This window comes from Schistocerca americana, chromosome 4 (assembly GCF_021461395.2).
Source record: "Schistocerca americana isolate TAMUIC-IGC-003095 chromosome 4, iqSchAmer2.1, whole genome shotgun sequence".
NCBI classification, from domain to species: Eukaryota; Metazoa; Arthropoda; class Insecta; order Orthoptera; family Acrididae; genus Schistocerca; species Schistocerca americana.
Genome location: NC_060122.1, coordinates 841,323,013 through 842,476,445, shown reverse-complemented (window position 1 = coordinate 842,476,445; position 1,153,433 = coordinate 841,323,013). Strand labels below are relative to the sequence as shown.

Here is a 1,153,433-nt window from a genome sequence, read left to right as displayed (position 1 = left end):
GAGCGGTCGTAACTACGGCTGTGTCAAAAGGGAGCGGCAAGGTTCTCTGCCCGAAACGTCATACAGTCAAAACTTGTTTCTTTCTGCCTCTGAATAAATTGCAAGTTTGATATTTAGAGGGTGCTTTCTGATTATAATTTTAAATCTGTTTCTTTTTTAAAGAAAAGCATTTAGACGTTAAAAGGAATTTGGTTATGATTTCATCAGTTACTCCCTGGCAACTACTTCCATGCTTACATAGTGTGATTAAATGTGTTAATGTTCTTGATGAATCGCTAGTAAATAAAATAAATTCTTAGGAATATTCTTTGAAAATAAATCACGGTTCATTACTATGTCACATACTTTACCTTAGTTTCAAAACAGTACAAAGTTAAGACACGTGTCTGGCATTACATGCTGTTCATTTACGATATGTTTAAAGATTTTAATGCGCCAGAAGCTCTGCAGTTGACTGACTAATCATACGAACTGCATGCACGACAACAACAACAACAGATGAAGAAATAAGGACAAGCACAAGCAAGGGAAGGAACACCATAAAATCAAAAACCGTAACTAAGATGTAAAATTATATGTGGCGTTCAAATTTGGATGTGAAAGACAAAGATGTAATTATCAAACGTTTTGATGCCTGCAGGATACAAGCTGCAGAATGTATAGTAGACTTAAAGCTATCAGCATACACAACTAATAGAATCGTTGAAGTGTGTAAACAAATGCATCTATCTATATTATTTCCAAATTCAGTATAAAACTAAAATATTCAGACATATTGTAAACGAACAACGTAATGCCTCAACACACTGACATATGCCTTAACTTTGTACTGTGACCAAACTAATGCGAAATATTTGACACTCAACAATCACTTCTTTAACAATGCAAATACACACTAATAGGAAGGAAACGTCGCTATACGAATTAATTATGCGAATGGGACGAATATCGGTAGGTGTGATGTACACGTACAGATAAACAAATGATTCCGTTTTCAGAAAAATTGGATGATTCATTCAAGAGAAAAATTTCACAAACTGAGCCTGTCAGTAACACGTTGGTCCACCCCTGGCTCTTATGCAAGCTGTTATTTGGCTTGACATTGAATGATAGAGTTGTTGGATGTCGACCTAAGGGATATCGTGCCAACTTCTGTCCAATTGGCGCGTTTGATCATCAGAATCCCAAAGTGGTTTGAGGGCCCTGTCCATAATGCTCCATACATTACCAATTTGGGAGAGATCTAGCGACTGGCCAAGCTAGGATATGCCAAACACGCGAAGACCGGCAATAGAAACTCTCACCGTATGCTGAAATGTAAGCCCAGTACGTTGCCATGAAGGGCAACAAAACTGGACGTAGAATATCACTGTAAGACCACTGTGCTGCAAGAGTGCCACAGATGAGTGCCACAGATGATATGAAAGGAAATGGCACCCATTACTCCTAGTTGTCGGGCCTTATGATGGGCCACAATCAGTCTGGTGTTCCACCGCCGTCGAAGGCTGCTCCAGACACATAGAAGACGAAATCTCATTAACCGTAGTAGAATAGCGTTCTGTGACGAGTGTCGTTCCGAGCTGAGCCCCGATGAACAGCGAAGGCGTGTCCAGAGACGTCCTTGAGAGCGGCCGGATACCAACCTGACTGTCGTTCCCTTCCAGGCCGAAAACCAGCAGTGGTACTCTACGGTTGTATTTTATTTCAAAGCAGGACACCTTTGGTTGTCGGTTTCGTGTTGCTACAGGAGTTTCAGTGTTGTGTCTGATACAATCTGTGAGTGGTGACAAGACCTACTGATGGATATCCACTGCAGGAAAATCTTATTTTCGGTTGATAGGCCTGACTTCCCACTCACACGTCTGATAATGGAACAGAATGGCTCGAAATCGACAGTGTGAAAAACAAAAAACAAAAAAATCAATACAAGCCAGTCTGCCCATTCAAAATAGTTGCAGAGTATTTCTTTATCTAATTTGCTCGTTGTTGACATCATGTTGTTGAGAAATAAAGCAACTGGTCACTTTTTATGAATTTTTATTTACGCCAATACGCTTTTCGCACTTTCAGCCATCTTCACTTCGTCTAATACAAGTTTAAATCTTTATTTAAATATGTACTACGCCAACAGAAGATGGTTAGGATTACGAACGCATCGGCATAAATAAAAATATATAAAAGAATTATTGGTTGCTATATTGCTTTAAATAAATGCAGAACAATTTTAAAGGAGAATTCCTGCGCGTTCAGAAAACTCACTGTCATAAACTGTTTCGTGTCACGCTAACAACATCCTCGCAGCTCCATTCCCGGCGGTCTTTCACTTCCTTCCCAACGCTGCTGCACCTGCTGCCGTCGCCACATCGCCCACGATGTGAAAACTCTTCCTCCATCGCTTTCCTTTACACCTACGCATCTATGACTGATTTTGTAAGTCCCTCAACTTATTTGAGTATATATCATATGCAATTGTTTTAACTTTTTATGCATTAATTACCTCTGCTGTTCCATTCTCAGTATAGTTTTCACTTTATTCTACTAGTCTCCTTCCCATCTTCGACCTCGTTCACACCTACAAGACTACCAGCCTTGCAATACCTTTCTTCCTCATTGCCTGCATTTTAACATCATCCAGGAGAACACTCCAAATAATAGACGTCCATATTCTTACCCCAAAATATTTGTCCAGATTGCTGCCGAAAACACCATTTTTCTTACAAAATGTCTCTTTTACCGTTGCTATCTTAGTACTGACTTTTGGCTGCGTTTGCCTCTAGTTTCTCTTTTGATTTCTAGATATTTAAAGCTTTGCCTACGTTGTAATGTTTCTAAATTCGGTATTATCTTTAGCCCTTCATTTTCTCAGTGTCCCACTGCTTTTCTTCGTATTAATTTCCATTCTCTTAGTGTTTCCTCTAGGTTTAGTGACATTCATTATCGCCTGCAACTCCTTTTTACTCGTTGCTAGAAGAACCATATCGTCAACAAATTGGAGACACCAGATTCTTCAGTCGTCAGTGCTGAATTATATTCTCTAAACACAGACCGAAAAGGATATGGGACAGACAGCAGCCGCGTCTTACGACAATTTCCTAACACAGCCCGATTGGTACTTTTTCCTCTCGCTCTGAATGAAGCCTTTTGATTTCAATCCAGTAAGGTTGCTGAGCTGTTTCAGTGCTCCCTCTTTTCTATTATGAAAGTTCTAAGCTTATCCCAATGTTTTTCCTGGTCTATTAAATGTACACTCTCTTCCATAATTCGTGAGAGCCTCGTTGGGTCTTTTGTGACAGAGTTCGTTCCAAACTGGTCCTCGGGCAAACATTCTTCCATTATGTTTTCCAGCCTATTATTCATGAGTCTTCACATTCCATATGTTCCATGTGAAATGACGGTAATTGCCCAAATCTCACTGCATTGCATAGTTCCCCCGACTTCTTTTGTTATTCGATTCATTACTGTTGTCAAAAACCTCTATCCATTCAAAAATGTCGTTTTCAGTGTATTGCTTCAAGATTTCTGTTACTCCTTCTTGGTTCAAACACTAACGTATTATTTCAGGAACTGCTCTCCCAGTTTTCATTGCATCTATTGCACTCTTTTCTTCTTCCATTGCGGTTCTTGGTCATTTGTCACTATCTGCATCTACACTCCGCAAACCACCACACGGTGCCTTATAGAGGATACTTCCGTTACAGCTATCTTTTGAGACGCCTCCTGTTCCACTCAGCAAAGGCGCGTAGGAAGAATAATTGTTGGTAAATCTCCGCATGAGTACCTTAACTGTAGCTTTCGTGTTATAACAATTTTGCTGGACATATGGGGCAGTACGTGACATTTTATCCTTAGTCTTCTTGTACAATACGCTCTAGCAATTTCGACAGTAAGCATTACACAAAATTCCTCTCTTTTAGCTTCCGCCATTGGAATTTGTTGAGAATTGCCATAACACTCTCGCAACGAATAAGCGTTCCCCTGAATAATTGCCCCGCTTTTCTTTCTTCCATCTTTACGTTCCTCGCAAAAGGCTTCTAAACGAATTGCGTGCCTATAGAGTGCCATTTCGTTTGTGCGACTGGTTCCGTAATTCTCTCTCAGAAACGTCATAGTAAGTAGCAATTGATGGAAAATCATCGAGTAGGACAAATATTATATCCAGCAGTCCCCAAGGAAGTGTTACAGGCTCTCTGCTGTTCTTGATCTACATAAACAAGAAGGGAGACAATCTGAGCAGCTCTTTTAGATGACACAGTCACTTACCGTCAAGTAGTCATCAGAAGATCAAACCCAATTAAAAAATGACTTAGACACAATATCTGATTGGTGAAAAAAGTTGCAATTGTCTCTCAGTAAGAAAAAGTGTTAGGTCATGCGCATGAGTACAAAAATAAATCCGTTAAATTTCGATTACACTATAAACAACACAAATTTAAAGGCTGTCAATTGGACTAAACACCTAGTTATTAGAAGTATGAACAAGTTAATTCGGAACGATCACTTAGATAATATTTTGGGGAAGGCAAATGAACAATTACGTTATGTTGGCAGGACACTCAGAAGATGCAACATGTCTTCTAAAGAGACTACCTACACTACGCCTGTTTGTTCTCTGCTAGAGCATTACTGAGCTGTATGCGATCTGTACCAGATAAGATTGGTGGAGCACAGCGAAAAAGTTAGAAGAAGGCAGCTCGTTTTATATTCTCTCTCTTTATATTCTCTTGAATTCTGTTAGTGTCACGGACATGATCAGCATGTTGAAACGGCAGTCATTAAAACAACGGCGTTTCTCATCGTCGCGAGATCTTTTCACCTTCTCCTCTGAATGTGAAAATATTTCGTTGTTTCCAGCCTGCATTGCGAGAAATAATTAACAAAGTAAAATGAGAAAAGTGAGCGCTCATACAGAAAGATTTAAGTGCTCATTATTTCCACGCACTGTTAGAGAGTGGAACTGAAGAGAAATATTCTGAAGCTGGTTCGAAGAACCATCAGCGAAGCACTTACGTATGATTTGCAAAAAATTGCTCTGAGCACTATGGGACTTAACATCTGAGGTCATTAGTCCCCTAGAACTCAGAAATACTTAAACCTAACTAACCTAAATACATGACACACATTCATGCCCGACGCAGGATTCGAACCTGCGACCGTAGCATTCGCGCGGTTCCGGATGAAGCTCCTAGAACCGCTCGGCCACCGAGGCCGGCATATGATTTGCAGAGTACTCATGCAGATGTAGCTGCAGAAACAGGCAACGGTCATCTAATAATACAACTTGGTAAGAGACCCAGACCGAGGAACAATACTAAACAATCGGCCGATATAGCTTCTTCTAAGCCACTTCTTACGCGGATCAATTGCATTTCCTTCAGATTCTTCTAATTCAACTCAGCCTGCCATTGCTGGTCCTACCACTTGTTTTATGTGGTCATTCCTGTTTGGGCCACTCCATGATATGTTACAGTATTTACTGTTTCCAGTGGTTTGTCGTCTACAGCGTAATCGAACAGCAGTCCCCCCCTTCACCTACATCCACATCATGCAGTAATTAGTGTTCGAGAGTTGCACATTTGGGGTTGGTGTCATCTACATCTACATGATTACTCTGCAATTCACATTTAAGTGCTTGGCAGAGGGTTCATTGAACCACAATCATACTATCTCCCTACCATTCGACTCCCGAACAGCGCGCGGGGAAAACGAGCACCTACACCTTGCCGTATCAAGCGATTTGAGTTGCTTCGCAACCCCTAAGGTATCTACTTCTAAGAAACTCATGCTAGCAGCTGTTCGTGTTTCAAATTCTGGAATATTCCATTCGTCTTCCCTGGCGAAGGAATTTCGGAAAACTGAGTTCAATAACTCCGCTTTAGCGGCACAGTCGTCGGTAACAGTACCATCGGCACTGCGCAGCGAAGGTATTGACAGCGTTTTGCCGCTTGTGTACTTTACATACGACCAGAATTTCTTCGGATTTTCTACCAAATTTCGAGACAATGTTTCGTTGTGTAACCTATTAAAGGTATCTCGCATTGAAGTCCGTGCCAAATTTCGCGCGTCTGTAAATTTTAGCCAATCTTCGGGATTTCGCATTCTTCTGAACTTCGCATGCTTTTTCCGTTGCCTCTGCAACAGCGTTCGGACCTGTTTTGTGTACCATGTAGTTCTTTTAGACAGTCTTCCCATCTCTGTTGGACTTCCCCGCCATCTTTGTACGCTACAGTTTTGTCTTTACTGAGAATATGCGTAGTAGCAGTCGTTATTCCGTTTTGATCCCACTGCCTCCTCACTCTTCTACAGGAAATCGCGTCTTTTGTACCTCTCCATTCCTTCAATTGCTTCACAGTTCTCCCTTGGCCGTTCCCTGATTACTGTTCGCGACTTTGGGGGAGAGGCGAATAGTGCGCACGCAGGCAGCTGGAACAGCAGAGGTATTAAAACGTAACTGGCCGCCGGCCGGCCTGCGGAAACATGTGTGGCCGCTGGGCGTGGGCCAGCGCGGCTCCCCGTGGTGGGGGCGGCCGTTCCGTGGGTTAATTTCCGGCCCCCCTACCAGCTCGTTATGGACTGCGGACCGGCCGTTCATGAGCGGAAACCCCCGGGCGATAGTCGTTCGGGTACAGGTCGGAGCATGCTTTACGGGGGCCTCTCACCGAGTTAGTCGCAACCTTAGCCATAGCGTCTGAACTAGAGTCTTCCCTCTGTGCTCTCTCGCTGAATTTCAGGAGCGCTTAGTACACTATCTCCCCATTTGTTTCTGCCTGCGTTGCTACTGAAAAGCATATATGACCTAAGAAACACAGTAAGATGAAACAAAAAGCACCCACTCAACAAGAAAAAGAGATTCACAAATTGAGCAGTTAATAACCCGGTGGTCCAACTCTGGCCCTTACGGAAGCAGTTGTTCGGCTTGTCATTGATTGACAGACCTGTTGTATCTCCTTCTGAGGGATATCGTGCCAAACTCTGTCCAAATGCCACGTTAGATCGTCAAAAATCCGAACTTGTTCGAGCGCCCTGTACATAATGCTCCAAACGTTCTCAATTGGGGAGAGATCCGGCAACCCCGCTGGCTAAAGTACGGTTTGCCAAGCACGTAGACGAGTTGTAGGAATGCTAGCCGTGTGTGCGTGGGCATTTTGTTGCTGAAGTGTAAGCCTGGATGACTTGCCATGAAGCACAACGAACCGGGGAGTAGAATATCTTCGACGTACTGTTATGCTGTATGGGTACAGCAGATGACAACCAAAGGGGTCCTGCTATGAAAATTGAAATTGCACCCTAAGCCATCACTCCTGGTTGTCTGGCCGTATGGCGAGCCACAGTCAGATTGGTTCCCCACCGCCGTCCGCCGGGTCTCCACACACTTCACCACTTGTCAGCGAAGCTCAGTTCTACGCGGTACTCGCCACTGACGATTCCACTCCAGTCAATGAAATTGCAGGCTTGTTGGTGTACAGATACAAAGGGTAGTCTGTGGAAAGGGCGAGTCACCTATTAATGGTCCTCGTAGTCACTGATACACCAGTTGCATGTAGGATTGACGATGATGAGTCCGAGGCTCTGGACTGCTTATCTGACATTTCCTCGGCTCTCTCATTCCGTCGTCTCTCTAGGCCGACCACTTCCATCCTGATGCTGTGTTTGGCCGTGGTTCACCCATTACTGCCAACATCGTCGAACAATGGCACCGCTTTTATTCAAATGTCGAGCGATTCGCCGATTACACCAACCATCTCCTTTGAGTCCGACTCCATGTCCTCTCTCAAACGCTGACACCTGCGTATATTGTTCACGCGCATGTAGGCGAGTCATAGCTATTGTCCATCTGTGTACGCGGAATTAAATTCGCAAAGACTCTACGCTCTTCTGTCGACATGTGCCTTGCTTACTGTCCTTGTCAGCTGAGTGGTGAAATTGCTCTGGGGCGTCACACATTCATCCAGCGGCCGCCAAAGTTTACAGTTTTGCATTTTCCGTTTATACCTGCCTTCGAATGTTCAAACTCTTTACATATGGTGCTGCCACACTTATTTATTTATGTCGTCCCAGGGCAAATTATATGCGAGGAAATGTTTTCATTTTTAACAACATTACGATGTCTTCGACATTGTGGCAGTTTTGTGTGAACTTATGATGGATCTCGTAACTTCATTTTAATGAAAACACACGAAGATGTAACGTTACTGAAGTTTCGTATTTCATACACACCGAAATAAATTGAAGAAACTGTAATGACAGGGTCTCCAACAAATGGCTCTGTCATACTGAAATTACACAGGGTGGTCCATTGTTCGTGACTGGGCCAAATATCTCACGAAATAAGCGTCAAACGAAAAAACTACAAAGAACGAAACTTGTCTAGCTTGAAGGGGCAAACCAGATGGCGCTATGTTTGGCCCGCTAGATGGCGCTACCACAGGTCAAACGGATATCAACTGCGTTTTTTTTTTAAATAGGAACCCCCATTTTTATTACATATTCCTGTAGTACGTAAAGAAATATGAATTTTTTAGTTGGACCACTTTTTACACTTTGTCATAGATGGTGGTGTAATAGTCGCAAACATTTGGCTCGCAATTTTAGACGAACAGTTGGTAATAGGTAGGCTTTTTAAATTAAAATACAGAACGTAGGTACGTTTGAACATTTTATTTCGGTTGTTTCAATGTGATACATGTACCTTTGTGAACTTATCATTTCTGAGAACGCGTGCTGTTACAGCGTGATTACCTGTAAATACGACATTGATGCAATAAATGCTCAAAATTATGTCCCTCAACCTGAATGTATTTGGCAATATGTATAACGACATTCCTCTCAACAACGAGTAATTTACCTTCCGTAAGGTTCGCACATGCATTGGCAATGCGCTGACGCATGTTGTCAGGCGTTGTCGGTGGATCACGATAGTAAATATCCTTCAACTTTCCCCACAGAAAGTGCTTCTACGACCAATCCACCTGTCATGAAATATGCTATTCAATACCGCTTCAACCGCACGCGAGCTATGTGCCGGATATCCATCATGTTGGAAGTACATCGCCATTCTGTAATGCAGTGAAACATCTTGTTGTATCGTCGATAGAACATTACGTACGAAATCAGCATACATTGTACCATATGGATTGCCATCGATAAAATGGGGGCCAATTATCCTTCCTCCCACAATGCCGCACCATACGTTAACCCGCCAAGGTCGTTGATGTTCCACTTGTCGCAGCCATCGTGGATTTTCCGTTGTCCAATAGTGCATATTATGCCGGTTTACGTTACCGCTGTTGGTGAATGAAGATTCGTCGTTAAATAGAACGCGTGCAAAAAATCTGTTATCGTCTCGTAATTTCTCATATGCCCAGTGGCAGAACTGTACACGATGTTCAAAGTCGTCGCCATGCAATTCCTGGTGCATAGAAATATGGTACGGGTGCAATCGATGTTGATGTAGCATTCTCAACACCGACGTTTTTGTGATGCCCGATTCTCGCGCAGTTTGTATGCTATTGATGTGCGGATTAGCCGCGACAGCAGCTAAAACACCTGCTTGGGCATCATCATTTGTTACAGGTCATGGTTGACGTTTCACATGTGGCTGAACGCTTCCTGTTTCCTTAAATAACGAAACTATCCGGCGAACGGTCCGGACACTTGGATGATGTCGTCCAGGATACCGAGCAGCATACATAGCACACGCCCGTTGGGCATTTTGATCACAATAGCCATACATCAACACAATATCTACCTTTCCGCAATTGGCAAACGGTCCATTTTAACATGGGTAATGTATCACGAAGCAAATACCGTCCGCACTGGTGGAATGTTACGTGATCTGCGTACCTACATGTTTGTGACTATTACAGCGCTATCTATCACAAAGCGGAAAAAGTGGTCCAACTAAAACATTCATATTTCTGTATCTACTACACGAATATGTAATAAAAATGTGGGTTCCTATTTTAAGAAAAAACGCAGTTGATATCCGTTTGACCTATGGCAGCGCCATCCAGCGGGCCAACCATAGCGCCATCTGGATTCCCCCTTCAAGCTATACGAGTTTCGTTCTTTGTAGTTTTTTCGTTTGATGCTTATTTCGTGGGATATTTGGCCCGGTCACTATCAATGGACCACCCCGTATGACATAAAAACAAAGAACGACAGGAAATTGCAATAAACGGCACGTTTACTATCGAAGCTGTAAGAATTTTCTACGGAAGTACCGAAGCAGTAGTTACGAAAACTGCTAACAGATGACGCCATTCAGAGATATAGAAAGGATACCAAACTAGATGTTCCAAATCGTCAGAGCGTTAATGCTATTTCTCCAGTACCGGATATACATTTCACAACGCAAAGAAGATTGTTTACTTTCAGAAATTAATGGCTTTGTAGTTGTTATTCTTCATGGTTTGTTCATGTTAATGTTTCAGACGAAATTATACAGGGTGATTCAAGAAGATATACAAATATTTTAAAATGTTAGTCTACAGTAAAACTAAAGAAATAAGTCGATGCAAACATAGGTCCGCAAACGTTTAGTTGCGGCTAATAAAAGATTTTGCGTGAAATTTAGCAACTTGCTAATATGAATCCATCGTAAAACCGTACGAGCTTAACGTAAAGCACGATTTCTCATTTTTTTGTTATCATTGATCTGGTGAATCTAATAAAACATTTTCCAGATGTGTATCTGCAGTAGATTTCCAGAACATCCTTAAAATGTTAAAATAACTGATATTACTATTACTTTACACTTAAAAACTTGAGTCCTGGATTTTATGCAGAAGTGATTTCTTTAATTCTTATCCGAAGAGTCATTTCATGCGATTATAACTTTGGTTTTGCTAAGCTTTCACTTTCATATATGACAGATATTGCAAGTCAATGTGTATAGTAAACTACCACTAGCTTACGTTACGAAATACAAACCTCCAGTTTACACTGATAATTCACATAGGTTAATTCACTCTTAGATTCACATCCTTCCAGATACGAGAATTGGAACTTTAATAGTGGCAACTATTTATTTACAGCTCGTACAAAGTAGATACGTGTTTCAAAGTTATACTGACCTTCAAAGTAGTCACCAGCATTGTGTATAGTCCGTTGCCAGCGATGTGGAAATCGTAGGATACTCTTAACAGTGCAAGTTGTGTTGACAGTTTGAGAGGCGCGGTCTATTGCCCGACTAATCTGTAACAGTTCTTAAGCGAAAGCCGTGAAGTTCTTCCTTCAGTTTAGAAATCAAGTTGAACTTACGAGGGATGAAGTCAGGGGAGTGCAGTAGGTGGTATAGCACTTAGCAACCCCATAGGTCAGACAAATCAGTAACAGCTTGCAATGTACGTGCTTGAGCATTGTCCTGTAAAATGATGGTCTGGTCCTGCAGAAATTGTCATCACTTCTGTCTCTGTCCTGTTCATTTTTGGAATACGACCTACGACCAGCGTAGAGACAGAAGTGAAGACACTTTCTGCACGACCTGACCATCATTTGCAATACAGATGATCGTTCTTTTAACGTCAAAGTGTACGACATTGCATCTGAACCTCAACTGATGAAGGAATGTATAAAGCTCCTCCTTATATAAGGAGCATGCTACTTCTTCTTTGTAAACGTCAAGAGAAACATGATGCATAGATGTCCACAGAGGTATGTATTAAAGTCCTGATAGCGCCGATAATTGTAGAACACAACATGTCTTCTGTGAGTGAATTATCGCTGTAATTCTTCTGGCGGTTGCAGGTCACCGGATGAGTCGCAATAGTAGACGGTATACGCATTTTTCATAACAAATGATACATACCCAGTGGGTGCCGAGGCCTCCAGTTTTCCACATAATCTTCGGTAATGTATCTCGAATAAACACACCTCGGAATCTTGGAATATTGAATTTCTTTCTAACAAACTTAAGAAGATCAGTATTTGTGAGTGGTAGATCTGGTAGGACCGCTATTTGGCTTTTTTTACTTATTAATAGACCAAGCCCTTTCCTGTACGGTTTCAAGCATAGTCCTTATCCGATGGCTGCGGCTTCCACCATGCGGTTATGTCCTCTTGCCTCTTCTAACTGCGCTTGGGAGTTTTGCGCGTTCTTGACTGTTCGAGCAATAAATAGCTGCGGCACCACCAGTGAGGGAACCTACCGCCGAGAGTGCAGAGAGATCCGGGATGAGAAATGGAAGCAATCCGCCAGATGTCTTGGGTATTGGTAGAACTCGAGGTGCTTTAACCGATCCTCTTCTTCTTATTCCCGCACTTTCCTTCTTCAGTGCGTTTCTAGCTACATTCATCGCTGTCAGGATACAGTTCTTCAAACAGATCTGCTCCCTGTCCTTGTCCTTCTACTTGTTTAGGGCACAATGCGCAGCATTCATAACTCTCTTGAAATGCATCTGTCCTAAACCCAACTTAATTTTTCCTTACATGGTTTTATCAACTGCAAATGCTGCAATGCGTTGACCTATAACAATATCCTTTCTTTCCTTTCTTCTCCGTATCGCCTTAGCCTTGTTAGCTAAAATCCTTTATGCAATGTGACCACTTGATAGATATTTATTTGCAGCGTATGCAATGTCTTGTTCCGCACACGCTTCGTCGAGCAGATTAATCCACTTTGCCACCTCGTGCCATGCGTTTCTGAAGCTTTGCCCCAGGTCCACAGTAGTGATGTGTAATTCCAGTGGCAGTTTGTCTATAACACGACCACCTCCTCTAATGCATCTCCTACCACGCATGTTACGCTACTGCGGTGATTGTTGACTGTGGGTCCCCGTTATATAGCAAATCGTTAGCATCAATCCAACTGTTTTGTGCAGCAGGAAAACCAAGCCATTTGGCTAGTTCTTTATTTCCCCGACGTCTTATGACTCTTTTAACGAGAAACACATCCGGTTCTGAGCTTTTCTGCAACTCCTCGGTGTAGAAGCAGCCTGCAATTGCTTCACCTTAACTATCCTTCAATACATACGGTTCAGGATTCGTTCTTTGCACCTTTGTAAATATCTCTGTTGACCAGATCGGTAGGTATGATTTCTCAAATGCCGTCTTGTGTTTTGAGATACGTACCAAATCACCTGCATTAAATTTCTGTCTGCATGGATCCAGCATTTTAATGCGATAGTACACCGTATCCGTGTTTCCATTATCACGAACGTCGATTGGTCTCATTTTTATTGTGGTATGTTTGGTTCGATTATACTGAGCAATTATTTCTGGGAGGATATCTGTCCATTTATATGAGCCACGAAGGTTAAAACGCATCCACATTCGACCTTTTATTGTTCTGTTTACACGGTCCACGATACTTGCCTTCAGGTGAGTGAATGTTGAGTAGTGATGTATTCCGTACCGCTGCATCACGGTCTTGAAATAGCTATTGCAAAACTCCCCGCCGCGATCGGTCTGGAGGTTATTTGGGCGTCGGTTCGTCCCTGTCAGTAGCAAACGCTCAAAAACATCCGCGATATTTCTACCCGTTCTGTTTTAACAGGTAATGCCCAGGCAGATTTGAAGTATGTATCAATAACCATTAAAGTGCATTTGAATCCATTATTCTCATGTGAATATTCCTTCATATCTACAAAGTCATATTGCCATAGGTCATCCAAATCTTTAATCATAACATGCCTACGATGGTATTTTTTGCGTGATGGTTTGTGCAGTTCTCTAACTACTGTCTCCACACTTATTCGATGATACCTCTCACTCAAAAACTCCGAGATTATTGAAACAACCTCATTCGAATGAGCTGTATTACCTGCAGCAGCTGATACCATAAGCAGCCGTAGTCGATCTATTAGATGATTATGGTCGTCATAATATATTTTCTGCGGGATTCGATTGTTCACATCTTTACGCGCAATGTCAATACCATCACCGCTGCTGCTGGTACTGCTGCTGTTGTTGTTGTTGTTGTTGTCTTCGCCATCAAGTATTGGTTTTATAATGGTTTTATATTTCTTATTGCTTAGGTTTTTCGCGATCTTAGGTACATCAGTCATGTGCAGTATTTCACGGTACGTTTCCCTATCATTAACTGAATAATTTATAGGTTTCTTGGTAGGTCTTAGGAAAATAAGAGTCATTAAGCCAGGTGTTCTCTCAAACCGCCTATCACCAATCTGTATTGTATCATCAGTTACAGTTATAGGGTGTGTGCCCAACATATACGGTCTTCCCCAGTTAACGCCGAATGTTCTATCTCTCACACCAAGAGCATGACGGATAATGAATTCGTCAATGGCAACACCATCATTGTCGCGTGTTTTTGTTTTTGCTGAGAGCTGTCTGAGAGATTCAGTAACCGGCTTAAAGGTCTCTCTTAGTGTTTGTTGTCGATCCATATGCCCCAACCTCAGCAACCGTAATTTCTCATGAACTGCTTCCCGTGGTTGAATCACTTTCTGCTTCGTTGACGTCTCGGTGTATACTAATCAGACATCTCCGCAGCGTGAGGCTTTATACATTCGCTCTTTTTCTTCCTCTTATTATGCGCGTGCTCCCCATTCTCAACAACAAGGAACCCTACATCTATTTTCCCCTCAATAGCCTCGACCTTTTCGGTTAATTCGGTTACTTTCTTACCGACTTCAATAACTAAATCATTTAACGCATTCATCATTCTCAGAAGAGTCTGGTAATACGTCTCTAGTTCCCTGTGCATACCTCCAATGTTATGCACAAAGACTTAATTTTCGCATCCATGTACAGGCGACTATTCTGTCTGTGTATACCCATCCTCTCGGTTTGAGAGCTAGACATACGTGCGAATTTGTCCATGATGCAGCGTATACTGATGTACTAATCTCTCTTGCCGTGCTATATATGCAGAAACTCTTGAAAGTTTCACCCTTACCTACCATCACAAAGTTTTCTTGTTTTATCAAATGGTTCATGTGGCTCTGAGCACTATGGGACTTAACTTCTAAGGTCATCAGTCCCCTAGAACTCAGAACTACTTAAACCTAACTAACCTAAGGACATCACACACATCCAAGGCCGAGGCAGGATTCGAACCTGCGACCGTAGCGGTCACGCAGTTCCAGACTGTAGCGCCTAGAACCACTCGGCCATCTTGTTTTATCAATAATGAGAAACCCATTCAGTGAATGATTCCAGCAATCAGCACATATATTTACAAAATCATTAAATGTCATGTCAGTTCGTACATGAGCCTGGTAAATGTGTTTTTAATTCAGATGTTTGAAGGCTATAATGAGGTTTGCATTATCCCTAACAAACTGTTTCGGGATTCTGGAATATGTTTGGCTTAGATAAAATACATCAGCGCTCATATGACAACCGAAACAGAAACGTTTTCGGATTTGGTCTTGGTTTTCCACAGCAACATCGTCAAATATGAAGACAGTGTTTGGCCATGCTTTTTCAGGTGCAGGGATATCACCGCTTGCACTGAACGTGGTGTATGTAACACCATCCACACCGCGCAATATCTCCTGTAATAGCTGATATGTGCGCTGAAACAATGCTTTTGAGAATACACAAACGTGTTCAAATCGGACTCCATCTACGTGTGTTAGCAGCGTCAAGAGGACATTAGTCTTGCCAGAATTGGATGAACCTACAGTAATTGCATCTTCACAGGACCAGTCACCGACAACAAAGTCCTTGTTATGAGGATGTTTCACCCACCTTGCCATGATACTAACTACGCCACGTACTGACAAGTACTTCACATATATAGAAAGATACACTTGAAGGGTCGGTTATAGTATGTGTAGCCACTATAGCTCCATCACTTTACCGTCTGAACTACATCGGCTACACACCGAAATCAGCTATATACATTTTTTACTCATGAAGAGTAACTTGATCATTCGTTATATCAATAACTGGTGAGGCGATGCTTGGGGTAATTGTCTGCTTTTGCTTCATTATAGTTGTAGCACTGAAAAAATAATGATGTTAAGAAGCCTAATACTTTGTCTATAATGAGAGAAGTATGTAAGAAAACACAAACACAATGTAAGATTACATATACAAACATTATTTATTTATTTAAATATCATACATAGGATGCAGTATTTCAAGAAAATCATCAGGTTCTTTTTTATCTTCTTCTTCGCACGTGTAAAGTATTTCCCAAACAAAGCTTTTTGACATGCAATAAGCTCCGCGCCTATCTCCCTCAAGCCAATGGATGCCTCACAGTACTCAGGTTTTTCACACTCACATTTAATCTGTTTCTGTTTCGGTTCAGCGTTCACGACCAAACAAAGGTACTGCTTCAAATCATCAACATGTACACTACGCACACGTAGGGAGTTTACAACACCATTGCATGCAGAGTCTATGCTCGGCAAGCAGCGGTTCAATCTCTCCAATGCGGGACGTAGCACAGTATCCAGATCGTATAACTTCATAACTGAGGCACGCCTTAGATAAACACAGTTGTCACCAGATTTCACGCATAGTGCACTATCTTCATACACTGTTATAATAGAAAGTGTCACACCAGTAAGGCAAATTCCTGGGGGAGGACGAGTTGTATAATACTCTGTAGTAATCTGCTGATTGATGTAGCGCTCTGCGCGACATATTTCATCGATTCAAACTCGGAAATTGGCACATTAACACCCTTCGATGCATTTTTAATTTCTATTAGAGTTACACTGTATGTGGAACTGAAAAACATGGGTAAACTCGATGCCTTCTCATCCACAGCATCTGCACTCAGTGCCTGCACTAGCACAGGGATGTTCTGCTGGGATGGGTCGTGTGTTGGTGACCAGTACCGTCCTCCATCTTGCTGTTGTTTAGGAAAACCAGCAGTGTTCGATGTGTTGGGAGCAGATCGCCTGTCCTCGTCGCACAAATCGATGAGAGGGACAGACAACAACAGCTCCTTGTCCAGCTCCAGAAAGTGGCTATGTCCACTACAGCATCCCACGTGGTCGCTACAGGTAGAGAGGTCAGTGCAGGTCTCGACATTATGGCACCCGAGGTTGCTACAGGTCCAGAGGCAGCAGAGATAGGCATGTTGGCGCTCGACCCTGCGATCTTGGATGCATCGAGGGTTAATGCTGAACAGAGACAAGGAAGCACTATATATGGACAGATACATGAAAACAAGCGATCATAACAATAATAATAATGCTAACCACAGATAAAGATGTGATATGGGATACTTACTTTTCCGTTTCTTCCTGTTCTGCAGGGCTGTATTGGATTGTGACTGCTATTGACACTTCATGGTTCTTCTTCTTCTGCAGCTGCTGCCGGCTGACTGAGCAAGACAGGTCCCAGAGCTGTTGAGTCTGCCCTCTATGCCCTCCAATGACTTTACCAGATACCGCCATCCTACTGGTTGAAGCCTAAGACGTGACTGGATTAAGGGTTCCTATTGGTTCCCGCCATTACCCCCCCCCCCCCTCAAAGATTGCCATCTCCGATTGCGTCATGGGAGGGATGACAGCGCCCTCTGGTGACAGTACTGTGTACTAGTTCCTTGGACTCCAGACCTCATGGTGAACACACAGGATGGAGCTACTGCCTCAGGTAGTCCAAGTGACCTATTTCCTGCCATTTTCTTAGGTTAGTGGAGGTAGCCACAGTGTATTGCATTGTCCTGCTGGAATTTGAACTTCCCATCCATTTTCTGGGAGTGGGGAGGGGAGGGGGTTAGATTAGTGGAGGTAGCCAAATTGAACTATCTTCCCTCCAAAATTTGAACTTCCCCCCATGACGTCATTGCGACGTTGTCATATCTGTCTCCACTGTCTTGGATCCGCCATCTTGAATAAATTTGGCAATAGTGGAGAGTGGGATGACGTCTGTGTTGCTCCACTACTATCTTAGAGTTCTGCCACTTCAGATCTTTGTGCCAAATCACTTCATAAGACACGTAATTCTTTAATCAAAATGTAGACCTAACTGTGTAGAAAAACTGTTTCAGTTCTTGAGTTGAGTATTTTTTATCTCTTTTTGCATGCTAATTGTGGAGACATCTCCATATCTAAGTGACTCAGTGCTCTTCACTGCGCCTATTATCCAGTTTCCCATTTCGTAAAGCTGGATTATGATAGTTTATGTGCCTTCAAATGTTTTAACGATTTCTATTACCCAAGTGCCTATTCAGGGACTATTTACGGAAAGATTGAGTCCAGATGTCGAACGATGTATCTCTTGATTCTATAAATGCATGAACATGACTCGTAGGAAGGTGGTTCCTAGGATTGTCCTAATGTCGTTAGTAGTACTCTAAAACTTTGTCTCCGACGGACACAATCCCCATCACACTGGAAGATATTTTACTTGATACACGTGAACCTATGTGATTCCAGCATAATGGAGACACATATCGCGTTCCGCATCTTACTGGCGGACGTTTTCGTCAGATATGCTGTGAAAATTGGACAGGAAGAGGACGTTCTGTTTCGGAGTCAGCTAGTTAATATCGTCTGACGCCACGTACTTATCATGTGGAAATTCTTGACTGCTCGGCTGTTGTCAAGTATAAAGAGGATCTCCCAGAATGAATCCTCACATTATTCACTTTCGCTGTTTTTGTTGTAAAGACAGCAGCGATGTTGAAGGATGTATGAAAGAATTTTGTGCAACAGTGTCATAACTGCATAGAAGCTGGAGAAAACATTTTGAACAGCTGTTAACAATCTGTAAAAATTCGCGCAATATCCTCAGAGAAAATCTCCAATCACTGGGAGTAAAACAGACTTCTTACTGTCCGTTCCGATTGCTTTCATTTTTTAATTTCCAGTTTAATTACAATATGAACCACCCTCAGATATAATTGTACCGGTTTGAAGGATAACCCGTCGAGCTTACTAGACGATAGCTTGAACGGATTATTCTTGTATTCAGTAGAATACGATCTGATGACGTCATTTTAAGAAAGTTAAAGCATTCAAGACTGATAATAAAAAAATTTTGTTGTGAAGTTAACTTCATGTGCAAATTGGATAAAAATATTCAGTTGTTAGAAAAATATGTTTTTCTTCGGTTTCTAGTGACGTAGGGCAACCAACGGTAATTTTTTCATGTAGTATGGTTCCCATCTAATTCTGGTACATATCTCCTTCTCTAGCGTCCCTGAAAGTTCCTTGTCATCGGCACAGAAACGCCCTGCGTACGCGTGTCGCGTATCTACATAATCATCTATCAATTTAGGACAGACATTCTCCTTATTTTTCGTTATTTAATGGACTAGAATCTTCTAAGCAGCTCTTATTCCTAAAGCTGTACACATCCAATTCCGAGAAGAGTAACTTTAAGGAAATACATCTACCAAGTGTCCTCGAACTGTTATCCAGCACGGATTCCAAAGTGTTTGAAGCAATATAAGCGGGCGAGCTGTATCTCCACCGGCGAGTCTACTCCGCCTCAAGTAGGGCTGCCATTCCGCCTTTACTGCAGACACGTACAGAGGCAGGTAATCACGGGATGGCACGCTCTAAAGCGCGCTTCGCGTGTTCCGAGCCGTGTCGTTAACGCGAGCCGCAAACAAGGACTGCCGTAGGACGAAGGGCCTGGCCGCCGACAGCTCCCCGCTAGACTAACGGCCCTCTCCCACACAAGCAACAGGGCCCGTCTACTGCTTCATCTTAATGCTCTCCGCGCTTCTCTTCATAGCTTCATGGGTGTACTTGACTATCTGCAGAAATCATGTAACACCCCTCACGTGAGATCAGCTAAAACTGTTCACCTGTGGGTAGTGTCTGGCAGTGTTTGCAAGCTGGAAGGTTTTTGTTTTGTAGCGAGTTCCTTTCGCACATCGCGCTCTGCTGAAGACACTCGTTGATTCACAGACAGTCCATTGCTAGTCATTCCTGTCCTCGGGAACGGTTCGTCTGTGCCATGATAGGGAGGCTAAAGTTTTGACCGGAGACAGCGAATCACAGCGCTATCCGCAAATCGTTCGGTTGGTTTCCTCAGGCGGTTTGAAACACAAAGGCAGTCTCGTCTTTCAAGATGGTCACTTCGCAGTAGACGTATTCGCACATCAAGCAACGTGCACTCGAATTGCATTCTAGCGAATGGAAACCTTGATAACCCAGTGAAGTTAGCTAAAATCGCGTCCTCTTCGCGTAATATTTTGCACGTACACTTGCCGTGCGTAACGCTGGGTCTCTGTTTTTTTGACATATGGTCAGCACGGATTCAAAAAATATCGTTCTTATGAAACACTCTTTATACTCATGAAGTAATAAGTGCTAACGACAGGGGATGTCAAATTGATTCCATATTTTTAGATTTCCAGAAGGCTTTCGACACCGTTCCTCACAAGCGCCTTCTAATCGAACTGCTTGCCTACGGAGTATCGCCTCAGTTGTGCGACTGGATTCGTGATTTCCTGTCAGAAAGTTCACAGTTCCTATTAATAGACGGAGAGTCATCGAGTAAAACAGAAGTAATATCGGGCGTTCCCCGAGGAAGGGTTATAGGCCCTCTATTGTTCCTGATCTATATTAGCGACATAAGAGACAATGTGAGTAGCCGTCTTAGATTGTTTGCAGATGATGCTGTCATTTACCGTCTTGTAAAGTCATCAGATTATCAAAACGACTTGCAAAATTATTTAGTTAAGATATGGTGGGAAAAGTGGCAATTGAACCTGAATAAAGAAAAGTGCGAAGTCATTCACATGAGTACGAAAAGAAATCGGCTAAATTTCGATTACGCGATAAGTCACACGAATCTGAGGGCTGTAAATTCAATTAAATACTTAAGGATTACAATTACAAATAACCTAAATTGGAACGATCACATAGATAATATTGTGGGTAGAGCAAACCAAAGACTGCGATTCATTGGCAGAACACTTAGAAGGCGCAACAGATCTACCAAAGAGACTGCTTCCACTACGCTTGTCCGCCCTATTCTGGAGTACTGCTGTGCTTTGTCGGATCCGCATCAGGTGGACTGATGGATGACATCGCAAAAGTACAAAGAAGGGCAGCTCGTTTTGTGTTATCGCGAAATAGGCGAGATAGGGCCACAGACATGATACGTGAATTGGAGTGGCAATCATTAAAACAAAGGCGTTTTTCGTTGCGACGGGATCTTCTCATGAAATTTCAATCACCAGTTTTCTCCTCCGATTGCGAAAACATTCTGTTGGCACCCACCTACATAGGGAGAAATGATCATCACGATAAAATAAGCGAAATCAGGGCTCGCACGGAAAAATGTAAGTGATCGTTTTTCCCGTTTTTTCTAGTTTTAATATAAATTTTCGTTTTGCTTAGTTACAAACCCACATAACGCGACGCTGATACAGTGTTTCAAGTTGTACAAATACGGAGACGGCGTCATCTTAAATTATGTTTTTCGCCACACAAGTCCTCTGTTTCCAGCTCATTATGTGGTGTAGGCACAAACAACAAAAACATTTATCACGGAAAAATCGCGAAACAGCTGATGTTATTTTATTTAGACGACCAGTTTCTGCACCTCATTAATGCCACCCTCAGGTCCCTATGCACTCCCTGCAGAGACAATCAGGTATATCGATACATGCATAAATAGAGGCATAAGTATCTGGATTCAGTGATTTAGTTTTCGGAGTGTTTACTTTGAAGACTCGACAACAAGTCACCTTAAAGCACACCTTCGAGGACATCACTTTGATTGTGATGAAGCGGTGCAACCAGAGGTAAAGTTGCGGCTTCGTCAACACTTCCAGACATTCTCCAGTGACTGGTCTCTGGTTGGGAGAAATACTCGTGCGTCGGCAGGGTGACTATGTTGAGAAATAAATATACAGACATAAAGAATAACGATGTATACTCTTAATAACGTTAATTTTAATGAAGAAAGCTTTAAAAGTTTTTACAAAAAATGTCGGAAGCGTTACTTTTCAGCATGCGTATTATACACTCCACAACGACGTTATGCAAATTGGTCACAAGATGATATTTATACAGGTATCGACGGTAAACCCAAAATTGTAAACTTGGCGGGTGACGTATGGATGTGTGGTGCTGCAGCGCCGCTTCACCGCGTAGCCGAGCGGTATTAGCCGAGCGGTCTAGGGCGCTGCAGTCTTGGATTGTGCGGCTGGTCCCGGCGGAGGTTCGAGTCCCCCCTCAGGCATGGGTGTGTGTGTTTGTCCTTAGGATCATTTAGGTTAAGAAGTGTGTAAGCCTGGGCAGTGACGACCTTAGCAGTTAAGTCCCATTAGATTTCAGACACATTTGAACATTTTTTTCACCCTGTACCTGGCAAGGATAGTAGATAGATGACATACCCCACAGGAAGGTGTGTGATAATGTGCGCAGATGTCAGCATTTGAGAGAGGACTTGTAGCTGGGCTCAGAGGAGTCGGTTGGAGTATCGGTGAATTGGTCGACAACTGAATAGTAGCGATGCCACTATTCAACGATGTTGGCAGGACTGAGTGAACGACGGCCGAGCACAGCGTCGAGAAGAAAGCAATCGACCTAGAGAGACGGTACAACGAGAGGCCCCATCAGTCGTCACAGAGGCACTCAGAGTCCAAGATTCATCATTATCATCCACTGGACGAGCAGCTGGTGCCCCAGTTACTACAAGGACCGTCACTGACTGGCGGCTCACAGACAGGGACCTGAGGCCACGGCGCCCCTTGCGCCGACTGACGTTGACTTCTGTACAGCTACAAGCCCGTTTGCAGTGGTGTAGGGCACATTCGATCTGGAACCTTACTGAATACAGTGGAACTGTCTGACGAATACCGCTGCGAAATGAGCCTTCATGAGTACCAAGGACATGTCCGGAGAGGCCCCGGACAGCGATGGAATACCAACCTATTGCCAGCCACACGGTTGCCCCACAGCCAGGAGTGATGGTCAGGAGTTCCATTTCATTTCATTGTGGGACCCCTTTCGTTGGCAAGCAAGGTCGTCCAAAAATTGCTCTGAGCACTATGGGAACTCATCTGAGGTCACCAGTCACCTAGAACTTAGAACTATTTAAACCTAACTAACCTAAGGACATCACACACATCCATGCCCGAGGCAGGATTCGAACCTGCGACCGTAGCAGCTGCGCGGTTCCGGACTGAAGCGCCTAGAACCACTCGGCCACCACGGCCGGCAAACAAGGTCGTCACCAGATCTCTCCCCAACTGAGAACGATTGCAGAAACGTGTGCAGGGCCCTCGAAGCGTCAACAGATTGTGATAATCTAAGACGCCAGTTGACCTGAATTTGGCACGGTATCCCTCAGGAGGGCTGCCAACAACTCTATCAATCAATGACAAACCGAATAACGTCTTGCATAAGCGCCGGAGGTGAACCAACGTGTTGTTGAGGTGATCAATTTTTAAAGTTGTTTATCTTGAGTATCATTAAGTTTAATCAATCGAATAATTCGTTTTCTGTACATGTACATCTACCGATATCCTTCCTATTCGGGTAATTTCTTCGTGATGCTGCTTCTTTTTGTCTTAGAGGGTATGTTTATATTTATGATGTGTTCTTAGCAGTATATGTTTATAGCAGATGTGCAAAGAGTTGTGTTTCCTTTGTTGCATGGACGTCGGAGAGACTGGGTGAGTGCGACGGCGGTTTTTCGTGCACTACGGGACTGTCACGTAGCTGGATTCAGGTTTCACCTGGTCGACGGCTGTTCACTGCAAAGTGACTATTGAAAAACGTATTGAAAATCGAAAACCTTGTAACCAGTTCTCGTTCTGGTAATGTTCAAGTTGATTTGTATGATACAGTCTTTAATACGTTGTATTTGACTGTTTTCCTTGAGGTTTAAAAACTCAAGTTGAAGTGATTCTGGAATTAAACAGCATTATGAAAGAATAAAGTCTTGGTTGTAAAACTGGATATTTTTTTTTATTTTATTTATCATCCAATGACGCGTTTCGCCTTACACAAAGCATCTTCATATTGGCTGGCAAAACATGGTGCTGTGTACACGGAATGCTGCCCACACACATGTCCCAGCAGGTACCCGCCGTGGTCACAATTTGTGAAAATATTGTGCCGTATATTTAACATCTGTCTCAGACGCCACACAATGTTTTTTTTTTTCTTTCAGATTGTCACCAAGGCGGTTTCGTGCTGGGACATTTGTATGCACAACATCCCATATGCTCAACATCATAATTTTCCAGTCTATCTGAAGATGCCTTCAGGTGAAAAGAGTCATTGGAGGATAAATATCCGGTTTTGCAACCAAGACTGTTGGTTCTTTTATTTTGTTACCACTGGTTTCTGGATCACACTGCCCTGGACTGGAAAATTAAATAATATTAATTGTGGTGTCAGCGCCAGACACCACGCTTGCTAGGTGGTAACCTTTAAATCGGCCGCGGTCCGTTAGTATACGTCGGACCCGCGTGTCGCCACTATCAGTGATTGCAGACTGAGCGCCGCCACACGGCAGGTCTAGTCTAGAGAGACTCCCTAGCACTCGCCCCAGTTGTACAGCCGACTTTGCCCGCGATGGTTCACTGACTACATACGCTCTCATTTGCAGAGACGACAGTTTAGCATAGCCTTCAGCTACGTCATTTGCTACGACCTAGCAAGGCGCCGTATTCAGTTACAATGAATGTATTCTGAACAGATAATATTGTGAATCATGTACTGTCAAGAGCGACGTTCACCATTAATGGATTAAAGTTAAGTATGAAACTAATTATGTCCGTTTTCTGAATTCTAATTCCTTGTCATGTTCCAGATCTCACGTCAGTATAGATCCCTCCTCACGCCAGCCTGCGTGAGCTAAAACGAGTGCATTTCGGCCTCCTCTAGTAACACGGTGTTGGCTCTTCAGCCAACGCAACATTAACTGAATTACTCAAGTGCATATGAAGAAATTTATTTTAAAATGTGTCTTTAAGAATGTTCATCGACAGGGTACGTGCAACGAAACAAGTATTTAAAATGAAAGAATTGAAAAACGTAAGACGAGGAGGGATCTTCAATTTGAAATATACCTCCGAGATATATTTCTATAAAAAGTAACGTTAAAAAACGGCAGAGTAGTCAAGTAACTGAATGTGAACTAAACTTTTTTTTCCGAAAGCGATAGAAAATAACCACAAAGTACATTAAGGCAGAAAATATTTGATTTGATATTTCAGTGATGAGGCACGAAACCAGAGACTAAGCGAATTTAGCGGAGCGACATAGTACGTGGTGTCGTTGATTGTGTAAGCAACACAGAGAGGCAACAACTATATTACGACGACGATACGGTATTGCAGTTCATGCATGTCCGAAGGAACAACTGCATCATACTTCTTACGAATACAGGCACTGCAATAACGCATTTATCCGCGGCTTGCAACTAAATGTCTCCCCCATACGGAAATTACAGAATGTGTACACGTGCAGGTTAATGACGCACGGACGACGACATATGGAAGGTTGGGCCTGGCCGTGAAGCGAGTACGGATAGCCGAAACTGTCATGGCGACCTCTTACGACAAGCGACAAATTCGGGTGCTATTCCCGGTCCGGCACAAATTCTTACTGTCATTGTTCCATCGTACAGTTGGAAGCTGCTCGTATTGTCAACTCCTAATACATTTTCTGTACATATTATGAAGTCTTTTGATAGCAATTTTAACAGCAGGTATTTACCAGTTTCCTTAATGAGGAACTTCTGTCTCAACACTCTTTTGACCACAGTTCCATACCCTCTCTGCAGTCGTGAAAGGTACGATGCGCTTCATGTATATGCTTAAACACAGCCGGTCTTGGTAGCCGAGCGGTTCTAGGCGCTTCAGTATGGAACAGCGCGACCGCTACGGTCGCAGGTTCGAATCCTGCCTCGGGCATGGATGTGTGTGATGTCTATAGGTTAGTTAGGTTTAAGTAGTTCTAAGTTCTAGGGGACTGATGATCTCAGATGTTAAGTCCCATAGTGCTCAGAGCCATTTGAACCATTTGAATCTTCAACACAGGACACATGGTCACTTCACTGCACGAATGCTGTCAGCGTAGGGAGTATCCAGCTGAACTGCCACTTACTCCAGCGACATCATAGAAGCACTGAACCTCTAAATTCAGAAAAGGGGTGGGGGGGGGGAGGGGAGGGAGGGTTTCTTGGTTGGTCTGTGGGGCGCTCAACGTCATGCAGGCAGGTTTTCTCTTCTGTGGCCTCTTGTGTCGCGAGGCAGAGCATTTCATTAACAGGTAAGGTTCAAGACTATTTTTTTTGTCGATTTGCACTGCGAGTTCAATTTTTCATCGGCCACCTCTGCTGTTTATTTTTATTCAATATATTCGCTAATTAATTTTTGTTTAATATTTAATCTTCGTTCGAAATATTTTCTTTTAATATATGCGAAAACAAATAAAGCGGTTAAAAGTGCAAACATTTTTTCGCGGAATATGAAAACAGGTGCGCGGTGAAAATATTTATCGGTTTAGCTGGAATATTTTAGGGGCGTTCCCAGGCGGCTGCTGAGACCGGCCCACGTGTGGCAGGCAGTCGGCCGGCCAGCCGGCCATCGAGCGCAGCGGGTGCGCGGCCCGGCCGCCAGAGCGCAGCAGGCGCGCTGGGCGCCGCGGCCGAGGGACCGGCAACCCAGTGCTGCGTGAGGCGCCGCGCCTGACGGACCGCTTCCCGCGCCGCGACAGCAGGCGCAGCGCGCAGCGCGCAGCGCACAGTGCCCGAACCACTTGTTGTGCTCGCGCCCGCCCGCCTACGCTGCTCTGCGGCTCGCCCGCCGGATACCGCTCGCAGGCAGAACGTAAATATACCCTCTCTCTGAAAACACTGCCTCAACCACGACCATACATATTTTCCTCTTTTAATTCACTTACTATGTTCTCATTTTCCTTGTTAGCGTCAAGTATTTAGTTATTCATTCAGTTTATGGAAAAGTAGCTTTATTTCTACACAGACAATCCTTTTTTATATGTGTCATAATATTTGGACAAATATTTTACCCTTCCTAATTTTGTTTTTAATCTTCTGATACAGATAATAGAATTTGAAGCAAACTGTGTAGTTTTCTACTATATTTCTAAACTTCTGCATTCTATTCTTCAGGTGTGTGAAATGCAGATCTCTTGTATTAGCTTTTTGTACTTCATCTCAAACTGAGAGTCTACACATCAAATTTCCGATGATAGCCTGAAAGCGCTCTTTCAGCCATGGAACGTAACGTTTCCTAATTTGCATTGACGTCTCGTTTGAAGGGGCAGAATAGAGACGAATGTATTAAAGTATTTCTAAGTTTACAGTATGCATCTTCGCTAAACAAGGCTAGAATTAAGCTACATAAGCAGTCTACCTAAATCGGTTCAGAGTAATATCTGCATCATTATCCGATGTTTACGTGGTAAACCACATTAAGTGGCATGGAGTTTCTAATCTCATCGCTAAAAAGTTAACAATGTTCCTTCTACATCAATCTGTTTCTTTTACTGCACGCAAGGTTTTCAGTGCCACGGTAGATAAAACTGCTATGTGCATCATGCACGCAAAAAAGAAATCATCTGTTATCCATTTATCAGATCCATCGATTCGATACCTTAAACCATTTGTGAAGTATCCCAGATTTCCAACTCCCGCTATATATCTCGTTTAAAAATAAACGAAAATTTCTTTACCTTTAGAGTTATTTATATTTAATGCGAGCGTTTGCACCTAAATAAATTGTTTTATTCAAAGTTTCGTTTCCCTTGTCTTCTTTATATCTATCTTTTATTAATGTATACTAACTAAAGAATTCCGTTGTTACCAATTTCATTTTCGTTGTACTGGTTAAACTGTATGTACAGAGCGGTCTTTCGTAGCACAGATACTGAAAATGTGCGATAAGCGATGCAAAAAATCGATTTTCGGTATGCAGTATTACTTAAATATCCTGAGCTGATATGCTGAAGAATCTTTCTTTCCAACGTACTTTTTAATGACAATCAGTAGAGTTCCGTAATTGTAAAAGGATTTATTGGTTGTGAATTTCCTGTAGACTTTTTTTAATAAGTCAGCATTACCTGCAAATAGTGAGATCGCAGCCTGCCAACGGAATGCATTTTTATCTCCTGTATACCTGTCTGCTTGGAAAGGGAGGAAACCCGACCATGATGACAATCTTGGCCTTTATTTTGAACTACTCGGCATATTAATATTGCGACATACGTCATTCGGAGAAATGAATTTTTTTCCATCGTTTTACTTCTCCTCTGAATGTGTCTTATTTACTGCTAATAAATGAGACTCAGCTTTACTTGAGGAACAATGGTTACTAGGAAAGCTCACGGCAGATATTCGGCTCAAGATATTCAATATACAGCTGATTTGCTTGTTATCTTTTAGCAAGTGCATTTCTTTTGTATGTTATACCGTCAGATAGTCGTATTATCGTTGCGTGGGATAAAACTGATGAGATTTAACTCGAAAGCTGCTGTGATGTGTCCATTGGTAATTAATGTGTGTATTCAAAACCTATAATAAAATGGTGAAACATAATGTTGGTACTTAGTCGTCATCCTAAGATTTACAGTGACAACTACAGCTTCCAAACAAAACAACGAAATTGTGTCCACAATCTATTGCTTTCTGAGACTATTTTTAATATTTTACGGACTAGTTTAGAGAATATAAATTCTCAACACCGAGGAAAGTGAACGGAACAAAATGAGGGTCATTGTATTCACAGTTACAATAACGCTGGTGTTGTAGGCAGTCGAGACTTTCAAATAACTGTGATTAAATTGCGTCAGTAGTGACCTACAAGTTGTTTTAATCACATTCCAACACCGCTCAGCCACCTCTTTTGTGATTGTGCAGCTGATGAGTATTCCACAAAATGTAATTTCTCTTCGGAACGTTTTCTCGTAGATTTAGCGTACATCAGGACCGTCACGCTACGAACATCACTAGCAGAGATGACGCCTGCTTGGAGCACAGGTTGAAGTACTTTACAGCTCTGACAGTTCTGAAAACGTTATGTAAAGAATACTGCTAGTGGCTGGTCTTATCACGATGCAAATTTTACTCACGTTTCTTTCAGAACTCAATAAAAATTATTGCGCGAAAGGCCGCTTATCCGGGAAGTAATTTCTATTTCTATGATAAGCATGAAGATTATTTCTCCACTATTCTGTTTCTGTTCATTTTGTAGCGAATTTTGACTTTAGAAACCTCATTGTAATAACTTGCTAAACGTATAGTTTACACACAAAAAATGTGAAAGAGTACAGTGGTATGTTGACTGTTGAAGTGGTATTTACGTGTTTCACAATTTTTATATTTCATTGCATCATTCGTTTTCAGTGATACAGCACTGTCCTCGTGCCAATATAGTTCAACAGTTTTATAGAAATTGGCAAGAAAATGAAATTTTTTTTTTTTAAAAAAAAGGACTTTTATCCACAGTGGATGCTGTTAAACTCCGTGACTTCCATTATAGCATGTAGAAAAATTCCACTACCAGTCACAATAAAAGATTATTTATTCGTCATATATGCAGCTGCCGGCCGGTGTGGCTGAGCAGTTCTAGGCTCTTCAGTCTGTAACTGCGCGACCGCTACGGTCGCAGGTTCGAATCCTGCCTCGGGCATGGATGTGTGTGATGTCCTTAGGTTAGTTAGGTTTAAGTAGTTCTAAGTTCTAGGGGACTGATGACCTCAGATGTTAAGTCCCATAGTGCTCAGAGCCATTTGAACCATTTATATGCAGCTAAATTTTAAAACACTGAAACATGGGCATGAAAATGGTAACAGATGTGCAACTGAGTGGAAAAATTGTCACCACGGCGTAATTACAAAAAGGATGCTTCATTTTTATGTAAGCACATATATATTTTCGACAAATGCTGCCTTGCCACTTAAAATTGTTCCATTGTATCTGTTTAATGACCAGAAAATAATTTTCCTTGTATTTAAACAGTGATCTCCAGCAATATAAACATGTACATTAATGTACAAACACCTGAGGATGTTCACAAGCCCGAAACAGGTCGTGTGACGAATAAATAATCTTTTATTGTGAATGCTAGCAGATTTCTTTTTACACCCTAAAAAATTAATGGTTTACTAAGTATGTGTAGAAAGCCTGAACGCAGATAAGCTGCCACACAGTTACTGACAGGTCTTGTTTAGAGAAAACGGTGGTTGTATAATTAGTTCAGCACTCGTTTATCTCCCACAGTCGTGTAGGTCGCTTGTGGAGAGAGAGAAAGAGGCACACCTGCTAACGACCAGCTGGGCCCTTCAGTCTGTCTCCCTCCCCGCTGCTTTACACAAGTGTCTCGATTAAGATTTCCGTCGTCAGTTTCAGCGTTTAGTTTTAATGGGACCCCCACGAAGCCGCTATACGACTGTTCCGGAGTTCCGAGGCCTTATGAAAGATATCCGGCTTCAAGAATGAGCGGGCGAGCTGCCTCCCACAGCGTATACGCCTTGATTTGCAGCTTCATACCTTATTGCGTAGGTCTAAAGGCACAAATGAATGTAATACTGAGAACTTCCTCCCTATAGCCAAGCAACTGTTGTTCATGTTATCATCGAAATAAGCTATCAATGTGTCTGAGAAACACTGAATTCTCGTTGATGATATATTAGTTTGGAACGTTAACCCCCACACAATTTTTGCGATTTGAACAGATTTGAAAGTGTTAAAGCAGAACACTTCTATAACTAAGATATAACAATGCCCTAAAAATCATACGTGCTCTCTCTCTCTCTCTCTCTCTCTCTCTCTCTCTCTCTCTCTCACACACACACACACACACACACACACACACACACACAACACATGGAGGAAGTAAGAGAAGTACACTAAAATCACATTTTCAGTGGAACACTCTAAAACAGTGTGGCTGACTGAATAAGGGCTTCACTGACAGAGGATATGAAACGCATTAAAACCTCCTCTTCTCATAACACTAAATTTTAAAAACATTTACCATTCTATTTTCACCGTTAGCTAAAATAGAGGACGTATCCCAGCTTTAATTCACTTAAATTAAACTCAGTTAATATGTAGCGTACAGTTTTTCGGGCGCCACAGGCATCACAGGCAGAAATGATCATCACGATAAAATAAGGAAAATCAGGGCTAGCACAGAAAAATCTATGTGCTCGTTTTTCCCGCGTGCCATTCGAGAGTGAAACGGTAGAGAGACAGCTTGAATGTGGTTCATTGAACCCTATGCCATGCACTTCATTGTGAATAGCAGAGTAATCACGCAGATGTAGATGTAGGGTCTCCTCTAGGGGAAGTCTGAAGCTGTGTGTTAGTGGATGAAGCAGATCAGTACTCACTTTACATGCTCAGAACACCACGTAACGACACCTTAATGAAAACATCTGAAAAATGAATTATATCATTTTTCCGTTTTTTTCTAGTCAGCAGCTGTGTGTTTTGAGATCTAATAGTAGCCAGTTATCATCGCAGAAATTTCGGTTTTTGAATACGACTGACATGTCGTCTTTATAGAAACGTCCGCTCCGATAGCTGAGTGGTCAGTGTGACATATTGCCGTTCTACGGGCCCTGGTTCGATTCCCGGCTGGGTCGGAGATTTTCTCCGCTCAGGGACTGGGTGTCGTGTTGTCTTCATCATCATTTCATCCCCTTCCGGCGCGCAGGTCGCCCAATGTGGCGTCGAATGTAATAAGACCTGCGATATGGCGGCCGGACCTGCCTCGCAAGGGGCTTCGCGGCCAATGATGCCAAACGCTCATTTCCATTTTATAGAAACAAGTTACACCTCAGAGAAGGCGTTAAACAAGCAGCGATGTCGCAGCATACCATGGTACGTTTAAGCTGAAGCCTGGCCACACCGAGTGACGTTACGGCACACCGTTATTGTATGCCTGTCACCTCAACTCAAATATGGATCTGCAGGAGCATGCGCTCTCGTTTGCGCTTCCGTGAGTGAGTAGTACGAAACACTAATCCTGCGTCAGACGCACGGCATGATACAAGCAGAGGAGTGCAATCAGCAGAGTCGGCTGGTGCCGTAGTTGAGACACATACGGCTGCTCGCCGACTGCGTAGCCTCATCTTCTACGACGACTTTCGTGTCTGCAACCATCGTGTATGGTCGCTTTGTGTGGTGGGCAGGCTGACATACCATGCTGGTGTTGTGGAAAGAATTGCCAGCGGTGACACCGACGTCTTAGAGTGAGGAAGCGATGTTAGCGCTCCGGTATATGCGCAGAACCGTTCACACTTCAGGACTGTGCCACGTACACGCCGTGTGACTATTACACTACTGGCCATTATATTTGCTACACCACGAAGATGACGCGGTACAGACGCGAAATTAAACCAACAGGGAGAAGATACTGTGATATCCAAATGATTAGCTTTTCAGAGCATCCACACAAGGTTGGCGCCGGTGGCGACACCTACAACGTGCTGACATGAGGAAAGTTTCCAACCGATTTCTCATACACAAACAGCAGTTGACTGGCGTTGCCTGGTGAAACGTTGTTGTGATGCCTCCTGTAAGGAGGAGAAACGCGTACCATCACGTTTCCGACTTTGATAAACGTCGGATTATAGCCTATCGCGATTGCTGTTTATCGTATCGCGACATTGCTGCTCGCGTTGGTCGAGATCCAACGACTGTTAGCAGAATATGGAATCTCTTGGTTCAGGAGGGTAATATGGAACGCCGTGTCGGATCCCAACGTCCTCGTATCACTAGCAGTCGAGATGACAGGCATCTTATCCGCATGGCTGTAACCGATCGCGCAGCCACGTCTCGATCCCTGAGTCAACAGATAAGGACGTTTGCAAGACGACAAAACTCTGCACGAATAGTTCGACGACGTTTGCAGCAGCATGGACTATGAGCTCGGAGACCATGGCTGCGGTTACCCTTGACGCTGCATCACAGACAGGAGCGTCTGCGATGGTGTACTCAACGACGAACCTGGGTGCACGAATGGCAAAACGTCATTTTTTCGGATGAATCCAGGTTCTGTTTACAGCATCATGATGGTCGGATCCGTGTTTGGCGACATCACAGTAAACGCACATTGGAAGCGTGTATTCGTCATCGCCATACTGGCGTATCACACAGCGTGATGGTACGGGGAGTCATTGGTTACACGTCTCGGTCACCTCTTGTTCGCATTGACGGCCTTTGAACAGTGGACGTTACATTTCTGATGTGATAGGACCCGTGGCTCTACCCTCCATTCGATCCCTGCGGAACCCTACATTTCAGCAGGATAATGCACGACCGCTTGTTGCAGGTCCTGTACGGGCCTTTCTGGATACAGAAAATGTTCGACTGCTGCCCTGGCCAGCACATTCTCCAGATCTCTCACCAACTGAAAACATCTGGTCAATGGTGGCCGAGCAGCTGGGTCGTCACAATACTCCAGTCACTGCTCTTGATGAACTGTGGTATGGTGTTGAAGCTGCATGGGCAGCTGTACCTGCACACGCCATCCAAGCTCTGTTTGACCCAATGCCCAGGCGTATCATGGCCGTTATCATTGCCAAAGGTGGTTGTTCTGGTACTGATTTCTCAGGATCTATGCACCCAAATTGCGTGAAAATGTAACCATATGTCAGTTCTAGTATAATATATTTGTCCAATGAATACCCGTTTATCATCTGCATTTCTTCTTGGTGTAGCAGTTTTAATGGCCAGTAGTGTGTTAAACGGCAGTTACTCCCTGGGCCGTAATTATGGTATGGCAGCGAAACTTGATAGATATTCTACTGCGTTCATACAGAACCGATTTTCACGGCAAAAAAAATTATTTCCACCATGTTCAGATGTGGCGCTGTACAGCATCTTTACGGCATCTCCGTTGCGCTCATATTGAACAAACTGGGTAAGCGGTAGTTAATAACAAAATCAATATGATGCCTCTCTCGCTTGTTTGGTACCTCCTGCGCAGGCCCCACTCCTAATCCATTACATATGGGAACGTATCTATATGTTTTTGTTGCATTCACAGTGTCAGATTTCCACTTGGTGGCGCAAATTGGAACTAAGATTCGCTACAGTAAAGTAAATCCAGCCCGCACTTGACCTCTGTGAGTAGCCGCACTTTAGTTATAACCACCCGGTACTTACTTACTACGATTAATGGAGCTGCATCTTGCCAAAGTCTCTCAATATGACATTGTTCATCCACATACCTGGCGCTCGCTTACGCTCATCTCATTGAAACAGCCAGCACGATCCAAAAATCGACGAACACCCAAAGCAGATCCAACAGCCCACGCTGTTGAAAACTCATATATGCTCACATGTTGACCCAGTGACATCGTCAAATACGACTGTACTGGGTACCGGATGATCCGGAATGGACTTCACCTGAATAGAAACGTGCCTGGTCGGAATGATCACGTTACTTTGTTATACCAGGTCTCCTTTGTGTCCAGATACACCGTCATCCAATCAAACAGCGGCTCGGAACATGGACAACGCCGCACAGGAAGAATTTGGAAATTTGTGATAAGGACTATGGGACCAAACTGCTGAGGTCATCGGTCCCTAGGCTTACACGCTACTTAATCTAACGTAACCTGACTTACACTGAGGACAACACACACACAGATACCCATGCCCGAGGGAGAACTCGAACCTCCGACGGGGCAAGCCGCGCGAACCGTGGCAAGGCGTTTGAGACCGCGCCGCTACTCGGGGCGGATCAGGAAATTGGGTAAGATGTGTATACAACTGTAGAACGACCATGAAACGTACCAGGAGTCGTGGAATCCATGCCGAGCAGAATCTTTCCTCTTCTGGGTTCGAAAGGTAGCCCAATGCGCTGTTGTGCAGATGATCTGAATGTTTTGGTTTATGAATTCAAACCGGATGAAAGACACTGCTCTGCAAAACTGAAACCCTAGCAAGATAAAGTAACATAACATATTTACTCAATGGAAATGAACGAAAGTGCGGAAACATGTATGCTGAGGTCCTGAAGTCGCGCACAGAAAGTTGCACGTCGCATGGCGTGAGATCACCGTGACTATAGCGCCAAATAGAGCTGACACCGCAACGCGAGGCAGTTGAATGAACGGGAGAAGATTGTGTTTGTGTTTGTGTGTGTGTGTGTGTGTGTGTGTGTGTGTGTGTGTGTGTGTGTAAGAATGAGTGAGTGGTGCTGTGTGGTGGTATTCATGATCACAGAATGACCCGCAGACAATATTTTGATCGCTTGACACGGGGAAGAATCATTGGAAACCTGGAAAAAGAACGAAATATGGCGAGTGTATCCTTGAAATTGGGTACTGCTCACACTAATTTTTCACGCGCTTCGGAAGAATTCAGCACCATAGGCACTGCTGCCCAAAAGATAGGAGATGGTCGGCGACGGCCAACAACAACAGCAGATGAGCGCAACACTGTGCAACAGGCAAGGTGAGAGGACGCGTGTCAAATAAAGGGTGCAACCACATTTAACAGAACTGGAAGGCATGCAATCTGACTCTACACAGAGGCACTGGGGGAGGTCTGTTTGCCAGAGGACCAGTACGTTGTGTTACGTTGACACCCACACATCGGCGGCAACGTTTGCGGTACTGCCAAGGGTATACGGACTTCATTTTAGTTCATTGTAGTTCATTTTCTGTCGTTTAGAAATGACCTGCCACCTAGTTACAACGACTGTTACCTAGACTATGTTGCACATCCAAACGTAGCACATCGCTTCCCACTACATATTGCGACTTATTTGAGTCATACTTATTACACTATACTTTCTCAGTTCCATTACATAAGTTATATCCTCCTTACTTATATCCTCCTTACTTATATCCTCCTTACTTATATCCTCCTTACTTATATCCTCCTTACTTATATCCTCCTTACTTACATCCTCCTTACTTACATCCTCCATACTTATATCCTCCTTACTTATATCCTCCTTACTTATATCCTCCTTACTTATATCCTCCTTACTTATATCCTCCTTACTTACATCCTCCTTACTTACATCCTCCTTACTTACATCCTCCTTACTTACATCCTCCTTACTTACATCCTCCTTACTTACATCCTCCTTACTTACATCCTCCTTACTTACATCCTCCTTACTTATATCCTCCTTACTTATATCCTCCTTACTTATATCCTCCTTACTTATATCCTCCTTACTTATATCCTCCTTACTTATATCCTCCTTACTTATATCCTCCTTACTTACATCCACCTTACTTACATCCTCAAATACGCTGAAAAAAAAAATAAAACCACGTCTACAATTGTAAAGCGTTATATTCTCTGTAACCTTGGAGGAATTTTTTATATGTTATGTTCTTTACATTATTTAAAATAGACTTAACAACTACATAGCAATAAGAATGTAACAATAAGAAGTCTTTGCTGTTACGTTTAGGACATTCCGACCCACCTTATATTTCAAGGCGATGGGTCACTCTGTACTGTTACTGAAATAAATAAATAAATAGAAATATACGACTGGTCGTGCTTTCATAATATTAAATTGTATACACACAGGATATGAAGCGTATTTGATTTTTTCTTATTTTGTTAATTTAACGTTCGTGCAGCTCTAAATACTTGTAAAAACCAACAAGTAAGCCGAACTATTTAAATTTAACAATGTACGTGGAGTGTGGTCGCAAGTTCTTCCTGGACGAGAGCAGATCCAGTCTGAGTAAAGATTCTGGACGCACTTTCATACAGCGATAGGTGGGAACACGTAAAGCACCCAGGAACATTGTCGAACATAATCGATTTTTCCGGTCCAAGTGTTGCGGTGTGGGGAGAGACAATAATACACGGACGTACTGATGCCCAGACCTTTCAGCATGGTACCCTAGCCAGTCAACGTTATGGTGACACTGTACTTCACCACCATGCGCGTGTTTTCCTGGGTGCATTTGTCCCTGACATCATTTCTGCGGATGACAATGCGCGGCCGCATTGAACAGCACAGGTAGAGTAACTCTAGGAACGAGAGGACGATGGAGCAGTTGTCAACGCATTTGTGAAGGAATGGAACGTCCCACCAGAAGACTTCGTTGCCAACCTCGTGGCCGGCAAGGGAGCACGTTGCAGAGTAACAACTGCGGACAGTGTAACTGTTGTCTGTTGATAAAAGCATTTGTCTCATTCCACATTTCTTTCACTTCTGTATTATAAAGAAGCATTTCTCTCTGCGTATGGCCAAAGTTTCATCGACCTATGTTAGTTACTTGGCAGTGTCCCATAATACTAAAGTTATTCAGCGCAGGGTACGGTGGCGCATGCGCAGTGACCAGTGGGCGAGTTCATTTGTTTGTTCCGGAAGGGAAGGCCAACTAGCGTTTGCCCTCTATCGGCTGGTCGGCGATGAGAGCATGGAGGCATAGTCGCTGCAGTCTTTCATAAACGATTTTACAGAAACTATTCGGTAAAAAAATTATTTTTGCTTTACTTGCCGCTTTATATGTCAGGTTCATTGTGACTGCGCATCATTTCGGTAATGGTCATAGTTTTTGTGATATTTAAGTAGAGGAAAAATACTGCGCGAAATTCGAAAAAGTTTGCAGTGAAAAATAGGGGGCGCTATTTTGCGTTTGGTGCATATTGCATAAAATGTTGCAGCGAATGAAATTTAGCTGACATATACTATTATTTTTAGGCTTGCGTGCAGCGCTGTCACCAATCTCGAGAAAACTGGTCTGACGCATATGGCGTCGCATATGGCGTCGCGCCAGGACAGAGATACAGCCAGAGTGTTAGATTTACAAAAGTCCTCATATTTCATGAATGGTTTCAGATATCGAAACGAGATTCCGGCGAATGACAGCACGTAAAGAGGAAAGCTGCTGTATGGTTACTATGCAAAATTTCATTATCTACAGTTTCATTCCATTAACTACAAACTTTTTCGATGAAACAATGAAATTTCTAACGGTCATCAATAGCTGGTGAGACGAGAAATGCTGTGACTCTAGAACAATGTAACTGAAGACATGGCTAGTTTATTTTGTCCTTTTTCATAAGCTACTGACTTTACTTTTCCTCAGTTCCTTACTTAATGAACTTCATAAACCACTGTTTCAGAATTCTCCGCATCACAAGTTAGTGAAATGGAACTCCGCTCTGCTCTGGAAAAAGAAGCAAATTTTAACATGACAGCATGGGAAACATGTAGGTTTTACTCAAAATTCGCCCCTCATGACACTCCTCTTGAAAGTTACAAATGGTTAACAAGCCAGGCGAAAACAGATCGCTGAATTTTCTGCGGAATTCTTTTAGATAGTGACCAAAGCAGAGGTGAGAGAACTTTCAGAATGCTCACAATGCAAGTGTGAGCGTGGAGTAGTCCCGCTTAATGTTTAAATGTGTGTGAAATCTTTTGGGACTTAACTGCTAAGGTCAACAGTCCCTAAGCTTACACAATACTTAACCTAAATTATCCTAAGGACAAACACATACACACACACACACACACACACACACACACACACACACACACACACATGCCCAAGGGAGGACTCGAACCTCCGCCGGGACCAGTCCCGCTTAATATATATATATATATATATATATATATATATATATATATATATATATATATATATATAAAGTGAGAGTAGGGTTCAGTTTAGAACGCCGCTTCCCCTCCAACGTTCCGCATTTCCCCCATAACGTCTGCCCTCAACCCCCACCACTACTGCTCTCCCACACGTGCCCTGCCGTCTGGGCATCTGTCGGCCACGGTATTATGCGCGGACGCTACTTCAGATTTTACATTTTGCACACCATTGTACTGCACAGATTATAACAAAAGCGGCGGCGAGGAAAAACTGAGTATAGCCACCAATGTCCGACAACGTCATACAACAGCGCTACAGAACGTCGATATTAGCGTTTCGTTACACTCATTAATATGATACCATCGCACTAGGTAAGAAATACATTAGGGCGTTACTCTAATTATAGCCCATTCTTGATGTGTCAGTTCATACATAAACAAATAGTGTTATTAGCAGTCACTGTTTCAGCTGTTTTGAATCGACATATAAACTAGAATTCTTTTCCACCAACATCATTATATCGCTTTGGGATTTTTTTAAACCTGTTAATCAATATTGTTTCGACCACAGGGACCTTCCAGACTTCACAGTATTCTCCTGCACGGCAAATCGATAATCAGTTTCAGTAATGTGGACTGGTCTGCATCGTCTGCTGACAAGAACCCTATTGCAAAGACTGGGGACCACCTGAAGCATGCGGTGCATCGTCGCAGAAATTCTCCCAGCACACCTGACGTCCTCATAAGGCCGTCTGCCAGTAGGGAAGACCGAAAGCGATGTAACTAGTTCAAAACTGTGTGTCGGACCGGCAACAGAATCTAGACCTTTCCCTTTCGCGAGCAAGTGCTATACCGCCTGAGCAATCCAAGCATGATTCATGAACCGTGCTAACAGCTTGTCTTCTGTCACCTCCTCATCTCCTACCTTCCAGACCTCACAGAAGTTCTCTTGCACACGTTGCGGGATTAGCAATACTGAAACGAATAATACTGCGAAGGAATGGCTTAGGCACAATGTGAGCGAATCGCGATTCTTATCTGGATAGCTCAGTCAGTAGACCACTTGTCAGTGAAAGAACAGCCCCGGCCCGGCAGACGCTTTCAATCTGTCAGGAGGTTTGAGACCAGCGCCCACTCTGCTGCAGAGTGAAAATTGTGGTAGTTCAATGTGTATAGTGGTGTAGCTGATTTCTTAGTGTTTAAGGAAACACAGTGTGACAGTCCGAATAGTGTACGTATAAACTGCCATATCGGGACTTGGATCTTCTTCTTCTCCTCCTCCTCCTCCTCCTCCTTCTTCTTCTTCTTATTATTCTTCTTCTTTGTTGCCTTTTGTCTATGGAGCCTGATTTATTATAAGTGTCGTGGCAATTTAAATTGGATCTCCTCCTCCTCCTCCTCCTCCTCCTCCTCCTCCTTCTTCTTCTTCTTCTTATTATTCTTCTTCTTTGTTGCCTTTTGTCTATGGATTCTGATTTATTATAAGTGTCGTGGCAATTTAATTGATAATAGGTAGATGGGTGCCCTTCCTGACGGCTCACATCAGAAGATGTATATAAGTAACTAGAATCAGTACCGTGTTTCATATCTGTGGCGACAGCAACAAGGAGAGAAAAATTATATTTTAATATTCTGTGGAAGTTATCAAGAGAGAGAGTGCCATCTCCAACTGCAAAGTGATTGGCCGAAAACGGACCGCAACGCTTTCATAGTCCCCAGGTCAGTGGTCTGTAGTAAAACCATTACACCACCGCGATGGAAGAGAAAATCGGTAACATTTGTTCGATGTAACCTGTACAGTGGCTTCGTAAATGCATGTGTAGACACAGAAGTGATGTAGCGAAACCAACGAAAATTTAAATCTGGATCAATCAACAGAAGTCTGAACTCTCAAATACGTGTAGGCAGCGTGTTAATTCTTGTGCAGCGTAATAATGTTGCTTCGATGGACAAAATATTGAAAGAAAGTAGTGTGAATGAAGGCAGTCCCGTTACAGAGGGCAAATCTACCAAAAAGCAGCAAACGGGGTCGCCAAGATTAAAGCCCTCAACCGAGTGACGTGTCGCGAAAAATGTCACGTACCCTCATTTATTAGCAATGAACATTTCTTCCAAAAACACAATTCGAGTCATGCAGCATCTGGAAAGCTACAGCTATCGAGCTGTGTCCTCCATAGCGTATTCACGAGGGGAGGTGGATGGGCTTTATGAGGTGGCATAAAATTTTAATTTTTTATAGCTACTTCTAAAGAAAAATTACAAAGGAATACTTTTTAAACTAAACCAAATCGACCAAAACTATAATTTCAAAATAACTATACAAAAGTAATGGCATTCCGAGGAAAAACACGTGCGATCAAAAATAGTGATAGACACCAAAATCGTCTAGAAAGTAGGTCATTTAAACTACATGGGCTGCGACGTTTGTCTTATATAAGAGAAATACGTGAACAATAAAACAGTAAAATTCCGTGGTGTCTATGAAACAATAAAAAGCACATCAAACGGAAAGACAACTGAAGAAACGCAACTGAAATTCTGCAAAACACTAGTTGCTACAGCGCTACTTTGTGGATCTGACAGGGCAGAGACAAATCGAATAGTGACGTCAGAAAGGAAATTCCTCAGATGAATTAAAGGACGTAAACTAGAAGGAAGAATAAAAATCGAAGTACTGGAAATTAGCTTATAATATTTTGCAGTATCAGAAAAAATCGACATCAATAAGCAGAAATGGAAGGAACGCATAGGCTGATATCTAAAAAAGTTTTGCAGATACGAGTATACCTTTTTTTTTCAGGTTGAAATTTTAAAGCAACAGTCCCTCATCATCTGCAAAAGGTGCGAAAACAAAGTGGGACATTGATAAAGTACCGAGGGATTATCCTTTTTTGCTGCAATTGAAGGAGAACAACGCCGCAACAATCCACCTCTGAGGTGCTGGAAATCATGGCACATACTAATTAGGTGGGGCAGACGCTTCCCGCTTGAGTGAAAAGTCTGAATGACGAAGAGCGAAGTGGTAGGCCGCCTCTCCGTCAAGAACCAGGACTCCCAAGAGAAATGGACGCCATCATACTTGAAGACAGTCCTATCATTATCAAGGAAATACTATTAAAAAGTAAGAATCGTGCGTTGACCAGATTTTTAATATCTTACACGAAATTTTATATCTGACAGAGATCGCCGACCTGTGAGTTCCACGACTGTTCGCACTCATTTATAAGTCACGCCGAACCGAGGCAGCGGCGTTGATGCAGGAGCTGCGTCAGGCCTGTCTAGATGACCTTCACAGCAGGCAGCTCGCCACGTACGAGCGCTGGGTGTGTCACTGTGATCTCGAGACGGAGGAGTAACGCAAGCAATGTAAACAGGTGGATACACCAGCGCCGAAAAAGGCTAACAATCAACCGTCTTCGAGTAAGGTGTTGCTTGGATGTCTTTTGGGACTGCCCTGGTACGGTGCTAGTAGATTCAGCTCTGAAGGGGCAACCCGTGACCGGAGCATACTACAGAATTTCCTAAGGACGTCACGCCAGGCTGTCAGCTTGAAGCTTCGTGAGAAGCTGTCCGATTAGGGGTTGGAACATACACTGTATTCGAACATTATGAAGTACCTCGAAGAAAATGATTTACTGACACATAGTCAGCAAGGATTCAGAAAATACCGTTCTTGCGGAACACAACTCCCTCTTTATACTCATGAAGTAATGACTACTATCCGCAGGGGATGTCACACTGACTCTTTTTTTTCAGATTTTCAGAAGGCTTTCGACACCTTTCCTCACAAGCGTCTTCTAACCAAACTGTGTGCCTATGGAATATCCTCTCTGTTGTGCGACTGGATTCGTGATATCCTGTTAGAAAGGCGACAGTTCGTAGTATCAGACGGAAAGTCATCGAGTAAAACAAAAGTAAAATCCGGCGTTCCCCAAGGAAGTGTTATAGGACCTCTATTGTTCCTGATCTATATTACAATCTGAGTAGCCCTCCTAGATTATTTGCAGATGATGCTGTCATTTACCGTCTTGTAAAGTTATCAGATAACCAAAATGAATTACAAAATGATTTAGATAAGATATCTGTGTGGTGCGAAGAGTGGCAATTGACCCTGAATAAAGAAAAGAGTGAAGTTATTCACATGAGTACCAAAAGAAAACCACAACATTTCGATTGCGCGATAAGTCATACAAACGTGAATGCTGTAAATTCAACTAAATATTTGCAGATTACAATTACAAATAACTTACACCACCCTTGTCCGCCCTATTATGGAGTATTGCTGTGTGGTGTGAGATCCGTATCAGGTGGGACTGACGGATGATACTGAAAAAATACAAAGAAGGGCTGCTCGTTTAGTATTATAGCGAAATAGGGGAGATAGTGCCACAGACATGGTACGTGAATTGGAGTGGCAATCATTAAAACAAAGGCGTTTTTCGTTGCGACAGGATCTTCTCATGAAATTCCGCTCATCAGTTTCTGTTGGCACCGAGCTACAGAGGGAGAAATGACCATCACGATAAAATAAGGAAAATCAGGACTCGCACAGAAAAATTTAAGTGCTAGTTTTTCCCGTGCCCCGTTCGAGAGTGGAACGGTAGAGAGAGAGCTTGAAGGTGGTTCATTGAACCCTCTGCCAGGAACTTTATTGTGAGTAGCAGAGTAATTATGTAGATGTTGGTGCAGGGAGTGTCAATTGACGTTCAACATCAACATATATATGGGCTGTTCGGAAAGTAAGGAACTATAGGTACCGAAACTGAAACCACAGTGAAAATCAAAATTGTTTTATTTGCAACGGTTAGCTAACCTTCGAGCTACTTTTCTACACAGTTGCCACCCAGACTTAGACATCTGCCGTAGCGTTGTACCTCGTTACAGAAGACAGCTGCTAGTGCTTTTAGACTCTTTTCTATTCTGGACTGCAGCTAGTTATCTGTGTCAAAATATTATCTTCATAGCCAGCGGTTCATTTGAGCAGAGATGAACCTCGGGGGTAGCCAATTACGGGCTGTATTGTGGGTGATCAAACACTTCCCGTCGAAAACGCTACAGGAGCATCTTCATTGCCCCTGCAGAGAGCGACCGAGAATTGTCGTGTACAACGAATTGCATGACAGCTATGTTACGTGGATTGCATAGCTTCAGGCGAAATCCTACGCCAGGCCCTCTTACCTGGCGCCATCTTTACGTTCTCACTGTGAGCTCAGAACTGAAAAGAGCGACATGATACGATCGACGGGTGTACTAGACACAGTGCCCAACGCATCTGTGCAAAGCTTCGCCAGATTTTATATGAAAGTAGTATCTGTTCCCGAAAGGACAGATACCATTGATGACCGTGCAGCTTCTCTAGAATGAAATGATACTTAAATCGACACCCTAGCTGCAAACAGGCGTTGATATACATCATTGCGAACATGTTGAAAATGTGTGCCCCGACTGGGACTCGAACCCGGGATCTCCTGCTAACGTAGCTGACGCCCTATCCATCTGTGCCACGAGGGAGATGTAAGGAGGAGATCCTGGGTTCGAGTCCCGGTCGCGGCACACATTTTAAACATGTCCCCAATGATGTATATCAACGCCTGTGTGCTGCTAGGGTGTCGATTAATTATCATTTCATCAGATTTTCACCGTATTTTCCATTTCGCGACCTACCGTTCCTTACTTTCCGAATAACCCTCGTACGACAAGACCGTTTATTGTATGATCATACGATTGCAGAACAATCACTGGAAGCAGTTACTTCCACAAAATATCTAAGCATGAAACTCCCTCCAGTCCATTAGGCCACCTCGTACAGCAATAGTATGTAGGGGTTGGGTTGGTTGGGGGAGTAGACCAGACAGCGAGGTCACCAGTCTCATCGAATTAGGGAAGGATGGGGTGGATGTCGCCCGTGCCCTTTCAAAGGAACCATCCCGGCATTTGCCTGGAGCGATGTAGGGAAATCACGGAAAACCTAAATCAGGATGGCCGGACGCGGGATTGAACCGTCGTCCTCCCGAATGAGAGTCCAGTGTGTTAACCACTGCGCCACCTCGCTCGGTTAATAGTATGTGTAATACTTGAATTAAAGATAGTCTTGGTTGCAACTTGTTCTTTTATTAGCAACGCGTTTTGATTTCGTGGTGCATCTTCATATTACCTTAAAATTTTCCTTTTACAACATATACTGAAGGACGCATCCAATCAGATGGACTCGTCGAGACCTTTCCCGTGTACAACATTTTAAAAACTGTAAAACTAGCACAAAGGCGTTTTTTCTGAGCATGGTACTCCGCATCATAAACTGTATTGGAGAAAGCAAGGTAGCGGCCTTCTGGGTATTCTGGTATGTTTTAGCTGCACATGTCGCTTATATTTTGAGCATGACGTTATGTTACAGTTTTAAAAATGTCGTTGTTATGATTTGTCTCTTAAGGCAGAAGAAATAGGAACTTCATAGTAATATGTCGCTACGGTAGACGGAGTGGGTTCTGCTGCTGTCTATCGCTTCTTGCATTGTCTGCCATGACTGATGGTCATCGGCGCGTGAGATATGGGCTCCCGCTTTCCTCCCGCTGGAAACAAGATCCGTGGCGGCAGTCAGCTCGCCGGCACTGCCTGCATCACGTGCTGCTGGTGCGGCCTGGTGGACTCAAGAGAGCTGGCAAGCAGGATAGGGCAAGCCTGACAACATCCTCTCTGTTCATGTTGGGGTGTTTTAATATTTCGATGGCTTCTCTCTTACCTTGCATTTTAGAAAACCCGGCTGATCGGTAAGTATGCTTGTTTCGTAAAATTTTATTCAGATTCCGCATTCTTGCTTGCGTTTGGCCACTACTCTTTGCTGTGTTGCCCTAGATGAATGTAGCACTCGTGTAGCCGTATTATATCAAGCTTAGATTATCATATCTAGGTTAGATTGCATCTAACGTAGGGGGGAACTTCAATGCAGAAAAAACCTGGACTGGTGCATAATTCTTTCTGTAAGTTTAATAAACGCAAGAGATATACATAAAAGACACTTTAGTCTCCAATAATATGTTCTCCTTTACTATTTACAACAGTCTGGGATAACTTCCCGATTCCACGACTGTGGAGATCATATGGTTTCGAACCGAAGTACTCGTCTAGCCATGTTCGGCGCGCGTCTTCATCGGGGAAGTAAGTTATTATTTCGGTAGAGAACGGAAAAGGTGAAAATCTGAGAGCGTAAGATCAGGTGAATAGGGTGGGTCCGGAATGACTTCCCAACCCAACTCCTGTATAGCGTTTTGTTAGTCTAGACGAATGCGGGCGGGCGTAATCGTGGAATACCGTCACTTCTAGCAGACTTCCAGGTTGTTCATGGATCGCGTCTACAAGACGTCTCAGTTGTTGACAGTGAATGTCAGTAGTGATGTCTAAACTTCAGAAAGCAATTCGTAGTACACCACACCGTCGGTGTTCCACCAGATGAACACCATTATCTTCTGTGGATGTGCGCACGTCTTCTAAGGGAACTCTTTTTTTTTTTGGGCTCAATCATGCGTTTCTTTTCCTTATGTGAGCAAAAAAATGGTTCAAATGGCTCTGAGCACTATGGGACTCAAGATCTGAGGTCATCAGTCCCCTAGAATTTAGAACTACTTAAACCTAACCAACCTAACCGGAATATCACACACATCCATGCCCGAGGCAGGATTCGAACCTGCGACCGTAGCAGTCACGCGGATCAGGACTGAAGTGCCCAGAACCGCACGGCCACCGCGGCCGGCTTATGTGAGCATAAAGATACAATTTCTCGTCACCAGTAACGATACAAGTATTACTCACGAGCCAGTTAATGACGAGCCATTGAGATCTGAGATTTTAACTTAGAGCATGCGGTACCTGTACCTACAATTTTGGACCTCCCTCATTGCATGCAAATATATCACGGTGGTGGAATAATCACAGTTCATAAGAATTGCCACTTCTCGAGTTCACTGTCGTCGATGGTTGTGGGTTAATGCCTTTAAACGATGATAATCAAACCCCGGACGTCCGCCTGTACGTGGAGTGTCACTAATATCCAAACAATTCTCTGTAAGGGGTGGTAAGACGGCAAACGAGCCGACTTGGAGCAGGAGAGGCACCACAGAAACATTTTAATTTTCACTGTCTATAGCTTTATAAATAAAATCATAAAACTTTGTCAGCATGACCACGAAGGATTCAGGATTCAGACTCACAGCAGTGGAAGCTCAAAAACAAAGCAAAATAAACTTTTTACGTGTGAAATTTCTTCATTTTTTCACTTACTGTTGGCTGCATTTGTTGCTATGGGTACACTTTTCTTCTTAAGTAAGAGAAATTCACCTACGAATTTTGCAGAGCATCGTATTTAGAGGTGTATGAAAGTCTAGAATATTCCAGATCTTCTAAAAACTGTGTTAAAAATTGAGATAATTAACTAAAAAATTTGAGTTTTTTCATAAATTAAATAAATTCTACAGTTTAATTCACGTGAAAGTATGTTTGCATGCTGTGCAAAATTCATCGAAGAATCTCTCTTACTTATAGCAACAAATGCAGCGAATAGTAAGTCAAAAATGATGAAATTTCACATGAAAAAAATATTATTTTGCTATCCCTTTCAACTTCCACTGCTATGAGTGTGAATCCTAAATCCTTTCTCATCATGCTTACAAACTTTTTATGAATTTATTTGTAAAAGTATACACAGTGGAAATTAAAATGTCCCGTGGTGCCTCTCCTGATCAGAGTCGGCCCCTTTGACGTCCTGCCCACTTACAAACATAAAACCAGTTTTTGGCTGTGCTGTGTGCAGTGTCATTGTCCTGACACACGGCACAAATGTTACATCTCTGCCGGCCGGTGTGGATCGAGCGGTTCTAGGCGCTACAGTCTGGAACCGCGCGACCGCTACGGTCGCAGGTTCGAATCTTGCCACGGGCATGGATGTGTGTGATGTCCTTAGGTTAGTTAGGTTTAAGTAGTTCTCAGTTCTAGGGGACTGATGACCTCAGATGTTAAGTCCCATAGTGCTGAGCCATTTTTGTTACACCTCTATTGGACGCAGACAGAAGAATACTTACTGCATTATGTTTTCTCCACAGCTCCAGTGAGTATCCCCAAATGAGAAAATGATAATGTGTGAAGTCAAATAGCAGCAGGGAACTTAAAATGAAAATCGATAAATAAACCCATAGCAACTGTAATACCAACAACCCGCCAGGGTAGCCGAGAGCGCTAACGCGCTGCTTCCTGGACTCGGGTAGGCGTACTGGCCATGGATCAAATCCGCCCGGCGGATAACCGACGAGGGCCGGTATACCGACCAGCGTGGATGTGGTTTTTAGGCGGTTTTCCACATCCCGCTAGATGAATACTGGGCTGGTCCCTACGTACCACCTCAGTTACACGACTCGGAGACATTTAAACATATTCGCACTATTCAAATAACTTACGGGTTTGCTGCCGGGTGACGTCGTCGAACACCGGCGATATTTCGACAGGAGCACACCCTGCCATTCTCAAGGCAGAAATGCAAGGAAGAAGGAATGTGCAAGCAAATTTAATACCTCGGTTCACAGAGGAGAAACAAGGAAGACACCACACAGGTGTGTGCCTTGAGAATGGCAGGGTGTGGTCCTGTCGAAATATCGCCGGTGATCGACGACGTCATCCGGCAGCAAACCCGTAAGTTATTTTAACAGTCAATTCGCCGGGAAAAGTTAAGGTCTCACTTATTCGCACTATTCCATGGCTTACACTAGACGCAGACAGCTGTGGTACACTACTTACACCCCAGGGGGGCTCGGGGTGTCGGCAGGAAGGGCATCGAGCCACCCTCAGCAACTAACACTGCCAACTCCCTATTAAGAAGACCGACATCAATTTGACGTGGGATGAGGCCCAAAATAAGAAAAAAAGATAAACAGCCGTAATACCAACATACAAAACATAAACGCTACGAACCGTAATTTCCAACCTAGTAATAGCGACCAAGCTACTGAGTGTAGCTGTGGAAGGCACAGAAGGGTCTATCCGCTGGGAGGCGAGTGTGCTGGAACACAGCGCCAGGAGAGATAGGGAGAGAGGAAGCTCCAGCAGAGCCCGCCGACTGTGGATTCCAGGACTGGAGGGAGCTGGAGGGCCGGCGGCGGGTTCAGCCAGCGCCGGCCCGCGGCTGAGGGTCTGCAGAGAGTCGAGAGCGACCGCCCAGTGTCTGCGGTGCCGCGTAGAGAGCGGAGCAGGGCATGGCGCGGCGTGGCGGGGCAGAGCAGAGCAGAGCGAGGTATTGATTGCGAGTGGCCGGCGGGGGCCGGCAGCCTCACCTGGCGGGCGGACCGCCGCCGCCGCCGCCACTTGCCGCGGCCTCCGCCAACCACCCACCCACCCACACACTCCCGGAGAGCACCGGCAGCCACGGCATTCCACCGTGCGGCCCGCCGCGTGCGCCGCTTTTGTCACCGGACACTCACTCCCTGACAGCACTCGCGTCTGCCGAGTTCACCAGACGTTCTATGTCGGAGAAGAGGGTTATTCACCTGCACCTGCTTTGTCCACTTCCTCTCTGTCACATTCACATAAGGACGTGCGCCGCTATTGCAAGTCGAGAACAGGCGGAACTTTGATAACATGACGTACTTGAGCTAAAATCTAATTCCGTCTACTCTTCATTTAATAGCATCTTTACTGAGCCAGTGTAATTTCGCAACTCGTACTTAATCGTCAGGATTTGATTGGTACTACTGTGTATCGACCTTCATTCCTATGTCAAAAAGCAAGAAACGCGTCTTTCTCTGGGTTAAAACGTGCTTTATCGTCTAATCTGCTGCATATGACACAGTGAATCATCGTATATTGTTATGTAAACTACATGGCAGACCATTATGAAATGACTCAAGGTGTCGGCAATCATCTTTAAACTCGGAGATTCTTTGTCGAATTACCAGGTCAGAGTAGTCAATAGAGGGAGAAAAAGAACGGCTTACCCCAGTATTCTAGAATATTTATACCACCGGCTTCCCCTTGCGAGATGGTACCAGAAGTTTCAAAATGGTTCAAATGGCTCTGAGCACTATGGGACTTGACATGTGAGGTCATCAGTCCCCTAGAACTTAGAACTACTTAAACCTAACAAACACATCCATGCCCGAGGCGGGATTCGAACCTGGCACCGTAGCGTTCACGCAGTTCCGAACTGAAGCGCCTAGAACCGCACGGCCACTCCGGTCGCCTCGAGAAGTTTCATATATGCGAATGATCCAGCTATCACCACCTGTGCAACCAACTTTGAACTCTAGAAAAAAATTTACTTAAACCCTGTCACACCTAACTGATTGCTACAGAGAAATCCAACTCAAGCCTTCATTCTAAGAAACATACAACGTTCAAGGGAACTGCAAGTAGCTTGGGAGGACGTTTGCTTAGACCACTGTCCAATACCTAAGTACTTACCAATAACAATGGGTCAGACTGTGAAACGTAAACCTTCGCTACGGAAGTGTCACAATTAATAAAATATTCCACGCTATTATGCCGTAGTCGAATGGATTTCACCTTAAAACCCAACGATTCGTCCCCATCTGCGGAGGACATTTTCAAGGGGGATCGTACTACTCTGAATGCCAGCTTCACGTGAATGAGACGTTCGAAGTAGCTACCATCCCGCACATAGGGACGAAACGTTGGGTTTTAAGGTGATATCCATTCGACCACGGCACAATAGCCCGGAACATAATATGAATGGGCGGATTGTCACTTCCGTGAAACACATCAAACAGAAAGGGTGAGATAGAGATAACATCCTTTGGAAACTCACTGGAAGCAAATGGAGTACACAACCAGAGACGCTGAGAGCTGCTGCCCTGGCTCTGAGGTACTCTGCCGCAGAGCACGTTTGCCCCGTTCGGTACTGATACAGTCGTGTTACAGAATTCGGCACTCCTCTGAATGAAACACGTTGACTCATCGCTGGATGCTTGACGCAAACACCACGTGATAAAGTTTAATGTCAGGTGGTAATTGCTGCATCGTGTGTTACAAAACAATTTAGGTACATGAGCTAGAGATCAAAAACACTTGCCGCACAGGCGCACCCACTCTATGGATATCAATCTGTCCAACGTCTGAGGTTTAGGAAAATTTGAACGGACCTCCCCAGTGTATAAGATTACCGTTATGAAAACCGGGAAACAATCCCCTTGCTAGCTGGGTACTACCAATCGACTATCTCCCCTTCCCGCCTCCCGCCTCCCCCCTCCCCCTTTCCCTTTCCCGCTCCCCCGCCATCCCCAGAACTTGAACACTGATATACCTGGAAATGGTTAAAAAGGCTCTGCATTCGTGTTGGCGTAATCAGAATGAATACGTTAAATTGGGGCTTACCAAGCCATTCTAGCCTCCGCGAATGTGAAGAAGATCAAACCCCACAGCGTATTTCAGCATGTGTCTTTTGAGATTCACTATGGAGGACTTGATACAAATAACCACTGATTCCCGTGATCTGGCAAAATTCTGAACGGAAACCATCTGATATGTTTTGTCTTTAAGTATCATTATATAATGCAGTTTCTGGTTTTATTATTTTTTGTTTCTGATAGGAATAAATGAATACGTGGCAGTATGGGAAATTCTGGTGCAATATATGTAAATTTGCAGAAGAATATGTTTATTTCAGTCAAAAGTTATACATATTTAGAGGTCGTTCCGTAAAAGCTGAAGCCATGAAGCCAAATGTACACTGGACGAGGGAAAATGCTACTGAACTGACGATCAGTACATTTGATTCATTTATTTCACCTCTTCAATTTTGCCAAGAGTAGCCACCGTGGCTGTAATGATACTTCCGAGATTTCTTCCTGTATTTATTATTGGTTGAAAGGCACTAGAATCGTTGTAGAATCTTCTTAAGAATAACTTTACCAGACAAATTGTTGGCCATCCCACTAAAAGTGTACGCTGGTCGCTTTGGGGCGCTGTGGACCACGTGGTCCACCGACAACACAAGGCACAGCAGTGAAGCGGAGGGTAATGCGTCATTCGATTGTATGGAATCACCACAGCAAGATGGATCGACCTGGAGGCATGGCAGAAACGAGCCATGGGGTTTCTGTGTCCATGACCATACCGTGAACCAATTCTTCCTGTTTCTTTGTGAATCGATGTGCACTGTAGATCTTTTCTACAAGGAATGGCGTTCCACTCGCAGTCACGTAACGTGCGTTAAGAAGAGCGGCCGTAGGGCCGCGCGGTCTGGGGCGCTGCAGTCATGGACTGTGCGGCTGGTCCCGGCGGAGGTTCGAGTCCTCTTTCGGGCATGGGTGTGTGTGTTTGTCCTTAGGATGATTTAGGTTAAGTAGTGTGTAAGCTTAGGGACTGATGACCTTAGCAGTTAAGTCCCATAAGATTTCACACGCATTTGAACATTTTTGAGAGCGGGCGTAGGAAGGCTCTCGCCGACATGGAGTGGAGACGTGTGTCATACATTGTCAGCGTAGATCGGATCCGTACCGGACTGGACTTCCTGATGACAGTGAATGCAGGTCCATCTCAATCAATTCCCGAGCGAACTTTTCGACGTGAGCTGCAAACTGTGAGCACCTGGGGGTCGGGTACCTCGTAAAAGGCTCAGCTGCACCTGTAGCTGCACGTCTCCAGTGGGCCAAACAGCACAGGAATTGGGCAGTATCTGGCTGCAGGCGTCCGTCGAGCAGACTTACCAACTGACGGACTACTTTAACAGTCCTTGTGCGTTGGTGGAATATCTTGTATATTTTTTAAGGTTAATGAAATTTTAAAAATAAGAAAAAAATTTTTTTGTTAAGTTATTTCTTCAGTTCTCATTATTAATACAGAAATCGTAAAAGATTAATAACATAATTAGTATAGTCGAAATGGCAAATAATAAAACACCATGTTACTGTTCTGAGAAATGCAGTTGAATTAAAAGCCTTTGATGACAACCTAGATGTTTCCGTATTTAATTTTTGGAATTTCACACATTAAATCCAACTTTTACCAGCGGGAATACTACTAACCCACGTTTCAGCGTCGTAGGAGGCAAACGACCATGTTGAAATGAGCAGTAGTACTACAAGAGTGCTGGATTGGTCACTAATCAGAAAGTCATGCTTCAAGAATAGAATGGCTTTATTGCTCGTAATATGCCGCCTTTTGGACTTCATCGTCAAATATTTGTTAAAAAATAATAAAGATACGTGGAAATTACAAAATTACGAAACATAATCAGAATAGTGAAATATAAGAGCATCTTTCAGTCGACGACATAAGGTGCTTCAGGTAAAAACATACCTAGGGGTTTCATGCTGCACGTAGATACTAAGGTTACAAGATGTGTACTTAACAGTCATAAACAAACTACTGAAGAAATGTTGACGTAAAACTTGTGTGAACATTCACACCAAATCGCAGTGTAGTAGTGTTGGTGGCGCCATATTTCCTCATAATTGACAACATAGTCCAAAAGATGTAAATAATAAAAATACAACATCAAATACATGTGGTAAATCACAACAGTAAAAAGAGCTGCCATTTTTTTTACCTTAAACCGAACACAGCAGAGAGCGAAGGCGCATGGTTGCCGTTATGTGGCAGAACAGTAGCACGTGTGGCGCTTTACAACGTCAAGATCGAAAGTGAATTTTATTTCTGGAGAATAATAGATCTGAGTACACAATAATTACAAATTTTAGAATGTAAAGTAATAACGGATAAAGGAATCCGTATTAGCTGTCATCGGGTGGTAGAACAGTAGCAACATTGCGATGGTCCATCATCGAGGTTGGCAATAGATGTAATAAAAGCTAAACAACAAAAAGATATTAAAAACATAAATGAATTAACAGAGCCGTATTACTTGACATCAGCTGGAATAAAAATTAAGAGGTGAAAGGAACACAAGAGTTACGGTGAATCTCTTTACAGAAATTGTAAACACGAAAAGTAGAATCAACAAAATAAATGTACAATGACAAAAAACCCAAACCATTCCAAGAAAAATGAAGGTGTGATTTGTTACTGTTAGTAGAAAGTGATAATACATACATATACCATGTCAATGCAAAATAGATTTTGTGTTTAGATTCAAACTATTCACAGAACACAAACAACGGTGCTCAAAATCTTCATAGCAGGAATGGGTGGGGGTAGTGGGGGGAGGAGAATTGGAATGTAATGGACCAAGGAGGCTTCAAAATACACGGAGGTGACAAGTCGCGGGACGCCTCCTAATACCGTGTCGGACCTCCTCCTGCCCGACGCAGTGCAGCAGCTCGACGTGGCAAGGACTCGACAAGTCGTTGGAATCTCCTACATACATACTGAACCAAGTTGCCTCTATAGCCGTTCATAATTGCGGAAGTGTTGCAGGATTTTGTGGACGAACTGATCTCTTTATTATGTCTAATAACCGTTCAATGGGACAAATATCGACCTGGGGCGGCCAAATCATTCACTCAGTGTTCACAATATTCTTCAAACCAATCGCACCACTTGTGGCTCTGTGACATCGTGCGTTGTAAACCACAATAATTCCATCGTTGTTCGGGAACATGAAGTCTGTGAATGAATCCAAATGGTCGCAAAGTAGCCGAACACCACCGGAGCACCTAGTACATTCCACTTAAACAAAGTCCACCCCATTATGGAGCCACCAGCAGCATACACACCGCCTTGTCGAAAACATGGGTCTCCTACCCTGCACGTTTTGGGGTTAGAATAGGCCCGAGGTACCCCCGCCTGTGCTAAGAGGCCACTAAAAGGAGTCTCTCACTTTTTGTCCCTCTACGTTCAGGTCACATTTTATGGTTTGACCTGCTACTTTCCTAATTCTACAAAAGTGCAGGCCATATGGGGTAGAACGCCTTACGTGGTGCATGAGTTATACATAGTGCCCTTAGATTGGTTCTCCTGAACCTCTTGTCATGGCTTTGCATTTCCACCTGCAATTCAACTACTTGGGCGAAGACATTTTCTGAGGTATGTCATCTTCTTCCGTTGTCTCCTGTCTTCTTTCGCCCCCATGACAATATAGGATTTCTCTGTGCCCAATATCCAGCACGGTAGCCAGTCCATTGTGGTGGGTCTGTCATGTACCCATTTGGTGGTAGCCCCCTGACAACACAGCGATCACACTGCTGATGCCTGAGCTGTAAACTCCCCACATATGCCCTTGTAGATGCCTGTCTACCTGGGGCATCAGGACTCCCGGCATCAGCCATCATGACAGGTGGATTATGCTGAGGCTGGGTGTCGCCCATAGGGAGAGCCGCTGATTGGAGTGGGTGGCATCAGGGTGGATGACCCGCAGTGAAGCGGACTAAGTCATCTCTTGTTGGTGACCGTACGTCGCCAGCAGCCTCTAAGAAGGGCAAGATCGAGGACAATGCTGAATGGTATGACCCTAAATCATTTCCCTCCCTCGCTACACCATGGGAGGAACGTAGGGCTACAGAAAGAAGAGAGCCATATTCGCCTCGGTATTTAGTCTGTAACAGAATGGACAAGGACTCCTTTCTACCTACGAAGCCTCAATTTCTTGACAAACTGCCTATTGGCTTCTGTCTTGGGTTCTTCGGCCGACGTTGATCTAACGATTTTACCGACGTTTCGCCAGGACGAGTGGCTGGCATTGTCAAAGCTTCACCCTCCATTGTTGGTGGTGAACTGGAGCCCAGGTCGCGGCCGCAGACTATATATACCTGGCGCGACAACGTCCGAGGGCTTCTCCTCGGTCATTTCCGGTGTGGTTCTCCTCTTGATACCTGCGATGTTCGTTCGCTGCAGTACAGGAAGCCAGGATTCGTTTACCTTCTTTCCTCTCCTTAAGGTAAACGGATCCTGGCTTCCCCTACTGCAGCAAACGACCGTCGCAGGTAGCAAGAGGAGAACCACACTGGAAATGACCACGGGGAAGCCAGGTACATGTACTCTGCGGCCGCGAGCTCGGCTCCAGTTGACCACTGGCAATAGAGGGTGAAGCTTTGACAATGCCAGCCACTTGTCCTGGCGAAACGTCAATAAAATCATTAGATGAACGTCGGCCGAAGAACCCGAGACAGAATCCAATAGGAAGTTTGTCAACAAGTGGCCACGAAAGCCTTAACAATTTTGCCTCAATTTTTGGTTGAACATCTTGAGGATAAGTTTGGGGAAGTGATAGCACTGTCCAAGATGAGAAGCAGTGCAGTCTTGATTCAGACAGCATCCCCAGCCCAATCCTGGCGTTACTCGCTTGTGACTGGCTGGGTGATATTTCTGTTTCTGTCACTCCTCATAAAAGCCTCAACATAGTCCAGGGAGTTAATTTCCATTGCGACCTCCCCTTGCAGTTTGACAACGAGCTCCGCGCGAATCTAGAATGGCGGGGTATTCATTTCATCTGGCACATATGCAGGGTACCCAAAGACAACAGGATTGCTACTGGTGCCTTCATCTTGGCCTTTGAGGGTGATTCATTGCCTGAAAAGGTCAAGGTGATGGTTTACCGCTGTGACGTTAAACCATGCGTCCCTCCCCTCTGCGGTACTTTAAATGCTGGAAATTTGGGCACATGTCTTCCCACTGCTCTTCCAGCTCCACATGTCGAGACTGCAGACGCCCACTGCATCCAGATACTCCGTGTGCGCCTCCTCCCGCTTGTATCAACTGCAGAGAGCAGCACTGCTCCCACTCGCCAGACTGTACAGTACTCCGAAAGGAGCGGAAAATCATGGAGTACAAGACCCTGGACCAGCTGATTTACCAAGAGGCTCAACATAAATTTGAACGATTACAGCCCGTTCAGTTGACACCCGCGTATGCTGCAATTACATTACCACCACCATCACAAGTGCCAGTCATACCACACTCTGTCCCATGAACAGGAAATCTCTGATGTCATTAAAGAATGTCGCCGAGCTCTACAGATACATAAGCAGCACCCTTCCCTAGACCACCTAATAGATTTTAAACGGCTCGGTGCCTGCATTCGCCAACTTATAAAAAGACGGAAACTGGAATGTTGGGAGAGGTATGTCTCGACCATTGGGTGCCATACGTCAGCTTCCCAAGAATCAGATGTGTTTGTGGGTACCAGACCCCGACAGGTGTCAGTGACATTAACATCAATGGTGTGTTATCTACCGACGCAAACGTAATTGCAGAGCACTTTGCTGAGCACTATGCTCGAGCCTCCGCCTCGGAGAATTATCCTCCCCAAACGGCAGATGGAAAGGAAAGCCCTCTCGTTCACTGAACATCATAGTGAACCCTATAATGCTCCATTTACAGAGTGGGAGCTCCTCAGCGTCCTTGCACATGGCCCCAACACATCTCCTGGGCCCGATCGGATCCACAGTCAGACGATCAAACGTCTCTCGTCCGACAACAAGCGACTTCTCCTCGTCATCTTCAACTGAAACTGGTGCAATGGCGTCATTCCATCGCAATGGGGAGAGAGCACCATCTTTCCAGTGCTCAAACTTGGCAAGTACCCGCTTGATGTGGATAGCTATCGGCCCATCAGACTCATCAACGTTCTTTGTAATCTGTTAGAATGTATGGTAAGTCAGCAGTTGTGTTGGGTCCTGGAGTCACGTGGCCTACTGGCTCCATGCCAGGGCGGATTCCGCCAGGGTCGCTCTATCACTTATAATCTAGTTTCTCTCGAGTGTTCCATCTGAGCAGCCTTTTCCAGACTCATACACCTGCTTGATTTCTTTTTTGATTTACAAAAAGCTTATGACACAACCTGGCTCCTTCACATCCTTGCCACATTATGAGTGGGGTCTCCAGGGCCCAATCCAGATTTTTATCCAAAATTGCCTGTCGCTCCATACTTTCGGTTTCCAAGTTCGTGCCTCCTATAGTCCCCCCCCCTACCCCCCCCCCCACCCCCATATCCAGGACAAAGGGAGTGCCACAGGGCTTTTTATTGAGTTTATCTATTTCTAATGGCCATTAACGGTGTAGCGGCAGTTGTTGGGCCGTCTGTTTAACCTTCTCTGCATGCACACAATTTCTGCATTTCGTAGTGCTCCTCCATTACTGGTGTTGCTGAGTGGCGCCTACAGGGAGCCATCCACAAGGCGCAGTCTTGGGATCTAGCCAACGGCTTCTAGTTTTCAGCTGCGAAGTCGTGTGTCATGCAGTTCCGTCGGCGTCGTACCGTTCATCTGGAACCAGAACTTTACCTTAATGACAATCCACTCACTGTAGTGGAGACATATGGATTCTTAGGACTCGTATTTGAAGCCGATTGACGTGGCTTCCTCATCTTCATCAGACGTTACTTTAAATCCGTCTTGATTGCAAATTTTTTTATTATTCATATGACCGGTTTCGGTTCATTCAGAACCATCTTCAGATCTGATATTTAAGTTACAGGAGTAACATGTGACGTAGCATGTGAAAGTTGCTGAATTGGACGGGTTACTCCTGTAACTTAAATATCAGATCTGAAGATGGTTCTGAATGAACCGAAACCGGTCATATGAATAATAAAAAAATTTGCAATCAAGACGGATTTAAAGTAACATTATAAAATCACTGATTGCTGTTATCCCATAAGACATTATGTCTGTTTTTGCAAAATTCATCAGATGTAGCCGAAGTGCTGGCAGCACCTCAATGCCGTCTGCTGCCTGAGCAACACAAAGTGGGGTGCAGATCGCTCTACGCTGTTGCAGCTCTATGGAGCTCTTGTTCAATACCTCCTTGACTATGAGGGTCTGGTTTATGGTTCGTCAGCGCCCTCAGCATTGCGTTTACTCGATCCAGTGCACCACTGTGGCCTTAGACCGGCAGTGGGAGCTTTTAGGATGAGTCCATTGATCAGCGTCCTGGAGTCCATCCATTGAAGGTTAGCCGTGCACAACTGCTCGCCAGTTACGTTGCACACATTCATAGTTCTCCTGAGTATCCAAATTACAGTCTCCTTTTTCCACCCATAACGGTTCATCTCCCACATCAGAGGCCCAGGTCTCAGCTTACGATTGTGGTTCGTGACCGATCTCTTCTGTCTGAAGTGGAGTCCTTGCCTTTACCACCTATACTCAAGCTCTATTCAAGTACATCTCCAGTGTGTATACCTAGGCTGAAGCTTCGCCTGGACCTTACACTTTGTCCTAAGGACTCAGTTGACCCCGCAGCTCTCTGCCGTCACTTGTCACTTCATCTCGATTTGAGACATGTACTGGGACCGTGAAGTGGTTTACACGAACGGCTCAATATCTGATGGTCACGTTGGCTTCGCGTATTTTCGTGGAGGACATATTGAACAGCACTCCCTGCCAGATGGTTGGAGTGTTTTCACTGCACAGCTGGCGGCCATTTCTCGTGCTCTTGAGCTCAGCTGTTCATGCCCTGCCACGTCGTTTCTTATCTGAACTGACTTCTTGAGCAGCCTACAAGCTCTCAACCAGTGCTACCCCTGCCATACTTTGGTAGCGACCATCCAGGAGTCCATCTATGCCCTGGAACGGTCCAGTCGTTCTGTGGTGTTTGTGTGGACCCAGGCCACGTCACAATCACAGGAAATGAACTTGCCGACAGGCTGGCCAAACAGGCTAAACGGAAACCGCTTCTGGTAATCGGCATCCCCATAACTGACCTGCGATCATTACTAGGCCGCAGGGTTTCTCAGCTTTGGCACATGGAATAATCTCAGTACGCATAACAAACTGCATGCCATTAAGGAGACTACAAATGTGTGGAAGATCTCCACGTGGCCCTCTCAAATGGACTCTGTGGTTCTCTGCCAGCTCCGCATTGGCCATACGTGGCTCACACATGGCTACCTCCTCTGTGACGAGGACCCATGTGGTGTTCAGCGACAATGCCTCAACAACAGATTTAGTTTTACGTTTCATTCGTGAGGTTTTTTTTACCATACCATATAAGGGTGGGCATTTAGCCTTCTCTCCGAGACCGCCACCCTCCCGCCATTTTAACTCTGCCGCTCTTTCTTTGCATTTATTTGTCTTGATGCTCGTCTTTTCCCTAGATGTGTTCAACTAGCCCTGTCTTTTTGGGGTGGACATTTTAATGCGTTGCAGAGTGGCCTCCTCACTTTTATTATTGTGGTCAGCCAGCCCAGACCATCTGGTCTATGGCTTTTGTACATTCATCAGGCCAAGCGACACGATTCCATTGATGCATGGTCCAAATTCCATGACTCCGTATTTGGGTCAACATGGCAATACGTAAGGCTTCTACACTGGAGAACCCCAAGTTCAACAATATCCGCTGAACAGTGTGCTACGAAACACTTATGCATCTGTGATGAGGGGTAGACAGACAACCCTTGGTGCTTGCTGGTTGCTTCACCGTCTTTCAACAACTTTCCGCAGGTGCTGACGACAGTAATACAGCTGATGAGCTACTGCCTTTCCGATACGTTCGTCCCCAGGTGCCGGCAAAAGAATCTACTCTTTCCCAAAGTGTATTTAATTTAGGGCCCGTTTAAGGGCTATAATGATACTCCATTGTCTCTGCCCTACTTTCCTTCTCGTGCCACATGCCCGCATCTCCACCAAGCGCCATTCACTCCCGTTGTCACCGTTATGTTTTTGCTCATTACTGTTTGTGTTCTTCAGAACTTGAGCACATCAAGCAAATTATCGCGACTGGTAAATCGTTGGGACCGGAGGGCGTTGATTAGAAAGACGTGTATCCTGCGCAGGATTAGCACTTTCTTTCTTTCGTTTAAACGGAGTCCGCAGGATGTTTACGGGGGAGTTGCAGGTGTTTTTCGACAGGAAGGAGCGGTCTTTTGTTTGTGGCAGCCAGCAGCCGCCTCTTCAGCCGTAATAAAGGGCTGCGCGCCTCCCCCCGTGTTGCAGCGGCTTGTTAGCAGGCAGCGGGCGTGGCCCGGCTGCGTGACCCCGCGACCTACTGCGCTCCACCCCCACCCCACCCCACCCCACTGCCTGCTGCCGCTACCTCTGCCACTCTGCTGCGCTGGACTCACCCGGGACACCCCTATGCATAGACCTGCCCGCCTCACACGGTCTCCACAAGCTGCCTTGACACGGTCTCCATACAGCCCACATCAGAGCAACTATAGGGGCGAAATGTACCTCAGTACTTACCACAGTGAATCGTATTGCACCTCACAACCAACTCTTATTCCCCGTAACACAGTAAGCTTTGTGGGCGACAGCTTACGTGAACTAATGCCACTACGCCTGATACGAAAGAGGTTCACATCTTAGCTACTACACTTTTTAGGAAAGCGTTTTATTCAGTTGAAGTATTTCATCTAAGCACGATGTCTAGATTTCGATAACTAGTTTTACTTAAAAGACGATGTTTTATAAGGGACAGCCGCGCGGTCTAGGGCGCCTTGTCACGGTCAGCCCGGCTCCAGCCGTCGGAGGGTCGAGTCCACCCTCGCACATGGGTGTGTGCATTGTCCTTAGCGTACGGTACTTTAAGTTAGATTAAGTAGTGCGTAAGCTTAAGGACTGATGATCTCAGAAGTTTGGTCCAAAAAGACCTTACTACAAATTTCCAGTTTCCAATTATAAGAGACAGTCAAATGAAAACTGAAATCGGCCCAACGGGACCATGGAATGGTACCATCCAAAAGTAATCACCAAAAACATTACGACATTTATCCCACTGGGAGATGAGACGAACAATTTCTGATTCGTAGAACTCGGTTGCCCGTCGACGGACCCGGCAATGCCACATCCTTGAACTTCCTGTTTCTACTGAAACCGACGTCGACGCATGCCTTTTTTCATGTCGCCAAAGATGTGTAAATCACACGGTGAAAGATCCGGGCTGTACACAGGCTGTTGTAGTGTTTCCCAGCCAAATCGCTGAAGCCTAGCCTTCGTCTGATTGGCATTTGTGGAGCCAGGCGTTATCGTGCAACAGGACGATTCCGTCCGACAGCCAGAGGGTAAACGGAAGAGTCAGAAGTAGAAACATCCCAGATCTCCCCTGCCAAAGAAATCCAAAACTGTTCACACAAGTTCTGGTAAGGTCATGATGACTTCTTTGAATCCACGGGCCCTTTGCTCGCAGAGTTCCCCGAGGGTGGAACTACAATCAATGTGCAGCACTATGAACACACTTTGCAGAAACTGCGACGTATCATAAATACAAAACACCCAGGCATGATTTTCTTTTCCATTCTTCTGTATATTATTATTGTCAGCAACTTGGATACCTGAGCTGTTAAGCTGATTGTGCGACAATTCTCGCACTTGTCAGCTCTTGAGGTCTTGGGAAATATGTGGATGATTTTCCGAAATTCAGATGGTATGTCGCCAAACTCATACGTTCTACACACCAACGTCAATGGTCGTTTCGTTGCCACTTCTCCCAATAATTTTAGAAATTCTGATGGAATGTTATCTATCCCTTCAGCCTTATTTGATCTCAAGTCCTCGAAAGCTCTTTTAAATTCTAATACTACTCCTCTCTCTTCTAAATCGACTCCTGTTTGCTCCTTTTTCACATCAGACAAATCTTCCCCCTCATAGAGGCCTTCAGTGTACTCTTTCGATTTATATGCTCTCTCCTCTGCATTTAACAGTGGAATTCCCTTTGCACTCTTAATATTACCACCTCTGCATTTTATGTCACCGGTTGTTTTGACTTTCCTGTACGCTGTGTCGGTCCTTCCGACAGTCATTTCTTTTTCGATTCTTTCACATTTTTCATGCAGCCATTTCGTCTTAGCTTCCCTGCACTTCCTATTTATTTCATTCTTTAGCGACATGTATTTCTGTATTCCCGGACTTCCCTGAACATTTTTGTGCGTCTTTCTTTCATTGATCAAATGAACTATTTCTTCTGTTACCCTTGGTTTCTTCGCAGTTATCTCCTTTGTACCCATTTTTTTCTTTGCAACTCCTGTGATCGTCCTTTTTAGAGATGTCCACTGCTCTTCAACTGTACTGCCTACTGAGCTATTCCTTATTGCTGCATCTGTAGCGTCCGCCGCTCGTGGTCGTGCGGTAGCGTTCTCGCTTCCCACGCCCGGGTTCCCGGCTTCGATTCCCAGCGGGGTCAGGGATTTTCTCTGCCTCGTGATGACTGGGTGTTGTGTGATGTCCTTAGGTTAGTTAGGTTTAAGTAGTTCTAAGTTCTAGGGGACTGATGACCATAGATGTTAAGTCCCATAGTGCTCAGAGCCATTTTTTTGCATCCGTAGCCTTAGCGAACTTTAAGCGTACTTCGTCATTCCGTACTACTTCTTATCCCACTTCTTTGCGTATTTATTCTTTTTTACTAGTCTCTTAAACTTCAGTCTAACCTTCATCACTACTACAAAGTGATCAGAGTCTATATCTGCTCCTGGGTACGCCTTACAATGCGGTATTTGATTTCGGAATCTTTGTCTGACCATGAAGTAATCTAACTGAAATCTTCCCGAATCACGAGATCTTTTCCAAGTATACCTCCGCCTCTTGTGATTCTTGAATAGAGTATTCGCTATTACTGTCTGAAATTTATTACAGAGCTCGTGTTTCTGTTCTCATTCCTTGACCCCCTCCCATTTTCTTCGACTTCTTTCCTTACAACTGCAATCCAGTCCTCATGACTACTAGATTTTTATCTCCCTTTATGTACTGTATTACCCTCACAATTAATAAAAGACTCTGGGCTATTACGCCGTGGTCTAAAGGATTCCACTTCAAAACCCGACGTTTCGTCCGCATCTGCGGCGGTCATTTTCAAGGAGTACCGTAGCTTTTTTGAACGTCCATTCACACCCCGGCTCGCTACTGGCTACAGCGAAATTCCGCGCAGAGTTGTGACGTCACATGTTTTGAAGACGCGTGCTCAGCTGGTCGTTGTCGACTGCCGTCGTCCGCTGTTACTACCATACCATGGTGGAAGACTGGTACACATCTTCTTCAATACCACATCCCAATTTTAATTCAATTACACACCCTCCTCCTTCCTATTAAAATTCTTGTGCTATTTCACATGGCCTCCCTGTATAGCCTTCGTAGTATCCGTTTGTGGCTGGCAGTACTTGACTCCGGTCAAAATGAATGTGATGGTCTCCTGGCTTTAAAGCATGTTCCGCAACAGCTGATCTGTCAATCTTCCATCATCTGCAATTGCCCTTGTGCTCTTCGAGTCATTTTTTGATGACAGTTCACTGTGCTACCCTCTCAAAATTCTTATATAGTTTCTTCAACTTGCGATGTCGGCATGTATACCTGAACTATCATTGTCGATGTTGGATTGCTGTCGATTCTTACAAGAACAACCCTATCACTGGCAGTTCGCTGTAACACACTCTTTGACCTACCTTTCTATTCATAACGAATCGCCACGCGGGGTAGCCACGCAGTCTGGGACATCTTGTCACGGTCCGCGTGGCTCCCCCCGTCGGAGGTTCGAGTCCTCCCTCGGGCATGCGTGTGTGTGTGTTGTCCATAGCGTAAGTTAAAATTAGATCAAGTAGTGTGAAAGCTTAGGGGTGGCGACGTAAGCAGTTTGGTCCCATAAGATCTTACCATAAATTTACTAATTTTTTCATAACAAATCCTACTACCGTTATACTATTTTCTGTTGCTGTTAATATTATCTATGCTCATCTGACCAGAAATCCTTGTCTTCATTCCATTTCACTCCACTGACCCATACTATATATAGATTGAGCCTTTGCATTTCCCTTTTCAGATTTTCTAACTTTCCTATCACATTCAAGCTTCTGACATTCCAAGCCCCGACTTCTTTCGTTGATTACTTCATGTCTTTCTCTTGGTCACCTCCCCCTTGACAGTCCCCTCGCGGAGATCCGTATGGGGGACTATTCCGGAATTTTTTGCCAATTGGACAGATCATCATGAAACTTGTCCTGTATCTTTAACGCAGTACTTTCCATTGCCTTCTGCGTCTTCGTGCCGTTGATAATTACTTAATCTTCCACTTTAAGTGGCAGTTTCCCACCCCCAAAGACAAGAGTGCTCTGGACGTCTGTCCATTCCTCCGGCCTCTCTGACAAGGCCGTTGGCAGAATGAGAGTGACTTCTTATGACGGAAGTGGAAAATTTTAGTGGTGGCGATTTTCTAACCTGGGGCCGAGGACGTTTTGATTACCAATCAAAGACTCTACCCATAGACCACGGCGTTGTACATAGACTTCAAAATGGCTTGTGTAACCTAGTTGCGTTCCAAGCAGAGGGCTGTCATTAAATTTCCTTTGGTAGAAAAGCTGACCGTCACAGATATTCATAGACGCTTGCAGAATGCCTACGGAGACCTGGCAGTGAACAAAAGCACGGTAACCGTGATAGCGTTACGGAGATGTTTAATAAACTCAAGTGGCAGACTCTGCAAGAGAGGCGCTCTGCATCGCGGTGTAGCTTGCTCGCCAGGTTTCGAGAGGGTGCGTTTCTGGATGAGGTATCGAATATATTGCTTCCCCCTACTTATACTTCCCGAGGAGATCACGAATGTAAAATTAGAGAGATTAGAGCGCGCACGGAGGCTTTCAGACAGTCGTTCTTCCCGCGAACCATACGCGACTGGAACAGGAAAGGGAGGTAATGACAGTGGCACGTAAAGTGCCCTCCGCCACACACCGTTGGGTGGCTTGCGGAGTATCAATGTAGATGTAGATGTAGATGAAGTCAGAAAACTTGACTGGACTCTTCTTCCTCATACGCGCTTCAGTCCAGATCTCGCACCTTCCGACTTCCAGCTGTTTGGCTCAAAGGAGGATGCACTCTTCTGGAAGCAGTACGTGGATGATTGGGAGGTTATTGATGAAGCGAAACACTGGCACCGACGTCGACCATTAGAGTGCTAACATAGAGGCATACAGGCCTCCCAGTGAAGTGGCGGAAAGCCGTCACATTGAAAGGAGTTTATTTTTGAAAATAAGGTTGTGTAGCCAGAAGAGTAGGGAATAATATGGTGCATTGGAATCCTCCATAAAATCAACGTGCTTCCAGAAAAAACAATATGTTGCCGTACTCACCCCTGGTATTGTCAAGATACCGCTGTACTGCTTTTGCGTAGTGTGATGGTTGCAACACAAACTGTGAGACATTTCAGTGCTTCTCACTTGTGTTGTGTATGCATAGAAGCCAAACAAACAAACAAACAAACTGGAGAGTTTTTGTTTGTTACAAACCCCCGCAATTGTCATTTTAAACGTAAAATGAAGCAGCTTGGCCATGCAACCCTGGAAGAAAATTCACCCAGACAATGTACATTCATCTACAGATGTAGTCGATCTGGGAATCTACATTATGAATGGGGCTCATGTCAGTGCCATTGCAAATAAACACAGGTTGATGTCACCGTCGTCATAAACCTAGTGACTACTTCGCAGAACGCGTGATTATTTCGAAAGTCTCTTGCTACATCACCTATGTCTGGAGATTCATACAGGATTTAACCTGGGCTGTTGATGAGAAAATAAAGGTTGGTTGTTCTAATGATTCAGATTTTGTACCGTACTGAAGGGATTGGGGTGTGCATCAGTCACATAAGACAACTTCTCGTTTGGATATAGTGTCGAATTTATTCGCTCATGCTGAGAGTTGTACGATGCCTGGAGGTTTATACATGACCAGATCATGGGACATGCGTACGGATTTGTTTCGTATAGTTATTCCTTCAAATTTGGCACAGTCCTCCTAGAGCGTCAGAAGTACGTGCAGGGAATCGAGGAACCAAGTAGTCTGTGGTACAGGCAAGCAGATTTTGGAGTATCCTTTCCAAGTCAAATGTGGTAACGAGAAGTAGCGAAATGAGAGCAGCGCCACGCCCGGGTTCCCGGGTTCGATTCCCGGCGGGGTCAGGGATTTTCTCTGCCTCGTGATGACTGGGTGTTGTGTGATGTCCTTAGGTTAGTTAGGTTTAAGTAGTTCTAAGTTCTAGGGGACTGATGACCATAGCTGTTAAGTCCCATAGTGCTCAGAGCCAATTTTTTTTTTTTTTTTTTTTTTGAGAACAGCGAGAAACTTGACATTAGGGATGGGCATCACGAAGTAGGCGAAGTAAAGGAATTCTGCTTCCTGGGCAGTAAGGTCGGAACAAGGACATCAAAAGCAACCTAGCACTGGCAGAAGGGTAGAAGCATTTGAGATTTGGTGCAACAGAAGAATGTTGAACATTAGGTGGACTGATAATGAGGAGGTTCACGGCAGAACAGGCGAGCAAAGGAATATATCGGAACCACTAAGAAGAAGAAGGAGGAGGACAGGATGATAGGACATCTATTAAGACATCAGGGAATAACTTCAATGGTGCTAGAGGGAGCTGAAGAGAGCGGAAACGGTGAAGAAAGAGAGAGTTGATTGATACCTCATGTAGCAGCGGACAGATTAGAAAAAGTCCAACTTTTCAATCCTGGTATACCCAGTCCAACTAATGTATGATCTCAGAAGGAAGAGTGCTGCTGACCAATGCAGTACCAATCTGAACCTTGACGCAGCACTAATTTCTGGCTATATGGGCGATGTAATTGAAAAATTTTTTTAGGATAAGGCATCTGACTTTAATTAAGAAGAAGAATTCCAGAGTTCCTACGACAACCAACAACTATGACACTAGTTTGGCAGGCATTAAATAAATACAATAACGTTGAAACATGAGTATGCTCTCTTCAATAGCATGCAGCTTTTCGTATTCCAAAAAATAACAACTCAAAACACGTAGACACCTCGTATTAAAGTCGCTCTCCGAGAATTATGATGGACCACACGCTAATATCGATCGACTAATATGAACTTAACCAACAGCTCTATCCACTGTAAAAAAAAAAAAAAAAAAAAAAAAATAAAAAAAAAAAAATAAAATAAAAAAATCTATCATTGCTTAGCTTTAGTATGCACTACTACCATCAACAAACTTTTACTACTGATGATAAAAAAAACTTTCACTGTGGCTGATTTCACCAGCATTCTGTCGTCTGCTTAAACTTACGTTTAGGATACGCACTCGCACAAATAAAGCGTCGACGTCCTTCAAGTATGAAACCAAATTGACAAAAACCAATAGAGTACAATTCCAGTTCTGTGTGAATATACACAATTTACACTTTCACGAAATGTTTTGTATTTGTATGCGTTCAATATCTGATGAAGCAACGATATTACTATTGCGTCTTATTTACATTCCACTCTAATGTTCCAACTCTATTGCGAACTTATTCTTTCGTTATGTTGCTTCTCTTTAACTATTTGTACTATCTTTTGGTTTCCAAAAATTTCTTCTTTTGCCCAACTCCGATTCAATACAGTTATTATTATATATTTCTCAAATGACGTGTAGCCAAATCTTTGGTTTTCTTCGTTTACGTAATATTATATTCTTGGCTTTTGCCAAGACCAGTAAATGGGATTGACTTTATTTTAATTAACTTCCACTAAAGCAACTCTGAAAAAATGACTTTTTCTCTGTGTCTCTTTATGTCGTTCTGTCTCGTTATTAAAAAATGAAAACTTTCCTTAGTATTTTCCCTGTGCTACAAAGAAAGTATACAGAATACAATTTTAAACTTTCACATAGTCAAACAATTTTATTTTTATCTTGAAAATCTCACTGATCACAATTTATAGTGGTTGGTTCAAGTGCTGTTTGTAAGCATTCCCCTTCTAATGAGAAAGCAAACCCAAAGAAACACAAACGAGAGACCCAAGCGTCACCGTCACTTTGGAATCTACTTTAAGATTTTAGCAAAATTCAGACCTCTTCAGGCGTTGAAATTCCCGTAACCACCACACTGAAAGTTACTAAATCAATTGCCGGCCGGAGTGGCCGAGCGATTCTAGGCGCTACAGCCTAGAACCGCGCGACCGCTATGGTCGCAGGTTCGAATCCTGCCTCGGGAATGGATGTCCTCAGGTTAGTTAGGTTTAAGTAGTTCTAAGTTCTAGGGGACTGATGACTACAGCAGTTAAGTCCCATAGTGCTCAGAGCCATTTCAACCATTTTGAACTACATCAATTACAGCACTTGGATCGTAAAAAATAATCACCGTCTCTCCTTTAAATGGTTCATGATTGGATCGTTTTCTGCCTTGACTCTCTCAAAATGTAGGAAGATAGTCTATTTCCAATGACAATTGCGATATATGGAACAGTATATTAACGTACAATGACGTAAACTTGCGCCGTCCGAACCTGAAAACTACATCTCACCTCAGTGAATCGTGGGGTTCTCAAGCGTTGTTCAAATGCCTTAGAACACACGAAAATAATAACTCTAATTGGCCGATACTCACTCCGTATTCCCTTACACCCACTATTACACCGCCTGTCACCTCCTATGGCGCACGCGATCAGTAACCCAAACCACCCAAAATATTGGATAGTTAGCGGATGAGTTCTCAAACATTCACATAAATCCCTAACCAAAGAAACAAAACCTTCAGAACATCTAATACCCAGTACCACCAACTAGTCTTCAAAATCCATCAACAGATCTACCATATAATAGCGTACGGTATTTCCGTACTCATTGCCCCCAGTGCGTAGCGTTACACGGACGCCATTCTCCCCAATCTAATTTGTCATGCGCTTATATAGCAATCACTTTAAGCTGCCACCCAGACACCAACACTTCTCAGTACTAATCCAGTCGATTAAACTCCCGATCTCAAGACTGGCTGCCGGATCTTTAACAAATTAATTTCAATTAACTTGCCGGAGTACATAATTACTGATGACGAACGAGAATTCAGAACCAAAGTATGAGACGTCAGTGTCCTGTTATACACCACTACGACCGAGCGTTACCCGTCTGCGTCGTAACAGCGACTACTCACACTTTCTTCCTCGAGGATCGACCCAAGAACCATTCATCGAAGAATCTTAGAACAGTGATTATCCCTTGTACGTGTTCAGTTCATTCTTAGTGGCCTTCGGTAAAGTTTCTGGTGGCCAGCTGCAGTAGTTGTAGCGTCGCTGACTCGCGCTGTTACGCACTCGCTCTGGCGATGGAATATCTCCGACTGCGACCTGGTTTTCGTCAGCTTTTTCTCTCGGTCTTTAGATACTACAACATGTCAAAGGAGTACACATTAAAACATAGCATTTACGAAGTTAAAACATTCATTTTCTTGTCGAGACTGAGTCGAGTCGGCTTTATTACGTAATGCGAAAAGAAAAATCGTAACAAAAATTTTTGGCGCCTTACAAGAGACTGGATTACATCCAGCAAATAATTGAGAACGTAGGTTGCAAGTGGTACTCTGTGATGAAAAGGTTGGTACAGGAGAAGAATTCGTGGCGGGCTGCATTAAACGAGCGATGTGTTGAGTTCTATCCGCAAGGAAGTCTTGAATCGAGTCTCAAATCTGGTCCGACGCTCGGTAACCTGGTATTTTTTCCACTAAACGACAGTGCGTGACGATGTCAAATGTTATCCTGAAGTCAAAGAAACACGTCATCAACGTTAGAGTCGTTGTCTAGGTTGCTATGGATCTCATGGAGGAACAGAGCGAGTTGAATTTCGCAAAGATCTCTGTTTACGGAATCTATGTTGATTTTTGTAGAGGAGACTTATGCTCTCCCGAAACATCATAATTCTTGAGCATAAACAGTTTCCATTATTTTGCAACAGACTGACGTCAATGATACAAGCCTGTAACCATGTGCATCTAGGACCCCTCTTGTAAACGGGAGTCGGCCGGTGTGGCCGAGCGGTTCTAGGCGCTTCAGTCTGGAGCCGCATGACTGCTACGGTCGCAGGTTCGAGTTCTGCCTCGGGCATGGATGTGTGTGATGTCCTTAGGTTAGTTAGGTTTAAATAGTTCTAAGTTCTATGGGACTGATGACCTCAGATGTTAAGTCCCATAATGCTCAGAATCATTCGAACCATTTTGTAAACGGGAATGGCCGGCTGTGTTTGCAGTTGTAGGTTTCCCTTCGTTTTATGTCTGATAGTAGCTATAATTCAGAATAGCCGTAATCAATCAACATACGCATTCAGTACACCGACAATCACATGATCCTATGATGTCGGGTAACAGAATAGGTAAAATGGGAAAGAAGATATTACAAATTAAGAATAAAAGAGAGTTTCTGCCGTATTAAAACTGTGCACCGGAACGGAACTCTGTAGCTGGAGTTCGGTGCTAGTGCTGTTACGGACCGAGCTATCCAAGTACGACTCACGCCTCGCCCCTACAGATTTGCTTCGGAGAGGCCCTCTTCTACTACCTTCGTAACTTAACACGAGTTGTTCTGGATACCTCGCGGCAACAGAATTCCAGAAAGGATGGATATTGCAGACACTTGGCTTAGCTACAACTTAAGACATTGTTCCCAGTACGGATATTTCGCTCTGCAGTGTAGGAAGTCCTGTTCTGGTACAAACTGCTTCCCGGACCGCAACTCGAACTCTAACAAGAAACCCTGCCTGGAAGTTTCAAAACAGCTCACCCTAAGCTGCAGAGTGAAAGATTCATTTCGGATAAAGGCTGTCGACCAGTCAACGACTAGGGCACTTTTTTGTCTTTCCTTTTACAAATAAAAAAACACTCCAGGATTTATTTGTGATTTATGGAAACCGACTTGCCGCACGCGGATCTGAGCCACGATCTTCCAGTGTGAGTCCAGTTGCTATTGAGCCAACTGTCTCGATATCAGCCATTCCCGCATTGGACTTGTCCTCTGGGAAGATGTGTTGTCATGGTGGCAAATTGCATCTTATTTACAGTGAAGCTTGACAGATGGAGCGGAATGGTATTTGATTTCCTTCCCATTCCTGAGTAACGTAATGAAAGTCTTTACGATTATCACTATAGTCGACATAATAGTCTAGAAAGAATTCAGCAGCTGTGTGTGAGTAGATAATTAAGATAATTCTCATTTATTGTTCCTTCTCAGCTGAGCACTTTCTTCATGATATTACAAGTTTCGATTACTCTGGATCATCTTCAGATCTAAAACAAAGTGAAACTAAGTATACACCATCTATATTTATAATATCAGAAAGGAACTGTCCACAAACGTAGATCTTACCTCAGTAATTGCATCAGCAACCCGTCTTGTCTATTCAGAACAACATATCAGAATACTGCATTTTGCAACTGCTGTCAGTCTTCGAAATGGGTAGATGGCTCAAATGGCTCTGGGCAGTATGGGACTTAACTTCTAAGGTCATCAGTCCCCTAGAAGTTAGAACTACTTAAACCTAACTAACCTAAGGACATCACACACATCCATGCCCGAGGCAGGATTCGAACCTGCGACCGTAGCGGTCGCGCAGTTACAGACTGTAGCGCCTAGAACCGCTCGGCCACCCCGGCCGGCGAGATGGGTAGATTTTGGGGGGGTATGGGGAGGAGGGGAAACGGAAATAGAGAGAAGCTGATTGGGGGAGGGGAAAGGAAACATGGAAGGAGCGGTGGGGATGGCGTGAGCTTAACAAGACAAGTCGTGATAAAATTAAAGAATGTTTAATTGTGTAAAAATTATCGTTGAACATTAATAGTGCAGAACAATACGTATGTAAAATGTAAACGATGTAAAATAGGAAATTATAATATGGAGCGCGGCGGGGGGGGGGGGGGGGGGGGGAGGGACTGACCACGGGAAAAGAAGGAAAGGTGAGGGGGCGAGAGGGAGGCGGAGGGAGGGTTCGACAAGAGAGGATATTATACGAAAACTGCAAAAAACCAGTAATATAAAAAACTTACTGTTAAGACACCAGAATCGACCTGTAAGAAGAGGGATAGAATAGTAAATGTATATCCAGTTTTTTAATCTGTACCTACCGTAAGGACTCAGCAACGGTAAATTCGTAAAATTCCTGAGGAGTGAGTGACTGCAAGTGTAGTGTGAGTGCGCTCAGGACAAGTAGGGAGGTTATACTTGAAACTGAAGTGAAATAAATTGAGTCTGTCGCACAGAAGTATTCACACATTTTAACCTTTTCATTATTGTTAGAATATTTTGAAATGGGTCTGAGTTATGGTACAGAGTGTGTGAAAAGGTAAGCCACGCATCGTTTCCACAAGACCGGAACTTCAGTTGTTGGTGCACGCACCGTGGTAGTAAGTTCGCCCTCCATAAATTGCTATTTTTTACGTCCGTCGCTTTGTTTTCCAACCAGACTGACTATACCAAGTAAAAGTCAAGTGTAGATCACTAAGTAATACCGAGTGGCGCGTTACATGTTTCGTGGTTTGTAACGATACTAAATACTACTTTGTAGTGAAGTGATATTACGCATCATATAAATAGTGACTACAGGCGACGTATGCTTTCGGAATGTTCGCCGAGTGCTCTCCAGGAGTCAGACTCAGTAGTGAGATACGTTTCAGCAGACGGGCATTCGTCACCTGTTGGCAGAGGGCAGCAGGCCTATTGGCGCCTTCCGCCCGCCCCCGCTCGGCGAGCAGGCGGCTGAATGCGTGGATCACGAGGAGCCGTAAGCACTCCGCCCGACTCGCCGCTATCGGAAGGCGGCGTGTGCGCGGCGGCGAGCTCTGAAAGGCGGGCCGAGAGAGCGTTAGCGCTCCGCAGATGTGCGGCGCCGTAATAAATGGGCGGCGCCGGCGGCGGGGGCGGCGGGGGCGGCGGGGGCAGGGGTGGGGGCGGCGGCGGCGTCACTCAGGTGACAAAAGAGCAGCGCCTGAATGGCGCCGCCCTGGGCACTGCGAGGCGCGGCGGCCGCTTAGTCGCCACGCTGCACGGGCGAGCGCGGGCAGCCAGCGTACTGGAGGGCTCTACTAGCACAGCCCGCTCCGTACCGGCTACCTCGCTTAGTACCGGCACACAGGTCCCACCACTATTTTTGTGTGCTCCACTTTTCCAGATCGACCTCTCCGGCGTTCAATTGTATTTACCGGCAATGTACGATTGGAGCATTATACTTAGCTGTATTTATTTATTGACTACCTGAGTACCCGGTGTTGCATTGGAATTCATTTCTTTGAATTTTCTCTTATTCCATCTTCTCCTTTTCGTATCTCACCCCATTTCCTACATCCCCTCTCTCTCTGTCCACCTCATTCACACTCACTCTCTGCCCATCTCTTCCTTCCCTCTCTCCATCCCCTATCCCCCTCTCTGTCCATCTCTCCCTACTACTCTCTCCGTCCTTCTCCGCCTCCCCAACCGAGCGAGGTGGCGGAGTGGTTAGCACACTGGACTCGCATTCGGGAGGACGACAGTTCAATCCCGTCTCCGGCCATCCTGATTTAGGTTTTCCGTGATTTCCCTAAATCGCTTCAGGCAAATGCCAGAATGGTTCCTTTGAAAGGGCACGGCCGATTTCCTTCCCCATCCTTCCCTCACCCGAGCTTGTGCTCCGTCTCTAATGACCTCGTTGTCGACGGGACGTTAAACACTAATCACCACCACCACATCTGCCTCCCCAATTCACTTCTTCTTCCTCACACTCACTGTCCATGTCTTCTCCTCTCTGTGTCCACCTCTCCTATTTCTTGTTCCTCTCCCCTCTCTCTGTCAATCCTCTCCTTTTCCCTTTCTTTGCACATTTCCTCTTCCCCCCCCCCCCCCCCCCCCCCGTCTCTCTCTCTCTCTCTCTCCCTCTCTCTCTCTCTCTCTCTCTCTCTCTCTCTCTCTCTTCCTCTTCTACCCTCCCCCTCTCTCTATTCATCTCCTCTTCCTCCATCTTCCTCCACCTTATCACCCCCACCCCAGCAGCAGGCTGGAGGTTCTTTCCCAAATATTATTTCTTACCAGACGGTAACTAATAGAGATATAAGCTATAAGGAGAGACGGTTAACACACAATATGGACAAGAACGAAGACGGGAAAAATAAGAGTGGAAAACTAAGAACGAAGTGATGGGATTAAAAAACCCATAAGACAGAAACGTAGTCTTTCGTTGCAACTGTTCAATGTATAGGTCGAAGAAACAATGAGGGATTGAAATTCAGGGTGATAAGATATTACGGATAAGACATGCTGATGACATTGCTATTCTCAGTGAAAGTGAAGAACCATCACAGGATCTGTTGAGTGGAATGGACAGTCTAATGTGTACAGAACATGAGTTGAGTGTAAATCGAATGAAGACGAAAGTAATGAGAAGTAGCAAAAATGAGAACAGCGAGAAGCTTATCAGATTTTGGGATAACGAAGTTAAGCAATTCTGCTACCCGGGCAGCAAAGTACCCGGTGACGGTCGGAGCAAGCAGGACATCGAAAGCGGATTAGAACTGGGAAAACGGGTGTTCCTGGCCAAGAGAAGTCCACCGGTATGAAACATAGGCTTTAGTTTGAGGAAGAAATTTCTAAGAACGTACGTTTGCAGCACAGCATTGTCTGGCACTGAGACATGGACTGCGGGAAATCCGGAACAAAGGAGAATCGAAGCGTTTGAGATGTGATGCTACAGAAGGGTGTCGTAAATTAGGTGGACTGATCAGGTAGGGAATCAGTAGGTTCTCGAGAGAATCGCCGGAGTAAGGAGTATATGTGAAACATTGACAGGAAGGCACAGGATGATAGGACATCTGCTAAGACGACAGGGAATAACTTCCGTGGTAGCAGAGGGAGCTGTAGAAGGTGAAAACTGCAGAAGAAGACAGACATTCGAATACATACAGCAAATAATTGAGGACGTACCTTGGAACTGCTACTCTGAGACGAACAGATTAGCACAGGAGAGGAATTCGTAGTGGGCCGCATCATCAGTCAACAGACTGATGACTCAAAAATACTGAGTGTGCCCACTTTGGTTGAAACCGTTGCAAGGGATTAGGACAAGCGTTTTATCCGTGGTTTTGCCCGTGTATGAAAATGTCAAACATATTTGACATATATGTAACATATTTCGCACATATTTGTACACATACGTGGTCTGTCCCCTTAGGCGAAATTCGCCCTGCAGTTTCATTTCCACGCAGCACAATGTTTACAACTTCGAATCTGATGAACTATGCGTCGTACAGTGATACAATTTTGCGTCTGTGTTCAGTGGTATATGTGAATACTGTCTGTAAAATGTGTAGCGAAAGCTGTTGGTAGTAAATAAATCAGAAGTCATTCGGCCGTTTTACTACATGAGCAGCAAAAACTGTAGTAGGCGATAAACTTATTTCCTTACACCATTTTGTGGTGGTTGTCTGCGAGAAAAAAAATTCGTAAAGGCTTGAAATTATTTCTAAAGTCACCAAGCGCGCTCAGTCTAAAATACTGGATGAATAAACTTTGATTATTCGCGCGTCGTGGACTACACTGCATTTCACCCCTACCCCCACCTTTGATAGGTAGGTGGTTCTTACGCCGGTAGACATTCTTTCCAGACATTAAGGGATACGTGGCAGTCCAGTGGTTTACGAGGAGATGTGGAATATACATACATAAGTACTGAATATATGTACATCGATTTTTAACATACACTGTGATCAAAATTATTCGGACACCTGGTTGAAAATGACTTAAAAGTTCATGGTACCCTACATCGGTAATGCTGGAATTCAATATGTTGGTCTACTCTTAGCCTTCGTAATAGCTTCCACTCTCGCAGGGATACGTTCAATCAGGTGCTGGAACGTTTCTTGAGGAATGACAGCCCATTCTTTACGGAGTACTGCACTGATGAGAGGTATCGATGTCGGACGATGAGGCCTGGCAGGACGTTGGCGTTCCAAAACGTCCAAACGGTGTTCTATAGGATTCAGGTTAGGTCTCTGTGCAGACCAGTCCATTACAGGGATGTTATTGTGGTGTAACCACTACGCCACAACCCGCGCATTATGAACAGGTGTTCGATCGTGTTGAAAGATGTAATCGCTATCCCCGAATTGCTTTTCAACAGTGGGAAGCAAAAAGGTGCTAAAAACATCAATGTAGTCTTTTGCTGCGATAGTTCCACGCAAAACAAGAAAGGGTGCAAGCCCCCTCCATGAAAAATACGACCACACCATAACACCACCGCCTCCGAATTTTACTGTTAGCACCACACAGGGTGGCAGATGATGATCACCAGGCATTCGCCATACCCACACCCTGCCATCGGATAGCCACAATGTGTACCGTGCTTCGTCACTCCACATAACGTTTTTCCACTGTTCAATCGCCCAATGTTTACGTTCCTTACACCAAGCGAGGCGTCGTTTGGCATTTACTGGAGTGATGTGTGGCTTATGAGCAGCCTCTCGGCCATGAAATCCAAGTTTTCTCAGCTCCCGCCTAACTGTCCTAGAACTTGCAGTGGATCATGATGCAGTTTGGAATTCCTGTGTGATGGTTCGGATAGATGTCTGCCTATTACACATTGCGACCCTCTTTAACTGTCGGTGGTCTGTCAGTTAACAGATGAGGTCGGCCTGTACGCTTTTGTACTGTACGTGTACTTTCACGTTTGCACTTCGCTATCACACCGGAAACAGTGGACCTAGGGATGTTTAGGAATGTTAAAATATCGGCTACAGACATTTGACAGAAGTGACACCCAATCACCTGGCCACATTCGAAGTCCTTGACTTCCGCGGAGCGCCTGATTCTGCCCTCTCACGATGTCTAATGACTACTGAGGTCGCTGATACGGAGTACCTGGCAGTAGGTGGCAGCACAATGCACCTAATATGAAAAACGTATGTTTTTGGGGGTGTCCGGATACTTTTGATCAGATAGGGTATGTATGGATATGGGGTGAACCACGGGATATAGTACATTTCTACTCAGCTGTATAGACTTATCACAACGTCCCAATACCCCTATCACGTGTCTGCATATTCATAGATGATCGCACTGTACTAATGGAATGAGTGGTGGAGCTCATGGGTAAGACAGCTTTGAGGTAGTGTAACTATCCTTAACTGTTCATTCCAGAGTGTCTTTGTGTACACAGTCGCTTTCATAAGAGTATGATTCTCCTCCACGTACGATGTGAAATTCCTTCCAACATTGCTGCCGTGATGGCATACATGCACGTTGAAAAGCGTCGAAAACAGCCTCGTAACGTGTGGCAGCAACCTTCTGTTTAATAAACACCTATAATGCGTTCTCACAGGATGGCAGACGAGGCCTTCGGAGTGCAGGCAGATGGACAGAATAACATCCAATACTGACTGTAGTCGGTTCGGATTAATAAACGTATATTAGCTCCAGGCCTCACCATCCCGTGTTTTAAGGGTGAAATATGAGATACTTTGCCATAATCGAAGCGTTTTAAACGGAGACACGAAATCACGCTCTCTTTTCAAAATAGGTTTCCAAGGATGAGCCACCTTTCATCGAGACGTCAGGAGAAACTTTGATATCATACGTCTTCAAGCAATCCGCGCAGTCACCACATGGGGTACAGAGCACTTGTCACCAAGTTACTCTCGGGATCATCTCAATTACAACGCTGTTGTAATTCGTTAGATGATTTATTTCTCGGTGAAGTTACCTTGTGTTGATTAGTTGCGCTTCACACAAAACTGCAACTCACATCTGCCAACTGTTACGGACGATATATCACGAGAAATACTTTTTCAGAGGTAGTTTACCTTAGACGAGACACTGACCCGAATATTTCAACTTCGATATACTGACTACCATCTGGTGCATTTCTGTGTAGAAAAGGCCTTTCAATATTGTATGATCAGCACTGGAACACAGCTACTTCGGTGTAAACTTTAAACGAAAAATTTTGTTGGTGCAGGAATGCACCACACTCTCAAATATTTCAAAACTCATGCACTGATCTACTTCGTACACTGGTATCGCTACATGGTTTCGCATTCTACCCAAGGTAGCGGGGTGGAGCCTCTCACAAACGAGTCACATACAGCGCGGTCATGCGACCACAGCGGTGAATGATGCAATACAAGAATGGTATGTCCTTATGGCCGATCCAGGTCGTTCTTGAGAAATCCTCTTACATGAAAGCCGCGCGTCAGATCTTTTCAAAAATGATGATTTCGGCATGTTGTCGCCCTTGTGGGAAAAGCTGTAACGGACTAGTGAGTGAGCAACTGACACTGACAAAAACACCAATCTTAAACTTACTGCTACTGGTGCCGAGGTAAGGTTCTACATTCCATCAGTAACACCAGCACCCATGATTCCTTAAGCAATCCAATTCCTGTATATAAAATAGTTTCGGACGACTAATCAGTTTTGAAATTATTTAATGTGTAAAACAATTGGCTTTAAGCATGTAAAAGAAGAACGCTCACGGTGTGGCAAACTTCACGCGTGCCCGACGTGTGGACCGCGTGCGGACCAAAGCTCGCACTGTCTCGGGTTTCCTCGGTTCTTCTCGGAAGTATTCGGTGCAACGCGAGATTTCATTTAGCAGTGCAGTGCGGCAATTTCCGGCCGGTACAACTTTCTTCAGTTACTCAGAATTGTGGTGTCGAAGCTGTTTACCATTCGCTATTTGTTCGCAGTACGAACGATATTCGCAGGTATACCGGCTATTTCCACAAAAAGAGGTAATCCAGAGCTCTACCGCAACAATCGTTTAGAAACGAATACGATTGACAGAAGAGAGGGACGAGAATTGTTAACATCTATTATGCAGTTGCACAATCGAGGAGAACTGCAAGATTGCTATGAAACGACGTTACAACACGAAGCAGAAAGAATTTAAACGGTTATTTGGTACTGACAGAGGAAAAAACCGACAGCTGGGATACATTGTGCTAAATTTGCAGGCAACTTCACAGTCAGTTGCGTTAGTTTCCGACGGAAATGAACGAAGAGTATGGAGGCTTTCTGTATTACTGCAAAGTACATTTGTTAAGTCAATGGGCGTGCCTGGAACTATTGTTGAATTTTTGCAGAAAGAAGAAGTGTAGGGACAAAAAGTAGAATATCCGGTACAGACCGCAGACCTTGCGTTTTAAGTGGACTTAACTACACACTGCCGGCTGGAGTGGCCGTGCAGTTCTAGGCGCTACAGTCTGGAACCGAGCGACCACCACGGTCCCAGGTTCGAATCCCGCCTCGGGCATGGATGTGTGTAATGTCCTTAGGTTAGTTAGGTTTAATTAGTTCTAAGTTCTAGGCGACTGATGACCTTAGAAGTTAAGTCACATAGTGCTCAGAGCCATTTGAACCATCTTTGCCAACTACACACTGCCCACAGTAATTCACTGAAATATGAGAAACAACTCATTTCTGATTTGGTGGGAATGTATTTAAAAATAAAATTGTATCTGACAAAGTCCAGTTCCCAATGTTCACTGAGGTTAAAGAAAACGTGAGGCTAGAAACTTCATTGTGGCTTCTAAAGAGTTACAAGGATTGTTTTCTAGACGTTTTGAGGACATATGCTTTCGAGCTGTTTTCGAGACAGTTTGCCGTTTAAGTTGAAAGCGCACGTGCCGATCTGACTAATCTGCAACGCAATTCTCCTTTTAAACACAAACCTTTTAAAACTGTGAAGAATATCTATATTGTTTTCATCAGGAGGATTTTCCACGTGTCCTTAATTAGGTTGCAAAAGTGCTACAGTATTCCTATCAACCTTAGTGTATGTAAAAGACATTTTTTCGATTATGAAAATAAGTAAGTCACGATTAAGTGGAAACCTGCATGCGAAAGTTTGTGAAATTTTCTACATCTGTCGTATGCGACCAGTTTGAAAACGCTCTGCATCCTAAGAGGCCTCGGAATGCCCTACGGTACCGACCGACAGCCGTGTCAGCCTCAGATTTTAGGCGTCACTGGATGCAGATATGGAGGGGCAAGTGGTCAATACGTCGCTCTTCTGGTCATTGACAGCTTTCGTGACCCGAGCCGCTACTTCTCAGTCAAGTAGCATCTCAGTTGACGTCACAGGGGTTGAGTTAAGTGCACACTGGTTGCCAACAGCACTCGGCAGACCCTGACGGTACCCGTCCAAGTGCAGGCCAAGCCAGAAACGCTTAACATCGGTGATCTGGCGGGAACCTGTGTTCCCGCTGTGATGAGGCCGCTGTCCGCCAGTTTGAACTAAGTAAAAATTATTTCTTCAGCATGACAGGAATAGTTAATAATATTCGAATCTGGTTTGTTTATGATTTATGTTGTTCAGAAGTGTAAAACATCAAAGCAAGTCGTATACACTGCAACTGTGTTGCCATTTAAATTCGGTGCTTTCTCGGTTTCCGCCACTCCTCCCTCCATACAGAGAGGTGTGGTGGAGGAGGATACGTGCAGACAGACTGACCGCCATGGTACTCGCGCCACGGCACCTGTACGGTGAAAGACACAAAACCTTTACTATGTTGGTTGATTAGTTTCAGATTTTTCTGCCGCAGAAAATAATTTGTAAATGTAAATGTCAGGCCTGATGTAGAAACTTTACTGCACGAACAGCGAAAATGTTGTAAGTGATAGACTTTTTCCTATCTACATCCACATGGTTAGTCTGCAATTCAGACTTAAGTGCCTGGTTGAGGGTTCATCTAACTACTTCTCTACCATTCCACTCTCTAATGGCGCGTGCGAAAAAGGAACATCTAAACCTTTCCGTTTGAGCTCTGATTTCTCTTATTTTATTATGATGATCATTTCTCCTTACGTAGGTGGGTGTCAACAAAATATTTCAGTATTTGAGAGGAGAAAGGTTGGTTCACCGAGAAAAGGCTTCAAAACGGTTTTGAAACCATGTGTCGTGCTTCTTGGAAGTAGCTAAGAGTTCTGCTTCTAAAATACACTCTGGCTGACTTGTGCATCGTGAGTTATGCTGTGTCGCGGTATCTACCAAGTTTCTAACCTTAATAATTGACTTATTGTATTAAATCTTACACTTCGTAACGAATAGGTTATGACAGCATTTTAGAAGTTTTAAATTCCATCAACAGTTATGAGAAATATGGAAATATTTTTTTTTTAACCGTAGAAGGCTTTAGATACGCAGTTATCAACCATGGCTGGTTGATAACTTTACGATTTTAGTAACGTAACAAAAGGAATCAAAAACTTCTGGTTTTCATCTTTATTCGTGTAAAAGATGTAGAGTGTAGGACAGGGATGTAATCTTCCATTGTTCAATCTATACATCGACGAAGCAATGACGGAAGTAAAAGGAAGTCAAAGAGTGTTATTAAAATTCAGTGTAAAAGGATATGAGTCATAAGATTCGCTGATGGCATTGCTGTCCTTGGTGACTGTGAAGAATTATAGGATATCTTGAATGGAATGAACAGTTCAGCGATTGCAGATTGGGGATGGAGAGTAAATCGAAGAAAGACGAAGGTAAGGAGAAATAGCTGATAGGAGAACAGCAAAAAACTTAAAACTAGAGTTTATTACAAAGTAGTCAAAGTTAATAAATTCTGCTCCCTAGGCAGCAAAATAACAGGAGCGAGGAGGCCGTAAAAAGCAGACTAGCAGTGGCGAAAAAGGCATTCCTGGCAAATACAAGTCTGCTAGTATCAAACATAGGTCTTAACTTGAAAAAGAAATTTCTGAGAACGTACGTTTGGAACACAGCACTGTCTGGTAGCCGACACGGACTGTGGGAAAAGCAGAAGATAATCGAAATATTTGAGATGAGGTGCTACAGAACAATGCTGAAAATTGGGTGGACTGATAAGGTAAGAAATGAGGTTCTTCGCAGAATCAGCGAGGAAATGAATATTTGAAAAACACTAACAAGAAGAAGGGCCAGTGGATATCTGTTATGGCACCATGGTACTAGAGGGAGCTGTAGAGGGTAAAACATGTAGAGGAAGACAGAGATCGGAATACGGTCAGCAAATAATTGAGGACGTAGGGTGTAATTGCTACTGTGAGATGATGAAGCAAGCACAAGAGAGGAATTCGTGACAGGCCACATCAATAATGACGACTCAAAAAATGATGTAGGCTTGTCGAATTGGATTAACCTTCTTAAACATTTTTCCTTGTTGAGTAATTGATAGTTGGGTCCCAATAACCATTCGCGAAACACACTCAGACAAGAAAAAAGCGATGCAACACAAAGGAATCATGCAAGCTGATCATAGATGTTCTCACAGGTGTAAACGGGAAATGCAAAATCGTAAGCTTTGGAGGCCGATGAATGTGATGCTGCAATGCAGTTTCACCGCGTAGTTGTCGAGGGTGGTAAACAGGGGACATCTCGATACCAGGACCTAGTCTTTGCGTATTTCATTCCGCGTACTCAACTGGACAGTAACTATGCCTCGCAGACTTGTGAAAAAAACACGATGTGAGCACTTGAGTGTGGACGTATAGTTGTGCGCCAAGACTCCGGGTGGAGTAATCGCGAATCATCAGAGATCTGGATAGGAGCTATGGGTGAACCACGGTGGAACACACCGTCGCGAATGGAAGCGCGCCGATTTAGAGAGACGACAGAACGAGAGGACAGCAAACGCGAGAGGGGCTCTCGGAGCCCCGGATTGATGGTTATCATCGATACGACTTACAACTGGTGCTTCAGTGACCACAAGGACTGTTACCAGGCAGCTCACAAAAAAGGAGGTTTGACTCTGGGTGCCCCTCTCACCCATTATCATTGATCTCTGTACACTGACAAGCAGATTTGCCGTAACGTCGGGGACATCCGGAATGGAATCTTACTGACTTGAGTAGAGTTGTCTTAAGTCTCGCTTCGAACTAAGCTCCGATGACCAGGTAAGATGTGTCTGGAGACGCACCAGGCAGCAGCAGTACGTCGACAATGCTCCACGCCCCGTTTTGTTGCCCCTCAAGGCAATTGATCCCGAGCTTACATTTCAGCAAGATAATGCCTGCCCGCACACGGCGGGAGTTCCTATTGCTTGTCTTCGTGCTTGCCAAACACAGCCTTGACCAGAAAGATCACTGTATCTCTCCGCAATTGAGAATGTTTGGACCATTATGGCACAACCCGTGAACCAGCTCGCGAATTTGACGACCTGATGAGTAAAGTAGGACAGTGTCTGGCACACTATCCCTCGGAAGGATACCCAACAACCCTATCAGCGCCAAGCCGAACAACTGCTTGCATAACTGCCACGGTGGAATAACGCGTTTTTACTTGATCAGTTCGTGTCTTGAACAGGTTATCCACTTTTTCTGAAATTGTAAACATTTGTCTGTCCGTCTGTTTGTACATCACATTTATCAATTTTCGTCCCATTCGGATGACTCCATCGTGGTGCATCATTTTTTTTTTTTTTTTTTTTTTTTGTCTTGGAGTGTATATTACTTGCTAATTTCGGTTTCTAGCACCGTTTATTCGTGACTCACATATTAAATATTTCAGTGTGTTCCCGCTTTCTTACTACGAATTACAAACTGTTACAGTTATGTTGACATGTTCCACTACTGACGTCAACAATTTCTTTTTTTACATATTTCCGCTTTTCGGTACAGATACTCCACTGTTGCTATGCTTTTCTGTTACATCCTATTAAGTGAAGACATAATAAATTCAATATTTCATGTTAGAGCAATAGAGAAAGGCAAAATAAAGTTACACTCACAGGAAGTGAAGTTATTGGAAGTCTAGTAGAACAGTGGCGATTTATTTAGGTGAAGATAACGTTTAGATTGATGTTCTTTCTAGTTCATCTGGCCTTCTTCTACATGTAAACTAATAATAAGTCTTTCAATGGAACATACATATCTGTTAGAAGTAATGTCACGGATAATGAAATAAGATCGGACCTTACTGTACTGCTCACCAAATAATTTTTATTTTCTTCAATTTTAATTCAAAGTTTTGCGTAAGTAACATTCACATCTTGCTATGCCAATACCTAAAAGTCAAATAAAATTTATTTCATCTTTTTGTACCACGTCACGATCAGCGAGTAAAAATGTGACAGATATTTAAATTGAATACGCTCAGTCTCTGATGTAGCAGATACACACTGGTAGACCATAGCAGTAATTTATTTGTGCCGTACATCATCATATCATCAAATATTTTCGATTAAGAAGCTGCAATATCAACAGAAAATTATATTTCGTAGCTTTTCTCAACTTTTTGTTTATATTTTTAAGATGGTAGAGTACTATGATTAAAAATGACATTTACGGAAAAAAATAAAAAGTATTTGAACGGTTTATTTTTTTCTGACATTAGTAACTAAGTTCCGGATAATTTCCACGTATATATGAGCCATGACTAAAAGAAGGGATATGTTGCTAAGACAGGTTCTGAGGCATCAAGAGATGACCGGAATGAGATTTTCACTCTGCAGCGGAGTGTGCGCTGACATCAAACTTCCTGGCAGATTAAAACTGTGTGCCGGACCGAGACTCGAACTCGGGACCTTTGCTCTACCAACTCATCTGCCAAAGCACGACTCACGCCCCGTCCTCACAGCTTTACTTCTGCCAGTATCTCGTCTCCTACCTTCCAGGTAGGAAGGTAGGAGACGAGACACTGGCAGAAGTAAAGCTGTGTGGACGGGGCGTGAGTCGTGCTTGGGTAGCTCAGTTGGTAGAGCACTTGCGCGCGAAAGGCAAAGGTCCCGAATTCGAGTCTCGGTCTGGCACACAGTTTTAATCTGCCAGGAAGTTTCAAGGGATGACCAATTCAGTATCGGAGGGCAGCGTGGAGGGTAAAAATTGTAGAGGGAGACCAAGAGACGAATACAGTAAGCAGATAGAGAAGGATGTAGGTTGCAGTAGTCACTCGGAGTTGAAGAGGCTTGCACAGGGTAGAGTAGCATGGAGAGCTGCATCGAACCAGTCTCTGGACTGAAGACCACAACAACATATCAACCATTGAATGAGAACTTAGCTGATGGTTCTCCTTGCCTAAAATAAGAAAAGCTTAGACCTGTAAAATGGAACAGTATAGTTAAGACAGAGTCTGAGTATGCAATTTTAAACCGTGTATAAATGTGAAAAACAGTATTAGATACTAGGAAAACGACTGATCTTTTGTCGTTTATGTGTCGAGCAGTAACTAACGTACGTCACAGTGCAAAGGAGGATATACGCAGTCGATTCTGAAACGTCATATAGGACATAAAAAGACCTCGGAATTTATGAGAAGTAGTGCATTGATGCCCTTTAAGTAAATATTATTCAGTACAACACTCGTAATGCATGCGTCATCGCAACATTGTTCCCATCGCGAGGTACATATTGCCGCGGACTGCACGACGCGTGTGTTGAACCGTGGGCTAAGCTACTGTCTGCACTGCAGCAAACACGGAGGGCCCATCTGGTGGCGGTATGGCGAACCAGGGCCGGGGGCGGGGCTCATTTGCATGGAATTGCGCAGCAGATGAGTGTTTGCACGCACGGCGCGGACATGCCCACTGTGTACAAGATGAGGCTTGAAGGAGGGACAGCGGACCGCTATTACCGGCCACCAGGCGCTCCTAGAGCGGCGAGCAGCCGTGGCTGGCAGTGCGTTCGTACGTGCGGCCACAGGGCGCACGCACTGCGTGTCTGGTCAATTAGTGACAACTAAGGACAATAACATGACACCTCTCATTCAGTGTGTCGTCAGAAGTGTCTGCGCAGATCACATTTCGCCACATTTTGTGTAAGTGCATGTGAGGTGAAGTAGTGATCGGAAATTTGCGATAAACTGAGTGAAAGCAATGTACTGAACAGCAGCTAATTGAGACACCAACCAGGGACACGAAGCAAGATGGAAAATTTTGCAGATGACATATATAAATGAAATAAAGTCCCATGGGCCGGCCGAAGTGGCCGTGCGGTTAAAGGCGCTGTAGTCTGGAACCGCAAGACCGCTACGGTCGCAGGTTCGAATCCTGCCTCGGGCATGGCTGTTTGTGATGTCCTTAGGTTAGTTAGGTTTAACTAGTTCTAAGTTCTAGGGGACTAATGACCTCAGCGGTTGAGTCCCATAGTGCTCAGAGCCATTTGAACCATTTAAAGTCCCATGCTTCTTTACAGAGCGTAGGGGAACGATGCGGGAGACCCACACCGCCTTACTAGGCAAGGTCCTAATGGAGGTGGTTTGCCGTTGCCTTCCTCCGACCGTAATGGGGATGAATGATGATGATGAAGACGACACAACAACACCCAGTCAAAAAAAATCGATGTATAATAATACCATTCAGTTAACTATGTAATTTTAAGTAATGGAATTTGAACCACAGGAGATGACACATTGGTGTCGAAACAAGTCTGGGTAAATATAAAAAATAAACTAATTGTGTCTGCATGAGGCTGATTTCCAAAACCACCCAACTACAGGCCATCCACTCCGTGCTTAATCAACGAGACACCTAAGTAGAAAAAAAAGTCACAAGCTTCTGGTTAAAAGTGATATGTGACCCAAAAGCAATACCACCTGCCTCGATGATCACCACAAGAAGCAATAACTCGTTCTAATCTAGAATGTGCTCCACCACAAGTAGCTGTTTCTGTCATACAGAGAGACAGGCTGTAGTCATTACGTTTAAGCTCCCCATTTTCTTTCATTCTATCAAGAATGTTAATCACGTTATCCACTAAGAATGTTTACACCACCATTACGTCATCACAGCCGGCCTGTGTGGCCGAGCGGTTCTAGAGGCTTCAGTCTGGAACCATGCGACCGCTACGGTCGCAGGTTCGAATCCTGCCTCGGGCATGGATGTGTGTGATGTCCTTAGGTTAGTTAGGTTTAAGTAGTTCTTAGTTCTAGGGGACTGATGACCTCAGTAGTTAAGTCCCATAGTGCTCAGAGCCATTTGATACGTCATTACATATCTAGCACAGGTCGTCTGCGGAATGCAATATTTTGTATGACGGTAAACAGAAACGCACTACATCTCACGTGCGATAGTACAAAACTGCCACAGTAGTTGTCTTTCCTTAACATGGCGACCCAGGGTGGTGGGGGTGGTGGATGTTGTTGTTGTTACCCCAGTGCGAAGATTGGTTTGATGAAAATCTCTACGATAAACTGTCCTGTGCTATCAGCATCTACAAATACCGACTACAGCCCACGACGACGTGCTGAAAACCAATGCCTTCAAATTTTTTATGGGAAAACTATTACGTTTTATAAGTAAAACAAACTTTATTAACGTTCTACATCTTCAATTTTTGAGCAAATTTCTTCTAAAAAAACAGCGATCTGGTAATAATACTTCTAAACTGGATTAAAAACGATCTTGACCGCAGTAAAATATTTATTTGCAGCCTTTCCCGATTTCGGTCAGAATATGACAATGATAGTAGGCGGTGGCGGTGGACGGAGCAGGTGACATGACGTTGATGGAGTCCCAACACCCGTTTTAAACAATTTTTGAAGCATTCTACGTCTTTATTCTTTATGTGTACGTATTTATTTCCCAGCATAGTCACTCTGACGACGAAGAAATTTGCACCAACGACGGTGTATGATACCGCCACAACAGAATGTTTGAATATGTTGTCGGAATCACGACCTCAACTCTCCTTGCCTTGCTTCATCAAGGTTAAAGCGTCGAAGTTGTTCTTTAAGTTGAGGAAACAGTTGAAAATCGGATGGGGCCAAGTCGGTACTGCACGGAGTCTGTCGGATCGAAGGCTGACGTCGCAGCGCTCGTGTTTAGTCTGGCATCGTAATGCTGCAGTAGAGGGTGTTGCATTCGAGGGCAGAGTTACATTACGCACCGCCGCATTGCACGCTAGAATTCGGAGCCCTCTAGGGGCAAACGGTTGCAGCGAATCAGGAAAGTTGACCGAGTAATATGCATGACATGTAATATCTCAACTGATGCTGAGAACAGAATAAAAAGTTCGGGGGCTGTACTTTTCAGCAAGTCCCTCGTACATACATTTCCACTTGGTTACTGTACTCTAGTAGTGAAATCCCTCTACAAGTTTTAATCCCCAAGCTTTCCTCCATTAATTTCGTTTCTCCCCATCTTAGTTCAGGAGATCCTAGTTATCCAACCTACCCATCCAATTTGTCATTTTCTTGCAGAAGGGCTCCGATTCTCTATCATCTTCGTTTCACTTCATGCAAGGCAACACTTTAGGAAAGACTTTCTAACACGAAAATTCATATTCGATGTTAACAAATTTCTGTTGAATTATTGAAAGCTGGAGGACTCCATTTGAAGAAATAATAATGCACCTTGGGAACAATTGTTGCAACGGATTGAAATTCCATCAGAATAAACAACGTCGTATATGGTTTCCATTTTCAAGAATGGGAATAGAAGACAAACTGACTGCTACACAGGTATTACTGTGAACTGCACGACGAGCTCCTTCTCTGGCAAAACCATGTGTGGGAAAATTAGGCCAAACGGTGCTTCTACCGTGTTGGCGAAGACCAGCGTGGGCTTAGAGAGAACAGATCTTGTACGAATTACGTCTTTATTTTACAACGGCTAATGGATAAATTTATAGCAGTCGAAAAGCAGTTATACACACACATCTTACGGGAATTGAGCCAGGTAATATTTACAGCGACCGCCGATATTTGGGGAGCAGAAACTTGAAAATGGTGGGTTGTACTCCCGCCGAAATATCGGCGGTCGATGTAAGTATTACCTGGCTGAATTACCGTAAGTTGTTTGAAAATTGTATACTCCAAGAGAAAATCAGGTCTCAAATTGCCTTTGTAGATTCAGCAAAAGCTAATGACACGGCTCCTAAAGCAAATCTGGAGGAAGGTATAAAAATATAAAAATGGAAGACCATATTTCACATGTTATTACTAAAATGTACAGAGTTAGCAATGGACAGATTAAAAGACGGTCAAAATTATCAGAACGGATTAATAACACAAAGGGCTGAAACAAGTTTGTTGTATGTCACCTATCTTGTTCAGTTTTTACGTAAAAGTGGCTGTCCGTAGATGGAAGAACATCTGTAGAAGAAATGACGATGGCCGTAGTAGAAAGGAGATAAACGTAAGGGGTTATTAACTCCTTTTTCCTGAGTTGATCCTCTGTCTCAACCTGTCATCTCGCTGAGAGAGCGAAGTAACAGTTCTGCAGAAACATGCAAATAATTACATCTGTGATGAATGCTAATGCGTTTACCTGATATGGTGCCCTTAAATTTAGTTCTAGTTTTCTTTTATTGCATCCTGCAGCAAAACTATCTACTCGGGTGCCACGGACATTCCGCCCTAAGTGAACTGAATGGTGCAACTTTATCCCGGCAGCAGCAGGAGCAACCCTGATTTTATACTCCACATGACGCACAGAAGTCACCACATAATACAGTAATTACTACAGCACTAGACGCAACATTGTTAGATGGCAGGGACTCACAAGGTCTAGTGGCCGAAAGTCTTCCGATGGTTCTCGTTTCAGAATTGCAGGCGCCCGGCTTTCTAAGCAAATTTGCCCAAACGTTTCACGTTGCCAATTGAAACAGTGGTCTATTACACTTCAAACATTCTGCGATCTTTCTCGTGTAAAGTCTTTGAGAACTGTAATGTATTTAGATTACCATTTTGAATGGAATTACCTTATGTCAACAGACAATGACTTCCATGGCCAGCTTTTCTGTTACATATATCATCTATCTCCAAAGCCATCGACAACTTATTGTACATATTATTTTCACTAAAACGTTCTTTATCTTGGACACATGACAGCCTCAGAATTATTAACAAAGTGATTAAGTAACGGCACCAGCTGCAAGATATATATTGTTTGCCACGATCAATCTCGGAAGCAATTGTCAAGTGATCATGAATTATATAAGGTCGAATCTTTTCGCAATGGGAGAGCATTTTCCTAAAATACATCCATGTTACTGTCCAAGTCATGTTGCTAAATGATTACCGACGATTGGGACACTATTACGATTTGCATTCACCATGGTGTGTAATACAGTGTGTCCAAAGCGTTGGAATATCGCTGTACAGAATTTATGGGTCTGCAACGTAGAAATATTTTGTTAGCAATTATTCAGCACAAGAGCCATCGTTCTGCGAAACTATGATTCCTCGGGGCCGCTGGAAGTGTGTGGAGCTGTTGCATAAACAAATTTCGTAGGTGTTCTGATATTCGTCTGCTCCAACACACTTCTGCTCGTCGATGTTACAATAAATGTATTTGTGTTTATCTAGTCTTTTGAAATAATTCTGGATGGAATTTAAACTCCCAACAGCATTAATTAACTCAGATTTCTTTAATTTACTGTATCCTGTAATACCAAAATTTTTAGCTCTAGCTTTGAGTTCCTTTACTTCCAGGTTATCGATAATCCTTGTAGGTGAAGGTAAATTATTAGAAATGATTAAATCATCTTTTCTAAATCTGCTATGTACTCATAAATTATTCCTCCTGCAATAATCACGAAGTTCAGAGCCTGTAAACTCTCTCAAAACCTCACTCATTTATAAGAATAAAAAAATATTAGGCTTTCCATAAAATGAGATTAACTTTCATCTTTCTGCTGGGTACCAGGGCACATGGGTATTGCGGGGAACGAAAGGGCGGATCTAGCAACAAAGGGAGCTTTTCGTAATCCTCAGTTCTTTGAGTGTGCCATGCTGTATCCTCGCTGTTGAGGTGCATAGTCATGGTTCTGTGGGAAGAGAAGTGGATGGAAGTGACCGACAATAAGCTCAGTGTAGTAACTCCCATAACTCGGCCGTGGAGTACCTCCTTCGAGCCACGCTGATGGGACGAGGTCCTCCTCACTCGTCTTCGTATCGGCTGCAGCCCTGTGACGCAAGGTGTCTTTGCTCCGGCGGGAGGGCCTTCCAATGTGTGGTGCTTGTGCCGTACAGATCACTGTGCGCCATATTTTATTGGACTGTGTTTTATTTTCCAACCAGCGGGCCGCCGCGGATTTGCCGCCGGACCATTTCTCTGTTTTAAGTAACGTGCAAAGGAGTGCGGTTCGAATTCCAAAGTTTTGTGAATAGTCCAATATTTTTCTCAAGATTGTGGGGGAATGATTGTAATGTGCTCTCCGGGTGACTGGGCCAACCAAATTTTTTTGAGTGGTCAGCAACTCACATTTTCCCTGTGCTTTTCTGTTATCTTCTCTGTCGCTTTATGTTTTAAACTCCTGTGTAGATCACTTTAGTATTTCTTCGTTGCCTTAGGGCATATGTTAACATTTTCGCTGTTTTATCTACATTCGTTTCTTTTTATATGTGAAAGGGCGCTGATAACCCTGCCCTTGACCAGCCATAAGCTCCACACACACACACACACACACACACACACACACACACACACACACACACACAGAGGGAGAAAGAGAGAGAGAGAGAGAGAGAGAACCGAAATCTCCCTACTGGGTTACAGGAGGCTTCTCAGGATAAGGAGCGGTGGGAAGCTGTTATCCCTCCCTCCACGATAACGCCCCAGATCACAGTGCACAGGACACAGTAGGCGGCTGCTTCTCCGCGCTGTCAGATTTTAGCTCACCGCCGTCTTCTGCTGACACGATTCTTACTGACTACTGCCTCTTTCCTCAGATGACGAAACCATTTCCAGCACAACGACGAAGCGATTTTTCAGTTGGGACGTTTCCTGAATCGCCAAAATGAACAATGTTACAGCATAGGTCTCCGCAGAGCCGTTCACCTTCGGAGAAATGTGTCGCAGTGAACGCTGAATATTTAGAGAGAAAGAAAGAGCATAAGTATGTTTAATGGTCGTGGCTTCACTAGCACCCGTCCACTGCAGAGGGCAGTTGCCAATGTCGCTTCTTTGGCGTTTTTAGCCTTCCCTACCTCAACCGCTACAAACGGAACCCTTACACTTTCTAGAACGTCAGTCTACCTGTCTGCCTGTCCGACTGTTAGAAACCTTTTCTCTCAGGGACCGGTAGACATATCGAGTTCAATTTTATGTCACGTACAAGGGTCCACGGTCCCTTGGCAGTGATCAACTCGAAGCTTTTAAGTCAGTGCAGTCAAAACATACGGCCATTTATGCCACATATGTTGCTACTCGGAAACTGACTCATTGAAACATATAAGGCTCTTCCCGTCAACCTGAAATCATGAATTTTGACAAGAAGCTAGGTTTCAGAGTACAAGTGAAGGAAAATTGTTAAATTGTAACTGTATCACATAAAAATATCTTTTTACCATTAGAACTTACACTGCATTCATCATTCGTCAAAAGCATAATCGAAAAATATCACTGCAGAAAAACACAAAATGTTGCAGCATGTTTCAGTAAGTAAATAGAAAATGTGTTGTAAATTCGTTAGTCTCTGTGTATATAAAGTGAAGTGCCTACTCCTTCGTTTTTGTATGTCCCGTCTAATCTCTGGAACTACTGTACAGGCTTTGATACGTTCTTGGAATTCCTGAGACCGATATCCGGCCAGTACCGACATCAATAGCACACAAAAAGCGTCGAGGTTCTCGATTCTCGGAATGAAAGAACTGTCTCCATACATAAATTTGTACGGAACAATCAGTGCGAGATTCCTGCTGCTCGCACTTGGCCAGTTTTCAATCAGTCCTAAGACTGCAAATGCACGCAGGGCACAGGCAGAGTCAGTAGGTAGCATTCACTGGAGGAGACTGCGCGCACTTGCAGCCTTAGGACTGATTGAAAACGGCAAAGAAGCGACATTAACAGCTGTCCTATGCAGGGGCGAACTGCGCCACAGCATTTATCTATGTCTAACCCACTACAGTGCCATGCAAGACATTCTGAATGAAAAACATCTCTCTCAACTAAATATCTCTGGTCACTGTGTTGGTAGAGTTGATTACCGGACAAAAGATACAGCCTGCGTTAAAGACATTCTGGTGCCTAACTTTGTGCCATTTTTTAATGTAATTTCTTACGTGAAATTCTTGGCATTCTTCCACTGCCTGTTCCTCTGTATTCACGTTTATTGAGTCTCCTGCTGAACAATGCACCGCCTCGTCGAGAGGGCTCTGCTGACCACACGAGGCGCGCGGCCTCCGCTCAGAGAATGTAATCCGGCGGCAGGCGGCCGCGAAACAGAAGACGGTGCACCACCTGCCGTTTGCCCGTCCTGCACTGTGCGCGCCGCCGCGCGACAACAGCCTGCCATCCTCCTCCCTGTCCTCTGTGTCCTGTCGTGTCCTCGCCTGCCCTGCCCTTCTAGGGATGTCTGTGTTATCGACTCGGCCGGCAGCTGCAATATGAGTCCAGAATACCCGGCCGGCCGGCCAGCCAGCGCTCCGCATTTTACAGCAGGCAGGCCCAGGCTGCCCACCCTCCCACGCAGTCGATCCGACACACACACACACACACACACACACACACACACACACACACACACGACGGAGTGGCTCACTGCGTTTCCCTCTAACCAACAGCCGGCAGCAGCTGCGACAGGGCTCAAACAACTACAAGATAGCATAATCCTTCAATACCACACGAGTGCAGAGACTCGTCGAATCCTCTTCTTAATCTGTTTAGGACTCTTCGTTTTCCATGCATCTTGTTATTTTGAATATCGACCTCATGTAATATCTGTCCAAGGGAAAACAGGTACATAAATAACGATTTCATCAAACAAACACGCGGGTAGTCACGTAATACCGGGTGATCAAAAGGTGAGTATAAATTTGAAAACTTAATTATTCACGGAATAATGTAGATAGAGAGGTAAAAATTTACACACACGCTTGGAATGACATGGGGTTTTATCAGAACCAAAAAAACACCCCATATTGCTAGACGCGTGAAAGATCTCTCGTGCGCGTCGTTTGGTGATGATCGTGTGCTCAGACGCCACTTTCGTCATGCTTGGCCTCCCAGGTCCCCAGACCTCAGTCCGTGCGATTATCAGCTTTGGGGTTACCTGAAGTCGCAAGTGCATCGTGATCGACCAACATCTCTAGGGATGCTGAAAGACAACATCCGACGCCAATGCCTCACCATAGCCCCGGACGTGCTTTACAGTGCTGTTCACAACATTATTCCTCGACTACAGCTATTGTTGAGGAATGATGGTGGACATACTGAGCATTTCCTGTAAGGAACATCATCTTTGCTTTGCCTTACTTTGTTATGCTAATTATTGCTATTCTGATCAGATGAAGAGCCATCTGTCGGACATTTTTTTAACGTTTGTATTTTTTTGGTTCTAATAAAACCCCATGTCATTCCAAGCGTGTGTGTCAATTTGTACCTCTCTATCTACATTATTTATTCAGTTTTCAAATTTATACTGAATTTTTGATTACTCGGTATGTCACTATCTGACTGATTTCTGTACACTCTTTTTTGCCGATGTTGGTAACCTCTTTCCGCTCTCTCGCATACCTACTTCTAGTTAGATACTCCCTTTTCTTTCTCAATCTCATTTCCTTCTGCTCCTCCTCCTCCTTTTTCCTCCTTTTCCAGATCATCTGATTTGAATTTTTTAACACTTAATGGTGCTATGTCTCGGGAATGTGCGGGTAACTGTTCACAAAGAAAGGAAATCATTTACTTAACGCAGTGTGAAGCTTGATAGCAATAATAAGTGTAAAACACAACCTGTAATAGCTTCCATGTTGCACGTAATACATAAAAGCAGCAGCTAACAAGTAAATCAGTAATTGTCTCATTAATGTTCCTGCAATAGGTAAAACGGGTTTTGGACTCTTGAGTTATACACTGAAGAGCTAAAGAAACCGGTACACCTGCCTAATATCGTGCAGGGCCCCGAGAGTACTCAGAGGTGCCGCAACCACGACATGGCGTGGACTCGCCTAATATCTGAAGTAGTGCTGGAGGAAACCGACACCAGGAATTCTGTAGGGCTGTCCATATCCGTGAGAGTATGAAGAAGTGGAGATCTCTTCTGAACAGCACGTTGCACGGCATCGCGAGTATGATCAATAATGTTCTATTCTGGGCTGTTTTGGTGGCCGGCGGAAGTGTTTAATCTCAGAAGAGTGTTCCTGGAGCCACTCTGTAGCAATTTTGAACTTGTGGCGTGACACATTGTCCTACTCGAATTGCCCAAGTCCACAATGGACATGAATGGACATGTGATCAGACAAGATGCCTACGTACGTGTCACCTGTCAGAGTCGTATCTAGATGTATCAGGGGTCCTATATCACTAAAACTGCACACGCCCGACACCATTAGAGAGCCTCCAGCAGCTTGAACAGTCCCCTGCTGACATGGAGGGTCCATGGATTCATGAGGTTGTCTCCACACCTGTACACATCCATCCGCTCAATGCGATTTGAAACGAGACTCGTCCGACGAGACAACGTGTTTCCAATTATCAACAGTCCAATGCTGGTGCTGGGCGGCCCAGACGAGGCGTAAAGCTCTGTGTCATGCAGTCGTCAAGGGTATACGGGTGTGCCTTCGGCTCCGAAAGCTTATATGGATGGTGTTTCGTTGAATGGTTCCCAAGGTGACTCTTTTTGATGGCCAGTATTCAAATCTGCAGCAGTTTGCGGAAGGTTTGCACTTCTGTCACGTTGAACGATTCTCTTCAGTCGTCGTTGGTCCCGTTCTTGCAGGATCTTTTTCCGGCGGCAGCGATGTCGGAGATTTTATGTTTTTTTTCGGAATTCCTGATATTCACTGCACACCCGTGAAACGTTCGTAAGGGAAAATCTCCTCTTCATCGCTACCTTGGTGATGTTGTGTCCCATTGCTCGTGCGCCGACAATAGCACCACGTTGAAACTCACTTACATCTTGATAACCTGCTATTGTAGCAGAAGTAAACGATTTAAGAACTGCGCCAGACATTTATCGTCTTGTATAGGTGCTACCAACTGCAGCGCCCTATTCTGCCTGTTTACATACCTCTGTATTTAAATACCGATGCCTACACCGGTTTCTTTGGCGCTTCAGTGTATAACGTACACAAGTGAACTAAAGTTTTGCATCACGCCTTAATTCATGAAACAGAAAACAAAAAATGGCTCTGAAGCATCCGTATACATTAATTTGCAAAGTGTCCAGGTCACAAGTCAAAAAAACAGTCATTTCTGTAACGACCGAACGTTTTTTAGCCGGCCGGTGTGGCCGTGCGGTTCTAGGCGCTTCAGTCTGGAACCACGTGACCGCTACGGTCGCAGGTTCGAATCCTGCCTCGGGCATGGATGTGTGTGATGTCCTTAGGTTAGTTAGGATTAATTAGTTCTAAGTTCTAGGCCACTGATGACCCCAGAAGTTGTCGCATAGTGCTCAGAGCCATTTTTTCTGGGTTCTAAGTCATGCCGGTATCTCAGGGAGTGAACTGGCTGACCGTTTGGCTAGAGAAGCTGATACTTACCTCCCCTCCCCTATTTGCTTTCATGATTCCAGCTGCGGATATGCGGATCTACGACAAATCTCTCTTTGCCCAAAAGTGAGATGCCATCTGGAGCGCTACTGCTCCTAGTATTAAAATCCGCACAGTCAAGGAGTCTACTGCGGTTTGGCGCTCTTCCTTCCGCTCCTCTCGGATAGAGTGCACTCTTCCATGCCGTTTACGTCATACCCAAATCACCCATTGTTTCCTCCTATGTAACGACCCACCCCCACCATGTGGTTGTGAAGCCTGACTGAGGATATCTCACATATTGGTGGAATGTCCCCTTCTTTCGACCCTTCGTGTTAAAATAGTCTTCCAGATTTCTTAAATTTAATAATAGCGGACGGTCCACGGATGGTTGAACTGGTCTTCAGTTTCCTCCATGAAAGTGATTTTTATTTCCAGATATAAGGTTCTACTTTAGTCTTGGAGCAGGGGCAGGTTGGTTGTGAATGAGACTTCTTTTACAGTGTTCTCGGTCTGTGACCCCGTGACCACCGCCCCCCACCCCCCTCCTCTTTCCAGTTTTTAGATTTGGTATTAGGTCTCACCTATTATGCCTTTACTGTGTGTGTTTAATGATTATAATTTTATAATTTGACTCCCCTGACTTTCAGCAGACCTTCTTTCTTCTGCGACCCACCTTTGGAATCGCGGGACTAGTGATTTCGCCATTTGGTCCTATAGCCCCCTCTCAATCAATCAATCGTTCTCAACGTCTAAAAACACTCATTTCAATCGATCCCACACATGAAACTTCGAGGCAGATGAAAGCTGAGTGCTGGATCGAGATCCGGAAGTCGGATGTTTGCCTTTCTCCTGCGCGCGATCAACCATCTGAGCAACCCAATCACGACTCACGACCTGTCCTCGCTTCTTTACTTTCGCCAGTATGTCACCTCGTACCTTCCTGTGAAACAGGACATGCTTGGGTAGCTCAGTCGGTACAGAAACTGCCGGCGAAAGGCAAAGGTTCAGAGTTCAATTCTCGGTCCGTCAAACATTTTTAATCTGCCAGGAAGTTCCCTATCAGCGCACGCTCCGCTGAAGAGTGAAAAATACATTACTGATCCCACACATGTCCGATTGGGTTCATGTCTGGGCAACAGGTAGGGCACACCATTCTGGTGATGCTAGCAGGGTGGAGGGACGTGTTCACGAGAACAGCAAGATAATCATGCGAGTTAAAATCCGTCAAGTGGAAACTCTCAACAAAATATTGGCGATAAGGTCCCATTATTGGTTGCAGAGTCTCGTGTTTGAGCTGTAGAGCAATGACATCGTCCTCAATAATCAAGAGAGATTCATGGTGGCCCATTGCAATGCCACACGCGAAATCCACTCCGCCGCCAGCTTCTTCAACGTTTAGCACACGCGGACGCCAGCGTGTCGACGCGTATGTATCAGGGCATGCTGAAAACTAACGCCTCCGAATCTTTAATATGAAAACACTTAGAGATATTTTAATAAAACAAACTTAATTAAAGTTCTGATTCACTATTCTTCGTGTCAACATAGTTATTTCGACCAAGTCGAGAAGTTCGGGACTTAAATATCACCGAATTTTCGTTCTCACCTTTAATTTCTGGCTCGTTCACTGGGACGGTTAAATGCAGGAGAATGATAAAAACCCATCAATGTCGTGACATTCGTTCCGGCAATAATTACTTGCATTACTGAGTGTGAGAAAAATATACTTTAGTGGTCGTTTCAACGGGAGATATGGTGAATTGTCATTTCCAGAGATGAGACAAGGTATCAGTGAAATGAGTTACTTCTCAAACGTTTTTGCAGGGTTTCTTAGACGGAGGACACATGACGCCGTTTGCTGTCGTCGGGCCAGATGGTCCATTAAGTCCGGTGACCACCTTGTAGAAATGTAGGTATTTGAGAGTAACAGGTTTTGGTATCGGGAACTGGTTGTAATATCTCACTTCATGTTATTTCCGCTACAGTCCGTAACAGGACAAACCTTTGAACAAACGCTCGTGGTATTCATCTTCACTGTACACGTTACGAGAGCAAAACTCTAGGCATTTCCATAGATGTTACCCTCAAAATCAAATAATAGCACGTAGGCCCACAATCTTTTACCACTCTCACGTTCAATTTTTAGTTAAGGTTCCCGTCAAAGTATTGACATACTGGGTGTAGAAATGGTTCCTCTTCTCCTTGAAGCAAGTGAATTCTTGGGTGAACTGATGACACACACAAAAAAATGAGCTATCTGATCCTAATGACATTCAGATCGGGGCTTTGAGCAGGTTGAAACACATGATTTGCTTCGAATTGCTATACTGTGGACCTCGTTTTATATAGACAGGATTTACCATGCTATTGTAGTAAATATATGATTTATAACTGTTTAAATGGTTCCGAAAATTCCTGCCTTTCTTACTCTCAATCATAGCTAAACATTAAAAGCCAAACAACGAAAAATAGTCTCAGACTACCTCATCAACTCCACTTAATCTCTCTGTTGTCGCGGTACAAGTAATGTACCTATTCTTCCCGCCACGTATTCTTTCTCGAATAAAATTTCCACTCGAAAACAATCACAGTCCTCACAAAACATGCAAACTGCCTTACTTCTGTCCCGTTCTCTTTATACGTCATCATTTATACCTTACAATAGCGCCGCCAGGCTCTGCTTCCGTAATCCCGTGAGACAAGGGCTATCAACACGCACCACTACTTGCACGCACTTAGTATTTCATTCTCAAAGATTTTCTATTCGGCAACTGGATTGGTGTAATGCTGTGATATTATCGACTGAACGTGCTCCGATGCGACAGACACAAAAAATCACAATAAAGTAACTAAACTATCGATTAACTGCTGGGATGGAAACACGCGAACGGAAACACAACCACAAAGTACCAGTTATTTGCTTTAAAATGACCCAATTCCTTTAGCAAAAGATAATAAAGATTTTTTCCACAGTTATGAGCGCTAACTCATCATTGGAAACGTATTTAAATGGTGGTGCTTCCCCTCGAGTCCGTTATGGTAAATTCTGCTGTTTGGTTCTTTGTTAGTATCCATCCCTACGCAAGAATGCCTCAACATTTGAACAACAAATCACACTCGCCTAATCCCAATTAAATCGTTCAGTGTCGGCTGCATGGAAGTTGTCCCTCGTACTATCCGTATTCTCGCCACCACCGAACACACTCGCCGTCTGCCAGATTCACTCTCTCATACAAGTTCGTCGTCTCTAGAACTTGTTCCAGCTCATTGGAAACCCGAAGCTGCACATTGCATATTGTAAAACCACTGATTTCACTTAATCAGTCTTAGTAATAAGAATGTTCTGACGACCATATTGTTCTTCGCATAAGAACTTTCAAAACACCATCTTTTACCCACGCGTTTAGGTCCTTCCGAATTAACGGTTTGCAAATAATCGGGGAAATACACATGCTATGTTAAGTACCTGATATCGCATAATAGCTCCGAGCACCTGCTAAGCCGCTTCCCCGAAATGTTGCCCGTTTATGAAATCACTGTCACAGCAGAAGACGATACGTCAACAATACGTCTTGTGTTAGCACACAGACTTGACAGCTTTGTTCCGCTACTATATGCGATTTCAAGGAGTTTTGTTACAACCACAATTTTTATAAAAAAGAGGAATATCATGGAAACAAAGTCTCTGCATCAACCGTTCCCTCATTGATCTGAGTATCGGAGTCAAAGTGGAGGTCCTTTGCAACAGCTGACAGGGGTGTCACAGTTGATGGGTGGAAATTTGTCTTTGGTTTACTTTAGTGCTTGGTCACTGTACAGACTGATAAAAAACGTGAGGAATGGGCAACAACCCTGTCTCACGCACTTCTCGAGTGATGATGCCCTTCAGCTCTTCCTGCAAAAGTAGTAGAATACCTTCGACTCTATGAATTTCCTCTCTGCTAACTTCAGAATTTCAGCGTGCATTCGATTCAACATCGTTAAAACATTTCTGTAAATCTGCAAATGCTATAAACATAGGTTCCTCATTTTTCGGTCTATCTTCTTGGGTAAGTTGTAAAGTAAGTATTGCCTCCCATGTTCCTTCATTTGCTGAGAACCTGAGAAAATTCTGGTTCTACATAAAATCACTAAGCGTGTCCCAGGCCACTATCCAGTCACTCGCTGACCAGCCTGGTGTGACTGTAGAAGATAACAAAAGAAAAGCTACCTTATTCATTTAGGTGTTTAAGAAACCATTCACAACCCGTCGTTCAACCAGTGCATAGACTCCCATATGGAGGACATACTGTAGTAACAGGCATCCCCAGCGAAGAGAAACAACTGAAAGAGTTGAAAACAAATAAATCACAAGGTCCAGATAGAATCACAGTTCAGTTTTACAGAGAGTATGCTTCGGCATTGGCCCATTCCTTAGCTTTCATTTATCACAAATCTCTCTCTCTGTGCCAAGTCACAAGCGAGTGGAAAAAAGTGCAGGTGATTCCTGTGTGTAAGAAGCGTAAAATAGTGGACCCAGAAAACTATAGGCTCACCTCCTTAACAACGGTTTGCAGCGGAATTCTTGTATTCCCAATTCGAATATAATAAAGTTGTGCAGCGGGAAAAGGTAGAAGGCACCATATTAAAACTCGGCCGAGCTTTCCAAGTGATTTATTGTTTCCAACTACAGTGCGGCGTTCCTCTTGGTATGCATCACTAGGTCCCACAATGCTGAGGACACCACCTTGGCGATGCGCCAAGTGCTCTGCTAATGTGTTGGCCTTGTACAGCCATGTTGATATGACGATGACAGGGCTGCGCCGGCAGCACACTCAGCAGCCTTTGTCCTGTGCTGCCTCAGCTCCGCCAGCTGACAACTGCAAGGTGGCCTGCACCGTGCATCCTCGCCAGCATGGCTTGGATCGTGGCGACAACAAGAGCCCATGATCCGGCAGCTGAATCTGCGGCCCTTGCCCTCTGGCTGCCTACGGACCCCGCGCTGGCCTCAGAGGCTGGAATGCTGGTGCCCCATCTGCTGCTGTGTGTAGCCAGAGGTGTGACATGCCCCGCTGTCCAAGAGAGCTGCCACACTTCAATGCTTTGTTAGTGAGCCGGCACCTAAGTATATGTGGCTGTGCGCCTCTGTTTCGCTAAACCTGCCGCTCCATGCCACATACTCATAACACTTAGGTTGGCCAGTGTGCTCCTTCTGCCTGTGACTTGCGCCATGCAAACTGCCGCATCTACTTTTTCGGGCTGTTCTATGCCCCTGTGTCCTCTATTTTACTTCGCAACTGCTGGTGAGCGTAGCTCACTGTAAACAGGCCCGCGCCTGGCTGTAGTTTGTGTGCTCAGAAATATTGCACTAAAACTGACTTTTCCTATCCCAAACGGTAGTGCCGCTCGAGCTGCTTGATATGGAGGAGATTCTATCTACGAATCAGCAAGTTTTAGAAAGCATTATTCGTACAAAATTCAGCTCATCCTTTCCATATATCATGTCCTGCGAACTATGGGTGAAAGTCAACAGGCAGATTCCACATTCCTAGATTTTCAGAAAGCATTTGACACGTTGCCCCAATGCAGAATATTATGATGACACACGACTCAGACAAAGATTCACTTGGCTTTTGTTTACTGCCAGATTTCTGGAGACATTCTGCTAGCGCCTATTAAGATTTTCAATGTTCTCCTTTTCCATTAAAAGAAATTCAATGACAGTTCTCTGTTTGGAATGCATGTCCCTCACAGGCGCCATTTTGAAGCCTGTGTATAGTGCCGCCACCTATAGGTACTGAAGCGGGAGTATGCCATGATGTCCCACAATAAATTGGGATTTTTTTCAACCGAAATTGGTTGAGAAAAGTGTTGAATTACTACTATTTGTCAAGCTGTCGAAGCTGCAATGAAATATGCCCTTTATTAGAGGTGACTTGTTCCTGAAGCAACGTCCATTACGAAACCTTTGTGTATAAACGAATTACAATTGTGATCACAAACTTTGATTTAAAATATACTTTCACATAAACATAGTTCTTGCTGTCATGAACACACAGCCATACACTTCCACCAGAAGTATTGAAATACAATACATCCAGCTCATTTGTATCTACCCATCACCGGCAATCATACGTAACAGGTACAGAACATCTACAGCCTATGATCAATGTTTCTTGCGGCCTCTGGCGAGTTTATCTATGAGCTGCTGCTGTTTCACGCATCAGTCCTCCTGGTGCTGTTGATCTGTATATGTTACTTATGATTGCCGATTACAGCTAATTACAAATGTACTGGGTAATTGCATTTCAATACTTACGACGAAGGTATGTGACTGCTTGTTCATAAATGCAAGAACTGTGCTCTCTGTCTATATAAATGTGCATTTCAAATGAAAGTTTGTAACAACTATTGTAGTTTGATTATAGGCGACAGTTTGATGATGAACATTACCTCCGAATCTTATCTCCCAATCGAATCACCACTAACAAAGGATATTTCTCATTACAGGTTCACAGACAGTAGTTTTATAGTGACAATATTTGTGCCTAGTCTTGCTCCTTTATCTCTTGCTGTCGCAGACGCTACATAAAATGTGCGACACAGGCTGCAGTAGCTGTGTAGAGCGAACAACGAATACTCCTACTTCCGTAAATTGATCGTATTAGGATTCATATGAACGACGCTGCCTTCTTCCAAGAATTTTCTGTAATATTTCCGTACAGGCTGCACCGAAGTGTTACAGTTCCCTTGCAGGATAATAGTACCACGAATGTACGGTCCGTAATTGTGAAAACAAAATGCTATAGGTGTACGTGAAACAGTAAACAAATAAAGTGAAGGCAGAATGAAAACCGCTGGCTTTGGCTGCCGGTGCCCCGCAGCTGTAGACGTCATAACATGGAAATCACTTCCTTCCCGGAACAGGGGGAGAGCCAGCGGCACCCCCGCAGTGGCTGTTCTTGGCCGGAAAGGCGGCGCACCTGTGTGTCACGACCGCTGCCGCTGCCGACGCCGCAGCAGCTGCCGACTCGGCTGTTTGTATGCATGGCTGCTGGTAGCACTCCGCGGTGTGGGCGCCTGTGCGCCCGCAACCCGCAGCGCTGCGGTGTGAAGTTGGTCGACGCTTCTCAGGCGCAATTGTAACTGACAACCTGCAGTTCCAAGCTATGTTCAGAATAATAAGTCGTTATAAAAAAAAATGCTATGGTACACACGACATTTAGTATTAAAAAAATCAGTCGTTAAACACCTAGAACTTACCATCGAACCTAAAATTTAGCTATTTCCTTTTACCAGTAGCATGCTGTTAAACTGAACCATATTAATCTCCAAATGCAAATGCATAACAGTTCCACGTACCTCTTTATGAAGTCCACGATTATTAATTTGTGATGTTCAATTACATTATAATCGATCCACATTAATTTGAGTGAAGCTATTCTGGTACAATGTTACTTATGCTACTTACATACCTTTCTACAATGAAACTTTAACTTTTCGGAAACTGTTGCTCCTAAAAGAAAAATCATTAGCGAACGAAATTTTAGACATTTCGGTGCTCTTTTGGGAAATGTAGATGTCAATTAATTGTGGTGGTTTTCTCCATTGTTGTTGTTGTTGTTGTTGTCTTCAGTCCTGAGATTGGTTTGATGCAGCTCTCCATGCTACTCCATCGGTTTTCTCCACATTACAATGTATTTTATACTATTTTAGTGAACTCTTCTCACAGTGCCGGAAATTTTACAAAGAACAATTCTGCGCTACTTGAAATTATCTTTATTATTTTGTCGTTTCCTTCCCGATGTATTACTACGATGAATGTTTGTCAACAGTTCATTCGTATGACATGTGCACGTTGGTGCATAGCGGAAATGGATACGCACACTGAAAGCAGAGAGAAAGAATGTAAATGTCGTGTGACTAGTGCCTCCCGTCGGTTAGACCGTTCGCCAGGTGCAAATCTTTCGATTTGACGCCACTTCGGCGACTTGCGCGTCTATGGGGATGAAATGATGATTATAAGGACAACACAACACCCAGTCCCCGAGCGAAGAAAATCTCCGAGCCAGCCGGGAATGGAACCCGGGACCTTATGATTGACACATTCTGTCGCGCTGACCACTTAGCCACCGGGTGCGGACAGCAGAGATACGTACGTATGTTCTCAGTGGAGCTCGACAGCAGGAATATTTGTAAAAGTGTACGCTGTTAATGAGACCGTGAGGGTATAATTATGCTTTTGCGATTTTTGTGCGGAACCGGTTTCATATCACGGAATACCGAAACGCGCGTGGCCTTGTTGCACTCACACGCTGATACCATTGTACTGTAACGCGTAAGTGGGTGTGTTGTTGATGGCGATCTTCCCATCAGTTGTCGAATTTGTAGCAAGGCAGCATTGCGTCATGAGAGGGAACACTGACCTTTAATTACAACTTTATAAACAAATCTACATCAGTCTAGATCACATATTGGATTGAAAGGACATATTTTATGACGTAATTATATGGCTACCTTCTGTATTTTACATTACTTTACGTCCTGTCTTACACTGTGTAATTTTATAGTAGTTTTGTTAAAAGATAGTTAAGATTGTTTACAGTCCTTTTAAACGGTTGTACACGTCGTACTTAACACCGACAACCTACCTACCAAACTGTAACACATTGATACATATTTTCGTTTTCTGATAGACGCACAGACGAGTGAATATATATTTTTAACGCTAATAATTTACACTGCTATGGTAGCGCCACCTCTCTGCTGCCCATTCACATTCATACACGGGATGAGCTCCAGCTCCATCAACACATCAACAAAATTTAGGACCCGAAGGAGGATTTCTCTCTGAGCGGAGTGTGCGCTGATATGAAACTGCCTGGCAGATTGAAACTGTGTGCCGGACCGAGACTCGAACTCAGGACTTTTGCTTTTCGCAAGCAAGTGCTCTAACAACTGAGCTTCCAAATCACCTCACGACAGATCGTGAGTCGTGCTTGGGTAGCTCAGTTGGTACAGCACTTGCCCGCAGAAGGCAAAGGCCCTGAGTTCGAGACTCGGTCTGGCACACAGTTTTAATCTTCCAGGATGTTTCAAAATTTAGAACGTTGTTCGGTGAATTTTCTGAGTGCTTTTCTACGTCGGAATCCAAAAGACTCCAGTGACTGGTTACGAAATAACTGTGTTTCGTGTGACTGCATATTCTCATGTGTATTTGTATTGCACTGAAAGCTCACTGCTTGACAAAATACTGAAGCACGCGAAAGGGGAGGAGAAAAGAAAATGAAACTTCACGTTTCGAGAGGGCACGTGATGTTATTTCAGTGGCTACAAAATTAAAAATAATGTACAAGGAAGTTGACAATATGAGCCCACTTACCTGTGTGACAGTGTTTCCCATCACACGCATGCACTGGCTCGGTTGGGGAAGATGTCGCAAAGCGGTTGTATCCTGCTCTTAAGTAAGCGGGCCCACAGTTGTTCTAACTGGTCCCTGTCTTCCTGCATACTGGCACTGTAACAGTGATGACATTGGAGCTGGTTCAACCCTTTTGCCAGTGGGGACAGATCTGCGTGTCTTGGTGGACACGGTAGTTGCTCAACATCATGCAGACAGTCCAGAGAGACAGGTGTCATTTGTTGGAGAGCGTTGTCGTGTTGAAAAATGGCACCACCATCGTGTCGTAACACATGAGGACGTAGGTGGTCAGTGGTGTGCCGGAGGGCCACCAGAGGTCCCTCACTGTGAGCCGTGATCTGAAGTCATATAGTGAAGCTCCTCACACCATGACACTAGGAGTAACACTGCTGTCTCTCCCTAAAATATGGGAATAATGGGACTCATCCTACCTGGACGACGATTCGGGATTCCTCGCTGAACACAATGAGCTGGCAGGCTTCCCCATCACAGCATCATTATAGACGCAGCCGTTCTGGTGTGGTGTCAAAGGCAGTGTGCGCTGTGGACGGCAATTCCGTCGCCTGCCTGCCACTAATCTCCAGCAAATGGTGCAGTGTGGTACAGAATATTAGCGTTATTCCTTTATTTGTTCTCATAAGGCAGGCGCAGAACTAAAGAGTTACGATTGGCTTGGCGCACTAAGTGACGAGGCTTCCTCGTGGTGGGCAAAAGTGCGCGACCAGCAACTGGACTACGAGAATGCGTGCCCTCACGTCCTCACACAGTCCCTCATCTGGCCACTGTCGCTTCCAATGTCCCACAGACCTGGATATGGCACGATTCTACGAGCCAGTCCAGAGTGGACCCATACCGAGTTGTCTCACGAGTTCTGTCAGATCCTGATACCACGCTAGTATGCGTCATCTCTATCACTTTCACATTGACCACCAACGTCCGACGGAGTTCACTTTCCTTATACGAGGTGCATTCAAGTTCTAAGGCCTCCGATTTTTTTTCTCCGGACTGGTAAGAGATAGAAACATACGCATCGTTTTAAAATGAGGCCGCGTTCATTGTCAATACGTCCCAGAGATGGCAGCACCGTACGGCAGATGGAATTTTACCGCCAGCGGCGAGAATGAGAACTGTTTTAAATACTTAAAATGGCGACGTTTTCCTTACTTGAACAGCGTGCAATCATTCGTTTTCCGGATTTTCCGTGGTGTGAAACCAATTGAAATTCATCGACAGTTGAAGGAGACACAGGCTTTCGCAGAGATGCAAACCGTATTTCGCTCCAACATACCATTGGCGCGAAATTACGAATGTTCCAGAGTTTTTTTTTGAACAGATCTCGTAATGGAATTCAAGAGCGACACAATGCGTTATGTTGTGCTGTCCCTGTAGCGATAGCAAACACGTCGCCATGTATATGTTCTGTCTGAGGGGTTTCTCAATGAAACTTCCAGGCAGATTAAAACTGTGTGCCGCACCGAAAATCGAACTCGGGACCTTTGTCTTTCGCGAGCAAGAACACTTGCCCGCGGAAGGCAAAGGTGCCGGAGTCTCGGTCCGGCACACAGTTTTAATCTGCCAGGAAGTTTCATATCAGCGCACACTCCGCTGTGGATTGGGAATCTCATTTTGGTTTTCTCATTACTTCGCGCCATGTGCTGTGCGGTTTGGTGATTGTATATTAAAGCATTCTTCACCGCTGAGAAGATATTTTCCCCGAGACGAACGTTATTTCTGTAATAAAGCGAATGAATGACAATTTATGGAACTGCATCATGACCCTGTAACGATCCGGCAGAAAATATTTCGTAACAGCGTACAATGTTGTTCAGTAGAATTTGACTGATGATAGCACAGTTTAGAAGACATGCACCAAGTGGTGACAAGCCTATCACTATGCGTATCTCACGTAAAATGGTACATGTACTTGCAGATCCTCTCTTGCGTTACTTTCAAATGACTTGCATGATACACTGCGTTTTGTTTGGATGGCGTTCGTTAAGGTTTTCGTGTGTGTTTATATTACGTCAGGAACGACTGTTACTGGAAGGATCGAAAGCCTCGTTTGCTTCCAGAAGAAAGTGAAAGTAGGACGCAGTGGACCTTCCCGTACTCCTCGTCAGAGGCTTGACGACGACATAAGGAGTTTGGTCGTCGCGAACGGGAGCAGGTGCTCATGAAATATCCACGGCTGACGGATGGCGGCGGCCGGGCAAACACGTTACAACATGCATGGGGCCTCCCCCTCCCCCCTCCCCACTCCGTCTCTCTCTCTCTCTCTCCCAGAGGGCCCAGCCTACGTCCGACCAGGCCAGCGACCCGGCAGCAGGCAAGAGCAGGTGTGCGAAAGCGGGCCGCGCCCAACCCAGGCCACGCCCACTTCTGCTGCTGCCGCCCGTACCAGCCCGGCCGCAGTCGCATCCTCTGTGACCATTTGTGACGCTGCCGATGCAGGTCACGTGTATCGCGTTCCTCAGTTTTGCACGTTTCTGTTCGACTGCGCAGTGTGCGGTACTTTCACCCGACGCGTATAACGCCTGTCATTGAAAGTCTAGCTTGGCCTTAGTGTCCTGTGCGTGCGGCAGCAAATCCGTAATTAATCACGGACTAGCGTCCCCAGCTGACTGCATATTCATAAGCAGCGCTAATTCCGCCAAAGCCGCCATTACGATGATTAATCACGTGTCTGCACATGACGAGGGCCGCTCAAGTCGCTGTATTAGTTCACACGGTGGCAAAAAAAGGTTACGCGCTTCACGATTCGACTGCTGCAGCTCTCGAGTGTGTTCGATGTGCGCTTCCTTGGAATCTGCTTTTGAAATGTACCGATCCCTTGTCTTTTTGTAACATAGTCCCTCTTGAAATCTATCAATGAGTCTTTCATATTTAAGCGGCTTTCCTTACGATGACAGGATGAACTATGTTTGCTACAGACCTGTCTTGTTACGTAACCTGAATTTCAAAAATATTTCGTGTGATTTTCGTGTACTTCAACGTCATTACTCGTTCTCTAATTACTTGTTTCGATCAGTGACGCAACTGTATCTAAATTTGATTTTAAAGTAAAGTGAGTGAAAGGTCGAAAACGGATTGTGTATTGACAAACGTCTCCTCCCGATGGCAGACTCCTACTCCTTCACTGAAATAATTCTTGCTTCGTTAAAAATTGGTCTCACCTGTCGTCACTAAGAGAAGAACGTTGATTCCTGTCTCACTGTTATTGATCAAGTTGCGAATAAGCACCAGTGTCTACTGAAAGCAACTTTTTGTCTAGGTGCAAGATTATGAAACCAGGGTGGGGCAAATAAAATTGACCCGGAGAACAAAGTTCCAGGGTGCAAAGAAATACGAGGTGCATTCAAGTTCTAAGGCCTCCGATTTTTTTTCTCCGGACTGGAAAGAGATAGAAACATGCGCATTGTTTTAAAATGAGGCCGCGTTCATTGTCAATACGTACCAGAGATGGCAGCACCATACAGCAGATGGAATTTCACCGCCAGCGGCGAGAATGAGAACTGTTTTAAATACTTCAAATGGCGACGTTTTCCTTACTTGAACAGCGTGCAATCATTCGTTTTCTGAATTTGCGTGGTGTGAAACCAATTGAAATTCATCGACAGTTGAAGGAGACATGTGGTGATGGAGTTATGGATGTGTCGAAAGTGCGTTCATGGGTGCAACAGTTTAATGAAGGCAGAACATCGTGTGACAACAAACCGAAACAACCTCGGGCTCGCACAAGCCGGTCTGACGACATGATCGAGAAGGTGGAGAGAATTGTTTTGGCGGATCGCCGAATAACTGTTGAACAGATCGCATCCAGAGTTGGCATTTCTGTGGGTTCTGTGCACACAATCCTGCATGACGACCTGAAAATGCGAAAAGTGTCATCCAGTTGGGTGCCACGAATGCTGACGGACGACCACATGGCTGCCCGTGTGGCATGTTGCCAAGCAATGTTGACGCGCAATGACAGCATGAATGTGACTTTCTTTTCGTCTGTTGTGACAATGGATGAGACGTGGTTGCCATTTTTCAGTCCAGAAACAAAGCGCCAATCAGCTCAATGGAAGCACACAGATTCACTGCCACCAAAAAAATTTCGGGTAACCACCAGTGCTGAAAAAATGATGGTGTCCATGTTGTGGGACAGCGAGGGCGTAATCCTTCCCCATTGCGTTCCAAAGGGCACTATGGTATCAGGTGCATCCTACGAAAATGTTTTGAAGAACAAATTCCTTCCCGCACTGCAACAAAAACGTCCGGGAAGGGCTACGTGTGTGCTGTTTCACCAAGACAACGCACCCGCACATCGAGCTAACGTTACGCAACATTTTCTTCGTGATAACAACTTTGAAATGATTCCTCATGCTCCCTACTCACCTGACCTGGCTCCTAGTGACTTTTTTGTTTTTCCAACAATGAAAGACACTCTCTGTGGCCGCACATTCACCAGCCGTGCTGCTATTGCCTGAGCGATTTTCCAGTTGTCAAAACAGACTCCTAAAGAAGCCTTCGCCGCTGCCATGGAATCATGGCGTCAGCGTTGTGAAAAATGTGTACGTCTGCAGGGCGATTACGTCGAGAAGTAACGCCAGTTTCATCGATTTCAGGTGAGTAGTTAATTAGAAAAAAAATTCGGAGGCGTTAGAACTTGAATGCACCTCGTACAGCTGGGGAAAGGAAATACAGTACTGATCTGATTATAGCAGATGTTGAAAGTGACCACCATTCATCTCTTGGCAGTTTTGGCCCCTGGTCAGCAAGTTGCTGATGGCGTATCGAAGGTGGACTGTTGGAATTGCTGCTGCCCCATCCGAAAATTTCTGCTGCACATCTAAAGGGTTACGAGAGCCATAGCAGTGCACCTTACACTTGAGGGCTCCTCACACAGTGTGTTGGCGCACTGACGCATCAGATGACCAGGGTGACCAGCTATGACTGCAGCCAGACTGGCCTCTCCTAAAAGCTCTGTCAGGTGTAACAGGCGTGAAGACGGTGTAAATGTCCTCCAAGATTCGGCCTGCTGTATGGCCAGTTGCTCCAACCTGTTGGAAGTACCTTTAGGTCTTTCCCTCCTCCATTAATGTTGCCACAAATGGTTTCCAAATGTTTACTCAAGATTCACAAGAGTGGTTTTCCTCTGCGCTCTATTGTCAGCAACTATAATTTGGCCAAATATTTAGCTTCAGTCCTCAGGCCATATGTGGGAAAATGTGAACATCACATATCAAATTCAAAAATGGTTCTGAGAGCTATGGGACTTAACATCTGAGGTCATCAGTCCCCTAGAACTTAGAACTACTTAAACCTAACTAACCTAAGGACATCACACACATCCATGCCAGAGGCAGGATTCGAACCTGCGACCGTAGCGGTCGCGCGGTTCCAGACTGTAGCGCCTAGAACCGCTCGGCCACCACGGCCTGCATATCAAATTCGTCCGGCTTTATTCGACGATTAGAATCCTTGTACTGTGGTCCTTCTGACTTGCTTGTCAGTTTTGATGTTATTTCTCTTTTTACTCAGGTTCCTCTTGAAGAGACCCTGTTACTTATCGATGAGAAATTAGATGAAGAAACTACCAAGTTATGTCGTGAGGTGTTGACTTCAACGTATTTTCTTTTTAATGTATATTTTGAGCAAACTGGCGGAGTGGCTATGGGGACTCCACTCTCCCCATAGTCGCCAACTTTTTTATGGAAGACTTTGAGGATATGGCACTCAAAACTTCGTTTCTGAAACCAAAGTGTTTTTTGAGATACGTTGATGACATTTTTATGGTTTGGCCACATGGAATTTATGCTTTGAATCGCTTTCTACATCGTTTTAACTGTCTAAATCCGAGTATTCAACTTCATATGGAAATTGAAAGTGATGGTAAACTTCCATTTCTTGATGTTTTAGTTCAAAGAAAGGAAGATGGGACTTTTGGACATAGTGTGTATCGGAAACCTACTTATACTGACCGCTATCTTCACCCGACCAGCTGTCCTCCACCACACCAACGTAGTGGAGTTTTGCAGACTCTGGTGAAAAGAGTTTATTGCCATTTCTGACGAGGAACATTTGAAAGAAGAACTTCATCATTCGAAGATTGTTGTTCCGTAACTCCATTCTGATTAAAACAAATATGGCGTGCTTTTCAGTTTGGTCCGTCACGCGAACCAATAGAGGATACTTTTGAAGCTGTTGCTTATTATCACGGTATAAGTGTATATTTTTATTTTTATAATTATATATTTTATGATTTTGTTTGGGGTGGCTTTAAATATTGTGGGCTAGCATGAGACTTTTAATTAACTTATACTGCGATAACACTCGTACAGACATCGGCTGCCCGGAAATTCGTACGATATAATAATATTTTTTAAACACGGCGCTCGACTCACCGCCTTCTAATAAATAGTTCGCGTCAGGGCTGCTATTTAGAAAAGAAAATATGCGTATTCTTACGCAAACTGTAATTATTAATATGGGTCTCAGGGGCTACTGGTTATTTATGTACCAAATTACACAAAGATGAACTGAGATATTGCGAAATGTAATATTTTCAATATATCTTGCTCACGATTTGCAAGGCAAAACTGGAGAGAATCTCGTCTGCCGTTAGGCGGCCAAAATGAAACATACTGAACTCATTCAGTGCTGTGAATTTTGGTAACTGAAATTAATTTTAACTTAGAAATTAATGAAAGATCAAAACTGAGAAGTCTCTCGCATTTACATTTAATATTATGACTTGAAATTTTAATTATATAGTACAGTCAGCGTAATGGCCGACTGAATCTTGCCATGGGAGATGAGCTCCCTGCATTACGAAGTCCTGTAAAAAAACTTTGTTAATTATTATTAATGGTTGCGATCATGAGAGGTGACAACTAAGTCAGTTATACACACTTTCTAATAACAATTTCTATGATATTTTTCAAAATACAGATAAAACTTACGTTAATTATCAGACAGCACTACAATGTCGGCCTACCGCTAGACGAAACAAAACAGGAGAGATTGTTCAATCAAAGCATTGTCTCTGATCTTCATGGCCTATGTTACACAGAGATTATACCAAAAAACTGTGTTTTGTTAATTACATCGATATTTGTGTTTTGATAATAATAACTTACGTTCTTTACTGTTTGTTATACATCGTGCACACGTACACAGTCTTGAAATAATTTATAATTCACACGTCACAAAACAAAAACTTCCTTTCCCTTTCTCCAAATGTCCATTTATTGACGTACCGTCACATTATTTACCCTTTGCGGGAAGTATATCATCCAAAATTTCAAGAATTTTAGGAAAAAATGATATTACAAGATTTTTTACGCCGGTGGCCAAGACTAGAGCACTTCTTGGCTCAGTCAAAGATAATTTGGGTTTGAGGAAGCCCGGGGTTTATAAAATTCCGGGTCACTGTGGAAAGAAGTATATTGGTCAAACTATTTGAACTATTCAGGACTGGTGTGTGGATCATCATCGGCACACTTGGTTGTTCCAGCCTGAGAATTCGGCAGTTGCGGAACACTGCCTTAACGAAGGACACAGGATGATGTATGACAAGACACAATTGATCTCTTCTGCTCCTCGCTATTGGCAATGTGTTCTTAAAGAGTCCGTTGAAATTAGATTATCAAGTAATATTATTAACAGGGATTAAGCTTTTCCTCTAAGTAAGATACGGAATCCGATTTTGTCCGACACTAAACAACAACGGTCTTCTTTTCGACCACTTGATTCTTCCAGCTAGTGGTGTTGCGATTTATCGTTTCTGCCGTCTTCTCCCATCTGCGCAGTGCGTGTCTACTTGCCGCCAGGAGGCGCTGACCATCTTCTCGCGCACGCGCGGTGCTCTGTCCGTGGTGCACAAAGGTTTCGGTCGTTGTGGCTGGAATTCGGTTCCGGCGAGGCAGTGGACTAGCATTAACTCACCTGAAGATGGCGGCCAGCTGGTCCACCAAAATATTGTGTCTGGACGACGGCATGATCCGGCTGCAAACGCGTGAAGAATATCAGCTGTTGGCAATCTAATTCGCCGAAGTCAGCGTCAGATGAAAGAAGATGGGACCAACAATGCGGTTTGTAGACGTTGCACCCAAGACCTTCTGACGATTGTGTTTCGTGGAAGTTACTCGGATTCTCCGCTGCTCAGAACCGGTGATTCTGTGAGCTGACGTAACCATTCAGGTGAAACCAGGCTTCATCAGTCATAAAGAAAGTCCAAGTCATTCATCGTAATCTCAGTGAACAGCCACTCAAAAAACTAGAAGCGCTGAGGAGCACCTGCTGATTTTTAATGCAGGAACAATAGACACTCGGCAGGAATGCATGTGCAGCTGCAGCTGCAGGTGGAGTATTCGGCCGCACGATCGACGTGACACGTCGGTCTCTTGCGACGGGGGTCCGGTTGATTTGGCAGGACTCTAGAGCATTTTCTGGTGAACTGCAGCCACATTTCTGGTGTGCGGACACGTTTCGGAATGCTTTTTGAGTTGTTCAAAACAAGATCCTGTGTGATGCCATTTTTGGACTACGCCTTCCATGGCACTCTTTGCTGAAATTTTGCCACACACACAGTCACGGACAGTAAGCAGTAGTTACAGTATCCCCAGTAAGTTAGTTACACTTCCCACAGATAATTAATATGAATGATCCTTTTATTGAAATATTGTGGAACGAGTCAGTTTACAGGAAATTTATACCCATACGGTGGTACAGTTAAATGTTCTGAAACGTTTGAGGATGTAACAGCCGGTTAATTTTTTTTTAATCCTACACGTTTCAATGTCTTCGACGCAATATTTATTACTGTATCTTGAGATTCTGATCGGTATCTTTAAATTAGAGGATCATCGCTGTCCCGTCAGTTCATGCGAATGCAGTGTCAGGTACCATAGATAAACGCCGGGGAACACTTCCATGATTTGAAACCACTGTGTCCCTTGGTACGAATATACTGCGACAACAAGCGTAGAACTGCAGTGGACAAGTTGGGTATAAACTTGGGGGTTAGAGACATTGTTCCTCGGAGCACCATGAGGAAACCGTTGTCTGACGGGACTAATTAAAACTCATTTGTTATAATTAGACCGTAAATATTAAGCAGTGGCTGCGGGAACCGAAGTAGTTGGGTGCCAGGGGACGGGGGAAGCGACCGAGCGCGGCCGCCGAACTTGCCCGAGCGCCGCCGCTGGCTAATTCACGCGACAAGTTGCGAGGGCCCGCCAAGGGGGCCGGCTGCTGTTCGCTGTGGGACGATCCTGAAGGTGATTTACATGCTACTGTATGAAACGCCGCATCGGTCTAGAGGTGATCAATCGACATGATGTGAAGTGATGTGATGATAAACATTTTCCGATTGTAAATATCTTCGTGTCGTAGTTCCTGCCACATCCTATTTTCAACTTTCAGTTTTCTTTCTGCAGCCTCTGTTGTCAAAGGAACAGCGCACAATCCAATGTCCTGTCTTTGCAGAGGTAATACCTCCGCATTCTTATGACGCCGTGTTGTAGAGTTTTATTTTATTTGGTAATTTTCGATATTTCCTTTTTACAAAGACTTCAACCTTAGAAAATCTCATTCGTCTTTTCAACATTTTCTTCCATCATTCTAATTGTTAGCAAGTTTGATTAACCCTTAATCTGTCCACATCAATTAAAATATATCTCTTGCTTTCAGCCTAAGGACACGACAGTCGAATTGTGTGCACTAGACAGCTTTCCGTTTTATGTAATCTTTCTATCCGCTGAATCCATGCCTCATCAAACAGCTGCTCTTGAGCATAAACTTTGAAATCTCTAACGAACGAAGAAGGGAGGAGGGTTAGATCTTATCATTCTGCTGGCCGCCAACTCATTTCATACAGAGTTATCTTTCTTATCGAATCTTCCTGATCGATGTGTTTAAAGAGCGCTGATTACACTGTCCTGACGATCAAGTGAAACAATTCTGGGAAATCTAAATCATTATAGGAGGATACACCTTAATAAATTTACGTTCACAACATTTCTATTCCTCTAAAAAGTTTAAGATATTTACCTTTATTTCTATATTGGCCGCAATTGCCTGCTACATTTGCTATAAAACTCCTACTGTCTATTATTGCGTTTCGATCGTCCTCAGAATCATGAGTTGTTGCTTCATTTTATATCTGTAAAAATGTTATTTACAGACCGAAACTCAGTAGAAAGCTTCATATTTTGCTACATTTTTTTCCGCTGTTGTTAAGGGAAGCAAAAAATAAAGTTTGTGTGTTACTTTCCGACAACACTCAAAAATGAGAAAGCAATATGTGATGCTGATAACCGTAATACGCGTAATTACGCATGTTGATAGAATTTTCTGGATTCTGGAGCCACACCTTGTGGTTAAATGACCATGAGATTCTTGGCCGAGTTCTCTTGGACCATTGTCAAATGCTCATCACTTGACAACGAACGAGGTGCACTCAGCCGAAAGCTCGTTGCATTTAACCACTTGATTTGGCTGGAATCACAGGATCTGCTGAATGGTATAAACAGTCTGATGAGTACAGAATATGGATTGAGAGTAAATCGAAGAAAGAAGTAATGAGAAGTAGCAGAAATGAGAACATCTAAAAACTTATCAGAACCGATAGCCACGAAGCAGATTAAGGAATTCTGCTACGTAGGCAGCAAAACAACACACGACAGATGCAGCAAGGAGGACATAAACAGCAGACTAGCACTGGCGAAAAAGGGAATATCTGGCCAAGAGAAGTGTAGTAGTATAAAATATAGGCCTTAATTTGAGGAAGAAATTTCTGAGAATGTACGTTTGGAGATCTGCATTGTATGGTAGTGGAACATGGACCGAGGGCAAACCAGAACAAAAGACAATAGAAACATTTGAGATGAGGTGCTACAAACGAATATTGAAAATTAGGTGGACTGAAAATGTAATGAATGAGGTGGTTCTGCGTAGAAACGGCGAGGAAAGGAATGTATGGAAAACATTGACATGAAGAAAGCACAGGATGGTAGGATATCTGTTAAGACATCACGGAATAACTTCCATGGCACTACAGGGAGCTGTGGAGAGTAAAAACTGCGGTAACTGAGGACGTAGGTTGCAAGTGCTGCTCTGAGATGAAGAGGTTGCCACAGGAGAGGAATTCGTAGCGGGCCGCAGCAAAACCAGTCACAAGAAGGGTGTAAGAAGAGAAAGCGCTAAACTGTTGCAGTCATAATAGTAGCGAAAGAACTAACGGACTATAGGCACTTACAGAGATTACGCAGCAAGGAAGACTATACAAGGTTCCCGTACGGAAACTACTGAGAAGAAAGCAACGGTCGAGTTTTATGGGAATCTATAGAATACGGTGTCAAGAAACGGAGTGGATGTGAACTGCGTGTGACATCACGATGGAGCTGCTGATGTACATCTCTCGAAAACCATGTGACAAGGAATTTTAATTCATGAATAAAAACTTGTCGGTATTCCAGCTGTATTAAAATCATAAGGTTCACGTAGATTCTTGTACGGTAGGAAGCAAGGAAGAGGATGTTCTTATGGGTGGCCGGCATCCTCTTTCTACAACACAAATGCATACGTGTATTAATATGGCTCTTTATTTACAAGAACTGACACATTCACTTATCTTGAATAGAGTCCGTGTGTTGTGGTGCAAGCTCATCGGCTATAGTCCTCTCGCAGACAGTATCGGTATTCTGGCTATTAAAAACTTTTCTGGACGCTATGTACTGGCGTAGCCTGTGCTGAAGTACGCCACTCCATGAATGAATGATAGACGCCAAATTGGAGTAGTGAGTCGAGTCAGCGATCGAGTTAGTGAGTTAATCCGGCCCTCTGGTTAGCGGCGGCGGCCTAAATACTTGCTGTCGAGAGGGCGTTGGTGGCATGTTGCTTGCGAGTCTGTCTCTGGCCTCTGTCCTGATAGGCGTTATGGTTCAGTTTGTCTACTGTTTATGTTGTTCTCTTCAGTAGGACGTTTATTTATGGAAAACATCAGACGACACACACAAAAAAAAAACAAGCTGTCTGTTCCAATCAGAAAAGGAAGAGAGCTGTCAATGTCTATGGCAGTGGTGGCCAACCATTCTGAGATAATTATTCCTGAACGGGAGCTTATACCATGTTTTTACCTCGAATAAAGTTGGACACTTAAGTGAGGTATAGATTGAAAAAGAAATTGGCTGGGCATATTATAAGCGAGATGGAACAGTTCAAGTTCCTAGGCGTTCGGCAGATAGTAAGCTGTTGTGGAAAGCCCATGTTCAGGATCTTGTTCAGAAACTAAATGCTGCTTTATTTACCATTAGAACAGTATCGGAAATAAGTGGCAGTTCAACACGAAAAGTAGTCTACTTGGCATATTTTCATACGCTTATGTCGTATGGTATTATTTTTTTGAGGTAATTCTTCTGATTCAAAAAGGGTATTTTTGGCTCAAAAACGGGCTGTTCGAGCAATATGTGGTGTAAGTTCGAGAACCTCTTGTCGACCCCTATTCAATAGTCTGGGAACTCTGACAATGCCGTCACAGTATAATTATATTTTCTTTAATTTCGTTTGTTGTTAGCGATATTAGCTTATTCCCAAGAGTTAGCAGCTTTTAATCAGTTAATAGTAGGCAGAAATCAAATCTGCATGTGGAATGCACTTCCTTGACTCTTGTGCAGAAAGGAGTGCACCATTCTTCTGCATCCATTTTCAGTAAGCTACCACAAGAACTCAAAAATCTTAGCAGTAGCGCAAACGCTTTTAAGTCTAAACTGAAGAGTTTCCTCATGGCTCACTACTTCTATTCTGTCGAGGAGCTCCTGGAAGAGCTGAAAAATTAAGCAAATTCCAGTGTTACATTGTTGATTTTCTTTATTTAAACTTACGACTTGTCGCCTGAATATGTTTCTTATATTTCATTTTATCTGTTTCTACTATCGTGCTATAATTTCATGTATTGACTCGTTCCATGACCATGGAGACTTCTCCTTAATTTGGTGCCACGGAACAATAAATAAATAAATAAATAAATAAATAATGACAAAAGATAGATAATTACTTACTTAGCAAATGAAACTCACGTATTTTTGTGGTTTTTATTAAAACAAGAAACAATGAATCAATGAGACAGTTGGTACAGCTTATTTCTAAGAATTCTTTTTATTTTGGGCTAGGTGTCCAACAATGCAAATAGAAGGTGATGTTGATATTTCGTAAGGTACCTCTTTTTTTTCCATTGCTACAATAGCAGATTTTCTACGTTGTCATCTGTAGATAGTGGTAAATTAAAGTGGTACTCATAAGGCATTTTCCGGTAGTAGTGGATACTAGCCGCCTACATTCGCCGAAATTATGATAGCTCCGCTATATCAAAATCTTTTTAGGGTGTTGACTTCATGGAGTCTGAGACATTCCATTTTGGTTGGAATTTCGCATTTCGAAATGTTCGTTCCTTCATTCAAAATAGTCTTCGACCCCAAATATTAATCTGTCGATTCATAAAAATATCAGGAAAATAGTTGCTAACACAAGTAATTACGATGACAAGTGACCGAAAGTAAGATTATATTTACAGAAAAATGAACAGAAATAAGCATAAAGCTTCCCTGCAGTGCTTTTAGTAAACTGGAATGGTATTCACAATGAAGTTTCCAATGTGCCTGAAGCTGAATATTTACAGTCGACAAGTATTACCAGTATTTGCTACACTGCCCAGACACATTGTTACCACCTGTCAAAAGTCTGAATAACCAACTTTTGCAGCACTAGGGTCAATGAGGTTCTGGAAGTTACCAACAGCAATGTGGAGCTATGCCGACTCCGCAGCCATGACGAGCTGCGCCAGGTTTCTCAACTGAGGATACACGGCGCGAACATTCCTATCAGGGTGGTGTCACAGATTCTAGAGTGGGCTTAAATCCAATGAGTGCGATGCCCCGGGGAGTATGGTGAACTCTTCCTGGTGCTCTTTGAATCATGCACGTTCGACACGTTGCATTGTCCTCCTAATAGGTGGTATTGTGCTGAGCAGAAACAAACTGCATGTAGGGGTGGGCATCGATCCCAAGGATAGCCTGAGGCTGGGCATAGCTTAGCTAACATTAAATACACTGGGGCTCGTGGTGGCATTCCCTCCCTCCCTCCCTATCTCTGTATCTAACACACACTAAATATCAGGAATCCGATATAATCTGTATTTAAAAAAATATCGTTATCAGCCCCGAAATATCGAAAGAAATTATCGATGTATGGATGTAAGAAATATCGACGTACTCGTCAGAAAAAATATCAGCTGCACGTTGTAAGTATACTGCCAGTTTTACAGCTGTGTATTTAAGTATTTATTTATTATTAGATATTCTGGTGAGCAACAAACTAGCAGGTTGCTTATCCCCCTTAGAGCAAGAATTGAAAGGAAAATGATGTACGTTCACGTTTCGCGGTAACCACTTTCCAAACAGTGGTAACTGCACTTAAGTGGCACAATAAAAGTTGTCCGATGGGTCCGTCTTGCAGTTTCGTCACGTATCAGATTCGTGTGGAACGCTTCATGTTGACTTCGCTGTTTTTTCATCTCTGCAAACGCCAGTGACTTAGCAGATGTAGCGTCAAAATTGCGTGGCGAAGTTAGATGTTGCAGTTTCCGTGCATTTTCAACTTCTCTCGACATAATGAATGGTCCACTAAATTTTGGGCATACGGGCACGCAAAATAAATTTCTTTCACTGATATTTCGCCCGCGTATGGTCCAGCCATCCTTAGAGTGAGTCGCAAGACAAGGTGCCAAGTGCGGCCTTATATGCTCCACCGCGGCGGTAATGCGTTAGCGGGTCAGAGACTCTGGTCGGGGCGCCACTTGTGGCGAAGGCGTACAGACAAGGATGGTTTTCTTTGAGTTGAGATCTATTTACGAAATTTCAAACGCCAATTTTCTCTTCCTAATGCGAAAATAGTTTGTTGACACCCACCTACGTAGGGAGAAATGAACATCATAATAAAAAAAGGGAAATCAGAGCTCGAACGGAAAGATTTAGGTGTTCTTTTTTCCCCACGCTCCATTCTAGAGTGGAATGGTAGTGTAGTAGTATGAAAATGGTCCGATGAACCCTCTGCCAGGCACTTAAGTGTGAGTTACAGAGTAACCATGCAGATGTAGAGAATGTAGAAATTGGGGGAGGGAGGATCACAAAGTCAATCTCTCAGGCTTCACCTTTGGGTCCTTATATATATAACGACCTTCCACTCAATATTCAGTAACTATAATTGGCACTTTCTGCAGAGGATACTATTACTATAATAAATCCCATGAGAGAGAAAGCAATAGATTCGTAATGATCTTTTTAAAGGAATTATTAAGCGGTTCTATGGAAATGCACTCTACCCTAACTTACGATTACCTAGGATGGAACGCAGTGTCAAAACTTATTTACTGGAAGCCACAAGTTCGGGAACACACATTTATGTGACGCTGAAATAAATTCTTTTCTCGGTCGCCTCAGTTGCGCTCTCGACAGTGTATAACTATTTACATATGAGTGCAAATTTAGAAACACAAATTCAGACGGAAAACCGCAATGGTTAACAAGCTAACCTCGCACTTGCTTTATCAACACGTCATACGGTTCTCTAATTCTGTTTTCCCAATACTGATAACTGAACGCCTCTCTCTCTCTATCTCTCTCTCTCTCTCTCTCTCTCTTTCTCTCTCTCACTAGTGAAGCTTAATTAAACGATAACAAGATGAGAATCAGTGTGCTCAGAGAATAAAATTGTATATTTATTGAAACTAGTGAACATTACTGCCGGCCGGAGTGGGCGAGCGGTTCTAGGCGCTTCAGTCTGGAACCGCGCGCCCGCTACGGCCGCAGGTTTGAATCCTGCCTCGGGTATGGATGTGTGTGATGTCCTTAGGTTAGTTAGGTTTAAGTGGTTCTAAGTTCTAGGGGACTGATGACCTCAGATGTTAAGTCCCATAGTGCTCAGAGCCATTTTAACCATTTTTTTGAACATTACTGTAGTCAGTGAATACTTCGCACATATTATCAGCTACCATGACTTTTGGAAATCATAATGATTAAGCTGAATCCCAAAAAACGAAAGATGACTGTGGATAAAATATATTGTTAAACTGAAAAACAAAAAAGGCCCCTAAGAGAGAAAACACACTTCAACAAAATACAGTCCTCGTAAAGCAAGAGGTACTGGTTTAAAAGTAAATAAACATACAATAATTACAGGCTATAAATCATACGAATTCGCAGACTTCTGTTTTAATGTAATTGGTGTTAAATGTAATACCTTTGTCTAAAAGCAACGACAAAGAAAGCTAAAAATAATGTGTCGATACAGACAAAAATTATAACTTTTTTCCAGTTTTAGGGTGTGAAATTTCTGATTTAAACAATATGTCCCGATTGAGGCGGACGCCATTATCGGCTACTATAAAGCCTAGGGGTATTTTTTTTTTGTTTCTACTTGAAGAGAAGAAATTAATCTGTGAAACAAGTAACATTGATAATTTCAGAAGAAAATAACACTACTTTGGTGTCAGTATCTTTGTGTGCATTGCCACCAAAATAATTATGTTCGACTGTGTTCCTGAGTGCATTATGTCTTCCCACCTCTCGCCGTTCAAAATGGCTCTGAGCACTGTGGGACTTAAGGGGGGGTAGGACGTCAAACGGGCCGACTTCGAGAAGGAGAGGCACCACAGAACATTTTAATTTGCACTGTCTATACTTTTACAAATAAATTCATAAAGCTTTGTCAGCATGACCAGGAAGGATTCATGATTCACACTTACAGCAGTGGAACTGCAAAAACACGAAAAAATAATAATTTTTAAATGTGAAATTTCACTTACTATTGGCTGCATATGTTGCTATAGGTACACTTTTCTTCATAAGTAAGAGGGATTCCTCGATGAATTTTGCACAGCTTACAATCCATACTTACAGGTGCATGAAACTCTAGAATTTATTTAATCCATGGAAAAAGAATGGGCTGTTACGTTTCAAACTTCCTGTTTAGAGAAAACTCAAATTTTATAGTTAATTATCCCAATTTTTACCACAGTTTTTAACAGATTTGGGCAATTCTAGAGTTTCATACACCTGTAAGTATGGTTTGTATGCTGTGAAAAATTCATCGAAGAATCTCTCTTACTTATGAAGAAAAGTGTACCTACATCAACAAATGCAGCCAATACCAAGTGAAAAAATAATCGAATTTCACATGTAACGAAAATTTGTTTTGTTATGTTTTTGAACTTCCTCTGCTACGAGTGTGAATCCTGAATCCTTCCTGGTCACGCTAACAAATTTTTATGAATTTACTTGTAAAAGTACAGACAGTGTAAATTAAAATGTCCTGTGGTACCTCCCCTGCTCCAAGTCGGCCCGTTTCACGTCCTAGCCCCTTTAACATCTGAGGTCATCAGTCCCCTAGAACACAGAACTACTTAAACCTAACTAAGCTAAGGACATCACACACATCTATGCCCGAGGCAGGATTCTAACCTGAGACCGTAGCGGTCGCGGGGTTCCAGACTGAAGTGCCTAGAACCGCTCGGCCACAGTGACCGGCATATCTCTCGCGGTATGAGCATATATTCACCAAGGCGACACTTTTTTCCCTGCACGGAGTGGCTCGGCGGGGACCTTGGTTGTATCGCAGCGTAACCATTCTGGTAATGCCAGCCACACAATAGTTTCTCGATGCGACGTAAGAAGAAGACATCACTGGATGCCACGTCAGCAGAGCGACACCGGAGAGCCCGACCACGTGTGACTGAGCCCTGTGTGGGATGACCTCGAGTGTTGTGGTGAGGCAAAAATGCCCCACGCTGCTTTGTCTTAACAACTTCTACCCCATAAACTCGTCAGAGATTTCAGCAGTGTACCTTCGCGACGGTTTTCCTCTCATGAGCGTAATCTGCTTGCACCACACCGTGGCAGTACGATAAACACACAGCACAATGTTGCCCGATGATGGTTAGCTATTAGCCTCTTTCGGTCGCAGTGAATCCACCTGCTAACTCTGCTGCTGTCTCTTGGTCATACTGCTACACCCACCAGTAGTCCGACGCAGTTAGCTTGCGAAACAATTTGTCTGGATTGGCGCTCTTAGTGGAACGGGTGGTAGCATTCTAGCATCCCAGTGGGCGGTGACATTTGTCAAGTTCAGAAGGCGATAGATGTTGAAAACTGATCCATTACTCATTTTCACGATTTCCACCATCGACTCCGTTGTGCTGCGCCAGTTTTCGAGCACCATGGGTTTCCCTTCTCTTGCGACTCCCTTTTCTTCACAGAGACACGTTCGTTCTTAATCATTCAGATTTGTTTGGCCACACTGGAAGCGCCTGCGCAACGCGACCAGTGTTTTATGTAAAGATGCATTGTTACACTTCCACCAACTCAGTGTGGAGCTTTTCTACCTTGTGCCCTCCAAATGCAGAAAACAAATTACATCAGACTCCACACTGTTTATGCGCTGAGCCATTTTGTTTGCTATTCGCTAAAGCTCAGCGGCCCGTGAATTTCAATGAGTACTATCATTGCAGATATATATCTTTAAACAACATAAAAAAGTAACTATGTAACTTTAATTCTGAGATGAGTAAGGATTTATTACTATCCTGCTATGACGTCATCGAACATATATTTTTTCCCTTTTTATTTGTCTTCAGTGCAGGTGGAAGAACTGGAGAAAAATTTTTCTGATATGAACACTATGTATGTTTATTGTATCAAGTCCCTTGACGTGTTCCTGTAATTTTCCCTAATCTCGGCTTTCTATATATCCAGAAAGGTTTTCTAAGCGTAGGGAAGGGTAGGTCAGATGCCACAACAGCAAGTTGCTGCACAGTGATTTTATATTATGGCTGCTAGGAACAACACTGGCTGGACAAGACAGAATCTCGAGACTTTCATTGTCTCCAACGTTCCCAATATCGCTACAATGCACAGGTCTGTGGCATTTTCATATGGAAAAGTTCTAATAGCGCTTTCGGAGCAAGACAGTATGTAACTCCATGACAGTTAGACGGTAGCAGTGTATTTTTAAACCGTGTTCTAAGCGATATATTAGAAATTTCTCGGTGCTAACGACAATACTGCAGTTTGGCGCCTTGAGTTCCAGTTTCCCTTTTTCCATCATGACGCACACACAGTTGGCTTTCTACGTATAGCAGTGCAAGGTCATCTTCATATGCTACAAGATATTTACCCAAGCCTAATGGAGAAAGACGTGTGAAAAGCAACCAGCCGAGGAAAAGACTGCGTTTTTTTACTGAATGCAACGTTAGGGGAATAACAGCCATGAATTGAAGCTTAAGAACAAATTTGTGAAACAAAAGCACGTAAGCCGAAGAAATAGGCCAGTGACAAAGGCTCGGTGTAGCTGTGGTGGCTCTCTCTATGAAGGTTGCTACGTTGAAACGAACGCGAACCCTAAATCAGCAAAATTAAGGAAATGCAGCAACAGCCACATTTGTTGTTACCTGTGTGGTGGACGGTACGTCAGATAACACCCTCCCCACCTATAGTGTAGCATTTGCGAACGATTTGGGTCAAGAACCAGTGTCAGTAAGACAGTGTAAAAGTACAGATGTCTCTGATCCATTGTCAGCGTGATCTCGTAAGATTTGTATTCGATTGATTAATGGATTGCTTGCTCTTTCTCGAGACAAATGGTCTCAGAATTTTTCAGTGAGCGCACACATAATGCACAGTGCCTCTCTTGTAGTTTCCAGCACTAGAAATGAACAAGAGGCTGGGTCGGTCTCTCCAACTTGTGATGAAATACACAATTGCGATATCCTATCTGGTAAAGGTTCCAGATTGACAAGCGTTATTCAAAAATAAGTTGAAGAACACACACTAAAAAAGTTTTGCATCACCTCAGTTCCGAGAGTTCCGGAATCTGTACAGAAAACTGGAATAGAGGTGGACGTAAACATCCTTTCCGCCCTTTTTATTTCTCATGAAAACCACACATTGCATGTTCTACCACCATACAGCGAGATCTTCAGAGGTGGCGGTCCAGACTGCTGTACACACCGGTACCTCTAATACACAGTAGCACGTCCTCTTGCATTGATGCATGCCTGTATTCGTCGTGGCATAGTATCCACAAGTTGATCAAGGCACTGTCGGTCCAGATTTTCGCGCTCCTTAACGGCGATTCGGCGTAGATCCCTCAGAGTCGTTGGTGGCTCACGTCGTCCATAAATAGCCCTTTTCAATCTATCCCTGGCATGTTCAATAGGGTTCATGTCTGGAGAACATGCTGGCCACTCTAGTCGAACGCTGTCGTTATCCTAAGGACGTCATTCACAAGATGTGCACGACGGGGGCACGAATCGTCGTCCACGAAGACGAATGCCTCGCCAATATGCTGCCGAATTGGTTGCGCTATCGGTCGGAGGACGGCATTCACGTACAGCCGTTACGGCGCCTTCCATGACCACCAGCGACGTACGTCGCCCCACGTAATGCCACCCCAAAACAGCAGGGAATCTCCACTTGCTGCACTCGCTGGACAGTGTGTCTAAGGCGTTCAGCCTGACCAGGTCACCTCCAAACATGTCTCCGACGAATGTCTGGTTGAAGCCATACGCGACACTCATCGGTAAAGAGAACGTGATGCCAATCCTGACCGGTCCATTAGATATATTGTTGGGCCCATCTGTACCGCGCTACATGGTGTCCTGGTTTCAAACATGGACCTCGCCATGGACGTCGGGAGTGCGCCTATTGCGCACAGTTTCAGTCGTAACACGACGACGTGTGGCTGCACGAAATCATTATTCAACATGGTGGCTTTGCTGTCAGGGTTCCTCCGAGCCATAATCCGTAGTCAGCGGTCACCCACTGCAGTAGTAGCCCTCGGGCGGCCTGAGCGAGGCATGACATCGACAGTTCCTGTCTCTCTGTATCTCCCCCATGTCAGAACAACATCGCGTTGGTTCACTCCGAGACGCCTGGACACTTCTCTTGTTGCTAGCCCTTCCTGTTACAAAGTGACAATACGGACAAGATCGAACCGCGGTATTGACCGTCTAGGCATGGTTGAACTACAGACAACACGAGCCGTGTACCTCTTTCCTGGTGGAATGACTGGAACTGATCGGCTGTCGGACCCCCTCCGTCTAATAGGCGCTGCTCATGCATGGTTGTTTACGTCTTTGGGCGGGTTTAGTAACGTCTCTCGTCAAAGAGACTGTGTCTGTGATACAATGTACATAGTCAATGTCCATCTTAGAGTTCTGGGAAAGGAGGTGATGCAAAACTTATTGTGATGTGTGTATTTTCTTCAAATAAATTACATTTTAAACTTGTCTGGACTCTACCTTCCCTAGAAACAGTTTCATCGTTGATGGAACACCTTTAAATAAAAGTGGATGGTGCTCCCATCTGTTCTACGGTTGTGAAAGCACCCAGTGCATGATTTCCAGAGCTATACTCCAACAGTAATGGCTCCCTGTGCCTGTTATGAGTAAATCTTTTGTTATCGGCGACTGGCAGCTTCCAGTTTCTGCAGCGAGCTTCGATCTGCCTCACGTCTTCCTGCGTTCAACTGCAGTTGTACAGCGTTAGGAATTCCTTCTACAAAACAAAATCGTCCTTTGTCACACCGAGTTCCCTAAGTTCACCCCAGGTAATAATGTAATCAGTAACAGCCGTGTAACCATCCTTCATTATATACATACAACATAAGCTTTTTTCACATCCGACGTTTTCTGCTCGTTGACAACAACCTAACGTTCTTTAATAGTATATTTAGAATCACGTTCTTCCCAGATACGCTTTGTGCCCTTCAGAGTACTCAGTGAAGTCTGTTACAAAGTCACGGTAGAAAGCATTCCAGTCACTCTGTAGTGGTGCGCAAAACTGTCACTTGTAAACAAAACGTACTACCATCCTCTTGCTGGTCTCTGTACAGAAAACAGTGTATGGGAGTGCGAAGGCAAGATGCAATGAGGATACAAGAAGGGCACTTACTCGCGAAAGGCAAAGATGCCGAGTTCGAATCTCATCCGGCACACAGTTTTAATCTGCCGAGAAGTTTCATACAAGAAGATAGTTGGGTATGCCGTGAAAGTGTGGGGTGGTATCCGGGGAGGTATTCGTATGACTCTACGCATTCTTCATGATACGAGAAAAGGCAGAGAGGAACGTGGAAAGAGATAAGCAATCATTCGGACTAATATGGGACGATAAGCGTGTAATATCTCACACAAAAGACAGTGTTCCATTTCCCATTTGTCACTCACGCACGCGCGTGAGCCGATAATGCTGTAGCCAGTACAGTTATGAGGCATTGCTCACCTCACTGTAGGTGTTAGACACACTGTCGCGTTGTCGCCAGCAGAACGAAATGCGATTTTACGGCATGTTGCACTAGCCAGAATGGGTTGATGAAAATTAGGGCAAACGTCATCTGTTTTACCATCAACCGGTTTTTGTGAAATAAGGTAATGTGACATGAGACATATAAACACAGTTTTACACGCAGATGGTACATGAAAAGAAGCGGTCATAAGAAGGGTAAGAACGAGGAACTGCGATTTGACACTTGGCCGCCTTGGTCGACAGGGAGCAGCACTTACGAATTGTTGCGATCTTTTGGTACCAGCTACAGTGCAACTCACCTTACTGATTACGTTCTATAAGCAGAGAAAAGAGCATAATTATAGGACATAGGTTCCGCCTTTTAGCAAACATACTGATCTTTATTTTTACCCAAAAATGTTTCGGCACTCATGTGCCATCACCAGTAGGCTTCGTTTATTGAAAAAATTCTGCGTATATATTTGTTATGAGTAATAACGTAAGCAAAACATTTTGATACGCCAAAATCATGTTTATTAAAAATCAAGGGGCATGCTAAATCGCCGATGAGATTCACATTTACCTCGTTTGGTTTGCAGATGACAAGCTGTCAGTGCATGACGCCATACACTTGGACCTGCAAGACCATATAACGTAAAATCACGATAAGAAGCAAAACAAAAACTTCCTTTAAGCCTCACTTTGTTGGAGCAGTTATAACCTAAAACATGTTCACCTTTTACAGTTTTCATTAAACAAAACCCACTGATGATGACACAGAGGTGCTGAAACATGTTTGGGGAAAAACATTGCGTTTGCAAAAAGTCGGAACGTATATCCTATAATTTAATCTGCAAACACAGAAAGAAAGACAAGAGCTACAGATCCGAAAGATGAAAAGGGCAGAAATTAGTCTGACATAGCATTTGGTTTAGGAAACGAGGAATTGACATTGCAATTAGTTTCAAAGTTTTGGGTATAATCTGCTCTCGTACACAAACTATTAACTGTAACTATGGTCGTTTATGTGTTCCAGAGTAGTTGGATAGTGCTTAAAGAATAAGCTACCACTTTTGTTAGAAATTTCTTTTCGACTCTAAGAGATCAAGATATAGTCCTAAGAAATGTTTCGGCACCAGCATTTGAAACTGTACTTACGTTTCGCATATTATCTTTTTTGGCAATACTCACTCACTTGATAGAAGAATAGTATGGGTGCTATTGACATAGATGTCATTGCCCCCAGGCTCAACTCAAATATGTCGATCTACAGCACGGAGTTGTCAAATTCCTTTAGACAAGCAACGCCTGGCAACTATTTTGGCTGCACCATTATCGAGACACGTGCGTGACTGCGAAATTGGAAATGGGGCAATGGCCAATTGTGTGAGATGTGACATGTTCATCGTCTCATATTGGAATACTAGTCCGAATGATCGCTTCTGTGCTTCCACGTTCCTCTCAGCGTTCTCTTGTATTACAAATAATGCTGGAAGCCTTACGAATTTGTCCCCGAATACCACCCCACACTCTGATGCCATCCCCAGCTATCTTCTTCCACAGTCGTGGCAGCAACTGCCTGTATCATAGAGAGTTAGCTGTCCACAGACCACACAAGCAAGTGGCATTGTTTTTGGTTTATAAGTAACGGTTAAGCTTTTGACAATGTTAACTGGAATACTCTCTTTCAAATTCTGAAGGTGGCAGGGGTAAAATACAGGGAGCGAAAGGCTATTTACAATTTGTACAGGAACCAGATAGCAGTTATAAGAGTCGAGGGACATGAAAGGGAAGCAGTGGTTGGGAAAGGAGTGAGACAGGGTTGTAGCCTCTCCCCGATGTTATTCAATCTGTATATTGAGCAAGCAGTAAAGGAAACAAAAGAAAAATTCGGAGTAGGTATTAAAATCCACGGAGAAGAAGTAAAAACTTTGAGGTTCGCCGATGACATTGTAATTCTGTCAGAGACAGCAAAGGGCTTGGAAGAGCAGTTGAACGGAATGGACAGTGTCTTGAAAGGAGGATATAAGATGAACATCAACAAAAGCAAAACGAGGATAATGGAATGTAGTCAAATTAAATCGGGTGATGCTGAGGGAATTAGATTAGGAAATGAGACACTTAAAGTAGTAAAGGAGTTTTGCTATTTAGGGAGTAAAATAACTGATGATGGTCGAAGTAGAGAGGATATAAAATGTAGACTGGCAATGGCAAGGAAATCGTTTCTGAAGAAGAAAAATTTGTTAACATCGAGTATAGATTTAAGTGTCAGGAAGTCGTTTCTGAAATTATTTGTATGGAGTCTAGCCATGTATGGAAGTGAAACATGGACGATAAATAGTTTGGACAAGAAGAGAATAGAAGCTTTCGAAATGTGGTGCTACAGAAGAATGCTGAAGATTAGATGGGTAGATCACATAACTAATGAGGAGGTATTGAATAGAATTGGGGAGAAGAGGAGTTTGTGGCACAACTTGACTAGAAGAAGGGATCGGTTGGTAGAACATGTTTTGAGGCATCAAGGGATCACAAATTTAGCATTGGAGGGCAGCGTGGAGGGTAAAAACCATAGAGGGAGACCAAGGGATGAATACACTAAGCAGATTCAGAAGGATGTAGGTTGCAGTAGGTACTGGGAGATGAAGAAGCTTGCACAGGATAGAGTAGAATGGAGAGCTACATCAAACCAGTCTCAGGACTGAAGACCACAACAACAACAAGTAACGGTTTCGTGAAATACTATTGTGTTAAGTTTCACTTCAATGGTTTTATGCTTTACAAAGTTATTTTTCATTTATTTATTTCTCATCATATTTTGACGTCTAGCTGCCATGACAAATTGTGATAACTTCTGCAAAAGAAAGAACGGCATGCTATAATGTAATAACGTAGTCTCTGTTCCTAATGACACCTCTTACATGTAATGAGTCCTCGTATCAGCAGAGTCATTTGCGTAAATCCAGGGAAGACACAGCTGATTTTCTGCAGTGAACTGCACACATTCATAAAATAATTATATAACAACATTTAATAATCATCTAAAAATGTCTCATAATCTGAAATTTACACTGAAAAGGCAAAACATTATGACCTCACCGGCCCCAGCGGATCCATGGGTTAGAATAGGCCCGAGGTATTCCTGCCTGTCGTAAGAGGCAACTAAAAGCAGTCTCACACGTTTTGGCCTATATGTGATGATCCTCTGTAGGGTTTGACCTCAAGTTTCCAAAAATTTCCTGAAGAGCGAGCCAATTGGGGAAGGGCGCCTTACGTGGTGCATCATGTCCATCATGCGCTGATACCTATTACATCCTTCGTCGACGTGGATCTGCACTTCCGCTCATTCTCCAACTGTTTGGCGAGATCACCCTCCTGGATCCGTATTTTTCCGTCAGCTGTGCAGTATCGTTTTCTACGCTGACGATGATAGTGGACTTGTTTGCTTGGTTGCGTAAGATAAGCAGCGGAGTAACCAATCCAGTGGGCTGGTTGTAGCCTGCTGATGCCTGCGTCGATAACTCCCCAGCATGCCGATAAGTAGGTGCTCGTCACCTCTGGCGCATTGGGACTGCCAGCAATGGCCATTCTGCCAGGTGGCCTTAGCTGCGGCTGGTTGGCGCCAGTGGGGGGGGGGGGGGGGGGGGAGGCTGGTCAGATTGGGTGGCATCACGGTGGATTACACGTGGTGAAGCATAGCACATCATCTCTTGCTGGTAGTCAAACACCAGCAGTCTCTAAGAGTTCAATGCACAGAAGCACAAACCCAAATCGTTCCCCTTCCTGACCACACCATGGGAGGAACTTCAGGCTAAGAATGACAGCAGCTCTTATTCGCTCCAGTACCTTGCATATTCGAGAGCTGACGGGGAATCATTCATGATGATGGAGCCTCAGTTTTTTGTTGAGCATTTAGAGGACACGTTTGGGGATGTGGAGGGCATATCCAAAATTAGATCTGGGTCAGTCTTGATCGAAGCAGCATCCTCTGCCCAGTCATGGACGTTACTCCCTTGTGACAAGCTGGGGATGTTATTGTAACCATCATGTTCCATAAGACCTTAAATATGGTCCAGGGTATCATATTTCATAGGGATCTTGCAGTATGACGATGAGTTGCGGACCAATTTAGAGTGACGAGGTGTACATTTCGTTTGGCGTGTCCACCAGGGTCCAATGGATAACCAGGTTGCCACCGGTGCCTTCGTCTTGGCCTTCGAGGGGCGATACATTACTCGAAAATGTCAACGTGATGGACTACCGCTGTGGTATAAAGCCCTATATGCCTCCCCCAATGCGGAGCTTTAAATGCTGGAAGTTTGGCCATATGTCTTCCTGCTGTGCTTCCAGCGTCACACGTCGAGATTGTGGCCGCCCGTCATATCCAAATACTCCATGTGTCTCGCCTCTCGTCTGTGTCTACTGCAGAGACCACAATTCGCCTTTCTCAATTGACTGTAGGATTCTCCAGAAAGAAAGAAAGATCATGGAGTACAAGAGCCTGGACCGACTGATCTACACTGGGGGTAAGAGGAAATTTGAGCGCCTACATCCCTTACATATGACATCGACTTAATGCCGCCGCTACAATAGTTGTAGCCCCATCAGCTCTGCCAACCCCAGTCACCTCTCTGAGCCGGAAGACTACACCTGCCCCCTTGATGCGCCGGCCGCGGTGGCCGTGCGGTTCTAGGTGCTTCAGTCCGGAACCGCGTGACTGCTACAGTCGCAGGTTCGAATCCTGCCTCGGGCATGGATGTGTGTGATGTGCTTAGGTTAGTTAGGTTTAAGTAGTTCTAAGTTCTAGGGGGCTGATGACCTCAGATGTTAAGTCCCATAGTGCTCAGAGCCATTTGAACCATTTGAACCCCTTGATGCTGAGCGGCACTTCTGTTGCTCCTGCACCACCTACTTCAGGAGCAAACGAGCTATGGAAACCCAAGGAGCAGCGAGAGAAATCACAACAGAAGATCCCCAATACCAAGGGAATTGCGGTGGCATCCACACCACCGTTACCTACAAGCTCTGCGTCTGCGGTTGAGGTGGAGATTCTGGCGTCTTCTAAGGGCCTAGATCTCGCTGGAACCTCAGACACAATGGATATAGACTGGTCAGGCAATAGGTCGGTGGCAGCAGGTGAGTCTGAGGCGTATACTGCCTCACTGAATGTTTCATGCCTTCCCAATCTCACGATGACGTCAAACTGCAGTGGAATTGCGGCGCTTTTTTCCACCGCCTGACTGAGCTACGGCAACTGTAAGCTTTACACCTGCTTTCTGCATTGCCCTCCAGGAAACCTGATTCTCGGCAATGCGGACACCTGCCCTCCCTCCGTGGCTATGGGGGATATTACAGGAACCGTAGCGACTATAATCGAGTACCATATGTCCTAAATGGCTCCGTGCCTGCGTTCGCCAGCTTGCTAACTAACGGAATCAGGTGTGTTGGGAGAGATATGTCTCGACCATGGGATGCCATACGTCATCTTCCAAAGTCTGGGCAAGGATCAAACGTGTTTTCGGGTACCAGACCCCAACAGTTGTTACCGATATTAAATGGAGTGTTGTCTACCAACGCAATCCCGATTGCCGGGCACTTAGCTGAGCACTGTGCTCGAGCCTCTGCATCGGAGAATTACCCCCCAGCCTTTTGCACTGTCAAATGGCGGCTGGGACAGTCCTCTAGTTCACAACACAACACAGTGAATTCTACAACGCCACATTTACAGAGTGGGAGCTCCTCAGTGCCCTTGCACATTGCCCCGACATGGCTCCTGGGCCAGATCGGATCCACAGTCAGATGATTAAACATCTCTCATCTGACTACAAGCGATATATCCTCGTCTTCTTCAACCTGATCTGGTGCGATGGCGTCTTTCAGTCGCAACGGAGGGAGAGCACCATCATTCTGGTGCTCAGACCCAGTAAAAACCCGCTTGATGTGGATAGCTATCGGCCCATCAGCCTGACCAACGTTCTTTGTAAGCTGCTGGAATGTATGGTTTGTCGGCTATTGGGTTGGGTCCTGGAGTCATGTGACCTACTGGCTTCATGTATGGGCAGCTTCCGCCAGGGTCGCTCTACCACTGATAATCTTGTGTCCCTCGAGTCTGCCATCCAAACAGCTTTTTCCAGACGCCACATCAATACAGGAGATGAACCGCCGTGGGTGAGAAAAGGAGACGGTAATTTGGATGCGCATGAGAACTACGAACGTGTACAACATAACTGGCCAGCAATTTGGCGTGCATAACCTGCAACGGAGGAACTCCAGTCTCCACCAGGACGATGGTCAGCAGACTCGTCCTAAAAGCTCCTGTCGCTAGACTAACGCCACAGTGGTGCACTGGGCCGAGTATACGCAATGCTGAGGGAGCCGCCGAACCATAAACCAGTATCCCATAGTGAAGGCGGGATTGAACAAGGGCTCTGTAGAGCTGCAGCGGCGTAGAGCGATCTGCACCCCAGTTGGTGTTGCTCAGGGAGCGGAGGCATGAGGTGCTATCAGCACTTCTGCTTAAGCTGACAAAGGTGAGGTAGCCAAGTCAATTGGTCGTCAACACCAGTCCTAAGAATCGATACGTCTCCATTATAGTGAGTGGATCATCATTATGGTTGAGTTCTGGTTCCAGGTGAACGGTACGATGCCGAAAGAAGTGCATAACACACGACTTTGAAGCCGAAAACTGGAAACAGTGAGCTAGAGTCCATGACTGCACCTTGTGGATGGCTCCCTGTAGGCGCTGCTCATTAGCAACAGTACTGGTGGAGCAGTACGAAATGCAGAAGTCGTCTGCCTACAGAGGGGGGAGACGGATGGTCCTACAGCTGCTGTTAAACCATTAATGGCCAATAAAAACGGAGATAAACTCAATACAGTACCCTGCGGTATCCCATTCTCCTGGGTATGGGGGGAATTATGGGAGGCACCAACATGGACACGGAAAGTGCGAAAATATAGGAAATTTTGGATAAATATCGGGAGTGGGACTCGGAGACCCCACTCGTAAAATGTGGCAGGATGGCTGAAGAAAATGGCTTTACATGTGAAATGTTTTTACGGCACTCCCATCAGTGTGCTGAGTGTCAACTTGATTTACGCGGACAGTAGCCTAAAGCAGCCCTGCATCGGCACTCCCATCTTCATATCACCTACGCGTTGCTTTCTAGATGAGATTCTACCTCTCATTATCATCCGTGTGGCTCTAATGATTTTGGGAACCTCACGTAATTGCATCAATTTGTTTCTGGGTCAAACTTGTGCTGAGAGACAAGCGAAACTGTCTGTGTTTATTCACATCGGTGATAGGCCTCAGTGCATTTCTATTAACCCTGAAAATTATGTTCTAAATTAACATACTTGTAATTTTTTATTGCGTTCAATTTACTTATCAATAACTTCTTTTACTGCTCAGCAGCAGAGTCATTCCCGTTTCATGTTGATGTGGCGTGCAGTATAGACTCACTACGACGGATATTACTGTTCCTGTTTTGTCGTCTTGAGTGATCCCTCCTCGTTTCTGTAATCTTGTCGATTACCGATTCTTGTCGATCCTTATCTCTCGCCACTCTTCCTGTCAAGTCCTCTGGGTCCCTCCACTTAAAATTTCCCTGTTCCCCTTACACATATAACTGTAGCTCATACCATCACACTTCACGATTTATCTTGTTCAACACGTCAAAGAACATTCTATCTCTGTCATGCGTGCTCTTTTCTTCGACTAACACCTTCCTTGCATTGTTATGTGTGTGTGCATCACAGACGCCATGATGATATCCTTATGTGGTCCACGTTTTCCGCAGTTACATGTACGTCTATTTCATTTTCTCATCTTCTTAAGCATGATGTGTAAAGTCAGTGGTCGGGTATAGAATCGATTAGCCCATTGTCCAGAAAGTAAGTTCCGATCGGTCTGAAAATGGACACCACAGTGAAAGCCCGATGAGGCTTTGGACAAATGTGTTGGGTAGTGTCTCTAGTATGACCGTCGATCGCATCAAGACGCTCTTTTCAGTTATGAGCGCACTGTGACCGAGTAAAGGTGTCTGGAACAACGACGTCTCCCGCCAAGTAGGAGGGCCCACTGAGAGGCTTCGCCTTGATGAACGCAGCCCACCTAACACAACTGCCACGCACTTCCTCCTTCATGGCAATTCTCAGCCGCACTCTGCAGGGGCAGTGAAGACGCTCCTGCAGTCTTTTCGATATGAAATGTTCGATCACCCACAACACAGCCCTAACTGGCTCATCCTGAGTATCATCTCTGTTCACATGAAACGCTGGATACGAAGACAACACTTGGGCGCAGGCTACGTGCTATAGACCAGCGTAGAGAATTATCGGAAAGCACAGTGTAATGGTACTTGAATTACGCAACCATTGCAGCACCTCACCTGAACCTCTTGATACCAGCAATATTCTACTGTGTTTCTGTAAAGTAGTTTACATATTTCTGAGACAACATTCAGATTTGATTTCATTAATGTAGAGGTACTTTGATACATCGATGTGTTTATATTGCAATAATATTATTCGTATGTGTATTCTTTCTTTTGTCACTATGATCTTTGATGTACTTGTAACTCTGATTTTTTGGGCGCGCAAGCAGTTAGTTAGTCGGACCTTGAGAAAGTCAAGTTTTGGACGTCATGTTGGAAAGACGCATAATGTAGTCAGCTTATAAAATGTGAACTTTAACAATGAGGAAGATGTTTTTTGTATTGTGAAGTGATGTTTTGTGTGTTACGTGCTACTGCAGCAAAAGTAATAAAAAAGAAGTGTAACTTAAATTCGGAGTGCTGATTATTTTTTTACATCCCCATTGTGCTAACTTTCAAAGGTTTAATCTTAAAGAATGGTTTGTGAAACACATCTATAAAATTTTTGAATATAGCAGAATAAAACTTAGGCCTCTTTGCATCCGAGTTTGGAATCATCACCACCATGATTTTACAACGAGACCAGCGTGGGAAACACGAAAAGATGAGTGCCTAGTTTATTCATTATTACATGAAATGACTTTATTAACTATGCTCTAATGACACCTGCCACATAATAACTTTGTTGTTGCCCGAAATTGCAGTATTTAGCAGCGTGAGCAACACCACAATCATTATTAAATTTTGATCTTTGTTGTGGTAGGGCTGTTAGAACAGGCAGCTGCCTTCTGTGACGGTGCTGTTGGAAATTTGGTATAACGCTCCAACAAATGTCAAAGTCGGAGAGGCGACTATGTAGAGATGTATCTGGTGAGTGTAGCTAACTCTTGGAAATAAAATGTTCCTTATTTTCACTGTGGTTTCCATTTAGCGACCGATCGGAACTTTCGTTCTGAACAACCCTCGTATTTTCTCGGTGTTCGCAAATATTCCGCAAACACGTGTTCCAGTAAAGCCGGTATCCCACGCTGTCAGAGTTATTGCTGTTTTTCCTTCCTAAAACCTGGGAAACAAGTGAGAGCAAACATTATCGTGTGCAATTGCTTGCAGTTAGATTTTTTTTGGGACGCACCAAAGAGTAGTAGCTGTGGCAGTACCACTGACGGTCCTGAAGGCTGCTGGGTGGGACAGGAGAGCGCAGCGGCGAGAGCTGGCTGGTGCCTGTGCAGGCAGGCTTCAGGCGCTGCTACAGCCGACCGTGCCGTGCCGCGGCTCGGCTGCATCGGCTGCCGATCTCATTCCTGCGGTGTTTGCGCTGTCCGCTGCAGGCGAGGCCCGGGACGCCGAAAGAGAATTGCGATTGGATGGAGCGGCCCGGGGTGTGGGTAATGGCCGCTGCAGATGGCAAAACGCTGTTCGCGGTCGCCACGGCCGGCGCCGGCGCTGCCCGAGCCGCTGGCGCGCGAAGCGCGCAAGCGCACCAGCCGCGCTGCCACCTGCTCAAGGGGGGCGGGGGGGTGTATCGGTGGCGGCGTTCTTCTGCTCTTCGGCTTTATTCTTTCCCAGGTGAAAAAATTATTGGCTCTCATATACACTGAAGCAAACGATTTTGTGACATTTAAGAGTTCCTAACCAGGAGCGAATTGTATGATTTCATCTGTCTGCTTTGACAGTTTATTTTCTTCGGTTTCTTCGTGATAATTTAGTATCTAATAGACATAGTCCTCGCGTTTTCGCTTGCGTCGGAAAATAAGCCGATTTTGTGATATATTACTCGTTCCAAATCAGTGGCAAATTGTTTAGCCTCACCCAACTGCTTCGGTATTTCGTTTTTGTCTGCGTATTGTTCTATTTTATTACACACAATTCTTGCCTTTGTGTCAGGATGTACAGTAGAGTATGGCAGCACTTGTCAGTACTCAGTTTGTATCAGTAGTGTAGTTTTCTGCAGTTTTTAGTGTGGATAGGGACTGTGACTGATGTGTGCAGATGCCAGCCGAGTTGGTGACACTCAGCTTTCAGCTCCAGGCTGTGATGGCTTCAGTTACACAGCTTGAAGCTGCAGTGGATCGGCACCACTCTTGCGGGCCAGCTGTGGGGAACAAACGAACATCCACAGCGTCCTCCGATCGGTTCTCATCGGTGGCCAGCCCAGTTACTGCTCGCACTGAGGTTGACCCCTCACCCATGTTCTAGTGGGAGGTCAGCTCGGTGCGTGGCAGGGGTGAAAGACTTCCCACCGGGCCGCACATAAATCCTCCCTGGTTCCTCTGACAAACTAGTTCCAGGTGCAGTCTGTGGCTGTCGCCCAGCCAGATGCTGTCGCCTGTCCCGTTTCAGAGGAAACCTCTCAGCCTGCAAGATCTGGGCAATCACAGAGGGTCGGATTATCGTTAGTTGGGAGCTCCAATGTTAGGCCCCTACTGTACGTAGTATTCGATGGAAAGTTGTCAAGTAAAAAGAAGTCATTTCTGCCATTCCCCAAGGTAGTGTTACAGGCCCTTTGCTGTTCCTTATCTATATAAACGATTTGGGGGACAATCTGAGCAGCTGTCTTGTTTCCAGATGACGTTGTCGTTTATCGTCTAAGTAAAGCCACCAGAAGAGCAAAACAAATTGCAAAACGATTTAGAAAAGATATCTCCATGGCGCAAAAATGGGCAATTGAGCCAAAATAACGAAAAGTGTGAGGTAATCCACATGAGTGCTAAAAGGAATCCGTTAAACTTAGGTTACACGATAAATCAGCCAAACGTAAAGGCTGTAAATTCATCTAAATACCTGGAGATTACAATTATGAACAACTAAAATTGGAAGCATCTCATGAAGAATGTTTTGGGGAAGGCTAACCGAAGTTTCCGTTTTATTGGCAGGACGCTTAGAAAATGTAACAGATCAACTAAAGAGACTGTCTATCCTCGTTTAGAATACTGCTGTGCGGTGTGGCACCGTTACCAGATAGGACTGACGGAGTACATGGAGAAAGTTCAAAGAAGGGCAGCACATTTTGAATTGTCGCAAAATAGGAAAGAGAGTGTCACTGAAATGATACAGGATTTGAAGTGGACGTCATTAAAACAGACGTTTATCATTGCAGAGTTCAAAGAAGGGCAGCACATTTTGAATTGTCGCAAAATAGGAAAGACAGTGTCACTGAAATGATACAGGATTTGGAGTGGACGTCATTAAAACAGACGTTTATCATTGCAGAGAAATCTACTCACTAAATTCCAATCACCAGCTTTCTCCTCCGAATGCGAAAATATTTTGTTGACACCGATCTACATACGGAGAAACAATCATCGTACAATAACGGAAGAGTTCTCAAGGGAAGATATAGGTGTCCATTTTTTCATCGCGTTGTTAGAGAGTGGAATAATAGAGACGTATTGTGAAGGTGGTTCGATGAACCCTATGCCGGTCACCTAAAGACTGATTTGTAGAGTATCCATGTAGACGTAGACGTAGAGTACAGATCTGTAAATGACTTGCAACTTTGAGAATAGATCAAGCGGGCTGCTCAGCCGCAGCGTCGCTCGGCCAGAGCCTCGACAACCAAGAGGGGTGGCGCAGTCGTTAAGACGCTGGAATCGTACTCGATAGGAAGGCGGCCATCGAGATAACATTTTCCACGATTCCCCCAAATCGCTTAAGGCAAACACTGGGACGGTTCCTTTGAAAGAGCACGGTTGATTTCCTTCTCTTCGTCGTTAGCGGGACGTTAAACCACAGTTTTCCATTTTTTCGGTATGCACACATCGTGGTTTCAGAAGCAGGAGCATAATTAACGTTTCACGTCCTTATATTAAAGAAGAAAATGGCGATTTTATTTCTATACCATTTATAGGTAATGTCTTACAGGATTACTCGCCTTCTGATATAAAAAATATGCCTGTAACCTTACATTTCTACCAACAACAGTTGGCAGAAAAGCTGAGTACACATGCCGAAAACTGAAGAAGATCCTTCTGCAAACTACGGTATCTATAAAATGTTGTGTAATAGTTGTCGTACTTATCATACTGTACAGGACAGATTGGAAGGGCTGTTAAACTCAGGTACAGGGGAAATCTGCTGGGAAAGAATGGGGGCAATGTGCATAATTCATAATTTGCAAAGCGTTTGCTTATTTCTGATCGTTTTCAGGGGAAACTGGAAGACATAGTAACGTTATGTAAAGACGTGAAAGGCTGAAAACAAGATTTGTTATGAGAACTTGAAATATTCAAACATTTAGCTAAGAGAGGTGGTAGCGTCTTGAATAATCGTCTGCAGCTGGCAAGTAAGGAGTCTTTCTCACCGATTTAAGGCGCTACTCACAGCCTCGTAGCGTGTGTTTACTGTCTCCGTTAGCTTCGGCGTGCAGGTTATTTTCCTCATTCCTTTCTTGTTACATTGATTCAGTTCCGTTTTTCATTTGCATGCCAATTTGTACATTTACGTACTGTTACCCTCGGCTTTTCGACACATTCTTGAGCCTAATCTGAATTTGGACCTCGTTGGCTGTTCTAATGTTCTCCAATGATATGCGGAAGTTTGTCCATTTTACCAATAAGCTTACAACAAATTTCAGTTCGCGGTCGCCAGTCCAACAGAATTTATTATTTTAATAGTACGAAGTGCTACGTGCTCGGCAAAATATCGAAAGTCTTGGAACAGGAAGTACCTGTACTACTGCAGGATGTTTCCCTGGACGTTCCTCAACGTATGTGGTTTCACCATGACTTTGTTACGAGAGCTTTTTCATATTGCATTTTTACACGCACTTTCATGCGTACTTAATTGCATATCGTTTTCGATTAACAGTGGATTCACATAAGCCACGATCTTAATTTTCTATTTTAATTTTCATAAGCTACCCAGTGCAGTCCAGGCACTTCCTTTACTTCCACATACTCAGCGCTCTCTGCATGTAGCTTTCCTTAGCGCTAGAGGCTGTACATTTGTTTAGTTGCCTTTTGCTAATTGTCATACGCACAGTGTTATAATCCAGATGCCGCCACTGCTTTTTTTAAAGTCGTATTGACAAACTAGGGTCACGTTGAGAACTTCATTTCCTCTTCTTCCTTTGTTGCCGTTTCCCATTTTTCCAGTATTCCCTCTCTTCCCCCATGAAGTCTCTTCCCTTCTGTCCATGCTGTTTCCGATTTTTTATTTCTTCTGCTCTGAAAGCATTCCAAATTTTTCTTTTGCTATTTCTGATTCTTTGATATTGTTTCTCTCGAGATCTTTCCTTACTGCTGTAATCCTTGCTATTGTCGATTTCTTCTCCCAGAACTATAGAAATATTTGAAACTTCCTGGCGGATTAAAACACTGTGCCGGGCTGAGACTCGAACTCGGGACCTTTGCCTTTCGCGGGCAAGTGCTCTACCTTTCTTTCACGAATTATATTTTCTAATTTTGAGTTAACACCAAGTTCGCTAATGACCTTATTCGTTGCTTCTCTGTCTGTACAATCAAATGCTTTCTTGAAATCAAGAAATGACACTATTATCGGTTTGCTGGTTAACATTCTATGACGAATTATTGACTTTAAGTTAAAAACTTGTTCTGCACAATATCTTGCCTATCGAAAACCATCCCGATATTCTCCCAGTTGTTGGTCTCTTCAGGAGAATTTTTGATAGTATTTTGCATGCCACTGGCAGACGTGACACCCCTCTTTAATTAATGACGTTTTGTTTTTTTCCTTTTATGTAGCGGGTGGATTAATGCTGTTTCCCATTCAACTGGAATCTTTTCAGTTTTCCTAATGTCCTCAAAAAGCAGCTGTAGATCCTTTATGATTTTGGTTCTGACCAGTTCAATAATTCTCCTATAATGGAGTCTTCACCACTTGCTTTATTGTTTTTGAGTGTTTTGATGGCTTCATGAATTACTAGCTCTGTAGGTGGGAAATCTGTGTTTTGTTTTATATGTCAACTTTTACGCCGCCTAAAGCCTTTTGTTAATGGGCCTCTGCACTTTGCATTTAGTCTTCTCACCAGAATTATATGTTGCTGCAGTTTTATCAGCTTATGATGTAACAAGTGAGTATGCTCACCATAAAAATTTTGTCTATAGTTGTTACTTTTTTGTTTTGTTTAAAAAATTTTTGTAATCACTGATGTATTTTTTAGAATCTAATACACTTTCTGAAGAGCACTATTTTAAAACTGTCTAAATGTAGCACAAGGGTTCCAATTAACCTTTATTGGCCACTGGATGGTTGATTGTTTCAAACTGTCCAAGTTCACTGTCGTACGGTAGCTGAATTTACGGTCATGTTTAAGATTTTGCACCGTTGTGCCTTAAATTCTCGATATTTCCTGTATACTCTCCATCAACGTAGTTCACAAAAGATTAAAAAAAATGGCTCTGAGCACTATGGGACTCAACTTCTGAGGTCATTAGTCCCGTAGAACTTAGGACTAGTTAAACCTAACTAACCTAAGGACATCACACACATCCATGCCCGAGGCAGGATTCGAACCTGCGACCGTTCCAGACTGCAGCGCCTAGAACAGCACGGCCACTTCGGCCGGCACAAAAGATTAGCTGTGGTTGCTGGGGAAGAGTAGCAAACAAAATTTCGATTAACTGCATCCCAGATATTTTCGATGAGGCCCGTGTTAGGAGAACGTGTAGGCTATGGTAAAAGTTGCACGCATCGTTTTTAGGATATGGTTTTGTAATTCCACTCTCACTTGCGGCAGCATTATCCTGCTACCGTGCAGGGTGTTCATTTTAAACGAAGACATTGAAGTATCTCGAAAACTACTCATCAGATAAAAAAAGGTTAATGTTCCAATTTGTCTTGGAGGTGGACATCCAATTACACCACAGTTAACCGCCCCACCACGTGCGTGGGTGGCGGTGCGAAACTTTGAAATCTTCAATTTAAACCCTAGTTTTTTATTGCAGATTACGATTCTACGGCAAAATCTACATCAGTTTTGTCTGGAGCATTTTCTTCTTTTTGCCACAGATGACGCTGTCATCGTAGGAATAGAAATAGGTACACAATCGTAATTTACGACATGCTATTCAAATGTCCTCTTATATCCAATGGCAAGTGGGACCCCATCTCCATGCTCCGAGGGTAGAAAAGCCAATATTGGAAACCCCATCCACAACGTTGTATTCCTGCAAGGTATGGACCAGGAAAGTGTTCGAGGGGTCACTGTGACCGTGGCTCGAGGCCAAAGCTGCTCTACTTTTCCAATTACAGTAAGTGTTCAAAAGCAGTACCGCCAACTTCAATACACTTAGGAATCCGCTTTTCAAATGCCAGAAGCATATCTCCGGGAATGTCAGCACTGGCGTTCCTGACGCGGTCGGCCATGCCTTCAAGGCCTGTTGGCACTTGCTAGTACACCTTACCTTTTAAATATCCCCGCAGAAAGAATTCGGGCGACGTCAAATCCGGCGACCTAGTAGGCCAGTTAATAGCGCCACCTCTGCCGATCCATCGACCAGTGTAAACAAGGTCTGATACTTCCCGTGCTTCAGTTGGCTTCAGCTGGGCTACCCTCATGGTGAAACCACATATGTTGTCGAACGTCCAGGGCAACATCCTGCAATAGTACCGGTAGTTCCTGTTACAAAAAATTTCGATATTTGCGTCCATCCATCGTTCCGTCGATAAAATACGGACCAAGAACCTAGGACATCAAAGAATTGCCGGTTTAGTACTAAAGGAAAGCGTGGAGGGGTAAAAACTGGAAAGGGAGAACAAGAGAGAAATACAGTAAGTAAGTGCTAATGGATGTAAGGTACAGAAGTTATTCGAAATTGAAAAGGCTTTCCCAGGATAGAGTAGCGTGGAGAGATGCTTCAAACTAGCCTTCAGACCGAAGACAACAACAAGAACAACAACGACAACATATCATTCATGAAGGCCGAAAATCTCCTCATTAGAAATCAACTTGAATGCCGCTAACTACGATCCTGTGAAACCCAGTTCCCTCTGTTCGTTCCCGAGACCCAGAGAGCAGTAGATACCGGTGCCCAGGTAGATATCTGGTCCCTTGACTTCCGGAAGGCCCTTACATTCAATTGCAGACTGCCCTCTAATCAAAGAAATAGGAGCGTATATAGTATGAGATCAATTGATGATTGGACTGAAGATTTCCTGGCAAACAGAGCACAGCAACGGAGAGAAAGCTTGTAACCTCCCCCTCACTTATCGACCTTAATGACAGTGAAAATATTAAACCGCGTGTACCTAATGGAAATTTGCGAAAAGCAATCGTCACCGAAGTTAATCTGTCGGTAAAGAGGGAGGAAAGGGTTACATCTAAATGAAAGGAAAAATGCAAATGAAACTGGTGGAAATTAATTTTGGAAAGGGGTAAAGTTAATAAAGAAAGTAAATGTGCGGCCGTTACGTTAACAATTAACTAGCGGTAATTAGATGTTTGAGATTTGGGGAAAATTACGGTCGCCAGTCCTATGGACAATTACTATAATAACTGAAAAAGAACGGTTATTACACATATAATTAGCACTAGACGCGTGGCAACTGAAGGTTGACACGTGTAGTGTGAAAACTGAAAGTTTGTCAGAAGTAATAAATTTCGCTACACTCTGACTTAATTTAGCAAAAGAATTAATAAAACCGGAAAATCGAAAGTTAATTTAGTGACTGAAGTTAATAGTGAGCTTTCTTTCTGAAGCACTACGAAATTCAGTAAAATACGGTTAGTCTTGGACTACCTCAACAATCATTTCAAAAGCAACTTGACTCTACGCAATTTAGAAATAAGAGATTTAACCTTGAACTTGAATTAAATTATTCTGAACAATTAACAATAGTAAAATTTAGTACCTACCAAGCTGAGCTGCAGTCACAGGTAAGCTAAAATATACTAACAAAACTCGCACTCTTAATTTGTGCTTGTGTAATCTAAATATTGTAGCCAGCTATGAATACTTTAACTGAACTTTGAAATTAAAGCAGTGAAATTGAATGATGCTGCTTTAATGCTGGCGTTTGAATTTCAACGACACTCGGGTTCATTTCGGAAAAGGAAGGGACCCTGCTTGGCAATGCAATTGGGACAATGAGCAACAAAGGTTCATGCTAAGTAGCTGTAATTTTACGATTTGGACAGTTTGAAAAGCTGAGGTCTGCCATACAGTTCTGAAACTTTACGTGCTTTTAGTCTTCCTTGTTGGTTGATTGAAGGTTTGAAGTCGTCGATCGAGGAGGTGGCGACAGTCACTCATTGTCGGCTGTCGCTGTTGCAGAAGCTGGATGCTGGCGCTCCTTCTTCTCGACACGGTCACCAGGCGAAACGGGCTCTTGATGTCCGCCAGCTAATGCTTTCCGTCCGCGACACCGTGTCAGAAACTATCATAGCGAGTCGAGCGCAATTACATGCTGCTGAAACCGGAAAGCGCGGCAACTCGCGGGAGCGTCACACAACACCTCCTCCAGTCGCTACTCCAGCCAGACTCCTACTGCTCTGCCCGCGCTCCACGCGGCCGAGTTCACACTACCAAAGATCCTACACACTTTCGTTGTTCACACGACCTATCGATGTATTCGTTCGATACCATAGTTTTCCCTAGGCCAGACCCAGCGTATAAATACAAATAATATTCACAAAATAAACCAATTATAAATCGACATAAATGCATATATATATATACAAATAGTAAAACAATTACAATATATAAAGACACAGAAATGTCATATCTTGAGGTAACGAAACAAGGAAAAAAAATTATAGTACAATAGATGGAAATGCGAGGATATGCATTTCCGGCGTTACAAGCTTTAGAAATAAAAGTAACTTCAGGCGTACACGAAGCGAGTTCTGTAGCACCGCTACTGCATAACTGTACATCACTTGTATATACAGATGACGTAGTGGATAATGGTCGTAAAGCCATGAGGCTGTTTCTAGACAATGCTGTTGTATACAGAGAAGCAGTGACATCGGAAAATCATTACTAAAAACAGAAAACCTGCAGAGGATCAACGCTTGGTGCGGTTATTGGCAGTTGACGCTCAAAGTAAATAAGTGCCACACATAAATAGGCAGAGAAACACACAATTGTATGACTGCAGAGCAATCGGTGGAAGCAGAATCATACGCATGGGGTGGTTTAAAGTACAACGACCGCATAAAACTAATCACGTATAAGGCAGATGCCGGACTGAGATTCACTGAAAGTACTGTCAGGAAGTGCAGTCCATCCACAAAGGAAAAAGCTTACAACACCCCCCCCCCCCCCCCCCCCATTGGCCAATTCTTGAATATTGCTCGTCAGTCTGCGATCAGTATCAGATAGGACTGATAGAGGAGGAGGAGATGATCCAAAGAGCAGCATGTTTTGTCACAGACTCGCTTAATAAGCGCAAAAGTGTCACTGAGGCTCTCAGTCAACTCGCCTCACAAGCTGCAAGGCTTGAGATCTGCGTCAAAGTGTGCTTTATTGTCAAAATTCAGGGCACTTAAGTTCCTTGAGCGTCAACCAGTTCATTGCTTCCTCCTATGTATATCTCACGAAAAGTCCATCAACGTTGCGGCGCACACGGAGGCTTACCAACAATAATTTTCCACAGAACCATTCGCGACAGGAACAGGAGAAGTGAGAAGTGAGAGTGGTGAACGAAGCACCCTACGCCACACATCGAAAAGTGGCTTGCGGAGTATAGATGTAGGTGGAAATGCAGAGGGTGTAGGCGCCTGTTAGCGGTCTTCGATATAGTGTCTGGTAGAGCTTATACGAGCACTTCACATCATAGCTACCTTAGGAAGAAGAAAATAAAATATGATAAATTACGAAAAACTGTAATAGGTTGTTGGCCGAAAATCAGAGAAAAGCAAGGCAGTTTGATCTACGTGGTACATATTAGAACCTTCTAACAAGCTTTTGGGACAACATAAAAAGTATAACATCAGAGAGGACGAGATGAAATGGCGGAAATTTAGATAAAGAACTAAGTCTGAACTAATTTTCAGATGACTGACAAACGAAGGCAGAAAAACAGCAAAATCATAAACTAGACACAGGGACTGAGGGCAGCAAAACAGACTTTGAAAAAGAAAATAAACTCTTCATTGCTGTTTTGATGACAATAATGAACAGTGTTATAACAAAATTAAAGTTGTTCCATAACTTGCTGCATGTGACTCGCCGACGAATGCAAACATAACAAGTAGTTTCGTTGTAGCGTTGCAACACAGCACAAGCTAAATAAAACGACTGAACAGTACCAGCGGGCATGGAAAATTATGCCTGACTGTGTGTGCTGAATATCGCAGAACATATAGAGCCCATGTACTTGTAACATCAAATATTTACCTCCGACGCAGTTGGTATTTCTGTGCGAGCAGAAAGAGCGCCATGTTGGCTGAAGTGCTCGTGGAAAATTGGAAATCGAATACGCAGCGCCAGTGGGTTAATATAACATTTGGAGGCAGAATCCATAGAAATGTTTGATAAATATTCTTAATTAAATACACAAGCTCCGTAAACTGTGGCTTAGTCCTGACGTATTGCAAATCAAACACGAAGATACGCTAAAGCTGTCCGGTGAAACTGTGTTCGTTGCGAGCTATCTATGCACGTAGAATTCAAAGTGCAGTGTACGGCACAGTCTTTCGAACAGAGGGCAGCTATACTGCGCGAAAGAGTTGAAGAGTCACTTTTTCCAAAGCCATTTTCTTCCATTGCGATGCAGAAGTTTGGAATGCCACTCGGAGGTGTCTACGACCTTCCTCTGTAATGGGAAATAAGCTTGGCACCATATGACGTCACCCTCGGGATCGTCACATGTGAAGAAATGCCAGCACTCAGAAGTTCATGTGAGGTGTAAAGGTGTAAACTGGGTTAATGATGTCAGATTGGAACGAAATGTCACTACTATTCTGCCCATCGCCGCTGTGGACATCTCTCACGATGGGAAGGTCGTCACAACCCACATCTCACCTCTTGTCTGCAATGAGGGTTAGAACCGCAACACACAGGGATCATATCACACGATTTTCTTTTGAAAGACAGAGGAAAACATTTCAGACAACCCACCGCTGAGAATCGACGAGAAAATGCATTAAAAGGTAACATAAATGCGACAATGAAACCACCCTTTCCCTTTGGAAGTTTATTTACACACATTTCGCGATCACAGACGACACTTTGCAGTGAAATGTGCAACACAACGACATTCTCGACAATCTTTGAAACTGCCGACATCCCCTCCCCCTCCCCAGGAACGATTCAAACTTCCTGTAATCGACTTCATGGGGCTGCAACAGCACTGAATGTGACCTGACCACTTCGGAGTGTAAAACCAAACCAAACTCCAACCGTATGGGCCTCGGAAGTCCCTACGGTACCGACTGAACACCGTCTCAGCCTTACCCAATAGGTGTCACTGGATGTAGATATGAGCAGGGGGGGGGGGGCACGTGGTCATCATACCATTGTAAGTTTCCATGACCAGAGCACTACTTCTCAATTAATTAGCTCCTCAATTTGCCTTACAAGGGCTCAGTGCACCCCACTTACCAACAGTACTCAGCAGACTCAGTCACCCATCCAAGTGCTTGCCAAGCTCATCAGCACTTTACATCGATGATCCGACAAGAACCAGTATTACCAATGTGGCAAGGCCCTTTGGAGTATAGCATAGCACAGCCACAGTTTTCGCTCTGGTATACGGGGTGTAGCCGCTAGGGACCTTTAAAAACCATTCAACGAAGTTTGAAAGTGAACTGGAGTAACAAAAGTTGTTTGTGTTTCTTCATTCCTCTTGTTTCCCACTCTACTGCCGCATGGTCGCAGAAGGGCGTGTCATTGATGCATAAGTGAATAAAATGGCAAAGTATCTGTCTAAGAACCCACAGTTCAGCAACATCCTGCTGTCACCGCCACACCATTGTTGAGAACTTCAAAAATGTACCAATACAGAGAACCTATGACACATTCCGGGGCGCCTGCTGGCACGCAAACCTTCAACACCCCTCAGACTCTGCAGGCTGTAGATTGTCACTAGGGGTAGTTTTGCTGAAAAGTAAACAGCAATATTTTTTTCTGTGGGTATGAGTGAGATCAGCACGGTACGAGAAGTGCGACGCGTATCTGGAGCTATGTTTCCTCGGGGGTGCAGATTTGTGACGGACGGTAGAGATAAGAAAGCAAAGAGGAAAAGTGGGGGAGCGAAAGAGAAGAATACGAGAAGAAGAACAGGTAGTTGGAGAAATCGGTAAGAAGAAGAAGAAGAAGAAGAAGGAGGAGGAGGAGGAGGAGGAGGCAGTAAAAGAGGAAGTCGAGATGAATTAAAGCATATAATGAGGTTCAGATTTGGCTATTTTGTGGAACAATCTAGTAGGACGCTGAACGGATAGATAAAGAAAGTGATTGTTATGAGATGCTGCCCAGTAGGTAAGCAACCCCCCCCCCCCCCCACGCACAGCTGACGCGGGTACGACCTTACCTGACAGAACCTACCAGGTAACCTGCAGGATCATACGGTAGTTCTACAACTCTAACCATTAGAACTGCTCAAACAACCTTCGCAGAGCTGTATATACAATAAACAACACCGTAAATGGTATGTGTTAGGCGTTATCAATTTACGTAGTGTTACTGTTTATGTCATTTGTGATCACTATTCTCATCCTTTCTTTACCAGAATGGAGTAGGAAATATTATATGAAACCAGTCGATCAATTAGTTGACAAACTCTAATCAACTGACTTATTTTACCTTCCATCAATAGATTCATGGCAATGACTTTTAAATGGATTACAAGTCTCTGAGTAGTGTGAACAAAAACCGCGAAGGTTTTGTCCACGGAGGAAGCTTTGTTTACAAACTATGGGCAAATCAATATTTGGAATACACACTAGAGGTTGCTTCAAAATCACGCTGGCGAAGAGATTTGGATGAACAATTTGGATGGATAGCAAGCTTACAACATGACTTACTACACCGGTTTATTGGAAATGCTACATTCTTCTTGAAGTCAAAATTTTTCTCTCGTCTCGTACATGACACGCACCATGCAAAATATTTTTGTTCTGACCGCCTCTCTCCATGATACTGGTGCGGGTTTTTCAAGAATCACGTCGCTGGTTGCTAATCCTTAGAGGGGGCTTTAAATAGCCACAAGATTTAAGATTCCTAATCCACCCGCGGTCTGAAGGTAGCGTCTTTTTATTAATAATCAAATTTTGATTGATAATCATCGTTGGCGGCCGAAGACTTCCGGTATAAGAAGTCATCCTCATTCCGCCAACGGCCTTGTCAAGAGGGCGGAGGAGCGGATAGAGGTTCAGGGCACTCTCTTGTCCGAGGGGTGAGAAACTACCCCTGAAGGCGGAAGAATCAGCAATGATCAGTGGCATGTGGATGCAGAAGGCAATGGAAACCACGGCATAAAAGACACGTAACGTGTATCCACTGGACATGTGGCCTTTAATTGAAGAACTGTCATGATGATTTTTCCATTGGCAAAAAATTCCGCAATAGTCCCCCATTCGGATCTTCGGGAGGGACTGCCAATGGGGGAGGCTACCATGAGAAAAAGATTGAGTAATCAACGAATGGATAACGTTCTACGAGTCGGGGCGTGGAATGTCAGAAGCTTAAAGTGGTAGGGAAAGGAGGAAACCTGAAAAGGGAAATGCAAAGGCTCAATCTAGATATAGTAGGGGTCAGTGAAGTGGAAACAATACAAGGATTTCTGGTCAGATGAGTATCGGGTAATATCAACAGCAGCAGAAAATGTAAAACAGGAGTAGGATTCGTTATGAATAGGAAGGTAGGGCAGAGATCTTTTTTTTCTGCGGACACTTCAGTGACAGGGTCGTTCTTATCAGAATTGACAGCAGACCAACACCGACAACGATAGTTCAGGTATACATGCAGACGTCGCAAGCTGTAGATGAAGAGATAGAGAAAGTGTATGAGGATATTAAAATGGCAGTACAGTATGTAAAGGAGCATGAAAATCTAATAGTCATGGGGGACTGGAATGTAGTTGTAGGGAAAGGAGTAGAAGAAAAGCTTACTGGAGAATGGACTTGGGACAAGGAATGAGAGAGAAGAAATACTATCTGAGTCCTGTAACAAGTTTCAGCTCGTAATAGCGAATACCCTGTTGAAGAATAACAAGAGGAGGAGGTATACTTGGAAAAGGCCAGGTGATACGGGAAGATTTCAGTTAGATTACATCATGGTCAGACAGAGATTCCGAAATCAGATACTGGATTCTAAGGTGTACCCACTGGGAATATATAGAATATGATCACAGTATAATAGTGATGAAGAGTAGGCTGAAATTTAAGACATTAGTCAGGAAGAATCAAATCGCAAAGAAGTGCGATACGGAAGCACTAAGGAATGACGAAATAAGCTTGATGTTCTCTAATGCTATAGATTCAGCAATAAGGAATAGCTCAGTAGGCAGTACAGTTGAAGAGCAATGGACATTTCTCAAAAGGGCCATCACAGAAGTTGGGAAGGAATGTATAAATGCGAAGAAGACAACTGTGGAGAAACCATGGGTAACAGAAGAAACACTTCAGTTGATTGATGAAAAGAGGAAGTACAAAAATGTTCGGTGAAACTCAGTATTTATTTCATTCCTAAACGACCTGTATTTCTGTATTCCTAAGTGCAGGGAAGCTAAGACTAAATGGCTGCAGGAAAAAATGTGAAGACATCGAAAAAGAAATGATTGTCGGAAGGACAGACTCAGCATACAGGAAAGTCAAAACACCTTCGGTGACGTTAAAAGCAAGAGTGGTAACATTAAGATTGCAACGGGGATTCCACTATTAAATGCAGAGGAGATAGTGGATAGGTAGAAAGAATTCATTCAAACCATCTATGGGGGGGGGGGGGGGGGGGGGGAAATTTGTCTGATGCTATAGATAAGGAAACAGGAGTCAATTTAGAAGAGATAGGGGATCCAGTGTTAGAATCAGAATTTAAAGAGCTTTGGAGGATTTAAGGTGAAATAAGGCAAAAGGAATAGATAACATTTCATCAGAATTTCTAAAATCATTGGGGAAAGTGGCAACAAAACGACTATTCACGTTGGTGTGTAGAATGTATGAGTCTGGCGGCATACCATCTGACTTTCGGAAAAGCATCATCCACACAATTCCGAAGACGGCAAGAGCTGACAAGTGCGAAAATTATCGCACAATCAGCTTAACACCTCATGTATCCAAGTTGCTTACAAGAATAATATACAGAAGAATGGGAAAGAAAATTGAGGATGTGCTAGATGACGATCAGTTTGGCTTTAGAATAGGTAAAGGCCCGAGAGTGGCGATTCTGATGTTACGGCTAATAATGGAATCAAGGCTAAAGAAAAATCAAGACACTTTCATAGGATTTGTCGACCTGGAAAAAGCGTTTGTCTATGTAAAATGGTGCAAGATGTTCGAAATTCCGAAAAATTAGGCGTAAGCTATAGAGAGAGACGTGTCATATACATTATGCAAAACAGCCAAGATGGAATAATAAGAGTCGAAGACCAAGAACGAAGTGCTCGTACTAAAAAAAGATGTTAGATAAGGATGTAGCCTTTCGCTCCCGACTTTTCAGTCTGTACATCGAGGAACCAATGACGCAAATAACAGAAAGGTTCAGGAGTGGAATTAAAATACAAGGTGAAAAGATATCAATAATACGATTCGCTGTTGACATTGCTATCCTGAGTGAAAGTGAAGAAGAATTAAATGATCTGCTGAACGGAATGAACAGTCTAATGAGTACAAAGTATGAGTTGAGAGTAAATCAAAGAAAGAGGAAGATAATGAGAAGAAGTAGAAATGAGAACAGCGAGAAACTTAAATCAGGACTGATGGTCACAAAGTAGATGAAGTTAAGGAATTCAGCTACCTAGGCAGTAAAATAACTAGTGACGGATGGAGCAAGGAGGACATCAAAAGCAGACTAGCAGTGGCAAAAAGGGCATTCCTGGCCAAGAGAAATCTACTAATATCAATCATCGGCCTTAATTTGAGGAAGAAATTTCTGAGAATGTATGTCTGCAGTACAGCATTATATGGTAGTGAAACATGGACTGTGGGAAAACCGGAACAGAAGAGAATCGAAGCATTTGAGATGTAGTGCCACAGACGAATGTTGAAAATTATGTGGACTGATAAGGTCGGAATGATGAGGGTCTACGCAGAATCGGAGAGGAAAAGAATATGTGGAAAACACTGATAAGGAGAAGGGAAAGAATGATAGGACATGATTGAATGACTTCCATGGTACTATAGGGAGCTGTAGAGGGCAAAAACTGTAGAGGTAGTCAGAGATTGGAATACATCCAGCAGATAATTGAGGACATATGTTTCAGATGAAGAGATGAAGAGGGTAGCACAGGAGAGGAATTCGTGGCGGGCCTCACCGAACCAGTCAGAAGATAGATGAAAAAGAGGAGGAGGAGGACATTAGTGTTTAACGTCCCGTCGACAACGAGGTCATTAGAGACGGAGCGCAAGCTCGGATTAGGGAAGGATGTGGAAGGAAATCGGCCGTGCCCTTTCAAAGGAACCATCCCGGCATGTGCCTGAAGCGATTTAGGGAAATCACGGAAAACCTACATCAGGATGGCCGGAGATGAAAAAGAAATCCACATGATGCTGCAGATATTAAGACATCTCACTGGAGGTAAGGCAGTCCATGAAATGCCAACATGACGGACGCCCCGAATATTCTGCAGGGATAAGTACACACTGTCTTAACAGGACATTTAGAGGTAGTTGGGAAAAGTCCTTCTGGAAACACAAAATGGCTTGTGTACTTGAAAACCTCTCGAGTTTTATCTTTTGGAAAAACTGAAGCGAGAGGTGCGAAAGATAACTACGACGACTTCCAAACACATGAAATTCCGTATAACACTGTATGTTACTATGAGTCCAGACGGAAGTCAAAGTTCATTATGATCTGCCCGTAAGTTCTTTATTGCATATATCACTGCTCAGGGCAAAGGCTTTGAGCACATGATATAACAGTCTAAATAATAGTGAAACGAGTGTCACTTAAATTACGTGTTCGGTTACATTTGTTCAGCGAGTTAGATGTCTGTGCGACTCCTATTCCTCCCCCTCTCCCCCCCCCTCCTCCTCCTCCTCCTCCTCCTCATGTCGCAACAGTGGTTCGCGGAGATGACATCTTGTTGTTACTGTTTGAGCAAGTTCCTCACACCTTGTGTCGTTAAAGTCTTTTTTGAAGTAAGTTTCCAACGCTACATAATAAATTATATAATTCTATTTTTAAGAAATGGCACTGTCATGATTAGGCGACTATAAAGCTACAAGCTTCCTTGCTTATGTCTCAACATTCTCCACATTTTCCGCTATAACTTACCGGGAACCACTCAGCGATATATTCACTCCTTTGAACACAGGGTATCAATACTAAAGGATATGGCGTGAACAATCATTTGAAGCAAATATTTCATATGGATACATGCCTTATTCACACATTTAATGCAGACATTTACTTGCTGTATTATTCGACATCTTGTCCACTGCATACATGTAAAATGAACAACAGCTAGTAAACATTACAACATGCAGTCAGTTCGTAGGGCCTGCCGTTGTGGCATAGCGGCTCTAGGCGCTTCAGTCTGGAACCGCACGACCGATGCGGTCGCAGGTTCGAATCCTGCCTCAGGCATGGATGTGTGTGATGTCCTTAGGTTATTTAGGTCTAAGTAGTTCGAAGTTCTAGGGGACTGTTGATCTTAGAAGTTAAGTCCAATAGTGCTCAGTGCCATTTTTTTTTTTCCGAAAGCTGAGTTTCGCATGAGCGATGCTTTCTAAAACCATGATGATTCGTGGACATAACCATTTGAGTTCGTAGGATTTCCCGGCGTAATAACGCTTGACACGCTCCTCGAATTTGCTGCTGGGCCCTCTCTACCGTAAACGGCGCATGCGCCGCCTACAACAGTTGCTGTCCTAAAAGACTCGGCATGTGGCGCCGCCCTTAGTAGAACACCGATGCCAACGATGTATCGCACTCAAAGACTATTTCCAAATTCTCGAACTGGCTGCTTCTTAGAACGTTGTGCTTTGAATTGGGACAGATGGATCGCCGAAGTAGAGGATCATGGAGATTTTAGGATCCGGCAATAAATGACAGGAGACTGTCAAGCATTACAACCTCACCTCGCATATTACAAAGTGTCATCACCAAAATACGTAATTTTACCACCCTCACCTCTAAGCATTACTGTATACTCCACATTATAGCTATTGTATGGTTCATAATAAAGGTTCGAACACCCCACCGTCAACTTCAGTGCCTTTGTGCATTCTTGACAGAACAATTATGTTCTGTCTCTGAGTGGTTCTGCAAGTTTCCTAACGAGAGCATCACCAACATGCTGTGACAAAGCAGTTCATCCCGCGTGTTCGCTTTCGTTTGTACGTCTGGCTGACTTCACTCAACCACATAAAGAAAACTCTAATGGCGTAAAGTCTAACATCTTGGTGACCAATTAATTGTACTACCAAACTGATAACAGCGATTAGATAAGTACAGCTGAGATGTTTCCTAACACGGCTGATACAACGTGTGGGGCTCTGTCGTGCTGGATGTGGATTGCCGTCTGCGTTGCAAAAGGAACGTCCTCTGGGTGTCCAACAAACGTATTTAAAAACCGTCATTCGCTCTTCTAGAACGATTGGACCGATCAACGTGTTGCCAATCACGCCGCACTAAACATTGTCCGAAAACGAACTTAGAAACCCGTTTCCACTGTGGAATGTAGAATTTCCTGTGACCACCAATGATTATTATGTGTGTTTTTCATTCCCTTCCCTGTAAATTTAGGTTCATCAGTGAATAGTATTACTGGATGGAAACGACGATTGTCATTTAACGACTGCAAAATGCATATCTTGTGGCATTGTTGCCAATATGAAGAGTGAGGACACGCTGTATGTGTAATGGGTAAAAGTATTCCGTATGTATTCAGGTGTTGGCGGGACACCGATACGTGCGGAAAGTCGCCGCGTGCTGATAGTAGGATCTGGCTGCGCCATTTCAACCATTTACTGCTGATCCTGCACACGTTCAGAAGGAAAATGGGAACTTGGGAGAATTCCTGTTTTACGCAATGTGCTGAAAGTTTCCCAGCTGTGATGAACACTGTACGATCAGGATCAGAACGGTCGGAAAATCGTCGACGGTATTCTTCGAAAGGAGCAGGAGCACTAGCACTACCATCGCCGAAGCTGAAACATACATCACATGCGCACATTCTTCATCAGTATGCATGTGCGGCATTTAGTCAGCGCGTGAATTAAAATAGTTAACAGGTTGGTTCAAATGGTTCAAATGGCTCTGAGCACTATGGGACTCAACTGCTGAGGTCATTAGTCCCCTAGAACTTAGAACTAGTTAAACCTAACTAATCTAAGGACATCACAAACATCCATGCCCGAGGCAGGATTCGAACCTGCGACCGTAGCGGTCTTGCGGTTCCAGACTGCAGCGCCTTTAACCGCACGGCCACTTCGGCCGGCTTGGAGTTCGTTGTCAGCTGTTGGGATATTCCCGCCAGCAACAACGTGGTTTTCAAGTTGGAAAATTCTAGCCTCCCTCCGGTGGAGTTTCAGTGCATTTGGTTATTGTAATTGAAGTGCACCAGGAGAATCTTATACCTCGTGGCCGTTAAAGTTCCGGTTACCTGCCCTGGCCGTTGACGTAAATTTCAGGTAGTGTAGTTTCCTCATCGTGTCGGACCTGTCAAAGTACACACCGTGTTGGATAGCAACATGTATGATTGGTTTTGGGCGCCAATATCTTCTATGTTGTTCCGTTGAACTCCCTGTTGTGCCCTGGTTGGGTGAAGTGGAAGTTACCTTGTCGGTGCGTCCGTTGACTGTCGGGCGGTTGGGTTCTCGTCGGATCGTCAATGGTTCGCCCGACTACCTGTCTCACCAAAGCGAGCATTAGCCTTTGAATTCCAGCCGACCAACGAACATCTGAGCGCCATTGGGTGTACTGCCCCTTTTCTTTAATTTGTTCTTGTTATTTGTACTTGTATGGCTTCTAGCCGATTTTTTTAATTAGCGTTATTTTGCTCTTAGGGCCTTCAGCATAGTTTAAAGAACTGTTTCACGTAAGACCTTGGCTTTTTAAAGGTTTTAATGTTATTGAATTTGGAGTCTTGGGCCTTCAGCCGGTTATGAGTTTGAGTTGTTTGCTCTTAAGGTCTTCAGCCTAAATTAAAGAACTGTTTCACGTAAGGCGTTTGGTATTAAAAAAAATTAATGTTATGGAGTTTTAGGTGTTAGACCTTCAGCCAATATGAATTTAACTGGTTAGTTCAGCCTAACTAAAGAACTGTTTTAAGGTAAAGTTGCCTTTTAAATTTCTGACTATGCTTGTATTTTGAGTTATTGGCCTTCACCCATTTTTAAATTAAAATTGCTTTCAGCCGGTAATTAAGTCCCAAAGATTAAAGCTGCGATTTCTTTTTACAAAAATGTTGTGTTCTTGTAATGTTTGATCAAATAATGAAGTTATATGTTCGAGTGTAACTGACAGCTTCTTATTTTGGCCTGTTTCCACAACTTATACTATCTGTCCTGAGCTACGGGGTTAGTAGGGCGCCTCACAACTGAATGTTGTTTCCCAAGTTCTAAGATTATTGACGAGTGTATTTTTAAAAATATTTTTTAACATTTTTAACTTCCGAATTTTTCATTCTTTGCAGCTTGGCGTTGTACAACAAAGTCCATCGCTGTGTGTGTTCCTGCAATCGCAACTGCGGGTATCTTATATGGCAGCAATCGATGCGGCGAAATAAGTAAAGAAATTTTGATAAGCAATCTAGATGTTTTATTCATGAAATATTCATAATGATCACTGAGTCTTACAGAAAATTCATTTTCTTCATCAATAACACGTCGGAAACGCCTCTCATCGAATTACAAGCGCCGATGCCCTGCAGAATTGTTCAAATATAGCGTAAGGTGCGATTTGACGGTACGGTCGCTCAGAAAATACAATAGGATCTTCCTCCGAGGAATTATGGTGGTAAAAGGAATTTACACTACTAGCCATTAAAATTGTTACACCACGAAGATGACGTGTTACAGACGCGAAATTTAACCGACAGGAAGAAGACGCTGTGATATGCAAATGATTAGCTTTTCAGAGCATTCACACACAAGGTTCAAATGGCTCTAAGCACTATGGGACTTAACATCTGAGGTCATCAGTCCTATAGGCAGAACTACTTAAACCTAACTAACCTAAGGACATCACACACATCCATGCCCGAGGCAGGATTCGAACTTGTGACCGTAGAACCACTCGGCCACTCCGGCCGGCCCACACACAGCGTACTGACATGAGAAAAGTTTCCAACAGATTTCTCATACACAAACAGCAGCTGACCGGCGTTGCCTGGTGAAACGTTGTTGTGATGCCTCGTGTAAGGAGGAGAAATGCGTACCATGACGTTTCCGACTTTGATAAAGGTCGGATTGTAGCCTATCGTGATTGCGGTTTATCGTATCGCAGCATTGCTGCTCGCGTTGGTCGAGTCCCAAGTACTGTTAGCAGAATATGGAATCGGTGGGTTCAGGAGGGTAATACGGAACGCCGTGCTGGATCCCAACGGCCTCGTATCACTAGCAGTCGAGATGACAGGCATCTTATCCGCATGGCTGTAACGGATCGTGCAGCCACGTCTGGATCCCTGAGTCAAGAGATGGGGACGTTTGCGAGACAACAACCATCTGCACGAACAGTTCGACGACGCTTGCAGCAGCACGGACTATCAGCTCGGAGACCATGGCTGCGGTTACCCTTGACGCTGCATCACAGACAGGAGCGTCTGCGATGACGTACTTAACGACGAACTTGGGCGCACGAACGGCAAAACGTGATTTTTTCGGATGAATCCTGATTCTGTTTACAGCATCATGATGGTCGCATCCGTGTTTGGCGACATTGCGGTGAAATTCACATAGGAAGCGTATATTCGTCATCGCCGTACTGGCGTATCACCCGGCGTGATGGTACGGGGTGCCATTGGTTACACGTCTCGGTCACTTCTTGTTCGGATTGACGGCACATTGAACAGTGGACGTTACATTTAAGATGTGTTACGACCCGTGGCTCTACCCTTTATTCGATCCCTGCGAAACCCTACATTTCAGCAGGATAATGCACGACCGCATGTTGCAGGTCCTGTACGGGCCTTTCTGGATACAGAAAATGTTCGACTGCTGTCCTGGTCAGCACATTCTCCAGATCTCTCACCAATTGAAAATGTCTCGTCAATGGTGGCCGAGCAATTGGCTCGTCACAATACGCCAGTCACTACTCTTCATTAACTGTGGTATCGTGTTGAAGCTGCGTGGGCAGCTGTACCTGTACACGCCATCCAAGCTCTGGTTGACTCAATGCCCAGGCGTATCAAGGCCGTTATTACGGCGAGATGTGGTTGTTCTGGGTACTGATTTCTCAGGATCTATGCACTCAAACTGCGTGAAAATGTATTCACATGTCAGTTCTAGTATAATATATTTGTCCAATGAATACCCGTTTATCATCTGCATTTCTTCTTTGTGCACGAATTTTAATGGCAAGTAGTGTATAATGTCAGCCTTCTCTCTGTTATCCTCAGTTTCTAAGCCATTTAAATCATTATTGTCGAAAAAATAGTGTCGAATAGAAACGATACTCCAGGTATCTGGGCGCGCACCGAGTGGCGGAGAATACCATTGCCTAAGAATGGAAGCAGCTCGTACTGATAGGAGTTAGCTTTGACCGTGGAATGTGCGACAGGTGGTCCGTGCAGGACTGTGTCTGGCGCGTTACTCCTGCCGCACCGATCCGACACTTGTCCACGCTGAAGTGCTCTGAGCAGCGGCGGTGTACGGCGGTAGCGACACGCGAATAAAGTGGCCAAGCACTTGGGAGGCCGCCAGAGGTAGGCGGGCGGTGCGCGGCGGAGGGTGCCTGCGGCCGCGGCAGAACCTGTTGCCGCTGCTGCCACTCCGGCGTGCCCTCTCAGTTAATGCCAGCAGAGGAGAGAGCTGGGCCGGCCGCGCGCGGTCCCGGCTATTGATCGGGCCGCGCCGAGTTATACCTGCCCGCGCTTTGCTCGGCCCCGCCGTGCTCCTGCTAGCGCCGGCACGCGCCTACCTGTCCGGCGATTCCTCCACTGGCCGCTCGCCACCAAAGCCTCTGCCTGCCTGCCACACCGGCAGCCGGTCTTCCCGGCCTTTTCCTCCACACGGAACCGGCAGCGGCTCGCTGCAGAGCGCTGAAAAGCAGCCGGCGGGCGTTCCCCTGCCGCGCCGAGCGGCTTTGATATTCTGAAAGACGAGTATCTCGCCTTTTCACGAGAGCACCGCGAACCGAGATTTATCCCGATGAAAGAGATGTGACTGTAGCAGGAGCACCGACTCATTTCACACGGGACCTTCAGTAGTAATTCAAATTATTCTCCATTTATTTTGCTGCTGTTTATCTTTGGCGACGGTGAATGGCCGAAATAAAGTCTCTGACTAGCTGTAGAGGTGGTTAGCGTGTCTTTTGCGCCTTTGGGGAGACGGGCTGCCATATTCGTCGTATCGTGCGGCCTCCTTCAGTCCAATGAATGGTTTGGCACAGCTCTCCGCACTGTTACATACCGTCCGAGTCTAAGTTAGAGTTCTTGTTGTTCTTGTGGTCTTCAGTCCTGAGACTGGTATGATGCATTTCTCCATGCTACTCTATCCTGTGCAAGCTTCTTCATCTCCCAGTACCTACTGCACCCTACATCCTTCTAAATCTGCTTAGAGTATTCATCTCTTGGTCTCCCTCTACGATTTTTACCCTCAACGCTGCCCTCCAATACTAAATTGGTGATTCCTCGATGTCTCACAACATGTCCTACCAACCGATCCCTTCTTCTAGCCAAGTTGTGCCAGAAACTCCTCTTGTCCCCAATTCTATTCAATACCTCCTCATTAGTTATGTGATCTACGCATCTAATCTTCAGCATTCTTATGTAGCACCACATTTCGAAAGCTTCTATTCTCTTCTTGTCTAAACTATTTATCGTCCACGTTTCACTACCATACATGGCTACACTCCATACAAATACTTTCAGAAACGACTTCCTGACATTTAAATTTATACTCGATGTTAACAAATTTTTCTTCTTCAGAAACGCTTTCCTTGCCATTGCCAGTCTACATTTTACATCCTCTCTACTTCGACCATCATCAGTTATTATGCTCCCCAAATAGCAAAACTCTTTTACTACTTTAAGTGTCTCATTTCCTAATCTAATTCCCTCAGCATCACCCTACTTAATTCGATTACATTCCATTATCCTCGTTTTGCTTTTGTTGATGTTCATCTTATACCCTCCTTTCAAGACACTATCCATTCCTTTCAGCTGTTCTTCCAAGTCTTTTGCTGTCTCTGACGGAATTACAATGTCATCGGCAAACCTCAAAGTTTTTATTTCTTCTGAATGAATTTCAATACCTACTCCGAATTTTTCTTTTCTTTCCTTCACTGCTTCCGCAACCTACAGATTGAATAACATCGGGGATAGGCTACAACCCTGTCTCACTCCCTTCCCGAAACCGGTCGTGTTTCATCTAAAACGAACGTTACAACTGAAGTGATATTTCCAACCTCTGCTATAATACTCAGTTACGGATGCTTCTCTGACACGGTTCTTTGTGTGTATTAATAATAAAACTGTAAAACTAGCATGTCTGTGCACTGAAACTATTTGCCAAGAACTGATTCCGGGTGATGTAGGGAGAGTAAAAGAATACAGTGAGACTAATTTTAAAATCTTTGTTTGTCTGTCTCTGTTTTAACACGCAAATCTCTAAAAGTATTCGAAGAATGATCATGGAGTTTCCACAGGCAACTTGAGCATAGCTTGGGGCAATGTACAGTGTTTATTTTCTTCAAAATCGGATCATGAGAGAAAAAGATGTCTTAAAGTTTCAAAGGTCTACTCAGCTTAGTAGTTCGGAGGTTCACCTCGGTGAAAGAAGCATCACAGCGTAGCACACCAAAGAACCAACAGGTGGCGCTGTTAGGTTCGTAGTACACCAAAGAGCTGGAAGTGGTGCTGTTACTCTTTATACCCCAATGACAGTAGTACTTTTGGAATTTTATGTCAGTGACGGAATTGAAGGCTGCCGTATTAACTTTACTTCTTTACTAATAAAAACTAACATTGAATATCGAATCTGCTTGGCTAGGATAGCCTTTTTTTTTTTTTTTTTTTTTGCTAACAATAACGGATTTACTAAGTTTGCTTTGTGATTTAGGAGCCTAATTATTACGTTTTGAGATCTTTTTTCTACAAATAAAAATGCCTAGAAAACTGTCCAGTCTTCCTCAATACACTAGAATGCCTAGCAGCCTAACAACTATGCGATCTCAAGTATAGACTGAAGATCGTCAGCCGAGACTTGATGTGGCTCAAGAACATCAGGCTGTAACTGGCTCTTTGGAAACTTCTTCCGAAAGCAAGGTGCGGCAAAACTCTAATCAAAAGTGTCACAATTTATCTCGCTCCTTGCTACATACAGGGTGTAACGGCTGTAAGTACAGAAATTTGTATTCGTGACTGAGGACGGTGTACCGAACAACACTAGTTCAGTATTTGTCATTTTCAGATTAGTAGTTACATCTATTAGATCGGTAAGTACCTTCAAGTACATGTGGCAAAGACAAGGCGTTAGTACTTATTTTCCTCTGAGCAGCAGTTCAGGGTCGAAGAGCGGACTTGGGGAAGCGAAACAGTCTGTAACAGGCCCGGAAATTGAGTCGATATACAGTACTAATGATAGCTAGCTTTTAGCACTCGAGACTGTACAACACTCCCTAGACACAGGAAGGTGTTGGATATTTAACGACCGTGTGCCTAAACCCACGTACCTGGTCCTTCCCGCGGCGGTTGATCTGCTGCTCTCTGCACTGCCTGCTACGATGTGTCCTGTAACAGCTATTGTCTAGCAGGGATAGTAGCCACTCACACCAATAATACCAAGTTGATCTGGTAGAATTCACTGTATTCTGCTGAACACTCGCACAGGGTGGGGCTGCACTGTTCACAATTAACATTATTCCACAATGGACGCGATCATTATTTGTACTCCAAGTACGTGTGTCCGTTGTGACGTGTAAGGTTGCTGTGTAAATGATGGCGTCCAGTGCAAAAACACGGTGCATAGGACACAAAATAATCACTGTTCAACGGACGTTTTATCAGTCGACGATTGGAACAGTTCTTCCAACAGCACTAAACAGTTCTGTAGCTCATAACACGAGCGTGCGCATGACCGAATCGTGTCCTTAAAATATCGCGTACGATTTACGAACGAGAAAGTGCCTGCGCTCGTGATATTCAGTCAGCCAAAACGATATGTGTTTCTTTCACTTAGATCTTGCAATTTGGATCATACCAGTCCACATTGTTTTTCCGTAACCGTCGCGACGCGGTTGATTGTTGTTCTCCAGACAAGACACACGAAACCGAGAAACAACACCTTTTGGATAAACATTGAAACCGCGTCGTGAACACTGAAATTAGACGCAAAACTTGGGTGGCAAACATTTTCAGTTACTTCACCATAACTCGTAAGATACGTACTGTAGCGGAACCGTCTACACAGCACTCCGCCCACGCTATACGAAAGCTACGTTACGTCTCGCCACTGTTGCTCTGCGCTAGTCAACGATACAGTTCTATGCTGACAAGTCTATACTGAAAGGCATAGACCACTTAGTGGTGTAGTAACGACCATGCAGAAAACGCTAGGTTCTAACATTAGCGACAGTGACGTGTTCGTGAGAAGAGTGTTCAGCGCAGAGGAAAAAAAAAAATAACCAACACATTGATGTGTATACGAAGTAAGGTACCACGTATACAAAATTTCCCCACTTATAAACGTTACACCCCGTGTTATTAACAAGTCGTACTTAGTGCTACCTGTGCGTAGCTGGGGTGGATCGTTTGGTTACATTCTAAGTCGCGAGCACCAGTTGCAGCTCTGAGGTATAGTCCATTTCTAACTCCGCGAGAGATGTTATAAGTCCCTAGAACTGCAATAAATGCTGTAAGTCCGTAGAAGTGTCGCACGAAAATTATTAGCGCAATTTTAGAACCTTAATTATTTTTCCGGGATCTTGGATATGATGGTTGAGGGTTCGCAGCTCTAATAATTATTAGTAAATCAAAAACAGCGCAACTTGTCTTGAAATTTGGTGGAAAAGCCGAAGAAATTCTGGTCGTATGTAAAGTACACAAGCGGCAAGACGCAGTCAATACCTTCGCTGCGCAGTGCCGATGTTACCGACGACTGTGCCGCTAAAGCGGAGTTATTGAACGCAGTTTTCCGAAATTCCTTCACCAGGGAAGACGAATGGAATATTCCAGAATTTGAAACACGAATAGCTCCTAGCATGAGTTTCTTAGAAGTAGATACCTTAGGGGTTGCGAAGCAACTCAAATCGCTTGATACGGGCAAGTCTTCAGGTCCAGATTGTATACCGGTTAGGTTCCTTTCAGATTACCCTGATACAACAACTCCCTACTTATCAATCATATACAACCGCTCGCTCACCGATAGACCTGTACCTGCAGATTGGAAAATTGCGCAGGTCGCACCAGTGATTAAGAAGGGTAGTAGGAGTAATCCATCGAACTACAGACCTATATCATTGACGTCGGTTTGCAGTAGGGTTCTGGAGCATATACTGTATTCAAACATTATGAATCACGTCGAAGGGAACGATCTATTGAGACGTAATCAGCATGGTTTCAGAAAACATCGTTCTTGTGCAACGCAGCTAGCTCTTTATTCGCACGAGGTAACGGCCGCTATCGACAGGGGATCTCAAGTTGATTCCGTATTTCTAGATTTCCGGAAAGCATTTGACACCGTTCCTCACAAGCGACTTCTAATCAAGCTGCGGGCCTACGGGGTATCGTCTCAGTTGTGCGACTGGATTCGTGATTTCCTGTCAGGAAGGTCGCAGTTCGTAGTAATAGACGGCAAATCATCGAGTAAAACTGAAGTGATATCAGGTTTTCCCCAGGGAAGCGTCCTGGGACCTCTGCTGTTCCTGATCTATATAAATGACCTGGGTGACAATCTGAGCAGTTCTCTTTTCGCAGATGATGTTGTAATTTACCGTCTAGTAAGGTCATCCGAAGACCAGTATCAGTTGCAAAGCGATTTGGAAAAGATTGCTGTATGGTGTGGCAGGTGGCAGTTGACGCTAAATAACGAAAAGTGTGAGGTGATCCACATGAGTTCCAAAGGAAATCCGTTGGAATTCGATTACTCGATAAATAGTAAAATTCTCAAGGCTGTCAATTCAACTAAGTACCTGGGTGTTAAAATTACGAACAACTTCAGTTGGAAAGACCACATAGATAATATTGTGGGGAAGGCGAGCCAAAGGTTGCGTTTCATTGGCAGGACACTTAGAAGATGCGACAAGTCCACTGAAGAGACAGCTTACACTACACTCGTTCGTCCTCTGTTAGAATATTTCTGCGCGGTGTGGGATCCTTACCAGGTGGGATTGACGGAGGACATCGAAAGGGTGCAAAAAAGGGCAGCTCGTTTTGTATTATCACGTAATAGGGGAGAGAGTGTAGCAGATATGATACGCGAGTTGGGATGGAAGTCATTAAAGCAGAGACGTTTTTCGTAGCGGCGAGATCTATTTACGAAATTTCGGTCACCAACTTTCTGTTCTGAATGCGAAAATATTTTGTTGAGCCCAACCTACATAGGTAGGAATGATCATGAAAATAAATTAAGAGAAATCACAGCTCGAACAGAAAGGTTTAGATGTTCGTTTTTCCCGCGCGCTGTTCGGGAGTGGAGTGGTAGGGAGATAGTATGATTGTGGTTCGATGAACCCTCTGCCAAAAACTTAAATGTGAATTGCAGAGTAATCATGTAGATGTAGATGATGTTTCATTTAGTCTTTCTGTATGCCTTCACGATATTATGCTTACAACCACTTGAACATCACGTTGTTAGCTGTACCTGGTCATGTTATTTAAGAATAGAACTGCATCTGGTGCTCTCACTGGTTTTCAGACTCCAGAAGCGGCTGATACGCCGCTCGTCCCCCTATCACAGGTACTGCCTAACCCGCCCAAATCGGACTTCCGCGCTGATTTCTCCGAACTTTTACATTCCCCAGTATCTCTGAGATTGCGTGGTTAATTTTGAATACAATCTGTCGCGAGTCCCGCATGAACTTTACACTGAATAAAAACTTTATTAAAACGTACTGTGTTATATTTAAGTTTGAGTGAGTGGTTCACCAGATTTTGCTTGGCATCGGTGAGTTTCTGCTAGGGTACTTAGTCTCTGATTTATTTGCGTACTCTAATGATTAACGAGTAACAAATTAGCATTAGTCTTAATTAACGGTTTAAATCGTCCACATACTATGTATTTACTAATTAATATACTGATTAATTACCACTTACCGCCGTTAAATTTATTCTTGTTCCTGTAACTGGTGTATACATAAATTAGTTTTTAATCATTCTAATCACCTCATTATTCAAGTCTTTCGATAGCGCTGTTTGAGAAATGTCAATGAGCTGACGGCAGGTGGGAGTTTTAATTTTTGATCAACAAAGGTAGGTCGGCATATTCCATAGTAATTCCACTTACAGAGAGGGACTTTCAAGGTGCTTCGGTGATTTTTGCCTTTCCGATGACCCTTAAGCTTCCTAATCGCCATTTCAGCCCTCATGCTATGCGCTGCTTTCGCAAACCCTTTCGCCAGCGAAATTCCCTATGCTGAAATCCTACAGTTTACCTGCCTCCCTCCCGACGGTCACCCTTAACTCGTGAGTGGTAAATTCCTCTAACAGCAGTATTACAATTTTCCTAGCATGTTGATCCTAGTATAACGTGGGGTAACTGGGATTTAGCTGCGAACGCTCCAGCAGCTAATGACTAAATTGGTTGATCGGACACACGGCTACTTACATAGTTCACGACCAACCGTCCTCAACAACTATTTCTCATATACGGGGTGAGTCAGCTACGCTACCGCTGGATATATTTCGTAAACCACATCAAATACTGACGAACCGATTCCACAGACCTAACGTGAGGAGAGGGGCTAGTGTAATTGTTTAATACAAACCATACAAAAATGCACGGAAGTATGTTTTTTAACACAAACCTACGTTTTTTAAATGGAACCACGTTAGTTTTGGTAGCACTTCTGAACATATAAACAAATACGTAATCAGTGCCGTTTGTTGCATTGTAAAATGTTAATTACATCCGGAGATATTGTAACCTAAAGTTGACGCTTGAAACCTCCGACGTTCAGTTGCGTGTTGTAACAAACACGGGCCACGGTCGGCAAGCAACATCTGCTGGGACATGTTTACGATGACGACCGTGTTTACGAGTGTGGCTGTAGTGCACTGTTGTGGTTTGGTCTAGCTGTCTTAGTGTCCGCATGTAGCGCTTGCTGATATTGTTATTCTGCATTCGTCTCCGCACGCAGACCAACTGTAGTACACCGTGTTACCAGACGTCTGTGATAGTGTAGTGTTGTAGGAACTGTGACCATGGTGTATTCAAATGGTTCAAATGGCTCCGAGCACTATGGGACTCAACATCTTAGGTCATAAGTCCCCTAGAACGTAGAACTACTTAAACCTAACTAACCTAAGGACATCACACACACACCCATGCCCGAGGCAGGATTCGAACCTGCGACCGTAGCAGTCCCGCGGTTCCGGACTGCAGCGCCAGAACCGCACGGCCACTGCAGCCGGCCATGATGTATTCGAACTCTGAAAAGGCGGAGATGACACTCATCTATGGCGAGTGTCGACGAAATGCAGCTGAAGCCTGCAGGGTGTATGCAGAACGGTACCCGGACAGAGAGCATCCAACGTGCCGCACATTGCAAAACATCTACCGCCAACTGTATGCAGCAGGTATGGTCGTAGCACGCAAACAGGTCCGTAGCAGGCCTGTCACAGGAGAAGCGACTGCAGTTGGTGTGTTAGCTGCTGTTGCCATGAACCCACACATGAGTACACGGGACATTGCGAGAGCCGGTGGACTGAGTCAAAGTAGTGTCATGCGCATACTGCATCGTCACCGCTTTCACCCGTTTCATGTGTCGCTACATCAGCAATTACATGGTGATGACTTTAATCATCGAGTGCAATTCTGTCAATGGGCATTAACAGAAGCGGGTTTCACAAACCACGGGGCAGTGAATCTACGGAACATGCATTACTGGTCCGTGCACAATCGTCGCTAGCTCAGACAGGTAGAGCGACAGCGACCGTGGACTGTAAATGTATGGTGCGGAATCATTTGGGACCACCTCATTGGTCCTCACTTCATTGCAGGGACCCAAACAGCTGCAACATACATCGCGTTTGCTCGAAAATGTCCCACTGGAAACGCGTCGACGTATGTGGTATCAGCATGATGGTGCACCTGCACATTACGCAATTAACACTAGGCTGACCCTTGACAGGATGTTCGACGGGCGTTTCATAGGACGTGGAGGACGCATAAATTGGCCATCCCGTTCTCCTGATCTTAAGCCTCTGGACTTCTTTCTGTGGGATACGTTAAAGGAGAATGTGTACCGTAATGTGCCTACAACCCCAGAAGATATGAAACAACGCATTGTGGCAGCCGGCGGCGACATTACACCAGATGTACTGCGGCGTGTACGACATTCATTACGCCAGAGATTGCAATTGTGTGCAGCAAATTATGGCCACCACATTGAACATCTATTGGCCTGACACGTCGGGACACACTCTATTCCACTCCGTAATTGAAAACGGAAACCACGTGTGTACGTGTACCTCACCCCTCATGGTAATGTACATGTGCGTCAGTGAAAAAGACCAATAAAAAGGTGTTAGCATGTGGACGTAATGTGCTGTTGCAGTCTCTTCTGTACCTAAGGTCCATCATCGTTCCCTTTGGATCCCTACGTAATTCGGTGCTCTCCGATACACACGATCTAACAGCGGAGGAGTGGTACTCAAGCGTCAACTTTAGGTTACAATATCTCCGGATGTAATTAACATTTTACAATGCAACAAACGGCACTGATTACGTATTTGTTTATATGTTCAGATGTGCTAACAAAACTAACGGGGTTCCATTTAAAAAAACGTAAGTTTGTGTTAAAAAACATACTTCCGTGGATTTTTCTATGGTTTGTATTAACCAATTACACCAGCCCCTCTCCTCACGTTAGGTTTGTGGAATCGATTCGTCAGTTTTTGATGTGGTTATGAAATATATCCAGCGGTAATGTTAGGTGACTCACTCTGTATACGATTAGAACATTAAGTGAAGTACGTGCTGTCAATTAGTCCCATCTGCGGTTAGCACCAGTCCAGCGTCTGGCTCTGGTGGACGCGCTGTGGCACGGTGGCCGGGAGGCCCTTAGTTCGAGCCTCGGCCTGTCAACGTTTTGCCTGGACCCCCAGGCCTCCAGGATGACGGTTGGATGGGGTGGCTTCACAATGGAAGGCCACATTACAGTGGACGCCGAACCGATGACTGGCCGGTTCGATGCCCGGCGTGCCCATATACCCAGTAATTATACGAACCGAAGTGATTCTGTCGTGCGGTGAACGTCGCAAATTTCCCTGGTTACCGTAATTCGTTTAGTCACTGACCAGGCAGCCACTCTATTCCTAGTTTGACCCGGGGTGACTATATCTGACAGTTAGCTCCGAACGCCTCGAGCAGTTAACGAATAATGTTTTAAAATTTATCCCCCGTGCCTACATTTGCTATTAGTGTTCCGTAGTAATAACTCTCTATCTCATTCTGATTCTTCTAGCTGGGTCTCGGAGTTTCGCCTAACCTAAAAACCTGCATGTGCATTCCACATTTACTCTGTCACCTGAATGGTTGTTTCTGGTGTAAGGCGAACTCCGGACATATCTAGGACAACTTTTCAGGTCTCTACCGTGTATTGTAGATCGAGAAATCTACAGTCCGTCTCGCTGTACAACCGACAAAGCTACTGGTTTAGACCCTCCGCCCACCTTCCTGAAAGAGAGCTGTGGCCTGCTATCTCCACCCTCCTTCCTAATTCCATCTACTGTCCACATTAGTCTTTAAGAAGATATGAGAGAAGCGAAGATTAGAATAAACTTTCTAGTTTACTTAGCTTGTCATGTAGAGTTGGCTGCAGTTCTTCTTTTCTAGGAGGTCTGATTCTAGAAGCAGATAATTTCACGTTGTAGGTCCTAACGCTTGGATTGATCTAAATGAATTTGAAGTTTGTTATTGCACAATTTTTTGTTTTTACGTTAATACATGTTCTCACATTTTAGTATATCATACAGTCTTATGATTTTTCACATTAACAAAGCCAAAATTACATTATTCGCAAGAAACACAAATATAAGTCCGATGACATCAGACGCATGCTTACCATTCTCACCCTCTGTGGAGTAAGCGGTATTCCAAAGGGTTTAAAATTTTTCTTAACAATTGAATTTCTACTACTTTGTCACATTACTACTTTCGATTATTATTTCATAAATGGATCCATAAATAACCATAGTAACCAGTACAGTATCATGTAATTAATGACAGAAATTTTTAAGTGTGCCAGTATTTCGTAATTTCAAAAGTTTCTAAAAAATAATTTTAACTGCACATTCATAACTAGTACTTATCGATTAGAACATCGAGACTAAAACATTTTATAAAGCAATTCATTTTCATAAATATTAGCTTGGAATGTAACATACCATATATAAAATTATATGAAAGTTTTCAGAAAAGAAGCCGAGATGATATTGACCTGTCCAAAAGTCGGAAAATAATACTGGTATCGACAACTACTGTTGATGAAAAGTAACGCTAGTGGAGGATGTCCCGTTACAGACTCCTCGGAATAATGCTTCAAACTGACTGCTGTCTTGTTGTCTGCACCTCTAGCGCCAGTCTCTGAAAAGAGCTGAATTTTCTCGGACCCAGGCTACATTCTTCGTCATTGTCTACATAAGTGAAGAACAGCAGTATCGGTCCAGATTGCGCTACGATTTCCTGATTTACTACCCCACAACTACATGTTTACAAGCTGCCACCCTTTCATATCCACAGTAGTTTGGTTAGAAGCCGCCTAGATTTAAGTTTAAGTTTCAATGTCACCTATTTCCATCCCCAACCCGACCCCTACCCATAGTCGTACTACACATATATCACAAATATAGTAATTTTTAATTATATATGAACTCTTAAGTGTTCTAAAAATGCGTGGAGTTTCACCAGGAATCCCAGATTTTCCTGCTGCACAAACAGCCCTATTCCGTAGGGTTCCTAGATGTATTTTAACGCCATAAAATTTCATTCCCTATAGTGATTCATATCTGCACCGAGTCTGACTTCAGTTGTTTAGCTTCAGTGACAACTTCATCGATCGTAAGTTGTCCATATTCAGAACACATGAAACATTATTGAAATAAATTAAAATAAACTGTGTAGCTATCAGAACTGGAAGGCTTGTATGTTTCAGTCGCCAGAGTTGGCTGCTCTGAGAATCTAATAAACTTTTGCATACTCGTGGTCGGAATTGTTTATGGCGGTGGGTGAGATTGCAGCAGTGTTCTGTGCAGCCGCTAACCGCATGCACAACTCCAGCTATTTTCCACCGCATAGTTTTGTCCATTAACATTTCGTTGATAATGTATACACTGTGACGATGTGTCACATATCTATTTTGTAATGTCTAGTCTTCACAATAGAAAAATGTATTAGTACCTCATGCAAGCAAGTGTCGCTCTTCGGTACCTTAACTGTGCCAGCTAAAATACCAGTTTAATCTGTGTAACCTAAGTGCTCTTGATGGCCTTGATTCAAATAACGTTCCAATGGTAAGCACAGTCCAGAAACCAGAGTATAAGCCCTAAACGGAATAATAGAAAGGTTGCGAGGAAACGTGTGTGTGAATAACAAGTAACTCGCATGGAACACTGGCAAATACATTCCAAAAGGCCAGTTCTAAAGCAGAAAATACATTTTTAAAGGATTGGAATTAACCGACATATCTCTGTTCTCGAGCTCCAGTAGCAGACACAGTTCACGCACCGCTGCCGCTTGTACTTTTCGGTGAACTATCATTCCCTCTAATGGAATTAGACTACGTCTCTGTACGAATGCTGGCAAGAGTCCGCGGTGACGAGTAGCGAGTTGTATTCCATTTGCGCAGTGACTTACAGAGGTGGATAGTATGTTTCATTTTCTGTTTCTGGTATATTTTATTCAGCTTCCAATTTCTCTTCCAACAAGTTGTTGCAACATGTTGAAGGTCTCAATCTACTTTTTCTATCGACTCATTTATCTGTTTTGTTCATCTTCACTTATTAGGACATCTTCACAGGTTAATTTTTAATATTGCTTGCATATAACTCCAGCACTCGACTTTTTTATCTTCGTAGACTTCAGATGAAGATTTTCGTGAAGTACTTCTTTCTCTTCATTGACTTTGTCTCACCCGTGATGCTTTGACATATGCTGTTTTCCTTTTTTTTTCGGGTCGTCAGTCTTCTGATCGATGCGGTCCACCAAGAATTCGTCTCCTGTGCCAATCTCTTCACCTCAGAATAGAACTTCCAACCTACGTCCTCAATTATTTGTTGGGTGCATTACAATCTCTGTCTTCCTGTACAGTTCTTGCCCTCTACAGATGCATCTAGTAAGATGGAGGTCATTCCTTCATGTCTTAACAGATGTCCTATCGTCCTGTCCCTTCTCCTAACTAGTGTTTTCCACATGTTCCTGTTCTCTCCGATTCTGCACAGAACCTCCTGATTTCTTATCTTATCAATCCACCTAATTTTCCACAGTCGTCTGTAGCACCACATCTCAAATGCTTCCATTCTCTTCTGTTCCGGTTTTCCCACAGTCCATGTTTCACTACCATACAATGCTGTTCTCCAGACGTACATTCTCGGAAATCTCTTCCTCAAATTAAGGCATTTGTTTGATACTAGTAGACTTCTCTTGGCCAGGAAAGCCCTTTTTGCCAGTGCTAGTCTGATTTTGATGTCCTCCTTGTTCTGTCCACCATTGGTTATTTTACTGCCTAGGTAGCAGAATTCCTTAACTTCATCTACTTCGTGACCATCAATCCTGATGTTAAGTTCCTCGTTGTTCTCATTTCTGCTACTTCTAATGACTTTCGTCTTTCTTCTATTAACTCTCAATAAATATTCTGTATTCATTAGATTGTTCATTCCATGCAGCAGACCATGTAATTCATCTTCAATTTCACTCAGGAAAGCAAAGTCATTAACGAATCGTATCACTGATATCCTTTCACCTTGAATTTTAATTCCACTCCTAATGCTTTCTTTTATTTCCATCATTGCTTCTTCGATGTACGGATAGAACAGTGGGGGGGAAAGACTACATCTCCATCATACACCCTTTTTAATCCGAGCACTTCATTCCTAGTCGTCCCCTCATATTATTCCTTCTTGGCTCTTGTTCGCACTGCGTATTACCCGTCTCTCACTATAGCTTACCCGTATTTTTTCTCAGAATTTCGAACATCTTGCACAGTTTTACATTGTCGAAGGCTTTTTCCAGGACGACAAGTCCTATGAAAGTGTCGATTCCTCTTTTGCCTTGCTTCCATTAGCAACCGCAGCGTCAGAATTGCCTCTCTCGTGCCTTTTCTCTTTCTAAAGACAAACTGATCGTCAACTAGCGCATCCTCAATTTTCTTCTCCATTCTTCTGTATATTATTGGATTCATGAGCTGTTAAGCTCATTGTGCAATAATTCTCTCACTTTTCAGCTCTCGCTGTCTTCGGAATTGTGTGGATGAAATTTTTCCGAAACTCATATGGTATGACGCCTGACTCATACATTCTACACACCAACGTGAATAGGCGTTCTGTTGCCACTTCCCCCAATGATTTCAGAAATTCTGATGGAATGTTATCTATCCCTTCGCGCTTATTTGATCTTAAGTCCTCCAAGGCTGTTTTAAATTCTGATTCTAATACTGGATCCACTATATCTTCGAAATCGACACCTGTTTCTTCTTCTATCACATCAGACAAATCTTCTCCCTCGTAGAGGCTTTCACTGTATTCTTTCCACCTATCCGCTCTCTCCTCTGCATTTAACAGTGGAATTCCCGTTGCACTCTTTAATGTTACCACCGTTGCTTATAATGCCACCGAAGGTTGTTTTGACTTTCCTGTAAGCTGAGTCTGTCCTTCGGACAATCTTTCCTTTCTCGATTTCTTCACATTCTTCATGCAGCCATTTCGTCTTAGCTTGTCTACACTTCCTATTAATTTCATTCCTCAGTGACTTGTATTTCTGAATTCCTGAGTTTCCCAGAACTTTTTTGTACTTCCTCTTTTCATCGATCAACAGAAGTATTTCTTCTGTTAACCACAGTTTCTTCGCAGTTACCTTCTTTGTACATATGTCTTTCTTTCCAACTTCCGCGATGGTCCATTTTAGAGATGTGCATTCCTCTTCAACTGTACTGCATACTGAGCTACTCCTTATTGATGTATCTATAGCTTTAGAGAACTTGAAGCGTATCTCGTCATTCCTTAATACCTCCTTATCCCCCTTCTTTGTGTATTGATTCTTCCTGACTAATGTCTTAAACTTCAGCCTACTCTTCATCACTACTGTATTGTGATCTGAGTCTATATCTGCGCCTGGGTATGCCTTACGATCCAGTATCCGATTTCGGAATCTCTGCCTGACCATGATGTAATCTAACTGAAATCTTCCCGTACCACCCGGCCTTTTCCAAGTATACCTCCTCCTCTTGTGACACTGGAACAGAGAATTCGCTACTACTACGTGAAATTTATTACAGAACTCAGTTTCTCCTCGCTCATTCCTTCTACCAAGCCCATATTCTCCTGTAAATCTTTCTTCTACTCCTTCCCCTACAACTGCATTCCAGTCCCCCACAACTATTATATTTTCATCTCCCTTTTCATATTGTATTACCCTTTCACTATCCTCATACAGTTTCTCTATCTCTTCAGCCTGCGACGTCGGCATGTATACCTGAACTATCGTTGTCGGCGATGGTTTGCTGTCGAGTCTGATAAGAACAACACTGTCGTTGAACTGGTCACAGAAACACATTCTCTACCGTACCTTCCTGTTCATACTGAATCCTCCCGTTATACCACTTTCTGCTGCTCTTGATATTACCCTACACTCATCTGACCAGAAATCCTCGTCTTCTTTCTACTTCACTTCACTTCACTTCACTGACCCTTACTACATCTAGATTGAACCTTTGCATTTCCCTTTTCTAATTTTCTGGTTTCCCTACCACGTTCAAACTTATGACTCGTAGAACGTTATCCTTCCGTTGATTATTCAATATTTTTCCCATGGTAACCTCTCCCTTGGCAGTCCCCTCCTGGAGATCCGAATGGGGGACTATTGTCAATGGAGAGCTTATGACACTTTTTTAATTACAGACCACATGTCCTGTGAATACACGTTACGTGTTTTTAATGCCGTGGTTTCCATTGCCTTCTGCATCCTTATGCCGTTGATCATTGCTGATTTTTCTGCCTTTAGGGGAAGTGTAGCACCCCCTAGGACAAGAGAGTGCCCTGAACCTGTTTCCGCGCATCCGACCTTTTGACAAGTCAGTTAGCAGAATGAAGAATGTCGAATGTCTTCGGTGCCAACGCTGATTATTAACCAAAATTTATCATTGGCGGGAGCTGAAACCTAGATCGATTACAATTTTGATTGATAATCAAAGACGCTGCTTTTCTTTTTTGTTCGTCATTGTACGGTGTATTTAATCGTAGCGGACGTCACATGACATCCGTTGAAGCTCTAGACCACGGGTGTACTTGCTTTAACACCTTTCTCTTTACATCTGGCGTGTATGAAATTTATCCACACTTCGTACTCATCGCCTATGTGGAAAGTCGAACATTTTGTCACAGCGCCGTATCTATGTAGCCCTTGGAATTAGCACCATTCGAAAAAGTAAAGCTTCGTACTACGTCCTTCCAACAATGTGGCACGTCCCATGAGACACGGTGAAGGATTACTTAGATAGCACAGAGTAGGGATTCCTTAAGGATTCAACACACATAAATAAAAATAAAGTCTCTGGCATTTCAAACAACTCTTTCGTACTATAAAGTTCTTTTCTTCCCTATTCCTTTATTTTCTTCTTCTTCTTCTTCTTTGTCTGTCCCCTTCTTTTCTTTTCCTTGTTGTGTAATAGTAATACCTTATCCACTTTCTGGGCTCAGCATCTCACTAATTATTAAGAGATGCTGGCCAAATCATTCAGACAAGAAAATGGGGAATTACTAGTTAGTGTGTCTACATGGTCCATTGTGTGTGAAATAACTGGTAGTGAGAAGTGAATGGACGCAGTAGCATTAGTTATTTACATTTTTTTTCCGTTCCCCGCATTTAACGCCTGTAGACATTTTAGTGTGGGGAAAGTTGAAACACGCCGTCTACAAGGACACACCAACTACTCCCGATGATATGCGACGACATATTACTGCAGCCTGTCGGACATCTCCGCTGAAAGAATAGCGTGTGTGCAGCAGCAGTCGTTCCATACTAAGCTGTAAGCGTGTACTGCCGCTGCCGGTGGTCAGTTTCAACACAACCTATGATGGTCAGTTGCCTCGTTACTGGTCAGAATCCACACAACTACAGGGTATGGTAGATAAGTAATGAGACTGGCCGCCGCGCGGCGCCCCAGTCGCTCGCAGGGCGCGCGTATTACGTTGTTTGTGTGCCCGTGACACTTGTGAAAACGCTGAAGATGGATCGCTCGATAGAACAGCGGTATGCAATCAAATTTTGCTTTCGCTTGGGCAAAACTGCTTCGGAAACTTTTGCTATGATTACGGAGGCCTACAAAGAAGACTCCCTATCAAGAGCTCAAGTGTTCCGGTGGTTTAATGAATTTAAAAACGGGAGGGAATCCGTTGAAGACATGGAACGATCTGAACGCCCTTCAACGAGTCGTGTGGATGAAACGATGGCCAAAGTGAAAGAACTCCTGGACTCCGACCGTCGTTTAAGTCTCAAAATGATCGCCGATGAGGTCTCCGTGAATAAATTTACGGTTCACCAAATTGTTACGCAAGATTTGATGATGAGGAAAGTTTGCGCAAAATTGGTTCCCCGAGTGCTCACCGCCGAACAAAACCAACAATGAGTGGGCGTTTGCCGTGAGATGTTGAATGATTTGGAAAATAATCCACACTTTTTAGACAACGTAGTAACAGGCGACGAATCGTGGACATTCCAGTACGACCCGGAGACGAAAGCCCAGAGCTCGGAGTGGCACACACCGGCATCCCCGCGGCCGAAGAAAGCAAGAATGTCAAAGTCCCGCATCAAGACAATGCTGATTGTGTTTTTCGACAAGCGGGGGTTAATTCACAAAGAGTTTGTCCCTCAGGGGAAGACTGTCAATACCGAATTCTACAAAGAAGTCCTTCAGCGATTGCACAGAGCCGTCAAACGGAAGCGACAGGACCTTACTCAACGCTGGCGCCTCCACCACGACAACGCCCCGGCGCACACAGCGTTCCTCGTGACCTCCTACTTGACCTGAATTGGAGTTGAAGTTTTGCCACAGCCACCATACAGCCCCGACTTGAGTCCTCCTGATTTCTTCCTATTTCCGAAGGTCAAAAGATGCCTGAAGGGTTCGACGATATTCCGAACATCCAACGTGCTGTCACGAAGGCACTAACTGGGATAACTGAAACGGACTACAGTGGGGCCTATGAAGCTTGGAAAACGCGCTGGCAACGTTGTGTCGACGCCCAAGGCGAGTACTTTGAAGAATATTGACGTTTTGTACAAATTGGATCAATAAATTTGTTTTTCTAGACTGAGTCTCATTACTTACCTACGACACCCTGTAGCTTCTCCATTTACGTTGTTCATTAGTGGGTGCTACCAGAGGTACTGTATAAGCCTCGGTGTGGAGACTTTCAAATACGATCTCTCGTAAACGACTCGCACTAGAATCCTGTAACAAACACCATTGGCATTTTGATTTATCCTGCTTTCAGTTCCTAATGTCAATAGGCGTTGTTGCATTTAAAAAAGTGTGTGTTTGCACAAAACTACATATTACAAGTACTATCACAAATAAGTTATTTAAATTCAGACATTTACTTCAACCTTCGTTAACAGTACACTGAGCAAACAGGGTGGAAATTTCAAAAGTGATGTGGGATCAAAATTATAGATATTTAGCAATACACATTTCTTCTTCGTTGTTTCCCGTGGTTCACGTCCTGGGATATTCTTTCTCTCTTTCCAGTAGAGTATTCACAAAATATTTGGATTTGCAGGGGTTCGCGGGTTTTACCTCGTTGTATCAGTTCTAATCAAAACAGTCAACACGTTTCAGTTTTCACTTTGTTGATATATTCTTGAAATAATTTCACAGATTTTAAATAACTATTTTTCTATGTTAGTTCACAGTTACATAAAAATACTTTTCGGCATCTTTATTTTGGCATAATGGGCAACACTCGGCCAGCCTCGACCACATGAGGTCATACACCCCTTCCCTCGGCAAACTACTTCACAACGACTAACTCACTTTACCCACTGATAGTCCATAGAGTGTTAAATACGAAGACCACAACACATTTCACTTCTAAACCAAGTGTTCAAGAAATTGTCCAGAATGTTCTGAAAACTAGAATAGAGTGTACCAAGCTTGTCCCACACACCTTGCCTCCCGAACAGAAATGACTCGTGGTCGGCCGGCGGGACTTGATTGAAACACCAACTACAGGCAATTCTTTTCTGGAAAAAGTCATCATGGGCGGCGAAACTTTGTTCCGTCAATACGAAACAACCACAAAACTATTAGCCAGCCGTTCTGGCTGAGCGGTTCCAGGCGCTTCAGTCCGGAACCGCGCTGCTGTTACGGTCGCAGGTTCGAATGCTGCCTCGGGCATGAATCTGTGTAATGTCCTTAGGTTAGTTAGATTCAATTAGTTCTAAGTCTAGGGCAATGATGACCTCCGCCTCGGGCATGAATCTGTGTAATGTCCTTAGGTTAGTTAGATTTAAGTAGTTCTAAGTCTAGGGCACTGATGATCTCAGATGTTAAGTCCCATAGTGCTCAGAGCCGTTTGAACCATTTGAACAAAACTATTAGCCGGCCGGAGTGGCCGAGCGGTTCTGGGCGCTTCAGTCTGGAACCGCGCGACCGCTACGGTCGCAGGTTCGAATCCTGACTCGGCCATGGATGTGTGTGACGTCCTTAGGTTAGTTAGGTTTAAGTAGTTCTAAGTTCTAGGGGACTGATGACCTCAGCTGTTAAGTGCCATAGTTCTCAGAGCCATTGGAACCATTGGAACAAAACTATTAAGTGCAGAAATAACAGACGTTCAAGGCAGTGCGACGTGCAAGTTGAACAACATTACAAAGACATATCTTTCTGAAAGTTTCACCGAGCGAGGTGGCGCAGTGGTTAGCACACTGGACTCGCATTCGGGAGGACGACGGTTCAATCCCGTCTCCGGCCATCCTGATTTAGGTTTTCCGTGATTTCCCTAAATCGCTTCAGGCACATGCCGGGATGGTTCCTTTGAAAGGGCACGGCCGATTTCCTTCCCTTTCCTTTCCTAACCCGAGCTTGCGCTCCGTCTCTAATGACCTCGTTGTCGACGGGACGTTAAACACTAACATCCTCCTCCTCCTCCTCTGAAAGTTTCACATGGCTGCAGGAACGTTCTGAGGTTTGTGCTCATGTGAGGGAAAACTGTGTAGAACACCTGAAGCGTTAAAACCACCATTTCAACTTTCGTCAATTTTTTTGTTAATGGAGGCTATAAACTTTTTGGACCGACAATATACGAAGGTTGCCCGGAAAGTAATACACCGCATTTTTTGTTCAACAATTCTGTATTCAAAATAATGAAAACTGCACACACGGATGAATGGAGAATGGTGTTTTATCTACACACCCTATTTTACCGCGTAATCTCGATCATCTTGTAACGCCTTCCTCCAGCGCGAAACAAGGGCGTGTAAGCCTTGTCGGTACGTACCCTTGTTCAGGTGGTGGAGCCACACTTCCTTTGCTGATTGACAGATGCAGCCCCAGTTGCCGACTCGTAATGCGTCTGTTCACGCGAATGACGTCAACAGCTCGCTGCAACACGTCAGGTGTGACAGCCATCGATGGTCTCCCCAACCGGTGCAAATCGTGGAGCTCCGCCAAACCGCCTTCTGATGACCTCGTCCTCCGTGGTCAGCTACTGACTATACTTCTGTCGACAGCAGATGCTCCATAGACTTTGCACAAGCGTTTGTGAATATTCCCCACAGTTTCGTTCTCTGCAAAATTCAATGACGGCGCATTTCTTATAATGTACATCACCTACAGACGCCATTGTGAAACTGTCCTGTCGGAAGTGACGGAAACTTGGCGCAATCACTCAAATGATCAATACATAACGTTTCGCGTTAGTAACATTGTCTTCGGCCGAGAAAAAAACATACCATGCATTATTTTCTGGGCAATCTCGTATATGAATTGTATTTTTTCTTTGTTTGTTCTTAAACCGTATTAGCAACACCACCAACCCACTCGTATGTTGAGCATTCTGGCCTGCAAAACAATGATGAAATGGGATCTGACAGCTTTGGTTCAAAACTTTTACAAGGGACAGCTCTGCGTCATCAGTGGAAGTGATATGCTGTTGGTCTTACGCTATGCTGTTTATGCTACACCTTGTCTTTCAATCAAGCGCTTAATACAGGCAGAGCGCTAGTTATTTCCTATACTGACAGCCGAGTTCCATGTAGACGGGAAATCATGAAGAAAATTTACAAACGTTGCTGACTTTCCTTATTTGTGTTCCTGTCTGTTAATAATTATGCAACTGTTAAACACCAGTACAGCAGGAGTGGCAGTCTTTTCTTGTGGAATGGTGAGTATAGCGGATAACAGAAGAACAATCGCAGCACTTGATATCAGCGTCTTCAAAACTTTATTATCTACAGTCGAAGTTGTGACACTCACAGACTATCTTCCAATGAGATGTTCTGTCCGACAGAAGTCGTCTAAATGTTTGGTTAATTACCAGTACATCTCAAAAAATAAATCATCGTTAATTGAAATTAATGACTACTTTAACATTGCAGAAATTTAGTAGGAAAAATTACTTTGGCTATCTAAGCGCTTTGGCAGCGACCAGAATAATAATGAATATCCCGTGGAATTGAAATTACAACTCATGAAACATGTAATTCTGTGTTGAGTGCTTCAAGAAGTAATACGATTAACCCCCTCTTTCCTTTAGGCATTCGTGAAGAGCTTTTTTAATCTCCCTGTCGCAGTATCATCAACTAAGTATTCCTTACCGCCGTTCCAAGCGATCCCTCATTCGTCCCCTACACAGCAAGTGAACACCGTTACATAACGCAGAACAAAGTCGATAATTGCATAACAAGTTGCCTCGGTCTCCCTCCGCTGCCCCCTCCCCGCCCCCTGCCGGACTGGTGTGTTTACCGAGCAATTGTTTTACAGCTACATATCTGTTACACACGCGGCACCTAAAATTAATGTTAATAAACTAATAAATATCTAAACACTGTTCCTGAAATCACTATGACCTCTGTCGGGCAGCTGAGTAGGGTGTGCCTCAGAAGGTACTTCACAACTTCAAGACATCGCAGCATCGTACCTAAAAGGGGCGGTCGAACAGTTGCCGTTTGAAGGCGTTACGTATATGCAGCACAGCGCGACACTGTTGCGGGTATATAAGCACCGGCATGTAGGCCAGGGGTTAGTGTGCCCTTAGGACAGAAACTTTCTGGTCGTCTCTTATAAATAATTGAATGGTGTGCAAAACGTAAGGATGAAAGAAACTCTGTCATAACGTCTCACTGCAAAATAACGTAGCCCTATGAAACTTGGACCGTACATAGAAGGAAATGCTATATTATAGTACAGAAGATACGCGAAAGAAATATTCAATGAAACGAACAGAAAAAAACAATTTTTTTTAATTATTACAATTGTTACAGCGTAGTCATCGCAATTCATGGTCTCTTCGATATTACAAGCGGCGGGACACCTATTACGTGACCACACACTATGGACAGCAATGGATGCCCTACAAAATGCTCCCACACCTGACCGCAAAGTCGGTACGGAGTTCTTGTGGCAGGGTGTTGCATTCCTCCGTCAGGGCTGTTGATTAAGCTTATGGATTGTGGTTGGTGTATGTGGACAGCGTGCAATACGCCCCCCCCCCCCTGAGTCCAACACTTGCTCGCTGGGACTTAAGTCGGGGGAACAGGCACTCCAGTCCACTCACCGAATATCCTCTGGTTCAAAGAGCTTCAAATGGTTCAAATGACTCTGAGCACTATGGGACTCAACTGCTGTTGTCATCAGTCCCCTAGAGCTTAGAACTGCTTAAACCTAACTAACCTAAGGACATCACACACATCCATGCCCGAGGCAGGATTCGAACCTGCGACCGTAGCAGTCGCACGGTTCCGGACTGCGCGCCTAGAACCGCGAGACCACCGAGGCCGGCGGTTCAAAGAGCTGCTCTGTCTGCAACGTTCGGTGCGGGTCACGCATTGTCATCCATAAAAATGAAGTCAGAGTGAAATTCACCCCTGGAAAGACGCACATTGGGGAAGAACACAGTACCACACTCATTTTGACTGGTGAGTGCACAGTGTTTAAAGATTTTGAGGGTAGGATGCCGGTGCAGCATCATGCGTGCTGTGATCTATCCCCTCCTTCCGACTTCCATCTACAGTCGACATTACACAGTCTTTTATAAAGATTTGAGAGGAGCAATGATTACAATAAACTTTCTGGTTTACTTAGCTTGTCATGTTGAGTTCGCTCCAGTTCTTCTTGTCTAGGGGTCTGATTCTTGAAGCTGAAAAATGTCAACCTCACGGTTGGGTTGAGCTAAATAAATCTGAAGATCGTTGTTACAGCATTTTTCTTACGTAAATATATTTTCTGACATTTTACTATATCATACAGTACTTTGATTTTTCACATTAACAAAGCCGAACTTACATTGTTCTCACAAAATACAAAAATACGTCCGATCACATCAGAGGCATGCTTAAGACTCTCACACTCTGCGGAAATAACCATATTCCAAAGGGTTTTTCTTAAGAAATGAATTTCTACTAGTTTCTGTTACGTTAATAATTTCGATTATTGTTTCATAAATAAATCCAGAAATAACATACTAAACATTACATGATTGCGTAATTAATAACAGAAATTTTGAGTGTGCCAATAATTTGAAATTTCGAATGTTTCTAAAAAAAATAAAATTAGGATTTGGGGCAGTGAAAATACACACCAAACATTTCAGAATGTTCGTTATAGTCCTAAACGGAACGTGTTTTGTGCGTTGAGCAAGAACAAAGTGTACGGTCACCTTTTTTCTCCATGAGAGAACCGTTGACGGGATAGTGTACTTGGATATGCTACGACAATTTTTGATACGCCAGATCGATAAGGATGACCAAGAACGAAATGTTTACTTCGTGCAAGATGGTGCACCATTGCACTACCTGGCTGACGTACGGTATTTTCTCTGAGACTGCTTTACGGGTCAATGGATTGGCCGTGACGCGCCAATTGCATGGCCTCCACTTCCCCGAGACCTGACACCACTTGATTTTTCTTTGTGGGGATTCATCAATGACATCGTGTTTGTACCTCCTGCGCAGGCTTCTCTTCCTGAACTTAGAGCAAGAATTTACGCCGCCACTCGGCAAGTTACACGTGCCATGCTACACCGAGTTAGGGAAGAAATCGACTTCCGATGGGATGTGTGCAAGATAACCAACGGAAGCCACATACAATATCTTCAGTTTAAGGCACTAAATAATACTAAACTCAGCTCTATATCTTTTTTCAATAAATTTATAGCAGCTTTTAAAGTTGTAAAGTTCTTTTTGGGACACCCTGTTTCCCCTATGTTACTCATAGTTGCTAGCCGGATGTCCTTCCTGATGACAACATAACCAGATGTACTATTCAGCTTAAAAGCAACTTTACAAAAGTGTGAAGTGATTCGAACAGACAATGGAGATCAAGAGAGGGCAGACTAACATGACCTGTCCATTCATAGCCGGCTAGTGTGGCCGAGCGTTTCTAGGCGCTTCAGTGTGGAACCGCGCGACTGCTACGGTCGCAGGTTCGAATCCTGCTTCGGGCATGGATGTGTGTGATGTCCTTAGGTTAGTTAGGTTTAAGTAGTTCTAAGTTCTAGGGGACTGATGACCTCAGATGTCCGATAGTGCTCAGAGACATTTATCCATTCTTAGAGCTGGCTTCACACAGCGGAACCCATAACACTTACCATACAGTGAAGGCTTTCACGACCGGACAGTACTGTTGTTGATAATTCTTCTGCCGACTCGGCAGGACTCAGCAGGACCAGCCACACCGCTGAGGATGTCCAACGTAATATTGGACGGAACGTTATGAATAGAAGAATTCCATGGACCACGGCCATATAACCCGGAAGAATCATCAACAACCATAACACTTACTCCTTACGATCTTGAACAACACGGGGAACGTATTCACAGCAAAAACAGTGCACGCCGTACCGCCTTACAGTGTTGTTTCGAAGCAGCCGTTTCGGTTTCCCCGCTGCTCGCCTGCGCATGTTGACGCGTGATCTCGGACACGTATCTGGCCGGCTCGGTGGTACGGCAGATCATTACCACTGGCCCTCGAGAGCGCAGACAGCGGTAATTGCATCCGGCGCCAGCTGCGGCAGTCATGGGTGGAGGGTGCGGCGCGTGGCGGAGGGTGGGTGTGGTGTGGGAACAGGCCGCAGTCGTGAAGAGTGGCGTTGGCGTCCACTCTGCGTCAAGAGGGGGCGGTGAGGGCGGCAGCGGGGGCGGTGGGGGCGGCGACACGCGAGACGCCGCCAGAGCGGGCGCTGCAGCCGCCAGTGGCTCGGCCGACCGGACGTCCTCAGAAGCGCCGCGGGCCGCTGCCCGGCATCCGATGTCTGCAGCCGTACACGCGTCTGAGGTCAGGAGCCGTGACGTCGACGCGACAGCTCTGTCTGCGGCCAGCCGCCGCACCGCTACTCTGGCAGAGGCGATGGAAAATCACTTTGAAGTCTCTGTTAGAAACGTCACGTCACTTTAAAAATCTGAAAATCACGTGTGCCATTGATCCACAGTGTTGCTGATCATGACAGAAATCTATTTCTAATTTTTATTGGGCCGAACTTATGTATTCCTTTTTATACTAAAAAGTCTGTTATTTTTCTCGTTATGGAAAGAGTTTCAAAGCTTACTTGAAAGCAGCTGAAATCTCCGAAACAGTCTTTTATTCGCTATTACGAGCGTTTAAATGCGAAAATTTTAGGTTAAGCTTTACCGTGACTGTTATTGACATTAAATGAAACATGTTCGCTGTTACCAGTCACCGCAACAGTGACTGTTACGGTGTGTTACGACATCGAAAGGAACCTGTGACCACTGGAGACGGTGCCACAAGTTCCTCCAAAAAATCGTAACACAACACACACACACAAATGTCATACTAGCTAAAGTAAACCCACCCGGTGATGGAGGTTTAAACCTTTGAAACGCGTTGTGGAAATAAATGAAACGGTGACTGGTAACAGTAAACTTGTTGTTTCATTTAATTACGAGCGTATTCGTGACCACATAATTCAGCAACATTGTTGATGTTTTAGAAAGCTTACCGCCGCTTGCAGTGGCCACTAGGCTCGAGGCGCCATGTCACGGATTGCGCGGCCCCTCCCGCCGGAGGTTCGAGTCCTTCCTTGGGCATGGGTGTGTGTGTGGGAGGGGGGGGGTGTTCTACGCAGAAGTTAGTTTAAGCATTGTGTAAGTCTAGCGACTGATGACCTCAGTAGTTTGGTCCGTTAGGAATTCACACACATTTGAACGTTTTTAAAAAGCTTACGTCTATTTCTGCCATCTCAATTGCACCTGTATTTTGCGATATGAATATTTTAGATCAAAGTTGATCATCTGCAGATCTATGAAGTTGCGTAATCAATCCATCGTATTCATACGGGAACTGCATATGAAGAGTTGAACCTCAAACGTACTAATAATCATTTTTTCACAAAACACATTTCCAGCGCTATTGTGTTTTCGGTTCTTTCCTGAATTTTTTTCAACTGCCACATGACACTGAAAAAGTTCCAAAACGTTCGCTACCAGGTGGTGCATGGCCTTTGCGTTAGGCAGTCCTTCCTTCAGGAGTTCCAACAGCAATGGATCAGAGCCTTTGTTCGGGAAAATTCTCACATGGTTGTTCAACCTGCTAAGGCTGTCAATACATTCCATATCAATCCGATACATAAAACTGATTTCTACAACTTTTTAAGATACTGCTGAATCATTACAGGAATGTGAGATTTTCGAACGCGGTACTGTCAGTTTCATATTCCTCTCAAGAATCTATTAAACATCCTTACACTAAAAGAGTGTATTTTGTTAAACTATCGTACTGTGTTATTTGTTAGTCATTTAAAACCACGTGTGTACCAACACATCTTACAAGGCGACGCCACGACGTTGGCATCGCGCATTTACTTCAGACTTTGTACACCTTCAGTAGGCCATCAAAACAAAATAATGTGCAATTAGTAAGGTGCACTACTGTGGCAGCTCCGAGAAAAACGCAACAGAAGTTTTACGCGTCCGTTATATAACTGATGTATTTATGGGAAGTAGATGGCCGTAAGAAGACACTGTGGTCTAGTGGTTAGAGTTCGCGCTGTATGAGAGGGTCGTGGACAAGGCGATGACTTGAAGCCTTTTAACACATTTTTTAATCTATATCTTTACGTCACTGGTCACATTATGTAATTTATGCGACATTTGAGAGATAATACGACGGCTATTCGGAAAGTAAGTAACTATAGGTGGCGAAATGGAAACCACAGTGAAAATCAAAACTGTTTTATTTACAGCAGTTAGCTACACCTTCCAGCTACTTCTGTACACAGTCGCCGTTCAGACTTAGACATCTGTCGTTGCGTCGTACCAACTTTTCAGGTCCCTCGTTATAGAAGACAGCCGTCAGCGCTTTTCGACAATTTTCTACTTTGGGCTGCAGCTCGTTGTGTGTATCAAAATATTGTCTTCATAGTCAGCAGTTCGTCTGAGCAGAGATGAACCTCAGGAGTAGCCAATTACGGGCTGTATCGTGGCTGATCAAACACTTCCCATCGAAAACGCTGCAGGAGAATCTTCATTGCCCCTGCAAAGTGCGGCCGAGAATTGTCGTGTAGAACGAACTGCATGACAGTTATGCTATGTGGAATGCATAGATTCAGGCGAAATCTTTCGCCGGGCTCTCATACTTGGCGGGAGACGCTAATTTCTAGCCATCTTTACGTTCTCACTGTGAGCTCAGAACTGAAAATAGCCACGTGATACGATCGATGGGCGTACTAGACACAGTGCCCAACCCATCTGTGCAAAGCTTCGCCAGATTTTCTCTGTATTTTCCATTTCGCGACCGATCGTTCCTTACTTTCCGAATAACCCTGGTACAGTGATAAAAATACCACTTGCATTTTCATGAAGTTGTTGTGGATTTCACGTGTTATTTGACTATCTACTATTTTTAATTAAATTTTGAAGGACGAGGGACAGGCTTCGAAAGCCCAAATCAAACATCGATAAATAATTATATGAATTACGTTATTAAGTAATGTAGTAAGTCACAGTGTGCCAGACCGCAAGAGTAACGTGCAGTAACTCGTCGGATGTGATCTCGACATTACACGTCGCAGGATGGTATTTGTCTTGCATACATGGGAAACATAAATTGAAACAGCATCTACTTCATCGAACGAACGCAACTTTCCCGCAATTTTCAGAGTTTCTAAGGGAAAACACACCCTGTCAAGATTTTGAAAAGTTTTTCTCTCTTCCGACGGTACAGGTTAAAAATTAAGTTGCAGGAACCGAGCCGTCGCCTCATTGAAGTTCGTCTTACGAAGCACGAAAGCTAACCATTTAACCACCAAGAACTCTATCGTCCAACAACTATTCACAGATGCATAAGCCACATAACAGACGCGTAAAACTTCTCCTACGATTTTGTCGGAATTGCCAGAACAGTGCACCTTACTACCTCCACATTGTAATGTTTTAATGGCCTGCTAGAGGTGTACAAATTGTGAAGTAAATCTGCGATCCCAACGCCGTAGACTCCCCTTGCTAGAATGGAAGCGCGCGGATGTTGTAGGAAACAAATCAGTAGAAGTTACAGCAAATAGCGATGCGAGATGGGTGCGCTTACGGATATAAAACCATGACGTCATTATGTATCCTTTTAATATGTGCTGTGTCACTTTCTTATTATCTACAACAACGGAAGGTGCCCACACCATGGTGTGCTTACAGACTCAGTCTTGAGTCTGACATTATGCATTCTGCATTAGGCCTTAGCGTTAGCCATTAGGGGTTAAAGGTCATCGTCCGGCGTTAGCCCTTACGTGCAGTGTGCTTAGTGCAAGCGCTGAGGGCTGTCTAGGGGCACGTTGTCGGTGGCGGCGCGAGTGTGTAGACTAGGCTAGTTGCTTCCACAAAATACCATCATGTAGGCCGCCAGTAAATAAATTGTCTTTTAAATAAAGCTTTTTATTTATTTATGCAAAGAATAGAAGACTTATTCAATGCAAATTTTGTTCAATGGAGAACAGTCACTTCACAACGTTGTTTGAAGTGCTTCGAAAAGATCCTCAAGATCAGTTAATTGGTTACCTGTGGTTGAAGTCCGTCGAAATATACAGACTACGCTGGTCAAGTTGCAAATCAGACCAAATGCAAAAATACCACATAACGTGTTTCAAATATGGTACTAACAAAATATTTGGTGATCACCAAGATTTTGATTTATCAGTCTGGACACGCTATGACTGGTTCATGTGTATGTGATACGATGTGAAATTAGAAGACATTCCGAGGTTCTACGTTAACAAGCGACGCAATGCCAAACAAGCAATTACATTACTGTATTCTTCTGACGAATTGATGGCCAAATATACGACTAATTATGTATGAATGTAATTACACACACCAAAAACAATTTTGCATCAGCTCGGTTCCGACATTTCCGAAACCTGTACAGATAATTGGAATAGAGGTCAACCTTAACATCTTTTCCCTCCTTTTTATTGCTCACGAAAACCACACATTGCATGTTGTACCACCATACAGCGAGACCTTCAGAGGTGGTGGTCCAGATTGCTGTACACACCGGTACCTCTAGTACCCAGTAGCACGTCCTCTTGCATTGATGCACGCCTGTATTCGTCGTGGCATACCATCCACAAGTTCATCAAGGCACTGTTAGTCCAAATTTTCCCACTCCTCAAAGGTGATTCGGCAGAGTGGTTGATGGGTGACGTCGTCCATAAACAGCCCTTTTCATTCTGTCCCAGGCATGTTCGATAGGGATCATGTCTGGGCAACATGCTGGCCGCTCTAGCCGAGCGATGTCGTTATCGTAGCAGATGCTGCCGATATGGTTCCACTATCTGTACGTTGGCCCCGCATAATATCACCACAGAACAGCAGGGAACCTCCTTTTGCTGCACTCGCTGGACAGTGTGTCAAGCTTTCAGCCTGACCGGGTTATCTTCAAACACGTCTCCGATGATTGTCTGGTTCAAGGCATATGCGACACTCATCGGTGAAGAAAACGTGATGCCAGTCCTGAGCTGTCCATTCGGCTTGTTGCTGGGCGCATCTGTACCGCGCTGCATGGTGTCCTGGTTTCAAACATGGACCTCGCCATGGACGTCGGGAGTGAAGTTGCACATCATGCAGCCTATTGCGCACAATTTGAGTCGTAACACGTCGTCATGTGGCTGCACGAAAAGCATTATTCAACATGGTGGCGTTGCTGTCAGGGTTCCTCCGAGCCATTATCCGTAGGTAGCAGTCATGCACTGCAGTAGTAACCCTTGGGCGACCTGAGCGAGGCATGTCATCGACAGTTCCTGTCTCTCTGTATCTTCTCCATGTCCGAACAACATCGCTTCGGTTCACTCCGAGATTCCTGGATACTTCCCTTGTTGAGAGCCCTTCCTGGCACAAAGTAACGATACAGACGCGATCGAACCGCGGTATTCACCGTCTAGGCAAGGTTGTACTATAGACAATACGATGCGTGTGCCTCCTTACTGGTGGAATGACCGGAACTGATCGGCCGTCGGACCCCCTCCGTCTAATAGGCGCTGCTGATTTGTTGTTTACATCTTTGAGCGTGTTTAGTGACATCTCTGAACAGTCAAAGGTACTGTGTCTGTTGTACATATCCACAGTCAACGTCTATCTTCAGGAGTTCAGGGAGAAGGGGTGAAGAAAAACTTTTTTTGTGTGTGTATTGCGTATGTAATTGTTGGAGATGTCACATTAGCGAAGTTTATAATACAGATGTCATTTAGAAAATATGTGGCGATTCCTACTTAAATTATTTATATTCGATTAGCTATGTGTGGTTACTCTCATTCCCCAAATGTGGAACATGATGAAGATGTATTAGAGGCACCAGAGGAAGAGAAATTTGAAAAACAGCATGGTGAACTTAAATGTCATAACAGGAAAGACGTCTTTCATACACTTCACCAAATGCAGCGGATGTTATCGTGTGACAGATGTCTAAAACCATGTATTGAATTTCGACTGACTTATTATTTCACGGTCGATACAATTACAGAAAATACCACTATTAGAGGTAATCCATCTGTAACAAGATGTAGACTAGTTTGCCATTTTTAAGAGCACTGCAGATTAATGCAAGAAACTATCTATTCCATTAGATAATATTCGTCAAACTGAAAATTGGTTAGTGATACTTCACTAGCCCAATAATCTAATCAAATATTTAAAAAATACTCAAACATACTGCATTTGCAGTGCACACATTAATAAAACACGGTAAACCATTAATAGTGTAACTTGATGCTAGCGATTGTGACGTCCTTGAGATATGTGTGTGTGTGTGTGTGTGTGTGTGTGTGTGTGTGTGTGTGTGTGTGTGTTTACATATTGTAATATTCTCAACTACTTTGTATAATACTATGAACAAATATAGTGGTAAAAATTTGCATCTCACTAACTAGTCAACCACACTCATTGAAAAGTACCTTGCACGAATGTGTTGTTTCGGCACGATTAATTACAGTACTTACAAAAAATAAAATCAATACTTTTGGACTACAAGAATGTGTGGATACAAGAACAATTATAATGGATCATGCAACTTTTTCGATGGAGGCTCACATGAAGAAGCCGCATTACGTGCTGCTATGTTCAGAAGTGGTGTACGATATGTGTATACTTCAAAAATGTTTGGGCAAGGTATGAAAAAATGTATGTAATAGAACTAAATCCTATGACACTGCATAAATTCTTTTACTGATTGCAATTTCTCTTGCAATGAATGATCAGTAAACATATTTACTAAGAAATGTATTCTTGTGTTATTTCACCAGTCATATCCACATCAACATCACATTTTTCGCTTACCGCAAGCTTGAACCTACGTCCTATTTGACTTCACATCTGTGAGGGTGAATAGATGTGATAGTGTGTTTGTTGCATTGTGGTTATCAGCTTAAATTGTGCTCCATTGCCGTAGTAGGTATGATGCCCTGCATATTCCTAAATTGTAGAGCGAAATTAATTTGTTGTACCAAATACCTGAACACTGAGGTAGAATAGAGGATATGTTGCCCGAAGGCAGTTCGAAACAAACGGCGAGCCGTTATTATTCGAGGTATTTACATGACGACATGTTCAGTAACTCTGTTACGGAATATACGAGTAATTACGCAACTTCGAGAATTGTTAGTAACTCCCCGCCGCTCATGCAGTTGCAATCGCATTATCGCGTCCCTGTTTTCTGTGTATTACGACGTCGAAATCATCGTCTCTGCACACCGGCAACGTTATGCCGTCACACTGCGATGTTGAGGTACCATAACTCGTAATATTCACAGCCATTTCGATTAATATTTGCTTAATGGAGGTCCGAACATAGACGATGTGATTGTGGACTTGATATTAAGTGTATACTTCAGCTATATCAGCATCAAGGATTGGTAGAATCTCTGAGGTCATTTCCAGTTGTGACCCCTAAATTTTAGAATGCAACTATTCCTAATCTGCGTGTACATATCTGTACGCTATAGAGAATAACATGATTTTAATTCGTATTGCAGCATTCATTTTCACTAATAGCAATTGGGGGGGGGGATCCACATAATGGTGTACATACAGAGAATATCTTGCATTAGCCGTATTTGATGTCTCATTGCGCTTGCTATGCGAAATCGAATTTTCGCAGAGGTCTTGCATATTGCTATAAACACGTATTTTAATGAGTCATACAGTACTGATGCGGCAGGATCTAATTCAAAGCTTCATTGTGCTTGCAGTGGGTGAGACGGCTCACAATAAAAGGTAAGCTATATTACCGAGATATCGACTACGAGATTTTCTTTGAAAACGTCACATCTCCCACTGTTACCATCTTTGGCTGGCTCTCTCGTGAATGTAAACGTTACATTTTCTGACGCATCTTAAAGTATTGTGACATCACAGATATGGTAAATTTATTGATTTGCGCCTCACAGCCTTTTCTTTTGCACTTAATCTCAACTAGGTCCCAGAAAATGTATTTAAACATACCGCCTTTCGCGTTGTCGATGTATTTTTCGTACACGTTTTTAGAATATCGTTACAACACCGATGTGGAAAATTATATAGAAAATACACCACGTAAAGCTGTCAGAGAGTCTGACTGCAATCTGCTGCTGCTGTACATAGCCCCCAGTAGGCCTGTGTCATTTTTAATATTGCCAATAATTGTCAGTCAGTATCATCAGTTATATTTTTTGTAGTGTATAACATGATACATTATCTTTCCCCTTCTAAAATGGTGCTTGAGAACAATTTATATCCAGAAATATTTACTTTGAAGGTGTGTTGTGACTTACGTCAAGAGCAGGTCTAATTAGTTGCATTCAGACTCTCAATTTGCTTACGTGCTTGCCTGCTTAGCGTAGTATTTTAGCTACAAATTTTTCTGACGTTATGAGCCTGATCAGTTTCCAAGCTGTATAGGATAATTGCTGTCTTTGGCAACTGTGATTCAAGTCTTATTAAGGACGCCTGCGTTTCGCTTTATTTTAAAGGATCTTCAGTGGTCATTGTAACAATATGGCAATTTTCTCTTACAATTTCGTTTGTTATGATCATTAACAGTTCGTATACTTTAATTATTATGGTAAACTATTTTTATTCTCTTAGTTACTCACAGTTTTTGTTTTTTGTACATTCTTCTTCATTTTGCACTTGTAAGTCTTGAGTTTTCACACACAGCACTTTCACTGCAGAGAGAGAGAGAGAGAGAGAGAGAGAGAGAGAGAGAGAGAGAGAGAGAGCGAGCGCACTCACACACACACACACACACATATATGTTCGCTTCTCTCTCTCTCTCTCTCTCTCTCTCTCTGTCTCTCTGTCTCTCTCTACTCGGAAAATACAAACACTCACCGGGCGATAGCAGGTGCTTCCACCGCTATCGAAACAAACAAACGACGAACGCATCACTCCAATAGCAAAACAAAACATTCAGAATGGCGATAAGACAGTGACACCTTGCAACAAAGAAGTGTGAATGTATTAAGTGAAGTGAAAGTTCAGTGTGTAAAATCTCAACACATACTCCTAGAAAACGAAGAAGAATACAATAAAAGACAAAAAACGTAACTAAAAGAATAACAAAGATTGATAGCAATAAGTAAAGTATACGAGCTGTTAATGATCATAACAAACGAAATGTCCGTCCCGGTAGCTGAGTGCTCAGCGCAACAGGATGTCAATCCTAAGGGCTCGGGTTCGATTCCCGGCTGAGTCGGAGATTTTCTCCGCTCAGGGACTGGGTGTTGTGTTGCCCTAATCATCATCATTTCATCCCCATCGACGCGCAAGTCGTCGAAATGGCGTCAAATCGAAAAACTTGCACCCGACGAAGGGTCTACGGGACGGGAGGCCCTAGTCGCACGACATTTGCATTTACAAACTAAATTGTAAGAGAAAAAACCACACAGTTACAGGGATCACTGAAGATGGTTTAAAATGCAGCGAAACGCGCCTGTTCTTAATAAGACTTTTATTACAGTCGCTAAAGGCGGACGTTAATCTATACAGCTTGTTTATGTGCAACTGCAGAAAAAAGGCCTAAAAACAAAGAAGACAACATATATACTGGTCATATTAGTTTTACGAAGTCGATTCCTTATACTTGCCTTCTAAAATGTCAACTGTTATTAGCCATTAGAAACTAACGATGGATTACATACTTCAGAATTTTGGTCATTAACTTGGAGATTATGTGTATACGTAGAAATAAACTCGCATTTTATTTAACATTGCAACAGTATTTTTGCAGACGTTTTAGAATATTGATACCGTAGACGAGATACAGTAATATAATTGTTGTTTTCGTGTGTCTGGACTGCGCATACATGTTCTATGTGCGTGTATGTTTTAATGTCTCATTCCCTTTTTCGCATAAGAGCCTGCAGATGATGCTAATCAAACGTCGAAACGGGTTGCTTAAATAGTAAAATATGTAGGAAGAATTGAGGCTGTTGGTATCCTTTTACTACGGGTGTGTTACTTCAGGTCAGCGATATTTACTGTTAAATCTCGTTTAGCGAGATGACAGAGTTCACAAAAAAAAAAAAAAAAAAAGAACGCGGGCAGTACCACAACGCATGGTAACCGTGAACAAACACCGGATGTCAGCCGGTAAGCAGAATCCACAAGCGCAGTGAGAGCCGAACACGCAACAGGACTGTGCGACAGCGCGAAATATTCACACACAAAAGCAAGAACGCGTGTACCGAAGTAAACAAGAATAGCGGCTACAGTGGACTCGCTTCGGAATCCGGGAGGTGGCACGATGAAAACTAAGGCTCGAAAGGCGCTGCCCAAGGGACTCTCACCGCACACGGTGGAGTCACGCAACACTCCGGTTCTCGACCGCGAACAACTCCTCGTCAGTCTTATCAGAGTCTGATGAGGATACGAAAATTACACAAAATCTAATACGCCACGTATAATGATGCAGATTATATTTCAATTGCACCACTTTGTTAGAGATATTCTATGTTTAAGCGTCCGGAGTCTCGAAGTTAACTATACCTATAACTAATTTTCCTGTGTTTTAGGTCGACATGTATATTTCAGTATATACAGTAGCCAACGCTGGAAAATATTATCAAGCTACAGTAACCCTTACCACGTTACTGCCGTTGACATTGGCAGTCACGTTTTGCTGGTGTAAACTTAGCTCCAGTTGGCTTTCGTTTCGTTTGTGTGTTGTACAAAATAGACAACTTGTGTGGAGAATGAAGTATAATTTACTTCCTTTTTGCTGGGTAAAGCAAAGCCCAAAACAAAACGATACCGTCCTCTAAGAACTATGTCTGCAGGAATCTATAAGTGAAATTCAACCTCATCCAAGCCTACTGACACAACGATGTCGCGATAACGTCTCCGCAGTAACAGCGATAAGTTTCTGCTGTGAGCATCCCACTTCCGCCAGAGTAAACTATCGTTCGTCACAAAGTGTTGAGGGTCACTCAGGCCCAACACGGAATAAAGCACCTGGTAGACGTGTCAAAATGTAGCACCTAACTAGCCAATTAAGTCCAGGACAACAATAACCAATAACACGACGTACCGCTCACTGGTAACTGTTCGCTATAGGACACAGAAGCTAGTTTCTGAAATCTATAGCTCTGCTCGATGAATGTAACGCGGCACTGCAGAACAGCAGGTGTGGATAAACACCAACACACGAATACAGAAAAGGGTCAGCTTGATCGATGAGTCGTATCATTCGTTGATATACAACAATGACAGATTACAAGAAGTCGCACTGGGCAATGCATATACTCGTCAATTAGGAAGATAAGAGGTTAGTCACGGTGTGAGGAAATTCTCCTAATGAAGGAATTGAGCCTATGAGACGTTTGTCGACATCTCTCACACCTGAATTGCTATGTAACTTACCGTCCGATCACTTTCATGCTGACATACTGTCAGCATGAAAGACATACTGTCGAGTGCATGCAGAATAAAGCAGCCAGTAGACGCGTAATCATAGGGCACACGTGGGGGGAAAGGTATGGGTGGGGATTTTGGGGCGGCGCTGTAGGGGAAATGCCGAACCGTGGAGAGAAAGTGGCGTTCTAAACTCAAGTCTATGCTTGTATTTTTTGTAGGTATTGAGTGGAGCCCCTCCATGCCCATACTTGCATGCTGACCATTCAAAAAGATCTACTGTCGCCTCTGCTTTGATTAGTATGTAGAAAATGCAACAAAACCAGTGATTTATTTTCACCTGGCTTGTTAACCATTTACAAATTTCAAAGAAGCGCCACGAGTGGCGAATTTTGATTAAAACTACAGTTCTATTATTTCCATGTTAAAATTTGCTACTTTTGCCTAAACATAGTGGAGTTTACCAAATGTCACTCCATAAAATGTTGTGTGTTACGACTGCTACAGAATTCTGAAACAGTGTTTCATTAAGTGAGGAACTGAGGGAAAGTAATAGCTTATGAAAAAGCGCATCCTTCACACAAAAGTATACATGTAATGTCTTCACTTTTGTTGTATAAAAATCCACAGCATTTCTCATTTCACGAGCTATCGACAGCCATTAAAATTACATTCCTTCATCAAAAAAGCCGCTAGTTAGTGGAATAACATGTTATCTATTGAAGTTTTACATAATAACCATATGACAAAATAATCTCCTCTTTGTGCGTTGCCGGCCGCGGTAACCGAACGGTTCTAGGCGCTTCAGTCTGGAACCGCGCTGCAGGTTCGGATCCTGCCTCGGGCATGGACGTGTGTGATGTCCTTAGGTTAGTTAGGTTTAAGCAGTACTAAGTTCTAAGAGGCTGATGACCTCAGATGTTAAGTCTCATAGCGCTCAGAGCCATTTGAACTATTTGAACCATCTTTGTGTGTTATCATTTACCAAAATCTCGTTTCGATATCTCAGACCGCCTATGAAATATTAGGAATGCTGTGAATACTTCGTTCTGATTTTATCGCTGGCGCATGCCTTTGCAAATGAGTATGCAACAGCAGATCAGTTTTCTCGAGATTGGTGACGGATAGAGACCTCCACCCAAGTCTACAGAAAACCTCAATATGTCAGCTAAGATTCATGCACAACAGCATATTGTGTAACATGTACCAATCTCAAAACCATAGTGATCCCTATTTTTAACTATAAACTTTTCAAATTTCTAACGATGTCTTACTTAAATGCAAATATCGCAATATCTATGACCATTAACGAAATGATGGGCATGTCATCATGAAGCTGACATATAAAGCTATAAGTAACGCAAAAATGATATTTTCTTTACCGAATGCATTCTTTAAGTTCGTTTCAGAAAGACTGCAGGGCGTGAACCTCGATTCTGTAATCGCAACGTTACGCTGGCCCACCGAAAGCGGGCGAACAATGCTGGCCTCCCTTTCCGCACAAACGAGTGAACTCGCCCTTAGGACTAAACCTGGTCACTGCACATCGCCCAGCGTATACTACGTGGACTATACCCACAAGGCAACCTGTAACTTTAGCAAGTGGGTGCTCCACATCTTAACTCGTGAAATGTGCCGAAATTGCTTAATATTCGACAGACATGGGATTGCTTATGCAACGCCGAATCGGTGGACCACAATCGTATTTAAAACGTGTTCCCAATGGTGCAAGAAGAATTTGGGCAATGGATCCTCTGGCGTCCTGATCTCTTCACCACTGGGAGCATATCTGTCTAACGTCTGATGCTTATAGAAGACTGTAGGTTATGCTGTATCAACGCACATGGAGTCAGTTTAGAGTCGGTACTAAGCATAGATGTCCAACTCCTCTCTCCACTGCCAAGACTAGTTTGAGGGAGATACAGCTTGGGGACAGGATTAGCCGAAGTATCTGCCAGCCCCACAGTCAACAAATCGCCGGTGGGTTGGTCTTTTAAGACGACAATGAAAGAGCACGGTGCCCCTAGCCCCTTAAACATCTTCCTTCATGAGACAGGAATTAAGGAAACGGAATGACCTGTGTTGTGGACTCAGGGAAGCCACGTGAGCATGCTAGGGATAATCTGAAACTTACAGTTGCTATCACGGGCACCCTCTTCTCTCACCGGATGCCCTCAAGATGGTTCAAATGGCTCTGAGCACTATGGGACTTAACATCTATGGTCATCAGTCCCCTACAACTTAGAACTACTTAAACCTAAGTAACCTAAGGACATCACACAACACCCAGTCATCACGTGCCCTCAAGAGAGAACAGAGAGAGCGAGATAGACTTGCATAGCACCTCGTCGACCACTTGTCTTATAAAGAGTATACAACAGTGTCTAAATGTACAGGATGAAGAAACACAGTTTTGAATATTGCAAAGCAGCAAATTTAGATTTTATATATACAAACTTTCAGACTGCCTATATTTTGGTGCAGTGCATAGAAAGTTAATTTGTGGTTTCAAAAATTTTATTCTCCTCTCTGCTTGCTTTTCATGAATCTTAGCCGAGATTGACTTTCGATGTAAAATTTTTTAGGCCATGTTTCATTCCGAAACGAATCTGTAGCTCTCACTAAATTGTGGTGGCGAGGGATCAATCGTTGAATACTTAAATATGGATTTGAGTTCCGGTTATACAATATTTCACGCACATTTAAAGGCTGTCATTTCAACTAAACACCTAAAGTCTACAAGTCCGGACAACCTGAATTGGAACCATCACTTATAAAATGTTGCGAGCGAAGGCGAACTAAAGATGCGTTTTATTGGCGGAACACACTTAAGACGTAAGAAATCCACTGAAGAGACCACCTATATTAGGCTTCTGCATCCTATTCTGGAGTACTACTGCGTTTTATGCGATCCTTACAAGACTGGATTGACGGAGGACACTGAGTAAGTTCAAAGACAGAGAGCTCCTTTTGTTTCAAGCATGAAATAGTGGAATGAGTGTCACGGATATGATAGGTGAGTTGGGGTAGCAATCATTAAAACGAAGAGTTTATCGTTGTAGCTGATATCTTTTCACGAAATTTCGATGTCCAACTTTCTTCTCCGAATGCAAAATTCTTTTGTTGACGCCCATCTATGGAGAAATCTAAGTGTTCATTTTTCCCATGTGCTATTCGAGAGAGGAACAGTAGAGAAATAGTGTGAAAGTGGGTCGATGAACACTTTGCTAGGCACTTAAATGTGAATTGCAGAATAGTCCTGTAGATATGGAGGTAGATGCCAAAGCCAATTTACTATCTGAACTACTGAATCAGTTCACAGAGACACGGGGGAGGTCGCTAGAAACGAGAGAATTAGGAATGAATAAGCGATTTCACGAGGGATGGTACAAAGTTTCGATGATTACCTCGAAAAAGAAAAAGGTCTGCCACCCTGAAAATTGGTGTTAGTCCTTCTCTCCTTGTTCTCCATTTAATATAATACATTTTTCCCAATCACTGTTGACACGGCTGAGTCTTTGTTTCTAGAAGTTCTCCAGTGAATGCCACGTCTTCATTCTGGAATTTCTTGCAGCTCCATGGTTTCTTCATGCGAGGGAAGAGAGGAAAGTCATAAGGTGTCACGTGATCGTAATAAGGGGGCGAGGCAAAATGTGATAGCCCAAAGATGCAGCACATGAATGAGTCCGGTGCAGAAAAGCTGTGTTGGTACCTCGTCTTACTCTTGAAATGTCTCCCACACTTTATGCTGACAGCCTCATGTAATCTCGCTGGGAGACTCCTTCAGTATGCCCTGATGAAGTTCCGCCATGAGCCGCCATATCGTGTTAGCATCTCGCTATGGCAGTCCGAACAAACGGCATCGCTATGCGTCTTCGACCATTTCGGCGGTGGTGAATGCAGTTGTTTCCACTGCTTGCTTTTGCTCCTTTGTCTCAGGGTCAGGCTGCCACAGCTGCGACATTCCCGCTACCATCGCAGACGGGCGAGCTTTTGAATGGATGTGTCAGGTCATGGACCCAGAAGGTGGCGACCTATGTCGTACATTGTGATGGATACTGGTTGACGACTCATTCTCACTTTTCCCCTTATGGTCTCGAATGTGATACCCTGGTCTTCGAGCACCAGAGCTTCCCTTCTCTTGCGACTCCCAGTTCTTGACAGAGGGACGGTCGTAAACTTCGTTCTTCATAATTCTGATTGACTGATCACAGGGGAAGTGTCACTGGACCCTAACCTCTGTGTCTTTTGATGGTGCTCTGTAGCCATACACTGTCACCTCACGGCACGGGGTATTGCAGGGCTGTTCCCCTCCTGGATAGAGCAGATAAACTGTTATTAAGATCTCACTTAAACAGTTAACTGGCATCACTTAGTTTCAGTAAGATGGACGTAGAGGAATATGGCCAAAGTTTAAACAGATTGTAGTCTGAAGAGTTATGTGCCTAGTAAGTGGACAAAGGATGGAAAAGGCACACCATGGTTTAGTTACGGAATCAACATCTAAATCTACATTCATACTCCGCAAGTCACCTGATGGTGTGTGGCGGAGGGTACCTTGAGTACCTCTATCGGTTCTCCCTTCTATTCCAGTCTCGTATTGTTCGTGGTATGAAGGATTGACGGTATGCCTCTGTGTGGGCTCTAATCTCTCTGATTTTATCCTCATGGTCTCTTCGCGAGATATTCGTAGGAGGGAGCAATATACTACTTGACTCCTCGGTGAAGGTATGTTCTCGAGACTTCAACAAAAGCTCGTACCGAGCTGCTGAACGTCTCTCCTGCAGAGTCTTCCACTGGAGTTTATCTATCATCTCCGTAACGCTATCGCGATTACTAAATGATCCTGTAACGAAGCGCGGTGCTCTCCGTCGGATCTTCTCTGTCTCTTCTTCAACCCTATCTGGTACGGATTCCACACTGGTGAGCAGTATTCAAGCAGTGGGTGAAAAAGTGTACTGTAACCTACTTCCTTTGTTTTCGTATTGCATTACCTTAGGATTCTTCCAATGAATCCCAGTCTGGCACCTGCTTTACCGACGATCAACGTTATATGATCATTCCGTTTTAAATCGCTCCTATTGCCTACTCCCAGATAATTTATGGAATTAACCTATTCCAGTTGCTGACCTGTTACATTGTAGTTAAATGATAAAGGATCTTTCTTTCTATGCATTCGCAACACTTTACACTTGTCTACATTGAGATTCAATTGCTATTCCGTGCACCATGGGTCAACTCGTTGCAGATCCTCCTGCATTTCAGTACAATTTTCCATTGTTACAACCTCTCGATTTACCACAGCATCTTCCGCAAAAAGCCACAGTGAACTTCCGATGTCATCCACAAGGTCATTTACATATATTGTGAATAGCAACGGTCTTACGACACTCCCCTGCGGCACACCTGAAATCACTCTTACTTCGGAAGATTTCTCTCCATTGAGAATGACATGCTGCACTCTGTTATCTAGGAACTCTTCAATCCAATCACACAACTGGTCTGATAGTCCATATGCTCTTCCTTTGTTCATTAAACGACTGTGGGGAACTGTATCGAACGCCTTGCGGAAGTCAAGAAACACGGCATCTACCTGGGAAGTCGTGTCTATGGCCCTCTGAGTCTCGTGGACGAACAGCGCAACGTGGGTCTCGCACGATCGTCTTTTTCGAAACCCATGCTGATTCCTACAGAGTAGGTTTCTAGTCTCCAGAAAAGTCATTATACTCGAACATAATACGTGTTCCAAAATTCTACAACTGATCGACGTTAGAGATATACACTCCTGGAAATTGAAATAAGAACACCGTGAATTCATTGTCCCAGGAAGGGGAAACTTTATTGACACATTCCTGGGGTCAGATACATCACGTGATCACACTGACAGAACCACAGGCACGTAGACACAGGCAACAGAGCATGCACAATGTCGGCACTAGTACAGTGCATATCCACCTTTCGCAGCAATGCAGGCTGCTGTTCTCCCATGGAGACGATCGTAGAGATGCTGGATGTAGTCCTGTGGAACGGCTTGCCATGCCATTTCCACCTGGCGCCTCAGTTGGACCAGCGTTCGTGCTGCACGTGCAGACCGCGTGAGACGACGCTTGATCCAGTCCCAAACATGCTCAATGGGGGACAGATCCGGAGATCTTGCTGGCCAGGGTAGTTGACTTACACCTTCTAGAGCACGTTGGGTGGCACGGGATACATGCGGACGTGCATTGTCCTGTTGGAACAGCAAGTTCCATTGCCGGTCTAGGAATGGTAGAACGATGGGTTCGATGACGGTTTGGATGTACCGTGCACTATTCAGTGTCCCCTCGACGATCACCAGTGGTGCACGGCCAGTGTAGGAGATCGCTCCCCACACCATGATGCCGGGTGTTGGCCCTGTGTGCCTCGGTCGTATGCAGTCCTGATTGTTGCGCTCACCTGCACGGCGCCAAACACGCATACGACCATCATTGGCACCAAGGCAGAAGCGACTCTCATCGCTGAAGACGACACGTCTCCATTCGTCCCTCCATTCACGCCTGTCGCGACACCACTGGAGGCGGGCTGCACGATGTTGGGGCGTGAGCGGAAGACGGCCTAACGGTGTGCGGGACCGTAGCCCAGCTTCATGGAGACGGTTGCGAATGGTCCTCGCCGATACCCCAGGAGCAACAGTGTCCCTAATTTGCTGGGAAGTGGCGGTGCGGTCCCCTACGGCACTGCGTAGGATCCTACGGTCTTGGCGTGCATCCGTGCGTCGCTGTGGTCCGGTCCCAGGTCGACGGGCACGTGCACCTTCCGCCGACCACTGGCGACAACATCGATGTACTGTGGAGACCTCACGCCCCACGTGTTGAGCAATTCGGCGGTACGTCCACCCGGCCTCCCGCATGCCCACTATACGCCCTCGCTCAAAGTCCGTCAACTGCACATACGGTTCACGTCCACGCTGTCGCGGCATGCTACCAGTGTTAAAGACTGCGATGGAGCTCCGTATGCCACGGCAAACTGGCTGACACTGACGGCGGCGGTGCACAATTGCTGCGCAGCTAGCGCCATTCGACGGCCAACACCGCGGTTCCTGGTGTGTCCGCTGTGCCGTGCGTGTGATCATTGCTTGTACAGCCCTCTCGCAGTGTCCGGAGCAAGTATGGTGGGTCTGACACACCGGTGTCAATGTGTTCCTTTTTCCATTTCCAGGAGTGTAGTTGTGCACATCTGCTCGACGTCCCTTCTTGAAAACGGGGATGACCTGTGCCCTTTTCCAATCCTTTGGAACGCTACGCTCTTCTAGAGACCTACGGTACACCGCCGTAAGAAGGGGGGCAAGTTCCTTCGCGCACTCTTTGTAAATTCGAACTGGTATCCCATCAGATCCAGCGGCCTTTCCTCTTTTGAGCGGTTTTAATTGTTTCTCTATCCCTCTGTCGTCTATTTCGATGTCTACCATTCTGTCATCTGTGCGACAATCTAGAGAAGAAACTACAGTGCAGTCTTCCTCTGTGAAACAGCTTTGGAAAAAGACATTTAGTATTTCGGCCTTTAGTCTTTCATCCTCTGTTTTGGTCACAGAGAGTCTGGACATTTTGTTTTGATCCACCTGCCGCTTTGACATAAGACCAAAATTTTTTTAGGATTTTCTGTCAAGTCAGTACATAGAACTTTAGTTTCGAATCCATTGAATGCCTCCCGCATGGCCCTCTTCACACTACATTTCGCTCCGCGTTATTTTTGTTTGTCTGCAAAGCTTTGGCTATGTTTATGTTTGCTGTGAAGTTCCCTTTGCTTCGGCAGCAGTTTTCGAACTCGGTAGTTGTACCACGGTGGCTCTTTTCCATCTCTTACGATGTTGCTTGGCACATACTCATCTAACGCATATTGTACGATGGTTTTGAACTTTGTCCACCGATCCTCAACACTATCTGTACTTATAACAAAACTTTTGTGTTGAGCCGTTAGGTACTCTGAAATCTGCTTTTTGTCACTTTTGCTAAACAGAAAAATCTTCCTAGCTTTTTTTAATATTTCTATTCACGCCTGAAATCATCGATGCAGTAACCGCTTTATGATCGCTGATTCCCAGTTCTGCGTTAACTGTTTCAAATAGTTCGGGTCTGTTTGTCACCAGAAGGTCTAATATGTTATAGCCACGAGTCGGTTCTCTGCTTAACTGCTCAAGGTAGTTTTCAGATAAAGCATTTAAAAAAATTTCTCTCGATACTTTGTCCCTGCCACCCGTTATGAACGTTTGAGTCTCCCAGTCTACATCCGGCAAATTGAAATCTCCACCCAGAACTATAACATGGTGGGGAAATCCACTCGAAATATTTTCCAAATTATCCTTCAGGTGCTCAGCCACAACAGCTGCTGAGCGAGAGGGCCTACTGAGACCATGTCTGAGTCTGCTTTAACCGTGACCTTCACCCAAATTATTTCACATTTCGGATCTCCGTCAATTTCCTTCGATATTATTGCACTTCTTATCGCTATAAACACGCCTCCCCCTTCACTGTCCAGCCTGTCTTGCGGTATACATTCCAATCTGAGTTTAGAATTTCATTACTGTTTACATCTGGTTTCAGCCAACTTTCTGTCCCTAGTACTATGTGGGCATTGTGACCGTTTATTCATGAGAGCAGTTCTGGACCTTTCTATAGACGCTGCTGCAGTTTACTATTAGCACATTAATATTGTTATTCCCTGTTGCATTTTGCCTACTCCTACCTTGCCGCGTCTCAGGAGGCGTCTTGTCGGGCCTAGGGAGGGAATTCTCTAACATAAAAAACCCACATGTGTACTCCACACGTACTCCCTTGTAGCCGCTTCCTGCGTGTAGTGCACGCCTGACCTATTCAGGGGGAACCTATATTTCTCCACCCGATAGCGGAGGTCGAGAAATTTGCACACCAGATCCCCGCAGAATCGTTGGAGCCTCTGTTTTCAGCCTTCCCCTCGGCTCCAAACCAGAGGACCGCGACCGGTTCTGGGAACGATGGATGCTGATGAAGCAGAGGCTGTTGCACTTTCGGCTCAAAAAGGAACGCATAAATGACGACAAGCGAGGGTTAGCAGAGATTCGTGCGTCTGTGAAAATATCGATGCGTGAAGCATACCTCAACTACCACTGTCACACCTTAGCAAAAGATCTGCCAGAGAAACCGAGAAAATTCTGGTAGCATGCAAAATCACTAAGTGGTTCTAAGGCTTCCATTCAGTCCCTTATTGACCAGTCTAATGTGGCTGTTGAAACGAAAGCTAAAGTTTTAAATTTCACCTTCACTAAATCGTTCACACAGGAGATTCGTACAAACATACCTGCATTTTACCATCAGACTGACTCCCATGTTGTCGACACAGTAATAATTATCCCTGGCGTTGAGAAACAGTTGAAAGATTTGAAAGCAAATAAACCATCAGGTCCGGATGGAACCCCAGTTCCATTTTACAAAGAGTATTCTACGTCATTGGCTCCTTACCTAGCTTTCATTTATCGTGAGTCTCTCGACCACCCCAAAGTTCCAAGCGACTGGAAAAAAGCGCACGTTACTCAATTATATAAGAAGGGTAAAATAACGGACACGCAAAATAACAGACCATCATGCCTAACTTCTATTTGCTGCAGAGTCATTGAACGTATTCTCAGTTCGAATATAATAAACTCTCTTGAGACTGACAAGCTTAGGTCCACGATTCAGCATAGTCTTAGAAAGCATCACTCTTGCGAAATTCTGTTTGCCCTTCTCGCACATGATATACAAGGAACTATGGATGAAAGGCAACAGGCAGATTCCATATTTCCAGATTTCTGGAAAGCATTTGACACGGTGCACCATTGCAGGATGCTAACTAAGGTACGAGGACATGGAATAAGTTCACAGATACGCGAGTGGCTCGAAGACTTCTTAAATAATCGCGACCCAGTACGCTGTCCTCCACTGCGAGCGTTCATCAGAGACAAGGGTATCGTCAGAAGTGTGATAGGACCGCTGTTATTTTCTATATACATAAATGACTTGTCGGACAGCGTGGGTAACAATCTGCAGTTGTTTGCTGGTGATGCTGCGATGCACGGAAAGGTGTCGAAATTGACTGACTGTAGGAAGATACAAAACGACTTAGGAAAAATTTTTAAGTTGGAAATGTGTAAAAATGTAAGATAATGCGAATGAGTAGGAAGATCAAAACTGTAATGTTGGGATACAGTATTACTAGTGTCCTGCTTGACACAGGCAAGTCTTTTAAATATCTGGGCATAACGTTGCAAAAGCATACGGGGTGGAACGAGCATATGATAACTATGAAAGGAAAGGGGAATGGTCGATTCGGTTTATTGGGAGAGTTTTAGGAAAAAGTGGTTCACGTGCAAAGGAAACCGCACATAGGACGCTGGTGCGACCTAGTGTTGAATATTGCTCTAGTATCAGGTCGGATTAAAGGAAGACGTCGAAACAAGTCAGAGGTGGACTGCTAGATTTGTTATCGGTAGGTTCGAACAACATGTAAGTGTTACGGAGATGCTTCGGGAACGCCGGCCGTGGTGGCCGAGCGGTTCAAGGCGCTACAGTCTGGAACCGCGTGACATCTACGGTCCCAGGTTCGAATCCTGCCTCGGGCATGGATGTGTGTGATGTCATTAGGTTAGTTAGGTTTAAGTAGTTGTAAGTTCTAGGGGACTGATGACCTCAGAAGTTAAGTTCCATAGTGCTCAGAGCCATTTGAACCATTTTTTTGCTTCGGGAACTCAAATGGGTATCCCTGGAGGGAAGGCGACGTTATTTTCGAGAAAATTTAGAGAACCGGCATTTGAAGCTGACTGCCGAACGAGTTTACTGTCGTCAACGTACACTGCGCGTAAGGACCGCGAAGATAAGATACTAAAATTAGGGTTCATAGAGAGGGATAAATACAGTCGTCATTCCCTCGCTGTATTTGCGAGTGGAACAGGAAAGGAAATGACAAATAGTATTGCAAGATACCCTCCGCCACACACCGTACGGTGGCTTTCGGAGTATCAGTGTAGATGTAGATATGGCAAGAGACGAGTTACTGCACTACTCTGCTCTGTGTGAGTGGATTCCGCCACACTGTTTTGACACTTTTGGCGGAGTGCTGCGAAAATGAGGCACGGGGAATTAACTGTGTATGAGCGTCGCATATTGCAGTAAACGAAAACAAATAATTATTAGATAACTTCATTTTCTCAAGGTCATTATTAAAATCTATTGGCTATACCTCGTGCAGCTACCTTAAGGTCTGAAAGGGATTCTGATTCCACGTTCAGTCCGAGTATCGGTATGGAGGAAGGGTCAGGGACACTTGGCTTGATAAGATGGCCGGAGCTTCCTTCTGCACAGGACGCCGCCGTTGTCTATGCGGCCACGTCCTCTGACGCGACACGGTCCTTAAGTACTGCGGCCCCGCGCTTCTCTAGCAGTTCTCGCTATGCTCTCAAGCCTTCGGTATGCGTTGTTGGTAGCACAGAATAGAGCTTTCCAAGTATTTGCGTTCTACGATTGGGATCTGTCGCTGAACTGTTTCCACCCGCCTACGACATTTGCTATGCTCTGCTTCAAGTTATTGAGCCATACAGTTCATTAACATTGTCGTCGACCACAGGAAAGTACCTGTTTGTTCCTGCTACGTCGCTACGAGTGCGAGGGATCACAAACTGCAGTCTAACTACGTGGGGTAGGACAGAAAAGGTACGCTGTTTCACTTCCTAATCCATTCACGTTTCCTGCCAATACAGGATGACGTACGACAAAAGTAAGCTTTTAGACTGGCTGGTCCATCGCTGTCAGTCATGGGACAGAGAAGACGCTTAAGTCATCCACTTTGACACTGCCATTTCAGTAGCAATTGAAGAGATTACGATACCTATGTTCCAAATCCTGAGTCAATCGCTTCAGCACAGCTGATACTCCGTCACCATTCTAATCACAAAGCTTCACGTCGCAGTGCAAGATTACGACGGATGACACCATTCAGAACAGCAACAGACATTGATAAAAGAAGCTAGTTGGTCTCGAAAAAAAAATAGAGGGCATCTGAAAATTTGTCCATTCTGAGAGAAGTAATCAGCAGGAGTTTGAGAGGATCTGCACCCTAGCATGTATACTCTCTACAGATAAGCCGAAGTTTTGTGTCGTTGTCGTCTTCGTTCTCGTGGTCTCCAGTCTGAAGACTGATTTGATGCAGCCTTCCATGCTACTCTATCGTGTGCAAGGCCCTTCATCTCCGAATAATTACTCCAACTTACATCCTTCTGAATCTGCTTACCTTATTCATCTCTTGGACTTCCTCTCTTATCTTCACTCCCAACATTTGCCTCCAGTACAAAGCTCGTGATCCCTTGATGATGTCTCAGAATGTGTCAAATCAGCCGACCCCTTCTTCTAGTCAGTTTGTGCCACAAATTTCTTCTCTCCCCGATTCTGTTCAGTACCTCCTCATTAGTTACGTGATCGAGCCATCTAATCGTCTACATTATTCTGTAGCACCACATTTCGAAAGCTTATATTCTCTTATTGTCTAAACTGTTTGTCGTCCATGTTTCACTTCCGTTCATGGCTACACTCCAGACAAATAAGTTCAGAAAAGACTTCCTGAGACTTAAATCTCCGCTTGATTCAAATAAAGTTCTCTTATTCAGAAACTCTTTTCTTCCCATTGCCAGTCTACATTTTATATCCTCTCTACTTCAGCCACCATCCGTTATTTTAATACCCGAATACCAAACTTCATCTACTAGTTTCAGTGTCGCGTTTCTTAATCTATTTCCATCAGCTTCACCTGACTTAATTCCACTGAATTCCATTACCCTTGTTTTACTTTTGTTGATTTTCATCGCATATCCACCATTCAGGTCACTAGACATTCCGTTCAACAGCTCTCCCAATTCCTTTGCTGTCTCTGACAGAACTATGTCATCGGAAAACCTTAAAGCTTTTATTTATTCTCCCTGAACTTTAATTCCTTCTGCAAATTTTTCTTAGGTTTCCTTTACTGCTTGTTCAATGTACAGGCTGAATAACATCGGGTACAGACTACAACAGTGTCTGTTGTTTCTGTACAAGTTGTAAATAATCTTCCGACCCGTGTATTTTACCCTTGCCACGCGGCCCGTAAGTGTGTGAGACAAATTTTGTCGTCTGATTCAAAATTCCAGCCGGGCGTTGTGGCCGAGCGGTTCTAGGCGCTTCAGTCTGAAACCGCGTGACCACTAATGTCGCAGGTTCGAATTCTCCCTCGGGCACGGACAGTGTGATGTCCTTAGGTTAGTTAGGATTAAGTAGTTCTAAGTTCTAGGGGACTGACGACCTCAGGTATGTCCCACAGTGCTCAGAGACATTCAAAATTCCATGCTAGTGATCGGCAGATTAAAGATAAAGGACTTACCCAGAACCGTGACTCACATTTTTTCCAGCAGTCATCTTACTAGTTTCATGTAGAGCACCACAGTTTTGTCTCTTGCACCAACCTCTTCATCTCAGAGTAGCACATGTCCTCTTTTCGTTGTATGCATTCCAGACTCGGTTTTTCTTAACAGTTTCTGCCCTCTGTAACTCCATCTAGTATCATGGACGTTATCGCCTGGTATCTTAAGACCAGTTTATGCTGTGCACTCTTGTCGGCGTTCTCATATGTCCTTTCTTTGCCGCTCCTGTGGAGAATCACCTCATGGCTTATCTTTGTCAGTCGACCTAATTTTCAAAAGCCTTACGTAGCACACACATCTAAAATAATCTGATTCTCTTCACTTTCGGTTGTCCCACTGGCCATAATTCCCTGCTATACAATTTTGGGCTCCAAACGTATATTCTCAGAAATTTCTTCCTCAAATTAAGGCAAATGCTTGACACCAGTAGATTTCTCTTGGCCAGGAACGTCCTCTTTGCCTGTGGTAGTCGGCTTATTACAGCTTGACTTTATTTTGTCTGTGACATGTTTTGCATCCAAGGCAATAGAAATCCTTGACTCCGTTTACACAGTGGTCCCCAGTCTTGATGTGAAGTTTATCGCTTATATCATTTCTGATAGTATCAGTTCACAGGGTGTGCTTACTGTAATTCTTCGTCGCCTTCATTGAGCATTGTATTGTATGTTAACCGGGGACCTAGAAACGACGGAGAGGCTCCTTCCCCGCCGCAGCCGCAGTGGTCCACAACCCCACGACGACTACTGCAGTCCACTTCACCCCTCCACCGCCCCACATCGAACCCAGGGTTGTTGTGCGGTTCGGCCCCCAGTGGACCCCCCAGGGAACGTCTCACACCAGACGACTGTAACCCCTATGTTTGCGTGGTAGAGCAATGGTGGTGTACCCGTATGTGGAGAACTTGTTTGCGCAGCAATCGCCGACATAGTGTAACTTAGGCGGAATAAGGGGAACCAGCCCGCATTCGCCGAGGCAGATGGAAAACCGCCTAAAAACCATCCACAGACTGGCCGGTTCACCGGACCTCGACACAAATCAGCGAGGCGGATTCGTGCCGGGGACCAGGCGCTCCTTCCCGCGGGCTCACTGAGCATAGTAATGTCACCATCAAATCCTTCGGCCGTGAATTTTAATCCCATTCTTGATTCTATGATTTATTTCTGCATTGCCTCTTCGATGTATGTAGACTGCACAGTTGGGGTGAAAGACTTATCCTCGTTTTTTGTAAACCTTCGTCGCCAGTTATGCAAAGGCTTCGTCGCTAATGCTGTAGAGGCCTGTAGAGGCCGAATGGCCGCTGTTGTTCGGTAGGCTGAGTTTGTTGGTTCGTGAAACAGCTTCTGGTGCTAAAATAATTTGCCCCCAAGGTCAGGTAACAGGATAAGAGAACGAAGCTTCTGCAACACTCCAACAAACTAGTAACAAAGTTACACAAATGAGTTAAAAGGTTTACTTATCTTTGTAAATTGTTGAATAATTAAATTTGCAACGCTGCATGTAATGAAACACAAATAGAAGGCCCTCGATGACTAAGTGCGGAGGGTACCTTGAGTACCTCTATCGGTTCTCATTTCTATTCCAGTCTCGTATTGTTCGTGGAAAGAAGTATTGTCGGTATGGCTCTGTGTGGGCTCTAATCTCTTTGATTTTATCCTCATGGTCTCTTCGCGAGATATACGTAGGAGGGAGCAATATACTGCTTGACTCCTCGGTGAAGGTATGTTCTCGAAACTTCAACAAAATGGCTCTGAGCACTATGCGACTTAACTTCTTTGGTCATCAGTCGCCTAGAACTTAGAACTAATTAAACCTAACTAACCTAAGGACATCACACACATCCATGGCCGAGGCAGAATTCGAACCTGCGACCGTAGCGGTCGCTCGGTTCCAGACTGCAGCGCCTAGAACAGCACGGCCACTTTGGCCGGCGGCTAAGTGCAGATAATAGCTCAGTACATAGCAGATCCAATTACAACAAGTGTCTGTTCACTTCTAAGAGCTCACCAAGCGACTTCCCCTGTCTACGTCAGCCCTGGACGACGATCTATAACCAAGTGGACGAGAGCTGCTCTTCTGTCTTCCGAGTAGGCTTCGGTCCGCTGTGGTCTGGTCATTGGCGAATTGTACTCGGCCGGTAATTGGCCGAGGCGGCGTCGATATCTTCGTCCTCAGCTGCGCTCGTGGCTCTGGTGGAACTCGCGCAAAGTGGCGAGTCTCTACGGCAGTGGCACCAGCTCACATCTCTGCGCCACTGCTTCCTTTCCCCTGGTTGTGTCTCGTTCGGACGACACAGCACTTGTCTTACACCCTTTTGGTCCTCCATTCTTAGTCTTCCGTCTTGGTTCTTGTACATATTGTATATTAGTGATATTTCCCCATTACTCACCTTTTCTCAGAATATTGAAGGTTTTTCACCATTTCACATTGACAAACGCTTTCTCCCCCCCCCCCCCCCACCCCCCACCCCCCTCCCAAGGTCAGCAAAGCCTACACACGGATCTCAATTTTTGTTAAGCCTTCCCACCATTATCGAACGCTACGTTACCTGTCATAAATCCGAACGGATCGTCATCTAACAGGTCCTCAGTTTCCTCTTCCGCCCTCCTATGTGTTATTATAGTCAGCAAGTTGAATGCACGAGTTCTTGGGGGGGGGGGGGGGGGTGTTAGGACGTCAAACGGACCAGGCTGAAGCAGGAGAGGCAACACAGGAACATTTTAATTTCCACTTTTTACAAATAAATCCATAACACTTTGTCAGCATGACCAGGAAGGATTCAGGATTAACACTTATAGCAGTGGAAGTTCGAAAACACAACAAAATAATTTTTTTTTACATGTGAAATTTCATCATTTTTTCTCTTACTATTGGCTGCATCTGTTGCTATAGGTACACTTTTCTTCATAAGTATGAGAGACTCTTCGATGAATATCGCACAGCGTGCAAAGCATACTTGTAGGTGTATGAGGCTCTAGAATTTATTTATTTCGTGAAAAAATGAATGAGCTGTTACATTTTAAACTTCATGTTTAGAAAAAACTCAAATTTTATAGTTAATCATCTCTATTTTTACCACAGTATAAATAGATTGGGAAAATTCTAGAGTTTCATACACCTGTAAGTACGGTTTGTGTGCTGTGCAAAATTCATCGAAGAATATCTGTTACTTATGAAGAAAAGTGTACCTATAGCAACAGTTGCAGCCAATAGTAAGTGAAAAAAATGCTGAAATTCCTCATGTTAATATAATTTATTTTGTTATGTTTTTGAACTTCCACTGCTATAAGTGTTAATCCTGAATCATTCCTGGTCATGCTGACAAAGTAAAAGTATAGACAGTGGAAATTAAAATGTCCTATGCCGCCTCTCGTGCTCCAAGTCGGCCCATATTTCCCACCCCCCTTAAGCTGATTGTGAGATATTTCAAGCACTGAACCACCTTTTCCATCTACCGGGATATTATGAGGGTGATATTTTTCCGAAAGTCCGAAGGTATCCTCGCGCAGATCCATGTATTCAACACACCGATTTGAATAGTCACTTGGATGTCACTTCGCCCTTTGATTTCCGAAGGGATTTTGTCGATCCTTTACCACTGTAAGGATTCAACTTTTATCCTCGCGGCCTGTGAGCGTAGTCCGGACGCGGAGGAACGCCTTCAGGAAGGTGTGTGGGACCCTCTGGCAGCGGGCAGCAGGCAGCAGGCCCCGTCCCTCAAAAGCGTCAGATTATCTGCCGTGGAGACGCGGCCGCGGGAAGTGCCCCTAATCAGATTATGCATTATGGCGGCGCTTTCCGCGCTCTTCTGGCGACGGCGCAGGCCGGCCGGCCGCTGAATGCAATCTGGCCGCTCGAGTGAGGCCCGGTGCGGCGCGGCGCGCGCGAAGTTTCCGGCAGCCGGCTCGATATATCTCCTTTGTGGGCCTCCGGCGCCATTGTCGGGCGGGCCCGCGTCGGCCGGGCGTCGGCCATTCTTCAGCGGCCAATATCGCCGACGCCCCGCCCGTATATCTCGCGAGGAGCCTTTGTGCGCCGCGACGTCTTAAAAAATTCCGCTTGTTACGGGAGAGCACCTAAACACACCTCGAGCGCGCACCTCTGCCGGGCCGGATTGTTCGCAAAGTGCAGGAAACTGTGACTTCAGGGGTCTCGCTGCGCGTAGGCACTTAGGCGAAACCGCAGCTATCCCACTGCTATCGGTAAAGTATACCTCAAGGGGCTCCGGAACGCCCTATACTTGAAATGTTAAAATAACGCTTATAAATTACATCTTTCCTCACAAAGTATTTGAGGTAGGAAGTTGAACTTTTTACGGATTATTTATTGGAATATGGGCTACAACTTAACACAGGGATTTTACAAAATTTTAGTTCAGTTATTAAAGATGATTTTTTTCATTTGTAATGAAAATTCACAACATTTTTTTGCAATTTTTTATTTATATATTCAAAAATATACAGTTTTTTGGAAAAAGGCTGTGTTAAATTATGCAGAAGGTACTGTATAACATTTACTGAAAGTTTGAAACAAATATGTTTGGAAGATCCTTAGAAGACATGTAATTAGTATGAGAAAATAAAAGTTTTGGGAATCGAGCGACAAAGATTGGATTAACTTTTTAGTGCATTCCAGGTCCATAGGATGGATTATCTTCGTCCTCTGCAAATTCCTCCTCCAGCTTCCTCTTGTTCCTCCTCCTGTTTACTCTTGCTTGTATTTCTAGACTCTTTACAGCCCTGTCTGCAGCCCGAAGGCGTTCCTTGTCTAAAGCAAGCATCGCTCGTTGTTGTGTTCGTAGATTTTGCTACCATTTTCTTCAGTTGCAGTTACTGCAACACTGTTCCAAAAGGTGGTCATGTATGAACACTTATCACATTTCAGTTGTATTTCACTAGCAAGTCCTACGTGCTTTATTATGGAGAGTTCCAGACCAACTTCACTACAATGAATACATCTTACACAGTTTGAAAAAATTCCTTTGAGAAGTGACATATCAAATTTTTCATTCACATCCGATTCGCCCATAAAACATTCATCGTTTTCACTCATTGAACCAAGCTTCTTCTGTGAAGTATTTTCTTTCTCACTTTGACTGCTATGGGCAGGTGTACTTGAGAGGTTAGGTTCACTCACTTGGTTATCGTCTTTATTGTTTACAGTAATAACACATACCTTTGGCTTTCCAACATTTCTCCTTTTCTTAAAAGCCTTCAGACGATTTCTAATAACTTTACTTTTACTCATTATTATACTTCAACAAAACAGAGACTCAAGAAACAGAATTAATTACGAATATTTTCGAGATAACGACAGAGTAAATAAACATGAAACAATCGACAATCACACCAGCGATATATATTGAACCATCACAGGTTAGCCACAACACATACTTTATCTCACATCACTAAAATGTACCTGATGAACACGGACGTTAATAATAACACCATTTGACAGCAGTTTAACAGCGCCACAGTGGGTCACGCCCATGTAGAACACATTTCAAAAAAAAAATTTAAAAATAATTGTAGTCTTTGGAATTGAATAAATTATATATCTATTAAAAGGTAATAGTCTGCAGATTCATAAAACGCAAAAAAGTAAAAATTGAACTTTTCATGATTTTGAGCCTTTCCGGAGCCCCTTAACCTTACGCCCAGTCTGACCAGCCTCAGTGAATCAGCAATGTGAGCCGTACACCCCATACAAAACAGGTGCTCTGGATGTGCTTTCTCACACCCACTGGCGAAAACATCGAGCTGGTTTCCCCATACACCATTGTCCGGGATTTGTCGGCTGTATGTTTTGCCTCCAGACTTTATTCCGTCTCCTACGTTGCTCACTGACATTGGATTATTTTGTTGTTGTGACTACACCTGGAGGGCGCTCAATATCGCGGTCACTGGTACTCGTACGCTGCCTGTTCAAAATGTTCAAATGTGTGTGAAATCTTATGGGACGTAACTGCTAAGGTCATCAGTCCCAAAGCTTACACACTACTTAACCTAAATTATCCTAAGGACAAACACACACACACCCATGCCCGAGGGGGGACTCGAACATCCGCCGGGACCTACCGCACAGTCCAGGACTGTAGCGCCTTGGACTGCTCGGCTAACCCCGCGCGGCTACGCTGCCTGTGTGAGGCGGATGGCCCTATAGCACACAAAATGAGGATAACCTGTGATTTACCCCCTCCTTCCTACTTCCATCTATTGTCCACAATAAGCAAAATCTTTTATGAAGATTTGAGAGGAGAGAAGATTACAACAAACTTCCTAGTTTACTTAGCTTGCCATGCTGAGTTGGCTACAGTTCTTCCTGTCTCGGGGTTTGATTCTTGAAAATTTTAATTTCAAATCACGTACTCACGGTTCGTTTGAACTAAGTAAATCTGAAGAATGTTGTTGAAGCATTTTTTTTTTAAACTAAATACGTTTTCTCACAATTCAGTATATCATAGAGTATTTTGATTTTTTTTACATGAACAAAGCCGAAATTACATTCTTCGCACAAAATAAAAAATACGTGCGATCATATCAGAGGCAAGCTTACGACCACCACACTCTCCGGAAATAACCATATTCTAAAGGTTTTACAGCTTTTCTTAACAAATGAATTCCTACCAATTTCTGTGAAATTATTAATTTCGATTATTATTTCATAAATGAATCCAGAAATAAACATAGTAAACAGTACAGGATTGCGTAATTAATGACAGAAATTTTAAGTGTGCCAATAATTCATAATTTCTTACAATTTCTTGTAAACTTAACTGTACATTCAGAACTATCACTTATCGATTATAACATCGAAACTAAAATATTTTATAAAATAATTCCTTTTCATAAATTTTAGCTTGTAACATAGGATACTGGGTATAAAATGATACGAAAGTTTTCAGAAAAACAACTCTAAAAACAATACTGGTATCGACAACTACCATTGAGGAAAGGTAATGCTACGGGGAAATTTCCATTTACAAGCAGAAAATAGAACATCAGACTACATACGCTCCCTTGTACTCTCTCTTACATGAACACACACGACTCCTCTGAACTGTACAATCTACCAAGCGAGTCAAGGCAGACCGTTATGAACGACATTTCATGAGGAGAACCACAATGAGGGAAGTCGAGAAAAGAAGATCGGCGGATCATAAGAATAGTAACTGGATGAGCCAGTCGTTCTCTAACATACTAAAAGCTTCGACCTAAGAGCTTAGGTAGAAGGGAAGACAAAACACAAAACAGTAGAACACTTGCCACATTCAACTCATGATCACCTAAAATTGAGGGCAGGTCTATCCGTAAACCAGCTTGAACCCTCTTGTTATTATGTAAAATACAGTCGGTTAAAATGTGGCGAACAATAGTCAGCACACCACAGTCATCCATAATGGGTACTATTCGTTACTTAATAAGCACCCTGTCGCTACACATTTGCTTCCAGTAGTTTTGCTGATGAGTCTTTCGGATCGTATGGCCATGATCCAAGAAACTTAACGGTTCCTGCTGTTTCGTCAAGAGCTGCGCTGGACATCTTCGGAGACGCTTCTGGCGGCACTGAGTCTTTCCGATTGACAAGTCGAAAAGCGCAGAGCGACATAAACACTGTGTAAAATAGGTTTGACTGAGTTTACGCGTGATCAGCAGATATGATACTTGTTACTTGCCAGGGATGTAACTTATCTAGCGATTCTGCAGAGCTACTCTGCACATATCACTATGCCATCTCCTTTTCTGTTGAAAGTATCTTCATGCTTATACTTTAGATGGCTTCTCAATATAACTGAGGATAATTCACTGAAGAGCCAAAGAAACTGGTGCCCCTGCCTAATATCATGCAGGGCCCCCGTGACAACGCAGAAGTGCCGCAACACGACGTGGCAGGAACTCGACTAATGTCTGAAGTAGTACTGGAAGAAACAGATACCATAAATCCTGCATGGCTGTCCATAACTCCGTAAGAGCAGGAGGGGGTGGAGATCCCTTCTGAACAGCACGTTGTGAGGCATCCAAGATATGCTCAATAATGTTAATGAGTGGGGAATTTGGTGGTCAGCGAAAGTGTTTAAACTTAGAAGAGTGTTCCTGGAGCCACTCTGTAGCTATTATGAACGTGTAGGGTGTCGCATTGTCCTGCTGGAATTGCCCAAGTCCGTCGGAAAGCACAATCGACATGAATGGACGCAGGTGATTAGACAGGATGCTTACGTACATGTCACCTGTCGCATTCGTATCTAGACGTATCAGGGTCCCCATATCACTCCAACTGCACACGCCCCACACCATTACAGAGCTTCCACCAACTTGAACAGTGCCCTCCAGACATGGATTCATGTGGTTGTCTCCATACCCGTACACATTCATCCACTCGATACAATTTGCAACGAGACTAGTCCGACCAGGCAACATGTTTCCAATCGACAACGACCCACTCTCGGTGTCAACGAGCCAAAGCGAGGTGTAAAGCTTTGTTCAGCGCAGTCGGCGAGGGCACGCGAGTGGATCTTCGGCTCCGAAAGCGCACATCGATGACGTTTCGTTGAATGGTTCGCAAGTTGACACTTGTTGATAGCCCAACATTGAAATCTGCAGCAGTTCGCGGAAGGGTTGCGCTTCTGTCACGTTGAACGATTCTCTTCAGTCGTCGTTGGTTCCCTTCTTGCACGATCCTTTTCCGGGCGCAGCGACGTCGGAGATTTTATATTTTACCGGATTCCTATTATTCACGATACACTCGTGAAATGGTTGTAAGGGGAACTCCCCATTTCATCGCTACATGGGAAATGCTGTTCTCATCGCTCATGCGCCGTCTATAACACCAGGTTCAGACTCATTAAAATCTTGATAACCTGGCGTTGTAGCAACAGTAACCGATATGACAACTGCGCCAGACACTTGTTGTCTTATAAAGGTGTTGCCGACATCACCACTGTATTCTGACTATTTGCACACCTCTGTATTTGAATACGCATGACTATACCAGTTTCTTTTGCCCTTAAGTGTAGTTTGTCACTGTAGATAACGTTTTGGTTTCAGAAAACACTTTGAACCGTGGTAAAATTTGTTGTTTTGAAGAGGGCGACGCAGCGCGTAGTGTAAAGCAGTCGCCTTCCGTTTCTGGCGGTGGCGCCGCTGTGGCAATCGCAGCTTTGGTGTCTCCCTGTGGTGTTGCTTGTTCACTAGCATTTACGGGGCGCTGTGAGCTCTGAGTCTGGGTCAGTCAGTCGGAGGCAGTTGGTCCGCCAGGGCAGTGTGTCAGTCTGGGCGAGTCTGGTCAGTTGGTCAGCCAAGTCAGTCTGGGCCTGTCTCTCGTACGCATTGGAGAGGCGGTTAGTGTCTGTCAGTAATCCGCAGTTCTAGTATGTGTTAGGCCGCCAGTCGGCTCGAGTTGGCTCAGGCAGTGGGCATTGGCAGTTGGATCGATCGGTTGGTCGGTCGCGCACTGACAAGGGGAGGCCGCCAATTGTGAAATTCAGATTCGATTCATACTGTGCATAATAAAAGCTCATGGCCAGAGGTGTAATGTGGCAAAGCACCAAGATGCACTTCTCAGCCGTTGTCGAGAAAATCGACAGTTAAAAGAAACCGTTGCCGTGAAATTCTCTCTACGATTAATAATTTCATACAGCGTCGTGGCGCAGCGGTAAGCGCACGGGTCCGTAATCCGAAGGTCGACGGATCGAATCTCGCGCCGTGCAACATTTTTTTTATTATTAGTTTTTTGTAATTCAAATATATATATATATTTTGTAATTCAAACATATATATATATATATATATATATATATATATATATATTTGAATTACAAAAAACTAATAATATATATATATATATATATATATATATATATATATATATATATAAACTATTAATTAATCGCTTATGCATGTTGGTGAAGGCGGATCGCTCTCCAATTGTACCGCCTCCATTTCTCCGTTTGTTTAACATGGTGTACCTAAGCTCTCACGTCCGCACTGGTTTTCGACGATGTTGGGTTAGGGACCGCATTTACCTTCTTTCGAAGTTGGCAGGCAACTACACTGTTATGCGGCGGCTCGTTTCGGCCCATTCAACATCTGTCCTTCAAGTGTAACGAGCGAGTAACGGAGTTTATATTTCATACCTGCCACAGCAAATTTTTGTTCGTGGGGTTTCTGTTCTAATTCGAACGTTTGACTTACGCTATACTTATTCATTTCAGAATATCGTTTCTACGTCTTCCGTTAACTGCACGTGGTTAACATTATGAAGACAATTAATAACATTTGTGAAATACAACTTTGTTTGCGGAAAATATAATGATGTTCGAAGTCGCCAGTTTTTCCACGACAAACGACTTTCAACAACTTACTATATGCATAATTGTTGCAACTGATTGCCGGGAATTATGTATATATATATGTTTGTGTGTGTGTGTGTGTGTGTGTGTGTGTGTGTGTGTGTGTGTGTGTGTGTGTGTGTATACACACATTTGAATTACAAAAAACAAATACTAAAAAAAAAAAGTTGCATGGCGCGAGATTCGATCCAGCGACCTTCGGATTACGAACCCGGGCGCTTACCGCTGCGCCACGACGCTGTATGAAATTATTAATCGTTGAGAGTATTTCACCGCAACGGTTTATTTTAACTGTCGGTTTTCTCGACAACGGCTGAGAAGTGCATCTTGGTGCTTTGCCACATTACACCTCTGGCCATGAGCTTTTATTATGCGCATTATGAATTAAATCTGAATTGCACAATTGGCGGCCTCCCCTTGTGAGACACAAGAAGACTTGTCCGCCTGGAGCGTCGGCGCATGTGAGGTCGCCACGTGAGTCCAGTGGGCCGCGCCGTGTAGCGAGGGGTAGTGGCTTCGCGGCCGACACGAGAGCAACAGGAGTCAACCCACGACATCGGGCTGGCCGGGGCGAGCTGCGACGCCGTGAGACGGGAGATCGGCGCGCCTTGCTGCGTCCGTTGAAACGGCTGGCAGCGGACTGTTCGGGAGAGCGATTTGGGGGTGCTGCGCCAGGTCTTCGCAAGAAATCGCAGCTTATTAGAAGTAATTGGAGATATGTTGTGTCGTTTACTTGTTAAATTCTACTTCTTTTCTTGGTCAGTCTCTCGTCCCCAGCTTACTCGTCTGTCTCTCGTCCGCATTTGTTAGGCAGTTAGTGTCTGTCTGTCTGTCGGTCTGCCGTACGTTAATAGCTGCCTCTATCATGTTTGTCGGATTCGGTGTTAACGAATTTGTAGAATTAAGGTAAAGGCCAAATTCCCGATACATGTTTTTATCTTGCCTATCATCTTGCGAGGCGGTATATGTGTAGTGTACAGCATGTTGTACACTATATGTAAGTCTTAATTTAAAAAAATTGTTATTCTGCCTCTGAATAATTGTAACTTGATATGTAGAGGGTGCTTTCGGATTGTAATTTTAAATCTGTTTTTGAAAAGGCTTTTAGGAATAAAATTCAAATTTGTTGTAGTTGTTGTTGTTGTTGTGGTCTTCAGTCCTGAGACTGGTTTGATGCAGCTCTCCATGCTACTCTATCCTGTGCAAGCTTCTTCATCTCCCAGTACCTACTGCAACCTTCATCCATCTGAATCTGCTTAGTGTATTCATCTCTTGGTCTCCCTCTACGATTTTTACCCTCCAAACTGCCCTCCAATACTAAACTGGTGATCCCTTGATTCCTCAGAACATTTCCTGTCAACCGATCCCTTCTTCTAATCAAGTTGTGCTACAAACTTATCTTCTCCCTAATCCTATTCAATACCTCCTCATTAGTCACGTGATCTACCCATCTAATCTTAAGCATTCTTCTGTAGCACCACATTTCGAAAGCTTCTATTCTCTTCTTGTCCAAACTATTTATCGTCCATGTTTCACTTCCATACATGGCTACACTCCATACGAATACTTTCAGAAACGCCTTCCCTACACTTAAACCTATACTCGATGTTAACAAATTTCTCTTCTTCAGAAATGCTTTCCTTCCCATTGCCAGTCTACATTTTATATCCTCTCTACTTCGACCATCATCAGTTATTTTGCTCCCCAAATAGCAGAACTCCTTTCCTACTTTAAGTGTCTCATTTCCCAATCTAATTCCCTCAGCATCATCCGACTTAATTGTACTACATTTCATTATGGTGGTTTTGCCTTTGTTGATGTTCATCCTATATCCTCCTTTCAAGACACTGTCCATTCCGTTCAACTGCTTTTCCAAGTCCTTTGCTGTCTCTGACAGAATTACAATGTCATCGGCGAACCTCAACGTTTTTATTTCTTCTCCATGGATTTTAATACCTTCTCCGAATTTTTCTTTTGTTTCCTTTACTGCTTGCTCAATATACAAATTGAACAACATCGTGGATAGGCTACAACCCTGTCTCACTCCCTTCCCAACCACTGCTTCCTCGACTCTTATAACTGCCATCTGATTTCTGTACGAATTGTAAACAGATTTTCGCTCCCTGTATTCTACCCCTGCCACCTTCAGAATTTGAAAGAGAGTATTCCAGTCAACATTGTCAAATGATTTCTCTAAGTCTACAAATGCTAGGAACATAGGTTTGCCTTTCCTTAATCTAGCTTCTAAGATAAGTCGTAGAGTCAGTATTGCCTCACGTGTTCCAATATTTCTACGGAATCCAAACTGACCTTCCCCGAGGTCGGCTTATACTAGTTTTTCCATTCGTCTGTAAAGAATTCGTGTTAGTATTTTGCAGCTGTGACTTATTAAACTGATAGTTTGGTAATTTTCACATCTGTTAAAGGTAATTTTATTTTCCTTCAGTTACTTCCTGGCAACTATTTCCATGCTCACCTAGTGTGATTAAATGTATTAATGTTCTTGGTGAATCACTAGTAAATAAAGTAAATTCCTTAAGAAAAGGTTTTGAAAGTAAAATTACGTTTCGCACTTCATAATTTCCTCACTGAAGAGGACGCCCTGCTACAGCTGCTTTTTCTGTTTTCCCTAGTCGGCAAAGACTTTTATGGTCTTTCAGTCTTGTATTCACGCTTTCCTTGGTGCTAACAGTGTGCAGCTTTCCTAAAGTACTTGGAATTTTAGATACCCCAGATGCCTACTGGCGAGTTCACTTTTATTCTTTCTAGATCGAAGGGCTTGTCATATTTTCTTAGTTGGTCTAAAATTTTATCTATAACAAAAATGTATTAATCACAGCTATATGATAAGCCACCGAAATATATAAGCACGGGGAAATTTTAACAGAAAAGAATCGATGAAACTCCTGAAATATAGATAGTGGGTCTGCAGAATCGATAGATAAGGTTTAATGCTTGGCAGACGTCAATCGTACTTATATTTTTCTCTGGCAAGGGTTGTCTCTGCTGACCACGTGTAAACTCGACCACGCCCATTTTAGACAGCATCTATTTCGCTCTTAGACGTCCAGCTCATCAGTTGGCGAGACTCGGCTTCGCCAGGAGCATCTCCGAAGATGTCCAGCAGAGCTCTGACCGAAACGTTTCTTGGGTCGCGGTTATACAACTCAAAAGGCTCACCAGCAACGTCTTGTTTGCCATCTCTGCCTGTTGTTGAAACTTCCCAATAAGCCGTGAATATTATGCTCTTTTATTCCATTTCATTCATTTTGTCTCTCCGGTAGGGCGTTACGTTTCGCTTTTGTCAGGAACTTCATTTCAGCTGTCCGTGTTAGCCCCATTATACGTTACAAATACCAACCCGAAACCCACCGACAAATTTTCAGAGGTTGTTCACAAATATTTTCTGAGTATTTTCTCGATACAAGGAATCTTTGGTCTCTGAGACCAGTTACAGAGTAGTGAAATAATTAAGATTTTTGTCTGTTACCCCCGGTTTTCTTTCTTTCTGTGAAACTACCTTTTAAAAAGCTTGTAAAGTACAACTCAGTGATGCAACAAGCTACAGACGAGACACGCAGGTCTACTCTTTTACCACATTGTGTTCATTATGTTCTGTCAATATACAATGCAGTACGCAATAAACGCAGTAATGCCCCTTTCAAGGATTTTTGAAAATGTCGACCACCATGGTCGCGACATAGTGCACAGTTACGCACCATCGACTTACAAGTATTAGTGGAGCTGTGGGGCTTACTACCGCGGCTGCAATGATCTTAGCAATCGGAGCTCCCTGAGTAGATACTGGACTCGCACAGATTCGGATATTTCCACGCCAGCAGAGGAACCAGTCAACTGCTGTCATGTCTCATGACCGAACTGGTAACCGAACGAGACCAAAGAGACGAATCCATTGATGTCCCAACTGTTAAAGCACCAAACAGAATAACGACTGGAAGAAATCTTTTTTTCCGAACAATATACGCGCACATACACGCAATATTTTTCCTGTTGTGAGAGCCGGCCTTGGTGGCCGAGCGGTTCTAGGCGCTTGAGTCCGGAACCGCGCGACTGCTACGGTCGCAGATTCGAATCATACCTCGGGCATGGATGTGTGTGATATCCTTAGGTTAGTTAGGTTTAAGTAGTTTTAAGTTCTAGGGGACTGATGACCTCAGATGTTAAGTCCCATAGTGCTCAGAGCCATTTGAACGTGTTATGAGAGGTATTTTCACTGCAGTACATGTACGAAGACAAAATAGCGGCGAGAAACCAAAATAAATGGTAAAGTAATGAGCCACCAAAATAGAAAATTGCGTACGGTCTGAGAAATTTTGTCATTGGAGTTCTGGTTCAACCTGTACACACTGAAATCTATGAGTATTTATTTTATTTGTACATCATACATTCCATCATAGTTTCGGTTTCATTGTAAGTAGTTGGAGAGGAAAACACGTGTTGAAACTTGCTGGCAGACTACAACTGTGTGTCGGGCCGACAATCGAATTCGGGAGCTTTGCCTTTTGCGGGCAAGTGCTCTACTGACAGAGATAATACCCCAGCACGACTCACTACCCGTACTCACATCTTCACCTCTGTCAGTGCCTCATCTTTTACCTTCGTGTCAGACCGCATTGCAAAGTGAAAATTTCATTATGGAAGACATGTGTTGTAAGCTGTTTTTTTATTCATTTCCGGAATTTCACTTATAGGAATTTTCAAGTGATTTTGGTAGTTCTTTTTTTAACAGTCACAATTATATAACACCATGATGATGAAGGTTTAGATAAAAATTTCGTTCGTCATAAAGTAAACTCTTTTTTTTCTAATTGTAAGAATTCCATTGAAGGGTGACTCTGGTCCTAAATTTATAAATATTCGTGTCGTAGCTGTAAATTCAGTTACTGAACTGTAATGTTAATTTTCGTCAATGGCAATAAAACCAACAGTGAAAAACCTAGTCTAAGGGAAGACATGTTGAAAAACACATTGAAAGGTACAATGTGAGTCCTATTATTGTTCTTATACTTCCGATCTAAAAAACTACGATCGCCAGACCACAAAACATCATCCCAAATAAATTTACACTTCCTGAAGAAAAAGTAAAGCATCCAGTAGAGAAGGACGAAACGAAGCGTAACGTCACTGGTTGAGAGGGTAAGTGATAATATTTTTTAAAAGTACGCACCGCCATTCGACTGTTTTATTGTTTGTTTAAGAACAACTCACGTTTCAGCCTTTTATACCATTTTCAAGCATTTGCTAAGAGCAAAACTGCATACAATAAGGTCACGTAAAATTTCAAAAGATATAAAATGTCTTAAACAATTAATTTATACTGGCGTCTAATTACAAAATATGCGCTTACATTTTAACTCTTTAACATGCAGACCACATAATTTGTGCCGGCTGCTGTGGCCGAGCGGTTCTAGGCGCTTCGCAGGTTCGAATCCTGCCTCGGGCATGGATGTGTGTGATGTCCTTAGGTTAGTTAGGTTTAACTAGTTCTAAGTTCTAGGGGACTGATGACCTCAGATGTTAAGTCCCATAGTGCTTAGAGCCATTTTAACCATTTTTGTACTTAATATGTTGTCAAGCTCAAAGTTGGCCACAATTTAAGAAAAAAGTTAGCTCCCCAGAAAATACCAGATGTTAAATCACCATCTTGTAACAGATCAGTAAATAATCGAGGGAGGTTGTCATATTTAGTAAAACAGGCTTACGCTGATAAATAAAAGATGAGCACATGTCCTCAAAACGTAATGATATTGAAATCAAAGACTATGAGTAACAGAACAGCTGAATAGATGAATATTAAAATGACAAAGTGTCGTAGATATATGACTCAATGTTTAATATCTTTAGATTATATATAATTATTTTTGGTTTGGCACTATGCACCATCATCTTTGCAGTATACATGTATCAGATCGTCAACAACTGTAAGTGAACCTACATTAAGTTGGATGAGGAGTAAAGTCTAAAAGGAACAAAAGGAAATGAGATTCTTGGCAACATGAGCCCACTTACCAGTATGACGTCGCACTCCGTCTGGCCTGGATGCGTCCACTGATCCTCATGGAAAGGGCGTTGAAGGCCGTAGTACCCACTCCTGAGGCAAACTCGCCCACAGCTGTTGTAACTGGTCCTTAACCTCCTGTTCCAGGCACTGGGACAGAGTTAACTGCCGAGCTGTTCTCACACACGTTCTGTCACGGACAGATCTGGTTATCTTGCCGGCCACTCGAGTAATTCAACATCACGGAGACAATTCATGGAGACGCGTGCCATGTTTGGTACGAGCGAGCGTTGACCTGTTGAAAAATGGCGCCACGATGCTGCTCCAAGCACTAGCCTGGCTGCTGATAGTCTCCGACCAATGGCGCGGGATGAGACACAATGTTACAGGCAGTCCATAACTTGTTCTCGGATGGCAGACACAGATGTGGAATTTGTACGACGTGCTTGGAGTACAATACGTCGATCGTCTATTGTGGTGGTCAGACGTGATCGCCCAGAACACTGACGTCGGGTATTCCCGCTCAGAGTTTCCATGCAGTCGAAAATCGGGTCTCTCTCTCTCATATCCTGATGCCCCAAAAATCTAGATGTTGCGTGACTCTAGCAGCGGGTCAAATGGGGACCACAATGAGGCCTTTACATACACAGTCAAGTGCTGATAAGGCTGCCTGACACGAGTACGCAGCATCTTCGTCTCTTCGGCAGTGATCGCCCACCAGCTGACACCGTTCAGGCCGCTTTCTCTACTGTGCCAGGCCTGCCAACAACCCTGGACCCTAGCAGTACTACTGCACTCGAGTGTTCGGTCTATCTGTGACAGAGAAGTATGACTGTAATCATTTTCTCACTCGCAAGTAGTGTGTAGATGTACAAAGCTGCACTGATATCAGGCCATGTCTGCTGAATGCTTAAAGTTTTTCGTTAGGAAGGCATAATCTGTCACGATTTCAAAGATGATCATTCTGGGAACTGACGTCAAATCTGCCTCTAAATTTCTGCGTATTAAACATCAAATATGAATAAAAATATGCATTGAACTTTTGTGACTGAAGTGACTAAACTACTTAATTTGATAAGACAGTAGTTGTAAAAACACCTCTGACGTCATCAAACGCCAGAAAATTCCGAAGAGCAAGACGTACATTTGTGACGTTATCTGAAATGTCTGACTTTCAGAATACAAACAAACGAGACAGTAAGCAAAACAGTTACAAGACACATTGCTTTTACTTCCCGTCGACCAAGAGCCCGCTTGAGACTGCTAAAAATTGTGTTCGTATTAAGCGTCGCCATTTTACTCACTCAAACTCTCCACTTGTCTGGTTTCACCTAAGTGCCAAAAATCATCCGCCATTTTCAGCCTCAACTTGAATCAAATAGCACAGGGTATCTCTCATAACATGTTACATTTTATTTCGCGAGCGTTTACAGAAATCGACACGAGGTTTTCGGCAAATGATAGTTCACAGAGGCGCGTTTAATGTTGTCATAAGGGTAACATCCCTAATTGTATCAACAGACGTATTGACGCAAGTGTGTGTGTGATTTTGTGTGTGTGTGTGTGTGTGTGTGTGTGTGTGTGAGAGAGAGAGAGAGAGAGAGAGAGAGGGAGGGGGAGAGAGAGAGAGAGAGAGAGAGAGAGAGAGAGAGAGAGAGAGAGAGATTGCGTTTCTGTGTCAAAATGTATGTATATATGTAAATGTATGTATATGCATGCATGTCTGTATGTATTATATATCGTATGTACGTATCTATGTAGATAAGCATAAAACTGTTTTAGAGACTGCTGAAAATGTATTTCAATCCAGATCCGAGAGTAATTATGTTATTATGTTGATATACACACTTTTACCACAGGTTAACAGGTCCGTGGCGACAATACAAGAAAACAGGACACGAGGACGAAGTGTATTCCAGAAGTGGAAATTAACTGTTAAATTCAACTTACAGGAGTCTTCAAAAAGGTTACAGAAATAAATGAAACTACAACTTTCGCTATTATCGTATAAAGAGAAGTTTCTTTGACCAAAAAAGTATAGATAAAGCGCGGTTTATGGACGTAGGAACGTAAGTGACGTTCGTCAGTGTCCTGTTTTCATTTGATGAATCACACATACGAGGGATATTCGGAAAGTAAGTTCCGATCTGTTGCGAAATGGAAACCACAGTGAAAGTGAGATGACGCTTTGCACAGATGTGTTGCGCAGTGTCTCTAGTACGCCAGTCGATCACGTACGTCGCTGTTTTCAGTTCTGAGCGCACAGTGACCACCTAAAGATGCCTAGAACGATAGTGTCTCCCGCCAAGTACGTGGTCCTGGTGAGAAATTTCGCCTGAAGCTAAGCATCCCGCATAACGTAATTGTGATGCTGTTCGTTTTTCAAGAAATTCTCAGCCGAATTCTGCAGGGGCAGTGAGGATGTTCCTGCTCCGCTTCTGATGGTAAATGTTTGATCGGCTACAATACGACCCGTAAATGGCTCCCTCTCAGTTTCATCTCTGCTCACATAAACCGCTGGGTATGAAGAGAGCTAGTGTACAGAATTCGGGGAAAGCACAGGCGGCTGCCTTGTCTGGCGAGAGTATTGGGAAGTGGGTACAACATTGGGACAAATGTCTACGCCAGAGAGGCGGCTATGTAGATAAGTAGCCGAAAGTTGCAGCTAATTTTCGCAAATAAAACATTTTTTATTTTCACAGTGGTTTCCATTTCGCGACCGATCGGAACTTACATTCCGAATATCTTTTGTATGTTCTCATGGTGGAGGTGCAATAAACAGGAATTTAACTTCTTGTGCTGGCCGAAGTTTGTACGTTTTTCATCTTAAGTGTGGATCACAGTATAGAGGTTTTCCCAGGCATCACTCTTCCTCTTAGGGAGCACAGTGCGTAACTTACTTTTCTTACACTGTCACAAAACATCGCGTCGTTACAGGCCCGAGAGTCGCTCAGTTCCGCCCAGTCAGTGCTCCTTTACCACAGCAACATCGTGAAGTCAACTTCCGTGCTAAGTAACGACTAGAATTACGCCCTTGCACGCTTCAGTAACGGGGAGCCAGTCGACGAATATGAAGGAACCGCAGCGCACTTCATACGCACAGAACTAGAGGGAGAAAAGATGCCAGTATAGCCCTGACGTAAAAGCGGCGCTTTGACGCCTGATGTATGCAAGCCTCAACACTGGACTCATAGACGTTCCGTTTCTTATACCCAACGTTCTCGTGCTTAATATAAGCTGAATATAAAGATATAGCCCAGTATGAGAACCCCTCGCAGATTAACAAAATTTTTCAGGCACTTTCGCGAAAAGTGTCAATTCCAACATTAACAAGCGTTATGTCACTCTAATTGTCCTGTCAAGAATCTTAAAATGTCCATAAAAACGTTTCCGTTTTAACTGTGGTACTGGTTTCGACATCTTGAGACTTAATAACAGTAACAGTGTGACACAAACACGCACCTCTCTGGGTACTTGTGAGAAACTCAACCACTCACACCCCAGAAATATTAAGGCTCAAAGCGCTGGTACATGTGGTAATCTCTATTAATCTCTGCCGATTATTTTCTTTACTCTAAATAGTGTCGTTGTTGCCGTATCTCAGAAGATAAAATAGTGGCCCGTATTGAGATTCAAACCCGGATTTATGCGTCTCAGGGCCACTTTACAAATAAATATTCCGGACGTGTCTCATGGGCGGTTTCAAAGCTCTAATTCAGCGCACGGTCCACTGGCTTCCCTTTAAACTAAAATAAAGGAATTAAACCTTGGAAAAAAATTGTGGCGTTTTAGGAGAATTAAAATATCCTCTATAAAAGTCAACAAGTAAAAGATATTGCGACATTCAGCTTTTTTCGCCTATGAGACCCATAGATCCTGAGACAATAGCTCTTAGGGTCTTGCCATGTTCCTTGACTTCTGGAAGGCATTCGACACTTGTTCTACTAACGTCGCTGTTGAAAATCGTATTCGGTAGCTTGAGCTGTACAATGCCATCAGGAAAATGGGGGTGGTTCAGATATGCCCTACTAACAAGCATTCTTTCTTCTCTGTATGTGGATCGTTGTAATGGATGGTTACCAGGACTTCAGCTGTTCAATACGAAATGAAAATTAACTGTCACTTTAATCTAAATTTTAACCTCCGTTGGTGTCCAAAATTAAAAGCAATAAACTGCTATTTTTTCGTCTTGTATCTAACTCACGATATAATCCTACAAATTGTCAACAGATGTCGTTACGATCGTATTGTGCACGAAAGACAACGTTCCGATCAACGGAGAACTAAGCCAAACATGGCGTCAGGGCGCCTACCAAGAGGCTAGCATTTTCAGGATAGTCCCACATCCACAACTGTTGTGTACACAGCCACAGACGGTGCAGTATGGCACAGAGAAGACGCCTACAGACTCTCTGCTGTGGAGGTCCATAGGAAGAATGGAAACAGGAGAGTCGCAAACTGATGTGCCTCGATGGCTTACGTGAATCTTGTTGTCATTTTTCGGATATCGCGACACTTCACAGAGACCGAAACTGTATCCCGGAGATCACGACAGGCGCAGGCGCGGCTACGTGTGACAACAGAAAGAGTGCACCGTTTTTTGGCTGTGCTGTAAGGGCACGGCGGTTCCGCCTTAGCATTGCACTGCAACTGGCATCTTACTTCTCAGCATTCCCTGAACGTGTTTTGTGGATGCAAACGGTGTACAGAAGTGCAGAGTTGCCTTTATTGTTGAAGACCTGCTGTTTGTTTCCCTATGGCGTGTCTTCACAGAAGAGAACGTCTGGAGTGGAGCCGCCACCGTGCCGTCTGGACGGCGGAACAGTGGGCCAATGTTCTTTCCACAGACGAGCCCCGACTGGAGCTGGAGAGTGATTTTTGACGGATTATCATTTGGAGGGAACGAACAAGATTTCGGGGCCCAAACGTTGTGTAAGGAGACTGATGTCGAGGAGGATCCCTAATGGGGTGAACGGGGATTATATTGACCACTCGAACACCTCGAGGGAATCGGCATGTTTTAACTGCTGTCAGGTACCCTGAGTGGATCTTGGGATTCATGCGAGATCGCTGCGGGTACTATGGGCCCAGACTTCGCACTGATGGAAGATAATGCTCGGCCTCATAGAGCGCGAGTGCTAGATTTTTTATTGGAAATGGAAGATACTGCACGCATGGAGTTGCCTGCTCGCTCTCTCTGTTTGAATGCCATAGAGCATGTCTGCGATGCACTAGGAAGACGGGCTGCATCTCGTCAGAATCCACCAACCACTCTTCAAGACTTGTGAGCAGCTCGCAGGAAGAAGGGCGATATTGCCTCGACATGAGACCGATGGCGTCAGTCACAGCATGTCTCATCGTTGTCAGGCCTGTATTGGTGCCAGACGTGGTCATACCTGTACTGAGCACAGTAACCAGTTGTCAGTATGTGTGTGCTAATCGGTTAAGTTGAAAAGACGAAGAACATTTTTGTCTACCGTTATGCGCGTTGCAGTTGATTACGTACTGTATTCTTTGCGTTGTTTCTGCATTACTATCATCTGTTTTGTGGCATTGTTTGTTCTTTGCATTGTTTCTACTTTACTATCATCTGTTTTGTGGCAAAATAAACGCAACCTTGCAAAATTTGCGGTTGTTGCTTTAATTTTGGTCACCAGCGTATTTATGCAATCAGTTCTGGTGTTGCGTTACACAACCTTCAAGCCCCTTCACCGCAGTAAGCTCGGGGTAATCCAAATCCAGTCTCGTGTGCAGTCATAACGGGAGCCAATATTATGACTGCACACGAAATTGGATTCCTCCAGGTTTACGTTGGTCAAGAGGCCTTATGATGATATAATGGATCACCGAAAATGGTTGCGTAAAGTGGCGACTGCAGGTGATTCAATTTTCATTTCATTTTTTCGGTTTTTTCATGAACTATCATGTTTAAAAAGCAGGACAGAACTGTTGAAATTGTGATTTTGGGATCTCTGCGCTCACTAATTTTTCGTTGATAAAATACTGCGAGCCAGGGGAATGGAGAACAGAATCACACTTTGCTTTTGAAAGCAGGAAGCTCGTCATAAATGCACGTCTAGCAGAAAGATGCGCCAGTCTGGGGGAGCGCGGAGGCGGCCTAATGCAGCGGAATTGCTGCCTCGCGGACCCTTATTCCTGCCGCACAGATTGCGAAACACTCGCCCAGGTATTACCATTAACTTCGTTAAGAATCCTTTTACGGTCCGGGGTAGCGGGAGGAGAGGGCGTTAAGAGCCGGCGCGGCGAGGCACGGCACCGCCTCCCGGGGGCTGCGTCATTAAAAGTCAATTTGATTGCCGCCAGCCAGGCCGGGGGCTGGCGAGTACACCGGCTGGGGGCGGAGATCCGAAACAGAGCACTGCAGCCAGCCAGCCAGGCGGGCGGGCGGGGTGGCGGGGGCGTATCGCTGCTGCAGTCACTCTGCACCTGTCTCTCCAGGATAAAAGGCCGACGCACGCTGTTTAGTGCTCGGTGTAAGCATGGCAGTTCCTTAAGCTGGAAGAAGCAGCGATAAGATACAGGAATCGGAAAGACGTAGGCATCTGTGACAGGACCAGGACTGCAGTTGCAAGCGCCGCAGAACGTGATCGTTGAGGAGGGTGTGTAAAACGGCTGTACATTGAGCAAGAATTAAACCAAACGATGGAGAAAATCGGAAAAGGAGTGGAAGTTCAAGAAAGAGGACTAAAATCTTTTACCTTCGCCGATAACATTATAATTCTGTTAGAGATTGACAGGATTTGCACAACCATCTGAACGGAATCAGCACTATCTAGAAAGAGGATATAAGACTTGACAGAAAATCCTAGGAAGTCCTGGTCTTACGTTAAATCAGTAAGTGGCTCCAAACAGCATATCCAGACACTCCGGGATGATGATGGCATTGAAACAAAGGATGACACGCGTAAAGCTGAAATACTAAACACCTTTATCCATAGCTGTTTCACTGTGGAAGACCGCACTGCAGTTCCTTCTCTAAATCCTAGCACAAACGAAAAAATGGCTGACATCGGAATAAGTGTCCAAGGAATAGAAAAGCAACTGAAATCACTCAACAGAGGAAAGTCCACTGGACCTGACCGGATACCAATGCGATTCTACACAGAGTACGCGAAAGAACTTGCCCCCCTTCAAACAGCCGTGTACCGCAAGTCTCTAGAGGAACGGAAGGTTCCAGATGGTTGGAAAAGAGCACAGGTAGTCCCAGTCTTCAAGAAGGGTCGTCGAGCAGATGCGCAAAACTATAGATCTATATCTCTGACGTCGATCTGTTGCAGAATTTTAGAACATGTTTTTTGCTCGCGTATCATGTCGTTTCTTGAAACCCAGAATCTACTCTGTAGGAATCAACATGGATTCCGGAAACAGCGATCGTGTGGGACCCAACTCGCTTTATTTATTAATGAGACCCAGAAAATATTAGATACAGGCTCCCAGGTAGATGCCATTTTCCTTGACTTCCGGAAGGCGTTCGATACAGTTCCGCACTGTCGCATGATAACCAAAGTAAGAGCCTACGGAATATCAGACCAGCTGTGTGGCTGGATTGAAGGCTTTTTAACAAACAGAACACAGCATGTTGTTATCAATGGGGAGACGTCTACAGACGTTAAAGTAACCTCTGGCGTGCCACAGGGGAGTGTTATGGGACCATTTCTTTTCACAATATATATAAATGACCTAGTAGATAGTGTCGGAAGTTCCATACGGCTTTTCGCGGATGGTGCTGTAGTATACAGAGAAGTTGCAGCATTATAAAATTGCAGCGAAATGCACGAAGATCTGCAGCGGATAGGCACTTGGTGCAGGGAGTGGCAACTCACCCTTAACATAGACATATGTAATGTATTGCGAATACATAGAAAGAAGGATCCTTTATCGTATGATTATATGATAGCACTGGAAGCAGTTACTTCTGTGAAATATCTGGGAGTATGCGTGTGGAACGATTTGAAGTGGAATGATCATATAAAATTAATTGTTGGTAAGGCGGGTACCAGATTGAGATTCATTGGGAGAGTCCATAGAGAATGTAGTCCATCAACAAAGGAGGTGGCTTACAAAACGCTCGTTCTACCTATACTCGAGTATTGCTCATCAGTGTGGAATCCGTACCAGGTCGGGTTGACGGAGTAGATAGAGAAGATCCAAAGAAGAGCGGCGCGTTTCGTCACAGGGTTATTTGGTAAGCGTAATAGCGTTACGGAGATGTTTAGCAAACTCAAGTGGCAGACTCTGAAAGAGAGGCTCTCTGCATCGCGGTGTAGCTTGCTGTCCAGATTTCGAGAGGGTGCGTTTCTGGATGAGGTATCGAATATATTGCTTCCCCCTACTTATACCTCCCGAGGAGATCACGAGCGTAAAATTAGAGGGATTCGAGCGCGCACGGAGGCTTTCCGGCAGTCGTTCTTCCCGCGAACCATACGCACACCGTTGGGTGGGTTGCGTAGTATAAATGTAGATGTAGATTAATATCAACGGAAGCAATACAAGGGTAAGGGAATGTAGTCGCATTAAATCATGTGAAATGAAGTCAGATTAGAAATGAGATGCAAAATGTCCTATAGCACATGGATTTTTTTGTTTTGGCAGTGGAATAAGTGAAAATGGTATAAAAGGCAGACTGGCTATATAAAGAAAATCATTTCTAAAAAGAGAAGTACGTTACTATTTGTATTTATGTCCGCCTGCTTAGTTGAGTGGTTTCGTGCTTGCCTACCATGCGGCGGGCTTGAGTTCGATTCTCGGCCGTGTTGAAGATTTTCTCCCCTCGTGGACTGTGTTTTGTGTTGTCCTCGTCATCATTTCATCCAGAATAGCGGCACGAGAGTCGCGCAGTGTGGCGCCGACTGAAATAAGACTCTCACTCGGCGGCCGAACTTTGCGGAAGGGGCCTCCCGGCCAGCAATGCCGTAAGGTTATTTCATTTGTTAAATACCTTCAACATTTCGCGGCCCTGTCGGCAACTGTGTAAATATTAATTTTAATTTTAATAATTAACAGCATCAGTTTCACCGGTTACCTAGAATTTACCTAGGTTTCAGTCGGGATAACTCAACCTTCTTCAGAATAATAGTAACTACCGTTTGTCACACTCTGAAGAAGGTTGGGTTATCCCGACTGAAACCTAGGTAAATTCTAGGTAAACGGTGCAACTGATTCTGTTAATTATTAAAATTAAAATTATCATTTTATTTGTATTCATGTCTTTCTGTGTGTCCAGCTTCTCTTCCTTAGCCGTTGGATCGATTTCAGTGAAATACTGCTTGCTGTCTGGCGAACAACATGGTGGGGTTTAGAACCTCCTAGTTCCCATAGGAGTGAAGATACAGCCTCAAAAATGAGTTTCTACCTCTTACATCTAGGCTTTGTTGGTAACAGGCTTGTTGTATGGGAAATATCAGCTTGTATTTCAGGTGTTACATGTGCAGATAGGCACAGTTGAGCAGAGATATTAGAAGGAGGAGATACATAGTGAGAGAGGGGGGTGATAAAGTGGATATAGATAGTGAGAACGAGAAGACAGAGGGAAGGATGAGGTATACTGACAGAGAGAGGAGGAACGTCTGGCTGGACAGAAGGAGGGGAAATAGCCGATATTATAGATAGGGGCAAGAGGGCAAGACAGACTGAGAGGAGCGGATGTAGGAGGCAGGTGGAAGATGTAGCGGAATAGTGGGAAGGTGGAAAAGGAAGAGGGAGAGGAAGAGGTGAACAGACATGGCGAGCAGAATGTGGTCAGAGGGGTTGGGGAGGAAGACACGAGGGACGTGAGGGAGCAGAGGAGATGGACAAGGAGAGGGGGAGGTGGAATAAGAGAAACAAAGAAAGTAGAGAGGAGGAGATAGAAAGCCAGAAGAGTTAGAATGAGTTCGGCAGAGAGATGAGGGTGGGGATAGGAGGAATAGGTAGGCACAGAGTGTGGGGTGAGTAGGAGACGGACGCAATACATTTGTCGAACGCATAGATTAGTGAAGCCCCAGAGAGAAGGTTAATATATTATGAATTATAATCCCCCCGCCACTTTCCTCAATCTGTATGTAAAGGAACTGCTGTAAAAATTTTGGTACAGTTTTGCAGAATACGAGGAGACATCAGAGAGTATATTACACATCTTCCACCTGCCTCCTACATCCGCTCCTCTCAGTTTGTCTTGCCCTCTTGCCCCTATCTATAACGTCTTTTATTGAATGCTGCAATCCACTTCAAACTGACATAGATACATGACACTATTTCTCAATGTAGTCTCGTAGTCCCTCTATTCAACTATCGGAACGTTCTATCAATCATTCAGGTCCTCGTCGATAGCAATTTGCTGCTTCATCAAGGAGCCAGTGGAGAAAGGCTGCCTGAACGTCCGCATCGTTTGGAAATCTTTCCCCTGCGGCCGCTGCGAATTAGGTTCCCGATTGTCTGGACATTATAGTCTGTGGTAGATGTCTGTGGCCTTCCTTCCCCATCTGTATCACGCACGCCTGTGGGGTCACGATGGTCAAATAGTGGGCACAGTTTCACTACAGCTGAGCACGACATTACACTGGTCCACATGCTGCCAGACTATCACGGTGGCTCTGAGTGCAGTCTAGACGTTTCGCCCACGAAAATCGTACTGCTTCAGCTTTTAAGTATGTTTACGTTTTCCGCACCATTTCAGTCGCACCGTGACGCGCCTGTTTTCCGTACCGCAACAGAACTGTCTGCGGGAAATCTGGACCATACACCCCCTTCTGATAATGCGACACTCTCTTTGCGCGAATAGCGCGGGCGATACGTGGAACTCACTTTTTAAAGTCCCTACGTAGATAAACAGATTCGCGAGGGATGGTTGGTTGTGTACTTAAGCTACAAAACTTTCGTGCAATCTGGCTGAATTGCGATGAATTAAACTACATCACTCCGTTTTTCTGTCTGTATATCAAGGATAATCTCAAGAGCAACTATAGGGATTTCGCAACGGTTCTCAGTAACAGATACAATGGATCACTTGGAGTTTGTGTATACAAGTCACTACCACTACACTAGACAAGTTATCTGGCCATGGCAGGCGAAGCCGAGGCGGGTCGCTAGTCTAATAACACAAATGTGTGAGGAAGTCTCTATTGAATTCGCACATGTTAACTTGAGGGTGCTTCGTAAGTGATAAATCTTACGATATCAGTCGTCAGTTGAGAACCATGTGTTGGCAACTAACTGCCGGAACGTGAGTACAAGATTTTAAATTTGAAAATGGCTCGTCTGCAAATTTGGGATTCGGCCGTGTATTGTTGCGGTAAACGCTTATGGAAGCATCGACTATTCGTATCTTATGAAAACGTAATTAATTTGATGGTTAACAACTAAAGGAGATAACAAAGGGATGATCCCTGAGGTTAAAGTTTGCTAGCAATTTATTTACGTCAAACACAATCAGTAATTGCCCAGCATATGCTAGAAACCAAACATGTCATCAATAAAATGCAAAACAATTTGGTAATATTACACAATAAAGCTAATGGTAAGATCCTAAATCTGGTACAACAATTGGAAACATACCTCCCCAGAATCAAAAAGCCTGAATCTACGTTAAATGAACACACAGATTTCGCTAGACATAGTTATTTTAATAATATTGAAGACTTATTTTAAATTTATTCCTTGCATTTATCAACCTCTTAAAACTCAGATCCCTGGCACTATGTGATAAACTTCATCTTCGATGAAATCACGTTAAACTACATCTGAAAGTGTTTTTAAGCTGTTGTAAACATCCTCGAGCTTTAGTGACGTCATTGCGACGACAGTATGAAAAAACCAAAAAATCCAACGTATGATGGCCTCTAGAAATTAAAAGTGCTCGTCCTTATCTGCTCGGCAAGTTTACTCTGTATTTTTTACTCTCTGTTTCTCAGATATTTCCACACTCACTTCACAAAATATGAATCCTAATATCTAACTTTCTCATAACAGGAAAATTCATTTCACCTCATTGAAGAATAAATGTAAATTATGTATTAGACGATTTACGCCTGAAGGAGGACCCACAGCGTCCTAAATGAATTGCGTAATTTAATAAAAGACAAATGAATTGTGACCGAAGGTGTTTTTAATCAAATTTCCTCTGTATTGGATACAGTCACCTTCACAGCTGCAAAACATAACTAATTTTAAAAGAAGAGTTTCTTGTCTCAGGCTAATATTTAAACACAGTAAACAATAAGAGACCAATTAAATGATATAGTAGAGCATGCAGAGCTTTCGCAGACAATGACGAATGTAATTCAAAGGGAATGTCCAGTGCATCCTAATCACTCAAACCAAATAATATTCCTAAAGTTATGTAACTTCCCTCAAGATTACATATAATATCCAATTCACCACGACAAAATTCAGTCGCCACGCAGGGTAGCCCTTATCACGGTTCGCGCTCCCCCCCCCCCCCCCCCCCCAATTGAAGTCATCCCTCGGACATGGGTGTGTGTGATGCCATTGGCGTAAATTAGTTTAAGTTAGATTAAGCCGTGTGTAAGCTTAGGGACCGATGACCTCAACAGTTTGGTCCCACGAGACCTTACCACAAATTAAAAAGAAAATCAGTCACTGATGGCTACACTGCCACTCACCGTCCAATAATTTTTAAAGTTCTAAACTGTCACATTAAAAAATTCTGTCTCAAATAGCAACACATCAAATAGGAGCACGTCTCCAAATTATGATTAAAACGCATGCCGTTCACTGGCCGCGCAAAGACCGAAAGAACAGATAAAATCTTCATATAGAGAAGGCTTACTGGCCACTGATCTTCTTCAGTGCGGATGCACTGACATTGCTCAAATTGTTACGGGAATCGTTAGATTGTCTCCCGCGATTACTGAGTATAGTCTGTAAGGGCACTACTGATGTAGCGTGTGGACAGTAAATTGGAAATGTGGGTCTCACGGGTAGCGTGACAGAGATAAGTTCCTGCAGTCGTACTATACTCTGTGTCCTCGATGGCCAGTCGGATAGAGTGTCTGCCATGTAACCAGTAGATCCTCGGTTCGAGTCCCGGTCGGAGCACACATTTTCAACTGTCCCCGTCGATATTTATCAACGCCTGTAAGCAGCTAATGGTCTGGATTTCATTGTAATTTCATCATGGAACTAGGTCACCGTTCTAGTGACTACGTATGCTGCAACATCTGCATAATTCAAATATATGTAGAATACGTATTTAGACAATTTGCAGAGAGATATTACTTTATGATACGTTAAAACCCACAGAACAATCTAATTTTATTTATATTTTATAGATCTTCAAACGGAACGACAAGCGTTAGTGAAAGTCATGTCTTCATTCAGCCAGTCGTATTTATTAACGTTTATTGTATGAAAATTTCAACAATTTTATTGAATTCATCTCTTTACTACAATGCATTATGAGACTTTCTGTGAGTGTCCGGAAGTGGTTTTGTGTTTTTAGGGAATATTCGGATCTTTTAGTCTTAGCACAGTCAGACAGCGGCCATATTGCTTGGTGCTCACAAGCACGCAGCGGTATAATTCACCTAAACGTGACCTGGAATTCCTGGCCAACGGCCGGCTAGGTAGCGACCCCCACCCCATCTGAAGCTGCAGCGACTCTTAGCACTTTGCAGTGCTCGCTTACCTTCCTGAGGCATCCACTTCACGGCACCTTGCCAGTTACATCATGTTCAACCAAACCTGCTGTTACGGAACACGAGGAACGGCGGATATACCGCTCGTACGATTAGACCCTTGTAGAAAAGTGAAACACCAGCGGTAAACAAGAAAGACAGGAAGATAACACAATTTGGAAAATTACGTGGTACAGGAAAAGGTGAGCTGGGAAAATCTGGAGAATAAAGAAGAGATACTGAACTGAACTGGGTAGAAAAGAAATTTAGGGCAAAACTTGACTTAAGAAAGGAATTAGCAGATACAAAACGTCCTGAGACAACGAATAATCGTCAACTTGGCAAGCGAGGGAGTATGCTGCGTAATAATTGTAGACGGAGACCGAGGCTTCACTACAGTATGTAGGCACAAACTGATACATGTCTACAACATGCGAATATGAAGAGGCAGGCGCGATATAAACTGCATCAAACAACAAAAATCTATGTTACGCAAGTCCAGTTTAGTGACGGAAAAGACAAATAATAAATACATTGCTCATGTGTATGCACAGAAACACGTTACATTGCACTCAGCGTCAGAAAGAACAACTCAAACTACACCGACCGTATTGATACCAAAGACAATTGCATTCGTATCAAGTATTCGTCATCAGCGAACTTGAAATGAGCTGTCGTACATTCATGCATTACTTCGTGGGTTCATGAGACACTTAGAACGAACCATACCAAGGATGAATTTTCGCTCTGCATCAGAGCGCGCGCTGATGTGAAACTCACTGGCAGATCGCGACCGTATGCCAATGCCTTTCGCGGATTAAGTGCGCTCTTACCAGAGTTATCCAGGGGTGTGGGGTAGGTTTCGATTCGTGTCTGGATAGCTGAGCATTTGGCCACTAAAGTTCCCGTGTTCGAGATCGAGTCTCGGTCCAACATACATTTTTAATCTGTCTGCAAGTTCATCTCACCGGCTTTTAACACTTCTTGTTGGGTACATGTTTACAGTCGGTCACTTTGGATGTGGCTCTGTGCACTGCTTGAGCCCTACCGATGACCGCTTTTCGCACCCGAGGTTCTTGTTTGCTGTTTTCTGGTCGGTCTATGCATATTCAAATAAATCTATGTTGCTCCATTTGCTGAACCTGTCTTCCGTTGCTCCAGTTGTCTCAGTGTTGTACTTGAAATTTTTTTCGGATTGATTAGTTAATTTACGAACTTTATAATCATGGTCTCATAGTTATCGTTTGCTCATTTCACTGTATCAGTAGGCCAACAATAACATGTCGTTTTCCTGCCTTTATTCCACCAAGACTAATTCTTTGTTCAGTCGGAGTGCGAATCGACAAGTCGCCCACCCTCTCGATGACACATACACGGAACCTGCATGGATTAAAGTAAACTGCAGTATCTGCGGTAGCAGAGACAAAACGCGAACGATATTCCTCAATTGTTTTTGTTTGGAAAAAAAACAAGAAACAAGGACATTGCTAATGTCTGCAAAGCAGTCTAAACAAGTGAGTTTAAACAACAAACGAAGTATGGATCTCACTTCGGATCTTAGAAGAATATGAAAAAAAAATGTTTTTCTCACACAAAAAAAATGGCTCTGAGCGCTATGGGACTTAACAGCTGTGGTCATCAGTCCCCTAGAACTTAGAACTACTTAAACCTAACTAACCTAAGGACATCACATACATCCATGCCCGAGGCAGGATTCGAACCTGCTACCGTAGCAGTCGCGCGGTTCCGGACTGCGCGCCTAGAACCGCGAGACCACTGCGGCCGGCTTTTCCTCACACGTATTTCGCTCAAGAAAGGTCATCAAAGAAAAGACGGAAACAGAATTACTAGACAGTGGTCGGCACAAGCTGTCAAGGGAGGCCAGATGACTGTCAATGGACACTATTGAGTCACAGTTCGGGGCTACCAGCAGACGAGGTTCGTGGATGTCGCAGCCGGGACGGAAGATCCCCACAAGTCCAGGCGGCGTGTCGAACTGCCTTCTGGCCGGCGCTGTGCCGCCTTATAAGGCCGGTTGACGGTTGGATCTTCTGGGACTGTTTACGATCTCGTGAGTGGAGCAGGAAAATAATCCGTTTGTTGATAGCGACCTCTTCCGCTGCTGTCGATGCGCGGATTGCGGACCCTGGCGGGCGTTGGCTGAAACCCGAGGTGGCTGTGTTTTCGTCGCCGGCAGCGGCCGCGGTCGTACTGTACACACCTGCTCTGGTTTCACTCGCTGTGATGGAGGCATCCCGCATCTCCGTTCTGTCATGCGGGATGCCGGTGTCGCAGGCGGACAGGACGGACGCTGCATAACCTACAGTGTACCTACAGCAATCGGCCACTAGCGTTGATTACTTGAATTATGACAACATAAATTAATAAAATACATATTAGTACACCATCATTTTAGCAGTTGAGGGTATATACCAACGTGTCCTTCGTAAACGTATTACATCATTGGAGCACCACCTTGCAAAAATATTTTTTAACGACGATATAGTTCTGTCACATCTTCTAACTTTGTCAAAATATGTAACGGAATACTTTGAAAGTGTTTTTCATGTCACGAAATACGAAAGAATCGCTACAAATATAAATCAGTCTGGAGGTATGCTGCTAGTAATGAGACACACTATGTCCTCGTTTTCATTTATTCATCGTAAATATCGTGGACGCGGGTGAATGGAGATCCTGTATTTCTTCGTATTGGCTGTTGACAATCAGTCATGTGGTGCCCTAGCACGCATGACTTGTGGTCGTACGGATACAATGTCGTGGCGACTTGTGTACGCAGGAATTTTAACTTTTACTTTTGACGTGCCAACACATCATTCACGTCATATGTTGGGTATGTGGAGATTTAATGGAAAGATTTTCTGTGCACCTGGCTCAATATTTTTATACTAACCTGTCAAAATTTTGATGATGGTAACATAGTTTACCGAAAGCAGTTATCCGCAATACAGTGTTTTATTGCGATGTTGGATAAGAAGTTTCTCTTCTCCTAAGAAAGAAAATAATAGTGTACAGATGTAGAACTAGCTGTGTGGTTGGACTGAAGAGTTTGTGGCAAACAGAACAAAGCGTATCATTCTCAAAGGAGAAAAATCTTTAGAAGTTAAGGTAACTTGAAGCATAATACACTGAAGCGCCAAAGAAACTGGTATAGGCATGCGTATTGAAATACAGAGATATGAAAACAGACGGAATACGGTGCGGTGGTCGGCAACAAGTGTCTGGCGCAGTTGTTGGATCGGTTATCAAGATCTGAGTGAGTTTGAACGTGGTGTTATAGCCGGCCCACGAGCGATGGGACAGAGCATCTCTCAGATAGCGATGAAGTGGAGGTTTTCTCGTACGGCCATTTCACGAGCGTACTGTGAATATTAAGAATCCGGTAAAACATCAAATCTCCGTCACCGCTGCAACTGGAAAAAGATCCTGCAAAAACGGGACCAACGACGACTGAAAAGAATTGTTCAACGTGACAGAAGTGCAACCCTTCCACAAATTGATGCTGATTTCAATGCTGCGCCGTCAACAAGTGTCAGCGGGCGAACCATTCAACGAAATATCATCGATATTGGCTTTTGGAGCCGAGGGCCCACTCGTGTACCCTTGATGAGTGCACGATACAAAGCTTTACTCCTTGCCTGGACCGTCAATACCTACATTGGACTGTTGATGAATAGAAACATGTTGCCTGGTCGGACGAGTCTCGTTTCAAGTTGTATCAAGCGAATGGACGTGTACGGGTATGGAGACCACCTCATGAATCCATGGACCCTCCATGTCAGCAGGGGACTGTTCAAGGTCGTGGACTACCTGTAATGGTGTGGGACGTGTGCAATTGGAGCGCTATGGGACCCCTGATACGTCTAGATACGACTCTGACAGGTGACATGTACGTAGCATCCTATCTGATTACTTGCATCAATACGGGTCCATTGTGCATTCCCAAGGACTTGGGCAATTTCAGGAGGATTATGCGACACCCCACACGTCCAGAATTGCTACACAGTGGCTACAGGAACGCACTTCCGCTGGCCACCAAACTCCCCAGACATGAACATTATTGAGCGTATCTATGATGCCTTGCAACGTGCTGTTCAGAAATCTCCACTTCTTCATACTCTTACGGATTTATGGACAGCCCTGCAGGATTCAAGATGTCAGTTCCCTCCATCACTACTTCAGTCATTAGTCGTGTCCTTGCTATGTCGTGTTGTGGGACTTCTGCGTGCTCTCGTAGGCCCTACAACGTTATTAGGCAAGTGTACCAGTTTCTCTGGGTGTTCAGTGTGTATAAATTAATTACTGGATGACGTTGAGAATTACATGAACCTTTTCGCAGATGATTCTGTTACGTCACAGATGTTTCTAAGCTAAAAGATTGTATCGAAATGACAGCGTACCTAAGACGATGTGACACTACAGGGCATAAGTTCATTTTTAGTCTCCTTTGGTCTTTGGGCTTTCTTTGTTCCGTTGCTTACAACCTCCTCCTTACATGTTCTGACATTTTAAGGAAATTATTCCTGATTAGCAACAAATACTCCAAATAACCGAACCGTGGCTTTGACTCTCTTTAAAAGGTTTACGGCTCTTCAGTGGATGGTTGAGTTAGGCATAACACAAAAGACGTGTGGTGGCTGGGGAGGGGGAGGGGGGGGGGTGAAGAAAGTAGAGGAGAGCACTGTTGTACGACGGCTCTCTGTTACTGAATAATTCAGGTCATTCTTTACTGTCAAAATGCTCGGCAAAGTTAGTAAATCATCATTTATAGTTCATGTTACTCTATTTTGTAGACAAAGATCATAAAGTGATAGGGATCATCAAAATGTCTGAGCAATAAACAGTTCGAAAAATTCTCTGCTGCCCTTCCAGGTACACCATTCGATTGTTTCAGCCAGATTTACATCGATAGCATTTTGCTTTGTTTGGTATATGATCCGTCTGCCTATTGAATAGATTACACAGTTTATTTTATTTATTTTATTCTTTTTCTGGAAGAAATTACAGATTTGAAACCTAAATGGAGCACTTTTCTACATCTGTACGTAGAGTCTGGTGGACTACTGGGAAAGGGTGTATCGGGAAACAGAGAGGTGTTGGGATCGAAATCCAGTCGGATCATGAAAATTCCAATCTGCCCTTAATCTAGCGCCCACCTCTCAACGATGTGGGGACTCAATAGTAACGGCACGTGGTTCGGGTTCCACGTTAAACTCCAGATCCCACTGCCTCGGTTGTTAGATAATTAGGGTAGGAAAGGGACACACAGGCAGCCGGAGTGGCGTCCAACAAAAAGACTTGCACAAGGCCGCTGAGCCACACGATTTTGTTATTATTATTATCATCATTATTATTGTTATAATTAGTATTACGTCTTCAGCTTTGCTACCGCCGTTTTCCAATAGACAGCAGTAGGAGCAGGTTGAGTTAAGTCTCATGCAATGAGACAATACTTAGACATGTGTAAAAATAACGTCGTCAAAGTATTAGTTTATTTGTGATTGCATCATAAAGTTATTCTCGACTGGATATGCCAGCTTAAGAGCCCAATTCTCGTCATTTCCGGAGGGTATTAATTGTTTGCTTTAACACGAAGATATCGGCGCCTGAGGCTAGGAAGATGTTGAGAAAGACCTGTGGTGAGGCACCTACTAGTGAAATAACGAGCATAGAATTGTTCCAGCGCTTCAAGAACGGTGATTTCGACGTCGAAGACTGGCATGGCGGAGAAAGAGAGAAGGTTTCCAAAGCCACTGAAACCACCCTGCTAAACCCGCAGGACAGGACAGGTGGTTTAAGTTGTGGAAAGCGCTGTCAGTTACACTCAAACATACAACCTTTTATTTGATCAAAGATTACAAGATCGAAGAACAATTAAAAAAAAACAGCTTTAGTTTTGTAACTTGATTAGCGGCTTATTGCGCCGTACATTGTCATGCTTTAAAGGCAAGACCACTTTAATTTCAAAACGACTGGAAGCCAGTAACTTAAAGCTCAACCAAAATCAGAAATTTAAGAGGCAAAGCCTTATCTTAAAACAGTTCCTTAATTAGGCTGAAGGCCCAAAGAATCTGACACTTTAAGAGCAAACAATTCAAAATCGGCTGAAAGCCCAACACTTAAGACTCAATAACATTAATTTTAAAAATGCCAAAGGCTTTGCGTGAAATATTTCTTAAATTAGGCCGAAGGCCCAAACCGTCTGATACCTTAAGGGCAAAACAACCCTAATCTAAGAATCGGCTACAGGCCACACAACAATAAGAACAAACAAGAAAATGCAGTACACCCAAGGGCACTCAGAAGTTTCCGTGGGTCGGCCTGGTATCAAACACTGACGCTCGCTAAGGTGAGACAGGCAATCGCCTCAACCATTGTCGATGTTAGGACAACCCAACCGACAGACAGTCGACGGACCCACCGACAGGATAACCTCCGCTTCACCCTACCAGCACACACAGGGAGTTCAATGGAACAACATAGAAGGTATTGGCGTCCACAACGAATTATACATTGAGCTGTCAAACTACACACCGTGCTGGACAGCGACAACACGATGAGGAAAATACACTGCCCTAATTTACGTCAATGGCCAGGGCAGGTATCCGGGACGTTAACGGCCACAAGGCAGAAGATTCCGCTGGTGCACTTCGATTCAAATAAGCAAGTACAGTTGAACTCCACTGGAGGATGGCTAAAATTTGCCTACTTGAAAACACATGTTGCTCGTGGGAATATCACAACAGCCGACAACGAATTCCAAACGACACAGTGTGAACAGTCGTGACTTGCTGGTAGATTGAGTCAAAACTCAACTTTGATGTCCAGGATCGGTGATCCATGAACCTCGTTGCATTCCGACACCGCATAGAGGCTGCTAGCGGGCCCAGCCAAACTACGCTCCGCAGAGATTTCCTCGCTGCCGCATGCCAACTGACCAACTTCCCAGGCCCGGAAATGGTGATAGGACCAAATATACATTGGCCAATGAGACGACCAACCGAACGACCAACCAATGGGCGTCCCACTCCAATCTCCCTCTGTTGGACAGTTCATGTGGGTCGCCATTGGTTGGCGAGCACTGGCTGTCGGCACCTCACCGGCGCTCCATCCCCGACTCCACTGCTGCTGCGTCCGGACTGCACTGCTGGTCTATCCCGAACTGACTGGCACACACACGACGACCCGGGAATAGTAACGGTCGCTCCGTAGATCGTACGACAGTGCACTTATCGATACGTGCTGCTGCTGCCGCTCAAGGGAATGTAAGGCAGGAAGTTAGGGACGCCAGTAAATGGAATAACAAAACGAGGCGACAGTACCGTAATTGAAGATAACAAACAATAAATGGCCTGAACTCGAGTCGTGCACCGCTCAAATCATTTCATGGAAACCCGTCGAAACATACTTAGAGATTAACTTTTTATACCTGGGATCCACAGTCATGTAGAACTTTATAAAAGACATCATGTTTACGCCAGTGACTGTAACACTTTCTCTATTTCATGATTGCAATTTCGGCCTTAAGCCATTACCAAGTGAACATGTTGACATGGCCTAATAGCCATAACATCTTTACTTGGTAATGGCCTAAGGCCGAAATTGCAATCGTGAAATAAAGTTTACAGTCACTGGTGTAAATATGATGTATTTTATAAAATACTTGTTAAAATGGGAGGTCCTAGCCCACCTGCCACATTCTCTAGACATTTCTCCCTCTAACTACGACCTTATCCGATTAATGACGTATAGCCTGGCTGACAAGCACTTCTGGCCATATGAACAAGTGCAAAATTGAATCGATTCGTGGATTTTCTCAAAAGAAATCCAGTGCTGCTGCTGCGGGATTCGTATGCTGTCCGAAAGATGCCAGCGATGGCACTAATTTCTACCACCTTTCGGACAGCAGTACTTTCAATCGTAAATTTTGCGCAAGTTTTTCACAATCAAGCCTCGATCGTCGAACAGTAACGGCGGAATTAAAGCTGTGGAGCTAATGTAAGGGGCGATCAATAAGTTTCCATTTGAAGGCAGTACAGTTCAAGATCGCTGTGAGCATTGTGGCAATCATTCCCCCCCCCCCCCCCCCCACACACACACACCAGGTTACAGATACCCGTTCAGTAAAACAAAGTGTCACGCTGCATGAACAAGTCCGTAACTGCCTGCTGCACATTCTCGTCTGCCAGGGATCTTCGACCCTTCAAAACCTTTTATGACGTACTGGTAGCATGGAAATCACATGGGGAGAGATCGGGTGTATAGGGCGGGTTCTCGAGTGCCTCCCACTTGAATGGACAGAGTCTCTGCATGACGACATTTGTCATATGGGGATGTGCGGTATCATGAACTTCTCGCACCATTCCAAAATGGTGATTTGCGCCAGACATGTTTCCTTGTACACATTCTTCATTCTCCAATGAACATCTACCGGTGTTTGTCCTCGGCCATCAAGAAAGGAATAACAGCCCGTTATTTACAATCCACATGGTTTGTAGGAGCGGAGCCTGCGTCTTTAAGCGTGCCAGGGTTTAGATCAGGCTTGGATCCATCAACATGAATGCACTCTCATGCTCCCAAAACCGCTATAGAACTACTGGAGCATTGGGATGCGGGCAATTTTGCAGCTGAAAGGTACCATTGCCGTCGAGAAAGACATCAATAACGAAGGTATGCAGTTGGTTTGCTATAATGTTCATAAAATTCACAGCTGTTGTGGTGCCTTCAATTACTTCCACGAGTCCCATGAAATTCCAGGTTAATGTCCACCAAGCATAGTAGTGCCTCCACTGGTCTGTGGCCGTGTGCAAATCGTGTCATCTGAAACACTGTAGTGTGTCGTCAGGTAGATCTCCACCTATTCTTTTTACAGAGCTACCAAGCCTCCAGCTTTCACGACTCTAATAAGGCGTGAGCGTCCAATACGCTATCGCCTACTTCTGGTTTCGGAATCCTTCAACTATTTCCATACATATTCACGATACATGGAGGTATGTTCCATCTGTGCAACAAAACGAAAGGAAGTCTGTTTTGCCATACGCTTTCCGCTTCTTTCCTTGTTAGTCAAACACTAGAAGTCGCCATCGAAGATGCTTCATAAATAAAAGAAGCGGAAAGCGTACGCTAAAACAGACTGCCTTTCCTTTTTGTTCCAAAGACGGAATGTACCTCACCTTCTGAAGCAACTAAGGAACGACAGAAAATGGAAAAAACGACAATATTCACAACAGCTGCACGCCAAGAGGCGACCAACTTCGCTCTTTCAGAGTTGCTCAATCCCTGAAGCCGAGGCATAAGAATCTACACTTCAAGTCATGTCCCCATCTGCTTTCTACATCGTCGCCAGAATGATTCCTCATTCATCTGAGCTGCATCTATTTACCTTCCTTAATGCAGCGTGTTCCCCAACACCACCATCTCATGGAGGTACATAGTTTACTCAGTCATGGGTTATGTGGGGACTTAGAAGATAAGTTTTTGATGTATAACCCATCAAGAAATGAAATTTTTAGTGTAAAATAAGTATGAATTTGGGTCACTTTCAAATCTCCCCCTTCATAGTATGCACACAGTGGAGACATTCAGCTCTGACCTGTGTGCTGTATGGGATCTGCTCCATGTGGAGACACTGCTGTTCGCTGCAAGCTGTGTCTGCAACACATTTATTCATACATGTGATCCACAATTCCTAATGCGCATCATTGGAGCACCATCGTCAACCCTCCTTGTTTAGTATGTACTCATTTCTCGCAGCCGTTGCTCAAATTAGGCGAAAGTGGTGGAAGACAGACTGAGGTTATCTGCAAAACATTCTTGATACAGGCCGGCCGGAGTGGCTGAGTGGTCCTAGGCGCTATAGTCTGGAACGGCGCGACCGCTACGGTCGCAGGTTCGAATCCTGCCTCGGGCTTGGACTGTTAAGTCCCATAGTGCTCAGAGCCAATTGAACCATTCTCGATACATATGTTGTACAGTTCTACCATTACTTACTGTACCATGAAATTGAATATTTATTAGTGATCCTTTCATCAACTTAATTTATATACAAATTGTACGTTTGTGGGTGTGGGTTTCCTGTCAAAACTTTTTTTCTACAAGCCATAGAAAGCCATAGAAAACAGTAATAGGAATTGTTGGAACACCCTGTACACTTTGCGTTTCCTTGCAGCAGGTAGCCCACAGCTTTGCCACGTGTGACGTGTGTCTCTTCTGCCAGCAGATGGCGGCACCAGGAGGGTGGGGCGGCTGCGCTCAGCGGCGACGCTGCTGCTGCTGCTGCTGCTGCTTCTGAAGGCTCGCAGGATGGCCGCCCTTGTGACGTCACTGCTGTCGGCGCTGCTGCTCGCCCACCTGCCCGCGCCCGCAGGTGAGTCCAGGTCACTGGTTGGCCAACAACTTGAGATTAAAGTAAAATGTCGCTGAGTTGTACCTTTTAAGCAAGTCTGGGCCTCCACATTGGCTTCTGTTTTACTGCAATTCACTTGTTATTCCTGTTGAAGTTTCAGTGACTTTAAACAAATCAGTGCCAGTCGCTTTTCGCCCACCAGGTTAGCCGAGAGCGCTAATGCGCTGCTTCCTGGACTTGGGTAGGCGCGCCAGCACAAGATCGAATCCGCCCGGCGGATTACCGACGTCGGCTGGTGTGTTGGTCAGCCTGGATGTGGTTTTTAGGCGGTTTTCCACATCCTGTTAGGTGCATACTGGGCTGGTCCCCACGTTCCGCCTCAGTTACACGAGTCGCAGACATCTGAACACGTTCGCACTATGCCATGGATTACACTAGACACAGACAGCTCGGGTACACTAATTCCACCCTGGGGGGTACGGGGTGGTGGCAGGAAGGGCATCCCGCAACCCCTTATAACTAATCTTGAGAAATCCGTTCCTAACCGTGCCGACCCTCGAAATTGAGGGACAAGGCACCAGCAAAAGAAAGAAGGAAGTGCCAGTCACTTTTCGTCACTGTAATACGCAAGCTCAGACTGCGTTCACGAAACCATTTACTCGCAGATAGCCCTGTGTCCTCATAGTGCTACTCGCATACCTGGAACACAGTGGCGGCTCAAAGTTAAAATCAGCGAAGATGCTGCCCAGAAAATTTTTAGTCTTTGTTTTAAAATGATGTAAAAGGAAGCAAAAATGTATAAACGAAAATCCTACCACAATAAAGCTAGATATCCCTGATGATCCGACATGGATATGGGACAGCGGCCTGTCAAATATTTACACAAATAAAAATCTCCAAACTGCAGTATATTTTCACAACTTATTTTACTTAGACGACAAGTTCTGCCATCTCATTAATGCCTTCTTCTGGCCCCTATGCATTCTATGTATAGACAGTAAGATATGTATCGATACATTCATAGCTCGAGCCATCAAGTCTTCGAAGTAAAGATTCCAAAACCGAATTCACGAAATTCAGATACTGATGGATCCAGTATACCTGATTGTCGATGCATGAAATCCATAGGCCTGAAGATGGCATCAATGAGATGCCGAAACTGGTCGTATAGACAAAATAACTTCTGAAAACGTATGGCTTTTGGCGATTTTTCTTTGGCAAAAGTCAAATATGTTTTACTTACTTTAACCTAAATTATTACGATTAAAGCTTGATCTATTCATTTAAAAAGGAAATCCATTCTTATTTTTTGTGCGAGAAGAACTTTAATTTTCTTCTTCGTCTCTGGATGCCACCTGATGAAACACTTCTCGGTTGAAAGCACTCCAAGGGCATTTAGTTTTTCCGAATTCATAGTGTTTTTCAGAAGGGTTTTATTATTTTCGGCATGGAAAAGGAGTGTTCTGCCTCTGATGTAGTTATGGGTACAGTGAAGGGGATTTATATCAGTTTCGTAACTTGACTAAGACATTTTTTCCAAGAAAGTTTCATCTAGTCGGTTAATTTTGCATAGTTAATGAATATCAGACCTACAATATGCATTTAGTTCAGTTTCAAGGTTTTCAGTGGCCAATAGTATCTGCTGTGTAGGATGTTCATCCTTAAACCTAGCAAAGCATTTCTTGTAGAACAATATAGTAGCTACTAAGTGTTTAGTAGAAAAATATCTCTCCATTGTATGCGCAATCACAAACTCCCTTAGCTTCTATGAAAAGAGGGTCTGAACGATACTCACAGTACTTCGCTTTTCTTAATTCTAAAATAGCAGTTTGTTACGAGTTAATTAGCCTTAAACACACTAATTTCTCAAGACTGTACTTGGTTGTACTTGTAAGTTCTTTCAGAATGAGGTATAATCTTATGAAAAAGGTCCAACCACACTTTGACGCTCTTATCACTCGGGTATTTTAAAATTTTTGTTGCTTCTGTGGTGGACTGACCTTCAGTCGATTTTCAGTAAATTTGAGAATGGTTGTTTCTTAAAGGTTACAAATTCTTACAGTTCTGTTTCTGATCCGTACCTTAGAAACTGGACGTCGTAGAAGATGAAGTGGAATGCTTACGTCCCTATGCTTCTTGAGAATGGATACAGGTTGCCACGATTTTGAGAAGAATATTGGAATAAGCAGAATGCTAGAGAAAAATATTCTTGGGTTCAAATGGTTCAAAAGGCTCTGAGCACTATGTGACTTAACTTCTGAGGTCATCAGCCGCCTAGAACATAGAACTAATTAAACCTAACTAACCTAAGGACATCACACACATCCATGCCCGAGGCAGGATTCGAACCTGCGACCGTAGCGGTCGCTCGACTCCAGACTGTAGCGCCTAGAACCGCACGGCCACTCCGGCCGGCTATTCTTGGGTTTCGTGAAATACTTGCTGCGTTTCTTTTTACTGATTTAAGCTGATGTGCATAACAGTAGATGATATGTGCATTAGTATAAACAGCTATGATTTTTGCTTCAACTGCTGCTGTTTTACCTTTCATGACATTTGGACCATGCAGTGTCTGGGCTATAAATTTTTGTCCATTTCCTCGAAGGATTATGTCCTATTACGCTAAAACGCGTTTTAACATGCCGCTTGCTGTTCCATCTTCTGGAATAAATAATCCCAAAAACACTGAAATATTTCTTCATTCAATACGTACCGTAGAACAAGAACCATTTAAGTGACTTCCAAAATATCTGTTGGGGCATCAGCCATGATATTTACAAAGGAAACACTTCCAATTTCCGTCCTTACCTCTTTCGTGGCAACTACCTGAATCGTCTTAGAAACATCTTTAACGTCTGCACTGGTTTCTGAGTGCTTCTTTAAACCTGAATCCAATATAGACACAAAAATTAGTAATTCTCTAAAGGCCGCTGATTTACTGAATCGTCTTTTTCACCATGTACAAGTAAGGTAGTTTCAGAATTTCTACAAAGGAAAATGCCCTCTACAATTTTGGACAAAATTTCGCAATTCTTCTTAACCTTCATGTTATTCTCATTGTTTGAAAGTCTGTATGCCTCGCTAAGTTTCTCCTTAACACTAACGGTTCCTAAAAGTGGTGGTGAAACGGCATTATGAAGGTGCTGCGTTGACCCCTCACGCTCTTCAGTTTTTTCTTTCTGTTCTTTATATTACTAGAACCATCATTTGTCCATGCTCGAGACACAACGAAACAGCAAACGGAAAGCAAAACAATACATGTTTTCTTCAGTCAAAAACTCAACTTTTTCTTTGAAACCAGCCAGATTAAAGCTATGAAGATAGTTTTTGTTGTTGCCTATAACTACCTGAGATATTAGACTTTCTAGTGTTAAGCGACCTCTTCTCGTAACTTTTTATTATAGATAGACAACTCTGAAAACTGGAGCTATCGAAGTTCGTGTACAGTCATATGGCTTACGCTACTGGCCATTAAAATTGCTACACCAAGAAGGAATGCAGATGATATACGGGTATTCATTGGACAAATATATTATACTAGAACTGACATGTGATTACATTTTCACGCAATTTGGGTGCATAGATCCTGAGAAATTAGTACCCTGAACAACCACCTCCGGCCGTAATAACGGCCTTGATACGCTTGAGCATTGAGTCAGAGCTTGGATGGCGTGTAAAGGTACAGCTGCCCATGCAGCTTCAACACGATACCGCATTTCATCAAGTGTAGTGACTGGCGTATTGTGACGAGTCAGTTGCTCGGTCACAATTGACCAGACGTTTTGAATTGGTGAGAGATCTGGAGAATGTGCTGGCCAGGGCAGCAGTCGAACATTTTCTGTATCCAGAATGGCCCGTACAGGACCTGCAACATGCGGTCGTGCATTATCCTGCTGAAATGTAGGGTTTCACAGGGATCGAATGAAGAGTAGAGCCACGGGTCGCAACACATCTGAAATGTAACGTCCACTGTTCAAAGTGCCGTCAATGCGAACAGGAGGTGACCGAGACGTGTAACCAATGGCACCCCATACCATCACTCCGGGTGATACGCCAGTATGGCAATGACGAATACACGCTTCTAATGTAAGTTCATCTTACAAGTCAAGGGGCATTTGAATAATTTCGTGCTCGATTTGCAAGATTGTCCAAGTTAAGTTTAATAAGTACATGTTAAGCATTCGTGTTAAAGTTGAGGCTGTGTGTCAACTGTTATTTTACATGTAATGTTAAAGTTTGCAATTGAAAAGGGTCTTAAATAATGTGTCTTAACTACAGTTGCTTGTTAAAGTTAATAAATAACTTGATATGATTTCTGTAAAGAATGTCTCTTAAATAACCTTGGTTCAGTGGCGCCTGTCAATTTCTATTTGACATTGTTTTGGGTAGTTAATAAAACCATTGGAATTGAAATGTTCACTTTACTGGGTCAGCCCTTCCACCCAAAAAAAAAAATGGTTCAAATGGCTCTGAGCACTATGGGACTCAACTGCTGAGGTCATTAGTCCCCTAGAACTGAGAACTAGTTAAACCTAACTAACCTAAGGACATCACAAACATCCATGCCCGAGGTAGGATTCGAACCTGCGACCGTAGCGGTCTTGCGATTCCAGACTGCAGCGCCTTTAACCGCACGGCCACTTTGGCCTGCCCTCCCACCCCCTTTACATTTAAAGGTTTAACAAAACAGCTGTTAAGTAAAACCGTTCCGTTGACTACTGATGTTAAGCTTAAGGATTATATGTTGTAAAACATGAAGAAAGAATGAAAGTAAAATGGATTCATTATTAAATGTTATCTGTAACATAAAGTGGAAGTAGAGGATACTGCACTTCCACAGTACCTGTACGCGGCCCCCACTTCTGCGGCAGACCTGACTTATACCTCCACCTGGGCAGAAAGTAGTTCAGACGTCGCAGGGCTCCCGCCACTGATCACTTGCGCCACCGTGGGAAAATGGCGTGGCCGTGTACAGTCCGCTGATGCCTGCCTCCCGCCGCCTTTGTGGTGTCGCTGCCACTCCGCGATCAGTTCTGAAGCTCAAAGCTCCAGGATGACAAACACCAGCAGAGCACGGCTGAAAAGAGTGGCCGTAACACATGAGGCCCTGAGAGCGGTGACCTACTACCCAACAATCAAACGTTGCAGATTCCGCCCAGACCGCTTCCACGTGGCGACTTGAAGAGACTACCGCTTATAATTACAGCTGCCAACGCCAAGAGGATCCCGCAGTCCGACCATGTTCCAGCCTTCTAAAGGGCATTCCTCCACCGAAATGTGGCCTAGTGCTAGCTGGGAGTATTACAGGACGTAGTTATGCCACGTTCTCTACACACCACACCTGCGCTGAAGTCAGCAGCCGCAGACAAGACACATACCCACATACGGGACAGGGACGCTGCGATTTTCTGAGCATCTCGATCACACGACTACCTTAAAAACAGGACTTTACACACGATGCATATAATGTCAGACCCAGCCACCGAGCGCTGGTTAACCTTTCTTTTTTTTTGGGGGGGGGGGGGGGGATGTGGTCATCAATCTTGATTTGGTGCGATCCCCCACGAATTCCTCTCCTATGCCAACCTTTCCACCTCAAACTACGTTTTCAATTATTTGCTAGATGTATTTCAATCTCTGTCTTCCTCTACAACCTCTGCAGCTCCCTGTAGAACCATGGAAGTTATTCTTGATGTCTTAGCAGTTGTCCTTTCAGCCTGTCCCTTCTTCTCAGTGTTTCCCATATGTCATTCTCTTCGTCGATTCTGCTGGGAACCTCGTTATTCCTTACCTTCTCAGTCCATCTAATTTTCAACATTTCACTCTAGCACCACATCTCAAATGCTTCGATGCTCTTCTATTCTGGTCTTCCCACTGTCCGACAACCATACAATGTTCTGCTCACGACGTACACTATCTGAAATTTCTTCTGCAAATTAAGGCTTTCGTCTGATAGTAGGGGACTTCCCTTGGCCAGGAATGCCCTTTTTGGCAGTGCTTGCTTTTTTATGTCCTCCTTGCGCCGATCGACATGGGTTATCTTGCTGCCTTGTAAGCAGAATTCCTTAACTTCATCGTCTTCGTGATCACCAGTTCTGATATTTCCTCGGTGTTCTCTTGTACTACATCTCATTACTTTGGTCTTTCTTCGAAGCACTGTCCATCCAGTACTCATTAGATGTTCACTGCGTTCTACAGATCCTGTAATTCTTCTTCACTTTCACTCAGAATAGCAATGTCATCAACGAGTCGTGTCATTGATTTCCTTTCACCTTGAATTTTAATCCGTCTCCCGAGCCATTCTTTCGTTTCGATCATTGTTTTTCCGATGTACAGATTGAACAGTCGCGGCGAAATTCTAAATCCGTGTCTTACACCCTTTCTGATCTGAGCACTTGGTTCTTGGTCGTCCGCTCTTGTACATACTGTATATTACCCGTCTTTCCCTATAGCTTACCCCCTTTTTCCTCAGAATTTTGAACACCTTGCATCACTTTACGTTGTGTAATGCTTTCTCCAAGTCGACAGATCCTGTAAGCGGATCTTCATTTTTCTACTTTCTTGCTTCCATTATAGACCACAACGTCAGAACTGCCTCTCTTTCCTATAGCCGAGCTGATCGTCGTCTAAAAGACCCTTAGTCTTTTTTACAAAAAATGGGTCAAATGGCTCTGAGCACTACGGGACTTCTGATGTCATCAGTCCCCTAGAACTTAGAACTACTTAAACCTAACTAACCTAAGGACATCACACACATCCATGCCAGAGGCAGGATTCGAACCTGCGACCGTACCAGTCGCGCGGTTCCAGACTGAAGCGCCCAGAACCGTTCGGCCACTCCAGCCGGCAGTTTTCTTTCTTTATTTATTTTTTTTTACATTCTTCTGTACAATATCCTCGTATAAACTGAGTTGAGAGGCAAATAAAATCAGCGGATGACGGGCACTGCGACGGATGTGAGCGAACCAGGTGTTGGCGCTTATTGTAAATAAGAGAGCGGCGTGGAAAACGTCGAAAAATGTTTTCTGACAACACCAAATCGTTACAAATGAGAGACTTAGTCACCTGTGAGGCGAAAACCAATGTGAACTCCCTGACCGACGTCTTTTTAGTAAAGTCCACGCCGATCTTCGATCCATCGAACACTTTTAAAACCCAGCTGATGGTGAATGGTCTGTGATGGTGGCGTAAGTGGATGGCTGCCGACGGGGGGTGGAGGGGTGCTCGTAGCAGCGGTGGCTGAATTCCAAAAAAATGAGAAATCAGCCAGTCGAGCAGCAACAGCTCAGCTGATCCACGCTTTCAGTGCCATCTTCACCTCACCAGGCATGACCCATCGGAGTGACAGCAAGTGGGGGTCGTCATCGCCCCAGAAACTGGGAATGAAGCCCGAACCCTTTCGGGCTACCCGCCTCATCAAAGGGTTCTGAACAGCCTGTACCTGAAACACCGCATGCGACATGTGGATGATGAGAGGCTCTTCCCAGGGTAACGGTCTTCAAAGAAAAGCCACTACGGCAGCAGCTACGAACTGTGGACGCCACGGAGCGAATAGAACTTGGGCTCTATACTGCTGAATGTCTCCGGCACCTCCGAATCCGCGTGGCACGACTTCCTCCAGCGTACGTCAGTTTTACAGTGTGTCCCTTTGTGTAACGTGAGTGTTTTGCATTCGTACCTCGGCGGGCACAGGTCTAACGTGAGTACTCAGGACGGCGATCCGCGTGACGTCATGTCCTAGCAGGCGTCCTCCGACCTCCGCCGTACAATCTGAGGCAGATAGAGCGGCTGCAGTTAGTGCTCCACCCACGCACGTGCTATAGCAGAAGTGTGAACGCTGTGCATCTGCTAAGGACTCTTCACACGGCGTTCGACAAGGTGACACATTGGAAGACGAAAGCAGTGCCTGTCCTTTGAGGCTGAAAAAGCACAGGCTGTCGCCATGGGCAGACGGTCGCCACCCGCCTGTAGCTTGGAGCAGCAGGGAGCAGCTGGACAGCACAGGGGTCGTTCCCTCCGTGACACTGCTTCGCCGAGCAGCAGTGAAGCGTAGTTCCAGATACCTTGGATCAGAAGTAAACTGCAAGAACAAACGCAGTGCGTCAACAAGTACTAGCATGGCATCAGAAAACATCTAAAATTTAAGCTACTATTCAGGAGAACTAAAGTTATGTGTAAAAGGCTGTAATGAAGCCGATATTAACATACGGTCCTGGAAGCTGGACACTAACGAAATGCGATGAACAGCAACTAGGCATACTTGAGATAATAGGCTTGAGACCTTTCACCAAGTGGAAGAAAATAGTGTTTCGTGGAATAACTTCAACTATTAATTGTATCCACCTATATTTATATATATATATATATATATATATATATATATATATATATATATATATATATATATAATGTGTGTGTGTGTGTGTGTGTTGTTGTGGTCTTCAGTCCTGAGACTGGTTTGATGCAGCTCTCCATGCTACTCTATCCTGTGCAAGCTTCTTCATCTCCCAGTACCTACTGCAACCTACATCCTTCTGAATCTGTTTAGTGTATTCATCTCTCGGTCTCCCTCTACGATTTTTACCCTCCACGCTGCCCTCCAATACTAAATTGGTGATCCCTTGATGCCTCAGAACATGTCCTACCAACCGATTCCTTCTTCTAGTCAAGTTGTGCCACAAACTTCTCTTCTCCCCAATCCTATTCAATACCTCCTCATTAGTTACGTGATCTACCCACCTTATCTTCAGCATTCTTCTGTAGCACCACATTTCGAAAGCTTCTATTCTCTTCTTGTCCAAACTAGTTATCGTCCATGTTTCACTTCCATACATGGCTACACTCCACACAAATACTTTCAGAAACGACTTCCTGACACTTAAATCTATACTCGATGTTAACAAATTTCTCTTCTTCAGAAACGATTTCCTTCCCATTGCCAGTCTACATTTTATATCCTCTCTACTTCGACCATCATCAGTTATTTTACTCCCTAAATAGCAAAACTCCTTCACTACTTTAAGTGTCTCATTTCCTAATCTAATTCCCTCAGCATCACCCGATTTAATTCGACTACATTCCATTATCCTCGTTTTGCTTTTGTTGATGTTCATCTTATATCCTCCTTTCAAGACACTGTCCATTCCGTTCAACTGCTCTTCCAAGTCCTTTGCTGTCTCTGACAGAATTACAATGTCATCGGCGAACCTCAAAGTTTTTACTTCTTCTCCATGAATTTTAATACCTACTCCGAAATTTTCTTTTGTTTCCTTTACTGCTTGCTCAGTATACAGATTGAATAACATCGGGGAGAGGCTACAACCCTGTCTCACTCCTTTCCCAACCACTGCTTCCCTTTCATGCCCCTCGACTCTTATAACTGCCATCTGATTTCTGTACAAATTCTAAATAGCCTTTCGCTCCCTGTATTTTATACCTGCCACCTTCAGAATTTGAAAGAGAGTATTCCAGTTAACATTGTCAAAAGCTTTCTCTAAGTCTACAAATGCTAGAAACGTAGGTTTGCCTTTTCTTAATCTTTCTTCTAAGATAAGTCGTAAGGTTAGTATTGCCTCACGAGTTCCAACATTTCTACGGAATCCAAACTGATCTTCCCCGAGGTCCGCTTCTACCAGTTATATATATATATATATATATATATATATATATATATATATATATATATATATATATATATATGCCGCCACCTGTCCTATTTCAGAGGAAGCCTCTCAACCTACAAGATCCAGTTAGTCGCAGAGGGTGCGATTATTGATAGTTGGGGCCCCTTACGGACATGGCTGCCAAGAAGGCCAAGAAAGCCGATGTGCATTCCGTGTGCATACCAGGTGGAGTCATTCAAGTCGCGGAACGTGTCCTTCCGGATGCCATGATGATTACAAAGCGCAGCCAGCTGCTGGTGGTGGCTCAGTAGGTAGCAATGGTGTGCATCACTTTGTATCAGAAGAGATTCTCTCTGGTTTAGAGCGACTAACAGAAGTGGTAAAGGCTGTCAGTCTTGCTTTCGAGATGAAAGCAGAGCTGACCATTTCCAGCATAGTCGACAGGACCGATTGCGGACCTCTGGAGGGTCTGAGTCAGAGGTTCAGACGGTTCTGCAACTGTGTAGGCTGCAGATTTCTCGACTTGCCCCATGGGGTGGTTGGGTTTCCGGTTCCGCTAAACAGGTCAGAAGTCTACTATACGCAGGAGGTGGTCACACGGGTAACAGTAGCTGTGTGGCGTGGACTGGGCGGTTTCTTAGATTAGAAGGTCTCGGGAAAACACGAAAAGGGCTTCAGTGACAAAGGCGCAGGCCGAAAACAGGAAGAACGTACATACAGGAACCATCGATAAAACATTTGTAAATTGTCGTAGCTGTGTTGGGAAAGTACCAGAGCTCCAAGCGCTAATAGGAGGCACTGATGCTCAAATCGTTATAGGCACTGAAAGCTGGCTGAAATCGGAGATAAGCTCAGCCGGAATTTCTGCGAAGAACCTAACGGTGGTCCGAAAGGATAGGCTAAACATGGTTAGCGGTGGCATGTGTGTTGATATCAGAAGTAGTTTAACTTGTCGCGAAATTGAAGTAGATAGTTCCTGTAAGTTAGTATGGGCAGAGGTCATTGTTGGCAACCGGAATAAAATAATAATTGGATTCTTTTACTGACCGGCCAATTCAGACGATACAGTTGCTGAAAGGTTCAAAGAAAACTTGAGCTTGATTTCAAACACGTACCCGACTCATACGATAGTAATTGGTGGTGACTTTAATTTACCCTCGATATGCTGGCGAAAATACATGTTTAGTTCCGGAGGTACGCATAAAATATCATCGGAAATTGTGCTAAACGCACACTAAGAAAATTATTTCGAGCAGTTAGTATATGAGCCCACGCAAATAGTACACGGTTGTGTAAACACACTTGACCTCTTAGCAACAAATAATCCTGAGTTAATAACGAGCGTCGAAACGGATACAGACATTAGTGAATACAAGGTTGTCGTAGCAAGACTAAATATTGTAACCCTCAAATCCTTCAAAAATAAACGAAGAATATACCTATTCAATAAAACAGTTAAAAATTCACTTGACGCCTTCCTGAGAGAAAAATTCCACTCCTTCCAAATTAACAATATAAGTGTAGGCCAGATGTATGTTGTATTCAAAGAAGTATTATCGGCAGCAATTGAGAGATTTATACAAAATAAATTAACAAACGACAGAGCTGATCCTCCTTGGTACACAAAACGGGAAAGAACACAGTTAGAAAAAACGGAAAAACATGCCAAACTTAAACAGACGCAAAATCTCCAAGATTTGATCTTTTACAGAAGCTCGAAATTCAGAGCAGACTTCAATGTGAGATGCTTATAATTGTTTCCAGAACGAAACTTTGTCTCGAAACCTGGCAGAAAATCCAAAGAGATTCTGGTCGTATGTAAAGTATGCTAGCGCCAAGACAATCAACGCCTTCTCTCCACGGTAGCAATGGGGATACTCTCGAAGACAGTGCTGCCAAGAGCAGAGTTACCAAAGACAGCCTCCCAAAATGCCTTCACGAAAGAAGACGAGGTAAATATTCCAGAATTCGAGTCAAGAACAGTTGCCAACATAAGTAACGTAGAAGTAGATATCCAAGGATCAGTGAAGCAACTCAAATCACTTACTAAAAGCAAGTCTTCTGGTCCCGACTGTATGCCAAATACGTTCCTTTCAGAGTATGTTGAAGCAATAGCTCCATGCTTAACAATCATTTACAAGCGTTCGCTCGACGAAATATCCGTACCGAAGGACTGGAAAGCTGCACAGGTCACACCAGTATTCGAGAAAGGTAGTAGGAGTAATCCACTAAATTACAGGCCCATATCATTAACGTCGATATGCAGCAAGATTTTGGGACATATATTGTTTTCGAACGCTATGAATTACCTCGGAGAAAACGGTCTATTGACACATAGTCAACACGGATTTAGAAAACATTGCTCTTGTGAAACACAACTAGCTCTTTATTCACATGAAGTGTTGAATGCTATCGACAAGGGATTTCAGTTCGATTCCGTATTTCTGAATTTCCAGAAGGCTTTTGACAGTGTACCACACAACCGACTTGCATTGAAATTGCGTGTCAATGGAACATCGTCTCAGTTATGTGACTGGATTCGTGATTTCAAGTCGAAGAGGTCACAGTTCGTATTAATTGACGGAAAGTTATCGAGTAAAGCAGAAGTGATTTTTGGCGTTCCCCAAGGTAGTGTTACAGGCAATTTGCTGTTCCTTATCTACATAAACGATTTTGGAAACAATCTGAGCAGCCGTCTTAGGTTGTTTGCAAATAACGCTGTCTTTTATCGACTAGAAAGTCATCAGAAGATCAAAACAAATTGCCTAACGCTTTAGAAAAGATATCTGTATGGTGCGAAAATTGGCAACTGACACTAAATAACGAAAAGTGTGAGGTCTTCCACATGAGTGCTAAAAGGAATCCGTTAAACTTCGGTTACACGATAAATCAGTCAAATCTAAAAGCAGTAAATTCAAATAACTACCTAGGAATTACAATTACGAACAACTTAAACAGGAAGGAACACATTGAAAATGTTGTGGCGAAGGCTAACCAAAGATTGCGTTTTATTGGCAGGAGACTTAGGAAATACAGGGTGAAAAATATTTAAACCGACAAACTCTGGGAGGTTGTAGGGTACATGAAAACAAATATTTTTCCCTAATGTCATTTTTTCCTATGAGGATTATTTAAGCCAGTGGAGGCCGTATTACGCTCTTCAGTTTTAGGCAACTGCTGTCCACCAGTACATTGTCTCTGTTTCCTAATGGAGCGATACACCTGGAGTGAGTACACTGATATGGTTGGTGAGTACTACGTAGCGCACCACAACGGACGAGCTGCACAGCGGGTTTATCAACAACAATATCCTAATCGCCGTATCCCGCATCATACGGCCTTTGCTGCTGTGTACCAACGTCTGCGTGAGACCGGGTCATTTATCAGATTACCTGGACAGGGACGCCATCGCACGATAAGAACGCTGCAATTTGAAGAAGCTGCCTTGCAGCATGTGGAGCGGGAGCCTTCAATCAACATTCGTAAAATTGCATGTAACATGGGGATGAATCAGACGAATGTAAGAACAGACCTTCGAGAGCAGTTGTTACGTCCATTTCACTTACAGCGTGACCACAACCTGCAACCAGTTGATTGTCCACCCCGAGCACAGTTTTCGCAGTGGTACCTGGAACAATGTGAAATCGATCCTACATTTCCATCCTCTGAGTTGTTTACCAATGAAGCAACATTTGGGCGTGATGGAGTCTTCAACATTCACAATTCGCATGTTTGGAGTGGGTATAACCCACATGCCACAGTTACTAGCGCTCATCAAGTGCTGTTCTTCGTTAATGTGTGGGTCGGTGTTGTTGGGGACTGTTTAATTGGGCCGTATCTGCTACCTAGACCATTAAATGGCAGGCACTATTACAATTTTCTCGCCAGAGCATTGCCAGAATTTCTGGAAGACGTCCCGCTCCCTACAAGACAACGCATGTGGTTCCAACATGATGGGGCGGCGGCACATTTCAGTCGTCGTGTGCGTCGATTCCTGGACCGACGGTTTCCAGAAACGTGGATTGGCAGAAGTGGTCCTGTACCATGGCCTGCTCGATCCCCAGATATGTCCCCTCTAGACTTTGGGGGGAGACGCGTAACCTTGTTTCTGCAACTCTTGTTGCATCAGAAGAGTATCTGGTTGCCCGGATAGTAGCAGCAGCAGCAGGAACAATTCAGGATACTCCTGGGGTTTTTGCCCGTGTCAAACAGAACATGATCCGACGGTGTAGGCTTTGTTTGCGTGTCAGTGGAGGTATTTTTGAAAATCTACTGTAATTGAAACTGGGTTGGGTTAATCTGTTGTCTCTCGGTCATAAAAAAATGGAAATGTGTTTGTTGGTTTAATTGATTTGCCGCCAGCGAAATCTTCCTCTACTGGTTTAAATACTCCTCATAGGAAAAAACGACATTAGGGAAAAATATCTGTTTTGATGTCCCCTACAACCTCCCAGAGTTTGTCGGTTTAAATACTTTTCACCCTGTATAACAGATGTACTAAGGACACAGCCTACACTACGCTTGTCCGTCCTCTTTTAGAAGAGTGCTGCGCCGAGCGGGATCCTTACGAGATAGGATTGACGGAGTACAAGAAAAAGTTGAAAGAAGGGCCGCACGTTTTGTATTATCGCGTAATAGGGAAGGGAGCGCCACTTAAACGATACGGGATTTGAGATGGACATCATTAAGACAAAGGCGTTTTTCATTTCGGAGAAATGTTCTCACGGAATTCCAATCACCAACTTTCTCCTGAAAATGCGAAAATATTTTGATGACACCGACCCACATAGGGAGAAACGATCACCATGATAAAATAAGGGATATCAGAGATCGTACGGAAAGATATACAGAGACGGACAAAAGTATTCAGACACAGGTCAGTTGCGTATCTCACGGTCAGTTGTAATTGATGTGTCTGCGTTTGTGCCATAATGCAGGGAATATTTCGAAAGACGTCGACTATGCGAATGTCACCGTACCATCTACCTGGAACGATTAGTTCTGTGTTACCATCACAGGAGTGCGTTTCACGCAGGATAAAAATATCAGACACCGCCCTGCTTGACAACGTAACGGCAGTCTGAAGGCACAACTCGGCGGCAGCAAGCAGTCAGTGTAGGCAAGGCAGCTGTCTCGTACTACAGGAAAGCTCAGGTCTCGTCAAAAAATGACCAACGTAGCGCCGTGCCCCGTAAAGGTGGGGAAACGACAGTGGAAGTGCGAAGGCTTATTGTGGGGATGCATAGTGAGGGGAAAATCATATGCAGAAATAGGCAATGTCGTCAACTGAAGCCGAAAATATTTAGTATCTTCCACAAATAGAAAGAAGAGAAAACTGTCGTCAATCGTCCACGACAGGGGCGTCCTCAGAAACTCACGAACAGATATAAGAGGAAGACAGTTCGAATGGCGAAAAAACTATCCGCCGAAAGCGGCCCCTTGTATAGCGGCAGACTGGCAGAAGGCTTTGGTACCGAAATTAGGGTCAGAACATTGCGCAGATGCCTCAGCAGTGCTGGGTACAGTGCCAGAGTGTCAAGGTGCAAACCGTTCGCAAGTAAGTGTAACGTAAAAAAGGGGATGGTTTTTGCCGAAGAATTTGTCGGAAAGGATGTGACATTTTTGGACAAGATTCTGTGGAGTGATGAATGCAAATTTACTTTGAGCCACGTGGATGGCCGCAGTTTAGTGTAGCGTGAAGCAAACACAGGGTGGGAGCCCAGAAACATGCAAACAACCATCGAACATGCAGGCAGTAGTGTGACGGTGTGGGGATGGATGTCTTCCCGAGGTGCTGACGAGCTTGTCTTTATTGAAGGCACCATGGACAAATTCGTCTATCTCGATATACTCAAACAAAATCTGATGAAAAGTGCTGCGAAGTTGGATGTTGGAGGTGCCTTTTATTTCCAACAAGAGAATGATCCTAAGCATACGGCGGGAACAGTCCAACTGAGAATCCTATACAACATGGCTCATCACCTCATCACACCACCGCAGTCTCCGGACCTCAATCCCATCGAAAGCCTCTGGAATGAACTGAAAACGAGACTGTACAAACGACATGCGAGCAGTTTCATACATTTGCGTGTATTGATAGAAGAAGAATGGCTGAATATCGGCTCGGATGAAACGGAAAAGGTTGTTTACTCCATGCCAGAAAGATTGAGGGCTGTAAAACAGAAAAAGGAACGCATAACCAAATACTGACCGCTGCGTGTCTGAATACTTTTGTCCATTGTGTGTTTCAATTTCTTTTACATGATGTGTGTTTTGTTACTTGTTGTTCTGCATATGTTCGGTCTGACATATGTATTACACATTTGTAAAGAATAAAATATATATTTTCAGTTAAAAACAGATTTACTGTTTACTTCTCCGATTACTTCCAATGCCCGAATTGAATACTTTTGTCCTCCTCCGCAGATGTTCGTTCTTTCTGCACGCTATACGAGATTGGAATAATAGAGAATTGTGAAGGTGTTTCGAGGAGGCTCTGCTAGGCACTTAAATGTGATTTGCAGAGTACCGATGTAGATGTAAGTGCAGATTCATTTATTACGCTTCAAATATTTCTTATATGATAGGTTTGTTTACAAATAACTCGTCTGCTACCACTCACGATTTTCTTTATTTAATTTTTCGCACGACGCGATTCGGGAAATCATTCCCATTTTGAAGTGCGTTTTTTGTGTTTGCTGTGTCATTCCTATGTGATATTGTCGATGTGTGAGATTCTACTTCATTTTGTTGACTTTACGTTTCCTTATGGCCCATTTGTACAGAGGTACACACACACACACACACAACGTGTTGTACACTTTTAAACATCGAAAACATATTTCATAACATTTTTGAAAACATTTTTGGTTTATGAAAAATGTTTTGGATGTTTAAAAGTGTACAACATGTTGTGTGTGATGTTTAGTGTGTGTGAGACTCTGCACAAATGGACCATAAAGAAACTTAAAGTCAACAAAATGAAGCAGAATCTCACACATTGACAACATCACATAGGAATGACACAACAAACACAAAAAACGCACTTGAAAGTGGGAATCACTTCCCGAAACGCGTCGTGCGAAAAATAAAATAAAGAAAATCGTGACTGGTAGCAGACGAGTTATTTGTAAACAAACCTATTGTTTTCACAGTCGCAGGCTTTCAGAACCATTTATAGTTGATCAAATCAGATTTCTTATATGAACTCCGCTCTTCCCGCAGATGTGACTTGAAACACTCACACACACACACACACACACACACACACACACACAGAGAGAGAGAGAGAGAGAGAGAGAGAGAGAGAGAGAGACGGGGGGGGGGGGGGGCAGTGAGTCCTTCAACTCACGGCGCTACACACGGTGGCCTCATCGTGGGCAAACCGCGTGACGGCAGCTGCAGAGCTGGGAGCTAATGTTATGCTTAAACCGAAAGCTCCGTTGTCAGCGACGACAGCAGAAGTGAGAACTACTCGGTTCGCGCGTCCGTAAATCGGAAGGCGCCGCGGCACAAAAGCGGCGCCGGGCCGCCAAACTCAGCCCCCAAGTTGCTGAGGCGCGAGCCGGCAGCCAGCACCTGGCCGCGCCGCGCCGCGCCGCGCCGCATAAATTCCCGCCGGAAGTTGGGACGCGGCTCCGGCTGACGTCACGCCGCCCGCCAGTTTGTCAACAACAGAGGTGCGCGCGGCGGAGTGGCTCAATAGCGCGCCCAGGCAGCAGCGCGGCGCAGCGCGGGTAATCCGCGACAACCAGCGGCCACTCGCACTGTCTGCCGGTTGCCCATACATTACACAACTGTCCATCAGACCGATCCGCTTTAATCACTTCCTGTAATCATCACACTCCTGTCTCATGTTCTGAGCCGTGTTGGGCTCATGTTACGCGTCGGTTTAAACCTTGGTTCCTATTCTGTGTTCGGTTTCCCGCTGTTACTGCGATTATGCTGTTGTTCCCTCTGTCCGTGAGAGGCAGCAGCGGTGTGTGTCGATCATGGAGGTAAGAATAGAGGGAGACGCCATGACGTCACAGCTGTGAAGCTATGTGAAGCCGAGGATAGCCATCTCAATCCGACCAAAACATTGCTGCTGTAAGCTTGTGTGCATAGGCTTGTCGCTCGCTTTTGGAATGATTTTTCGCTATTATGGTGACTTGTGCGGTGTTCGGATGTACGAATCGTTCTGATTGTGATGCGAAATCGAAGGGAATAACATTTCATGTGTAAGTTGTCTCGTTAAGTGTGATTTTACAACTTCATTGTGAATGAACGTGTGCTACATCGGTACTTGTACTATAGCGTGTTTTTCTCCTGCATGATTTTAGATTTCCTAAAAATGAAAGTCGGAAAACTCTGTGGGAAAATGCCGTGAGGAGGAACAATTGGCGTGCGTCTAAATGGAGCACTATATGTTCTCAGCATTTCCGAGAAGAGGACATAGACCGAACTTCCCCTTCAACAGTAAGGCTCCGAGAAAATGCTGTACCATCAGTTTTCCCTACACACCCAAAACATTTGCAAAAGGTATGTTAATTCAAAGAATTAAATTCTTAGTTTTCAAGTTCACGTTTCAGTTAAATACGTACGTATCGTCGATAATCGAAGTGTTGAGTAACTCATTTTGTCTTCATCGTGTATCAAATTAAAAGCTAACACTACATTAACTGGCGTAAAGTATAGGCCTAAACAGGACACTGTGTAGATTTGCCATTCTATGTACCGTATTTCAGTAAATATTGGTGGTAATGAACAGTGTTTCCCAGTAGTGTAACGTAACTGAAATGTCCCAGTACGTATTACAAACAAGATGTATTTATGGGGCTTTGGAGGGAGGCTATAGCGAACTTAGTTTTCAGTTTCTATTATTTAGTTTGTGATACACGTTTATTACTGAATTAACAAAATTGTATCGTTTACTTTGAAGGCTAGCTATTCGTAATATTACATTAAAAACTATTTTTAATCAGAAGAAACGCGGAATTTCGCCTTTACTAGATTTTATTTTAAACAAAAACTTTGAAACAACCAATCTGATGACGTTACATGCGTATATGGTGCAATTAGCGACTGTAATACACGCAATGTTTTGGTCAGAGTGTCATGGCAGCGAGCCACGCCCCCATGGCTTCAAAACGTAGTACGGCTGGGATACGTAGCGCCATCTCCCCTTATTCTTACTTCCATGGTGTCGATATTCGCACCTTGTACTATCTTTGCTCTGGTGTTTATAGTTTCCGGCTGTGCTGTGCGAACAGTCGATCGGTCGGCGTGGAGCAGCGAGGTAATCTCTGCGGGGCGTAGTTTGGCCGGGCGCGCTGGCGGCCTCTATGCACTGTCAGAGTGTGTGGGGCTGTTCCCATCGCTACAAGTTCCGTGGCTCACCGACCCTGGACACGAAAGTTTGGATTTAATTTACCAGCAGGTTTGGTTCTCGTTGCTGGCTGTTGAGACATTCCCGGGAGCAATATAATGTGTGTTCGAGTTGGCGAAGGTTTAGCCACCGTCCGGTGGAGTCTAACTGTATTTGGTTATTTGCAATTGAAGTGCACCAGCGGAATTTTCTGCCATGTGGCCGTTAAAGTTCCGGTTACCTGCCCTGGCCGTTGACGTAAATTTAGGCAGTGTCCTTTCCCCACCGTGTTGTCGCTGTCCAGTATGGTGTGTGCTTCGACAGCTTAATGTATGCTTGGTTGAGGGCGTCCATGCCTTTTACGTTTGCATTGAACTCCCAGTTGTGTGCTGGTGGAGTGGAGCGGAAGTTACCTTGTCGGTGGGTCCGTTAACTGCCTGTTGGTTGGGTTGTCGTTGGATCGAGAATGGTTGGGCCAACTGCCTGTCTCACCTAAGTGATCGTTAGTATTTCAAGTGCTGGACGACCCCCGAAACTCTTGAGCGCCGTTAGCTGCACTGCCTTTACTTATTTTCTGTTGTGTGTATTTGTATGGCTCATAGCCGATGTTTTTTAATTAAAGTTGAAGTGTTTTTAGTGGTGTTTTAAGTCATGGACCTTTAGCCACTTTAAAATTAAAATTCCTTGCTTGTCAAGTGTTAGACTGTTTGAGGCCTTCAGCCTGATTCAAGATATGGCTTTGTTGTTTAAATTCATTGTACCTCGAGGTTTAAATCATGGGGCATTCAGCCGCTTTTTAACTAAGGATCTTTACCTTTCGAGCATCAGACCTTTTGGAGCCTTCAGCCTAATTGAAGATAAGGCCTTCTGCCTTGTGTTTTTTTGTTTAATTTTACCTTGAGTCTTTAATTATCGGCCTTCAGCCGTATTTAAATTAAGGTTGTTGCTTTTCAAGTGTTAGATTTTTGGCCCTTCAGCCAAATTATAGAACTTACTTAACGTGAGACCTTCTGTCTTCTAAATATTCTTTTTGGGGTCTGAATTTTGAGTTAATGGCTTTTAGCCGTTTTTCTTTTTTTACGAGGGCAGTTCAATAAGTAATGCAACACATTTTTTTTCTGAAACAGGGGTTGTTTTATTCAGCATTGAAATACACCAGGTTATTCCCCAATCTCTTAGCTACACAACACTATTTTTCAACGTAATCTCCATTCAATGCTACGGCCTTACGCCACCTTGAAATGAGGGCCTGTATGCCTGCACGGTACCATTCCACTGGTCGATGTCGGAGCCAACGTCGTACTGCATCAATAACTTCATCATCCGCGTAGTGCCTCCCACGGATTGCGTCCTTCATTGGGCCAAACATATCGAAATCCGACGGTGCGAGATCGGGGCTGTAGGGTGCATGAGGAAGAACAGTCCACTGAAGTTTTGTGAGCTCCTCTCGGGTGCGAAGACTTGTGTGAGGTCTTGCGTTGTCATGAAGAAGGAGTTCGTTCAGATTTTGTGTGCCTACGAACACGCTGAAGTCGTTTCTTCAATTTATGAAGAGTAGCACAATACACTTCAGAGTTGATCGTTTGACCATGGGGAAGGGCATCGAACAGAATAACCCCCTCAGCGTCCCAGAAGACTGTAACCATGACTTTACCGGCTGACGGTATGGCTTTAAACTTTTTCTTGGTAGGGGAGTGGGTGTGGCGCCACTCCGTTGATTGCCGTTTTGTTTCAGGTTCGAAGTGATGAACCCATGTTTCATCGCCTGTAACAATCTTTGACAAGAAATTGTCACCCTCAGCCACATGACGAGCAAGCAATTCCGCACAGATGGTTCTCCTTTGCTCTTTATGGTGTTCGGTTAGACAACGAGGGACCCAGCGGGAACTAACCTTTGAATATCCCAACTGGTGAACAATTGTGACAGCACTACCAACAGAGATGTCAAGTTGAGCACTGACTTGTTTGATGGTGATCCGTCGATCATCTCGAACGAGTGTGTTCGCACGCTCCGCCATTGCAGGAGTCACAGCTGTGCACGGCCGGCCCGCACGCGGGAGATCAGACAGTCTTGCTTGACCTTGCTGCGATGATGACACACGCTTTGCCCAACGATTCACCATGCTTTTGTCCACTGCCAGATTACCGTAGACATTCTGCAAGCGCCTATGAATTTCTGAGATGCCCTAGTTTTCCGCCAAAAGAAACTCGATCACTGCCCGTTGTTTGCAACGCACATCCGTTACAGACGCCATTTTAACAGCTCCGTACAGCGCTGCCACCGGTCGGAAGTCAATGAAACTATACGAGACGAAGCGGGAATGTTTGAAAATATTCCACAAGAAATTTCCGGTTTTTTCAACCAAAATTGGCCGAGAAAAAAATGTGTTGCATTACTTATTGAACTGCCCTCGTAATTAAAGTGGTTGTGCCCTTAAGCCATAAGATAGTGTGGCGTATTCAGCCGATAACTAAGTTCAAGGATTTGGACTGTGGTCAAATAAATAAAGTTATGTGTTCGAGTGTAACTGACAGCCTCTCATTTTGGCCCCTTTCGACAATTTCAACTACCTGTCCTGTCCTGCCGGTTTAGCAGGGCGTTTCAGGTTTTTGTACAAGATCATAGCGTTTTGTTTTACATGTTGGCACTCCGGCTGCTACGGGTATACTTGGTGGGTCTAAAAAGTTTGGTGACTGCTATCAGACAGCAAATAAAACAAAAGATACAATTAAACGTTCTTTATTGCCCTTGAAAATAGTCGCTACCCGCTACAGCACACTTTTGACAACGTTCGTACAGCTTCCGAAAACTGTCAGTAAACCCCTCCTGTGGAATCGATGGCAGAACGGTTGTCACACGATCTTTGATGGCATTCACGTGCGCACAACGCTCATCGTCCATGGCCGCCTTCGAGCGGTGAAACAGGATGAAGTCCCCAGGAGGCAGATCAGGGTAACTGGCGCACACGGATCGCGCAGTGTGCCGGGGCATGTCTTGGAGCAGCATCCATTTTCTAGTCCTGTGCAACTCTGGCCGAAACCGCCGGACACGCTGGAGCAATCGCTTCAAAATGGAATGGTAAAATGTAGCATTAATGGTTCGACCTGCGGGAACAAATCCCTTGTGGACGACGCCGTCGTTGTCGAAGAAGGCGATCAACAGTGTTTCCACCTCGGATTTTTGCAGACGGTTCTTTTCTTGGCCGTGGGAAAGATGGTGAACACAATGATATCAATTGCCGGTTTGATTCCCGACCGAACTGATTCTACCAGGTCTCATTTCCTGTGACGATGGTGTTCAGAATCAATGGATCCTGGTCACACATGGAAATGAAATCACCAGCATTTTCCATCCGTTGTGCTTTCTGCTCATCTGTGAGCTTGTGCGGCACAAATCGGGAGCAGATCTTCCTGGGGTTCTGCTTTTCGACGGCAGACCTGAATGTGGCTCATCCTCAGTTGTTTCCTTCCCTTCACGGAAGCGTTTAAACCATTTGTAAACACATTTTCCGCTCACTGCTTCCCTCCCGTACACCTACATCAACATTCCTTGTGTCTCCGTTGCAGTCTTCCACAATTTGTAGCAGAACTTGATGTTCACACCTTGCTCCATTGCGCTGTGGCACTTCCTCTCACACCGGCTACGTTCAACTGGTCGCAGTCTGTTTACACATCCAGTAACATGCAGTCCGTGCCATGTATCGATTCTCCTCAAGTCTCTGAAGACCCATGCACATGCACGCACACAATTTCTATTTCAGATATGATACCACTCAAATGGTTGAAATGGCTCTGAGCACTATGGAACTTCTAAGGTCATCAGTCCCCTAGAACTTAGAACTACTTAAACCTAACTAACCTAAGGACATCACACACATCCATGCCCGAGGCAGGATTCGAACCTGCGACCGTAGCGGTCAGGCGGTTCCAGACTGCAGCGCCTAGAAAACCGCTCGGCCACTTCGGCCGGCTGATGCCATTCACCTAGCTTTTTAGACACACCTAGCTTTTTAGACACACCTAGCTTTTTAGATACACCACGTATTTATCGACTGTCATTTTTTATTTGCAGTTCACTGTTGCTACTCGAGGCCACATGTTGTAATTTTGTCATTTGGAGATACTGAGTCGACCTGTGGACGCTAGAAAATGGTGTGAAAAGTGGAGAAATCGGAACGTTTCAGTGCAATACAGGGTTGACAGTAGCGGAGACAACCAGAAACATCTGCGCCATGTGTGGGGAGAATGCCTTTGGACGGAGAACGCAAAAAAATTGTGTTGACGTTAGTGACCGTCCATGTTTAGGAAGACCTTCGGGCTTTGATGAAGATAGTTTAAGCGCATTAATCCACAATGATTAATGTCATTGTACCAGATAACTGGCAAATGTGACGAACTATGGTCATTCCACCATCGCGCTGGTTAGCCCATTGGACTCGTATTCTGGAGGACGACGGTTCGAACCAACGTCCGGCCATCCTGATTTAAGCCGGCCGGTGTGGCCGTGCAGTTCTAGGCGCTTCAGTCTGCAACCGTGTGACCGCTACGGTCGCAGGTTCGAATCCTGCCTCGGGCATGGATGTGTGTGATGTCCTCAGGTTAGTTAGGATTAATTAGTTCTAAGTTCTAGACCACTGATGACCTCAGAAGTTAAGTCCCATAGTGCTCGGAGCCATTTGAACCAACCATCCTGATTTAGGCTTTCCGTGATTTCCCTAAATCCCTTCAGGCAAATGCCGGGATGATTCCTTTGAAAGCGGACAGCCGACTTCTTTCCCCACTCTTCCCTAATCCTACATGATCGATGATCTCGCTGTTTGGTTTCCTCCCTCAAATCAATCAACCCACCTACCATCGTGGGATATTTGCATGCAGTGCGAAAGGTTCAAAAATCGGGTGTGTGGGTACCACACGCTCTACGCCAAAATCACAAATTTCAGTGGGTGTCCATGTGTGCATCTCCGATTGCTCGTCATTAACTGCCTTTTCAACAGCACTGGTGACGATAAATGGTTATTTTTATGCTAACGTATGGAAAAGAAAGAAATGGTTGTGCCCAGACAAAGTAACCAGTCCCCTCACTGAGACCTCCGCATATCCAAAGCAGATGATGGTATGAGTCTGGTGGAACAGAGACGATGCGCTGTACTACCAACTGCTTCCCCAGGCTGTGACCATTACTGCTGAGATTTATTGTCAACAACTGCGACGTCTTGTAGTCCAAGAACAACAACCAGGAAGACTGCGTGAAGCGATGCTACTCCACTGTATCCCCCCCGCTCGTATTCTACTAAACTGACAAAAAACATTATACAGGGTGTTACAAAAAAGTACGGCCAAACTTTCAGAAAACATTCCTCACACACAAATGAAGAAAAGATGTTATGTGGACATGTGTCCGGAAACGCCTAATTTCCATGTTAGACCTCATTTTAGTTTCGTCAGTATGTACTGTTCTTCCTCGATTCACCGCCAGATGGCCCAATTGAAGGAAGGTAATGTTAACTTCGGTGCTTGTGTTGACATGCGACTCATTGCTCTACAGTACTAGCATCAAGCACATCAGTACGTAGCATCAACAGGTTAGTGTTCATCACGAACGTGGTTTTGCAGTCAGTGCAATGTTCACAAATGCGGAGTTGGCAGATGTCCATTTGATGTATCGATTAGCACGGGGCAATAGCCGTGGCGCGGTACTTTTGTATCGAGACAGATTTCCAGGATCCCGGCAGGAAGACGTTCGAAGCAATTGATCGCCGTCTGAGGGAGCACGGAACATTCCAGCCTATGACTCACGAATGGGGAAGACCTAGAACGACGAGAACACCTGCAATGGACGAGGAAATTCTTCGTGCAGTTGACGATAACCCTAATGTCAGCTTCAGAGAAATTGCTGCTGTACAAGGTAACGTTGACCACGTTACTGTATGGAGAGTACTACGGGAGAACCAGTTGTTTCCGTACTATGTGCAGCGTGTGCAGGCACTATCAGCAGCTGATTGGCCTCCACGGGTACACTTCTGCGAATGGCTCATCCAACAATGTGTCAATCCTCATTTCAGTACAAATGTTCTCTTTACGGATGAGGCTTCATTCCAACGTGATCAAATTGTAAATTTTCACAATCAACATGTGTGGGCTGACGAGAATCCGCACGCAATTGTGCAATCACGTCATCAACACAGATTTTCTGTGAATGTTTGGGCAGGCATTGTTGGTGATGTCTTGATTGGGCCCCATGTTCTTCCACCTACGCTCAATGGAGCACGTTATCATGATTTCATACGGGATACTATACCTGTGCTGCTAGAACATGTGCCTTTACAAGTACGACACAACATGTGGTTCATGCACGATGGAGCTCCTGCACATTTCAGTTGAAGTGTTCGTACGCTTCTCAACAACAGATTCGGTGACCGATGGATTGGTAGAGGCGGACCAATTCCATGGCCTCCACGCTCTCCTGACCTCAACGCTCTTGACTTTCATTTATGGAGGCATATGAAAACACTTGTCTACGCAACGCCGGTACTAAATGTAGAGACTCATCGTGCTCGTATTGTGGACGGCTGTGATACAATACGCCATTCTCCAGGGCTGCATCAGCGCATCAGGGATTCCATGCGACGGAGGGTGGATGCATGTATCCTCGCTAACGGAGGACATTTTGAACATTTCCCGTAACAAAGTGTTTGAAGTCACTCTCGTACGTTCTGTTGCTGTGTGTTTCCATTCCATGATTAATGTGGTTTGAAGAGAAGTAATAAAATGAGCTCTAACATGGAAAGTAACCGTTTCCGGACACGTGTCCACATAACATATTTTCTTTCTTTGTGTGTGAGGAATGTTTCCTGAAAGTTTGGCCGTACCTTTTTGTAACACCCTGTATAGGAGCTGGGTTGAAAAGTCATTCCCCACCTGGTCTTGCGCCGTCAGATTTTCACCTTTCAGGCTCTCCATCGAACAACTTTCAAGGAACTTCCTTTCCGGATGAAAATATGCACCGAACATGGTTCGACGAGTTCTTCGCCACAAAATCACGTGATTCGAAAAGTAGCGGAATCTAAAAGTTGCCCCAGCGTCGGCAGACTGTTGTTCATAGTGAAGGAAAATATACTATTGACGACTAAAGTCTTTGATATACTATTGACGACTAAAGTCTTTGTTATACGTATCTGTTGTGTTAACTTATGGAAAAACGCTACGAACTTATGCGACAACCTAATACATACGTTATGGGACTTTCAAGATGTGAAAAAAAGGATGATTGTGTTTCTTGTGTCATCGCAAGTTTGCACGGAATGAACTGGAAGTGTGAATGAAAAAAAAGGCTATTGCAATTCACTTACTTTGAAGAAACTTCGCTTATATGTTTTTCTTTGTTTATTGCAAATAACACAAATAGGATACATGAAAGTATCGTTTTACTGCATGTTAGAATGTTGTTGTGGTTTTCAGCACAAACACTGCTTCGATGCAGGTCTCCATGCTGTTCGATGCTATGGAAGCCTTGCCTAACAACTACTGCAGCCGCCAACCGTTTGAACCAGTCTGCTTTACTCGTCGCTCGGTGACCCTCTGCAGTGTCTAACACACTCACTTCCCTCCAGCGCTAAACTCACCGTCCCCAGAGTGTGCCCTGTCAACTGATCCCTCCTTTCAGTCAAGTTCTGCCACAACTATCTTTTTTTCTACATCCGATTCACCACCTCTTTATTAGTTAGTCGGTCAGCCCATCTAACTTCAGCATTTTTGTGTAGCAACACGTTTCAAAAGTTCCTTTTCACATCACTGAGCAGCTTATCGTCCGTGCTTCACTTGCGTGAAAGCCTACATTAGATACAAATACCTTCAGAAATGCCTTCCTAACACTTAAATTCATCAGGTTACCTTCCATTCAGAAGGCTGTTCCACTCAGCGACTGTTATATTGACTTCTAAATAATAGATTTCAGCTATCCGTCGTCCTTTTTAAATGTTATTGGCAGATCTACATTTCAGCTAGAAAGCAGCCATTCTCAATGCACTATCATTTTTGATCAATGCATGTAATGCATTTATAGCTGTGTGCGAGACTTCACACATGGAGAATTTATTTTTCGTTTATAAAGTTTCCTTCTACACAACGTTGGAAGTAGTGTGACTGGGGAAATGAGCGAAGAGCTTGTGTGTTCTGTTAACAATGGAGACACACACAGAGATGGTCATGTGAAAAGGAACTGACTATAAGGTCCACTCCTGCAACACGCACCGTCTGGCCTTGTGATTTGTTTGCGGTAAAGGCATAAGTTCGCCAGGAACTGTAAACGTTTCAAGCGAAATGGTAAACTGTTAGGGACAATCGGGGTTTGGGGTATACCAGGTGTTAAAGTATGAAACAGGAATTTCATTGCGATAATCACACGTCTGTTGTTTGAAACTGATTAACAATATTTTATTAAAAATAATCTCCATTGCGACGAGGGTAATCCCAAAAGTAAGGTCTCCTATTTTTTTGTAAGTACAGAACTCTGTTTGTGTGGCAGTTGGTCACACTGTTATGAAGAGTGCTTCACGCGCTGTGTGTAAACATGCGCACGCCGCGCTGAGGCGCTCAGTCTTGGCTTGGCAGCCGTTGAGAACGAAGCTCCCGTTGGATGTTACCGCCAAGTGCGAATGGCGCGCAGTTATTCGGTTTTTGAACGCAAAGGGCACTGCGTCGATTGAAATCCATCGCCAATTGACGGAAGTGTATGGTGAGTCGTGCAAGAATGTCAAAAATGTTCGTAAGTGGTGTAGAGAGTTTACAGCTGGTCGGACCGAAATTCACGACGAACAAAGGAGCGGGAGACAGTGTTGAAGGTTGAGCAAAGCATGCGTAAAGATCGGCGGATCACCTTGGATGATCTCTGCACGTTGGTTCCCGAGGTTTCCCGAAGCACCGCTCACAGAATTTTAACGGAAACATTGAACTACCGGGCGTGTGCGCGAGATGCGTGCCACGCATGCTGACCGAGGACCACACGCGTCAACGAGTTGATGCTTCCCGCGCATTTCTTCGCCGCCTTGCAGCCGAACAGTACAACTCTCTGGATTCATTTGTCACGGGTGACGAAACCTGGGCATACCACTTTACACCTGAGACCAAGCAACAGTTACTGCAGTGGCGACATACTTCTTCGCCAAACCCGCGGAAATTCAACCAAACACAGTCTGCCGGTAAAGTCATGACAACCGTTTTCTGGGATCGGAAAGGGGTATTATTGATCGACTTTATGCCCACTGTGACCACAATTAACGCTGACAGGTACTGTGAGACAAACGGGCAATTCAGAACCGGAGAAGAGGAATGTTGAGCAAGATCGTACACATTCTCCATGACAACGCTCGCCCACACATCGCTCGGCAAACCGTTGCTCTCCTGCAACAGTTTCAGTGGAACAAAATCACCCACCCATCCTATAGTCCTGACTTGGCGCCCAGTGATTGTTCCCTAGGTTAAAAGAACATTTGGGCGGAAAGCAATTGAGCTCTGACGACGAGGTGAAAGAAGAGGTTCATAACTTTCTGAATAACATGGCGGCAGGGGCATACAAAAACTGCCACAGCGTATACAAAACTGCATAAACAAAAATGGTGATTATGTCGAAAAGCTGTAAATTCATGTAAACCATTGTAGAAATAAACAGGTCTATGTACTTGTAGTCTTCAATCTCTTGGCCACTTTCATGTATTCTGAAAGACTCGACCGTTTGCTAGGCATTTTATTCGTAAAAAATGAAATTAAAATGTAATGAACAGGCACCCAAATCACAAACCAAACTTAATAAATTCGTTTGACCTAGCAAACAATATAAATAAAAGCTATCGAAAGAAGCAGTGCAAGGTCGTTAAGTTTTTAATACACGATGCGAAATCAATAAATCCGTACATTTCAATCAAGTAAACACATATATGTTCCTATACGTAAAGATAGGACTGTGGCGCTTAATTCTGTCACTGACGTAATCTTCGCAAAATAAATATAGCACTGAGTTAAGGAAAGTAATAGTGGAATGAACTGTCCTTTAGGGTACTTCGTCGTGGTGATAAAACATACGAGCTGGTCAGCTGAGCAGACCATATTAGATAAAACTTTCAATCACGGTATCTTTTCTCTCGTAGTCCGATTTTAATGAAATAAAGCATATCGTTGCCTCAAGCTATGCTCAACTCACATGTGATAACCATATGAAAATTCGCCTAGTGGTCCTGTAGTGTGATCAAACAGACAAACATACAGTTTTACCGTGTTATTATTAGTGTAGAGACAGATATACATTAACAAATTCCTCTTCTGCAGAAACGGTGTCCCTGCTATAGCCAGTGTGCGTTTTACATGCTGTCTGCTTTGACCTTCATTAATTTACTTTACGACCCAAATAGCATAACTCATCTACTACTTCCAGCGCTTTATTTCCTAATCTAATTCCCACACCATCATCTGATTTAATTCTACTACATTCCAGCACCTTTGTTTGGTTTATATTGATAATAATTTTACAATCTCTTTTCGAGACACCATCCACTCCATTCAACGGCTCTTCCTAGTGCTTTGCCCTCACGAAAGGGCAACATCTTCAACAAACAGCGAAGTTTTTATTTCAATTCCACTCCTTCTCAACCACTTAAATGTTCATATTTCACAGAAGTCGCGTAACTTACTTAAAGCCCATAAGAAAGAATTAAACCTAATCGGAATAAATTTATCCCCACCAAATAGTTAAATTTGCATCTGTACCAGTGACTGCCAGTACTTTACTACTTTCATTACAGTTTCCTATATTACACTGCACGTACAGGTAAATGACGAGCCACTATGGAATGAAGTTGGACTCACGGAGAATGAGGGAAATACAATTAAGCAGGTAGTCAGTGCCCCATTCGCATTCGCAAAATAACCGCTTATCACTTTGCAGAGGGACTCGCCAAGCAATTATATGAAGATGGTATCTGTTCTTGCGGATTCGGACAGATACCATTTTCATATAGTTCAGGCTAATCGGCCATTGACCTCCTCCTCCTGTGCTGGATGCATACGCATTGCCCGAACTCTTACGGGACTCGGTAAGATTGTGTGACTGTAATGGGCAGGGTCACTACGAATGTAGTTGGGAATGTGGGTCCCTCGGTGCGCGTGCAAGGCATAAATCCCTGCAGTCACACTATCCTCTGTGCCCTCGGTGACTCGGATAGAGCGTCTGCCATGTAAGCAGGAGATCCCGGGTTCGAGTCCCGGTCGGGGCACACATTTTCAAGTGTCCCCGTTGATGTATATCAACGCCTGTCGACAGCTTAGGGTCTTGATTTGATTATCAGTTACAGAGGTGGGCCGGGTTGTGGTTTGAAAAGAGAATCTCCAAGCGCCGACCGTTCAAAGTCATATAATGCAGATTACGTTTCCAGGATGTGCAGGGACAGCGGAGACTGTTTTTAGCGAGGTGTGTGGTCATGAGATATGGTCAGACTCCCGGGAGAAATACTGTTGTGAAGAGAATCAGAGGGCAGTCAAAATTCGCTGAAAAACACGGGCTGTTGAGATAACATCCCACAAAATAGAATGGCAACAGAAAGATTAGGGCCCATTTGAACACCAAGGTGCCGCAAAACCAAATAGCTGATCGAGTGTAAAAACAGCTACTATTGGTTCATGTAAAAAAATTAGAAGTAGGAGTAAGGAGTGCTACTGCGCTTATAGCGATCCTCCCAGACTGGTTAGCACACGAAAATAGGGAAAGAGAGAGAGAAAGTAGTTCGGAGACATTTTGTAGTGGACTAACAATGCTATTTTGTCGAAAACTAACTTTCGGAGCCTGTGGCTGTGTACAAAATATAGGTTCAAATGGCTCTGAGAACTATGCGACTTAACTTCTGAGGTCATCAGTCGCCTAGAACTTAGAACTAATTAAACCTAACTAACCTAAGGACAACACACACATCCATGCCCGAGGCAGGATTCGAACCTGCGACCGGAGCGGTCACGCGGTTCCAGACTAAAGGGCCTTTAACCGCACGGCCACACCGGCCGGCAAAATATAGGTTGACTCTTACAGACAAGGTAACAGCAGACAGCTACTTTTTTTATAATGCTATTTAATTCTTTAAACAAATAAATAGCATTATAAAAAGTGGCTAGTCACTTTTGTCTTCTCTGCAAGAGTCAACCTATATCAAAGACTAACAAATTTTTTAACTGGCCAACCACCTGAAACGCAAGTAAGGTAGGCATACCAGCGTCATATAAGACAACACCTTACTCGTCGGCACTCTCAGGATTTTTTACTCAACCAGTCACAACTGACGTGGCACCAAAAAACACTGAGCACACAGTTTTACTTGTCAGAAGTACTCTACAGCAACTTAAAGTTCCTTGACTGTCCGCTTCTCTATGTGCAGAAGATCGCCCCTTCTCCTTACGAGGCTGGCGGCTTCACGGGCAGACTTCACTTCCAGATGACTTCTCCACTCTCGTCTATTGCGAGAGGCTCTCGTGTGGCTGAGTTGAGTTAAGACGCAGACAGAGAGGAGTTGTTAGTTCAGAGCTACTGACTGACTTTGAAGCCACTCCAATTACCACTTGCAGATTATAAGTAAGGTGAAATCCAGTCGTAACAGCGAACCGAATTGCAAGGAAAGATGAATTATTTGTAACAGGATTCCGCAATATCAGTCTACTTTCTAAAGACTTGTTTGCAGTTAGAGTTCTACACGCCTTCATCTCCAGCAATAGCTACACAAGAGACGACAAGAACTTAACGAGGTGGTTCGAAATGCATATATTGTCTGAAATAGTGGGGCATGGGAGATGAGTGTGTGAAACTTCGAGTAGACTGGCAAGACTTCTTCCAGGGGACCAGTGACAGATGACAAGCGGTTTGTGCGAAATGGCCGATTACGTTGCTTCTCCAGCAGGTGGGCGTGACTGCTGTTCTGGGTCTGGCTGGCAGTGTTGTCTCGGCACTTCTGTACTTCCAGCACTTCTGTACTTCCAGCACTGTTTTGACAATGAACGGTACCGCTAGACTCACTTAAGCCGCTTCGCGATTCAAAGATAAATGTTGGAAAGAGTTTCTGATCCCTTCCATCAACTTTTGGCACCAGAGAGGACGGTCATTTGGTGTATGTTGAAGGGGAACGGAGCATTAGAGCAGTAAGTCTCCGCTTGTGGTGCAGTTGGCCCCTACTCGCGGTCAGTATAGCTGTGGGATACAGCACCATAGACTACGATATATTGGAGAACTGTGTCAACAGTCATCTGCAACACGTGTAGATGTTGAACTCATCATATGAGCTAAGGAAAGCAGGTCACTGAAATATAGACTCGTCGCCACCAATCCAGCTAAGGTCAGGTCAGCATTAGCTGTCTCATTTTACGAGCGTTGCCCGGAAAGTAATGCACCGCATTTTTTTTTTCTCAGACAAAAAGAATGCTACGAATGCGAAACGTACGTATGTGTTATTTGAAGTCTCCCCGAGTTTCCATCACTTCCGACAGATAGCGTAGCTGCAAGACAGTTTCAAAATAGCGTCTATAGATGATTTATGTTACAAGCAACATGCTGTCAATGATTCTCTCACTACATAGAAAGAAGTTGTGGGAATTATTCACAAACGCTTATGAAAAGCCTTTGGAGCAGCTGCTGTCGACAGGTGTGCAGTTAGTCGCTGGGCGCGAAAGGTGAGGTCATCAGAAGGCGGTTCGGTGGAGCTCCACGATTTGCAGCGGTCAGGGAGACCATCCACGGTTGTAACACCTGACACGTTGCGGCGAGCTGATGTTGTCATTCGCGAGGACAGAGGCATTACGACTGGGCAGTTGGCGCTGAATCTGTCAATCAGCACTGGCTCCACCACCAGGACAAGGATTGGTACCGACACGGCATAAACGGGATGGAGATTACGTGGAAAAATAGGTTGTGTAGATAAAACACCATTCTTTTCTGTGTGTAATTCCCATTATTGTTGAAGAAAATTCTTGAAGAAAAAAAATGCGGTGCATTACTTTCTGGGCAACCCTCGTATATTCCTCAGCACCTTCAAAAATGTTCCCAAAAATTTTAGCATACGAAAATATTCGCGCTTTTTTATACTAAGAGAGGAGACAGTGGCAGTGGGACAGAGACGGAAAAGAAATAAATACTGGAAGGTAGCAGACAGCGGTTGTAGTATAGAAAGAGCGAAGGATAGAACGGCGGCATGAGAGAAAGAGTGGGACATAGCGGCGGTGGAATATAGTTGACACTGACAGAACAGTGCCAAGAAAAGAGTGAAGAAGACTGCTAGTAGGAGAGGCAGAAACAGAAGGAAAAAGTGGAAGGGATGGGAGAGGCAGTGATAATGGGAGGCAGAGTCTATGATCACGATAACGAGGAAGACAGAGATGATGATAGTGAGAAGAGAAAGCAGCAATGAGGAGGAATGAGTGAGATAATAACAGGAGCAGAGAGCAAGAGGGAGACAGTGAGACGAGACTGTAGTAGCAGGACGGAACGAAGAGGACTGTGGCTGGAAAATAGGAGACAGTGACAGTGAGACAAAGAGATAATGACAATGAGTTGGGCTGAATGAGTGAGAGAGAGTGGGCAAGTGGCTGGGTATGAGCGATAGACTGGTGGGTGTGAGGGAGTTACAGTTAGGAGAGCTTGTGCGAGTGAGAGGTGAGTTGCATGTTAAGAAGAATGCGAATATGATGTATGCCACAATTTTGAGAAAAATTTTGAATAGTTTTGAGGAAGGTAGAATGAAGCAGCTATTAACCTAGTATTCAATCAGTCTTCTAATAAACAGAAACATATTGGTCTTTTTTGTGCTCTGACAGGAGCATTTTTCTGCCGAAACCGCAGTCGCATAAAGGAATCGGCATAATTTCCCCTGAACATCGAGAACTAAGAAAATCCAATATATACAAGATGTTTCACAATTCATGTTACTTGATCGATCTTTACATAGGAACCCATGTTCAGAGACCTCATCCACCGACGCTACAGCGCGTCAAAGTTACAGGCGCCGACTCCTGTGGATTTACGTACATCCAGCGTGACATCGCGATGATGTTACAAACTTCAAGAATCATAACGGAGGATAAACGTATCAGTTTGAGGTAAGGGTCTCTGTACCGGAAAGCAACGAGTCGAAATTTATAAGTGAAGCGGAATACATGTATCGGTGCTGTCGTTGCTAGGATTGTAGGCTACGCAACTTTCAGAGGTGGTAACATGGACGAAAACTAGGAAAAATATCCAGTAAACATGAGCTCTATAATGCATACTTTACGAGCTGTGAGCGCTTGTTCAATAGATGAGACGTGTTTCACAGTACGAGAGATGAACAAATGCCCATATTTTCTCAGATTTGGGTTTTAGAGTTCTTGTTTGCTGGACATTATTTCCTTGTTGCAATCCATCCCACCACCTCCGAAAGTTGCCTACCCTACAGTCTTAGCAAGAACAGTACCGATACATGTATTCCGCTGTCAGAGGTATCACAACTGTTCCGCATATAACTTTCAACTCGGTCGTTTCCGGTACAGTCATCCTTACCGTAAACTGATGTATTTATCCTTGTCCACCACACTAAAAAGCTTGTAATATCATCGGGGAATCAATCTGTATATACGAGGTCTGTTGAAAAAATATCGGAACATTCGTAATTTCGTGGGAAATGGTGTACTGGAGCGAAATGCGTTTGGAATCCCTGCACACGCCTGTATTTAATGTACAACTGCCGGAAGTTTCGTTGTTGTACTTTTTTAGTTATTGTTCAGTGCTGTATTGAGCAGAACGTTGTGCCGTACAGTTTGCGAATTTCGAGATGGCAAAGTTAGAGAAGCAAGGAGCCTGCACTAAATTTTGCGTGAAACTCAAGGAAGCCATTACAGACACACAAAAAATTATGGAGGAAGCCTACGGTGCTGAGTGCTCAAGCCATGGTAGGTGTTACGAAGGGTTCACACGATTTAGAAATGACCGGACGCCCTTCGACGTCTGCCGGCGACGCCCAAGTCAGGAACGTCAATGAAACTATGCGTGTCAATCGAAGACTGACCGTCGGAGAGAGTACAGACGAGTGTAATATTTCAGTTGGTTCGTGTCATGAAATCCTGACACAGCATCTTGGAACACATTCTGTTGCCACCAAGTTCGTCCCGCCGCTCATGAGTCAAGGCCTGATCGCATCTTGAAGAGCTTTTGGATCGCGTAAAGGAGAACGAGATGTTCCGACGTGGGTCTAAGGTTATTACGTTTAGTCCAACATTCAGTCTTCACAGTGGATCAGGAAAGTGTCCCCAAGACCAAAAATAGCTCCGCAGGTCACGTCAAATAACAAAGCCATGCTGACAGTCTTATTAGACTTTGAAGGACAAGTTCATTACCAATTCGTGTCACAGGGACAAACTGTTAGTGATGATACTATCAGGACGTGTTGCGTTGCCTGCGAGAAAATGTGAGAAGGGAACGGTCTGAAATGTGGCGAGACGATTGATGACTCTTGCATCAAAATAACGCACAACAAGTGAAACCACTGTGCTGCCTCATCTTCGTCCTCGGTTCTCTCCAGACCTGGCCCCTGCCATCTTCTTTTATTTCCAAAGATGAAACCCCGTTGAAAGACAAATATTTACAACGATAGACGAAACCCATGTCTGTACACGTCATCCAAAGATGCGACAGAGCGTCAAAGTTATAGGCGACTGTAAAAGAAAATTCGCAGACGGTGCTTCGCGCGATCTGGCAGGACATGCACCAAGAGTGCTTCCGAAGTGGAAACGGCGTTCGGAACGGTGTATCAGTTGTGAAGGAGAGTATTTCGGAGGAGGCCATGCGCTGTAAGTAACAGGTAAGCGTAGAAAAATGTTGTGCACAATGTTTCGGAACTGTTTGAACAGATCCATTACGTACATTACAGACGCCTATACCTTTGACGTTCTGTGGCATCGTTGGATGACGTTGCCAGACATGGATTTCTATGTAAAACTAGATCTACTAAGTCGCCTCTAAAACCTCTAGAAGTGTGTAGCAAGAATTGTGAAACACATTGTACAATGACAGCTAAATCTGCAATACTTCTCATCGTGGTCGATAACGCTAAACGCGCTTTTTACAGGAACTACAGACAATGATTGCTATACATACGAGAGAATTCTGTAATGAGTAAAAAGGCTGCATCCTGATTTCAGAGCGGGGTAAATGCCCCCCCTCCCCCTCCCCCAATTGCCGACTTCTATGACTGCATATACGAGGTGCGACAATAAAGTAATGAGACTGATGTGAAAAAAAAAATGTTGCTCACCCTTTAAGGCAAGTCCAGTGTTGTCTCCTTCAAAGTAGTTCCCTTCTGATTGCACACACTTTTTCCAGCGCTTCCGCCATTGATGTTAACATTTCTGGAACTCATATTCCATAATATCCTCCAAGACCCTCGTCATAGCTTTTTGGACATCTTGTGTTGTTTGAAAATGGTGTCACTTGATTGCCGTTTTGACTCTTGGAAATAGAAAAAGTCGCACGGAGCGATATCTGGTGAATAAGGAGGCTGTGGTAGTACTGAAATTTGAGGTTAAAAATTGCTGTACCGGCAGAGCAGTATGGGATGACGCATTATCGTGATGCAGAACCCAATTATCAGCAACGTTGGCACGGACACGAAGAACTCTTTTCGAAGTTTATCTTAAATTTCTTTTTTGGTAATATTGGTTAACTGTTTGTCGAGGAGCCACCCACTCTTTATGAACAATTCCCTTGGAATCAAAGAAGCACACAAACATGCATTTCACTTTTGACTTTGACATGCTTTTTTTTTTTTGGTCTGGGTGATCCGTTTGAGCACCATTGCGAACTTTGGCGCTTTGTCTCTATATTACACTGAAAAAACAACTTTCATCATCAGTGATAACACGGCTCAACAATTCTGGATTGATTTCCGTTTGGTTTAATCGATTGGCTGCCACATTTTTCCGTGTTTCTCGCTGTTGTGGTGTGCGATTTTTGGGGACGATTTTTGCACAAATCTTTCTAATGCCAAGCTCTTTAGTTATTATTAGACGAACCGTTTCTCGATTGATGTTCAGTTCAAAATGGTTCAAATGGCTCTGAGCACTATGGGACTTAACTTCTGAGGTCATCAGTCCCCAGAACTTACAACTACTTAAACCTAACCTAAGGACATCACACACATCCATGCCCGAGGCCGGATTCGAACCTGCGACTGTAGCGGTCGCGCGGTTCCCGACTGTAGCGCCTAGAACCGCTCGGCCACCCCTGCCGGCGATGTTCAGGTCTTCTGCAATCATTTTCACCGATAATCTTCGATCAGACCGTACGAGTTCACGCACCCTGGCCAAGTTGACATCCTTCTGTGAGGTTGATGTTCGTCCACTGCGGTTTTCATCTTCAACTTTCGTTCTGCCTTCACTAAACATTTTATGCCAACGAAAAACCTTGAGGACATTACCTCCTCTCCGAAATCCTCCTGAAGCTTACCGTAAACTGTCATCGCGTTTTCACCCACTTTAAAAAAAATAAATGGCATACCGTTGCGGTTTCATTTCCGTGGCGAGAGACACAAACACGTGCTAACTTATTACAGCACAACTCACAACTGAGCAGTTGCATCGATATGCAGCTTGGACTAGATGCAGCTTATAGACCGATGTCAAAGATATTGTGCCCACGAAAGCCTGCAGGATTGCCACACCTTGCAAAGAAAATCAGTCTCATTATTGTCGCAGCGCGCGGGCTAGCAGCTGAAACGCGCGCCTGCGCTGTATACTGCCCGCTGCGCGCGGTCCCAGGTATTGCCATCTTTGGCTCGCAGCAGCCGCGCCGGGCCGGGCCGAGCCGTTTCCCTGTCCCCGGGCTCTTGAACACGTCACGCGCATGCCGGTCCTTTGCCGGGAGCCGGAATTAACTTGTCACTCTGCCGGACACTCAAAGAGTGCGCCCCTCTGCGCCACGAGGGTGCGCTGATTGATTTGTCACAAACAAGCGGCGTCTGCTCCACTAAGAATTCACTAACGACCTGTGCAAACCTGCGCCAGCGCTCGCCGCAGACGTTAACGTACCTGCCACGCTTCTGTTCATACATTTGCATTTGATACCGCAACGTTAGTTACAGTCCTGAATCGCAACGCGAGCATAATACGTATTTGCTGCACCCACCAGATCAACTCCTGGTTGTGTTAATAAGTAATTAACATCAAACTGCTGCTTTAGTTCTCTTGTTTGGACACAGAAAATTTGGGACTAGATTTCTGAGGGTGTTTTCGTTCCAACTACAAAAAAAATGCCTGTTTGTCTCACCAGATGCGTTTCGCTTTATTGAGGTAAAGCATCATCAGTTGTTTGTAGTTAAAGGTATTTCGAATGTGATTTTTTTAAGATTGAAAAAAGGTCAGGAATTGTAAGGCAACTACGGTAAATATGACCGCACCAATGAATGAAACTAGATGAAATGATGCTGTGGTGGTGTTCAGTCCACAGACTGGTTTGATGCAGGTCTCCATGCTACTTATCCTGTGCAAGCCCCTTCTTCTCCGAGTAACTACTGCAACCTACCCCCTTCTGAAACCGCTTACTGTATTCATCTCTTGGTCCCCCTCTACGATTTTTACACCCCCTCCCCTCCCCCCCATCGACGCTTTCCTCCAGTACTAAATTAGTGATCCCTAGATGCCCCAGAATGTGTCCTACCAACCGATCCCTTCTTTTAGTCAGGTTGTACCACAAATGTCTCTTCTCCCCAAATCAGATGATATACCGAGACAGACTGTTGGCATGTAATATAAAACAATAGCCTGTTTAGGGAACTCTTTAGAATAAGTGTTGATTAGAAAATTCTGTTCTGGAAAACAAGTTTTCTAATGTACTTTCCTGTAAACTGCTGGCTTTCTGCACACTTCCACGTATTTCAGATTCCTTACTGTACGTATCTGCTAGATTTTTCCAAATCGATTGTGGTAGAAGACGACATGATTCGAAGCAAACTGACACATTTTCCTCCAGTCTCAACTTGATTTCAATCTACATGGTCATGTCACTTTAATGTGACCACCGCCTATGTTCGACGACAACGTGCAATAAATACTCACACTCGACAGCAGGCAGCACTAGCAGTGGAGGATATAAAAACGTTCAGGGGGATGCGGATAAAAGTACAGCGGTAATACGGAAAGGAAGCGATTTATTCGAAGCGCAAAGGGCATGATCATTGGCTTTCTAGCAGAGAGAGAGAGAGAGAGAGAGAGAGAGAGAGAGGAACATTTCCATGGCGCGTACTTCAAGTATACATTGCTTGGGAAAATGGCGCTATCCAATCCCGACACTATTGGTCAAAGATGACAGTGGTCAACGACGGCTTCAGAGGTGCGTACTGGCGAAGACGTGCAGCTGTTGATCTACTGACAGCCCAGATAAAGCAAGAGGGCTCTAACAATGTTTCCTCAACGAACATTCGGAGAATATTATTGTGTACTGGCCTGTGCAGCAGGCGCCCACTTCATGCACCCATGTGACTGCTGTTCATCTGCGACTAAGCCTGTATTTGAGTGACAGTACCGCAGATGGATGACTGAGTGGCGACAGGTGACCTTTCCAGATGAATCACGTTCCATGCTCCAGCGACTGAAACGCCTCAAAGGGAACACCCTGCAACAATCGTCCAAAGGAGCCAGGCGGGAGCAATATGGTGTGGGCAATGTTTTTGTGGCGATACCTGGGTGATCTCGTCATTCTGGAAGGCACAGAGGATCAACGCGTGTGTGCTTCTGTCCTCAGGGATCACGTCCACCCCCACACGCAGTTTGCTTTTCCTCGGCACGATGGTATCTACCAGAAGGTCGATGCAACGTGTCACACAACTCCCAGTGTACGTACGTGGTTCCACGACGACCAGGGTCAGTTCATCGTAGTACCCCAGGCATCAAGCTGCCCCGGTTTAAACTCAATGGAGAGTCCGTGATACCACCTCGATCGGGATGTTTACGCCACGAATCCTCAGTCTAGAAACCTAGCGCGTATGACCACGTCCCTGGAGTTGGCATAGCTCCACATCCGTCTCTGTACCTTCCAGAACCCCACTGACCCCCTTCCTGCACGTCTCGCACCAGTGTGCACTACTAAAGGTGATTCTTCAGGCTATTGAGAGATGGTCTCAGTAACGTGACCGGCCAGTGCATCGTGTCGTCCCCTTCGACAGGGAGTTAAACTTTTAAACTTCTTACCTTCCAGTGCAGGGGTTCCACCTCATTCTGCCAACGGCAGTGGTAAAATCGATTAGCGGTTTATAACACTTTCTCTTGTGTTAGGAAACCATCGCAACTGGAATGCAACACTAATGCTACAGCATCCCAATTCTAGCCGGAGGAGACAGACATGCAAAATGATCCCTGTGAATTCATCCGCTCTGGTGTCTGAAGGCTCTCCGCTCTGGTCTGTGAAGGCTCGCCAGGAAATGAGGAACTCGAAATGCGAGCAGTTTTAATGTTGCGTTGGAACAGCAACAATGCACAGAGGGGCGTTTAGCTAGATGTTAGCCTTAAAACTGATTAGTAAATGAAAATGATTTTGCGTAGAAGGAAACATTAGAGACGTGCAAAGAATTTCTACAACCCGGAAAGTATATGGGGTGTAACTGGTATAAGTGCAGATACTTTATATGTTATTTCTTAATATGTACACACATCAGCATGTTTTTTCTCTTCGACGGAACAATCTTCCCACAAACACGTCACAAACTTTGTGACGTGATGTTGCTTCAATGTCGTAACTGCACTACTAAGGGGACTATGCCTGTCACTACCCATTATGGGACTATGGGTCCACACATCAGCATCTGACCTGCTATCCGATGGAAAATAAACATTAGTGACTTGCTCTTGCCACACACAATGGAAGGTACTAAGCAATCTAAAACCATGCAACTTGTAATAGATACAAGTATTAATCTACAAATTACATAAATTATGTAACTTCGCTCAGTACTCCGTCACCAATAGATACAAAGTGTGGAATCACTGAACTATATGAAAAAAAATCACAAAGAAAGCAGGTGTTGACAGATGTGAAAATCACCGAACTATCAGTTTAATAAGTCACAGCTGCAAAATACTAACGCGAATTCTTTACAGGCGAATGGAAAAACTGGTAGAAGCCGACCTCGGCAAAGATCAGTTTGGATTCCGCAGAAATGTTGGAACACGTGAGGCAATAGTGACCCTACGACTTATCTTAGAAAATAGTTTAAGGAAAGGTAAACCTACATTTCTAGCATTTATAGACTACAGGGTTGTAGCGTGTCCCCGATGTTATTCAATCTGTATATTGAGCAAGCAGTAAAGGAAACAAAAGAAAAATTCGGAGTAGGTATTAAAGTCCAAGGAGAAGAAATAAAAACGTTGAGATTCGCCGATGACATTGTAATTCTGTCAGAGACAGCAAAGAACTTGGAAGAGCAGTTGAACGGAATGGACAGCGTCTCGAAAGGAGGATATAAGATGAACATCAACAAAAGCAAAACGAGGATAATGGAATGTAGTCGAATTAAGTCGGGTGATGCTGAGGGAATTAGGTTAGGAAATGAGGCACTTAAGGTGGTGAAGGAGTTTAACTATTTGGGGAGCAAAATAACTGATGATGGTCGAAGTAGAGAGGATTTAAAATGTAGACTGGCAATGGTAAGGAAAACGTTTCTGAAGAAGAGAAATTTGTTAACATCGAGTATAGATTTAAGTGTCAGGAAGTCGTTTCTGAAAGTATTTGTGTGGAGTGTAGCCATGTATGGAAGTGAAACATGGACGATAAATAGTTTGGACAAGAAGAGAATAGAAGCTTTCGAAATTTGGTGCTACCGAAGAACGCTGAAGGTTAGATGGGTACATCACATTACTAATGAGGAGGTGTTGAATAGAATTGGGGAGGAGTTTGTGGCACAACTTCACAAGAAGAAGGGACCGGTTGGTAGGGCATATTCTGAGGCATCAAGGGATCACCAATTTAGTATTGGAGGGCAGCGTCGAGGGTAAAAATCGTAGAGGGAGACCAAGAGATGAATACACTAAGCAGATTCAGAAGGATGTAGGTTGCAGTAAGTACTGGGAGATGAAGAAGCTTGCACAGGAAAGAGTATCATGGAGAGCTGCATCAACCCAGTCTGAGGACTGAAGACCACAACAACAACAACAACAACAACAACAACATGGAAAAAAGGTAAATTAGTTACAAACTACGGCGTGTACATACTTTATTCAAAATTTAAACATCACTTCAGATTTTCGAATTAGGCTATGACGTGTTCTATACGCCTGCCATCGTTGCCGATGACGTGGTGCAGACGACCAGCGAAATTCAGTGTGACCCGCTGAAGTGTCGGAACATCGATGCAGTCGATGACATCCTGAATGGCTGTTTTCAGCTCAGCAATGGTATTCGGGTTATAGCTGTAGACCTGGTCTTAATTATAGCACCACAAAAAGGAGTCGCAAGTGTTCAGATCCGGAGAATATGTCGGCCAATGGAGGCCCATGCCAGTGGCCTCTGCGTACCCCAGAGCCAGAATGCTGTGCCCAGAGTGCTCCTTCAGGACATCAGATACTCTCCTGATTCGAGGGGGTCGAGTTACGTCTTGCAGGAATCACATCTTGTCGAAATCAGGGTCAATTTGGATAATGGGGATGAAATCATCTTCCAAAACATTCACGTACAGTTCGGTAGTCAACGAGGCGTTAGGGAATATCGCACCGATTATTACGTGACTGGACACTGCACCCAAGACAGTCACCTGTTGAGGGTGAAGAGACTTCTCGACCGCGAAACTCAGCTTCTCAGTCCCCCAAAAGCGCCACTTTTGCCTATTGGCGAACCAGTACAAATGAATGTGGTCGCTAAAACAAACCATACTAATTCCCCGCGGCCAACCGTTTGTACGTCCTAACACAAACCGCTCAGAAGTTACGATGATCTTACTTTATACAGTTCAATAATGTATATGCCCTCTTACCTGTTAGACACTGTATATCGAAAGGCTCTGTTAGTATCAGCCGTGGGGTTTACAACGGAAATTAATAACAACAGACAAAAGAATATTTATCTGCAAAAGGCGTCGCTCTAGTACCATATAACGCCGTGTGCAACCTTTCTGACGGCCCGAATTCGGTGAGAAAGACAGTGCATGAGGTTTTTCAGGAGTGTCACAAGCAGCTAAACCCATTAACCTATTGTTAGATCTCCTTGACGTGCCGCACTGTAGGGATAATTTATTGCTCCGTTTCACCCATTCTTTGCTAATAGCCCCACAAATTTTAAGTGGCTTTAACATAGTGTGATTTAGTGTGCCGGTAGACGGCGATAGGCTCCCAAAATATTCCTGAAACCAGGAACGTGAGCGTGCAGTTCTATGAAGCAGCTGTTGCCACCTTGAGTCCACAGCATAGTCACCACCTAGATGTGAAAGCCTGCCGGTATTCGGGCAAAACCGGACACTGCAGGCTAAACTGCATCCAGGGCTATCGGCGTACCCAGCGAGGCAAAGCCGCGTCTCATGAGACCGCAAGTGCAGGCTTATTATTGCTGTGACCGATGGTCTTCTGCGAGATACATAGTTCCAGAAACTGAGGGGGACCGACATTCGCTCACAGGAGCGAACATCCTGTTGTCATCTAAAAGGGTGTGGCACTCGTTCTAGGTTACTGTTGGTAAGGATATTCTTCACGACCAGTGTTCTTTCGGCAGGCTACGTGGCTGTGAGCAGGGCAGTATTCGTTGCGGGCATGTTGGACCGTCTGCGTCAAAACACCAACTAATCGGCCAACTTCATCAGTGCTCAGAGCATGTCCCAACACGGTACCTCTTTTCTGGCGTTCTATCAGATCTCCATGTCGAATCATCTTTACTGCAGCTGTTACCATACACCTGTCTGGCATTCACTCACCACTTTGAAAGATGTTTGATAATGATGTGGAGAACAGTCATACAATACATAAGATAACCACTCCGTCTACAGGCCACAAGTGGCCCACCGGGACCATCCGACCGCCGTGTCATCCTCAGAGGAGGATGCGGAGAGGAGGGGCGTGGGGTCAGCACACCGCTCTCCCGGTCGTTATGATGGTATTCTTGATCGTAGCCGCTACTATTCTGTCGAGTAGCACCTCAGTTGGCACCACGAGGCTGAGTGCACCCCGAAAAATGGCAACAGCGCATGGCGGTCTGGATGGTCACCCATCCAAGCGCCGACCACGCCCGACAGCGCTTATCTTCGGTAACCGGTGTAGCCACTGCTGCAAGGCCGTTGCCTAGTCACACAATACAAACTTTCATAAATTCACCGCAGCAGGAAAAATTGAGATCTTGCGTATCTTAATGCTGCACGTAGTGTATGAACAGATTACTTCGTATGTGGTGCTGAATATTTAGAACATACGTTAGCCTTTCGCTTGTAGCGCCCAGCAGTGCAGTGGGGCAGCTCTGTGGACATCACTACGAAATGAAGAGAACTCGAGAGTCGGCAGAAGAAAGTGCAAATCCACGACAGCACATTCTGAGATGTTGAATGTTACAACTTTTTTCAGTAACTTCAAAAACAAGACCACAGATACAATGAGTAAAACTGTTTTCATAGTAGACAGTCCATTCAAGCACTACATATGAACTAAACGTTACGATATTGTGGTAAATTCGAAAATACAAAAATTACGTGAACTGTCTAATATTCATAAATTGTGGTTAGCACTGACAAAACCAAGACTTCCTTTCGTACGTGTTATTGCAGCAGTTCAGTGAGACAACGCAACCGCAAGTCTCATAAAAGCACGTAACCATCAGAGTGACCATGACTTAAGCAGTTACTTCATGTAATACAAAAAAAAGATGGCTCCCAGCTGCCACACAATACTCAAATGGGCTGGTTACAGAGAATGATAGGTTTCTCGGTAAAATAAAGCCGTGAAACTTAGTTTAATGAACACTACATTGTCAAAAGCTTACAAAAACGAACATCCAGTCCTACATCGATACTGTAATCTATGATTCGAGCTATTTCGCTGACAAGCTGACGTACCATTGAAACTTCCTAACATATTAAACCTGTGTGCCGGACCGAGACTCGAACACGTGGTCTTTGCCTTTCCAAACGAGGTACTGGCAGAAATATGGCTCTGAGAACTAGTTACGAGTCGTGTTTCGGTAGCTCAGTTGGTAGAAGACTGGGTAACGAAAGGCAAAAGTTCCTAGTTCGAGTCTCGGCCCGGCTCACAGTTTTAGTCTGACGGAATGTTTCCTATTCTCGCACACTCCGCTCCAAGGTGAAACTTCCATTCTTGAGACATAACATTATTCATAAAATACGTGAAACTTCCTGGCAGATTAAAACTGTGTGCCGGACCGAGACTCTAACTCGGGACCTTTGCCTTTCGCGGGCAAGTGCTCTACCAACTGAGCTACCCAAATACGACTCACGCCCCGTCCTCACAGCTTTGCTTCTGCCAGTACCTCGCCTCCTACCTTCCAAACTTTACAGAAGCTCTCCTGCGAACCTTGCAGAACTAGCACTCCTGAAAGAAAGGATATTGCGGAGACATGGCTTACCCACAGTCTGGGGGATGTTTCCAGAATGAGATTTTCACTCTGCAGCGGAGTGTGCGCTGATATGAAACTTCCTGGCAGATTAAAACTGCCAGGAAGTTTCATATAAGCGCACTCTCCGCTGCAGAGTGAAAATCTCATTCTGCATAAAATACGTAATTACAAATCAATGAGAAAACTGGTATTTACGCTTCAGCATAGACATCAGCTTTAATTTAACATAGCAAGAATTGAATAAAGCACATGTGATGCTATAACCGGCTTCTAAGCAACTCTGAATTTGTAACCCATCTGCACGTATTGCACTGCCCGGAGACACGTGACCGGATACCTACGCACGGAATGACGTCAATATGCAGTGCAACCTGAACTGACACGCACAGATAAACTTAGTCACTGAATATCAGCTGGGCTGATCTTACCGGATTTCTTGTTCATCATGGCGTCTGCTCAAGAGCGTAGATCTCCAGCGGGCAAAAGCAAAATTCCTTCTCAGCACCGTGTAACCTAGAATGTAGCTTTCTAACTCAGAACACAGACTAGACTGCAACAGACTAGAACTAGTAACAGTAATGCCGAACTCTCTTCGACCAAAGAAGCCACTGGGCTTTCAGCCCGTGAGTGATTGCTACTGGACGAACAGGAAACGACTCACCAGACATTTCATGCTGACAAGGTGATTAAGTAAAGAGGTTTCGAGATAGATAGTCGACGGCGAACCTTCTTAAAGCGAGATAATAGTAAAATAAGTATCACGATTCACAAAAGGTAAAATATACTGTGAGGTAACCAAAGTGCTGACACCGCCCTCAGGTTTAGTGGTAAGGTGGTTCATTGGAAAGCTCGTCAAAAAATAAACACAGATCAAGCATGAAAAGAGGAAGAAGGTGTACTGAACTGTGAAAAAAGAAGCAATATAGAATCAGGGAACATTCCAAGAACAAGAAGTGCAATAAAGAGCAACCTGAAACATTAACGGCGTCGTGGGCAAGCGGTCATCGTGTTGGCCTGCGGAGAGGGTGAGTCGTATTCAAAACACCCTGGTGCAACTTACTTATTTTTATTTTCGCAACATTACGAACTGTCCGTCCGGTCAATAAAATGTTTTTTTTCTCTTTCTGTAATCTTGGTAGTTGTCATACTATACAGGGTGTTACAAAAAGGTACGGCCAAACTTTCAGGAAACATTCCTCACACACAAATAAAGAAAAGATGTTATGTGGACATGTGTCCGGAAACGCTTAATTTCCATGTTAGAGCTCATTTTAGTTTCGTCAGTATGTACTGTAATTCCTCGATTCCCCGCCAGTTGGCCCAATTGAAGGAAGGTAATGTTGACACGCAATTGTACAATCACGTCATCAACACAGATTTTCTGTGAACGTTTGGGCAGGCATTGTTGGTGGTGTCTTGATTGGGTCCCATGTTCTTCCACCTACGCTCAATGGAGCACGTTATCATGATTTCATTCTGGATACTCTACCTGTGCTGCTAGAACATGTGCCTTTACAAGTACGACACAACATGTGGTTCATGCACGATGGAGCTCCTGCACATTTCAGTCGAAGTGGTCGTACGCTTCTCAACAACAGATTCGGTGACCGATGGATTGGTAGAGGCGGACCAATTCCATGGCCTCCACGCTCTCCTGACCTCAACCCTCTTGACTTTCATTTATGGGGGCATTTGAAAGCTCTTATCTACGCAACCCCGGTGCCAAATGTAGAGACTCTTCGTGCTCGTATTGTGGACGGCTGTGATACAATACGCCATTCTCCAGGGCTGCATCAGCGCATCAGGGATTCCATGCGACGGAGGGTGGATGCATGTATCCTCGCTAACGGAGGACATTTTGAACATTTCCTGTAACAAAGTGTTTGAAGTCACGATGGTACGTTCTGTTGCTGTGTGTTTCCATTCCATGATTAATGTGATTTGAAGAGAAGTAATAAAATGAGCTCTAACATGGAAAGTAAGCGTTTCGGGACACATGTCCACATAACATATTTTCTTTCTTTGTGTATGAGGAATGTTTCCTGAAAGTTTGGCCTTACCTTTTTGTAACACCCTGTATATTGGTTATAGAATACTAGCCACGTGGTAAGAATACGTTGCCATCGCAAGTAAATGTGATGGACAGTGAGAGCAGGCGAGATAGCACACAGACGTCTCGAAGAAATGAAAGCAAATAAATGGGTGTGAACTTTGTTACAACAAAGGAATTAGAGAGTCAAGGCTTCCGAAACGGAAAGCAACATAGAAAACGTTAAAAACTCACAGAGAAACTGTGTCGTTATGAGACTGTTGCCTTCACTTGTCGTTGCTTATGTGACAAACTATTATGTTTTGATCATTTCCTTGGCAGTGATCACATTTATACGCTCAACTAAATCGGAAAGGAGGCATATATCACTCACATACCAGCCGTAAAAATTACGTGCGTCGATAAGAGATTCATGTCAATAACACACATACTGTCACGAATGCCGTGTATGACACATCAGACTTATTTTTCCGGTGGAGGATTAGGTTACTTATCTCCTCGTCATGAAACGTTTGCTGTTGCCATTCGAAAGTCACTTCATTTCGGCTGCTAATAGAGTAGTTGCGCAGAATCAGCTGTCGTTATGGGTCTCTACCGTACACTTCGCTGTTGCAAACGGACGTTACGGCACGACACAGAAATAAATGTCAATAAAGCTGGGGAGTTTCCACTGTGAGAAACAGCCACCTTTCAACTTCAGTGCCACGAGTCGCGTCAACAGTTGAGATCACGTGACCGTCTAGTACCGGTCCTGCACTATCTACAGCACTCCATGGCGACCAGGTCACCTTTTATGAGGTGCAACGTAATTAAGCCAACCTTACATTAGGAATCCTACGATATTTTCGTTTACGTAAAAGGAGAAAAATTCGAGAAGGAAACCATCTCTACAAAAAAAAAAAATTCACGATTAAATATTTATATTCAATCTGTTTAAAGTAATGTTGAAGTTCTAACAAAAACTATTCTAATTTTAATTCTATTAGTTTTGGTAATAATGTACCAGCTACGACAAGAATGTTAACTCCTCTTGTGGGGCGGCGTGTGTAAGTTTGTAACAATTAATTTGCTGTATAAATGCTTGCATATTGAATCAGTTCTAGCTTTTAGAATGTTGTTATTGCTGTCTTTTGCCGTTCTCAACACTGGCTCTCTATTTACTCCGTGACCCCCAGAAAGTGATTTAATAAAACTTGGAGCCAGTAAATAGATATCCTAGTGCCCACTTTACCTGAGAATGTTCTTATAGCTGCAGCTTATAGCTCTGAGGAATTAGGAGATTGTCCGGGATTTCTAATCAAAAACGGTTTTCCAAAATAGTTGAGTATATTCTGAAATTCACTAATAAAAACCACAAGTATCCCTACAACCTAACTAACAGAACAGTTCAGAGTCTAATGCGCTGATGCAACTATAAATGTCCGAATCAAATGTTAAAAAGAATGCTCGCCATAATTTGATGAAAATATTTCATCAAACGCCACGCTAAATTTTTGGTAGAATGTCTGTCCCGCGACGGCACGTGAAAAATTACGACAAATCGCAAACTGAAGCTAGATAATGAAAATCATTCCAGAATTAACACTTCACATGAAATGTTTTCATGGTTCCGCATATCTCTAGTAACTTAATACGGCACCCGAGGCTGTTTGTAGCAGATACACTGATGCGACGCGACTACCGACACAGATGGCGTGTCATTCAGTGTCTGGAGAGAACTGGGGCCTTCCTTCCTCGCGCAGTGTTCTTATATATAAAGCCGCGGTGCGGACGGCTGAGGGAACGCCTGATCAAATCCGCTATCCCGACTAGCCGCTGGGCTAGTAACGCACCACTTCAAGTTACATAATAATTTATAGCTTCTTTGGCTGATGGCCGGAGAAGCTCTTAATTTAAACGTGCATTCAGCACGCAGGTAAGTATTGATAATAAAATTTTGACGTGGCTAAGTTAAATACTTTGAGCGAGAGAATTAATTAAATTACACTGCATGCAGCAGATGAGCTCTGAACTGTCCCTTTTGAGATCCGCTATCGCTATAATTTTATAGGTATTAAAAAGAAACTTTACACATGTTCATAATCATAGCGGACCTCCAACCTATTTAAATCTAAACATCCTAGCCTACTTAATCTATCTTGCTTCCTTCAGTTTTGAGACGTAAACCACAAAATCATGAATTTCCACTAAAATCTTAATATGTGAAATCCAAAGTACTGTTTTTATTAAATCATTATGAAAGATGAATCTAAATATAAATTTTGAAGTCTCTAGCTCTTTTCTGTTGCGCCAATGATTTTTCCAGAAAAACGCCCAAATCTCGGAAATGGCTGAAGTTATCGAACTGATATTTAACACACATTAATTTAGTATTATTTCTGACATGCTAGAAAAGTTTTAGTTCATTTGCTTGATTTTTAAGGTATTGCGCAACATTTATGACGTCAGAGCTAGTTACAGCAGACTGGCTGACACACAATGGAAACTGATGTGAATTTACTACAGCGTGAGTAGGCTGCTTCCCTACATCACCCTCTACTTAAATTTTTTGTTTATGAATGTTAATGAATGAAAAAAAATTTAATTACAAAAAGGGAAGCAAGAGTACAGTTTAACTCGCTATAAAAAAATCAAAATTGAAATATAAACCTGTAGAAATATTAAAGAAAACTGATTACCTACATCAATTATTTAAATTGTAGGCATGTCACTGCCTTTTAAACAATGTCATTACTCAAATTTTTAAAGCAAAATCATGAAATATTTTGGCATACATATTGCCTTAGACAAACAAACACATACAAATTGAAAAATTATAAAAATCTTAACTACATTAAATACATTTTTACATACACAAATTCAAAGAAAATAACATGACACATAAACAGATGATTATCTCTTAGCAGTCTTTTCTAAACCTGAAAGAAAAGTTCACAAATAATTTTTACACACGTGGTTGTAGCCGCTTTGGCTGGCGTCCTACACTTCCATTCACAAGGGTAGAGGAGGGGAAGTTGCTATGGTGTGCGTCCTTCACGTTCTCTCCAAATTACATGGGGAAAAGGGGAGGGGTCACTGTGAGTTGTGTCCAAGTCACTCCACGCTTTCACGCAGCTACCAGGCTGCCATTATCTGGTTTGTCCTGTAGAACAAACAAAAAGAGTGCCTCAGACTCTGTTCACTTAATATCTAAGGGTGGGTCACAAAGAAATGGGGATATATACATTTTATCTTCCAATATTTTGCTGGAACAAAGTTAACAGAACCTTTTTAATTTTACTCTCACGGTTACTTAACTGTCATAAAATCGGTAAACAAATGGCTCAAAACGCCGTTAGTCACGTACTGGAGAAAATTTATGCTCCTAAGGCATACAATCATAAATCATATTTAATCTGAATTTATTCTTTCTGGGCCGGAACACTGAACCAATGCTCGGTACATTCCTGACAAATCTGCATCTTATTTACTTAACTGACTCATTTTTGGTTACTTTATTCTTAGAGATAGTATGAGTATGATTAGTGGTTGTTTTCTCAGCTTCTTTGTACATGTGAGTAACTTTTGGTAATAGTACAGTTCTGAGTGTTCAAAACACACTACGTTTGGTTGACTACAAAATCCACTTATTGGTCCTCTGCTGTTGTCAGTTCCACATCTGCAATTAGGTACTTACTTACTTTGAAGTGTATTTATGCTGAGCTAAAATAATGTTTCACGTCTGTCAGTATGTTATTTATTCATTTTGCTAGTGTATGTACTTATTTAACACTCACTCTATTAATATTTAAAGCATAGGATAGCATATTTATTTCATATCTTTAGTGTATTGCAGCTGATCAGTTTGCTCACGTGGCAATCCATTTCCACTCAATCGGACGCTGAAACCACAGGTAGTCTCTCTCAGACCTACCACTAAACTGCATCAAATAATTATGGACGAGCGTAATGCTAAATTCCTTAAACCTATAGGACACCATGAGCTGCTCTGTCTCATCTAACATAAGGGTACCTATGGTCGCATTCACGCCTCCAACTCATAACCTCAATATGTGTAGGTGTATCCTGTCACACACTACACTAAAATAATGGCCAGCTCCAACCTTATAAATACTTCAGGGACGTGTCCTTCACGTCTCAACCACAAACACTGCTCAATTCCATTACACTGCCTTTCCTTGCTATACCAGGTGAGTTTATCCTTACAACTTATCTGCATATTTTTCATACCACTAAGCAATCACTTCTTACTATTTATTAGTTAGCTCCAATGCATACACTAGGTTTCACTACCACTTCAGATCCTGCTTGTACATGAATTCATATATCTTTTTAAATTACTGTTGGTGGACCATTTCAATAAAACAACACTTTGTACTTACTATATTACCAGGGTACTATACATAACTGTTACTCAAATACATTTTATCTTAATTACGTCATACTTCTCTATTGTTTGTCACTATTAGGTTTGTCACATTAGGTATTTTTCTTCACTAATCGGTAGATAGAATGGTTACATAACTCATGGCTTGATAGCCATGACAGAAAATTTTCATGTCTGGAAAGAAGAGGTCGAAATTTTTGAGGACAGGAAAGAGGAAGAATGAGTGAGACCTGAAAGGGAAAGAAGATCTCACACAGCTGGGACTGCACAGCTGCCACACTGTGTAGAGGTTACAGAACAACCTCCTCCCTACAGCATTCATTAGTTTAATGCTGGCTTGCTAGTCATAACGGAAAATTTAATGTTGGAAAGTAGAGGTCGAAATTTTTGGGGATAGGAAAGATGAAGAATGAGTGAGACCTGAAAGGGAAAGAAGATCTCACACAGCTGGGACTGCACAGCTGCCACACTGTGTAGAGGTTACAGAACAACCTCCTCCCTACAGCATTCATTAGCTTAATGCTGTAAAGAAGAGTTAGAAATTTTAAGTGAATAGGAAAGATGAAGAGTGAGTGAGACCTGAAAAGGAAAGAAGATCTTACACAGCTGGGACTGCACAGCTGCCACACTGTGTAGAGGTTACAGAACAACCTCCTCCCTACAGCATTCATTGGTTAAATGCTGTATAGAAGAGTTAGAAATTTTAGGTGGATAGAAAAGATGAAGAGTGAGTGAGATCTGAAATGGGAAAGAAGATCTCACACAGCTGGGACTGCACAGCTGCCACACTGTGTAGAGGTTACAGAACAACCTCCTCCCTACAGCATTCATTGGCTACCTATGAATCTGGCAGGTCGATTTGAAAATACTTTATGATGCCTTTTTAGAACCTGTCTCAGTTCTTCCTTCTGATTGGCGGAAATTTTATCGATCTCCTGCAACTTAGCTTCTATCTTGTCTAAAATAATTGCTTCTTCTTCTTCTTCTGTATTCAGCTTATTGTTATTAAGATTAACACCTTCGTCCCAATATCTCCTGTTTTTCAGAACTCGTATAGGCAGCTCCCAAGTTTCATGATCAGTTACTACATGTTTATCACTAAAAGGTACTATAATTACTCCGGTTATTGGCAAGACCATTTTTAACTGGCTTCTTTCAAAGTCAACAACACTCTGATATTTTGACAAGAAATCTATGCCAATTAAAACCTCAATACTGAGATTGTTTACAATTAAACATGGATGATCAATTAAATTACCATTAATGTTAAAGGGTAGTAAAGCTTCTTGCTTTACCGTTTTTGACACCTTGCCAGTAGCACCAATTATTCTTAGTCCTGATACCCTCATTACAGTAAGTTTGTCTTTACCAGGTAATGCATCAAAGAAGGACTGAGATATTGCACTCACCTCACTTCCACTGTCTAAGAGACAACGTACATTGATACCCAACATATTCACTATTATTATAGGGTGGCTTATTCTAGGTTGTACAGGTGGTTCCTCAAATTCATCTAATAGTTCCTTTTGGATTTGTCTCCAACTAAAGTGATCAACATCTGTCTTCATTACATTTAGGTCACAGTGTGTAGGGGTTTCCTGAATTACATTTTCAGCTGCCTTTTCCAGTCGGTCTATTAATTTTAAATCGAAACACCGCACGATTTCATTACATTTAGTTTGCTGAACATGACCCAAATTACTGTAGTCTGAGCGATTCTGCGCCTCCAGACCGGGCATAACATTAGTTACAGCTAAACCACTTTCACCATTATCGTCGGTTTCCTTCTCAAGTGACAACTGGTCACAGCTACTGGGTTCATCGACCCCAAACTGCCTACCCTCTACATTCCCACTTATCTCCTGTTCTAAATCTATTAGTACATTATCAACATCCTGCACAGGCACTTTAGATAAGAGCACATCATCCTCATCGTAAACATAAGCATGAATTTCTTCTGCTTCTTCACCTGACAATTCAGTATTTTGTAGCTCATCCCTACTGTTACACTGCTGCGCCTTCTCTTTCTCTTCCCACTTAGAAAGCGTCTCTAACACGGTATCTATCAAATACTGTGAGTGATCTAATATTTCTGTTGTATCCTTAGGTGCTACCGACATTTCATCCATCTGTTCAGTTTGAGTATTCTGATCTGTCTTACCAATTCCCTTAACTACTGGCTTAGGAAAAGTAACCGCCTGGTGAGCGCCAGTGTCCTCATAGACGGGAACTAGTTTTCCTGCCTCGGCATACTATCGTTTCCTTTAGTTTCATTATAGTTGACTGGCACAGCATTACTTTCCGTACTGTTGTTTACATGCATATTTCTGTTTGGAACAAAATTATTATCTCTTGGATGCCATTGTTGGTTCTGATAATTATTTCCCCAATTCCTACCTCTCTTAGGATGACGAACACCTACTGTTCTGATGTTTACATTGCCATGTTGCTCGTTCCTAAAATTACTATTATTGTTATTGGAATTTCTGTTATTACGTGCTTGCTCCTCATTGGCAGCAACACGTTCTACACGTTCCAAATACTCAATGAAACGATCCAGATTGTCTCTAGGGGCTGATATAATTCTAGTTTGCCAATACCATGGCAGTTTGGCTTCAAGACCTAGTATAATCATTTCTGGTTTTAGCTTTTCCGCCAAATGTGACAAACGTGAAATCCATGACCTAGCAAACTCTTTAATTGATTCCTTGCCTGCATTGAAGCGCTTCCCACTCCAAAATTCCCTCAATACTTCATTTTGCTTATTGCTAGACCAATACTCATTAATAAAAGCTGTTTTAAATTCCGCTAATGTTTTACACTTCAACATAACATCAGCTGACCAACGCATGGCGTCACCTGCTAAGTGGCTTCTAATAAATGAAATTTTCTCTCGCTCAGACCACGTTGGTGGAATCACATCTTCAAAATCGTTCCAGAAATCTAGTGGATGGATATGTTTATCTGGATCGAACCGCAAGAACTGCCGACACCCGATAAAAGCGGCATTTGGAGCTACAACTTGTTGTATACTACCATTACCAGAAGTTACTGAAGCTACTTTACTTTCAATGTTAGCAATGTTAGTACTAATATTTTCTACTTTCATTTCCACATTATCTACTCTTTGTACAATATGGGTAGTATCAGTTTTGATTGCATCTATGTCTGCTTGACATATGTTTATTTTTATATTAACATCTTTAAATCTATCTGAGCACAGTTCAGATTCCGCTTCGATCTTTTCTGTTAACTTGTGCTCCAGCTTCGCATCTTCCATTTGGAAGTCTTTGCGAACCTCAGCAACTTCGGATTTAACTGTTTTATACATTTCAGAAAACTGTTGAGCAACCTTTTTCTTAATATCCTCATGGTTGTAATCAATTTTATAATTCAAACTGTCCAGATCCTCTTTCAACTTATTGCAACTAGCCTTGAAAGAATTTTCTAATTCAGCTTTATTGGATTCTAATTTATTGTCCATTGCCTCAAATCGTTTATTAAAATTGGTTTGGCTGGCCACAATTCTGTTATTTACCTCAATTATATCAGATTTTAACTCAGCTGTCATACTAGCATTACTGGCTGACATTTCAGCATTACTGCTTTTGACCTGTTCACTTATTTCAGATTTTAATTCAGCTGTCATTTGTGCATTACTGGCAGCTATTGCTTGTAATATAACATTTAGATCCACAGCCCCAGCATCTTTGGGTTGCTCACGAGCTGGCTTTTTATCACACTCAGGTGACGAAAAACTAGCTCCAATACCAGAATCATCAAAACCAAATGAAACTTCTGATTGATTAGTCATATCTAACTGCTCCTTCTTAAACTCTACCATCTCTGATGACTGTTTCATTTTTAATTCATCAGAGAAACTATCATCCAATAAATTTACAATTTCTACTTTCCGCTTTACTACAGGGGTCTCTATTATTGAATCATTGCCCCTTCCCACACTACTGTCAGGAGACAATACTTCATATTTCACTTTAACATTACTACTTTCATGCATATTTACACTCGAACCGTTGTCTGTATTTACAGTTCCCTCAACAGACATAGGTTCTGATTTAAGTTTAACCTCAGTTTCTTTTGGCGGTTCCATCGCCGACAGTCTTTTAGTACAGGTTAGTAAAATTTTTAACAGCTTTTCACTTAACTTAGTTCCTTCTGCACGACGTATGGCGTTGCCGGCGCGGCGTACCAGGATTCCTGATGCGACGTGGCACGTTGAACTGCAGACGGCTCTCCGACGGCTGTTGTGTGTTTGCGTGGCCCGCAATTGCAGGCTCTGCGCCGGCTGCTCCAGGGGACGACTGCGGTGCGGCGAGACTGGCTTCTCGCGATGCCGGCAGCACCGCTAGACTCAGTGCCAGCTCCGTCAATCCAGATGCGTTGTTAATCCAATTGCGTCGTCCATATGCTCACGTAACACATTCACTGTTCTATACTCAGTTGCGTGTCGCATTTCACTCGCGAATCCGAAAAGTTAAAAATCACTTTCACTTAGTTGAGTTTCCCGGCCGATGCACCATATGTGGGGCGGCGTGTGTAAGTTTGTAACAATTAATTTGCTGTATAAATGCTTGCATATTGAATCAGTTCTAGCTTTTAGAATGTTGTTATTGCTGTCTTTTGCCGTTCTCAACACTGGCTCTCTATTTACTCCGTGACCCCCAGAAAGTGATTTAATAAAACTTGGAGCCAGTAAATAGATATCCTAGTGCCCACTTTACCTGAGAATGTTCTTATAGCTGCAGCTTATAGCTCTGAGGAATTAGGAGATTGTCCGGGATTTCTAATCAAAAACGGTTTTCCAAAATAGTTGAGTATATTCTGAAATTCACTAATAAAAACCACAAGTATCCCTACAACCTAACTAACTGAACAGTTCAGAGTCTAATGCGCTGATGCAACTATAAATGTCCAAATCAAATGTTAAAAAGAATGCTCGCCATAATTTGATGAAAATATTTCATCAAACGCCACGCTAAATTTTTGGTAGAATGTCTGTCCCGCGACGGCACGTGAAAAATTACGACAAATCGCAAACTGAAGCTAGATAATGAAAATCATTCCAGAATTAACACTTCACATGAAATGTTTTCATGGTTCCACATATCTCTAGTAACTTAATACGGCACCCGAGGCTGTTTGTAGCAGATACACTGATGCGACGCGACTACCGACACAGATGGCGTGTCATTCAGTGTCTGGAGAGAACTGGGGCCTTCCTTCCTCGCGCAGTGTTCTTATATATAAAGCCGCGGTGCGGACGGCTGAGGGAACGCCTGATCAAATCCGCTATCCCGACTAGCCGCTGGGCTAGTAACGCACCACTTCAAGTTACATAATAATTTATAGCTTCTTTGGCTGATGGCCGGAGAAGCTCTTAATTTAAACGTGCATTCAGCACGCAGGTAAGTATTGATAATAAAATTTTGACGTGGCTAAGTTAAATACTTTGAGCGAGAGAATTAATTAAATTACACTGCATGCAGCAGATGAGCTCTGAACTGTCCCTTTTGAGATCCGCTATCGCTATAATTTTATAGGTATTAAAAAGAAACTTTACACATGTTCATAATCATAGCGGACCTCCAACCTATTTAAATCTAAACATCCTAGCCTACTTAATCTATCTTGCTTCCTTCAGTTTTGAGACGAAAACCACAAAATCATGAATTTCCACTAAAATCTTAATATGTGAAATCCAAAGTACTGTTTTTATTAAATCATTATGAAAGATGAATCTAAATATAAATTTTGAAGTCTCTAGCTCTTTTCTGTTGCGCCAATGATTTTTCCAGAAAAACGCCCAAATCTCGGAAATGGCTGAAGTTATCGAACTGATATTTAACACACATTAATTTAGTATTATTTCTGACATGCTAGAAAAGTTTTAGTTCATTTGCTTGATTTTTAAGGTATTGCGCAACATTTATGACGTCAGAGCTAGTTACAGCAGACTGGCTGACACACAATGGAAACTGATGTGAATTTACTACAGCGTGAGTAGGCTGCTTCCCTACACTCTCTTCGCACAGTATCTCTGCTCTTCTTCATTGTGTAGAGACTGGTCGGAAGTGGTCGTAAATGAAAGTCGAGTCGTTTTGTTCTGCAGAAAGCGGACGTATTTTTTGCATTGTTTGTTCACGTTGTACCTTCGTGATATGTAAAAAGTTGTAGGTTACAGACGTTCCAAAGTTGAAGTACTTCACTTTAGTATTTCGAGAATTATCCTATTTTTACAATGATTTCATCAGTTAATTTTCTCCGTTCTATAAAGAAACCTGCGGACGTTATCGTATCCTCAAGGAAGACACCAAAGCCAGCATCAAACTAATAAGCAAACCAAAATTTTATATTTTCATATGTGGATATGCCCTCCGATGCACCTCTCATCAAAATAATAACTATTGTCCGGTCTGCGGAAAAGTCGTTGAACATACAGCACTGAAGAGGCTCATTAAAGGAGTTAATGTATTTTTTCCGATGAGCTTACGTATAGAAACTCCATGGCGTGGAAAAAATACGGGCTGAATCTGCGAAATGAATGTATGGACGCATATGGTTAGTGATCCTTCGGTTTATTTATTACTTCAGGTCGAATCCTTCCCGTCTCCTCTATACCTCTTTTGTTAATGATAACCTTCCCTTTTACAATAACCTATGTAACCTTCGCTTAGAATTTCTATCTCTTGCTTAATAATAACAAATGAAATCTTCCCTTTGAAATTTATTCTCTTTCTCAATCTTCGCATACAAATTTAATTGCTGCTTATTAAAAGTGATTTTCTGATTATTTCGATGAAACATAGAATGTGTCGTCGTCGTGGCCCTCAGTCGTTATCTGCAATAACCCAAAACTGTTCCTTATCTTCTTTTTTTTTTTTTTTTTTTTTTTTTTTTACTGGATCGCCATCTGACTGCTACATCGAACTGCGACAAGAATATACTTACTCTGGTTTACTATACTCTATTAACTGCTGGTGGGCTGTCATAATAAGTGCCTGTATTTATTACCAAAGCTGACGTTATTCTTTAATAGCGAAGCTGACGTTATTCTTTAATTAATTTGACTGAAGTTACGTAATTCTTCTTGACAACAATAAAATTTTTGTAAAGTTTTATGTTGATGGTTTTGGGATGGATTATAATCAGTAATGCAACATTGCTAGCAAAAATTAATTATATTCTGAAAACGCTTCAAATATTTGCTGTTGGTAATGAAATGATTTTACAAACGTTCAAATGGGACTTACTTTTTACAATAATCTTACAACTAGCGTTGCTCAAACATACCTTCAGTAGTCTTGAGTTTCGGAAAGAAAATAATTCAATAATATTAGTTCCTCTTATGATAATAGTTAGATGATGTCTCAGTACATCCGTTTATAATCTCTTGTAAATCATAGCTGGTGGCTGGCAGGCACACCGCTCCTCTCAACCTCTCGCTTCAGACCTGCTACTGACTCGCTTCACATCTCGCTTACTACTGACTTCCTACGAACGCTAAAGTGCGGTCTCTCCCGCCAACAATGCTTTCTGGTGCCGACAATCCCTGCTACCATTACAAAATGTATCAATGCGCGGTCTTTCCCGCTCTTTTCTTAAAATGTATCCGCACGCGGTCTCTCCCGCCCTTTTTAAAATTATATCAATTTGCGGTCTCTCTTGCCAACAATACTTTGGTGCAGACATTCCCTGCTACCACAATTATTTCCAACATGACAAATATTAATTATTCCTACTTAATCCTATTAATAAAATATAAACATCTTTCATAAATTGTGGTTTGACGACAATAGAAATATACACGTCTTACAAGTTTTACTTTCCAGTTCACAGAAACTACGACTTTAATTTGTCGAAAATTCAGATAGGTGTAAAACATAACACACAAAATTGTTCATTATCGGAAAATAAGTGACAACGTCGAAGCACTCTGCTCTGCTATCAGTGTAGGAAGACCTTTCTTTAGTTGAGGAATTTTAAGATGTTCGCACATTGATTTGAAATCTGGACTTCCTTAATATAAGTACAACCTCTTAGAAATAGTTAAACTTCACCCATGGCTAATGACCACAGGTATCTTAACTGCACTAAGTCCACCTCAATCGACTTTTACATTGTAATACTTGCAGCTCTGCCTGCAAAATGCGGCCTCCCCTGTACACCAAAATACTAAAGAACTGCGCCACAATGTGGTTGCAGCTGTTAATTGCTTCTCTTCATCTTAACCACTGTCCAACAAGCGGAAGGAAAGAAAGGTATGATACAAGGGATTAACGTCCCGTCGACAACGCGGTCATTAGAGACGGAGCATTAGAGGCGGAGCACCAACTACTCAGTGGACCTGCCCTTAGAGAACTGCAAGAAACGAACAACTGCGTGGTCGTACGGGGATCTATGACGCCGCATTCCCGAATCCGATTCCACTTTTCTAACCACCGCGCCACCAAAGTTCCAGAACTAGTGAACCAATGTGCAGCACTGTGTATGATACTGAAGAGAAGACTGCAAGTAATCACGAACAGTTTTGAAGATTTTGTAGATTTGCAACGCTTGTGGCATCTTCAATTGAAAAAAGGTGTTTCGTTTCGTGCAGCGAGTGATAACAACTGGAAAGACAGACGGCTCATCCGATTAAGTACATTAGGAGAACTTCTCACTAATGACTAACGTAAAGTGAAAGAACAGCAAAAATATAAAAAGGTAATGCTATCCGTTAACATCACACTACTTTGAATTGAGTTTACGAAGAGGTTAAGATGTTAAACCTGAGATTAAAAATTGGATGAACTGTCAATTGCATACGAGGTGACATTGCTTTACTGGCAGATTAAGAAAAGAATATGAACAGTCTGCTGAATGTACTGGCAACAACTCACAAACAGCGAAAATAAAACAGAAATAAAACCAAGTATCAGTAGTACGCTGTACAGGTGAGCCAGTTGTCTAAAGACGGCTCTCTAAACATCTGAAACTTGACATGTAAAATAATGTTCTTATTTAGGGAGTATTACTTACACAGACAGAGAATCCTATGCACAACATTATAATGAGATGTAGACTGTGTCATAGAGTAACATTATGAACCCATGTTTGAGTCATCATTACATGTATCCACCATCAGGGTACGTTATACTATTGTGGTAAAGCAACTGTAATAATCTCTCTTCAGTCTTGCCCATATAGTTACTTAAAAAAATCGGCACCGTCTCCAGACGCCACGGAACTTGCACAGCGTCACGAAAGCAGCTACCTACAAATTCGTCAACATGTTGTTTTTGTTGTTGTTGTGGTCTTCAGTCCTGAGACTGGTTTGATGCAGCTCTCCATGCTGCTCTATCCTGTGCAAGCTTCTTCATCTCCCAGTACCTACTGCAACCTACATCGTTCTGAATCTGCTTAGTGTCTTGATCTCTTGGTCTCCCTCTACGATTTTTACCCTCCACGCTGCCCTCCAATGCTAAATTTGTGATCCCTTGATGCCTCAAAACATGTCCTACCAACCGATCCCTTCTTCTAGTCAAGTTGTGCAACAAACTTCTCTTCTCCCCAATCCTATTCAATACGTCCTCATTAGTTACGTGATCTACCCACCTTATCTTCAGCATTCTTCAACATGGGTGAACGCAATTCCATCTCAAGTTAAAATCACTTGAGAAACTCTGTTGCCTTTTCCTCACTGCCGACATCCACATGGGGGATTTTATTTATGTTTATTTTAAGGAATTTAAGGAACTGTAGAGACGGCAGTGTGTTAAAATCAAAGTGTATTGTGATGAAGACCACGCCGAACAGCTGGCGAAAAACTGCTTCATCATTTTACAATATGATGCAGTTTACGACTCAGAAGTATTTCGTGGAAATTGATTCAGACCCCCAAAAGGACATGATCTTTCGTGTGAAACTTGTTAAACCTACTTATGAACTTCAAGACAAGGGAGGTGTTCGTTAAATCATTCATCTGGATCGTGCTATGACAGCTGTAAAATGGGTAAAATTATTATAATTGTTATTATTGTCACATTTTTATTATTATTACAGTGATAATAATAGTAGCTACGAGCGGTGGAGATTCACATGTACAGGAGACTCACCAGAACCAGCTGGGCGGAGATGAGAACCAATCACAAAAACCTAAAAGAAAGAAATTAAGGATTCCAAGAAAATAGCTAACAAACAAAAAATACGATGTTGCTAGCTGCAATGAGGAGGCAAAATTAATGTGATAGCCTGCCGTGTTGGCCGAGCTGTTTTAGGGGCTTCAGTCTGGAACCGCGCGACGGCTATGGTCGCCGGTTCGAATCCTGCCTCGGCCATGGATGTGTGTGATGTCCTTAGGTTAGTTAGGTTTAAGTAGGTATAAGTTCTAGGGGACTAGTGACCTCAGATGTTAAGTCCCATAGTGGTCGGAGCCATTTGAACCAATTAATGTGATACCTTCTAATATCGTGTCGGACCTGGCGCACTGGAGCAACAAGCCTTTGGAAGTGTTGCCGGTACAGGAATTATTCCCATAAACGTTCGATGGGATTCATATCGTGTGAAGTGAGTGGCCAAATTAGTCGCTCGAATCGTCCAGAATGGTCTTCAAACCAGTCTCGATCAATTGTGGCCCTGAGACATTGCGTATCGTCATCCAAAAAAAATTCCAACGTTGTTTGGCAACGTGAGGTCCAGGAATGCTGCAGATGGTCTCCAAGTAGCTGAACACAGCAAATTTCTAGTCAATGATCGGTTCAGTTGGACCAGAGGACCCAGTCCATTCTGTGTAAACACAGCCCACACCGTTATGGAGCCACAGCCAGTTTGCACAGTACCTTGTTGACAACTTAGGTCCATGGTCTCGTGGGGTCTGCGCCACACTCGAACCCTACCATCAGCTCTTACCAACTGAAATGTGACCAGGCCAGGTTTTCCAGTCGTCTAGGGTCCAAACCGATATGGTTACGAACCCAGGGGAGGCCCTCCAAGCGATGTCGTGCTTTTAGCAAAGGCACTGGCGTAGTTCATCTGCTGCTGTAGCCCATTAACGACAAATTTCGCCAAACAGTCCTGACGGATACGTTCGTCATATTCCCCACATTGACTTCTGCGGTTATTTCAGACTTTGGTGCTTGTCTCTCAGCACTGGCCACTCTAGGTGAACGCCGCGGTTCTCGGTCATTAAGTGAAGGCCGTTGGCCTTTGCGCCGTGAGTGGTGAGAGTTAACGCCTGAAATTTCGTATTCTCGGCATACACTTGATTGTGCGGATATCGGAATATTCAATTTCCTATCAATTTCCGAAACGAAATGTCCCATGTGTGTAGCTGCAATTAAAGCTCTGTGTTCAAAAGTCTGTTAATTGACGTCGTGCGGTCACAACCACATCGGACATCTTTTCGCATGGATCACTTGAGTACAAATGATGGTTCCATTCATGTATTGCCCTTTTGTACCTCGAGTACGTGATGCTGCTGCCATCTGCATACGCGTACACCGCTATCCCATGACTTTTGTCACCTCAGTGTATACACGAAGATAAAACAAATAAAAGACAACATTTCTGGAGCTGTGTCTTCTGTAAAAGAAGCTGAAGATTAATGAAACGATTCTTTGAAGACGTGACGGGGCCTCTGTGATACATTACCATGTGATACCAAACGAAGCTGGGTGGGCTGGCAAAAGCAGTGGCAGTGACGAGATTATTGTTTTGTTCAGTAACAGGTACAAAGCTTTAGTGTTTTGGTAGAGTAAACAATTTCTTTTCGGATTAGGAAATTACTTGAAATGGAAGGAAACTGGAAACAACAAAAGGCAAATACTACAGAATGAGTAACTCAATCGGAATTTCTATAGACTATGAGTATTCTTAGGTCAGCTAAAGGGTTGAAAACGATTTCAACTGAATTCTGAAACACAGTGACTTAATGTAGTGACAGTATTGAACGTACTACACTATCCTAATAGTGAAGGTTTCCTGTTTCGTTTTTATACGATAAGTTTAATTGTCATTTTTCAGCCATTTACACCACACTTCCAAAGTTCAGGAAGACGTTCTGTGATACCCAAACAACTTGTAGTACAGAGATTAATCAGCATAAGTTCTGTAACAAGTTGCGTTACTCCAGTTTCTTGGTCCTCCAGCAGGACCCAAATAAAAGTAATATGAAACATTCTGTGTAGGCAGTGTAAGTAGGCTGTTTTGGTTTTTATGTTGGTAACCCCACGTAGCACTCTGTATGAAAATCACTGACTGTGCTGTGTGCAGTCTGTGGCTGGTTGGCATTGTTGGAATATTCGCTATTGTAGTGTTGGGCAGTTGGATGTGAACAGCGCGTAGCGTTGCGCAGTTGGAGGTGAGCCGCCAGCAGTGTTAGATGTGGGGAGAGAAATGGCAGAGTTTTGAGAGCGGACGATCTGGACGTGTGTCCATCAGAAAAACGAAATTTGTAAGATCGGATGTCATGAACTGATATACATATTATGACTTTTGAACACTATTAAGGTATATATATTGTTTGTTCTCTGCCAAAATCTTTCATTTTCTAACTATGCGTATCAGTAGTTAGTGGCTTCAGTAGTTATAATCTTTCATTTAGCTGGCAGTATTGACGCTCGCTGTATTGCAGTAGTTTGAGTAACGAAGATTTTTCTGAGGTAAGTGATTTGTGAAACGTATAGGTTACTGTTAGTCAGGGCCAAACTTTTGCAGGGATTATTGAAAGTCAGATTGCGTTGCGCTAAAAAAAAATTTGTTTGTCATTTTAGTGATGATCAGAATAAGTAAAGAGAGAAATGTCTGAGTACGTTCAGTTTTGCTCAGCTGGTTGAAAATCAAATAACGTAGAGGTTTTCCAGCACTGTAACTTATAAATTTGCGATGTTTCAGCAGCGTTGGACAGCATATGAATTTACATCTACATCTATATCTGTATTCTGCAAACCACCGTGAGGTGCATGCCAGAGGTTCTATTCATGAACGGAGCGCAGGGAGAATAATTGTTTGAATTACTCTGTGCGCGCAGTAATTATTCTAATCTTATCCTCACAATCCCTATGTGAGCGATCGTAGGGGGTTGTAGTACATTCCTAGAGTCATCTTTTGAAGCCGGTTCTAGAAACTTTGTTAGTAGACTTTCTCGGGATAGTTTACGTCTATCTTCAAGAGTCTGCCAGTTCAATTCCTTCAGTATCTCTGTGACACTCTCCCACGGATCCACGGATCAGACAAGTGTGGCCATTCGTGCTGGCCTTCTATGTATACGTTCACTGTCCCCTGTTAGTCCTATCTGGTACGGGTCCTGGTACACACTTGAGCAATATTCTAGAACCGGTCGCACGAGTGATTTGTAAGCCATCTTCTTTGCAGACTGATTGCACTTCCCCACTATTCTTCAAGTAAACCGAATTTTACCATCTGCTTTACCAACGACTGAAAGTATGTGATCATTCCATTTCTTTTCCTTATAAAGTGTTACATCCAGGTACTTGCACGACTTGGCCGATTTCAACTGTGACTCACTGACATTATAAATTACAGGCTGCTTTTGAGAACTACGTTATACAATATACGCAGCTATACTACTCGTTTTATTTTCGGGTTTCGGTTAACTCATACAATGGCTACGGCTAATGTCTCATAAGATTATTCATACAAACATTATATGCGCACAAAATGTCACATAATTATATAGAGAATATACCCAAAAAACCTATACAACTTTATATTCCATAACTGCAACGACTACTCATTCTGAAATGTTCTATTATAGCATAACATTTGCTATAACCAGCATGCACTCTGTCTTGCAATGTAAACATTGAAGTGCCTGGAACAATCGTTAGTAACTAGGGCTTTGACGCTACTGTCCAAAAATCTTAAGTTACAGGGTCAAAGACAGTTAAATTTGATAATTCATTATCTCTAGTCAATGTATACGCATTATGTGTAGTTTGTTCTCCTTTGACATATATGATCCGTGGGTGGTCTGATGTCCTAAAATAAAATAATTAGTAGAGCAGCCTGCTGTATAATGCGGTTGTTAATAGTCGCAGTTGGATATGTTCGCTATCCATTGCTTTATCCGTATCTTCTCTTCAACTTAACTCGCCATTTATCTTTATTTCGTATCACGTGATGACTATGAAACTAGTGTGAGATATGTGAAACTTGGTAAGTAGCTCAGCACTGTAGAGATTTTGAAGATAAGTCTTTAGGATTACGGTTAATAATCTCAACAAACAAGCGTGTTGTCTTGATTATTTTTCTCCCTGAAAGGAACCAGAGTTAATACACTTGCTCGGTAATGGAAACAACCAATTTATGAAGTTTTTTGCTGTGTATACAGACCGTTCCCCCTTTTCATACAAATACTTGAAAGTATCTCGCCTCGTTTACAGCAGTTAAATAAATTGTTTTTCATTCTTTTGTACGAGAAGGAAATCTCAGTCTTAATTGTTTGCATGTCTCACGGAAGTCCTCTTATCTTTTGAAGTAGCTCTCAGCGTCCTTGCAACGCAAAATGCTTTAGAGCGGGCTGTAAGCTGGCGTAATGCGTATGTTTTGTTAATGACGCTGCGAAAGAAACAAAAGTGAATGGCGTCTCCCCCTCGTCTGTTGCGACGGCGTTTCACAAACGAGAGGCAGTAGGCGAGGCGCAGAGAGCTCAACACACCGCCGCCACCCGCCCCCACCAGCCCGCGGCAGTGTTCAGGGGGGGGGGGGGCAGACCGGCGGCGGCAGGGAGGGGGGGGGGGGGTCGCGCCGGCACCGACCCAGTGGCGCATTCTAGCGGCCGTTGCAGGCAGCCGGTAGGCAAGTGAAAACTGAACATACGGTAGCAGTCCAGTGATAAGAGCGAAACTTCTGCAGTAAATATACGAAGGTACACAATTCTGTCAAGAGATGAACCTATAAAATAGAGCTTATAATACAGACTGAGGGAATTAGATTAGGAAATGAGACGGTTAAAGTAGTAAATGAGTTTTGCTATTTGAGGAGCAAAATAACTGATGATGGTCGAAGTAGACTGGATATAAAATGTAAATTGGCAATGGCAAGGAAAGCGTTTCTGAAGAAGAGAAATTTGTTAACATCGAGTATAGATTTAAGTGTCAGGAAGTCGTTTCTGAAAGTATTTGTATGGAGTGTAGCCATGTATGGAAGTGAAACATGGACGATAAATAGTTTGGACAAGAAGAGAATAGAAGCTTTCGAAATGTGGTGCTACAGAAGAATGCTGAAGGTTAGGTTGGTAGATCACGTAACTAATGAGGTGGTATTGCATAGAATATGGGAGAGGTTTGTGGCACAACTTGACAAGAAGAAGGGACCGTTTGGTAGGGCATGTTCTGAGGCATCAAGGGATCACAAATTTAGCATTGGAGGGCAGCGTGGAGAGTAAAAATCGTTTAGGGAGAACAAGAGATGAATACATTAAGCAGATTCAGAAGGATGTAGGTTGCACTAAGTACTGGGAGATGAAGCAGCTTGCACAGGAAAGAGTATCATGGAGAGCTGCATCAAACCAGTTTGAGGACTGAAGACCACAACAACAACAACAATACAGAGTGATTCAGGAGAAAAGCTACATGATTTGAATGGTGATAATATGAACGGTTCTCAACAAAGTCACATGAACGTACTCCTGTTCTTGGCAGTTTCCGAGGAAACTAATGAAAACAATGGGGAACGTAGGTGACAGTAATCAAACATTGTGATCCAGTGTTTTGTTTAATTGTATACATTTTTCACAAAAGATATTCAAGAAGTACACCGACAACTGCATTAAATTTTGCAGTTCTAGTAAACAGTTGCTGTGTTGGTGATCTGATCTCATTCGTAAAGTTCAATGTAGTAAGAAATGTATTGCTGTTGTTTCCGTCAAAATGTTCGTAATTGGACTAGCGTCAGCCGACCAGGTGCACATATCAGTTGCTGTGGTTATCAGAACCTACTGCTGGAATGAAAGCGCCCACTAAGTCATTGATACGGGAATCATAATGTTGGAAGGAGAGACCCCACTAAGTCACTGATATTGGAACACGACTGCTGGAAGCAGAGGGACCAGCAAATCATAGATACTGGAACCCCACTGCTGGACGGAGAGGTCCAATAAGTCATTTACAATGGAACCCTACTACTGGAAGCTGATATCGGAAGCCTACTGCTGGAAGGAGAGGTCCCACTAAGTCGTTGATAATGGAACGCTACTGCTGGAAGCAGAGGGCCCAACAAGTCATTAATATCGGAACCCTACTGCCGAAAGAAGAGCCCAACTAAATCATTGATATTGTAACCCAACTTCTGGAAATAGAGGGCCCAGCAGGTCGTTGATATCAGAACTCTATTCTGGAAGGAGAGGCCCCACTAAGTCATTGACATCGGAATCCTACTGCTGGAGGGAGAGCGCCACTAAACATGTGGTCGCGTAAGTTCCCATGATCTAGTACGTGGCATATATTGGTAATGAGAATGTTACTCTTCAGTCGTCACTGTCACTGATACTGCTTCTGTGAATGGAATGCGTATAAACACACTGTAACTTACAGCTGCGTAGATAACTGCAGCAAAATTCGTCCCGAAATCGAGGGCTGGGATAAGTCCCAAACACGGGGAAATGTATTTCAGATGCATATATTAATAACAAATTTCACCTGCTGCCTGTATTTTCACTTTTCACGACTTTTTTCAGAGCATCTTTCCAAGATTCAGTCAAAGTTTCCGAATGAATGTTCACTCTGCACCAGAGAGTGCGCTGATCTGAAACCTGACCAGGACTCGAGCTGGCGACCTTTTTTCATTTGTGGGGAAGTGTTCTACCAACTGAGTTATCGGAACTCCGTTAAGGATCCCATTATTTTATTATGACTAAGCCATTTCTCTGCAGTAGCCTCTCTTCCAGGAGTGCTATTACTGTAAGGTATGCAGGACTAATTCCGTGAAGTTTGGTAGGTGGTAGATGAAGCACTGGCGGAAGTAGAGACGTGAGCTGTGCTCGGATAGTTCAGGCGGTAGATCAGTTGCCCGCGATCTGCAATGATCGCAGTTTCGAGCCGCAATTCGGCACAGTTTTAATCTGCAGTTTTCCACCATGAAGTAGCTCAGGAGACGCATATTGAGGAGATTATATTGTTACAGAAAAGAAAGGACATATGGAAGCTGGTAAAATACAACAACATTACTACAAAACTATTTTTTTTTTAAATTATGAATTTGGCCAGCTATGGACCGCATACAACTTAAGACTTATGGTGTTTCTTTTTCTTCCGTTCTTCCCAGTACTTCTTCATTTTCTCGCCAACTGCTCGTCTCTGCTCATCTGTCCACGCTCTCTTGGGTCGAGGTTTTGGCGCGACTATAAAAGTATATGTATAGCGAGACCCTACTTCACTATCTGTTCGTGTTAACATGCCTCTAAGACTTTTGGTTTTCGTTACACAGATGTACTGGTGAGCCAAATCATTATGATCACTACCCTATGTGCGACCGAATGCCGCATGATCGCTTTGCGGCCACGTGACCTATGAGGAAAGCGTCCAAGAGCATCAGAGACAAATGTGGAACCATTTCAGCGACGATGCGGACCGCAACTGGGGAAACTCACTGACGTAAACGCCTCTGACAAAGGCCAGTTTTTTGTGTTCCAGGGCCTGGGAATGAGCATCTCTAAAACGGCGAAGCCGGTCAGGTGTTGGCGCGCTACCGTAGAGTGCATCTATGCAAAGTGGTTGAAGGACGGTGACACCTTTTGTAGACTTTGCAGGTCAACGCCTCATTACAAAATGTGTAGATCTGAGGTATGACCGCTCTGTAAAGGAGAACAGGCGGCGATCTGCTTGAGACCTAACGGCAGAGTACAGGGCTGGTGCAGACACAAGTGTTTTGCGGCAAACCGTTCAGTGCACATAACTGGACATAAGCTCTGCAGCAGACGACTCGTACGTGTGACCATACCCGTCCAAATACATAAAGTACGACAACAGCGGACACGAGATCATCGACAATGTAGCGGGGAACAATAGAAACTTGCCACCTGATGGGATAGATCACGTTCCTTGTTACCACAGGTCGATGGCGGAGTCCGGATGTGCTGTCACCCAAGTGAACAGTTCCTAGAAACATTGCACCACACTATGGACACAGGCCAGCGGCTGCAATATTGTGCTGTAAAGCACGTTTACCTGGGATTCCATGGCATATGTTACTGACGGCACCATCACAGCTGTGGACTGTGGAAGCTTGAATGTGGACCACCTGCATACTTTCATGCTTGATGTCTTGCCCGACACCGATGGCATCTGGCTGGAATGGATCTACAGTGGTTTGAGGCCCATGGTAGTGAACTCACGTTTATCTCTGGGCCACAAAATTCGCCTGTTGTAAACTCTTGCGGAACACACGTGGATTGCTATAGCGCACCAGCTCCACTCCATAAACCGCTGGCTTGTAACGTACGGGAATTGCTTGACATCCTCCTCAGAGACATGATAAAGCCTCGACGACAACATTATTCTTACCTTTCAAATAACTTCCGGGAATTCAGCCAGGTAACACTTTCAGCGACCTGCCTACCGTGAGGCCAATCAACAAAGGTATCGTCAACGTATCTAAAGAAACAGGCGGGTTTTAAAGGCGCCGACTCCAATGCACGTTCCTCGAAGTCTTCCATAAATAAATTTGCGATCACAGGAGACAACGGACTCCCACGGTAGGGAGAATTTGAATGCCTTTCTAGAACATCTGAACTCGATCCACCCGAACATTCGTTTTACGATGGAGGTGGAAGAGGATGGTTGCCTTCCCTTTCTCGACGTGTTGGTTAGGAGGAAGGATGATGGATCATTGGGACATGCAGTCTACAGGTAACGTACTCACACCGACTTGTACTTACAAGCTAATAGTTGTACCATTCGGCTCAGCGTGAAGGGGTACTTCGTACCTTGGTACACAGGGCACATGTCGTTTCTGACGCTGAGACTTTGCCAGCTGAGCTGTCCCATCTTGAAGTTACATTTCGTCAAAATGGTTATAGTGATAGACAGATTGAACGTGCGTTGCGCTATCGACCAACTGTACATCGGGTGATTGATGATAATTCTGAGTCAACACCTAAGTCTACTGCCTTTTTGCCTTACGTAGGAAACACGTCCAATAAGATCGGTCGTATTTTACGGAAATACGATGTGAAATGTGTTTTCCGACCTCCATCTAAAATTAGAGCACTTTTGAGTTCCGTTAAGGATGATCTTGGACTGCGTAAGGCGGGTGTATATCGTATTCCTTGTAGCTGCGGCATGGCATATATTGGTCAAACTATCAGGACCGTGGAGGACAGATGTACTGAGCATAAACGGCACACACGATTACAGCAGCCAAATAGATCTGATATTGCCGAACATTGCTTGGATACTGGTCACTCCATGTTGTATAATAACACCGAGATATTGGCATGCACGTCCAGCTATTGGGACAGTGTTATTAGGGAGGCAGTTGAGATTAAATTAGCGAGCAACCTCGTTAACAGGGATGGAGGTTTCTGTTTAAACTCTGTTTGGAATCCGGCTCTCTCCCTTGTCAAAAAACAGAGGGACAGAGTCAATGCTACCTCACCTGCGAATTCATAGTCTCACTATCGATAGCTCTGACTTTGGTCATCTTTGGTGGCACTAGAGTTCATTGTGTGTGTGTTATTTTTCCTGCTTCTGTCGGAGAACCGAGGTATTACATTTGCTTGTACGCCGCCTGTCCGTTGCAGTTTGCCTTGAAAATGGCGGGGTGTTCTCCCGCCGAAATATCGGCGGTCGCTGAAAGTGTTACCTGGCTGAATTCCCGGAAGTTATTTGAAAGTTGTATACGCCAGGAGAAACTCAGGTCTCACATTATTCTTACCTCGTACATGCATAATTTTAAAGTCATATTCTGGCGTTTCTAGGGTGCAGTAACTCACATATTAATAGACAGCTAAGAGCCTGTGATCTACCAATGAACCAAAGTTTGCTATTCGATGCAAACGAATTTTGCTCGAAAAATTTGTTACCCCTAGCTATATCCATTACATACTTTTCTTGGTGGTGCATATTGTAGTACATGATGATACCCACTTGGAAGTGAAGGAGGAAGGAAGGAAAACTGGGTTTAATGTCCCGTCGACGTCGAGGTCATTAGAGTCGGAACACAAGCTCAGATTGTGTCAAGGATGGGAAAGGAAATCGACCGTTCCCTTTCAAAGGAATCATCCCAGAATTTGCCTGCAGTGATTTAAAGAAATCATGTAAAACCTAAATCTGGATGGCCGGACACGGATATGAATCGTCGTCTTCCCGAATGCGAGTCCAGTGTTTGAACTGAAGAACACTTTATTCACGGCACAAATCTATTAATAACTCGATTCCACTAACAACGTAAAGATCGTTCATCACCACTTGAGAATAACGGAAAAAAGTTCATTGACGTGAGAACAGTTCAGAGGGAAGCCTCGTCGTGAGTCACCTTGCAGAGCGCGTCCGCAGCAGGAGTGTCGTGGAGACACGTCCACAGACTGCCTGTAGTAGTGCAGTGGTGAGGCAGTACTGGGGCCACGCCATATGGAGTAACGTGGAGCAGTGCGGAGATGATGTGGTATAGTTCGAGCATCCTGGGTGATCTCGACAAGTTCTGATTGGTGAACTGAGAGTGTAGCCGGGGCCTTATCCGGTACTAAGTAAGCGACTGACTGCCACGTGGAAGCTGTGCACTGCTTGACCTAAAGTGTCCTGCAGGCGGAAGTACGTCTGCGAACACGTGACGCGTGGACGGTACTCGTTCATGCAGTAGCACTGCCAATTAGAGATGGGCAGACCGCTACTGAATTGATTCAAAGAGCCAGATCTTTCTAAATAGTGGATGATGGATGATTGGAAAAAATAAATGGTATCTCATCTGATTTGAAAATGTGTCTCTGGTGGCTGTAATGAGCAGGATGAAAATTCTGGTTGCTGCAATGAGCAGGATGAAAATTCTGTGCTACGCTGCTGCAATGGCACCCCATCCCAAATCCTCAAGAAGACATTTCCCAAGCTTAAAAAAATATATTATAGACCATTTGCACGTGTGGATTTGCATATACCTCATTAGTACACGAACTTTTTCTCATCCATGAAAAGAGAAAATAAAGCAAGTTCCATTTGTTATCGGACTGTAATCCGTCTCTCTAGCTCACTCCTCCTCCACCATTCTCAGGGATCAGATTGCGAAGTAGCTCACTAGCTCGTTGTTCCCCCACCACTCTTACTGATTGGATTGCAAGCTAGTTCCCCCACTCTCATGGACAAGATCGCACGGAGTAGACCACAGGGCCTCTTGAGGCGTCACGCTGTTTGCTGTTCTTATGGCACAGTAATACAGCTTGCAACACGCTTTCTTGACTGAGCACCTCTCCATCCGAGTTCACCTCTCTATTCTTTGTATCCTTATTTGATTTTTTCTAGTTGTCGTCTTCTTGTTTTGTTGCTCTTCGGTTTTCTTGTGATGTGAGTGTTCTTTTTAGCTGTACTATTATGTCTTCTTCTATGTCTCTCGCAATCATAGTTGTTGTCATTGCGTGGCTATCTTTTATGCAAGTTTTAATTACCATGGGTAGGTAGGATACTAAATATAATGGTATGTATAACACACAATTATTTTAACATACATGATAATCCATATATAAAGGTTGCCTCAGGAGATATGGTCAATATTTATAGATATGACAGGAACGATCATTTGAAGCAAAAAAACTAAACATGGACAGATGCCCTATTCCAACTGGTTTCTGAGATGGAACATGCGTGTAGTTCCTTTTGTACGTCTTTCTTGAATAACAAGAAATCCGCGGCCGCTAGCGAAAACTTGTCACAGTACAAAATTAAACTACATTAAATTTTCTTTAAAAAGGTCCAATTTATTTGTTCTCGAACTAGCGAGAGAATATGGAAAACCTTGCACAATGTATATGTGTTGTGGTGTACGTAAGCCAGTTTGCGGTAGTTTCCCAACTTGACAGATCACGTGTCTTCCATCAAATTAGCGTCTACGCTACTATGGTACATTTAAACATTGGCAGTGTACTGAACAATAAAGAAAATAAATAACAATGTACATTAAATGTGTTATATCTCAGAAACCATTCACAGTAGTTCATATGTACATGAACTTTTCTTCTTCAAATGACCGTTCCTGTCACATCCGTGAATATTGACCATTCATCCTGAGGCAGCCTATATTCATTCTACCTTAACAGGGTAATGCCTTTAGGTGTCCTCTTAAATGAGACCAGAGTTTCATATGTACTTACGAAACTTATTACAATCACAGTTACTAAAAAATCATAATATTTTGAACATAATATCTCTTCTTCTCCTCCTCCTCCTCTCAGCATGTATTAGGCAATTGCCTGTTTCGCCCTCTTGGTTAAAACTGTTGATTTCTCTCGGTCTTCCTAAATGTCTTCTGCCCATTCGTTAATAATTATCACCAATTTTGGTAATCTGTCATCTTCCGTTCTCATGACATAATCCTTCCAGTTGTTTCTATATTCTTTAATCCACCCATTGAAGTTTTTCACTACGATTTGTTCTCTGATGTCTACATTCACTGTCCTGTCAGACAATGTACCCAACTACTCTTCTTAGCAATCGGACCTCTAGTACTTTTATTCTGATGGGAACGATTGTTTCTGCTGTGTTGTCCAGGAAAGAGCTTAATGGTCTGCTAAACAGTAATTATTATGAGCAGTAGTAAGCCAATAATAAGCCTGATCATTTGGACAGCGACGTCGCCCTATACAGTAAATGCTGAGCTGAAGGATTTTTCGATGGCCTTGTGAGCTCAAGAAAGACTTTTTCGCGACTATAGTAATTTACCTCCGTGAAATAATCAGTAAATCTATATTTTGTTTGCGTTTCAATGAAGGTTTTCGCTAAAGTTAGCATTTACCTCCGTGAAATAATCAGTAAGTCTATATGTTGTTTGCGTTTCAATGAAGGTTTCCGCTAAAGTCAGGTACTGGTTTAGTTCCTTGGTTGGGACAAAGGATCAGCTGCAACTTCTAGTTCACCTACATTTCCCTACATCACACAAACTTTTTGTAGAGCATCTGATCTTTATGCTTTAGAATAATGTATTGGTATGTCTTAGTTATTGTTTCTCTCAGATTGATTGACTGTTTGCTTTCTGCATGTAATCAGTTTTATTTTCAAGGGTAGGAGATCGTTTGTAAGTCCGGTGTGCAGTGCCTCCGAGATTCATGAACGATTTTAGCTCTTCCGCTAACCAAGGTGCAGGTTTTCCCTTCGGGTTTCCGGTCTTTGGGTGAGGATATTTATTGTGTAATAGAGTTAGTTTGGTAGTAAATCCGTGGAGCTGTTCTTTCACGTCCAGGTGTAGTATGGAAGTCGTCTCCCAAATTATCTCTTGTGCCTCCTCTGAAAAATCAGGTACACTTGTAAGGTAGCTATAATATCGCACCTCACAAGCACTCGCCTACATACTTTTCTATGGTTTACAATCGCAATTAGGTATCATTTGATAGGTTGTACATCGTATATATGAATATTTAAAGAAGATTGATATTGTCACGTAGACCTTGCAAATAGTTGTTAAAACTTATTGCATGAAAAGTGATGGATTGCCTTTATTATCAAAACAGGGTAATGAATGATTGCCTGTTCAAGCAGAGATTTGAACACCAGTGGAAATGAAAAGATAGGCATTACTCAGGCCCTGGATGGAAAAGCCCGCACAGGTGTGTTGGTCCTGCTTAATACAGGAAGCAGCCCAAGCACCTGTGCGCCGAAGCACAAGACAGTGGCGGCCGGCAAGTTTTGTAGCGAGGCCGGAAGGATAACCGGATAATACGTCGGAAATTCTGAAAATCTTGGATGCAGCAGATAGGAACAAGGAAGCGTTACCTTAGAAATCACGCAGGCTGGGTTATTTCAGAATATTTTTACACTGAGAAGCGGACCATTGTATGAATTCCTAATTAACGAGTATAGGTATTTCCTCGCAAACTTTCCGCGCTGGACGACAAAAGACTAAAATATGGTCGGTCGGCGTTCGGAAGAATCTGTAGAGAAGAAGAATATTCCGTGGTTGCGAGAATATGATTCGCTTTCTGCAGTTACGAGGGAGGGCAGCCGAGCTTTGCTGGGAAGACAGCTGTGGAGAGAAAGAGGTCTTCCGTTTTGAGCGCCCGTGTTTGACGGTCGCTCAGTATCAGCTTTTGTTGACACAGACGGTCTTGCTGTGTTTGCTCTCAGGAGATTTTATAGTTAGAACGGTTAGGCACTGTACTGTTGCGAACTTATACGATTCTGAATTTCGCCTGCAGGTAGGGAGTCGTCGTTGAATAACCAACGTTCAGTGATTGAGAAGACTTCTTCTGTCTATACTCACGTTGAGGCGTTATCTGAACTCCGTCCTTGTGGCTGGGTGTTTGCGTTTCTTGTCTGTAGAACACGGAGAGGAGAAGACAGTATTGGATTACTCTAGTCAGAGAACCACCTTCTGCCGTCCTAGTGTTTGAATGAGTTTTTTATTCTGTTTCTGGAGTTCTTCCACTGTCGCAGACGTGTACGAGAACCACCACCCCGACGCACCGGACGCAGTACAGACGGTGATATTGCTAATTGCTTCGGCTTACTAGGGCTATAAAAGCTAAACAGCTGCGATCACTTAAATTTTATTTCCACTGAGGTTGCACACCACTGTAGATCATCTTTGAAAGTAGTGTCTTCTAGAGATTGGTACGCAGATGATGTCAGTCGTCTCGTTGTATTTATATCGGGTCACATAGCCTTAGAAGGGGGCAGATTTGGGCAACTGATCAGTAATATTATTTAGGAAATTCATTTGTATCTCTGTATGTCCATTGAACATTAATATATAATCATTTTTAATACATAACGGAGTTTTAATTTACAATAAATGTAAGCAGAAACAACATTTATCATGTAGTAGTTAGTAGTTCCCTTAATCATTCATTTATGTTTATGTTGTAATTTATATGTTAAAGAGCAAGAAGGCGGAAATACTATCATCAGTATGAGATCCTAAGATCTGCTTTAGGGGGTAGTCAGACAGCGCCGAATCTTCATTTTCGCGTTCAGTATTTTCCGTTGCGCACATTCATTTTTACACCCGCCTGAAGTAGCATCTTGAACACAAATACTCTTAAAGTCTCTGTATGTTGGCACAGTTTATTCCTTGCACATTTTAGAGAGTAAGTCATCAATATGATGATGTGAGCTGATATTCAGTTATGAATTTCTTTGCTTGTGGATCTCGTGGTATATGTATACATGGGGGCCTGACTATAGACTCCATTATGGGTAGGTGCAAGCTGAAATACTGTTACATTTGAAGAAGGAATTACACACTTGAATTTCACAGTGAAGGAGCGGAATATTTATGTTAGTATTCCTAGTATTATATGTATGCTTCTAAGTCGAATCGAATTTTGAAAAATCATTTTCCAAACAGGCTATCCCTACTACTTTCTGAGGTCTGAGAGGACGCACATCAGGCAAATTTTCTTATCGGATTTCATGTTTACGAACATATATTTGATTTGTTTGTCTTCATTACCATTGGGTGTTAGTAGCATGGTCAGTAATAAGTGAAAGCGTACTCTACCTGCTCATCTGTTACTTCTGTTGTGTCCTAGGACAGAGGCTACAGTTAGGGAACTGGAGAGCGCGCTTCACACACACACACACACACACACACACACACACACACACACACATACTGGTGGAACTAGTGGTTGCATGAGTAGACAAGTTCGTAGTTCCTAGAGCAGAGACTTTAGAATTCATTTGCACTGCTGTTCTCCAGCCTTTATCCGCACCGTTATCCTACCCTCTCTTCCTCACGCACTATATAGTCCAAATTCGGATACCACTTTATTCAAAAATTTTATCTTTCAATAGTGAAATCCTCGCATATTATCAGGCTTGTCTACGCGAATTTCTTCATCACTATTACCATTTCAGACATCTTCGTATATGACTAGATTTCGTAGCTCACAGCGTACTATAGCCTGCTCTCTAACTGCTGATTATAGAACGTGCTGCATGTATATTTGTTCTAGCTTTAAGCTTTTTCAATTTAAAATTTCTGTGTTAATAATAAATATTTTAATTTTACCAATGCACTCTTCTCAGTCCTGCACAACAATATGTCGTCTACATTGCGATCGCCTAGAATAATTACGAGCAATGTTTGGTACCATTTTACCAAACTGGAAAGAGAAACGAAAATGCCATTGTCAGCATATAATTTCCATGGCTTCTGGCTCATTATTAAACATGAAGAGACGTCTAAAATCGAAGCACCCTACAGTACTTCTGGAGCGATGTAGTTCACAAAACCGACCACGCCATCAATCGATGCAGAAACTCGAGAAATCATTTCTCATGAACCGTCCTCAGTGACGCCTGCTTCTCTCGGGTAAAGGTAGCCTACCCTCTCAGAAAGGCAAATTGAGCCTCAAGCTGTATCCAGCCCTCCAGTGTAGTCAGGTTCTGGATCAAGTCATGACTTACTTTCTTTTGTGATGCCTTCATCCGCAACTGCTTTTCATTACCAACAACCAATAAGTATTTTTTTTTTAATTTTATAAATCCGCTCACATTAAATAAAGTATGCCGTTAGATGTACAGCTTTTAAAAGTGATTTGCAGAGAATACCATCGTTTCTCTATAGTTGAAGAGGTAGAATTTAATATATATATATATATATATATATATATATATATATATATATATTGGGCAAAGCTCACCCATATATGGGTGAGCTTTGCCCAAATTGTAATTAACTGAGACGAAAAATGTTGTCAAACTTGCAAATGCCAAGATTACATCATAGTTATTTGAAAAAATTAGAAATTATTTAATCACCACAAAGGCAGTCTTTTATCTGATCCCTGGATGAGTGTAAACAGCATTAGTTTCTATGCACTCGCTGCAAATTCCACAGATGAGAAGAGTGAACAGAGTCATGCCTTTTAGAGCGCTCACGATTCGAAGACAGACAGACACACTGTAGAAAACATCTAAAACTGGATAAAGTCTGTTACCACAAATACAACATCAATTTTAAAATCACTTCCATAATAACAAAAAATGCGTGAAATATGAAATTAACTGCCATACTTCTGAAACTTCCACATATCCTACGCTTTGCTCATTCTTTAAACTTCACTGCACAACACCCAATTCAGGCGTCCAAATAGAAAACCGTTGACGATGTCAAATGAGTTGTTATCTTTCTTATGGAGAGACCCTCTGCTTCAAGCAAACTTCCTGAAATGCAAAAAATTTAAAAGAAGACCGACTGAAACTGAAACAAGAGGTCCCAACCAGATGGAACTCTACTTGCGAAATGTTCTAAAGATTTAATTTAAATAAAGATCCCATAATTTCTTGCCTCGATATTTCAGCTGGAAAATCGATCACCTTAAACTTAAAAGGTACAGACTTTGAGATAATGCAACAGGCTTTACAAATTTTGAAGGTTTCCGATGAGGTAACCAAAGAAGTGTTTCAGAGAAAAGAGTCTCACTTTTAAAAATGAAAATCTTACCAAGATTAACGGAATGGCAACTAAAATCTTTTAAAGACAAAAACAAACAATGTCCTCAAGAAACAGTCATCGGTTGATAATTTGTTTAAATGGTTAACAGAGTGGTTTGGGACTATCTCCAGCAAGGAACTGATTAGTCAGCCAACGTTACTGAACCCCCGATCCAAAGCGAAGGATTTTCAGACGACAAAATATTTCAGGATTGCTACATGAAGGCTACTGAAGAAATGAAAGCGTTGATTGTTCAAAACAGAGCTCATTTCTCAACCAATTACCACTGTAACACATGAGGCTTCTTCAGTCTGGTAGGAGTTCAATGAAACTATTAGTCAGCTCAAGCAAGTCACGACCCACAAAGTGCAGCAATTGTCGAACTGCACCAATGTTTAGTGGAGGGATATTTGCCTGGAAACAGCAATTCCTTAAACTGCTGGGAAACGAGAAAACTGCTGTGATCCGCACCGTATCAATTGGTTCTAAAAGTATTATGTATCACGGCAACATCAGTGGCCTGTGAGCAAATATTTTCAAAAGCGGGACCAATGTGCATTAAGAAGAGAAAGAGACTCACATCTGCTAAATTGGGGCAAATTTTATTTGTGAATGACAGTACTGATTAATTTTTCCTTTATGGGAACATAGATGGTAATACTGACTGTGAATGATTACTGAAGATACACTTCAACTGCAGTTGTAATAATTTTTATATTGATGTTTTTTTCAGTAAAAGTAGCAAAATATAACAAAAATCAGTCTTCATTCTTAAAAATATTCTACTTGTTAAAAAATACTTAAGTTTTTGTTGTAATATTAGTAATTTTTACAGAAATCGAAATTTAAAACTTTTGTATCTGAAAATTACTACCCTTTATATGTTCTTTCAAAGTTGAACCAAAGTAGATAAAAATATAGGTCTTGAGACTTGAATTAAAAAGGCGACGTACCTCCCTTTTACTTATTTTTGTGAGTGAATGGTGAGTGCTGAGTCATGAAAAAGAGCCAGTTCATTCCAGTGAGTGACCAGGTCTGATCCGATCTCTGTAAAGAACAGTTTTGTCCGTCTCTAGGGCCGACGCCTTTCTGAAGCGCGCGCTCCTCGGAGGTGTGGCTGGTGCCCTTTGGCAGCGCCTGTTACAGATGGTGTATCAACAGACAGCTTGTGTATAGTACTGTGTTCATAACATGTGAGGCCCATGTTGTATTTGTTAGTAGTCTCCCGGGGAGAGATGCCTGCGTGTTAAGGGTCAGCAACATGCAGTGTGAAAACATTGCATTGGCAACATATGTAGTCTGTCTGCGACCGATATACAACAACTCACTCTGATGGAATGAAATTAAATGTGACATCGACCGCAGTGAAATAAATTCAGTGGCTACAGGTGAAAATTTGTTCCGGACCAGGACACCAAACCGGATTTTTCGCTTTATACGAGTGGTCGCCTTGCCAGCTTCGGCTATCCGAACATCCGCCTGACCCCAATTCCACCACGCATATATAAATACAGGGTTATTACAAATGATTGAAGCGATTTCACAGCTCTACAATAACTTTATTATTTGAGATATTTTCACAATGCTTTGCACACACATACAAAAACTCAAAAAGTTTTTTTAGGCATTCACAAATGTTCGATATGTGTCCCTTTAGTGATTCGGCAGACATCAAGCCGATGATCAAGTTCCTCCCACACTCGGCGCAGCATGTCCCCATCAATGAGTTCGAAAGCATCGTTGATGCGAACTCGCAGTTCTGGCACGTTTCTTGGTAGAGGAGGTTTAAACACTGAATCTTTCACATAACCCCACAGAAAGATATCGCATGGGGTTAAGTCGGGAGAGCGTGGAGGCCATGACATGAATTGCTGATTATGATCTCCACCACAACCGATCCATCGGTTTTCCAATCTCCTGTTTAAGAAATGCCGAACTGGCATTCTGCTTTAGCCTTTTCCGTAAGATTTTCCAAACCGTCGGCTGTGGTACGTTTAGCTCCCTGCTTGCTTTATTCGTCGACTTCCGCGGGCTACGCGTGAAACTTGACCGCACGCGTTCAACCGTTTCTTCGCTCACTGCAGGCCGACCCGTTGATTTCCCCTTACAGAGGCATCCAGAAGCTTTAAACTGCGCATACCAACTCCGAATGGAGTTAGCAGTTGGTGGATCTTTGTTGAACTTCGTCCTGGAGTGTCGTTGTACTGTTATGACTGACTGATGTGAGTGCATTTCAAGCACGACATACGCTCCTGTCGCCATTTTGTTTCACTGCGCTCTCGAGCGCTCTGGCAGCAGAAACCTGAAGTGCGGCTTCAGCCGAACAAAACTTTATGAGTTTTTCTACGTATCTGTAGTGTGTCGTGACCATATGTCAACGAATGGAGCTACAGTGAATTTATGAAATCGCTTCAATCATTTGTAATAGCCCTGTACATATAGCTTGATGACCGTTAAGATCATTTCAGTAGTATGAAACATAGGTTCATTACTTCGAACTGGCAATCAATGGAGTGACGCCCCGTCACCTCTCCTCCGAAGAAAAAGTTCAGTGTCGTACCTTTAGCCGGTAAAGTCATGGCGATGGATTGTGGGAGGATCTGAAGGAGTTATTCTGTTTGAAGTCCTCTCCCCTGGTGCAACGATCGACGCGGGTATGTGTTTGCTACACTCAGGAAACTGAGGAAACGACTTCAGCGTGTAACCCGTCAGGGGGCACAAATGCCGGGGGGGGGGGGGGGGGGGAGGTGTTCTCTCTTCGCGTCCGCAGCTCGTGGTCTCGCGGTCGCGGTCGCGTTCTCGCTTCCCGAGCACGGGGTCCCGGGTTCGATTCCCGGCGGAGTCAGGGATTTTCACCTGCCTCGAGACGACTGGGTGTTGGTGTTGTCCTCATCATTTCATCATCATTCACGAAAGTGGCGAGATTGAGCTGAGCAAAGGTTGGGAATTTGTATGGGCGCTGATAGCCGCGCAGTTGAGCGCCCCACAAACCAATCATCACCATCATCATCATCATCATCATCATCTCTCTTCGGACCGTGCGCCCTGTCCACACCACGTACCTGATAATCCCGCGGCGTTCGTATTGTTCTGCCCCACACTGCTGCTGGCTTGCCTGAAACTGTCTATCGAATTATGCAAGCGGGTTTAGGGGAGCCACTCAACGTTAAAACACAACAATGTCCTACCCTATGGTATCAACAACTATATTCTGAGACGGTAAAAGAAAATTGCAGGTTGCACTGTTTACATTCTAAGTCATAAGTGTTTATCCCAGTTAATGGATGATTACCAGTCCACAATATCGCTCTGAGGAGCGTACGCCTAACCGACACGACGCGGGTGATTGTTGACACTAGTAATGATAGAACACTGTTCGTAACGTTGATTTTTCAGTTCACAGTTCTCAGTTGTACGAGCGCGCGGTTAACCATCGCAGCGCGGCTGATTGTTGATAATGCGGAAACGCGATGATAGAACGCACGTTCTCACGCTCGTAACGAGACACTGGCACTTGATTGTACTCTTTTGTGGTAGCTAATTTTTACTGATTCACATCAGTTCATCCTGGGAGACCGAACACGGCGCGGATGATTGATGCTGTACGGTACGACACGCAACGAGAGGATACACAAATACGTTATTGGCGGCATTGCTCATTTTTAATTACATCTTGACGCACTTTGCTCTGAATCACTCCCATATTTCATCACTTTACTGTAATAGCACTTGTAGCAACACTTCAACTTCCATACCAACAATGCCTCTCACATGCAGAGCTACCCACAACACAACAGTTCTGTGTCCCGTGCTCGACCCTGCAAAACGCGCTGCCCGCAAAGATACTCCTCAACCAAGCCAGCGATATGACAGTACGCTTACAAGCGTGTTCGTCGCCGCAAGAATGCAATCGAACGTCACCTTCTCCACGACAACGTAAGGCTGCACACAAGTATGCCCACCTGAAAATAGCCCACGAAACTTCACTGAACTATTGTTCCTATGCGCTCTATAGATCTGATCCGCACCTCGGATTTCCATCAGTTTGGCCCAATGAAGGAACCAGTCCGCGAGAAGCAGTATGTGGATGACAGGGAGTTTACCGATGTAGCAAGACGATGGCTCCATAGGCGACCAGTGGTGATACCATGCAACATTAAGGTCCCCCCAGTAAGGTGCCTTAAGACTGTCGCATTGAATAGAGATTATGTTGAAAAATAGGGTTTTGTAGATAAAAGAGTGAGGCGTCCATCATAAAACCAGCCTACTTTCAGAAAAAAATGTTGCGTTACTTACTGAATGCCCCTCGTAAATGCTTTAAGACGTTTCCATTAACAGTTGAGTACGTAACGGACTCAAGTTGTTGATTCACTCAGCCTGTACTGTTTAATAGCCAACGATTGTACTCACATCTTCTCTACATGGATTTTTATTACTCTACATAGTATAACAGTATCACTCTACACCTACACATACATGATTACTCTGCAATTCACAGTTAAGTACCTGGCAGAGGGTTCTTCGAACCACCTTGCAACTATTTCTCTACCGATCCGCTCTCGAAAGGTGCGCGGGAAAATCGAAGACTTAATTTTTTTCCGTACGTGATCTGATTTATTTTATTATGATGATCATTTCGCCCTATTTCAATAAAATATTTTCGCATTCTGAGAAGGAATTTGATGACTTGAATTTACTGCAAAGATGCTACCGCAGTGAAAAACTCATTACTTTTAGTGATTGCCACATCAATTCGCGTGTCATATCCATGACAAATCCCTCCCCTATTTCGCGATAAACAAAATGTGCTGTCCTTCTATGAACTTTTTCCATGTCCTCCGTGAATCTTTATCATTAATGGCAGACTCATTTTGGCAATTTCAAGTCTGAATTTATCATTACTCAGTAGGTTTTGAAGATGACAGGAATCCAACAGTGGTGCGTAGTCTTACAAACCACTTTCCACCAACAGCAGTCGCATCATAAACTGTTTCCAATAATATTTCGTTATTGCACTCTTTAGCTGTCGACTCTCGTATCATCACGGTGAAATGAAATGAAATGTCGTGTGACGAAGGCCTCCCGTCGGGTAGACCGTTCGCCTGGTGCAAGTCTATCGATTTGACGCCACTTCGGCGACTTGCGCGTCGATGGGGATGAAATGATGATGATTAGGACAACACGACACCCAGTCCCTGAGCGGAGAAAATCTCCGACCCAGCCGGGAATCGAACCCGGGCCCTTGGGATTGACAGTCTGTTGCGCTGACCACTCAGCTACCGGGGGCGGACAATCCATCACGGTGTAGACGTAGAACATAATCTGCTACTGCAGTTTCAGAGTTAATTGGTATTAAAGTTAATCAATCAGGCGTTGTATTGGCAAATTCAAGCTGATGTACATACATACATACATACATACATATATATATGTATATATACACGGTGATTCAGCTGTCCCACCTATGAGTTTTATGCAACCTGCGGCACTTTAAAAAAACCACACCTAGATTTTCTTATTCACCTGCTCCTACAAAAAAAATGAACAGAAAACCGTCAAAAATGGTGCCTTGAGCGAAATCGTATCCCAGCACAGAATTTGACCATACCAAATTTTCTACCAAAATAGCTTATTCATTTTTTTCTGTAGCACTAATGGTTTATGCATAGCGAGCGAAAGGATATGAAAATTTCGGTCGTTGTTTTTGAAAGCGTTCTGTGTTGCATAAAACTCGTAGATAGGGGCAACTGAATCACACTGTATATACATTATGTGATCAAAAGTATCCGGCCGAACACCTGGCTGAAAATGACTTGTAACTTCATGGCGCCTTCCATCGGTAATGCTGGAATTCAGTATGGTGTTGGCCCACCCTTAGCCTTCATGACAGCCTCCACTCTCGCAGGCATACAGTCAGTCAGGTGCTGGAAGGTTTCTTGGGGAATGCCAGTCCTTTATTCACGCAGTGCTGCACTGAGGAGAGGTATCGATGTCCGTCGGTGAGGCCTGGCACGAAGTCGGCGTTCCGGTGTTCTACAGGATTCAGGTCAGGACTCAGTGCAGGAATGTTACTGTCGTGTATCCACTCCGCTATAGGCCGTGCACTATGAACAGGTGCCTGTATGTGTTGAAAGATGCAGATGCCATCCCCGAATTGCTCTTCAACAGTTGGAAGCAAGAAGATGCTTAAAAGATCAATGTATGCCTGTCCTATGATAGTTTCACGCAAAACAACAATGGGTGCAAGTCCCCTCCATGAAAAACACACCGTCACACCAACGCCTCCGAATTTTACTGTTGGCACTACACACGCTGGTAGATGACGTTCACGGGGCATTCGCCATACCCACACCCTGCCATTTGATCGCCACATTGTGTACCGTGATTCGTCACTCCACATAACGCTTTTCCACTATTCAATGTTTACGCTCCTTTCACCAAGCGAAGCGTCGTTCGACATTTACAGGCGTGATGTGTGGCTTATCAGCAGCCGCTTGACCATGAAAGTTTTCTCACCTCCCGCCTAACTGACATAGCACCTGCAGTGGATCCTCATGAAGCTGGAATTCCTGTCTGATGGTCTGGATAGATGTCCGCCTATTACACATCACGACCCTCTTCAACTGTCGGTGGTCCCTGTCAGTCAACAGACGAGGTCGGCCTGTACGCTTTTGTACTGTACGAAGACGGCCTGCACGCTTTTCTGCTGTACATACGTGTCCCTTCGCGTTTCCACTTCACTGTCGCATCGGAAACAGTGGACCTAGGGATGGTTAGGAGTGTGGAAATCTCGCCTACAGACGTATGACACAAGTGACACCGAATCACCTGACCACGATCCAAGTCCGTGAGCTCCGCGGAGAGCCCCATTCTGCTCTATAAATATGTCTAATAATTACTGAGGTTGCTGATATGGAGAACCTGGCAGTAGGTTGTAGCACACTGCACCTGATATGAAAAACGTATGTTTTTGGGCGTGTTCGGATACTTTTAATCACATAGTGTACGTACATCCGTGTATGGGTCGAGTCAATACGAGGAGAAAAAAGAACAACAAAAATTTGCTTATAATTCAAACAGCTGCTTCCACTGAATGAAATCTTTTCGAATTTCACGCCGCGTCAATTCCAGTAAAATTCTCGAGCCTTGGAAAACCAAGAACCTTATTCAGCCATGCCGCCGCGAAAGACTCGGAGGACGCAGCTGCTTCCACTTTTGCCGTCCGGAATCCCCAAGCAGTGCAGGAAAATCCACCTCACTTCCAAATTTTGGAAAAAGAAACTATAAAATTGTAAAGAAACGCTTCTAACAAACAAGTCCCTTCCCTAATTCCCCATCACACACACACACACACACACACACACACACACACACACACACCTGTACGCTCACGCGTGCACGCACACACGCCAATGCTGTCATTTGACCGCTTCCTTTCTATAATACTTTTACAGAGTATCATCGTTAGAAATACATATTCGCACACCCTCAGACAGGTTACCCAAGAAATACGCTCCTGGAAATGGAAAAAAGAACACATTGACACCGGTGTGTCAGACCCACCATACTTGCTCCGGACACTGCGAGAGGGCTGTACAAGCAATGATCACACGCACGGCACAGCGGACACACCGGGAACCGCGGTGTTGGCCGTCGAATGGCGCTAGCTGCGCAGCATTTGTGCACCGCCGCCGTCACTGTCAGCCAGTTTGCCGTGGCATACGGAGCTCCATCGCAGTCTTTAACACTGGTAGCATGCCGCGACAGCGTGGACGTGAACCGTATGTGCAGTTGACGGACTTTGAGCGAGGGCGTATAGTGGGCATGCGGGAGGCCGGGTGGACGTACCGCCGAATTGCTCAACACGTGGGGCGTGAGGTCTCCGCAGTACATCGATGTTGTCGCCAGTGGTCGGCGGAAGGTGCACGTGCCCGTCGACCTGGGACCGGACCGCAGCGACGCACGGATGTACGCCAAGACCGTAGGATCCTACGCAGTGCCGTAGGGGACCGCACCGCCACTTCCCAGCAAATTAGGGACACTGTTGCTCCTGGGGTATCGGTGAGGACCATTCGCAACCGTCTCCATGAAGCTGGGCTACGGTCCCGCACACCGTTAGGCCGTCTTCCGCTCACGCCCCAACATCGTGCAGCCCGCCTCCAGTGGTGTCGCGACAGGCGTGAATGGAGGGACGAATGGAGACGTGTCGTCTTCAGCGATGAGAGTCGCTTCTGCCTTGGTGCCAATGATGGTCGTATGCGTGTTTGGCGCCGTGCAGGTGAGCGCCACAATCAGGACTGCATACGACCGAGGCACACAGGGCCAACACCCGGCATCATGGTGTGGGGAGTGATCTCCTACACTGGCCGTACACCACTGGTGATCGTCGAGGGGACACTGAATAGTGCACGGTACATCCAAACCGTCATCGAACCCATCGTTGTACCATTCCTAGACCGGCAAGGGAACTTGCTGTTCCAACAGGACAATGCACGTCCGCATGTATCCCGTGCCACCCAACGTGCTCTAGAAGGTGTAAGTCAACTACCCTGGCCAGCAAGATCTCCGGATCTGTCCCCCATTGAGCATGTTTGGGACTGGATGAAGCGTCGTCTCACGCGGTCTGCACGTCCAGCACGAACGCTGGTCCAACTGAGGCGCCAGGTGGAAATGGCATGGCAACCCGTTCCACAGGACTACATCCAGCATCTCTACGATCGTCTCCATGGGAGAATAGCAGCCTGCATTGCTGCGAAAGGTGGATATACACTGTACTAGTGCCGACATTGTGCATGCTCTGTTGCCTGTGTCTATGTGCCTGTGGTTCTGTCAGTGTGATCATGTGATGTATCTGACCCCAGGAATGTGTCAATAAAGTTTCCCCTTCCTGGGACAATAAATTCACGGTGTTCTTATTTCAATTTCCAGGAGTGTAAGTACTTCGGTTTCCCAAAAAAAAAAAAAAAAAAAAAAAAAATCTTGTCAATTTCTCGTCAACCTAGCTAAAGGTAGTCTTCAAGGCATTTCACCAGAGCCTGGAACACTTGTCAGATGGTGATAGTTTTCAGTGCAGTACATACCTTGAACTGGAACTTTAAGCTGTGGTAATTGTCTCAGGTTGCAAGAATTCAATGTCAGAATAATCCTTCTCGCCACTGGTATAACGTGTACGTATTTTGTATTTACCTTTGATACTAGTGGCCAAACAGAATCTAGAATTAATTGGAAATCATGAGTACAGTTATTAAAAACAAAACCCCTTGCCTTCATTATCTGATTCACTACGCTTACGTGGTTATCCCAGGTGTAGTGCTTCTTTGTACGATTTCGTTACCACCTCAAAACACGAGGGTTGGAACTTTAATAGTGGCTACTACTTATTTACAACTCGTATAAAATACATACGTCTTTCAAAGTTTTACTGATCTTCAAAGTAGTCACCAGCATTGTGTATAACCCGTTTCCAGCGATGTGGAAGTCGTAGGATACTCTTAGCATTGCCAGTTGTGTTGACAGTTCGAGCGGCTCGGTCCATTGCCCGACGAATTTGTACCAGCTCTGAAGCGAATGCAGTGAAGTCTTTCCTTCACTTTAGAAATCGCGTTGAACTCACGAGGGCTTAAGTCAAGGGAGTGCAGTAGGTGGTATTGCACTTAGCAGGCCCATCAGTCAAACAAATGAGTAACAGCTTGCACTGAACGTGCTTGAGCATTGTACTGCAAAATGATGGTGAGATCCTGCGGAAAGTGTCATCACTTCTGTCTCTAAGCTGGTCGTAGGTTGTGGTCCAAAAATCAACAGCTATGCGGGAAGAGGTTCGAGACGACAGTAGGAGGTGTCCGATGACTTCTGTCACCTCAGTCTAAATCTGGTGATGCTGAGGAAATTAGATTAGGAAACGAGACCCTTAAAGGAGAACATGAATTATACTGTTTGGGCAGCAAAATAACTGATGATGGTCGAAGTGCAAAGGATATACAACGTAGACCGACAATGCCAAGAAAGTGTTTCTGAAAGAAGAGAAGTTTGTTAACATGAATAATAACTTAAATGTTAGGAATTCTTTTCTGAAGGTACTAGTGTGGAGCGTAGCGTTGTATGACAGTGAAACGCGGACGATAAGCACGTGAGGAGAAGAAGAGAGTAGAAACTTTTGAAATGTGGTGCTACGGAATAAAGCTGAAGACCAGATTTTTAGATCATGCAACTGATGAAGAGGTACTTAACAGAGTCGAGGAGAGAAGAAATTTGTAACACAACTTGACTAAAAGAAGAGAGTGGTTGATAAGGCACAACCTGTGACATCAAGGGATCGGCGATTTAGTATTAGAGGTAAGTGTTGGGGTAAAAATAGTAGAGAGAGTGTAACCTCCCCCGTGCTAACCAGCTTACTGGATTGCGATATAACTGACTGTAACAACATAAGCCTAATGAAATTTTACAGTGAGTAAGGCTATCGTTACCGAAGGAAAATAATACCAGTTAGTAGAAGGAAAGTGTACAACAGAGTCTTCTGAAGGAAGAAACTATTCTAAATTGAAGCTAAATAGGATGATAATTTTGAAATGAATGAATGGATGGGTGGAATATAGTGCAATCGGTCACGAACCGCAGAGGACGCGGGGGAAGGGAGGGTGGGGGGAAGGTTACCACCTAATATTTACTACAAAAATCAGAGATAACACGAAGAAAACACTGATTAGCTAAAAAGGGGACAATTATGAACGGTCGCCAGACCGCTAGGGCAATGAATCTCTAGAATCTTGAGAAAGATAATGGCGAAGGAATTAAAGCAATAATCAATGGCGTGGCAACAGAAGGTTGTGACGCTTTTCCACAGCACAACAGTTCACGAGAAAATAGGTGAATCAGAAAGCACTGAGTTAGCAGTTACTTGCTCTGAAATACTAAATTTTAAGAGTAAAAATAAATAAAGTTACTAGTTAAATAAATGACTGGGTTAACTTAAACTTTGTTATGTAAAAAGAACGACTTTCAGTAACCTCAGTGTAAAACTGAGCACACTAAATTTGTGCTTTATCTTTATTTATTAGTATTAGCAGTGAAGTTTTATTTTAATTTCAGTATCCTCTGTCATACAATACAAGAATCAACAGTTACTGAGGCAGAAAATATAAATCGAAACTGGTCGATAGCTAACAAACAAAACTGCCAGTAAATAGTTAATCAATTGTCACATTCAATGAAATTTTTGTGGGCTTGTGAGCTATATATATATATATATATATATATATATATATATATATATATATATACAATGCGGTCACAAACCCAGAAAAATTTTATTGAATGTGACAATGGCAACGGAAGCCTACATTTATATTTAAATTTTCGTAGTCTTTCGACTCTCGGTGATTGCATGGAAAGGAAAAGGGACCCCGCTTTGTAATAATGTCTGAGGACAATGACAATACAGGTGACCTACAATTTTAACTATTGCAGGTTATTATTCAGATTAGCGATGTTCTGTAAAAGAAATGTTGGTCGGTAATGCCTACGTAAGTTTACAATTTCGCACTGAACAGTCTTACGATGTTGTAGTCGTGCGGACGACACAGAATGTCGCCGATGACAACGCGGAGCTGCCATTGCTGGTGTTCGATGAGAACCCCGAGTCGCCTCCAGAGCCACGAATAATTATGGGACAGGCAGTAGCTAGAACTGCAGCTTCCTCCGCCTGTCCCTCTTACCGTGCCCTCAATAGCCGCAGGTTAACGAATCAGGCAGGAGCACCCAGCGAACACTTCCGCACTGTTTCGTGACTCAGGCTGCTCTGCTTGCCCTCCGCTCGCAACGGGACAGGGGCTGTACATACACAAAGGTAAACAACGGCACAGCTACTATTACTTTTTCGTTGGTATCGATACATTTCATTAAAGTTCTCTTGACTATTACCCAGGTATTTACAGTATTTTCGTTGTAATTACCATCAATTATACACAGTCAAAATTAAACAGACTAGTACATTGATTAAGTATTAAATACAGTTTCTGTAATAAAGCTGACAGTTTCAGAATCGTAAGTGCAATGCAAGTTATCAGTGGATATTAAACGTCGAAAATTTTGGATGGTGCACAAGGTACACTGCTGGCCACCGTAAATGCAACACCAAGAAAGACAAGAGGTAACACAACAAGATTTATTTTCTAGATAACATGTTGACCAAGTATCAAATGATTACGTTTACAGACGTCTGTGACATGTGGTTCCTGCCAGAATCAGTAGCCAGAGTGTTCCTGGGGTACAGCAGCCCAAGCAGCTTCCACACGTTGCCGAAGATCATCTGGTGTGGCAGCTGGGGATGTAATCTGGGTCACTCGTTAATCAACCATGGACCACATGTTTTCTATCGGCGAAAGATCCGGAGAGCGAGCCGGCCAGGGAAGCAATTCAATCTGGTTATTGACGAAGAACCTTTGGACAATGCGTGCCACGTGTGGTCGCGCATTATCCTGTTGAAATATGGCTGTGGCCGAGCCCTGAAGGTAAGGAAGGACAACTGGCTCCAGCACCTCGGATATGTAGCGCCGACTATTTAAAGTAGCGGCAATGCGTACTAGAGGCGTGCGAGTGTAATATCCAATACCGCCCCATACCATAATACCCGGTGCAAGACCAGTGTGGCGGTGCATAATGCAGCTGTCCAGCATCCTCTCTCCACGGTGTCTCCACACTCGAATCCGACCATCGTGGTGCTGCAGACAGAAGCGTGCCTCGTCAGTAAAGACAACGTCATTCTATTCTGCCGTCCACATCCGTCTGTCATCACACCATTGTCGACGGAGACGTCTGTGGTTCTGCGTCAATGGTAGACGAAGCAATGGACGTCTTGCGGACAGACCACTCTGCTGTAAACGACGTCGAATGGTACGCGCAGACACTGGATGATGCGTTACAGGCGCAATGTGCTGTGCTATGGTTCGGGATGTCACTGAGCGATCCGTCACTGCCAGGCGCACAATTTGCCTATCAGCACGTGCAGTGGTGCACCGAGGTGAATGCGATCGACCACGTCGGTCCGTCGTACCCTCCTGCATCCAACGGTCACATATCCGCATTACAGTTGTTTGGTTTCGTCCAACACGACTAGCGATTTCTCTGTATGATAATCCACAATCTCGGTAAGCCACTATCCTTCCTCTGTCGAACTCGGATACTTGATCAAAAGATGTTCGCTGTTGTCTACGAGGCATAACTGATCGTGTTGTGAAACAACCACAAGGTAAACAGACGTGCCGAACGAACACCCGTCGAAATCGCCAAGCCTTAAATTGCGCTATGAGGTGGCGCCACAGGCGCGCGTGATGTGCGTCTGCGCTGAAATTCTAATCAGTTGCATATCTCATCACTGCAAAACCATGGTGTAAAATTCACTTGAATCGGATGCTTCCTTCAGGGTGTTGCATTTACGGTCGCCAGCAGTGTATTTTATCTGCATTTTATGTGTTAGACAAGAGACCAAAAGGTGAATACAGTAAGCAGATTCAGAAGGATGCTCTTTGCAGTAGTTACTCCAAGATGCAGAGGGTTGTACAGGATAGGGTGACATGGAGAGTTGCATCAAACCAGTCTTCGCACTGAAGAACCCAACAACAAGAACAGGAAGGCTTTTTTTTTTTTTTTTTTAAGTACTGAAAATAAGCTCGAATATCTGACAGGCATCTAGATGCTACGTTATGAGTTTGGTACGCTCATTCAAAGTGTTCAAGGACTAACACATTGCATTTCTGTCATCGGTGACTTCGATGGATGGGGTTGCTGCGTTTCTGTGGTAGTCGCGTAAGATACAGGAATACTCGCTCGGTACGCCAAAGAGTAATAAAACTGTAGATTAGCTGCTGGCAGTGCCTGAGTGCTTGCTGTGGGGTAACAGGAGAGACAGGCGGGGTTCGCTGTCGGGCAGCGCCGCCGCGCGCAGCCATTACGGAAACACGGGCCGGCATTCAGCGGGGGACGTGACTGACCCAGGCGAGCCGCTCCAAACGCTGCAAACGCCCCCTTTTGTTCAGCCGATAAACAGCGCAAACAAATACGGTGCGCGGCCGCATACCACAAACAGCGGCGCAAAACGTGGCCGGCATTCAAAGGCCTCGCCGGCCGCTGGGAATCAATACGGCGGCGCGGGCGCCGGCTGGAGCGCGCTGGAGCCGGCTGGAGCGCGCTGGAGCCGCCGTAATTTGCAGCTTTCATGACGGGGCGGCCGCCGGCAGCCGGCCCACGCCTCTCTGCTGAATGCCTCGCCGTGCGTGTTTACCGTGTTACCTGCGAGCCCGTCTGAACTGATTGTCCGCCGCTGTTTCCGTGACGCTCTTGCTCGACACTCGCCGACACCCTTTTTTCTCTGCGCTGGAACACTTTAAAGCCGGGTCAACGGCTCCTTCGAAAGCTCGGGTGTTAATAAAAAAAAACTAGGATTCATTTGTAGCCGCTGTTTCGTACTCGAGAGCAAAACGTTGACAATAACATGTTTTTAACACTTGTTCGAAAGTCCAGTTATCTACAGTTACCAAAGAAGGTTTATATTTACACGTCCGGCTTTTAAACACAACCAAAACTCTAGCGCATCCGTTTTACAAACTTTTATTCAACAGATGACTCACAAGCACATCACAGTAACAGAAAACAAAGTTCCATTTACAGATAAAAGTGCACGTTGCAAAATATTCGCAAGTCAGTACGGAAACAATTGAAAAACGTGTTCTATTCTCTACGCAGCCTGATTGTCTATGTAACTCGGACTTTATCTCTTTTTGTCTCTCTACTTCTTTTATTCGTCAGATCAAAGAGCGTCCAGATTTTTAAAACTTTTATACTGTATTATGTCCAATGTCGTAATCTTATTATTGCCACTTTCATGTACTGGGTGATCAAAAAGCCAGTATAAATTTGAGAACGGAATAAATCACGGAATAATGTAGATAGAGACGTACAAATTGACACACATGCTTGGAATGACATGGGGTTTTATTAGAACCAAAACAAATACAAACGTTCAAAAAATGTCCGACAGATGGCGCTTCATCTGATCAGAATAGCAATAATCAGCATAACAAAGTAAGACAAAGCAAAGATGATGTTCTTTACAGGAAATGCTCAATATGTCCACCATCATTCCTCAATTTTTACCTCTCTATCTACATTATTCCGTGGTTTATTACGTTTTCAAATTTATACTGACTTTTTGATCACCCGGTATATCAGCAAGAATGTGATATTTACTTCTCTCTTTTTTCTAACTGAGAAATGTAGCATATTTGTTTTTACGTTGTAAGCTTATTTGTCCGTCACTCACATAGAAAATCGCAAACCTTCTATCCTTCCTGTCTGGGCAAGCTGTGCAGTGACTAGGGTACATGTAAAGCTTACTGCGTCAGGTTGAATGCTAGCCACAATGAAGACAATAATTCGATTTTAATGCTGCCATTTAGTTTTGATATTACCCATAACTGACAAAAGTTACAAAAATGTGAATTTTTTGACCACCCACACACTCCTGAGAATGGCACATTAACTAATCTGCAATTACGCGCCCCCAATTACCGGCAGCTACGTTGATGAATACTCGGCACCTCGCAAGGATAACTGCTAGATCAAGAGTTCTAGAGAAGTTGTTCGAAATGGTTAAGCGTTGGTGAAAATCTCGCTTCTGAGCACACAGAGAGCTCTAAGCTCAGAACTCTGCTTGGAACGCGCGTTGGTGCAATGCTGCGATACAGACCGTTTATGTCCTGCGCTGAACCTCGTCGTGTTGAACAAAAAGTGCGCAATCCTACACCTATAGTGAAGCCAATCACTCGAACTGGCCCTGTGATGAAGATACGCATAATTCGGATGGCTCTGACGTCTACGAACACAGCACTCCCAGTCTGAGGTAGTCTCAATTGAAAGGACAGCACAAATCCTGCAAGTTAGAAATCAGACGCCAACTATCTTTTGACAAAACCTGTAACTCGAATTCGAGAAAAATCTCTCTCTACAGTAGTGTGCTTAGCCGGCCAGAGTGGCCGAGCGGTTCTAGGCGCTACAGTCTGGAGCCGCGCGACCGCTACGGTCGCAGGTTCGAATCCTGCCTCGGGCATGGATGTGTGTGTTGTCCTTAGGTTAGTTAGGTTTAAGTAGTTCTAAGTTCTAGGGGACTGATGACCTCAGTGGTTAAGTCCCATAGTGCTCAGAGCCATTTGAACCATTTTTCTAGTGTGCTTACAAGGGGAAGGCCTCAGACACGGCCAACCGATTCGGCTCAAATTTGGCAGGTCGCTTGTGTACAACCTAAAACGAGGGAATCTACGATATTTTGGGTCAATACCCCCGCGTTTTTGAGAAAATCACCCCTAAAGGTTATGACGATCAATCGACTCAAAATTGGCGGGATCGATAGGTAATTGTAAAAAGAGCGTTTTTCATCATCAGTTATGGGGTCCGAATACGCATACTAATATCACTGTCCTCATCTCTCAGCTCATATCACCTAGTACACATGCAAGACAGCCAGAAATGTATCAAAGCTCAACCCGAATTGTTATGCGATTTTCACAGTTTCTACTCAGCTGCAACATGAGTTTTACATTCGGTCCTTTTCAGTGGATTTCTTTAAAAGAAGTGGCTAGCCAACTATTCCGTAAACGATTACCAAATATGCCACGCGGAATTCTTCACAAAGGCCAAGAGTTCACACGCGTTTATCTCTCCAACTAATTCCTCCACAAAGCTCAAATTTTCACAATCTCTCCGTAAATGCATCTGCTTTCACAGCGATATAAACCGAATGCGAAATAACAGTACCTTCTTCGTTTTACATATAACTTTTTCGGACACATTCAACATGATCTGCGCGTCCGACAGCGAGACAACACTGCCTCAGTGCCGTTGCTCACAGCGCATATACTACTTGATAGAGCGCGAGAAAGACTTCACTCTGAATGGTTGATCAAATGAACAGCCAATAAGATCAACCTCCGAGCTGATAGTCCATGCTGCTGCAAACATCGTCGAACTGTTCGTGCAGATGGTTGTTGTCTTGCAAACGTCCCCATATGCTGACTCAGTGATCGACACGTGGCTGCACGATCCGTTACGGCCATGCGGATAAGATGCCTGTCATCAACTAATTGTACAGAAAGCGCAGGTTTTTGTGTGGGAGCAACGTAAGAATGTCTGATTTTCCGCCTGGAAGTTAATGCCTGGACTAACACACGTTTCAGGGATCTTGTACACTTGCTTATTTTGTTCTTGCCTTAAATTGTACTTAATTATGTACAAAGCAATAAAATTTCATAAAAACAATTCTTTCTTTCGTCAGACAACTTATGCATATTATTATTATTTCTTTACTTTCTCAGACGTTAAGTCTGGTTAAAAATGAAAAGTGACGCCGACCTTGATCAAGCATGACTTCCTTTCAACTGTACGGTATATGTTACATTGTATTTAGGAACTTTCGGGTTATTGAACACGTATCAATAATTACGGATTTCTGTAGTTGTATATATACGTTTGGATGTAGCTGTATTGCGTTGATGTACTGGTGGATATTGTGTGGTATGACTCCTGTAGTTGATAGTATGATTGGTATAATGTCAGCTTTATCCTGATGCCACACGTCCTTGACTTCCTCAGCCAGTTGGATGTATTTTTCAATTTTTTCTCCTGTTTTCTCCTGTATATTTGTTGTATTGGGTATGGATATTTCGATTAGTTCTGTTAATTTCTTCTTTTTATTGGTGAGTATGATGTCAGGTTTGTTATGTGGTGTTGTTTTATCTGTTATAATGGTTCTGTTCCAGTATAATTTGTATTCATCATTCTCCAGTACATTTTGTGGTGCATACTTGTATGTGGGAATGTGATGTTTTATTAGTTTATATTTTATGGCAAGTTGTTGATGTATTATTTTTGCTACATTGTCATGTCTTCTGGGGTATTCTGTATTTGCTAGTATTGTACATTCACTTGTGATGTGATCTACTGTTTCTATTTGTTGTTTGCAAAGTCTGCATTTATCTGTTGTGGTATTGGGATCTTAAATAATATGCTTGCTGTAATATCTGGTGTTTATTGTTTGATCCTGTATTGCAGTCATGATTCCTTCCGTCCCACTGTATATTTGCCTTCTCTCATGTGTTGGATGCGTCTTGATCGATGTGTGGCTGCGTTAGATGATACGGGTGCTTGCCATGTAGTGTTTTCTTTTTCCAATTTACTTTCTTCGTATCTGTTGATGTTACGTGATGTAAAGGGTTGTAGAAGTGGTTATGAAATTGCAATGGTGTAGCCGATGTATTTATATGAGTGATTGCTTTGTGCATTTTGCTAGTTTCTGCTCGTTCTAGAAAGAATTTTCTTAAATTGTCTACCTGTCCATAATGTAGGTCTTTTATGTCGATGAATCCCCTTCGTCCTTCCTTTCTGTTTAATGTGAATCTTTCTGTTGCTGAATGTATGTGATGTATTCTATATTTGTGGCATTGTGATCGTGTAAGTGTATTGAGTGCTTCTACAGCTGTGTTACTCCATTTCACTACTCCAAATGAGTAGGTCAATATTGGTGTAGCATAAGTATTTATAGCTTTTGTCTTGCTTCTTGCTGTCAATTCTGTTTTCAGTATTTTTGTTAGTCTTTGTCTATATTTTTCTTTTAGTTCTTCTTTAATATTTGTATTATCTATTCCTATTTTTTGTCTGTATCCTAGATATTTATAGGCATCCGTTTTTTCAAACGCTTCTATGGAGTCGCTGTGGTTATCCAATATGTAATCTTGTTGTTTAGTGTGTTTTCCCTTGACTATTCTATTTTTCTTACATTTTTCTGTTCCAAAAGCCATATTTATATCATTGCTGAATACTTCTGTTATCTTTAGTAATTGGTTGAGTTGTTGATTGGTTGCTGCCAGTAGTTTTAGATCATCCATGTATAGCAAATGTGTGATTTTGTGTGGGTATGTTCCAGTAATATTATATCCATAATTTGTATTATTTAGCATGTTGGATAGTGGGTTCAGAGCAAGACAGAACCAGAAAGGACTTAATGAGTTTCCTTGGTATATTCCACGCTTAATCTGTATTGGCTGTGATGTGATATTATCTGAATTTGTTTGGATATTAAGTGTGGTTTTCCAGTTTTTCATTACTATGTTTAGGAACTGTATCAATTTAGGATCTCCTTTGTATATTTCCAATATCTGTAGTAACCATGAGTGGGATACACTTTCAAAAGTTTTTTGGTAATCAATGTATGCATAGTGTAGCGACCTTTGTTTAGTTTTAGCTTGATATGTCACCTCTGTATCTATTATCAGTTGCTCTTTGCATCCTCGTGCTCCTTTGCAGCAGCCTTTTTGTTCTTCATTTATAATTTTGTTCTGTGTTGTATGTGTCATTAATTTCTGTGTAATGACTGAAGTTAATATTTTGTAGATTGTTGGTAGGCATGTTATGGAGCGATATTTAGCTGGGTTTGCTGTGTCTGCTTGATCTTTAAGTTTCAGATAGGTTATTCCATGTGTAAGTGTATCAGGGAATGTGTATGGGTCTGCAATGTAACTGTTAAATAGTTTAGTTAGATGTGAATGTGTTGAGGTGAACTTCTTTAGCCAGAAATTTGCTATTTTATCATTTCCAGGGGCTTTCCAATTGTGTGTGGAATTAATTGCTTGGGTGACTTCATGTTGCAAAATTATCACTTCAGGCATTTGTGGTATCATCTTGTATGAGTCTGTTTCTGCTTGTATCCACCGTGCATGTCTGTTATGTTGTACCGGGTTTGACCATATGTTGCTCCAGAAGTGTTCCATGTCTGTTATGTTTGGTGGATTGTCTATTTTAATGTGTGTGTTATCTATTGTCTGGCAAAATTTCTTTTGGTTTGTGTTGAATGTTTGGTTTTGTTTCCTTCTATTTTCACTTTTTTTGTATGTTCTAAGTCGTTTGGCCAATGCTCGTAATTTCTGCTTCTTTTCATCTAATTGCTCTATTGCTTCTTGTTGTGAGATTTTACCTAACCTATTTTGTTTTTTGTCTGATATTTCATTTCTTATAAATTGTGTTAGCTGTCTGATGTCTTTTCTCAGTTTTTCTATTCTGATCTGTAGCTGGTGTTGCCATGCTGGTTTTGTGGGTTTCTTCTGTGTGTTGGTTGGTTCTGATCTCTGCCTAGTGTGTATATTTAGTGTAGTGAGTGCTCCTACATAAACCAGTAGTTGTAACTCTTCCATAGTTGTATTTTCATTTATTTTGTTATGTATGATTGTGTTGATAGTTGTTATTGTTGTTTCGACTTGTGGGTTATTTGGTGGTCTATGCAAGAATGGTCTAATGTCTGTATTTGTGTCTTTGTATTCTATATATGTCAACTGAAATTTTTCTTCTATATCTAACATGTGTGTCACTTCATGTTCTATTTATTATTATTATTTCTTTCTTGTCTCAGACGTTATGTCTGGTTAAAAATGGAAGGTGACACGGACCTTGATCAAGCATGACTTCCTTTTAACTGTACAGAATATGTTACATTGCATTTAGGAACTTTCGGGTAATTGAACGAATGTCAATAATTACAGATTTCTGTAGTTGTATATATGAGTTTGTATGTAGCTGTATTGCATTGATGTACTGGTGGATATTGTGTGGTATGACTCCTGTAGTTGATAGTATAATTGGTATAATGTCAACTATATCCTGATGCCACATTTCCTTGAGTTCCTCAACCAGTTGGATGTATTTTTCAATTTTTTCTCCTGTTTTCTTTTGTATATTTGTTGTATTGGGTATGGATATTTCGATTAGTTGTGTTAATTTCTTCTTATTATTGGTGAGTATGATGTCAAGTTTGTTATGTGGTGTTGTTTTATCTGTTATAATAGTTCTGTTCCAGTATAATTTGTATTCGTCGTTCTCCAGTACATTTTGTGGTGCATACTTGTATGTGGGAACATGTTGTTTTATAAGTTTATGTTGTAAGGCAAGCTGTTGATGTATTATTTTTGCTACATTGTCATGTCTTCTGGGGTATTCTGTATTTGCTAGTATTGTACATCCGCTTGTGATGTGATCTACTGTTTCTATTTGTTGTTTGCAAAGTCTGCATTTATCTGTTGTGGTATTGGAATCTTTAATAATATGCTTGCTGTAATACCTGGTGTTTATTGTTTGATCCTGTATTGCAATCATGAATCCTTCCGTCTCACTGTATATATTGCCTTTTCTTAGCCATGTGTTGGATGCGTCTTGATTGATGTGTGGCTGTGTTAGATGATACGGGTGCTTGCCATGCAGTGTTTTCTTTTTCCAATTTACTTTCTTCATATCTGTTGATGTTATGTGATCTAAAGGGTTGTAGAAGTGGTTATGAAATTGCAGTGGTGTAGCCGATGTATTTATATGAGTGATTGCTTTGTGTATTTTGCTAGTTTCTGCTCGTTCTAGAAAGAATTTTCTTAAATTGTCTACCTGCCCATAATGTAGGTTTTTTATGTCGATAAATCCCCTTCCTCCTTCCTATTATTATTATTATTATTATTATTATTATTATTGCCAGTGCCTGCAGTGGTAAAAAATTGCTGACAAGCATAACAGCAAATGCTATTACACGCTGTCAGATTTATTTGAATCCAGAAATTAGTGAGCACTCAGAATGTATGCTCATGATCCGCCACTGCAGTCTGGCACAAACTACTAACTTGGAAATGTATAGAGAGGAATCAGTTTGGGTGTTTGTTTTATGAAGACGTTGTACGAACACATGCCACAAGCTCAGATTTCGTAAAAGTAAAGCACAGGCCTGTGTGAACGTGCGGTCTCGCGGTGACATGAGTCAACGAGATCTTTTCTGGCAGCCAGCAGCATCTTGTGCTCTCCGGCCGCTGCGCCTGCTTCGATCAAGCAGCTGTCGCGGCATAAACAGCAGTCTTTACTGAGGTGTTACCAGACAGTTTGATCTCTAGAGCTTCTCTGACTACGCTGTGCAATAAACAGTTAGCCTTCATGGACATATGGATACCGTTCAATGCATTTTGTTTCCTTTCTCGCCGGCCGTGGTGGCCGAGCGGTTCTAGGCGCTTCACTCTGGAACCGCGCGACTGCTACGATCGCAGATTCGAATCCTGCCTCGGGCATGGATGTGTGTGATGTCCTTAGGTTAGTTAGGTTTAAGTAGTTCTAAGTTCTAGGGGACTGACGACCTCAGAAGTTAAGTCCCATGGAGCTCAGAGCCGTTTGAACCATTTTTGTCCTTTTTCCGATGCATATTCAGCGACTGCTAGTTTCGCCGGATGGCGCGGTCCAGGCATCTCGCTTACCCAACCTAGCATTGTTTTATGGTGCATACGGTCTGCTCGACATAATACTTCCCTCATTTACGAGGCATTTTGTAAACGCCGAGAGATATTATATTTTTAAAAATATCAGGTTTTCGATGTATCGAATTTTAAAAAATTATCACCACAGCAATTCGATATGTCCAAGGAATCGCAGACATATCGATACATCGACATACCAACCTACAAAAATATCGGCTGCTTGTTGTAAATATACTGTCAGTTTTAGAGTTGTGTACTTCAGTATTGAGATATTATTAGATATTCTGTACATCAACAACTTTCCAGAGGTGCCTGTCCCCCTTACAGCAAGAACTGAAAGGCAAACGATGCACGTTCACGCTTGGCGATAACCACTTTGGTAATAATGGTAACTGCACAGAAATGGCACAATAAAAAGTTTCAATCACCACGCGGTTTTCACTGAATGCTCTTAAACAAACTACTGCAGCCATATAGATCCTGTTGCAACCTCTTTCTCCTGTTACTCAGTTGTTATGATTTCAGAAACAAATACATCAGCCATCAGCAGGGTCAGTGATCGTATCTGTCACTACCACATCTCAAATGCAGTTGAGAATTTGTGAGAAAGGGCGTATCGTAATGTGGGAGTAACAGAGAGAGTGGGTCCCAAACTGCTTGACTCAGATGGTCTACACCGCCACAAAGGTTGCAAATAACAGCTGTGTTAGGGAAAACAGATGCAGTAGGATGTCATAGGTACATCCTGACGCCACATCGTTACATCTAAAGGGCAGGCATGCATTCTATCTTTACCATGTTCACACCCAAAGTACTTATCGTAAACTGTTATGACTAGAGTCGAACTGAAGGAATTATGACATGAGAACAGTGAGGCAGTGGGTTCATATTAGTGGTACAACCTAGGACATAGCTGGAAACGCCGTCTTCCAGCCACTACCACTTGGACCAAAACAGTGAATATGACGCAGCCCTTGTTGTACTGCCTGGATTACCATTTGAGGTACTTCCAACCTAAAACCTAACTTACCTACAGAACACCTTGAAACGTCTACTTTGTGTAAACTGCACCGAGTTAAGATGGAAAACCGCATAACCGCAAGAGTTAACAGTGATTTATTTGCCATCAAATGTGGTTGGTATTAGAAAGTAGTACATTAGTTAATAAGCTGTCAATAAACAACGTGGTTCACGCTGCTTCAGTGAAAAAGGAGAAGCGGAGAATATTGTATGTATAAATTAAACCATGGAACATGTTGTTACAGAAATGTAAACAGGTCACACTCCAGTGGACCGGATTTTCTGAAGGGTAGAGGAGTTTACGCCACATTTCTGCCTGATGAAGTGGACACTTCCTGTGTGTATTCCGCTGAATGACGTCACAAGGACGAGGTCGCAAGTCAACTCTGTAACTAAGTGCTATGGCACAAAAGCATGTAGGCAGTGTGAAATAAGACGTATTAAGAGCGCTTAAGGGCGTATCTAGTGTGCGAAGTTTGGAGAAGACACCGCACAGCACTACTGATAGCCAGACCAGTGACCCATTGCAACACCGACAGTGCTTCTGGGGCACTGACGAAAAAAGAAATCCAGAGCAAAATACCTTGTGATTTCCCAATGGTTACGCTCGGCAGCTGTAATCTCCCATGGTTTAAGAGACCAAGAAAGCCCCCATTCGAGAATCTCCTGTCAGCTGCGCTTGCACATGTGGTATGATCAAAACGTAAAGGAATTTTTGTTTTTCTCAAAGAATCAATATTTATTCATCAACATCAACTTTTTCCCCTTCAAACGTAATCGCTCTCAGATATAACACACTTCTGACAGCGCTTTTTCCATTCTTGGAAGCATTTCTGGGACTCACTTTTCGTTATCGGGTTCAGCTCCTTCAGCGATTCTGTTAAATTGTTATAAATGGTGGCAAAACGATATCTTTTCAAGATTCTCTTCAGCCTCAGGAAAATTAAGAGGTCACAGAAGCCCAAGTCTGGTGAATACCGTCGCTGAGACAACATAAGAGTTTTGTTTCTTGCCAAAAGCATTGACGTGTGAGCAGGAGCATTATCCTGATTCAGTTTTCAAAAGTGGTTTTGCTTTAATTCTGGTCGTTTCCTTTAGATTGCTTCATGCAAACGTTTGAGGCCCAAAACATCCGAAAAATTACTTATCATGAACCAAAGGATATGTCGACATCATCAGTGACTTTGTAAGTTGGTGTGGTCTCCTGACCTTCATTTCTTACATATTCCAAACTCACCATCGTATTCTGTGTATCAAGACGTTTCATTCGAGCCCAAACTCGATAGGGTAGGGTCAATTTTACATATCTCCATTTAATCAATACCCAAATCTAATAAATAAATCGCAAGTGCGCACCGAGATTGAAAAGTCGAGGCTGGCGTACAAAATCATTCAAGACACAACAGCCACAGGAGTTTTTGTTCGGCGGAGGCAACCAGCCCACTGGAAAGTAGGAGGGTGAGTTAGCATGCAGCTGTGACGAATGGCTGACCGCCCAGGGACCAAAACAGTTTTTGCCAGAGAAAAGGCATAATGGCCTGCATGTTCCCCTTAAAAGCAAATCCCACTGTATTGTTTGGGAGAGCCCCAGAATACGCATTTTTTGACACACCTAGTGCGCAGTTTCACAGTTCTCACAGGTGGACAGTAAACGCCTAACACAGATGCTGTGTATTTCCGGATTTATCAGCGCCATTCTCCCGTTTGTAAGAGTAACGCTGACTGTCAGACCATTTCTGATGCAGTGAGCTGGAGGAGTGAGGGAAACACAGCGGATGTACACACTTTCGCCTTTTGCGTGGAGAGGCGTCGTTCCGGTGACGCTCTTGAAGCGGGAACACGTAGCGGGAGCGAGTGCGCTCGTGCGTGTATGCAGAGAGTGAGGAACAAAGTCTCTACTCAGTACTGCACTGAGAGAGCACCTCTGTTGCTAGCGAATCGGAGATATACTCTGTATTGAGTCGCTCGCAATTTAGCATTTGTTCACTGTGTTGGCTGTGACACTTAATGTGAGGTGTGAACACAGACAGAGTATTAGTTAGCACCTGCGAGCGCACATTGAGTGGCATCGCAGTGGACTGGTTATCTGACCAGTGTACCACGCCAATAGTTAGAGTAGGCGCAGATAGAAGTCCTTGACTTCATCAGGGAAGGCGAAGGGCAATCCAGATCGAAAGAGAGAGTTTTGTTATTTTTAGCGGTGAACGACGCTGGCAGCAGTCGTCGCAGCTGACGGTACTGTGCGCTGCAGCATAGGCGAGCCCCATCTTTCCTCCATTAGAAATAACTTACTTAATTCACGTCACTCCATTACATTTCTCACACGACAGCCTCAACCGTACTTAAAAAAATTCTGTCGCACAATTATTCAAGTTGAGTAGGCGCAAATCTCCGCCATTCCGCCGAGTAAATAACATTCTTAAAGAAAAGGGATAAAAGAAATTTCCCACAATTTGTATATAAATTTCACTAACAGGATTCCTACACATAAGAGCTAACCTCCTATTCCGAAAAGAACCTAGAAATTTGTGTATCAGTTTATAAATAAAAGTTTCATTTGATTTTCTCAGATTTTGCAATAAATAATATTTACAGTTCGTTTAATGTTTTCCTTACGCTAACTAGCAATACTCCAATGCCCAAGTATCCCACTAGTTGCGTAAGTGGTCGAGCGGTTCTGGGCGCTACAGTCTGGAACCGAGCGACCGCTACGGTCGCAGTTTCGAATCCTGCCTCGGGCATGGATGTGTGTGATGTCCTTAGGTTAGTTAGGTTTAATTAGTTCTGAGTTCTAAGCGACTGATGACCTCAGAAGTTAAGTCGCATAGTGCTCAGAGCCATTTGAACCAGTTACATAGGAAAATAGAATATACTTGTGTCTTTTCCTTACAGCGGACGACTCCAAAAGATAATTATTGTTGAACGTTTTTCAGTCATTTTTGATACGTTAGGAACGTCCGTCTGACTTCTGTAGTAGTGTAGGGTGTAAATTGCTTCTTGCAGGAGCCAAAGGGTACTTGTCAGATCAATCCATTGCGCATCTCGTGAACATAACACCCACATACTGACAACCTCTCTGAAGGTTATTTGGCGATTTTCTAAAACCATTTTCTTTACTTCTTCCACATTGTCATCAGCAATTTTTGTGCTAGGGCTTCCAGGGCGGATGTTGTGTTCATCGTCTTCTTGTCTCTCTTTGAAACGTTTATACCACTCGTAAACTCTTGTCATATTGATAGTTGATTCGCCAAAAGGCACAGTCAACAATTCGAATGCGGTGTTTCACTTTATTCCATTTGTCAAGCAAAATCTAATGCAAACTGTTTGATCCATCTCTTTCGAAACAAAAATTTCGCGGAAACGGGTACAACCTTTTGATACGTCGAACAAAAAACTAAATAGTGAAAACAGCCAAAACAGGAAACTTACATCAGGAACATGTGCAGCAACAAGGAAAAAAATTAAGTCGGATGTATAAATGCCGCGAAATAAAAAAAAAAATCTGTTGCTTTTTGATCACACCAAGTATATATGGCATACAATTTAGCCTCTTGGACTCAGATGTGCTCCGTATGTTGACTTCAACAGTCTATGCCAGCCGTTAGTCACGAGAAGAGGTCAATGTACACTCGTAGTCAGAGAAGAAGAGCAAGCCGCCGCCGTCAGACCTCACTGCCTCAGTTGAGCCTGAACGCTGTAGACTTTTCACGCCGCCGGACCACCTCCTGTGTGACCAGCGCTCGCCTTCGTCGTGGGCCTGCAAGCTGAGACTGAAGCATCAAGCTGCCCAACCCCACTGTCCAAGCGAGCACACCATCGCTGTTCGTCGCCCAGGCAGGTACATACTGCTGATGTCCACCACCCGCCATGTTGGAGGCTGTCGTTTGATCCTGCCTGTCTCGGTGTGCTCTGCACTGAGATGCACAAGCAGCCCAACCACCTTGGTCGTTTTCTGCTGTCCACGATTGCCATACCGCTAGCTCGCCTACTACGCAGGTCACGTGCTACCCATTCTTGGGCACTGCTGGAGTGACAAATTACCTATTGGTATCTGTCTCGGGTTCTTCGGCCGACGTTCATCTAATGATTTTTCTGACGTTTCGCCAGCACGAGTGGCTGGCATTGTCAAAGCTTCACCCTCCATTGCCGGTGGTGAACTGGAGCCGAGCTCGCGGCCGCAGACTATATGTACCTGGCGCGCCAACGTCCGAGGGCTTCTCCGCGGTCATTTCCGGTGCGGTTCTCTTCTTGCTTTGACAATGCCAGCCACTCGTGCTGGCGAAACGTCAGAAAAATCATTAGATGAACGTCGGCCGAAGAACCCGAGACAGAAGCCAATAGGCAGTTTGTCAACAAGTGGCCACGAAAGCCTTAACAATATTGTATTACGCCTCTATGGGGAGGAGATTTGCAGATTGTACCGACGCCTTGACCAACGACGGAAGAAGAAAGCGCGACTGATGTCCTCTCTCGCCTTTCTGTCACGATGCTGAGATGAATGTGCTACACCGAAGTTCTTGAGATGTAAGCGCCTATTCACCACCGCCCAAGAACATCGTATCTACGACAGAATGGAACGAGCTTTTCTTCGTGAACGAATACATACAACACGGAGGGACTTGGCAAGAACGGATAAGGAACTTCTGGACATTTTCTATCAGCTAAGTAGCAGAATGTATCGAGACGACTGGGACGTGATCGACAGCATCACTCACAGGAGCATGCAGAACGAACTCGAGCGCTACACCGAGCGGCAGAAGAAAAAGTTTGAAATATGCCGGAAGCAGACCGACAAGGCGATTCCCGACATGTCACACACAGTGGTCAACCTCACTGAACGACAATTGACCGGAGAGGAAGTGTCTGTCCTTCAAAAAGGAGGGAATTTCGCTATCGTCCCGAGAAGTATACCTATGGAGGACATCATTGCCAACACCGAAGCAGCCATTCGGACCCTTCCTTGTGAAAGGGCAGAGAAAATACGCACTGAAACAGCCAGGATACTGTGCCGAGCAAAACCACCAGCTTGCAACCTGAAGAAAGAAGACGTACAAGCCATTAAGAATCTCAACGCCGACAAGAGTATATTGGTACTGCCTGCCGATAAGGGGAATGCGACCGTCGTAATGAAGACCGAAGATTATGAGCAAAAGATCCGAGACCTATTAGATCCGACGACGTACCGAAAACTAAGTGCAGATCCGACGTAGCGTATCACTCGGAATACGAATCGATTTATCAAGGCGTCTTCTCTGCCGGCGGACATACAGAGAAACCTGCGCAACACAGAAGCCCTACCACCTCGGCTGTATGGATTACCCAAGATCCATAAGAACAACGTTCCACTGAGACCGATCGTTAGCGCTCCTGGATCACCGACATATAAACTGGCAAAACACTTGGCCTCTCTGCTCCATCCACACGTGGGGAAGACCGATACATACATTAAGGACTCAGGACATTCCATTGAGAAGCTTAAGGAACTGAAACTTGCACCCAACGACATCCTGGTCAGCTTTGATGTTGTTTCGTTATTTACGAAAGTGCCACTCAGTGACGCTCTGGAGCACATCGGTTCCATTTTCCCGCAATACATCAAAAAGCTCTTCCATGCTATTTCACGTGGAATGGTGATTTCTACGAACAGCTGGAAGGCGTCGCCATGGGTAGTCCTCTCAGTCCAGTGGTGGCCAACTTCTTCATGAAACAATTCGAAGCACAGGCACTGGACTCGGCGACTTGCAAACCTAAGGTGTGGTACAGGTACGTCGATGATACTTTCGTGGTGTGGAGCCATGGTGAAGAACAGCTCGGTGACTTCCTAAGGCACTTGAACAGCCTCCATGCCAACATAACATTTACCATGGAAGTAGAAAAAGACAAGAAACTGCCATTTCTAGATGTGCTGGTGACAAGGGACGGCGAAAACCTGGGACACAGCGTGTATCGAAAACCGACACACACGGACCGATACCTGCACAAACTGTCAAAACACCACCCGAGCCAGAAAAGAGGCATGATTAGTACGCTCGTAACGAGAGCAGGACGAATATGTGAGCCGCAACACCTCAAACTAGAAATGCAACACCTGGAAACTGTTCTGAGGAGCAATGGGTACTCCACAAATTACATTAGAAGTGTAACAGAGCCAAACACTCGGCGAAGTAAGGAACCAGAAAAAGAAAAGTCGGGTACGGCCTTTCTGCCATACATTCCCAGAGTGACGGACAGAATCGGCCGTATATTGCGCAAACACGGCGTAAAGACGATTTTCAAACCGACAGGGAAGATCAAAGAGTGTCTAAGATCAGCGAAGGAGAGAAGAGACCCACTTGCAATGTCGGGAATATACCGTATACCATGCACATGCGGAAAAGTTTATGTCGGAATGACTGGACGATCCATTAACACCAGGATCAAAGAGCATAAGCGACATTGCAGGTTGGGGCAGGTGGAGAAATCGGCCGTGGCAGAGCACGCACTGAATGAGACCGACCACGTCATAAAATTCGCCGACACAGAAGTTCTGGCTGTAGAGAAGCACTATCACACGCGCTCGTTTAGAGAAGCTGTAGAAATACGAAAACAGGCCAACGGTTTCAACAAGAAAGAGGAAAGCCTTAAGGTCAACGGATCCTGGCTTCCCGTACTGCAGCGAACGACCGTCGCAGGTAGCAAGAGGAGTACCGCACCGGAAATGACCGCGGAGAAGCCCTCGGACGTTGGCGCGCCAGGTACATATAGTCTGCGGCCGCGAGCTCGGCTCCAGTTCACCACCGGCAATGGAGGGTGAAGCTTTGACAATGCCAGCCACTCGTGCTGGCGAAACGTCAGAAAAATCATTAGATGAACGTCGGCCGAAGAACCCGAAACAGAAGCCAATAGGCAGTTTGTCAACAAGTGGCCACGGAAGCCTTAACAATTTTGTACTGCTGGAGTGTTTGGGATCTCCCAAGTTAAAGGAACACGTCGATCAATTCAGAAACGTTCTACTGGGTTTGTTACCCGTAAGTGACCGCCTGTATCTCAAGGACACTGACCGCCTCTCCAGCTCGAACCCCACCAGTGTAATTGCTAAGGATTAAAAGACGTATCCGACTAGAAATATTTACGTGAAGGGGTCACCGTCCAACAGCTGCCACACCAGCCAGCACTCTGCAGCCACGCCCTGGGAGGTGAACTGTACAGGACCCCGACGTATCACAGCCAGCTTCAACGGCAAACAGAGAGGTCGCACACCCCGACCTCAGCAGGTGGGTCGACAGAGTTGGTTAAACATCGTGGCCACTACGCTAAGTGCACAGAGCGCCTCTTGACATTTTTGTAGTGTTACGTAAAGGAAAAAGTGTTCAGTCCACTACTTCCTGAAGAACAAAGTCTCGCACCGAGCGGGGTGGTGCAGCAGTTTGCACACTGGACTCGCATTCGGGAGGACAGTGTTTCAAATCCGCGTCCAGCCCTCCTGATTTGCGTTTTCCCTAAATCGCTTCAGGCAGTTGCCGCGATGGTTCCCGTGAAAGGGCACGGCCGATTTCCTTCCCCATACACCCCTAATCCGGTGGGACCGATGACCTCGCTATTTGGTCCCCTCCCCAAATCAACCAACCAAGTAAACTCTTTCAACAAGAATACAAGATTCTGTAGAAGCTGTAACGGAAGAGGTGTTGCAAAGACTGAAAAACTGTGTGACCTAGAAGTTTTTTTTACTGTAAACAAAAGTAGAACAAAGAGAAATGTATTAATTAAAAAACTTCATGAGTTAAGCTACAATTTTCGGTCTGCCATAGCTGCATAGAAATGGATTTTTAAAATCACAGAGACTTCATGCTCAGTTTGCACTAACAAAAATTTAATTTATCGAATGTCCAACGACATGCACTTCCGAGATCACCTTTGTTTTGATTCTGTTATTCCTTCACTTCGTGCTCCATTTTATTCTTGGCCCAGGCAAGTTCGTGTATTTGTAGGTGATGAAATACGTCTTTAAGTATTTTATGTTGAATATGTGCACACTTCTTGAAACGTCAGCCTCATTTGGACATCAAAGAGAGGGATATTCGACCGCAGGAAGAAACGAGGCGCTCCTGTCCACGCCTTCCCTGTCCTTTCCTTTCCCTCTCTACCGCTGCCCACCGGCGGCGCTTTGCCGGGCTGAATGGCGGCAGCAGGCGTGATAAACAGGTTAGGCCCGTTTCTTGCAGGGCAGTTCGCAGCGTCTGATGTGATTAGGGCGCAGGGCCCCGCGACCGCGGCCCTAATGAGACGGGACAGCGAGAGCGACACCGGCAGGGACAGAGGAGAGGGAAAGGGACAGGGGGGAGGGCACAAGGGCGGCAGCCGGCCAGGCCCTGAGGGCTGTCTGCCCGCCAGACCTCCGGCGCCCCGACCACCCCGTCTGCCGGCTGTAGTCGGCGAGGCTGCTGCTTAAAGTGGTGGCGCTGCGACTCCGCGGCGCCTTCCCGGCGCCAACCATACTGCGCGAAGTATACAACTTGTTCCGTCATACCTTAGCGGAGGATCATGCCGAGAACCGAGCAAAATTGTGTTCCTGCGTAAAATCTCACACAGCGAATCAAAAGTTTATATCCAATCACTCGTTGGCCAGTCTGGTGTGGCAATCGAAGACAGCAACAGTAAACTTTAAGTTTTAAATTCTTCGTTTAACTCTGGCCGTAGTACAGACTCCTGTGTGGACGAAATAGATTTAGGCGTCCCTGGCGCTGAGAGGCAACTGAAGTCTTGAAAACACCTAAGTCGCCAGATCTGGACAGAGAAAACTGTACGGCATTGGTTCCTTACTAAGCTTGCATTTGTGTGATCCTCTTGCCACGCCCCAAACGGCTGGAAAAAGCTCATATGACTCCTGTGTGTAAGAATGGTACAAGATCGGACTCGTAGAATTAAAGATCAATGTCCTTAAACAGATCAATGTCCTTTGCTGCAGATTTGTTGAGCATGTTCTCAATTCGAGTACAATAAACTGAGATGAAACAGCTTCAGTCCACAAATCAGCACCGCTCGTGCGGAATTCATTTTTCTCACAACGTTTCCTGCGAAACACAGATGAAAGGCAGCAGGAAGAATCCGTATTTCCAGAAGACGTTTCACATATTGCCCCACTGCGGGCTATTAACGAAGGTGTCAGCATACGGAATATGTGTAAGAAAATGAAACACCTACTGTCGACCTTATGACGTCATGTACTGTATGGCTGCCAGTCTCAGTGCTTCAGTGCTCCACCTTCAGGCCTTAGCAGATGCTGTGGGGATGCTGAACAAGGTGCACTGAAGCACCGAGACTGGTAGCCATACAATAAATGACATCATAAGGACAGCAGTAGGTGTTCCATTTTCTTACACAAGTGAACGACCAAAGTCCTCCTGACATCCAATCGCAAGGATAAATTCCCAAACAAGTGAGTGGCTCGAGGACTTCGTAACAGAATCCAGTACATTGCCGTGGACGGCCAGCGTTCAATAGAGACGAAGGTATGTTAAGGGAAATGTGTCAGGACCGCTCTTAATCTCTATACAGGGTGTTCCTGAAATGTCATGACAAATTTCTAGGAGTTGTAGAGGGTGTCTTGAGAAACGAATCGAGGATAGGAACCCGTGTACAGAAACATCGTCCAACGATGCTACCAAGTTATAGGGACCGGCGCCTGCCGCTAGGCCACCCATTCGGCAGCAAACGTGTCTTTGTACGCCTGACAGACGGTAGGCGAAAGACTAGCAGTGTTGTTGTTCAGTGATTGCGACTTATTGTCACGATCGCCACTGAAGGCGATGGAGCCAGCTGCTGCGTAGAAAGACCTTGTCTCCTACGAATGCGATGCTCTGTTGCCTTATTGGGTCACAGTTTATGACATGTGTTTCCATCTGCAGTTTATAGTCGTACGGTATACCGAAAAACAATGGAAATTTTAGAGGGAACTAGGACAAAAATAAATTAGTATGGAAAACCTTGGCTGACACAGGCATCAAAAAAAAAAAAAAAAAAAAAAAAAAGAAAAGAAAAAAAGAAAAAAATAATGGCTCTGAGCACTATGGGACTTAACATCTGAGGTCATCAGTCCCCTAGAATTTAGAACTACTTAAACCTAACTAACCTAAGGACATCACAGGCATCCATGCCCGAGGCAGGATTCGAGCCTTCGACCGTAGCGGTCGCGCGGTTCCAGACTGTAGCGCCTAGAACTGCTTGGCCACCCCGGCTGGTGAAACCGTCATCCACTCAGGCAACAGAACATCGCATCTGTAGGTGGAAAGGCCTTGCCTACGCAGCAGCTGGCTCCCTCATCTCCACTGGCGATCGAGGCAGACAGTTGCGATCACTGAATAACAAACAGCATTGCGAGACATTCCACTTGAAGTCCGTCAGCATACAAAGACACGTTTGCTGCCAAAGGGGTTGCCTAGTTGCAGGCGGCAGCGCCTATAGCTTCAATGCCCTGCAGCGTCGTTGGATGACGTTTCCGGACATGGGTTCCTATCCTCGATTTGTTCCTTATGACACCATATTCTCTCGAAGTTAGTCGCAACATTTCTGGGATACCCTGTACACACAAATGTTTTGATGGATAGGGTGAACAGCAATATGAGGCTGTTTGCTGACGACACTGTAGTATCCAGAGAAGTATCGTCGTTGAGTGACCACAGAAGGATACAGGACGACTTAGAAGTTATATTAAATGTGACTACCAGCAGCTTGCTCAAAAGCTATAGTGTGTAAGGTAATGCAGACAATAGAAGAACCAATCCTGTAATGTCCGAATTCATCTTTCTGTTTGACACAGTCATGTCGATTAAGCGTCTAGGCACAAAGTTGCAAAGCAGTACGAAATGGAACGGGCACGTAGCACGTAAGGAAGGTAATAGGGAAGCCAAATGGTCGACTTCGGTTATTGCGAGAAAGATTTAAGAAAGTTTCTCTCATTCACAAGGCAGATCGCATATAGAACACCTGTCCGACTTATTCTCGACTACTGCCCGAGTTTTTGGGATTTCCACCAGGCTAAAGAAAGACATCGATGCAATTTAGAAGCGTGCTGTAGATATGTTACCCGAACAACAAAGTGGAAATGCCTGGGTGGAGGGCGACGAACTTTTTGCGAGACACTGTTGAGAATGTTTAGGGAATAGGCATTTACAGCTGACTGCAGAATGAGTCTACTGCCGCCATCGCACATTTCGCGTAAAGATCGCGAAATCAAGACACGAGAAATTACGGTTCGTACGGAAGCATATAAACAGTCGTCTTTCCCTCGCTCTGTTGGCGAGTGAAGTATGAAAGAAAATAACTAATAGTGGAACATCGTATCCTCAGCCATGCACTATACGCCGGTTTGCGGGCTATGTACGTCGATGTACATGTAATTATCTCGCTGCTACAGTATATTAAAGGAGCGAGCTCAGGTACTTCACACATTGCCAACGTAGAGGACAAGTTGCAAACTGAAAGACTTCAATTTTCAGCTACAGCATGGTGATGGGCCAAACGTTATACGTCCTATTGACCAAACTTTAAAATCAGAATTGTTGGTACCGGTACTTCAGACAATCGTGGTCAGCAGCATATGATAGCATGACTAAAATTTTGAAGCTACTGCACCTATAAAAGGAATTTTTCTACATTAGCTGCTTCCACAGAATGTATTTCAAACACGTGTTTCCTCTGAGCTGGGGCCTCGCATAGCACTGGGTGACTTGCGACGACAAAAAATTATTGGTACAGCATTGGATTTAAGTTTCGCCAACCTATCAGCTCTCTAGGTTCCCAATTAGTCTAGAATGAAGTGGTTCTAATAATCAGTAAAATTAGTATCAACATATCACTTCACCATCGTTATCATTAAAAGTGCTAAACATTTTTAACTGTCTATTACAATTACGTGCAGAAGCAAAGAAATGTGCAGCAAAACAATTTTGCAACCATTATTGATAACTTTAGCACACGATGTGCACAAAATGTTAGAGAAGTAAACTAGGACACTTCCTCATATGTTCCATACCATTTACTAAACTGTCCGAAACTAATTTAAAAAATTAACACCTCCTCTTAACTAATATTCATTTTTTGCCACTTATTTTCGTTACGTTTCATGTGTAACAACGTATTAAAACCATACTATGTCTGGTACGTATGTTTGAAATAGTTTACTGCAGTGTAGAAACGGCTATAAAATACTGAGGATTTAATTAATCGAGTACATCATAACCTTGACATTTGCATGTGTTTTATGCTTTTCTCATTTTGTTTCAGTTTTAAGTACACGGACGAGAAAAGCATGCTCCAGGGGTTTCACATTTGCTACAAAATGAAACGAGAATCTTCCCTGTTGTCCCCGTTATGCGACATATTTTTTTCTGTATTTTAAACAGTTGCCCACAAAGAAAAGCAACAATTCGTTAAAAATTTAACCTCACAACATTATGCAACAACATTCATCAGAAACTGTTCAAGTTAAAAATCTTCAAAACTTTGTTGTGTGACCTGCTCTGAATCTTAAATATTATAATTTACCTTAATGCATGAATATTGTACTCACTGCACACAGTCGATCTTCTCTTGTAGCCTTCTGGTTAGGTCATTTGATTTTTCATCAGCCAGATTCTTCTTAATGCAGCATCTATTCATCAGAAGCGTGCAAAGTTTCCATCGCTTCTTAGCTTGAAAAGTGCAGCCGAAAGCACAGCACTGTGACATTATTCAACATGATGCTTATGAAAAATACACCATACTTCCTATATTAGAAAACCAACGTAAAACCTCCCTAACATGGCGGAAAATATGAAAAGCTAATCGTGAATTGCAGACCACGACAAGAGGCGGAGGAACGAAGGCGATGCCGCGCTTTCCCAAAACAGCAGGCACTCTTCTTCCGCGTATTAGGCACCTTTCATTAACGAGTTACCTTTTTCTAGCTGTAAGGTATCCACTGGGTACAGGTGAAGTGAAAAAACTTGTCACCCAGTGTCCTCCATGAAAGAAAGAATTACTGGGCCCATTGAATGGACCAAGCAGTCTGATGAACAGAGAATACGAACTCAGAGGAAACCAGAGAAAGAGGGAAATAATGAGGGATACCAGAGATGACCCCCCCCCCCCAATGAACCATGGACCTTGCCGTTGGTGGGGAGGCTTGAGTGCCTCAGCGATACAGATGGCCGTACCGTAGAGGCCAGACAAACGTGTGGTTCTGAAGAGGGGCAGCAGCCTTTTCAGTAGTTGCAGGGGCAACAGTCTGGATGACTGACTGATCTGGCCTTGTAACACTAACCAAAACGGCCTTGCTGTGCTGGTACTGCGAACGGCTGAAAGCAAGGGGAAACTAAAGCGTAATTTTTCCCGAGGACATGCAGCTTTACCGTATGGTTAAATGATGATTGCGTCCTCTTGGGTAAAATACTCTGGAGGTAAAATAGTCTCCCATTCGGATCTCCGGGCGGGGACTACTCAAGAGGACGTCGTTATCAGGAGAAAGAAAACTGGCGTTCTACGAAGTGGAGCGTGGAATGTCAGATCCCTTAATCAGGCAGATAGGTTAGAAAATTTTAAAAGGGAAATGGATAGGTTAAAGTGAGATATAGTGGGAATTAGTGAAGTTCTGTGGCTGGAGGAACAAGACTTTTGGTCAGGTGAATACAAGGTTGTTGTTATTGTTGTTGTTGTTGTGGTCTTCAGTCCTGAGACTGGTTTGATGCAGCTCTCCATGCTACTCTATCCTGTGAAAGCATCTTCATCTCCCAGTACCTACTGCCACCTACATCATTCTGAATCTGCTTAGTGTATTGATCTCTTGGTCTCCCTCTACGATTTTTACCCTCCACGCTGCCCTCCAATGCTAAATTTGTGATCCCTTGATGCCTCCAAACATTTCCTACCAACCGATCCCTTCTTCTAGTCAAGTTGTGCCACAAACTTCTCTTCTCCCCAATCCTATTCAATACCTCCTCATTAGTTACGTGATCTACCCACCTAATCTTCAGCATTCTTCTGTAGCACCACATTTCGAAAGCTTCTATTCTCTTCTTGTCCAAAGTGGTTATCATCCATGCTTCACTTCCATACATGGCTACACTCCATAACAATACTTTCAGAAACGACTTCCTGACACTTAAATCTATACTCGATGTCAACAAATTTCTCTTCTTCAGAAACGATTTCCTTGCCATTGCCAGTCTACATTTTATATCCTCTCTACTTCGACCATCATCAGTTATTTTACTCCCTAAATAGCAAAACTCCTTTACTACTTTAAGTATCTCATTTCCTAATCTTATCCCCTCAGCATCACCCGATTTAATTTGACTACATTCCATTATCCTCGTTTTGCTTTTGTTGATGTTCATCTTATATCCTCCTTTCAAGACACTGTCCATTTCGTTCAACTGCTCTTCCAAGTCCTTTGCTGTCTCTGACAGAATTACAATGTCATCGGCGAACCTCAAAGTTTTTACTTCTTCTCCATGAATTTTAATACCTACTCCGAATTTTTCTTTTGTTTCCTTTACTGCTTGCTCAATATACAGATTGAATAACATCGGGGAGAGGTGACAACCCTGTCTCACTCCTTTCCCAACCACTGCTTCCCTTTCATGCCCCTCGACTCTTATAACTGCCATCTGGTTTCTGTCCAAATTGTAAATAGCCTTTCGCTCCCTGTATTTTACCCCTGCCACCTTCAGAATTTGAAAGAGAGTATTCCAGTTAACGTTGTCAAAAGCTTTCTCTAAGTCTACAAATGCTAGAAACGTAGGTTTGCCTTTTCTTAATCTTTCTTCTAAGATAAGTCGTAAGGTCAGTATTGCCTCACGTTTTCCAACATTTCTACGGAATCCAAACTGATCTTCCCCGAGGTCGGCTTCTACCAGTTTTCCCATTCGTCTGTAAAGAACTCGCATTAGTATTTTGCAGCTGTGACTTATTAAACTGATAGTTCGGTAATTTTCACATCTGTCAACACCTGCTTTCATTGGGATTGGAATTATTATATTCTTCTTGAAGTCTGTGGATATTTCGCCTGTCTCATACATCTTGCTCACCAGATGGTAGAGTTTTGTCATGACTGGCTCTCCCAAGGCCATCAGTAGTTCTAATGGAATGTTGTCTACTCCCGGGGCCTTGTTTCGACTCAGGTCTTTCAGTGCTCTGTCAAACTCTTCACGCAGTATCTTATCTCCCGTTTCATCTTCATCCTCTTCCATTTCCATAATATTGGCCTCAAGTACATCGCCCTTGTATAAACCCTCTATATACTCCTTCCACCTTTCTGCCTTCCCTTCTTTGCTTAGAACTGGGTTGCCATCTGAGCTCTTGATATTCATACAAGTGGTTCTCTTCTCTCCAAAGGTCTCTCTTGTTTTTCTGTAGTGAGACAAGCCTCTACATCCTTACATTTGTCCTCTAGCCATCCTTGCTTAGCCATTTTGCACTTCCTGTCGATCTCATTTTTGAGACATTTGTATTCCTTTTTGCCTGCTTCATTTACTGCATTTTTATATTTTCTCCTTTCATCAATTAAATTCAATATTTCTTCTGTTACCCAAGGATTTCTATTAGCCCTCGTCTTTTTACCTACTTGATCCTCTGCTGCCTTCACTACTTCATCCCTCAGAGCTACCCATTCTTTTTCTACTGTATTTCTTTCCCTCATTCCTGTCAATTGTTCCTTTATGCTCTCCCTGAAACACTCTACAACCTCTGGTTCTTTCAGTTTATCCAGGTTCCATCTCCTTAAATTCGCACCTTTTTGCAGTTTCTTCAGTTTCAATCTGCAGTTCATAACCAATAGATTGTGGTCAGAATCCACATCTGCCCCTAGAAATGTCTTACAATTTAAAACCTGGTTCCTAAATCTCTGTCTTACCATTATATAATCTATCTGATACCTTTTAGTATCTCCAGGATTCTTCCAGGTATACAACCTTCTTTTATGATTCTCGAACCTAGTGTTAGCTATGATTAAGTTATGCTCTGTGCAAAATTCTACAAGGCGGCTTCCTCTTTCATTTCTTCACCCAATCCATATTCACCTACTATGTTTCCTTCTTTCCCTTTTCCTACTGACGAATTCCAGTCACCCATGACTATTAAATTTTCGTCTCCCTTCACTACCTGAATAATTTCTTTTATCTCGTCACACATTTCATCAATTTCTTCATCATCTGCAGAGCTAGTTGGCATCTACACTTGTACTACTGTAGTAGGCATGGGCTTTGTATCTATCTGGGCCACAATAATGCGTTCACTATGCTGTACCGAGCGAGGTGGCGCAGTGGTTAGCACACTGGACTCGCATTCGGGAGGACGACGGTTCAATCCCGTCTCCGGCCATCCTGATTTAGGTTTTCCGTGATTTCCCTAAATCGTTTCAGGCAAATGCCGGGATGGTTCCTTTGAAAGGGCACGGCCGATTTCCTTCCCAATCCTTCCCTAACCCGAGCTTGCGCTCCGTCTCTAATGACCTCGTTGTCGACGGGACGTTAATCACTAACCGCCACCACCACTATGCTGTTTGTAGTAGCTAACCCGCACTCCTATTTTTTTTTATTCATTATTAAACCTTCTCCTGCATTACCCCTATTTGTTTTTGTATTTATAACCCTGTAATCACCTGACCAAAAGTCTTGTTCCGCCTGCCACCGAACTTCACTAATTCCCACTATATCTAACTTTAACCTATCCATTTCCCTTTTTAAATTTTCTAACCTACCTGCCCGATTAAGTGATCTGACATTCCAGGGCTATAAATACAAAATCAAATAGGGGTAATGCAGGAGTAGGTTTAATAATGAATAAAAAAATAGGAGTGCGGGTAAGCTACTACAGACAGCATAGTCAACGCATTATTGTGGCCAAGATAGACACGAAGCCCATGCCTACTACATTAGTACAAGTTTATATGCCAACTAGCTCTGCAGATGGTGAAGAAATTGATGAAATGTATGATGAGATAAAAGAAATTATTCAGGTAGTGAAGGGAGACGAAAATTTAATAGTCATGGGTGACTGGAATTCGAGAGTAGGAATGGGACGAGAAGGAAACGTAGTAGTTGAATATGGATTGGGGGTAAGAAATGAAAGAGGAAGCCGCCTGGTAGAACTTTGCACACAGCATAACTTAATCATAGTTAACACTTGTTTCAAGAATCTTAAAAGATGGTTGTAGTCATAGAAGAATCCTGGAGATACTAGAAGGTATCAGATAAATTATATAACGGTAAGACAGAGATTTAGGAACCATGTTTTAAATTGTAAGACATTTCCAGGGGCAGATGTGGACCCTGACCACAATCTATTGAATTGTAGATTAAAACTGAAGAAACTGCAAAAAGGTGGGAATTTAAGGAGATGGGACCTGGATAAACTGAAAGAACCAGAGGTTGTACAGAGTTTCAGGGAGAGCATAAGGGAACAACTGTCACAAATGGGGAAAAGAAATACAGTAGAAGAAGAATAGGTAGCTCTGAGGGATGAAGTAGTGAAGGCAGAAGACAATCAAGTAGGTAAAAAGACGAGGGCTAGTAGAAATCCTTGGGTGACAAAAGAAATATTGAATTTAATTGATGAAAGGAGAAAATATAAAAATGCAGTAAATGAAGCAGGCAAAAATGAATACAAACGTCTCAAAAATGAGATAGACAGGAAGTGCAAAACGGCTAAGTAGGCATGGCTAGAGGGCAAATGTAAGGATGTAGAGGCTTATCTCACTAGGGGTAAGACAGATACTACCCACAGGAAGATTAAAGAGACCTTTGGAGAAAAGAAAACCACTTGTATGAATATCAAGCGCTCAGTTGGAAACCCAGTTCTAGGCAAAGAAGAGAAAGCAGAAAGGTGGATGGAGTACATAGAGGGTCTATACAATGGCGATTTACTTGAGGACAATATTATGGAAATGGAAGAGGATGTAGATGAAGATGAAATGGGAGATAAGATACTGCGTGAAGAGTTTGACAGAGAACTGAGAGACCTGAGTCGAAACATGGCCCCGGGAGTAGACAACACTCCATTAGAACTACTGACGGCCTTGGGAGAGCCAGTCCTGACAAAACTCTACCATTTGGTGAGCAAGCTGTATGAGACAAGCGAATTACCGTCAGACTCAAGAAGAATGTAATAATTCCAATACCAGGTGTTTACAGATGTGAAAATTACTGAACTATCAGTTTAATAAGTCACAGCTGCAAAATTCTAACGCGAATTCTTTACAGACGAATGGAAAAACTGGTAGAAGCCGACCTCGGGGAAGATCAGTTTGGATTCCGTAGAAATATTCGAACACGTGAGGTAATACTGCTCTTACGACTTATCTTAGAAGATAGATTAAGGAAAGGCAAACCAACGTTTCTAGCATTTGTAGACTTAGAGAAAGCTTTTGACAATGTTGACTGGAATACTCTCTTTCAAATTCTAATGGTCGCAGAGGTAAAATTCAGGGAGCGAAAGGTTATTTACAATTTGTACAGGAACCAGATGACAGTTATAAGAGTCGAGGGGCATGAAAGGGAAGCAGTGGTTGGGAAAGGAGTGAGACAGGGTTGTCGCCTCTCCCCGATGTTATTCAATCTGTATATTGAGCAAGCAGTAAAGGAAACAAAAGAAAAATTCGGAGTAGGTATTAAAATTCATGGAGAAGAAGTAAAAACTTTGAGGTTCGCCGATGACATTGTAATTCTGTCACAGACAGCAAAGGACTTGGAAGAGCAGTTGAACGAAATGGACAGTGTCTTGAAACGAAGATATAAGATGAACATCAACAAAAGGAAAACGAGGATAATGGAATGTAATCGAATTAAATTGGGTGATGCTGAGGGAATTAGTTTAGGAAATGAGACACTTAAAGTAGTAAAAGAGTTTTGCTATTTGGGGAGCAAAATAACTGATGATGGTCGAAGTAGAGAGGATATAAAATGTAGACTGGCAATGGCAAGGAAAGCGTTTCTGAAGAAGAGAAATTTGTTAACATCGAGTATAGATTCAAGTGTTAGGCAGACGTTTCTGAAAGTATTGTTATGGAGTGTAGCCATGTATGGAAGTGAAGCATGGATGATAACCACTTTGGACAAGAAGAGAATAGAAGCTTTCGAAATGTGGTGCTACAGAAGAATACTGAAGATTAGATGGGTAGATCACATAACTAATGAGGAGGTATTGAATAGAGTTGGGGAGAAGGGAAGTTTGTAGCACAACTTGACAAGAAGAAGGGATCACAAATTTAGCATTGGAGGGCAGCGTGGAGGGTAAAAATCGTTTAGGGAGGCCAAGAGATGAATACATTAAGCAGATTCAGAAGGATGTAGGTTGCAGTAAGTACTGGGAGATGAAGAAGCTTGCACAGGAAAGAGTACCATGAGGAGCTGCATCAAACCTGTCTCAGGACTGAAGACAACAACAACAACAAGTAGAGATGAGGATAGAGATAAATTGAATACCATAACTGGGGATCAGGATGTAGATGAAATGAGGGTTTTCTGCTGCTGTTCTGCAAAACAACGCAAGAAGAAAGATCCTAAGAAGCTGTGAAGAATCAGAGTAGCACATGTAGAGACCGAATTCTCGGCTGAAACTAATCTATCAGTATCATACACAGGCCTAATCTGAGAAAGACATTTTTGAGGATGTGCCTTTGAAGCAGAGGTTTCGATGAATGTGAAACATGGCCTGTGGGAAAAATCATGATAGAAGATAAGCGAAGCATTTACGCTGTTACTAAATAAAGGTGTTGAAAATTAAATGGGCTGCTTAGAAATGCGAAGTTTCTCCGCAGTAGTGGCATGGATAGGAATACTTGGGAAACATGTTAAGATGTGCTAAATCTGTCATAAGACTGATAATCAAAACAAAGGGTAAATGGGCTATTTCATATGGCGTCCTGTATCAAGAAATTTCTGGCTAGTTCTGCTACGAAGCATTCTTGCAACACGTGCAACCTCAATTCCACGGTTTCCGTTAATCCGCTGAGCTCAGTTCGTGGTGGACTCCGCGTTTTGAGACCTCACGTAGGCCTACACCTAAGCGGAGCAGAATGCCGTCACACTGGAAATGACAAGGGGCGTCGGGTAGCAGTGACTGGTACACTACTGGCCATTAAAATGGCAACACCATGAACTCGGCATATAGCAGACGTCAAATTCACATAAAGTGTATTGCATGTAAATGATTAGCATATTTGTGCATCCGGACGAAGTAAGCAGGGGTATCGATCGCTGTCTACATTCTGTACATAGGGAGAGACTGCACAGTGTGTTTCTCATTTGGAAATCGTATTTTAATGTTAGATGTTTGCGAGAAGATTTTTAATGCTTGATGTAAGAAGGGTAACTTCTAGTAGCTCGTGTAGCGATTCTGCAGAGATAGGATCGTGGTCTACCAAGACATCGGGCACACGGTGCTATTGAAAACAGCTGACATCACTTTCCGACCTTCAGAATTCCAAATCAACGACTTTCCTCTTCCTTTATTCCTTAAAGGTTCAAACACGCGGCATGAAAGTTGTGATAAGCACGATCCGCATGTTTCAGTTCCACAAGGAGTTCCGTAAAATGTGTGGCGCCAGCCACGCACTGGTACTGTATACCACCCTATAAGTGGCATATGGTGTTTTTGTGCTTGTTTCGAAATTCCACGAATGCTTTAACATCAAACAATATATGCACAAACCTTGGTTCAAACGGCTCTGAGCACTATGGGACTCAATGTCTGAGGTCATCAGTCCCCTAGAACTTAGAACTACTTAAACTTAACTAACCGAAGGACATCACACACATCCATGCCCGACGCAGGATTCGAACCTGTGACCGTAGCAGTCGGGCGGTTCCGGACTGAAACACCAGGGACCGCTCGGCCACATCGGCCGGCCACAAATTTTATTCCCATTTCTCCTATAGAGTGCAAAATACATAAACCCTCCGTCTTCAGGCCACGAGTGGCCTACCGGGACCATCCGACCGCCGTGTCATCCTCAGTGGAGAACGCGGATAGGAGGGGCGTGGGGTCAGCACACCGCTCTCCCGGTCGTTATGATGGTATTCTTGACCGAAGCCGCTACTATTCGGTCGAGTAGCTCCGCAGTTGGCATCACGAGGCTGAGTGAACCCTGAAAAATGGCAACAGCGCATGGCGGCTTGGATTGTCACCGATCCAAGTGCCGACCACGCCCGACAGCGCTTAACTGCGGTTTTCTCAGGGGAACCGGTGTATCCACTGCGGCAAGGCCGTTGCCGCAAAATACATAGACAATAGAAGAAGTGTGGTGCGAATTGATTTTGTCACTCGTTAACTACCACTCGACAGTTCCATTGGCACAAATTACGTGTACTAAGGACACTACGTTTAGGGGAGTCACATATACACGTAGTCACCATTCCAACAATGTCCGTGGTGATCTGAAATGAAATTTCGAAAAATGTTTTTTTCTGTACCACCGTATGGTGTCGTGTGATCGACAATAGACGGGCTGTCCGTTAAGTAAGTTCCATCGGTCGCGAAGTCGTGAACACGGTGAAAATCAGAAATATTTTACTTGTTGCAATAACTACGCCTTCCATCTACTTCTCTGCATAATCGTTCCTCTGACTTAGACATTTGCCGTAGCTTTGTACCAACTTTCCAATTTCTCATCGTGGAAGGTAGCCACCAGCGTGTGATGTGAGCAGAGATGAAAATCAGGGGGAGCCACTCCCGGGCAGCATGGTGGGCGGTGGAGCACTTCCCATCGAACAAGCGACAACAGAGACTTCATTACGCCTGCAGTGTGCGGCCGACAATTGTAAGGGAGAAGGAAATAATGTATGACAATTACATTGTGTTCCATGAAATCGGGCGAAATCTCTTGGCAGGCACTCCTTGGCTGGACGCGCTATTTCTTTTTCTTTTACATCTTTACGTGTTCGCTGTACGCTCATAACTGCAAAGTGCAACGTCACCCCATCTACGGGCATACTAGAGCCGCTATCCAAGAAATCTGTGCAAAGTTTCTACGGATTTTCGGATTTTCATTGCGGTTTCCACTTCGCGACCGATCGGAACTAAATTTCTGTGCACCCCTCGCATTTTAAAGGTCCCGCTAAGTAGGATGAATAAATAGTCACCCCAGTAGACGTCACGCTAATATTGTCTAACACCGTCTCCAGCCTTGGTAATCGTGTCGTACGAGGAAGAGAACCTACAAATTTCTTCACGTAACCCATATTTAGCAGAAGCTTATAATTATCCTCTGCAGATTTATCAAACTGCGCTGATATTGATGTCTACGTTTCACTCTTTGAACCGAATACCCTGGTGTCCAAAATTAAAGCAATAAACCGTTATTTCTCCATCCTGTGTCTAATTCACAATATAATCATACAAACTGTCAACAGATGCCCGTTAGATCGTGTTCTGCACGGAAGATGGCATTCCGGTCCACGGACAACAACGCCAACGCTGAAGTCAGGGCGCCTATCAAACGGGGTAGCGTTCTACATCTACATCTACATTTATACTCCGCAAGCCACCCAACGGTGTGTGGCGGAGGGCACTTTACGTGCCACTGTCATTACCTCCCTTTCCTGTTCCAGTCGCGTATGGTTCGCGGGAAGAACGACTGTCTGAAAGCCTCCGTGCCCGCTCTAATCTCTCTAATTTTACATTCGTGATCTCCTCGGGAGATATAAGTAGGGCGAAGCAATATATTCGATACCTCATCCAGAAACGCACCCTCTCGAAACCTGGCGAGCAAGCTACAGCGCGATGCAGAGCGCCTCTCTTGCAGAGTCTGCCACTTCAGTTTGTTAAACATCTCCGTAACGCTATCACGGTTACCAAATAACCCTGTGAAGAAACGCGCCGCTCTTCTTTGGATCTTCTCTATCTCCTCCATCAACCCGATCTGGTACGGATCCCACACTGATGAGCAATACTCAAGTGTTTTGTACGCCACCTCCTTTGTTGATGGACTACATTTTCTAACGACTCTCCCAATGAATCTCAACCTGGTACCCGCCTTACCAACAATTAATTTTATATGATCATTCCACTTCAAATCGTTCCGCACGCATACTCCCAGATATTTTACAGAAGTAACTGCTACCAGTGTTTGTTCCGCTATCATATAATCATACAATAAAGGATCCTTCTTTCTATGTATTCGCAATACATTACATTTGTCTATGTTAAGGGTCAGTTGCCACTCCCTGCACCAAGTGCCTATCCGCTGCAGATCTTCCTGCATTTCGCTACAATTTTCTAATGCTGCAACTTCTCTGTATACTACAGCATCATCCGCGAAAAGCGTTCGTGGCTAGTCTCACATTCGCAGCCGGCCGTAGTGGCCGTGCGGTTCTAGGCGCTACAGTCTGGAGCCGAGCGACCGCTACGGTCGCAGGTCCGAATCCTGCCTCGGGCATGGATGGCTTTAGGTTAGTTAGGTTTAATTAGTTCTAAGTTCTAGGCGACTGATGACCTCAGAAGATAAGTCGCATAGTGCTCAGAGCCATTTGAACCATTTTCACATTCACAATTGCCGTGTACACAGTCACGAACGGTGCAGTATGTCACAAGAGAAGACGCCAACCCGCGTCTCTGGGGTGGAGGAACATTGGAAGAATGGAAGCAGGACAGTAGGAAAGTGATGAGGCCCGATAGCTTAAAGTAAATCGCTCTGTGGTTTCTCGGATGTGGCGACAGTTTACAGAGCCCATGTGACGTCAGTAAGTGAAGACCGTTAATTGGCTGTAAGGGCACGACGGTACGCCTTAGCACTGCTCGGAAACTGGCATCTGAACTCGCAGTATCCACTAGACGTGTTGTGTCGAGGCACACGGTGAACAGAAGGCTTCGGCAGAGTGACCCTGCTTGTCGGAGGCCTGGGGTATGTGAACCTCTTACGTGTCTTCACAGAAGGAAACGTCGAGAGTGGAGTCTTCAACAATCCCCCAGGACGGCCGAGCAGTGCACCATTGTTCTTTTCACAGATGGGTCCTGATTTGGTCTGGAGAGGGATTCTCGACGGATTCGCATCTGGAGGGAACATGGTACACGATTTCGTGACCCAAACTTTGTGGGGAGAGGTCGCTATCGAGGAGGATCTCTAGTGGTGTGGGCAGGGATTATGTTGAGCACTCGAACACCTCTTCATGAAATTGAACTGGTGAATTAGCAACGTTTTAGTGCTTTCAGGTATTGGGATTAGATCTTGGGACCTCATGTGCGGTTGTTTCCGGGTTCTGTGGACCCAGACTTCGTACTGATGAATGATAATGCTCCACCTCATAGAGCGTGGGTGGTTGATGTTTTCGTGGAAAAGAAAATACTGCACAAATGGCGTAGCCTGCACGCTCTCCCGATTTGAATCCCATAGAGCACGTCTGGGATGCACTAACAAGAAGGGCTGCATCACGTCAGCATCCACCATCCACTCCTCAAGACCTGAGAGTAGCTCTACAAGAAGAATTGGCGTTAGTGCCTCAACATGAGATTGATGGTATCAGTCACAGCATGCCCCGCCGTTGTCAGGCCTGCGTTGGTGCCAATGGTGGTCACACCTCATATTGAGCACATTAACCAGTTGTCGGAATTGTGTGCAAATCCGTTAAGGGGCTCCGGAACGCCCTATACTTGCAATGTTAAAATACCGCTTATAAATTACATCTTTTCTCGCAAAGTATTTGAGGTAGGAAGTTGAACTTTTTACAGATTATTTATTGGAACATACGCTACAACTTAACACAGGGATTTTACAAAATTTTAGTTCAGTTATTAAAGATGATTTTTTTTCAATTGTAATGAAAATTCACAACATTTTTTTGCAATTTTTTATTTATATATTCAAAAATATACAGTTTTTTGGAAAAGGCTGTATTAAATTATGCAGAAGGTACTGTGTAACATTTACTGAAAGTTTGAAACAAATATGTTTGGAAGATCCTTATAAAACATGTAATTAGTATGAGAAAATAAAAGTTTTGGGAATCGAGCGACAAAGATTGGATTAACTTTTTAGTGCATTCCAGGTCCATAGGATGGATTATCTTCATCCTCTGCAAACTCCTCCTCCAGCTTCCTCTTGTTCCTCCTCCTGTTTGCTCTTGCTTGTATTTCTAGACTCTTTACAGCCCTGTCTGCAGCCCGAAGGCGTTCCTTGTCTAAAGCAAGCATCGCTCGTTGTTGTGTTCGTAGATTTTGCTACCATTTTCTTCAGTTGCAGTTACTGCAACACTGTTCCAAAGGGTGGTCATGTATGAACACTTATCACATTTCAGTTGTATTTCACTAGCAAGTCCTACGTGCTTTATTATGGAGAGTTCCAGACCAACTTCACTACAATGAATACATCTTACACAGTTTGAAAAAGTTCCTTTGAGAACCGACATATCAAATATTTCATTCACATCCGATTCGCCCATAAAACATTCATAGTTTTCACTCATTGAACCAAGCTTCTTCTGTGAAGTATTTTCTTTCCCACTTTGACTGCTATGGGCAGGTGTACTTGAGAGGTTAGGTTCACTCACTTGGTTATCGTCTTTATTGTTTACAGTAATAACACATACCTTTGGCTTTCCAACATTTCTCCTTTTCTTAAAAGCCTTCAGAGGATTTCTAATAACTTTACTTTTACTCATTATTATACTTCAACAAAACAGAGACTCAAGAAACAGAATTATTTACGAATATTTTAGAGATAACGACAGAGTAAATAAACATGAAACAATCGACAATCACACCAGCGATATATATTGAACCATCACAGGTTAGCCACAACACATACTTTATCTCACATCACTAAAATGTACCTGATGAACACGGACGTTAATAATAACACCATTTGACAGCAGTTTAACAGCGCCACAGTGGGTCACGCCCATGTAGAACACATTCCAAAAAAAATTTAAAAATAGTTGTAGTCTTCGGAATTGAATAAATTATATATCTATTAAAAGGTAATAGTCTGCAGATTCAGAAAACGCAAAAAAGTAAAACTTGAACTTTTCGTGATTTTGAGCCTTTCCGGAGCCCCTTAAGTTGGAAAAAAAGGAAGAAAATTTCTGTCTACCGTTAGGCATGTTACAGTTTTTTACTTTCTGTATTCTTTACCTTGTTCCTACTTTATCATCACCGTTTTATACTGTTTTCTGGAAAAATAAACACAAATTTGCAAAATTTCCGTTTGTTGGTTTACTTTTGGACACCCGTGTAGTTACAGACATATCCTATGTGATTAACAACGACCTGTTTAGCGAGCCAGTAAAGGCGTGATAGGCTGCACCAGTGTACTTCGAACCATGATCGTATTCATATAACCACGTGATCACTTCTGTTATTCGTCTTGTAACGTGGGAGTATCCACAGCATACTCATCACGAAGATTTACCAGAGAGACCAAATTTTTTTGGCAGCCGTGAATGTTGAAATAAATGGGAACCTATATGAGCGAGCTGAAATCTTTGGACGAAAAACACTCCAATAAAATCCTGAACTGCACACTCCAGGTTAAACGCCTCATTGGGCCGTGGTTACACACACGACGTCTCGCATCATTTGAGAACAGGGGAAATCGCGACTCACTGGAAGACACTCCACGCCAGCAGCAATCAGCCAGGAGCTGTCCAGTTTACGTGTTGTTCGGCCCATCGAAGATACATAGCTTCATGTGCCGCTGTGATCGATGGCTCTTTGTGAGGTACTAAGCTCCAAATGTCCATTGCACGCAGTTATCTTGGCGTTGTTTGCTCGAAAACTGTCCTAGATTCACGTGTGCATGATTACGCTGCAGTTCACACTTAAGTCTTTGGCTCAGGGTTCAGAGAGTCACTATCACAGTATTTATGCACCATTCCACTCTGAGACAAATGAACATCTTAATCCTTAATTGCGTGCTCTGACTACTTTAATATTTCTTTTTTTCTTTTGCGACGGTCAGTTGTTTCTACGTATGTTGGAGTCTACATGGCCATCGTCGGAGAGAAAAGGTAATTTTAATTCCACGTAAAGAAAATCGTCTTCGTTTCAGTAATTGCCGCTCCAACTCGCTTATCAAATCCATGACACGCTCTCCCGCATTTCACGATAATAATTTTTTTCATGTACCCCAGAAATGGATGGACAAGCGCAGTGTGACATTTCTGGCAGGAAACTGCGAATCGAGTCGCACAACAAATACGATACCCCATAGGCATGCAAAATAAAAAAAAAGGCTCTGAGCACTATGGGACTTAACATCTGAGGTCATCAGTCCCCTAGAACTAACCTAAGGACAGCACCCATATCCATGCCCGAGGCAGGATTCGAACCTGCGACCGTAGCAGTCGCGCGGTTCTGGACTGAAGCGCTTAGAACCGCTCGGCCACCACGGCCGGCTCATAGGCATGCAGTTCCATTAGAAGTTGCTTGTGATGAACTGTGTCAATGGCTTTCTGAGAAAAATGAAATCAAATCCCGTGTCGATAGCAGTCATTACTTCCTCTCAAAGAAGGGCCAGTTGTGGTGGAGCACAGCGGTATTTTCTGAGTACGTGTTGGCTAGTGTGAATACATTGTTCTCTTCGAGGTATTTCGTATCTTACAGGATTCTAATACAAATAGATTTCAAATATATGGTGGGCTAATTCTATAATATAGCGGATCTGTTTTGTATCCTTTCTTGCGTATTTGTGTGAGCTGTACAACTGTTAAAAGACTCGAGCAAGCGGTTGTATATAATTTCTAGAAATGGAGCTTTTTATTAGTAATACTGTGAAACAAACCTAATGTTAAACAACCTGGATTCGTTTATCAATAATGCTGTGTAACAAACCTACTGTTAAACAAGCTGGATTCGTTTATCCAGTGACTGAAGTTGCTTTCCTACACCCAGGGCAACACTACGAAATTGCTCGCGTTGGCAGCCGTTACTGATTAGAACACTGTTATTTTTGATTCATTGTACTAACGACCTACGACAAACTAGAATGGAAGCAAGTTCTTTTGCATAACCTGTTCACAACTGCATAGGTACCTCATGAGGTTCGGATGCCTTTCCTCGCTTGAGCAGTTTTGGTTCGATTTCTGATCTGCTACCAATACCCGTCATTTCAGTGTTACTTTGATTTTTTGACTGTAAACGTAGATATTAAGTTCTGCAAATAAAATTATTTGCTACTGCCATGTACAGGGCTATTACAAATGATTGAAGCGATTTCATAAATTCACTGTAGCTCCATTCATTGACATATGGTCACGACACATTACAGATACGTAGAAAAACTCATAAAGTTTTGTTCGGCTGAAGCCGCGCTTCAGGTTTCTGCCGCCAGAGCGCTCGAGAGTGCAGTGAGACAAAATGGCGACAGGAGCCGAGAAAGCGTATGTCGTGCTTGAAATGCACTCACATCAGTCAGTCATAACAGTGCAACGACACTTCAGGACGATGTTCAACAAAGATCCACCAACTGCTAACTCCATTCGGCGATGGTATGCGCTGTTTAAAGGTTCTGGATGCCTCTGTAAGGGGAAATCAACGGGTCGGCCTGCAGTGAGCGATGAAACGGTTGAACGCGTGCGGGCAAGTTTCACACGCGGAAGTCGACGAATAAAGCAAGCAGGGAGCTAAACGTACCACAGCCGACGGTTTGGAAAATCTTACGGAAAAGGCTAAAACAGAAGCCTTACCGTTTACAATTGCTACAAGCCCTGACACCCAATGACAAAGTCAAACGCTTTGAATTTTCGGCGCGGTTGCAACAGCTCATGGAAGAGGATGCGTTCAGTGCGAAACTTGTTTTCAGTGATGAAGCAACATTTTTTCTTAATGGTGAAGTGAACAGACACAATGTGCGAATCTGGGCGGTAGAGAATCCTCACGCATTCGTGCAGCAAATTCGCAATTCACTAAAAGTTAACGTGTTTTGTGCAATCTCACGGTTTAAAGTTTACGGCCCCTTTTTCTTCTGCGAAAAAAACGTTACAGGACACGTGTATCTGGACATGCTGGAAAATTGGCTCATGCCACAACTGGAGACCGACAGCGCCGACTTCATCTTTCAACAGGATGGTGCTCCACCGCACTTCCATCGTGATGTTCGGCATTTCTTAAACAGGAGATTGGAAAACCGATGGATCGGTCGTGGTGGAGATCATGATCAGCAATTCATGTCATGGCCTCCACGCTCTCCCGACTTAACCCCATGCGATTTCTTTCTGTGGGGTTATGTGAAAGATTCAGTGTTTAAACCTCCTCTACCAAGAAACGTGCCAGAACTGCGAGCTCGCATCAACGATGCTTTCGAACTCATTGATGGGGACATGCTGCGCCGAGTGTGGGAGGAACTTGATTATCGGCTTGATGTCTACCGAATCACTAAAGGGGCACATATCGAACATTTGTGACTGCCTAAAAAAACTTTTTGTGTTTTTGTATGTGTGTGCAAAGCATTGTGAAAATATCTGAAATAATAAAGTTATTGTAGAGCTGTGAAATCGCTTCAATCATTTGTAATAACCCTGTACTTAATCTCTGGTATGACGACCGTTCAGTTCTCCACACACAAATTTTGTCAGTATGCTCTCAGTTTGGTTTAGTATCCTTCCAACACACCTCGTATGTTCTCCGTCTGCCAGTTAACTGCAAAATGAAGGGTAGATTTTGTTTTATTGGTGTCCCTGTTCCTTAGTGTCAGCTGCAGAGAACCACTGGCAGCCCCTGAGCACTGCCCACACCTGCGCCCTCTGAGACCGAACCGGTCGTCTTTTCTGCCCACAGCAGCTTCCGGGGGCTGCCACTCGGCGCTCGGCATGGAGGAGGGCCGCATCCCGGACTCCGCGGTCTCCGCCAGCTCCTCCTATGAGCCCAAGTCTGTGGGGCCGCAGAACGCCAGGTGCGTAACAGCAGCGTCACACCACACATACAGTATGTCAAGGTTTTTATCTACCGCTACCAGTTATATAATGTACGAGGGCAGTTCGATAAGTAATGCAACACATTTTTTTTCTGAAACAGGGGTTGTTTTATTCAGCATTGAAATACACCAGGTTATTCCCCAATCTTTTAGCTACACAACACTATTTTTCAACGTAATCTCCATTCAATGCTACGGCCTTACGCCACCTTGAAATGAGGGCCTGTATGCCTGCACGGTACCATTCCACTGGTCGATGTCGGAGCCAACGTCGTACTGCATCAATAACTTCTTCATCATCCGCGTAGTGCCTCCCACGGATTGCGTCCTTCATTGGGCCAAACATATGGAAATCCGACGGTGCGAGATCGGGGCTGTAGGGTGCATGAGGAAGAACAGTCCACTGAAGTTTTGTGAGCTCCTCTCGGGTGCGAAGACTTGTGTGAGGTCTTGCGTTGTCATGAAGAAGGAGAATTTCGTTCAGATTTTTGTGCCTATGAACACGCTGAAGTCGTTTCTTCAATTTCTGAAGAGTAGCACAATACACTTCAGAGTTGATCGTTTGACCATGGGGAAGGACATCGAACAGAATAACCCCTTCAGCGTCCCAGAAGACTGTAACCACGACTTTACCGGCTGAGGGTATGGCTTTAAACTTTTTGTTGGTAGGGGAGTGGGTGTGGCGCCACTCCATTGATTGCCGTTTTGTTTCAGGTTCGAAGTGATGAACCCATGTTTCATCGCCTGTAACAATCTTTGACAAGAAATTGTCACCCTCAGCCACATGACGAGCAAGCAATTCCGCACAGATGGTTCTCTTTTGCTCTTTATGGTGTTCGGTTAGACAACGAGGGACCCAGCGGGAACAAACCTTTGAATATCCCAACTGGTGAACAATTGTGACAGCACTACCAACAGAGATGTCAAGTTGAGCACTGAGTTGTTTGATGGTGATCCGTCGATCATCTCGAACGAGTGTGTTCGCACGCTCCGCCATTGCAGGAGTCACAGCTGTGCACGGCCGGCCCGCACGCGGGAGATCAGACAGTCTTGCTTGACCTTGCGGCGATGATGACACACGCTTTGCCCAACGACTCACCGTGCTTTTGTCCACTGCCAGATCACCGTAGACTTTCTGCAAGCGCCTATGAATATCTGAGATGCCCTGGTTTTCCGCCAAAAGAAACTCGATCACTGCCCGTTGTTTGCAACGCACATCCGTTACAGACGCCATTTTAACAGCTCCGTACAGCGCTGCCACCTGTCGGAAGTCAATGAAACTATACGAGACGAAGCGGGAATGTTTGAAAATATTCCACAAGAAATTTCCGGTTTTTTCAACCAAAATTGGCCGAGAAAAAAAATGTGTTGCATTACTTATTGAACTGCCCTCGTATTATTTACTTATGTTTCGAGGGAATACCTCATCATCAGGCTGTATGGCATTACAAAAAAAAACAATTTCACAATAACATCATACAGGTATCAAAAAGTCTTTTCATAAATGCTGTGGTTATTCTGTGGAAGAAGAGAAAACAAAGGAAGAGGCGGTGTCACTTTGTAAGCTGGACTGATGTTTGCATGAAACTGTCTTGTAACAGTAACTCACTTCGTTCTTATGGCGTGGCAGTCGCGTTGTGACGAGCTGAGGTGTTTCCATATCTGTGGCTCTCTTGGCTTGCTTGATCACTTTTCACATTGTTTCACAAACGTACCAGTAACTTGGAAACACGATCACAAAAACAAATCTGTAGTGTAGTGGACAAGATGGCCGTCAAAATACGGTTGGCTTCGATTTGACCAACGATCTGTCAATCTATGTGGTGTCAGCTGTTTACATGTCTTCTGCACGTCTTGTTATCGTAATACAGATGCAGGCTGACGAAATATATTACCAACTGAGCATCAGTTACAATATTATTGTACAAATGATGATATAAGAACTATTTATTTTACATATTTCTAAGCTATAGCTGGGGCTACAGTCAAAAGACTGTGATGTTATCCATCTTTTATTCCGAAGGTACTGTAGAGAAATCGGAAAAGAAATGTGAATTTTTGAAATCTGTAATTTCAGTCAGGATCTTGTTATTCCCCTTGTGGCCATGGATGAATATTTCCATTTCCTCCAAGATGTCCATTTTCCAGATCTTTGCTAAATTATGTAGTACTTCTAGATCATTGGCTATTCTAACATAATGTCGTGTTTCATGTATATGTTTCGCTATAGCTGATTTATTCGAATTTCCAAGTCTGAAACAGTCAATGTGTTCTTTAAAGCTGGTTTTCATTAGCCACCTTCAAAATAAACTTCTTAAAACCGAAGACATAATTATCCAGAAAAGTGTACACTACTGCAGATTTGTTGATGACATATTCATTATATACAACGGAACTGATGAACAAATAGAAACTCTATTAAACAGGTTGTAACACGCCCGGGAGTACGAATGGGTGGGGTCCTTTTATCTGTTTGTCGTTTCTTGACCAGCGCGCCCTGTCCACAGCACGTACCTGGTAATCCCGCGGCGATCGTGCTGTTCTGCCCCAACTGCTGCTGGCTTACTTGAAATTATCCATCGAAATATACAGGCGGGTTTAGGGGAACCACTCAACGTTAAAACACAACACCGTTCTACGTCTGGTATGAACAACTACACTCCTGGAAATTGAAATAAGAACACCGTGAATTCATTGTCCCAGGAAGGGGAAACTTTATTGACACATTCCTGGGGTCAGATACATCACATGGTCACACTGACAGAACCACATGCACATAGACACAGGCAACAGAGCATGCACAATGTCGGCACTAGTACAGTGTATATCCACCTTTCGCAGCAATGCAGGCTGCTATTCTCCCATGGAGACGATCGTAGAGATGCTGGATGTAGTCCTGTGGAACGGCTTGCCACGCCATTTCCACCTGGCGCCTCAGTTGGACCAGCGTTCGTGCTGGACGTGCAGACCGCGTGAGACGACGCTTCATCCAGTCCCAAACATGCTCAATGGGGGACAGATCCGGAGATCTTGCTGGCCAGGGTAGTTGACTTACACCTTCTAGAGCACGTTGGGTGGCACGGGATACATGCGGACGTGCATTGTCCTGTTGGAACAGCAAGTTCCCTTGCCAGTCTAGGAATGGTAGAACGATGGGTTCGATGACGGTTTGGATGTACCGTGCACTATTCAGTGTCCCCTCGACGATCACCAGTGGTGTACGGCCAGTGTAGGAGATCGCTCCCCAGACCATGATGCCGGGTGTTGGCCCTGTGTGCCTCGGTCGTATGCAGTCCTGATTGTGGCGCTCACCTGCACGGCGCCAAACACGCATACGACCATCATTGGCACCAAGGCAGAAGCGACTCTCATCGCTGAAGACGACACGTCTCCATTCGTCCCTCCATTCACGCCTGTCGCGACACCACTGGAGGCGGGCTGCACGATGTTGGGGCGTGAGCGGAAGACGGCCTAACGGTGTGCGGGACCGTAGCCCAGCTTCATGGAGACGGTTGCGAATGGTCCTCGCCGATACCCCAGGAGCAACAGTGTCCCTAATTTGCTGGGAAGTGGCGGTGCGGTCCCCTACGGCACTGCGTAGGATCCTACGGTCTTGGCGTGCATCCGTGCGTCGCTGTGGTCCGGTCCCAGGTCGACGGGCACGTGCACCTTCCGCCGACCACTGGCGACAACATCGATGTACTGTGGAGAACTCACGCCCCACGTATTGAGCAATTCGGCGATACGTCCACCCGGCCTCCCGCATGCCCACTATACGCCCTCGCTCAAAGTCCGTCAACTGCACATACGGTTCACGTCCACGCTGTCGCGGCATGCTACCAGTGTTAAAGACTGCGATGGAGCTCCGTATGCCACGGCAAACTGGCTGACACTGACGGCGGCGGTGCACAAATGCTGCGCAGCTAGCGCCATTCGACGGCCAACACCGCGGTTCCTGGTGTGTCCGCTGTGCCGTGCGTGTGATCATTGCTTGTACAGCCCTCTCGCAGTGTCCGGAGCAAGTATGGTGGGTCTGACACACCGGTGTCAATGTGTTCTTTTTTCCATTTCCAGGAGTGTATATTCTGAGACGATAAAAGAAAATCGCACGTTGCACTGTTCACATTCTAATTCATAAGTGTTCATCGCAGTTAATGGATGATTATCTGTTCACAAAAATCACTAGGACCAGCGTACGCGTAACCGAACACGGCGCGGATGATTGTTGATGATGCGGAAGCCGAATGGTCGCATGAAAGTTCTTACGCTCGTCACACATACAGATTCCTGGTAATAGTCCTCCTTATCACTAGTAATGATACAACACTGTTGGTAAAGTTAATTTTTCAGTTTCTCATTTCTCACTTGTACGAGCGCGCGCGTAACCGTCGCGGCGCGGCTGATTGTTGATAATGCGGAAACGCGATGATCGAACGCACGATCTCACGCTCGCTACTAGACACTGGCACTTGACTGCACTCTTTTGCGGTAACTAATTTATGCTGATTCACATCAGTTCGTCCTGGGAGACCTAACACGGCGCGGATGATCGATGCTGTGCGACACGCAACGAGAGGATACGCAAAACCGTTATCGACGGCACTGCTCATTTTCCATTACATTATTAGGAACTTTCCTCTGAATCACTTCCATATTTCATCACTTTACTGCAACAGCACTTGTAGAAACACTTCAACCTGAATACTAACACTGCCTCTCACATGCAGAGCTACACACACTACACAACATAACAGTTTCGTGTTCCGCGCTCGACTCTCTACAGACGCGGCTGCCCGCAAAGATACTCCACAACTAAGCTAGCGATATGACAATGCGCTTACAAGGTTCAATAATTTACATCCTGTGCACCACAGAACATTAACATAGCTGTTAATTACGATGTATCCCGATAACCCAGAAGACTGGCGTGTGATAAAATCACAAATTGACAGTTTAGGAATTTTTCCTACTTGTACCGTGAAACCTTCTTTCTTGCCAAATTTCATGATTTTAGGTCAGCGGGAAGTACGGTATAGATTTTGATGAGAGAGTTCGCGAATGTGGAAATAGATGTCATAAATGGGTGTATCTTTTGATTGCACTGACCTTAGTATGCGACATATTGAAACGTTTTTCATAAGAGAAAGGGTTCTTAACAGACAGACGGACAGACAGATAGCAAAAAGTTCCTATAATGGGTTCCTTTTCTGTCGATTCAGGTACGGAGGCCTAAAAACAATAATTCTTTGTACATTAGCCCTAGACTGCGCAAAAACTACCGGGTTCAGCTATATTAATACGAAAATATTCTCAGTTTTGGTGATTAATTTTTCTCGCTTCGTATCTGTCGTAGTTTACGATAAAAGAAGCAACTGAAATGAAGTTGGAAACAATATCGTGATGGGCCTCCATACAGCAACCAAAATATTTTTTTTCTAAATTTTTTAGGGTTAAGGAGGATTTAATTAAGTAACTGTCGGTCCCTCCAGTGTAGACAGATTATAACAGGGAGAAAGACCGAAAGTGAGCTTCGGTGATCAACCCCGACTCAAAGATTCAGCCCTCAAAGTCAATCTGCAGTATTTCACAAAAAAAGGCCTATTTTTCAAGAGGAAGAATGCTTTTTGTCTCTTAATGAAAGGAAGTGGATGAGCAAAACGAGCTATATCAACTTTTGGATTTTATTCTCATTTTTCAAAATGTTCTGTTTCTCAGGAAAGAAGTAAAACATCTAGACGCGAACCTTGTAGTAGAAACACGAGAGTCCAAACGCCACTGAACTGTTCATCTGGCTAAAGCAAATGCAACATTGACGGCACTATGCTAGTAATTACGCTCATTATACTTTCGCGTATCCCGAAAACAGCTTCATTTCACACTGTTGGTGCACTATAAGGAAGAAGTTGTCGGAATGACTTACACCAGTGTAACAGTAGAGGCTTCGCTGCAAGGTTCTTCTCGCGCCGTGCTTTTAGAGTCATTTCTTATCCCGCCTACCTGCGGGGTATTTCACACAGAAAGTCTGTTCATCTTTATTCAGCCGTGATTGAAATAAATTGCGAATGTTGCTCCCCTGGAACGGCGACGTCTGCACTCGTGCGGAAATAAATGAAAGCGATTATCTCTTGTAATTGGAGGAGTGCGCAAGCAGAGAGTTACGGCGGCCTCAGCCGCGAGGGTGTCGGGAAGGGGGTGAGGGTGGAAGGGCGGGTGTTGGATGGTGTGGAGGAGGGGGGAGGGAGAGGGGTGTGAGACTGCTCGAGCTAACGGCCTGGCGCCATGCTATTGTGTGCAGTGGAAGGAACGACGCCTATTAAAACATTAATGTGCCCGAGGTGGATTCTATACTGCACTGTAGATTTCAAGACACTTTTCTCAGAATAGCAGCATTCTTTAAAAAAATGCTTGTCTGTTCGCTCTGTTCATCTTTATTCAGCCGTGATTGAAATAAATTGCGAATGTTGCTCCCCTGGAACGGCAACGTCTGCACTCGTGCGAAGTTCATTAATTCTTGGCGTTTCTGGAAAACTTTTATTACAATGAAATACTTGATTACTAACAACGTATGTTGGATTGTGTGATCTACTGTCTCCATCGTGACAGACCAAACATTTCTGTTCGATCCAATTTAGCGGTTCACGTTTCGTCAGTTCAAATGGTTCAAATGGCTCTGAGAACTATGGGACTTAACTTCTGAGGTCATCAGTCCCCTGGAACTCAGAACTACTTAAACCTAACTAACCTAGGGACATTACACACATCCATGCCCGAGACAGGATTCTAACTTGCTACCGTAGCAGTCGAGCGGTTCCAGAATGTAGCGCCTAGAACCGCTCGGCCACCCCGCCCGGCTTTGGTCAGTTCCCCGACGCTGTTTCGAGAAATACAAACGTTAATATCGTAGCACAAAAAAGCCGATTTGTCCTTGGCAGAATCGGGATGTGAAGGAAAGGGAACTAGCTTTCTACTTATCTGGAAGCTTTAAAGTCGTTTAACTCAAAATATCTTGACATATTCACGCTTTTTTTAACTGTTATTGTTACTACCCGTGTTACGTAATGTAATTCACCGTCTCAAGTGAAGTAGCCTGATGCATAACGTCATATCGTGTAATATGACACATGCGATCATGTCACCCGTTCAGGATGCACAATTCCCCACTCTGGGATTATAGATGCACCCTCACTCTCGGATACTTTCCACTGTAGATGCGTCCCACTCTCCAGAAGCACATAAATTTCTGTTTATTTGCTCTCACACCCCTCACCATACGTGTAACAGAGGGTGGGTCCGACAGAGCTCACTGCGCTGCGGAAGTGAGGTTAACTCGTAAAAAATGGCGAATATGTCAACAGGTTTTGACTTCAATTGGTTTGAAGCTGCCAGGTAAGTCGAAAATCTGGTTGCCCTCTTTTACATGACTAATTCTGGTCACGATATATTAACATTTTTTGTGTTACAATAGGAAAATTTTTCATTCTGTTCCCCAAGTTTTACTCTAATTTTGACATTAGACTGCAATAGCTTGACAACCGATGTAGATTTTTGTTCACGACTGATCCAGTATATTTTTATTGTCTTTCGAATCATGTTGCTTATATCATGGCAAGCGCATAAAACTTCCACAAAAAAATATAGGTCGACCATTATTTCCATCTACGAGTATTTGTCTACCTTCTTACAAAATTAAAGCCGATTAGCACAACTGTGAAACACAGAAGTGGCTCGCGTAAATGAAAAAGAAGTTGGCACGGAAAATCAATCCGAAGCTAGATTTTTGAAAGCAAGTTTTCAATTTTACCTTAAGGATGCATTTTTTATTTATCTGGTTCACTTTAAACCGTTTGCACGTATTCAGCTCAAGACGAAAGAACGAATTTTACATGCTACATTTAGCTTGACTTTAAATCATTGCATCTCGACAACGGATAAAGGTTATTGGATAAAAAAACTCCTTTTGATTTTATCCATTTATCATCTTTCGTGCAGAGTTTAAACCGATTCGTACAAATTTAAAGTGTAGAAGCAGCGCACTTCGAAAACATCCAAGACACACATCTTTATAGCATGTAATTTGGAAATTTGTGGTAAGGTCTTATGGGACCAAACTGCTGAGGTCTTCGGTCCCTAAGCTTACACGCTACTTGATCTAACTTAAACTAACTTACGCTAAGGACGCTAAGGACGACACACACACACACACACACACACACAGACACACACACGTACGTCCGAGGGAGGACTCGAACCTCCGACGGGGGGAGCCGCGCGAACCATGACAAGGCCCCCAGACCGTTCGGCTACCCCGCGCGGCTATTGCATGTAAAATCCAAACGAAGGAATATTGTTTCAAACGGTTAAGGCCTAAATTAGACCAGGGTTCGACACACCGATGGACCGAATTTGAACTATCAGTCTCCTCCCAGTCCGAAGTTATTGGAGGGTGACTGTTTTTGCACACAAAGTTCGAACGGTCAACATACAAATCTCGCCATTCACTGAGTATTAATTTCATCCTAGCTGAAATCTTTTCCACAAGGAATTAGCCGATTTGCACAATTTGCCTGGCAGCTCTGCTATACAGCATATACTGGACTACTCAGTAGAATCTCCTCTACAGCTGCTGTTGGAGGGAAGCATTAACAGAAAACGGTTTGTTGTTACAGTGTAAACAACGGAACTCTGCGCAGGCCGTCGGTCAGAATCAGTTAAGAAACGCGCTATCAGAATAAGATGTCAAACCGAGTGACATTCATCAGAGAATGGAAGGCGGCTGTGATGATGATGATGATCATGCACAGGCGTAGCCATAATTTGATTTCGGTGGAGTTTCAACAAACGGACATCGTTATAAAGTGGACTTAAAATACAACACAAAACAGTAGATACCAGTATAAAGTTTAAATACATCTGCCAGTGAGATACATGTCTATGGATAAGGAAACGGTAGACGAGTGTCACCCTGTTCCCACATTCGGACTTGTCAGAAATTCTGGACATTTTATTGGGTATCGAACGCCATTTCCACGCTCGGGGCAATGTTCAGAAATTTGCAGGCACACGTGTGGCTATATACAGGGTGATTCAAAAAGAATACCACAACTTTAGGAATTTAAAACTCTGCAACGACAAAAGGCAGAGCTAAGCACTATCTGTCGGCGAATTAAGGGAGCTATAAAGTATCATTTAGTTGTACATTTGTTCGCTTGAGGCGCTGCTGACTAGGCGTCAGCGTCAGTTGTGCTAAGATGGCGACCGCTCAACAGAAAGCTTTTTGTGTTATTGAGTACGGCAGAAGTGAATCGACGACAGTTGTTCAGCGTGCATTTCGAACGAAGTATGGTGTTAAACCTCGTGATAGGTGGTGTATTATACGTTGGTATAAACAGTTTACAGAGAATGGGTGTTTGTGCAAAGGGAAAAGTTCTGGACGGCCGAGAACGAGTGATGAAAATGTAGCACGCATCCATCGACTCGCAGAGCTAGTAGAGAGCTGCTAATTCCACAATCAACTGTATGGAGAGTTCTACGAAAAAGGTTAGTTATGAAACCTTATCGTCTGAAATTGGTTCAAGCACTGTCTGCAGCTGATAAGATTAAAAGAATCGATTTCTGTGATTTTATCCTTGCTCAAATGGAAACAGATGAATCTTTCGTTTCAAAGATTGTGTTTAGTGATGAAGCAACTTTCCACACTAACGGGAAAGTCAACCGTCACAATGTCTGTATATGGGGCACTGAGAATCCGCGGGAAACAACTCAGTATGAACGTGACTCGCCTAAGGTGAACGTTTTCTGTGCCATTTCAGCCAATAAAATTTTTCTTCGAACGTGCTACTGTAACTGGACTACAGTATCTGGAGATGTTAGAGAATTGGCTGTTCCCTCAGCTCGAACAAGAAGCACAACAATTCATATTTCAGCAGGATGGAGCGCCACCACATTGGCACTTATCTGTCCGTAACTACCTGAACGTCAAGTACCCGAGGCGATGGATCGTCCGCCAGGCAGCCCGTGACAGAGCACTTCATCACTGGCCTCCAAGAAGCCCTGATCTTACCCCCTGCGATTTTTCCTTATGGGGGTATGTTAAGGATATGGTGTTTCGGCCACCTCTCCCAGCCACCATTGATGATTTGAAACGAGAAATAACAGCAGCTATCCAAACTGTTTGCCTAATATGCTACAGAGAGTGTGGAACGAGTTGGAGTATCGGGTTGATATTGCTCGAGTGTCTGGAGGGGGCCATATTGAACATCTCTGAACTTGTTTTTAGTGGGAAAAAAAACCTTTTTAAATACTCTTTGTAATGATGTATAACAGAAGGTTATATTATGTTTCTTTCATTAAATACACATTTTTAAAGTTGTGGTATTCTTTTTGAATCACCCTGTATAATCTTTTGCTTGAGGAAACGTGTCTGGGAAACCATACACAGTCGCATAACGGCGAGTGGACAGACGAGGACTCCACCAAAAAGTCAGAGTTCTCAGCCCTTCCACCAGTGGTTTCCTGTTCGGCTACTGAGGACACCAGCCTCCCGCTCTGCCCCTCACTGTTGGCAAAAGTTCAGCTAGGAGGATAATCGCTGGTGCCCACTAGCGTTAAAGACCCTGCACTCTGAATGCCGGGCAGCTCTTCCAGAACGCGCCAAAGTTCTTCCTGTTTACACCCCAGCAAAAAGGTCTTCCCCTAGTCAAGACCAGACGCTTTTAACGGAAAAAAAATAGTAGAAGAGTGAAATGCTAGAGGGGTGCGTTACCTACGTTGCTACACACTGCTCTCTAGACGCTCATGTAAACAATACACAACACAGGTGGAAAGTCGACAAAGAAAACTAAATGAAGCAAGAGTGTCTCGTATACAAATTCAGTACGCAAATAGGATAAAATGCGTGGAGAAAGGCCTGAAACAGGCCTGCGCCTCACATAGTTTCAAACAATAATGTGTTGGTAATGCCTCACATTTTGAGGAATAGACAAAGAGATCTTTTTTATTATTTGTTAAAATGTTTAGAAAATTTAAAAATCTTTTTACAATAACCTGTTAATGCCTAGCTCTCATCTACATCAGGAAATTAAAATGTTGTGTAGCTAGCTTTGCTTGTAAGCCGTAACCAACTTCAGATCATGATCATATTAAATGCAGGTTGAACATAAAGTGAGTGTTCCAGAAATAACCGTCATGCACTGATACATATTTGAGTAGAAAGCAACATGAATAACGAATTTGGTGCTAACAGTAATAGCAAAACTATGCCTAGCTGGTCACCACACTTCTGCGACACTCCGGTTGAACGAACTGGTTGTACCACTGCAAATCACAAAAGTCATTCACTTGCAACTTGTGATATTCGCTATTTTTGACTTCATTAAAACAGCAAATACGAGTAGTTAATACTTTCAGCCAGAAGGCAAATACTTGTTTATAAATAATGATTAATGTATAATAAGGCGTCGCATAGCGACGGGGGAATTTTCTAATAATGTAATTCGTCGTCTTTGGGCGGCAATAAAAACAGAAAAATACGGATAGATATACGATCCTTCACTATTTTGTTCGCTGGAGAACAAATGAAGCCTTGAGCGCTAAAGACTTGTACTGTTTTTCTCAAGTAAGACGGACGTAGATTTGTAGCAGTCTGATCTAATTTTTACTAAATGTATAAAAACGTGTTATGTCTAAGTTTGAGTGAAGTGTAAAGAACTGTTATAGCTTACCGTGACGACGCACGAGCGACTCAAAGAAGACAATGGCCATATAAAAGAGCGCTCAATGGACATGATACGGACATAAAAATCTACCGTCATTGTAGTACTAATCTTAAGGTACGATATATGTTTTAGTTATAATAAATATTTGTTCTGGGAATACTGAATCATTTAGCAGTGCTCATTCCTATTATCTCCTCAGTATTATTTTCATTTTAATTATGCATTTTTCTAATATTACAGACACCAAGATCAGCACTCCAATGTGCGTGTTACATTGATAAAAAGAAAACTGTTCTATCGTCTTCTTGCATCAGCTTTAATATTGAATTTCCCTTTTGTGTGATGTTACAGTTGTTTTTGCGCCCTTAAGAACTTTCTGGTCCCTTAGGAAATTGTTTTGTCATAACAATAACTTCACAACCGGGTATGATCGTATCTACGATCATGAAGTAATTAGAAAGACGATAATGCGATTTCTTAATCAATAGCACGCTAGTTGTGACTGCCTCAAGCCACGCGAAACTGCAAGTAAAAAAAACTATTCACATCTCATAATGCAATATTTTATGACAATTGTCAATCCATGATTCTTACGCCAATTGTGATTGATAAAACAGTAAGCTAAATCTCAATTCTCAATTTCCAACTTTCCATTGAATAACAACATCACTTTTATTTTGTAACATCACAAACTGTGTGAAGTTTTCTCCTTAAATTGCATTTCATACATTTCGAAATTCATGAATAATGTGATCTGTTCTGGTACAGCCAGTTTATTCAACCTGATCCCCATAATGGTATGGTGTACTGCCGGACTCAGTTCTGTTGATACTGTTGGCACCAAATTCCTCATTCATGTTGGCTTCTACACAAATGCATGTCAGTACATGATGAGTGCCACTGGTACACCTAGCTTGCGTACAATCAGCATTTAATGTGATCGCCACCTGAAGATGATTGTCACTTACAACCAAATTTAGCTATCCATCATATTTCAATTTACCTTTGTAAATGCATTCTAGGCATTAAACGATTTTTGGAACACGATTTTTAATTTTGACAAACAGTGAGTTAAATTGTACTGGGTAAGCAGCATAGCGACCGTCACGAAGAGAGGAGAAGGACACGGAACAGCGTTGGCACCTTGCTCAGTCTTGACAACGCTCGCATGGTTTCCACCTCGTAAGTCCATCGACCATACGCTATGGTAGAAGAAAGGTAGCAAGCTTTGTGTTTTGCGTACCTTCATTAGAGATGGAGTGTTCCTCGGGGGGCGGGGGGGGGAAGGGGGAAGCTTTGTAAGGAACCATCCCAGCATTCACCGAGAGTGAACTGGAAAACCACGGAAAGCCCGAATGTAGATGTCTAGCTCTACGGATGCACTCGGTTCTCCCGAAGGGGACCCTAGTGCATTAGGCACTACTCCACCCCTCTCGTTGCAATGGTAGTAACGACAAACGAAACTTGTAACGTTTCGCGACAAGGTAAACAGAGAACAGTTAGGTCCAAATGTGATAACTGCTAAGGCTCGCAATGGTCGGCTGTTTCACGAGGTTTACTGACTTTTGCGACACATAGGTAGACGCATTTCAACCATAAATCTAGCTGGTTAGCAAATATCACCATGCACCTATTTCATACAAATAGCACGGTTAATGGTCTGTTCTTTCTTTTAGTATTCACACGTGTTGTTTCTTTTATTTATGAGTACAATCATTCTCTGGATTTTGCTGCTCCTCTGTCGAAAATGTGAACTTTCTATCGGGTCTTTTATTGACCATTGCTAAATCCAGCAGCGGAGGTGGGAATCAGTCTTCACGTGACGGTTGTTTAGGCTCGTAGTTTCCTCAGTGCCAATTAGTTCGATGTGGGAATGTAAAAGATGGTGTAGACCTTATATCGTGAAGTAAAATGCCATGCAAACGTGCATTGAGAGGAATGAGACGAGAAAGGGATTATTTATAACGTGTAGTTTTGGTGAATTGTACCGCTGTTGTTCATGGCCGGCAAGAGTGGCCGAGCGGTTCTAGGCTCTACAGTCTGGAACTGCGTGACAGCTACGGTCGCAGGTTCGTATCCTGCCTCGGGCATGGATATGTGTGATGTCCTTAGGTTAGTTAGGTTTAATTAGCTCTAAGTTCTAGGGCACTGATGACCACAGAAGTTAAGTCCCGTAGTGCTCAGAGCCATTTTTTTTCTCTTTTTTTTTTTTTTTGTTCATGAAAAGTGTAGGACATTTTATTGGAAGGATCATTATGCTACAACGACGCAGGAGAAAACGAGTTCCACATTTATCGATCGTCAGTTCCTAAAATTTTAACTTAAGAGAAACCGATTTTGTGGGGAAGACGTATCACAGGGTTATATGAAAAACGAAGTAAACAGACCGCTGTTTTTCTTAAAAGGGAGTTTGTGACGTTGCAAAGACATTTTCAAAATCTATAATGCAAATGGTGGCAAAACGGAATGATGACTGGAGAACTCTACTAAAATTTCGAGCGGGACACATTGAAGATCTTATGGGTGTTGAAGGCAAACGCGATTGTAATTGTGCGGAAAGATATTTCAACATCTGATATTTCAATTCATAGCAGCAGCATTGAACCGAATAGACAGTGTCTTGATAGGAAAATATAAGATGAACATCAACAAAAGCAAAACCAGGATAATGGAATGTAGTCAAATTAAGTCGGGTGATGCTGCGGGAATTAGATTAGGAAATGAGACACTTAAAGTAGTAGATGAGTTTTTCTATCTGGCAAGCAAAATAACTGATGATGGTCGAAGTAGAGAAGTTATAAAATGTAGACCGGCTATGGCAAGGAAAGCGTTTCTGAAGAAGAGAAATTTGTTAACATCGAGGATGAATTTAAGTGTCAGGAAGTCTTTTCTGAAAGTATTTGTATGGAGTGTAGACATGTTGGAAGTCAAATATGGACGACAAATAGCCTAGACAAGAAGAGAATAGAAGCTTTCGAAATGTGATGCTAAAGAAGAATGCTGAGCATTAGATGGGTAAATCACCTAACCTATGAGGAGGTAATGAATAGAATTGGGGAGAAGAGGAATTTCTGGCACAACTTGACTAGAAGATGGGATCATTTGGTAGGACACGTTCTGAGCCATGAAGGGGTCATCAATTTAGTACTGGAGGGAAGCGTGGAGGGTAAAAATCGTAGAGGGAGACCAAGAGAGATGAATACACTAGGCAGATTCAGAAGAATGTAGGTTGCAGTAGTTACTCGGAGACAAAGACTCATGGACAGGATACAGTAGCATGGAGGGTTTCATCAAAGCAGTCTCTGGACTGGAGACGACAACTACTACCACAGTAGCATTGGACGACCAAAAGGTGACCAGGTGTCTGCCTAAGTAAATTTCATTTGCGAGTATTTGGAAGCAAATGAAAATTAATGATAATCCGCACTCTAAGACATTCCCAAAAATCGAGACGAAACGAAACCGGCCGCTCTACGAGTTGTATGAAGATTTTTATTGATTACAAAAATAAATCAACACAAGGAAATCATGAGATTCTTTCGAGACGCAGGTATTCCATCTTATTTGACATGAGGTATGAGATCATAACCAAAGACCAAAAATACCAACGCAGCTGAATGGTGGCAACTGCTGCTGTCGTTCTGGAGGTCATTAGACCACGACCTTATGAACTGGAGACGTAGCTCCCTTAAGACATGTTCATGGATAAAGTTAAAAAAGTGACATCCAGAGTTTCTTAGAATGATCGTTTGTCGAAAAAAGAAGGGAGACCTTCAAAGATAAAAGACGACACCTTTCACATTCTGTCATTTCAGCTGCAAGACCAAGATCCTTTGTTTCTAATACCCAACTAGGTCTTCAGAAAATTGTACACAAAAAAGTATGGATCAAGAGATCTTGTAGTTACGCTGTGTTGTTGTGGTCTTCAGTCCTGAGACTGGTTTGATGCAGCTCTCCATGCTGCTCTATCCTGTGCAAGCTTCTTCATCTCCCAGTACTTACTGCAACCTACATCCTTCTGAATCTGCTTAGTCTATTCATCTCTTGGTCTCCCTCTACGATTTTTACCCTCCACGCTGCCCTTCAATACTAAATTGGTGATCCCTTGATGCCTCAGAACATGCCCTACCAACCGATCCCTTCTTCTAGTCAAGTTGTGCCACAAACGTCTCTTCTCCCCAATCCTATTCAATACTTCCTCCTTAGTTATGTGATCTACCCATCTAATCTTCAGCATTCTTCTGTAGCAGCACATTTCAAAAGCTTGTATTCTCTTCTTGTCCAAACTATTTATCGTCCATGTTTCACTTCCATAGATAGCTACACTCCATATAAATACTTTCAGAAATGACTTCCTGACACTTAAATCTATACTCAATGTTAATAAATTTCTCTTCTTCAGAAACGGTTTTCTTGCCATTGCCAGTCTACCTTTTATATCCTCTCTACATCGACCGTCATCAGTTATCTTGTTCCCCAAATAGCAAAACTCCTTTACTGCTTTACGAGTCTCATTTCCTAATCTAATTCCCTCAGCATTACCCGACTTAATTTGACTACATTCCATTATCCTCGTTTTGCTTTTGTTGATGTTCATCTTATATCATCCTTTCAAGACACTATCGATTCCGTTCAACTGTTCCTCCAAGTCCTTTGCTGTCTCTGACAGAATTACAATGTCATCGGCAAACCTCAAGGTTTTTATTTCTTCTCCATGGATTTTAATACCTACTCCGAATTTTTCTTTTGTTTCCTTCACTGCTTGCTCAATATACAGAGTGAATAACATCGGGCATGGGCTACAACCCTGTCTCACTCCCTTCCCAACCACTGCTTCGCTTTCATGCCCCTCGATTCTTATAACTGCCATCTGGTTTCTGTACAAATTGTAAATAGCCTTTCACTCCTTGTATTTTACCCCTGCCACCTTCAGAATTTGAAAGAGAGTATTCCAGTCAACATTGTCAAAAGCTTTTTCTAAGTCCACAAATGCTAGAAACGTAGGTTTGCCCTTCCTTAATCTAGCTTCTAAGATGAGTCGCTGTAAGCCTCTGTATTAGCCATAAGAATGCAGTATGCAAAACGCCGCAGAAACTCTGAAGACAATTATTCTTTTATCCAATTTTCGTTCAACAATGTGGACATCTATTTTGAAAAACATAATAGTGTACATAACCAGTACCCAAGTACATAAACTTTCTTTCCTCTGTTCAATATTATTCTGATAATTTTGTTTCCAGAAGCATTAACTTGATGCTCGCAATTTCTATTAAACAGATAAAACACGATATTTATTTAAGAGCGAGGTTTTCCGTCAGACTTTTTGAAAACACAGTTTGATGATTTATAACTTTTCTCTTCACATAATTTTGGGTCAGACTGGTCAATTCCCTGAGATAGCAAGCATTATGTAAATGTAGAAAAATAAACGTTAAAAACAGAGATTAACACATTGCGTACAGTAGCCTTCTCCTACATAACATCGTGTAAAATAAACATTTAAAAAAGTATTTACCACGGTAACAACAACAGATTCCACAGTTTCCAGGAAACGAGACGACAACGGTACTTCAAAGCTTCCGCCGTGTGAATAAATGTCTTCTCTCTACGTCCAGACTCAGCAACTGTGACAAATACGGCAGCCCTCACGCAGGGACAGGCCTACATGCTGCCCATGTTAAAATCACTAAGTTTGAGGAACATTTATGAATAAACTACCAAATAGAAAAATTTGAATCTTTTTTTTTACATATAGTGTGGTTTAGTATTGCAGTTATGACAGAGGGATTTTGGAGTATGTTTTCTAGTTTCCTTCCAATTATTTTTTTTATTAATGACCCAAATTTTTTTGCAAATAATTGCTTTTTAATTAAACTGAAATGAAACTACTGAACATATTGCCAAATGGCTGTGTTACAATGTAAGTTTGACCACTAGGAGTGCTGTATAAAAATTTTATCTCTCTAGCTTGAGTGGATTTTGAGAAAATGTTCCTTATATTCGAAAAATTCTAATTTACGGGAAATGGCTATCAAAGTTTCTCAATACATTCCTGCATTATAGGATGGATTATCAGGGTCTTCTTCTTCATCCTCCAAAAGCTTCCTCTTCTGTCTTCTTTTCTGGCCTGTTGTTCCATCATACTTCATATGCCTTTCTCTCCTTTCTGCTCCTCTTATCCTTTCTCTGTCAATATTTCTTAGTGCTCGTACAGTGTTCACCCCAGGTGTAAATCCTAATGCCTTCAGAACTTCACACTTCACACTGTTCCCTTGGTTGTAGGTTGCTGTTGCATCATAAATGCCAAAGTGCAGTGATTTTATGCTTACAAACACCCTTTTAGAAATCACTTTCCAAATCAAATTGTTTACGCTCTCATTAGGATTCTGCGTCTTTCCGTGTAGACATTTGTGTAACAATTCTGGTTGTGCTAAGTCATGAAAAATTGGTTTTATTGTTCCCTCCTGATTCTTGTACATACTGCATATTGCCCGCTTTACACAAGAAGTATAATACTACCAACAACAGGCGCAACACTGAACTAATTCGAAACGGTAAACAGCAAAGAGACGATGTTCCGCGCTCTTATTCATTGTAGTATCGCAACTTGGTATTAGTGTTAATTTTCTTTTCCCTACGTTCTTCCTCTTCTTATATACACGGTTACTAAAACGTGGCATCGTAACCAGAACAAAGTGTACGACAATATTAAATGGAGCAAGATGTTCGAAATTCTGAGGAAAATAGGAGTAAGCTGTAAGGAAATACGGGTAATATTTGTCACAGAAAACAATGTAGCCAACCCTTGCACACTCGCTGTATGCGTAACATAAGGCGCTGTATGCGTAACAGGCCGAGAAAATCCCAAGCAGTTCGCCAGGAAGTTACGAGAGGGTGTTAGATCCATTCAGCGGCCGCCCATTTCCTCTGCAGGCGTGAGGGGAAAATGGTAATAACTCCACTTCTAGGGCGAGTAGAACAATAATTCAAAGTTTACATTAAAGAGGAATGTTCCAATTAATTTTTGGTAGCAAAAAAATCGTAATTTTTTTGGATTTGACCACCCGGCTCCCCTTAACAGGACTACAGATGTACCCAGTTCTTGCAGACCTCTGGTTCTGCTCTGGTGCGTTCAAAGTCTGGAGTGCTGTAATACGAAAGGACTCAATGCCCTCCCTCTACTTCTGCGCCACAGTGATGAGACGGAACACAACCTTGGTGTGACAATGCTTTATTCCGCATTACTTTGCAAATACACGAGGTGATACTCAGTAATACTTTACAAGGTGCTCGCAAACTACGACCCTTGGCTGCTCGAGATGTACGTCCGCTCTCTCCAGTAACTCCGGGCTACCTGAGGCATCCGCTCTCAAATGGGTGCTCTCCAGTACCTGCCTGAACAAAGGACCTGTGTAATTACAACCCCTCCCGACTGGGAGCGAATTGTACTGGACAGACTGACCTGACCGGTTTGCAAAATGCCGTCAGATGACACTTGGAGTGGTAAGTGAATTGCGGAACTCAACATCAGACAAACCACATTCCTTTGAGGCTCAGTCCACTCAATGGTGCCAAAGTGGTCACCACCGCTAACTCATCGCTGCCGTGTTCCCAACGCGCTCTAGGCCTCGCTAGCAAAAACTGGGTAATTTTGAAGTAAATATTACATTGCAGTCGATTTTAGGATCACTTCTTTTGGGGTTTCGCAACGTCTCAAGTGGGGTCTGAACCTCAAAAATGCCCCTCTGGCTACGGCCATGTGTTGGTGTAAGGACTGTGAGTCGCTGGTCCACCAAGTTTGAAAAGCGCGACACAGGAACGTCTGGCTTATGTCACAAGGAAATAGTTGTCCTCCATTCATGACGATAGTCGTGTTACTAAGTGAGAAACTGCAAGCTTAATCGGCAGTAAGTGTAAAACACGTAGGTGCTTTGCCTAGTTATCGGAACATCTCTGCACAATGGATGCCACGGATTCCGACTTCCGAAAACAAATCGCACATCCTTAAAATTTCCAGGAAGCTCCTTTACATTAAGAGAATGGAGGCGAGAGCTTTCTGCATTTAAGTGTCTCAGGGGACGAAACGTCGGTATAATACTGCTAACCGAAGGTAAACCGTCAGTCCGTGCTATACCGACACTAACGCTAGTCACAGATAAAGAGATTCAGGGCACAGTCATCGACTAGAAATATCATGGCGCCGTTGGCTTGGAACGCAGATAGTGCCGCATCACAACACTGCAAGTTTTCATATGACGACTAAAATGAGTGCGAAAGAATAAGGAAAATATTTTCCAACAGCTTGTCGACGTCAGACCACGCAAACCACACGTCACCACAGCAGAATGTTGAAATTATAAAGAAAGATTGTAAAAAGAAATACGCACATAACGTCAGACAGCAGTAACTCTGATGTAGTGAAACAACAGACGGGAAACGAGCCACAGAACAGGGTAATATTGAACTGATTGGGAAGGCTGTAAACGATGACTCACAGGTAGCAAATATGTTTAATACTCATTTCTTAAATATAGTAGGAAGTATAGCGACAAACAGTTAAAGAGAAAAATCACAACAGTATGTTTAAAAACTAACTCTCAAAAAATTCAGTCATATGACTATATTACCAACTACTGTTTCTGAAAGTAAGAATATTACACAATCTCTTAAAAATAAAAGCTCATCTGGTTTTGATGGCGATTACGGAAGAGTACTAAAAATTTGGTCCCGTGCAATAAGCCCAGTCTTATCTAAAGCATGTAATGCATAATCAACTCAAGGCATTTTTCCAGAGACAATGAAATATGCCGTTGTCAGACCACTATTTAGGAAAGATGATAGGAGAGATGTCAAGGACTACCGACATGTTTCATTGCTCAAATCATTTTCCATAATTTTTGAGAAGCTGTTGTATTCTAGAATATTGTCTCATCTTAGCAACAATAATGTCCTCAGAAAATGACAGTTTGGATTTGGGAGGAGTTGCCCTGGTGAAAATGCCATTTACATGCTCACTCACCAGATTTTACAAGCATTAAATAATAAAACAGCTCTGGTTCGTATATTCTGCGAATTGTATCAGGCATTCAACTGTGTGAATCGTAGTATTTTAGATAAATTAAAGTTTTATGGGATGGATGGTATAACCAGGCAATGGATAATGTCATGTCTAACCAAAAGAATGCAGAATTTTGTACTTAGTAATTCAAAGAATGTCGTGGGAGACGTAATTGTGATTGGGCAGAAATCACGTATGGGGTTTCCCAAGGCTCAGTATTAGGTCGACTGTTGTTCCTCTTATATGAAAACGATCTTCTGTCTAATACATAAAAAGCAGAATTAGTTCTTCTTGAATATCACACTAATATTGTAGTCATTCCAAGCATACATACAGAAAGAGAAGGTGTGGTAAATATCATTGACTGATTTTATCATCATTCTTATAAAAAGGACACATTGTATTCACTTCTGTTCATCTAGTGGTGCTACACCAATGATAAGTGTAACACATGGTGAGGAAATAATAAGGAGAGGGGAAACTTGAAAACTGTTAGCGTCCACACTGACTAGAATGTGAACTTGCAAAAGCAGATTTTGGAACTCGTAAAGCAACTTAGTTCAGCACATCCACAGCTAAAATCATTGCATATCTTAGTCAGAGACAAATCAGTAGGTTGACATAGTTTGCGTATTTTCACTCAATAACATCACGTGGAACGATTTTCTGTGAGGATAATTCACCTTTGAGATAGAAACTCTTCCTTGCTCAAAAACGTGCTGTAAGAATAGTATGTGGCGCTCACCCAGATCATCTTGTAGATATCCACTAGGACTTCGGCATTATGGCTGTTGCTTCATAGTATATGTATTCCCTCATGGCATATGTTGTAAATAATCCACTACAGTTCAAAAGGAACAATAATGTACATAGTTACAATAGCAGAAGGAAAAATGACTTTCGTTACTCCACATTAAAATTGTATTTAGCACAAAAAGGGGTACACGTTGCTGCAACAAAAAATTTTAACCCTTACCCAATGAGATTAAATGTCTGACGGACAGCAAAGTGAAATTTGAGCAAAAGCTAAAATGTTTCTTCTTGACGACTCCTATCCGGAGGAAAATTACTAGTATTATAATGTGTAAAAGGTGATGGGTAGGAATTACAGAAGCACATCCGTATGCTCTTAAAACTATTCGTTCTACATCATTACGGTTTATCCTCCAAAATGATCGACGGAATATGGAACTAACTATTAGACTGAAGGTGGTCATCGCACGGCGTCATCCACGCAGTCTAGAACTGTCTTCTACCTGTTCCCGATAAAGACAGAACATCTGCGGGTGCATCACAACACATATGATGAAGAAACTGAGAAAGCTTTGAAAGGATCGTTGCGGAAACATACTGTCGTGTTGTTCCGAGATGACTTCAGAAAATTCGTTCATCGTTGGCGGATGTGTATCCAGTTATCTGGTCATTAGTTAGAAAAGTGGATATCGTCAACTAAAGAGCACTATCAGTGAACTACTGATACGTTTGTTGTATTACAATATACCCATAAAAACCCAGATTACGAAGGCAGGGGCTATAATCTTCATTGAAACTTCGTACTTCATCGAATTCCTTGGTAACGTCCAAGTAAACAATACCTGTGAGAGTATCACCTGAAGATGGCCAGAAGACTCTGCGCCGAAATATTGTGGCAGGAAGTTGCAAACATCCGGCAGTTCGCCCGAAATTTTTGGGATAAACAATACCTGTTTCGGTATTGTACTTGTGCGTGACTGTCTACTCGAGTAAAGAAAGTAAAACCTACAGGAGGAATATCGTTATTGGACTGTGACATACTGCAGTGCAACATTTTAACAGTAGCAAAATTAATCCACCAAACGACATGCGTCGTTATATGTTCGTCCTCTACCATGTCAACGACACCAGGTTTGACTTCGGTAGAACAAGTCTGAGACCGGCCGGAGTGGCCGAGCGGTTCTAGGAGCTACAGTTTGGAACCGCGCAACCGCTACGGTCGCAGGTTCGAATCCTGCCTCGGGCATTGATGTGTGTGATGTCCTTAGGTTAGCTAGGTTTAAGTAGTTCTAAGTTCTAGGGGATTGATGACGTCAGAAGTTAAGTCCCATAGTGCTCAGAGCCATTTGAACCATTTATGAGGTTGCATTCTCTCTGACCTGGATGTATTCACTGCCTCGGTTGGGAAGGATTCTTAGCCCTTGTATCCACTGCTGACTCAAGGTGGCCTACAGCTCTTGTAACTTGTCCTTCACATCCTAGGTACCAGTACTGGGACAGAGTTGCCGACCGAAGTGGTCCCAAACGTAACCTGGCGCGAACAGAGCTGGCTGTCTTGAGAGCCAATCCAATAGCTCAACGTGACGCTCATAGATCATGGACATATGTGGAATCTGTGGAGGAGCGATGTCCTGTTGAAAAATTGCACGATGATACTGTTGTATGAGAGGCAGTACATGAGGAGGTATTTCAACCTCATTCGATTATTATTGCGAAATCTTATGCGGCACAGCTGGCAAGTACCCATTATTTACGCACGTAGCGCATGAAGATAGACTAGCTTAGCTGTCAGTCTATGATAGTCCCGGACGTCGCCGATGTTCACCGATTCCCATCCTCTCGCGTGTCGCCGCACGCCTTTGTTTGCCTCTGTCTGTCTGTTTTACATTCTTCTATTTATTTATTAGCCGTCTCACTTTCTGCAAGTTTGGGTTTAACATTTTCGTTCGTTTGCTAACTCAATTAAATGCTATGTCAACGCATGTTAAAAATACTGGAAGGATTTTTTAATTCCATCATTGATTTCCTGCCTCGGGCATGGATGTGTGTGATGTCCGTAGGTTAGTTAGGTTTAAGTACTTCTAAGTTCTAGGGGACTGATGACCTCAGAATTTAAGTCCCATAGTGCTCAGAGCCATTTGAACCATTTGAACAAGTCTGAACGCTGCTGTCACCAGACTTGATAGGATTGCATAGAAAGCTTGGTAGGTACTGAAGCCACATCCTCTCTCGAGTAATATGTCGTTGTGACTACCAATTGTTACCAAAAACCAAATAGCACAGTCATAACGAATAACTTAGAAAAACAGTTTCACTAAATACCCAGTATTATCGGTAACGACGTCTCATCGATTTCAGCCGCAATATATAATTAGTTCAGTTGCATAGTTTTCCATTTGTTTGGAAAGGCATTACATGAAATCAAGAAATACATCAAGAGATAGTAACCATTTATAGTATAATTCTCCAGTTTTCAAGGCCTGTTTGTTGATCGAAGAGTCAACAGGCGTACTGCCGGTTCATAGTGTCCAACGGGCACACTATTTTCGCGATCAGACATGTCGCGATCGTCAGATGCGCTGACGAACTGAGCTCCTGAGGGCGCGCGGCCGACTAACGTCCACCGCCCCCGCCAGCAGCTCCGTCAGCGTCGGCGTCGGCGGTCCCTGAGACGCTAGCGTCGGTTCCTGGGACGGCGTTGATGTAAGTCCTCTGTCCGCCCTGGTCGCCAGATCGTTTTGTTTGCTGAGAGTCTTCTTAATTAAACTCAGTGCTGGTTCCCAAGCATTACTTAGATTATAGCCCCAGTCTCGGCTGATGAATTCGTCCCTGGCTTCTCTAACGACGATGTCCCAGTATTTGGAAGTATGTGCCAAGATCCTGGCACGTTCGTACTCCATCGCGTGATCCTCGGACAAACAGTGCTCTGCAACCGCTGACTTGTTGGGGTACATCAGTCGAGAATGCCTCTGGTGCTCTCGGGAGCGATCTTGGACGCTGCGCACTGTCCGTCCAATATCTGTCTTCGCACATTGACATGGAATCTGATACACGCCGGCGTAATGCAAACCGAGGTCGTCTTTGACACTTCCCAGTAATGCTCGCGTTTTATTGAGCGGGCAAAAGGCAGTTCTTGCTCGATGCATTCCGACAGTGCGCCAGTGTTGTTATAATGGCAGTGGCTGACCTTTCCTGCGTGGCTTCTTCCGTCTCCACAGGTTGTACTGCTGTGGTGGGGCGGAGAGCGCGCCTGATCTTTCATTCTGGGTACACAGAGCGCGCACCATTTCAGACGCAAAGAGTCTACCATACGAGCTTGAACACCTCATAACTGTACACCGGAAAAACGAGTACAGCAAAACTGTTTACGTACATTGTGAGGCTACTCAATAATTGCAAATTATCAGCCAACTCATCTACACTAACGCGCTGTCAAAACGAAAGTCATAAATATTTAAATTCTTTACTTTGCTTAAGAGGAGACTTCTTCCTCCAAGTTTCTATTTCCAGTAATACACGTACTCATAATCTAACACTTGGTGACTTCACAGAGCACACCACAAAAACTGCCTATGCCATCCTGTTTCGCTCACAGACAGCTACCCATAGTTATTCCAGCACTACAGTCTCAGACCAGAAGCAGTGTCTTCGGCTCTGCGACCGTGCACAGGCAGCGATACGCTTTATAGAGACATTCATCGTTTACAATACAATAGTTTCATTTTAGTTTACATTAGTATTATTATCATATTCGGGTGCCACATATAAGTGTACTCTAAAAGACTCCTTTCAGATGCTCATAGTCTCTTAAGTTTCCTTTAATTTTACGTCTATGGTCACAAACGTTTTGTTAACAGATTACCGGTTTCGGTCTTTAATGACCATCATCAGATCTGCAGCAAAAATAGGGAAAAAAGCATAAATACACTCGCAAATTGTATGCAGCTTAAGAACAATAGAGAGACCATAATGAAAACCAGTACTGACAAAATTTACATTTGTGCGCTTTAAATATGAAGAGGCATACCTGTTTCATAAAACAAAATCCTAATGTGCTGCAGCCATAGTGGCATCGTCAAAAGTTAAATGTCTAATCAGCACCAGCATCGTCATATATATATAAATAACATCACAAGCACGAGTCATGTTGTCAGTAGTACTACTGTTTAAAACAAGCTGCCGTACAGTAGCCAAGAAGATGTTTGTGTTTTAAGTTCACCAGATGTCGCTAATGTCGGCATACACTAGTTTTCAATAACTAACTGAAACAGCGAAAATAAAGGGGGATACAATAGTTGTCTGTAATAAGCTTGTAACGTGTAAAAGGTATTACAGTAATAAAAAGCAATTGAAAAAGAAGAACATGACAAAAGTAATATTGTTAAAAAGAGGAAGAGTTAAGAAACAGTGGTTGGCATGTGCTTTATTGCCAATATTCTAGATAATGACATAAATATTAATCACTGTTGATAGTGCACCGGGGAATATTAAATAACCATAAAACAAATCGCTAAAGGAGCCACAAATTGCCCATTTTTGCTGCAGATCTGATGATGGTCATTAAAGACCGAAACCGGTAATCTGTTAACAACACGTTTGTGACCATAGACGTAAAATTAAAGGAAACTTATCACATACACGGGTCACTGTTTCTTCGCGACGATGTCGCAGCTTGTGCTCATAGTCTCTGTTCGTCTCAAAGAAGTGTCCATGCTTCACTGCCGTACGAGAGGACAGGTGTTTGGCCGGAGTGTCGCATGCTCTGGCTCTGGCATGCCACCAATTGGTATTTACTGACCCCCATCACTTTTCAGAAGTTTGTGATTTTGGGGTGTATATCATTTTCTTGAATGTAGCTGATGTTGTACTCTAGGTATGTGAATGTCGATGTCGTGCTGGAGGAAGCGAGGGTGTGAGGACGGATCGTCAGTTGTCAGTTGTGCTTGGATGGTTCAGTGCTGCAGCACTTGCCCGCGAAAGGCAACAGTCCCAGTTTTGAGTCCCGATCTAGTATACAGTGTTAATATTCCAGGATTTTTTTTTTGTGTGTTCGCCAGTAACAGCAGTAGCAGATGTATAAGAACGGTTGATTAGCACAACACACACAAACACAAGTATATCTGGCCAGCGCGTACGGTAGCACAAAACACATCACACCACTTCCCAGACTTAGCCCCAACTATGGAACCGCTGACAATCCATACCACTACCCCTCCCCACCTAGACGTCAGACAATAAAACACAGACAGACATATACCCTCTCTCCCTCTTTCTCTCCCTTTCTCTCTCTCTCTCTCTCTCTCTCTCTCTCTCTCTCTCACACACACTCACACACACACACACACACACACACACACACACAAACAACAAAACGACAACACTTGCACAATTATACAAGCCGGCACACTCTTCAACTACTCAATCCTGTTCTGCCACTGAAAAATATGAAAATAGAAAATAGCCATAAATAAACAACAAAAAATAGTAACAATAGTAACATCATTATACGTTACCCACAGACTAACTTTAAAAACCTCTTCTCATATGCTCTCCTCCCCTCTGCTCCACAACCGAACACAAACGTAATTTAGGAAATATTACACACAAATCACACACAGAAACACTACACACTCCAACGTAAATAACCACAATTATATATCACCATATGTCAATGTTTACACCTTCAAACCTCACCAAATGCCAATGCTTAAATCTTTATCTCTTACTGTCACACCCCCAAATCTCTCCCTTAACCTCTCCCCTTCCATATTCTATTATTATAAACATTGTTAATTCTAGTACTATATACATTGAGAAACTAAAATATAACCATGTAAATCATATCTTGTTGTTAAATTCTACTACTATATTCTTTGTTAAACCAAATATAACCTTGTTAATTTTACTATAACCTTGTTAATTATATAAACTTGTTAATCATATATTGTAATACTAAATGTTAATTGTTAATGACCACATCAAAGTGCAAAAAATCTGTAAAGCACCTTTCTGCAAGCACTTTAAATTGTATAAAAGAAAAGAAATTTCAAGGATTTTGGAAATTATACGCATCTCCACGGGTACTGTGGTACATTTAATGCCAGCTCTCGACACAGGATGGATGGGAGTAACTCTAGCATTTCACGCCCAGTCAGTGGTAAGGCACATGACAAAGGAGTACGTGTTCGGATGGGTTAACGGTAGTATAACGAACGTCCGTTAGGTCAGGAGGTCAGTGGGCTTCGAGGGTGAACGGTTGGGGAGGAGGCTTTACAAGTCTCGGAGGCCGAGCTATTGGAACTGGTGAGTGTACCAGAAGGAGGCAGTGGAAGAGCGGTATCTGTTATAACTATTTATGTGATGGCCACAGTGCATACTGTGTCCTCCGTTGTGCAGGAAACGAACTGCACTGCTCACTGAGGAGTCGGCGAGGAATGACAGGCACAGCACTCTGGTCACTCACGTAGTTGGTGGCAGGTCAGTCACACTGCCTGAGAGTGAGGCAGCGTGGGCTGCGGTAACTAGAGGTGGGTAGATCGCGAACGAACGGGTGCCCGGGAACGATGAACGACCGGTTCATAGTTCACTTCGGTCGCGGCGGTCACTTGGGCAGTTCTCTTTCCAGCCTCGGTCGCGTGCTCGCCTCAGTCTCGGTCTCCCTCGGCCGCACTCGTCGTTCTTCGCGTGACCACCTGTCTCAGTTCCACTGCCGACTGCTCCTAGTTAGTTCAGTATCCAGTTGTTCGTTTCGTTCACTGCGCTCGCCCATTTTACATGTGTTCCAAACTGTTCTTGCACTTGGGTCTGGCTATTCAGTATTTTATAGTTACGTAAATTACATAAAAATTGCGTTGTATGTAATAGGTACGCCTTTTCAGGTAACAAAAGTGCATATCAGCTCACTTCATTATATCGATGAACAGCAGAAGACATACTTATAACAAGGCAAGTTATTTTTGTTATTCATATTTTTTTGGTTTCATCGACTTGATTTAGAAACTAACTTTCAATAATTTGCTTCATTTTTAGTGTAAGAAAATTCATATAAAACGATTTTCGTGTATCTTTCATATACAAAAATTACATTTAGGAAGCCTCTAATTATTTTTAAGTTTGGTTGTTTCTAATTTGCGTTAGCTGCTAGATTGGTTTCTTCGAAAAAAAAATAAATAAAAAAAAAATAAATGGGTTGTCGGTCATTTTGGCTCAGTAGGAAAAGCGGTGCCTCTCCATTTGAAAAGACATAGAGTGCCATATAATCGTATTTACTTATTATCTCAAAAACATTTGTTCAGAAGGAGCTGTCAAACCAAAAACTTTACTACTGCGAACTTAATTATTATTATTATTGCTGCATTAACTTTAATAAGGCAACATAAAAACCTAACTTTTACTAAGCGTGTGACGCAAGTATGATGAGAAAACCACATTTTATTTTATGGTTCCATAAAGTCTGCTTCGCCTACGAACTCAGAGACAACGTGAAGTATGTATAGTGTGTAAACGATTATTGTTTACAACGTAGCATAGCTATGTAGTGGAAGTCGAAACGAAGAATTTTATACAAGACACTTGTGGCCTGTTGGGAAACAGACACCAACAGGTTTACAAGACTACATGTGCTATAGCCCATGCACGTCGCGTGAGATTTTCATGTTCTCTTCTCCAGCTCTCTACACATCGTCATCGATTGTTTCGCCATTGTGCTTGCATTAGCTTGTTATTTCTTCACTGCCTAATTATTACATGTTTGTCTGTTCGTTGTATCTGCTCGTAACGGGCAACACATCGTCCGTAATTGGCGAGCAGTCTGAACTCGGGGCCGGTTTTCCGTGCGCCACCCTGTATTATTTCCCTGCGACCAGCCACGCAACGCTACAGTTGGCAAAACGAGCGGTTCTGCAGAAACACAGAAATTACTTCGAAAAGTGTATACTCTATAGTCCAGGGGGAAGGCAAGTGCCCCCTCTTGGTGCCCTCCATCCTTCAGTCACCTACACTACTGGTTTTCAGTTTTTCATAAGAACCATATACCAAGCACAAATGAACGGTGAACGAGTGAAAATGAACGGTTCCCAAAAAAGAACGATCAGCAGTGAACTAGTTCCCAACGATGAACGAGTTTGCCCATCTCTAGCGGTAACGGCTGCCACTGAGGTGGACTCGTGCTTAGTACACCTGTACTACAGCACCTGCTGGAAGTCGCTTCTCATGAGAGCGGAAGTCCAGGGCTCCTTCGGCTCACACAGCGTACAGCCAGTAATGCAGTACAAGTACAGCCTGACGGTGGCACTCAGGTGTCCTCCTGGCAGGCAGAAGAAGACGGCTTCCAGTCAGTTGGGTGGTCCCTTCAGCAGAGGAAGGCCCAGCAGGTCCGAGCCTTTTGTCATTTCGGGTTTGACCCCTCGGTATCAGCAGCGTGGAGCGATGAAGTCCAACCTGGCGGGGCTGTAGTCTCATAGTTGACGTCCTCAAACAGGTGTCAAGCAGTACATGACGGTTCACCAGCATAGTCAACCTGTAACTAGCGAGACGGTTATTCTGCTGGGATCGGCGATACAGGCGGAGTAATTAGAAGCAGAGGAAGAGATGGCAGAAACAGGGGTATTTAAAACAAGACATCACATTATTGCAGCAGATGAGGCGGCTATTTTCCCTCGTTTACCCAGAGGTGTCAGCGACCCTGTCCGCACAGTGGTTTCTCAGTTACGGATGGCTCTCCCCGCCCTCCCATTTCTCATCAGTACTGGAACGTCTTGGAGCGGTGGAGCTCAGCGGTCGCGTGTCGTTAGTCCGCAGTGTAGAGTCTCCAGGACGACGTTCAGGCTGCTGTCTTGCGCTCTTTCCTATGGCACTTCTCGCTGTGTGGCAATGAATTACGAGCACTGCCCTACTTTTGCAGTATGTGCTCTAGATTACGTTTTCGACTCACGGTCTTAGTTGGACTTGGTTCCTTTACCGTCTGTATCGAGCAATTGCTTCAGAAACTCGTTGGTGCACGCGCCAAGAGGGTTGCAGTGCAACAATAGCGAATATTAATAGCCGCGTTCTTCCCAAAGTTGTCGTACTGAAATTCAGCGTGTAAGACCTAAATCTTGAAGTTCGAATGGGGATCTGAACATCCCATGCTGAACTGAGCGTCCTGTGTTTGGCGCTGTGCCACTTCGTACGCTTCTCCGGTAGGCTCAGCTGTTAAACGTCGTGGGTCGTTAAGTGAAGTGACGTGCCTTATCCGAGTACACAGAACCTTTATTTGTATTTAATTAACCTATATCTTCTATAACTATCTGCAAAAGCAGTTGTCAGTTATCAGAATCGACGAATTTTTATATGAACCACGTAACGAATGTTTCAACTAACTTTGTTGTGCATTCTACAAAGAACATTCTGGGGACGACAATCACAGCTCAGAGACAATATGTTTAAAACTTCCTGGCAGACTAAAACTGGGTGCCGGACCGAGACTCGAACTAGGGACCTTTGTCTTTCACGAGCAAGTGCTCTACCGACTTTTTTGCATTTTGTTCGTTGTATTTGGTTGTAGCGGACGTCACATGACATCCGTTGAATTCGTTGTTGATCCGTTCTCTCAGTTTTTTTGGTACAGAAACCAGCTAGCTCTCTGACCGAACACACTGAGCTACCGTGTCGGCGACTGACCTACCTAAGTACGACTCACTACCCCTCCTCAAAGTTTTACTTCAGCCAGTGGCTCCTACCTTCAACACTTCACAGAAGCTCTCTGCCGAACTTTTCAGAACTAGCACTCCTTGAAGAAAGGATATTGTGGAGACATGGCTTAGCCACAGCCTCGGGAATGTATCCAGAATGAAATTTTCAATCTGCAGTGGAGTGTGCGCTGATATGAAACTTCCTGACAGTGAATAACACTAAAAACAGTGAACTCTCAATAATCATTTAAATTAACATAGAAATTATAACATTTAAAGAAGTCATTAATCACTTCATTCACAGCTACTGGTTTCATGTCAGTATAGAAGCATCTTCAGCTTTATAATGGTTATATATTCATAATGACATGACTAAACTCTACCATCTGGTGAGCAAGATGTATGAGACAGGCGAAATACCCACAGACTTCAAGAAGAATATAATAATTCCAATCCCAAAGAAAGCAGGTGTTGACAGATGTGAAAATTACCGAACTATCAGTTTAATAAGTCACAGCTGCAAAATACTAACGCGAATTCTTTACACACGAATGGAAAAACTGGTAGAAGCGGACCTTGGGGAAGATCAGTTTGGATTCCGTAGAAATGTTGGAACACTTGAGGCAATACTAACCTTACGACTTATCTTAGAAGAAAGATTAAGGAAAGGCAAACCTACGTTTCTAGCATTTGTAGACTTAGAGAAAGCTTTTGACAACGTTAACTGGAAAACTCTCTTTCAAATTCTGAAGGTATCAGGGGTAAAATACAGGGAGCGAAAGGCTATTTACAATTTGTACAGAAACCAGATGGCAGTTACAAGAGTCGAGGGGCATGAAAGGGAAGCAGTGGTTGGGAAGGGAGTGAGACAGGGTTGTAGCCTCTCCCCGATGTTATTCAATCTGTATATTGAGCAAGCAGTAAAGGAAACAAAAGAAAAATTCGGAATAGGTATTAAAATCCATGGAGAAGAAATAAAAACTTTGAGGTTCGCCGATGACATTGTAATTCTGTCAGAGACAGCAAAGGACTTGGAAGAGCAGTTGAACGGAATGGACAGTGTCTTGAAAGGAGGATATAAGATGAACATCAACAAAAGCAAAACGAGGATAATGGAATGTAGTTAAATTAAATCTGGTGATGCTAAGGGGATTAGATTAGGAAATGAGACACTTAAAGTAGAAAAGGAGTTTTGCTATTTAGGGAGCAAAATAACTGAGGATGGTCGAAGTAGAGAGGATATAAAATGTATACTGGCAATGGCAAGGAAATCGTTTCTGAAGAAGAGAAATTTGTTAACATCGAGTATAGATTTAAGTGTCAGGAAGTCGTTTCTGAAAGTATTTGTATGGAGTGTAGCCATGTATAGAAGTGAAACATGGACGATAACCAGTTTGGACAAGAAGAGAATAGAAGCTTTCGAAATGTGGTGCTACAGAAGAATGCTGAAGATAAGGTGGGTAGATCACATAACTAATGAGGTATTGAATGGGATTGGGGAGAAGAGAAGTTTGTGGCACAACTTGACTAGAAGAAGGGATCGGTTGGTAGGACATGTTTTGAGGCATCAAGGGATCACCAATTTAGCATTGGAGGGCAGCGTGGAGGGTAAAAATCGTAGAGGGAGACCAAGAGATGAATACACTAAGCAGATTCAGAAGGATGTAGGTTGCAGTAGGTACTGGGAGATGAAGAAGCTTGCACAGGATAGAGTAGCATGGAGAGTTGCATCAAACCAGTCTCAGGACTGAAGACCACAACAACAACAACAACAACAACATTCATAATGTACGTGGACAATTTCGGAGTCGCATCATTCGTGATGTTATGTACATTAAGAGTCAAACCATGATGGTGGGTTGACATAACAAAATTGGGTCCCCCCCCCCCCCCCCAAGATGTTTGTCAAAACTGTAGAAAGCATGACTGCTGAATGAACCAGGGTGGATAACATCCAACAGGATATATTACAGGACTCGGTAGACACCAGCTATATAATCCTGTACGATGTGTGTACATCCACTGTATGGCTAACAGGTCGCTGTGGTGAAAGCCTCTCATTATTCGTGAGTTGCTGTTAATGTCTAGTAAAGCAACGAGGTGTTCACATGATTGTTCTAACGGTCCAGTTACGTATGTTTTTTATTGCCTGTTAAACCATTAACTGGAAATAGACACATCAAAAAAAGTTTTGCATCACCCCGGTTCCCACAACTCCTGAAGACAGAAGTTCTCTGTGGATATTGTATCAGAGACACAGTCCCTTTAACTGTTCAGAGATGTCACTAGGCCCGCCCAAAGATGTAACCAACCTAGTACTAGCAGCGCCTATTAGACGGAGGGGGTCCGACAGCCGATGAGTTCCAGTCATTCCACCAGGAAGGAGGTACACGGCTAATGTTTTTTAGACCGTTAATACCGCGGTTCGAACGCGTCCGCATTATTACTTCGTGCCAGGAAGGGCTCTCAGCAAGAGAAGTGTCCAGGCGTCTCGGAGTGAACCAAAGTGATGTTGTCCGGACATGAAGAAGATACAGAGAGACAGGAACTGTCGATGACATGCCTCGCTCAGGCCACACCAATGGCTTCTACTGCAGTGGATGACCGCTACCTACGGATTATGGCTCGGAGGAACCCTGACAGCAACGTCACCATGTTGAATAATCCTTTTTCTAGCACCATCATACACAAAATTTATATTGAAGTTACCACATATAACTAATTTCTGGTACTTCGTACAAAGTGAATCAAGTGCCCCCCCTCCCCCTAGCTTCACCAGAAACGCTCTGAAGTCAGAGTTAGGGGACGTAACACTAATTAGAAGTTTAGTTTCACTAAATTCAACTGCTCCTGCACAACTGGCCCACACCTCTACCGTGCGAACTACCTAGCAGCAGAACCTTCTTCTTTCTGTTAGACTTTGCAACTAACCTAAGCCGCCTAACTGCTGAGGACTGCTGCATGTTCCCTACATCTACAGCTACAAGAGGCTCCTCTCCACCCAACTCTGACAGTTGGTCAGATCTATTGCATATACGCAAAGTATAACTGTCTGAATACCGCCTCCTCCTAGCTGTACAGGCTCCGGAACTCTCAGAACCTAGGAGATGCAAAACTTCGTTTGGTGTGTGTATAAGCTAGGGAAATGTTAACTTCAATGCGTAGCTGAGTGACGGGAGAAACGAGCATGTGGGGGAAAAAACCTTTTATTAAATGATTTTGGGAAAAAATCGTTCTCTCTTGGCAGCACGGAGCGTGGTCTTCCGGGGGATGCAGCACGCAGAGAACTAACGTGTCAGCAGTGGAAGTGCAGAGCAATGTTCCAGAATTCAGCTGCAGCAGGGTCCACAGTCGTTAGAAACTCGTTGAAAGAAGCCAGTTTTCTGCATCAGCTATTATTTATTCCATTTCTATTTTTATTCTTTATTTGGTGAGTGTATGTCCAGTAACAGAGTTGTGAGGCAACATTTACAACTAACAGCAAGTTAACACGGTTACACGCAACTGAATTGAAGACGAAATTAAAATAAATAGGTAGTATTACGCCGACAGGTCACACTGTCAGTGGAAGCCAAACAAATCACAAGGGGTGCGAGTCTTACAAGGTTCAAAAATCGTGAGCCCAGTATGGAACTGAAAATTACTAGTAAAATAATGTGATCACTGACATGATACACGCAGAGTAAAAGCCCACTACAATGAAAACCAATAATCGATATCAGTTCCTCACCGCCGGAGCAGCGCCGATCGCGGAGGCTCGATTCTGGCACAGCGGAGCACTGCGTTACGTCACTCCGGCTACAGGCTGCAGTCGCAATATTGGACGGCGCTGTAGAGCCGTGATGGAGGCATTGGGCGGGAGAGGAACGGGGTGGAGGTGGGGTTGTTTGGGGGGGGGGGGGGGAAGAGGGAGGGAGTGGACTCTGCGAGACGGCCGGGGCGGCGCAATCTCCGAAATTGAAGGCAGCTGCCGCCGGCGGTGATTCTTACCGCCTAAAATGGAAGTTAATCCCGCTAATAGCGCCCAACATTACCGTTATTAACGTCCCCAGGGTGTCCGCTCCCACCTCCTCATACTGGATGACATCTGGCGTCAGTCAATCGCCGCCACACGCGCCAATAGCCATAGCCCGCGCTGCCGGTTTGGCTGCGGGGACTCGCCTGTACATAGAAAGCAACACTGTTTGCTCCAGCCGTGTTGCACGGACCAGAGGTTCCCAACAAAATTTTCTCGAGGATTCCGTCATCGAGCATGATTGGTACCTTGTCATATCACAGTATCAAGTACCTAAAAAAGCCAAATTAAGAGTCTTTTTATACGTTTTCTATTTTTGATACTGACAAGGAAACCTCCCCATCGCACCCCCCTCAGATTTAGTTATAAATCGGCACAGTGGATAGGCCTTGAAAAACTGAACACAGATCGAGAAAACAGGAAGAAGTTGTGTGGAACTATGAAAAAAATAAGCAAAATATACAAACTGACTAGTCCATGCGCAATATAGGCAACATCAAGGATAGTATGAGCTCAGGAGCGCATTGGTCCCGTGGTTAGCGTGAGCAGCTGCGGAACGAGAGATCCTTGGTTCAAGTCTTCCCTCGAGTGAAAAGTTTACTTTTTATTTTCGCAAAGTTACGATCTGTCCGTTCGTTCATTTACGTCTCTGTTCACTGTAATAGGTTTAGTGTCTGTGTTTTGCCAACGCACCGCAAAACCGTGCGATTAGTAGACGAAAGGACGTGCCTCTCCAATGGGAACCGGAAACATTTGATCGCAAGGTCATAGGTCAACCGATTCTCCCACAGGGAAACACGTCCGATACAGTCCATACGACACTGGTGACGGCATGTGCGTCACATGACAGGAGTATGTTGTCGACCCACCTAACTTGTACACTTGGCGAATGGGTAAAAAGATTCTTCTACCTTGCGTGTTTTAGGTTTTCTTGTGGATGTGAAAATCACTCCCAAAAAAGTGATGAAAACATAAGAGTTTCTCAGATAATAATTGTCTGAAAATAAAGAATTAAATTTTTCACTCGAGGGAAGACTTACACGGGACCACGGCGCTCCTGAGCTCATACTATCCTTAATGTTGCCTATGTTGCGCATGGACTACTCAGTTCGTATATTTTGCTTATTTTTTCATAGTTCCACACAACTATTTGCCTCTATCTAATTCTAGTTTGCGCTAGAGTGTGCTAGAGTCAGTTGGCTCTAGGAAAACGCTAGAAGCAGAAGTTAGCGTTCGCAAAAAGCTCTGCTCATGCAGGGAGCGGCCAAAATAAAAAATCTGTTATCATACGAAATATATTTAATATATTTTTTATTCTATTAGCATCTTGCGGACCCCTATGGCATAGCTCGCGGACCCCTGGGGGTCCGCGGACCACCTTTTGGGAACCACTGGCATGGACTGTACTGGCTGACGTTTGGGCCAACTATAACGCTTCGTGACTGGTTAGAGCGTGACGCAATCAGCTAATAAAAAGGTATACAGTACCTTATTATGTAGGCTGCGTCCTGCACATTCAAACATCGCCACTATATAAAAACGAGTCCGATGTTTAGTTATGATCACCAGGAACCTGAATATATAGTAACAAATATCAGGAAAATTTCATTCTTTGTACACACCCTCCTTCTAACAGTTAATGCGAAGGGTTGTGGCTCTGAGGATTCTGTATGGAAGTCGTTAGCTTCATATAAACTGAGTATATTATAATATTCCTTATAAGCTCAACAAGGGGGGGGGGGGGAGGAAAAGATATCGATTACTATTGCATCCAGTGTCCAGAACGCAAGGTTTGTCAAACTAGTGCCATTTACCTGCGATTCTACATCTACATCTACATACATACTCTGCAAGCCACCATACGGTTCGTGGTGGAGGGTACTCTGTACCACTACTTGTCATTTCCTTCCTGTCCCACTGGCAAACAGAGCGAGGGATAAACAACTGTCCCTATGCCTCCGTATGGGCCACAGTTTCTCGTGTCTTCTCTTCGTAGTCCTTACGCTAACTGCACGATGAAACAGTAGGATCGAGCTGGAGTCAGCTTGAAATGTCGGTTCTCTAAATTTTTTCAATAATACTTCTCGATGAGGACGTTGCTTTCCCTGCAGGAATTCCCATCTCAGTTCAAATCTAGCAGCCCGCCTCTGTATTGCCTCGGCATCTTCCTCTAATCCGACCTGGTGCGAAACCGAAGTACTCGCGTGGTACTCAAGAACAGGTCGCACTAGCGTCCATATATGCGGTCTCCTTTACACATGAACCACAATTTTCTGAAATTCTCCCAACAAACCATGTCGATCATTCGCCTTCCCTACCACAATAGTCACATGCGCATTCCATTTCATGTCGCTTTGCGACGTCACCCCAGATATTTAGGTAACATGGCTATGTCAAGGAGGAGACTACTAATGCTGTATCGGAACAGTTCGTATTTCTTACTCATCCGGATTAACTTAATTTTTTCTACTTTTAGAGCTAGCCGCCATTCATCGCACCAACTAGAATTTTTGTCTAAGTCATCTTATACCATCTGAGAGTCACTCATCTTCGACACCTCCCCGTACACGACAGCATCATCAGGAAACCACCGCAGGTTGTTTCCCTCCCTTTCACCCAGTTCATTCATTTATATAGAAAATAATATAGGTCCTGTCACACTTCCCTGGTGCACTCCTACATCTACATGACTATTCTGCAATTCACATTTAAGTGCTTGGCAGAGGGTTCATCGAACCACAATCATACCATCTCTCTACCATTCCACTTCCCGAACAACGCGCGGGAAAAACGAACACCTAAACCTTTCTGTTCGAGCTCTGATTTCTCTTATTTTATTTTGATGATCATTCCTACCTATGCAGGCTGGGCTCAACAAAATATTTCGCATTGGGAAGAGAAAGTTGGTGACTGAAATTTCGTAAATACATCTCGCCGCGACGAAAAACGTCTTTGCTTTAATGACTTCCATCCCAACTCGCGTATCATATCTGCCACAGTCTCTCCGCTGTTACGTGATAATACAAAACGAGCTGCCCTTTTTTGCACCCTTTCGATGTCCTCCGTCAATCCCACCTGGTAAGGATCCCACACCGCACAGCAATATTCTAACAGAGGACGAACGAGTGTAGTGTAAGCTGTCTCTTTAGTGGACTTGTTGCATCTTCCAAGTGTCCTGCCAATGAAACGCAACCTTTGGCACGCCTTCCCCACAATATATTCTCTGTGGTCTTTCCAACTGAAGTTGTTCGTAATTTTAACACCCAGGTACTTAGTTGAATTGACAGCCTTGAGAATTGTACTATTTATCGAGTAATCGAATTCCAACGGATTTCTTTTGGAACTCGTGTGGATCACCTCACACCTTTCGTTATTTAGCGTCAACTGCCACCTGCCACACCATACAGCAATCTTTTCTAAATCGCTTTGCAACTGATACTGGTCTTCGGAAGACCTTACTACACGGTAAATTACAGCATCGTCTGCGAACAACCTAAGAGAACTGCTCAGATTGTGACCTACGTCATTTATATATATCAGGAACAGCAAAGGTCCCAGGACGCTTCCCTGGGGAACACCTGATATCACTTCAGTTTTACTCGATGATTTGCCGTCTATTACTACGAACTGCGACTTTCCTGACAGGAAATCACGAATCCAGTCGCACAACTGAGACGATACCCCATAGGCTCGCAGCTTGATTAGAAGTCGCTTGTGACGAACGGTGTCAAAAGCTTTCCGGAAATCTAGCAATATGGAATCAACCTGAGATGCGAATAAAAAGCTAGCTGCGTTTTACAAGAACGATGTTTTCTGAAACCATGCTGATTACGTATCAATAGATCGTTCCCTTCGAGGTGATTCAAATGGTTCAAATGGCTCTGAGCACTATGGGACTTAACATCTATGGTCATCAGTCCCCTAGAACTTAGAACTACTTAAACCGAACTAACCTAAGGACAGCACACAACACCCAGTCATCACGAGGCCGAGGTGATTCATAATGTTTGAATACAGTATATGCTCCAAAAACCTACTGCAAACCGACGTCAATGATATAGGTCTGTAGTTAGATGGATTACCCCTACTACCCTTCTTAAACACTGGTGCGACCTGCGCAATTTTCCAATCTGTAGGTACAGATCTATCGGTGAGCGAGCGGTTGTATATGATTGCTAAGTAGGGAGCTATTGTATCAGAGTAATCTGAAAGGAACCTAATCGGTATACAATCTGGACCTGAAGACTTGCCCGTATCAAGCGATTTGAGTTGCTTCGCAACCCCTAAGGTATCTACTTCTAAGAAACTCATGCTAGCAGCTGTTCGTGTTTCAAATTCTGGAATATTCCATTCGTCTTCCCTGGTGAAGGAATTTCGTAAAACTGCTTTCAATAACTCCGCTTTACCGGCACAGTCGTCGGTAACAGTACCATCGACACTGCGCAGCGAAGGAATTGACTGCGTCTTGCCGCTTGTGTACTATACATACGACCAGAATTTCTTCGGATTTTCTACCAAATTTCGAAACAATGTTTCGTTGTGGAACCTATTAAAGGCATCTCGCTTTGAAGTCCGTGCCAAATTTCGCGCGTCTGTAAATTTTAGCCAATCTTCGGGATTTCGCGTACTTCTGAACTTCGCATGCTTTTTCCGTTGCCTCTGCAACAGCGTTCGGACCTGTTTTGTGTACCATGAGGGATCAGGTCGATCTCTTACCAATTTATGAGGTATGAATCTCTCAATTGCTGTTGCTACTATATCTTTGAATTTGAGCCACATCTCGTCTACATTTGCATAGTCAGTTCGGAAGGAATGGAGATTGTCTCTTAGGAAGGCTTCTAGTGATACTTTATCCGCTTTTTTAAATAAAATTATTTTGCGTTTGTTTCTTGTGGATTTGGAAGAAACGGTATTGAGCCTAGCTACAACGACCTTGTGATCACTAGTCCCTGTATCAGTCATGATGCTCTCTATTAGATCTGGATTGTTTGTGGCTAAGAGCTCAAGTGTGTTTTCGTAACCATTTACAATTCGCGTGGGTTCGTGGACTAACTGCTAGAAATAATTTTCGGAGAAACCATTTAGCACAATCTCGGAAGATGTTTTCTGCCTACCACCGGTTTTGGACAAGTATTTTTCCCAACATATCGAGGGAAGGTTGAAGTCCCCACCAACTATAACCGTATGAGTGGGGTATTTATTTGTTACGAGACTCAAATTTTCTCTGAACTGTTCAGCAACTATATTATCGGAGTCTGGGGGTCGGTAGAAGGAGCGAACTATTAACTTAGTTCGGCTGTTAAGTATAACCTCCACCCATACCAATTCGCACGGAGTATCTACTTCGACTTCACTACAAAATAAACCACTTCTAACAGACACAAACACTCCACCACCAATTCAGCCTAATCTGTTTTTCCTGAACACCGTCTGAGACTTCGTAAATATTTCTGCAGAACTTATTTCAGGCTTTAGCCAGGTTTCTGTACCTATAACGATTTCAGCTTCTGTGCTTTCTATCAGCGCTTGTAGCTCAGGGACTTACCCAGCACAACTACAACAATTTACAACTATAATTCCGACTGTTCCTTGATCCAAGCACGTCCTGTATTTGCCATCCATCCACCCTTTGAGATTGCAGCCCACCCCGTACTTTCCCGAGGCCTTCTAACGTAAAAAAACCGCCCTCCACAGCTTCCTCTAATACCATGGTGGTCACTCCCTGATGTCTTAACAGATGTCCTATCATCAAAAAAATGGCTCTGAGCACTATGGGACTCAACTGCTGAGGTCATTAGTCCCCTAGAACTTAGAACTAGTTAAACCTAACTAACCTAAGGACATCACAAACATCCATGCCCGAGGCAGGATTCGAACCTGCGACCGTAGCGGTCTTGCCTTTCCAGACTGCAGCGCCTTTAATCGCACGGCCACTTCGGCCGGCTGTGTCCTATCATCTTGTCGCTTCTCCTTATCAGTGTTTTCCAAATACCCCTTTCTCTCCGATTCTGCGCACTACCTCCTCATTCCTTATCTTATCAATCCACCCAATTTTCAACATTCGTCTGTAGCACCTCTTCTGAAATTCTTCGATTCACTTTTGTTCCCGTTCTCCCACAGTACATGTTTCACTACCATACAATGTCGTGCTTCAAGACATAACTTTGTAGGAGCGTTTCGTCTAGTTTTGGCCCATACTACCTATGGTAGGAATATTTCACCCTGTTTTCTGATATGTCTGAATGAAAAACATATAGACACTTTTTTTGCAGAATGATCTAGACAGATGGGCTCCGTTATCTGACTAACAAGGCGGTAATGTTGACAGAACATTTGTGATGATTAAGCCCATGTATTAAGTTGAATGTCGACAGGACTCAACATGTTCGCTGCCCCCCGTCCCACCAGACGCGGTAACTCCGGTAACGGCAGACTGCCGACAGACGCCGCTCAAGCGTGGTCGCACTACCGGCGACCTCAAGGCTGTGTTTTGTTTACTGTGCAGCTAGGTTTGCCCGGGCACTCTGCTGAGAACATCGGTCGCGTTTTAGTTGTTGGTTCACCTTTCTGTAATTCTGTTTTCAGCGTAATAAAACACGAATTTTTCTTTCATAGACAGGTCTCAAAACAGGCGTTGACGTTAATTATTTCCTGTTGAAAGTAAATTTGTAAAAAGTATAAATTACAGTGCGAACCTTTCGTATATTGTTTTGTCTTTTGTTATCTTCGTTCACTGCATGTTTTGCATGAATATCTAATATTCCATATCAACATTTTATTACAGAATTTTTGCTACATGTTCAACAATTTTTTTCTCAGTGAAATATTCTGAGATTATTTGACAAGGAATATATGCAGTATTCTCAGCATTCCTCGTTCCCCAATTCAGCTCTGACAGTTAACTTTTTTTTTTCAGTTGAATAGGAAGATGAAATTTCTTCTTGTGATTTATTAGGACTTTCTTATTCTACCTGCTCGACCGGAAATGGAGATAAAATACGAAACTGGAGCTAGTTTTTGTCCGACGGAGTGCCCAGGCAAAACCTCCCCGCACAGTAAACAGAACGCCGACTAGACGGCGCCGGTAGTGCAAATACGCCTTGCGTGGCGTCCGCCACCTACCGTTCCCCGAGCTACCACGCCTGGAGGGCGGGGGGGGGGGGGGGGGGGGGGGGGGGCACACACACAGTACGTGTTACGCCTCCTTCGCACTACTGCTATGATTCAGCTCTCTGTTTCTGCTTTCTTTTGCTGTCCCTCTAGCTTTGCCAAGACTATCCTTCCTGTTTGGTGCAACAATCTCGAGACAGCTTTTAGAAGAGTTTACTCCCAATGATCTTTAGTGATCTGTAGTGTTAGTCCACTCTAATCATGCGTTCTGAAAATAATTCATATCAAAGAATGCAACTGTCGTTTCGTTAACGTTAGTGCTCATTTCACTGCAGTAAGCTGGACTCGATTCTTTAATTTTACGTTGCCGTCATCACTTATCACTGTAGTTCCCAAGACGTCTGCTTAACATCAGTTGTGTTTTTGAGGACTTCACCTTAAGCACCTCCAAATAACTGTGTGAAAATTCTTAATCAGTCATTCAGTTGCAAAATACTGTTACGAACTTGGCTCAAGCACTGAAGTAACGCCATCATTTAGCGCAACATGCAAATGCAGCCTCAGTGAGTTTTGTTCATGTGGTGTCACCGCCAGACACCACACTTGCTAGGTGGTAGCCTTTAAATCGGCCGCGGTCCATTAGTATACGTCGGACCCGCGTGTCGCCACTATCAGTGATTGCCGACCGAGCGCCGCCACACGGCAGGTCTAGAGAGACTTACTAGCACTCGCCCCAGTTGTACAGCCGACGTTGCTAGGAAAGGTTCACTGAGAATTACGCTCTCATTTGCCGAGACGATAGTTAGCATAGCCTTCAGCTAAGTCAATTGCTACGACCTAGCAAGGCGCCATTTATCCTTTGCTATGTATCTAATGAAGCCTGTACAGTAACAAGACCAATGTTCACCAATTGTGCATTAAAGTTAAGTATTCCAGCAGCTACGTACTTTTCTTTATAGCATTCATTACGTATCCTGTTTCAGACCTCACGCCAGCCTGCGTGAGTTTAAGCGCGTGCCTTTCGGCTACTTCCGAGTGGCGTGGCTGTCTTGCTACGCCACTATAGTTCATGTCAACAAGTTTATGTTGACAAGGTCGTCTCATAAATGGCGTTGCATGTTGCGTAGCCTTTATCGACAATGCAAGCACCTTCTATGTCTAGTGCCATTATTCGCGAAAATACCAGACTTCTCCAGTAATACGCAGCTGAATTATTTAAGCAGCGCGACGCGGAAGAATCGGGCAGTTCCCATCTGAATAGAGATCTGATAACACGATTCTTCCTGAACGTAATACGGACAACGAATGTCAGTTAGTAATGTTTGAAGTGTTTACTGCGGGTATATAGGATGTGAAATGTATAGTGACATGTACTTCGATGACTAAAGTGTTACTGTCGACTGTTTACCATCTAATAAACTTATCATAGTTTACGAAAAGGTCTATGGATGGAAAGAGGAAGTGTCCCTTTTCGAATGATTACGCGAAACAGCGGTCTTTTGCCAAGAAAGGAGGTACGGATCACTGTGTGACATTTGTAGTTCTTTTCCATCTCAGTAACTTACGGAGGTAAGGCAGATGTGTGACGACATATTTTTACTAAGAATTGTACAAACAGATTCGTGGTAGCATCGACACCAAAGCCTGTTTCTACATTCATGGTTAAAGAAGATACCCAGGAAGAACTGCTCGTTGCTGCTGCAGAACCAACAACAGCATGGAGAGTTGTCAATCGTCATCATTCCTTCAGTTCTCTTGACTGTACCGTGAAACTGAATGCTGCAACGTATCCTGACCCCCAAAGTCGGTGCAGAGCAGTCTACAGCCAGAACCAAAGCTAAACCGATGGTTAAAAATATCCTCGCACCACTCTCCTTGTCCGAATCCATAAAACAATTACAAGAAGTTTCATTTTACGGCATAGGCACCGACACATCGAACCCAAGGCTGAAAAGATGTCCTTTACTTGTTCAATACAATACTGAAACTGACGGAATCCAACAGAAGCTGTTTGAAGTTCGATTCGCTGAATAAAGAAAATCGGAGACAGTTGTAAAGGGTTTTCTAAACTATTAAGATAACTGCAAATTCCATTAGATAAATTAATCGCCTTTTGTGGAGACAACACCAATACGAACTTCGCAGGGCTGCATCGCTGCGGCCAGTGGAATGTTTCATTAAATTAAAGAAGAACTAGGAAAGAATGAAGAAGGAATTGCATGGCCTGCCCATATTCCCCATAGTATTATATCAAGCGCTGCTGGAGTCTTAACTGTCGACATTGAAATAATCGTCATGAAAATATTTAATTATTTTTCAACATACACAGTAAGAACCGACAAACTAAAATTAAGTCTGCTTATACTTTGATGTAAATCGCCAGACTCTTCTGCCTCACCCAAAAACAAGACGGATGTCATTAACGCCAGCAGCTGAGACAATTCTGAAGCCTTGGATTGCATTAAAAGAGATTTTTGACGGTATAAACAGCCCACCTAACATAATTTCAGACTTTTTGAGTAGTCCGGTAGGTGAAATTTACTTCATGTTTCTGCAGTCAGGCATGGCTCTGTCTCAACTGAATATAAAAAGCATGGAGAAGAACAAAGTATGTATTGAAACGTTTACTCTCTGAAATAAACAGTAGCAATGCCAGTATTGTATTAGGTACCGAAAGCTGGTTGAACCCAGACATAAACAGCAGTGAAATTTTGAACTCGGATTGGACAATGTTTAGGAAGGATAGGACTGGTGGTGTGGGAGGTGGTGTGTTCACTGCAGTTAAAAGCTGTTTAAACGGAGTTGAGATCGATACTGGGTCGGACTGTGAAATAGTTTGGATAAAGCTGTCAATCAGACAAGGATCGACCATTATATTAGGGTGTTTTTATAGACCACCAGCATCCGCAACAAACGTCGCACAACGTTTCACGGAAAGTCTTGAGTACATAGGAAATAAATATCCAAATTATCAATTAGTTATAGGTGGAGACTTTAATCTGGCATCCATTGACTGGGAAAATAGCGCGGGGCAGAAGCAAAGTTATTCTAAGAGCAGTCTCAACATACAACCTTGAGCAATTGGTTAAAAAACCAACTCGAGATGGGAACATATTAGATGTCTTGGCGACAAACAGACCTGATCGTTTTGAGGAAGTTAATGTAGAAGATGGTATTAGCAACCATAATGTCGTTGTGGCTTCTATGTTAGTGCAAGCTGCAAAAAAAACAAAGAAACAGCGTAGTGTTTTCTTGTATGGGAAAGCAAATAAAAGTGTCATTAATGAGTATCTTCGTAGTCAGCTCGAAGCATTCACCGCGGGACACAAAGATATTGAACATCTTTGGTCGGAATTTAAAGGTATTGTCCACCATGTGCCTAGGAAAAATATAGGGTAGGGAAAGAATCCACCTTGGTACAACAAACATATTAGGAAGTTGCTGAGAATGCAGAAAATTTTGCACAGTCGTTTTAAACGTAGTCACTACCCCGCTGACAAACAGAAATTATGCGAAATGAAAGGAGCTGTCAAAAGGTCAATGAGAGATTCTTTTAACGAATTAGAAAGCAACATTTTATCTGCAGATTCTAAAAATGACCCCAAAAAATTTTTGTCGTACGTAAAATCTATGAACGCTACAAATAATTGAATACCTTCTCTTGCTGACAGTACGGGTAATGTAATGGATGATGATAAACAGAAGACCGAAATTGTAAACCTAGCTTTCAAAAACTCGTTTACGATAGAGGACTGCGGCACCATTCCCCCTTTCAATTATCGAACAAACGCAAGGATGGCTGACATAGTGTTTAGTGTATCTGGGATTGTAAAACAGTTAAGATCCTTAAAGGCCAGAAAGGCATCGGGCCCAGACGGTATCCCCGTAAGTTTATATGTTGATTATGCTACAAATATAGCACCATTCTTATCCATCATCTATCACAGATCACTGGAACAGCGGAAAGTTCCACGGGACTGGAAGAAGGCCCATATCATAGCAATCTATAAAAAGTGGAAACAACGGATGCACATAATTACCGCCCAATTTCACTCACATCAATTTGTTGTAGAATCATGGAACATATTTTGTGTTCAGACATAATGATTTTTGTACAATCTGAGGAGCTCATCTGCACAAACCAGCACGGTTGTAGGAAACAGCGGTCATGCGAGACACACCTGGCCCTCTTTGTGCGTGATATACAACAGGCTCTAGATACCGGCTCCCAGGTTGATGCTATATTTCTCGACTTTCGACAGACGTTCGACTCAGTTTCGCACTGTCGCTTGCTCCAAAAAGTGCTCGCTTACGGTCTATCCGATGACATATGGGTTGGGTAGAAATTTTCTAACAGAAAGAGAGCAGTATGTCGTCCTGAATGGGGTGTCTTCAACAAAAGTAAGCTTAACTTCAGGTGTGCGCCAGGGTAGCGTAATAGGTCTGCTGCTTTTTACGATTTACATAAACGATCTGGTTGATGGTATTGACAGCCACATTACACTGTTTGCCGACGATGCTGTAGTCTGCAGGAAAGTAGTATTACACAAAATTTGTGAGCAAATCAATGAGTATTTGCAGAAAATAAATGCGTGGTGTAATGACTGAAAGTTATCTGTCAATATTAGTAAGTGTAACCTACTACGTATAACAAGGCGAAAATTCCCATTAATGTATGAGTACAAAATAAATGCCCAGTCTTTCGAAGCGGTAACATCCGTCAAGTATCTGGATGTGACTATTAGAAATGATCTCAAATGGAATGATCAGATTACACAAGTGACGGGCAAGGCGAACTCTAGATTGCGGTTTATTGGTAGACTCCTGAAGCGATGCAGTCCTTCCACAAAGGAAATTGCTTACAGTACGTTAGTTCGTCCAGTCTTGGCGTATTGTTCGTCTGTATGGTATCTTTACCAGTTGGTTCTGATTCAAGAGATTGAGAAGGTCCAAAGAAGAGCGGCAACATTCGTGGCTGGTACATTTAGACATCACGAGAGCGTCACAAATCTCATAGAAAGTTTGATTTCAAATCGCGCAATGGTCATCATTCAAAGATAAGGGAAATTAGAGCTCGTACTGAGGCGGTCAGAGAGTCGTTTTTCTCTTGCGAGATCCGTGAGAGGAACACAGCGGTTTCCAAATGGTTCAAATGGCTCTGAGCACTATGGGACTTAACATGTGAAGTCATCTGTCCCCTAGAAGTTAGAACTACTCAAACCTAACTAACCTAAGGACATCACACGCATCCATGCCCGAGGCAGGATTTGAGCCTGCGACCGTAGCAGTCGCGCCGTTCCAGACTGAAGCGCCTAGAACTGCTCGGTCACAGCGACCAGCAGCATCTGCTCGAAATAGGCCCCGTGACACAGATGCAGGCCAGTAATACGTTATGGAAAATATTCAACTGTACTTCCAGGGGAACTGTGGTAGCAGTCGAAGGCACTATGAAAACTGTGGACTACTTCAACAGTCTTCCGAACCACTTGCATCCCTTCGCGCTCGATGTCTTCTTTGTCGACGACGGCATCTTCCAGCATGATAACTGTTCGTGTCACGAGACCAAAATCGTTCTATAATTATTTGCAGAGCGTGGGAGTGAAATGACGTTGGTGTCTTGGCCACTAAATTCCGAGTTACTAGAACCCGATGGAACCCATCTGGGACGTCATCGTATAGCCAGTTCCACGTCCAAACACCACTGGCCTGTGATTTATGGAAATTTCATGATCGATGCGGAGACATACCATGCAGTGACCCATTGTGGGGCGGCGGATAAGTTGAAATAATAAATCTACTGTTGTATCCTTGTTTGAATGTTGTAACATTTCCCGGCCGATGCACCATATGTGGGGCGGCGTGTGTATAGTTTGTAAAAATAAATTTGCTGTAACAAACGCTTGCAAGTTGAATCAGTTTCTGGCTTTTAGAATGTTGTTAATGCTGTCTTTCGCCGTTCTCAACACTGGCTCTCTATTTACTTTTTGGCACCCAGAAAGTGATTTAATAAAACATGGAACCAGTAATAGAGATCCTAGTGCCCACTTCATTTGAGATACAATTATAGCTGCAACTTATAGCTCTGAGGAATTAGGAGATTGTCCGGGATTTCTAATCAAAAACGGTTTTCCAAAATAGTTGAGTATATTCTGAAATTCACTGATAAAAAACACAAGTATCCCTACAACCTAACTAACAGAGCAGTTCAGAGTCTAAATCGCTGATGCAACTATAAATGTCCGAATTAAATGTTAAAAAGAATGCTCGCCATAATTTGATGAAAATATTTCATCAAACGCCACGCTAAATATTTGGTAGAATGTCTGTCCCGCGACGGCGCGTGAAAATACGACAATACGCAAACTGAAGCTAGATAATGAAAATCATTCCAGAATTAACACTTCACATGAAATGTTTTCATGGTTCCGCGTATCTCTAGTAACTTAATACGGCACCCGCGGCTGTTTGTAGCAGATACACTGATGCGACGCGACTACCGACACAGATGGCGTGTCATTCAGCGCCTGGAGAGAACTGGGGCCTTCCTCCCTCGCGCAGCGTCCTTATATATAAACCCGCGGTGCGGACGGCGAAGGGAACGCCTGATCTTTTAGGCTCTCTCGACTAGCCGCTGGACTAGTAACGCACCACTTCAAGTTACATAATAATTTATAGCTTCTTTTGCTGATGGCCGAAGAAGCTCTTAATTTAAACGTGCATTCAGCACGCAGGTAAGTATTGATAATAAAATTTTGACGTGGCTAAGTTAAATATTTTGGGCGAGAGAATTAATTAAATTACACTGCACGCAGTAGATGAGCTCTGAACTGGCCCTTTTGAGATCCGCTATCGCTATAATTTTATAGGTATTAAAAAGAAACTTTACACATCTTCATAGTCATAGCGGACCTCCAACCTATTTAAATCTAAACATCCTAGCCTTATTTACTAGCCTACTTAATCTATCTTGCTTCCTTCAGTTTTGAGACGAAAACCACAAAATCATGAATTTCCACTAAAATCTTAATTTGTGAAATCCAAAGTACTGTTTTCATTAAATCATTATGAAAGATGAATCTAAATATAAATTTTGAAGTCTCTAGCTCTTTTCTGTTGCGCCAATGATTTTTTCAGAAAAACGTCCAAATTTCGAAAATGGCTGAAGTTATCGAACTGATATTCAACACACATTAATTTAGTATTATTCCTGACATGCTAGAAAAGTTTTAGGTCATTTGCTTGATTTTTAAGGTATTGCGCAACATTTATGACGTCAGAGCTAGTTACAGCAGACTGGCTGGCACACAATGGAAACTGATGTGAATTTACTACAGCGTGAGTAGGCTGCTTCCCTACACCATACATCCAGAAATGTACCATGGACTTTTAGATTCCGTAACCCATAGACACGCTTCTGTATTGCGTTCCTAATGTTGACTCATACACTACTGGGCATTAAAATTGATACACCACGAAGACGACGTGCTACAGAAGCGAAATTTAACCGACAGGAAGAAGATGCTGTGATATGCAAATGATTAGCTTTTCAGAGCATTCACACAAGCTAGGCGCCGGTGGCTGACATGAGGAACGTTTCCAACCGATTTCTCATACACAAACAGCAGTTGACCTGCATTGCATGGTGAATCGTTGTTGTGATGCCTCGTGTTTTTTTAACCTACGTCCTCAATTATTTGCTTGACGTATTCCAATCTCCGTCTTCCTCTACAGTTTTTGCCCTCTACAGCTTACAGCTCCCTCTAGTACCATGGAAGTCATTTCCTCATGTCTTAGCAGATGTCCTATCATCCTGTCACTTCTCCTTATCAGTGTTTTCCACATATTCCTTTCCTCTCCGATTCTGCGTAGAACCTCCTCATTCCTTACCTTATCAGTCCACCTAATTTTCAACATTCGTCCATAGCACCACATCTCAAATGCTTCGATTCTCTTCTGTTCCGGTTTTCCCACAGTCCATGTTTCACTACCATACAATGCTGTACTCCAGACGTACATCCTCAGAAATTTCTTCCTCAAATTAAGGTCGGTATTTGATATTAGTAGACTTCTCTTGGCCAGAAATGCCTTTTTTGCCATAGCGAGTCTGCTTTTGATGTCCTCCTTGCTCCGTCCGTTATTGGTTATTTTACTGCCTAGGTAGCAGAATTCCTTAACTTCATTGACTTCGTGACCATCAATCCTGATGTTAAATTTCTCGCTGTTCTCACTTCTACTACTCATTACCTTCGTCTTTCTCCGATTTACTCTCAAACCATACTGTGTACTCATTAGACTGTTCATTCCGTTCAGCAGATCATTTAATTCTTCTTCACTTTCACTCAGGATAGCAATGTCATCAGCGAATCGTATCATTGATATCCTTTCACCTTGTATTTTAATTCCACTCCTGAACCTTTCTTTTATTTCCATCATTGCTTCCTCGATGTACAGATTGAAGAGTAGGGGCGCAGCCTTGTCTTACACCCTTCTTAATACGAGCACTTCGTTCTTGATCGTCCGCTCTTATTATTCCCTCTTGGTTGTTGTACATATTGTATACGACCCGTCTCTCCGTATAGCTTACCCCTACTTTTTTCAGAATCTCGAACAGCTTGCACCATTTTATATTGTCTAACGCTTTTTCCAGGTTGACAAATCCTATGAAAGTGTCTTGATTTTTCTTTAGCCTTGCTTCCATTATTAGCCGTAACGTCAGAATTGCCTCTCTCGTCCCTTTACTTTTCCTAAAGCCAAACTGATCGTCACCTAGCGCATTCTCAATTTTCTTTTCCATTCTTCTGTATATTATTCTTGTAAGCAGCTTCGATGCATGAGCTGTTAATCTGATTGTGCGATAATTCTCGCACTTGTCAGCTCTTGCCGTCTTCGGAATTGTGTGGATGATGCTTTTCCGAAAGTCAGATGGTATGTCGCCAGACTCATATATTCTACACACCAACGTGAATAGTAGTTTTGATGCCACTTCCCCCAATGATTTTAGAAATTCTGATGGAATGTTATCTATCCCTTCTTCCTTATTTGACCGTAAGCCTCCAAAGCTCTTTTAAATTCCGATTCTAATACGGGATCCCCTATCTCTTCTAAATCGACTCCTGTTTCTTCTTCTATCACATCAGACAAATCTTCACCCTCATAGAGGCTTTCAATGTATTCTTTCCACCTATCTGCTCTCTCCTCTGCATTTGACAGTGAAATTCCCGTTGCAGTCTTAATGTTACCACCATTGCTTTTAATGTCACCAAAGGTTGTTTTGACTCTCCTGTATGCTGAGTCTGTCCTTCGGACAATCATATCTTTTTCGATGTCTTCACATTTTTCCTGCAGCCATTTCGTCTTAGCTTCCCTGTACTTCCTGTTTATTTCATTCCTCAGCGACTTGTATTTCTGTATTCCTGATTTTCCCGGACCATGTTTGTACTTCCTCCTTTCATCAATCAACTGAAGTATTTCTTCTGTTACCCATGGTTTCTTCGCAGCTACCTTCTTTGTACCTATGTTTTCCCTCCCTACTTCTGTGATGGCCCTTTTTAGAGATGTCCATTCCTCTTCAACTGTACTGCCTACTGCGCTATTCCTTATTGCTGTATCTATAGCGTTAGAGAACTTCAAACGTATCTCGTCATTCCTTAGTACTTCCGTATCCCACTTCTTTGCGTATTGATTCTTCCTGACTAATGTCTTAAACTTCAGCCTACTCATCATCACTACTATATTGTGATCTGAGTCTATATCTGCTCCTGGGTACGCCTTACAATCCAGTATCTGATTTCGGAATCTCTGTCTGACCATGATGCAATCTAATAGAAATCTTCCCGAATCTCCCGTCCTTTACCAAGTATACCTCCTCCTCTTGTGATTCTTGAACAGGGTATTCGCTATTACTAGCTGAAACTTGTTACAGAACTGAATTAGTCTTTCTCCTCTTTCATTCCTTGTCCCAAGCCCATATTCTCCTGTAACCTTTTCTTCTACTCCTTCCCCTACAAATGCATTGCAGTCGCCCATGACTTTTAGATTTTCGTCCCCCTTTACATACTGCATTACCCTTTCAATATCCACATACACTTTCTCTATCTGTTCATCTTTAGCTTGCGACGTCGGCATGTATACCTGAACTATCGTTGTCGGTGTTGGTCTGCTGTCGATTCTGATTAGAACAACCCGGTCATTGAACTGTTCACAGTAACAAACTCTTTGCCCTACCTTCCTATTCATAACGAATCCTACACCTGTTATGCCATTTTCTGCTGCTGTTGATATTACCCGATACTCATCTGACCAGAAATGCTTGTCTTCCTTCCACTTCACTGACCCCTACTATATCTAGATTGAGCCTTTGCATTTCCCTTTTCAGATTTTCTAGTTTCCCTACCACGTTCAAGCTTCTGACATTCCACGCCACGACTCGTAGAACGTTATCCTTTCGTTGATTATTCAATCTTTTTCTCATGGTAACCTCCCCCTTGGCAGTCCCCTCCCGGAGATCCGAATGGGGGACTATTCCGGAATCTTTTGCCAATGGAGAGATCATCATGACACTTCTTCAATTACAGGCCACATGTCCTGTGGATAAACGTTACGTGTCTTTAATGCAGTGGTTTCCATTGCCACCGGCCGAAGTGGCCGTGCGGTTAAAGGCGCTGCAGTCTGGAACCGCAAGACCGCTACGGTCGCAGGTTCGAATCCTGCCTCGGGCGTGGATGTTTGTGATGTCCTTAGGTTAGTTAGGTTTAACTAGTTCTAAGTTCTAGGGGACTAATGACCTCAGCAGTTGAGTCCCATAGTGGTCAGGGCCATTTGAACCATTTGTTTCCATTGCCTTCTGCATCCTCATGTCGTTGATCATTGCTGATTCTTCCGCCTTTAGGGGCAGTTTCCCACCCCTAGGACAAGAGAGTGCCTTGAACCTATCCGCTCCTCCGCCCTCTTTGACAAGGCCGTTGGCAGAATGAGGCTGACTTCTTATGCCGGAAGTCTTCGCCCGCCAATGCTGATTATTTATCAAAATTTAGGCAGTGGTGGGGATCGAACCCGGGACCGAGACGTTTTGATTATGAATCGAAGACGCTACCCCTTTTTTTTTTTATTGTATTTTACTAAAACATACATTTCAAGTATTCAACAGTACAATTAATGATTAAACCATTTGCAACATTAAAAAAAAACCAGTTTTAAACTATTTATATGCTAAATATGTCTAATACAGTAATAATGGTAAAACAAACTTTAAAAGTGGTTACAGTATAAACTTTGCTCAAGATAACTGAGATTATTCTAGGTGCAAATTATTGTCACCCAATCAGTGGGTTTGTCTACAAAGTTGAATTCACTGTTTAATTTGTAAACTGTCCATTGAATAAAAAATATAGCATATTTAATACCAGTTTTCTTGACTATGAACCACTTTAAATCCAATCCAATTAAACACATACAAAAAAAAAAAAAAAGTTTCGGAAGCAAGGTTAAAGTAAATAATAATAAGGAACCAAGTGACTTTTATTTTTCTTCTGTTCGTTCTCGTTCAGGGTGTTGTAGTGGTTTCACATATTTAACCAACACCCATTCTTTCAAAAATGATCTTCAGCATGTTGCCATAGTGCTTCTTGTGGTTGCGATACGTGCTGATTTTTGCATATTCACACTTCATGTAAACGCGGAATTCTATCTCGTTGTCCGACCCAAGTGTGTGGATGACATAACTAACATATTTTCCCAGTAACCAGCTAATGGCGTTGGTTTTTAATTTCGGAAAGTATGTCATGTCCGGTCTCAGGAGGAGCGACGGCGTTATATATTGCGTAGAGGATCTGGTGAGAAAGGCGATTTGTTGCCTGATCCAATTCCAGTTATGCACATTGCCACCACAGGTGAATCTGTGGCTGAGTGTATCCACCAGATTGCATTTTCCACAAAGGTGTGTCTAGTTTAAACCGATCCCATATAGTCTCTCGTTGGTGCTGATGACATTATTAACTGTTTTGTACCATGCGGAAATAGCGTCTGTAGATAGCCCGGCATAGTTGATGTTCCGCCATACAGCTTTCCAGTCACAATTTGGGAATTTCGTTTCAATTTTGTTTCTACCCTCATTTAACTTCCTTTCAAGTATGATGTCGCGCGCTGTGATACGTGTGTTGCTTCTGATTTCGTCACTAAGATAACTTGCTTCGAGGAAAAAGTTCCTCACATACTGCAGACGGGCATTAATCCTTCGCACATCAATCGGTGCTTGCAGGCTATGGGGTGTCACAGCCTCAAAGAGCTTTGCGGTTATACATTGTGGAAGTTCTCTGAGTATATGGAAAGTCCGTTTGAGGAACAGAGCAGACGCTTTATTGCCAATATGCACCAAACCGAGGCCCCCGTTTCTGACATCCAGTATAACCGTAGTCGCACCAACCCTGAATATGTCTCCTCTCCATAAATAATTGGTAACAGTGGACATGATCCCTTTCGCTACTAGTTTAGGGATTGGAAATACCTGCGCAGTGAAATACGCTTTAGACAAAACGCAGGAGTTGATGAATCTGACTTTTTGCACCAGGTCCATAGTTCGATGGATGTTCTCCATTACAGCACCATGAACTTTCCTCCTAGTTTCCGTCCAGTTAAAAGCAGCCATCCGCATCGGACATGCCATTAAGGTGATTCCCAAAGTTTTATGTTTGTTGTCTTGTTTTGCCCATGCCAGTCGAAGGTGATCTAGGCCCCGTAGATTCAATATTTGACTTTTGTTTTCATTTACTGTCGCTCCCGACGCTAGACAATATCTTTGGATTTCTCTTTCCAGTGTAACTGTCTCCTCCTTATTCCTTATTACAACGCCCACGTCATCAGCATAAGCTCGTATGACAGTTTTCTCACCACTCAATGTTATGCCTGTTAATCTTTCGTGGACAGTGCGGAGGAAGGGCTCTAAAGATACTGAAAATAAAAACATTGATAAGGGACTGCCCTGTGGAACCCCTCGCCTTATCTGTATGGGTTTAGATGTTTGGCCATTGATTGCTATTTTCGCATTTACACCTGTTGCAATATTCCTTAGCATGTTCACAATCTGGGGGTGGAAAGCCATTCTTGACAGCGTCGCAAAGAGGTATCTATGACTAACGCGGTCAAAAGCTTTGTTGAAATCTATAAAGATTAAAGCACATTTTATACTTGTCACTGAGGTAATTGCAATGACGTCTCTGTATGCAGATAGACTTTCGAATATCGTTCTGGTCGGAGAGCAAGATTGGTGATGACTCAATATTTTGTTGGAAAAGGCAGAGAGTCTTTTGTTGATAATACGCGAAATTATTTTGTAATCAGAATTTAGTAGCGAAAGAGGCCGAAAATTGTTTAAGTTGGTTTTGCCTTTACTCTTAGGAATCAGTACTATTTTACTTTCCTTAAACTCTGCAGGGACCGGTTTTCCGTTCAGGACCTCATTTGCCATGGAAGTGATCTTGTCCCCAATTATAGACCAGTAGCGGGCATAAAACTCCACAGGGAGGCCATCAAGTCCCGGAGATTTGTTGAGAGGTGAGTTACGCACTGCCTCATGCGCTTCATCTTTAGTAATAGGTGACAGGATGTCAGCGTTGTCTGTTCCCGACAATTGTGGACCTAAAATAGTGAGAAAGTCCTCGAGAGCTGCATCTTCCACTGTGGTAGGGGCATATAAGGTTTCATAGTACCTGTGGACTTCGTCCAGTATTTGTTTCTGGCATGTGAGCCTCGTACCAGTATGCGTCTGGACTTCATCAATTAAAGTTTGACGTCTGTTTTTAGCATGCCGCACCAAGTGATACAGAGAAGCTGTTTCATCTGCTACGACTGATGTGGCTTTCGATTTAATTTTGAGTCCCTCCATCTGTTGCCGTTTAATGCTTAATAACTTGGCTTTTATTTTTTTGATATCATTTAGACGAATGACGTCATCATGGGCCTGTTGATATAAGTCTCTTAAAACTTTATAATAAAACTCCATTGTATTCCTCAACTCCCTGTGCCTGGCTGCACTATACTGCATGACAACTTTCCGCAGCCTTGGTTTAGCCCTCCTTGTCCACCAGTCTATGACTGTTGGGTGCTTGTCTACTGTGCGGAGGCACATAGTCCACGCAAACCTTATTTCCTGTTCCAGTTCTTCGTCAGTTAAAGCAGAGATATTTAAGTTCCATTGGCCTCTGTATCGACGGGTTGGTTGTACACTTAGATTAAAGCAAGTTAAAAGTGTACTGTGATCGCTAAAATACACTGGAATAGTCTCAACGTTTAATAAATAATTTTGCAAATTTGGTGACACGTAAATTCTATCTAGTCTGCTGCGGGAGTGGCTGGTTATATACGTGAACCCGACTGACGTCGGGTGCTGAAGTTCCCACACATCCTTAAGGTGTAGATCACTTACTAATTTTTTTAACTGTGGCGAGTAGTTGAAGTTCGGTTGTTGATCTTTCTGGTTTAAAACACAGTTAAAATCTCCACCTAGTATAAGAGAACACGGATTTTTCCTCAATAAATAAATCAGTTCATCTTGAAAAAACTTCGCACGATCCAATTTGTGGGAAGTTCCTGATGGGGCGTAAAGGTTAATCACTGTCACATCGAAAAGTTTTATGCCTATGGCTCTTCCTGATTCTAGTCGTTCGATTTCAGTCACCGGAATGCCTTCCCTTATAAGAATGGCTGTACCGATATTGGCTTCCGTAGAAACATCAACAATTTCAAAAAAGCCTGGGATCCGAAATTCCGTTATCGCAACTTCTTGTAGCAACGCGATATCTGTTCCGGATTGGTACAAGAATTCCTTTAGTGCTGCCAATTTCAAGGGTGACTGTATTTTATTAATGTTAATAGTAGTAATGCTATAAGCTTGCAGCACAGACATACCGGAAGAAGCTATTTGGGATGAGGTTCGGTATGATTATAGCAGCAAACGTGCTTCCCTACAAGGCACGATCTTTACAAGCTTTGTGCCCATTACATGTACTAACTGCCTAGAAAATTTGCAGTGCTTTTAAACAAATAGCTTGAGAAGAAAAGTATCCTGAAATCCTGACAATGGATTGCTATAAGTCACTGTGGCCATTCTCTTTCTCCTCGTCAGTGTTGGACCTGATGACTTCATATTTGATATTCTTTTTCTTGATGTCTTTCTTCTCTGGTGTGACTTTCGCTTGATGACGCGTGACAGCAAGGCCCGGTGTCTGTCGCAGCCGCCGGCGGTGGCTAAATGGGGCAACGGCCGTGGCTTGCGAGTCGTCAATGTTTGGTTCCGGCGTGGTGTCTGTTGTGTTGTTTGGCTGGCGAGGCGGCGATGCTTGTGTATTTCCTCCTTCGGCGCGGCGTTGCGCTTCGGAGTCAGCAGGTTCTTTACCTGGTACTTCTTCGTACGGTTCGCACTGTATGGGTTGTGCACTTGATGCGGTTATTTCAGCCGTGACCTCAGACTCAGGGTCACATTTCCGTGAAAAATCACTACCCGCTGCGTCACTATCTGTTCGTGGCGGTGTAAGTCCTTGTGCGGAAGTGGGAGCCACATCGACCTTCATTCCATCTCCTTTTTCCACTTCCAACAGATCTTCAGGACTGGGCTTCGGCCTCCTGGCAACGGGTGTTTCACAGGAAGAGTCCTCATCAACATTTCTTTCAGTGTCCTCTAGAGGACGCTTTTTTGTGGGAATCTCGCTGTCACGGGACGGAATTTCAGCAGTTAATGCAGGTTTTAAAGACGGAAAGTCATTAACATTAAGTGCAACATTTTCAGAGGTAGTAACAGGATCCACGACCGCCGCTGGCTCTGTTGTATTACTGGCTGGGAACAAATCGTTGAGTGTCAATTTCCGGCGTTGCGTAAGGTTATTTGTTAGCACAAATACACGGCGTGGGCAGTCCTGACGGAGGTGACCAGACTCGTCACATACATGACATGTAGGGGTTTGTCCTGAGTACATAACATGCGCCTTGTGCCCGTCAACAAAGATGTGGGAGGGAATGTTTGCTTTCACTTCCATCTCCACGGAGCGAATGCCGTTAAAGCACTGCAGCTTGAAATGCGAAGCCCACCTTTCGTTGACTATTTGCCTGACAACCCCATACTTTGAAAGGACATCTTTAATTTTCGAATTGTCTACTTCTATGGGAATATTCAAAACCCTAACATTCCTAATTACAGACTCGGAATTCCGGAGTTTGACAGTACTTTTAGTACCATCACGGTGTATAAATTCCGTTTCATAACCAAATTTTGCCAGAAAGCGGTCTACACTCGCGGAATCGTTAAACTTTACAAAAATGCAGTATTCATCAGAGTCCAGCTGCATGGTATGAACAGATTCAGAATGAAGGCCAATTACCTCGGTAATCCAGTCGTGTATTTCAAGTGCAGAGGGCTGTACTCGACGGGTGTACTTGTCGAAGGTGAAAATCACGGTGTTTTTTCTCACGGAGTTTGCCATGGTGTTCTGCAGCGAAGAAATCTCGGACAACGCCGAAATCCCAACGGCACTTCGTAGAAAGATGACACGAAAGAAGACGAAATGCTCAATTGATAACGCTTAATTCACGTGCAAAACGTCAATAAACGAGCACAAAACACGAAAACACTGGCGTAAACACTGAACGTTCACGGAGCAAACTTGAGGAGCGTGCGACCGCTGCGGCAGCTAATGCCAGACTGTAGACCACCGGTACACGTCTCGGTCACCTCTTGTTCGCATTGACGGCACTTTGAACAGTGGACGTCACATTTCAGATGTGTTACGACCCGTGGCTCTACCCTTCATTCCATTCCTGCGAAACCCTACATTTCAGCAGGATAATACATGACCGCATGTTGGAGGTCCTGTACGGGCCTTTCTGGATACAGAAAATGTTCGACTGCTGCCCTGGCCAGCACATTCTCCAGATCTCTCACCAATTGAAAACGTCTGGTGAATGGTGGCCGAGCAACTGGCTCGTCACAATACGCCAGTCGCTACTCTTGATGAACTGTGGTATCGTGTTGAAGCTGCATGGGCAGCTGTACCTGTACACGTCATCCAAGCTCTGTTTGACTGAATGCCCAGGCGTATCAAGGCCGTTATTACGGCCAGAGGTGGTTGTTCTGGATACTGATTTCTCAGGATCTATGCACCCAAATTGCGTGAAAACGTAATCACATGTCAGTTGTAGTATAATATGTTTGTCCAATGAATACCCGTTTATCATCTGCATTTCTTCTTGGTGGATCAGTTTTAATGGCCAGTAGTGCAGTATTAGGCAGACGGTGACAATGGTTTGGCTTATCAGTGTATGTGCTCAGACAGCAGTCTGACAAATTCTTACCCCATCAGTTAGAATCCACCACGAGATGACACGTGAACTGTGTTTGTGGTGTGCGTACTGTAAGACCTTCGGTACACACACCATCAGATTATCTGACTTGTCGCTCTAGCGAAGTAGGCGAGTGTCAGCAATATGTCTTGTGGTCTTATCGTGACGTGTTTATCTTCTGCCGTTAGGTCAGACGATAGAAATGCCACTTGCACACTTAGAGTAGCAGATTGACGGTGACCAACTTTAAACAGAACTTGATTAATTTTCACACACATTTATTAAAATAATAACAAGAATAAAAGTTACTTAACTTGGTTCTGGATGCTATTTACAATTGACAATCTGAAGTTCCTTTGGTATTGGTATGTTAATCTTATTCTCACATATATCTCTGATACTTGACAAATGTGTCTATACATTTCATGGTTATGTAAAGGAATACGGTAATCTTATTAGGCGCAGACTGAAACCTGACTAATGACTGGTACAGACTAATGCAGACTGACTAATCGGAGGTCTGTACAATCGTTATAATACCTCGCGCGTTCATGTATCACTGTGTGAGTGTGATCCGTGAGGAGAAAAGGTTCTACGTTAGCAGCAATCTCATTGGCTGCGTTACATATTAATATGCGGGTCGGCGGAAGCAGAATTTGGTCCGTCTCTAAGACAGCGCCATCTGATAGTGCAGAGACGGACGAGCGCTGCGCCTGCTCTGTTGTGCTTAGCGGGGCGCGCTCTAGTGGGAAAGTTGTGCACGCGCTGACTACTCGGAACTATGTACACAACAGTTTTGCACAGTCACTGGTAAGCAAGAGTTTGGCAGTCAGCTGTCGATGCTGTGTCCATGGGACTTCATATGTTCAATATTTCAAAAGATGATGTTTAAGGAAGAAAGTCTGCAGCGCCTGAGAACAATTGTTCCTCAACGCTATTGCAATATTCCAGACAGTGAATGAAATAATAGTTCCATTTGTACAAAATGCATCACGAGGTTTAAATTATGTTAGCGTTATTTGAAATATCCATATTTTACACACGATCCAGTCACAACGTAACCACAGCCTATGTTCGATTTCAACGTGAAATAATCACTCACACACGGCAGGTGGTAGCACCACCAGTGGAGAGTGTTCAAAAGGATGTCAGGACCCGAGGAAAGCAGTGCAATTATTATCGTAATGCGGGGACGAAGATGGTTGGTTGGTTGTTTCGGGGAAGGAGACCAGACAGCGAGGTCATCGGTCTCATCGGATTAGGGAAGGACGGGGAAGGAAGTTGGCCGTGCCCTTTGAAAGGAACCATCCCGGCATTTGCCTGGAGCGATTTAGGGAAATCACGGAAAACCTAAATCAGGATGGCTGGACGCGGGATTGAACCGTCCTCCTCCCGAATGCGAGTCCAGTGTCTAACCACTGCGCCACCTCGCTCGGTGGGGACGAAGACATTCATGTTACGTCCAAAAGAGCATGGATCATTGGCTTTTCGGCCAAGGGCGGAAGCATTGCCAAAACGTCCAAGTTTGAAAACTGTTCGCGTGCCGCCGTGATTAAAGCATACGGTGCATGGGAAAATGGAACTATTCCAAACCGGAGCCGAGGCAACTGTGAGGTACTACAGGAGTGAAAAATCGCTGCGGGCACGTGTACAGGGGAACAGACGTGCAGCTGTTGAGCAACTGCCCGCGCAGATGAACCAAGGGGCTACCAGCAGTGCGTCCTCAACGATCGTTCAACGGACTCTGGTCCAACTAGGTCTCCGCAACAGGTGCCTGCTTCATGCACCCATGCTGACTGTCGTTCATCGGCTACGAAAGCTGCAATTTGCACGCCAGTGCCGCAGTTTCACGTCCACTGAGTGGTGACAGGTGGCCTTTTCAGACGAGTCACATTTTATGCTCCAACGGACAGATGGCCGTTGGAGTGTACGGCATGAAACTTCTGAAAGTAGACACCCTGCAACCATGAGGGACTGTTATGGTCTGGCAAAGTTTCCATAGCATTCAGTGGGTGAGCTCGTTATTCTGGGAGACACAGTGGGTCAACACACGGATCAACCTACCCTTGAGGACCATGTCCACCCCTACAGTCAGTCTGATTTCTCCTCAGCACACTGGCACCTACCAGCAGGACAATGCAACATGTCACTCAGCTTGCAGTGTACGTGCGAGGTTCAAAGAGCGCCAGGACGAGTTCCCGTACTTCTCAGGTCACCATACTCAAGATCTAAGCCCAGTCGAGAATATTTTGGGCACGTCGTTAGGGCTGTTCCCGCCATGGATCCTCAACCGAAATACATAGCGAGCTGGCCACGGCACGGGAGGCGCCTCCATAAGCCCGTCGGTACTTCCTAGAACCTCGCTGACACTCTTGCTGCACTTCCTGCGCTTCAAAAAGTTGTTGTGCCGGCTTTAGAGAGGTGGTCACATTAATGTGTCTGTACATTGTATACATGCAGGGTGTCCCAGAAATGGGTTTACAATGAATTTTAGTAACTGCGGAGGTAATCCAGTTGAGATTACATGATGGTCTCGTCACTAATGCATGTAGCCATTCATTTGTTTTCCTTTCGTTTATTTTTTGTTGCCAGTAACCAGATAAATAACAAATGGCTGGAAACTTGCCCTTGGGGCGAAGAAAGTGAATTTGAAAGTGTTAGTGGAAATTTGAAACCATGAAAGAAGCACAGAGACAATGGGGGTTAGAGTTCAATGCTGCGCCACCGTCACGTCTAAGAGTAACAAAATTACGTGACAGATGTGAGACGGAAGGAGGCGTGCATGATCTGAAGATGAGACGGTGTGGCAGGAAGAAACCAGTAGCGAACGAAAGATGGGTAGACGCAGTCGTACATTCACAAGATCCCCAAATAAGTGCATACGGCAAGCTGCGCGTGAATCATCTACATCTACAACTGTACTCCGCAAGCCACCTGACGGTGTGTGGCGGAGGGAGTTGTCAACAAATCAAGTGCTTGCCGCATTTTAAGGCAAGGAAAGTGGAAACCACACACTCCCAGGTTACTTCACGAGATGAATGAGAACAAACCCCATAGGTGCCTCGAATTTTGTGAATTCATTTGTGATGGATAAAAACTGAATTATGTCATTGTTTTCTTTGATGACGAGGCGTTCAAATTGAATGGAACCATCAATCCCCATAAACAAGTGTACTGGGAAAGACATAATATACATGTTATGGAAAAACGAACTGATAACCACCTGGCTGTAAAACCATCCATTTTTGAAGAAAGATTGACAGGCGCCAAGTGCCTTACCATGAGCAGGAACGAATTGTTGTAGCTGTTCACCAAACGTACGAAAATAAGATCGTTTCTTTCAACAAAAAGCCAGCCCACAATTATCTTAACACAACTGATACTCCATGGCCGGCCGGGGGGGCCGAGCGGTTCTAGGCGCTTCAGTTCGGAACCGCGCGACCGCTACGGTCGCAGGTTCGAGTCCTGCCTCGGCCACGGATGTGTGTGATGTCCTTAGGTTAGTTAGGTTTAAGTAGTTCTACGTTCTGGGGGACTGACGACCTCAGATGTTAAAGCCCATAGTCCTCAGAGCCATTTGAACCATTTTTTCAACAAAACGTTTCAAAGTCACGTTACCATCGTGCCTGGGGCATTTCCTGGATGAAACATTTCTTGAGAGGTGGGTCGGTCGACGAGAAAGAGTTGAGTATCCTCCCAGATCTTCCGATCTAACGCCGTTAGAATTCTTTCTGTGGGTAAATCTGAAGGATGTCGCGTACGTCACGAAGTCACGTACGCTGAATGACATGAGAGGCAATTGTGACTGCCTGTGAATCCATTTCGGTGGTAACCGTACCACATGTATGTCGACCTGTTCCACAGCGTTGCAGACGGTGTACTCTTGGCGATGGAGGACATTTTGAACATCTTCAACAGTAAAGCAGAAACCATGTATGTGACTTAAAAATTCAAAGTTTTCGTTATTTTTGTACGAGTTACTAACGTTAAAATAGTTTACACCTGTTCTTGGGACACTCTGTAAACAGAATGACTTTTTTGACTGTACGAACTCTATGGATTGGCCGGCCGAAGTGGCCGAGCGGTTCTAGGCGCTACAGTCTGGAACCGCACGACCGCTACGGTCGCGGGTTCGAACCCTGCCTCGGGCATGGATACGTGTGGTGTCCTTAGGTTAGTTAGGTTTAAGTAGTTCTAACTTCTAGGGGACTGATGACCTCAGAAGTTAAGTCCCATAGTGCTCAGAGCCATTTCAACCATCTAGGAATTGATCGACGAGAGGATACGAAACAAAAAAGGTCTAATGAACTCATGCTAGCGACCATTTACTCAACCTTACTTTGTTACAGGGACTGCGGTCTAATACGCGCTGCACCTTGCAGCCACGGTTGTAGTATGCATGGTTTCCTCCTAGAGCGCAGTACTGTTCCTCGTACTTCATGCCCTAGCGCCCTCTCCTGCCATAGTAATTGGTAATGTTGTGTCCGATTCACTTGTCTTGCAGACTCACCTTGTAGTGAATGTGATACAGCTTTGTACACAAAGGTTCCGTATTCGGATCGAGAGCCGGCCGACATGGTGTTTACTTACGGAAAGGCAAATGGCAACGGGCGGCGGATAGCAAGCTTGTATCAGGAAAACTATCACCGCCGGAAACAACCACAGCATTCAATGTTTGCGACAGTGTTTTACCGTCGTTTCAGGAAGCAAGAAATCATGAAGGACGTACCCGAAAAGTTCGGACGCCAGACTTGGGGGGGGGGGGGGGGGGGGGGTTGAAATGTGATTAACACTGTGGAAGGCGACCGCCGTGTCAGTAGCAGGCAGCTGGCCCGCCAGTACAGGGTAACCCAGGCGGCCGTGTGGAACGTTCTCCATGACAATTGTTACTACCCTTATCACTTACAGCGTTTTCAGGACTTACTGGCGACAGGATTTCCACATCGGGAACAGTTTTGTCACTGGTTTCTTCACCAGGGGACCACGATTCCGGCATTTGTGTCATCCGTCCTATTCACAGATGAGGCCAACTTTATGCGGAGTGGTATGTTCAACTTCCATAACAATCATCTGTGGGATAGTATGGAGAACCCCGACTGTATGGTGCCAACGAATCATCAGAATCTGTGTAGGCGGAATGTTTTGGGCCGGGATAATTGGCGACCGCATTTTTTGACGAGTCTTCTTTCCACGCCCCCTAACAGGCCGAAAATGTCGGCGTTTCTTGCGGATGAGTTTGCCTCCCATGCCGGAATGAGTGCCATTGATGATTCGAGGGGTTATGTGGCTGCTAGATGATGGGGCTCCAGCCCACTTCGCCGTTAACGTCCACACGCATCTCAACCGTGTCTTCCCTGATCGATGTGAACGGACGAGGCAGTCCAGTTGGATGGCCTGTTCGTTCACCGGATCTCAACGCGTGCGATTTCTCGTTACGGGGCCATCCCAGAATTGTCGTGTATGCAGAGCCGATTCTAGATGTGGAGACATTGGAGCAGTGTCTGCCTTTGTCACTGTTCGGATGCAGCCTGGCCAATGTGAACGTGTGAGACAATAGATGCTACGGCGCATATAGGATTCGTTGAGGAACATGGAAACCATTTTCAACACTTACTGTAACTGTGGCTGCATGGTACAGCGCGTATTACACTGCAGTCTCTGTAACAATATATGATTGAATAAGTGGTCTCTAGCATGGTAACCATGCATTTCCTGACACAACTTCATTAGAGGTATTTTGTTCCGTATCATCTCATCGATCAAGCCCTACAGTTGTAACGTATTACTATCTTTACAGCGTTTCTCATCGAGCCGTATACGTTACCTCGCTTTTCTAGCTGCTACTCTCACACAAATAACGATAAAAATTCAGAAATTCAGGATTGGAAATCGGAGTAATTGGGTAAGATCAACACCACAGAATGTATCTTTCACGTAGGTTATTTACTGTATCTATGAATTCGGTTGCACATCCGAACTGCACATAACTGGTGCCTGACTAGAAATATTTAAGTAAGAATTACGTGAGAATGTAACAGAGCACAAGTTAACTATAGCAAGAAGAAACACAGAAAACGGGGGTGGGAGACAATGTTACTATCATCTCCTTTGCATTCATACCATAAAAATATCTCAGTGGGATTCGCTTTACGATCCTACGCATGCGCTATTCTGGACAGAAGTTTAACCAATGCACGAGGTTGTGCGATAATTATTCAACATACTAATTGCGTCTGCTGCTTGCAAACGGCGGAACTAGAGCACGTGGTGCATTCCGAATCAAACTTTTGTGCTGCTCTGTAGAAAGCGCACGAAAGAACAGATATTCTTGAAGAAATTATAACTCATTAAACAAGCCAACTGTTAAAATAAAGCCTATTGCGGTGCCGTGGTGGACGAGAAGGGTCACTGATTACCAAACACGTGGCACAAAATCGACACACAAAGACAAAACAACTTCCACAAAATATAAAATTAAAAATCATTAAAAATCATACTCGCTTCGAAACAGTATTACACTCACGTACGGTTGAAGTGATCCTAACCAGCTTTTCCTAATTAGATTTACCGTTTGAAATTCTACTTCATCGTTGTTCAAAATGAACAAAGTAACTTCCACACTTTTAACTCAAATACCCAAAAATCGCCTATTAAAAGCAATGTAATTATGGCACATTCGGAAAAATAACTCGCTTCACACGCTTCAGTTAAGCTGAAGTTCTTAAGTATTTCAACAGTTAAACATAACGAAGTCGTAACTCAACCTGCTTCCTATCACCTGAAACCCCCCTTAGGAGCTACGATACGCACTCACAAAGCGTTCACCGAACAGTGCCCCCTTCTCTTTCGAGATTACCTAGCACCCCGTGCAGCGGAAGCTACCAGAAGGGTAGCGCTCTGTCACCAACCTCACACACAAAAACAGTCTTCGACTCAGATGGGTAAACTTCTCTGTTCAGGTATTGGAAACCTAAGTTGGCCATCCTGTGCTCTCCTTCGAACGAGAAGCAACATCGTCTGCTCGCAGCAGACGTTTACCACAAAACAAAACCGAAAGCCCACATTAAAACACACATATAATATTCAATAGGCATTATTTGAGTGCTCAGTCTTTCTGGAAGAGTTCATGAATTGAGCTAAAATCAGGTAGTAAAGTGAGTAAGTTGTACCGAATTCGACAAGTACGACTTCACAGAGACGTTTCACAGTTTATACACGGTGGAAAAAATCGCCCTGTACATTGAATAACAATTTATGACTACTCACATCCCTGGCTGTATGACTGGCCTCAACTGGCAAATAAATATACTTTTTTTAAAGTGTGAAATAACCCTTGGAGGAGTTTCCCCTTTAGCCTCAAAGTTTGGTCCAAAATATCATCCGCAGTGCAGTGGCCAGATGTCGGGCGTTGGGGTCTGTGTACGGCAGTCACGTATCATACTGACTGCCATTCGCCGGCCGTTGTGGTCGAGCGGTTCTAGGCGCTTCAGTCTGAAACCGCGCAACCTTTACGGGCGCAGGTTCGAATCCTGCCTCGGGCATGGATGTGTGTGATGTCCTTAGGTTGGTTAGGTTTAAGTAGTTCTAAGTTCTAGGGGACTGATGACCTCAGATGTTAAGTCCCATAGTGCTCAGAGCCGTTTGAACCATCTGGCTGCCATTCGTCGTGGTGCTTAAATGTTGTCGTGTCCTGTTGTTCACGTTTTGCACAGCAGTGCAGTTGCGCCGAGGAAGCAAGACGCACGGTGCACGCTATACTGCATTGCCGACGTCACGACACCAGTGACACCTTCCGGCCACGCGGCGCTGCGAGACGGCTGCTCTCCTGGTCGGACACTGTAGGGCCCCCCTGACGCAGGCGCTCATTTCCCGCAGGTTTCCGCAGGCAGAGCTCGAGTGATCCGCCGGCCGGCCGCATCAATATGTATTACGGCGCCGCGAGGCGTGGGCGCTTTCGCCAATTGCCTGCGCTCCTGGGCGTTGTCCCGCAGCCGCCGCCATTAAGTGTCATTACGCCTTTGTGGGGCGCGCGCCGGGCCGGACCCCGTGTCCGTATTAGCCTTTGCCGGGGAAGCGCCTTAATTACTCAAATTACGAAATGATTGCGGGCCCATTACTACAAAAGTTCATCGGTTAGAAAGGCTTTGCGGGCACAATACACAGCAGAAGCGTTTCGCTATTACGCGGCAAACAATAGGCCGGGGACGGAGGGAGACATAAATAACGTTTGCGCGGGCGCCGCACCGCCTCGGGCCGCCGCCGCCTCCAACATCCATCACCCGTCGCTCTGCCCGCCTGCCACCACGGACAGTCCGTCACCCACGCACAAAAAAAAAACGAGAGCGATATCTCGCGTGTACGACAGGACAGCTCCAACATCACTTCCTTAAATACACATGCGGCGGCGCGGTTTTTTCCGTCCCTTTACGACGAACCTGCACCTACCTGTGAACATTGTCTCAGCAGATCATCAGTAGGAAAGCCGAGTGAAACCTACTGTACTTCGACGTGAACCAGGCTGCAATTGAAGTCACTAATCTACGTTTCGGAAGAAAGTTTTCACACAAATGAAAGGTTGGAAATTTTGTCCTCAATTAATATATTCTGAAACTTAGCTAAACAAGTATCACTGCCAAGCCCGTGCTAGTCTTAACACAGTCACTCACAATCTCTTTCACTCACGTTAGCAAGTTTATGGTGTTGCATTTCCCGAAAACGTGATAGCTACTAAAATACTGATTGTTTTTGATTGATAATGCTCGCCAAATATTAAGTCTGTCGGTACAAAATGCAGTCACAGTTTTTTGCCCACCGACCTGCTCAATAAGCCACGCGGAATTTACGTCTTTTCTCGTCACAGAATTCACTTAAAAATTCCGAAATTTCTACACACACATCAGAATAATTATGCCGTCACTTTCCAACACTTTTGGTGTGTGAAACACTGCTAGATCCGGCAACTTAGATTAGGAAAAGAGACACTTAAAGTAGTAAAGGAGTTTTGCTATTTGGGGAGCAAAATAACTGATGATGGTCGAAGTAGAGAAGATATATAATATGTAGACTGGCAATGGCAAGCAAAGCGTTTCTGAAGAAGAGAAATTTGATAACATCGAGTATAGATTTAAGTGTCAGGAAGTCATTTCTGAAAGTATTTGTATGGAGTGTAGCCATGTATGGAAGTGAAACATGGACGATAAATAGTTTGGACAAGAAGAGAATAGAAGCCTTCGAAATGTGGTGATACAGAACAATACTGAAGATCAGATGGGTAGATCACATAAGTAATGAGGAGTTATTGAATAGAACTGGGGAGAAGAGGAGCTTGTGGCACAACTTGACTAGAAGAAGGGAGCGGTTGGTAGGACATGTTCTGAGGCATCAAGGGATCACCAATTTAGCATTGGAGGGCAGCGTGGAGGGTAAAAATCGTAGAGGGAGACCAAAAGATGAATACAACAAGCAGATTCAGAAGGATGTAGGTTGCAGTAGGTACTGGGAGATGAAGAAGCTTGCACACGACAGAGTAGCGTGGAAAGCTGCATCAAACCAATCTCAGGACTGAAGACCACAACAACAACAACAACAACAACAACAACATCATTTCCATCGGAACTACTACTACACACGTCCGTTCTGTTTGATGGCTAGGCTTCGACTCTTCTCTAGAATACTCTAAGTCTTCTCTACCAGCAGAGAAAGGCGCGCGAAGAATATTGCTTTACCATTGGTCAGTTTACTCAACAGCCAATAGCAAACCAACACTTTCCTGCGTCAGTCCGCGCTTTTCATCAATAACCAATCGCAAAATACTAAACCTAACGACTGCACTTTTTACCGACGTAATTATCTAATATGCTGCAGCTTTGCTTCATATTAACCTTAAACCACACTCACCCATCATTCGTACTGCTAAACACATTTATAACATTTTACCTACACAAAAAGACATAATAACACTTTATGAAAATACTAGAACAGTTTATGAGAAACATTCTGTTACTTTAGTGCACTCTAGTCGGCACAATCGAAACTGAATCAGTCCCCTATCCAATACTGTCCTCTATCGGCTGATACATAAACTACGTGCGCGTCCAGTCTCTCGTCACCATCTGTCACTCTCCAGCTCTGAGACACATCTCCCACTTAACCGCCTCCAAGGCAGGATCGTTATACGGCGCTACGCCTCACACACACTTCAAAGGGGGGAAAAAAATGCTATCAACAGACCCTCAGCTAATTTCACATGCTACATTCGCGCAGTTCAAAACTCCAGACCACTACAGCCAAACGAATTTCGCACCGTACTTTGCAGCAATGAAATTTCTATTGCGCATATGAACGTCAGTTCCTCTGTCTTTTTTCTAAAACGTATTTACTTGTGTCTGCTAGGGCTGGAACAAAGAGCCCTTTCTACTGAACGTTTAGTAATAGACGGAAAGTCATCGAGTGAAACAGAAGTAATATCCGGCGTTCCCCAAGGAAGTGTTATAGGCCCTCTATTTTTCCTGATCTATATTAACGACATAGGAGACAATCTGAGTAGCCGTCTTAGTGAATCATTCCATACATGCGACAATCGCGTCGCGCGTGAAATAGCGCCGGTTGCGTCTTTTAAATCGCCGCTACTTTTTTGTCGCACGTGCGCGCGCTCCTATTCGAGCCACTGTGTTTCATTCTTGCGACAAATAAATCGCGCGACGGAAAATCGCCAGTGCGCGCCTAGCCTTAGATTGTTTGCAGATGATGCTGTCATTTACCGTCTTGTAAAGCCAGCAGATAATCAAAACGACTCGCAAAATGCTTTAGATAAGATATCTGTATGGTGGGAAAAGTGGCAGTTGACCCTGAATAAAGAAAAGTGTGAGGTTATTCACACGAGTACTAAAAGAAATGAGCTAAATTTCGATTACGCGTTAAGTCACACAAATCTGAGGGCTGTAAATTCAGCTAAATACTTAGGGATTACAATTACAAATAACCTAAATTCGAACGGTCACATAGATAATACTGTGTGTAGAGCAAACCAAAGACTGCGATTCATTGGCAGAACACTTACGAGGTGCAACAGGTCTACCAAAGAGACTGCTTACACTATGCTTGTCCGCCCTGTTCTGGAGTATTGCTGTGCGGTGTGGGATCCGCATCAGGTGGGACTGACGGATGACATTGAAAAAGTACAAAGAAGGGCAGCGCGTTTTGTATTATGGTGAAATAGGGGAGATGATACGTGAATTGGAGTGGCAATTATTAAAAGCAAAGACGTTTTTCGTTGCGATGGGATCTTCTCATGAAATTACGGTCATCAGTTCTCTCCTCCGATTGCGAAAACATTCTGTTGCTACCGTCCTACAGAGGGAGGAATGATCATCACGATAAAATACGGGAAATCAGGGCTCGCAAAGAAAAATTTAAGTGCTCGTTCTTCCCGCGTTCCGTTCGAGAGTGGAACGGTAGAGACACAGCATGGAGGTGGTTCATTGAACCCTCTGCCAGGCACTTTACTGTGAATAGCAGAGTAATCACGTAGATGTAGATGTAGTGGCACACACACACTGCTCTCATGTTTGGGAACACTGTACCTACAAGGTCCCCGCCACGTTAATTTCACCACCGCCTACCTTCGATGACAACGTGCAGTAACCACTCGCAGAAGGCAGGTCTCAGCATTAGCAATGGACCGTATATAAGGCGCGTAGGGAGGACGCCAAAAGCAGCGCAGCCGTTGTCGTAACGTGGAAACGGAACGATTTGTCTAACACCCAAAACGGGCATGGCTTTTGAGCCTAGAAGTGGCATCATTCCCGAAACGGGTAATTTTGTATACTTCTCGCGTACCGCCGTTGTTATATTACACCGTGTATGACAAAAATGGGAAGAACAAACAGTCACAGCTTGCCGGAAATCGCTCTCCACCCTACATGAAATTCAAAAATTTAGAAAAATATTTCCAACCCATGTTAAACAAAAATTAGTCCCAACACTAGTCTTGCCTAATCTTTACTGCTGTAATGTAGTTCAACACGGCAGAAATAGTGAAAATTCGAGATGCCTCGAGCTAGTGATGAATGCTTGCGTTAGCCCGCATCTCGTGGTCGTGCGGTAGCGTTCTCGCTTCCCACGCCCGGGTTTCCGGGTTCGATTCCAGGCGGGGTCAGGGATTTTCTCTGCCTCGTGATGGCTGGGTGTTGTGTGATGTCCTTAGGTTAGTTAGGTTTAAGTAGTTCTAAGTTCTAGGGGACTGATGACCATAGCTGCTAGGTCCCATAGTGCTCAGAGTCATTTGAACCATTTTTTGAATGCTTGCGTTAGATACGTATGCAATATACGGTTGTACGATCGTATCAGTCCTTCATACTCCCAGCTAGGGTGGATACGCCCACATAAGGCACGCGATCTCCACACGATGTGCTTACTTCATCGATTTCTTAGCCACTGGTGCCCCCAGTACTTATCTTCTCACATTAAAAACCTATAATCATTCCACAACCGCAATACCAGATCGGATACGTCTAGCATCTTGGCTGTACCTTTACATAACACAAAATCTTTCTCCGCGTCATTCTCCATCTCAGCCATACGACTATGGAACGCGCTCCCCTGTGATCTGCGTCTTATCCAGAACCACTCAACATTCAAGAGGGAACTCAAAACTTACACGCTACGGTCGCAGGTTCGAATCCTGCCTCGGGCATGGATGTGTGTGGTGTCCTTAGGTTAGTTAGGTTTAATTAGTTCTAAGTTCTAGGCGACTGATGACCTCAGAAGTTAAGTCGCATAGTGTTTAGAGTCATTTGAACCATTTTGAGCCATCAAAACTTACATATTTAGGTCGGTATAGCCACCATTGTTGTACCCCTCTCATCTCTTTCTTTCTCCTCTCCATCATAGCTTCGAATTTTACCATTCTATTTCTCTTCCTTTAACCTATCTACCTCTTCTATATCTCTTTCACCCCATTCTATCGTCTTATGTCTCTGCTCGATGAGAATAACTCATAAGCTGCAAGAACATAACGAGAAGATTCCCAACTAGCAATAGGACTGACATTCATAAAAGAAAAATGTGTTTACTTTCATATACATAGTCATTACTATTATTATTATTATTATTATTATTCATTGTTATAATTATTTGTTGATTGTTATAATTATCATTGTACTACTGTTATAATCTCTATTTTTTTTCTTTAACATTAATACTGTATAACACGTTATATGCCTTTAATGTTCTGTACAAACTGAAGTTCGTTCAATCTGAGTATGCCTGGTTAGGTGTAAGAGAGGGCCTTAAGGCCCTAATCTTGCCAGGTAAATTAAATGAATAAAAAAATAAATAAATAAATAAAAATGATGAGAAATGATCATAACGAAAAATAAGAGAAATCAGGGCTCTCACAGAAAAATTTAAGTGCTCGTTTTTCCCGCGTTCCGTTCGAGAGTGGAACGGTAGAGAGACAGCTTGAAGGTGGTTCACTGAACCCTCTGCCAGGCACTTTACTGTGAGTAGCACATTAATCAGGTGGATGTAGATGTCGATGAAAATGGCGCGAGTTTAAGTTTTTTTTTTTTTTTTTTTCACTTGGCGTCCTGATTTTACTAGCTACCACCTAATTGCTTAAGGTGGGTCTTTACTGACCACATGGCCGCTGCTATCGGTATATGGGCGCTGATGTGGCTGAACCTCTACACCAGTTCCCGCATCCGATCGCAACGTTGCCCGTGTCCCGCCACGTGGACGGGGGTCATAGTTGATCGTGTTTTGTTTTTGTCTCTTTTATTTTGTTTTCTTTTACTTGGTTGTCTTTGTTTGCTATTTGTCTTTTTTTTCTTTATGGCAGCTTTCCCAAACCATCTAACAAAAAATTACACGAAATTTAAATTTTGAAAAAAAAATGCAAATATATAGTTTAGAATGAAGAAGAGGAAGGAAGATAGGAAAGGGAAGAGTTTATAGTCCCTCCACCCTGGAGAACTGAGGATGAAAGCCTTGGAATTAGTCTTCAAACCATTGATCCTCAGTCTCCAATGCTTTGCTTACCTTTAACTAAGAAGATCTATGCTAATCAGTAATTACATGCTAATTGGTTGGCTCTGAGCACTATGGGACTCAACTGCTGTGGTCATAAGTCCCCTAGAACTTAGAACTACTTAAACCTAACTAACCTAAGGACATCACACACATCCATGCCCGAGGCAGGTTTCGAACCTGCGACCGTAGCAGTCGCAAGGTTACATGCTAATTACTAAAGCTGTTACTAAGATAATTACGCTATTGACAGGTTTAAACGTCCGCCCTTGGTAGCTGAGTGGTCAGCGTGACAGACTGTCAATCCAAAGGGCCCGGGTTCGATTCCCGGCTGGGTCGGAGATTTTCTCTGCTCAGGGACTGGGTGTTGTGTTGTCCTAATCATCATCATTTCATCCCCATCGACGCGCAGGTCGCCGAAGTGGCGTCAAATCGAAAGACCTGCACCAGGCGAACGGTCTACCCGACGGGAGGCCCTAGCCACACGACATTTCATTTCATTTCACAGGTTTAAAGTGTCGCGTTTGCCTGTGGCAATTGCGACAGTGCGCCGACACTGTTTACATCTATTCATGTTGAGCTTTAGTTATGTGTAATCTATTGTGATATCTGTACATTACATTTAGACTAATGGATTTGTGTCGGTCTTCTTTCTGTCTCGGTTTTCATCCTCCACACTATGGCGTCTATGTAGGTGCTGCATCTAGGTTTGTCGTCTCTATGGTCTCTAGCGCCTGTACTCTTTATGGCATTCGTCTGGCATTTTTTCTGTCTGTACGTTTAGTCCGTCTCATAATTCTGGCGTTCTGATTGCATCGTATATGTGTCGTTCAGTTTGTAAGTGTTGTATTCCTGGTGTGTTCCTGTGTTCTCTGTATATCCCGCACAATAGGATTGTCTGTTCGGGGGTTCCCATACCTCGGCATGTACATGTAGATGTGTGTCTTGGACTCACGCGGATCAAGTGCGTGGGATAAGGTCCGTGCCCAGTCAAGAAGTGCACCATGCCGCGGCTAGGATCTGCATGTTTCATTCTTAACCTTTCCGTGATATCCGGAAAAAAATGTATGTGTTCACCGTCCCTTATCACTTGTGCCCCATTCTTCTTGCCACGTATCGATTTTCCATTGTTTGAGGTCCCGCTTGTTGTCCAGCGGAGAACCAGTTAATATACAGGGTGATTCAAAAAGAATACCACAAATTTTAAAAATGTGTATTTAATGAAAGAAACATAATATAACCTTCTGTTATACATCATTACAAAGAGTATTTAAAAAGGTTTTTTTTTTCACTCAAAAACAAGTTCAGAGATGTTCAATATGGCCCCCTCCAGACACTCGAGCAATATCAACCCAATACTCCAACTCGTTCCACACTCTCTGTAGCATATCAGGCGTAACAGTTTGGATAGCTGCTGTTATTTCTCGTTTCAAATCATCAATGGTGGCTGGGAGAGGTGGCCGAAACACCATATCCTTAACATACCCCCATAAGAAAAAATCGCAGGGGGTAAGACCAGGGCTTCTTGGAGGCCAGTGATGAAGTGCTCTGTCACGGGCTGCCTGGCGGCCGATCCATCGCCTCGGGTAGTTGACGTTCAGGTAGTTACGGACAGATAAGTGCCAATGTGGTGGCGCTCCATCCTGCTGAAATATGAATTGTTGTGCTTCTTGTTCGAGCTGAGGGAACAGACAGTTCTCTAACATCTCCAGATACAGTAGTCCAGTTACAGTAGCACCTTCGAAGAAAAAGGGACCAAAAACTTTTTTGGCTGAAGTGGCACAGAAAACGTTCACCTTAGGCGAGTCACGTTCATACTGAGTTGTTTCCCGCGGATTCTCAGTGCCCCATATACAGACATTGTGATGGTTGACTTTCCCGTTAGTGTGGAAAGTTGCTTCATCACTAAACACAATCCTTGAAACGAAGGATTCATCTGTTTCCATTTGAGCAAGGATAAAATCACAGAAATAGATTCTTTTAATCTTATCAGCTGCAGACAGTGCTTGAACCAATTTCAGTCGATAAGGTTTCATAACTAACCTTTTTCGTCGGACTCTCCATACAGTTGATTGTGGAATTTGCAGCTGTTGCTAGCTCTGCGAGTCGATTTTCCTGGGCTGCGAACAAATGCTTGCTGGATGCGTGCTACATTTTCATCACTCGTTCTCGGCCGTCCAGAACTTTTCCCTTTGCACAAACACCCATTCTCTGTAAACTGTTTATACCAACGTTTAATACACCACCTATCAGGAGGTTTAACACCATACTTCGTTCGAAATGCACGCTGAACAACTGTCGTCGATTCACTTCTGCCGTACTCAATAACACAAAAAGCTTTTGTTGAGCGGTCGCCATCTTAGCATCAACTGACGCTGACGCCTAGTCAACAGCGCCTCAAGCGAACAAATGTACAACTAAATGAAACTTTGTAGCTCCCTTAATTCGCCGACAGATAGTGCTTAGCTCTGCCTTTTGTCGTTGCAGAGTTTTAAATTCCTAAAGTTGTGGTATTCTTTTTTAATCACCCTGTATTATCCTTGTCTAGTCCGCCCATCTTTAACAGGTACAGTGCGGCGCGATGCCTAATTGTTGTATCTACCGGAAAGATTCCAAGCACTACGCACAGCGCTTCGATCGATGTCGTGTCAAATGCGCCAGATAGTCGCATTAGGACGCTTCTCTGTCCTCGCCCAACTGCTGTTCTGTTTGTGACGAGGTTGAGTGTGTGCGCCCATGGCGCTATGCAGAACCGGCGCTGAGGCAACTCTGGTGTGCCTAGGGGCGCACGACGGCTGCGGCCGTGTGCGCGGGTGAATAGACGTGCAACTGCTGACAAACTCACTCTCTCCACATCAGCCGAGGGGCTACCATCATCGTGTCCCCAACGACAGTTCGGCGAACGCTGCCGCGTATAGGCACCATCGGCACGCGCCTGCTTCCTGCTCGCATACTGACCGCTTGTTGTTTATCGGCAACGAACTCCTCTCGACGACCACTGAGGAGCGAATCTCGTTTTGTACTACACCGCACAGATTACGGTTGGCGTGTACGGAAGCAAACATCGTGCTACAACTGTCGGAAGAGTTTAGGCCGGAGAAGGGAACGTTATGGTCTGGGGAATGTTTTCGTGGCATTCCCTACGTGACCTCGCCATTCTGGAAGGCACGATGGATCATCACAAGTATGCAACTATCCTCAGGGACCATGCCCACCCCTACATGCACTTCGATTTGTTACTGGCACGATTACATCTACCAGCAGGACAATGCAACGTGTCACAAAGTTTATAGAGTACGTGCGTGGTTCAAAGAGCTCCAGGACGAGTTTGACCCACTCCCTTGGCCACCAAACTCCCCAGATTTGAACCCAATCGAGAATCTGAGGGCCCCCATCGATGAGGCTGTTCGCACCACGGATCCTCAGCCGAGAAAGCGGGCGCAGCTGGCCGCAGCACTGGAGTCGGCGTGACCCCAGGTGCCTGCCTCTATCTTCCAGAACTCCACTGGTTCTCTTTCCTCCGCGCCTCGCAGCTGTAAAAAGTCATTTCTCAGATTTTTGTCAGATTGTGACAATAATATGACTGCGCAGCGTAAAATCTTCGTCCGACTAAAACAGTACCCCATCCCGTCTCTAGAAACCTTCAAGCTCGCCTCCTCCAAAAAGTCCCTTATTTTCCACACAGTGTCCTCTGAGTTTGGAAACAACAAATACGTCATAAATCACTAAGGGCTGCTTTCTTTCATTACTCTCATTTTCACTTGACTGGAAAATCTGGAACTATCGTGCTTCATAACAGGGAGGAGAAACGTAAAATACACATGAAGAAATAAATCAATGTTACAATGCGGTAGAATGTTTTAAACGCTGTAAGAAGTCAGAGACTAGCAAAAGTGGTGGCGTAGGAAGTATTATTAATTGTTGGTCCAATATGCCCCTTAATCTGTTCCATCAGTACTGCTACATAAACGCAACTACAATAATTGACTCGGTATTGTCTTCGTTATCGACAAACCGTTAAATAAGTAATACTGTTAATAACGATGCATTCTTCTCTTCACGTTGGCCACCTACACTATGACCCGTATATAGGGAGAGATTTTCCCTTTACAAATAATATGTTCCTAACGCCGGTATTTAATAACTTCCTTTAATTTGAACAACGTCCATATAATACCAGCTCAATTACGCGTTGCAGGGCAAGGTTATTTACTGGCACGGTGAATTTTCTGAAGGGATGGGGTTAGCTAAAACTCAATAACAGGCCGGCTACATTCCCAACAGACAACGCTGGCATGGAATTCAGAAGCGTTAGAGGCGGTAACAGTCGATCGCGATAAAATCACACCAAGTACCATTAATTGTGCGCACATCGAGATGTATTAGGTCTTCTTTTCTTTTAATGTTCAACCCTCAGGTTGGTTTGCAGCAGAGCGCCATTCCTCTCTTCTGTCTGTCTTCCTCTTCGTTTCCACATATGTGTTACATCCAACGTCATTCATGATCTGTTGCATGTATGACATCCTTGGTCGCCCCCGCCGATCCTTCCCTCAATAGCTCCTTCTGCTATTGCTCCAATGATGTTTTTGTGTCGTAGTATTGAAACGTTCCCTTTTTAAAAATTATACATGACTGTGTTTAACCTGACACACCATATTTTTAGCGCAACGCAATCTGACTTTCAAAAAATCCCTACAAAAGAATGGCCCTTATTAACATTGACCTATACGTTTCACAAATCACTTACCTCACAAAAATCTTGGTTACTCGAACTACTGCAATACAGCGAGCACCACTACTGCCAGCTAAATAAAAGATTCAAACTACAGAAGGGACTAACTACTGATAGGGATAGTTAGCAGATGAAAGATTTTAATAGAGAACAAACAATGTATTTACCTTAATAGTCATAATATATATATCAGTTCATGACAAATTACAAAACTCCGCCATCTCTCTCCCCACATCCACCACTGCTGGCGGCTCACCTCCAACTGCGCAACGCTACGCGCTGTTAACATCCAGCTGCCGCTGCCCAACACTACAATGGCAGACAACAATGCAAACTAGACACAGACTGCACACAGCACAGCCAGTGATTTATATACAGAGGTGGCGTTACCAATAAAAAAACCTAAACAGCCTACTTACATAGCCCCCATGCTCCCCACAAAAAGTTTTACAAATTGTTTTGGGCAGTGGCCAATAATGATTTGATAAAACTTTTCATAATTGCAATAACAAAGATATCAAATGCACACACTTATTGATACAATGTTGGTCAAAAGCTAAAATTTTCTCACAGTCTATAAAGATAGTCCTGATTCATCACAGTAAAATTACAGTGTTTTTCTTTTTTTTCAAAGTCTGAACAGTAAAAGAGAATGCACACAGAAGTAGTGGATTTCCATGCAGTCTTGAAGAAGTAGTGTCCTTCCAACGGAAAGACAGTGCTGACTCTTGACATGCAGACAAGTAATGGGCCACAACAGAGCAAACCCACAGCAGAGTCATTTGACGTTTTGAAGAATATTGGTAGGTAGGTCATCACAGAGTAGACCCACTATAGTCCTGGTAGAGAGTATGGTATTGGTGGGTCACCAGAGGAGCAGACCCACTGCAGTCCTTGTAGAAATAATGGTATTTGTGGGCCATCAAAGATGCAGACTCACTGTAGTCCTTGTGGAAATAATGGTATTGGTGGGTGCACAATCACCATCAAAGAGTCTTGCGGATAATATAGCAAGTCCATAACCACCACTTGTGCACTCACAAAGTTTTTGGAATTGTCCTTAGAACCAGCAATGCTGTTATCCAGTCCCTTGCTGAATTATTAACATACGTGCAAGCACTAACAGTCCCTACTTCTGACATACTGTGCATATACTATGACCAACAGAAACGTCTGCAGTGAAATGTAACTTACAAGTTACTTAATTCGATGAACTGGTGTCAATTACAATTTTATAACTTAAGAATACAATAACAAAGGTACAAAATACATCATTAAAGAAAATAATAATGCAGATAACATTTGTAGTAAAACGGGCTTTACAAAAGAATAGAAATAAACATGCATATCAGTGTTACAAGAATTATGACATAAGTACATACATAAAGATCAGAATAACTTTTGAAACAACAACTTCACATATGCGCAACAAAACAGAACAGATAAATAATATCTAAACATCTTTACAAAGTAAATAACATAGTATTAGAAAAATTCTACAACGTAACTCATATCAGCTAAACAATTTTTTTTTAAATTATTATTTACTCGATCTGTAGACAGACAAAATACAATTTCATAAGTGTGAAGTTATCCAACTGTGTAATTACGTAAACATCTGTCACTGATGTAGTAAAAAAAAGTTTCTTTCTCTGTTAAATGATCAGATAGCTGTGTAATTCTGTGTTAGAGAAATATGGTACCGATGTGTAAAGTTGTATAAGCAAATACCATATTAGCTAGGGCTAATGCAGCAGCACAAAACAATTAATGCAAACAGCAATGAAAGAAAATGCAGATTTGCAAAGCAAGCAGCATTATAGAAATTAGCAAAGCAAATGCAATATTACAACTAATATAAGGCAATGTGCAGCAAACAATAAAAATAAATCAGTAGTAAAACTGGCATAACAGAGTAATCCAAAGTCAAATTCAGTAACGCTATGCCTGGCAAACAGCAGCAGTAAATGCTGTAACGTATACCTAAGCATGACAAAGCTCAAGCAGAAAAAATAGTACACTAAAGACAACAATGCAGATAAGGGAAATGTATAATCACATCTTAATGTCTAAGTAATTAAAGTTGTGCACCACAAGAAGTTATTCTACCAAAAAAGTTACCAAGTACTTGAAAAGAAAATTATGAATGCAGTTCCTGTGAAGGTAAATGTCTTTCTGTGCTCCCTCATTGTGCAGCATTGGTTAAAATAAAATTTATAGATGTACTAATATAAATATTTTCTGTCTGTCTGTACTTTGTGAAATGCTCATATTTTTCAGAACCATTGTGATACTATGAGAGCTTTGAATGATGTATTTGGTATGGGATTATGATTTTTAAAGTACATTTGAGGTAGATGACACTTTTGAAACGAGCAGAGAATTTTATGTCTATTGTCTTGCTAGTTGAAAGATTGTTTACTGCATTATGAAATGCCATATGGCTAGTGAATGATGTTTGACGCCTTGCTTTGCCTATTTTGTTTAATATCTAATAATAATGTTTCTCATCATTTCATTTCAGTAAATATCATAAATTAAGAACTCTACAGTGTAATCATGTTTTCAAGTTCGAGCGTGTCGTATTTGCGATGCTTTCTACAAAGGAATGTCAATAGCGAGGATAATGGCCTCCCTTTTTTTTTCACCTGTGCCTCTGAAAGGTTTTTTTCCAGGCGTCTGTCGCGCAGCTGCCTACGTGATGCATCGTGCCCACGATGCATTACGTGCAGGTGGTCACTTAACTTTCTTACCGAAATATTTACGACACCAGTTTCCGCTACAGTGACAGTCTCATATGAAAATTTCACAGGTCGAAAATTTACGTTACAAATGTGTAGAAACAAAATCCTATGAATATAACGGTGTTCAAAAAGTTTTCGTCGGCATTGTGATACATTCACGCATTTACACACATTTCATAACTCTTAATGTACGATTCTCGGTTTCCCACAACCTTTTTCACAAACCAGAGTCCCTAACCCCTACTCATTATTCCTTACCTTATTCGTCGACACTTCTTCAATATTTCATGATAACAGATACATAGCATACTCAAATAACTCATATAGCATCAGCTTATTGATCATAAACATACCTCAACAGCATAATACACATCGTCGTCATAATAATAACATCATAACAGATCAATCACATCTCAAAATCGTCGTAGCTTTCTCAATATTTTAAACCTACTAAAAATTCTCTGCTCGTTTCAAAAGTGTCATCTACCTCAAATGTACTTTAAAAATCATAATCCCATACCAAATACATCATTCAAAGCTCTCATAGTATCACAATGGTTCCGAAAAATATGAGCATTTCACAAAGTACAGACAAAATACAATTTCATAAGTGTGAAGTTACCCAACTGTGTAATTACGTAAACATCTGTCACTGATGTAGTAAAAAAAAAGTTTCTTTCTCTGTTAAATGATCAGATAGCTGTGTAATTCTGTGTTAGAGAAATATGGTACCGATGTGTAAAGTTGTATAAGCAAATACCATATTAGCTAGGGCTCCTTGTGCTTGCCAAACACATGGTACACAAAGTAAGCGTGTACCCCCCTGAGGATTAACGTAATTATACCCTCAGGTGTTACAGATTACAGCAATGGAATGAAATGTATCACGGAAAGCCTTCGTATCATTTTACTTCAAATATCTTAAAAAATTCATGTTTTAAGTGCGAAATTAATCACTCAAATATGTGTACTGTAGCGCTAAACTGTGCGTCTTGTTGTAAGATAATCTCTGTGGAAGTGTCGTAGTTATCGTCCTCCGAAAGCTAAGTTCTGCAGAAGTCAATGTACTTACCTCATCATAAACGAAAGTGGATATCTTTGCGTATAGATATCATAGTTATTACGTACCTGACCGTAATCAAGAAAGTACTATAATGTAACGTATTGTTGTGCTACAGAAAAGGCTGTCTCATTGTAGCTATACCACAAAAGTTACTACTAAAACATGTTTTACTTTCCAGAATAATACATAAAACTGTGCAGACATAAAACAGAAACACCGCAAAAGCAACATTGTAAATTGTCACTCATTAGTAGCGTCGTGTTAAAATCGTGTAGCTGTCACATAAACTACTCACTGTGTCATCTGGTATCTCACATAAAGTACTTTAAATCCAGAATGTATTTTCAAGTAAACCAGTACCAGTATATGTTCTAAGCATGTAAGTCCTATAGTCGTTACGTAATCATGTAACTAACAAGCAAGAATGTGCACACACAATAACACTGTGTCGTCTGTTCTCAATAACAATGCATTCGTAATTTCTGTTTAAATAAGTTCTCTTGGTTTTTGACTGGATATTTAACTTCAAACATTGTTGTATATTAACAGATTCTAAGTCTGACAAAGCATACTAGTAATGTAAAGTAAAAAATTTTATGGCAAAGACTAAGTTAAAAAGCAGATTATCTTTCAATAAACGGTCTTACATGTGAAATGTGGTGCAATCCTTTACTCTTCCTAGTACACAGAGTTTCAACTACAACGCAATCATCATGTGGTATACGTCGGATTCTGTAAGGTCCATTGTAAACTAGAAAGAATTTGTGACTCAAGTGTTTCTTCTTATGTGACAATGAATGAGCTGTAATGAGAACTTTCTGACCAATATATAATTTCTTTGCATTTGCTTTATCCTGTAGTATTCTCCTTTTGCCTGATGCAGATTTTATATTTTTAAGAGCCAAATCAATTATGTCTTTGTGTCGAAGTTTACGTGTATTCGGGAAAGGTACAAGCTCTCTGATTGTGTTCGGTGGTTCTTCATTCTTTAGTACAAGAGTAGGTGGTAAAGCAGTGGAATCATGAGGCATTTCATTCAGCACATTTTGAAATAAGTGTAAATATCTGTCCCAATGCTGATGCTTTCTGTGACAATAAAGTCTGCAAAGCTTATTGATTTCTTTCATAATCCGTTCAGATGGGTTACAATATGGTGAATACAATGAAATAAAAACAGGTTTGATTTTATGATTCCGAAGCATGTGTGACCAAACAGCAGATCGGAATTGCGGTCTGTTATCTGAAATGACTTTACTAACGTCTCCAACTTCACGTAAGAAATTTTTAACAAAGGCGTTGGATACAGACCATCCAGTGGCTTTACGTAACGGAGTGAAAGAAAGAAATTTTGAAGTAAGTTCAACAGCGACTAGAATGTACGAAAATCCATTAGATGTTCTGACAAGCGGTCCCAAAAGATCAACAGCAGATTCCAGGTTCGTATCCTGGCAGGGTCGCCCATATGAAACATCCCCTTTTTAAAAATTATACATGACTGTGTTTAACCTGACACACCATATTTTTAGCGCAACGGAATCTGACTTTCAAAAAAATCCCTACAAAAAATGGCCCTGACTAACATTGACCTATACGTTTCACAAATCACTTACCTCACAAAAATCTTGGTTACTCGAACTACTGCAATACAGCGAGCACCACTACTGCCAGCTAAATAAAAGATTCAAACTACAGAAGGCACTAACTACTGATAGGGATAGTTAGCAGATGAAAGATTTTAATAGAGAACAAACAATGTATTTACCTTAATAGTCATAATATATATGACAAATTACAAAACTCCGCCATCTCTCTCCCCACATCCACCACTGCTGGCGGCTCACCTCCAACTGCGCAACGCTACGTGCTGTTCACATCCAGCTGCCGCTGCCCAACACTACAATGGCAGACAACAATGCAAACTAGACACAGACTGCACACAGCACAGCCAGTGATTTTGATACAGAGGTGGCGTTACCAATAAAAAAACCTAAACAGCCTACTTACAGTATGTACCCTACAAGTTTGTCTCTTCTTGTTTGGATGTGCCTCCACAGAGATCTGGTTTCCTGTACTCTTCTAAGCACTTCTTCATTTGTTACTTTGTCTCTCCAGCTGATCCTCATCATCCTTCTATAGCACCACACCTCCAAGGCCTCTAGCCGTCTTCTCTGTTCTCTTCCAATTGTCCAGGTTTCACATCCGTATAGAGCCACACTTCAAACAAAACCTATCATCATATGTATCTTTATTTTCAGACTGATGTTGTTGCTGGTGAGTAAGTTCCTTCTCCGATTAAATTCAATTTGGGCATTTTGTATTCTGGTCGCAATTTCTTTCCAGCTTCTACCATCTCTTGTGATTTTGCTTTCCAGGTAAGTAAATTCCTCTATCACTTCCAGCTCCCAATTCTCATTCTCAGAGATTCATATACTGCTCCTGTACTGCGTACCATCACTTTAGTCTTTTTCTTGTTTATTCTCATTGCATACTGACTGCATAGAATCTTTTCCATTGTTCTGAGGACTTCCTCTAGATCTTCTTTTGTCTCTGTAACTATAGCAAAATCATCTGCTTAGCGTAGCATGTCTATCTTCTGACCATTAATTTTGATCCCCACTTCAGTAGTTTCTCGAACTTGGTCTATGGATTCCTGGATGCAAGCATCAGCAGTAAACCATGTATTAGGCGCCAAAAAAAAAAAAAAAAAAAAAATTAGGTCACCAAACCTGTAGAAACATACCGTCAATGAATATCTCAATTACGTTTCGTGTTATTACATCATTTATTATTACATGTTTAACCCGGACACCTTGTATTTTATCTTTATTCCTCATACAGTGGTCAGAAGTTACATTCTGTAACTAACGCAGCCACAAGCTGAGTAACGCACCATCTGCAGCGTCGAGAATGTGCTGAACATATTATTGAAGGTAACTGTAAGAAGCATTTCATGAAAATTCGAACTTCCCAACAGATTATAAAGTGCCTCTAAGTCAATTAGTCCTTTTTTATGGTATTATATGATGTTACGAAGAGATGGGGGGATGAATATAAAAAGAATCAGAAAACGTCAACGTCATACACCGACGGAGAAAAAAATCGCAACACCAAAAAATAATTAACGTTGGTTACTGAAATTTCGTGAATACAATTGTCTAGGTAACATATTTAAGTGATTAACATTGCAGGATCATAAGTTAATGAAAACATTATATAAGCCACTGCAAATGTGAAATGCTGCTACATCACTAACAGGTGTAACCGCCAGAATGTTGAATGCAAGCTTACAAACGTACAAGTATTGTGTTGTACAGATGCCTGATGTCAGTTTCTGGGATGGGGTTCACGCCTGTTGCACTTGGTCGGCCAATACAGGGCCGGTTAATGCTGTTTGTGGATGACGCTGGAAATGACGTCAGGTGACGTCCCATCAGTGTTCGAATGGAGACGAAACTGGTGATCGAGGGGGCAAAAGCAACATGCCGACACTCTGTAGAGCTCGTTGAGTCACAAATAGTGGTATGCGGGCGAGCGTTATCCTGTTAGAAAACACCCCCTGAAATGCTGTTCATGAATGGCGGGACAACAGTCGAAGCACCACACCACCACACTTAGGTACAAATTTTGCAGCCACGATAGTGCTCCTGCTGTCATACGAAATCGCAATCCAGACCATAAGACCAGACGCGGTTCCAATGTGTCCAGCACACAACCAGGTTGGTTGCAGGCCCTCAACTAGCCTCCTTCTAACCATCACACGGCCATCACTGGCACCGAGGCAGAACCAGCTTTCATTATAAAACACGACGGACTTCCAGCATTCTCCTCTATCAGCTCTAGCTTGACACCACTCACGTCACAAATGGCGGTGGGTAGGTATCATTGAAACCCACGCTACAATGCGTCTGGCTCGGAGCTGTCCTTGAAGTAACCGATTTGTTCGTTGTGTCACTGTGGTGCCGGCTGCTGCTGAAATGGCTGCTGCAGATGCAGTACGATGCACCAGAGCCATACGCCGAACACGATGGTCTTCTCTCTCACCTATGCCACGTGGCCGTCTGGAGCACGATCTTCTTGCGGCCGTACATTCTCTGACCACCACTGCCGCCAATCATGCACAGTGAAACGTCCCCTTAGAAAAATTAATGAATTACTGCGCTGATAAACCTCTTACGTTATTTGATTTTCAAACAGCTGAGCAGAACTGAACGTACTCAGACATTTTTCTCTTTACTTATTCCGATCAACACTAAACTGACACACAATATTTTTAGCGCAACGCAATCTGACTTTCAATAATTCCTACAAAATAATGTCCCTGACTAACAATAACCTATACCGTTTATGAATCACTTACCTCACAAAAATCTTCGTTACTCGAACTACTGCAATACAGCGAGCGCCAATACTGCCAGCTAAATAAAAGATTCTAACTACTGAAGGCACTAACTACTGATAGGCATAGTCAGCAAATGAAAAATTTTGGTAGAGAACAAACAATGTATTTACCTCAAAATGTTCAAAAGTCATAATATATATATCAGTTCATCATACCCAATATTACAAATTTACTCTTTCTGATGGACACACGTCCAGATCGTCCGCTCTCAAGATTCTGCCATCTCTCTCCCCACATCCACCACTGCTGGCGGCTCACCTCCAACTGCGCAACGCTACGCGCTGTTCACATCCAACTGCCCAACACTACAATGGCGAATATTCCAACAGTGCCAACCAGCCACAAACTGCACACAGAAAAGTCAGTGTATTTCATACCGAGCGCTAGGTGACGTTACCAACATAAAAACCTAAACAGCCTACTTACGACAGTGGTTACATTCTTGCCCAGTCTTTCTTCAGTATTCACAAGGAACACACAGCTTATGGTAGCCCTGTTACACGAACTTGTTCCAATTCGATGAGGTGTTAATAATGGCGTCTTCGTCGCCTTAAAGGCATTCTTGACTAACATCAGTTCACTACTTCCGGTCTCATGACCGTTACAGCAGGTATTTAAAGCAAGCCTGATTTGCGTCCTCATAGTGGCGCTACCAGTACCAATGTGTGCGGCTGGTCCCGGCGGAGGTTCGAGTCCTCCCTCGGGCATGGGTGTGTTTGTGTTTGTCCTTAGGATAATTTAGATTAAGTAGTGTGTAAGCTTAGGGGATGATGACCTTAGCAGTTAAGTCCCAAAAGATTTCACACACATTTGAACTAGTACCACTCTTCTGCAAATGGCGCGAAATTCTAACAGTTATCATTATTCAGACGCAGATACACGCCTACCAACTTTCGTTCATGTCACACAGCTCCTTCTTGGTGCTACGATTCTTTTTGCGCCAGTGTCTAAAAATGTAGCTCCACATGTTTATGCCAGACGTAATTTTCATAATATACCATAAATACATTTAGATTTGTTCTTGGACACGGTACACCTTGAGCAAAACACATTTTTTACATTTTATTCCCCAGACATGTTTCGCTGCAGTTACACATCATCAGTGTTTTTTATGTTAATCTTCTTCTTACCACATACTGTGGAATCCACATTACACACATTTACTTGAATTTCATTGGTTGTTACTGTCTTTTTTAACAGATAATAAACAACGAAAGACATTCACCATGATGCTCGAATACTTTGGAATTGTTAATTACGGCAAATGACCGTCTCCGTGGTGTATTTGACGCAGTCACTGGCCACGGTATCACTTACTCAAGTTTTCCCACCGCGTCCTATTCAGTGCCTCCTCATTAGTTATGTAATCTGCCCATCTGATCTTCAGCACTCTTCTGCAGCGTCTCGTTGCAAAACTTTCTATTCTCTTCTTGTCTAAAGTGTTCATCGTCCATGTTTCACTTCCATACATGGCTACACTTGCGGCGGCGCGGTTCTTTCCGTCCCTTTACGACGAACCAGCACCTACCTGTAAACATTGTCTCAGCATATCATCAATAGGGAAGCCGAGCGAAACCTAATGTACTTCGACGTGAACCAGGCTGTAATTAAAGTCACTAATCTACGTTTCGGGAAAAAGTTTTCACACAAATGAAATATATTCTGTAACTTAGGTGAACAAGTATCACTGCCAAGCCCGTGCTAGTCTTAACACAGTCACTCACAATCCCTTTCACTCACGTTAGCAAGTTTATGGTGTTGCATTTCCCGAAAACGTAATAGCTACAAAATTACAGATTGTTTTTGATTGAGAATGCTCGCCAAATATTAAGTCTGTCGATACCTGATGCAGTCACAGTTTTTAGCCACCGACCTGCTCAATACGCCACGCGGAATTTATGTCTTTTCTCGTCACAAAATTCACTTAAAAGTTCCGAAATTTCTACATGCCCATCGGAATAATTATGCAGTCACTTTACCACATTTTTGATGTATGATCCGGTAACTTACCGTTTCCATCGGAACTACTGCTACACACGGCCGAACTGTTTCATGGCAAGGCTCCGACTCTTCTCTAGAATACTCTTTCTCTACCAGCAGAGAAAGGCGCGCGAAGAATATTGCTTTACCATTCGTCAGTTTACTCAACAGCCAATAGCAAAACAACATTCTCCCTCGTCAATCCGCGCTTTTCATCAATAACCAATCACAAAATAGTAAACCTAACGACTGCACTTTTTACCGACGTAATTATCTAATATGCTGAAGTTTCGCTTATGCATAAAGTTATTTACTATTGTCACTTATACCTGAATTAATTTTCCCTTTACCATAAACTCAGTTTACAAATCTAATCTACAAAAATCCCCTTTGTCCATATCAATACTTCTTCTAAATGCTACCACACTGAATCATACTACATAACTCGTTAAACAGTTATCTTCCTATTAACCTTAAACCAGATTTACGCATCATTCGTACTGCTAAAACACATTTACAACATTTTACCTACACAAAAAGACATAATAACACTTTATGAAAATACTAGGACAGTTTATGAAAAACATCCTATTACTTTACTGCTCTCTAGTGGGCACAATCGAAACTAAATCAGTCCCACTATCCAATATTGTCCTCTATCGGCTGATACATAAACTACATGCGCGTCCAGTCTCACGTCACCATCTGTCACTATCCAGCTCTGAGACAAATCTCCCACTTAACTGCCTCCAAGGCAGGATCGGTATACGGCGCTACGCCTCACACTCCATACAAATACTTTGAGGAAAGACTTCCTAAAATCTATACTCGATGTTAACAAATTTCTTTTGTTCAGAAACGCTTTTCTGCCCATTGCAAGTCTACCGTTTATATCCTGTCTACCTCGGCCATCATCAGTTATTTTACTGACCAAATAGCAAAACTCATCTAATACTTTAAATGCTCGTTTTCTCATCTAATTCCCTCAGCATCACCTGTTTTAATTCGACTACATTGCATTGTCCTTGTTTTCCTTTTGTTGATTTCAGTCTTGCACACACCTTTCATGACAATGTCCATTCCGTTCAACTGCTCTTAGAGTGTTTTGCAGTCTCTGACAGAATGACAGTGTCATTGGCAAACTTAACAGGTTTTATTTCTTCTTTCTGAACTTTCATTTCTACTCCAAGTTTTTCTTTGGTTTCTTTTATTGTTTGTTCAATGTACAGATTGAATAACATCTGGGACAGGCTTCAATCGGCCGGCCGGAGTGGCCGTGCGGTTCTAGGCGCTACAGTCTGGAGCTGCGTGACCGCTACGGTCGCAGGTTCGAATCCTGCCTCGGGCATGGATGTGTGTGATGTCCTTAGGTTAGTTAGGTTTAAGTAGTTCTAAGTTCCAGGGAACTGATGACCACAGCAGTTAAGTCCCATAGTGCTCAGAGCCATTTGAACCATAGGCTACAATCCTGTCGCACTCCATCGTCAATCACTGCTTCCTTCTGATGCCTCTCGACTCATAACTGCCGTCTGGTTTTCATGGAAGTCGGAAATAGCCTTTCGCTCCCTGTATTTTACCCCTGCCACCTTCAGTATTTCAAAGAGAGTATCCAGTCAAAGTTGTCGAAAGCCTTCTGTAAGTCTACAAATGCTAGAAACGTAGGTTTGTTTTTCCTTAATCTATCTTGTAAGGTAAGTCGTAGCGTCAGTATTGCCTCACATGTTCCAACATTTATACGGAATCCAAACTGATCATCCCTGAGGTCGGCTTCTACCAGTTTTTCCAGTCTTCTGCAACAATATGACTAATATTACCATCAAAACTCTAATTATGCAAATAACGTCGTTCAAAGTTAGCTCGACTAATTGTTTTCTACCATTCAAATTAGTATTGTAAATTCGCTTTCCTCATTTTTACTAATGTGATGAAATTAGGTGATTAAAGGCAAACTCATTTCCTTTATAACTACTAGCTATGGATGAAATGTGATGCATCAGATTTCATTGTATTTAATACCAGTATTACAATATGAATTACATCCGTTCTGCGCAGCTCCAAACCTGCCCTAACGTTAACAGTTTGCATTAAAGTCTCATCATCATTTGTGAAAACCAATCATGGTTTGATCAGATTAATCCACAAAGGTCAGTACGTCTAGGAAAAAAAGCAGGCTCCTTTAGTTGTACTTGCCATTGTTTGAAGGTGAAGAACTAGTATCAGCCAGTCACTCTAGTTACTAGTGAGCAGGTTACATTTGATTTTCTAAAGACGCTCATAAGTAATATTTCTGATATGAAATAATAGTCAAATCTCTCTATATGCTAGCGGATGTGTTTGAAGATTAGTTTCTTAAACAGATGTGAATTCTCACAAATATATAAGGAGCTAACAAAAATTTCCTCCCGAAGGTCGCCAGTCAGACGCGAACTATGAGGCAGTCATCCCCATAGACACACCAGGATGCTGAAGATACCCGTTTAGTGAAACACTGTTTTCTGCTACGTGAAGAAGTCTGTAACTGGCTGTTGCACATCCTCTTCCTTCAAGGCCTTCTTTAAGGAACCGAAGGCGTGATAATCTAATGGGTGTACACCAGGACTACACGGTGCGTGTTCGAGTGCCCTTACTTGAGCTGGCTTGACATTTGCGATACGGGGACGTGCGTCATCATGAAGCTGCAGTACCCCTCGGCGCACCGCTCCACAAGAATAGCAGCACGTCGATCCCGTTTGGACGCATTTCGTAATAACGTCGCGATACTTTACGTTCCCGCATTTACCACACACACATCGGAAAGATATGAATGCCACATTAATCCCTCGCCTACACGTCGGTTGTCATATACCCGGATCGGAGTCACATTACGTTGCATATACGCTGTAGCAACGCCCTCAAACGAAAACTTTTTGATCGCCCCCTAATAGCATATCTCTTGAGTATCAATCACTAACTTATTCATGTAACCGATCTAACGAAACAAGCACTGTATTTTAGTAATATATTCATCCACATGGGCATAATTTAAAAAACCTGCTACGTTTTCCTACTTTCTCTCAGGATTAAAGCCGACAACCAAATACACTACTGGCCATTAAAATTGCTACACCAAGAAGAAATGCATATGATAAACGGGTATTCATTGGACAAATGTATTATACTACAGCTGACATGTGATTACATTTTCTCGCAATTTGGGTGCATATATCCTGAGAAATCAGTACCCAGAACAACCACCTCTGGCCGTAATAATGGCCTTCATACGCCTGGGCATTCAGTCAAACAGAGGTTGATGGCGTGTACAGGTACAGCTGCCCATGCAGCTTCAACACGATACCACAGTTCATCAAGAGTAGTGACTGGCGTATTGTGACGAGCCAGTTGCTCGGCCACCATTGACCAGATGTTTGCAGTTGGTGAGAGATCTGGAGAATGTGCTGGCCAGGGCAGCAGTCGAACATTTTCTGTATCCAGAAAGGCCCGTACGGGACCTGTAACATGCGGTCGTGCATTATCCTGCTGAAATGCAGGGTTTCGTAGGATCGAATGAAGGGTGGAGCCACGGGTCGGAACACATCTGAAATCTAACGTCCACTGGTCAAAGTGCCGTCAGTGCGAACAAGAGGTGACCGATGGCGAATACACGCTTCCAATGTGCATTCACAGCGATGTCGCCAAACACGGATGCGACCATCATGCTGTAAACAGAACCTGGATTCATCCGAAGAAACGACGTTTTGCCATTCGTGCACCCATGTTCGTCGTTCAGTACACCATCGCAGGCGCTCCTGTCTGTGATGCAGCGTCAACGGTAGCCGCAGCCATAGTCTCCGAGCTGATAGTCCATGCTGCTGAAAACATTGTCGAACTGTTCGTGTAGATGGTTGTTGTCTTGCAAATCTCCCCATCTGTTGACTCAGGGATCGAGACGTGGCTGCACGATCCGTTACAGCCATGCGGATAAGATGCCTGTCATCTCGACTGCTAGTGATACGAGGCCGTTTGGGTCCAGCACGGCGTTCCGTATTACCCTCCTGAAACCATCTATTCCATATTCTGGTAACAGTCACTGGATCTCGACTAATGCGAGCAGTAATGTCGTGATACGATAAACAGCAATCGCGATAGGCTACAATCCGACCTTTATCAAAGACGGAAACGTGATGGTACGCATTTCTCCTCCTTACACGAGGCATCACAACAACGTTTCACCAGGCAACGCCGGTAAACTGCTGTTTGTGTATGAGAAATCGGTTGGAAACTTTCCTCATGTCAGCACGTTGTAGGTGTCGTCACCGGCCCCAACCTTCTACATCTACATCTACGTACATACTCCGCAATCCACCATACGGTGCGTGGCAGAGGGTACCTCGTACCACAACTTGCATCGTCTCTCCCTGTTCCACGCCCAAACAGAGCGAGGGAAAAATGACTCCCTATATGCCTCTGTACGAGCCCTAAACTGTCTTATCTTTGTGGTCTTTCCGCGAATGTGAATGCTCCGAAAAGCCAATCATTGGCATATTACAGCATCTTCTTCCTGTCGGCTAAATTTCGCGTCTGAAGCACTTCATCTTCGTGGTGTAGGAATTTTAATGGCCAGTAGTGTAAAAAAAAAGTACTATACAGGGTGAAGCGAAATTCTCGCACTCGGGCTCCGCAGCGCGACTCCTCACATGCCAGCGATAAAAAAATGTCTCTCATAAAATTTCGTCTGGCGAATACATCCGGCAGAAAAAGGACGTTAAAGAGTGGCAATCTGGGGACACTGTAAGAACACGTATGGTAACTGCCTCTGGCAGCACATTTTAATTGTGCTGCACAGTTGGCGCAGTGGATGGAGTTTTGGGTTAGCATGCACGAAGGCGAGGGTTCAGTCCTGGGTTGGGGTACATTATTTTGTTTGGTAATTTCATTCTAACGTTTCATACTGTAATATACACCGTTTCTTATGTCACATGTAACCTAAATTGACAACATCTTGCATCGCTGAACACAACAAATACATGTTTAAACAAATAAGAAATAGACAGTTGAAACAGTTAATGGGACCATGGTGATAACACATACAAATAGTAACCGAGTTTGGACATTATTCGCAAAGCACGTCGTTAGTCCTACTGGTAACGTAAGGCCCTCACTAAATGTAACGGACCTGAATGAGGCAAGAATAATAGTTGGTACTAATCTATGTGACCACTAGAGGACGGTACAAAGAAAACAGATTTCGCTTCTAGTAGAGGAAGTGGTGCGAATAACTTCGAGCCCACATCTTTCAAAGCTGACCAATCTTCCATTTCTACGATTGTGGTATGTAAGTGCAAATGTTTACCCGAGGACCTTCTACAATCGCTGTTGACGATTAAGATGCCAGATACCGTGCCTCTTGGACTACATTTAGCAAATAAAAAAATATATGCTTGAACCCAGGATCGAGCCCTCGACCTCTTGCATGCTAACCCAAAACTCTATGGACTGCACCAACTGTATAGTAGAACTAACTTATCTTGACAGAGGTACTTTCTGTACATGGGGTTACAGTGTTGCCAGATTGTTACTTTTCAACGTCCTTTTTCTGTCGGATGTACTCGCCAGACGAAATTTTGTGACAGACATTTTTTTATCGCTGGAATGTGAGGAGTCGTGTTGCAAAATCGAAGGATATCATATCTGAGATATATAAAGAAGTAAAACGTCGGTGACAATCGCAGTATTTGCCCGAAACATATTTGCGAAGAAACAAATTAGACAGTTCTCCATATAGTCCGCCATCCATAATAATTTTGTTTTCTCGACACGGAGCATTCGGAAGAAATACTAAAAATGTACAGTGAGTTATTGTACTTAAGTATCAGTGCATACATAAAACACACATGGACCTGGAACACGAAGAAGCTCAGTAGCGTATTTTCGTAACTCTGGCGTTATCTCTCCCAATAAGGCAACATGTACAAGAACCGAAAGAGAACAATAGAAATATAATAACAAGAAAGAAGTGCTCGAATTAAAATGGGTGTTATATTACGATGTAGTCTGTCTCGTTTTCCGTCCAGCTTTTGTATCGGATATTCAGTGTTGGAAATAAAAGTTTCGCAAGTTGGATTAAAATTTAGAGTGAAAGGTAATCAATGAAAACAATGTCTGCGTTTTGACTTTAATATTTCAAACATCCGCAAGAAGGAGAAAAAGATTACAAAAAAAGAAGTGCTCAGATTAAAGAACGACGTTATGTAATACTTTCTGTCTCCATTTCTCTTCAGGTTTTATATTGAAAAAGCTGTATAGGAAATAAGATAAATTTTAAAAGTGGGATTAAAATTCAGGATTAAAGGTTATCAGCGGTAAGATTCGCTGATGACAACAACATTCTTCATTAAAATGAGGAAGGATAACGGGACCTGTAGAGCGCAAAGGCTTAAAGTCAGATGCAAGACCAGATTATTCCAAAGAAAGACGAATGTATTAAGTAGGGACTGAAATGAGATTAGCGGCAAACTATATGTTAAAACTAGGGGCCGTGCAGCAGACGAACGAATTCTGCATCGAAATAACGCATGGAGAAGGGAGCAATGAGGATATAAAAAGCAATCAAGGACATTGGAAAAGACGACATTCCTGGCCAAAAGAAGTCTAGTAGTATCAAACGATGGCTTTAATGTCAAAAAGAAATATGAAGATAGTATCTGTTCTCGAAAGAATAGATGCCATTGATGAACGTGCAGAATAAATGATAATTAATTGAAACCCTCAGCCACCGACAGGTTATGTTGATATACCTCGATGGGGACATCTGAAAATGTGTGCTCCGACCGGTACTCGAAACCGGGATCTTCTGCTTACAAGGCAGACACTATATAAGCATTCAAGTCTGGAGCACAGTATTATATGTAACTGAATCATGGTCTGCAGGTATTCCACAAAGGAATGAGGAAGATGCGGAAAATTAAATTGACTGATAAATAAAAATGATGAAAATCTCCGCAGAAGCGGCGAGGAAAGCAACATATAGAAAAAAAACAGATTCGAAGAAAAAAGAGGGTAGTAGTAGCAGCGAGGAATGCAAATTATTTTTATTAATTCTTTTTTCTCGGAAGGGCCAACTAAGAACCACGCGCCAATTCCAGTTCCTTATTCGTTGTTCTTTTCTTTCCTTCCAGTACTCTTTCATCTGTTCTTTATCTTTTTCCTTCCTGTCTTCTGACCACTGCAGACCAGTTTTCTTCATTCTTCTAACGTAAAATCCCTCCATATTCAATACTTTTCCCTACTTTTTCTCTGTTAGCTGTTTCTTTAGCTCTTATATTATTTTTTTCAAACGCTGTTCTAGTTACTGAATCCTACTTGCTGTCGACTTTTTACCCCACAATCACTAGAGGTTGAAAATACCGCTTCAGCTGTAAATTTCTTTTATTATCACATCCAGTTTCGGGCTCTCGTAAGCCCATCCTCAGGACTCGCAACCGTGCTGTGGCCCCCGAGCGCCGCGGTGGACATGCACTAGGCGCGGTTTGCTGCCTATGAGCGCAAAACAGGGAGTACTGAAGCCGTATTTTCAACCTCTGGTATAATCCCACAATCATTTGAAAGTCTTTTGGGTTAATCTACTGTATTGCACTCGATATAATTCTTTAACAATTACAAGTCTTTCTTTTGTCACTGCTTCTGACATATTCTCCCTGTATTGACAAATTTTGTCGTTTCTTCATAATTCCCAACCTTAGATAGTTTTTCGTGAGTCCAATATTTTATTAAGATTCACCTTTCTAATTTATCTAACTTTTAGTTTAAATCTAGACATTCGCTTGCATGCAAACATTCTGGATTCACTACTGTCTCATAATGCCTTAGTTTCACATTTTACACGGCATCTTTTATTGTGAAGATCTTCAGTTACATCACACACCCTTCTAATTTTATGCATCGTTTCCCCTACAGCGGATTTTTCGAAACCATTTTCTTGCGATAGTTGCTCAAGATATTTAAATTTTTTAACGTTCTCTATTTGCCCAATATCTGTTCTCAGATATTTAAGTGCGTTTTAAAATCTTTTAAAAAATTTTCTGCAGAAATCCTTCAGCGTATCCTACCGGTATTTCTTGTAAAATATTATTTTGTGTTATAGCAGATGTCACGTTTCCAGAAACTGTAGCAAAGTCATCTCCAAATGCTGGGTAGTTTATTGCAATAATTTTTTTCTTCCTCTTCCCGACGTGAAATCTTATACTTATTCAGGTTTTCATTCCAAATTCTCGCTTTTTTATCTAGAACACAATTAAAAATTAGTGAGGATAGGAGAACACCTTAGCACAATCCGTGTTTATTTAGAAGGTTGAAATGGTTCAAATGGTAATGAGCACTATAGGACTTAACATCTGAGGTCATCAGTCCCCTAGAACTTAGAACTACTTAAATCTAACTAACCTAAGGACATCACACACATCCATGCCCAAGGCAGGATTCTAACCTGCGACCGTAGCGGTCTCGCGGTTCCAGACTGAAGGGCCTAGAACCGCTCGGCGACACGGCAAGCTATTTAGAACGACTGATACATTTCTCTTATAAGTTTCACTTTACGTACTGGGTCTGCGAGTGCTTGACGAATTTGATTTTATGGTTTAGACTATCAACGGCGGAGATTTTATTATTATTACTATTATTATTATTATTATTATTATTATTATTATATTATTGGAAAATGCAGGCTAATTTCATACTAACTTTCCATTCACGTCTAATCGATATCGAGGCGTTTTATAGTTTCATCGCCAGGAACCTAGCTACACTTTCTGAAATGAAATACGTCCACAGTTATATTTTGTTGCTGTACTACAGTATTCTCTAATGTATTATACTGAGGACCCTACTACTACATCGGAAGAAGTTTTGGTGGAGCAAGGAAATACACATGGGGGTGTATTTCATTTTGAACAGTGTACCTAAATGCTTGAGGCTGAAGCCATAAAAGGATTCGAAATTGGCTACAAATAACGGAAACAATGAACACAGCTGAGTAGAAAAATTATAACAAAATAGTCTGTGTGGCCCAAAACAAAATAACTTGCATCGCGCTAGAGGGAGCCGTATAGGGTGAAAACGTTAGTGGAAGGCCATACAGGAAGTAATTGTGGACGCCTTGTGTGCGAACTACTCTGAGATGCAGGGTGAATTGGGATGGGCAGAATGACAATAGTCAGGGGGGGAAAAAAAGAAAACGAACTGATAGGTTACAATGAAATGAACACCCTTAGGTGCTTAAAGGCGTTGACATACGTCAACGGGGACAGATGAAAATGTGTGCCCCGACCGGGACTCGAACCCAGGATCTTCTGCTTACATGGCAGACGCTCTATCCATATTTTTTTCTTTTTTTTTAATCTCATTTTGTTGGCTTTTGTTCGTTGTATCCGATTAAGTTCGTTGCTGATCCATTAACCCAGTTTTTTTATTACAGAGGGTACGTAACCCTCTGACCGAACACGCTGAGCTACCGTGCCGGCTGTCCATCTGAGCCACCGGGGACACAGAGAATAGCGCGACTGCAGGGATTTATCTCTGGCACGCCTCCCGTGAGACCCACATTCTCAACGTATTGTCCCGCAGTACATTCGTAGTGCCCCTCCCCATTATACTCATTACTCGTGGCGCGTCGCCGATTCCCGTAAGAGTTCGGGCACTGTTTGTGCATTCGCACAGATAAATGGTTCAAATGGCTCTGAGCACTATGGGACTCAACTGCTGAGCTCATTAGTCCCCTAGAATTTAGAACTAGTTAAACCTAACTAACCTAAGGACATCACAAACATCCATGCCAGAGGCAAGATTCGAACCTGCGACCGTAGCGGTCTTGCGGTTCCAGACTGCAGCGCCTTTAACCATTCGCACAGAAGAAGATGGTCAAGTGGCCGGTGAGCCTTAACTAATATATATATGTCCGAAAGGACAGATACCATCTTATTATTTATGAACTGATAGGTGTTCGACTCACTCCCTGCCGCTGTAGGACCTTAACTTGACGAACAGCTTTTGTATTTAATGCTTCACGGTCACCTGATTTGCTTCCCTTCTAGTGGCGCCGCCAAGGCCGGTGCTTTCCAGAACAGCGCAGCGCGGGACGGCCGGTCGCACGCCGCAAGTTCACTAATCCCTGGAAGCACACTTGGCGAGTGTGTAGCCGAAGCGAAACTGCGGACGCCGCACGCCTGCGGCTTAGACCGGAAGTTGGGTGCGGCCGGCCTGTTTGAGGGGATGATTGCCCGTTGTTTGGTGTTTAGGCCCAGTTCGATGGGGGTCCGCCGTGTCATGAATAATTTATGTCGATAATTGATTGGGGAGCCACTAACTACAGCGAGCGCGCGCCGCGGGAAATCGGCGGGGGCGAAACCGACGCCGCCCGCCGCCCGCCTCCAGCCCCCCCCCCCCCCCCTCCAGCCCACGGCTCCTGCCACCGCACGTAATGGACTAGCACGGCCGTCCGAGAACACTCCTTCTCGTCGTGGGCTCACGTCTTCACAGTCGAACGTGAGCAAAAGTAGCAAACTCCTGTCCGTCACAACCGTCTATCAAAAGACTGGGTTCGTGGTATCCTTTCTACTTCCCATTCTACATCTACATCTACATCTACATCCATACTCCGCAAGCCACCTGACGGTGAGTTGCGGAGGGTACCTTGAGTACCGCTATCGGTTCTCCCTTCTATTCCAGTCTCGTATTGTTCGTGGAAAGAAGGATTGTCGTTATGCCTCTGTGTGGGTTATAATCTCTCTGATTTTATCCTCATGGTCTCTTCGCGAGATATACGTAGGAGGGAGCAATATACTGCTTGACTCCTCGGTGAAGGTATGTTCTGGAAACTTCAGCTATAGCCCGTATTGAGCTACTGAGCGTCTTTCTTGCAGAGTCTTCCACTGGAGTTTATCTATCATCTCCGTAACGCTTTCGCGATTACTAAATGATCCTGTAACGAAGCGCGCTGCTCTCCGTTGGATCTTGTCTCTCTCTTCTATCAACCCTATCTGGTACGGATCCCACACTGCTGAGCAGTATTCAAGCAGTGGGCGAACAAGCGTACTGTAACCTACTTCCTTTGTTTTCGGATTGCATTTCCTTAGGATTCTTCCAATGAATCTCAGTCTGGCATCTGCTTTACCGACGATCAACTTTATATGATCATTCCATTTTAAATCACTCCTAATGCGTCTCCCAGAAAATTTATGGAATTAACTGCTTCCAGTTGCTGACCTGCTATATTGTAGCTAAATGATAAGGGACCTTCCTTTCTATGTATTCGCAGCACATGACACTTGTCTACATTGAGATTCAATTGCCATTCCCTGCACCATGCGTCAATTCGCTGCAGATCCTCCTGCATTTCAGTACAATTTTCCTTTGGTACAACCTATCGATATACCACTGCATCATCCGCAAAAAGCCTCAGCGAAACTCCGATGTCATCCACAAGGTCATTTATGTATATTGTGAATAGCAAGGGTCCTACGACACTCCCCTGCGGCACACCTGAAATCAGTCTTACTTCGGAAGACTTCTCTCCATTGAGGATGACATACTGCGTTCTGTTATCTAGGAACTCTTCAATCCAATCACACAATTGGTCTGATAGTCCATATGCCCTTACTTTGCTCATTAAACGACTGTGGGGAACTGTATCGAACGCCTTGCGGAAGTCAAGAAACACGGCATCTACCTGGGAACCCGTGTCTATGGCCCTCTGAGTCTCGTGGACGAATAGCGCGAGCTGGGTTTCACACGATCGTCTTTTTCAAAACCAAGGCTGATTCCTACACAGTAGATTTCTAGTCTCCAGAAAAGACATTATACTCGAACATAATACGTGTTCCAAAATTCTACAACTGATCGACGTTAGAGATATAGGTCTATAGTTCTGGACATCTGTTCGAAGTACCTTCTTGAAAACGGGGATGACCTGTGCCATTTTCCAACCCCTTGGAACGCTAAGCTCTTCCAGAGACCTACGGTACACCGCTGCAAGAAGGGGGGCAAGTTCCTTCGCGTACTCTGTGTAAAATCGAACTGGAATCCCATCAGGTCCAGCGGCCTTTCCTCTTTTGAGTGATTTTAATTGTTTCCCTATCCCTCTGTCGTCTATTTCGATATCTACGATTTTGTCGTCTGTGCGTCAATCTAGAGAAGGAACTACAGCGCAGTCTTCCTCTGGAAAACAGCTTTGGAAAAAGACATTTAGTATTTCGGCCTTTAGTCTGTCATCCTCTGTTTCAGTACCATTTTGGTTACAAGTGTCTGGACATTTTGTTTTGATCCACCTACCACTTTGACGTAAGACATAATACCAAAATTTTGTGTCAATCTCTTCATATACATGTTCAATACATGCTAGACGTCTTCACACATAAGTAGTTGTTTGGTGTCTGCTTCATTTTGAAGCTAGCCTCTGCACCTCTTTAAATCTGTTACATATACGCTTTGTAAATACTGCGGAGTTCTTGGCGGAGGATACTTACTTGTTCAAATGGCAGATTAAAACTGTGTGCCGGACCAAGACTTGAACCCGGGACCTTTGCCTTTCGAGGACAAGTGCTCTACCACACTCCCCTGCAGAGTGAAAATCTCATTCTGGAAACATCCCCCAGGCTGTGGCTAAGCCATGTCTCCGCAATATCCTTTCTTTCAGCAGTGCAAGTTCTGCAAGGTTCCCAGGAGAGCTTCTGCAAAGTTTGGAAGGTAGGAGACGAGGTACTGGCAGAAGTAAAGCTGTGAGGACGGGGCGTGAGTCGTGCTTGGGTAGCTAAGATAGAAGAGCATTTGCCCGCGAAAGGCAAAGGTTCCGAGTTCGAGTCTCGGTCCGGCACACAGTTTTAATCTGCCAGGAAGTTTCATATCAGCGCACACTCCGCTGCAGAGTGAAAATCTCATTCTGGTTCAAATGGCTCTAAGCACTATGGGGCTTAACATCTGAGGTCATCAGTCCCCTAGACTTAAAACTACTGAAACCTAACTAACCTAAGGGCATCACACACATCCATGCCCGGGGCAGTATTCGAACCTGCGACCGTAGTAGCAGCGTGGTTCGGGACTGAAGCACCTAGAACCGCTCGGCCACAGCGGCTTGTACTAAGATTTGTTTCTGCTCGTTTCCTAGCTGGAGCGAGGTAAGCTTGACTGCTAGTACGTCACTTTGGGATATGCCATACTTCATCTTTACTGTCTTTATAAGGTGTTGGCGCTTGAAAAATATTCGTATTTTCCGTTGTGATAGACGCTTCCTTGAGTTTCCTAATTTTACTTTCAGGTAGCGTATAGTGTCTTTCTACAACTGTCTATCAGGTAAAATTTTACAGCATCTGTGTTACTGTCCTGAGCTAGTTAAAGAAGCTCTTCATCATTCACAGCGCACTTCTCTACGCGTTCGATGGTTCACTCATCTGATCGGCTATCGACCCCATAAATTTCAACATTTGTGGCGAGAAACCTGTTCTGTCAGCAAATTATCGTGCGATAAACTCCAATTACGCAGTATCCTATGAATAAACAGAAGCTTGTCTTTTGTTTATGTGATCAATTCGCTTTATATCTCTGCACATAACTATTCATTAATTGTGTTCTGTAATGCTGCTCAATTTTTACGATTTGTGAACTGCGCAGTAGTTAGCCTTTATCTATTCGGTATATCAATAGCTAGGTTACAGTCTTTTCATGGTGTTCATAGTCCTTCTGGATAAATATAAATTTTCATATATAACTGCATCGTCTGGGGAAAGCCTGAAATTACAGCTAACACTATCTAGCACACAATGTTGTCGATATCTCTCCGATCTAGGGTTGCCACGTGTCCCAACTTGTAGAGAACGACCCTACATTTCTGTAATTGTTCCGTGTTCCTAGACGAGTGTGACGGGACACCAACAAGCCCTTACTTTTTCCCTTACTTTAAAAGTACTTCCTTTCTATATCGTACTGCATAATTTTTAATTCCAAATGGTTTTCAGGGTCTAATCCCGTGGTTTGATTTATTCTAAGCTTATCATCTTATTCTTGTTAGCAGAAGACAATCTCTGTAAAATGCACAAGAGATCTACAAAACAATGTGTTCAATAGTCACTTTTTCGGCGTCTCGTTTCCTTAATAGTTATTGAATTTTACGTATTTGTTGCAACAAGGTCCTTACTTTCTCTGTTCCGTAAGAGCGAAACATTGTTAATATTCAGGTGATTTTAGGATTCTTTGAATGGCGATTCATCTATTAAATCATCAATAACTTATGTGAAAATACAAGTAGCAGTGGCAGTGACTGTAGTGATGACAATTATGACACTCACACAAAAAGAAATAGCGAAAAAAGTGTGCTCATTTCGCAATGAATGCTTACAAGAAACGAAGTTTAAAAGTTGATTAGCTAAAGGCAATGATGAAGGAATGAGAAAGTGTGTAGTGTGTTCTCCTTTCTCTTCATAAAAAAAGCGACGGTATTTGGACTGTGACAACGCATTTATCAAGGGAGAAACATGAAATTTATCTTGCATCACCTTCAAAGAGTAAATCGATTCCAATGTTTTCAGTGTAAAACATGCTTCTATTGACAATGAAGCATCAACAGCCGAACTGCCACTTGTTTATCATGGAGCTATGATTCGCTGTGTTCCAGGAGCGTAGATACCGTGAGAAGCCGGAGGGACGAGGGGGTCCAATACCTTTTTACCCGCTTTCTTGGCAGAATTTTAGAAAAGAGTGGTTCATCTGTAAAGGTGACCGCATATAGGACGCTGGTGCGACCCATTCTTGAGTACTGGTCGAGTGTTTGGGATTCGTACCTGGCCGGATTGAAGAAGACATTGAAGCAATTCAGAGGTGGGCTGCTAGATTTTTTACCGGTAGGTATGGAGATGCTTCCTGAACTCAAATGGTCGACGTTCTTTTCAAGAAACACTGTTGAGAAAATTTAGAGAACCGGCGTTTGAAGCTGATTGTCAAACGATTCTACTGTTGGCAACATACATTGACCATAAGGACCACGAAGATAAGATACCTGAAATTATGGCTCATACGGAGGCAAGTACAATACTGGCCATTAAAACCGCTACACCACGAAGATGACGTGCTACAGACGAGAAATTTAACCGACAGAAAGAAGATGCTGTGATATGCAAATGATTAGCTTTTCAGAGCATTCACACAAGGTAGGCGCCGGTGGCGACACCTACAACGTGCTGACATGAGGAAAGTTTCCAACCGATTTCTCATGCACAAACAGCAGTTGACCGGCGTTGCCTGATGAAAAGTTGTTGTGATGCCTCGTATAAGGAGGAGAAATGCATACCATCACGTTTCCGACTTTGATGAAGGTTGGATTGTAGCCTATCGCGATTGCAATTTATCGTATCGCGACGCTGCTGCTCGCATTGGTCGAGATCCAATGACTGCTACCAGAATATGGAATCGGTGGGTTCAGGAGGGTAATACGGAACGTCGTGCTGGATCCCAACGGCCTCGTATTACTAGCAGTCGAGATGACAGGCATCTTATCCGCATGGCTGTAAGGGATCGTGCAGCCACGTCTCGATCCCTGAGTCAACGGATGGGGACATTTACAAGACAACAACCATCTGCACGAACAGTTCGACGACGTTTGCAGCAGCATGGACTATCACTCGGAGACCATGGCTGCGGTTATCCTTGACGCTGCGTCACAGACAGGAGCGCCTGCGATGGTGTACTCAACGACAAACCTGGGTGCACGAATGGCAAAACGTCATTTTTTCGGATGAATCCAGGTTCTGTTTACAGCATCATGATGATCGCATCCGTGTTTGGCGACATTGCGGTGAACGCACATTGGAAGCGTGTATTCGTCATCGCCATACTGGCGTATCACCCGGCGTGATGGTATGGGGTGCCATTGGTTACACGTGTCGGTCACCTCTTGTGCACATTGACGGCACTTTGAACAGTGAACATTACATTTCAGATGTGTTACGACCCGTGGCTCTACCCTTCATTCGATCCCTGCGAAATCCTACATTTCAGCAGGATAATGCACGACCGCATGTTGCAGGTCCTGTACGGGCCTTTCTGGATACGTAAAATGTTCGACTGCTGCCCTGGCCAGCACATTCTCCAGATCTCTCACCAATTGAAACGTCTGGTCAATGGTGGCCGAGCAACTGGCTCGTCACAATACGCCAGTCACTCTTGCTGAACTGTGGTATCGTGTTGAAGCTGCATGGGTAGCTGTACCTGTACACACCATCCAAGCTCTGTTTGACTCAATGCCCAGGCGTATCAAGGCCGTTATTACGGCCAGAGGTGGATGTTCTGGGTACAGATTTCTCAGGATCTATACACCCAAATTACGTGAAAATGTAATCACATGTCAGTTCTAGTATAACATATTTGTTCAGTGAATACCCGTTCATCATCTGCATTTCGTCTTGGTGTAGCAATTTTAATGGCCAGTAGTGTAGACAGTCGTTTTTTCCTGGCTCTTTTTGCGAGTGGAGCAGGAAAGGAAATGCCTGCTAGTGGTACAGTGTACCCTCCGCCATGCACATTATGGTTGCTTGCTGAGTGTCCATGTGGATGTATAAGAGTAGCATATGCGGGTTAAGATATGGTAAGGGTACAGCGTGTCACCATGCTTGCTTAACATGTACGTCGTTGATGCAACGGAAGAAAATTTCTTGAACAGTGATATAAGTTGAAGAGTAACAGATGTATTAATATTGGTTGGGGGAAGCTTACTTATTCTAGCAAAAAGTAAGTATGAAGAAAGAATAGAATTTTAGGTCAGATATAAGAAAAATTAAAATACAGAACAATCGAAAAACGCATAATATGAAAATTTTGAAGTAACTACAGCTGAAAGAGCAAAAGACTTTACTCTCTAAGAAAAAAGAATTCTCAAAATGGCTGAATTACGGAACACACAAAAACTAGATCGGTGTAACTAAAAGAAATCCACAAAGTAAGTGTTCACTTTCCGAAAGGCTTGGCCCCCGCCCCCCCACCTCCCCCCCCCCCCCTCTACGGATTTATGATAATTTACATGCGGCATATACGAGGAGTTGACAAAAGGTAAAGGGACTTACGCAGTTTAGGGCTTGGTAACATTCCTAGTACCTAGGACTGGAGTATTGTCGTCAGTAACAGTTCTATACAACGTGTCACTCTTATTTCTGCGTTAGTCGTTGTATTGCCAGCTACATTGTCGATCTGCACTAAGGAGGAACTGAGGGTAGTGACCCGCGTTCTATTCGTGGAAGACGTTAAACCTGCGGAAATTATTCGTGGAATGCAAATGTTGTATGGTGTCAGCTGTTTATCTCGAAGCAAGTTCTGCGAATGGGTACAGCGCTTGAGACAGGAAAGAACTTATCTATGTGACGAGGAAAGATCGGGCCGACCATCGACATCAACAACTGAGGACAATTCGGAAGTCGGTGAGAATATGGTAATGGAAAAGAGACGAATCACAGTGGACGAAATCGCCAATACTTCACGTATCAGTCATGTTCCAGTGTATTCCGTCGTACACGACGGACTAAATTTGTGTCTGCAGCCGCGTATGATTAGCCGTGCGGTCTGGGGCGCTGCAGTCATGGACTGTGCGGCTGGTCCCGTCGGAGGTTCGAGTCCTGCCTCGGGCATGGGTGTGTGTGTTTGTCCTTAGGATAATTTAGGTTAAGTACTGTGTAAGCTTAGGGACTGATGACCTTAGCAGTTAAGTCCCTTAAGATTTCACACACATCTGAGCATCTTGTGTCTGCAAGGTGGGTACCGAATAACGAAAGAATTGTTAATGCAGCATAAGGCTCAAAGGTTGGACGTCTCTCCTTAACATCTGATCCGTTGTCATCGCGAGGTAGACGTATTTTTAGAGCATATCATTACTGCAGACGAAACGTGGTTGCATCATCACGAACCTTAAAGTAAAACTGCGAGCTTGGTTTGGAAGCACCCATCATCACCAGAAGTTAAGAAACTTAAATTTCGACCATCATCTGGTACGATTATGCTAACACTATTCTGTCACAAGGAAGGTGTGGTAGCCGTTCGTTTCACCCCAAGAGGGGGAACTGTGAACAGTGAGAACTAGTCTGATGTGTTGCGAACTAAAGTGAAAGAAGCAATCAGACGCAAACGTCGAGGCAAACTGCGAAAAAGTGTCATCCTGTGGCAAGATAACGCTCGGCCACATTCTGCCAAACGGCCGGCCGAAAAGAGTTGGGATTTGAATTGCTGGAACACCAGCCATACAGTCCAGGCCTGGCTCCATGTGATTTCCATGTCTTTGGACCATTGAAGGAAGCGCTCAGGAGAAGATTTGTAATCGATGCGGAGCAAAATTAGTTACACATGCAGCCAAAACACTTTTTTTCGACGGAATCAAAGAACTTGTGAAACGTTGGACAATGTGGGTTGAAGTGCGGGGAGGTGATGTAGAAAAATAATGTATGTTTCAATTTTCTATCATCACAGTAAATATTCATTTCCTCGAAAGTCCCTTGACTTTTTGACTTGCCCTCGTACATGTTTTATGCACCGAAATAATCAGTAAAGCATTTTCTATCGCGTGAAACAACGTTTCTCCATTTATCTCGCACTTTTGTTAGTTTATAACGAAAAGTGTCTTAAATACGGAGCGATGCGGGCAACAACAGACAGTTCCGAAACGTAGAGAAAATGTTCAACCAGTGAGTAAGCTCGGTTCCTGTATCATCATGATGACGTCACACACAGCGCGAAAACCAAAAGGGGAGAAAAACATTTAATTCAAATTTCTCGACTTACATTGGGAGTAGGCTATTGGGTTTATGACGAAAGAAAGAAGCTGTGAGAGGTGCCACTATACAATGAGTATGGTACCTACAAAGAAGTGGAAAATTGGCACGAGGATTAATGTTGAAATCGAAAAGGTACTCGGACTGCACAGAATAAACTAACAATGAACCATAATTTTCAAGAGACAGTTAAGTACGGTATAAGAACCGCCTTAATTCATGTGACAAATTTTGGAAATAAATCTACTGTTAATTGGAATGAACCAAGAAAAGAGTGCACTGAAATGATTTTTAGAGATAATGAAATCGTTGGTGGGAGACCAATAAAAGCAGAAACACGAGTTATATTTGGCAAAGTAAAAATGGAAAAGAGAGGATGGATATACCGCTAAGTGAAAAGGATGCTGTACTTTCAGTGCTGTGGCATATTTAAGCGAAGCAATAGTGATAAAACCAGCAAAAACAATGGACTTAAAGAGATAATTTCACAGTATCATAATTCAACGTACAAGGGATCGAAGAGCCTCACCATAAATCAAGGAAACAAGTACTGGAGCAAACACAAATGTAACACACAAAACGAGGCAAGTGAAAAACTGTCAACAAGTTTTTTTTATGTGTTTAGTGCAAACTACAGACTGCCAAATATTTATATATATTCGTTACATTAATTGTACGCCAGAAAATTAAGCATTTACGATTTCCCATCGTACAGACGAGCTGCGTAGTTCATGGAATTCATAAATAAGTTATTTTCGCCTTTACTTTACTTTCACCATGCATCTTCAAATAAATGAGAGTCAGACAACTCCGTGCATTGCCTTGTTCCTTATCACCGTATTTTAGTTGCAGACCACGTTCCTTCATTGGTGGTTGTATGTGCTCTAGTTTTTGAGCCCTTGAAATAATATCTCTGATTTACGGATAGGTGCTTGAATCCTTCATCTTTAGACATTTATAGGAACTGAGACAATCAGACACTACTGTTGTTCCAGGTAAAAATTTTCTTTAATTATCTCCGCAAGTACTTCTTTAGATTGTTCTTGAACAACACGAAAAAAACACTACTCTCCGCAAGTTTCTCTTTCTTTGGGTAGCCCCCAATTCTCATCGTCCTGGAGCGTTATTGCCCCTCCCAGATATTTTCTTGCCAAATAGAAATTCATCATTTTCCACAATTACATCTTTCCCAACAAGTTTTTTTTCCCCTCTAAGCCGGCCGTTGTGGCCGAGCGGTTCTAGACGCTTCAGTCTGGAACCGCGCGACCGCTACGGTCGCAGGTTCGAATCCTGCCTCGGGCATGGGTGTGTGTGATGTCCTTAGGTTAGTTAGGTTTAAGTAGTTCTAAGTTCTAGGGGACTGATGACCGCAGAGTGTAAGTCCCATGGTGCTCAGAGCCATTTGAACCAATGTTTCTCTAAGCTCGCAGCAGTACATACTACCCTTCAGTATTCTTTCCACTCAACAACAGATGATTCCCAACTTGTAGCTCGTAACAAATGTATTCCATTATATGAATGTGTGGTGTCTGCTCTTTCGGACATGTCCGAAACAACAGACAGCAGTGATCCTTCCACTTTCCTTTCCTTTCTTCCCCTCTCCACCAATCTTAACATAAAATGTATTGAAGCGGCATTCATATATCCGTAAGTACGTCAGTCGCAAAATGGTACTTATCGGTAATTGCTGCCTGCAAACCAGGAAACTTTTCTTATCAAACATTGTCTCTCCTGCCCACTATTCCCTTTTATGCAACAGTTCCATATGAAGCCGTCACTCAAACTTTTCATCGACACCAGCTTCACTGCTGACTGGAACATCTCACACACCCCTTTTACGATGATTCACTTGCCACACATCAGTCCAGAATTTCTTATCGTCTTTGAAACTATACAGAAAATCAAGATCGACTCACTGGCTCATTTAGAAGGAACCACAAACACTCACTAGACGTTCGAAGCTAACACTATTTGAATAGGTGCCAAACAACTCACTTCTCGAAAGTCGCCGAAGACAATGCAGCTGACGCCACAGAAAAAAAGCAAAGATCAGATGTGTAGTGATAATTCCAACTAAGCACAAACAGTATAAAGAGTACATTTTACATCGATAACACATCATTGCAAAACATAGCGTACTTGTACAGACTGAAATTACAAAGTGCAAGAAACAGAAGCCCAGTACACGATAATGTACAGGTAATGAAAAATACGTGACTGCTGTATCTGTTAGCTCACTTCCCATTCAGGGCAAAAAGGCAATTTTTCACTGTCATACAAGCCGACTCATAGTCACATTCCGTATAAAATTCAATATTTAAGGACAATCGTTTCACACATGGCTCAAATGACGAAATTATTATTTCATGTCTAGCAGCCGCTTCTTCACTTTCCCACCTAGTCTAGACAAATTAAACTACAGACCAGTTTGTTACCATAAAGACATTTTATAATGTCACATTCGACGGGTTCGCAAACTCAGAATCAAACTGTTGCATTTCAACCTGACCTAGTTCTCGGGCTCCACTACAGTCGAGTCTGTCACCACAGACATGTTTTTCGCTATCAACAATCGTTGGCCTCGCCAACTCACAACCAAACTGTTGCGTTCCAATCTAAACTGGACCTCGGGCTACGGTACAGATCAGTCTGTGACCACAGACACGTTTTTCACTATCGCATTCATTCACTACTGTAACTCATTACGAAAGTGTTGCATTCCAACCTAACCTAGAGCTCGGAATACGTTACACATCAGTCAGTTACCACAGACAGGTTTTTTGCACTCGAGCCTATGCTGGTAATTTTGTGTTATTTTGCTAGTCAGTGACGTAACCATAGGGTCGTAAATCTACATCTGTATCCGTATTTTACACACCACCGAGAGCTGGTTGGTAGAGGGTACTTTCCACTGCACAAATTATGAATGCTCAAGGGTGCTCATACAATAGTTAGCAGGAGACGGGCAAACAGGGGCGGAGGGGGGGTGTTTTAAAAGACGAATGGCGACTTGTAAGAAGTCATATAAAATGTCCAGTTCGGACAGTGTTGAAAACCTGCCTAAAACCGATTTTTCAATCATTTTCGTGAAAGGAAAACACCTGACTATGCAACATTTTTCCTCCACCACTTTTCCTCCTGTGGTAATTTCCAAGAATAATAATGGCGTAGGGGAGACCGCTCGCCTGGAGCAAGTCTTTCGATTTGACGCCACTTCGGCGACTTGCGCGTCGATGGGGATGAAATGATGATGATTAGGACAACACAACACCCAGTCCCTGAGCGGGGAAAATCTCCGACCCAGCCGGGAATCGAACGCGGGCCCTTAGGATTGACAGTCTGTCGCGCTGACCACTCAGCTACCGGGGGCGGACATTTCCAAGAATGATAGCCTGTCGAGCGTGCGGGCCCGAACGGTGTATATGAAACGTGAGACTATATTATTAGTAACCACTGATCCTCCTACGTCCCCCCACGATTTAACTGAAAAACATTGATCTACTTAGAGTGCTCTCGCAGATCGATCAACGTGCAGCTGTGTGTTGCTACGCGATCGATCTGCGCGACCACTCTGAGTGGATTAATGTTTTAACTAAATCATGGACGTGAGTAGGTGGATCAGTGTTTATTAATAATAGAGTCTCACGTTCCATTTATACACATACGGGCCCACACGTTCGATAGGCAACTATTTTTGGAAATTACCACCCCTGCGTGTATGGCGCCGTTGTTACCGCTTCTTTCAGTTCCATTCATGTACTGACGGTTAGAAGAATGACTGTTTAAATTCCTCTGTCTATGTTGAAATTAATCTCATCTCCCTCTGCGGAAACGATATTAAACAGTTGTAGTACATTCCAAGCTAGCTCTAGAAACTTTTTTTGGAGGGTTTCCCAGGACTATTTGCGTCTATATGTCGCGATATTTTGAATTAACTTAATCCACTCGCTAAAACGGCCAGAATTTTTTTAAGATTAATATTCAGTATTGTCTGGTATTTTCCGACATATGAAACACAATCCACGAAAAACAAATAATACTTCCGACGCGGTTATCATTGTACCTAACGTATAATTTTTATTGCTAATTCCCACCGTAAAATACGTATAATACAATAAAGATACAATCAGAATTATGTCGAAAGTGCTTCCTAATTTTATTAATTTCGAACAATATAAAATATATTCCGTTTGGAATATAATTAGTTCATAATTTAGATGGTCTCTTCAAATCTGTTCCAAAATACTACGCTGAATGGAAATGGTAAATGTTTTGTTTTGCAAGTTTATATATTTCTTTAGCAGCGGCGCTGCAACTGCAACCATCTATTCTAGTTCCCGCTTGTTCCGGTAGAGACAGCACGAACGTCTGTTTCTGACGAGGTTTCTTATTCCCCCCACCAGAGGCGTCGCAAACGTCGTATTATTTGTGATTGACTGCTGTCAACTAATAAGATTATTACGTATGCTGGAGAGGCAGCTTCTCAATCTTGTTGCCAATCTGCAGTCCGTATTTTAGAGAATATCGTCAATAACTATTTAATAACACAAGATAAATGTATGGACACCATACCTTTGACTCAAGACAACGTCGAGGTGTATGGGCCTACTACACGTTAATCATATTCAGCAGGGGGAGGGGAGGGGGGGGAGGAGTTAATACGTAACTTTAGCCCTTGTTCCCTGACGGCGCGCCACAACAATCTGTTATAGTCGCTTACGTGAGTAGATTTCCCATTTCATCTAAACATTGTGAAAATAGTTTACGTCTGCAGCAGATCAGATTGTGGATCTGTATGACACGCCTCACTTCACACAAAAATTATTCTTTCCTTTCTTGTGATTAATATGTTCCCATTGTTACGTGACATGTTTCAACGTAATCGTTTCATTTTTTCCAAATTCAACTAAATTGTACAATCAAAAATGGCTCTGATCACTATGGGACTTAACTTCTGAGGTCATCAGTCTCCTAAAACTTAGAACTACTTCAAACCAACTAACCTAAGGACATCACACACATCCTGTAGTATCAAGAAATCTACAATTCTCTGAGAGGAATTCTCTTGAATAAAATTCAAAAAGTAGTTACATAATAGAAGAAATACAAGAAACGAGCGTCAGATTTCTGTTCCAAAGATGTTCTAGTCTATTGGTGACTAACTTTGAAATGCAACCAGCTAAGCCGAGTTCATATTAACCACCACACAACAGCACTGAAAACTCAAACAATAACAATTTCTACAGTATTCACATACGTTATGCATAAATATTTGTTATTAGAATACTAGTGGAGAGTTTTTGAATTACCAGAAAATCAGTCATAGCTCTTGCATAAATACGAAAAATATCGCATGAATGTTACAAGCAGCTGAAGAAAGTCTCTGACACATCTTGTCTGACAATCATAAATCATAAAAAGTACACCAAATATACGTCAGGGTAAAGTTACAATTTAAGCTACGTTCTCACAACCAAGTTTAATGACAGCCTTCAGCTTGAACTACGACCAACTGAATGCAGAATTTCGGTTAAACTCTTACCACGCAACCTAACCACAGCATCGGTTCATGCATTCGTTCGAGATGCGGAGAATCAGAGATGGCAGCACCTTCATGATACCTCAATGCTACGAAACAATTTTTACATCAAACAAAAAAGCCAAGAACATATTTAAAAGAAGAAAAAATTGTTTCAAATGATACTAATTGAAAGTGGTTGGTGCACCTAGTAACTTAGATAATCAGTTCCGCAAATCTTCAGTAGTGAATTTAGTTGATTACGTGGTATTTTGTTAGCTTCCTTACATTACGGCTATGGCTGAGGCGTAACATACCAACGGCGCAAAAATCTCCACTACGCTTTCGAGCATTTGGTTACCATGTAGAGCCAACGAAAACATTTTTTGTCCGAAAACAACTTTCTTGTATGGCTTTAATCTGGAACAGAAAACATTAAGCTTTTGTACTTTGCTTCAGTCTAGTAGTATTCGGTATTGTTAGTATAAGACCTTTTAGTTGCGGAAAATCTGCCAGTAGGGCTGGTCACAGAACAACCAAAAATACATACTTATACAAGTGCCGTTAATTCAGACAATAATATCTTAATGGTCGTGGATAACCGCAAACAATTATTTTTCTGATTACTGAACTGTTCAGTTTCACTGCAGTTTTAGTGAACGTCACGAACGTCATTCATCTAACTCAGGTCAACGATGCACATATTCTCCATAATATGGTTTCAGTGACGTATCTCGTATGACGTACTTTACATCCATTGATGCATAAAACTAGTCCCCGTACGATTTACTTAGAGTACGTAGTATCCCAGTTCCTTTATGTCACTATCACAAGAGCTCAGTGCAATCGGCCTGTTAACTTGCAACTAATCGCTGTTTCGATGTGTCTATGGCTGTATCGATTATTCTATGATCCATAAAATACCATTATATGTTACTGAATTAATCTTTGACAGTTAAAAATGTAAAACACACCGCCAACATTTACAGGAAGTAATGCAGTGCAGTGAATCAGCATTTTCAATGTTTCAATATTCGCGGTCGAAATGCGTTTATACTCTGAAACAAAACACAAAACAGACAACGTAAACTGTAGCATTCCATAGCTGTCTCTGCTAGATCTCCAGCTACGAGTAACTTCATGTAGCAAGCTTCTAATAAGTTTCATGTGTACTATGTCATTCGTGGTATATTTTTTTATGTTTAACTGCAGATTCCTTGAAGACGTTATTCTCTTTTTAACTAACGTAAGTAAAGAATATCAATATCAGTCAAACTGTTATATTTCTTTAAACACATAATTGTCACTGAGCCGGACGAGGTCTCTTAGGCTCCAAGAGAAGGTAAAAAGTAACAGTACCAAAATCTTCCCAAATTATGCGCACATTTATAACAAACCACACACTGTTTTTCCAGAGACTTACACGAAATGTCCTTCGCACAGCGTGAATGACGCTTTCGATATTGGCAAATGTTCAAAATTGAAGGAAATCCCACCACTTTTGTTTGATTTTAAGCTGATAAGAGAAATTGTAAGACGAGATTAAATGCATTGTTTATAATGTATAAAACTATTTTATAATTGATTCAGATCTTTTAGAAGTATGTGAAGTTCAAAAATTTCAGTGTGGGTGCGTACTGCAGCAGATAATAAGCAAACAGCCGTACGTTTCCGCAGGCCACGGTTTCAGGCAGGTAGCAAAATTAGCTTGATACCGGCCCACTCTGGTTTCGTTAGGTATGCACGTAATTCATTTGTCGATGTAGTTGTTTGCGTGACATCGGCGGACGAAAATGAGGAATTTGTGTGCCTTTATTTGCATAACATATTTTCAAACCGCGTATGTTATAAATGCAAATGATCTGCCGTATTTCAACTGCTCGTACTAATTTACATTACTGCACTGTGTCAGCCGCAATTACTGCTAACAAATCGATAACTGACATCGACTTTACATAACACTCCTCCATGTTGTACACCGCGAGTCATCCCAGTAACAAACTCATTGACTAGGAATGACGATGGTCTCATTATTGTAGAGTGTTCTATTTTTTGCACCTGTTAACAGCACAGAATTTTTCGTAACTTTACCGTACGAATCGATTTATACTGCTGTCGTGACAGTACTGCCTACAACGCTACCCAACGTAAGGGGATATTACGTTACCCTTGGCTCTTCAGAACTAGACAGACTGTATCCAGAATGAGATTTTCACTCTGCAGCGGAGTGTGCGCTGATATGAAACTTCCTGGCAGATTAAAACTGTGTGCCCGACCGAGACTCGAACTCGGGACCATTGCCTTTCGCGGGCAAGTGCTCTACGATCTGAGTTACCGAAGCACGACTCACGCCCGAGTAGACTGTAATTACCTTCTTAAAGTGATTGTAAACAAATTAACTCGCAAATTCAATAAATGTATTACTTATAGTTTTATCAATAAATAAGGTTAATATTGTTAAAGCTGTAATTATTCTGTTGGGTTCTGATAAATAATTATCTTATTCAGAACCTATTACAAAAGAACTTACTTGCCTGATTCCGATTTACTGTAACAAATGTTCAAAATGCCTTTCTTCTTGTTTTAAGCACATTCTTGAAGGTGTCACACACATTGAATTGGAGCTATCATTTCGGCTATTGTTTCACGACATTTTTGATAAACACTTTGTCTTTGATAGACACCATTAAAATTAATCTAAAATAAGTTAAATCTAGTTCTACCTTTCAATACATGAGCAAGATATGCTTTTATTTAAAACACGTCTGATGAAGAGGTATATGGGCCGGTATCACAACACCCAGAATAGGCAAATGACCTCATGTCTTTCTTTTCCAAGGTAAAAGAAAAAATCCATTTTGTACTTAGTATCACAAAAATGTATAGTGATAAAATGAAAAAAAAATCCAGAATTAGATTTTCACTCTGCAGCGGAGTGTGCGCTGATATGAAACTTCCTGGCAGATTAAAACAGTGTGCCCGACCAAGACTCGAACTCGGGAACTTTGCCTTTCGCGGGCAAGTCCTCTACCAAGTTTGGAAGGTAGGAGACGAGATACTGGCAGAAGTAAAGCTGTAATACTTTGCCACTGCCCTTTTCAAATTAACCAAACTTGTTGAAACGGACGTTGTCATTCTTTCCTCCTTTTCTTTGTTCTATGAGGGAAAATGTGAAGGAGGTTTCGTGATTAGCAGTTTAAATGGCTAGAATCACCGACGTTACATTGTACACTTTTTAGACATATTTGTGCTGCAGTGAATTATTGTTAAAAATAGTAAAGCACATAAACAAAAATTTTGTTCGTTAATCGTCTAGTATCATAAGTCTGGTATAATGGAATATTAAAAAAAGTGCAATGAATGAAAACCAGTTTATTAACACAGTTTCTGCCATTTTATTTATTTACCAAGTGTAGAAGTATGAAACCGGAAATTGGTTGCAATAATTACACTATGTTGTTTGAAACTGATAAACAATATTTTATTCAAAATAATCTCGATTGCTATTCATACATTTCTTCCAACGCTCCGGCAGGCTATAGATGCCACGCCAAATAAATGGTTCTTCTTTTGAAGCGAACCAGTAAGCAAGACATTTTCGTACGTTTTCATACGAATTGAAGCGTTGATCAGCGAGAGCGTATCCCAGTGATACAAACAGATGGTAAACGGACTGAGCCAAGTCGCATGTCCTAGTATTTCCCAACTGAATGCCTCGATCGTTTGCCTGGCCCGATTTGCTGCGTGTGATGGGGCGTTATCATGGAGCAATATGACTTTGTGTTGCCTTGTTCCATATTCCGGTCATTTTTCGCGTAATGCTAGATTTAAATCGATCATTTGCTGTTGTTAGCGATCAGTGTTACCGGTTTTACCAGGTTTTAGCAGCTAATAATGGATGATACCCTTCTGACCCCACCAAACACAGAGCATTGTCTTCTTTCCAAAGCGATATTGGTCTTGCAGTGGATGTCGATGGTTTGCCTAGATTCACCCATGATTTGCGACGCTTATGATTCTCAAAATACAGGGTGTCCGAAAAGTCTTTCCCTGATTACATAAATTGATAACTGAGGCTAGAAGTAAGATACAAATATGAAACTGGTTTCTAATTGTTTACAAACTATAAAAGTTTTTTTCACACATCAGTAAACTTCCACGTGAGCACCCTTGGTAGCACGAAGCACATTTAGGCGATATTCAATTTCCGTCAATACATTAGCCAACATCATTGGAGGGATCGATTCAACGACTGTGGTTATCCGTTGCCGCAGGGTTTCAAGATCTGGTACACGTGTTCGGTAGACCTCGTCCATGACATAACCCCATAAAAAGAAGTCCAATGGGGTTATGTCAGGAGCCGGCCGAAGTGGCCGTGCGGTTAAAGGCGCTGCAGTCTGGAACCGCAAGACCGCTACGGTCGCAGGTTCGAATCCTGCCTCGGGCATGGATGTTTGTGATATCCTTAGGCTAGTTAGGTTTAACTAGTTCTAAGTTCTAGGGGACTAATGACCTGAGCAGTTTAGTCCCATAGTGCTCAGAGCCATTTGAACCATTTTTTGGTTATGTCAGGAAAGCGCGGAGGCCAAACCGTTGGCCCATCACGACCAATCCATCGCCCAGGAAAGGTCACATCGAGATAGGCACCGATGTCCAAACCCCAACGAGGCGGTGCACCGTCTCGCTGAAACAAGACATCGGGGTGATACTGAAGCAGCTGAGGAACAGAATGCAGTTGCTACATGTACAGATACACTGCAAATGTGATGGTAGCCTCAGCGAAGAAGAATGGCCCGATAATTCGATCGCACTAAACATTCACCTTTGGACTGCCTCTGGTGCACTCCATGACCTCGCCAGGGGGTTGTGAACCCCAAATGCGCACATTATGGCGATTCACTACCCCACTAACAAAAAAGGCCGCTTCGTCGGAAAAGGCAATTCGTCTGAGATAACCATCATCTTCCACAATACGTGATAGCATTTCGACCGCAAAGTCATATCGACGTGTACTGTAATTGGGCAACAAGGCCTGAACGATTTGCACTTTGTATGCACGAAACAATAAACTTTTGTGTAAAATGTCATGGAGAGAGCTTTTTGGCATCTGTAATTCACGTGAGGCCCTGCGCACCGATTTCTTCGGACTTCGCAGAAAAGACTGCCTTACAGCTTTCACCCTGTCTGCTGAGGTTCTTGGTCGACCAGACCTGTGTTCTTGAACCTCATACCAGGCTTTAATGCTCCTAACATCAGGTGGATTCCTTCCAAATGTTGTCTGGAAGTGTCTCTGCACTGTAGTTGGTGATCTTGTCTCATGGTACCACAGGACACAGTGCCTTCTCCTGATTGGTTAACATGGCTTCTTGGGCACTGCACCTCATCCACTACTTACGTACTGCGATCCTAAAACAGAAAAAAACTTTGATAGTTGTAAACAATTCGACACAAGTTTCATATTTGTATCTTACTTCTAGCCTGAGTTATCAATTTATGTAATCAGGGGAAGTCTTTTAGGACACCCTGTACGTCCATTGTTCATCACCTGTCACTATTCGATGGAGAAACAACTTTCTTTTGTATCTCGCGTAGCATTTCACAATTGGTCTTTCATTCAGTCATGCGGAACGCATTTTCCCACTTTCTGCTCTTCTCCCATAGCTTTCAACCGAAGAGAAACGGCTTTCTGCGTCACATTCAATTCTTCCGCGAGATCCTGTTCAGTATCATCTTCATCCAGTAAGGGCTGCAATTCGTTGTCTTCGAACTTTTTCGGTGGTTTCCCGCGCTCGTTGTTCCTCACGTTATGATCACCACTTTTGAATTTTTTGAATCATTTGCAACATTGTGTTTTCCCAAGAGCTTGATCGCCGATAGCTTCGACAAGTATTCCGTGCGATTCTGCAGCAGTTTCCTTCAGATGACAACGGAAAATCAATGCTGTACGCAAATCGTAGTTCATAGACACAAAACTCGACTTGTTTACGGGTTTGTAAGAGATACGGATGTGTGGAACTTGGGTTACTGTGTGTTAACATTCGTCGTCAGCCGTTACAGGAAGCAGATGGCGATGCAGATGCGGTTCAAAAATGGTTCAAATGGCTCTGAGCACTATGGGACTTAACTGCTGAGGTCATCAGTCCCCTAGAACTTAGAACTACTTAAAGCTAACTAACCTAAGGACATCACACACATCCATGCCCGAGGCAGGATTCGAACCTCCGACCGTAGCGGTTGCGCGGTTCCAGACAGTAGCACCTAGAACTGCTCAGCCACTCCGGCCGGCCGCAGACGCTGTCTCACGGGCTCTACACTGACGGCTAGCACCATCTATAGGGAAATTCCGGTTTCATACTTCTACACCTGGTATGGTGACAGTTGGAAATCTGTGATAAACCAATTTAATATCTTGGTAATTGCGTTAGTGAATTCATTTCATTGAATTAAGTGTTTCCAAAGATATTAACATCGCTGTGAATCTGTAATACACCCTAACCCATTCATGCCCGTGCCATTGCTCGTGGAGAAATTTCGGTTGTAGTGTTCGGAAGAAATCGTAGGGCAACCCCAGTGACTGAGGATCTGAGTCAGAATTCACTGTTAGCTTGCAGTAGAACCTTCTAAACCTGGTTCGACACAGCTTTCAGTATCTTCTGTCCTCGCTTCTGGACCAGTAAAGGTCCTTTCATCGCCACCAGTCTTTCCACTTGATTATTAATAGGTTTTCATCTGAATGGCAAAGATCAGAGTCGGCACACAGTTTCAAGCTGCCAGGGAGCCTTATTGAAACATACAGTAAACTGAAGACTAAAATTTTCATTTTGTTGAGGCTGTGGTTAAACTATCTTCCGACATATCGTTCCCTCCATGAAAGCTAAGTTTTCAAGGTATACAGAAATATCATGTTCGGAAGGCTAGCAAAAGCGTTCTGATAGAGAAAAGCTTCCAGACTGGCCATCAGTTTTGGTTAGGTATTTAGGCTCCATAGGTCCCACGCAAAGTAGCTCAATCCTAGATACGGAGCTAGAGGTGGGAGCTAATCAGGGCGTCGATTCCTACTATAAGCAGAGTCCTGAGTCTTGTTGTGGCTTGCCCCAGTCAGTCACATTCTGCAAGCAATCCCATAGTCATATAATGTGAAACAATGAATGAAACCATCATCTGTGTACCTGTAATTATCATTTTCATTTATTTAATTGTAACTGGTTTCTGTGACCCATTCCGCTGTCACAAGGCCCCTAGATACAGAGAATGTTACATTGGCATATCATGGTTCAAATGGCTCTGAGCACTATGGGACTTAACTGCTGAGGTCATCAGTCTCCTAGAACTTAGAACTACTTAAACCTAACTAACCTAAGGACATCACACACTTCCATGCCCGAGGCAGGATTCGAACCTGTGACCGTAGCGGTCGCGCGGTTCCAGACTGTACTGCCTGGCATATCATAATGTCAATGCTAACCATCTGAAACAAGCTTATCCTAGCCAATATTGCAGTGAACCAAATGAAATTACTTTTATTTGTGCTACCAAAACCATAGTAAAATCATAAAACAACAATAATTAGAAAATCTGCTGCGTTGTAATATTAATATTTATTGTTGAAAACCAAACAGCTAAAACAATAGGTGTACTGTTCGGCACTGAGTAACACAAAAATGTAGAATAAAACACGTATAATTCAATTAGGCAAACTGAATCCCTAGGAGAAACAACCAAATATGGTAGAAATAATACGTATGTTAATGCAATATTATATCTATCGTCTATGACATTCCACTCACTCCGTGAAATATAGGCTAAAATATAAATTACATAAGAAGACCAACTCGTACAAACATGTACAAAATTCTGATCCCAAAAGTGGTGGAGTGCGGTATAATAATTTAACAGTACATTACACCTGGGGTTTGAATCAGTCACTTGTGATCAATGGCTGCATAAATGTTTTATGTGTGTCTATTTTACACTGACTGCGTGTTATTTCATTACACGTTATTCGTTACTGTATCTCACGTGCTGTCATATTTTTTCCTATTATTTTGACTTACGCATGACCAAAGTACACTCTGAGACTACTTACGTTTTCCTTACGTGCCGATTAAATTATTTACTGATTTAAATTATTTTATAGTACCCCGTTCCTTTTGGGGTCGCCTATTTTGAATGTTTGTAGAGATACGACTCGTCATTCAATTCATAGTTTTGTCTGTTTCGCATGAAGTGTGTGGAATCTCGTAGACAGCCAGATGTAACATTGCATTTATCACTTCTGTCATATTTGGATGTTCGTACTATGTGATTCAGTTAGTACCTAATTGAACTACACGTTTCATTATACGTTTGTACCTTACTCAATATGTGACAGGCTGCTATAGTCGAGCAGTACACATTTTGGTTTATGCGTTTGCTTTTCAGCAGCCTAAATGGATTTTAAAATGGACCAGCTTTTTAATTACGTTTCTTTTGTGGTTGTAGGATATTGCTGTTAAGAGAAGCAGATGTAATCTTACTTGGTTCAGAATAGCATTAGCTAGTACCTATAAGTTTCTTTCACAATAGTACTCGTAATATCTTCTGGTAAACCTTCCGGGATGTAAGGTCGTGGTCCATGAACATCCCGGAAGGTTTACCAGAAGATATGTCATCCGGTCGTGAAAGCCTTCATACTATGATCAGAAGACTCCACGGGGAGCAGTTCTCAAAATCAGTCAGACGCCTGGAAATTTTACGTAAGAAAAGAGCGCATTTAATTTGTACTTTAACTTTCTTGTTGCGTTGTAGGGATTCGTCGACCATACCGAATTTTCTAAAGTTGAGGAGGATGTTCCAGACAGCCCGTGTTCATCGGATATTTGATTATACAGAAGCAGCGCTACTTCGAGAGAGGATACATTATACAAGACGATAGATGGATTCTGTTGACCGTAAGTTACTGCAGCTACATTTATTCCTTGCTAGTAAGATACAGATAGACCTATGGAATAAAATAGATTGCCTTACATTTCGATCTATGGAAACCATGATAGAAACGACTACTAGAAGGCATAAGAATATGTTCGAAAAGTTACAAACTTATGCAGAATCTACAAATAATATACTGATGTCCGAAACTGTTATTAACAAGTCAGAGAGAGTTTTATCTCAAGACGAAATTTCAGTTCTTGCAAAAGGAGGAAACTACGCTATAACACCTCCGAAAGTTCCTGTTGAGGATGTTATTGCAAATGTAGAAGCAGGTATACGTACTCTCCACAAAGAAACTGCAAATGCAATCCGGATCGAAACCACCAGAGTATTTATGCCGCAGTAAACCTCTGGAAAGTAATTTAACCAATGGCGAAAGAAAGGCTCTGAGAGATTTAAATGCAGATGAAGACATAGTGATTGTTCCTGCTGATAAAGGGAATGCTAGTGTCATTTTAAATACAGAAGATTATCAAAGCAAAATTTTGAATCTTTTAACGTCAGGACAATACAAAAAACTTAAGAAAGATCCTACAGCCAGCGTACTACGGAAAACAAATAATCTGATAAAATCGGCCACTTCTATTCAAAAAGAAGAAAAAAGAGGTTTACTAAAGACTGAAGCTATGTGTCCTAGACTCTATGGCCTACCCAAGGTACATAAGAGGGACCTTCCTCTGAGACCGATTGTTAGTGCTATCAATTCTCCTACGTATGAAATAGCAAGATATCTAGCAACTCGTTTACAACCATATATTGGAAAAACTGACTCATATATAAAGGACTCACGTCATTTTATAGAGAAAATTGAAAGTTTAATTCTGACTCCTGAAGATATTTTAGTAAGTTTTGATGTAGTACCTTTATTTACTATGATTCCAGTTAACGAAGTTATGGATTTTATAACGAATATTTTTCCAGAAGATCTGACTGCTCTTTTCAAACATTGTCTTACTTCCAGTCAGTTCCAGTGGAATAATGAATTTTATGAGCAACTTAATGGCGTAGCAATGGGTAACCCATTGAGTCCTGCAGTAGCTAATTTCTACATGGAGAAATTCGAACAGTCAGCCTTGGAAAAAGCAGATAAGAAACGATCTCGCTGGTATCGGTAGGTAGATGATACATTTGTGGTCTGGCCACATGGTAGAGAAGCCTTAGACGAATTTTTTGATTACCTTAATAATATAAATCCAAGTATTCAGTTTACCATGGAGAGAGAAAATGATAACAAAATACCGTTTTTGGATGTTTTAGTTATGAGACAGACAGATGGAAGATTGAAACAACAGATTTTTAGAAAAATAACGCACACAGACAGATACTTACATAAAAAACTCTAACCACCATCCACAACAAAAGAGAGGTGTGATTAAAAGTCTCGTTGACAGAGCCAGACGGATTTGCACGCCGGAGTATCTAGACGTCGAATTAAAACATCTGAAGCACGCTTTTGAGAAAAATGGCTACTCAAAGAAAGAAGTAAGCAGAATTCTGCACCCAAACAACAAAAAGCCTAAGGACAAGCCCGAAAAACGGTGGAAGAATACAGTCTCTCTCCCTTTTATAAAGAAAGTAACGGATCAGATTGGAAAGATTTTAAGTAAACATGATATTAGACCTGTTTTTAGACCAACGAAGAAAATTTGTCATGTTCTCCGGTCTGTAAAAGATAAACGCGCTCCTCTATCAGCCAGTGGCGTATATAAAATTCCGTGTACATGTGGTAAAGTTTATATTGGAACAACAAAAAGAAGCGTAAATACACGGTTAAAAGAACACAGAAGTCTTTGCCGATTAGGAAAAACAGATAAATCGGCTGTAGCAGAACACGCTTTTCAGCCAGGAAATCATCAAGTGAAGTTTTCCGAAACAAAAATTTTATCTACGACGACGAACTATTACCCACGGCTTTGTAGAGAAGCAATTGAAATATATAAACATAGGGATAATTTTAATCGGAAAGAAGAGACCATGAAACTTAGTGATATTTGGACAGTAGCACTACAGAATTGCTAGACAGTTTTATCCGTGACGAGATTACGATCGATAGTTAAGTTTTATCTCTACAGAATTGCTAGACAGTTTTATCCGTGACGAGATTACGATCGATAGTTAAGTTTTATCTCTGACAAAGGTTATCTCTGCATATCACGTGTAACTCTGGTCACGCCCACTTTCTACGATATGTAAGTCTCTCTCAGACGTCCGACCCGTCAGTCGGCAAGACTCACCGGAGGAGAAACACCCCTCTGAAAATCTCCAGCGCAGCTCTGGACGAAACGTTAGGAGCTGAAGAGTTTCATGGACCACGACCTTACATCCCGGAAGGTTTACCAGAAGATATGTCATCCGGTCGTGAAAGCCTTCATACAGTACTCGTAATTATTGACATCATTGTGGTGCTCTTTTAGACGGTTGATGTTAATGTTATATTCAGTGTACATAAGGCTTGATGGGATTAGAGTTGACCCCAGACACAGTTTAATAAACTGTATTATTCATTCGTTCATACATATTTATCAGCTGTTCTCCCACTATCTGTTATTTGGAGCAATACAAGTGCCGCAGGGTATTCAAGGTAGCTTGTATAATGTTTGGAAAGTAGGAGAGAAAGATACTGACGCAAGTACAACATTAAGGAAGGATTGTACATCCTGCCTGGATATCTCCGTCTGCAACAACATTGCCCGCTAAAGGCAAAGTTCCGGGTACAGATCGCTGTACAGCACACACTTCTAATCTGCCAGCAAGTTTTGAAAAGCTATAAACTACCACGACTATGTAGGAAAAGTACTCTTTACTGCTTGTACACATATAAATTCGAGTTATTTAGATAGTATTTGCGTGTTTGAAAAACTAACAAAATTTTGTGTATATACTATGTTACCACATTCTGAGGTTTTGTTTTACAGTTTTTTACGGTTCTATTTAACTTGCTTTCTTTCACAGTTTGTCACCTGCAAGTATGCAGAACCTAGTGTAGAAAAGTTATCTACTCTGAAATTTTATAATTGGGAACGTTGTGGTTAGGTCTAACATTAACTAACTATATGTGGAACATTGTGTGTGTGTGTGTGTGTGTGTGTGTGTGTGTGTGTGAGAGAGAGAGAGAGAGAGAGAGAGAGAGAGAGAGAGAGAGAGAGATAGAGAGAGAGACTAAATGATAAATATTGTGAGTGACGACCAGTATGCAAACAGAGTGGTCTATTGATAGTGACCGGGCCAAATATCTCACAAAATAAGCATCAAACGAAAAAACTACGAAGAACGAAACTAGTCTAGGTTGAAGGGGGAAACCAGATGGCGCTATGGTTGGCCTGCTAGATGGCGCTGCCATAGGTCAAACGGATATCAGCTGCGTATTTTTAAAATATGAACCCCCATTTTTATTACATATTCGTGTAGTACGTAAAGAAATATGAATGATTTAGGTGGACCACTTTTTTCGCTTTGTGATAGATAGCGCTGTAATAGTCACAAACGTATAAGTACGTGGTATCACGTAACATTCCGCCAGTGCGGACGGTATTTGCTTCGTGATACATTACCCGTGTTAAAATGGGCCGTATAACAATTCCCAAAAAGGTCGATATCGTGTTGATGTATGGCTATTGTGATCAAAATGCCCAACGGGCGTGTGCCATGTATGCTGCTCGGTATCCTGGACGACATCATCCAAGTGTCCAGATAGTTACGTTATTTAAGGAAACAGGAAGTGTTCATGCACATGTGAAACGCCAACCACGACCTGCAACAAATGATGATGCCCCAGTAGGTGTTTTAGCTGTTGTCGCGGCTAATCTGCACATCAATAGCGGACAAATTGCGCGAGAATCGGGAATCTCAAAAACGTCGGTGTTGAGAATGCTACATCAACATCGATTGCACCCGTACCATATTTCTATGCACCAGGAATTGCATGGCGACGATTTTGAACGTCGTGTACAGTTCTGCCACTGGGAACAAGACAAATTACGGGACGATGACAGATTTTTTTGCACGCGTTCTATTTAGCGACGAAGCATCATCAACAGCGTAACGTATACCGGCATAATATGCACTATTTGGCAACGTAAAATCCTCGATGGCTGCGACAAGTGAAACATCAGCGATCTTGGCGGTTAATGTATGGTGCGGCATTATGGGAGGAAGGATAATTGGCCCCTATTTTATCGATGACAATCTATATGGTGCAGTGTATGCTGATTTCCTACGTAATGCTCTACCGATGTTACTACAAGATGTTTCAGTGCATGACAGAATGGCAATGTACTTCCAACATGATGGATGTCCGGCACATAGCTCGCGTGCGGTTGCATTAGTATTGAATAGCATATTTCATGACAGGTGGATTGGTCGTCGAAGCAGAGAGAGAGAGAGAGAGAGAGAGAGAGAGAGAGAGAAAGAGAGAGAGAGAGACTAAATGATAAATATTGTGAGTGACGACCAGTATGCAAACAGAGTGGTCTATTGATAGTGACCTTACGTCCCCGGATTTCTTTCTGCGGGGAAAGTTAAAGGATGCTTGATATCGTGGTCCACCGACAACGCCTGACAACATGCGGCAGAGCATTGTCAATGCATGTGCGAAAATTACGGAAGGCGAATTACTCGCAGTTGAGAGGAATGTCTTTACACATACTGCCAAATGCATTGAGGTTGACGGACATCATTTTGAGCATTTATTGCATTAATGTGGTATTTACAGGTAATCACGCTGTAACAGCATGCGTTCTCAGAAATGATAAGTACACAAAGGTACATGTAACAAATTGGAACAACCGAAATAAAATGTTCAAACGTAACTACGTTCTGTATTTTAATTTAAAAAACCTACCTGATACCAACTGTTCGTCTAAAATTGTGAGCCATATGTTTGTGACTATTACAGCGCCATTTATCACAAAGCGAACAAAGTGGTCCACCTAAAACATTCATATTTCTATTATTATATTCATATTAGAATGTTATGTAACGGATTTTATGTCGTGCTATACAGATGGTAACCCTAGTACTGAGTCTTGGATATTGACACTGCCATAATTAAATACTAATAAACTGTTAAAGAAAATGATTAACTGGCTATCAAATCAAAAACTTGCACCAACTGAGCACAGTTTTGTTAGAAAATATTCAGTGTGTACATATTACTAACGACATTACATAGAAGATAACTGAGCACACAACAAAGAACAACGAAATCAAATATGAAAGTAAATTACCTTGCTCATTGAGTTCACAGAGGAGAGATGGGAGCCATTTCAACAGATCGCTGAGTACTTGCCTTTCCCGAAAGCTGCCAAAGAACTCTGACCCTTGTATATTCTCTCCCTGTCCGGTGAAAGCAGTGAATGCGTGTCGCCACAAACAGGTGCAAGGATGTGGTGGAATGGGACTTCTTTTTATTCACCCCCCGGCAAAAAAGAAACGTGTTGGGTGTGAGGGCCCAGGAGCCGTTTTCTCAATATTTTTACGTGAATCGATCATTGGTTGGCGGAATAAAGAAGCGAGACGATGACGTATGCTTGTGTGTTCAGAATTCTCGGGACAGCCGAAGCAAAAATCCATTCGATTGAAGAATGATTTTTTAGATAGGTTGCCGTGGGATAAAAACAGTAACATAACATCTAGAGATGAACGAACTTTTTTCTCAATTGTAGCCGATCTTTAGACGCAGATTCAGTGCTGAGGAGACACAAGAGATGCTTCCCTTTTTCGCGGTGGAGAACATTTCTTGACTTCACGCTGGAGACTCTACAACGACACTTGAACTGAAGGTCTAACGTTCTTTTTATAGATAAAATAAACTTAAACGACTACGTTGAATGAATGTCTGAACTGTGGAATGGATGCGTTGCAACTGCAAGTGGCGTGATTACTGTGTTACTGTCAGCAAAAACTTTATACGAATTGATTGGGCAATCTAAAGGACAGCTGACGCTACTTGTATAAAGGTATTTTTTCTCCTTTTTCTTTTACGCTTCGTAATTGACATGTTGCAAAGATTCTGCTACTGGGTACGAACAGTGATCAAGTGAGACTGACCTGGGGGTTTTACTAAAATGTGGGAATGATGAAATAATGTGTATCTTATGCGGAAAGTATTCCAATTTTGTAACGCACTGCATGTAATGGAACTTTTATAAGCCTGTGTCCTTATTGATTGGAGATGGTACTTTCCTTTTCGTGGACGATGGAAGAAATGTGCATTTTAATAGAGCTAACGTGGGAATTTTACGCGCCCGTTGAGTAAACAGTGTGATTAACGAACTAGAAACATCCCTCAACTGTCGCTTGAGTGCGTTGCGATCGCGTATACCACGTTGGGGTCCACGTACCGTATGCACAAGTCGCATCACTCCTGAGCGTTGAGCAGCACGTTGAACTGGGCACGCTCGACGTTAACGATCTGCAGCACGGTCCGTGTGCCGACGGCTTAAGCGCTATCTTACTCTAACGCTATAGTAATCTCAGACCAGAAGCAGTACTCCTGGGTCTGCGGTCTTACACAGTCAGCGATATAAAGCCTGTCAAAGACATACATCGTTTATAAAATCATATTGGGGTGCCACATAGAAATGTGCCCCAGAAGACTCCTTTGCTCTTTGATTTCTCACCGCTTGCGAGGTGGCCTGAACTGAAATAAAAGTTTTAGTGCCATCCTTGTGCAGTGTACTCGTCGACACATAACAGATATGTGTATGAGAGTACCTGATGGCATAAGCTGGTTAGAACGGATCGAAGTATTTCAGTAAACCCATGTAGAATCCAGTGACCAATCGGAAGCGTGGGAGCATGTTTAATTCCATTGCTCTTACCAGCATCATCACAATCACTGTTGTCCTTCTGCCGCTATGTTATATTAAATTAATATGTTAGGAAGCTAATTCCTGGCGAGTATAATTGTTATATCTGTTCGTCTCGTCGCATGTTTCTTTCAGTTACCTTGCGTACTATGCTTCAGCAGTTCTTTCTACGAGGCTTGTTTATTAAGTAATAACCGTTTTGAAATTTAAAAAAGACGTGCTAGGATATCTCAATAATTTTACTTTTACATGAAAGGCTGTACCTTAATCTATGCACTGACACCATTACAGTCTGAGTCTTCCTTGTTTACGTTGTGTACAGAGTGTTTAAGATGCCTCCGATAGTCGTTCAGTCCGGCCGACTGTGAAGTACGGGCTGTTATAAGATTTCTTAGTGCTAAAGGCCTAAAAGCGATCGATATTCATCGTGAGATCTGTGCAGTTCATGGAGAAAACATTATGAGTGATGGAATGGTAAGAAAGTGGGTGAGACCATTCAAAGATGGCCGCACAAACGTTGGTTGGGTGGTTGTTTGGGGGAAGAGACCAAACAGCGAGGTCATCGGTCTCATCGGATTAGGGAAGGAAGTCGGCCGTGCCCTTTCAAAGGAACCATCCCGGCATTTGCCTGGAGAGATTTAGGGAAATCACGGAAAACCTAAATCAGGATGGCCGGACGCGGGATTGAACCGTCGTCCTTCCGAATGCGAGTCCAGTGTGCTAACCACTGCGCCACCTCGCTCGGTCCGCACAAACGTGCATGATGAACAACGGAGTGGGCGTTAATGAAAGTTTGGTGCAGGAAGTGGACAATAAGGTGAGAGGAAACCGACGCTTTACGATTTCCTCCCTGCAGGATGACATCTCTAATGTTTCTCGTAGTGTTTTGTGTGGCATTGCGACCGAGCACTTGAATTACCGAAAACTGTGCGCACGTTGGGTACCGAAAATGTTGACGGCTGTGCACAAAACCAACGTTTAGACAGTGCATTGACTTTCCTTGAGCGGTACCACAACGACGGTGATGATTTCTTAAGCCAAATTATTACGGGCGATGAAGCATAGGTGGCCTACGTCACACCAGAATCAAAGCAACAGTCCAGGGAAGTTGGGCAAGGGCATCGTTCTGCTGCAAGACAATGCCCGTCCGCATGTGGCGAATCAGGCCAAAGATCTCATCACATCTTTCCGATGGGAAACTCTAGATCATCCTCCGTACAGCCCCGATCTTGCGCCCAGTGACTACCATCTGTTCCTGCACTTGAAGAAACACCTGGGCGGTCAGCGTCTTCAAGACGATGACGAAGTCAAAACAGAGGTGATGCAGTGGTTAACAAGTCAGGCGGCAGACCTCTAAGAGGAGGGTATTCAAAAACTGGTACAACGTTATGACAAGTGTCTCAACATTGACGGAAATTATGTAAAACAGTAGATTAAGGTACAGGCTTTCATGTTAAAATAAAATTATTGAGATATCTTAGCACGTCTTTTTTTAAATTTCAAAACGGTACTTACTTAAAAAACACGCCTCGTATGTATGGTCCAACTTTCGTCGGAGGGAAATGTGTGTGTGTGTGTGTGTGTGTGTGTGTGTGTGTGTGTGTGTGTGTGTGGAGGGGGGAGGGGAGTTGGGGGAGAGTAAAACTAATATCTAATATGATCGCTATTCGTCTCAGTTTTTCCTTCTATTTTGCATGAAGATTGGAATAAGAATCCCTTGAAAACCACACAGAACCCTTATTTAGCCACTTAGCTCTCTTGAATGATAACGGTTTTCCTATACCGTATTAGGTTTGGTGTTGTTGTGGTCTTCAGTCCTGAGACTGGTTTGATGCAGCTCTCCATGCTACTCTAGCCTGTGCAAGCTTCTTCATCTCCCAGTACCTACTGCAGCCTACATCCTTCTGAATCTGCTTAGTGTACTCATCTCTTGGTCTCCCTCTACGATTTTTACCCTCCACGCTGCCCTCCAGTGCTAAATTGATGCCTCAGAACATGTCCTACCATCCGATCCCTTCTTCTAGTCAAGTTGTGCCACAAACTCCTCTTCTCCCCAATTCTATTCAATATCACCTCATTAGTTATGTAATCTACCCACCTAATCTTCAGCATTCTTCTGTAGCACCACATTTCGAAAGCTTCTATTCTCTTATTGTCTAAACTATTTATCGTCCACGTTTCACTTCCATACATGGCTACACTCCATACAAATACTTTCAGAAACGGCTTCCTAACACTTAAATCAATACTCGATGTTAACAAATTTCGCTTCTTCAGAAACGCTTTCCTTGCCATTGCCAGTCTACATTTTATATCCTCTCTACTTCGACCCCGTGTATACGCCCGGAAAACTAACGGTGTCGAAGTACTTGCCGTGTTTGCTTTATGCAGCCCGTAATTAGCAGTACACTGACCAAGCACCCTCATACTCCAGTCTAGCACAACAATCAGCGGAAAGCGTTCTACGTGTACCCCGAAGTGCGAGCTGCCATAACACACGCCGCAGAATTACGCTACTGGCTGGAGCGTCGCGTGGCAGACCGCCCCTCATGACTGTGCATCGTCCCACGCCCGGCCTTCTTGCGTGCCTTACACCACTCTGACAGTGTTCCGTACGCCCACACCACGTAATGACACTGCGTTTCAATCACAACCACTCTCACGCGAGTTGATAAGGACCCCACACACGAGCTAAAAACCACAGCGGTCCGTTGCCGGGACGTGCGATCTGTCTGGACATCGCACGTGAGTGGACAAATCGCAAACAACAGTAATCGATCGCCGACGGCTTGGAATTACCTGCACTCTCACGAATTCCGTGCTCTGTCTTCCTACCTGACTGTCCGTCGTCTCGTTATTAAAAGTGGTTACGTAGTTTTGTTTCGTTTCGCTTTGCCCACGCACAGCAAGAACTTACCGTTATAATTTATAGTTACGAACGACTCTGTGATATAGAGGCCAGAGTTGCCATTTATATTAAGAGTGTGTAATAGAAATACAAAAAGCATCGACTCCTGCTACTTAGCAGCGATAAACATTTTGTAGTTTGTACTATGAAGCACAATTGATGGGAAGTACTACTTACGACATACTGGGATCCAACAAATGATTTTGAGTTATTTATGATGACAGTATATGCATAATTGAAGTTTTTACTAGAAAATGACGCAGCATAGCATTAAGTGGACATTGAATTCAAATTTTTAAGGAAAATATGTTTACGGTGTACTAAAATGCCTTACGATTTCCTCTTACCATACCATACCATACCATTATTTTTGTTGAAGTTCATAAAAACTTTAACAAAAATTATTTTGCTTAGCAGTACTACTATTGACTTCACTTTTATAGAAGCGGTTCTAGGCGCTTCAGTGTGGAACTGCGCAACCGCTACGGTCGCAGGTTCGAATCCTGCCTCGGGCATGGATGTGTTCAAAATGGTTCAAATGGCTCTGAGCACTATGGGACTCAACTGCTGTGGTCATAAGTCAACTAGAACTTCAGAACCACTTAAACCTAACTAACCTAAGGACATCACACACATCCATGCCCGAGGCAGGATTCGAACCTGCGACCGTAGTGGTCGTGCGGTTTCAAACTGTAGCGCCTTTAACCGCTCGACCACTCCGGCCGGCTGGCATGGATGTGTGTGATGTACTTAGGTTAGTTAGGTTTAAGTAGTTCTAAGTTCTAGGAGACTGATGAGCTCAGCAGTTAAGTCCCATAGTGCTCAGAGTCATTTGAACCATTTTTATAGAAGCATCGAGATTGCTAAAGGAACTGTGTAAAGCTTTCAGTTAAAGTACAAGGGGTTGAGAAATACACCGAAGACCCAAGAACACTGTTACAGCTCCCTAATATCGTGTAGGGCCCCCGCAATTACAAGTAAGTGCCTCAACACGACGTGGCTGGGACTCGACTAATGTCTGAAGTAGCGCTGGAGGCAATTGACACCATGAATCCTGCAGGGCTGTCCATAAATCCGTAAAACTACGAAGGGGTGGATATCTCTTCTGAACACGACGTTGCAAGGCAGCGCAGATATGCTCAATAATGTTCATGTCTGGGGAGTTTAGTGGCCAGCGAAGTAAAACCATTTCATAAGAAGTATAATACATTAAACTAGGATAACTAACGAAATTAATAGGTCACAGAAGGGAAGCAATTTGTACCAAACAATAAAACACCTGATTTGGAATAATGAAGTTTCAGAAAGAGCAAAACTCCTTATGTATAAGAATTATTACATCCCTATTGTCACCTATGGTGGAGAAACATGGACAATGGCAGGAAGGGACTGGAGCAGACTGCAAGCAGGGAAAATGAAATTTCTCAGAGCAGTTAAGGGAAAAACAAGAATGGACAGAGTAAAGAATGTAGAGATTAGAAAGTGCCTTAAGCAAGAAAGTATGAGGGAAGAAATTGAAAGAAAGAGATTAAGATGGTATGGGCATGTTAAGAGGATGCATGGGCGGAGACTCCCCAAAATTATGGAAGAACTAAAGATGGATGGGAAAAGACCTAGAGGGCGCCCAAGAACATGGTGGAAAATGGGAGTGAGAGTATCTGTAGAAAGGAGAGGTGTGACCTGGCAGCAAGTGGAGGAAGGAAAGTGGTGGGAGGACCGAGCCAAATGGAGAGGACTCGTCAACACGGAGAGACGGCAGTAGCTGGAGCGGCATTCGGATATAGATTGATAGAATACATTAAAATTACCCTCTTTTTGCCAAGTATTCGTGGCGATACGTTCAATTGATATTGCTGCTGAACACATCAATTCATTTTCCACAGCAGAATTTCTGGACACATCAGAGTTAATGATACTGGTTGGAATCGTTCGGTAAATCGCCGTGTGTGTCTGGGTCGAGGCAAGCAAAGGACTGCAGCGATATTACTTGTGACAGATCGCTGCGGTGCGTCGCTCTTGTGTGGCATCCTTTAGAGGTCTTCCGTTTGTACTCCTGTGACAGCGGGAGTGTGGTCTGTGTCCACACAAAGGATCATTTCCCGTGAGAGCTCAATGTAAATGGAAAAACGAGACCTACGAAACTTTGGGCGCAGCTCACAGCAGGTTGCGCTGAGCAGATGCGGGGGTCGCCGCTCCTGAGAGATGCCACCACAAGCGTCGGCCTCTGGCCACGGGCAGAGGAAGGCGCGCGGGGAGAGCGGGGGCGGCGCGTGTGCCGTGCGGTAATTAATGCCCCGCCTGGCCCGGCGCTGCGGCGGCGGCGGCGGCGGCGGCGTCTTTGTCCGGCGTGGGCGGCGCGGCGTGCCTTTGTATTGATCGGCGGCGGCGGCTGCAGCCTGTGCGCGCGGCGCGGCTGGCGCTGGTCTAATTGTTGCTGCAGATTGGCCTCTGCGAGCGCCGAGAGCCGCTCTCGCCGGCGACGCCGCTAATTGGCTGCCGGACGCCGCCTCCGCCTCCACACGAGGCGCGGCCGCCGCAGCCGGCGCTCCACGCGAAGCGACCGGCCGGGTAGGGCGCGGGTTCTTTTCAGTGGCGGTAATCTAGCCGCACAGGCCTGCTCACGAAACTGCTCGCCGCGGCCGCCACTCGGAGGGTCGTGGCGAACGGTTGAGGTGAAAGGGTCCGCTGGTACAATAGTACACGTAGAAGCTCTTCAGCAGAGTGACTAATTAATGCGATTCATTTAATTATTGTCGGAGTGCTGTACTAATAATGTTCTTCTTTTTCGTGTTTTTCACTAGTCCTGTTTGTCAGAACAGTAATGCGAAAGGGTTCAAATGGCTCTGACAAGGGAACCTCCCAATCGCACCCCCCTCAGATTTAGTTATAAGTTGGCACAGTGGATAGGCCTTGAAAAACTGAACACAGATCAATCGAGAAAACAGAAAGAAGTTGTGTGGAGCTATGAAATAATAAGCAAAATATACAAACTGAGTAGTCCATGTGCAAAGTAGGCAACATCAAGGATAGTGTCAGCACAGTCTAACATAACAGTCGCGACACTTCGCCTCGATTTTGTTGCCTTCAGCGCCAGCAGCGCCCCAAGCGGCCGGTAGGTTGAACTGTGAGTTCGTCGCGATCGTGAAATCGAATAGTGACTGTTTATTTTGATTTACACAATGGTTTTTACCATCGGGAGCGTTTGTAGCGCAATAAATTGCAGCAGCAACAGGAAGAAGACACAACAGCTGTCTTTTTCAGGTTTCCTAAGGATCCTGAGAGGTATATACCATCATGTTACTGAAGTGTATGGTCAGGATTCACTTGCAAACTGTATCTGTATAAATGATGAATGTTTCGTTTTAGGAGCAAAAAATGGCTAGTTAATAGCAGACGAGAAGACCTTATGAAGAAAGACCCGGTTTACCTGTATAATAATATTAGGTTTTGTTCGCTACATTTCGAACAAAACCAGTTCATGAACCCAGACAATAACAAACTCGTGTGGAATGCAGTACTCACACTGTTTGACATTCCAAATAAGCCACCTCAACTGACGATGAAGAGGAAACAGCCACAAAGATTCGACAGTCAATCTAAAGCTGTAAAACAGTCCTATGACACAGAAGCAGCCAGTTCAACTCTCCATGTATTAGTGCCAGATTCGTGAGAATCATCAACACAGACCTGCTTTGACGATGAAGTGGTTAGATTAAGTGCAGCTGTTCGTGTCTTACAAAAGCGTGTGTAGTGTCAGAATGTGCAGATCGCTAGACTTCGAGCGAAACTATTATGGGACAAGGAAAGTGCCTACAGACAGATTGTTTGAAAATTATTCAAATGTTTGGTTTTGCGTGAAATGTAATATAATCAGCTCATTATAATGTTTTCAGCATATTTCTCCCACTATTTGTTAGTTGCTTGTCCCACTTAGAATAATATAAAGATGAAGGTCGTACTTGTGGCAACAGGCGACAATGACAAGGACAGTAGACCTACAGAACGATAAACGAGCTGTCCATCGCTTTTGCATGTAGAGGTACATGTCTGTGCTTCTTACATGTGATTCTGTGTGTTTATATTCTTTTGATATCGACGTGGTAAGCTGCAATTCTGTTCAATGTCACAAGTGTTTCTTCACGAATGTGTTGTAGCTTGCCACTATATTCATGGTTTTTGTCCGTACTTGCGCTTATTTTAGAATCATTTTTAGAAACATATATGCCTTCTGATACTACACAAACTCTTGGAGGCAAGAAACTAACTCGAATAATTCGGAAATAACGTAGGAAATGGATGCAAACAAACATTAATTATGCTTACGACGCATCTGACGTTCACCTTACCTGCCCCTTGGAGCGCTAGTGTCGCTCCACCTGTCAAACGGCAACAACTTTTACAGCAGTGAGTGTCGCGACTGTTATATTAGACTGTGGTGTCAGCTTAGCAGTGCTGTGGTCCCGTGGTTAGCGTGAGCAGCTTGGTTCAAATCCTACCGCGAGTGAAAAGTTTACTCTCTTTATTTTCGCAAAGTTATGATCTGTCCGTTCGTTCATTGACGTCTCTGTTCACTGTAATAAGTTTAGTGTCTGTGTTTTGCGACCGCACTGCAAAACCGTCCGATTAGTACACGAAAGGACGTGGCTCCCCAATGGGAACCGAAAACATTTGATCGCAAGGTCATAGGTCAACCGATTCTTCCACAGGAAAACACGTCTGATATATTCTATACGACACTGGTGACGGCATGTGCGACACATGACAGGAATGTGTTGTCGACCCACCTAACTTCTACACTTGGCGAATGGGTAAAAATATTCTTCTACCTTGCCCGATGTAGGTTTTTTTGTGGATGTGATAATCACTCCCAAAAAAGTGATGAAAACATAAGAGTTTCTCAGATAATAATTGTCTGAAAATAAAAAATTAAACTTTTCACTCGAGGGAAGACTTGAACCAAGGACCTCTCTTTCCGCAGCTGCTCACGCTAACCACGGGACCACGGCGCTCCTGAGCTCACACTGTCCTTGATGTTGCCTATCTTGCGCATGGCCTACTCAGTTTGTATATTTTGCTTATTTTTTCATAGTTCCACACAACTTCTTCCTGTTGTCTCGATTGATCTGTCTTCAGTTTTTAAAGGCCTATCCACTGTGCCAACTTATAACTAAATTTCTTGGAGTGAGTGACCGATTTCGACTCTTTCATAGAGTCATCTTCAGATTCTGTAAAGATATATTGCCAAAGTAGTGTAGACGTTATAATAAGCACATAAAAGATATATAAAAATAAGATAAATAGTAATAAATTATACCCAGAGCGGTGGACGGACACTGCCAGACGAGTTTTGTCGACCCTCGACGCTCGTGTAACTGCTGACTGCATAGAGGGAACAGGTATTTGTTCAAATGGCTCTGAGCACTATGGGACTTAACATCTATGGTCATCAGTCCCCTAGAACTTAGAACTACTTAAACCTAACTAACCTAAGGGCATCACACAACACCCAGTCATCACGAGGCACAGAAAATCCCTGACCCCGCCGGGAATCGAACCCGGGAACCCGGGTGCGGGAAGCGAGAATGCTACCGCACGACCACGAGCTGCGGACGGAACAGGTATTAATAGGGCTGGAAACAACCCGCCGTTCTGAGTATGACATCTTATGAAGGCAATCAGAAAACACGTTCATGATTAGATAACTTAATACATAACTATGAAGGAACAGTTACAGTTATAATACATCATATGTGTCAATTATTGACAATTATTCGTCAATGAATATAAATTATACTATTAAAACGGTTCATTGGTGTGAAATAGAGTATGCTGCCCTCTAAACTTTCGCAATATATATTTACAGAGTCTGAAGATGACTCTGTGAAAGAATCGAAACCGGTCACTCACTCCAGTAAACAAAAAAAATAAAAAATAAAAAAATGCGATCAAGACTTTTAAATTTTAATTTTAATAAAAGACTACTGGGCAATTTTCTACATATACTGTTGCCGTTAATACACGTTTCAAAATTTCGTATAAATACCCAGTTTAACAACAGCCTCACAAAGGAGGTGAGAACTTACGGTCGAAGCAGTCAAAAGAACTTTTTGTAATCCAGAAACCAGTGTAATCCATTTCTGTTATTACTACTGTACGGCGAGTATCCAAGGACGCATTTAATAAGAAGAGGATGCTTGTGTGTGGATGCATGAACAGGGACATGTGGAAGAGACTGCGCAGTTGCGTTATGTGGACCGTGACATTATGCTGAGCTCAAACATACCCTGAGGAAACAGGAAGAAAGAAGAATAGAAGCGTATGAGATACTGATCTGGAGGAGAATGGAAAGGGTAAAATGAGTAGGCAAAGTGAGAAATGAGGAGGAACTCAGAAGAGTTGGGGAAGAGAGCGAAATTTTAGAGGTAATTGGGAAGAGGAAACACAATTGGCTTGGGCATTGTACTAGAAGGGATTGTTTATACTGACCAATGCTATGCATGGAATGGTTAATGAAGGTAGACGACGAAGAAGAAGAAGAAGAAGAAGAAGAGGATGCAGAAGAAACCAGATGGTTGATAGTAATAGGATAGAAACAGTTATGAGAAAGTGAAGAGGATAGCAAATGAGAGGGCTACGTGGAGAGCAATATTTGAAGGACTGATCAAGAGCACAACACTGAAGATGATGCTCGTAGCCATAATGCTTTACCTATCACCCAGAAAGGACAAAAATATATTTATTTTTTCTAGACCGCTTCCTTAGACGGTAAGTTAGAGCCGCTGTCATCGTGCGGAAAGACCTGGGTTCGATTCCCCCTACCGTCTCTGATATTTTTATAAGGAGGAGAGAACCGTTACGGAGTCCTCTGAGCACTTACGAGGCCAAATGAGAAGCTGCCTTAATAACGAAGCAGTGACATCATCGGGATTTATCTGCTGTCAGTAACGATCGAGAGATTAACGACATGTTGATATCACGTCCCAGGATCATAGATCGCTCCTCGCACTGCTTTGTAGCCAGCAGCTGGGTAATACAAACAGGCTTAAGTGATGCGTGAGCGATGTTTACGTTTAATTTCGTTTTCCATATGCATAACTGCAGGTCTGGTACACAACGGAATTCTCACGTCACATTATCGGAACACGCCGCTACAATCCGATTCCCGAACGATGGCGGTTCGAGCAGGTCAAAGCACGGAAGCTATTAACATTGTTGCCGGTTCCAAGTGCATACCCGTGCTTCGAAGAAAGCATGTATACTGAAAATTATGTTTCTCCCTTGCTTGCGTAGAATTTGCCGCTTGCCATCAACGATGACAAGTCGCAAACAATGGAATAATAATTCAAGAAATAAGTCGCTACCAGTATATTTAACGCTAGCAATACTACTTTATGCCCATAATAAAAAATTGAAAAAAAGGAAGCTCGTTGATTGTCTGTTGACTTATATTAAAAAACTTATCTCATACTGATCTGTATTAGCGCCATGAACCTGAAAATATCTTTTACACCGCTCTTACCAACATCAATGTATTTTTACTAACCTGTACTACCGAAGGGGGGGGGGGTACTTTATGGTCTTAGTAAAAAAGATTCTTAAAATGCAAAATTCGTTAATTGTGTTGTGTTATACTCACAACATGCTTCTTTTACATGTGTACTGGTGCTGAACCTGAAAATATTCAGTATGACACTCATTGGGGAAAGTGACATCTACTAGAAAGACTTAAATTTGTTGGTTAAGTCTAACTGAAAAATTTTAAATGTTTATGGAATGTGGTAGAAGAACTCATTACAAACAATAAATTTTTTCAGAGTTTTAAACCATAAAATAACTGACTAACTGACTAGGTAACAATATTTTCATAAGGTGGGTACGAAGCACCTCTCACCACCCCCCCCCCCCCCTCCCCACCCCATCCTTTGCATTGCTTTGATTAATGCTCACATTGGCTTCGACATTCACAGCAGAGCGCTCAGAATCGTACTGAAAGTTTATTGGCTATCGGAGAACGTGTGACGTAGGTGCGCAGAACATGTCTAAACTCACCCGCCATCGCACGTGACTCCAATTGTAGAGGAGCCACAAAAAGCGGCGCAGTACTTTGATTAATTGGGGTACCGTACGGTGATCATTTCTCTGCATTTCGAAGTGAACGACGACGGAACGATCCATGCGCCATTGAATCACTTCACAGCAACAATGTATCCCCGTCAACGGTGCACCAATCCATAGTACAATCAAAAGATGCAGAAACTTCCGCTGTGATCAGACAACTCAAAATGACGAATAATGATGTGCCAGGCGATTTCTCTGTGGAGAACAGGGCATTCCAAGTGATGCGCAGGCCGTGGTGCTAGGAGAATGATCTATTAACAATCGAGGCTATAGCTAAAAAAGAGAAAATCAGTCATCAATCAGTCTGCAACATTTTGCGTGGCATGTTGCACGTGACGGCCGCTCGCTGGGTTCAGCTGGTGCTCACATCCGTTCAGAAAACTCTGCAGACCAAGGTAGCAGCAGACATTTTGCAGCCGTGTACAGCCAATCAAGACGACTAATCATCAAGGACAATTACTGGTCGTATCACTACGACCCCGAGACAGGAACAAAACAAACAGTGGAAACATTTGTATTAACCTCCCCCGAAAGAATGTAAAGACCGAATCATCATTGGGTAAAGTGAGGGTGTGGGAGCATCGTGCTGTGGTGCTAACAGACAATGCTTTTAAGCGGCAAACTGACACTGAAACATACTATCGATACCGTCCGACGAGGTTACGGCAGTTTGTCAAGACGAAGGATCATGGAAAGCTGTCCATGAGGGGTTTAAGTTCCATAACAACGTCCTAGGTCGTGTTGTATGGGGGACACACATGGGCTACCAAATTTTGCTTCACTCCTCCTCCTACAACCCCCCCCCCCCCCCTTCCATCTCCCACCGCCGTACTTTCATTGTAAGGAGCTGTCCTGAGATGACGAAACCACTGAGTGGCAAGCATTTGCAGAAAGACAGAAGTAATTTTCGACGAGGAACGTTTGCTCAAAATCCAAAAGGCAGGCATCTAGAGTCACTGTCTCCGCACATCCATACCAACACGTTATGGTGACAAAAACTGTATTCTCGGCGAGAAATCTTATAAAAGAATCTGTAACGACGAAAACAAAAGAAATAAGCGCGTTATCTTGACACAAAAAGGTAAAAACACCACAGCATAAGAAAAATCTAGCACAAGCTGTAGATTACCTAGTAGACCTAAGGCTAGTGTCATAAAATACCCATAGCTTCATGTTACAATAAACATAAACAAACTCACTGGAGATAGCACAAGAAGTGCTGAAACACGTGTGGGTGAAAACAAAACTACGATGGTGTCCTGCAAAAGGCTGAAATCCTATTTAATTTTCTTCGCGAGCACGGAAATAAGAAGAACGGCAACATTCACAAGATAATTATTGCGGAACATGCTTTTGCCTAAATTACCATTCTCCAGACGATCCCGTAGTACGTTAGTAAAAGTTTAATTTATATGTCTATTCTTGCTATATCTCATACCGAATCCTTGTAACGTTCTACTGTAGAGATTGACTCTCAAAGTTTATTGTAAAACTTAAACTCGTGTTTGCATTTATTTAAATTCGTGATTGTAAGCATCTGGTAGGTATGTTAAAAATGTGTAAAACTTACTTTGACCTCGAAACATGTAAATCTCAGTGCAGAGCAACAGAGCCATGTGAAAATTTATTTTTGAACGGAAATGTTATGTTAAGCTTACGCTACACGATACGAAATACAGGCTAGCCGGTACGCCAAACAATTCGTCTGCGAGAAAGCTGCCCGGTTTCGCTGAAATTTATAGTACATATGCTATCTGACTGCAAAATAAATGACTCAGATTAAAACGTTGCTCTGAATATGGCTCAACTTTATCTTATTCTTGTAAACAATCACTGTTACCAGAACTGTGATTCTAATTACAACAGCAAATTAACATAAAAATTTAACGCGCCTTTACTGTAGTCTTTCACTGGTATTACTTAACGTTTTTAGCATTTGTAGACTTAGAGAAATCTTTTGACAATGTTGACTGGAATACTCTCTTTCAAATTCTGAAGGTGGCAGGGGTAAAATACAGGGAGCCAAGGGCTATTTACAACTTGTACAGAAACCAGATGGCAGTTATAAGAGTCGAGGAACATGAAAGGGAAGCAGTGGTTGGGAAGGGAGTGAGACAGGGTTGTAGCCTCTCCCCAATGTTATTCAATCCGTTTAATGAGCAAGCAGTGAAGGAAACAAAAGAAAAATTCGGAGTAGGTATTAAAACCCATGGGGAAGAAATAAAAACTTTGAGGTTCGCCGATGACATTGCAATTCTGCCAGAGACAGAAAGGACTTAGAAGAGCAGTTGAACGGAATGGACGGTGTCTCAAAAGGAGGATATAAGATGAACATCAACAGAAGCAAAACGAGGATAATGGAATGTAATCGAATTAAGTCCGGTGATGCCGAGGGAATTAGATTAGGAAATGAGACACTTAAAGTAGTAAAAGAGTTTTGCTATTTGGGGAGCAAAATAACTGATGATGGTCGAAGCAGAGAGGATATGAAACGTAGACAGGCAATGGCAAGGAAAGCGTTTCTGAAGAAGAGAAATTTGTTAACATCGAGTATAGATTTAAGTGTCAGGAAGTCATTTCTGAAAGTATTTGTATGGAGTGTAGCCATGTATGGAAGTGAAACATAGACAATAAATAGTTTCGACAAGAAGCGAATAGAAGCTTTCGAAATGTGGTGCTACAGAAGAATGCTGAAGATTAGATGGGTAGATCATATAACTAATGAGGAGGTATTGAATAGGATTGGGGAGAAGGGACGCTTGTGGCACAACTTGACTAGAAGAAGGGGTCGGTTGGTAGGACATGTTCTGAGGCAGCAAGGGATCACAAATTTAGCATTGGAGGGCAGCGTGGAGGGTAAAAATCGTAGAGGGAGACCAAGAGATGTATACACCAAGCAGATTCAGAAGGATGTAGGTTGCAGCAGGTAGTGGGAGATGAAGAAGCTTGCACAGGATAGAGTAGCATGGAGAGCTGCATCAAACCAGTCTCAGTACTGAAGACCACAACAACAACAACTTAATTTACTGGTCTTACTTAATACCAGTGAAAGATTGCACTAAATGATGATATTATTTCTACAAGTACACGCTGACCACCACTGTATCTTACAATGGACATCAATTCTGATGATGATTAAATTTGCTTGCCTACCTGTGCGCACGGGCGCCCGTCCGTTCTGCGGGCTGTTGCTACTATGAACGTAACTGTCAAAAATCAAATTTCCTTTGCTGTACTTGCGATGTGCAGTGCATGACGGTATCTTACCAATTTTCATAAAAATGCTTCGTAGTAAAAAAACTTGCTATGTGCAATATGAGCGTGCAAATAAAGTCATGAAAGTAAATGAAAATGGGACACTAATCTTAACGACTGATATATGAGAACAAAGACTCCAAGTTTAACTGTGCTTCATTTAGCCATGCCAATACACCTTTTCATGAAGTTCTCACAGCCAACTGGAGTGGCCGAGCGGTTCTAGGCGCTACATTCTGGAACGGCGCGACCACTGCGGTCGCAGGTTCGAATCCTGCCTCGGGCATAGATGTGTGTGATGTCCTTAGGTTAGTTAGGTTTAAGTAGTTCTACGTTCTAGGGGACTGATGACCATAGAAGTTAAGTCCCATAGTGCTCAGAGCCATTTGAACCAATTTTGAAGTTCTCACAAACAGAGAAATTAGCAAAACATTTTTTAATAACTCTCTTGTGTATCATTGCCTTCCTTGACTCATATTTCAACCATAAGATAAGTCCATGCGTTTCACTATAAAATTTATACAGCAAACTTCAACCGCATTCAATGTTCTAATAGGAAGAAACTACAAATATATATATTACTTTAAAGATTGGCTTTTTGACATTCTTTCATGAACCTCATATTCTTTCTGTTGTGACTTGGCAAGACAGCCAAGCCACTAGGAGATGAAGCCGAAAGGCACGCGTTTATGCTCACGCAGGCTGGCGTGAGGTCTGGAACAGTTAAAGGATTTGAGTCTAGCAAATAAAGTACGTAGCTGTTGGAATACTTAACTTTAATCCATAATTGGTGAACATCGGTCTGACGATACATGCATCACAAGATAAATAGCAAATGATAATGGCGCCTTGCTAGGTCGTAGCAAATGACGTAGCTGAAGGCTACGCTAACTATCGTCTCGGCAAATGAGAGCGCAATTTGTCAGTGAACCATCGCTAGCAAAGTCGGCTGTACAACTGGGCGAGTGCTAGGAAATCTCTCTAGACCTGCCGTGTGGCGGCGCTCGGTCTGCAATCACTGACAGTGGCGACACGCGGGTCCGCCGTATACTAACGGACCGCGGCGGATTTAAAGGCTACCACCTAGCAAGTGTGGTGTCTGGCGGTGACACCACACTGTCGTCAAATATATATGAAGAAAATGTCTTTTCAATAATGCTGCCTTCACTATAGGACAGGTCAGCTTCCATCCTTTTTCAAACCAAGCAACTTGTCATTTTACAATTGCCGACGACAGAAAGCGGAACTAAGCTCTGTTGGCATACAGACGGGACCGAAGTTCGACAGCACTCGACAGTACACGAATGACGCTCGTGGCTCGGGATGGTGCAGTTACGTTATTGTCATGGTGCGTTGCTACTGCCGTGTATTCCTAGCGTCCGCTGAAATGAACAGTAACTGCGCAGATGTACGTTATCGAAGAGTACGATGAAACAGACCCGTCGATTAATAACGTAGTTCAGTTCTGTCGAGAAGAGAAACGGAAAGGTTTGCTGATACGGTCAGAAAGAGCTCTGGAGGGAGCAGCAGCCTCAGTAGGAAAGAGTGCTAGGGCAGCGCGTAATGTTGTAAGCGCTGATCACGAAGCCAGATGGGGTGGTCAGAAAACGGTGACACCAGGGAAGAAGACTCTGAGGAAGAATACGAAATGTCTCGACGACTTTGATAAGTGTTCACTGAAAAGAAAGTTCTTGGTGTATGACGACGTTTAAAGAGAGATACACACTTTTCGAACGCTCTACAGTTGGGTGAAGGAGGAAACAGACACTAATTTCATGGAGAAACGAACCACTTTCAGCAAAATTTTGAAAGATATGGGGTTTCGTTTGAAAAAAAAAAAACGTAAAAATAAATGAATGTTTCTGGTTGAGAGGAAGGACGTGGTTGCGTGGCGTGCACTGTTTTCTTAAAATTTCGAGAGAAAACGAGAAAGGTGCGAAGAAACTAGTCGTGTATAATGATGAAACGTAGGTGCATACACACTATACTGTCAGTGAAATGTTGGCAGCGTAGTGAAGTACCAGGTGTGCAATAGTGGTTGATGCGGGAGTAGAAATGGGGTTCATTGAGGGTGCAGTGTTCATCTGTGATTCCAGATCAACATCGGAAGATGATCACAATGAAATGACTAGCGAAAATCACATAAAATGGTTGCAAGAGCGTCTAATACCAGATATTCCAGGTGGAAGTATTGTGCTATAACACAAGGCACCCAACTATTGTGTTCACGAAAATAAAGCCCTAACACATTTTCTGGTAAAGCAGATATACAATCATGGCTGAGTAAGCATAAAATTCCGTTCGGTGCGGACTTAAAACACAAAGAGCTCTTGAAAGTTGTGAAACGCTACAAACCCGAGCCAATAATATAACCTGATCTTTTCTGAACAGCACGTTGCAAGGTATCCCAAACATGCTCAAAAATGTTCATGTCTAGGGAGTGTGGTGGCCAGCGGAAGTGTTTAAACAGAGAAGTGTGTTCCTGGAGCCACTCTGTAGCAATTCCGGTTGTGTGGGCTGTCGCATTGTCGCGCTGGAATTGCCCAAGTCCGTCGGAATGCACAATGGATGAACGTATGCAGGTGATCAGACAGGATGCTTACGTGCGTGTCAACTGTCAGAGTCGTATCTAGCCGTATCGGGGTCCCATGTCACTCCAGCTGCAAACACAACACACCATTACAGAGCCTCCACTAGCTTGATACGCAGGGCCCATGGATTTATGAGGTTGTCTGCATACCCGTACACGGCTCCGAAAGCCCATATCGATTATGTTTCGTTGAGTGATTCGCACACTGACACTTGTTGATGGCACAGCACTGAAATATACAGCAATTTGCGGAAGGGTTGCACTTACGTCACGTTGAACGATTCTCTTCAGTCGTCGTTGCTCCCGTTCTTGCAGGATCTTCTTCCGGCCGCAGCGATGTCTGAGATTTGATGTTTTACCTGACTCCAGATAGCCACGTTATACTCGTGAATGGTCTTGCGGGAAAGCCCACACTTCATCGCTACCTCGGAGATACGGTGTCCCGGCGCTCGTGCGCCGCCTATAATACCTCGTTCAAACTCGTTTAAATTTTGATAACCTACCATTGTAGCAGCAGTAACCGATCCAAGAACTGCACCACCGACCGAAGCGCCGTATTCTGCCCGTTTATATATTTCTGTATTTGAATAGGTATGACTACACCAGTTTCTTTGGCGCTTCAGTGTATATAGTAGACGTTGTTGTTGTTGTTGCGGTCATCAGTCCATGCTACCCTATCCTATGAGAGCTTCTTCATCTCGAAGTACCTACTGCAACTTTAATCCTTCTGAATCTGCTTAGTGTATTCATCTCTTGGTCTCCCTCTACGATTTTTATCCTCTACGCTTTCGTCCAATACTAAATTGGTGACCCCTTGATGCCTCAGAACATGTCCTGCCAACCGATTCCTTCCTCTAGTCAACTTGTGCCACAAATTCCTCTTCTGCTCAGTTCTGTTCAGTACCTCCTCATTAGTTATGTGATCTGCCCGTCTAATCTTCAGCATTCTTCTGTAGCACCACATTTCGAAAGCTTCTATTCGCTTCTTGTCCAAACTGTTAGTTACGTTGAAACCTCTTTTTATTTTTTTTTGTCTTTTTATTTTATTCTGATCAACATTAAACTGGCACAAAATATTTTTTAGCGCAACGCAATCTGACTTTCAATAATCCCCACAAAAGAATGACCCTGACTGACAATAACCTATACCTTTCATGAATCAATTACCTCACAAAAATCATCGTTACTCAAACTATTGCAATAAGCGAGCGCCAGTACTGCCAGCTGAATAAAAGATTCTAACTACTGAAGGCACTACTACTTATAGGCTATATATATATAATCAGTTCATGATATCCAGTATTACAAATTTACTCTTTCTGATGGATTCTCGCCCAGATCGTCCGCTCTCAGAATTCTGCCATCTCTCTTCCCACATCCACCACTGCTGGCGGCTCACCTCCAACTGCGTAACGCTACGCGCTGTTCACATCCAACTGCCCAACACTACAATAGCGAATATTCCAACAATGCCACCCAGCCACTGCACACATTACAGCCAGAGATTTTCATGTAGAGCGCTACGTGGCGTTGCCAACATAAAAACCTAAACAGCCTATTTACAACGTGATCTATCCATCTAATCTTCAGCAATCTTCTGTAGCACCACATTTCTAAAGCCTCTATTCTCTTCTTGTCTAAACTATTTATCGTCCATGTATCACTTCCGTGCATGGCTACACGCCAAACAAATACTTTCAGAAAAGATTTCCTGACACTTAAATCTATACGATGTTAACCAATTTCTCTTCTTCAGAAACGCTTTCCTTGCCATTGCCAGTCTACATTTTATATCCTCACTACTTCAACCATCATCAGTTATTTTGCTCACCAAATACTCATCTACTACCAAATACTCATCTACTACTTTAAGTTTCTCATTTCCTAATCTAATTCCCTTAGCATCACCAGATTTAATTCGACTACATTCCATTATCCTCGTTTTGTTTTTGTTGATGTTCATCTTATATCCTCCTTTCAAGACACTGTCCATTTCGTTCAACTGCGCTTTCAGACCCTTTGCTGTCTCTGACAGAAGTACAATATCATTGGCCAATCTAAAAGTTTTAATTTCTTCTCCATGGGTTTTAATTCGAACTACAAATTTTTCTTTTCTTTTCTTTTCTTTCCTTTACTGCTTGCTCACTATACAGATTGAATAACATCGGGGATAGGCTACAATCCTGTCTCACTCCCTTCTCAACCACTGCTTCCCTTTCATGACCCTCGACTCGTATAACTGCCATCTGGTTTCTGTACAAATTGTAAATAGCCTTTCGTTCCCTGTGCTTGACCCCTGCCTCCTTCAAAATTGAAAGAGAATATTCCAGTCAACATTGTCAAAAGCTTTCTCTACGTCTACAAATGCTAGAAACGTAGGTTTGTCTTTCCTTGATCTGTCTTCTAGGATAAGTCGTAGTGTCAGTATTGCCTCACGTGTTCCAACATTTCTATGGAATCCAAACTGATTTTCCCCAAGGTCTGCTTCTACCAGCTTTTCCATTCGTCTGTAAAGAATTCGTGTTAGTATTTTGCAGCCGTGACTTACAGTTCGGGAATTTTCACACGTGGCAACACCTGTTTTCTTTGGGATTGGAATTATTATAACATTCTTGAAGTCTAGAGTTTTTTCAGGGCCAGCTCTGCAAAAAAGCCCTGAAGAAAATATAGTAGGTAGTCTACTAAATTAAGAATCAGGGAAAGGACGTACAGGGTTACGCCTTCCGCCCTACAACTCTGATCTGAACCCCATCAAACTTATCTGGAATTTAATGAAACAGAAAGTTTCTTGGAACAACGTTATACTTTATTAATTTAAACAAATGACTACGTCTGCAATGCAGAGCATTACGAAAGACGACTGAAGAAGGCGTGTGATAAAGTGAAAATTATTGTGGACGAATACTGGCACAGAGGAGCACTGATGGAAGAAGCTACTGAGAGCGTGATTATTCAACTTCAACCAGGCAGTGACAGTGAAATTTCATCTCGTGGTTCTGAAGTTATACCGGACCAGGCATATTCAGACTCGACAGAGACGGCTGCTTCGGACATCAGCAACAGCTCTGCCGCGTCTTCAGACGAGACAGAATTGTATGCAGAACATCTAAGTGTTCAGCCTTTACATATGGATTAAAGGTTGTTGAAATCACTGGATTAACTTTTTTCACTAGGTCACAGTTTTTGTCCCTTTCTTTTTTCATTTGGAATCCTCGTGTATCTAATTTTAATTATATTTAGTTACCCATCGTAACATTTAAAAGTTTCAAAATGCTGATGTATTGATTAAAAACAAAAGTAGAATAATTTGTTTCTATTGCTTGTGTAATGCGATCAAAAGTCTGTGTATTTTTCGCTTTAAGATTTAATACTACAGTGATCAAAGTCATTTCGATAAAGATTTGAAAATAAAAAAAAGAAAATGTTACAGCGATTGACAAGATTTGAACCCACAACTTCTAGCACACTAACCAGACGTGTTGTCCACTGCACTGCTTCAGCTTGTAGTTCGTGGTATCTATCTGTTTTAGTGGTATAATTGTAGGACAAAATTCTGAAACTTTATTTTGTCTATTACTTACAGACGAGGGTGGATCGCTCCAGGGTGTGATGTGCATCACAGTATATATGGTTTCAAAAGTCGATTCCCTCCTGTCGGGACCTGTCTTTGTCAGTTATTAGACCATACACCTAAATTTCTATTTCATTTTCGTTTCGTATGCTTTCCTTTAGAAAATGCATTAATAGGGAATGTATTTTTATCTACTGCACCCCCTCCTCAAGTTATTAGGTCCAAAAACAACAGTTTTACTTTAATTTCTCACAATTCTCTGTAGAAGATTGTGTTAACTACAAATGTATTACGTCTTCGTTTCAGTTATTAGACCGTAATACAATAGTTTTTCTTTTTATTTCCTACGTTTTCCTATAGAAGAATACATTAAAAGCGAATGTGCGGTTGTCTCTTAATTGTTCGACCGCAAAACACCACCAGTCTTTATGTCATTATTGTTCATTTCGATTGTTTTTCTGTACAAGAAATTGTTAACAGGGTACATATTTGTTTTAGCTGTTGCGCGTATACCAAGTACAGTTCACGAAACGTGTTTCCATTTCATTGAGCGCAGCTATACCGCTCGTCCGTCATCCGAAACAACCAATAGCAGAACGTGTCAACAGTTCGCATCGCACCCAGCTAAAACGGCAGTTATAAACTGAACGGGTAATAGCTAGACTGTCCAACACACACAGCTACTCTCTTCAGAAGAAGTAATCTCTCTGACCGAAGAATATAATGTTACAGCGGTTGAGTACATTTATCAAATTCGCAACTTCATTCACGTTATGACCAAAACTATTTGAAAATCGTCATGGCAAATGGGACAGTCCCCCTGTAATTCCACCTATTGAGAAACCCAAACACTGAAGAAGAAATCAAAAATAGGCACCTAGACAGAAATGCGTGAAAATTACTTTTCGCAAACGTTCCACGTCTCCAGGACTTTACACTTATATCGAAATCTGACATGACGTTGCATCTCGCTCCTCATCATGTTGGTTCGTAATACCATACCTTGTTCTGTAATCATCGTGACTAAGTCCTTAGACATATTGTCGATGTTACGCTGGGCCGAATTTTCTGTCGTGTTAATTCGCATTATGTAACGTTGTTCAATGTTTGACATAACAAAATCGTCATTTCCATGAATTGAATTGTCGAGATGGAAACCAGCTTTTTGAATCGCGTCTGCCCTCTGAATGAAATATTTAGTCCTGCCGCTACCACAGATTTTAATGATTAACTACCTATTTGACAAGCATGTGAATCAGTTGCTCTGTACTTGTTCAGGTTCCATTCTTGCAACACGTCTATCTTTGACGCAAAAAATTTATTTATGACTGATGCTGTTGTGGAGACGGCGTTGCCTGTGATAAATGCCGATTTTACAACACAAGGGAGCTTTTCATCACTTAGTTTTTAAAATTTCGTGGTATAAACTAACACGCTTGGACGCTCGGGATTTAGCCACCGTCTCACCTTTAAGGTACCCGTCAAGCTGAGAAGAACTGTTACAGTCCCGGCTGAACGCGCTTAAAAGTAATGGAAATACAACGTTCACTAAAAGGTCCTGGAATGAAATGGTTGTAATGGCTCTGAGCACTATGGGACTTAACATCTGAGGTCATCAGTCCCCTAGAACTTAGAACTACTTAAACTGAACTAACCTAAGGACATCGCAGACATCCATGCCCGATGCAGGATTCGGACCTGCGACCGTAGCGGTCGCGCGGTTTCAGACTGAAGCGCCTAGCACCGCTCGGCCACACCGGCCGGCCCCTGGAATGAGATGAAAAAGGACTTTCCACTAAAACACATAGAACGTGATGGCGCACCAGGGTGTGTTGTTATTGTCCCTACATGGGTTACCGTCCACCATTCTCTTGCAGTGGGTAATAACTAGTGACAGAAAGACCAGTGAACGTTTGTTAGTCACGCCTTCCTCGCCCACCATTTCCCAACTCGAGTACCGGCCAATACCGCGTTGTCTATTAGCACTGGGTAACGGAACTGTTTATTAGTTACTCGTCTACCAGATATTTTTTCCGTGACTTCTCGCCCTCTCAGTACATAATTATATTATGATCGAACCAAATATAGCATTAGAACAAAATGAGCCCGCTCTATTGAAAAGCAAGTTACACTCAGTTTCAACGAATTTTGTTCTTAATAAGAAAGAAACCGACGTTATCAGTTAACGATGAGTGTCACGTGAAACGCGTGATGAGCGATATTTGTTTGCGCTGACTCTACAACGCACTACAGAAATGAAATTGCCGGCCAGTGTGGCCGAGTGGCTCTAGACACTTCTGTCTGGAACCGCGCGACCGCTACGATCGCAGATTGGAATTGTGTCTCGGGCATGGATGTGTGTGATGTCCTTAGTGTGGTGTCACCGCCAGACACCACACTTGCTAGGTGGTAGCCTTTAAATCGGCCGCGGTCCGTTAGTATACGTCGGACCCGCGTGTCGCCACTGTCAGTGATTGCAGACCGAGCGCCGCCACACGGCAGGTCTAGAGAGGCTTCCTAGCACTCGCCCCAGTTGTACAGACGACTTTGCTAGCGATGCTACACTGACAAATACGTTCTCATTTGCCGCGACGATAGTTAGCATAGCCTTCAGCTACGTCATTTGCTACGACCTAGCAAGGCGCCATTACCAGTTTATATTGAGATTGTAATTATGCATCATCAAGAGCGATGTTCTCCAATTATGGATTAAAGTTAAGTATTCAAGCAACTCCGTACTTTATTTAGTAGACTCAACTCCTTTAACTGTTCCAGACCTCACGCCAGTCTGCGTCAGCTTAAACGCGTGCCTTTCGGCCTCCTCTAGCAACGCGCATTATTGATATCAGAGAATGCGATGCATCCATCCGGGAAATTGCTGCCCGTGTGGGACGTTCACCCACCACCTAGACATACCCCTACCTCCCCCCCCCCTCCCCCCGAGTAGATCGACGCTTCATCCGAATGGCATTGCGGGATTGCAGGACAGATCTGCGTCTCCCGTAGCTCTGGCGCAACAGTGGAACAAGTCCTACGCTATAAGGGCTGTCAGTCCGTCGCCGCTTATTACGGCGTGGGTTACGTGCGCGTCGTCCACTTCTCAGCCTACCTTGGACGAATGCGCAGAAACATACTAGACGGCAATGCTAAATGGAACAACGTCACTGGGGACAGGAATGGTATCAGGTAGCGTTTCCGGATGAATCCGGGTTCTGCTTGTTTGAAAATGATGGCCGCATTTGGTTCGCCGCAGATAGGGTGAGTGGCACCGAAGTGACTGCATTCGCACAAGACACACTGCGCCGACTCAAGGTCTTACGGTGTGGCGTGCTATTGGTTACAACCGCAAATCACAGCTGGTGTGTGTCCAGGAGACTATGACCAGCGTGACATGCGTGAATTACAGCCCGCGATAGGTAGCCACACCCTTTCTGCACAACACCCCAGACGCCACTTTTGCCAGCCGGTGTGGCCGTGCGGTTCTAGGCCCTTCAGTGTAGAACCGCGTGACCGCTATGGTCGCAGGTTCGAATCCTGCCTCGGGCATGTATGTGTGTGATGTCCTTTGGTTAGTTAGGTTTAAGTAGTTCTAAGTTCTAGGGGACTGATGACCACAGATGTTAAGTCCCATAGTGCTCAGAGCCATTTGAACCATTTGAACGCCACTTTTCAGCAAGAAAAATCATTTGTATAGATAGGGAACAGCAGAAGGCCTATAACACTACCTTGGGGAACGCCAGAACTCATTTTTGTGTTACTCGTTGACTTACCGTCAGTTATGTGCTACAAACTGTGACCTCTCTGACAGAAAATCACGAATCCAGCCACATAACTGAGACGATATTCCGTAAGCACACAATTTGATTACAAGCCGCTTGTGAGGTACGGAGTCAAAAGACTTATGAAAATCTAGAACTACGGAAGCAATTGAAAACTCCTTGGCAGTAACGCTCAAAACTTCGTGTGATTAACGAGTTAATTGTGTCTCACAAAAAAGATGTTTTCCAAATCAGTGATGAGTTTGTCAGTAGATCGTTCCCTTCAAGGTAATCGATAATGTTCGAGCAGAATATTGAAACGTCCCCTTAGAAAAATTAATGAATTAGTTTGCTGAAAAACCTCTTACATTATTTGATTTTCAAACAGCTGAGCAGAACTGAAAATACTCGGACATTTCGCTCTTTACCTATTCTGATCAACACTAAACTGACACGCAATATTTTTAGCGCAACGCAATCTGACTTTCAATAATCCCTACAAAAGGATGGCCCTGACTGACATTAACCTATACTTTTCACAAATCACTTACCTCACAAAAATCTTCGTTACTACTGCAATACAGCGAGCGCCAACACTGCCAGCTAAATAAAAGATTCAAACTACTGAAGGCACTAACTACTGATAGGCATAGTTAGCAAATGAAAGATTTTGATAGAGAACAAACAATGTATTTAACTTAATAGTGTTCAAAAGTCATAATATATATATCATTCCATAATATCCAATATTATTTACTCTTTCTGATGTACACACGTTGAGATCGTCCGCTCTCAAAACTCCGCCATCTCTCTCCCCACACCCACCACTGCTGGCGGCTCACCTCCAACTGCACAACGCTACGCACTGTTAACAGCCAACTGCCCAACACTACAATAGCAAATTCCAACAATGCAAACCAGCCACAGACTGCACACAGCACAGTCAGTGATTTTCATACAGAGCGCTACGTGACGTTACCAACATAAAAACCTAAACAGCCTACTTACAAGATATGTTCCAGAGTCCTGGTGCATATCAACGTTAATGATATGGGCCCGTAATACAGAGCGTCGTCGCAATCACACTCAGTCGTAGTAACAATATCATAGACTGCCAAGAGATAGCAAAGGTAAAAGGAAATCACTGTATTAGGATGTATGACATCAAGTGCCACGCATCCCACTGTATCACAGTTAAGTACCAATTTGTAACGAACTCTAATGACAGTTGCTGGTTAATTTTTATTTGATGCCATATTTTTGTTCTGGCGCAATTAACCACCTTTTATTGAGCAACAGTAGGAATTACATTTGCTGCTACAGCTGATGGTAGAGGTGATTATTGATGGTAACATGCAGCTATAACATTCCCAACTTTAACGCTTCGTAATTTTTATACACTCTGAACTTTAAGGTTTAATTTAGTCCCAGTAACCCCCTACCTCCTGAAAACAAGTTAAACAGAAAAATTACATGTCCATTGTGCTACCAAACAGAATTATTTCCTCCCGTTCGTAAATAGTCTGCAGAAGATTCAGTCCGGCACTGAAGTTTTCACTGCGACCACTGCGTCTTCCCACTTTCCCCCGTCCAGGTGGAGTCCCTGAGCTCTTCCTTCGTGCTTATTCCATCGCCTCTCGCTGCCTTCGTCACTGCCCGTTTCACGCCGTACACGCCAATGGCCGTCTGTCAGACCGACCACAGAACGCGATTCAGCTGAAGAGGCCACCTATCGCCGCTCAGTGGCCGTCGAGTTCCGCTACTGGAGTGCCGATTCCAGTTTTTCTTACCGATGAACAGCAAACAGCACGTGTTGCGGAGGCTCAAACACTGCTGCGTTCGCTGAACTGTAAATGAGGAGACACTGTTGGTACCTTTCATTCCATTCCATCGTTGCGTTATTGATGCAGCAACCGGTTTTCACGATTGTATTAAAAATAAAACAGTCAGGTTGCAAAGTTATTTTTATTTAAAAATAATGCCTTTCGGCGTGGTTATTTATCATCACATTAAGTAATACTGTCAAGTGAAATACAATGCGCCGGCTGCCGGCAGTCACAAACACACAAAACAATCTGGATGAAAATCCCGTCGTAGTAATAGACGGCAAATCGTCTAGTAAAACTGAAGTGATATCAGGTGTTCCCCAGGGAAGCGTCCTGGGACCTCTGCTGTTCCTGATCTATATAAATTACCTGGGTGACAATCTGAGCAGTTCTCTTAGGTTGTTCGCAGATGATGCTGTAATTTACCGTCTAGTAAGGTCATCCGAAGACCAGCATCAGATGCAAAGCGAATTAGAAAAGATTGCTGTATGGTGTGGCAGATGGCAGTTGACGCTTAATAACGAAAAGTGTCAGGTGATCCGCATGAGTTCCAAAAGAAATCCGTTGGAATTCGATTACTCGATAAATAGTACAATTCTCAAGGCAGTCAATTCAACTAAGTACCTAGGTGTTAAACTTACGAACAACTTCAGTTGGAAAGACCACATGGATAATATTGTGGGGAAGGCGAGCCAAAGGTTGCGTTTCATTGGCAGGACACTTAGAAGATGCAACAAGTCCACTAAAGAGACAGCTTACACTACACTCGTTCGTCCTCTGAATATTGCTCCGCGGTGTGGGATCCTTACCAGGTGGGATTGACGGAGGACATCGAAAGCGCGCAAAAAAGGGCAGCTCGTTTTGTATTATCACGTAAAAGGGGAGAGAGTGTGGCAGATATGATACGCGAGTTGGGATGGAAGTCATTAAAGCAAAGACGTTTTTCGTCGCGGCGAGATCTATTTACGAAATTTCCGTCACCAACTTTCTCTTCCGAATGCGAAAATATTTTGTTGAGCCCAACCTACATAGGTAGGAATGATCATCAAAATAAGAGAAATCAGAGCTCGAACTGAAAGGTTCGTTTTTCCCGCGAGCTGTTCGTGAGTGGAATGGTAGGGAGACAGTATGAATTTGGTTCGATGAACCCTCTGCCAAGCACTTAAATGTGAATTGCAGAGTAATCATGTAGATGTAGATCATAACTGAAAGGAACAGTTCAAAGGTGACCACAGTTACTTTCAATCGATTACATCATGTGTTGCAAAGGAAAACGTAAGAATGGACGCGAAGAAGGAAAGATTTTCCACATTGTTGTTCATTAAATTTGCAGCACCATGAAGACGGCCTACGGAAGATGTCAGATTGTATCATGTGCACCAAATACTTGGATATGTAAAGCGTTATGGTTTCATCTCAACTGCACAACGAAGGTCTGTGTGAAGCTGTATACATTCTCTAACCAACGAAAGATTATGCAGTGGGTCTCTGATTCATAAATCGCATTCTATAAAATCATGCTATGCCTCATTTAAGACGGCGAAACACCTGGCAACAAGTGTCTAAACGCGGGAGTGGCAGAACCGTAATACACTAAAAAAAGAGAAAAAGACGCACTACGAAGGAAGTATCCTAATAGGACGGAAATCAGTAGATTCGTGTACGTGTACACACAAATAAATGCTCACAATTGCCGAAAAAATCGATGACTTGTTTTAGAGACAGAGCTTTACAACTTGAGCAAGTCACTAACGCGTTGATGCACACACGTGAACAGTACCACACATCTAGAGCACCACACAGTGTGGGCACGGCGATCACTGGTTGCGGCTTCTCTATACATGGCGGCAGACATCGGTAGTGGTGGCACAACGAAAACGCTGGAAGAAGTTGCGGAATAATATCGTCTCCTCAGAATAGCGCCGGTTTGCGCACAGCATGACGGCATACTTGTTCTTATTTATTGTCTCCGACCACAACGAAAGCTGCCAGATTTTATTCGACATCGCCATTCTGGCCCTGCGCCTGGTGTTACGGTATGGGATACCACGGAGAACATGACACGATCAGCTCTGGTTCGCAGTACTAGTAATTTGGACAACAGCCGTTACATTTCCAACGTGTGTGAGAGCTGTTCCCTATCTTCGAGGTCTCCATAACGTTACGTTTCAGCAAGATAATACGAGCCCGCATGTCGTCCGTTCTCTCCTGATCTACCTGGATGCAGAGGTTTGTTCGGCTGTTGGCCTGGCCAGCACGTCATTCAGCTCTTGCACCCACTGGAAACGCCTGGTCATGGGCTGTCGAGACACGGCACGCCACATCACTCGCCAGCCACAGTGACTGATGAGCTCTACCATAGAGTTGTAGCAGCAGGGAATGAGGTACCCGTGTCCGTCGCCTAAACTCAGTTCGACTGACACCGAACCAGATTAGAGCCGCAGCAACAGCGACAGATCACGGATTTAATCGTGCACTCTTCCTACTATACTGTACATAGACAATACGTAAAATTTCATTATTTCTGATACATCCTGGTATTTTAATGGCCAGCGGTGCAGTAAAGACATTGAAAGGCCTGGGAGTGTTTTCCATCCAGCTGCTTACTGCAGGTTACTTTGTCTTTCGCTTTTTGGTACCCAAGTGAATAACTGCGGACCTACTTTGAAACAACAGCGATGTGAGGCAAGTTTCGTTCACTAAAATTTAAGGCTGTAGAACTGCCTCTGTGTGCGCGCTCTCGCGCGTATATATATATATATATATATATATATATATATATATATATATATATATATACAACCTAACAAACCTAAGAACATCACACAACACCCAGTCATCACGAGGCAGAGAAAATCCCTGCCCCCGCCGGGAATCGAACCCGGGAATCCGAGCGCGGGAAGCGAGAACGCTAACGCACGACCACGAGCTGCGGACGTGTGAGTGTGTGTGTGTGTGTGTGTGTGTGTGTGTTATAACAATACCACGACTTGCAAAATAGGTTAGAAATCAGATTAATAATGTTGCTCACGCAGCATATGTTCGCTTTATCGGGCAACAACAAAGTTATTGCTGTGGATGATATCGTCAGAATGGAAATAGTGAAGTCACTGTAAAAAGGTCATTTATTTTGGCACTTATCTTGAATGGATTCCCATGTAGATTTCGTCGAAGTTGTTATGGCTCATCTTGTTGATTCTAGGGTGATTCCAGGTGCAGATCTGTACCTTAGCAGTATTTGAAGACATAACAAATGCGTTTTTCAGGAAATTCTTAATGGTCAAACAATCCCAGATCAGAACAATGGTATGGTAAAAATAATATTTGACTTGGTGTTCACTATCCACATTTTTATTAAACTTCATGTAAATTCACATATACTACTTCTTAATTGTCACATCATCAATAAAACAGTTTTGTATCAATCTTCATATATTTAATTTCCACTTTAACCAAACACAAGACTTGACTGGCCTTTTACGAAGCTAAATAACAACTTACCTTCTGCAAAGTGAAACAAGACTGCCATGTACGCATTCGCGCCAAAACGGTTACAAGTAAGTCAAAGATTATGACAGTCTCACAGAAATGAATACACACAAGAACCATATCACTTTAATATATCGATACATCGGAGTATCTATACATTAATAAAACCAAATGCGAATATTGTCACAAAAATATGTCTTTTACTTCGCAGAAAAGAAGTACGATATTACTGGTACCGAGAACTGGGGTTGGAGTGCCGTAATGGTCACGTAAATAAAGAACCATTACAGTGTGTGTGTGTGTGTGTGTGTGTGTGTGTGTGTGGTGTGTGTGTGTGTGTGTGTGTGTGTGTGTGTGTGTCAGCAGCAAGCCAAGCCAAGCCAGACGAGAGCCCCGTGTCACAATCAGAATGAGGAACAGACAGAAAGCCGACACTACGAACAACAGAGCCAACACGGAGGGCTGAATCGTGTACCCAGCAACATGACCTCAGCGAGAAAATGTCATTCTAACTGCACAACTTGATTTCGCGAGAGTGAGTAAAAGTTTCAGAACAACACGTATCAGCCTGCTGATATGGCAGAAGGGCAACAAGCTGAAACCCTGAAAGCCATTGTTGCGAAACGGGGATGTGCTGACGAGCCCGGAAAAAGTAGGCTACGTGCGGTCATCGCCGGTCAGGCAGAGGTCATTCTCTCAGCCGAACAGTAATAAGTACTCACGCTTCCAAGTCTTCCCAGAAATTACGTTAGAGTACGCCAGCTACGAGGCCGAACCTGTCATGTGCTGCTTACTGTTCGCCAAGACGACTTCCGCCTTCGTGACTGCTACCTGTCTGGCCTTCCCAGAAATTACGTTCCAGTACGCCAGCCACTAGGCCGAACCTGTCATGTGCTGTTAGCGTTCGCCAAGACGACTTCCGTCTTCGTGACTGCTACCTGTCTGGTCTGTTGCACTCGGTCACTGTTGAGCTGCCAACCCCGCAACCACTGATGGCCGTACTTGGAGACTTCTATCTGCGGCTTGTTGAGGCGAATAGATGGCGTTTTGGGGGGACCGTTCACCTGTCACAGTATTCGGTAGGGAAGCTAACCACTGCTGCCCCTGCCTGACTGGTGCCTGCAAGCAGTCATTGACATCCCCGGTCTGCCTTGGAGGAAGGGCTATGCCGTTGTTCGTCTCCCTGCCATGCAGAACAGCTGAGAGGCTACCCGAGCACACCCCTCCCATGCCCACGACAGTGCCCTGCTAATGCGAATACGCAGTCGCCGTCTTGGGCAGTAGTGGCCGCTGTATGGGCTACGCCAGCCTCCAGCCAGACCTGCCGCACGCCTGTCGCGTTTTCGAAGATTGCTGAGACAGTGTCAGCACATACTGAGGCCGTGCGATGCACTACCACAAAGAAGAATACGCAGTTGTGAACTTTAAAGTAATAAATTTTAGTTCCGCCAATGTTGTATCATTAGTGCCCAGCGTACCGACTTGCTGCTCCACCGCACTCCACCCTCCGCCATCAACAGCAGGGGTCTACACCGCGAAAGAAGGCGCCGTTTGTTTTCAGTAAGAGTCGTGATTTAGGGGTGAGAATGACACCCGACGTATATACTGCGTAACGTGCGGAAAACGCGAAACGACTCACCTGTACGCCAGATACGTGATAGTGGACAATCAAAGCAGGAGAAATCAGCCACGCCAAACCTGTGGACCTCTCACGTCGTCTTGACTGTTCTTTTTAATTGTCTAAGTTACGAGCACCAGTCCCGTCGACCTGTTGCACTGCTTGATGCCGATGCCATGGACACATCCCACAATGTAACGTGCTTCAGAGTGAAGGTCTCAGACAGACCCCTTTATTAGCATTCTTGAAAGTGACTTATCGTATTAAACATGCTCCACAGTCAGTTCGAAGAGGTGAGACAATTAACTCAGTTCCTTTTATGACCGATGCACTGACGCAGGTAACACTTTTCTAGAAGGGCAACATTTCTCATGTGAACTCACGCATAGCTACTTTGGATCCATACCACGGTAGTGCGAAGCAGTGACGAACTTTCGTGGTGATCGTAGCTTATGCAATAACTTATTAATTACAATTTATATAACACTAATTTATCTGAAGAGGTGACAGATCGCCGGGATTAATACAGAACTACTAGAGCAAATGGTTCAAATGGCTCTGATCACTATGGGACTCAACTTCTGAGGTCATCAGTCCCCTAAAACTTAGAACTACTTAAACCTAACTAACCTAAGGACATCACACACATCCATGCCCGAGGCAGGATTCGAACCTGCAACCGTAGCGGTGTCGCGGTTCCAGACTATAGCCCCTAGAACCACTCGGCCACTTTGGCCGGCCTACTAGAGCAAGTCGAAGTATTTAGAGTCGGGTGGTTTTAGCACACGTTAAGTGTGGAACCAACGAGAACAACTTGAGTCAATACGGGGAGAGACGTGATGGGACTCGGCCGGCACAACGACGAAGAATACGCTGGACAGACGGAACAGAGGTGGACACTGCAGCGGGAAGAGATGATGGTGTCATCAAGAGTAGGATCTGTCCACACAGGGAGGCTTGTAGACTACACCTGAGAAATGGGAACTGTTAAATCATGATGATGATGATGATGATGATGATGATGATAATGATGATAGGTCATCACTTATGCTTGTTTTATTTCTTTATGTTCTCTTTCAGGTGTTTCCTTCTCGCACTCATATGAACAAGTATTAAAGAAATTGAATGTCACTAAAGTTTACTCTCTTTCTTCCGCTGCATTTGGGTTATTTACACTTCACCTTTGTAACTTGAACTGAAGATATATAACAAGATTGGGAAAAGTTGCTACTCACCATATACCGGAGATGCTGAGTCGCAGATAGAAACAACAAAATTTTCACAAATTGCTACATTCCATCCCGGATTTTCCTTTGTTTGAACTGAAGATACGTATGTTTCTCACTACTCAGTTCGATTTACAAAGGTGAAGTGTAAATAACCCAAATGCAGCGGAAGAAATACTGCATAACGGCAAAAACTGTAAAGTGCGCATGTGAAACGAAGTCTTTCGCCGTCAGCCGCTTCTAGCAAGGATGGAAGAAGCGGTGGTTTGGAGAACATGTAAAGAAACACCGTCAGTAATTTGCACTCCAACTTTATAAACAAAACGCTGTTTTTAATCCAAAACAACCAAAAATGTAAAAATATACATATCCAGTATACAGAATAAGCACGGAAGATGCTTTATAAATAAGAGCGAAACGCGTCTGGTGTTAAGTTCTCTTTAACTAAATTGCAGTAAGCTCAAGACGGAAAGCCAGTAATAATTGTAATACGTCATTTTGTCCGTAATGTTTTGACGTGAGCATTTCAAGTATACAATTTATTTTACTTCTTTACACTTGCTCATGTCCTCACAGCTTTTAAAGTGAAGAACGCTTTCGACAAACATAAACTTCTTACGTTGTATCTCGTCTGCCCCACAAGACGTGCCCCTGTGTTATGAGCGAGGACAATAAGCTGTTCGTTATTCTCGCACTAGGTAGGTTATCATTGAAGTCAACTACTGTAGCAAACTTTACAAACCAACTACCAGTCAGGACAAAGTACTGTGTTAGAGAGAACGCAGAGCGACCTGTGCTTGTCTCGGGGACTCGGTTTCGCTGCACTAACGGCGCCCCGTGTTCCCCGGTCTGTGGGCGACAAACGCCGTGCATAAGAAACATTCTTCTGCAAAGTTAGCCCGCAGTTTTCGTCGTACACGGCCAGCACCTCGGCTGTTCCGCATTTGAATAACAAATTTTGGCCGTACTTGGTGCCGGAAACTTCCAAAGAATGAAATGCATATTACGCATTAGCGCAGGGCCCACGTCTCGTTACTTCCACATTCTGGAAGAAATTCTTGGCATCGCACAGTAAAATGTTGTAAAAATCGTATTTCAGTATTTTAACTATAAACTACTTTTCGTGGTCTGCTGTGGTTCATTCTGCGGGAGTGCAGTTAAATATGTTTCTTGCCATAAAAGTGATTAACTGTTGTCTGTTTCTCAGTTACTTGTATGCTAACCTATAAGCGTATGATGTCTTCTGTGTTACTTACGACAGGGACGTGGGAAGAAATAACAAAAGGCCATGAACAGCAAGCTTGTCCTAAATTTCGTTTATCACGAAGCGGACAGTGCCGTATGGTAGTAATTTGGAACTCAGATTATGATCAATAATTCACCATCCTTGTAATGAAACATCCGTTGTTACCAGGAACAACTCAATACACAGCTAACAAATCCTAATATACCGCCCTTTCAAGAAGGAAAATTACTAATAGTTGGTGAAGTTGCTTGCCCTAAAACACTGTCCAATATACAGGGTGTCCATAAAGTCCCTTTACAACTTCAAAATTTTATTACAACTGCAGTTGTTCAAAGATTTTAACAACATTTCTTTTATTGTAATCAGTGTTTATAAAAGTTTTTGTGACAGTGTTTAATAGACCTCTATATGGGCGCCTTTAGTTGCACGAAGCACATCAAGACGGTACACGATTTCTTGCCGTGTTCGCTGTAAGCATAGCATCATCAATGGTGGCCATGGCATTACAAATCCTTTGCTAAAGTCAGCAATGTACCGTATCTGTGTTTTACATATCCCCACAAAAAAGTCCAAGGGAGTGATATCCGGCGAACGTGGTGGCCAAGGAATTGGCCCATCCCTGCCTGGAAATGTTTCATTGAGGAACCGACGGACAAGCAGTCCCCAATGTGATTGTACACCATCTTGCTGGAAAATGATAGTTGGTTGTAAGTCAATAGATTGTCGTGTTACATATTCGGTCAGAAGGCCGAGGTAAACATCTGCAGTAATAGTTGACTCGTTGAGGAAAAATGGACCAATTATTCGGTTGCACATGATTCCACACCACGCATTAACTTTTGGACTATCCCGGTAAAGCTCCCTAGTCGCATGGGGGTGTTCAGGTCCCCATATTCTCACATTGTGTCTGTTTAATGCCCCAGAAGCATGAAAAGTTGCCTCGTCACATAAACAAACTTGCTTGAGGAATGCTTCATCCTCCGGAAGGCGTTCCAGCATGTTGAGTGCAAACTCTGTCCGTTTCGGCTTGTCATTTGGCTCAAGTGTCTGTAACAGTTGCACTTTGTAAGCGTACAACCGTAAGTTCTTGTGGAGGACCTTAAGTACAGTTGAAAGTGTGAAAGCTCCCCTTAGAAAAATTTATGAATTACAGTGCTGATAAACCTCTTACGTTATTTGATTTTCATACAGCTGAGCAGAGCTGAACGTACTCAGACATTTCTCTATTTACTTATTCTGACCAACACTAAACTGACACACAATATTTTTTGCGGAAAATTTTCAAAAATCCCTACAAAAGAATGGCCCTGACTAACAATAACCTATACCTTTCATGAATCACTTACCTCACAAAAATATTCGTTACTCGAGCTACTGCAATACAGCGAGCGCCACTACTGCCAGCTAAATAAAAGATTCAAACTACTGAAGGCACTAACTACTGATAGGCATAGTTAGCAAATGAAAGATTTTGATAGAGAACAAACAATGTATCTACCTTAATAGTGTTAAAAAGTCATAGTATATATATCAGTTCATGACATCCAGTCTTACAAATTTGGTTTTTCTGATGGACACACGTCCAGATCGTCCGCTCTCAAAACTCTGCCATCTCTCTCCCCACATCCACCACTGCTGGCGGCTCACCTCCAACTGCGCAACGCTACGCGCTGTTTACAGCCAACAGCCCAACACTACAATAGCGAATATTCCAACAATGCCAAGCAGCCACAGACTGCACACAGCACAGCCAGTGATTTTCATACAGAGCGCTACGTGACGGTACCAACATAAAAACCTAAACAGCCTACTTACAAGTGGTAGTTGCAACTGTGTGGCAGAAGTGCGGATGGACTTCGTAGGTGAACGAGTGTAGACGTTTCAAACGCTATCGATGTTTTTCTCGGATGTCCTTGGTCGACCACTCCTCCCTTTATCCAACACTGTCCCTGTCTCCTTAAATTTTTTGTAGCATGCGCGGATTGAAGGACGGGATGATGGATCTCTTCCATACTTCGTTCTGAAGTTTCGTTGAGTCTGAGAATCCGCTTTTGTCTCAATAAACCAGGACACATATTGTGCCTTCTCTTGAGGAGTTGCCATTTTATAAGAGGTTCAGTTCCTTCCATCGACAGAGCATCTGAAACACAAAATTTTAGTGTACATAAAAACTTCAGTAAACAGTGATTACAATAAAAGAAATTTTGTTATAGTACTTCAACAACTGCCGTTGTAATAAGAATTTGAAGTTGTAAAGGGACTTTATGCACAGCCTGTACATTAGTGCTGCTAATCAGTATTTACAACAAGGGCCGGAAGGCATACGAAAATATTCTGAGTGCCTCATTTGAATAAGTCAGTCAGAATTATTTAATCCTGGCTCCACGTGTCTAAAAAATTCACAGTCCCACTCACAAAGTTTAAATTTATCAGCATTGTTCGCACACATAAGTTAATAGAATGTGTGTACCTGGCCGAAAATATTCAGATTCCACAATTCTGCCGCTTTGTGCTGATCGGAAAATCAGGCGAATGGATTCGGCGTAGCTGTACTGCCGACGAACTCCGTGACTCCGTGTCTGTGCCTTGTATACAGGGTGTTACAAAAAGGTACGGCCAAACTTTCAGGAAACATTCCTCACACACAAATAAAGAAAAGATGTTATGTGGACATGTGTCCGGAAACGCTTAATTTTCACGTTAGAGCTCATTTTAGTTTCGTCAGTATGTACTGTACTTCGTCGATTGCTGGCCGGTGTGGCCGTGCGGTTAAAGGCGCTTCAGTCTGGAACCGCGTGACCGCTACGGTCGCAGGTTCGAATCCTGCCTCGGGCATGGATGTGTGTGATGTCCTTAGGTTAGTTAGGTTTAAGTAGTTCTAAGTTCTAGGGGACTGATGACCACAGAAGTTAAGTCCCATAGTGCTCAGAGCCATTTGAACCATTTTTTGAACTTCGTCGATTCATCGCCAGTTGGCCCAATTGAAGGAAGGTAATGTTGACTTCACGTCATCAACACAGGTTTTCTGTGAACGTTTGGGCAGGCATTGTTAGTGATGTCTTGATTGGGCCCCATGTTCTTCCACCTACGCTCAATGGAGCACGTTATCATGATTTCATTCGGGATACTCTACCTCTGCTGCTAGATCATGTGCCTTTACAAGTACGACACAACATGTGGTTCATGCTGGATGGAGCTCCTGCACATTTCAGTCGAAGTGTTCGTACGCTTCTCAACAACAGATCCGGTGACCGATGGATTGGTAGAGGCGGACCAATTCCATGGCCCCCACGCTCTCCTGACCTCAACCCGCTTGACTTTCATTTATGGGGGCATTTGAAAGCTCTTGTCTACGCAACCCCGGTACCAAATGTAGAGACTCTTCGTGCTCGTATTGTGGACGGCTGTGATACAATACGCCATTCTCCAGGACTGCATCAGCGCATCAGGGATTCCGTGCGACGGAGGGTGGATGCATGTATCCCCGCTAAAGGAGGACATTTCGAACATTTCCTCTAACAAAATGTTTGAAGTCACGCTGGTACGGTCTGTTGCTGTGTGTTTCCATTCCATGATTAATGTGATTTGAAGAGAAGTAATGGAATGAGCTCTAACATGGAAAGTAAGTGTTTCCGGACATATTTTCTTTATTTGCGTGTGAGGAATGTTTCCTGAAAGTTTGTCCTAAACTTTTTGTAACACCCTGTATGCATGGGGTTGGAGAAAAACGTGCAAACACCGCGAGCAATACACGTTTGAATGTAAGTGCAGATGCTGGCCAAGCGTGCAGGTTCCGCTGTTGTATTTGACCTGTAAGTTGCAAATGGCACTAGTGGTCACAACAGCATTCTGTGTAGTCGAGAGTGAATTATGTCACAGCCAAGTGAATTCGAAACTGCAATAATAGATAAAAAAACATGCTGACAGCACACTGTGCATCGGGAATTTTCGTTCTAGTTTAGATATTTTAAGAAACAAACTGAATATATCTGTAACTATGTTCGGTAATTTTGCAGTCTGTGAATCGGACATTTTCGTTCTCGTTTAAATATTTTAAAAGTCAGTCCAAAATTAACGAATATTTCTGAAACTATATTCAGTAATTTTGCACTATTTTTTAAAACACGTAGAAAAGAACGAAAATGTACGATGCACAATGTCCTGACAGTATGTTTATAGCATTTTTATCTATTATTGCGTAACGCAGTGTTCTTGCAGAAATGTACTGCTTTAACCAGTCCTTTAAATTCTTATTAATTTTTATTTAATTAATATGGAGAAATATTGTTATACTGTTTTAATGTACTCATCTGTGACTTACAAACATGTCACTTGACTATACGAATTTTTCTCTTTCCACATCCTTGTTTTTTACGTTAATTTCACACAATTGTTGACAAACAGCACTTTGCGGCACCAGGTACGTGGGCCTCCACAATATTTCGTTGTTATTTCTGCAACCCATGAGACAAGTGTTTCTAATGTCGCACTTGTGTAAAATCATTATTGTTATTCCCTTTTTGTTCCAACCTATACCGGAAGATGACCTGCAGCACAGATCGAAACAGGTAGTCGGTAAATAAAAAGTTGTGTTCTAGATTGTGTTTATTTATGAGGACGCTCTTTGATTTTTGCTACTTGCACAGACCCCGTAACGGTCAAGCTTCCGCGTAATGAACTATTAAATCGCTGTCCATTACCCCTACTGCCTGAATATTTCCTAAAAAGGCAGATCCCTTGTTTTTTCTTCAGTGGAAATCGTATCTTTCCATCTATAAAACCGTGACAGTTGGAATTTTTATAAGCGAAATTTTTTTTTTAATGTAGGAGTTCTATGAGATCTTTCAAACATTCCTGCAGTCGGTGTTATCGGTATGAAGGGCTTCAAACTTACCACAGATTTCTCATCTAAACTGTCTTACGGACTCCTTATCAAAACTCATGCTAGATAATTCTCAGTGAAATGACCAAAATCGAGAGAAACACTTATTACTGTAAACATACTACCCCGTTCACAGCGTGGCAGTTTCTCGATTAATTCAATGTATTACTAAACCTAACTGAAACCCTATACCAAATTTGGTGTTCGTAACTTAACCTACAGTGGAACTGAATTTCAGACATGCATAAAATGTTAATAATTCGTGCATCGCTCACAAAAGCGGGAAACTCCGGGTTGTGTGGTAGTTAGATACCTTGAACACAAACCTGTAACCAAAATAAGAGTTCCTCATAGAACGCAATACCAGTGAGAGAAGTAGAATAGTGGGGACGCCAGTAGCTGCTCACAGCCGGGCTTGGTGGCCGGAGAACTCGTACTTCCATGAAAACGACCAAACAGGCCTTCTGTTCTCACAGCTCCTCTTTCAACATATTGTAGTTTAGGAGACGTGGACATAGTTGAGTAGAAATATTGTCCTTAAATCAGTATTTTTGCAGAGCTTTAACTGTCTCTCAATAGTGGGTTCACTTGGTTGAAAGAAACGCAGTGACTGAGCTCATGTCTCCCAGATCCAGCGTCGGCTTCCCAGACCCAGTTACGTGAAAACACTGTGTTTACAACATGTCTCCCACATCCTGAACCGTAACTGTTCACAAGTCCTCTCGATTCTAGATGGACGCAGTTGACGAAACCACTGTGATTAGAATACATATCTCTCCCGTATCTTGTCTTACGTTTGTTTTGTTTATCTCCATCGCCCCCTGTGTCCGAAAGATTACAAAAAAAAGAGAAGCAACTACGCCATCTTTTACTAAGTCGGTGCAACACGTCATCTGTAGTTTGCGCAGCCATCAAATGCCTCTTTAAAGTAGCGGTGTTTAAGGGCTGTCACGTAGAGGGCATGTATTCAGAACAGAGCAGATTTCATTTTAGATCGCGTGCGCCGTTGGCGCAAAAGCGAACGCTATCACGATTCTCCAGAACTTCTTCCAGATGTTTGCCTTTCATAACAGGTAGAAGCCCTGCCAGCGAAATGAGTTTTATCAGTTCTTCGATTGTGCGTGTTGAAAAAAATTGTTTGTGTAGGAGGCAGCTTCGAGCTTGAAGCGCTGTAGTACGAGAAATAACGTATTGTTCCAGTGGCACTTAACCGTTATTGTGGATACTGTATTGAATACTTCAGTTTATGGTACATTTTAGTACTGACTGTTAGATCTGAATCCATGTGGCTTTTGGCTATGGGAATATATAAAGAACGCGTTTATAATTCAGGGACAGGTTCGGTCTCTAACTGATCTGAAGGCCACTATAAAAGAACACGTTGCTCAGACTCCAGATAAACGGTTGTCTTAGAATGTTTAGCCGTGAAATTGCTTTTGCACAGTCCCACACCGACGAGACGGGAATTTTTTTCCGATTTGTAACGTTAGGTTCAAGAAAAGATTGCAGATGAGTGCAGATAGTAATTGTTCCGAAAATAGCTCTTTAACAAAAGTTATAATTAACGTGAAAAAATTGAAAGGCGTTTGATACTCAGAAAAGCCTGCCCGGTTAGCCTTGCGGTCTAACGCACTGCTTTCCGGGCGGGAAGGTGTGCCGGTGCTCGTGAAACTTCTCCTTTGAATGTAAAAAAAGACTGTGCTGGGAAACTTCTACGTTATTTGATAGAGAAACAGCTGAGTAAAACTGAACGTACTCTGACAGATTTCTCTTTACTTATTCTCATCATTTCTAAACTGACACACAATTTTTTAGCGCAACGCAATCTGACTTTTAATAATCCCTACAAAAGAACAGTCCTGACTAACAATAACCTATACCCTTCATGAATTACTTACCTCACAAAAATCTTCGTTACTCGAACTACTGCAATACAGCGAGCACCAATACTGCCAGCTAAATAAAACATTCTAACTACTGAAGGCACTGACTACTGATAGGCATATAGTTAGCAAATGAAAGATTTTGATAGAGAGCAAACAATATATTTACCTTAATAGTGTTCAAAAGTCATTATACAGGGTGAGTTACCTAACATTACCGCTGGATATATTTCGTAAACCATATCAAATACTGACGAATCGATTCCACAGACCGAACGTGAGGAGAGGGGCTAGTGTAATTGGTTAATACAAACCATAAAAAAATGCACGAAGTATGTTTTTTAACACAAACCTACATTTTTTTTAAATGGAACTCCGTTAGTTTTGTTAGCAAATCTGAACATATAAACAAATACGTAATCAGTGCCGTTTGTTGCATTGTAAAATGTTAATTACATCCGGAGATATTGTAACCTAAACTTGACGCTTGAGTACCACTCCTCCGCTGTTCGATCGTGTGTATCGGAGAGCACCGAGCTACGTAGGGATCCAAAGGGAACGGTGATGGACCTTAGGTACAGAAGAGACTGGAACAGCACATTACGTCCACGTGCTAACACCTTTTTATTGGTCTTTTTCACTGACGCACATGTACATTACCATGAGGGGTGAGGTACACGTACACACGTGGTTTCCGTTTTCAATTACGGAGTGGAATAGAGTGTGTCCCGACATGTCAGGGCAATAGATGTTCAATGTGGTGGCCATAATTTGCTGCACACAAATGCAATCTCTGGCGTAATGAATGTCGTACACGCCGCAGTACATCTGGTGTAATGTCGCCGCAGGCTGCCACAATACGTTGTTTCATATCCTCTGGGGTTGTAGGCACATCACGGTACACATTCTCCTTTAACGTACCCCACGGAAAGAAGTCCAGAGGTGTAAGATCAGGAGAATGGGCTGGCCAATTTATGCGCCCTCCACGTCCTATGAAACGCCCGTCGAACATACTGTCAAGGGTCAGCCTAGTGGTAATTGTGGAATGTGCAGGTGCACCATCATGCTGATACCACATACGTCGACGCGTTTCCAGTGGGACATTTTCGAGCAACGTTGGCAGATCATTCTGTAGAAACGCGATGTATGTTGCAGCTGTTTGGGCCCCTGCAATGAAGTGAGAACCAATGAGGTGGTCGCCAATGATTCCGCACCATACATTTACAGTCCACGGTCGCTGTCGCTCTACCTGTCTGAGCCAGCGACGATTGTCCACGGACCAGTAAAGCATGTTCCGTAGATTCACTGCTCCGTGGTTTGTGAAACCCGCTTCATCGGTAAACAGGTAGAACTGCGACGCATTCTCTGTTAATGCCCATGGACAAAATTGCACTCGATGATTAGAGTCATCGCCATGTAATTGCTGATGTAGCGACACATGAAACGGGTGAAAGCGGTGACGATGCAGTACGCGCATGACACTACTTTGACTCAGTCCACCAGCTCTCGCATTGTCCCGTGTACTCATGTGTGGGTTCACGGCAACAGCAGCTAACACACCAACTGCACCCGCTTCTCCTGTGACGGGCCTGTTACGGACCCGTTTGCGTGCTACGACCATACCTGTTGCATACAGTTGGCGGTAGATGTTTTGCAATGTGCGGCACGTTGGATGCTCTCTGTCCGGGTACCGTTCTGCATACACCCTGCAGGCTTCAGCTGCATTTCGTCGACACTCGCCATAGATGAGTATCATGTCCGCCTTTTCAGAGTTCGAATGCACCATGGTCACAGTTCCTACAACACTACACTATCACAGACGTCTGGTAACTCGGTTTACTACAGTTGGTCTGCGTGCGGAGACGAATGCAAAATAACAATAGCAGCAAGCGCTACATGCGGACACTGCGACAGCTAGACCGAACCACAACAGTGCACTACAGCCACACTCGTAAACACGGTCGTCATCGTAAACATGTCCCTGCAGATGCTGCTCGCCGACCGTGGCCCGTGTTTGTTACAACACGCAACTGAACGTCGGAGGTTTCAAGCGTCAACTTTAGGTTACAATATCTCCGGATGTAATTAACATTTTACAATGCAACAAACGGCACTGATTACGTATTTGTTTATATGTTCAGATGTGCTAACAAAACTAACGGAGTTCCATTTAAAAAAACGCAGGTTTGTGTTAAAAAACATACTTCCGTGCATTTTTTTATGGTTTGTATTAACCAATTACACTAGCCCCTCTTTTCAAGTTCGGTATGTGGAATCGATTCGTCAGTATTTGATGTTGTTTACGAAATATATCCAGCGGTTACGTTAGGTGACTCACCCTGTATGTATATCTGATGGCTCACCTCCAACTGCCCAACGCTACGCGCTGTTCACATCCAACTACCCAACACTACACTAGCGAATAATCAAACAATGAGTCCAACCAGCACACAGCGCAGTCAGAGATTTTAATACAGAGCGCTACATGGTGTCACCAACATAAAAACCTAAACAGCCTACTTAACACCCGGCAGGAATCCGCTCGGCGGGTTAGTGTCGAGATCCGGTGTGCGGCCAGTCTATGGACGGTTTTTAAGGCGGTTTTCCATCTGTCTCGGCGAATGTGGGCTCGTTCCCCTTATTCCGCCTCAGGTACACTGTGTAGGCGATTGCTACGCAAACACTGTCTCCATGTACGCGGACACTATAATTGCTCCACCACGCAAACATCGGGGTTACACTCGTCTGGTGTGAGACGTTCCCGGGGAGGTCAACTGGGTGCCGAAGTGCATAATAATCCTGGGTTCGGTGTGGGGCGGCGGTGGGGTGAGTGGACTGTTGTAGCCTGTTGTGGGGTTGTGAACCACTGAGGGCTGCGGCGGGGACGAAGGCTCTCCGTCGTTTCTAGGTCCCCACTTCCATACAATACAATACAATTCATATTCGGATTCAGAAAAAGATGTGGAGATTCAAAATAAATACAGTGAACACTATATGCTGTCTTGAAAACAGCTGTTAATGACTGAACATGTCTTACAGAAACGCTCTCTAGGCTTTCTTTTTCTTTTTAACGTGGTAACAGCAAGTTAGTTCGGAAGATTTCCGACAGAGACGCCACCTACTGCAGTTGCGTAAAACGGCGGGTAAGGGCATAGAGAAAGCATTTTGTGGGCTAGAATTTGCCCGTTACTAATCGCTAGTGAGTGTGCAAAGTTCTTTTCTAGGTACCTTGCACAAGATACCATCAGTTTGCACTAGCATAATCAAGTACTACAAAAAATTCGAGGTGAGTGGTTATTTGTGCGATGCAAAATGTTCTGGCCTACCGAGCATATCAGAATAGACAGCGAACTGTGTGAAGGACGGGATGTTTAAGAGACCAACAAGTGCAGAATAGGACATTGCTCAGCCAACGCAGTGGTGAATCTTTCGCAAGTGATTGAGAGTGAAGTCATACAGACTGCAGCTCTTGTGCGCCACAAGCCGTGACACCACGGTCGCGGGACTTGGTGTGTTACCATGTTTTCTTGTGGGGTTACATCTAGGATAGCCTTTATGATTTCTAAAACAGAGCCTCGAAGACTTCCGACACCGCATCGCAGCAGCCGTTCTTACTGTCACTCCTTGTATGATGGGTCGGGTGTGGGCAGAATTGGACTACTGATTAACTTTCTATAAACATTTATTTAATATGAAACTACTGAATTTTTTTCCAAAAACTTTCTCCTCTAGTAATACGTGATTTAGGTATCGTGTTCAACTGTCGAGAAACACTGGCTGTTTACTGGCCCTGTGTTGCGTATGTGAACAGTGTCGGGAAACACATTAAACTTAGTGAAATACTGAATTTGAAAAAATGGAAACTAAGCTAATTTTATGTCAAAAGTAACTAACTGAGTTCCCAGTGAAAGGTACAGGGTGGCACACGGGAGACGGACAGTTTTGAACTGCGTAGTACTGAGGGCGCGGTGGTGGGAGGTGGTCGTGGTGGGGATAGTTCTGATCCACACAAGACGCCATTTCATTTACTCAGTCACTATGGAGCAGTGGAACTTGCAACGTCGAGTGTTTGCCTATGACAGTTTCGTGAAAAGTGGTGAGTCTATTTTTGCTACGCAACGATTGTTGCGTGCGCGGTTTAATGTCGGTCGTCATGGAGCTGTTCCGAGCCGTAACACAATCCTCAGATGGGTGGAAAAGTTCAGATCAACTGGAAACATACTGGATAAGAAGCATCCTGGCCCGAGACGGAGAGTGACGACACCAGAAAATGTTGAAAGTCCAGGACGGTCAGCTAGACGTCATGCTAGTGAGTTACGAATCAATCGTAAATCGGTTAGACGAATTTTGTATAAAGAATTAAAATTCCATCCCTATAAAATCCTCATTGTCCAACACCTTAAGGAAACTGATTTTGCTGTACGAGAAGACTTCGCTTACAGAATGCAAGTGATTTTGGGATCGAATGAAAATGAAATTTTATTGATGAGCGATGAAGCTCATTTTCATTTAAACGGGACCGTGAATAAGCAAAACCTACGTTACAGGGCTCCAGAGTATCCACACCTTATCCACCAGCGTCCTGTACACTCAGAAAAAGTAATAGTCTGGTGTGATCATGGCTCTGTTGGCATTATTGGACCTTATTTTTTTTGAAGAGAACGGGGCCACAGTTACTGTTAATTCGGTTCGTTACATTCGTATGCTTGAAACATTCTTGAAACCAGAACTAAGAAGACGACGAATCCTTTTAAAATACGTTTGGTTCCAGCAGGATGGGGCAACATCTCACACCGCAAACACTTCAATGACAGTTCTTAGACGCATGTTTCCTGGCCGGATTAGCTCACGTTTTGGCAATGTTCCTTGGCCTCTCAGGTTTCCCGACTTGTCTGCATGTGACTTTTTTCTGTGGGGGTACCTTAAGAACTGTGTCTATAACCACAAACCACGAAATTTGGACGAGTTGAAGAATGCAATCATTCAAGAAATTGCTGCCACCCCTACAGAGATTTTTGTCCGTGTGATGGAGGATTTTGAGAAGAGACTTGAGCCCTGCATTCGAAATGATGAACATCACCTTGACGACATAATTTTTCACAAATAACTTTGTTAACTAAAATTGCAAATAATGAGCTTTGATTTTATGTAAATAAACATGCATTAATTTTAAAGTTGGCTGAGTATTATTTCATTAAAAAACGTCCATTTCCCGTATGTCACCCTGTATTTACTGTGTTCTCAGTGAAAAATACGAGGGTTGGAACTTAAATAGTGGCAACACTGCTGTGGAGACATTATGCAGTGGAATCTACTATTGTCGCCGATAGCACACGTTGTTGACATACCTAGCTAGCCTCCGAGCAAATGGACTGGCCCATCCCACGTCACTGGCGTGCGCACAATCGAGGGAAACACAGTTACTTGTGAACGAGCGGTCTAACGTAACGGTGTCACTATGTTTTCGAAACAGGAACAACGGAGTTGGATCAAGATTGAATGTGCCCTCAACGCACAGTATTACTGTTCGTTTTTGGAGCATCACCTGCGACCATCTTTGCGAAAGAAGCGGCGACTCGTTCTGCGCAACCCACCCATCATTTTGTACGACAATGGGCGGTCGCATACAGCGCAAGCTATGGCTGCTCTGTTCGGTCGATGGGATTGGGAAGTACTGTACCATCCACCGTACTCCCCAGACTTAAGTCCTTGTGACTTTCATTCCGAAAATGAAGGAACCACTTCGTGGCATTCGCTTCAGAAGTGTTCCAGACATTCGACAGGCAGTAGACCGCTCCATTCGCACCATCAAGAGAGCAGGCTCTGCTAACGGTATACTACTCCTTCTACATCGCTGGCAACGGGTTCTACACAAAGCTGGTGAATACTTTGAAGGACAGTAACAAGTGAAAACATGTAAATCTTTTGTATCGGTTGTGAATAAATAGTTGCCACTATTAAGTTCCAATTTAATTGAAACTCGGTACTGAAGTACATTACGAAAAACCTGCCCAGCCAGCCGCGCGGTCTAACGCGCTGCTACCGAGCGGGAAGGCGTACCGGTTCCCGGCACGAATCCGCCCAGTGGGGTAGTATCGAGGTCCGGTGTGCCAGCCAGCCTGTCGATGGTTTTTAGGCGATTTTTCATCTGCCGCGGCGAACATCTGGGGTTACACTTGTCTGGTATGAGACGTTTCCGGGAGGGGAGGGGGTCCACTGGGTGCTGAACCGCAAAATAACCCTGGGTTAAACCTGGGTTCGGTGTGGGGCGGTGGTGGGGTGGGTGGACTGCTGTAGCCTCTTGTGGGGTTGCGAACCAGTGAGGGCTACGGCGGAACGAAGCCTCTCCGTCGTTTCTAGGTCCCCAGTTCAACACACACAATACACAATACACAAACACACGCACACACACACACACACACACACGCACACACACACACGCATACATTATGAAAGTTGCGTGACACGAAGTGAAATTTCTGATTTGAAATGTCTACAAAAATAAAATGCTGCACTGCTCACAAGTAACTATTTGACGATACATGTATATACAATGTTAACTTTAGATTAACGTGCTTGCTTAGTACAATACGTGATAATTCTGACTAGAAATTTTTTCCTCATAAGAATGCAAGGCAAGATCTGCCCTGAAATAAAAGTTACTTACCTCGCGCTCAGCATGTTTCGTGTCTGGTGTGCTGACGTTCTCAGAAGCAAATAGAAATCAGCATATGTACCAGCAAAACAACAAAGAAGCTACTTACAACAGAATTTGTTTTTTCTGCCTGTCAGAAACTATCTGTGGCTTCGTATGGCGTAAGGAACAATGAAGACACGACACGACACAATATTCAGAATTTATTGAGAACGATGGAAGACGGTTTTACAGCAAAGAAAGTCGTTTCTGAAAAAATAAATTCTGTTTAAATCTTATAATTAAATTTTCTCTATACATTTGTGTCTCATCTTTATCTACGATAATGATGGAAGCTGAACAAATGAATTAAAATTTGTGACACTTCTGGGACTTCAACCCATGTCTCCTTGTTTACTAGGCAGACCCCCTAAATCGTCACTATTGCTGGGGCTCTCCGGCATTGGAATAACACCCCAGCGTTGGACGTAATGGGGAATTCACGTACCTCAGGTGGTCGTATAGATCTTATAATTAAATTACTGTAATTTATTAACTATTGTAAATTAAATAATTATAAATTATAATTAAATTGTGTTTATGGTGAAAAAAGGCTGTACAAAATAAGGAGATAAAGTACGAAATTCTCTCAGTACAAAAATTACAGACATTCCAACCAACCAACTGCGATATTTGTGACATGATGAAAACAAATAGATCAAATTGACACTGATCATGAATGTTATCAGTTATCTGAGGGACAGAGATTTCGCTCAGTAAATAGTTTTTAAAAGAATTATTCATGTATATGCGTTGGCTAGCTTGTAAAATTCCTCCAAAAAATCTTCATCATCAATAGAATCAATAAAATAGTTTACAAACAAGTTTTCATCTCCATAACGAAGTATTTGAGGTATTTTCTATCATATTTACAAATATCAGACCTTCTCCTCTAGAAACTCAAATACTAATTCTCCGGCGCTGCACAACTGATCGACGACCAGGCGCACCACAGCCTACATCCAAACGCGTAGCTGAAGATCTTATGCACTACTCGAGCACTGCGCTCATGCATCTCTGTCCCACTACAGTACAAGTGAATTACTTACAATGGCAGAAGACATATGAAAACCTTACAGGTCAACACGCAAAACATTTATAAACGTTGTAAAGAAGAGTTTGAGAGTTCCTTTTACGTGTTGTGTTATTTCTATCATTATTCTTGTCCATTTATCTGTATATCCTTTTGAATTTTTTCGTGCACCTTTAAAGTACCCCGTAGGTAGACGCGAGGGGACATAGGGGAGTGGTGTGGGTTGGCGTGAGTGCTACTCACGTGACGGTGAGTCACGCTGGAGGACTGGTGGCACACGTGGTGGTCAGGCACAGCTTTGGGCGCCGTTGCCGATGCCGGCTGCTCGTCATTACGAGTTCTCGTCACAGCGATCGCTGGACGAGGAACATCTGGAACCCGCCGTGTTTGAAACGTCACAGAAAAAGTACGCAATAAGAACTATCTAGTGGTCGCCGTTAGCGTGCGTGTGTATTGTTTGCAAACTGCTGAGACGCTTCCGCTGTTTGCCTCAGGATCCGGCAGGAGAAGAACGGCGGCGCGTGGTGCCCCAAGGCGCAAATCAGCAGCGAGGTGCAGGAGTTCCTCGAGGTGGACCTGGGCCGGCCGCACCTCATCACCGCCACCGAGACGCAGGGCCGCTTCGGCAACGGCCAGGGACAGGAGTACGCCGAGTCCTTCCACCTGCTCTACTGGAGGGACGCGCTGCAGCGCTGGGCCGTCTACCGGGACGCCAGCGGGCGCAAGGTGGGTGCCAGCGAGCCACCACTGTCACGTAGATTCACCTACCTACTAGGAGCGGATAGTACATGCCTGTCCTCAGGTTAACGTTAATGGGTCGTTTTCATAGACTTCCACCGGAAGAAGTCCCTGTATGATGGGAAGCAAATCGCAACACCAAAAAATGATTAACATAATGAAAATTCGAGAATAAATTTGTTTAGGTAAAGTGTTTATCTGATTAACATTGCAACATCACAGGTTAATGTAAGTGCGAGATGTTGTTGTTGTTGTTGTTGTTGTTGTTGTTGTGGTCTTCAGTCCTGAGACTGGTTTGATGCAGCTCTCCATGCTACTCTCTCCTGTGCAAGCCTCCTCATCTCCCGGTACCTACCGCTACCTGCATCCTTCTGAATCTGCTTACTGTATTCATCTCTTGGTCTCCCTCTACGATTTTTACCCTCCACGCTGCCCTCCAGTACTAAATTGGTGATCCCTTGAGACCTCAGAACATGTCCTACCAACCGATCCCTTTTTCTAGTCAAGTTGGCCAACAAACTCCTCTTCTCCCCAATTCTATTCAATACCTCCTCATTAGTTACGTGATCTACCCATCTAATGTTCAGCGTTCTTCTGTAGCACCACATTTCGAAAGATTCTATTCTCTTCTTGTCCAAACTATTCATCGTCCATGTTTCACTTCCATACATGGCTACACTCCATACAAATATTTTCAGAAACGACTTCCTGACACTTAAATCTATACTCGATGTTAACAAATTTCTCTTCTTCAGAAACGCTTTCCTTGCCATTGCCAGTCTACGTTCTATATCCTCTCTACTTCGGCCATCATCAGTTATTTTGCTCCACAAATAGCAGAACTCTTTTATTACTTCAAGTGTCTTATTCCCTCAGCATCACCCGAGTTAACTCGACTACATTCCATTATCCACGTTTTGCTTTTGTTGATGTTCATCTTATAGCCTCCTTTCAAGACACTGTCCATTCCGTTCAACTGCTCTTCCAAGTCCTTTGCTGTCTCTGACAGAATTACAATGCCATCGGTGAACCTCAAAGTTTTTATTTCTTCTCCATGGATTTTAATTCCTACTCCGAATTTTTCTTTTGTTTCCTTTTGTGCTTGCTCAATATACAGACTGAATAACATCGGGGAGAGGCTACAACCCATTCTCACTCCCTTCCCAACCACTGCTTCCTTTTCATATCCCTCGACTCTTACAACGGCCATCTGATTTCTCTGCAAATTGTAAATAGCGTTTCGCTCCCTGTATTTTACCCCTGTCAGCTTCAGAATTTGAGAGAGAGTATTCCAGTCAACATCGTCAAAAGCTTTCTCTATGTCTGCAAATGCTAGAAACGTAGGTTTACTTTTCCTTAATCTAGCTTCTAAGATAAGTCGTAGGGTCAGTATTGACTCACGTGTTCCCATATTTCTACGGAATCCAAAGTGCTCTTCCCCGAGGTCCGCTCCTATCAGTTTTTCCAATCGTCTGTAAAGAATTTGCGTTAGTATTTTTGCAGCCGTGGCTTATTAAACTGATAGTCCGCTAATTTTCACATCTGAAGCGCGAGATAAGCCATTGCAAATGTAGAACGCAGGTACATATGTAATCTGTGTAACCCCCGATATGTTGAATGCAAGCAAGGAGGAGTCCATCCATTGCGCTGTACAGGAGCCGGATGGCTGTTTGTGGGATGGTGCTCCATGCTTGTTGCACTTGGTCGATCGGTACAGGGACAGCTAAGGCTGTTTGAGGAAGACGCTGGAGTCAAATATGTGCTCGATTGGAGACAGATCTGGTGATCGAGCAGCCCAAGGCAAAATGTCGACACACTGTAGAGCATGTTGGGTTACAGAAACGGTTTGTGGACGAGCGTTATCCTGTTGGAAGAGACCCCCTGGGATAGGTCGAATCACCAGACTGGTGTACAAATTTGCAGTCAGGGCGTGTGCGATATCCTCGAGAGTGCTGCTGCTGTCATACGAAATCGCTCTCCAGTCCTTGACTCCAGTGTAGGTCCAGTGTGTCCAGCACGCAGACAGGTTGGTTACGGGCCCCCAACTGGCCTCCTTCTAGCCAACACACTGCCATCACTGGCACCGACCCCGAACCGGCATTCGTCAGAAAACACAACGGGCCTCCACCCTGCCCTCCGCTGGGCTCTCCCTTGACACCACTGAAGTAAATGGTGGTGGTTTGGGGTCGACGGAATATACACTACAGAGCGTGTGGTGCGGGGCTGTCCTTGAAGTAACCTATTTGTAACTGTTCGTTATGTCACTGTGGTGCCAATTGTTGGTTTGATTTCTGCTGCAGATACAGTACGGTGCACCGGACCCATACGCCAAAAACGACGGTCTTCCCTCTCGGTAGTGCAACGTGGCCGTCTGGGGCCCGGTCTTCTTGCGAGTGTGCATTCTCGTGACCACCTCTGCCAGCAGTCATATACATCGGCTATATTCCTCCAAGTGTTTCCGCAGTATCGCAGAAGTAACATCCAGCTTCTTGTACCCTCATTACAGGGTCTCGCTCAAACGCAGTGAAGTTTTGATAATGGCGTCTTTGTCCCCTTAAAGGCATTCTTGACTAACATCAACTCACTACGTTCAATCTCCAAGGTAACTAGCGCTCACGACCGTTACAGTGCGTATTTAAAGCAAACCTGATTTGCATCCTCATAGTGGCTCCACCAGCCTTACACTTATGCGACTGGCGCGAAATGTGAATATATATGATCTTTCAGATGTAGAAACACGCCTATCAACTGTTGTTTATGTTGTACAACTCCTTCTTGGTGTTGTGATTTGTTTTTCCGTCAGTGAGCAGAAATTTAAGTAAAATTTTTTTTCCTCACTGTTTCCTTTGACTTCAGTGAATCTGTAGTACAGCGTAAAACGATTTCTTAGGTCAACCATTCCAAAAGTATTCTTTCTAATATACTTCTATAACGGGAAGCTTTGGTGACTATTTATGAGTAAAATGGAATTGATTGGCGACTCCATGGAGTGTCCTGTGCACCACGACCAGATAATGGGTATACTTGGAAGGAGAGACAGCATTGGTCGTATTTTTTTGTTTTATTAACCGCAAAATCGATTTTCGGTCACTTAGTGACCATCTTCAGTGCTGTAATATACAATTTAAATTGGTAGGCACTGGTGTCAACAAGCCTAGAGCTCTAAGCTTGTTGACACCAGTGCCTACCAATTTAAATTGTATATTACAGCACTGAAGATGGTCACTAAGTGACCGAAAATCGATTTTGCGGTTAATAAAACAAAAAAATACGACCAATGCTGTCTCTCCTTCCAAGTAAAATGGAATTGTTTTACCATATTCACCATTTCGATTTGATTTCCTTTCATTCATCGTAGTTACAGATAAAATTATTGTGCATAAGGTCCACCAGTTATCTAGATCAAGCATATATGAACTTACAAGAGTTGTCAGTCAATACACATACGAAAAATATGCAGGAATTTTAAAACAAGACATAGAGAACAAGCCAGAGCTCTAAAAAGTAACAACCATCGTAGCACTTTTCTAACCACTAATGGCCCACAACTGTCCCCCAACTAAAACAAAAACCGATTTAAAAATACAAAAATCCAGCCTTAGCATATATGGTAAACTTACAATAAAAGAGAACCTCCACATGCAGAAGGTATCAGTGGAGGGAAGACAGATTATAAACGACTACACGACACTATGCAAAGGCACACTGTTCAATACATTAAAGGAACTCACACACACACACACACACACACACACACACACAGAGAGAGAGAGAGAGAGAGAGAGAGAGAGAGAGAGAGAGAGAGAGAGAGAGTAATCAAAATTTGCCCCCCAAACAAACTTTTTCAGTTAATGCTTTGTTGTTGTCTTTTTTCATTTGTGTTCTGTTTTTGGGATAGTGGCAATGGTAGTGCTCTTAAGAACTATTTTCGAAGTTTATAATGACTGTAAAACTTACCTGGAACTGCCTCAACCCCACTTTGTGACCGCGATGCAACAGCTACGAGTGCTGTACTGGAACTGTACTGGAACTCCAGTACAGCACTCATGGCTGCCGCATCACAGTCGCGAAGTGTGGCTGAGGCAGTTCCAGATAAGTTTTACAGTCTGACGATAATTTATAGCTTTGTAGCTTTTGCTTGACGATGTCCACTATGGACAAACGGTAGCTACTGTTATTCTGAAGAACGTTGGGTTATCCCAACTGAAACCTAGGTAAATTTATAGGTAAACGGTGCAACTGAGGCCGTTAATTATTAAAATTAAAAAACTTATATTTATACAGTTGCTGACAGGGCCGCGAAATGTTGAAGATATTTAGGAGGAAAGTTAATAAGATCTGCTTCCCAAAGCACCCCACTCGCTGCTCTTCGCCTCGGCAACACTACAAGCAGCAACACGAACCCAAGTCACTGGAGAATCGCGAGATGTCTCAGTGGTGGAGGTTTCTCTACTTGGATTGAAATGCACTCATCTTAAAGCTTGCTGGATCCGGTTTACGACGAGGTCGTACACCTTCGTGACCACAGCCCTCCCATCCAGCAGTCCATGTGTGCCACCAGCAGTCCTGGTGTGTTCTCGCACTGCACGGACCTGGCTCCTCCTGAGTCTCCAACCGAACTCGCCCACTCACGCGACCCAGAAAAACAATGACGTCGCCCCAAAGATAGGGCAACAGTTACTACACATCGATAATCGCTGCTGCTGCCACGAGCGGACACGCAACGCTTGCGAAACCGAGTGGCACCAGTCAACATCAGAAGATGACAAAGAGCTGCAACCGTGCCAACTAAACGATTCCGTCTGGCCTCCAACAGAGGGAGGAAACCTACAAAGAGCACCAACGCGAGCCGCAGCTTGGCTCATATGTGACAATACAATAATAAATAACAAACTACATTTATCAAGCGTCTCATACAAAATGGGACTTAACTGGTATAGTTGGTTGGGTGTACTGATGTCCTAAATCTAATACAGTGAAACGTAAATAACTTCGCTGTCTCTTGGCTGTGTATAATATTGGAACTATGATTGCAGTTACGCAAACACTGCGTTAGTGGCCCTAGTAGTCAGTAAACAGCGATTACTAAGTTGCGAGGCAGTCTTTTTACTACAGCACTGTACTGCGCTGACTGCTGTTACTGGACAGAACTATGTGACTGGTGGTACTGCTGTGTTGGTGTCTGCGACACATTGTACCGCACTTTGCTACCTGTCAGCTGAACGATTTCCATGTCCGCCAGTACGAGGCCGAGAGCTGTACACACTATTGACGCACGAATATGAAGCGCTGGAGAATGTGGCAGAGAAGCAAGAAGAGGTTCGAGTTTGTCAGCGCCCTCTGGTGGCTGCTGCACAGAGCTGAGAGATTCTACGCCAGTAGTTGCGGCTTTGTTGTGGTGGCGGCCTTCCGCAGTATCCTCGGTACACGACATGGAGTTAACGACAGCCTATGCGTGGGCTGGTAATTTTCCTGCCTGTCTGCTGCCATCTATGAACAACGGCGCGAGATGACACAGAAGGGTTGCAGGGAGTCCATTACTTGTTCTCAGGTGGCAAGCGCGGATGAGAAATGCTTACGATGTGCTTAACGGAGAACACTGCTGTGCTCCCTTGTAGTACACAGAAGTGGTCGATGTGCCCTCACATTCCAGTGCAGCCCAACATCGGGCCATCCCAATGCCACATAGATCTGTACATCGTACGATCCTATCAGCTGGCCAAATGGAAACCCACAATGACGCCCTTCGAACTCCCTCAGAAGGTTGTTCAAGGGACTGATACACTGTCTGACAAAAAAAGTGAAGCATCAACAAGTGGTGGAGGAAACAAAATTGAGCTTAACAGACTGAGACAGTATGTAATGTTTTAAATGCAAACCACTCTCACCTGGGCAGAAGGCCTTACACGCCAGGAATGGCAATAAATTAAGAATTGTTTAAAACTCGCTGCAACTTACAAATTAGTTACTGAAATATTAAAGGCAAGTGACCACAATCACGGCTGAAGGCCTTAAACGCCAGGAACGGCAATAATATAAAAATTTAGAAACCTGCTGTAAAACAGCAAATACAATAGCAAAGCTTAATTAAAAAATAAGAAGCAACTGACGACCCTGTCTGTAATGACGCTGTCTCACATGAGTGCATCACATCTCCATGTCCTTCACAGTGATCACTCAGCATATGGTGCTGTTCACGTCCCTTATGTATCCTACCGGGCCCGGTAAGGAAGCTAAACACCAAAACTGGTGGCCGTGCTAACTGTGATAGGTAACTGGAACTCTAATACGAGGGGTATTCCGAAAGTAAGGACCGATCGGTCACGAAATGTAAACAGCAGTGAAAATGAAAAGTGTTTTATTTGCAATACTTAGCGACACGTTCCAGCAACGTCTCTTAATAGTCACTACTCGGTCCGAGACATTTTTCGTAGCATTGTACCAATTTTCCGTTGCCCTTGTCGTAGAAGGCAGCCGCTTGCACTTTTCGCCGATTCTCTATGGTGATACGCAGTTTGCTGTCTGTGCCAAAACGTTGACTTCATAGCCAGCAGTTCACGTCAGCAGAGAGGAAAATCAGAGGGAGCAAAATCTGGGCTGTATGGAGGGCGATCGAACGAACACTGTCCATATAAAACGCTGCAGCGACGTCCTCATTGCGCCTGCTGAGCGCGGCCGAGGATTGTCACGAAGAAGGAAATGCATGACAGTTATGTTGTGTGGGCTGCATCAAATCAGGCGAAATCTCTCACGGACACTCATACTTCGCGGGAGACACTGTTTCCTAGGCATCTTTGCGTGATCACTGTGCGATCAGAACTGAAAAGACAGACGTGACGTGATCTAGTGGCATACTAGAGACACCGCCCAACACATCTTTATCCTTTTGAATGCATTATTGGAGTGAACAGTGGTCAAAGTATTACAAATATTTACTATCAAAAACAGTCTTGATCACAGTTTATTTATTACGGTGACCAGTTTTGATCACTACTGTGGTCATCTGCAGACCAATGAGTAAGGACCTCCTTCTGTTGGAGAATCACTACAGCAGAAGGAAGTCTTTCTCATTGTTCTGAAGACGACCACAGTAGCGGTCGAAACCAGTCGCCGTAATAAATAAATTGTGATCAAGACTGTTTTTGATAGTAAACATCTTTATCCGATTTTCACTGTGGTTCCCATTTCGCGAACGATCGGACGTTACTTTCGGAATACGCCTCGTCATTGACATACTCGACTGTAGTGTGTTCGTGCACGAAGCTAGATTGGTATCCGACCATGTCATTGTGAGTGCTTTATTGTTTTGGCCAGGCAGTGAATTATCACCTTTCCCTAGATCCACCAGTGTCAGCAGACGACATATTTCGTGGCAACGTCAGCCTCGACTGGCTTGCTTCTCCTGCTATGTGTTTCGTAGCTCCAACCGTCCCTCGTCTGCCCCTACAGGTGCTGAGGGGGAACAGCAACACCTACCTGGCGGTGCGGCAGCAGCTGGAGCTGCCGTTCGTGGCGAGCCGCGTGCGCTTCATGCCCTACTCCCAGCACACCAGGACCGTGTGCATGCGGGTCGAGCTCTACGGCTGTCCCTGGACGCGTGAGTACACACTCATCTCATCTGCTCCTGGTCTCGCTGCAGTGCGTACGAATAAGCTGAAGCCAGAAACCCTATGCTTTCCATAGTGATAAAGTAGCCGCACTGTTCATTAGAGATGGGGGATCCGCTCCTGAACTGATTCATAGAGTTGAATCTATCAAAGAAGTGAACAATCATGATTCAGAAAAAAAGAATGGTAGCTCCAAACGTTTCCCACAGCAGAGAGAGAGAGAGTCGGAGCATATCAGCGGGGCCTCTGATGGTCAGAGCACACTAAACGCCACACAACACAGCCAGCGCCGGCCTCTGCCCTGCTTCTGCCTTGGCTGCCTGCATTGTGCAGTGCCCCATTGGATTTTGTGTTTCACATATGCCGTGCCGTCTCAGTGCTTCCTCTGCCGCGTGCAGTGTCTGGCGCAGCTGAACTTGGCATCGCACTCCGTCGGCGGTCGTTTCAGTCGCACGTCCTGCCCTCTGGGCAGTTGATGCGAGCAACAGGACAGAGAGCCTCCTAGCGGAGAACATAAGAACTACTTGCAACAACCTGCTCGCAAGAGAACGGACGATTTGTCTCGGAGCAGGTGACTGGTGGCCATTCACCGCTCCCCCCACCCTCGGAACTCATCCGCTCAACGCTCATCCCACCGTTCTCGACTCTAGCCAGAGCGTTGAGCAAAGCAACTCAGGTGTCACTCTGGTCTCTGCGGTCTTAGCTCACGCAGTAATACAACTCGCGGCTCGACCTGCTTGACTCAGCGCCTATGCATCGGAGTTCGTCTCTACTGGATATTGTTCTTCGTAGTAATACCGCTATGTATATTACATTATTATGTTATGTATACATCATTTGTTTTTATTTTATTTTTATTTGTTTAAACTGATTAGATTAGGTTCCTGACGACTCCTCTTACTGGATTTTTATTATGGACACTCGAATTTACGCTTTAATTACGAGCGAACCGATAAACGTATCGCAAAATGTGATACACCAATATTTTCCTTGTTTTCTTCGGCGTAAGGCTATATGCAGAACTTTAGTCTTACAGTCAAATTTATATATATATATTTTTCTTATTCTGGTACGGATTTTGCGATTTTAGGCATTTTCAGAAGGAAACGTTTACTTTAAAAATATATGGCTTGCGATGTATTTGTACAAGGTTAATGAAATTTTAATGCATTATAGCCAAGTATATTGTTAATGTAAATCTCAACTTACAACATTTTCCGATCACCCAAAAAACCACGATAGTGCAAAATAAATCAATAATCAAAAACTTTATCATATTGTGGAAATTTCAATAAACAATACAAAATTCTTACTCATTATCTGTGTTACTTCAAAATAGGATCAAATAAGATCAAAATACAGGTATAGTACTGGAATAAACCAAATTTAAAGGACAATGTGCCTTCCATTTATTTTCTATTGTGAATGAGTGGTGAGTCATGAAAAAGAGCTAGTTCATTTCAGGGAGTGAACAGTTCTGATCCGATCTCTGAAAAGAACAGTTTTGCCCATCTCTATGACGGTGTGCTATTAGAGGTGAAGTCGAGCACCGCCGACAATATTTCCTCCAGAGTTGTGATCTTAAGCTTTCCAAGCGAATCAGCTGTTTGTGCTGCTCTCGGGTGTCCATTCGGTGCAGTTGTGTACGAAGCACGATATTTCGACAGAGTATGTTGGCTCTGAGACACCAGTGAACAACGGGCTCCTTTAGTTCTCAGTAAAGCGTGGGCCCCAGCCCTCAATCAACCGAAGCTACGGCGGCCGAAGGTGGTTCCCGCATCCGACGAGGGCGGCAGAAGCGCTCAGGTACCAGAGTTCGCGCCCACCACTTCGCGATCGTGAACCCCCGCTGCCCCAGCCGACGCAGCGAGAGAAGGAGTAGCGTGCGATGAGATTGTGAGGAAAACGCGATGTAGCTGAGAAGCTCGTTCTAAATGCCGCACCTGAAGATGATGCAAGATGCGCTGTCGAAATATCCTGTTTGCCGGCCGCGGTGGCCGTGCGGTTCTAGGAGCTTCAGTCTGGAACCGCGTGATCACTACGGTCGCAGGTTCGAATCCTGCCTTGGGCATGGATGTGTGTGATGTCCTTAGGTTAGTTAGGTTTAAGTAGTTCTAAGTTCTAGGGGACTGATGACCTAAGATGTTAAGTCCCATAATTCTCAGAGCCATTTGAACCATTTTTTGAAATATCGTGTTTCGTAAGCGACTACATCCGGCTGTACTCGAGAGCGATACAAACTGGATTTCGGAGGATGTTCGGGAATATTACCTGAATCTTTTTGTGCAGTGAATCCTTAGTCTACGCTGACTGGTTACAGAGTAACTGCATTTAGTCTGATTTCTAACTTCCGTTTATCTTCGTACCTCCATAGTAGTGCAAATTTAGAAGATATTCGCCGTGTGTTGTTTGAAATTGTTGCATTCACTGACGCTACTTGCTGTTGACAACCGTGAGGCCAATCTTCTCTCCGTTCTCACGCGTACATTCAGCGATGCTCTGTTCTGTCTCAGGTTTGCTTTTTTGATAGTGTTAGTCGTGCGTTAACAGTGATTCACGCCGGTATTGAGATTTATATTGATGAAGAGTTGATGAATTTGTACCTCATTTTACAGGTTCAGTGAATTCAGCTGAAGAGCGACACAACTGGACTGTGCTGAAGTCCACCCCTCCCTCCCCCCCCCCCCCCCCACCCTAACAAGGCTACTCACATCGTAGCACTTTGTTTGGTTCGAGAGTTGTTGCACTACTCTGTGTTTCACCTCGTTTATTTTTACAGTGATCTTCATTTATTCAAAAAAAAATGGTTCAAATGGCTCTGAGCACTATGAGACTCAACTGCTGATGTCTTTAGTCCCCTAGAACTTAGAACTAGTTAAACCGAACTAACCTAAGGACATCACACACATCCATGCCCGAGGCAGGAGTCGTACCTGCGACCGTAGCGGTCTTCATTTATTCGCTTGTATCTTCACAGAAACCAAGGTAACTGGAGTAACAACCTGAATAAATTGTAACTATTATTTATTCTGTAACGAGGCTCCGTAGATGATGAGCCCATTATATCAAAAATAATCAGGCAATGTCCATCAGCATCGGCCGACATTTTGTTGGTGGAGTCCGAGTTGACCCTGAATGTGATGATGTAACGAAGTATGTGGGCCCCCAATGTGCAGATTTCTAGACTGCTCTGTTGTAGATGACGGTCGTTCCTGTGGAAAGTCAGCATCGACCAAGTAACACAGCTAGCTTAACGGGATCTCATTAAATCAACGTTTATTTTCGTTGATTGCTACTCCACGGAGTGTTCTGTGCACGACCAAACAGTGGATAGAATTGGAAGGAAAATCAGCATAAACTATGTGATCGCTCTAAGCTTATGGTTATACCTTGATACCAGTGCCTACCAATTTTAATTGTATATTACAGCACTGAGGATGGTCACTAAGTGACCGAAAATCGGATTTTGCTGACAATAAAACAACAAAATACGGCCAATGCTGATTTTTCCTTCCAGTTTATTTTTCCTTTTTTTACTGCAAAAGTCCGTAGAACACTAAAGGGAGAGGGGGTATTCTTACATTGCTATTAAACTATCGTAAGTATTACTACTCAGGTTATGCATTAGTTAATTAGAACTATTACATCTCAAATCGTATGTTACATACCAACTTAAGTACAAAATTTTCTGTTTAACACCATACTGCAACCGTAAATTTTACGAGGGTTTGGTAACCTGGGATTAATATTCGACTCAGCACCTGTTCGTTCTTTTACCTAAAGAAGTCGGACCTGATTCGATCACTAGGGCTCTGTTGAGATAGACTGAAAGAAAACAAGTTCTTTTTCTAAATGAGCTCGAATAAAATTACTTCCAAGTCTTAAAAAGAGTAATTTTCTACTCGCAAAAAAAAGGACGAAATGCAGTCTTTCTCGGTAGCTTTGCTTGTTGGTTTGTCTGCATCAGATTTTTTATGCGAGCGTGGTGAAACTCTCCTCCCTCTTCTTTTACTTTACGATAGTCCTTAGTGAGGGACCCTGTACCTGAGGATTGGCAAATTTATTTTCGTATTTAACTTTGCCGCCAGATGTCATTCCTGTCGCCGCAGTTACCTGAGGGAGCAAAGTAGTGTGGTCCTCCTGCCTGTGAGTTGTGTACACTTTGTTACGTCTGTAATTGCGTGGCAGTTTTTCCAAAACTATGCCGCAACGTGTTTATTAATTCAATGTGAAAATCCGCGTAGTAAATTAAATCAAGTCTCTGACGTTGCATGAAATCTCAAACCAATAGTAACAAATGCCAGTCATTAAAATTCTGATTATCTCTGTCCCCTTTCCTTTTGGTACGGTGGTAGATTCTTGTAGTGTGCTGGAGCTTGGGGCTTTACCTGGTTAGCAAAAGGTGAGAGTCGTGAGAGGTACTGCACGGGTTGCAAGAAACGTTTTTCGCTGAAAGTGGAAAAGTGCTGTGTTAGCCTCTGCAGGGGGTGACAGGTGAAGGCGATCCAGCTCGTTACAAAGTTTTATTGTGCGTGACGGGCAAAGAATGCCTTTTAGCAAGAATAAGATCTGGAGAGCAGGAAAAAGTCATGATGATGCTAGTGTGGGATCGAGTTGTTAGTCCCGAAGGAGGCGGGCTGAAACTTTTGTTCAAAATTTAGTAATTACGAACAACTTAAGTTGGAAGGAACACACAGAAAATGTTGTGGGGACGGCTACACAAGGACTGCGTTTTATTGGCAGGACACTTAGAAAATGTAACAGACCTACTAAGGAGACTGCCTACGCTACGCTTGTCCGTCCTCTTTTAGAATACTGCTGCGCGGTGTCGGATCCTTACCAGGACTGACATAGTACACCGGAAAAGTTCAAAGAATGGCAGCACGTTTTGTATTATAGCGAAATATGGGAGAGAGTGTCACAGAAATGATACAGGATTTGGGCTGGACATCATTAAAAGAAAGGTGTTGTTCGTAGCGACGGAATCTTCTCACGAAATTCCAATCACCAAGTTTCTCCTCCGAATGCGGAAATATTTTGTTGACACCGACCTACATAGGAAGGAACGATCACCACGATAAAATTAGGGAAATCAGAGCTCGTAAAATGAACAAAGTACGCCTTAAGGATTTGAAGAAAATTATTTTTTTGTTCTTTTATTAGTAAAATTTCCCTTTCTTAATACGGTAATTATTATAAAACAATCTCTGTTGGATTGGTGGTTGTCAGTTTACTTGTAATAACGTATTACCAGCCATAGTACAAATTGACCAAATTTCATATTTCTAACCACATTCGTTTAGAAAATGATGACACATGAAAAAGTAAAAGAAATGTACTTTGAGAAAATTCAATTTAAAGTTGAGTATTGCTATTTTAGTACAGTTATTGATGAGAATTACTTACCACTAATATTTTCCTGCATCATACAGAGCATCATCTCAATCATACTGATCTTCTTTTTTTTCTTTTCGTCCCTCTTTCTTTTATGTCTAGCTTCTTTTGTGTATTTTAAATGATCAATTTCTGCTTTGCGGATTCTCTCTTTCCCCATTCACACCAAGTATTTTGCGTTATTTCCACTAGATTTTAATGCCAAATACTTCCAAAACATCCACTTTTCTTGTTCCACCGTCACTGAAGCATAAAATCGCATCATGAACACCAAATTTAAGGGTTGTAATTTGAACAAGTACTGTTTTCGGTAACCAGGTCCAAATGACAGACTTCACAGATTCATTATACTTCGCATTTTTTCAATGAAGACATTTCCTCAACAAAGTATCTTCACAAAAATCATGAATATTGATTTAACTTCATTCATTACTGCTGCAGGTAAAGGATGTTTCTAGTCATATATTGAAATTGTCCTGTAGTTCCACAAAGTGTCACGATCATTTGGGCAAAGATTACTATTTGTGGAAAGCTTCTGGAGAAAGATAGCCCATACAGCTTTTTCCATGTTTTTTTTAAATTTCCAAAATTCATTTCTTCTTATGGCCAAGCCATAATTTTCTCAGGCGACCTTTACCACTTGTATTTTTCCCATCTTCCAGTACTATTGTTGACTTTTCTTTTAGTAGTCTTCTCAACCTGGATCCCATTCTCTTCTGAACATGCGCAATGCATTCTAATTTAGAAATTGTGACATTAGGACCACATGGTTGTTATACACATAGCCAGTAATAATCTTTGCTATCACCGTCCCCTGAATACTGCGTGTATCTGACACCTGTGTTTGCTACAGAACGATTAAAAAACCTGAGAACTCCTGCTACTTCTATCCCACTACCTGGACCAGTATAATTCGTCTGACAGTTATGTTCATTCTCTTTCTCAGTTTCACTACCACAAGATTTACGGTACTTGCTTAAAATCTCTATATCAACTACCTCGCCTGTATCAAAATATGTAGCTGTCATGACGTCACTTAGTAAAGTGTGGCCACGTTTCTGCCAGCTGCCATCAAAACATGCACAAATATCATTACTTTCACTGTCATCACTTTCCTTGAGTGCTTGTTCAGCTGCTTCCTTCATTGAGATGTTACAAACTTCAGCAACAGCTCTTCCAATAATTTTATTGTAAGTCATAAATTTTTGAGGTGGATTTGGGATGTCAACTAATCCACATAAGAATTTTCCTGCCTCCATTCCTTTACCAATAGATCTGAGACCATAAACTAGCCTTATGTTACTATCATACAGATGAAGATTTATAATGTCATTGTTGTAGCATCTGCACCTCATTTTGTACTATTCAAACCCAGGTTTGACACAATCTCTTTGCGAAGTCACTGATTCTCTCCCAAGGATACGTCACGTCGACATATTCTGCACACATTATTTTTGGAAATGAAATCACAGAGTATGCTAAGGTTCCCCACAATATTTGTAAACGAGAGTTCATCTCCTCAAGCTGACTGGGGGAAATTCCATAAAGACATTGCAGTCTGTTCCTTGACGGGCTGATTGTCTTTACGTCTAAAATTGTTGGTTCCTTTGACTCACTAACCTCATTTATCTATACCTATTTATTTCCTCTGAATTTTAATTTAGGTGAGAAATTCTTTATTCGCGGCGTTTTTATGAAAACGTGCTAAACCGGAGAAAATATAAATTAATACTTATTTCACTCTCAACAGACTTCACTAAGTACAACCAATGGCGCTCGAAAATAATAACAAACACGATCGGAACGATGAGTATCGATAGCAGATACAGGGTAGGAAACCTTTACACGATAAAACGGTGGAAGCAGGAATTAACGTACAAGGAACAAAAGAAACCTGTGCATTATCTCTGCATGGTGCAAAAAAGGAGGCATGGCATTTAAATGCCAGATTGCACAGAGCGTCAGGGAAACCATCATAGCTCACGAAGAAACTGTCGTACTTATATGAAACCAAAAGTTTTGCGCAGGAGATAGCTAGCGTTTCAAATACGCACAAATATAAAAATCGATTTTTTGAGCCCGTTTGCCTTCTGTCCCTCTTTAACGTGCATCAAGATTTCTTGTTGCTCATGTAACTCTTACAGCCGGCTAGGTGCACCGACGACGTGATTAGGGGAGAGTACTGGTGTTTGTTCATTAGTATCCCAATCTTTTTTTTAGCTCATTAACTGACTGAGAAATCATTGGTCTGATTCGCGAACACAGTTTCTATATAGTTGTTATCACTTATCCACCCACCCCTGTCAAGTCTATCACGCATGTTTTCAGTCCCCCGTTCCCGCGATGATTCTTGACTCAGTGCATAAAGTATTTTTCACGTCTTTTAGCAATAAATCGGCTTGTTAGAGTGATCCTTAGTTTATTTCCTAGTAGATGGGTCCTATATGAGTGCGGTACCCATATTTATGCTTATCTGGGACACACGCGGTAATTTGGTTAGACAAGCCGTTTTCTGTTGCGGAACTTTGTTTCCATTTCATTTGTATGATTTTAAGCGGGCGCCGTGTATCTCTGCGGGTCACTCTGGAGGGATCCTGTAGCATCAGGTAGATGTGCTGAATGCTCAACCGAGACCTCAGAGTGTGGTCGTTTTTACTGTTAGTGCATAGTGTTTTCTGAGGAGAGAAAAGGGGAAGAGCCCAGCATTTGCCTGACTAGCGTGGAAAACTGCCTGAAGATCACACTCGTGTCCCCTGGCCACCAGCTAAGGTCGTCGATCCGCTGTGTGGACCTGATCTGGATTTGGTTCAAAAAATGGCTCTGAGCACTATGGGACTTAACTTCTGTGGTCATCAGTTCCCTAGAACTTAGAACTTCTTAAACCTAACTAACCTAAGGACATCACACACATCCATGCCCGAGGCAGGATTCGAACCTGCGACCGTAGCAGTCGCGCGGTTCCGGACTGAGCGCCTTAACCGCGAAACCACCGCGGCCGGCGATCCGGATTTGGGACAGGTCATGAGGAAACTTTACAAATATGAATACATTTCTTGTTCGTAGGAACGATATTCATTAACTGTAATTCTTTTTTAAACATTTTCTCCTTAGCTGGAGGTAGCCCTTACTATTCTGTAGAAGAGCAAGATACTTTTTTAAAGATTATTCACGCTTCCAGAACACGAATTCGCAGCTAGTAAGTTAGAGATCAATACGGTTCGGTGATGATACACTCGACATCACGTGAAACCTGTTAGAAATATTTGCGTTTAGTATATTTTTCACTTCGATGAAATTCCAATAATTTCAGTTTCAGGAATGTGAATAATTTAATACTTTTAAAATAAAAAAATACTGAATTTCTCTATATTCTTTTTGCCCTGAATGTCCTCCAGCCGTAGTTTAAAGGCTATATTTTTACATCGATTGCCTGTTCTCTGACTGTGTGCTATATGAATGACATCACAATGAATAGACCGCAGCCACCACAACCGGATCTGTAACAGAACAGGCACAAAGTTGTGTAAATGTGACTACAATGAAATATAAATCTGTAAATCCTTACCTCACCGACACTGAGCTAGTAAAGACATGATCTTACCGTCATTATCCTCTCTGTGTGAGCTGAAATTTCATTCACCGTGCGAGATTATGAAGTGCTTAGCACACTGTATTCATATTCGGGATGACTGCAGTTCGTAGCCTCGTCTTACCATTTCAGGCTTTCTAATAAAAAAGTGTGGGGTGGTGGCTCTCAACTACGTACCTCAGACTCAGGGTTGAAATATTAAAAGTTTTGGCTAGTTTCGTTGTCTAGGAGCTGGGATACGTAGTTGCCGCATTACAGGCCAAATACTGCTGAGTCTACAGTATACAATATGAATATACACATGAATCGAATGGTGGAAGGTCGAAGGTTCATATCACTCGGCAATTGCGAATTTTCAATGTTATATAGAAATTTATAAGATTCCAGTTAAATAAATTCTGCAGGTACTATTTTAACGACTTTAAATCATGGGTACGATAGCAGAAGTACCTTTAACAATGCCCTTTATTACTGTAAAACACTTATTGGTGTCGATGGTCTAGCAATTAAATAAAATATAAGTTGAATAATTGGGAAACAATAGATTCCTACTTCACATAATTAGTTATGAACAACAACATAGCTCGCGAGATATTCACTTCTAAACGCGTACTACGTCTTCACTGCAGAAACCACGGAAATCTCGCAAGTGCACAAATCGGCACTACGAAATATTTCTATCTCCCGCGACCACACGCAAACTGCTCCACTCTCCAAGTCTTTCCCACGACTGCCGGCCGGATTTGCCGAGCGGTTCTAGGCGCTACAGTCTGGAACCGCGCGACCGCTACGGTTGCACGTTCGAATCCTGCCTCGGGCATGGATGTGTGTGATGTCCTTAGGTTAGTTAGGTTTAAGTAGTTTTAAGTTCTAGGGGACTGATGACCTCAGCAGCAACCATAGTGCTCAGAGCCATTTGAACCATTTTCCCACGCCTGCCCGTTGCTGCCTCCCGTCCAACACCCCCCTGTCCAGCATTTCCATCTAGTCACCCCATTAACGAACGCTGTGATTGGCTAGAGCGCTCCCGCCATTTCTTGAAACCAACGCACACTAACAATCGTATTGAAACACATACGAAATACTGGATTTGCATTTAAATAAAAAATCACTCCGTCTTCAGGCCACAAGTGGCCTACCAGGACCATCCGACCGTCGTGTCATCCTCGGTAGAGGATGCGGATAGGAGGGGCGTGGGGTCAGCACACCGCCCCCGGTTGGTAGTCTTGACCGAAGCCGCTACTATTCGGTCGAGTAGCTCCTCAATTGGCATCGCGAGGCTAAGTGCACCACGAAAAATGGCAACAGCGCATGGCGGCCAGGATAGTCACCCATCCAATTGCCGTCCACGCCCGACAGCACTTAACGTCGGTGATCTCACGGGAACCGGTGTATCCACTGCGGCAAGGCCGTTGCCTAAATTTAAACGACTTGAAAATAAATAAATATTCCTGCAGCTGGACCATAAACAGTCTGTAACATACCTTATTAAATACATATACAAATCAAGTAAACGTATATCGAGCCGGCCGCGGTGGCCAAGCGGTTCTTGGCGCTTCAGTCCGGAACGGCGCGACTGCTACGGTCGCAGGTTCGAATCCTGCGTCGGGCATGGATGTGTGTGATGTCCTTAGGTTAGTTAGGTTTAACTAGTTCCAAGTTCTAGGGGACTGACGACCTAAGATGTTAAGTCCCATAGTGCTCAGAGCCATTTTTTGAAACATATATCAAAGGAATAGAATCCAAAAGTAGACCAGTAGCATAATGTCTCTGTGCTTTCTAAATCAGAGTAAATATTTGACCTTCATGAATAGTATATATCGAATATAAACAAAGACATAGACGAATAAATATATTTATAAGCATCCTACTACCGTTTTTTCGTGTAACTGTGGAGTACTTTTGGCCTTACGCGATTAATAGTAATCGGTCACTTTGACCTCCAATAACTCATGTACTACTCAAGTTACATGCCTGTAATTCATACCAATTTAGGTTTACACTAATAGATTTCTAAAGACACGTCGATCGACAAAATCGGATGAACCGTTTGGATTTTGGAAATTCGTTGCTGGGTGTTAATTGTATAATTTAGTCAGATACTGAACTTTAAACTAATCAGAATATTGAAAATCTGATTACACCATCAGAATCGTCATGCAAATTATGGTAATGTACATGATTTTTTTTTAAAGGTGTCATGGTTCCTGTAGCTATTATTAATTTCTACATGAGCTGTGAAATGTCTGCCATTATGGTTTCACAAAGTCCACCATCTTTGGCACTCCCGGCATACACATCTCCTTCATCGACACAAAGCGCAGTCCTCGTCACAGCGTCAACATGGAGTTCCCAGCCACGCGGTCGAGCTGGACCACCCGCTGGGGCTCCCCTCTTACCTGGCACCACATGGTCGGCCTGCCGAGCAGCTGGTGCGGCCACGCCTACTCGGGACTTGGAATATTTTCTGGGCGCCACAACTCGCCCGTTTCCTCACACCATCCAGGCAAAGCTGGGATGGTTCGTTGGAAAAGCCACAGCAGATTTCCTTCCCCACACTTTCATCACCCGAGCTTGTGCCCCGTCGACAGCGAGGTCATTAGAGATCCATAATCTACCTGTTTTGTTATTTCATTCCTGCAGAGGACTGTGACGGGCCGTTTGGAGATTGTGCGCCTTATGTGCCGCACAAGCATGTGATCGATACGGTCACCATGTCGTTCCCATTTTAAAAGCCCCTTGCGCTGTGGACAGGCGATGAAGAGACCTGTGCATACCTTCAAATAGGGCACTACACTACGACACACGACTATCTCTCCCGAAATGACCCACGACCTTCTGTCATCCTTGTGGAGTATCGAAACAAGTGTCCAGCCATTACTAGATTGTCATTTGTTTCTTCTTTTTCTCTCTATTTCGACGAGTTGGCAGCATTTGCTGACGATATGTGTGGTAGGTGCTACGTTAATATGAAATCAGTTTATTTTCGGCTGGTCAACCAGCAGCACTCAGCTTGAAAACTGTTGCGTATCCTTTTAGCTTTTGTCCACTTGGTTCCATTACAAAATTTTAGCACCAAAAATCGGTGTGTGTGTGTGTGTGTGTGTGTGTGTGTGTGTGTGTGTGTGTGTGCGTGCGTGCGTGTGTGTGTGTGTGTGTGTGTGTGTGTGTGTGTGTGTGTGTGTGTGTGTGCTTGCGTGAATGTTAATATAGAATTTAATATCTTCCAAATACATTAAGTAAAGTCAATGAAAAGTAGGTCCGTGTGCCCTTTGCTCTAAGTAGCAGAAAACTCAAAGCCAATACAGTCAAGTCGATATACAGCAGCGATAAGGTAAAAAAAGCATCCATCAGTCAGTTCTGGAGCCTACACCCCACTACGTGCGAGATTCCTTACTCTTTTTATATTTACGATTTCTTATTTTATTTATTTACCACTCTTTCCTCCGCGGCTTCGCTCGCGTAAGCGTTCGGCGCATGCGCTGGGGTGACAAACGTCGTGGGATATCCCCTAATGTCGTGTCGGATCACCTCCTGCCCGGTGTAGAGCAGCAACTCGACGTGACAGGGACCCAACAAGTCGTTGAAAGTCCCCTGCTGAAATATTGAGCCATGCTGCCTCTATAGCCGTCCATAATTGCGAAAGTATTGCAGTTGCAGGATTCTGTGCATGAACTGATCTCTCGATTGCGTCCCATGCATTTTCAGAGGGTTTCATGTAGGGCGATCTCGGTGGTCATATCATTCACACCAATCTTATCTTTGCGCAATTCGGTCCTAAGAATTCTCAGACGATATTTCTTTGTCACTTTCATTATTTCATTTTAATAACTGAGTTGAAATGTCGTAATTTTGCCTTTTGAAATATATGTTTTGTAACATCTTGTCTGGTTTTTGTCGTTTCAGATTTCTTTCTTTGTTTTCTTATAGATTCAGTTCTGCCGTTTCAATAGTTTTTGTTAGATTCTTGTATTTATCTACTTGGAAGATTTTGCCGAATTCACTGATCAAAGGCTGAAAGTTGAATCGCAATCTGATCCCTTGCATATAATGAGTCTACTCATGAGAAATTTTGAGCACAGTTTTTGCCACTATTTCATTTGATTTATTCGCAGATCAGATTCCTTCTAATCTTTTATTGAAGATGATTTCAGTCGCTTCCATAAATGCTACACAATAAAAGCTAATTTTATTCTGAATTCTTGAACCACTATTTATAAATTTAGTTCCAGTTTTCCATTTCCAGGTCACTTTTCCCACAGCTAAATCGAACACTGGTGGTGGTAGTCCATCCAATTCTCTGACCATTGGTTTCGACAAACCCATTTATTACTGAATCACTTATAAGCATAGGTAGCGGAATTTTAAAAAACAAGTTCAGGTGAATGTACATAGGGTCTGCGAAGAGCTGGGAAGAGGGCTCTTAGTTACAGCTTGGTGTGCGTTAAGAGGCAGGCCAGGGTGGCTCTTAGTTCTCAGTCCAGACATTCTCTGCGTTCAGTTATTAGTATCAATAATGTGACTCGTTTTGCCCTATTGCTTGAGAGAGAGGTCGGATGAGTCAATGTTTAGAAGTAAGTTACAAGTCATACAGAGAGTGCGTACTGACTGTAAAATAATGTGAACAGGCTGTTGGCACGTGTTTGCCCTGCGAACGAGAAGTGTTGACCGCATGCATTAAGGTTTCAGTTCAGTTAGCACGTCTCTGACGAGCTTCAGCACGGGTCACGTGTCTCTCCAGTTTTGCTCCAGGCGCTGCGCTGGCCTGCTAGCGCACCAGGTGCAACGATATCGGGCTGCAGTTCCTGACATGCACCAGTTCCTGGGGCAACAGTATCACAGAGTGGTGGAAAGACGTAGGGAATAGTCGACTGAGGAAGGGGAAAAAAACACGATATATTGTGTGGCGACGTACCACTCCCAACCACACGAGCGTAAGCCCTTCAATATACCTTTTTTGGGTAAATAAACAGTAAATGTTGGGAAGACTCAAACTGTTGAGCTGAATGTTGTCAAAGTCTGACTGACGTCATCGGAGACAGCACAGTATGATGATTCCGTTCTTAATGACGGTATTCAAACAAGGTGTCTGTAGCGGGTCAAATCAACCAGTCATTTACGTATTTACTTATCTACTGATTGGATGCAATTTTCGGACCAAACTTAAACGATTAATACATTTAAGTCACGGTTGTAGTAAACCAACGACTTACCGTAGAAGATAGACTGAAGGAGAAAGAACAACGTATATTGCCGGCCGGAGTGGCCGAACGGTTCTAGGCGCTACAGTCTGGAACCGCACGACCGCTACGGTCGCAGGTTCGAATCCTGCTTCGGGCATGGATGTGTGATGTCCTTCGGTTAGTTAGGTTTAGGTAGTTCTACGTTGTAAGGGACTGATGACCTCAGAAGTTAAGTTCCATAGTGCTCAGAGCCACTTGAACCGGAAACATATATTTACAGCTTTTGTCAGTACTGACTAAAATATGCTGCTCGAAATTCTGAAGATAGCAGGGATGAAATATATCAGCGAAACGTTACATAAGACTTCCACAGATATAGCATTGCAGTTGTAAGGGCGGAAGTTTATGAAGGCGATGCAGTAATTGGAAAGATAGAGAAAGACAGGGTTGTAGCCTTATACGCGATGTTATTCAATCTGTGGATTGAGCAAGCAATAAAGCGAGCCAAGCAGAAATTTGTAAACGGAAGAAACAAACACTCTGAAATTTGCCGATGGCATTGTAATTTAGTCAGGCAGCAAGGGACTTAAGAGAGCAGTTGAATTAAATACACAAGTTTTTGAAAACTGATTATATGATGAATATCAACAAAACTAAAACAAGGATAATGAAATGTAGTAGAATAAAATCAGGTGATACTGAGGCAGTAAGATTAGGGTAGGAGACACTGCCAGTATTTGATGAATTTTGCTATGTGGGCAGCAAAATAACCGATGACTGAAGTAGAGTGATATAAAATGACAGTAACAAAAAAATGTTCAATTATGTATGAAATCTTATAGGACTTAACTGCTAAGGTCATCAGTCCCCAAGCTTACACACTACTTAACCTAAATTATCCTAAGGACACACACACACACACACACACACACACACACACACACACACACACACACACACATACCCATGACCGAGGGAGGACTCGAATCTCTGCCGGGACCAGCTTCACAGTCCATGAGCAGCGCCTTAGATAGCTTGGCTAATCCCGCACGGCGACAGTAACAAGAAATGCATTTCCGAGAAATACAGATTTTCTAACGTCGAATAAAAATTAGGTGTTACGAAATCTTTTGTGAAGGTATTAGTCTCATGTGTAGCACCGTACGTAAGTCAACGTAGACGATGGACAATTCAGACAAGATAAGAACAGAACGTTTTGAAATTTTGCACTACATAAAAAATGTTAAATATTAGATAAGTACATCGAATAATTAATGAAGAGGTACTAAATTTAACTGGGGAGAAGATAAATTTGTGACGCAACTTGACTAAAAGCCGGGAACGCTTTACAAGGACTGTCCTGTGGCACCAAGGAATCATCAATTTGGTAAAAAAACAGAGGTGCAAAGGGTATAAAGTGTAGAAGATCAAAGCTTGAATTCAGTGAGTAGGTTGAAAGTTATGAAGGTTGTAGCAGTTCAAATGGCTCTGAGCACTATGCGACTTAACTTCTGAGGTCATCAGTCGCCTAGAACTTAGAACTAATTAAACCTAACTAACCTAAGGACATCACACACATCCATCCCCGAGGCAGGATTCGAACCTGCGACCGGAGCTGTCGCTCGGCTCCAGACTGTAGCGCCTAGAACCGCACGGCCACTCCAGCCGGCGGTTGTAGCAGTTACGCAGAGGTGAACAGACATGTAGAGGATGGGCCAGCGTGGAGAGCGGCATCGAACCCGTCTTCGGAGTGATAGACACAACACTGTGAACTTCACAAACAGGTCATTCTGTAATCATATAAGGACACCGTAACTAGCGTCATACGACTTTTCTAAAATTTGGTCAATTTTGTTGTTAAAGTACTGACCAAACCTGTTGAGCAGGCCGGCCGTGGTGGCCGAGCGGTTCTAGGCGCTGCAGTCTGGAACTGCGCGACCGCTACGGTCGCAGGTTCGAATCCTGCCTTGGGCATGGATGTGTGTGATGTCCTTAGGTTAGTTAGGTTTAAGTAGTTCTAAGTTCTAGGGGACTGACGACCACGGCAGTCAAGTCCCATAGTGTTCAGGGCCATTTGAACCATTTGAGTTGTGTTGATTATTTTTTCTTTGCGTCAAACGGCCTTCGCATAGACACGTCACAAAAATTACGACCTGATATTTTGTGCATGGTCGTAAGAGCGGCATCTTGTGGATTACGTCTGTCAGTATAGACCACCCGTTTTGCGTCCTCATGTCCAGACTTCAACACTTGACCTGCTACTCATCGGAAAATAAGCATCAACCGTTTTCTGTTGCCACATGTACTTGGAGGCACTAACCATCCTAAAAACACACTACTCCTAATAGCTATAATTGTTAGTGTGCAAATGAAGTAAATACTGATGTAGTGTTGTTCAGCACCCTGTCCTCAGTCACCGATAGAAATATGTACTCTTATACACGTTACATCCTCTACAGAAAACCCCATTTATAGTCTAGCAGGGGGAAGAAGACAGATAATTTTTCACAGCTGGAAATGCGAGGGTGAGTCAAATGAAAACCTTAAATATTTTTTAAATATTATTTATTGTGCAGAAGTGGTACAAAGCTGCATCACGTTTCAACATAATCTCCCCCACGCTCAATGCAAGTCCTCCAGCGCTTACAAAGTGCATAAATTCCTTTGGAAAAAAATTCTTATGGTAGTCCGCGCAACCACTCATGCACCGCGTGGCGTACCTCTTCATCAGAACGGAACTTCTTTCCTCCCACTGCGTCTTTCAGTGGTCCAAACATATGGAAATCACTTGGGGCAAGGTCTGGTGAGTATGGTGGATGAGGAAGACACTCAAAATGCAGGTCTGTGACAGTTGCAACTGTTGTACGGGCAGTGCGGGGCTTTGCATTGTCGCCAGCCGGAATGGCCGAGCGGTTCTAGGCGCTACAGTCTGGAACCGCGTGACCGCTACGGTCACAGGTTCGAATCCTGCCTCGGGCATGGATGTGTGTGATGTCCTTACGTTAGTTAGGTTTAAGTAGTTCTATGTTCTAGGGGACTGATGACCTCAGAAGTTAAGTCCCATAGTGCTCAGAGCCATTTGAACCATTTTTTTGAACCTTGCATTGTCATGTTGCAAAAGGACACCTGCTGACAGCAATCCACGTCGCTTTGATTTGATTGCAGGCCGCAGATGATTTTTTTAAGAGATCTGTGTATGATGCACTGGTGACAGTGGTCCCTCTAGGCATGTAGTGCTCCAAAATGACGCCTTTTTCGTCCCAAAAGGGAGTCAGCATAACCTCCCCTGCTGATGGTTCTGTTCGAAACTTCTTTGCTTTTGGTGATGAGGAATGGCTCCATTCCTTGCTCGCTCTCTTCGTTCCCTGTTGGTGGAAGTGAACCCAGGTTTCGCCCCCAGTAACGATTCTTGCAAGGAAGCCGTCACCTTCTCGTTCAAAGCGCCGAAGAAGTCCTTCACATACGTCATTCTCTCATTTCAGGAGTCAGCTGCCGTGGCACCCATCTTGCAGAGACTTTGTGAAACTGGAGCACATCATGCACAATGTGGTGTGCTGACCCATGACTAATCTGTAAACATGCCGCAATGTCATTCAGTGTCGGTCGGTGGTTTTCCTTCACTATGGCTTCAACTGCTGCAATGTTCTGTGGAGTCACAACCCGTTGTGCCTGACCTGGACGAGGAGCATCTTCCACTGAAGTCACACCATTTGCGAACTTCCTACTCCATTCGTAGACTTGCTGCTGTGACAAACATACATCACCCTACTGAACCTACATTCGTCGATGAATTTCAATAGATTTCACACTTTCACTACGCAAAAACCGAATAACAGAAAGCTGTTCTTCCCTGGTTGCAAGTCGCAAGTGGGGCGGCCATCTATATACTGATACTGCGACGGTATGTGTGCATCTGCACCATGCTGCCACCTACAGGCCATTCTGCACCCTGTTTGTAGCACGCCTGCCAACTTACAGGATGTTGTTGTTGTGGTCTTCAGTCCTGAGACTGGTTTGATGCAGCTCTCCATGCTACTCTATCCTGTGCAAGCTTCTTCATCTCCCAATACGTACTGCAGCCTGAATCTGCTTAGTGTATTCATCTCTTGGTCTCCCTCTACGATTTTTACCCTCCACGCTGCCCTCCAATACTAAACTCGTGATTCCTTGATGCCTCAGAGCATGTTCTACCAACCGATCCCTTCTTCTTGTCAAGTTGTGCCACAAACTTCTCTTCTCCCCAATCCTATTCAATACTTCCTCATTACTTACATGATCTACCCACCTAATCTTCAGCATTCTTCTGTAGCACCACATCTCAAAGGCTTCTATTCCCTTCTTGTCCAAACTATTTATCGTCCATGTTTCACTTCCATAGATGGCTACACTCCATACAAATACTTTCAGAAACGACTTCCTGACATTTAAATGTATACTCGATGTTAACAAATTTCTCTTCTTCAGAAAAGCTTTCCTTGCTATTGCTAGTCTACATTTTATATCCTCTCTACTTCGACCATCATCAGTTACTTTGCTCCCCAAATAGCAAAACTCCTTTACTACTTGAAGTGTCTCATTTCCTAATCTAATTCCGTCAGCATCGCCCGACTTAATTCGACTACATTCCATTATCCTTGTTTTGCTTTTGTTGATGTTCATCTTATACCCTCCCTTCAAGACACTGTCCATTCCGCTCAACTGCTCTTCCAAGTCCTTTGCTGTCTCTGACAGAATTACAATGTCATCGGCGAACCTTAAAGTTTTTATTTCTTCTCCATGGATTTTTATTCCTACTCCGAATTTTTCTTTTGTTTCCTTTACTGCTTGCTCAATATACAGATTGAACAACATCGGGGAGAGGCTACAACCCTGTCTTACTCCCTTCCCAACCACTGCTTCCCTTTCATGTCCCTTATAATTGCCATCTGGTTTCTGTACAAATTGTAAATAGCCTTTCGCTCCCTGTATTTTACCCCTGCCATCTTCAGAATTTGAAAGGGATTATTCCAGTCAACATTGTCAAAAGCTTTCTCCAAGTCTACAAATGATAGAAACGTAGGTTTTGCCTTTTCTTAATCTAGCTTCTAAGATAAGTCGTAGGGTCAGTACTGCCTCACATGTTCCCATATTTCTACGGAATCCAAACTGATCTTCCCAGAGGTCAGCTTCTACCAGTTTTTCCATTCGTCTGTACAGAATTCGCCTTAGTATTTTGCAGCCGTGACTTATTAAACTGACAGTTCGGTATTTTTCACATCTGTAAACGGCTGCTTTCTTTGGGATTGGAATTATTATATTCTTCTTGAAGTCTGAGGGTATTTCGCCTGTCTCATACATTTTGCTCTCCAGATGGTAGAGTTTTGTCAGGACTGGCTCTCCCAAGGTTGTCAGTAGTACTAATGGAATGTTGTCTATTCCCGGGGCCTAGTTTAGACTTAGGTCTTTCAGTGCTCTATCAAATTCTTCACGCAGTATCGTATCTCCCATTTCATCTTCATCTACATCCTCTTCCATTTCCATAATATTGTCCTCAAGAACATCGCCCTTGTATAGTCCCTCTATATACTCCTTCCACCTTTCTGCTTTCCCTTCTTTGCTTAAAACTGGGTTTCCATCTCAGCCCTTGATATTCACCTGACTAAAAGTCTTGTTCCTCCTGCAACCGAACTTCGCTAATTCCCACTATATCTAACTTTAACCTATCCATTTCCCTTTTTAAATTTTCTAACCTACCTGCCCGATTAAGGGATCTGACATTCCACGCTCCGATCCGTAGAACGCCAGTTTTCTTTCTCCTAATAGCGACGTCCTCCTGAGTAGTCCCCGCCCGGAGATCCGAATCGGTGCGAAATTTCGATTTGTTATTAAAAATTTAAGGTTTACATTTGACCCACCCTCGTAATATCCTTCTTGAACAAATTATTTTCCAATCCCGTACGGCCATTTTGATTGGCCACACGCGCGCTCGTTCCACATAAGCTCATGCCTATAGCATCGCACGGCTGCAGTGGACGGCCAGAATGCAGCGCAGTGAGGGGGTGGGGAATAGGGGGTGTGGGGGTGGTGGGGGGGGCGGCTAAAAGGGGAGAGCGGGCGAAATACGCTGGGCGGGGCGCGCGGCTCCGTATAAAAAGTGTTTGCCTTCCACAAGTGCTCATTAGCGGAGCCTATTATTTGGGAATTAGTCGAATGTAAAGTAGCTCATTAAATAGTTGGCTAAAGAAGAGCGTAATTCCGCGCCCTCTGGGCCCCTTTGCTGGGCGCGCGTGCCATTGTCTGCACAAAGTAATACGCTGTGCACACAGCAGCACGGCGCAGATGACCCGGAATTCCGGAAACGGCTATTGTATTTTTCCGCGGTGTATTTTTCACGTCCGTTAAGTACCATGGTTCGCTTAAAGCGACTAACTGTCTTAGTCAAAATTAACTTCGTAGCCATTTCACAAAAAGAAACCATTATTAGACTGCCGTTGTGGAACAATTCCCTTCATAAAATGGATACAGAGCTAAAATAAAACGGGGAATGAGTAATTGTAGTCACGAACACTGAATAAATTTGCAAGTGCCAATATCTCTAAAATCGTTTATTCGTATAAATACCATCTTCGGCAACTCTGTTGCCATCTTCGTATCTGCAAAATATGGGACCGAAAACGCTGGTTCAGAATGGTTCAAATGGCTCTAAGCACTATGGGACTTAACATCTGAGGTCATCAGTCCCCTAGACTTAGAACTACTTAAACTTAACTAACCTAAGGACATCACACACATCCATGCCCGAGGCAGGATTCGAACCTGCGACCGTAGCAGCCGAGTGGTTCCGGACTGAAGCGCCTAGAACCGCTCGGTCACAGCGGCCGGCGAAAACGCTGGGATACAACAGCTAACATAACAGCACACATAATTATGTCCAAGATTTGCAATGCTTGAAAGAACAACATACCTCTGTCTACACCATTACACAATCTTCTCCTTCTGTACAATGTATGCCGCGCAGGATTAGCCGAGCGGTCTATGGCGCTGCAGTCATGGACTGTGCGCCTGGTCCCGACGGAGGTTCGAGTCCTCCCTCGGGCATGGGTGTGTGTGTGTTTGTCCTTAGGATACTTTAGGTTAAGTAATGTGTAAGCTTAGGGACTGATGACCTTAGCAGTTAAGTCCCATAAGATTTCACACACTTTTTTTTGTGTAATGTATGTCCATGTTGGTATCGATAACTACACTAGAAATCTGCTTGTCAGTTTCAAAGTAACAGCTATCTACACATATGTTGTTGTCCCTGTTACAAGAGCACACATTCATCACCACTTTACAACTGACAGATCCCAGCGTAACCATTCACAGTGATACACAAGTACATCAGATGGCGCAGTGGTAGTACGAATCGATATTACCATATCACGCTGGATTAAGGGGTGTATCTTCTATTCCATAGAATTGCATATGCCTAACCTGTTGTCATCCATGTCTTATTCCACCGTGAGAAGCTATTATCGATTCGTACTACCATTGCGCCATCTGAGGTAATTATCTATCACTAAGAATGGTTACCCTGGCATCTGTCAGCGGTGATGAATCTGAGCGGTGATGAATCTGAGCACTTGTAATCGAGGCAACATCATGTGTGTACATAGCTGATACTCTGAAAGTGACTTTCCACCTTCTAGTGTAGCTCACGATACCAACATGGACATTAGTTGTACAGCAACACTTACTGTACTGAAGGAGGAGATTGTGTAATGATGTAAACATAGGTACGTTGTTATTCCATGTGTTGGATATAAGTATGTGAGCTGTTACATCAGTTACTGCACCCTAGCATTTTCGGCTCCATCTTTTGCAGATCAGGAGGTGGCCAGAGAGAATTCCCGAAAACGGTATTCTATACTGGTGTCCAAAGTTAAAGCAACAAACATCCCGGGTTCGAGTCCCGGTCGGGGCACACATTTTCAACTGTCCCCGTTGATGTATATCAACACCTGTCGGCAGCTTAGGGTCTTCATTTAATTATCATTTCATCGTTCCCGGTCGTCGGGTCGCATGGCGAGCAAGTCAGATTGGTATGCCACTGCTGCATACGCATATGAGGTGTATTCAAAACAAAAGGTACGCAACAACACCGTGGGTATAAACTACGTCTTTATTCAAAATTAAACGCCACAGGTCTGAGCGCAACTATCCGACTCTCACCAGCGGAATGATTCGATTTCCCAGAATTCCCGTTGCTGTGATAGGAGCCTGTTCTCCGCGGTGTCCCTCAGTTCATCGTCCGAGTTAAAGCGATTCCCTCTGACCTTTTTCTAGCGGGCCAAACACATGGAAGTCGCAGAGCGGTATGTCTGGGTCGCAGGGCGGATGCTCAAGCTTGGCCATTACACTTACAGTGGTTTCCAGACTCGTTCGGATATTATGTAGTCTTGCGCTATGTTGTCATCTTTAACGGAACCCAGAGTTCCTGCTGTCTTCTGTAGAGGGCAAAAAATCACTTTAACTTAGTTCTCACCGACCATGGCGACGTGTGGATGCGCGTCATCTTGGATTAGCACCACTCCCTCCATGATCAACCCAGGCCATTCACTCTCGATGGACTTGCGTAGGATACACTGGGTCTCCCAGTACACATCGCTGTTGATGATTTTTTCCGTGTCGAGGGACTGGATGAATATCGGACATCGGAAAAAAATCCGGTAGGCATCAGCTTGCCTTGCGAGGGCACAGCTATGAATGTATTGGAGGTAGGTGACGACACGTGCTTCCATTGCTCGAAAGCCTCAATACATAATCCAAAAGCGGCATATGCAAATTTCAACCCAGTTGGTTGTTACAAGGTTTCGTACCTTTTCATTTGAACGCTCCTTATAGATTAAGAGCAAGGGACAACGAGATAATAACAGTTTTATTACAATACACATTAAATGCATTCCGAATTGCGAATATCGCCAACTATCAGCTGTAGATTGGAGTGTTGACAATGAAAATTTGTGCCGTACCACGACTCGAACCCGGATTCCCCGCTTATCGCGAGCGGCCGCCTTACCATTTGGCTATCCGTGCACGACTCACGGCCAGATCAAAGCTTCCGTGCGTCACCGACCACGCGTCTACAAACTGTACATCCATTATATACAGGGTTGTCCATTGATCGTGACCAGGTCAAATATCTCACGAAATAAACGTCAAACGAAAAAACTACAAAGAACTAAGGTTGAAGGGGGAAACCAGATGGCGCTGTGGTTGGCCAGCTGGATGGCGCTGCCATAGGTCAAACGGATATTAACTACTTTTTTTAAATAGGAACCCCCATTTTTTATTACATATTCGTGTAGTACGTAAAGAAATATGAATTTTCTAGTTGGACCACTTTTTTCGCTTTGTGATACATGGCGCTGTAATAGTCACATACGTATGGCTCACAATTTTAGACGAACAGTTGGTAACAAGTAGGTTTCTTAAATTAAAATATAGAACGTAGGTACGTTTGAACATTTTATTTCGGTTGTTCCAATGTGATACATGTACCTTTGTGAACTTACCATTTCTGAGAACGCATGCTGTTACACATGATTACCTGCAAATACCACATTAATGCAATAAATGCTCAAAATGATGTCCGTCCACCTCAATGCATTTGGCAGTACGTGTAACGACATTCATCTCAACAGCGAGTAGTTCGCCTTCCGTAATGTCCGCACATGCTTTGACAGTGCGCTGACGCACGTTGTCAGGCGTTGTCGGTGGATCATGATAGCAAATATCCTTCAACTTTCCCCACAGAAAGAATCCGGGGACGTCAGATCCGGTGAACGTGCGGGCCATGGTATGGTGCTTCGACGACCAATCCACCTGTCATGAAATATGCTATTCAATACCGCTTCAACCGTACGCGAGCTATGTGCCGGAGATTCATCACGTTGGAAGTACATCGCCATTCTGTTATACAGTGAAACATCTTGTAGTAACATCGGTAGAACATTACGTAGGAAATCAGCATACATTGCACCATTATTGTGCCATCGATAAAATGGGGGCCAATTATCCTTCCTCCCACAATGCCGCTCCATACATTAACCTGCCAAGGTCGCTGATGTTCCACTTGTCGCAGCCATCGTGGATTTTCCGTTGCCCAGTAGTGCATATAATGCCGGTTTACGTTACCGCTGTTGGTGAATGGCGCTTCGTCGCTAATTAGAACGCGTGCAAAAAATCTGTCATAGTACCGTAATTTCTCTTGTGCCCAGTGGCAGAGCTGTACACGACGTTCAAAGTCGTCGGCAGGCAATTCCTCGTGCACAGAAATATGGTACGAGTGCAATCGATGTTGATGTAACATTCTCAGCACCGACGTTTTTGAGATTCCCGATTCTCGTGCAAGTTGTCTGCTACTGACGTGCGGATTAGCCGTGACAGCAGCTAAAACACCTACTTGGGCATGATCATTTGTTGCAGGTCGTGGTTCACGTTTCACATGTGGCTGAACACTTCCTGTTTCCTTAAATAACTATTCGACGAACGGTCCGGACACTTGGATGATTTCGTCCAGGATACCGAGCAGCATACATAGGACACGCCCCTTGGGCATTATGATCACAATAGCCACACACCAACACGTTATCGACCTTTTCCGCAATTGGTAAGCGGTCCATTTTAACACGGGTAATGTATCACGAAGCAAATACCGTCCGCACTGGCGGAATTTTGCGTGATACCACGTACTTATACGTTTGTGATTATTACAGCGCCATCTATCTCAAAGCGAAAAAAGTGGTCCAGCTAAAACATTCATATTTATTTACGTACTACACGAATATATAATAAAATGGGGGTTCCTATTTTAAAAAACGCAGTTGTTTTCCGTTTGACCTATGGCAGCGCCATCTAGTGGTCCAACCACATCGCCCTCTGGTTTTCCCTTGCAAGTTAGACGAGTTTCGTTCTTTGTAGTTTTTTCGTTTGATGCTTATTTCGTGATATATTTGGCCCGGTCACTATCAATGGACCACCCTGTATATTTCCGTACAGGTCAAACATATTATTTGAAAGTCGCTGTGTTGGAGGATAAATACAGCACGATATTGCAGAGCCTATGCCATTCTTAATTACGACGCAAACTTCCTTTAGACATGCACTGCTCGTGCACAAATCACCGATGAGAAACCAAGTAACGTGTTGCAACAGTGCTGCAAGAGCTCCAGATCTCCACAGCGTGCGTGCTGTTGTTACCTCGGTAGGATATCCGGGAACGGAACATGCCAGCGCAATGTCCGGTCTGAGAACGCCGTACGAGTTGACCGTGAAGAGAGAGGCAGAAGGAAAGCTGACGTCGACGAATGACAAGCAGTTCGTATAGTATTTCCCAACAGCTGCGATGCTCTCTTGCCACACAAGATGCTCAAGGAATGATTAAAAAGAATTCTCTTTTACCCTTGACATAAAGGTCATACGACAGCCAATTTATTGGGCGTTAAGAGCCGGGTGTACGTTCGGTGTTCCGTGGATGTTTTATGGACTGAACGAGTCGTCTGCGCGATAGACGAAAACTGTTGGCAAGCGGGGTGCACTCAGCCCTTGTGAGCTAAACTGAGGAGTTACTTGATTGAGAAGTAGCGGCTCCGGTCTCGTAAACTGACATACAGCCGGGAGAGCAGTGTGCTGACCACATGCCCCTCCATGTCCGCATCCAGTGACGCCTGTGGGCTGAGGACGACTCGGCGGCCGGTCGGTACCGTTGGGCCTCCATGGCCTGTTCGGGCGGAGTTTAGTTTCTTAGACTCGTTCGGATATTATGTAGCTTTGCGCTATGTTAAATCATCGTTGACGGAACCCAGAGTTCCTGCTGTCTTCTGTGGAGGGCAAAAAATTACTTTAACTTTGTGCTCACTGAGGAGCTGACCTATTTTTGGCACGACAGGAAAGCCGTGGATTTAAATCCCTCAGTCTTCTTGTTTGTTCCCTATATCCACTGCTTTGACGCAGGTCACTCTACATGATATGAAAGCGAAGAAGTTCCAGCATTGACTTCATCTTTTTGAGACCCGGTTGTGAAAGCGGCAGTCGAAATTTGTTTGGCGAAGCGTTTAATTACTAGAAACAGCAGTTTCAGCTTGAGAAAATGGTGCAGTCTGGCGCATTCTTTAATAAACTCGGAAAGATGTCGCTACACTGCCGCTCGTAACGACTCACCGTCATCTCAGCATGGACCTGTCTCGTAGCCATTGATGCAGTTTGTGCATACTGTTTGCCGTCGAGTAATTTCTCTAAATCATTCCACGCAATTGCCGGAACGGTTCCTCTGATAGGGTGCTGTCGATATCCTTCTCCATGCTTAAAACAATCCAAGCTGGCGCTGTGTCTCTAATGACCTCGATATCAATGGGTGGTTAAATCCTGATCTTCCTACATTATTTTTTTCTTTGCCACCAATCAACGTCTCTGCCGCTTGTGTATTTTTGGCAGCATACGCAGTACCGCAGTCCATATCTTTAAAAGGTCGGAGCGAATACTGTAGCCTTATTCTGAGAATAACGAAATCGGATATGGCCGAGAGAACAGAAAGAATAAAATTAATACTGATGAACTCACTAAATGTAATGGATCAGTTACTGCACCACGAAAAGATGAAAACTCAAATCAGCGTTTGTGTTTGTTCCCATTACACTTTTATTCTCGGTCTGTATTTCAGTCAGCATTTCTTTCCTTCCTTCCTTCCTTCCAAAAGTTGAAATAACCTCAACCCAGCCTAACATCATCAGTCACATTTTCTTTTCTTGCCTTTGTATTTATCTTACATTTATCGCTATCTTACATTTATCGCTAATCTTTTTAGGATTTCGAGCGAGTTGCAATTCATGAATGCTGTCTGCTGATTCTTCGTTCTTCATTGCTCATCGGAAGGTCAGAAATTTTTGTGGAGTACCTTAACATTTCGAAAGCGTAACCACTGTTCTCTCAGAATATCTTCAAACTTGGTTACTGTTCTTTTGCACGTTTCTTAGCCTCCATCACACTATCGCATGACATCAGTCTGAACGTCTAACAAATCTCCATCTGTGTTTTGGTGCCTCCTACTTTCTCATAGCAAATTTTTAGTGTTAGTATTTAGTAATAAACCTCATCAATAATGTCACGACACACTCCAACTGAAAAAGTGGAATTAAGTCAAAAGTGTAGAATATACACTATTTAGAAAACACTTGGTATTTGTATTATTCTTCATTCATACCTTTCAACTGTTGGGATATATCAAAGCGAAACTTAAACGCTTTTAGGACACAGGTAATCCTCAAGCGGTAACGAAGATACCCTTTCGTTTGGTGTTCAGTGGGCCAATGAAACAGTCTTTGATATTTCATAACAGCTATCCATGTGAAAAATCGACGCTAGCAACGGCCAGACAAAGTTTGGAACTGAAGGCGCTCTCCAATATATAGGTTCTACCTGTTAGAAAAAAATCAAGAACACTACGCAATTAATTTGTAGATGGAGATTGGTGCAAACTGCTTGTAGATGGTCGTGTGCTGGGTGCTGACCATTGGTGTTGTGCTAGTGGGTACGTTATAGGAACTGTCGCAAGCAGTTTAGTTGGTTTCAAGGAGATCAAAAATTTGAACGTTATCCAGTGGCCAGGATAGTAGCCGGTTTGAGAGATGCCGTTTAGAGAACAGTGATTCGTAGATATGATGGGGGGAGTTCCTTTGTGGTGCTGTCAGCTCATGGAACTTCCAGTAATGGCGATGCCGTTTCACGCATCCTAAACGAAATCTTACCTAATAAATAATAGTCGACTCGGAAACGTGTTGAAATGTTTCTCGAAGATGAGACTGCTACTAAACTGATAATTCGAAAGATTTCTTCACGAAATTTGCCGAGGGTGGATGCATTTTTCTTTTACCCTGATAGTTCAATACACTCTACCGGAAGCTTCTTACTCTGAACGTTAATGAAGCTGTCGATGAGTACAGTCACCGGCAATAAAGTAATAACTCCCTGCAACCTGATAAAACGTAACGCATTTGTTAGTTGACGCTTAACGTCCGTCAAGTTGCCAGCTGCGGCAGTCAATAAGTCCTCTTGCTATTGACAGCACGTTCCCCTATTTTCTGGTTAATTACTTCCACCCACAGGACTGCTGCAAATTAGAAACGACAGCATGTTCCGCCTGGACCCTTATTAGATTTACTCACTTACCATTGCGGTCGGTTCTGGCTATTGTGTCATTGTCAAGTAACAGATTGGTGTGCGTCATCAGGTGTTCATTACTGTTAAGAAGACATTGTTCTCGTATCTATCATATTTATGTGCTGTTAGCATGAGTGACATAAAAGTAGATATCTTACGTGTTGCAAAACAACTAAAATCACTTAAGAAAGGCAAGTCTTCCGGTCCAGATGGTATACCAGTCAGGTTCCTCTCAGAGTATGCCGACACAATAGCGCCTTTGTTAGCAATCATATACAACCGCTCACTTGACGAAAGGTCTGTTCCTAAAGACTGGAAAGTAGCACAAGTCACACCAATATTCTAGAAAGGAAATAGGAGTAACCCATTGAATTACAGACCCACATCACTGACCACAATTTGCAGTAGGAATTTGGAGCATATGCTGTACTCGAACGTTATGAATCACCTTGAAGAAAATGACTTATTGATAGATAAACAACACGGATTCAGAAAATATCGTTCTTGTTCAACACAGCTAGCTCTTTATTCCCATGAAATAATGAGTGCTGTCGACAAGGGATCTCAGACCGATTTCCTAGATTTCCAGAAGGCTTCTGATACCGTTCCTCACAAGCGACTATTAGTCAAATTGCGTGCATATGGAGTATCGTCTCAGTTGTGTGACTGGATTCGTAATTTCCTCTCAGAGAGGTCACAGTTCGTAGTGATAGACGGTAAGTCATCGAGTAGAACAGAAGTGATATCTGCCGTTCCGCAAGATAGTGTCATAGGCCCTCTGCTGTTCCTGATTTACATAAATGATATAGCTGATAACCTGAGCAGCCCCCTTAGATTGTTTGCAGATGATGCTGTAAATTACCGTCTAGCAAAATCATCAGACGATCAATTACAATTACAAAATGATCTATAGAGAATTTCTGTGTGGTGCGAAAACTGGCAACTGGCACTAAACAAAGAAAAGGGCGAGGTCATCAACACGGGTACTACATGAAATCCGATAAATTTTGGGTATATGATAAATTGCACAAATCTAAGGGCTCTCAGTTCGACTAAATACCTTGGAAAGACCGCATAAATAATATTGTGTGGAAGGCGAAACAAAGACTGCGCTTTGTTGGGAGAACACCTAGAAGATGCGACAAACTCAGTAAAGAGACAGCCTACATTACACTTGTCCATCCTCTCCTGGAATATTGCAGCGTGGAGTGGGATCTTTACCAGGTAGGATTGACGGAGGACACCGAAAAAGTGCAAAGAAGGGCAGCTCGTATCGTGTATAGCTCAATGGGGGTGAGTGTGTCACTAATATGATTCGCGAGTTGGGGTGGCAGTCACTGAAACAAAGGCGGTTTTCTTTGCGCCGAAATCTATTTACGAAATTTCAATCACCAACTTTCTCTTTCGAATGCGAAAATATTTTGTTGACACCCACCTACGTAGGGAGAAGTAATCATCATAATAAAATGAGAGAAATCAGAGCTCGAACGGTAAGATTTACGTGTTCCTTGTTCCCACATGCCATTCGAGAGTGGAATGGTAGACAAGTAGTATGAAAATGGTTCCATGAACTCTCTCTGCCAGGCACTTAAGTTTGAATTGCAGAGTAACCATGTAGATGTAGATGTATATGTTCCATTTGATGAATTTAAGGAAACAGGATTGGTCGTCTGCATGAAAGGCTAGAAAAATTCCTATCGATTTATCGATTTCATATAAACATTGCACTCTTCCTCACTGTGCGGGCACCAGGGCACCACGTGTGGCGTTTGGCTCGATGACAGTAGTGGACACACACTCACACACACACACACACACACACACACACACACACACACAGAGAGAGAGAGAGAGAGAGAGAGAGAGAGAGAGAGATAGAGAGAGAGAGAGAGAGAGAGAGACTATTACACTCACACACATAATCTGACTCACGTAATGACTATCGTTCTTCACCCTGCTGTCTTCGAAACCTTTCTACGTGCTGGACTGCAAGCAATAATGAAAACAGAGCAGCTGCAGCTAACATTGTTTAGTCACTAAAAACTACTAGATATTATCATCTTTTTCAACTCTTTTTTTTAAACATACCTAATGTTTTTACATTCTTTAGTTCAAAAGGCAATGCGTTGAAGAGTATTTAATGCTCATAAGCATACATCTTGATATAGGTAGTTTCTGTGTAGTTTTCTGTAAAAATGACGTGTACTTCTAATTTCATAATTGTTAACCTAGCTTCTTGATGCAGAATCTCCCCTGTGTGATTTAAGACAGCACACACCTTAGCATTTGTATAACCCTGGCGGATCAGTATTTTAAATTCTTTCAAAATGTACCTGCATGATCCACTATCTATAACCCCTTTCATTATTCTCGTTGTTCATTTTTGAGTTTTAAGTGGCTATTTGGCAAACTTTACATTGCACACTATGCACGTTTGTGCAGCAATCAGAAATTACTGTTTCAGTGGTACAAAGTCGCCGCTCAACAGTTTCTTCAGTAGATCAGTTTTTTTTTTTTACTTTAGTAAATGATCATATTATGAACTTGCTAGAAACTTCTGGTAAGATGTCTGTTCAGTGGTACAGCCCTCAGTTCTAGAAGTGCATTACTTGTCGGTTTTATTCCTACATCTGTGAAGCTCATCTATAACTTTTTTCCTAACCACCACGCAAACATCTTTTTGCTTTTTCTCTTGGCAGAGAGCTTCTGATGTCTCACTGATTCATTGTGACCATCAGTGAGAATACTTGTGTTATCTGCAAAATGACGCTGGCTCTGCTACTGAAGTGTGGTGTGGTAACCTATTTACAGAAATAAAGAATAACAAAGGGCCTAATACAAAGCCTTGAGGTAATCCGTAAGTAACTCTCCTGTATCCTGATAAGTAGTTTTTGTTTTCGTGACATATTTCCACCATCTGTTGCCTTCTAGAAAGCCAGTTGCAATTACCTCCATGGATACCGTATTTGTGTACTTTGCTAGTGTTGTCCGAAACTTGTAGCTCCATGAGAAAAAAGTCTGATAACGAATAGCTTTACTTAGAATCTAGCGTGTGCTGACTGTGCGCGCAGAGGGCGTGCTGCGGTACTCGGCACCTGCGGGCGGCGGGGGCGGTCCCGGCGCGGAGGCGTCGGCGGCGGCGGTGGCGGCGCTGCAGGACGGCAGCTACGACGGCCGGCGGGAGGCGGCGACCTGGCGCGCCGGCCTCGGCCAGCTGGTGGACGGCGTTCTGGGGGGCTGCGGGGGCGGCGGCGGCGGCGGCGGCGGCGGCGGGGGCGGCGCCATGCGCTCGGACCGCGCCGCCGAGGCCGGCGTCTGGTTCTCCGGTGAGTGGCGGAGCGCCCCCCGTGTTCGTCTGTACAAGGCACACCAGTCTGTCTCTTCTGTGCCTGTTTCTTGGAGCTTATTCTCGAACACCCGACTCGATGTGGGAGGTGTTTGCAAGTTTACAGGTGACACACGTTTTCTCTCTAAAACATCACTACATACTGGCCATTTGCATTGTAACAGCGGAGTTTTGTTTTGTTTTGCTTATTCTAGAATTGAGAACAACTGTGTGAGGTGAAATGACAAGTTTAATGTCGCACTATTTCTCACAAAATTACAGCTTTCACACAGTTTTCAACTCACCAACGTAAATACAGCGCAATGGATAACGCATCTTGCCAACATCAAAAAGTGAAATAAGTTTATACACAACAATGGTAAATATTGACTCTCTGAAAGCACATTAATCCTAAACATAATATTATGAAAGTTTAATTGGAAGTTTCTCTACATTAATCCTAAGCACAGTAATATGGAAGTACAGTAGTATTTAGGATGACAAAAAAAGTCTACGATGGATGGTTAATTAAGTGACAAATTTGAACGCAAGATTACCCAAGGCCGCTCGAATTTACGGTGGACACAAGCTGGTGAACCAACAAATTTTACGCCTCTGCACGCGATATTTACCTTAAGCTGCGACGTGCTGCTGTCTGCAAGGCCACTCTCTCCCACTGAAATCCCTACAAAACTAATATCGCCTTTGCTGAACTTTCCAGCGGAAAATTTCCCTATGTTTCTCGTTATTATGTGGCGACATACACGCACATGGCTGGAGCAGCGTGCATACTATAGTGCCCTCTCAGTTCTCGCAAGAACAATTAACTAATTTGGGTGGTTCGTTTCTCCACAGTTGGAGCTAAACTTTGCCACAGCTAATATTTTAGCTGGAGTGCAGCCGCTGTGAACGCAGTGTCCACACAAATGTCTTCTGTGTGTCGTACGGAGAGGTAAGTGCTCCATTCTGCACTTGATGCCAGTTCAGAGAAGATTCCCCCCGAAAAATTTCTCTCTTGTCCTACTCATGGCAGAACTGCCTCCCTCCACTCAGGTTCCTTTTTCATGTAATGGCTTTGTTCAATCAATAGGAACGTTCCTCTTACTTTGTAGAAACACCCTCTACCAATCTCAATGTCCCTTCTATCAAACTGCGTCGAAACTTCAGTATTTTTCTTCTTCCTAGTGCGTTTCTGCCAATTGGACGTTTTGTGCCTGTTCTAGATGCCTAAAGTACATTGACCTTTCCATGTGTCGCACTCGCTGGACGAAAATGCGTCACTTGCTTTTGTTCATATCCCGTTAGAATTCCAAAACGCAGTTTTCTTAAGCTTCTTCTCTGCCCTTGAGCAGATACCTCGCCACAGGCAGTCCTCCGACTTGAATCACCTGGTCCAGGGTCGCTGTCCCCCTTCCTGCCACCCCTTTAAGGGGCTCCGGAACGCCCTATACTTGCAATATTAAAATAACGCTTGTAAATTACATCTTTCCTCACAAAGTATTTGAGGTAGGAAGTTGAACTTTTTACAGATTATTTATTGGAATATGGGCTACAACTTAACACAGGGATTTTACAAAATTTTAGTTCAGCTATTAAAGATGATTTTTTTTCAATTGTAATGAAAATTCACAACATTTTTTGCAATTTTGTATTTACATATTCAAAAATATACAGTTTTTTGGAAAAATGCTGTGTTAAATTATGCAGAAGGTACTGTGTAACATTTACTGAAAGTTTGAAACAAATATGTTTGGAAGATCCTTAGAAAACATGTAATTAGTATGAGAAAATAAAAGTTTTGGGAATCGAGCGATAAAGATTGGATTAACTTTTTAGTGCATTCCAGGTCCATAGGATGGATTATCTTCATCCTCTGCAAACTCCTTCTCCAGCTTCCTCTTGTTCCTCCTCCTGTTTACTCTTGCTTGTATTTCTAGACTCTTTACAGCCCTGTCTGCAGCCCGAAGGCGTTCCTTGTCTAAAGCAAGCATCGCTCGTACCATGTTAGAACCTATCTTCATTCCCATATTTCTAAATACCTTGCACCTTACAATGTTGCCATCATTGAAAGTCGCAACAGCATCATACACACCAAAGTGAAGTGTTTCTATTCCAACAAATACAGTCTTGGGGATTCTCGACCATATAACACTATTTACACTTTCATTGGGGTTTTGAGTTTTTCCGTGAATACACTTTTTCAACAGTTCAGATGCTGCTAAGTCTCTGAAAATAGGTTTTATCACCTCCATTATTGCATGAGGCAGACTAAAATGTACCTGATGAACACGGACGTTAATAATAACACCATTTGAGAGCAGTTTAACAGCGCCACAGTGGGTCACGCCCATGTAGAACACATTTCAAAAAAAATTTAAAAATAGTTGTAGTCTTCGGAATTGAATAAATTATATATCTATTAAAAGGTAATAGCCTGCAGATTCAGAAAACGCAAAGAAGTAAAAATTGAACTTTTCATGATTTTGAGTCTTTCCGGAGCCCCTTAAGTGGTTTCTGGCGTAACTCCCACAGCACGGCTTCACTACTCCGTTGTGGAGCTGGCTTTTCAAAACTAAAAACGACTCGCGTTCCCTGTTCTACCTTCCGCTCAAAGACATGCATTGTATAGGAATGGTGTGTTAATCCATTTTTGCATTACATATTTACAGGCAAATGTTTTCATAACTGTCGATTTACGTTAAGTGTCATCTTCACTTTCTCATTGTGGTTTGTAAAGGTCTCATGTAAGGTGCGAATCTGACCATTTATTCTGCCACCGTACAGCATAATTGGATACTTTGAAAACTTAACATAAAACAAAATTTGTGTCATGTAATCCATCCACATGCTTATTAATCTACGCATTGGGAATTATCAAGCAGAATTCAATTTATTTCATTATCTGGCAACCGCACTTATTCACAAGAGAGAGGGTCTAATATTTTTACGGTTGCATACATGGCTGCTTTCTGTTCAAAAATAAGGTTATGTTGTGGGCAATGGAGGTTTAGTTTGTTCGCTGTGATACGTCTATGAATGCAAGCACCTTTTTATTATTATTATTGTGCCATTTTCCACAATGCAAACTTTGTAAGAGATTAACGTGCTGTGCGGCCGTTGCTAGTGCTGCTAACTTTCGAAACATTTGCCTAAATGAAGTTCCACGATAAACATAGGATATTATCTTCACAGTACAGTTATGAGCAATAACTACTTACGGCCTTCATGTAAGGTTGCCTCAAAAAATCGTTTCATATGATCTGAATCAATGACAATATATAAAATAAGTTAATTTTATAATGCCTTTATCAGTAGACTCATGAATTACGCATTCAAAAAATGTTGCTCATCTCATACATTCATCTATAAGGGTTTTTCCCATTCAAGTTCTGATTGACAGCATCAATCAAAATTTTTAACAATCGCTTTTATATAATTACTTTCCCATATGGTCTATTGCTATTGATGCCTTGTACATAATTTAATGAAATGTGTTCTTCCAGGTGATAGGCCATTTACTGAGAACCAATAACAACACTTGTATCAAGTACACGAGTGGTCCCAGAACTGTGGGCTGGGAACAGCAATAGCAGTTATCTTTTTTTGCCACTCGGAATCACATTCGTTATGAGGGTTGCGTGACGTGTGGAACATCAGATACTGCTTTCTGTCAGCTTAATATAGAGTGAACTACTCACTAATTGTACTTCAAACGTCATACCTCCAAACTATTAGAAGCAGAAACTGTCTTGTCAGTAGGTCCTGCACATGGAAGTATTTCAGCGGCCTGCCAAAGTTACTTTTATTCGGATAACATCACAATATTCTCCTAGATAAATATAATTTTTATGAGACTGATGGTATACTAAACCGGTGGATAATGTCAGATCTAACCAAAAGAGTGCAGAAAGCTGTACTTAGTAATTCAATCAATGTAATCCGTCGACATTATTTTGACTGGGGAGAAACCACGTTCCGGGTTCCCCAAGGCTCAATCTTACGTCCACTATTGCCCTTGATATGTGCAAATTATCTTCTACCTACGAGTAATATACAACAAACAGAATTGATTCTTTTTGCAGGTGACTCTAGTATGGTTCGTCATCTGTACTGAGGGATGGCCGCCCACCCCCACCTCGTCTGGACGTGCTTTCACCTTGGTTTCGTCATGTGTTGAAGACACTCACGACAGCACTCCTCGAACACTCGAAAACTCGTGCAGTTCCGAAATGCTCGTGCCGAGCCACCGGACAATCATAATCTGCCCTCGGTGGAAGTCAGACAAATCGCGCGCCTTCACCATTCTCCACACGGACAGCACGCTCACTGATAATACATGCACCGTGCGTGTGTCTGACTAGCAGTCATTCCTCGCCAGATGACGCTGCTATCGCCTGGACGGGTTTATATTGATAGTAGGTCGGTGGTTATAATGTTGTGGCTGATTAGTGTATCTCTCTGGCTACTGCGGAGTATATATCTTGCAAAGCTCATGGCATTCTTCACAGTCGGTAACGGGAAATGCTGGGGGCTGAAGTACTTTGCTCGGAGGGTTACACGACGTGATGTCACGGACCTTCCATCCCACAGCAGGGAGAATTAAACAGAAAACGCTAGCAGTCACTTGGTGATGCATTCTGAAACAGATCGGAGTGATGGCGCAGCATGCAGTTAACTCCACGTGGTGCTTGATATTGGTAATTGACATTTAAACATTTAAAATTCTGTGATCCATATTAATAAATTTCATTTCAGTTGTACTCGAGCTGTAACGAACTCATTTACAGTAATTTAGTATTGATTTATTTATTTCCAATTCACGGCTGTGCTCTCTCTTGGGTTCGTTTCGTTAATGCGCCAATTCCGGGCGATGCACTACGCCAAGTTAGCAAAGTCTGATGTGAAGCAATGCTCTTACTGAACTGTGTGTTCCGTTATCTCAGTTCCTGGTACCTGTTGCAGTTACGCTGCTAAGAATTACGCAAGCATGTGGAAATCCTCGAGGTGTTTGTGATGTATAGATTAGTCACGCAAACGCTGTATATTAAGAGCTGTGCCTAACCTCATACTTTTCCTATGCATAACATTTGTTTGAGCTAACTAAAGTCACTGTTCATGTGTGTGTATGTTCGCGTATTTGGAAGCGTTTTTGAATTTTTTATTATTTTATCACTATTCCGGAACATATAATTGAAAAGACAATGCTAACTGTTCATGTGACCACAGCCACAAAACCCTTCTTTGCAAGCTTGCAGCACTGATACACCCACTAATTGGTAACTTTTCTTTCTTTGGCACTAAGTATGTGATTCTTTTGCAAGCGTATTTCAGTCAACAGACAACTCTGTTTCAGAATGGAGAGAGAGCCATTGCATATCTCATCTAAACTGATAAGCTGATTAGCTGATTTGATTACAATACTGACGTACTTGTCTTAGTTACAAGTAATGTGGTCGTCACCCTTTCTCATGATGGTGTGCTTATGATAATGAAGAATATTTGAGCAAAATAAAAGTTTATTTGATGGCGAGGGGCGGAGAGCAAGTAGAGGCAAGGACAAGGACATGGTCACTTTTATGACAGTTGTTGTCGGTGCATAACGTTCAATTTCACTTTGGTCCAGGTGGATGCAGGCGTTGTAAACACGTTCCTGTAAACACAACTTGCCAGCCGTTATAGACAATAGTTTTACTCCCAATAACGGTGGCGGAAACATCTGTCGAAAACCCGAAGTGACGAGATTTCAAAAGCGAGAAGAATTTACTCATCCGGACTGGGTATGTATAATGGAGAGCACATTTACCTACGACACGCGGGATTAACTGGCACTGTTGTGGTTTCAGACTGGCGGTGGGTGGGCTGGAGCAACGCCAGCCTGGGCGGCCAGCCGCTGGAGCTGGAATTCGAACTGGAGACGCCGAGGGAGTTGGCAGCCACCCACCTTCATGTTCTGCACGCGCCGCAGCTGGGCGTCCAGGTGAGTCTCCCTTCCCTCCACCCTCCCCCCCCCCCCCTCCCCCCCTGTTCCCACACCCCTCGACCACCCTTTCGCCATGTGGCCTCTGGTGAGCTTGTTAAACTGTGGTAACACCGATCACAGAAGCTGACAACGACCGGAAAAGCTGACATGACCTTGCATATCTGCATCCAATGACAGCTACAGACTAAGAACGACACAGAAGTCGGTCGACATCGTTGGGCCTTTGCAAGAACCCCTTGTAAGTAGGCTGTGTGAAGCCTGTGGTTGGTTTGCATTGTTGAAGTATATGCTATTGTAGTGTTGGGCAGTTGGCTGTTAACAGTGCGTAGCGTTGAGCAGTTGGAGGTGAGCCGCCAGCAGTGGTGGATGTGGGGAGAGAGATGGCAGAATTGTGAGAGCGGACGATCTGAACGTGTGTACATCAGAAAGAGTAAATAATATTGGATATCATGGAATGATATATACATTATGACTTTTGACCACTATTAAGGTAAATACATTGTTTGTTCTCTATCAAAATCTTTCATTTGCTAACTATGCCTATCAGTAGTTAGTGGCTTCAGTAGTTTGAACCTTTTATTTAGCTGGCAGTAGTGGCGCTCGCTGTACTGCAGTAGTTCGAGTAACGAAGATTTTTGTGAGGTAAGTGATTTGTGAAACGTGTAGGTTAAAGTTATTCAGGGCCATTCTCTTGTAGGGATTATTGAAAGTCAGATTGCGTTGCGCTAAAAATATTGTGTGTCAGTTTAGTGTTCATCAGAATAGGTAAAGAGCGAAATGTCTGAGTACGTTCAGTTTTGCTCAGCTGTTTGAAAATCAAATAACGTAAGAGGTTTATCAGCACAGTAATTCATTAATTTTTCTAAAGGGACGTTTCATACCTTCATTGCTACTAAGCCTCCAGAAAAGTCTCAGTTTACCCGGAGAGTCCGTAGATGGTGCTATAAGGGGTGTGCAGTATAACTGGCCACGGTTTCCCACCCGAGTTTTGCAATAAGTCAGTCAGTCCGTCGCTGAACTGACTTAGTGAGCTGCCGCGCAGGAATTCTTCCTACCTCTTGTGTGGAGATCCTCTCATAGTTTTACGTCCCCTGCAGAGCCATAGCAACGCCATCGGATTCTGAAAGTGCAATACTGCTATGTTTTACATATTGAAGGGGAAGAAGTTTCTGTGCAAATAATTTTTACACAGTGTGCACATTATTATGCATTTATTTAGGAAACACCGTAAAATAAACTTGTTCTCACTAATTATAACTGAAATATTAACGGTACGAGAGCATGGGGTACTGTACGACTAGATTGAAAGGGATCGTATCAACGACTGCCGACTATGGCGCACGGTCTTCAACTTGAGCGTACCATCGGTATAGTTCGTATAAGATCGTACATCTCCGGTTATGCTAAAGTTATTGGTTTATTTGTTAATATGGACGTTTCTTGACATTGTAAAATTCCTTAAACATAGTGTTTATACCCGTAGACTTCTCCTAATGTCTGAGTGGCAAAAGGCAACTATTTTAGCATATATTTATTGACAACAATTACGTGATGCGCACCAGAATAAATGTACATTCCATACGTGTGTCTTTGCTGAAATCACGAGCGATTTCTGCTTCGGCGTCTTATTTCACTGGCTCTGAAAGCCAGATGGTCAACCGCCTCTGGTAGCCTGCATGAGTAACTACCGCTCACTCCTTACTCCTTATGTGCTGCAAAACTGGAAATAAAGTACAATGCACTCTTATTTGCAAATAAGGCGTACGTTACACCTTCGGAGGCCGGTTCAGATTGAGCTTACTTTCTTTTTAATTTGGTCTGGATTGCAATTTATTTTGAACTGTTCAATTTTTCAATGTACTTCCGGCTAAGTAATCTTCTGAAATCAGGCTGAAGAAACGAATTTATCGTGAAGACGGTAAGAACATTCTCTGCGAGATATAGGGTGAGAAAAATAAAAAGTAATCTATGCAGACTGACGTCGGCAACCCAACTTACGTCGTCCACACCAGGGGCATTTCGCGCAAGTTGGTTTGTCTGTGTCAACGTGCATGAAAGGCTTTCTGGGCCCAGCCTGTATAAATATCAGAGACGGCTGTAGGCTAGGCCAGAGCTCGGCAAACCGCGGCTGTCAAGCCACGTACGACTCTTTCAGAGCAGTGTGCCGTGTGATAGCCCCGGCTTTCACCCTCTCCCTAACCTCCACCTACTAACACGTCGGAGGAAGACAACGGCAACCCACGTCCACTAGCACCTTGCTAAGTACAGTGATGCAAGTATCTTTCATATGCTCACCTGCTCTCATTTCCCGAGCTTGGGGCTACTTTGACTTTTCTAAATGTATCACTAATCACACTGCAGCTTGGTGGACTATTCTGAAGGTTCCATTTCCAATAAATCTGGGTGATAGTTGGTCACCATTCCATTAAAAACATTAATTTCTTGGCAGGGAGTCTTTCACTGAGAGGTATTCCACATAAAACTAGCGCGTCGCGAATGTCTTACTGCACGTGTCTTTCAGTATTCTTTGATTTGAAACATGAGTTCAAATGGTTCAAATGGCTCTGAGCACTATGGGACTTAACATCTAAGGTCATCAGTCCCCTAGAACTTAAAACTACTTAAACCTAACTAACCTAAGGACATCACACACATCCATGCCCGAGGCAGGATTCGAACCTGCGACCGTAGCGGTCGCGCGGCTCCGGACTGAGCGCCTAGAACCGCTCGGCCACCCAGGCCGGCAAACACAAGTTCCATAGGTACATTTGATCTTTATTACATTTATTTCATTTTTTGCGACTAGTACTGGGACCGCAGCCCCAACTTAAAGCACTCATTCATGTACTGATTTCTTAAACAGGAATCTACATTTTTTTTTTCATTACGGCTTCGGATTCTCCGGAAAAATACGTAAGTTTTGTAATTTTGTGCTACAATCGACAGAAATCAAAATGGGTTGAAAAAGCTGAAAAATCATATCTCAGGGAATACACATCAGATTAGGACCCAGAAGGCTAGAACGGCAGTCATTCTAAACTCATTAGAGAGAAACCGGTTTTTATTGCAAAAATCTGCATTAGTTTCCGGCAAAACGCAAAAAGGTCAATACTTCTGAAAGGAGTGTTCAGCGCTTCAACACAAATTACATCCACATCACTTACGGTTGGATGAGGAACTACATAGGCACGACTTTCGAAACCGCTTGAATTTCTACAATTGTATACAACACCAACTAACAGCCACGATGGTTTTATTTCACACGTACTTTTCTCTGATGACTCAACTTTTACCAGTCGTGGTCAATTGAATCGGCATAATACGCATTATTGGTTAGTGGAGAAACCCCAGTGATTAAGGCAAGTCGAGTGCCGTTTGTGAAACAAATTACAACCGTAATGTGGGCAATGTATTATGTTCTGGAAAATCAACTCTTTTTGCAATAAAAATGGGATTGTCATTTCAGATTTTAGAATAACTGTCATTTTATCCTCCTGGGATACTAGTTTCATGTGTATTTCGTGAGATATTTTATTTTTCAACTGTTTTAACCAGTTTTGATTTTTGTCGATTACCGCGTGACCTGTAAACAAAATCGTTAAAAACAAAAGTTAGGCATTCTTTTCGGATAATCCTAATCAGCAGTAAGAATTGGGAATTCTTCTTACAGATTTCGAAGGGGGTAGGCAGAATGGTTGAGACGAACAACTTTTGTTGCGATCTCTTTCTAGTCATATTTGTATTTTTCCAGACATTTGCAAGAACAGTTTTGGATGCCCCAACCTGTATGTTCTTTCACACTTTTCATTCTTCTGAAATACTTCATTGATCAAAATTTCTGTTTCATTATAAATGCTTGAATTTTGATGTTTTGTCCAGTTCCAGTCTCCTCGATATGGATACAGAAACTGAAATTCTTGTTTCTTCCTAAGGTGAAAAAAAAATACAAACTAACGAAATCAAAATTACTCTCCTTCATTGTTTCCTTTTCACTACCTTTACCCTACACCGTTGTGAAAACTTCAGTTAAAATACAAGTAACGGAATGTGTAAAGTCGCAGTCTAAGTACAAAATAAAAAGTAGAAGACTCAGAAGTGTACATAATAGTCGTAATGTGGTGTCACCACCAGACACCACACTTGCTAGGTGGTAGCTTTTAAATCGGCCGCGGTCCGTTAGTATACGTCGGACCCGCGTGTCGCCACTATCAGTGATTGCAGACCGAGCGCCGCCACACGGCAGGTCTAGAGAGACTTCCTAGCACTCGCTCCAGTTGTACAACCGACTTTGCTAGCGATGTTTCACTGCCAAAATACGCTCTCATTTGCCGAGACGATAGTTTAGCATAGCCTTCAGCTACGTCATTTGCTACGACCTAGCAAGGCGCCATTACCAGTTACTATTGATATTATGAATAATGTACAGTCAAGAGCGACGTTCACCATTTATGGATTAAAGTTAAGTATTGCACCAGCTACGTCCGTTTTTCAAAATTCTAATTTCCTTGTCGTGTTCCAGACCCCACGCCAGCCTGCGTGAGCTAAAACGCGTGCATTTCGGCCTCCTCTAGTAACAGTGCTGGCTGGCTCTCTTGCCTACCCACAACACATAATTCATCGGTTTCCGGTATACCAAGTTCTTGCATAGTCTGAAAAATCATTTTCATAATTCCGTTTTTTGCAGTTCATGGTGTAATTTGTTAGACTACTAATACACTTCTGGCCATTAAAATTGCTACACCATGAAGATGATGCACTACAGACGCGAAATTTAACCGACAGGAAGAAGATGCTGTGATATGCAAATAATTAGCTTTTCAGAGCATTCACACAAGGTTGGCCCCGGTGGCGATACCTACAACGTGCTGACATGAGGAAAGTTTCCAACCGATTTCTCATACACAAACAGCAGTTGACCGGCGTTGCCTGGTGAAACGTTGTTGTGATGCCTCGTGTAAGGAGGAGAAATGCGTACCATCACGTTTCCGACTCTGATAAAGGTCGGATTGTAGCCTATCGCGATTGCGATTTATCGTATCGCTACATTGCTGCTTGCGTTGGTCGAGATCCAATGACTGTTAGCAGAATATGGAATCGGAGGGTTCAGGAGGTAATACGGAACGTCGTGCTGGATCACAATGGCCTCGTATCACTAGCAGTCGAGATGACAGGCATCTTATCCGCATGGCTGTAACGGATCGTACAGCCACGTCTCAATCCCTGAGTCAACAGATGGGGACGTTTGCAAGACGACAACCATCTGCACGAACAGTTCGACGACGGTTGCAGCAGCATGGAATATCAGCTCGGAGACCATGGCTGCGGTTACCCTGACGCTGCATCACAAACAGGAGCGCCTGCGATGGTGTACTCAACGACGAACCTGGGTGCACGAATGGCAAAATGTCATTTTTTCGGATGAATGCAGGTTCTGTTTACGGCATCATGATGGTCGCATCCGTGTTTGGCGACATCGCGGTGAACGCACATTGGAAGCGTGTATTCGTCATCGCCATACTGGCGTATCACCCGGCGCGATGGTATGGGGTGCCACTGGTTACACGTCTCGGTCACATCTTGTTAGCATTGACGGCACTTTGAACAGTGGACGTTACATTTCCGATGTGTTATGACCCGTGGCTCTTCGTTCGATCCCTACGAAACCCTACATTTCAGCAGGATAATGCACGACCGCATGTTGCAGATCCTGTACGGGCCTTTCTGGATACAGAAAATGTACGACTGCTGCCCTGGCCAGCACGTTCTCCAGATCTCTCACCAACTGAAAACGTCTGGTCAATGGTGGCCGAGCAACTGGCTCGTCACAATACGCCAGTCACTACTCTTGATGAACTGTGGTATCGTGTTGAAGCTGCATCGGCAGCTGCCCCTGTACACGCCATCCAAGCTCTGTTTGACTCAATGCCAAGCCGTATCAAGGCCGTTATTACGGCCAGAGGTGGTTGTTCTGGGTACTGATTTCTCAGGATCTATGCACCCTAATTGCGTGAGAATGTAATCACATGTCAGGTCTAGTACAATATATTTGTCCAATGAATACATTTTATCATCTGCATTTCTTTTTGGCGTAGCAATTTTAATGGCCAATAGTCTATACTCCGTTGAGCTCGGTGTTTCTGATGTTACCAGTTAGTATATGAATTGACCTGACAGCCAGATTACCTTGCTGTTTTTGGGTCCGGGGTGTCGCTTTTAATCTGGTGTCTCAACTTCTTGCATCCTGACAGACTGCGTTGCCAGCTTCAGCTGTGATCCAAGTCTCTGTTGCGTCCATGCACAGATATCGCGTGCGTGGTGACATGTCAGTCGGTGAATGAGTGTATCCTCTGTGTCACGTTCGTTACAACTGGTCGAATCTGCAAGATGGATAGAACATAGCTCTGTGCTCGCTGGATTCGTTTCGCTGGCGACTTTTTACCGTGTTTGACTGCTAGACCGGCGCCTCCACATCTACGGACGTGGTGTCGCGCACGCCGCCATCGGAGGCGGAAGTCTCACCGCAGAGGAAGCGGAAATGACGTCAGCGCCGGCGACTCCCCTGAGCACGCGCGCCCGATATTGAAACGCTTCGCGAGGAGACGGCGGGCGGCGCGCGCTCAAATGCCTCAACCTGATATCTCGCAGATGTTCCTCCCGCTGCGAGAAACTTTATCTGTCTCGGGACACAAACTTTTATTATGATGCCTCGAAGCGAGCGCGAGGGGGGGACTGGAATGGCGGTATGAATATCAACCGAATACGCTGAGCGGCGAAAACAAGTGGTTGCAGGAGTAAACAGCCGGTAGCCGCGGCCGCACGCCAGATGTCTGCACGTTATTGAGGAGCAGCTGCCGGTGCACACTCAGCGCGTCTGTTTGTGGCGAATCTTTCCTCAAATCTGCTCGCTTCGGAGCGTTCCTGGCTCGACAGATTCTGCTGTCGACTGGCTTAGATATCATTTGAGCCATAATCTAACCTCCACTATAGTAAATGTGCACCAATTGTGGTTCTGTATTAAACGATGTTATTTGATTTAGTATTTACGGACCCATGATTTAGAAGACTTTACTATGAAATGAGGAAGCCTACGTTTCAAAGCATCCATGATACAGCGTTGCAACCCAAACAGTGTAGAAAGAACAAGTGCTTGGGAGAGAATATTGCCGTAATGAGAAAATGTTGCAGAGTCGGCGAAATCACAACATTAGTCAGATTTCTGTACAAATTCTTCAGATAATGTGCAACCACATAACTCCAATATATACTTCAAAAGCAAATTCGATCTACATATTTCCTACATATTTTTGTGGATAAATATGTGGGCCGTAATGCACCTACAGAACATACCAAATATTTTATAACATGAATTAAGTGAAAATAGAATAGAAAAGAAGTGTACTTCGTTCAGTTAGATAAGAGAACACTATAAAGGTGGGCCAAAAGACACTACGCCTCATCAACCTGGTTTTGCAAGGGTGTGCCGGCCGGAGTGGTCGTGCGGTTCTAGGCGCTACAGTCTGGAACCGAGCGACCGCTACGTTCGCATGTTTGAATCCTGCCTCGGGCATGTATGTGTGTGATGTCCTAAGGTTAGTTAGGTTTAATTAGTTCTAAGTTCTAGGGGACTGGTGACCTCACAAGTTAAGTCGCATAGTGCTCAGAGTCATTTGAACCATTTGCAAGGGTGTTGCGTGATGTCGTGAGGCTCCACCATCTTGAAATAAAGTGAATACATGTCGTCGTAGGTTATTTGCAGTCCCGGTACGGCATAAGTTGTGAACATTTTCGGGTAGTTCTCCCTGGTTACGGTTCCATCAACAAACCAACGTCCAGTTACTTCAAGACATGAGATACTGCCCCAAAAGGCAACACTAGGTTCATTTAACGCACTCTCGAAAGCATTTCTATGCTTCTCCGTATACCAACAGGCACAGTTGTGACTGTTGACACGAACTGATAATTTGAAAGTTGTCCATCACTCCAAATAATCTTAATAAACAACTTATTATCGCCCTAGTTAAGTTCATTTAACACTGTCTCGCAAAACTGAAGTCTTGCAATAGCCTGTTTATGAGACAAGATATATAATGTTTGAATTTGACCTTATGTAAAATTGACCTCCTGGAAGTTATAGAAATATCCTGTTCGGGAGATAGTCAACGAGTAGAGTTTTTAGGGCTCTGGATAATCCCTTACTAATGGCCTACATGACCTGTGGCAGTCCGGTGTAGATCCACTTTCCTCAAGAAGTTTCCTAAACTGTGGACATCCTTTCTTGCAGGTGAAACAGTATTGAAATTAATATCCCACCCATTTATTATTAGATTGTAACTACCTCTATGATTCATTTTGAAAGCAAAAACTCTTTCTTCACTAGAAAACATCTTCGAAACCGGTTGTATTAACAACGAACAATATAATATACGAAACTTCCTGGCAGATTAAAACTGTGTGCCGGACCGAGACTCGAACTCGGGACCTTTGCCTTTCTCGGGCAAGTGCTCTACCTACTGAGCTACCACGACTCATGCCCGGTACTCACAGCTTTACTTCTGCCAGTACCTCGTCTCCTACCTTCCAAACTTCACTGAAGCTCTCCTGCGAACCTTGCAGAACGAGCACTCCTGAAAGAAACGATACTGCGGTGACATGGCTTAGCCACAGCCTGGGGGATGTTTCCAGAATGAGATTTTCACTCTGCAGCGGAGTATGCGCTGATATGAAACTTCCTGGAAAATTAAAACTGCAGATTAATCTGCCAGGAAGTTTCATATCAGCGCACACTCAGCTACAGAGTGAAAATCTCATTCTGGGAATATCATATACTTTTGATTTAATAGCAGTGCACTCTAGTGTTCGTATCTATGATTATATCAAACAGATAAGGTGGCCTTCATGTCTTCAATGGGTTACGATGGGTAGTTACTTCTTGCTCACTCCGTATTTGAAAGTAATGGATTGTGATGCTGTAAACTGTTATCATTTGTAGACTAGAACAGCAAGCACGTGCTCAACTTTGGAACTTAGTCTTGGTGCATACATAAACTCTGATGTAAACAAAACGCCCAAGCCTATCCGCTACTTCAACACATCGGGAAATCTAAAGCAATGTGTGACTATTTCTTATGTTGAGATCTGAGTTTCTCCCGGCCCATGCAATCTTCAAATACGTTACGGGAATGCAGCCGGGTGGCGTCGTCGACAACCGCCGATATCTGGACAAGACACTCCCTGCGATTTTCAAGGCTGCAGCAAGTAAGCGCTGTGCAAGGGAATCTAAGACCTCGGCTTGCAGAGAAACTCTAGAGAGATGACACAGACACGCACTCTGTAAACATAGCGGTGGCACTAGGGCTTATGAATCGAGTTATGCATTTTAAGAAATTACTTGCATAAAATCCAAATCGTAGTTATTTCGGGCAAGGAGTAAACTGCTAGTTCTACATGGTGAAACTATACTTCTCTGGCTGAATTTGGGATGTTTCTCAGGGATACGTTACGAGTACTTTGGTATAAGAAACCTATGGTCTCCCATCGTCCGCTGGCCTTGTTACCTCGTTTTGTTGTCTATTTATCATTGTATCTGTATCGCAACAGTGCAAATGTCGACGACATGTGCTGTGTTTTGAAACAAAGGTCTTCCATTAACCCCACGGTATTTGCTGCTGACAACAGTAATGTCCACTTTACTCTCCTTCCTCGAACTGCCTTCGTTACTGCTACGTGGTGTCTCTGGTTTATTTCACCGGCAGTGTTAGCTGCATGTTAACAGTTTCATTGTGCCGTATGGGTAGCTGTTCCTCGTGTGTGAGTTCACTGACTGCAATGGCAGAGCGGAACAGTGGCCCCGGAGGCGACGACGCTGTGCCGTACTTCTGTCTCTGTCTGAGGGTTGCTGGATTACCCCATCTGTATCCTGTTTTGAGTTGTGCGTTTTGCCAATTGAATATCACAAGCTTTTTCACTGTAATGATGGTATTTTCTTAGTGAAACAAAGGTATGTCGCGTAACCGAATAAAACGTAGTTAGCCGCGCGGGCTTAGCCGAGCGGTCTCAGGCGCTGCAGTCATGGACTGTGCGGCTGGTCCCGGCAGAGGATCTACATCTACATCTACATCCATACTCCGCAAGCCACCTGACGGTGTGTGGCGGAGGGTACCTTGAGTACCTCTATCGGTTCTCCCTTCTATTCCAGTCTCGTATTGTTCGTGGAAAGAAGGATTGTCGGTATGCCTCTGTGTGGGCTCTAATCTCTTTGATTTTATCCTCATGGTCTCTTCGCGAGATATACATAGGAGGGAGCAATATACTGCTTGACTCTTCGGTGAAGGTATGTTCTCGAAACTTTGACAAAAGCCCGTACCGAGCTACTGAGCGTCTCTCCTGCAGAGTCTTCCACTGGAGTTTATCTATCATCTCCGTAACGCTTTCGCTATTACTAAATGATCCTGTAGGAAGCGCGCTGCTCTCCGTTGGATTTTTATATCTTCTATCAACCCTATCTGGTACGGATCCCACACTGCTGAGCAGTATTCAAGCAGTGGGCGAACAAGCGTACTGTAACCTACTTCCTTTGTTTTCGGATTGCATTTCCTTAGGATTCTTCCAATGAATCTCAGTCTGGCATCTGCTTTACCGACGATCAACTTTATACTATCATTCCATTTTAAATCACTCCTAATGTGTACTCACAGATAATTTATGGAATTAACTGCTTCCAGTTGCTGACCTGCTATATTGTAGCTAAATGATAAGGGCTCTTTCTTTCTATGTATTCGCAGCACATTACACTTGTCTACATTGAGATTCAATTGCCATTCCCTGCACCATGCGTCAATTCGTTGCAGATCCTCCATTTCAGTACTATTTTCAATTGTTACAACCTCTTGATACACTACAGCATCATCTGCAAAAATCCTCAGTGAACTTCCGATGTCATCCACAAGGTCATTTACGTATATTGTGAATAGCAACGGTCCTATGACACTCCCCTGCGGCACACCTGAAATCACTCTTACTTCGGAAGACTTCTCTCCATTGAGAATGACATGCTGCGTCCTGTTATCTAGGAAGTCCTCAATCCAATCACACAATTGGTCTGATAGTCCATATGCTCTTACTTTGTTCATTAAACGACTGTGGGGAACTGTATCGAACGCCTTGCGGAAGTCAAGAAACACGGCATCTACCTGGGAACCCGTGTCTATGGCCCTCTGATCTCGTGGACGAATAGCGCGAGCTGGGTTTCACACGACCGTCTTTTTCGAAACCCATGCTGATTCCTACAGAGTAGATTTCTTGTCTCCAGAAAAGTCATTATACTCGAACACAATACGTGTTCCAAAATTCTACAACTGATCGACGTTAGAGATATAGGTTCGAGTCCTCCCTCGGGCATGGATGTGTGTGTTTGTCCTTAGGATAATTTAGGTTAAGTAGTGTGTAAGCTTAGGGACTGATGACCTTAGCAGTTAAGTCCCATAAGATTTTACACACATTTGAATATTTTTTATTTTTATTTTTTTTTTTTTTTTTTTTTTTTTTTTTTTTTTTTAGCTGAGTCGCATAAGATTTCAGACACACAAAATATAATTACGTTATTGCTGTGCTACGAGCCACCAGATACCACGGGTCGCTTGTACCAAAATATTGAGAAAATATCCCTGAACAACTTCCGAATTCTGTCGGTGGACTTCGGGATAACGCTTTATAGCGAAAAACTTGTCTGTGCTGTGTTATTGGAATTCACATCACGTGGGCTACGCCTAGACACATAAAGTGCGCATTTGGTGAAATACTGTTAAAAAAAAAGGAACACTAATTTACAGTAGAAAGTGCCGTAGTGCCTAGAGGTAAGGATGGAAAAATCCGACAGGTTAAAACCGTTACCGGTGTTTCTGTTCTGAATATTTTCTTCCTATTTGCTTGGTCCTGTGTATTTATTTGTTACTAATAATATTGTAAAAGACTAAATATCAATTAGCCGGAACAGCAGTGACGAAATTTTTCGTGCTTGAATAAACTGTTTCTAGAAAGAGAATATTTTTTGTTAGTAAAACTTGCATTGCTTTGAAACATTGCTTTATTGTAGGGAATGCGGAAATGTGTACAGCCTATTTCAATAACAATGCCAATAGAAACCAACAACAAACACATGACATAAGAATTGGTACAGCATTGCTGAGAGAATAATCTACGTGTTACCATTTGGCCTGCCCTGTTAGATGGTACGCATCGTGTAAGAGTTGCCTCATGTCGTCTAGAGGGTGATCTTTTCCACCGTGTACAAACTCTAGGGACTGACCGATGAGAGGATACGCAACAAAAAGAGCTCTAATGAACTTATGTCCGGAAGTGCATAATTTCCATGGTACAGACAATTTATTCAATCATACATTTTTTCAGAGATTGCGATCGAATAGTCGCTGTACCATACAGCCACAGTTACAGTGTATGTTGAAAATGGTTTCCACGTCCCTCGACGCATGCGTGTACGCGCCGTAGCCTGTTCTGCCTGAAACGTTCACATCGGGCAGGCTGCATCCGAACAGTGTCAAAGGCAGCATGCTCCAGTGTCTCCGCATCTGGAATGGGCTCTGCATACCCCATACTTTGAGATGGCCTCATAACCAGAAATCGAATGGATTGAGATCCGGTGAACGAGCAGGCCTTCCAACTGGACCCTATCATCAGATCTATTGACCAGGGAAGGCACGATTGAGATGTGTCCGGACGTAAACGGCGAAGTGGGCTGGAGCACCATCATGTAGCAGCCACATAACACTTCGAATAATCAGTGGAACTTCTTACAGCAGGGGGGGGGGGGGGGCAAATTCACCCCCAAGAAACGCCGATAGTTTCAGCCTGTCAGGCGACGTGGAAGAAATACTGGTGCCAGAAGATGGTGGCCAATTATTCCCACCCAAAAATTCTATCTACAGCGATGCTGATGATTCGCTGTCACCACACCATGCGGGTTCAGCCGGCCGAAGTGGCCGTGCGGTTAAAGGCGCTGCAGTCTGGAACCGCAAGACCGCTACGGTCGCAGGTTCGAATCCTGCCTCGGGCATGGATGTTTGTGATGTCCTTAGGTTAGCTAGGTTTAACTAGTTCTAAGTTCTAGGGGACTAATGACCTTAGCAGTTGAGTCCCATAGTGCTCAGAGCCATTTGAACCATGCGGGTTCGACATACTACTCCACAGGTGAGTGTCATGAAAGTTGAAAATACCACTCTGCGTAAAGGTTGCCTCATCTGTGTGTAGGATGGATGATACAAATCCCGGAATCGTGGTTCCATGGTGAAGAAACCAGTGACAAAACTACTCCCGATGTGGAAAGTCTGTCGCTAGTAAGCCCTGCATACGCTGTAAATGGTGAGTAAAGTAACAGTTGTCACGTGGTGGTAGGCTAACTGCCTGGTACTGACACGGCTGTCACCTTCCACAGCTTAAAAAAAATGGTTCAAATGGCTCTGAGCACTATGGGACTTAACATCTATGGTCATCAGTCCCCTAGAACTTAGAGCTACTTAAACCTAACTAACCTAAGGACATCACACAACACCCAGTCATCACGAGGCAGAGAAAATCCCTGACCCCGCCGGGAATCGAACCCGGGAACCCGGGCGCGGGAAGCGAGAACGCTACCGCACGACCACGAGCTGCGGACATCCAGAGCTCAGTCACAATTTCTTCCAAGTGTGGTGTCCGAACATTTCGGGCATGTCCTTCATGATATCGTACTTCCTGAAACGACCCTGTCTCAGACAAACGGCGAAACACTGTTGCAGCCATTAAATGTTGTGGTTGTTGTAGGCGGGGACAGGTCTCCTGATACAACCTTGCTGCCTGTCGCTCGTTGCCGTTTGACTTTTCGTAAGTAAACACCATGTCGGCATGCTCTCGATTCGAATACAAAACCTTGGTGTACAACGCCGTATTACCTCCACTACAAGGTGAGACAGCAAGGGAAGTGAATCTGACACAACATTACCAATTACTATTGCAGGAGGGGGCGCTAGAGTATGTAGTATGCGGAACGGTACCAGCCTCTTGGAGGAAACTGTGCACACTGCAATTGTGTCTGTATGGTACAGGGCGTATTAGACCGCAGTCTCTGTAACAAAGTATGACTGAATAAATGGTCTCTAGCATGTAAACAATGCATTTCCGGATAGAAGTTCATTAGATCTTTTTTGTTCCGTGCCCTCTCATGGATCATTCCATGGAATTTGTACACTGTCGTTGTCGGACATCAGTTGTTTTACAGAGTGTCACCTTGCCTCGACTGGAAGTATTTCACTAAGTGTGGTGTCAGTGAAGCATAGTGTTCCCTTCGCTTTAAAAGATTAAAAGCGGGAGGAGCCACTGCAGACATGTGACCTAAGATAAGGAGAAAACGCAAAACTTAACGTTTGATTCATATTTTACAATAAAAGTAGAAAGTAGCTGATCTTGCCTGTGACAACACAATATGCCTTCATCTGCTTTGAGCCTTTGAAAACCGGCAAATCAATACGAGAATTACAGTTCTTCAACTTCAGTTTCCTCCCTTTAGCTCTGACTATTTCTAGTGCCCAAATAGTGGCATGATGGCCGATTAGAACATGATTTTTGAGCAGAATCAGAAAAATTTAGTATCGATAGGGGACTAGATGTGATTTTTTTGTAGTAGTCAACTACTTTTCGAGAAAAGTAGCGAATGGTGGACAGACTAAGTTTTCTTTTATTTGTGTATTTAGTTTATTGACGCTATGTAGCTTGAAACTAAGGCAGTAAAAATTTGTCAATTTTTGTTCCATATCCAGGTGTTGTAGGAAACAATAGGAATAAATAACCCAAAACCGAAATTTTCAGAAACCAGTTATTTTGAATGGTTTTAACATTTCGGTTAAACTGGCTTTCGTAGAAACCTGTATAACCGAAAACTGGTTGTTTCTGCGATAACAGTCGTCCCTGCCATGAGATGGTCAGCGTTGCAGCGTTTCATACGAACTTGAAGGTGTAGTAAACTGCTATCGGTTTTGAAGAACCGCCTTGCGCTACTGCATCGGTTAACCTCCCCCCCCCCCCCTCCTTCCATCTATTTGTCATATTAGTCTTTTATGAAGATTTGAGAGAAGCGAAGATTACAATAAACTTTCTTGTTTACTTAGCTTGTCATGTAGAGTTGGCTCCAGTTGTTCTTGTTCAGGGGTCTCGTTCTTGAAGATGAAAATATCACATATTAGGCCCTCACAGTTGCACTGATGTAAATAAATTTGGAGATTTTTGTTGCAGAATTTTTGTTTTTACGTAAATATATTTTCTTACATTTTCGTATGTCATACAGACTTTTGATTTTTCACATTAACAAAGCCGAAATTACATTTTTCTCACAAAATACAAAAGTACATCCGATCACATCAGAGGCTTGCTTAGGACTCTCATACTCCGCGGAAAAAACAATATTCCAAAGGGTTTACAGTTTTTCTTAACAAATGAATTTCTACTAGTTTCTGTTACATTATTACTCTCGATCATCATTTCATAAATGAATCCAGAAATAAACATAGTAGCCAGTACAGTATTGCGTAATTAAAAATCTAAATTTTAAGTGTGCCAATAGTTCGTAATTTCAAATGTTTCTAAAAAAGCAATTTTAGCTGTACATTCAGAACCAGTACTTATCGATTATAACATCGAAACCAAAATATTTTGTAAAGCAACTCCTTTTCATAAATTCTAGCTTTAAGTATACTGTACTGTGTATAAAATTATATGAAAGTTTTGAGATAAGCAACTGGGATAATACTGACCTGTCCAAAATTCGAAAAATGGTACTGGTATCGACAACTACTGTTGAGGAAAACTAATGCAAGAGGAGGAGGATGTCCCGTTACAAGCTGTACCGCCAGTGGCGGTTCTCTGTACTGAACTGTGCCACAGCTGTGACGTCGGCCGCTCGCTCGCGCTGTGCAGGTGTTCACGGAGGCGTCGGTGTGGCTGAGCCTGGACGGCGTGCACTACCAGTGGGCGACGGCGCCGGTCAGCACGGGGGCGGCGGGGGCGGCGGGGGCGGCGGGGGCGGCGGACTCGGCCCCCTCGTGCGTCAACGTGAGCCTGCCGCTGCACAGCCGCGTGGCGCGCTTCCTGCGCCTGCAGCTGTACTTCTCCGCCGCCTGGGTACTCGTCAGCGAAGTGCGCATCGACTCGGGTGAGTCCCCGCCTACACGGGCAGCCGGAACGTCCGTAGTCGCAGATTTCATTAGTCTGTATTCCGCTTAGGACCACGGCCCGTCAGAATGACGGAACCACGCTGCGGCTGGGATGCACACGTGACTCATTCTCGATCGCGCCTTCTTGCTGTGGAAAGCCGACACGTGTGTCCAGTGTCCCAGTCACGATCCAGTTCCACAGGGCTACAATTCCTCAATTGTTTTCTTATTCATGGCAGAATTAATGTTTACCTCGGCCGTTGCTGCTCACACACCTGCATCCCGTACAATGTGGCGTGATATCTAATCGACATCTCTACATGGCCGATCCTCGGCTCTGATGGGTAAGCTGCTCAAGTCGGAAAAGCAATCTACGTTATTCTGTGACTCGCATAAACGATGACTCATCAACTGTACCTACGTTTTTGTCAGGAACTTATCGTAACACAAACAATTTCTTTCTGTTCCGAGTCAAATAATCGGGAGCATTCGCTTGACAGTAATACAAAAGACGGAACTGGGAAACCCTCTCATATTAGGGCAACAAGGAAAATATTAGTCGTCGCCTTAAATGAGCACACTGGGTGTTTTAGGAGCTGTGTAGACGATATGCAGGCTGATTTAGTTGCCCCTACCACTGGATTTTATGCAACCCCCAACTCTTTAAAATATCACAGCAAGATTCTCATTTCTTCTCGTTCGCTACTCATAAACGATTAGTCCTACAGAAAAAAATGAACAGCACCTCTCTTTAGAAAATTGAATGCAGTTGAATTTTGTACTGGGATACGCTTTCGCTAGAGGCCATAGTTTTCGAGCTATTGAAGGAAAACTTACAAAAATGATCTTCAAATTCGATTTTCTTGAATAGCTCGGAAACTGCGGACTCCAGTGAAAATCTTCCCAGTACAAAATTTAACTACATAAAATTTCCTGCAAAAAGGTCCTGTCAATTTTTTCTGTGGGAGTAATAGTTTGTACCTGGTGAGCAAGAGAATCTTTAACGTACTACGAGGGTTATTCGGAAAGTAAGGAACGAAGCCGCGTGGAATTAGCCGAGCGGTCTAAAGCGCTGCAGTCATGGACTGTGCGGCTGGTCCCGGAGGAGGTTCGAGTCCTCCCTCGGGCATGGGTGTGTGTGTTTGTCCTTGGGATAATTTAGGTTAAGTAGTGTGTAAGCTTAGGGACTGATGACCTTAGCAGTTAAGTCCCATAAGATTTCACACACATTAAGGAAGGAAATGGAAACCACAGTGAAAATCCGATGAACACAGGTGTGTTGGGCAGTGTCTCTAGCATACCCGTCGATTCCATTAAGTCGTTCTTTTTAGTTCTGAGCACACAGAAAGCACATAAAGATACCTAGATAAGTAGTGTCTCCCGCCAAGTACAAGGGCCTGCTGAGAAATTTCGCCTGAAGCTATGCTGCCAGCATTACATAACTGTCGTGAGCTTTCTTCTTCAAGACAATTCTCAGCCACATTCTGCAGGGGCAACAGAGATGATCCTGCATCGTTTTCAGTTGGAAATTCTTGATTACCTACAATACAGCCCGTAATTGTCTCCTTCTGAGTTTCATCTCTGCTCACATGAATCGCTGGCTATGAAGACAACATTTTGGCGCAGACAACGAGCTGTAGGCTAGGGTAGAGAATTGGCGGAAAGCACTGGCGGCTTCCTTCTATAACGACGATATTGGAAAGTTGGTACAACGCTACGACAAACGTCTAAGTCGGATCGGCGACTATGGAGATATGTAGCTGGAAGTTGTAGCCAACTTTTGCAAATAAAACAGTTTTGATTTTCACTGTGATTTCCATTTCGCGACTTATCGCTTCTTACTTTCCGAATAGCCCTCGTATCTGAAGGCGGTGTGGGCTGCACAAAACCCAGCTGCAGAGGTAGCAGAATTACCCTGAATAATCAAAAACATTTCATTTGAGGGCGTATATGTAACCCAGCAGGACTCTGATGCACGTATGTAAACAGCAGTATGTGGGCAAGGGGTTGGTGCGGCCTTTTGGTCGCCGCTTATACGTAGAGTGGTAACAGTCAGTAGTGTGCCCGTGCAAGTCTAGTAGACGTCTAAGTAACGCAACGGACAGCTGCTGACTGGACTCGTGTAGTACGGTTTGTTGAGTCGCAGCTTGGCCTCTTTTCCAACGGTGGAACTTCACCAATGCACTAGTGAGGCGTTTAGGCTGCGAAGTGTTACGGCCGCACTGGTGGATTTATTGTCAGCTGTCGGTGTCACCAGCACACGACTTAATTTTTTTGGCCTCCCTTTTTATGATGTGATTGGAGTCGGTGATCAACCAGCGCTCCAAAGCCCACACACTAATTAAATAATGAGTCTAAATCCTTCGAGCAAGTAGGAAAGTTAGCGAATAACGTATAAACAGGTGAAGTTACTGAAGGGACTCCATAGCATTAATAATGTTGATGAAACAAAAGATTATAGCGTAGAACAAGTAAACGTTTACTGAACACTATTAATACGTGTCAATGGTGACCTCACATAGATTGCAGATTCCAATGAAAAACAGTGTAACAGTAACTGTTGTATCTACTGCGAGCAGAGCATCGAATACAGAAATACGTGTTTACTTACATGCGCGTTAATCCAAAAAATCAACAGCAAACGTTCAGCATCCGGAAGCGCAGTTTCTCACCAACAATTGTGACGTAAACTAAACTTTGTTATTATAAATCCCTACAGAAAAATATGTTGTTCAATCTGTATACTGAGCAAGCAGTAAAGGAAACAAAAGAAAAATTCGGAGTAGTATTAAAATCCATGGAGAAGAAATAAAAACTTTGAGGTTCGCCGATGACATTGTAATTCTGTCACAGACAGCTAAGGACTTGGAAGAGCAGTTGAACGGAATGGACAGTGTCTTGAAAGGAGGATAAAAGATGAACATAAACAAAAGCAAAACGAGGATAATGGAATGTAGTCGAATTAAGTCGGGTGATGCTGAGGGAATTAGATTAGGAAATGAGACACTTAAAATAGTAAAGCAGTTTTGCTCTTTGGGGAGCAAAGTAACTGATGATGGTCGAAGTAGAGAGGATATAAAATGTAGACTGGCAATGGCAAGGAAAGCGTTTCTGAAGAAGAGAAATTTGTTAACATCGAGTATAGATTTAAGTGTCAGGAAGTCATTTCTGAAAGTATTTGTATGGAGTGTAGCCATGTATGGAAGTGAAACATGGACGATAAATAGTTTGGACAAGAAGCGAATAGAAGCTTTTGAAATGTGGTGCTACAGAAGAATGCTGAAGATTGGATGGGTAGATCACATAACTAATGAGGAAGTATTGAATAGGATTGGGGAGAAGAGAAGTTTGTGGCACAACTTGACCAGAAGAAGGTATCGGTTGGTAGGACATGTTCTGAGGCATCAAGGGATCACCAATTTAGTATTGGAGGGCAGCGTGGGGGGTAAAAATCGTAGAGGGAGACCAAGAGATGAATACACTAAGCAGATTCAAAAGGATGTAGGTTGCAGTAGGTACTGGGAGATGAAGAAGCTTGCACAGGATGGAGTAGCATGGAGAGCTGCATCAAACCAGTCTCAGGACTGAAGACCAGAACAACAAACAACAGCAAAAATGTGTCCCAGGTCGAGAAAGAATGTCAAAGTTCGTAAAATCGTGCAAAATAAGTTGCCGAAAATAGTCAAATAATGTAAGTCCGGTGAAAAGCTGAAGTATGTCCTCGACAGCGAGTGTTCATCAGAGACAATGGTATCGTCATGAGTGCCCCAGGGAAATGTGACAGGACCGGTGTTGTTCTCTATGGACATAAATAATTTGGAGGACGGGGTGTGCTGCAGTTTGCGGTTGTTTGCTGGTGATGCTGTGCTGCACGTTAATGTGTCGAGTTGAGTGACTGTAGAAAGATGCAAGATGACGTAGACAAAATTTCTAGTTGGTGTGATGAACGGGAGCTAGCTCTGAATGTGGGAACGCGAATGAGTAGGCAAAACAAACCTGTAATGTTCAGATATAGCGCCAGTAGTGCACTGCCTGATACAGTAATATCTGGGCGTAACGTTGCAAAGCGATACGAAATGGAACGAAGATGTGAGAACTGTGGTAGGGAAGGGAATGTAATATTTCTTGGGAGAGTCTTAGGAAAGTGGGGTTCATCTGTAAAAGAGGCCACATATAGGACACTGGTGCGACCTTTAGTGCTACAGTGTTGGGGACCCGTACCAGATTGGATTCAAGGAGGACGTCGAAGCTGTTTAGGAGGGGGGCTGCTAAATTCGTTACCAGTAGGTTCGAACAAGACGTAAGAGTTACGGAGATGCTTCTGGAGCTCAAACGGGAAGCCCTGGAGAGAAGACGACGTTCTTTTCGAATAACACTATTGAGAAAATGTAGAGAACCGACATTTGAAGCCGACTGCCGAATTATTCTACTGGCCCTAACAAAGGTGCGCGTAAGGTCACGAAGACAAATACGAGAAATTCGGACTCATACGGAGGCATAATGACAGTCGTTTTTCCCTCGCTCTTTTTGCGAGTGGAACAGAAAAGGAAATGACTAACAGTGGTACAGGGTACCCTTCGTCGCGTACCGTACGGTGGCTTGCAGAATATCTATATAGATGTAGATGTAGAGTCTGTTGTGCTAATCTCACAAGTTGACGTCAGCTCTGTTCACAGGCATAGACGGGTGATTTCCTAATTTCACACTCAGGCACCCTGTCGCATCTCAAATTGGTCGCTAATCTATCCGATCTTAACTCTACAGGAAATATCTAGGCGTATTTGGAACAGTTCATTATCAGGCCTAGAGATTATGTTCCAACGTATTAGTGTGTTCCCTCCTGTACGTAAGGGTTCTTTTTGTCCGGTGTACTTATTTTCAGTCGGGGTCCCTTTTGTCGCACTACCAACTAGCTGGTATTTGGCTGGAGGGTGGAAGTTCACATTTGGTCGCATCTCAAACATGGCATCCTGAATACACCGCCACGGGATGGAGAATTAATAAAAGTTCAATAATCTCAATGAACGCTAGCGGTGCTTCTCATTTATTACTACCAAATGCTCAAGAAGACGTCAGAAATCGTCTCTTTCTAACGACCATGAGAAAACAATGCAACCAACTTTCTGAATTACGTCAATTATGTTGTGAAGATTAGGATGCTCATCCCTTGGAGAGGGTGTCCAGAAGTGAATTCGTACTGTTGAGAGGTGCTGATGATTGCGGCACAGACTGTAGCGCCATGAAAGCAGGGATCATCGTACTGCTGATTTTTAGCAGTAGCGAGACAAATTATGGGTTCTGGTTGCTTGTACGATGCGATCGAGAAAACAGAAAGTATCATATTTCTGTCTCTGGCACCGCCCTACTGGGCTGTTACTGTTACGGTGGGGAGATAACTGACACGATCTAGACTGTTTCACCAGGACTGTATCTCAGTTCGTCGTGTGCTTACCGATCAGTGATCGATATCGTTTGGGGTAGTCCTCAAGCGTTTCCCAACAGATCAGTAATTTTATGAGGGACATTCGTTAAGTTTTCAGTGTCACCTGAAAAGAAATAAAGTTACATTATGTTTGTGTGAGTGTGTGTGTGTGTGTGTGTGTGTGTGTGTGTGTGTGTGTGTGTGTCAATTCGAAAGGGACCAAACTGGTGAGGTCATCGGTCCCTAATTTACGCTAAGAACCACACACAAACACACACACACACACACACACACACACACACACACACACACACACACACCCGAGGGAGGACTTAAACCTCCGGCGGGAGCAGCCGCGCAATCCGTGACATGACCAATCAAACCGCGCGGCCACTCCGCGCAGTTAATAAAGTTACTGTTGTGGATGTAGTATCTGAATGCTACTATTAATTCAGCCTAAGCGTTCACGTTAGCGAAAGAGTGTTCCCCTGCTATAGTTCCTTAAAGGCAGTCTGTTGCGTACTTTATAATTACACACTTGTTTCACAGGACGCACTGTAACAGAAATGCAGTAACACAACGTGGAATAACGAATAACATTTATTAAGAGTGTGTTGTAATGAGGTACAGTGATCTTGTCACTGTTACTGAATGTAATTATGCAGACACTCTGTTAATGAAGTAAAAATCTTCTGGGTTGATAGGTCGCGTCATATTTCGACGTTTCGGTGTCCACTATTGCTAGAACACCGAAAAATCCTGAAGAAGATCCCAGCAGAGAGGTCGAAACGTCGATTATTTTAGAAGGAAATGTGACGCGGCCTAACAACCCAGAAGATTTTAACTTTAGTGACAACGGTCATGAAAGCCCGTAGACTGTTAATGGTTCTAGTTCTCCGTAAACAGCGACTGCTAGATCTTCAGAGCAGTGTACCGAGCAGGCAGCAGGCTGTGAAGTGGACTGTCTAACGAATTAGTCGTAACTATCTCTGTGTCCGCGGAGCGCCCATGTTCTGATGCCTGTCGGCGGGGGGACTTCCAGGTCCACCGGTAAAAGTCGGAAGTGCTACAGTCCGAGGTTGACGGCGCTCGCTCTGGCGGCTGCTCACGCAGTCGGCGGATGTAAATGACGTACTGAAGGAAACGTCGCAGAAGCAGAAAGAGGTTCTGGTTTGGGAGCGCCATCTGGAGGCTGCTGCACGGCACTGAGAGACGCTGGGGCGTGCTTTTGCTTGTGTGGTGGCGGCGTCTCGCGGTATTTGTTGTGTTCCTCTTGATTGGTACGCAAGAGTTAGGTAATAGTTTTTTTGTTTCTCTCCGGGTACTTGTCTGCAGTACTGGTTCACACTAAAATCCCCGTGTCGCAGTACCGGAGTACGTCGCTAGACGAGCCAAAACAAAATGGCACTTCCCACTGATACAGTGGAATATCAGGCGGGCATTAGCTGCCTGCATTTGAAGGGGAGTAACGCTGCAATAATCCAGCCTGTGTTGGTGGAAGTGAAACGCAGCACTGCTCCAGAATATGCAACAGTTTGTAGGAGGCACAGACACTTCCAGTGCTGTCAAAGGAATGTGAACTGCGAAACATGAAGCGGCAGACCATCTTTATATCGATAACCGGGAACCGCAGCGGATTTGGACGCCTTGCTGCTCTAGGACCGGCGCATCACAATCTCAAGAAAGTGGGAAAAGTGAAACTCAGTCATGCATCAGTTTTGAACTTGTTGAACCATATTCTGAAGGTGGTAAAGGTCACCACACGCTGCCTTCCATGACTGCTCACACCCGTTCAAAACTCCTACCGAATAGAGGCAGCAGCGGAAATTTTCAGCTGTGTCACACAAATCCAGAAGGCTTATTCAGCTGCTTAATCACCACGGATGTATGCTAGATGTAGGGCAGAGATGTCTAGATATAGGAACAAAACAAGCGGAGGACACGTATGGATTCATTACCGTTGAAAAAGCCGAACGCCTGATCGTCTCTGAACCAGTTGATTCTGAAAGTCTTCTTGGGACTGCTACGGCGCAGTGCCAACAGACTATTCTCTTTGAGGATCAGACCGTCTGACGAGCATAATTCCGAAACTTTCCGGCAAGGTTAATGGAGGCTGCCTGTACAGAGCTTCACGGGAAGCTGCCAGAGGCGTATTACTGCTCCTCAACAACAGCCCGGTTTATTCTGTACTGGCCACAGTCAAACATTCTGCCTCTTTGGGCTGTCAGATTTTGCCTCACCCCTCGTATTCTCATCACACGTCACGCAATGACTTCGTCCTCATCCCTTGACTGAAGATGTCCCTGCGTGGCACTCATTTCAAAAATGAAGACAAGGTGGAACACTTCCTGAAGTAAAAATTAATACATCTACATGGATGCTCTGGAAATCACACTTAAGTGCCTGATAGAGATACCCACAGAGTCATCCACCACTGGGAATACATTTCGCACTGAAGGCTGGAGAAGACCACCATGTCTGGTGCTGGGAGTTTGAGGTTCTTCAAGGTGATTTATAACAACCTGTCGTGTATGAGTATAGCAGCTGCCAGTACCCAGTCGACTCTGGCTTTATACCATACAGCGCGCACATTCGGGAGGACGACGGTTCAATCCCGCGTCCGGCCATCCTGATTTCCCTCAATCGCTCCAGGCAAATGCCGGGATGGTTCCTTTGAAAGGGCACGGCCGAATTCGTTCCACATCCTTCCCTAATCCGATGAGACCGATGACCTCGCTGTCTGGTCTCCTTCGCCAAACAACCCAACCCAAACCATACAGTACCACCTGTTGTACGGCGCCACCAATGAACGATGTGTAGCAAGTCGAGATGTGAATCCACATTACATTAATTCGTTTCCGACGTTTCTTGGTGTCACTCCCCATGTAACCTCTGCCTGGATCCCAACTGCTGTCACCATTCTGCGCTGAAGACCCAGTCGACTATCGTACCACCTGCCCGTCCTGTAGTCCAACTGCTCACGCGACACTGTAGTGGAGAGTTCATCTCGTGACCACTCTTTCTTCAGACACAGTATTGCAGCCAAATGACTGTACATTCTGTCGGTTTGATGTTCACATGTCCCTAACAGCAATGGTTCGACCTTTCTGAATCTCCGAAAGATTCTGATAAACGGTGCTTGTACGTCGCTGGCGCGTGCTGAGTTGCAGATTCCCGCTGAAAGTTTCCAGTGACGTTACAGAAATCAATAGCTATGATGTATTCACATCATTCTTCATATGTAGGAATAGCTTTTCTATGTATTGAAAAAAAAATCACCCTACGATCACATTTCAATTAATATTTTCCAAAGGCATGGAAATGCTGGAATGTTTGTTTGGTACAGTTCGGTCAGGATGTCCATGTTCTTATAAGACTTTCCGTTCAAGCCAGTGTACAACCGGCACATTATTTTCTTATTTTAGTGATAGTTATGGAAATGGTTTTGTAATTGTGGTTTGTAAAGTGTAACCTGTGGAAATAAGCAGAACATCTTGTGCAAATTAATCACAATCCAACAGCTGACGCACCTAATTATTTTATTTATTGAACTAATGATAAGTGAATAACTAAAGTGATTTTATCTTACAATAAATAAATATGATTGGCATTTATTAACTACTAAATGTGAATGACAACTACAATTTATCACAGGCTAACTATGGAATGTTGCAGTTCACTGCACACAATTACTTCATTCATCGCACTGCTCCTGTGGAGGTGGTCAGTGAATAGCACTCTCTGAGGATCCCAGAAGACAAGAACAAGCACAGCTCGCGCACCATCAATGTTTGTCGGCCACCGTGTCGGCAGTTCCTTTGTGTCTGATGCGTCCATGTCTCATCTATGTCGGAGAAACTTGCAGGAATTTTATTTCATCTAATCTGTCAGAGACAGCAAAGGACTTGGAAGAGCAGTTGAAAGGAATGGACAGCGTCTTGAAAGGAGGATACAAGATGAACATCAACAAAAGCAAAACAAGGATAATGGAATGTAGTCAAATTAAATCGGGTGATGCTGAGGGGATTAGATTAGGAAATGAGACACTTAAAGTAGTAAAGGAGTTTTGCTATTTGGGGAGCAAAATAACTGATGATGGTCGAAGTAGAGAGGATATAAAATGTAGACTGGCAATGGCAAGGAAAGCGTTTCTGAAGAAGAGAAATTTGTTAACATCGAGTTTAGATTTAAGTGTCAGAAAGTCGTTTCTGAAAGTATTTGTATGGAGTGTAGCCATGTATGGAAGTGAAACATGGACGATAACCAGTTTGGACATGAAGAGAATAGAAGCTTTCGAAATGTGGTGCTACAGAAGAATGCTGAAGATAAGGTGGGTAGATCACGTAACTAATGAGGAGGTATTGAATAGGATTGGAGAGAAGAGAAGTTTGTGGCATAACTTGACTAGAAGAAGGGATCGGTTGGTAGGACATGTTTTGAGGCATCAAGGGATCACAAATTTAGCATTGGAGGGCAGCGTGGAGGGCAAAAATCGTAGAGGGAGACCAAGAGATGAATACACTAAGCAGATTCAGAAGGATGTAGGTTGCAGTAGGTACTGGGAGATGAAGAAGCTTGCACAGGATAGAGTAGCATGGAGAGCTGCATCAAACCAGTCTCAGGACTGAAGACCACAACAACAACAACAATCTGTCCTGGATACTGCTCGCCGTGGTACGCTTTTCTCAGACAGTTGAATGACGCGACATCCACAAAGCTTTGTCAGAGTGCCAGGAGTTAGTAAGATATGTGGCAGGTAAGACCTGTCGAGATCTTTGAAATGTCATTGAGCCCGCAAGCCTTGAATAGACGATCACTGAACAGGACGCAGTGCATTTTTACGACAGTTAAGATAGTTTTACAGGTTTTTGGTCTACGTAAGTTCTCATGATGATCGATGGCTGTACGGTGACTTTCAAATTCAGAAGCGCGCTTCTTAAATGTAAACTAATAGAGAAAAATCTCTTAACGTGTCTTCTAGCTTGCCTTTTGTAGTCGGTGTGGTTATATTTTATACAGCAAACTTTTCCACTGTTGCAGATTCTATTTTATCCGTTTCCTACGAGCATCTTAACAATAGTTTATTCATAATTTCGACATAAAACAGTGAATAAACGCTTCATCGATGGTTGCAAGTGTTTCACGGGCTGTATGCGGCAGAGCATTGTCATGTAGGGAAATGATACCAGTAGTAATAAGTCTACGTCGCTCTGATCTTACTGCAGGGCGAAGCTGGTTTTTTAACGTGCTCTAAAATGACGCTCTGGTCATTGTGTTTCCAGAGTCGTGTAGTGGTGGAAGACAACGTTTCGTCCATCCCAAAAGAGTCAGCGGAGCCTTCACTACAGACGCCTACGACCGGACTTTCTTGGGTTTTGGTGATAGTGATTCCTTGGTTGTTTTCTTTGCTGCGGGTTGATGGTAGTGTACCCAGGTTTCATCTGCTGTAATGATTCCCGCCAAGAAGCCATCACCTTCTACTTCAAAGCGCCACAAAAGTTCTTTACAGACGTCAAAGCGTCGTTCTTTCAGTTCTGAAATGAGCTGCCGTGGCGCGCACTTCACGGGCACTTTGCGGAACTTAAGCTCCTCGTGAATGATTGATATTCTGAGTCATGACTAACGTTCAGATCTGATTCTATTTCACCCACCATCACATGACGGTTTTCCATCAGAGGGGCTTCAGCTGCTGCAGTAGACTCTGGTGTCACAACGCTACGTGCCTGGCCAAAGTGCTGAGCGTGTGTCACAAAAGTTGCGCCACTTCGAAGCTTTCTACTCCACTCGTACACTGGCTGTAGTGATAGGTATGCATCACTATACTGTACCTTGGTCTGTAGATTTCAATAGGTTTCGTACCCTCAGTGCAACAGAAACAGTACGACAGAAAGCTGTTATTTCTTGGGACAGCCGTTTTGAACTGGTATTGTGGCCGCGTTTCGCTTCTCTGTAGTATTCTACCGCCCATAGGACATTCTTTACATCGCTGATAACAGTACTGCCAATTTACAGAACAAATGCTCGAAAACTCGCTTCTTAATTACTCTTTTAAGTTTTTCATTTGACTCCCCTTCACGTGTACATCGTGATAGACAGTATCAGTCTGAACAGCTTCTTTCTGCGCGAAAACCGGCTCGCTCAATCGGAATTTCCTCAAGAACAGGGTGTTTCAAAGCGAATGACCTTGTTTTGGATGCAATAATTGTGAAACACGGGGCGTGCGGGCAAGTAAATTTGTGTTGTTTGAATGGGCGTGGACTAGAGTTTCAGAAAATGGCCGTTGGATTTCGATCTCAGATTCTTCTCAATTTGCGGTCAGTCAGAAGCAAGACGGCGTTTGCTCAACAGAAGACGTTTTGTGTGCTGCAGTTTGCAAAGAATGGCTCAGCGATTTCGGTCCAGCGTGTTTTGGTCGGTATTTTGTCATTGATCCGCCGGCAACCGAAAACATGCGTCATTGGTAACGCCAATTAGAAGAGAGAGCGCCGACCTCGCGCTATTGATGACATGGTGGAAATAATTCGACAAACGTTTGAGCGGCGTCCGCGAAGGAAGTGGCAGTTGCTCATACGACTCTCTGGCGACTGGTAAGGTGTCGTTTGCTCTATAAACCCTACAGACTATAATTAGAGCATGCTCTTAGGACTGGTAATAAAAGGAAACTAGTTGACTTGAGCAATGCTCTGTCAGAGGATAAGCAAGACGATGCATTTCTAGATCGACTAAGTTTCACTGATGAAGCAACACCTCATGTTAGCGGTAAAGTAAACCGACATAATGTGCGCGTATGCGGATTCCAGAACCCTCACGAATTAATGAGCACGAAAGACGCTCACCTAAAAGTGAACGTTTTCTGTGCCATATATTGTCTAGATGTTTTTCGCACTGCTGCTGGTCGATGCATAGACCATTTGTAGCAGCATAGGTAAAACTTTAAAATTTTGTGAATATTTTGCAATTCATCTCATGGTTGTAGTATGGTTTTGTCAATAAATATGGAGTTTTTAAATCAGATGATTCTTTTTGAAACACCCTGTACTACAGCTGAGATTCTTTCGTAAATGACTCTTTCAGGAAGGAACTTAATGTAGTACTTTTTTAACGGAATGAAAAAGTACCATATTATACAGGGTGGTCGGCAATTCCCGTTACAAACTTCTAGGACAAGTTGAGGGTAGTGAGTACATAACGTTTTGAATAGGAACCCATGTCCGGAAACGTATCGTTTCCTCAATGCAGGTGAATATTTCATCAACACCCACGTGAGGAATGTACTTAGGCGTGACCCAGTACAATTGTTGCAATCCATTTGAAAAGAATACTGACTCGTTCCGTTTTTACTTACGCATTTGCATTACAACTTACACCTTATGGTTTACATTAGTCGACAACAACAAGAACCCAGCATTTACGGCACCAGCCGCAACGTACCGGTGCATTACAACAGCGGCTCGATGTGGCGATCACCAACGCTGTTACACACATTTGTAACTCCGAAGCATGTTCTGGTACACAGATGTGCAGAACTATAGACCTATATCTCTAACGTCGATCAGTTGTAGAATTTTGGAACACGTATTATGTTCGAGTATAATGACTTTTCTGGAGGCTAGAAATCTACTCTGTAGGAATCAGCATGGGTTTCGAAAAAGACGGTCGTGTGAAACCCAGCTCGCGCTATTCGTCCACGAGACTCAGAGGGCCATAGACACGGGTTCACAGGAAGTTTGCCGTGTTTCTTGATTTCCACAAGGCGTTCGATACAGTTCCCCAAAGTCGTTCAATGAACAAAGGAAGAGCATATGGACTATTAGACCAATTGTGTGATTGGATTGAGGAGTTCCTAGATAACAGAACGCAGCATGTCATTCTCAATGGAGAGAAGTCTTCCGAAGTAAGAGTGATTTCAGGTGTGCCGCAGGGGAGTGTCATAGGACGGTTGCTATTCACAATATACGTAAATGACCTTGTGGATGACATCACAAGTTCACTGAGGGTTTTTGCAGATGATGCTGTGGTGTATCGAGAGGTTGTAACAATGGAAAATAGTACTGAAATGCATGAGGATCTGCAGCGAATTGCCGCATGGTGCAGGGAATGGCAATTGAATCTCAATATAGACAAGTGTAATGTGCTGCGAATACATAGAAAGATAGATGCCGTATCATTTAGCTACAAAATAGCAGGTGAGCAACTGGAAGCAGTTAATTCCATAAATTATCTGAGAGTACGCATTAGGAGTGATTTAAAATGGAATGATCATATAACGTTGATCGTCGGTAAAGCAGATGGCAGACTGAGATTCATTGGAAGAATCCTAAGGAAATGCAATCCGAAAACAAAGGAAGTAGGTTACAGTACGCTTGTTCGCCCACTGCTTGAATACTGCTCAGCAGTGTGGGATCCGTACCAGATAGGGTTGATAGAAGAGATAGAGAAGATCCAACGGAGAGCAGCGCGCTTCGTTACAGGATCATTTAGTAATCGCGAAAGCGTTACGGAGATGATAGGTAAACTCCAGTGGAAGACTCTGCAGGAGAGACGCTCAGTAGCTCGGTACGGGCTTTTGTTAAAGTTTCGAGAACATACCTTCACCGAAGAGTCAATCAGTATATTTCTCCCTCCTACGTATAACTCGCGAAGAGACCATGAGGATAAAATCAGAGAGATTAGAGCTCACACAGAAGCATACCGACAATCCTTCTTTCCACGAACAATACGAGACTGGAATAGAAGGGAGAACCGATAGAGGTACTCAAGGTACCCTCCGCCGCACACCGTCAGGTGGCTTGCGGAGTAGATGTAGATGTAGATGTAGATGTACACTCTCTGCATCCCACCTTCAATCTCTTGTGCAGCATTCAGAACTCATGCCAGCAGATCTTCCTCTGTCTCTACAGGTGTCTCATAAATTAGGCACTTCATACGACCCCACAAGTAGTCCATAGAGGTTAAATCCGGCGACCGTGGCTGCTACGCGGTTGGACCACCACGGGCCTATCCATCTTTAACCATAACGTCTGTTGAGATGTCTCCGGACAGCCAGTGAGAAGTGAGGTGGTTCTCCATCATGCTGAAACCACATTTCCTGACGGACATTCAATGGCACAGCTTACAAGAACGAGTCCATTACGTGTCGTAGGAAGACAAAGTAGGCGGGACCCGAGGGCTTGGATGGAAGGAGGTATGGTCCAACCACATGACCGTCCAGAATACCTGCCCACACGTTAATTACAAACTTGTGTTGAAATCCCTAAACATGCGTGACATGAGGGTTTTCGTCCGCCCAGACATTGCTATTTCGAGCATTCAGAACATAACCCCTTGTGAACCTACATTCATCTGCGAAGAGAACTCGACGTGGAAACAGGGGCGCGTCGATGCGACGGTGCAGGAACCACGTGCAGAAGGCGACGCGTTGTGGAAAGTCTGCTGGACCCATAGCGTGTACCCTTTGCAGGTTGTACGGGTGTAATTGTTGCTCATGCAGGACGTCCAAGACGGTACTGTGACTAACAGCCATTGCACGCGCAATTGTTCGCGAACTCGTTGACTGGCTATCTCCAATGCGACGCAGTACGCCTCCTTCATATTCGGGAATGCGGCGTCGCCGTGGAACACCACAGGCCTCCTCATGGTGCGGGTACCCGTTTCTCGTAGCCGTTGTGCAACTTGGGCAAACAGTTTGTGCGGTGGGGTGTGACGGTGTGGGAAACGTTCGTGATACAGCCGACTAGCAACTTTTCCGTTACCTCCATCTTCGCCATACGCAAGGAGCGTGTCTGTGTACAGGTTGAAAAGTATTTAAACCAAAAAACTCTGGGAGGTTGTAGGAGACATCAAAACAAATATTTTTCCTAATGTCATTTTTTCCTATGAGGATTATTTAAACCGGTGGAGGCCGTATTACGCTCTTCAGTTGTTAGAGGCCGTATTACGATCTTCAGTTTTAGGCAACTGCTCTCCGCCAGTGTAGTAGTTCATTGTCTCTGTTTCCTAATGGAGCGATACACCTGGAGTGAGTACACATGTATGGTTGGTGCGTACTACGTAGCGCACCACAACAGACGAGCTGTACAGTGGGTTTGTCACCAACAATATCCTAATCGCCGTATCCCGCATCATACGACCTTTGCCGCTGTGTACCAACGTCTGCGTGAGACCGGGTCATTTAGCAGATTACCTGGACAAATGGCTCTGAGCACTATGGGACTTAACATCTATGGTCATCAGTCCCCTAGAACTTAGAACTACTTAAACCTAACTAACGTAAGGACATCACACAACACCCAGTCATCACGAGGCAGAGAAAATCCCTGACCCCGCCGGGAATCGAACCCGGGAACCCGGGCGCGGGATTACCTGGACAGGGACGCCGTCGCACGATAAGAACGCTGCAATTTGAGGAAGCTGTCTTGCAGCATGTGTAACGAGATCCTTCAATCAGCACTCGTGCAATTGCACGTAACATGGTGACGAATCAGACGATGTAAGAATAGTCCTTCGAGAGCAACTGTTACGTCCATTTCACTTACAGCGTGTCCACAATCTGGAACCAGTTGATTATCCACCCAGAGCACAGTATTCGCAGTGCTACCTGGAACGGTGTGAAATGATCCTTCATTTCCATCCTCTGTATTATTTACCGATGAAGCAACGTTCGGGCGAGATGGAGTTTTCAACATGCACAATTCGCATGTTTGGAGTGAGGATAACCCACATGCCACAGTTACTAGCGCTCACAAAGTGCGGTTCTTCGTTAATGTGTGGGTCGGTGTTGTTGGGGGACTGTTTAATTGGGCCGTATCTGCTACCTAGGCCATTAAATGGCAGGCACTATCACAATTTTCTCTCCAAAGCATTGCTAGAATTGCTGGAAGACGACCCGCTCCCTACAAGACAACGCATGTGGTTCAAACATGACGGGACGCCGGCACATTTCAGTCGTCATGTGCGTCGATTCCTGGACCGACGGCTCCCAGAAACGTGGATTGGCAGAGGTGGTCCTGTACCGTGGCCTGCTCGAGCCCCAGATATGTCCTCTTTGAGTGGGAAGAGATGCGCAATCGTGTTTACGCAACACCTGTTGCATCAGAAGAGGATCTGGTTACCCGGATAGTAGCAGCAGCAGCAGGAACAATTCAGGATACTCCTGGGGTTCTTACCCGTGTCAGACAGAACATGATCCGACGGTGTAACCTTTGTTTACGCGTCAATGGAGGCATTTTGAAAATCTACTGCTATTGAAATTGGTTTGTGTTAATGTGTTGTCTCTTGGTCATAAAAAAAATGGAAAAATGTTTGTTGGTTTAATTAATTTGCCGCCAGAGAAATCTTTCTCTACCGGTTTAAATACTCCTCATACGAAAAAAATGACATTGAGGAAAAATATTTGTTTTGATGTCCCCTACAACCTCCGAGAGTTTGTCGGTTTAAATACTTTTCACCCTGCATTCCGCAGACGTGTGCTTCACCATGTTTCCTTTATCGGTGATGCGCAGGTATTGACTCGGTCTCGCAGCAAAGCGGACAATGAGTGACATCTGGGCATCGTTTGACGTAGTACACGTCATCGTGTCTACCCTGTTGCATACCAGGACGGAGTACTCTGAGACGTTTCTCTTGCCCTAAGCAGGCGTTGACGAGGTACACATCTACATTGAAACTGTCGTAGAACGGAAACGATACGATTCGGGACATGGATTCCTATTCAAAATGTTCTGTACTCACTACCCTCTACATGTCCTAGAAGTTTGTAAAGGGAATTTCCGACCACCCTGTATTACCTTAAATTCCTCTATGTCCATTGGGTCAATTCCTGCCACACCATTATCGATGATTGGCTTTCGTGACTCTATCTCTCTCTATGGCTCCAGTTATACTGCGATTTAATTTTATCCATTGTTTTCCAGTGTTTCGTCCACGACTGTTTTACTTTCGTAAAATGAAGAACAAACCGCCTTCAGTCACAAGTTGTGTTTATTTACGATGATTGGCTTTCGTGACTCTATCTCTCTCTATGGCTCCAGTTATACTGCGATTTAATTTTATCCATTGTTTTCCAGTGTTTCGTCCACGACTGTTTTACTTTCGTAAAATGAAGAACAAACCGCCTTCAGTCACAAGTTGTGTTTATTTACTGCGCTATGCATTTCGAGCCCTGGAGGCTCATCTTCAGGTGCTTTTTAGTGATTTACACCAGGTTTTTTTTTTTTTTTTTTTTTTTTTAGTTGTTGCATTGTATGATGTCTGCTTCTGTTGTGCAGCTGGTATACACAATACACAATTTTAATTTTGTAGTACATACATAGTCACACACATTCTGCTACTACAATGTGCGAAAAAGTGTGTGACTATGTATTTACTAGAAAATGAAAGATGTGTATTGTGTATACCAGCTGCACAACAGAAGCAGACATCATAAATTGTTAAACTGCAAACAACTAAAAAAAAAAAAAAAAAAAGAAACCCTGATGTAAATCACTAAAAAGCACCTGAAGATGAGCCTCCAGGGCTCGAAATGCATAGCGCAGTAAATAAACACAACTTGTGACTGAAGGCGGTTTGTTCTTCAATATGCCGTAATTGTTTACTGTGCCGGATCCATGATTCTTCTACAGTTTCGTTTATATTGGCAGTTTCCCTTTCGTCGCTCCTATCCAGTGCAGATATACCGTCTTAACAGTTCGTTGGATTCAGTGAATGAATGGAACGCCGCATCCCCTAAGTGCCCGATGGGGCTGCGAGCGAGTCACCTGCCCGCTGAATAGGGGACGGGCCACTGCAGCGAAGAGCAGAGCGGAGCGCGAGGTAAAAGCACTAGGGGCGCAGCAGAGAGAGAGAGAGAGGGGGCGGCGCTCAGTGGCCGTTTAGGCACTGGCGGCCAGCCAGCCCACTGTTTTTCAATTCGCCTCCTCCGCTCTGCTCTGCTCTGCCCCCGACGCCGGCGGGGCAGTTGCCGCCTCACCCCGCGCACAGAAGCGGCCATTACGATGCAAACAGCGGCGCCGCGGCGCAAATGGGGAGAGGCGTCGCGACGCTGCGGGCGCCCCCGCGCTCGCCCTCCTCGGCCCGCTGCTCTTTGTGGGAAACACCGCAGCCGCCCCCGCCCCCCCCCTCCTACACTCGCATTCCGCCCCCACAGCCGCTGCCCGAGTTTTCTGCAGTTTAGGCACGGAAGCACTGGGGCTGCGTTCCGCTACACTCCGTTTAATCAACGTCAGATTGTAACGCTGTCACACGTGCTGCAGTTTCCTTTTTCTCTTTTCCGACAGCTTGTTAATGGTCGCAAGAGTAGCGGTATTTTATTTCCAGTGGCTTGAGCTGCTCGTCGAGAAATATAACAGTTTTGTATTGCGTTCCCCTCTCTGTATGTGCTTACTACACGGGGTGATGTTTTCCACCGTGTACAAACTCCTGGGACTGATGGATGAGAGGATACGGAACAAAAAAGGTCTAAGGAACTTATGTCTGCAAATGCATAGTTTCCATACTCGAGACCATTTATTGGATCATACATTGTTACACAGACTGCGCAGTACTCTGCAGCCAGAGTTACAGCATGTGTTGAAAATGGTTTCCATGGGCCTCAGCACATGCTTGTACGAGCTGTAGCATGTTCTGTTTCACACGTTCACATCAGCAGGCTGCATCCGAACGGTGTCAAAGGCAGCACGAATACGCTGCTCCAATGTGTCCACATCCGGAACGGGCTCTGCATACATGATACTTTTGAGATGGCACCATAGTCAGAAATCGCTCAGATTGAGATCCTGTGATCGAGCAGGCCATGCAACTGGACCCTCTCCATCGACCAGGGAAGACACAATTGAGAAGTGTCTGGATTTTAATGGCGAAGTGGGCTGGAGTACCATCATCTTGCAGCCACGTAACCCTCCGAATCATCGATGGCATTTCATCCACCAGGGTATGGAAAGTCACACGCTAGAAACGCCGATAGTGACGGCCTGTTACGCGAACGGCCGGCCGCTGTGGCCGAGCGGTTCTAGGCGCTTCAGTCCGGCACCGCGCTGCTGCTACGGTCGCAGGTTCGGATCCTGCCACGGGCATCGATGTGTGTCATGTCCTTAGGTTAGTTAGGTTTAAGTAGTTCTAAGTCTAGGGGACTGATGACCTCAGATGTTAAGTCCCATAGTGCTTGGAGCCATTTGAATCATTTGTTACGCGGCGCGGAAGGAAGACTGGTCCCAAAATACGATTGCCAATTATCGCAGCCCACACATTCCAGCGGCACCGAAGCTGATGATTCGCTGTCACCATACTATGTGGGTTCTGCAATACTATTCCAAAGATTTCTGTTATGGAAGTTGGAGATACCACTCGGCGTAATCGAGGGCTCATTTGTGAATAGGCTGGATGACACAAATCCCGGAATCGTGGTTCCCTGGTGAAGAAAGAAGTGATAAAAGTACTGCCTATGGGGAAAGTCTGTCGCTAGTAAGCCCTGCACACTATGTAAGTGATAGGGTTACTAACAATTGTAATGGAGAACGTTCCACACGGTCGTCTGGCTTACTCTGTATCTGGCTTACCCTGAATTGGCGGGCCGACTGCCCGGTAATGACACGACTGCCGCCTTCCACAGTGTCAATGACATTTTCCTCCAAGTCTGGTGTCCGAACATTCCGTGTACGTCCTTCACGATATCCTGCATCCTGAAACGACCATATCTCAGACAAACGGCAAAACACTGTTCTAAATGTTGAATGCTGTGGTTGTTGTCGGCGGGGATAGGTCTCCTGATACAACCTTGCTGCCTGCAACTAGTTGCCATTTGCCTTTCGGTAAATAAACACCATGCCGGCAAGCTCTCGATCCGAATATGGAACCATTGGGTACAATGCTGTGTCACATCTACTACAAGGGGGGTCAACAAAAGAAGTGAACCGGACAGAACATTACCAATTACTATGGCAAGAGAGGGCGCTAGGGCATGACATACGAGGAACAGTACCACCCTCTAGGAGGAAACAATGCATACTGTATCTGTGGCAGCATGCTACAGCACGTATTAGACTGCAGTCTCTGTAACAAAGTATGATTGAATAAATGGTCTCTAGCATGGAAACCATACATTTCGGGTGGTCAGTTCATTAGATCTTTCTTTCTCCATATCCTGTCATTGATCAGTCCCTAGAGTTCCTACGCGCTGGAAGAAATCACCCTCTACATCTAGCTCCTTTTCTACGGTAATTGAAGTAAAACCTACTACAGTTAAACTTTGTGAAAAAATTAATCCGTCAGAACAGTATATCAGTAACTGTCAGAAACGCCGTTGTTCCCCCACTGAAAACACTGATGGAAGAAAAATCCCATCACCAAGAAATAATTAACGAAGAGTAATGAAATAAAGGAAAAACATTTGTCTGGCTAATATATTTAAGTGATAAACATTACAAGATCACAGGCTAATGTAAAGGGGAGAAAAGCCATTGCAAATGTAAAATGTTGGTACATTAACTAACGGTGTAGCCGCCAGAATGTTCAATGCAACCATGCAAACGTTCATACATTCTGTAACACAACCGTCACACTTCACAGAATTGTGGCCTTACAGTCACATATCATCAATCGATAGTATTTCCTATTTGCCGCTATTTCGCAGTTACCTCGTGAGTCGGAGCTGTATGTCTGAGAAAAGGAGCCAAGTGCCTAGAACGGCGAGTGGTTTGAAACCAGAAGCGTCCCAATAGCCTCTCTTGTCGGCAGACAGACCGTCACTGCACCTCATTAGCTGGAGTGGGACCAGCTTTGCGGAGGTCAGGCAGTTCGCAGGACCCGTACAACGACCGCATTCCTTCCTTTCTGCACTGCTTCAGAAGACGGACGCCACAGCACCACCATCTCGACAGCGTGGGAGAATGACTTGGGTTCACCGTAAAACCTGATTCAGCCCGTAGTATTGTCTCTCTCTGGATAAAATACTTGGCACGTCAAGCTGACATTGCGCCGGACGAGTGCCAACTTCGTATTACAAAACTGTGCGTCTTGTATGCAGAAAGAGGGAAGTTACACGTGTTGTCTCCTGTTTTTTCACGGATTTAGCAGCAGTTGTTGCCCTCCCTTCACATTAGTAATAGCGTGCCCTCCATGTACAGGCTTTGAGAGCAGAGAGTTGAGGGTCTTGAACCTGGAATGCGGGTGATCTCTTCCGGGTCGTTGAGGGGGAACCGCCGTTCCGCACTGGTTGGCGCACGCTAGTCGTTTAAGAAAACAAACAATGGGCTTTGGATAAGTAATGCAACACATTTTTCCCGGCAAATTTCGGTTAAAAAATGCGGAATTGGTTGTGGAACATTATGGAACATACCCGCATCAGAACCTACAGTTACATGATGTCCCGATATGTGGCGGCGTTATACATAATTTCAAAATGGCGTCTGTAACGGCGAACGGAGGTGCTTTACAATCAGAGAGCTGTCAATGATTTTGGAAGCAGCGCATCGCATCATAGGCGCTTGCAGAATGTCTACGGAGACCTGGCAGTGAACAAAAGCAAGGTGAGTCGTTGGGCGAGGCGTCTGTCATCTACATCTACATCTACATTTACATTTATACTCCGCAAGCCACCCAACGGTGTGTGGCGGAGGGCACTTTACGTGCCACTGTCATTACCTCCCTTTCCTGTTCCAGTCGCGTATGGTTCGCGGGAAGAACGACTGTCTGATAGCCTTCGTGCGCGCTCTAATCTCTCTAATTTTACATTCGTGATCTCCTCGGGAGGTATAAGTAGAGGGAAGCAATATATTCGATACCTCACCCAGAAACGCACCCTCTCGAAACCTGGCGAGCAAGCTACACCGCGATGCAGAGCGCCTCTCTTGCAGAGTCTGCCACTTGCGTTTGTTAAACGTCTCCGTAACGCTATCACGGTTACCAAATAACCCTGTGACAAAACGCGCCGCTCTTCTTTGGATCTTCTGTATCTCCTCCGTCAACCCGATCTGGTACGGATCCCACACTGATGAGCAATACTCAAGTATAGGTTGAACGAGTGTTTTGTAAGCCACCTCCTTTGTTGATGTACTACATTTTCTAAGGACTCTCTCAATGAATCTCAACCTGGTACCCGCCTTACCAACAATTAATTTTATATGATCATTCCACTTCAAATCGTTCCGCACGCATACTCCCAGATATTTTACAGAAGTAACTGCTACCAGTGTTTGTTCCGCTATCATACAATCATACAATAAAGCATCCTTCTTTCTATGTATTCGCAATACATTACATTTGTCTATGTTAAGGATCAGTTGCCACTCCCTGCACCAAGTACCTATCCGCTGCAGATCTTCCTGCATTTCGCTACAATTTTCTAATGCTGTAACTTCTCTGTATACTACAGCATCATCCGCGAAAAGCCGCATGGGAATTCCGACACTATCTACTGGGTCATTTACATATATTGTGAAAAGCAATGGTCCCATAACACTCCCCTGTGGCACGCCAGAGGTTACTTTAACGTCTGTAGACGTCTCTCCTTTGATAACAACATGCCGTGTTCTGTTTGCTAAAAACGCTTCAATCCAGCCACACAGCTGGTCTGATATTCCGTAGGCTCTTACTTTGTTTATCAGGCGACAGTGCGGAACTGTATCGAACGCCTTCCGGAAGTCAAGAAAAATAGCATCTACCTGGGAGCCTGTATCTAATATTTTCTGGGTCTCATGAACAAATAAAGCGAGTTTGGTCTCACATGACCGCTGTTTTCGGAATCCATGTTGATTCCTACATAGCAGATTCTGGGTTTCCAAAAACGACATGATACTCGAGCAAAAAACATGTTCTAAAACTCTACAACAGATCGACGTCAGAGATATAGGTCTATAGTCTTGGGCATCTGCTCGACGACCCTTCTTGAAGACTGGGACTACTTGTACTCTTTTCCAATCATTTGGAACCTTCCGTTCCTCTAGAGACTTGCTACGTCGTGGAAACCTGTCCACTATTCCGTGTACCGGCCTGCCGCACACAGCTGTGTGTTGGAACGTGTGGACACTCTCATTCGAGGTGATCGACTAACGACAGTCAAACACCTAGCTGCACAACTAGAGTTCTCAATTGGTAGTGCTGAGACATTCAACCTGCTTTGTGTGTACCTGCTAGGTTCTTTTCAGTCTTCGCTTGGATTCCAAGATCCTCAGCTTGTCCTGATTAGGCGTCATTCCAGAAATAAATATAACCGACTGTATTCCGAGTTTGTTCACTTCACTTTGTCAGTGTTGTACTTGTGCGCAGTGGACCCTACAAGAACAGCTTCATGTATTATTTTGTCAAAGCAACAACCACTGCATACACTCCTCTTCTATTCGTATGGCTTAGGTTCTATAGCTATTATATTGTCAGTGAAATTAGAATTGCATTGTATTAGTACTAGTTAATTTATCATAATTTTCACTGACAGTGCGCCGAGCGTTGGAGTGTCTCGTCTTGCGTCGACACTTTTGAGTTCTGTTGTCTGACAGCTATGAACATTGTGTATCACTCGATTTGCACCATCGCACATACATAAGCAGTTCAGAATATAATGATGCGTTTTGTTGTTTATAGTGGCCAATGTTTCTTTTTAATCTGTTTCGTTTATTTCTATGCACAATGAAACTTCCTGGCAGATTAGAACTGTCTGCCGGACCGACACTCGAACTTGGGACCTTTGCCTTTCACAGACAAGTGCTCTGCCCACAGCGCTGCCCAAGCACAACTCACGCCCCCTTCTCACAGCTCTACTTCTGCTAGTACCTCCTCTCCTACCTTCCAAATTTGACAGAGCCCCTCCTGTGAACCTTGTTGTTGAAGGTAGGAGACGAGGTACTAGCAGAATTAAAGCTGTGAGGAGGGGCGTGAGTTGTGCTTGGGCAGCGCTGTGGGTAGAGCACGTGTCTCTGAAAGGCAAAGGTCCCGAGTTCTCGTCTCGGTCTGGCACACAGTTCTAATCCGCCAGCGCTCACTCTGCTGCAGAGTTAAAATTTCATTCTAAGCACAATGTCGATGTAAGCCCAACTGCGCTACTTCGTTCTTATTAGTCTGTTTATGATCCACGCTAAGTTTACAAACTACATTTTCCTTTTGCCTTCAGAGGATAAGAGGACACTGGTATCCTCGCCACCTGCAACACAGTTTTGTCGGCATGGCTGCTAAACAGAAACAGTTTGTGCTTTTCCTTCCCGTAGCTATCAGATAGCTACGACAAACACTTGTCCCTTCCAGTCTCGCGATTGTAAACAGGACGGAATCGCCTGGCTGTTGCTATTCAAACTGCGCTTCTGCGTGCAGCGTGCCTATTACGCCGCTCAGCGGCGCTTTCCCGTCGCTAGCATCGCGTCGCGGCCGTGCTCGCGCATACTGAGCGGCGGGTGTCCTGCGTGTTCCAGCGGCGCTGCTGCAGAACGTGTCGCAGGAGGCGCTCGAGGAGTTCTTCCTGCAGCAGGACGCCGCGGCGCAGCAGCCGGCGCAGCCGCCGGCCCACACCGCTGGCGCGCCGGGCGACGCCACGCGCGCGCGCAACGGGGTCGCCACCGGTGAGTAGCGCGCCTGCCTGTCTGCCTGCCAGTAGCCAGCGGCTAGATCCTGTCTGCTGCTGCACTCTGCTGCTAGCGTGCTGCTTACAGTACTGCGTCTCACCACAATAGTGCACAGAGTTTCACCTGACAGTTCAACCGTCGTCAGCAGTAAGATTTTGCAGAATGCTGAGAAATCACTTGTGGTGTTCCACAAGGCTGAACCTTCGGTCCACTATTCTTTCCTATAAAAGTACACGGCCTACCATCTACCATCTACTATACAACAAGTAGAATAAGTTCCTTTTAAAGATGATACTAGTACTGCAGTGAAACTAAACATACAAAGAAATGGCATATAATGTTCTTAAAAGTATAACTGAGTGGTTTTCAGCAAATGATTTCACTATCTATTTCAAAAGACGCAATATATTCTGTTCTACTCTCTTAGAGGTACTACACCAATGATAAGTGTAACACACAGTGAGGAAATAAGTAGGGTGAAAAATTAAAAAAAAAAAAAAAATTGCTCAGCCATATTGTGCGAATTTAAACAAGTAAGAAACACCATTTGGAACCCCTCAAAAAACTTTGTTTGCTTGCACTTTGACTCATTGGAAATCTTGGGGAAAGAAAAATCAGCAAGTTGGCATATTTTGCATATTTTTGTTGAGTAATGTCATGTGTAATTTTCAGGAAGGGACGTCGAACAGATGTGCAGAGCTATAGACCTATATCTATAACGTCGATCAGTTGTAGAATTTTGGAACACGTATTATGTTCGAGTATAATGACTTTTCTGGAGACTAGAAATCTACTCTGTAGGAATCAGCATGGGTTTCGAAAAAGACGGTCGTGTGAAACCCAGCTCGCGCTATTCGTCCACGAGACTCAGAGGGCCATAGACACGGGTTCACAGGTAGATGCCGTGTTTCTTGACTTCCACAAGGCGTTCGATACAGTTCCCCACAGTCGTTTAATGAATAAAGTAATGAGCATATGGACTATTAGACCAATTGTGTGATTGGATTGAAGGGTTCCTAGATAACAGAATGCAGCATGTCATTCTCAATGGAGAGAAGTCTTCCGAAGTAAGAGTCAGGTGTGCCGCAGGGGAGTGTCATAGGACCGTTGCTATTCACAATATACATAAATGACCTTGTGGATGACATCGGAAGTTCACTGAGGCTTTTTGCAGATGATGCTGTGGTGCATCAAGAGGTTGTATCAATGGAAAATTGTACTGAAATGCAGGACGATCTGCAGCGAATTGACGCATGGTGCAGGGAATGGAAATTGAATCTCAATGTAGACAAGTGTAATGTGCTGCGAATACCTAGAAAGATAGTCCCCTTATCATTTAGCTACAAAATAGCAGGTCAGCAACTGGAAGCAGTTAATTCCATAAATTATCTGGGAGTACGCATTAGGAGTGATTTAAAATGGAATGATCATATAAAGTTGATCGTCGTTAAAGCAGATGGCAGACTGAGATTCATTGGAAGAATCTTAAGGAAATGCAATCCGAAAACAAAGGAAGTAGGCTACAGTACGCTTGTTCGCCCACTGCTTGAATTCTGCTCAGCAGTGTGGGATCCGTACCAGATACAGCTGGTAGAAGAGATAGAGAAGATCCAATGGAGAGCAGCGTGCTTCGTTACAGGATCATTTAGTAATCGCGAAAGCGTTACGGAGATGATAGATAAACTCCAGTGGAAGACTCTGCAGGAGAGACGCTCAGTAGCTCGGTATGGGCTTTTGTTAAAGTTTCGAGAACATACCTTCACCGAAGAGTCAAGCAGTATATTTCTCCCTCCTACGTATATCTCGCGAAGAGACCATGAGGATAAAATCAGAGAGAGTAGAGCCCACACAGAAGCATACCGACAATCCTTCTTTCCACAAACAATACGATACTGGAATAGGAAGGAGAACCGATAGAGGTACTCAGGGTACCCTCCGCCACACACCGTCAGGTGGCTTGCGGAGTATGCATGTAGATGTAGAATAATGTTGTGAGGAAATTAATGTTTAAGATAGAAAGTCTTCATATCTCAAAAGCTTGCTGTAAGAATAATACAGGGCATAGCAGAAATGCACGGCACAAATTGCAGTACACATTTCTCGTGAGTCGACGAAATTATGTTATATGAACATGGGTTTGGAAATGATTTGTCTCCATGTTACAGACCATTTTCTCCAACTCATTAATCATGGGTAAGAAACACTAACAAAATGCACCAGCATACCACATGTACATATGATAAAGATCTCACAGGAGATGTTCAATATGCACTCATTGGACGTTGATACATGCATCAATCCTCTTCATCGTGAATCTCAGATGTGCTGATGTATTGCTGGAGCATTGTATACAGTTTTGGAGCCCTCCATAATGCGGACACAGAGACACAACATTTTGACTATGGTTCCATAAACAAGAGTTTTCAAATTCCCCCACAAATAACAGTGGGTTTGTGTCCAGAGAGTGAGGAGACCACCCAAGTGGTTCATCCCCACCTATCCATCTACCACCGAATCTGTTATTGCCTGGCCTGCATGCTCTCCAGATCTAAACCCACTATTGTTTGTGGGGGCATTTTAAAGCTCTTGTATATGGAACTGCAGCATAAGATGTTCAAAGTCTCCATGTCCATATGGTTGCAACACCTTGCACAGTACTCCATGGATACTTCAGCGCATCCCAGATTCACTACAAAGGCGAGCTGATGTATCAGTGTCCAAGGAGGGCACATTGGACATCTTCTGTGAGAAAGAGTTGCATGTGGTATGCTGGTACGTTCTGTTCATGTGTGTCTCCCATGATTAGTGAGTTGGAAAGAATGAGTTGTAACATGGAAACAAAGCGTTTTCAGGCTCATGTTCATGTAACATAATCTATTTGTCTACATGTGAGGAATGTGTCCTGCAACTTGTGCCGTACATGTTTGCTACACCCTGTACGTGGTGCTCACCCACGATCACCTTCTAGATATTTTTTAAGGTGTTAGGTATTTTGACTACTGCTTCATAACATGTTATGAAGCTTTTGTAAATAATCCACTACAGGTCACAAAGAACAATGATGTATATAATTATATCAGAATAGAAAAATGGGATTTATTATTTCACATTAACATTGTCTTTGGTACAATAACACATGCACAATGCTGGCATCAAAATTTTTCATCGGTTACCCATTGATACAAAATGTCTAACACACATCCAAGTTATATTTTAAAGCAAACTCAAAAGTTTCTCCTTGACAATTCCCCCTATTCAGTAGAAGAATTTCTCTTTTCCTATGTATAAAAGGTGATGGGTAGGAATAAAAATTCACAGCCATATTTTTAAGAAATGGTGGAATGAAATATAAATAGAAAACACACGTGTGAATGGTCACCATTCAGCCATGTTTACATATCGATCACTAATATGAATATAAAATGACTCATTCTACATCATTATGATTAATCGTATAAATGATCCCTGGAACTTCAAGCTGTTTAACTGACCAATGGGAAACATCGGTAGTCACTGTCTCCCCTTAACCTATCCTAGGCACTGATGTGTACGAAGTGGTACCCTAAATTTTTGAGAACATTCCTGTAAAAATTAAGCCCACCATTGTCATCAAAGCAGTGCTCTCACGCTTGTATGCAACACTTCCAGCGATTTTCCTATTGTAGCATTCAGTTCTGGAAACCTGATGGATGAATCTTGTTCAAAATTAGTTTCGATTCCTCTTGACTCTCTTCTATGGAGTTAAAATGTTATCTTTTGTAGTTTAATTTCATTTTCAGGGAGGGGAAGAAAACGCAGAGAGCTAGATCAGAAGAGAAGGGTGGGTGAAGGATAACTGTAATGCTGTTTCTCGTTAGGAATTCCCTCACAGTATGTCAGATGAGGGCAGGTACATCGTCATGATACAGCAAACAGTCTGTGTTCTCCCTTTAACCCGCTTGTGCCTAAATATTCACTGAATCTGAACATCGCAGCAGAAATTCCCTGTGGGTGTCTACCCATTTGGAAGATATTTCTAATGGGGAGGGGGGGGGGGGGGGGGAAGGTGTGTAGCTGCCCAATGAACTGTAGGAATGCCCAGCCGAACGATGGAGGGACATAAATGGTACAGAGGGAAAAAGTCAGGCAGCTTGAAGACAGGTAGTCAGGAAGATGGGATGAGTATGAAGGTCATCCCGTATGAGCAGCATGACACCTCAATGAGATGGAATGCCGACCTCAGGGGAAAGGTCAAAAAGAATTGGTAAGTAATGTGAAGGCTCAAAGTGGTCGTGAGGGCGCGATTTCGTTTCCTGAAGGCAGAGTACAAGGGGATGCCACGACGCTAAAAGCAGCCGTAAATCCGCTTTGTGCTACCGAAGGCCGCGAACGTTGCATTGGAGGACAGTCATGAGGAGGAAGAGATGTAGGGGTGTCAACTCGGCGGCTGCCGAGTGACATCCGGTGTAGATTCGCTACTACAGGCCTCAGAAGCAGGAGGATCCTGCTCCATGTGGTCCACAAAAGCATCGGCATGCTCGTGCAGTCAGTGTGTGGAGTCCATCGCTGAAAGACGGTTGGTGCGCACCGGCGAGTCAGAGGCCAGCATGGCTGAGGGACCACGTGGCGACACTGTCGAGCTGCGTCTTCGAGTTGGTGATGGAGAAGACCGTTTGTCTTTAGCGGATTTCTTTGAGCCCTTCTGGTTAGAGGAAGTCTTGGGTGTTGTTTGGCTGGAGGGATGGAGGAAGTCGTCACGGGAGTACCCCTTCCATGCTTTCCTGCCTGCTGGTTGTGTAGTGGATGGCTTCACCCCTTGAGGCGAGAGTTTGACGGTTTGTTGCACAGCAGGGTGGGGGGACGGCGATGCTACCTTGACACTGGGCGATTTCGGAACCTCAGAGCCGAATTGAGGTCGCATGTCTGCATGGTCATGTCCTTCATGGAGCGAGATGTAACAAGAACAGAACTATAGGTGCCAGTCGGGAGAACACAGGGTTTGCGACTAGCCAGTAACTTGCGAGCTACTGGATAAGACACTTTTTCCTTTACCCGAATCTCTTGAACAGCCCGCTCATCTAGATACACGGGATAATCCCGAGAGGAGGCGGCATGGCCACCATTGCAGAAGATACAGTGGGGAGAAGGAGGCGGACATTCGCCCTCGTGTGCATCCCTGCCACAGGTTACACATCTGGCTGGGTGTCAACAATATGTTCGAGTGTGGGTACGACCGGACTGTGATAATTTCACAACCTGCTTTGATCTTGGACGGCAGCACCGCCCTTATCAAAGGTGAGGAAAAGAGTGCAGGTGGGCACAAAGGAGGAGTCGACCTTTTTCATTATGTGATGGACGGCAATGACTCCCTGATCAGACAGGTAAGATTGTATTTCAGCCACAGTCAGACTTTCAAGTAGCCTATTGTAAATTACACCATGGGAAGAATTCAAAGTTCTATGTGCCTCGACACGATCAGGTAACAGTGGAGAAGCGAGGCAGCAGGCATTTGTTGTTGTTCGAGAATCAGAAGCGCCTCCAAAAGAAAAGTGCCATTCTGTAAACGAGAGCAGGATTTCACAGGGCCAGCAATTGCATCAAAACCTTTCTGGAAAATAAACGGATTGGCCATGGCGAAGCACTGACCATCTTCAGTACGTGAGACCAAAAGGAACCATCGTGCAGCGGAAAGGGTCTTCGAATCGGTAGACTCATTTCGTCTACGTTTTGTAGACGTCGATAGGGAGGATCATTGACTCATCACGAGCAAGTCCCCTATGACTGCCTGTGTCTCCGATGGCACACTCCTTCCAACTGGGGGCTTCCTTCACAAGGGGGTGCACCTGCATTAGGTGATTTTTCACACCTCAGGTCACACCTCCCGAACACCTGATGGAGGGACCAATTGGCAATTTGAGAAGGTTACAGCTCAGGCAATCACCTCTCCCTGGGCCTGGCCTGCACCAGGGGTTACATGCAAACCCTACATGTCGACTCGGGGCTGGGAATTACGCGTTACCCAGTCACCTGTTACGCGTCATTTGCGTAGGTCGGCCTTCAGGAGTGCACAGGCAGGAAGAAGAAAAAAAAAGGGTCCTCAAACGCCGAAGCGGAGGAACGAGAGGAGAAGGGAAACAAAGAAAGGAAAAGGGAGCCAAAGGCAAAGTTGACACTGTTTGCACGTCATCGACAGAACGCAGAACATTCCCAACAATTCCCCAGACATGTTCCCCAAGGGAGGGTGAAAAGAATAGCAAGAGGGTAGACAGGCAGCACAGAAGGGAAAAAGTGCTGCAAAGGCTGGGGCCTCGTGATAGCCAAGCACGAAACCGCCACAGAGTGGGAAGCCCCCTAGGGGGATCACACTTTGTTTCCAACTGTCTGCCTGTCTGTCAGTCTTTCCAGCTGTTCAAAAGCATTTTTCTTAGGAAATGGTAAAGGTATCAAGTTTTCATGTCACATATTGAGGTCTACGGTCTCTTTGCTATGTAAAAAAAGTGGAGCATCAGTCAGTGTAATCAGAAATATGGGCATTTATGTCACACATATTGATACTCTTAAACTCACTCACTCCGTTGAGCTAGAATCATGTCTTTTAGCTAGAAGTAAAGTTTCACTTTTCAAGTAAAGGGAAAAATTCGAAAACTGTTAGTCTGAAATTACTTTACACAAAAAATTTTGTGTCACTTTTTATCCAAATGTCTGCTTGTCTGTCCATCTGTTAAGACCCCTTTTTCTCAGGACGAGGTAGGCGTATCACGTCACATACTGACATCCATAGTCCTTTGCTGGTGTGAAAAATGTCAAGCTTGTGAGTCAATGTAATCAGAAGATGTTGCGATTTATGTCACGTACTTCGATATATGCAAACTCACTCATTGAAACGAATTGACGCAGAATCACGACATTTGGCAAGAAAAAATGTTTTACAGTACAAAAAAAGATGGAAAAAATCAGAAAATTACGAATTTATAATTATGTCACACGAAAAAATATTTGTCGTTTGTTATCCATCTCCAAAATTAAAACTGAAATATTCTAGAACGTCTTGGTATCTGTGGTAGCTATATCTTGCCAGTGTCAATGCCGATAATGAGCAAAAATTATTGAGATCGTTGACGTCATTAAGTTTGTACGGAACCCTTAGTGAGCGAGTCCCGCTCGCACCTAGCCACTTTTTAAATAATGTTTATCCCTGGATAGGAAATTAACGAATCCGATAATTTATTGTATCATTTAAGAAGCAGAAAAAGAGCTTGCTTCGTGCATCTATTACACGAACCGCATAACTTTGTTTAAAGTACCACATTTACATTTAATTATAATCATAAGAGATCGAGCTGAACAACTAATCAAAATCTTTTTTGAGTTCTAGAGGGGCACCACACCATCGATAAATTTGAAGAATGGAATCGTTATAGATGTGTCCGATGGTGTCATACAAGTGGGAAAACTGGAGTCCATGTAGACCAATAATAGTGTACTCCTTATTGGGAGTAGTATAAGATAGAAAACGCAAAAGATTTCTGCTAGCCTAAGCGGTCGGTCAAAGGCTGTGGGTACCACACTTTCCACGAGGCTGTTATTTTGAAATAATTTTTTATCGTGCACTGCTAACTAAGTTCGACCGTTACTCATTCTAACAGATGTGGATACATCATCCTCGTAATTTGTGTAAAACCAGTCACAGGACATCCAACGTTATGCACAGCTTGGTTGTCAGTGTTCACGAATTGGCTATAGACGTTCACGAATCATATACACATATCCGCTAATTCACGCTATCTTAAACACATCGTAAACCTCTGGGGCTGTTAATGTAACATAACCGTCAACACTCCTGCAGGTTGGCAGCTCGGCAAATCTACTTTCTCCAGTCTCTACGACGTAAAATGACTGTAAAAGAATATATGTTGTTTACTAAATTTTGTGCTAATACGAAAACTGTTCTTAGTTTTCTTCTACCACATACAATTTTTTTCATAATGACATAGTATGTATTTTATTTTCATTTATAGGGAGTTTGTTAGAATAGGAAGCTGTACACATGAAAAAGCCCTTTTTATGTGAATGGGGTGCTGGGCAATGCAGAAGTGCTAGAATGTAATTATTTGACCAAATTGGAGATACTTTGACGATCAGACTAAACATATCTTTCATGAACCACCGCAAATAAAAAAAAAATTGCTTTCACAACAAATAAACCTAGGATTGATGCAGTATTTTCTAAGGGCTCTTCCAAAAGATAGTTTCTGCTTCAAGTACGGTTCTACGATATTTCCCTTCATCAGTTAAGAAAAACTATATAAGCAGAAATTTTTTTTGCTGCTCAAACTCACGTGTTGATGAAGGATGGCGAGTTCGAGAATACAGTGAAGGTCAAGACTAGATGAATGCACTGTGTTCAGTCTACTTCTGAAAACTATCTAGGGGATGACTAATATCCCAATTACCTGAATATTGTCAAAACCATGTTGGAAAATTTCGGGAAGTTGTTCTGTGACATGAATGCAAAAGTCCACGTCCTACACTTACGTAGTGACTACTTACCTGAAGATCTGAGACATCATAGTGAAGAGCAAGGAGTACACTTGCACCAGGAAGTTAAGGAGTTGGAGAAGAGGTATCACGAAATATGAAATGAAAGTATGATGAGCGGTATTGATGGATGTTGAACAGGCACAGTAAAAATGAAGCCTTTGTGAGGAAATCAAAGAATAGAAAGCTTCAAAATAATGTGGGCCGTAGTCGATGGAACAGAGTTCTCATAATTTTGCCAAGAGAATTGCTTATAGTATTTTTATCATATAAGTACAAAAGCGAGGCCATAATCATAAAATATAGAATTTGACTCGTATTTTAATTTGATATACGTGATTAAATAATATAAGATTTTATTTTGTAGAATATCTTGCCGTGACAGAAAATAACGAAAGTAATTTCCGGAATCAGTACTACCAATTCAATCGAGAACAGCTATTTTTGAGACATCATGTGACGAAAATTGTGAAATAGGAGGTTTGTGATATCAATTAGTGCTTTAAATGGATATCGCATATCTTCAGAGTCTTTTGGACTCACATCCTCGCCAAACCTAGGCTATTATCTTGGTTGTGGCCGGTATTACAACGTACTGGCGTGATGGCTACTAGGGGTGGGGAATTACTTTTTGTCCAGTGTGCGTGAGTGGCAGAAAGATGTGCACAATATGAGAACAGGTCCTAGAGTGTATGATATGTTTCTAAACACCAAGAAGAGGATATCCCTGACCCATTTAAACCTATCCTGAGATATGACTCGCTGCCTGACAGGCTGTCGATGATGCACTGAATATTTAGGTAGCATAAAGAAACGACTGACAAATAGAACATATCGTCAAAGAGTCCCCGGGCTGTGAAGATCTGCGGTCTCAAATAATAGGTACTGGCACATTAAATGACATAGTTAGAGAGATATGAAGTAGCAAATAAGGTACCGAGGGGATCATAGAAAATGAACTGTAAGACAAAAATTGTCCAGATGCGAGTAGCACTGCGCACTGAGGGTTCCGTACAAACCTAATTATGTATGTAGGCGGATCACCCACTTCCAGTCCGCCCCCGATAGCTGAGTAGTCAGCGCGACAGAATGTCAATCCTAAGGGCCCGGGTTCGATTCCCGGTTGGGTCGGAGATTTTCTCCTCTCAGGGACTGGGTGTTGTGTTGTCCTAATCTTCATCATTTCATCCCTATCGACGCGCAAGTCGCCGAAGTGGCGTCACATCGAAAGACTTGCACCAGGCGAACGGTCTACCCGACGGGAGGCCCTAGTCACACGACATTTTTATCCGCTCCCAGAATCGACGACCGCCATGATTTTTCACTTACCAGCACTGATACTGGCAAAATATCTGCCCCACGGAATCCAAAACTTTTGAGAATGTTTCCGTTTCTACTTTGGAGTCGGGTAGCAAATGGCAAAAGAAATATTTTTTCGTGTGATGATATAAATTAATAATTTTATGATTTTTTTTTTCCTCTGTGAAATCTTTCTTCTTTCCAGATGTCATAAGTCTATGTCAATACGTTTTGAGGAGTGAGTTTGGGAGTATCAGAGTATGTGACAAAAATCGCTGTATCTTTTGACTGCATCGACTTTAGCTTCATATTTTTACAACACCAATAGACCTCAGTATGTGACTTGACACATCTACCAGTTCCTGAGAAAAATGGGTCTCAAAAGGCGTAGGGACAGACGGCTGGGTAACAAATGACAATATTTTTTTCATGTGATACATTTACAAATTACAAACTTTCGAGTCTTTCTCTTCTCTCGGGCAGTGAAATCTTGCTTCTTGGCAAATTTCATAAGTCTAGCTCAGAAGGAAGTACGCTGTAAGTTTTAACGCGTGAGTTTTCGAGTCCAAAATATGTGACATAAATGGCCGCATGTTTTGATTACATTGACTTGGAAGCTTACATTTGGTGTACCGCAAAAGAAACGTAGTAAATTCCAACTTCAGACGTCTACCTGTGCCTAAGAACAACGGTTTTAGACAGTCGGTCAGACAGACAGACACCACGGACAACAAAGTGATCATATAAGGCTTCCATATAAACGACTGAGTTATGGATGGAAAAAAAAAAGCGGCGAACCGCGAAGCAATTATCCGAATGGACGTAAATTGATGGATGTTATGTACATGTACCGATAATCAAATGTTTAGAATTGCAGAAAAAAATTGGATGGTTTATTCCGCGAGAAACAGCTTCACAAATTGAGCAAGACAATAACGCATTGGTCCACCTCTGGCCCTTATGCAGGTAGTTATTCGGCTTTGCATTGATTGATAAAGTCCTGTGGGATATCGTGTCAAACGGTGTAGAACTGGCACGTAAGACTGTCAGAATCCCGAGTTGGTTGGACGGCCCTGCCCATAATGCTCCAAACCTCTATTGGAAGAGATCCGGCGACCATGATGGCACAGATAGGATTCGGCAAGTACTAAGGCAAGCAGTAGAAGAAACGTACGCTGTGTGCATGCGGGCTTTATCTTGCTGAAATGTAAGCCCAAGATGGCTTGCCATGAAGAGCTACAAAACTGGAAATATAATATCGTCGACGTGCCGATGTGCTGTGAAGGTTAAGCGGATGACAACGAAAGGGGTGTTGCTTTGAAAAGAAATGGTACCCCAGACCATCAGTCCCGGCTGCCCGGCTGTGTGGCAGGTGACAGTCAGGTTGATACTCCACTGATGTCTAGGGCCTCTGAAGACGTGTCTTCGGCCAGGAATCTCATTGACAGGAGTAGAATTGTCTTCAGTGATGAGTCCTGCTTCGAAATCAGCCCCAATACCTGGAGACGGGGGATATAATAAATATACAAGAAATAAATACCAATAAATCGTTTCCGAACATTTTTACGTCACCCATGCCCGCACCGCTAGTGCCAGATGGGACACTTACTCCCAAAGCATTTTTATATAAATAATAGAATATTTACCTTACTAATTTGGTTGCAACTGCTCTAGGTATTCCTCAGTTATGCTTCGATGTCAGCCCCATTTCACTCTAACCCGTATAGGGTGTGCGTGGTTCTTAACCCCACAGTGTTTCTTGGCAGATAACATGTAACGTGCAGACCCCTGGTTCTTTAAAGAATCGAACTCACCTATACAAATAGCTTCAAACTTCTGATTACTTTACGATTGAACTATTGTGCTCAATACATACACCAAAAAAAGTTTTGCATCCCGTCGATTCCGAGAGTTCCGGAAAATTGGAACAGAGATTAACATAAACATCATTTCCGCCCTTTTTATTTCTCATGCAAACCACACATTGTATGTTGTATCACCATGCAACGAGATCTTCAGAGGTGGTGGTCCAGATTGCTGTACACACCGGTACCTCTAATACACAGTAGCACGTCCTCTTCCATTCTATTCGTCGTGGCATACTATCCACAAGTTCATCAAGACACTGTTGGTCCAGGTTGTCTCACTCCTCAACGGCGATTCGGCGTAGATCCCTCAGAGTGGTCGGTGGCTCACGTCGTCCATAAACAGCCCTTTTCAATCTATCCCAGGCGTGTTCGATAGGGTTGATGTCTGGAGAACATGCTGGCCACTCTAGTCCAGCGATGTCGTTATTCTGAAGAAAGTCATTCACGAGATGTACACGATGGGGGCGCGAATTGTCGTCCATGAAGACGAATGCCTCGCCAATATGTTGCCGATATGGTTGCACTATCGCTCGGAGGATGACATTCACGTATCGTACAGCCTTTACGCCGCCTTCCATGACCACCAGCGACGTACGTCCGCCCCACATAATGCCACCACAATACAGCAGGGAACCTCCACCTTGCAGCCCTCGCTTGTCAGTGTGTCTAAGGCTTTCAGCCTGACCGCGTAGCCTCCAACGACTGCCTGGTTGAAGGCATATGCGACAGTCATCAATGAAGAGGTGCCCATCCCGAGTGGTCCATTCGGCATGTTGCTGGGCCCGTCTGTACCGCGCTGCATGCTGTCGTAACACGTCGACCTATGGCTGGACGAAAAGCATTTTTTAAGATGGTGGCGCTGCTGTCAGGGTTCCTTCGAGCCATAATCCGTAGGTAGCGGTCATCCACTGCGGTAGTAGCCCTTGGGCGACCTGAGCGAGGCATGTCATCGATAGTTCCTGTCTCTCTGTATCTCCTCCATGTCGGAACAACATGGCTTTGCTTCACTCCGAGACACCTCGACACTTCTCTTGTTGAGAGCCGTTCCTGGCACAAAGTAACAATGCGGACGCGATCGAACCGCGGTATTGACATGGTTGAACTACAGACAACACGAACCCTGTACCTCCCTCCTGGTGAAATGACTGGAATTGATCGGCTGTCGAACCCCCTCCGTCTAATAGGCGCTGCCCATGCATGGTTGTTTACGTCTTTGGGCTAGTTTAGTGACATCTCTGAACAGACAAAGGGACTGTGTCTGTGATACAATATCCACAGGCAACTTCTGTCTTCAGGAGGTGTGGGAAACGGGGTGATGTAAAACTTTTTTTATGTGCGTATTTGACATTAACCAAGAACCCGGCGACAAATTTTACGAAAGTTTTGAAATTATTTTAACATTTATTTGGAAGCTGCTAAGTGCTCCCACTATGAAAACAGGATGACTATAATGTTGGTAATTTTCAGTCTTATGTAGTTTTTCACATTTCTCAATGCTTATGATGTCATACCTCTGAACTAGATGTTGCATCGTGATACACTTCTGCAGGTACATGCAGTTATATACGTAGATATCTTGTGAATAGAGTTAGCAAGAAAGCAGTCATAAATAAAAACTCTATGCCTGATGCAACAGGTTTTCACGCATATTAGTGTTTATGAGGTCATATTCCCTGGACTATGTGCCGCATAATGGTATAATTTTGCAGCCATATTTAGTACTATATCTGAATATTGTCTGGAAAATATATTGTGAATAGAATAGTAGAAAAAGAAGTATTACATTATAACGTCATACCTGATGCGGTAGTTTTACTTCGTGATAAGTGAAAATGCAGTAAGCGAAAAAAATTTTCCGATGATCATATTGTCTGGGATGTTAGCGAGAAAAAGCTTTCAAAGGTTTAAAATTATATGGGTGAGGTTTGCTGCAAGTAGCCACGTGCTCTCATTACTGGGTGAATATTGACTGGGTATTTGCACACAATGCATTACACTTCTTTTGGACTCTCATCACGCCATTTTAGAGATAGGTGATTCTTCTCCCCAAAATGCAGCCGCGCGGGATTAGCCAAGTGGTCTGAGGCGCTGCAGTCATGGACTGTGTGGCTGGTCCCGGCGGAGGTTCGAGTCCTCCCTAGGCCATGTGTGTGTGTGTGTTTGTCCTTAGAATAATTTAGGTTAAGTAGTGTGTAAGCTTAGGGACCGATGACCTTTTAAGTCCCATAAGATTTCACACACAGTTGAACTTTTTTTTCTCCCCAAAATGCTGCTTTCCATGTAGCAAACTCTGTAGAAACGGATCCGTAAGTTTATGATGAGATATTGAACATACATACACACACATTCACATATATTCTTATGACAGTAGCATTTTACCCTCATCTTCCTTTTCCCCTCTGTCTGTCCATTTACTTCTCCCCTCTCTCTGTCCATTTCCGCCTTCCCTTTCAATCCATCGTATCTTCACCCTTCTCACTATGCATCTCCTACTACTTCTCTCTGCGTAGTCCCTGGAGTACGTTCAAATACTAAAATCATAACACACCTGTCGTGCAGGGCAACCTATTTGTCAGGGGTTACTATCCCTTTTTCAACCTCTCCCTGGCCCTATGGGAGCTAGGTACTTCTTACTCCCAAAGAACTTCTTCCCAGACAGTTAATAATATGTATCCCATTTTTTGATTTTAATGGATGTAGTGCTTTAGGAGGAGGAGATCCAAAAAAGGCACACTAGCAAACGGATAAATGACTAAATGTCTTTGAGACAGATAAGTCCTGACAAATGCGCCTTATCAATGAACATGTTAATATGTGGCATGAAAAGTGTCAAATGGCAGTCCACTTTGGAACCATATTACAAATCTTGAAGGAAATGTTTAATTGTACTTGTATACAACTTTATGAAGCTCTTTTGAAAGATAACTGAAGACTCCAGGTGTTGGGTGCTGAAGTTACAGGTAATAATGAATAAATAAACAAACAAATACCCAGCGCTCATACGTAAATGGACCCCTGTGAACCTACCGACAGTGGAGACGATGTCAGCTGGACAGCGGCGCGCGCCTTTTGCAGCGACGGCGGCGAGCAGCGGCCAGCAGGCGTACATCGGGCTGGTGACGGGCGCGCTGGCCGTGGCGCTGCTGCTGCTGCTGGGCTGCACGGTGCTGCTGATGGTGCGCCGCGGCCGCAAGAAGGTGGCGCTGCTGCACAAGCACACCGCGCTCGTCTCCAACGGCGTCGCGCTCAACATGAAGGAGATGCTGGCGCCCGGGGGCGGCGTGCTGGGCGTCGGCGCCGGCGGCGGCCTCACGCGCGTCCTCACGCCCTGCAAGCCCAAGGCGGCCGCGCCGGCGGCGGGGGGCGCGGCGGCGGGGGCGGTCGCGGGGGCGGCGGCGGGCAGCAAGGCCGGCGGCGGGGGCGGCGGCGGCGGCGTGGACAGTGAGGACAGCGAGGGCTCGAGCGTGTACCACGAGCCGTACAAGCTGCTCGCCAAGGCGGGCGCCGGGGGGCACCAGGAGTACGGCTGCCTGCTCACCGCCAGCAAGAGCGTCGGCCAGTACACCGGTGAGCACTGCCGCCTTCCCGTGGTAACTGCCATTCAGTGGATTGCAAAGAATGAACACTCGCCCACGTACTGAATATAAATCCTTTACCTAAAATTCTACACTCATTTTATGCGAACTGATACATGGGACATTGTTGATGGCGATCCAGTCTCAGTGACATGATTCAGTTAGGTGCCAGTTTAGAATGTCCCTATCTTTTTTTTTCTCATGAAAAAGGAAAAAATTGACCACAGCTATCTGCACTAACCAATAGCTACATGTATTTCATGAAGGAAAATTCCCTACGTTGCTAATGTAACGAACTCTCTCTTCCCAACTATGCCAGTGAACCGTCCTTCTTTAACCGAGCAAGGTGGCGCAGTGGTTGCCACATTGGACTCGCATTCGGGAGGACGATGGTTCAAACCCGTGTCCAGCTATCCTGATATAGATATTCCATCATTTTCCTAAATTTCTTCAGGAAAATGCCGGGATGGTTCCTTTGAAAGGGCACGGCCGACTTCGTTCCCCATCCTTCCCTAATCTGATGGGACCGATGACATCGCTCTTTCGTCCCCGCCTCAAACAAACCAACCTTCTTTCTCTCACAGTCAGCATTACTGTATGGCTCGCACTGGCGTTGCAGAAATATATGCTTCAGTTACAAAAATAGGCTGTCTGATCAGAAGTGTACTGATCCCTTATGTTTGCTTTGTGGGGCTGTCTACTGCACGGTCATTAGCGCCCCTACAAAGTCCCGCTTTTTTCATAGTCCAATTTTTTCACAGTCCAATTTTTTTCACAGTCCAACCTAGCCACTGTCATGAATGATGACGATGATGATGAAATGTGAGCAATACAAACACCGAGTCCTCGGGCAGAGAAAATTCCCAACCCAGTCTGGAATCGAACCCGGAACTCTGTGTCTAAAGGTAGAAACGCTATCCACTAGAATCTTTGCCCTTATGATGGCTTCATCTCTGGCGGGGACCCTTTCAAGAGACGTGCGGCCGTCTGTCGAAGAAGGGCAGCTCATTTTTCGCAAGAGCCAAAACCAGAGAAGTTGCGATAATTAATGCTTGGTTCTGGAGCAAAGTCGACGTTCTAACCTATCCCAGTGGAGTTCTGTTGGGTTCAGGTAGGGTCTCTGGGCAGCTCAGTCAAGTGGAGGAACGTTATTGTCTACAGACAATCGATTGTCAGGGATTCTGCTTTATGACAGGGTACTTCGTCGTGCTATCGTTCCTCTACTGCACGCAGTATATGATACTGTGGAATTGCCGGCCGAAGTGGCCGCGCGGTTCTGGCGCTGCAGTCTGGAACCGCGAGACCGCTACGGTCGCAGGTTCGAATCCTGCCTCGGGCATGGATGTGTGTGATGTCCTTAGGTTAGTTAGGTTTAACTAGTTCTAAGTTCTAGGGGACTAATGACCTCAGCAGTTGAGTCCCATAGTGCTCAGAGCCATACTGTGGAATTTGTTCATATCTTTCCGCATTTAGCGTTTTCTTAAGTGCAACAAGAGAACCACACACAAACCTTGACAACCACCCACATATCGTAACGTAGGGGTAGCCAAGCATTCGTCTCTAGACCCGCCTCCTGGCTCGAGGGCTACAGCGTTCGGCCTCGCTGCACATTGTCCCCACCGTCACAGAACGCTGTCTGAGCGTCAGGAGGGGGGAATAGCAGGAAACTGTGAATACTGAAAACTACCTCTGAGGACTATGGGACTTAACATCTGAGGTCATCAGTCCCCTAGAACATAGAACTACTTGAACCTAACTAACCTAAGGACATCACACACGTCCATGCCCGAGGCAGTATTCGAACCTGTGACCGTTGCAGTCGCGCGGTTCCGGACTGAAGCGCCTAGAACCTTTCGGCCACTGCGGCCGCAAACTGTGAATGCATTGCACTTACATGGTGACGCAGTTGCATAGCGTATGAGTTAGTATTATTTTTCACATTTTTCGTATCATAGATCACAGACAGTATCAGTTAATTAATGGTGCGTGGAAGACATTTAGTGCAAACTGTCGGCATACTGACAGACAGTTTCACAAATTTTCGCACTCAAGTTGACATGTAATTTTGACTTATTTAGTTTCATAATGGAAAAAAGGTCTTTGATACACATTCGTTGATCGAAATCCTCCAGGTTTTTGGCAACCTCATTGTGGAGACGTGGATACTCTTCCCAAGAAAACACTGCTGGAGAGCTATCGCAATATGGTTTGACTTCAAAACGGGAATTACATCGCAGATCAATTAGTTCCATCTGCACGTGCACAGGAGCACTTTGAACTGAACTGACCTGCAAACGGTCTGGAATACAACTGGAAAACTGATGTAAGATCGGTAGTTCCCTCAAAATGTTTAGCAAATTATCCTTTTACTTCTTCCAAGACTACAGTGAATTCTTCAGACCTCGCATTTTCTACAACGCCTTCTGCGACCCGATTCTCTTTCTAAATGCAGCCCCACCAAATCATAAGATAATTGGTTCTGTCGTTGCAGCACGTTACTGTGTGCAGTCAAGTCCACTTAAAATGCGAAGTCTGCAACCTATTCTGGATGTTCTAATTTTCGTTCTTGCAATCCCTTTTCCTTCAAAAAACGAGTAATAAGTCTTAAATTTGTTTCAGGCATTCCCCTTGACTTAACCAACGTATATTACAGTAATATATGAAGTCTTCATACTCTTCGTTCAGTTCCATCGACGACCGTTGCAACTGACAGTGGAGTAATGCGTGCGACTTCGGAAACTTTACTATTGCTCCACGAATTTCTTCACGTTCTCGATGCGTGAAAATTCAGCATAAAGTTATTCTTGATGTGCAGAGCAATGAAGCCCGTCTGTCGATCGTCGTAATTTTTTGCCCCTTCATCCTCAGCCAAACCTTCAAATTCTTTCTGCATGGTGCTGTAATATCATTTCACAGCAAATTTTCGGTACCTGTCGATTATGTGAATGCATAATAGATACTGCGAATTCTCGTCGCTCTCTTCTGTCATTCTCATTTAGTTTTAAAAGCTTGCGACGAAATTTCGCCAGTGTGTCTCTTTTTCTGCAAACAGTATAATTCTCGTCCCTCTCTTCTGTCATTCTCATTTAGTTTTAAAAATTTGCGACGATATGTCGCCGAGGGCCTCTTTTTGTGCAAACAGCCAGTGGACCTGTGAACGTCCTTCATACCAAAAGCAAAGAGTGCACCGTAAACAGCGCTGACACCACGATTCTGACGAAATGACGAAAGTTGTGCCTACTGAAAAACGGCGCAGCGCAGTACGAAACGAAATGTCGCTTAGTACCGAGTACCTCCGAAAAGGACCGAGGAAAGTCGATACTGCCTGACCGTCTGGCTCGCGTGCTGTTTGGCACGCCGTTCACGATGCGTGAAAATTCAGCATAAAGTGATTCTTGATGTGCAGAGCAATGAAGGCTGTCTGTTGATCGTCGTAATTTTTTGCCCCTTCATCCTCAACCAAACCTTCAAATTCTTTCTGCATGGTGCTGTAATATCATTTCACAGCAAATTTTCGGTACCTGTCGATTATGTGAATGCATAGTAGATACTGCGAATTCTCGTCGCTCTCTTCTGTCATTCTCATTCAGTTTTAAAAGTTTGCGACGAAATTTCGCCAGTGTGTCTCTTTTTCTGCAAACTCGCTGTGACACCATGCCTGAGGAGGAGGAGATGAATATTTAACGTCATTCCGACAGTGAGGTCATTAGAGATGGTGCACAAGCTCGGAGTAGGGAACATTGGAGAAGGAAACTGGCCGTGCCCTTTTGATGGAACCATCCCAGCATTTGCCTTAAGCGATTTAGAGAAAGCACGGAAAACCTACATCTGGATGGCGAGACGTGGGTTTGAGTCGTCGTCCCCCAGAATGCGAGTCCAGTGTGCTGACCAATGTACTACCCCGCACACTGACGCCACCTCCACAGTGTTTCACTGTTAGCACTGCACATGATGACATACAATGTCCTCCAGGCATCCTCCAAACCCAAACCCTTCCATCAGATTGCTGCAGTGTGTAGTGTGATTCATCACTCCCAGTCACTCGTCTCCAGTCGCCTACAGTAGAGAGGCGTCGCTCATTATACCTCCCAAGCATCGCTTACCACTGAGCACAGAAATGCGTGCCTCATGAGGACCTTCTTGACCAGTGCACCTCTGTCTCTTAACTCTCTGCGGACAGTCCTTGTGCTAGCTGGGTGGCTGTTAGCACTTTGGAACTCATGAACCAGTCCTTCTGCTGATTTGATGCGATTTTTACGACCAATGTCCTCAGTGCCATACGGTCCCTGCCCCTCAGTACAGGAGGCCTGCCTGCTCTTGATTTAGCTACGGTTGTTCCTTTACCTTTCTACTTCACAATCACACCTCCAGCAGTCGACAGGCACAGCTTTAGAATCGTTGAAAGTTCTCTGGCGGATTTGTTTCTCAGGTGACATCCATCCACTAGTCCACATTCTAAGTAACTGACCTCTTCTGGCCGATCGATGCTGCTGTTAACACTTTTCAATTGCCAATGCAGTACTACCAGCCCGCCCGCCCGGATAGCCGAGCGGTCTAACGCGCTGCTTCCCGAACGGCGAGGCGTGCCGGTCCCCGGCCCGAATCTCCCAGGCGGATTAGCGTCGAGGTCCGGTGTGCCGGTCAGCCTGTGGACGGTTTTTAAGGCGGTTTTCCATGTACCTCGACGAATGCGCGCTGGTTCCCCCTATTCCGCCTCAGTTACACTGTGTCGGCGATTGCTGCGCGAACACCGTCTCCACGTATGCGTACACCATAATTACTCTACCATGCAAACACTGGGGTTACACTCGTCTGGTGTGAGACATTTCCGGGGCGATCCACTGGGGGCCGAACCGCACGGTTGCCCTGGGTTCGTTGTGGGGCGGCGGTGACGTGGATGGCCTGCTGTGGCCCGTCGTCGGGTTGTGAACCACTGAGGGCCTCTCCGTCGATTCTACGTGCCCAGTTCAATACACACAACACACAATACACTACCAGAAGAGACGATGTTCATTATACATTAATTGTCGAATAATTAGGACCGATTCGTGTAGAGTAACGCTTGCGAGACAGGGAGGTGAGTGAGAGCCGGCTCGAATCTGTGCGGCACATTAACGACCGCAGGCCGGTAAGCCGGCCAGCTTGAGTGTTGCTTTTACGCGGTTTACAACGCTCGTTTAGGAAAATGCTGCGCTGACCGCCAAATTCCACCCCGGAGAATACAACACACAAACAATTAAATTACGGTAAGAGACGGATGTTCACACGACTGACATAAATTTGGCGCCCACAACTTTCCTTAGCTTACCTTGAGGACAATGACGTCAAGCAGGATATTTGGTCACAAAGTTATAAAACGAAACAGAATTTGTGAAATCCTGAAAGGCTTACCACTTACTAGGTGCGATAAACGCTAGGTGAAACAAAGGGGAACAGCTTACATACATCGTACAGACAATCCAAACACAGTCTACATCTACATCTACATGATTACTCTGCAATTCACATTTAAGTGCTTGGCAGAGGATTCATCGAACCACAATCATACTATCTCTCTACCATTCCACTCCCGAACAGCGCGCGTGAAAAACGAACACCTAAACCTTTCTGTTCGAGCTCTGATTTCTCTTATTTTATTTTGATGATCATTCCTACCTATGTAGGTTGGGCTCAACAAAATATTTTCGCATTCGGAACAGAAATCTGGTGACTGAAATTTCGGCTTTAACAGTACACCATGTTTCCTGGCCCCCCCCCCCCCCCTCCCCTCTCCAAGTAACTGAAGCGGCGTCTGCTGAAAATCATCCTGCGAATTTTAAAGAATGAACTCAGTGTATTTCATTATTATAAATTTCATTACAACTAGCTTAATACGTCTGACAAAATTTAAGGAGTTTCTCATGTTACAGTGTGTATTGTACTTTCTTTTCCATTTTCATTAACGTCTCAATTATGCAAAAATTTCTTCTTGTTGACCTCGTAATACAAAATTTTTATGTTACTCAGCTATACGTTTTTACCTATTGATATTTTTCTGAGCATTGAACTTCAGTCTTCATTTACATGGTCTTAGTATTAGTAGTTTCATCACATGACCACCTTAGAAATATTAAAAAATATTGAAATTCTTAGTATCGAAGAATGGTTTATGCACTGTTAGTGTGTCGTTTTTCACTATTTAAAGTACGAAAAGTATATTTTCAAACCAAAAAACGACGTTGGCACACACAAATTGTCTGTCCATCATTATTCCCCGATATAGTATTATTTCTTTGATTTACACAACCAGCCATGAAAAGCAATGTTTGATTTACGCACTTGCACGTCTCAAACGGTTCATAATATGACGTTATCGGAAAGCATAATAACTTTCTTTTAAACGTTTTTGGAAGGTGACCGTCAACAGGTGGTAAGTAATGTACAAAATGCATATCTGAACCATCAGCTGTTTGTATTCTAAACCCAAATATCTACCATTTTCGATCTTGGACCATCTTCACGGATGAAGGGTTAAAATGATTTGAGCCCCCGTATTGCATTAGTCATTACTTAAAATGTGTAGTGCTTGCCATGAATGTAAATAAACTTTAAAAGCAAACATACAAATATTAATTGTATACAGAGCAGTACTGTCTCATATATTTACATTCAAGGCATGCACTACACATTTTAAGTAATGACTAATGCAATATGCTGGCTCAATTCATTTAAACCCTTCATCAATGAAGACGGTCCAAGATCGAAGCTGGTAGATATTTCGGTTTAAAATACAAACAGCTGATGGTTCCAATATGCATTTTATATATCAACTTTCTATTGCATCAGTTACATCTCAGCCGCGCGGAGTAGCGGCGCGGTTTGAGGCGTCCTGTCACGGACTGCGCGGCCCCTCCCACCGGAGGTTTGAGTCCTTCTCGGGCGTGGGAGTGTGTGTGTTGTTGTTAGCATAGGTTAGTTTAAGTAGTGTGTAAGTCTAGGGACCGATGACCTGAGCAGTTTGGTCCCTTAGGAATCCACACACATTTCAACATTTAGTTACATCTCACTGATGAAGTAAGGGTTGGAACGGGACAGAGTCGACTTGTGATGAATTCCTTCAAACATCGCCCGACGACCTCGTATAGCAAACTTCATTTCACTCTCAAACAGTGAGTACTAGTAAATAGCGTAAATCATTAGGTCTTAAGGAGACGTCGAACTGTGTGGGAATGTAGATAGTGGTTGCGCTGTTACGTGGTAGCGAGGTCTCCCTCAGTGTGCTGAGTGGCTGCCGTGCTTTGGCGTGCCCGCAGACTTCACGAGCGTGGCCAGCTTCCAGGAGGAGGTGCGCTTCGCGTCGCCGTCTTTCCACAGCGCGGCGGCGGCGGCGGCGGTGGGGCGGCCGCCCTCGCAGTTCGAGTTGCAGCCGTTCGCGACGCCCACCAAGGCCGCCGCCCCCGCAAGCGCCACCCCCGCCGTGCCCGAGGCCTACTACGCCGCAACCGACATCGTCATGGTAAGCCGCTGCTCTCTCTCTCTCTCTCTCTCTCTCTCTCTCTCTCTCTCTCTCACTCTATGTTTCTCTTTCAGACCGCTAACGCTCTCTTAACCCTTTCGTGAGCCGTGGGAAACATGCTTCCCACTACAATGAACTCGCTCCTAGTCCCGTGGGATTCACAGTTCCCACCTCTGTACGGTGCTACCACCTAGTGAACAGTATAGGGTACTACTTCCAGTCGGAAGTTCCCGCCGTTTTTGCTGTACCTCCGCGCAGAGGCATTGTATAGCTGAGTGTTGCTCTGTAGAGAAGCCTTTCAGTGCTTTTGCGTGATTTTTTTTCCTCAAAGCTATAGTATAAGGTAAATACTTTTGATTTACCCAAATTTATGAAGGAGCACGTAAAATTGGAACGAGGAGAAATCCAGTTTGAAACAAAAGGAACCATTTCTGCAGTAAAATGGATGGATAGCCATCCAGTCACTTTCCTGTCCTCAATTCATGACCCATGAGAAACAGCCACAGTGAAAAGGGAAAACAAGGATGGTACTAGTACAGAGATTTCTTGTCCTCAAGTTGTGGCAGAATACAACAAAATAATGGGTGGTGTCGATAAGTTTGATCAATTACGAGAAAGGTATGCTATTGGCAGACGTTCTGTAAAATGGTGGCACAGAATATTTTATTTCCTGGTGGACGTTGCTGCAGTGAACAGTTTCATCCTGTGGAAAATAAGTAAAAGAGAAAGTGGACAGCACGATCAGATCACATACAGGATCCATCTAGCCAGACAATTGATCGCTGGCTTCTCATCCCAAAAAAGGCATGGACAAAAACCTGTCTTTCTGGCAAAAAGGGGTAAAGTACCTGAAGATTTTCGTCGTATGGCTGTAGGGGAACATCAACCCACTTTAGGAGAAACCTACTGGACGTGCCGTCATTGTCGTACCAAAGCTGCGGAAAAGAGCACTCGCTGTGAAACTTCATGGCAGATTAAAACTGTGTGCCCGGCCGAGACTCGAACTCGGGACCTTTGCCTTTCGCGAGCAAGTGCTCTACCATCTGAGCTACCGAAGCAAGACTCACGCCCGGTACTCACTGCTTTACTTCTGCCAGTACCTCGTCTCCTACCTTCCAAACTTTACAGAAGCTCTCCTGTTATTATTAACTGTACCATAAGCCGCCAGTCTAGCAGTGGGACAGGTCAGTTGAATCTGTGATGGACCTCCTGGTTCACGGTATTGGGAGCCTCGACTTGCGCCATAGGGTGGTGGGGTTTCGGGTTCCGCTGGATTGGTCAGGAGTCCACTACACACAGCAGGCAGCTACACGGGTAGCAGGGGTTGTTTGGCGTGAACTGGGCGTTTTTTTTTAGGTTAGATGGCCTCGGGCAAGTACAGAAAGGGCAACAGCCTCAAAGGGTGTGGGGCAAAGTCAGGACATGCGGGGACCAAGCAGCAATCGGTATTGTAAACTGTCGAAGCTGCGTTGGTAAAGTACCGGAACTTCGAGCGCTGATAGAAAGCACCGAAGCTGAAATCGTTATAGGTACGGAAAGCTGGCTGAAGCCAGAGATAAATTCTGCCGAAATTTTTACAAAGGCACAGACGGTGTTTAGAAAGGATAGATTGCGTGCAACCGGTGGTGGCGTGTTTGTCGCTGTTAGTAGTAGTTTATCCTGTAGTGAAGTAGAAGTAGATAGTTCTTGTGAATTATTATGGGTGGAGGTTACACTCAACAACCGAGTTAAGTTAATAATTGGCTCCTTTTACCGACCTCCCGACTCAGCAGCATTAGTGGCAGAACAACTGAGAGAAAATTTGGAATACATTTCACATAAATTTTCTCAGCATGTTATAGTCTTAGGTGGAGATTTCAATTTACCAGATATAGACTGGGACACTCAGATGTTTAGGACGGGTGGTAGGGACAGACCATCGAGTGACATTATACTGAGTGCACTATCCGAAAATTACCTTCAGCAATTAAACAGAGAACCGACTCGTGGAGATAACATCTTGGACCTACTGATAACAAACAGACCCGAACTTTTCGACTCTGTAAGCGCAGAACAGGGAAACAATGATAACAAGGCCATTGCAGCATCCCTGAATATGGAAGTAAATAGGAATATAAAAAAAGGGAGGAAGAGTAATAGGAGGCAGATTTCAGACTACCTAAACGACCAAAACGAAAATTTCTCTTCCGACACTGACAATGTTGAGTGTTTATGGAAAAAGTTCAAGACAACCATAAAATGCGTTTTAGATAGGTACGTGCCGAGTAAAACTGTGAGGGACGGGAAAAACCCACCGTAGTTCAACAACAAAGTTAGGAAACTACTGCGAAACCAAAGAGAGCTTCACTGCAAATTTAAACGCAGCCAAAACCTCTCAGACAAACAGAAGCTAAACGATGTCAAAGTTAGCGTAAGGAGGGCTATGCGTGAAGCGTTCAGTGAATTCGAAAGTAAAATTCTATGTACCGACTTGACAGAAAATCCTAGGAAGTTCTGATCTTACGTTAAATCAGTAAGCGGCTCGAAACAGCATATTCAGACACTCTGGGATGATGATGGCATTGAAACAGAGGATGACACGCGTAAATCTGAAATACTAAACACCTTTTTCCAAAGCTGTTTCACAGAGAAAGACCGCACTGCAGTTCCTTCTCTAAATCCTCGCACTCGCGAAAAAATGGCTGACATCGAAATAAGTGTCCAAGGAATAGAAAAGCAACTGAAACCACTCAACAGAGGAAAGTCCACTGGACCTGACGGGATGCCAATTCGATTCTACACAAAGTACGCGAAAGAACTTGCCCCCCTTCTAACAGCCGTGTGCCACAAGTCTCTAGAGGAACGGAAGGTTCCAAATAATTGTAAAAGAGCACAGGTGGTCCCAGTCTTCAAGAAGGGTCGTCGAGCAGATGCGCAAAACTATAGACCTATATCTCTAACGTCGATCTGTTGTAGAACTTTAGAACATGTTTTTTGCTCGCGTATCATGTCATTTCTGGAATCCCAGAATCTACTCTGCAGGAATCAACATGGATTCCGGAAACAGCGATCGTGTGAGACCCAACTCGCTTTATTTCTTCATGAGACCCAGAAAATATTAGATACAGGCTCCCAGGCAGATGCCATTTTCCTTGACCTCCGGAAGGCGTTCGTTACGGTTCCGCACTGTCGCCTGATAAACAAATTAAGAGCCTACGGAATATCAGATCAGCTGTGTGGCAGGATTGAAGAGTTTTTAGCAAACAGAACACAGCATGTTGTTCTCAATGGAGAGACGTCTACAGACATTAAAATAACCTCTGGCGTGCCACAGGGGAGTGTTATGGGACCATTGATTTTCACAATACATATAAATGACCTAGTAGATAGTGTAGGAAGTTCCATGTGGCTTTTCGCGGATGATGCTGTAGTATACAGAGACGCTGCAACGGATAGGCACTTGGTGCAGGGAGTGATAACTGACCCTTAACATAGATAAATGTAATGTATTCCGAATACATAGAAAGAAGGATCCTTTATTGTATGATTATATGATAGCGGAACAAACACTGGTAGCAGTTACTTCTGTAAAATATCTGGGAGTATACGTGCGGAACGATTGGAAGTGGAACGATCATATAAAATTAATTGTCGGTAAGGCGGGTGCCAGGTTGAGATTCATTGGGAGAGTCCTTAGAAAATGTAGTCCATCAACAAAGGAGGTGGCTTTCAAAACACTCGTTCGACCCATACTTGAGTATTGCTCATCAGTGTGGGATCCGTACCAGGTAGGGTTGACAGAGGAGATAGAGAAGATCCAAAGAAGAGCGACGCGTTTCGTCACAGGGTTATTTTGTAAGCATGATACCGTTACGCAGATGTTTAGCAAACTCAAGTGGCAGACTCTGCACCAGAGGCACTCTGCATCGTGGTGTAGCTTGCTGTCCCGGTTTCGAGAGGGTGCGTTTCTGGATGAGGTATCGAACATATTGCTTCCCCCTACTTATACCTCCAGAGGAGATCACGAATGTAAAATTAGAGAGATTCGAGCGCGCACGGAGGCTTTCCGGCAGTCGTTCTTCCCGCGAACCATACGCGACTGGAACAGGAAAGGGAGGTAATAACAGTGGCACGTAAAGTGCCCTCATCCACACACCGTTGGGTGGCTTGCGGAGTACAGATGTAGATGTAGATCAACTGATCCTTTTGTTGGTTCTTAGTAGAACAACTTTATAATTATAAATGAAAAGCAGAATATTTATGTTCTACACAGTTAATTTATTTTGTTAATCAGTTTCTGGCTTAAAAGGCCATTTGCAGACTTTAACTGACTGACGTCTTCGAAGAGGATGCAGTATTCATGAACAACACTGAAAAAAGCTTAAAACTGAATACAAACAGTCACAACCAGAATAAACGGAAGACGGTAAGTGCGATAGGATGACGAAATGTTTTTGTAGGCACTCGAAAGCGACTGAGAAATGGTGTTCAAATGGTTCAAATGGCTCTGAGCACTATGGGACTCAACTGCTGAGGTCATTAGTCCCCTAGAACTTAGAACTAGTTAAACCTAACTAACCTAAGGACATCACAAACATCCATGCCCGAGGCAGGATTCGAACCCGCGACCGTAGCGGTTTTGCGGTTCCAGACTGCAGCGCCTTTAACCGCACAGCCACTTCGGCCGGCGAGAAATGGTGTGTTTCGGTACTTGTTGACAGCAGGAAAAGCAGATCTGACATTGCAATGGACGTCACAGGATGAAATAGTTTGTTTCCGGTAAGGGAAATTCGAAATTTAGTATGAAATCGTCTGTTAGTACAAACATTCGTAGTGAGATTGTATACAGAGAAAGGGCACGCACTCGCTGTAAAGTGGGACGGGACAGGGAGGGTGCCCTACCACCGTACGTGATCTGAGGGACGTGTGGGCACCCGGAGCGGGTGGCCGAAGAAAGTGGACAAGGTTTATGAGTCACCAGAGCATATACGCATCCGCAAAAAAGTGCTTACAAGTGCTTTTAGACAAACATTTTTGTCTAGTACGATACTTTTAGCGTTAGAAGGAAGATATTACACACCAACCGTAAAGGCAGCTAAAAAATAATTGGATTATCAGAAAGAAGACTTGAGCTGGCCAGTTATGTATAACGAGTCGCCCGGAGCATACCTTTAGGGGTCTAGGGGTAGCTAGCATCTTTGACTCTCAACGAAAAAATTCTGAGTCACAATTTACACCTCGATCCCTACTGACAATTTTAAATTATAATAAAGAGTTATGACGACCAAAGACTTCAGGCACAAGCAGTCACGCTCAGTTAGCCAAAGATCCCTGTCAAAAAGAGAACGGAGGAGTGGACATATGGGCACCAATTTGTCTTTCAGTTGAGAATCTGCCCCTGGAGACAGAAGAATTAGCAATGGTCAACGTCACGAGGACGCAGACTGCAGTGGAAACCAGAGACTTGCGGACGTCTTGCAATACTTTGGCCAGGATGGTTCCTCGTAAAAGCGGACGGCCGATTTCCTCCCCCGTCCTTTGGTAATTCGAGCTTGTGCTTCGTCTTTAATAACAGTGCTTTCGGCGGGAGGTCAATCTTGCTATTCTTTCCCGCGATATAGTTCTTTGCGATATCATCTGCTAACAGCGTTGGTAGTTGACTCAGAGCACAGCTATCTACTTCCTTCAAGCCCTCTCACCTTCGATATACTGCTGGTACTTCCGACCTCTGCATACAGTGTCGTGTCTCACACCTCATCGACCGTGCACGCCGGATAATGAACTGCGACATAGCACTCCCGCTATTTTCCACTTAGCTCTGCTCCATTTGTCTCAAATTAGTGGCTAACAACCCGGAAAGGGAGCCCGACATAATAAAAAATATATTAATACATTGCAGTTTTATTGACTTCTTTTTAAACTTGGTGTATGACCGGAGTGAAAGTGAAGAAGAGTTACATGATCTGCTGAATGGAGTGAACAATCTAACGAGTACAGGATATGCACTGAGAATGAATCGAAAAAAGACAGAAGTAATGAGAAGCAGCAGAAATGAGAACAGCGAGAAACTTAACATCTGGATTGATGGTCGCGAAGTAGACGAACTTAAGGAATTCCACTACCTAGGCAGCAAAGTAACCAATGACGGACGGAGCAAGGAGGATATCAAAAGCAGACTAGCAATGGCAAACAGGGCTTTCCTGGCCAAGAGAATTCTACCAGTATCAAACATAGACCTTAATTTGAGGATAAAATTTTTGACAATGTACGTCTGGAGTACAGCGTTGAGTGGTAGTGGAACATGGACTGTGGGAAAGCCAGAATAAAAGAAAATCGAAGCATTTGAGATGTGGTGCTCCAGACGGTTGTTAAAAATTAGGTGGACTGATAAGGTAAGGAATGAGAAGGTTCTGCGCAGAATCGGAGAGGAAAGGAATGTGTGGAAAACACTGGTAAGGAGAAGGGACAGGATGATAGGACATCTGTTAAAACATGAGGGAATGACTTCCATGGTGCTAGAGGGAACTGTAGAGGGCAAAAACTGTAGAGGAGGACAGAGATTTGAATACATCGAGCAAATAAGTGAGGACCTAGGTAGCAAGTGCTACTCTGAGATGAAGGCACAGGAGAATAATTCGTGGCGGGCCACATGAAACCAGTCAGAAAACTGACGATCCAAAAACAAAGAAAAAATGACCGGAAAATGTTTCAGAATAAATAGTATAAAGGGTAAATGATTTTTTTAGTCATCAGTCTCCTGACTCGTTTGATGTGGTTCGCCACAACATCATTTCCTGTGCCAATGTTTTCATCTCAGCTTTATCACTTACACTCTACGTCCTCAATTATTTTCTGCTTGTGTTCCGGTCTCTGTCTTCCTCTCCACCTCCCCCCCCCCCCCCCCCAGTACCAAGGAAGTTGTTCCATCGTATCTTAACAAATGCCCCTACTTACTGTGGTGTCTTCCGTACGTACCTTTCTTCGCCAATTCATTCTTTATCTTACCATTGCAGCTAATTCTCAACAATATCCTCTAGCACAAGATCTCAAACGCTTCGATTCTTTTCTGTTCCGACTTTTCCACAGCTCATGATTCACTACTATGCTGTGCTCCAAACGTACGAATACATTCTCAGAAATATCTTCTTTAAATGAAGGGCTGTGTTTCATACCAGTAAATTTCTTTTGACCAGGACAGCTCTTCTTACATGTCTTAATATGACTTTTATGTCATCCTTTCTTCGTCCGTCACCGATTTTTTTGCTGCCAAGGTAGCAGCATTTCTTGAATTTGTCTACTTTGTGATTCGTAACTTTGATATTTCTCGTTGTTCTCATTTCTGCGGCATCTCATTACTTTTGTCTGTTTCCGGTTTACTTTGAGTCCACATTCTGTACTCAATAGATCGTTCATTCCATTCAACAGGTCCTGTAAAACTTCTTTCACTAAGGACAGCAATATCATCAGCAAATAATATTGTCTTTATTCTTTCAACCTGAATTTTAATTCCACCTTTGATCCTTTCTTTTACTTCTGTCATTGCGTCTTCAACATATACTCGTACGGTGAACAGTATGGGCGAAGGACTGCATACCTGCGTTACCCAATTTTTAATCCGAGCACTTCGTTCTTGGTCTTCCAATCTCACTGGTTCCTCTTGGTTCTGGTACATATTATATATTACCAGTCTTTCCCTGTAGCTTGGTCCTACTTTTCTCGGAATTTCGAATGTCTTGAACCATTTTACTATCCATCTCTTTTTTCCAGGTCGACAAATTCAATGAACGTGCCTTCATTTTTCTTCAGTCTTCATTCTATTATTATCCACAACTTCAGAATTGCCTCTCTGGTACCTCCACCTTTCCTAAAGTCAAACTGATCGCGGTCTAACAGATCCTAATTTATCCTTTCCATTATTCTGTATATTATTCTTCTCTGCAACTAGGATACATGAGCTGTTGAGCTGATAGTGCGATTCTTATGGCACTTCTAAGGTATTGCTATCATTGGAATTCTGTGGATGATTTTTTCCGAAAGTCTTATGGTACGCCGCCGTCTCATAAATTCTAAATACCAATCTGAATAGTCGGTTGGGTGCCATTTCCCCAGGGTTAAATATTATACTTTATTGCTGCAGGTTGCACATCATATATTTTTATTTTTTGTTTATTCCATGCGCTGTACTACGTGAAAATTGTAGTAACTGATAAATTTAAACATTATAAAATAGTTTCTAAACTGAAAAACGCAACAAATCCATCAACAGTCAATTACCTTTCAGTATCGGTCTAGGTCCGCCCGACTAGCCGCGCGGTTCAACGTGCTGCTTCTCGAGTGGGAAGGTGTGCCAGTCCCCGGCACGAATCCACCCGGCGGATTAGTGTCGAGGTCCGGTGTGCCGGCCAGCCTGTGGACGGTTCTTAAGAGGGTTTTCCTCGACGAATGTGCGCCGGTTCCCCTTAATCCGCCTCAGTTACACTATGTCGGCGACTGCTGCGCAAACACTGTCTCCACATACACGTACACCATAACTACTCTACTACTCAAACATTTGTGGTTACACTCGCCTATTATGAGACGTTCCCGGGGAAACGGGTGGGGGGCGTCCACTGGGGGCCGAACTGCACAATAACCCTGGGTTCAGTGTGGGGCGGCGGTGGGGTGGGTGGACTGCTTTGGTGTGCTGTGGCGTTCTGAACCACTGAGGGCTACGGCGGGACGAAGCCTCTTCGTCGTTTCTAGGCTCCCAGTTCAATACACAGTACACAATGGGTCTAATAAATCACATTTTTTTATACATCTTCTCTTTGCCATTTCTAATGAGGGGATTCTTCTAAATATGTTTCCATTTTATATCCTATTTGTCCTTACGCGTTGTTGTGCAGACATTATGAATAAGAACACAGAATGGAAGTTCACGCATTGCTGTGCAATGTTCTTAACAGTAACCCTTTTTCTACGGGTTCTGATAGTTTGTGGTAAAGGAAGCATAGTTACGTTGCGCTTGTTGATGTTAATGGACTCTTTTGCAAAGAATGTGGAAAGATCGATTAAATATGAGGCGGACATCTACTGGCATAACACACCTTTAGCTATGTTACTTTGTGTAAGCCAAGAAATGGAGCGATCTGTGTCGTGGCAGCAAACTCCGTCTTCACACACACACAAGGCTTTTCTCCTTATTCCGTAAAAAAAAAAAATCGTCATATGGTGTATTACTGTACTCTCCATGAAACGTTAAAAATCACATCATTCCAATGAACCTAATGACTCGCAGTAGATATACTACATTTCGCTCCATGCAAAATTTTAGGGTTTTAACAATACAACTAAATTAACTGAACACCTGCTGTTGCTTAGGTATGTCTTTATTCCAATCTTCTATTAATCCATCTCCTCCACCCCCTCCCCCCTCTCTGGCGATCTCCACCACCCTCTCTCTCTGTGCATCTCCTCCACCCCTCACTTTCCATCCATCTCCTATTGCCCCCTCTCTCTCTGTCCATCTACTCCTTCTCCCTCAGGCCATCTCCTCCTCTCTCCCTAACTACATTTTCTCCTCGCTCACTATCTCCTCATCACGAACTCCATCTCCTGCTCCCCTGTCTTGGTCCATCTCGTCCTTCACCGTTCCTCTGTCCATGCCCACCTCCCCCTCTCTCTTCCCATCTACTCCTCTTTCCCTTCTCTGTTCATCTGCTCCTCCTCTATCTCTCCAACTGATATTCCTCAACTCTGTCCATCTGCTCCTACCTCTAAGTCCATCTCCTTCCTCCCTTCTCTCTGGCAGCCTCATCTGCCTCATCTCTCTTTCCCTCTCATTCTTACTGTCCATTCCCTCTTTCCTTTCTGTTTCCATCCGCTCTTTCCTCTGTGTCCATTTACTCCTCTTTCCTCTCTCTGTCCTTCTCGTCCTCCTCCTCCCACTCTCTATCTCCTGTTCCTCCTCCTCCTCTCTCTGCCCATCTCTTCCTACCCCACCTTTCTCTGTCCATTTCCTCCTTTCTCTGTCCATTTGCACCATCCCAATACGAGGTCTCTGTTGATCCATTGTGGACATGGAACAGCGTCTTGTCAATTATTTAATAATGAAATTAGCCAACTGCTGTACAGCAGAGACGTTATTTTATTTCATTTTTAGTATCAATTTCGGCATTCCATTATGCCATCTTCAGGCTCCATATGCATCTCTCAAAACTAAAGGATATCGGCATACTGGACCATATGTTCCTGGAGTTGTGAATGCCGTTGATTACCACCACAGTATTTCTTTCCAGATAGTAAGTAGTATGGATGAAGAGTCGCCAGGGATCAAGACGAGCTTTTTACCCGTGGCTTTGCCCATGTACGAACTTCTCACATATACAAAATGGTTCAAATGGCTCTGAGCACTATGCGACTTAACATCTGTGGTCATCAGTCCCCCAGAACTTAGAACTAATTAAACCTAACTAACCTAAGGACATCACACACATCCATGCCCGAGGCAGGATTCGAACCTGCGACCGTAGCAGTCGCGCGGTTCCGGACTGCGCACCTAGAACCGCTAGACCACCGCGGCCGGCTCTCACATATACATTTCACGTATATTTAACATATGTCACACCTATTTGTACACATGCTTCACCTCTATCTCTAGCGAATTTAATCCTGCAGTTTCGTTTTCCTGTAGGGCAATGTTTACGTCATATCTCTTGCACTATAAATCTTGCAATGATATAAATCCGCAGGCACGTCCAATTGTATAAGTCAATACTGTCTGTGAAACGTGTTGCGAATAGAGATAGTAGTAATGAAGTAATAAATTAAAATTTCATGCATGGTGCTGTTGTTTTTTACGCATCTCAATGCTGATGATGTCATATCCCCTGAACCATGTGTTGTACAATGATATACTTTTGCAAGTTAGCGCAATTGATATGTGAATACTGTCTGCAAAATGTGTTGCAAGTGTAGTTAGTAGTAAATAATTAATAAATTAAAAGTTAATGGCTGATTGGGCAGTTTTACAGCAGGAACAGTGAAAATGTAATAACCGACAAACCCATATTCCTTTGTCGTTTTGTGGAGCGGGGGGGGGGGGGGGTCAGCGAGAAAAGTCTCGTAAAGTCTGCAAATTATGTATAAAGTTGGTTGCAAGTCACTAAATACTCTCGTTCATCAAAAAATGAGGGAGTATAGTCTGCCTATTTTCGCGTCGTGAGCCATTCTTGTTCTCCAGCCCAACCCGTTTCAGAGGTAGGAGTGCCTTACCCCAACAGTGGTTCTTTCCGGACAGTAAATGATACGTATACTAAGTTTGCTTGAAATTGGTCCAGTAGTTTAGGAGGGCATGTGGAACACACATACACACGTCCACTTGTATAACACGTATGGATACTTACCCAGTAGCCAGCTACAACATGTAGGAAACATATATTACTAGTGAAAATAATAAGACTGTTACAACTTACATTATTCACGTTGTATTTTAGAATTCCATTTGTGAAGAAGCTCCTCGCGCTCGCTCGCTCGCTCGTGATATTCGCGAGGCTTCCCACCTAGCTCTTTATGCAGTTTAAGAATGCCTGCAGTTCGTGCTTCACGTTTGGCATGTGTTTTTGCGATAGTCTCGTTGATCCGCTTTGCCTCTCGTTGTCACTGAATTCATCTTGTTGCCGCGTGATTCCCACTGCACGTTCATGACAACACTCTCATTACGCAATCATTATACAGTAATTAATTATATTATAATTACTTTACTATCACGTCTTTGTAATAGTAGAAAAGAGTTGATATACTGGAAAATTTCCCAAACAGATGAAGTAATTTATTACTAACGTCAAGAAAGGGAGGTATAAAGTCTAAATTGGGCAGAACCCGAAATTTTACATACAGTAAGCTGTCTATAGGCTGATTTTTCTATATTTTCGATAATGACAGAGTGATTTCGGTAAAAACTAATTCTGTAGAAAACTGATTGAAATCTTTGTAGATTATCTGTCACTAAGTTTTGATTTAACAGCTTTGAAATTGTAATATATTGAAGAAGCTGGAAATTAGTGGTGTACTGTGGCTTATGCAAGTTTTGGTTATTGTGTCATAAATATTTCAGCCAAATTCGACATTTGAAACCCTTTCAGCGCACGCAGACGTTCGTGACGTGTCATTAATAAATTCTCTTCGTTCTATTTTACATGAGAGCGTGGTACTTTTTACTGGGTTTCGCTCAGGTAAAGATCCCATTAAAGTAGAACATTATTATTTCAATGCATACTCCGTAATGGGCAGACTGTGGTCAGTTTTAATGATCATAATGACTACTGTAATTAGGGGCACTAGCTGTTCACAGCAGGAACTTCCCTATGCCGGCCGCACCCGTCAACAGAACTTACGCACGTCGACTGCTAGAGAAGGAGCCCAGCCAGCTAGAAGATGCAATCTCCTTGTCTGTCTCGGATGTGGACAAACCTGTTTAACTGTCAACAATGAAGGATTTTGAATTCAAAAGGATCTTTTAAAATTTGAGTTAAGTATTCTGAATTCATATTAATTGTTGTCCATAAAACTATCTGTGTGTAACACAAGAAGGTAGGTGGACTTGCTTAGGTGTACAGAACTAATTTAGATTATTAGGACAGACTGCTAAAACTACAGTAGGGCAAGTAATAATATAGAACTTCGCCGACTGCAATTTAGCTGTCAGTTTTTTTTTTAAATTAATGAAGCTCTGATGCTAGTGAACTCTGAAAACCAGTTGCGGGAAGGAATTTGTGGTGTCACCGTTAGACACCACACTTGCTAGGTGGTAGCCTCTAAATCGGCCGCGGTCCGGTAGTATACGTCGGACCCGCGTGTCGCCACTATCAGTGATTGCAGACCGAGCGCCGCCACACGGCAGGTCTAGTCTAGAGAGACTCCCTAGCACTCTCCCCAGTTGTACAGCCCACTTTGCTAGCGATGGTTCACTGCCTACATACGCGCTCTCATTTGCAGAAACGACAGTTTAGCATAGCCTTCAGCTACGTCATTTGCTACGACCTAGCAAGGCGACATTGCTATCCTCAGTGAAAGTGAACAAGAAATACAGGAGGTGCTGAATGGAACCAACAGTCTAAAGAGTACAAAATATGGATCGAGAGTAAACAGAATTTAGGCAAAGCAGTAGAAATGAGATTAGTGATAAACTTTCCATAAAAATGGGGATCTCAAACTGTACGCAGTTAACGAGTTGTTCTACCATGAAGGCAAAAGTAACGCGTGAAAGTGAAGTATGACGGACGAAATAAGGACGATGCAAAAAGCAGAACAGCACAGATGATGAGGACGTTCCCGGCTAAGAGAAGTCTGCTAGTGTCAAACATGGGCCTTAATATGATTAAAAAGAATTTTGAGAATGTACATTTGGAGCACAGCAATGTGTAATACTGAATCATGGACTGTACGAAAACCGAAAAAGAAGAGAATCGAAGAGGCTGAGGTGTGCTGCTATAGAAAGATGTCGAAAATTAGGGATGTCGAAAATTAGGTAGACTTACAAATAAAAGAAAGAGAAGCGTGTAACATTCTTTATCCCTGAAAACATGTAGACCACGTTCAGTGGATGTCACAGAAAAGTGATTTGTAGTATTTGTTACTTGAATTTTGAAGGACTTGGCGGTTGGTTAAGAAAAGAAGCACTATAATACGATTCAAGAGCCAATTTTTATTAACACTTTCCGTCACGCGGTTTCGCATTTCTAACCCAAAAAAGTCTCACCATAAGGGGATTATCCTAATAGGGCTGAAATCAGAAGGAGGTGACGTAAACGTACGGACAAATAAACTATTACAATTTCAGAAAAATTGGATAATTTATTCAGGAGAAAGAGCTTCACAAATTGAGCAAGTCAATAACGCTTTCGTCCACCATTGGTCCTTATGGAAGCAGTTTTAGGGCGTGGCGCTGATTGATAGAGCTGTTGCGAGTCGTCCTGAAGAATAGCGAGTCAAATTCTATCCAACTGTGGTGTTGGATCGTCAGAATCCCGAACTGGTTGGAAGATCGTGCCAATAATGCTCCAAACACTCGCGTCCCATACAGATGGGAATTATCTTGCTGAAATGGAAGCCCAGGTTAGCTTGGCATAACGGGCAATAAAATGGGGCGTAGAATATCGTCGACGTGCTGTCAAGATACCGCGAATGGCAACCAAAGGAGCCCAGCTTTTAAATGAAATGGAAACCCAAACAATCCATCATGGGCGTCTCCAGATACATCTTCGCTGGTCATCTGGGCCTAGTTCAAAGCGAGACTCAACACTGTAGACAATTCTACTCCAGTAAATGAGATTTAAGGCAGAAGAAGTGTCTGGAAACGGCCTGGACAGCTGTGGTATACCGACCTGACTGTCGCCAATCATACAGGATTGATTGTCTCGGATGTCGTCTCATGTCATGGCAGCACACCTTTGTTTGTCATCCATGGTGCCCTCACAGCACCGCGCTACGTCGACAGTATTCTGCACCCCGTTTCGTTGCCTTTCATGGCAAGCCACCCTGGGCTTACATTTAAGCAAGACAATACCCGCCCCCACACGACGAGAGTTTCTGCTGCTTCTCTTCGTACTTGCCAAAGCCTGCTTTCACCACCAGTATCGCCAGATCTCTCCCCAAACGAGAACGTTTTGAGCGTTATGCACAGGGCCCACCAACCAGCTTGGGATTTTGAGGACCACCAGTTGCACAGAATTTGGCACGAAATCTGCCAGGAGGACATCCAACAAGTCTTGTCAATCAGCGCCAAGCTGGAAAATTGGTTCCATAACGGCCAGAGGTGGCCCAACGCGTTACTGAATTTCTCAATTTGTGAAGCTCTTTCTCTTTAATAAATCGTTCAGTTTTTCTGAAAATGTAATCATTCGTTTGTCCACACATGGGCATCACATCTACCGATTTCCGTCTCATTGGATAATTACTTCGTGGTGCGACTCTTTTTTTTTTTTGTCTTACAGTGTATTTTTATGTCACTAAATTACTTTAAAGGAGCAATGCCACTTTCTTACGGGTAGCCTATTATACCAGGTACGTGACACAGATACAATCAAAATTTAAACCGAGAGCACGGCAGGAAGACGACAATCGGTGATGGAGCCCGAAGAGCAGTCTGAGCAGAACCCTGATCAGAAAGGTTGCTCTCGCGCAGTGCTAAACGCCGCGCGTGTATACCTGTACCTCCGACACAGCCACTCACTCTCTACAGTGTTGATACAAGGTGTTTCAAAAATGACCGGTATATTTGAAACGACGATAAAAACTAAACGAGCAGCGATAGAAATGCACCGTTTGTTGCAATATGCTTGGGACAACAGTACATTTTCAGGCGGACAATCTTTCGAAATTACAGTAGTTACAATTTTCAACAGCAAATGGCGCTGCAAGTGATGTGAAAGATATAGAAGACAACGCAGTCTGTGGGTGCGCCATTCTGTACATCGTCTTTCTGCTGTAAGCGTGTGCTGTTCAGAACGTGCAAGTGTGCTGTAGACAACATGGTTTATTCCTTAGAACAGAGGATTTTTCTGGTGTTGGAATTCCACCGCCTAGAACACAGTGTTGTTGCAACAAGACGAAGTTTTCAACGGAGGTTTAATGTAACCAAAGGACCGAAAAGCGATACAATAAAGGACCTGTTTGAAAAATTTCAACGGACTGGGAACGTGACGAATGAACGTGCTGGAAAGGTAGGGCGACCGCGTACGGCAACCACAGAGGGCAACGCGCAGCTAGTGCAGCAGGTGATCTGACAGCGGCCTCGGGTTTCCGTTCGCCGTGTTGCAGCTGCGGTCCAAATGACGCCAACGTCCACGTATCATCTCATGCGCCAGAGTTTACACCTCTATCCATACAATATTCAAACGCAGCAACCCCTCAGCGCCGCTACCATTGCTGCACGAGAGACATTCGCTAACGATATAGTGCACAGGATTGATGACGGCGATATGCATGTGGGCAGCATTTGGTTTACTGACGAAGCTTATTTCTACCTGGACGGCTTCGTCAATAAACAGAACTGGCGCATATGGGGAACCGAAAAGCCCCATGTTGCAGTCTCATCGTCCCTGCATCCTCAAAAAGTACTGGTCTGGGCCGCCATTTCTTCCAAAGGAATCATTGGCCCATTTTTCAGATCCGAAACGATTACTGCATCACGCTATCTGGACATTCTTCGTGAATTTGTGGCGGTACAAACTGCCTTAGACGACACTGCGAACACTTCGTGGTTTATGCAAGATGGTGCCCGGCCACATCGCACGGCCGACGTCTTTAATTTCCTGAATGAATATTTCGATGATCGTGTGATTGCTTTGGGCTCTCCGAAACATACAGGAGGCGGCGTGGATTGGCCTCCCTATTCGCCAGACATGAACCCCTGTGACTTCTTTCTGTGGGGACACTTGAAAGACCAGGTGTACCGCCAGAATCCAGAAACAATTGAACAGCTGAAGCAGTACATCTCATCTGCATGTGAAGCCATTCCGCCAGAGACGTTGTCAAAGGTTTCGGGTAATTTCATTCAGAGACTACGCCATATTATTGCTACGCATGGTGGATATGTGGAAAATTTCGTACTATAGAGTTTCCCAGACCGCAGCGCCATCTGTTGTTGAAAATTGTAACTACTGTAATTTCGAAAGTTTGTCTGCCTGAAAATGTACTGTTGTCCCAAGCATATTGCAACAAACGGTGTATTTCTATCGCTGCTCGTTTAGTTTTTATTGCCGTTTCAAATATACCGGTCATTTTTGAAACACCCTGTACAAATAAATAAGTCCTCTTGTGACGTGTTACGATTATGCAGCTTACACTACGTATCTGGCCCTCTTTGTCCGTGATATATAACAGGCTCTAGATACCGGCTCCCACGTTGATGCCTTATTTCTCGACTTCCGAAAGGCGTTCGACTCAGTTCCGCACTGTCACTTGCTCCAAAAAGTGCTCGCATACGGTCTATGCGATGACGTATACAGTTGGGTAGAAAGCTTTCTGACAGACAGGGAGCAGTATGTCGTCGTGAACGGGGTGACTTCAAGAGAAACGAGCTTAACTTCAACAGTGCCCCAGGGCAGCGTAATAGGTCCGCTGCTTTTTACAATTTCTATAAACCAACTGGTTGATGGTATTGACAGCGGCATTAGATGTTTGCCGAAGATGCTGTAGTCTACAGGAAAGTAGTATCACACGAAAGCTGTGAACAAATCAACGAGGGTTTACAGAAAACTAATGCGTGGTGTAATGACTGGTGGTTATCTTTCAATATTAGTAAGTGTAACCTACTGCGTGTGTAACAAGGCGAAAACCCCATTAATGTAGGACTACAAAATAAATGCACAGTCTCTGGAATTGGTAACATCCGTCAAGTATCTGGGTGTGACTATTCGAAATGATCTCAAATGGAATGATCAGATTACACAAGTAACGGGTAAGGCGAAATCTAGATTGCGGTTTATTGGTAAAATCCTGAAGCGATGCAGTCCTTCAACACATGAAATTGCTTACAATACGTTAGTTCGTCCAGTCTTACAGTATTGTTCGTCTGTATGGTGCCCTTACCAGTTGGTTCTGATTCAAGAGATTGAGAAGGTCGAAAGAAGCGCGGCAAGATTCGTGACTGGTACATTTACATCGTGAGAGCGTTACGAATCTCATAGAAAGTTTGAAGTGGGACACACTTGCAGATAGACGACGCGCGAAACGGAAGGTCCTACTCACTAAATTCCGAAATCCGATGTTCGCCGAGGATGTAGAGCATATTACCACCAACTTTCAAATCCTTCGATGATCAACATTCGAAGACAAGGGAAGCTAGAGCTTGTGCTGAGGGGTTCAGACAGTCGTTTTTCCCTCGCGCGATCCACGACTGCAACACAGGGGGGGAAATATGACTTTGGCGCGAATTGTACCCTCCGCCTCACACAACCTGGTGCCTATCGGAGTATACAGGGTGGTCCATTGATCGTGACTGGGCGAAATATCTCACGAAATAAGCGTCAAACGAAAAAACTACAAAGAACGAAACTTGTCTAGCTTGAAGCGAGAAACCAGATGGCGCTATGGTTGACCCACTAGATGGCGCTGCCATAGGTCAAACGGATATCAACTGCGTTTTTTAAAATAGGAACCCCCATTTTTATTACATATTCGTGTAGTACGTAAAGAAATATGAATGTTTTAGTTGGACAACTTTTTTCGCTTTGTGATAGATGGCGCTGTAATAGTGACAAACATACGGCTCACAACTTTACATGAACAGTTGGTAGCAGGTAGGTTTTTTAAATTAAAATACAGAACGTAGCTACGTTTGAACATTTTATTCGGTTGTTCCAATGTGATACATGTACCTTTGTGAACTTATCATTTCTGAGAACGCATACTGTTACAGCGTGATTACCTGTAAATATCATAATAATGCAATAAATGCTCAAAATGATGTCCGTCAACCTCAATGCATTTGGCAATACGTGTACCGACATTCCTGTCAACAGCAAGTAGTTCGCCTTCCGTAATGTTCGCACATACATTTACAATGCGCTGACGCATGTTGTCAGGCGTTGTCGGTGGATCACGATAGCAAACATGCTTCAACTTTCCCCACAGAAAGAAACGTGTAACGACATTCCTCTCAACAGCGAGTAGTTCGCCTTCCGTAATGTTCGCACATGCATTTACAATGCGCTGACGCATGTTGTCAGGCGTTGTCGGTGGATCGCGATATGAAATATCCTTCAACTTCCCCACAGAAAGAAATCCGGGGACGTCAGATCCGGTGAGCGTGAGGGCCAAGGTATGGTGCTTCGATGACAAATCCACCTGTCATGAAATAAGCTATTCAATGCTGCTTCAACCGCACGCGAGCTATGTGCCGGACATCCATCATGTTGGAAGTACATCGCCATTCTGTCATGCAGTGAAACATCTTGTAGTAACATCGGTAGAACATTACGTAGGAAATGAGGATACATTGCACCATTTAGATTACCATCAATAAAATGGGAGCCAATTATCCTTCCTCCCATACATTAACCCGCCAAGGTCGCTGATGTTTCACTTGTCGCAGCCATCGTGGATTTTTCGTTGCCCAATAGTGCATATTACGCCGGTTTACGTTACCACTGTTGGTGAATGACGCTTCGTCGCTAAATAGAACGCGTGCAAAAAATCTGTGATCGTCCCGTAATTTCTGTTGTGCCCAGTGGCAGAACTGTACACGACGTAAAAAGTCGTCGCCACGCAATTGCTGGTGAATACAAATATGGCACGGGTGCAATCAATGTTGATGTAGCATTCTCAACACCGACGTCTTTGTGATTCCCTATTTTCGCGCAATTTGTCTTCTACTGATGTGCGGATTAGCAGCGAGAGCAGCTAAAACACCTACTTGGGCATCATCATTTGTTGCAGGTCGTGGTTGACGTTTCACATGTGGCTGAACAATTCCTGTTTCCTTAAATAACGTAACTATCCGGCGAACGGTCCAGACACTTGGATGATGTCGTCCAGGGTACCGAGCAGCGTAGATAGCACACGCCCTTTGGGCATTTTGATCACAATAGCCTTACATCAACAAGAAATCGACCTCTTCCGCAATTCGTAAACGGTCCATTTTAACACGGGTAATGTATCACGAAGCAAATACCTTCCGCACTGGTGGAAGTTTACGTGATACCACGTACTTATACGTATGTGACTATTACAGCGCCATCTATCACAAAGCGAAAAAAGTGGCCCAACTGAAACATTCATATTTCTTTACGTACTACACGAATATGTAATAAAAATGGCGGTTCCTATCTTTAAAAAAACGCAGTTGATATCCGTTTGACCTATGACAGCGCCATCTAGCGGGCCAACCATAGCGCCATCTGGTTTCCCCCTTCAAGCTAGACGAGTTTCGTTCTTTGTAATTTTTTCGTTTGATGCTTATTTCGTGAGATATTTGGCCCGGTCACTATCAATGGACCAGCCTGTATACGTAGATGTGTCTTACAAGGTTAGTCGCAGAATCGGGGATGAAAGGAACATGTGAATGGTATGATATGCGTTAAGACATGAGGGAAGAAGCAGTAAGGTGATGTAGAGGGTAAAAACAGTAGGAGAAGGCAGGGATTGTAATACATCCAATAAATAACTGAGGACGTAGGGTGTAGGTGCTACTCTGAGATGGGACACATCTCTACAAAGGTATAGCCGATACTTCCGTCCGTTTTTAAAGCCAGCGGGATGACCCTGCGGCTACAGACGTGTCGTTAAAGTCCGCAGTACGCCCCGCGCTGATGGAGTGGGAGGCCCCTGGGGTGTCCCGGCTGATGCCCTGGGTGACGGGCAGTAAACATCGGCGGCGGATCGCGACAGACTGTGACGTCACCGCAGCCCCGCCGACGAGCCGGAGGCGCGGTCCCAGGCGGGGTCGTTGCGTCCGCGAAATACGGCCGGAGCCGCGCCAACCCGGAGGATGGAGGTGGATTTGCGCGCTCCCGGCTCTGCCCGACTCTGTCACCGCCGGCTGCTCCAAATCCCGGCTTTAGCTAACTACGGCCCCGGGTCACACATTTCCCGTCCGGAGGTCTCGGGGTCTCGCACCGCGGCACAATATACTACCTGCGAGACAGCACTCCACTCTGTCACGACGCGATTCGCAGTCCATCTTTTCTGTGCCAACTCTTACGGTTTTCTCTTTCAGCTTTATAGTCACTGCGCTGTGCTGTTATTCCACTATCCCCCATATCCTAACATTCTGATTAAGCAGTTCCAGGAATCGCCATAAAGATTTAAGTATCGCCTCGAAAAAGTAAATATGCGTCCGCGATGCTTGTCTCCTTTACACACTCATCCTTCAGTGCAATATATTTTTCTCCAGCTGTGGACGACCTGGCGGAGACCTTGGTTATAGAAGTCTGCTTCTTGCTGTTCGTGGAAGGTTCCCCTCCAAGACCTCGTCACAAAATAAAGCAAACTCGTACGGCACGAATGACTGGGGGACCCCGAAGCACATGTATAGCCACCTAACTGGAAAATTTTTTCCTATCCTTTGTGCACACAGGCACCTTCCCATCGCGAAGTATCGGAGTTGTATGCAGAAGTGTACTTGTTAAGTGTCGGTGACTGACGTGTCTGTTGGTTATAGTGTCACTTTCTTGTTGGAGATCACGAGAGAAGGGAGAGGGTGAAATCTCGTACGGGCACACAGCCTATGCCTTACGTAAATCACCAAGGGGACTACCGAGGTTAGCTTGGCTTTACATACATCTGGTCTGAATCATACTTGTTAAACAAAATGCTAAAATTGTGCTGAATAACTCAGACTTTGTCGGAAAAGTAGAAAATTTTACTCGCTAATGTTAAAAAAAAAAAAAAAAAAAAAAAAAAAAAAAATCACAGTTCCACAAGGTTCAATTTTGGATCCACTCCTCTTCCTCAAGTATGTGAATGACAAGCAACAAGCAAAATTTGTACGTTTTGTAAACGACACCGTTGGTACAGAGACAGCAACAGAAGAGTCAGTAAATGATATTATCCAAAGAGTTATTAAGTGGTTCTTCATCTTGGCGGCTGAGTATCCACATGTTTCCACTGCTTGCTTTACTCTCTTTTGTCGGGATCGTAGTGATAGAGCCATGGGGGCTCACAGACATGTATCAAAGAGGCAGAAATATTCTAAAATTGCCATTTGATATAACTGATTCGCTGAGTATCAAGGTGTACCGGTCCCCAAGCACACATTTTTACAGTAGATATATGAATTTAATTGTATCTCAAATCAATGATAAATATCCATTTACAGTAAGTGCTTTCAAGAAATATTAGTTTGATACGGAAATGGTACGCACTTTTCAGCACTGCATGTAATATTTTGATATTCAACAATCTGAAATTGTATAGTAATATTATTACATCCAGAGTACCCAATGACTTATAAAAATAGAAAATATTCACAAAAGATCTGTTATATTCCAGTAACGTTAGGTTGACACAGAAATTAAAAAATCTGAAATATAAAAAAACTGAGTGACTGAGAAAATTCTGTTGGATACCGACAAAAATAACCAACAGAAAGTACCATATTAGTGTCCGAAGAAGAGAAGGAACATCGATTATACCTTATAAAACGCTTACTAAAATTCGATGATGTCTAGGATTATAGCACTTGTACCCCAAAGAACACCCTCCCGTATATTAATAACTCAATGCTCTGTAACTCCCAGAAAAGACATGAATTCTGAAGAATAATTAGACGAAAATAATGCTGGCGAGTGTACTACTGATTGCCGGCCGGAGTGGCCGAGCGGTTGTAGGCGCTACAGTCTGCAACCGCGCGACTGCTATGGTCGCAGGTTCGAATCCTGCCTCGGGCATGGGTGTGTGTGATGACCTTAAGTTAGTTAGGTTTAAGTAGTTCTAAGTTCTAGGGGACTGATGACCTCAGAAGTCGCATAGTGCTCAGAGCCATTTGAACCATTTTGTACTACTGATTGTTGATGAACAGATACTTATACTGCACAAGAGCAATCGAAATTATACTGCACAGCAACGATCGAAAACAAAGCTTGTGAACAAGTTAATTACATATGTGTAATTTGTAAAGGTTGTAATTAATTACATAATTGAAATTGTCTGAAATATTAATTATTGAATCAAAATGTCGGCAGCCAAGGACGTAGCCAGGATTCTGTCAGAAGGGGGAGGGGTCCGATTTGTGAAAGAGGACCTTAAAAAGACTCATGTTTTTCATTTATTCCCAAAATTTCCGTAAAGAATGATACACCATTTCATTCGACAATGATCTCGGAGTTTTCACGAAGCGGAGGTATAGTCTCTTTACTTAGGAGCGATAATCCTGCTCAAATCTCCCTTCACCCTCCAAGTTGATTTTTCACTCTTCTTCTTTCAGTCTGGATTTGAGCTGAGGCAATTATTAGGAACGGACATATGCTAGTTTTTTGGGACACTGTGCTTATTACCGACTTGGATTTTGGAACAAAGTGATCTCTGTTCGACAGAGAAGCTAGAACAAAATTTTGGTGCCGAAAATGCAAAGGATCTGTGATTATTCAGTCTTATTGTTTCTCAAATGTCCTCATTTAAGTATGCATTTCACTTCTTGAAGTGTAAGAAAGATCATTTTCTGCATTAAAGAATGTCACAGCAGGCGAATACACAAGCCTAAATTACGAGAACTTGGATTGCTGTTTATTTGTCAGACGGCTTTTAGTGCTGGGATGTTGCAAAGAGATTCTCGGCTCGCATTCGATGCAACTCTTTTAATTTAAGCAGAGGGGCTGTGTCTTTTAGGTAAGTGGAAGCTTTCTGGATAGAAAGGTGTTCGGAAGGAATTGCCTACGACCTATGGTAAGGAACCAACCCCGGGGTTTACCTAAACTGAAAATGGGAAACCATAGAAAACTATTTTCGGGTTTCTGACGGATGGATTAACGCCAGCTTGCCTCCCGCCAGGGATTGCCAGCTCGGCGGCCCAATACGCAATGGTATCTTACGTCTTGGGGGAGGGGGGGGGGGGGGATATGGGAAAATAGTTGATGTACATTGTTTTAAAATAAAATAATATGCATCGCTACAAAAGACTGAATTCTAACATTGCATGCTTTTCCTTTAAGCCTGCATGTTTAATCGTTACGTATTGCGTGAATGCTTGGATATTTTAAGATTTAGTTATGCGTGGAATTGCTAGCTGCAGTTACTACTGTGTTACAAGAGCGTAAATCGGTTCTGGACGAAATGGGACGGGACAGATGCAGAGCGGACCTCGGCTCGGACGAATTCAAGCAGTCTGCTGAAAATACCTGTTTAGAAACTAACTGACTATAGCATGTGCTGTCGTTCTGTACCCTTAACGGCCTCTGCAAACCCTTCCCTATCGTTACGTATCGGAATCGGTTTTCATAACTATCACTCAGGTCACCAGATTGGGCGATATTTTGCCATTAGGGCTACTGACGACAAAAATTTATCAATTATTTTTTAAAGTACAACTATCGCCGTTTGGGCTATATTTTTGATCAACGCGACTTTGGGCGGCAGAGGCAAATCCAAGCGCATTTTCAAGCACTGATTTTAATCTAATATTATTTGTAACGATATTCATCGCTGCTCTGCCTTGTGGAACACTAAAATATTGCAGCCCCAAAGTACTGCCAGCCTCCAAATAACTAATCCAGTTCTAACATTAAACTGCTATAGACAGGTAATTAGGCTTCGTAATAGCGCGTATATATTTTTAACTTACCTTGGCGCTAACGGACAAGTCACAATCGTTTCTCTTCTTCTCTTTTGTTATAAATTTACCCATAGTTAGAATCTATCACAACAGCACACAGCACCACAATTCAGCTCAAGGTCAACAACTGGTCTTGCCTGAAATAAGGACGGGCGATAGCCGATAGTACTATAGATGTATAGACTGTTTAAATCTGTCATTGGCCTTGCTAAATTGTGATGGTACGTATCCCTTTTACGCCGCCTAACTGAAAATCAAAATATGTTTCAGATTCACTGCACGACAACTAGGTTGCGTGTACTTTCATTACTGTGATGGGGCGCGGTGGTCCGTGCCCTCTGCCCCCCCCCCCCCCCCCCCCACCCACCTCCTTCTGCCTACGGCCTTGCGGCAGATCACGTATGACTTGAAGTTAAGAATTTTTGTGTATTTCTTTGAAATTGATGTTACGAAGCAATTATTGACGTTTGTTTAGGCGGCAACAGTTGTGACTTGGCAAGACAGCCAAGCCAATAGGAGGTGAAGCCGAAAGGCACGCGTTAAGCTCACGCAGGATGGCGTGTGGTCTGGAACAGGACAAGGTAATTAATATAGCCAATAACGTACGTAGCAGCTGGAATACTTAACTTTAATCCACAATTGGTGAACATCGTTCTGACGGTACATGCATCACAAGATAAATAGCAAATGATAATGGCGCCCTGCTAGGTCGTAGCTAATGACGTAGCTGAAGGCTATGCTAACTATCGTCTCGGCAAACGAGAGCGTAATTTGTCAGTGAACCATCGCTAGCGAAGTCGGCTGTACAACTGGGGCGAGTGCTAGGAAGTCTCTCTAGACCTGCCGTGTGGCGGCGCTCGGTCTGCAATCACTGACAGTGGCGACACGCGGGTCCGACGTATACTAACGGACCGCGGCCGATTTAAAGGCTACCACCCAGCAAGTGTGGTGTCTGGCGGTGACACCACAGCAACGGTAAATGCATACTTGGAAGCTCAAATGAAAATTCCACGATAATGACACGAACGAAAATTGACAATCCCTGCATTGAACACTTTAGAACCAGTGGAAACCAGTGCTGATTAGTTACTAGTAATACGTAACGTGGTATAGTTTGAACGACGTTGATCACAGTAATGTTCATGTCATAAGGTTTTATCCAGAAATGGCTATGATTAATTCCATACCAGATTTCGTGATACTTAAGTTCAGTACGATTTTACAGCATAGCAGGAATCAATTTAGGCAACGCCGAAAATACGAGAACGAAGATCACACAACAGAACCGCGTAGAATAGACTCCTGATGCCGACCGTTGTGACCGAGCTGTTCTAGGTTCAAATGGCTCTGAGCACTATGGGACTCAACTGCTGAGGTCATTAGTCCCCTAGAACTTAGAACTAGTTAAACCTAACTAACCTAAGGACATCACAAACATCCATGCCCGAGGCAGGATTCGAACCTGCGACCGTAGCGGTCTTGCGGTTCCAGACTGCAGCGCCTTTAACCGCACGGCTACTTCGGCCGGCTAGCTGTTCTAGGTCCTTCAGTCTGGAACCGCGCTACCGCTGCGGTCGCAGGTTCGAATCCTGCCTCGGGCATGGACGTGTGTGATGTCCTTATGTTAGTTAGGTTTAAGTAGTTCTAAGTTCTAGGGGACTGATGACCTCAGATGTTAAGTCCCATAGCGCTTAGAGACATTTGAACCATTTAGACTCCTGATGAAAGCTAGCCCACGTGTGCTAGTAACAAGAATCCCACAGTAAATGCGCCAAGGAAATCAAATACTCTTTCGGTAGTGGTGGGGCCTGAAGATGGCGGTAATGTGCCGCTGAAACTGATCGTGTGATAGAATAAAGACATTCTCAAGATACTGCTGTTGTGGTACTTTTTCTCATGTATATCATCATCTGAAGTCCCTCGTCCATGCAATAAGATGGACAGCCATAATCTTTTGGAGTTACTTTTAATATGGATTACCCGAATAGCTATAGAATGCTGTTCACGTACTGGAATGAAATAATGTCTTCAATTACTTATTACCGTTTCTCTTTGAGTAAATTAGCAAAAATTAAGTTTTAGAGGCTAATGTTTTCAAATTCTTTTATTTTACATGATATGTCTTTTACTAACGAGTCACTCTGTAGTAATGGTGATGAAAAGGATCCAAGTGTTGACTGATGACCTGGGAATCTCATTAACGGTGAATACTACTACTAGTTTATCTGAAAGCACTTTAATGCTCCTGAACCAACGACACTGCAATTCTACATTGCTAAAATGGCACAGTCTTACTCTCTGGTGAAGTTTCGGTTGGCGTACTGTAATGATCCTGTGAGAACAATTATTGGCAATAGGCTCTTATTTCAGAAATGAACCCTGGCCACACTGTACTCGGCTTCCTATAATCCACTTTAACAATTACTCTGTGGCCTACATAAATTCACGCTCGTAAATTCACAATGCCTTGCCGCACTTGGAATAAGACACTGAGGTTTTGCACGCTCGCACATCCACGTTACATCGGTCCTGTCATTCTTAGCTTGCAACTTTGTCTGTCGCATCTCTAGGTTGTTAGTGTAACACTCTTAAAAACGCATTGCATTCGACATAATTCAAGGGGCCTACTGCATTCCTTTACAATTTTGATTTCAAATAAATTGTCATACTTACAAATTCTATCCCTTCAATTAAGTATTGTTGACAACAAAATAATTAAATTGACAGATTTGTACACGGAAAATAATATCGCGATTGCAAAAACAAATAGCGGATTGGTTACGAGGTACTGTGTTGTAGTGTTATACTCTTGCATACGTAACTTCAGATCTAATCTCTTTATTGCACTATTTTCATGCTTTATGGTTTTATCGTTGACTGACGCAACTAAAGTTAAGTAAAATGTATTTCAAAAGCTACGATTTTTGGGTTGGTTGGAATAAGGGTAACGCAGGATTAGAACTCGACTGGATCAATGTGGGTGACTTCCCAAAACAAACAACGAACTGGCGTGTAGAATAGACTTTTGGTAGCCTTGAACTAAACCAATGCGTTGCACTTCTCTTCAGTTTACATCATTGTGCTGTCGGGCCAACTGGGTAGCGGAATCCGTATCTCTGTTACTGCATCTGGCGCTGCGTTGCATCCCGTAGAGTTTGGGTAGTTCCTCGTTCCTGGAGAGGGTGTCTCTCTTACCTTTAAATTTCTCGCTTTGTTTCGTCTCTTTTTCTACACAAAACGGTATTATCATTCTCTTTTGGACATGTATATATTTGCACACACCTAGAGTATAGCAACGCTGCGTTCTCCAGAGACCACAAACTGTAGCAGCTCCACCGAGTAAACACTTTCAGTACATTTAGCAAGCGATAACGAGTCCAAAGGAAAAGGTAAAATACTTTTGATCCAGCTTCCAATAGACAATTTTTTCTTCTGAATATACACATATAAGATTTCATTATTTTAAACATCATTTAGTTTTTTCCATATATACCTTACAATACTTTAAATTTCCTGTCACAAATCAATGACCTTAACTAACAAAGAACACACACTCCATAATCGTAGATACACAGTTACCTAATATAAACCTGCCACTGATCGATATAAGTGTTACAAGCTGAGCTCTTTAACGTACAAATGTCTGTCCTGAACTGCTATCGAAGTCACCATTGTTGACGCTGCTATCCAAGTGACTAATCTTGAAGTTGCTATTGAACTGGGCCGTCACCAGTCTGTCGCGGTGCTAATGTTCTCTTCACGTAAGGGCCACTGCTGTTGCGTTGTCGTCCTGGAAGGGAGGTCGGTCAGCGTGCGATTGGCTGAATTATACTCACAGCCTTCTCTTTCTTGTCGTTCCCGACTGGCGTAACGCCGCTTGACTTTAGGCCATAACTGCAGTTATACCGTAAAAAATATTTATTTTGTGTGATACATACTGAATTTCTGAGGTGAATTTCTTTGGAATTAGTTGCTGTTAAAACCTCCTTATTAAAAGTTCTAAATTTGCGACGTAGTAATTTTCTTATGTAGGTAAACTGAGCGCGCCACCCATGTATCTGAATCCACCTGTGCTCCATTTCTACGGGTATAATGGAAAACCTCCACTGATATGACTGTCGTCGCTACGACGGATTCTTGAAGTGCCATTATAACTGTCATTTTCACTGTGCCATTATATGAAATTATCATCTCCTCCTCTGAATTTTCCAAAAGAGCTTCATTCTATGATGTTCCTTCCACGATGCTCTAACTATTTTTGACTGCCTTCTTCCAATGTTCAGAGATGACGTTCCTGATAGCTTCTCTCGTGACAGCTTCGACTGCAGAGAGGGCAAATTTTTATTCCTGACAATCTACCTTTAATTTGGGCCCATATCAAGTCTACTGGTTGAAATGGCAATGGTAAGGTGATTGCCTAACGACTGTATGCCCATATTTGTTGCCAGTTCGTCGATTTCGTGCTGGGGGAACTGTGGCTTTTGGTTGGAGATTTTTTCCATGAACTCCACCTTTTTAAGATCGTCACTTACACCGACAGTATGACGCTGAAGCCAATCAATCATTTCCTCCTTTCAGTTTGCCATTGCAGGTGCATTGACAACCAGAACTGAATGGTAGGGAGCATTATCTAGAACAATTGGTGGCGGTTTTGCAAGATATGATATTAGTGAATCTCCGAACAACTTTGTAAATGTAAAGTGGTTCATTTCTTTGATTTAAGAAGCAGGAGAATGTTTAGGAGAAAACTTGGCGAGATGCCTGCACGAAGAAGAATGAGCCTTTCCTTGTCAGAAGCTTTATCTGTTTCGTCTCGACAGCCCTTCTCGACAACGTGACCAGAACTGACCCGCATTTCGTCAATCCACAGCATTTCGTCGATATTTATGCTATGGCTATCCCTTAAAAAAAGACATCACAGTGCAGCTACAGCCTCCTTCTCCATCGACAACTTAAGGCCACGGTAACGTCCCTAGTGAAAGTCTAGGCTGTGTAAGACTGTGGACAGGGATGTGCGACTGCTTTGAAAAAGACCTGATTCTTTGGGTAACCAGTAACTTCGTGAGTGTCTGATATTTCTTCCCGTAATAATAATTATATATATGCTGATGAATCGCATCTTCTGCAAAATAATTGATACTGATAATCCGCTTACCCATGCTACGTTTTTTTTTTCCCAGGGGTGTTAAGTTTCGATGGCTCCTCAGCGCTCTTTTCCTTGTTCGAACATTTCCTTCCCAATCTTCAGAACAGTGTTTCTGTTTACATTCAAAGCTGCAGCGGTTCCCTCGATTACTCTGTTAACCGAGAGCAGTGGGCCTCCATTAAGTTTTCCATTCTCTAAGTAGGCATGCGAAACATTTCTCTCGACTGCGGTTGTACGACAAAACTTTGGCCAAGAGAAAGACGTCGAACTTTACCACTTATAGCTTTCGACGAACTTCCCACTGACATCTTTGAGTACCACACAGTAACAGTAACAAATAAAAGAATAACTTCTACAACCGTAAAAAACGGAACACACAGAAAGTCACCTGTTCCTGCGGTCACACAGGACAGTGAGCTGACGGCAAATGAGGCCCACTGCAGGCAGGAAGTGTTGTGGCTTGGGGTGAAGGTTTGGCAACTTCAGGGGTCTGGTACGGCTGCAGGTAGCGTGGGGTTGGCGGAAAGTGGCACGGGTCTGCCACGTGGGCTTCCCCCGCTACCACTTCCGTACTCTCTTTCAGTCCTGTAGTCTCGCAACTTTCGCAGGAGAACTCCTGTGAAGTTTGAAAGTAGGAGATGAGCTACTGGCGGAAGTAAAGCTGTGAGGAGGGTAGCTCAGATGGTAGAGCACTTGCCCGCAAAAGGCAACGGTCCTGAGTTCGAGTCTCGGTCCAGCACATAGTTTTAATCTGCCTGAAAGTTCCATACATTCAAACATGTGTAATATGTAACTTAATAAATGCCAGATAAATCGGTGGTGTCAAACATTCATACCATAGTTAGCTTCACAGTAAATAACTAAAGCCTTTCCTAGGTTTTCCAGAGAAAAACTTTGACACTTGTAAGCCAGTTTTAATTTATACGTCGAAAAACAACGTTCTGCAACAACGGGTGTGACAACAGCGTGCTTCGCTTTAAAACGGGTTAGACGGGAAAGCTAAGTACGTATATATGCTGCTGTGCCCAAGTCCTTCGGTCTGGTGTTCTTCTGCAAAACCTTTTGAATTTTGCCCCGTGCTTTCACTCTCACTTCACCGGGCGCTTCATTACTTTTTTTAAAAATTCCTCCAGTAAAAAGATGTTCAACTAGGTAGCTCTCCCTGAGCCGTGTAATTCGGAAATAATTCATGCTGGAAATGAGTAATTAGGTCAAGTGTAAGTCAACACCCTTTAGGTTGAGGGATGTTCGAGTGGTATTTTCCTGAATAAACAGAAGCTCCATCCCCCGGTAGATTTTCGGCTGCGTTATAGACTGCTGCCGGCCGGTGTGGCCGTGCGGTTCTAGGCGCTTCAGTGTGAAACCGCGTGACCGCTACAGTCGCAGGTTCGAATCCTGCCTCGGGCATGGATGTGTGTGATGTCCTTAGGTTGGTTAGATTTAAGCAGTTCTAAGTTCTATGGGATTGATGAACACAGATGTTAAGTCCCATAGTGCTCAGAGCCATTTGAACCATTTTTTCTAGACTGCTCCTAATCACGTGCCCCAGTGAGTAACAGCCATTTCAGGTGGCGACATCTGGAAGTTGTTGTTTGAATACATGTATCCTTCATGGTGACATAGCAAACTTTTCTTTACCGTAGAGACCATTTTATTTACCTTACGCAATCCTAGTGTTAGTTGTCCTGCTTTGCGGTTGATACCACAACTTACATGCACCATCAAAGGATAGAATACTTGAAGCAATTGACGTGCTGAATTGACAAACAGCGGCATCTGTGAAGGCCTAATTTTCATTCACGCTAGTAGGATATAGTACATTCATCCCATTGTTGACAAAGTGTGTTGTTTTAAACAAATCAAGTGACGCCTCTAGGTCCAACTTCACAACAATTAGATTTGTGGTGTACCGGCTAAAACTGCAGTAGTTTCACCAACAGAAATCCATATGCAAAGCTCCCCAACACCTCGTATTCTGTGCAATGCGTCATTTGAATCCACGTAATTTTTACGCGAAGTTGACAGAACAGCAGTGTTTCCCAACCTTTCTTAGAACGTTACCCCTGAGTGCAATCAGATAGTAGCTAGTATCCCCCTCCCTCCTTACCATCTGTTCCTCCCCCCCCCCCCCCCATTTCCCCTCATTATCACCAAATTTAGCACCTAACCAAACCGTAGAATCAAAGACTTTTCTTGGAACACTTATTTTTGAAATCAGGGAAAAAGAATGATAGTTTGTGTGTGTGTGTGTGTGTGTGTGTTAGAATGAATGACGAAGGAATGCGTGGTGCATAGCAAGTGGTAACTACAACTCCTTCTCTGATAAGAAAGCTGACTATCCACAGTGAGGGCAGACACTTGCTACAAAACGTGGTTCCCCTGCATTACTCTTCTTCCTTGTGGCGCCTGCTTGACCCGCACACTGCAACCCCAGCAAAAAACAAACAAGTTCAGATGTGTGACTATACTCACTGTCCTAAAATCACTTCATTGCTGCACTCCTCACTTCTGAAGTGATTGAAACTGGACTACTTGAGGCTGTTAATGCATTGTGTCTAACTACTCTGGTAACAATGGTAATAAAACTGTTACAGCACTATAGTAGCCTTTATGTAACTACTGCTATGTCGTGCTGTCAATTAATTCATTTATATCTTTCGAAGCGATTAATGAACTAATTTCTGGACAACTGCGAGTACCATCTAGAACTTGGAGAAGACATTTTTGAAATATTTACCATCTGTTACTTGCATGTCTCACTTTTATCTTCAGCGACTTACGGGACAAAGAACCACATATGTGCGTAGTGGTTGGACTATATGAGGAACCTCTAACCTCCACCGCATTAATACTACTAATTGAGAAAAAATATTATTAATAATTTATAGAATCAGTACTACATATATTACAAAATTGTGATAATAGTGATGATCTTTTGAAAATAATTTAGGCTCGTAACTGCAACGGAATCGAACCGTTTAATTTTTGCCCTTCAGAAAATTCCATTTTACCCCTCATGACGTAATTAGCCCCAGGTTGGGAACCACTGCTCTACAGCATGGAAGTACTACTCAAGAAAACCTTTGGAAATAGGGTTTTCTAGTTTCTGAAAAGGGGTTTCCTATCACAATAGCGTGACACAAGGCACTGCACAATTGGTTCTTTTAGATAGGTTCATCAGCTGTCCTTGTTAAAAGTGTTTGCTTCGGTTTTGATTTTCATCTACAGCTACATCGATACTCTGCAAATCACATTAAAATGCCTGGCAGAAGGGTCATCGAACCACCTTCACAAATTTCAGTTATTCCAGTCTCGTACAGCTCGCGGAAAGCACGGCACCTAGCCTGTATCTTTCCGTACGAGCTCTGATTTCCCTTATATTATCGTGGTGATCCTTTCTCCCTATGTAGGTCGGTGTCAACAAAATATTTTCGCATTCGGAGGAGAAAGTTGGTGATTGGAATTTCGTGAGAAGATACCGTCGCAACGAAAAACGCCTTTCTTTTCATGATGTCCAGTCCAAATCCTGTATCATATCTGTGACACTCTCTCCCATATTCCGCGATAATACGAAACATGCTGCCCTACATTGAACTTTTTCGATGTACTCAGTGAGTCCTATGTGGTAAGGATCCCACTCTGCGAAGCAGTATGCTAAAAGTGGACAGACAAGCGTAGTGTAGGCAGTCTCCTTAGTAGGTCTGTTACATTTTGTAAGTGTCGTGCCAATAACACGCAGTCTTTGGTTTGCCTTCCTCACAACATTTTCTGTGTGTTCCTTCCAGTTTAAGTTGTTCGTGATTGTAATTCCTAGGTATTTAGTAGAATTTACGGCCTTTATATTTGAGTGATTTATCGTGTAACCGAAGTTTAATGAATTCCTTTTAGGAATCATGTGGATGACCTCACACTTTTCGTTATTTAGGTTCAACTGCCAATTTTCGCACCATTCAGATATCTTTTCTAAATCGTTTTGTAATTTGTTTTGATCTTCTGGTGACTTTTAGTCGATAAACGAAAGCATCATCTGCAAACAACCTAAGACGGCTGCTCGCATTGTGTCCCAGATCGTTTATATACATAGGGAACAGCAAAGCGCCTATAACACTACCTCGGGGAACGCCAGAAATCACTTCTGTTTTACTCGATGACTTTCCGTTAATTACTACGACCTGTGACTTTCCTGACAAGAAGTGACAAATGCAGTCACATAAGTGAGGCAATATTCCATAAACACGCAATTTGACTACAAGTCGCTTGTATGGTACACCATTCGCCTTATGCAACGTTCCATCTGCATGGTGAGCTAAGTGGGACTCTCAAAACCTGACATGAGGAAGACACAAGTCGTTATAAAAAGTGTTAGACATTCTGGTGTCCCTTAACAATTTAATTTTATAGAAATAAAAAGCTAATAAAATGAAAGGCATAAAATGCAGTTTAACAGTTGTAGTATTCCAACTATTCTGTCGCAGAATATATTTTTGTTACAACTTAAAGCTTTAAAAACAGTGAGAACTTGGTGCATAACTTCATAAACATTTGTGGTTTGTTCTATACGTATGACATTTTCACACTGCTTTTCTTTCCATTTTATTAGAACTGAACTTATCAACTTAAGGATCATAATAATAGTGAACAATTGAGTTCCGGTAGTCCCAGTACCTTAGTGTAATTTTAAACAATATTTACCAAATAATCTACTTAGCAAATGTTGTGCTGTACAAAAATGTTAGAAGAAATTCGCAGTTCCGAAATGGCGCGAAAAACTAAGCAGCATAAAAACATAAGAACTAATCTCTTTGTTGCACTCGTAGCAGTCTATAAATTTTCCGTCTGTCGTATAGTACGGAAACTCTGGCAGCTAGAGTCTTATACGACCAGACCTTGCACTAGTTGTTTTCGGAATTTTCTTCTGTTAAACTATTCGCACACTGAATCTGGAATAGATTTTGAACGATGAACATGTGATACTCCATACGTCTGTCGGACACTAAGTACCAGCTTACAGGTGGACATCCGAAATTGGACGATGACCTCGCTTTCCTAGAATGAGAGTCCGTGTATAACCAAGGAGAGTGGTGAGTGTTGTGTCTAGACAAGACAGCCTAGACACAATGAGAGGAAGCCGAAAGGCACGCGCTTAAACTCACGCAGGCTGGCGTGAGGTCTCAAACAGGATACGTAATTAATGCTATAAAGAAAAGTACGTAGCTGCTGGAATACTTAACTTTAATCCACAATTGTAGAACATCGCTCTTGATGATACATGCTTCATATAATAAATATCAATTGAATACGGCGCCTTGCTAGGTCGTAGCAATTGACTTAGCTGAAGGCTATGCTAACTATCTTCTCGACAAATGAGAGAGTCTTCGTCAGTGTAGTATCGCTAGCAAAGTCGGCTGTACAACTGGGGCGAGTGCTAGTAAGTCTCTCGAGACCTCCCGTGTGGTGGCGCTCGGTCTTCGATCACTGACAGTGGCGACACGCGGGTCCGACGTGTACTAGCGGACCGCGGCCGATTTAAAAGCTACCACCTAGCAAGTGTGGTGTCTGGCGGTGACACCATAGTGAGGTCTTTTTCTGCTACAACGGCTAGGCAGCTTCAACTCTCTCTAAGTGTTCCATATGTTCTTTTTTCATGTGAGGTCGTTCAATGCCTACGAATATCTTTCTTCGAGGAGACAGGCAGTCACCCAGGATTCTACGAGCTACAGATTATTTTCTTTTCTTTTCTTTTTTTTTAAAATATCGCCTTCAGCCTTCCCACCTTACATTCCTGTAAGCAGTTGTAATCTTTTGAAAGTACTGGAATTTTATGTTGTATTAAACACATAGTTACCTTTTAGATTTTAAAGAGAAAATAGCCAAAAATAGGAGTTAAGAGCAAAGTAGGCTGCTTAAGGAGCTATAAAATTAGCAGTTTTGAGTTTAGCATATCACAAGTTTATTTGCAACTAGGAAGTCAAGAAAAGAATACTTTTTAACCTATAGATCTTAGGTCTGTTCTTGGTTACACCTAGCCCACATAGATACAACTGTGTAAGAACGAAATAAGAGTGCTAGACAAAAATCCTAAATCAGTCTTCATACCGAGACAAATTTCAACATAAATGACACAACACTGCTCCTGGTATAGCGTTCATCATCATCGTCCCTCAACCATTTGTGTCCACCCTGGGCTGTCTCTAAGCGCATTCACATTTTCCCTTCTAGGACGGCTGCGCTTTCGTTTGAGTAAAGCGCCTTCAGACAGGGTCTTCTCCGAATTACCTGATCATCCCCTTGTTTGAAACTTCCGTTTGCGTACATCCCGTATTTCAGTGTTATCAAATGTCCTGCTCATCGTAACCTGGTGATGCAAATCTGTTTTTCTTCATCTGACATTTCCAAATCTTTTTCGTGTAAGATCCTTTTTAGGCAAACCGATTGGACCGAACTGGTTAGTCAGTCTTATATTGCGTGGTTACTACCGGTATCTTGTTGTCTTATGTAAGCTTTGCCAACCACAGCGCCATATTCTGCCTGCTCATGTCGGTGTTTGAATGCACATGTCTAGACCAGTTTCTTTGGTGCTTCAGTGTATTGTCTTCTGTTCCGGTTTTCCCACAGGCACCGCCATACAATACTGTGCTCCAAACGTACATTCTCAGTAATTTCTTCCTCAAATTAAGACGTGTGTTTGATACTTGCAGACTTTTCTTGGTCAGGAATGCCCTTTTGGCCAGTGCCAGTCTGCTTTTTATGTACTCCTTAGTCCGTCCGTCAGGTAGCAGAATTCCTTAATTTCATCTACTTCGTTATCACCAATTCTGATTTTAAGTTTCTCGCTGCTCTCATTTCTGATGTTTCCCATTGCTTCCGTCTTCCTTCAATTTACTCTCTATACAGGGAATGTACTCATTAGACTGTTCACTCCATTCAGCGGGACCTGTGATTCTTCTTCACATCAAATGAGGACAGCAGTTTCATCAGTCAATGTTAACGCTAATATCCTTTTTCCTGGAATGTTAATCCTAATCTTGAATCTTTCTTTCGTTTTCATCGTTGCTGCTTCGATGTACAGATCGAACAGAAGCGGCGAAAGACTACATCCCTCTCTTACGCCCTTTTTGATCGATGCACTTTGTTCTCGATCTTCCACTTCTATTGTTCCCTCTGGTTCTTGCACATATTGTATATTACCCGTCTTACTCTGTAGCTTACATATCACGAAGCATATGCTTCGCTTCCAGACGCAGAGGTACTTTTGCCTTTAAAAGTGCTTAGAACAAGGCGGAAAGCATTTTGGACACTTATTTCTGTAAACCGAGACAGATGTGTGTCCGGCTGGCGGCGTCTGGCCCTGCCGAACGCCCAGTGGCTGAGTGGGTGGGTGCCGGGGGGGGGAGCGGGGGCTCGGTTCGACCCTCGGCGGCGGCAGCTGACCACAGGCGGTCCATTTAGTTGAGTCACGGTGGTCTCTTGGCGGAAGCCCGCACTACGGCGCAAGCGTAGACTCGATATCTCGATAATTATTCGATGAGCAGCCTGGGCGTACAGCCCTGTATTTATACGTGGTAAGGTGAGTTTGTTGTGGCTTGGCCGCTGCCGCTGCCGCTGTAGCGTATGCCGCGTGCCAAAGCTTCCCTGGTTTCGGTAACCGACAGACGGACAGCAGCGCAGTATACAGAATAACGTGGCAACGTATCACGGCGAGCGGCTCTCTTCCGGCAGCGACCTTGCTTGCCCCCGACTCATGCCGTTACCGTTGTCAACAAATAAAGTATTTACAATTTAAATTGCAGAACCCCATTAGGTACACTCGTGTCAACAGTGTCATATTATTTTATTGTGGGACCATCTCCTTTTCATTTCTTGTGCCCTTCCTGGCTTAAGCTTTAAGACTATTCGCAGCGTGGTTAGAGGTGCTATGTCACTAATTGCGCGGCCCTTCCCGCCGGAGGTTCGAGTCCTCCCTCGGTTATGGGTGTGTGTGCTGCCTTCAGCGTAAGTTAAAGTTAGTTCAAGTAGTGTGTAAGTCTAGGGACCGATGACCTTAGCAGTTTGGTCCCTTAGAAATTCACACACACAAGACTGTTCCACGTCTCATGTCTTCTTATAACTCTTAGAAATGCTGCTTAGTGAATAGACTATGTAAATCCTTCTGAACACGTGTTCATACCATACTGTACGACACATGTAGCACCTTATTTAAACGACTCCCCTACAAGTTTCCTAGGAATTCCTTTTCTGCACCTCGTATTTTTGTTGTTGTGTCGAGGGTTTCATCGCTCGCTTCTATGAAGAAATGCCGAGGGAGTGACATTTCCCCTTCGCCAGTTACATTTATTTCCACTCATTACGAAATATCTTGCAAAACGTCGAAGAGCGTGCTCCTTTGCTCAGTGACTGGGCCTCTTCAGGCCAGACAGAAGCCACATCGCTAGTACTCTCCACCTTTCACCACTTTTTGCTGGTTCACGAGTCTCACTTTTACCCCCAAAATTCAGTGACTTTCAAACTACTTAGATGAACAACAAGAAGAGTGAATTTTTATAATATACAGGGTGTCCCAGCTATCTTGTCCACCCAATATATCTCTGGAACAATAACAGCTATTGGAAAACGACTTTCACCGGTATCAATGTAGGGCTGGGGCCCATGAATGTACATATTTGGAAACATTCTAAAACGAAAGCATATGTGTTTTTTAACACAAACTTATGTTTTTTTAAAATGGACCTCCTATATTTTTTCTTCAGCAATCCATAGCATGATAAAGCACATACACAATGGCGTTGATTGCATCGCAATATTCCCATTATATCCCGAGATATTGAGACGCGAAGTTGACGCTTGAAACACCCGACATGCGCTGCTAGCGCACGTCCTGAGGCTCAGGCGTGAACCCCATGCTGCCCGTAATCGCAGCAGACCGTATTATTCGTTTCGGACCTCTTGATAAGTATGGAAGTGTGATTACGCATGTCAATCACATCGCGATTACGGGCAGCATGGGGTTCACGCCTGAGCCTCAGGACGTGCGCTAGCAGCGCATGTCGGGTGTTTCAAGCGTCAACTTCGCGTCTTAATATCTCGGGATGTAATGGGAATATTGCGATGCAATCAACGCCATTGTGTATGTGCTTTGTCATGCTATGGACTACTGAAGAAAAGATATAGGAGGTCCATTTAAAAAAACATAAGTTTCTGTTAAAAAGTACATATGCTTTCGTTTCAGAATGTTTCCAAATATGTACATTCATGGGCCCCAGCCCTACATTGATACCGGTGAAAGTCGTTTTCCAATAGCTGCTATTGTTCCAGAGGTATTTTAGGTGGACAGGATAGCTGGGACACCCTGTATATGATGGACAATTCGCATACTGTTTTGGAACTATTTGTTATTTGTAACAGAAAGAGTGATTTCAACAAATTCTAAATTTTAACCGTTTCCTTTAACGATTTTCATCAAATTTCTACGAAAAATTCATAAATAAAGGACAAAATGTTAAAAACATTAAAAATCTAATTTAAAAATTTAACAGTCGCCTTCCACTGCCTACAAATCAGCTTTGTTCCATCATGTACGATTTCGTAATCATACTTTTATACTCTGAAAGCCATAATCTACAGGTGGTAAAAATACAGCGATCGAAAGGTTCTTTACAGAGGCTACAGGAATCAGACTGCAGTTCGTCGTACTAGAGTGGAAGGTCTAGTCTTATAGATTCTGCTATTCACACACATTTAATCATACATAACAGTAATGATGATAATATCTAGCAATGTTTGCAGAGAAGATAAAGAATGCAACCTATAACACTAGATTGCGTACTTACGGCAGTTCCGCTTTGCCGCTTATGGTACGACTTGGAAAGAGAGGAAATCGCCGATGCGTCGGTTCTCGATTGTGTTCAGGAGACGTAAGGTTTGATTACGCGAAGGTGGTTTCGTGACTAACGTTTGACCCGGATTGCCTTCACGCAATCAGAATCTTCGATGAAAATACCTAAGGGACCTATTTGAATAATAAAAAAAATGGAAATGAATGCAAAATAGTGAAATTTTGTAAAAAGTTATCAGATTGGAAAGAGAACACATTAATGTCCTCCCGAATACAATCACGATACCGCGACGAAGAGCGAACCTGTAACAAAGCTTACATACATTGAAAAATCATGGTGAGTTTAAAGAAAAGAATAAGCAGAGATTTTCTGCAAAGTGAAGCATCAATATATTCTCAAAGAAAAGGGCGTTAAACTAATAGACATTAACAAATACACAATGAATACAAAACTTACATTTTCATGTTTCTCTCATACGTGGAGCAGTCCAACAATAGCTGCTTTTGTATGTCCGAGATTTCTTAAAAATTAAATGTTCTAGCGTGGCGTAAGTACTTTTTAGCGTCACACGGTTTACCGAAGCGCCCAGCAGGCCGGAGTGTTTATTTGAAATATTTTAACGCTAAACGAGCGTCTTGGTGTAGGCGTACATTATGAAGTATTTTGTTTCTTTAGACATGCGCTGTGATTCTTAATATCTTTACGGACTACAGCCCGATAGCTGTTCCGCTCTTTTTTTGACAAATATCTCATTTGCAAAGTATCAGAAATCCAATAATATTACAAAGAACGTGAAAGGAAAGCGGTGGTTGAGAGGGGAGTCAAAGAGTTTTGTAGCCTTCCTCCAATGGTAATCAAACCGTTTATTCAGGAAGGACTAAACGATCGCAAGTACTGATTTACGATTGGAATTATGGAGCATGAAGAAAAAAGATAAATTCTGAGGCGTGCGTTGATAACGTAATTACTTCAAAGATGGCGAAGTACTTCGTGGAGAAATTGAATGGTATGGATAAAGTCTCTAAAAGAGATTAGATAAGAGACAAACAAAAAGTTTCCGTTCGGAGATCAGAATAGGTATGCCAATCGGGCAAAATGGCCGTGAGCTTTGAGGCAATCGTGCCATTGACGCACCAGGTGTTTGGCAAAACACCTTGCCGTGCTGCATATGAACAAGTCCGCAGCGGTCTGCTGCACATTCTCGTCGGACGGGAATCGTCGACCCTTCAAGACAGGCCGAAGGCCGTGGGCAGAGATCAGGACTGTAGGGCGGGTGCTCTGTCATTTGATTTGGCATAACTTCTGCGTTACGACATTTGCGATATTGGGACGTTACGTTACCATGAAGCAGCAAATCACCTTGCTGCAGTTATCCTGGGCTTTTACACTTACGTGTACTTCGTAATTTCTCCAGCGTTGCGCAGTACCGTTTCCCAGCGATGGAGACACCAAGTTCCTTGAAATCAATAAGCAATGGGCGTCGGCAATAAAAGGCCAACGGCCTTGCCGCAGTGGTAACACCGGTTCCAGTCAGATCAACGTAGTTAAGCGCTGTCTGGCTGGGCTAGCACTTCGATGGGTGACCATCCGGTCTGCCGAGCGCTGTTTGCCCTTGTGAGGCAAACTGAGGAGCTGCTTGACTGAGAAGTAGCGGCTCTGGTCTCGGAAACTGACATACGGCCGGGAGAGCGGTGTGCTGACCACATGCCCCTCCATATCCGCATCCAGAGATTGCCTGTGGTCTGAGGATGACACGGCGGCCGGTTGGTACAGTTGGGCCTTCATGGCCTGTTCGGGAGGAGTTTAGTTTTTAGTCGGTAATAAAAGTGCAGGATGAGAATCGCATTTTTCTGCAGATGAACTTCTTTGGGCGAGCGGATGATGGACGACAGACATGCGACCCAAAAAAAAAAAAGAAAAAAAAGCTTCATTCTCCGATGGATGTCTACCGGTGTTAGTTCTTCAGCAATCAAGAACAGAACAACAGCACATTACTCCTGTTTGGACGCATTTGGTAATAATACCGCCACAGTTTACATTTCCACATTCAGCGTTCGCCTGTTTAGCTGAGTAAAAGTCACTTGCCTTCTTATTATTATTTACTATTACCTTGCTTCCCAAACTTCTATGTTACACGGAGAGTTTTTTTCAAAACATTTTGTTCAGAATTACTCGTGTTCGCCTTCCAAAGTATTTGTGTGATTCAAGAAGAATTGTTAAGTTTTATCAGTGTTCAGTTTCTACTCAGAGAAGAGGTTTCTTTGTCTTTCTTACGTCGGAGAATGGGAGTTTTGTGTTAAGATTTCTGCACACTTAGTGCTATGACCCAACAGAGGACATAAAAAAAGGTGTGGGAGGGGTTTGGGCCTCGACGCACTGGCAGTGCCGTGAGGAGACCCCACTGCTAGTGCGGCGTGTACCACGCCCTGACCCTAAAAAAGAAAAGTGGTTAAAAAATTGTACTGCTGATAGATTCATGCACTCATAAAAAAAACAGAAAAAAAAGAAAAAAAAAGATGGTAGAGCACTTGCCCGCGAAAGGCAAAAACAAAAAAACAAAAAAAAAGTGGTAACGTGTTTGCCTACCATACAGATGACCCGGGTTCGATTCCCAGCCGGATTGGAGATTTTCTCCAGTGGTGGAGTGGGTGTTGTGTTGGCCTGATCATCACCGACACGCAGGTCGCCCAATGTGGCGTCACCTGAAATAAGACTTGCAACCCTGCGGCCGAACTTCTCCGGGTCGGGCCTTCCAGCCATCAATGCCACACGATCATTTCATTTCGCTTCCTCGTTTACCGCACACGTCGGAAAGACACTAATCCCTTGCCAACATGTCTGTGGTCATATACCCGCATCAGAATCTCGATTCGTTGCCTATACGCTGCAGCTGCTCTCTAACATGTGAACTTTTTGATTGCCCCTTGTAAGACAAACACCTAGAAAAAGTAAAAGAAGGGTAAAGGGATATAGTGGAAGTAAGTCAGGTGATTCTAAAGGAATTTGATTGGTAAATGAGATACTGGAAGTACTAAATGGGTTTGTTATTTGGGCAGCAAATTAACTGATGACGGCCGCAGTAGAGGCGATATAAAATACAGACTGGCTATGAAATGAAAATCATTTCGCAAAAGGAGAAATACCTGCAATTTATACTAAACTTAAGTATGATGGGCACGAATCCGCCCGGCGGATTAGTGTCGAGGTCCGGTGAACCGGCCAGTCTGTGGATGGTTTTTAGGCGGTTTTCCATCTGCCTCGGCGAATACGGGCTGTTTCCCCTTATTCCGCCTTAGTTACATTATGTCGGCGATTGCTGCGCAAAACAAGTTCTCCACATACGCGTACACCACCATTGCTCTACCACGCAAACATAGGGGTTACAGTCATCTGGTGTGAGACGTTCCCTGGGGGGTCCACCAGGGGCCGAACCGCACAATAACCCTGGGTTCGGTGTGGGGCGGCGGAGGGGTGAAGTGGACTGCGGTAGTCGTCGTGGACCACTGCGGCTGCGGCGGGGAAGGAGCCTCTCCGTCGTTTATAGGTTCCCAGTTAACATACAATATAATGCAATACAATACAATAAGTATGATAGAGTCGTTAGAGGAGGTATTCGTCTGCAATGTAACTCATGTGCGGGCTTGAAATAAGGACGATAAACAGTTCAGACAGCAAGATAACAGAAACTTTTGATATTTGGTGTTACAGGTGAATGCTGAACATTAGATGAGAACACTGGTTACCTAATGAAGAGGTACTGAATGGAATCTCTTGGAGAATCGAAATGTAGGGCACCACTTGAGTGAAAGAAATATCCTGCGGCACAAGCTAATCATCAGACTGCTATCGAACGGATGTATGGGGCGAAAAATTGGCGACCAACGTTTGACGTGTATGTAGTTAAGTGGAAATGGGGGCTCTTGCACAATATAGTTTAGCGTGGAGAGCTGCGTCAAACCAATCATGGCAGTGAAGACTGCAACATTGGCAACTAGTGTTCCCCGTTACTTCCTGAGCATGAGATTGCAGCAAATTCTACTGCACACAAAAAGGATGCTAAGACAGAGGAATCAGGGATGAAACAGTGTGGTACAATCGTTTGTACCGAGAAAACGGATGGTGGTACTCTTAGTTTGTTGAATGCGAAGATCTCGACGAGAGAATTTTTTATCAGTTTACGGGCGCCTACGGAAGGGGCGGACGATTCTGCGTGCACGGACGGTTGACACGCGATGGACAAGCCGGGGTTCGCCCCACGCAACCCCCTGGCCTGTCGGCAGCTGTTTGCTCGCTCGTCTGCACCGAAAAGGAGCCAGAAGGGTGGGAAATGGGGGGTTGGGGAGGAGGGGGGTGGGATGCACCACCGGGTAAACGAAAGAGGGCAGCCGTGCGGAGACGCGGCCGGCGGCAGACCCTAACCCGCCAAAGGCACCCTCTCGCCCGTCGCACACGCCGTCCTTCCGAATCGGCAGGCTGGGGGTTCCTACACGGTTTCACGAGGTTATCAGGTAGGCGGTACGGGGAAAAATTTCTTTTGAGTGACAGGCAGCATATCGCGCCAGTGCGTCTAACAGCGGGGAAGTAAGTAAAAATGTTGCAAATGTTCGCCACATTTACGAGGGGCGTTTGAAAAGTCCGTGCAGAAATAAAAGCTACTCACGCGTTTGGGGTCAACCATTTTTTATTTTTGACGTAGTCTCCTTTTAGACTTATAAACTTCGTCCAATGCTGTTCTAATTTGTTGATCCCTTCCGAATAACAGGAATTGTCCAAGTCTGCAAAGTAGTTATTAGTTAAACAATAATATTATCTTGGAACTCTTCCATTTGGTCCGTGCTTGCGTAGAAAAATAGTAATGTCACAAATTGAGTCCGCCGTGATGCAAACACCGTATTATTTGTTTATTTCTTTATTATCCCAAACTAGTTTCGGCGACAAATATCACCATCATCAGTGGTCTTTTTTTTTTTTAATCTAAAACATTCAGAAAATGGTATGGTTGTACAAACACAGTAAAACATAATTACATTTTTACAAATCGTCTTTTGAAATATGGTTTTATATTGATACTTTTATATTACCTTATTTATTGTATGCTACAGCATGTTTTAAGCTATTATTGGCGCTGTTTGTGACATATTTTCTGTGCTCCTTTTCTGTTGCCGCCTTTTTATATAATGTAATTATGTTTTACTGTGTTTGTACAACCATACCATTTTCTGAATGTTTTAGATTAAAAAAAAAACACTGACGATGGTGATATTAGTCGCCGACACTAGTTTGGGATAATAAAGAAATAAACAACTAACACTGTGTTTGCATCAAAGCGGACTCAATTTGTGATATTATTATTTAGCTATTAGTTGCTGCATTCACCTCCTCGTTTGAATAAAATATTTATCCTGCCAGCCATTTCTTCAAATTTGCGAACAAATAGTAGTCCAAGTGAGCCAAGTCTAGAGAAAAGGGGGAATGTGAACCGAGTTGGAATCCTATTTCCAATAACTTTGCTACCAAAATTGCTGAGGTGTGTGATGGTGCATTGTCGTGATGGAAAAGGACTTTTTTGTGGTCCAGTCGCCGGCGTTTTTCTTGCAGCTCGGTTTTCAAACGGTCCTATAACGATGAATAATATGCACCTGTAATAGTTTTACCCTTTTCCAGATAGTCGATGATGATTATCCCTTGCGAATCCCAAAAGACAGTCGCCATAACCTTTCCAGCCGAAGGAATGGTCGTCGCCTTTTTTGGTGCAGATTCTGCCTTGGTAACTCATTGTTTAGATTGTTGTTTGGTCTCAGGAGTATAGTAATGTATCAATGTTTCATCCACAGTGATGAAACGACGCTTGAAGTCCTGCGGATACTTCCTGAACAGCTGCAAACCATTCTTGCAACACTTCACACGATTCCATTTTTTGGTCAAGCGTGAGCAATAGTGGAATCCATCTTTCAGATAGCTTTCTCTTGTCCAAATGTTTACGCAGAATATTATGTACCCGATCATTTGAGATGCCCACAGCACTAGCAATCTCACGCACGTTAACTCTTCTGTCATCCATCACCATATCATGGATATTATCAATGATTTCTGTAGTCGTAACCTCCACATGGCGCCCAGAACGTTCAGCATCACTTGTGCCCATATGGCCACTCCGAAAATTTTGAAACCATTTATAAACTGTTCTAACCGAAAATGCAGTCACCGTAATGTTCGTCAAGCTTCTCTTTAGTCTCCTGAGGCGTTTTGCCTTTCATAAAGTAATGTTTAATCACCACATGAAATTCTTTTTCGTCCATTTTTTGACAATCACTCGACTTCCTTGATTCACACGAATGCCAAACACAAATAAATAGACCAATATGGCTGAACCCTGCTGTGCGTTCTTTCCAAAGATGCTACTAACTAAACATGACCTCGATATGCGCCGGTGGTGCCATCTCTCGGACTTTGACGGACTTTTGAAACGCCCCTCGTAGAATCGTTAAGGAGGTGCACAGGGTAGACCATAAGACAGTGGTACAGAAACTTAGCAACGTAATTTGAACATGAAATCGAACACAATCACATCACTTTGATATCTTTCCTTACAAGAATTTTTACCTCTATTCCCCATGGTGTGGTCCACCAATGCACCACCCAAATCGATACACGCCTGGGGACGAAGAGCAACGTTGCCACGAGTAGCTCGACACACCCTCCCTAGTATCCTGAGAAACTCTTCTGTGATGGTGTCCCGTGGTTCGGTCACATTGAGTAAGTGATGGTGATATTCTTTGTCCTTCAAAACACCCTTATGTATTCTTCCAAACCTGGATTTTCCTTCAGCATTTCCAGCTATTTTTCTGCGAACTCCAAGCGTCTATCCGGATCATCATCATTAACACCATTTATCAAAACCGAGCGAGGCGGCGCAGTGGCTAACACACTGGACTCGCATTCTGGAGGACGACGGTTCAATCCCGCGCCCGGCCATCCTGATTTAGGTTTCCCGTGATTTCCCTAAATCGCTCTAGGCAAATGCCGGGATGGTTCCTCTGAAAGGGCACGGCCGACTTCCTTCCCTGTCCTTCCCTAATCCGATGAGACCGATGATCTCGCTGTCTGGTCTTCTCCCTGAAACAACAACAACAACAATAACCATTTATCAAACGTAGATGATATGTCTTTAATTTCAAATCCTTCATTATTCTCTGCAGTTTTGTGCGCACGTTCAGCTCTCTGGACATATGCCTTTGAGATTTCAGCTTCCCTGGGGACGAGTTAACCGCTTCCAACACACGAGCACTGTTATCATCGGAATGCGTACGTCGGTGCGTACCCGCTCTCTTCGTATGCAAAACACTACCAGCAGCGTCAAATTTATTGATTATTCTTACAGTCGTTATGCAGTTGTTAACACAGAGGGGCCATTTCGTCCAGACTCGACTGCTCTCCTCCGTCTGACCTCCGAGTAATGATTTGTTGCAGAATACGAACGCATACAAAGTACACGGTGTTCCAGAGACTGCTTGTCCGCCCCGAGCGAGGTGGCGCAGTGGTTAGCACACTGGACTCGCATTCGGGAGGACGACGGTTCAGACCGGCCATCCTTATTCAGGTTTTCCGTGATTTCCCTAAATCGCTTCAGGCAAATGTCGGGATGATTCCTTTGAAAGGGCACGGCCGACTTCCTTCCCCAACCGAATGGGACCGATGACCTCGCTGTTTGGTCTCCTCCCCAAATCAACCAACCAGCCATCTACCTGTCTGCCATGCTATCTGCTATACAGTAACGCTTTCATGTCCTGTGACCGTTGCCCCATTCTCAGACTATACATTAGTGCCATATCGAAACTATTTGTCCAGAATTACGAACACTACAATCAGACAAATATCTTCTTCTTCTTCCTCAACTCCCTTAAGCTTTCAAACGTCGGGTAGCTTCTTCCATTCCACTCTATTCTCGCGCATTCTCTTCATGTCCATGATTGTTTTTCCATGCCTCAGTCAGAGTTTCTAGACCCTGTCCTCCCATGTGATGTGGGGTCGTCATACGTAATTATCGGCCACCCCACTATTTTTGTTCAGTGATATCAGTTACTGTCTTAGAGATGCTTCTAACAGTCTGGTAAGCACACTAGGAATTGAATCAGACACCGCAGGGTAAACCATAGTAACACCGAGAAAAACTTCTCTTGAAAATGGTCTCCATTCGATGAGAAATTCAGTCCTAATATTTGAGCTGAAGCCAACCGTTGACGATTAGATCACGCAGAGGAACAAAGTATCGAGATGGTGGGTATCTCGTTTCACCTTCTGTTACATATAATCCCAGAAATTTTGTGGAAGGATCGGTTGATTTAGCTGGCCATTTGAGGAGCGATATGGGGTACGTGAGTCAAACCAGGAAGGAATTCGCACAGCCTTGGGTTCAAAAATGGCTCTGAGCACTATGGGACTTAACATCTATGGTCATCAGTCCCCTTGAACTTAGAACTACTTAAACCTAACTAACCTAAGGACATCACACACATCCATGCCCGAGGCAGGATTCGAACCTGCGACCGTAGCAGTCGCGCGGTTCCGGACTGAGCACCTAGAACCGCTCGGCCACCGCGGCCGGCGCACAGCCTTGGGCACACAGCTGTTGTCAGGAAGAGAGTGTGCACATTATACTCTTTTTCTCAAGGAGACAGAGAAGAATGGGTGGCTCTTGGTCACTGAGAACGTTGAAATAAACATCCTGGTTCTTGTTCTCGGTCTGATCGGTGAATAGTCCCATAACACCACTAAGCCGCTCCGGCCTAAACTGTAGCCCCCACATACTGAGGATTAAACATCTTACCCGGATATCGCTACACTGGATGTTTCTCAACACTTGAAAAGAGGCGAAACGACGCCTAGTCGTGAATAACAATTAAAAACATTCAACACTCGAGAACCATTTAAATTATCAAAAGATTATAACAATTAAAAAAGGAAGAATGATGAGGCGTTTCAGAAAGCCGCATAGATGTATGAAGGTGCTTTATTCGCAACTGCCGGCTGACGTCAGTACAGACGCATCTTCAGATTTATAATGGTTATATTTTCATAATGTGGATGTCTATACTGACGTGGAACCGATAGTTGCGAATATAGTACCTTTATACATCTAAGCTGCTTTTGCAAACAAGTCATCATTCTTGACATCTGCACTTGTTATTATTTTTATAATTTAAATTGTTATTGAGTGTTTTTTATTGTTATTCACGATGTCTCTCGGCTGTGGTCGCCCTCCCCAGAAAGTTGTCTGTAACGCCTCGTGGGACCACTTTTCACGCCTGCAGCCAATCCAACTACAGTGCGGTTTGGCCCACTGAAATCGTACTGTCTTACGTTCCCCGTCAGTAGTGGTCTACTGCGAGGTACCCGACTCCAAATTCAAACTGCGTGCTATCACATTCGCAGAGTTTGCTCAGAAATTACTTGATACGGAAACTTCCTGGCAGATTTAAACTGTGTGCCGGACCGAGACTCGAACTCGGGACCTTTGCCTTTCGCGGGCAAATGCTCTACCAACTGAGCTACCCAAGCACGACTCACGCCCCGTCCTCACAGGCTTACTTCTGCCAGTATCTAGTCTCCTACCTTCCAAACTTTACAGAAGCTCTCCTGCGAACCCTACAGAACTAGAAGTCCTGAAAGAAAGGATATTGCGGAGACATGGCTTAGCCACAGCCTGAGGGATGTTTCCAGAATGAGATTTTCGCTCTGCAGCGGAGGCTGTGAGGACGGGGCGTGAGTCGTGCTTGGTTAGCTCAGTTGGCAGAGCACTTGCCCGCGAATGGCAAAGGTCCCGAGTTCGAGTCTCGGTCCAGCACACAGTTTTAATCTTCCAGGAAGTTTCATATCAGCGCACACTCCGCTGTATGGTAATCTCATTCTGGATACTTGATATGGATTTGCATTCACAAGACGGCAAATAAACTATCCCAACTGTGGACAGGAAGAAAGGAACTTAACATGCCACTATCATCTGGATCATTCGACAGCAAGCTCTGGTTCCTTTGGATGCTTCAAGAAAACACACCACTTCTTCTAAGCAACCCTCTCACTTCAAGTGATTTGAGGACATCCCGAAACGTTAGCCTAAACTACGTATCCTCAACATGACCTTTAGCACCTAGTACCAACTGCACCGCATCTTCCAGTAGTACACTTCTAAGAGTAATTTATGTCTACGAAGCTCATCGCAGTCGTAAATATATTATTTGGTAACTTCCATTAGATGACAATAATAAAACACCACTGAAATTCGAGGGCAGTGTAGAACCATCACTCAATTAAAGAAATAACGTAGAATCTCGATTTTTGGAGTAAAGTCGAAGCCGAGATACGCGGGGGCGCTCAAAAGAAATGCCTTTGAAATTTTTATCTGAAAACTCTTAAAGCTTATTAAATAAAACAATAACATCTTTACTATTCACGCCTACATCTTCACAGTCGTCAGCCGCTAGAGGGGTCCGAATCGCAGTGTGTAACATGGCGTTCTGTAACTACGTCGATGCTCGAGAAACAGTGTGCTGTAATCGAGACCACACACGAATACTGCGTCATCTGCAACAATCGGACGCCTTGGGTTCTCTCTCATCAATCATTCTCCATCCAGTCTTGGTTTGACCCCATCCCATTGTCAGCTGTTTCCAAAACTTAAATTACACCTTCGAAGATTTCACTTTGATGGTGATGAAACGTTGCAAGGAGAGGTGAGGTTGTGGCTCTGACAACAAAGTTACACATTCAGTATCAACAAACTAGTCTCTCGTTGGGAGAAATGTGTTCGTCCTCAGGGTGACTCCTTTGAGAAGTGAATATGTAGACTTGAAGAGTGAAAATGTAGAATGATAATAACGTTTGCTTCGTTTAAAAGGCGTTAAGAGTTTTCACATTGAAAATTGGCAGACAGTACCTTTCAGGACGCCCTCGTAGTAAGATAGAAGTATTATTGTCCGAAACATACGAGTTGTTGTGTACATAGTTCCGCGTAGTCAGCGCGTACACAACTTTCCTACTAGAGCTGCCCCACTAAGCACAACAGCGCAAGCGCAGCACTCATCCGTCTCCGCACTATGAGATGGCGCTGCCTTAGAGATGGACCAAATTCTGCTTCTGCTGATCTGCGTATTAATATGTAACGCAGCCAATGAGATTGCTGCTAACGTATAACCTTTTCTTCTTGCGGATCACACTCGCGCAGTGATACATGAACATGTGACGTATTTTAAAGAGTGTACAGACCTCCGATTACTCAATCTGCATTTGTCTGCACCAGTCTGTACGAGTTCTACATTTGTCTGTACCAGTCTATAGACAAGTTTCAGTCTGCGCCCAATAAGATTACGATATTCCTGTACATAGCCATGAAGATAAATATATAGATACTACGTCAAGTATCAGAGATGTATGTGAGAATAAGAATAACGTACCAATACCAAAGGAACTTCAGATTGTCAATTGTAAATAGCATCCAGAACCAAGTTAAGTAATTTTTATGCTTGTTATTATTTTAAGAAATGTGTGTGAAAAGTAATCAAGTTCTGTTTAAAGTTGGTCACCGTCAATCTGCTACTCTAAGCGTGCAAGTGGCATTTCTATCGTCTGACTCAACAGCAGAAGATAAACACGCCACGATGAGACCACGAGACATGTTGCTGACACTCGCCTACTTCGTTACAGCGACAAGTCAAATGATCTGATGGTGTGTGTACTGGAGGTCTTACAGAACGCACACCACACGAGTAAAGGCGACAATAAAGGAATTTTCAAACACAAGAGCTTCAGTCGGGAAACTATATAACAAGTTTCACTATAGATTACTGGTCGAATTCGCAATTGATACACTGCTAAGCCAAAACATTATGACTGTTGTCGTCGCGCCGGCGCACGCCACCTGGTTGCGTTACGTGCGCACGCGTGACGAAAGTGTGTGAGCGGAGCAGACACGGACGCGGGGTATCGCCCTAGCGAAGACACGGCTGCAGACTGGGAAATCCACCGAGATTATTGTTACGTAGAGCCTGTGAACGAATATCTCGAAAACGGCGAAGCGGGTCGAATGTTCACGTGCTACGGTCGTCACATGTACGGAATGGGATACAAGGACAGTGAAAGTAACGCTAGTCGTTAAATGGTTGGACGTCTACGACTCTTAACAGAACGTGTGGTTCGGAGGCTTGTCTGCTCGGTAAAGTGGGATAGATGGTGATCTGTGCATCTCTGTTGTAACTAACCTGTTTCTATGGGTTATTACGTTAAGATTAGGGTCACCACCGACTCTAACCATACAACTAATGAAAGGTTTGGCCGAATCGGAAAATAAATTAATTTGATCACAGACCAAAAACTCATAAAAATGCATACGTTGTGATGTCGATCATAGGGGATGCGATGTAATTAATAGAATTGCCAGTGCACTGTTCACAAGAATCAAACATTTAAAATAAAATAGCAAATGCATGAACACTGTGCATAAGATCAGCTCCCTGCAACACACCTGAAAATAAGACTTAATCGAAAGCATTTGTTTTAAAATAAAAGGGGAAACTAATCATTGGACCTGTGCGTGAGGAAACGCGTTGGATGTGCCAGCGGGAAAGCTACGAGGTGAGTGGCTTAGGTGCAAAAACGTAACCTCGGAACACAAGAGAAAATTGTAGATAAAATCATTTATTCCTAAGATATGGATGTGAGGCATGTACACAATTCCTGATAACATTAATTCCTAAAACATTAAAGAAAAGCATCGATACATTCACCGTTATAACCTACACCTAAAATCATTAGTGTGAATCATTCATACAACTGCTGTTGCCTGATAACTGATCGCAATGACTCGTGAAACGGTACACGTTTCGCAGTACACCCGCGTGCCCACGTGGTTTGCGGAGACGCAATTTCTAGGTATCGTGGCCAAGTTGCAAAAATATCACATCACACAATCATGAACAGTTAACATTCTTTAAAACAAACATGAGATCGGTTAGTGATGACGGTAGCCCAACACTCTAACGTTCAACCATGTGGTCGGCTCCCCCACGGACGAAAGATACATAATGCAAGGAAATTTTACGAGAAGGCGAAGCTATTAATATCTAGGAAAATAAAAGCTTATACAGGCACAGCTAAAGGCAAACAGACATTCATACAGGAGCGAGTGCTTACTTCTTACCGACACCTTTGTGTGGCGCTCTTCCGGCGGATTCAAGTCTGCTATAGAAATTTTCTAAAAGATAAATCTGCCAAAGTTTTGCATTCCTTGCTGCGACGAGGCAAAGCAATCTTTCAGAGTTGAAAAGCGAGACCAAAAGCTAACAGCTCTCCCCTCGCCAAGTAACCGCGCCACGCGGTCAGTCTAACTCACCCTTCTTCGACTGGAGCACAGCTGTGGACGCTTCCCGTACCGGCGGCAGACTGCCTCCCTTTTTCTTCTCCAGCCTCTTCCACGCTCCGCGTGGCTCAGAAAACCCACAGATGCTATTTCCGCCATCAACCTAACGCAGGTGGGTTTCTCACAAGTAGCGCAAACCTCTTTTCCTACTTGACCACTGCGAGAGTTGGCTATTCTGTACAGCTGCTGCTGAATCTGTATGACTATCGCAGACTCCCTGCAGCAGACTACGCCACTGTCTAGCAACGTGACACACAACCACATTCATTCAATCACACCACTATGAGAATTACGAGAAAAGAGAAACAAGGAAAAGAAAGAGAAATGCTAGTGAAAATGGGCTACCGGACTAATGAACGGTGGCTACAGGACCCTTTCACTGTCTTTCGGCACAATGCTGGTGCACGCACAAGTGTTTCGGAGTGCACCGTTCATCGTGCACTGTTGAGGACGGAACAATTAAGACTGCGGACCACTCGGATTCGATGGTCGTTTCCATAAACGTCGCCATCGAAGTGAACGACGGCTCGAAACGTTCAGCTCGCCACGGACTCATTGCAACCTGGAAAGCCGTGTACAGTCACGACAAACAATATGAATCGGATGTAACCTTGTTTTCTTACTTAAGACGCCCATATTTTACAACAATGAGGTTGTTGAAACAGTGACAACAATCAACCAGACACTGTTTAAGTTGCAGCACTGCTCCAAGTATTCACCTCTGGGAAAGTTTGCATTCGCATGACTCAGAATTTACAAGCACGCATGGCCGCCAAGACAACTGTTTTCGAATAACGATTGTAAATCAATGTGATTTTCACTGTAACCCATTCTATTTACTATTGGGGTTGTAGCTGTATAGAACTTCGAACTGCTCCGTATCTCTACATGCGACGAATAAATTCGATTCATATATACTTCAAAATAAAGCTAGTTAGGAAACAGTATACCTATGGGCACTGCTACAATTCATGAAACTTTTGGTAGTTAGAACTAAAGCTAAGTTATCGACAGTATTTGTGAGTTATAAGATAGATTTAAATGACGCTACAGATTTTGACTTCATTTACTGTGTCATATGTTATCTCGGAACCGGTGAAATGTACCAGATTTTGTCAACGAATACTTTTGTTTCAAAATTGAATTTTGCATTGTGCAGAAAGAAACTTGGCTGCCAATTTGAGAAGACCCTGTACGGATTGCGGTGTAATTTAAGAAACTGACACTGGATCATCGGAAATTAATATGGAAATTGCTCCATGTTAGACTCCAAAATGTAGGAAAACAAACTGATTGAAGGATTAATACATGGAAACAATTACATTTCTTCTAAATTGAGCTTGCTTGCTCGCATCCGTCAGTACATGCAGGCTAAACTCAGGAACTGCTGCAGGAATTTCAATCCGGTTTTTGATAATAGGTACACTGATTCACGAGGAAGGTTCTTGTATATGATTTATAAATTTTTCGTACAAATTGTCTGAATTATGATGAATTAATGTTAACTTATGGAAAAGATGCCATTGTCACCTAGTGAACAACCTCAATATTTCGAGAGAACGTCAGGGACTCGAGAATGCAGCAAGCGTGATCTTATTTGCATTTCGTGTGGTGAGTATCTGACCAGGAAGCATCAGATATTCGGTGTTGAGGTCGAAGATGTGGAAAACAAATGGAAAACCTAGCTGACAAAGAAAAGCTGAGCTAAGCGAAAATGAGCGTAAGAAGAGCAATGAGAGAAGCGTACAATGTCTTTGAAAGTAAAACTTTGTAAACAAGTCTGAGTAAAAACTCTAAGCGGTTTCGGTCGTATGGAAAATCAGTGAGTGGGTCGAAATCATCTACTTATTCACTCAGTGACCTTACTGGCAGCGAAACGGAAGACAACAGAGAAAGCCAAAACACTGAATTCGGTCTCCCGAAATTTTTTCACCGCGGCAGATCGTAACACGGTCCCTCCTTTCAATCATCGTACGAACGTCGAAACGGCAGACACTAAGATAACCGATCGCGGAACTGAAAAACAACTACAATCGCTTAGTAGTGGATGGCGTCAGGACCTGATGAGATATCGGTAAGATCTTACAAAGATTATGCGAAAGAACTTGCTCCTCTTCTAGCAGTAATTTATCGTAGGTCGCCTGTGCAACGAAGGATACTAGCAACTGGAAGAAAGCGCAGGAGATTCCCGTTTTTAAGAAGGGCCGTGAGGTAGGGACACACAGTTATAGGCCTATGTCGTTGATGTCAATCTGCTGGGACATGCCTTAAGCTCAAGGATTATGCCGTTCTTGGAGAGGAAAGTCTCCTCTGTAAAAATCAGCATAGATTCCGCAACCGGAGATCCTGCGATAGTCAGTTGGTTCTGTTTCTGCACGAAATCCACAGCGTCCTAAACAATAGGGGCACGGGTTGATGCCGTGCTCCTTGACTTTAGGAAGGCATTTGACATCGGCCCGCACTGCCGTTTACAGCTACAGCTACATCATACTCCGCTAGCCACCTAATGGTACTTTTGGTACCACTATCTGATACCTCCGACCCTATTCCACTTGCGAACAGTGTGTCGAAAGAATGATTGTCGATAAGTCTCTAGATTGGCTCTAATTTCTCCATTTTTCTCCTCGTGTTCAATAAGCGAGATGTATGTGGGGGGGAAGTAATATGTTGTCCTACTCCTCCTGAAAAGTGCTATCCCGAAATTTCAATAGTAAATCTATCCGTAATATACAACGCCTCTCTTGTAATATCTGCCAGTGGAGTCTGTTTAGCATCTCCGTAACGCTCTATCGCCAGCTAAACGATTCCGTGACGAAACGCGCCGCTCTTTGTTGGATCTTCTCTATCTCCTCTAGCAGTCCTACCTGGTAGAGATCCCAGATAGATGAATAATACTCAAGAATCAGGCGAACAAGCGCCTTATAAGCCACTTCTTTCATGGAAGAGTTACATTTCCTTAAGATTTCTAAGATGAATCTGAGTCTGTGGGAAATCTCGGGTTCTGTTGGATCTGTACATCGGCCTACGATCTAGTGGCTTTTGTTTGTACTATCACAACGGCCAGTCTTGTTGTTTTTGATGCACTATGGATTTTTAACAATAATAGTACGTGAAACAAAGACTGAAGTATCTTCTAGGGTGCTAGTCACCTGTAACACTAGCAACTAATAAATAAATAAAAGATTGCAATCATGATTCTGTTCAATTCTCGAGTTTTCGCTCGTTCAAATGGCTCTGAGATATATGGGACTGGGCCGTTTAGCTTGTCGAGTATCGGAGTAGGTTTGTGACTGGATTCACGAGTTCCTTGCCGATAGAACTCAACACGTCGCTCTTAACTCTACAAAATCGATAGGCGTAACGGTAGTTTCCGAAGTGCCCCAAGGAAGTGTGATAGCACCGTTACTGTTTACAATACAGATAATGATCTGGTAGAAATCGTAGGATGCTGTCTAAGGCTTTTCGCAGATGATGCGGTTGCCTATAAAAAAGTGACAAACCGGAAGATAGTAACAATTTGCAGAATGACGTCCAGAGAATTGACGAATGTTGCAGACCCTGAATGTAAAGAAATGTGACCTATTGGGCGTACATAGGAAAAAATCCACTGCTGTATAGCCACACTAGTGATCACAAACCGTTAGAAACAGTATCTGCCATAAAATATCTAGGAGTAAGTACCCAAAGCGTCCTTAAGTGGAATTGCCACATAAAACAGAGGGAAAAGCAGATCCCAGACTCAGATTCGTAGGAAGAATGTTAAGGAAATGTAAATCATCCACGAAGGAAGTGTTGTTCATCCACCTGGGATCCCTACCAGATAGGACTGATAGAAGAGAGAGAGAAAAGTTCCAACCAAGAACGGCACGTCTCTTCGCGGGAACTTTTAGTCGGTACGAGAGCGTTACGGAGATGCTAAACAAACTCCACTGGTGGACGTTACAAGAGAGACAATATGCATCACGGGGAGATATACTACTGATATTTTGAGAGAGCACTGTCTGGGAAGAGTGGGGCGAAGTATCACCTCCACCTCTATACGTGTTTCGAAACCAACCACGACGAAAAAATTCGAGAAACTAGAGCCAACACAGCGGCTTACCAACAATCATTCTTCACACGCGCTATTCACGAGTTGAAAACATTTGGAGGGCTCAGCTAGTGATACAAAAAGTACCCTCCACCACACACCATTAGGTGGCTTGCGGAATATAATGTACATGTAGATGCGTAATTGTAGAGAGTTTGGCTGGAAATCGAAGGGTTCTGGAATCGAATCCTGGTGTGGCTACTTTTCAACCCTGCCTTTTAACCTTGATTTCACCTGTCAATGATGTAGAGATACGCCTTTAGCAGTATTTTATGGTACAAGGAAAAAATTTCCCGAAAACTACTTCAGCACCTTTGCCTTGTTTACATACAGTACATTCTTTCAACAGCGCAGGAGATGACTCAACTTTTAGCTCTCTTTCATACTTGAATCAAACCTAAATGTGGACGCGATTCTTTGTGTGGCGTGGTGAAGAATGTTGCCGTAAAGAGCCAACGACAACGAATTGCGGCAATGAGTCTCAAGAGTGCACATCTGTGCGTACTAAGCTTCCCTGGGGCAATGCTATAACACGATTTAAAAATGTACATCATGTGTGTTTTTCTTTATTTTTCTTGTATTTGTGCCACTTTAGCCAATATCCATTACATATTGAATCACTCACACACGCATTCACCTATGATGCGCGCACAGTATTTAAATTGTTTGCAACCATATTACTTAAATGCCGATGTGCTCCCCTCTTTACCATGAAATGTCCCTTCAAACGCCAATTGAATATGGAACACACAACATTCATGCCTCCAGTCAACTTGCCTTGCCATTCGCTGCTTACACTCAGTAAGTTATGTGGATGCGATGATATTCAGTTACTTAAAGTTATTCCCTGAAATTCATCGATAATTCTACGCGTAGACGCGACTCAGTAGTAAACAGGAAGCGAGGGAATGCGGTGGGCAGTTTCTCATGTAAGGAATACACGGAATTAGTTTTGCGTAAACGTGTTTCCGGCAGATACTACGTTCGGGTCACCCGTCGTCGTTTGTGTGTCGGTGGGTTGAGAGTCGATAGTTTTCACCGTCCCTGTTCTTCGGCTTTTGTGGCGACGTCCAGGTTGGCTCATTCGTTCCCTCTTGCCCACCTGGCACGCTGCACGCCTGCACTCGGCGGCCGGCGTCGTGTTCCTGGGATCACGCTCTGATCATTGTTACTGTCAGGCATCACAGTCTCGCAGACGCGGTATTCGAATAATGCAGAGAAGGGGAGGTCAGACAAGGAAATTTGATAGGATGCTTAAAGGTTTGTACCTCGGACGGAAAGGTAAATCCATTCAACATGGCCGGCCGATGTGGCCGAGCGGTTCTAGGCGCTACAGTCTGGAACCGCACGACCGCTACGGTCGCAGGTTCGAATCCTGCCTCAGGCGTGGATGTCTGTGATGTCCTTAGGTTAGTTAGGTTTAAGTAGTTCTTAGTTCTATGGGACTGATGACCTTAGCAGTTAAGTCCCATAGTGCTCAGAGCCCAGCCACTCAACATGGAGCGAAAAATTATGTCGCAAACTGACAAGTCATCAGAATGAATGCAAGGATCTGATTCGAGGTCTGAAAATTGAGTCGACAATAGTTTTGCATCCCTCCAGAGGGAAATCTCACTGTCCCTTCCGATTCCTCTAACTTCCTGCTCATCGTCTCGTTCTGTCCATTGTTTGTCTATTCTGCTGACTGTGTTGTTGCCTGTATCCTTTCCGATCCTCTCTCTCTCTTTCTCTTTCTCTTTCTCTTTCTCTCTCTCTAACTGCTTCATAGACTGCTCACTGCTCTCGTCTTGTAGATTTCTCGCTGTCTCCTTTCCATCTTTCGGACTGCTGACAGTCCATCCACTGTCCGATTGAATCCTTGGGAGACCCTGCTTGACAGTTTTCTCTTTTGTCTCCCACAGTAAGTTGTCCAGGGTGGTGTATTTTCCGTCGTATCCTCTTAGTCACTGGCAGATTCAGTTTGAAATCTCACTCAATGATCGACGTAGCGTAACCACGCCTCCAGGTCTTCGTATAGGGTGAAAATTTTTGATTTTGCAGTGGATGGTGTGTAAAAAAGTTCGTTCATTCGCTGTCACACCGTTCCTTGTTATAGCAGCTCCCTGCGTTGCATGTAATCTCTCCATTGAATTGTACATAGCTAGGCATTGTTTCAAGAGATTGTCTACATTCCCGAGTCATCATGAATGCAGCTGCTTAACTAAAAACCTGCATGTTAGTAGCAGCAGTGCTTTGCACCGCGTCCCTAGGTGCGCACATGACGTGGTGGCATTGCTCTTGTCGTTCGTCAGACATTACACAAGACAACCCTTCCCAAGCGAAGCAAACAATTGAGTCAAGCTGTCTCTGTGTGGGTTTTGGGAAAGTCTCACGTACAGGTTGCGCCTTGAACGCCCGTCTCGTCTTTGGTGACAAGTGGCGAAGTACTACAGGAGCTTGAACTGGAAAATGCAAAAAGCTCACAGACATTGGATAGCTGAACGTGCAACAGTCCTCGTTCTCTTTCAATTTGCGAAACTGTGTGTATCTGTAAATGGTAAGATTTCTAATCTGTTAAGGCGTAAATGTCCTGAAAATTGTAGCTGGAACGTCGTGTCGTGCTCCTGTGTCCTACTGCCTCCCGACTCCTACCCGGAGTCGACGACAGAAAGTTATTGCAATTTTATTGAACATTTCATGTAGTTATCTAGAATTTCAGAATAAATGTCTTCGTATGACTAAGCTCATGCAACTGTTCATACACTTAGTAATACAGTATTAATGCTGTGACAAAACCTCATCATAATCAGCAGTTCTTACATTCTCCCACGCTCATTCTTCTTCGACGTGGTGTCCTTGTGATTAAAAAAGAAATGCTTCCTGATCATCTGTTCGCTTTGTTACTTCGGCACCTAGGTACCCATTCTGCGTTTATTATTCCTCATTCCCTTCCCGTCTGTGGTGACTTTCACTTCGGTATTGCTTCGTCGACTCCCTCACCTGCATCTTTTGCTTTGACATGTCTGGTTCTACTACACCTGTTAGTAACAAGTGTTTGGCAACTGTCAGTTGTTTATTCGTGCAAAATTTGCAGCAACTGCTGATCCTAAGGACATGGAGACATATAACTTATAAACGGGTAACGCTTCGATGTTGTCCTACATGTGAACGTCTGACAAAGTTGTACCATTCTTAGGACCACAAGTTGTATCATTACTGATCCTAATGCTTTTATGCCAGTTGCAAAAATGACGGGTTCAGCTGCCACATTTGATACTCCAAAGGAAGTACCGTTTCATGTACCACACGACAAGGAAATTAAATTGAAAGCACCGACTCACTGCCACTGGGAAGGACTACTGGAGCTGTGAAGAAAGCTTGAACGTATGCTGATGGAAGCAACAAGTGAAGTTCTTTCTGAATGTTTTATGCGTCTCACTAATGCTGACCTTTATCTGAAAGCGTTTATTTAGAACTTCATGAAAGCGGAACAAGTAATCGACAGGTGCAATGTCCTTACCCGTGGCTCACTCTGGCAGGTGTAACGTAAACAGAAAAAAAATTATTCACTTTCTTGACAACACAAGTTTCATAATGGTAGTCATTTTATTCGTAATAATCAGGTGCTGATCATTTTCTTACTAGATAATATCTCGGCCTGTATTGCGTTATTTACGGCTCACATTAACAGATTGTCGGTTCAAATTATCCGAATCAGACTGAAACGTCAATAACGACTGCCGCATCTGGTAAACCGACAGCGCTTGAAATTAATATCAGCAAAAATAAATTAAGGTACAAGTCAATCATCCAAAAACTTGCGGCGAAAATACTGCAGCCCATATCCCTCTTTCCGCTGCGATTACAAGCAAGCGAGAACTTTCTGCGCTGATGTGTGTGTCTATTCATAAATTCAAATACAGACTATAAAATGAAACAGAAAGTGTCAGCATTAACGAGAATACTAAACTGTAGAAAGCAATTGTAGACACTTTTTATTGGGTTTTCACGTTACTTCTGCAAATATCGAAAGCTGCGTAATCGAAATGGAAAAATAACACAGCGAGTAAATATCATGTGGTTGCATTTCCAACATTTCCAGCTCAGACAAGCGTGGGGCAAATATTTATATTGCTACGACATCTGAAATCGGTTTCCCAGTAGTTTACGGGAAAGAGACAGAGAGGTCTGTAGTTTCAAGTGGAATCGTAACAATTTCTTTTCAAAGTGAAAATATCAGTAATATTAATAAAAAATCCATTATCATTCTGACTTGTAGTGGTATGTTCGAAATGACGACTTCTGTTGAGACAGTAAGCCTCAATGTAGGTTTTCTCGTGATAGAGTAATGAAGAGTAATTTGGGGAAAGAGAGAGAGAGAGAAGTGACTTATTTATTTGAGCCAACCACAGAAAATGCTCCGTCTGTCATCAGATTATATTAATAACTCAATGGGAGTACGACAGGCTTCATAGAGTAGGCTTTTATAGAGTTTCTTGGGTGCGGTTCAGTTATTCTAAAGAACGAAAGAAGTTATTTTGTTTAGCGTCATCAGTGATGGAAAATAAGCTCGGATTGGACAAGGGTGGTCAAACCATTCGGTAGTGCCCCTTTCGATGCATGTTTTCTGTTATTTTCTTAAATCGATTTAGGGGAACATTGGCGAACCTAAATCTGGTTGTCTGCAGGGGTAAATGAGTTTTTTATTTCAATGGGTAATTTTTCTTATATTCATGATGCTCAGAAACGCTCTGGAAAGCTTGGAAGTTTGTTGTAGGGTAGGTTGCGCTGAGATATAGTTATTAAAAACAAATTCGATCCGATGAGCCGTTTATGGATTAATTAACATTGAAGGTAGACTATCAGGGAGTTGCGCGCGCAGATTCCAGCGGCCCGCCGGATACAATTGGTGTCAGCTGTCCTCATAGCATAGATGACAGCGCACGAGACTCTTCAGTCTTCAGCTCGGGTTCGATCCTTACTACCGTCCCACGTTCAATTTTTGTATCGCTCTCTTGTTGGGTTTTCGGAAACCAAATGGAGAACACGTTTGCCAACACCTTCTATCGAGGGCCACTTGAATTTCCGAGCGCAACGGCCTGATTGGCTAACTTCAGTGCTAACTAACTAGGAAACGGCGCAACGTATCAAACTTTTTTTCGTAACAATTATTTCTCAGCACAACGCCCCCTGCAGCACCCTTACAAGTTTTCCAGACTGTTTCTGACCACCGAGGATATCGGTGATCATGCACTTCCGCTACCTGATCAAATCACGTTGGACCTGTTGCCATAGACAGGATGTCAGTAGACACACGACGCGTGGAGTGGAGACGGCAGCGAGACGAGAGTCGAACTCTAACGAGACTATTGTTGGCGGACTGCGGCCGCGGTCCTACCGCGTCAGTACACTCTTACATCCTCTTTATTCCAGCATCGCAAGCAACTATCAAAGTTCTTTTATTTCAGAATGAATTGCAATTTACTTACAGCCTTCCATGTTCCTAAGTCTTTCAGTCACGTTACACAGGAATGAAACAAAGAGATAATTACTCTTCATACGCCCAAGCGTCATTAAGTCGGCGAATAACATACCCTAACCAAGAAACTCATTTATTCTATAGGTCAACTATAGAATAAATGAGTATTTGGCTGAATTAATTGAAGGATACCACGGACAACATAAACAAAAAGACTGGGATTGAACTTATAAACGTAATTTCAGTCGTAAGGAAATTCAGTATATAACGGCCCCCTGCCTTAACATGATGAAAATTCAGGTTATGTTAGTAAATAAAATGTCACATGCTTTAGGAGAATATAACTTTTCATCAAAACATTTCAAAGATGTTCGCAGGGTGGTCGTCACAACGCCGAGTAATACTGTTTCAAAGACAAAGTTTATAGCTCTTCACTTCTGCTGTCTAGGGTATTATATATTTACAAGAGGTCCGGATTTTTAAAAAAGGTAAGGCTGGAGACAACTAGTAGTTTTATAAAAGTCATCACACGTTTTTATTACTCTTTAAAAAACACAGGTAAAGTTTACATAGCGTCTCTGACAAAACAGTTACATCTTCTGCATCAAATCTTTGGTTCTGTGATCCACACATGTTTACATACAATGGACTTAGCCGGCACTAAAAACACTGACCGACGTGACTTTCACTACTACACTGTCCCAACTGCCTGCCGATCTTTCACAGTGCTCGTATTTATAACCTTTCAAAGAGATCAATAAATTATCTCTTTTTTTAGAGTCAATTAAATTGTTATTAAATGAATTATTTACATTAAATAGTTATGAATGATTCTGGTGCTCAGGTGTTCAGATTAAAAACATAAATGGTGCATTTTACAAATAATTACAAGTGTCAACCAAGTGAAATAGCTGGATTACAAAGTGTTGAATATGACCTCTCTCATTTGCATAATATTGGGGCTAAAAAGTGCAAATCTGTAAATAACGTGAGTAACAGTACAAAAGTATTATTAAACTTATTTGTTTTTCATACTAAGTGTAGTGAATAATCAGGTTTTCCTGGCCAAATTTTATAAGGAGCAATTTCATAGTCACATATGTTGACACTTTGAATAAGCCTATGTGAGCAAAACATAACAGTTCCTAATGAAATATTTGTGTTAAAACAGTTTAAATAAATGTACCTTGTTTTTGGATCGAAATATTATATATTAATGACATTGAAAAACATTGCATCATAATTGCATCCATACGAAATTTAACTAATTTGAGTTTAATTTACTGAAAAATCGTAATTTATCCTCAGTATCGTATACTTCTATACTTATTTTCCCTCATATCGGGATCGTTACAAGTATCTTAACTACTCCGGTAAGAAACTTTGGGCTCTTACCAATATTATCCAGAAACCCAACAACAAAGAAAGTGAACAGTGTTTGTTCAGTTACATATCATTATCGCTTTTCGTAATGGCTCTGTCTGCTTTTCATTAGTAACCATCAGCGCTAGATTGAATCTAATTATTTTCTATGATACAGAAAAACAGTATGTATCTGACTGACCTGGGCCATATTTCATAAGTATTCCGCATCAAGAGTTACATAGTCGGGACCGGTACGTAACTTCCTTTGGAATCCGCATCGGACACAGTCAGTTTCTTTTAAAGATACAGTATAACACCTTAAGGAACGATTTTGATCTACATGTAAAGTCCGCATCATGATGGAAGGCGGCCCAAGTTTCAGCCCTTCTGCGCATCCCCCTCCACTAGCCACTGGTAGCCAATAATATCAATTCTCTTTCTGAGCAACTAGCAGCGAGTTACAGCTAGACAGCGAGAATCTCGCTCCTACATGCTGCACTGTTGCCGCAATTCTCGACAACCGAATAATTCACTCAACTATCAGTTGTTTTTGTTTTCTTTTTCTTTCTTGTAACAGTATAGCTGTTTTTTGTAGCAGTATAGCCGGCCAGGGTGGCCGAGTGGTTTTTCAAACGTGTGTTTGAAAGCAGATCTCCTGCTGTTGACGTCTGAGGACACAAGATCAGACTCCAAAATCACATGGTGTGGCAAGAGAACCGTAAACACAATTAAATACGAAAGTGTCAGAACTGTAGGAGCCATAGAGAAAGTTGGTTTCGTGTCGCCTGGGAAGCATCGAAATCGCAAGGAACCTGTAAAACAAATGGACGGTTTTATCAACGATGTTTTAAAGCTCTCCATATATATGATGAATGCTCGACATCACAAAAACTTGTTACAATTATGCAGAAGAAAATAGGCTTCAATGGTAAGCGCTTCGTCAATGTAAAGAATTTAAAAAGACATTGGTTCCTGATATGTTAAGAAGAGTTTTTAGTTCAAAGAAGTGACGTAGGTGCAACATGAACTATATCCCATATAAAGATTCACGATACAAGAGGAAGAGCTAGTTCAACTGTGTATTACCTTGATGGAACATGGATCAGTTAGAATCATGGCAGGAAGATCTGCTGAAAAATAAATGATGGTTCTGGGGGTTTTAAAGCTTTCATAGGAATAGTTTCTCGTATAATTATTATGCATGCTGACTGTTCGTCTTGTTTTGTTTCTGAGAGTAAACTTGTACTTACGTGTAAGAGAAACAGCAGTGACTACCATTCGGAAATGAACACTGTCAGTTTCGTGACCTGACTCACAATTCTTGTCGTACGTCGCTTCGAAGTCGGTCATTGCCAGTTATAATTCAACTGTTACAGAGAAAACACCAAGTATAAACACCAGACAAGCGGATATTTTTCCCTGCCTTTAAAATAAAAACATTAAGCACAGTATAAACCAGACTCGTGTCGATCTCCTGCAGCCCGTTAATTTATACACGTCACGTGAGAGAATGTACAAACTTGACTTCGTTGCATGTGAATGGGGTCACACAGTTTTACATTTACCCACGTGTCACTGTCAGTGTAGTCCTGTGGAATTAATTTGGGCAAGGGATAAGGCCGTGTGGGAGAAAAAACATTCAGGATAACATTAACTGAATCGCTTATGCATGAGGCAATAGACAACATCCCATCTGTAGCGTGGGCACAGTCCGGGTGGCATGCTGAAAAGATTCAGAAAGAATAATTTGACAGGCAAAAGATGATGAATATAAGCCTTGAACCTATCATCGTAAATTTACACTCACACTGTTTGGAAATAGTTTAAAATAGAAGTGACAGTGGTATTGCGATGTTGACTTTGGAACAAACTAATAATATTCTTAGTCTTAAATGCTCGTGGTACAAAAAATGTGTTTTTCAACATATCAGTTGCGTACATAATAATGAGAACTTCATAGCCTTTTTGATTAGGTCTTTGTATACTTTGAATTATGCAGACTATAATGTCCAACATATTACCACTAGGAGAAGATAAGCTTCTCCCTCCATGTTGTATGCTCTAATAACTCGCGAGATTGCAGCTGGATTTATTTAACGGGAGTCCGATATTTACACAGTAAATCCCTGTCATTTTCAAGGGACGAATTGAATAATGCCCTAAAATTACAGTAACGGTTACTTGTCGAGATATCGGTCGTTATCGATGTTATCGGCCATCATTCCCTGGAGTTACTCGCAGATGGCGGTTAATTGTTTGCTTGTTCAATGGTTTACAATTGCGGTCCCTCACTGTAAAGTCGAACGAGTTAGTTTACACTCAAAATGCCCGTTAACCACGAAAACATGATAACTTACCGATCATTTTTACGACAGTCTATTCATTAGTCTTTTGTACCACTACTTCTTCTTTATGCGCAGTGGTTACACTTAACTACAGTCAAACAAATCAACACACACACCTTATACACATTTTTATAAACTCTACCGAGTAGAAGCAGTTATCAAGCAAATAAAATGATTTCGGTTTGTGATTGAAGTTAATTTCGTTGTGTATTACATTTTTACTTATAATACAGTTCAAATCGCAACAAATGATACTTATTGCAAGCAGTTTCAATTACCTCGTCTTTAGACAATAGTCATGTTGAGAAAAATTGTACTTCACGTCTTCACAAAGCTGTGTTAGCTGTTCTCGCCTCCCGATGACATGTGGAGCGATCTGTGGAGCAGTGGACGTAACGTCGTCAAGACATGAACTAATATTTCTGTCATGATAATAGATCTAAATTGGTTTTAATATTTACTAGTCGCCTCATAGATTTGAACGTATAATACAGTGTATCGTAGGCAAATGAGCCTGACCGTTATCCTCAACAATGCATTTCGGCAACGTGGACTTTGACTGCCCGCTCTCTGCTGCTGTGCATGCGCAGTTCTCATCCCCCCAAGCTTCCTTTCTGCTCCGCCTCTACGCTCGGAAGCGCCGTCTTACGTGACGCGAGCTGTAGTACCAGCCGTGACGTGTCCCTCTCTAGGAAGACATCCACAAAAGAACACACGTAGTCACAACCATACAAATATATTGATAAACACAATTCCAGCATTAGGACATGTTTCTACAGAAAAGATCTGAAGGTAGTCATTATAGACCGAACCAGGTAGTCTGATGACACAAAAATTTGTGACAAGAAAATTTATACGTTTCCAGTACTTCTGAAGTCCCTGGGAGTCTAAATAGAAAACTCCCCAAAAACCAAATAAAAGAAAGTTCTTCACCAAAGAAATTACTTCAGAGTTCCAAGTTCACAAAATAAATAATTAAAGCCCACAACGCTTGAAATAGTCATTCACTTTAAGTAAACAAATAAAGCAATATTCAGAACTTTAATCTGAACAGAAAAATGATGTCCCCAGATCGGTTTTAGTAAACCAGTCCGCAGCCAACGTCAGTTTATAGGAAGAAAAAACACTTGACAGAATCTTACATATGTACTTAACTTGCTAAAGTGTTAACAGCCTAACAGTAATGAGGATAGAAAACTTTAGGTCTGACACTATCTTGTTTGCCAGTAGAACAACAGTACAAATGATATCATGTATCAGCTGGTACGTCACTGTACGCCTTAGATCACAGCGTCGCGGAGGCGGCGTGCTGTACAAAGCGGCGGCTCACTCGTTGACACGGCGCAGGTGAAGGTATTCCGGCTGCTGGCTGTGACGGATCTGCTGGCCGGAGCTCAAGCCCCGGCCTAAGTAGCTGGCTGGAGAATGGATACTTGGGAGGGGGGGGGGGGGGGGTGTTCTATTGTCGGTACGTGGCGTAGCGGGTTCATGACGAGATTTGGTTTGTCAATGTCCTCTATCGTCGCCGTGTTCGCCGCCTGGTTAGCCTGGCTGGAGCGCTGTTGATGGCCTCTGTTGGCCTGGCCACTGAGTTCCCTGGTTGTAAAGTCGAGCATCATCTGAACTGTAGGTGCCGAGATAGCTGCAACCCGCACGACGTAAATGTTGTGCATGGTGTCGTCGGCGCCTACTGTCTAGGGCGCCACGGCAAGTTGAAAGCGGCAAAGAATGTTCAAACTGTGCTATTACACGCATGTTGGCCCACCTTTGGAATGTAATATATCAATATGGCAGTGCTTGGTAGGTTTGTGGAGGTATGCTGCATCTAATGTCCACGGACAGGTCACGGAATTTCCATAAATTACGAGCCTGAAGTTTTTCGTCATCACCCGATAGATACAGTCCTGAGTTCCATCGGATCGAGATCAGGAGAATTTGATGACGAAGACATAGTGAGTTCACTATCAAGCTCCTCAAACCACTGTATCAGAAATCCTGTCATGTGACGTGGATAGTCATCCTGTTCGAAGATTCCATGGACGTCAGAGAAGACATCAGACAGGAACAGATGGCGGTGGTCCTCAGTAATGTTCACACTCTAGTCAGAAGAGCGAATAGCCGACCAGCTTCGATCTTTGCAAGACGTTCGTTCCCAAGCACTGGACCATAGCAGTCTGTACTTTGCTTATGTCGCTGAATATTTGCTGTTAGTAGCTCATAATCAGTCTAATGTGTATTATGAAAAATTGTGGCATTTGTTCCAGTACTCTGAGTGATAATGAAGTTGCATAGATGCTTTTATGTGAGTTTTGGAAGTTTCAATACTTTACAGAATATCATTGTGAATTTTAAGATGCTGGCAGTACTATACTCAAGACAATGACTTAATTTTTACTAGATGCAAAGGTTTTTGCCTGTCTGACATTATAGTGGTATTAACTATGTCATTTAATTCATTGGTAAAATTTTAACTTTTAATGTTACTGCATTACTCCAGACTTATTTTTCGTCTGCTCGGTATTTTTTTCAGGTTCAATTATGATTTAGCTTAACAGTCCACCAGTTTTTTTTTCTTGAAACGAAGTTTTTTTATTTCTTTTTCTGTCTTTGATAAAGGGAGAAGATAGCACAAGCGATATTTGAAACCGGTTCTACTGATGTGTAAACAACAGGTAAATTTCCAGAATGAGATTTTCACTCTGCAGCGGAGTGTGCGCTGATATGAAACTTTCTGGCAGATGAAAACTGTGTGCCGGACCGAGACTCGAACTCGGGACCTTTGCATTTCGCCGGAAAGTGCTTTTGAGCTACCCAAGCACGACTCACGTCCCGTCCTCACAGCTTTACTTCTGCCAGTACCTTGTCTCCTACCTTCCAGACTTTACAGAAGCTCTCCTGCGAACCTTGCAGAACTAGCACTCTTGAAAGAAGGATATTGCGGAGACATATATTGGCCACAGCCTGGGGGATGTTTCCAGAATGAGATTTTCACTCTGCAGCACAGGTAAACTATTTGAAAGGAAACTAGCAAACGAGGGCAAGTTGTCAGATGTAGGCACACTAACTTCCTTCATTGTTGTTCAAATCCCATTAAACAGACCTGACAAAGTGTAGTGTATTTCTAGATTAAGCTTAAAACGGCGGTGAACGTCAGAAATCCACACCACCAAGTTCTTTCCCAGACTAGTAAAGTACCTTGTGTTCAGATATGGCAACTAGAGTGCCACTTTGAAATCATAGTTTTCCCGCCTGTTGTGTACCGGAGTTGCGCAAAAGGATAAGCTAGTAATTTCGAGCTGCAGTCTGGACCAGCTGTGTAGAAAGCTACCACGTTAAAAGCTGTTTTGAAATGTCCGAAAGAACAAAGCGAAAAATAGCAGGCTGCGTGTAACTTGTTAAGCGGGGAAACGCAGCGCAGCGTAACAAATTCCGCAACAGGGGGGGGTCGTGTTTGTTATTCAGATGAATTCATGCACGAGTTTATTGCGCGTGAAATTTTGCCTCGAAGTTTGGCGTACACCTCAAAGCTCGCGCGTGGGCAAAAGCGTCCCCTCGCGTCAGCTCAGGAAAATATGCTGCGAAATGAATTCATACGCTGGTTAGCGCGTCGAGCACGCGCGCCCATTCGACTACACTTTTTAATGCGCACGATTACGTTAACAAAGGAAGCGTTGCGAGAAAAAGGTTACAAATGCACTCAGCGCTAGAGAGAGTTTAGAGTGAGCTGTGTGGATGAATCACAGTTTGGAGAGATACCTACCGTTCATAAATTTTTCAGCGTTTGTTCCTATGCTCATAATGCTAGTGACAGCCTACAGGAAATGCAATGTAATTAAATCTACATCGATTTACCCGCTTGCAAAGAGTATTTTATTTCTTGTTCAGAAATGTCCTGGTAACCTTAAGTTCTATATCTAATGCTGAAAATTTTCTTTCATTGCAAATCTTTTGCATATGTATGAAAGTAAGCCCATCGCTCTTCATTGCAACATATACAGGGTGTATCAGAAGGGATGGTCAATATTCAGGGATATTACAGGAACAATCATTCGAAACAAGAAAGTCAAATAAACATGAGCTCTAAAACGCATTCCTTAAGAGCTATGAGCACTTATTCATCAATACTTTGAAACAAAAAAAAAGGTTCAAATGGCTCTGAGCACTATGGGACTTAACATCTGAGGTCATCAGTCCCCTCGAACTTAGAACTACTTAAACCTAGCTAACCTAAGGACATCTCACACATCCATGCCCGAGCAAGGATTCGAACCTGCGACTGTAGCAGCAGTGCGGTTGTAGACTCAAGCTCCTAGAACGGCTCGGCCACAGCGGCCAGCTACTTTGAAACACAACTCTCCTAATGAACAAGTGTTCGTAACTTTTAAGATACGCATTTTAGAGACACTATTTTCTTGGTTTGGTCCATATTATCACTTCCCTAAATATGTGAAGCAAACAGCTTGCAGTAGAAGAGATTTGTTTCACTGTATCGAAGATCAAGAATTGTTCATAGTTCTTAAGGTATGCGTTTTAGAACCCATGTTTACTAGACTTTTTTGTTTCGAATGATCATTCCTGTCAATCCCTGAATATTGACCATGGCTTCTGGAACACCCTGCATAATGTTACAGGGAAGAAAGCTCTACTACTGAACATGTCCTTGTGTAGTATGGGAAAGATGCAAATAACGGAAAAGAATGCACGATAACCTTCCTATATTACGTTCTTGATAGCTCTGAATTGCGGCTTTCAGGTTTGATACGATTTCGTAGAAGCCACTCCTCGAGTATGTATGTACTAAGAACTTATGGTTCTGTCATCAGGAGTGAAAACACTACTCCCGCTGCCGCCTGCAGTGTTGTAAATGTGCGGATAGAGTTTCTCTTGACACTTCAGATGAAGTGACACAATGACGTACGTAGACAGTGGTACTGTTTTATGGAAGTTCCCCTCATTTTTTACGTCGTATCACTGAGAAAAATCTGAACACTAATGTCCCGTTACTGAAGTTTGATCGGTGTTGCTCACCACTGTACACAAACAAATACTACGCGTAACTGTGGAAAAATGTATGCGACACAAACATCATACTTCAGAGGACGTTTATTTTAACTTGAGAAAATTAATTATCTCGGAAACGACGCATCGTACGAAAAGAAAAAAAAGATATTGTAGGTGCAAAGTTAATATTAGTGAACGGGACATCAGTCTGTGCTACAGTTGGCCACAGCCTAGCCTTCACTTCTGCATGGGTGGGGTCAACTTCGTATTTCCAAAAGGTAGCCTCCAATTTTTATTGCATATTCGGGTTCTATGAAAAAAAACCTACGGTTTACTCAGACCATTGTTTTCTATTTGTGGCAGATGGCGCACTAATCGACAGATACCAAGTGTGTGTGTTTCAGCAATGCAGAACAGGCGCATTTGATTATACATTTCATTTACAGTGTAAACGTAAACCTAACCGTTGATAGCGAAGTTCAAACATTACTTGAGTGATGAAAATGGGATTTTACACTACAAATAATATGGCTAAACATTGCCATTTCTGACAAATAAGCTACTTTTGCGGTAACGTAGTTTTCTGTCTCCCTACGTGGTTGATAGTGTTGAGTCCCCAAACCATCGGAATGCTTGATTTCGGTGGCCGTCTTCGAACTCCGCCATCAGGATAATTGATTTCTGTGTGTGTTTTCATCCAACTGGCGTAAGTCTTGCGGTGGACGCTACACGGCTACCGGAGGAATACAAACCACAACCATTGTAATAAGGTAAAATACCTATGAAGTGATGGTAACAAGCGCTCTAGCCATGGATACTTTTGTAAATCAAGCACATTGATGGTGAGAAGCAAGGGAACCCACTGATGTGGAGCATCTCAGTGCGATAAGAAAACTTTTACAACGTCGTTGTTCCTCGATCAAGCTAAACGTATTTTCTAGTCTGAGATTGAAACGGCTAACAGTATTGTATTTTACAATCAAATTTGCAACAATAAAGTAAATTTCGAAGACAAGCATCAACCGTTAGGACACAAAAGTTTACATTTAGATTGTAAATAAAATGTAGAATCAAATGCGTCGGATCTTAACTACAAAAACAAGCACGCTTCATTATTGTCGATTACAGCGCCGTCTACAACGAATGAAAAACAATGATTCGAGTAACTCATACGTATGTTTTGACGTGGAAGAAGAACTTGGAGTCCCATTTTGAAAATACGAAATTAACCCCGCCCACGCAGGAGAAGTGTTAGGAGTTGATCAGTTGTAGCACGAACGGGTGTCCCTTTTACTAGTATTAACTTTGCACCTTGTAATGTCTCCCGCCCCTTCCTAGTTCCTGTTACTGTCCACAATAAGCAAACTCTTTTATGAAAAATTTGAGAGGAGCTAAGATTACAATGAACTTTCTAGCTTATCTAGCTTTTCTTGTAGATATGCCTACAGTCTTGTCTAGGGGTCTGATTCTTGGAGCTGAAATTCTCAAATTTTATGTTCTAGTGGTCTAAAAAATTTGAATACTGTTCTTGCAGAATTTTTGATGTTACGTTAGTATATTCTGTCACATTTTAGCATATCATCAGTCTTTTGAATTTTCGCGATAACAAAGCCGAAATTGTACTGGTCGCCCAAAATACAAAAATTCTTTCGATCACATCAGAGGCATGCTTATTACTACTTCACTCTGCGGTAATAACCATATTCCAAAGCGTTTACAATTTTTCTTGACAAATGAATTTCTATTAATTTCGATTATTATTTCATAAATGAACCCAGAAACAAAGATAGTGAACAGTACTAGGTTGCGTGATTAATAATATAAATTTTAAGTGTGCCAAATAATTCGTAATTTCAAATGTTTCTAAAAAAATCATTTTAACTGTACATTCAGAGCTAGTGCTTTTCGAGTGTAGCATCGAAAATAGAGTAATTCCTTTTCATAAATTTTAGCTTGAAATATAACTAATTGTGTATAAAATTACATGAAACTTTTCAGGAAACCATCTGAGATAATATTGACGTGTCCAAAATTCGAAAAATAATACTGGTATCGACAACGTCTGCTAAGGAAAAGAAGCGCTAGAGGAGGATGTCGCGTTACTACCTGGAACATTTTTTTCGTACGATGCCTCGTTTTCGAGATATTTAGTTGATTCTATTTAAAACAAGCAACCTATATGTGGTCCAGACTAAACTATTAGGGTTAGAATACCATAAACAACCCCACCCCTTTTCAAATGTAGCGTCTATATGACCATAATATTGTACTTAAATAATTCGGTGAAACTGTCCAAGTAGAATGTCCTGCACCCATATACCTGTAATCTGTGTATAATGTATGTCATATATCACTGCATAATGCCACTTAAGTGAGTACATGTGTACCCACGCGCGTGGCCGTGTGTGTGTGTGTGTGTGTGTGTGTGTGTGTGTGTGTGCGTGTGTGTGTCTGTTTTGCTTGTTTTTTTTTTTTTTTTTGTTGTATCCTTTTGGATTCGGCTATTATGAATAAAATGGAGAAAATGAAATCGATGATAATACCCGTAGATTAGGCTAGTATATTTCCCCCTCCCTTCTCCTACTTTAAAGACCACATGAAACGAATGGATCAGAATTGCTACTTTCTTAACTGTTGAAATGAGACAGTGGTTGACGCATTGGGCTTTGAATGGAAAGGACTTCAAAGAAACATTCAGATATCTTGATTTACTTACATTGTTACCTTCAGTTAGTTTAGGCGAATACTGAAATGTTAGGGCAAGGTCATTTTAAGGGAAACTGATTGCTAGAAACTTGCCCCTCCCATTTTGAATCTATTTATTATGTGGTATTTTAAAGTGTTTTAAGTGAAATATCAAATAATATATACGAACTAGACGCATTTTTCTGAAGGCTTATTTAGTGCCATTTTTCCCTACCCAGGGGAGTAATGGGGCCAGGGCCATCGAAGCAGCATCCCTTGTTCGTTATTCTGATTTTCAGACATGTTATCTAGGCATCTTGATGCCCTGGAATCGGAAATAATAACAGAAGACTGGAGCAGTCCGTTATATGTCGGATTTTGACACCATGTCGACATTGGTTTTTCGCAAATGAAAGTATCAAACCACCGGAAGAAGCAACAATGAAGTACGTTTGCAGCCCAAAAGACGTTTGATAAGGAAACGATACTTCACGTATGAATGAGGTAGCAAGAATAAAATGACTTACTTTATATCAGACGATAAAAAACCAGGAAAGTTTTTACTAGAAATAACGGAACAAGCTTCCTCCGTCAAACGCCCGGAGAGTGTAAATCAGAACTAGTGCGAGAACTTCTCGGCATGCGGCAGCACTATTCGGAACAAAAAAAGTATCCAATGGCCGCTTTTTCCGCCCTGACTACTCTTCCCCACCGTCCCCTAATAATAAGAAATCACACGGAAAGTTATTTAACTGCAAAGTTAGTGAAACTTTTTCGTTATGACAATTACCTCACATCAGTTGTATTTTTATCTATGATAACTAATGTACAGAGAAAGATATAACATTCCTTCTGTACGCTTTAGACAGACCCTGTTATAGGATGGTATTTAATTTTTACATAATTTACTTTGTGGTATTCTAATAGTAGCAATGTCAATTTTGAAACGCGTCTGTGATCGAGAAAATTACGCCTGAAGAATTTTGTCTTCAGTCAATAGAAAACAGAAAAAACTACTAAATTTTTTACATCAACAGCATTAATGCTTCTGAAGGGCACTAATATCCAAGCAGTTTAACACCCTACAATTCTAGGCTTCGTGGTTATCGCATATGCATACGTTTTATAAAAACGTACGTGTGTATTTTTTAAGTTCCACTTCTGCCCGTAAGCCACTGGACCGATTTCAGCCAAACCTGGTACACATGTCACTTTCTGTCCAGAAACAATCGCAGTAGGGGTAAGTACCACCTACCTATAAAAGCGCTGCGTTTGGGGGTGAAAGAAGACTACAGAGCACGACGTGGGTATTGTCAGATTTTATTCATCCAGAGTTGCACAATGAGAGCGCTAAGTACACGTAACTCCAAATCTTTATGAAACGAAAGGAAACAGTTTTATCACTCACAACATTTTCGTTTTTCATGCGGTAACACTACCGCATCAGAAGTGACGTTTACTGTTAACTGTGTTCGGGAGCCAACTTTCAGACAGCATCAACATAAAACATGGAATGTACGTATAAAAGTATGTCACTGTACAGCATGTAGTTTGGGAGATACGACGTCATAAACATTGACCTGCATGAAAATGAAACAGTAAGGCGAAAATCGCTGAAGATGTAGATGAAGTATGTGTTCAAACACAGGGTGGCGCACGATAAGTCGCCGGATTTGTTTCATGAATAACACATTTGTTGTTGACAAGATTTGTAATTTATTGATGTAGAAGTAAGGAGTTGTTGTTGTTGTTGTTGTGGTCTTCAGTCCTCAGACTGGTTTGATGCAGCTCTCCTTGCTACTCTATCCTGTGCAAGCTTCTTGATCTCCCAGTACTTACTGCAACCTACATCCTTCTGAATCTGCTTAGTGTATTCATCTCTTGGTCACCCTCTACGATTTTTACCCTCCACGCTGCCATCCAATGCTAAATTGGTGATCCCTTGATGCCTCAGAACATGTCCTACCGACCGGTTCCTTCTTCTAGTCAAGCTGTGCCACAAAGTCGTCTTCTCCCCAATTCTATGCAATACCTCCTCATTAGTTATGTGATCGACCCATCTAATCTTCAGCATTCTTCTGTAGCACCACATTTCGAAAGCTTCTATTCTCTTCTTGTCCAAACTATTTATCGTCCACGTTTCACTTCCGTACATGGCTACACTCCATACAAATACTTTCGGGAACGAGTTCCTGACACTTAAATCTATACTCGATGTTAACAAATTTCTCTTCTTCAGAAACGCTTTCCTTGCCATTGCCAGTCTACGTTTTATATCCTCTCTACTTCGACCATCATCAATTATTTTCCTCCCCAAATAGCAAAACTCCTTTACTACTTTAAGTGTCTCCTTTCCTAATCTAATTCCCTCAGCATCACCCGACTTAATTCGACTACATTCCATTATCCTCGTTTTGCTTTTGTTGATGTTCATGTTATACCCTCCTTTCAAGACACTGTCCATTCCGTTCAACTGCTCTTCTAAGTCCTTTGCTGTCTCTGACAGAGTTACAATGTCATCGGCGAACCTGAAAGTTTTTATTTCTTCTCCATGGATTTTAATACCTACTCCGAATTTTTCTTTTGTTTCCTTTACTGCTTGCTCAATTTACAGATTGAATAACATCGGGGAGAGGCTACAACCCCGTCTCACTCACTTCCCAACCACTGCCTTCCTTTCATGTCCCTCGACTCTTATAATTGCCATCTGGTTTCTGTACAAATTGTAAATAGCCTTTCGCTCCCTGTATTTTACCCCTGTCACCTTTAGAATTTGAAAGAGAGTATTCCAGTCAACATTGTCAGAAGATTTCTCTAAGTCTACAAATGCTAGAAACGTAGGTTTGCCTTTCCTTAATCTATTTTCTAAGATAAGTCGTAGGGTCAGTATTGCCTCACGTGTTCCAACGTTTCTACGGAATCCAAACTGATCTTCCCCGAAGTCGGCTACTACCAGTTTTTCCATTCGTCTGTAAAGAATTCGCGTTAGTATTTTGCAGCCGTGACATATTAAACTGATAGTTCGGTAATTTTCACGTCTGTCAACACCTGCTTCCTTTCGGATTGGAGTTATTATATCCGTCTTGAAGTCTGAGGGTATTTCACCTGTCTCATACATCTTGCTCACCAGATGGTAGAGTTTTGTCAGGACTGGCTCACCCAATGCCGTCAGTAGTTCTAATGGAATGTTGTCTACTCCTGGGGCCTTGTTTCGACTCAGGTCTTTCAGTGCTCTGCCAAACTCTTCACAATAAAGCTTGGAAATACAAGCTAATGAATCACTTGTTCAATGTGACTGCCGTTTTGGTTTACAGCTTCTTCAATTCACAAGCGTGCATTTGTCACGACTTTCCGACAAAGATCTGGAATGGCGCGGCATAACTCCACAATGATGACCCTAAGTTGCACTACATTTTCGAGTTTTCTGTGGTACATCTTCTCTTTAAGGAACCTCCAAAGAAATAAGTCACATGGTTTAATGTCCGGGCTGTGGGGCGGCCGCATTCCTCCTGCTGCATAACGTTCTGGAAATCTGTTTGACAATACCCTAAGGCCAAGTCTTTCGTGTAGGAAATGAAGCATAACGTTGGCAGTATGGGGGCGTGCTCCATCCTGCATGAACCACTGTGTCTGCAGTGGAAGACACGAGGCCATGAGTTGAGGAAAGAACTGATTTCGCATCATGTGTAAATAGCATTCACCGGTTACTGTAGCATCGAAGAATAACGGACCGACGATTCCACGGCTTGACATCGCGACTCACACGCATTCTCCCCGTAGGTGTCTTTCGTGTGGATTATTCACGGAGGTTCACGTGCCCACAATGGAACGTTCTGTTTGTTCACAACAGCGTTCTCGGTCTTGCTCGATTGCCCACCTTGCAAACTGCAGTCTCCGCTCTTTATCTCTCGCAGTAAGCTTGTGCGTCCCAGTCATCTTGTATGGATACAAGCGAAGGTCGAATTGACTAATTCTTTGTACAGATCGGCGTAAAACTCCCAACTCGGCACTGGCTCTTCTTGTTGATTTACTCGGACTATAAGTCAAAGCCACTCGAACTGCTTCAATGTTTTGCGGCGAACTCCAAATCAGATGCAGTACCTTCCAATTTTTGATGTAATCTGAATATTGTGTATGGGCTTGGAGCTCAACGTGTGCTGAAAGGAGCGCGAAACCTTCTCTGTGTTAATGTAACACTTCGTCGCCGCGAACAGTAACACAATCTTCGTCTTTTGTGCGACGATCAACCGTCCTTTGTCCGCCATCGCGGCAAACTGAAATGACAGACTCACAAACGGAAGCGATGAAGTCGCAACGACATCTGGCATAATTTCCATGAACTGCACGAAGTTGAGCGCGCAATTTGAAAGTTATTGCCCCAATAGTACACTTGTAGGATCAAAATCCAATAGGGTGACTTATTGTGCGCTACCCTGTACGTGTCAAATATGTTAACTATATGTGAAATATATTTGACATGTGCGAACGTGAAGGAAGCCACGGGGACAAAGTTCATCCTAAACGCTTGGAACGATTTCAGTCAAATTTGGTACACATGTTAACTACAGCCTGGAAAGAAATACTCCAGGGGTAAGAACCACCAGCCTGCTATTGGATCAGCGTGATTACGTGGAAAGAGAAGTTGGGGGGGGGGGGGGGAGGTGATGGAGAGATGGAGAGATGGAAGATGGGGAGGGGAAATGGACAAAGAGAGGGGCAGTGAGAGAGAGAGAGAGGGGGGGGAGGGAAGAAGGAGAGAGAAGAGGTTGGAGAAGATGCACAGAGAGATGAGGTGCAAGAGACAGGCAGAGAGAGGAAGAGCTGGACAAAGAAATGAGGAGGTGACCAACACGGAGAGAGGGAAGGAGGAGATGGATAGAGAGAGGGGGAGTTGGTGGACAGAGAGAGGGGGGAAAGGAGAGAGAGGTGGAGGAGATGTACAAAGAGATGGGGTAGGAGGAGGTGGAGTTAGAGGGAGAGGAGGAGATTGACAGAGAGGGGGGAAGAGCAAGTTGACACAGAGAGGGACAGGAGGAGATGGATACACAGTGCTGGATGTCGGAGGCGGACAGAGTGTGGAGGTGGAAGAGGTTGACAGAGAAGGAGTGAAGGAGTTGAACAGAGAGGGAGTAGAGGGAACGGACATACAGGGGTGGAGGAGATGGACAGAGAGGGTGTGAAGGAGGAGGTAAAAGTTTGGAATAAATAAATACCCAGTCAATGCCAGGTGTTGAGTTTGTTATTGAATGAAAATGAAGTTGGTTGTACGTTTGTGAACTGAATGTTAAATGGCGTACTTTAATGAAGTTTTAAAGTATGAGTAAGAGGTGATATTATATAATTCAAGCCGATCATAAAGATTTCGTTGAACTGCACTAGGTAAGTGAAGCGATTGGAAGGAAACAAGTACGACTATGTCTTAATTTCTTCTGAGGCCAACGTGTACAGCAGCAGTGAGACGGTGTCGATTTAGATATGCAGGCATGGATTTATGAAGGATTTGTTTTATGTACTAAGTGTGCCCTTTTCTTATGCCTTTGCCTTTTATGAGTTTGGCCTTAGTCTTTTATTAATTAGCCTCGGTAAACTGATGATTTATGTAATGTAACACAGATGAAAGTTGTGCGAGGTGGTACGCAAAGGAACTGGAATTATTTTTTAAAAGCTATATAGTTTCAAATTTGTAGCATAACAACGCTGTCACCTTCAAAATACTTTCAATTACAACTAATACATTTATCCCAGCGGTAATTCCACTGCTCGAAACATTTTTTGTGGTTATCTTTAGAAATAGCTGTCAGCTCCTTCTCCTTTTTTCTCCATTCCTTCAGTGCTCTCAAACTGGTGTCCTTTTGTAGCCCTTTTCATGCGTGGAAATAAGAAAAAGTCGCATGGAGCCAGGTCAGGTGAGAAAGGTGCTTGGGGTAGCGGAACCATGCCACTTTTAGCTAAGAACTGTCTAACAGAGATGGCTGTGTGTGCAGGTGCGTTTTCGTGATGGAAGGAACAGTCTCCTGTCTGCCACAAATCGGGTTTTTTTGACGAAGACCGAGCTCCAAAATAACCCACTAATCTCTGACAGTTCATCAATTGTCTGTCGACGGTCTTTGAGCACAAGCTCTTGAATTTTTCCAATATTTTCGTCGATTCGGACAGTTGACGGACGTCCAGAACGAGGTTTGTCATCAATCGACATGTCGCCGTTTTTAAATCGAGAAAACCGCTCGTACACTTGCGTTTTTACCATAGCATCGTCTCGGTAAGCTGTTTTCAACAGTAAAACAGTTTCAACAGCATTTTTACAGAGTAGAAAACAAAATTTCAGAGCTGTAAGTTGTTCACTTAAAGTTGCCATCATAAAAAACGAAACACGAACAAAACAGCGCTAGCAAAAGCAATTACTTCAGATGAACAGAAGAAATCAGGTCGACAACACAGGCGGCGCTGAACTGGTAACGAGTTGCGCTATGTACGCGCCTAGCGGCAGAAACGCGTACTGCACAAGCTCCGCTCACTACCAGATTTCCGAAGAAGTAAATTTTAATATGAACAGTAATTCGCTTTATCGTTGTTTCTATTATAGCCGTTATTCTGAAGACTGGTTTGGTGCAGCACTTCACCCTAGTCTGTTCTGTGCAAGCCTTTTCATCTCTGCATGACTGCTGCTTATTATAGTGAATCCTATGTCTGCCTTTTAGTTTTTACCCCCACACTTCCCTTCGTTATCATATGGACATTGCTTCTTGCCTAAGGGCGTACTGCACCAACTAATTTCTTCTTTTCGTCATTTTGTGCCACAGATTCTTGTCGTTGTTGTGATTCAGTACCCCTTCCTTAGTTGTCCTGTTATCCGCCTTATCCTCAGCATTCTTCTGTAGCACGACATTTTCAGAGCTTCTGCTGCCTTAATTGAACTGTCTGTCGTCCACGCTACGCTTCCGAAAAAGGCTGCACTCCAGACAAATACTTTCAGAAACGATTTCCTAACAAGTAAATTTACGTTCGCTAATAGTCAGTTACTCTGCCACCCAAATGAAAAAATACTAATCTACTGCTACTAGTTTGTCATTATTAATCTAATTCCTTCACCGTCGCCGGATATAATTCGACCATCTCTCTACAACTGATTCTGTCCTTTGCCGTCTCTATCAGAGACAAAGTTTAGAGTTCTTATTTCTTCTGCCTAAGTTTTAATTTCCGTTCAGATATCTCCTTTGTTCCCTTGTCTGCTTACTCATTGTACAGATTGAGCAAGTCTGGGGGAAGGCCTGATTATTGATTCCTTTCATATCCGAGCCTCATGATTTTCGTCTTACAAAACGTCTCGCTCCCTGTATTTTACCTCTTTCACCTCCATAACATCAAGGAGTACATTCTAACCGAAATTGCGAAAAGATTACTTCAACATACTACTGTATGCAAGCAGAGCTGGAGAAGTAAAGAGGGAAGTCAAGCTTAAATTTCGAGGAGAAAGGAAGGGTCTGATTTACCACCTGGGGTGGTTCTGAGATCTAACTACAGTAGTTGTTTCGTCTATCAAAAGAAGCCCCAGTAGATTCTCAGATCTGCACCTCCCTTGGATTTATTTATATTTATCTTGTGGTCATTGGTTCGTGAAACACTAAATATCCACGGATTCGTATAGTGTTTGAGGTGATTTTAAGTGGTTGATACACAAAGAAAATTTTTCCGTAATATTCCTTTATTTATTCTTCAGTACAAAACCAAGACATATTACTACTCTTCCATGTAATAGTCCATGTTTCAACCATACTGTTTAATACAATCGAATCACAAGACTCATTCTTCAAGTAACTGACCTACCTAACTGAACACTCTCCAGAACTGTGCACAACTGCTCACCCCAGCTGAGGTGCTTCATTCTTTAGAGTGACACGTCGTATCTGTGGCATCAGACACACCGCACGCCGGAATTACAAAGCTCCTTATGAATTAAATGAATGTTACAGTTTATAATGGAGCTGAACGCCAGTTGTCTGTGTGACTCAAGTGGATCCAAGTAGCATTCAGCGACCCTCAAAGAATGGAAGTTCTGCTTGCATACAAACCATATTATAATATACTAGTGCTTCTCCATTGCTAAATAAATGTGGGAATCGGATATATATTCTAAGTTCGTTCTCCCCCCCTCTCCACATCCTCTCCTCCCTCCCCCACCCCCCAACTCCGCCCCCAATTTCTCACTATCTCGTCCTGCCCGCACTCTCTGCGAATCTCCTACTTCATCGACTCTATCTCCATTTCCTCTCCCACCTCTCAGTCCATCTCTCTCCTACTCTCCCTGACCTTGAGTCTTGTTTATTGTTGTAAATTCAGATTCCACAGAAGTCGTCTAAGAATAAGCTATAAATACAACTTTCCTGTTTTATATGAAACCTACTGTGAGGAAGAAAAGAGAACAGCACATGTATATAATTATTGTTTATAATTATATAAAATGATTAAGAATATATATGGGAGAAACAAATTGTCGAATGCTTTAAATGCCCTGTCAGCGCAGTTAAAACTATGTGCGATATAGAAAGAAAAACCACACTTTTCGAGCTGAGCGTAGCACAACATTTTCTCGCAGTCGGTTTTGACAGAAAACCTGTCGATATGTAAAGTGTCGTGTAAATATCGTAGTATAGATTGACTGAACCCGGTTGGTATGGGGTTAGAAACATCAAATTTATAGAAGAAGGAATGTCATAAAAATTACAGAAAATGTAAAGGAATGTAGTTAATACACAGATGAAAACATTTCAATCACAGATTACAAATATGTACAGGCCAAAGTACCTCGTAAGTTTTCGATGCATTGCTGACAATCATTGAAGTAAAAAATACACTCCTGGAAATTGAAATAAGAACACCGTGAATTCATTGTCCCAGGAAGGGGAAACTTTATTGACACATTCCTGGGGTCAGATACATCACATGATCACACTGACAGAACCACAGGCACATAGACACAGGCAACAGAGCATGCACAATGTCGGCACTAGTACAGTGCATATCCACCTTTCGCAGCAATGCAGGCTGCTATTCTCCCATGGAGACGATCGTAGAGATGCTGGATGTAGTCCTGTGGAACGGCTTGCCATGCCATTTCCACCTGGCGCCTCAGTTGGACCAGCGTTCGTGCTGGACGTGCAGACCGCGTGAGACGACGCTTCATCCAGTCCCAAACATACTCAATGGGGGACAGATCCGGAGATCTTGCTGGCCAGGGTAGTTGACTTACACCTTCTAGAGCACGTTGGGTGGCACGGGATACATGCGGACATGCATTGTCCTGTTGGAACAGCAAGTTCCCTTGCCGGTCTAGGAATGGTAGAACGATGGGTTCGATGACGGTTTGGATGTACCGTGCACTATTCAGTGTCCCCTCGACGATCACCAGTGGTGTACGGCCAGTGTAGGAGTTCGCTCCCCACACCATGATGCCGGGTGTTGGCCCTGTGTGCCCCGGTCGTATGCAGTCCTGATTGTGGCGCTCACCTGCACGGCGCCAAACACGCATACGACCATCATTGGCACCAAGGCAGAAGCGACTCTCATCGCTGAAGACGACACGTCTCCATTCGTCCCTCCATTCACGGCTGTCGCGACACCACTGGAGGCGGGCTGCACGATGTTGGGGCGTGAGCGGAAGACGGCCTCACGGTGTGCGGGACCGTAGCCCAGCTTCATGGAGACGGTTGCGAATGGTCCTCGCCGATACCCCAGGAGCAACAGTGTCCCTAATTTGCTGGGAAGTGGCGGTGCGGTCCCCTACGGCACTGCGTAGGATCCTACGGTCTTGGCGTGCATCCGTGCGTCGCTGCGGTCCGGTCCCAGGTCGACGGGCACGTGCACCTTCCGCCGACCACTGGCGACAACATCGATGTACTGTGGAGACCTCACGCCCCACGTGTTGAGCAATTCGGCGGTACGTCCACCCGGCCTCCCGCATGCCCACTATACGCCCTCGCTCAAAGTCCGTCAACTGCACATACGGTTCACGTCCACGCTGTCGCGGCATGCTACCAGTGTTAAAGACTGCGGTGGAGGTCCGTATGCCACGGCAAACTGGCTGACACTAACGGCGGCGGTGCACAAATGCTGCGCAGCTAGCGCCATTCGACGGCCAACACCGCGGTTCCTGGTGTGTCCGCTGTGCCGTGCGTGTGATCATTGCTTGTACAGCCCTCTCGCAGTGTCCGGAGCAAGTATGGTGGGTCTGACACACTGGTGTCAATGTGTTCTTTTTTCCATTTCCAGGAATGTATTATTTAGAAAGCAGTGATGAAACAAATTACCTCTATTAGGATATTTTGACCATGTACATCACCATTTGATATTTCAGTAATTTCAAAATACATTTCAAAGAAACTGTTTTAAAGTAAGTTGAAAAGGACTCCCACACCACGCGTCACAGGATTACTGGATGGAAGTAGATCCCACAAAATTCATTGCGTCGCTTTGAATAAGAGGTGATTTGGAGTTGCAATAGCCTACATGTTAGTAATGCAGGCAATAATTCTTGAAAGAGAAAACTGTGATTGTAAATATGTGGAAAAAGTTGGATGTGGAAAGAGGCGGATAATTACAAACAATTTTATGTGGTAGTCAAAAGTGCCTGTACGTTATATCAGCATCAGCTTCCATTACATGGATATTAAAGTTACAAACTACGAAGGGTCACAATTGTGAAGGAACGGAGTAAGCATAGATCGTGTAGTTCCAATTGGTTTTTGATTTAAGGAAAAACTGGAGAATTTAGTACGATTATTTCGCAGTTCGACGTCAGTACAATTCTCATGATCTGATTGTGGTCTAGGAATGCAGTGTGCACGTGGTGGGACGCGGCGGGGGGGGGGGGGGGGGGCGAAGTTAACACTTGCGTGAATAAAACAGCAAAGGATCCCTCAAAGACTCCTCAGTTTGACAACAGTGTCGTTACCACATGTGCCCTAGTGCTGAGCACTTTAAAAATGTACCTGTACAGAGAGAACCATTCACCGGATTCCTGGGTGCCTGCGAGATAGGCAACCCTTCGACACCGTCGCAGATGCAGTGAGGCATGCAGGGGGTAATGCTGCTGCTTAGGGCCACTCAGCTGTGGGGTGTCGAAAGCCGCCTATCCCGCAGGCACCTAGGAATCAGTGAAAGGTTGACCCTGTACAGGTACATTTTTAAAGTTCTCAACAAAGGTGTGTAGGTGGCACCAGCGGTATTACTGAACTGAGGCTCTTAGAAGGCCTCTTCGCCGTTTTATTCACGCACGTGTCACATTAAAAAAAAACTGTTCAAATGTGTGTGAAATCTTATGGGACTTAACTGCTAAGGTCATCAGTCCCTAAGCTTACACGCTACTTAACCTAAATTATCCTAAGGACAAACACACACACCCATTCCCGAGGCAGGACTCGAAACTCCGCCGGGACCAGTGTCACATTCAAACTCCTTTATCCACACACCACAGGGGAACACGAAATATGAGGAATGAAAAAGCATAGACATCCTCTTCTACTTCGGATAACGTTCAAATTTCGTCGAGTGGTTTTGAACACTCCTGTGTACTAGAGCAAAAATAGCGGTAGCCCTACACTGCATGGGGTGAGATCAGTGGGGTTGCTGCCGCTCGGTGCCCTTGGAGAACCGTTGAATCATCCAGGAGGCTGTCAGCTGCCTCATAGGCTGTCAAGAACGTCGTCCTGTCACACATCATAGTGGAAACCGTTGTTGTAGACCATGAAATATGTGAAAATGAACGCCCCGAGGAAGGGGTAGTTTCGTTGACCCCCTTTATGATAGCTCCTGAGGCCTTTTAGTGCCGATTCTGAGCAGCATTGTTTCCGAAATGTTTTCTCTCGTTCACCAATAAGAAAACTGTGTGATTTAATGCAGCGTGTTGCGGTTCTCATGTGAGTAGGGGACGGAGTAAAGGCCTTCCCTTAGTGTAATACATCGACGGTCACGTTGTGCAGAATTTTGGTCAAATGTGACATCGTTAACCGATCATTACACCTCACAAAAACATCTTACAAGGGGAGGCCGCCAATTGTGAAATTCAGATTCAATTCATACTGCGCATAATAAAAGCTCATGGCCAGAGGTGTAATGAGGCAAAGCACCAAGATGCACTTCTCAGCCGCTGTCGAGAAAATCGACAGTTACAAGAAACCGTTGCGGTGAAATACTCTCAACGATTAATAATCGTCGACAGCGTCGTGGCGCAGCGGTAAGCGCTCGGGTTCGTAATCCGGAGGTCGCCGGATCGAATCTCGCGCCATGCAATTTCTTTTTTTTTTAGTATTTGTTTTTTGTTATTCAAATGTGTCTATACACACACACACACAAACACACACACACACACACACACACACACACACACACACACACACACACACACATATATATATATATAAAATTCCCGGCAATCAGTTGCAACAATTATGCATATAATAATTTGTTGAAAGTCGTTTGTCGTGGAAAAACTGGCGACTTCGAACATCATTCTGTTTTCCGCAAACAAAGTTGTATTTCACAAATGTTATTAATTGTCTTCATAATGTTAACCACGTATAGTTAACGGAAGACGTAGAAACGATATTCCGAAACGAATACGTATAGCGTAAGTCAAACGTTCGAATTAGAATAGAAACCCCACGAACACAAATTTGCTGTGGCAGGTATGAAATATAAGCTCCGTTACTCGCTCGTTACACTTGAAGGACAGATGTTGAATGGGCCGAAACGAGCCGCCGCATAAAAGCGTAGTTGCCTGCTAACTTCGAAAGAAGGTAGATGCGGTCCCTAGCGCAACTTATAACATCGTCGAAAATCAGTGCGGACGTGAGAGCTTTGGTACACGCTGTTAAACAAACGGAAAAATTGAGGCGGTACAATTGGAGAGCGATCCGCCTTCACCAAAATGCATAAGCAATTCATTAATAGTTTATATATATATATATATATAAACTTTTCTGAGCTCAACCCTTTGATTCTAAGTACTATTATGGAGCGTTTTAGTAATTACAAAATTACCCCAGGTGGTAACAAATCCTCCGCCATCAGTGGCGCAACTAGTCTATCGGATTCTGGGGAGACTAGGCTGAAACGCTATATCCCAAACCAGAGGAAATCGAAGTCTTTTGACCGACTCATGCCCAAGGTCGAAACATTTTTTGGAACTATCAATATTAACTCTCTCTTGACACCAGGAAAACTCTATAAATTAGGAGACACACTAAAAGAACAAAATATCAAAATTTTAGCCCTGCAAGAAACAAGGTTGCCTGATGAGAATACCATGGATTTTGGAAACTACCGATTGTTTAAAAGTAAAACAGACAAAAGAATTCTTAAAAACACTCCGCATCTGGGTGTTGCATTCGCAATTTCGCAAGACATTCTTGGCTCCGTAATCGAAGTAAATCCAGTAAACAACAGACTAATGACAATTTCCATGAAATGTGCAAATAAAATGTACTGTTTAATTAACGCACACATGCCTATCAACCAGGAGAATAAAACAAATCCAGAAAAAGTAAATAAGTCATGGGAAGTGTTAGAGAATACAGTCTCCAAAATTCCTCAAAATTATGTAAAGATTTTAATGGGTGATTTTAATGCACAGTTAGGGAAAGAGAGAAAATTTAGAAAAACGGTCGGTGAATTCCCTGCACATAAATGGACCAATCAAAATGGAAAGAGGCTGGTAGAATTTTGCAGAAATTTCAATCTCAAAATTATGTCAAGTCATTTTAAGAAAAAACCTTCAAAACAAAAGACATGGCGATCACCTAACAAGGACATAGGTGAATTCCAAATTGACCATATTGCAATCTCGTATCCATGTCACAAAGAAATTTTAAATGTTCAAGTTCGTAAAGGCGCCAATATTGACTCAGACCATTACTTAACCCGTGTGAAACTAAAGCTAAAACCCCAAAATTTCAACAAAAGGACACCATTAATCCCCAAATTTGACACCAGTAAAATCCAACCATCATTATTAGCAGACGAATTTGACAAAACAAGTGCACAAAATTGGGAACAACTCAAACACAAGATTATCAAAACAGCTCAAGATCAAATTCCTTTACGAAAACACAAGAAACATGCTTGGTGGAATGAAAACTGTGATCATGCAATCAAAGCCAGACAAGAGACATTTAAAGCATGGAATAGCAACAAGACAGAAGACACATATGATACATTCCTGACAACTAGAAAATACACTTCAAAACTAATTAGACAAACAAAAAGACAATATGAGAATAGTCAACTCTTAGAAATTGAAGAAGATTTTCAGAAATACAATACCAGAAATTTTTATAAAACTTTTAAAACCAAAATAAAGGGGTACCAACCCCAGAATCTTTGCTTCAAGAAGGAAAATGGACAGTTGGCTCTTAACAACCAAGAAAATTGCAAAGAACTTTCTAAATATTTTAAGAATCTTCTAAATTGCCCCGAGCCCACAGAAAGATTTCCACCAAAAATTCCCCAACAATGCAATCCAGTTTCACTTGAACCAAATGAAGAGGAAATCATTAAAGAAATTCATAGGTTGAAAAACAACAAAGCATCTGGTGAAGATGGAATTGTTGCAGAACTTTTAAAGGCAGCTGGTCCAAAAACCGTTAAAGAAATTACTTCAATCATGCAAAACATTTGGCAAACTGAAAAAATTCCTGATGAATGGAAAACCGCCTTGATTCACCCACTTCATAAGAAGGGAGACAAAACTGATGTTAATAATTACAGAGGAATTTCTCTTCTTCCAGTCACATACAAAATCCTCTCTCAATGTCTTCTGAACCGAGCACAACAACAACTTGAATGGAAAATTGGCGAATATCAAGCAGGTTTCAGGCCAAATAGATCTTGCCCAGAACAGATTTTAGTCCTCAAACTAATTCTCAGACATCAAAAAATTTACAATAAAAAACTAGTTTGTACCTTTGTAGATTTTAGAAAGGCTTATGACTCAGTGGATCGTGAATCTCTTTTCCAAATTGTGAAAGAACAAGGCCTGGATCCTAAAACCACGGCAATTATCAGAGACACGCTAACTGGTACAAAATCAAAAGTAAAGTTCAGAGGAGAAATTTCAGAATCCTTTGAAATAAAAACAGGCGTGAGGCAAGGTGATGGACTCTCTCCGTTGCTATTTAACTGCGTTCTAGAAAAAGTAATACAAGAGTGGCGCGAACGAAAATTGGAGTTCAAAATTGACCAACCAGTGAAATTAGGACGAACAAATATTCGAATAGACTGTTTGGCCTTTGCAGACGACTTGGTTATTCTAACGCAGGACATCCAAATTGCTCAGAAACAAATAGAAATTCTTAAAGAAACAGCAGAAAGAGTAGGTCTCCAAATCTCATTTGAAAAAACACAGTATATGACTAGCAACAAACTGGCACCCAAACTTTTGGAAACTAAGTATGGAAAAATCAAAAGAGTTTCGCAATTCAAATATTTAGGTGAAACAATCTCAGAGACTGGTCTAGAAAAAATTGGAAATGAAATTCGTTGTCAAAAGATGGAGACAGCTTTTAGACTTACAAAAGACATCTACAACAAAAAATGTCTCTCGAGGTACTCTAAATTGAGACATTACAACACGGTCATAAAACCAGAGTGCCTTTATGGGGCTGAAACGCTAATTTTAAACAGAAAAAAGGACATTCAAGAAATCCAAAAAAGAGAAAGAAAAGTAATCAGAAAAATTCTAGGTCCAAAATATACTGAAGAAGGAACATACAGGCTAAGAGCAAATAGTGAAATTCACCAATACACCAGCATATATTCGGATATGAAAAAACGCAGATTAAAATTTTATGGGCATATTAAAAGAATGGATGCTACCAGACTAACTAAACAAGTAGTGGAATTCTACGAAAATCGAAGTAAAGCTAAATTTGAGACAATAAAATGGATTGCTGCTATAAAAGAGGACATGAAAGAGGCAGATATAAAACAAGATGAAATTCAAGACAGAAAATTATTTGGGCAAAAAATTCATGACTGGGTAGTTGGTCAAGCTGAAAAACCAAAGAAAACTGGAACCACATGGTCTGATGAAAGGAAAAGAGCTCATTCCGAGAGAATGAAAACAATTAGGGCAGAGAGAAAGGCTAAAAGAAAATAACTGAATGCCCCGTGATTGTACTTCGCGTGGTCCAGTAGGGCCCAAACGTGAATAATAATAATATATATATATATATATATATATATATATATATATATATATATATATATATATATATATATATTGAATTACAAAAAACTAATCATAAAAAAAATGTTGCACGGCGCGAGATTCGATCCGGCGACCGACCTTCCGAGTACAAACCCGAGCGCTTACCGCTGCGCCACAACACTGTATAAAACCATTAACCGTAGAGAGCATTTCACGGTAACGGTTTCTTTTAACTGTCGATTTTCTCGACAACGGCTGAGAAGTGCATCTTGGTGCTTTGCCACATTACACCTCTGGCCATGAGCTTTTATTATGCGCAGTATGAATCGGATCTGAATTTCACAATTGGCGGCCTCCCCTTGTTAGATAAGCCCTTTTTCTCGCAAGTGTCGATACCTTGATGCTGAGGATGACGCTGCAGCGTGCTGGACGTTTTTACCCTTACAGATGAAGGTCTTAGACACCATCGAGCCTAGCGCGAGTCCAGTGTGCTTGACTACTGCGCCGCCTCACCCTGTGTTTATTTCAGTAGTTTAGGTGTTGTGCAGTGTGACAGTACAGTGGAGCGGTCTCGCGTGTCGGCAGCAGTCGGAGCGGCGCGAGCAGCACCTGGAGCCGGGCTGCTTCACGACGGTGCGCATCCCGAGCGAGGCGCCGCCAGAGACGACGCCGCTGCTGCAGTTCCCCAGGCACCGCCTGCGCCCGCTAGAGAAGCTCGGCGAGGGCGCCTTCGGCATGGTGAGTAGGCTACCTGCCAGACACCACTTGCAATCTACTGTCCGCTCTCACCCTGTGTCCGCAACCTAACAGCCGCAGCAGCTGCAGTACGAGCAACATGGAGATACATCTGCATCAGTACATCGCGCATCATTGTCCAGCACAGGCATGGGCAACCTTTGATGATCTGCAGGTGTGATTCCAACACTTAAGCTAGTGCGCCACCTCATCACGTGACATGACAGTGGTGTCCCTAACACGTAAAGGCGAGACTATAACTTCAGTTACATTAATGTTTATCGAGAAACAGACCGATATGAATGGCACTCATTTCCCAGTGTGCCAAGCCAACAAATCATCCCTCAAAACGCGCGTTTGTGAAAGTAAATTCATTTCATATTCATGCCATCCCATTTATATAGAGGCCACAAACACTATTTCTCAATAGATCTGATATAATCACATTTTCCTCAAGACATTTTCATCTCATCTTTACCTACAATAGTGATGGCAGCTGCAGAAATGAATTGAAATTTGTGCCATGGCTGGGACTTGAGTTCAGGCCTCCTTGGTTACTAGGGAGGGAAACTAGCCATTCCCCACCACAGCACTCCAGCTAACATGGGTGTACAGCACGCTGCCCTAGTCCAATGCTCGCTGTAACACACACTTCAGTCCACACCTTCAGCTTAATCTAAGAAGGGGAAAATAAGCTGAAGATGTGAATTGAAGTTTGTGTTAGGGAGGGTACTGGACTAGGCAGCTGTTAGCTGTAGGGCTGTGGTGGTGTAATGCTAGTATACCTGCCTAGTAAGCAAGGAGCCCAGGCTCAAGTTCCAACCATGGCACAAATTTTAATTCATTTCTTCAGCTTCAAACACTATTTCTTTACTTACAACATTTTAAAATACCCGTGTTAAAAGTTCTGCAACGCGTTTGGTAAAGAAGCATTGTTCAAGACATACAAATAAATGTAAACATTGAAGATGGAATACCAGGCATCTTGAAACGTCATCATGGAAAAATAAACACCTATAAAAGTAACAGGTTGCAGCTGGTTTATTAGAAAACTTACACTGAATTTCAAAAGTTTCAGTGTTGTAATAGGTCCACAACGCACAAGAATTACTTGCTAATGTTAAAACGATGAAAAATGTAAAAACGAAACACAGCAATCCCAGTCGACAAGCAGTTAGGAGTAACTTCGTGTTTTCAGGCAACACACAGGTCATTAGAGTGTGTTCATATTCACAAACACTATTAGCAAGTACCTTTTAAATGCTTGCCCACAAAGACTCCCGATAACTGATTTCATAGGTACAGGTTGAAATAAATTAAGCCATTCTTTCTTTTTTTAAAAAAACATAAACGTCTAAATCGCTTAAGCGGAGTTAGAACGGATATTTTTTCCACATTTTCGGATTTTTATCTCATTATAAAATTTGCAATTTTCCGAATAAGAAAATATACATATCACTTATCAACTCACATGGGAAGTATTTTATTTTATTTTTTAAATATAATCTACACCGGTTGAAAATGTTAAAATTTTTATGTGCATTACTTCATGATCTAATAAAATCGGTAATTTTCTTATATAGAAGCTGTGGATTCATGTGATATAAAGGTCATGCCCAGAAGAGGATGGGCAATAGATTGAGGAAGTTGAAGAAAAGTTTGAGAGACAAAAAACTTTCTGATGGTGAAACCATAAGAGGTTGGCTAATAGACAAAATGATTGATGAACTACAGCAGTATTATGGGATGGCCATTAGAAATAACACTATGATTTGTTGAAAATGAAGCAGGCAGTTTGGGGTACCTTCTTCCACAGACTGTCAACTGATGAAAAACCAGTACACCACCTTTGCTCTCCTGGACCTGATTCATGGTACAATTACCGCAATGCCCAGTACTCAAACAGTTCATACAGTCACAAACATTCCATCCCAGCAGCAGTCATGGATATCATAAGTCCTGTTTACAGAGACTTGGAAAATCCTGAATTACTGAAGAAGTGTCTGCATGGGCAGACTCAAAATCGCAATAAGTCGTTCAATAATATTACGAAAGTGGGGGTCCAGTGATGCTGTTATTGCTTTTAACGATGGCAACATTGGTATGGTGAAAGTGCTACAGCATATGGGAATTAATCCTGCACCAAACTGCATTAGAGAACTTGGACAAGGTTCGTATTGATGAAGCAGAGCATGCAGCACAGTTGCCCACTAAGGAGTCCAGAAAGAAGAAAAAACTTGAAAAAAATCAAGACGATATATAGTATGGTGCAGGTTGCTTCTGAGCGTCTAAAAATAAAAAATTAAGCATATATTAAGTGAGTTACAGTCTTTTGAAACTTCAGAAGCCGTTCCTGAAAATTTACATTTTCTGTTGCAATTTTCCCTATATCTCAGAAACCACTTCGAGCAGAGTATTCAAATTTTCAGGGAGAGATAACATACAAATCCTGAGTCTACTGACCTAAAGGAAGAACATAATGTTATGTATAATTCAAATTATTTAGGATAACGTACAAAAAATTACACAAAATTTTAACTGTGTAATTAAAAAATTGTATTTCCGAAATCAGTGGCTGAAATGCAATTATCATAGTTCAGTAGACACAGAACATACAGTTTAATGTCCTGTAAAAGTTTCATGTCCATGGCTACAGTCTTTCCTAAAATACAAGGAAGCCAAGTCATTGAATTTTACATTGTCGGGGTAGGCATCGGCGCTATTACACAGAAGCCAACCTGGAAAAATGCGGACAACAGAATGGCTAATTGTCAGACCTATGATACTTGCCCTCTTACGCTCAGAATGTGTTGGTAACGCTGAGAATATTTCGGTAGGTCTCAATACAGCATGTCAATACTTGAAGTATTGACATTACGACAATACTTGGCCTCAGGTGGTGACTGTGTTAGCGTATTGATATTAATGCTGAACGTGTGAGGGACCCTTGACTGGTTCTCTCTCCCACGACTTTTCTTCCGTGGGCCAGACTGGAACCAATCGGTGGTCGCCGCGTACGTGGTACAGCACGTGCTCAAGGGTACTTCGTGTAGTTGCTTATCATCGCCCACATCTGTCCTACAAGCGAGTGGACCGACAGAAAAACAAACAAAATTTTTGAATCTTTATTGTCCCCTCCTTACGATCCTCACTTGAAGGTGACCTTAGGTGCATTTTGCATCATGTCTCCAATAATGTTTCATTATACTTACCGAATATCGTTTCCTTACGAACGTGCGGTGTTTCTTAGAAAGACCTCATGTAATATTCTGAAAGAGTGCCGTAACAGTCTCTTAGAAGTCGAACAATGTAGCTGGAAGATTATCCTCCGATGATCCACTATATACCTAACTTCCATAGCCTGTGGACTGGGATACGCACTGGATTGCCATATCGGAAGACTCCACTACTTCTACGACAACTTGACTAAGCATTCCTGGACATAAACTAAATTGTTCTGTTTGGCATCTTTTGTACTTTGACTCAGCACTGTTACGTTACAAATTAGCAAACTTGTTCTGCTGTAACTCTTGTTTCAGAGAGCTGAATGAATCAGGGTATTCGTCAAGTTCAGTGTCGCCCTTACTATATAATTTTGAGACGCGTTTGGCACAAATATTTATAAGTGCACACTAAGAAGTGCTACCAAACTGTTCTTCTATTCATCTTCAATATCATTGACTTTCAGTCACACATTCTCATAGAACCTCAAAATACACAAGCAGTACATTGTTAAATTGCAGATAAAATAACGATGCAGTAGCTAACATACAATAATAGCAGTCTATGGTTATCTGGTCATTAAGTAAGAAAGGAGTGAGCTAATAACCCAGTATCCATGCATATCTTCAGATTTCTCCAAGAGGGAACATGAAATTATGTTTATTTTACAATTTGACAGGGCTTAGCGCACAAAATCCTTTTTTGTTAACTGGCTCTGTTCGTGGCAGAATACGAAGCTGTGCGTGAAACATCTCAAAATGAGCAGAACTTTTTAGCCTCTGCGGCTTAAATGTTTCAGGTGTGGCAACCAAGTAAAACATCGAATGTGAGACCCAGAAATCTCACAGGTTCTTCAAACATCAGAGTAGTGTCTCTCATTTAAAAAGCACGCATGTTAAAATAGTGACGGAAAAAATTAAGATTAACGCAAGCAAGTTTTACTAACAAAATTTGACACCAGTACTGTCTATTCAGTCCTACAAATAGCAATACATATGAAGTCTGTTTCAACTGACGAGTAATTGCTGCAACGCTTGCGGAGTAGAATATACGGGGGTTGCCCAGAAAGTAACGCACAGTATTCCTTTTTCTCAGACGAAAACAATGCTACGACTACGAAACGTTACGTATGTATTATATGACGTCTCATGATAGAGCGCGCCAAGTTTCTGTCACTTCCGACAGAAAACGTAAGTGGAGGACAGTTTCAAAATGGCGTCTGTGGGTGATGTACGTTACAAGCAACGTGCCGTCATTGAATATCTCACTGCAGACAAAGTAACTGTGAGGAATATTCAGAAACGCTTATGCAAAGTCCATGGAGCACCTGCTGTCGACAGAAGTAGAGTTAGTCGCTGGACACGATGGGTGAGGTCATCAGAAGGCGGTTCGGCGGAGCTCCACGATTTGCAGCGGTCAGGGAGACCATCCACGGCTGTCATACCTGACATGTGCAGCGAGCTGATGTCATTCGTGAGGACTGACGCTCTACGACTCGGCTGTTGGCGCTGCATCTGTCAATCAACAAAGGAAGTGTGGATGCAATTATCCACACCCTTGTATATTCAAAAGTGTGTGCAAGATGCTCCCGCGGTATCTAACGGTGGAGCACAAATCGCACACAGAAAGCATTTGTTTTGACTTGCTGCAACGTTTAGAAGCTGAGAGGAAGGCCTTCTTGTCCCAGATTGTGACAGCTGATGAATCCAGGGTTCATCATTATGAGCCCGAAAGAAAACGACAGTCGATGGAATGGCGCCATTCCCACTCTCCACTGAAGAGAAAATTCAGAGCAACTGCTTCAGCCAGTAAGACCATGCTCACCGTGTTGCGGGACTGTGAAGGTGTGATTCTCATTGATGTGATGCCAAGAGGCGGTACCATTAATTCAGAAGCATATGGCTCGGCCACCTGGACAAGGATTGGTACCGACAGGGCACAGACGCCCTTGTTTGGCGCTGGAAGAAGGCCATAGAACGCGATGGAGATTACGTGGAAAAATGGGGTGTGTAGATAGAACACCATTCTTTCCAGTGGTCAATAAAGAATTATTGAAGGAAAAAAAGTGGTGCATTACTTTCTTGGCAGTCCTCGTAGGTCATTTTCTAACAGTAACCCTTGGAAAACGGACTAAAACGTGAACATATTAGTACTGACTGCTTTAGCAAACATCGTCGTTCCTAAAACAGATGCCTGAGAAACGAAGTTTTCCAGCTCCCTGCCAGACAATCACTGTCCGAATATCTAATAAGTCTCAAAAGTAATGACCGTTGAAGATGAGTAGACTTCCTGGAAATCGCCATTCCTAGGGCTATCGGTGAACATTGTGCCTTGAAATACTGTCGTAGCTCTTTCCAGCTCCATAATGGACGTTCATTCGGGCAGTTAACAGACATCAGAGGCAAAGCATTTCGTTCATAAATACCCGGCATTCGGCATTTCTTACGTACTCCCAGATCTTTTCGTAACATAGATATATGATCTAGTTTCTCCGTCTTGTAATACCCCCTAGAATTTGAGACGTATGATCGTACCTTCAGCTTCATGAATCCAGCTTAGAGTTAATTTACACCGTCTGACAAAAAAAGTAAGGCATCCAGAAGGGTCGCAGGAGGCGAAATGAATCTTCGCAATTTGAGAGGCTATGTGATATTCCTTCAGTGACTACAAAATAGGGTACAGCAGTCTGTCCCACAGCTGCTGTAACTGTCCTTGATTTCACAGGTGCTAGCACTAGGACGGTCCCACACGTGTTCTATCGGGGGCAGATGTAGGGATTTTGCTGGTGAAAAGTCTTCGACCGGAGCCTTCGCGAGTAGTATGTCTGGCTTCACGTTCCCATATAGTCGAATATCGGACCCCGTCAAATCTGCACACTCCACAAATCTGGATACTTCACGGCACGACCACCAGCCCAGATGGAGGCGCACAATGAGGCCCCTTTCAGAGCGTATTGGGTGCTGATGATGACCCTGTCCCACGCGGGTATGCGCCTGCCTCGTGCGCTTCACAGTGATAACTTCTTTCGCTGTTGACACCCCTTATATACCCCACCAGACCTGGTAAAAGCACGAACACGAACGACACCTGGTATCCGTTCTACCTGTCATGGTGCACAGCAACTCCAATCGGTAACACACTCACCTATGGAGTGCATGAGTATGAAATTGAGTTGATATCTGACCAATCTTCTGGGAGCTTCACTTTTTCCTCGGGCAGTGTAGAATATCTGACAGTTCGACTGTTAACGTTAATACTGCGATTTTCTCAAAAGTACCATTTTCCTGTCTCGTTAATGTTACACACTTTGACTCTCCGACCATCCACGTTTCTGGATCTCCTCAATTTCTGTGCTCATAATGTGACCCTACCCCCATGAACCATGGACCTTGCCGTCGGTGGGGAGGCTTGCGTGCCTCAGCGATACAGATAGCCGTACCGTAGGTGCAACCACAACGGAGGGGTATCTGTTGAGAGGCCAGACAAACGTGTGGTTCCTGAAGAGGGGCAGCAGCCTTTTCAGTAGTTGCAGGGGCAACAGTCTGGGTGGTTGACTGATCTGGCCTTGTAACAATAACCAAAACGGCCTTGCTGTGCTGGTACTGCGAACGGCTGAAAGCAAGTGGAAACTACGGCCGTAATTTTTCCCGAGGGCATGCAGCTTTACTGTATGGTTAAATGATGATGGCATCCTCTTGGGTAAAATATTACGGAGGTAAAATAGTCCCCCATTCGGATCTCCGGGCGGGGACTACTCGAGAGGATGTCGTTATCAGGAGAAAGAAAACTGACATTCTACGGATCGGAGCGTGGAATGTCAGATCCCTTAATCGGGCAGGTAAGTTAGAAAATTTAAAAAGGGAAATGGATAGGTTAAAGTTAGATATAGTGGGAATTAGTGAAGTTCGGTGGCAGGAGGAACAATACTTTTTGTCAGGTGAATACAGGGTTATAAATACAAAATCAAACAGGGGTAATGCAAGAGTAGGTTTAATAATGAATAGGAAAATAGGAATGCGCGTAAGCTACTACAAACAGCATAGTGAACGCATTAATGTGGCCAAGATAGATACGAAGCCCACGCCTACAACAGTAGTACAAGTTTATATGCCAACTAGCTCTGCAGATGACGAAGAAATTGAAGAAATGTATGATGAAATAAAAGAAATTATTCAGATAGTGAAGGGAGATGAAAATCTAATAGTCAAGGGTGACTGGAATTCGTCGGTAGGAAAAGGGAGAGAAGGAAACGTAGTAGGTGAATATGGATTGGGGCTATGAAATGAAAGAGGGAGCCGCCTGGTAGAATTTTGCACAAAGCACAACTTAATCATAGCTAACACTTGCTTCAAGAATCATAAAAGAAGGTTGTATACATGAAAGAACCCTGGAGATACTGACAGGTTTCAGATAGATTATATAATGGTAAGACAGAGATTTAGGAACCAGGTTTTAAATTGTAAGACATTTCCGGGGGCAGATGTAGACTCTGACCACAATCTATTGGGTATGACCTGTAAATTAAGACTGAAGAAACTGCAAAAAGGCGGGAATTTAAGGAGATGGAACCTGGATAAACTGAAAGAACCAGAGGTTGTACAAAGATTCAGGGAGAGCATAAGGGAACAATTTACGGGAATGGGGGAAAGAAATACAGTAGAAGAAGAATGGGTAGCTTTGAGGGATGAAGTGGTGAAGGCAGCAGAGGAGCAAGTAGGTAAAAAGACGAGGGCTAGTAGAAATCCTTGGGTAACAGAAGAAATATTGAATTTAATTGATGAAAGGAGAATATATAAAAATGCAGTAAATGAAGCAGGCAAAAAGGAATACGAAAGACTCAAAAACGAGATCGACAGGAAGTGCTAAATGGCTAAGCAGGGATGGTTAGAGGACAAATGTAAGGATGTAGAGGCTTATCTGACTAGGGGTAAGATAGATGCAGCCTACAGGAAAATTAAAGAGACCTTTGGAGAAAAGAGAGCCACTTGTATGAATATCAAGACCTCAGGGCGATGTTCTTGAGGACAATATTATGGAAATAGAGGAGGATGTAGATGAAGATGAAATGGGAGATATGATACTGCGTGAAGAGTTTGACAGGGCACTGAAAGACCTGAGTCGCAACAAAGCTCCGGGAATAGACCACATTCCATTAGAACTACTGGCAGCCTTGGGAGAGCCAGTCCTGACAAAACTCTACCATCTGGTGAGCAAGATGTGTGAGACAGGCGAAATACCCTCAGACTTCAAGAACAATATAATAATTCCAATCTCAAAGAAAGCAGGTGTTGAAAGATGTGAAAATTACCGAGCTATCAGTTTAATAAGTCACAGCTGCAAAATACTAACACGAATTCTTTACAGACGAATGGAAAAACTAGTAGAAGCCCACCTCGGAGAAGATCACTTTGGATTCCGTAGAAATATTGGAACACGTGAGACAATACTGACCCTGCGACTTGTCTTAGAAGCTAGATTAAGGAAAGGCAAACCTACATTCCTACCATTTGTAGATTTGGAGAAGGCTTTTGACAATGTTGACTGGAATACTCTTTTTCAAATTCTGAAGGTGGCAGGGATAAAATACATGGAGCGAAAAGCTATTTACAATTTGCACAGAAACCAGATGGCAGTTACAAGAGTCGAGGGACATCAAAGGGAAGTAGTGGTTGGGAAGGGTATGAGACAGGGTTGTAGCCTCTCCCCGATGTTGGTTCAAATGGCTCTGAGCACTATGGGACTTAACACCTATGGTCATCAGTCCCCCATAGAACTTAGAACTACTTAAACCTAACTAACCTAAGGACATCACACAACACCCAGTCATCACGAGGCAGAGAAAATCCCTGACCCCGCCGGGAATCGAACCCGGGGACCCGGGCGCGGGAAGCGAGTACGCTACCGCACGACCACGAGCTGCGGACCTCCCCGATGTTGTTCAATCTGTATATTGAGCAAGCAGTAAAGGAAACAAAAGAAAAATTCGGAGAAAGTATTAAAATCCATGGAGAAGAAATAAAAACTTTAAGGTTCGCCGATGACATTGTAATTCTGTCAGACAGCAAAGGACTTGGAAGAGCAGTTGAACGGAATTGATAGTGTCTTGAAAGGAGGATATAAGTTGAACATCAACAAAAGCAAAACGAGGATAATGGAATGTAGTCGAATGAAGTCGGGCGATGCTGATGGAATTAGATTAGGAAATGAGACTCTTAAAGTAGTAAAGGAGTCCTGCTATTTGGGGAGCAAAATAAGTGATGATGGTCGAAGTAGAGAAGATATAAAACGTAGATTGGCAATGGCAAGGAAAGCGTTTCTGAAGAAGAGAAATTTGTTAACATCGAGTATAGATTTAAGTGTCAGGAAGTCGTTTCTGAAAGTATTTGTATGGAGTGTAGCCATGTATGGAAGTGAAACACGGACGATAAATATTTTGGACGAGAAGAGAATAGAAGCTTTCGAAATGTGGTGCTACAGAAGAATGCTGAAGATTAGATGGGTAGATCACATAACTAATGAGGAAGTATTGAATAAAATTGGGGAGAAGAGAAGTGTGGTGTCACTGCCAGACACCACACTTGCTAGGTGGTAGCTTAAATCGGCCGCGGTCCATTTAGTACATGTCGGACCCGCGTGTCGCCACTGTGTGATCGCAGACCTAGCGCCACCACAAGGCAGGTCTCGAGATACGGGATAGCACTCGCCCCAGTTGTACGGACGACATTGCTAGCGACAATACGGACGAAGCCTTCCTACGACCTAGCAAGGCGCCATTAGCCTTACCTAGTTTGAGAGTTATCGTATAAATGTCTCATCAAGACTGCTGTATTCACATCAAAGAATAAAAGTTAAGTATAAAGCAGCTACGTACTTTTCTTGCTACCATTCAATAGTTATCCTGTTCCAGACTTGACGCCAGTCGGCGTGTGTGTACGCGTGCCTTTCTTTCGGCCCCCTTCCCAGTGTGGCGTAGCAGGCTTGTTACGCCACAACAAGAAGTTTGTGGCACAACTTGACTGGAAGAAGGGATCGGTTTGTAGGACATGTTCTGAGGCATCAAGGGATCACCAGTTTAGTATTGGAGGGCAGCGTGGAGGGTAAAAATCGTAGAGGGGAACGAAGGGATGAATACACTAAGCAGATTCAGAAGGATGTAGGTTGCAGTAGGTACTGGGAGATGAAGAAGCTTGCACAGGATAGAGTAGCATGGAGAGCTTCATCAAACCAGTCTCAGGATTGAAGACCACAACAACAACAACACCAAAAATGTGACCACACTTTCACCTTAACTTAGAGTATGTTGCAGATCGCTACAATGAGGTACATGTTCCAACAGATTGGTACCTTTGTGTGATGCTATTTCTACTAAAAACGTCACGTATCCAGCGTAAAATCTTGTAGAAACTACTTTCCTCTTATTTTATGATTATAAGTACTATGCGTAACTTGAGTTTCACATGGCGTACTAGACGTCCAGCCGGCCGGAGTGGCCGAGCGGTTCTAGGCGCTGCAGTCTGGAGCCAGGCGACCGCTACGGCCGCAGGTTCGAATCCTGTCTCGGGAATGGATGTGTGTGATGTCCTTAGGTTAGTTAGGTTTAATTAGCTGTAAGTTCTAGGTGACTGATGACCTCAGAAGTTAAGTCGTATAGTGCTCAGAGCCATTTGAGCCCTTAGACGTCCAAATAACTAACGGGAACGCACGCGCCATCCGGCTGCAGTTACAGTGGCAGGTACCACACTGTTATTTTTTAGGCACTAATGCAACGAGAGAGCGCTGTACAAGGAAATCTATACCCTCGGTAAGCGGTGTTACGCCGAACAAGAACGATAATACAGCACATACAGAAAGGCAACACACACACACACACACACACACACACACACACACACACACACACACACATACACACGCACTCACACAAACACACAAAGAAAACTTGCGCCAGCACACAAATCACACAACCAAACATGAACAACGTAAGAAGCTATCGTAAGTGAATATTAATTATCAACGGATGAGCAAAATGGTTCAAATGGCTCTGAGCACTATGCGACAACATCTGAGATCATCAGTCGCCTAGAATTTAGAACTAATTAAACCTAACTAACCTAAGGACATCACACACATCCATGCCCGAGGCAGGATTCGAACCTGCGACCGTAGCAGTCGCGCGGTTCCGGACTGAGCGCCTAGAACCGCGAGACCACCGCGGCCAGCTAACGGATGAGCAAATAATAACGCTGGGTCTCTGTTGTTTGATGAGGTTAAAAGCAGGTTTGCAAGCAGAATTCCAGCTGTTCCTTCTATTTACAAAGTTACATGTTGATTTGTTCTCAACTAATTCTTTAACAATGCTATCCCAATAGCTGGGAATGTAAGCCACAATCTCTGCGACGTTGCACCATAGGATAACGGGTGCCAAGACAGTGGTCTGCAATAGCAGAGTTGCTAGGCTGTTGTAATTGTCTCGGACGCTCAGTATTTTTTTTTTAGTCATTAGTCTTCGGAGTTGTTGATGCGACCCGCCCTCAAATTCCTCCCCTGTGCGAATATTGCACTCTGCGCCCTCAGTTACTTTCTGGATGTATTCCAATCTCTGTCTCCCTCTACATTTTGTACCCTCTACAGCTCCTTCTAGCATTAACAGATGGGCTGTCATTCTGTCCCTTCTTGTCAGTGTTTTCCGTATGTTTCTTTCCTCGCCGACTCTGCGGACAACCTCCTCATTCTTATCAGCATACCTAATTTTCAACATTCTTCTGTAGCACCACGTCACGGAGCCTTCGATTCTCTTCACGTCTGGTTTTTCCACAGTCCATGTCTCACTACCATACAGTGCAGTGCTTCAAACGTACACTCTTTGACATAAAACTCGGCCGGCGGCTGGCCGCTGCAGAGGCTAAGTCCGCGCCGATCGCGTCATGGGACAAATAAACTGACCAGCTCGCTAATTCTCTAAGTCCGGTTATCTGCACAATCTGGCAACTCTGTAGACTCCGGCACTTCCTGGAGGGAGTCATGTCCCATGATTGAGAAATCGTAGGCTGTTTACGCCTGTGGTCTAGCTCTAGCGTGCGTTGTTTCTGTTCATAATGTCTGTGGATTGAGAGCAGCTGGCGCAAAATATTTTTACAGCCTCTTCTGTCTGAATGAATGCTGAAGACGTGAATGTGTTGATCGGAAGTGATAGTTAAGGTCATCAGATTTAAACCAGAAAAATTTATCTTTTTGGAGGTTTCAGTGAACGGAAAGAAATTGCTAACGCCAGTGTCAGAAAACGTCTACAGTTAAATGCTATTGCAAAAGTTTATAAGAGAGGAACTATATCAATCAACATGTGCACTTCATAAATAACGTCCTGACATGTTAGACCTATACGACGAACAAAGCTCAAATTCGTATCTTTGACAGTCGGTTTGAATCTTTTCAGGAACTACTTTACAGTGAAGCACCTTGGCATTTGCAAAGCAGGCATCCATGATATTAACATAATTTACTAAGTCGAAATTGCATGAAGATCGATGTGTAAAGGCATTCTTCAGATTTCGTATAAGGAATTTTTACTAGCAGTTTGCAACTCCATTAATTAAAATGGAAAATAAAAGGTTGTATTCAGCGGCTTTCACCGAGATTGGAACTGCAATCTCATATAGCACTAACATCGCAACGCATAAGATAACGACTGAGCTGACGACACACTGGTGGCAACAGGCGGACTATAGTCATTGCGATATTGCCGGAGCCTCAAAGCGCAACATTAAACACACACACACAAAAAAATGGTTCTGAGCACTATGAGACTTCACATCTGAGGTCATCAGTCCCTAGAACTTAGGACTACTTAAACCTAACTAACCTAAGGACATCACACACATCCATGCCCGAGGCAGGATTCGAACCTGTGATCGTAGCGGTCGCGCGGATCCACACTGAAGCGCCTAGAACCGTTCGGCCACACCGGCCGGCAAACACATAAACAGGTGTTACTTATGTGAAGAACGCCGTTTTTGGAGTTCAGAAATGAAATATACTTTCTAAGTGTCTCATCTTACAGTGGATTATATCGTATGAGTCATCGATGTGGAAAACGAATGTCAAGTGAATTTAGCGAGGTAATGCCGGGCTACACCCGGAAGTAAATGCAGTATCACAGCGTTGAAAAATACTTGCTACGACGCTGCCAATTCTCGGCTCTCTTACGAGACAGCTCTTTAGCGAAATGCTTGTCGTGATTCTCCGATACGGTTCTTCAGAAGGGAGACGCGCGCTCACGTTTGCATTTTATGCGGCGTTCTCCCCTGATAGTTTCTGACGTCGCTTTGTGGGCTACGTATACATTCGAGGCATTCAATTATCATTAATCCAGAATGATACAAGTTTCAGCTTCCGGCGTGGAAGAATGCTGTTGACGCCGACATTATATCATTTCAACGTAGGGAAAGCAAAACGGATGATTCAGTGTTTCTCATTCAGCATAAAGCATGTGAGATAATTTTCCGCAACGTTCATAATTATCTCAAAATACAAACGAAGTAAAAATACATCGGAAGCTTATCTGAACTGAATATAATGTAAGATATCAAACACTTTGCATCTCGATGTCGAATGTGTCCCCGTGCAGTCTTTTGCAGCATACATATAGAATGTCACGATTACCACGAGAATGAAGAAGTATGTTGGTAGGGATGGAAATGGAAATGCCGTGTGGCTAGGGCCTTCCGTCGGGTAGACCGCTCGCCTCGTGCAAGTCTTTCGATTTGACGCCACTTCGGCAACTTGCGTGTCGATAGGGATGGAATGATGATGATTAGGACAACACAACACCCAGTTCCTGTGCGGAGAAAATCTCCGACCGAGCCGGGAATCGAACCCGGGCCGTTAGGTATGACATACCGTCGCGCTGACCACTCAGCTACCAGGGGCAGTCAACAAATACCATTCCTCATGGCATTCATTTCATTTGAGATGTAAGAAGAGGTAAAGCGGCATATTACTTTCGTTAACACGAAATATATGCCGCACATGTGGATAACGAGGAAGTCTGCGTCTTCATACGTTTCCTCCTTGAAATCTGTATGCTCTATTATATATTAAGTAGCCTGATCATTGTTTCCGTGATGTTACCCTTTTGTTTGGCCCCTTAATGATGAACAGATTCCAAATGCATGTCTTTGCATAAAAGTAGTTGATTGAACCCTTCCTGCGTTGTTTTTTTTTTTTTTTTTTTTTTTTGCTTGGAGTTCATGAAGCAGGCCGCTGTGCCATCCCCCCTTGAGGGTTAGGTCTCAAAACTAAACCGTTTTTTATCCAGTGGCATAATTTATTCAGACAGCATCAAGCACAAGACTATCAAACAAAGCCTTCCATTTACAGTTGCAACACTCTAACCAGCAGCTGACCCAAGGATAATCCACGGTCAGGGTCCGAAATTAGCAGCTCTCTGCTACAGTGGCATAGTCCGTACTACATTTTCGATTTGCTGCACCAGTTTATCTGGTAACGCTGTGTTAAATCAACAGGAGTAGTTGCAGAGTTGTGCCAGCATATCTGTCCTCTTACTGTCAACTCTGTGTATCTCGTTGATCACGAGGAGCCGAAGTAAATGAGTGGCTATGAAAGAAGGGAATACTGAATGTTACGTCATGCAGAATACACTCTTCATGTGCATCGATACCAAATAGGGATGTGAAAACTCTTGCGAGTGAGAGAATGACAATAATAATCGAAACAAGAACAAGCAAATAATGAATGAAATTTATAGCAATGCAGAACGATAATGGCTGTGAAAATAAAAATCTCTAAAATTAGGTTGATCGTTGAGCTGGTACAATGCAAATATCTTCTTAGCATTTTGTTACTGAATTTAGTTCTGGATGTTTGCAGAGAAAAAGGAAAAGTCGGTACTTCTCGCTAGTGTAATATAATGTGAACCATCAACTACTCTTTCCTTAGTACACGACTCAAGCAGTTCCCCAAGGAGCTACCAAGGCACTGGTGCATTCTGTTCCCTGACGTTGCTCTGAAGACGGTTAATGTAGATAGTTCCGATTATGAAATACAAAAGGTATTGCAGGTTAGTTCCTAGGATCGTAATATCAAATTTGCGATGTAGATTGCACATGAAGGTGACGACTATCCAGATTACTCGTCAATATGAAAAGACAATATTTTGGGAATTGAGCACGGTCATTCGGCACCAGTTCTGAAAGAGAGTGAATGACCACAGGCGTGCCAAACCCTTTCAAGTACCAAAAACAGTAGCAATATGAAGAAAGCATTGGACAGACCAGAAAGACCTCACTGCTCTCCACAGCCTGTTTGAAGTCAGCCCTAGTGGAGCTGCGCTGCCAAACGCCAACCCGACAGCACATTACACCACTGAAATCTACGAGTGAATTGTGTAATTATACTGATCAGCTTGAGTGAAATTTGTTACACATGAGTAGAATATCAGGTGTTGTTATGGATAATAGTTCAACACATGGAACTAATGTGATGGATTCACAAAGAAGAATGTAATGTGAGACTATTGATGAAGAAAGGGAACAATGGGAAAATGCGCTAATGTGCATTTTCCTACGATTTTATCTTCATTGCTGCCATAGTTAGTACCACAATAATAACTTCGTTTATTGCTTCAGTGACTGTTACCGTCTTGTGTGACACCGAGATGATATAAACAAGACAAATTCGGGTCCCTGACAGTTAATTCTAGTCTGTACAGGGACTTAGTCTTGTTTTGTTGTTGATGTGAATTGGTATTCGCGAAGATTACCACTGTCGCAAATCCTGAGAGGTTTCCAGAACATATATGATACGGAGGGTTAAGAGTAGTCTCTTAGTCGTGGCCTTTAGAATAGCAGTTGCCGCGCGGGTTGGCCGTGCGGTCTAGGGCGACGTGTCACAGATTTCGCGGCCGCTTCTGCCGGAGTTTCGAGTCCTCCTTCGGGCATGGATGTGTGTGTGTGTTGTCCTTAGAATAAGTTAGTTTAAGTTAGTGAAGTAGTTTCTACGTCTAGGGACTGATGACCCTAGCAGTTTGGTCCCTTAGGCACTAGAACTTAAAAAAGAGCACTATCGGAAGGAATTGATAAGATCAAGATTTTACAGAAAAACTGGAACTAATGAAAGAAACAGCTATAGTTATATAAATTGAGCACTCTTACTGCAGCAGTGCCTTGTTCGCACAGTAGTAAATACTGCTCTTACCATAATCGTAGCTGACGTATACAGCTCGCAACGTGAAACATTAGAGCACGACTACCTTTTGCAAGAGGCGACCATTTTGAACTGAAATACGTTTCCTAACTCAAAACCACTTCTTCTGTGATAATTATTCACAACATTTGATCGAGATGACAAGAAAATATTAAATGGATGTAGCAGATACAACACAGTCCCACAGCCGCAAATCATTCCCATACCAACACAGTTCAGAAAAAGGATCTGACTTTAAGGTATTAAAGACACTGAAATTATTCAAAGCCTATTTTCTCGAGAATTTTTAGAGCTGCTGTGGGGACTCATATTTGGGCTAGCAACTTAAAGTACCATAACACAAAAAACCAGCTGATAATCGTCAATTTTCCTGGGTATTCATTTTGCCAATTTTCTATTAGAAACGAAACAAATCAAATGAACTGCTTGTAGAGTTTTGAAATTATGAAATAGTCGTTCAAAGTAATTTGCATGATGTAGAAATGTGTAAGTACATTATCGAGGGCAGTTTCTGTACGCTAGGCGCAACTGCTTCGTGTGTCTAAACGCGTTTTTGTAAGCGTCTCTATGGCAACGTCTCTTCATAATTGTATAGGTGACTATTGTTTTCGCTGACAGCCGCTTACTCTTCTCAGTTGAAAGCTGTCAAAATCTCTGCCAGGTTCAGGAATATCCATAAGTTGGCTCGACTGCAGGAGTGTCTTAGCAGTAAAGAATAAATGTATTACGACTTCATAAATGTTGCGGAATTTTTTCATGCATTTCTCTGTTTATGGCGTAGTATCTTCTGACCTATGTTTCGCACAATGATCTAAGTTCAAAATGGCTCTGAGCACTATGGAACTCAACTGCTGTGGTCGTAAGTCCCCTAGAACTTAGAACTACTTAAACCTAACTAAGCTAAGGACATCACACACATCCATGCCCGAGGCAGGATTCGAACCTGCGACCGTAGCGGTCGTGCGGTTCCAGACTGTAGCGCCTTTAACCGCTCGGCCACTTCGGCCGGCAATGATCTAAGTCTGTAGGTACAATCAATGACATATATGGATACCGTCTGCACAGTGTGTTAGTAGCATTAAAGTACACTACTGTTTGGAGAAAATGGAACACCAAGATCGCGAGGCGTGGGCACAGTGGAATTTATTCCAGCGATTAAGGACGTAAAACTATAAAAATGATTAAACTTACAGAGCTGTACATGCGTTGTCACCGTGGAAGTTCAGTACGGAGTAGCGCAAACATGTGCTGCATTCATAGCCGCGAGGCACCGTGTCACACCACCAATATATTATTATATAGGTAGATTACGTAACTAATGAGGAAGTACTGAATAGAACTTAGGAGAACTTTGTGGTACAACCTGACTAAAAGATGGGATCAGTTGGCAGCACTCATTCTGAGGCATCAAGGGATGACCAATTTAGTGCTGGAGGGAAGCGTGGGGAGGGGGGGGGGGTTAAAATGGTAGAGGGAGACCAAGACGTGAATACAGTGAGGAGATTCAGCTTGCAGTAGTTACTCGGAGATGAAGAGGCTGGCACATGGTAGAGTAGCATGGAGAGCTGCATTACATCAGTCTTCGGACACTACAAAACTTCTATTGGCATGTAGAATCCCTGTAAGACTTTAAGCCATAACTACAATTTCGTTCAGGAGCAGATCAACGGTGTCTGACGATGTTTGACTGTGTCGTGTCTTTGCGACGCTCCTTTGCTGTTTGTTCTCAGAACTACCATCACTTGTACTTTGTGACCCACTAAGACGTCCCGCAGTGTTTCCTTCTTCCTCTCTGTCTTCTGGCTGTCTGTGTGTGTGTGTGTGTGTGTGTGTGTGTGTGTGTGTACACGCTAGCAGGCCCGCCGTGGCCTTCATTACCCAAATAGAGAGCTGGAAGGCGGGCGAACGCCGTTGTTTGGTGGCATGGCTTGGCGTGGCGTGGCTCTCAGCTGCCGGCGGCTCGTCCCTCGATATTAAAAGCTGTAAAGTTGCGGCCACGGCGGACGCCGAGCGGCCAGGAATTGCGCTCCATAATACATGTCGCAGCACCTGCGCCAGCCCGCGGCCCGGCCCGCCCCCTCCTGGTTAACAGCGGCGGTAAAACTTTACTGCCGCCACACGTCGCCGTGCGCGCTCACATCTCTTTCCATTTAGAGGTACGCGCAAACGGCGAGACGGCAGTGCGCGCCGCCGGCGAACACCGCCCAGCTGTCCGGTCTACGCTGCTCAGCCGTCGGGGCTCGTGCGTGCAAAAATGCGTTTCTCGTACCGGAAATAATGTTATCACCATAAAGTTCTGAAATTGCGCCGTGTTCGGTATGGAAATTTTACGCGAAACTCTATCGTCTACGATCAAAGAAATATTCAACCTGTTGTAACGCGCATCAAACACATCTTTGTTTGAATGGTATTCTCCAGCTATTTCGGTTTGAACAGGTACTCTGAATACAAACAGATACTATTACAGTACGTCCAGCTGGCGTCTTTTCGTCGTAACAACGACGCGCTGCAGTATAATAAAAAGCGAGGTGGCAGCACATGCTTAGCTTTATACGGCTATTTTATTTGCGAATCAGTAGCTCGTAAAACATTCATGCTGCTGGCTTTATTCGCACAAGTCGCGTTCTTCACATCGACAGCCTACGAGAGTTATTACGCAAACTGTTTTCCTTAGGCATAACCGTGATAGTCATGACTATCAACTCAGAAATCGGAAAAAAACCTGCTTCGTGCTCTTCTCTGTTGGACATTTCAGCGATGCGCTTTGGAGAATTGTTTCTCTGTCATCATGAACTTTGAATCCTAGTACTCTACTCTGCCTCTACCACAGCAGAACCACATTAATGATATGGGATGGTCCCGGTGGACTTGGAGCACTTAATTCCTTCAGCACAAACTTCATGTGTTTTTCATTATTTCTTTTAACTTGTGGTAGTATGTTCGTGAAGAGTGTCCCATGAACTTCAGTATAATATGTTACTGAAGCATTGCCACCTAAAATATGGCAGTGTGGTTCTAGGCACTACAGTCTGGAACCACGCGATCGCTACGGTCGCAGGTTCGAATCCTGCCTCGGGCATGGATGTGTGTGACGTCCTTACGTTAGTTAGGTTTAAGTAGTTCTAAGTTCTAGGGGACTGATGACCTCAGAAGTTAAGTTCCATAGTGCTCAGAGCCGTTCGAACCACCTAAAATACTAGATACATGATAAAATGAAATTTTACATGTACTGAGTGCTGGGAGAGATGGACTACATAAAAATGGCTATACATGAAGCAAAGAGTCAAATAAAATTTCGTATTTTGTTTAGAATATTTTGTAATTAATACAGAATTATACTAGTAAATATTTCACCTCAAAACAGTTTTTATCAGTTTGTTGTAAATCTTGAATGAACACTGGCTTTTCTAATTGCTTGTTGGTTTTGTTCAAACACTGACCTGTCTGTCTCTCACCACAGTAATTACACTTATAACGAAATGTTAACCATTGTGAACAGACAAAAATCGCAATTTCTATTAATTTCGTAATAGTTTCCATCACAGCTAACATATTAATTCTCGTCTCATTCATCAAAATATTTTCGTAATCCTCTAGTGTCTGCACATGATTAGCTATTTTCAGTATTTTTCTTATTGAGCTCCACCTGTCTCTCTCTCTCCACTAATATTTCCGTCTGGTGAGCTTTCTGTCCTTTCTTCTGTTTTCTTTCTTTTTTTATCTGTCTCTCTCTTTACACTTTCAATATTTTCAGTAGAGTTTAGTCGTTTGGATACAGTTGCTAACTTCCTCTTAAAATTCATGGTTTTATTAGTAGGAAGAAAAGGTGATATTCCTGGTAAAGGTTTTGTCTGTGTTGACTTATGAACAGTCACATTTGAAGTGGTAATCTTGAAAGTTGTACGTTTAATAGGAGTGGAGGCCGAAGTTGTGTCAGAGAAGAAATTTGACTTGCGTAAATAACTCTGTCCTTTTGGTGCGCTCGGCACCAGTAGTGGTTCTGATGAGCTTTGAAGGGGTTGGTTGGCCAGTGTCAGGACTCTGCCATTTTGTTTGTTGACACAGACGTATCTTGCGACAAATAAGTATAGTCTGAGACTGCAGCCATCTCCAGTGGAATTATTGCATATTCTTTGAAACTAAATTTAATTGTGCTCCATATGTCTCACATTAAAACAAGTGGTCAGTTTCATCCAAATAACTCTGATCCATCTGTCTCCGGCTGTCTAGGGAGATGCACCATCCCGACTTGTGTCTATAGACATCGAACTCGGTTGCCATTTTAGGTTAGTTTCGTGCCTACACACGTTTCAAGATCGCAGTAAAAAAACTACATCAATATTGCGCAAACTAAGCCTTAATACTAAAATTGTGTAACTAGACTACAAAATTTTCCAGTTCACCAGAAGAGAGAAAGTGATTTTTATCGAGAACTAACACGGAAATGATAGCAACACTTCTGCACCACGTTTGTACACAAAAGAGCTTCGTTGCAAGTAGCGGCAGCTGCTCTCCAGCGTCGCATCTGTGAGATATGCTACTGGTCTGTCTCGCCCACTGGTCCAGCTTTCCCAGATTTACCCCAATGACAATAAATAAATCGATCTGAATGATGAGGGAATATAATTCCCAGAGATGTACCAAGAAACACCGAAGTAAAATGGACTGACGTTAATTATCTTGAATATTTCCGTTAAAAACTGCTACCGCTTTGTTATAACAGAAATGAAGTAATAGTTTTGTAATTAAGTATCATATTGTCGAATAATAAATATCGTTACGTCCGCCACTGGGAACGTCTGAATCTCTAGAAGAACTGTGTTTCCCTCCAGGTACAGTGAAGGTCATTACTTGCCTTGCTCTGTCTCCCTTTCCTCCTCCTCCTCCTCCTCCTCCTCCTGCTCCAATCCCTCCTTCTCCTCTTCATCTTGTTTGATTTTTCCTTCTTTTCATCACTCACCTTACACGTATCTTTTTGTCCTCTTCCGCCTGGCTGTTCTGTCGCGTTTACAATTAGGTGATATGTATAGATAATGACAAAATTATAATTCTTCTGCAACCTTTAACGACGACAGGGTGGTGTAGGGAAACCAGAAGTTGTTAAGCAGTATGTAGGGAAACCAGAAGTTGTTAAGCAGTATGTAGTCACTATATGGCATATTTCCATCAGCGCATCCGTGAGATTTGAAAATAGAAGTGTCTGCAACCCGTCACATTTATTAAGACTTCCAATACGCGTTTCGTTTGGATATTTATGCCGCCATTATCAGGTGTACTTACTACAATTAAAATGCCATACATGGTTTGTATATACTTCGTTTCGTGGGCAGGAAACGATTTTTGTCCTCTGCTGCGAGACGTAGCGACAGGTGCCACAAAACATCGTCTACACAAAGATTGTATGCCTTTCCAGTTATAAGAAGTCCACCTCAGAAACAATAAATATTATAAAAGTAAGTGTACAGTGTGCGTGCAGGCAGCTAAAACTGAGAAAGAGTCTCGGTACGATCAACGGCGTTGTATGGTGTGGTGGCTCTCTATCCGCCATCCATGAAGAAGGTTCCCCTTTTCGCCTGAAGAGTGGGCTTATGAAGATACAAGGGCTGGGAAGTTTCACCCTCTAGAAATTTCTAGAACATCCCAGAACGTTCGAGAGTATTCGTGAACAATCCAGAACATCCGGGAGTATTAGAGAGCATTCCAGAACATTCCATAGTGTTCCAAAATGATCCGGAATTTTCTGGAATGTTCTAGAATAGCCTGGAACATTCGGGAAGATTCCAGAATGTTTGGGAACATCCCAGTTCATTGTGAAACTTTCTAGAACACTCTCGAATGTTGTGGAATGTTCTGAAACATTGTGGACCATTCGAAGCCTTTTTGATATGTTCTGGAATTCACCACTGGTGGGGCTATCCATTGGTAGGGATACATCTGTCGTGGATTCGAATGTCAGTTTCTTATCAGTGATGAAGGGAGGAGCCGAAAAACTAGTGCAGTGAGTGATTAACAACAAACAGTGAAATGTGAGTAATCAGAGTGATACATGACTGAATATAAATCGAAAGTAGAGTTTGAAAAGTGTGTAAAGTGCACTTAGTGTATTTGTTAATAAAAATCTGATTTAATCTGTGATGTAGACTATGCCCAGCTGTAAAAGAGGAGGTGGTCTTGCCAGTTCTCAAGAAAAACGGTGAGAACAAAAAGAACAGCGAAAAAGAACGAGAATGAGCACTGAGAGAAGCAGATAAAACAAAGAACAACGATATGAATCGACTGAATACTCAAGAATTGCGAAACAATCTTATAATAAAAGAGTGGGATGCTGCGCGGGGTAGCCGTGCGGTCTAGGGCACCATACACAGTACGCGCGACTCCCCCCGTCGGAGGTTCGAGTCCTCCCTTACGCATAGGTGTGGGTGTTAGCGTAAGTTAGTTTAAGTTAGGTTAAGTAGTGTGTAAGCCTAGGGATCGATGACCTCAGCAGTTTGGTCCCATAGAACTTCCCACAAATTTCCAAAATTTCCCAAGACCACGAATTCAAGCAAGCCATGAAAATGTTACCCTACGAGAAGCGTGAATGAGGATAAGTAAACAGTACAACCTAACAAATTATGTCCCGAGGAAAGAATGTAACAAACTGAAACATTTCATAATTAGAAAAATGGATACATCTACCAATTTTACAACGCGAAAAAATTCAGTAGAGCAACACCAGGCTTGTGCTGTATGAATGGAAAAACTCCATTACTAACTCTCTGAGCGAGGCCGGGAACTATAGCCAGTGGTGGAATAAATATTCTTATGAAATGTGTAGTGGAAAACAAAATAAATGTAACTGAATGCAGTAATTGGTTTTTCAGACAGATTTTCATAGTGGTCGCAACTAAAATGTAAGCATCGGTCAACTGTTATGTAGTGAAATGATTGTACACTATTTGATCAAAAGCATACGGGCAGCTGTTAGTGGGTCTCGATTTAGGACGAGTAAATCCTTCGCCTGTCTGATTGCTTGGACTCTGCTGGAGGGACTTTCAGTGAGATGTCTGAATCTATGGAGGAATGGCAGCCTGTTCTCCCTCAAGAGCCAAAACTGGACAAGATACTGTTGTTAGACGCTATGGTCTGGAGGGAAGTGGACGTTCTAACCATCCGAAAGGTGTTCCTCTGCCTTCTGGTTAGGACTGTATGCAGGCCAGTCCATTTCAGGACTGTCGTTGTCCCCAAACCATTGGATCGCAGATGCTGCTTTATGAGGTGACAGAGTGCATTCGTACGTTCATACAGTCATCACCTTCTAAGAGTTCCTCTACAGTGGAAGCACACAAATCTGAAAGGTGTGTTCGTACACTTCCACATTAAGCGTTTTATTGAGAACAATAAGGAGACCACACCCAGACCACGAAAAACACCCCATACAGTAACACTACCTCCTTCGTACTCCACTGCTGGCGCTATACATAACGACAGTTAAGGTTCTGGAGGCATTTGGCAACCCTGGACCCATTAATCGGACTACCACAGGACACATCGCGGTTCTTGATTTCGGACTTGTTTCCTGTCATCCACGTTCAGTAGCGTTGCTCTTTACACTGCCTCAAGTGCCGCGTATCACTGACCGCAAGAACGTCTGGCTCGTGAGGTGGTGCTCGGCCACTGCATCCCATTACCTTTAACTCCCTAGGCACAGTTAGTCCTCCAGGTGCAGCGCAGGTAGCACACTGGAACTCACGAGTGATTCCTTCTGCTGATTTCATCCGATATTCCTCAACCGCCCTCTGTAACGCTCGACGGCCCCCATCCGTCCGTGCACGACGTCTCCCTGGTGCTGTTCCATCTGTGGTCGTTCCTCCGCACTTGCACTTCACAGTCACGACACCAACAGTGGCCTTGGGCAGCTTTAGAAGGTTTAATAATTCCTCTGGTGAGATAGTTACTTAGTGACCACCAATTACTAGAACACTGACCTCCATCTCTAATTAACTCGATGGTGACAAGACGTTAAAGTGTATTCTTCCTTCCTTTGTAAACTACTGAGGTCATCTGTAAGATCCAGTGCTTCTCTAACTGCAACCCAGCAGTCCCCACCACTTTTACGATGGGGGTTCGGCTGTCGTGACGTCTAGTGGTCAACTCCGCATTACACACCCGTGTCCGCGTATTTTTGATCAGTATATAGAGGACAGGTGCCTATTATGCGATAGGTGCCTATTATGCCATAGTTCCCTAATATGAGGCACCCCAACTGTGCTCATGTTAGGGGTTGCACTCTGGAGGAGAGATTCTTAAACACGTCTATTGCGTGCCAGATGACGACCCAGCGAGTAGGACGCCATTGTTGAGCCGGACACAGTACGTAGAGGCCGATAAAAAATTTTTTGCGTTTGGAGTTTTTGCGACATCGGTGTTAAGACAATATTTCAGCTTAGAGGTGAGTGGAAATTACTGCTCTCTTTTATTGTTGTTATTTGTAACGGTATTACCTATAATTATTGACAATTAGGTTCATTTTCCAACGAACGTTGTTAGCAAGAACGTGATTCTTTGTGTAAGATGGCGAAATTCCTAATATGCGGTAGTATGGGGATCCAAATACGCGACAGTGTCGCATATTACGATACCTATCGCATACTGGGGGAACTCGTTCTCTCACGATTTGTTATATGCAATTTACGCAATACTATCATGAGATAACAATATTTCATCATTTATTGTAGTAAAATTTTGGCATCTGCGTTTATTTTAATTCGATTAAATTATGATAAACAGGGATTACTTTGACTAGTCTTATGATCAGAAATTGAAATGTTTTCTGGAACTTGGTGGATGGTGCATCTGCAGGATTAAAATGGTTCAAATGGCTCTGAGCACTATGGGACTTAACATCTTAGGTCATCAGTCCCCTAGAACTTAGAACTACTTACACCTAACTAACCTAAGGACGTCACACACATCCATGCCCGAGGCAGGATTCGAACCTGCGACCGCAGTTGTCACACGGTTCCGGACTGCAGCGCCTAGAACCGCTCAACCACAACGGCCGGCCTGCAGGATCAATATCAGCTTGTCATCCAAGTGGCTGGATATAAACTCACATTTTTACTCAGTGGTTTGATCATTTCGTGAGTCATGTAAAGCCATCTTCAAACGACCCTGTCATTTTGATACTTGATGGACATTATTCCAACACAAAGAATCTCGATGTGTTAGATAAAGCACATGAAAACAATGTTCATGTTGTATGTTTTCCACCTCACTCAACGCATAAAATACAGCCACTTGACGTCGAATTTATGGGGCCTTTGAAAACCTACTATGCCCAAGAGAGAGATACGTGGTTGGCAAGTAATCCAGCTCGTTTTATCACCCCATTATTAATAGCCAAGTTATTTGGGGCAGCTTACAACCGAGCAGCAACAATGGAAGCGTCTGTGAATGCCTTCAGAAAAACAGGTCTCATCCCATGCAACAGAAACATCTTTAGGGAACATGAATTTTCAGTTCATCGCCATGCTAACGCTCTTCAAGAAAGAGATGCTAAAAACGAAAATGAAACTACTGATGGTCAATCTGTCAGCCCGGCAGACATCAGACCTCTCCCACACATCGCAAAACCACCTGGTCAAACATTGCGTTCGTGCTCTGCTGCGTTACTAACTTCAACTCCTTATGTGAGGCAATTGCAAGAATCTAAACAGGAGAAACCACAGGCTGAAGCTAAGAAAGGAGCGAGAAAGTTATTTGGGGGGAAGAGTGGAAAATCTTCCAATTGTAGACCTAAAGCAGAAGAATCGTCTAGTGACTCGGCATCCGATGTCCATCTTGGTGACAGTGCGGATTCAGACAGCAGTGATAACGATGACGCAGACTGTCTGTTCTGTACTGGGCGCTTTTCTGAAGGCAAACACGGGGAGAAATGGGCACAGTGCACGACATTTTATCGCTGGGCTCACGAAGATTGCGGTGTCACAGAAGACAATTTTGTTTGCCCCGGATGCCGTAAATATAAACCTAAGTAGTGTGTAATGAGTGAAGGATAACAGAAATGACTCAACATGTAAAAATTTTATTTTCATATGTTATTACTGTCTCATATTAGGAAACCTTGATCTCGTTTCTACGAAATGCCTCGTCTGTGAAGATTTAATAACTGCTCTGAAAGATTGTTTATGTATGATAAAATTAAATAATGCAAGATCTTATAACCATAAAAAAATACCATTGCATTTACTTTAGGTCTTTCAAATGGGTTTACAAAAGTGTGTCTCATATTAGGCACCTTGCCTCTATACCAGCGTATTCCAATTTTCTTTGAGTGACTGTAACATATTTTAAAGTTCTGAAACTGTCAAGTAATGAGCCAGGTGAAACGATTGAGGCACTGGACTCACATTGGAATGGAACGAGGCTCTATTTTTTGTCCGCACATCCTGATTTACGTTTACCGCTTTGTCTCGAAATGATCTAAAACAATTACTGGTGTACTTGCTCTTCACACCAATCGAGATTATTGCCGAAAAAGAGATGATGCGGACTGGTTGTAACAACCAGATATGTGATGTAGGCACTGTAGCTGGAAGCTTGGGCTTCAGGCACACGCCGTGAATGTCCTGCCCACTCACCTTGTGTGTGCCCTTCACGTAGATGGTGATAACAATCACCTTGACTGCACTGACGATCGCTGTGGTTTTAATTGTCTGCTGACCTGCTGGTAGTGAATAATTTCATACTTTTTAGTGGTGCTGTAATATAATTTTATAATTGCCATTTTGCGATATATTCCACACTCTATGAAAATAATGACACACAGTTGAAATTAAATAAAACACACTCTCGCAATATGTACGTCTTTGCCCGTGGACGTTCACACTCAGACTGACAGCCATCCTTCGTGCCAGTAAGTTACGGAGTCTCTGTCCTCGAAAGGGGGCCAATCAGAGGCCAGAGAGAGGGCATCGCTGCTTTATAAGGGCTCTGGACACCAAGCGGGAGGCCAGAAACGCATTTCTCAGTCGCGCCTCGTGATAGACAACACACACAGTGCTTGACTGCGACACAATACATGTTGCCCAGATGAGATTATCCTGTATTGTGCAACACTGAAGTTTCGTGTGCTCTATTATTTGCCTGGAATAGCTGTTTCCCAATAAATGAAAATCAAGTCCGAGGCTTATCAGATCTCAGCTTAGAGCCAATGACCTACAGATATTACGAGGTTGCAGGCAATCTCGTATGCTGCCCTTGTTCTATCCGAGTTTGTAATCCGCTGACCTCAGCCTTTAAAACACGGCTGCCCCTTGCCTTCTAACTAGAGCGTGGTATCCGCTTCCAAACTAGTGTTTCCTTCACGACATTTTTCTTTCAATGAGATTCTGACTGTGCGGCTGGTCCCGGTGGAGGTACGAGTCCTCCCTCGGGCATGGATGTGTGTGTTTGTCCTCAGGATAATTTAGGTTAAGTAGTGTGTAAGCTTATGGACTGATGACCTTAGCAGTTAAGTCCCATAAGATTTCACGCACATTTGAACAATATGACTCTCTCCTATACACAAAGCTCAACAGAAGGTAGGAAATCATACGTTCCACTACAATGACTTCTCGTAGTACACCCACTGAGGTCTGTACAATACCTAATAAAGTGCTTCTGAAATCAGAAATGATTTTCGTTAGTTGCAGAAAACATTACAAAACTCTCCTAAGTGTACATCTTGCAAACAAAGTGAATGTCTTTAGCTAATGATGATGATTATTATCAGCCTTTAATAGTGAGTATGTCCTATCAGCACTTGGACGAGTTCTTCCACTCCGCAAGGCATGGTATGGATGAGACCATCAAGTTTATCTTGGGTTATCATGTCCCACTCCTCAGTGGTAGCTAAGATCCCATTCAAGAACAGTTGCAATAATGTTTGGGGACTGACATAGCCAATGCATTCGTTTGATGTGGCATCTTTAAAGAGATTGTGAGACATTGCTAGAGTATGGTGCGGTCGTTCTTCCATTGTCACGGACTTCAATGAACTTATCATCGACTTCACGTCTGTAGGGCCTCACAATAGTTTGTGGGACCTCTTGAGGTATCCGTGACCAGTCAAATACTGCCACCCAGAACGTTACATTTTTACCTGCAAACGGATGGACTTCCTCGACGTATCCGCGTTTCTGGTGTCGTCTAGCGTTTCTCCAAACCGTCTAGTGTCCGATCGTAAACCAATCCTGGCCTCGTCAGCAAACATGACACTACTCTATTCTCCAATGGCCCTATGTTGATGTGCCAGGTCCTCCGATTGCGTCGGATTCGTTGGTTCAGTGCAGAACTCATTGGGTCTTCTGCAGTGAATACCATCCTGATGCACTGTTTTGTCTGAGATAAGAATCCCTGTTGCCCGGTAGAAGTTATTTCTAATATTTGTGGCAGTTGATGTTGGGTGCCTGCGAGCCGACAATTGGAGTAAATGATCCTGCATTGGCGTTTTCACTGCGACGTCTGCCTGTACTTTCTCCATACCTTATGCACATCACTTTGAGTGATATGTAACATATGTGTTGTACGCCTCTATGTGGCATGTTACAATCCTGCATTGGCGTTTTCACTGTGACATCTGCCTGTACTTTCTCCACACCTTATGCACACCACTTTGAGTGATATGTAACATATGTGTTGTACGCCTCTATGTGGCATGTTACAATCCTACATTGGCGTTTTCACTGTGATGTCTGCCTGTACTTTCTCCACACCTTATGCACACCACTTTGAATGATATGTAACATATGTGTTGTACGCCTCTATGTGGCATGTTACAATCCTGCATTGGCGTTTTCACTGTGACGTCTGCCTGCACTTTCTCCACACCTTATGCACACCACTTTGAGTGATATGTAACATATGTGTTGTACGCCTCTATGTGGCATGTTACAATCCTGCATTGGCGTTTTCACTGTGACATCTGCCTGTACTTTCTCCACACCTTATGCACACCACTTTGAGTGATATGTAACATATGTGTTTTACGCCTCTATGTGGCATGTTACAATCCTGCATTGGCGTTTTCACTGTGACATCTGCCTGTACTTTCTCCACACCTTATGCACACCACTTTGAGTGATATGTAACATATGTGTTGTACGCCTCTATGTGGCATGTTACAATCCTACATTGGCGTTTTCACTGTGATGTCTGCCTGTACTTTCTCCACACCTTATGCACACCACTTTGAGTGATATGTAACATATGTGTTGTACGCCTCTATGTGGCATGTTACAATCCAGCATTGGCGTTTTCACTGTGACGTCTGCCTGTACTTTCTCCACACCTTATGCACACCACTTTGAGTGATATGTAACATATGTGTTGTACGCCTCTATGTGGCATGTTACAATCCTGCATTGGCGTTTTCACTGTGACATCTGCCTGTACTTTCTCCACACCTTATGCACACCACTTTGAGTGATATGTAACATATGTGTTGTACGCCTCTATGTGGCATGTTACAATCCTACATTGGCGTTTTCACTGTGATGTCTGCCTGTACTTTCTCCACACCTTATGCACACCACTTTGAGTGATATGTAACATATGTGTTGTACGCCTCTATGTGGCATGTTACAATCCTGCATTGGCGTTTTCACTGTGACGTCTGCCTGCACTTTCTCCACACCTTATGCACACCACTTTGAGTGATATGTAACATATGTGTTGTACGCCTCTATGTGGCATGTTACAATCCTGCATTGGCGTTTTCACTGTGACATCTGCTGTACTTTCTCCACACCTTATGCACACCACTTTGAGTGATATGTAACATATGTGTTGTACGCCTCTATGTGGCATGTTACAATCCTGCATTGGCGTTTTCACTGTGACATCTGCCTGTACTTTCTCCACACCTTATGCACACCACTTTGAGTGATATGTAACATATGTGTTGTACGCCTCTATGTGGCATGTTACAATCCTACATTGGCGTTTTCACTGTGATGTCTGCCTGTACTTTCTCCACACCTTATGCACACCACTTTGAGTGATATGTAACATATGTGTTGTACGCCTCTATGTGGCATGTTACAATCCAGCATTGGCGTTTTCACTGTGACGTCTGCCTGTACTTTCTCCACACCTTATGCACACCACTTTGAGTGATATGTAACATATGTGTTGTACGCCTCTATGTGGTATGTTACAATCCTACATTGGCGTTTTCACTGCGATGTCTGCCTGTACTTTCTCCACACCTTATGCACACCACTTTGAGTGATATGTAACATATGTGTTGTACGCCTCTATGTGGCATGTTACAATCCAGCATTGGCGTTTTCACTGTGACGTCTGCCTGCACTTTCTCCACACCTTATGCACACCACTTTGAGTGATATGTAACATATGTGTTGTACGCCTCTATGTGGCATGTTACAATCCTGCATTGGCGTTTTCACTGCGACGTCTGCCTGTACTTTCTCCACACCTTATGCACACCACTTTGAGTGATATGTAACATATGTGTTGTACGCCTCTATGTGGCATGTTACAATCCAGCATTGGCGTTTTCACTGTGATGTCTGCCTGTACTTTCTCCACACCTTATGCACACCACTTTGAGTGATATGTAACATATGTGTTGTACGCCTCTATGTGGCATGTTACAATCCAGCATTGGCGTTTTCACTGTGACGTCTGCCTGTACTTTCTCCACACCTTATGCACACCACTGTGAGTGATATGTAACATATGTGTTGTACGCCTCTATGTGGCATGTTACAATCCTGCATTGGCGTTTTCACTGTGACGTCTGCCTGTACTTTCTCCACGCCTTATGCACACCACTTTGAGTGATATGTAACATATGTGTTGTACGCCTCTATGTGGCATGTTACAATCCTGCATTGGCGTTTTCACTGCGACGTCTGCCTGTACTTTCTCCACATCTTATGCACACCACTTTGAGTGATATGTAACATATGTGTTGTAAGCCTCTATGTGGCATATTACAATCCTGCATTGGCGTTTTCACTGCGACGTCTGCCTGTACTTTCTCCACACCTTATGCACACCACTTTGAGTGATACGTAACATATGTGTTGTACGCCTCTACGTGGCATGTTGCTGCAGTGCTGAACACAAAGGAAACGAACCTGTTCTTGGTACTAGACTGCTCGTGGTGTGCTGCTGCAGCAGCGCTAACTGTTACATGACTGGGGAAACGGCCATAAAGTAAGCCAGCAAGTAAACACCGTCCAGTACATGGGCTCTAACTGGATATGCATGAAGTGCCTCGGTCAGTGAGACCTCTATCATCGTAGACTACATTTTACGATGGTTGTAACCTCCCCCTCACTTATCGACCTCAATGGCAGTAAAAATTAAACCGCGTGTACCTAATGGAAATTTGGGAAAAGCAATCGTGACCGAAGTTAATCTGTCGATTAAGAGGGTTGAAAGGGTTACATCTAAATGAAAGGAAAAATGCAAATGAACTGGTCGAAATTAATTTTCAAAAGGGGTAAAGGTAATAAGGAAAGTAAATGTGCGGTCGTTACGTAACAATTAACTGGCGCTAATTAGATATTTGAGATTTGGGGAAAATTATGGTCGCCAGTCCTATGGACAACTACTATAATAACTGAAAAAGGAAGGTTATTGCACATATAATTAGCACAAAAAGCGTGGCAACTGAAGGTTGGCACGTCTTGTGTGAAAACTGAATGTTTGTCAGAAGTAATAAATTTCGCTACACTCTGATTTAATTTAGCAAAAAAATTAATAAAACCGGAAAATTGAAAGTTAATTTAGTGACTAAAATTAATAGTGAACTTTGTTTCTGAAGCACTACGAAATTCAATAAAATAAGGTTATTCTTGTGCTACGTCGGCAATCATTCCAAAAGCTACTTGAATCTACGCAATTTAGAAATGAGAGATTTAAGTTTGATCTTGAATTAAATGATTCTGAACAATTAACAATAGTAAAATTTAGTACATACCAAGCTGAGCTGCAGTCACAGGTAAGCTAAAATATGGTAACAAAACTCGGACTCTTAATTTGTGCTTGTGTAATCTAAATATTGTAGCCAGCTATGAATACTTTAACAGAACTTTGAAATTAAAGCAGTGAATATTACTTTAATGCTGGCGTTTGAATTTCAACGACACTCGGGTTCATTCCTGAAAAGGAAGGGACGCTGCTTGGTAATGCAATTGGGACAATGAGCAACAAAGGTTCATGCTAATGGAATAGTTTGAAAATGTGAGGTCTGCCATACAGTTCTAAAACTTTACGTGCTTCCAGTCTTCCTTGTTGGTTGATTGAAGGTTTGAAGCCGTCGATCGAGGAGGTGGCGACAGTCACTCATTGTCGGCCGTCGCTGTTGCAGAAGCTGGATGCTGGCGCGCCTTCTTCTCGACACGGTCACCAGGCGAAACGGACTCCTGATGTGCGCCAGCTAATGCTTCCCGTCTGCGACACCGTGTCAGAAACTATCATAGCAAGTCGAGCGCAATTACATGCTGCGAAACCCTGGAAGAGCGGCAACTCGCGGGAGCATCACGCAACACACCTACTCCACCCACCGAGCTAGGTGGCGCAGTGGCTAGCACACTGGACTCGCATTCGGAAGGACGACGGTTCAATCCCGCGTCCGGCCATCCTGATTTAGGTTTTCCGTGATATCCCTGAATCCCTTCAGGCAAATGCCGGGATGGTTCTTTTGAAAGGGCACGGTGACATCCTTTCCCGTCCTTTCCTAATACGATGAGACCGATGACCTCGCTGTCTGGTCTCCTTCCCCAAACAATCCAATCCAACACCTGCTCCACCGCCCTACCCCAGCCAGACTCTGCTCTTCCCGGGCTCCACGCGGCAGAGTTAACACTACCAAAGATCCTAAACACTCTGGTTCTCCACACGACCTATCGATGTAATCGTTCGATAGCATAGTTTTCCCAAGGTTTACAAAACCAATTATACATCGACATAAATGCATATATATATATATATATATATATATATATATATATATATATATATATATATAGTAAAACAATTACAATATATAAAGACACAGGAATGTCATATCTTCAGGTAACAAAATAAGGATGTGTCCCCAGGTGCTGCTGTGCGAGGCTGAGGGAGCCCCCGAGTACGACAGCGTCACGTCGTCGCACAAGAAGCAGATGGTGCTGGTCAAGTCGCTGTGGAGGGGCTGTGGCGACTCCAAGAGGTAAGCGAAGCGCAGTGTTTCTGCTCACCATTGCAAATCATATACTTGGGGGACTGCTGTCCTTAAATAACAGTAGGGCCTCTTAGCAACTGGTACTTCACTGTGTCATTTCCATATCCGTCGGTGTTTTCTAGCACGGAGTGTACTTGAGGTAGGTTTATCGCAGCTTATTCGTCAAGGATATCTGCTGCAGCTAGTCTTTAAAATATCCAAATGGGAAGCCGCTTCATTGCTCTTAATCATCTCTTTCACTTCTATCTTGTAAGCAGTAATTGAGACTAAAATCATGAGAAGCTGCACATTTTTCATTTAAGGCATTTCCTGAAGAGAAATTAAAGGCACATGATATGTTGTGATACATGATACAGCTGCATTTCATCTCACTCGTCATTCTGTGAAAGAACACTGAAGCAGTTCAGTTCAAACAATCTCGTATGGGTCCTGTGTCGGTATTAAGCGGCAAACACAGAGAGTCGCCGGCCAAGTAGCGTATCTGTTTCAGCATCCACTCTACGGTTTCTGGGCTCCTACAGTAACCTAACCAAGTAGCAGCAAAAGCTCCGTGGTTCGACACGAACGAACTGTGTATGCGGTGGCTGTGTAAACTAAGTGCACTGTTGTCACGTCAACCATATTAGCGATAGACGTCTGTTCGGTAGTGGACATTTGTTTATGATGCTACAGGGTGAAATGACACTGTAAAATTACTTTGCGACAGCGGCGTGCGTTTACAGGGGCGCCTCGAGAGAAAGGATTCTTCTTGTAGACTGTTTATTGCTAAAGGGTTTTTCTTCCTTGGTTTTGTTCCGTCAGTTTCTGCATCCCAACTGTGCTTTTGCCCTCGGTGGGGGCAGATTTCGCCAGCCCTTCGGTACGTCTCTACATGCTGTCGTGACAAAAGAATGTTCACAACATGGTGTTCCAAACAGTTTCATCCCCAGTACACAAGAATACAACTCATAAATTAGTAGAGAAACGCTGGGTGATTTCTAACTTAGGCGTCGAAACCTACGCGCCAGTTTTAGTTTGTCGGTTCAAGAGACTCCGTTAATGGACTTTCTGGCGCGAATCACATGGCTCCCCAGGTTCTCCAACTCGAACGTTTCGAATTTTTTTGCGTGAGGATATGTAAAAGCTATGGTGTATTCCAGTCCTTTTGATATTGTCGACGAATTCCCGGAATACATTGTGGATGTTTGTCAATCCCTTCGGAACACGCATGGGATGTTTCTACGTGTGTGGGCGTCCATAACGAGACGTGCTGAAGCCTTCCTTCACACATATGGAGGTCATGTGGGAAACTTGTAATAATGTTTTTGTCCTCAGGGGCTTATCTGTTGTTTGAATACTCATGGTCTGTGTCGGAGGTGTTCATGTATTTTGTCGGAACATGTCGCATCGGGCATACCGTTCGGTTTCAGACAAACAGGTATGGTTATTAGGACTATTTGCTTGTACAGTTTTCCTCTTGTCGCCCCCTTTAGTTTGTCATATATGCTCTATAAGTAGGTTTAATGAAAATTACGAACTATAGAAAATTATTAATTAAAGAAATTATTGATGAAATATGTTGTACACAAGAAATTAAATGTTTCGTTGCAGTAAATAAATTACAAATTGTGTAAAACGTTTAAAAATTTAAACAAAATGTGTATTTACTATTTATATAAACAACTGTACCTCAGGTTTGGTATGTTGTGTAACAGAGAACAGACATCGTTTGCTCCTCAGTAACAGCTCATAGTGCGTACATTAGTTGTTAGAATTGAAATAAAACGGCTATAATTAAGTTATGAAGTATTTTTTTGCAAAAATTCTTTGTATTATAATTTTCTTTTTTTGCTTTTAGCAGAGGAAACACATTGATTCTGCCATGATGGCCTATTTTAGCAGTAGTTTGATATACTATAGGTAAAGAATGACAATCTCTTTACACCGCACACTCAACCTTACTTCACCTTAAATTTGCTGAAACTGCGTTTACAAACCGGTACAGTTATTGGCATTGTCATAAATTTCATCACAGCTTCCAGAACGCAATCTTCACTCTGCAGCGGAGTGTACGCTGATATGAAACTGCTGGCAGATTGAAACTGTGTGCCGGACCGAGACTCGAACTCAGGACCTTTGCCTTTCGCGGCCAAATGCTCTATCGACTGAGCTACCAAAGCACGACTCACGACCCGTCCTCACAGCTTCAGTTCTGTCAGTATCTCGTCTCCTACCCTCCAAACTTCACAGAAGCTCTCCTGCGGGATTAAAGCTGTGAGGACAGGGCGTGAGTCGTGCTTGGGTATCTCAGCTGGTAGAGGACTTGCCCGCAAAAGGTAAACGTCCGAGTTCGAGTCTCGGTCCGGCACACAGTTTTAATCTTCCAGGAAGTTTCAACAAAGCTAGTTAGACGTTTTGGATAAGAGTCTCTTAACCTATACTTACAACTCTACATCTACATACATACTCCGCAATCCACCATACGGTGCGTGGCGAAGGGTACCTCGTACCACAACTAGCTTCTTCTCTCCCTGTTCCACTCCCAAACAGAACGGGGGAAAAATGACTGCCCATGTGCCTCTGTACGAGCCCTACTCTCTATTATGTTATCTTTGTGGTCTTTCTGCGAAATGTATGTTGGCGGCAGTAGAACTGTACTGCAGCCAGCCTCAAATGCTGGTTCTGTAAATTTCCTCAGTAGCGAATCACGAAAAGAACGCCTCCTTTCCTCTAGAGACTCCCACCCGAGTTCCTGAAGCATTTCCGTAACACTCGCGTGATGATCAAACCTACCTGTAACAAATGTAGCAGCCCGCCTCTGAATTGCTTCTATGCCCTCCCTCAATCCGACCTGATAGGAATCCCAAACGCTCGAGCAGTACTCAAGAATAGGTCGTGCTAGTGTTTTATAAGCGGTCTCCTTTACAGATGAACCACATCTTCCCAAAATTCTACCAATGAACCGAAGACGACTATCCGCCTTCCCCATAACTGCCATTACATGCTTGTCCCACTTCATATCTCTCTGCAATGTTACGCCCAAATATTTAACCGACGAAACTGTGTCAAGCGCTACACTACTAATGGAGTATTCAAACATTACAGGATTCTTTTTCCTATTCATCTGCATTAATTTACATTTATCTATATTTAGAGTTAGCTGCCATTCTTTAAGCCTGACTGTACTGGTTTCTGGACCTATGTTTATTGAATTACTAGCTTCTTATTCTGTGCATGTCATATGTTGTTGTTGTTGTGGTCTTCAGTCCTGAGACTGGTTTGATGCAGCTCTCCATGCTACTCTATCCTGTGCAAGCTTCTTCATCTCCCAGTACCTACTGCAACCTACATCCTTCTGAATCTGCTTAGTGTATTCATCTCTTGGTCTCCCTCTACGATTTTTACCCTCCACGCTGCCCTCCAACACTAAATTGGTGATCCCTTGATGCCTCAGAACATGTCCTACCAACCGATCCCTTCTTCTGGTCAAGTTGTGCCACAAACTTCTCTTCTCCCCAATCCTATTCAATACCTCCTCATTAGTTATGTGATCTACCCATCTAATCTTCAGCATTCTTCTGTACCACCACATTTCGAAAGCTTCTATTCTCTTCTTGTCCAAACTATTTATCGTCCATGTTTCACTTCCATACATGGCTACACTCCATACAAATACCTTCAGAAATGACTTCCTGACATTTAAAACTATACTCGATGTTAACAAATTTCTCTTCTTCAGAAACGCTTTCCTTGCCATTTCAAGTCTACATTTTATATCCTCTCTACTTCGACCATCATCAGTTATTTTGCTCCCCAAATAGCAAAACTCCTTTACTACTTTAAGTGTCTCATTTCCTAATCTAACTCCCTCAGCATCACCCGACTTAATTCGACTACATTCCATTATCCTCGTTTTGCTTTTGTTGATGTTCATCTTATATCCTCCTTTCAAGACGCTGTCCATTGCATTCAACTGCTCTTCCAAGTCCTTTGCTGTCTCTGACAGAATTACAATGTCATCAGCAAACCTCAAAGTTTTTATTTCTTCTCCATGGATTTTAATACCTACTCCGTATTTTTCTTTTGTTTCCTTTACTGCTTGCTCAATATACAGATTGAACAACATCGGGGAGAGGCTACAACCCTGTCTTACTCCCTTCCCAACCACTGCTCCCCTTTCATGTCCCTCGACTCTTATAACTGCCATCTGGTTTCTGAACAAATTGTAAATAGCCTTTCGCTCCCTGTATTTTACCCCTGCCACCTTTAGAATTTGAAAGAGAGTATTCCAGTCAACATTGTCAAAAGCTTTCTCTAAGTCTACAAATGCTAAAAACGTGTGTTTGCCTTTCCCTAATCTTTCTTCTAAGATAAGTCGTAAGGTCAGTATTGCCTCACGTGTTCCAGTGTTTCTACGGAATCCAAACTGATCTTCCCCGAGGTTGGCTTCTACTAGTTTTTCCATTCGCCTGTAAAGAATTCGTGTTAGTATTTTGCTGCTGTGACTTATTAAACTGATAGTATGTCATATATCTTGGACAAATATACGACCGAATTTCCGCACTTTTACACCATACAATTCCAGAGAGGATATTACGTTTGTGTATGGTGTTCACCCACGTGGCTTGATGTCGCTGCAGTTCTGATTCGCAAGACCTGGTTGCTACACTGAACAGCACAAGAAAGAGACAAACAGTATTTGATACCTTTAAAGTTCTCCAAGTGAGTAAATCCGTGAGAGTAGAAGTAAGCTATGATTTCGTGATATTCATCTGGAAAATTTAACTGTCTCCCCTAAACTACGTTCCTCCTCCTATTTCTCTCTCGTCTCTTCCAACTGTCTCGTTATAACCTCTACCATCTCACACCCTTTCTGCCTTCCGTTTGCCTTCTAAATCTTCCCTCACGTCTCTTCTTCAGAAATGGTTCAAATGTCTGTAAGCACTGTGGGACTTAACGTCTGAGGTCATCTGTCCCCTAGACTTAGAACTACTTAAACCTAACTAACCTAAGGACATCACACACATCCACCCTCGACCCAGGATTCGAATCTGCGAGCATAGCAACAGCGCGGTTCCGGACAGAGTCGCCTAGAACAGCTCAGCCACAATGGCCAGCTTCACGTCTGTTCTGCCGCTCGCCTTCTGGCCACTTTCTCTGTCCGTGTCCTATCCAACTCATCCTCCCCCTCTAACTATCCATCTCCTCCTGCCCCCTTTCTCTGATCAGCTGAGCCCATCTGCGCGTATATCCCCCAGAATGCATTCTGCCACTAATCATACAACACATCAGTCATGCAGAGCTGCCTAGGTGTCAGGCATTACCAACTCTTTTCCACCCCTACCCCATTCCTATAGCAGCTAGGTGGTACTTACCCTGTTAGCACTTATTTCCAGGCAATCAATAGTGTGTGTGCACTTGCGCCAACCTTGGTTGAAATCAGCCCAGTTGTTTAGGAGGAGATTTGAAACATACATACTGAACCGTGAATTTACTTTAGAAAACTGTTCTTAAGAGTTGACTTTAGAAACCTTTTCTTAAGAATTTATTTTATTTACTATCGATTTATCAAGGACATTAACACATTTAATCACACTATGTGAGCTTGGAAGTAGTTGCCAATGGGTAACTGATGGACACAAATTAAATTTCTTTCAACAAATGGAAATTTTATTCCTAAAAGCCTTTTTTTTAACATTTAAAATTATAATCAGAAAGCACCCTCAAAGTATCAAGCTACAGTTTTGTTCAGAGGCAGAAAGAACAAATATTGACAGTACCAGCTTTCGGGCTGAGAACTTTGCCACTGCCTTTGACACGGCCGTAGTCACGACCGCTCACAACAACCTCTGAAAGACTACACTGGTGCAAATCTGCATCACACCAGATTACTTTAAACTAAAAATTTTAACAACTCACACAAGCATATAAACTATGCAACCCATAGGACGGATGGAAATGGCACAAAACACTAACATTAAAAAAAATTAACTTGGCACAGAAGGTGCAACTTTTAAAGAAAACTCTTATGATGGAAGGGCGGCAACTTATATACTAAAATGACCATTTAAATAAAAACCCATGAAATGCAGTCTTACCTAAAATATACAAACATGCTCTACATTACACGTATACCGCCCCTCAAGATGATAGGCAAGAAAAAAACACATTTCAGGAATCCGGCCGTTACACTTCAAGCAATAAATTCGTTAGCACCGAATCCGACAAACATGACAGAGGCAGCCATTAACGTACGGCAGACCAACAGACAGACAGACGGACACTAACTGCCAACAAAAGCGGACGAGAGAGAGACGAGCAAGCTAGTGACGAGAGACTGACCAAGGAAAGTAGTAGGTTCCAACAAGTAAATGAAACAACATATCACGAATCACTTAACTTTTAATAAACTGCGATGTCTGTCGAAGACCTGGCGCAGCACTCCCAGAACACTCTCCTGAACCGTCCGCTGCCAGCCGCTTCAACGGACGCAAGAAGGCGCGCCGATCTCCCGTCTCACGGCGTCGCAGCTCGCACCGGGCAGACCGATGTCGTGGGTTGACTCCTGTTGCTCTCGTGTCGGCCGCGAAGCCACTACCCCTCGCTATACGGCGCGGCCCACTGGACTCACGTGGCGACCTCACATGTGCCGACGCTCAAGACGGACCAGCCATCTTGTGTCCCAGTGCGCGACCGACCAACCGATCGATCCAACCGCCAATGACCATTGCCTGAACAAACTCGAGCAGACTGGCGGCCTAACACATAGTAGCACTCCAGACGACAGACAGACACTGACTGCCCCGCACTGACCCGGCTGACCAACTGACCAGACTCGCCGACACTGACAGACTGAGCGACTGCCGAGTTTTTTTCCCTTTATTGAATTTCAGTTCCCCCCGAAGGGGGCGGGCTGGCAGCAGCTTAGTATGCTGCTCTACAGCCTACAGAATTTTTTTGAAAATGGAAGAAGAAAAGAAACAAGAAAACAGGCGATAAAACGGTGACTTCAAGTGTAAAATGGCGGAAAATTGTGGCAAGTTAAAACAGAAAGCAAAGGGGTTGGCAATGTTAATAAAATACACAGGAATCAGACAAGTAACATAGTAGACACACAATTAAAAATCATGGCGACAGTGTGGTTTCTGTTTGCAAGAGATAAAAAGAAAAAAATCTGACCCAGCGACACTTCCCAAAAGACACACAACACGGAACAACGGAACACTCGCTGTAAAACACTCACTGTAAAACACTGCACGAAAATGTCGGCACGAAGATGACACTCCCTAGCCAAGGGCAGATGGGGGGGGGGGACCTGGAGGAGGGGAAAACAAGGAGGGAGGAGAGGAAAAAACGAAAAAGGGGTTGGGGAACCCAAGGAGTGAGAGGACTCATAAGGGGGGAGAGGGGCAGGGCAGACGTGAGAGGGAATGGGAAAAGGCCGAGGAGGGAAATGCAAAAGGACTCGCGGGAGAGAAGGGGGCAGAGAGAGGGGAGGTGAGGAGAAAAAAGGATGGAAGGAGGGGAAGAGGGAGCCCAAGAAAAGGACAGAGGAAAGGACGGGAAGTGAGGATCAGAGTTGATAGGAGGGATAAATGGAGGGAGAAAGGGCATCATCTGGGAGGGGGAGTTGACGGAAGCCAACTTGGGAAAGGAGATGGAGGGTGTAGAGATGGAGGGTAGGGGGGACGCAACAGTGAAGGCAGGGCAGAGGGCGGGGGTTGGAGAGAAGAGGAGCAACCAGCGTATGAGGGGGATCAAGGTGGCAGGAGGTGTAGAGTATGCGGATATGTTCGAGGAATAGGAGCAGATGGGGGAAAGGAATGAGGTCATAGAGGATCTGCATGGGGGACGGGAGGCGTATACGGAAGGCGATGTGGAGTGCACAATCCTCAGGGATCTGGAGGGACTTATAGAATTTGGGGGGGGGGGGGGCAGGACTGCCGAGCTCATAGCGCCCCTTAAATGCAGGTGAACAGGCAACCTTCCCCCTTTCCCACCAGAGGGAGACACGAAAGCTGCGATTGCCACAGCGGCGCCACCGCCAGATACGGAAGGCTACTCCTTCACACTACGCGCTGCGGCGCGCTCTTCGAAACAGCAAATTTTACCACGGCTCACATACGCATGCACTTGCGTCCATTTATGTGCTTGTTTGATGCCAAAATTACATGATGGTATTTTTATGGGATGTTTGGGAGAGAGTTCAGCTTTGTCAGGATTGCTGGCAGGCACTCAGGATCACTTCGGAAGGGCAGCTGTACTGACGTTGTATGTTTTGTGTGTGTGTGTTCTGGCAGACAGGAGTTCCTGCACGAGGTGGGCTGGCTGGCGAGCCTGCGGGACGACAACGTGGCGCGCGCGCTGGCCGTCTGCTCTGCCGAGGAGCCGCTCTGCTCGCTGCACGAGTACGGGGAGATGGGCGCGCTGCCCGCCTTCCTCTCCAGGCCGGAGGGCCACGAGCTGAGGTAGGGTGCAGCCATTGTGTCTGCCAGGGACTGGCGTTGTTCCTTTCCTATACCACTGCCGACTATGTAATGGGTACAGGGAGACCTAGGTACGAGAAAAATAAGCGCCCTGCCTCAAAGCTACCGAGGGTTACACACCAGAAGTCGTCGAGATGGGACCCCTTACAATTTTTCATCAATTAAGTGCACAAAGCAAAGAATTATCACCCACAGCAGACACCATGTGACATCCACTGTAGCCTTGAAACTGCCCCAATTCCGCCTGGAAGGACCCACAGCATTCTTCCAGTACATTGTATAACACCCCCCCCCCCCGCCCCCCCCGCCCCCCTTGGCGAAATTACAAGTTGACAATGTACAGTATTATGAATTTTGACCCGCGTCGGGATAAGGCATCCGAATCCGAAGTAAATAATGATTATTCCGCGGTAAACAGGAGACGTTATAACTTGATCGTTATTCAATGAGTAGTTTCATTCAATAACGAACGGTAAATGAAATAATGGAAATAATTTGGAAATAAATTTTGCCAGTGGAAATTTTGCCGACAGAAATTATTAAGTTGTAAAAGCAATTAAAAAATCGGTCGCCAGCTCAACTGATGAGCGACAGTACTGTTAAGTACGCGGATAATTGTGTCAAAATATTTACCTGTTTGTAGCGCAGCAGGTGGAACGGGAACTTTTACGTCAGTGCTGTGTCAGGCTCAGTAGTCATATAAAATAATGTCATAACAATCTAACTACACTTATTTTGCTCATAATTTGTTAGCTAAGTGCAATGCTGACAACACAAACAATTAATCTATCGAGATTTTGAGTAATGGACTGTCACTCTGTCTTTAAAATTAGGTACTTTGCACAGTTTAATCTACTGATAATGAAATATATTGCCAATAATTGATTAACTATGTTTTGAATTCATTAATTGGAGGATTGTCAGGTGCAATAAGCTTTATAGTTTCATGAAATATCCTTGAATTAACTTCGGCTGAAAATGCATTGAAATAAATCTTAATAATCAAATTTATTACTTCCGTCTATTATTAAGTTACTACGGTTGGCGTAAGCTTATTAAGTGCAACAATTAACTACGATAACCAGTCTGAAATTTACTCTTCACCGTCTATGCAAATAATTTGATAATTAACATATTTTCTCTTGATAATTCCGTGACACACTCGGTTCAATAAGGTAAGGATTGGAAGGAACCTACTTGGTGTTATCGTCGGGTGGAATGTAACTGCAACACTTCGATTATAAAGTGCTTGTTATTAACTGTTCAACTTCAGAGAAAAGCACAGTCATTGGCAAGCCTTCTACAATTTTATGCTACGAAAATTACGTGGATCTTACTTCCCTCGTTGTGGGTGGACCGACAGAAGTCCACGGCAGCGACACAATGTGGCAGCAGGCTTTTACTGTTGTGACTTGGGCCCACAGTGCGCTTCACATTTAAGTCCTCGTTTCTTCAGCACTATGCCCATTAATCCATAACAACTTGCCCGGCCATGCTTCCAGATATGCCGACCATTACTTAGATCCACACACTAGCCGTTAGATGTAACACAGCTAGGACTAGCAGAACTCAACTGTACGTCTTACTCCGAGCACGGCGTCACTGCTACTACTGCCCGCTGGTGCACTCCCGCGCCCAGCGGCACGACAAAACAATCTCTCTGACTTCAACGTTAACTAAATATGCCATGACTTGCCAGTGTTAAATATTACATAATTTCAACATAGTATTTACAATACATATTTACACTAGACAATACATCGTATACAAACAATTTCATGTGTTAAGTAAGCGAAAAAATTCATAGCAAGGACTGCGTTGTAGCGTCACAATCGTAGCCACCTGGTGCCACCCATTCATTACTTGACCGGCAGAGCTACCAAGCTGCGGGAATCGTGATAGCTATAATCCACTCGGTTTTTAAATACTGTTAGACATTTCCTGTTGATTTCAGGTCGGTTGATTTCGCAGGCTGTTACAGAATTGATAGCCTGCCTGAGTGTTCGTCACACTGGGGATGTATGTATGATGCCCTGAGAAAACGGCTACTATCAACGTGAGAGAAAGCAGTGTCCACATCTCACTCATGAAGAAGAAACAGGAACATCTGGTCGCCTGTTCATCGAAAACACTGAAATAAACTTCCGGCTTCATATCCATGTTGACCAGAATGAATAGTTTCTTGTCTTCATACGATAAACGCCCATAAAACTACCCATGTGAGCCTCCAGGTTGAACTGAACTGCACCCTCCTCACACTGTGGTCTGAACGCCTCGCTAGGCTGTCGGTGCACTCAAAGTCTTGCATCTCTTCAAAAAAGGCAATTTGCGGCACACAAACACGTGTGCAGCTGTTTTCCAGATTGTGTGTTGTTTGATCCCTTCATGCATCTAGCTTCACTTGCCGCTGCAAGCAATACCATTTAACGAGATAGCACTCCAACTTCAGGCCATAAGTGGCCCATCGGGACCATCCGACCGCCGTGTCATCCTCAGGTGAGGATGCGGATAGGAGGGGCGTGTGGTCAGCACACTGCTCTCTCAGTCGTTATGGTGGTTTTCTTTGACCGGAGCCGCTATTATTCGTTCGAGTAGCTCCTCGGTTGGCATCACGACGCTGAGGGCACCACGAAAAATGGCAACAGCGCATGCCGGCCCGGATGGTCACCCATCCAAGTGCCGGCCACGCCAGACAGCGCTTAACTTCGGTGATCTAACGGGAACCGGTGTATCCATTGCGACAAGGCCGTTGCATTTAACGAGATACCCGACTCCATATATACATAGCATGCAGTTCCCTCCGCAGTGACCGCTCAGAAACTGGTGAGATTTGATATCGATTGTTTTTGATAAGGCGGGACACTCGCCTGCTGTCCCTCTCGGTTATAATATTTTTTACCACCACTGTACTGACGCCGTGGCACAACGCTGCGAGTAATACACCATTCCTTGTAAATATGATGGATAGTCTGCGTTGATACACAAACGTATTGAGCAATTTATTTCACTGTGTGGTCGTCTTTACGTCCAAACACGGTATCTCCCTTCTATCACTCTGTCGAGTTGAGCCATCTTGCAGGACTTGCTCCGTACAAGCGAACAGCGCACGCACGTCATTTCGCTGCCATGTCTTATGTCAACAATGGAGTGTCACGTGAAGGCTTGGTAACAGTTTCACACCACATACAGTGCTTGAAAGTGCCTAGCGAACTTTTAGATGGGGTGACTAATATTTTGTCAGATATTGCACTTTACTGAGTGTACTCAACGCAGTACAATGCAAACTAAAAAATTGTGCGTTTAAGTAGGATACATGTGCTTGTTACCCAGTACCTTGTAAGAAGTAGAAATGATTCATCTCAGGTTCTTTAGGACAGATCTGTCATTTATGATCACGTGTTGATTGTTTTATACTGAGAAAGCAATGAAAATAACGCTGCATCCAAGTTTTGGGAACGAGTGTCACGGTGAGTTTTGAAGCTAAGTAATTTCTGCCTGGGGCGGGTTATTCCGTAACAATTCTCTGCAACCTGACGAAAGACGGGTTGTTTTCTTTATGTTGACTGAAGACAGAAACTTTATCGTGTACATAGCGTCTTTCTGACAAATTTAAGCCTTTAAAACGCCATGAAAAAAAAGAGAGCAAAGAAGATTTCAGTTTAACGCCCATTCGAGGGCGCGGACATTGAAGACAACCGTTTATACCTGTTCCAGATTAAGTTATGACAGGGATTTATATGTGACACAATAATATTACTCCCTATGAAGCCAAAATTACAGTGCACAGTTGTATATATTCATACTATGAGATATTAACATAGACACTGAAATGAGTCTACGAGTAGTATGTCAGCTCGCACCTCTCTTACGGTTTGAGACAAATATCGGTGAGAAAAATAATACACAATTCTGCTACAGGTGTTAAAGTGTTACTGTGTCACGGGAGCAGATCAGTAATATCTCCAAATCAATGTTTTTGTTCGTCTTTCAGAATTTTCTCTATCTTTCTATAGTAGATTAACGAAATCAGCATACTTCTCTACTTAAAAATACACATACGTAATACTTGTTCCTCTCAGCAAGTAGTAATTTGTGTTCTTAGTAAGTTGGTGAGTAGAAAACATTTCAAAATTTTTGCTAGTGAATTAGTTATTCCTTCAGTTTATGAATATTATTTCCATTCCAGTTACGGATGTCTCATATATATGGCGTCGCAGATTGCATCGGGAATGAAATACCTCGAATCTATGGAACTGATACACCGCGACTTAGCAGCAAGGTAGGTACTCCGTTATTCAACTAACATACTGTATAATACAGATAGTACACAAAAGTAGCATATGTTTCACTGTAAAACTATATTGTACCATCATTACACTTCTTCAAGATGAAACATTTGAACTGGTATTTACCTCGTTTTCGGTGGATTTGGGTGTATATCGAGTAAGAACGTTTCCTCCTGTTTAGTTTTTTGGATCCTGACCGTAAGTATGAAATAAAAGTATTTTTCTCCTGCTTCTCAAAAAAATTCGCAACGTGTCCATCAGTAAACATATCTATTCTATCAGATTAGACGCTTCCAAACAGCAATCTACATGTAACGTCCGATTCAAATGGTATCTCAAAAAAATTTTCTGGACTCTGAAAAAAAGCGAAACTGAATCGTTACAGCAACGTCGAGAAAACCCTAGAATGGAATACAGGAACGTCGTGGAAACGCTCATGTATTCAGCTCCTCTGTTTTGGAGAATCACAAGAAATCTTAATCAATACGGCCGGGTGCAGATTTGGATCTCGCCCCTTTCGAATACGAGCCCAGTATATTGATCACTGAAGCACTTCATGCAGTCTTGTACGTAAGCCGTAAGCGCTTGCAAATGAAAGATTGTCTTTGGTGATGATATTCACTAACACTGATTGAGCCCATAGTTCGTGAGTGGTGTTGCACTTCTGGTGCCAAGGTATATTTCCTATATAATATTCCTAGATTTTCCCACTCCTGCTGGGAGGTTCCCCATTAATTGTTGTACTTATAAAATGACTATTTTATTTAATAATAATAATATGAATATTTATATATGTGTTTGGAGAGTGAGAGAGATTGATTTATGATCAGTTAGTGACGTATTACAATTTGGAGGAAGTTATTGTTCTTTAAGGTTTAAAATACAACTCTGTTAGTTACTTGGCCGTATTGCGGATAGCTTTGAGCCCAAATTTTCGTAGCTTTTCATACCTAAGGGACCACTGTTGTAAGTAAGTAAGATCAAACAGCAATCTGCTTTTCGTGAGAAAAGGTGATTGCTTGGCACACAAATTTCCTTCGAACTACACGTCCTGCTACATCAAAATTGGTCAGTGGAGTTCAGTACCATACTATTGTACAAGAACATAATCCAATTACTGTAATTAAGAAATTAGAGGTTGTTAGTTATTGAATGAAAACTACAGAGAATGCATCCTTTCCTGTATTTTAATGAACTTTGTACAGTTACAACTCTGTCGATTGATAGACGGCAATGCCAATGAAGTTCACCTCCTTTCCCAAAAACAAGATATTTTTGTTCTTCACTTCCAAAAAATTTTTACACATAAATGTTTGGCAACTCTTACACATACTTCACTCAGTTTTATTACTAGAATATCAATTTTCATTAAATGTAACAATACGTTCTGAGCGACAGCCCAGCAACACGCCCTCTTCCCACAAGATATTGATTAGCAGTCCTTTTTTTAATAAAATCAATCGTCTTTTTTTTTTTAGAGTCCATACTCAAAGATTCTCTAATACTACCGTTGCGGGGATTGCGCGCTAAAAAGTTTCTTGCTGACCAGCTGCGCTTCACTTCAAGTACTTTTTGAATCACATTTACATTTTCGGTATTTACATACATTACTGAGCTTCTCAGAATAAAATCAGGTACAAATTAGTTAAAGAAAAAAAACAGTGAGGCACACATAACATTAGATACTGATCTCCAATTAACGGTATTACGGCCCTAAAGAAGCAGGCAACTAACTGGCCAGCCACCTATAATGATGACTTCTTTGAGTCACTCACGGCGCTGTGTGTTAAGAGTAGTAATTCCAATGGCTCCTGTTGAGCCAATACATTTCAGAAGTCCTCTACTACATCTCCGACGGTATTGAGCACTAGTCTACGTACATATCTACATGGCCTGACAGTACTTTCGGTAAGCAGCTGTAGGGTTCGTACTGCTGCCTTCAACATATGAATATTATGCATCAGTTAGTTAGTCTGCAGCTCGTGGCCTGGAGACAGGAGACAGGCGTTTCTGCCCCTCGATCACGGGGTCACAGGTTCGATTTCTGGCCAGGTCTGGGATTATCTCCGCCTGGGGACTGAGTGTTTGTGTTGTCCTCATCATCTCAGCCTCATCTCGTCTCATTCGGCCAGTAGCGAGAATGGAAGTTGAAAGACTGGTACTTGTACCGGTGCTCATGACCACGATGTTGCGTGCCCCACAAACCAACATCATCATTATCAATTAGTTTCTTAGTTACATGTTATATACATAATTTGAACGAGCCATTTATTGAAAGATGTCAAACGAGTGAGTTAACATGTTACATATACATGATTCGTGTTAACATTAATGAACACATTAGTTTTTAGTTGTGTCAAGCAGTTAAACATAATAACAATTACTTTTACTTTTTCTTTCACAGGCTACTAACTTTAAACAGAAATTGGCCTATAATGCAGAACGAGTTGTCCGGGAGAAATTATTTTAGTTTAAATTTAAAACCCTCTTTGCTTGCAGTCACACATTTTATATTATACAACAAATGGTCAAATCTTTCTCTTGTTGGGCATTGAACTCCTTTTTGAGGCACTGGTAGGATTAATAGTGGGTTACTAAAGATCATTCTTTCCTCTTGTACTGTATTACTCTAAAATTTTGATGAATCATTTATACTGAACTTCATTAGTGACTGAATGTATTATATGCGGAACTCATTGAACAGATATCTATATGAACACCATAGACGAGCTCCACATGTTATTCTTAATGCTTGCTTTTGTGCAATCAGCATCTTGTTTCTAAGTGGTGACCTACACCATAAAAGTAATACATAAGATATTGCTGAGATTAACTATGAAAATATGTCAGGAGGCTGATTCGTGTGTTGGCAACAATATGTGTTTGTGGTCTTCAGTCCAGAGACTGGTTTGGTGCAGCTCTCCATGCTGCTGTATCCTGTGCAAGCTTCTTCATCTCCCAGTTACTGCAACCTACATCCTTCTGAATCTGCTTAGTGTATTCATCTCTTGGTCCCCCTCTACGATTTTTACCCTCCACGCTGCCTTCCAGTACTAAATTGGTGATCCCTTGATGCCTCAGAACATGTCCTACCAACCGATCCCTTCTTCTAGTCAAGTTCTGCCACAAATTTCTCTTCTCCCCAATTCCATTCAATACCTCCTCATTAGTTATGTGATCTACCCATCTAATCTTCATCATTCTTCTGTAGCACCACACTTCGAAAGCTTCTATTCTCTTTTTGTCTAAACTATTTATCGTCCATGTTTCACTTCCATACATGGCTACACTCCATACAAATACTTTCTGAAAAGACTTCCTGACACTTAAATCTTTACTCGATGTTAACAAATTTTTCTTCTTCAGAAACGCTTTCGTTGCCATTGCCAGTCTACATTTTATATCCTCTCTACTTCGATCATCATCAGTTATTTTGCTCCCCAAATAGCAAAACTCATTTACTACTTTAAGGGTCTCATTTCCTAATCTCTCAGCATCACCCGATTTAATTCGACTACATTCCATTATCCTCGTTTTGCTTTTGTTGATGTTCATCTTATATCCTCCTTTCAAGACAATATCCATTCCGTTCAGCTGCTCTTCCAGCTCCTTTGCTGTGTCTGACAGAATTACAATGTCATCGACGAACCTCAAAGTTTTTATTTCTTCTCCATGGATTTTAATTCCTACTCCGAATTTTTCTTTTGTTTCCTTTACTGCTTGCTCAGTAGACAGATTGAATAACATCGGGAATGGGCAGCAGCCCTGTCTCACTCCCTTCCCAACCACTGCTTCCCTTTCATGTCCCTCGACTCTTATAACTGATGGTTTGGTAATTTTCACATCTGTCAACACCTGCTTTCTTTGGGATTGGAATTATATTCTTCTTGAAGTCTGAGGATATTTCACCTGTCTCACACATCATGCTCACTAGGTGGTAGAGCTTTGTTAGGCCTGGCTCTCCCAAGGCTGTCAGTAGTTCTAATAGAATGTTGTCTGTTCCTGGGACCTTGTTTTGACTTAGGTCTTTCAGTGCTCTGTCAAATTCTTCACGCAGTATCATACCTCCTATTTCATCTTCATCTACATTCTCTTCCATTTCTATAATATTGTCCTCAAGAACATCGCCCTTGCATAGACCCTCTATATACTCATTCCATCTTTCTGCTTTCCCTTCTTTGCTTAGAACTGTGTTTCCATCTGAGCTCTTGATATTCGTGCAAGTGGTTCTCTTTTCTCCAAAGGTCTCTTTAATTTTCATGTAGGCAGCATCTATCTTACCCTCTTGTGATATACGCCTCTACATCCTTACATTTGTCCTCTAGCCATCCCTGTGTAGCCATTTTGCACTTCCTGTCGATCTCATTTTTGACACATTTGTATTCCTTTTTGCCTGCTTCATTTAAGGCATTTTTATATTTTCTCCTTTCATCAGTTAAATTCAATATCTCTTCTGTTACCCAAGAACTTCTATTAACTCTCGTCTTTTTACTTACTTGATACTCTGCTAGCTTCACTATTTCATCTCTCAGAGCTACCCATTCTTCTTCTACCGTATTTCTTTCCCCCATTCTTGTCAATTGTTCCCTAATGCTCTCCCTGAAGCTGTGTGGAACTTCTGGCTTAGTCAGATTATCCAGGTCCCATCTCCTTAAATTCCCGCCTTTTAGCATTTTCTTCAGTTTTTATCTACAGTTCATAACCAATAGAGTGTGGTCAGAGTCTACATCTGCCCCTGGAAATGTCTTACAATTTAAAATGTGGTTCCTGAATGTCTGTCTTACCCTTATATAATCTATGTGATACCTTCCAGTATCTCCAGGCTTCTTCCATGTATACAACCTTCGTTTATGATTCTTGAACCAAGTGTTAGCTATGATTAAGTTATGCTCTGTGTAAAATTCTACCATGCGGCTTCCTCTTTCATTCCTTAACCCAATTCCATATTCACCTACTACTTTTCCTTCTCTTCCTTTTCCTTCTACCGAATTCCAGTCTCCCATGACTATTAAATTTTCGTCTCCCTTCACTATCTGAATAATTTCTTTTATCTTATCATACATTTCATCAACTCACTCTTACAAAAAGAGCGAAAGAAGCTGAAGTTAATTGCTTGAGAAGCTCAGTAATATGCTTTTTCCAGTTCAGGTTTTCATCAATATGTGTACCCCAAAATTTGGAGCGTTCTAACCTATTTACTGACTACTGCTCATATGCTACATCAGTTTTTGATGTTATGTGGGAGACCATTCGTATATAAGAAGGAAGAGGATTGGACCAAACATATAACCCTGTGGGATTCCCTTTGCGATTTCTCCCCAGTCACTAACATTTTCTATCTTTCTATTTTACTATTCAGCACAACTCTTTGCGATTTGTTTGTTATGTATGACTCAAACCAGATGTTTGGAAAGCAATCAGTTGAATAAAACTTAAGTTTTTATAGGAGTGTAAGATAATTAATGCAATCAAACACCTTGAAAAGATCGGAAAAAATACCAACTGGCGATAGTTTATTATTTTGGCCTTGTGGTATTTGATTAGTGAGTGTATAAATAGCATTCTCAATCGAGCGAATCTTCTGAAATCCAAACTATGATACGCTAAGTAATTTTTTTCTGCTTAAATGTGAGACTACTTTTGAGTACATTACATTCCAGAATGTTTTGGAAGCAGATGTCAATAAGGATCAGTCGACAATTATTTGAGTCTTTCTTTCATTTTTCTTACAAGGAGATTTAACAGTTGAATGTTTTAACCTGTTTGTAAAGATTCCTTTGTCAGTGGTACATTACATGTTTAACATATGAATTTACTTACGAAGATAGAACAACTTTTCAGAATTCTGGTGAAATTAGATCAAGACTATATGAGTTTTTGCCGTTTAGAATTCTTATAATTACATTAAGTAAAGAGTGTTGGTGCTACTTCTAGTTGCTAAAACGTTTTTTGGAATGACGTTTTAACATGTTCTGTTACTCCTTTAACTAAGACATTTAATCCTACTGCTATATTTAGGAAATGATTGTTAGAAGTACTCACAGCTGATGAGTTATCAGTCACAACATTGTCATTTAATTTAATTGTTATGGTACCTGGTATAGTGACTGGTTGCCCTGTCTGCTGTTTGAAAATATTCCCTATAGTTTGAATATTATTATCTGCATTATTAATTCATGTAAAGACATGTATACTTCTTGACATTTTAATGACTTTCCTTAGAATACTGCAGTTTCTTCAGCGTACAAGTTGTGTAAGATCTTCACTTATTCTGTCCTTCACATAAATTGTACTCTATGCCTTACTTGATTTTTTAATGGATTTTCTGGACAACATTTTCAGAAAGCTACTTTCAAACATTGACACGAATTTACTGTAGAATTAATTTCTGTATGTATCTTACATAGTAACACCTCTTTAATTTGCTCTTAAAACACTGTATCTTAATCTCATTAACAGGGCTCATTGCTTTGTATGAACCTACCTCAGGGCACTAAGATGCTATATTGTTTATTCCCATTAATTATGCATCATTATCAGTTGGTCTATTGACAAATGGGTACTCATTAATTGTTTCAGCCTGAGAACTGCTCAGGAAAATGGTGTCACTCTGCATCCTACTGTCTTACTACAAACGAGTTGGAAAATTGACTACTGAAATTAGGCTCACTCATCCTAATAATAATTCAAGTTCGTTTTTACTGTCTGTATCTCTTAAGAAATCTGCATTGAAATCTCCACAAAGTACTAAATGTTTCTTCCTGTTGGACAGATAGCTGAATAATGCATCTCAATTTGTCATGAACTGCTTAAAATTTCTTCGAGGAATCTCTAGACTGTTACAATTTCCTTATAAACATTCTGCAGTAACAATTCGCAAGATCAGTTCCTTGTATGTGACAGGCACCAGCAGTTTCTGCAAAATTATAAAATTAATCTATTTCATCTTCATTCCATTCAGCTGCACGTTGGGTAGAATTCGTGTGCTCCAAGGCTCACAGAAGTTGTTCCAAAAACAGGAGTAAGTACTTACGAATCCAGTACCATGCCCACCGAACACTTAGTAGGACACTTTTCCCTAGCAGATCGAGAGTTTAAATTACAGTACCTCCATATGTGCTGTGTTGGGATATCCGGACATTCAGTATTATATGTAATACTTTCACTCCCTCACAATACGACTTTGAGAGTCACCTACAGTCCGTTTTACATTAATTGGCACCCAAAGTTGCGACGTTATCCCAACAACTACAGTCTGCAGGCATCCGACACAGACCTTGCCTTTGATGGCGACGAAAAATTTCTGCGAGAATCAGTTATAAAATCCTCAAGTAGCATGTGTTATATGTTTAGTGTATTTAAGAACGTAAAAAAATATGTATACTTAATTTTAATAGGAACCCTACTTACGTTCCTTTTTCGAATGAGTGATCTTTTCTCGTTTGTGAAAGAGTTTCAGACTTACAGTAACATGTCTGTAAAACTACTGAATTCACTGACTTTTCCTTTTCAGTGGTTACCAAAATGTCTCACTAGGCAAGACCTCTTTCCAAAGTTGGCTATCATATTACGTTTGGTGTGTAGGAGATTTGGAAGACAGGATTTTTAGTACTTTGTCAGTGTTCAACTCACATCATGTACGAAGTTCAAATTCTCTATCTCTGACAAAAGTCATGTAAAAATTTCGAAGTTTTGGTATCTCTAAGCACGTCGAAATTCAGTTCTTAATTTAAATTAGTACCAAAGGTATTTTTCATGTAATATGTGAAATATTCGCAGCCTGAAAAATTTGCTACTTGATAACTGTCAGGCAAAGCTCTTTGCATAGCAAAAGTGCCAACACAGTGGGGGCTAAGATTTCCAGCACAGCTCCTGTTGCTGTATTCTGGCGGCAGTAGTACAGCCCAGTAGCTGTCAAGTACTGTAACTGGGGATATAGAAGCAGCTATATCACACCAGCCCTGAGACTAGAGTGCACGTTTGTCAAAATTACCTGTACAGCTGAGTCATAGAGTACTCACTTCTTCTTCATAAACATCCAGCACATATACACATTGACATATTATGTTTACCAGGTGGGTAGGAGCAAATATTCTCCATATTTCGCAAATGAATGTATATTTAGTTTGTAGGCATATTAATGTCGTGCTGCGTTACTAGTTTTAAATAGGAACATCATATCCCGATGCTTCGAGTCAGTTGACTGGTCAAAACGAAGCAGTTAACACGAAATTTCGATTGTATATCATTAATGTACAATTCCTAGTAAAAGTACTTACACTTTATCCACGAATAATATGGGCGTGTTGAACGTTGCTCTGAGTCGTAAATAGCCAGGTTCCTGCAGTGCAAGACGTCTTGTGACATTTGAAAGAAATGCGTGAAGACGCAACTTGAATTTTGATCTGACTTTTAATAAAATTTTGAAGTTTTCTAAGTACATTAGTTAAAGAAGTTAATCAAAAAGCAATGACAAAAGTACAGTGTCTGAGAAAATAGCTGTTGACTGACGTTGACTTTACGGGTGTAGTTCCCTGGGTTTACACTCTTCCAATCACATGTAGTACGAACTTAGTTGAATTTACAGTTTTTTCAAACTTACAGCTACAGAATTTAACTTCAGAGTAATAACACTGCAATGATGATGAATAAAATGAACCATGGACATAAACTGATTACTTAGAATAGTAAGACACGTAACATTTACGTTTGAAAATCGAAATATTAGGGACATTAAGAATACTAAACCACTATTTAATAACTACTGGGTGTCTAATTTTGCTAATATTTGCATTACTTTAAATCATGTATTTATGATTAGTGTGAAAGACTTTCAGAAGTTACTTATGAAATAATATGTACTAGTATATTTACATCACATTAGACTGTACTTTTTACTTGTTCGGTAAAACTATACACAAAATCCAGCAATTGGTTACATTTTCGCAAGTAATCAACTTATATGTCTTGGTCAAATACAAAAGACAGATGTACACTACTATTTGTAAAAACTGAAACACTGAGAAGCAGTGGTCTGCAACACGCCAAGATGAGAGGACGTGTAGAACAGCGGAACCGTAAAAAGTGATTTAAACAACAGAGAGGTGACGTCCACGTAGGCGCAATACCGCCCTCTTTTGTGTGACCGGACAGATCAGCGTTACGCAACGCTCAGTTGGTGCGAAGCCGTCATACGGCGTGGAAACGTGTAACCAAAGTGCCGCATGTCTCAACGACATCACAGCATGGAATATCGGCGTGATAGTGCGTTCGAACGGGGTAGAATGGTTGGTCTTCGGGACTTTGCGGTTCGTACAAGTCACGCTGCCAACAGTGCGAGGTGGGGGGGGGGGGAGGGGGGGGGGGGTTCGTGGAGCCAGTGGCGAACAGGGAAGCACACAACGCCAACGGGGTATTGGACGACACAGTGTGACCGCAACGTGACACGACCGCCATTTTTCCACTTGGCTGTGAATGACGGAGGAGCTCTGTCCCCAGTGTTGGCGCGACTTTCAAGCACTGCATGAGTGTGAACATGTGTGTGTCGACGGTTCCATGCCGTCTTCTGCGCGCTTGTGGCACGCTTGCAATCGTGTTGGCTTCCATTGAAAAGAACCCACCATCGCTGCAGACTGCAATGGACACCTGAAAGCAGAGCCGGCCGAAGTGGCCGTGCGGTTAAAGGCGCTGCAGTCTGGAACCGCAAGACCGCTACGGTCGCAGGTTCGAATCCTGCCTCGGGCATGGATGTTTGTGATGTCCTTAGGTTAGTTAGGTTTAACTAGTTCTAAGTTCTAGGGGACTAATGACCTCAGCAGTTGAGTCCCATAGTGCTCAGAGCCATTTGAACACCTGAAAGCAGACACAGGCGTGCTGGGTGGTGGAATGTAGCGTTTTCGGGCGGCTCCTGCTTCAACGATGGCCGTGTATGCGTTCGATGGCGCTATGGTAAACGCAGTCTGGCAGACTATTGTTGAGTGGCATAGCAGACAACAGCCAAGTGTGATGGTTTGGGGCACCATTGCCTACAAAACGCGAGCTCTCCTCCTACGTCTTGAGACAATCGGAACACCTAGCGCTACATCAGGGAGGTTCTGCAACCCGAGGCACTGTCCCTCCTGCAGGCCGTCCCGTATGCCATTTTCAGTAGGACAACGCTCCGCCACATGTGGCGAGGAATGTGCAAGCCTTCTTCGAAGAACAACGGGGACCACTGCTTCCCTGGCTTGCCTGTTCCACTGACACGTCACTCATCGAACGTGTCTTGGATATGGTAGGTCGGGAACCCGCTCGTTCAGGTCCTCGTGTAGCCACAGCTGATGCATTGCTGACGCGCCTACAAACTGTATGGCAGAATATTCCCCAGAAACATACCCAGGCGCTCTTTGATTCCGTGCCACGACATCCACCAGCTTTGATTATAGCACGTGTTGGCGCTACTCCGTACTGAAAGTCCACAGTCACACTGCACGTGCAGGTCTCTAATGCTAATAATTTTGTGTAGCGTCATGCTCCTAACCTGGCGAGTGAGGCTCCACATTGTGACCGCATGTCTCGGTCTGGGCGTTTCACTTCCTACAGACAGAGGTGTATTTGTTGCTACCTGCGTGGCAAAGTAACAGAAGAGGGAACTGAGGAGAACGGATGCCGGTATTAGACGTGTTGTGTGTGTGATTCAGAGAGTACACAGTGTGTGTTGCGTGTTGTGGTGTTGCAGGAACTGCGTGGTGGGCCCGCAGTTCAGCGTGAAGGTGTCGGACCACGCGACCTACTGCTCGCGCTACGACCGCGACTACTACGTCAGCGACACCCAGGCGCGGCTGCCCGTGCGCTGGATGGCCTGGGAGAGCCTGCTGCTGGTGAGCGAGGCTCCACAACACATGCACACAAAAACACACACCTCTTTCCCTTCTCTTCACCTCTACCGCTTAGGCGACATACGCTGTTCCCCTCCTCTGTGACTTCCAACGAAGGTCGTCAAAAATTGCTTAGGAAGATCTAAGCGAGTCCAGGAGCTCATTTCTCGCATCAGTCATCCTTATTTTACGCTACAGAATATAATCTGAGCCATGGCAATTTCTAAAACAGAACTCATTTAAGCTAAGATAGTTGCAAGAGTTGAAGATAAATCCACGAGAAAAACACATTGCTATTGATTAGATTAGTACTTGTTCCATAGATCATGAATACGACACTTCGTAATGATGTGGAACGTGTCAGGTTAATAAAAGGTGTCTATACAAGATACTACATTAGACAAAATATTACATGACACTCAATATTTTTAATTTTTGTGGGGGTTGGGAAATTACCCACTTACTATGTCCAAAAATTCGTCTAATGAGTAGAAGGAGTTGCCATTAAGAAATTCTTTTAATTTTCTTTTAAATGCTATATGGCTATCTGTCAGACTTTTGATGCTATTAGGTAAGTGACCAAAGACTTTTGTGGCAGCATAATTTAACCCCTTCTGAGCCAAAGTTAGATTTAACCCTGAGTAGTGGAGATCATCCTTTCTCCTAGTGTTGTAGCCGTGTACACTGCTATTACTTTTGAATTCGTTCGGATTGTGAGTAACAAATTTCATAAGTGAATAAATATATTGTGAGGCTACAGTGAAGATCGCTAGCTCTTTAAATAAGTGTCTGCAGAATGATCTTGGATGAGCTCCAGCAGTTATTCTGATTACACGCTTTTGTGCAGTGAACACTCTTTTACTCAATGATGAGTTACCCCAGAATGTGATGCCATACGAAATCAGAGAATGAAAATAAGCGTGGTAAGCTAATTTACTCAGATGTATATCTCCAAAATTTGCAATGACCCTAATAGCATAAGTAGCTGAACTGAAACGTTTCAGCAGATCCTCAGTGTGTTTTTTCCAGTTCAACTCCTCATCAATGCATACATCTAGAAATTTTGCATATTCTACCTTAGCTACTGATTTCTGATCGAAGTCTATATTTATTAATGGTGTCATTCCATTTACTGTGTGGAACTGTATATACTGTCTTTTTGTCAAAGTTTAATGAGAGCCCATTTGCAGAGAACCACTTAGTAATTTTCTGAAAAACATCCTCTACAATCTCATCAGATGATTCTTGTGTGTTGGGTGTGATAGCTATACTTGTACCAGCGTCAAAAAGTACCAGCTTTGCATCTTCGTGAATATAGAATGGCAAGTCATTAATATACATTAAGAAGAGCAGAGGACCCAAGACCGAACCTTGCGGCACCCCATTCTTGGTTGTTCCCCAGTATGAGAAATCACCAGTTTTTTGCATATTATGTGAACTGTTTATTTCACCTTTCTGCACTCTTCCAGTTAGGTATGATTTAAACCATTTGAGCACTGTCCCATTGATACCACAGTACTTGAGCTTATCTAGAAGTATTCCACGATTTACACAATCAAAAGCCTTTGATAGATCACAAAAAATCCCAACAGGTGACTTCCGGTTACTCAGAGCATTTAATATTTCATTAGTGAAAGTATATATAGCATTTTCCGTTGAAAAACCCTTCTGGAAACCAAACTGATATTTTGTTAAAACTTTATTTTTACAAAGGAGTGAAGCTACTCTACAATACATTACTTTTTCAAGAATTTTGGATAAGGCAGTTAGAAGAGAGATTGTACAGTAGTTGTTGACATCAGGCGTATCCCCTTTTTTATGCAGTGGTTTAACAATGGCATACTTCAGTCTGTCTGGGAAAATACCTTGCTTCAGAGAGCTATTACAATGTGGCTAAGAATCCCACTTATTTTTTGGGAACAAGCTTTTATTATCCTACTGGAAATGCCATCAATTCCATGTGAGCTTTTATTCTTGAGAGCGTTTATTATCTTCCTAATTTCAGAAGGAGAGGTGGGTGGAATTTCAATTGTATCAAATGGTGTGGGTAAGGCCTCTTCCATTAAGTGCCTTGGTTCTTCTAATGAAGATAAAGCAAGTGACATGGATAGTTTCAGTAGCACGATGGAAAAATATCAAGGTTTCATGGACGGATCTGAACCCAGATTTAGAACAGCGCCTCTATTGGGGGACCGAAATAATGCGCTGATTGAGGGACTCCAGTGATGCTGGTAGAATGTCAGAAGCTGTCTGACCAACGAGATCTAGACATTGCAGATAAGACTGGCTAACAAACAGAAGCCCAATTCGAATAATAATAAACATGTACATCTACATCCATACTGCGCAAGCCACCTGATGGTGTGTGGCGGAGGGTACCTTGAGTACCTTTATCGGTTCTCCCTTCTATTCCAGTCTCGCATTGTTCGTGAAAAGAAAGATTGTCGGTATGTCTCTGTGTGGGCTCTAATCTCTCTGATTTTATCCTCTTGGTCTCTTCGCGAGATATACGTAGGAAGGAGCAATATACTGCTTGACTACTAGGTGAAGGTATGTCCTCGAAACTTCAACAAAAGCCCGTACCGAGCTACTGAGCGTCTCTCCTGCAGAGCCTCCCACTGGAGTTTATCTATCATCTCCGTAACGCTTTCGCGACTACTAAATGATCCTGCTCTCCGTTGGATCATCTCTATCTCTTCTATCAACCCTATATAGTACAGAGCCCACACCAGTGAGCAGTAAACATAAACCTGTAACTTTCAATGACAAAAGATCTCAAACTATACCTCCTCATGACCTGCTTCAGAATGTGATTCAGAACAATAAGAAGAAAACTTTACTTTTGCTCGGAGAATTGCTGAAGTTATTTCTCTTCCTTATGAAAATATGTATAAAGAGTACATTATTGTCTCTGATATCAATAGCTGCTCTGTGGCTCTGCCTGGGCTCATAACACAGCGTGCATTGCTGGCCTGAAGAATCACAAAACGTTAATAGTCCTGTAACAACATACATTTTTCATAGGAAATTTTTCAGCTTGTTCATCTGATCTCTCGTGTCACCAGGTAAGCACTCATCGTACACAACAAAGTGCTTTTCATCTACCTGTTATAAATCGAATTATTACGGAAGGTACTACCCATCTCAGATTTGCTCCCTATAATTTAACAGAAAGTAATACACTAAGTCATTTCCAGTTGACAAGATTAGACGAAAATAGAAACAAATGGGATATTATGGGTGATTTCAGTTGATTCCCAGGTGGTAAGGGATCACCAAACTTGCGTGTTGTAAAAGAAAATTAATGGGATATTCACTAGATACAATTTCAAAAAAAACTATGAAACCTACAGTTTTTAGGTGCACATTTTTAAAAACCTATTTAATTATTTACCTTGAGATGAGCAACAGGAGCCAAAGACTTCTGGCATACGAAGTTGCCCTTGTTCTGCTAACAGCCATGTCAAAGAGGGCAGAAGAATGGACAGATGTTCACAGCACACTCTTATGTTTGCGGTGACAAACTGCCCCCCAAAAGGTGGAATACTCGGCAATAATCCATGACATGACGATGCAGAAGGCAATGCAAACCACAGCATTAAAGATACGCAGTGTGTGTCCATAGGATATGTCGCATCTAACTGAAAAAGAGTCGTGATGATCTCTCCATTGGCAATGGATTCCAGATTAGTCTCCCACTCCCATCTCTGGGAAGGGACTGCCAACTTGAAGCTAACGATGTGAGAAAGACTGAATAACCAATCGAAGGATAACATTCTACAAGTCGGCTTGTGGAACGTAGTAGAAAAGCTAAAAAACTAAAAAGGGAAATGCAAAGGCACAGTCTACAAACAGTGGGGGTCAGTGATACCAAATGGGGAGATAAGCATTCCTGGTCTGACGAATATACGGTAATGTCAACAGAATGAGAAAACAGTATAACAGGAGTAGGATTCGTTATGAATAGGTAAGTAGAGCAGAGAGTTAGTCACTGTGAACAGTTCGTTCACGGGATGGATAAGGATGGTTCTCTTTATTAAGGATGATAGTATACAGTCACATTTCCTTGAACCTTAATATACTTTGTCAATGGACCATCAATTTTGATCCAAATATTAATCCTCTCATTAGCATTAACACGTCTTCTATTTTTTGTATACAATAAAAATGGCTTGTCTGTTAAGAAAACAGCTGTACCATAATTCCTATCGCCCTTCACTCCTATAGAGAAGGTACGATAAGCTACAATGTCTCTGTCATAGTAAGCCTCCAATCCTTCCAAAGGCTTATCACTACCACGTACTAAAGCAATAGTTAACCAACCATTACCAGTAACAACTTCAGTGTTAGTACATGAAAAATTAATTTTCGCTCCAACAAATGTAATAGGCCCTGAAAGTAGCTCTTCTTGTGCTACATTATTTGGAATTGAAGAATACGTATCAACTGTCTTGTAAACTGGCATTCTTGATCTTCTTGTATATCTCCTCCTCCGGTACGGAAGGGCTGTGTGCTTCGTGCGGCTGCCTCGAGTGAAATGAGCGTGCTGCTGCCTGCATAGTGGATGTATGTCACTGATAAGATGGGCGCGGCAGGAAGTAGCGCGCTTATAAACCGCAATGGCGGCGCCGGAAGTCGAGTTTTTGCGCGGATCGCCCTTAGTTAAAACTAGAGGGCGATCCGCCGAGTTCTAGCGGTGGCCGAGCGAAGCTCGTTCGAGGTCACCCGCCAATATGGCGGCGCACACAGCCATGAAAGAACACCCACCCACCTCCCCAGGGGTCGGAACCCCTGCAACCCACAATAGATAAAGATGCTTCAGTAGCTGATTAGTGTTTTTGTTTAAAAAAAAGGATAAAGATAAGGATGGTTCTCTTTATTAAGGATGATAGTATACAGTCACATCTCCTTGAACCTTAATATATTTTGTCAATGGACCATCAATTTTGATCATGGCTGTGTGCGCCGCCATATTGGCGGGTGACCTTGAACGAGCTTCGCTCGGCCGCCGCTAGAGCTCGGCGGATCGCCCTCTAATTTTAACCAAGGGCGATCCGCACAAAAAATCGACTTCCGGCGCCGCCATTGCGGTTTATGAGCGCGCTACTTCCTGCTGCGCCCATCTTATCAGTGACATACATCCACTATGCAGGCAGCAGCACGCTCATTTCACTCAAGGCAGCCGCACGAAACACACAGCCATGCCGTACCAGAGGAGTAGATATACAAGAAGATCAAGAATGCTGTGGCTGTGTGCGCCGCCATATTGGCGGGTGACCTTGAACGAGCTTCGCTTGGCCGCCGCTAGAGCTCAGCGGATCGCCCTCAAATTTTAAGTAAGGGCGATCCGCGCAAGAAATCGACTTCCGGCGCCGCCATTGCGGTTTATGAGCGCGCTACTTCCTGCCGCGCCCATCTTATCAGTGACATACATCCACTATGCAGGCAGCAGCACGCTCATTTCACTCGAGGCAGCCGCACGAAGCACACAGCCATGCCGTACCGGAGGAGGAGATATACAAGAAGATCAAGAATGCCAGTTTACAAGACAGTTGATACGTATTCTTCAATTCCAAATAATGTAGCACAAGAAGAGCTACTTTCAGGGCCTATTACATTTGTTGGAGCGAAAATTAATTTTTCATGTACTAACACTGAAGTTGTTACTGGTAATGGTTGGTTAACTATTGCTTTAGTACGTGGTAGTGATAAGCCTTTGGAAGGATTGGAGGCTTACTATGACAGAGACATTGTAGCTTATCGTACCTTTTCTATAGGCAAGTAAATGGCAGCAGCAACAGAGCAGTTATACGTGCAGACATCACAAGCAGAAGTTGAAGAGACAGAGAAAATATGAATGTATGAGAATATTGGGTAATTCAGAACCTAAAATACGATAATCTAATAATCATGGGGGACCGAAACACTGTAGTAGAAGAACGAGTAGAACAAATAGTAACAGGAGAATATACGCTTGGTAGTACAAATGAGAGGGAAGAAAGACTAAATTCGTTCCACAATAACTTTCAGCTAGAAACAGCAAATACAATTAAAAGTATCACAGTAGGATGATGTATATGGTATAGATGGGAAAAAAACATTTTTTCAGTGGTCGGGGCCGAACTTCCCACTCACCTGAATGAACTAGCTCTTTTTCATGACTCACCAAAATAAATGAAAAAAAGTTATCTTGACTTTTTAATTCAGGCCGTTATACCTGTATCTTTATTTGATTTAGTTCTGTTTTGTAATATCACAAAAAGAGACGTAATTAGTTTGTCATATGCCTACTAATTATGAGATTTAAATCATCTGCTTTTCATCTTCTGTATTATTTAAAAAATTTGCAACGAAATCCCAAACACTTTTTATTAAGTGGAAAAATTTCAAAATTAGGCCTATTCTTGTTATGCTTTCATACTTTTATTGGAGACAGAATATAATACAAGTAATATGGCATAACTGTAATTAATTTAAGTATGTAAAGTATCCATTTACAATCATTATTACTATATTTATATATCCCCAAAGAGGAAAAATTAATCAGTGTTATCATTTACAAATAAAACTTTTTTTTATTTGAAGTGAGTCAGTTTCTTTCCTCAGAGCATATTTGTCCTGCTTTTGAAAGTATACACTCACAGGGCACTAACATAACTTGCATACATCATTACTGCGTAGAGCAATTTCCTCGTTGGTTCAAATGGCTCTGAGCATTATGGGACTCAACTGCTGTGGTCATAAGTCCCCTAGAACTTAGAACTACTTAAACCTAACTAACCTAAGGACAGTACACACATCCATGCCCGAGGCAGGATTCGAACCTGCGACCGTAGCGGTCGTGCGGCTCCAGACTGTAGCGCCTTTAACCGCTCGGCCACTCCGGCCGGCTAATTTCCTCGTTCCCCACAAGTTTAAGGAATAGTTGTTTATAGGCAAACAAGTCTTAGATAAATAGTTGTCTAGTTCGACAGTCACTGCACATGATTTCCCTGGACTGAGATCACACTCCAGACAGCTGTTCATGTTTTATCCACAACTGCAAAGGGATATAATCTATTTGTACCTTCAAGGGAAACAGAAGTTATGTCACCCAGAGGCCAGAAGCCAATTCCCAACAAGATAATAATAAATGATCAGAAAATATAAAGTATAAATTCGTTCCGTTTCTTAGGAAATATGGTCTCATTCATGGCAGAAATAGATGTACAAAAGAAAGTAGATAGATTTAATTACATTAGCAGAAAAATGTGTAAAATCTTCTGATCTAAAATAAGAAAGGGAACTGTACCCAAGTTCTACAAAACAATGTCAGAAGCAACTATGACTTTTGGAAGTGAACTGTGCAATGAAAAACAAAAGAATAAATAATACAAGCATTGGAGATGCGACTCCTGAGAAGAACAGCTGGTTACACACTCTCTGACAGGAGGATGAATGCTGTCATCAGAGGAGAACAGGCAGGGAAAAGCTTAAATGAATAGACTAAGCAATACAGAAACAACTGGATTGACTATTCTACAAGACTGAAAAACAAGAGAAGACCCAAATTATATAGTGGGAATAGGGTCTTTCGAAAGATGGAGAAAAAGGTGGTAAGGTCAGTAATGTCAGTCAAGATGGTGCAACAGGCAAATCCACAATACATGCAGGTAAAAGATGAATCTCATATTGATAATATTATGATTTCTTAAGTCATTGTGTTGTAATAAGTTCTGAAATTACATTTAAAACCCTGGCCCAATCTAAGAAGAGTCCTGCAAGCATCATCAGTACGACCAGGTTGAATAAATAAATAAATTTAAAAAATGTCATTGTGCTTTCATACATATAAAAACAATTATGTGAAAATACATTGTTATTATGATAAAGGACAACATCCAGTAAAGCCATACATGGATGAAGGGACACTAGCCAGGGAAGTGAGCTGCAAGCTAAATCAGTGGGTTACCGCAGAGCACGGATAGCAGAGTGACTCCAGAGCAGCTTTGTAATCCACTCTGTGTGATGGGCTGGTGATCGAGACCAGCTTGAGCATGGGATCAGCTGGAGTGCAGGATCCGCTGACAAGTGGGATCAGCTGGTGATCATGATAGTCCAACACAAGGGATTGGCTGGCAATCAGGATCGACTGGTGAGTGGGATTCACTAGCGATTTGGATCGCCCAGTGCACGGGATTAGCTGACGAATCGGATCATGTGGCACATGTGATTGGCTGCCGAAAAGTACTGCCTGGTGCACGGGATCAGCTGGTGATTGGGATCAGCTGAAAGTGTGTCTGAGATGTGGTGGTACAGAAGTATATTGAAAATTAGGTGGTCTAATAAAATAGGGAATGCGGTGATACTCCGCAGAAATGGTGCAGAAGTGAAAGTATGGAAAACATGATAAAAACGGAATTAGGAAACCATCCAACAAAGGGTTGAGGATGTAGGTTGCAAGCATTACTCTGAGACGACGAGGTTGGCACAAGAGGGTAATTCACAGCGGGCCATATCAAACGTCTCAGAAGATTGATGACTGCAAAAAAAGTCCTGACAATTATTGACGTCACATATTTCTTGAGTAATTTTCCGTCTTTCCAGTGTAGGAAGATATTGAATATTTCTACAGTATTCAGCCTGGTGACGGCGTACTGCATCCTGATGCAGTTGGTCATGGTTGAATCTTCCGCCTTTAAGGCCCCGTGTCCTCACCCCAACAACGGCCTTGTCTTAGTAGATACACCGGTTCCCGTGAGATCACCGAAGTTAAGAGCTGTCGGGCGTGGTCGGCACTTGGATGGGTGACCATCCAGGCCGCCATGCACTGTTGCCACTTTTCGGGGAGCACTCAGACTCGTGATGCCAATTGAGGAGCTACTCGACCGAATAGTAGCGGCTACGGTCAAGAATACCATCTTACGACGGGCACAGCGGTGTGCTGACCCCACGCCCCTCCTATCCGCACCCTCCACCGAGGATGACACGGCGGTCGGATGGTCTCGGTAGGCCACTCGTGGCCTGACTTCGGAGTGCTTTTTTTCCCCATGCCAAGGAAAGTAGGTTATCCTGATACAGCCTGGTTGAATACTCGTGAAATATTCAAAATCAGTTACCTCTAATGTAAGTCTGTAAACTTTCGTTGCTTTCGTGGCCATTGTCACTGAAATTAAAAGCTTCTCAGTTCTTAGGCCGCGTCATTTTTTTTTTTTTCTAAACGATTGACGTTTCGACTCCTGTGCTGTCCACTGCAGTCAATGACGATGGCCCGTCAGTGGTAGCCACAAGAGATTTAACTAATGCTCCCCTTCTTCTGCATTAGCACTGGAATACTTCAATTGCTCTCCAATGACCACTGCCCACCAATGGTAGCCTCAAGAATTTTTACCTTATAATCCCACTTCTCCAGCACAAGCGCGGGAAAACTACCTTTTGTAAGAGAACGCAACAGTGATCTCTGACATTTTTTAGTCAATAGTGAACACACAAGATCCTCAAGAAGATCCCAGCAGAGGGGTCGACGCGTTGATCGTTTAGATGAAATATGACGTGGCTTAACTACCAATAAGCTCTCAACTTGACATTTCTCTTCAAAAACGGACGCAGTCTTGATAGCGAAAAGATTTATTTCAATGGTAACCTGTTTTGGGTAGCTTTCGACCGTCCTTGTACCAGAATGATAGACGGTGGCGGTGAATTGAGCGGACATTGTGATGTCACGAACGTCAGCTGGAGTTAAAACACCCATTCCATTCACCGCCACCATCTACCATCATGGTCTGGGTGCCTGAGGATGGTCAAAAACAGACCGAAACCAGTTACCATCGAAATAAATGTTTTTGCGGTCGCGACCGTTTGTGTTCATTTTTAAAGCACTTTTAGCTAGACTGCTGTTTCTCCAAGAGAAAAGTTCTCAAAAATTACTTTTCTCTTCTTTCATCTCTGGTTCTACTTGTTAATGTGAAAAATGGCCAGTTGCAGTGCGGTCCAGAATCCACCCTAAAATGATGCCCCCGCCCCCCCCCCCCCCTCCCTCATCTTATCAGTAGCTGAGTATGTTGATTTGTTACTGTCCATCTGTAAAATAATCCTGAAAATAATTCTTTGTCTTTATTTCAGTTGCATGAGTAGCATCGTCATCAATTAAATTAGCTACGCCTTCAAAACCACAAAGCGATCTCCCAAAGCGTTACTGAACTTGGATCATTCGAGTACAAGTCCAACAACGAATCGCTTTTAAATAAGCTCTACACAGAAATTATTTACAACACCCTTGAAAGAGCACACAGGTCGCTCTGAGCACTGTAGATGGTGTGGAACTGATATCTGGCGATCATATGACCGTCCGCCTCTGGTGAAGTAAGTCATAGCAGAGAAGTAGTGTGTACGGGGCAATTGATTGTATGCAAAAAGTGCAGCATTCGTCGCTAACGTTATATCCGGGCCTAGATATAATCAAAGTTAAAGCACTTCATTACGTTTATTAATCAAGCACTGATAACTGAACGACGTCTGCGCGCCAGTATAAACTGTATAGTTTAAATGATATCGTAGTGAACAATTCAAGAGTTCGTAGTTAATTAAGTAAATCACGAAAAATTACAGAATAACATTTGCAGAAGTTCTTGGTAATGACAAGGCAAAACGAACAGTAGCTTCTTGATAGATCAAGATGAGTTAATACCCTGAGTAAATGAAATAAAGTCTCACTCCACATTAACACGCGGCTAGGCCGAATAAAAAGAGTCACTCTATGATGATGTCATGAGTCAGCAGTGAAAAGTTAATATCCGACTCGGTAAACAACAGGAAAAAGTCTAATTCCGCCAGGCGGCCCCACACACTAAGTTAGACGGAAATAGGCACAGTAACGAAACGTACCAATGTCCTAGGAGTCGACCAGTGCAGCGAAGTGAAATCTCGTCCGGGGTGCTGCAGGTCGAAGTCACGATGTCGCAGCGTGATGATAGTGATGATTCCACAACTGTAGACTGCGATATGACTGCCGCTGAGAGCTGCAGCTAGGGGCTAAATAGTCGCCAGCACAGTGGTACTATGTATATGATTGGCCGCGCTTGTCTCCTCGGCGGCAGCTCCTCCAGGTCACGCGCTGGCACCTAAGTATGCTGGCCGGCCCGTGGATGCCGCTCTCCTTTGTCACAAGATGCCTGGCGTGTATTCGTGTTCGTCAGGGCGCTGGCCAGGCTGATGTTCCCAGAGGTGCCGTTGGTGCATAGTAGCTGTCATACCATAAGATTCCTTCCCAGGAGGATGAAGATGGAGAGATGGCAGCAGACTTTGGTGTCCTCGGTGTCTAGGGTGAGAGGCAGATGGTCTGGGATTCACGTCCAGCGGGATCGGGGGCTCATAACATCTGTGGCCCATTGTCCGGTGTGTGACGTCTACTGGTGGGAGAACAGGCTATGGTGTGCCCAAAGGTAGTTCCCCAGCCGTCTGAGATTCTGCAACAGAGAACTGTGTTAAGCAGTCGCGTGGGGGACTGAGACGTCTGCAGCCCCAAGTGCCATCCAGATATGCCACCTCCAACAAGGCTCTGCCGAGAACACTGTCACAGGTAACCAGTGGATATGACGCTGCAAGAAGGTTAGGGCCCTCACTAGGTCTTGCGTGGAGAACCTGTTGCTGAGACGGCATCATGAATGTGGTGGTTCGTCTGCTCCTGCACGAAGTATGGAAAGGTTGAAGAAGTATGGTTGCCCACAGAGCTTCTCTGTTGGAGAGGAACCGTCTTGGGGCGTATCCCAATATGATGCCAAGAAAAGGAAAACCGCGTCTTTCAGTGGTTGGTGATGACAGACATTAGCCAATTGGGCCTTAAAAAGGTGGAAGGATATTCCTGCCAACCCGTTCGATGCCGGATAGAGTGGCCCAGTGTGGATTAAAGAGATGTTATTGGTTTGAAAAAAGGTTTGAAATTCAGCAGAGGTAAATCGTGGTCTAGCGTCTGTGGCAATACACTTGGAAAGCCCACCGAGGTCAAAAGTCTTTGACAAGTCTCTCTTATAGCCTAGACCAAGGAAGTGAAAGAATTTTTGTCAGGGGAGTGAATCCAGTTGCTGCATCTACTGTTATGAGCCAAGTGGCTCCTGGAGGAACCAGCACAATCGAGATGAATACAGGACTGTCTGAAGTGGTAGGCCATGGGGAATAGGATCTGAGTGTGGCAGATTGTTTGTTTTGGCCAGTGGAGCACGTAGCTTCCACGGAGGAAATATCAGTGTCCATACCTCACGAATAGGTGTCATGTCTTGGCATTTGCTTTATGAGCAGCAAACCTGAATGCGTTTGTTGCAGGAAGTCCGGGGCCTACCGGCAAAGGGTGTGTGGGACAAGGACCTTGGTGCTCCTCTTATCATCTTTCAGGAGGACGATGACTTGCATTACCAATAGGTCGTGCCATCGCGTCCAGAAAGACTGTAGATCCGGGTGTGTCTTCCTGTTTGGTGCCCAACACCTGCTGATGTACTGGATGTCCTTCTGCAGTACTGGGACTGACGCAGTGTGGTGTTTGAGAAGCCGGCGTCCAGCGGAAGTATGACGACGGCTTCCTTGGCGGCGGAAAACCACACTTCAGTGTCGGCATCGAAGTCCAGATCGTGACCGACGGGTGTGCGGGATACGAGTTCAGCATTGTGTGGTTATCGGATGTGGATGTCATAAGAGTAAGCCGACAGCCTCGAACTGAATAACTGTAGTAGAAAGATAACGACAGAACCCATTGTTGAAAGAAACCAACTTTATCGCAGCGAAAGCTCATTGTTGGTTTCAAGTAGCGTGCACTGTAATAATGATGGAATAGCTGGAGGCCCTCAATCGAGGACAATGATCGCAAATGGGCTAGCTCAGTACATCTACATCTACATCTACATGGCTACTCTGCAATTCGCACTTAAGTGCCTGGCAGAGGGTTCATCGAACCATTTCCATACTACTTCTCTACCATTCCACTCTCGAATGGGGCGTGGGAAAAAGGAACACCTATATCTTTCCGTTCGAGCTCTTATTTTATTATGATGATCATTTCTCCCTACGTAGGAGGGCGTCAACAAAATATTTTCGCATTCAGAAGAGAAAGTTGGTGATTGAAATTTCGTAAATAGATCTGGCCGCAAAGAAAACCGCCTTTGTTTAAGTGGCTGCCACCCCAACTAGCGTATCACATCAGAGACACTCTCACCCCTATTGCGCGATAATATGAAACGGGCTGGCCTTCTTTGCACTTTTTAGATGAACTCCGTCAATCCTACCTGGTAAGGATCCCAGACAGCGCAGCAATATTCCAGCAGAGGACGGACAAGTGTAACGTAGGCATCCTCTAAATGTTCCGCCAGCAAAGCGCAGTCTTTGTTTCGCCTTCCCCACAATATTGGTAGTTGCTTTGTGAGCAGCAAACCTGAGTGCCTTTGGTGCAGGAAGTGCGGATCTTACCGGCAAAGGGTGTGCGGGATGAGGACCTTGGTGCTCCTCTTATCACCTTTCAGGAGGACCATGACTTGCATGACCAAGAGGTCTTTCCAATTTAAGTTGCTCGTAATTGTAATTCCTAGATATTTAGTCGAATTGACAGCCCTTAGATTTGTGCGATTTATCGTACACCCAAAAATTATCCGATTTCTTTTAGTACCCATGTGGATGACCTCGCACTTTTCTTTGTTTAGTGCCAATAGCCACTTTTCGCACCATATGGAAATTATCTCTAGATCATTTTGTAATTGGAGTAGATAGTCTGATGAGGGTAAATTACAGCATCATCTCCGAACAATCTAAGGGGCCTGCTCATATTGTCACCTAGATCGTTTATGTAAATCAGGAACAGCAGAGGGCCTATGACACTACCTTGCGGAACGCCAGATATCACTTCTGTTCTACCAGATTATTTACCGTCTGTCACTACGAACTGTGACCTCTCTGAGAGGAAATCACGAATCCAGTCACACAACTGAGACGATACTCCATATGCTCGCAATTTGATTAATAGTGGAGGAATAACACTCGTAGCAAGTGGTGGTAGGATCATGACTCATCGGTATACAGGGTGTTACAAAAAGGTACGGCCAAACTTTCAGGAAACATTCCTCACACACAAAGAAAGAAAATATGTTATGTGGACATGTGTCCGGAAACGCTTACTTTCCATGTTAGAGATCATTTTATTACTTCTCTTCAAATCACATTAATCATGGAATGGAAACACACAGCAACAGAACGTACCAGCGTGACTTCAAACACTTTGTTACAGGAAATGTTCAAAATGTCCTCCGTTAGCGAGGATACATGCATCCACCCTCTGCCGCATGGAATCCCTGATGCGCTGATGCAGCCCTGGAGAATGGCGTATTGTATCACAGCCGCCCACAATACGAGCACGAAGAGTTTCTACATTTGGTACCGGGGCTGCGTAGACAAGAGCTTTCAAATACCCCCATAAATGAAAGTCAAGAGGGTTGAGGTCGGGAGAGCGTGGAGGCCATGGAATTGGTCCGCCTCTACCAATCCATCGGTCACCGAATCTGTTGTTGAGAACACTTCGACTGAAATGTGCAGGAGCTCCGTCGTGCATGAACCACATGTCGTACTTGTAAAGGCACATGTTCTAGCAGCACAGGTAGAGTATCCCGTATGAAATCATGAAAACGTTTTCGATTGAGGGTAGGTGGAAGAACATGGGGCCCAATCGAGACATCACCAGCAATGCGTGCCCAAACGTTCACAGAAAATCTGCGTTGATGAGGTGATTGCACAATTGCGTGCGGATTCTCGTCACCCCACACATGTTGATTGTGAAAATTTACAATTTGATCACGTTGGAAAGAAGCCTCATCCGTAAAGAGAACACTTGCACTGAAATGAGGATTGACACATTGTTGGATGAACCATTCGCAGAAGTGTAACCGTGGAGGCCAATCAGCTGCTGATAGTGCCTGCACACGCTGTACACGGTACGGAAACAACTGGTTCTCCCGTAGCACTCTCCATACAGTGACGTGGTCAACGTTACCTTGTGCAGCAGCAACTTCTCTGACGCTGACATTAGGGTTATCGTCACCTGCACGAAGAATTGCCTCGTCCATTGCAGGTGTCCTCGTCGTTCTAGGTCTTCCCCAGTCGCGAGTCATAGGCTGGAATGTTCCGTGCTCCCTAAGACGGCGATCAATTGCTTCGAATGTCTTCCTGCCGGGATCCTGGAAATCTGTCTCGATACAAACGTACCGCGCCACGGCTATTGCCCCGTGCTAATCGATACATCAAATGGGCATCTGCCAACTCCGCATTTGTGAACATTGCACTGACTGCAAAACCACGTTCGTGATGAACACTAACCTGTTGATGCTACGTACTGATGTGCTTGATGCTAGTGCTGTAGAGCAATGAGTCGCATGTCAAGACAAGCACCGAAGTTAACATTGCCTTCCTTCAATTGGGCCAACTGGCGGTGAATCGAGGAAGTACAGTACATATTGACGAAACTAAAATGGGCTCTAACATGGAAATTAGGCGTTTCCGGACACATGTCCACATAACATCTTTTCTTTATTTGTGTGTGAGGAATGTTTCCTGAAAGTTTGGCCGTACCTTTTTGTAATACCCTGTATAGTCACAGTTGGGAGATCGTTGGGAGAATTGACTGTACTCCTCTTACTTTCTTGCTCGTTCTCGCGTGCTGCTGACTTTGCCGTTATATGTGTGTGTGTGTCCCCCACCTGCAGGGCGAGTACTCGACCAAGAGCGACGTGTGGGCGTTCGGCGTGACGCTGTGGGAGACGCTGACGCTGTGCGCGGTGCAGCCGCTGGCGGAGCTGAGCGACCAGCAGGTGGTGGAGAACTGCAGTCGGTGGCAGCTGGACGACGGCCGCCAGCGCTGCCCCGCGCGGCCCGCCGCCTGTCCCCGGGAGCTCTTCGACCTGATGGCCGAGTGCTGGCGCCGCGACGCCGCGCTGCGTCCGCGCTTCGCCGAGATACACCTCTTCCTGCAGCGCAAGAACCTCGGCTACACGCCCACACCCCAGGCGCCGGCGGCTGCGGCGGCGTCGGCGGCGGCGGCGGCGGCGGCGGCGGCTTCGGCGACGGCCACTCCGGGCTAGGACCGACGCGGCGGCCTGCCGACGCCGAACTGGAAGACTGGCCTCCTATCGACTGTCACCTACCGCCCCCTCCTACCTCTCTCACACAACCACGCACGATATACTCCCTCCCCCACCCACGAACAACCCCCCCCCCCCCCGCCCTCGCCCGCCCTCTTCTTCACGAAAGCCCAATCGATGGTCCTACTCCTAAAAGTACTATCCCACTAATAGTCTTGCAAAAATCTTGTAGTTCAACAAAATTTTACTATGAGATGTTTGTAGTACGAAATATTTTTATACGTTTACAGCTCCGACTGAGCCTTTAAAATGTGAAAACTGCGAGGATTGTGGCCCTCGCGTGAATCGAATACGGTTAAACAAAAAAAAATAATAATAACCACAAATCGTCGACAAGTAATTGTTAAGTGTTCCGTGTAATATTTACTGATATTGTTGTTACGAGTGTTGCCAGCACACTTCTGAGACGAAAGCAGATATCTGACTTACGCGGAAACTATTGCTCGTTCAGTTCCATAAGCACTTCTTTATTTCACACAGTCTTAAGCCACATACTCACTAAAAGCAGAATTTCCTGTCTGTGTTCCTAACGGTAATTTACGTCCTTGCCTTCTGAATATTTTACAACGAAATTGTCCAACAATATGCTTTTTTGCACACAGTAGGCAGTACCAGTGTTACATATTTATGCATGTTACTCATAGAACCAAATACATGTTGACAGTATGTATATAAATACATTTCTCTGAGCAGTTGCATACAAGTATCCACTGAGCACATTAAAGAACAGACTAAGTCTTCTAACTATTACGTTAGCAAAGATATTTGTATGTGCGTGTATTCAATAACAGGCATTCCCTTGCATACATGCATTCAAGTGTCATTCGAGTTTTCTGCACTACGAGCTACATCCTTCAACCAAAAATGTGTACAAGTGACTGCATAGAACTGAATCCTTTCTCTGAAATATAACAGCACAAAAATAAATTATTTTTTCTTCTTTCGATACCTCCTCAGGTAATAAAACAAATGAGAGTGAGATACAGTTGCCCATGTGTAGTTTGTGGGAAGAAATATTCTCAGAAATATGCATGATAGTAAAAAATATCGGTTTCCCACTGTAGATAAATATTTTTCAGCGATAGTAGATTTTCTTCTTTCGTTTACATGTATTAAAGCCATTTTCTCATTGCAGATATAGAGGACTCCGTTACTAGTTATGGAACTTTAAGTTATCTTTGACCAACGTAAAAGATTATATGTTGGTATATTACACAATTTAGCAAACATCGAGTGTTTTTATTCTGAATAAACCATTAGGCAATAATTCACCATGTATTAAGAAGATGTTACTGATGTTTGTTGGTATCATTATCTGTGTAATGTAAATAGAGATACAAATGATGAAGTAATTTCTGTTAACATTTCAAGATGCTGGTACATGCTTTATATGCAGTTTGTATGTAAGATGCTGTCAGAAGACTATTATAACATATTTTGACTAGGTGATGGTTGATAATGTACAATATGAGGAAAAAAGTAATTTATTTAAAACATGTGGAAACCAAAGCGATAAAGATATCTCACATTTTATCAGCCTTCTGACTGCATAACAACTGATCTGTAATTATGTGGATTCTGTACTTGTATTACTATGTTCAACAAATGTTGAAAACTATTTAAATCAAGTAAGTATCAAAACACGACTTTAAACATACTGTGTTCATATGTGATAAAATGTTTTAATATATATGTCTATAAAATGTTGAATTCTTACTATGAATATTTGTAAGTGTGACAAATTTTAATGTTCGAATTATTGATTACTGTAACTTGGTGTCATATCTTGTTATCATGTTAACTGAGGAAACCTTCTGAATAACAGGAAGCAACCGTTTCGCTCCCTAGAACGACTTGAGTAAATTGCAGGTTTTGAAAGGAGGCAGACATTCATTCGTTGGTAACAGTTCTAGAAGACAGTATTTACTTGAACTAGCGAAATCGAGTATATTTAGGGACAAAGAACCTTCATATATACTGTAAAATAATTCATAAAAACAACTTATTTTACCAATAAACGTTTTCTGTTATTACCCTAAGTAATTAACTAGTATGCCAATATAAACGTGTCGTTATTGAACAGATTTACAACGAAATTAACCTGTTTACTCCGTCAGTTTTCAGAAAATCCTTTCATCATTTTGAGCAATATTTCACTGCCAAGGAACATTTACTTTCAGACTGAAAGAAAGCCACACATCCTATGCAGCACCTGGTTTCTTTTGCTTTACCTCTTATGATCGGTATGTGCTGTTCCTTGGCTGTTTCATTATGATTCAGATAGCGCTCTAGATCGATGTCATCAAGAGCTAAACTTTTTCCTCTGGTGGGTACAGCATTGTACCATTTAACCATTTTTACCTCCTTAATAATTTTATGTAACTGGCAACAATTTCCTATACCTTGACTCCTCAACACAGTTTTCTATGCCCATATTACTAACGATTAGGGTTAAATTTTTAATATCGGTATGGGCTTCCTAAAACTAATTAGTGTATATGTATATGTAAGATAGCATTTTTGTAGAGACTACCAGTAGAGTAAAAATGAACTTTTTTGAAATCCAGTATTTAGATAATGACGTCGATAACTTATCAAGAGCCTAGATCGCTGTGCGAACAGCACATCTGACTGTGCTCCTAACGAGGAATATCAGAGCAGTGGGAATTGAAGTGTTACAGTTTGTTTAGTAGACAAATCGTAAAGTATTATCATGAAATTAAGACTTTCGCTCACATTTTAATTGTTGTAAGTAAAATTTCTGTTACATATCAGAGCATTATGTTCTTCTAAAATAAAAGCAGCTCTCATTCATATGATTAGTTAGTAGTATTAGCATAGTTACTTCAGCTATGATTTCTGTTTAATTACTCGAAATGGACCAAACATTGTGTACATATCTGCTAATTTATTTTCAACAAAGTAATGCAACGACTTGAAATGCAATCGAAAATTTGGTAGTCCTTTTGATTTCAAAATAATTTCATTATTTAATTAATGGTTAAAATGACTTTAGCAAATTTTGGAAGTGAAATGTTTCAAAGCGCTTCATGAAGATGTAAGCTTTTAAACCAAAAATATGTAGCTGTAGATTTGCTGTTACTAGGACACTTTTGACAAACATATATATTTTAATGATAACAGTTGTTTTGCTATTTTGTATCTCTCTTTATTAGCCGAAACGCTATGCCTTCTCAACGCTAAAATATATTTATCTTTCCTACACATGACTGTAAATAAAATAAATGAAGATATATACATATAAATAAACGTACCTCCAGAATTTTCATCACGATGTCTTATCCTGGAGGGATATTGTTCTAAAACTTTGTGGAATGGAAGTCAGTGCTCTTGTAGAAAGAATATTTTTTCTAACTTCTATCATAGGAAATTCAACCCAGTAGTATAGAATACAATTACATACCCTCTCTATTGTAAAATTAATCCTGATTACGAAAAGGCTTTCCACTTGACAATCACATATAGTTGATCTCTGTTAGAAAAGTAATTTCATACAAATTATTACAGGTTTGTCTCATTATTTCAAATCCTTGCAATAACCCTCTATTGAGTTATGATCTGTCTCTAAGTAAACAAACGTTCAGATTGGTTCACTACACGTAGTTATTGTAAGAATCGTATTCATTAATTTACCAAATCGTAAGTGGTCCATTGGCTGTTGACAGTCCTAACTATAAAACATTACAGAAATTCCTATACATAGCATATGTAAAGTACATGTCAGCATGTATTCATTTGCTATCATCTGGAGAAACTTCACATTATCCAAAGTAGAGGGAACACACAAGAATACATATAAGAAGTTTTTTTTCGTTTTTATGTACTTTGTATCTTAGATGGATACCATGTATGGTACATTTTGACTTCATTTTGAAGAGCAATGATTTTAGTTTAAATGTGTCATGTGATATATGGTTCAAAAATCACTGTTTGCAGAAAATTACTTTCTGTCTGTAAAATGTTCTTGAAAATAAACCTTTGTCTTTGTTTGACCAAGGATACTGTTTTTCTGTGTTTTACATGACTGATACGATCAAGTAGCACAAGCAGACGGTGAACCAGGAAACCATTACAGTAACATTTTTGCTTTAGACGTGAGGTAATCACTTACTGAGTATGTCCAATGCAGTCTATAACCAATGAAAGTAACTATGCCATCGGAATCACGACACTAATTCCCAAAGCATTATAGGTCTTCCATCATGCAGGTAGAGGTTCATGATTCTTAAATACGTCCAATGGTACAAACAATTTAAAAGCAATACAAGCATATATGTTTTCGTTAGTCGATAGTGTATAATTGATGTCCCAAATTTAATTGTGAATGGGCACTGGAATTCAAGAGTAGAAAAAAGAAGTGAAGGAAAAGTAGTAAAAGAACATGGACTGGAGGAAAAGAATCGAATGGGAAGCCATCTGACATACCTTCACGCAGAGCAAAATTTAATCATTGTTAACACTTACTGAACGAATCATGAAAGAAAACTGTCTCATGGAAGCGATCTTGAAGCACCAGAAAAATTTTTTTTTTCTGAGTGATTTGATGCGCCCTACCACGAATTCCTCTCTTGTGACAGCCTTCCAGTCTCTGAGTACTCCTTGCACATAATGTATGTAATTATTGCTGGGGTGTACTCTGTCTTCGTCTACAATTCTTACCCACTTCATCTCCCTGATATACCGTGAGAAGAATTCCTTGATTTTTTTTACACATCTCCTACAATCCTGTCCCTTCTTCTTGGGAGTAGTTTCCACATTTCCCTCTACTCGTCAATTCTGCGCAGAGCCTTCTTATTGCTTATCACTTCACCTAAATTGGAACATTTCCAATGCTTCAAATTACTTCTTTTCCAGTTTTTGCACAGTCTGTGCTACACTTCCACTCAACGTTGTTCTCCAAACGTACGTTTTAAGAAATCTTAAGATATTTAGAAACCTACTTTTAAGGAAAAACATCTGTTGGAGAAGATCTTGAGTCTGACCATAATTTGTTGGCTTTTAAATACTTTTTAAAGATGAACAAGTTCCAGAAAGATAGGAAACTGAATAAGTGTAGCGTGAACAAGTAGGGAATACGAGACTTTCGAAAAGTAGCGTTAGCCTATGACTGAGCGAAATAGCTGAAAAAATACAGTAAAAGATAAACTGGTATATTCGAGGGAGTAAATAACGCAAGCACCAAAGGAACAAATAGCCAAGTAGACATACTTGGATAACATACGCGTCAATAAGTATAACTGATGACAGGAGAAATATTAAAGTGCAGCAAACAAAGAAAGGGAGAGGGAAGACAAGCCTCTTAAAAATAATATTGACCAAAACTGCTATGTGTCAGTCCAAGAACGACTAAATCAGAAATAAAAAAGCTGTAGCAACACGCGCGACAAAGCACTGGAAACTGAGCATAGGAGAAAAAAAGAAACCTTTGGGAAAATGAGAAGCAGGTGCATCAATGTTTTGAGATAAGGCGGTATTTTAGAACCAAGCAAAGAAGGGAAAGCTGAATGGTAGAATGAATGTACAGGGTGATTCAAAGATCATGTTCCAAAGTCGACATGGGTGATTCAGTAGTCTTGGCCCATAGGGCACAGTCGTATTCATAAATTTGACAGGAACGATTATCCGAAGCAAAAAAGCTAATAAACATGGCCTCTAATATACCTACATGAAGAGCTATGAGCACTTATTCTTCTTCGATGCCGTGAAATGGATCTCTTCTACTGCAAGTTCTTTGCGCTCCATATTTTTGGAGGAGATAGTATGGATCAAAACAAGAGAAATTACCACGTCAGTACGGGCTCTAAAATGCATATCTTAAGAGCTATGGACAGTTGTTCAATAGAAGACATGTTTCACAGTAGCGAAGATGAAAAAGTGCTCATAGTTCATAATTTTGGATCGCATGTTTAGTAGACGTTTTTGCATCGAATGATCGTCTCTGTCATATCAGTGAATATGACTTTGTCCTGACAACCAGGACTATTCAATCAACAATGCAGACTTTGTGTTATGGGACATGACTTTTGAATCACTCAGTATAGATATGCTGTATAAAAGAAGGAAACTTCAACACAGTCTTATGGAAATGGAAGAGGTAGGTGGTGGTAGACGTGAACCTGTGGGGAGAATCTGACAGAGTATTGTAAAACGAAGGTCGGAACAACGCACCTGGAGTAGATAATCTTCCCTTAGAATTTTAATATCGTGGGAAGGATATATGACCATAAAACTGTTACACCTGGCGTGTGGGATACATGAGACAAGCGAAATAGTCTGATACTTCAAGACAAATGTACCAACCGTAGTATCAAAGACATTATCTACAGGAAAATGAAACCCCAGGCAGATGCCGCCCTGGGTATAGATCAGACTGACTTCCAGAGAAATGTAGGAGCAGGCGAGGCAATACTGACCCTACGACTCCTCTAATAAAATAGAAGGAAATGGGGCACACCTAGACTTATAGCATTTGTAGATTTATAAAAGTTTCTGTATTGCTGAGTCTTTGGAAATTTGAAGGCTTCAAGTATAAAATATGTGACTCTGAAGTTTATCTACAACTTTTACGGAAATCTGACGAAGTTATAACAGTCGAAATACTTGAAAGGCAAGAAGTAGTTAAAAAAAAGGAGTGATATGGGGTTAAGCTAATTAAATCTGTACACCACAAGGAAATCAATGAGAAATTTGGAAAACGAATTAAAAGTTCATGGATCAGAAATAACAACCTTAAAGGTTAGCCAATAACAATATTGTTGTGTCGGAGAGCACTAAGGAGTTGGATAAGCAATTGAGTGGAACTGATAGTGTCTCGAAAACAGCTTATAAAATGAAAATCTATAAAAGTAAACCATGGGTAGTGGAGTGTAGTCTGAAACTAAGGGAAATAGATTAGCAAATTATGCACCAAAATTAAAATATGGGTTTTCTAATTTAGAAAGCAATTAACTGACGATGACAGAATAAAGATGACATAATATGTAGCCTGGTAACGGTAAGTCTCAAGAAGAGAAATACGTTAATCCATAAATAAAGGTGTTAGGAAGGCGTTTTTGATAGTATGTGCCTTCCTTACCTAGTAGTGAAACGCGGTTGATAAAAAGTTCAGATGAGAAGAAATTAAAAGGATTTTGAAATACGGTGGTAGAGCAGAATGCTGAAGACATCACTGACGTAACAAGTCACTACTGAGGATTCCTTCCTAAGCAAGCTTGACGAAGGATGAGAGGAACCAGTACCACTTAAAAAAAAAAAAAAACTTGGTTCACCTGGCACGGATGATAATACCTCTTGAGGACCCCTTACCAGCGTTACGCAGTGGAGGCGGAGATGAAGACAGCAATATGGTGGAAATGGAGGAAGAGGCAGCCATGATTTTGGGGATAATATAAAAGTAGTTGGCTCAATTAAGGCCTGTTCTGCAGGTTAGGGGCAACTACGAACAACATCTGTTCTCCCCGTTAGGGGCGGCTGAATATTAACCCACCACGCCTTGCAAGTGCGGCGTTTTGAATGTCAATCACCTCGTGTAAATTCCAATGAATTTTCAAGCGAAGCTACCCTAAGTGAATAGAGAGAAATGCTCAAAATCTCACACTCATGATCTAACAGTCCGCCTCAAGGAATTTGGGGCAGACCAAAATCAGAAAAGAAAGAGTAAAGAAATAAAAGTGCACGAAATCGGCTGAGATACCCTGTACATCTGTGAGCGACGTGTACCAGGAGAAAAGGCTGAGACCCTTGCACCAGGTAACGTCACCTTACGAAAGAATGGGGAAGCTTCTTTACTCAGAGTTTCTGTTCTAGTAAATGGGAATGTCCAAGAATTTATGCCCAAGATGGTTTGCGATTCACCTAATGTGACATACATTGTCCTCAGAGTGAACAACAAATTTTCTGTACAGGTCATCCAAGTTTGTGCTCCAGTCGGCGGTTCTGATGGCGAGGAGGCTGAACAATTATACGAAGATATCACTACAGCAAAAGACTCTGAGAAGGCAGTACTGGATAACATCATGGAAAATTTGAATGAGAAAAAGAACAAAAGAAAAAAGAGACCCATGAAGCATCGGTAACTATGGCTTAAGCTGTGGAAATGAAAGAGGTCGGAGAGTGCTAGAATATCGCTTAGCTGAAAATCTCTATTGCGTGAATAACTTCTTTAAGAAGTCTGACTAACTTAAGTGGACATGGAAGTGCCCTGAAGGTTAAACCAAAAATCAAATGGACTTCATCCATACTAACGATAAAAGTACAGCAAAGATGTGTGTGTATTCAATAGACCCGACACCGGAAGCGGGCTTAGGCTAGTGTGAGCGTCCTTCACGTTTGACCTCAAGCTTGAAGTATCAAAAATGATAAGGAAACACACTTTTCAAGAGCGAAAGGCAAAGTGAAACATCAAGCATCATTCCAGAAAACTTTTTTTTTTTTGGAACTTGGTTCATCAGAGATTCTGGAGTCCTTACAAGGGAACCTCCCCATCGCACCCCCCTCACATTTAATTATAAGTTGGCACAGTGGAAAGGCCTTGAAAAACTGAACACAGATGACTCGAGAAAACAGGAAGAAGCTGTGTGGAACTAGGAAAAAAAAGCATAATATACAAACTGAGTAGTCCATGTGCAAGATAGGCAGCATTAAGGATAATGTGAGCGCAGGAGCGCCGTGGTCCCGTGGTTAGCGTGAGCAGCTTCGCTCTCGAAGATTCCAGGACATGTTCAGATTTGCTTGGACCTATGCAGGATTTGACGGTCTACACACGGAAAAATTTGAAAACATTAAAAACATGTGTTTTGACAGAGCACAGGGAAAACTGAGCGACTGTGAAACTGTTGCATTCATTTGTTGCAGTTTATGTGACAAACTCTTATGTTTTCATCACTTTTTTTGGGAGTGATTATCACATCCACAAGAAAACCTAAATAGGGCAAGGTAGAAGAATCTTTTTACCCATTCGCCAAGTGTACAAGTTAGGTGGGTCGACAACATATTCCTGTCATGTGACGCACATGCCCTCACCAGTGTCGTATAGAATATATCAGACGTGTTTTCCTGTGGAGGAATCGGTTGACCTATGACCTTGCAATCAAATGTTTTCGGTTCCCATTGGAGAGGCACGTCCTTTCGTGTACTTAATCGCACGGTTTTGCGGTGCGATCGCAAAACACAGACACTAAGCTTATTATAGTGAACAGAGACGTCAGTGAACGAACGGACAGATCATAACTTTGCGAAAATAAAGAAAGTAAAATATTCACTCGAGGGAAGACTTGAACGAAGAACCTTTTGTTCCGCAGCTGCGCACGCTAACCTCGGGACCACGGAGATCCTGATCTTGCCTATCTTGCAGATGGACTACTCAGTTTGTATATTTTGCTTATTTTTTTCATAGTTCCATACAACTTCTTCCTGTTTTCTCGACTGATCTGTGTTCAGTGTTCCAAGGCATATCCACTGTGCCAACTTATAACTAAATCTGAGGGGGGTGCGATGGGGAGGTTCCCTTGTTAGAAGTAAACGAATTCGCTAAGAAAATTACAGCTATCATACAAACTGCAGCAAACAAAAGCCCACTTCTGAAATCTAACAATAATAGCCGACTATCAGTTAGAAGATTCAGGCCATCGAAAACAGAAATACAATGTACAGGGGTACAGCAAAATGTACTGCTCAAACGAATTAGGAGAACATGTGCATCGGCGACCAGTATGTTAAGTCTGTTTTGATGCGGGCGACACTTTTGGGCTTGAGATTTTCGCTTACAGTATACGAGTATGCAACAACTAAAGGCATTCGCCATCTTTCAGCAGTGTTATGCACTACAGTACCAGTGTACCAGTGTTCTCTAGCGAGATACACAGACGGCATATGTCACTTGTGGACGTTGTACTCAGCCATGCACATGCAATGCTACAACTTAATGCAGTGCAAGTTTCAACAGCAGTCTGTTTGATCCAAGAAGGATAGACTTTATGTCATGTTGCTGTAGATTCCAATGTTTCTCCATGTGTCATCCACAGGTTGTGGACACGCTACAGGGAGACAGGTCAGTATACAGGTGGAGTTGGACAAGGTCGACGACGCGTCACAACCTGTAAAGAAACTGATTCTCTACTTCTAAAATAAAAGAAAAATCCTTTTAAATAATAAAACATGACCTATACAAGGAATCTGATTACCCCTGTTAGTCATGGATGAAAAAAAAATTTTGGCATAGTCTTTGTCAGAATGTGCGGAATCTTATGTGAGGCCAATAAGATGTCAATTTTAATCTAAATATGGTATGCCAATGGTTACGTAATACAAAAATGCGTAATTCAGTACAATTATTATATAGATGCGATAAATATCTTTAACGGGGGCCAAATGAATAATTAAAGACAATATAATTCCAGTAAACCTGCAAAAGTAAAAACAAATTATTGTAGGGGCCTACATAGACATCACACATCTGCTAGATGCCCACGGGATACGTAATTTTGTTTTGAAGCTGACAGCCAATGAGAAAATAGGTGCAGTTTTCAACCAGTAATGGTGGACAGCATCAGCTGGTAATATACGTAATTTTATGATAGCTAATTTTACTACACAAAATTAAAATATGTACTCCCTCCAAAAGAAGTTACCAACAAACATTAAAATAAAATTCTAATGAGCAGCAAAATGTCTGAGAAGAATTTTGAAAGGAAATTATTAATTGAACTTTAATTTGGCGGGTTTTCAACACTGTCAACAAGACGAAATAGTGGAAAGAATATTTATTGGAATTAAACAAAATTGAGATATAGTGACAGTGTTTTTAAAATAGTTGATTTAACTGCAATTGTCTTTAATTTTGAAAAGAGAGAGAGCGTAATAATTTTCTTTTAATGTCTTAACTGTTGCTGCAGGCAGTGCTATGACGTCAGCGATGGTCCGCGCGGACGATGTGTGAAGTGAATCCTGGTTCGTAGCGTCAAGATAATGGTGGATCCTCCTGTTTCGTTAATATTCCAGTTACGGCGGTGTTCCACGTCTCCGTTGTAGTCGAATCAGCTGGCAGCACTGGTGCGATAATAATAGTTCCAGTGTGTGCGTTGTCGTTACGGGCGCGACGTTTTATTATTAAAAGTTTATTAATCACGCGGTGCGGGTAGGTCGCAATTATGCAATGTCTTTAGTATTTACCATATATATCCGGTTAATGCCAATACTTCGCATACTTCGCACAATTCTTTCACCGTGTTGCCACAGGAAAACAGTCACATGTGTTTATCGCTATAACAGTCCGTTAAACATCAGTTCAATATACGTCGTTGTCTTTAAGACAGTTTGGACGATATGATAAATGTTTCTTGATCAAATCACAGCACTGTTCTTTTACTTAACATTTTGGTTTGGTCCACTTCCACGCAATTCTAACAGTTAGTGTCTCCACACGGCAATGGTGTCTGATTCATGGCTAATTGTCACAAGTTCACACAGTTTGTAAAATCGTCATCGCAAACATTCGATACACTTTTCAGGTTCTAATGTTCACTTAATAATGCACGACCTCCTATTGACAAAGTGGACGCACTGAAATTAATTGTTCCTCCGCGCATCACCGTCTTTCACACCGAATTTTTTCACGTTTCTTCCACCCGCGAACCGGCCGCGTACCACAACAACTCGCACGCTCTCTATCGATAGTCGTTCGCTCTGACACAGTACTTCTCCTAGTCTAACCAAGGATTGCCGGCCGAAGTGGCCGTGCGGTTAAAGGCGCTGCAGTCTGGAACCGCAAGACCGCTACGGTCGCAGGTTCGAATCCTGCCTCGGGCATGGATGTTTGTGATGTCCTTAGGTTAGTTAGGTTTAACTAGTTCTAAGTTCTAGGGGACTAATGACCTCAGCAGTTGAGTCCCATAGTGCTCAGAGCCATTTGAACCATAACCAAGGATTTACAAAGCATATAGAACCAGAACATTCATATTCGTACAATATAAAATATAAAACAGTAGCAAAATGAATGAAGAAACAATGTGACGTATTAACAAATAAATAATAGTTGAAATAAATGATACGTTCTTACTATGACACGGTAACGCACCAAAGAAAAAAATACTATCGACTTTCGGGGAAAGAAATGTCTTTACAAACCCCAGGTGAAGACCGATATCTGGAGGTGACGCAAGTCTACCGCCAGAACACTGCAAGATGATTTCTGAAGGGCCACTGGAGGCGCTGTGAACGACCAGACTGTAATGAACAGCTTACGAGAAAGGACCTTATGACCCGGACCTCCTGATGGAGTACCCCACCCGACACAACAACATTTCGCAGCCCGCTTCAATTCTGCCGTTCCCATGTCAACTGGCAACTTTGTCACTAGCGAAACACAGACTTGTCCAGATTTCCTCTGACACCAGGAGATGGCCAAGTTGGCGTGTGGAGACGTTGCGATGAGCTGTACTTGTCTGATGTTGTTCAGGAAATCGACAGATTCGGCTAAGGCTCTTTGATGGTGTGGGAAGGCATCGGTGATAACAGCCGCAGTGATCTTACATTTTTCCACGGTTGCCTTACCATAAGCAGGATACGAACACAAGCGTTTGGACTATGTGCTGGCTGCAGCATACGATGGTGTCCATGAATTGCTTCTCATGCCAGGGCTCATGTGGCGGATGTCATCAGAGACATCTTGCGAGGGCTGGACGTTGAAGTAATGGAATGATAGGAGTGAGTACCGACCTAAACCCCATCGAGGATGCGACGGACGTGCTTGATGGGCATGATCTTGGTCATCCTGTTCCATAACAGACCCTCCATGTACTCTCAAGGGTTCTCGCTGAGCCGGCCGGAGTGGCCGTGCGGTTCTAGGCGCTACAGTCTGGAGCCGAGCGACCGCTACGGTCGCAGGTTCGAATCCTGCCTCTGGCATGGATGTGTGTGATGTCCATAGGTTAGTTGGGTTTAATTAGTTCCAAGTTCTAGGCGACTGATGACCTCAGAAGTTAAGTCGCATAGTGCTCAGAGCCATTTGGTTCTCGCTGAAGAATGGGATACCACACGGTGTCCTCCGTAGACTTTCAAGGAACTTGCCACGTAAGTGTCAGGCGGTGATAAACGCTCCCACAGAGCATACACGTTATTGGAACTCTCAAACTCCAACGGAAAACACCAAGGACTACGGGATGAATCATTGTTCCCACTTCATTTCCGACACCTGTCCCGTATTTCAGTTCTTGTTGAGTAAATGAGCGAGGATGTAATGATGTTTTTCTGGGCACTTAACATAAGAAAGATAAAGGTGTAAATTCGTAGGCTGCCCTAATTTTTTGAGCAGTGTATAATACTCTAATTAAGACTATCAAGAAAGAAACAAGAAAAAAATGAGGAAATTTAACAATAATCTAATCACGCAGACGATTTAAAAATGCCGAAACATGAAACTTTAAAGGCTAGCGGGCCTACAGGTAGATCTAGTATTACGAAACTCAAGAATCATAAAGTAGAGACAGTCGCAGGTAGACATAAGATTACTGAAACTGTTAGTGATTTCTGCCACTAGTTGTGTACTGCGACATTGACATACCACACGAGGGAGACGACATAGCTCTGAATATGCACAGGAGCAAGCACTGCAAGTAACCTCTCGTGAAGCTGAAAGAGCACGTAAACAACTAAAAATCATAAAGGAGATGTTGGGGAGGATACGACAAGAGAAGAAATGCTGAAACTGCAGGAAGCTGTGAGAGTACGAATCTACAAGTGCATCGACTCTCGAATAATACCAGAAAAGTGGAATAAAGCTCAAGCCGCACTACTCATCAACAAATGGGGTAAGGGAACTTGTAGAAATATCCATCGCGTAATTTGTTATGACGCCTTTACAAACTCCTGACTAAAATTGTAAAAAACTGCCTCACACAAGATCCGAATTCCAATTAATCTGTTGAGCAAGCTAATTCGGAATAGTGTTTCGACTATGGGTCACACCTACATCAGTATCTACATATATTCACCACAAGCCACCATATGGTGCGTGACAGAGTGTACCTTTTACCATTAGTAGTCATTTCCTTTCCTGTGCCGCTCGTAAACAGAGCGAGGGGAAAACGACTGCCTGTACACCACTGTACGAGGCACGACGATAAAGAAAATCGAACCTCCAAGAAGAAGGTGTGCGACATATACAAAAGTTGGTAGGCGTGTTTCTGAATCTGAAAGATGATGTCTACTGAAATTTCCAAACAGTCGCATAAGAGTGGCGCTGGTAGCGGATCCAGTCTACTGTAATTACTCGCTGTAACGGCCGTGAGCGTTAGTTACCTTTGACATTAGACATGTTGAGTTGATATTAGGCCCCAATACCTGTTGTTGTTGTTGTGGTCTTCAGTCCTGAGACTGGTTTGATGCAGCTCTCCATGCTACTCTATCCTGTGCAAGCTTCTTCATCTCCCTGTACCTACTGCAACCTACATCCTTCTGAATCTGCTTAGTGTATTCATCTCTTGGTCTCCCTCTACCATTTTTACCCTCCACGCTGCCCTCCAATACTAAATTTGTGATCCCTTGATGCCTCAGAACATGTACTACCAACCGATCCCTTCTTCTGGTCAAGTTGTGCCACAAACTTCTCTTCTCCCCAATCCTATTCAATACTTCCTCATTAGTTGTGTGATCTACCCATCTAATCTTCAGCATTCTTCTGTAGCACCACATTTCGAAAGCTTCTATTCTCTTCGTGTCCAAACTATTTATCGTCCATGTTTCACTTCTATACATGGCTACACTCCATACAAATACTTTCAGAAATGACTTCCTGACACTTAAATCTATACTCGATGTTAACAAATTTCTCTTCTTTAGAAACGCTTTCCGTACTATTGCCAGTCTACATTTTATATCCTCTCTACTTCGACCATCATCAGTTATTTTGCTCCCCAAATAGCAAAACTCCTTTACTACTTTAAGTGTCTCATTTCCTAATCTAATTCCCTCAGCATCACCCGACTTAATTCGACTACATTCCATTATCCTTGTTTTTCTTTTGTTGATGTTCATCTTATATCCTCCTTTCAAGACACTGTCCTTTCCATTCAACTGCTCTTCCAAGTCCTTTGCTGTCTCTGACAGAATTACAATGTCATCGGCGAACCTCAAAGTTTTTATTTCTTCTCCATGAATTTTAATATCTACTCCGAATTTTTCTTTTGTTTCCTTTACTGCTTGCTCAATATACAGATTGAATAACATCGGGGAGAGGCTAAAACCCTGTGTCACTCTCTTCCCAACCACTGCTTGCCTTTCATGCCCCTCGACTCTTATAACTGCCATCTGGTTTCTGTATAAATTGTAAATACCCTTTCGCTCCCTGTATGTTACCCCTGCCACCCTCAGAATTTCAAAGAGAGTTGGTTGGTTGGTTGGTTTGGGGAAGGAGACCAGACAGCGTGGTCATCGGTCTCATCGGATTAGGGAAGGATTGGGAAGGAAGTCGGCCGTGCCCTTTCAGAGGAACCATCCCGGCATTTGCCTGGAGTGATTTAGGGAAATCACGGAAAACCTAAACCAGGATGGCCGGACGCGGTCAAAGAGAGTATTCCAGTCAACATTGTCAAAAGCTTTCTCTAAGTCTACAAATGCTAGAAACGTAGGTTTGTGTTTCCTTAATCTATTTTCTAAGATAAGTCGTTGGGTCAGTATTGCCTCACGTGTTCCAATATTTCTACGGAATCCAAACTGAATTACCCCGAGGTCGGCTTCTACCTGTTTTTTCATTCGTCTGTAAAGAATTAGTGTTAGCATTTTGCAGCTGTGGCTTATTAAACTGATAGTTCGGTAATTTTCACATCTGTCAACACCTGCTTTCTCTGGTATTGGAATTATTATATTTTTCTCGAAATCTGAGGGTATTTCGCCTGTCTCATATATCTTGCTCACTAGATGGTAGAGTTTTGTTAGGCCTGGCTCTCCCAAGGCTATCATTAGTTCTAATGGGATGTTGTCTACTCCCAGGGCCTTGTTTCGACTTAGGTCTTTCATTACACATTGTAAGTTCAAAATGGTTCAAATGGCTCTGAGCACTATGCGACTTAACTTCTGAGGTCATCAGTCGCCTAGAACTTAGAACTAATTAAACCTAACTAACCTAAGGACATCACATTCATCCATACCAGAGGCAGGATTCGAACCTGCGACCGTAGCGGTCACGCGGTTCCAGACTGAAGCGCCTTTAACCGCACGGGCACACCGGCCGGCTACACATTGTAAGTGAAAAAACATCTTTGTAAGGAACAGTTTTTGAACCTGGAAAGCAATCCAAATTGTTAACATTTCATTAGATGCCACTGATGACGTTCTATGTAAAAAAAAAACACAATAAAAACCTAAAGGCGTTTGGTGACGGAACTGCGTATTTTCTTGTACATGAACAAATAGATTTAAAATACTTTAAATAATGAATAATGCTATTTGTATAAACTTATGATGACTTCCCTCAGTTTTTATTAAACATAAGAGCTTACAGATACAATGAAATTATACTTAAATGAGATTTAAGACAATTAATGATCTTAAAAGGTAGTAGCGCAATTTTTCGTATTCGATTTAGGCATATATACAAACAGATATAATAAAAATAATAAAGATATATTTAAAAGACTTTTAAGGCTGGTGACGATCTTAAGAACAAGAGATGCACGCAGTTTCACTAAAAGTGTAATGACCTATGGGTGAGGGGGGACAAGGTGCAAAGTGATTAGTGTGTGGAAGGGATCCGTGGAGTTGTATCTGTTGAGCTGAGTGTAGGTGCTGTGGTGTATGGTCGGAACAGAGAAAGGGAATAGGAGGTTGAGTTGTGGGTATGTCCACTACCTGAAGAGAAAATGAAAAAAATGGGAAGGAAAGTAGAGGATGTGATATGGGGTAGGGGGCCAGATATGTAATTGATAGGATGGACATATACCGGGGCAGATTTCACTGTGTAGGAGACAGTTCATATTTATTTGGGAGAGAATGCTAGGATTGGAAATTATGGGAGAGACAAAATATTTATCGGAGATGAGGTAGGCCTTGATGTAGGATGTATGAAGGTGTTCAGCGTGTCTGAGGAGACGAGAGTATTTTATGAGATAATAACGGGTCCTTGTGGGGGAAGATAAAAGCATGATGAACCCGAGGTGGAGTGGACGACATTCGAGGATTTAGAGGGAGTGATTTACAACTTTGGTGGAGCAGGTGTCCGTGCAGCTTTGACATAGGAGAGGATGAATTGGATCACCATTTTGTACGTGTGGAATATAGTGGAGGAGTACAGTCCTCATGTTCTACCAATCAGTAATTTGCTGTTTTCATTAATTTTCTCCTAGTTTGAATCTCGCAGTCAGAAGACGTAATCCAAAGTGAAACCAGCTGCCGCAGTTCTGTAATCCCTACGCGCGTGAGGGAAAAATAATGGTAACCTCTAGACCACCATCAAGTGTACACAGCTGGCAGGGGTTCTGCTGCCGGTGATATTTCGCAGGCGTCTGCTTTACAAAATAATTTTGTTTCGCAAATGTGGCGGCGAGTTTCATTTCCCGGGCGGCAGGTTGCGACGCCCGAGCCCGGCTCGCAGCTGGAGGCGGCGCAGCTAATATCGCGGCCCCCCGGGGGCGGCGGAGGCGGCGGAGGCGGCGGCTCCGCACGGCCCCGTGTCTCGGCTGAATACGGAGCGCGTCCCGTCGCGTGCCGTTATTATACTCGTAATAAGGCGGCGCGGCGCGGGCCGCGATATTAACGCGGTTCAGCCGCGCGGCCCGTTGTCGGATCTTCCCTCCGCCCCCAGCCTGCCGCCCCCAACCACCCTCCGCTGGCGGTGGTCGCCCGGCTGCCTGTAACTGCCTGTCGCAGCAGCCGGCCGTCCCTCCGGCCCTCTCATCCACCTCGCTTTCCTGTAGTCGGCGTTTCACATCTGTGTTTGTTAGCGAGACACAGTAGTAACACAATCTGTTACGACACTCACTGCTGTGGAAGTTCTCATCGCACGACAGTTCGAACGACACGAGGACAACCAGCATCTACGTCGACATCATACTCCGCAAGCCGCCTACTGGCACGTGGCAAACGCTACTTCTTGTACCACTAACTGAGCCCTCCAACCCTGTTCCACTCGGAACAGTGTGTGGGAAGAATCATTGCTGGTAAGCCTCTGTGTTGGCTCTAATTATTCAAATTTTCTCCTCGTATATGGGATCGAAGTTATATGTTATCTGACTCTTAACGGAACACTCTCTCTCTCGAAATTTCAATAGTAAATGTCGGTGAGAAAGCCACCTGCAAGATTAATGTCTGTTTTTAATTATATTTATACTTGAAATAAATCTCGGGTGAAAATCCTGGTATGAGTGTGCATAGGACACAATATTTCGGCAATCGACCACGTTGCCATCATCAGGTGCGCTGATGTAGGTCAGTACATCAGCGCACCTGATGATGAGAACGTGGTCGATTGCCGAAATATTGTGTCCTATGCACACTCATACCAGGCTGTTCACCCGATATTTATTTTGTCATAAAATACGCCTGGAGAAATTGGAGAATCACATATTTATACTTAACTATACAAATAATTGGTTTAACTGGCTCTGAGCATTATGGGACTCAACTTCTGAGGCCATCAGTCCCCTAGAACTTAGAACTAGTTAAACCTAACTAACCTAAGGACATCACACACATCCATGCCCGAGGGAGGATTCAAACCTGCGGTCTCGCGGTTCCTGACTGCATCGCTTAGAACCGCACGGCCACTTCGGCCGGCTACAAATAATTATTATGCTTTAGCGTTTCAGTCAAGAGAAGTAAATGTAAATAGTGCCGAATCGCACTCATTCGGTGGGATCCGCTACAGCTTGCTCATAAGGAAATACTTTCGAACATGTGTATAACTGTAGTTAACTCTGTTGAAAGCCATAGAATATAAACTCGGTATTTTATGCGTGAGAAGCATATATTTCTAAAGTTGTCTGCTCTGTATTATGATGACCACTTTTACTGACACGAAAAAATTTTGTGTAGAGTCTAATGACTCACGGATTCTTATACATCACTCGACTTTCTGACACATTAATCTTTTTGTAAGTGTAATTACTTTTCATTCAAAAGACGACTGAGTTAAAGATTCATCCAATTTGTAGCTTAGAGGTAGCGCCATTTCAAAAACGAGTTTCTGAAAGACTTTTATTGCCTTTGACGTTTTATTACAACGACTGTGTGGTTTTCTCTTCAGCTACACTTGTGGTAGTTTATTTGATACGTTAAGTGACGTGGATATGAAATTCTATACAAGTTTTACGCGTTTCACATTTAGTGATTTTGCTGTAAGTGTAGCGAACAGAACGTTGTTGGATAGCTACACGATGTCTTTTAGTAAAAGACCAGGTCTTCTGCTGTTTACTAGCAATTTTTTTGTTCTTAAAAGAAAATAACGATAATCAGTAAATGTCTGTGCGTTAGAAGAGAATCGTAAATAAAGTATGTTGTAGTGTACTGTTTCGTACCTCCCAGGGTCCTTAGGGAACTGAAGAAAGACAAATTTGGTATGGATTTTAGGTTATTGTCAACTTCTATTACACTGTATACGCACCCTTTTGTTAAACCTATGTTACGAACGTGGAGATAAAAGAAGAAGGGAGATGGCGCTTTAGACTTACGCTGTAAGAGGCCCAAAACATTTGCAGACTCGTGTTTACGATTTCTTCTTGTTCATATTTCTGCTGTGTGCGCGCAACAACTGTTTTAAATGCTAAAACTCACAGTGTTTACACGAGTAACATAATGTCGTGAAGACAGTTTCGAACGTTTTTCTGTTTTTGAAAACGTATTTGCTCTAGCAATAGGACACATTCGGCCTCGAGAATGTAACTTGTTTTTTGTTCATGTATTTCGAATAAACAAGAAGAGAAGGATGTGGCGAGAAAAGGATGTTTTCGTAATACGTTTAATTCCACTTTCACTGTATATTTATCGATAGCAAATGAAGCGGAACTCCGAAACCAATGCTTGTTTGCTCACTGGAACTGCTTTTTCTTCGTTACATTTTCAGCTTTCAACTGGTATGCGCAACATTCTTAATGTTCAGGTTTGCAGAAAAACGTACCTACGTGTTCTTTGTTAGCTCACAAATGTGTGCAGTGAGGAAAGAGGCACGGCATGCTACTGTGTCTTGTGTATGTTAACAAAGTGAACTATTATTGAAATGTCAAAGGAAACAGAACTGCACAGAAGTATACCACCATGCAGAAAAGAGATTGTTTTATTTAATTAATGCATTAGTCTCTTTGTAGTTTGCACATCTTCTCGCTTTGAAATCTTCTCTACGATGCGTCATTCAGTGTGTGACCAATAAGAGCAGCTTACAGGGTTAAAAAACCATAATGACTCAAACTCTTGGATCTCAAAACGGATGTTTTACTTTAACATGTATGTAAGTCATTTTTTTAGTAATGATAGCCTAACCTGAGTAACATATAGGTCTAGCTTTCCAACACTGACTTATTTGCTTCTTTTTCTGGAATATTTATCGCCAGTAACTCTGTCAGTTTTCAGGAATAGCCAAACATCACAATTGGAATGTACGTCTACTTTGATCATCTGCTTCATTTTACTTTTGAATTTCATTTTGAGGTTGACGAAGTACGTAAGCCTATTCCATGATTTATGATACGCCAACGATAGTTTCGTGTTCCTTGTATCATTTGCACGATAAATCATAATGATGTGTAATGTGTAAGTTCATAATAGAATCAATTTTTTTTGTAACTATGCCCCAAAGCTCATCATTTATTAGTTTTTTGTTTTTTAGTTAAAGACAGATCGATGTCCGTATTTCCTGTCCATCACCATTTACACATTACAATAATAGATAGTCTTCTGCGGAGAAGAAATATTTGTCGAAGAGAAACGTTTTCACTTTAGTTTTAAATTTTGATTTGCTGTCTGTCAGGCACTTCATATCACTGGGTAAGTGATCAAAAGATTTGGTTGCAGCATTCCGAATTCCTGTTTGTACTGCAGACAACCTTATGTGACGTAATAAATCTCATTTTTTTTCTTTTGATATTGTAACTATGTTGAAAGTTATCTAAATAAAAAAACAGACTGAAGTACTGTTTCTGACTGTAAGATCTGAGCTGTAATAATAAATGAACTGTCGTAATGAAACTTGTACTGTGGTAATGTAAAGGCAAAGCTGCACTGTAATAATAATTAAATGTCGTGATGTAAAGTGAAGTCTTTCACACTGTAAAAGTTAACAATCTGACTGCAATAATTTTGAATAGTATGAAATGCCTGAATAATGAACTTTGACATAAAATCTACGATAAATAGTTTTGCAAAATTGATCCCAGATCCCAGAACTGAAAATGATATAGAACGCAAAAAATAAAAACGTCTCAGTAAGAAACAAGTTGACCCTTACTGAACTGAATGGTTAAAAATATTTAATCCTTACCTCTACTGTTTGCAAATCTGAGTAACGCGTTGTTGTACTTTTCTGCCTTGTGTGAAGCTGTGCTAAAGCTGCAAATTACTATATCTACACTGAGACACTCATGAGGTACAATGAGTTCTCTGTTAGTTGGAAATCGAAGTATTTTCGGGACACATTTGGTTCCTTTTCCATTGTTTTAAAAAAACGTGATCAATTTAAAATTGTAAGAGAAAGGTAGGTGAAAAATGACGCTGCAATAATAAAAGAGTGACTTCAAAAAATTATCTTATAATTCCTCGTCACGTAAGTAAAAGATTCCATTACACTTCCTCCTTTTAAGATCAGTTATCATTACATAATAATCTTAATTAAACACATCGATAAATTGAAACTTTACATTTGAAACGTAACATTATTAGTGCTTCCTCACTTTAACACAGCTAACCATTATCCGCTACTGCGCCTTCGTGTACGCCATAGATCATAACCTAATTTCTGCAATACAGCTTTACAACATCGCAGTTCGCACACAATCGATTCAGATTTCAAAATTACACATGACACCTAGCAATGTACATCATTTTTCATGACGAAGTGCAGTGGGTTATTTACAACAAACTTCATGACGGAATTACTCTAATATGAAGCAGGTAGATTGCTACTCACACGCTTACCAACAGGCAGGCACGACGAAAAGAATGTTCACTTAGGTTTTGGCCAAAGCCTTCCTCAGAAAGGAAGCAAATGGCTCTGAGCACTATGGGACTTAACATCTATGGTCATCAGTCCCCTAGAACTTAGAACTACTTAAACCTAACTAACCTAAGGACATCACACACATCCATGCCCGAGGCAGGATTCGAACCTGCGACCGTAGCAGTCGCGCGGCTTCAGACTGAGCGCCTAGAACCGCTAGACCACCGCGGCCGGCAAGGAAGCAAAGCACTCACTCAAACACACACACACACACACACACACACACACACACACACACACACATTCAACACACCTGCATAACCGCTGTCTCCGGTTGTCCTAGCCAGAATATTTTCTAAAGAGGGATGAAAGTTAACAATCAATAATTATCTACTCGAGGAATTTATGGTCTAAGATGCTGCATCAACAATCAGCGTGGTCACCTAGCCGTGTGTTGTGTGGGAATGAGACCAGATGTCGGAACGTTTGCCGTTTGGAAGGCAGTGAAAAACACAGAATCCCTTTAAACTTTATATTACCATTGGATCGATTAGTACACGCGTAAACAATGCAAGCTGGCATTTTTAATGAAACAACTTCGTCTCCACACACTCAAAGCACCAGGTGCTCTATGGTATACGACCACAAAAGTCAACAGATATCTCCAACGTTCGAAACTGAACACGGGGTCATCAGAGCGACATAACGGGGAACTTAACGCTTTGGGCTACGTAAGATGGCGCACGTTGGCTTCAAGATTATGACGTAATAACAACTCCCCTCGTTTTTTACCTCCGTGGTTACAAATGAATACAAACGATACCACTCGCACTCGTCCGACATTGTATTCAAAAGTGTCGTTTACTGGCCGCTTGGAGCGCTGTCATACCAGTGAATAACAAAATTGAGTGGCTGTATATGTTAGACTGTGGTAATACATACACCGAACAAGACGCAGTGGCCCCCAGAGCACGTCATGGTAATACCACACAGCACCACCTCTAGGTCGAGTGTGCAAGTTTCTCCACGTACGCCATATCCAGCCGAAGTCACACACTCATGCTACTAAATTGCGGCGATATTGACTGCTGCGTTTTACAGTGTTCCAAATAACTCCAGACGTTTCACTTACAAGGGAACCTCCCCATCACACCCCCCTCAGATTTAGTTATAAGTTGGAACAGTGGATAGGCCTTGAAAAACTGAACACAGATCAGTCGAGAAAACAGGAAGAAGTTGTGTGGAACTACGAAAAATAAGCAAAATGTACAAACTGAGTAGTCCTTGTGGCATAGGCAACAACATGGACGACGGCAGTTCAGGAGCGCCGTGGTCCCGTGGTTAGCGTGAGCAACTGCGGAACCAGAGGTCCTTGGTTCAAGTCCTCCCTCGAGTGAAAAATTTACTTTCTTTATTTTCGCAAAGTTATGATCTGTCCATTGGTTCATTGACGTCTCTGTTCACTGTAATAAGTTTAGTGACTGTGTTTTCCGACCGCACCGCAAAACCGTGCGGTTAGTAGACGAAAGGACGCGCCTCTCCAATGGGAACCGAAAACATTTGATTGCAAGGTCATAGGTCAACCGATTCCTCCACAGGAAAACACGTCTGATATATTCTATACGATACTGGTGACGGCATGTGCGTCATATGACAGTAATATGTTATCGACCCACATAACTTGTACACTTGGCGAATGTGTAAAAAGATTCTTCTACCTTGCCCGATTTAGGTTTTCTTGTGGATGTGATTATCACTCCCAAGAAAGTGATCGCATCGGACGGACAGACGGACAGATATAATTGTCTGAGAACAAAAAATTAAAATTTTCACTCGAAGGAAGACTTGAACTAAGGATCTCTCGTTTCACAGCTGCTCACGCTAACCACAGTACCACGGCAGACGCAGAGGTACAGCGAGAACTTAGATTCTCAAACGGTTGGCTACATGAGTAAACTTGTTTCAAAATTTCCTCGAAAACACAAACGTACCAAATCACCCTGAAGGCCCTGTTCTTTAATCATTCAGCCACTAAACTGGACTTGTTCTCGATTGTCACCAAACGTTTCCCGACTATTGATCTTCTGTTCGTTATCTCGAACCACTGCGGGGTTTTGCTGTCCACATGAAAGAAAACATTTGGCAAATTCATTACACCTTCCCATCCGTTGTATTTGGCGACACGATTGTATCACTTCCGCCGTTTCGTCAGGTTCTGACTAGCGTCTTCAGATGTAAAGCTGACTTATTGCTGTTTTGGAATTTGTCTGTCTCCTGAATATACGGATCCTGGGAATACTGCTATGCTTGGCCTCGAGTAGTTGACGGCTTTTACGTTGCCTAACTGGCACCACGGTTATGACGATGTTTTGAAGCATCTCCACCAACCAATCTCCACCACAATCAAGTCGAAATCCGAAGACAGAGCTGTCAGTGAAGTACAATACTGAGCACTGAAAACACATTTATTACGAACACCAACTTACAGACAGTACAGAACTGCCTCCTGGATGAAGAGTACTGCTATTTATAGAAACATCGCATATTACAGAATATCTAAACATTACAACACGAGAAATTTCGATAACATTCCAGTAGTGACAGACAATATATAACAAGTATTTTGTGGTGACCAGTTTTGAACTGGCGGTCCGTATCACGGCAGGCGGCAACACTCACCGCTTCACTACTCTGCAAGCGGCACAGCTCGCGGCAGTATTAGTTACTGTGTACGGAATTAGATCAATAATAGCTTCTGCATTCCTGCAACTCCCTGCCTATCTTTTAGGTGAGTGACAACCAATGTCTATCCATTCGTAAGAAGGTGGAAAAGTTAACTACTTATCGGACTTTTGTTTAATGAAGTGTCTGAAAATGAGTGATGAATGATGCTTTCGGAAGAGTGACAAAAGGAAGTAACTTGATTGTGATACTGGACCGTACTGAGGCAGGTCATCAACCAGCCTGTGATTATAAGTACCATCCTGGAAATTTTTCATTTTCTTGGAACATAATTTATTTTCTGTGGTTCTGAAATTATGCCAGGAATATAATATAGCACTACAGTGTTACTGAGTTAACACATGCCAAATTTATATGCGTTTGACCAAAAATCACGGAGGTACAAATTGTTCTAACTACTTACTTGACTCGAGTTGTTGGACAGTTTGGTTTATGAGTTTGGTTCAGTATGGATGCACTGTACGAAGTCTCTCGTAAAGGCATAGAATTATCAACATCACAGAACCTGAAAATACTCTACTACTGCCTACAAATCATCTGCTACTTCTAGTGCAAAAGAGACAGAATTGTTTATAGAGTGACGACATGTCGAATTCCTTGGTATGTAGGAAAATCCATTTAACCAAATTGTCAATAAAGTCACATGTTACACGATATGAAAAATTGCCTTTCACTTCTACATTCAAGAAATAATTATCTCCCTGCACAGTAGTTTTTGTGTTTAAATTATTTTTTATAAGTTCGCCTTAACGGACAAAACACAAGACATACGTCTTTCTGTTGTTCTTCTTCTATTTCCTTGACGTTGTTCCACCTGCAATAGGGTCTGCTAATGCGCAACTGCCCAACCACATGTTTTTTTTTCGTGCTGACATTTGTGTCCCAAGATGACAAATTTACATTCATGTTTAAAGAGGTAGCTTTAAAGATATTGTATTCACATTTCAAATAAGTATAATGCACTTGTGTAAATTTGAGTTACATATCTTACCGTTATTTGGAAGTGTAATACGAAAACTATTGTATCTAAGAGAAGTTACACAAAGAGTCCTTGCAACTTCTAGGAGCCTGTGGGAACAACAAAAATCCCAGTCAGTATCAATTACTTGCTACTCAACCAGAAGACGACTAATACGCGACCTTACACTTCTTAATATGGCTCATCTAGTCAACAGAGGTTCCATCACGCACAGTTGCATTAGGCCCTTATAGAAACATGAATCACTGATGATGCACATTGCTTAACAAAGACAATAGTGAAATAATTAAGTAAATAATAAAGGCATAATGATCACTGAACGAAAAACAGTAAGAAATACGCTGTAGGATTGTTAAATTGGCTACAAAGCATAGGTTACTCTTGATTATACATTTATTCAAGCAAATTCACACAAATCTATGTTCATATGATAGTCTCGCATTTGTTGTTAACAAAATATTGGTTCAAGAAATCACAGAATGGTAAATGCGTAGTGCAAGCTAAGCATTCATAGACAGTAGCAAAAGTGGAGTAACTGCTTGGGCTGACCAACAAAATCATTAAAACCTGCAACGAAAATTTCAAAGTTCAATATCTGCATACAGGTCTTTAACAGCTAAAAATTTTCCATCGTCAGAAAACATTCAAGTCACTGATAACTGGGCTGTTGCTCTACATTTACCATCATTCAGATTTCCAAAAATGTTGTAAGTATCTAACTGGTTGACAATGATATATTTCTAAGTCAGAAAAAACACACTTGTACCCAAGTGGTTCTCTGGCTGGACAGTATCTTCAGAAGGCCTTATGAATCCAATCGCAGTAGGATAAAACACCTTCCAGTTTGTATGCCTGTTTAAAAGTTTTGTCACATGATCACTGCCTTAGAGAGTTTTGTGTCTTTGAACCAGACCACCTTCCATGAAATCAGATGTATTACAAAATTTACTTAGCATTGATTATACACATTAAATATTCTTGATTAAATTTTATGATTTAATCTTCAAATATTCTCTCTACAATTAACATTAAAAGTCAGGTGTATTTATCTTCTTCATCGTATCCAAAGTTGATGCTGATGCTTGTCACTAGAACTCATTTATACATAATCGCGCTTCTGTCCTATATTAGTCAAATGACAATATTACATACATAAAGTTAATGAACCATTATTAAACAATTAGGTGAAGTGATATAGTAAAAGGATGGGATTCTCATGCTGGCGATAATCCATGTGCATGTGGAGGATGATAGTCCCTAAAAGATTTATACATATTCTCTCATTTATTTAACAATAGCAGAGACTTGTTCATTCTATAGGTGGCAGCAAATGTTCACAATGGCATGCCATTAGGATACATTCCATCTATGTATCATTAGTTACAAAATTTATAATTAATTTTAGATTTAGTCATTAATAACATTGTTAATAATCTATTAGATATCTAAAGCAGAGCGTATGTGTGTATATCAGGGACCCCCTCCCAAACCTCTGCATCTATTTGAACCAAATTTAATACTGAAACAGAAGGTCTCATGAGTATCAACACTGTGGTGTTCATAGCCTCCTAGCCCCAACAGGAGCAGATACAGGACAAAGAAGAGTTTTTCCAGCTCCTCATGTATAGGGTGCCCTGCATGACAGGCTAGTTGCATAGGAATGGTGTCGACCTGTGAAATCAACCTGTTTTCTAGGCAGACTACATCTCAGGGGCAATAAATGGTATTCCAAGCCTCAACATGTAGGCTGCCCCACATCACAGGCATGTTGTGCTGGAATAGAACCCCACTTGCTTTACCGAAATTATTTCTATGGTGGGCTGTGTATTAGGGGCAAGTAAATGATTTTCAAGCCCCTGATGTGTAGCTTGCCCTGCATGACAGGTACGTTACGGCAGTAGTGACGGCTTTTTGTATTGAACAGTATTGCAGGGACTACATGTGCTGATGAGTACAGATGGGGACAGGTTGAGGTGGATAGAGGAGGGGGTGGACAGAGCAAGGGGGACCAAGAAATGAACAGAGGGTAGGAGGGGGAGATGCATGAGGTAGGTGAAAGATGTAGAGAGATGGTGGACAAGTGGAAAAGAGAGGATGTGAAGATGGGGAGGAGGATATGGCCAGAGGGAGGGGTAGGAAGATGTGGTCAGAGAGGGTGTGGAGATAATGGACAAAGAGAAGGCGAGGAGGAGATGAAGAGACAGGAGTAGTGGGGAGGAGGAGGTAAAGAGATAGAGATGGAAGAATAAGATGGGCCGACAGAAGGAGGAAGAGAAGGACACAGACAGGAGAAGGTACTGGTGTATTCAATATAGGTGTCAAATACATATGTGGGCAGATCTGTGGGGGAATATCTAGTAATTTTACACACATGGTTAATAATTTTACTGAGACTGTCTCGCTATCGCAAATCAGGCTCTGTCTCTAGATGTTATGTAATGTGTCTGTAAGTAGTTTTGGTGCTTTTAGTGAATATATCATATTTCCATTTTACACATTCAGTGACCTTGTCATCCTACTTGCTCAGTGGGCATGTCCTTTGAATTTCTGCACTGGGCTTGTTCCTATCCTTGCCTCCACTGCTCGGACATTCTGCCCAGCATCCAGCCTGATCCATCTTGCTCATCAGCATCACGTCAACTTGACAGCCGAAATGGCTGAGCCAAGTATTCTGCATACATGTACAATGCTTAGTGGACTCACTGCTCATAATGTCTGTATGTACAATACTAAAAACTCATTAAACCTGATTTTTATCTCTCAAGCGAATTTTTAACTCTCTTCAGTTTGACTCTTCTATCTTTTGTTGCCTATTCTGTTAACTGCATGTGGAAAAACCTGGATCCTACTATTCTTTGCAGACAAATGACTGACATTGATGCTCCATGCTTTGAGATTATTTTGTTCTATGGCGAGTATGAATGAAATGGGCAGTCTAAATAAAATTTGATTTTAAACTCCTATTAAACACTTCTTCATTCCCCGCTCCCCTCCCACACTCCCTTCCCATCATCCTCACCTACTAACACTCCTTCCTTCCCCTTCCTCTTGCCTCCCCTCCTCCTTTCATGAGCAACACCCCACTCTCTCATCCTCTCCTCTTCACAACACTGGGCTGTATTTCTTCCCTTCTTTCTCTCCCCTTTCCTACACCATGCCCTAGTCTTCGAAACAGACCAATCAGAGACTTTCTAGGCTATTTGAGTTACACATATTTCACTTTCCAGTCGCAGCTTTGTATTTTACTGCCATATGAGCCCAACCAAGCACATTTAGCAACTCCTTAAGCTGCACTCATTTCTTGGAAACTGGCCAGTCAGAGAGCTTCTAAGCCAGTGGTGTTCCACCTACTGAGCTCTCCCACTCACAACTCGATACCTTACTGCCATAAAAGATGGTCCACTTAAATGTCTGAACTGCGTTTTAGGTCCTCACACTTTCCTTCGAAACACACCAGAGACCTAGTAAACCAGTTGTGTTACGCTTATTTGGCAGTCCCAATTTGCAGCTCAGTATTTTAACTGCCATAGAAATGAAACAGGGACACATGCAGCTTACTGTGAAAAATGGGTGAGGGGACATGACATCATTCTCATCCAGTGGTGGAAATTGTATAATTGTCTGCCTTTGAGGCTGGAATTTTCTTATTCTTCACTGTCTGCATGCTGCGAAGTTCTTAATCGTGCATTATCTTACAAAAAAATCCAGGAACTGTGTGTTCTCATAAAACGCATCTTTTCACGAGAGATTTGTTTCCTTTCCTTAATACGATTTTTTCAAGTAGGTTTGTGGATGGCTGGTTGATTTTCTGTAGCTCTGTTCTGTAGAAACCTCCTTGTACATGTCATGGCACGTAATCTTCCAGAAGATATGTTCTTGGGTTTGTTTCCTGGACTGCTTGATTTTTTTATTATCTTGGTAGACCGTTTGATCTGAAAACGTGATAGAAAATTGTATTATGTTTGCTAATTCTAGCATAATCGTCGACTTTCAGTTTAGATGTTCATGGATCTGTCACCTTCGTGTCATTATACACCGCAGACAAAAGGCTGTTATTCTTAAGATTACAGATCACATATCAATTGTACTGTGTTTTGTGTAACATACTGACTTACTACATCTTGTACGATATCAATCCATCTGAAATAACCTTGTGCTGAGAAACGATTAAACATGGCACATTTCAGAGTTCTACTGAATCACTCCAGTGTAGAAAATGATGCACGGTGATTAATCTTGTATTTCTGCATTAACTTCCTGAAATGAGTGTTGTAAAATTACTTATGCTCGTTTGTAAATGGTTCGGAATATTTTTTAATGCATCTGCAACCTCGACACAGGTTTTACCCTTTAGAGAGCAACCAATGTATACTTGGAGCACACATCAGTTACTATTGATAAATATTTATACCCTGAATCGTATTTCAAAAATATGTAGTGAGGTCAACTAAATCAACCTGATGCGGGCTGACCATTTCCTTCGTGATAACTACCGTTTAGAACAAATTTTGTGGGTCGGGCGATGGAGCTGCTCAGCTTTTTCACCTTACATCGTCATTAAAGTGAGAACAACTGTTCGTGAAGTTAATAACATGAACAAGAACTCTTCAGAATGAGGCATCAACATTAAAATAATTCTTTACGTAGTGTTACAGGAAACATATGCGAAATAATGAAAACGTGAAGTGACAGGATGATAGGACTTTTGTAAGAGAGTAGCAAAGAATTTGCATGACACTATATGTGCTGCAGAGAGTAAAAACTGTAAGAGACGACAGACGTTGGAATACGTCCAATAAATAACTGAGGGGCAGGGCACAAGTGCAGTATAGAAATACATGACGAGCGGCACTGAAGCTGTGCGAAGAGGATTTGTTTTATTAAATGGTTCAAATGGCTCTAAGCACTGTGGGACTTAACATCTGAGGTCATCAGTCCCCTAGAACTTAGAACTACTTAAACCTAACCAACTTAAGGACAACACACATCCATGCCCGAGGCAGGATTCGAACCTGCGACCGTAGCAGCAGCGCGGTTCCGGACTGAAGCGCCTACAACCGCTCCTCCACAGCGGCCAGCATTTCCTTTGTTACCAGTGTGCGAATGAACTGATGGTCTGTCTGTAGTTACCTCAGAACTGACGCTATGTAGAGTCGTAAACTGAACACCGTCCGAACAGACCTCGAAGCCTAAGGGTACCGACCTACCGCCGTGTCATCCTCAGCTCACTGGCGTCACTGGGTGGGGATATGGAGGGGCGTGCGGTCAGCACACCGCTCTCCCGGAGGCGCTACTTATCAATCAAACACACTCCTGGAAATGGAAAAAAGAACACATTGACACCGGTGTGTCAGACCCACCATACTTGCTCCGGACACTGCGAGAGGGCTGTACAAGCAATGATCACACGCACGGCACAGCGGACACACCAGGAACCGCGGTGTTGGCCGTCGAATGGCGCTAGCTGCGCAGCATTTGTGCACCGCCGCCGTCAGTGTCAGCCAGTTTGCCGTGGCATACGGAGCTCCATCGCAGTCTTTAACACTGGTACCATGCCGCGACAGCGTGGACGTGAACCGTATGTGCAGTTGACGGACTTTGAGCGAGGGCGTATAGTGGCCATGCGGGAGGCCGGGTGGACGTACCGCCGAATTGCTCAACACGTGGGGCGTGAGGTCTCCACAGTACATCGATGTTGTCGCCAGTGGTCGGCGGAAGGTGCATGTGCCCGTCGACCTGGGACCGGACCGCAGCGACGCACGGATGCACGCCAATACCGTAGGATCCTACGCAGTGCCGTAGGGGACCGCACCGCCACTTCCCAGCAAATTAGGGACACTGTTGCTCCTGGGGTATCGGCGAGGACCATTCGCAACCGTCTCCATGAAGCTGGGCTACGGTCCCGCACACCGTTAGGCCGTCTTCCGCTCACGCCCCAACATCGTGCAGCCCGCCTCCAGTGGTGTCGCGACAGGCGTGAATGGAGGGACGAATGGAGACGTGTCGTTTTCAGCGATGAGAGTCGCTTCTGCCTTGGTGCCAATGATTGTCGTATGCGTGTTTGGCGCCGTGCAGGTGAGCGCCACAATCAGGACTGCATACGACCGAGGCACACAGGGCCAACACCCGGCATCATGGTGTGGGGAGCGATCTCCTACACTGGCCGTACACCACTGGTGATCGTCGAGGGGACACTGAATAGTGCACGGTACATCCAAACCGTCATCGAACCCATCGTTCTACCATTCCTAGACCGGCAAGGGAACTTGCCGTTCCAACAGGACAATGCACGTCCGCATGTAACCCGTGCCACCCAACGTGCTCTAGAAGGTGTAAGTCAACTACCCTGGCCAGCAAGATCTCCGGATCTGTCCCCCATTGAGCATGTTTGGGACTGGATGAAGCGTCGTCTCACGCGGTCTGCATGTCCAGCAAGAACGCTGGTCCAACTGAGGCGCCAGGTGGAAATGGCATGGCAAGCCGTTCCACAGGACTACATCCAGCATCTCTACGATCGTCTCCATGGGAGAATAGCAGCCTGCATTGCTGCGAAAGGTGGATATACACTGTACTAGTGCCGACATTGTGCATGCTCTGTTGCCTGTGTCTATGTGCCTGTGGTTCTGTCAGTGTGATCATGTGATGTATCTGACCCCAGGAATGTGTCAATAAAGTTTCCTCTTCCTGGGACAATGAATTCACGGTGTTCTTATTTCAATTTCCAGGAGTGTAGCTCCTCGGTTGGCCTTACAAGAACTGAGTGCATGCCACTTGCCAACAGCACTACCTTCGGTGATCTGAGGGGAATCGATGTAAGGCCGTTGGTATGTAGCCTCCTAACGTTTCGTAGGGGGAGAATTGGTCTTATTCAGTTTTTCCTGGGGTCTCTATGGCTTCCTGCAGACATTCGTCTGGAAATGGTAAGAGGGAGGGGTCGTAGGACACTTGTAGCCGAGCCCCCTCTGACCTGTGCTGAAACAGGTCTCGTGAGTTATAAATGAAAACGGAAAGGACGTTTATGTGGAGTCCCCGCGCCCTGAACTGCCGTGCGCGGGCCAACGCTCGGAGGTGCGAGGTGCTGCCTGCGGGGTGTCGGCGTCGCAACCGCAGCCGCAGCAGCAGCCGGCGGAGTGCCGTAAAGCGGCGATTGTCTCTGGAGCCGGCCATTTGTTCGACCCTCCGGCGGGGTTAAAAAGGCCACCCCTGCTCTCCGCCGACAAAGGCCATCGACGGCATCTCGGCGCACAATGACGCCCGTCCCGGGGACAATGGGGGCGCGCGTTCGGCCGCCGAAGCCTGCGACGGGCCGGGGCTGCGCATTTGATCTGAGACCCCACTTAAACGCGGCGATCCTCACCGAGCCGAGCCGCTAAGAACCCATAGGGGCGGCGTCCATTGTTTACGAGTAATGAGCAGCGCAGCTAGCCTGTTGGCTGGCTTCCCTGAGTGCTTAGGCGGTCCCACGGCTTCCGCGCCAGCTCCCCGCCTACTCTTCCTCAGCCACTCCGCGACTCTGCCACCTCGTTTTCTGCAGCTGTTACCAGTAGGAGTCTCCGAAGAGTGCCTAGTATACAGGGTGACAATTATTGAACTATATGAAAAAAAAGTAAATTAGTTACGAACTACGACGTGCACCCCCTTTTTCAACATGTAAAAGTCACTTCAGATATTCTTATTTAGATTATGACATGTTCGATACGCCCGCCATCATTAGCGATGATGTAGCGCAGACGAATAGCAAAGTTCTGCACGAACAGCTGGAGTGTCGCAACATTGATGCTGTCGATGACCTCCTGGTTGCCTGTTTTCAGCTCAGCAATGGTTTTGGGGTTATTGCTGTACACCTTGTCTTTATTATAGCCCCACAAAGAGGAGTCGCATGTGTTTAGGTCCGGAGAATATGGTGGCCATCGAGGCCCATGCCAGTGGCCTCTGGGTACTCCAGAGGGTGCTACTCCAGGACATCAAACACTCTCCCGCCTCGATGGGGTCGAGCCCCGTCTTGCCTGAATCACATCTTGTCGAAATCATGGTCATTTTGGATAATGGAGATGAAATCATCATCCACAATCTTCACATACCGTTCAGTAGTCGCCGTACCGTCAAGGAATGTAGCACCGATTATTCCGTGACTGGACACTGCACACCACGCAGTCATCTGTTGAGGTTGAAGAGACTTCTCGATAGCGAAGTGCGGATTCTCAGTCCTTCACATGCGCCCATTTTACTTATTGACGTACCCATCCAAATGAAAGTGGGCTTCGTCGCTAAACCAAATCATACATGAGCATACTAATTCCAATTATGTCACTCCGCCAACTGCCCAGTTTGAGCGTCCTAACGCAAAGTGTTCAGAAGTTATAAGGATTTTATGTGATATGGTTCAGTAACTGTCACCCCAAGAATGCTGAAGATTAGATGGGTAGATCACATAACTAATGAGGAAGTATTGAATAGGATTGGGGAGAAGAGAAGTTTGTGGCACAACTTGACCAGAAGGAGGGATCGGTTGGTAGGACATGTTCTGAGGCATCAAGGGATCACCAATTTAGTATTGGAGGGCAGCGTGGAGGGTAAAAATCGTAGAGGGAGACCAAGAGATGAATACACTAAGCAGATTCAGAAGGATGTAGGTTGCAGTAGGTACTGGGAGATGAAAAAGCTTGCACAGGATAGAGTAACATGGAGAGCTGCATCAAACCAGTCTCAGGACTGAAGACCACAACAACAACAACAACTGTCACCCCGTAAGTACTTCAGTAATACTGCGTAATTACACACGCTATCTTGGCTTATGATGGGCCTAATGCCCTCTTTGAAATTTTTTCACTTAGCAAAGACAAAATGCAGAAAGCAAAAGGTTATTTAGAACTGGTACAGAAGCCAAACTTCAGTATTAAGACTCGGAAGGCATGAAGGGGAAGCAGCAGTTGAGACGCAGTTTTACTCAACCTCTACACTGATGAAGCAGTAAAGAAAACGACGAAAATTTTGAGAAGTCTTTGAACTCGAGGGAACAGAAATAAAAACTTGGAGAGTTGCCGATGATATTGCAATTCTGTCAGAGACGGCAAAGGACTTGGACGAGCAGTTGAATGGAATGCATGTCTTGAAATGAGATTCTTCAAGGGTTGCCAGAAAATAATGCACCACATTTTTTTTTCTCAACCGAAAACAATGCTACGAACACGAAACGTTACGTATGTATTATTTGAAATATCCTGAGTGAGGGCGCTAAGTTTCCGTCACTTTCGAAAGATAGCGCAGCTGCAGGACATTTTCAAAATGGCGTTTGTTACAAGCAACATGCCGTCATTGAGTTTCTCACTGCAGAGAAAGAAACTGTGGGGAATATTCACAAACGCTTTTGCAAAGTCCAGAGAGCATCTGCTGTCGACTGCAGTACAGTTAGCCGCTGAGTAAGGAGGGTGAGGTCATCAGAAGGCGGTTCGGCGGAGCTCCACGATTTGCAACGGCCGGGGAGACCATCCACGGCTGTCACACCTGACGCAACTGACCCAGCTCCCTCGGACTTCCACTTCTCTCAGCCATTGAACGATGACAACGACATATAAATGTGTCAGCCTGTATAAAGTTGACATGGCTTAAATCCAAAGCATCTGCACGTGATAATGGCGTAAGGCCGAAATTGCAATAGTAGAAATAAAAAGTTTAACAGTCACTGGCGTTAACATGATGTCTTTCAAAAAATTAGAGGATGCCATTCGTGGAAGGTATTTTGCGGAAGATGAGGAGGGATTGTTACCGATAGAGCATACATGCCCTTGTTTCGCGCTGGAGGAAGGCCATAGAACGGGGATGGAGGTTACGTGGAAAAGTAAGGTGTGGAGATAAAACACCATTCTTTCTTGTGCGTGATTTTCAATGTTCAATAAAGAACTGTTGAAGAAAAAAAAATGCGGGGCATTATTTTCTGGCCGACGCTCGTAAGATCAACATCGATAAAAGTAAAACGTACTGAAATGTAATCGAATTAAATGAGGCGTTACTGAGGTAATTAGATTAGGAATGAGACAATGAAATCAGTAGGTGACTTTTGCTATCTGAGCAGCAAAACAACCTAAGAGGGTGAAAGTAAAGAAGATGTAAAATGCAGACTGGCAATAACAAGAAAAGAATTTATAACAAGGAGAATTAATGAACTTCCAATATAAATTTTAGAAGAATTTTGCAGTTGGTATTTATTGAAGTGTAGATTTGTACGGAAGTGAACCGTACCCGATAAGCAGTTGACCCAAAAGGAGAGCCCTCTGAAATGTGGTGGTGTATAAGAATGCTGAAAATTAGATTGGTAGATCGCTTTAAGTAATGATGGGGCTTTGAATTTAGCTGGGGAGAATAGAAATTTATGGCACATCTTGGCTAGAAGGGCAAAAATTGTAGAGGGAGACCAAGTGATTAATACAGTAAGCAGATTCAAAGTGATGTAGGTTGCAGTAGTCATTCGGAGGTGAAGAGGTTCGCACAGGATGGACAAGTCTGGAGAGCTGTGTGTAAGCACGAAATTTGGCACGGACTTCAATGCGAGATGCCTTTAATAGGTTCCACAACGAAACATTGTCTCGAAATTTGGTAGAAAATCTGAAGAAATTCTGGTCGTATGTAAAATACACAAGCGGCAAGACGCAGTCAATACCTTCGCTGCGCAGTGCCGATGATAATGTTACCGACGACTGTGCCACTAAAGCGGAGTTATTGAACGCAGTTTTCCGAAATTACTTCACCAGGGAAGACGAATGGAATATTCCAGAATTTGAAACACGAACAGCTGCTAGCATGAGTTTCTTAGAAGTAGATACCTTAGGGGTTGCGAAGCAACTCAAATCACTTGATACGGGCAAGTCTTCAGATCCAGGTTGTATACCGATTAGATTCCTTTCAGATTACGCTGATATAATAGCTCCCTACTTAGCAATCATGTACAACCGCTCGCTCACCGATAGATCTGTACCTACAGATTGGAAAATTGCGCAGGTCGCACCAGTGTTTAAGAAGGGTAGTAGCAGTAATCCATCGAACTACAGACCTATATCATTGACGTCGGTTTGCAGTAGGGTTTTGGAGCATATACTGTATTCAAACATTATGAATCACCTCGAAGGGAACGATCTATTGATACGTAATCAGCATGGTTTCAGAAAACATCGTTCTTGTGCAACGTAGCTAGCTCTTTATTCGCACGAAGTAATGGCCGCTATCGACAGGGGATCTCAAATTGATTCTGTATATCTAGATTTCCGGAAATCTTTTGACACCGTTCCTCACAAGCGACTTCTAATCAAGCTGCGGGCCTATGGGGTATCGTCTCAGTTGTGCGACTGGATTCGTGATTTCCTGTCAGGAAGGTCGCAGTTCGTGGTAATAGACGGCAAATCATCGAGTAAAACTGAAGTGATATCAGGTGTTCCCCAGGGAAGCATCTTGGGACCTCTGCTGGTCGTGATCTATATAAATGACCTGGGTGACAATCTGAGCAGTTCTCTTAGGTTGTTCGCAGATGATGCTGTCATTTACCGTCTAGTAAGGTCATCCTAAGACCAGTATCAGTTGCAAAGTGATTTAGAAAAGATTGCTGTATGGTGTGGCAGGTGGCAATTGACGCTAAATAACGAAAAGTGTGAGGTGATCCACATGAGTTCCAAAGGAAATCCATTGGAATTCGATTACTCGATAAATAGTACAATTCTCAAGGCTGTCAATTCAACTAAGTACCTGGGTGTTAAAATTACGAACAACTTCTGTTGGAAAGACCACATAGATAATATTGTGGGGAAGGCGAGCCAAAGGTTGCGTTTCATTGGCAGGGCACTTAGAAGATGCAACAAGTCCACTAAAGAGACAGCTTACACTGCACTCGTTCGTCCTCTGTTAGAATATTGCTGCGCGGTGTGGGATCCTTACCAGGTGGGATTGACGGAGGACATCGAAAGGGTGCAAAAAAGGGCAGCTCGTTTTGTATTATCACGTAATAGGGGAGAGAGTGTGGCAGATATGATACGCGAGTTGGGATGGAAGTCATTAAAGCAAAGACGGTTTTCGTCGCGGCGAGATGTATTTACGAAATTTCAGTCACCAACTTTCTCTTCCGTATGCGAAAATATTTTGTTGAGCCCAACCTACATAGGTAGGAATGATCATCAAAATAAAATAAGAGAAATCAGAGCTGGAACAGAAAGGTTTAGGCGTTCGTTCTTCCCGCGCGCTGTTCGGGAGTGGAATGGTAGGCAGGTAGTATGATTGTGGTTCGATGAACCCTCTGCCAAGCACTTAAATGTGAATTGCAGAGTAATCATGTAGATGTAGATGTAGATGTAAGTCTTCGGACCGAAATCTCTTTATTCGAGTTGTTGATGGTTGCCTTTGTGTATGTCTCATGAGGCAGTCACCGAAGTGGTTAGTTGTGTGGCAGTTCTTAGTGCCCTCTGAGGCTAACATAAACAGGTCTTTGTGCGGGAGGTGTGATCGACAGTTGATTCACATCTACATTTTTACTATTATTCTGCAAATCATACCTCACTATTTGGGAGGTTTGCACCGAACCGCTTTAAGGTTATTATTCTAACTCATCTTCACTCCTGAACTCTGATTTAGTGTCCGGATAGCCCTGTGTAATGAGGAATTCGCCACTAGATATCACGTGAGATGGATCCACCAGTACAAAAGGCGGTGGAGACTACTGTGCTGCCAGTAAAGGAGCAGGAACTCCATAACGGGTCGGTCAGGAGAGCTCACTGACACAGGCAACGGATATCAGCTGAGTAATAAATCCACCACATTTCAACCTAGCAGCAGTTCTGAATAAGTCGCTTGAAATGCACAGATCAGTCGTTGTTCAACAACTTGTATTTGAGCACTGGTGGTGAGGACGTTCGTATGTGGTGCTATACTTTGTACGGAGACATTTTGTATGGAATTCTGAAGATAGTTTACTCCCGACATGCGTCCAATATCATTTGTTGAACTCAAACTATCTGTAAGTTTCAAACGACGTATTCAGCAGAGATATAAGAAATTTTGTAGATTTGCATTATGTTGACAGGCTTCCTTTGAGAATGTATGTCGCAACTTAAGTGTTTTCCAACCCATGTATTTGGTGCCCAAGGGGACTGTTGATGCTGTGAACGTGAATCAGAAGTGCTTGGGAGGAACCACAGCAGAAGCAAGAGCAGGCAGATCTCACCCACTGGCTGACAGCGAGTGTCTAACTTTGCGGGAGGTTGTTATAAAAAGACGCGTGTTATCAGCAGAATGAATCACTCACTAGTTCCAAAGTGCTACCAGCAGTCCAGCTAGTGCAATGACCGTGGGCAGGGAGTTAAAAAGGATGGAGTACGACAGTCCAGCAACTTCTCACGGAGCATATATTTCTGTTTTTTTTAATTATTTTGCACGTCTGGTTCCGTAGGACCAAATAACAGGTTAAATAAAATGTTTATGAACCCCAAAAAAAAAGACAAGCGATAAGTTTATGTAAACGCAATCAACAACAGGAATCAGCTTAATTTTTCAACAGACAGAATAGAAATAGTTACTTATGATCGAACTTTCCAGTTTCGATATGAAATCGCTTGGATTGCTGATAAGATCTTTGAATTCTTGTGGTAGCTTACTGAAAACGCAAGCAGCAGTATACTGCACACCTTTCTGCACAAGAGTCAAGGAAGTTCGTCCAATGCAGATTGGATTTGTCCCTAGTATTAACTGAGAAAAAGCTGTCAGTTCTTGGGAATAAGCTGATATTGTTAACAAGAAACGGCAGCAACGGATATATATACTGAGAGGCCAGAGTTACAACACCCAGACTAGTGAACAGGGTTCGACAAGAGGGTCGCGAATTTACACCACTTATTGCCCGATTGCCAATTTCTGGGCCAAAAATATCCTTTGAGAGTGGGAAGAGTTACCCCAAAGTATAATGCCACACGTCATAAGCGAATAAAACTAAGCAAAGTAGACTAGTTACTTCACCTACTTCAGATACCGTTCGAATAGTAAAAATGGCAGAATTAAGTCTTTGAACAAGATCCTGAACATGGGCTTTCCACGACAGTTTACTATCTATCTGAACACCTAGAAAATTGAACTCTCCAGTTCCGTTAATCATACGCCCATTCTGTGAAATTAAAACGTCGGATTTTGTTGAATTGTGTTAGAAACTGTAAAAACTGTGACTTTCTCTGATTTAGCGTTGATTTGATTTCTATCAGCCATGAACTTACGTCACAAACTGCACCATATGAAACGGAGTGAGTGTTGCACACAACGTCGTTTACTACCAAGCTAGTGTCATCAGCAAACATAAGTATTTTAGAATCACCTTTAATAGTGGAGGGAATATGGTTTATATAAATAAGGAAGAGGAGAGGTCCCAGCACAGATCCCTGCGGCACCCCCGATTCGACCCTGCCCCACTCAGACCCCACATCATAGCCATTCTCAATACTGTGTATAATGGCCTTTTGCTGTCTGTTGTTAACGTAAGAGATGACCCAGAGGGTGAGTTACTCCCAGTATTCCATAATGGACCAATTCCGCAGCAATACTTTGTGATCAACACAACGCTAACGCATCGTGTCTGAACTGTCACTCTGCTGTACGCAGTACACTACGTGTTCAAACCTGTCCGCACATAACGTTTTCTTGCGCGTAATGAGGGAACCACGCCGTAATCACCGAAGAAAGCTCATACCGTAAACCACCTAACCGATGCTGTAGATGGCGTAATGAGCGACACTGTAGGACCGTAGGTAAATGAGAACGAGAGATTTGGAGTGATGAATCATGCTGAACCCCGTGGCTATCCGCTGGAAAGGTTTGGGTTCGGGGCTGGTTGGAGAACGTTACCTGCTATCGCGTGTAGTGGCAACGTGAAGTACGCAGGAGGTGGTGTTGCGGCATGGGCTTCTTTTCGTGGGGTGGTTCCGTCATTACACGTAAAAAAGGCTACATGCGAGAGTTCTACAGCGTAGTGTACTGTGTACAGTAGAGAAACAGTCCAGACACGATGACCGTTTGCATCAGCATGACAACGAGCCCGATCACAAATCAGCATCTGTGAGGTAATGGTTTTTTTTTTGTTTTTTTTAATTTCTTTATTCAAATTATTTCATACATTGGTTTGTGAGAATTCAGGAAATGAATTGGTCTGTCAAGAGTTCCGACCTGAATAACCAACGGAACATATATGGGATGAACTAGGACGTCGGCTTCTCTCCAGATTCCAGCGTGCAACGTCACCACATCCTCTGGTATCGGCTACTGGGGAAGAATGGGCTGCCGTCCCTTCACAGACGTTCAGTGTCTCCAGCAGACCCCAAGCCGCCATGAAGACGGCACCTCAGATTAGTGTCCACTAACAGCCGTCCATGTACTGCTGATCAGGCAGTGTATTATGGCATTCGTGAAAAGATCTATCAGCAACAAAAAACGCCTTCTTTCATTGATTGCCACCCTAGCTTCCTTATTATTTCCGTGGCACTCTCTCCCACATTTCGAGATAATACAGTACGAGCCTTTCACTTTTCAATTTTTTCTATCTCTTTCGCCAACTGCGTCTGGTCAGGACCCCATAGCGATAAACAGTCTTCCAGAATTGGACGCACAAGCACAGTGTAGGCAACCTCTTTAATATCTTTCTTGTTGCTTCTAAGTGTTTTGCCAGTATTCCAATTTAAGTTATTAGTAATTATAATCCCTAGGTAGTTGCCTCAAAGATTCATATTCCGGACCTCCAATAGAAGACAACATAATAACTGTGCTATTGTAGTTCGAATTAGGTTATTCGCAGTCAAAGATCTTGTGGTTTAGATCGTTCAGTTTAGTAACAGTGCTTTGTGTGTATAATTTGACGTAGATCAAAGAATAAAAATGTTACTGGATCGAATACGATGGAGTAAAATAAACCATTTTTCCGCCGTACTCGTGGAACGGACATCAAACGCTGATACCTTATTTTCCAATTAAAGAACCAGTTAAATGTGAAGAGAAGCGTGCGACATAATAGACCACTTACCCATCTGTGTCCAGGTTTGAGTACCAGTAAGTCTGGTGCTGAGTCAAACTCTTTCTGCAAGAAATGCAATATGAACTGTATTGCACGCTGAGCCCCAACCAGTAACGTAGGTTCCAGACCCGCGACTCCCGTGGATATATGTAGCTTGTACTCGTTTGTTGCACAGGGATGGAGGCATACTGCTTCATATATTTTTTTGAGGTGGTGTTTCAGCGTTACAAATGATGGACGATATTGTTATATTGTCGGAATGATTAGATGAGGCGGTTAACCAGACCCCACTACAACAGACACAAGCGGCTAATGCAGGCCTAGAGATCTCTATCGAGAAGACGCAGTGTATGACAGGCATCAAGGTAGCTCCTAGATGGATTACAGTGGAAGGAGGGAAAATTCAGAATATGGAGAGATTTAAATACGGAGGAGAGTGGATAGAAACTGTGCTGACAGGATAGGAAGCAATGGGAGAAGGAATAAACGAAATTAATGTAGCATACAAACTAACTACGAGCATCTACAATAAGAAGAATATTTTGATCGAAGCAAAACTGAGACATTACCGGACAGTGATCCGCTCTGAAGCCGTTGTACACACCAAAAACTCTTAACTGAGTAAGAACAAGAGTACGTAAGAGACTAGAGCTGGTGCAACGAAAGATTGACAGGAGGATCTTAGGACGCATCGTTTAGGAGACGAACGAATCGTGGATTGCATACTAAGATAGAATCACGGACATCATGAGGAGCGTGTTCTTCTGACACATCCTAAGAATGGACCAGGGGAGATTAACGCAGAAACCAATACAGTTTCTTAAATTATGCTGTAGGAACACAGCTGTTTTGCTGTTTAACCATAAGGGATGAAACGATAAAGTTTCGTGTGAATAATAGGACCAAAGTAAGCTGGACACAAGAGGTGCAAAGGGATCTGGAAGAAATGAGAATGCAGGGACACGAGGCAGACAGCAGGGTGATTTTTAAAGACAAAACCTTTCACAGGTTTCCAAGATAGAGTTAGACCCAGTACAAAATCATCATGGACAGAAGAGCGAAGAAGATTGCAAAGTGTGAGAATGAAAGAATATTGGACACGAAGAAATACAGAAAAAACGAAGCTGTCGAGAATCAACGTAGCCCGCAGATGGCCAAAACGAAAAGAAGAAGAAGAAAAAGAAGAAGGAACAAATATTTCGAATAGCTTTGGTTTATTATTGTTCTGCACGTAAACAAGCGCATGGGATCGTTGCACTGAAAGACTAAAGTACTTTGCTGCAACGGTGGGTCTGTATTGACACCTTTACTTTACGCAAAAACAATGCAGCGTCATCTTGGAAACATATCCACATCAGTCGCCAGCTAAAATATCTCCCAAGACTCTCACCGCCCACGCAAGTGCTACTGTTAAGAAAGGCTCCCCTTAAAATAAGGATGTTTCTTTTATTCTAGCGGCTAGTGACATCATTCCCATTACGTCAGACAAGCCCTAACTCAGAACTACGATGCGTCTTGCAACTCAAATTAAGTATACTGTCAGACTAAGTTACGCTGATCGCTAATAATGCAGGAAATTCAGTGTATCTAAATAAACACTGGGAATCCCTCACAAATAGCCGGTTCATGTCAAACGTATTCACTGAAACGCGTTGAAAGGTTTGGTAAGCGTTAAAACACACAAAAACAAAAATTGCTATAAAAATGCCAACACAGAAATGTGACAGAATGTTATCATGATGTGCATCACACTATCGTATCTGACCAAACTGTAATCGGATTTTGTCTAGGCAAAGTGACATGAATGTTAGTAATACTTCTTTACCGATGTTTTGATTCGTAAACCGTAATTAAATAAACATCATCTTTTAAGTGAAACTAGTTGACAGAGACGAGAGCTCCTGCTTCTATTAAAATATTTGTATTGATTCAAATGATTTTTCATTAAAAAAATGTCAAAACTAAGAAGAGCAGTATTGTGATATCGGTTTTTGCCAGTGCAACCCATCACCCAAAACCGTTTTATGTCCCTGCAAGAGAGGGTAGTTCTGACTTCCAGAGTGTGAAAACTAAGACGAGCAGTGTTCAGATATCGGCTTTTGCTAGTGGAAACTATCCCTCAAAAAGCCTTTTAGGTCAGTGACAATCTAGTTCTGACTTCCAATCACCTTAATAAAGCTGGAGAAAATTTTTAAAGGTGAAACCAAATATGAAAACTTCAATCACGCAAACAAAGTAGATAAAGTAAATATAAGTAAAGGGATCACTGGAGATGTGGCAGCGATATGTGCAGTCACTGACGTCGTTATCGCTGACGTAATTATTTCGGTACGTATTTGAATTGAGTACTAGGAGAAAGACGCTGGAACAGAATGTGTATGAGTGTGATCGTTTATTTAAGAGCGTTTGGTGAAAACTGCATAGTGATCAGAGTTACAGATCACAGATATTGCATCTTCAATCAACTACGCAGATGTGTCGCGGTGGCATGCTTCAATGAAACCTTCTCGGTTTGTAACACGTGCCACTTCGAATAAAACATTCAAGCATTCGATAGCTGTCTCCACCATTCTCATCAGGAGTTATAATCACTAAGTGCCCACTAGACTGGCATTCGGTTGGATGAAGTTTCAAACCCGCATCCGGCCATCCAGATTTAGGTATTCCGCGATTTCCCTAAATCACTTCAGGCAAATGCCTGGATGGTTCCTTTGAAAGGGCACGGCTGACTTCCTTCCCCACCCTTCCCTGCTCTGATGGTAACGGTGACCTCACTGTTTGATCCCCTCCCCCAAACCACCCAACCAGCTAACTGCCAGGGCTGGGATGTTTTCTTTATTGTTATTTCATTTTTCTGCCCCATACGTGCAGGGAAGGGCTGGCAGCGGCACAATCCGCTGCTCGTCAGCCGAATAATACAGTCCATAAAAATAGGAGAACGAGACATATAAAAGTCGATAAAGTGATCATGAGAACATGAAAAGGGGATACACCGGGGGTTAAAATATACACGTAAATGGAGACTGTCATGTGGGACGGTTAAAGAAGTAGACATAAGGTTAAAAAAACACAGTTGGCGATGTGTGTCACACATAAGGAACACTGAAGTCACACACACAAGTTAAAAGCTGGCCACAGAGATCGACAACACTTAAAAACCATTGTACGAGATGGAGCACACACGACAAGATTAAAACCTGTTGGGAGGACATCCTGAGGGAGGGGAGGTCTGAGAGGAGGGAAAAAGAGGGGAGAAGATGGGGCGTTGGGGGAGAGGGGACTTTGAGGGGGTGGAATGAAATGGAAGGGGGGTCAGGGGACGCACCAAGGGGCAGGAGATGGGCGGAATGGGAGATGGAGAGAGGAGGCAAGTCAGGAGGAAGTGCAGAGACACAGGTGCACTAGAAATACAGGGGGAGGGAAGGGAAGAGGAGGAGAGAGGGAGCCCTGAGGAGTGGGAGGGGGGAAGGTGGGTTTAGAGTTGGTAGGAGGGCTAGATATTAGGGCAAAGCTCATCATCTGTTAGGTGTACGCACTGGAAGTTGAGTTGAGAAAGGAGGTGGGGGGTATGGAGATTGAGACAGGGTGAGACAACATGGTAAAGGTGCGGCGGTGTCCTGGGGGTAGAAAGGATAGAAGACACCAGGGTTTGGGTGGGATCGGGACTGTGGGTTATGTACAGGGGGGAGATGTGTTCGAGGAAAAGCAGAAGATATGGGAAGGGGATGAGATCATAGAGGATCCATGTGGCGGACAGGAGGCAGATATGGAAGGCGAGGCAGAGTGCATAGCATTCAAGGATTTGGAGGGCTTTATAGAATGTGGGAGGGGCAGAAATCCAGGCGACAGTGGCATAACAAAGGATGGGGTGGATCAAGGATTTGTAGGTGTCAAGGATGGTGAAATGATGCAGTCCCCATGTTCACCTGGACAGTAGTTTCAGGAGGGGTTTTGTGTTGGATCATAAGGAGATGGGGAGTCCAGGTGAGGTGAAAGTTGAGGGTGAGGCCAAGATATTTCAGGGTAGGAGTGAAGTGGGTAGGACAACCATAAATGGTGAGGTAAAAAACGTGGAGCCAGAAGGAGCAGGTGGTATGACCTATGATGATTATCTGGGTCTTGGAAGGGTTGATGCGAAGGAGCCACTGAGGGCACCTGGTGGTCAATGGGTCAAGGTGGGTTTGAAGGGTATGTTGGACAGTTGATGGGTAGGACAAAGGGCCTGGAAGGCGATGTTGTCAGCAAACTGGAGGAGGTTTTGGCATCCCTGCAGTTTATAGGAGATAGAGGAGAGGAGAAAGGGTGGAGCCCTGGGGCAGGCTGGCTGTGGGATAGAAAGTACAGGAACTGGTATTGTGGATAGAGACATAGGAGGGATGACAAAAAAAATGGTTCAAATGGCTCTGAGCACTATGGGACTTAACTTCTGAGGTCATCAGTCCCCTAGAACTTAGAACTACTTAAACCTAAATAATCTAAGGACACTACACACTTCCATGCCAGAGGCAGGATACGAACCTGCGACTGTAGCGGTCGCGCGATTCCAGACTGTAGCTCCTAGAACCGCTCGGCCACTCCGGCCGGCGGAGGAACGACAGGACAGGAAGGACGCAACGAAATGGACGAAATTGATGGGAAGAGTGTAGCTCTGAAGTTTAAATAGGAGCCTGAGATGACAGGCACAGTCATAGACCTCCTTGAGGTCGAGGGAAACAAAGACAGTGTATCAACGGGAATTAATTTGGAGGGATAGAAGACTGGTAAGGTTGAGGAGCTGGTCGTTGGCTGACAAGCAAGGCAGGAAGCCACACTGGGTAAGGGGAAGGAGGTAGTGCTGGTTAAGGTGGTGATGAATACATTGGGAGAGGATGGACTCAAAGACCTTATTGAACACAGAGGAGAGGCAGATGGGATGATATGAAGAGATGTCAGAGGGTGTCTGTTGGGTTTAGGGAACAACAGGATGCAGAAAATCTTCCACAGGTCAGGGTGAAAGCCAGTGGAGAGGACGACATTATACAGGGTCAGAAGGACAGCCAGGAAGGAGGGGGGTGGGAGGGATTCCTTGAGGTGGTGGTAGATGACAGCCGTCATCAGGGGCAGTGTTGCGTTTGGAGCAGAGGATGAGTTTGATGTCATGTGCAGTAATGGGAGTGGTTATGTCTGAGGATGGTAACTGATCCAAGTACCATTAACTAGGGGTGAAGGCTGGGACAGAGGTATCAGTGTGTTAAAGAGCTGTGGGGAAGAGGGAGTAATCAAAATGGGGATCTTCACGATTTGAGAAGACCTCAGAGAGATGGGAAGCAAAATGGTTAGCAGGGACGGTTGTCATGGAGAAGGGAGTAATGAGGCGCGGCATGGTTGCCAGTAAGGGGTGGAATGCAGACCAGTACTTGAAGGAGTTGACAAGGAGCACAGAGTTGAGGTATGTACACGTCTGGCATTTCTTTGTTGTTAGAAGGGTTTCGGATGTGTCACTGTAACTGCCAGTAGTGGAGGAGAGTATCCCAGTTATGGGTGCAGAGGAAGAAGCGGTAGGGCCCACAGGATTCACAGAGAAGAAGGACGGCCTGTAGAGGAAGAGTAGGGTGGTGAGGGTGGATAAATAGGGTAGAAACATGGACCTCTGCAGCGTCAGTGATGGTCTTCTGGAGGCCGGACGAGACATGGGTGATGTCAGCGAGATGGCGAAAGGTAAGTGGGTGGCTTTCTACCTGTGAGGCAATGGATTCTCTGCAGGCATCCCAGCAGGCGCAGCGGTAGTTATGGACGGATTTCTGAGGGTCAGCAGGGGAGGGAGCGGGGCGCGGCGATGGGCTGAGGAGATGGTGACAAGGACTAAAAGGTGGTCTCTGCCAATGGGGTCGAGGATTTTGATAATCCAACGTGCCAACTGGATAGAATTTGGCATGATATCCATGAGGACACCTAAAACTCCATCAATATTGCCAAACCAAATAACTGCTTTGTTAAGGGCAAGAGGTGGACCATCGCAACATTGATTTGATGAAAATGTGAGAAATCTTCACTTGAATGAATTGTTGTTGTTGTTGTTGTGGTCTTCAGTCATGAGACTGGTTTGATGCAGCTCTCCATGCTACTCTATACTGTGCAAGCTTCTTCATCTCCCAGTACCTACTGCAACCTACATCCTTTTGAATCTGCTTAGTGTATTCATCTCTTGGTCTCCCTCTACGATTTTTACCCCCCACACTGCCCTCCAATACTAAATTGGTGGTCCCTTGAAGCCTCAGAACATGTCCTACCAACCAATCCCTTCTTCTAGTCAAGTTGTGCCACAAACTTCTCTTCTCCCCAATTCTATTCAATACTTCCTCATTTGTTATGTGATCTACCCATCTAATCTTCAGTATTCTTCAGTAGCACCACATTTCGAAAGCTTCTATTCTCTTCCTGTGCAAACTGTTTATCGTCCATGCTTCACTTCCATACATGGCCACACTCCATACAAATACTTTCAGAAATGACTTCCTGACACTTAAATCTATATTCGATGTTAACAAATTTCTCTTCTTCAGAAAGGCTTTCCTTGCCATTGCCAGTCTACCTTTTATATCCTCTCTACTTCGACCATCATATTATTTTGCTCCCCAAATAGCAAAACTCCTTTACTACTTTAAGTGTCTCATTTCCTAATCTAATTCCCTCAGCATCACCGAACTTAATTCTACTACATTCCATTATCGTCGTTTTGCTTCTGTTGATGTTCGTCTTATATCCTCCTTTCAAGACTGTCCATTCCGTTCAACTTCTCTTCCAAGTCCTTTGCTGTCTCTGACAGAATTACAAACCTCAAAGTTTTTATTACTTCTCCATGGAATTTAATAGCTACTCAGAATTTTTCTTTTGTTTCCTTCACTGCTTGCTCAATATAAAGATTGAATAACATCGTGGATAGTCTACAACCCTGTCTCACTCCCTTCCCTTTCATATCCCTCGACTCTTATAACTGCCATCTGGTTTCTGTACAAATTGTAAATAGCTTTTCGCTCCCTGTATTTTACCCATGCCACCTTCATACTTTGAAAGAGAGTATGCCAGTCAACATTGTCAAACGCTTTCTCTAAGTCTACAAATGCTAGAAACGTAGGTTTGCCTTTCCTTAATCTAGCTTCTAAGGTAAGTCGTAGGGTCAGTATTGCCTCATGTGCTCCAATACTTCTATGGAATACAAACTGATCTTTCCCGAGGTCGGCTTCTACTAGTTTTTCCATTCGTCTGTAAAGAATTCGCGTTAGTATTTTGCAACTGTGGCTAATTAAACTGATTGTTCGGTCATTTTCACATCTGTCAACACCTGCTTTCTTTAGGATTGGAATTATTATATTCTTCTTGAAGTCTGAGGGTATTTCGCCTGTCTCATACATCTTGCCCTCCAGATAGTAGAGTTTCGTCAGGACTGACTCTCCCAAGGCCGTCAGTAGTTCTAGTGGAGTGTTGTCTACTCCCGGGGCCTTGTTTCGACTAAGGTCTTTCAGTGCCCTGTCAAACTCTTCACGCAGTATCATATCTCCCATTTAATCTTCATCTACATCCACTTCTGTTTCCATAATATTGTCCTCAAGTACATCGCCCTTGTATAGACCCACTATATACTCCTTCCACCTTTCTGATTTTCGTTCTTTGCTTAGACCTGGATTTCCATCTGAGCTCTTGATATTCATACGAGTGGTTCTCTATTCTCCAAAGGTCTCTTTAATTTTCCTGTAGGCAGTATCTATCTTACCCCTCGTGAGATAAGCCTCTACATTCTTACATTTGTCCTCTAGCCATCTCTGCTGAGCCATTTTGCCCTTCCTGTCAGTCTCCTTTTTGAGACTTTTGTATTCTTTTTTGCCTGCTTCATTTACTGCATTTTTATATTTTCTCCATTCATCAATGAAATTCAATATTTCTTCTGTTACCCAAGGAGTTCTACTAGCCCTTGTCTTTTTACCTACTTGATCCTCTGCTACCTTCACTATTTCATCTCTCAAAGCTACCCGTTCTTCTTCTACCGTATTTCTTTCCCCATTCTTGTCAATTGTTGCTTAATGGTCTCCCTGAAGCTCTCTACAACCTCTGGTTTAGTCAGTTTATCCAGGTCCCATCTCCTTAAATTCCCACCTTTTTCCAGTTTCTTCAGTTTTAATCTACAGTTCATAACCAATAGATTGTGGTCAGAGTCCACATCTGCCCCTGGAAACGTTTTACAATTTGAAACATGGTTCCTAAATCTCTGTCTTACCATTATATAATCTATCTGAAACCTGTCAGTATCTCCAGGCATCTTCCACGTATACAGCCTTCTTTTATGAACCAAGTGTTGGCTATGATTAAGTTGTGATCTGTGCAAAATTCTACCAGGCGGCTTCCTCTTTCATTTCTTAACCCCAATCCATATTCACCTACTACGTTTCCTTCTCTCCCTTTTCCTACTACCGAATTCCAGTCACCCATCACTATTAAATTTTCGTCTTCCTTCACTATCTGAATAATTTCTTTGATTTCATCATACATTTCTTCAATATCTTCGTCATCTGCAGAGCTAGTTGGCATATAAACTTGTACTATTGTAGTAGGCGTGGACTTCGTGTCTATCTTGGCCACAATAATGCGTTCACTATGCTGTTTGTAGTAGCTTATCCGCACTCCTATTTTCCTATTGATTATTGAAGCTACTCCTGCATTACGACTATTTGATTTTGTATTTATGATCCTGTATTCGCTGACCAAAAGTCTTGTTCCTCCTGCCACTGAACTTCACTAATTCCCACTATATCTAACTTTAACCTATCCATTTCCCTTTTTAAATTTTCTAACCTACCTGCCCGATTAAGGGATCTGACATTCCACGCTCCAATTCGTAGAACGCCCGTTTTCTTTCTCCTGATAGCGACGTCCTCTTGAGTAGTCCCCGCCCGGAGATCCGAATGGGGGACTATTTTACCTCCGGAATATTTTACCCAAGAGGACGCCATTATCATTTAACCATACAGTAAAGCTGCATGCCCTCAGGAAAGATCACGGCTGTAGTTTCCCCTTGCTTTCAAATGGTTCAAATGGCTCTGAGCACTATGGGACTCAACTGCTGAGGTCATTAGTCCCCTAGAACTTAGAACTAGTTAAACCTAACTAAGCTAAGGACATCACACACATCCATGCCCGAGGCAGGATTCGAACCTGCGACCGTAGCGGTCTCGCGGTTCCAGACTGCAGCGCCAGAACCGCGCGGCCACTTCGGCCGGCCCCTTGCTTTCAGCCGTTCACAGTACCAGCACAGCAAGGCCGTTTTGGTTAGTGTTACAAGGCCAGATCAGTCAGTCATCCAGACTGTTGCCCCTGCAACTACTGAAAAGGCTGCTGCCCCTCTTCAGGAACCATGCGTTTGTCTGGCCTCTCAACAGATACCCCTCCGTTGTGGTTGCACCTACTGTACGGCTATCTGTGTCGCTGTGGCACACAAGCCTCCCCACCAACGGCAAGGTCCATGGTTCACGGGGGAGGTTCAATGAATTATCCAGTTTTTTTTGAAATTACAATCATTTCTTTTTTTGTACACGTACATACACGTATACCCATTCTGATATTTCCTTCTGGTGCGGATTTTCTATTTGTTTATTGTCTTAGATTGTGTGTGCTGCAGCTTTACTTAGTGAAAATGAAAAATGTTTTAGAAATGGTCCTGCAGTCGAGCAGCTCCCCGTTAAGCAAGTTTGCGAAATAGATGAATCACATAAACCTCGATGTTTAACAGTGTTGTCCAAGTCCAAACTTGCATGTTTCAATAAAATGAATGATTTATTGTATATTCTTAGTAAGACATTAGTGAATGCTTAAGTTAGCGGAAATAAATGGATTATTATTTAAATTATTGAATTATTATCTGTGGAGTTTAGGTTTTGTATTTTGAAAGCATATGCTGGCAGATTCCTATGTCATGCAATGACTGAAGCGGTCGCTAAATCACAATTTTAGGCTGCCTGCTTGCCTATCTAACGGCTTCCAGGGGCAAAAATAATTTGCTTTGCAGAATTTCGTATAATTACTGACCGAACTTAAAAATTTCAGTTGCTGGCATAATCTACTCATAAAGAGGAATAAGCATAGTTAAAGGTTTCACACAATGACAAGTATTAAAGTTAGAAACTGTGTACTGTATATGTCTTAAGACTGTGTGAGTCGCAGTGCGAAAATCATCAAAATTATACTACTCTACTACTTTAGTATGAGAGCACTTAGCGATATCCAACCAACTACATACGTAACTTCAAATCTCTTAGAAACTTTTCCTCACTGACACCCCTATCCCCCTTCTCCCCCCCCCCCCCCCCCCCCCCCCCGCCGCAAAACAATGAAAGGAATATTTTTTATCAGTTACTGCTTCATGCTAAGATGTCTTTATTTAGTAATTCTTCATTACAAACTGCATTGCCCATCTCTCGATAGTGAGAGCGGCTGACTGCCATACAGAGGGCCCCAGTTCAGTTCTCGATACTGCCAGCGGTTTTTCCTTGGTGTGAGGTCAGGAACAGCATCATTCAGCCTCGCGATGCCAACTGAGGTGCTACTTGAATGAGAAGTAGGGACTCCAAGATTTGCAATGGACTGGAGAGTGGTGTGCTGACCGCTAGCCCGTCAATACTGCATTAAAATGACGCCATTGCCTGAGGATGACATGGCGGTCGGTCGGTGCTGAACGGCTGTCTGAGGCCAGGTTAGCGGAGATTTTCTCTTTGCTTATTTACTGACTCTATTTGTAACAGATTTTACAGACAATATCCAAATAGGCTACTGAATGTGCTTGCAAAAATTGAACAATACATAGTCCACGGGTTTAACATTCTGAGCACTGATATCTGTTAAAAACTGCAATGTCTTCAGCTAGAAAGTATTTATGCAATTAATGTCCAATATTTAACGTGTTAACTCATTTGTGAAGTAATCAGACGTTTGAAGGTGTTTTATGTATGGAAGTTTGATTCTTTTAAGAATCATGGTGGTCGTGGGTTGGGTGTTTGCTGATATGTATTTTACAGCAGGATCGGAATGGCTCGAGTGGTTATTGATCTCATAGCATGTCACGATGACATTGCGGGATGTTTGCTGGAGCAGGTACAGAGCTGTTATACACTCCTGGAAATGGAAAAAAGAACACATTGACACCGGTGTGTCAGACCCACCATACTTGCTCCGGACACTGCGAGAGGGCTGTACAAGCAATGATCACACGCACGGCACAGCGGACACACCAGGAGCCGCGGTGTTGGCCGTCGAATGGCGCTAGCTGCGCAGCATTTGTGCACCGCCGCCGTCAGTCAGCCAGTTTGCCGTGGCATACGGAGCTCCATCGCAGTCTTTAACACTGGTAGCATGCCGCGACAGCGTGGACGTGAACCGTATGTGCAGTTGACGGACTTTGAGCGAGGGCGTATAGTGGGCATGCGGGAGGCCGGGTGGACGTACCGCCGAATTGCTCAACACGTGGGGCGTGAGGTCTCCACAGTACATCGATGTTGTCGCCAGTGGTCGGCGGAAGGTGCACGTGCCCGTCGACCTGGGACCGGACCGCAGCGACGCACGGATGCACGCCAAGACCGTAGGATCCTACGCAGTGCCGTAGGGGACCGCACCGCCACTTCCCAGCAAATTACGGACACTGTTGCTCCTGGGGTATCGGCGAGGACCACTCGCAACCGTCTCCATGAAGCTGGGCTACGGTCCCGCACACCGTTAGGCCGTCTTCCGCTCACGCCCCAACATCGTGCAGCCCGCCTCCAGTGGTGTCGCGACAGGCGTGAATGGAGGGACAAATGGAGACGTGTCGTCTTCAGCGATGAGAGTCGCTTCTGCCTTGGTGCCAATGATGGTCGTATGCGTGTTTGGCGCCGTGCAGGTGAGCGCCACAATCGGGACTGCATACGACCGAGGCACACAGGGCCAACACCCGGCATCATGGTGTGGGGAGCGATCTCCTACACTGGCCGTACACCACTGGTGATCGTCGAGGGGACACTGAATAGTGCACGGTACATCCAAACCGTCATCGAACCCATCGTTCTACCATTCCTAGACCGGCAAGGGAACTTGCTGTTCCAACAGGACAATGCACGTCCGCATGTATCCCGTGCCACCCAACGTGCTCTAGAAGGTGTAAGTCAACTACCCTGGCCAGCAAGATCTCCGGATCTGTCCTCCATTGAGCATGTTTGGGACTGGATGAAGCGTCGTCTCACGCGGTCTGCACGTCCAGCACGAACGCTGGTCCAACTGAGGCGCTAGGTGGAAATGGCATGGCAAGCCGTTTCACAGGACTACATCCAGCATCTCTACGATCGTCTCCATGGGAGAATAACAGCCTGCATTGCTGCGAAAGGTGGATATACACTGTACTAGTGCCGACATTGTGCATGCTCTGTTGCCTGTGTCTATGTGCCTGTGGTTCTGTCAGTGTGATCATATGATGTATCTGACCCCAGGAATGTGTCAATAAAGTTTCCCCTTCCTGGGACAATGAATTCACGGTGTTCTTATTTCAATTTCCAGGAGTGTAGTTAAACTTTCGCTACTGTAATGGCAACTTCTGCCAGCGAATGTATCAGAATGATCAAATGTAGCGGAAAGACACCAATTGTAGTGGGTGGGTGCCAGGAGGTGCCGTATTAAAACTCGGAGAGAACTTTCCAAATGATTGATTTGTTTACACTACAGTGCTCCATTCACCTCGGTCTGCGTCACGAGGCGCTGCAGTACTGAGGAAGCACCCCAGTGGCCTGTGGAATGCTACGCTGTGTCGTGCCAGCCTTGGCCAGCCCGCTCAGTTCAGGGTTCCGATGAAGTCAGGATGGCTCTTCGACCATAAATATAATAGACTGGCCCTGACGTCATTTTCGTGGCTCCAACATCTCTGGGCTAAAGTCACGTGAATGTTGGCAAAACATGGTTGTTTCGTGTTGCCATTATGGCTGTACTCAGCGTTTTGTCGGGGGAAATGGCATTACATTTCACGTGTGTTTCTGTGATAGTGCAGATGCGTTTATTGAAATCTGCTGAAGTGACTTTTATATGTTTTTTACTGTTGAAATAGAGTATCACGTAAATTAAAGTGTTAAAAGTGATGCCTGAAAAGTCAGACTCATATTACATTTTGGAAAGTATCTGTGATAATTCGGTTACAGAAGTAAGTATAACTGTTTCTCGTTCCTACGCATAGGTTCACTAAGGATGAATACCGAAGGCAGCTTTGGATCAGGCCCTGAAACGGGAAAACTTTAAGCCACCTGCACATACGCGCCTTTTTGTATATGCAAGTGAGATTATAATAAGGTAAGAGCACCTACAGTCGACACATGAAGATAAATTTTTTCTACCTTCTAATACTATTAAATAAATGTAGGCTCCAAAATTATTTTCTGAAACTTCAAAGTGTGACTTTCATCTAAAATATCATTTTTTTTAAACTGTTAGTTTAAACTTTTGTAAAAATAGTAGGAACTGAACCTTTGAAGTGCACCTAAAATTGATACCCTAAAATGGACCTGCTCCTAAAGTCGAAAATTTTGCCACCTATAGTTGACATAATTCCCATATCCCACTTTCTAATAAGTGACTAGAGCTCAAAACGCGGCGAATCCAATATTTAAAGTTTTGACACGAGCTCACTCTTACTGAATTTTAACGACATTTTACTTTAATTGATAGTTTATAGTAATTTCGTCCCGCTGCCCACGAGAGGGCCGTTCGATGTATTTGTTAGATTTTATAAATCGTACTGTGAACAAATCCTGGTCAAATGTAGTTCTGACGTAATTTTTCGCAAATAAAAAAGTAAGTTTTGTTGGAAGCGTTTGGCAGTCAATTGAGGAATGTGAGGAAAATACGATACAAACATAGGATGGCAGACAGCTGATTTGAAATCCCGCCACGTTTTGCCAACAGTCACGTGGTTTATGTTGGAGCCACACCAGCCCTATAGCTTCTGCACAGCAGGGACAGCCTACTAGTATCTATGGTCGAAGGGATGGCTGCTCCAGCAGTCGACTCAGCTGCCACCATCTTCGTTGTCTCCGCACAGCTCTGTTGGGAGCCGTAGGCTGGCACCACTGCTGCTTCTTCCTGGCTGGCGTACCTGAGAACACGGCGGCAATGACCGCCCATGATACAGCGTCTCGCCTCTGGAAGTCTCCAGCATGTGTCGGCAGCTGAGACGACTGCCCACGGCAGTGAGCTGAAGAGTAGCTCTCCGCTGGCTGGCTGCGGCCCCTGTGTCGGCCTCAGAGGGTCGAACCAATGACCCGCTGTAGACTGGGAAGCTGTCGCCCCATCTGTTGCTGCGTGTAGCGCGGCGGTGTGATATGCCCTGCCATCCAGGAGAGCTGCCGCACTTGAATGAATCTTGTTAGAAAACGGCACCTAGTTATACTCGGCTGTGTGCCTCTGTTTGGCCAAGCGTGCAGCTTCGTGTCACGTACACATAACGCTTAGGTTGGCCAGTGTCCCTCTTCTGCCTGTGACGTGCGCCATGGGAACTGGTGTGTACGCCCTCTCCAGAAGTTCTACACCCCCTGTGGCCTCTATTTGCCTTCGCAACTTCTGGTATGCGTAACTTACTGCAATCTGGCCTCCACCTGGCTGTAACTCGCGCTCCGAATATCGCACAAAACTAACTTTCCCTATCCTAAACGGTGGTGCCACTACAATACTTAAGAGGGCCCCCACGGGTAAGGAGTGATCACAGTACAGGACCATGGAATGTTGACATTGTGGCCAGCGTTCTCAGGAATGGCAGCGGTAACTTCTTTGGCAATCTGTGGAGCAATTTGCCGTCGGTCTCTTCCAGGAGTAGTTCCCAAATCGCCATTTAGTTCGAACCTCCGAATCACAATCTTCAACCCAGGCATGGAAAGAGGACCTCTCTGCGTCGATACTCGCTAAGGGCGGCAGCACTATTGCTGTTGTCGTGATAAAACAGCTTAACCAGTAAAGTCCTGCACACCTTGGCCAGACCTCTGTTGACTGTGGCAACTGCAATGCACGCTGATGTTTGTGTTTTAACCCTACGTCTCAGTACCAGTGGCAAGTCATGACACTAACGTGACTAACAACGCAAATCCTGCAGCTCATAGTGTGAACATCATTCCTGCAAAGTTGGGTACCCACACGGTAAATAGTTTTCCGTCTGCACTGACTCAAGTAGTGAAAGTTTCATTACAACCACCCTGTAAGATGGTCAGCTGTCGTGGGGTCACAGTGGCAGCGAGAGGTAACAAGTTTATTTACCAGAATTCTTACGACAGTCGAAGGCGTCGTCACACGAAGCTTGCCATTGCTGGGTGGAAGACAGTTAATTTGTTAATCGCTAATTGACGAAGTTAACTTTCAGAGTAACGGATTAACTTTTAACTCAAATAAAAAAAGTGGACGGAGCATCTGCCTAATAAGCAGGAGACCGAATTCGAATTCCGGCCTGGCACAAATTTTCAACCTTCCCCATTCGTTAAAATCACTGTCCACTCTCAGCCAATGCGTGTAATTCCTTTGCGTCTTAAAAAGTAGTGTCCTTAATTACGTATGCAATGCATCACTGGCTCAGGGAATTTTTTCACACTGGTTGAAATATGCAGTCATGAAACCACTTCTCAAGAAAGGTGAGGAGACGGATTTCACTAATTATCGTCCACTTGCCTTACTGATATCTCTTCCCAAAATATTCGAAAACTAATGTACACAAGAGTTATCACACACTTAAATGGAAATAATGTACCAAGTATATCAGAGTTTAGACTCCAGAGTGTTATTTATACATTCACTTATCAGATAGTACAAGCCTTAAATAATAATATTTCTCCAGTTCGTATTTTTTTCCAGCTATCTCCAAGGTCTTTGACTGTGTAGATGATGATACTTTCTTAGGAAAACTTAAGTTTTGTAGAACTGATGGCTTTACACACAGCTAGTTTGAATCATACTTGACAAACAGAATGCAAAAGTTTTGAGGAATAGTTCACATAGTGTCGAAAAGGTAGAAAATTTTAGTGACTGGTGTAAAATCCCAGAATCCCACAGGGTTCAATTTTGAGTTCAGTCTTGTTCGTACATACGTATAAGCTTATAATGTTACTTAACATACAACAAGCAAAATCGGTAACTTTTCCAGGTGGTACTAGTAAGTGATATTTTCTAGAGAATTATTGTATGCTTGTCTGAAAACTGACTCTTCCTTAATGCTCAGATGGTAGAGCACTTGCCCGCGAAAGGCAAAGGTCCCGAGTTCGAGTCTCGGTCGGGCGCACAGTTTTAATCTCCCAGGAAGTTTCATATCAGCGCACACTCCGCTGCAGAGTGAAAATCTCATTCTGGCAACATATTTGTTATTTTGTGAAGAGTGTAACAGTGCAGCCCTGTGTAGCGCAAGTGTTAAAAAATGCATCAGTGGATCATACTAGGCTAAAACTAGAATTTTGGTAATTGGCAATCCTTTGTTCCCCTTGTTACTTATCGTTTATTACAGCAATACTCAAGCTGCTGTTCCTAGACTGCAAGGGAAGAAGCGAATGACGATTGGATTTACGAGGTGAATGGGTACAATTAGCAAACTCAGACGGAATTATAACCCCACCCTCCCCCATTCGCTTACACAGTGTGATCGGCAGTGTGCTAGCTGGGACATAATTTCTAATGTTTGTTTTCTTCATTGACAACGTAGTGCGTCTATCCTTGCTAGGTTTAGGAATTTTTTCTAAGCTGTTTGACCGTCGATGGTTTTTCTGTGGAGTACGACTGTAAGACACTATGAAAGTGTTTTGTTTATGTGACTTAAGCTATGGTGCGGACTTTGTTTTCAAGCCCAAGAACTAAGGAGCTTGCTTCCTGCTGAACTTAACTTTATTCAGATTTCAAGACTTGCCTCACCTTAAAGAGGAAGTTCTTTTTTGTCATTCAGTGTATTTAATCTCGTTTCTCGTTGAACATCTACCATAATTTTTAGGTTCGATTGTGGAAAAATTTGTTCAATTTGAAACTTAAACGTATTTGACCTGCATAATAGATTGGGGATTTTGATAACGTTGTGTTAGAGGAATAAACTTGAGTTACTGTGACTACCTTCCTCTTTAGTGGATATCTCCGTGGAAATGGATGTATCAGAGAACATCTCCTCACACGTCATTTCGTTCCACGACTCTTTCCAACTCTATTGGTTCATTAAATATCAATAAAAATACCAATTTTCCAAAGGCGCTCGTAAAATATACACAAGATGCACTCCATCAGAATGACATGAGTCTTTATTGATGACTAAATCAAAACATAATCAATTACTTATTAAAAAAATCTCGAGATAGACATGAAAGTCTATCTGTTTATAATACGTGTAGGTGCAAACGACTCGATGTTCTGGGACATTTGCATAACGTGATTAATTAGAACAGGCTTTGTCTTCAGTTCTGTATAGTATGTGATATAAGATGCTCAGTGATAATAGCCGACTTCTCCATATACTGTCTGGCACCTCAACTGCAAACGTAGCACGATGTATTCGAGTGCTATATGGTTTCCAGATACCATTTTTTTATGCTTACATATGAAACGTTGATAATTTTTAGTTTGTAATTGTCTGCTAAGTGACAATCATCTTGTTGCATTGTCGTAGATTTTATGCAAATTCTGGGATTATTATGTGACCGTTTTAGGTTGTACTACTTTCTTTCTGTTAGCCGTAACCAGTTTTTCATGCTTTTCCGTCTCTCACTTCATCCGTTGTTCTACACTGACGGAAATCAACTGTGTTAGACAAGGAACACCGTACCAAGTGCTACCAAACTGATAGTCCAGTATTTTCACACCTGTAATTCGCGTTGATTAAAATTTCATCCTTGTGTGGACATATTTTACATATTTCCAGTACGTAAGAAGTCGTTGTCACAGGTGATAGGTAGCTATTGATTGTGCCAACATTATTGGAACTATTCAGATGCCGATGGCAACGTAGTGTGCCCGGAGTATCGATAGATCAGACAGACAGCTGGCCGCAGTGCAGCCGCTGCAGAACGCGTGCACAGCAGTGTGGTAACGCCGGCCGGTGTGGCCGAGCGGTTCTAGGCGCTTCAGTCTGGAACCGCGTGACCGCTACGGTCGCAGGTTCGAATCCTGCCTCGGGCATGGATGTGTGTGATGTCCTTAGGTTAGTTAGGTTTAAGTAGTTCTAAGTTCTAGGGGACTGATGACCTCAGCAGTTAAGTCCCATAGTGCTCAGAACCATTTGAACCATTTTTTTAGCTCGCTGCTGAATGGCTGCGCCACGAGAAGGTTGTAGCGCTGTTCTACCGCTTGAACTGATGATAACGACTACAGCCCGGGTGAAGGTCACAGCTAACCGTAAAGAACAGATTACTGGACGCTAGTGCAAGATGTGACGTCGCCATGCGTCGCTTGCCGTTGACGCTGTACCACACACAACAGAGACTTCCATGACGTGCAGACAGAGTCTGCTGCCACATGCAGTGTCATTCTGTGGTGTTCTGCGATGAGTCTCGCTTCTAAGTGTGGTGGTCCAATGGGCACCAACGGGTCTATACACCACCTACGTCTCAAGCAGTAGCCATTCTCAAGACGCATACCATTCTAACTCCTGTGACATGGAGTGGGAAGCTGTTGGATATATGGGTATTTCAGAGGCCTCATTTCGTAATTGTTGACGGGAGACTGATGCTTGCCAGTATGTAGCAAGAACCATAAACTCTGTTGTCATACTCTTTATGACTAGAGAAGCAAAACGCAAATTCCGGCAGAATTCACCAACATCCCACGCTGCCTTGAGGAGTGTATGCATCGTTGACTGACTGCCTGGTCCCCTGATTTGTCACCCACAGACAACGCATACGATGGAAAGACAGCATCTTTCATTATTAGCCGTAACATCCAGTGGCTGTTTGCTTTCATGGCAGAACGGATACAAGAGTGTATTCAAGCCCGTGTCACACTCATACTGACAAAAGACATCAGTTCCGAGTAGAATGAAATTTTAACCATTTAATACCGTTACGTGGTGCACATCTCCGCAAAGTTTGTAACATTTCGGACTGGTGCTCCACGGCGTACCATTTCTATTCAGGAACGTAACAGTATTTGTACAAAATTTGCATTTCTAAATGAAAGTTGGTCGCAGAACTGGAAACTATTGCCGCTTTGAACGAGCGATGAAAGTCGCTCCAGAATTTCCTATACGATTATTTCGTAGACGATTTGAATTGTGCTTTCCTGATGGACGAACAAAACATTCGGCGCAGTTCGTTCGCTGGTAGGCAATTCCTGCGGCCGTGGACGTGTTCCGCAATGTTTCGAAAGGGCAATGTTGAGTGAGAGGCGAACGGGGGAGGGAGAGAGATTAAAGGAGAGAGCAAGTGGCAACACGCGCTCCAACTCCATCGCGCAGGCCGTTACCATTTGCAATTCTATATCTGCACCGGGCTGCGGCCCGCGGCCCGCCTCCGCCTCGCCGCCCCCTCCCCCCTCCACTTCCCCCCTTTCCTCACCCCGCTCTGCCCCCGCCCCCACCCTACCTGCCATTTCCGCCGCGCTACACACCGGCGCCAGACAGAAATGGAAAAAACACAGCCCAACGGTCAACACGCCTCCGAGCCGAACCGAGCGCTTTTTTCCATCTCATCAATTTTTCACATTTTCATCAGTCTATCCGGTATAATCCCATAATGCGACTCCCTGTTCGGCGTTGTCACTGTTAAAGTTAATGAAACAGTGATGGGAATGACGGATATTACATCCTTTCCAAATGGCCGGGAGGCAGCTTATCGCAGGCAACGCGTCTCTGCCGGCGTACTTTCGTCGCTTTTTGTAACGAAACTGAAGAGAAAATAATGTTTTTTCGTCGAAGAGAAAATAGTTTCTTTTTTTTTTTTTTTTTGGTCCCCAGTTGTTGATATTGGGAACGCTTTCTTACGTTCGTCTCCTGGTACAGTGCATTGTAAGAGAAAATATTATGCAAACCTACATTTACACCTCATCGCCATGATAGTCAGTTTTTCTTTTTTTCTTAGTTATCAGGTCCTTTGCACCTCTGTATCTGGGTGTCCATCTGTTCCTTCGGTATGCTGCTGTATGTGCTTAGCATCCAGCACATCGTCCAGGCAATGACACAATTTCCTACCTGGCCTCCTATTCCGTTCCACACGTCCTTTTAAAATTGTTTTTGTAAGTCCCACCCTCTTTCTGAATGAATGACCTATCCTGTTTCTCTTCCTTTCGATAACTGCCTCTGTTTTATCACTCTTCTCAGCATGTCTCAGTTTTACAATGTGGCGACTGGCCACGTGGCCTCCCCCATTCATCCTGCGAGAGGACATCTGGCCGCTCCTTCAGCAGCGTCCGAGCAGGCTCACGGGACAGGGATTTACTAATTCTCACGAGCGCGTTATGGAGCCCCTTAGGCGCTATACGAGACTCGAATAATAGAGAATTGTGAAGGTGGTTTAATGAACCGCGTGTCAGGCACTTAAATGTGATTTGCAGAGTATCCATGTAGATGTAGATGTAGATGTAGTAAATTAGCCAGCATTTCATGAATATAAACCACTAACACCCACACTTGTAACTGCACGCAAGTAATTTCCCCGACCGGAGCTACGAACGCAGTTCTGAGTGAAACAGGATTTTCCGGCGTCCATCTAGCGTTCTGCTAAAACCTCCACAGCGGGACATACGGCAGACACAATGAGACGCCGGAGTCACTGCGAAGGCAGCCGGCAAAAGCAGCCCTGGTCCCTGCTTTTAACGACAACCCTTTGGAAAGCTTTTATACAGGAAGGTGGCCAGAGATCGCAGATAAACGTAGAAACCACACTCAAAACATTGATAACTCGGTGTAGCCGCCTGTGTTAAAACTCACATGAAAGAGAAAGCTGTTTATCTCAGTATTACGCTGCAGAAGTTAAACTCTGCGACACGAAAGAAACGACGCCTGTGATAGGCTACAAAAACTCTAGTGGGTGGAGTTACAACAAGTATTAACGCTCTGATTGGCCAGAAAGAAAAGGCGTGGCCACCAGCTTTGACGAAGGCAAATTGTAGACAGAGCAATTCGCTTCTTCTCTTTCAGAAAATCGTCGATTGTTTGAGAAAGGCGGTTCGCGTCGGGCTGAGACGATTGCGAAAGTCATTATGTGAACACTTGCTCACAGTCTGGTCTTATCTCTTAAGGAGTTAAACTGCAAAGCCTCCTAGTACGGAGAATAACTCCGTGTACCACGGTAATTTAGCTGGGGAATGACTAGGAGTCTCGACTTCACTGAAGACGTAGGAAATGTGTCTGACCGGTGTTTAACAGTCGAAAGAGATTTAGAATAGATTCTCAGATTATTGCTGATTCTTCCGCTTTTAGGGACTGTTACCCACACCAACGGCAAGTGAGTGCTCGAAACCTCTGTCGCTCCTTCGTCCTCTTAGACAAGGTCATTGGCTGAATGAGGGTGACTTCTTTTGCTGGAAGTCTTCGGCTGCCATTGCTGATTATTCTTATTGAAAATTTAAGTGGTGGCGTGGTCCGAAAGTGGTACCGAGGATGTTTTGATTACTAATCAAATACGCTTCCCCTCGACCACAGGTAATGTGCAAAAGAGGCAGTAATAGGCCTGACACGATATTATGGGTTATCGCATGACTTTTGTCAACTCTATGTATATATTTATGTGTGCATTGTGCATGCATACATGAATGTATATGTTTTTATGTATGTATCTGTGTAGAACGTTTTTAAAGACTGCTGTAAATTCGCCTTAACATGTAAACTTTATTTAGCTTTGTTAGATGCCATCTGATTCCAACAACTGGTCATACTACGTTACGACTATCCTTACATTCACGGTCACGTCATGAAGAAAGAACGAGTCGACGAGCAGAAAGCGACTGCCCTCAGCGCCGTCACACTCACAGAACTACGGTGTGAGGGCGGGAAACTGTTGCATCACTGAAGTGACAGCTGCACATTGACTTCTCGTGCATGCAACCCGCAACATTAGACTCATACCCTGATCCTGACTGACTACCACTGCCTACAAACAGCTGTAAGTTTGCAGAAATGGCTGTTCATCTCTCTGACAGTTCGGTGTGGGAAGTTCAAGCACTGTTGCCACCATATTTATTCTGTAAGTTCATCAACAACTAAGATAATTTTATGATTTATGGAATGGAGTTAAATAGTTGAGGTAGTCAGAGAACATTGCTTTGGACGATACAAACTGTGGCATTCCCCATTCCTTATTTGAATTATGTGTCTGTGAATTTCGGTTGGAGACTATTCAATATCATGTAACATCATCGCTAGCAGGGTGACTGGGCAGACTGAGGTTGTGTATTTGGAAGCTGAGTGGATCATAAAGAGAAGTCCACAAAAGCTATATAACTACGCTGAAGAATTTACATTAAGTACTTAACGGAATCCTAGTCGAGTAATATCAGTGCTGCAAAATTTTAATATTCATCATGTTTAATACTGAGCAAATGTACATTGTCCCATTTTTTGTTTTTTGCAACAAGCTTCCAGAATGCTTTTGGTATGGTCTAAGCACACTTATCTGCGCACTTTTTAAGTGGCACTGGACAAGCCTGCAGCTGTCAGTGACTGGTGTAACTCTCCAGTTCAGTCCATCATTTTTTCTCTTCTGCATATACTTTGTCTCCGAGTCAGGCACTTTACCGCCGCCTGTTCATATCTCCAGCATGGCAAGTTTGGTTTTTAGCTTCTGCTATATTTTACTAATAGCATATTTCTTAAATTTGTGTGTTTTCTATTTAAGAGCTTTAATCTCGCTTTTTTAACTGTAAGTGTAAATACAGGCAGCCTATAGCGCAGTTTTAATTTCTTGTGAACACTCAGCTACACAACTCGTCAAAGTATCAGCGACCATTGCTGACACGTCAGGAGGGTAGCAGGTTGCACGTCTAGGTTTGTCTCTCCCTTTATAGTTTACGTCTACAGTTAGTCTTGTTAGCGCAAGTAGGAAGTGTGCAAACTGTATGTGGATGCAGGAAAAGATGGCCTCAGTTCACAAACAGCTGATACGCTTTTGCCTGTGGTCAGCCACTTTTAGGCTGCTCAGCTGCCTCAGGGTGTAGCAGTGACGGAAAATCTGGCACGTTACCTGGGCCACCTCAGGTGTTGTTCGTTTCGCCAACGGGCTCTACTGTAGAGGGACCTCCTAGTGTAATTGACGCGGTGGATCTGCACTCACAGCAGAATGACAGGCTAGTGGTAACGCGTCGCACCGCTCGAGGCGATTGGTCAATGTGGAGACTGGTTGTCTCACCTCGCCCACACACCATGTTAGTGAGCAGGTGGTTGTTCCTTCAGCAAGGTTTGCTAGTTGTCAGGAGGTCCACAGCTTCACAAGTTACAGAGTCCCTTACAAAGATCCCACTGACGGCTGCAAAGAAAGCCAAGGTGCACTCAGCATCTGTGCTGGGGGGGCCTTATCCGAGATGTAGAGGTAGCCCTGCCAGTGGCTGTCGTGCATGCATGGCGCAGTCGTCTGCAAGTTAGAGCTCACGTCGGCGTCATCGACGCCTGTCACGTGTGTTCTGAGGCCATCGCCAGTTCATACATTTGGGTGGCAGAGGTGGTGAAGGCTGCTGACCTCATGGGTGGGTTGAAAGCAAAGCACGCAGTTTGCAGCAGTGGTCCCAGAGTTGTTCGGGGTCCTTTGTTTTGAGCAGAGTGGAGGGTCTCAACCAAAAGTTTCATCAGCTCTGTGACAGTCTTGGATGCGGATTTCTAGATTGGTATGGATTTGTAGGACCGACTTTGATGGGTCAGGGGTGTACTACACAAAGGAAGCAGCTACTTGGGTAGCAGAGTACTTGTGGAGTGCTCATGAGGGTTCTTTAGGCAAGGCGGTAGTCTGTGGTACTCTGATGAACACACAGCACTGGATTTAGCTAAGGTGAAGTAAGACCACGTCCAGAGTAAAGACACTTCGACAGCCGAAATTTTATCACTAAATTGTCAAAGTATTCGTAACAATGTTCCCGAATTAACTGCCCTCCAGGAAAGTTCTCCGGCTCAAATATTGTCCGGACCACGAATTGGCTGAAACCCGAAGTAAAAAGTTCTGACATATTTAGCGAGCCATGGAATGTAAATCGGAAAGATAGATTAGAGGCCATGGAAGGAGTAGGGTTCGTTGCAGTTGACAAAAATATTGTCTCTATTGAGTTCGAAGCTGAGTGTGACAGTGAAGTCATCTGGTCACGTGTAACGGGTGTAGGTGGAACCAAGTTCATTTTTTGATGTTTTTACCGGCCACCCGATTTGCTGTGACAGCTCTATGGCCATTCAAAGAAAGTCTACGGTGGGCAACGCGGGAACACCCGGTTCATGCAACACTGGTTGGAGGGGACTTCAGCCAACTGAATGCAGACTGAGATGTCTACGCATTCATTGGAGGAGGGGGAGGGGAGGTACAGCCTTGCGAAGTACTTTTGAACGCATTTTCTGAAAACATGAAATGTATTCACAGTTGCGAATATGGACAGCCGTCAGCTGTGTAATGGAATGACGACAACGAAAATTTATGCTGTACATAGACTCGAAGCCTGGTTCCCCTCTTATTGCGATCCGACACAAATCCTCATTGTCATCATTCTGTTATACAGGTGATGGTTGTCCATATTTAATGTCCACATTTAATGTATTTCGTAACGGCGGACATCCATGCTACAAACAGGCTGGACCTTATCGACAGCATCACTATTAAGATGGGGATTAGTGAGCATGAAGTCATTATAGCAACTACTGTTATTGAAGTTAATAAACCAGTCAAGAAGGCTAGGAGAGTGTTTTTGCTAGAAGGAAAAGAAGATAAGCAATTGTTAGACACTAAACCGACATCTCTTAGCTCTAGTAAGATGGTCACAGAGGAATTTTGGACAAAGTCTGAACATATTGTAAATCGTAGTCTGCAGAAGTACACGCCTAGTAAGTAGGTTAAGGTCGGGAAACGAAATTCGGTAAATGCTGTGGAAGCAGAGGCTGTTGCACTCTCAGTTCAAAAGAGAAAACGCAAATGACGACAGGAAAAGGCTAGCAGAGATTCGTACATCTGCGAGGAGATCTATTCGCGAAGTATACAACTGCTACCACTACTATACTGCTTTGTAACTGGAACTTTGGGGATAAAAGAATGTTGTCCTAAGAAAGAAAATTAAGTGAAATTAATTTCGTGACGTTAATGGTAGCCGTAAATAAAGTTCTTGTAATCTGGTGGGTGTACCTAAGTATCTTCAGAATAATAATGAATGTCATTAACTTTGCTCTTGAGGCTTCGTTGCAGCTGTTGTTACTCGTAACTAAGATAACTGGTTACACATGTTCCTAGCAGTAGACGGGTGTAATACTGACGGCTACTTCGACAAGATGTTATTGAAAATTACAGTTCGGTGGTCAAAACGTGAAATTACTTACATGGGCCATGCCTGACGATACAACAGTTAATTAAACAACCTGAATTAGCTTTAGTGTTGTGTGAAAGATATGCTAAATTCATTCTTGGCATCATATGAAGAATGAGCTGTTACGTTTCAATACGCCACTTCCAAAATTACTTTACAACCACAGACTAGACAAAAGTTTCGCAGGAAATCCACGTAACAGCAAAGGAAGCACAGTAACTAGAGTTTATGTTTGGGACAGTAAATACAATAATTACAGCATATCATCTGATAGCAGATGGTCATATCAGAACGAAACCTTTTCAAAAATTATTTTCAGTTCTTATCATCCATGACCATACAAATGTTGAATGCAACAGTAATCTGAAGACACAAACATAGCATATTTTCAGATAATCAGTAAGTCATAGTGTATTGTAATGAGCAATATGCATAGTCATCAGCGTATCATTGTACTCGACATAGCTAAATTTATTTTCCATTCGTAAATAACTGTATGTGGAATCCACTACACAGGTTTCGAACTTTAAGTAAATACAAAAGACTCTATTTGTGGTCATTGGACCAATGCTGAGTAAAAGATGAACCAAGTAGTTTACCAGCCACATAGCGGTGTCCAGTTGTTCCACCAATCAAGAACTTTCAGTACACAAAAGATATAAATATTTAAGTGTGTATTACATAGTATAGGCGAAATAATGTCATCATAGCTTGCATAATTATTCCCTTTTAGAAATGTTATAAAAGCAGTAAATACTTGCCGTGAAAAACCAAGTACATCTTCATAATCATAACTTCATTGTCTCCTCATTACATTAAAGTGTACACATCAATCATAAACGTATATATACACGTGTGTCTAGGTTAGAGGTAAAGAATAGTCTAAGAAAATATGTGACATCAGAAGTATATTACTGTAGAAGCAAATGTCATGTGGCTGGAGCCATTACATTTCTTATGTGCATGACCCACTAATTGTACATTCGCCTAAGGAACTCTACTAATTTTCCACTTCTTCGTCAATTGTAGCTTACTTTCAACCACGCTTATTTTACAAATGGGAACACCGTAATGTTTTTACTGGCTACAACTCCATTCCACTACCCTCCACTTTTTCAGTTTCACAAACTCCCTTTCAACTGCTTTTCGTTTGCAAAATGGTACACAGTAAGGTACTGAAAAACGGATGATGAAGTTTCAACTCGAGTTTATATTGATAATTCATCACTCTACTTTGCCTCTCATCAAAAATATCATTATATTCCCATAAAAAAGCTTCTACTTCCCTTTCATCCTCTGTATTCAGAACTTCAGCGTTCCCTATCTTTTTCGCTACACGTTCACTGTAAAACTCATTACTTATTTCCCGCTCACAAAATCCTTCATCCTTCTCATAGTATCCTTTGTTATCAGATTCTTCTACCCCACTTACCTGATCGCTTTAACTGTTATTTATCATCACAATATCTGTCTCCCCAGGTACTCACTTCTTAGGATCAGTAAATGTTACTTTTGTCTCATTCCAGTTATAACTAGCTTTAGCCTTGACAATCCAGTTCATTGTCAATATTAAACTTTCATTTACATCTTCATTAATTAAACATCCCTCTGGAAAAGAAACATGATTTATTTTAAAGAATGATAAAACTTGTCTTCTAATCACCGTACTACTTTTTCCAGTGGCACCTTTTTATCTTAACTCCCATTACCGAAAAATTAGCAAAAATTCTTCCCATCTTTTATTCTGTTCCTAAGCTTTTTCGATATTCCACAAATAGGACTTCCAGTGTCGACCAGGCAATTACCCCCACTACCGTTACTGACGTTGTCAAAATAATGATAGGAAACTGAAATTCTCATCACTACTCGATTCACTTTGTTTACTGACATCAGAACAAGTGGACACCACGTCACTGATATTCACTACTGTAAGTAGATCATCATGTACTTCCTTATTATTCACTCACTCATCACTAGTAGTGATCTACCACCAGAAGGAGGTTCTTACGCATTGGTTTGAAGATGACCACAGTTAGTGGTCGAAACCAGTCACTGGAATAAATAATTTGCGATCAAGACCGTTTTTGATAGTATATATATTGTAATAACGTTGATCACTGTGTACTCTCACAATGTATTCAAAAGTAATTAGTTTATGTCTTTATCCACAAAAGTCTTTCATTTGGATGTTACTTCTCTGAAACGCCGTCCATTCAAACACTCTGATTTGATCCGAGCTTATTTGGTTTCTGACCAAAATTTGTTCCGAAAACATTTTACAAATTCTGTAAAAGTCGTATCTGTATGTAAGTTCTGATTTGCCTGCAACAGTTCTTTACAAACTTAATTTTCAAACTGTCGGACATATTGTTCGTTAAATTATCCTTACATCCAGCGAATGGATTGTTTTCCCCTGGAAAATTCTTTATGTTTATGTTGTTCCAAGTACTTTTCCTTGTTAAAAAAAAAATTCTAGTTCCAACATTTTCCTCAATTTCATCCACTTTTGCTATAACATTTGAAATATCGCCAACACATAAACCAACATCACATTTTACGTCTAATAATTCTTTGTTAACTGTCTGTTAGTTTCACTCAGTTTTAAATTAAAGCGGTCGCTTTCAGTTTTAATCATGGAATGTAAGATTTTTCTGTTACTGTCAGTGTTCTCTTCTTATTTAACCAGTTTGTCTTCAATATTCACAGTTTTGTTTTCTACAGAGGTAATACGAGTTTCAGATTTACTATGCTCTTGTTTACACACGTTTTTATCCAAGCAATCCAAGTTTATTTTCTCACTCTGTTTTCAAGGGTTTTTCTCCTATCTGGATGTATAGCTTCTGACTTTGATTGTCTAATTTCTCCCCAATGACTCTCGTAAGCATATAAAAAGTTTGCTACAATCGCCAACTACCTCCTCTTGATTAAAAACGATGAGATCAACCAATATTGCAGAAACTCCACTTGTTCCTTCCCCTTCTGACTGTCTGCACTTGCTCTTCATTTGCTTGTCTCAAATTTTCTACCTGCTCCACCTCTTTAATGTTAGCCCTATTTTCCTCACAGGTCATGAAAATATTTTTCTCACAAGACACACAAAACAAACAAAAAGAAATAAACACCACCTACATAAAAAGTTTTTCACATGACCTATCGACTTCACGATTTTGAAGTAAAGTTGGTATAACTGTAGCTTGTACACATCGGATGTTGCGATGACCAAGCTGACTGTAGCTGGTGGTACTCACAATTGCACAGTCTACATTCCTCGTACACATAATTTTGGGTTCCAAAAGATTCCAGTGTCCAATCTAACATCTTGCTTTCCAAATTAAGTCGTTTTTCAGTTTTAATGTCAATTACGTACCTAAAACTCACAAATTAACATTATCACTTTGACTGGAATTATATCACTGTCCCAGCTCCACCACCATGTTGCAGTGTAACTACAACGCTGGAGATGAAAGAATGTTGTCGCAAAAAGAAAATGAACTAGAAGTTATTTGTCTTTTCCTAATGTTAGTGGTAGCTGTAAATAAAGTTCTTGTAATTTGCTGGATACAGCTCAGTATCTTCAGAATAATAATGAATGTCGTGAACTATTCTTGCTCTTGGTGCTCTTCAAGCTTCGATGCAGCTGCTGTTTCCTGGAAGTTAGTTAAGTGAAAACTGGCCGGAGAGTTGCATCGATCTCAGTTGTCGTGTAAAGACAGTTGTTGTTTCACGTGTACTACTTATTACGTCGCAGAGTCTTCATCGAAAACTTATGCAGTACGGTCCGCCACCGGTCTTCCTCTTTTATGGTAATCAATACAGCAAACTCGCCAATTACAAAAATTATTGGCAAGTACAAAAAACGTCGCAGAGTCTTCATTGAAAACTTATGCAGTACGGTCCGCCACCGGTCTTCCTCTTTTATGGTAATCAATACAGCAAACTCGCCAATTACAAAAATTATTGGCAAGTACAAAAAACAACATCATCCGGTAGTTGCAAATGAAATGCAAGAATTGTGATACAAACTCATCCAAAAGTCTTCTGTTTTTAAGGAAATATCATTGAAATGTTTTAAATAAGCAATACTGGTTACATTTTTTTTAATTATGCAGAAACTACCGCTTCCCAAATCTTCCTAACATGTTTCTGGTTTCAAATATGCCTACATTATTTATTGGTGTGCAAAGAATTTCGCAATATCCCTTTTGCTTACGTCGTCAATAAGATTTCTTTGTATGAGTTCCAGTAACTAGTATATAATTAGGTGTTGTTATGATTATCAATTGCATAGTAAGCTGACAGCATGTTAATCAGAGTTGTTACAGATTCAGACATTATAAAAGCAGTATTTTGGGTGTCACTTTCATTATTTATTTGTTCGTAATTGAAAGATTCTAACTGTAACTAAACGAATTGTTTATACTTGTTCCTAGCGATACATGGATGCAATATTGACGAGTACTTAGACATGATGTTATTGAAAATTACATTTCGGTGTTCAAAATGGTTCAAATGGCTCTGAGAACTATGGGACTTAACATCTGAGGTCATCAGTCCCCTAAAACTTTGAACTACTTAAACCTTACAAACCTAAGGACATCACATACATCCATGCCCGAGGCAGGACTCGAACCTGCGACCGTAGCGGTCGCGCGGTTCCAGACTGAAGCGCCTAGAACCGCTCGGCCACACCGACTGGCTTCGGTGTTCAAAACGTGAAATTAGTTACATGGGACGTACCTAATGATACAACAGTTGATTAAACAACCTGAATTAGCTTCAGTGTCGCGCGAAAGATGAGCTAACTTAATTCTTGGAATCATGTGAAGAATGAGCTGCTACGTTTCAGTACCTTAGCAAAAGATCTGTCCAAGAACAAGAGAAAATTCTGGCCCTATGTAAAATGGCTTAACGGGTCAAAGGCTTCCATTCAATCACTCGTTGACAAGTGTGATATGGCAGCTGAAGACGGCATAGCGAAAGCTGAAATTTTGTAAGTTAAAGTTTCAAATCTCGTGTTTAAGATATCGTTCGCTCGTGAGAGTCGTACAAGAATTCAGTCGTTTTACCTTCGAACAGACTTTCGTATGGGTGACATAGCGATAAGCAGCCCTGGTGGAGAAAAAGAACTGAAAGAGTTGAAAACCAATAATTCAATAGTTCCAATTGCAGCACCAGTTCGGTTTTATGTAGAGTGCAGTATTGCCCCTTATTTAGCTTGCATTTACCGCGAATCTCATGTCATGCGCAAAGTTCAAAGCGCCTGAAATAAAGAGCAGGTGACTCAAGCGTATATAAGGGTCAATGAACGAAGCCTCAAAATTACAGACCAATATCCCTAAGACCGGTTGCTGTAGAATACTTGAACATATTCTCAGTTCGAATGTAGAAAATTTACTTGACACCGAGAACCTAACGTCCATGAATCAGCACGGTTTTAGAAAGCATCGCTCATGCGAATCTCATCGTGCCCTTTTGTCACATGATACACAAACTGTGGATGAAGGGCAATAGGCTGGTTCCATATTTCTAGAGCCGGCCGGTGTGGCCGTGCGGTTATAGGCGCTTCAGTCTGGAACCGCGTGACCGCTGCGGTCGCACGTTAGAATCCTGCCTCGGGCATGGATGTGTGTGATGTCCTTAGGTTAGTTAGGTTTAAGTAGTTCTAAGTTCTAGGGGATGATGACCACAGATGTTAAGTCCCATAGTGCTCAGAGCCATTTTGAACCACATTTCTAGAATCCCGGAAAGCATTAAACACAATGCCCCATTGCAGATTGTTAACGATGGTACGAGCATTCGGAACATGTTCCGAGATATGTGAGTGGCTGGAAGACTTATTATGAAGTTGTTCATTGACACATTAAGTAACAGAACCCAGCTGACAGCGAGTGTTTATTGAAGACAAAGGTATCGTCAGAAGTGCCCATGAAAGTGTAATAGGACCGCTATTGTTATCTATATACATAAATGATCTGGCGGACAGTATGGGCAGCAGTCTGCGGTTGTTTTCTGTTGACGCTCTTGTGTACGGTAATGTGTGGAAGTTGAGTGACTGCAGGAGGCTACTAGTTGGTGTAATGAACGACAGCAACTGCCAAATGTAGAAGAATGTAAATTCATGCGGGTGAGTAGGAAAATCAAACCCTTACTGATCGAGTACACCATTAGTAGTGTCCTGCTTAACGTAGTCATGTTGTTTAAATAGATGGGCGTAACGCTGCAAAGCGATATGAAATGGAACGAGCATTTGAGGACTGTGGCAGAAAAGCCAAATGGTCGACTTCGGTTTATTTGGAAAATTTGGGGAAAGAGAGGTTCAAGTGGTTCACCTGTAAAGGACACCGCATACCGGAGGCTAGTGCGATCTATTCTACAGTACTGCTAGAGCGTTTGGGATCCGTACCGGTTGCATTGAAGAAGACACCGAAGCAATTCAGAGGCGGACTGCTAATCTTGCTGACTTTAGGTTCGAACAACACTCTAGCGTTACGGAGATGCTTCGGGAGCTCAAATGGGAATCCCTGGAGAGAATGCGATTTTCTTTTCGAGGAACACTATTGAGAAAACTTAGAGAACCGGCATTTGAAACTGACTGCACGACGATTTTACTACAGCCAACATACATTTCGCGTAAGAACCACAACGATAAAACACGAAAAATTAGGACTCATGCGGAGGCTTATAGATACAGAGTGAGGCAAAAGTCGTAGTACTCCCTGTTTTGTCAAAAACCCTGCAGGAATGAGGAAACCTGAATATTCCAGTAAGGTATGGGTGAGGCGGTCTATCTTTTACGACATATGCCGAACATCTTGAATCTAAGTCAATTTGCTTTAATGGAAAGGGGGGCTGTGACGTATTAAATAACATCAGCGTTTTCTGACAGGTCCATTCCTCCAAACAGATTTGAAGTAGCAGTTGTGGTTCAAAAATTACAAAACATTTTGGTTGGAATTACAGGCTGGACTGTTCTCCATAAAGGACAGTCATTTAATGTGTTCAGAGTTTTGTCTCTTTCGGTTAATGCACATTTGAAGATGCTGAATCTAGTGGTCATGAATTTGCAGAAGGATTTCCGCAGAAATTCTGGTACAAGCTTCTTCAGTGCCTTGCTCAAGATGGTGTTTGTTTCTTAACTTCCCTACACAAACGAGTCGCATTAAATGACCCAGAGCTAAAGTTCAGGTGATGCGAGAGCAGATGATCTGGGTGGCCACTGCACAGGACCAGGCGGGGCAACCAATAACCAGGAAACTATCTAACCACTGACGAACAACTGATCTGTAGTGTGGTGGAGCCCCATCCTGTTGAAAGTAAGAGGGAAAGCTGCCATCTTCATTCAGAACTGAGGTAAACACCAGTTCTTGCAGTGTTTCCAGGTAGTGTTGAACATGTAGGTTCTGGTCAATGGAAATGGGTCCAATTACATGGGTACCCCATACTTTACACCACACCAACTACCTCACCAACTACCGTGGAAGGCTCCATCCAGTGTGGATTGTCGCCTCTCCAGTATATGTGGCTGTGAAAGTTGACTTCACCATTGACAAAAAGTTTGCTCATCACTTAACAATGTACCTTGTCCAAAAGAGGGATCTTGTTTTACTTGCTCTGGCGCCCACTTGCAAGATTGCATACGCCTGTCTGGACCATCCTGTGATACATGCTGGAGTAGTTGAATCCAGAATGGATGCCACTGACAAGCTCAGAGGACCCGTACTATCGATGACTGGCTGGTCCCACATTTTGCTGACAAACTTCGTGTGCTGCAGTGTGCGCTCCTCACGAAGGATGCCAATACAATTGCTAGAGCTGTCTCGTCTGTAGCACCTTTTGGTCGACCATCCTGTACCTTGTCAGACACAGTTCCAAGATCTCGGAATTTGGAAATTGAACGCCTGATGGTGTTGTGTGAAACTGGAGGTCTTTCTGGGTGCCGGTTGTTAAAATCTGCCGCTATGACACGGAAAATCTGTTCTCCAGGCATCAAAATTACTTCAACTTTTGAACCATAACTGCTGCTTCGAATCTGTTTATAGGATGAACTTGTCAGAAAATGTTGGTGTTATTTAATATATCATTTAAAAAAATTGATTTATATTCAAGATGGTCGATTTCAATATGACTCCCATGCTGGGTACGTGCTATAAAAGATAGACCTCCTCACCTATACCTTACTGGAATATCAGATTTCCCCATTCCAACAAGGTATTTGAAGTAACAGAGTGTACTGCGACTTTTGACTCACCCTGTAGCGGTTTTTCCCTCGTTCTATTTGCGAATGGAACAGGGAAGGATATGACCAGTAGCGGTGCGGTGGCTGGCGGAGTATGAATGTAGACATAGAGCGCAGCAACATCATTCAAGACGAGATACACTATGTGATCAAAAGTACCCGGACACCCCCAGAAACATACTTCTTTCATATTAACTGCTTTTTACTGCTACCTACTGCCAGGTACTCCATATCAGCGACCTTAGTACTCATTAGACATCGTGAGAGAACAGAATGAGGTGCTCCGCGGAACTCACGGACTTCCAACGTGGTCAGGTGATTGGGTGTCACCTCTGTCATACGTCTGTAAGTGAGATTCCCACACTCCTAGGTCCACTGTTTCCGATGTCATAGTGAAGTGGAAACGTGAAGGGACACATACAAAAGCTTATGGGCGGACCTCGTTTGTTGACTGACAGACACCGTCGACAGTTGAAGAAGGTCGTAATGTGTAATAGGCAGACATCTAGCCAGACCATCACACAGGAATTCCAAACTGCATCAGGATCCACTGCAAATACTATGGCAGGCGGGAGGTCAGAAAACTTGATTTTATGGTCGAGTGACCGCTCATAAGCCACGCATCACATCGGTAAACGCGAAACGACGCCTCTCTTCGTGTAAGGAGCGTAAACATTGGACGATTGAGCAGTGGGAAAACGTTGTGTGGAATGACGAATCACGGTACACAATGTGGCGATCCGATGGCTGGTGAACGTTACCTGCCAGCGTATGTAGAGCCAACAGTAAAATTCGGAGGCGGTGGTGTTATGGTGTGGTCGTGTTTTTCATGGAGGGGGCTTGCACCCTTGTTGTTCCTTGTTATTTTGCGTGCCACTATCACAGCACAGGCCTACAGTGATGTTTTAAGCACTTTTTTGCTTCCCACTGCTGAAGAGAAATTAATTGATGGTGATTGCAACTTTCGACACGATCGAACACCTATTCGTAAAGCACAGCTTGTGGTGGAGTGGTTACACAACAATAACATCCCTGGCCTGCACGGAGTCCCGACCTGAATCCTATAGAACACCTTTGGGATGTTTTGGAACGCCGACTTCGTGCCAGGCCTCACCGACCGACATCGATACCTCTCCTCAGTGTAGCAGTCCGTGAAGAATGGGCTGCCTTTCCCCAAGAAACCTTCCGACACCTGATTGAACGTATACCTGCGAGAGTGGAGACTGCCATCACGGCTAAAGGTGGGCCAACACCATATTGATTTCCGGCATTACCGATGGAGGGCGCTACGAACTTGTAAGTCATTTTCAGCCAGGTGTCCGGATAATTTTGATCACATAGTGTACTTCATGGTGAAAAATAAATATTTTGATTGCCGTCTTTCTTGTTTTTCACTCACTCAGCTATATTTTACTTTTTTGGGTTATTTTCTATCTATAGTACATTCAAATGGCTTCATCTCCAGTAACCTTTCACTACTGGGAAAATCAAACTACTTCCGCGCTTTATGTTGTACCCCGCCACAATCTAATTCGTAACTGTTAATAAACAATAAAGTGTAGCCTCTTTTAGCAGCCTTTCAAGCTAACTTTCAAGAAATTATAGTGGGATTGTAGCTCTCTTTCATCCATTTCGTACTCAGACATTTCAGAACATAGTAACACGAAACAAAATATTTTCCCGTACAGCAATTTCTACCTCGTTATTTAGTCATTTCTCTGGAAAATGAACACAGTTAACCATTTTATTAAAGGGTTATCCTTCGGGTGTCCATTTCGGACAGTATTACTTCTTATTCAATTATTTCTTTTTTTTTAAGTATATTTACCACATCCCCAAGGAAATGAAATTTTGCATCATTCGCCAAAAAATTTTGATAATTTTTCCTGCGGTAATTGCTCCCTCCACGCATGTTTTTGACTTTTCATTGTTCGCTTAACAATGCGGTAGCGATTTAGTTCGCTTTTAGATTGCTAATCAATATACAGGGTGTCCCAGAAATGTTGCGACAAATTTCGAGGGGTTGTAGAGAGCGCCGTGAGGAACAAATAGAGGGTAGGAAACCGTTACTTTGTACGCTGACGGAGCGTAGACGGAACAACTGGCAATGTCCTTTACTATCCAGTGATCGCGACTGATTGCCAGAAACTCCAGTGAAGAAAATGGATAGATAGGCCATGTCTCCTATGAATTCGATGCCTGTTGCTTTGATGGATGACGGATTCTGACGCGTGTTTCCAACTGCAGATTATTCTTCTCCTGTATACCAAAAAACAATGCAGATTTTAGAGAGATTCACGAGGAAAGTAAACTGCAGATAGCAACCCGAGACCGAAACCGTCATCGACTGAGGCATCAGAGCATCGCATTGGTAAGAGACATGGCCCGTCTACGCAGCAGCTAGTTCTATCTTCTCGACTGGAGACTGTAATAGTCAGTCGCGACCGCTGGATAACAAACAACATTGCGAGACGTTCCGCCTACTGTCAGAGTGCAAAGTCAAGTTTGCTGCCGAATGAATGGCCTGGTGCAGGCGACGGTGTCTGCAACTTCGACGCACTATAGCATCGCTGAATGACGTTTCAGGTCACTTGGTTCTATCATCGATTTGTTCATCAAGACACCCTCTACAACTCTCGAAGTCTGACGTAAGATTGCTAGGACACGCCTATGTATAATAAAATAATGTGTACATGGTTTGCCCGGTGCACGCCTCTATAGGTCCGTGACCCACTTCACAGCAGCCGCGGGGAGGGGGGGACGGGGGGAGGGGAGGTTACACGGCATAATATCGTTCCAAAGCCCATTCATGAAGAACGTTTCGGTTCCGTAATTCAGGGGTTGAGTTCAAAGATGTTCTACAATGTTTGCGGATGTTGGGCGCATATTCTCTGGTGTTTCGGCAGATATCTACAATTTAGTTTTGCAGTGTGTAGCTGAAGTCAGGTGAAACAAATACCGCTCATCACTTCTTCCATACTACGCTCACCATCGATGGAAAGTGTCGGTTTTTTCTCCCATTACGAACGAAATCATTTTCATAGGGAAATTTTATGTGTCCGTTCGATACAACAATCCTGAATAATTTGGTGCGGTATTTGTTTTATGGGTACGTATTAGAATAAAGAGTCCTGCAACATCGACTGAGAAGCACTGCTAGATGGCCGCAGCAGTCAGCACGGGCCAGGGCGGTGCTCCCGCTGCTGGGGTACTGGTTATTCTTCGTGTTTTACTGCCCTTGAATGCATACATGTAAAACGAACACCGCACTGGTCTACTTCTGCACCGCTCTGTCGAATGGGAACGTAAAATACCACTTCAAAAATAGTTTTGTTCGCAATGGGAAACAAATCACCCTTTCTGCCAACACTGGGCTTTGCATAAAAGTCGTGATGATCAGGATTTGTTTGGGACGCCTCTAGCTGCACAGTGCAAAAACTAATATGCAAATATCTGCAAAAATATCGTGGGAAATGCACGTCACGACCCGTAGCATTTCGAGAAGAATGTTTTATTACGATTATTTTGAAGAGTAATAGAAGAGGATTTGATTTAAGGTAATTTATTTCAGATATTGTACGTTATTGCGGCAGTTTGTAGTTACGCATTCTTGGTTCAGACATCCGGAAATTTGAGTATAGGGAAAGATAAACAGCCACGCATAATTTTCAAAAATGGTTCAAATGGGACTTAACATCTGAGGTCATCAGTCCCTTAGAACTTAGAACTACTTAAACCTAACTAACCTAAGGACATCACACACATCCATGCCCGAGGCAGGATTCGAACCTGCGACCGTAGCGGTCGCGCGGTTCCAGACTGAAGCGCCTAGAACCGCTTGGCCCCTCCGGCCGGCGCATAATTTTCAATTTGAACTTGGGGTCAGTAATATATGTTGAATATTTAATGTCATTTTTACGAACTGCATTTTTGAAAAGTTCTTCTTTGATATTAAAGACTACTAACGTTTGTCCACTCAAGAATTGTAATTTTTTATGTGTTAATGTTTCTGAAGCAAAGAAAGAGATAAGTTTTCAGTGTAGAACTTTTCTACTCAGAAAAGTAATTACATTCGGTGGTATACTTCATCCCAAGTCATTGTCCGCATCCAGAGTCAGTGTCAAAATATGAGTTGTCGTTTTTACTTATTCGGATTTGTTACTCACCAAATATGCTTTGGCTTTTCTTTTAATCGACAGCACATTCCACCAGCTCAGCAAAAGCGACGCGCTTTCAAGACAAGAGCAGTGTCACAGCGTTTCAATTGTGCAACGGGTAACCCAAAGTTAAGTAATAAAGAAAAGGGAACGTTGAGTTTTTCCAGGGCCAATTTATGAGTTTCAAAGTTTAATGACAGTGTTCAATTCAGGCAGTTAGTCTTGCCATTAAGAATGGTTAAACAGACAGGAAGCCAGATACACACTTTCAAGATTTTGCAACATCTTCTCACAGTCTACTTCTTATGTAAAATTCTGACGTGGAAAGATACAAGATAAATATTTAATAAATAATAGCAATCATTTTACTAAGATTACTTTCAGAATATTATTTTCATTAAGATAACTGTCAATCTCGGCTACCTAAATCTTCCCCTTCGCACCACAGATGTAAACAAACTGTCTCAGACGTTAAGTAGCATTAATAAGATTTCAGAAGCCGAAAATTACGTGTGTTCGAAGTTGTCTTCAATTAGATTAAAAAGGTTATATCCAAAAACAGTAAATAATAAAACCTGGACACATTAAATATGGCTCAGTGTTACGAGTTGCAAATGTAGCCAAAAATGGTTAATAGATATACACCTGTAACACCGTAATTAATTCTGTAAATATTTTGTACTGATTAATTTCGTTTAATGTGAAGTATGTATTTTTCACTATGTAATGTCTTTGATCAGTTGTAATGAATTGGAAAGTTGCTTAAAATGTTTTCTCTTTACTATTTAAATTCTTTGTTTTAATTAGAAAAAACGTTATATAATTATGTGGCTTTTGTGTTGACATGTTAATGTATTCAAATATCAGGATTTTTTAAAAGTTTGTTTACAACTATGTACAAGCTGGTTCATACGTAGGAACTTGCATCATATGAAATGAAAAGCAACAGTACTTCCCATTTGTAACGGAAGTGAGTTGGCGTGCACCAAAATGTGGTTGGTGCGGGCCAAAAGGTGGATGTGGCGCTCAGTCTGGGCGCAGTCAGTCGGCAGCTAGCTACTGGATAGTTATGGTCTGAGAAGTAAGTGAGTGGACAGCGCAAGTGCCGAGGGTAGCATCCAGTACCTGGATTAAAATGGAAAGGCCTCGGATGTGTGTAGGGCTATAAAGTGGTGCTCTATTAATGAAAAAGGCTCTAATGTAGGAAGTATCGTAGCCAAGTAGAAGGTAATAGAGCAAATTACATCCAGAGGAAAGACCAGGTAGCCACCATGTACTCGCCACCAATATTGCGCCATGACTTCGGGAAATGTAAGAGGTCAGATTTATGTCAAAGTATGAACCAGAACATTTAAGTGTTGTTTAATTTGCAATAATAAAGCGAATTATGTTAAACTGTTTGTCTGACCCTTGAATTGGTTCCTCTCATTATGCCTCTCCGTGCCTCTTAGGATCCATTCCACATAATTACTAACATCCGAGTATCCTGTATGTGAAAAACGGTTGAAAATAAGTGATTGTTGATGTTGCTTAATTGTGAATGCAACAAGATGTATAGAATTACTGTGAGTTTCATTGAAATCGAGGGAGGTAGTTAGTATTGCATTTATGAAAACCTCCATAATGTCTGATTTGTTTCAATTCAAAGTATTTGTGCTTCAAAGATTAACTGCATTTGATTCTGTCAGTGAAAATTACTTTTTGTGCTAATGACAAAAGGAAGCACGTTATTTTGAGGTTGGTTAGAGTAAAATGAATTTAAAGTCATACTTGAGAACCTGGATGAAAAATCACTGGCATTAACTGTTTTAAAAGTCCTGCAAGGTAAGTGAAATTAGTCAAAGAGTAATACCTAAATTTGCATCTTACAAATTGTCTCAGAAAATTGTGTTTAGTTTGATTTATGGTATTGGACAGTTCAAGGGTCACCAATTTTGAGTTTCATAAAATGAATAAACCTGCTTTAATAATGAATATATTAATTGCAGTTGATTTTGAATTTTGTGTACATTGTGTGATAAAAATTCGAAAACCAGTTTGAGAGTCCCCACCAACAATTTTGTTTATTGAAGATAAAGTTATTGCCCTTATCCATAAAAATGGAAACAATATTCCTTCTTAATGAGTGCAAAAATCCTATTGAAGTGACTTTTAATTATCTTTGCACTATATGAAAAGTGACTATTGAAACAGGACTATGTCCATGTCCAGTTTTGGTTTAATAGTGTCTTTAAGAACATTTGATGATGAGATAACTTATATATGACAAAGTATCACTGTTGAGAGGAAATAAATTGTCAATTGTTCCTGGAGAGCTCACACATACTATTTATAACTGCCAATGTTCACTGTATCACTTATCTGTTTATAGTAGAGTTTCATTGCCTTTCTTTGGGTAAGAAGAAATAATAGCTATCCTTTATCATAACTCTACACAGGTTATATAGAAGTAATGTTCCACTTTACTATGCCTCATTAGGCTGGCGACAGTATTTTATTTCATTTAAGTAAACTTAGTTACTTAAGACATTTTCCAAATTTCAATCTTTAGCTTTCTGGTTTCTTCTGTAGCACTGAATTCAGGTTCGATAAGCCAAACCCATTAGGTAACTCACGGTCAATTTTACTTAAATGATCCGAGAGGGTAACATTTTCTTTATCGTAATACCATATTTGGTAATACACATTGTACGAGGTGTGACAATAAAGTAACAAGACTGGTGTGAAAAAAATTTGCTTACCGTTTTAGTCAAGTTTAGTGTTATCTCCTACAAAGTAGTTCCCTTCTGATTAAACACACTTTTTCCAGCGCTTCTGCCATTGATGGTAACAGTCTGGAACTCATCTTCTGTAATATCCTCCATGACCCTTGTCACAGCTTTTTGGACATCTTGTGTTGTTAGAAAATGGTGTCCCTTAACCGCCGTTTTGACTCTTGGAAACAGAAAAAAGTCGCACGGAGCGATATCTGGTGAATAACGTGACTGTGGTAGTACTGAATTTTTTTTTTTTTTGAGGTTAAAAATTGCTGTACTGACAGAGCAGTATATGATGGCGCATCACCGTGATGCAGAATCCAATTATCAGCAATGTTGGCACGGACACGAAGAACTCTTTTACGAAGTCTTTCTAAAATTTCTTTGTAGTGATATTGGTTAACTGTTTGTCCAGGAGGCACCCACTCTTTTTGAACAATTCCCTTGGAATCAAAGAAGCACACAAGCATGCATTTCACTTTTGACTTCCACTTGCGAACTTTTTTTGATCTGGGTGATTCCTTTGAGCACCATTGCGAAATTTGGCGTTTTGTCTCCGGATCTAGCTGAAAAAACCAACTCTCATCACGTGATAACACGGCTCAACAATTCTGGATTGATTTCTGTTTGCTCTAACAGATCGGCTGCCACATTTTTCCGTGTTTCTCGCTGTTGTGGTGTGAGATTTTTGGGGACCATTTTTGCCCAGACCGTTCTCATATCAAGATCTTCAGTTATTATTAGACGAACCGTTTCTCGATTGATGTTCTGCAATCTGTTTCACAGGTAATCTTCGATCAGATCGTATGAGTTCACGCACCCTGGCCAAGTTGACATCCGTCAATGAGGTTGATGGTCGTCCACTGCGGTCTTCATCTTCAATATTCGTTCTGCCTTCACTATACATTTTATGCAAACGAAAAACTTGAACTCTTGACACAACCTCCTCTCCAAAAGCCTTCTGAATCTTACCGTAAGTTGTCGTCGAGTTTTAACCCAATTTAACGCAATAGGAAATGGCATACCGTTGCCCAATATTATGCGGTTCCATTTCCGTGGCGAGAGACACAAACACGTGTTAACTTATTACAGCACAACTCACGACTGAGCAGTTGCATCGGTGTGCCGCTTGGACTAATCGAAGCTTATAGACCAAGGTGTAAGATATTGTGCCTACGCAAGCCTGCAGGGTTGCCACACCTTGCAACGAAAATCAGTCTCATTACTTTATTGTCGCTCCTCGTATGTTGATATAATACGAGATACTGTATAGTGTTATATTTGGCTTCTTTGTGACAGGGCTAAAATCTTAGAGTCACTACCTAAACTGCATAACGATATAACAAATGTTGTAGTAGTGTTATACACCATTTTCAGTATCACGCAGTATCAGCGCTGTGTCGTGACCGATGGAAAGATGGAAGCAAGAAAACGGGCTACAGAGTAACATGCTTCCGAAATCTACCTCATCAGAGGCGATATATACTGTCTCAGTTGAACAAGAAGGGAACAAATTGTCTATCCTTGTGACTGATGGTTTGAGGGCTTCTCCCGTTCACTTATGTGATAAAATGAAACACTTACAGCTGCCGTTATTTTATTATATGCAGTATAATAAAATAACACCAAAACGACGACGGTAGGTGTTTCATTTTATATGCATTATAATAAAATAACATAAAAACGACGGCTGTAGGTGTTTTATTTTATTACGTCCAAGCATTTACTCCAGAAATGGTGCAGGGAAGCCAAGAAAGACCTAAATAAGAATGGCCAGCCAAGTCTTTCAGTCTCTTCTTCTGAAGTGGTGTCCATTGGCGTAACCACTCCTCAGTCTCGCTCTTCCTAGAGAAGGAGGAGAATAATCTGAAAGTTGAAAGTCGTAATTGTCACGTTGAAAATGTAAGTTTGAATAATTATTTCATTTGTTTATTTGAAGTTACGTGTCGGTAGTACAGGTTCACGTTGGGATCCACGTCCCGCAGTACCGTAGCACGGTTCTGGGGGAGGCAAGAAAAGAAAAAAAATGGTGAAGGCCATTGATAAAGTGGAAATCACGCGAAAATTCCTTTTCTGTATTTGAAGGGGGAGAACGCTGCAACAATCGGTGCTGAGTTGATGGAAGCGTACGACAAAAATTCACACGCTTCCAGTGGCGTCGAACAAGTGTGTGTGTGACGAAGAACGTAGTAGCAAACCACGCGTCTGAGAAGAGCGGACAATCGAAAGAGAAATGGAGGACATGCATCCAATTCGCCTCGGTTTGCCCGCTCGTCCTCTTTTAGTTCATTTCTGATTTGTATTGCTGTGTTGTTGTATTTTGCTGAAACGTTTTGTGCTCCCTTCTTTCATCGATCAGCTGAAGTAGTTTTTCTGCTACCCAAGGTTTCTTCGCAGTTACCTAGCTGTAATTTATAGGGCTTGAACGAAAATATGGGAAGACTGCGAGAAATACATGCTTGAACATAAATGCGGATTCTAGCGACGCCTGCAGGTTGCCCTGTACGTTGCAAGTACATATCAGTCTTGGTCAGAACGGCGTGCTGCATAGTTGTCACCGCATGGTGTCGGTGCTAAGTGAATTCGAACGTTGTGCAAATCGTTGGTGCAAGTTTGGTGGGTGGTTCCGTAACCAAGGGAGCCGAACTGTTTGGTGTTTCAAGAGGCAACGTAATGAAGATTTGTACCACATACAGGGAAAGCAGAACAACAGCATCCACTAAGGGGCGAGACGGACGAAAGTGCTTGTTGAATGAACGTGAGAGACGGTTACTGAAGACGACTGAGATGAAAAATAAGAGGACGACATCTGCGAAAGTGCCTGTAGACTGAATGTCGCATTCGTGAACACTGTCAGCACAAAAACAAGACGAAGGATGCTCCATAAGCTGGGAACTGAGTCGGAATTCCAAAACAACCCATCAATGACGCAAATGCGAAACCTGGTGCCGAAGCAGTACAAGCTGAACGGTGACCAATGGAAGAAAGTCATTTGTTCGGAAGAAGTTCCGCACAGTTTCCGACTTCTGGCCGACTCGAGTGCGCCGTCCCAAAGCCACGATGCAGACTGCTTGCTGTCAAGAGTGAAACATGGCGGGGGCTCTGTCGTGATTTGGACAATCATACAGTGGTATTCGATGGGACGCTTTGTAAGATCGCATTGCTGTCAAGGATTGTGAGACCGTTTTGGGTGATCAGGCCCATCCCATGGAACAATATTCATTTCTCAATAATGATGGTGTGTTCTAAAACGACGGGGCCCATTTTCACTCAGCCCAGATCCTCCAGGACTGGTTTTGTGAGCACAGTCACAAGGTCTCAATGATATTGAGCCATTTTGGTCTACTTTGGACAGAAGTTTACCTGATCGCTATCCATCTCCATCAGCGTACCTGGACTTGCCACTATTTTGTGGTAAGAATGGTATGATACCCTTGAAAACCACATAGTACCAGACTCGAAGCTGTTTTCAATGCCAATGCGTTTCTTATACCGCATTGGGCATGGTAATGAGTTATCTTTTTGTTTCTATATTTTCGTCCAACCTCTGTACCTCTGGTCTGTTAGTATCCATACTCACCAGTTTTCATGGCAGACAAATCTTCTACGATAATATTTGACTTCATCAAAAATCCGATATATGGTAAAATAAACTTTATAGAGTTAATAGAATACACTGCCAGACAGACCTCTTATAGTCCTGTATACTGTGCACCATACGTTTTTTCATATACAACAGTTCGAAATTTTTAGAAAAATTTAAATTATTATAGACAAAACAATAGTTACAGTGATCATTGTACAGGCACTCTATACTCAGATTCTTTCCCACAGTCAGGATCAGACGTAATACCCATTCACTGAGACAAACTGAAAAAAAAGACATTGTTTTGTGTACGGTGTTCCGAGAAGCCGGCCGGTGTGGCCGAGCGGTTCTAGGCGCTTTAGTCTGGAACCGCGCGACCGCTACGGTCGCAGGTTCGAATCCTGCCTCGGGTATGGATGTGTGATCTACATCTACATCTGCATCTACATCCATATTCCGCAAGCCACCTGACGGTGTGGGGCGGAGGGTACCTTGGGTACCTCTATCGGTTCTCCCTTCTATTCCAGTCTCGTATTGTTCGTGGAAAGAAGGACTGTTGGTATGCCTCTGTGTGGGCTCTAATCTCTCTGATTTTATCCTCATGGTTCTTCGCGAGATATACGTAGGAGAGAACGATATGCTGCTTGACTCCTCGGTGAAGGCATGTTCTCGAAACTTCAACAAAAGCCCGTACCGAGCTACTGAGCGTCTCTCCTGCAGAGTCTTCCACTGGAGTTTATCTATCATCTCCGTAACGCTTTCGCGATTACTAAATGATCCTGTAACGAAGCGCGCTGCTGTCCGTTGGATCTTCTCTATCTCTTCTACCAAACCCATCTGGTACGGATCCCGCACTACTAAGCAGTATTCAAGCAGTGGGCGAACAAGCGTACTGTAACCTACTTCCTTTGTTTTCGGATTGCATTTCCTTAGGATTCTTCCAATGAATCTCAGTGTGGCATCTGCTATACCGACGATCAACTTTATATGATCATTCCACTTTAAATCACTCCTAATGCGTACTCCCAGATAATTTATGGAATTAACTGCTTCCAATTGCTGATCTGCTATATTGTAGCTAAATGATAAAGGATCTTTCTTTTTATGTATTCGCAGCACATTACACTTGTCTACATTGAGATTCAATTGCCATTCGAGGCATCATGCGTCAATTCGCTGCAGATCCTCCTGCATTTCAGTACAATTTTCCATTGTTACAACCTCTCGATGTACCACAGCATCATCTGCGAAAAGCGTCAGTGAACTTCCGATGTCATCCACAAGGTCATTTATGTATATTGTGAATAGCAACGGTCCAACGACACTCTCCTGAGGCACACCTGAAATCAGTCTTACTTCGGAAGACTTTTCTCCATTGAGAATGACATGCTGCGTTCTGTTATCTAGGAACTCTTCAATCCAATCACACAATTGGTCTGATAGTGCATATGCTCTTACTTTGTTCATTAAACGACTGTGGGGAACTGTGTCGAACGCCTTGCGGAAGTCAAGAAACACGGCATCTACCTGGGAACCCGTGTCTCTGGCCCTCTGAGTCTCGTGGACGAATAGCGCGAGCTGGGTTTCACGCGATCGTCTTTTTCGAAACCCATGCTGATTCCTACAGAGTCCTTAGGTTCGTTAGGTTTAAGTAGTTCTGAGTTCTGGGGGACTTATGACCTCAGATGTTAAGTGAGCCATTTGAACCATTTTTTTTTTTTTGTTCCGAGAAACTACCTTTTCCTCTCACAGAGCTATATGTAATATCTTCTTAGGATGCATGTACAATTCAGTAGAGCGAAAACCTGATCCAAGTTGCAGATTTGTACTTTTCATTCATTCGATGACTAGTTTCGGGCCGAGATCCATTTTCAAATCATCATAACATAGTCGAAGATGGCATTTCCGAAGATGTATGCACTGTAAATGTTCATTGCACATTTTTGACACCCTCGGAAACGCCATTCTCGACTATGTTATGATGATTTGAAAATGTATCTCGGCCCGAAACTAGTCGTCGAATGAATGAAAAGTACAAATTTGCAACTTGGACCGGGTTTTCGTTCTACTGATTAACAGGAGTTGCTGACCCAAGCTGCTCCAACAGGCCTGAAGTTCGTCATATGGCATTGTTTTCAATCTAGTCGGCTCTCCCGCTTTTCGGTGCGCGGACCGTGTTCCTGAAAAGGGCAGAGAGCAGACTCACAGCAGTTTAATTACGAGCAGAGCGGCGCGCAGCAGGGGCGCGCGCGTCAGAAAGGGCGCGGCCAGCCGGATCAGAACCTTATGTTGCCCGCCCATAAACAGGAGAGGCCGCGGATAACGCCGATCAAATGTTGCCGGTGTGCGTCCGTAAATAACCGGAAAAGCTTATTGCCAAATGTTGTTAATTAGCGGCACGGTCGGCGTCGGCGGCGGCGCCCGCATGGCTGGATGTGATTTCAAACGCAAATTTCGTTTTAATTCGGCCGCTTTCCGGCCGACCGGAGGCGATCAAAGCGAGCCGAAGTGTGCCGAAGCGCGCCGAGGCGAGCCGAGCGCTGGCCACGGGCCGCACCGCCACGCCTGCTGCTGTTTTCTCCGCGTTGGCTGCCCTGCTCCTGTGTTTGCGCTCTGGTACAGGACCCAGCAACGCCCGCGCTGCACAAGACACCCAAGTACAGAGTTATTTACTAGTAGCTCCTGGGGATTCACAAGACGACAGTGCGAAAATTGCAAGAATTGCAAGATATACACAGAAAAATAAAATGCCTGTTGTAACACTCCAAGAAACCCGAAGACCCAAATGAGAATGTCATGATAATTTAAGGTAGGGAACAGCGTTATCCTGACAGGTAAGACAACTTTGACAATAATATAACACCTTTAAGTTTTGATGAACAGCAGTTACAATAATTACTGAGTATGTAACGATATAAAGATAGAGAGAAAAAAAGGTTATTTTTAAGTAGGTATCAAACATCAAACATCAGCTATCAGTTTGGATTCCGTAGAAATGTTGGAACACGTGAGGCAATACTGACCCTACGACTTATCTTAGAAGAAAGATTAAGGAAAGGCAAACCTACGTTTCTAGCATGTGTAGACTGAGAGAAAGCTTTTGACAATGTTGACTGGAATGCTCTCTTTCAAATTCTGAAGGTGGCAGGGGTAAAATACAGGGAGCGAAAGGCTATTTACAATTTGTACAGAAAGCAGATGGCAGTAATAAGATTCGAGGGGTATGAAAGGGAAACTGGTTGGGAAGGGAGTGAGACAGGGTTGTAGCCTATCCCCGATGTTATTCAATCTGTATATTGAGCAAGCAGTAAAGGAAACAAATGAAAAGTTCGGAGTAGATATTAAAATCCATGGAAAAGTAATAAAAACTTTGAGGTTCGCCGATGACATTGTAATTCTGTCAGAGACAGCAAAGGACTGCCCTCCAATGCTAAATTTGTGATCCATTGATGCCTCAGAACATGCCCTACCAACCGATCCCTTCTTCTAGTCAAGTTGTGCCACAAAGTCCTCTTCTCCCCAATCCTATTCAATACCTCCTCATTAGTCACGTGGTCTACCCATCTAATCTTTAGCATTCTTCTGTAGCACCACATTTCGAAAGCTTCTATTCTCTTCTTGTCCAAACTATTTATCGTCCATGTTTCACTCCCATACATGGCTACACTCCAAATACTTTCAGAAACGAGATGTTAACAAATTTCTCTTCTTCAGAAACGCTTTCCTTGCCATTGCCAGTCTACATTTTATATCCTCTCTAATTCGACCATCATCAATTATTTTGCCCCCCAAATAGCAAAACTCCTTTACTACTTTAAGTGTCTCATTTCCTAATCTAATTCCCTCAGCATTACCCGACTTAATTCAACTGCATTCCATTATCCTCGTTTTGTTTTTGTTGACACTCATCTTATATCCTCCTTTCAAGACACTGTCCATTCCGTTCAACTGCTCATCCAAGTCCTTTGCCGTCTCTGACAGAATTACAATATCATCGGCGAACCTCAAAGTTTTATATTTCTTCTCCATGGATATTAATACTTACTTCGAATTTTGCTTGTCAATATAGATGAAATGAATTTGTTGCTGATGCTGTTGCTTAACAGTTAGAGCTTTGTATCCCACAGAATGACAGTCTTAGATCAGTGTAAATTGGTTGTAACTCCCGTATGGTGTTCTGTCTTCTAATACAACTCCGCACTACTGGATTTGAAGTAAGACGATGCTGTCAGCGTAAGCGATGAATGTAGATTGCCCTGAGCGGCGCTGCGCTCTGACGTAAGCAGTCTTCCAGCAGCGGTGGCGTGTGGAGACTCTTGAAGGCTACGTCTGCTATCGAGTGTCCTTACTTTTGGTTCCGTTTTGAGGTGCCAACTGAGTCGTGCGTTCTACGGATGACACCGCAGTTTCGATAATATGCAAACAATAGTGTGTGTAGTACAAAATAAATTATGTGTGAACACTTCTTTGTTAATATTTCAAAGAGAATTGCGCCGGGTAGGCCAAAGACGTTACTTGTCGATAAAGGGTCGAGTTGCAGCAGTCTGTGCCTGGCAGTGTGCGACTGAATGTGCTTTAGATACAGCTGGAGCTGCAGCTGATGACGAATTTTTGTCTTTGTTAAAACATACGCACAGCAGCTGCTGAATTACGGCTATGAAAAAAATCATAAAATGCGTTTGTATAATGAAGGTAAGGAATTGATACAGTAAGCAAATGACGGTAACACTTTCATAGTCTTGGGTAACTGAAGGTAGAAATGAAATCAATCTTTATACTGACTTCGTTTCGTTCGTCATAATCGAGGTGTTTCGAAAGCCTACAACTGTGTCATTATGATTTAAGTAGTTAAAAACTGAATCAGTGACGTAATTTTTCGTGCTTAGAACAACACGTTTCGAAAATTTATCTCATTTTCAAGTGCATTTGTTTACATACTGACTGTTGTGATGTTTGCGTGTGAAATTTTCCGCCTCTCTTGCACTGTGGTTGTCTTTTTGAAGCTATACTACAATCGGAAAAATCGGACAAAATAAATCTTGGGATTTCTTGTACGCCAGTGTTAGGAACAGTATTTGTGCCTGTACCGTAAAATTATTGAGCCTCGTCTATTACACAGAATATCATACACAAGCAAATTATCACGTACACTGTTTGCGCCCGCCGCGGTGGCCGAGCGGTTGTAGGCGCTTTAGTCCGGAACCGCGCGACTGCTACGGTCGCAGGTTCGAATCCTGCCTCGGGCATGGATGTGTGTGATGTCCTTAGGTTAGTTAGGTTTAAGTAGTGCTAAGTGTAGCGGACTGAAGACCTCAGATGTTAAGTCGCATAGTGGTTAGAGCCATATGAACCATATGTTACTCGTAAACAACTTTTGCACTTATGAATAATACCACAAAACACTTGATTTTGATCGTGATGGATAACGTTCTAATTCCACCATCTGCGACATGCTCTCGTATATGAACAGTGATCCAATACTGTCCAATGTTTTTTATTTCTGTCTTTGATGACAATAAGAATTCTTTAGACGATGACCAGTTTCAGTCCGTAATGAGCATCCTCAGATCTTTTTCACATATTAGGTCGCCTTATCACTTTAGGACATGGTGTAAAAAAGATCTGAGGATGGTCATTACGGACTGAAACCGGTCATCGTCTAAAGAATTCATATTGTGATCAAACACTGAAGTAAAAAACATTTAACGTTCTACTTAGTACAAAATAGCAATAATTACATAATTTTTTTGTGTTTGTGCATGTGAACTCTAGATGCAGAAAAAAATAATTGCTTTTGTTACATAAAAGCGCAGAAATTAAGCTATCAACAAATTTTTATTATTTTTAAAATGAAATTTATACTTTGTAAGGTTATGAAATACGCAATGGACCAATAGCGAAAGATGTTTGGTTTTAATTATGTGGAAAACGAAGGAACAAACAAAAATAAACAGAAGTCGTCTGCTCGCAGTTTCTCTCCGACACATTCACTTAGGTTTCTTTCCCTACCATTTTCGACGTCATTTACTTTGTATGTGCTGTACCCAAATTACCCAGCCGTATTTTTGGTAGAAAGAAACTTTCATTACAGTACATATTACGCTCAGTAATACGAAGGGTGTTCAATAAGTAATGTAACGGATTTTTTCTCGGCTAATTTCGATGAAAAATGCTATATTTGTTATGGGACAGCGTGGAATATTCCCACTTCAGTCCCTGCCTTCAAAATGGTTTGATAAAGTCATGGCGACGGTCTGGGACTCTGAAGGGGTCATTCCGTTTGGTGTTGTCGCACGTTAACGTTGAGAGTGCCAAGTTGAACGTCCTGCTGAACGCTCAGACACGATGCGACTTGCGCATACAGTACGTGGACCCCAAAGTGGTATACGCGATCGCACCGCACTCCAGCGGCAATTGAGGGATGTTTATAGTTCGTAAATCACACTGTTTACTCAACGGGCGCGCGTAGAATTCCCACTTTAACTCTGTTAAAACGCACATTTCCTCCATCGTCAACGAAAAGGGAAGTACCATGTCCAATCAGTAACGACACAGGCTTCTAAAAGTTCCATTACAAATAGTACGGTACAAATCTGGAATACTTCTCTGCATAAGATAAACATTATTTCATCATTCCCACATTTTATCCACAAGGTCAGTCTTGCTTGATCACTGTTCCTACCCAGTAGCAGAATCATTGTAACATGTGAATTAGGAAGCGTAAAAGAAATAGGAGCAAAATATCTTTATACAAGTAGCGCAAGTTGTCCTCTAGATTAAGCCAATCGAACAAAGTCAAAAAAGGTGAACTTACATTTATATAACATAAAATATTATAGCATATACTTATATTAAACTAATAATGAAGTATCAGAACCAATAAACACGCGAATGTTTGGGGGAAAAAAATTGGAAGTGTGAAGACGCGAACCACCGCCCCATCAAAGACGCTACTTGTAGTGCTACAACGATGAAAGTTAATATTACGACGATGTCAAACCTTATTTTCATGATATAAAGAAGTATTCATGATATTAAAAATGCAATTATAATTTTATTATTTTCATTTTTGTGCTCAGTGTCTCAAAGACTTTCTAGTGCACGGAATAAATTAGCATTGTCTGTATTACGAAACTATATATGATTGTTAAGGGTTAAGCATGTAACAATTCGATGTAAGACATTTGGTTGAGTCTGAATTTTTTTCTCGTACTGGTCGGTAGAGAAGGAAAAGTTCCTTAATCGATGTGAAGGTATAAAGGCTGCATTAAGGAGAGAGAGAGAGAGAGAGAAGGTAAATACAATTTATTCAAAAACAAATATCTCCCAAGCGTAACGTCTTGTCATTTCCTATAACTAAAAATTGCAAGGTCTAATCTGAGCCTGTCCTGAATAACAGGGAAGCTACTACAAACAGCATAGCGAACGCATTATTGTGGTCAAGATAGACACGAAGCCCACGCCTACTACAAGTTTATATGCCAACTAGCTCTGCAGATGATGAAGAAATTGATGACATCTATGAGGAGATAAAAGAAATTATTCAAATAGTGAAGGGAGACGAAAATTTAATAGTCATGGGTGACTGGAATTCAAGCGTAGGAAAAGGGAGAGAAGGAAACATAGTAGGTGAATATGGACTGGGGCTAAGAAATGAAAGAGGAAGGCGTCTGGCAGAATTTTGCACAGAGCATAACTTAATCGTACTAACAGTTGGTTTAAGAATCATGAAAGAAGGTTGTATACATGGAAGAACCCTGGAGATACAAAAAGGTATCAGATAGATTATATAATGGTAAGACAGAGATTTAGGAACCAGGTTTTAAATTGTAAGACATTTCCAGGGGCAGATGTGGACTCTGACCACAATCTATTGGTTATGAACTGTAGATTAAAACTGAAGAAACTGCAAAAAGGTGGGAATTAAAGGAGATGGGACCGGGATAAACTGAAAGAACCAGAGGTTGTACAGAGTTTCAGGGAGAGCATAAGGGAACAACTGACAGGAATGGGGGAAAGAAATACGGTAGAAGAAGAATGGATTACTTTGAAGGATGAAATAGTGAAGGCAGTAGAGGACCAAATAGATAAAAAGACGAGGGCTAGTAGAAACCCTTGGGTAACAGAAGAAATACTGAATTTAATTGATGAAAGGAGAAAGTATAAAAATGCAGTAAATGAAGCAGGCAAAAAGGAATACAAACGTCTCAAAAATGAGATCGACAGGAAGTGCAAAATGGCTAAGCAGGCATGGCTAGAGGACAAATGTAAGGATGTAGAGGCTTATATCAGTAGGGGTAAAATAGATACTGCGAATTGGAAAATTAAAGAGAGCTTTGGAGAAAGGAGAACCACTTGCATGAATATCAAGAGCTTTGATGGAAACCCAGTTCTAAGCAAAGAAGGGAAAGCAGAAAGGTGGAAGGAGTATATAGAGGGTCTATGCAAGGGCGATGTACTTGAGGACAATATTATGGAAATGGAAGAGGATGTAGATGAAGATGAAATGAGAGATATGATACTGCGTGAAGAGTTTGACAGAGCACTGAAAGACCTGAGTCGAAACAAGGCCCCCGGAGTAGACAACATTCCATTAGAACAATTGACAGCCTTGGGAGAGCCAGTCCTGACAAAACTCTACCATCTGGTGAGCAAGATGTATGAGACAGGCGAAATACCCTCAGACTTCAAGAAGAATATAATTATTTCAATTCAAAAGAAAGCAGGTGTTGACATATGTGAAAATTACCGAACTATCAGTTTAATAAGTCACAGCTGCAAAATACTAACGACCTCGGGGAAGATCAGTTTTGGTTCCGTAGAAATGTTGGAACACGTGAGGCAATACTGAACCTACGACATATATTGGAAGAATGATTAAGGAAAGGCAAACCTACGTTTCTAGCATTTGTAGGCTTAGAGAAAGCTTTCGACAATGTTGATTGGAATGCTCTCTTTCAAATTCTGAAGGCGGCAGGGGTAAAATACAGGGAGCGAAAGGCTATTTACAATTTGTGCAGAAACCAGATGGCAGTTATAAGAGTCGAGGGGTGTGAAAGGGAAGCAGTGATTGGGAAGGGAGTGAGGCAGGGTTGTAGTCTCTCCCCGATGTTATTCAATCTGTATATTGAGCAAGCAGTGAAGGAAACAAAAGAAAAATTCGGAGTAGGTGTTAAAGTTCATGGAAAAGAAATAAAAATGTTGAGGTTCGCCGATGACATTGTAATTCTGTCAGAGACAGCAAAGGACTTGGAAGAGCAGTTGAACGGAATAGACAGTATCTTGAAAGGATGATATAAGATGAAGATCAACAAAAGCAAAACTAGCATAATGGAATGTAGTCGAATTAAGTCGGTTGATGCTGAGGGAATTAGATTAGGAAATGAGACACTTAAAGTAGTAAAGGAGTTTTGCTATTTCGGGAGCAAAATAACTGATGATGGTCGAATTAGAGAGGATATAAAAAGTAGACTGGCAATGGCAAGGAAAGCGTTTCTGAAGAAGAAAAATTTGTTAACATCGAGTGTAGATTTAAGTGTCAGGAAGTCGTTTCTGAAAGTATTTGTATGGAGTGTAGCCATGTATGGAAGTGAAACATGGACGATAAATAGTTTAGACAAGAAGAGAATAGAAGCTTTGGAAATGTGGTGCTACAGAAGAATGCTGAAGATCAGATGGGTGGACCACATAACTAATGAGGAGGTATTGAATAGAATTGGGGAGAAGAGGAGCTTGTGGCACAACTTGACTAGAAGAAGGGATCGGTTGATAGGACATGTTCTGAGACATCGAGGGATCTCCAATTTAGTATTGGAGGGCAGCGTGGAGGGTAAAAATCGTAGAGGGAGACCAAGAGATGAATACACTAAGCAGATTCAGAAGGATGTAGGCTGCAGTAGGTACTGGGAGATGAAGAAGCTTGCACAGGATAGAGTAGCATGGAGAGCTGCATCAAACCAGTCTCAGGACTGAAGACCACAACAACAACATATTTTCTTCGTTTGATCACGGTTGTGATTGGCATGTTTCTTTTTGTTACGCGACGTGTTATGAATATTTCCATTATACGCGCAAAAGTGCACACAGCTTTAAGCGAACCTGCGTCTTTCGGAAACGATAACTTTTAATCTGTACAATTACGCGAATACTGTCTATATCGCAACCGTGATCGTAAAAGTGTTTCCTGGATCAAATAATTCTTATAAAATGTGTATTCTTCAAAGCGAGCAGCATTACACTATCGCTGGCTCGCAACAATCGAAAGAGCAAAAACGGTGCTTAAATAGAATTGCCACCTTTTAATAATTATTATTAACCCATTAAATAAATAAATAGCAATTCAGTGGCTATTCAATCAATAAACAGAGGGGGTAATTGAGTGACAACCTATTGACCGGCAGCAAAACGAAGCCCTGCGTAAGGTAGGCACAACATCTTTTTCAACCTGGCGCTGTATCTCAAAAGAATTAAATTTTGTGAGGGTGTCCTCTTAGGAAGCTGTGTCAATTATATTGAAATAACTGCTAGAAGGACAGTAAAATACAGCATCAGGTGTTTTCAGTAGAGGTTAACTGAACGAGATTGGAACTAAATTTTAATCAAACGAAAGTGAACATTTGTAGTACTGTTTCCAACCTGGTGCAGTGCAGTAATTATTTTATGTTTTGTGTGACGGACTAATTGATGTGTTGCGTGTGACGTATTCCCGATTAGACTTGCACCCAAACATTTGCAAACATGGTGAAAACAGTGCGACGTGTAAGAAAAACTACACAGCAGGAAGTAACTGTAGAACATTCAGAGGAGGAAGGAATAACTAGTGATGTAGAAATTGATAATATTTTTTCAGATCAGACAGAGGATATAGAACAGGACACTAATATTAAAGTCAGTGATCCATCTGCTGTAGAACACTCAGGCAGAATACAGACGGTAGTTCAAGTGCATACTGAAGCAGAACCACAAGAAACACCAGTTACAGTCGATTTACCACCGGTAGAGCCCACACAAACAGTAATGGATCCATTTTCTCTCTTAATGGTGATAATGGAACAAATGTTTAAAATACAGGAACAATCACAGATACAGCGTGAACAAGAAACTGCTGAACAGATTGCAACTGAGATTAATAATAATTTAGATAAACGTATTAGCAGAGTAGATGAATGGATTAGGACCTTGGATGAACGCATCAGTCAATTAGACGAGCGTACGCAGTTAAGCTTTTCACAGTTCTCGAGATAGATCAAAAGCTTGAAAACCGGTTAAAAGAACACGATCGTCAGCTGCGACAGCAAATAGATGCCCAGTTGTCTGCTATACAGAACAACATTTCAAGTATGCAACAAACATACCATGACTTACCACAGAATGTAAAGCAAGTAAACCAGGATGTGGACAAATTACAACAAACACACACTTCTTTGGAAGCAGAAATACGCAACATAAGTACGTATAGAAAACCTTACGGTTGATAATCAAAACGTAATAGAACAAAAATGCAAAGAACAAGAAGAACGCGTTGTGACCACATTCAACATATGGCTAAATGACAAAGACAAACAAATTAGTACTGTTATACAGAAGGAACTACCTGTGATGTTACAACGAGCAGGAATACAACTGATACATGAAAACAACACAAAGATTCCTTAACTCCAGACTGAATTACAAAACGTGCAGAAAGTGCTTAATGAAACACGTATGCAGACATCTCATAACAGTTCACCGGAGTGTGTTAGTATCACAGAAACACACCTTGATCATTATGAAACGCCTTTAACTGAAAGTAGGGGGCAGACGGGCAATAATTTCAATCCAACACGTGGAGTAACATCCGTTATCAAGACCATACACAATCATTGGTGACTCAGGATGCTTTAGTGAAGAATTCACAGTTTCAGAAGTTTACCAATGATAAGAACGGACCCCATCCAACTGTGTTTATCAAAGGGATCCGCGGAATAATGCCAAAAAGTTGGAACGAAAGGGAGAAAATTGTCTTTATCATTACCCATATTCAAGGTGAGCCAGCGTTGTTCGCGACACAGAAAGCTGAACAATGCAGCTCCTTCGATGAATTTGAACAAGCTTTTCTAAACAAGTATTGGTCGCGTGGGGTACAAGAACGATTAAGAAAAGAAGTTTATAGTCCTGAGCCATTTAATAGAAAAGGCGGTTCTTTGCGGAAATATTTCGAAAAGTATCTGGACAAAGTGAAATATTTATCCACACCAATTCCTGAGTGTGATGTTTTAAAGATATTAAAGGAGGAGTTACCGCGTGATCTAAAGGAGAAATTGTTTCACATTCCTGAAGACAACGTGGAACATTTTCTATCTGTACTGGACTCTTTAGATTTGGTTATCGAAGAGGACAAACACCATTATGGGAATAATTCCTCGAATAATGGTAATGGTAATGGCAACGGGCGAAACCACAAGAACAATAGTAATAGAAACACATACTATGGGAATCAAAATCATTGGAATAGTCCGAATTATTCAGGATGGCAGAACCACAATATGAACACAAATGGACAGTACGGTAATGCACCGAATCACAATTATCATCCACAGAACAATAGTGGACAAAAAAATAACGGAAACTTTTCAAAGAAACGGAAACGAGATCCTAGAGCTAACGCCAATTACAATAACGGTAATTTCTCAAATAATCAGCAAAACATGCAACCACCACATAACTGGTCAACACAGAATTATGCACAACAGCAATGGCAGCAGCCTAGGCCACCGCAATATCACAACAACAATCATGTACAACCCCCGTACAATACAAATATCTCAAATAACATGCAGCAGCATATGAACGCGCAGCCATGGCAACCACCGAATCAAAATATCAAGATCATTGAGGTAAGTGAACCGCAACCATCAACCAGTACCAGTCAGTCAAACTAGAAGCGACGACATTCTGCTTCCGTGTGTCAGTAGCAGGTTGTCTAGGGGTCACTTGCATGAATGATGTTAGTAATAACGAGCAACCAAGCGTGCAGACAACCAGCTGTAGTAACAATGAGAATGTGTACCGCATAGAATCAGCAGCGATCGGGTCGAACGACGCGAAAGATGCAGAGTGTAGGAATAATTCTATTGATGTTGCTCAGCAACGTAGTTCAACTATGCAGATGTTAAGATATAATGACGGAGTCGATATACGAGAGGAATTATGTCAAGATTTTCGGAAGAAGTGTAATTTGTTTGAACTGGAAGTTGTACAAGCAGCTATAGTCTGTGATATTTATGGTATTCAAACTACGGTGATTTTAGGTACTGGAGCATCTGTTTTTGTGCTGAATGAATCGTTCTTTCTTCACTTAAAGAAGATTAGAAAGATTCCGGTTTTTCCAGTCACTAATTATCGAGTTACAGGAGCCATTAGTCAGAAAGCCCAACTAGTTCGGGAACAGACACGGATTTGTATTAATTTTGGAATGGGAGCCAAAGAGTGCACCTTCCTTATTGTAAAGAATTTAGCCGTGAACTGTCTCCTCGGATTAGATATTTTGCGAGAGACGGAAACTATAATCGATCTCGCAAAGGGTGAATGCAGCATGTGTTTCGGTGACACGAGAGTCAGGTTAGACTTGGTAAAGACCAAAGAATTGCATAGCAAATATTGTCAAATTTTAAAGATAGAACCGATTCGCGCACATTTATGGCGGCTTCAAGATAGTTTCAATTGCAGTACCTTCCCGGTCATGGAAGATGTGAAGGACGAGGAGAATATCCACCTCTCTGAAATAGTAGAAAAAGTACAACAGTCCTCTGGTCTTGACAGTCTGCAACAAAAGCAATTATTAAACACACTTACTAATTGTCATCAAGTATTTTTGAAAAAACCTGGACTAATTAAAGGTTACGTGTACGACATGCAAGTGTTTCCCCATGAAATTTACTGTCATCAAACGTACTCAATACCCAGCGCGAAAAGGGAAGCAGTAACAAAAGAAATTAGACGAATGCTGGAATGGGGAATTATTGAGACTTTCAGAATACCAGTTAGCTGTAAGAAAATTTCAGCTCCAGTTCGACGGAGAAGAGGACGCCGAGCTGTAGCAAGGAGAAGAAGAATTGCTTCAAGATGATTCCACCCTAAGACACTTAATCAAACATAATACAAACTTGTTGAGATTTAGTAAACTTTCAGGAACTTATGCGTGTGAAACTACGAACAGTGAACAGAACTGCATATTTCACACAACAGTAGGATATAGTGACTTTAGAAAATAAACGTTTCATTTTGTTGATTATTAACTATTTTGAACTCACTAGGGTGAGGAGGTTATGTTTTTTTTTTTTTTTTTTCTTTCAGACTGTGTACAGGATACACTTACAACATGTAAAGTTTACGCGAGTTACGTATAGGTTTAACAAATTTTCCACCGTAAGTTCGTGCTCGGACTTGCATGAGCTATAAACCAGGTCGAAAAAGATGTTGTCCATGACTGAACAGATGATTACACAGACAAATATATACAGACTTGTGTTTATCACTGCACAATTCTTTGCAAGTCCAGGAGCACCTTTTCGAGAAAATATATGACTTAGGATTTGCTTTTCTATTGTAAATGACTAAAATTATGTACTTAATTGATATGTACACTCATTCAGTTATTTATCATTATGTAACTAGACTATGTAAAGACATTCTTATGGGTAGCACAAGGACTTTACCTTGTCAGACTTGATAACTGTGATCAAGTGACTACGTGGTGGAGTGCACATGTCACAGATGACCTATGAACAAAGACTTCCTGTGAACATTATCCTCTACGCGTACGAACTTTATTTCACTGGCGAAAGAGTGGAATGTAACACAAAAGTGGGCGCTCAATGAGTGCGTTGTGTTACCATGATTGCGTTTTCAAATTTTGTGCTACGAGTGTTTAGTAATGCCAAGTATTCAGAGTGTTATTGGGACCACATGCGTGGACGTAACATTCCAAGCAAACTAAAACTCAAGAGCAAGTGTTTTTATCGATCAGTCATCAACAGTGGTGAGTCGTAACAGTGTTGGGAACTGCTACTGACTACATCATTAAACCCATTGCAGAACTGTATCAATGTTGGAACGTAATTACATGAACCTTTAATTGCAGATAGTCAGTTACGTCGGAAGGACGAATGGACTTGCATCATGATAAAGAAACTCACAAACAGTCGAACACCTCACAAAAAAACCACATTCTTCTTGTTGAGTGAAAGAGTGCGTGAAATATGATGTAATTTAGATGTTAATTTAAGGAACTGATACTGCTGTTTGAATTTCATGTGACTGTATGCTGGGATGCTGAGCACACGTGTCGGTGAGAGCAGCATACTGCAGCGACGTCATCCGTCGTCCGTTGCCGCACCCTGCCACGTCATCGCAGTCCATCGCAGACTTACCTGATGGGGCGAGACATCGGTGTTGCAGTACACCAAGTCGCCAGCCGTCTTCACCAGCAGCACTATCACGAAATTGTACCATTATTAAATGTCATACGAAGTGAATATTCAAATGTTGAAAATTAAGAAAGAGGGTATGGGAGAGGTGCTCGCTCCGCCGTGGTTTTTTTTTCCGGGGTTTCTCCCATTGGCCTTTGCCCGAATGGGGGAGCGTAACTCAAAATCCCTGGGACTTAAAAGTAAACAAAGCACATGCTTCCAAGTGAAAGAACACAGTGAACTTTAAACAGAACAGACAAGGAAAATAAGCCTGCTTGGGTGTCCATTCAAACAAGTGTGACTGTACATCCAAAGGGGGCAATGTAGTGCTACAACGATGAAAATTAATATTACGACGATGTCAAACCTTATTTTCATGATTTAAAGAAGTATTCATGATATTAAAAATGCAATTATAATTTTATTATTTTCATTTTTGTGCTCAGTGTATCAAGACTTTCTAGTGCACGGAATAAATTAGCATTGTCTGTACTACGAAACTATATATGATTGTTAAGGGTTAAGCATGTAATAATTCGATGTAAGACATTTGGTTGAGTCTGAATTTTGTTCTCGTACTGGTTGGTAGAGAAGGAAAAGTTCCTTAATCGATGTGAAGGTATAAAGGCTGTAAAAAGGAGAGAGAGAGAGAAGGTAAATACAATTTATTCAAAACAAATATCTCCCAAGTGTAACGTCTTGTCATTTCCTATAACTAAAAATTGCAAGGACTAATCTGAGCCCGTCGTGAATAACAGCGAAGAACATTTATGTTATCATATATTTTCTTCGTTTGATCACGGTTGTGATTCGCATGTTTCTTCTTGTTACGCGACGTGTTACGAATATTCTCATTATACGCGCAAAAGTGCACACAGCTTTAATCGAACCTGCGTCTTTCGGAAACGATAACTTTTAATCAGTACAATTACGCGAATACTGTCTAAATCGCAACCGTGGTCGCAAAAGTGTTTCCTGGACGAAATAATTCTTATAAAATGTGTATTCTCCAAAGCGAGCAGCATTGTACTATCGCTGACTCGCAACAATCGAAAGAGCAAAAACGGTGCTTAAATAGAATTGCCACCTTTTAATAATTATTATCATCCCATTAAATAAATAAATAGCAATTCATACTCATTGCGCTAATCCAACATTAGGCTCGACTTATTCACTCATATTGTGTTACCCTTTCCTAAAAAGGTTAATCGTAGATAATTATGTTACTAATTGAAATTTAATTATAACAAATTGTACCAAGAACAATGCGTTTTGGGTGGATCTTCAGTGTGTCGCTGCCTTCAAATAGCCTACTGTGATAATACGCAAGTTACAATAATTCTTTTGCCACGACTATGATGTTTCTAATTATTTTATTGGAACGAATCACACGACTAACAAAGGGTTTTCCAGTGATTTTCAAGTTGCTGGTGCTTAGAGACGGCATATATATGTATATAGGCTTGAAATGAATGCCAGTATGGCCCCTCACAACTCTGTGCTGAAAGGAGACGGCGTGCGTGTGACGTAGGTGGCGCTGTGCCATCTCATTGGACAACGCTCAGACGCACGCTCAGAAAATCTGACATGCCCGATATTGCTCTGCACGTTGGGAAAGACTCCCGAACGTGCTATTCCACGCTATGACGTCAGGAACTCAGCACGCTCAACGCTCAGCGTTGGATGGCACGGTCCGTGTGCCGACGGCTTAAGGCCTTAGACAACTCTGCGCATCTGAGAGAAGGTCACAAAACATTATTGATCTGTTCTTCCTCATCCACACTACACCCCGAATCTCGCACCCTCCGACTTCCATCTGTTTGGTCAACGAAGGATGAACTCCGCGGTAAGGAGTACGTGGATGAGACGGCGGCTACTGATGCAGCGAGATGTTGCTGAGACGTCGATTAGCAGAGAGGCTCCATGCGGACATATAGGTCCTCCCAGTAAGGCGACGTGAGGCCGACGTTTTTAGCGGAGGTAGTGTTGAATAGTAGAGTTTTGTAGCTAAGAGAGTGGGGAATAAAATGTAGTATTGAAATCCCGAATAAAAGCAACTCGATTTCATTAAGAAAAAGTGTTGCGTTACTTGTATTAACCGGGGACCTAGAAACGACGGAGAGGCTCCGTCCCCGCCGCAGCCGCAGTGGTCCACAATCCCACGACGACTACCACAGTCCACTTCACCCCTGCACCACCCCACACCGAACCCAGGGTTATTGTGCGGTTCGGCTCCCGGTGGACCCACCTAGGGAACGTCTCACACCAGACGAGTGTAACCCCTATGTTTGCGTGGTAGATTAATGATGGTGTACGCGCACGTGGAGGACTTGTTTGCGCAGCTATCGCCGACATAATGTAACTGAGCCGGCCGGGGCGGCCGAGCGGTTCTAGGCGCTACAGTATGGAACCGCACGACTGATACGGTCGCAGGTTCGAATCCTGCCTCGGGCATGGGTGTGTGTGATGTCCTTAGGTTAGTTGGGTTTCAGTAGTTCTAAGTTCTAGGGGACTGATGACTCAGAAGTTAAGTCCCATAGTGCTCAGAGCCATTTGAACCATAGTGTAGCTGAGGCGGAATAAGGGGAACCAACCCGCATTCGCCGAGGCAGGTGGAAAACCGCCTAAAAACCATCCACAGACTGGCCGGTTCACCGGACCTCGACACAAATCCGCCGGGCGGATTCGTGTCGGGGACCAGGCGCTCCTTCCCGCCCAGAAAGCCTTGCGTTAGACCGCACGGCCAACCGGGAGGGCGTTGCATTACTTACTGAGCGTCCCTCGTAAATAATTGCATAATTTAGGAGCAGGTGCGAATTCGTGGTCATGAACGGTTGTCTCAAGTTAGACGTCGTTAGCGTTTGAGTTTTTTAGAGTATTCGGCGTTGTCTTGCTTCGAAATTGTAAAGTTGTCGTGTAAGGAAACGAGAAACACGTCGTTCCGGTAGACACGCGTCATATCAGTTACAGTGAGGGAAGCGCGGCGCTGTTTCCGGTGGCGACTGCGTGGCTTTATCGGCTGGCGGGAGGAAGGAGGTCGGTCGCGTTTTCCGCTTCATATAGCGGGCAAGAGGTATCCGCGAGCAGTCACTGGAGAGTCGTACGGCGGCGATGGACGCGTGCGCAGCGGCTGCGTTGCTCGTCTCGGCGGCCGTCTTGGCGACAGCACAGCTGGGTCGTGCAGACGAGCCGCCCGAACTGGAGTTCGACTACCGCGCGGTTCAGCTGGGAGAATACTCCGCAGTCACAGCCCCGACGTACCGAAGCGAGTCCCGGACCGCGGCTGCGGCTGAAACGGCAACGTCCGCTTCGTGGGAGTCGACACCGTCTTCCGAATTTGGCTCGAACGAGACCGACGCCGACGCCGACGAGACTGTCAAACGCTTTCTGGCAATAAACGCCAGAGCGTCGGTAGATGCCGAGTTCCAGAGGCGAGAAGTTCAGGTGCTGACGTGCTGTTTCGCCGAGGGCGAGGAGGCGTGTGACGTGGAGTGCCTGGAGCACTTCGTGGCGAGTGTGCGCGGGGGCGGCGGCGCGAGCAACCGGACGACGGTGGTGCGGCTGTGCAGCGCGCTGTACGGCCTGCTGGAGTGCCACGGCGACCCCCGGAGCGCCCACTGCTCGCAGTACTGCCGCTGCTTCAGCGCCGACCCCTGGGCGGACGCCGCCTGGGGCGCCGCGTCGGCGCTCTTCTTCGTCTGCACGCTGCTCACGCTGGCCGTGTACCTGTGCGTGCCGCGGCTGCGCAACCTGCACGGCAAGTGCCTCGCCTCCTACCTGGTGGCGGTGCTGGCCGGCGAGGCCGTCGCCACGGTGGCCAGCGCGCTGGTCTGCGGCGACCCCGACCCCCTGGTGCTCGCCGCCGTCCACTACCTCACTCTGGCGCGCTACTGCTGGGTCAACCTGCTGTGCGTCGACGTGTACTGCAGGTGCCGGCCGTTCCGCTCGGTGCGCCAGCAGCGTCGCGCCGGCTGCCTGTCTCCGGAGCGGCGCAGGTTCCTGTGCTTCTCGGCGGCCGCCTGGGGCGGCTCGGCGCTCGTCTTCGGCGCGCTCTGGGCCTTCCAGGTGGAGGCCACGCCCGTCATCTACACCGGCATCGTCTTCCTGCTGCTTGCCGCCAGCTGCGTTCCGCTCCTACTGACGCTGGCCAGGATCTGGAGGACCAAGAGGCAGACCAGGAAGAGCTGCGTCAACATTTCCAAGATGAGACTCAACTGGTTCTACCTGACGTCGAAGCTGCTCTGCCTGAGTGGCGCCTGGAAGCTGCTGTCGGTGGTGCTGTACTTCACGGTGCGCGGCAAGCCCTACTACAAGTGGCTCTTTGTCGTGCTGAAGCTGGAAGGTCCAATCGTGTTCTTCCTCTTTGTGTGCAACGTCAGAGTCAGGGGCCTAATACGCAAGCATCTTACGAACCTGGAATGGATAAACGGAGAAAAAAGCAACGAGAACTGTAGTAAATACAGCTGAGTGAGGTGATATAGTTGCGTGCCTGAACAATGCAAAGTGACAAGTGAGTCAATTCCTATGAACTTTACATATCATTGTGGATAATTGCAAATTTTAGTAGAAGTGGAAAATATTTCTTTCTTTTTTTGAAAAATATGTAAAAATCTGCCAACCGGTTGCATAGGTTTTCTATATACCTTGACCAGGTTTCGTCAGCTCTAAGGGTGACTTCATCATAAGGTAATGTAATTACATGAAGAACATATCGTCAAAGACGTACAGTGATTTGAGAGCTGAGTTGCTCAAGTCATACATTAAAATATAAGACATAATGTTCTTCAAAGAGTCAAACATTAAAACGTAAGTAACACTGGCGTGGTTCAAAATGGCTCTGAGCACTATGGGACCTAACAGCTATGGTCATCAGTCCCCTAGAACTGAGAACTACTTAAACCTAACTAACCTAAGGACAGCACACAACACCCAGTCATCACGAGGCAGAGAAAATACCTGACCCCATCGGGAATCGAACCCGGGAACCCTGGCAACTGGCGTGGTGTCAGGAGACTGACTGTCTCCTCACACCACGCCGGTGTTACTTATGTTTTAATGTTTGACTTTTTGAACGACATTATCTGTTATATTTCAATGTCTCCTCACACCACGCCGGTGTTATTTATGTTCTAATGTTTAACTTCTTGAAGAGCATTATGTCTTATATTTTAATGTATGACTTGAGCAACTCAGTTCTTAAATCACTGTACGTCTTTGACGATATGTTCTTCATGTAATAACCTTACCTTCTGATGAAGTCACCCTTATAGGTGACGAAACCTGGTCAAGGTATATAGAAAACCTATGCAACCGGTTGGCAGATTTTTACATATTTTTCAAATTTGTGTTACTGTTGCTGCAGACGTCAGCGATGTTCAAAGTTGTACATTTCTTTCTGATTTTGTGAATATTGTAGCTATGTTGTCGTTGTGTTTCATAAATAATTTTTGATACAAAATCCTACATTTCTTAAATGACGATTCTCCTTGTCTTAATATTTGTGGCAGCTCCCTTTGTGGAAATTCAAATTAGCACTGGATGTAATTACATGTTATTTAGTGTCCTCATATCCCAAGTTCAGTAAAAATTTGAATTATTGTAGTCTGTCTCAGGTGACCGACAGCTAAAAGAGGCCTAAAATAAAAGTTTCCTGGTAAAATTACCAGTGTTACGTACCTACGATAAATAAAGCGTATGTTTGTCTGTGAAAGTGGACTCGATAAGCAACCTGAGCTATCATAAATCGGAATCTAACCTGCATAACACTGTGTGCGTGTTGTATGAGTCACAGTTTCACTGCCACCGGCCGGGGTGGCCGAGCGGCTCTAGGCGCTGCAGTCTGGAACCGCGAGACCGCTACGGTCGCAGGTTCGAATCCTGCCTCGGGCATGGATGTGTGTGATGTCCTTAGGTTAGTTAGGTTTAAGTAGTTCTAGGGGACTGATGACCTCAGAAATTAAGTGCCATAGTGCTCAGAGCCATTTGAACCAGTTTTTTTAGTTTCCATGTAAGCCCTCAACAGATCGTTACATTAAAAACTTAAAACTAACATTTCGGTAAGCTATCTGACTGCATATTTGAATAAGAATTTACTAGTGATACAGAAACTGGTTTGTGCAACGGAATTTGCTGGATTACACTACAAGACATGTTGTGGTGTCAGTGTCTCTATTTTGGTCCTAAGTTTTGCACTCACTTCTTTAGATGACTGCTTTTCTCCATGTGGTTTACAGCAATTCGCAGCAGCATGCAGCAGCAGCGACTAAAGCTTATTCTTACTAAGAATGAGTTTAATACAAAGAAGTTTGCTTGGGTCTTGTTAACTACTAAATAACTTGTTAGAAGGGATTTCATAAATTAAGTCAATTTAAAAACTTCAGAAATCACCATGACCAATAGTAATATCACAAGTATTAATAATTGCGAAATGCCTGACAATGGTCTTATAAGTATCAATAAAGGCTGAGTGCAAGATTAATAAATTACTTCAATTTCAAAGTTACATTAAGATTTAATAAACACAGCATATTTTTAATTAAATGTGGAGAATAATTATCATTATTTGGGGGATAAACGAGGCTTCTTTAACTGACAAGCAAAACATGGGATTATTGCAAACTCGGACTAACAATCACGAGCCTAACCCTGCAATTGCGCTTTACGCTATGCTTGAGAACTTTATCTTGATTTCCAACTACAAGAGTAGTTAAGCCATCTAAACCTCTCCTGGCCATATAACTGAAAGCAGGCCTTGAGTGTGGTGAGATCTGCTGTCACCGATGTGAGGGCACCGTGACACGTCTTCTGTCTCCGAGCTCTCAACCAACACTACTGAATTTCCCCTCTCTTAGACAGACCTCGTCTCACAACAATGCTTAGAATCGCGCTCCCATGTTTCGCCCTCGGATTGTTATTAGCGATGTCTGAGTGGTTATTTGTTTCCATAGAGAACCGCAGAATCTTACACAATGCAAACAATAGCCTTAAGTTGGCTGTGTTTTTTCCGATACTCAGTGTACTATTTAAACAATGTAATGGAGAGTTCTGACACACTCCTTACACCAGTGTGAGAATTATAACTAAGTCCCTAGAAATCACAACTGACTGCATCCATAAACTTCAGCCTGCTAACAAAAATCAAAGAATACTAAATGATAAATCGAGGAGCAAACATTTATCTCAACTGAAGGAGTATAAAACAGGGACAAAAGTCATTAGAAACATTTTGCAGGAGATCCATTTCTCTTGATTATACATTTTTAATTAAACATGAATTTAGATATTCTTAATTGATGACAGTATGACTATACTTAACAAAAGTAAATCCTTCACCATTAAAAATTTTCAGCATTATACATTAAATTGGCTTTTAATAATCAGCATGTCTACTTTCGAAACACAGTTTGGTTCGTGCCAAGCTTAGAAACAAACGTTTCGGGCTGGCTGTGTCATTTTCTACCTTTAACAGGTGGAGTTTTGTTTATGCTATGCCCCAAGTAATTGTTGCTAATGACGACCAAAATTAAAGCAATTAACGTAGACCGGAGTTTAGATACGTGTAGTACCAACACATTTGCAGTCGTATTAAAAATTATGACTCTGAAGTTTTCTGATTGGCTGCAGAGTTTACGTCCGCAATTGAAACACAATAGTAGAAGAAATGTCCGCTTATGATACAAAACTCATACTTCACAAGCAAAAACGAATACTTTCTGGCAGTTTTTAACACACTCATCGTTCAGAATCAAATATCTGATGGAAATGTCTACTATACACAACTTGTATTTAATTTTCAATCAAAGTGAAAGTGGTATATGTTCCGCTTCGATACTAGGTTCCTCAAGTAGCAACTTAAAAAATTGCACACAGCATTAAAGTCCTTGAAAGGAAAGGAGAAAGCTTTAATTATAGTTGAGTAAGTAAAATCAAATCACGGCCCACTGCATTAAAAGTAGAGTCTACATATTCTTTGAATACTATTATAAGCAATTCGCCTAACAGGCTTTAAACATTGTTATGCTACCCGCCTTGGCCTGGCGCAAATATACACACGTCCGTGAAGAACGAACACAATGCAACGACTGATTATTACAGCTTTAAAATCGTCTCCTTTTTTTGTGACAATGTCGGGCTGTGGAGGCCGTGCTTCTCATACCGTTGCATGCTCTTCTACAGTTTCCCGAGTACCGCATCTCCTGGAACGCGAAGCTGGGCTCCGGTTCGGACGCCCTCAGACGTGAACATGATACAATTTTTTCCCACTTATCGCCCTTCCCAAATCATTCAGAACAGTTTTGATTTTCCTCGCCTTATATTCTTCATATGATTGGCAATATTGTTTTAAACTTAGAAGTATAAAAATAAACACTCAACTGTGGTGTACGAAATTGCGCTACGCTAAACTTAAAAAATGCGTAGTTCTGCAAAGCAGAGTAGTATTAGACCACTGTTACGTGTGCCTAAAGAAGAAAGGAGCCAAAGACGTGTTAGCAGAAGGCATTTCCTGATGTCAGCGAAAATCCGGAAAGAAATTACCACCACTGATAATGCTTTAACTCACTTAAGCGAATCACTTCCGGTGAGAAAAACACGCATTTTTGTAGCTGTAACGAAGTTACAAAAATACCCTAAGAAATACTAGCCTTATGTTTGAAATTAATACTTTAGTTGGCACTAAAAAAGTTTATAATTCGACCGTCACATATTGAAACACATAATCTCACCAATGTTCGGAAGTACTAATCTATTTTTAGTGTGTTGTACCCGTAATCACTAGTTGTTATTTTTGCTCTCGTAACTGATTAATTTCTGTCATCTAACTGTTGATGATTCCGTTCTGTTGCTTCTTTATTAAGCATTCTCAAATACCTGCTTTTAAAATTAAAAACTGTGTTCGACATTTGTAAACAGCATTGGCTGTTCTAATCTGTTATCACCCTGTCCTTTCTTCGTCTGTTATGTATTATTTTGCTTCTAAGGTGGCAGAACTCACTCATTTCGCGTATCGGGTGGTCCCATAATTGTGATGTTACGTTTGTCACTAATTACGTTGGCGCCGTCCCTCGTCACTTTCGTCTTCGGCTGGTATACTCTCAATCCATTCTCTGAGTTCAGTAAAATGTTCATAATGTTCGACAAGTCGTGAAAGTTTCCCTCACTTTCGGAGGTGAGAGCGGTATCATATTTTGCTCTTATTATTTTCGCCTTTTCGATCTCATTTTTAATTCCACTTCTCAAACTTTTTTTTCGTTCTTTACTTTGGCTAATACAAATTGAACAGTAGATGACAAAGACAACATTCTTGCCATACGCGCTGTTGAATTCGATAATTTCGTTCTTGTTCTTTCATTCTTATTTTTCCCTCTTGAAACTTGTACATATTTTATGTTACCTCTCTTTCCCCATAGCGTATACTTGTATTTTTTCTGAGATCCCAAACATCTTGCACCACTTAACATTGATGTACGCTTTCTCCAGATCGATAAGTCCTATGATAGTGTCTTGTGAGACGCCCTGCTTGTCCGCAGGACAGAACAGGTAGCTGGAATTGTGGAAAGGGGCCAAAAGGGGCTGTCAGTTAGACTCAAACACATATAACTTTATTTAGTTGTCCGAAAAAATATAGCAAAATTTTTGAACTTAGTTATCGGCTGAATAGGTCACACTACCTCATGCTCTAAGGGCATAACTACTTAAATTTAAAAATGGCTGAAAGCCATTAACTTAAAATTCAGAAGCAAAACATAATATTTAGAAGGCAGAAGGCATCACGTAATTAAGTTCTATAGCTTGGCTGAAGGCCCAACAAATCTAACACTTGAAAGGCAAACAAGTTTAATTTAAAGACGGCTGAAGGCCCATGATTTAAACTGCAGGTAAAATTAATTTAAAAAAAAAAACACAAGGCAAAAAGTCTTATATTCAATTAGGGCTGAAGGCCCCACACACACAAGAATTTTAATTTTAAAACGGCTGAAGGCCAATTACTTAAACCAACTAAAACAATTTTTAGTAGGCAGAAGGCCCAAAGCATTATCTTTAAACAATATTTTACACAGGCTGAAGGCCCAAACAATCTAAGATTTAACAAGTAAGGAATTTAAATTTTAAAGCGGGTGAAGGTACATTATTTAAAACCCAACTAAAAGCATACAAATTCAAACCATCGGCTATAAGCCATTAAAATACACAATCAAACACCAATAAGAAAAGGCAGTACAGCCAGCGGCACTCAGAAGTTTCCGGGGATCGGTCTGCACTTGAAATATTAACGTTCGCTTAGGGGAGACAGGTAGTCGGCCCAACTATATCCGATCCGCCGGCAGCCCAACCAAGAGACAGTCAACGGACCCACCGACAAGACGACTTGCTTTCCACCCGACCAGTTCACAAGGAACTTAAAAGCCAAAACGTAAAAGGCGTAGCCGCCCACAACCAAGTATGCATAAGCTGTCAAAACTACACACACGTGTAGGTCAGCGACAACACGGTGTGGAAAGGACACTGCCTGAATTTTACGTCAGTGGCCAGGGCAGGTAACCGGATCAGTAACGGCCACAAGGCAGAAAATTCCGCTGGTGCACTTGGACTTCAAATAAAGTTAGACTCCACCGGATGGTGGCCAAACTTTCGCCAACTCGAACACTCGCTGTTGCTCACGGGAATAGCACCAACAGCCAACCATGAAAATCAACGGCACAATGTGAACAGTCTCGCTTCGGTAATTAAACCACCACTCAACTCTGATGTCCTGAGTCAGTGAGTCACGAACCTCGTAGCAATCGGAACAGCTCCCACACACTGCGACACTGCGACACTGCGTAGAGACCGCCAGCGGGCCCTGCCCACTGCGCCGCGCGGAGGTTTCCTGGCTGATCCACACCAGCCGACCGACTGTCGCACACCGGCTAACCGGAAACTATAAGCACCAGACCAAAGATAGTACAAGGTGCGAATATCGACACACACCACTGCTGCACACCACACGTAGAAAGAGGAAGAACCACGGCATAACCGCAATAACCGCGGGAAACCAAACGCAGAGTAACAGTCAAGGTTTAAACCAACGCATAAGCGGGGGTCAGCATGGGTCACCTTTATTTTCGTACTCGTAGTTTCCATTATAACGCATAACGTTCCAACTTCGTTTCAGGAGCGTAAGGCAAAACTTCCTGTGCATTTGTATTCACTATTTGAAATAAAATATGCATCGCTGTGAGAATGGAATGCAATGATGGAAATCTTACGTCTCTGACAAAACCACGGATTTATTACAGGTGTATTTTATTTACTCCATTATAGGTTCTCTCTTCGTACGCAGAACACGTAAGGACGAGGCTACAGATTCAAAGCTCTGGTGTTCATTCCCCAACTGATGCCAGAATATTATCTCTAACTTCTGCCATCTGCGGCAATGATTTATACCGTAGCTCACAGCCTACGTTCAGCTGTAGCTCAGCCATTTAACTTGCTGGGTAAATCAAGTAAGAATTCAGAGAACGGCAAGGCCATACCACAATCAGTTAAACAGTGCTTAATAATATTCTACAGTGTTCAGACCAACGTTCATGTTTAGGACACCTGTACTTTACCAGAAGGCTTGTAGCATGTAGTATTGCGTGCTTTTTGCAAGTAATAAATCACAAGTAAAAATGTATATTATCTGTTTTTAACCTTTACAAAAGTACCCTTTTCGTTTTTCTTCTTGTACTCAGAACTGGACAGAACGTAGTGTACAGGTCTTCAAGTTCCTTTAGACTTCCCTATATTTCTTGAATACTTTATCTTCAATACCTTTTGGTACAGCACACTAATGCATAAGTTCAACAGTAATGAGATACAAGCTTTACAGTTGGAAACAAGACAGAAATAGTTTAGTACCAGATTACATTGTAAATGGATCTTAGGCTGGGTGAGCAGTGGATCTTGACTACCGCCAATTCTGTTCAAGATGGTTCGGTGGTATCGTGGTGGAACGCTGTTCAAGGCACACCTACGCTAAATTCAGATGTGTCGATAATAATTCGACATGTTTTGTCTTCGAAAAGTTTAGATTTGAAATTAAAGTTTCAAAATTGCGAAACACACTACGTTCAATAGATAAACAGCGGTGAAACGGACGTCGAAAAGAACATCTACTCTAAATTTCCATTAAATCCACACCAGAGTAGAAACCTTTATCTGTTAGTCCCTAGGCGCTACAGTTTGGAACCGAGCGACCGCTACGGTCGCAGGGTCGAATCCTGCCTCGGGCATGGATGTGTGTGATGTCCTTAGGTTAGCTAGGTTTCATTAGTTCTAAGTTCTAGGCAACTGATGACTTCAGAAGTTACGTCGCATAGTGCCCAGAGCCATTTGAACCATTTTGTTAATCCCTAGCTAATTGTATAATTTAATGTTAACGCTTTTTAAACACTGCTCGAGGAAACTAGTGTTGTTTGTAAGATTATTTATCGTTCTACGCACGTAGGTACAACAAAGAAAAGTGCAGAATAGGACGTCGACTGCAGGATGTTTAATTTGTTCGTCCTCCACTGTGGGATACAGCTGCCATTCTTTTTGTTGATTCTACCTTACGGTCTTTGGCTACAAGTCTGGAAAGTTCCCGCCCCCCCCCCCCCCCGCACTTGATGTTTTTAGCTTATACCACCTCTATGATTACTTGGTCAGACGTTCTAAGACATATTGATACTTCTGGAAACTTTTTATAGACAGATAATCGTGTATTATGTCTCGTGGTATGTGTAAATCATCAAAGAACGACACTATATATTTTTCTTTTACAGGCTGCGGAATTTCTATGAAGTTTACATCTATTGGCGTTATGACATTGTATATTAGTACTTATGTGTGTGTGGTATGTTGTTCATTTGTAACCCCCCCCCCTCCCCCCTCCGTCCTGTGAACTCGGTGATTATGTAATCTTTGGCAGTACGCTTTTGTGGTCTGTTGACCTTTGCCACTGTTAAGGACATGACCGCCAGCCACTATATCTAAAAAGTTCAAAGAACGCCAGCTCGTTTCGTATTATCACGGAATAGGCGACAGAGCTACGGATATCGTAGACGAATTGGAGTAGCAGTCATCAAAACGAAAGCGTTTTGTCGCTGCAGCAAACCCTTCTCATGAAATTTCAATCACTAGCTTTCTCCAGAGAGTGTAAAAATATTTTGTGTTCACCCCCTACATAGGGAGAAACGATCGTCATAATACAGTAAGAGAAATCAGTGATGTCACTGGAAGATTTAATTGTTCGTTTTTCCCGCGTGCTGTTCGTGAGTGGAACGGTAGTGAAGTAGTTTAAAGGTGGTTCGATGAACCTTCTGCCAGGCACTTTAATGTAAATTACAGAATAGATGTAGAAATATTTATTTGCAATGGTTGCTGGTTTCGGTCAGAATGTGACCATCTTCGAACCATTTATATCACGTTGGTAGGCGGTGGCCATGAACGGAACAGGTGTTGTGAATCCACGAACGTCAGCCACCATGGTATAAAGAGTCTGATGCAAACCAGTAACCATTGGAAACAAAAATTTTATTGCGGTCATGACAGTTTTTAACCATTTTCTAAAATACAGTTCATTAATGAATTTATTTAGCACCATCTTGAAAAATAGCAGGTTTCAACAAAATCTAATATTATTACAAAATTTATTTCAAAATTCCCTGGAGCTGGAGGAATGCCTATAAAACTTTCCATAAGAGAAGATTCTTGCGAGAATAAAGTACATCTCTTTGCTGATTATAATTTTACTAGATAACCAAATACACATCATCCATTAACCACATCGGGTAGACGTCATTAACCACTGTGCATTATTGTTATCGGCTGCACTGTGTATGAGCAAACGAACGGCGCTCATGTCGAGTAGTCGAGTATGGACGAAACGTGCAAATACCTCGCTTGAACGGACCTTCTAACACAATGTAGAGTAAGTTAAGATTAATTAACGATTGGCCAGATGCGAGTAGCACTTGCGTTCTGAGGGTTCCCTACGCACTTAAGTACGTTTACAGACAGTTTATCCATCCCGGGAATAGAGAATTTGTCAATTTTTGACCTGTTATAGTCACTGATACGGGCAAGATATAGGTCGCAGGAAATCCAAGACTTTCGAGAATCTTTTAAGTTTGAAGTCGGGCACAAATGAGAAAAGAAATATTTTTTTCGTGTGATATTATTGCAAATTAACAATATTCTCATTTTTTTCTCTTACTTGCCCTGTAAAACCTTACTTCTTGCCAAATTTCCATGATCCTAGGTCAATGGGAAGTACCATACAGGTTTTGATGTGTGAATTTGCGAGTATCAAAATACGTGACATAAATGACTGTATCTTTTGATTACACTGAGTTAAAACCTTCAACATTGTGTATCACCAAGGGACCGTAGTCCTTGATATGTGACAGAAATTTCAACTTCACACGTCTACCCCTTCGTGAGAAGAAAGGGTTTTCTGCAGTCGAATAGACAAACAGACAGACAGTGAGGCAGACAAGAAAGTGATCCTGTAAGGGTTCCGATCCACCGACTGAGTTACGGAGCGTTAAAAAGAAAAGAAGATTAGAATGTAATGTCCCGTCTAAATGATCATTACAGACGGAATAAAGAAATATCCAGAGAGGAAGCAAGAAGAACAAAGTGACCGGTGACTGGAGCTTGTATATTTCACTGCCATGCTAGCGGTATGAGGTGTCGGCAGTGCCGGAGCATTTCTTTCTTGTTTCACTAAGGGGCTCTTAACATCGTGCCGGAATCCCACTCACTTTAGTGCCTGAAATAGTATTGCATGATGTGTTGTTCTGAAGACTGATCGGGACACATTCAGTGGTTGATTCAGATTCATTTTCTGCACTGATGCAGTACTAAAACCAGTTCAAATAAGGATCAACAGTGTCCCTTTGACCTGTTAGACACTAACTTACCACTCCTCCAAAACCAATAATGAATTCCCTCCTGTGGCCAAATATCTGTATTTAAAATGCGACCACTCCACCGGGAAACGCACACTACTAAAATGCAATACGCCATCACCAGCAGTTTCCCAGCAACTTACGCTAGTAATTTACACTAACTGAAAACATGAGAGCCAATAAGTCAAATGTCACACACAAACACTACAGTTTCTCTTCTGCTGCTATTTTTCGTTTTTTTTTTTTTTTTTTTTGGAGGGTGGGGGGAGCGGGAGGGGGGAGGCGTGTCATCAGTCTTCTGACTGGTTCGATGTGGCCCACTACGAATTCCTCTCCTGTGCTCTGGTACCGCGAGCCGCGGAATTTGAATCCCCGCCAGACGACATGGACGTCGAAGACCCCTAGAGGTCTCTGCACCATCGAGCCGTAAGCTGTGGTGGCGCTCGCCTCCTGGTCCGCATTTAGTGCGAGGGCGCCACAAGGGAACACGTGGTTGCAGCGGCCAATAGCGGCGTCCCTGACAGAGTACTGAAGCGCCTGCCTCTCGCTCAGCCAGTCCCGCAACCGCCTCCGACTCCTCAAACTCCTCTTTGGCCGGACATGGGGTTGCACCCCTCTACCATCCTCCACACCTACAAATCCTTAATCCGTCCCATCCTCTGTTATGCCAGTCCCGCCTGGATATCTGCCCCCGCCCCCCCAAATTCTATAAGTCCCTCCAGATCCTTGAGCACCATGCACTCCGCCTCGCCTTCCGTATACGCCTCCCGTCCTCCCCGCGGATCCTCTATGACCTCATTCCTTTCCCCCATCTGCTCCTATTCCTCGAACATATCCGCATCCTCTACACCTCCCGCCGCCTTGATCCCCCTCACCCCCTGGTTGCTCCTCCCCTCTCCCATCCCCGCCCCCTGCCACGTCTTCACTGTTGTGTCCCCCACTACCCTCCATCTCTACACCCTTCATCTCCTTTCCCGAGGTGGCTTCCATCAACTCCCCCCCCCCCCGACCTCTCTCCCTCCATTTATCCCTCCTATCAACTCTGATCCTCACTCCACCTCCTTTCCTCTGTCCTTTTCCCGGGCTCCCTCCCCCACCTTCCATCCTCTTTTTCCCCACCTCCCCTCTCTCTTCCCCCTTCTCTCCCCCGAGTCATTTTGCATTTCCCTCCTCTGCCTCTTCTCATTCCCTCCCACGTCTGCCCTGCCCTTCTCCGCCCCCTTATGAGTCCTCACCCTCCTTGGTTCCCCCCCTTTCGTTTTTCTCCTCTCCTCCCTCCTTGTTTTTCCCCCTCCTCCAGGTCCCCCCCCCCATCTGCCGTTGGCTCGGGAGTGTCATCTTTGTGCCGCCATTTTCGTGCAGTGTTTTACAGTGAGCGTTTTACAGTGAGTGTTCCGTGATGTGTCTTTTGGGAAGAGTTGCGAACGGCCATCATACTGTCGTTGGATGTGACTTTTTATTTCTTGCGAACAGAAACCAGACTGTCGCCATGTTTTTTAATTGTGTGTCTACTATGTTACTTGTCTGATTCCTGTGTATTTTATTAACATTGCCAACCCCTTTTGCTTTCTGTTTCAACTTTCCACATTTTTCCGCCATTTTACACTTTAAGTCAACGTTTTATCACCTGTTTTTCTTGTGTCTTTTCTCCTTTCGTTTTTAAAAAGTCTGTAGGCTGAAGAGCAGCCTAAGCTGCTGCCAGCCCGCCCCCTTATGGGGAAATTGAAAATCAATAAAGAAATAAGAAAAAAAAGCTGACCCAGTCAGTCTAATATTGCGTACGTCTCTTGAAATATCGCCTCGCCTTACTCGCCTTAGACAGCGTATTTACTTTCGTGTTTTGTTCACAAGTGGACGTGGTTGTCTAGTTAGGTTTTCTTGACTCTGTTGTCTCGTTTTTGTTGTTGCCGTAAGGTCCTTCGCTGGTCGTGTCCGTCCTCTCCCGTTGTGTTGTTCGCGGGCCGCTTCGTGGGTCCCGCCGCGTTTTCCGTTGCTTCAACCCCGCGACTGTTCCGGTCGCCGTTACAACATGTGCCAACCTCTTCACCTCGAAATAGCACTTGCACCCTACGTCTTCAATTATTTGCTGAATGTACTTCAGTATCTATTTTGCACTACAGTTTTTGCCTGCTGCATATCCCTCTACTACCTTGGAAATATCCCCCGAGGTCTTAGCACATATCCTATTTTCCCGCCCCTTTTTCTTGTCAGTGTCTTCCACACGTTCTTTTCTTCCCCGATTCTGCGGAGATCCTCCTCACTCCTTATTACCTCACACCACTTGATTTTCAACGTCCTTCTATTGGCACTACGTCTGAAACACTTCCATTCGTATCTTTTTCGGTTTTGGTGCATTCCGTGATTCACTACCATACAATGCTGGGCTCCAAACATACATTCTCAGAAATTTCTTCCTGAGATTAAGTCCGATGTTTGATACTTGACTCTTAGCCAGATAATCCCTCTTCGCCTGTACTTACATTAGTCCTGTCTACTTCATCGTTTGTTGTTTCGCATTCAAGGTAGCAGAATTCCTTAACTTCGTTTACTTGGTGATCCCCAATTTTGATGTTAAGTTTATTGCTAATCTCATTACTTTCTTCTTTCTTTTGTTTACTCCCGACAGTATTCTGTACTTATTAGACTGATCATTTCATTCAGCACGTCCTGTTATTCTTCTTCACTTTCCCGGAGCTTAACAATGTCATCAGCGAATCTTATCACTGATGTCCTTTCACCGCGAATTTTAATCCGACTCTTTAACTTTTATTTTATTTCCATCATTATTTCTTCGACGTATAGGTTGAGCAGTAGCGGTGAAAGACTACATCCCTTACATAAATGCTTTGTAATCGAAGCACTTCGTTCTCGACCATTAATTTGCGTTGTTGCCTCTTGTTTCCTGTACATACTGTATATGATGCGCCTTCCTCTTCAGCGTGCTCCTATTTTTCTCAGAGTTTGCTAATTCTTGCATCATTTTCACTATCAAACGCTTTTTTTCTCGGTCGACGAATCCTCTGAATGTGTCCTGATTTTTCTTCAGTCTTGCCTTCATTATCAAGCACAACGTCAGTATTGCCTCTCTGGTGCCTTCAGCTTGATAAAGGCCAAACTGACCTTCGTGTAGCAGACCCTCAATTTGGTTTTATATTTTTCTGTATGCGTATTTTTGTCAACATCTTGGTTGCATGAGCCATTATCTGAATGCGCAATAGTTCTCGCACTTAATAATATCTGCTATTTTGGATGTGGAGGATATTTTTCCGAATGTCTGATGGTAGATCTCCAGTCTCATACATTCTGCAAACCAACATGAATAGTCAAAAAAAATGGTTCAAATGGCTCTGAGCACTATGGGACTTAACATCTATGGTCATCAGTCCCATAGAACTTAGAACTACTTAAACCTAACTAACCTAAGGATATCACACACATCCATGCCCGAGGCAGGATTCAAACCTGCTACCGTACTAGTCGCGCGGCTCCGGACTGAGCGCCTAGAACCGCTAGACCACCGCGGCCGGCCATGAATAGTCATTTGGTTACCAAGACCATCATTGATTTTAGACTTTCTCAAGAAATGTTATTTGTCTCTTCTGCCTTACTTGGTCTCAAGTCCTCCAAAACTGTGTTGAATTTTTACTCTGATAATGGATATCCACTTATTTTCCACATCGATTCTCATTCCTCCTATCACATCATTAGACATTTTCTCCATTTTTAGATGCCTTCAATGTACTTTTTCCGTCTATACTTTCTCTCCTCTGCACTTAACGGTAGAATTCCCTTTTTATTCTTTATGTTGCCACCTTTGCTTTTAATTTCACCAAAACTTTGTTCAGCTTTTCTAGATGATGAATCTTTGTCAATTTCTTCTTATTTTTCTTGGAGTCATTTCGCATTAGGTTCCGGTAGTTCTTCTTTACGAGGCCGTGCTGAGAAGTATCGTCTCAGAATTTGTTATATGAAAGATCTTAAGGCCTTTTAAATAAAACGAGCATTATTTACATATACATCTATGTCCTTCATGTCTATATATTTGCAGCCGTCTGCTGCTAGAAGGCTACGAATTATAGAGCGTAACATGTTGGAATGTAACGTAACTATGTCGATGGGTGAGAAACAGCGTGCTGTAATCGAGTTTCGGATTTGAAGAGTTCGTCCACAACATGGAGCAGCCTCTCGTTCAGCATTAGAATGTCAGAGCACACACGAGAGCTGCGACATCTTCGACAATCCGACACTTTGGGGTTAACGTCGTCGATCGTCCTCCATACAGTCCCGACCTGGCACCATTCGATATTCATGTGTTTACAGAATTTCAGGAACACGTTCGAGGTCTTCGCTTTGATAATGATGAAGCGGTGCAAGCAGATTGTGACTCCGTCAACAAAGTCAGATATTCTACAGTTTCGGTGTCAACAAATTGGTCGCTCATTGGGAAAAATGTGTTCGTCACCAGGGTGACTATGTTGAGAAATAAATATGTAGACATGAAGAATAAAGATGTAGAATGTTAATAACGGTTTTTTGATTTTAAAAAATTAATAATTTACGTATATAAAATTCGGAGACATTACTTTTCAGCATGACCACGTATTTCATTCGGAAATTACTTATATCTCTGTCTTATTACAACAATTTTTTCGATCAATTGTTTATTTTATTACCCACTGTTTTATCGACGTTACTTTTTTATCTATATTTGTTTGACAATTTCTGTGATTGCCCTTTTCAGAGATGTCCATCCTTCCTCAGTTTAAATGCGTGCTTTGGTATTTATTACCTCAGTATCTGCAACGTCAGAGAACCTCAAATCATCATTCATCAGCACTTCGGTATCTCACTTCTCGCCGCATTTACACTTCCGTACGAGTCTCTTAAACTTCAGTCTACTTTTCATCATTATTAAATTGTGATCCGAACCAGTATCTGCTCCTGAGTAGTCCCTGCAATCTGCGATCTAATTTCGGAAATTCCACACGATGTAATTCATGTGGAATCTTTCCTTGTCTCCGGGTCTTTTACAACTATAGCTCTTCCTTCTGTGATTTCTGAACATTTCTTTCGGTGTTAGAAGCTGAAATTTATTGCAGAATTCTGCTAGTCTCTCTCCTTTCTCACTTTTAGAACCGAGCCCTTACTCTCCCGTAACACTTTCTTCTATTCACAATATAACAAGAAAAAACACAAATGAAAACGATTTTGTACAAGAAATTTATCATACCACCTGTACGTCTCATACATTTACCAGTGACATTTTAACAGTGTTTTATGTATCTGTGATCTTTATTATACGGTATAAGCCGTGAACGCGCTGCATTCTCCTCACTTATTTTGTCCTATCTTACAGTAAGACACTCATGTAACTTCTTTCCAGTCAGATCAGTGCCATTTGTGATTTTTAGCAAATAAATCCGCTACAGTAATAGAGACTCAATTAATTGGTAATATAACTTATTGGTACATCTACATCTACATCCACACTCCGCAAGCCACCTGACGGTGTGTGGCGGAGGGTACCCTGAGTACCTCTATCGGTTCTCCCTTCTATTCCAGTCTCGTATTGTTCGTGGAAAGAAGGATTGTCGGTATGCCTCTGTGTGGGCTCTGATCTCTCTGATTTTATCCTCATGCTCTCTTCGCGAGATGTATGTAGGAGGGAACAATATACTGCCTGACTCCTCGGTGAAGATGTGTTCTCGAAATTTCAACAAAAGCCCGTACCGAGCTACTGAGCGTCTCTCCTGCAGAGTCTTCAACTGGAGTTTATCTATCATCTCCGTAACGCTTTCGCGATTATTAAATGATCCTGTAACGAAGCGCGCTGCTCTCCGTTGGATCTTCTCTATCTCTTCTATCTGGTACGGATCCCACACTGCTGAGCAGTATTCAAGCAGTGGGCGAATAAACTGCTTCCAGTTGCTGACCTGCTATATTGTAGACAAATGATAAGGGATCTTTCTTTCTATGTATTCGCAGCACATTACACTTGTCTACATTGAGATTCAATTGCCATTCCCTGCACCATGCGTCAATTCGCTGCATTTCAGTACAATTTTCCATTGTTACAACCTCTCGATGTACCACAGCATCATCCGTAAAACGCCTCAGTGAACTTCTGTTGTCATCCACAAGATCATTTATGTATATTGTGAATAGCAGCGGTGCTACGACACTCCCCTGCGGCACACCTGAAATCACTCTTACTTCGAAAGACTTCTCTCCATTGAGAATGACATGCTGCGTTCTGTTATCTAGGAACTCTTCAATCCAATCACACAATTGGTCTGATAGTCCATATACTCTTACTTTGTTCATTAGACGACTGTGGGGAACTGTATCGAAAACCTTGCGGAAGTTAAGAAACACGGCATCTACCTGGGAACCCGTGTCTATGGCCCTCTGAGTCTCGTGGACGAATAGCGCGAGCTATAGCTAATCGCATTATAGATTAAGCCTTTTTACTCTCCAGATGTCTAGACCAGATTCGTTTATGAATTGTACCGTGTACTCTCTGACGGCCAAAAGAACTGAGCGTTATTCTAGCTCTGTAACTAAAAGTGTTTTTATAACTGAAGTCTGGCCTGATTCTCCTTAGGAATGTTGTCCGTCTAATCGGTCAACAACGATAAAGTCCAATAATTTATTTAAATAAATCGTATCAGAATTAACGGCCTCAGGGAATGATTTCATGCTGTATTGACATTGCCATTGATACACAAAGAAAGCTGTAAGCATATATTTTCTACGCCGACGGATAACTAAATTCATTAGAGAATTATCCAGTGTTCCCTCATTGCCGTTAATTCTGAAAGGATCGAGAGACAGAAAAACTTTAGCTGATGAACGAAAAGTAAATTCAAAAGACAGAGTAATTACAGTATTAACAGTCACGAATACTTCATATTCCCTCCCCTTCTACAGCGTTCCTGACGTCCATGATTATTAGATTTTCATCTTCACCAACTGCGACATAATCGCGTGTACAAACAGTGATCCAATACTGTATAATGCTTTTTTATTCCAGTCTCTGATCACAAATGAGTTCTTTAGACGATGACCGGTTTCAGTCTGTAATGATCATCCTCAGGTCTTTTTTACACCATGTCCTAAAGGTGTAAAAAAGATCTGAGGATGGTCATTACAGGCTGAAACCGGTCATCGTCTAAAGAATTCATTTGTGATCAGAGACTGGAATAAAAAAGCATTTTCATCTTCCACTGCATACCGAATCACGCGTTAAAAAGTCATATTATACTTTCACTGTCTCTTTATTTCCAGTATGTGATGTCGGCATGTTTATCAAAGATATTATTGTTAGCTTTGGTTTGCTGTCGATTCTGATGAGGACAATCCTTTCGCTAAACTATTCACAGTAACTGACTGTCTGCCGTACCTTCCTATTCCAAACTAAACCTAATCTCGTTATAACATTTTCTGCTGGTGTAAATATTTTGTTACATTCGTCTGAAGAGAAATCCGTATATTCTTTCTATTTCACTGAACCTTTGCATTTCCCTATCAGGATGTCTAGCCTCGCTTACACATTCAGACATCCAACATTCCGCGCTCCATCTCGTCGACTGTTATTTTGTTGGTTACAAAGTCTTCTTCCTGTGGCAGTCGCTTCCCGGATATCCAGCAGCAGCAGACGTCTGACAAACAGTAAATTAATTTAGACTTTCTTTTTTTTTCTCGTGTTTCTGCAAAGAAGTGAACTATACGCGTGTATTTTACTGCGTAAAATAGTGGTTAGAAAATTAATCGTAGTGTTTGTGTTTGCGTAAGTCTTGTGATTATCGTCGTGCATGGCGGATTCCTAGTATGAATTTTCCCGTCGCCAGTAACTGCGTCCCGTCACTAAGTTTTAATTTTGTGCTAGTAGACAGCATACAGTTTAGATCGGTGCATTCTAGTATGAATATTTATCTCGTGCAGTAAATGAAAATGAAATGATCGTATGGCATTGTGGGCAGGGAGGCCCCTTGAGGGGAAGTTCGGCTGCCGTACTGCAAGTTCTTTTTAGTTGACGCCACTTCTGCGACTTGCGTGCGTCAGTGATGATGAAATGATGATGAACACACAACACCCAGTCATCACGAGGCATAGAAAATCCCTGATCCCCACCTGGAATTGAACCCGGGACTCCGCGCGCGGGTAGCGAGAACGCTACCGCAAGGCCACGAGCTGCGGTCTCGTGCAATAACTTTTCGGTAAATAGGGTTTCTCATAACAGGCACAGGGTGTTTAAAAAATGACCGGTATATTTGAAACGGCAATAGAAACTAAACGAGCAGCGATAGAAATACACCGTTTGTTGCAATATGCTTGGGACAACAGTACATTTTCAGGCGGACAAACTTTCGAAATTACAGTAGTTACAATTTTCAACAACAGATGGCGCTGCAAGTGATGTGAAAGATATAGAAGACAACGCAGTCTGTGGGTGCGCCATTCTGTACGTCGTCTTTCTGCTGTAAGCGTGTGCTGTTCACAACGTGCAAGTGTGCTGTAGACAACATGGTTTATTCCTTAGAACAGAGGATTTTTCTGGTGTTGGAATTCCACCGCCTAGAACACAGTGTTGTTGCAACAAGACGAAGTTTTCAACGGAGGTTTAATGTAACCAAAGGACCGAAAAGCGATACAATAAAGGATCTGTTTGAAAAATTTCAACGGACCGGGAACGTGACGGATGAACGTGCTGGAAAGGTAGGGCGACCGCGTACGGCAACCACAGAGGGCAACGCGCAGCTAGTGCAGCAGGTGATCCAACAGCGGCCTCGGGTTTCCGTTCGCCGTGTTGCAGCTGCGGTCCAAATGACGCCAACGTCCACGTATCGTCTCATGCGCCAGAGTTTACACCTCTATCCATACAAAATTCAAACGCGGCAACCCCTCAGCGCCGCTACCATTGCTGCATGAGAGACGTTCGCTAACGACATTGTGCACAGGATTGATGACGGCGATATGCATGTGGGCAGCATTTGGTTTACTGACGAAGCTTATTTTTACCTGGACGGCTTCGTCAATAAACAGAACTGGCGCATATGGGGAACCGAAAAGTCCCATGTTGCAGTCCCATCGTCCCTGCATCCTCAAAAAGTACTGGTCTGGGCCGCCATTTCTTCCAAAGGAATCATTGGCCCATTTTTCAGATCCGAAACGATTACTGCATCACACTATCTGGACATTCTTCGTGAATTTGTGGCGGTACAAACTGCCTTAGACGACACTGCGAACACCTCGTGGTTTATGCAAGACGGTGCCCGGCCACATCGCACGGCCGACGTCTTTAATTTCCTGAATGAATATTTCGATGATCGTGTGATTGCTTTGGGCTATCCGAAACATACAGGAGGCGGCGTGGATTGGCCTCCCTATTCGCCAGACATGTACCACTGTGACTTCTTTCTGTGGGGACACTTGAAAGACCAGGTGTACCGCCAGAATCCAGAAACAATTGAACAGCTGAAACAGTACATCTCATCTGCATGTGAAGCCATTCCGCCAGACACGTTGTCAAAGGTTTCGGGTAATTTCATTCAGAGACTACGCCATATTATTGCTACGTATGGTGGATATATGGAAAATATCGTACTATAGAGTTTCCCAGACCGCAGCGCCATCTGTTGTTGAAAATTGAAACTACTGTAATTTCGAAAGTTTGTCTGCCTGAAAATGTACTGTTGTCCCAAGCACATTGCAACAACTCGTTTAGTTTTTATTGCCGTTTCAAATATACCGGTCATTTTTGAAACACCCTGTATCTGTGGATACATCAACTTCAGTAGAGAGATTTATTTCTGTTTAATAGCTTGCGGTCTCAGAGTACAGTGAGAAATCTGCACAGCAATCTCTTTTGGTACATTTCGTATACATTTCAAACTCGTTAGCGATATTTGAGATCTTATATCTATTTTATACGCAGTACGATACGGCTAGGGACTGTGCTTGTTGTGAACGGTCACAAGCAGACTTGGCTGCTGTCCTCAAACAGCTGGGAGCTGCGTTGGCTACTGTCGACAAGCTTCTACCTAATGCTCGAAGTTGCGGTGACGTCGGGGCGCCAGTGACGAGACCTTGAGACACCCTTGGTGGCGCTGGAATCCCCTGGTGACCCGGACATCGCAGCGAGTTCTGATATGCAACATCTGACCGGTCCGTCTTCACTCCAGAGTGGATGGCAAACAGTGGTGGGTTCGCGCGTCACTGGGCGGAAGGTGAAAGACAGAGCAGGCTGTGCGGCTGGCTCCCTACGTCATAGCAGCAGGTACGAGGTGCTACCCAGTGTTGATGATAACTCTGAGCCAGCACGGGATTCCTCTACTGTTGGGCCAGCGGTCGATTTTCCTGCCCAGTCCGGACAAGTACAGAGGGTGGGTATGCCAGTCACTGGGAGCTCCAACGTTAGGCTGGTGAGGGAGCCGCTCAAGGAGATAGCAGGTATGATGTTTGCCGGGAGGTCTCATCCGTGATGTGGAGCAGGCCCTGCCTGCGGCTATCGAGATCACTGGGTGCAATCGGCTGCGTGTCGTGGCAGATGTGGGCACGAATGACGCCTCCCGCATGGGTTCTGACGCCATCCTCGGCTCCTTTCGGCGGCCCGCTGATTTGGTGAAGGCAACTAGCAACGCACGCGGGCCGCAGGTTAAGCTGGTGACAGAGCGTTACGGAGCTGCTAAACAAATTCCACTGGCAGACGTTACACGTTGTGCATCACGTACCCACATACATTTCGCGTATTGACCACGAGGACAACTTCGAGAAATTGGAGTCAATACAGAGGTTACCAACAATCGTTCTTCCCTCGCACCATTCGTGAGTGGAACAGCGTTGGAGGGATCAGATAGTCGTACCGAAAGTACCCTCCGCCTCACACCGTTAGGTGGCTTGCAGAGTTTGATGTAGATCTAGGGGACTGATATGGAATCCTTTCCCAGTGTAGAGAGTGGCACTTCTTCAATTGCAGTTTCTGTGTATACAGGGTAGTCGGAAACAGTCTGCAGAGCTTGTAAGGGTGTGGCAGGGCCGTTATATATATTCCGATGCACGGACGATGACGGTTGCCGCTTGTCGAGGCACTGACCGGAACTGCATTGTTGCCGATTACAAGCGACAGTTGGGTATGCGCAAGCGCTTGAAGAAAGCGAATATCCTGCAAATTACGTCTCTCCCTTGCACAATTTATCATTTATCACCACCATCAGCGATTATAGCTCGCAACAAGTGGGGTACAAATCCACTAAACAACTCGCTACGATGACGCTCTCATGGGCTACGGCATTCGCAGCAGAACGCTCAGGACACTGCTGAACAGTCGCTGGCTGTCAGAGAATACGTGACGCAGGTACGCAGGACAAGCCTAAAATCGACCGCCATCGTTCGTGACTCGAACTGTAGTGCCAAGAAATAAGTATTAATAAAAAAATTCGACACGTTGTTCCGTTTCCGAGTAAATTAATACTGAAGTTAGCCAGACTGTTCAAGATGCCTGCTAGATACAACTGTGTCAGTTGTTGTCATAGCGTAAATCATAGTGCATTAGACTGCTTAGGCTTTGGTTCGAGATCGATCTTCACTACTGTCCCATGTCCAATTCTTGTATCGTTCTCTTGTTCGATTTTAGCAAGCCAAACGAAGAACACGGTGCCGGCCGCTGGTGGCCGAGCGGTTCAAGGCGCTTCAGTCTGGAATTGCGCGACTGCTACTGTCGCAGGTTCGAATCCTGCCTCGGGCATGGATGTGTGTGATGTCCTTAGGTTATTTAGCTTTAAGTAGTTCTAAATTCTAGGGGGCTGATGACCTTAGATGTTAAGTCCCATAGTGCTCAGAGCAGCTTGAATTTGCTCGCGCAACACCCTGCTTGGCTAATTTCAGTGTTAATTAACTCGGAAACGCCGCAGGGAACAAACTTTTCTTTTAACGATGATTCCTCAGCACAGCCTATCGCGCAACACTTTTAAAAGCTTTTCAGACTGATTCTGACCACCCTGCATACGAGTGCGTTAGGTGTCTTCCATCGTCTTCTCTATCCTCACGCCACCCATCGTTGCTGATTCTTCAGCCTCTTTCGTGACAGTTCCACACTTAATGGGTAACCTCAGTCACCTCGCCACCCTCTTTGGCAAGGCTTTTATAAGGAGTTGCTCCTCATACTGGAAGTCTTTCGGTCGCCATTCCTCACGATTTTTGTGGAAAACTTCAGCAGCAGCTTGGTTACAAAACGGGAGGCATGACGTTCAGATTACCAGCTAAAGACGCTACCCCTAGAGCACGGGTCATATGCTACGCAGTACTGTGCACACAGTACAGGTAAAATTTCGGTATTGCCTATCTTTCCTAATGTAATTTTGATACTAAATGGAGATTACTAGGCAGGGAGGTGAACAGAAGACGTAACTGAGAGCGGCCTTTCGACTCGCGGACGCAGTCGCGGCCGCCCGGTCCTGGCGCGGTCGCCACCCGCGGACGCGGCCTCCTCCCGAGTGGACGGTGTGGACTGGACCGGACTGGACTGGACTGGACTCCAGCCGGCCACGCCTTGACACGGGCCGGCGCCCTCGGGCCAGCGGCATCAGCCCAGCCTCTCATTAGCGGTCGGCGCAGTCGGGCCGCGCCCCGTAAATGGAGTGCTCCGCGGGACAATGCGGCCATTCAGCGCCACCGGCCCGCCGGCCACTCGGGCTAATTAACACGCCAGTCCGCGCCGAACGTGTGACCGGCTCCCGACCCGGGGGCGCTGCCTGCCCACCTCCCAATCACGCCCTAGTGCCGCGTGCTCTGGAAGGTACGGGGCACCGCCGTACACACAAGTGCGACGGGTTGTCTACGTCTCAGGCGCAACTGAGCTAAGACAAGTCGCCAAAGAGTTTGCACTCAACAAGAACTACACTTGTGGCCAAAGTTAATGCAACAAAAGAAAATTTTGCAAGGTTGCCTTTATTTTGCCACAGGCGATAGTAAATCAGAAACAATGTAACAAATACAGAACGCCAACAACTTGAACATGCGTAACGGTAGACAAAAAGTTCTTCTTTTTTTTTTTCAACTTAACTGATCTTCACACGCATTCCGACAATTCGTTAATGTGCTCAGTAAGGAGTGTGATCAGCTCTGGCAGCAATACAGGCCTGACAACGACGGGACACGCTGTGAATGGTGTCATCAGTTTCATGTTGAAGCAATTGGTAGAGTTCCTGCACTTAACTTAGGATACAAATAGCAACTAATAAATACACGAAACCCTCCATTCCCAAATTTACCTTTATTGTAATTTTAATTAACGTGGAAGCCATAAAAACACCAAACATGGAGGCAAAATGTACGCATATAAAAGCTACTTAAAAAAGGAATAAAATCACTTAAATTTGTTTCCACGAGAGGAGAATACAACGTTCCAATTCGGACCTCGCTCACACATTTTACTGACATTAAATATAACTAGATAAATAATCATACACGTGGCGAGAACACATGAATAACACTATCAATCTTTACAGATGAGAATACGACTATATCCACGAAGGTTCGCGCCCTGGCAGGGGAGATACTTAACTTCAACATATAAGATGACTACAGTAAGCCCTAATTCCACTCGACAAACGTAGTAACGATATAAGCGAGACAAGGAGAGTAGCCGGATGTGTCGTAGTAAACAGGGCCACTACCAACCCCGTCAGGGCCGGCCAGTGTGGCCGAGCGGTTCTAGGCGCTTCAGTCAGGAACCGCACTGCTGCTACGTTCGCAGTTTCGAATCCTGCCTCGGGCATGGATGTGAGTGATGTCCTTAGGTTAGTTAGGTTTAAGTAGTTCTAAGTTCTAGGGGACTGATGACCTCAGATGTTAAGTCCCATAGTGCTCAGAGCCATTTGAGCCAACCCCGTCAGGGCGCGACCCCCGTGAACACGTCAGTTTCTGCTACCTGCAACATACACAGAGTCATTTGTAGCTTCTTAAAAACAATTAACATGAAAAGGCACAACACGTAACACACTAATAAAATATAAATGACTACTTCACAGAACTAGCTCTTCTTTAGACAAAACAAACAGCAGAATATTAATAACACGTAAAATACTTATAACTTATAACAAACTAAGGTGTCCACGTAATAGAGTATAGACCTGAGTTCGTAGAATACTGAGTCTGGCTTGCCTGCTTATAGGCCTCAACAGCGTCAGCTTAAGCAAACCCGCGAATACAAAACTCTAAATATGACAGGAATAATGATTGAAGACACTGACAATGCTAGGCTGCCACACGGAGGAAACAACAGTAATTTACAGCGGCACACAACCGACCTTACATCTCCAATTTAGTATAATCAGAATAAGCAATTTTGTGTATAATAATTAATTACAGTATCATGACAACCTCCGAATTACACTTATTACCCAAGGTAGGTGCTGGTATCGTAATACAGAATTCGAGTGTATTCACTTATTGAAAGGGTTTCAACTTTACATCCCTTTCCACATAGCTCTCTGATTACACACTTCTATAAGTCTGCAACTAAGGAAGGGCATATAAATGCACATATAACTGACACAGATTTAAGCAGAATAAAACAGTACCTTAGTATGGCGCGAATGGCTTCATTTGCTTTATACGTGGGGTATCTTCACCATTAAGTAATTCCGAAATATATTCAACAACGCGTGAGAGCAAGACGTCGCCATGGTATCAGCTGTTTACTTCACATAATTTCCTGCACAGACACAAGGCAGACGAAGCGTTTTCACATGCAACAGCGGCGAACATCACACATTTCCTCCATCAAGCCATAGACACATTTCAATTTCAATGGCCAGTAACAAGAACCTGTACATGCCCTCGCAGCAGAAAATCCCCAAAACACAACAGTGCACCACCGCGATACCAAACCCGAGGTCCCACCAAGTCACTGCCGGGATCTCTCGCTGACCCTGTCCATAGCGTACAGGCGTCGTACCACAGGCCTCACGGTAAACGCCAACAAGCCTCCTCCGACCCTGCGAATATCCACTCCGCTGTCCCCTTTCTCTCTCCGTTAACCACCCGAACACCGACCTGAATCGCGGAAGGGAAAGATAGTGGCCATATAATCGATAGCAGCGATGCCATTGTAAGTGCGAGAACACCGGCGCCAGCCATGCCACGGCTCAGCAATAACGCCCATTCTTCCTGCAGAGCTGCTCGCAGTCTTGCAGTGTGGTTGGTGGATGCTGACGAGATGCAGGCTGTCTCCCTAGTGCATCCCAGACATGCTCTATGGGATTCAAAGCCGGAGACCCAGCAGACCGTGCCATGCGTGCAAAACATCAACCACCTATTCTCTGAGAGGTCGAGCATTATCGTCCATCAGTATGACGTTTCGGTCCACAGCACCTCGCAACAACCGCAAATGAGGTCCCAAGATCTCGCCACGATACCTGACAGCAGTTACACCCTGCTGATTCACCTGCACAATCTCATGAAGAGGTGTTCGTGTTGTAAACATAATATCAACCTACGCCAATAAGAATCCTCCTCTATCTCGGTCTTTTTACACAATGTGTGGGTCGCGAAATCGTGTTTCATGTTCCCTCTAGATGCTAATCCATCGAGAATCACTCTCGTTTCGGTCCCGAAATCGTGTTCCACGTTCCCTCCAGATGCGAATCCATCGATAATCACTCTCCAGATTAAACCGGAACTCGTCTGTGAAAACAATATTGGCCCACTGTTCGACCGCCCAGGTGGCATGTTGGCGACTCCACTCTAGACGTTCCCTTCTGTGAAAACGCGTCAGAGGTAGACATACAGCATGTCTCCGACAGTAAAGGCCACTCTGACGAAGCCTTCTGCACATCGTTTGCCTCCGTACAACACGTCCAGTGGAAGCTGCGAGCTCTGATGCCAGCTGCCGTGCAGTGCTGAGGGGTTATCTCGTGCCCTTAGAGCCAAATAACGGTCCACTCTTCTGACGTCACACGTGGTCGGCCACGCGATTGTCTTCGAGATACAGTCTCGCTCTCTGTAAGCTATCGCCACATCCGTGCCACAATAGAACGATTCACATTAAGCCATCGGGCCAAAGCAGTTTGCGGCTGTCCTGTTTCCTTTCTTCCTATGGCTCTCCACCGCAGAGTGTCTGGTAGGCGTCTTCTCCGTGCCATACTGCACCGTCTGTGGCTGTGTACACAGCCACTGTGGATGTGAAGCCCCCCGGCAAACACTACCTGGTTTCACAGGCGCCCTGACGTCATCACTGGCATGATCATACGTTGACCGGAATGTCTTATTCCGTACAGAACACGACCGTACAGAAGTCTAATTGACAGTTACTTTGATTATACCATGGGGTAGACACAGGACGGGGAAACAGCGATTTCTTGCTTTAATTTTCCGCTTCATCGTCTTTTTCCTTCCAACGAACGGGTAGGATGTTAACGAACCATTTGCCTTCATTTTGTCCTTCGTTGATACACTTCTTGTCTTTATACTATTTCCCTGTTTTCTCCTCCAGTTTTCATATCTTCCTTGATATCATCCAGTCCTCTACTCTGGGTGGTCCTGTTGGCCTTTGCCGCTGCTCATTTCTATCCATCCTGTATTGGACAAAGAGTTCTTCTTATGGGGCAGCCGCAAATGTACAAGACCATTTTGAAAAATGAAGAAAACAGGAGCACAGTTGATCAACCCGCAATCTTTTGTTGGGTACACGACCGGTTTCGGAAGACTTACAGTTCCATCATCTAATGCAAATGCAATAGTAAAGCTACTCTGTTACACGGGATAGCGAATGGATCGTTAAGTATGAAATATGAGATGAGGAACTGTGCGACTAAATGACTCTGAGCACTATGGGACTTAACTTTTGAGGTCATCAGTCCCCTAGAACTTACAACTACTTAAACCTAACTAACCTAAGGACATCACACACACCTATGGCCGAGGCAGGATTCGAACCTGCGACCGTAGCCGTCGCGCGGTTCCTGACTGTAGTATGCGACTAAAATTTCAAAACCGGAACAAATTAAAAGAGAGAGAACAGGCCGTTACATACAAATAAAATCACTTAATCATCTGAGGTCACCTTTGACATACTTAGAATTTGACATCTATGGGAGAGAGTCTAGTAGCGATTTAATTCTGAATGTAGCTCCAACCATTCGTTTAAATATAAAACGGCTGCCTTCCGTCCCTTCTAAATAGATTACATAATGTTCCCCTGACATCAGATGCATATGAAAGATATTTCGATATAATCAAGTATACTGCCGCCAATACTATGTATTCTGGGTCTATGATAGAGGAATTAAGTATGAAAACACTAGTGAAGGAGACGGTGGGGGGAGGGGGGGGGAGAAAAATAACAAGTTATAAGATTCCATATTCATAGATACGTGGCAGAGACGAATGGGTAGAAACTGAAGTCAGCCAACATCTCCGGCATTTTTCATACCAAAAAATTTGGACGGTAGACTAAGGAACCGTGAAGTCTTCAATACTTTTATCTTTACAATAAAGGGACAGGAAATATTCTACCAAAAATAACAACACAATAGTAGAAGGAGATCCTGAAACCCAGAAATTGTCTGTCTTAACTCAGAATACCAAAGCATAAATTTGCCCAAACAAAGCTGAGATGTTAACTAAGATTAAACAAACGATTGACAAGGAAACGGTAATGAACATCAGCTCACATTATCTTGTGCGGCATAAGAAACAAGATTAAAAAAGTTAATGCCGGCAACAGGGAGCTATAAAGTTTCACTGAACACAACAACAATAAAATGAAAATTTCCGTATCCACTACATTGGGTTCTACAATAGTCTTTCCGTAGTTGAAAATTGTCTCTCTTGCTAACTTCATTTTGCTACGTTTCAAGTGGGTAACAGGTGTTGTAAGCACAGCATTAGCTGCCAGTGAATGGAATAAAAATGACGAGAGCTTCCAGTGCTCATTTCAGGCTTAGCCACATGCGCCATCGTTATGTGACAGACAGGAAAAGAACACATGAAATAATACTCGTGTCTACTCCATTTATCAGCAACGATCAGCATCAGTGTGAAGTAAGCATTAATGACTATGAATAAACCTAGGGTGGAAAAAGGTATGGGTACTGAAAAGTTTATGTGCAAAGACACATGTATAACTATATCAAATACTGAAATCACGAGACTGTCTCAGGTCAATGATAAGTGTTTATACCGTACTCTCTCTCTGAACCAACTGAAGAATATTTATTCTAACAACTATCAGGGTATTGCCTTGGGATCCAGCCGTCTCAATAAACTTGATGTTGTAGGTATTTTAAAGTTTTCTTTTCTAGTGGGGATCACAACGTGAACCAGAAGCATTTGTGCATTTCTCAGTTTCGCAGCCGGTGTCCTACTAACAGGACTTTTGATCTGTGCACATGGGCCAACACTCTCTTTCTAACACTTATTGCTGCGATTACATGCTCTAATTAAAATTTTAAGACGAGAACAATTCGCTCATAGACACGGCGAATGAAGCAGGACAGGTGCTCTGTCTCTCCACCACAAGCAAAGCACAGCCAGTACTTTTTATGATCCTGTACCGATGTTGAAGTCCGGTGATCCTTGAAGAGACTTTAGTCAAATGGATTTTTTCTGTAAGACTGTTTCAGGAGACAATCTTTCATAAGCAAGTGTGGAGTGAGAAGGCGGACCTCACCTGGCTGTCGTAACAAACAAGTTGTTAGAAGCGAGTGAAAACACCAGCTAGATAACTGGAACCATAAAAGGACCTGGGATAGTAAATAGAATGGAAAAATATTGAAATGCTGAGTCACAAGCTACTAATTTTTCTAACTGTAATTTGCTTATAGCTCCGGTCATGTGAATAAACGAATATAAAGTAGTCACAAAGTGTATTTGATGGCGAAGCTAGTGCACAAACTCTTTCTTCACATATATTTAATTATAAATGCCATACCAATAGCATTTTTCATTAATATTTAAATTGTATATTGTAATATGTGTTTCTAGGTGCCGTTCAGTGGTTCTTTCTTTTGATGTCACACGAACTTTATCGTTGTTCGACTGCTTTTAGGCAGCTGTGAACTTTAACCTTTTACTGCAGTTTTATTATCTCAAATTGTGTGACGAACTTGTTAAGTGTTTGGAGCAGTGGCGTTGACGATTAATGAACTTTAGATTTCCCTGAGAGTTATTTCGTTCTAACTAACTTCAAGACTAGTTGCTGGTATCGCGAATTAATGCCCGACTTTATGCACTGTCTTTGCATAGTAAATTTTTAAATTTGTAGTGTTCAGTTAATTTGTTAATTAAGACCACCATTTACATACATTTGTGTGCTAATTTGAAATAAACATTTAATTTGAGTTCTGAACAACCTGGTTTAGACAACACAATGATCTTGTGGCGTATAACTTAAATATTTCAACCTTGTTTCAGTTATTTACGTATTATATATTTTGTTGTTTTTTGCTAATTTGTGTATACTAGGGGAAGATTTAAGGAATCTTAACTTATCTGGGCGTAAAATCGACTACGCATGGCAGGTGGCGAAGAAGTTTTGTGCTTTGCATTGCCCACATGACCTGCCACGTCGCACGACGTCGTAATTGAGTGTGCGTCGTTCACTGACTGAGTGAGTGATGTAGCGATCTCATATGCAAGACGAAACGAGATGATTGAGGCACTAGACTCCCAATCAGAGGGAGTCGATTGAAATCTCCATATGACCGCCCAGATGTAAATTATTTTTCTAATTTATTAGTCCCTTCTCGACAGTCTGGCGTATTCCCAAAATGCACTATAAGAATTCCACAATTTTCAGTTTTAGTTAGAGACTACTCTATATTATCTTTCTTAAAGCCGTAACTTGTTAGTTGGCAGCCTCTTAACGTTTTGCGAAGTGTTGTTGCATTTCAGTAGTATGTTTGCAAAATATTTCGTTTTATCCTTTCTTTTCTTTGTTCCAAATGTTCATTTGGAACATTTCTGTGTTTCAACTGTTACTGCTTCATTCTTCTACATCTTTTGTTTTTGGTTAGCCTAACTGCAGAGTTTTAGTTTCATATATAGTCCTTGTCCACAATTGTGTTGAGTATTTTAGCCGTTAGAATTATGGGTGTAGTAAGTAGCTCAATGAATCGTAGCTTAATGTGGAAACCCATCATCATACACTAGTGTTTATCCACTCATACAACGCAGGTGTGTATTCTCACGTTCAAACGATCATAAAGGTGCCGAATCGCTTCCTGCGATATACTGTCCCAAATATCTTGCGCCTTTCGTTGCAGCCCGTCAATGGTTCTTGCTGCCATGGAGAACGAGTAATTTCTTCATCAGGTCCCATACATGTCCAATTGGAGAGAGAGCTGGTGATATTGGCGGCCAGGGCAGTTATTGCACACCACAAAGAGTGTATTGCGTCGCAGAAGTTGTATGTGCAAGTACACTGTATTGCTGGAAAAGCACACAACCTTCATGACGAAGAAAAGACATAGCCCAGGGGTAACAGCCTGCGCTATGTGGCAGGCACTCGATTATTTATCCCGCAGAAACACCAAATGTGCCCACGAGTTGCAACTAGTGGTCCCCCCCCTAAATGCCGCGGCGCAGCTCACCGGCGCTACGCCATCACTCGTGTACAGGCAGAACGCACTCCCATCACTGAAGGCAACAGAGCGCCATTCTACTCACGAGTTAAGTCTTTGACGACACCAAAGTAGCAATTCTTGGGGACGTCGGAACTGATTGTGCGGCAGTACCTCACGGTTAATGCTGTTGACTGTCGTTTCTCTTACCAAACAACGGTCCGTACGAGCAAACCTGTTGCTACTTTTCCTCGTATGTCTCGCAAGGTACTGGGGCTATGCACGGCTCTGTATAAAAAGAATAGCTCGATATAGTCACAGGGTTGAGCCGCACTCATCTACTTACATGCTCCATAGCTGATTTCCTACAAATAATAATCTGTAGTTGTAATCCTCCTGTCTAATCGTCTGTGCATTGGCTAGAATTGGGAATAAATGAAATACACCGAAATGTAAAAGATAAATGAATAATTTAAGAAAAAGAGTTCTATTCTAATGTCTCTAATCGTTGTACACGACAGAGACTTTTGTTGAAGAATGTTCATTCAAGAAAAGACATCTCAAATAAACGGAAAGTGGTCCTGTGATATTCAAGTATAGCACAGACACACTCATCCAAAATGCAGTTAAGTTACTCTGCTATTATAGGCTAAAACTGAAACCATTTCGTAATCACAATACATGAAACATGCACCAACTCAAAGCAGTTCAGAGCTCAACATAAGGTTTCGCAGTTTAACGCATGCAATAGAAAGAATATTAATGCATACGCTTTCTATACTCAGATACCTAATATAAACGAAAAAAGTTAGAATCCTACTCTGTAAAACAGTCAGACCTCTCGAAGTATAAAGCCCCTTCAGAAGCTCAGATACACACTCATGCTCATAAATTAAGGATAATTGCAGAATGTGGTGCCACACAACGTGGCACTACACAAAACTGGCGCAATTGCATAATCACATAGGCAACACACACGACACAGATCTGTAAGTCCACGCTATTGGCGATAAGTTGACAAAACCGCCCCGAAACACATGTGCCACAAAACGCCACTGCTTCCTGCGCATGTACACAGACATCAATATGGGATATGATCACCGTGGACACGTACACAGGCCGCACAACGGGTTCCCATACTCTGGAACAGGTGGTCGAGCAGCTGCTGGGGTATAGCTTCCCATTCCTGCACCAGTGCCACTCGAGCACCTGAAGTATTCTAGGGGTTTGAAGACGAGCAGCAGCACATCGACTGAGAGCGTCCCAGACGTGCTCGATGGGCTTTAAGCCTGGAAAACAGGCACGCCACTCCATTCGCCTGATATCTTCTGTTTCAAGGTACTCCTCCGCGATGCCATCTCGGTGGGGCCGTGTGTTAACATCCATCAGGAGGAAGGTGGGACCCGCTGCACCCCTGAACCCTGAAAAGGCGGACACACTGGTGCAAAATGACGTCCCGATGCACCTGACCTGTTAAAGTTCCTCTGTCAAAGACATGCAGGAGTGCACGTGCACCAATCATAATCCCACCCCACACCATCAAACCACGACCTCTATACAGGTCCCTTTCAAGGACATTACGGGGTTGGTATCTGGTTCCTGGTTCACGCCAGATGAAAACCCGGCGGGAATCACTAAACCTCCACTCGTCCGTGAACAACCTACGACCACTGTTCCAATGACCATGTACTGTGTTCTTGGCACCAGGCTTTACGGGCTCCCATGTGACCAGGAGTCAATGGAATGCGTCTTGCAGGTCTCCGGGCGAATAAACCATGTCTGTTAAGTTGTCTGTAGACTGTGTGTCTGGAGACAACTGTTTCAGTGACTGCGGTAAGGCCCCGAGCAAGGCTACCTGCAGGACGCCGTGGCCGTTGGCGGTCTGCGGGCACTGATGGTGAGATATCGGTCTTCTTGTGGTGTTGTACACTGTGCTCGTCCCGTACTGTAGCACCTGGACACATTTCCTGTCTGCTGGAATCGTTGCCATAATCTTGAGATCACACTTTGTGGCACACGGATCGCCCGTGCCACGACCTGCTGTGTTTGACCAGCCTCCAGTCGCCCTAGTATTCTACCCCTCATGTTTCTGTTGTGGTCTTCAGTCCTGAGACTGGTGTTATGAAGCTCTCCATGATACTCTATCCTGTGCAAGCTGCTTCATCTCCCAGTACATCCTTCTGAATCTGCTTACTGTATTCATCTCTTGGTCTCCCTCTACGATTATTATCCTCCACGCTGCCCTCCAATGCTAAATTTGTGATCCCTTGATGCCTCAGAACATGTCCTACCAACCGATCCCTTCTTCTAGTCAAGTTGGGCCACAAACTTCTCTTCTCCCCAATCCTATTCAATATCTCCTCATTAGTTACGTGATCTACCCACCTAATTTTCAACATTCTTCTGTAGCACCACATTTCGACAGTTTCTAGTCTCTTCTTGTCCAAACTATTTATTGTCCACGTTTCAATTCCATACGCGGCTACACTACATACAAATACTTTCAGAAACGACTTCCTGACACTTAAATCTATACTCGATGTTAACAAATTTCTCTTCTTCAGAAACGCTTTCCTTCCCATTGCCAGTCTACATTTTATATCCTCTCTACTTCGACCATCATCTGTTATTTTGCTCCCCAAATAGCAAAACTCCTTTACTACTTTAAGTGTCTCATTTCCTAATCTAATTCCCACAGCATCACCCGACTTAATTCGACTACATTCCATTACCCTCATTTGCTTTTGTTGATGTTCATCTTATATCCTTCTTTCAAGATACTGTCCATTCCGTTCAACTGCTCTTCCAAGTCCTTTGCTGTGTCTAACAGAATTACAATGTCATCGGCGAACCTCGAAGTGTTTATTTTTTCTCCATGGATTTTAATATCTACTCCGAGTTTTTCATTTGTTTCCTTTACTGCTTGCTCAAAATACAGATTGAATAACATCGGGAAGAGGCTACAACCCTGTCTCACTCCCTTCCCAACCACTGCTTCCCTTTCATGCCCCTCGACTCTTATAACTGCCATCTGGTTTCTGAACAAATTGTAAATAGCCTTTCGCTCCCTGTATTTTACCCGTGCCATCTTCAGAATTAGAAAGAGAGTATTCCAGTCAACATTGTCAAAAGCTTTCTCTAAGTCTACAAATGCTAGAAACGTAGGTTTGCCTTTTCTGAATCTAGCTTCTACGATAAGTCGTAGAGTCAGTATTGCCTCTCGCGTTACAACATTTCTACGGAATCCAAACTGATCTTCCCCACGGTCGGCTTCTACCAGTTTTTCCATTCGTCTGTACAGAATTCGCGTTAGTATTTTGCAGCCGTGGCTTATTAAACTGATAGTTCGGTAATTTTCACATCTGTGAACATCTGCTTTTTTTTAGTCATTTTCAACTCACAGTCACCATTAGCACGTCTGAAAACGTCTGCACACTTACTCGCTGCACCGTACTCCGACACTCACCAACACACAGCTCTGCGCATGTGGACTGCTGCCAGCGCCACCGTGTGACGACCGCAGGTCAAATGCTCCGCATGGTCATACCCCCAAGTGATTTAAACCCGCACACCGCCCACCAGAGCGTTGTTTCACCATGTATCAGCATTATCCTTAATTTGTGAGCATGAGTGTAGTAGCAGTCGTTCACTGTCCAGGATCAAACACCTCCACATTCGAGTGCCGCTCGTTACCACAGGCGACTGTCTCCCTCCAGAGTTCGAGTGAAAGTGCCATAATTGGTCCCTTGATCTCTCCACTCGGAAAGTCCCAGTCTCCATTTGCCCCCCGTAGCGTTGCGATACTGTCCGCTTTTCCACTGATTGAAGGCCGTCCTCAACAAAAATTACACCTTTCTCACTCTCTACACACATCATTTGACTCAGCATGACCGCTTCCCGGACTAAACTAACATATTACAGTAATAGAAAATGTAGGATGGAGTGTAATAACATTATGAAGAGAGTAGTTGCTACTCACCATTTAGCGGAGATGCTGAGTCGCAGATAGACACAACAAAAGACTGTCAGAATGTGGGTTTTCAACCAACAAGGCCTTTGTCGAAAATAGACAACACACACACACAGTCACGCAATCGCAGTTGAGACACACATGATCACAGTTTCTGGCTGCTGAGGGCCAACCAGAGATTGTAGTCATTTGTGCGTGAGTTGCGTTTACGTGAGTGTGTGTGTGTGTGTGTGTGTGTGTGTGTGTGTGTGTGTGTGTGTGTGTGTGTAAGAGAGTGTGTGTGTGTCTGTTTCAGTAGCTGTCTATTTTCGACGAAGGGCTTGTTGGTTAAAAGCTCACTTTCTGACAGTGTTTTTGTTGTGGCTATCTGCGATTCTGTTCTATTGCAACAATATTTAAATAAATAAATGTTATACATATTTGGTCAGACCCACGTTATTCACAACAGTTACAAATAATGCTTTGCTGATAAACAAATGTGATAGTATTTCTGCGCAAGTGTACTTACGATAAATGACACCAGACTGTCATTAAATATATACTGTTAAATTATATGTTTAAACAGTTATTTAGGCCTCATTGTCAGAACCGTCTTTTGTCACTCTTTCTTCACAAAAATGGTGCCGGCTAATACCAATGACTGACCGTTTCTTAAACAACCATGTTTTTGTATTATCTTTTGTAATTAATATTTAAATAAAGTTACTAGCAAAACACTAAACTAGACATTAAATAAATACACAAGTATTAAAAAATATCAGATATTCATGCTGTATTCATTTCCTGAATAAATCCGGAAGATTCGATGTTCTAGCAAACATTTGCTTAATCAAAAGATATGAAAAACGTAATAAATCAAATACATGAATACACGTAGCTTTCAGATATGATAGCTATAGTGCAATACTATCATCTAAGATATCCCATGTTGAAATCCCATGAATCATTTAAATGTTGATACAACTTAAAATTTGTGTTCTAAAGACATTGAAATATTGTTGTGTTACTGGAAGTACTTCATTTATTTCGAATCGCATTTGTATTCAGCTTTTCTTTAACGCTTCAATGTAAATTATCATAAACTGCTATAGGTGTGCATTTGCAAATACAAAGATATGTAGAAAGGCAGAATACGGCGCTGCGGTCGGCAAAGCCTATATAAGACAACAAGTGTCTGGCGCAATTGTTAGATCGGTGACTGCTGCTACAATGCCAGGTTATCAAGATTTAAGTGAGTTTTAAAGTGATATTATAGTCGGCGCACGAACGATGCGACACAGCATCCACGAGCTAGCGATGACGTGGGCATTTTCCCATACGACCATTTCACGAGTGAACCGAGAATATCAGAAACCCGGTAAAACATCAAATGTCAGACATCGCTGCAGCCCGGAAAAGATCCTGCAAGAACGGGACCAACGACGACTGAAGAGAATCATTCAACGTGACAGAAGTGGAACCCTTCCGCATATTGCTGCAGATTTCAATGCTGGGCCATCAACAAGTGTCCGTGTACAAACCATTCAACGAAATATCATTGATATGGGCTTTCGGAGCCGAAAGACCACTCGTGTACCATTGATGCACGACACAAAGCATTACGGCTCGCCTGGGACCTTCAACACCGACAATGGACTGTTGATGTCTGGAAACAAGTTCCCTGGTCAGACGAGTCTCGTTTCAAATTGTATCGAGCAGGTGGACGTGTACGGGTATGGAGACAACCTCATGAATACGTGGACCCTGCATGTCAGGAGGGGACTGTTCAAGCTGGTAGAGGCTCTGTAATGGTGTGTGGCGTGTTCATTTGGAGCGATATGGGGCCCGTGATATGTCTAGATACAACTCTGACAGGTGACACGTACGTAAGCATCCTGGCTGATCACCTGCATCCGTTCACGTCCATTGTGGATTCCGACGGACTTGGGCAATTCCAGTAGGACAATGCGAAACCCCTATACAGTACGTCCAGAATTGCTACAGAGTGGCTCCAGGAACACTCTTCTGAGTTTAAACACTTTGAAACACTCCCGCTCGCCACCAAACTCCCCAGACATGAACATTATTGAGCATGTCTGGGATGCCTGGCAACGTGCTGTTCAGAAGAGATCTCCACCCCTCGTACTCTCACAAATTTATGGACAGCCCAGTAGGATTCATGGTGTCAGTTCGCTCCAGCATTACTTCAGACATCAGTCGAGTCCATTCCACGTCGTGTTGTAACACTTGTAAGTGCTAGCGGGGGCCTTACACGATATTAGGCAAGTGTACTAATTTCTTTGGCTCTTCAGTGTAACTAAAAAAAACATGTTACAGTTTGTCCCAAAGGTAGATACTCCACATTCTGCGAAGTGAGGTGACCGTCGTTGGAATTCCCAACTTTGGGATTCACCCATTCCCGGCGACGCTGCTAGTTTCTGTACCTGGACTAGCCTGTGCCAGTCACCTAACAGGACCTGCCGCAGCTCCCCCAGTGCCATTGGCGCGCCAGCGTTCAGCCGTACAACAAGTTCTTCGTACCTCGTACCAACTCTGGGCAGCTCATTAGCTCGCCTAAATACGCGGAACATGGGCACTCTGGGAGGATGGAGTTGACAGCAAATCCATGCTTTGCCTCCTATTCTTCTTTTGGGAAACAAGGTCTTCACAGTTGATTGCCTTCATGGTGGCCCGTCACGTAAATTCAGAAGTGCTGCGTGAGCAACAAGGAGGTGTGGTCATCTCGTTGTGACGCTGGACTGCAGTTTCCGGTCCAGCTCCAAAAACTTCTGGTTTTCTCACAGAAGGGGCGAGTTTTCTTTCGGAATCGATCCTAAAGACGTGGGAGTTCTACAGTGTCGTGGAGCAGACACGACGGAAACTTGTGTGTAAAGTGCAGTGCGAGGCGTGGCGAGCGATTCTGGAAAGGTTGGAGTGGCTGTGTGTAACTACTGGCGTCAGACGATGTCTGCCAAGAGAGGTTAGACAGGGTGACTGAGGATTCAGTAAGGAACACAGCTTGCTGAGTCGGTTTTGTGGCTTTGCTCTTCACTTTCCTACCACGCAAGCACCAGCTGCGTCGGTGACACGTATTGACGCCGAGATACTGAGCCAGACGCCGCCGCAGGGCAGGACTGCAGTTGATGGTGTGAGATGACAAGTGAGCAGGGATGTTACGTCGGGTGAGCAATAAGAACTGCGTCGTCGAGCCGTTGCGCTGAAGGCACCATTTGATGGCCCATGCGTTGATGATGTCAGAGGTGTTTTGAAGGCGACCGTGTAGAGTGTCAGAGTTCACACTGCGGCTGTAAACTGCCGTAGAGTGCGAGATGGACACAGGCTATCTCCGGTGTGCCGCCAGTGTAGAGTTATACGGGATCGACGCTAAGACCTATCCCTGAGGCACAGACACCCAGATATTAGAGCCAGTGGACTGCCCAGATTCAACCAGCACGTGGGAGGTTCTGTCTTCAAGATAAGAGTGAATGAGACGGACGTCCTCCGTACCCACAGCTCAAGAAGCGTGAAAAGAAGCCTGTCGTGATGACACACACTATCGAACGCCATTGAGACGTCTGAGAACACGGCGGAAAATAACTGACAGCGTTCGATGACGTCGAATACCAGTCGTAGCAATAGGTGTTCCGCCAAGACACCTTAATTGGTGCTCGGGCGACACACCTGATCTTAAACCTGCTGCAAGCAGACCGTTTCCAATGGTGCCTGAAGAGACAACAGGCGCTGAGATTTCGTCCCTGGATTATGTTTAGTCGGCCACGACTGCTCGCGCAGTGTGTCGATCTTGGCATTCATCTGTACTGTGTGTGCGTGTGTTGTTCTATTAAGTGGGACAGGGACAGAGACTCTTGTGACATTATCCTGACTGCCTTGTCCGAGAATTACTTCGAGCAGATAGTTAGAGAACCAACTCGTGAAGCTAACGTTTTAGACCTCATAGCAACAAATAGACCGGAACTTTTCGACTCCGTGAATGTAGAAGAGGGTATCAGTGATCATAAGTCAGTGGTTGCATCAATGACTACAAGTGTAATAAGAAATGCCAAGAAAGGAAGGAAAATATATTTGCTTAACAAGAGTGATAGGGCACAAATCGCAGAATATCTGAGTGACCACCATCAAACGTTCATTTCTGAGGAAGAGGATGTGGAACAAAAATGGAAAAAATTCAGAAACATCGTCCAGTACGCCTTAGATAAGTTCGTACCGACTAAGGTCCAAAGCGAGGGGAAAGATCCACCGTGGTATAACAATCATGTACGAAAGGTACTACGGAAACAAAGAAAGCTTCATCATAGGTTTAAGAGTAGTCGAATCATAGCTGATAAGGAAAAGCTGAACGAAGCGAAAAAGAGCGTAAAGAGAGCAATGAGAGAAGCATTCAACGAATTCGAACATAAAACATTGGCAAACAATCTAAACAAGAACCCTAAAAAGTTTTGGTCATATGTAAAATCGGTAAGCGGATCTAAATCCCCTATTCAGTCACTCGTTGACCACGATGGCACCGAAACAGAGGACGACCGAAGAAAGGCAGAAATACTGAATTCAGTGTTCCGAAACTGTTTCACTGCGGAAAATCGTAACACGGTCCCTGACTTCAGCCGTCGCACGGACGCCAAAATGGAAAATATTGAAATAAACGATATCGGAATTGAAAAACAACTGCTATCACTTAGTAGCGGAAAAGCATCCGGACCAGACGAGATACCCTTAAGATTCTACAGTGATTATGCTAAAGAACTTGCCCCCTTTCTATCAGCAATTTATCGTAGATCGCTGGAAGAACGTAAAGTACCTAGCGACTGGAAGAAAGCGCAGGTCGTTCCCATTTTCAAGAAGGGTCATAAATCAGATGCGAATAATTATAGGCCTATTTCGCTTACGTCAATCTGTTGTAGAATAATGGAACATGTTTTGTGTTCTCGTATTATGACGTTCTTAGATAATACAAAACTCCTTCATCATAACCAACATGGATTCCGCAAACAGAGATCATGTGAAACTCAGCTCGCCCTATTTGCCCAAGAAATTCACAGTGCCGTAGACACTGGCGAGCAGATTGATGCCGTATTCCTGGACTTCAGGAAGGCATTTGATACGGTTCCGCACTTACGTTTAGTGAAAAAAATACGAGCTTACGGAATATCGGACCAGGTTTGTGATTGGATTCAGGATTTCCTAGAAGAAAGAACACAACATGTCATTCTTAACGGTTCAAAATCTGCAGATGTAGAGGTAATTTCGGGAGTACCGCAGGGAAGCGTGATAGGACCTTTATTGTTTACAATATACATAAATGACTTAGTTGACAACATCGGTAGCTCCGTGAGGCTATTTGCAGATGACACGGTCGTCTACAAGAAAGTAGCAACATCAGAAGACTCGTACGTACTCCAGGAGGACCTGCAGAGGATTAATGCATGGTGCGACAGCTGGCAGCTTTCCCTAAACGTAGATAAATGTAATATAATGCGCATACATAGGGGCAGAAATCCATTCCAGTACGATTATGCCATAGGTGGTAAATCATTGGAAGCGGTAACGACCGTAAAATACTTAGGAGTTACTATCCGGAGCGATCTGAAGTGGAATGATCACATAAAACAAATAGTGGGAAAAGCAGGCGCGAGGTTGAGAGTCATAGGAAGAATTCTAAGAAAATGTGACTCATCGACGAAAGAAGTAGCTTACAAAACGCTTGTTCGTCCGATTCTTGAGTATTGCTCATCAGTATGGGACCCTTACCAGATTGGATTAATAGAAGAGATAGACATGATCCAGCGAAAAGCAGCGCGATTCGTCATGGGGACATTTAGTCAGCGCGAGAGCGTTACGGAGATGCTGAACAAGCTCCAGTGGCGGACACTTCAAGAAAGGCGTTACGCAATACGGAGAGGTTTATTATCGAAATTACGAGAGAGCACATTCCGGGAAGAGATGGGCAACATATTACTACCGCCCACATATATCTCGCGTAATGATCACAACGAAAAGATCCGAGAAATTAGAGCAAATACGGAGACTTACAAGCAGTCGTTCTTCCCACGCACAATTCGTGAATGGAACAGGGAAGGGGGGATCAGATAGTGGTACAATAAGTACCCTCCGCCACACACCGTAAGGTGGCTCGCGGAGTATAGATGTAGATGTAGAAGTGTGCAGCAGTCTGTCGATATGGCCGTCCAAGTGTAACATTTCTACATCTACATCTAAATTTATACTCCGCAAGCCGCCCAACGGTGTGTGGCGGAGGGCACTTTACGTGCCACTGTCATTACCTCCCTTTCCTGTTCCAGTCGCGTATGGTTCGCGGGAAGAATGACTGTCTGAAAGCCTCCGTGCGCGCTCTAATCTCTCTAATTTTACATTCGTGATCTCCTCGGCAGGTATAAGTAGGGGGAAGCAATATATTCGATACCTCATCCAGAAACGCACCCTCTCGAAACCTGGCGAGCAAGCTACACCGCGATGCAGAGCGCCTCTCTTGCAGAGTCTGCCACTTGAGTTTGTTAAACATCTCCGTAACGCTATCACGGTTACCAAATAACCCTGTGACGAAACGCGCCGCTCTTCTTTGGATCTTCTCTATCTCCTCCGTCAACCCGATCTGGTACGGATCCCACACTGATGAGCAATACTCAAGTATTGGTCGAACGAGTGTTTTGTAAGCCACCTCCTTTGTTGATGGACTACATTTTCTAAGGACTCTCCCAATGAATCTCAACCTGGTACCCGCCTTACCAACAGTTAATTTTATATGATCATTCCACTTCAAATCGTTCCGCGCGCATACTCCCAGATATTTTACAGAAGTAACTGCTACCAGTGTTTGTTCCGCTATCATATAATCATACAATAAAGGATCCTTCTTTCTATGTATTCGCTCTGAAGAATACCCTACTCCTCCGTGTTGGCTAAAAACAAACTAAGTACTAACAATGAGGTGGTGCGTTTCTGGCGCCAGTTTCCATCGAAAGTCATTTTGATCTTTGAGTCGACTTCGATGCTTATTTGTCTTCTGCTCATCTTTCGCGGCGCGTATTTAACGGCAGCGCGTTCGCTCTGCTGTGGAGGTGTGTCGGGATCGGCGGTGAGCAAGAGTCACGTGAGACTGTGTACGTAGGCAGGACGGGAGGGGGACGAGTCGGACAGCGAAGGAGCGGGGCCAGCGACTGCGGCGTGTTGAGTCGTGAGGGCAGGTCCACCGCCCATGGTGATTTGGGTTTGCTAGAGGTCGGAAGGACAAGGTCCTTCGAGTCTGTTATAAGCTACGCTGGCCGAGTGAGTCGGAGTCGCCGAGTTTCTTCGGTGGGTTGCCTTTGGAATTGTTTTAGTTCTTTATCACTTACCTCGGTGTCGTCACTATTTTGACGACCGTTGAGGAAGCGTGCCCCAACCAACCGACATGAAGCGTCATTAAAGACGTAGCTAGAAGTGCAACTAGTGAGTAAGTCCGGCTCTGGAGTTTCAAGACACGCTGAGATACGTCCTCTAGTCTACCTTGTAGTCATTTGGTAGTTTGGCGTGTAAATGTGCGCCGAGATAATTCTTGTCATCTTAACTTTAGGGCATGATTTTTAGCGAACTTATTAATCAAAGTTTAAGGGCTGTCACTGGCCAAGTAACTCACGGAGGCTAATTTGTTTCTATTCAGTTGTATTGATCACCTGTTCAGTAGATAACGTTGTGTAGTTTATGTCTGAGAATATTGTCGGCCGTTGATGTGTGTTGCGTTACAGATATTTGGCGACGGTCGACGCGAGCATACTGAGAGCGGAGCGCCACGGGGGCAGAGAGATATTTAAGGCCCTGTCCCCTCCTTACATCTTGGGTTATGTTGTCACTGTGGCGTGATTCCATCTTTCCGGTGCAGAATTATAGCATCTGAAGTTCAATTGCAGTGCAAAGTTCAGTACATTTTATGTCATTTCCTATCTCGTGGATCTCTCGTATTGATTTGAATCCTTGGTCTGCTCGCGTCTATCGCTAATTTACACGCAATATTGAAGCAATGCCATTTTAGGAGTATTGTCATATGGTCATGTTCTAGTTGTAATCATTCTAAGAATATTGTTGATTAATAAACTGAGTAACTAAATTTGAAGATTGGTTTGGGGTTATTTGTATATAGTTTTGTTTAGGAAAGTTGGCTAGCCAAACTTTAAAGGATCTGTGTCCGCCGGCCGAAGTGGGCCGAGCGGTTCTAGACGCTACAGTCTGGAAACGCGCGACCGCTACGGTCGCAGGTTCGAATCCTGCCTCGGGCATGGGTGTGTGTGATGTCCTTAGGTTAGTTAGTTTTAAGTAGTTCTAAGTTCTAGGGAACTGATGACCTCAGCAGTTGAGTCCCATAGTGCTCAGAGCCATTTTACCCATTTTTTTAATCTGTGTCCTTATCCTTAATCTGTTCCTCAGCTGATTGGAAGTAATAAGAGTTCTGATGGGAATTGTATGGACATTTGTACTATTTAAGTAAAGCTTTACCTGAGTATATTCAAATTTCAAGTTCTGTGGGTCTAGTTCCGGTTAAAGAAATTTATTTGTTATTTGTCCAAGTGATCTGCCCTTGTGAGGCAGTCTCTTGTATTATTGTGATTGTGATTTTATAATGCTTTTGATTGTAATAAAATATGTGGCAACTACAACGGATTACTATTGTGATTTTGGTGTGTCACCGCCATTACACATTCTAAACATGCAGCCTCCCAACAAGAGAAACGACGAATGACAATCTCTACGTAACAATACACATAGACGACCTTGACTGACTGGTGCGGTGAGAGATACATTTAAAGGGGTGCGAGGCAAGTTCTTGTCTATGACACACCTGCACTTTAGTGGTGACGTCAGCCTCTGCACTTTCGCAACATGTAACCTACCTGACTTTCCCTGCAGTTCAGCCACTCGTGCTTCGTTTGACACCCTGAGAACACTGACTCTCTACAAAAGCGTAAAACTAATGTGTGGAAGTGAATGTTTGTCGTAACTAAAGAAAGTAACGAATTTCTGATAAAAATGTTGTGTATATTCTTGAAGGGCGCTGGCGTCTGTAAAACCTCTCTGCAAAGTTTCACAAACACTACAACTTCTGTAGTGTGCGGATCAGAATCAACTACGATGGAGGCTATGCTGTTGTGACCCCCTGTGAGACGCTAATGCCTGTGGTGCAATATCCCACCCAGTTCAAATTTGTAATGACTCTTGTCACAAGCTGACCCCAGTTGCATTCTCACAAGTATGTGGGGCTTTTGTAAATAATGTCAAGATCTTTTCGAAAGAAACGATACGAAACTGCACAGTCCTACCCCACTAAAGGCTCATAATTGAAATTAGTAGCGATCGTAGTCAAAAGGATATCATCGATCGCTGCTTGACAATAAAAGAGGAGTACAGCAGCAAGCTGACTAAGCAGGTCATTTGTATTGTTGTGCAGGATAAGCTTTGCAAAGTGTGCAACGTTCGTCTGTGCAGCCGTCATCGTCTCAATCCAAATCAAGCTTTCATTCACATTTATAAAACTGCACAATTTACACGCAAATTAGTTCACATACGTTGTCTGTCTTTGAGCAAAACCCAGAGCTTACATAAGAGGTTAGGGCCATGCGACGCTGACATCCATACGTCCCGTTCGTCTCCGGGACTCCAAGTGTCTAACAATGACGTTCCTGCCGCCCTTCCCCCCCCCCCCCCCCCCCCCCCCTCACTCTGCCCTACTGTGACGTCAGCCGCCATCCTTTCCGTGAAACTCAACGTATTGAAGTTAACTCGTTCTTATTGACGCCCTAGCACTCGAATTACTGAATTATGACTTATATAGTTTCTGCCACTGTTTTGTTCAAAAATATTCAAATGTGTGTGAAATCTTATGGGACTTAACTGCTAAGGTTATCAGTCCCTAAGCTTACACATTACTTAACCTTAATTATCCCAAGGACAAACACCCACACCCACGCCCGAGGGAGAACTCGAACCTCCGCCGAGACCAGCCGCACAGTCCATGACTGCAGCGCCCTAGACCGCTCGCCTAATCCTGCGCGGCCGCTGTTTTGTGGTTTACCTTACTAAGACAACTATTTTACATACATAGGAAAAGAAAAGCACTACTGTACAGTTGCGCTATTGGTGACAAACAGCTGGAGACAGCGTCGGGCGTAAAACATCTAGGCGTAACTATCCGGAGGGACCTTAAGTGTAATGACCACACAAAACAGATAGTGGGAAAAGCAGACACCAGACTCAGATTCATCGGAAGAGTCTTAAGGAAATGTAGCTCATCCACGAAAGAGGTGGCTTACAAGGCGCTTGTTCCCCCGGTTACTGATTACGGTTCATCTATCTGGGATCCGTGTAGGGGAGGACTGATAGAGAAGATCCAACGAAGAGCTCCGCGTTTCGTCACGGGATCGTTTAGCTGGCAAAAGAGCGTTACGGAGAAGCTTAAGAAATTCCACTGGCAGACGTTACAAGAGAAGCGTTGTGCATCGCGGACAGATTTACTACTGAAATTTCGGGACAGCACTTTTCAGGAGGAGTCGGACAACATATTACTTTCACCCACATAAGTCTCGCGTATTGAGCACGAGGAGGAAAGTCGAGAAATTACAGCCAATACAGAGGCTTACCAACAATCATCCTTCCCACGCACTATTTTCGGGTGGAACAGGGTTGGAGGGATCAGATAGTGGTAGCGAAAGTACCCTCGGCCACACACCATTAAATGGCTTGCGGAGTTTGATGTAGATGTCTTTGCTGGAGGGCACTGTTGGGACAAGTCCACTTTTGCCAGTGCGGAACGGTGTCCACTAGGGAAAAACCGACCGGTTAAAACCGATACCGGTATTTTAATCCTGAATAACCGGTAATTTTCGGTATTTGTTTGGTCTCTGTTACAACTGGAGTTTTTTATTTTGTACTAATAACCGATTAACACAACCGCTATATCAATTTGACAGAGCAATCGTGCTAAAATTTTTGGTTTTCATGTCAAATTTTTTTGAAAAAAATATTGTCTCTTCGTAAAAATATCCATTGCTTTGAAATGTTGGGTTACTATAGGAAGTGGTAAAGGCGGTCAGAGCTATTTTAATAACAACGCCGACGGAAAAGAGGAATCAGTACATGACATAAGAATCGGTACAGAATAGGTGAGGAGATGTTGTCCTTTTCTACCGAGAAGCAGTGATCTTTTTGTTTTATGGGAGAAGAGTAGAAGGTGTATGGCAGGCTTGTCACTTGTACTCCAACAATAATTATCGTTCTTGTCGGCGAACACTATTGAGAAAATTTAGGGAAGCTGCAACTGAGCTCATTGCAGAAAGATTCTACTGCCGCGAGCACACATTTCACGTAAGGGCCAGGAAGATAAGATAAGAGAAGTTAGGCCTTATACGGAGACGTATAAGTAGTTGTTTTTCTCTCGCTCTGTTTGCGAGTGGAACGGGAAAGGAAGTTACTAGTAGTGGCACGGGGTACCCTCTGCCACACACCATCGTACCCTACTGTGGCTTCCGGAGTATGTATGTAGATGTATCGTCTTTAAATGTATTGTTTGTGATGAAAGGAGTCGAGTTACAGAGCAACACATCATAGAACGAGTATTCATGCACGTACAGATACAAATATTGGCCAGTGGATTAATTCATTACTGAAATTTTAAATGGTGCCAGGTGGCTGTATTTTACCTACCATGTAAATGGTTCGATTTTCAGTTTCAGTTTTGTCATCAAAAAATCATTTTCATTCAAATTTCTGTTAAAAAGTAAGTAAATTACAAAACGAAATTTTCATTCGAAAAAATAAAGAAAAAGAATGCTACAAGTTTTACACAAAATCTTCTTATTTGTCTGTCATTTGTGTTACCCAGTAAAAGCGACAGGAAATTAAGGCAACACTAATAAATTAAAAACTTATCAATTCATTTATTGTTTATAAAAAAAATAGTAAGTAGCTGATGTGCTACCTGTGTGTACACAGTACGCCTTCATGTGTTAATAGCCCTTGGAAACGGACAACTTAACACGAAAAACAGTCGTCCAACATCAGTTTTCATCCTTTAACACTGTCTATCCATACTGCCCAAGTAGTGTAACGATCGTCTATTACAACATCTATAGGAGAGCACTTATTTCTTGCATTATTCAACACCTCATTTCGGAAAAGGAATGAAGAGTATATGGACCAAGGTTTCTTTATTTTCCTATTTTATCCGATATGTTCATTCGAGGTATCGTGTAACTTATAACGATAAAGTACGCGATATCAAACTGAATCCTGATTCTCCCTTCCTAATTAAACTCGGTGTCGCTTCTGGTTTGTTGCTCGTACAGCAACCGCATTTGCTTCTACAATGAGCGATTACTCTCTTTTACACGAGTTACAGTTTAAAACCAGTTCTAAGTCACAGTGTGGACACTCGTGCTCTTCACTTCGCCACGTTTCAAACCTTACCGCAGGCCCACTACGGTGCCTTATTCAAACGGTTGATGCTGCTCGTCATGAGTCAATTCTCGTTGGTGGGGCATGTCCGTACCATTGTATGAATGCTGTAAGTGTAACCACTGTTTACCGCTAAACTGAGCACAGTTAGTGCCTTCAGTGTCAAAAACGAAGGTACACAGACAGGCCTTCTGAGCGCTATTTGATCGGCAGTGACCATGACAAATGAATCACTAACACTACAACCCCTTAAGATGAATGACACTGCAGTGCCTGTGTTCCAAAGTACGATGCAATGTTGCTTCTTACATGGATGCATTTCTGAAGGAACAGCCACTGCAGTGTATACAGCCATAGTGAAACACATGAAATGGATTCACAGCTTCGATTATAGATAACCATCAGCTATGTACTGAAATGAACACAGTGACAATTTGAGCTAGACCAGGACTCGAAGCCAGATGTCCTGCTTTACATGAGTGGTCACCTTAATTGCTTTGGATATCTGGTCACAATTCACGGCCAGACCCAGTTTTCCATATCTCAGCGTTCATGCATCACAGCCTGCACTCGTAACATTGTGTAATTACTTTACAGCGAGAAGACATTTTAATTGAAACTCGCTGCCTGGTACGAGAAATACGATACTGCAGTGCTTGTACTGTTAAGAAATATGGTACGATGCATCAGTGACCATTGTAGTGGAAACTTCTGCCACCAAATGTATCAGAATGACCAAATGTAGCGGGAAGAGGTAGAAGGCACTGTATTAAGACTCATCCCAGCTTTTCAAGTGATTTATTGTTTCCAACTAGAGTGCACCGTTCACCTCGGTGCACGTCACAGGGTCCCGCAATGCTGAGGCAACCACCCCAGCGACCCAGTGAAAAGTGCTGCTGTGTGTCAGGGCTGCACCGCCAGCTGGCTCAGCAGTCTTCTTCCCCATTGACTCAGCGCCGCTCCACTGGACGCCGCCGAGTGGCCTGCTCCGTCCTTCCTCACTGGCATAGCTGAGATTGTGGCAACCACAAGCGCCCACAAACCGGTGTTCAAATATGCGGCCCTCGCCACGGGATGCCTCCGGCGTGCGTTGGGAGCCAACATGAGTACCCACAGTAGCGAGCTGAAGAGTGATCCGCCACTGGCTGACTGGCTATTGGCCTCACGTCAGCCTCAGGTGGTCGAACCAACAACCCGCCATGGACCGGAACGCTGGCGCCACATCTGTTGCTGTGTGCAGCTAGTAGTGTGATATGGCCCGCCATCTAGGAGAGCTGCCGCTCTTGAATGAATCTCGTTAGAAACCCACACCTATTTATATGTGGCTGCGCACCTCTGTTTTTCTAACGCACCGCTCCGAGTCATGTAGTCACAACACCTAGGTTGCGCCAGTAGGCCTTGCGCCAGTGGGTCCCTTCTGCCTGTAACTTGCGCCATGCAAACCGCTCCGTTTACACTTTTCAGTGGTTCGATGGCCCTGCGGCCTCCATTCTACTTCGCAACCACTGAGTAGCATAACTTACTGTCAACAGGCCCATGTCTTGAATGAGGTTTTCACTCTTCAGCGGAGTGTGCGCTGATATGAAACTTCCTGGCAGATTAAAACTGTGTGCCCGACCAAGACTCGAACTCGGGACCTTTGCTTTCGCGGGCAAGTGCTCTACCAACTAGAGCACTTGCCCGCAAAAGGCAAAGGCCCCGAGTTCGAGTCTCGGTCGGGCACACAGTTTTAATCTGCCAGGAAGTTTCAGGCCCATGTCTTGGCTGTAACTTGTGCACTCAGTAATGTTGCACCGAATCTAACTTTCCTATCTTAAACTGTGGTGCCGCTACATCATGATCGACGACATATGGAAGTTTGGGTGTAGGTGGGAATAGTGAATGGATAGCCAAAGCGGTTAGGGCAACTTCTGACGGGCTGGAATCCCCATCCACTACTAATTTTGTCTCGTCATTCCATTATACAGCTGACAGTCGTCCGTATTGGGAACTGCAAATACGTTTCATGTCTCCAGTATGTCTATTATGCATGTCTGTCATACCCTTGTGCCACTGAACACAGTCCTTGAGGATGTTGCATTTGTTTTCCAGCAGTGTAAGTTAGACTTCTCCACCACTGCTTCGATTACACAAGATACCTCCACTATCAATTGTTTAAGGCTAGCTTGGGTAAGAGGTCTTGTGACAAATAGATTTTAGCCTGGAGACCTTTGAGAATAATCTGGCTACATCTGCTTCTCAACTTTAGATATTTGCCTTGAAGTGACTGTTCTTTCACACTATCTAGAGAACATGTGTGACTGTAACTAAAGAAAAAGACAATAGTTGCCCAAAAGTATTGAATAATGGCTTACCACAGGGATCCATCCTTGCTCCTCTCTTTCTTAATTTACATATCTGATATCCCTCTAACACAGTCCAGAAAATTTGGGTATGCAGATGATTGGGCAATAGCTAACTAACACAAAAAATTTGAAACAACTGGAGAAATTCTAACTTCTGATGTAGACGTCTCAAGGCACTATTTCCATAAATGGAGATTGCAATCAAACTCAAATAAAATAGAAATTTCCGTAAATGGAGGTGGGAATCAAACTCAAATAAAACAGAAATTCGATGTTTTTATCTGTCCAATACACTGGCACACGCAGCCCTTGATATCTATTTTGAAGCAGACGAACTTCATCATAACATGCATCCAAAATATCTTGGGATCATGTTAGATAGGACACTTTCTTTTAAGCAGCACTTGACACGAACGTCTGCGAACCTCAAAAGCAGACACGACGTTCTCCATAAACTCTGCGGCTCTCGTTGTGGATCGTCAGCAGACACTCTCCGGGTATGAGGACTCTGTTTGGTACACTCAGCAACAGAATACTGTGGCCTGTCTGGCTTAATAGTCCACAAGTAATAAAGATAGAAGTACAACTTAACGAGGCCATGACATTGTTAGTGGATCAATAAGACCTACTCCCACATACTGGCAACGTATCTTGAGCCACACTCCACCTTCTGATATCAGGCGGAAGAGCGCCCTGCGTGAATATCACAAGATTGCTAATAACACTTATTTTCCAATAACTGGACGACGTAACGGAAAAGACTAAAATCGAGATAACCGACTCTTATCACAGCCAGGACTCTCGTGCAAATGGAATTCAGTAAGAGCGACGAATGGAAACGCTGCTTGCGACAAAACTGTTCCCCACAATGCCTGAAGCTGCCTCGCGTCCAGAAGAAATCCCCTGGATTCGACCAGCCTCGCGAAATTTGGACTGCCGTAACAGCATCCGAACAGGGGATGGTCGGTGTGCAGACACTCTCTACAAGTGAGGCAAATCTACATCAGCATGGTGTGACCGAGGCGCGGAACGACAGACAATTGCTCGTGTTGTATCGACAAATCCTGCACGTTACTACAAGGGTGCTTTCGAAGATTTTCTCACAGCGACAAGTGATGTTATAAAATACAGCGGATAGGCAAAATAACGTGAACACCTGCACTTACTTTGGAACAGTTTATTAATAAGGCTTTGCCCCCCCCCCCTCCCCCATTTGCTCGTAATACAGCTGCGCTTCTTGTTGGAATACCTGCATATAATGATTGTGTAGTCTCCAGTGGAATGTTATGCCACTCTTCGACCACAACTACTTGTAACTCTTGTAGTGACGACAGAGGTGGAAATCTGCTCCAATACCTCCCAGAAGGGTTCGATAATGATCAAGTACGGGGATTGCGCTGGCCAGGGAAGACGCTGAAGTACATTTGAATGCTCCAGCCTGTCCTGGCTGTGTGAATGGCTGAATTATCATCCTGATATATGGCATCATCGTTGGGGAACAACGTTGGATTCATCGAATGAAATTACAATGAAATCCAGACCTTAAGCTGCTTGCAGGCGTTGATAAATATCAATGGGGACAGTTGAAATTGTGTGCCCCGACCGGGACTCGAACTTGGGATTGCCTGCTTACGTGACAGACGCTCTATCTGTCTCAGCCACCTAGGACACAGAGGGTAGTGCGACTGCAGCGACTTATCTCTGGCACGCTCCCGTGAGACCCACATTTCCAACCTTACTGTTCACAGACTACATCTGTAGTGCCCCTGCCCACTATACTCATTAGCACGGCAGTGAATCTACCGATTCCCGTAAGAGTTCGGGCAATGTGAGTGCACCCGTACTGAAGAAGATCGATAGCTGGTAAACCTTATCTATATGAAGATGTTCTTTGGGACATGTCCGTAAGAAGAGATACCATCGGTGATCTTGCAGCTCTCGAAGAATGAAATTACAATGAAATCCAGACCATTAGAATGTCCGAAAGAACAGATACATCTTCATATAGATAAGGCTTACCGGCCATCGATCTTCTTCAGTACGGATGCACTCACTTTGCCCGAAGTCTTACGGGAATCGGTAGATTCACTGCCGCGCTAATGAGTATAGTGGGCAGGGGTACTACAAATGTAGTGTGTGGGCAGTAAAGTAGGGAATGTGGGTCTCACGGGGAGCGTGCGAGAGATAAGTCCCTGCAGTCGCACTATCCTCTGTGTACTCGGTGGCTAAACGGATGGCGGCCGGTGTGGCCGGGCGGTTCTAGGCGCTTCAGTCTGGAACCGCACGACCGCTACTGCCGCAGGTTCGAATCCTGCCTCGGGCATGGATGTGTGTGATGTTTAGGTTAGTCAGGTTTAAGCAGTCCTAAGTTCTAGGGGACCTCAGATGTTAAGTCCCATAGTGCTCAGAGCCATTTGAACCATTTTGAACTAAACGGATACAGCGTCTGCTATGAAAGCACGCGATCCCAGGTTCGAGTCCTGGTCGGGACACATTTTCGGCTGTCCCTGCTGCTATTTATCAACGCCTGTAAGCAGCTTCAGTCTGGATTTCATTGTAATTTCATTCTTCGAGAGCTGCAAGATCATCAATGGTATCAGTTCTTTCGGACATGTGCGAAAGAACAGATACCATCTGCATACATATTTGAATTATCGGGTGCAGCTGATCACCTAAAATGTTCATATAATCGTCGGGTGTAACACGGCCTTTAAGAGTAACGACGGGACCAGAAGAATGCCATAATATGGCTGCCCACACCCCCACACTTCTGACTCCGTGCTTAACCGTTGCAATCAACCAATCAGGATTGTAGGCTTCTTTTCGATTTCTCCTGACGTAAAACCGGCCCGATGTTGGAAATAACGAAAACATTGGTTTGTCGAACCATATGACGTGTTTCGACTGATCATCCGTCCATTATTTATGCTCCTCACACCATGTTTTACACTCCTATACGTTGGTTGTCGCCACCAATAGTTTCGGTATAGTAGCTCGCCCATGAGTATTCGCTTTATGGAGTTCTCGGAAGACAGTGTCTATAGACAGGGTGTATCGAATATGAGCTCTGAAGTCACTTTAGCGGCCGTAGTTTTGTGTTGTATTGACACAATTCGTGTTACCGTACGCCGATCTCTGTCATTTAGTTTTGATTTGCACCCACTATTACTTTTACACGATGATGTCTTTCCATGTTTTGTGTAGGCTGTTGAGTCTGTTGAAACAATTGCTGTTGAAACATGCGATAAGTTGGCTGTCTCGGTTACTGATGCTGCAGCTAATAGGGCCACCACAATCTGCCCTCCTTGGAACTCTGTTAGATCTTTCATTGCACGTCGACCTCGTCCTCTGAATGCAAATACGAAGTGTGCACCACTCGTAAACAACCTACACTGACGCGTAGTCCGCTCTGAATACGCACAGTCCATCGCGACACGTGCCGTAGCTGCATTGACCGTGAAACACAACCCTCACATTACTACTGCTGTTCACACTACTTTGCTTATCCCCTATACACTCTTTGACATAAAACTCGACCGGCGGCTGGCCGCTGAAGAGGCTAAATCCGTGCCGATCGCGACATGGGACAATTAAACTGACCAGCTCGCTAATTCTCTAACAAGGGGAGGCCGCCAATTGTGAAATTCAGATTCGATTCATACTGCGCATAATAAAAGCTCATAGCCAGAGGTTTAATGTGGTAAAGCACCAAGATGCACTTCTCAGCCGTTGTCGACAAAATCGACAGTTAAAAGAAACCGTTGCGGTGAAATACTCTCTACGATTTATAATTTCGTACAGTATGCGCAGTATGAATCGAATCTGAATTTCACAATTGGCGGCCTCCCCTTGTAAGTCCGGCTATCTGCACAATCCGGAAACACTGTAGACTGCGGCACTTCCTGGAGGAAGGCTTGTCCCATGTTAGAGAAGACGTATACTGTTTATGCCCGTGGTCTAGCGGTAGCATGCGTTGCTCCTATCCACAGCATCTGTGGATCGAGATCAGCTGGCGCCGCAGATTTTTATAGCCTCTTCTGTCGGAATGCTGAAGACGTGAAATTAGAGGTAGCGCACATTCAATCTATTTCACTTTCTGACACACCGATAACTAGATTTTATCCAGTAACCATTTTCCTGCAGATTTCTCGCAGACTGTCGTCCTCGGGACTCGATATGCGGCAAAGCTCCGGGATCCATTTGCTGGCTACCGGCAGCAGCCGTGGCGACAGCAGCGGCGCTGCACTCCCCCGTTCTTTATCGAAAGCGCCTGCTACCGCTCATCGCTTTTGATAATTTAAAACGCTTTATTAGTATTAAATGTTGCTCCACAGAAAATTATATTAATCGGCAAGAGCTGAGTATGACCCGAAATTAATTTTATAGACTGGGACGAAATGAAACCACCTCACTACTTTCGATGAATTTATAAATGTTTCTTTTTCTTTTAAAGTCATTTATTTGTGCAACTTCTGGCCAATATTCGGATGTTTTCGTCAGGGCAGAGTGAGCGCCTGTGGTGTACAGTGTATGACAGTTCTTGTTTCATTCCTTATGGTAAGTCTCTGCGATAAACTGTGTGAATACCTTGCAATGCATGCTCTGTAGCAGTGCGGGAACACTGCACATTTGGAGTTCCATGTATGGATTCATGAAATATTTAACGTTGATCGGAAGTGATAATTAAGGTCATCAGATTTAAACCAGATAAAGTTATCGTTTTTGAGGTTTCAGAGAACGGAAAGAAATTGCTAACGCCCGTGTCAGAAAACCTCTACAGTTAAATGATATTGCAAAAATTTAGAGGAAAGGAACTATATTAATCAACATGTTCACTTCATGAACAACCTCCTGACATGTTAGACCTATATGACGAACAAAGTTCAAATTCGTATCGTTGGCAGTCGGTTTGAATTTTTTCAGAAATTAGTTCACAGAGAAGCACCTACGCATTTGCAAAGCAGGCAATTTACTAAGTCGAAATTGCACGAAGATTTATTAGTAAAGGCTGGCCAGTTTATTTTCCCCATGTCGCGATCGGCGCGGACTTAGCCTCTGCAGCGGCCGGCCGCCGGTCGAGTTTTATGTCAAAGAGTGTACATAAAAGACCTTGATATCCATATACAGCTATTCACATTAGTGATTTTTACGCTGGAGAGATGTGCTTAAGCCGGCCGCGGTGGCCGTGCGGTTCTAGGCGCTGCAGTCCGGAACCGCGAGGCTGCTACGGTCTCAGGTTCGAATCCTGCCTCGGACATGGATGTGTGTGATGTCATTAGGTTAGTTAGCTTTAAGTAGTTCTAAGTTCTAGGGGACTGATGACCACAGATGTTAAGTCCCATAGTGCTCAGAGCCATTTGAACCATTTTTAGAGATGTGCTTAAATGTTGACATGTAGTAGTTTTGTAATTTTTGCATGTGTTTGGGCAGACGATAAGTAAATAAAGTGAGTCAGAGGTCAAGAAATTGTACGTTGGCTGCGTGGGGTGGTTAGAGGGGTAGCGGGCGACAGCCGAGCCGGCACCAGGGGAGAGTCGGCCAGTGCCGAGAGCCGCGCCTACGACAATTGCCGCTAATCAATGAGCGTGCGCAGCTTCCGGAGCTCCGGGGAACACGGCTCGGCAATTAGAGGTCGCGGCGTCACAAAAGCACAGCAGCGGGGCAGCCGGAGCAGATTTACGCCCTGGCGCCGGGAGGGGCGCGCCGCGCTGCCGGCCCAGTTTGCGCCCGGGTTAATTACAGGGGGGTGGGCGCCGCCGCTGAGGCGCCGCCCCCGCCGCCCCCGCCCCCGCCGCCGCCGCCACCCATTGTGGCTGCCGCCTCCATTACGGGCGCCTGCTCCTGCTGCTGCTCCCACCTCCCGCCCGCCTCTGTTTGCGCCCCCGGGCGCGGCGACAAGTGAGAAACTGGCCGCGCGTCCGGCTAATGCACGCGCCACTCTGCGCGCTTTCACGTCACGGCCCGGAGGTCTGGAGCGGATCTCACGCGGCTGGGGCTGCGGCTGCGGCTGCGGCGCCAGGGGCGGCAGAGCCGCCGGCTGCGCCCTCGCCGTGTCACTGCGGCCTCCTCCGAGCCTTCGGCGCTAGATTTGCGGGCGATATATTGACAAGAAGAGGGGAAAGAAGCACAGTAGAAGAAGAACGGGCACATTTGAGAGATGAAATAGTGAAGGCAGCAGAGGATCAAGTAGGTAAAAAGTCGAGGGCCAGTAGAAATCCTCACTTTTGAGACTTTTTACTCCTTTTCGCTTGCCTCATTTAGCATGAAGCAGACGAAAAGGAATACAAACGCCTCAAAAATGAGACTGACAAGAAGTGCAAAATGGCTAAGCACGGATGGCTAGAGGACAAATGTAAGGATGTAGAGGCATATATCACCAGGGGTCAGATAGAGACAGCCTACAGAAAAATTAAAGACACCTCAGATGGAAAACCAGTCCTAAGCAAAGAAAGGGAACAAGAAAGCTGGAAGGAGTAGGAGGAGGAGGAGATTAGTGTTTAACGTCCCGTCGACAACGAGGTCATTAGAGACGGAGCGCAAGCTCGGGTGAGGGAAGGATGGGGAAGGAAATCGGCCGTGCCCTTTCAAAGGAACCATCCCGGCATTTGCCTGAAGCGATTTAGGGAAATCACGGAAAACCTAAATCAGATTGGCCGGAGACGGGATAGAACCGTCGTCCTCCCGAATGCGAGTCCAGTGTGCTAACCACTGCGCCACCTCGCTCGGTCTGGAAGGAGTATATAGGGGGTCTATACAAGTGCAGAGCTCAGTATTACGGAAATGGAAGAGGACGTAGATGAAGATAAAATGGGAGATATGATAATGCATCGAGAGTTTGACAGAGCACTCAAAGACCTGAGTCTAAACAAGGCCCCGAGAGTAGACAACATTCCATTAGAACTACTGACAGCCTTGGGAGAGCCAGCTCTGACATCTGATGAGCAAGATGTATGAGACAGGCGAAATACCCTCAGATTCCATGAAGAATATAGCAGTTCCAACCAGACTCCATGAAGAATATAGCAGTTCCAATCCCAAAGAAAGCGGGTTCTGACAGGTGTGAAAATTACTGAACTTTCAAACTTCCTGGCAGATTAAAACGGTGTGCCGGACCGAGAATCGAACTCGGGACCTTTGTCTTTCGCGGGCAAGTGCTCTACCATCTGAGCTACCCAAGCACGACTCACGCCCCCTCCTCACAGCTTCACTTCTGCCAGTATCTCGTCTCCTACCTTCCAAACTTTACAGAAGCTCTCCTGCGAACCTTGCAGAACTAGCACTCCTGAAAGAAAGAAGTGAACTGAAGTATCAGTTTAATAAGTCACGGCTGAAGTATTAGTTTAATAAGTCACGGTTGCAAAACAGTGACACAAATTCTTTACGGACGAACGGAAAAACTAGTAGAAGCCGACCTCGGGGAAGATCACCTCCGACTCCGTAGAAATGTTGGAACGCGCGAGGTAATACCGACCCTACGACTTATCTTAGAAGATAGATTACGAAAAGCCAAACCTACGTTTCTAGCATTTGTAGACTTACAGGAAGCTTTTCGCAATGTTGACTGGAATACTCTCTCTCAAATTCTGAAGGTGGCAGGGATAAAATACAGGGAGCAAAAGGCTATTTACAATTTGTACAGAAACCAGATGGCAGTTATAAGAGTCGAGGGACATGAAAGGGAAGCAGTGGTTGGAAAGGGAGTGAGACAGGGTTGTAGCCTCTCCCCGATGTTATTCAATCTGTATATTGAGCAAGCAGTAAATGAAACAAAAGACAAATTTGGAATAGGTATTAAAATCCGTGGAGAAGAAATAAAAACTTTGAGGTTTCCCGACGACGTTGTTACTCTGCCAGAGACAGCAAAGGGCCTGGAAGACCACTTCAACGGAATGGAGGATATAAGATGAACGTCAACAAAACGAAAACGAGGATAAGGAAATGTACTCGAACTAAATCAGGTGATGCTGAGGGAATTAGATTAAGAAATCAGACACTTACAGTACTAGATGAGTTTTACTATTTGGAGAGCAAAAACACTGAGAATCGGGATATAAAATGTAGACTGGCGATGCGAAAGAAAGCGTACTGAAGAAAATTTGTTATCATGGAGTGTACATTTATGTGACAGGAAGTCTTTTCTGAAAGTATTTGTATGGAGTGTAGCCATGTATGCATGACAAACATGGACGATAAACAGTTTACACAAGAAGAGAATAGAAGCTTTCTATATGTGGTGCTACAGAAAAATGCTGAAGGTTAGATGAGAAGGACGTAGGTTGCAGTAGTTACTGGGAGCTGAAGAAGCTTGCACAGGGTAGAGTAGCATCGAGTGCTGCATCAATCCAGTCTCTGGACTGAAGACCACAACAATTACGTACGAAACTATTTGTTACAGAGCAGAGAAAGTGTTACCTTTGTCTGGATGGGTATCTTTTGTAGTAGCTTCTGTGGCAGCTCCCTTCATCTACATCTACATTGATACTCCGCAAGCCACCCAACGGTGTGTGGCGGAGGGCACCTTACGTGCCACTGTCATTACCTCCCTTTCCTGTTCCACTCGCGTATGGTTCGCGGGAAGAACGACTGTCTGAAAGCCTCCGTGCGCGCTCTAATCTCTCTAATTTTACATTCGTGATCTCCTCGGGAAGTATAAGTAGGGGGAAGCAATATATTCGATACCTCATCCAGAAACGCATCCTCTCGAAACCTGGCGAGCAAGCTACACCGCGATGCAGAGCGCCTCTCTTGCAGAGTCTGCCACTTGAGTTTATTAAACATCTCCGTAACGCTATCACGGTTACCAAATAACCCAGTGACGAAACGCGCCGCTCTTCTTTGGATCTTCTCTATCTCCTCCGTCAACCGGACCTGGTACGGATCCCACACTGATGAGCAATACTCAAGTATAGGTCGAACGAGTGTTTTGTAAGCCACCTCCTTTGTTGATGGACTACATTTTCTAAGCACTCTCCCAATGAATCTCAACCTGGTACCCGCCTTACCAACAATTAGTTTTATATGATCATTCCACTTCAAATCGTTCCGTACGCATACTCCCAGATATTTTACAGAAGTAACTGCTACCAGTGTTTGTTCCGCTATCATATAATCATACAATAAAGGATCCTTCTTTCTATGTATTCGCAATACATTACATTTGTCTATGTTAAGGGTCAGTTGCCACTCCCTGCACCAAGTGCCTATCCGCTGCAGATCTTCCTGTATTTCGCTACAATTTTCTAATGCAGCAACTTCTCTGTATACTACAGCATCATCCGCGAATATAAACTGAAAAAGCATTCATTGGATTGCACCCGGGTTCTAAATTTAGGCTCAGGTGAATCACATCTATAAGGTGCCTCAATTAAAAATCCTGTGCATAAATTAATTTACCAGCATAAAAATCGTATCTGGAACCCTACAATACGCAGCTGAAGACTGTTGATAGCAGAGTGGCTCTCTACCAAAACAACGGTTCGTTAGTTTTGTTACAGTACACAAATTACGCAGTAAATGAACAGTTTTTATGTTGCTGAGCAACATTCGTGCAATAATTTTTAAATGAACACATCACCATTTGACTGCATTATAGTTTGTCTAGCTACGACTTACGTTTCGGCCTTTTACGCCATTTTCAAGTGACTGGGTTCATGTCATTAACATATATTGCAGGACATCAAGGACGAAATTGGCCATAAATTAAGGGAAATACTGCCGCCCCGCGAAATGCCAGGTGTGAAATCATCATCTTGTAAAAAGAACAATAAAGAATAGCGGAAGCACGCCATATTTAGTAAAAACAGGTTTACTTAGTATATCAACCGCATTTATATACCAAGTAAGCCTGTTTTTACTAAATATGGCGTGCTTCCGCTATTTATCTTTTTACGAGATGATGATTTTAAGTCTGGCATTTCATGGGACGGCAGTATTTCCCTTAATTTATGGCCAATTTTGAGCTTGATGTCCTGCAATATATGTTAATGGTATAAACTCAGTCACTTGGAATGGCATAAGAGGTTGAAACGTAGGTCGTTATTAAATAAACAACAATATTGTCAAATACCCGTCTGTAAATGATATAATTACCGGTAGTATTAGCAGAGCAAGAAACATAAATGAATCGTAAGAGAGAAACTGGAAACCGACGACGTCTCTTTGTTTTTTGTTTGTTTGTTCTGTATAAAACTACAACCGCGCATCTTTCAGTGTGTTATTCCATTGTGCATTTTATATTATAACCTTAAATACGGTGGTTGGAACTTTAATAGTGACAACTATTTATTTACAGCTCGTAAAATATAGATACGTGTTTCAAAGTTTTACTGACCTTCAAAGTAGCCAATAGCATTGTGTATAACCCGTTGCCAGCGATGTAGAAGCCTTAGGATACTCTTAGCAGTGACAGTTATGTTGTAATTGCAGGTTTTGACTCCAGCTCCAAAACTGTAACTAAAACAAGAGGCTCAACAACTGCTTCGAATCAGTGTCACTAATTGAATATTTTAGCTGTTTCTTTTTATTTAATTTTGGTCGTGGTGATATTTTGTCGACTTTTAGTCAACCATAATTTCACCAATGTAACAAAACAATTCTACCTCTTTCCGACTGAAATGAAACTCAGAATTAATATTCTGGATGCTCTCATTCGCAGTCTATCAAAACCTGGTCGGAAAGCAAAACCACAACCATTCACACGAATGAGACTGTTTCGCGCGAGTGTGGAGTTCGACCGTGGAAAGTGTTTTCCACCGCTGGCTCAAGCTTCCGCGAAGCGGCGCAGAAGCAGCCTACAGCGGCTGTGGCGGGCGTAGCATTTCATCCGCCAGTGTTTTGATAGTATCATCCATTTCGGAGAAACATTCTGCAGCCCATCACGCGCTGATAACGTGGGGAACCCCATTTCCCGTCACCGCTCTGAAAGGTTTCATTTTATTTGTTTTTTCGGCGTTTTATCGAATGCGATGGAGCCGAGCGCGAGATACACCGCTGCGGTCCGAGCAGCGGACGGTAAAACACAGACAGGAGGGCGGGGGGGGGGGGGGGGGAGCGGCGTGGGGTGGGGGGGGGGGGGAGACGTAGGGGTGTTTTACTGGCCAGGGCCTCGCCTGCTAGGGTCTTTTTCCAAGTCTCTGGCCGCAAAAGTGTACGCTTTGCTTTTAATCACGCTACTTAGAAGTTGGTAGCTTTTTACAATCAACGTAATACACACTACGTGATCAAAAGTATCCGGACACCTGGCTGAAAATGACTTACAAGTTCGTGGCGCCCTACATCGGTAATGCTGGAATTCAGTATGGTGTTGGCCACCCTTAGCCTTGATGACAGCTTCGACTCTCGCAGGCATACATTCAATCAGGTGCTCGGGGAGTGACAGCCCATTCTTCACGGAGTGCTGCACTGAGAACAGGTATCGATATCGGTCGATGAGGCCGGCACGAAGTCGGCGTTCCAAAACATCCCGAAGGTGTTCTTTAGGATTCGGGTCTGGACTCTATGCAGGCCTGTCCATTACAGGGATGTTATTGTCGTGCGTTATTAACAAGTGCTCGATCGTGTTGAAAGAAGCAATCGCCATCCCCGAATAGCTCTTCAACGGTGGAAAGCAAGAAGGTGCTTAAAATATCAATGTAGGCCTGTGCTGTGATAGTGCCACGCAAAACAACAAGGGGTGCAGCCCCCTCCATGGAAACACGACCACACCATATCACCACCGCTTCCGAATTTTACTATTGGCACTACACAGTCGCCATACCCACACCCTACCATCCGATCGCCACATTGTGTACCGCGATTCGTCACTCTACACAACGTTTTACTACTGTTCAATCATCCAATGTTTACGCTCCTTACATCAAGCGAGGCTTCGTTCGGCATTTACCGGCGTGATGTGTGGTTTATGAGCAGCCGCTCGACCATGAAATCCAAGTTTTCTCACCTCCCGACGAAGTGTCATAGTACTTATAGTGGATCGTGATGCAGTTTGGAATTCCGGTGTAATGGTCTGGACAGATGTCTGCCTATTACACATTACGACCCTCTTCAGCTGTCGGCGGTCCCTGTCAGTCAACGGATGAGGTCGGCCTGTACGCTTTTGTGCTGTACGTGTACCTTCACGTTTCCACTTCGCTATCACACCGGAAACAGTGTACCTAGGAATGTGTAAATCTCGCGTACAGACGTATGACAGAAGTGACACCCAATCCCCTGACCAAGAAGAAAGTCTGTGAGTTCCGCGGAGCGCCCCATTCCGCTCTCTCACGATGTGTACTGAGGTAGCTGGCAGTAGATGACAGCAGAATGCACCTGATATGAAAAACGTATGTTTTTGGGGGTGTCCGGATACTTTTGATCACACAGTGTAGTTATATGGTATCAACATAGAACTTTTACGAAAGAAAGCTATGCAGGAAAAGGGTCAAGATTTGAAAATTTCTGGCAAAGTAGAGCTGTGTGCCGGATCAGGACTCCAATCCGGAATCTTTGCCTTTCACTGTCAAGTGCTGTACCATATGAAGTACCCAAGCAGTATTCACGACCCGACCTCACAGTTTTACTTCCGCCGATACCTCATCTTCTACCTGCCAAATCTCAAAATTCTCCTGCGAAACTTGGACGACTAGCACTTCTGGAAGACAGAATATAGCGCAGATATAGCATAGCCACAGACTCGGGTTGGTTTCAGAACGAAATTTTTCACTCTGCGGCGGATTGTGCGCTGATATGAAACTTCCTCACAGCTTAAAACTGTGTGTAATTGAGAACGTAGGAGATGAAGTACTGCCGAAAGTAAAACAGTGAGGACTGGTTCTAAGTTGTGCTCGGGTACCTCGGTTGGTACAGCACTTGCCTCCAAAATGGAAAGTTTCCGGGTTCGACTGTTGGTCTGGCATACAATTTTAGTTTGTCAGGAAGTTTCGTATCATCGTACATTCCGCTGCTGAGCGAAAATTTCATTATCAAGGATCAAGGTTACTCATCAGCATTCATCACACAAAGGATAACATTGAATACTGACGTTTACGATTCGTGGATGCAAGTGAAGGAGTTCACTTACAAATGTTTGTTAGAAGGAGAAGGATTGACCACTTTTGGAGCTGAAAACGTTTTGATAACTGTAATAGGCAATGGTGAAGAAGTCAAAAGAACAATGGAAATAGGAATGCCTCGACACGTAAAAAAACTGCCGCTCCACAACAACAAAATGAGTGACTGTTTTATAACATTTTCATGTGAACAGAAGACCAATACACAAAGTGACATCGACCTTTATTAGGTTACCCTTCTCTCTCTCCACAGTATGATCATAGCAGTCATGTAAAGAAGCTTTAGTATCTGTATAAACATGTGTTAAACGTTTTTGTAATGCCAATATTGCCTGACGATGAGGTATTCCCTAGAAGCATGTCTCTAAATAAATAATTTATTTGTCAACAAATTTTGTGACAGGTGGCGGTATTTTAAAACCTTTCCATAGTACTCTTTAGCTCTTGTACATATTCTTGGCCGAAAGAAATTTACTTACATCAACCATAGGACCTAATTTAATGAAGAAATTTCTCAGGACGTACTTTTGGAGCACGTGTAAATGAACCACTGACATCGGGAAAACCAGAAAGGAAGAAAATTACGGTGTCTGAGACATGGTTCTACAGAACAGTGTTGAAAATTAGGTACACTAATAAGATTAGAAGTGAGGACGATCTCTGCAGGATCAGGGAGGAAAGCAACATGTCGAAAATATTGACAAGAGGAAGGAAGAAGATGATAAGGCGTGTGTTAACACACCAGGGATAACTTTCGTAGCTGAAGAGGGAAGTGAAAAGAGTAAAAAATGCAGGGGAAGACAGAGATTGGGATACATCCCACAAATAACAGAGAACGCAGGGTATAGGTCCTTCTCTGAGTTGAAGAGGTTCGCTCAAGAGAGGAATTCGTTACGGGCCACATCATACCAGCCACACGATTGATGAGTGAGTGGGCATTTCAAATGAATAAACTGAATGTCGTTTGGACCCGCTATAGTGAAGCCCTATAGAGTTTGTGCTATGATCACGATGCTCCTAACATTAGTCTATGTATTTCCCCTCCAATTTCATCTGTGTACCGAGGTAATAGGCCATGAAGACTTGGATCAATGCCATTAACCCACTGTAGCGATAAAACAATGAAATAAAGATTTATTTTTGGCTCATGAATTGTGCTTCGTATAAATAGACCAGAGACGTCAAAAACTGACATCTCAATGTGAAGTTAGATGGTTGAGAAAAGAAACTAATTATTTCACAAGAATGTGTTTGTGTGTGTGTGTGTGTGTGTGTGTGTGTGTGTGTGTGAGAGAGAGAGAGAGAGAGAGAGAGAGAGAGAGAGCTAAACGGTATTGCACCCATTAAAGCGCTTTCAGCTGAACAGCGGTCACCCTGACCTCGTTACAAACTTTTATATTTGCGCTCCTTTACTTGCACTGTCAGTCTAGATTATGATTTTCAGTCTTCATGATCGCTATGGTTCTCTAAAGCGGCATGGGCATAGGAGACTATCCCAGGTATCAAGAAAAGAGACAATGATGCTACACGCATATGATTAAATTGTCACATCTGATACATTGGGCTGAAGAAACATATACTGATCCATGCATTTAGAGTTGTAAAGTATGCTTTCTCTGTACGCAGTGTGAAGCTTTGTCGAGACATAACTCTTTGCTCTCGTCGTCCGTGTAGCCTGTTTGTACGTATGGCTCACACATGACAGTCCTGACTGTATTTAGACAACTCCCTGTCAGTGTGCACTAAGGTGCTACGGAGCCTTGCCCCTCACTCTTTTTCAGTTCCGAAAAGCAAATAACAACCGTCCGAGACTATCTGACCCATTTACTTGCTCTAGTTTGAGCAAAGTTGGCTCTGAACTCCTTGCATCCAAGTTAGCTTCTGCCCGACTGGGAGCGGTTCGAACTTTGCAGTCATTTATGTAGGAATATTTCATTGAAAGGAACTATTTCTTGCAGTGTTACTGTGTTAGAAGCAATGCTCGACACACTGAGATGACACTATCAGGAGATTAGTTACGTCAAGTACAACCTGTATAGCTCGCTAGTGGAACCTCAAACACAGATCAGTCTTTAATAGTACACTGCTGGCCACCATAAATGCTACACCAAGAAAGACAAGAGGTAGCACAACAAAATTTATTTTGTAGATAACATGTTGACCAAGTATCAAATGATTACGTTTACAGACGTCTCTGACATGTGGTTCCTGCCAGAATCAGTAGCCAGAGTAGCCGCCATTGTTGGAGATCACCGCTGCCACACGTCTCGGCATTGAGTCAAAGAGACGTTGGATGTGTTCCTGGGGTACAGCAGCCCAAGCAGCTTCCACACGTTGCCAAAGATCATCTGGTGTGGCAGCTGGGGATGTAATCTGGGTCACTCGTTGAGCAACCATGGACCACATGTTTTCTATCGGCGAAAGATCCGGAGAGCGAGACGGCCAGGGAAGCAATTCAATCTGGTTATTGACGAAGAACCTTTGGACAATGCGTGCCACGTGTGGTCGCGCATTATCCTGTTGAAATATGGCTGTGGCCGAGCCCTGAAGGTAAGGAAGGACAACTGGCTCCAGCACCTCGGATATGTAGCGCCGGCTATTTAAAGTACCGGCAATGCGTACTAGAGGCGTGCGAGAGTAATATCCAATACCGCCCCATACCATATTACCCGGTGCAAGACCAGTGTGGCGGTGCATAATGCAGCTGTCCAGCATCCTCTCTCCACGGTGTCTCCACACTCGAATCCGACCATCGTGGTGCTGCAGACAGAAGCGTGCCTCGTCAGTAAAGACAACGTCATTCCATTCTGCCGTCCACATCCGTCTGTCATCACACCATTGGCGACGGAGACGTCTGTGGTTCTGCATCAATGGTAGACGAAGCAATGGACGTCTTGCGGACAGACCACTCTGCTGTAAACGGCGTCGAATGGTACGCACAGACACTGAATGATGCGTTACAGACGCAATGTGCTGTGCTATGGTTCGGGATGTCACTGAGCGATCCGTCACTGCCATGCGCACAATTTGCCTATCAGCACGAGAAATGGTGCACCGAGGTGAATGCGATCGACCACGTCGGTCCGTCGTACCCTCCTGCATCCAACGGTCACATATCCGCATTACAGTTGTTTGGTTTCATCCAACACGACTAGCGATTTCTCTGTATGATAATCCATAATCTCGGTAAGCCACTATCCTTCCTCTGTCGAACTCGGATACTTGATCAAACGATGTTCGCTGTTGTCTACGAGGCATAACTGATCGTCTTGTGAAACAACCACAAGGTAAACACACGTGCCGAACGTACACTCGTCGAAATCGCCAAGCCTTAAATGGCGCTATGATGTGGCGCCACAGGCGCGCGTGATGTGCGTCTGCGCTGAAATTCTAATCAGTTGCATATCTCATCGCTGCAAACTCATGGTGTAAATTTCACTTGATTCGGATGCTTCCTTCAGGGTGTTGCATTTACGGTGGCCAGCAGTGTAGGAGGAGGAGGAGGAGGATTGGAACGTAAGAGATATGTACTTTATTTGCAGCAAACATCATTGTCTCTGGACTGACAAGTGCTTCTCCCAACAGCAGCCACAGGGTCCACAGCAGTTACCACCAGTGGTGCTACCGCTACGTGTTTGGAGGTGACTGCCGTTTGGCACGTAAGGAGGAGACATCAGCGAATGGTCGCTATCATGCCTCGCTAGCAGTGGCCAACCCTTTAGTAACAAATAATTTTAGGAATATATAAGCCTTTTTAATTGAGCCTGCATACACAGTACTCCAGGGGACGATTGCCTGACACTGATGTAGGTAGCGGAGCCTCAACAGCTTTTTACAACACAGGTATTTTCCCATTGCTTTTCTACTCAATTTTATATACATTTTCTATTATCTCTACACACGAAGCAGTTAAAATATTTCACAAAGTAATTAGGTACAATACATCCACATGAAAATTACAGTACAGTACAAGTTGGTTGTAACTATATTTACAAAATTAATTTCAAAACTCCTTCGTGTGTAGCGTGTATGTGGCACTGAGTAATATGGCTACACTCAGTTCTATTTTATTCAGTTCTTGTGGCTTTATTGGGAAGCAAGTGCGTTGCAGTAGTTAGTAGTGGGAGCCACAGAGAAGGGAACTCCCCCCTATCCTCCCCCCCCCCCCACCCACCCATCTTCACAGCTAAGTCACTGTATCCCTGTTGGTCCGCGCATCACTCCATACTACCCCGCAAAAGAGTATTAAATTTTTCAATAATAATTTAAAATGGCTTGTTACTAAAATGGTTGAGAAACATCTGAAGACTATTTATCCAGAGTTTGAATTCCATCATGTCAATAATTTTAAAATAACCACAGAAATCTTTTCTTCCACTTAGGTTTGAAACTATGAAGCTGAGATTGTAATAGAAAAGACTTTTTAGTTTAAAAATATCGTCTGAAAGTTTCTGTTATGTCACATTCAACATTTTTCGAAGTTTCAAGAAACTGTAAATTTTGACGTATAATGTTTCAGCATCATATTCTGACCATGAAATTTTGTAGAATTTAATGTATTATGGTACGATGATGTAACGACGACATAACCCGCCAGGTTAGCCGAGAGCGCTAATGCGCTGCTTCCTGGACTCGGGTAGGCGCGCTGGCCGTGGGCCGAATCCGCCCGTCGGGTTACCGACGTAGGCCGGTATGTCGGCCAGCGTGGATGTGGTTTTTAGGCGGTTTTCCACATCCCGCTAGGTGAATACCGGGCTGGTCCCCACATCGCACCTCAGTTCCACGACACGCAGACATTCGTAACACTTCCGCACTATTTCATGGTTTACACTAGACGCAGACAGCTGGGGTACACTGATTCTGTCCTGCGGGCTATGGGGTGGCGGCAGGAAGGGCATCCGGCCACCACTTTAAATTAACCTTGCCAAATGCGATGCAACCACGCCGACCCTGCGACATTGTGGGACAAAGGCGCAAATGAAAGAAAGAAAAGATTTAATGACGACATAAAGCTCTGTTCGGAGGACAATGACCACTGCAACTTACTGTACTTTATTGGAATACAGAGTCAAAATTTAAATAGTAGAACTATGTTCTTCAAACATTTTACATCTACAGGTACAAAAAATTAGGAAATAGATAAAACCCCTGGTGGAAGAGTTGTTGAAAATTTAATGTAGCAAGAGACTGCTTTTCGAGCACAAAGAAGGGTGCACTGGCCTTCCGTTTCCGTCCGGCGATCATAACATAAATCGAAAGGGGTGTTGACGTGGCCGGCCGAAGTGGCCGTGCGGTTAAAGGCGCTGCAGTCTGGAACCACAAGACCGCTACGGTCGCAGGTTCGAATCCTGCCTCGGGCATGGATGTTTGTGATGTCCTTAGGCTAGTTAGGTTTAACTAGTTCTAAGTTCTAGGGGACTAATGACCTCAGCAGTTGAGTCCCATAGTGCTCAGAGCCATTTGAACCATTTTTTTGTTGATGTGAATCATCTGTAGGTGTGCGTGTTGCACATTACATGCACCGAAAAATAGCGAGTCGACGATGTGCGCATTTCATTCTACAATATACAGTCAACAAAGCATTATACAAACTCTGCTCTGGCTGTTGTATGGAATGTGGTGGTGGTGGTGGTGTATTTTTTTTATTATTTATTTTTTTTTTCTTCACACGCATTCCATGTACTTGCCACGTGTTGGTGAACATTGCAGTAATGTACGTGGAGAGCACTCGTCCTTCCTCAAGCAATGTGTAACCGCTGGAAGCTGTACGCTGCTGCTGTTGTCCAGGTGGTGAGGCGCGCCTGGTACATTGGCCTGGCCGCAACTACCGAGGTACACAGTCCCAGTCATTTATTTATGTTAAATCCTACCCAGTCGTCGAATATGGGGTGTCTAGTGTGGTGTCAGCGCCAGACACCACACTTGCTAGGTGGTAGCCTTTAAATCGGCCGCGGACCATTAGTATACGTCGGACCCGCGTATCGCCACTGTCAGTGATTGCAGACCGAGCGCCGCCACACGGCAGGTCTAGACAGACGTCCTAGCACTCGCCCCAGTTGTACAGCAGACTTTGCCAGAGATGGATCAATGACAAATACGCTCTCATTTGCCGAGACGATAGTTAGCATAGCCTTCAGCTACGTCATTTGCTACGACCTAGCAAGGCGCCATTACCAGTTTATATTGAGATTGTGATTATGTATCATCAAGAGCGATGTTCTCCAATTATGGATTAAAGTTAAGTATTCAAGCAACTCCGTACTTTATTTACTAGACTCCTTTAACTGTTCCAGACCTCACGCCAGTCTGCGTGAGCTTAAACGCATGCATTTCGGCCTCCTCTAGCAACACGGTGTTGGCTCTTCTGTCAATACATCATCTAGGGAACCTGTTCAAGCAAATCGTATTAATGAGTTTTATCACAAAATGAGCGACTACAATACGTAACTTTGAGAATTACACAGATGTGTCGCAAGCAAAGGGCGACATCCGAAATAAACAAGCTTCTTCAGTATAACAATTCTAGTGCAAGCGAAGTAATGACCTTTGACGATTCTACTCAGGTCGCTAGTCTTGAAGCTTCTCTCCGACCGGCGCGGCACTTAAATCCTCTTCTCATAGAGGCCGCTGCTGTCGCGTTGTTGTACTGGAGATGGGTCGGTCAGCGTGCAACTGGCTGACATCTAGCCACAGTCTTCTGCTCTATCGTTCCCGACTGGCGTGCCCGCGCTGGACTTTACACCGTAACAGTTTATGGTACGAGATGGCTGATTTCACTGATGGGGTGCTCTGTCTGCCAGGTGTGAGTCAGAGTTTTAAACTGTCAAGAAGTCTGGCGTCAGCGCTCACTCCTCTGCAGAGCAAAATATTGTGAGTAAGTCATTTACCCGCCAAACAGTTTCTTCCGCGAGGGCTACTCCAGAAAATAAAGCAGAGGAGATTATGTGAAGTTTGGGAAGTAGGAGACAGGCACTGGCTCAATTAACCTGTAAAAGCACGGCCTCGCTAGAAACACAGACCATTAATACTAATCCTGCTGCTCGTCGACTTACAGGTGTCCCGTTTGTCATGACTCTTCCCATCAACTCTCTGTCCAAATCAAAATAAAAAAGTGTCGAACAAACGTTGCTTAGCTACCAGCGGTACGCTAACCATCATAACTGTCTTTCCTTAAAGACTTTACTAACTATTCTGTCAACAGTTGCAGTATGTGTGTTAGGCGACTAGTTTCGAAACTTACAGGTTCATTTTCAAGCATAGCCTACTGAAGCTTTATTAACCTGAAACATTTAACATATAGTACGGCGAAACTAATCACATTTGTTGCTCCATTACAAAATTTGCGTTGTACATACCTTAATAAAGGTGTTGCAATGCCCCCTGTTTTAATTCGATGCATCAATCGGCCGTGGACGCCCATGTGAACATGAAATGCTTGTCTTACGTTCGAATATATAACGAGTACACGTGAGACTAGTATTTGTATTTGTATAATACAAAATTTGTTGTTGTGATTCACTCTATTGATGTCAGGTTTGATATAGGTGCTTAGACAAACCCTATCCTAAAAACGACACACCCCCCACAGGCTGCGCAGGTGCACTCGTGTGCGAGGAGTGACGCTAGCGCCGTCTCAAGTTTCCTGGCGCTGTTGGCCAAGTTGACCTCCAGTTTGATTCTGACATGGTAAGAGGCACGTGTGCATTGTGACATTCATTCTGCCAACATTTATAAAGCAGGTGTTGCCACTCTGGTGTTTATTATTGAGATCAGGCACTGTCAGTGCAGGTATGTTTGTATTCAAATAAGTAATTTGTGTTACATTTGAACTTTTTATTGTAATACCACTTCTGTATTCACTGTTCACTGACAACTATGTATTGTTTTTTGTAGCCGCATTAGGCTAGGCCTTAAAATGAACCTTACAAGGTTGAAACTAGTCTCCCAACATAAATAATGCAACTGTTGTCAGAATCGTTAATAAATGCTTTAAAGAACTTAAAAATGGTTCAAATGGCTCTGAGCACTTTGCGACTTAACATCTGAGGTCGTCAGTCGAACTTAGAACTACTTAAACCTAACTAACCTAAGGACATCACACACATCCACGCCCGAGGCAGGATTCGAACCGGCGACCGTGGCGGTCGCGCGGTTCCAGACTGAAGCGCCTAGAACCGCTCGGCCACAGCGGCCGGCTAGAACTTAAAAAACTTGCTGCTTCCCTGTCAACAAAATATTCAAACAGAAGAAAAGATTGGTTTTCTTTTAACTTTGTCCGTTCCGAAGATATGAACAGCAGTACACGTGTTTTCCACTGAAGCGTCGGAGAAACTGGTATAGCCATACGTATTCAGATACGAAGATATGTAAACAGGTAGAACACGGCGCTGCGGTCGGCAACACCTACGTAAGACAATACGTGTCTGGAGCAGTTGTTCCGTTGGTTAATGCTGCTACAATGGCAGGTTATCAAGATTTAAGTGAGTTTCAACGTGGTGTTATAGTCGGCGCACGAGCGGTGGGACACAGCATCTTCGAGGTAGCGATGCAGTGGGGATTTTCCCGTACGATTACTTCACGAGTGTGCCGTGAATATCTGGAATCCGGTAAAACATCAAGTCTCCGACATCGCTGGGGCCGGAAAAAGATCGTCCAAAAACTGGACCAACGACGACTGAAGAGAATCGTTGAATGTGACACAAGCGCAACTCTTCTGAAATGCTTTTTTATTCCAGTCTCTGATCACAATATGAATTCTTTAGACCAGGGCCGCACAAGGTGCATGCACCGGTGCATCGCACAGTGCAGGGTGCAGAAGACGGCTGCGCTATGTTGACGACGGTGCAGACCCCCCACTCCCCGGCTTTGCGCAACATCGCTCGCACTCACTTCCTTAGCTTGTGTCGCTCGCGCCGCCTGTCGCGACCTGTTTCAAAGCTTTTACCCTGTTGTCTTCGTCATTGCCAAATACTAATGTACACTAGGTGGAGAGCTTAGTTTGGTGTACCGGTACAAAAGAGATTTATATAATAACAGTAATGGTAACAATTTTAAATTTGGTTTCAACACAAATGTATCTTCCTATGTGCTCTTTATTTTATTTGCAATTATGCTACTACGATCTGGAACAAGAGATTGGCTGACAGCAATTCTTAGAGAATTTTTTAAATTACAATTAGAAATAGTTGCACGCAATCTAGTTTTTGTACAAGACAAAACAGAAAAAAAACCTTTCACATACACAAGTGGAACCAAACATAGAAATAATCTTCGCTGCTTCTCTCTGTAACTTGGGAAATTCTTCCTTCGGCAAATTCTGGTAGAATTGGAGCAAACCTTTTGTATTGTAAAACACATCCTTTCGGTGAACATCGCTTTGCAAATCAATTAGTTCGAAATGTAAATCTGAAGGCGCACTTTCAATATCCATCGAAAAAGGTTTCACAAAAACATCGAGAATTGGCTGCGGGTAGGTAATAACAAAGCAAATGTTAATAACTGAAAGTAATGTAAGCCGTTGTTTCGAAGAACTAAAATGCGATAGATTTCAATAAACGTATAATGTGTGCTATTGGTTTTAATGTAATGTTACACTTGCATATGTAACGCAATCTCCTTTATTTAGCTGTATGTCATATACCGGCACATTACCTGGAATCGGTTGTTAAACGCATTTTCAAGGGATTGTAGCACCTCGAAGTATTTTTCAAAGCGCGCTCCTTCCTGCGCAGATGCTGTCAAACAAAAACATACTACCGGTTTGATTAGAGCGGTTATAAAAATCAGGCTGTTTTAATAAAGGTGCAATTTATATCTCGCTTACCTAGTTCAGGAAAATGTTGCGTATTTTTCTCTGAAAGGTTGTTTTTGAGGAGCTTCAGTTTATACTGGAAAGCGTTTATTTTACTGATCATATCGTTGATGAGATTGTTTTCTTTTTGGAGTTTCAGACTTAAATCATTTAGGAGAGCCATAATGTCTGCTAAAAATCCTAAATCAGCTACCCATTCAGGGTCATGAAAAAGTGGCTCCGGACGTCCTTTGCTCTCCAAAAAGTGAGCCACAGTGTGCCGTAGTCGAAAAATTCGGGAAATCACTTTCCCTTTGCTCAGCCAGCGCACCTGAGCGTGGTAGGGAATATCTGGATACTCCTCTTCGAAGGAAATAAAAAAATTCTTTGAATTGACGATGAGTGAGTCCATGAGAACGAATGTAGTTCACGACCCGCACCACTACCTTCATCACATCTTGAAGACCGATAATTTTCGCACAAAGAGCCTCTTGGTGTGCAAAACAATGAACGGAAGGTAAATTCGGCATGTTACGTTTTTTCCGCAGTAGGCCAATAAACCCTTTTGCTTTACCGCACATTGCTGGTGCCCGTCTGTGGTTACGGAAAACAGATTTTCCCAAGGGAGTCCTATTCCTTCAGCTGCCAATTCAACAGCTGCTAAAATATCCGCCCCTGTAACAGTGTCCTTCAACGAAATCATATCCAGGAGCTCTTCCGTTACATGTAGGTCGTCGTCTACGCCACGCAAAAATATTGCTGAGTCGTGTCGCTAATATCCGTGGACTCATCAAGTGCGATGGAGTACGCTAGGAAGTTTTCAATTTTGGCTGCCAGTTGTCCATGCAAATTTCTCAGGAATGTCGTTGATTCTCCGATGTATTGTCATTCTGGAAAGTGGTATTCTGCTGTACGCGGGAGCTAATGCGGGATTCATTGTCTCTACTACGTCCAACATAATGTTTTCTTTTATTAATGGCCCGTCCACAAATGGCCTCCCAGCTCTTGCTAAACGTAGAGCAACTTTGTAACTAGCTCTGAGAGTCCTTTCGCAACACCCCTTATCTTCTTCACGCTAAAGTAGAGAAAAAAAGATATGTTAGAAATAATTTATGCGAAAACGAAAACTAAGGAATCTAAACAAATGTTATTTCGTTTCGCATGACCTTTAACCAAAATATACATGCTAAACTACTTGCAACAAACCTAGTTTGTAGATACAGAATTATCTTCTGCAAGAGTTTGCAACTTCCGTAATTCTTCCTCTCTGGCATCCCCTGTTATATCACTATACTTTTCTGAATGGAATTTGCTGTAGTGCCTTTCAATAGACGATTTTCTGACACACGTAATTAGTGTACCGCAGATTAGACATTTGGCTTTATCGTCACAACGCACAAAAAGGTAGGAGAGTTCCCATACCGGTTTAAATTGACTTTCGGCAATTTTCCCTTTTTTTGGAGCAGATGGTTCCATTATTCCTGTAATTGTCTTGCGCTTACGTATTCCAATGTTGACTAAGCCGACTGGCAGCGCACAGCGTCGGCCTCACCTAGCAAGCCGAGTTGAGGCGAAGTATGCCGAGCTGAAAAGATGCACTGTGCGGGCACTCGCTGCACCTCGCTTTGCACGCGTGCTGTTTTCCGTGTTTGTGCGGCCCTGCTTTAGACGATGACCGCTTTCAGTCTGTAATGACCATCCTCAGAACTTTTTTACACCGTGTCCTAAAGTGATACGGCCATAATGGCATCGTCAAAACATAATATGGCCATTATGGCCGTATGACTATAGGACATGGTGTAAAAAAGTTCTGAGGATGGTCGTTACAGACTGAAACCGGTCATTGTCTAAAGAATTCATATTGTGATCAGAGACTGGAATAAAAAAGCATTTTACAGTATTTGATCATTGTTTGTATACGCGATTATGTCGCAGTTGGTGAAACTCTTCTGAAAATTGCTACAAATTTCGATGCTGGGCCATCAACAAGTGTCAGCATGTGAACTATTCAACGAAGAATAATGAATAGGGCCATAGGGGCGTTCGGAGCCGTTGGTCCACTGGTATACCCTTGATGACTGCCCAGCACAAAGCTTTACACCTCGCTTGGGCTCTTTAACACCGATATTGGACTGTTGACGACTGGAAACATGTTGCCTGGTAGGACGAGCATCGTTTAAAACTGTATCAAACGGATCGACGGATACAAGTATGGAGACAACCTCATGAACCCATGGGCTCATATCAGCAGGTGACTGTTCAAGCTGATGGAGGCTCTGTAGTGGTATAGGGCGTGTGCAGTTGGAGTAATGTGGGACCCGTCATACGTCTAGATACGATCCTGACAGATGACACTTACGTAAGCATCCTGTCTGATCACCTGCATCCATTCATGTCCATTGTGCATTCCGACGGACTTGGGCAATTCCAGCACGACAATTCGAAATCCCAAAAGTCCAGAAATGCTACAGAGTGGCTCCAAGTACACTCTTCTGAGATTAAACACTTCCGCTGGTCCCCAAACTTCCCGACACGAAAATTATTGAGCGTATCTGGGATGCCTTGCAAGGTGCTGTTCAGAAGACATCTCCACCCCGTCGTATGCTTACGGATTTATGGAGAGTCCTGCAGGATTCATGATGTCAGTTCCCTCCAGCGCTACGTCAGACATTAATCAACTCGATGCTACGTCGTGTTGCGGGAATTCTGCCTGATCGCGGAGGCGCTGAATGATAATAGGCAGGTGTACTAGTATTTTTCGGTTCTTCAGTGTACCATAGAACACTCTACAGTATCACAGTACGAGAGAAACACTGCTTGGTAGCATATCGCATTGATCACTACTGTATCTTTGCTACCCCATACCTGTCGGTGCCATTAGCAGAAATCCTACATGGGACATTTCCTGACACCACCTGATGCTCTCTGTGCGGTCAGCCTCGTGCGCCGCGTGACGTCACCGCCAGTGCCGACGTCAGCAGCCACGGCTGGAGTCGCGCGCCGTGACGTGTGACAGCGGCCGGTGACAGCCGCCCCTGCCCCGCTGTCACAGAGGCCGACAGCTGCGCGCCTTTCTGGGCCGACGTGTTTATCCCGTGCAGCGCGGCACTGCACAGTATTCACAGCAGAGGAGGGCGGCCGGCCGCTGAGCCGAGCTGATCCCGTCACCGCCTGCGGGCTCGATTTATCGCCGTCGAATACTCCGGCGCGTATAAATCCGGGGCCAGGCAGATATTGACACCGAGCCGCGACCCCGCGCCTCATCTGCGTCGCGCGCAAACAACGCGTGAGCCGGCGCGAGGTCGACCCCCGGTACATCAGCAGAAGGGGGAGGGAGCCAGCGCACAAACAACAAAAGCGACAACCTCAACTTGTTAGACTTTTATTTTTGGAATTCCATCCCGATTTCACTGACGTCGGTTGTCAGTCACTTCCTCTGTTGGTACGCCACCACATACCAGTGCAACATCCTTCCGACGCCTGTCTCGGATTAAAATTATTAGAGTACTCGTAACGCAGTTATCACCTGCAGAGATGTAAAAATTCTTCTGTCAGGCTGCCTACCCCTGTCTGCGATCGAGCGAGGTGGCGCAGTGGCTGGTACACTGGACTCTCATCCGAGAGGACGACAGTTCAAACCCGCCTCCTGCCATCCTGATGTAGGTTTTCCGCGATTTCCCAAAATCGCATCAGGTATTTTTCTGGCAGCTTCCTTTGAAAGGCTACGGCCGACTTCTTTCCCCAGCCTTCCCTAATCCTATGGGACCGATGACCTCGCTGTTTGAACCCCTTCCCCCAACCAACCAACCATATTTCCGCCGAAACCACTAAAGCAAGCTCAACGTGTCGGAACGGAGACAGAAGAGTACAAGTGTACTGAAGCACAGTGGTGGAAGCAGGCCTCCTTGGATCTCCAATAGCGCAGCAAATTCCACGGGTCCCGTTTATAACACTGCCGCGGATTAGTAATTACCGAAAATGGTTTAAACCTGCAGTCAGTGGCACCCTCTGGGAGGATTTTTGCACTGACCGTGCATTGACCTAACACATAGAGGGAATCGAACCTGAATTTCGTAACTATGGCTGTTGGTAGTGCGACGCCCCCTAAACCTGCTGGGTGATTAGGATTGTGGAAAGTTTGACTTAAAAATTGTAATTTATTGTAATTTAATAACACCTTTAAACCCAAAACGGCACATAGCCGAACCTTTACAACTACCAGTTTCAAAATCCAATTTCTTCACGACTGAAGGCCTCCAAACAACAAATCTTAAAAAGCAACAAAATAAATTGCAAGTGACTGAAGACATGCAGTTAAAATTTCAAATAAAATAATTAAAATATATGTATCACAGGCCCAAGGCAAAAGTGGATAGAACAAAGATATACAAGGTGCCATACAGACGGCTGAAGGCCACAATTAAATTTCAAAATTTTAAAATATTATACCATAATATTTTAAGGCAGAAGGTCGCTATGTTTTCGCTTAAGGGAAATTTTGAGAATAAGGCTTTAAGCGGCTGAAGGACAACAGTTCATTTTCCAAAAATTCAAAAATACCTTAACCTTTAAGTTTTCAATGGCTGAACGCACATTAAATGAAAAAGCAACGCAACGACAATAACTAAATTTAAGAATAAGGTTTAAACCGGCTGAAGGGCCACAGTTGGTTTACATAAAAAATTTTTCTTTTTAAGCATTATCTATAATAGATTATCAACAGACCATTAAACACCCATGAAAAGGACCGTATAAACAAGGGCACTCAGACGCCTCCAGGGGGGGGGGGGGGGGGAGGGGGGGGAGCTGCCCTCGAAACATTAACGTTCACTTAGGTGAGACAGGCGGCGGGCCCAACTATACTTGATTCGTCGGTAACCCTCCAAGAGAGAGTCACAGACCGACCGACCAAACGACTTCCTTCCCACCAATCGGTACATAAAAACTCAAAGACCAAACCGTTACGGACGTGATTATCCACAATGAAATATGTATTAAGCTGTCAAAACTACACACCATGTTGGACAGCGACAACAGGTGAGGAAAGGACGCTGCCTGAAATTACGCTAGTGGCCAGGACAGGTAACCGGAACACTAATGGCCACAAGGCAGAAAATTCCGCTGGTACACTTGAATTTGAAATAAGGTAATATGGTTAACTTCGCCAAAAAGGAACACTGCCTGAATTTACGTCAGGTAAGCAGTGTGGTGTCACCGCCAGACACCACACTTGCTAGGTGGTAGCCTTTAAATCGGCCGCGGTCCGTTAGTATACGTCGGACCCGCGTGTCGCCACTATCAGTGATTGCAGACCGAGCGCCGCCACACGGCAGGTCTAGAGAGACTTCCTAGCACTCGACCCAGTTGCACAACCGACTTTGCTAGCGATGGTTCACTGACAAAATACGCTCTCATTTGCCGAGACGATAGTTTAACATAGCCTTCAGCTACGTCATTTGCTACGACCTAGCAAGGCGCCATTATCAGTTACTATTGATATTATGAATCATGTACCGTCAAGACCGACGTTCACCATTAACGGATTAAAGTTAAGTATTCCACCAGCTACGTCCGTTATTCTAATTTCCTTGTCCTGTTCCAGACTTCACGCCAGCCTGCGTGAGCTAAAACGCGTGCCTTTCGGCCTCCTCTAGTAACACGGTGTTGGCTCTCCTGCCAACCAAAACAACCAGAACACTAACGGCCACAAGGTAGAAAATTCTACTGGTGCACTTGAATTGAAGTCAACCAATATAGTTAATTCCATCGCAAGGCGGCTCGATTTCACCACTACAAACACCCTGTGTTGCTCACAGGAAAAGCTCCCCAACAGTGAACCACCGAAACGAACGACAACATGAACGGAAATGGCTTGGGTACTTAACACACCACTCAACTTTGACGTCCTGGGTCGGTGAGCCACGAAGCTCGTAGCGATCGGACAGCTCCACACACGCTCCGACACTGCGCAGGAACCGCCAGCGGACCCAGCCGACTGCCCCGCACGTAGATATCCTCCGTGGTCCACACCAACCGACCGACTACCCTCAGATTGCCGACAACATCTAAAATAGTCGTCAGAGGAAATAACGCCAACTACACACACAACCTGACAAACACTTACACGAAGACCTGAACGTTACCCAACAGTAACTAAGCACACACACACACAGCCGACTCACGAACGATCTGCGAGCCAAACGCGTCGTCCGGTAGAACGACCGACCGACGATCCACCAAGACGGTGGCCCGGCTGAAGTGATGCGTGGCGGCAGTGGTCGGGCGAGCCATGTCTACGCAGACCTCACTGCTGCTCCAACCCGACTGCACCAGTGCCGCATTGCAACTCCCCGACTGGCAGGTCCGGCCTGCGCTCCAGACGCGTTCCGACTGACTGGCAGACCGAACTCGCGACCCGAACTGGCTTACGACAGACAACGACCTGGAAGTAATAGCAGTCGAGCAAAGATACTTCGAGAGGCGCTATATACTGATACGCGCTGCTAGCGCCGCTCACGGTCATGCAAAGCAGAAACTCAGTGACACCAGTAATTTAAGTACGTTAAAAACAGGGTGTAAAATACATGATGGCGGGAACACGGCTCAGGTAGAAATTACAAGGAATTGAAATTTTGTAAGAAATTACAGTAACAGATTTAACGTAAATGAAATAATAAACGGTCCCCAGCCTAATTAGGCATGATAATATGAAAACATTATTTTCAATGGATTTGAATATACTCTTCCAAAAGTGACTTTCATAGATTCTTTCTCGGAAAAGTGCAATGAACACCTACAATAACCAGACGAAACTACACGGTGGGTAGCAGTAGCACTCGATTGCAAAGACTAGCATTCACAGAATCAAAATAGAGACTTTATCTCTGCTGACTACAATCACTGCTTCAGTCTTTAAACAATTGAGCAGAAAAGAAATGTTCTCAAAGACTAAAGCAAGACTAAATAGCATCTGGCCAGGGTTCAGGTTAGGTTAACACACTTATACATGTCACAAATGCAATGAAATTCACAATACTCACGTTTCATATGCATTCCACTTTGTCAATATTTCAGGTTCATTAACAGAAACCTACTCCCAGTTTGACGTACTCTGTTGTTAAATATTATAGTGGAATCGTACTAACTGACCACTACTTTATCCACAAATAAGCACACTTTACGGAAAATAATAAATGCTGAACTACAAGCCCACTTAAAATCTTTTAGCCCTCAAAGCTTGGAAACAATATACACTAGCAATATTTTTATTTGGATTGGTATGTAAGTTCAAATTAAAGCAAATATTCAAAAGGTTTCAAATCTTTCTGTCTCTTTCATCACTTATGAAGCAAGTGATTTTAACCAGTCACATTTAGATTCATTAGTACTAACCATTTGGCACTTTCCTATTGAAATATTTCATAGTAAATTAAAAACTTTTCATCTGATAAATATTGTGTGCCCCTTATATTGCTTGTGAAGCACGTAGTTTTCACTGGCAATCTTAATGTTCCTACACAATAAACAATGACACTTGTAAATTAGAAGCTATTCAAAGTAAATTGGAGCTTTTCGAAAATTCAGCGTAAAATAAATTAGGTAAATATCAGTCTTTCACAAACAAGACAGAAGGACTTAAGCATTTTGAGTAAAGGAACCTCCTTCGTTGACTGAAGGGGAAAATTTAATGGTTCAAATACCAGTTTTTGCAACACTTGGATTATTATTGCAAAATTAAACACACACAGACACACTGGTTCATTCTGATATACAGTTCAAACCTCCTGAATTTGTTGGAGCAGTGGCGCAATAGTGGTGGCGAGCACGTGGCGGCTATCTGGTCTCTCCTCTGCCGGATTACTGTTCATTTCTTCTTGACGACGTAAATATTAATTTTTTATTCCCAATGCGAGAGCACCCTTCTGTAGTAGTAACGACATCCGAGGCCGTTCAGTCGTGGATTAGGATACCGAACGCCTCACTCGGCACCTGCGGCGTTGACCCCGCAACTGCCGGCCACTGACCGCCTACCGTGTTCTCTCGCTTCCCGCCCAGATTGTGCGCCAATTCCACCTTTTGGCTCGCGCCACACCATTTCCGTAGCGGAGGGGAATCACTGTGTCTTTGACATTATATAATACAAAGTCCCTAAGTATGAACCAGTTACACACATTCAATTCTGTTTTAATAAATATACACTTTTAGAAAGTCTCATTATTTAAACATGTTTCGCTAAACTCCACTTCCTTACAGTGATGCAAAGACATTAAGCAGTAAAGAGTAGACACTTAATACTTCACATAATAAATTACACTGTATAAACTACTCGCTATCGATTATGATGTTAGACGTTCAACCTGCTGAACCTGACAACAACTCCATTATAACTAACCAGGCACATGTCTGTGTAGTAATATTCACTGCACCTCATTACCATAACGGTATTTACACCAAAATGAGAAAAAAAAACTTAAATGAGATTGTGGAGAAATTAAGAATAGCGGATATATACCAGTCACGAAACAGAGCCCAAATCTGGCAGGGAAACTTTTTCGTGTGTTTTAGAGGTAGCTTCAAATCAACGATAGGTGACTCGCATTGGAAATTGTGTAAAAATTGCTAAATGCTCATCCGAGAATCTCGAGTATGTTACATGTTGGTGACAGTATTATGAGAAGGAAAGCTGCTACTCACCATCTAGCTGAGATGCTGAGTCGCAGATGGGCACAACAAAAATACTCTCACGTTTGACCAGCAGTTTCTTCACTCCATAAATATTTCGAAAGACAAAGAATAGTTGGCAAGTATGTGGAAATGCGTGCTAAGGACTTGAGGCTAGTTATCATTATACAGGCTTTTTAAATTTAGGACAAACATTGATTAAAATAGGAAGAAAATTTGACTCAGTGGGTATTAGCAACCACATTCTGTGGTATGCATTGTAGAGCGAAGAACGCTTAGCATGAGATAAAAAAGGCTTCCTCTTTCAAAAATGATTCAAATCGCTCTGAGCACTATCGGACTTAACAGCGGAGGTCATCAGTCCCCTAGAACTTAGAACTACTTAAAGCTAACTAACCTAGAGACATCACATACACCCATGCCCGAGGCAGGACTCCAACCTCCGACCGTAGCAGCAGTGCGGTTCCGGACTGAGGCGCCTAGAACCGCTCGGACACACCGGCCGGCGCTTCTTCTTTCAGACATATAATTTTTTGATTTGAGTAATATGAAAAACGAACTAATTGTTTACTAAAATGGGTTTCAGGAATTTATAATGACATCAACACGATATTGCATCGTTCTTCTTAAAGATACAGACATTGCATTGTCACATTTACACTCCTGGAAATGGGCCGGCCGAAGTGGCCGTGCGGTTAAAGGCGCTGCAGTCTGGAACCGCAAGACCGCTACGGTCGCAGGTTCGAATCCTGCCTCGGGCATGGATGTTTGTGATGTCCTTAGGTTAGTTAGGTTTAACTAGTTCTAAGTTCTAGGGGACTAATGACCTCAGCAGTTGAGTCCCATAGTGCTCAGAGCCATTTGAACCATTTTGAACCACTCCTGGAAATGGAAAAAAGAACACATTGACACCGGCGTGTCAGACCCACCATACTTGCTCCGGACACTGTGAGAGGGCTGTACAATCAATGATCACACGCACGGCACAGCGGACACACCAGGAACCGCGGTGTTGGCCGTCGAATGGCGCTAGCTGCGCAGCATTTGTGCACCGCCGCCGTCAGTGTCAGCCAGTTTGCCGTGGCATACGGAGCTCCATCGCAGTCTTTAACACTGGTAGCATGCCGCGACAGCGTGGACGTGAACCGTATGTGCAGTTGACGGACTTTGAGCGAGGGCGTATAGTGGGCATGCGGGAGGCCGGGTGGACGTACCGTCGAATTGCTCAACACGTGGGGCGTGAGGTCTCCACAGTACATCGATGTTGTCGCCAGTGGTCGGCGGAAGGTGCACGTGCCCGTCGACCTGGGACCGGACCGCAGCGACGCACGGATGCACGCCAAGACCGTAGGATCCTACGTAGTGCCGTAGGGGACCGCACTACCACTTCCCAGCAAATTAGGGACACTGTTGCTCCTGGGGTATCGGCGAGGACCATTCGCAACCGTCTCCATGAAGCTGGGCTACGGTCCCGCACACCGTTAGGCCGTCTTCCGCTCACGCCCCAACATCGTGCAGCCCGCCTCCAGTGGTTTTCGCGACAGGCCTGAATGGAGGGACGAATGGAGACGTGTCGTCTTCAGCGATGAGAGTCGCTTCTACCTTGGTGCCAATGATGGTCGTATGCGTGTTTGGCGCCGTGCAGGTGAGCGCCACAATCAGGACTGCATACGACCGAGGCGCACAGGGCCAACACCCGGCATCATGGTGTGGGGAGCGATCTCCTACACTGGCCGTACACCACTGGTGATCGTCGAGGGGACACTGAATAGTGCACGGTACATCCAAACCGTCATCGAACCCATCGTTCTACCATTCCTAGACCGGCAAGGGAACTTGCTGTTCCAACAGGACAATGCACGTCCGCATGTATCCCGTGCCACCCAACGTGCTCTAGAAGGTGTAAGTCAACTACCCTGGCCAGCAAGATCTCCGGATCTGTCCCCCATTGAGCATGTTTGGGACTGGATGAAGCGTCGTCTCACGCGGTCTGCACGTCCAGCACGAACGCTGGTCCAACTGAGGCGCCAGGTGGAAATGGCATGGCAAGCCGTTCCACAGGACTACATCCAGCATCTCTACGATCGTCTCCATGGGAGAATAGCAGCCTGCATTGCTGCGAAAGGTGGATATACACTCTACTAGTGCCGACATTGTGCATGCTCTGTTGCCTGTGTCTATGTGCCTGTGGTTCTGTCAGTGTGATCATGTGATGTATCTGACCCCAGGAATGTGTCAATAAAGTTTCCCCTTCCTGGGACAATGAATTCACGGTGTTCTTATTTCAATTTCCAGGAGTGTATCTGTCGATACAAGGTAGCGACGTTCAGTTAAAATGTCCTCCCTAGTATGGAAATTGCATATACAAGTACAGGTTGTCACGCAGGTACAACGATATATGGAAATTTGGGTCTGGCCTTGAGTTTTGGACGCACAGACAAGGCGGTTTGCTTCCAGATGCGGAGCGGCACGTACGCCTGTTCACGCCCACGCGGCTGAGCGTTGCGCGCGAAGCCGTGTTTCTCGCGAGTAACTGCGCTATAGACACAACACGGCTCGCTCCTATAGGAAGTCAACCATCAACATCAGCTTTGCTACTGTGTTTGCGCGACCCATAGCCATCGAAATCGATCGCTTCGTATGGAAAGATACCAGAATAGATCCACAGGACCTGGATAGGCATCTTCTACCTCTCTATTAGGAATAGTGTGGTTTACCGTAATTTGATCAACGATGTGATAAAATTACATGTGACTAACGAAAATAGGCTGAGAATGAAAGACTCTGACGACAGCGTGGGTACGGTGTTGCGCGCTTTCATGAAAATAAATGTGGTGGCCCTCAACTACGTACCCTCAGACTCGGAGTTGAAATATTAAAAGTTTTGTCTGCTTTCCTTGTCTAGGAGCTGGGATACGTAGTTGCCGCATTAAAAGCCAAATACTGCTGAGTCTACAGTATACAATATGAATATACACATGAATCGAATGGTCGAAGGTTCCTATCACTCGGTAATTGCGAATTTTGAATGTAATATAGAAATTTATACATGAAAGATTGCAGTTAAATAAAATCTGCAGGTACTATTTTTAACGACTTTAAATGGTGAGTACGCCGTCACGCCGTCCTGTTCAGTACTTCTCATGTCCTTTGTGGAAATGATCCTCCTCCCTCACTTCCACACAGTCCCTCCATTGACTTCGGTAGTCGACTACTGTAGTAACAAGTGCTGTGATTGGCTAGAGCGCTCCCGCCGTGTCTCCAAGCCAACACACACTCACAAACATGTTGAAAAACATACGAAATACTAGATTAACATTTAAATAATTTGAAATTAAATAAATATTCCTACGGCTGGACCACATTATCAAATACATAAACAAATTAAATAAACATATATCAAAGCAATAGAAACAAAAATAGGACAAAAGCCTAATGTCTCTGTGCTTTCTAAACGACAGTAAATATTTGACAATTTCTACGTGAATAGTATATATCGGATATAAACAAAGAGATAGACGAATAACTATATTTATAAGGATCCTGCTACCGTTTCTTCGTGTAACTGTGGAGTACTTATGGCCTGACGCGATCGATAGTAATTGGCCACTTTGACCTCCAATAACTCATGTACTATTCAAGTTACATACCTGCGATTCATACAAATTTAGTTTTATACTAATAGCTTTCTAAACACACGTCGATCGACAAAATCGGATGAACCGTTTAGATTTTGGAAATTCGTTGGTGGGTGTTACTTGTAAAATTTACAGTCAGATATTAAACCTTAAACTAATAAAGATATTGAAAATCTGATTACACCATCAGAATCATCGTGCAAATAATGGAAATATACATGTTTCTTTTTGAGGTATCATGATTCCTCTGACTTCTATTAATTTCTACATAAACTGTGAAATGTTTGCCATTATGGTTTCACAAGTAGTGAAGGCAGTAGAGGATAAAGTAGGTAAAAAGACGAGGGCTAGTAGAAACCCTTGGGTAACAGAAGAAATATTGAACTTAATTGATGAAAGGAGAAAATATAAAAATGCAGTAAATGAAGCAGGCAAAAAGGAATACAAACGTCTCAAAAATGAGATCGACAGGAAGTGCAAAATGGCTAAGCAGGCATGGGTAGACGACAAATGTACGGATGTAGAGGCTTGTCTCACCAGGGGTAAGATAGATACTGCCTACAGGAAAATTAAAGAGACCTTTGGAGAAAAGAGAGCCATTTGTACGAATATCAAGAGCTCAGATGGAAACCCAGTTCTAAGCTAAGAAGGGAAAGCAGAATGGTGGAAGGAGTATATAGAGGGTCTATACAAGGGCGATGTACTTCAGGGCAACATTATGGAAATGGAAGAGGATGTAGATGAAGATGAAATGGGAGATACGATACTGCATGAAGAGTTTGACAGAGCACTGAGAGACCTGAGTCGAAACAAGGTCCCGGGAGTAGACAACATTCCATTGGAACTACTGACAGCCTTGGGAGAGCCAGTCCTGACAAAACTCTACCATCTGGAGAGCAAGATATATGAGACAGGCGAAATACCCTCAGACTTCAAGAAGAATATAATAATTGCACTCCCAAAGAAAAGATGTGAAAATTACCGAACTATCAGTTTAATAAGTCACGGCTGCAAAATGCTAACACGAATTCTTTACAAACGAATGGAAAAACTAGTAGAAGCCGACCTCGGGGAAGATCAGTTTGGATTCCGTAGAAATATAGGAACACGTGAGGCAATATTGACCCTACGACTTATCTTAGAAGCTAGATTAAGGAAAGGCAAACCTACGTTTCTAGAATTTGTAGACTTAGAGAAAGCTTTTGACAATGTTAACTGGAATACTCTCTTTCAAATTCTGAAGGTGGCAGGGGTAAAATACAGGGAGCGAAAGGCTATTTACAACTTGTACAGAAACCAGATGGCAGTTATAAGAGTCGAGGAACATGAAAGGGAAGCAGTGATTGGGAAGGGAGTGAGACAGGGTTGTAGCCTCTCCCCGATGTTATTCAATCTGTATATTGAGCAAGCAGTGAAGGAAACAAAAGAAAAATTCGGAGTAGGTATTAAAATCCATGGAGAAGAAATAAAAACTTTGAGGTTTGCCGATGACATTGTAATTCTGTCAGAGACAGCAAAGGACTTGGAAGAGCAGTTGAACGGAATGGATAGTGTCTTGAAAGGAGGATATAAGATGAACATCAACAAAAGTAAAACGAGGTTAATGGAATGTAGTCGAATTAAGTCGGGTGATGCTGCGAGAATTAGATTAGGAAAGGAGACGCTTAAAGTAGTAAAGGAGTTTTGCTATTTGGGGAGCAAAATAACTGATGATGGTCGAAGTAGAGAGGATATAAAATGTAGACTGGCAATGGGAAGGAAAGCGTTTCTGAAGAAGAGAAATTTGTTAACATCGAGTATAGATTTAAATGTCGGGAAGTCGTTTCTGAAAGTATTTGTATGGAGTGTAGCCATGTATGGAAGTGAAACGTGGACGATAACCAGTTTGGACAAGAAGAGAATAGAAACTTTCGAAATGTGGTGCTACAGAAGAATGCTGAAGATTAGACGGGTAGATCACGTAACTAATGAGGAGGTATTGAATAGGATTGGGGAGAAGAGAAATTTGTGGCACAACTTGACTAGTAGAAGGGATCGGTTGGTAGGACATGTTCTGAGGCATCAAGGGATCACCAATTTAGTATTGGAGGGCAGCGCGGAGGTTAAAAATCATAGAGGGAGACGAAGAGATGAATACACTAAGCAGATTCAGAAGGATTTAGGTTGCAGTTGTTGCTGGGAGATGAAGCAGCTTGCACAGGATAGAGTAGCATGGAGAGCTGCATCAAACCAGTCTCAGGACTGAAGACCACAACAATAACAACATGGTTTCACAAAGCCCACCATCTTTGGCTCTCCCGGCATACACATCTCCTTCATCGACACAGAGCACAGTCCTCGCCACAGCGTCAACATGGAATTCCCAGCCACGCGGTCGACCTGGACCACGCGCTGCGGCTCCCCTCTTACTTGGCACCACGTGGTCAGCCTGGCGAGCAGCTGGTGCGGCCACGCCTACTCCGAACTTAGAATATTTTCAGGCCGCCACAACTTGCCCGTTACCTCACACCAAGGAAACACGCGGGGCTTGGATTTCGCACTATCAGGATTTTCAAACTTCCCTTCGAGGTTCCGGAAGACGTTGTAGTCAATTCTTTACAACCATGCAGCCGAAAAATTGACCCCTTTTACTACATACCCTGTTCTTAAGGGGCGAGGCAAGTTCGGATCTGGCTTGCTAACCATGTCTCATCTTACCTTCTTATTTGTGGTTGTAGAGCGATAATTTTATGTACCACGGACCTGGGAAGAATCACATACGCTCAAAGTGCGTCCGAGGAGAATAATTCAGGTATAGACGGGAGAAGCTGTAGGCCGTCCCGTGACAGCATCCATAGCTCTTTCATACGCTACCGCCTTCCGCCTTGCAAGTTCTCCAGTACCAAATCATGGGTAACCCCATGGAGCAGATAACAGGTGGTGAGAATGCTTGCAGTATTCCAGGCATGGAACACTGAGCAGCTCCAACAGTAGTCCGATCTCACTGGAACGGAGACGAGTAGGAAACTCGGCCGGCTGGTAGTACCGATGGCCGCTTTCATCACCAAGGTCATAGGGCTTCCAAACAGCGTTCATATATGGAGATGGATGTACAGCAGCGCAAGCAGAGGTCACCAAAACGGCGAAAGATGATGCCGCAGTAGAGAGTGCTGGGTTCTCCGATGACCACTTTCCTTACACCACCAAACGCGAAGGTCGGGGCTATACCACCGATATCTTTGAGGCAGGTCACCAGCAAGTCCCTGAAATCGGCACAGTAGAGAAAGACATGGCCATAACTGCGGAAGCTGATAAAATCGAGCCATTGACCTTGTCTTGGGAGAACTTGGCCGATGGCAGTGAGGATATCCTGCCGCCCGCAACCGCGGCCATCACGGCTCAGGCAGCAACCGCGACAGAGGTCACTTTATAACTGACGATGGCCGACTGACGCCATCCACGGAGAGTGCACCGATTAGGACAATGTGCGCCATCATGCACGCCCCACGACACGTATGACGTCAACAGGCATTCCGCATCACATCCATCAATACTAGTGCCGTATGATCACGGATCAAGACGACCTTACCCAAAGATATGCTACATGCGGAAGATGAAGATACCGCTCTTTTGCAGAAGCTGTACGTCCCGTCCTGGTTACGGCAACTTCATTTCAACAGCTTCAGAAACTGGTAGTGGTATAGCGATACTCCTTAAGAAAGGCATCCTAGCGGAGGACGTCACTTACCTACTACCACTGGCACGCTGAATGGCTGTGACTGTACATGTGTGGCTCATCGATATCTACGCGCCATCAAGCACGGACAGACAAAGCGAACTGTCACACTTCTTCGCAGAAGAAACAGCCACGCTCTTTCTAGCACGGGGCGCTCATTCTATCCTCGGAGGCGACTTCATTTGTGTACTGACGCCGAAGGATCAGTTCCGACTCTATAACCTGTGTCCACAACTGAGAACGTTACTACGAAATCTGCAGTTGGTGGAGTCCATGGAGAGCGAGCAGGATATACATACATAACTGGGCACTCCGCCAGCCACATCGATCGCATCTACTTCACGCACTGTCTAACATCCGTGATGCAGAACTATGGCCAGCAGCCATCACTGACTACTCAATATACGAGGGCAGTTCAATAAGTAATGCAACACATTTTTTTCTGAAACAGGGGTTGTTTTATTCAGCATTGAAATACACCAGGTTATTCCCCAATCTTTTAGCTACACAACACTATTTTTCAACGTAATCTCGATTCAATGCTACGGCCTTATGCCACCTTCAAATGAGGGCCTGTATGCCTGCACGGTACCATTCCACTGGTCGATGTCGGAGCCAACGTCGTACTGCATCAATAACTTCTTCATCATCCGCGTAGTGCCTCCCACGGATTGCGTCCTTCATTGGGCCAAACATATGGAAATCCGACGGTGCGAGATCGGGGCTGTAGGGTGCATGAGGAAGAACAGTCCACTGAAGTTTTGTGAGCTCCTCTCGGGTGCAAAGACTTGTGTGAGGTCTTGCGTTGTCATGAAGAAGGAGAAGTTCGTTCAGATTTTTGTGCCTACGAACACGCTGAAGTCGTTTCTTCAATTTCTGAAGAGTAGCACAATACACTTCAGAGTTGATCGTTTGAGCATGGGGAAGGACATCGAACAGAATAACCCCTTCAGCGTCCCAGAAGACTGTAACCATGACTTTACCGGCTGAGGGTGTGGCTTTAAACTTTTTCTTGGTAGGGAAGTGGGTGTGGCGCCACTCCATTGATTGCCCGATTGTTTCAGGTTCGAAGTGATGAACCCATGTTTCATCGCCTGTAACAATTTTTGACAAGAAATTGTCACCCTCAGCCACATGACGAGCAAGCAATTCTGCACAAATGGTTCTCCTTTGCTCTTTATGGTGTTCGGTTAGACAACGAGGGACCCAGTGGGAATAAACCTTTGAATATCCCAACTGGTGAACAATTGTGACAGCACTACCAACAGAGATGTCATGTTGAGCACTGAGTTGTTTGATGGTGATCCGTCGATCATCTCGAACGAGTGTGTTCGCACGCTCCGCCATTGCAGGAGTCACAGCTGTGCACGGCCGGCCCGCACGCGAGAGATCAGACAGTCTTGCTTGACCTTGCGGCGATGATGACACACGCTTTGCCCAACGACTCACCGTGCTTTTGTCCACTGCCAGATCACCGTAGACATTCTGCAAGCGCCTATGAATATCTAAGATGCCCTGGTTTTCCGCCAAAAGAAACTCGATCACTGCCCATTGTTTGCAACGCACATCCGTTACAGACGCCATTTTAACAGCTCCGTACAGCGCTGCCACCTGTCGGAAGTCAATGAAACTATACGAGACGAAGCGGGAATGTTTGAAAATATTCCACAAGAAATTTCCGGTTTTTTCAACCAAAATTGGCCGAGAAAAAAAATGTGTTGCATTACTTATTGAACTGCCCTCGTATAATCATGCTGAAGCGCCTAGAACCGCTCGGCCACCACGGCCAGCATAGATCGAAGAAGAACATGACAGAACGCCGCTGCAAGACGTTACGCACACGTTGTTCGGGACGCTCGATTAGGAGGCGGACACCATTAGGACGGTACCCAACAGTTTGTGCTGAGTACTTGTTCTTCTTAACAGTATCACATACGAGCAAACCCACTGCGTCTTTGCCTGTGGTTACTCGTACTACAGGTACTTGGGCTGTGCACGGCCCTGTTTAAAAAGAATAGCTCGATGTAGTCGTAGGACCAAGTTGCACCTATCTGCTTTCGTATTCTGCAAATACTTCGCTGCAAATAATAACCTGTAGCTGCGATCCTGCAGTCAAATAGTCTATGCACTGGCAAGAATTGCGAGTTAATAAAATACACAGAAATACAAAATAAACGTTATGTGAGTAATTTAACAATAAGGGCTCAGTTGTAACATCTGCAGTTGATGTAGATTACTGAGAATTATGGTGAATAATGTTTATTCAAGAAAGGGCATTTCAAATAAACGGGAATTAGTCCTGCAGTATTGAATTAACGTACAGACAAAGAAACTCCCTTAATAAATGTAGTACAGTTACGTTGAAATCTTTACGAGCAAAATACCCAGACTAAATTTTAATCAAAGATATGCAACAACTAAGACCATTTCTTGATTGAAATTCGTGATCATTCACCAGCTCAAAAAAGTTCAGAGCTCAACATGATGATTCACAAATTAACACACACGATACGAAGAACAGTAATTCATGAGCCGTCGCGCCATTGAGTTAGTAGACTGTTCTGTCGCAGGTTCGAATCCTGCGTCGGGCATGGATGTGTGTGATGTCCTTAGGTTGGTTAGGTTTAAGAAATTATAAGTTCTAGGGGACTGATGAGCTCAGATGTTAAGCCCCATAGTGCTCAGAGCCATTTGAACCATTTTGAACTGTTCTATCTGGCGCCAATGGCTCACGTGTACTATCGACTATACCTCTTGCGGCCCCATTGCCAATATTTATGAGGAAGAGTTGGTATCTGTGGGTTGTGTCCTTTGGTCATTGCTTGCCGATATACTGGGTGGTCCACTGATCGTGAGCGGGCCAAATATCTCACGAATTAAGCGTCAAACGAAAAAACTGCAAAGAACGAAACTCGTCTATCTTGAAGGGGGAGACCAGATGGCGCTATGGTTGGCCCGCTAGATGGCGCTGCCATAGGACGAACGGGTATCAACTGCGTTTTTTTTTTTAATAGGAACCCCCATTTTGTATTACGTATTCGTGTAGCACGTAAAGAAATATGAATGTTTTAATTGGACACCTTTTTTCACTTTGTGATAGATGGCGCAGTAATAGTCACAAACATAGGGCTCACAATTTTACACGAACAGTTGATAAGATGTACGTTTTTTAAATTAAAATACAGAACGTCAGTACGTTTGAACATTTTATTTCGGTTGTTCCAAGGTGATACATGTACCTTTGTGAACTTGTCATTTCTGTTACAGCGTGATTACCTGTAAAAACCACATTAATGCAATAAATGCTCAAAATGATCTCCGTCAACCTCAATGCATTTGGCAATACGTGTAACGATTTTCCACTCAACAGTGAGTAGTTCACCTTCCGTAATGTTCACACATGCATTGACAATGCGCTGACGCATGTTCTCAGGCGTTGTCGGTGGATCATGGTAGCAAATATCCTTGAACTTTCCCCACAGAAAGAAATCCGGGGACGTCAGATCCGGTGAACGTGCGGGCCGTGATATGGTGCTTCGACGACCAAACCACCTGTCATGAAATATGCTGTTCAGTAGCGCTTCAACCGCACGCCACCTATGTGCCGGACATCCATCATGTTGGAAGTAGATCGCCACTCTGTCATGCAGTGAAACATCTTGTAGTAACATTGGTAGAACATTGCGTAGGAAATCAGTATACATTGCACAATTTAGATTGCCGTCGATAAAATGGGGGCCAATTATCCTTCCTCCCATAATGCCGCACGATACATTAACCCGCCAAGGTCGCTGATGTTCCACTTGTCGATGACATAATGGATTTCCCGTTCCCCAATAGTGCATATTACACCGGTTTACGTTACCGCTGTTGGTGAATGACGCTTCGTCGCTAAATAGAACGCGTGCAAAAGATCTGTCATCGTCCCGTGATTTATCTTGCGCCCAGTGTCAGAACTGTACACGACGTTCAAAGTCGTCGTCATGCAATTCTCGTCATGCAATTTCCTGGTGCATAGAAATATGGTACGAGTGCAATCGATGTTGGTGTAGCACCGACGTTTTTGAGATTCCCGATTCTCGCACAATTTGTCTGCTACTGATGTGCGGATTAGCCGCGGCAGCAGTTAAAACACCTACTTGGGCATCATCATTTGCTGCAGGTCGTGGTTGACGTTTCACATGTGGCTGAACACTTCCTTTTTCCTTAAATAACGTAACTATCCGGCGAACGGTCCGGACACTTGGATGATGTCGTCCAGGATACCGAGCAGCATACTTAGCACTCGCCCGTTGGGCATTTTGATGACAATAGCCTTACATCAACACGATATCGACCTTTTCCGCAATTGGTAAACGGTCCATTTTAACACGGATAATGTATCACGAACCAAATACCGTCCGCACTGACGGACTGTTACGTGATACCACGTACTTATACGTTTATGACTATTACAGCGCCATCTATCACTAAGCGAAAAAGTGGTCCAACTAAAACTTCCATATTTCTTTACGTGCATCACGAATATGTAATAAAATTGGGGGTTCCTATTTAAAAAACGCAGTTGATATCAGTTTGACCTATGGCAGCGCAATCTAGCGGGCTAACCATAGCACTATCTCGTTTCCCCCTTCAAGCTAGACGAGTTTCGTTCTTTGTAGTGTTTTCGTTTGATGCTTATTTCGCGAGATACTTGGTCCGGTCACTATCAATGGACAACCCTGTATATACGGAGTTCGCTGGCCATAGAGGGAGGCAGGAAGTTTGGGGATTGTCAGTAGCGTCGCGACAAGAGGTGTGACGATGTCCGAGTGGCCTAAACCACGAGCTGCGCAAGCAGGGCCTGCACAGAGCAAAGATACCGGAGTACTTCGCGGGGTTCAGAGACGACTCAAGCAGCGGTGCCGACATCCCATCGGTTGGTTGGCGACATTCGTGTCGGGCGACCGCTCGTGGCCTGGCTGCCCTCTTCTACCTGGCTTTCATCGGCACCACTCAGAAAACGTTGCAACGCACCGTGGATCCATATAAGTGCTTGCTGATAAAGGCTGAGTAACATTCTGCATTCCTCGTGGCGATTTGTGTCACTAGCTACCTACCCTCATTATTTTCTGGTTTGTATCCGACACCCAGAGTTTTACTCGTTTCTGTGTTTGAAAGACCGGATCATTATTTCTGTATTTTAGCTGGATCTTGTGGTTCAGTCGAGTGAGTTCTCTTGTAATAAGTATTGACAAGTAATGTTTTAAGACGTTCCTTCAGAGCGGTCTTAATAGCTCACAACCAGTTTAACTTTGAAAATATTAAGAGCTGTCACCAGGGCTTTAGTCAAAATAAAATTGCGAGAAGTGACGGGTTGGGATCCAGTCGCACCTTGGTTGCCGATTGAAATTAAGAGGTTGGTTGCTTCGAAGTAAGCCTTATCATTGACATATTGTTTCCTAATCTGTTTATCCTTTAAGCACAGGTGCTCATCTTAACCCCGAACCTTCCCACATACAGCTTTCAAATTAAAAGTTACGTCTTCTGTGTTGAGTAATTGAATCACTCTTGTCATCAGTGGTGCTTGTATAGTTTCCATGTGCTGCAGAAGGGCATTTAATGATACAGACTGTGTCCAGCGCGGTACTAAACACCGCTGTTTCACCCGATAACGGGCGGGCTGCAGGTCCGGGCGTCTTTCAGTAACTGTCATATTGCTTGCTGTTTTTCAATACAGCACTTCAGGTTTCTTTTGCAAAAGCTTATTCAACTTATGGTTCAAGGTCAAAAGAATTTTGCAAATTTGTTCATTTTGTTAAAGAAAATTTTATGGTTATATATTGTTAAATAAACAGGTTGTGTGAAAAGAATGTTATATTGGTGGGTCCTGCCTTGCACGATCTCTTTAATTCCAGTAAGTACCACGTACCAATGCATACCCTTTCTATACTCAGTACCGTGATACAAGCAGAAGAAAGTCCGACTCTAGTACATTCACACCTCTCGGAATGTAAAGTCCCTTCAAAAGTATTGTAGCGGCTGTTCACCGCCCACAATCAATCAGTCAATCACCTATATGACTAAATCACGCCCCTTACCATAAGCATCTCAGCCTTCTCCGAGCACTTGACATAAAGTGTCCAGAATCGCTCCCTCGAGCTAATCAGTCGAAAAGTTCCGAAGACCCAGTCTCCACTTGACTCCCATAGTGTTGCGCTGCTGTCTGCTTCTCCATTGGCTGAAGAGCATCCGCGCCAAAATTACATCGGCCTTAGCTCCACAGACACGATCTGATTCAAGCTCACCTCTACCCGGGCTAAACTGATATGTTACAATAATAATTATAGAAAGAAGTATCACAGACATTGGGTTACACTCAGATTATTCACAATACTTATAAACATAAGTCTGTTCATTAATAAATAAGCCAGCATTCCTGCACGAGTGCGCTCATGTTAAATGGCAGCAGATTGCCGCTAAAAATTGCTTAAGCAATTATTTACGCCTGTTCGACAGAAGCGTCTTCTGGCACTCATTTCAACTGTGGTGTCCGTTGACACATACGATAGACCACATTCAAATTAATTAGCACAGTTTTTGAATATCGAGATCAACGTTCAAATAAAGTTACTGGAAAAATAGCAAACTGTTCATTAAATAAAAACACAAGTACAAAAATATGTGAGGTACTGAAACTGTATTCATTTGCTTTGTAAATATGGAGAATACGATGTTCTGACAAACATTTGCGTAGTGAAAAAGACATAAAAGACTTTGTATATCAATAAATAAAACAGATACAGACATGTAGCTTTCAGAGATGATAGCTGCAGTGCAATGTTGTCATCTGAGATATGGTTTGTTCAGATCGCATGGAGGGATTACGAGCAAAAGCTGTAAATTCAGAGGTTCATTGGTTAAAGGTTTATTCTTCGTGAAATATTAACTACGTTGTTGTAAAGATATTGAAATTACTGTTGTGTCATTGGATACGTCTCATTTTTCCGGTATACTCAAATTTACATTAATATTCGATTGTAAATTATTACAGACTCTCAGAGAGCTGTAGGAAGCCGTCTTATCTCAAACCTGGGAACACAGCCGGCCCCCTTAAGCTTTCAACGCGTCGTCCAGGTCCCCCACGCCGGGATTTTCTGGCTTCTGGCCAGGCGCTCCTTGTCTCCTCTCCTGCTGGCCTGGAGCGTCCACGGCGCCACGTCCCGAGCCCGCATCCATTGGTGTTCAGTCGTACATCAAACTCGTCTTACCTGGCAGCAATTCTAGGCAGCCGATTATCTCGCCTATACTACTGGGTGAAGTTAACGAAGGCAAGGGGACGCCCAGTAAGTCGCTGGTGCCGGACGGAATAACCCCGGAGTTCTATCAGACCTTCCAACACTTCATGGCTTCCTGTTCGTTGGTCTGAAATATGCTGGTGAGCAAATGTCTCCCGACGTCACACTTGCGCCTACCTTAGTACAAAGTGCTGATCATCCCAATACCAATACCTTCAGGTGGCACATGACTTACAGACAACTGCCCATTAACACTAGTTGACTGTGATTTTAAGAATTTTAATACAGGAAGCGAGAGGCTATTTACAATTTGTACAGTAACCAGAGGGCAGTTATGAGAGTCGAGGGGCACAAAAGGGAAGCAGTGGTTGAGAAAGGAGTGAGACAGGGTTGTAGCCTATCCCCTATGTTATTAAATCTGTACACTGAACAAACAGTAAAGGAAACAAAAGAAAAGTTCAGCATAGGAATTAAACTTTGAGGTTTGCCGATGACATTACAATTTTGTCAGAGGCAGCAAAGGACTTGGAAAAGGAGCTGAACGGACAGTGCCTTGAAAGAAAGATATAAGATGAACATCAACAAAAGCAAAATGATGGAGTGAAGTCGAACTGAATCAGGGGATGATGAGGGAATTAGATTAGGAAATGAGACACTTAAAGTAGTACATGGGTTTAGCTATTTGAGCAGCAAAAGAACCGATGCTGGTAGAAGTAGAGAGGATAAAAATGCAGAGTGGCTATGGATGGCATCGAAAGCGTTTCTGAAGAAGAGAAATTTGGTAACATCGAGCATAGATTTCAGTGTCAGGAAGTCTTTTCTGAAGGTATTTGTGTGGAGTGGAGCCATGTATGGGTGTGAAACAAGGACGATAAATAATTTAGACAAGAAGAGAATAGAAGCTTTTGAAATGTGGTGTTACAGAAGAATGCTGAAGTTTAGACGGGTAGGTCACGTAACTAATGAGGAGGTACTGAATAGAAATGGGGAGAAGAGGAAGTTGTGACCTTGACTAGTAGAAGGCATCGGCTGGTAGGACACTTTCTCAGGCATGAAGGGATCACCAGTTTAGTATCGGAGGGTAGCGTGGAGGGTAAAAATCGTAGAGCGAGACCAAGAGACGAATACACTAAGCAGATTCAGAAGGATGTAGGCTGCAGTCGTTATTCGGAGATGAAGATGCTTGCAGAGGATAGAGTAGCGTGGAGAGTAGCATCAAACCAGTCTCCGGACTGACTGAAGACCACAACAACAAGAACAAGATTTTTATGAGAATAACCACGGCACGTCTTACAATAGTACTGCATCGCGCGTTGTCAGTTGACCAGGCTTCCATAGGCGGTGACTGCAACATCCAGACGGCTCTCGGCAAATACTTGGAGTCTGTCGCACAGGTGAAAGCATGTCGACTGTGCGGAGCTCTGATATCCATCGACATCGACCGAGCCTTTGACAGGGTCAGCGACACCTAGAATAGAGAAGCGTTGACACAAATGTAGTTCCCGCAGCGCTATATCTCCACGACGATGCAGTCACTACACGGAGCCACCTCTGAAGTGTTTCTTAATGGCCGACTGCTAGGGCCCCTTACGGTGTCATTCCGACAAGGATGTGCCTTATCCGCCATCGTATGTGCACTGGTCCTTGAACAGCTTCTCTGTGACCTTCACCAACCCTTGAGAGGACTTATGATACGGGGACACACTTTTCTGTGCAGGGCGTATGCAGACGAACTCTTACTGGTGGTGCGGACTGGCAGCGAGACAAATCCGGCGTTGGATTGGCTCAATAGACATGGCGCTTGTACGGATAGCCGTGTGAAAGTAGAGAAACCGGTGGCCGTGAATTTTGGTGCTGGACTACCTGCTGATTACTTTGCACCCTCCCAGATATGGGACGTCTGGGGATCGTCTTTACAAATGTGCAAGACGCAAGGCGGCGATCAACATGTTGCTCCAAATCGTCCGGAATGGTGTCGGAGGGATGGCTCGCTCGCCGTAGACATGATTTCAAAATGGTTCAAATGGCTCTGAGCACTATGGGACTTAACTTCTGAGGTCATCAATCCCCTAGAACAGAACTACTTAAACCTAACTAACCTAACGACATCACACACATCCATGCCCGAGGCAGGATTCGAACCTGCGACCGTAGCGGTCGCGCGGTTCCAGACTGTAACGCCTAGAGCCGCTCGGCCACCACGGCCGGCAGACATGATTTAACGGGTCTCTTACATAAATACCTACCTGGCGTTACGTATCCGCCACTACGCACGGATTCTTCAGACGCCGAAAACGACCGCTCGACGGCTACTGGCAGAATCTGGATACTTCGTCAGCGCGGGATTACTCTTCGAGATCCCATATGACGCCCTGGCCCTCCCCATTAGTGGACGAGGCCTCAGGCTGGTACACGTTCACGATCATACGGTGGCCCTTTACCTCAACGTGACGTTGAAAATGTGGAGTAACCAACTGTCGAGTCTGTCGGGACTCTTGATGGAACAACTAGCACCAACTTCTCGAACTGCGCTGGTAGTGGTGAAGAATATTTTCTAACCAGGCCGCCGGGTCACTGGGTCGCAAGGTCGCCGTGGCGGCCATGGCTGTCCCTGCAAGACAGTTGTCTTTCAGACATCATCTCGGCAAGCACCCACGCCAGCAAAAAGCTGAAGTCAGGCAAAGCTGTTATCTTTGCAGGCATTAGCGCCGCGACTTGTATATAAGGGACACGAAATCGGTGTACTGCACAATGTCTTCGACCGATATACAACCAGATGCAACTACGTCAAGGGATTGTACATTGGAAGAATTGTTTGTAAGTACACTACGGAACAATGGCTTCATTATATAATTTATGTAGAATGATTGTGATTGGACACTTAGAGAATGCATTAGATTGTTTGCAATTGCATCTTCCAAACACTATAGTACAAGATATTATATTACATTTCCGAAATGAGAAAATTACGTATCAATTGCCTCAATATACAGGGTGGTCCCGAATTCATAGTACAAACTTTAATGGTAGGTACAGGACATTGTAACAAGGATTTATTGTATAGGAATGTATAGTCGCAGGTGACGCGGTGAGGCGTAAACAGGGGAAAGAGAAATGGAGTGATCGGTTGGTGTCACTGCCGGTAGAGGGCAGTAGATGAACATGATGTATCGCAGTAGGGACAAGCGCCATTCACAATTGTGCTGCCGTAGACGATGGGTGACTTTACGTATGCAGAAAAAGCAGACATGCATTACATGTACGGCCGTGCAAATGGTAACGCCAGAGCTGCGTTACGAATGTATCGCGCGGAGTATCCTAATCGACGAATGCCGGATCATAGAAGTTTTCAACGGTTACATCGTCAACTTTGTGAAACAGGTACGTTCGACGTCAACAGACATGACGCTGGTCGATTAAGAGCTGTACGCACTCCAAGACTGGAAGAACGCATCTTGAACATAGTGGCTGATAGACCCGAGTCAAGCACAAGAACTGTTGCGCGTGACGTACATGTGAGTCATCAGACTGTATGCAGAGTGTTAAATGAAAATCGCTTACACCCCTTCCATTTTCAAAAAGTACAAGCATTGAATCCGGCAGATTATCCTCTTCGCGTGAACTTCTGCCAGTGGTTGTTGCAGCGATGTGCGTTGCAGCCGGATTTCGTAGGTCATGTGCTATTTACAGATGAAGCGACATTTTCACGCGAGGGTGTCTTTAATGCGCACAATTCCCATGTGTGGGCAACAGATAATCCACATGCAACGCGTCCACATGCGTATCAACAACGTTTCGGTATTAATGTGTGGGCTGGTATTGTGAACGACTTTTTGATTGGGCCATACTTACTACCCACGCGACTCTGTGGCGAAAGCTATCTTATTTTTCTGCAAGAAGTGTTACCAGAACTGCTGCAAGATGTTCCGCTCGCCATTCGTAACCGCATGTGGTTTCAGCACGATGGAGCGCCAGCACACTTCAGCACTGCTGTACGGAATTACCTGAATGCCACGTTTGGTGCTAGATGGATTGGGCGTGGTGGACCAGTCCCTTGGCCACCCCGATCTCCTGATTTCTCTTGCCTCGATTACTTTTTATGGGGACATCTTAAGAGTCTTGTTTATGAGACTCCAGTTGACTCAGATGAGGATCTCGTTGCTCGCATATCTGTAGCTGCTGCAGGTGTGCGTGAAATACCAGGCATCTTTGAACGTGTACGCCAATCGCTGCACCGACGCTGTCAAGCATGTATCGCTCATGGTGGACGCAATTTTGAACACTTACTGTAAACATGACACTTGTCAACAACGATTTCAATAAAATCTTTCGTTTTCCTTTCGGCCGTTATTTCCCCTGTTTACGCCTCACCGCGTCACCTGGGACTATACATTCCTATACAATATATCCTTGTTACAATGTCCTGCACCTACCATTAAAGTTTGTACCATGAATTCGGGACCACCCTGTAGATTACCAAACAATTATATTTTTGAAAGTAGTGTAAATGTGCCTGTGATAGGTGAAATTGTAGTTGATGCCACTGTGTTTGGACGGAAATTTAGATTAAACAGACCAATGAACTGGTCCATAATATGTCATTTAGCTGTGGGAGATATGCAACCATTTAATTGGTTTAATAGCACATTTTAAGTTCATGTTGAATATTATCGTATCAAATTATATATACCAACAGATAATTTCAAACAGATCAATATTTGTGAACCATGTCTGCATAAAATGTTGGAAACTAAACCTAGAGAATTAATACGTACAATGTTTAATATCGATTCTTTGGCTTTAATTATAATGCCAACTGAATTATACGAAGGTGTATTTGCACCACCACTTGTAACGAAATTTAACTTTTGGTGCGCGTTATGTGCCAAAACGCCATTGTTCCGTAGTGTACGTAGCGGAGGTTCTCTAGGTGCAGTATCCGATTCAGACGATGATCATGAACTGATTGTCCACAATTTATTTGCAGCCTTTTAATGATGGAGAACATACTGGAAGTCGTCACATTGATACACTCGATGATGGAAGCGGCCTTGAACAAACCACCCTCCCTCCGCCAGCTCATTTACCTGGTAACAACTATCCAGTCATACTGAATTTTGTTCTTGAATGTAGCTACGTTGTGACAGTTCTACCAGTCAACAGACTGCCGACAACGCACAACATGTACCGAATACCCACGAGCAGGCGCCCCGTTAACCCTGTGGAAGCACTGCATCCCACAGCCCACTGACCTGTGGCGTAGCGGACAATTCACCATACGACCATTGACACAGAAACGCGAACGAGGTGGTTGCTGTTAGTTGACGGTAAACACGTCAGCGGACCCCGCCTTCACACCGTCGGTACGCTGACCTCCCCGCTACGTCGGACATGTTAGGCTAGAGACGACGACACCCACCGCCTTAAGCGTGGTCCCCATGAGGAAGTTTGGCATCCAGTGGTCGAGATGATGTCCTTCCTTCTTCGTGTAGGACAATAGGCCACTGAACTTCCTGGACAGAACGTATTACCCACGAACAGAGATGAACGCGGTAACATGGGTACGAGCCCAAGCGACACATTACCTGCTTCGTGACGGCCCGAAGAATGTGCTGGAACCACCTGCATGAACGAGATAGGGCGATTTATGCGAGCCGAAATACCAACAATATTTTTCTAATTTCCTGGGGAGTGCGTTGCGAGATCACCAGCTCAGCTGTTATGTTTCGGCTATGAGAAGCTGATGTTGAACACGATAAAGAGGCGTACACTGACCACAGCTAAACGGTTGCCTCCTTCAGTTCTACGAGGCGACGTTCCCGTAGGCAGACGTCTTACACTCACCCACCAGCGGAGATTTTCTTTTTTCTCTCTTTTTATTCGAGAACACGTATCATTTCCTTAGTGAAGTGCTCCCGGTGGACGATATCGTTGTAAACTAAAAGAGAGTGTGTATTTTCTTTCCTTTGTGTTATTTCCTTTTCAAAGTCTTTTGATTTCTCTCCTAATGTAATAAAAAAAAGAAAAACAAAACAAAGCGAAGACGTGGCTGGCTGCAAGATGAGGTGAGGAGCGTGGCCGCCAAGAGGAACGTACTCCATTATTATTTTGCACTGCACGAAGAAGTTTAAGTCTATTATTTGATCCACCATTACCTCTTGTTATCTCATCCTATTCCTTAATTTTTCAAAAAAAGAAAAAGAACACAAAAACGAAAACATAATGAAACCTCCATACTCGGTGGATCGCCGGATCGTGTCCCGCTCATGTCTGATTCTCTTAATTTAAAAAAAAAAAAAAGTGGTTAAGCGACCGCTCTCGTAAAGTGGGAAATGCGGGTTCCAGTCCTGGTCTGGCACAAATTTTCATTATCGTCATTCCGTTGTACAGCTGACGGTTCTTAGTATTCGCTACTGCAAATACACTCCTGGAAATGGAAAAAAGAACACATTGACACCGGTGTGTCAGACCCACCATACTTGCTCCGGACACTGCGAGAGGGCTGTACAAACAATAATCACACGCACGGCACAGCGGACACACCAGGAACCGCGGTGTTGGCCGTCGAATGGCGCTAGCTGCGCAGCATTTGTGCACCGCCGCCGTCAGTGTCAGCCAGTTTGCCGTGGCATACGGAGCTCCATCGCAGTCTTTAACACTGGTAGCATGCCGCGACAGCGTGGACGTGAACCGTATGTGCAGTTGACGGACTTCGAGCGAGGGCGTATAGTGGGCATGCGGGACGCCGGGTGGACGTACCGCCGAATTGCTCAACACGTGGGGCGTGAGGTCTCCACAGTACATCGATGTTGTCGCCAGTGGTCGGCGGAAGGTGCACGTGCCCATCGACCTGGGACCGGACCGCAGCGACGCACGGATGCACGCCAAGACCGTAGGATCCTACGCAGTGCCGTAGGGGACCGCACCGCCACTTCCCAGCAAATTAGGGACACTGTTGCTCCTGGGGTATCGGCGAGGACCATTCGCAACCGTCTCCATGAAGCTGGGCTACGGTCCCGCACACCGTTAGGCCGTCTTCCGCTCACGCCCCAACATCGTGCAGCCCGCCTCCAGTGGTGTCGCGACAGGCGTGAACGGAGGGACGAATGGAGACGTGTCGTCTTCAGCGATGAGAGTCGCTTCTGCCTTGGTGCCAATGATGGTCGTATGCGTGTTTGGCGCCGTGCAGGTGAGCGCCACAATCAGGACTGCATACGACCGAGGCACACAGGGCCAACACCCGGCATCATGGTGTGGGGAGCGATCTCCTACACTGGCCGTACACCACTGGTGATCGTCGAGGGGACACTGAATAGCGCACGGTACATCCAAACCGTCATCGAACCCATCGTTCTACCATTCCTAGACCGGCAAGGGAACTTGCTGTTCCAACAGGACAATGCACGTCCGCATGTATCCCGTGCCACCCAACGTGCTCTAGAAGGTGTAAGTCAACTACCCTGGCCAGCAAGATCTCCGGATCTGTCCCCCATTGAGCATGTTTGGGACTGGATGAAGCGTCGTCTTACGCGGTCTGCACGTCCAGCACGAACGCTGGTCCAACTGAGGCGCCAGGTGGAAATGGCATGGCAAGCCGTTCCACAGGACTACATCCAGCATCTCTACGATCGTCTCCATGGGAGAATAGCAGCCTGCATTGCTGCGAAAGGTGGATATACACTGTACTAGTGCCGACATTGTGCATGCTCTGTTGCCTGTGTCTATGTGCCTGTGGTTCTGTCAGTGTGATCATGTGATGTATCTGACCCCAGGAATGTGTCAATAAAGTTTCCCCTTCCTGGGACAATGAATTCACGGTGTTCTTATTTCAATTTCCAGGAGTCTACATTTCATGTCTTAGAATGAAACATTTTGGTGACTTAGGACGATTTCGGCGAAACCCCAATACACATCCTGGAAAAAGTGATTAAAATTAATATAACTGGGATTATATTTGGCTGAAACGCAGTAATGTTAGAGAAAGTAGACTTCCAAAACCTTAAGTTGGTGTTGCAATTTAATAGACATCTTCAGGTTCGTAAGTGGTAAGGAACTTAGCTTTCACAGAATATTCGCTTTACTACAGAAAACATGTGTTACAGATGATCTGATGATGGCTGGAATTGAGACTAGAAAGTACTAGTAAAAAAAGAGAGTGAAGTTGCCCAGAAAACCATTCCTATTCACGAAAATAAATAAACGCGAAATACGCCGAAAAGGTAAAAAGAACAAATAAAATCACCATTTTCTGGCCTACAGTGACCCAAAATGAATACATATTTCATTAAGGCTCGTCTTGGGCTACTCGGGTAAATTTCCGCACCCTACTCGTAACACTAAAGTGGCGGAGTACTGTGGGGAGACGGTAGGGCAAGCGAGATTTTACTCGATCGTGGTGGGCAGAAGTTAATTCTTAGCGAAAACACCCTGTGGTGCCTTGACTGCGCTGTATCGCTACAGCTCACTACATGGATACTCTGCAAATCACATTCAAGTGAAACCTACCTGCTCCTTGGATTACCATCTGTAACCGTCTTCCAAAGGTTACCTTAATGGTTACACTATTTGTTTCACTATTGTTATCTTCGTACTATCCACAACTACACGCTATTTGATTTATTCCTACATTTCCATAGACGTGACAAAGATAATTTTTGTTTTCCTGGGTGACCAGTAATATCTTTAATTTTCACAGAGTGTTTTGTGGTATTGTAGCCTCCTTACAATCGTCGCACGCCCTTATACCAGAGGACGAGTAATCATTGTTTATTAAAACATTGTGAGACATTCCATTTCTTCTGAAAACTATTTCGCTGCTTTCTTTGACGTTCTTATAATACTGCACTTATTCCGTATCTGATAATTTAAGTTCGTATGATCACACGTAGATGTGTGTGTGTGTGGGGGGGGGGGGGTATGTCTGTGTGTGAGCGTGTGTAGTGTGTTTGGATGCGCGTCAGATATTCTGTGTGACTCGGGATATGTTCCCTGTCTTGATGCAGAAGCCACACCTTTGGCAGTTAAAACTGTGACATCATCAAGACGGCAAGCAACAAGCGTCATACTGGTATGAAGTGCAGTATATGTCAGGTGACTGTGATCAAAATGCAACTACTCACGTACGTCCATTGTGGGCAGTAATTAACGTATGACAGCGAAACTTGGTAGATATTCTAGCGTCGTAATGAGGAACCGATTTATGGTGTAAAGAAAGTGAGTTCCAGTTGTGGCCACCAGGTGCAAATGCAGCGCTATATACTGATCTCATGACGCCATGACATCGACGCTGTCGTTTGACAGGCCATAACGTGACTGAACAATACGGCTATCGAGAGGAGAGACTGTGCGTTGTTAGTGAAACTGTTTTATGTGACCGGCAGCAATTACAGTGCTGCACTGAGAAACTGTCGCCGAATGAAAGGTCTGAGAGAGGTCCCATGTCATTAAATGGTTTAAAGAAGGCAATGAAATTCGAAAGCACGGGTGACCTTGGTATGGCAACTAGAATAGGAAGGTGTCCTATCGCGGTGGAAGTTACGGACAAGGTTGCTGTTGCTATAAACACGTGTCTCAGGTGTTGCTAGTTCACGTGCAAGTGTCACGAGAATTGCCCATGCCTTGGTCAACAGTACAAAAAGCTTTCCGGTCTTTTCTACACTGGTACCCGTACAGCAACAGAAACCTCATGATCAGCAGCTGCATTCTGAATTTGCTTTTCGGTTTCTGGAAATGATAGGAGTTGATGACCTGTGCCAAGGCAACAGTCTGTGGAGTGACGAAGCACATTTTACACTACAGGGCACAGTGAACACACAGAACTTCCGAATCTGGGGTACTGTTAAACGGCGTGTTTTACACGAAGAGCCGTTGACGGTGTGGTGCGGATTTACAAGCATCTTTGTTATCGATACGTTCTTCTTTACAGAGAATACATCCAGATGTATCTCGACGGCTGTACTTTTTCGAGATTTCCTCGTAGAGCACTTAGTTCCTGCTTTGGAAGAACGCAGCTGTGTGGAAACCGCTGTCTTAATACGAGATGGAGCAACACCTCTTGTCGCTCGCCCAGTGAAACATCTGCTTGATTCTACGTTCCGCGAACGTGTTACCTCCAGAGATTTACCAGATACATGACCTGCAAGATCGCCTGATCGGAGTCCATGTCACTTTTGGTGCTGAGGATACCTAAAAGAATTTGTTTACCAGGGACACGTTCGGTCTCTGCCTGATCTGAAGGCCAGAGTAGAGGAACACGTTGCCCAGTTTCCATCGGCACTGCTGTGAGCAGCTGCTGATCACGTGGTTTTAAGGATGCAGCACCTCTTCGACGCCCCCAGTGCCCATAGTGAATAAATTTTGAAAGCAACTGTTAAAAATATAGTCAACGTCGTACCTTTTTCCCTTGGATGAGTTTTTCTGCAGACTTCCCGTTCGTAATCCGTTATCTGTGGAAGAACATTTCTATTTGTCTTCCTTGCATTCACAGTGACAGAGCTGCACGTGGTGGCCAAAGTTATAACAAATTTCTTTTCAGCTTCAATAGTTTGTGCATTAACACTTTAGAATATCTACTAAGCTTTTCTGTGCTGCCGTAATTACGTATCACACTAGACCTCTGTGAGTCCCTGCACTTTAATTGTGACCACCCGGTAATTACTGTCTGGATGCAGAGACCACATTACTGGCCAATAAAACTGTAACATCATAAATTCGGTATGTCGCAAACGCTAACTGACGTGAAATGTAGTACATACTTAGATATGCAAATGACTACCATTTCAGCGCTACGGAACGAGTTACGTTGGAGCCACGTTCTATATATAAGGAAATGAAGTTACGTAGCCGTTTCCTGGTTCAGAAGCCCAGTTTGAATGTTGACTATTTGTGATAAGGTCCTATTATGCCTCTTGTTGTTGTTGATGTGGTCTTCAGTCCGGGGTTGATGCAGCTCTCCATGCGACTCTATCCTCTGCAAACATTTTCATCTCCGAATAGTTACTGCAACCTACAGCTTTCTGAATCTGCTTACTGTATTCATCTCTCGATCTCCCTCTAACGTTTTTACCCACCACGCTTCCCTCCAATACTAAACTGATCCCTTCATGTTTAGAACGTGTCCCGTCAACCGATCCCTTCTTCTAGTCAGGTTGTACCACAAATTTCTTGCCTCCGCAGTCCTATTCGGTACTTCCTCATTAGTTATGTGATCGACCCGTCCAGTCTTCAGCATTCTTCTGTAGCACCACTTTTGGAAAGCTTATATTTTCTTTTTATCCAAACTGTTTATCTTCCAGGTTTCACGTCCATGAATCTCAACACTCCAGTGAAATATTTTCAGAAAAGGCTTCCAACACTTAAATCTGTGTTGCTTCGTGTAGCAAGTAGAAACGTCTGCCCCCAGGAGTTGCCATTGTACAGCGGCAGGATCGTGGCCTATCATGCAGTGCTACTGATACTCGGGTTGATCGGAATCCCACGACTGTCATTCAGGTATCAATTCGATGCGTTTAGGAAGACCATAACTCTACGACGTACAGGTCGCTGGCTCGACCGTTCACGACCTCACAGCTACGTCACAGTGAGTCAGGACACGGACCACTTTACTGGAGGAGCTCAAGCGAGACAGTGCGGCGACGTCTGGATCATCATCGACTGTCGGCAGGGCAGCAGGGCAGCAGGGCAGCAGGGAGGGCGTACCGACAGCTACGAAGCTGCACACACGAGTGGCTCCGCGTCATCTCGTCAGGTGAGTCCCAGTTTTGGTTACGTCATCATGACGGACGTATCCTTGTGTGGAGACGCGGAGGAGAACCAACGGTGCCGTCACTCGGGTGCAGCACGGGATGCCATGCCGTCGTATTTCTGACATTTTAAGGTTGATAGTATACAGAAGAATGGAAAAGAAAATTGAGAATGCGCTAGGTGACGATCAGTTTGGCTTTAGGAAAAGTAAAGGGACGAGAGAGGCAATTCTGACGTTACGGCTAATAATGGAAGCAAGGCTAAGGAAAAATCAAGACACTTTCATAGGATTTGTCGACCTGGAAAAAGCGTTCGACAATATAAAATGGTGCAAGCTGTTCGAGATTCTGAAAAAAGTAGGGGTAAGCTATAGGGAGAGACGGGTCATATACAATATGTACAACAACCAAGAGGGAATAATAAGAGTGGACGATCAAGAACGAAGTGCTCGTATTAAGAAGGGTGTAAGACAAGGCTGTAGCCTTTCGCCCCTACTCTTCAATCTGTACATCGAGGAAGCAATGATGGAAATAAAAGAAAGATTCAGGAGTGGAATTAAAATACAAGGTGAAAGGATATCAATGATACGATTCGCTGATGACATTGCTATCCTGAGTGAAAGTGAAGAAGAATTAAATGATCTGCTGATGGAATGAACAGTCTAATGAGTACACAGTATGGTTTGAGAGTAAATCGGAGAAAGACGAAGGTAATGAGAAGTAGTAGAAATGAGAACAGCGAGAAACTTAACATCAGGATTGATGGTCACAAAGTCAATGAAGTTAAGTAATTCTGCTACCTAGGCAGTAAAATAACCAATGACGGACGGAGCAAGGAGGACATCAAAAGCAGACTCGCTATGGCAAAAAAGGCATTTCTGGCCAAGAGAAGTCTACTAATATCAAATACCGGCCTTAATTTGAGGAAGAAATTTCTGATGATGTACGTCTGGAGTACAGCATTGTATGGTAGTGAAACATGGACTGTGGGAAAACCGGAACAGAAGAGAATCGAAGCATTTGAGATGTGGTGCCATAGACGAATGTTGAAAATTAGGTGGACGGATAAGGTAAGGAATGAGGAGGTTCTACGTAGAATCGGAGAGGAAAGGAATATGTGGAAAACACTGATAAGGAGAAGGGACAGGATGATAGGACATCTGCTAAGACATGAGGGAATGACTTCCATGGTACTAGAGGGAGCTGTAGAGGGCGAAAACTGTAGAGGAAGACAGAGATTGGAATACATCAAGCAAATAATTGAGGACGTAGGTTGCAAGTGCTACTCTGAGATGAAGAGATTAGCACAGGAAAGGAATTCGTGGCGGGCCGCATCAGACCAGTCAGTAGACTGATGACCTCTGTCTGCGAGGGCTGCCCACGGTGCCCTGCCATACCTCGATACAAGGGGTGTCCACTCGTGCCAGATGCATCGCCCATGGAAAACCTGGTCATGGGTTGCGGACAGACGTCGATCTCAGCAGACAACAGGCTCTGAGACTGACTAAAGGCGTATAATTGAGGCTGCATTGATGACGTACTCATATGTGTCATCCAAAATGAGCTTGACTCATTCTGGCTGCAGCCGTTGTTACTGCCAGAGGAGGTTACCGTCTGTATCAAATTTTGCACTCAGTGCAACCACTAAATCAGTAACAAATTTAACCTCGTAATCTTGGAACTGTATTGTAAACGGACAGTAAGTAAAATTTCGTTGGACTGTTGGTATAACACTACCGGCTATTAGTACAGTAATAATTCGTCGATGATGTTAGGGTAAACCTTGGTAAGTTCGTGGCGTTGCTTTTTTCGTGATACTTTGTGGATTCCTCTTCACGGATTTATCAACCACGTCAGAAGAGCAGTCGCTGACCCACACATAGCAGAACATGTCCCCTACCTGCAGCGGCATTTCACGCCGCGCTACCAGCGGCCTTGGCAGCACAGTCAGTTGTTTTCTTCCGTTGGGGGCAGTTGTCTTTCGCTTTCGCGCTGCAGAATCCCAAAGTGCTGATTACTCCTCATATTAACAAGGTAACACATTTTTTTGATTTTGCACAGTTGTTTATGTGATATAAATAAAATTTTCTTATTAAGGTTTTTGTTTTTGCGTTCCTTAGTTTAGACGTAATAGCCTTAGCTGCGCTAGTAAAAATCTTAGCATTTTAACTGCCATCTTGCGCCACCCTAGCCAGTCTACGCAAATACTGGCTAATAAACGTATTTAAAAGCGGATATTTAATTATTTGTGGTAGCATTCCCGTGGTATAGATAAAGCACTTCATTTTAAACCAGATAATATATTAAATTTACGTATCACGAATTAACCAAGCTATCACGAACTTAACCATTTTTTTTCTTCTGCATTTTAGATGCCTCCAAAATATCGCAAATATGCCAACCAAATATTATTACAACAGCAAGATTGGTAAAAGAGGAGAAGTAGTCAATTTACAAGGCATAAAAGCAATGTGAAGTGCCATGGTCTACCCTGAAAGACTTTCTTAGCAGGACTGAAGATGAACGTGTAGGCCTACCTAAATTCTTTTGCTTTACCTTTACACATGCAACAAAGAATATGCAATTATATACTTCCCATGCAGGAATTAGAATTCGAATTCACTGTAATTCAGATTCGAAAACTGGCTACAGTAACAGGTAGGAAACATCCCTTCAATGAAGAAGAACAAGCTGCAGGGGACTGGTGGCGGAAAAATTTTAAAACACGTTACGGGCTTACCTTAAGAGTGCCTGAAAATATAGCTGCTTATAGGTCTTCAGTAAGAAATAGGTCACTAATTACTGACTTTTACCAAAAATTAGAAGCGTTAGTCACAGATATGGGAGTTCAAGATCGTCCAAATCTAGTATGGAATTGAGACAGGGCTCTCATATGTGGTGAAAGCATCCAATATCGTTACGGCAATTGGCAAAAAGTATGTATATAGCAAAACGTTTGTTGATCGAGGTGAAAATCACACATTGCTTGCCTGTGTCAGTGCTAGTGGTTACTGTATATCCCCCATGGTGATATTTAATGGTGTTCGAATGTCAGAAGATCTTCTGAAAGGCGTATTTCCTGGCACCATTGTCAGACTATCACCAAAATGGTGGATAAATGGAGAACTTTTTCTGGAATGATTCAATCATTTCATACAATGTATACCTCCTGCAAGACCTATAACTTTAGTAATGGATTCCCATGGATCCCATATTTCAGAGGTGGTCATTGACCTGACCAAGAAGAACCAGATCTTTCTTCTGACATTTCTTCCCACATTACTCACAGTCTGCAACCATTGGATGTAGGGGTAAATAGGCAACTTAAAAGATCATGGGGAAAATCTTCAAATAGCTACATGGTCAAGAATCCAGGTCTCAGACCCAACAGATCTGGTTTCCACAAATTGTCTAAACCTGCTTACTACAGTGCTTTCAGTCCTGAGACCATCATATCAGCTTTTAGGAATACTGGGATTAATCCTGCCGCTGTGACTGATGATGCAATAGCAACATCAAAGTTGACAGAGGAACCTGCAGAAGGCAATCTGGAACCAGCATCAGATGATTCAGAAAGTCTTTCAGAGGTGAATGTACTTCTTGCTCTGCCTGTCTTAACAGATGACGGGAACAAATGCAAGCGGAGGAAAAAGACAGATAGCAAGGCAAAATGTCTCACTCCAATTCAAGAAGCAGCTCCCAAAAGAACCAGACGTAGGCCTATGCATTTTCTAAAATATTATCTCACGTTCTTCATTAACAGAGTTGACAGTTGTTCCTTTGAGTTCCTGTTTATTTATTTTGGTGAAATTGATTGATTTATAGGTAGGCCACGTAAGGAAGATACAGTAAACCCACAACACAGCACCTCTAGAGTGACAAAGAAGAGGACGGAGGATGACAATAAATGTGGATCCTGTGGTCACAGTTGTTTAGAAGACGTGAGGAAAAAGTCAGGGGCACTAAGGATTCAGTGTAGGTTTTGTTTAATGTGGTACCATTCGAAGTGTCAACATACTTTTGAGGAGAGTGAGGAAGTTTTTACATTCAACCTTTCTGATGAAGACTAGAAAGAGGCTTTCATTTAATCAGTAAACTCAATTCAGTGTTCTTGCTCATTACTTCGTCAGTACTTTATCATTATTATCATAAATAAGCCTCAATGTCGTAAAATCTCAAAATTAAATATTTTATAGAAATACAATGCTTTCATTGTTTAATTAATGCATTACCACGAAATTATCCAAGTAATGTCACGAACTTACCAAGGGGTACCACAAAATAACCTACAAAATTCTTAGTTGATGAAATCAGAAGGGAGAGAATGTTGAATCAACTAATCATAACATTGTGCATATGTACATCAGCAGGCTTTCAAAATATTTGTCATGTTCTTTAAATTAACTTAATACAGAAATCCTCACGAAATTACCAAGGTTTATCCTACTCCTCTGAGACGAATTTAAAGTGACAGTGATTGTTAGCTAATGTAATAAGCATCGGTCTATTTTTCGCTAACTGAATGATTGTATTCAATAGCGAGCAGTAGCTGAAATGAAGGAATCGAACCAAGGTAATAGTAGTTATAAAGTAAACTGTAATTACGCAAAAGGAAACGGTCGCCACGCTAATTAGGCAAAGTAGTACCAGGTGGTAATACTGTTCACCATTAAAATTAACTACCGTGTATGACTTTGCTTGCTACTAAGATTCTGTTTTACAAATGGGACACGAAACAGTAGCACTGTCTAGGAACTCTTGGAACAACAAGTCGTCATGAGCAACACAGATGAAACTCAAATTGTTCTGGCAAGAAACTGTCTCTCAGTAACCTATATTTCCTGTATTCAACGCAGGAAAACTATCATTCGTTACACAGTGTAACTGCATAAGGAAGGACCGCAACTAATTTTGGCTTACGGAGGCGCACAACTAATTTGGGCGTAAGGAGCTATTACCATGTGACTATTGAAACATACTAGCATGCAAACTATCTTTAAATGGTTATATTAAGTGATCTAATCACTATTTGTTTTCTTAGGTACCCTTTACTTCATTCCATTAAGTAGATCGTAAATAAAACATGGAGTCCCAGGATCTGTTATTGTCTGAATAGTTTTAGCCAGCTAATCTTTAACGAGCACAAAACCTATAAAATGATTGCTGCACTTCATAAGTACTTTTACTGTAATACTGGCGGTAATACTGGCGCAACATTTAGCATGGGGACCCAGATATCATTTAACTAAAATCGAAACCGAACACTTCTGGCAAAACACAGTGAAGAAACACTTCCAAATACATGTAGAAACACGTAACACTTTAACAAAGCTGTGAAGTGCAGTTAGACGGTCCAAAAGTAGAAATTATCAATGTACCGTAATATTACACGCAACTGAGGAAGACAGGACTACAAAAGTTGAAGAAGTTAACACACCTACCTCTTCATCTACGAGTAGCGCTTGCGACCTACGTCCTCAATTATTTGCTGGATGTATTCCAGTTCCTGTCTTCCTCCACAGTTTTTGCCCTCTGCAGCTCCCTCTTCTACGATGGAAGTCATTCCCTCACGTCTTAACAGATGTCCTATCATCCTGTCGCTTCTCCTTGTCAGTGTTTTCCACATATCCCTTTCCTCTGCGATTCTGCGCAGAACCTCCCCGTTCCTTATCTTATCAGTCCATCTAAGTTTCAACTTTCTTCTGTAACAACATATCTCAAGTGCTTCGATTCTCTTCTATTCCAGTTTCCCCACAGTTCGGCCGGCCGGAGTGGCCGTGCGGTTCTAGGTGCTACAGTCTGGAGCCGAGCGACCGCTACGGTCGCAGGTTCGAATCCTGCCTCGGGCATGGATGTGTGTGATGTCCTTAGGTTAGTTAGGTTTAATTAGTTCTAAGTTCTAGGCGACTGATGACCTCAGAAGTTGTCACATAGTGCTCAGAGCCATTTTTTGAACTCCACAGCTCATGTTTCACTACCGTACAATGCTGTCCTCGAATGTACATTCTCAGAAGTTTCTTCCTCAGATTAACGCCTATGTTAGATACTAGTAGACTTCTCTTGGCGGGAATGCCCTTTTTGCCAGTGCTAGTCTGGTTTTGATGTCCTCCTTCCTCCGTCAGTCATGGGCTCTTTTGCTGCCTAAGTGGCAGAATTTCTTAACTTCCTCAACTTCGTCATCACCGAGCCGTCTCGGCTCGCGTCTGTTGCAGTCTGTAGAGTGAATCTCTGGTTCGTTTTCCCACCAGCCGCCGGTCAACGTTCTCGCGCGACGTCTTCCGGTTTCAAAAGTTTGCGAGGCGGGACGGACAGTCATCGGGGAACGAGGAGGATGGAAGAGGAAGTCGGTTAGGAGAATCGTGGTTGTCACGCGCCAGTGGGCGGTGTCTTAACTGATTCGCTCTGAGGGAGCCGTTGCAACGGGAACGACTTTGATTGTGATGAGCTGGTTTTGGTGCTCTGAAAGGACACCTCTTTCCTATTGTCACGCCGTATTACGTGATCTACACTCTTGCTCATAAATTAAGGATAATGATAATAAATGGTAAAACACCGCTCTGGTGGGTGGTGTGCGGGTTTAAATCACGTCGGGGTATGACCATGCGGTGCATTTGACCTGCGGTCGTCACACGGTGGCGCTGGCAGCAGTCCACATACGCACAGGTGTGTTGGTGCATGTCAGAGTACGGTGCAGTGAGTAACTGTGCGGACGTTTTCAGACGTGCTGATGGTGACTGTGTGTTGAAAATGGCTCAAAGAACACATATTGATGACGTTATGAGGGGTAGAATACTAGGGCGAATGGAGGCTGGTCAAACACAGCAGGTCGTAGAATGGGCCCTCTGTGTGCCACAAAGTGTGATCTCATGATTATGGCAACGATTCCAGCAGACAGGAAATGTGTCCAGGCGCTACACTACGGGACGTCCACAGTGTACAACACCACAAGAATACCGATATCTCACCATCACTGCCCGCAGACGGCCACGGAGTACTGCAGGTAGCCTTGCTCGGGACCTTACCGCAGCCACTGGAACAGTTGTCTTCACTCCTGGTCACAGGAGAGCCCGTAAAGCCTGGTGTCAAGAACACAGTACATGGTCATTGGAATAGTGGTCCCAGGTTAAGTTCACGCACGAGTCCAGGTATAGTCTGAACAGTGATTCTCAACGGGTTTTCATCTGGCGTGAAACAGGAACTAGATACCAACCCCTTAATGTCCTTGAAATGGACCTGTATGGAGGTCGTGGTTTGATGTTGTGGGATGGGATTATGACTGGTGCACATACACCCCAGCATGTCTTTGACAGAGGAACTGTAACAGGTCAGGTGTATCGGGACGTCATTTTGCACCAGTACGTCCGCCTTTTCAGGGATGCAGTGGGTCCCACCTTCCTCCTGATGGATGATAACGCACGACCCCACCGAGCTGCCGTCCTGAAGGAGTACCTTGAAACAGAAGATATCAGGCGAATGGAGTGACCTGCCTGTTCTCCAGACCTAAACCCCATCGACCACGTCTGGGATGCTCTCGGTCGACGTTTCGCTGCATGTCTTCAAACCCCTAGGACACTTCAGGAGCTCTGACAGGCACTCGTGCAAAAGTGGGAGGCTGTACCTCGGCAGCTGCTCGACCACCTGACCCAGAGTATGCCAACCCATTGTGCGGCCTGTGTATGTGTGCATGGTGATCATATCCCATACTGACGTCGGGGTACATGCGCAGGAAACAGTGGCGTTTTGTATCACATGTGTTTTGGGACAGTTTTCTGACTTATCTGTGGACTTACAGATCTGTGTAATATGTGTTCCCTATGTGTCTATGCTATTAGCCTCAGTTTTGGGTAGTGCCACGTTGTGTGGCACCGCATTCTGCAATTATCCTTAATTTATGAGCATGAGTGTATTTGGCTGCCTTAGCGCGCTCTGTTGTTACTACCTTGCCCTACGTGATTCTTCACTGAGTTGTGAATTTGTGCTTTCCCGGAAGTTTGATCCGCCTTAGCGTGGTCTGCATCGCTTACATAGACTGTTTGAGCCTGCCCACTTTCGTTTTCTGTGGGCGCCTTGTGTTTCTTGACTGAAAAGTAGCTTAGTTGTAATCTCCGGGTGTGACAATAGCGGTGATAATTTTTTATTGTTTGCTTTTAATAGTGGTTCTCCTCGCCATATGATGCGTAACATTATCACTGTAGCCGTCTGTGCATGCGGTGGCGTTGTGATGGCGGTCACGTGCTACTTGTCCTGTCACGAACACATTTATGATTAATGTGCTTCTTCAGTTATGTTTTAGATTCTAGTATACCGGTCGCACTGCTGGAGAGGTGAGTAATTTTCTATGGTGGCTTCCTTGGGTGTCATAAGGCGGCAGCCCTTAGACGATTTTTGGAGCCTGATTGGGACTGCGGGCCGTCTTGTACTGTTCTCTGACCTTATGCTTTTAATAGAACCAGCTAGAACCAGCATGTCAGCGCGGAAGGGAAATTTATGTGGTTGTTTAAAATCTACTTAAAGAATTTTTGTAGTCTGGTTATGTTAATACCCTTATTCTTGATTCTTGCCAGTGTTTAAGTTGTACTATTCTCGAAATTGTTCGTATAATCAGTTAATCGGCGTTTGCCGGGGTTGTCTGGATTGCTTGTTTAGCCAGCTACTTGCTGAAAGTGTCTTATCGTATTAATTGGCCTGCTGGTGTTTCTAGGCATCTCCTTGTCGCGTGACGATTATTTTACGAGCGCCCTGTTGTTGCCTGTTACTCCAGTCTATGCGTGCAGCTGGCCCGGCCTGATAGGGTGCAGGCACCGGCAGCACGACATTACAAGACAGCATTAGGGATTCGCCGCTCCGTTACCCTCCGTGGAGCAGCTTTACGTCACGGTCACCGCTGTTTAAGTCAAATTTTTTCTCCTTTGGTTCGCGGTTGCCTAAATTTTTCAGAGCTGGCATATTTCTGTCTTTTGGCTCCTCGAGTGACTGTAGGAGGATACAAGATGATTTGTGATTGGTGTAAAGAATGGCAGCTAACTCTAAATATAGATAAATGTAAATTAATGGAGATGAATAGGGAAAAGAATCCCGTAATGTTTGAATACTCCATTAGTAGTGTAGCACTTGACGCAGTCACGTCGATTAAATATTTGGGCGTAACATTGCAGAGCGATATGAAGTGGGGCAAGCATGTAATGGCAGTTGTGGGGAAGGCGGATAGTCGTCTTCGGTTCATTGGTAGAATTTTGGGAAGATGTGGTTCATCTGTAAAGGAGACCGCTTATAAAACACTAATACGACCTATTCTTGAGTACTGCTCGAGCGTCTGGGATCCCTATCAGGTCGGATTGAGGGAGGACATAGAAGCAATTCAGAGGCGGGCTGCTAGATTTGTTACTGGTAGGTTTGATCATCACGCGACTGTTACGGAAATGCTTCAGGAACTCTGGTGGGGGTCTCTGGAGGAAAGGAGGCGTTCTTTTCGTGAATCGCTACTGAGGAAATTTAGAGAACCAGCATTTGAGGCTGACTGCAGTACAATTTTACTGCCGCCAGATTATATTTCGCGGAAAGACCACAAAGATAAGATAAGAGAGATTGCGCTCGTACAGAGGCATATAGGCAGTCATTTTTCGCTCGTTCTGTTTAGGAGTGGAACAGGGAGAGAAGATGCTAGTTGTGGTACGAGGTACCCTCCACCACGTACCGTATGGTGAATTGCGGACTATGTATGTAGATGTAGATGGATCCTGCCTTTTATGTGGTGCCCTTTCTGTATTATGATTTCCCTAATCAGCCGATCCATTTGCTTGCCCTTGTGTCGCTTACATTTGTCAGTTCTCTCAAAAGACTGTGTTGAATTCTGATTTGTAACTTAAAACCATTCGTCATCTTAACACGGTTAAATTTGTTTAAATATTTTTATGTGTTATTAAATCTTTGCTAGTCGCTGTTACACATTATCTGTTACTTAAAACCATTCCACTATCTTGGGACATTAAAATTGTTTAAACATTTTAGCTGTTATTAAATTTGTGCCTGTCGTTGTTACGTTGTTACACTTGTGTTCGCAGTGCTAGGCGCACGTCACAGCCGTAGTCCCGGCAGCCGCCGTCACACAGTCGCTGCGCTGCAGCGTCCATCTGTAGCTACGTGAGTCATAGTAAATAACTTGTTTTGTTACTGCTGTTTCACTGAACACTCCAATGGCCAGCATCCTCGCGTTAACCTCTGGCCGCCGACCATACCTCCGTGGTCTACTTCAGTTGCTGTCAAAAGTTCCGTCACCATCTCCAGCGGACCTCAGGTGATCCGGCCTGCACTCAGCATGACATTACAACTCCAGCAGACACCACCATCACAGTGAGATGAACGAGAAAACTGTTGTTCTGCTTGTGGATGTGGAGAAGTTGGGGTCCAGACAAGAGGAACATCATACTGTGAAAGTTACATTGTTCAGGTCTGTACGACCTGGTGATGTATTGCTGTTTCTCAGAAACTGCAAAGAAGAGTGTGCACAAGCTTTTAGATTCATGTAACTTCCTAGGGCATAGTGTAGCATGTGCGGATGTTGTATCAGATTTATGTTGGACGTGCCACTATTATGGGCATATGGCAGTGTACAGAGTCTAGATGCTTGATGACAAGGCGAAAAATATAAGTAGATTATAATTCTTAGTGAGTGATTGGTTGTGTACTTGGACAGTGTATATTTTGTTGAGAATAATAATTAAAAACCTCACAATGACAGTCAGAGATACAAGGCGTTTCTTAACCAGTAACAGTACGAGCTTTACTACATAGGGTAGCAAAGTTAACACTTTGGAGACGTGTCACTTAGAAGAATGCCGCGTCTAGAAAACGGCCATTTAGGCAATTATCTCAACCATTACTGGCACATATTTAATTGATATTTCTTCAAGAGCGACTTATGCTAAAATGAGATCAAGCTTCAAGACTTATTTTTCACATTTACTTCAGTTCCTAGATAGGTTACAAACTTTTAAATCTTTCTTGCTCATTCAACAAACTTGACGTAACCTGACCAGCCAGAGCATTACAGCCACCTAACTAACAGCAGGTACGTCTTCCTTCTGCAAGGATAACGGCGGCGACGCGTCAAGGCATGGGAGCAATGAGGTCATGGTAGGGCGCTGGAGGGAGCTGGTACCGCATCTGCTCACGTAAGTCACCGAATTCGCGTAAATCCCGGAGACGAGGGCGATGAGGTCTGATGCCAAGTTCAGTCACATCCCATATCTGGCACGTCAACTGGAACTCGTCATTGTGTTCCTCGAATTGCCCCATTACGTCCTGGCCTTGTGACACGGCGCATTATCTTGTTGAAAAATGTCTCTGCCGCAGGGAAACAAGATCGTCATCAGGGGGTGTACGTGGTCTGCATCCACTATACGATACTCCTTAGCCTTCCTGATGCATTGCACGAGCTCCACTGGACCCGTAGATGCCAACTGATTGTTCCTCAGAGCATTATGAAGACGCCACCAGCTTGTCTCTACCCAGTAGCACAGATGTCAAGGACCTGTTCTCCTGGAAGACGACGGATTCGCACCCTCCTATCGGCATGATGAAGAAGTCATCGGGATTCATCGGACCATGCAACGCTCTGCCACTGCGCCAACTTCCAGTGCCGATGGCCACGTGCTTATTTCAGTCAAGATGCCGATGTCCCGGTGTTAACATTGGCTCGTGCATGGGTTGTCGGCTGTGGAGGCCCATCGTTGGGAGTGTTTTCAGACACACTTGCACTTTGATCAGCATTAAAGTCTGATGTTAATTCCGCCACAGCTCGCCGCCCAGTCTGCATAGCCTACGACGTCCGACATCTGTAATGAGGGGTGGTCACCCAACCCCAAGGCGTCTGGACATGGTTTCACCTTGGTTTCGCCATCTGCTGAAGACACGCACCACATCACTCCTCGAACTCTCAAGTCGTGCCGTTTCCGAAATGCTCGTGCCGAGCCTCCAGACTATCGCAATTTGTCCTCCGTCAGACAGATCGCGTGCCTTCTCCATTCTACACACGGACAGCACGCTCATTGATACTACACTCTCCGTGCGTGTGTCTTCGTCGCCACGTGACGCTACTATCGCCTCGACAGGTTTGTATCGATAGTGGGTGAGTGGTCATAATGGTCTGCCTGGTCCTTGTATTTGCAATAGAATTATACCAAACTGCTAAACCTAACGAGAACATGCACGAAATTACGGCAGCTTCATCAAACATTGCCTCAGGCCTTAGCTACAACAGCTATTATGTTTGCTAATGTTTCTTTTGAAATTCTAGAAACTGACAACACAAGGCAGCACTGCCAAGGGGCAGGTAGTGAGATGGTCGTACGTATTTCTCATATGAAGCGAGTCCAGCTTTCGAGCGACATGTGGCTCGTGCGTCGAGAAGATCGACGCCTAACCTATACTGAGGCCGTCTTTTGAATACGGCGTCGCGGCCCAAGCTATATTCAGCTTGGTCTCCGAAGTGTTAACAGCATATAAATCTGAATCAGTTCAAGTTGCAGATAGGGATGAATAGTTAGCGTCTGACCAGCTGTGTCTAACTGAAGTGGGTCCAACCTGCATTGTGGTGATCACTCTTGTTTTCTAGTAGTGCAGCTGATGAAGTGGTTTATATTTTGGAGGGGCTGAAGACACTGACAGAGATGGGAAGTTTGTCGGATAGTTAAGTGCTAAACATGACAAAACTGCGATTGTAAGTTGAGACAAAGACTCTTTTCAGATATGCAAGGCATTAAAAACACAAAAACGTTTGAGCTATTGAGTCAGAGCCTCCTGCAACAGCACAGGAAGCAGAACAATACAAGGTTCTTTTGGGAGCAGTTGAGTACGTTTACGAAGAGACACAGGGAAATGGTGGATTAGTTTGCTGACTGAATACGTAAAGTTAATGTACAGACATATGTATGAGTTACGGGAAAATGACGAAAAGAATAAGGTAATACTGCAGGACGCAGAGTGGACAGCGCTCAACAAATTCTTGAGGGGCCCACCTAATGTGTCGAGATGAGTACCCCAAAACGTCTATATTCTGGTTTTCAGCAGTAGACTTCGAGGGAACCTATGTAGCAACTGGCGAACCCGGTAAATGCGGGGTATACTGCAATAATGTGAAATGCAGCAAGTGTTGTCAAACGGAACTCATTCAGAGACAGTGTTGGTAGACTTAGTGTGGTAAAGAGGAGGGTCATCCGTAGCGAAATAATGCAAAAGTTAAACAAGGGGTAATAGGGAAGTTAAAAATCAAAGGTAACCCCAAGTCCAACGAGCGGCATTCCTAGTGAATTTCGATGAAGCAAATATGTATGCAGAGATAAGTGTGCTATAATAATGACTGTGAAGTGCACAAAACAGGATTTTGTTAGACACAGGGACGCATGTCTCAGCAGCAAGTAGAGAACATATGGGCCAAAAACTATTGGATTCACCACGTTATATGTTTTATGGGACAGGAGACAGCGATGTGAGGTCAGTTACATAGATTGAATTTAGTTTGCAAGTCAACTTGATTCACTTTGAACAATGTGAGGAAATGATGGTTCATGTAAGTGACGGATATTGCATGATTCTAGGGTTGCACTTTTTAAATGACCATTGTGCTAAAACAGACCTTCGACAACGCATAGTGGAATTTAGTGGGACAACATTTCACTTGTGGGAATCTGTCGTCAATTGAATGCTCTCGCAAGGCGTGTCTATCATAAGGGACACATTATCTAAGCTGCTTGCCACTAAGGTTTTATTTGTGTGCTACTGTGCCAGAGGGCATCGAAAAGACGCTATGAGTGAATGTAGAACTGAACTTATCACTTGATCTATTGTGCGTGGTAGAACTACTAAAAATGAGCGATATATTGGATACTTCAAAGCGTTTTGTTAGCACGAGCATTGTACGCATACAGGAGGGAAATGTCTGGAGAATCGTACCTATAAAAATCGATAATTTTGGCATCGAGGAAATTAAATTAACGAAGGGAATGATTACAGCGAATTTGGATATCCTGGAGGATGATTCGGACACATGGAATGTGAGCCATGGTCACCTATGTGCCAATACTAGAACTTCATTGGATTAGAAAAGACTATCTAGAAGGCACAGAGTGATATAAAGTGGACGCATTTTTACTTGAGTTCGAGGACTTTTTTCATCTTCAGGGACTGTTACCATCAACACCAGTGACACAACATCAGAGACTGATGGGCAATGAAGCAGCAGTGTACTGTAAACCATATTGATTGTCTTATTATTTGGAGTTGATAATGGAAGAATTTATTGACCAGCAGTTAGCTGATGGGACAAGAGAGGCAAGTGATAGCCCTTGGGGCGCCGCTATTGTAGTCGTGCCAAAGAAATCGAATGGTGGATTCAGTAATTATTGTTTTTTTTTTTTTAAATTATAGACATTTAACAGCAAGACGGTGACATTCCTAAATCACAAAGATCATCGACAATTTAGGACGGAGCTCATACTTTTCCACTATAAATTTGAGAAGTGACACAAGCAGATGGAATTAGCCGTGGAGGATCGACCAAAGACAGCTTTCTTGTTCCCCTGTGGTCATTATCTGTATAGAAGGATGCTATTTCAATTAAAGAATGCTCCAGCAACGTTTCATCATATATTAGACAAGGTTCTGAGGGGATTAAAATCTAGGCTGTGTTTGCTGTGTCTGCATGATGTAATTGTGTTTTCAGAAGGTGTGGATTTACGTAGGCAGTGATTAACAGATGCTTTTGAGAAATTGCGGGCATCAAGATTGACACTGAGTTTAGAGAACTGTCTTTTCGTCAGACAGGAAGTGGGTTTTGTTACTTACGTCCTGTAATCAGCAGAGAAAGAGTTACGACAGACCCAAAGCTGGTACAAGCGTTACAAGACATTTTGATTCCTAAGTCAGGTAAAGAGTTACGGTCATTTTTAGGTCACACAAATAATTACAGAAAGTTTGAGAAGATATTCGTATATATAGAGTGACCACTTACACAGTTGTTAAAGAAATAGGTAAAATTTTACTGCACGGAGGAGTGTCAAAGTATGTTCAAGTCTTTGAAGAAAGCTTTAACATTGGGCCATGTTGTAGTATGCCAGGACTACCAGAAGGAAATTTTTTCATCATGTGATGCATCCATTCAGGCAATGAGGGGTGTGTTGAGCCAAAAGGTCAATGGCGAGGAAGTTTATGCTTCGTGTCAACTGAACGAAGCATGAATAAATTATTCCACTACGGAAAAAGAGATGCTTACTCTGATACTGGAATTACAATTTTCGGCGTTACTTACATGGGAAAAATGTAAAAAGTTACAGGTCATGGAAATGTAAAATTGTTATTAGGCTTGAAGGACCCATACATAGGTTGACAAGGTGGGTACTAGCTCTCAATGAATTTGATTATGAAGTAGTAAATACATCAGAGAAGCAACATGGCAATGCGGATGGCTCAAACAGGAAAGTGGCCACAATACAAACATAGACTCTTTGTCTTGGTGAATGACAAGCAGCACAAAACGCTGATGCCGATTGAAACAGCTGCAGTTCAGTGTGTGTGATGGTCCTTTGTGTAAGGTAACAAGATTGGGCCCACTCTTGATAGTGATGCCCAAACTGATAGAGGAATTATTAAAGGGACCTCATGATCACATACTATCTGGACGTGGAGGTGGAAGAGCAACAACTAGGAGGGTAGCAGAAAGACAGTGATGGAGAGGAAGAAAGAAAGTGAACAGAGAGCGAACAATGATCTGTAAAATGTGTTACTGCAGAGATTAAGCAACGAAACCACTAAAAAATATTGTGATGGATGTGTTGGAGCTATTTAACCCAGCTGCTGATGGGAACCGTTTTGTGTTGACAATTGTCGATCATTTTTATAGATGTGTAGGAATGGACACAGTCCCTGAACTGCAGGCAGTAACAGTGACGAGCACTGTGGTCAACACCTGGCTACTGAAGTCTGATGTGCCAGAAACCATAATCACAGACGAGGGGACGAAACTTCATGTCTGACTTGCCACGGATTTGAATATTAAGAGAAATGGCAGAATGGAGTGGTTACATCACGCTACTGGGAAAGTGTTGTGTCTACATCTACATCTACGTCTACATTTGTACTCGGCAAGCCACCCAACGGTGTGTGGCGGAGGGCACTTTACGTGCCACTGTCATTACCTCTCTTTCCTGTTCCAGTCGCGTATGGTTCGCGGGAAGAACGACTGCCGTGAGCGCTCGAATTTCTCTAATTTTACAGTCGTGATCTCATCGGGAGCTACACCGCGATGCAGAGCACCTCTCTTGCAGTCTGTCACTTGAGTTTGCTAAACATCTCCGTAACGCTATCACGGTTACCAAATAACCCTGTGACGAAACGCGCCGCTCTTCTTTCGATCTTCTCTATCTCCTCCGTCAACCCGATCTGGTACGGATCCCACACTGATGAGCAATACTCAAGTATAGGTCGAACGAGTGTTTTGTAAGCCACCTCCTTTGTTGATGGACTACATTTTCTAAGGACTCTCCCAATGAATCTCAACCTGGCACTCGCCTTACCAACAATTAATTTCATATGACCATTCCACTTCAAATCGTTCCCTACGCATACTCCCAGATATTTTACAGAAGTAACTGCTACCAGTGTTTGTTCCGCTATCATATAATCATACGATAAAGGATCCTTCTTTCTATGTATTCGCAATACATTACATTTGTCTATGTTAAGGGTGAGTTGCCACTCCCTGCACCAAATGCCTATCCGATGCAGATCTTCCTGCATTTTGCTGCAATTTTCTAATGCTGCAACTTCTCTGTATACTACAGCATCATCCGCGAAAAGCCGCATGGAACTTCCGATACTATCTACTAGGTCATTTATATTACATTCTGAAAAGCAATGGTCCCATAACACTCCACTGTGGTACGCCAGAGGTTACTTTAACGTCTGTAGACGTCTCTCCATTGAGAACAACGTGCTGTGTTCTGTTTGCTAAAAACTCTTCAATCGAGCCACAAAGCTTGTCTGATATTCCGTGGGCTCTTACTTTGTTCATCAGGCAGCGGTGCGGAACTGTATCGAACGCCTTCCGGGAGTCAAGGAAAATGGCATCTACCTGGGAGCCCGTATCTAATATTTTCTGGGTCTCATGAACAAATAAAGCGAGTTGGGTCTCACACGATCGCTGTTTCCGGAATCCATGTTGATTCCTACATAGTAGATTCTGGGTTTCCAAAAACGACATGATACTCGAGCAAAAAACATGTTCTGAAACTCTACAGCAGGCCTATAGTTTTGCGCATCTGCTCGACGACCCTTCTTGAAAACTGGAACTACCTATGCTGACTATGTGAACTCTCAATATAATGACTGGGACACATATCTGTCATTTATGGCGGCAGATTGCAACTCAAAGGTTCACACCAGTACAGTCTATCCCTATGAAGATGATGTATGGGACGAAAATGCCATCGTTATCTGATACAGTTAAAAGAAAGCATGGTAGATACAATGAATCAGTGCATAATTTTGAAAGGCGTTGGGAAAGACGGACCGGCTACCAGAGAGAGCGTCTCGTGGAGAGCCCACCTTCCGGCTTGTCTGCCCCCGCAGCTCACGGTACCCCCGGCCGCCCACGCTGCCCACAGCGGCGTGATTCAGTCGGGGGCGAGCTGAGGGTCATTAATATCCCGGCGGCGCGCCATCTTGCCCGGGAGCTCGCAAACAGCGCCAGCTGCCGCTCAGGCCTGCCTGATTAATTTCTTTGTGGCGCGCCAGCAGTCAACAAGCAGCGGGCGCCGCGTCAGCTGCACGCCGCCCGGCCACGTGGCGCCAGTGCGGGGCTGGCGCCAGTCTCTGGGGAACCGTCCGCCTCACTCACTGTGCGTCAACGGACGCCCGACAGTGTTTATTCAAAAGACGTCGTCTGTGATACGGTGTAGGAGCTCTTCCAGTTACTATTGCAGGGTTTATGCTTCGGCATTACACTTTGCTATCCCTGTAACCCTCCATACCGCTGGAAAAAATGTAATAGTCTCAAGGAAAAGAACATTTAGCTGACAAGCGATGTCACGAAACAGGTAGCTCATCATTGTAGGATAGGGTGGCCATATTTACAAAATCAAAATATAAGACACAATTTATAAGTTGAAAAGAATCGAGGTTTTGTGGAAATTTTTGTTGATGCTATACCTATACAGAAAGTTTGTGTTACAATACTTGGCTACATAGCTCAATCGTACCCTTTTCTTAAAACTCACACTAAAAGTACATCAAAATATCTCGCATTGCTAATAGAGAAAACATTTTGTTGCTTACTGTTATCACATGCATAAATGTGCAAAATAATTTCTCGCTTTGCTGTTATGATTTGAGAAATGGAAATGCAGCTTTAATTTCGTCGGTAAATACATACGCTCTTTTTGGTTCAAAATGGTTAAAATGGCTCTGAGCACTATGGGACTTAACTTCTGAGGTCATCAGTCCCCTAGAACTTAGAACTACTTAAACCTAACTGACCTAAGGACATCACACACATCCATGCCCGAGGCAGGATTCGAACCTGCGACCGTAGCGGTCGCGCGGTTCCAGACTGTAGATCCTAGAACCGCTCGGCCACTCCGGCCGCCCCTCTTTTTGGCATATCTGTGAAAAGTTTGCAGTCTATCTCATCAAGTAACGCAAACTGTGAGTCTTACGTTCTAAAACCACAATTGTAAACACGACGACCCGAACCAATAGGCAATGCACGAATGAAGTCGAAGTGACAAATTGCTCGCCATTTGAAAGCATTGCGTAGAACCAACCACCGAACATAAAAATTCACGTCTCCGTCATTTAGTTTAACCAAAAAGTGTATTTTCGTTATTCACTGCGTATGACCACATTTGTCCACCATTTACAATGCTGCAAGTTGATTAAAAACGCTATTTCAAAATTCAATGAAGAGCCAAAGACCCTGGTACATCTGCCTAATATCGTGTAGGGCAAAGACAAGGGTTTTCAGTTTTGTTTGCAGTTGCAACGCCGGCCGCGGTGGTCTAGCGGTTCTAGGCGCTCAGTCCGGAACCGCGCGACTGCTACGGTCGCAGGTTCGAATCCTGCCTCGGGCATGGATGTGTGTGATGTCCTTAGGTTAGTTAGGCTTAAGTAGTTCTAAGTTCTAGGGGACTGATGACCACAGATGTTTAGTCCCATAGTGCTCAGAGCCATTTGAACAATTTTTGCAGTTGCAACAATGGAATGAGGATGGGTATGGCATCGTTGATCGCTTAATTTGTAGCGACGAAGCCACTTTTCATACTAATGGGAAAGTGAACAGGCATAATTGTTGAATCTGCGGTACAAAGCATCCACATGAATGCATTGAATTTTAGCGTGATTCTCCAAAGGTAAATGTCTTTTGTGCCTCGTCACGTCGAAAACTGTACAGGCCATTCTTCTTTGCTGAGAGCTCTGTCACTGGATATTCCTTCTTGCACATGTTGCAGCAGTGGCTTATGCCTCAAGTGCAATTGGACTCTCCGTTCATCTTTCAACAGGATGGGCTCCACCCCATTTTCATCGTGAAGCTCATGGGTAGCTGAACACGGACCTGCTACATCGATGGATCAGCCGTGCTACAGAAGGAGACAGCTGTTTCATGGAATGGCCTGCCTGATCACCAGATCTCACTCCATGTGACGTTTTTTTCTGTGGAGACACATTAAAGATCTGGTGTATGTACCGCCTCTACCATGAGATGTAGCAGAGTTCCGGGAGAGAATACGGGAAGCGACTGCCACAGTCGTCGATGCCATGCTAGGATGGGTATGGCAAAAATTCGATTACCGTATTGACGTCTGCCGGGTGGTTAGTCGAGAGCGCTAATGTGCTGCTTCCTGGACTCTGGCAGGCGCGCCGGCCCGAGATGGAATCCACCCGGCGGATTAACGACGAGGGCCGGAACGCCTGCTAGCCTGGATGTGGTTTTTAGATGGTTTTCCACATTCCGCTAGGTGAATACCGGACTGCTCCCCACGTTCCGCCTCAGTTACACGACTCGCAGACATCTGAAAACGTTCACACTATTTCATGGCTTACCCTAGATGCAGACAGCTGGGGTACACTAATTGCATCCTGGGGGGTTCAGGGTGGCGACAGAAAGGGCATCTGGCCACCCTCTGCAACTAACTGCCAAATCTGTAGTAACACAGCCGACCCCGCGTTGAAGCGGGACAAGGGCCCAAAGGAAATGATGATGACTGACATCTGCCAGGTCACTCATGGTTCGAATACCGAATGTTTGTAAAAAAAAAAAAAAAAAAAAAAAAAAAAATGAAAAAAAAACTTTCAGAGTTTCTCTTCAAAATGCAATATGTATGACATCTGTAAAATGTTTAGTTCTTGTTCAATAAGTAATTGAAAGTGTTCCCAGACTTTATGTACACCGTGTGCATGTTAGGGTTTTAAAGGCCTCTGTGTGTGCTCCAATTAGTCCACTTTTGTCTTCCCAGACCCTATGTGAATGATATGTATGGCACTGAAGATACCTCTAGATTCTTCCCTTAACACTGGTTCTTGAAACCCTTCTAGTAGGCTCTTGTGGGACAACTGTCTCCATCTTCCAGCCTCTACCCGTTTTTCAGCATTTACGTGGAGATCTTCAAATGGTTCAAATGGCTCTGCGCACTATGGGACTCAACATCTGAGGTCATTAGTCCCCTAGAACAAAGAACTACTTAAACCTAACTAACCTAAGGACATCACACACATCTATGCCGGAGGCAGGATTCGAACCTGCGACCGTAGCAGTCACGCGGCTCCGGACTGAAGTGCCTAGAACCGCACGGTCACCGCGGCCGGCTACGTGGAGATCTACCGCAAGTCACACAAACCTGTGAGCATTCGTTCTGCCTTTCTTTGAATACCTTCAATATCCCTTGTTGGTCGTAAGTGGCATGGGTCTATAAACGTGAGAAATATTCCGACATTGTATGCAGAAGTGATTCATCGGCTCTGTGGACTGACTGCATATTCCCACAATCCTGCCAATGAACCGAGTTCTGCCACCAGCAATAACCCAGTTATTTGTATGAGTTGAGTGATTCCAGTTGCATATCGGTAATTTTTGTACTCATTGCGAACTACCTTCCTGCGTTTTTAAAGTGTGCAGTTTTATATTTCTTAACGTTTAAAACATCTGGCTAATCTTTGTAGCACTTTAAAATGTCGTCAAGATCTGACCAGATATTTGTGCAATTTTTCAGATTATACTTCAAGGGTAAACTACGGCCGTAATTTTTCCCGAGGGCATGCAGATTTACTGTATGGATAAATGATGATGGCTTCCTCTTGGGTAAAATATTCCGGAGGTAAAATAGTCCCCCATTCGGATCTCCGTTCGGGGAATATTCAAGAGGACGTCGTTATCAGTAAAAAGAAAACTGGCGTTCTACGGATCGGAGCGTGGAATGTCAGATCCCTTAACCGGGCAGGTAGAATAGAAAAAAAGGGAAATAGCTAGGTTAATGTTAGATATAGTGGGAATTAGTGAAGTTCGGTGGCAGGAGCAACAAAAATTTTGGTCAGGTGAATACAGGGCTATAAACACAAAATCAAATAGGGGTAATGCAGGAGTAGGTTTAATAATGAATAAAAAAATAGGAGTGCGGGTTAGCTACTACAACCAGCATAGTGAACGCATGTGGCCAAGATAGACACGAAGCCCACGCCTACTACAGTAGTAAAAGTTTATATGCCAACTAGCTCTGCAGACGATGAAGAAATTGAAGAAATGTATGATGAGATAAAAGAAATTATTCAGGTAGTGAAGGGAGACGAAAATTTAATAGTCATGGGTGACTGGAATTCGGTAGTGGGAAAAGGGAGAGAAGGAAACATAGGTTAATATGGATTGGGGCTAAGAAATGAAAGAGGAAGCCGTCTGGTAGAATTTTGCACGGAGCATAACTTAATCATAGCTAACACTTGGTTCAAGAATCATAAAAGAAGGTTGTATACATGGAAGAATCCTGGAGATACTAGAAGGTATCAGATAGATTATATAATGGTAAGACAGAGACTTAGGAACCAGGTTTTAAATTGTAAGACATTTCCAGGGGCAAATGTGGAATCTGACCACAATCTATTGGTTATGAACTGTAGATTAAAACTGAAGAAACTGCAGAAATGTGGGAATTTAAGGAGATGGGACCTGGGTAAACTGAAAGAACCAGAGGTTGTACAGAGTTTCAGGGAGAGCATAGGGGAACAACTGACAGGAATGGGGGAGAGAAATACGGTAGAAGAAGAATGGATAACTTTGAGGGAAGTGAAGGCAGTAGAGGACCAAATAGATAAAAATACGAGGGCTAGTAGAAACCCTTGGGTAACAGAAGAAATATTGAATTTAATTGATGAAAGGAGAAAGTATAAAAATGCAGTAAATGAAGCAGGCAAAAAGGAACACAAACGTCTCAAAAATGAGATCGACAGGAAGTGCAAAATGGCTAAGCAGGCATGGCTAGAGGACAAATGTAAGGATGTAGAGGCTTATATCACTAGGGGTAAGATAGATACTGCGTATAGGAAAATTAAAGAGACCTTTGGAGAAAGGAGAACCACTTGCATGAATATCAAGAGCTTTGATGGAAACCCAGTTCTAAGCAAAGAAGGGAAAGCAGAAAGGTGGAAGGAGTATATAGAGGGTTTATACAAGGGCGATGTACATGAGGACAATATTATGGAAATGGAAGAGGATGTAGATGAAGATGAAATGGGAGATATGATACTGCGTAAAGAGTTTAACAGAGCACTGAAAGACCTGAGTCGAAACAAGGCCCCCGGAGTAGACAACATTCCATTACAACTATTGACAGCCTTGGGAGAGCCAGTCCTGACAAAACTCTACCATCTGGTGAGCAAGATGTATGAGACAGGCGAAATACCCTCAGACTTCAAGAAGAATATAATTATTCAAATCCCAAAGAAAGCAGGTGATGACAGATGTGAAAATTACCGAACTATCAGTTTAATAAGTCACGGTTGCGAAATACTAACGCGAATTCTTTACAGACGAATGGAAAAACTAGTAGAAGCCAACCTCGGGGAAGATCAGTTTGGATTCCGTAGAAATATTGGAACACGTGAGGCAATCCTGACCTTACGACTTATTTTAGAAGAAAGATTAAGGAAAGGCAAACCTACGTTTCTATCATTTGTAGACTTAGAGAAAGCTTTTAACAATGTTGACTGGAATACTCTCTTTCAAATTCTAAAGGTGGCAGGGGTAAAATACAGGGAGCGAAAGGCTATTTACAATTTGTACAGAAACCAGATGGCAGTTATAAGAGTCGAGGGGCTTGAAAGGGAAGCAGTGGTTGGGAAGGGAGTGAGACAGGGTTGTAGCCTCTCCCCGATGTTATTCAATCTGTATATTGAGCAAGCAGTAAAGGAAACTAAAGAAAAATTCGGAGTAGGTATTAAAATCCATGGAGAAGAAATAAAAACTTTGAGGTTCGCTGATGACATTGTAATTCTGTCAGCGACAGCAAAGGACTTGGAAGAGCAGTTGAACGGAATGGACAGCGTCTTGAAAGGAGGATATAAGATGAACATCAACAAAAGTAAAACGAGGATAATGGAATGTAGTCGAATTAAGTCGGGTGATGCTGAGGGAATTAGATTAGGAAATGAGGCCCTTAAGGTGGTGAAGGAGTTTTGCTATTTGGGGAGCAAAATAACTGATGATGGTTGAAGTAGAGAGGATATAAAATGTAGACTGACAATGGCAAGGAAAGCGTTTCTGAAGAAGAGAAATTTGTTAACATCGAGTATAGATTTAAGTGTCAGGAAGTCGTTTCTGAAAGTATTTGTATGGAGTGTAGCCTTGTATGGAAGTGAAACATGGACGATAAATAGTTTGGACAAGAAGAGAATAGAAGCTTTCGAAATGTGGTGCTACAGAAGAATGCTGAAGATTAGATGGGTAGATCACATAACTAATGATGAAGTATTGAATAGAATTGGGGAGAAGAGGAGAATGTGGCACAACTTGACAAAACGACGGGACCGGTTAGTAGGACAGGTTCTGAGGCGTCAAGGGATCACAAATTTAGCATTGGAGGGCAGCGTGGAGCGTAAAAATCGTAGAGGGAGACCAACAGATGAATACACTAAGCAGATTCAGAAGGATGTGGGTTGCAGTAAGTACTGGGAGATGAAGAAGCTTGCACAGGATAGGGTAGCATGGAGAGCTGCATCAAACCAATCTCAGGACTGACGACCACAACAACAACAACATACTTCATCATCACATGTCATTACAGTCCCCCTCGACGTTTTTCTGTCTTTGTGTAAAGGTTAATCTCAGGAACTACTGAAGGGATTTTGATACGGTTTCTAGTAATAGGCCGATTCACGAGGTAGGTTTGTGTGTATAATTTACAAATCATTTGGGCGTAGTTACTTAGAGCTAGCCGTACAGGACCTAGGCAGGTCGCTAGTAACAGATAAGAACATCACCTGTGAAAAGTCATGTGGCTCATGACAGTGTCTGCCAGATCGTTAATTAATTAACAGCAAGGGTTCAACGCACTTCTCTACAGTTTCTTCTCCTTCTGTCGATGACTTAGCATCCAAGGCGATACGCTGCGTTCTCTTTCCCCAGAAGTCCTCACTTCAGTCACACATTTTGTTTGACACCTCACATAATCGCACTTTCGTTGTTAAAAACTAACATGGAGAGTCAAACGCTTTTCTTAAGACAAGAAATACTGCACAGACCTGACAGACTGAAAGCGCACAACTCAGTCTTCCAGAAATGTGGTGAAAACTCCTCATTTTCTGTAACTGTACTACTTTATAGTCGCTAGAGTTTTAAGAAGGCAGTCTACTAGACGTACCTGGTTGTCTACTCACCGTAATCGACTTTACGGACACAATCGTAAAGATACAGAAGTGGTCGACCTCCCAACACTCTCCACACTGTAGGAAGTATGTTATTGTCTGTGAATGTATTTATGAACACCCAGCACTCATCTAGCCGTACGCCGAAAGTAATACCAAAAGCTACATAACGGCAACGCTAGCGCCAGACTATCGCACTGTCTCCGCTGAACGTAATGATGCTATAGTATTCTCACACAGGAAAGTGAAACGATCAAAGTATGGAGTTTCACATCCTCCAACTGTGCATAAACCTGTTTTAAGGTCACTAAAGGTACCATGGTCCTTGCTTAGCAGACTACTCAATAGATTTCAACTGTTCAAAAATGGCTCTGAGCACTATGGGACTTAACATCTATGGTCATCAGTCCCCTAGAACTTAGAACTACTTAAACCTAACTATCCTAAGGACAGCACACAACACCCAGCCATCACGAGGCAGAGAAAATCCCTGACCCCGCCGGGAATCGAACCCGGGAACCCGGGCGTGGGAAGCGAGAACGCTACCGCACGACCACGAGATGCGGGCATTTCAACTGTTGATTTTCGAAAATTTGCGGTAAGGTCTTATGGGACAAAGCTGCAGAGGTCATCGGTCCCTAAGCCTACACACTACTTAATCTAACTTAAACTAACTTACAGCACACACACCCATGCCCGAGGGAGAACTCGAACCTCCGACGGGGGCAGCCGCACTGACTCAACTGTTGATGACGACGTCTTTATCACTAGTGGTTTGGGGGGTACCAGAACCATAAAATCCGATATAAGCTTTCAACCGATAAGTGCTGTGCAATAAATGAAAATTACTTCCTACCATTGGTTACCACAATACGCTTTAAAATTACGATGGTGTGCTGAAAAGTAACGACTGCCAACTTTTTTCGTGGGCTCTTTTAAAGATTTTTAAATAAAAGAAACGTTATTAACAGTCTACATCTTTATTCTTCATGTCTACATATTTGCAGCGCTTTGCCGCTAGAGGGCCACGAATTGTAGCCTGTAATACGTCCGTGTGTAACGCAACTATGCCGATGGGTGAGAAACAGCGTGCTGTAATCGAGTTTCGAATTCGAAGAGTTCGTCCACAGCATGGAGCACCCTCTCCTTCAGCACGAAAGTGCCAGATTCACACACGAGCGCTGCGTCATCACCAACAATTCGAGGCCTTGGGTTTACTGTCATCGATCATCCTCCATACGCCCGCATCTCGTGGTCGTGCGGTAGCGTTCTCGCTTCCCACGCCCGGGTTCCCGGGTTCGATTCCCGGTGGGGTCAGGGATTTTTCTCTGCCTCGTGATGGCTGCGTGTTGTGTGCTGTCCTTAGGTTAGTTAGGTTTAAGTAGTTCTAAATTCTAGGGGACTTATGACCACAGCAGTTGAGTCCCATAGTGCTCAGAGCCATTTGAACCATCCTCCATACGGTCCAGATTTGACCCCATGTGATTTTCATCTCTTTACACAACTTAGGGAACATCTTCGAAGGTATTACTTTTAATAGTGACGAAGTGAAGAAAGCAGAGGTCACGTTACGGCTCTGGCTACATAGTCCAACATTCTACAGTGACGGTACCAGCAATCTAGTGAATGGGATAAAAGTGTTCATCGCAAAGGTAACTACACTACTGGCCATTAAAATTGCCACACCACGAAGATGACGTACTACAGACGCGAAATTTAACCGACAGGAACGCTGTGATATGCAAATGATTAGCTTTTCAGAGCATTCACACAAGGTTGGCGCCGGTGGCGACACCTGCAACGTGCTGTCATGAGGAAACTTTCCAATCGATTTCTCATACACTAACAGCAGTTGACCGGCGTTGCCCTGTGAAACGTTGTTCTGATGCCTCGTGTGAGGAGGAGAAATGCCTACCATCACGTTTCCGACTTTGATAAAGGTCGGATTGTAGCCTATCGCGATTGCGGTTTATCTTATCGCGACATTGCTGCTCGTGTTGGTCGAGATCCAATGACTGTTAGGAGAATATGGAATCGGTGGGTTCAGGAGGGTAATACGGAACGCCGTGCTGGATCCCAACGGCCTCGTATCACTAGCAGCCGAGATGACAGGCATCTTATCCGCATGGCTGTAACGGATCGTGCAGCCACGTCTCGATCCCTGAGTCAACAGATGGGGACGTTTGCAAGACAACAACCATCTGCACGAGCAGTTGGACGACGTTTGCACCAGCATGGACTATCAGCTCGGAGACCATGGCTGAAGTTACCCTTGACGCTGCATCACTGACAGGAGCGCCTGCGATGGTGTACTCAACGACGAACCTGGGCGCACAAATGGCAAAACTTCATTTTTTCGGATGAATCCGGGTTCTGTTTACAGCATCATGATGGTCGCATACGTGTTTGGCGGCATCACGGTGAACGAACGGTGGAAGAGTGTATTCGTCATCGCCAAACTGGCGTATCACCCGATGTGATGGTATGGGGTGCCATTGGTTACACGTCTTGGTCACCTCTTGTTCACATTGAGAGCACTTTCAGATGTGTTACGACCCATGGCTCTACCCTTCATTCGATCCCTGCGAAGCCCTACATTTCAACAGGATAATACACGACCACATGTTGTAGGTCCTGTACGGGCCTTTCTGGATACAGAAAATGTTCGACTGCTGCCCTGGCCAGCACATTCTCCAGATCTCTCAGCAATTGAAAACGTCTGGTCAATGGTGACAGAGCAACTAGCTCGTCACAATACGCCAGTCACTACTACTCTTGATGAACTGTGGTATCTTGTTGAAGCTGCATGGTGAGCTGTACCTGTACACGCCATCCAAGCTCTGATTGACTCAATGCCAGGCGTATCAAGGCCATTATTACGGCCAGAGGTGGTGGTTCTGGGTACTGATTTCTCACGATCTATGCACCCAAACTGCGTGAAAATGTAATCACATGTCAGTTCTAGTATAATATATTTGTCCAATGAATACCCGTTTATCATCTGCATTTCTTCTTGGTGTAGCAATTTTAATGGCCAGTAGTGTACGTTGAGAAATAAACACGTACACGTGAAGAATAAAGATAATGTTAATAATGTTTGTTTTATTGAGAGAGCTTTAAGTTTTCACATAACAAATTCGGAGGCAATATTTTTCAGCACGCCCTTAAAATCACATTCCCACCGAACGGTTTGGTACTTTCCTGATGTCCCCGTTCACTGTAACCTCCCGTAACACTGAACCTGCTTAAATGTAATCCCACCGAAATCACTGTGACGCCATACTTGAGCATGCCCTGTTGGTTTTGAATAATTCTCTCTGAAGACTCGCTCTGAAAGAAAAGGCGTTTACTATACTGACACGTCGTACCTCCGCTCGGACCAGAATGCCAGTGCATTCAGGGCTACCGTAGTTGGCGGTCGCGCGTGTGTAAGGAGTGCTTGATTGTGTGAATGAATGGCGTGTGTTTCTCTTTGTTTTTCTGACGAAGGCTGTGGCCAAAATCTTATGTGTAAGTGTTTTTTAATTCCGCCTGTCTGCAACTTAATGTGCCATCTTTATGGTAAGTAGCAATCTATCTGTTGCTATATTGTTGAAATTAGACTAAGTTATGTAGTTTACGTGTTTTAGTTCATGTCTTTCTTTTCACTTCCGTTAGAAATGAGTACAGTTCTTTGTACAGTGGAAAGTTTGTGTTTACCAATAATGTTAGCACAGATGTTGGCAGCTGGTATTTCTTGCTCACAACATTCAATAGCAACTTTCATGTGAGGTGCCACCGGTTGAAGCGTCCAAAAAATGTGATATCTGTGTCTTCCGATTCACCACAATAATAGAGTGAAAGTGGCACTTCGCGAATGCGTTGTAGGTGCTGTGCATATCGACAGTGGTTGCACTCCGTAGAAAACAGATTATTTATAGTGTTGACAATATGGGACGTGAGACTAACAGTGGAGAAGCAGACACGAACACACGGATGTTAAAAATATTGAAAGAAGCTCTAGAAGTTCTAGTACCGAGGCGTCTTTCTGTGAATACTCGCTAAGGAAGACTTGTGAGAGCTTACAGCATGTAGCAGCAAACTGTGTTAGTGGGCTACAGTTTGATGCGACGCTGTAATCACCTTCCATTCACGTCTCGAGTTCCTAGGGCACGGACTGCTCCCGCGGTCGCTCCCAAGTTGCGAGGCAGAGCAGAGCATAGACGGAGTGGTCGGCCATTCTGATGCAGATTGCTGGTCTCGCTGGGTGTGCTGTCTCCAGGCTCTGAGAGGTCGCGAGCCGGCGCTCCAGGCCTCTAGGGACGGCAGCCTGTAACTGCCCGCCCTGCCAAATAGGTCGCGGGGGCGGCTTATCCCACACTGACGTGACAAAGAGTCAGCGGGTACGGATATCCACGTACACAGGTGGCTGCGGCTTCACGTACATTAGGTATAGAAGGGCGATGCATTGGGAGAGCTTTCACTTGTACTCGGGTGACTCACGTGGAAAAGTGTCCGACGTGATTATGGCAGCACGACGGGATTAACAGACTTCGAACGTGGGATGGTAGTCGGAGCTAGACACATGGGACATTCCATTTGGGAAATCGTTAGGAAATTCAATATTCCGAGATACACAGTGGAAAGAGTGTGCCCAGAATACCAAGTTTCGGGTATTAGCTCCAACGACAGACTGCGCAGTGGTCGACGGTCTTCACTTATCGACCAAGACGCAGCGGCGTTTGCGTAGAGTTGTCAGTGCTACCGGGCAACAGGCAGAAATCGATGTGGGATGAATGATGAAAGTATCCGTTTGGACAGTGCGGCGAAATGCGGCGTTAATGGGCTGTGACAGCAGACGAGCGGCGCGAATGCCTCTGCTGACAGCACGGCATAGGGTGCAGGGCCTGTCCTGGGCTCTTGACCACACCGGTTGGACCCCAGACGACTGGAAAACCGTGGCCTGGTCAGATGAGTCCAGATTTCAGGCTGGTAACAGCTGATGGTAGGCTTCGAGTGTGGCGCAGACCCCACAAAGCCACGGACCCAAGTTGTCAACAAGAGAACCTGGTGGTGGCTCCATAATAGTGAAGGCTGTCTTCACATGATTAGGTTAGATTAGATTAGTACTTGTTCCATAGACCATGAATACGACTCTTCGTAATGATGTGGAACGTGTCAGGTTAATAAAAGGTGTCTATACAAGACACACAAAATATTACCTGACACTTAATATTTTTAATTTTTTTTTTTTTTTTTTTTGTGGAGGTTGGGGAAATTACCCACTTACTACATCCAAAAATTCATCTAATCAGTAGAAGGAGTTGCCATTAAGAAATTCTTTTAATTTCCTTTTAAATGCTATATGGCTATCTGTCAGACTTTTGATGCTATTAGGTAAGTGACCAAAGACTTTTGTGGCAGCTTAATTTACCCCCTTCTGAGCCAAAGTTAGATTTAACCTTGAGTAGTGAGGATCATCCTTTCTCCTAGTGTTGCAGCCATGTACACTGCTATTACGTTTGAATTCGTTCGGATTGTTAATAACAAATTTCATAAGTGAATATATATATTGTGAGGCTACAGTGAAGATCTCTAGCTCTTTAAATGTGTCTGCAGGATGATCTTGGATGAGCTCCAGCAATTATTCCGACTACACGCTTTTGTGCAATCAACACTCTTTTACTCAATGATGAGTTACTCCAGAATATGATGGCATACGAAAGCAGAGAATCAAAATAGGCGTGGTAAGCTAATTTACTCAGATGTATATCGCCAAAATGTGCAATGGCCCTAATAGCATAAGTAGCTGAACTCAAACGTTCCAGCAGATCCTGAGTGTGTTTTTTTCCAGTTCAACCCCTCATCAATGCATACACCTAGAAATTTTCAATATTCTTCCTTAGCTACCGATTTCTGATCGAAGTCTATATTTATTAATGGTGTCATTCCATTTACTGTGTGGAACTGTATATACTGTGTTTTGTCAAAGTCTAATGAGAGCCCATTTGCAGAGAACCACTTAATGATTTTCTGAAAAACATCGTTTACAATTTCACCAGTGAATTCTTGTCTGTTGGGTGTGATAGCTATACTTGTATCATCGGCAAAAAGTATGAGCTTTAAATCTTCATGAATATAGAATGGCAAGTCATTAATACATATTAAGAACAGCAGAGGACCCAAGACCGAACCTTGCGGCACCCCATTCTTGATTGTTCCCCAGTTTGAGAAATCACCAGTTTTTTGCATATTATGTGAACTGCTTACTTCAACTTTCTGCACTCTTCCAGTTAGGTATGATTTATGAAGTGTTGGCAGAAGAGCCAACACTGTGTTGCTAGAGGAGGCCGAAATGCACGCGTTTAATTACACGCAGATTGGCGTGAGGTCTGGAACAAGGTAAAGTAATTATCCTATAAAGAAAAGAACGTAGTTCTTGGAATACTTAATTTTAATCCACAATTGGAGAACATTGGCCTGACGGTACAGGCATCACAATATATATAGCAAAGGATTACGGCGCCTTGCTAGGTCGTAGCAAATGACGTAGCTGAAGGGTATGCTAACTATCGTCTCGGCTAATGAGAGCGTAATTTGTCAGTGAACCTTTCCTAGCAAAGTCGGCTGTACAACTGGGGCGAGTGCTAGGACGTCTCTCTAGACCTGCCGTGTGGCGGCGCTCGGTCTGCAATCACTGACAGTGGTGACACGCGGGTCCGACGTATACTAATGGACCGCGGCCGATTTAAAGGCTACCACCTAGCAAGTGTGGTGTCTGGCGGTGACCCCACAATTCAAACCATTTGAGCACTGTCCCATGAAATGGACTGGGTCCTCTCGTCCAACTGAACCGACCATAGATTGGAAATGGTAATGTTCGGCTACTTGAACGCCATTCGTAGCCATTCGTAGACTTCGTGTCCACTAAGAAAGACGTCATTTTTAAGGATGACAATGCGCGAAGCCACCGGGCCACAAATGTTCGCGAGAGCTTTGAAGAACATTCTGGACAGTTCGAACGAATGATTTTCCACTCAGATCGCCCGACATGGGACGTAATGGAGCGGTCAGTTGGTGCACAAAATCCTGCACTTTGGCAAGTACAGAGGGCTGTAGAGGCAGCAAAACTGTGTATTTCTGCAGTGGACTTCCAACGACTTGTAGAGTCGATACCACGTCGAGTCGTAGCATCACGCGGGGCAGGAGGAGGTCCTATACTTTTGTTACCTCACTGTATTCTCTACACTACCCTAGCTGCTGCGGACATTCCGTAAAAAAAGACGAGAGCTGGAATCCGTGCACCTCTTGCATCAGCCGCCTGTCCATCATATTGAAGGCATTCGCTAACGCGCATAAAAATTGTTGCAGTTAAATCGAGCAAACTCACAAACTGGTTTCTACGAAGGAGATGTAGCCCAGTGGAGCAATTGTAAGTCACGAACCAAGTCACAGAACGGAGCAGCTGTTATGAATCACCGTTTAGCTTGGACTTCTTAGAGTCTGAGAAAGTGTTTCACTGTCGGTTTCAACAATATGTGCACCAGCGGCCCCTGAGAAGAAATTTGCCCATGCTAAGAAGTAGGACCAAAGTGTGAAGCACTGCGACAACTACATACCTTAACATAAGTGCGAATCCTAGGCAAGCCTGCAGGTGCCGCTGTCACATTAGCCTTCACCTGTGCCATGTGCTCAGTATGATGCGGGTGTTAGTCGCGGTCAGAACCATGTTCTGTGTAGAGCTAAGTGAGTTCTAACGTGTAGAAATTGCTGGTGTCCCTATGGTCTGTACTTCTGTAATCAAAAAAGCTGAAGTGTTTGATATTTCAAGGGGCTCCATATCGAAGATTTATGCCACGTGGAGGGAAAGCAGGAGAATATCATCCACTAAGTCACAACGTGGACAAAAGTGTGTGTTGATTGACGATGAGATACGGTCATTGAAGAGGGTGATGGCGAAAACTAAGAGGGCGACAGCTGCAAAAGTCACTGAAGAAATGAATGACACACTCGAGAATCCTGTGAGCACGAAAACAACAAGAATGGAGCTCCCTAATCAGAGGATTGCAGGGCCAGTTGTAATTCCAAAACCGCTCATTAGTGATGCAAATGCCCGTAACATGAAAAAATGGTGCCGAAGCAGTCAAACCTGGACTATGGACCAACGGAAGAATGTCTTTCTATCGGAGGAGTCTTGTTTCGCACGGTTTCCAACTTCCGGCCAAGTCTACGTCCCAATAGTAAAACACGGCATTGATACAGTTATGACATTCCGTGGGCCCCACTCGAACTGTACAATGCCGCATTACTGCCAACGCTTATGTGACCACGTCGGCTGGTCATGTCCAACTCGTATAACGTTTGTTCTGCGGTGGTGATACTATGCCTTGGTTGGTTCAAATGGCTCTGAGCACTATGCGACTTAACTTCTGAGGTCATCAGTCGCCTAGAACTTAGAACTAATTAAACCTAACTAACCTAAGGACATCACACACATCCATGCCCGAGGCAGGATTCGAACCTGCGACCGTAGCGGTCGCTCGGTTCCAGACTGTAGTGCGTAGAACCGCACGGCCACTCCGGCCGGCTACTGTGCCTTGAGTCGACAGGGCCTCTATTCACATATTTCGCACTGTCCAATTTTTCGAGCACAAGGATGAATTGTCGCATATCCACTAGCCACCGTAGTCACCAGATGTCAATTATTATCCAGTCCTGTGGTGTGCTTTGGAGAGAAGGCGAGTGACTGCCATCCAACTATAACATCGTTACCTGAAGAATGGTACAGAAGTCCCTTTAAGCCCATACAGGACATGTATTTATGCATCCAGATACGACTGGAAGATGTTTTGGATGCCGACGGGTTTCCTACAGCGTGTTAGTCATGGCAATGTGTTGTGTTTGTGTTGTTTCCATATTGAATCTCAATGTAGACAAGTGTGCTGCGAATACATAGAAAGAAAGGTCCTTTATCATTTAGCTAAAATATAGCAGGTCAGCAACTGGAAGCAGTTAATTCCATAAATTATCTGGGAGTACGCATTAGGAGTGATTTAAAATGGAATGATCATATAAAGTTAATCGTCGGTAAAGCAGATGTCAGACTGAGATTCATTGGAAGAATCCTAAGGAAATGCAATCCGAAAACAAAGGAAGCAGGTTACAGTACAGTTGTTCACCCACTGCTTGGGTATTGCTCACCGGTGTGGGATCCGTACCGGATGGGGTTGATAGAAGAGATAGAGAAGATCCAACGGAGAGCAGCGCGCTTCGTTACAGGATCATTTAGTAATCGCGCAAGCGCTACTGAGATGATAAATAAACTCCAGTGGAAGACTCTGCAGGAGGGACGCTCAGTAGTTCGGTACGGGCTTTTGTTGAAGTTTCGAGAACACATCTTCACCGAGGAGTCAAGCAGTATATTGCTCTCGCGGAGAGACCATGAGGATAAAATCAGAGAGATTAGAGCCCACACAGAGGCATACCGACAATCTTTCTTTCCACGAACAATACGAGACTGGAATAGAAAGGAGAACCGATAGAGGTACTCAAAGCACCCTCCGCCACATACTGTCAGGTGGCTTGCGGAGTACGGATGTAGATGAAGATTTTTCTCACCCCATGTATTTCATAATATAAACAGCACCTTATGTAGTCCACGCTAGAATGTGATTTGAGAATTTCGTCTTCTTCTGTCGAAAATAAATAATTAAATCTATGATCTGCGTTTGACACATTTATATTCTTCCTCGAACTCTTCCCGGGGCTCACATGGTCTTTTCAAGTGGATCAGTTGACTTCTTATAATTTGCTAGATGCAACCTGTTGTCTGCCCTGAGCTTCATTTCGGACATATCACAGCGAAAAAAAAATTTTATAAGCGCGAGGTGTTATTGAATATTTCCGAGGACTTGAATATTTCGCTCTAATAACCAGTAGCACAAGCTTCCGCAGCTAGGCGGCTCAATTTACGCCTTGAACTACCAGTCTGCCACGTGTATTCATTGTGTGGCTGTGAATTTCGAAACGGTTCTAGGCGCTACAGTCTGGAACCGCGCGACCGCTACGGTCGCAGTTTCGACTCCTGCCTCAGGCATGGATGTTTGTGATGTCCTTAGGTTAGTTAGGTTTAAGTAGTTCTAAGTTGTAGGGGACTGATGACCTCTCCCATAGTACTCAGAGCTATTTGTAAATTTCGAAATGCCTGAGTCCAAGGAACGAATGACTTGCATTAAGTTTTCTTTCAGGCTCAGCTAAAACCCACCACAAGCCACGGGAGGCCGGCCGAAGTGGCCGTGCGGTTAAAGGCGCTGCAGTCTGGAACCGCAAGACCGCTACGGTCGCAGGTTCGAATCCTGCCTCGGGCATGGATGTTTGTGATGTCCTTAGGTTAGTTAGGTTTAACTAGTTCTAAGTTCTAGGGGACTAATGACCTCAGCAGTTGAGTCCCATAGTGCTCAGAGCCATTTGAACCATTTTGAACCACGGGAGGTTTTTGGTGAGAAAACTCTGAGCTAAGCAAGAACGTCTGACTGGTTTAACAGATTTAAAAATGGGTGGGAGACTATGGAGGAAGACAAACCCTCAGCCCGACCGTCATCATCACACACACCTCAGGAAACGATCGCGGAAGAGCGCGGAGTGGATCACAGGAACAGGCGGCTGGAAATCCTTGACGACGTCTGTGAAATCGCTGGAATTTCGTACAGGATTTAATACGTTATAACTGATGAAATGAACTTAAGGCGAACTGCAGTGAAGTTCGTTCCTTGTCGTTTGAACACCAACGAACGAAACCACCGTGTTCACGTGTGCACTAAACTGGAAACAACAGTTCAAGACGATGGATATCCCCTGTCCGTATCTTAACTGCCGAGGAATCACTATTGTGTAGCTAAGTCTCTGAAACAAAACAACAATCTCTGAAACAAAACAACAATATCTGAAACAAAACAACAATCTCTGAAACAAAACAACAATATCTGAAACAAAACAACAAGGGCATCCTTTCTGAGGTCCAGAACAGCGCGTCAAGTGCGCAGCAACTTCAGGTGAACACCACTGAATTGTTTTTTGAAATTGTCTACCAGGAATTTCTTGCAAGTGGAGGTCACAGGGAAGTCCTGCTACGAAGTCGTGAGGGGATTGTAGGATGATATGACACCGACTGAGGGATGGGAGAACAAAGACTGGTTGGTGCATCTTGACAATGCATCTGCACAGACCTCACTTCTTCTTCAGGGAATTTCTGGTAAAGAAACAATATGACAACTGTTTTCCAACTACTTTTCCAACTACCCTTTTCGTCTGAGCTAGCTCCTCGCGTTTTCTTCCTCTTCTCGAAAATCAATCTGAAGTTTAAAGGGCCACGTTTTGATTGCAGAGAAGAGATTCAACCGGAATCGATACTGATTTTGAACATGATACATTCAGCAAACATGCAGCACTGCTTCCAAAGACGAGAAAGTTACTGGAAGCCTTGCATACCACAGCGACATGACTACTTTGACGACAGCGGTGGAATGTAAGATGTAACTTAGGTTTTCAGATTTTCATTGAGGTATTCTCGGAAATTGTTGGTAGCACATCGTGCACACTGGCATCACTAAATGGCATAGAAACACACAACAAGTAGAAAACAGTCCAGAGATCGTACATCCGTACTGCCACTGAGCTAATGCTCTGACCCTCTTGACGATGCGGATGAAAGTCCACAGAAGCGTCTCCGAAGAAAATAGGTGACAGATGCAGATAGTTGCTTGCACTAAGCTTCAGCAAGATACTGAGAAATTCAGAATTCAGTCGCGTATGGTTCGCAGGAAGAACGATTGCTGGCAGGAATATATGTGGGCTCGAAACTCTAATTTTATCTTCCTGGTCTTTTCTCGAGATATAAAAGTTCGTAGAAGATGTTAATATACTGATTGGCTCGTCTAGGAAAGTACACTCTTTGATCTTGAAAAGTGGACCGCGCCGTGTTGCAAAACGCCTCTCCGGCAGCGTCTGCCACTTGAGTTGACTGAACACCTCCGCAGCCCTTTCGTGCTTACTAAATGAACCTATATTCCGTATATCAATCCTATCTCGTACGAATGCTAGACTGCTTAGTAATATTCAGATACTGGTCGAACGAGTGTTTTACAAGTTAATCCCTTTGTTGATACTACCACTTCCTCGGGATTCTTCGACTGAATCGCAGTCTTGAATCTGCCTTACTCCCGATTAACACATTGACTTCCACGTGAACCAATGTTGTCTCAAAGTAAAACGGGTTGTGACGCCATGTGAGCCATATTTCGTTCACGTATACATACTACTGTAGACCGCGTGAGCCAGAACTGGCTCACATGCAGAGTTGTGTTTAGAGGTCTCGTGAGCCTCATATGGGCTCACAGGTAATGCGTTTCAACTATGGGTTTCAAAGTAGTGGCTCCACTGAACACTCTCATGCTCGTAGCATTCAGTATTTTAGCAGTTGGTTGCCATGGTGATTCTTAACTGCAGCTGTCATACTTAACGAGTCAGCTATAGTAGTCCTTTGTTAGTATAGCTAAGTGGTCGTGTATGCTGTTTCAGGTTACGTTTGTGTATTTGATTAGTTTCCTAGTTTATTATATGACCAAAAGAAGACAAAATTTTGAAGAACTTCAACAGTTAGTGAATGAGGTTATGCAAGATAGCTTCTCAAATTGTGGAAGTAGCGTTTTTGATAACACAGACAGCGACCCTGATTACGAGCCTGCTAATGAATGTTGTGTTAGAGACCGTACAAATAAACAGAAGTTTATTGAAAGTAATGACGAAGAGAGTGAGTATGAGGAACTGAATGTGTGTGTTACGCCTAGTCCAGGTAATACTTTTCTTATCGGGTCTAGCTCTTCACAAGACACATTAGGCGCACAAGACCCTTCCTGCTGCACAGACCATATTTACTCAAAACAACCATTGTTGCAATACGACGTGGATGTGAGTGTTATACGTGACGGCTATAATTCCGGAAATAACGCTGATGAAACGCCAGATGGGAATATTACCATTGTCACAGATCTAATATGGGTAGAGGCTACTGAGGAGCCAAAGATATTTCCTACGTGCTTTCCCCCTGATTTATCAAATGATGTTTTGGATATGTTGAGCAACTGTTCACCAGAGGAAGCGTATTTTCATTTCATTGATAATGACGTGTTTGAGTTTCTTGCGGCTGAAAAAAATCGATATGCAAAACAAAAAGGTTGATTCCCAACAACTCAGTCGCAATTCCAGGCTAACGAAATGGAAAGAAACAAATATAGCAGAGATGAAACGTTTCTGTGGCGTTATAAAGTGGATGGGCTTGGTAAAAATGCCAAATTTAGCTTGCTATTGGAGCAAGTCGATGCTTTAACAAGCGTAGCTCCATTACGTCACGTAATCGGTTTGAAATACTCCTCAGATATGCAAAATTGGAGAAAGGGCAAACGGAATGTTCACAGAGCAGCACAAAAATCTCCGTGATCAAATGGAAAGATAAACGGGATGTTTTTATGATTGGTACAAAAAATAACGATGGTATGGTGCCTGTAAAACGTAAAAATGGCGTGGAAGTTTCGAAAGCCAAAGCAGTAGTGGACTACAATGGCGCCAAGTCATTTAATGATATATCCAATCAGATGAGCTCATACTCAACGACACTTCTGCGTACGGTTAAATGATACAGAAAGATCGTTTTTGAAATCCTTTTTCGAAAATCTGTTGTAGATGCTCAAGTGCTGTACAACTTGGCAAACAAAGGATCCAAGTCTCGCATACAAATAATTTCTTTCAGGGAGCGCTTGACTCTACTGTTACTGAATGCCAGAGATCCACAACCACGAACAACACTACAACCGTTTCACGAAGATGACAGCCATCGCCTTGTGACAGTAGAGGGACCAAAGCAGAGCAGTCGAAGAAGACGTCGGGGCTGTTATAAGCCCCCGCGAAGAACAGAAGAAAGAAAGGATGCCGATAAGTACGTGGTGTGCACTAAATGCAATAAATGTGAGTTTTGTGTGCAATGAGTGTTTTAGTGACATTCACAATGCTTTGTTGAAGAAGTAGAATATTCTAAGATCTTTATTCATGAACACTACTGTCAGTCCAAGTAAAAAATTGTAAATAATATAAACTAAGTGTTCGAATCATTTCTTGAAAAACGATTTCCATTTACCTATAGTGGTTTTAAATCATGTGGTGGCCACAGATTACAATTGTGTAAAAATGTTGTTGGTTCACGTGAGCCGCATATGGCTCACGCCTGTTATCAGTCCAGATCAGTCGTAAATTGACATCTTATCAACTAACTTAATTCTAGATGTTCAAATTAAGACTTCTCATGCAAAAAATCAACTTGGTTTCAGAAGCAATATTCGTGATTTCACTGTGGCATAGCCAAGCATTATAGTGAATGTGTTTATTTTACCACTCAATTGGTCTCATATTCGGTACACTCGTATTACATTCATTAGACGGTTCTTTGGAATTGCATAGAACACACATCATGCTTCGTGGTCATGTGAGTACCTGTTAGCTCAACACAAAAAAATTTTGTCTCAAGTACAGATAGTGTTGAGGATCAGTGGACAAAGTTCAAAACCATCGTACATTGTGCGTTAGATGAGTATGTGCCAAGCAAGATCGTAAGAGATGGAAAAGAGCCACCGTGGTACAACAACCGAGTTAGAAAACTGCTGCGGAAGCAAAGGGAACTTCACAGCAAACATAAACATAGCCAAAACCTTGCAGACAATCAAAAACTACGCGAAGCGAAATGTAGTGTGAGGAGGGCTATGCGAGAGGCGTTCAATGAATTCGAAAGTAAAGTTCTATGTACTGACTTGGCAGAAAATCCTAAGAAATTTTGGTCTTATGTCAAAGCGGTAGGTGGATCAAAACAAAATGTCCAGACACTCTATGACCAAAATGGTACTGAAACAGAGGATGACAGACTAAAGGCCGAAATACTATATGTCTTTTTCCAAAGCTGTTTCACAGAGGAAGACTGCACTGTAGTTCCTTCTCTAGATTGTCGTACAGATGAATGGTAGATATCGAAATAGACGACAGAGGGATAGAGAAACAATTAAAATCGCTCAAAAGAGGAAAGGTCTCTGGACCTGATGGGATACCAGCTCGATTTTACAGAGTACGCGAAGGAACTTGCCCCCCTTCTTGCAGCGGTGTACCGTAGGTCTCTAGAAGAGTGTAGCGTTCCAAAGGATTGGAAAAGGGCACAGGTCATCCCCGGTTTCATGAATGGACGTCGAACAGATGTGCAGAACTGTAGACCTATATCTCTAACGTCGATCAGTTGTAGAATTTTGGAACACGTATTGTGTTCGAGTATAATGACTTTTCTGGAGACTAGAAATCTACTCTGTAGGAATCAGCATGGGTTTCGAAAAAGACGGTCATGTGAAACCCAGCTCGCGCTATTCGTCCACGAGACTCAGAGGGCCATATAGACACGGGTTCACAGGTAGATGCCGTGTTTCTTGACTTCCGCAAGGCGTTCGATACAGTTCCCCACAGTCGTTTAATGAACAAAGTAAGAGCATATGGACTATCAGATCAATTGTGTGATTGGATTGAGGAGTTCCTAGATAACAGGACGCAGCATGTCATTCTCAATGGAGAGAAGTCTTCCGAAGTAAGAGTGATTTCAGGTGTGCCGCAGGGGAGCCTCATAGGACCGTTGCTATTCGCAATATACATAAATGACCTTGTGGATGACATCGGAAGTTCACTGAGGCTTTTTGCAGATGATGCTGTTGTGTATCGAGAGATAGTAACAATGGAAAATTGTACTGAAATGCAGGAGGATCTGCAGCGAATTGACGCATGGTGCAGGGAATGGCAATTGAATCTCAATGTAGACAAGTGTAATGTGCTGCGAATACACAGAAAGATAGATCCTTTATCATTTAGCTACAAAATAGAAGGTCAGCAACTGGAAGCGGTTAATTCCATAAATTATCTGGGAGTACGCATTAGGAGTGATTTAAAATGGAATGATCATATAATGTTGATCGTCGGTAAAGCAGATGCCAGACTGAGATTCATTGGAAGAATGCTAAGGAAGTATAGTCTGAATACAAAGGAAGTATGTTACAGTACACTTGTTCGCCCACTGCTTGAATACTGCTCAGCAGTGTGGGATCCGTACCAGATAGGGTTGATAGAAGAAATAGAGAAGATCCAACGGAAAGCAGCGCGCTTCGTTACAGGATCATTTAGTAATCGCGAAAGCGTTACGGAGATGATAGATAAACTCCAGTGGAAGACTCTGCAGGAGAGACGCTCAGTAGCTCGGTACGGGCTTTTGTTGAAGTTTCGAGAACATACCTTCACCGAAGAGTCAAGCAGTATATTGCTCCCTCCTACGTACATCTCGCGAAGAGACCATGAGGATAAAATCAGAGATATTAGAGCCCACACAGAGGCATACCGACAATCCTTCTTTCCACGAACAATACGAGGCTGGAACAGGAGGGAGAACCGATAGAGGTACTGCACGTACACTCCGCCACACACCATCAGGTGGCTTGCGGAGTATGGATGTAGATGTAGATGTCGTGAATGAGTGTGCCCAGTTCATAGTGGAAAAATATCCTCATAATATCACAGAACCATCTCCAGCTTTAACTACACAGCAGACTGAGGATTTACGTGCAATAGACGCCTCACATCATAGGCTATGAAACGAGACAAAATCATTACTCGCCAGACCTTACTACACGCCCCCACACCCAGTTTCTGTGTTGCCTGATCCGCTGAAGGCGTGCAGCGTCATATGCCGACATGAGCAGTGGCATTTTGCGAAGTATTCAACTGTAAATGTCCTTCACAGTGTTCGCTATCAATCTGAATGAGTTGGACGTGTATTCACTGACTCTCGTGTCTGAAACCGATTTTGTATTAACGAGGCGTGGTAGCGCTCCCCAGAGGCTATCGGACAGGACACTTTTACAGTCTCTGTTCTTAACACCGTGATACAGGTATGCTTGTAGTACATTTCTTTCAGACACGTTGAACGGTGCACGTTGGTAACCAACAATTCGGACAAGTTTATTGGCGGTGTGGTCACGGGCACGTCCAAACACCTTTTTGCCGTTTTGTCACGACCGCACATCGACACACACACACATACACACACACACACACAAAATGGTTCTGAGCACTATGGGACTTAACAGCTATGGTCATCAGTCCCCTAGAACTTAGAACTACTTAAACCTAACTAACCTAAGGACAGCACACAACACCCAGCCATCACGAGGCAGAGAAAATCCCTGACCCCGCCGGGAATCGAACCCGGGAACCCGGGCGTGGGAAGCGAGAACGCTACCGCACGACCACGAGATGCGGGCCACACACACACACACACACACACACACACACACACAAACCACTTCACCTTCAAGACATGCGTCAGAGGTGGATGGTCACGTGACTGTCTGGTGTCGGTTCTACATCTACATCTACATTTATACTCCGCAAGCCACCCAACGGTGTGTGGCGGAGGGCACTTTACGTGCCACTGTCATTACCTCCCTTTCCTGTTCCAGTCGCGTATGGTTCGCAGGAAGCACGACTGTCTGAAAGCCTCCGTGCGCGCTCTAATCTCTCTAATTTTACATTCGTGATCTCCTCGGGAGGTATAAGTAGGCGGAAGCAATATATTTGATACCTCATCCAGAAACGCACCCTCTCGAAACCTGGCGAGCAAGCTACACCGCGATGCAGAGCGCCTCTCTTGCAGAGTCTGCCACTTGAGTTTGTTAAACATCTCCGTAACGCTATCACGGTTACCAAATAACCCTGTGACGAAACGCGCCGCTCTTCTTTGGATCTTCTCTATCTCCTCCGTCAACCCGATTTACGCCGCCTGCAGCCCTGCAAAGAGCCCAGAGACTGTGCTCGTACGTCAGTAGAGCTTATTCATTTCTGTAAGTATTTATCAAGTGGCCTTTTCGTATATTGTACGTAAAAATGGGATACGAGACACCCAGTTAATGTTCTTTCAGGGTAGTGAGATTTTCACAGACTTAGGTACCATTAAGAAGCGGCTCCATCGATGGCTTCATCTGCGGAAGAATAAACTCGCGGTGAAATCTCGGCCTCGGTTAAGCCACCTCCTGGTTCACACCACGTGTTGCGTCGCATCCGGTGGTGGCGGATGTGGGTTTCCCAGCGGTCTCGCCACATCAGGACATCGACACGGCTGCACTCCAGGTTTCCTCCTAGCTCGGGCGAGTAGGTAGAAAATTCTAGTGACGCTGAGCGAATCAAATCTCCAAAAATAGTTGCATTCGATGCGAACGTCACTAGCGCTAAGCTTCCTCGATATACTGAAATACAACACTTCACGTGAAGTAAAAATCGACAAAAACTGCGGTTGTTGTAGTCATAGGCTTTCATAATTCTTTCAACATTTAACCAATAAAGATCAAGATCAAATTTATTTTGTACTATGTTACTACTAAGTAGGAATTTTTTTTCTTTCGTTCGGGTGGGCAACAGAATAAGATACGTTTCATACCTTTGCTGCATTGAACACGTATGTGGAAATTCCACTTCACCCATCTTATTAAAAAACACTTAACACAGGCGTAAGCAGGTGACATGTGGTCTTGGCAGATGATTTATCAGGATGCATATGAAATTTCTAACTCTGATTTCCTGAAGTCCTGCAACAGGAGAAGACTCTTAAATAAGGATTACATTTATTTACGTTCATTTATTCTTCCTTCATTTAAATCTTGTGTGTGACAGTTTACTTACTTGGTATTCAGAAATGTGATTTATCCTCACGTTCTCCAAGGACGAAGAAGAGAACCTCCAGGGAAACACGTCGGATGCATGTTTTCTTGAATAAAATAAAGTAAAATAAATGTCAAATCAAACTTCACCACTGGAAGAGTAATTGGCGAGGGCTATGAGAGGTGGATGGGTAGTCTGGGGGTAGTCTCACATTTGCTCAAATTTTGATTTTTAGATTCATTACAGGGCACATGGAGGCAATCATTCTTGCCGTGCTCCACACGCGAATGGAACGGGAAAAAGCCGTAATAACTGGTACGAAGGGGCATACCATATGTCATGCAGTCCACAACAGCAGTAACGTATATCCAACCAACGTGCCTATGTTCGTCAGTGAAAATGGACTCGATAAGCAACCTGCATAACATTGTGTGCGTGTTGTATGAGTGTCAATTTCACTGTCCTTTAAACCCTCAACAGATATTTACATGTAACTTGAAACTAACAATTGGATAAGCTATCTGACTGCGTATTTGAATATAAAAAATTACAGGAACAATGAATACCTAAGCTATCTGACTGCGTTTTTCAATAAGAATATCCAAGTGATACAGAATCTGACTTGTGCAACGGAATTTACTGGATTAGAGTACATGACATGTTGTGGTGTGTCAGTGTCTCTGTTCTGGCCACCACTAAATAATTTGAGAGAAGGGATTTCATAAATTAAGTCTATTTAAAACATCAGAATCATCATAACCTATAACCAATAATAGACAATGACAATTACAATGACATAGGTATCAATAATGACTCAGTGCCAGATTAACAAATGCCAGATTAACGAATTATTTCAATTTCAATGTTACATTAACATTTAATAACCACAGGATTTATATTAATTAGATGTGGAGAACAATTATTATTATTTTGAGGATAAGGAGGCTTCTTTAACTGGCAAGCAAAACATGGATAATTGCAAACTCCGACTAACAAACACGAGGCTTACCCTGCAATTGCTTTTGCGTTACGCTTGCGAATTTTACCTAGAATTCCATCCCCAACCGTAGTTAAGCCATCTAAATCGCTCATGTCTATATGAAATCAAGCCTTGAGTATCGTAAGGTTTGCCATCACTGACGTGAGGGCAGCGTGACATGTCTTGTGTTTCCGAGCTCTCGACCGACACTTCTGCTTTCAATCTCGTAGACAGACCTCTTCTCACAACAATGCTTAGAATCACGCTCCCATAATTCGCCCTCAGATTGTTACTGTCGATATATGAGTGCTTACACAATTCAAATAATAGCGTTAAGTTGGCTATATTGTTTTCAGTGTAATGGAGAGTTCTGACACGTCTTCTTACACAGTTTGCAGGTTATGGATAAAGACGAAGACGTAAATTTTTTCAGTCATCAGTATTTTGACTGATTTGATGCGGCCCGCCAGGAATTCCTCTACTGTGCCAGGCTCTTCATCTCAGAGTAGCACTTGCAACCTACATCCTTGCTGGATGTATTCCAATATCTGTCGTCCTCTACATATTTACCCTACACAACTGCCTTGTAGCAACATAGAAGGTATCTGTCATTTTTTAATACACATCCCGTAATCCTTTTACGTCTTCTTGTCATTATTTTCCATGTGTTTTTTTCTCCGCTGATTCTATGGATAATCTCTTTATTCCACATCAATGCACCTAATTTTCAATTTTCAATTTTTCTACCGTACCACATCTCAAACCCTTCCATTCTCTTTTATATCCTGTATTAGCACAGTCTCTGATTCACTATCGTACAATGCTATGTGCTGCATTCCAAACGTACCTTCTCAGAAATTTCTTCGTAAATTATCACCTGTGTTTGATACCAGTAGGCTTCTTATAGTCATGGAATGCCTGCATTGCATGTGATAATCTGATTTTTATATCCTCCTTGCTTTTACATCTACGTCTACATCTACACAGATACTCCGCAAGCCACCGTAAGGTGCGTGGCGGAGGGTTTCCTGTACCACTACTTGTCATTTCCTCCACTGTTCCATTCGCAAATAGAGCGAGGAAGAAACGACTGTATGTACTCCTCCATATGAGCCCTAATTTCTCGTACCTTATCTTCGTGGTCCTTATGAGCGATTTATGTTGGCGGGTGCAGAATTATTCGGCAGTCAGCTTCAAATTCCAGTTCTGTAAATTTTCTTACTAGAGTTTTCCGAAAAGAACGCCGCGTTCCCTCCTGGGATTCCTATTTTAATTCCCGAAGCATCTCTGCAACACTTATGTGTTGTTTGAACCTACCGGTAACAAATCTAGCAGCCCTCCACTGAATTGCTTCGATGTGTTCCTTCAATCCGACCTGGTACTGCTCCCAAACACTCGAGCAGTACCAAAGAATAGGTCGCACTAACATCCTATATGCGGTCACCTTCACAGGTGAGTCACTCTTTCCTAAAATTCTCCCAATAAACCGAAGTCGACCATTTGCCTTGTGCACCATAGTTTTCACATTCTCGCTCCACCTCATACCGTTTAGCAACACTGCGCCCAGACATTTAAGTGACCTGACTGTCAAGCTGGACACTACTAATTCTGTATCCGAACATTACTTGTTTGTTCTCCCTACTCATTCGCAGTAACTTACATTTTTCCACAAATTTTGTCTACGTCGTCTTGCATCTTCCTACAGTCACTCAACTTCGTCACCTTACCGTACACCACGGCATCATCAGCAAACAACCGCAGACTGCCGCCCACCCTCACCGCCAAATCATTTACGTATACAGAGAACAACAGCGGTCCTACCGTACTTTCCTGGAGCACTCCTGACGATATCCTTGCCTCTGATGAACACTCGCCGTCGAGGACAACATACTGGGTTCTATTATTTAAGAAGTATTCGAGCCACTGACACATCTGTGAACTTATTCCAGATGCTCGTACCTTCGTCAACAGCCTGCAGTGGGACGCGGTGTCAAATGCTTTCCGGAAACACAGAAATACGGAATCTGCCTGTTATCCTTCATACATAGTTCCCAGTATGTCACGTGAGAAAACGGCAAGCTGAGTTTCGCACGAGCGATGCTTTCTAAAACCATACTGATTCGTGGACTTAATTTGCTTAGCCTCAAAGAAGTTTATTATAAAAAAACGTTCAAAAGAGTGTGAAATCTTATGGGACTTAACTGCTAAGGTCATCAGTCCCTAAGCTTACACACTACCTAACCCAAATTATCCTAAGGACAAACACACACACACACACACACACACACACACACACACACACACACATGCCCGAGGGAGTACTCGAAACTCCGCAGAGATCAGCCGTACAGTCCATGGTGAAGTTTATTATATTCAAACTAAGAATGCGTTTAAGGATTCTGCAGCAAAAAGAAGAGGGAATGCTTCGTCATTCACCTGTCATTTTGCTTCCAAGGTAGCAGTTTTCCTCAGCTTTATCTACGTTGTGGTCACTAATTTTGATGTTAGATTTATCACTATGCTCATCTATGCTACTTCTCATTACTTTCATCTTCCTTCGGTTTACTCTCAACGCGTAATGTGTGCTCATTGCATGGTTCTTTCCTTACTTCTGATCAGCAAAATATATCACTGGTGTCTTTTCAACGTGAATATTAATCCCTTCTTAAACTTTCTTCTTATTTTTGTGATTGCTTCTTCGATGTATAGAATGAACATGTGGGGAAATACAGGTTTCCTGTCTCGGACAGTTTTTAATATGATCGCTCCTTTCTTGTTCTTCCATTCTTGTTATTCTCTCTTAGTTCTTGTATACGTTGTATATTACTCGTCTTTCCCTATAGTTTACTCCTACTTTTCTGAAAATTTCGAACATCTTGCACCACTTTACATTGTCGAACGCTTCTCCTACGTCGGCAAATTCAATGACTGTGTCTCTACTTATCTTAAGCCTTACTTCGATTATCAAGTGTGACGTCAGAACTGTCCCTATGGTGCCTTTGCATTTCTTAAAGCCAAACTGATCATCATGTAACAGATCCTCAATTTTGCTTTCGATTCAGATGTACATTATTCTTATTAGCAACTTAAATGCATGAACCGTTATGGTGATTGTGCGGTAGTTCTCGCACTTATCTATCCTTGATATCTTCGTCATTGTTTTCATGATATTTTTTCGAAAGTTGATGGTGCTCTTCAGCACCATAGATTGTCACCAATTTGAGTAGTCGTTTGATTGTCACTTCACCCAATGATTATAAAAATTATGTGCTCCAGTTTTGTATCAATATATTGACTGCTGTACCTGTGTGTGTCAGTTTTTTCTGCTGTATGATTGTGGGAATGCATTGCTCTTTGTCTCTAATTTCGACATTGAACCTGGTTTGGCACGCTGTCAGTGTTGTGCGGTAGTGACCAATGCATGAGAGGGAGTCGCCGTGAGGACGTGTGTTTGTAGGCCGCACTGGTCTGGAACGTTTATTGAGTCATATCCGTATTATTTATTTATTTATTTATATTTGAGTCATCAGCCTTCTGACTGGTCTGATGGCCCGCTATGAATTTCTCTTCTGTGCTAGCCTTTTCATCACAGATTAGCAATTGCAACTTACGTCCTCAATTATTTGCTGCATGTATTTCAACCTCCGTCTTCCTCTACGTTTTTCCTCTACAACTACCTCTAATACCATGGAAGTTTTTCCCCTGTGTCTGAACAGATGTCATACCATCCTGTCCATTCTTCATGTCAATGTTTTCGATATATTCCTTTTCTCGCCAAATATGCGGAGAACCTCCACATTACTTATCTTACCGGTCCACCTAATTTTCATATTATTAAACCGCTATTCCGAAACCCGGTTCCAATTGTAGGTTGCCAGACTAAAGGCTTCAGGAACAAAAAAAATTTGATTTTCAACACGTACATGATTTTTGCTGGATTTAATAATTTAAAATGATGTCATATTTCACTCATTAATAGGAATTATGTTTTGCTGAACGTTTAAACTGTAAGGCAATTATTACAATTAGAAAATGTGTATTGTAAGAATACGTAAATACGATACAAAATTTGCCAGTATTTTTGAAACAGAAGGAGTAACTGTTAGGAAGAAATTGTAAATGCTAGAGAGTATAAGCTGCTTTAAAATGACACAGTATTTAATTCTTTAAAGTTACAACTGTAGACTAGAAAAACAAAAATCTGTGTATCTGTTTTTAGACCGAAATTCTTAAATATGATATGGGTGGTCCAAAATATGACGTAAATATGATATTGTTATGTACAGTGAAGACAGAAGATTCAGCTATCAAAAATGAGATAGAAAATGCACAAAAGATACAGATGTGTAACTGGATTTTTCTGAGGCTTGAAACGTTCCTCAGACTGAACTATAGAAATTTATTTATTTCTTTTTCCTATTTTTAATATTATAAAGGCAATCAGCAATGGATAGGAAGTGTTAACAGTAATACATCATACATTGGCACTAATACAAAACTAAGCGGTACGCGGAAAAGAGTCACTGTTTTATTTCATTTTTTCAAGAAAATCCACAGAAACGCTGAAAACGAAGCAGATTCTTCTTTTGATATTTTCCATCCCAGTAACAACATGAGGAATTGGCACCTTCCCTACATCGCGACTCTTATTAACAAGAGAAATGTTTTTTTCATTTAACTGAAAATTATTTTGTCCCTGTTCACCGTCTCTAGAACCATAATTTCTATGTCACTTTGCTGTACTTTTTGCATGGTGCAAACGTATATGTAACTTTATAGATTCCTCTTCCCTCCTCTAAATTAACTCATGATATAATCTCCTCCACCTAAATGTACAGGATCACTCATTACAATAGAATCTGGTGTGGATTCTCCAGAGGGGTCCACATCATCCACGCTGTCGTCACTCTTCAGAAAGAACTCGGAATCAGAATCAGTCTCCTCATTTTCCTTTCTCTTTTTTTGTGTACTTGCAATAGCTTTGGTCATAGCCAAGGCTTCCTGGCTCTCCTACTTTTGGCCAACTGATTTTGTGTATGGAGGCTTTTCTTTTTCAGCTATGAGTTTACTGCTGGTGATGTAGTCTCCCACTGTTGTGTTGCCGGCGCCTGGCTAGGCGGCAACCCGCGCTAAGCCCCTGTGTGGTTGGTGGCTGGCCACTAGGCGGCAGTGCATCACTTTCAGGAATGAACCTGTATCATGTTTTGGAATGTAGCGTATCGTATTTCGCAATTAGATTGACTGCTTGGTAATTACCTTCATGTAAAACACGTGTTAATAAAAAATAACTCTGGAGGTAAAACCAAATTTTCTATCTGTCCAACATAATTTGGCAGATGTATAGTCAATATTTGTGTAAATGGGGCAAATATTCTATACTAAGTGCACAAAGTGACGTTTCTAAGGAAAAGACAAATTATGACTAACTATTTCTAAGCAACGGCAGCATACCTAACAGTAGGAACATTTGTGATAAGTATGGATTGCTTACGAACTGAATGAAAATATCATTTTTTGCAAAGTTTTGGCTGAATCAGTTTCAGGACTCCTCACTCTATGTATGAGGAGCGCAAATTACGCCATAATATTCATCCTGTGTTTGAGGATGAGAGCACTTGGCGACTTCCAACGAACTGTAAACATAATCAACAAAATTTTTTCTGGGTTTGTGACCGCATTGTCAATATGTATTGACTGTGACAATGGCCGCGGAAGCCTACATTTATATGTAAACATAATTTCGAGGCTTTTCTAAACTTTTTCTCTCTGACATGCACAAGATCAAATGTTTACCTTATTAACTTGTTTGGAAGGTAATTAGACGTTTGAAGCTATTTTATACATGGGTGTTCGATTCTTTAAAGAATGGAGACTTTACTATCTATCCCTTCTGCAGTGTTTTGTCTGTAATACTAGATCTCTCATACCTTCCTTGTCGGCTCCCATTTCCTCATCTTTGAAGTCAGCCGACAAGTCGAAGCCTTGAATGACTCTTTCCAACTGACTTCTCTCTGCTCTCCATTTAACAGTGAAAGTGGCATTGCACTTTCATTGTTGATGCACATTGTTTTAAATTCTTCCCACGGTTATTTTACTTCCCTACATGCTAAATCAATGCATCCGACGATTGTTTATCTTTAGATTTCTTTTTCTATGTAGATTATGACACTTTTATTCAAAATCCTATGGAAGCCATTATCTGGTGAGAGAGAGAGAGAGAGAGAGAGAGAGAGAGAGAGAGAGAGAGAGAGAGAGAGAGAGAGAGAGAGGTGGGGGGAGGGGGAGGAAGGTAATGATGTAGAAAAGAATGTTTTACTTGCGAAAAAATCCGAAATCTACATAATGCAAAGGAAAATATAAGGCCTCCTAAGAGCGTGAAAAGACTGAAAACGCTTAAATTCGAGGTATTACAGCGGCCTGAAGTTTAGAGTACTTTCATAGCTTGTCCTTTATTGTTTTTTTTTCAGTGTTGCAACATAATCCCTATCTATGTATCATGAGAAATTAGCCTTACTTGTAGTTCTAGCTCGTTACGATATTGCAGTGCCTGTGTTGTTAAGAATAATGATGCGATGTTCCTTCGGACGTGCATGCGGTCCTGTTCGCCGCCAGCGGCGATTCGGCACGGATGGTCATTTCCGTCTAGGCCGAGGAATGTTGAGCGCGCGAGGTTGTTTACCTCTTATGTTTCTCGGGAGCAACTACGGAACAGACACAACATGGCTCACTCCTATAGGAAGTCAGCCATTAAGATCAGCTTCGCTACAGGATTCGCGCGACCCAGAGCTTTCGAAATCGAACGATTCGTACGGGAAGAGATCAGGGCCTGGCGGGCATCCACCACTCTACTGCGAGTAGTGCGAGTTACCTTAAATTGATCGACGACACAGTACGTGATAAAACTGTATGTGACAGTCAGAATGGGCTGAAATTCAAACATTCTGATGGCAATGTGGGCACGGTGTCAGTCGAACTCGCGGGACTCAGACGTAGCACTGTTAGAAGTTTTGAACTTCCCATCTAGGTTCCATAAGACGTCGTGGTCAGTGCTTTACAACCATATGGACACGTACTCAGTCAGACGCCGGAAAATGGACCACTTTTACGATACACCCCATTCTTCGAGGTTTGAGCCAAGTTCATATCGACCGTAACAGGGCATGATCCGGCTTAACTACATATTGATGGCTGTAGAGTGACAATTATTTACGACGCCCACCCCAAGACCTGCTCGGATTGTGGCAAGGAGGACCACGTACGCTCAGAGTGCATCCACAGGAAAATAATTTTGATACCGACGCTAGAAGCCTCCCCCCCCTTCTACACCACCCCACACCCACACGACAGCATGCATGCCTTTCACATACGCTGCCGCCTTCTAGAAGTCCCACATGCACGTTCCCCAGTACTAAGTAGCCGATGATCCCACAACACGGTCGACACAGGTGGATGACAATGAGCCCAAGACGCCAGGTGAGGAATCCCCAGCTAAGAAGCTGCAAAACAGGAACGGAGACGAGTCGGGAATCGGCCGGCTGGTGGTACCGACGGCCGCTTTTGTCCCCGACATCCACGACGACGAGGCTTCCAAACACCAATCACACATCGATATGGACGTACGACAGCGCAAATAGAGGTCACCAAAACGGCGAAAGAAAGTACATCAAACACTATCGAGCGATTGCTTTCTTCATGCAGGACAAGATGAACGCGAACAGACAGACGACGACGACGCCACAGTAGAGAGTGCTGCAGTTTCCGACGACGTCCGATGTTACACCACAGAGTGCGATGGCCATCTCTACATCAGCGAGACCATGAAGACAGATCCCCAGTGTCCCAGAACTCGACGCAGTTCGGACACAGGGTTCGTCTTGGCAGAAGTGGGCCGATGATTCTCAGGAAATCCATCGACCCGCAACAACTTTGGGTATCAGTTGTGGCAAGACCTCTGCGACACCCCTCCCACCACCACTTGTGCAAGAATCCACATTATAAATGATGATGGCCGATTCATTGATGCCATAGTCGGAGACCACTTCGACAAGGACAATGTGGGCCTAATATACACGCTCCACAACAGATAGGACGTCAGCAGGCGTTCGGCATTGCATCCGTTAATACTAATACCATATGACCACGGGTCAAGACGACGTTACTCAAAAATATGCTACATGCGGCAGGGACGGACATCACTCTTTTAGAGGAAGTGTACGTCGACTAATTCCTGTCCCTCTGTGTTTACGACACCTTGATGTCACCAGCTTCAGTGGAATGGCGATGCACCTTAAGGGAAGCATCGCAGTGGAGGACGCCTACAAGCGACACGTGGAATGGCTCTAACAGTACTTGGATTGCGTCTTATCAACATCTACGCTCCACCAGACACGGCAGACGAAGAGAACGATCAGACATATTTTCGGAAAAAATAGCCTCGCTCCTTCTAGGACGGCACGCTCATTACATCCTTCAGTTGCGTGCTGGAGTCGAAGGCTCAATTCTCAAGTTGTAACCCGTTCCCAGAATTGAGAACATTGGTACGGTATCTGCAGTTGGTAGATACGTGGGAACACGCCAATGAAGACCGAACTGGATATACGAGGGCAGTTCAATAAGTAATGCAACACTTTTTTTTCTCGGCCAATTTTGGTCGAAAAAACCGGAAATTTCTTGTGGAATATTTTCAAACATTCCCGCTTCGTCTCGTATAGTTTCATTGACTTCCGACAGGTGGCAGCACTGTACGGAGCTGTTAAAATGGCGTCTGTAACGGATGTGCGTTGCAAACAACGGGCAGTGATCGAGTTTCTTTTGGCGGAAAACCAGGGCATCTCAGATATTCATAGGCGCTTGCAGAATGTCTACGGTGATCTGGCAGTGGAAAAAAGCACGGTGAGTCGTTGGGCAAAGCGTGTGTCATCATCGCCGCAAGGTCAAGCAAGACTGTCTGATCTCCCGCGTGCGGGCCGGCCGTGCACAGCTGTGACTCCTGCAATGGCGGAGCGTGCGAACACACTCGTTCGAGATGATCGACGGATCACCATCAAACAACTCAGTGCTCAACTTGACATCTCTGTTGGTAGTGCTGTCACAATTGTTCACCAGTTGGGATATTCAAAGGTTTGTTCCCGCTGGGTCCCTCGTTGTCCAACCGAACACCATAAAGAGCAAAGGAGAACCATCTGTGCGGAATTGCTTGCTCGTCATGTGGCTGAGGGTGACAATTTCTTGTCAAAGATTGTTACAGGCGATGAAACATGGGTTCATCACTTCGAACCTGAAACAAAACGGCAATCAATGGAGTGGCGCCACACCCACTCCCCTACCAAGAAAAAGTTTAAAGCCACACCCTCAGCCGGTAAAGTCATGGTTACAGTCTTCTGGGACGCTGATGGGGTGATTCTGTTCGATGTCCTTCCCCATAGTCAAACGATCAACTCTGAAGTGTATTGTGCTACTCTTCAGAAATTGAAGAAACGACTCCAGCGTGTTCGTAGGCACAAAAATCTGAACGAACTTCTCCTTCTTCATGACAACGCAAGACCTCACACAAGTCTTCGCATCCGAGAGGAGCTCACAAAACTTCAGTGGACTGTTCTTCCTCATGCACCCTACAGCCCCGATCTCGCACCGTCGGATTTCCATATGTTTGGCCCAATGAAGGACGCAATCCGTGGGAGGCACTACGCGGATGATGAAGAAGTTATTGATGCAGTACGACGTTGGCTCCGACATCGACCAGTGGAATGGTACCGTGCAGGCATACAGGCCCTCATTTCAAGGTGGCGTAAGGCCGTAGCATTGAATGGAGATTACGTTGAAAAATAGTGTTGTGTAGCTAAAAGATTGGGGAATAACCTGGTGTATTTCAATGCTGAATAAAACAACCCCTGTTTCAGAAAAAAATTGTGTTGCATTACTTACTGAACTGCCCTCGTACATACGTAACTAACCACTCCGACAGCCACATCGATCGGATGTACATCACGCGCCACTTTCAACCTGATATCCTTGACGCAGAACTATGGCCAGCGGCGTTCACTGACCACTCGGTACATATCTGCACGATCGCCCTCCAATGACAGTATGTGTGGCGAAGCCGTGGCCTATGGAAAATAAATGTGACGCACCTGAAAGCTCCAAAGTGTCACCAAGTTATTGAAGAAGTCTAGCAATCTTGTGAAGGCCGACATTCCCTACGACATTTGGCTGGAATGCAGCAAACCGGCGATACGACGTGCACTGATTGCTTTGGTGCACGAACACTCACACTGGAGACGGAAGACTTTTAACTTCTGATTCATGATATTGCGAGGGTGTATCAACCAGGACTCATCTCCTAAACTACAGGTCATGGTACAACGAGCCAAGGTGAAAATCACTGCTGAGATGCGTTCTCATCTGGAAGCAGAAACGATTCTCGTGAAGACACTAGACAGAGTCGCGGGCGAACGCCCATCGATGAGCCACGTCATTAATGAACATTAGCGGCCCCGCAGAGGATGGCACAAAATAGCACAGAAAATGGCTTCGTTGATCATTAGACCAAATTATACACAGAAAAGAACAGGAGAGAACCGCCCTACGAGACGTTACTCACACGCTTCTTGGGACGCTCGATCAAGAGGCGGAGGCGATACCACTGAGGAAACCAACGAGGGCGAAGGCAGAGCGGCTCTCAGTTCGTCGCTGGGGCCGGACGGAGTACCCTTGGTGTTCACAAATGTGTTACTACACACGGCGGTGATCGGATTCAAGAGGATGTCACCAGGCGTCTGGAACGGTGTCAGAGCGAATGGCTTGGCCGACTTTGACATAATTCAAAGGGTCGCGTACGTAAATGCCTACTTGGCATCACAAATCCCCCACTACGCACAGATTCTTTCGGTGCCGAAGAAGATCGCTCGGCGCATACCGGCAACATGTGGATACTTTCAGCTCCGGATTACTCTTCAGGACCCAAAGCGATGCTCTGACCCTCCCCGTTGTAGAGAAGGCCTCTGGCTCGTCCACGTTCACGAACGCACGGTGGCGGCTTATCTCAGTGTGATGTTAGACACAGGTGGTAGAGGGCAGCCGAGTCTGTCGAATTGGCACCAGCTTCTCGCGTTGCTCCGGTGACGGCGAAGAACGTTTCCCAACCATTTCATCACATCGGAGATTTTTTCCTTGAATATAGTTGCGTTATGGCAGATCTACCGGCTGATAGACAACCGACAGCGCACGATGTCTGTCGAATACTCACGAACGGGCGCCCCGCCAACCCTGTGGAAACACAGCATCCACTGGCCGGTGATATGATGAACAATTCACCATATCATCCTTGACACAGAGACAGTAACAATGTGGTACCTGGTAATTAAACAAGTCACCGGATCCCGCCTCCACACCATCAATATGCAGAACTTCCTGTTGCGCCACTTGTGTGAGATTAGAGACCAGCACGCCCGCCGTCTTACGTGCTAACCCACTGCGGAAGTCTAGCGTTTGTGGACGAAGATGACTCCTTCTCTGCGTAGGACAACAGGCCATTGACCGTACGATTGTTCGTTTTCCGGACAGAACGTACTTCCTATGAGCCAATACGAACGCGGTGACATGCCTGCGACCCCAGGCGATTCATTATCTGCTTCGGGATGGCCCAACGAATATGCTGGACTTCTAGAATCACATGCATGGACGACATATAGCGATTGTGTGCAACCCGAAATACCAATAACATTTTTCTAATGCCCTGGGGTGTGCGTTACGAGATGCCCCTCGCAGATGGAATGTTCCGGAGACGAGAAGCTGATGCTGAACGCAATGAAGAGACAAACAGTGACTATGACGAAACGGTTAGCTCCTCCAGTTCTACGAAACGACGTGCCCGGAGGCAGAAGCGCCGAACAGAATTGCCCTTATGCTCATCCACCAGCGAAACTCCCTGTGTTCACGCTTTTCGTTAGGTATTCGAGGAAATATATATATATATAATGATTAGAGTGCAGACACGTCGGACACCTAAGTTTTCAGATAATCTGCGTATCCAATTATGCTGGACAATAGGGATCGTGTCAACCTCTTCCGCATCTACTGCAGCCTGAAGATGGCACATTGAAACGCCGAAACTGGTTGCAACAAAATAAATAGAATCATAAGGACGGTTTAATTTTCTCACAGTATGTAAATTCTTCCTCGAGAGTGCCACAGGCCACAAACTCGTTGCTTTGCACCATGCTCTAGGGCAATGTTACCAGAGATTTACACTGACCGGACTGCCACCTAGTTGCACACTTTGCGTGTGAAGCTATCGGCGCTTGGTGGGAGTTCCCTGACAAGGGTTACGTGCGAGCGTAAGGGGTCGGTCAGTTTGTGATCTGAGGCGTAATGTCGTTGCTATATCAAGTGAGTGCTTTTTAGTTTTAGGTTTCATAAACTCAACGATGTTCTAATGCACAGTTTGACGTCTATAATACACCGTGATTCATAATTTCAGTTACATCGTATGATATTATATATCACTGAACAAAGAATTAGTCAGCCCAGTTCGCTGGCACAGATGTGTCGTTAGGCCTTTACAGATGGCGCAGCAATCGAGCTGCGTGCGCAGCCGTGCGCGCACTGCCTCTGCGTGAGGATATGGAAGCAACGGCCAGTGACACGGTCATGTTTCGAACAGCCATTGTATGCCAACATGACGTAAATATAAGGACGTGAGAGAGTGGCAAAAAGGGGCAATAGTGTTTGACCATGGACATGGCCATTTGCTGTGTGAAGTTCCTCGATTTGCTGGTGTTTCGCGGCGGACTATTAAAAGTGTGTACAAATAGTAGTTTAACCCTTTGTGCGTCACATTTAGAAAAAGTTGAGGAATTTTTTTGTGATGAATATTTACTGTATACGTTGCACATACGCCATACCCATTGCAAAATTTCTTTTGAAGCTATTGGTTGATAAATAAAATAATGATTCCAAATAGCATCATTAGAAATTACATAAAATTACTCAAAAAATGCAAACATAACTGTATTGTAAACTTACCGTATTTCTTTCCTTTGCCCTTGAGCAACTACGTAAAGTTGGTTCCATAACCAAGAATTTCAGTATACACAGAACAAAACTAAACACAACAGTTATTGTTCACTCACAAATGCAGTAGCACAACTCACGACACTTCTCTGTTCTGCACTTCAAACAAACGGCTAGTTATGAAAGCAAACGCCACTGTGATCTGTTGGCCAAACTTGGAACTACGTGAAGCGATGCCAAACGGTATCATTGAAGCATTGGGAAGCTCAAAAAAGCCAGGAATACCTAATGATGGCATTTGGAACCGCAGACACAGAAAGGGTTAACACATGTCGTCACTAAACATGACGTTGGAAATGTGGCCGGAAAAATATTCTGGCTGACAAGGATAGGAGACGCGTTTCATGACTTGTGGATCAAAATCGCTTCCAAACTCCACAGGCATTGCTGCAGGCTGTGAATGAAGGTCGATTCCAACCTGTTAGCGAGAGACCACTGCGAGGGGAACTGTATGCAGTAATAATATAATGTCGTGTGACCTTTCGCCGGGCGCAAGTCTTCCGATTTGACGCCACTTCGGCGACTTGCGCGTCGATGGGGATGAAATGATGGCGATTAGGAGAACACAACACCCAGTCCCTGAGCGGAGAAAATCTCCGATCCAACCGTGAATCGAACCCGGGCCCTTAGGATTGACAGTCTGTCGCGCTGACCACTCAGGTACCGGGGGCGGGCACTGTATGCAGAGAACACTCGGAGTCGGTCACCTCGCAAGAGGCCGTTGCTCACACGGACACACAAAGATGACAACAGCGAAGTCCTCCGGTCTGCAAGAATATGGCACTGGTTTGTTGAACACTCCCTCCTCCTATTACGCCTCAAGCAGCCTACAAAATCACAGCCTACAAAATCACCTGACTTGAAGCACACATAAAATCTGAGGGACACGTTGTAACAGTGGGTAAAAAGCCGACATCAGCATCCCCGCAGTTTTGTGGAATTACACGATCAATGCTCAGCCAGTGGCTTAAACCTGGATGCGACGTACCTGCGCAACCTTGTGGACTTACTTCCTCAACGAAGCCAGGCGACTGTCATGTCCAGAGGTGGAATTACACCAGGGCCGGCCAGAAATTCTGCACGCGTGCGGTGCTCGTGCACATGTGCAACTTCCGGGTCACAACGTGCACGCCGCAGCCGTCAGCGTTCATGTGGTGCATGTTTCTACGCACAGATGTCGCTTTATCCACTTGCTGGGATACTCTGTACCGGCGCATTCTAGCGCTCTTTCCACAGCTTGCAAGCCAACCATGGGAAGGTATTTCGCGTATTAAACATTTAAAATACTGTCACAGTCTACTCATTGAGACGTCTACTTTTATGTTAACAGTTTAACCCAGTAAGACAAGTAATACAGTTAACAACCGTGGGTTTTTATTACGGCAGCTTGACTGACGTCACGTAAATACGAGAAATGTTTTTGATCTAGTATTTAAGAAAGAGAGCACTTCCAAAGAACCTTATTCATGATTTCAAATAACATTAAACTAATGCAAGGTTTCCTATAACAAATTCTCGGTGCCCTCAGTTACACCCACATAATTTCTGTCTCACTGACCTCTGAACAAAATGGTAACCGCAGACCTCTCGATGATCACCTGTTATTTCAATACCATTATTGCTACATCTTTCATCAGCTCCGTCTGAAATCTGCATAATAACCGACAATTAGGTGAATGTTACGTTTCATCGACTTCAGCTGAGCGTAGCCCTTCACACATTTAAAAAAAAAAAAAAAAAAAAAAAAAAATGTAAGTATACATTGGAACAATCAGTTTAATGACCAACTTTCCTGATAATAATGTAACATGGAGCAGAATGAGACACTAATGCACAGTTAGTAAACAATAACTTTTAATTATGAAAGAAATAAATCCAAACACGTTTATCACTGGTCATGAGAAATGATAATCGAGTTGATGTGTCTTATCCATTTTCTTAAGGACATTTAATTTTGATCGCCATTCTTCACTCCTGAGTACACTACACTCGTCTTTGTGATATGTACTGTAGTGTCTTTCAATTGAAAACTTACGCTGGCTGCCTATTATTCGGCGGCATATCAAACACTGTGAGTTTTCACCAACGACTACAAAAAAGGAATGCAGTTACCAGTCATTTTTAAACGACTGAGAACATAGATCTCACGTCATTTGCTTTTTCACAGTACCTGCCATTTCTCAGTACTTCTTTGTTAAGGTTCCGGTCACCAGGGGTAAACGAGACTGGCTATGTTGCGCTCTTGCTTGTACCACATAAACAGGGAAGTGGAGCCGCCGCCGTTCATTTAGGACACGTGTCTAATAACAGATGTCGCTGTCACTCGCTGTCGCACACGTGCGCACATGTGCAGCACTTCCGCACGTCTGCACACTGTGCAGCGTTTGGCCGGCCCTGAATTACACTATAATAAATAATGCTTGAACTGATTTCTCGAGGGCTGACTAAATTTTTGTCCGGTGAGTCTGAGTAGATGATCGTTAAGGAAGAACTGTATGTTGCTCAAGAGTCTTCACACATGGCTGCTGATTTTGTCAGCGCGCCTCGCGGACTCTGGCAGTCGCAGAGAACGCCCAGATGGTGGGCACAGGCCGTCGTCGCTTTGAAGCTGGAAGACGTTTCCCAGAGACTTGGTCGCCCACCGTCGCGCACTGGGCGGTATCTTGCAGCGTAAAAGTTCTGATAACACCAGTTGGATGAGACTTTACGTTAAGAAACATTGTCTCGAAGATCCCCTTAAACCGGATTCTGAAGTTTATCGGTTGCAGTAATTGTTTTGTCTTTACTGAAACCAAGAGTGGCTTTATCAAGTTAGAAAATGTGCAAAAATTATAAAAAGTCATTACCGAAACACATTGATTCTATTGACTGTCAAAAACGTGAATTATCGCTGGTAGATTTTCAACGTAACATGTGGCACATGCCATAAAATACGTTGGAGCATATACACGGTGGTCCATTGATAGTGACCGGGCCAAATGTCTCACGAAATAAGCATCAAGCGAAAAAACTGCAAAGAACGAAACTCGTCTAGCTTGAAGGGGGAAACCAGATGGCGCTATGGTTGGCCTGCTAGATGGCGCTGCCATAGGTCAAACGGATACCAACTGCGTTTTTTAAAATACGAACCCCCATTTTTATTACATATTTTTGTAGTACGTAAATAAATATGAACGTTTTAGTTGGACCACTTTTTTCGCTTTGTGATAGATGGTACTGTAATAGTCGCAAACGTGTAAGTACGTGGTATCACGTAACATTCCGCCAGTGCGAACGGTATTTGCTTCGTGATACATTGCCCGTGTTAAAATGGACCGTTTACCAATTGCAGAAAAAGTCGATATCGAGTTGATGCATGGCTATTGTGATCAAAATGCCCAACCGGCGTGTGCTATGTATGCTGCTCGGTATCCTGGACGACATCATCCAAGTGTCCGGACCGTTCGCCGGATAGTTACGTTACTTAAGGAAACAGGAAGCGTTCAGCCACATGTGAGACGTCAACCACGACCTGCAACAAATGATGATGCCCAAGTAGGTGTTTTAGCTGCTGTCGCAGCTAATCCGCACATCAGTAGCAGACAAAGTGCGCGAGAATCGGGAATCTCGAAAACGTCGGTGTTGAGAATGCTACATCAACATCGATTGCACCCGTACCATATTTCTATGCACCAGGAATTCCATGGCGACGACTTTGAACGTCGTGTACAGTTCTGCCACTGGGCACAAGAGAAATTAAGGGAGGGTGACAGATTTTTCTGCACGCGTTCTATTAAGCGACGAAGCGTCATTCACCAACAGCGGTAACGTAAACCGGCATAATATGCACTACTGCGCAACGGAAAATCCACGATGGCTGCGACAAGTGGGACATCAGCGACCTTGGCGGGTTAATGTATGGTGCGGCATTATGGGAGGAGGGATAATTGGCCCCCATTTTATCGATGCAATCTAAATGGTGCAATGCATGCTGATTTCCTACGTAATGTTCTACCAATGTTACTACAAGATGTTTCACTGCATGACGGAGTGGCGATGTACTTCCAACATGATGGATGTCCGGCACATAGCTCGCGTGCGGTTGAAGCTGTATTGAATAGCATACTTCATGAGAGGTGGATTGGTCGTCGAAGCACCATACCATGGCCCGCACGCACATCGGATCTGACGTCCCCGGATTTCTTTCTGTAGGAAAATTGAAGGATATTTGCTATCGTGATCCACCGAAAACGCCTAAAAACATGGGTCAGCGCATTGTCAATGCATGTGCGAACATTACGGAAGGCGAACTACTCGCTGTTGAGAGGAATGTCGTTTCACGTATTGCCAAATGCACTGAGGTTGACATCATTTTGCGCATTTATTGCATTAATGTGGTATTTACAGGTAATCACGCTGTAACAGCATGCGTTCTCAGAAATGATAAGTTCACAAAGGTAGACGTATTACATTGGAACAACCGAAATAAAATGTTCAAACGTACCTATGTTCCGTATTTTAATTTAGAAAAACCTACCTGTTACCAACTGTTCGTCTAAAATTATGAGCCATATGTTTGTGACTACTACAGCGCCATCTATCACAAAGCGAAAAAAGTGGTCCAACTACAACATTCATGTCTATTTACGTACTACACGAATATGCAATAAAAAATGGGGGTTCCTATTTTTAAAAAAAGCAGTTGGTATCCGTTTGACCTATGGCAGCGCCATCTAGCGGGCCAAGCATAGCGCCATCTGGTTTCCCCCTTCAAGCTAGACAAGTTTCGTTCTTTGTAGTTTTTTCGTTTGACGCTTCTTTCGTGACATATTTGGCCCGGTCACGATCAGTGGACCACCCTGTAGATCCAAATAACAACAAATCGTATACAGAGCTACAGTATTACTGAGCAGTGTAATAAGGTTCGTAGAAAGAAACACGAGTAATCGCTTCAGACATTCTTGGCGCAGAGAATATGGTGACTTGGTTTTATCATCGCGAAACCAATGCACTCTGCGAGCTCAAAACACAGGCCGCGCCCCTTGATCGCTCACAGCCTTCTATTTACCCATTTCATATTATTTCTCCCAAAGTATCATATGCTTCTCACTTCGGACAAATATGAAACTTAGATACCCCATCGACCATGAAAATGTTAAGCGTGTTACTCCCAGAGTAATAATTACGATTTCCGTCTTCAGTTTGCTGCCGGATGTTAAAAATACATGATATTTGAGCAGTCCACCTGGACGTTATTTACATACGAGACACTATTGCTTAGTTCTACCACACTGACGACAACGTCAAAATACGACGACCTTTCCTAGGCCATAGAAAATAGAATCCTGCACTAGAACACAGCGCTCTTTGCCTCGCTTGTCGGAGGTGAATGTGACAGAGGTTATCAAAAAATGTGTGTGAAATCTTATGGGACTTAACTGCTAAGGTCATCAGTCCCTAAGCTTACACACTACCTAACCTAAATTATCCTAAGGACAAACACACACACCCATGCCCGAGGGAGGACTCGAACCTCCGCCGGGACCAGCCGCACAGTCCATGACTGCAGCGCCTTAGGACAGAGGTTATCCTTCAGTAGGATCCAGCAAACAGTTATGTGAAGATGCCGCTTAGGACGGCCGCTGAAGTGTTACGTCGAGTTGATTTTAGGATGCGCTAGGAAACCCGAGAAGAATACCGATTTAATAATTTACTTATTTGTTGGTTTTCCCTGCTGTGTCGGAGATTTTCTCCGCTCAGGTACTGGGTGTTTGTGTTGTCTTCAAAGAGGTGGCGACTGGAAGGGTATTCGGCCACCTCTTATTAACCACGCCAAATCCAACCGTAACCGTGCCGAACTTGCGCAAATGCTGGACAAAGGCACGCGAAAAAGCAGAAGTAGAAGATTTGTTTGTTGGTTTTCCCAATAACTTCCGTTAGGATGTGGATCACCTTGCGCCTCTGCAACGCGCCAGGTGCGTTTACGTCCTTGCTCACACACACCTCCCTGTTACAAATCGTTCAGGGTAAGGCCTTTGCACTGTTAAAGCTGGAGCCGACGCAACAGGTAGACGCTTCGCGCGGCTTCCACATTCACACGCTTTGTCCAGTGTATCACAATCGTCTAGACGAGGGGGTCCCAAATATTTCCCCTGACGGAACGCTTTGACAGTCGTGGTACTTTGATGGATAGCTCCTTTATTCTGAAGCTTAATAAAATAAAAGTGAGACAGACTTGTTTTATTCAGTGCTTGCATCAATTTTAAATCGTAACTAATAACATCGAAATCATAATAAAATTTGTAAAAAAATGAGAAGGAATATCAAAAAGAAACGTCATATCATTAACAGTTTTTCGAGGAGTATTTATTCACTTCCCGCAGAGTACAGTATCGAAACGCTGGTCTAGAAGATAACTTTCATGAATGCTATTTCCAGTAGCCACCGAAACGTTGGTACGTTTCACAACATTATGCGATCTGTAAGTCAGAAGAATGTCAAGTCTGGACGTCTACGTGTAAAGCTTGTGCCTGGATACCGAAAGTTTGCGGTACCGATTCCCGACAGAACCAATGAATATTTCACAGTATCTTTGATATAGTCATCTTCTCTTAACGACGTGGAAATCTCGTCAGGTCTGACAGGTGGTTCAGGTTCCACGTTAAAATTTAGGTCACCTTTCCCTGCTAGGATTTGGTAGATCACTAGAATCACGCAAGTTCCTGAAGCGGGGTCCTATTGAAATAGTTGCACCGGGCTGTTAAGACACATGGAATTATTATTATTATTATTATTATTATTATTATTATCAAGAAGAATTCTACGAAGATTGATTCCAGCCATTAAGTGGAGCCTATGACTGCAACAAGTGATCTGGAGTGACGAATCACGCTATACCCTGCGGCAATCTGTAGTAAGGTTTGGGTTTGGAGGATACCAGGTGAACGTTACCTGCCATCACGTGTGGTGAGGCGACCCTTAGCTTTGACTACAGAAATGTGTGGCTTCTGAGGACGGGCTGCAGTGCTGGCAGTACTTTGGTATTCAGAGTGATTCCCTTCTCTGATTTCACGCTATTTTTACAACCACGCTCCGCAATGCTTGGCGGTTCCTGTCCGTAAGTAAGTGAGACCAGCCTGGGCTTGGTTTAGCTAAGGCTGTTCCTTGGCATCTCCAGTTTACAATCATATCACCAACAGCCGACTTTATCACCTTCAGAAGGGTTTGTCACTCAGGTGACACCCAGTGACTAGTCCACTTCCGAAGTCTCTGAGTTTTCCTGACCGACCCACTCTGCAGCTCTGCAGACAACTCGATACTGCCAGCCTCCTTTTACACTAGCGGATCTGCGTCTCGTGACATCTAGTGGTCAGTTCCGTATCAGATAGCGGTGTACGGACATATTTGATCCGACAGCGTACACAACTGGTATTTAGTTCACTAACACACATGGAACACACTGAACGATGACCCGTAATTGTAGTGAGTGGATTCCAAAGTGAACATCCCAGAAACCATTGCCGGCTGCAGACGTTCTGCCTTCCTCGGACTGCAATGGATTGCACGCACGTGCTCGTCCGCCCGTGTCGAAGTTCGCCGTGTCACAGACGGTGGCAATATTGCGCAACTGTAAGGTACATTAACAACCCGCGCTACCCACTCATGTGTGTCCATTTTCAGCACGTTTTGCACTTTTCATTCGATCGTCTTCTAAAACCCAGAGGGCATTTATGAATAGCTCTGTATAAAGAGCACAAGATAGAAAAACATCGTGTACAGCAACCAAAGAGTAGAAACACTTATTATTCCAAAAAACACCAAGTTATTCGACTGACAAATTTCCTACAAGCGTTTTCTGCAGTGAAAAAGATCAAGGGAGAGTTCGCATAACTCGGTACGCGAGTCAAATTGGGCACCTTCAGACCTCTTTGACTGTTGCTATCATTGGTCTGATAACGCTCAGAGCTACTAGCAGATGCCATTTCTTGAATTGCAGGTAATCGTCATTAGCAGATGCCTCTCCCTTTCGCTTCTAGACTTTTTTCATGATGTTTTCTGGTTTCTCTGCGAAGATGGTGCTTGTTGGAGCAACGTTTTAAAGATAAACATCACCTGATAAGAAATAGGGAAATAATTAATTCCATTCTACATGTTTTTGAGTGTGTTTCGATGTTTCTATTGACAAACATAGTATGAGTGCTGACTTTCGAACGCTATGTTCCCTCGATTTTTTGCACTCTCACTGTAACCTAGGTACACCTCGTGGGACAAAATCAGCATAACCTGCTTTTCCCCGCGCTTTAAAGAAAAAAGAGAACTACAAGACAAACACTGTAAGAGGATGTATCACTCAAGGTGACACCCTTCAAGGCAACGCGTTCCATGGCGATGATTATCTTGTAATACTTGACTAATGATAATTAAAGCCATCGGCTGTATTGGCGTCCAACGACGTTTATCACCGCATGCTACCAGTTTCGACGCCAAAAAGCGTTGTCTTCAGGCCCCTGCATATGGTAACACACATAGCATGACAGAAGAATACGAGAGTACAGACATAACACATCATAGTTTTTATTAAAAAGGAGGATAAATCGCTTAATGAAATTGCATAATAAAAAATACTGTTATCCATACAAAACAAAATTCAGCATATAACTTACATCACATTTTTTTTAATACTTTAATCCTATAACAAAATACATCAATGAAATTATGTACCCGAGGGAACTGACGCGTACAACGAACTACACCAACAAAGCAATCGATGTCACATATATTCTTAACCGGAACACCTACAAATGTAGAATTACCAATGTTGTTGTTGTTGTGGCCTTCATTCCTGAGACTGGTTTGATGCAGCTCTCCATGCTACCCTATCCTGTGCAAGCTTCTTCATCTCCCAGTATTACCAATAATAAAAAAAACGAAACAAACTAATAACGTTATACAAAACGCGTGGACTGAACAGATGCAAGAAAAACTTAATGAACAAATCCACTGAAGTAATAACACATATTCTGATGACCTGAATAACATAAACAACTTAAAACACGGTCTACAACCTGGTATACATACAGACTCATGCTCCACTAATATTGTAACGTTCTTTATAAAAAGCGTAACGTTCTTTATAAATTTAATACGATTGTTTGCCAATGAATATGAAATGCGTAATGTTTGTGTTATGCAAATTTACTGTGTGATGGGTTGTTGAGCAAATTGTGTGCTTAATCAGTTTTACTGTAATCTAAAAAATTTTAACCACTTAATCTGGGATACCAATACGCAACACCTACAGTTAAATCAGTCCCTCTGAAGTTTACCCAGTCTCGTGAGCACCGAGCTCTGTGGCAGCAACGCCGTATATGGATTTGACTCAGTTTTGGAATACTGACCCTTGAATGTACTAAAACAAGTATTTTCCATCAGATTTAATGCACAGGTTGATTAGTGATATCCGATTTATAATATTTTGTGCGTTTTGTAATCGTAATATAGAGAAGTTAAATTTTGGAATCTGTTTTGTCAAACGATCTCAGACATTTATCACGTAACAATCCAGGTATTTTTAATTATGACAGTAACTGAGAATTGTAGAACAATTGAGAAGTTCACTGATTTTGAAGTTAACGTAAAATGTTTCATATCAGATTTTGTGAAGGTGAAACTTAATTTTGTATACAGTTTTCAGACTGAAGCATTCGGTCTTAGCATACCCCCTTAACAGTGCCAAATCTTCTTCCATGTCGTGTTTATTGAAAAGGAATTAATATTTTTCTAAAAGAAATCATTTTTCAATCATGATCAAAAAACTATCAATGTGCCAGAATCAGAAAAGTATTGATGATCGTAACAGTTTCAATGTGGGCAGCATTGCACAGCACTGAGCCAGTATACAATATGTTCACTGAACATTTGAAAGGTTATTCATTTATCAGCCAATCTACTGATATTACTTGTATGAAGGTATTTTAAAGGCAGGCATTGCAATTCACTGTGCCAAGATTGAATATTTTCTGTGCCTTCTGTGCAGAGAACAGAATATCACGATTACATCCGTTGCGACCCTGGAGCTAAGGCAAATTTACTTCATTTTTTATTTCCTCGCGGAATTTTGTCAGTTTATTGTACGGGGCCATAGAACTCGGTGCTCACGAGAGTGGGTAAATTTCAGAGGTTGATTTCGTTATAGGCATTGCGTATTGGTTTTCCAGATTAAGATGTTTAATTCTTGGATTACAGTAAAACTGATTAAGCACACCATTTGCTCAACAACACATCATACAGTAAATTTGCGCAAGACAAACATTATGCATTTCATATTCATTGGCAAACAAGCACACAAATTCTATAAAGAACGTTACACTTTTATAAAGAACGTTACAATATTACTCTGTAGCAACCCAGTTATAAGCCTAAGTTCCACAGCACTAGTACAGGAAATGTGTAACTTGTGTATGTACAAGACTCTAGACGCAGAATCTCGAAAGTAACAACGAAGCGTGTCAACAACTTTTCAACTAATTCGAAGAAATTTGCAGGACGTAAAACGATGTTGTCAACATTAGTTACATCCACCGTCAATATGACCACCAGGGTTAAAAGTAATATATATATATATATATATATATATATATATATATATATATATGACACATGTCGACGCATTATTGCCGAAGACCATCTCATATGGCAAATCCACTGTGTATATGTAACAATATTCTCTAAAGTAACCTAACAGAAGTCAGTCAATAAAACCAGTAGCAGCATATGTGTATCATACTCCTACAGTACCACGAACTTCGAAATGTTCATATGGAAAGCCAGCAGAATAAAACCGAGAACGCGTATGTATCAACACACAAGACAATGACTCCGAAGATTCCATAAGAACGGAAACCCACACAATAACTTACACAAACGTGACAAACACCGAGCATATCCTTGTATGTCCTCGCTAACCTAGGAAAATGTGCCATCCATCCCACACTCAATCGCAATCTGCGTGAAGTAATATTAGATGAACAGCATAATTCATATCTTAAAACTCCGCACACCTAAACTGCACTGTGGTGGCGGAACACCAGTGTGAAACCAAATTTTGTGCCCAAAAGGCACTTCGTACAAGGAAAATCAACAATGAACTCAGCCCCCCCGCCCAGTTACTAATGAATCAGACGCAATCGCCTCTCCAAGGGACACCACCTTGACGAAGCACTGTCCATGCGGGTGGAGAGTTTTGTGTATCCGCGTGAAGCTGAGGGCTATGCCGAAGGTAGAGGACCTACTGCCAGAAAGGCCTCAGCCGATGGATCAAAATAAGAGTGTCCCACAACGTCCCATCTTCCCTATCCACTTCTAGTTCTACCCAACTTCCTGACCCAGCCCAAGTTGTGATGCGAGCTGTGCCGAGGTATGCGTGGCACATGGGAAGATGTGTCGCAGATGGAGGGAGCCTCAGGGATATTGGGCAACCTCCCTGAGTAAGTAGCCTTATACCACGTGGGGTATTCGTGGTGTGAACGTTGTAGATCCCCAAATCTCGTGGGACCAATATGGACATGACTAAAGAAAAAGAAAAACAAACTGAGGGGCAAATTGAGACCTCAGATATCCAAACATCGGGGTCAGTACCGATGGAAGGCATTCCCACTACTGAATCAGGGTCTATATCTGAGAAGGAAGTGGGAACTGTAGCCGAGAAGCTAGACCACATTAAGATCAAAGGCTTGTCTGGGGCCCAGAGGAGGAAACCACTCAGGGAACAGAGGGAAAAGGAAGGGAAAGAATGGCTTCCTAAAGACAATTGGCGGGAATTAAAGGGACTTGAACCTAAGACCCCCAGGAAGAAACTGTCTCAGGTTGAAAGGAATATGCAGACCACCACTACGCCAAAGACAGGTAGCAAGCAGATAAGGGAGGAATCAAAGACTCCCTCTTCCCTGGATAAGCGAGTCCAGAAAAAACTGAGGCAAGAAATAGGGAAACAGACCTATAGTACTGCAGTCTCGATTCTTAGGGAGGCAGTTATCCAGGAAGGCTATCCTGTGGTGACCATCACCTCGCAACAGGAGGAATTGGTACAGATGACCTTCACTGAAAAGATTGGGGGGGGGGGGGGGGCTGGCCCAGGACCCAACTTCAGGATGGTCCATCAAGATCGTGGTGCCCTCATTTATGACTGTGAGGGGGTACACACGGTGGAATGGCTCAAGGACAAGGTACCCATGATATCCCCATGGGAAGACGCGAAGCTGCTGGTTAAGACAGCAGTGGAGCTTCTTCAGACCGCAAAGATATCAATATGGGTACCAAATATGCTTAAGGCAGTCTCTCCTAAAAGTCTGTTCGGGAAAGTCTCGACATAAGATTGGAGAGTGATCAGCCAGAAGGTTGCCCCAGAAGGACGAACCCTGGTGGTGGAGGTTGGAGAGAGGTCCCTGAAGGCAGCACAGTAAAGAGGCCTCTGGTGCCCTGAGTCGCTGCCTGGGGAGGTAAGAAGCGGACATGGCCCTGATACAAGAACACTATTTATATAAAGGGGGTGCATCGGGCCTCAGTGGCACTGGAGGTAAGCTGATTTATGCTAGAAATCTAAGAAACTCCAGAACATGCATCTATGTAAGAAATGGAATTTCTTTCATACCAATGATGGATTTCTGCTCGAAGGACTTAGTGACCATTAACATGCAGAAATGTGAGGAAGGTATCACGGGGGAAATTATTTTGGCCTCAGCATACCTTCCTTACGAAGACAGCTCACCTCCTCCCTTGGAGGTGACGAGACTGGTAGAGACTTGCCATCGGCAAGGTCATCAACTGCTGGTGGGATGCGACGCCAGTGCCCACAACCTAGTGTGGGGCAGCAAGGACACCAACAGTAGAGGTGAGTACCTTCTTGAATTTCTTTTAGCTAACCACTTAGAGGTCCGGAATAGGGCAAGGAACCAACACTAAGGAATAGCAGAAGGGAAGAAGTAATTGACATAACCTTTAGTTCCATGACAATGGGCAGCTATGTCAAACAACGGCATGTGGTATTGGAGCCATCCTCATAGGACCACATGTACATTAAATTCCAGGTTTAAATGGGATTTAAGACAGACCATGACCTATAGGAATCCTTGAGTCAGGCAGCAGTAGCCGACAAGGACAGACGCAGCAACAGGGAAGTAACCGCTTTTGTGACATTTACGAGTTCCTAATCAGGAGCCAATTCTATTATATAATCTGTGTGCCTTAACAGTTTAGTTTCTTGAGTTCCTGCGTATAAATTTAATATCTAATGGCCACATTTCTAGCGTTTTTGTTTGCGTCGGAAAGTAAACCGATTTTGTGACATATTACAAGTTCCTAATCAGGGGCAAATTATTTAGTTTCACCTGAGTGCATTGGTAGTTAGGTTTTTGAATAACTGCATATTACTAGACACAGTTCGTGCGTTTTCGTCAGGGTCTACAGTAGAGTTGCGCAGCACGTGTCGACAGTCCGTTTATCTGCATAGTTTAGTTTTCCACGGTCTTTAGTATTGACAGGGACTGCGATTGTTATGTGCGGATGCGAGCCAAGTCGGTGACACTTTGCTCTCAGCTTCAGGTTGTGATGGCTTCGGTTACACAGCTTGAGGGTGCAGTGGATGGGCACCACTGTTGTGGGCCGACCGTGGGGGTCCAACGGACGTCCAGCACGGTCCTCACCAGTGGCCAACCCAGCTACCGCATGCACTGAGGCTGATCCCTCACCTGCGGTCGAGTGGGAGGTCGCCCCGGGGCGAAGCAGGTGGCGTAAGACTTCCCAGGCGGCCGCACGTAAAGCCTCCCTGGTTTGTCTGACAAACGTGTTTCAGGTCCTGTCTGTGGTTGACGCTGTCGTTGAGCCAGATGCTGTCTCCTACCCTGCTTCAAACCACTCAGCCTGCAAGATCCGGGAAATCACAGAGGGTGGGATTATTGACGAGGTATGGGGCCCCTTAGGGACTTGGCTGACAAGAAGGGTAAGAAAACTAATGTGCATACCGGGTGGAGTCATTCCAGGCGTGGGAAGGGTGCTCCCGGATGACATGAAGAGCACAGGGTGCGGCCAACTACAGGTGGTTTCTCACGTCGGTACCAACGATGTGTGTCGCTTTGGATCAGAAGAGATTCTCTCTGGTTTCGAGTGGCTAACAGAAGTGGTAAAGGCTGCCAGTCGTGCTTGTAAGATGAAAGCAGAGCTGACCATTTGCAGCATAGTCGACAGGACAGATTGTGGATCTCTTACCGACCTCCCAATTCAGATGATACAGTTGCAGAAAGGTGAAAAGAATAATGGAGTTTGATTTCAAACACGTACCCGACTCACACGATAAGAGTTGGTGGTGAATTTAATTTACCCTCGACATGTTGGCGAAAATACATGTTTAATTCCGGAGGTACGCATAAAATATCATCCGAAATTGTGCTAAACGCAATCTCTGAAAATTATTTCGAGCAGTTAGTACATGAAACCCCCGTGAATAGTAAACGGTTGTGAAAACACACTTGACCTCTTAGCAACAAATATTCCTGAGATAATAACGAGCATCAAAACCGATTCAGGGATTAGTGAACACAGGGTTCTCGTAGCGAGATTGAATATTGTAATCCCCAAATCCTCGAAAAGTAAGCGAAAAATATAAGTGTTCAAAAAAGCAGATAAAATTCACTTGACACCTTCCTGAGAGACAATCTCCACTCATTCCAAATTAGTAAGTGTAGACCAGATATGGCTTAAATTCAAAGAAATAGTATCGGCAGCAACTGAGAGATTTATATCAAATAAATTAACAAACGACGGAGCTGATCCTCCTTGGTAACTAATACGCGTTAGAATACTGTTGCAGAAACAACGAAACACACATGCCATATTTAAACAGACGCAAAATCCGCAAGATTGGTGATCTTTCACAAAGCTCGAAACTTAGCGCGGAGTTCAATACGAGATGCCTATAACAGTACACAACGAAACTTTGTCTCGAAACCTGGCAGAAAATCCAAAGAGATTTTGGTCGTATGTGAAGTATGTTCGCGGCAAGAAAAAATCAATGCCTTCTCTGCGCGATAGCAATGGAGATACTATGGAAGACAGTGCTGCCAAAGTAGAGTCACAAAACACAGCCTTCCGAAATGCCTTCACAAAAGAAGACTAAGTAAATATTCCAGTATTTGAATCGAGAACAGCTGCCAACAGAAGTAACGTAGAAGTAAATATCCTCGGAGTAGTGAAGCAACTTAAATCACTTAATAAAAGCTAGTCTTCTGGTCTTTCGGAGTATGCTATTGCATTAGCTCCATACTTAACAATCAAACACAACCGTTCGCTCGATGAAAGATCCGTATCCAAAGACTGGAAAGTTGCACAGGTCACACCAATATTGAAGAAAGGGAGTAGGAGTAATCCACTAAATTAAAGGCCCATATCGTTAACGTCGATATGCAGCAGGATTTTGGAACACGTATTGTGTTCGAACATTATGAATTACCTCGAAGAAAATAGTCTATCGACACATAGTGAACATGGGTTTTGAAAACACCGTTCCTGTGAAACACAACTAGCTCTTTATTCACATGAATACCACCGACAGACTACTACTGCACTGTAGCAGCGAGCGACTGCAACTACTCTGTAACAGCGGGCGATTGCAACAAGTGCCGAGACTTCTGTGACCTGCGGCTCTATTGCAGCAAAGATGTTTTCTGTCGCAGGCAGCGCGTGAGCAATACATCGAAATTACATTTGCTCCAGCAGTGTGATGAACCCCTTACAAGGGGTAACCTTAGATGAGAAGCTAACGTGGACCCCTCACGTTAAGAGTATCCAAAAAGTACTCTAGCGACTACTAAAAGGGCTTGTGGCAAAAAATGGGACCTAAGCCCCAGGGGTATGCACTGGATATACACCACAGTGGTCAGACCTAGGATTTCCTGCAGGGCCGTAGTGTGGTGGAAGAAGGTAGAACAGCGGGTTTCAGCTACGGAGCTTGCTAAGGTGCAGAAATTGGCCTGCTTAGCCATTACAGGCGGAATTAGGAGCACACCAACAGCTGGAATGGAAGCCATGCTAAACATGCCTCCACTACACCTTTGTGTCAAGATGAAGGCAGCAGCTGGGGCACACAGACTTAAAACTGTAAAAAAACTGGGTCTCATTCGGATATCCAGAATCACACACTAACAGTGAGTGAGGTAAACATAGCAATGGCTGAGGAAATGCCTGCCGACTAAAATGGTTCAAATGGCTCTGAGCACTATGGGACTTAACATCTGAGGTCATCAGTCCCCTAGAACTTAGAACTACTTAAACCTAACTAACCTAAGGACAGCACACACATCCATGCCCGAGGCAGGATTCGAACCTGCGACCGTATCGGTCGCGTGGTTCCAAATGAAGCGCCTAGAACCGTTCGGCCACAGTGGCCGGCGCCTGTCGACTATATAATAACTCCCAACTGCGTCGACAAATCTTACAATACAATAATTGGAAGCAGGGAGCAGTGGGAAGAAACAGTTCGACATGGAGGGTATCGTTTGGTTCACTCACTGATGGGTCGAAAATAGACCAAGGCACTGGGGCTGGGGTCTACGGGGTTGAGCCAAGACTGGAGGGCATCATCTCTCTAGGAAAACTGGCCTCTGTATTTCAAGCTGACATTACTGCAATCAGAGCATGTGTGGAGGAGAATACGCGTGGGTGCTACAAGGGTGGTAGCATCTACATCTATTCAGACAGCCAGGCAGCCCTGAAAACTTTGGCAGCTCCTGCAACAAGATCTAAGATTGTTGCAGAATGCCACAGGACTCTGGTGGAGCTAGGTCGAAGCAATAGGGTAAACCTAGTGTGGGACCCTGGCCACTCAGGGATCTGTGGCAATGAACAAGCCGACAGATTGGCTAGGATGGAGGCAACCACTCCATTTATTGGACCGGAACCTGTCCTGACAATCGCCAAGGCTATGGTCAAATTAGAACTACGGAACTGGATTAGGAAACAGCACGTAGGATATTGGGCCACGATCCATAAACAAACACATGGTAAGGTAATGATGCCCAAGACATGTTTCAAGAGTTGCTCTGTAATCCTGGGATTGAACAGGAGAGATATCATGACTGGACTGATGACTGGCCATGGAAATTACAAAAAACACCTACACACAATGGGTGTAACGGAAGATGACAGTAAATGTAGGATCTGCGATGAGGGTGAAGAAACTGCGTCACACCTAATCTTCGAATGCATTGCATTGGAGAGTAAAAGATACGGAATCTTCGGGACGACTAGTCCTGAAGAAATTGTGTCTAACAAAAAACTGGCAGAGGGACTCCTTGACTATTTAAGGGCATTGGTTGGTTACTAAATATATGGGGAGCGATACCGCGCAATAAACTTAGTTTCGGTGTGGGCAGTGGCGGGTTAGACCTAAGCTGTTTTAGCTTCCCTGTTAAAATCAATCAATCAATCAATCAGACGAAATATGGCATTGGAAATAAAAATATAAGTGTCAGTAGCTTCTACTCATTATATAGCATAACATCAACCACAACAGTCACACCGGCTACTTCACAAACAAACACAAACTAGTGAAAGGGCAAACAAACGACACGCTCACACTCGGTCGATTACCACAGAAAGTTTATCAATCTTCTGCAAACGTAAAAATTCCATAACCACAAAATGAGTTGGTAGCTGTTGCTGGGATTTCGTGAATGACATCGCACGGATTGGTTGCGGTTGCTAGAACTTCCGTTATGGCACTGTCATTCTCTGTACCACCGAAACTTCTAATACCTCCTCCAGAGGCTTACGTGGTAGAAAATGCAAAGAAAATTAAGAATACGGAAAAGGACAAAACAACAACACAGACTTCCTCTCCATACAAAAAGTTGGAAAGCTGAACTTTGTATGGAGGGAAGCGAAAGAGCAGGGAAAGTTACAGTTTGCAAAACTAGATATTCTCAAAAATTTTTAAAGTGGCGGTCCTTCAGCTTCGTAAAGTGAACAAGACTCGCGCATATTTTGTAATGGGCTACATTAAGGCCAGCAGGAGCGACGGTTCCGGCGTCTACTTCGTTCATTGTTAAGAAACAAAGCAACTACATTGTCTGCGATGTCTGTTCTTAATAAACTGTGTTTTATTTTTTATTCGGCACAATGATTGTGAATTTTGCCTATATTTGAATCCTTTGTCAAAAACCGTTTTTGCTACTTTAATTTATGATGTCCCTTCGTAGTATTTTAAGACTTTCCATATGTTTACATTCATTTTTTGCAGTAAAATAGAACGTTTTTCTTGTTTTGCACATTTTTCCAAGCATCTAAATAGATACCCCACCGGTTGAGTAAAATTGGATGTTTTTCATTTAACGATATAATCACTTTTTGTGGTGAGATGGATTATTTTACGCTAAATCCGGACTAATACTGTACTGTTTAATATATGGGGTGTTTGTTTATTTTGAGACAGCTAAATGTGCCGAAAACGACGCATATTTGGATTCGACAACAAACAATACGTTCTTTTTACTCAAACTGCTATCTTTTATTCATTGTAGATTGCAGTGTAATCGACAAACAATAAATGTGTCTATTTTTGCAATTAAGAACAGACACATTTAATTCTACATTTAATTTACGATGTAAAATGTAAGCCATAACTATCGATATTTATGTTCAAACTTTACTTGGGTGTTGCAGACGTGCTTCTACTGCACAGATAACATGGCTACATACTGACATTTCTGGCAAATAGCCACCTGTATGGTAAAGTATTATTCTGGTCCCTATGGGGTTCAGTGTGGTGAGTCCCCAAACCACCAGAGTGCTTGATTTCGGTGGCTGACCTCGAACCCCATCGTAAGAGTGACTGTTTCTATGTGTGAGCATCTATCCAACTGCTGTACCTTGCGCTGGCGGGATTCAAACCACAATCACTGAAGTAAGGTGAAATATTGATGAAGTGATAGTGACAGGCGCACCTGCCATGGATACTCAGCGAGCGAGGTGGCGCAGTGGTTAGCACACTGGACTCTCATTGGAGAGGACGAAGGTTCAAACCCGCGTCCGACTCCCCTGATTTAGGTTTTCCGTGATTTCCCTAAATTTCTTCAGTCAAATGCAGGGATGGTTCCTTTGAAAGGGCAAGATCGACTACCTTCCCCAGCCTTCCCTAATCCGATAGGACCGATGACCTCGCTGTTTGGTCCCCTGTCACAACCATCAAACCAAAGGTGGATGCTCACTGAAGTTGCCTAGGCACCCCAATAGGGAGATGCAAGGGGATTCACCGATATCAAACATCCCGGTGAGAACAGGAAACGATTACCTATTACATCCACGTCGTTGTTCCTGGATTTCTCTGAAATTTGTTTATGTAGTTTTTGAGACATTGAAATGGCTTACCATATTGTACTGCGCAATCAAATTTGCAATACTAAGGTAAATTTATAACGTAAACATCAATCGTTATAACAAAAAGGTTATGCACATCGTAAATGAAATGTACTATCAAACCCAGCGGTTTGTCATTGCAAAAACAGGTTGGTTGGTTGGTTGAGGGGAGGGGACCAAACAGCGACATCATCTGTCGCATCCAATAAGGGAAGGAATCATCCCAGAGTTTGCCTGAAGTGATTTAGGAAAATCACGGAAAGCCCAAATCAGGATGGCCGGACGCGGGTTTGAACCATCGTCCTCCCGAATGCAAAAACAGGCACACTTGATATTTGTCGATTACAGCGCCATCTACCACGAATGGAAAACGTTAGTTCGGATAAACCGCAAGTACACTCCTGGAAATGGAAAAAAGAACACATTGACACCGGTGTGTCAGACCCACCATACTTGCTCCGGACACTGCGAGAGGGCTGTACAAGCAATGATCACACGCACGGCACAGCGGACACACCAGGAACCGCGGTGTTGGCCGACGAATGGCGCTAGCTGCGCAGCATTTGTGCACCGCCGCCGTCAGTGTCAGCCAGTTTGCCGTGGCATACGGAGCTCCATCGCAGTCTTTAACACTGGTAGCATGCCGCGACAGCGTGGACGTGAACCATATGTGCAGTTGACGGACTTTGAGCGAGGGCGTATAGTGGGCATGCGGGTGGCCGGGTGGACGTACCGCCGAATTGCTCAACACGTGGGGCGTGAGGTCTCCACAGTACATCGATGTTGTCGCCAGTGGTCGGCGGAAGGTGCACGTGCCCGTCGACCTGGGACCGGACCGCAGCGACGCACGGATGCACGCCAAGACCGTAGGATCCCACGCAGTGCCGTAGGGGACCGCACCGCCACTTCCCAGCAAATTAGGGACACTGTTGCTCCTGGGGTATCGGCGAGGACCATTCGCAACCGTCTCCATGAAGCTGGGCTACGGTCCCGCACACCGTTAGGCCGTCTTCCGCTCACGCCCCAACATCGTGCAGCCCGCCTCCAGTGGTGTCGCGACAGGCGTGAATGGAGGGACGAATGGAGACGTGTCGTCTTCAGCGATGAGAGTCGCTTCTGCCTTGGTGCCAATGATGGTCGTATGCGTGTTTGGCGCCGTGCAGGTGAGCGCCACAATCAGGACTGCATACGACCGAGGCATACAGGGCCAACACCCGGCATCATGGTGTGGGGAGCGATCTCCTACACTGGCCGTAGACCACTGGTGATCGTCGAGGGGACACTGAATAGTGCACGGTACATCCAAACCGTCATCGAACCCATCGTTCTACCATTCCTAGACCGGCAAGGGAACTTGCTGTTCCAACAGGACAATGCACGTCCGCATGTATCCCGTGCCACCCAACGTGCTCTAGAAGGTGTAAGTCAACTACCCTGGCCAGCAAGATCTCCGGATCTGTCCCCCATTGAGCATGTTTGGGACTGGATGAAGCGTCGTCTCACGCAGTCTGCACGTCCAGCACGAACGCTGGTCCAACTGAGGCGCCAGGTGGAAATGGCATGGCAAGCCGTTCCACAGGACTACATCCAGCATCTCTACGATCGTCTCCATGGGAGAATAGCAGCCTGCATTGCTGCGAAAGGTGGATATACACTGTACTAGTGCCGACATTGTGCATGCTCTGTTGCCTGTGTCTATGTGCCTGTGGTTCTGTCAGTGTGATCATGTGATGTATCTGACCCCAGGAATGTGTCAATAAAGTTTCCCTTTCCTGGGACAATGAATTCACGGTGTTCTTATTTCAATTTCCAGGAGTGTATTTTTGGCGTCGAATTCGAATATGCAATAAAAAAGGAAGGAACTTTCCCATTTAAAATACAAAATTGACACCACCCATGCAGGAGGGATGGTTGGGAGGTGACCACTTGTAGCGCAGACATATGTCGCCTTGTGAGTGTGTGGGCTTTATTTTGTCGAGTTGCGCAATGGATTGATGCAACAAGTACCCTTTGGCTCCTGCAAGAATTAATTTCCACCTCACACTACTACAGAAGTCAGACAGACGCTCCTAATGTACCAACAAGAACTGCATGAAAAACATTCAGCAACAAATCTCTTCTGGAGTCGTCCGCTGTAACGAAAAGACACAAATTTCTTCTATATTCTTGCATAACTAGTGGATTACTTGGGTACTGGAGTATCGCTAGTTAGTGTAAGAAAGACATTAAACGAATGAAAAATATTATTTATTGCAAAAAAAACCTGAGAAATCAAGTGAAACTTTTTCTTATAAATTAATAAATTTCCGGGTTCTTTTTAAAACAGTAGATAGCCTCTTATGGATAGGAATGCTATTAATTTATAAAGTACGGAAAGGTTCTTTTCTCCCTTTTCTTTAAGAATGTTTTTTACTTGGCAGAATGGCTGAGAGCCGCGTCTACCCAACCTGATTAACTTTTCTAGGTACGGTCAAGGCTGTCTTGTGAGAAATGTAATGGAGTGTACTGTTATGGAGGACAGAAGGGGGCTCACATACACTGTAGCGCACAATAGCGTGAGCTGTGACGATGCTGCTTGCGTTGCTCGCAGCTGGCAAATAATGCAACTATATCTTTCTATCTGGATTGACCTTTGCCAATCAAACTCTCCCTACGCCTTGATGAAGTCAAGGACTCCTATCCACCCCTAGGCTAACTATTGGCGTGGCACACCAGTCTGATAACCAGTCCACCATGATGACACTCAATATTCGCTTGCAGGCGTTTAACTAGTACTCTGTCTACTCTGTCCGTGTTCACACCATACAATAAGTGTGGCGGCCAACACAGTGAACAACGCTCAATTGCGAGCGACTCAATATTATAGAGTATTACTCCGATTTGCTAACGACAGAGGTGCTCTCCCAGTGAAGTACTGAGGAGAGACTTGTTCCTCGCTCTTTGTGTACATGTATGAGCGCACTCGCTCTCGTTATGTGTTCCCGCTCCAAGAGCGACAATGGAACAGCCCCTTTTTCTGGAAAAGTTGCAAGGGTATATCATTCGCTGTCTTCCCTCACTCCTCTGGCTCTTTGCGTCAGAAATATTCCCCAATCAGCGTTGCTCTTTTAAACCGGAGAATGACGTTTCGTTTAAGTCGACCAATGTGCAAAGATGTAACATCTTCGTTAGGTGTATACTGTCCTCGTGTGAGAAATCTGTAACTACACAGTTGGTCTGTCAAAAAAAGAGTCTTCTGGGCGCTCCCACACAATGTAGCTGAATCTGCTATTAAGTTGAACATGGGGGTTGTTATCCTTTCACTCTGGCAAAAGCCGTCCTCTCTCTGGGCGGTCGTTCCAGCCAAACTAGGTGTGCGCTGACCCACCCCTCTGAAGGGACGGGACTCCCACCGGGCCGGCCGCCTCCCTAGAACGCAAATTCCTGTAGCCGTCATGTTGTGTACGTCAGCCTCGACTTTTTCAACCTCAGTGAGCACTTGCGTTTTACTTATTAGATTTGCATATCGCTTACATGAATTCATACAAAATTGACTCTACCTTATCGAGTTTGGGTTCGAATGAAGTGTCTTGATGTGCAGAATACGATTGTGAGGATGGAATACGTAAGAAATGAAGGTCAGGAGACTACGCCACCTTACACCCTTCACAAATATTGACTTTCCACCTAGAGCATTTTTTTCGTTTTCTGCGTCGTTTTCGAGATGTTTAGCTGTTTCTAGTTACAACAACAGATCTGAATGGCCTTAATTTGTAAACTTAGTGATCATTAAAATTAATTATTTACCTGAATGAAAAGTTAAGCTACCCGATTTTACCTAACTTCACCCTAGCTTCTCGATTACTAGTGTGGACAGTCTGTTCGCTACACGCTGCAGCTTACAGTACTGCAGAAGCCAGTGAAAGGACATCCTGTGTAAATTCGCCGTAGCTACGCATCTCTGCAGGCAGAGAAGGATCGCAGCCAAAAATCTGGTGGCGGGCCGTCACGTCACGAGATGGGGTGGGGGGTGGGGGGGTGGGGGGGGGGGGGGTGGGGGGAGACTTGGCAGCGGCCGCCTGCAACACGGGAGAGAGAGTGTGTAAGCCGGGAGTTTAGCGGCGGCGGCGGCAGCGGCGGCGGAGTCTGTGCGGCTTAGCGGGCGTGCCCCTGGCAGGGCGGCAGCCGGGATTACACACGGCAACCCGGCACTGCCTCCTCGCCTCGTAAAGATTAAACAGGCTCGCGGACGTAAATTTCACACACAAGTTGCGAAAATACGGCGGGCCGCTGAGCCGGCCGCGTTTCAAAGCACGCGCCCGCTCGCTGGCCTGCGGCCTGACGGAGAGCGGCGAAAGGAGACAAAGGAGGGAAACGCCAACAATTGGATAACGGCCCTAAAAAATACGCGCGGTTGAAACAGAATATGTGATAAGCCCAGGAGAAGAGATATTGCTCCGATTCCAGCTATCATTTCAGAGGCCCCCACTGAAAAGGGGAGCGAGCCCTTAATATACATCGCAAAGACGGAAAATATTACCGAGGTCACGCAAACGCTCTTCAGAGTGTACTGAATATAAAATACGCAACCCTTGCGCTATCGTTATTATGTCTGCGCATAACATACAGCGCTGATAAAAATTTCAACTATAGTCCTTTCGCCTACAATTCGATTCCGCCACGATTTTCAGTCTACTTTTTAACGTAACTGGTGAAAAAAGTGTTAAGATGACGACGTGCCGTCGAGCTTCGAGTATTTTACATCAATGAGTGCTACATTTCTATTAGCCGGTACAACCATTCACAGTAAGAGTGAAAGGCATCATCTACGCAAACGAGAAGAACACACATGAAGCTAAATGACAGGTTGGTTACTGTGCAGAGCTTATAAATTGAACACTTTTACGCACTAATGATTCATATTTCTACTAAACTTAGCAGGTTTTTCTTGGAAAAATAATTAACGCCAACGGCCTTTCCACAGTGCATACACCGGTTCCCGTGAGATCACCGCAGTTAAGCCCTGTCGGGCGTGGTCGGCACTTGGATGGGTGACCATGCAAGCCACCATGCGCTGTTGCCATTTCTCGGGGTGCACTCAGCCTCGTGATGCCAATTGAGGAGCTACTCGACCGAATAGTAGCGGCTTCGGTCAAGAATACCATGATAACGACCGGGAGAGCGGTGTGCTGACCCCATGCCCCTCCTATCCGCCCCTCCTATCCGCCTCCTCCTCGGAGGACGACACGGCGGTCGGATGGTCCCGATGGGCCGCTTGCGGCCTGTAGACTGAGTGGTTTTTTTTAGTGATGAACTAGAATCTCCGCATCCTCCTGGGACGACGACACGGCGGTCGGATGGTCTCGTTCGGCAGCTTACGGCCTGTAGATGGAGTGTCTTTTTTTTTTGTGATGAGCTAGAATCGTCCGCACATCTTCAGAAAAGCGTCCCCACTCTGCTCAAGAATCGGAAACGCAGTTGTTCACATCGCCGATGGAAACAGGAGGATTAACGAGGCTTTTCATGCGACGGCCTGCTGAAAAGCAATGCCTCCGAATTTTTTTATGTGAAAAGTCTTAAAGTGAAACGATGTTAACACTCCATATCTCTTGTATTCTTATCTACATACCGGGTGATCAAAAAGTCAGTATAAATTTGAAAACTGAATAAATCACGGAAAAATGTAGATAGAGAGGTGCAAATTGACACACATGCTTGGAATGACATGGGGTTTCATTAGAACCAAAAAAATGTCCGACAGATGGCGCTTGCCCGCAGCTCGTGGTCGTGCGGTAGCGTTCTCGCTTCCCACGCCCGGGTTCCCGGGTTCGATTCCCGGCGGGGTCAGGGATTTTCTCTGCCTCGTGATGGCTGGGTGTTGTGTGATGTCCTTACGTTAGTTAGGTTTAAGTAGTTCTAAGTTGTAGGGGACTGATGACCATAGATGTTAAGTCCCATAGTGCTCAGAGCCATTTGAACCAGATGGCGCTTCATCTAATCAGAATAGCAATAATTAGCATAACAAAGTAAGACAAAGCAAAGATGATGTTCTTTACAGGAAATGCTCAATATGTCCACCATCATTCCTCAACAACAGCTGTAGTCGAGGAATAATGTTGTGAACAGCACTGTAAAGCATGTCCGGAGTTATGGAGAGGAATTGGCGTCGGATGTTTGTCTTTCAGCATCCCTAGAGATGTCGGTCGATCACGATACACTTGCGACGTCAGGTAACCCCAAAGCCAATAATCGCGCGGACAGAGGTCTGGGGACCTGGGAGGCCAAGCATGACGAAAGTGGCGGCTCAGCACACGATCGCAATTTTTTTTTGGTTCTAATAAAACCCCACGCCATTCCAAGCATGTGTGTCAATTTTTACCTCTCTATCTACATTATTCCGTGGTTTATTACGTTTTCAAATTTATACTGATTTTTTGATCACCCGGTATTTATACCTCTTCATAGTTGCCCTACTGACGAACTCATTTCTGCTAACAAGAGACCAGTTTGTTCACACCGTCACTGTAGAACCACTGTCTTTCTTCACGTAGCCACGACCTGACGGATGTGTTCTTTAAGTCTTGGAAACAGATGAAAATCGAATGGGTCCAGGTTGGGACTGGATGGAGAACGATCGATGAGAGCGAAGCCACAGCGGCGGACAGCTGCAGACGCTGCAGCGCTCGCGTGTCGTCTGGCATTTGGACAGATTAATGGAAACCCGACCCTACAAGGTGCACTGAACGTCGCCTTGCACAGCCACCAACGTAACACCTCAACGCAGAAAACTCCAGTTAAAGTCCTGAAAGTGCTGCAAATCTCACCAGGCCGAGGCTTGCAATACGAACAAGAAAAGAGGTACGCTTTTACAACACGATGTCTGCAAGTGATCAACCGGCTCTAGCTTCAATTGTACTACGGTCTTATTTAACCATAAAGCATGTTCATACACATGCCCAGTGCTCACCTAGGCTGTGGTTTGTCGAGTCAAACAGAAAGTTCTCTAAGAACCACGCGGCTTCCTTGTTAGCTATTGGTCGTCGCCGGCATCTCGCCAAAGTGTTTACTCAAGACTCCCACAGATCGTGTGAAAGACGGTCATGGTTTCAGATACTGATAGCTCGGTACAGAATATATCTTTGCAGAGTGTCTCGAAAAAAATACAGCACTTAAGTTGTGAATGTGACAGGCAACTTTCAAAGTGATTCCAACGAACTGCTTTTTCAATTACTTGCTCATCACCTCGTCATTTCTTGACACTGTGTGGCTCTGTACAATGTACCTCTAGCACTGACGTATGTAACTGCTGTCATAGGCACATTAATGTTCGTTAAAAGCATCGGAAATACTGCGGAATCCACCATTATCCCATCGCCCCCATGACGGTTACACTAGCTCCGCTTTGAATCAAACTGGCGTCGTGATACAGAATTCTTCAACTAAAGTCTTAGTCGAATCACGAACTAAATGAAATGGGGGAAATAGTATAGGTCCTAAACACAGAATAATGCAACAAAACGCAAAATATTAAGTTCCCCTACGCTAGTTCACAGGGAACGTTTCGATGGCAAAAAACTGTAATCCCATCCAACAGTTAGCTCCTCGGGACGTGTGGTGAGAGGGGGGGGGGCAGAGGAATACGATCAGTTCAAACCCATTTTGTCCAGTCCTAGGGCATTCTCCATTGTACAGAGAGGCTGGGATAAGTGGAAAAATTCGCGCTTCCCCAGCCAATGTGGAAACCTAAGCTAGACTGGGTGACAACTATTAAATTATCTCTTGATAAATTCTGATACACTTCACATAGGGCAAGAAACTGTGAAACACCACATATGTTAGAGCAATGGACAAGAGGAGCATGTTTGAAAACCAGACTAAACATCAGTACCCCCAACAGGCGTGATACTACTATTGCGTAACAACGCCTGTAAACTAAGCCCTGGCCTCAGTTCCGGGAGACAGAGAGTCCAAGACATTCGTTAGGCAAAGCCTATCCAACTGAAACCACTCACTGATAATTAGATTGAGATCAGATGTTTTAAGGGACAGTTTAGTTGCGATAGGATACCAAGATGTTTGTGAAAACACGCCCTGTGACCTGGGCTGTGGTCATCCACAGAATACTCTTCATAAAAACGTAGAAGGGCGGAGAATGGATGTTGGAGTAAACGTCCTGGTTCCTCTTCGCAATAGCCACACTGAGTGGGCGGAAGTCATCGTACGCAAATCGCCTCAAAAACCTCACAGAACCACATCCGGCCTGAACTACACTTTTTACTCACTGCAGATTAAACGGCACACTCGGATGCCTTGTTTGGGATCTTCGGACCACAATATACTCCTCCAGTCAGCTACTGTCCATTTTCTGTGTTGTCTGGTTCGTTGAAGACGTACAGCTTTAGGTGCTTGGAACGTTAGATAATGCTTGCGATATTTAAGTCGCGAACTATTGTGCAACAAGCGCTAATTGTCACAAAAACAGCCTTTTCCCTCAGCTTGCAACATTTTTTAAGTTTTTATTAGATGATTTAGTCAGTTGCAATACTGTAACATCTGCTCATTCAAATCAAAATTTATTGACGACAAAAAGGCGTGTTTTATGAAGCCAGCTGGCACATTCTGTCCCGCTGCGTCGGGGTTGTAAAAGAAGCAACAGGTTGGGGCGCAGACTCATCCACTTTCACTCTCTCCAACCTCGTCCATCCTTCCTGTTATATGCTTGTAGCAAAATAAAGCGTGCCACATCACCCTGAGCTCTCAGCACAATGCACTGGCCACCTTCCAGGTGACTGGCAGAACTCGAGTCCACACACACATCAGTGAGCTGAAAAATAAAAGCTTATTATTAATTTTACTACTGAAATAAATTAGTAATTACTGTTCCATCACTAATCCACAATAATGACAGAATTAATTAAATTGAAGGTGGCTGAGGCAGTTAAAGTCTAGTTTTCGCAACTAAACTGGTTACAGTTCTAAGTAGTCGGAACTTTCACACACCTGTGGAGTCTTCAAACCACTAACACAAGCCAGATGATGGCAGGCAGGTCCCTACCTGCTCTGACAACTTTCTCACTAGGTTTTCCGGAAATAACTTCACAATGGACAGAGTTAGTCCACGCAGTTACTTAGGGAAATAAGAAAATCACAAGTATGTTTTACAAATGAGGTATTCATAGCAAACATGGTAGTCCACGTATGGAGTGAATCTACTGAACTATAAGAAATAAATCGTCATAACTTCGGAACGGTTTGCGTTAGGACGTTCAAGCTGCACGGTTGGCGGTGGGGCATGATGGGAATTAGTATACGCATTGTGGTTTGGTTCAGCGACGAAGCCCATTTTCATTTGGGTGAGTTCGTCAGTAACCAAAATTGGCGCGTTTAGGGGACTGAGAATTCGCGTATCGCGATCAAGAAGTCTTTTCACCCACAACGGGTGACTGTGTGGTGTGCAATGTCCAATCACGGAATAATCGGTGCGGTATTTCGTGATGGCACGGTGACTACCGAACGGTACGTGAAGGGTTTGGAAGATGATTTCATCCCCATTACCCAGAGTGACACTGATTTCGACGACATGTGGTTCATGCAAGACGGAGCTCGACCCCATCGAAGCAGGAGAATGTTTTATGTGCTGGAGGAGCACTTTGGAGACTGCATTCCGGCTCTGGGTACCCAGAGGCCACTGGCATGGCCCTCGATTGGCCGCCACACTCACCGGGTCTGAACACATTCGACTCCTTTTCGTGGGGCTATGCTAAAAACAAGATGTACAGCAGTAACCCCAAAATCATTGCTGAGTTGAAAACAGCCATTCAGGAGGTAATTGACAGCACCCACATTCCAACACTTCTGCAGGTCACACAGAATTTCGCTATTCGTCTGCGTCACTTCCTCGCCTATGATGGCAGGCTTATCGAACATGTCGTAACCTAAATCCGAATACCTGTAGGGACCTTTACATGTTGGATAAAGTGTCTGCCCGCAGTAGTTTGTAACTACTGTACGTTTTTTCATACAGTTCAATAATTGTTACCCTGTAAAAGCAATTCTGAAACATCACTATAGCATTAAGTTCTTCCAGTTAGTTTTTGAAGCTACAGGTGTGCTGTAATCTGTCAAATAAATAAAATAATGGTATTTCAAAGTAACTATGACAAACCAGATAGACGAGCGGTCTAGGGCGCTGCAGTCATGGACTGTGCGGCTGGTCCCGGCGGAGGTTCGAGTCCTCCCTCGGGCATGGGTGTGTGTGTTTGTCCTTAGGACAATTTCGGTTAAGTAGTGTGTAAGCTTAGGGACTGATGACCTTAGCAGTTAAGTCCCATAAGATTTCACACACATTTGGACATTTTGAACAAACCAGATTTGTCAGAATTCCATAGAAAAAGAGACAATTCTTTATTACATTAATTTTTAGTAATATATGTTTATGAAATTACTTTTGTTGTAATAACTACGCAACCGCGACTGAGGCAACGGCCGATAGGCTAGTGACAACATAAAATGTTTCTGTTTGACTAAGACTCTCAGCTTTTCCACCCGTGATAGGCTTTTTATCTTCCCTTATTGACGGCAGCGACTTCATTGTCACTGGCAAGACAACACGCACATGTCGTTTGGTAGCTATTGCGGCCACTGTTCTTACGCGGATGGTACGCTATTCCTTGCAGTTACCTTGGACAGTCCGTGTTGACAACAAATCGGAAAACCTGACGATGTGGCAACAAGCGCATCTAAACACGACTGGCCCTTTCAGATAATCTGTGACGTCACCACGTCGACTGATTTAACTGTGCTGATTTCCATCACCGAGTGGTACAATCACAATACTCCGCTGACGAGACCTCCGCGCCCTGTTATCAGTCCTACGCCGTCTACAAAGCTCAAGAGCGATTGAGAGGGAGACACATGTTTTGTCCTGTGTTCTTGTACTCTATCTGCTATTGCAGTATCGGTTTCCAACCAATAGTACGTTTAGACATTTGGTACATGCTAGATCTTTCAAAGATATACGAGGCGATTCTTATTAACGTTTAAAGACACCCCAAGCGACGTTGATGACGCTGAGACAAGAAATTTAATGCAAGTCTCAAATGACAGAAAATGGCAAATGTTCAACATGTAATGTCACCACATGACCTACCTCGTCCCACGTGGGTCAGCTGAGTCTGTTGTGTTGGCAGAAGAGCCAACACCGTGTTACTAGTGGAGGCTGAAATGCACCCGTTTTAGCTCACGCAGGCTGGCGTGAGGAGGGAAGAACTATACTGACGTGAGATCTGGTACATGACAAGGAATTAGAATTCAGAAAGCGGACGTAATTAGTTTGATACTTAACCTTAATCCATTAATGATGAACGTCGCTCTTGACGGTACATGATTCAAAATATTGTCTGTTCAGAATTCATTCTAATTACTGAATATGGCGCCTTGTTAGGTCATAGCAAATGACGTTGCTAAAGGCTACGCTAAACTGTCGTCTCGGCAAATAAGAGCGTGTGTAGACAGTGAACCCTCGCTAGCAAAGTCGGCTGTACAACTGGGGCGAGTGCTAGGGAGTCTCTCTAGACTAGACCTGCCGTGTGGCGGCGCTCGGTCTGCAATCACTGATAGTGGCGACACGCGGGTCCGACGTATACTAACGGACCGCGGCCGATTTAAAGGATACCACCTAGCAAGTGTGGTGTCTGGCGGTGACACCACAGAGTCTGTCGGTCTGTATCACCTGTTCATCCCAACCCAAGCTTTCTCGTCGGTGTGGCTCTGGGCCTACGTGCGAGACTTTAGGCCGTGGAGCTCAGGGTTCGAGGTTTGCGTCTAGCAGGCAGTATCTTTCTGCACTGCGTTAGACAGTTACGTATTCACACTGAGGTAAGTATTATTATTGTATGCACCCGTCTCCGCTGGCTTATTGCAAAGTACAGTATAACAGACACATAGCGCATTGTGTCACAAGTAAATGGTTATACGAGGGTAAGTCAATTATTATCCGCAAAGTTGTTTATTGTAATCAAGTAGGAAACTTACAAGAACATCATTTTTGGACATAGTCTCCCTGCGTTTCAACGCACTTGGACCATCGTTTTACAAGCTTCCTCGTGCTGTCGTAAAAGAAGGTTCTCGGTTGAGCTGCGAGTCAGGAATGCACCGCTTCTTTCACTGCTTCGCCCGAGGCAAATCGACGGCCCCTGTTTGAGTGGACCAAACAAGTGATATAAGGGGAAAGATCGGGACTATATGGCGGATGACCCAGTACTTCAAATTTGAGTTTCTGGAGCGTTTCAGCAGTGTGGGCAGCAGTATGCGGACGGGCATTGTCGTGCAACAACACAACACCCTTTGACAGCAATCCTCGGCGTTTGCTTCGAATTGCAGGCTTTAGCCTGGCAGTAAGCATCTCACCGTAACGTACCCTGTTTATTGTTGTGCCCCTTTCCCCATAATGTTCCAGTACTGGATCTTGTGTGTCCCAAAAAACCGTAAGCATCAGTTTTTCTGCGGACGGTTGGGTCTTGAACTTTCTCTTGCACGGCGAATTTGGATGTTTCCATTCTATACACTGCCGTTTACTCTCGCGTTCGTAACGATGGATCCATGTTTCGTCACCAGTAATGATTCTGTCTAAGAAGTTGTCCCCTTCGTTACCATAGCAATCCAAATGTTTTTTGCAGATGTCCAAGGCAGTTGATGCAGTTGTGTGAGTTGTTTAGGGACCCATCTTACACAAACTTTATGAAACCAAAGTCTGCTGTGGATGATTTCGTAGGCAGAACAGTGAATAATTTGCAGACGATGTGCCACTTCGTCAATAGTTAATCGTCTGTCTAAGAGAATCATTTCACGTTGAAACACGTATGTAACGCAGCAGCGATGGCGAGGCATTGTAGCATCTGTGACCAGAGAGTATGCGCTTGACCGCGCGAGTGTTGCGAGCGGTTCTCAGTCAGTAGTAGTCTTTGCGAGTTAGTTGTCGCTATGCAGAGTAGCAGTCAGTCAGTCGTTGCGAGTCTGTAGTCGTCATGCAGAGCGGTCGGTCAGTAGTAGCAGCCCAGTGCGGTTGTGTGATGTAGGCGGTCGGCAACAATGGTCAAGATGAGGAATAAGGTATACTGTTAATTAATATAATCATTAGATAATGAAAAATTTTATTTATTGTAATTATTCTCCAACAAGTCTCCCAATAATAATTTTTTTATTTCAAAAGCATTTTCTCAAAAGTTTAATTTTTTTTGAACTAAAGATCTCGTTGCACTTCCCATTTCATTCCATTTCTTTTTGAAGAAAAATTTCACTAGAATTACAAAAAAAAAAGGAGAATATTATTATTTGCAATGTAGTTCCTCCAAGTGGTGCGCAACAACAAGAGCAGATATGTGACATCCATTTATTCTGAGGTAAGACTTTAATTCTGATTGTTATTACACAGGGCCAAAGACCGATATTTCGGTTTAATTGAATTTTCTTGTCACTGAATGGACTTTAATTTTTTGAAGGATTTATAATTGAGTCAGATTGCGAATTTCACATTTGTTGCTATTGTCAGTACATTTGATTGTGGGCAGGTTACGCATAGAGCCATGTCCATCAGCATTTCTAATTAGTATCGTTATTTTCTTTTAAAATTTTTGTAGGGAGGTTACACTTGGCTCCCCATTTCTATTAAGTATTGTCAATTTTCATTCCTTTAAAAATTACGGTGGGGAGGTTACACTTGGCGACACCCAGTCCAGGATCGTATTTCGTTGAGAGTCTTTTGAGCGACAGTCAGATATCTGCTCTTATTTGCTTAGATATAATTAAGATTTGGCGCTACGCTTTTATTAATCTTGTGACTTTCTTTCTACAGGTCAACGGCAATTTGTTGCTCTGTTGTATTTGTGTGTTGCTTTTGCATTGTGTTGATTTGTTTTGTGAAAAATTTTGACTATTGTAAAAATGCCGCGAAAGACTGTGAATAGTGTATCGCGAAGTATTGTGAATGAAATTACCGACTTAAACAACGTGACCGATAGTAATTGTGACACGCAGTGTAATGATGACAATCCTGCGTTCACTAACAATCAGTGCATTCCAACCACTAATGATGACTTTTACCTTAATGATGAACAAACGAACTCAATTGTCTCGTCTGTTAAATTGACGACAATTGATGACGCGGAGCGGTCTGCAGTAATGAGCGCTGCCCAGCCTAACACAACTGATTTACTAAATTCTCGTGACGAACAGACAAATTTGTCTAATGAAAGTGGTCAGTGTACCGAAAATACGACGGACTCGAGTGAGAAACGTTTTTGTAAATTACAGAATGACCAAATGGTCATACAAAGCGCAACAATTCCATGTACACGATCAAACAGCACAGTTGATGGAGTGGGTAATGTTACTTTGGATCAATTTATGGCAATAATGCTACAGTTTGGGAACGAACTTATTGAAAATTTCAAACAACTTAGGGAAGATAACAAACAAAAGAACGAAAAACTAGACAAACTTAGTGAGCAGTATAAACAACTTAATAAAAAACTTGATGAGCAGAACAAACAACTGGAAGAAGAAAACAAACAATTTAGAGAACGGAACAAACAATTTTCTGAAAGTATTAAACAGCCGAGAGAAAAACACGATAATGTTAATGAACAGAACAAACAAGTTAGGGAAGAGATTACAGCTGTTATCGTTCAATGTCAGGACAGTAAAGAACAATTACATGCGGATACTAAGGCTTGTGCTAATAACAGTAATGAAGAAGTTGGCACTGTTGCACAAGGCTTAGATAATTTAAATGCAACACAGATCCACGAAGTTAATGTAGTCACTGAACAATGCCCTAAAAACGCAGTACAGATTCGCGACGAAGTTAATTTAGAGTCACTGGAAGTTTCACACACTCCGAATACGGAAGTCAATAATAAAAGTGAACGACAGAACAACCAAAATGTCGAAAGTTTTGAAGTAACAGAATTAAAAACTATTTCAGTCACCAATATGCCACAACAGACGCCACTTTATGAACATGTGTCAGACTCACGCAGCGTGTATAATGTGAGCAATTTACAGAGACTACGAGACGTAAAATTCGAAAAATCACGCGACTTAAAATATGAAAAGCTACGCAACTTGAAGTACGAAACGACACAGACAAACAGATTCACAAACAAACCCGAACGTGTTTTCAAATTCAATGACGAGAACGTAGATTACGAGCAATTTTTATCCGCCAGAAAATGTAAAGAACTTAATAATGACAGCGTACAGGTACACGCTTTACACTGTATACGACAATCTATCTTTGTACATTCACCGCTATTGCGTGCAACGCAAAAGCTAAAATTTAGTTGCAGTGCGTAATAGACCTCAGGGGATTCATTACGCTTTAATGAATATGTGCCGTAGCGAGCATAGGGCCCCGAGCTGTAGTAGTGCTGTTTCATCTTTAGTTTTCTGCACTGCTGCCTTTTCTTCTACTATCCTTTATATCTATCCAAACTGCTCTTTAACTATTGCTCTACCTAGTATTAAGAAACGTATGTAATGAAAACCGGATAAGACAAATCTTTTACCGAATGTGACAATTTTCAGTAGGCACTCCAGTACCGCCGTAATTTTAATTACAGATAAAATCGTAATCATCAGTATGTGTAAAAAGTAAAATTAACAGCAAACGCATTTTTTGGTAACAATAGATGTTTTTCACCACAATAGCATGAAAGTCAACCGCTTAGCATACGTAACCAACAATGCAGTCTACAAGGTCAACCAAACTTTAATGTTTCGCCGCGTGCACGTATAGTCCCAGCCCCAACAAATAGTAACGCATGGCAGCAAAGAAATAACTACGTACAGACAACACACTATTTCAACTCGCATCGCTATGCGCCGTATAGAAATTACTATCATGACAGACGTAAAAATGATGAGCACAATTTTCAGCGTACATTTAATAACAGTCGATCTTTTCAGCAGCAAGAACATTAGCAACAACACATTATCATGAATGATCCAGACAATAGGTGTCATCCATAGCGTAACACGTCAGTATGAAATAACAGAACAGTTCGTATAGTGGATATGCCACAACATTCTCCCGTGAATAATAACACGTACGATAGAATTTAACCAGATACAGCACAGATTGCATATTACAGTAACGCAAACATTACTTTTGACACGCAGAATCTTGTTCACGAGAATGTTATTTGAAACATGCTTTGTTGAATGCACCACTATTATCGCACCCAGATCTTACTAGAAATTTTTCCATTGCTACCGACAGTTCCAACACCGCCTTAGGCGTACACATTTTCCAGGAAATAGAAGAAGATGGTTCTACAGTAATTAAAAACATCGCATTTGCAAGTCGCATTTTGTCACCTGCTGAACGAAATTATTCCGTCACAGAACTTGAAACATTATGTGTTGTATGGGCTTTCACGAGATTTAGGCACTTTCTTTACGGCAGACATACCACCGTCTACACAGACCATAGAGCGATACAATTTTTACTTTCAGCTAAATTCACTCACGACAGGTTAAGCAGATGGAAACTATATTTACAGGAATTTAATTTTACAATAGTTCACATTCCCGGTACGCAAAATGTTATAGCAGACGCACTATCGCGTTCTCTCAGTAACAATCAGCAAGACGTAGCAACCAACTTCTGCAAAGCAAATTTCAGTGTCATGTACATTCAGCAGGTTGCATTTGAAAATTTTATTTCATCGTCATTACAGGACATAGCACAAGAACAAAATAAGGACAATGTGTGGAAAGAAATTAAACACCTTTGGCAAGATAGGAAAAATGTTACGATTAGGAACCACTACACTGTACGCAATGACATTCTGTTTCGCCGCTCTCATCCTGACAGCAACAATTGGTTATTATGCATTCCTGACGAACTGGTTAACAAACTAATTTGGTACACTCATTTAAGTTACGCACATTACGGAGCACGAAAATGTTTTCTTATACTGAGACAGAACTGTTATTTTACCAACATGGAAAAACGTATACGACGAGTTTTAGCGTCTTGTAAAATTTGCCAGAAAGCTAAATCAGACACCACTTCACATATTCCTCCTTTATATCCCATTATACCTGTGAAATTAAGACACATGGCCGCAGTAGATATTTTTGGTCCGATTCCGAGAACTAACAGAGGTTTTTGCTACATTTTTGTCGCTGTTGAGCTCACTTCAAAATTTGTTACTTTCACTCCGTTACGCAAAGCTACTGCTAAAACTGTTTCGAAAGCATTTGTAAAACATTTTCTATTTCATGTAGGGCATGTAATGAAAGTAATTTCTGATAATGGATCTCAATTTCGTAGTAGTGTATGGACACGCATGTTACGAGCTAGAAACATTTCTCAGATCTATATATCCAAGTACCACGCTTCTTCGAACCCTTGTGAAAGATTAATGAAGGAAATTGGTAAGCTGTGCAGAATATACTGCCACAAAAGACATATTGATTGGGATACACACATACTCTCATTCCAAGATGTAATTAATTCCATTCCAAATGAATCCACTATGCTATCTCCGACTGTTATACTGAAAAACGTTGAACCACCGAACAAAATTAAAGAATTAATAGAATTCCCCAAAAATCGTCGCCTACGACACCACGAAATAATTGACATTGCGCTGAACAACATCAAACGTGCCGCAGAGCGCCGGAGAAGACAGCAAAAACTGGTTTGTACACGCCGCGACTTTCACGTTGGACAGAAGATATTAGTACGTACACACTATTTATCCAGCAAATTAAAAGGTAAGTGCAGTAAATTTGAACTTCTATACGCAGGTCCGTATCGGATTCGCAGCATCCCTCACCCCAATGTTGTACACGTCGAAAACTTTGAGAACCAGAAAATCGAAAGGCAATCACCATATCTCAAACATTAAACCGTTTATTGAGTGAAACCACTGTATGATTCAACACACTATGATGCCATTTACTAATGCAATTAATTCACCTGACTAATTATTGATGATTATCGTATTTTTTTTTCTTGGCAAGTGCCCGGCAAGGTAAGGTTAGCAGGTCGCTTTTCTTGTCGTCACACATCAGACCATGCATATTTTTCCAGATGAATTTACACATTTACGACTATTTCTGCAATTATATTTATGTGACTAATTATTGATGATTATCGTATTTTTTTTCTTGGCAAGTGCCCGGCAAGGTAAGGTTAGCAGGTCGCTTTTCTTGTCGTTACACATCAGACCGTGCATATTTTTCCAGATGAATTTACACATTTACGACTATTTCTGCAATTATATTTATGTGACTACTTATTGATGATTATCGTATTTTTTTTCTTGGCAAGTGCCCGGCAAGGTAAGGTTAGCAGGTCGCTTTTCTTGTCGTTACACATCAGACCGTGCACATTTTCCATTTTTTTGTGTATATGACTGTACTCCAGTTTTGTTTGTATGCACTATGAAATAGTTAAGATATAACACACACCAGTCGACTTTGACATTTTTTTTTGCCTTATGACATCTCAACATCGTGACTGTTTCACATTTTTTTTGCTACTGCATTGTATTATTCTGTGTACATTTTTTCGCATCGGAACACTGTCAATGTCTTGGACATATTACGTTTTCTGTCATGTTATGCTGTATGGTTAATTGTGTCACCATAAACCAGTCATTATTTAGTGGGTATAGGATTTAAATGCAAGACATTAATCTTTGTTCATCAATTTCAGAAAGGAATGATGATTCTAAGAAATAAATTTAACATAAATGGGAATTTCACCTACGGAATAAACGAAAGGAGATGCAATAACTTTATGAGGAAGAGTAAAGGGATCAGGATTAACAAGCATTAACAAGACTATACTATACTCATCACAGAATAGCAGTCTTAACTAATTTTTTCTTTCAGAATACAAGGTGATTGATGCAGGCTGTCAGAGAGAACTACACATCTTAGTTTTAGTGATGAAATATGCTAGAGATAAGGAATAGTTATGTAATGAGTAATGAAGTGATTTTTTGCAGATGATAATGAATACTGATGAATAATGATGAAGGATATGCTGTTATGAATAATGAAGTTTTTCTTTACAGGTGGTGATAATAATGAAGTTATGATAATATGGATAATGAAGTGATGGATAATGAAGTTTTTTCTTTACAGATGAGGATAATGTTGAAGTTATGTATTTATGCTACGTAGTTATTTAAGTATTTGTTGCGGTTTGCTTTGACAGCAGGTGTTACATTGCATAGTAGGATGACGGAAAGTTTTGGAAAGGACAGCTATGGAACACATTTTATACACATTTCACTACTTGTTAATTCGAAGTTCACTACTTTTCAGCATAGTGTGCGTTTCTTCTTTCAGGTCAATAATCCGTTTTTGTATTTTTTCCAGGAGAAGTTTTTCATGACACTTACTAAACCTGTTACTTATTATACCTGTTCTAGTACTTGCATTTTTATATTTTTTACCCATTTGTGTTTATCATTTATAAATGTGATCACATGTACTGCCTTGTTACATAATCTTGCTACAGCTGACTCATGACGAATGACGTTACCTATCCTCATTTGCAGCAATAGGTCAAAAGCAAAAAGTATTATGCCTCAGCAATTAATTATCGATCCCAACGCAATGCATTGCTACCAAAAAAATGTATTACCAGTCCCACATAATGTCACTAGTTTATGATAATTCTGAATAATACTGATCAACTCTGAATAGCATGTCACTTGAGTAATGACCTCTTAATGAGACTATATTCAAAATAATGCTTTGTCACTAGCTAATAACTGCCACTGTTTATTGTAATGCCTGTGATTACTAATGATTTGACTGTAATTAACTGATTTTTAATAATGACTTTGTAATGATCTGAATAATACTGAATGATGAACTATGTTTTATTCTATTCAATACTTGATGGCCACTGAGTGCCAATAATTAATGTCACTCCACGAATTGTTATTAATTATGCCATTGATTAGCTCTTGTTTCCAATGTTGATACTTTGTAATTTGAAATGAATGTGACTGTTTCATAATGCTTTGTAATTAGGAAAAGACTAATGATTCTTAATAGATTGGAATGACACATAATTAATTAACTATGGTACTGTTTAATAATGCTTTGTAATTAATTAAGGCTACAAATGATTAATTAATTAACTGTAATTAGACAAATGATTAATTAACGACAAATGATTAATTAACTGTAATTATACAAATGATTAACTAACTGTAATTAGACAAATGATTAATTAATGACAAATGATTAATTAACTGTAATTAGGAGAAGGTTAATGATTCTTAATTATACTCTGTAACTGAAAAGAATGCGATTATTTCATAATGCTTTGTAACCAGGAAAAGAAGGCTACTGATTGTATGTAAAACAATTAATGAACATTTTTCTGTAATACTACATACTTGGTACAGAAATGTTCAATAACTGGGCTATGAATGCCACGAACTATCAATGAAGACTGTAATTGTCAATATTATGTGACTTGATGTCCTTCACCTCATAAGCTGACTACCCTGAATTACTGCAATGTCCATTTGTCCTGTTTATCCCAGTGATCATGGAGCACTATATTTGGTTTTGCACTAATTCTACGTTGGTGTGCCTTGTAAGAGTGTGGTGTTGACACGACATGCTGTCCACCACCATGAGCGATGAAGACATTATTATGGTCCCACTGTTTGGTGTACCTAATGTACTGCCAAAATGAAAACATGGAACATTACTACGACAGTTCAGTGTCTTGGCTACACTGATAAATTCTGATGGGAAAAGAACTTCAAGTTGTGTCACTTGGTGTTGTACTACTGTGGAAAGATATGGACTTTCAGAGCAGCTGTGTGCAATCTAAAGTGCTACAACCATGATGCAATCCTTCCCTTTCCTATCCTGATTCTTGTCACATAAAGAAAAAATTTTTTTTTTGGTAACATCATTTATGTTCATAGGTTATACATTTTTCGATTCGCTAAACTCCAGTGTGAGTACACTTATGTCACTGGTCGACATGATGTTTGCCATTATGTTTATTTGTTGTGAAAATACTAAAGACATTTTTCAGTGCATGTGCACTTTGGACATGAATTTTTTTTTTTGCCATTATGTTTATTTGTTGTGAAAATGCTAAAGACATTTTTCAGTGCATGTACACTTGTCAACATAATATTTTTTGCCAGTCTGTTTATTTGTTCTGAATATGCTAAAGAATTTTTTCAATGCCTGTGCACTTTGTTATCTGTCAAATAATTTGTATATACTTTTCTGATTTGCTACTATGTTTTGTACTCACATTTTGTCTTTGTCTGATATATTTTGTACTTAGTGCGTGTGCACAACATTTACTTTATGTACTACATCTAATTATTCTTGCCAGTCTGTTTATTTGTTCTGCATATGCTAAAGAATTTTCAGTGCCTGTGCACTTTATCTGTCAAAAAGTTTGTATATACTTTTTTTCTGATTTGCTACTATGTTTAGTATTCACATTTTGTCCTTGTCTGATATATTTTGTACTTAGTGCGTGTGCACAACATTTAAATATTCTGTAAATTGTAGGATTTTGTTAATTAAAGAAAAATTTTGCCGCGCTTGGCAAGTCCAAATGACTCACCATCGCTGCCAAATTTTTGCCCCCCGAGTGGAGGGTTATGAAACACGTATGTAACGCAGCAGCGATGGCGAGGCATTGTAGCATCTGTGACCAGAGAGTATGCGCTTGACCGCGCGAGTGTTGCGAGCGGTTCTCAGTCAGTAGTAGTCTTTGCGAGTTAGTTGTCGCTATGCAGAGTAGCAGTCAGTCAGTCGTTGCGAGTCTGTAGTCGTCATGCAGAGCGGTCGGTCAGTAGTAGCAGCCCAGTGCGGTTGTGTGATGTAGGCGGTCGGCAACAATGGTCAAGATGAGGAATAAGGTATACTGTTAATTAATATAATCATTAGATAATGAAAAATTTTATTTATTGTAATTATTCTCCAACAAGTCTCCCAATAATAATTTTTTTATTTCAAAAGCATTTTCTCAAAAGTTTAATTTTTTTTGAACTAAAGATCTCGTTGCACTTCCCATTTCATTCCATTTCTTTTTGAAGAAAAATTTCACTAGAATTACAAAAAAAAAAGGAGAATATTATTATTTGCAATGTAGTTCCTCCAAGTGGTGCGCAACAACAAGAGCAGATATGTGACATCCATTTATTCTGAGGTAAGACTTTAATTCTGATTGTTATTACACAGGGCCAAAGACCGATATTTCGGTTTAATTGAATTTTCTTGTCACTGAATGGACTTTAATTTTTTGAAGGATTTATAATTGAGTCAGATTGCGAATTTCACATTTGTTGCTATTGTCAGTACATTTGATTGTGGGCAGGTTACGCATAGAGCCATGTCCATCAGCATTTCTAATTAGTATCGTTATTTTCTTTTAAAATTTTTGTAGGGAGGTTACACTTGGCTCCCCATTTCTATTAAGTATTGTCAATTTTCATTCCTTTTAAAATTACGGTGGGGAGGTTACAACGTGAACGCCCAATGGTTTCTTCATTTGTGGCGGTAAACCGTCGTCCAGCTCCTTCATCGTGCGTAGCACTTGTGCGACCCTTTCGGAATTTTTCAATCCATTCGTAGAGTCTCCGTTGTGGCAAAACACTGTTCCCGTATTGTATCGAAAGTCCTCGATGAATTTCGGCCCCTGATACGCCTTCCGACCACAGAAAACGGATCACTGAACGTTGCTCTTCAAAATGGTTCAAATTGCTCTGAGCACTATGGGACTTAACATCTGAGGTCATCAGCCCCCTAAAACTTAGAACTACTTAAACCTAACTAACCTGATGACATCACACACATCCATGCCAGAAGCAGGATTCGAACGTGCCACCGTAGCGGTCGCGCGGTTCCAGACTGAAGCGCCTTGAACCGCTCGGCCACACCGACCGGCCGTTGCTCCTCTTTGGTGCAAACAGACAGCAGAGCAGCCACGATAAAACAGCACGGTAGCGATAACGAAACTAACCCAGCACCTTGAAAATTGCAAAGGTATAACAACAAATAAACAAAGCATGTGTCATCAACTTAAAACAACAGCACTACCAAAATAAGCAAAGATACAACTAAATTGGCGATAATAGTTGACTTACCCTCTAAGTTCCCGAACTGCCTCGTTACCAGGAAATGCCCTAAGTTTTCTTTACTAAGTAACGGCTGTAAACGAAAAGAGAAGGGACGAAAAGGAAAAAAGTAAGAACAGCTTTTGCTTGGTTACAGCGAGGACAATATTCTGTAATTTCTACGTTTACAAGAGATCACATTTACAACAGGTGTTCAAAATTTGCTCCTTTTGCTCGTATGCAAGTACCGCATCGCTCAGGTCATCCCTTCTCGCCTACGGGCAGCCCCTGCACATGCGGCGGGTACGACATCTGGCGACGTCATATATTCATTTCTCATTCATTTCTGTAGTATTCCCTGACATTTGTGACCCGATGTGTCTCATATTAAATTACTTGTCTCAGCCCCATTTACACTGCTTCGGGATTTTTAAATGTTAGTAATAACCGCCGTGTGTAGAAATAAATACGAGGGCTTGCTAAAAGGTAATGCCTGCGAATGTTACATTCTGTTCTCAGTATCGGCTGACATTGTCATGCATATTACTTTCTCATCTTTCTCCGCTTCACACCCTCCATCTCTACACCCTTCATCTCCTTTCCCAAGGTGGCTTCCATCAACTCCCCCTCCCGAATGATGCCCTCTCTCCCTCCACTTATCCCTCCTATCAACTCTGATCCTCACTTCCCCTCCTTTCCTCTGTCCTTTTTCCCGGGCTCCCTCCCCCCCCCTTCCATCCTCTTTTTTCCCCACCTCCCCTCTCTCTGCCCCCTTCTCTCCCCCGAGTCCTTTTGCATTTCCCTCCTCTGCCTCCTCTCATTCCCTCTTGCGTCTGCCCTGCCCCTCTCCCCCTTTATTAGTTCTCTCCCTCCTTGGTGTCCCCCCCATTTTCTTTTTTCTTTCCTCCTTGTTCTTCCCCCTCCTCCAGGTCCCCCCCCCCCCCATCTGCCTTTGGCTCAGGAGTGTCATCTTTGTGCCGCCATTTTCGTGCAGTGTTTTACAGTGAGTGTTTTGCAGTGAGTGTTCCGTGTTGTGTTTTTTGGGAAGTGTTGCAAATGGCCATCATACTGTCGCTGGGTGTGCTTTTTATCTCTTGCGAACAGAAACCAGACTGTCGCCATGTTTTTTAATTGTGTGTGTACTATGTTACTTGTCTGATTCCCGTGTCTTTTCTTAACATTGCCAACCCCTTTTGCTTTCTGTTTTAACTTTCCGCATTTTTCCGCCATTTTACACTTACATCACCGTTTTATCGCCTGTTTTTCTTGTATCTTTTCTTCTTCCGTTTTTAAAAAAAAAGTCTGTAGGCTGTAGAGCAGCGTACTAAGCTGCTGCCAGCCCGCCCCCTTCGGGGGGAATTGAAAATCAATAAAGGAAAAAAAAAAAAAAAGATCCGCTTCACGGACGGAAATTGCAGCTCTCTGCCGCGGCGGTGTATAATGTAAGTTTTTTTTGTTTTTTGTTATGGTTTTAGGGCGCAAAACTGCTACGGTCATTAGCGCCCGGTCTGTGACGTAGGAAAAGGTAAAAAACGAAACTGGAAACCAGCAGCAATGGGAACAAAACTCAAAAAATTGGAGAAACTAAAAACAGAAGGAAAGCTTTAAAAAACCACTATAGAAGGGGGTTGGTTGTCCCCAAAAAGAGCTTCAAATGACTAACGTCATCTCACTGGCACTAATAAACTCGAGAACACGATCGGCTGAGCGCGTATCATCTGCTAAAATGGAAGATATATCAGGCGACAGCTGTAGATGGGCGCGCAACGGAGTAAAATAGGGGCACTCAAGTAAAAGGTGTCTTACCGTCCACAGCTGAGACCAGTGGGGACAGATTGAGGGAGGATCGCCACTTAAAAGATGTCGATGGCTAAAAGGACAGTGCCCTATCCGGAGTCTAGTTAAAATTACCTCCTCCTGATGATGCGTTCGGGGGAAGAGGTCCAAGCACAGGGAAGAGCTTTCATGTCCGGCAATTTATTATTGGGAAGTGTTGACCAATGTGCGTGCCATAAAAAAGCAACAAGACGACATAAAACACTCCGTAGATCGGCGAAAGGAATCGTGCGAATAGCTGGCCGAAGAAGAGAGACTGCTGCCTTGGCCGCTATATCGGCTGCCTCATTTCCACAGATACCAACGTGTCCTGGGAGCCAGAGGAACGCCACCGAGACGCCCCCCAAGTGGAGCAAGCGTGGGCAGTCCTGAATCCGGTGGACCAGAGGGTGGACAGGGTAGAGAGCTTGGAGACTGAGGAGAGAGCTGAGAGAATCTGAACAGATAACATACTGTATCCGCTGATGGCAACGGATGTTTTGGACAGCCTGGACAACAGCGTAAAGCTCCGCAGTATAAACCGAACACTGGTCGGGAAGCCGAAATCGATTTGGGGTGTCGCCAATAACATAGGCACTCCCAACACCTAACGATGTTTTTGAGCCATCAGTGTAAATAAATGTGGCATCTTTCATTTGTGCGCATAGAGCAGCAAATGCCCGACGATAAACAAGTGAAGGGGTACCATCCCTGGGAAACTGATAAAGGTCACGGAGCAGGCAGGTCCGGGGCGGAGCCAAGGCGGTGCTGTACACCAAGTTGTCAAGAAAGTTTTAGGAAAGCGGAAGGAAAGAGAATGAAGCAGTTGACAGAAGCGGACTCCCGGTGGTAGCAGGGAGGAAGGGCGGTCTGCATACCCTAAATCCAAGGAGGCGTCGAAAAGAATGTCATGGGCCGGATTTGCAGGCATGGAAGACAGATGGCTAGAATAATGACTCAGAAGGACAGCTCGCCGATTGGACAGCGGAGGTTCAGCAGTCTCAGCATAAAGGCTTTCCACAGGGCTGGTGTAAAAAGCTCCACACACTAAACGTAATCCACGGTGGTGGATGGAGTCGAGACGACGAAGAATAGACGGCCGAGCAGAGGAGTAAACTATGCTTCCATAGTCCAATTTCGATCGCACTAAGGCGCGATAGAGGAGGAGGAGGACCACTCGGTCCGCTCCCCAGGAGGTACCATTCAGGACACGGAGGGTGTTGAGGAATCGCAGACAGCGAGCCAAAAGATAGGAAACGTGGGAGGACCAGCATAGTTTTCTGTCAAACATAAGACCCAAGAATTTAGCGACGTCCGAAAACGGAAGGTTGACATGTCCTAGATGTAAGGAAGGTGGAAGAAACTTCGTACGACGCCAAAAATTAACACAAATGGTCTTACTGGGAGAACAGCGGAAGCCAGTTTCGATGCTCCAAGAGTGGAGGCGATCGAGACATCCTTGAAGACGTCTTTCAAGAAGGCTGGTTCGTTGAGAGCTGTAGTAGATCGCAAAATCGTCCACAAAGAGGGAGCCCGAGACATCAGGAAGGAGATAATCCATAATGGGATTTATGGCAATGCCAAAGAGTACAACACTTAGCACAGAGCCCTGGGGTACCCCGTTTTCTTGGGAGAAAGTACGGGAGAATAGTGTTCACCCGAACTTCAAATGTGCGCTCTGCCATAAATTCGCGAAGAAAAAGGTGCAACCGACCTCGAAAGCCCCAAGAGAACAGTGTGCAGAGGATGCCTGTCCTCCTACAGGTATCGTATGCTCTCTCCAGATCAAACAATATTGCTACCGTTTGGCGTTTCCGGAGAAAATTGTTCATGATATAAGTGGAGAGGACAACACGATGGTCAACTGCAGAACGATGCTTTCGGAAACTGCATTGGGCAGGTGTTAAAAGACTGTGGGACTCCAGCCACCAAGCTAAACGGCAATTCACCATACGCTCCAAAACCTTACAGACACTACTCGTGAGAGAAATGGGGCGATAGCTAGAGGGGAGATGTTTGTCCTTTCCAGGTTTCGGAACAGGAACGACGATAGCTTCCCGCCACCGTCTGGGAAAAGTACTGTCGGTCCAAATTCGATTATAAAGGCGAAGGAGGTAACGCAGACTATGGTATGGTAAATGCAGCAACATTTGGATGTGGATACCATCCAGTCCTGGGGCGGAATAGCGAGAAGAAGAGTGCATGTTGGAGTTCCCACATGGAGAAAACAGTGTTGTTTCTTTCGCGATCTTGAGAGGAGAAGGCAAGAGGTTGCATTTCCGCAGCGTGTTTCTTCAGGAGAAACGCTGGCGGGTAATTTGAAGAGCTCGAAATGTCAGCTAAGTGTTGACCCAATGAGTTAGAAATTGCGACGGGGTCAACTAATGTATCATGCGCGATAGTGAGCCCAGAGACCGGGGAGAACTAGGCGCGCCAGATAACCGTCGAATACGACTCCAAACTTCCGAGGAGGGAGTGAAGGTGTTAAATGAGCTAGCAAAGAAGTCCCAGCTTGCCTCCTTGCTATCGCGGATGACGCGACGGCATCGCGCACGGAACTGCTTATAGCGGATACAGTTGGCCAATGTAGGATGGTGTCTGAAAACGCGGAGAGCACGTCGCCGCTCACGTATTGCGTCACAGCATGCCTCGTTCCACCAAGGAACTGGGGGGCGCCGGGGCAATTCGGAGGTGCGTGGTATTGAATGTTCCGCAGCTGAAAGAATAACGTCTGTAATATGAGTGACCTCATCGTCGACGCTAGGAAAGTGACGGTCATCGAATGTCGCTAGAGACGAAAAAAGTGTCCAATCGGCTTGGGCAAACTTCCAGTGTCGCGGGCGCATATATGGCAGGTGTTGCTGCAATCGAAGGACACATGGAAAGTGGTCACTCGAGTGTGTATCAGCAAGGGCGAGCCATTCGAAGCGCCGAGCTAGCGGAACAGTACCGACCGAAAGGTCCAAATGAGAGAAATTTGTCTTGGAGGCAGACAAAAATGTAGGGTCCCCCGTGCTGAGGCAAACAAGATCCGCTTGGTGGAAGACGTCTAGCAATAGTGAGCCACGCGGACAAGGATGTGGAGATCCCCAAAGCGGGTGGTGGGGGTGGTGGGCATTGAAGTCCCCAACCAGCAAATACGGGGGTGGAAGCTGACCAAGAAGATGAAGGAGATCAGCTCGTGCCACTGGTGTGGACGATGGAATGTACACAGTACAAAGAGAGAAGGTGTATCCAGTAAGGGAAAGACGGACAGTGACAGCTTGGAAGGAAGTGTTTAAGGGGATTAGGTGATAATGGAGAGTATCATGGAGAAGAATCATGAGTCCTCCATGTGCTGGAGTGCCTTCAACAGAGGGGAGATCAAATTGGACTGACTGGAAATGGGGGAAAACAAAGCGGTCGTGGGGGGACAGCTTTGTTTCCTGAAGACAGAAGAGGACTGGCAAGTAGGATTGTAAGAGGATCGACAATTCATCCCGATTGGCTCGAATGCCGCGTATATTCCAATGGATAGTGGACAGAAGATGGAAGGTTGCCCTCAACTCAACGACAGCTCAGAGCTTGCGACTGACAGCGTGGAACGGCAGTCAGCTGAAGGCAGAAGATCTAGATCCATAGGTTGTTCAGGAGCAGCTGCTGCCACCAGCGATCGGCAGGTTGATCGGCCGCCAGCAGTGCGCCTCGGCGACACAGAAGACGGCCGAGGGCGGTTACCGACAGGTGGTGCTGTAGGTGAGACACGCCGTGGCGGAGAAGGAGAGGAACTGGGTTTCTTATTAGGAACCGATGGTTGTGAAGTTGGGGTACATAAAAAATCTTCACGTGTAGGCTCATTTTTGGAAGTCCGGGTGTCTGACATTTGGGCTCGAGATTTAGCAGAACCCGATGAAGGGTGAGCCTTAGAGTGAGCAAGCAAAAGTGGGGAGGTTGAACGGGCGATCTTTGCACTGGCCGATCTGACGACTGTGGCACTAAAGGTGAGATCACAAGTCTGTGTGGCCACCTCCTTTGTTGGCCGAGGAGAGGCAAGGACAGTGCCGTATTT

General features: G+C 43.5%; 3 protein-coding genes and 1 non-coding gene across 4 annotated transcripts; 2 read left to right on the top strand and 2 right to left on the bottom strand.

The window, feature by feature from the left end:
* Window positions 1-160,225: 160,225 nt before the first annotated feature.
* LOC124613856 (atherin-like) lies at window positions 160,226-213,923 on the bottom strand. Its single transcript, XM_047142581.1, has 4 exons — window positions 213,778-213,923; window positions 185,183-185,558; window positions 160,557-160,729; window positions 160,226-160,472 (listed from the first exon to the last, which is right to left on the bottom strand). Exons 1-4 carry the CDS (start codon window positions 213,921-213,923, stop codon window positions 160,226-160,228), a joined length of 942 nt encoding a protein of 313 aa, XP_046998537.1.
* Window positions 213,924-250,282: 36,359 nt separating this feature from the next.
* On the top strand, window positions 250,283-866,904 carry LOC124613855 (epithelial discoidin domain-containing receptor 1-like). Its single transcript, XM_047142580.1, is given in 20 exon segments — window positions 250,283-250,372; window positions 382,993-383,107; window positions 560,376-560,607; window positions 568,069-568,216; window positions 599,639-599,691; window positions 599,782-599,893; window positions 605,736-605,869; window positions 621,833-622,067; window positions 646,882-647,028; window positions 661,710-662,282; window positions 669,583-669,785; window positions 760,138-760,287; window positions 793,827-793,939; window positions 802,231-802,416; window positions 806,603-806,695; window positions 817,420-817,561; window positions 833,269-833,592; window positions 851,282-851,443; window positions 866,592-866,715; window positions 866,777-866,904. Coding segments are annotated over 20 exon segments (3,438 nt in total). The 5' UTR covers window positions 250,283-250,308.
* On the bottom strand, window positions 718,478-718,552 carry Trnas-cga. The gene has a single exon. It is a non-coding gene; the product is annotated as a tRNA-Ser (tRNA).
* A 71,428-nt stretch (window positions 866,905-938,332) lies between the features above and the next one.
* Window positions 938,333-940,640, top strand: LOC124613086 (G-protein coupled receptor Mth2-like). The gene has a single exon (XM_047141674.1). It carries the CDS (start codon window positions 938,361-938,363, stop codon window positions 939,714-939,716), a length of 1,356 nt encoding a protein of 451 aa, XP_046997630.1. The 5' UTR covers window positions 938,333-938,360; the 3' UTR covers window positions 939,717-940,640.
* Window positions 940,641-1,153,433: the final 212,793 nt, after the last annotated feature.

What these genes read in the sequence shown, in the direction of transcription:
- LOC124613856 (XM_047142581.1), bottom strand. Translation starts at nt 213,923, where the DNA reads ATGGCGCCGGAGGCCCACAAAGGAGATATATCGAGCCGGCTGCCGGAA. An exon ending in GCCAGAAGAGCGCGGAAAGC is followed by an intron (nt 185,559 to 213,777) that starts GCCGCCATAATG and finishes CGCCTCTGCCAG; the next exon opens with AGTAGCGGTGCGGCGGCTGG. An exon ending in TGCGCTCTCGAGGGCCAGTG is followed by an intron (nt 160,730 to 185,182) that starts GTAATGATCTGC and finishes CTCGTCTTTCAG; the next exon opens with AATATCAAAGCCGCTCGGCG.
- LOC124613086 (XM_047141674.1), top strand. Translation starts at nt 938,361, where the DNA reads ATGGACGCGTGCGCAGCGGCTGCGTTGCTCGTCTCGGCGGCCGTCTTG.